A 1,153,433-nucleotide genomic window follows, 5' to 3' on the forward strand; every position below is an offset into this window, starting at 1 on the left:
CTGCCTTTAATACTTTTTTTGCCACACGGTCAGTGCTTTTTATGCGAGGCATGTGTGAGTAAAACATAAAATTAGCCTTGTGACTCTCCTAATCATAATCAAATCAAATTCCAATGGGCCTAGGGGACTAGCAATGTACTGTCACTGTGCCACCCAGTAATTGAAAACAATTGTTTGCACAGAGCATTATTTACAATTTGTCTTGTATGTTTTTCTCAACATAGCTACTCCTGCTGGTCCAGCCAGACCATCCAACTGGCAGGAGATCGCAGCCCATCTGCACCAGCCAGTCCCCCTCAGTCTCTTGGTCATTCCATCACCGGCACAGCCACCAGTTTCCATCAACCGCTGCCACCACCTCCCACACTGACAACATCAGGCCATTGCTGCGCCGCATTCTGCTGCAGCTGGACTCCATCGAGACCCGGCTCACCATAATGGAGCAGAGCCTGGACCAGCTCCAGACTGACATCCAAAAGGCCCCTTTAAACCCTTGAATTTTTTTTTTGTGGAAATGGCTTTTTGGGGCTGGGTGGAGACGGTGGGAAGGGAGTTAGGACCAGGTTCAACTTTCTTTGGACATTTTGAATTTTGGCACATCGGAGCTTGGGTCTGTTTGTTTGGGTAGAGGGGTGGGCATATTGTGTGGGTGGAAAGGGTGGGTTTCTTTGTAAAAAAAAAAATTAAATAGGGAAACAATTTATTTCATAAAAAATTATGCCTGAAGTAGTTTGTTTTACTTTTACTTTGCACTGCTGCCATCAGCATTTATGCAGCCTATGTATATGCTTGTAAGAGAGAGCTTAGCGCTTAGTTATAGAGTTATACTTCTCTAACTATCTTGACCAATAGGGGAATGCTGCCATGACCTATATTGTCTACAACAACCTAGATAAATGATAATAACAGTTACTTACTTAGTTAACTGGTTCACTTCTCTCCTTAGTCGTCTTAGCTGAAGATAGATGGAGCAATAACAGGGAATGCATCACAACTTCACAAGCAAGAGCCCAGTTCCACCCAGGTGAGCTCCAACTGTAGAATTAATATTATTGATTCATTATCTGTCGTAGACAACTTAATGGGAATAAAAAGACTGAGTTAGTAGGTCATATTATATCAAAACTTTACAAAGAATTGATATTAGAGTACTACATGATGACACAACAAGACTTCCTGATAGGAACAAAATACAAAAAAGATAGCAATAGTCGTAATTTTTGTCTAATGGGGAACTAGTAGTATTTACCAAATACTCGAGTTATAAACAATGCACTCAAAGTCTGGAGTGGACAAGCTTAGGTTAGGCGTTTACGGCTATGCAACACAAGGCCTGACTGATGATGCTGACAACTGATGTTCTTCATTCTATATCTAAACTATGGATCACTTTTGATGTGTGGGTGGGTAAGTGGCCAGTGTGGGCTATTTTCTAGAAGACCCTGCAGTAAATTTGTATTGCTTTCACTACATCCACTCCTCCAAGTGCGTGATCCATTGATGGTGTAAATTAAGCACCACCTCAATAAATCACACATCTAGGGGGAAGAGGATTAGCGGTTTGATGAATGGATGGGAAAGGGGATTTGGGGAAAGGTTTGAAGAAGACAAACGCTACACTAGGACAACATTCATCTGGACAGTGACTGAGCAGCACATCATTCGTCATCAATCTGTTGTGGAAGGAAACAAAGAAATGCGTATGAAAGAGTACAGATAAATGTATTGCAAACTGTCCTTCTGCCACTGGAAGCAATTTATCAGATATCTAAATGTTCTGTCTCCTAGGTTGGGGAGTTAACCCACCCATCCAGTTCTCCAAATTACGATTGCCAAAAGAACAAGCATTTGCAATGCAATAGGTCTCGCATTAGGAAAGTTTGAGCTATTGGTCTTGTAAATGACAATTTTTTTATTTATGTGTTGGTTTTGAAAATAGCTAAATTAATAGCTAGGTCAATTACAATGCCAATAGTTATAACTTTCGCAAATGTGACACCTACAGCATTTGTAATGCAACATGTTTTGTATTTATGTGACTTAGATGTATTGATATTACAAATAGCAATGGCTTTTAATTTTTTTAAATAATTAATACTTAAATAAAAGTGATTGTAATTTATAATGGCAATAGCTTAAACTTTTGTAAATAACTTTTGTGAAGATTATGTTCAGTGTATTTTATTGTGACGAAAATCCAAGAACAGAAGTGAAATATTAACATCTTTTTGTGACAATTGTAATAAAGCTTGAAACATTGAGAGAACATATTTGAACCAGTTGTTGTTGAATGGTTGCACAGATTGATGCTGGGGTGGTGCTGAGTGATGCTGTGGTGGTGCTGAGTGGTGCTGTGGTGGTGCTGTGGTGGTGCTGTGGTGGTGCTGAGTGATGCTGTGGTGATGCTGAGTAGTGTGCCCCAGAGTGAGATTTCATGCTTCCTAGGCTCTGCAGTAGGTGGAGAATTCGGAGAATTGCAAACTGTGGCTGGTAGAATACCTGCGACCGACAGAGAAAGACAGTTTGGTTAGTGGTTGACCCACAAAATGCATGCATGCCAGTCAGAAAGTATAGGGGGACCCCTCAGGTACAGATTGGGACCAGGGGAAATGACAAAAAAAACGTATTGCAATGTCCCTACGTTGGAGAATGACCAAAAGATTGGGTACCTACAAGGTAGGCTGCCCACTAAGCAAATTCATTTACTGGACACAACCACTAGAACTCAAATGCAATATTGCAAATGGGTAAGTTCTCACAACATCAAACTTTTGTTTCAATCATGGACATATTAGCATATCAGTGTATTAATGGTTTCATGTGACAAGAAGCACTCTAAATCAAAATTTAGTATATATAAAATAAACATAAGTTTATTACACATTTGTCTTAAATTTTTAAAAACAGGTATATTGTACACAACAAATACGGCAAATACATAAAAATTATACACAAAATTTTTTAAAAATGTTCAAAGGAACACAGGTCGACGCGGCGTTTCGGTTTAAAAAACCTTCATCAGGACAGTTTCTTCAGTTTTTGTGATTGAATTCACAATTATTCAGTAACCGGCTTTTGTGGTGACAAAGCCTAGATGTGTCCTGGTTTGGGTCCACATATGAAGATAATGACGTCCCATATATTCGGGATATGATAAAAACCTTTCACTCAGATGTGAGTTTTGATCAATTTCACTGTATCGGAGGGGCCACCAGAGGATTTGTGCACTATTGGATCAATATGCACGATGGCAATTCTTGCGTAATCGCTACAGCCGCTTGGTACATGTGCTTCATAGGCTGTTTTTGTAATGCTCGCGATTTCAATTACATCTGAATAAAAAGAGCTGGCCTCCCTGCTCCTCCGTCTACAGCGTTCAGGATTCTGATAGTTCCAGTAAAAGACTTTCCTTTCACCCACTCAGTCTTTTACTGGAACTATCAGAATCCTGAACGCTGTAGACGGAGGAGCAGGGAGGCCAGCTCTTTTAATTCAGATGTAATTGAAATCGCGAGCATTACAAAAACAGCCTATGAAGCACATGTACCAAGCGGCTGTAGCGATTACGCAAGAATTGCCATCGTGCATATTGATCCAATAGTGCACAAATCCTCTGGTGGCCCCTCCGATACAGTGAAATTGATCAAAACTCACATCTGAGTGAAAGGTTTTTATCATATCCCGAATATATGGGACGTCATTATCTTCATATGTGGACCCAAACCAGGACACATCTAGGCTTTGTCACCACAAAAGCCGGTTACTGAATAATTGTGAATTCAATCACAAAAACTGAAGAAACTGTCCTGATGAAGGTTTTTTAAACCGAAACGCCGCGTCGACCTGTGTTCCTTTGAACATTTTTAAAAAATGTTGTGTATAATTTTTATGTATTTGCCGTATTTGTTGTGTACAATATACCTGTTTTTAAAAATTTAAGACAAATGTGTAATAAACTTATGTTTATTTTATATATACTAAATTTTGATTTAGAGTGCTTCTTGTCACATGAAACCATTAATACACTGATATGCTAATATGTCCATGATTGAAACAAAAGTTTGATGTTGTGAGAACTTACCCATTTGCAATATTGCATTTGAGTTCTAGTGGTTGTGTCCAGTAAATGAATTTGCTTAGTGGGCAGCCTACCTTGTAGGTACCCAATCTTTTGGTCATTCTCCAACGTAGGGACATTGCAATACGTTTTTTTGCATGCCAGTCAGAGCCTCTAAAAACTTGGTGCCTTGGCAAGATCACAGCAGCATTCAGTGGTTACCCTTGGCGTCCTCTAGATCACTGCTACAAATTATGGGGGAAGTTGGTCTCTTCACTTTGTTTGGGCGGGTGGCTTATGTTTTAGCGCCTGAGGAATATCCTGAGAGAGATCTACTTGATCAGAGCGAGTGAGCATGGCCTAGCTTTGTCTACATTTGCTGCACCTACATCTAACAGTGGCAAAATCCTGCACACAGACATGGCGGGTCGATACAGCAACAGCCCTAGTTGGCCATGTAGGACCACACATCACTGGGAGCAATGCAGCCCCACCCCAGATGGCGAAGTGTTCCCGGCTCACCAGACTATTAGGGATTCAATATAAGTGTGCAACATTGTGACAGCACTAGTTAAATTTGGGCCAATTTACATTCTACAAACAGTATAGCCACACTGCAATTTAGAAATAGACATTGAACCCAGCAGGGTATTGACTGGATGCTGCCCACCATTTTCCAGAGGGGGCAATTTATCCTGGTCTGCAAAGACTGTTTCTATGCCACCTTACCTAAAGGATAAACCTAAACTAATATTGACTGGTTCCTCTATATAGTGATTATTCCCTTGATACCCAAGTAAAGTATGGTTGTCCTCTGACCTTAAGTACAGTATGGTTTGGTTTATTTAAAGTACTCTTTATTTAAAGCAGATGTCTTTTTGGGACCCTGGTTTATTTAGTCATTGTGTTTAATTGAGTCTACCCCAAACCACCTCCTTGAGTAAGAATCGGACTGCTCGATGTTACTACCTTTACAGTCATGTGGTAAAAGATTGTACTTGGTACTCAGTTTTGGGCTCGATAATATGATCGGGGTAAGTACATCAGTGGTTTAATGCTATCTTTATACAAATTGAAGCCAGTACAAAACGATTCTTCTAGGACTCCTGAAGAAGTTCTGACGAGGTGTGTGTGAATGCTCGTTGTTTTCAGTTTGTGAAGGTTATTTCTTGTCAACGATTAAAATGTAATATTGCCCGTAGTGAGAGGGAAGTCAGAGAATTGTATAGACTTCTGGTGCCTACATCACATCAAGGATCAAGACTTTTCACATGGAGTGGTCTAAAGTCAGTCTCAGAAGTCCTATGAATAGAGGGGGAGGTGCAAGGACTGTGGAATTTATTTGTAATAGCCAGGTTTGTCAGGAGGAAGAGACTTCCACGGTCAGTATATACAACAGCACTCTTAAAACTCTGAGTAGTGGCCATGGTAGAGAAAGTGAACATATTTTGTTTCAGGTGTAACTCAAAATCTAGGACGCGGGAGAATTGATGTTTGAGTGGTGAGGAGGCTCAAGAAAGCATCAAGATTTTTTTTTTTTTTAAAGTGATAAATACGTCAAAATACCTTCATGCCTGAGTGGTGAGACAAAATCAGTAACAACATTGGTTACTACTTGGACAGTTGTAGGAGAGAGATCATAGCCTTATGAAAAAGGTAACTTGGATGATAATGGTCTGCGGTAGTAGTATGTGATAGTTCCACCTACATGGCCCATAGATATTATTTCCTAATAACGACAGGGATGCTTAGCTTAGCGCCTCGTGGCTGGAGGGTTGTATATGTGCCAAGGGTATGTATAGATTTGCACCCTCACACTTTGCAGCATCTACAAATGGCCAGGAGTATATACTGACAGGCACCTCATGCAGTGGCTTTTATGTAAGTGTTGAGTAAATATCTGCTGCTAGGGGTCCCACTTTCTGGGACCTGCACACTCCTTTGTGATTCAGTGGTGTGATTGGTTGCCTAACCACAGAATATAGAGGCATACTAATAGAGAAGGAGGCAGGCAAAAAACAACTAGTTTACAATTTAGATTTGCGGTTTCAGAGCCGAGACTCAACATCTTCGAACAGATTTAGTACATCCCAGGTAGAGCCGGTTTTGCCACACTGAACGTGCCTGTATGGACTAACCCTGGTTTAATCGACCCAAGTTCAATACCCAAGGGTGTACATATTTTGCCATGCCCATTCAATGCGTGGCCCCTCTGCGGCGTCCTAACAGGGTTTTCACCAAAAAGTATGCTGTCTGGGTTGTGGGCATTTGCCAGCTGAATGTTGACCACCAACTTTTTTCCCACGTCCCACACCGGATGGGAATGAGCGTTGATCACTGACAATCGAGGGTCAGTTTTAATCGGCCGTCTGCGCGCTGAACCCTTCAAACTCACCGCCGCAGCCCGGCTTCAACAGGAAGCCAGGCAACCTTTGTTGGGACGGGGGCAGGGCCGGACAAATACAGGAAGCAGACGGGAGCCTATCCCGCGCTCCTGTGCCCGCCGGAAGGTTTCTGTCTCAGCTAGCGGGGCTCCCGTGCTCGTGGAGAGCCCCGCGGCCCCCGCCTGTTAACCAGAATGACCCGCTGCCTGCCGAGGGACACGCGAGAACAACCTGATGAGTGGGGTGTGAGGGGGATGTGTGCGCGCGTGTGTCTGTGTGTGCGCGCGTGTGTGTATGCGTGTGTATTTATGCGTGTGTGTGTGTTAAAAGAGCCCGATGACTGGTTGCTGGGGGAGGGGGTGTGTACGCGAGTGTCTGTCTGCCTAGCATAGCATGACGCCACTTTCTGATCCACACTGTTTTGTAAACAGCGCACACACAGCAAGCAGCCAGCAGCAAAAGCGCGCTCACGAGGACAAATCTGAGACAGCAGAAGCGCGTGGCCGAACGCTGTCTCAGATTCCCAGGAGACTGAAAACAATAGTTGTCGAGCTAGACGCATGCTTCGCATGCGCACTCTAGCTCGACCTAAAAATTATACTGTATTGCAAAATTAGGTGGTGCATCTACATTCGCCTCTGGAATATCCCCTCTTGGGTGCCTGTTTCGACTGGCCCAGTAGGTAAGCAAGCATTTTGAGCTCAGCTTTTGCCTTTCATTCATGCAGAAGACTAGAAGGCCTGCGGATTGTAAAACAGAAACTGTATTTTAGAGTCAAGGAGAAGGACAGAAGGAAAGTAAACGTTATTAGGAGTGCATCAAGTAGACTCAGAGGCAGAACAAAAAATACAAGAGGGGAACTCAGAGTTCACACATGCAACACACACACCTTTCACAAATAACTACACCTCACTCCATTCCACATAGCAGAGTACAAGGCCTCAGAGTCTTGGTTTACCTTTTGGGCCGAGGTTTATAACTTCTTGCATCTAGCTTCTGATGAGAAGGTCCCGCAGCTCCCACCCTGATTTCTTCCATCCTCCTCCTTACTCCAAGTAGCTCCATCCAAGACCAGTCATCATGTAGAGAAACAGAATTGCGATATTTTGCATGGGTTTTTGTTTGCTAACTGACTGTTCTGGTTTCTGAATAACCTGAAAAAAGGAGAGGATCCAGCAAGTAAATCTGGCTAAGTGTGAAAGGGCCAATCAACAGAGGAAAATGATAGTCCATCACTCAGGTACAAAACATTGCAACTCAATCATCTCAAGCAAGCTCCCACATTACAGTTCAACACCTTCCCTCGCTGCCTCCCACCACATGAATCATCAATCATCACTCACAATCATGTGATGTTTAGATCCCTCATTGGTGCAGTGGTTACCTGTTTTAATCCAAGTACAGTGGTAGGTACACTATCTTCCCTTTGATGTGATCAACAGATTGGAATTTGAGTCTTGTAAGTCATACGATTGTCTGGAGCAGCCTTAATGATGAAAAAAACAGAAGAATCATACGAGTGGACCATACAGGTTGATTCATTTTTGCTAAGTACGTTTGTAAAGGCCAGTCACCTCCAGGGACAAAAATGGTCACCCATCACTCAGGCCCCAAACATTGCTAATCAATCATCTCAGGAAAGTTCCTGCACTACTGTTCAACACTCACCCTCCCTCACTGTCAGCTACCACATCAATCATCAGTCATCATCACTCACACAATCACTCACTCACTGTTCCAATATGTGTAGTTATCTTTTCCCAACCAAGCACAAGTAGTTTAGGTATTAGGTATTCATCTTTGATGCAAGCAACACATTGGAATTTTGTATTGGCAGGCACTCTTATAAATCAACGAAATTCTGGGGCAGAACTGCTAGTGCTAACAGCCAGATTCATGAAGGTACCAATCTGCGATTAGCAAATTCATGTACAAATGCGATCAAAAAATGCGATTCGCTAAAGATCGCAATTGCCGATTGCGATCTTGCCGCAATCGCAAAATAATCGCAGAATCGGTAATTTTTGATGTTGAAATTGCGATATCGCTATTTGCGATCTCGCTAACTGCGAGATCGCAAAAACGGGAAGTCGCATTTTTAGCCCACTGATGACATCACAACCAGGAAGTAGGCTCATCACACCCACAAACAGAACACAGAGCCAGGGAGTGGCAGCGGGAAACTGAGGAGCACCAAAACCAATACTGTGCAGCACCCCAGCCAGAAAAAGTTTGCCAAGATGTCCCAGGATGCAGCAGGGAGCAGTGGGCAGGAGAGAAAGAGGAAAATTAAGTTTTCCGAATTAGAACTGGAGCACCTAATTGAGGGGGTCTGCAAGGATTATGCCCGGCTCTTTGGAAAAGACTCCCGGAGGGTGCCAGAGGCAGAGAAGCGCAGGATCTGGCAGCGCATCCGCGCGAAGGTCAATTCTGTTGGTGTGACCCAGCGCACAATTGACAAACTAAAAAAGCGCTGGTACGACCTGAGAGGTCGTTCTAAGGAGCGGATTGCTGAGAGGCTTGTGGAGCGACTGGCCACCGGTGGAGGGGATCCTGTAGCCACACCGAACACTCCATTGGAGGACCTGATTGAGGACACCATTGCGCCTGAAGCCTGCGTGGGGGTCCTTCAGCTGGACTCATCTCGACCCAGCCAACAACCTGAAGGTAAGTGCCATGCGACTGCGACCCAGTCCCCCAACAATGCCCTTAAGTCCTGAGCTAGCAACATGACATCCCCAACAATGCAGCCCATGCTCACCAAAAAAGCCCCATTGCATTGTGGAAGTTGTAGTGTAATCATGTACCCGCAGTTAGCCCAACACTGCCAGAGCAGTCAATGCAAAGTAAATCCAAAAGCCAGTCAGGGAAAGCAAGGCTGCATGCATGTATCAACATTGCATGCGCAAGATACATGACTTTAATCATGCACCCTTTCACATTACAGGTGCAGGTGAGCAAGCCAGCACAGACAGCGAGGCGCTGCGCATCGCCGAGAGCCAGGAGGACACTGAGGGTGAGGGCCAGTCCTCCCAACTACCCGGCCCATCACAGCCACCAGCAGTGCTCCCAACACCACCCCGTGCGGACAGGGCCACCCCTGCAGCCACAGCCGTGCAGCCAAGACCCAGCAAACAGCCACAGCAGTGGTACAGGCTCCACCACCACCACCCCTGAGGCAGACGAGGCGCACAGCTGGTGCCAGGTAACACACCAGCGCACTGAGGCACCAGCAGCGCCAGGGCCCCGCAGGCACCGGCAGGGCACTTGAAACACCAGATCCAGGCCTGGTCATCGAACGCCGCATGCTGGTGGTGCATCCCACACAGGCGCGTCACATGGCAGCAATGTTCACACAGATGAAGGCGAACGGCCAACACAAAGCCCAGATGACCGCTGCAGTCCGTGAAAACAACCAGCTGCTTGTAGCCCAGCAGGACATGACCCGCCGACGCCACCGCCAACTACTGTCCCGCCTATCGGCCTACACTAGATCCAATCATGTAGTAGGTAATGCTACATCACAGCTGGCACGAAGGTCACTCGCCATGCAGGCCCAGATGGTGCAGTGTTGCCAGGATGTGGCGAGGTCACTAGACCTACTCACCGCAGCAGTGCTCGGCCGCCAGGCCACTGCCCATGAAGAAGCAGAGGGGGCTGACGACGCAAGTGAGGCTGCGTCAACTAACAGCAGTGCATCCTTGCCAACGATGCCTGCACGTCGCCGCAGCAGCAGGGCAACATCAGCAACTGGGGCCAACACCGTCCCTCAGGATGCAGAGAGACGACTTGGGGCGTCTCGTCGTCATCGACCGTAAGGACTCACACACTCTGAGGGAGGCCATGCAGTCAACCCCTGCTAACCCCCTACCCCAGCATAGGGAGGTATGGAGCAATACTCTCTCCATCAGACAGTTCAATGATTAAAGGCCAATTTATTGTGCATAAACAATAAAGAATAATGGTCAAAGATGATTCACACTCATGTCATTATTACATTAGTCATGCATGGGTGCAGTGTTGTGATAGAGGAATCGGTGCACTAGAAACAGTTAATAGTGATGTGGTTGCGGCGCCTGTGTCCCTCAGCAGGATCTTCTCCGCGTGCATGACGTACATGTGGAGGCGGCCGGTTGTCACCTTCAGACTCACTGCCAGATATCTCCACTGGTATCCTGCGCTTGGTAGCAATGTTGTGGAGTATTGCACACACGGCCACGATGCGGCAGCAGACCTCAGGTGTGTATTTGATGGCCCCACCAGTCTTGTGCAGTATGCGGAAACGGCTCTTCAATAGGCCAAATGTCCTCTCTATGCAATTTCTTGTCCGTATGTGTGCAGCATTGTAACACCGTTGCTGTGGTGTGGCAGGGTTGAGGTATGGGGTGAGGAGGTACTCACGTAGACCGTAGGCGCTGTCACCTGCGGGTAATGAGCAGAGGGTGAGTGCCTATCCTGCACAGATACATGCTCAAAGTGTAGTATTTGGGGACATGTGTACTTACCCAGTAGGTGTCCTTCGCCAAAGTCTCCCCTTGCCAGTCGTGTGTGAATGCCGCAGTGCCGGAAGATGAAGGAGTCATGTGTGCTGCCCGGATATTGTGCCACTATGTCCGTGATGTAATTCTTTGCGTTGCACACCATCTGGATATTGAGGGAGTGGTAGGACTTGCGGTTGCGGTACATGTAGTCCGTTTGTGCTGGTGGGCAGATGTGGATATGGGTACAGTCAATGCATCCAATAACATGCGGAAAATGTGAAATGTTGTAGAATTTGAGCTTGGTGTCATTTAGGTCCTGTTGGGTGGTGGGGAATGAAATGTAGTGGTGTAGCCGGGTCAGCATTGCATCCAGGAAACTCCTTAGGCAGCGGGACATGGTGGGCCGGGATATACCCCCAGCGACAGCAACTATCCCCTGGAAGCTTCCGGAGGCCAGTAGGTGCAGGCTGCACAATACCTGTACATGGGTGGGAACAGCATTGGTTCTCCTTGTTGGATGCTGCACCGGGGGTCTAGGTCCTGGATAAGCTTGAAGATCATTGGGCCACTTAGGCGGTACTTGGCATAGATTTGCTCCCTGGTTTGGCCCAGAAGGGTGACCCGCTGCCGGAATATCCGCTCCTGGATCCTACGCCTATTCTGTGCTGCTCGCTGCAGCCTACGCCGCCTGACCACCATGTAGAGTCCTGGCATTGTGAGAGTCCTCAGTCTCCAGCTGCATGTCCTTTAGTGTGTTTGCTTAGGCCAGCACCTGTATACAGTTAACATTAATCAACTTTTTTTTTTTCTTTGCTGGTTACCACCTGGTTTGGGTTCTCCTTAAATTGCGCGTCGCTATTTGCGATTTTCGTGTTTTTCGCAATCTGCGATTTTTCATGAATGGCAATAGCGAATATTTAGCGCTTTCGCTAATGATTTTGCAGAATCCTTGGATCCTCGCTATTTCTTGTTTGCAAATGGGCAGGTTTCAGGATTCTGCGAATTTATTAGCGAATTCGCTATTTTATTTTAGCGCTTCCGCACTTTTGCGACTTTCAATTTCATGAATTGCTTTTCCTCAATTTGCGGTCGCAATTGCTAATTCGCAGCAATTGCGATTGCAAATTAGCTTCATGAATCTAAGTGATGCAAAAAGGGATAGGCGATAGGCATGCAAGGGGGCCAGGCATTGTCTATAATGTCATGAAGGAATTGTGGACGCTTCTTCAATGAACACTGGTTCAACTGCAATCTGGCAATATTTGACCAAATAAATGGTGGAGCAGCATAAATCTGACACAAAAATACAAATATTTGACTCACTAGTTTTTTTGGTTGCAAAAACAGAAGTTCAACGAGAAATATTTAAACAGTCCTATAGGGGCACTGGCATACTTAATCTGGGAGGTAGAGTTCATCCTCAAACTCTGGTGATTCATCCAAAAGTTGATCAGCTAACAAACCTGATTCAATTTGTGACCAATCATCCCCCTCCTCCTATGGTGTTTCAGGAACAGTGTAATTGGGAGGAATAAATGTTGGTTCATTTTAATCATAGTCAATCTCTCCACATTTTGAGGCAAGAGACTAGTCCTTCTCCCTGTGACAACTGCACCAGTTGCACTGAACACATGCTCAGCAGACACACTGGCTACAGACAAGTCAGATACTTTATTGCTATCCTGCTGAGTTCTGGCCATTGGTGCACCTTCTCATACCAATACATCAATGGATTTTGATCCACGTTGACCTCTTTCAGATTATCCAGACACTCCTGGAACATCATGTGGATGGTCATTGGTGCTTCCACTTGCTCAACCTCTTTTACCATCACCTCTGCACTTGACATAAGCCCTGTGGATTGAAACCAATGCATAGGTTGAGTCTGGCCCTTCTTTTGCTGTTACTGTCGGTGTTCTTGTTGATGGTGTTGTTGGCTGCTGTGAGACAAGACTGCCTTTTTGGAAGTTGAAGGCAGCACCCCAGAACTGAAGTTTAGGACTCTAAATTCCAGCCGTTCTTCTTCCAGGTCTCCAGCTTACTCTACAACCCACCTCTTGTATTTTGAAACATCCTCTTCAGAAAAAGGAATGAAAGTGGGCAAAAACTGTTTGTACCATGGATCTAGTAATTTCAACCAAGGCATGCACTCCGAGAACAAGTTGTCCATCTGCTGCCAGACCCCCCACCCCTGGAATAAGTGGTCCATCCCGCCACACCTCCACCCTCCATTCTTACCTGTACCAGGTCTAGCTGTGCCACTGTCTTGTTGAAGAACTTCCTGAGCAAAAACTTGTTACATTAATAGTGACGTTCTGCCAGTAACTGTCAAAATCAAACAATAACGTTGAAAAGAACTTGCATTGCTGTAATCTGTGTAACGACTTAAGAGAACTACCATGCCTGCAACTCTGCATGTGGAGGTGGCCAATGTTTGTAACTGGATATGTTGCGAATTCCAATATATGTCACTGGACATGTGAAAGATGGTAATAAATGTTACTAGTTTTGTAGGAATTGACACTATTTTCTTTTCTCGCAGTTTGGAGAACATCTAGTCAATCTTCTCAAGCTCTATCTATTTAATTGTTCTTTTCATTATTAATACATCTAAGAAATGTCCTCAAGGGTTAGATACATACCCTGCTTAATTTGTGCAGTCGGCATGCAGCATTACTCATTTTTGGGGACTGGAGCTTATTTTACATCATCAGACCCCACAGCAGACAATGAAAGAGTCAATGAAGAGAGAAACATTGTGACCAACTGAGGAAGGGGTAAAAAAGAACACGCAAGAGTTAGATGAAGAGACAGGAATGGTAAGATGGTGGAAGAAAAAGACATGAGGAAGGATCAAGAATATGCAGGTTTGGTATTAAGCACTCGAGCACTCAGCAGCTTCGGAGGCCTGCTCCTAACGAAATGCACTTATTGTCTTTACAATTTAAGAGCTTGGTCTGGGTCCCCTTCTAAAGTGATTCTAAACTTATTAAAGAGGAAGTCGGCATTACAGGCCTAATGTGCTTTGAAATGCACCATTTAATGCCAATTTTCTCAAACAACGCTTAGGGACAATTTCCAAGTTCCCTACCCCCATAAAGTTATTTTAAAATTCAAGTTTTGGTCAGTTTCAGTGGACTTCCTTCCTACATTTTCACACCTACCATTAAAAAGTAAGAGCAGGAAGATGTCATTTGTGAAGCCAGCTGTCATTACAACTCGGACTTTCCTTTCAGGGAAAGCTAAGCAGTCGGAGATTAGCAGGAATCTCGCGGATCTTAAAACAAACATTGAAAGGACCCTCGTCATCTTCTGTAATGCCTCTGTCACCCACACCGTGACGTGTTTTATCCTCACCCTATCTGATGCGACTGTGCGTCTGAACGCCTTCAGTATCTCTTAGTGGATCTGATGTATATTATTCTCATTTTTCTCTCCCGGCCCCAGATAACTTGCATAATATCTTCAAAATTATCAATCAAACTAGCCAAGGTGCAGATGTCTCCTAAAGGGGGCTGAATCTTCACTTTTCATGTTCATCAAAGAAAGGATGCCAATACAGAGGACTCTAGTCTAAAGATACTATAATTTGTACCTTCTGGGGCAGGAAGAAATATTTTCTTTTTATTTGACTTGAAATCTTATTCCTGAAGTAACAGACCTTGTTGGCATCAAACCATCAGGTGTCTACCACCTTCCTGTTTAAGTAGTCACTTGTTTAGCACAGTGGTTGCTGTTTTTATTATCATACAATAATCATTTGGTCCTGAAGTACACTAATTAGGCTTTTAAGCTCCTGAAGCGCATGTTACACATTCAGCGACGTTTTCCTGGCAGGGATCTGACAGCCGCCAAAAACAAGTCCCCAGGTGCCAATAAAGAAGCCGACAAATGAGCCACACGACTGGAAACGGGTGGGCCCGCCTCCTGCTTCCTGCTTATTTCCTCATTTCTCCACATTGACAGGAAGTAGTTGAAATGGAAAAAAGCCTTTCCTTAAGGACCCCAAACCATCAAAGGCTCGGGCACTGGCAGTCTTGGAAACGTGGAAGCAGGTTTTGTTCTGTCGTGTGCAGTGACTTTTCAACCTTGTGACAGTGCGCTGAACAGGATGTTATGATTTATTTAACACTTGGGGCGGGTGTGAGAACAAGGTGCACTGTGCCCTTAGATGTAGTCTTTAATAATTCATCAGAGTAAGTGCTTAATTTTTCCTCGGGGAAGCCTTTGGATGTTGAACGCCTGGAGTGTAAGGGAGAGGATGTGTACAAAGCTGCTGCTTGCATAACATACAGCCAGATTATGTACACTTTGTAAATTGCACTGACTCTAAACAAAGCCAGTGGGCCATATCACAAAGTGAGCAATGAAAGGGGTAATTTAAGACACGGTCTCTGCACAGTTGTGGTGTGGCTGGCGTTATATATTGTTGAAGAACACGAGCTGTTTTATCTTTCCATCTTAGACAGTGGTCTAAGTGGTTGCTGGTCATGGAAATTGTAATGGCATGTGTTGCTTTTGATTGGAAATGTAGCATCATTTGGTGACGTATCTAAAGTATACAACAGAACAAAACACAATGGCATATGCAAAGCAACATAACAGCACAAATAAAACATACCAGGACACAATCCAGCAAAACAGAAAGCAACACAAAAAAACTCAATGCAACAAAACATCACATTGCAACAATGAAGCACAAAAGCACTGCAGGCCAAAAAAAGGTAACAGAGCCCATTAAATCTACAGCAAAATGCCCCACTATAATATGCATAAACATTCTTGTGACACATTACCACTAAGGCAAACCTGGTTTCATTATACGGCTGTAAAAGTTGTTTGTACCCAGCAGTGCCTTAATTTGCATCCATGGGATTGAAATAGAGCAGTCAAAATGTTTTGTGATCAGGCCCAATGCTGATTTGCACTGTTCCTATGCTTAGTTATGGAGAACGGTGGAAATAGATCCCCCCACCCCCATATATTTTATACATACTTCGCTAATAGAGCAAATTAGGGTGAAACCTTAACATATTCTTAATAGTGTTGTGATAAAAAAGTAACAACGTTTTCTGCACTTTTAAAAATATAAAGAATAAACATTTGTTGTTTCTCTTCTTTTTACAAAAGCGGCAGAAATAATTGAAATCGTTTTCATTAAAGAAAAGTTGTTTGTTAATTTTTTTTTTCTTCACATTCAACGTTACTTCCTGGGTCATGCATTTTTAATATTTTTCCCAGTATGTTTATTAAAGGGCAAAAATGTTTATGTAATACGGTCTGACAAAACACCTGTTTGCTCCAGTCCCTGTTACCCAAGCAGAAATGGCATTTGCCCAATTATTGGACTAACGCAATGTTATATACAAAATATAACAGAAACCCGGTCAAGGCTTTCTGCTTTAATATTGCTGCTGAGTCTGCCATGCTGCTGCAGGTTTGGAAAGGGTGTCATTTGTCAAACAGCCCGAACTAGGCTGCTGTTGGCATTTAATAAGTCAGGAAAAGGGGCAATACAAGACATATTCATAGTATTGCAGACTTATCATGAAATAAGCTGAGGGAAATAACAAGGGCTGCAGAAAATAATAAATCTCCATCTGCAACATTTGGCGCGAGAGCTTTCCGGCCAAGAGCAGGCTTGTACAATTATGTTGCCTGACTGGCCCTTCTGCCGAATGCTTAATATTGTTGCATCATGGCTAAGAGGGTTTTAGCTGAAAGCATCTTTTTAAATGGTCTGTAATCTTTCTCTCGAAAGCAAGGCAATCCTTCAGAAATCTTCACGTCAAAGTTACCCTGAGAAATGGCAGGCAGACAGTTCCCTCCGGAGAGACGGTGCTCACATTAGATTCTTGTCAGACGCAGACCGCCGTCGGTGACTCTGGCTACCTAATTCTAGAGGAATTCCGGCACCCGCGGGCACACGCCGGGACTCTACTTATTTATTATTTGCTGCTGATGTCTTAGGCGCCACAGGTCGCTTGTTAGCTGCTTCACAGCATTCTTCCGTCAGATGCTCAACAGAGGCCGGACTCGTCCATCTTGCTGCAGTGCCCTGAGCTGCGCGCGCACCTGCCTCCTGAAGAAACACGTGGACAGATGAAGGCGGATTATTACTGGGAACCTGGGGGCATATTATCAAGGGGGTTTATCTCCGCTTTTTTGGCTTTAAAAGCCAAGAAAGCGGAGATAAAATTATCTCCCTATTACATAGCTGTCGCTAACACCAGTTAGCGACAGCTAGTAGGAGATAGCGACCATCTTGGGCCCCGCTTTGCATGTCAGTGATATTTATCACTAATGACATGCAAAGTGGGCGTGCCAAGATGTTAGCGACTGGAAACAGTCGCTAACATTGCTATCTCCTGTTACCAACTTTTGGAGATATTCGCGCTAAGCGCGAATATCTCCAAAAGCTAACACCTGCCCCTGAGCAGTTCTTAGCCATGTTATCCAATGGGAGGTGGATAACATGGCTAAGAGCATTAGCTCGGTAATGCATGAATATTGCTGACTTTTCAGCGATATTCATGCATTTCGGCCGATTTTTATCGCTTAAGAGATATACCTTGATAATAGCAAGGTTTCTAAGCAATAAAAATCGCCGCAGCTCGGCGATAAAAATATCGCTGCTAAACCAACATAGCGATAATTATCGCTAGTTGTTGGTAATATGCCCCCTGGGGTTTAGCAGGAACCGTTCTACACACGGGCAGAGTTAAGTATCTTAAATATGAAATGAAGTAGCTATTAAAGGCTCCCAACTGCACCTGCTGCTGGCAGCAACCATCCATATACATTTGCCAGGCAATTGGTCCTGGAGCTGGACTGCCCATTCTGCCATATTCCTGGTGACATGGAGTTAATGGGGCTGCTTTCAGGGCATAGTACCATGATCCAGTCATGCCTACATGGCCTCCATTCTAGCTGTGGCCTCCTAAAGAGTGGGGATGGTTTTCTGGCCCTGCTGGGTACTTGTAACATCTGAGAAAACAGGGAAGCGATGTGGTACAGTCCTTTAGTCTCAATAATCCCAACTCATGCAGCTGATCACATACTTCCCCAGAACTGATTCAGGGCTACAAAATATGCTTCCATTCCATAGTAATAGTAATAATAATTATAATGGTTCTCTGCAAGGTCTTATTCATGGCCTCCATAGGCACAACCTCTCTAGGGTGCCCTAAATTACCAACCGTCCTCCATTTCTCAAACACAGTTCACTAGTTAATATGGATACATTGATTTCTTTTTATTCTGTCTCTTTTGTGCTGACTGTCTCTTCTCATTGAGGGTTGGTACCAGATTCATTTTTGGCAGCATTGCTTCTTTTCCCTTTTATGGTAGTATAATCCTTTATATTGAACAAAAAAGGGGGGACCAAGGAGCTATAAAGGTCCAGTGTCCATGCTCCTAATATAAGTCTATTAATCAACAGGAGGACAAAGTTCCTAGATCAGGGTGCAAAAGTCACCCATGGATCAAGGTGCAAATAGTCACCGGCAAGGGTGCAAAAGTCATCCATGTGTCAAGGTGCAAAAAGTCACCAACAGGGGTGCAAAAGTCACCCATGTATCAGGGTGCTGACAGTCACCCATTTTTTTAAAACAAAGAAAAGAGGTAGATTAAAGTAATCCTAGGTGTAAAAAAGTCCTAATGTGAGGGGGAAATAATTCTACATCCTCTGTTGCCCTCACACACCCCGGGGGGTGTCATGCTTCATCATCGGGCGTTTGCTCCTCGTAGGGCCGGCGCTGCAATTCCCTACGGGTCCCCCGAAGGGTCACTTTGTCGGAGATCTTTTTTTGGATTGCCGGATGATGCATGCGGGTGTGTGGGGATTGGGTAAAAGGAGGGTAAATCAATTTATGTGCACGTGATACTTATAAAAAATGACTGACCCAAAAGGGCCCATTCGGCCTAGGTATCAAAAGTCAAGGCCAACATGTTTCGCGCCTCTGTTGCCCGGAGGTCATTGGCGCTTCTTCAGGACCACAGTAATAAAAAAACAGTGTAGTGTACGTGCTATATTAGGTAAAGATTAAAATGAGAACCCTCTTAACTCAGCCAGGGCGGGTCTGTATACCCTCAGAGTGGTTACAGCTGCTACATGGAAGCCGCTCCTGGGTAACACCTAGGAAAAGGAAAAACAAAGTAAACCACAAGTGCGCATCGATGACATCTTAAGCTTCACAGAATGTCATTTTTATGCACACATCCTTCCAAACAGAAAATATAAGCAGACACACGGGACCAGTCCAAAAAGGGGCGGGGGTCGCTGTTCAAAAAAGCCATAGGCTAGATTGATATTTTAAGTGGTAAAGTACAGCACCTAGACTAAGCTTAGGGATTTTGATAGCGGATGGCAACAATGTGACAGTAATGTAATGTACTGAAATCGGCAGCACTATCTACATGTGGAATAAGTATATAACCATCAGCATGCTTACCAAGGACTCGTTACGAGTGCTCATCCGATCGTAAAGTCAGAAGGACACCCACGTATGGTCGGGCTATGGAAACAAGCCAGGACATATAACAGGACGTGAACCACAAGGGCCCCATATAGTCAATAGGTAAAGGTTGTTGGCTTTTAACAAGTATCTAGAATGTACTTACAATTTTATATGGGTGCTGCCTCTTGTGCACCTAACCCTGACTCGACCGGAGGCTTGCCGAAAAGAAATACAGGCGGCAAACCGCAACAATTAGAGGTTCGGGTCAGGAGAACGGCGGTTTAAATAACCGGTGAAACCTCTCAGCATTATGACTCAATGCGCATGTGCAGCATGGCGGCGCCACCGCGCATGTGTATCAATTGGGCATACTAATCCCTCGCTCATGCGCACTCGCTTGAAGAAGGTAAAAGGATATCGTTGCCGGTAATGATGTGCAATAGCCATCAACACTAAGAAAACATATTCCGGTCAGACACCCTCTGCCGTCTCGAGTATCACCGTTATGGCCAATGTCCCAAATTCATTCCTGTGTTACACTGGGTGTAACAGTACCATAACTCAGAGTCAATAAACCCAACTCCTAAACCTTCCATACCCCGGGTCAGAAAATTGCACTGCAAGGATAGGGAGTTGGATCTCCTAAATAAAGGGACTAAAGTGTATGTCCTAACATCTGTGACTACAGGGAATTAGTCAGAAGGAACATTACTATGAATAATAAGGCTGGGTATACTGGAATGTCAACTCTCACACAACCCAAGGACCAGCCCCATGTGCCTGCCAGAAAAAGAGCAACAAAGAATGGAATTAGGTCCCACGGCCAATCAGCCGTGCAAAATATATTGAACAAAAAAGGGGGGACCAAGGAGCTATAAAGGTCCAGTGTCCATGCTCCTAATATAAGTCTATTAATCAACAGGAGGACAAAGTTCCTAGATCAGGGTGCAAAAGTCACCCATGGATCAAGGTGCAAATAGTCACCGGCAAGGGTGCAAAAGTCATCCATGTGTCAAGGTGCAAAAAGTCACCAACAGGGGTGCAAAAGTCACCCATGTATCAGGGTGCTGACAGTCACCCATTTTTTTAAAACAAAGAAAAGAGGTAGATTAAAGTAATCCTAGGTGTAAAAAAGTCCTAATGTGAGGGGGAAATAATTCTACATCCTCTGTTGCCCTCACACACCCCGGGGGGTGTCATGCTTCATCATCGGGCGTTTGCTCCTCGTAGGGCCGGCGCTGCAATTCCCTACGGGTCCCCCGAAGGGTCACTTTGTCGGAGATCTTTTTTTGGATTGCCGGATGATGCATGCGGGTGTGTGGGGATTGGGTAAAAGGAGGGTAAATCAATTTATGTGCACGTGATACTTATAAAAAATGACTGACCCAAAAGGGCCCATTCGGCCTAGGTATCAAAAGTCAAGGCCAACATGTTTCGCGCCTCTGTTGCCCGGAGGTCATTGGCGCTTCTTCAGGACCACAGTAATAAAAAAACAGTGTAGTGTACGTGCTATATTAGGTAAAGATTAAAATGAGAACCCTCTTAACTCAGCCAGGGCGGGTCTGTATACCCTCAGAGTGGTTACAGCTGCTACATGGAAGCCGCTCCTGGGTAACACCTAGGAAAAGGAAAAACAAAGTAAACCACAAGTGCGCATCGATGACATCTTAAGCTTCACAGAATGTCATTTTTATGCACACATCCTTCCAAACAGAAAATATAAGCAGACACACGGGACCAGTCCAAAAAGGGGCGGGGGTCGCTGTTCAAAAAAGCCATAGGCTAGATTGATATTTTAAGTGGTAAAGTACAGCACCTAGACTAAGCTTAGGGATTTTGATAGCGGATGGCAACAATGTGACAGTAATGTAATGTACTGAAATCGGCAGCACTATCTACATGTGGAATAAGTATATAACCATCAGCATGCTTACCAAGGACTCGTTACGAGTGCTCATCCGATCGTAAAGTCAGAAGGACACCCACGTATGGTCGGGCTATGGAAACAAGCCAGGACATATAACAGGACGTGAACCACAAGGGCCCCATATAGTCAATAGGTAAAGGTTGTTGGCTTTTAACAAGTATCTAGAATGTACTTACAATTTTATATGGGTGCTGCCTCTTGTGCACCTAACCCTGACTCGACCGGAGGCTTGCCGAAAAGAAATACAGGCGGCAAACCGCAACAATTAGAGGTTCGGGTCAGGAGAACGGCGGTTTAAATAACCGGTGAAACCTCTCAGCATTATGACTCAATGCGCATGTGCAGCATGGCGGCGCCACCGCGCATGTGTATCAATTGGGCATACTAATCCCTCGCTCATGCGCACTCGCTTGAAGAAGGTAAAAGGATATCGTTGCCGGTAATGATGTGCAATAGCCATCAACACTAAGAAAACATATTCCGGTCAGACACCCTCTGCCGTCTCGAGTATCACCGTTATGGCCAATGTCCCAAATTCATTCCTGTGTTACACTGGGTGTAACAGTACCATAACTCAGAGTCAATAAACCCAACTCCTAAACCTTCCATACCCCGGGTCAGAAAATTGCACTGCAAGGATAGGGAGTTGGATCTCCTAAATAAAGGGACTAAAGTGTATGTCCTAACATCTGTGACTACAGGGAATTAGTCAGAAGGAACATTACTATGAATAATAAGGCTGGGTATACTGGAATGTCAACTCTCACACAACCCAAGGACCAGCCCCATGTGCCTGCCAGAAAAAGAGCAACAAAGAATGGAATTAGGTCCCACGGCCAATCAGCCGTGCAAAATATATTGAACAAAAAAGGGGGGACCAAGGAGCTATAAAGGTCCAGTGTCCATGCTCCTAATATAAGTCTATTAATCAACAGGAGGACAAAGTTCCTAGATCAGGGTGCAAAAGTCACCCATGGATCAAGGTGCAAATAGTCACCGGCAAGGGTGCAAAAGTCATCCATGTGTCAAGGTGCAAAAAGTCACCAACAGGGGTGCAAAAGTCACCCATGTATCAGGGTGCTGACAGTCACCCATTTTTTTAAAACAAAGAAAAGAGGTAGATTAAAGTAATCCTAGGTGTAAAAAAGTCCTAATGTGAGGGGGAAATAATTCTACATCCTCTGTTGCCCTCACACACCCCGGGGGGTGTCATGCTTCATCATCGGGCGTTTGTGGTACAGTCCTTTAGTCTCAATAATCCCAACTCATGCAGCTGATCACATACTTCCCCAGAACTGATTCAGGGCTACAAAATATGCTTCCATTCCATAGTAATAGTAATAATAATTATAATGGTTCTCTGCAAGGTCTTATTCATGGCCTCCATAGGCACAACCTCTCTAGGGTGCCCTAAATTACCAACCGTCCTCCATTTCTCAAACACAGTTCACTAGTTAATATGGATACATTGATTTCTTTTTATTCTGTCTCTTTTGTGCTGACTGTCTCTTCTCATTGAGGGTTGGTACCAGATTCATTTTTGGCAGCATTGCTTCTTTTCCCTTTTATGGTAGTATAATCCTTTATTCCACATAATTAAAAAGTTAGGGAATAGCCGGGACGGTCCATTCTTTTGGGTAGTTATTTTAGCAGGGTGCAGAAGCCATTGTCAGGTGAAAAAGTTTCCAAGGTTGCATCGAATATTGTGAGAAAGTGCCTCTTTTGCATGGTTAGCTCCCCAATTCTTGCCTGGTATTGATGCTTCCATTGTAGTGCGCAGGGCCTCTGCCAACCAGGTCCTCAGTGCCAGTGCTTCTTCCCTAAAAACAAACCCTAATTGGTATTTCTACACCCTGTAAGTCCCTAGTAAATGGTACCCTTGGTACCCTCATTGGGACCATGCCACTGTTCTTGCAGCTTGCATGCCCCTGTGAGGGAGAAAACATTAAAGTCGACCTGGTACACTGCCTGGGTGCCATGCCAGCTAACACTGCCTGAAGGCATAGGTAAGTCACCCCTCTGGCAGATATGCTCCTACAATATTGGGGTCTGTTTTCTAATATTGTAAGTGCCAGCTAACCCATAGAGAGTACATGGGCTGGAAAATCAACAACTCCAGTTCCACAGCACCATGATGGATTTACTGAACACAAGAGTGTTTGGTACAAAACTACACCTATCAATAAATCCATGTTAATGCCAGTGTGGGATTTATTGTACCATGTACCCAGAGGGCACCTCAGACATGCCCCCTAAAAGCCAGCCACCACCAGACAGGTTTCTGGACCCCCGGGTAGAGAGCCCGTGTGATGTGGGACCAGAAACAAGGCAAGTCCTGGGCAGATTTGCCACACTTCCTCCAGGATGGGCCAGTGCTCGAAGAGGGGAGCTTCAAAGGCCTGCCGCCTATGTAATGTGACCCCCAACATCTGCTGCTAGCAGCAGATGGCAGCCCTCAGTTTACACCCCCACCGTGGGCGGGAAAACTTCAGAAGGATAGGAGGTATGCCCACCTCTGCGAACGCCACCCCTAAGGCAGGGAGGCGAGGTGAAGCTCATCTTTCAGTCCCCGCCATCTTAAAAGATGGGGAGACTCCTCTAATCAGGGCGAGTTTTATGCCTCCCTCCCACAGGAGGGTGGCATAATAGAGGGTATAGTCACCCCAGATAAGGTGCCCATTTGCTCTTCCTGCAACTCCCCTAAAACACCCCTAAATCTAGTATTTATGTGGTTCCCACAGACCTGGAAACTAGATCTGCGTAGGCCTATGAAGAAAGAAGATAACCCTGCAGATGAAGAAAGAAGATAACCCTGCAGAGAAGACTACCTTGGTCCCAGCCTTACCGGACTGTCATCAGCTTTGACGAACCTATGACCTGTCTTGCTGTCAGCGACCACTGAAACCCCTGGGAGGACTGCTGCCTTCAACAAAGGCTCCAATCTCCGGACCTGTCCAGAAGAAACCAACCACAAAGACTCTGGATCGAGGTGGATATGCGACTCATGCCACTTTGCACCCGATGCCCACTGCCTGAGTCTTAGTGGCCCAACTGCCCAGTAAAGTCACCCCAACGACCAGGACTCTGAATCCAGTGATGGCTGACCTCTCCTGACCCCCAACTGCGACTGGTCCGACAAAAAGATTTCCGATGTCTAAAGGCACTCCTGCACCCACAGCCCCCGGGCTTTGGTAAGTTCGACCAGCAATGCCCCTGTGACCCCAACTCTTTAACTGACCTGAGCTGTTTCTGATATTTTGTCTGGTCCCTCTAGTTTGATATCTGCAGTCTGTTTCCAAAAAGAAAAACTCCATAGGATTGCATTAGGTGCCCAACACTGTGTTTGCACTCTGCACTCAGCTGCCTCTGTGCCGCTGGTAGTGTATGTTTGGAGCTGATTTGTGTCCCACTCTGTGCTGATCCTTACACCCAAAGTTTGGCCCCTGCAACCGTCCCACTTACCTACAAGCAGCGTGATTCCAAAGATCCCCAGTCTCCATTGAAATGCATTAGTCTGAGCTCTGAGTTTGAATTCTGCACCTGGCCGCCCCAGTGCTGTTGGTGGTGCACTATTGATATATACCTATTCCTTGCCCCCTGCTGACTCTTGGTCCCGACGACTGGAACGGTAAGTTGTGTACTTACTTATTGATTAACTGAAAAACTGTTTTCCCTATAGGATAATACTGAACTGGTCTGATAATATTCTAAGTGTCGATTTTACAAAGTGCAAACTATTTTTTATTAAAAACATACTTACCTTATTATGAAGATCTTGCTCTTCTATTAAAGTAAAAACAAAGTATAATTTTCTAAAATTGGTCTGGATCTCCTTCTTGAGTCGTGTTAGGCCTAAGGCTGCTCATCCACACTACCACAAATAGAGCACTTCTTGCTGCTTTTGTAGTGTAGTTCCTATTATCCCAATAGGCTCTGCGCATTGGAATAATACCTTCAATAGTATAGGCCTAGACCAGACGTTAACTAGGTCTTCTATTGTCGATATTAGACTTAAAGTTTTGGGTTTGCCAGCTAGCTCAGAGTTCACTAGAAACTTTCTCGAATAGGCAAGGAGGAGTTGAACCTCCCTGGATAGACTAGAAGGGATTTAGTTTCTGACAACCATAGAACATGACAACTTTGCTCTCCCCTAATCAAGAGTGTATCTCTAGAGTCGTGTGAAAACAAAAGACAACTTATTTTACTCAGTCAGTACGTGCATTCTTAGTCTCACCAGATTGTAGAGAAAAGGAAGAGACGGGCGTGTTCAATAAAAGATGGTATTTATTGATCAGTCTCTTTTCTCGTACAAGAGAAATGGATCGATATTATTGCAATACTTATGGTTAAGTAAAGTGCATACAATAAAAGCAGAAGTATAAAATAATACTGTAAAAACATTTATATGGTTTCTAAGCCATAAGGTGGTTTAAAATGGATAAAATAGATATATATACATATACATTTGACTAATCGTACTCAACTGGTGTTTCTAACTACGCCTACCCCGGTGTACCTGACCTAAGCCTAATACGTGGGCGGGAATAGAAAGTAGCAGTTTAAGTTAAGTTTGTTTTGCCAAGTGACTGACTCAAGAATTCTCTGCAAGGGGTTATTCAGTTCTGTACCTGGAATTTAGGATGAATGAGGGATGGTATCTCTCGTCTCTGGTCTCGATATTCCAGGCTGCCTGCGAGGGCTACCCGGAAGCGCCGGAGCTGGATTTCTCGGCAGGAGAAAGCAGCGTCTCGTTCTCAGCGCGTCAGGAAGGCGGGGCTGCGCCAGCGGGGTCTGCTCTGCTCTGGGCTTCGGCAAGTCTGGCTGCTCCGATCTCGTCACCACCGCGTGTGTTTGCTTAAGGCAATACCGGTAATATTTATACCTGTAAGGTGCCGAGATTGACGTAAGGATGGACATAGATACGTCAATAAGGATGTCATACGACTTGGTCGTTAGCACATTCTTTTGCTGAAGTTCTCGATGAAATCAAAACAGTGGCCGCAGGGTTTTTCCCAGGTTGTCATAGGTTTGATTTGTTTTGAGAACTCCGTATGCCTTATCAGGGGCTGGAGGAATATCGCTTGTCTAATTAGATGGCAAGCGTTATGACCTAATCAGATAACACGTTCCTGTGCCGTAGTGTGGCTTAATCAGATAACGGTTTCTGCATCATGGGATGGCTGCTAGTTAACTTGTTAACCAGAACAGGGTCAGGAATAGGGGGATCGATACAGAACCTATAGGAATACATCACACCCACTCCACGCTAACTATGGCCATGTTTACTAATCTAGGCATAGTAAAACATACTGTAGAGTATCGTGTATACCTTACCACCCCAAAATACATAAAATGCATTTTGAATTTATCTAATATACGGAAATAACAGTCACATGTATTATATGCACTCAAGCTGCTGAATAATGCTAAAGTAATCACGCATATGTATACATTATTGCTAATTGGTATATGAGAATTTACACATGAAATGGCTCTTAATACAGAAGAAAAAAGGTTCGAGACCATTTCATCACAGAATAAAAATAATTATGAACATACCAGCGGGCAGCTAATGTCTATAATGTTTCTAAAAATAGAAATTTTAGTTCTTTAAGAATAGTTCTTACTTTAAGCAGAAGATAAGTGTCCCGAAAAATCGTAAAAATATTTTGGGGCTGCTGAAAAATTGCTGTCCGTGAACTGGAGGGAAAATTGTTCATGGTATTCTGTTATTAAAGTTGAAGGCCAAATTCAGGGAACGCCGTGTACTAGCTTGCTCAAAAGTCTCTATTTCTGCTCTGGTGAGAACATCATATCATTTAGACTGTCGAAAAAGCTGTCAACAGCTTCCTGGGAGAGTTCCACTAACTCGGAAAAGGATGTAACCATGCATTCATGTGCATGATTGTCTCCATTGACGTTTTGATTAGTATTGCTGACAGAAGGTCGTACCTGATCAATGCTGCTTTCATCTTGAACTTCCCTACCCCTTAATCGTAGTGGTGAAGTCTCCACGAATGCCGTCATCAGGATTGGCAGCCGTTGAGGGCAGCACAAAGCATGAGCCTTTATTGGGCTCAACAATGTTTCTGCATCCATTGGCGCATCTGATTGTAGCGTCAGACAGGTGTCCAACACGCATTCTTCTCCGCACAGCAGGCACCTTAATACAGGTAAAACACATCGATGCCACATTGGTCGAAATGAAAGAAACCAAGTCATGTTCAGGTCTCTAAGCCGGGATAGTCCCAGGATTTTTGATATCCGGTCCCGGTATCCAATGGCTCGGATTGTTTCTTCCCTTGTCGCAGGTGTTTTGTCTGGATGTATGACGTTATAACGCATACTTTTACTCCGCAGACCATTACAACGCGACTTTTACTCCGCATACCGTTACAACGCATAGCGCCTTGGGGCGCTGGATAGTGGTAAGTATAATTTACTATTCTAACTCCAGTCCCCGTGGACCCTAGGGAAGGTGTTGGATAGTAAATTATACTTATCCCCTATCCTAGAGCGCCCCCCAGCGCAATGCGTTGTAATGGTATGCGTAGTAATGGTCGCGTTGTAATGGGTCTGCGGAGTAAAAGATCCGTTGTAACGGGTGTATACCGTTTTGTCTGTGACACGGTTTGCCATAACGAAATATCAGTACCAAGAATAGGATTCCTGCAATTAGTCCTAAAATGAGGGGAAGTCCGCCAAAAATCGAATGGACGAAATCTGGAAAAATACCCAGTATGGCTTTGAATGGTGTTAATGCCATCGAAAATACTGTCTTAAATACTTTTGAGACTCCACTGGTATCAGAAATATTTAAGATTTCATTCAGGATTTCTGCGAAATGTATGGGGGAATTAGTTGATAACAATGAGTGAATCTCTGCAGTCGTCCTTGTGACTAGGAGATCATATGTTTCTTTTGATGACGTGAGTCTGGTCGGCGTCTGAAGAAGCACTGTTTTCATTCTGCTTAAAGTGTCTATTCGAATAGAAGTAATTTTCAAGTTGGGCCATGCCCTTGCCTCCCTGTCTGGAAAGGAGCTGGGGAACAATAAGCGTCCACAGCACTTGACCTTCGCAGTCGTAGTTACGAGATAAGGAGTCCCGGGCATAAGACTACAGCATCTGCGGTCCACAATTAGAATGTAACTCCCATTATAGAGTCTTTGAACCCCTGTGTTTTGTTTAGGAATCTGTCTTGACAGTTATTAGTATCTGTGGGCCAGATCAACCACTGTTTCCAATCAGGATGTGTTCTGTTTTGGTTTAATATATAGTTTACGTCTATCTCTTCATCTGTAGAGCTATTGCTGTCCATTGTTGGCTTTGGAATAGACGGTTTATTTAAGTCTTTGATTTTGGCTAAGCCAAGACAGGTGGTTTGTTGAACAGTGTCATTTAAAAATATCATTTGTTCTGGGACCATGCAGGCTCTAAACAATGATTCTATACCTTGTACTTGCCATTCTTTTGTACCCCAAACACTTTTTACTTCAACATTTTTGTCCCAATAATCAAACCCAAAAGTATTCATTTGTTCAAAAAACGAGTCTGAATATATCAATTTCGTGTTTGTTAGCATGGTCTTTGTCCATGTCTTATTTGACAATTTGAAATAAAATGTTTCAGCATTACTTGTGTTGAACCCTGAAAAGTATGAATATTTGTCGTAAAAGGTTCTTGAGCTTCCTATTGGAGGGGTTGCACAATGTTCCCATTGATTATAATTTAAAACATTTCTAGGTTGTGCAGATTTATGTAGAAAATGGTTACCATAGTGGTTGTAACAGTACATACTATCATAATTAGTCGAACCCTGCAAATAATCATGTTTGGTAAATTTAGCAGACATCACTAAGTCAGACATCATATTATTTATACTTTCAAAGTCCCAATCATCAGCAAATGAGCTTGTTTTTACAAAGTCACTCAACGAGATCTTGATTTGGTGTGGATATTTCAGGATTTCGACCGGACCATAAATTTCATAGTCAGTATTGTCCCATGCTACCCCACCCGGTATAGGATTGGCTGTGAAGTTGACTGAAGAAAGTTCTCTTTTCTCGACGTGTGAAGATGTGTGTAGCTTGAGGATCAAGTTGATTTTCTGACTTGCTGTGTCCATTTTAGCATATTTTCCCTCAATGAAGCATCCCAAAGTTAGTACCATGATGAGCCAAAGTATGAGGATAAATGCACCAAAACCCACCCAAAATTCAATCCATGGAGAAATCAGATATGTTTCTTTCAGTTGTTTCAAAAGTTCTTTAGCTTTATCTTTAAAGGTTTTTGTTGATGGCTGTGTTTTTGATTCACTTAGGTCTTCAGAGGAATCATCGAAGTTAATGAAGTAGCCGGATGCAGTTCTGTCAATTGTTTCAATTGCTTCAGGATTACTGTTTCTTGCATATTCGTTTGTTACTTCATTGTAGGTTGGTGTGTCTCTACTAAATGTTTTTATTTGGGTTTTCAGAGGTTTAAGTTCCAATGCATTGTTGCATAGTCCTTGTTGTTCTTCTGTAGGCGTTTCGAATGTGATTAGCCTCTTAGTTAGGACCTCTGTATTGGTAGCAAATCTTGGTGTTCTACTACTTATCGGGAGTCCACTTGGCCTACTGTTTGTTATCGGCCACATGATTGTGGTTTTACCAGGTCGATGGATACAACTCGGTTCTCCTTTTTACCAGCAAGCGGCGGTAGTACAACTGATCTTGTCCCGTTGATGGACAAGACAGGAACTGCTTTTCTGTAAGAAGGCCCAAATTCCTTCTTTACCGCGATCTTTTCTCTGACTAGATCCCCGACTTTTGGAATCCAGACAGGTCTTGCTGGGACAGGTGGTGGTTCTTCAGTGGTTGTTGGCTGTTGTTTCAACTTTATGTTGCTCAGGTCTTTTCTTGTTTCGTTTAAGTCCTGCAAAATAGCCAAACGATCTTTGATATCAAAGCTTTTTTCCTTCACCACTGAAGTCTGACTGTCGAGGTCTAAGACTAACATCCTAGTTCCAAATAATAATTCGTACGGACTGAATCCCCTCAGAGAATTTCTTGGCAGGTTATTTAGACTACGTTGGACACTTATTAGATGTTTGACCCACCCAGCTCCCGAACCTAATATCCTTTCCGTTATAGATAGCTTTATGCCTTGATTTTTTCTTTACACTGTCCCGTATCCCTCAGGAAGGAAGTGAAAAGAGTCCCGCTATGCTATGCTCATTTGGCCATGTTTCCCCTCAGGCTTAAGGCTAAAGTGAAAACAATGGTCAAACGTAGCATGTTCCTAGCGGATCACTGACAGAATATCGACTGACAGAATATCGACTACCCAAAATATCGTTGAGAAAATATCGACAGTCAAAATATCGAGTTCCAATCTACAAACAGGTAAGTACAAAAATATCGAGTACAAAATATCGTTTACAAAAATATCGTTGTAAAAAATATCGACTTTACTAAAAACAATGTTTAATTACATTAATATAAAAAATTAATTACTAAAATATAATTAACAATACTTAAAATAACTTTTAATAATTAAATAATTAATGAAAGTAAAAAAATAAAAAAAAATTCATCATATTTCTTAAAACATATATATATAGTAACAAAATTTAATTAAATAATAGGCAATATTGTATATGTACCCCAAAAACCCAAAACTGACCCTGAACCCTAAAAATACCCCTTTACCCAAAAACTGAAAACTGACCCTGAACCCTAAAAATACCCCTTTACCCAAAAACTGAAAACTGACCCTGAACCCTAAAAATACCCCTTTGCCCAAAAACTGAAAACTGACCCTGAACCCTAAAAATACCCCTTTGCCCAAAAACTGAAAACTGACCCTGAACCCTAAAAATACCCCTTTGCCCAAAAACTGAAAACTGACCCTGAACCCTAAAAATACCCCTTTGCCCAAAAACTGAAAACTGACCCTGAACCCTAAAAATACCCCTTTGCCCAAAAACTGAAAACTGACCCTGAACCCTAAAAATACCCCTTTGCCCAAAAACTGAAAACTGACCCTGAACCCTAAAAATACCCCTTTACCCAAAAACTGAAAACTGACCCTGAACCCTAAAAATACCCCTTTACCCAAAAACTGAAAACTGACCCTGAACCCTAAAAATACCCCTTTGCCCAAAAACTGAAAACTGACCCTGAACCCTAAAAATACCCCTTTAATTTAACCTAATTAGCAATTAATCAATTAAATTAAAGTAATTACCAATTACATTTTAATTAATTAAAACATATTTTTTAATTTACAATTATTTAAATATTACTACCAATTATTAAATTTACATATTTAATTAATTATAATTAAATTACTTCCCACCCTATTCCCCTATAAACCCACAACCCGCTACAGAAAATACATTATTTTAATTTACATAATTAGCAATTAATCAATTAAATTAAATTAATTACCAATTTAATTGTAAATAATTAACATATATTATTTAATTACCAATTAATTAATTATTACTACCAATTAATAAATTTACATATTTAATTTATTATAATTAAATTACTTCCCACCCTATTCCCCTATAAACCCACAACCCGCTACAGAATAAAATTACACAATAATTTAAAAAAATTATTAATTAAAAATAATAATTAAAAAAAATGACACTTTTCACATATAATATAACATAAAACACTATAAATAATTAAATATTATTTAAAAAACTATATTTTTTACTATCTAGATTATATACTTGGATATTTTCACTGTCTATATTATTTACAGTCGATATTACTTCACTTACCTTAAAAACGATATTTTGACTGTCGATATTCTGTCTAGTCGATATTTTCTCCAAACGATATTTACAACTCGATATTCTTTCCAGTCGATATTTTGGAGTCGATATTATGTCTGTGCACCGTTCCTAGCGTATATGCCATTTAGACTCGCCTATCTTTGTATAACAGTACGGACGTCAGCCGAGTGCTGGTGATCCACATTATAAGTGGAAACTAGCCTGTATATGTTAATCGGACGCTTTGCTTTTTGCTGTTGATCTTTCCTGGAGTGAAACGCCACGGTATTATACCGTTTCTCTTACCACTGCGATTTCTGTTACAGTTTGGGCAGTTTTTTACAAAAATGGTATGATGCAGGCTCATGCCTGGCCACCAGTACCTTGATTGTAATTCTTCCAGAGAATCTTTTAGTTTGAGGTGTCCGAGACCCTCACCCATATGTGCGTCTGCAATTAACAAGGTTCTCCTGTCCATGTTTGGAATTACTCTGTCCCCCACTCCAGGGATTCGAGCAAAAGGGACGGAGTTTGCATCGATTATGTATGTATAATTGAGTGGATAGTTGATCGGTAGCGCTGAGCAGTCGCCTTTTGATGACGTTTTCACCGCCAGCACTGTTTCACCGTCAATGTACTTCACTGTACGCTTTTTCCGAGCTACGGAAGCCGATTTAGTTGCTACCGCTGTGGCTGTCCCAGCCAATGAATTCCCTGCAACGTGAACGCCATCACGCTGATGACTCAGTGAGTGTGTCACGTGAGTCTTTGGTAGTTCTTTTTGTAAAAGAGCTATTTGTTCCCAAAGCAGTTTTTGCTTTATTGTTGCACCTGTGTCATCTTTGTAACCGTTTTGAATCCATGTCTGCAAATAGTTATTATATGATTTGACGCAGTAGTATGAATCGGACACTATTAGTGTCGGGAATTCGCGATCCGCATTATCTAGCGCCATTTTCAATGCTATTATTTCAGTCTGTTGTTCTGAATTAGTTTCTACTGAGTGTGTTTTTGTTAATAGAGGTCTTAGTTTACCTCCGCACCACACTTCTTTTGTAATCTCACATGTGGGGTTGTATGCTTGTTCTCCCCAAACGGAGGGTTGAGCCTGTCCGTCTGTATAGATTACACATGCGTATTGTCGTAAGGGCAGAATGTCGATTGGCAGAGGGAATGTTCTTTCATAGTCTAGATTTTTTAGTTCCTCTAGTTCTGGATCAAAGTAGTAGTATACTATGTCTGTTGTAATTGAATTCACCCATTGTATCCATTCCGGATTCAATGTTGTTGTTGGTAAATTACACGGTGTTGTTAATGCCTCAAAGGCTGATTCTGCTGTTCTGACTGTGATACGTCTACCGTCAGCTTTATCTTTTTCTCTAGCTATTGCGGTTTGAACTGCATGAATAATGTTTTCTTTAATGCTGAATTTCTTTTCAGCTTCTGTGTACAAGTGTGATTTGAATACAATTGGTACCTTTTCTCCCTCATTAGAGGTCAGGTATGTGAATCCGCATCTTCCTGGGATGACTCGAATCACAAGATTGCGTGTGTTATCACGTGTTTCTAATTTTGTTTTAATTAACATGTCTGTTTGTAAGGATCTCAAAATTTCTGTGTGTGTTTGAGTCCAATTGGTTCTTTTAAAATCTGGTTTTATTAGATCATAAAGGGGTTTGACCCTTTCTGCGTAATTTGCAATGTATGTTCTTCCGAAATTTAGGAAGCCTAGAATTGACTGTAGGTTTTTTAGTGTTCTAGGTGCTTGGAGTACGGCACATTTCTCTAGGAAATTGTCAGCCAGGCTTTTGCCTTCACTTGATAATTCATATCCTAAGAACAGGACTGTTAGATGGGCAATTCTGGATTTTTTAAAGTTGAATTTGTAAACCCTCTGCTGCGAACCCAAGTATTATGGTGTTCACTCTCTTCAAGTGAGTATCCAAGTCATCATCTGTTAGGTAAATGTCGTCGACATATGATAATGCCTCGTCATCGTATGTTTGTAGTAATTCTGTTACTCTCGCTGAGAATACTCCAGGGCTGTTCTTGTATCCCTGGGCTAACCGACAGAATTGTTTTTGAGTGCCATTTATTGAGAACGCAGACAAATATCTGCTCTCTGGTGCTATATTTTGACAAAAGAATCCATTAGAGATGTCTAATGTTGTTTTGTATTTTTTGCGCACTATGTTATTCATTAGTGCTGCACTATGCGAGTTTTGCACTGCAAAAGTTTTGCAACATGAGTTAAGGTGTCTGTAATCCAAAACTAGACGATATGAATTGTCTGGTTTGGAGACAGGAAACAAAGGGTTGTTCATTTGTGAGGTGCAAGTTTCAATCACCCCCTGGTATTCTAGTTGATCTAGGATTTCTTTTACCTGTTTTTTAGCTTCTTGCTTAATTGGGTACTGTCTTTGTGCAGTAGGTTGTGATTTTAACTGGATTTTGTGAGGAGGAGAGTCCTTATCCCATCCTACGTGATTTTTATATAAAGCAGGAGCTTGAGCTACTGCCCACTTTCTTGCAAGTGTATATTTTTTATGAATTGGGATATGATTTGAGAAGGCAGGCATAATTATTTCTTCGCCATGAGGGCAGTCCCTGACAAACTCTGGTGGCCAGTCTTTTTCAGCTAGAAGGATGTCATAGCCCTTGGAGAGATTATCCCAAAATAGTCCCCTTCTTTTTCTAGTCTTATCCCCTTCTATACGTAAAGTTATTTCATATATTTTGTGAGGTTTGCTAACTCTGGTGTCTGCAGTTTCCACTTGAAGATATTCATTCGTGTCCACTGTCTCCAGATGATTCATAAGGACTTTGCGAGCTATGCTCACTTCTGCTGCGCTGTCTAGCATTGTCTGAGCCCATTCTCCGTTTTTCAGTTGTGTCCTCAGTATTCTCGGCATTGTTAACTACTTTAATACTGGCTACCTTCTTTTTTGGAAATTGTAATTTCTTATTTGGATGAGCAGGTTCCTTGTCTTTGGACTTGACGTGCCCTTCCCTGGGTTCCGAACGTCCTCTTCTTTCGATTTCTGCGAGGAAGTCTGAAAAGATTGAGAGGGACGTGTATCAAAATCTTGATATCTATCCGGTTTCTTTATATTATCCCTATTTCTAAGGTTGTATTTTTTCACAGAGGGCTCACTTTGGGGAGACTTGGGTCCTTGGTCCGGAGATCTTTATCTCCGCCGAGGAGACCTTCCTCTGGACTGGAATCTCTTTTCTTTTGGATTGGATTGTTTGTTTCCATCCCATTTCTTCTTTTGACTGTTTAGGTTATTTTTAATAAATATTTTTTCAGGACTTTCAATTAGTTGGGGCTTCACTGGTATTCCACCCAAACTATCTCTACCTAGTTCTTCATAGGATTTTTCTATAATTCTGGCAATTTCAGCTGGTTGGTCTGCTATATCTGTCTCTTTTAACCTCTGGCGGATCGCCACGTTTGCTGCTTCTCCCTTTATATTGGCTAGTAATATAGCCGAGACCTGCTTGAAGTCTTTCAGTAATTTCATACCAAGAGTTAAAGCGGGTTCTGGACCGTATTCGTCTTGAATTTGTTTTAGCACATCTGGTATTACCGAAATGGATGGAACACTGTGCGTTTTTGTGTAGATGGAAGCAAAGACTGTACCCCAAGTGTCACAGTCCTCCACGTGTGGTGCGATTCCCATTGGAAGACAGATAGTCAGAATCCTGTGTTTATCCACAGGGGTGGTGTCTGGAAACACCGCCTCTATTTGGGTGATTTTTTGTGCTAACCAGAATGGTATTTGTTCCCGTTTAGCTGGTACTTTACCTAGGCAGGACTGTATGTTCTGTGGTGTAATTTTATTTGTGTTCCCCTGATGAGGGGTCAGCTGTGGAATTTTAATTGCTGGTTGGATTGTTGAAGTCCGCATTACATATTGGACTAATTGTCTATGTACTTTTATTAATTGTTTTAGTTGTATTAGAAGATCTGCTGCAGACATTCTTTCGATGTCTGGATGTGGTGTGTATCCGGCTAGGACCGGCCACGTTGCTCCTGGTCTACCTAATGGACCGAGCCTGGTGATGTGATTGTTGTGTTTTAGGGCGCCATTAAACAAGAGCAGATGCTCTTGGAATTTAAGTGGTACTTCCACCTCCTCAAAAGGAGTGTATTCTTCAGGAGGTTCCTCTGTTTTGTAATGGTGGAAGACCTTTGTTACAGCGTTTGCTGCTGGAAAATGTATCCATGAATAGAATACCTCTGTCTGTCGATATTCGTGTGCCTCTATTACGAATATGACTGTGCCACCTCTAGGTGTCAGTCCATTTTCTATAAGTTTCAAAGTTATAGATTTCCTCTTGATGACCGGGATGAGTATTAAATTCGGGTCTGCTTCTTGCATAGTATTATCAGCTGTTACGAGTTCAGCTGCTACTCTAGCTATCTCTCTTTCTTCTTCAGTTTCTGACATTCTACTGTCAGGAAGTTTATTTTGTTTAGTTGCAGATCAGGTTTCTCTATGGAAGCAAAGATTAGATGCACAATATTTTGGAACAGTGTATCCTTCAACGTTGACTAAACCAAGAACCATACATAGGAGTTTCCTCCTGCGAGGTTTGGTGGATATGACCTTTCACCCACTCCGGACGTCTTTGGAGTATTATGGGAAAAAAGGGGTCTGAGTGAAAAAGCACGACTGAGTTACTCTAATGTCTTGCGTTAGTTTTATCGCCTTTCCAAACTGTTGGGCGCCATGTAGTGTAGTTCCTATTATCCCAATAGGCTCTGCGCATTGGAATAATACCTTCAATAGTATAGGCCTAGACCAGACGTTAACTAGGTCTTCTATTGTCGATATTAGACTTAAAGTTTTGGGTTTGCCAGCTAGCTCAGAGTTCACTAGAAACTTTCTCGAATAGGCAAGGAGGAGTTGAACCTCCCTGGATAGACAAGAAGGGATTTAGTTTCTGACAACCATAGAACATGACAACTTTGCTCTCCCCTAATCAAGAGTGTATCTCTAGAGTCGTGTGAAAACAAAAGACAACTTATTTTACTCAGTCAGTACGTGCATTCTTAGTCTCACCAGATTGTAGAGGAAAGGAAGAGACGGGCGTGTTCAATAAAAGATGGTATTTATTGATCAGTCTCTTTTCTCGTACAAGAGAAATGGATCGATATTATTGCAATACTTATGGTTAAGTAAAGTGCATACAATAAAAGCAGAAGTATAAAATAATACTGTAAAAACATTTATATGGTTTCTAAGCCATAAGGTGGTTTAAAATGGATAAAATAGATATATATACATATACATTTGACTAATCGTACTCAACTGGTGTTTCTAACTACGCCTACCCCGGTGTACCTGACCTAAGCCTAATACGTGGGCGGGAATAGAAAGTAGCAGTTTAAGTTAAGTTTGTTTTGCCAAGTGACTGACTCAAGAATTCTCTGCAAGGGGTTATTCAGTTCTGTACCTGGAATTTAGGATGAATGAGGGATGGTATCTCTCGTCTCTGGTCTCGATATTCCAGGCTGCCTGCGAGGGCTACCCGGAAGCGCCGGAGCTGGATTTCTCGGCAGGAGAAAGCAGCGTCTCGTTCTCAGCGCGTCAGGAAGGCGGGGCTGCGCCAGCGGGGTCTGCTCTGCTCTGGGCTTCGGCAAGTCTGGCTGCTCCGATCTCGTCACCACCGCGTGTGTTTGCTTAAGGCAATACCGGTAATATTTATACCTGTAAGGTGCCGAGATTGACGTAAGGATGGACATAGATACGTCAATAAGGATGTCATACGACTTGGTCGTTAGCACATTCTTTTGCTGAAGTTCTCGATGAAATCAAAACAATGGCCGCAGGGTTTTTCCCAGGTTGTCATAGGTTTGATTTGTTTTGAGAACTCCGTATGCCTTATCAGGGGCTGGAGGAATATCGCTTGTCTAATTAGATGGCAAGCGTTATGACCTAATCAGATAACACGTTCCTGTGCCGTAGTGTGGCTTAATCAGATAACGGTTTCTGCATCATGGGATGGCTGCTAGTTAACTTGTTAACCAGAACAGGGTCAGGAATAGGGGGATCGATACAGAACCTATAGGAATACATCACACTTTAGATTCTTGGACTTACTGCTGTCTCAACTGTTGATCTACCCCACAGAGGATGTAAGCAAGGGGTAACCATCCCTGCCTTTGTAAGTGTGGATCAGCACATTGTAGTCTGAAGCTTTTCTGTATGATGGTAATAGACAGGAGAGGCAAATTCTGCAGCCTAATTCTGGTTTTATTCATGTAATGGTTATCCCAGTTGCTGTTTTCTAGTAGAGTTTCAGTGTGTACCTTCTGTCTAAATCTATGATGTTTGAGTCTCGACCAGTGTCTGCCTGGGGAAACACTCTTATTCTCCTTCAATGTTGCACGTACCTGGGTGGCTGTGTCTCTATAGTGTGGTGTTTATTATTTTTCATATTCTTCTCTTGGGTGTTTTTTTTTTAGCTTGGTTCTGATGGAACAGGTGTCCTCCTTGCAGCCTGTTTCTCGTCTCCTTGTAACTAGGACAGTGTTGTATTCTTCTGACCATGTGCCTCTTGTTTTCTGCCCCCTTATCCTTTAAACAGTTATCAAGTGTTACCTGACCTACTGTCATTTTAATTTGTGTCTCCTGTCGAAATCTAGTCCTTACCCTAGACTAAATTTGTTCTTGGCATTCTGCTTAGTAAGGCTAGAGGGAGAGGCCAAATATCTGACTTCTATCCAGTGGCGGCTCGTCCGCTGAGGCAGAGGAGCGTCGCGTCACTGGCAGCAAATGAAAGGAAAAAATAAAATGACAATAATGGAGTGTTATTATCATTTTATTTTGTCCTTCTGCTGCGCTGCGTAAGTGAGGGGGTGGGGCAGGGATGCACAGCAGGGGAGGAGTGGTAGAACACTCCTGTTGTCGCAATGACTGTTTGGTCGGGCCGCCCAAAACAGTCATGCGCACTTCCCTGTACTCCATGCAGGCTTCATTACAGCCTGCTTGGAGAACATGCCCACCCTTGAGCACTGTGTTACGGCGTCCCGACCAATCACAACGCTGCATTGTAGCTTTGTGATTGGCTTAGGGGTGTAAGCCAGGCTGCCTGCTTCCTGTTCCGACCTGGAGTCGGACTAAGGTGAGCAGGAGAGAAGACGCAAGACCCAGCATTGGCGGCAAGGTAAGTGTTATTATTTATTATTTTTTAAATGCAGCCTGTGCCCCCTGTGCCCATCCCATCACCCATTATCGGTGCCAGCTGCCCCTGCTTATATCCCTAACAGGTGAATTCAACCTCAGAGCCCTGCACTAAAGGAAGTGTTGGGGTTGGTTGCTTTGGGACTGTCAGTTTCAGGCTCCCTTTTTGCATAAAGGCATAGGACCTGTGGGAGGATGGGAGACATCAGAGTTCAATGAAGAAGCTCACTCAATGTGCGTATGGATAGGCCCTGGTGCTCTCAATCCTAGTTTCTTGGTTCTCTTGGCCCCACCTTAAGCTACTGGTGTTTCTGCTTTTGTGGCTCTACAGTTGTCTAATCTCATCCAGGGTTGCTACTAAGGTTGTGTGGCCCATTGGAAATATATTACTGATGTAGCTAAGGGGGGCAAGATAACGACTTCTGCTTTCAACCCAGTTTTATTGGGAAAACCGAACAGTGGGCAGTTCAGCAATATTCCAGTCCAGTGGTCTAGTCCCACTGCACCCTCACACGCACCACGCTGTGCACCTCCTTGCTATTGTATACCATGGTAGACCCTGACATTACAAAATTACATCTAGGGTATGTCAGTACTAATGACTACCAGCCAATAACATTTGCAGCAAATGGTAATAATACATACATACTTTTATTCTAAACTTATATTTATGTGGACAATTTGTTTTTTTGTGAAATGTTGCCCTGCTGCACACACGTACTGCCTGTTGAGTTGTGACTATGTGGAAAGATATGGTAGAATTTAGGGATGAATTGGATTCCCAGGTATCTTCCCTTTTGCCTGAACTTTCAAATCCTTGTAAAATAGAGTACCTCATTTAGAAGTTCCTTATAATGCAGGATCTATGCACTCAGAAAGAGGTAGCGCCAACTTCTGGTCAAAGATTTGCTTTTCTAAAGAAGAGTATCTGGAAATATGTTTGGGTTAGTGTCTGAAATTACCATGGTTGGCGTGAAATAACAACATATTTTTGCCTTCATTAACATGTTTTTTGCTAAACCTGTTTTTGTAGGCTTTAGGATACTGCACACCTTTCTCCTGCTAACCAGTGTTAAAGTAAGTGTGCTATCCCTTTCAAACTTGGTAAAATTGGCATACCCCTGATTGGTACATTTAATTTACTTATAAGTCTTAGGTACATGGGACTGCATATAATCAGGGTCTGTAAATCAAATGCTGCTAGTAGGCTGTAGTAATCATTGTGCTACCCACTAAAGTGACACTGTAAAACATGCCTCAGGTCTCTCATTTCAGCCTGTGTGTGCAGCTTTAAAATTGGCATGTCGAAATGGCATAATCAACCATTTTGCCAGGCCTAAACCTTTCTTTTTAATACTTATAAGTCACCCCTAAGGTAGGCCCTAAAGGCTCTTTTTGTAAGTTGCATGGTATTTAAAAAGTAAGACAAATGTTTTGCATGTCCTGACAGTGAAAAACTCCCAAAGTAATTTTTTTATGGTGACAAGGTTAGCCTCCCATAAACTAACACTGGCTTACCTTATTACATTTATTAAGTGATACATTTCAGCATGGGAGCAACTAGGAAACTACTGCTTCCACCCATTTTATTTGTAATTTAAAAGCTTTAATGGTAAAGGTGGGTTTTAAATTAATATTTTGAAAATGGCCCATTTAGAAAGTTGGAATTTTTCTGCCTAAACCAAATGTGCCTTCTGCCTGTGTCCAGGATCACATGACTGGTCTATGGTTTGGTGTGTATTCCTTCCAGTCAGTGGATAAAAGGGCCTTGTGTGTGGGATGGATGTTCCTGTCATGAACAGAATGGTTACGGGGTTGTACCCAGCAATTTTCTAAGCCTCAAAGTGTAGCCTGAGAGCTGTATTCGTCCCCATCCTGACTTCAGAAGATGCCTACCATGCCACTGGCAAATGCACCTAAGGCCTAGGCTTGCTTGCCTTTTGTTTCACTAGACAGGCTGGAGTTCAACCAGGGACAAGGGAAGAACTGGCCAGAACCGAAGCCGAAGAGTTGACCCCACCCATCCACAGCCGCCGCTGGGCATAAAAGGGATGCCTTCAGAACCTGAAATTAGAATAAGCCTGGCGCTGTGGAGACTCACAAGAAGGACTGCCCTGCTGTCTGAAACCTAAAGACAGACTAGATTTGCTTGCCTTGAACCCAGGACCCCAGAAGTGACTTCAAGGCTCAGTTGGCGGACCCTCTGTATGAGCTACAGGGACACAACAAGTTTCCAGAGGCCATTTGTTTTCTTTTACTGCTGATCAGTTTCAAGTGGGACTGACTTGGGTACTGCTACTGGCCTTTGGAATGCACCGTAACCCCTAAAGAGGTGCCTCCAAGTACTGGGCCGCAGCTTGTTGTTAGAGTCTACTTATCCTGTCCAAAAACTGCAAAACTGGGCAATTATCCAAAACAATGAAACATCAATCTTCCACAGAAACTTTGTCCATTCTTTCCATATTGCGTCCAAGATCATCTTTATTTCCCATAGGAATGACACAGAACAGTCATAATGTTTTGTCTTTTAACGTATTGAGGCCTGAAGTATGCCGAGAGTCATCTTATAAGACCATTTAGATTTCCAGTGTGGATATTAGCCTATTCTTTATTGGATACCCATCAGGTGAAGCAGCAAGAGGAGCAACAGGTCCGTGTTACGCTGTCCCTGGGGGCTTCTTAGGTGGAGAAGGAGGTTGTACACATTAGAAGGACCAGGGTAATGTCCTCCAGACACAACAGGTGCCACCCTGCTACTGACTTAGGAATCTCGATGAGCCTTGGTTTCTCCCAAACATATAGGGGTCCAATGAAGAATAGGGTACTATCCACACCGGGCAATTAGAATCTTTTCCTGAATTTTTCACCCAAAAGAACAAGAGGCCACAGCCAGATCTCTGGTCATATTCATCTGTCTGAACATCCATTGCAGGCTTCCTCATGTCGACAACAACCGTACTCAGTCTCCACATGAAGGGATTTCACTGAGGCTGTTAGAAACTGGGTTGCTGGTTGACCGGGGTGTAACACCTAGTCAAGCAGCAACCACTATTCTAGTAAAGATAAGGTACAAACAAACCCCAAATTAACCTGTGCTCACCCCTTGGTAGCTTGGCACAGAGCAGTCAGGCTTAACTTAGAGGGAATGTGTAAAGTATTTGTGCAACAGTTCAAACAGTAAAACAGTGACAATTTCACACAGAAAGATCCCACACCAGGTTAGAAAACCAGAGCTAAATTTAATAAATAAAACAAGACTGAAGCAAAAAAAGTCCAATCAGTAGAACCGGAGTTATGAATTTTAAAATAATAAACTGCATTATAGTGCCTAAGCGCCAACCACTGCTATCTGGTAGCACTGGACCAGGTCATAGTCAAAAGTTCAGGCCAACCATTATGAATCCCTGGTTGGATACAGTCCCAGATTAGTCCCGCTTAAGATTTATCTTCTCAAGTTTTGTGCCGAAAGACCTGTTCGGATTGCAGGGAGCAAGGAGAGCATCACAGGTGGTGGTCAGTGTGGCGCAAAGAGTAGGCTGGACGTTGCGGATGGGTGGGCTGTAGCATCGCGCTGGCCGTACCCCACAGGCTGTCGATGCTGCTGTGCGAAGAGGTGGGCTGACAGCTGCTCGTGCGGATTTTCAGTGCGAGCAGCATGGTTGCAGTGTGAACAGCGTGTTTGTGGTTGCAAAGAGCCCAAACGCTTGATTTCAAGAACTTGAGAGTCACACCAAGGGTCCAGGACCTGAGTGGCACCACTTGGGGTCAGGAACTCACTGAATACGGGTACAGGAGCTGCAGGGGAGCCTTTTACGTCCCTCAGATTTGGAGGCCAGTACACTAGCCCTTTGAGTCATTCTCGAGTTCTGAGTTCAAGATGCAGTTGCAGGGCCATTTCTTCTTCCCCAGGCAAGAGGGCAACAGGTCAGCACAGCTGAGCAGCAGTACCTTTAGAGCATGCAGTCCAATAGAGAGGCAGTCCTTGTACCAGCATAGCAGTCCTTCTTCGTGGCAGAGTATCCACAGATCCAGAAGTGTACTTTATACACAGTTGTGCCTTTGAAGTGGGGTGAAGCTTCTAGAGGCATGGTTTTAAAGTGCATAGATGCCCTGCCTTCCCTGTCTTGGCTCTAGACTAACTACCGGGGGCGTGCAGCCCTTTGTGTGGAGACAGGACACAACATATTCAGCTGCAAGTGAAGCTGGATCCAGCTCCTCCCTCCCATCCTGCCAGTGATGGCCCATCCAGTCGCATCTAAACTCGCATAGTGTAGTAGGGATACAAAAGTCCAACTGCCAACTACACCCAGTCATGCGACGAGAGACAGATTGCACAGACTGCAGGCACCAAATGGCTGAGGCAAGAAAATGGCAACTTTATAAAAGTAGCATTTTCAGAATTGTAATTTAAAATCCGACTTAACTATAAGATAGGATATTAAAGTAGGATTCCAGAGACACTAAACATGAATCAATTATCTCCTCCCATTTTGGAAATTACACGTATAAAATGTAATAAGGCATCCCTAATGTTATCCTATGAGAGATAACCCTTTGCCATAGTGAAAAACAAATTTAAGAGTTTTTCACTACTGGAACACTTAAAACTTAAAAGTACATGTCCCACGTATTAAACACATTGTATCCTGCCTGCTGGGATATTTAGGTGCTACCCTAGGGGTGACATATATATTATAAAGGAAGGTTTGAGTCTGGCAAAAATAATTATTTTTCCTAGTCGAAATGGCAGTTTAAACTGCACACACAAGCTTTGCAATGGCAGTCCTGAGACATGTTTAGAGAACTGTTTATGTGGGTGGCACAATCAGTGTTACAGGCCCCGTAGTAGCATTTATTTGCAGGTCCTAGGCACATGTAGTGCACATTACTAGGGACCTATACGCAAATTAAATATGCCAATTGGGTATAAACAAGTGTTACCACATTCTGAGCAGAGAGCACAAGCACTTTAGCACTGGTTAGCAGTAGTAAAGTGTGCAGAGTCCTAGAGTCAACAAAAACAAACTCAGCAAAAAGTAGGAGGAGGGAGGCAAAAAGTTTGGGGACGACCATGCAGAAAGGGCAGGTCTAACAGAAGCCAATGTGGAACCTGCAAATCACTGCCGTTGAGATCTGCCAAGGCACAAGGCCCTTGATCGCGAGATTTTGGGACACAGACGGCTTTGAATCATGGCAGTACCCGACGTCAATACACGATAAGCGGAATACTACGATCTAGAAAGACTGGCTGATACATGTTTTGAGGACATTAATAAAGAAACTGATCCACTTTAGCCCCAAATACACACAATAAAGGCAACATTAGAACATTTCCCATTACTCCGCCAAGTGGATATGCGAAACTTAGACGCCTAACTCACCCCAATACGAGCCTTTCAGCCCTTCATTGCAAATACTTGTCCAAAAGGAAGTCCCAGCAATTACTGTAGCACAACACCCCACTATCTCGCAAAAAGATTTATTTCTTGACATCTCTGTCACGTACCCACAATATATTTAGACTCCCCACTTTCCATTGTGGATATTGTTGTTTTCCTTCGGCCCTGATGAAGGTGATATAAATACCGTGTCACCGAAACGTACGTAGGCCAGCTTTGCACATCTGAGAGACGCATCATAAGAAAAACAACTAAAGAAAGTCTCTGAAAACTAAGAGGATGAACTGATGTCCCTCATATGAATATGGTTATTTAATTTAGACCAGCTCAGATGTGTTTCTCTTCTGTTTTTTTTCTCTTTTTTTCTTTGAAGAATTGTTATGTGTGAGTTAGTGTGTGTGAATAGTTTGACTGAGAAGGTAGAATGCTTGAGAGTATGATTTGTGATTATAGTTCTATTATGCTTTTCTGTGTTTGTGGGGACCAGTAACGGTCGGCAGTAGGAGTTACTGCAGGGCGGTGACGTGGGCAGGGGGAGGAGCAGGGTGGGGGGTAGTAATGTATGGATTACGGAGGTTTACAGGTAAGTAAGGAATTAAATAAATAAAACGAATTTTGTTGCGCGCACTGCATCACATTTGGTGATGCAGTGCGCGCAACGAAATTCGTTTTATTTATTTAAATGTTTACTTACCTGTAAAACTCCGTAATCCATACATTACTACCCCCCACCCTGCCCCTCCCCCTGCCCATGTCACCGCCCTGCAGTAACTCCTACTGCCGACCGCTACTGGTGGGGACCTCTAACTTCTGTTATATTGTTAGAGAATATTGTGATACTTGACTTTTATAAAAAATAATCATGTATACTGAATAATGAAAAATGAATTGTTCTTTTTTATGCACTATAAATAAAAGAGATACAAAGATTTTTATATACCAAAAAAAGATGACAAATGTTTTGTACAAAATAAATCAAAACCACTTGAAAACCATACTTAATGGCGCTATTGTATTTGTGTTGTACACATAATGGATAATAATAGAGCAATTGCCTGACTTAAACTATTGGGCTTGACAAGAGGTTGTTTCTAGTTATAGTTTTCCCTCTTTCTCCCTCCTCTTGAACCCTAAAGTAACCAGGGGGTGCATTAGCTTCACAGCACAGGCCCTGGACTAACCCTGGGCGAAGGACTTCGCTACGCCCACGAAGTGGGCGTAGTGTTGCCTACTTCGCCCTTTGCAAAGTAGGCGAAGCAGGCAACACTACGCCCACTCCTTGGGCATAGCGAAGTTGCCCGCCACCCGCCTCCCTCCTGCCCTCCCGAACAGACCTAATTTTTAAGAAATGGGCACATAAAAATAAATAAAATACACTTACCTTGTCCGCGGCGTCCCGGGGCTCCCTCTGCTCATTCACGCCGCCGTCTGCTAACCAATGCGCATGCGCGGCCACCCGCGCATGCGCATTGGTTAGCAGACGGCAGCCTGAACAAGCAGAGGGAGCCCCGGGACGCCGCAGACAAGGTAAGTGTATTTTATTTATTTATATGTGCCCATTTCTTAAAAATTAGGTATGTTCGGGAGGGGGCATGCGGCGCGTAGTGGGGCTACGTGAAGTGCGCAGGTGGGCGTAGTTTCTCGCCCACTTTGCGTAGCTTCGCGTAGCCCCACTACGCACATTACGCCCAGGGTTACCCTGGACTTCGCCAGCAAGCGTAAAGTTGCAATCAAAGCCCAGTTCATGGCATCGACAACGCCTGCTCTGCGGTTTCTGCCAATGCGAAGAGGACTAGGACCTCAGCACCGCGCCGTCAACAAGCCCCTGTTCAGATCTAAATTGCAGCCTGACTTGCCACCAATTCCCATCAACAAGGACTTTCTTCTAAAAAAGTTTCAGAGTGCGAAACTGAACTTTCAACCGGGACGAATCTGGTCCCCCTATCCGACCGTGCTCCATTGCCATTGGCCTTAACTTTTGACTTTGAACCTGTCTAGCACAACCAGATAACCGTAGTTTGTGCGTTATGCTTTTTGGTGCTATTTTTAATTCAAACTTTAAAAATTAATATGTCCACTTCTACTTATTTGATTTTTGTCATTTTGGTGTAATTTTATTTATTACAATGTTCTCCATTTTTCAAATTTTGTTTGGGATTCACTTTATCACTGTTTGAGTGCAGCGTTAATTCTTTGCACCCTTCCTCTAAGTTAAACCTGATTGCTATTGTGCCAAACTACCAGAGGTTTAAGCACAGATTTAATTAGTGACTTTTGTGGTTCACGCAGACAAGGACTGTGATTATTACTTGAGTGGGGCTCTCACCCTCTAAGCTAATGACCACATTTCTCACAGTTTCAGTGAATACCTTCCTACTTCTACTATGTAGCTGAAGTCTAGCCAGTAAAAGCACATGCAGGGGGAGTGGCCAAGATGGCGAGGGGTAAGATGTGTGTTGCTTCGTCTCCCCGCTCGTTGATGGCCGAATTGCCCTGAGACCGAGCTATTCACCCCTAACAGAGCGTCGGGAGGAGAGGAATTGCCCCCCAATCACATCTGCAGCCTTGTAACAGGGAAATTGAGGCTAGGGACTGAATGCTTCTCCTGAGCGGAGCGGGGCAGCAGGGGGATGAGCTTGTAAGAAAGTGGCGCCCGGACTCCGGTAGAAGCTGAGGCTGGCCCCTGGCAGGCAGCACCGGCGATCGATCCCGAGAGTGGTGTCAGAGGCGCAGCGGAAGCCGACAGAAGAGCGCCTACCTCAATGCTCCAGGCGGCCCCCCAAGAGTGAAGTAAGATCCGGCCCACCCGTGAGCCGGAGGTACGGTGACGCAGGAGCGGCCTGGGGCATTCAGTGAGGCCGCTGCCGGGGGAGAACAGGCGGCAGCACGCCAAGGAGCAGCGGCCGAGAGGCGAGTTGGCGCTTCGCGGAGGGACCAACAGCAGGCCTAGGAGAGCTCGTCCCCTGCGGTAGCGGCACCTGGGGTGCGGAGAGTGGAGGGGCACAGCGCATCAACGGATGCCTAACACCCCCAGCTAGACGCGAGCAGCGGTAAGGGGCGCTTCGCGCTTACAAGGGCCAAAACTGCTGGAGAGGATTTCAGCCAGAGCAATCGGCTGGCTTCCCTTACATGTTGCAGGACTGTGGTGGGATTGCCGAGCCCTCGCTGGTTTTGCTGCAGCGGAGGGGAGGTGTGGAGAGAGGTACGGTGCCCTCGGGCCTTCAATGGGGCCCTCCCTGTTAGACTGCATGTGCGGCCCAGGCTGGGCTGACGGCGTGGTGGTGGGGGGAGAGAGCCAGCGACCATGAGGGCAGAAGAGTGAAGGGAGCGCAGGCGGCGCATTGACCCAGGCCTCCTCCCTGACAGTCCCGGGAGATATCCCTACGCTTGGGCCTGGTGGACTCGATCCTGTGGCAGCTCCTGGGCATGTTCTATAGTGGTGGACTGCAGACCTTGGGGGGGGTACCGCGTGACCGGCCTGGGGGGCCCCTCGGATCCGTTAGCAACTCTGCGGAGGACGGCATTCAGTGCCCGGAGGACCTTAAGAGCTTGGCCCCCTTCTTTCAAGGGGCAGTTATCAGCCATTTTCGATACGCAGCGACGAGAGCCAGGGAGAGACTCATGAGGCCTTGAAGTGGGTGACGAGATACCATCTCCCCGGGCCGCGGAGCAGGACCCCGGGACCCCACCACCTGAGAAGGACATTCAGTGCAGCCTCCTCTGGACAGTTATTCCCCACCACTTTTCCAAAGTGCGTGGCAGCAAGGGGCTCGCGGTGCGCCGCACTCACTCGGTGCCGCGGCCCTCCTACCTGACTCTACTGGAGGGGCTAGTCCGTTAGAAGCCATGTCAACACAACGAGGAAGGAAGGAACGTACTTAGAAGGAGATGCTATATAAACCATCCCAGGCCAACGCCGACCAGGACGAGGTGGATGCCTCCATAACTAAATCCTTTTTAGAGACCTTATTTAATACTCTCCGTGAGGACTTCCAGACTCTGAAGTGTGAGGTGGCGGGGAGGTTCGTGAGCTCCGGCGGGAGGTGGACTCCCTGGGCGACAGGGTGGCATCCATTGAAAATCAGGAGAATGCCAAATGTGAGTTCTCGCACTTGCAGCAGGAGGTGATCCGCCTGCGGGACCAACAACTGGATCTGCAGGCCCACGCTGAAGACCTCGAAAATCGTTCTCAGCGGAACAACATCCGAGTCCGTGTGGTGCCCTCTGAAGCAGAGGGGTCGGACATCACCCAGTACCTGCAAGGCCTGTTCCGCGAGATCCTGACAGCCTCCCCCAAGATGGAGATACGCATAGACAGAGCCCACAGGGTGGGCCTGTGGTGCGGACCTAGAGCTCTGCCACCGGATATATTGGACTTCCTCCCGGATTACCCCTTGAAGGAGCGCATCATCAGAGAAGCTTGCCTACAACACCCTGTCCGCTACCAAGGCCACCACATCACTTTGTACCAGGACCTTGCGGCCAGCACATTGCAGAAATGGAGGCAATTTAAAGACATTACAGCACATTTGAGAGAGAAGGGGGTGTCATATTCATGGGGGCATCCCTTCCGCATAATATTCAAATGCAAAGGCGCACTTCAGCAAATTCGCTCTGTCCCTGAGGCCTCTAAGCTGCTGGGACTACACCTCCGAGCCCGGAAGCAGAGAGTTTATGAAGCCAACGCCGGTCCCCTGCAGGCTGGCAGACAGTCAGGAGAGGGAGATCTACACGGGCCTCTCGGGGTCCTGACTCAGAGGCCATGGCGCAGGAACGTAGAGATGCGCTTGCCACAGTTGTCCGAGATACAACCTCCCAAGATTGTGTTTGAGACAGATAGCAGGAATGTCTACACTTTTGGGGCTTTGAGAGGCGGGTGGGGGCATTAGGGGTCCTGCAGAACCACTCATGCCACATGATGCCCTGGAACACCTTTTCCTACAACGGGCACACTGCCCTTTTCAGTGGGCTTGGGACACTTTTAGGGGGGAATGATTTCGCAGTTGGGGTTAGGATTGGGGTTGGGGGGGTGGGGGGAGACCTGTTGTGTCCACAGGGGAAAAGTGAGCATCGGGAGGAGGGTTACGGGGGAGGAAGTGAGGCTCTATTTTTCAGCCAATGGCCACGAGCGCAGGAACGGCTTGATTATCTTCCCTTGATATGTTGGAATCGGAGTTAACCATTCTTACCCTAAACGTTAAAGGCCTGACTAGCCCCAATAAGCGACGTTCAATATTGTCTTACTTGGAAAACTCTGGGACGGACATCTGCCTGTTGCAGGAAACGCACTTATTGGCACGCGACTGGCATAGAATGAAGGCTAGAGCATTCCCCCACCAATACTTTTCCTCCACACGAGACAAGTAAGCGGGGTTGCAATTTTAGTGTCCAGACGCTTTAAAGGAAGAGTGGGGGACAAGGTAGCGGAACTCAAGGGAAGGTTGCTCACACATTGGTTTTGGATTAATGGGTTGGCTTTCACAGTGGGGGTTGTCTACGCACCAAACACAGGTCAAGAGGCCTTCCTCAGAGAAGCCTTGGCTGCGGCTCTGGGGACGCAAGATCGATTCATTTTGGTAGGGGGAGATTTGAATTTAGTTATGGACTCCCAGACGGGGGAGATCTTCTTGGAGGGCAAGCGCTGGTTGCAGGAAAGGGAGCTCATAGATCTATGGCGCTCAGCACACCCCCAGACCTCACAATTCTCCTATTACTCACACGTACACCACACGTATGCCAGGCTTGACCATTTCTTAGGCTCCACAGAAGTTCAGGCACAGGTAAAAGATATCTACATCACAGCGGTGGCACTTTCAGATCACGACGCAATGGTGGTGACGCTAGCGGCGGGAGGGTGGAGGTTACAGGAAGCTATGATACACAAACCAGCAGTGAGGGAGCAACTCCTTGGTTGCATTAAAGAGTACTTGCGGTTAATGATACGCCAGAGGTTTTCATCCCCATGTTATGGGGGCACTTAAGGCAGTAGTGAGGGGAGACCTAATTGCCATAGCTGCTGCAGAGAACAGGGAGAGAAGAGCGAAACGTGAGGAACTCACAGCTCAAGTGCTAGCATTGTAGAAAGCCCATAGTTGGAGGGGAGCGCCGAGAATTTGGCAACAATTGAAAAATGCGTGCGCCCTGCTGGCGTGGCTCGACTTGGATGGAGGCAATATGCGGCTCTCCGGCTCAAGCATTCATACTTCATGGGGGGACAAGGCGGGCCGCCTGCTGGCTAGCAGATTACGAGTGCGGACGATACAGGCCAAGGTAAAGGAGCTTGCGGGGTCGCAGGATATTAAAATCAAAGGTGATGTAGCGATAGCACGGGCCTTCTGAGACTTCTACACGGACCTATACGCAGGGGACCCATCAGCTGTCCCACAGGTTGATACCTATCTTCAGGGCGCGCATACTACAGCGCTCAATCAGCACAATGCTGAGAAACTCAACTGCCCTATTCGCATTGAAGAGGTTATAGGGGCAATCTCTCTCCTTAAACCATTGAAATCACCGGGCCCGGATGGATTCTCCGCCGGGTTCTACAAGGCCTTTTGGACAGCTATAGCCCCAATACTCACCAGGCTCTTTAACTCCTTCACCGGCCCAGGCACAATTCTTCCAGAGATGCTCACAGTATCGATAGTGGTGCTGCCCAAACCGGGCAAGGAGACCGCTAAATACAGCTCCTATCTGCCGATATCTTTGCTTAATGTTGATCTAAAGTTATTTACAGGCACCTTGGCGGCCCGTTTGGGACCCCTTATGCCTGGTCCTGGAAATTAACATGTCACAAATATCCAGATCAAGCCGGATTTATCCAATCCCGGCAAAGCAGTGACAATGCTAAATGTATACTCCACCTCATTGATAAAGCACACCACACTAATATGGATGCTTTCCTCCTCTCATTGGATGCCGAAAAGGCATTTGACTTGGTGGACTGGTGCTTCCTGGACAAAACCTTGCTTTATTTTGGTCTGGGGGAACGGTTTAGAGCGTGGGTCCTGAGCTGCTATACTAAACCTACGGCCACTATTAGAGTGAATGGGGTTACTTCCACACCATTTGAGATACAGCGGGGGACCCAGCAGGGATGCCCGTTGTCACCCCTCCTTTTTGCTTTATATGTTGAACCGCTGGCCCAAAGAATTAGAGACAATCTGGACATAGAGGGTATCCCATTTGGGGGAGAAAGGCATACTATCAGCCTCTATGCCAATGATATTATCGCCTCCTTAGATTCTCCAGCACGCTCGGTCCCTGCTTTTCTGAGGGAATTGGAAGTTTTGGCCACGACTCAGGCCTCCAAATTTACATGGGGAAGTCGTTGATCCTAACATTCCGGGCCTTGGGACATTCGTCCCGCCCCGCTCAGCACATCATATGCGGGAATACCGACATATCCCTCCATCCCCTACTTGGGCATTGAACTGGGAGCATCCGTGACCCAGACACTTCATCTCAATTACTCCAAACTTTTAGGCAATTTACCAAAGACTTAAACGACTGGAAACGCCACTCGTTCCCACTGCTGGGGGGGTCGCAGCGGTCAAGATGTCCCTTCTCCCTAGGGCACTATATTTCTTCCAGACTATTCCAATCTGGTCGCCTGCGGGAGTCCTACAAGCGCTACAAAGGGACATCAATCAATTTATATGGGGAGGGAAGAGAACTTGAGCTACCTAAGGCTGGACGAGAGGGGATTGGGCATCCCTAACCTCCTAGAATAATTCCGTGCGGCGCATTTGCGCTACTTACGGGAGTGGCAACGACCTGAATTGGAGAAAAGATGGTTATTTCAAGACAGGGACTAGCTAAACTAGAACTACAGAAGGTCCCCTTTCTCAAGCGACCGGATAGACCTCCTAACTTACGGGGCTCTCCCATTACACAAACTGTACTGAGGGCCAGGGATGGGGTGGCGGAGCTGTGGGGCTTGACAATATTCCCCTCCCCATGACACCCTTATTCGACAAAAAGTAATTTCCTCCAGGCGTGGAAGCATGGGCATTCTCACTCTGGAGGAAGTCCGCGTGTACATTGGCTTGCCACTTTTTCGATCTGGAGGGCATGCTCCCCTTTCACGACCTCCGAGAGGAGTATGGGCTCCCCGACACAGAGCGCTTTCGTTACATCCAACTCCGACATTGGCTTCTTCACGCTGAGGTCCATCCCAAAGTGGTGAGGAAGCTAACTAGGTTTGAGAAATGGCTATACACCAAAGAAACCGATAAGAAAATGATCTCAGAACTTTATGATATGCCTCGACCTGGGGCCCCCACAGAATCCACTGCGGGCCAGCAGGGATGGGAGAAGGAACTGGGGAGAGAACTGACGAGCAAAGAGTGGTCAGACATTTACTACCGAGCAAACCACACCGCCTGCAATATGGCTAGCAGGGAGGCTGCGGTTAAAGTAGCCATGTATTGGCATCTGACCCCAGCTCGCTTGCCAGAAGAAACCATGAGTGGAGTTCACTCTGCTGGCGAGGCTGTGGTGAATAGGGCACTCTGGTGCACCTACTATGGGACTGCCCTGCAATACAAGAGTATTGGCGTTCTATCCTCAATGTCATTGACCACCAATTCGACACAGCGATACCGCGCTTCCCGGTGTATACTGAGCTGGGCTTGCCCAACCCCCTGACATACCCACTTCGATCGCGACGAGGAAGACAAATGGGTTTATCACTGGGAGCTGCCACCCAGAACATCCTATCACACTGGGGTTCCTCCACGAAACCGACACGCTTTGGGTAGCTTCACAGATTGTGGTGTATTATAGGCATTTAATGCATACACTCCTCCCTATCTAACACTCTGGCCAGCTTCACGGATTCTTGGCAGCCATTGCTCTCCTTGCTAGCTCAAGACATGAACGAGATCACATGCCCTAAATATCTCAGACTTCTCCGACTTACCAGCTCGGACATCCCGACAGGACGAAGAGAGGACGCTCACTGATCCACGTTCCCTATGATGTACCTCACCAAGACATCAGCAGCACACCAGCTCGGGGTAGGGGAGGGGGGAGTTCTTCTGGGGCAGGTGGGACCAGGCTACTGTTAATTTTGTTTTGCAAAAGGCATTGCACTATTCCATGTAACCAATGGTTCCATTCGAAACTGCTGATCTGACGGCATGGGAGGTGCCCTTCAGGGCCATGACTGCAGAGTGGCTTTCACCAGATGGACTGGGCCTTGCATATGGCCATGGGTGCAACGCTGTACTTATGCTTCTCTTGATTATTGAATGCACCATTTTTCTGAAATTCCAATAAAACACAGTTAAACATCAAAGCACATGCAGTCTGCCCGAGGCTTTACACCCATTCGTAATACGCACATGACCGAGAACTATTAAAAAGGGCTAGCATCCTGCCAATAATAAGAGCTGTTCAGCCAGTGGGATTTTATTGAGGACATTTCCATACAATAATTTGCACAGTGTTCCTAAGGGCCATTTCGGATCATAATGTGGCACTGCATTGTGTTAATATTATTTTTCACAGATGCACTTAACTAGACAAATCTAGCATTGTTTTGACCATAAGTCTCACTTTTTCAAAATGGTCAAAAAGTACTTTTTTGGTGAATACTCGATGTTTTAAATTAAACAGCAATGCACCCCGCGTATTTTATAAAATGGGATCGTTACTAATTCTGATAACTCACACATTAAATGCTATGCTGCAAAATACCAGCCGCTTTTTGTTTATTCCAGAACAGAGACACTATTAATTTTAATTCGTTGGACACACTGAAGTGTTGATTACCTAATATGCGTTTTTCTTAACTATGATTATGAAAGGCAGGTGCCTATCTGAGCATGCATTATAAGCACTTGATCCGAATGTTGCCCCCTACAGTGGATTTGAAGTCAGGGCGTGTTGAGTTAGTTGGTTTAGATTGAGGTGGGAGTCAGGTAGCAGGTTCATCCTCACCCGGCAGGCCCTCAGAGAAAAACAATGATGTCATACATAGGATGCAAAAACACGTGCTGTGAAAACAAAGGCACGGGATCAAAAGGACCAGGCACAGGCAGGGTAGGTGGGCAGTGGCCGCAGCAGAGGGAAGGATGTGGGGATCTAAGTGAGCACCTTATGTGTTTTTACAAATGCAGGACATCCTGCCCTGCTTGAAGTCTCGAGCCATCAAACGGGATACTTTAGGAGATGCACAGAAATTATCACATTAAAGCGAGATAATATGTTAGGGGGCACTTGTGAAAATACCAACCACCAATCATTAGAACTAAACAAGGAGCATGTCCATCAAAGACGATGCATGAAGTCCCAATACAGCACATTTACAACAATCAATTATTGAAACAAAGTGAGCCATTAGAAAAAAAATATTGCTGTTGCCCAACAAACATGCTAAATAATCGCCCAAAGAGGCTGGTTTACTGAATAGTCAAAGGGTATATCGTAAAAAACATTCCCTGGCTGGAGAAATTTTTATATCTTTGCTATTTATAAAGTGTGTACGTGCACTTTTACCTGGCTTTCAGTGCCTCAACACTTGCATGAATTTAATTTGCATTTGTGCCGTATTTGTGTACAAAGTTTAAATCCTTAGTTCATTGTGCAATTATTTAATTCAGTTACAGATTCCTCTCAGTCATATGCCTTTCTTTCCAGGTTCTTTTTTCTGTGTTGCAAACAATAGTGAAGCCTGTGAATAGGGAATTGCTTCTCAATTTTATTCACCTATTATTTATTTTGATGGGGATCCTAAATATCAACTCCAGAATATCGCTTGACCTCAATTTCAAGCTCGAAATATAATGACAACAAAAATATCGAGAGTAAGTTTATTGTTTTATTTTTAACAATATTATTGATGTAAAAATATCTATTACTGAAATATCACAGTAGTACGGTATTTAGATAGATTTTTTGTAAACATGTATTTTGTAAATATAAAATATGTTATAAACATATTTCGTTAAAGTAATTTTCTTTTCGAGGTTCTGGAATTTATTTGAGTATTAGGTGGGCACTATTTTATAAAATATGAATATTTAGTATTTTTCTTCTGTTTCTATTAATTAATTATTCATTTATTTAATTTGATTGATTTCTAATTAATTAGTTATTCATTTATTTCTAGGTTTTGGATGTTTTTGAGGACTAGGTCTGTTTAAAATAAGTAATTTACATATTATATTACTACATATTCTGAGTACAACTATTTGTTTTACATATATTTATTTATAGCGATTTAAAATAAATTAGAACTTTTACATATTTTTATGTTTGTTCATTTTAAAAGAAGTGATTTAATCATTAAATAATTATTAAACATTGTTAAATATGTTTTCGATCTTTACTTTTGGTAGTCATTGTTTGTAATTTTTTTTATTTTATGCAAGGAAAAAAAAACAGGAAATACAAATCAAATGTTTCAAAATATTGCAGAATTATTAAATAAATCCATCAAAAACAGTAAATAATAATATGTATCGAACCTAAGACATTGCTATTTCCTAAATCCATTCCGTAATAGGTGCCCATATTTTTGCTTCCATAACCCTCTTCTTTATCCCTTTAGTTTTATAAATGGCCAATTCCAGATTATACATTGACAATAGTCTTTCACGCCAGCTAAAAAAGGAGGGGGGCTCGGGATTAATCCAATCTCTTGTAATACAAGCTTGTATCACAGCCATACAAATAAAAAGAAAACATGTCGTAGCTTTTGGTCTTGGCTGACCCACAGTTCCCGAGCCACAGCCAATCAATACCAGCTCACCGGTTATACTAATCGTACGCCCCAAAATTACACTCCAAAGATTTTCAATTTGAGAAAAGAATTCAGAAAGTTTGGGGCATTGAAAAAACATATGTACCGCATCAGCGGCGAGTTGCCCACACCTGTTGCATTTTGTCCCTATGGTCAAGCTCCATTTAGAAATCTTCCTAGGGGTATAGTATAAATCGTGTATGGACATAAAATACTGTGATCTCATCATCCCCGTTATAAGAACTCGATTGGCCAACATAATAGATTTAGAAATATTAATTTCAGGTATCCCAAGCTTAGTTACCCATTTTAATTGACAGTTTTCCAAATCATCCGGAAATTCCTGAATCAGACAAGAATAGAATAGGCCAATTGATGTCTTTTTCGCCATATGTTCAATAAGAGGGATTTTACCCATTTTGCGTTCTAATAATGGTCCTACATTCTGTAAAAAACTGTGGATTTGAAGGTATTTAAAAAAATCATTTTTAGGTAAAGCAAAATTGATTTGCAAGTCGTTAAAAGAAACTAAATGACCCTCTTTAAACAAATCCCCTAAACAGCAAATTCCTTTAGTACCCCACCTAATAGCAACTTGATCCTGAAAAATACAGGGTAATAAATCAGATGCGGTGAAAGGTGTATATACATTTAATTTTGATATATCCAAATGTCGCCTAACTAATTTCCACACTACGTAAGCCGCTTTTAGGATCTTAAATTTGGTCTTCTTGAAGTAGCTAGGTTTGACTACCTTCAAGAGACATCCTTTGATCTCTTCGCCCATAGCCAACTCGTAGATTGATGGAGCATTGCAAGGAGGGATTCGAGCTTTATCCCCAATTATGAGTGGACTAATGGGTTGTAGAGACGTGGCAATATAATAGAATAGAAAGTAAGGAATAATCCACCCGCCGCACTCTTTAGGAAGAATCATCTTTTTGTAAGCTCGGCGTTGCCGTTTGTAACCCCACAAAAATATGGAGGTTGCCCTCTCTAATTTTTTAAAACAAGCAAGAGGGAATGCAATGGGTATTGTATGAAACATATATAAACATTTAGGTAAAATCAACATTTTTAGTACGTTCGCTCTACCATATAAAGATAAGTGAAGATGGCCTAATATTTCTAATATCACATTGATTTTAACCCATGCCGGATTCATATTTAGTTCTGGGATATTAGAGACTGGGAGTGAGATCTTAATTCCCAGATATGTAACTTCTGGGACAGTTGGTATAGTAGTGGGTGGGTTACCTCCAGCATACAGAGTCTGAGTTTTGGATAGATTCAACTCATATCCTATAAAAGACCCGAACTGTGCCGCTAAATCGTTAATAGCTGGAAGCGCAGTTTCAATATCTGTTGTGACTACCACAATATCATCCGCATGGGCTAGGGCTCGATAATCTGTATGGGCTAAATGAATTAGTTTTATGTTTTCAGCGAGATTTAAACGATTTAAAAAAGGATCAATATGAAAAGCAAAGAGTAACGGTGAGCACGGACACCCTTGCCGCGTGCCACGGGTAATCGAAAACGGAGAAGATGTTTGACCGTTCAAACGAATAGAAGCAGTAGGAGAATGATACATAGTTTTTAAGGCTGTTAGAAAACCTGGACCAAGTCCCTTTCTAGTTAAGATATCCCACATGTATGCCCAGGCAACCCTGTTGAATGCTTTTTCAGCATCCAACAGGGTTATACCAATGGTGGAGCCGGTTGCCTGAGCCCAATCCAAAATGTAATCAAGCGGCGAATATGGTCAGCTGTATCGCGTGAGGCTAAGCTCTTAGAGTATACCTTGCTATCCGCGTTTATCAATGAGATGTAATTTTTTTAATGTAGTCAATTATATTGAATTGTAGAAATTCTTGTGATTGTCAGAAAGGTTAATTTTGAACTCTTAGGTATCGAGCCTTGGCACTATCCCTTTAAATTGCTTTAAGATTGAGTTATACCATTCAGAGTAGCTGTTCTCTTCCTTTCAATTTGCAATGGGGCAATAGAATTTCATTTTTCCTGCATCATAATAGAAGATATATCAATGATACAATTACGATTACAAAGTTAAAGGATAAATGTCTGCAACTCATTTTGTCTGACAGTAACATTTTAGTCAGTATTTACACGTTTTCCTTTCCAGTATTCTATTAGGGGAAAATGGATGATGTTGATATGGAACACTAAAATGTAGTGTTCTGACCACTCTACTGAGTGGAGATTTGTCAAGCTCTTCTCTCTGTTCCTTGACATAATGCAGTCAAGTCAGTGCCCCCTACAATGATTTGGAGCATTACTTTAGCATGTCAGCTATTCTGTATTTAATTTTATATGGCAGCATTGGAGTCAACCCAAACATTAAAGCCCCCAAGAATCATGTGTTAGAAGGATCCCCTTGAAATTAGCTTTGATGAATCAACAGCCCAATAATGGTCAATCCACAATCATATTTTTCAATTAATATGGTCTTCTCATCCTTATTTACAGAGATCTGTGGGCATCATTGTCTGGGCCTTTGATACAAAAGGTGGGAGGAGACAGGGCGATTTATGTGGAAACATTTGTTTTGTCTTTTAGGGCGTGTGACAAGCAGAGAGCCAGGCCAATACCAATTGTACATATGATAAGCTACCATTGTATGTCTGATCCCAAGCACCCCCATGCAATCCTGACAATCACAAGCATTCTACTTCCTATTTCAGTTCTTGACAATGTGAGGTCCAGTACTTATACAGTGACCTGGAGGAACACACTGAGTGTACCTTCATAGGAGGCAGTGGACAATCACTTTAAGCAATGGTAGAAGTGTATCTTGTTTTTTAATTCATAGTGTGACCAGACCTTTTTCTCTTTGTCACCTTGTGTAAAGTTCTACTCTAATGTAAAACTCAGAACCTTGTGCTGACATTCTATTCACATGTAGGGTGTGTGCAGTACATGTGTAGAACATTTATGGTAGGCACTGTAAGTGTGTGTGTGTTATTCTGAATACTGGGGCCAGCAACTCTATTTTTGAGACCCCCGGGTCAGCATGACTCAAGATCGAGTCACCCAGAAAGTGAAATTGTAGCAAGAGGCTCACAACATAATAAATCAGGAGATCATGAAGAGATGTAGAGCTGTGTATCGGAACACCTCAGCCTTAAATAGGCATATGTAACTAACCACAATTCAAATGTTAACATTCGATTGACATCACTACATTCTGTGGTGGAATGTAGTGTGAGAGAACAGTTCAGTGGATAGAGATGTCACAGAAGTGAATTTCTTGTATTCTTGGGGCTGGTTGGTGGCAACCCAGACACTGAACTGAGGAGGATGGAGAAAGGACAACTTTGAGAAATTCCAAGAGGGCATCTTCTTAGCAAGGAACAGATGATCAGTTGTTCCTGAGCACTGTCATTTGATAGATGGTAGGGGTGAGGGGGTATGACTGTAGCTTCTCTTTGCCCAAGGTGATGATGTTTCTAAGCCGGGCCTGCCCTGTTCTCTATAACAGATTGCTACTTCAGGAAGGCATATGACATCTATGAAAATGACATCTGAAAGAGAATCAACCCAAACAGATGTAGAAACCTTGGATAGTGGATTTGCATCCCATGTCTGGAAAATGTGTATAAAGGTTGTGACCAAACCTACCCCTTTGTCCTGGTTCTACGTTCTACTTTACCAAAGAAGGGAGAGCTCCAAAGAGTACTTGAGTAATTGAATGTCTGCTGCATGATAAGAACTAGTATCTGACTGACCGTCTCTCTCCTAGAGAAACTGAGTACCTGGGAGCTGCCTGAATGCTGAACGACAGAAGAAGAATGCCTTCCTCTGCAGGAAGAAGATGACGGCCCACAGGAATTACAGCATGTTCCTGATGTGAGGTACACCGCGATAAAGTGGATTGACCTGGGGACCGAAATCATGAGTGATCCAGGTCATCATGGGGCCTCCCAGTCTCTCTACACTGGTACTGTGAGCGGCACTAAGACTTTACACATGTACCATCAAATATGTTGTCCGCCGCTTTGGATCTACAAGCAGGCTATCCACTGTTGATGCCAGAAAAAATAAGTTATGTTGCAGCTGAAATAAACCTTCTTGGCCTAGGAGGCGGCAACTGGCAAAGACACATCAAAGTTAATAGATAGGCCCAGAGGCCGCAACAGCCTTGCCCGGATATCCATTTGCACTCGCTGGGAGGATCACAGCTGCTGAATACGTTATGTTACTATGCAAGACCTACCATGCTGATCCCATCCAGCTATTCCAGATTTTATTCCTGCAGAGATTCCGAAGCAAGGAGCTGCTTCTGTGAAGTGCAGGGACGCTGCACCACAAGATCTGCCACTTGAGCAAGCAGGCTTCGAAAATAATGAGGTATTAATTGTACAAGAGGACCCTCTTTGACTGAGTTAATACCTGGGGTGAGAGCTGTTGAACTGAGTTACTCATCTAATCAGTAGAGGTAAAAGTACAGCAATCCTCACCTGTTCCTAATTCATGCCTATAACCCAAGCTGATTGGGGGCTTAGAAATGCCAGAGCAGGGAGTCAATACCGATGAGGTGTAGGAGGTGCAGTGCTTACTGTGTAATCATAAATAGAATTACAATGCCCTTTGTAACTGGATTCAAGCTAGCCTGGTTGTTATGGGGTGTTACCCCAAAACCGGTCCTAGGTAACTTGTTTCCAGTCCAGGAAGGTTCGGGCTGGACTGTTCCCACTAGAAACAGGGTCAAGACTGATTTGCAAATAGCTGGGTCTGAACTGGGGTGGCGAAGTGAGATAAAGAACAATGATGGACTAAACCCAATTCTGTGACTCTGGTGAGTGTCTGAAAAGTTTCAGTGCTCTGTCCATCATCTCCTTGTATTTGCGTTGTTTGCCCTAAGTTGGCAGGGTATGCCCAGGTGTGGGTCTCTTGCTCACTTTGCCACTGGAGTCAAGCTAGCCTAGCTGATGAGGGGTGATGTCCCAAAACCGGTCCCAAAATGCTTGTTTCCGGTCCAGGGAAGACCTGGCTTGGCAGTTCGGGCTGGACTGTTCCCATGAGGAGCAGGGTCAAGACTGATTTGCAGATGGCTGGGTCTGAACTAGGGTGGCAAAGTGAGCTAAAGAACAATGATGGATTCAACCCAGTTCTGTAACTGGTGGTGAGTGTCTGAAATGTTTCAGTGCTCTGTCCATCATCTCCTTATGTTTTCTTTTTTCACCGTAAATTGGCAAGGTATGCCCAGATGTGTGTCCCTTGCTCAATTTGCCACTGGATTCAAGCTAGCCTGGCTGATGAGGGGTGTTACCCCGAAACAAGTGCCAGGATGCTTGTTTCTGGTCCAGGGAAGACCTAGCTTGGCAGTTCGGGCTGGCTGTTCCCATGAGGAACAGGGTCAAGACTGATTTGCATATGGGTTGGCGAAATGAGCTAAAGAACAATGATGAATTCAATCCAGATCTGTGACTGGGGGTGAATGTCTGAAAAGCTTCAGCGTTCCATCCATCATCTCCTTGTGTTTACCTTTCAATTGAACAGTGTAGTATTTAGTGTAGCTGTGTGATTAAAGTACTTTGTTTTAACATAAGTACTGGGCTGGAAAGTATGTTATTGTGTCTGTTGGTCGACTTTCTTAGTTCGGAGCTCTTTGCCTTCCCCACACCACTTCCCTGAGAAGAATGTGACTGCTTGCGATCGCTACCCAGACAGTCAAGTGCAGAAAGGCTTGTACTTTGCCCAGTTTGCAGAGCCTACACAGGACAGACCCCAGGATGTGAATGGCAAACAACTTCAGCCACCACGGTTAAGACCCAGTAGCTCTGTCTGCCTTATAGCCCAGAAAACAGAGTCTGACAATCCACCTAATCCCACATATTTGTCCACTGACACACAACGACAAACAGTACTGCGCCCACAAATACGTTGACATCCATTGCATGCAGGAATTTATAACCCAGGCGATCACAACTGCACCCATAGCCATTGACAACTCCATACTGGCTTAGCCTCAAACTGAAAGCTGATATTGACAAGCCATCATAATTATTAGTATGCAAGGAAGGAGTGGTGATATAAGACTGACACAAAACACCATTGCTTATTTTACCTGCGGAAATGTTATTTCCTATAGGTCATCCTTGACTCAGTTCTGGTGTAGGGGAGTTAGGTGGTGTAAGACAGAAATCTGGATGTGGCACATTGGTATGAAAAATAAGGTGTGATTTTGGAATCACAGATGTTTTGCACAAGTGTAGCAGGAGAGCATTTTCAAAAGGTAAGGAAGAAAGGCTGTTTGGGTTATCTTAAAGACAAGAGACAGCAGTCAATAGAATGCCCTTTCTGGCAGATATCAATCCAGCTAGGTGCAGGTTTTTAGAAATGTGTGTCATTCGAGAACTGTTATTAATAGGCTTCTAGGGGTGGAAGAACATATTATGGTAGACCAACCAGGAAACTGTGGCACTAATGGATTTTTAACCTAACTAAATATGTTTAAGATCATCAGCTTCAATGTGAGGGGCCATGTTGGACTTGGACCTTTCTGCAGGGTCATCCCAGAACTTTTTGCCTTCCTCCTGTATTCTTTCTGACCTGTTGTTGGTGGTTTTATGACTGTGGGCACTTTACCACGGCTGATCAGTGCTAAAGTGCATATGCTCTCTGTGTAAATTGTTGTTATGGATTGCTGTTTCCATCATTGGCTGATTTGATTTACTATTCAGTTCCTAGCAAATTACACTGTGTGTGCCCAGGGCCTGTAAATCAAATGCTGCTAGTGGGCTGCAGCACTGATTGTGCCACCCACAGAAGCAGCCTGTAAAATGTAACTTTGGCCTGCCATTGCAGAGCCTGTGTGCAGTCTGGTACTGCCATGTCGACTTGGCAAGTGCACACACTTGCCAGTCCCTAACCTTCCCTTTTCTTACATGTTAGTCACCCCTAAGGTAGGCCCCAGATACCCCTGTGGGCATGGTGAGTTGTATATGAAAGGTAGGACATGCCCTGATGTGTGTGGCATGACCTGATAGTGAGATACTGCCAATTTCGTTTTTCACTATTACCAGGCTACCTGCTGCCATAGGATAGAATGGGGAGTTTGTTTATAACATCTTATATACATAACTACTCCTGGGAACCAGGTAGGAAAAAACATTTTGATATGCCTGAACTGAGAATGTTAAAATGCATCTTTTAGTGGGGGTGATTTTTACATTCTGTGTTTGAAAATACCACTTTTAGATAGTAGTTATTTTCTTGCTTAGCCATCCAGTACGCCTCTGCTAGGTTTGTATATTGCATGTCTGGCTTTGGAGTGTCTGGGGCTGGGGAGAAGCAGTGGCTCCAGAGAGCCTGATGAGTCAGGGGTGGGTTAAAAAAACCTGGGCTGCATTTAGAGTAGGGGGAGGAGATTTGCTTTCACTTGAATGGGCCTGGTCTGCCTCCAACAATACTCTCTCCACATTCTGCCAGAAAGCTGCCCAAGTGAGGGCAGAACTGGTTTTGGATGGGTGCAGACACTCTCTGCCTTCAGAGAACAAGGGATTTGTGTGTATAAAAAGAGAGGCCCAGACCCCAGACTTTTAGATCACTTCTGGGAAATCAAAAGGAACCTTTGCCAAGGAGAAGAGCCAGAGAAGCTGAGGAGGAATACTGCCCCTGTGCTGTTTGCTGTCTGGGGTTGGCCTGCAGTGGCTTCTTGCTGCCAAGGAAAAAGAGAAAAGGACTTTGCTGTTTGCTGTGTCTCCCTCTTGTGGAAGATCTCCAAGGGCTTGAAACTGAGCTTGCCTCCTGTTCTGAAGTCTCAGGGACACAAAGACTTCACCACCCGCTCCCCTGAACTTCCCTGCTGGGAGTTCTGACCTGCAAGAGGTGCCTGCTGTTGTTTTGGACCTCAAGAAAACTGTTTTCCGCTGGGAGTTGGAAAATCGACGCAACATCGAAAAAGTGTGACGCATCCATGCCTGTTTCTGACGCTACGTCGAATTCAGGGCCTGCTGCGGCTGCACACCGAATCGAGTGCAACTATGTCCAAAGTCCGAGATCACCGCACCGATTCCGACGCAAGCCCTGATGTGCGGCTGCAAGAATCCACGTATCGTCCCGGATCGTCGCATTACATCGAGGTGCCAAGTCTGTCGCATCGTTGGGGGACGCAGTAAGAAACCGAGGCATTACCTCCCCACGCAGTAAGAAACCGATGAATCACCTCCTCTCCAGTAAGGACTCGACGCATCACATCCCATGCACTGCAGTAAAGAACCGACGAATCACCTCCCCCGGAGCAAGGAACCTACACATCACCTTCCCTGAGTGTAAGGTACTGACACATCACCTTCACTGTGGCCGTTTTTGTTGTTTGCGTGACACATCCAAGGTACTTTGTGTGAAAAGTGTTGCATCTGCAATTTGCTTTGAACTGAACTATTTCTACCATTCGAAAGTCATATCTTTTACTGTATTGCGGATTTTTGTCGTTTTTGGTCTAGTTTAGTTTAGATAAAGATTACTTATCTTTCTAAACTGGTGTGGTGTCCATTTGTACTGTATTACAGTATGTGTTCACAAATGCTTTACACACTGCCTCTGAGATAAGCCTGTCTGCTTGTGCCAAGCTACCAAGGGGATGAGCAGGGGTTATTTTAGAAGTGTATCCCCCTTACCCTGACTACCAGTAGCCAACAGCGCCAGGATACCTGCCAGGTGACAGTCGCGCTTTATAAATATTTTAAATAAATAATAAATAAATAAATAAATAAATTAAATAATAAATACAAGCAAGGGTCCTTATTTGGACAAAGGTACCTACCTCTGCCAACTAGAGACACCCATTTCTTACAGGCCACAATTTAGCGGTGAAACATATGGCTCTCCTCAATATGCTCAAAGACTCCAAATGAGACATATGTATCCTCCAGGCTACACAGGAAGTTTGGGACACGGTGGCATGTAAGAGGGGTCTCACCTCAAATCCCTTCCATGTTTATCTCATAATAGGGAAACCCTAACTTCCCTCCTGTGGTGTCAGGACATGCATACAACGAATGGCAGGGAGTAAATTGTAAAAGAATTGTGGACTTTTATGATGTTCAAGGCTTTACAATCCCTTGAACAACTACGAGAAAACTTTGGGGTCAAAGGAAAGGAAAGCTTAAGGAATTGGCACATTAGGCACTGGGTCTCGCACTCCACCATTAAACCCCATGCTAGTGACCCATCACCTCCTTTGAAAAATGGGTTCTAACTAAGAAAGACAACAAACACCTATTATCTGAGATCTATGCATTTCTAAGGTGCCCTCCTCCTTCCAAGAAAACTCCCTCCACTAAAAAGGTGGGAGTCGGAAATGGATCACTATCTGATGAGGAATGAGCTAGTGTATATCATAGAGTGTGCCCCTCTGCAGAGAGTGTAGCGGAAAAGGAGGCTGTGGTAAAACTTGTGCACTATTGGTATCACACTCCCGCCAAAATTCACTCAACAAACACTGCAAAATTGCAAAAGTGCTGGCGGAAATGTGGGGGCATGGGCCCTCTACCTCATCTACTGTTGCGATTTCCAAAACTAAAGAGATACTGGCAAGAAGCTTCTCCAATGAGTAGCTTGTGAGCTACAAGTAGCTCTCCAGCTGCCCATAAGTAGCTCTCCCGTGTGCAGCCTAGCCTGCTAAATTAGAAACTTTTGCTTGGTTGAATTAATATATGTATACGACAATTGAAATGTATATATTTGAGACAAAAATGCAAACTTATCTGATCAGTATTAAAATTCTAATAATAGTAGCTCGGGATGATTTTCATTGAACATAAGTAGCTCTTTATACAGAAAAGGTTGCAGACCAACATCATGATCAACATGGGCATTCTGCAGTTCCCTCTGTATATTATTTTAGGCTTCCCTGATAGACAGACCTACCCACTCTGTTTCCCAGGGGGAAGGCCATATCATTGGCATTACCTGCAGCCAGGCAAGTCATCACATTGTTTTAGGGTATAAACTACGTCCCAGACCATAGGTCTCGGCTTCTTAGACTCTGGGACCTTTTAGGAATGGACAAACTCCCTATCAATTAGAGAGAAGACTAGAATATGGGGCTCCTGCATGTTGTTCCTAGCTAAAGATTTTAGGACGCTCTCGCGTTCACAATACTTAGATATCCTACAGTTGACCCATGGTAGCGATCATAATGTCACTCTGGACTCAGATTGATCCTCTCTTGAATATGGGCCAGGCTTGATGGAGTGTGGTACCCCAGCAGAACTTGGGACAGCGGGGGATGGGGGGAAGGGGCTCTCTTTGAGTTGTATCATTATTGTGTTTCTTATTTTTCTTTCTTTTCTTTTCTTCTCTTTCTCTAGATTTCTCCCCACGAACTGCAGGTTGTGTGGGTGGGTGTTTAACCTGCTTTAAAACAATAAAAAGAGTCAAACCTTAAAATACATTAGGACTGCCCTGAATACTTCAAAGTCCATCACTCTCTAAAGGGATTTAAGATCGCTGAAATCACTTCATATTTCTCCTTCGTGAAGGAAGAGCATTGAGTGTGTTTGCAATTCAAAGAGGGTAGGGATATGGAAACCCTTCCTCCCATCTCAACATCCTGGACTTTGATGTTCAAATTATTATTCTGGATAATGATCCACGTACAGATGGGGCTGGGGCAGGTCCTGAAACCCTATGTCAAGCTGAGGCAACAAGCCCTACTTCCTGTAATGCACCTTCGCACAGTTAGTAGTTCTGATAGTTGATTTGCATAGTGCTTAACCACATGGGCATCCAAGCACTAACTTCTGCTGGACTAGAGCGTTCTATGATGTTGGTTTTTGACAGGCATGTTTTCACTTCGTTGTCCCTTATTGCTTGCATGCAACCAAATGCATATGGAGATTTCTCCATAAATTGTTGAGGTTAGTTTCTGTTCAGATTATCAAGGGCAGGGTCTGCCATATTAGATGTGTCACGCCCCATGCCATCTCCTTCTTCCATGTTGGGACTCCCTATCCTATGGGACTAGAACTTGCTGCCTTCATTTCTCTCTCCTTATTACATAATACTAATTTCATTCCTTTGAATGGCTGTGCCACGTACAGTTCGAGTTAAATGAACAATTTTAGCAATCTCCTGTTATGTTTTTAATTTTATATTTCTACATGTGCTCGGTTACATGATGTAAATGCTTCAGTTCTGTCAAAACCTCACAAAAAGCGAACAAGAGACCCTGCAATCTTAATGTCTAAACTGAATGGCTAATATCAAAAATTAAATGTACGGGAATTCTGAATCTTTTTGATCTTTGAGATGTCTGGGTGACTTTTGTTTTTTTTCTCCATATTGTATGATCTTGCCACATAGCACTTACGAATCAATTATATTGCAATTAATGCAATTAACTCTAATAGACCATTAAAAGTCAGTAGGAGGGCTATTCAAGCCAGAAGAAAAGAAAACTGCTGGGTGAAGGTGTTATTAACCTACACCGAATTTTTCTAGACATATCCCTTTCTTGTAAAATAGATATGCTCTGATGAGGAAGGTTGTCATTATAATTTTAATGAGAACAATAGCACAACACTTCCTTCGCTGTAGGATCGTTCGGTAATAACATGTGTAATATTAAGTGGAAGGATTTCTTTTCAATGTGGCATGATATGCCACTCTGGTTATTGAGTATGCCACCATTAACAGCGGAGGGAATCGAAACCCGTCAGTGCTCGCATTGAATAGACAAGTTAATTTGTTATTTAAGATAAGGAGACGCATATAAAGGTTTATATAACTATGCTGGGGCCATGTGTTAATGATGCATACGTTTGATTGCCAGAGTCTCAGCTGAAAGGGATTTTTTCATGGTTGATATCTATCCTTCGATCAAAACAACACGTCTTGCAGGCGGTTATGGCTTCTTTAGTATACGTGAGATTGCGCTAAATAACTCAAAGTGGAACTTTGTAAGCCAGGGGTACCCAACGTAGGTAGGTCCAGGACAGGAGGAACAGGCCCATGCCAGACTTTCATGACACCCATAAAATATAAAATTACAGACACTTAATCTAAATGAATCCAGCAAATACAACCCTGGGCCACAGGAATAATGAAACTTGACCTTTTAAATAGTCCACCCTTATCTGTATTTTTTTTTTAAACTATAAAAGGAATGCAGTTCCACTGAGCTTAGCCAATAAGGAACTGACAAATCTACTTTCACGACATATTTAAGTCTTGTGAAAAATATCTTTCTAAATATTTTGTTCTAGACAGGAATCCTAAGAATTCCGATAGCATAAAGTTGAAAATTTCTGTATGAAGGAACTCCGATTAAGTTTAAGTAGAACACTGTGATTTACACTACTCCAGCTCTCAGTCGGCTGTGGGTCCCTTATCCCCCTCCCCATTCAGGGAGGACCTAGGCCCTTCTCTTTCACAATTTCCACACCTATGCCTTGACACTTCCTTAGAGCTTCTGTCAGGCTTGAAATCAGGTTCTCCACTTGACCCCTGCCCGGCTAAACATCTGGGGAAGGTGGCACCTGCCTTAAATGCCTTGTTGAACCCTCTTCTAAACTCTTCATTGTCAACGGGAGTGGTCCCGCAGGCATGGAAACATGCTCTGATCCTGCCATTGATCAAAAAGCCTACCTTGGACCCCCTCATCCATGCCAACTATAGGCCTATTTCCCTTCTCCCTGCTCTGGCGAAAGTGGCCGAGAGATTTGCACATCGGACGATTTCCAATTTCATCGAAGGAAACAACCTGTTGCATGACACGCAATCGGGATTACGTGCAAATTTTAGCACGGAGTCGGCTCTTCTCGAGGTCACTGATGCCATCAGGGAAGGACTCGACTCTGGGGGAAGGACCATGTTGGTTCTGTTAGATTTGTCGGCGGCTTTCGACACCGTTCCTCATGATCGCCTCCCTATAAGACTCTGGGAGAGCGGCATTCGGGGAACGGTGTGGAAATGGCTTAAATCCTTTCTGGCCGACCGCCGGCAAACGACCTGGGCGCCCCCTTTTTCCGCTGATATGACTCCGCTAGAGGTAGGGGTTCCGCAAGGTTCCATTCTTAGCCCCATGCTATTTAACATCTTTATGGCCCCTCTGGCGGTAGTCGCGGAATCCTTTGGCGCCCAGATCGTATCTTACGCCGATGACACCCAGCTCCTATTCACTTGTGATAGGGGCGGGTCATTCGACGGCGTAAAGATCAGAGATTGCCTTAGCGCGGTCTTTGAGTGGTTCAGGTGTAATGGACTAAAGTGCAATTCCGATAAGTCGGAGCTGCTCTTTTTTGGATGCACCTGTGAACCAGATTGGAAAGCTGGTGGCCACAAGACTTGTTCCCTCCTGACAATGTGTCTTTCAAGGCAAAAAATTTGGGAGTGATTGTGGACAGTGAATTGTCCTTTGGGCCACATATTTCGTGCCTCTCAGGCAAATGCTTTGGCATTTTACGAATGCTGAGGAAGTTTCTTCCTCTAGTGTCTTTCCAGCATAGGAAGATTATTGTCCAGGCCTTGATTGGATCTCGACTGGACTACGCAAACGCTCTTTTTTTGGGTTTACCAAAATATCTTTTGAACCGCTTGCAAGTAGTCCAGAACTCGGCAGCCCGTGCTATTTACGGACTTCCGAGAAGAGCAGGAGCCACAGTTTTACTGAATTCTTTACACTGGCTGCCGATCGCTAAAAGAATTCTTTTCAAGTGTCTGACTTTTGCCTTTAAAGCCTTACATGGATCTGGCCCTAAGTACATAAGGAAACGCCTCTCCCGATATGTACCCAGCAGATCTCTGAGATCATCCTATCTATCTCAAATGACAGTCCCAGCGATCAGGCGTGCAAGGATTGGAGGTCGATCCTTTCGCTATTTAGCCCCGAAGGAGTGGAATGAACTACCACTCTCTCTCAGACAGGCTCCCAATCTCCTTACTTTTAGAAGAGAGCTAAAAACGTGGCTTTTTACTAAATAAAACTTGATCTTTCTCTTGTGTCTGCTTTTAGTTGTTATGTGGTTGTTTTGCTTGCTGTTTTTTCTTCACCAAAGCGCCGGGATGCTCCTTGGAGTAGCCGAGCGCTATAGAAGAAATAAATTAACATAACATAACATAACTCCACTCTGCCGGCCTCGACCTCGCCACAGTCCTCCGCATCCGAAGAACGACCGCCGGTGGCAGATCCTTCTCCCACCTTGCCGCCAAGACCTGGAACACCTTCCCCACCAACCTACGCCAGACCAAGACCTACTGACCTTCAGAAGACTCCTCAAAACCTGGCTCTTTGATCACAAGCAGCAGCCTCCCACCCTCCGCCGCACCTTGGGACCCTCACGGGTATGTAGTGCGCGTTATAAGTGTCTTGATTGATTGATTGAAAACTGGAGGGTGGGTGAATACCAATTTGGGCACAGCATTCCTGAAAAAAATAATTGGGTCCTTTTCCTAAATGTTACTATTGTAAGCTGTAAATTTCCAGACATTGAACTTTCCATAAAATACCAGATATGTGTTAAGAAAATTTGACACATGGGCATAACCACCTGTTGCATTTACTGGAATCAGAGGAAGTCCCTTATGAGTCCCCAGTGACAATTCTCAGTGCGATAATTCCTCCCCGAATGTGGAGACTCCTCCATGACTTGCAGCTAGTAGTTTCGACGACTGGATAAGGTCATCAGTAGATCGGCTCGTTCCTGAAGTAACCAAGCACCCTCAAAGAAGTCAGGCGACCTCTCCATGGTTTACAGCAGAGCTTAGTCCTTAAAGCCAAATGTAGACGCATTGAACGCCTTTGGAGGACGGATTACAGTGATGAACACAAAAGGGACTACAATCTGACCCTTGAGGAATATAAGGCAGCAATAAAAACTGCAAAAACTGCATACCTTACGACAAAAATTCAGGCATCCAAAACTCCTTGAAGGAGCTCTTTAAAACAGTGACAGCTCTAGCAAAGCGCCTGGAGGACAGTTAATTCACTCCTGACCGAAACTTTGTGGACAAAATAAAGTACAGACAGTCTATAATGAACTTCATACAACAGCATCTAATCGATCGGGGAACAGTGAAGATTGGTCGGAGGACAATCCTTCACATAGCAGTCTGACACGAATCTCTGTTTTAGTGGCAGAGAAAGTAAAGGATTGGCTATTACAGACTAAGTCCGGCTCACCTATGGACCCTTGCCCCCCTTATATCCTGCACTTGGGGCCAGATGTAGGTCGGTTGGTAACGGCCGAAAATCGGTATTTTTGGCCGTTACCGACCGGTAAATAAGATTTGGTATGTGGGGCCCAGAATTTTACAGATTCGGTAAATTTACCGATCGGTAAATTTACCGAATCTGTAAAATACCGAATCGGTATTCATACCTATTCGGGGTATTTTTGCTATGTAGGTGGGACTCTTCTGAGTCCCACAACCCTTACCGATTCGGTATTTTACCATCAAATATATTTGATGGTAAAATACCGATTCAGGTGTGCATGCACATGTGTGCATGCACACCTGTGCCATATGACAGGCAGACCTGCCCTTAGGGCAGGTATGCCTGCCACATGACCCCCGAATCTTTTTTGGGGGTGCTAGAGGGTGTCAAAGTGACACCCCCTGCATCCTTGTCAAAATCTGTATTTACCGATTCGGTAAATACCGACCGGTAATGCCCCATTCATTCCTATGGGCTTCAAAGCCCATAGGAATGAATGGGGCATTACCGGTCGGTATTTACCGAATCGGTAAATACAGATAATTACCGATTTGGTAAAAGGAACATCTGGATGTTCCTACATCTCCACCCCTTAGATTTACCGATTTTTAATTACCGAATCATACCGATTCGGTAATTAAAAATCGGTAAATCTATTTTACCTACATCGGGCCCTTGGTTCCTGGGGAAATTAGTGTTCACTTGACTCCATTCCTAAATGAGGTCATTAGCTCCGGGATCTTTCCACAGTCTTGGAAAAAGGCTTGTAGCAGGCCTATCCTGAAGAAAGCCACTCTCAACCCCACTGAGGTGAAACACTACCGACCAATATTGTGTCTACCACTTACAACCAAAATTTTAGAAAAAGCCATTAACATGGAACTCACTGACTATCTAGATAGTAACCACATTTTAGATTTCACCCAACACGGCTTTAGATCTCGACATTCCACTGAGTCTGCCCTGATTATGGCCACAGAAGAGATCCGGAAAGTGATGGCTGGGGGGGGGGAGAGCCGTCCGGATCCTGCTTGACCTACCAGCAGTATTTGATACCGTGAATCATGCGGTATTGTTGCGGCGACTGAAGGCAGTAGGCATTAGTGGACGGCTCTGACCCTTCTATTATCCTTTTTGGCATCCAGGGAATAGTTGATCCACTGGGATGGTCTCAGTTCAGGAAAACTTTGCCTCCTGTGTGGAGTCCCACAGGGGTCAGCTATATCACCGACACTGTTTCATATATATGTCACACCTCTGGCAAGATTAATCAAAGATCATGGTCTCACTTTAGTCTAATATGCTGACGATACCCAGATAGTGGTATCAGTTACGCAAAGGGTGGACATTACACTTGTCAGTTTCCACAACTGTCTAAACTCAGTCATGGTCTGGATGAACTAGAATTTTCTAAAACTCAACACTGAAAAGACAGAGGTCATCGAATTTTGGCAGAATCCGTCTGTATGAGCCAATTATGGTGGCCCTCCGAGGCTGGGAACTGTCCTATTCCTGTGACTAAGGCCAGGAACCTCAGATTCATGTTCAACAATGAACTAAAGTTTGTAAAACAAATTGATCAGTTATCTTTCGCTTGTTTCTTTACTTTGAAAGTTGTGTGCAAAATTCTGCTGTTTATTCCATTAACTCTTAGGAAAACGGTCATAGGAGCTCTTGTCCTTTCAAGAATTGACTATGGCAATGCCCTATACCTGGGAACAGACAAAGGCCAGACAGTCAAACTGCAGTCCTTGCAGAATGCGGCAGCTCGCATGCTACTTGATCGCCCTAAACATCACCCCATGTCTGCCAGTATCAAACAGCTTCATTGCCTCCCAGTCTGGCAGTGAGTAGAATTCTAGGCCCTTTGTCTTGTACACAAGGCTCTATATGGAGGGGGAGCCACGAACATTCACAATTTATTTTCCTGGTACTCGCCGCAACATAGTCTTAGGTCAGCCAACACAGGACTGCTACTGGTCCCTAAGAAAAGAAAAAAAAAACAGATGTGGTGGCAAGAGCTTCTCCCACCGAGCAGCCAAACTCCCGACTACCATCCCGACCATGATCAGACTACAACCAAATAGGTCTCTCTTTAGGAAACTGGCGAAGACCAGGCTTTTCCCCTAAGCTCTTAGACTGGTGAGCCTGTGCATCGGTATCAACTCACCTCAGAGCCAAGGCGCCTCGGCAATCAAGTGGTTTACAAGTATATGAGTCAGTCATGACTACAGGGCCCCTGCCACGAGTGAGGAGGCCCTTTGTGAATCAGGCCCATAGTGACTAGTATCCTGGGGAAGGACTGGATGTGTGCCTTGCTGTATCTAGCTTCCTGGTATGATGATGGCCTATCATAGTCCAGTGTGGTAATAGGGAAAATAGCTAACATCTTACAAAAACTAACTAACTGAATCCTGTTAAATTTTTGCTGCTGTAAAGAGCTCTTCATATGGTACCTCTTGTGACTGCAGACCTCACCTTGGTTTCAGCTCCATGTGCAAAGGAATCTAAGACTAGTCCTTCAGAGTCAACCTTAGCATGGCAATTCTCCTTTCTTGCTGCAAGATAAAACAGAATGAAATGGGGGTGAAAAAAGTACAAACAAAACAATTGTGAACAGACAATACTTGTTTTGCAAGATGTTCATGTTAAGTTATCAGAATCATACATATATAAGCACAATGCTAGCAATACAAATGTAATTTCTCATAAGGCATCTACAGACTATTGCTAAGGATCAATATATATATATATATATATATATATATATATATAGCAGCACAATCCACCAGTTTTTCGGTTTTTCGGTCGATGAACGGCAAGCACAGGGATATCCAATTGCAAAATATTTATTTCATAAATAAAAAAAATAAATAAAAAAAAAAAATATATATATATATATATATATATATATATATATATATATATATATATATATATATATATATATCCCCTGGAAACTCGAACCACTTCCTGGTTCCACTCACGGCGGATTAGGTGAGGAAAGAGACACAGACCTCCGAGGTTTTCATGTGGGCAGAAATGTTATTTATTTAGAGTATATATATATCTCCAAATAATTCCAGAGTTTTCAAGATGAGAAAACACAGCACGGGCACAGACTCCAGTTGATGTGTAGCTTAATTAAGTTACATGGTGCATATGACGCGTTTCAGCCGCCGACCCGCTCCCTTGATCACATACGGGCTACGTGAAGATCACGTTCTTTTAACAAGTAAGGTTTTTTTACAGTTTAAATTTTTTTTAAACAAGTGTGCATTTAGACATAGCCCTAATCACTGAAATCACATGTTGATGACACATAGACAGTAGACATCATAGACAGACTCGCGATCATGTTTGAGAAACGAGAAAATGCTCATCATGGTTATACTAATGTATGATGAAAGTTTATAGATTGAAATCCTAAACAATATATGTCTGCATAGTGCAAATATTAGGAAAACCTAAATACATGGAACAGGTAACGCCACAAATGGAAACACAGATGAGGTGATAAATAAAAGACAAAAATACACATGCAGTACCTGTATCCTGGCACATAAAACACATTATGCGCACAATGAAACAACACAGTGGCAGCAATCAGGTTTGGAACAAGAATCTACAAACTCAAACACTAAAAATGTACTACACGTTATAATCGCCGGTTGTCCGGGCCCTTGGTCCATAACGCTAATTGTGTCAACTCACAACAACCAAATATGTAGCATATAAAAATCTGCCTAGGGTTAAAAAAAAAGTGCAAGGTGGTAATCGTGCAGGAACGTGCAAGTGCATCTAAAGAAACTAAGATGACATGATAAAAGTGATGACGTGCAAAAATGTATATGTATGTAAAAAACTCAATGTAAACATAAAGTGCTGAGTGCAGAAGTTGATGCCAATATTAAACTTTAGAAGGATGACCTAGTGTTCCAGCTGGAATGAGCACTGCCCACATATTTAGGGGATTCAGAAAAGGGGGTGGTGATGAACAGAGTGTCTGAATTAAGCAGACCACTCTTACCCAGTCCAAAGATCAGGGCTTGATCCATCACCGTTTTTTAGCTCACTGCACCATCCCAGCTCAGAACCTGGCTACATGCAAATTAGTCTGACCCTGGCCCAGTGCATCATGGGAACAGGGCAGACCAAACTACCAAGCCAATTCTTATACTGGGAAGGAAACAAGCTTCCGGGGACCGGTTTCTGGCATTTCAGCCGTCTTCGGCCCGGCTTGCTTGAATCCTGATGGTGCAATGAGCAAGGGACTCACATCTGAGTATACCCTTCCACGCTTATGGTGGACAAAAACGATTCAGAAAAGGGGGTGGTGATGAACAGAGTGTCTGAATTAAGCAGACCACTCTTACCCAGTCCAAAGATCAGGGCTTGATCCATCACCGTTTTTTAGCTCACTGCACCATCCCAGCTCAGAACCTGGCTACATGCAAATTAGTCTGACCCTGGCCCAGTGCATCATGGGAACAGGGCAGACCAAACTACCAAGCCAATTCTTATACTGGGAAGGAAACAAGCTTCCGGGGACCGGTTTCTGGCATTTCAGCCGTCTTCGGCCCGGCTTGCTTGAATCCTGATGGTGCAATGAGCAAGGGACTCACATCTGAGTATACCCTTCCACGCTTATGGTGGACAAAAACGATTCAGAAAAGGGGGTGGTGATGAACAGAGTGTCTGAATTAAGCAGACCACTCTTACCCAGTCCAAAGATCAGGGCTTGATCCATCACCGTTTTTTAGCTCACTGCACCATCCCAGCTCAGAACCTGGCTACATGCAAATTAGTCTGACCCTGGCCCAGTGCATCATGGGAACAGGGCAGACCAAACTACCAAGCCAATTCTTATACTGGGAAGGAAACAAGCTTCCGGGGACCGGTTTCTGGCATTTCAGCCGTCTTCGGCCCGGCTTGCTTGAATCCTGATGGTGCAATGAGCAAGGGACTCACATCTGAGTATACCCTTCCACGCTTATGGTGGACAAAAACGATTCAGAAAAGGGGGTGGTGATGAACAGAGTGTCTGAATTAAGCAGACCACTCTTACCCAGTCCAAAGATCAGGGCTTGATCCATCACCGTTTTTTAGCTCACTGCACCATCCCAGCTCAGAACCTGGCTACATGCAAATTAGTCTGACCCTGGCCCAGTGCATCATGGGAACAGGGCAGACCAAACTACCAAGCCAATTCTTATACTGGGAAGGAAACAAGCTTCCGGGGACCGGTTTCTGGCATTTCAGCCGTCTTCGGCCCGGCTTGCTTGAATCCTGATGGTGCAATGAGCAAGGGACTCACATCTGAGTATACCCTTCCACGCTTATGGTGGACAAAAACGATTCAGAAAAGGGGGTGGTGATGAACAGAGTGTCTGAATTAAGCAGACCACTCTTACCCAGTCCAAAGATCAGGGCTTGATCCATCACCGTTTTTTAGCTCACTGCACCATCCCAGCTCAGAACCTGGCTACATGCAAATTAGTCTGACCCTGGCCCAGTGCATCATGGGAACAGGGCAGACCAAACTACCAAGCCAATTCTTATACTGGGAAGGAAACAAGCTTCCGGGGACCGGTTTCTGGCATTTCAGCCGTCTTCGGCCCGGCTTGCTTGAATCCTGATGGTGCAATGAGCAAGGGACTCACATCTGAGTATACCCTTCCACGCTTATGGTGGACAAAAACGATTCAGAAAAGGGGGTGGTGATGAACAGAGTGTCTGAATTAAGCAGACCACTCTTACCCAGTCCAAAGATCAGGGCTTGATCCATCACCGTTTTTTAGCTCACTGCACCATCCCAGCTCAGAACCTGGCTACATGCAAATTAGTCTGACCCTGGCCCAGTGCATCATGGGAACAGGGCAGACCAAACTACCAAGCCAATTCTTATACTGGGAAGGAAACAAGCTTCCGGGGACCGGTTTCTGGCATTTCAGCCGTCTTCGGCCCGGCTTGCTTGAATCCTGATGGTGCAATGAGCAAGGGACTCACATCTGAGTATACCCTTCCACGCTTATGGTGGACAAAAACGATTCAGAAAAGGGGGTGGTGATGAACAGAGTGTCTGAATTAAGCAGACCACTCTTACCCAGTCCAAAGATCAGGGCTTGATCCATCACCGTTTTTTAGCTCACTGCACCATCCCAGGAGATAGAGGCTGAAATGCCAGAAACCGGTCCCCGGTAGCTTGTCTCCTTTCTGGTGAAGAATTGGCTTGGTAGTTTGGTCTGCCCTGTTCCCATGATGCACTGGGCCAGGGACAGACTAATTTGCATATAGCCAGGTTCTGAGCTGGGATGGGGCAGTGAGATAAATAACGGTGATGGATCAAGCCCTGATCTTTGGACTGGGTAAGAGTGGTCTGCTTAATTCAGACACTCTGTTCATCACCACCCCCTTTTCTGTATCGTTTTTGGCCACTATAGGTGTGGCAGGGTATACTCAGACATGAGTCCCTTTCTCACTGCTCCATCAGGATTCAAGCAAGCCGGGCCGAAGAGGCTGAAATGCCAGAAACCGGTCCCCGGTAGCTTGTCTCCTTTCTGGTGAAGAATTGGCTTGGTAGTTTGGTCTGCCCTGTTCCCATGATGCACTGGGCCAGGGACAGACTAATTTGCATATAGCCAGGTTCTGAGCTGGGATGGGGCAGTGAGATAAATAACGGTGATGGATCAAGCCCTGATCTTTGGACTGGGTAAGAGTGGTCTGCTTAATTCAGACACTCTGTTCATCACCACCCCCTTTTCTGTATCGTTTTTGGCCACTATAGGTGTGGCAGGGTATACTCAGACATGAGTCCCTTTCTCACTGCTCCATCAGGATTCAAGCAAGCCGGGCCGAAGAGGCTGAAATGCCAGAAACCGGTCCCCGGTAGCTTGTCTCCTTTCTGGTGAAGAATTGGCTTGGTAGTTTGGTCTGCCCTGTTCCCATGATGCACTGGGCCAGGGACAGACTAATTTGCATATAGCCAGGTTCTGAGCTGGGATGGGGCAGTGAGATAAATAACGGTGATGGATCAAGCCCTGATCTTTGGACTGGGTAAGAGTGGTCTGCTTAATTCAGACACTCTGTTCATCACCACCGCCTTTTCTGTATCGTTTTTGGCCACTATAGGTGTGGCAGGGTATACTCAGACATGAGTCCCTTTCTCACTGCTCCATCAGGATTCAAGCAAGCCGGGCCGAAGAGGCTGAAATGCCAGAAACCGGTCCCCGGTAGCTTGTCTCCTTTCTGGTGAAGAATTGGCTTGGTAGTTTGGTCTGCCCTGTTCCCATGATGCACTGGGCCAGGGACAGACTAATTTGCATATAGCCAGGTTCTGAGCTGGGATGGGGCAGTGAGATAAATAACGGTGATGGATCAAGCCCTGATCTTTGGACTGGGTAAGAGTGGTCTGCTTAATTCAGACACTCTGTTCATCACCACCCCCTTTTCTGTATCGTTTTTGGCCACTATAGGTGTGGCAGGGTATACTCAGACATGAGTCCCTTTCTCACTGCTCCATCAGGATTCAAGCAAGCCGGGCCGAAGAGGCTGAAATGCCAGAAACCGGTCCCCGGTAGCTTGTCTCCTTTCTGGTGAAGAATTGGCTTGGTAGTTTGGTCTGCCCTGTTCCCATGATGCACTGGGCCAGGGACAGACTAATTTGCATATAGCCAGGTTCTGAGCTGGGATGGGGCAGTGAGATAAATAACGGTGATGGATCAAGCCCTGATCTTTGGACTGGGTAAGAGTGGTCTGCTTAATTCAGACACTCTGTTCATCACCACCCCCTTTTCTGTATCGTTTTTGGCCACTATAGGTGTGGCAGGGTATACTCAGACATGAGTCCCTTTCTCACTGCTCCATCAGGATTCAAGCAAGCCGGGCCGAAGAGGCTGAAATGCCAGAAACCGGTCCCCGGTAGCTTGTCTCCTTTCTGGTGAAGAATTGGCTTGGTAGTTTGGTCTGCCCTGTTCCCATGATGCACTGGGCCAGGGACAGACTAATTTGCATATAGCCAGGTTCTGAGCTGGGATGGGGCAGTGAGATAAATAACGGTGATGGATCAAGCCCTGATCTTTGGACTGGGTAAGAGTGGTCTGCTTAATTCAGACACTCTGTTCATCACCACCCCCTTTTCTGTATCGTTTTTGGCCACTATAGGTGTGGCAGGGTATACTCAGACATGAGTCCCTTTCTCACTGCTCCATCAGGATTCAAGCAAGCCGGGCCGAAGAGGCTGAAATGCCAGAAACCGGTCCCCGGTAGCTTGTCTCCTTTCTGGTGAAGAATTGGCTTGGTAGTTTGGTCTGCCCTGTTCCCATGATGCACTGGGCCAGGGACAGACTAATTTGCATATAGCCAGGTTCTGAGCTGGGATGGGGCAGTGAGATAAATAACGGTGATGGATCAAGCCCTGATCTTTGGACTGGGTAAGAGTGGTCTGCTTAATTCAGACACTCTGTTCATCACCACCCCCTTTTCTGTATCGTTTTTGGCCACTATAGGTGTGGCAGGGTATACTCAGACATGAGTCCCTTTCTCACTGCTCCATCAGGATTCAAGCAAGCCGGGCCGAAGAGGCTGAAATGCCAGAAACCGGTCCCCGGTAGCTTGTCTCCTTTCTGGTGAAGAATTGGCTTGGTAGTTTGGTCTGCCCTGTTCCCATGATGCACTGGGCCAGGGACAGACTAATTTGCATATAGCCAGGTTCTGAGCTGGGATGGGGCAGTGAGATAAATAACGGTGATGGATCAAGCCCTGATCTTTGGACTGGGTAAGAGTGGTCTGCTTAATTCAGACACTCTGTTCATCACCACCCCCTTTTCTGTATCACATATTTAGGGGAGCCGCGAAGCATGTACAGCTCAAAGAAGAATTCGAATGAAGAACAGAAATGAGTGCCTTCATCCCAAGGGGCCAAAAACCAAATTAGACCTAAATGGAACGCATCAATATAGAGATGCTCAAATGCATTAACATAGAGATCAGTTTCAGTAAAATTTCAAGACAAAAAAAACACAAAAATGTCAGAAATATATATATATAGGAAATCCGCAACATTCTATTGGGAATAACTTTGGCGTTGATGGACGGAATTGGCTGAATTTCTCAAAGAAGATGGCCTGCTCCGCTCCTTCCCTGAAAGTTTGGGGGGGATTTGTCAAGCAGGGGCCGAATTAAAAGGGGGGTCCCAAAACATGTTTTCTCCATGTTAATTTCCATAGGGCGGTTGGACTGACTTTTAGCCCGAACGGCCGAATGGATTCCCACCAAACTTGGCAAAATTGTAGGGACTGGTAGCCCGATGTGCCTTTGCTATGTCTCAAGATATGAGCTCCAGTGGATTTTGAGTAATTTAGGTTCAAAAAAATATATATATCTATAAGCGCGCCCCGGTACGCGTACCAGCGCGCTACGCGAGTACGCGAGCGGAAAGCTGATTGGCTCTCGGGTGTCTGTCAACATTCCACACAGTCCGGAGCAGCCGCCATCTTGTGTCTCGGTAGGATCGAGACACAAGAGGTGGCAAGAACAAAGGGGGAAATGACCAAAAGGGTGCAGGGTAGACCCCCCTGATCCCCTAGGTTTGATGTGAGGGCCATAAAAGGGCCCCGCAGGGCAAAAAAAAAAAAAAAAAAAATCGATTTTCGCGGGGTAGCGCCCGGTACACGCCCCGGTACGCATACCGGTGCGCGTACCCTGGAGAAAAAAGAATGACATAGTTTTTTTAAAATGTCGTTTTTTTTTATAAATTAGAGGTAGTTCTAAAAAGAACTGTTTTTTTTATTCTTTTTGTTGTTTTATATATTTTTTTGTTTTTTTGAACATTTTTTACTTTTTTTTGCTTTTATGAACAGTTTTATATTTTTTTATAATTTTTATGGGGAAAAACAAAAAACAGGGAATTGTAAACGGCTCAACTGGAGCAAAAAAAATCAGGGAAAAATTAAGGTTTTTTTCTGCAGATATGGTTATCTCCTGCACAGTTGATTAGGTTTATACTTTTTTCGCCATACGTAATTGTAGTCCCACAATATATACAAACAATTTTAAAACCTCCAAACATGGTTTGTATGTTTGGGACCATCTCCCTTGCCTCTGGACCCGATGCAGTGGGTTCTTTGCTTGTTGAGGTCCTGGAAGAAGATTGGGGAAGGTTTCTGCACAGTTCTCTCACCTCTGCTGCAGAATAGTTGTTAGGATGCCTGCGTTGCATGTGGCGAATCATGGTGTAATTACCAAAAGAATATTTTTTGTAGGGTTCCCCCTGGAAAGTTCACGAGTGATGTCACTGACCATGTCATGAGTGATGTAATATGTGACGTCATCAGCAGTGCATTGCACGCGCAAGTTATAGTGAGTCCAACTAACTATAACGTGGGAATTTCAATGGTTTTATGCGAGTAAAATTTCCAGCTAACTATAACTGGTGTGAAACCTATGGTTTTTTCAGTGAATTTAATAGGTTTTTTAAATGCTAATTTCTAACTATAACTGGTGTGAAACCTATGGTTTTTTCAGTGAATATATACATATATATATATATATATATATTCACTGAAAAAACCATAGGTTATAGACCATATATAGTTAGGAATTAGCATTTACAAAACCTTGAAAATTCACTGAAAAAACCATAGGTTATAGACCATATATAGTTAGGAATTAGCATTTAAAAAACCTTATTTTACTCACACAAAACCATTGAAATTCCATATATAGTTAGTAGTACTAACTATATATCGCGCACCCGCAATCCACTGCTGATCATGTCACATATTACATCATTCATGACATGGTCAGTGACATCACTGATGACATCACTGATGACATCTCAAATGACATCACTGATGACATCACTGATGACATCTCAAATGACATCACTGATGACATCTCAAATGACATCACTGATGACATCACTGATGACATCACTGATGACATCTCAAATGACATCACTGATGACATCTCATTTGACATTACTGATCACATCACTGATGACATCATTCATGTGATAATACGATGAACCTCTTCAGACTCTAATATAACCTTAGATACACTCAGTGTAAACAGACACTCACAGACTGTCACTCATCCATGGAGTTACTTACACACCTAGTCAGTCATGCAAAGAATCAATCACACCTCAATTTCCTCAACTATACAGTTATACACACCTTACTTATTCAAACATATACTAACACATATTTACCCTCTTTTACAATCCCTGATACAAGTTCACAATGATCCATACAGCCACTCACACATTCACTGACTCTTATGCACAGTTATTTATATATGCCAATTCTCACATGTACTGTGTTTTACATATGTACTTACTTTGACATGTAGCACTGAGATATCCATTCACTCACCAATGCACTCATGCACACAGTCAACCACCCATACAGCTGTTTCCACATGCACTTTTGAACCCATACATCTAGTGAATCAACTGCTCACACATCTATGCACAGAGTCATACACCTCCCAGCCACCCACACACACACTCAGTCTCCCATACAAATACTTGAGCAACCAATCAATAACCCATATACTTACTCATATAGCTACTGATCAACACATGCAGCAGTTTACAGAACAACAAACATAATGATGCACAAATTAAGACAGTTCGTCACTAACCCATGCACTCAGTGAGACACATTTAACCACTCACTCATACAGTCAGGCATGCACCTACTAAATCCTTCATCCAGACACTTCTACATCCACTCATTCTTCAATATGTAAGACATATTTTAACTTTACAGAAATACACAGTCACTGGATGTTGTCATCAGTGATGTCATTTGAGATGTCATCAGTGATGTCATCAGTGATGTCATTTGAGATGTCATCAGTGATGTCATCAGTGATGTCATTTGAGATGTCATCAGTGATGTCATCAGTGATGTCACTGACCATGTCATGAATGATGTAATATGTGACATGATCAGCAGTGGATTGCGGGTGCGCGATATATAGTTAGTACTACTAACTATATATGGAATTTCAATGGTTTTGTGTGAGTAAAATAAGGTTTTTTAAATGCTAATTCCTAACTATATATGGTCTATAACCTATGGTTTTTTCAGTGAATTTTCAAGGTTTTGTAAATGCTAATTCCTAACTATATATGGTCTATAACCTATGGTTTTGTCAGTGAATTTCAATGGGTTTTTAATAGCAAATATCATAAGCTGTCGATTGTCAAGTACGTGGTAAGAAAAAACATTTTCGTGTTTATGCACACTGATCTGCTTTCAATGCTGCCCCCCCCCTCATTTCTATTAGGAGTACTCTCTCTTTCCAGATAGTGAAGGTTAGTTAACGCAGGCCTTTGCCCCCGTTGTAATCCGTCGTGCCTGCTTCTCTCTCCATTTGATTGATTGTTATCCAAGCATTTGCAAACAAGCACAGAATCGCCATACTCTGTTTAGTCTTTGCAGATAGTGAAGGATAGGTAAATGCAGACTTTTGTCCCCATTGTAATCCGTCATACCTATTTTTCTCCCCATTGATTGATTGATTGAATCGAGCATTGAATTGTTCGAAGTTGGTTCTCTTAAGGATCTTCTCTGCCTGCAAACGGGGAAGAATAGGAATATTCTCTCTCCCTTTGCAGATAGTGAAGGGTAGGTAACGCAAACCTTTAACACATCGTGCCTATTTCGTTCCTCATTGATTGATTGTTTGCCCGAACATTGACTGTTTGGGAATTGGTTCTTTTTGGAGGTATTACCTGTTTGCAAATAAACGTAGGAAAATCTTTGCAAGTAGTGAAAGGGTAGGTAATGCGGACCTTTGTCCCCCGTTGTAATCTGTCATGCCTATCTACTCCCCACTGATTGATGCACCTGTTTCACCCGGACCATTTACTAGAGATAGGTCATCTGGCCCGACCAGAGAGCACCCCTAGTGAAAAGGACATATGCAATAATAACGAAGTGATCACTGTATCCTGTTAACAGAAACTTTAGCATGAAACAACATGGAAAGAAAGGAATAGGAAAACGAAAATCAGTAGGCCACTGATGAACTTTTTATTAAATAACAAACAAAGAAACGATAACAATACGTAATGATAAAACCTATTATTGTCCTAGAAACAAGAAACGTTAGAAGTAAGCCCGTAATAAGAAACCTGAAAACAGTAAGAGAAACCAAGTGTGACATTGCAACGGCCACAAGGCAACGAGGCTTCATCGCCCCTCACTGCCCCAAAACGTGTCTGTCCCACCGCCTGCCACGGCCAAATAACGGCAAACTGGGAAAGATACAAGTCAGCAGACATCCGCCCCATTCTGGAAACTTCCAAAGTGCAACAGGTTTCCGGCTACGCCCAGCCGGAAGCAACACATATAAGGCGGGTCCTGCTGCCAACCGTCGGCAGAAGATCATCACGTAGGGTGTAGCCGGAGGAAAGGCCGAGGCCAATGGCACCCGTCCAGGGGGTTTGCTACGACCACCCTGGAGAGTTGCAAGGGGGGGAATGTCTGTGTCCTCGACCCTCCCCTCTCTCTCCCAGTCCGGCCACCATCAACCAGAGGCCGAGGCCGACGGGATCCGGCCGCGGTGGCGGTAACCCTGGAGAATTGCAGGTTAGACCCTCTCTCTCCCAGTCTGGGCCAGCATCCATGGAGGGCCTGGGAGTGGAGAGGCCACTGCACGAAAGGCCCAGGAGAGGCACCACACGCCAAGGCCTGCCCCACCGGATGAGCCAAGGAACCCGTTCATGGGGCCAGAGCAAAGGGCGTCCGGCCGCCATCCACCGGAGGTCCGGCCCTAAGACGGACGGGACATTTCTTCTTTCTTTTATAATGGCTGCGACAACACTGGGGGGGGATGTCTTGCACATGCCTCCGAACCCCCCCCTCGTCCTCATCGCCTGGTCCGGCCTTAACAAATGTCAAGCGAGACGCCGTGGGGTGCACTGGGTGGGAGAGACGGTGCGAACAGGCCTCTCCCGCCTCCCCAGGTGGAGGCTTCCCAGCTGCACCCTCAGCGCTCCAGGCGCCCGGAAAAGGGTTCTTCCACTGTGGCGATGCTGCAACGTCTCGCCCGGCAGGGTGGAGCCCGTCCGCTCATTTGACCCCGCGATCGCCGGTAGCTACCGAACTCTCAAAATGGCGGTCGACCTGGCAAGAGCGGGCCCAGCATAAAGAAATGGCCCGGTCACTGGTTGACTCCACCACCGTAGTCCTCCACGACCTTGAAGATTCTAGAGGAGCCGCGGGAGTCCCCGACCCCCGCAGACAACCCCGATGGGGAATGACTGCCATGATCGCCCGTGGAGTGACGAAACTGTAGCCGCGGGACGTCGGCGCTCCCATGCTGGCGCCAGCCTCAGTTTGAATGACTAGAATCCTGCAGACCTCAGTTCCGGTGAAAGCACAGTGTGACCCGGTAGGAAAAATTGTTGCACCCCCTCCCCTTTTTGACTGATGGTTCAAACCACCGATCCTTTCCTTTGCCCTTTTAACGGAACTTTGGACTGCCTCCCCCCCCCCCCCGCGGCGCCCCACGCCGTTATTTGGTGGGCGGCAACTTACTGGACATCACCTTGGTGCCATCCAGATTTCAGCGCGTTCTGCTGCCTTGGAACTATTCGCACAACAGACCGCTACTGACGACCCACCCCCCGGGACGCCCCACGCCGGATACCCAAATCAGTGCGGCACCCAGGCAACATCTTCTGAATTTTCATAATTTGAAAGAACTAGTAACATGTCCTCATCAGGAATTTCCTCTTCAATCATCTCATCAGGAATCTCCTCATGAAAAGTCTGCAATGATGATTCTTGTAACTCTATGGTCTCCAAACATTCGATAAATTCGCCATCAAGAGATTGATCAAAAAAATCATTCAAGTCATCTCCTCCTTGTGAGAATATTTCATTATTGGTGCTGTCAATTTCAATAAATGTAGTGGATAATTCAAAAGAAATTACCACGGTCTCTTCATTGTTTAAATGTTTTTACTGTTTTTGTTTTGTTGTATATATTTATAAGTTATTAAAGTTTTATATTCCTACTACTTTGTTGGAGTGCTATATATTTTTAATGTGACACATAATTGTAAAAACTTTGATGTACAAAGAGTCATCCCTGGAATCTTCCGCTTCAGGCTCGGTCCCCTCCCCAATCACAATACAGGATGGTTTTCAGATAGTAGGAACGCGTGTGGTGTGACGGATCTCATCGGGTGTGGGCCTTGATCTACTATAACTCCTTTGAAGAGGGGTGATTCTTTACAGCTGGGGCCATAAACTACATCTGCAGGGCTAGCTGATAGCCTGGGACCGGCCTGGACAATCGGACACAGAGGAAGAGGAGTGTCAGAGGGTGCGGTAGTGAATAGGGCGAAAGGGAGGTGTCGGGCGGGCACAGGGTGTGATTCTCAGGGAAGAGCAGCGCAGATGGGGGGAGGTTTATTGCCCATGCATAAGACAGAGAGCGGGGGTGACCAGTGCCTGGGGAAGATGCTTGCGAGGGTGGGGAGCCATGCTACGGATCGACAGCGTGCAGAGAGTGGGTCTGGTCAAGGCATCTAAAATGGCTGCCGTGCACGACAAAAGTGTGGCATTTGAAAAAAGGCAAGATGGCGCAGACAATGTTTTTCAACACTTCCTCATTTCCTTCGAATCGAACGTTAACAGACGTTGGGGCATATTACCAAAGTTAAGCGATATTTATCCCTAACGATGCTTAGCAACAAATTTTTTACCGCTAAGCATCGTCAGAAATTATCGCAGATAAACCTTGCTATTATCAAGGTTTATCGCAAATGCCATAAAAAACGACCGCAATGCATTAATATCGCTGAAAAGTCAGCGATATTCATGCATTACCGAGCTAATGCTCTTAGCCATGTTATCCACCTCCCATTGGATGACATGGCTAAGAACTGCTCAGGACAGGTGTTACTTTTTGGAGATATTCGCGCTTAGCGCGAATATCTCCAAAAGTTGGTAATAGGAGATAGCGATGTTAGCGACTGTTTCCAGTCGCTAACATCTTGGCATGCCCACTTTGCATGTCATTAGTGATAAATATCACTGACATGCAAAGTGGAGCCCAAGATGGTCGCTATCTCCTACTAGCGGTCGCTAACTGGTGTTAGCGACAGCTACGTAATACGGAGATAATTTTATCTCCGCTTTCTTGGCTTTACTATTCCAACTCCAGTCCCCGTGGATAGTAGGGAAGGTGTTGGATAGTAAATTAAATCTATTCCCTATCCTAGAGCGCCCCCCAGCGCAATGCGTTGTAATGGTTTGCGTTGTAAAAGTTGCGATGTAAAAGCATTGCGTGGTAAAAGTTGCTTTGTAAGTGATGTTTCCCATCCATATCCCCTTGGGGCTCGAAGGTAAGAACAGGTACAGACCACAGGTTGGCTCATAAAATTTAGGTGCTATTTATTTCCACCACGACCTCCTTAGCATGACGCGTTTCGACCGGGTCACCCCTGGCGATAGCCAGAAGGTAGTTATAGTTAGGACCAAAGATTCCATAGGAAAGGCGCTGTATTGAAAGTTTCGGGGTGATCTGTCAAGTGGGAGCCGAGAAAAGAGGGGGGTCTCAAAACGTGATTTCTCCATGTTATGCTTTTGGGGATTTTTTATTTTTTGAACACGACTATAGCCCGAACTACTGAGCGGAATTACACCAAATTTGGCTGAAAGCTAGGTGTTGGTCTAGAAAGCATGATTTTTATGATTTGGTGTAAATCCATGCAGCAGTTCTAGAGATACTAAAGTTTTAAAAATATAGATATCTGGGGACGCGAGTCCTTGCAGCGGACTCGAGGACCTTACTGAAATTTGATTGGCTGCCAACACTTCAACCGGAAGCTGAGTCCAGCAAAAATAAAGAAAAGGGGCAGGGTAGGAATACCCTGACCCTGCAGATATGGTGGGGAGGTTGGAGGTTAAAAGCAATTTATTTTAAAATGTTGCCTCAAATTTGCAGGTGGATATGCAGATTCCTGGCACCATTTAAAAAAAAGACGCACTGCCTCCTGCACATCTTTTAAAACATGCCCCCAGGTGGTCCAAATCCTGGGTGCAAAAATACTAGGGGTGCCCATGTGGCACCCCCGGGAACCGCTATCTCCCTGGGGCTATTTACTTCATTTGTGCGGGGGAGGCCCTTATGGAAATCGCCTCCTCCCCAGGGCTAATATAATAGGGGGTGGGGGGCTTTGTGGACCCTCTCTGCCCCAGGGACCACCATATACTTAGGGCTTTTAATTTTTGATATTGGTGGGCCTCAAAGACCTCCCCCTGGAAGCAACAACTCCTGAATTCAAAGTGTTTTTTAAGAAATGGTAGGGGCGCCAGAGGACTGCCACCTCTGTGGGGCAGGCCCTTAATCAAGGAAGGAGGGGTAAGCTGCTTGCCCCCCGGAGTAATATATATGGGCATCGGGACCGCCAAACCCCAGGGCCAGCTTCTGCTATGTACTGGTTTGCCCACCCCAGGACATAGCTGTTTGCTATGGCCTGGTGGGAGCAAAACTGCTCCTGCCAAGCCATAGCAAACTGTACTGCATTTTGAGCAAGCAAGAACATTTTGCTCCAGCTTGCTCAATTCGGAGCACAATTGATTTTAAACATAAGGAGTTGCATGTTAGCAGCTTCCTATTTGTAAAAGTAATGCGAACTCCCCCAGGAATCAGGGAGTCGACAGGGACCGTGGGGGCCTTCAGTCTCCCCCCACGGACAGGGCACCACACTAGAGGCTGGGGCATGGGGTCCCGAGGGCCAAAATTGTCCCAGGAGAGGGGCCTGTTATTCACACACCCACATATTGACACTTACAGCCTCTCAACACAAACACTCTCACTCACACTCCCACACAGCCACGTACATACCCATTCAAACATTTATACAAGTACTCACACACTCACTCACCGATACCGCCATTCACACACCAACTTACTTAACTAAAAACCCACTCATACAGGCACTCACTCACCCATACAACCACTTACACACTGAGTCTCTCACTCATACAGCCATTCAGACACCCTCACTACACCCCCACTTACCCACCCATAAAGTCACTCACGCAGCATGTCACTCACCCACACAGCTACACATACACCCACTTATACACCCATACTGTCACTTACAAACCCATACACACAGAGATTCAGTCACACAACCACTCACATAATATGCATTAGAAGTAGTATCACTCAGTAGTAGTGCACCAAGTATACTAATGTAACTGTTGTAGAAGGTTAGTATATATGTCTAACACCCATAAACTCTTGAAAACACTTACACTCACTTGATGATGTCATGTCATTTGAGATGTCATAAGTAATGTCTTCAGTGATGTCACTGACCATGTGTCAGGGCGCATCGGAACTAACGATGCGGTATGCCACTGAACGTCATGGAAACCGGAACTAAACGAAACTACAATCCCCATCAAGCTATGCGCATCGACGCACTGACGTTCACACGCTTGTTGTGTGTCCAATGGCAGTGTATATGAATCAATGGCGCCCGGACGAGGACGCCAATTATTCTTCCTGGATCCTGTGACCTGATCGTCGGACGGTAAGGGTGCTTTCGCACCACCCTGTTTCCAATACCTAAAGTGCCGTGTGGCTTTTGACAAGCCAGTTCTCTGCCTGCCTTCTCTCGTTGGTGAGACGCATTCCTATCGGCTTTCTCTTGCGGGGAGAAGGACGAGGCAGCTATTACTCTTCTCTCCCGTTGGCGAGGCGCGCATTTCAGTAGCGGTCTCATGTGGGAGAGATAGCTGTTATTCCCTGCTCTGTGACCTTTGGGTCTTTTTCCCGTTGGCGAGACGCGCTTTGCACTAGCGGTCTCATGCGGGAGAGAGAGCTTTTGTTTCCTTGGTGGGTTTTGAAACACAATCGTATTTCTCAGTGAGAGTAACTGGGAAAAGAAACCTTGAACCCTATGAACCTGATGTCCTCTATCATTGGATATCGTTAACGCTGTGATTCATGTTATGAAGTAATAGAGTGTGTCACTCAGCAGAACTATTGAGCCAGCCCATCCATTTGGTTCTGATACTCTTTTCTTTGGAATTGCCAGTAAACACCTCCTTGTGTTATTCCTTGTTTCTAGGAGAGATCTGCAGGGGGGATCCTGGGCTAAACAGATATGCCAATGTGTCTATAGAGCGAAGACTGTCATGTGTTTGCTACCTGCATTAACTCAGTATTTCCTCCCATCAGATTAAGGCTATTACCCAGTGTTTTCCCCTCTCCGATCCTCCTCTCCAGTACAACCACTCTTATTTTCCGTTACAGGTAGTTCTGGGTATTAATACATATATGGGGGTGGTTTAAATTCACTGTTTAGTGGATCTGGATGTTGAGTTGTGTGTACCCCACTAACAACTGTCCCTCTCTTGGTGTATTTCTAGATCTCCCTCCCTGCTGTTCCTACCCTTTCCTTCCCTCACTTGACCGTCTCACTAGTCCGAGAGGAATTATTCCATCCGGGCTTGGGAATGTCGAGAGGTGGACCCCATTAAGCTTCAGCCTGATTCCGAGGAGAACCTGGAGCCTTGATACCATGTCATGAGTGATTTAATATGTGAGGTCATAGGCAGTGCATGGCGGGGGCGTAATTTATAGTTAGCTCAGGAAACTATAACTGCTGAATTTCACTGGTTTTGTACCAATGAATTCTCATCCTCACTACAACATCCCTGTAACCTTTATATTTTTAGTGAATTTCTAAAGTTTTTTTAATTTTTTGTCCTAACTATAAAGTCCCTGTAACCTTTGGTTTTCTCAGCATGTCCAAACATAATAAAAGCACGTCTACAAATTTTATAGCATCAAGAAATTGCATTACAAAACCCATATTATGTTGTCTGACCGAAGGCAGAGACCAAAGGTCATAGGTCACAAACCCAGGTCTAAAGCAACAGCCTGCAACAGGAGTATATTTCAGACATGACTGCTGACATACCTCTTTTACAGCTGTCTGTTGTAATTTATGCATGTACAAGCCTTCTTACCCAGAATCCACGACATTGGCCTTTGTGATGCCTCCTTCTGTCAGGCATGAATCTGTTCAGTATGTAGAAATCTGGTACTGTTGTCATGACAAGCAAATGCATAAAAACATCACAATCATTTGTTCAGTCATGCAGCAAATTATTTCATTTTCCTGTTTCAGGACACGTATGCCCATGCCATTGTTGGAATCAGATGGATATGAGTACAATCTATTGCACCTATGAGGTTTAGTAAGTGTGCAAGGACATGGAAACTCCTCTAAATCAATGCAGTGAATTGGCTTTCTAAGAGAATAATATATGTGGTTTAGCCCAATTCTCTCTGAAAGGATGTTGGGAAAATGTGGCCTGTGAAGTGCCATGTCCTAGGGTACCACCCTATTCTGGAAGGATCCTGTAGCACAGAAATGTAGTACAGACAGAAACTTCAGCATGGATGTTATTGCTAGGCTGCTGTGATTGTGGATAGTGAATTACTCCCCAATGAATGCAATAATTTACTTTATGGTTTCGTATTCAAACCTGTGAGATTGGAAAATATACTCTGAGATCATGGAGAGGAGTTGTAATTTGAATCCTAGGGTTTAGCCCCACCACCCACTAATTTTTTGAAACTTTTGGGCAAGTTCTTGCCTTTACTCGTGCTATTTTGCAAACAGATGGTGGGATCTCCTCCTGTGTGCAGCTGCAAAGCCCATGAGCTAGAGGTTAATTTGTAAAAAAAAAATGGATACCGGTGCACACATCTCTACTAAGAAGCCTGCAGCTGGTGCAACAGTTTTTCAATTTGTCTCTTCCTGCGTCTTTCCATTTTGTGTTTTTTCACCTCACTTGTTCTCCATCAATGTCTGATGAGGAAAAATATGTGCTGGGTCCCCAAATATTAGTGCCGGTGAGCCCCACCGGCAAACACTGATTCAAATTATGCAGAGACCTGAGTGCATATGAATGTCTATGCTAGGCTAGGGCCCTTGTGTGGTGCTTGTCAACAATTTACCACCAGTTTGATGTTTTTGCTATTTTCTTGTGATGTTATCAATGATTTTAGTCATACTGCAACCTTTCTGAATGGTATAATTTTCTGGATGTGGTATTACAGCATGAGGTATTACCAGATGTAGTATCACATCCATTGTTTTGCACATGTGGTAAACACTGCAGTGTAATATAGTTGTGAACCTGGAATTTCGCCTCGTTTTAATGCTTGGACGTCTGCATTCTCTTTAAGATTCCACATGAGATGGTAATTTCCCAAGCTACTTTTTGAGTTTGTTTGAAATTGTAAAGAGGCAGGAAGGCATTAGCATTCACTACTAAATTCACTTCGTGAATATAAACTTGGTTCAATTGGGAAGTAAAATAAGCAACAAAATAAAGTGGTCCCCATTTGCAAGTCAGTTAGCTTAAAAAGTGGCCCGCATTCTGAAAATTGGGGCAGTTTTAAAATTATATAGACATGCTCTATAGGTGTTTTGCAAGGTATGGGGGATTGCATGCAGTTTGTGCTTTCTGTAGGCAATGTTTGTGGTAATATCAGGTAATCAACCCTAAAAAAAAACGACCCACCTGATCATCAAACAGTTCAACAAACAGTCAAGAAAACCGCTCACACCAACCTTTCTGGCTATGGCTATAGCTATCCTGGGAATAGACCACAATTCGATTATTAGTTAGTGCTAGATCGAGTGGTAAGGAGTCACACGCCACAAATACTCAACTTTATCTAAAAATATCAAGCCCACCAAACATTTCAACCCTATACACTTCCTGGGAAACCTATTCATATAAAGGAGCTCCTTCTTACTCAAATTAACCAGAAATAAGGCTGAATTCCTCCATTTGAACTAGAAACATTTTGTTGATATTTGCAGTAAACATTGCAGAATCACGTAAATCCATTGACACTCATCATTGCCAAATGTTTAATCAACAAAGTATTCAAGAAAGTTAAACAAATCACAATTTTTTAAATTCCAGTCAGTGTTTATTGTCCATTGTTAGCTGTGCTTTGAAAATAACAACTTTTTCAAGCTGTGTAACCCAAAATTAACATAAGATAAAAACTACTTAATACGTAACAAGTGTAATATAGTCCTATATTACCATCTTGGGGTTATGCTAACATTTACAAACCACTTGGCTTGCAATGTTGTGGTTTGTGATCTAGCCAGAACCCCTCAAAGGCAACCTTGGAACATTATATTGTTTTCTATGTAGGAATATATTCACTGAAAAAACAAGGGTTAAAGTAATGTTATAGTTAGGTGTTGAAATGAGATAAGAACCAGCATTTAAAAACTGAAAAACACTGAAATGTACCACCAATTTAGTTACCTAACTATAACATTCCCCTCAGTCATGGACTGCTTATAAACTCACATATTATATCTCTCATGACATTTTCAATGAAATAATTGATGATATATCTGGCCATGCCTTGCACTCAACCCGGTGTGTTTCCAACACCCCCTGCACATGGGCTTCAACTGTGCACATCACTGGTTTGTGCCAGTGATAAACCCCTGGCAGACAGCCAACACCCACCTCCCTCCCCCACAGTCAATGGCGGGTGACTGCAGGGTCTGATATATGACTCAACCTTTCTCATTTTTTTTAAATGGCCTTTTTGTACTGCTGTACCAGTAACAGTACCATTGGACCTTACTGGGGTCCTCACAGGGTACTGCAGTTCCGAATGTTGTTACCACGATTCTGTGATTGGCTCCAAGATCAGGCCTCCTACCAGCCCTGCATCCAAAGCCATGCCGGTGTCCAACCACCCCCCAGGTGCCAAACCTCTGAGCAGGCCTGCGCCCTACCCCCAGCAGGCACCCAAATCCTTGCAGATGCCCAACCTAATGCTGGTACCACAAACCCTATTCCAGATAGCATTTGGGTGTTCAAGGCGGTTTGCCCTGCTCCCAACCCACTGCAGATAGCCAGACCCCACTGAGCATGGCCCACAGTCTGCACAAAGGTGGTTGCCCTCAGGTTATAGACCTGTGGTTAGAGGGGGCAGACCCAGACACCAAATAAAGGAGGATGGAGTCAGTGCCCTCTTTAAACATTCCATGAGGCTCTTCTTTGCATAGAACTGCTGATTAGTTCTTCCTGAACACTGCTATTTGGTGGATAGTATGGGGTGAGAGGTGGGACTGAAGTTTCTGTTGTTCAAGTTAAGGATATTTCTAGGCACTGTATGCCCTTTTGTTTGTCTATGCTAACTGCTTCAGGAAGCCTGATGACAGCCTGGGGCAGAGAATGTACATTTAATTGTACTCATTCTTTTTAAACTCCTCTTTGCGCCCCACCCCCGTCCCCCCGATTGTTACCTACTGTGAGAAACATCACTTTGTACAAAGGCAATGTCTGAAGAGTTAGAAATTAAATTAGGAATAGAAAGAACTGATGCCGATTCTGAAGCTTTAGACAATGGAGCTACATCCCTTGCCTGGAAATGTCTATAAACGTGGCATTGAAACCACCCCACTTTGATACAGTCCCATCTTCTTCTTGACCAATAAAAGGAGTACTTAAACAACTGCTGTGTAAGCAGTGCAGGTTTTGGTCTGACAACCAGTCTCCACAAAGTGTGGGGAGATCACCTAAAGTCTACACTTTCTGCTGGAATAGATGAGAATCTGCCTAAAGAGCCTAGATGTCTATCTGTCTCCTGAGTAAAAGGGCGTCGCTCACCCTGAAGGAGAAGTGACTATCCAGGATGAGAGGGCCAGTGTGTTCCAAGGGTGTAGAACACCCAGAAGAAGCTGACAGAGAGTGCACCAGAAGTGACCCATGATAAAAAGAGTCCATCCCTGCCTCTCTGTGCAGTTACTGAGTGACCTGTATATCGAGTGCACCAGAGGGAAGGTCCCTGTCCCTCCCGGGAGCCTCCCATGGTCTTGAGACATTGGCATATCACCTACTGGGAGATAAAAATGAAAACTACATTGTTGCCAACATGGGAAGCCAGGGTCAGCCTGAGGCCATAAGTGCCACAGAGACATTTTTGTAGATAATTCTCTTGGGCTGGCAGCAACGGCCACAAGGACGACCTCTGCCATTGATTGGTGTGACTGTGCAGACCTGCCCAGCGAGTCTGCTCCGTGAGCCCTGATTCAAACAAGATTATGAAGAACAGGGTTAAACCCACTACTGTCAATAGGACCTGGGTAAATATTAGTATAAAGGAAAGGGGTCCAAGACAAAGGACAGAGTACTGCATATTTAAATCTTAGTGCAAAATAAATTCTGGCAGCAAAGCTAGTCAATGCAAAAGAGTTTTAATCAAGTTTGCATGATTCCCTTTCATGGGATAAAGTTCATCATACATTTCATTGTATACATGACAAATTAATAATAAATGTACGTGCCCACATTCACAACAGGGAGGGGACGGTGAGGGTAGTGTAAGTGGTAGGGTGGGGTCAAGAAATAGTCAGATTCATTCAGTGACAAATAGAATTTTCAATTAAGGAAACTAAATGTTAGTGGTCCCTTTAGCCAAAGGGCCACCTCAAGCAGCTCAAAAAGAGTCCAAGCAAAAAATTGTTAATTCACAGATCCAAACTCCGTTACAGCCGTTAGAGTCCTGCTTGGGGTAGGAGATTGGTCGTTGTCAAGTAGTCAACGTTTCGACCCGTAATATAGGTAGGTAAATGTTCCTTACAAGGCGGGTCTTCTTCAGGACAAAGGAGTTGTGGGTGGGCGACCTCCTGGGGAGTATAAAAACTTTATTTAGGATTAGTTGGCACTCACCACTCTTATTAATTAATAAAAGAAGGGCGGATTTGGAAGAGAGCAATTAGAACAATTAAAAAACGTGCTGTCAAGGGAGTCATTTGTGCAACATATGAACTGAAAAACTTATACGCAACAGAACATATCCATGGCATAGTGCCCAAAATTCAAAAACTAGATCTCCCTAAGTTGGATAAAGTTGTGAGATCATCGAGACTGTGGATCCCCCTGCTTAAACATAGGCTGACGGGTTTAAGCTGGTGTGGGCTTGCTGTTTGACTTTACAGCTGTTTCATACATAGTATAAATTAAATAAAACTATATTTCAATCGTACCTACAGGGTTCTGAAGTTCCTCAGAGCTTCTCATCAATGCCAACAAAGCTCAAAATATGTGCTGGTTGTTATTTTCGTTACCTTCAAAATCAGGAAAAATAGATTAAACATGGAAACGCCCATGAACTCGGTTCCATTATAGGAAAGGGCTAAAAAAATAATATATATATCCTGCTTACCACTGGTTTCGAAAGTCTATGACAGTGATAGAGGATCGTTAGAGATTACACTGTTTTAAATAGTACGGAGACCGGTGCTCTTCCAATATAGAATTGATATATTAAGCCTGTGCGTGATGAGAGGGAGAAGGAGGACAATGGATAACAGTAAATTATAGGCATGGTTAAAAATACCCGAATTCTACACGGAGCGTTATTACACAAAGTCACATCAAAAAATGCCCCAAGATCTAAGGGGGCTTACCAATAATCATCAATCTTATGGCCGATAAAGGGGAGCTATCTGTTGATGCCCAGTTCTAAGTCCTAATCGATCGTTGTGGTATACCGATCCCTAAAAGACATAGAATGTAAAAAATAATAAGTGCACGTACCTAAAAAGGTGCACTGTTTAACAAGGACCAAATAAGTATACTGGTGAAACCAGGTACATGTAACATACCTCAAGTCATAGAGGAGTACTCATGGCTCCCCACTTTTGGAATTTCATGTACAGTCCTTAAGCCATAATGCCGGTGTATCCAAACGGTAACAATCCAGATAAACACTCAAACGTTTATCGACGGGGGCCCCTGCAAAGCAGTAAAAAACTAAGTTTGAAGCCTCCCGCTACATCATGCGTTGGTTCCCCGCGCATTACTAAAGGAATTAGTACAAAAGCCCAGTACGCATTACCTTAAACGAATTAAGACGACCCGGGAGGTAAATCCGAAAGACTCCGGTTCTGCCAGAAACAGCGAGGCCGCGCTTACTTCCTGGTGTAGAATCTGGGGGCGGAGCTACGTCCCTGACTTCAATTGAAAATGAGGAAAGACTCACAACAAACCAGAGTGTGTTGATCCGAGTGAAAGATTATTTAGGTTTGGACAAGTGATAACTGATTAAATGATTCAGTACAGTTCTGAGAGGTATTTCAAATTCATGGATTAAATTTGCATTTGTATTGCGAGCACAGGCATTTTCGGGAATGGTTCACCTTATGAAGGGTGTAATAAGATTTCCTTCATTCTGCATACAGTTATCCAATTGGCTACCCTCACTATTGATAAGACTCTCTAGAAGCTGAATTAGAGTCCCCTCCATTCCGCATATCCTGATCGAACTAACGAGTAAACAGATTTAAAATATATTTAGAAATGTACAATATTGAAGCAGCCAAACATTTCTACAATTCTTCTATACCAGAGTACACACTGTTTGGTCTGAAGGTATTACACATTTTTCATATCACACAGTGCTTATCATATTCTGAAAGAAAGAGAGTTTACATTAAAAAAAAACAAGAAAACACACAGCACGAGTAGAGTGCACCTGTCTCATAGGATAGTGTAACTCATACATTTATACAGTAAACGAATCTAACGTAAAGAAGGTTGAGTATAGGTCATATTACTCTACATTATACAGGTATATCATTTCACGAGGGGTATTGTACCTCTATCCAGCTTGCATATACTTAAAAGTGTTAACATTGGTATAATATTACAAGTTATGCTAAGAAGGTGCATGAGTCATGCTTACTTCGCTGGACCATTTGAGAATACCTAAGGTTATCGCATCAGTACAACCTAGAGATATGAAATCATAGATTAGCTAGCTGTGCAAAGCTACTTTCAGATTCATTTAAACCCTCAGCTACAGAGTTGAAAATATGTATCCACTTCATCTCTCTTATGTTGAGGATACTAGACACATCACCACCCCTGGGGCCTAGTGTTACATGCTCCAGAACCGCCCATTTCAATGTTTCCGGCAAATGGTTATGTTTCTCACAATGTTCGACTAGAGGTGCCCCTGCTATCTTACATCTGATTCTGCTACAATGTGATAGGAATCTTACTTTCACACACTGCTGGGTCTGTCCCACATAAATGAGATCACATGGGCAGATTATGCCATAGATCACATTTTTGGTGTTGCAATTTGTATGGCCTTTGTACAAGTGTCGATGGTCTTTGTAAACAAATTCCTTAGATTGAATAGTTGATGGACAAGCTTTGCACTTGTCGCATCTGAAATGTCCAACAACAGGCATTAGGTTCCAACATGAGGCCAAGGTGGGTTCAGGTAGGCACTCTAAATAAGATGAGACTACATAGTCTTTCACATTTCTTGCTTTTTTAAAAGCATGCATCGGTACATTAGCGATCTCCAAGTCATCAGCAATGAGACCCCAATGTTTGTTTATAGTCTTTTTGATAGCATTACTCTTGGTTGAAAAAGTCGTTACGCAAATCATGCGTTTTTCTGATTGGCCCATGCGTGTTGTGGGTTCCAAGAGGGTTTCTCGATGACAGAACCATGCCCTCTTTCTAGAGCGCTTAATCAACCGTTTGGGGTAACCTCTCTCTGTTAGACGTTCCATCATTATCTCCGATTGTTGCATATAGTCTTCTTTCTTAGTACAGTTCCTTCGTACACGAAGGAACTGTCCATAAGGCAAATTGTCTCGAAGACTTCGGGGGTGATGGCTTGAATACTGTAATAGCGAATTTCGTTCAGAAGATTTTCTAAATAGGGTAGTAAATAGGGTGCCATCCTCTTCCGCAATCGTGATGTCTAGAAAATCAATCTTATTGTTGCTGGACTGTATCGTGAATTGAATGTCTGGAGATCGCAAATTCAGCCAGGTGTGAAAACGTGCAAGTTCGATGTTGTCTCCCTTCCAAATCATCAGCACATCATCGATGTAGCGTACCCAAAGTTGTATATGGTGCCGGAATGGGTTGAGATCACACATGACAAAAGTATTCTCATAGAAAGACATGAACAGAATCGCCAGGTCAGGGGCAAAGGCGGCCCCCATTGCCACGCCCTTTGTCTGTAGGTAAAATACATTTTGAAAAATAAAAAAATTCCTCATCATGGCGATTTTAAGTAAAAGAATAATGAATGAGGTAGGAACTTGTACAGGGGCCTCGCGGCTATCCAAAGCTACAGTGGCCACCATTAAAGCCTCTTCCTGGGGAATGCTCGTATATAACGATACAATATCGCAGGTCACCAGTAGTTCTTCATCAGGATTAAATGGTTTCCCATCTACTAGCGTTATTGTATGCGTGGTATCTCTCAGATAGGTTGAAGTTGATTCTGCTAGAGGTTTAAGAAAAATTCCACATAACGCCATAGGGGCTCCAGAATTGATCCACATCCGGAGACGATAGGTCGTCCCGGCGCATTGTGAGCATCTTTATGTACCTTGGGTAAGGTGTAGATAGTGGGTATGCGAGGGTGGCTTTGGTTCAGGTACTGATATTCATGTTCTGTTAGAAAACCTTGTTGAACGCCTTCCTGCGTTATCCTTTGAATTTCAGCAGCCACGTCTTTTGTGGGGTCGGATGTCAATCTTTTGTAGCTGACGCCATCTCTCAGTTGGCGCCAGATCTCTTCTTTATATTTTGCAACATCCTGGATTATGATGGCCCCACCCTTATCAGCTGGTTTCACCACGACATTGTGATTAGATTTCAGAGATTCCAAAGCCTTTCTTTCAGTCTTTCGTATGTTATATTTCACATAAGTCTGTTCACTCAAAATCTTTACCACTTCCCCAGTGATGAGGTTTTCATATGCCAATATTCGGTGGCTCATCGTGTTAGTTGGAGGTACAAAGGTAGAAGGTACCCTAAATCCAGTTACCGATGTGTTCTTGGGTGGTGGTCTGTTTTTGAAAAAGAAACGCAATCTTATTTTCCGAAAAAACTTGGAAAGTTCCATCAATGTATTAAAACAATTTGGAGTAGTTGTCGGAACAAAATACAGGCCCTTACTCAAAACCCCTAGCTCATCCTCATTGAATTGTTGAGATGATAGATTCATGAAAGGTGTATCAGTGGCCTTTACCACCTGTAGTTCTTGCGTCTGGTTGAGCGCTCCCCATGTTCCTCTGGTTGAAATCGGACCTGCTTCATTCCACGTCCTCTGCCGCCATCGTTGTCCCACTGCATCGGAGGGCCCTGCTGGCCTCGCCCAGTCCCTCTGTTCCAGTTGTTGCCTCGTCCGCGGGGCGGTCTCCATGTCCCCTGCTCTAAAAAAGAAGAATTAGATTGGAATTGGGGATGGTACTTATCCTGATACCCGTAGGCGTTACTGGTGCTCGCTTGTTCAGAGTCCTCACCAGAGCTGTAGGAAGAATCCGAAAAAGTGATGTATCTTCCTCTCGATCTGCCACCTCTGAAACCACGATTAGTAAAACGTCCCTGTGAATCTTGTCGGAAGTAGTCGTCGGATACGTAGGGATAGGTCTTCTTTTTATCGTAGAATTTGAGATCCCGAGCTAGTTTGTCAAGCTTCTTCTTGATAGTAATTGTTTCAAATTCTTGAAGGGTTGCCACCAGATTAGTTAATGCCTCTTTAGAATTGGTGAGAGTACTGTCACCTGAGATGCTTGCCCTTAATTCTGATATTTGTTTATTAAGTGCCACCACCTGGTCTGCTGCGGTCTCAATCCCCAACACCATCCAGTGTCGGGAACAAATATTCGCAACGAAACTGAAGCCCTCACGGAATCTAGGAATGTCTACGAAGATGACTGGTTCAATTTTGACTTGTAAGCCTGTCGGTATAATATTATTTTGGAGGCACTGTGCGAGAAAATGACCGTGTAGTTTCGTGCGGATCAATTTCTTTTCTAATCTCTCTAGCTGAGAAATTTTATCATTAAGGGTGATGTCAATGATAGGTGTACCCACTGATAAAAAGTTATTGGTGGGATCGTGTAGTAGTTTGTCTATATAGTCTTCAGTGTACGTAAGTATTTCCTTATAAACCATGTTGTTAAATCATTCGCAAATTAGAAAAAATGAGTTTCCCTTAAAATATGACAACACGTTAGAAACCTCTAGACTAGAGGTAGCATAACCTCACAGGCGTGCGCCTGTACAGATCAGATTATGAAGAACAGGGTTAAACCCACTACTGTCAATAGGACCTGGGTAAATATTAGTATAAAGGAAAGGGGTCCAAGACAAAGGACAGAGTACTGCAGATTTAAATCTTAGTGCAAAATAAATTCTGGCAGCAAAGCTAGTCAATGCAAAAGAGTTTTAATCAAGTTTGCATGATTCCCTTTCATGGGATAAAGTTCATCATACATTTCATTGTATACATGACAAATTAATAATAAATGTACGTGCCCACATTCACAACAGGGAGGGGATGGTGAGGGTAGTGTAAGTGGTAGGGTGGGGTCAAGAAATAGTCAGATTCATTCAGTGACAAATAGAATTTTCAATTATGGAAACTAAATGTTAGTGGTCCCTTTAGCCAAAGGGCCACCTCAAGCAGCTCAAAAAGAGTCCAAGCAAAAAATTGTTAATTCACAGATCCAAACTCCGTTGCAGCCGTTAGAGTCCTGCTTGGGGTAGGAGATTGGTCGTTGTCAAGTAGTCAACGTTTCGACCCGTAATATAGGTAGGTAAATGTTCCTTACAAGGCGGGTCTTCTTCAGGACAAAGGAGTTGTGGGTGGGCGACCTCCTGGGGAGTATAAAAACTTTATTTAGGATTAGTTGGCACTCACCACTCTTATTAATTAATAAAAGAAGGGCGGATTTGGAAGAGAGCAATTAGAACAATTAAAAAACGTGCTGTCAAGGGAGTCATTTGTGCAACATATGAACTGAAAAACTTATACGCAACAGAACATATCCATGGCATAGTGCCCAAAATTCAAAAACTAGATCTCCCTAAGTTGGATACAGTTGTGAGATCATCGAGACTGTGGATCCCCCTGCTTAAACATAGGCTGACGGGTTTAAGCTGGTGTGGGCTTGCTGTTTGACTTTACAGCTGTTTCATACATAGTATAAATTAAATAAAACTATATTTCAATCGTACCTACAGGGTTCTGAAGTTCCTCAGAGCTTCTCATCAATGCCAACGAAGCTCAAAATATGTGCTGGTTGTTATTTTCGTTACCTTCAAAATCAGGAAAAATAGATTAAACATGGAAACGCCCATGAACTCGGTTCCATTATAGGAAAGGGCTAAAAAAATAATATATATATCCTGCTTACCACTGGTTTCGAAAGTCTATGATAGTGATAGAGGATCGTTAGAGATTACACTGTTTTAAATAGTACGGAGACCGGTGCTCTTCCAATATAGAATTGATATATTAAGCCTGTGCGTGATGAAAGGGAGAAGGAGGACAATGGATAACAGTAAATTATAGGCATGGTTAAAAATACCCGAATTCTACACGGAGCGTTATTACACAAAGTCACATCAAAAAATGCCCCAAGATCTAAGGGGGGCTTACCAATAATCATCAATCTTATGGCCGATAAAGGGGAGCTATCTGTTGATGCCCAGTTCTAAGTCCTAATCGATCGTTGTGGTATACCGATCCCTAAAAGACATAGAATGTAAAAAAGAATAAGTGCACGTACCTAAAAAGGTGCACTGTTTAACAAGGACCAAATAAGTATACTGGTGAAACCAGGTACATGTAACATACCTCAAGTCATAGAGGAGTACTCATGGCTCCCCACTTTTGGAATTTCATGTACAGTCCTTAAGCCATAATGCCGGTGTATCCAAACGGTAACAATCCAGATAAACACTCAAACGTTTATCGACGGGGGCCCCTGCAAAGCAGTAAATAACTAAGTTTGAAGCCTCCCGCTACATCATGCGTTGGTTCCCCGCGCATTACTAAAGGAATTAGTACAAAAGCCCAGTACGCATTACCTTAAACGAATTAAGACGACCCGGGAGGTAAATCCGAAAGACTCCGGTTCTGCCAGAAACAGCGAGGCCGCGCTTACTTCCTGGTGTAGAATCTGGGGGCGGAGCTACGTCCCTGACTTCAATTGAAAATGAGGAAAGACTCACAACAAACCAGAGTGTGTTGATCCGAGTGAAAGATTATTTAGGTTTGGACAAGTGATAACTGATTAAATGATTCAGTACAGTTCTGAGAGGTATTTCAAATTCATGGATTAAATTTGCATTTGTATTGCGAGCACAGGCATTTTCGGGAATGGTTCACCTTATGAAGGGTGTAATAAGATTTCCTTCATTCTGCATACAGTTATCCAATTGGCTACCCTCACTATTGATAAGACTCTCTAGAAGCTGAATTAGAGTCCCCTCCATTCCGCATATCCTGATCGAACTAACGAGTAAACAGATTTAAAATATATTTAGAAATGTACAATATTGAAGCAGCCAAACATTTCTACAATTCTTCTATACCAGAGTACACACTGTTTGGTCTGAAGGTATTACACATTTTTCATATCACACAGTGCTTATCATATTCTGAAAGAAAGAGAGTTTACATTAAAAAAAAACAAGAAAACACACAGCACGAGTAGAGTGCACCTGTCTCATAGGATAGTGTAACTCATACATTTATACAGTAAACAAATCTAACGTAAAGAAGGTTGAGTATAGGTCATATTACTCTACATTATACAGGTATATCATTTCACGAGGGGTATTGTACCTCTATCCAGCTTGCATATACTTAAAAGTGTTAACATTGGTATAATATTACAAGTTATGCTAAAAAGGTGCATGAGTCATGCTTACTTCGCTGGACCATTTGAGAATACCTAAGGTTATCGCATCAGTACAACCTAGAGATATGAAATCATAGATTAGCTAGCTGTGCAAAGCTACTTTCAGATTCATTTAAACCCTCAGCTACAGAGTTGAAAATATGTATCCACTTCATCTCTCTTATGTTGAGGATACTAGACACATCACCACCCCTGGGGCCTAGTGTTACATGCTCCAGAACCGCCCATTTCAATGTTTCCGGCAAATGGTTATGTTTCTCACAATGTTCGACTAGAGGTGCCCCTGCTATCTTACATCTGATTCTGCTACAATGTGATAGGAATCTTACTTTCACACACTGCTGGGTCTGTCCCACATAAATGAGATCACATGGGCAGATTATGCCATAGATCACATTTTTGGTGTTGCAATTTGTATGGCGTTTGTACAAGTGTCGATGGTCTTTGTAAACAAATTCCTTAGATTGAATAGTTGATGGACAAGCTTTGCACTTGCCGCATCTGAAATGTCCAACAACAGGCATTAGGTTCCAACATGAGGCCAAGGTGGGTTCAGGTAGGCACTCTAAATAAGATGAGACTACATAGTCTTTCACATTTCTTGCTTTTTTAAAAGCATGCATCGGTACATTAGCGATCTCCAAGTCATCAGCAATGAGACCCCAATGTTTGTTTATAGTCTTTTTGATAGCATTACTCTTGGTTGAAAAAGTCGTTACGCAAATCATGCGTTTTTCTGATTGGCCCATGCGTGTTGTGGGTTCCAAGAGGGTTTCTCGATGACAGAACCATGCCCTCTTTCTAGAGCGCTTAATCAACCGTTTGGGGTAACCTCTCTCTGTTAGACGTTCCATCATTATCTCCGATTGTTGCATATAGTCTTCTTTCTTAGTACAGTTCCTTCGTACACGAAGGAACTGTCCATAAGGCAAATTGTCTCGAAGACTTCGGGGGTGATGGCTTGAATACTGTAATAGCGAATTTCGTTCAGAAGATTTTCTAAATAGGGTAGTAAATAGGGTGCCATCCTCTTCCGCAATCGTGATGTCTAGAAAATCAATCTTATTGTTGCTGGACTGTATCGTGAATTGAATGTCTGGAGATCGCAAATTCAGCCAGGTGTGAAAACGTGCAAGTTCGATGTTGTCTCCCTTCCAAATCATCAGCACATCATCGATGTAGCGTACCCAAAGTTGTATATGGTGCCGGAATGGGTTGAGATCACACATGACAAAAGTATTCTCATAGAAAGACATGAACAGAATCGCCAGGTCAGGGGCAAAGGCGGCCCCCATTGCCACGCCCTTTGTCTGTAGGTAAAATACATTTTGAAAAATAAAAAAATTCCTCATCATGGCGATTTTAAGTAAAAGAATAATGAATGAGGTAGGAACTTGTACAGGGGCCTCGCGGCTATCCAAAGCTACAGTGGCCACCATTAAAGCCTCTTCCTGGGGAATGCTCGTATATAACGATACAATATCGCAGGTCACCAGTAGTTCTTCATCAGGATTAAATGGTTTCCCATCTACTAGCGTTATTGTATGCGTGGTATCTCTCAGATAGGTTGAAGTTGATTCTGCTAGAGGTTTAAGAAAAATTCCACATAACGCCATAGGGGCTCCAGAATTGATCCACATCTGGAGACGATAGGTCGTCCTGGCGCATTGTGAGCATCTTTATGTACCTTGGGTAAGGTGTAGATAGTGGGTATGCGAGGGTGGCTTTGGTTCAGGTACTGATATTCATGTTCTGTTAGAAAACCTTGTTGAACGCCTTCCTGCGTTATCCTTTGAATTTCAGCAGCCACGTCTTTTGTGGGGTCGGATGTCAATCTTTTGTAGCTGACGCCATCTCTCAGTTGGCGCCAGATCTCTTCTTTATATTTTGCAACATCCTGGATTATGATGGCCCCACCCTTATCAGCTGGTTTCACCACGACATTGTGATTAGATTTCAGAGATTCCAAAGCCTTTCTTTCAGTCTTTCGTATGTTATATTTCACATAAGTCTGTTCACTCAAAATCTTTACCACTTCCCCAGTGATGAGGTTTTCATATGCCAATATTCGGTGGCTCATCGTGTTAGTTGGAGGTACAAAGGTAGAAGGTACCCTAAATCCAGTTACCGATGTGTTCTTGGGTGGTGGTCTGTTTTTGAAAAAGAAACGCAATCTTATTTTCCGAAAAAACTTGGAAAGTTCCATCAATGTATTAAAACAATTTGGAGTAGTTGTCGGAACAAAATACAGGCCCTTACTCAAAACCCCTAGCTCATCCTCATTGAATTGTTGAGATGATAGATTCATGAAAGGTGTATCAGTGGCCTTTACCACCTGTAGTTCTTGCGTCTGGTTGAGCGCTCCCCATGTTCCTCTGGTTGAAATCGGACCTGCTTCATTCCACGTCCTCTGCCGCCATCGTTGTCCCACTGCATCGGAGGGCCCTGCTGGCCTCGCCCAGTCCCTCTGTTCCAGTTGTTGCCTCGTCCGCGGGGCGGTCTCCATGTCCCCTGCTCTAAAAAAGAAGAATTAGATTGGAATTGGGGATGGTACTTATCCTGATACCCGTAGGCGTTACTGGTGCTCGCTTGTTCAGAGTCCTCACCAGAGCTGTAGGAAGAATCCGAAAAAGTGATGTATCTTCCTCTCGATCTGCCACCTCTGAAACCACGATTAGTAAAACGTCCCTGTGAATCTTGTCGGAAGTAGTCGTCGGATACGTAGGGATAGGTCTTCTTTTTATCGTAGAATTTGAGATCCCGAGCTAGTTTGTCAAGCTTCTTCTTGATAGTAATTGTTTCAAATTCTTGAAGGGTTGCCACCAGATTAGTTAATGCCTCTTTAGAATTGGTGAGAGTACTGTCACCTGAGATGCTTGCCCTTAATTCTGATATTTGTTTATTAAGTGCCACCACCTGGTCTGCTGCGGTCTCAATCCCCAACACCATCCAGTGTCGGGAACAAATATTCGCAACGAAACTGAAGCCCTCACGGAATCTAGGAATGTCTACGAAGATGACTGGTTCAATTTTGACTTGTAAGCCTGTCGGTATAATATTATTTTGGAGGCACTGTGCGAGAAAATGACCGTGTAGTTTCGTGCGGATCAATTTCTTTTCTAATCTCTCTAGCTGAGAAATTTTATCATTAAGGGTGATGTCAATGATAGGTGTACCCACTGATAAAAAGTTATTGGTGGGATCGTGTAGTAGTTTGTCTATATAGTCTTCAGTGTACGTAAGTATTTCCTTATAAACCATGTTGTTAAATCATTCGCAAATTAGAAAAAATTAGTTTCCCTTAAAATATGACAACACGTTAGAAACCTCTAGACTAGAGGTAGCATAACCTCACAGGCGTGCGCCTGTACAGATCAGATTATGAAGAACAGGGTTAAACCCACTACTGTCAATAGGACCTGGGTAAATATTAGTATAAAGGAAAGGGGTCCAAGACAAAGGACAGAGTACTGCAGATTTAAATCTTAGTGCAAAATAAATTCTGGCAGCAAAGCTAGTCAATGCAAAAGAGTTTTAATCAAGTTTGCATGATTCCCTTTCATGGGATAAAGTTCATCATACATTTCATTGTATACATGACAAATTAATAATAAATGTACGTGCCCACATTCACAACAGGGAGGGGATGGTGAGGGTAGTGTAAGTGGTAGGGTGGGGTCAAGAAATAGTCAGATTCATTCAGTGACAAATAGAATTTTCAATTATGGAAACTAAATGTTAGTGGTCCCTTTAGCCAAAGGGCCACCTCAAGCAGCTCAAAAAGAGTCCAAGCAAAAAATTGTTAATTCACAGATCCAAACTCCGTTGCAGCCGTTAGAGTCCTGCTTGGGGTAGGAGATTGGTCGTTGTCAAGTAGTCAACGTTTCGACCCGTAATATAGGTAGGTAAATGTTCCTTACAAGGCGGGTCTTCTTCAGGACAAAGGAGTTGTGGGTGGGCGACCTCCTGGGGAGTATAAAAACTTTATTTAGGATTAGTTGGCACTCACCACTCTTATTAATTAATAAAAGAAGGGCGGATTTGGAAGAGAGCAATTAGAACAATTAAAAAACGTGCTGTCAAGGGAGTCATTTGTGCAACATATGAACTGAAAAACTTATACGCAACAGAACATATCCATGGCATAGTGCCCAAAATTCAAAAACTAGATCTCCCTAAGTTGGATACAGTTGTGAGATCATCGAGACTGTGGATCCCCCTGCTTAAACATAGGCTGACGGGTTTAAGCTGGTGTGGGCTTGCTGTTTGACTTTACAGCTGTTTCATACATAGTATAAATTAAATAAAACTATATTTCAATCGTACCTACAGGGTTCTGAAGTTCCTCAGAGCTTCTCATCAATGCCAACGAAGCTCAAAATATGTGCTGGTTGTTATTTTCGTTACCTTCAAAATCAGGAAAAATAGATTAAACATGGAAACGCCCATGAACTCGGTTCCATTATAGGAAAGGGCTAAAAAAATAATATATATATCCTGCTTACCACTGGTTTCGAAAGTCTATGACAGTGATAGAGGATCGTTAGAGATTACACTGTTTTAAATAGTACGGAGACCGGTGCTCTTCCAATATAGAATTGATATATTAAGCCTGTGCGTGATGAGAGGGAGAAGGAGGACAATGGATAACAGTAAATTATAGGCATGGTTAAAAATACCCGAATTCTACACGGAGCGTTATTACACAAAGTCACATCAAAAAATGCCCCAAGATCTAAGGGGGGCTTACCAATAATCATCAATCTTATGGCCGATAAAGGGGAGCTATCTGTTGATGCCCAGTTCTAAGTCCTAATCGATCGTTGTGGTATACCGATCCCTAAAAGACATAGAATGTAAAAAATAATAAGTGCACGTACCTAAAAAGGTGCACTGTTTAACAAGGACCAAATAAGTATACTGGTGAAACCAGGTACATGTAACATACCTCAAGTCATAGAGGAGTACTCATGGCTCCCCACTTTTGGAATTTCATGTACAGTCCTTAAGCCATAATGCCGGTGTATCCAAACGGTAACAATCCAGATAAACACTCAAACGTTTATCGACGGGGGCCCCTGCAAAGCAGTAAATAACTAAGTTTGAAGCCTCCCGCTACATCATGCGTTGGTTCCCCGCGCATTACTAAAGGAATTAGTACAAAAGCCCAGTACGCATTACCTTAAACGAATTAAGACGACCCGGGAGGTAAATCCGAAAGACTCCGGTTCTGCCAGAAACAGCGAGGCCGCGCTTACTTCCTGGTGTAGAATCTGGGGGCGGAGCTACGTCCCTGACTTCAATTGAAAATGAGGAAAGACTCACAACAAACCAGAGTGTGTTGATCCGAGTGAAAGATTATTTAGGTTTGGACAAGTGATAACTGATTAAATGATTCAGTACAGTTCTGAGAGGTATTTCAAATTCATGGATTAAATTTGCATTTGTATTGCGAGCACAGGCATTTTCGGGAATGGTTCACCTTATGAAGGGTGTAATAAGATTTCCTTCATTCTGCATACAGTTATCCAATTGGCTACCCTCACTATTGATAAGACTCTCTAGAAGCTGAATTAGAGTCCCCTCCATTCCGCATATCCTGATCGAACTAACGAGTAAACAGATTTAAAATATATTTAGAAATGTACAATATTGAAGCAGCCAAACATTTCTACAATTCTTCTATACCAGAGTACACACTGTTTGGTCTGAAGGTATTACACATTTTTCATATCACACAGTGCTTATCATATTCTGAAAGAAAGAGAGTTTACATAAAAAAAAAACAAGAAAACACACAGCACGAGTAGAGTGCACCTGTCTCATAGGATAGTGTAACTCATACATTTATACAGTAAACGAATCTAACGTAAAGAAGGTTGAGTATAGGTCATATTACTCTACATTATACAGGTATATCATTTCACGAGGGGTATTGTACCTCTATCCAGCTTGCATATACTTAAAAGTGTTAACATTGGTATAATATTACAAGTTATGCTAAGAAGGTGCATGAGTCATGCTTACTTCGCTGGACCATTTGAGAATACCTAAGGTTATCGCATCAGTACAACCTAGAGATATGAAATCATAGATTAGCTAGCTGTGCAAAGCTACTTTCAGATTCATTTAAACCCTCAGCTACAGAGTTGAAAATATGTATCCACTTCATCTCTCTTATGTTGAGGATACTAGACACATCACCACCCCTGAGGCCTAGTGTTACATGCTCCAGAACCGCCCATTTCAATGTTTCCGGCAAATGGTTATGTTTCTCACAATGTTCGACTAGAGGTGCCCCTGCTATCTTACATCTGATTCTGCTACAATGTGATAGGAATCTTACTTTCACACACTGCTGGGTCTGTCCCACATAAATGAGATCACATGGGCAGATTATGCCATAGATCACATTTTTGGTGTTGCAATTTGTATGGCCTTTGTACAAGTGTCGATGGTCTTTGTAAACAAATTCCTTAGATTGAATAGTTGATGGACAAGCTTTGCACTTGCCGCATCTGAAATGTCCAACAACAGGCATTAGGTTCCAACATGAGGCCAAGGTGGGTTCAGGTAGGCACTCTAAATAAGATGAGACTACATAGTCTTTCACATTTCTTGCTTTTTTAAAAGCATGCATCGGTACATTAGCGATCTCCAAGTCATCAGCAATGAGACCCCAATGTTTGTTTATAGTCTTTTTGATAGCATTACTCTTGGTTGAAAAAGTCGTTACGCAAATCATGCGTTTTTCTGATTGGCCCATGCGTGTTGTGGGTTCCAAGAGGGTTTCTCGATGACAGAACCATGCCCTCTTTCTAGAGCGCTTAATCAACCGTTTGGGGTAACCTCTCTCTGTTAGACGTTCCATCATTATCTCCGATTGTTGCATATAGTCTTCTTTCTTAGTACAGTTCCTTCGTACACGAAGGAACTGTCCATAAGGCAAATTGTCTCGAAGACTTCGGGGGTGATGGCTTGAATACTGTAATAGCGAATTTCGTTCAGAAGATTTTCTAAATAGGGTAGTAAATAGGGTGCCATCCTCTTCCGCAATCGTGATGTCTAGAAAATCAATCTTATTGTTGCTGGACTGTATCGTGAATTGAATGTCTGGAGATCGCAAATTCAGCCAGGTGTGAAAACGTGCAAGTTCGATGTTGTCTCCCTTCCAAATCATCAGCACATCATCGATGTAGCGTACCCAAAGTTGTATATGGTGCCGGAATGGGTTGAGATCACACATGACAAAAGTATTCTCATAGAAAGACATGAACAGAATCGCCAGGTCAGGGGCAAAGGCGGCCCCCATTGCCACGCCCTTTGTCTGTAGGTAAAATACATTTTGAAAAATAAAAAAATTCCTCATCATGGCGATTTTAAGTAAAAGAATAATGAATGAGGTAGGAACTTGTACAGGGGCCTCGCGGCTATCCAAAGCTACAGTGGCCACCATTAAAGCCTCTTCCTGGGGAATGCTCGTATATAACGATACAATATCGCAGGTCACCAGTAGTTCTTCATCAGGATTAAATGGTTTCCCATCTACTAGCGTTATTGTATGCGTGGTATCTCTCAGATAGGTTGAAGTTGATTCTGCTAGAGGTTTAAGAAAAAGTCCACATAACGCCATAGGGGCTCCAGAATTGATCCACATCCGGAGACGATAGGTCGTCCCGGCGCATTGTGAGCATCTTTATGTACCTTGGGTAAGGTGTAGATAGTGGGTATGCGAGGGTGGCTTTGGTTCAGGTACTGATATTCATGTTCTGTTAGAAAACCTTGTTGAACGCCTTCCTGCGTTATCCTTTGAATTTCAGCAGCCACGTCTTTTGTGGGGTCGGATGTCAATCTTTTGTAGCTGACGCCATCTCTCAGTTGGCGCCAGATCTCTTCTTTATATTTTGCAACATCCTGGATTATGATGGCCCCACCCTTATCAGCTGGTTTCACCACGACATTGTGATTAGATTTCAGAGATTCCAAAGCCTTTCTTTCAGTCTTTCGTATGTTATATTTCACATAAGTCTGTTCACTCAAAATCTTTACCACTTCCCCAGTGATGAGGTTTTCATTTGCCAATATTCGGTGGCTCATCGTGTTAGTTGGAGGTACAAAGGTAGAAGGTACCCTAAATCCAGTTACCAATGTGTTCTTGGGTGGTGGTCTGTTTTTGAAAAAGAAACGCAATCTTATTTTCCGAAAAAACTTGGAAAGTTCCATCAATGTATTAAAACAATTTGGAGTAGTTGTCGGAACAAAATACAGGCCCTTACTCAAAACCCCTAGCTCATCCTCATTGAATTGTTGAGATGATAGATTCATGAAAGGTGTATCAGTGGCCTTTACCACCTGTAGTTCTTGCGTCTGGTTGAGCGCTCCCCATGTTCCTCTGGTTGAAATCGGACCTGCTTCATTCCACGTCCTCTGCCGCCATCGTTGTCCCACTGCATCGGAGGGCCCTGCTGGCCTCGCCCAGTCCCTCTGTTCCAGTTGTTGCCTCGTCCGCGGGGCGGTCTCCATGTCCCCTGCTCTAAAAAAGAAGAATTAGATTGGAATTGGGGATGGTACTTATCCTTATACCCGTAGGCGTTACTGGTGCTCGCTTGTTCAGAGTCCTCACCAGAGCTGTAGGAAGAATCCGAAAAAGTGATGTATCTTCCTCTCGATCTGCCACCTCTGAAACCACGATTAGTAAAACGTCCCTGTGAATCTTGTCGGAAGTAGTCGTCGGATACGTATGGATAGGTCTTCTTTTTATCGTAGAATTTGAGATCCCGAGCTAGTTTGTCAAGCTTCTTCTTGATAGTAATTGTTTCAAATTCTTGAAGGGTTGCCACCAGATTAGTTAATGCCTCTTTAGAATTGGTGAGAGTACTGTCACCTGAGATGCTTGCCCTTAATTCTGATATTTGTTTATTAAGTGCCACCACCTGGTCTGCTGCGGTCTCAATCCCCAACACCATCCAGTGTCGGGAACAAATATTCGCAACGAAACTGAAGCCCTCACGGAATCTAGGAATGTCTACGAAGATGACTGGTTCAATTTTGACTTGTAAGCCTGTCGGTATAATATTATTTTGGAGGCACTGTGCGAGAAAATGACCGTGTAGTTTCGTGCGGATCAATTTCTTTTCTAATCTCTCTAGCTGAGAAATTTTATCATTAAGGGTGATGTCAATGATAGGTGTACCCACTGATAAAAAGTTATTGGTGGGATCGTGTAGTAGTTTGTCTATATAGTCTTCAGTGTACGTAAGTATTTCCTTATAAACCATGTTGTTAAATCATTCGCAAATTAGAAAAAATTAGTTTCCCTTAAAATATGACAACACGTTAGAAACCTCTAGACTAGAGGTAGCATAACCTCACAGGCGTGCGCCTGTACAGATCAGATTATGAAGAACAGGGTTAAACCCACTACTGTCAATAGGACCTGGGTAAATATTAGTATAAAGGAAAGGGGTCCAAGACAAAGGACAGAGTACTGCAGATTTAAATCTTAGTGCAAAATAAATTCTGGCAGCAAAGCTAGTCAATGCAAAAGAGTTTTAATCAAGTTTGCATGATTCCCTTTCATGGGATAAAGTTCATCATACATTTCATTGTATACATGACAAATTAATAATAAATGTACGTGCCCACATTCACAACAGGGAGGGGATGGTGAGGGTAGTGTAAGTGGTAGGGTGGGGTCAAGAAATAGTCAGATTCATTCAGTGACAAATAGAATTTTCAATTATGGAAACTAAATGTTAGTGGTCCCTTTAGCCAAAGGGCCACCTCAAGCAGCTCAAAAAGAGTCCAAGCAAAAAATTGTTAATTCACAGATCCAAACTCCGTTGCAGCCGTTAGAGTCCTGCTTGGGGTAGGAGATTGGTCGTTGTCAAGTAGTCAACGTTTCGACCCGTAATATAGGTAGGTAAATGTTCCTTACAAGGCGGGTCTTCTTCAGGACAAAGGAGTTGTGGGTGGGCGACCTCCTGGGGAGTATAAAAACTTTATTTAGGATTAGTTGGCACTCACCACTCTTATTAATTAATAAAAGAAGGGCGGATTTGGAAGAGAGCAATTAGAACAATTAAAAAACGTGCTGTCAAGGGAGTCATTTGTGCAACATATGAACTGAAAAACTTATACGCAACAGAACATATCCATGGCATAGTGCCCAAAATTCAAAAACTAGATCTCCCTAAGTTGGATACAGTTGTGAGATCATCGAGACTGTGGATCCCCCTGCTTAAACATAGGCTGACGGGTTTAAGCTGGTGTGGGCTTGCTGTTTGACTTTACAGCTGTTTCATACATAGTATAAATTAAATAAAACTATATTTCAATCGTACCTACAGGGTTCTGAAGTTCCTCAGAGCTTCTCATCAATGCCAACGAAGCTCAAAATATGTGCTGGTTGTTATTTTCGTTACCTTCAAAATCAGGAAAAATAGATTAAACATGGAAACGCCCATGAACTCGGTTCCATTATAGGAAAGGGCTAAAAAAAGAATATATATATCCTGCTTACCACTGGTTTCGAAAGTCAATGACAGTGATAGAGGATCGTTAGAGATTACACTGTTTTAAATAGTACGGAGACCGGTGCTCTTCCAATATAGAATTGATATATTAAGCCTGTGCGTGATGAGAGGGAGAAGGAGGACAATGGATAACAGTAAATTATAGGCATGGTTAAAAATACCCGAATTCTACACGGAGCGTTATTACACAAAGTCACATCAAAAAATGCCCCAAGATCTAAGGGGGGCTTACCAATAATCATCAATCTTATGGCTGATAAAGGGGAGCTATCTGTTGATGCCCAGTTCTAAGTCCTAATCGATCGTTGTGGTATACCGATCCCTAAAAGACATAGAATGTAAAAAATAATAAGTGCACGTACCTAAAAAGGTGCACTGTTTAACAAGGACCAAATAAGTATACTGGTGAAACCAGGTACATGTAACATACCTCAAGTCATAGAGGAGTACTCATGGCTCCCCACTTTTGGAATTTCATGTACAGTCCTTAAGCCATAATGCCAGTGTATCCAAACGGTAACAATCCAGATAAACACTCAAACGTTTATCGACGGGGGCCCCTGCAAAGCAGTAAAAAACTAAGTTTGAGGCCTCCCGCTACATCATGCGTTGGTTCCCCGCGCATTACTAAAGGAATTAGTACAAAAGCCCAGTACGCATTACCTTAAACGAATTAACACGACCCGGGAGGTAAATCCGAAAGACTCCGGTTCTGCCAGAAACAGTGAGGCCGCGCTTACTTCCTGGTGTAGAATCTGGGGGCGGGGCTACGTCCCTGACTTCAATTGAAAATGAGGAAAGACTCACAACAAACCAGAGTGTGTTGATACGAGTGAAAGATTATTTAGGTTTGGACAAGTGATAACTGATTAAATGATTCAGTACAGTTCTGAGAGGTATTTCAAATTCATGGATTAAATTTGCATTTGTATTGCGAGCACAGGCATTTTCGGGAATGGTTCACCTTATGAAGGGTGTAATAAGATTTCCTTCATTCTGCATACAGTTATCCAATTGGCTACCCTCACTATTGATAAGACTCTCTAGAAGCTGAATTAGAGTCTCCTCCATTCCGCATATCCTGATCGAACTAACGAGTAAACAGATTTAAAATATATTTAGAAATGTACAATATTGAAGCAGCCAAACATTTCTACAATTCTTCTATACCAGAGTACACACTGTTTGGTCTGAAGGTATTACAAATTTTTCATATCACACAGTGCTTATCATATTCTGAAAGAAAGAGAGTTTACATTAAAAAAAAACAAGAAAACACACAGCACGAGTAGAGTGCACCTGTCTCATAGGATAGTGTAACTCATACATTTATACAGTAAACGAATCTAACGTAAAGAAGGTTGAGTATAGGTCATATTACTCTACATTATACAGGTATATCATTTCACGAGGGGTATTGTACCTCTATCCAGCTTGCATATACTTAAAAGTGTTAACATTGGTATAATATTACAAGTTATGCTAAGAAGGTGCATGAGTCATGCTTACTTCGCTGGACCATTTGAGAATACCTAAGGTTATCGCATCAGTACAACCTAGAGATATGAAATCATAGATTAGCTAGCTGTGCAAAGCTACTTTCAGATTCATTTAAACCCTCAGCTACAGAGTTGAAAATATGTATCCACTTCATCTCTCTTATGTTGAGGATACTAGACACATCACCACCCCTGGGGCCTAGTGTTACATGCTCCAGAACCGCCCATTTCAATGTTTCCGGCAAATGGTTATGTTTCTCACAATGTTCGACTAGAGGTGCCCCTGCTATCTTACATCTGATTCTGCTACAATGTGATAGGAATCTTACTTTCACACACTGCTGGGTCTGTCCCACATAAATGAGATCACATGGGCAGATTATGCCATAGATCACATTTTTGGTGTTGCAATTTGTATGGCCTTTGTACAAGTGTCGATGGTCTTTGTAAACAAATTCCTTAGATTGAATAGTTGATGGACAAGCTTTGCACTTGCCGCATCTGAAATGTCCAACAACAGGCATTAGGTTCCAACATGAGGCCAAGGTGGGTTCAGGTAGGCACTCTAAATAAGATGAGACTACATAGTCTTTCACATTTCTTGCTTTTTTAAAAGCATGCATCGGTACATTAGCGATCTCCAAGTCATCAGCAATGAGACCCCAATGTTTGTTTATAGTCTTTTTGATAGCATTACTCTTGGTTGAAAAAGTCGTTACGCAAATCATGCGTTTTTCTGATTGGCCCATGCGTGTTGTGGGTTCCAAGAGGGTTTCTCGATGACAGAACCATGCCCTCTTTCTAGAGCGCTTAATCAACCGTTTGGGGTAACCTCTCTCTGTTAGACGTTCCATCATTATCTCCGATTGTTGCATATAGTCTTCTTTCTTAGTACAGTTCCTTCGTACACGAAGGAACTGTCCATAAGGCAAATTGTCTCGAAGACTTCGGGGGTGATGGCTTGAATACTGTAATAGCGAATTTCGTTCAGAAGATTTTCTAAATAGGGTAGTAAATACGGTGCCATCCTCTTCCGCAATCGTGATGTCTAGAAAATCAATCTTATTGTTGCTGGACTGTATCGTGAATTGAATGTCTGGAGATCGCAAATTCAGCCAGGTGTGAAAACGTGCAAGTTCGATGTTGTCTCCCTTCCAAATCATCGGCACATCATCGATGTAGCGTACCCAAAGTTGTATATGGTGCCGGAATGGGTTGAGATCACACATGACAAAAGTATTCTCATAGAAAGACATGAACAGAATCGCCAGGTCAGGGGCAAAGGCGGCCCCCATTGCCACGCCCTTTGTCTGTAGGTAAAATACATTTTGAAAAATAAAAAAATTCCTCATCATGGCGATTTTAAGTAAAAGAATAATGAATGAGGTAGGAACTTGTACAGGGGCCTCGCGGCTATCCAAAGCTACAGTGGCCACCATTAAAGCCTCTTCCTGGGGAATGCTCGTATATAACGATACAATATCGCAGGTCACCAGTAGTTCTTCATCAGGATTAAATGGTTTCCCAATTGCTCTCTTCCAAATCCGCCCTTCTTTTATTAATTAATAAGAGTGGTGAGTGCCAACTAATCCTAAATAAAGTTTTTATACTCCCCAGGAGGTCGCCCACCCACAACTCCTTTGTCCTGAAGAAGACCCGCCTTGTAAGGAACATTTACCTACCTATATTACGGGTCAAAACGTTGACTACTTGACAACGACCAATCTCCTACCCCAAGCAGGACTCTAACGGCTGTAACGGAGTTTGGATCTGTGAATTAACAATTTTTTGCTTGGACTCTTTTTGAGCTGCTTGAGGTGGCCCTTTGGCTAAAGGGACCACTAACATTTAGTTTCCATAATTGAAAATTCTATTTGTCACTGAATGAATCTGACTATTTCTTGACCCCACCCTACCACTTACACTACCCTCACCGTCCCCTCCCTGTTGTGAATGTGGGCACGTACATTTATTATTAATTTGTCATGTATACAATGAAATGTATGATGAACTTTATCCCATGAAAGGGAATCATGCAAACTTGATTAAAACTCTTTTGCATTGACTAGCTTTGCTGCCAGAATTTATTTTGCACTAAGATTTAAATCTGCAGTACTCTGTCCTTTGTCTTGGACCCCTTTCCTTTATACTGATTCAAACAAGGCTGACATTGTGGCCCCTAAGAAAAAAGGATGTACGTTGTTACAACGCATGCTTTTACTACGCATGCCTTCACAACGCGGGTTTTTCAACGCAAGTCGTTACAACGACTTGCGTTGGGAGATGCTGGATAGTGAAGAGTTTAATTTACTATTCCAACTCCAGTCCTCGTGGATAGTAGGGAAGGTGTTGGATAGTAAATTAAACTATTACCTATCCTAGAGCACCCCCCAGTGCAATTCGTTGTAATGACTTGCGTTGAAAAACCTGCGTTTTAAAGGCACTGCATGGTAAAAGTTGCGTTGTAAAGGATGTTTCCCAAGAAAAAAGGACCAGCTTCATATGGGTGCCCTCCATACAGCATGAACTTCAACGCAACTGAAAGCAGAGACTGATGCACATGGGCAAAACTACCACGCTGCTCAAGACTTATTGAACTGAGTTGCTTCACAAAAGTGTGCCTTATCCTTGCCTACTCTGTATAGCATTGGGAACTATAGAGACGAAAACTTGGCCATAGAGAGAATGAGAGAGGTACTAGGGAGAAGGAGGTGCATTCCTTGTTAAATGCAAGGTATTACCACCCTGTAATTATGGTGTTATCATTTTGTTAGTATTTAGTTTTGCTGTGTGATTAACAAGTTTTCTTTTTCCATAAAAGATAAGCACTGGTCTTGATATTTTATTATTGTATCTGTTGGTTGGCTTTTGAGTTCTGAGATCTTGCCCCCCACACGTCATCAATTACTATCAAATCCCCAATCCTCAGAAAGTAGCTGTTATCCCAACTATTCTGTCTCGGGCATATTCTCCAGAATGTGTGATAACCATTGCAAAAGTAACTTAACGCAACTTTCAACATCGCAGTCTATCGCAGGAAAATGACACCATTTCAACGAAGCATTCTCAACACGACAGTACCATGCGATAGTCTCCAGATAATGCGTCAAATATTCACGTTAAAATTAGTGCCACGCTGCAAAAATGCAAAACACGAACGCAAACAATCCTGCGATGAGGCCAATCACGGTACAAAAACCAGCAAAAAACAGCGACAGGCCTGCAAATCCCACTTGTCTGGCGGGAAAATGAACTATAAAACCTACACAAACAACACACCAGAAACAATCCAAAGTGCGTAGCAACATGGATGCACCCTGACCGAGCGCAGAGGCCGACGCGAACCCCACAAGCCCCACAGACCACCAGCAGGGAACAACGGGGTCGGGAAGGCCAGGGAGAAGAGGGAGAGGAAGACCGGGTGCAGTCTGCAGGTAAACGAGATCAGCGTCACAGAGGTGACAGAACACTACCATCAACTGACCCCCAATTAGTCTACCGGGAATGCAGTCGGAGTGTCAAGAAGGCCAATGGAGGCGGCCAAGAGGCTCTGGCATGATGTGAAAATCTAAACCAGGCACAAAGCTGCTGCCAACAGGAAGGCAGCAACGGCGACAGGAGGCGGGAGTCCTGCGCCACAGGAGGAGCTAGCTGGAGGAAACAGAGGCCACAGTCAACAGTGTGGAGATGGTGCAAGGAGTCGGGACGGAGGACACAGCTCGGGAGGACCTAACACAACATCAACAGGGGAAGTAACGACCAATGACTGGGGGGACGGGGGGAGATGGACCCAATGGCACACATGCACAACGAGGTGTAGCACACTGCACACCCACAAGGACCCAGGATCATGTCCCTGATCCCTGTGGCACACTTCAGCACATAGCAAGAACAGCACACCCACATTGACGACAATTGGGTAAATTGCGCAAACACGACTCTGCATAACAGAGGACACAACTGGGTCCGCACACACGCAGAAACAGGCCTACTACACCTGACAGAGCTGGAAATTGTGAAATGGAAATATGTGGATACAACCTCACATCCAACATGTAGTTCAAATGTGCACTGTCCCGCATCCAAATTCTGCATCTCCCAGTCACAATGTACATTGTCAGACAGTCTGCATGTAAACAAGACAATGCGCCAACATACATGGCAACTAAGCATGGGCGGATCTAGCGGATCTCGCGTACGCGAATTTGCGGATTTACGGATTCGCAATCCGACTAAATCCGCAAATTCTGGATTTTTCAAATTTTTTTGTTGGCGAGCGTTCGCGAGGATTTGTGGACCATTTCGCAATTGCGATCTTACTTTTCGGCTCGCAACGGCCGCGACTATGTTGTTTCTACGTCTGGTTTATCATCACAGGTTCACAGCACCCTCTGTTTCACCACTGCCACCCTCTGGTACACCCATGCCACCCTCTGGTACATCCTGACTGCCACCCATTAGGTTTGTTTATCACTGTAGATTATGGGGGTGAAAAAAAGCAAGCACACCGCCCTGCTTCAACTGCCATGAATTAATTTGGGGTTGATTAATGTGTCACTTATTTTTAAACTTCCAGTCTGGCTGGCACCTGCTTCCTTCCTTATCTGTAATTTGCTTTCTGTTGCAGTGAAAGCAAGCACACCTGCCCTTCTTCAACTGCCATGAATTAATTAGGGGGGGATTAATGTGTCAGTAATTTTGAAACTTCCAGTCTGGCTGGCACCTGCTTCCTTCCTTCCTTCCTTATCTGTAATTTGCTTTCTGTTGCAGTGCAATTTTTTTTCACAGGACCTTTATGGTCTACTTGTAGCTATTCTATGAGCCTGCTGTTTGGGTCATAGCAGGGTCATGGAATAGTTGCAAATAGGCAACTGAACTCTGGAGGGGCCCCTCAGGAAGCACTAGAGTGAATGGTTACTAATGTTAAGTTTGAACTTTTGCACCTGCTGATTGCTTTCAGTTTAGCAAAAATCGTTTTTCTGCAATTTCGCGTCATTTGCGGGGCGCGAATCCGTGCGAGATCGATTTCGGAAGCCGCGAATGCGAGCGAATACACTTTTTTTTTTGCGGCGTGTATGTTCGCGTGATTTTTTTCGTGTTCGCAAGGCGCTTGTAGCTATACGTTTGCGAAGTTACCCTAGCGGTCGTACACGGGCGCAGCCATCTTGTTTGCGTGATGTAATTCCGTTTCCGGCCGCTATGTGTAATCTCGCAAAGTGTGCTGCTCGCTAGTACAATTTCGCACGTGCTCGCGAGGAAAATCTCGCGCGAACTTACCCACGCGGTCGTGAATGGGCGCGGCCATCTTGTTTCTCATTCATTGCTATGGTTCTGGGCATGCTTTCTGTATCCTCTCTGAATCTCTGCCATCCTTTGCTTTTTTTTAAGTTTATTTGATCTATTTTACTTATTATCTATCCCTCTATTTTTCTAGCTCTATATTTTTTTGTTTCCTGCTACTTTTTGTTAATTTTAAACTACTTTTTTAAACTCTTTTATTTTCTTCTTCCCTATTCTATTTCTTCTTTATTATTTAACTCATTTCTGCCCAGACCATGGTAAAGGGAGCCGGGAAGCACCCTGAGAAGGGGAAGGGTCCCGCACCCCGTGCCCGGCTCCCGTGCGGGCGTTTGAGGGGGGAGCAAGTGATGCCGCGGGAGATCTTTAGCGCGGAGGAGGTGGCCGCACTCATCTTCCACGTCCAGCGCCGCCTCCCCAAGACGATCCTGGGAGGCGGCAAGATCGCAACCGGCTATGGCATCCGGGAGCGCCGGAAGCGGTGGGAGAAGGTGTGCCGGGCCATGTTTAAGCTCTCTGGGGTCCGGCGCACCTATAACCAGGCCACCCACCGCTGGACGGATGTCATGGACCGGGAACGGGACTTGCTGGACGCGCTCGGCGTAGAGGTCCCTGGGCTTGGTGAATAGTAGTAGCCATTTCTAGCTATTTCATCACTAATCTGTTTTATCCGGCTCTGTTATTTGCAAATCTTTGTTCTTTACCAAGAGCAATAATGCTGCCGATTACATTAGGTAAATTATATTTCAAAATCTTCTATGCATTTCAGGTGCACTGCTCTCCTTCTCAGTAGCCTTGCTTGCTACTATGCCTATTTGTTTTGTATTTTGTGTTCATTTCATTGGCATAAGAAATTATGTATGAGTGTAGTGTAAAGAACTGCGTAATGAGACACTAAGGGTCATATTTTCAATTACCGGCGCATCCCTGCAAACTAGCAGGGATGCGGCAGTAATTGTGCGCCATGCCACCACCACCCATTGGCCCAAAACGTCACAGAAGCCTTACGCATCTGTGGTGTAAAGGCGGCGCATTGCTGGAGTTGCGTGCCAACGATGGCGCAGCTCCAGCAATGCTATGGGGTGCCCTATCTCCCCAATGCTGCATCAAGCCGTACGTCGGCTTCAAGCAGGCGCAGGGTTTGAGTCACGCATCATTGTCTTAAAAGTGACTGATTGACATCTTGTAGATTTCCCTCAGCTACTTTTAGGATTCGTTCCTGCGCAGGAACGCCCTCCCTTGCGCCGGAACGCCCCCTGATGGTGCAGGGCTTTACAACGTGATGCATCTCCCATATGCGTTTTTTTTTAATATATACGTCGCACCATGGCGACTCTTTTGTTCTGCCGCTGCGTCACAAAAGTCACGCAACAATGGAGGAAAATGAGCCGCAAGGGACTTCTAAATCAGCCCCAACAGACTGAAGTCCAGTCCTTCCTTTAGACACATGGCTATAAGAAGAAATAGTGGTGGTGGTCGGTGGATTGATAGTTTGAGTATTCACTGATCTGCAAGCAGGGTGGACTTTGTCTGTCACTTTGCGTGCTGCGGACTTCTGCCTGCCAGGCCTAGGCAAACCTTTTTAGTAGTCTGTTTATTGAGTTACATAGGAACTTTGAAAGTCAACGGTCCGCAAATCAGGCAATACGAATAACGTAGTATACCATATGAGATAGGTCAATATATCCCGTGGAATAGTTGTCTATCTATTTGCTATTTCTCCAAAATATTTTGTTATAGTTCTTTTGAAATGTTTGATTTGGTTGACAAATCTCATCCATGTTTTCTGGTCTTTCTTTCTTTCATGTTGTACATCAGCTCCCACCAAGGGCAAGAGGACACAGGAGGAGGGTGCTGTTCAGGAGGATGCAGGCCAGGATCGGGCAGGCGAGGGCTCCTTTGCTGGCCCCAGTAAGTTTTAATTTTAATAAAGAGTACCTATTTTTTCCTAGCGTTCCTCATTCGATTTTTTCTAAATCGTCTTTGATCTTCTTGTAGACTGGATCTAAATTCTTATCCTGCCTCGACTATGACTCCCTGTGGTATTACTAGATTATTCTTATTAGTCTGTTTGTGTAGCTAACTAAGATTGCACATTTGGCAATTCCATTGGACTCCCATTCTAGTCAGCAATAGCTCTATGCACTGAGTGCAGTCCTCTGGGATTGTCCATAATGTCTTTTCAAGTCTTCTAAATGTTTATGCTTTGACAATTGCCAACAATAAAAAGGTGAATGACCACCAAGAAAGAATAAGATACTACTTTACTTTTGTTTTGGATAGGGGGACAATCCATTCTACTACTGTTGCAGGGACAAATCTGCACAAACCGAACTATGAACACTAAATAGTGCATTGTTTATCAATTATAATAGGCGCAGGTAGACTTTCTTTCCACATACCTCAGTGATATCAGACTTTGAAGAACCCCCAATCTCCTTACTGACTAGATAGTGTGGCAGAGTCATTTAGCTCCCTAAGTCACCGATGATTGATCCCCAATGATCATTAGATTATCCTACGCAGGGCAAGAGTACGGAGTCACAGTCAAGAAGTGTCAGAGGCACTCATGCTTGCAAAAATTCCAAAACCTTTAGCTCATCCACTCTAGTCTGGAGGACCAAAAACCACAGAGTCTATTTAAGTTTAAAAGCTTTATTAAAACTAAACACATTTATTAAAATCAACTTTGTCATAAAAGTAAACGTTTAACTGAAAATGGAAAAGTGCTTAGTGCTAACAATTAATTGGACACATTTCTTGTGGTCGAGCTGAGCTCTCACCTGGTTTAAACTTGAGCTTGACCCTGATCGTGTTCTTAGAAGTCAAGCTTCTGTTAGGAGAAAAAGTGTTGTGTGTTAAAAATAAAAAGCAAGCATTCATCAGTTGTGCCAAAAAGTGCAGCAAGACAACAGCCTTCCCTGGAAAAAGGGACATTTTTACTGTAGAGTATACAGTTACAAATTATTACATTGTATTTCGTTTTTTTAACTTTCTTTATTCCTCCTAGACCAAATATTATACAGTAGTGAGTGGTGTATTCTAACATTCTAAAAATTTACTTTGTAGGTGGAACATCTGGTGGCGGGGCCAGTGCGGAGGTGGTGGATGAGGAGGACAACTCTTCTGGGGAGGAGGCGGTGCGAGTGGTGGACGACACCAATGTGCCTGTGAGGGTTGACACGGTGGTGGCGGGCACAGGTAAGCTATATATTCGAAAAGCGAAAGAAGGGTGTAAGTAAGTGTGGAAGGACGAGAAATTTTATGATGGCTGGCAAAGAAGAATGATATGTGTTTGCTTGGCCCCCGAGGTGGCTGGGAAGGAAAGAATATGGTATGGTGCATGGCTGGGTCAATGATGAAGCAAGGATGGGTGGAAGGACAACAGCCTGGGTGGGTGAAACATAAACTGTATGTGTGCATATACTTTGAATGGATGGATGCCTGGAGCATGGTATTATCTGACTCTTAGATAGCACATGTGTATCTAGAGAGAGTAGATGGTCACTGGATGAACTAAGTGTTACCTTGAAGAGCATGTAACACCGCACCCGCACGTCCGTTCCAGTGTAGGGAAGGCAAGGAAAAGAAATTGTAAATTTGTCCAATACTACCATGAATAGTAGCAATAGTTTGTATTGCAACTGCAAGCACAGCATATATCCGGTTATTACGGTGGACACTCCGTACCTCTCTTAATAACTTTAGTTTAGTAGTAGTACGTCATTCATGTGTGGGTGTATCACTGTTCACTCAATAATAAGCAAAGCACCTAAAGTCATCCCACATGTCATCAAATACATCCCATGTGAAGTGATAGATAATCTAATTATTTAGCTTCTTCATTTTCCTTTTCTAGTACTTATTTGCACTGTAGGGTGAAAGGTAAATTAATTAAGCAGTAGCCCTTGTAACAGAGTATTCTCAGTGCCACCCGTAATAGAAAAGTAATAGCTTCACCACCTGCATGTACTGGACCGGTACAGTAACGCAAGTCTGTCTCACTCATCATGGTGTGCGTCTGTTTTTCTCGGGTGCAAGTTCACTGCGCTGGCATTCTGCCGGCTTGCATAAGATAATGTACCAATTTTCCGAAACAAGAGAGAAGAAGAAGAATAAGACTGGTGTACTGTCATAGTCGACTGTAATGGAAGTCCATAGTGGTCGTAGAATTTGTTCATTAAACTACCACTAATGTTAGAGCAAGGATGCAGAAGTGGGAGGTTAGATAGATACTGTCCTCAATAGTTATGTACTGTGCTTTCAATTTGCTACTTGTACTGTGACACAACTTTCGGCTCAATCACTTTGTGTTATTAATGTTAAGGAGCATTGGTTACAGACTATGTCTTTCTTTCTTCATATAGTTGCTCCTTCCAAATCGACATCACGGAGGGAGCAGGCTCGAATGGCCCGGCAACGGAGGCTGGATGCCACTGTCGCGGAATATCGGCGGCTGGTGGCCCTGGAGGAGTCGGAGGACACGCAGTCGACCGGTGCAACCACAACATCCTCGATTGGGACAGCTGCATCCTCCTCCGTGACCCCACGGGCTGCCAGCCAGCGCAGTGCTCCAGCGGTACGGAGCCGGGCTAACAAAGCCAACCGCCACCGCCAAGCAGCAAAAAGACCAGCTGCCCCCCACAGGAGCTGCAAGGCACGCCAGCGCCGCCTAGGAGTGAGAATGTCCTACCTGGAGCAGGAGGTCCATAGGTACAAGAACTTGGTGGAGGGCCTCCGCTTCGAGCATGCCACCCTCCGCAAGGAGTATGATGCCCTGGCCGCAAAATTCACCAGCACCCTCCAGTAGTGGAGTGTCCCTTGCCCTTTTTTTAGAGACTTTTGGGGGGTGGGATTTGGGAGTTGGGTGCTTTTTGGGACTTTTCAAAGACAATCGTTGGGGTTAGGGAGGGTCTTGAGGGAGATTATTTTGTTAGGGCTACATAAATATACTTTTTTAAACTTTATCTGACCATACCTGTTTTTTACTGCTTTTCAGTCTGGTGGGTGGGGGTGTAACAGTAAGTTTGTTTTCCTGAAGAGTCCTAGGACTTTAGTAGTACTACCGTCAATCTCTCGTCTAGTCCTAATACTCCATTATACTACCTCCCACCAAACGCTTATCTTACCTGTAATTTGTGTTAGAAGTTAGGGCTAGGCCCAGGGCTGGCTCCACGTGAAATGGGGAATAAGGTTGGCGGATGAAATTTCCTCATTGCGGTGGTACTAGTGGTGTGACACAGTGGCAGTTGCATGCCTATGGAAATAAAGAAAACGAAACCTGGTTTGTCCTTACTGTAGCATTACAACGGTTACGGTACGCTCGAGAATATAGCAGGTGACAGTACACTAGAACAGTGCCACAATGTAGCCTAACAAATGGTAAAGTATTGCAAGTATAACTAATACTTGCGTTGAATTTATTTGACATTGCCTCCTACTACTACAAGAAATAGTACTAAAGCTGAGTAAGTCTAGAATATATCCTCGTATTCCTTCACCAGCCTGTTGCTATGACCTTATCCTCCCCAGCAAGTGTGTGGAATTATTGATGTCATTTAGTCAGACATCAAGCAAAACCACACAGCCCGGGGGAAGAGGGTTAGGGTTTGGAAAATGGATGGGAATGGGGGTTTCTTTTTGGGTAGGTTTTGTTGAGAGAAGAAAAAAAAGCACAGCATGGACAAACAATAATTGAAGATAAAGAAATCTTTGGGTACAAACTAAAGCTAACCAAATGCAGTCACACTCATAGAAGAAAACAATGGATACTGTATCTGTATTCTGTATGTTGTTGGAGTTGTCCTGTTAAATTTGGTAAGTAAGTTGCATGCAGCAAACAATTCCTCTTATTAGCGGCACTCCTCCATTCCAGCTGACGCTTCGTCCATCAATGTTGGTGACCACTGACAGAAGACACCCTGTCCACTGCCTGCCTGGCGGATGTTGACTGAAACCCGGCCTGTAATTATTGAACGGAAAACAGGAAGTGCTATTACAATACCACTGATAAATAAATATAAGGTATGTACGCTGTGTGGTGCAAAAAGTCACACTTTGATTTCCCTAATAGACAGTACAATATTTTTGAAATTGCGTACTCTGTCAGAGTCACCTTTTTAAGGATAAATAAGTATGGCCAAAATATTATAGCGGATCTTTCCCCTCAAGGTAGGTGTACTGTAAACTGTGTTTTAGAACAAAATTTGACCTTCCCAGCAATGCTTCCACCAAGACCATTACTAAAGCCAGTCGCAAATGTAGAAGACCCCCAATCAGATCTCAAAAAACGAGGCCTAGCAGAAAAATGGTGACAAAACGTACTTTAAAAGTAAAAGTAGGCCCAAATACACCCTTACCCACCGTGGATTGTATTCAAACCACTTGCAAGCAAGCAAAAGTATCCATAGCCAGCATTGCTCCAAGAGTGCTCTAAAACCCCAGAACTGAGTTGCAATAGAACACCCCGAAACACATGCAATCCTGCTGCTAGGGCTAACCCTAACGAACCCTAAGTTACAAAAAGTGCCAAAAGGTTTTGCCTTATGGATTTTGTCCAAAACACTTCTATCCGTTATTAGACCTTCCCAGGAATGCCCCAAGACCCGCCAACCCACCCGCAAAAAAGCACGCGACAACACCCCCAAACAGCCAAAAAGCAAAATCTCATACTTACAATATCTCTCGGCCTTCGGTCCAAACGCGCTGTGCAGCTAGGTCATCATCATCATAACTCCTGTTTTCCACCACGGATTTCCTGAAAAGGAAATGCAATCAAGATTAGACTGTCGCAGCAGTGCTTCGACAGAGACCCCGCAACCCACCCACAAACACCAGGAAGCCCCCCAAAACGCTACATTGAGCAAGATGTCAGAAGAAATAGCAAAAAAAAGGCTTTTCCTTATGGATTTTGTCCAAACCACTTCTATCCGGTATTAGACCTTCACAGGAATGCCCCAAGAGACCCGCCAACCCACCCGCAAAAAAGCACGCGACAACACCCCCAAACAGCCAAAAAGCAAAATCTCATACTTACAATATCTCTCGGCCTTCGGTCCAAACGCGCTGTGCAGCTAGGTCATCATCATCATAACTCCTGTTTTCCACCACGGATTTCCTGAAAAGGAAATGCAATCAAGATTAGACTGTCGCAGCAGTGCTCCCAGACCCCAAAACTCACCCACAAACACCCGGAACCCCGCCAAAGAGCACCTCAAAGGCAAGCAAGTCAGCAAAAACGGCAAGAAATTTCAGCCTCATATTTGGTCCTAAACACTTTTATCCGTTATTAGAGCTTCACAGCAATGGGCCAAGAGCCGTCAACTCACCCACAAAGAAGTAGAACACCCCCACAAGTGCTGAGTCTTTCTTCATTGGGCGTAATCCAGCCCTCTGCTTTGAGGGAAATAGGAGGAGGAGGATAGAGGAGCATGTTCTTCTGAACTTGTGAACCTGAGGAATGTAGACTGCGGCACCTTCAAATCAATAAGCAAACAAGTGAAGACAGTTCTGCTGATGGGCTTGTTTTGGGGATTAGGTGATTAAAGTTTGAATTAAATTAACTGTGGAAAACAAAGAAAGACAGACACACAGGAATAAAAGTGAATAAGGACGAAAAAGAAAGTTATTGATTCATTGTCTCATTTTCAGGGCTCGGTGTCAGGGAATAAGAAGAAGATTTCGTCATCATACTCTGCGAATTCAGGCAGGATGAGGTCAGTGTCACCGAACAGAGAACAAATCCCCTCATCTACGTTGCCTTCCTCCTCGTCTTCATGCGGCGTGCTTTCTCGTACTTTGTAATCTGGTGGTATGAGGTGCTGATTCATCTTGATCATTGTCAGCCGCTCCACATTTTTGGGCGAGAGGCGGCTCCGTTTGGGAGTTACAATGCCACTAGCAGCACTGAAAACACGTTCAGAAGACACACTTGCGAGTGGGCAAGACAAATAGTTTATAGCCAGGTTGGAGAGCTGTGGCCACAATTGTTTTTTCCCATGCCAATACTGCAATGGCTCATCATTAAGAAAGACCTCTGTTGAGTCATTCAGATAGTCCTGCACCATCGACTCAAGGTCCTCAACGGTTCCTCCACTTTGCTTACTTTTTGCTGTGCCTGTGACATTTTTTCGAGAACCATACCCAAGCAAAGTTAGCCAATCCTCTACAGCAGCCACTGTTACTGTTGTGTGTGGTGCAGATGATCCGATTGTCGGTGTCTTTAACGGCTGAGAGGTCACTTGTGCCACAGCCACAGGTGCAGAAGTGGATTCTTTTGACTGGGGATGGCCTGCTGATGTACTGCCTTCTCCTTCAATATCCTGCCGTTCTTTTTCAAACCTCTTGGCTGACCAGGCTAGCCAACGTTTGTACTTTTTAACATCTTCATCAGCAAAAGGAAAGAATGCTTGGCCTGCCAGCGCCTTTTTGTAGCGTGGATCCAGAATAGTAGCACAAATGTAATGCTGTTCTGAGTTGATCTTTTTAAGACGTTCATCACCACGTAGGCGGTCTAATAATTTCTCTGACAAAATAACTGGGTCTTTTTTTTTTCATCTTTTTCTAACTCAGAAGACACCGCCTTCAGTTGGTGCTCCAGCATGCACAACAATGGGATAGCTTGTCCCAAATTACAGTCCTCCTGGCTGACTTCACGCGTGAAGAACTCAAAAGGACAAAGCATGTCTGTCAGGCTTTTAACTATGTCCCATTGCGCCGCACCCATCCGCAGGTCCTTCTGAGCTGTACCCTCTGTTAAGAAATAGTGATCGAGTACCGTATACTGCTCATACAGACGCTCAAGCATGTAGAAGGTTGAGTTCCAACGTGTTGCCACCTCCTGGATGAGTGCTTTCACTGGCATTCGACGTTCAAGTAGCAGCCTCCTCAGATGCTTCCGGGCCTTAAAAGAATGGCTGAAATGGTTGCACATTTTGCGGCAGGTGGCCATTACCTCGAACGCTGTACTGTCTCTATCACTCAAGAATTTTTGAACTACCAGGTTGATACAGTGCGCCAAACACGACACTCTGAAATATGCACCCATCGCCATGGCCTTAACTACATTGGCGCCATTATCCGTGGAAACATAACCAATCTGGCGTTTTTTTGGGGACAGCCAGTGAAAGACCTTTTTGTTAAACTCGTCCAAAATGTTTTCTGCTGTGTGACTTTTCTCCAAGCCAAACATGGCTAGTGTTGCATGTTTCCAAGCAGCTTTAAAAACTTGGTCCGGGTCAACACCTGCGTTTAGCTTTGCTTTAACACCTGAAAAAGAGACCCAGTGTGCAGTGATGCACATGTAATCAGCGCCTGCGCCACTGGTCCACATGTCTGTTGTCAGATGTATAGTGTGAACAGCACTCTTCTGCAAAGCTGCCCCAATCGCCTCCAGCACATCTTCATGTAGTGCTGGAACCGCAACTCTGGCAAAATAGAACCGGCTAGGAACCTTCCATTTAGGGCAGAGCGTTGCCACTAATTCTAGAAAACCTACCGCTTCTACAAAAGAAAAAGGGAGAAGGTCCACAGCTAGCATTTTAGCCAGCTTAGTGTTATACAGACGCGTCAGTGGGTGGTTGCGTTCATATGGCGCGTCTGAAGAAAACATGGTTCTAATGTTGCCCTGGACCAAGCATTTACGGGATGATAATGACTTCGTTGACGCAATTATGCTCGCTGGTGAACTTTTGCGCGTTGGTGTCTCACTCGCTCCAACACTCTTAGTGTGCCTCTCATGGGGTGTGCTGCTGACAGGGGTACTGGGTGTAAGTGAAGTGTTTGACACGTCTTCTTCCTCCTCGTCATCATCAGATGAAACATCAACGTTTTCTTGACTTCCAATTCGGGCTTCCTTGATCGCCTTTAGGTGCGCAAACCATTGGACAGTGTGCTGTCTCTTAAGATGACCTCTCTGGCCTCTGGTACCATAGTTGGTACCTGACTTACCACGACTAACTGCAACCTTACAAAGGGTACAAATGGCGAACTTTTCCCTTTTTGGGCAAACAGTAAAGAAGTCCCAAACTGGTGACTTGAAGTGTCTGTGGGGCCTGGAGGAGGCGGCGATACTGGTGGTGGTGGTCATGCTGCTAATGCCAGATGAAGTGGAGGATCTGGATTGCCCAACTTTTGCACGTTGTGCACTTTCACCGCCACTAATTAAGGTCGAGGTGGATGGAGGTCCCTTCTTGCCAGAAAGAAATATGGAAGCGGTACGAGTTGGTGTACTACTTAACTCCAATGATTGTGGTGGTGTTTCCACTGCCTCCTCGTCGACAACATCATCATCATCACGCTCAGCAGCTTTTCGGGCTAGGGTCAAAATGTCTGTTTGCTGCATGCCCGCTGGGGCTGCAGTTACCTTTATGATGACTGGGTCGTCGTTGTCAGAGTCTTCATCAGCAGCAGTATCCGCCACTTCTTGCTGAGCCTCATCATCACACTCCATAACTCTGAGACTTTGGACGAGCTTCCTTTTACGCTTAACTACCTTTGTCAGATCATGGTGTGCCTCACTCTCAGACGGCAGTGGTGCTGGTTCCCAATTTTGATCCGTATCATCAGAAGGAGGTGTGCTTGAAGAAGATGTAGACACCACCCTTGATCTCTTCCTTGCTAGGGGTGTGGAAGACAATGAATGATCATCAGGAGGAGTGTCTTCCTCAAATGATACCTCGCCTTGATTGTCGATTTCCTGATGTGCCCCTACTTCGGGAGGAACAACTATTGTGGGCACTTGTGACCCTCCATGCACCTCTGCTTGCGCATCTCCTTGCGCTGCCTCTCCTTCCACATGTACTTGGGCTTGTACTTGCACATGTGATAGTTGTTGCGGCTGTGGTTGTTCAACACTCATCAGATGAGCTACAACAACCTGTGTTGATTGAGGGACATTGCTGCTGCTTTCTTGCGATGAGCCAACATCACTGGTCGATGGTGATTGAACAACTATACTGGCTGCCTCTGCAGCACTCAAGGGCTTGGACTTAAGTTGGCGTGATGGTGGTGGTGGCACTGAGCCCAATGGAGCGGGGGTGCTGCTCCCAGCTTGGTCCCCAGCAGATCCCGCTGCTGCTGCAGGCATACTCCTTTTTTTACTCCCAAAAAAAGGGGCAGCCGGCACACCAGTCTCCTTGGTAACTTGCTTCTTCTGCTCCTTACTGGCACCTTTCTTGCTAGAGGAGCTACGGGTAACTTTTTTTGGGGCCATCTTCTTCAGAGCAGGTCAGAACAGCAGGCAGCAGTTGCACGAGTTGCAGAGTTGTCTGTGTCCAGACGTGACGTCGCGTGACGTTATGCTGCACACACACACCGCTGCAGGACTTCTTCCTGGCACTGGTGGTTCTCTTGAGTCTTGTGCACCTAAAAGCAATGGAAGACAGAGGAACATCAGTTCAGTTATACACCCCGAAAAATCGACAAAACACAGAAAAATCAGCACAATCCCATGCCATCCATGATGTTTACATTGAAGACACCCCACAGAAAGACTAGGGCCATGCAAGTATGCAACACTCACTACCCCTGGGCATAATGGATGAAAAGTAGGCAAAATAAGTGCAGGCCTCAGACACTGCCTCTCTTCAAAATGGCCCCTTACACCCCAAGCCAGTCCACATCAACAGTACACCCCAAAAAAACAGAAAAACAGCCAAAAATCACCACAATCCAATGCCATCCAGGATGTTTACATTAAAGAGAGTGAGACCCCACAGGCACACTCAGTCCATGCATCACTACCCCTTGGCAAAAGGCCACACCAGCAGCCCCAAAAAAACGACAAAAAACACAAAAAACAGCACAATCCCAGCCCATCCATGGCCTCAATGGTGTTTAACTTCAAGAGGACACCCCACAGAAAGACTAGGCCCATGCAACACTCACCACCCCTGGTCAAAGGGCCCCACCAGCAGCCCCAAAAAACAACAAAAACGACAAAATTCAGCACAATCCCAGCCCATCCATGGCCTCAATGGTGTTTAAATTCAAGAAGACACCCCACAGAAAGACTAGGCCCATGCAACACTCACTACCCCTGGGCATAATGGATGAAAAGTAGGCACAATAAGTGCAGGCCTCAGACACTGCCTCTCTTCAAAATGGCCCCTTTCACCCCAAGCCAGTCCACATCAACAGTACACCCCAAAAAAACAGAAAAACAGCCAAAAATCACCACAATCCAATGCCATCCAGGATGTTTGCATTAAAGAGAGTGAGACCCCACAGGCACACTCAGTCCATGCATCACTACCCCTTGGCAAAAGGCCACACCAGCAGCCCCCAAAAAACGACAAAAAACACAAAAAACAGCACAATCCCAGCCCATCCATGGCCTCAATGGTGTTTAACTTCAAGATGACACCCCACAGAAAGACTAGGCCCATGCAACACTCACCACCCCTGGTCAAAGGGCCCCACCAGCAGCCCCAAAAAACGACAAAAACGACAAAATTCAGCACAATCCCAGCCCATCCATGGCCTCAATGGTGTTTAAATTCAAGAAGACACCCCACAGGAAGACTAGGCCCATGCAACACTCACTACCCCTGGGCATAATGGATGAAAAGTAGGCAAAATAAGTGCAGGCCTCAGACACTGCCTCTCTTCAAAATGGCCCCTTACACCCCAAGCCAGTCAACATCAACAGTACACCCCAAAAAAACAGAAAAACAGCTAAAAATCACCACAATCCAATGCCATCCAGGATGTTTACATTAAAGAGAGTGAGACCACACTACAGGCACACTCAGTCCATGTACCACTACCCCTAGGCAAAAGGCCACACCAGCAGCCCCCAAAAAACGACAAAAACAACAAAAAACAGCACAATCCCAGCCCATCCATGGCCTCAATGGTGTTTAAATTCAAGAGGACACCCCACAGAAAGACTAGGCCCATGCAACCCTCACCACCCCTGGGCAAAGGGCCCCACCAGCAGCCCCAAAAAAACGACAAAAAACAATAAAATCAGCACAATCCCAGCCCATCCATGGCCTCAATGGTGTTTAAATTCAAGAAGACACCCCTCAGAAACACTAGGCCCATGCAACACTCACTACCCCTGGGCATAATGGATGAAAAGTAGGCAAAATAAGTGCAGGCCTCAGACACTGCCTCTCTTCAAAATGGCCCCTTGCACCCCAAGCACATGTTGCCTGTACCAGCCAGCACTCAAGATGGCCACCACCACCACCCACATGGCCAGTCCACATCAACAGTACACCCCCAAAAAACAGAAAAACAGCCAGAAATCACCACAATCCAATGCCATCCATGATGTTTACATTAAAGAGAGTGAGACCACACCACAGGCACACTCAGTCCATGCACCACCACCCCTGGGGAAAAGGCCACACCAGCAGCCCCCAAAAAACGACAAAAAACAATAAAATAAGCACAATCCCAGCCCATCCATGGCCTCGATGATGTTTAAATTCAAGAAGACACTCCACAGAAAGACTAGACCCATGCAACACTCACCACCCCTGGGCAAAGGGCCCCACCAGCAGCCCCAAAAAAACGACAAAAACAACAAAAATCAGCACAATCCCAGCCCATCCATGGCCTCAATGGTATTTAAATTCAACAAAACAGTTGTATCATGCACCCATAACCAACCCTGGTCCTACTGGATACTGTGGCTACCCACAATATAATTTATTTAATGTTCTGAAAAAGTTCAAAAATTGTAGTTGCAGCAACTGTAATGCCCCAAACAAACTTACTTGTGAAAGTTGATTTCTAATCCAAAAGTGATCCAAAGAAAGTCAAAAAGGCCTCAAATCCAAATATCCAGCAGCACCCACAAAAAGTAATCCTTCCAGCTCCAGATCCAAATGATAGTGACCAGGAGATGGACAAAGCACTGGGAGGAGCCTGCTGGACAGGAACAGGAAATTGGAGACTGTGGGGCACTTCCTTCCCTCCCCCCCCCCAAAAATGGACTCCTTGCAAAAAAAAAGGCCATGCAAATGTCAACCTGAGGAGTGATTCTGATAAAAATCATCATTTTCTGAAGGTTTATCCTGTTTGCTGGTGGATTTCTTGTGCAGAATTGCAAAATCTCTATTTCGCGAGTGCGAGATTGTTCCTTTCCGCCGCAACTACGTGTTCGCAATTGCGAACTCTCGCGAGGTGTGCTGTGCAAGGTGGCAAGCCGCGATTACGTATTCGCGGGCGCCAAACTCCCGCGGGATCACGCAGCAAGAGCCAAAATGGCGCGGCACTCGCAAAATATGATCGAGAAAAACAAGTCGGCAAACGCTTAATGACGGAAAGTGAACGCCGTGCACCACGCCGCGCGCCGCAACCAAGCAAAAAATCCGCCGCAAGCGGATTCACGGATTTTCGACAAATTCGCGAGAGTTCGCGGATTGCGAATTTGCCGAAAATCCGAAAAATCCGCGAGCGGAGCGGATTTTACGCCCATGCTTAATGGCAACACAATGTCAACATGTATCTCCCCTTCACATTGCAGGGGGGCACACAACACCTCCAGTAGAGCTCAGAAGACCACACATCAGTGATGCCGGAGAGGACCACCACATCTTCGACACCGAGGCCCTACAACAGCCCCTGGACTTCTCACGCAACCCACCACCAGGACCAGGGCAGCCAAGCTACTCAGAGGAAAACACAGACCCTGCAACAGACCACACAGCAGGAAGCACCTGCAAGCATGGCTGGCTCACAACACTTTACCGACCCACACCTGGCACCCCAATGCCAGGTGTTAGAACGCCAAAAGGAGGTGGCTAAACAGGTGCTGGTGGGGTCCGAACCCATGGAAAGCGAACTAGATCACAGACGTGGGTGTCCATTTTCCTTCAGGGACCACCTACAACCCACAGAGGAGACCCACACTGCCATAGACACATGCAGATGCACATACCCAGTACAGAACCACGCCCAGGGAATGCAAACATCAGTCACACACCCATGTTGAATCTGCGTACGATGGCCCAGTCCACTCCCCTTACGAATTGAGTGGGTGGCGACAAAGCTACAACTCCAAGCTCTAACCCGCTGCCTGCGGTGACATGTTTGTATCCTCTATTCACAGCACATAGTAATGTTGTAAGGGCCCGGGCCCTTATGTATACAACAAGACCACAGGGACACACGCAGATATCATGTTGAACTGGCTATGGGCACATGAGCCAGCCCCTTTATTGGCAGGGCCGTATGTACAGTGACGCCTGTGCTGGATGTGTGTGGGGTGAGTGTAAGCCAGCCCGCACAGAGTGGTTGGTGCTGGCAACAACCTGAACAGTGGACACCAGTGAAACAGAAACTGAAAACACCAGCATAACAGAGTCAACTACTGAGCAACATGGAGGGAGCAGGAGCAAGTACAGAGGTCACCCAACATACAAACAGAAGTGTACGTGAGTTGCAGTGCACTGAGTTTGGGGCACTAGAGCCGAGCGCGCTCATGTGATGAAAACGACTAGGAATGTGTCCCTTCTGGATATTCCTGATGCAGACGCAGCGAGGTGTGTTAGACATGCATCATCTTCCACATCAACGTCCCAGGCCTCCCACAATGCCTGAGATGACATTGCTGCGCAACCTCTCCACAGCACAAAACTCAATCAGTAACGGTCCATGGGTTGCGGTGCACTGAGTTAGTGGCACCTGGAGTGCTGAGCAGGGTAACAGGCAGATGATGACATCCACGACAAGTGTGAGCAACTTCGTTAGTCTGCCAGTACCACTATTTCGACTCTGGCAGATGGCGGTTGGAGGTGGTCCTGGCGATGGTGGCCTGTGCCTCCTGCGGTGATGCCACATCCAGGCCGGTCAGGACTCGATTGGATGTGTGAGCCCTGGTGGACAACAGTTGAGGCCGGAGGCAGTGGAGAGCACATGGCCACAGACACATGGCGTTGAGGACCCCAAGGCCATCGTCTCAGAGGCCATCAAATATTGAATAAAACAGGGACCCTGACTTGAGCTGCAGAGTTAGTGGCCATGGATGCACAGCGGCTGGCACAGGCACACCGCCACCGGACTGTGACTTGCGGTGCACTGAGGTAGGGCCACGCGGACTGAGCAGGTCCTCGTCGATGTCCAAGGGGAATGTGGCGGGGGTTTGCGGGGGACAGTGGAAGGTGTCCTCCAGGGTATGATGGAGAGGTCTGATGTTATCCGGAAGCAGCAAATGGGGGAGTAGAAGGTGACAGCCTCGTTGCCACCACCAATTCGGTATCAGCTGCATGAGGATGAAACCGACCCCTAGTCCATAGACTCAGACGCCACAAATGTTCGACCAGAGAGTGTCCATGAATGTTGGGGAACAGACTTAGTGGCACCGTGGCTGAGGGGGGTTGCAGTCTGCGATGATGCCGGTACACTGTTATGAACTCCGCCATTGCTAAATCAAGACTCTGTGACATACTGGACCGTAGTGTAGGCCTGAGGCTGTTGTCAGCAGTGGCCCACAGCCACGTGTTGTAGGCTCACGATGCACAGAGTTAGTGACACCAGGGCAGTTGTCGGTAGTGTTCGATCAACTCCGTAACAATGATTCTTTTTTCCTCCCAAATGCAACACGTCATTCTCTTATGCCTCTCCTTGCATGCATTGATATGTACTCTGCCTCTGAAAAATCGATGCCCAGTTCCAATTGTGTGACCTACTTGAACGCAGCTCACGGGCAGTAGTCTGCATGGGCCTACATGCACGTGTGGTTGTGATGCCATGCACAGACTTGGTGGCACCACATCGAAGGGAGTATAGTGATTTCAGGTCAGCCATAAACATCGTCCTCTGCCATAGTGTAATCAAGACTCAGTTCCAATTGTGTGACCTACTAGCCCGCTGTGTCAGCCGGTAGTGTACGTAAAAGAGAAAGGAGTACTGCGCGCCTTGCTTGCGGAGGCCGTGACGGTCGTAGCAGGTTGCCAGGGTCACGGGCATCGGGCTTGGAGCATGCACCGGAACGTGGTGGGCCCTCTTTGACACATGCCGGTGTCAGTAGATGGGCATTGAGGCCTGGGTGCCCAGGGGCAGATAAGATAGGTTCTGGGACCAGTGTTCCGGGGTGCAACAGGCGCACAGGATCGCAGGCAACCCCGCTCACGGCGACGGCGACGGCCTCGTGGCAGGGTGAGAGGCGCCACCCGGCCAGGAATGTTGGGCATTCCGGAAGAGGACCACGCCCAGGGTTAGGTGCCTTTTATTCACACCCCTACGCTGGCATGACGTACGCTGGGTCAGCCCACTCCGCTCATGGTTACAGGGTGGAACGTAACAAGCTACATTCCCGCGATCTTCCCCACTGGCTGGAGTGACATGGTTTCGTCCACTATCCACTACACTCCAAACACCAGCGGTGTGTGTCGACATGGATATGTGTGTGTCGTCTGTATACTGCAGTCTGGCCCTCACATCCATGCCATACTTGGCATTGTGTACATTCTCATTCATCGGTCACTTGCCTCCTTCGCACATGCCTGGTTCCCACCTCTTCTGACATTCTGCTATTGTGTGGCTGAGGTGCCATGCTGTTGATGGCTAATGTACATAGCTGGGTCACGTTCCCACAGTGAGTTGTGCTGTCGTGGCTGGTGGATGTGCATGTTGTATGTGAGCTTGGGATTTGTGCATTTCCTGTGTTGTGAGTTGCATGATTGTGCAGTAGAGGTGTGTGGTGTGTGCATGTGGTATTAGCCAACGAGCAGTGCATTTCCGTGGGTGCCATCGTGGTAGCGCAGGTTGATGATGGACTGTTAAAGGTGTATGAATCATGCACACTACCTGGGGGTTGGCGACAACGTTGGAGGAGATTTCCCGGTGGTCCACTAGTGCCTACACATTGGTGTGATACGTGCGCTTTCTGTTGCGCTTATTGTGTGCAGTGTTGCCAGGGGGCACAAGTGGGACATGTGTGCAGTCAATTGCCCCCTGACACATGCGGGAAGCCAGCTGTGGCGTAGATCCCTTGCTTGGTCTCTGGCTGTTCCTGCCCAGTGTGTGGGAAGTATAGAAAGTGGGGTACCAAGCTGATGGTGTCATCCATGACTGTTGTGAGGGACTTGGATTGGGCTGGGTGTGTGACTCTGCCAACTAGGGCGGTTGTTGGCTGGAGGGTACCAGAGGCCAACAGGTGCATCACGGCCAGCAGCTTTGTCTGAGGTGGGATGTTGGTTGTCTGCTGTGTTGGTACCGTCAGCTGGTGGCCAATGGTGGTCAGGATGTGGAGGTGGGTTGTGCCTTTGAGCCTGTAGTGGGCAATGACATTCTCTGGTGTTGGATCTGTGAGGTTGGTGCATTTTCTGGGGTCGCTGTCTTTGACTGCGCTGCCTCAGTGTTGGTCTGGGGGGGCGGTGGGTGTCCGGGGGGTTCCTGGGGGTGGTGGTGGTGGGTGTTGTGGCCCTCTTGGGTGTCAGGCCCGCATGTTCAGTGGCTACATGGCATCTGTTTCCCTTCAGGTGTGGCTCTGGGCTGGGCTCCCTTTTGTGGTGGCAGCTGTGGCCCGACTTTGCACCAGGTCAGAGCAGGTGTTAGTTTCCTGCTGCTAACATGCCTTATCGTATGTTTTGTGGTCGTATCGCTGATCTGGCTGGTCATTGAGAATGTTGTGGAGTGGTGTTGTTGGGGCTTTTGGCACGGGAATGCCTACTCTGCATCTCATTAGCGATAGTTGCGGGGGTCATCTGTGGCGATGTTTTTTGCGGCTGATATCGCAGGTAAACGGTGTACAACCTTTACAACGCAACTTTTACCACGCAGTGCCTTTACGACGCAACTTTACAATGCAATCCATTACAACGCATTGCGCTAGGGGGCGCTCTAGGATAGGGAATATATTTAATTTACTATCCAACACCTTCCCTACTATCCACGGGGACTGGAGTTGTAATAGTAAATTAAATAAATCACTATCCAGCGCCTAAAAGCACTATGCGTTGTAATGGTATTCGTTGTAAATACCGCATTGTAAAGGCATGCGATGTAAAAGTATACGTTGTAACGTCATACATCCCAGGTAAACTGGTGATATGGGCTGTTGGCACCAGCTTGTGAATGGGTTGATGAATTTATCACAACTTTGGCTGCGAAAAAGTGCATTTAACTCAGTGATAACACCTGGAGGATATGCTCCTCAGTCTTTTATATATGCTACGTTAGAACTAGTGCTTTGTCACTAATGTCATCCTGCAGAACATTTTTTTATAGAGCCAAGAAACATATGACTGCTCATATAGTAAAAAACTGGGGAGAGGAGACACCTCAAAGGAGCTAACACTGCTCCTCTTCGTGGGAAAGTTCTGCAACAAAGTCTGCAGGTAGTACATCCAGTGTGGCCAGCTGCAGGTGGATGTGTATAGAGTTTTCTTTATTTCTTAGCTTGAGAAAAACCTTAATAGTACAAAAAGGCCTGTGGTTTCAACTGCAAGTCTGAAGTATTCTGGGCACATTAAGGTGTCATTAGTCCTCTGTGGGTAAAAAGGTGTTAGAGTCTTCAAAATCCAGCTAAAAAGAATTTCTGTGGTGTGTAAGCTGGTCAGTTTATTTCTCTGCCTCCAAGCACATGGTGCCCCCAAACTACCTCCCTGAGAAGCCTTTGACAGCTCTCCCTTGCTACCTTCAGAGTCAAGTACAGAAACGTTTTAATTTGGCACACTTTGCAGAACCATAGTAGGACGAACCCCAGGAAGTCAGTTGCAGAGTACTTCATCCACCACAGTTGTAGCCTAGGAGCCCCTGTCTGCCCTAAGGCCTCCTGAAAGGGGGCCGGTGTGTCATAAGCTGTTTTAAGTTATTATTTAAAATAAATGCTAACATGTCAATATTGTAAATAATCGATCAAATTATTTCCCAGTTCCCTTTATTATGCTGTCTCTCAATGCTCTATTAGATTTCTTCACACTCCAACCTAGAAAGATATTTTGCACAGTCATGGAATCTCCTACCGATATGTAGATAATATGCAGCTATATCTGGAGACAGACAACACAAACAGCCGAAACATATTGATCACATGGCTCATATAGAGAGAGGTTTCTTGTGGTTCCCAGTCTGGATGAAGGAGTCCTAAGAGGGTAAAATGCCCCTTTCTTTTTTATTGATATCACTATAAAAGATGGGTTGTGTTGAAACAGCGCTTGTCAACTTATCTCTGCCCGTTTTTATCTTCATTTTACCCCCTCTCTTGACCTACCTTTCCTTAAAACTAACATCTGCATTCTCTCTGGTCTACCTTATTGGTTTTTACCGTCAATATCCAACAATTTAAAATGTCATTGGTTGACTTTTCACTCTTACTTCCTTGCTCTTATGTACTACTTTATATTTTATTTGTTAAACATTCGTGCTTACTGAAATAATCTGTTAAGTGTTCTAAGACTCGTCTAAATCGGTTTTGTGCAAAAACAAATATTCATAAATAAAAGAAATCTATAATGTCTGCAAAAGGCCATTTTCTTGTAGGATAATATCAATTGAATACAAATTGTCCGTGACAATGCCTGGGAATTCGTTCCAGTATTTTTATGTACGTATGTGTGTGTGTGTGTTTATTTATTTGAGTATGAGTTTGATTATACAACTGCCCGTCGCCTCATCATGGATACTTCCGGGTGCTCTGCATCTACAAATTGACTCCCAGGAAAGACACTGCCTGAGGACTCTGCTGCGGGCTCCTTCTGAGAGAACCATAGCAGTCCTGCAATGCGCCAACACTATGTCTGTCGATTACTGAAAAACAGCACGAAGGTAGCGTTAAAATAAAAAAATCAAGAAAAGCGATTTTGAATTGTGCTGCCCAAAAGATGTGGTTCAAGCTCAGCCTCTGTGTGTCTCTCGCCCCACAGTAGCCGCACCCCCGCCCCACCCCAAGTAAGTCTCTGGCTTCAAAAATTTTCTGGTGAGAGGCATTCCAGCACACCTCTCCCCGGTGATTTTTCACAACCACAAGTGTGTTTACTCTGGACTGGGAACTTCTGAGTCGCTCTTTATGACCCACGGCAAGGCATTGTTCTACAAGAAGCTTCTCCTTTTCGGTTTCCCCTAGGAACAAGAAGTTTTGCATTTAGGGAAATGGATTCTAATCTTTAAACGGCATGGTCTTCGGAACATGAAATATCCCCTAACAACCCGCGCACCTGCCCTGGCCGTGGAAGCTGTACTCACGTCACGTCATCGTAAGACAATCTAGCAACAAAGAAAGGCGTGATTTGCATACGCCGGGCGCGAGAGCCCCGAGTGGAAAGTTCACGCCTGCTAGGTAGTTCAGCAAACGAAGAGCCGCGCCTTCATCATTTGATGAGCACAGGTCTTCTTTTAAAAAACATGCATGGCGCTTCTCAGAAGTCGTTTCATTCGTGTTCCTTGTGTTGCTCTGAAACCAGGGGCCTAACGCAGTCGCAGACCCCTGCATCCCCTGTGGCGCAGAGGGGTCTTCAATCCTTCAAGCCACCCCCCTCCCCACTCCCCAACTCTTTATGCGATTCCCATTCGGCCTAATTGAATATCTGAGAGGTATGGGAGACTCAGGGACCCCTCATCACTTTCTGCAGAAGGGCACAATCATTATGTGCTATGCCACTGTCAGAAACCCTGCTTTCTTCAGTAATTTAGTAGAGCGTTAGACCTAGAAGAAGTTTAGGCGCTTTGTTATGTTATGTTATGTTATTGGGTGTCTTATAGAGCGCTCAGCTACTCGGACAGAGTGTCCCGGCGCTATACAGATCAGCCGAGAGACATCCAGGGAGACACATGCAAACTATTGTCCGAATAACCAGGTCTTAAGCCCCTTCCAGAAAGACAACAGGTTGTCAAGTTTCCTGAGGGCCAAAGGAAGGTTATTCTAGAGTTGAGGGGCCAGCTGTCTAAAAGAACGACCTCCAATGCGTGCTCGTTTGGTTACAGGCACGATGGCCAGTGCTTGCGAGGCGGTTTGGAGAGATCTGGAAGGAAAATAGAATCGTACTCTTTTCCTAGAAACTCGGCACCAATGCCGTGTATTGGCAGACGCCAGAGAGCAGATGCCAAAGAGCAGCAGAGAGCAGCACACCAAAGCAGCCAGAGAGCCGGATCGCCATTCTCGAACAAACAAACAAGCAGAGAGCCTTCGCAGCCTCTCCACAGCACGCCAGGCGCTGAGCCCCCCGCCGGAGGAGATAAGGGGGCGGCAAGGAGACCAGGGAGTGCGGTGGTACCCCGTGCAGGAGAGAACTGTGATAGCCTGTGATAGCCTGTGACAACCCGGTGACAACCCGGGAATCCTGTGTAATCTGTGAAAATCCGGGAAAGCGGCATACGGATCGGCGCAGAACACGGCCATCACCCCGGGTGAGACACCAGCAGCAGCAGCGCGGTTTGGCTCCGGCAGAGGCAGAGACCCGGTGCCGGTTGTCAGCTGTGGGCGGCAGATTGCGGGCTACGGGGGAATCCTGGGAATCCTGGGGCAAAGAGCAGGGTGTGTGCTCTGATGAGCTCTGGCGCAGGCGAGGCTGAAACCCGATGCAGGTGTGATCCGTGAATCGCCCCCTCCCCGCTTCCTAACGCCCCCTAACTGTAGAGCTCAAGCTGCTGGGTCTGCCGGTGCTGAGGTCTGGCCGTCCGGACCCTCCCAGGCCCTCCCAGACCCTCCCAGACCCTCCAAGCTGCCCTGTCATCGATCAGCAGCCTGTCTGTCAGATCATTGCCCGTGGCTGAGGTCTCCCAGCAGGCCTATCTGCCTACCTGCCCGTCACCTGGAGTATCGGTGGTGTAGCCACCTACGGAGGACGAGTGTGTTCAAAGGAGTTCACCATCAAAAGAGCGGTTATCTACCTAGACAGCTAGGATCGGCCACGGTCCAGAGCCCGGAGGCCCTGAGCGGTGCGGCAACTTGAAATCTTTGTCTACACCACGGTCAGCAACCTGATGCACTGTTCTTGGGCCGTTGCTGTAGCAGGCCTATCGTCTGGTGGATTGTTGCATCTGTAGATCTTTCACCATCACCATCACTCTTGGGCAGCCATAGTTCCAGGAGGGTACCAGAGAGCGCTTCCAGCAAGCTGCAATATTCACGGGATTGCCATGGAGCCTTCAAAGCCGTTCAGGAAATTACCTTGGAGAAAGGGCACTGTTCTACGTGTCATCTCCCCGGGGGCCGACCAGCAGCAATTGCCGCCACCCCAGGACAAAACGCCCCAAACTGGTGCCCCATTGTCGCAATCCCGGATCATTGACTTTTTCGGCAATTCCGCTCCTCAAACAGGTTCTCCCACCTCTGCAACATCACAGTACGACGCGGAAACAAATGCGGATATCCTGGGTGACGACAGACATTCCTCTTCCAGCCCTGTTCACTTCAAAAGCTCACTTACGGAAATGCTGCATTTATCCTCGCCCAAAGCCCTTGTCTCGCATGAGAATCTCCAGTTTTGTACGTCTTCCCAGGACAACGCCATCACGACCCAGGACAGCTCCACTGTTAAACCAAGTGCACTTTCTACTGACCTGGAGAACCTACCGGAACTAGTCTTGGGCTCAGAATATACAAACTTCACTACAAACACCTCTGCAATAAATACTGCTGCTAAGTTACAAGTCCAAGTCCAAGTCCACAGCAGAGCGCCGTCTATTCCTCTAATATATTCTGACAACCGCAACATGGTAGATTTGACACCTAAGCCCTCACTACAACCCTGCCCAGGTTCAGGTGTTCTTCAAAGCAACCAGAAGGACCCTCTATCTTTAAAAAAGAGCCTAAAGTTTGAAAGCCCCCTGTCATCTAAGCTAATCCTGGCCTTTCTAGAAGCCCGTATTGGGGAATCCCTTGCCCACACACCGGGCCTCAGTTCACATTCCAACTCCTCTAGTATCACGCAAGATGATCAAGAGCTACCTGTGTTCGCTTCCATGGGATCAACAAACTCCATCTTGGTCTCATTGACATCTCTTCACGTAAAGCATGACGCAATTGCCGCAGCCATGCTTTGGCAATCTCAGAAAATGGAACTGCAGATTGACCTAATTCAAACTTTGGCTTCAGCACTGTCTGACCTGGGCTCCAAGCTAAGCTCTCTTGAAAGGTCTGTAGTGCCGCAGGTCAACTCAAATTCCTGCCCCTGCTCTCCAATAATTAACAAACTCTCCTCTCTCCCAGAAATCTTGGGAGCACTTTTGGACAGTGTGAAGAGCAACATCAGGGGAAATGAGACAGTGAAACTCCCTCAAGAGCCCCAAACTTCAATCTCCCCCGAGGAGTTCCTACACACTGCTACACTGGCCGGCTCTCCGTCAGGGAGAAAAGATACCCCCCCGACTTCTGATTTAGATCCTAATAGCACAGCTTGCTTGCCACTGGGGACCTGCTCAGGGAACCTCCAAGCGGGTCCAGAACGCTCCTATCTGAGCAGCCTTACACCGACGAAATCAGCGATTCAGCGGCCCAATTCCACTAATGCAGCCTATAAAAACACGAATGACACGCCCTCCAATCTCCCAATGAAACCTCCACTGTCAAGGAGGGAGAGAAAGAAATTGAAAAAACAATCCAAGAAACAACGTCTAGCGAAAAAGAGAGTGGAGCTCGATGGGCCAGTGGCTCTTAGTATCACAGTCACCAAATCTAAGGTCCTTCCGTACTTTCCAATTTTTATTCTGGCCGTAAAACCCAAACCGAAAACTATCGGGACAAGCACGACTCAGGTGTGCAATAAGGATACCACAGAAAATATGGGGCTACCGATACAGGGTACGGCCGTGGGAACATCCCCGGCTCTGGGAGTCAGCGAACTACTCTCCACAATGGCAACGTATGGATCTCTAACAAACAAAAACAAAGGAATTGCTGTCCATGACCTTGGCCTTGGGAGCCAGAACAATACTGCACAACCTGCAGTAGCAACGCCAGGCGCTCAGAACAGCCAAATTAATGGCCAGGGACTGGCAAAAGTATTGAAAGGAGAACCTCAAATTGTATCAGAGGGCGTAGTGAAGGGCTGTTCCATGTGCCACATGCCAGAAGTTCCAACCAAAGACTGTGTAGACTCTTCTACACAAATACAGAGGCCTTTTCAGCCCCATTGTATATATGCCCCGGGTGCGATAGGCCATCAGGAGGGGAACAATTACTCAACTGAAGCACAACCCCAACAACTGAAGGTGCCTGCATCTTCAAGCGAATTAGCCAGGAGTCATAACCATCAAAGTCCGGAAAAAGATGCTGAACTTGTCTTCTTCCCTCATTACGCCCATAAGGGCCCACATGACATCCTAAACAGAAAAAACCTTATTCGGCTACTCAATAACGTTCCAGCGCTGTCTGGGGTCAATTCTTCGGACCTTACCTCGGTCATGTTTTCCTCAATACCAGGTAAAGGGGACTCAGAGGCAACATAACTATGTGGTCCCGGGAATCTACAAGAATTGCAATCTTTGGCGAAGCCAGCACATTTGAAAACTGGGGCATAGAAATGTGGGTGCCTACACAACAAAAATATCCAGACGTCCTCTTTCCAGCGGCCACTGCGCGGCAGCATATTAGCGTTCTAAAGGGGTCCAGGGGCGCAACTCACGCCTGGCTCCCCGAAGCAACGAAAGTGGACAATTTCATAAACAGCTCTTTCAACAATAACCATCGCCTGGTGAGCTGCAAATTGAGCCGCCCTGTCCACGTCACCGACAATCGCCACGGGCATCCTCACCGAGAGCCTGCAAACACATCTGCCTGGCAGTGCTCCTCCTAACGGGGAAGTCAACTGGTCAGAACATAACCTGACCATTACGTCCTGGAATGTGGCTGGGCTAAAGTCAACGATCACCTCTAAATCAGCCGTGGAATATCTGAGCAAAAGTGACATAATTTGTCTACAGGAGACTTGGTCTCAAGCCCCAACACCTCTCCTCGGCTATTATGAACTTTTTCAACCAGCTACTCAGGCCAATTCCCATGGAAGAGCCTCTGGGGGTCTCTCTATTTTCATCAAGCACAGGTGTAAGATAGCGGCTACCCCCATCCATCGGAACTTAATGACAGGGCAGACTGTTCTAATTACTGGCCTCTCATCCCCAGGCAGGGCCTTCTCTTTGCTGCTAATCAACTGTTACCATAATTCTATGAAAACCACAAAAGTAACTGCTATAGAGCTACTGATCAAACATCTGGAAGAACTGTTACTGGAATTTGCATCCGCAGAGGTTCTGTTATTAGGGGACTTTAACATCAAAGATCTGGCACCAACGCCCGCCCAGCCATCAGATCCAAAGAGCAAGAAGTCATGATAACTTTTTTAATCAATCATAACCTATGCTCAGCAAAGCAAATTAGAATGGAACAGAATCCTGGGACTCATTTTCCACCAACTTTTAAGAACATCTCGACAATCGACTACATTTTCCTTTCACCATTACTGGGAAATAAACTAACCAGGATGGAAATTCCTCCACGTCACGAGAGTGACCACAACCCCTTAACGGTAACAATGCAACTGCTAGCGCCAGCCGCCGCCGAAATAACAGTGGTGGGGCACTCAACGCTGGCTGAACTCCACACAGTAGTCAGAGAATCAAATGGGATACATCGGGTTCTGCCAAAGTGGGCGCTTGGCTTACAGGAGAAACTCCTAATTTCAGGCACAACTCTATCACTGACCTACATCATCGGTGGGATGACGCCATTATTAAATTGCAAGATCTCTTATCGGGTCCCAAGCCTCAACATAAATTCCATGGGCTACGCCCGAACCGGACCTATGACCCAGAGCTAGCCACCAAAAGGAAAGCCCTAAGGAGGGCCGAGCGCCTGCACAAATTGAATGGCACAGAGCACTCTGCCAACAATATGGCTCTGCTGCGCAAGGCCTTCAGAAAATCAGCATGGGCTGCCAAGAGACTAAAAGAACAGAACAAGTGGCTAAAAATATTCGCCCTGCTAATGGGCAAAAACTTGTCCCAGTTCTGGAACTACATGAACAAGCTCCACTCGTCGAATATCAATAGAGGGAACGCAGTCCGCGAAGAAGACTGGGCCCAGCATGTAACCCAATTATACTGCTGTGACATGGCGGATCCCGTGGTGATCGAACTAAGAGACCGCGTCGATCACACCCGGACAGAAATCCATGAGCTGACCTCTGCAGCTGAAGTCTCCAAATTACTGAAGGCCATGAAAAACGATGGGGCACCCGGGCCCAACGGTCTTCCTGCAGGGGTATTCAAATGTGCTCTGGAGGAGTGGGCCGCACTTCTTGCCTCACTTTATAACAATGTGTTTACGACCTGTCAGCTACCAGACTCATGGCTAGGTTCGATCCTATGCCCCATATTTAAGAAAGGAGACCCCACGCTCCCAGCCAACTATCGACTTATTGCCCTATTAGACCTTGAGGCGAAGGCATATGCCCGGTGTCTTCTTAAGCTCTTAGAAGATTGGGTAGCAGAAAACAACATCCTACCCTACTTCCAAACAGGGTTTCGCTCCTCGGCCTCCACCGTAGATAACATCACAACCTTGGCCTTTCTGAGTCAACAGGCAGCACAAAAAAAACATCTCCCACTATACTGCTGCTTTATAGACTACAACAAGGAGTGGTGATGGACAGAGTCTCTGAATTAAGCAGAGTACTCTCACCCAGTCAAGAGATCAGGGCTAGATCCAACACAGTTTTTTAGCTCATTGCACCATCCCAGTTTCAGAACCTGGCTGTATGCAAATTAGTCTGTCCCTGGCCCAGTGCATCATGGGAACAGGGCAGACCAGACTACAAAAGCCAATTCTTACACTGGGAAGGAAACAAGCTTCCGGGGACTGGTTTCTGCCATTTCAGGCGTCTTCGGCCCGGCTTGCTTGAATCCTGATGGTGCAATGAGCAAGGGACTCACATCTGAGTATACCCTTCCACGCTTAGGGTGGACAAAATTATTTACAACAAGGAGTGGTGATGGACAGAGTCTCTGAATTAAGCAGAGTACTCTCACCCAGTCAAGAGATCAGGGCTAGATCCAACACCGTTTTTTAGCTCATTGCACCATCCCAGTTTCAGAACCTGGCTGTATGCAAATTAGTCTGTCCCTGGCCCAGTGCATCATGGGAACAGGGCAGACCAGACTACAAAAGCCAATTCTTACACTGGGAAGGAAACAAGCTTCCGGGGACCGGTTTCTGCCATTTCAGGCGTCTTCGGCCCGGCTTGCTTGAATCCTGATGGTGCAATGAGCAAGGGACTCACATCTGAGTATACCCTTCCACGCTTAGGGTGGACAAAATTATTTACAACAAGGAGTGGTGATGGACAGAGTCTCTGAATTAAGCAGAGTACTCTCACCCAGTCAAGAGATCAGGGCTAGATCCAACACCGTTTTTTAGCTCATTGCACCATCCCAGTTTCAGAACCTGGCTGTATGCAAATTAGTCTGTCCCTGGCCCAGTGCATCATGGGAACAGGGCAGACCAGACTACAAAAGCCAATTCTTACACTGGGAAGGAAACAAGCTTCCGGGGACCGGTTTCTGCCATTTCAGGCGTCTTCGGCCCGGCTTGCTTGAATCCTGATGGTGCAATGAGCAAGGGACTCACATCTGAGTATACCCTTCCACGCTTAGGGTGGACAAAATTATTTACAACAAGGAGTGGTGATGGACAGAGTCTCTGAATTAAGCAGAGTACTCTCACCCAGTCAAGAGATCAGGGCTAGATCCAACACCGTTCTGAGCTGGGATGGGGCAGTGAGATAAATAACGGTGATGGATCAAGCCCTGATCTTTGGACTGGGTAAGAGTGGTCTGCTTAATTCAGACACTCTGTTCATCACCACCCCCTTTTCTGTATCGTTTTTGGCCACTATAGGTGTGGCAGGGTATACTCAGACATGAGTCCCTTTCTCACTGCTCCATCAGGATTCAAGCAAGCCGGGCCGAAGAGGCTGAAATGCCAGAAACCGGTCCCCGGTAGCTTGTCTCCTTTCTGGTGAAGAATTGGCTTGGTAGTTTGGTCTGCCCTGTTCCCATGATGCACTGGGCCAGGGACAGACTAATTTGCATATAGCCAGGTTCTGAGCTGGGATGGGGCAGTGAGATAAATAACGGTGATGGATCAAGCCCTGATCTTTGGACTGGGTAAGAGTGGTCTGCTTAATTCAGACACTCTGTTCATCACCACCCCCTTTTCTGTATCGTTTTTGGCCACTATAGGTGTGGCAGGGTATACTCAGACATGAGTCCCTTTCTCACTGCTCCATCAGGATTCAAGCAAGCCGGGCCGAAGAGGCTGAAATGCCAGAAACCGGTCCCCGGTAGCTTGTCTCCTTTCTGGTGAAGAATTGGCTTGGTAGTTTGGTCTGCCCTGTTCCCATGATGCACTGGGCCAGGGACAGACTAATTTGCATATAGCCAGGTTCTGAGCTGGGATGGGGCAGTGAGATCAATAACGGTGATGGATCAAGCCCTGATCTTTGGACTGGGTAAGAGTGGTCTGCTTAATTCAGACACTCTGTTCATCACCACCCCCTTTTCTGTATCGTTTTTGGCCACTATAGGTGTGGCAGGGTATACTCAGACATGAGTCCCTTTCTCACTGCTCCATCAGGATTCAAGCAAGCCGGGCCGAAGAGGCTGAAATGCCAGAAACCGGTCCCTGGTAGCTTGTCTCCTTTCTGGTGAAGAATTGGCTTGGTAGTTTGGTCTGCCCTGTTCCCATGATGCACTGGGCCAGGGACAGACTAATTTGCATATAGCCAGGTTCTGAGCTGGGATGGGGCAGTGAGATAAATAACGGTGATGGATCAAGCCCTGATCTTTGGACTGGGTAAGAGTGGTCTGCTTAATTCAGACACTCTGTTCATCACCACCCCCTTTTCTGTATCGTTTTTGGCCACTATAGGTGTGGCAGGGTATACTCAGACATGAGTCCCTTTCTCACTGCTCCATCAGGATTCAAGCAAGCCGGGCCGAAGAGGCTGAAATGCCAGAAACCGGTCCCCGGTAGCTTGTCTCCTTTCTGGTGAAGAATTGGCTTGGTAGTTTGGTCTGCCCTGTTCCCATGATGCACTGGGCCAGGGACAGACTAATTTGCATATAGCCAGGTTCTGAGCTGGGATGGGGCAGTGAGATAAATAACGGTGATGGATCAAGCCCTGATCTTTGGACTGGGTAAGAGTGGTCTGCTTAATTCAGACACTCTGTTCATCACCACCCCCTTTTCTGTATCGTTTTTGGCCACTATAGGTGTGGCAGGGTATACTCAGACATGAGTCCCTTTCTCACTGCTCCATCAGGATTCAAGCAAGCCGGGCCGAAGAGGCTGAAATGCCAGAAACCGGTCCCCGGTAGCTTGTCTCCTTTCTGGTGAAGAATTGGCTTGGTAGTTTGGTCTGCCCTGTTCCCATGATGCACTGGGCCAGGGACAGACTAATTTGCATATAGCCAGGTTCTGAGCTGGGATGGGGCAGTGAGATAAATAACGGTGATGGATCAAGCCCTGATCTTTGGACTGGGTAAGAGTGGTCTGCTTAATTCAGACACTCTGTTCATCACCACCCCCTTTTCTGTATCGCTTTATAGACTACAGCGCAGCCTTCGACAAAGTGTCTCGCGAGATTCTATGGAGGAAACTGGCCAAATGGGCCACAGAGCCTGCTAGGAGCACTTATCTCCTTGCACAAGAACACTTGGGTGCGAATTAAAACTGGCCCAAAGACATTCTCCAGAAAAATTGCTATCGGAGACGGCTTGAAGCAAGGCTGTGTTCTCGCCCCTCTTTTGTTTAATCTCTACACTGCTGACCTGGGAACATATCTGGAGAAGAGCAACCTCCTACCACCAAAGTTGTATTGAGTTACAATGGGGTATACCCTGAAAACTCTTTGACCTGGGTCAGTAAAAGTAGGTACAATAGTAATGGTCAAGGTCTATAGATTCAAAAAAACAATCAATGTAGTATATGCATACAATTATGTAGGAAGCAAAAGATTGCTCAATCCAAAGTGTGCTTCACTGTTTATTCATTATTCAAGCACATTATTGCTTAAGTACCCAATTCAAGTCATTGAGTACCCGAATTGTATGGAGTAACTCTCAATTCAAACATCTAAGATACAGTATTCAATTACTTCATTGAATTACACAGTTGCCTTAAAGCATAATTCACATTTGATAATGTAAAATTTATCAGGAGAGAGCAGCACAGTAAATATCAAATCATCGTACTTCAACGCGCTCAAAGTGATGGAAAAGGGAAGTTAGATGGGATAGGTGTGATGGGAAAGAAGTGAGGACTAGGTAAAGGTGGTTGTGACCTTATAACAATCACAGTGCTATAAAATACATCCTTTACAGTCTAGATTAAGATCTGCAGTTCCAATACACTCTTAAGCATAGGGTCCGTTTTGCTCTGTTAATTATTCCTATGCGTAGAGAACATGTAAAGTCTGGTCTACGTTTCGACCCCCTGGTTGACGGGAAAGTTAAATCCTCAGGCTGGGGTCTTCTTCAGGACAAGGAGAAACAGGAGCGCTTATTGTGAGGCCCTTGGGTGGCCATTGTCATAGGACCGTCAAAGGTTCCTTCCTGGTTGTAGTTGTGCAATTATTGGGAACAGGACATTTCCATTTCAAACATCATGTTGTTACAATGGTCGCACCAAGCCAACCGCTGTTGCAGTTTAAGAATCATACAACCCACGTGGTTCAGTTCAGCTATAAGTTATCTTTATGAGATCTATCCACCAGTTCAGTCTAGCTTTATCGCTTATCAGGTTCACTTCGTCTTCAAAAGTTGTAACTCGGTATCATTACTCGGTACTCATTATTATATGTAGGTTGCCCTTTTCCCTCTTTATCTTCTTTATTCGTCCACTCTATTAGTTCTCTTCGTATTAGGAATGGTTTTCCTGTAGCACGTGGGTTTCTCTCTCGTATTCAATATCCAATCTGCATATCTGCTGCTTCCATCTCCGTCTTTACTCGCGTACTACGCGAGTAAAGACGGAGATGGAAAAGGGCAACCTACATATAATAATGAGTACCGAGTAATGATACCGAGTTACAACTTTTGAAGACGAAGTGAACCTGATAAGCGATAAAGCTAGACTGAACTGGTGGATAGATCTCATAAAGATAACTTATAGCTGAACTGAACCACGTGGGTTGTATGATTCTTAAACTGCAACAGCGGTTGGCTTGGTGCGACCATTGTAACAACATGATGTTTGAAATGGAAATGTCCTGTTCCCAATAATTGCACAACTACAACCAGGAAGGAACCTTTGACGGTCCTATGACAATGGCCACCCAAGGGCCTCACAATAAGCGCTCCTGTTTCTCCTTGTCCTGAAGAAGACCCCAGCCTGAGGATTTAACTTTCCCGTCAAGCAGGGGGTCGAAACGTAGACCAGACTTTACATGTTCTCTACGCATAGGAATAATTAACAGAGCAAAACGGACCCTATGCTTAAGAGTGTATTGGAACTGCAGATCTTAATCTAGACTGTAAAGGATGTATTTTATAGCACTGTGATTGTTATAAGGTCACAACCACCTTTACCTAGTCCTCACTTCTTTCCCATCACACCTATCCCATCTAACTTCCCTTTTCCATCACTTTGAGCGCGTTGAAGTACGATGATTTGATATTTACTGTGCTGCTCTCTCCTGATAAATTTTACATTATCAAATGTGAATTATGCTTTAAGGCAACTGTGTAATTCAATGAAGTAATTGAATACTGTATCTTAGATGTTTGAATTGAGAGTTACTCCATACAATTCGGGTACTCAATGACTTAAATTGGGTACTTAAGCAATAACGTGCTTGAATAATGAATAAACAGTGAAGCACACTTTGGATTGAGCAATCTTTTGCTTCCTACATAATTGTATGCATATACTACATTGATTGTTTTTTTGAATCTATAGACCTTGACCATTACCACCAAAGTTGGGCATTGCAAAAAGGAATCTGCACATTTTACAATATGCCGATGATATTGTCATAATGGACCAGACAAAATCGGGGCTCCAACGAGCGCTAAGTAAGCTCCATACATACAATACCGCCAATGCACTAAAAATTAATCAAGAAAAGACCAAGGTCATGATATTCGGAAGCTGCAAGAACAAGAGAAGTCTAAGGTGGCAAATTGGGCCCGCAAAGATCAACCCAACTCCAAAATACAATTATTTGGGAGTATGGTTCTGCGAGACTTCTAGACCAACAGCCCACTTAGCTGCCTTGAAAAAAAGAGCAGGTGCAATAACATACTCCCTGACTCGACTGAATCAGTCTCTGAGCAGCCCTTCCGCAGAACCCATTTTGAAGGTGATTAAATCTACACTACTCCCTGCCTTAAACTATGGGCATCAGGTCTTCCCTGGTGCTTGCTCTGCTAATCTTGACCACGCCCAAGTTTCCATCTATAAAAAAATCTTTCACCTTCCGAAATTTATTCAGAGGGCAAGACTACGTCTGGAGCTGGGCCTACAAAAACAGTCCATCTACTGCGAGGCAGACACTTTGAAATATTTCATAAGGTCACTAAAAGCTGCAGACACCACCCTAAAATTCCGCTTAAAAGAGATGTTCACCAGCCCTGGAAATCCATGGGACCGTTAGATTACAAAGGCCATTAAATCGCTAGAGATTGACAACTCACTGCTGACTTCAGACACTATTCCATACTCAGTCTGGAAAAAAGTCATCAATAAGCAGGTGAAACTAATCTCCTATCGGATGGACTTCCAGGCCTTAAACACACCTACTGCCCTGCTATCCCTGAATGCCTCATACCAGCCTGGGGTACCGCAATTCTATCTGCTGGAAAACCTGAACGCAGTAGCACGGAAGAACATAATGTTTGTGCAACTCCTAGGCCTGTGTTCTACAGCCACTTACAGATGGGCCCCCTCAAAGGAGGGGGGGGCGTGCAGACTGTGCACATACCACACAGAATTATGGCCGCATCTTTTGTGCTGTTGCCCAGCTATGGATGCCCCCAGAAGATCACTTTTAAAACCCATATTTTTTAAATGGGGCATTAGGTCATGCTGGGAGGCGACGGCCCTGTGCTTTACCTCCACAGACATTCAAGCGCTCGCTAGGATTGGAAAGTTTGTGAGACTCCTGGTTAATCTCTTTTCACCCTCCCCGGCCCCAGCGCTGCCTTTCCCTCCATCTCAAAAACTTATTACAGACTTTTTTGGCCCCCTGGTTTAGAACCTCGTGTCTTAATCCTTTTATTTCTGGGCTAAAGCAATAATGTAATTATATGTACTTGGCTGGGGGCCGAGTTGGTGCCAATATTTAAGAGGGGCTCACCTCTCTTACCGCTGAATTATAGGCCTATCAGCCTTATAGATGTCTCGCAGAAACTCTTTTCAAGGTTGATCCTGGACCACCTTTTAGAATGGGTAGAAGATTCAGAAATCTTGAGTGTTTACCAGGCAGGCTTCCGAAAGAAGGTATCCACCGTCGACCAGATTTTTAGATTAAAGATGCTGTTGTGTAAAACGGTCAAAATAAAGGGGGGCTCACTGCATACTGTTTTTGTTGACCTCCGTGCGGCCTTTGACTTGGTCCCACGGGGGAAACTTTGGAGCGTACTAAGGGATTTAGGTATACCCCCGCCCCTTTTAAACATTCTAATTCGCCTCCACTCATAGAATTTTGCAAGGGTAAGATGTGGGAGGCAAGGGACCCTGTCGGCAAGCTTCCCCGTTGGCAGAGGGGTAAGGCAGGGTTGTGTGTTAGCACCGACCCTGTTTTGCCTCTTTGTAAACGGGGTGATTGACTACCTGAACAGGGTCCCCAATAGGGACGATCCTAGGTTGGCGGGAGCAGGTATCTCTGCGATCATGTTCGCGGATGATACCTTGCTGCTCGCAAAGAGTCGGACGTACACATGGTCTTCTTCTGCCCCTCCTATATGACCCCTAGGAAGAAGTGGATTATTCCCATCTGCAAAAATCTGGGCATTAGGCAGTACCACCAATCATACTGAATATTAAAAACTGACTTGTCGCCATGTATTGTTTTTGGGGTCACAAAATTTTTGGCTTCAATGTGGAACATCAGGAGGAAATGTCTGGAATAATGAACTATTTTGAGTGGTGTAATCTGGTAGGGGGTAATGAGTTCCTGTTGTATTAAAGGGATAGCCTAAGGGATACGCCCATCCCATGATGTTGGATAGTGTGTGTATATTTCTTTTTAAACTCCTCATAGCAATTGATGTTTTAACATTCTTAAAGTTGTATTTTACTGTGTTTCTTTTATGACAGTCATATGTCGAAATAAAGATTTAATAAAAAAAAAAAAATGTAATAACACTGGAAACTATAAGATTGTTTTTATACGTACAGACTTTTTAAAACTGACAGTGTACCCCCCCAGTTTCGTTCCTTAATGTGATAACTGTGCTAATGTCGATATTTTATAGCAATGGTTTTAATTAACTGCGCTAACCAAATAAACTTGAAACTAGAGATTTGAAGGCCATGATCAGAGTTTTAAAATGAATACGTTTCCGCAGAGGCAGTCAATGGAGCGAGTTTAGAAGAGCCGAAGTATGGGCTGTACGGCTAAGGCCATAAATAGCACGTGCCGCCGCATTCTGTACTGATTGGAGGTATTCCAGAAGGCCCAGGTATAGAACGTTGGCATAATCCAACCTGGAGCCAATCAGAGCCTGTACCGTTATCCTCCTGTGGCTGAGGGAAAGAAAGGAAAGAAATTTCCTAAGAGTTCGTAGCAGACCAAAACACTGGCCAACTACATTAAGAATCTGGGGTTTGAGGGTTAACCCATTATCAATTTTCACACCCAGATTCTTAGCCAGAGGTGCTGCTGAGGCAGGGGGGTACATATTAGAAGGCCACCAAGATTTCCAAAGAGCGTCAGGAGGGCAACCAAAAAAAAGGATCTCAGATTTGTCCGAGTTGCATCTCAGCTGATTAACTTGAAACGAAGAAAAAACGGCCTCAAGGCCGCTCCTAATGGAATCGCCTGCGAAATCGATGTTCTTATCACAGGTGAACAGGAGCTGAGTGTCGTCAGCATAAGACACAATTGGGGCGCCGAAAGATTCAACTAGATCGGCTAAAGGAGATAAATAAATATTAAAAAGCGTGGGGCTCAGCACCGACCCCCGAGGCACTCCCACGTTCAACGGGGGTATGGTGGCAGTGAACGGAGGGGCCTATATCGATTGATGGCGATCAGAAAGGAAGGACATGAACCAATTGAATACCGTCTCTCTCAGTCCAATCTCCTGGAGTCTTGAAAGAAGACGCCCATGAGGGACGGTATCAAAGACCGCCGATAAGTCAAGCAGGACCAGCATTGCCTTCCCTCCATTGTCCAGACCTTCTTTATTGACTCTGTGACTTCCAGCAGTGCAGTTTCGGTGCTCAGGTTGGAGCGAAAACCTGATTGAGTGCAATGAAAAATGTCACGGGTTTCGAGGTAGTTCGAGAGTGTGGAGTGAACATGCTTTTCCACAATTTTAGCAAAAGCGGGAAGCAGCGAGATCGGTCTGTAATTAGAGTGATCTAGGGGGTCCAAATTAGGCTTTTTTAATAGAGGAAGAATGTGAGCCCTTTTCCATGCACTGGGAACTGTGCCCGTTTCACGAGACGCATTGAGAAGAGGATTGATAATGGGGTTTATCACATGCGCCAGATTGGCCAAGATCTTTGCTGGACAGGGATCCGATGGGGAACCTGACTTTAATTTGAGCAGTAGATCAAGTGATGATTGAGGGGATAGAGGAGGAAAAAAAGAGAGCGTATGACTCTCCGGGCAGGAGCCAATAAGGGAGGAATCCAGGCTAAGTTCACATCTAGGGGCAGCAGGAGAAAAGGATGCCTGAATGTTCAAGATCTTATTAGCTAAAAAACTGGCAAGTTGATTAACCCATGAGTCTGTGGGAGAGAATTTAACGGATAAGGAGATAGGGGAAGTGAATTCCCTGACTATATTAAAAATTTCTTTACTGGTGTTAGCAGCCATTTCTAATCTTTTGGAAAAATGCAACTTTTTCTCTACAACAATTGCAGTATGGTAGCCTTTAATGAGGGCCCTATATGTCTCTTTTAATGAGGGGTCATAATTTTTTCGCCACGCTCTTTCGGCTTTCTTGCAGCACTTTCTGGTCTCATGAAGCACCGATGTGAACCATGGAGCCGACGCCCGCTGATCTTTTTTAGGCTGGATAGATGGGGGGGCTAACTCATCAAGGCACTGCGTGAGCCAGGCCTGGAAGAGAGCTAGGTCACTCACTAGCTCGCCTGTAAATTGGCAGGGGTGGGACACTAAGGACTGCTCCAACATGCCAGCCGTGAGACAGTGATAGGGGTGGGAAGATGCGGACTGAGAGCCAGCACCCCCGCTGGCTGCTTTGGAGATGGCCAAAATATCACATTTTAATAGGAAGTGATCTGTCCAGATCAGGGGCAGGGGAGGGGAAGAAATGATGGGCAAGGAAGAAATGATCTGATCAAGGATGTGACCTTTGTTATGGGTGGCCGAGGAGACATAAGGTGACAAACTAAATGTGCTAGTAACATCCTCAAGTTTCACAGTATCAGCTGAGCAAGTATCATCCATATGTATATTGAAGTCCCCAAGTAGTAGACAGTGCTTATATTTCATAGTTAGTGAGGCCAAAGCTGCATGCAAATCGTCGCAAAAAGAGTCTAAATGGCCAGGTGGTCTATAGAGCAATAGCCCGGCACACGCATGATGGGGAGAGAGGGACAAACAGAAACCAAGTGATTCCGCCCCCAAAATGTCCTCCGTAACCACCACCGAGCATGTGTAGCACCTGTCCACCACCATGGCAACTCCTCCACCTCTGGCCAGCACTCGATCTTTTCTCACCATGAAATAATTGGGAGGAAGAGCCATAGAAATATCAGGGCTAGAAGAGTCACCTAACCAGGTCTCTGTCAAAAAAAGGCATGTAGGCTTGTGCTCCATGAGCAGATTGAACACATCTAACGCATGTTTGCCCAGAGACCGAGTATTTAATAACATGCAGGAAACGTTGTTTTGTCGTTTTTCCCTAAGCGACACCCGAGCGGGAGAGTCCGAAGCACATTCAATATCCTTACAGCGTGAGGGGATCTGAGTTGTCCATCCACAACATGCACACCTTAGGGCCTCCGAATGACTAATAGGGAGCAAGGGACAATGGCGGTCAGCATCCCCCCTTAAAGTAAGTAATTGCTTGGAGTCATAATTAATCAAGTTAGGTGGCCTTACTACTTGGGATCCACTAGTAGGGCCTAGCCCGGTCACCTCCGGGACGCGGACGGGCGCAGACGGGCTTACCTTAGGTGCACCTTCAGCGCACAATAGGCGCGCCCGCTGCACTCGTCCGCTGCACGTCCTCGGGGGCATTCTGGTTAAATGGAGAGGAACGTAGGTCACGGGACGCTAAACACTAGCGCGCTGACCTGCTTCCCCCCAAAGATGGCGGTCGCGCTGCAACGGAGCGTGAGACTGTAGCCCCGAGTCAGGTAAGGCTGTAGAGCGCTCCCAGTGACATCCGCGCCTACGGCAGAATGAGGCAGTAGCTTAGATACACACTGTCCTCAAAAAAGAATAAAAGCACACAGTAGTTTTCAATCGCACTGCACGATATTAAAAAGTTAAAAATACAAGATTCAAGTTTTTAAACTAAGTAGCATGCGTGTTCCCGGCTGTGCCTCAGGAACTTTACAATAATAAAAAAAAAGACAAGCACAAAAGAGTGGACAGATACATTAATATCAAGGATAACAGTCGAAATTAGTCTAGGCAATGTGGCAATGGAAACCGATCTGACCAATTTTGGCAAAAATACAGAATTGATGGTTCTGGAGTAGCTTCCTGGAGGAGAGGAGTGACTGTTAATATGAATTAAGTTCCATGTTAAGGTCACCGGCCCAGAGAAGGAGCGATTTGCAGTTTTGAATTTAGGCACCTCAATCAATGCAGTGTTCCGTCTGGTATGCCTCCTGACAAAGTCAGTATTTAGGAAAATCTGTTCATCTTTACTGATTTCCAGGCTAAACAACGAAACTTGAAGGGGTTCCTGGCATGTAGAGTTTGCCAGTGAATCTCTTGAAGAATTTAGGAAATATGGTTGATTTTTATGGTCGAAACTAGTCTGTGAAGTTAAGAGTGGCTTTCTATGGGGCGAGGCGCATCTGCGGTATGCCAGCAAGAATGGAGTTTCAAAAGTCAAGCCTGGAGATTACAAGGACAGCTTTACTCACAGTGTTTATATGTAATAGGAATGACAGAAAGGACTCCATAGGGAAGCAAAAAGATTCCAAATGTGTCCATCCGGACCTCTATGTAAGAACACGACTGAAGCACTGTTCACTTCTTGATACACAGATGAGGTCGGACGATTTTGAACGTTTGTGGCAGTGACCCCTGGCGAAGGGCGCCTTTAGCCCGAAATGCATTGGGTTTTATTTGAATAAAAGCTGCCTTTGATGAACAGTGCTTCAGTCGTGTTCTTACATAGAGGTCCCGATGGACACATTTGGAACATAAGAAACGTGGAAAAATGGCACATATTTCCACGTGTGGACTACAATTTGAGAAAGATTATAACACAAAAAAGAGGAGAATAGCAGGAATACAATGAATACATTGTTGAATATGGAGTAAAATTCGCCAAATTGCATAATACGCTGTGCACTGGTCTGGGGCGAAATGTCGCCCCACCCTTTGGAGTCAGGGTGTCAGCATTACCATAGTCCTTGGTATTGTAATAATCACCAGAATGATGCCTTGGCAAACTGCCATTCCCCAGAGCGTTAGAGCAGAGGGTCCCAATGCTGCTTCATTCAGCAAGACTTTGGATCAGGGTAGGTCCTGTTTCTGCCTAATACCCTACTGGTGGTGCAGAGTTCAATGATGTATTCCTAAGGAGCCAAAGAAAATTGCCGCAGCCAAAGTAAAGGTCTCTAACCATCAAAGAAAGATCAGGAGAGTTTTGTGCAGGACAAAATGAAAGGCACTTTTATTTGTACTATTCCTGTGGAAATCATAAGTGACTCTTCAAAATAAATATATACTAGTTAAGTCAAATATAGCCCTACGGCACCACATAGCATTAGTATACAGTTTCTCAGATCGTTACTGACATTCATTCAGGGGTCAAGTAAATTCTATGTAGATATCTGAACGATTTTAAATGAAATCTGGTGGCGATTATATCCTCATGCAGGGCCTTAAGTGAGAAAGTCCATACCTCCTTTTTGAGATGGCTGATATCTTTTTCCCGGCCTTCCTTGAGCTCATTGAAGACTTCTGGAGAGTTATTGGCCAGGGTTCTGTTCAAACAGGAATTGTTCCCTCGTGAGGAGAGCTGAGGCATAATCAACTTTGCCTCCAGGGGACTAAAACCAAGAACATCTTCTAGGTCAGCTAGATAGCGCGTGATAGCCTGTCTAATTTGAAGGTAATGATAAAACTGTGTTTGGAGGAGTTCAGACTCCTTTTAAATATCATAAAAGAATTGGTATGCTCCATCAGCCACAACATCGCCCAGCAGTGAGATCCCCAGGCGGCTCCATCCCCTAAAACCCTCTAAACAGGTGACCAGGAAGGTGTTTTCCCCCCACAGATGAGTTTGACCTGTCGACTTTTTGGCTGATTCAATTTGTTTGTTCAGGCCTTCCATGTTCCCACCACTACATTTGCTTCTGGGGGTGTTGCTGACAGGAGTTTTTTTTATTCATTTTTTTTTTTTTTTATTTATTTATATTGAAGTCCTTAAATGTCATTACAAATTAACATTTCAACATCATTTCTTTAACATAAAAAATACAAATAATACAAATATAAACATAAAGCAGCACCCTATAAACAAAGCCTTATAGCACAGCACAGAATTACAAGATATTTGAATCCTCAAAATCTAAAAAAAAAAAAAAGGGGGCAATTCCTCTCTGATTTAATCAAAAACTGTCCCCCAAATCTTATCGAATCTTCAAATCCCCCCTACCCGCAGTGCATAGATCTGCTCACTGGATTTAATGCGTCTCATCTTTTGTAGCCATTCATGCATAGATGGAATCTGTTCTGTACGCCATTGCTGTAACAAAGGAGATGTGGCCACTGCCATAGCAATGTACAGTAATTTAGCTATCTGATCGGAAAACATAAGATTAGAGTCAAAACCATACAAAATTAATTTCTCGTTCACTTCGATCGTGATATTATATTGAATCTGGAAAAAAGCAAAAATTTCTTCCCAAAAATTCACAATCTTGACACAGTAAACCATTACGTGTGACCAGTTGGCTGGAGAATGGTGCATACATCTAAAACAGTGCGCTGAGTAGTTGGAGTACATTTTAGAAATGGAAGCAGTACGGGGGGTACGGCTCGTACACCGATCGTACATGGGGTACGGCTCGTACACCTATCGTACATGGGGTACGGCTCGTACACCGATCGTACATGGGGTACGGCTCATACACCGATCATACAATGGGGGTACGGCTCGTACACCGATCGTACAATGGGGGTACGGCTCGTACACCGATCGTACATGGGGTACGGCTCGTACACCGATCGTACATGGGGTACGGCTCGTACACCGATCGTACAATGGGGGTATGGCTCGTACACCCCATGATCGCAGGGGTACGGTGCGTACCCCTGCGATTATGGGGGGTACGGACTGTACGGTGTGTATGTGTTTGTGTGCTTTTCCGTACGACTCGCCCTTACCTGACGTGGACCGTACGAATCGCGTCCTCATACCCTGGTCCGGATCGTACTCGTCGGGTCGTACGGCATGTGTACGAGTCGTACGGTGTGTGTACGAGTCATACGGTTCACGGTTTCAGCCTTGCAATACGTACGGATCGCGACGATTCGGACGGATTCACGGAATACGGATCACACTTCACGACTTGGACGGACGGGTACGATTCGTACGGAGAGGGCTCCGGATACAAATCGTATGGACGGTTTTTTTCCCGAATCGGAATCGACCCCAGGGTGTCTTCTTTGCCCAGATAAAGGCCGATTCTACCCTAGTGAAAAAAGACCCCGGAAAAAAGCATGAAATAGTTGGAAAAAAAAAATTGAATAAGGGGAGAACTGACATTTTGATCAAGGCTACTCGACCTAGAATGGATAATGGCAGAGCATTCCAGCAAAGAAACAATGCTTGAACTTTCCGGAGAAGGGGGTCAAAATTCAAATTATACAACTGCGTATATCAGGATGCAATTCCGGAGTTTTACCCTCACAGACTAATATTTCCATTTTCTTTTTATTTATACGATATCCCCCCAGTGCTTCAAACTCCTCAAAAATCTGAAACACTTTGGCTTGAGTTCGTAATTCAGGTTTGATGATAAGCATATCATCTGCGTACAGCTTCACTTCGGCCATTATTGGAATCGGGGGAAGAATTTCTGCACAGTTCCTCAATGCGACTGCAAGAGGCTCAATAAAAAAAGCAAAGAGGACTGGCGATAGTGGGCACCCTTGCCTCGTGCCGCGTTTAACTGAAACTGACCCAACCATTGCCGTATTTATGATGATATTAGCTTTGGCATTAGTGTAGAGGTTGCGTATCAAAGATATAAGTTTACCAGAAATACCAAAGTGCTCCAAAATAATAAACAGAGTCTCACAAACCACCAAATCAAAAGCCTTTTCAGCATCCAACAACAAAACCAAAGCAAAAATCCCTCGTGTCATAAAATAATCCAAAGCTTCAATCAAATAGTGGGTGTTTGTAATAAGTTGCCTGCCGGCAATGAAACCATTCTGATCTGGATGGATCAAATCTACTGTGCACTGATTAAAACGAAGTGATAGAGGTTTTGTTACTATTTCATAGTCTGAGTTTAATAGAGTTATGGACGATAGGAATTTGGATCCCTGGCGTCCTTCCCCTTCTTCAGAAAGCTCACAACATTGCCTTGTCTAAAAGAATCTGGTATTGTGCCTCCCTCCAGCATAGAATTTACAAATTCAAGAAATAAATCAGAAAAAGCACTAAAAAATACTTTTAGAAATTCTGAGGGGAACCCATCTGGGCCACAGGCCTTCCCATTAGGAAGATCTTTAATAACTAACTCTAATTCTTTCATAGAAAAAGGGCTCGCCATAGTTAGTTGTTCAATATCAGAGAGCGAGGGCAATGTATAATTGAGTAAAAAAGTTTCTAGCTTTCGATGATCTACTCTATGTTGCTGGCTGTAGATAGCATTGTAGTGTTTAAGCATAATGTTTCCTATTTTAACTGGATCAACCATTTCTACATGAGTGGATGGTCGCTTTAATTCTTTTATCAGGTTAGCAGCAGCTTGTTCCCTAGCCTGCTAGGCTAGGAATCTCCCTGTGAAGTTACTTTCTTCCTATACCTTCTGGCATTGTTGTCGAAATACCTCTTCAGTTTGGGCATAATAGTTGGCACTGAGTACCCGTTTAGCCTGATCTAGCTGATTTTGGTTGCTACTAGATAGGTTATGCAGCCTTAGATTGCTTACTCTTTGCTCAAAGATCTTCTTCTTGGATCTCACTGCTTTCAAGCTAGCTGCATCCTTGCCTATGATGATTCCACGAATAAAAGCTATTAGGGAGTCCCAAGCGATGTTAAGTGAAGCTGACGCATAATTTCGGGAAATGAATTCTTTAATCTCTATCTAAATAGAGTTAACCCATGTTTCATCATTTAAATACTGTTTATTAATCACCCATCGTTTAGGAGTTCTTACACTATTTTCTAAAAGAAACTCACTAACATAGTGTGATCCGAGAATCCATTGTTAAGAGATCTCTGCTGATAAAAGTTAAATTGTCTAGAAACCAAAAAGAAATTTGAATTTTCCTGACCAGCATGTAAATTCCGATTTATACAGATCGTGTGCGCGCCATGGATCATAAAGATCAAGAGTTGTTTTATAATTTTGGATTACTTTCAAAGATTTTGGTTTGAGCTGTTTTCTTGGCTGAGTGGTAGAATCCAAAATTGGATCAACAAGAATATTAAAGTCTCCTCCAATTATCACGTCTCCTATCACGGTTAATAGAGATTGAAACAGCTCTTCATATACTCTGAAATTATCTTCTACTGGCGCATAAAAACTTACAAAGGTAATAGGTCTCTGTCTATGCTTAACCGTACTTGTGACCCAACACCAACGCCCTAAATCATCACTCTCCGAATTTATGATCTCTGCATGGATATTTTTGTTTAAAAAAATAGCGACCCCTTTCTGGGATTCCGAGATCGAAGAGAAGCCTCGATATGATGCCCAGGCTCTAAACATTAAAAGTCGGCCACTTTTATGGATGGAATGTGCGTTTCCTGTAACAGAATTACAGAAGGATTTTCTATCTTAATCCACATCTCTATGGCCTGCATTTTCTTTTTATTATTTAGGCCATTAACATTGAATGATACTATTTTCAGTTGCTCTTTGCTAGACATTTGAAATATTTACCATCTTTTTTTGATTGATACCTCTTCCTAGTACCGTGAATAAAACCTTGATCTATCAAAAATAGAGAAACAAAAAACACAAAGGACTTCATTTTTTCCTTCCTTTTAGCCCCTACCCATCCCCCTCCCCCCTTCCATAGTGGTCCTATACCTACCCCTATACCCCTTCCCCCCAGCATGTGGCCCTTCCTTCCTCCCCCACGCCAGCCACAAAACCCTTCCCCCTAACAGTCGGGTGTCCTGTTATTACACCCCTGGGGCCTTGGGACCCTCCTCCTCACCTCCACCCCAGCAATGCATCTTACTTGGCTCAAAAAGAGAAAAAAAGAAAAAATATAAATAACAGAAGCTCATCATATTTAAACCCCATGGGTTTTAGCTCTGTTCTAAATTTACCCTTTCCATTCACCCCTTACGCCCCTGTGAAATTTCCTTCAGTAACTCCTGAGATTTGTCTAAATCAGACAGCATGTAGAATTTGCCCTTCACTAGTACTTTCAATTTAGATTGCTGAGCGATCATAGCCTGGGCACGATTTGCCTTAAATAGATGGAGGATTTTCACAAATTCCTTCCTCCTACGCGCTGCTGCTGCAGACATATCTGAAAAAATTCGGCACTTAGTTGTCTCATTAACTGTGAATTGTCTTTGCTGAATTGCTTTGGATAGAATAGTTTCTTTTATACGCGAGTCCGAAAAATTTAGCAGGATTGTGCGAGGCAGCGTAGAGTTAGGAAAAGGATGGGCAGGTACCCGGTGCGCCCGAGTTATAGTCAGGTCCCCTTCATATTCTGGGATTACTGTTTGTTTTAAAAAGGAGGTCACCCATTGAACTGTATTTGATCCCTCTAACCCTTCAGGGACTCCAACTATTCGAAGGTTAGATCTTCGTGTGTAGTTTTCCAGGTCATCCAGTTTTATTTCGAGCGCCCGTCTACTTTTATTGACCACCTTGACATCTTCTTTGACCTCTGTCATCTGATCCTCCAGAGTTGAAATTCGGGTCTCGGCTTCTTAAAGTCTGAGTGGAAAGCTTGAAACCAAATCCTCGATTTTCTCCAGCCGCTGATGAATTGAGGCTAGTTCGGCTCTTTGAAATCTTTTCACCTCCCGAACCTTATCCAAAATTAAATTTAGCATATCCTTTACCGTCATCTGGATCTCGCCTGTTGACTCGGTATTCAGGTCCAGGATGGGACTAAAGGGATCAATTAAACAAGAAGGATGACTATCTGTATGGTCAACCATAGCCGGTAATAAGGACGCCTTCATTGATGAAGATTGCGACTGTATCTGTTTCTGTGTTTCAGCTGAGGGGGATTTAGCTTTCACATCGGAGACACCCGGGACATCCGCAGACTGATTGTGGCTGTGTGCAGTTTTGGTGTTTTCTGGACAGGCGTCCTTTTGCACGATCAGTAACAATGATTGTTCATCTTGATGAAGTATCAGACTCGGGAGTGGCGTGACATTAACCCCAGTGTCGGCCATAGCAGAGCCTGTTGTAGCCGGCTTTTCTTGTATTTGGATAGTCGCTAGTTGAGTAACCCCTAAGTTGCCGCCTGAACACTGCAGAATTTGGGCTGGGCTGCTAGAAGATTGCGTACTGGATTTTTTATTAAAGAGAGGGAATAGTTTTGACCCTTTAGCAGAAACAACAATTTTATCTTTTTTAAAACCGTTGAATCCAGTGTTATCTGGCTGAGCCACTTCCGGACTGGTGATTGACATGTTCATCTTATCCAGTATCGAGTTTGTTAGAGTAGTTTGATTCAAATGTTTGATGGGCGGTGCCTCTTGCTCATCTGTACTCTCTGAGGATTCCTTACCCATCAATCTGGCTGCTTCTTTGACTTCTTTTGCCTGTAACCGGCGCGTTCTGGCTTTGATCCATGCGTTTAGCAGCTTGCCCATATTATCGTGTATCCCTTTACTCTTCTCAGCGTGCAGTGCTCTTCTCTTTCCTTTTTCTACCTCCTTTCACTTCTACTTAAGGATTGCGTTTTGCAAGCATAGAAGACTCCGGAATATTGGGGTAGCCATAAGTGGAGGAAGCCTCCCCTGCAACTGACCCAGAGCTAAATTGTTTCTTAAAGAGACTTTTAAAGGTTAATTCAGGGGTTAACACGGTCCATAGTACTCAAATAGCACTCAAGTAGCAGCCGGCAAGAGAAAAACCCCAAAATCAAGCAAAGTCTAAGCCAAATTTCATCAAAAAACCAAGTCTGATCCAAAAGTCCGATCCAGAAAGGGCATAATCCACACTCCCAGCGCTAACAAAGCTTTTTACAGTAGTGGCATGCAGCGCTTGACTTGGCTTAACTGACCAGGCTGCTTACTTTAATCGTAGGTCGCCTCCTGCAGGGGCCTCCACTGCTGAGGGAGCCGCGGTCTCTAGCACAACCTCTCTCCCCGTCTCCTCTCCTCTGCTCTCACCTGCCGTGAGCCCATCGTCGGATGATAGCAGCACTCAGACTCCTGGACTTTGTGATTTTTTTTTTTTAAATCCAACAAAAAACGTTTTCCGAGCAGCCTGTAGAATTAGGCAGCCTCAGCAATAATTCGAGCCTGAAATTTCGAGCATTTCGAGCATTTTTCGAGCCAGCAACGCTAATTATTCCTCGAAGCTGACACGCTAGCAGCTAGCAGCAGCCGCGGCAGCCTGCCATCATCGGAGGGTGGGGCTTGGATCCCAGGTGACTACACGGAGACGTGGAACTTCGCCATTCCGCCCGCACTCCAAGAAGCGAGCCTCTTGCTGACAGGAGTTTTGTTGTCATTATAAATCATCCAACAGAACAAGTGGCGAAGAAGACGAGTTTATTCAGGTGCAACATTCATGTCCAATCTCCTCAGCCAGTTCCCAGTCAACTGTCATAACAGTCACCTCTAGAACATCAACATTCCAAAGGATTACAACAAGGAACCAAGGAAGGGGGCAGGTAAGCTGTACCAAGGATACATTTATATACATGTCTATGTACAAAATATATCATTGAAAAGAAATCTAAAACTTAAATCTATTATATGAATACAAAAGAAGAGGCAACACATTTCCCTCTATACAAGAATTGGATTGAGGGTCCCGTGCCCTTAACTCACAGCTCAGCTGCATATGCTGAATCTGATATAGATCAGACTTAGAGGGAATAGATCCACTCATTCATGACAGCCAAGTGTGCAGCTCTGTAATAGGATACTGGTTCAATCATTGTTAGCCTACCATCAAATGTTGATGTGCAGCAATGGGCTTTTGGTGAGACCCTGGGGTGATACTTGTTCCATAAGACTGTTCTCAAAAGGGACATCAAGGTGTGTAAGAGGCTTGTGGGGGGGACAAAAGAGTAGTTTTGCAAAGTGTGAAGGATCTTTGGGAGGGTAATCATTTTCATTAAAACTATTTTACCCACCATTGATAAATGAAAAGATACCCAGTTTTGTGTGTCTGTTTGGGCACATGCCAACAGCAGAGATACATTATCTGCTATGGCTATCTCTTCAACATGAGTGAGTTGAATCCCCAGATATCTGATAATCTGTGTATTTACCTGGGTCCCAGTGGCCTCAATTGAAGGCATGCATACATCTGTTGGGTGTATATGATAGATAGTTGTTTTACACCAGTTGACTTTAAACCCCAACTATTGACCAAATTCCTTCAATGGCCAGAATTGAATGGGTTGCTTAAGTAAATGAGGATAACTCGACTTTTCTTGCTCAATAGTTACGGATTATATTGTGCTCAGTGAATGTGCGGATATTTCCCTGTGAGGGAACACTACTACCTGTGTGTTTTTTTAAATTAGGATGTTGTCCACCTATATCGGTGCTTTGTCCCCTAGGTTCTCTGACTCTCGGAACCTGGAGATCAGCTCACTTTGTCAGATCTCATGGGCCATGAGCTTGATTGCTATAGCAAACAATATTGAGAAAAAGACGCAGCCCCTATGTCACCCATCTCTGCAGTGGGAATAGGTGCAACAATGTCCCTCTCACCCAAACCAAGGCTCAGAGTCTGGTGCAGAGGATATTGTGTAAGCTAAAAAGCATTATCTAAAACCCATGAGTATAAAGAGGTAGCCGCATGTGATGCTATCAAAGGCTTTCTTGATGTCAATCATTAGGAATGCTAGGAGTTCAGTCACTCTATGTCTCATTGCAAGGGCACTAGCGGTGCAGTGGATGTTGTGTCTAAAATCCTGATGTGGCATGAAGCTGCCTTGATCGCGGTGCATTAAGTTAGTTATGACCGTGGCAAGGCATGTCACCAGTTCCTTAGCAAGAATTTTTGCCTCAGTTTTACTGAGGGAGCTTGGCCGGTATGATTCACTCCTCTCTGGGGAACTATCAGGATTCCGGATGGTTACAATGTGAGCCTCACTTATTTTAGTATGGTGGGAAGCACCTAAGGACCCAGGCACCCTCAAACAAATCCAAAGGTGGCTGTGCTAATGGGGAATACGTTTGGTCCTGGCGATTTGTCTGAGTATATCTACTTAGCAGCCTCATCTGTAGATATGGGTTTATCAAGGTGTGATGTCTCCATTTCAGATAATCTCAACATGGAAATGGAAGCCAAGTATGTAGGGAGGTGGTCCAGTAGGTATAGAACAGACAACCTATATAGGAAATATTAGTTTGAGCAAATTCTTGCCATGTAGGCTTTTGAGTATAGGAATCGTAAGGCACTTTTGAGTGATTTGCTGAAAGAGTAGCAGTGTTCCTCCAAGTAATACATTTTCACATGCACATATTGTACATCTTTGTGCAAAAACGTTTTCAAAACAAGAATTTCTGGTTATCTATCCTTGTGATAAGATAAGTTGATAATACTCAGGATTTAAATGAAAAGAGCCATCCTTGGAGAATGAGGATCTCCCCTAAAAATTAGGTGACTAACGTGTAGCTCAAATTGTGACATCAATAGAGGAAGAGGTCTGATAGGTCACTAGAGGTGTTCTGATGCCACAGAGACCATAATCTGGTAGCAGATATAATACAATGCCAGCACTTAGATGTGTTGCTGTATTGCCTTTTTAGTATCCATTTTTTTACACCTTCTGGCACAAAGCAAGATCATATGAAGTGAATGAGAGAAATCGACAGCAACCTATGACGCATATATTCTGTACTTTATAGCAGAACCTAGCAATACAGGCTCTGTCCATGCTTTTTAATAATTCATTGTCCACTCCTCAAAACAGGCTGTCACATTAATAGTTTTTGTATTCCTTGAGTCCGAGTAGCGATAAGATTTATTCTCACTCAGTTCCGTGTTGAGGGCAACATTTTGAGCCATACACTGCTCTTATGGGGAGGAGAAACAGGACTCTAAATAACCTTGACAGATGGATAGCTTCCTCTTTCTGTTTAACTAGAGGTTGTGTGTAGGAAATCAGCCTTTTCTGCTTGGTCACCCTGGATTTTCTACCTTTTGCTGGCCCCCTATAATTTTGCTTGATGTAGAACTCTGTGCACTTTACCCCTGTTAACCAAGGATAAAGTGTTTGTGCTTCTCCTTTCAACATGGTAACATTTGCATACTCTGAATTGGCATACTTAACTTACATGTAAGTCCATAATATATAGTATGAAGTGTGCCCAATGCCTGAAGTTAAATGTCACTAGTTTTTACGGTGCTGCTTCAATGGGGGCATGATGAGTGCTGCAGCCCATATGTAGGATTTATTCAACTGGCCCTTGTTACATGTTGTATCAATTACAAGGGACTTATATGTATATTTAGATTAAATATGGCAATTGGGTGTATGCCAATTTTACTGTGCTTAGGTGATAGCACAAGCACTTTACGACTGGTTAGCAGGGGAAAGTGCACAGAGTCCTAAAGGCAAAAAATATTAGTTCAGCAAACGTAGGGGAGTGAAGGCAAACGCTCTGTGGGAATACCAAGCCAAGAATGGCTGGTCTAACGTGCCCCGTCAGCAGAAAGCAGGGAGAACTACTCACTCTCATAGGTGCTCTAATCGCTTAGGAAGAAAAACCTGGAACAACAATCGGCTTTGGTGTGGTCAGCACACAGCAATGTTTCACCATGAAGTTCATTCTCTGTAGAGAAATGAACCACCTCAACAGTTTAGGATATTCACCCATCATCTGTATCACCCACCTGAGGGGGTCTGTGGTCTGTCTCAACCTGGAAGTAAGTCCCAAACAAGTATGTTCCCAACTTCAGTGCACAGACCACTGCGAATGCTTCCCTTTTTATTGCACTCCAATTCTGTTCCCTGGAAAATAGCTTCCTGCTGACGAAGGCTACAGGTTGGTCCGGCCGTCACCATTTAGCTGTGAGAGAACAGCACAAATGCCATGGAGAAGTCAGGTGTCTTGAGCACTGGTGAGGTACATAATGGGTTCTTTCAAGGTGTTGAATACTTCCTGTCACACGTCTGTCCAGTTCACCTTCTTGTGTTGCCTCTTAGAAGTCAGATGTCCAAAGGGGTCAACAATGGTGCCGTATCTCATAAACAATGTCCTGTAATATCTGGTGAGGCCTAAGAAGGCTCTCTCCTCAGGGTAGATCTTAGCGGTTTCAGGGCCGTACTGAGAACCAAATCCGGCCCTGGCAAAGTGCTCGGCTGGCCCCCTGGGGGTGCGACCAAGCTCTTTGCCGGGCCGGTTTTCGGCCGATTTTGTTACAGGGCCGAAAATCGGCCCTGTAACAAAAACGGCCCCCAGGGCCCAAAACCGGCCCCCACCCTTGCTGCGCACCGGGGGATTGCCCGGTGCCCGCAACGGCCAGTCCGGGCATGAGCGGTTTCTAAGCCAGGATGGTTTGTATCTTGGGCTGGCGAGGCAGCACTTTACTCCCACCGACTTGGTGAGCCAAGTACACAACTAGTGCCTGCCCTATTTGGCACTTAATGGCCTTGATAGTCAGGTCTGCACTCTGCAGGGCCTAAATCAGTGCCCGGAGATGGTGCAGGTCATCATCGCAGCTGGAGATGAAGACCGCAGTGTCATCTAACGTGTCAGCAATTAAGTCCTTCAACCCAGGCAAGACCCAACTGACCAACCTCTGGAAGGTGGCGGGGGCATTCTTTAACCCTGTCTACTGAGCCATCTTGCTGTACAAATTGCTGTAAGGGGCGCTGGATGTTGGAATAGTATGATTTACTATTCCAACTCCAGTCTGTGCAACAGTTGGGAAGGGGTTGGATTTTAAATCCAACATCTTCTGCCACTACAGCAAGTCGTTGTTACGACTTGCGTTGTAATGGTTTGCGACCTAACAACGCAGTCATTGTAACAACTGAGTTGTAATGGCATATGAGGTATAGCATGCGATGTAAACGATGTTTCCTGTCTTGGGTACAAAAACCAATGGACAGGACCATGGGCTGTTGGAGTGTGTAATCACCCTTAACTCCAGTATATTGGAAACCTCATCTGTGACATTGGCTGATAACCTGTAGATTTTATTCTTGACAGGCATGCTGTCCTCTGTGTCAATTTTTGAAAAAATGCAGTGCTGTCCGTACATATACTTTACAACATCTCCTTAGTTGGAGTAACAAATCACCTTTTGATTGAAGATTTGTATGGTATTATTTATTTATACCTTTTGAATTATTTCTTTTTAGTCAGAAAGATAATTTTTACGAAAAAGACATACCATATACAAACAATTATTCAAAAAACGACTATACGAAGTTGCAACACTACTACATAAAACACAAATCAAAACATTTCATATGTACATTTCATATGTACATTTGCACGATATTCAAGTTTGTTCAATATCATATATACATTACCACAGTATCCACATTTTTGATACAATTCCAATCAAGGAATGGAGAAAACAGTTAAGAAGAAATCAAGTGGAGAAAAGATGAATCAATAACATGCACAGTATTAGTCAAAAAAGGAAGAATAGACTGAATCAATGTTTAAGTCATTCAAAAGTGCTTGTCTCCATTTGGCCGACGCGTTTCGAACTCGGAATGTTAATTAACGTGTTCTCATCAGGGCTGTATGATTTTCCTGTATGGTTTTGTGCAAAAAATTAAAAGAAAGAATATACATAAGTTCCTATTTTAAAATAGATAGCCTCTATGAACTGCTCCTAATATGAGCTTTAATTGCAAGGGGGTTACCTTACAAGAGTCGTCGCACTTTTTTTAGGGGTTTCAGTTGATGGGGTTCAGTTACTTTGTGTGGTCCTTGCAGTGGTTTCTGAAAGAGGGACACCTGATCAATACATTGTTCCAAGATAAAGTCAGTTTATAATGCCAAAATCGTGCACTTTTTTCTCGACCTTTATGACATGTATTACCTTGGGCTGATTGCATTGGGCATCCAAGGTAATTTCAAAAGAGGACTTGTGACGTGCCCACCGGTGCCAATTGCGAGCCTAAAGGGTTGAAATGGGGTGGAATGTGAATCACACTCATTATGTGCTGGACCACATGAGTGACTTTTGGATCTTTAACTATCACCGCATGTACCTGTACTTTGGCCCGCGTGTTTTCGCTGCACAAGCTGGTTTTAAAATGAGACAAATCACGGGCAGTTCAGCGCGGTTCAGCGCAGTGCAGGACCTGCAGGGGGGAGAAGATGTTCTGTGACTCGCTACTAAGCGTTTGTAACATCATAAAATATAAGCGGTAGCTTTTTGATTATCGTTTTCTTGTTAGAAGTCATATATTATTCTTAACTGACACCCGCATGTACCTGTGCTTAAGGTCACGTTTTCTCACTGCTTGGGGCGGATTCAAGTCGGGACAGCTCGGGACCAGATCAGAGCGTTTGGAATTCTACAGGGGAGACAAGCGCTCAATTACTCACTGCTTGTCAAATAGGCAGTAATTCAGAGTGATCTTGGCTTCTGGGATTCACTTACCCGTTATCCTTAGTTTGAGGGCTCTGCTTCCAAGTGCTGGCGACAAAACATAAAAGCGCCATGTTGGAAGGGGGGGTGGTTACTATATTAGGTCACCTGACCTCAGGGGTTATGGGACATGTAGTTCGTGGAGATTTCTTTCTTTTTCAATGAGAAAAGAGAGTTCCAATCATAATCTGGAAATTTAAGACATAGAGTTTAGCCCAGTCTGGTGGCTATTAAATCGTAGTATCAGGTAAGCTTCCTTTTTGAGTAGAGCATCATCGACATCAAGGACTCTCCTATTAAGCCCAATTGTGTGCAGGACTGTCCATTTAAAGTCCATTTCTGAATGGCCATGATCCATAAAGTGTTGTACCATGGGAGCAGATGTGACTTTGTTCTTAATGCGCGATCTATGTTGAGTGACGCGAACATTAATTTGCTGGTTCGTTTTGCCTATGTACAGTTTGTTACACCTACAAGTGATTGCATAAACCACATTTTTGGTTTTGCAATTGCTGAAATTTTCATTTTTCCATCTTATGTTTCTGTGGATGAATTCACGGCCCTCAATCGTTGTGTCACACGACACACAGTTTCCACATCTATGGTGGCCCGTGATCTGTTTTAGACCCCATGCTGATAGCAAGTCATGTTTAGGTTTGTCCACCCTTATGTCAGCACGAACAATCTGTTGTCCTATGCTTTTGTTTTTTTTTAAAGCAAAGATGGGCTTCGGGAATGGGCATTCCAAGTCCTCCAACAAATGCCAGTTCTTAAGTATAGTCTGTCTTATTTGGTGGGCATGGGGACCGAACGTCGTAACACAAACCATTTTATCTAATTCCTTTTTGGTTTTACGTTCAAGGAGGCACTCGCGTGGAGTGTAACGTGCCCTCTTGCATGCGTGTTTGAGCAGTTTTTTAGGGTATCCCCTCGTCATCATTTCTTCACAAAACTTCTTAGAGTGTAAATCAAAATCTGTAATCTCTGAGCAATTCCTCCTTATACGGAGAAGCTGCCCATAGGGCAAATTAGTCCTCAAATTCCTCGGATGTGCACTCTGGTGGTGGAGGATGGTATTTCTGTCTGTCTCTTTCTTGAAGAGAGACGATTTGAGACGTCCTTCCACACATTTTATTTCAACATCTAGGAACGTCATCTTAGAAATGCTCTGTTCCATCGAGAACTTGATGTCCTGATGACTATACTTAAGAACTGGCATTTGTTGGAGGACTTGGAATGCCCATTCCCGAAGCCCATCTTTGCTTTAAAAAAAAACAAAAGCATAGGACAACAGATTGTTCGTGCTGACATAAGGGTGGACAAACCTAAACATGACTTGCTATCAGCATGGGGTCTAAAACAGATCACGGGCCACCATAGATGTGGAAACTGTGTGTCGTGTGACACAACGATTGAGGGCAGTGAATTCATCCACAGAAACATAAGATGGAAAAATGAAAATTTCAGCAATTGCAAAACCAAAAATGTGGTTTATGCAATCACTTGTAGGTGTAACAAACTGTACATAGGCAAAACGAACCAGCAAATTAATGTTCGCGTCACTCAACATAGATCGCGCATTAAGAACAAAGTCACATCTGCTCCCATGGTACAACACTTTATGGATCATGGCCATTCAGAAATGGACTTTAAATGGACAGTCCTGCACACAATTGGGCTTAATAGGAGAGTCCTTGATGTCGATGATGCTCTACTCAAAAAGGAAGCTTACCTGATACTACGATTTAATAGCCACCAGACTGGGCTAAACTCTATGTCTGAAATTTCCAGATTATGATTGGAACTCTCTTTTCTCATTGAAAAAGAAAGAAATCTCTACGAACTACATGTCCCATAACCCCTGAGGTCAGGTGACCTAATATAGTAACCACCCCCCCTTCCAACATGGCGCTTTGATGTTTTGTCGCCAGCACTTGGAAGCAGAGCCCTCAAACTAAGGATAACGGGTAAGTGAATCCCAGAAGCCAAGATCGCTCTGAATTACTGCCTATTTGACAAGCAGTGAGTAATTGAGCGCCTTTCTCCCCTGTAGAATTCCAAACGCTCTGATCTGGTCCCGAGCTGTCCCGACTTGAATCCGCCCCAAGCAGTGAGAAAACGTGACCTTAAGCACAGGTACATGCGGGTGTCAGTTAAGAATAATATATGACTTCTAACAAGAAAACGATAATCAAAAAGCTACCGCTTATATTTTATGATGTTACAAACGCTTAGTAGCGAGTCACAGAACATCTTCTCCCCCCTGCAGGTCCTGCACTGCGCTGAACCGCGCTGAAATGCCCGTGATTTGTCTCATTTTAAAACCAGCTTGTGCAGCGAAAACACGCGGGCCAAAGTACAGGTACATGCGGTGATAGTTAAAGATCCAAAAGTCACTCATGTGGTCCAGCACATAAAGAGTGTGATTCACATTCCACCCCATTTTAACCCTTTAGGCTCGCAATTGGCACCGGTGGGCAAGTCACAAGTCCTCTTTTGAAATTACCTTGGATACCGAATGCAATCAGCCCAAGGTAATACATGTCATAAAGGTCGAGAAAAAAGTGCACGATTTTGGCATTATAAACTGACTTTATCTTGGAACAATGTATTGATCAGGTGTCCCTCTTTCAGAAACCACTGCAAGGACCACACAAAGTAACTGAACCCCATCAACTGAAACCCCTAAAAAAAGTGCGACGCCTCTTGTAAGGTAACCCCCTTGCAATTAAAGCTCATATTAGGAGCAGTTCATAGAGGCTATCTATTTTAAAATAGGAACTTATGTATATTCTTTCTTTTAATTTTTTGCACAAAACCATACAGGAAAATCATACAGCCCTGATGAGAACACGTTAATTAACATTCCGAGTTCGAAACGCGTCGGCCAAATGGAGACAAGCACTTTTGAATGACTTAAACATTGATTCAGTCTATTCTTCCTTTTTTGACTAATACTGTGCATGTTATTGATTCATCTTTTCTCCACTTGATTTCTTCTTAACTGTTTTCTCCATTCCTTGATTGGAATTGTATCAAAAATGTGGATACTGTGGTAATGTATATATGATATTGAACAAACTTGAATATCGTGCAAATGTACATATGAAATGTACATATGAAATGTTTTGATTTGTGTTTTATGTAGTAGTGTTGCAACTTCGTATAGTCGTTTTTTGAATAATTGTTTGTATATGGTATGTCTTTTTCGTAAAAATTATCTTTCTGACTAAAAAGAAATAATTCAAAAGGTATAAATAAATAATACCATACAAATCTTCAATCAAAAGGTGATTTGTTACTCCAACTAAGGAGATGTTGTAAAGTATATGTACGGCCAGCACTGCATTTTTTCAAAAATGTACATATGGTCCAGCTGCCCGTACGTCCCAGGACCTAACTCCCTGTTTATAACAGTCCTCTGTGTCAATGTCATGGGGCACTCTAAGGGCTGAGACCAGGGGTATGTGGGAACATAGAGAAGAATTGTTCTAGCAACTCATGGCATTCTCTCTCCTGGTGCGGTGTCATAGGGAGGAGAGGTTCAAACGGTCTACTGAGCCATCTTGCTCTTTGGAAAAGATGTTATCTGGGAGAGGCTCGCTTTCCTCCTTTTCACCGCCAACTGTCGCCAAGAGTATGTTGAGTTTGGACCTCTCAAACCTGAGGCGGTTGACATGCAGGATCCTCAAAAGGTTCCTGGGGGCTTTTCGGTCCACCAGGTAGGCGACCTCCCACTTCTGTTCCTTGACCTCATAGGACCCAGTACACTGGTCCTACAAGGCTGGGGCTCCACTGGCTCTATCACCACACTATTTAGCCAGGATGAAACTCTACTAGAGTAGCCTTCTGGTCATGCCAGAGCTTCATGAGTTCCTGGTTTCCAGGTTCTCATTGACTTTTTTTCAAAAGTGCTTTGTAGGAAAGTGGGTTTCTGTTGCAGTAACCCCTACACACTTTTTGCCAGTTTCTGATGCATTTTGACGTGATGTGCACTGGGTCTCTGCCATTCAGATTAAAAGGGCCTGTGTTCTTTCCTTAAAATGTACCTTTATACTCACAATTGGCAAGTCTCTGACCACAGACAAGCCTCTTGTAAAAGGTACCAGGGGTACCAAGGGCACTGTCACCTGGGAAGGCATCTAAAGGCTGCAGCACCATATGCCACCCTTAGACCCCCTGTACCTTGAAAATCCACACACTGCCATTGTAAGCTAGGTTTTTTGGTGCAGAGAAAAGTGAAGAGTTGACATGGCACACATCCCTGTGTAGCTATAAGCGTGACCCTACTTGGGGAACGTCCCCTTGGCACAACTGTGACCCCAGCTGGGGTTAATCCTTTTTGAAATGTAGTTTATACTCCAATGCTTTAGTAAATATTCACCACTTCATTTGCTTGGTACATCGGATATTTATTGTATATTCAATCAGAGTTGTTCTTCACTCCAAACATGTTAGATATAGATCCAAATCATTTCGGGTAACAAAACCCTTCATCAGGGAACATGTATCAGAAAATGAATTAGAATGTTAAATACACGGGGACACTTAAATGAAATTCAATATGACCTATACCCATAGGTTGTGCATATCATGGATGGTGTAACCTGGCTTCAGACTACCTAAAGACTGTGGTATGATATTTTAGTGAAACAACAAGCTGGGTGCTCAACTGGTTAATGAACGTGCCTGAAGGTTACCAATACTAGTATTTGTGTATGTTAGCCAAGAATCCAGCGAGCGTGATGTCTTCAGGCTGGTATCATTTGGGACCGAGGTTTAGATGGTGTCTTATGTGCTGGATTAAGTAAAAAGAACGTCAATGAAATTAACCGGGTAATTGGTTGAAAAAAGGTCCGTGGAAAACACATGACGAGTGTTAATGATTACCGGTCGTTAGTGTGTACCGGTGTCGGAGTTTAGAGAGTTTGATAGAAAAAGGTCAGGTGAGAATGCATAAAGGGCCTTAGTGATTACCTGCGGTGTGTGTACCGGCATCGGAGTTTCATGAGTAGCATGCTTTCAATGATACCGAGCGTTCTATGCAACAAGGTCGATAAAGTGCGCTATTCATACTCGGACATGTCCTGATCTCTTCAAAGATACGAACAATGCTAAACGATCAAAACGATCACTTACTGGAATTTCCTTCTTGGAACGTTACCCGGTGGTCAAAGTGAAAGACGAAGTGTGTTTGTGAAGCTCAAGGTTATGGGAGTATAAACAAAACGCTACGTGCGTAATGAACATAGATAGAGGACTGAGGTGACACGCTCCCGGTCGCCATCTTAGAGTGGATTAACTTACGTTCTTAGAATGCTCATGTGTGCAAGGTATACTGACTTGGCTAAAACAGGATTGTGATCTTAGTATACTCAAAAAGAGTTCTGGTAACCAAAACAAAGTCTGATGACAAGAGATGCTCGTGGTCAGAAATGATACACCTAGTGGGAAAAAGTGTTAATACCACATAGAATGCAGCATAAAGTACACCTATTCAAAAATATATAAGAGAACTGCCAGAGGCTAAAATAAAGTTACAGATAACAATTATCATTCATCCTAAATGTTTTCAGGGTTTCCAGTCTGTAATCCAGTAGTTTTCTCTTTGTAATAGTTGCTTGTTATTGTCTCTGCCTTCTGTTTTTTGGAGATACTTAAGAAAAATGCCAACAATCCCAGGATCTTATGCCAAAAGGCAGACAAAGGTGGGGCCATCGTTATCCTGAACACCACTCATTAAAACCAAGAGGTGGAAAAACATGCGTCGGATCCAACCCTTTACATGAAACTAGAATCCAACCCTACGGAATCTTTTTCTAACCTACTACAATCCATCATAAACAACGCGTATGAAAAAGGCATCATAAATGAAAGGACTAAACAATTTCTGTTACCAACACACCCAAGAAGTCCGACCATTTATATGGTCCCCGAAATACATAAAGACTTACGTAACCCACCCTTCCGTCCAATAGTGTCCACGAAGGGCAGCATACATCAACCCATCTGACAACTTCTTGACAAATACTTGCAACCATGTGTAATCAAGATGAAAACATACGTGAAAGACACAACTGACTTTTTAAATAAATTGCAAGCTGTTGAACTGACACAAGATGAACCACTCTTTCTCTGTACCATGGACGTCAGAGCCTTGTACACCTCAATACCCCACAAACTTGGTATTGAATAAGTAGATTATGCCTTACTACATACTGATTTGAAAATGGACATGAAGATCTTTTTGAGGGAATTACTATACTTCACCCTATTTCAAAGCTACTTCAAGTGGAACGATCAATACTTCTTGCAACAGTCGGGTACTTCCATGGGCAATTCGACTGCCCCAACGTATGCCAACTTGTTCATGGAATGATACGCAGAGGAGCACATTCTAACCAAACAACAATGGACATTTTATGTCAAGCTCATCTTGAGATACATAGACGACATATTCCTATTGGGGAGTGGACCCAAAACCACATTGACAGACTCCATTATGAACCTCAACAAAGTAGATGACAGAATACAATTTACATCAGAAGTTCACGACCGAAAGATATCTTTTTTGGATGTAGAAATCACAAGAACCACAACAGGATTTGCTACTGACCTTCATTGCAACAACATACTACATTACCAAAGCTTCCATCAGGATAGCCTCAAACAACACCTTCCATGCTCACAAATGCCCAGAGTAAAAAGAATAGTATCACAATCACAAACAGCTATCACAAGAATCAATGAAACGGAACAAAAATTCATGCAAAGAGGATACCCTAAGCACCTGCTTGAACAAGCTAAAAATCGATGCGCACATAAAACCAGACTGTAACTATTACAAAAAACTTCCAGCATAGAAAATACCAGGATAGTGGCATATCGGAATGTCATCAAGCGACACTGGTCCATATTATCACAGGAAAATGACTTTAACAACATCTTTAAAGATGAACCCATCTTCGCATACCAAAGAGCCAATAACTTGGGTGAAATTTTGAAACATCACACTAATGAAATTGGAACAACATACAAAGGGACGGTACCATGCCACAACTGCAGTAATTGCAATAGCGTTATGAAGGGACCCTTGATCACACATCCACGAAAAGGGAATATCATCAAACTTAAAGTGACCACTACATGCGACACTATGAACGTGGTGTACTTACTTAAATGCCCTTGCGGCCAAGGTTATGTTGGGAAAATAGAACGCAAGATTGAAACCAGATTAAATTAACATAAATCCAAAATACGCAATAAACAACTGAAATCCACAGTAGCGAGCCACTTTATGGAGAAAAAAGACAACATCAGCCAACTCAAACTCACCATATTGGGAATTGTTCCAAAAACAGAAGGCAGAGACAATAACAAGCAACTATTACAAAGAGAAATCTACTGGATTAATAGACTGGAAACCCTGAAACCATTTGGGATGAATGATAGAGTAGAGTACAGTTGTTATCTGTAACTTTATTTTAGACTGTGGCAGTTCTCTTATATATTTTTGAATAGGTGTACTTTATGCTGCATTCTATGTGGCATTAACACTTTATCCCACTAGGTGTATCATTTCTGACCACAAGCATCTCTTGTCATCAGACTTTGTTTTGGTTACCAGAACTCTTTTTGAGTATACTAAGATCACAATCCTGTTTTAGCCAAGTCAGTATACCTTGCACACATGAGCATTCTAAGAACGTAAGTTAATCCACTCTAAGATGGCGACCGGGAGCGTGTCACCTCAGTCCTCTATCTATGTTCATTACGCACGTAGCATTTTGTTTATACTCCCGTAACCTCGAGCTTCACAAACACACTTCGTCTTTCACTTTGACCACCGGGTAACGTTCCAAGAAGGAAATTCCAGTAAGTGATCGTTTTGATCGTTTAGCATTGTTCGTATCTTTGAAGAGATCAGGACATGTCCGAGTATGAATAGCGCACTTTATCGACCTTGTTGCATAGAACGCTCACTATCATTGAAAGCATGCTACTCACGAAACTCCGATGCCGGTACACACACCGCAGGTAATCACTAACGCCCTTTATGCGTTCTCCACGGACCTTTTTCTACCAAACTCACTAAACTCCGATGCCGGTACACACTAACGACCAGTAATCATTAACGCTCATCATGCGTTTTCCACGGACCTTTTTTCAACCAATTTCCCGGTTAATTTCCTTGACATTCTTTTTAGTTATTCCAGCACGTAAGACACCATCTAACCCTCTGTCACAAATAATACCAGCCTGAAGACATCACGCTCGCTGGATTATTGGCTAACACACACAAATACTGGTATTGGTAACCTTCAAGCACTTTCATTAACCAGTTGAGCACCCAGCTCGTTGTTTCACTAAAATATCATACCACAGTCTTTGGGTAGTCTGAAGCCAGGTTACACCATCCACGATATGCACAACCTATGGGTTATAGGTCATATTGAATTTCATTTAAGTGTCCCCGTGTATTTAACATTCTAATTTGTTTTCAGATACATGTTCCCTGATGAAGGGTATAGTTACCCAAAATGCATTGGATCTATATCTAACATGTTTGGAGTGTAGAACAACTCTGATTGAATATACAATAAATATCCGATGTACCAAGCAAATGAAGTGGTGAATAATTACTAAAGCATTGGAGTCTAAACTACATTTCAAAAAGGATCAACCCCCAGCTGGGGTCACAGTTGTGCCAAGGGGACGTTCCCCAAGTAGGGGCACTCTTATAGCTATCAGTATCACGTGTGCTATGGAGTACACACCCTGAGAGCACACACAACTGCCACACAACCAGGATACAACAGAGGCTGTGCGAGCATACATTATCATTGACACATCCCTGTGTGCCATTCCCGTCATCCACTTCATGTTGCCTAGGTAAGTCACCCCGCCAGTAGGGTGCACTAGAACACAGGTGAGGGTACAGTTGCATGTGCACTGTACCCCTACAGTGTCTTAGTCATTCTTAGACATTGTAAGTGCTGTGATGCCATAAAGAGGATGTGGTCTGGGAGTTGGCCATTATGAATTCCACAGCTCCATAATGGATTCACTGAAACCTGGGAAGTTTGGTAGCAAACGTCTCAGCACGTTAAGCCCACCCTGATGCCAGTGTGTGATAAAATGTAAAATGCCCTCAGAGGGCATCTTAGAGATGCTCCATAAAAAATGACCAGCCCTGGTGTGGTCCCAGAATGGCTACCTGCCATCTGCCACCACCAGACAGTCTTCTGGACTCCTGGGTAGAGAACCTCCTCTCTCTGGGTCGAGGAACAAAGCCCATCCTGGGCAGAGGTGTCATGCCTCCTCCCCCAGGATTTGAAGGGTCCCTGAAGAGGTAGTTTCAAAGGCCTGCCACCTTTGTTAGCTACCCCCAGCCCTTTTCTGCTATCACCAACCGGCTCCCATAGGTTCTGACCCCCACATTGGGCAAGGGAACCATTGGGAAAACCAAGCTAGGAAGGGAGGTGCGCCCACCTTTGCCAACTCCACCCCTCAGGTGGGGGAGGCGAGGAGAAGCACACATCTCAGTCCCTGCCATCTTGAAGATGCGTTGACCCCTCCAATCAGGGTTAGGGGTTGTGCCCACTCCCCCCAATTGGGGTGAGCACATCAAGGATGTAGGCACCCTCAGGTCAGTAGCCCATTGGATATTGACCTCGAGACCCCAAAACGCTCCTTGAAAACAGTATTTAGGGGGCAGGCCTGAACCCAGAATGGAGATTTCTGTAACCTAAAGAAGGAAGGAAGAAGTCGCACAGCAGAAATAGACTACAGAGAAGAATGGACTTGGTCCCAGCCCTACCGGCCTGTCTGCAGTTTCCAGAGAACCTGTGCCAAAAGTTGAATCGTTCTGCAGCCAGAAACCTCCAAAACCCCTGGAAGGACTGACTGCCTTCAACAAAGACTGGATCTCCTGTGGATAGCAGCTCTGTTCAAGAGATACTCCAAAGACAGCCTCTGAACCTCTGAGTTCACCATGAGTTGACCCCTCTAGGACTCCCAGCTGCCACCTGCAGGCTCCGCACGGGACCCCTCCAACCACAAGTGGCCCAGTAAGGTGAATTCCGACCTCAAAAGACACCCCTGCATCCGGCCTCCCTGCACTCTGGCGAAAAGGATCTGAGGTGCACCTACGTGCCCAAGCCCTCCAAGTTACCTGCCCAGCTTTTAATTCCTCCCGGAAGACTTTCTGGACCGAGCCTGTAGCCAAAATCCCAAAGCGCCAACCTCCATAGGATTACATTGAGCTTCCGACGCCTCCTAAGCACCCTACACCTGGACGCCCCTGCGCTGCTGGTGGTGTGGCTTGGTACCAACCTCGGCCCTTCTTTGCCCTGACCTTAACCCTAGGAGCTTGGCTCCCAAGACTGAGTGTCCGGCCCGTGGGCAGCCTCCAACTAAAATCCCCCTAGTTCTATTGGCTAACATTGGGCCTCTGCACTCTGCACAGGGCTACCCTAGTTCTGCTGGTGGTGCAATTTGAGTGCCTACCTGGAGCCTTGGTGATAACCCCCAAAACCCCCACTTGTAAGACGATTACTTACCTGTGAAACTGTTAACCATTTTTTTTCCTTAGGGACCCATGTTATTAGATTTTGGGCCTAAAATGTTTGTTTGTGGTGAACTATTGTTTTGTATGGGGAAACAGTAATTAAAACTCAAACCAAGGAAAGTCTTACTTACCTTGTATTGTGAGATCATTGGTTGTGGTATCTGGGCATACCACCCCCAGTGCTCCATGTAATCTAAACATTTTCTAAAAGTAATTACTGTGTAAGATAACCTGCTTTTAGAACCATACCAAACTGTAACAATTGCAAGTCCATTCCCAATTGCATTTCTGTTAAAGGTTTACAATTGAAAATACATTTTATCTACTTGTACCAAGTCCTGCTTGGATCTAGAAATAAAATACAGGTATTACCTTTTTTATACTTACTTAATTGGTCTGGATTATTTTTCTGAGTGTGTGTAGTCAGGCTTGAGTGAGTGAATAAATAAATGCTTAGCATACCCTCTGGAGAGGCCAAACAGCTCGCCTACACTACCACAAAGAGAGCTTCTAGTACTTACCTAATTTAGCCTCTGCTATACCTCTGGTGACTATCTGGACTCTTTGCACACTATACCTTACTTTGGTACAGTATATGTATAACCAGCTTCCTAAACACTTCATCTGAGGAGCTTATTACATCTTGGGGAGTTTTCTTGGGAGTTTGCTCCCACTCCTCCTGCACAGGGCCGAGAAGCCCTCTGACAGAAGTTTTAAGGGGCTGAACCCTACCTCCTTCTGAGGAACTTCCCTATAGGCAAATAACAGGCATGGCAAGAGTATATCTCACTTATGCCTAACGGGATTTGACAGGCCCATAATCATTCCATTGAGGGTCTTTTTGAATCTCTGAGCAGGCCAGTTGGTGTAGGATACCTCACACCTGGGGTAACCTGCATGGACGTCATGTACGCTGACATGAAGTTGGTGCCCCTGTCAGACAAAACCTCCTTTGGAAGCCCACTGGGGTAAATATCCTCATCAGTGCCCCAACCAAGGCAAGTGCAGTTACTGTCCTCGTAGGTATGGCTTTGGAGTAGTGAGTGGCGTGATCCAACAAAACCTGGATAAACCTATGGTCCAGTGCTGTTTTGAGATAAGGAGGCACCACAATGTCAATGCCTACCCACCCAAAAGTAGTACCTATGACAGGGAAGGGCAGGGGAACCTACCACTTTACTTCCGACTCCCCACTGGCCTGGCAGATAGGGCAGGACCTACAGAAAGCATCTGTGGTCACTCTCATCTGGGGCCCATAGAATAAGGTAACCAACTTTGCCAAACCTTTGCCCTACTCAAGATGACCTGCCAGTGGTGCATCATGAGCCAGCTCGTATGGGAAAGCCTGGTAGCACGGGGGGAACACCAACACATTTGTGGCACCACGCTCAGTAACTTTAGGCTTGCTATACAGATCATTCTCCCAATAGATGAAGTAATCACCAGAGGTGTCTCCATTTGCCTGGCCCTCGGCCTGCCACCGTAGGCCCTCAGATTGGGCACTCCTTCTACGCCTAGCAGAATTCTGTGCGTGAGGGTCCCCCTTCAGGTTGCCATTTGGCTAGTTCAGGCAGGTCTACCAGGGCAGCAAGGACCTGCCCTATAGGTACCAGGGTTTCATCATAAGGATCAGCTTCTACCCGGACCGAGAGAACATCTGGGGTAGGTTTCCCATGTCCCCTGCCCCTTCTCTTTCTGGCAAATACTTGAACCATTCTTCCAGGCTCCAGGTCTTTTTGACTCTTGCCTGTGGCTGCCATAGACCATCTGGTCAGGCACACTAACTCAAGCAATCCTAACACCTCCAAGTGGGACCAAAGCTCCTCTTCTTTCCAGATAGTGTACCCCAGGTCATTTCCTAGCATACAGTCCACAGGCATGGCAGGACTCACAGGTACTCTTAAGGAACCTGAGACCCTTTGCCCCATTCAAAAGGAACCAGAGCCTCTAGATAGTGACTCACCTGGTTGTCTGCTGTTAAAACCTGGTTGGGTACTTTAGGGATCACCTGCTCTGAGGGGATGTATAGCAGCACAACAAAAGCTTTTTTAACAAAGACTTTTACAACAAAAGCGGAATGACGACAATTCCGTTACAGCGCCAGTTTTTACAACAAACTCCATTATCACGCCACCACATAGGAAATTGTTAAAACTACTGCTACAACAGACGTCATTAAAATGGACACATTAACAATTAGTAGCTTTACAACGCCAAATGGTAATAAAAGTAGAAAGTGTTCAAACTTTATTTTGTGACGTTACTAGCTCTGGGTGGGTAACTTCACCAAGACTCATCACAAGGATGACTGGCCCTCACTCGTCAACACTGGCGGATTGAATGTTTGCCTCACAAGACAATCGTATTACGTTTTTGTGTAAACAACTTGCCCTAAAGTAGGAAGCTTGGAACTCATCCCCTCGAGGCGTGCTGACTGCCCTGCTCGCACAGCTCCTCTCTCCCTCCCTGGCAGGGGCTATGGTTGGAGATTGTGCAGAGCAGCACTTGGTGGGTAGTGTTGTGATGTAGTTGTTGAAATGAAAGCACAGAGCCTAGTGCAAAACCGTCAGTGACAAGTGCTGCCCCATAGCTGTTTCTGTGAGCAATGTGATTGGAGTTCTAACTGTGTGACCCTCCCAGCTAATGGTGACTGCTTGCTCCTGTCACGCTAGCTGATGTCACTCTCTGCCCTGCGTCAGGTAAGTGGAGCAAGCCTGCATCTCCCATGCTGCAGACGGCTGGACTGTGCAGCTTCTGAATGATACATGCACTATGCACCTACACAATTCCTTCTGTGGGTGGCGAAATAAAGCTGCCACTGTAATGTTCGGGCTATCAGGGTATCCTGCACTCCAATCAACCTGCTTCTGTGAGCTGGCTTCTTTGTGATCTCAAGCATCGTCATGGCGCAATAAAACATGAAGAATGCATCCTTGTTTGCACAGTGTTTTCGAACAGAAGCACGTTTATGCAACTTATGTGGTACTTAATTCAATGCCTTAACTAATATTTCATAATTTAAAACATATTTTTCTTACCTAAGTACATAACTTTGTGATAAAGTCAGGCGTTCTAAACTACAATGATACATTTTGCTGTAATGACATAGGTAGTAATGCCATTCATTGTAATAACACTATCATAGTAAAAACTGGTGCTGTAATAACTCCATTGCGGTTCTGGTTTCCTTGTAAAGGCCTCTCACAGTGGCGTAAGAAGGGGGTGCGGTGGGTGCGGGCTGTCCCGGGTGTCATCACTGAGGGGAGTGACAAAATGGCAAAAATATGTGTAACTATCTTTTTTTTCCTTATTTTAATAATTTCAATTTGGGCGGGGGAGGGGGACAAGAACTTTTCCACACCAGCTACCACCTTACCTTGTTACACCACTGGCTACTCGTTCTTAAGCCTTCGCTGTAAAGGACATTTCTTGCTCTGAGGACACCAGATGACACCTAACAGTAGTCATACAGGCATTTGTGTCTCAACACAGCCTCCACCCTCTGCCCAGTGATGGTGAGCCACTGCCTGGATTTCTTTGGATTGTCTGGCATGTGAGCATTTGGCACTATATTTTCTGTCATTCTAAGGCACCAGGGAAACCTCTACACTCTCCCCTACACTACCTAGGGCATCCTCCTCCCCGAGCACTATACTAGCCATCCCAGAGGTAGATCCATACACCCACCAAGGAGGGCCTGTTTCCTGTGCTCGCAGATGGGACCCCACTTTATGTGTCAATACTGGTAGAAATATAGCGATAGATGCGGTGCACAGCAGACTTTGTTGATTTTTTGTGTATATTTCGTCTGGGTTTATTCGTATATGGGTGCTCCTGCTAGTGGTGTAACCGTCCGTTTACACCAAGTATCCAATGATCAATAAAGTGTGCTCATAAATTATGGGCGCATCCTAGCTTTGGACACACCTTGTGGTTCGTCATGAAAGACAGACTCCTCAGTGTTTCCAAATTGAATTTATTTGTAATTCATTGGAGGTTAACGAAATGGATTCAATTCATCACATTCATTTTAATTCCATAAGGTTCATTTAGATGATATCAACAATGGTGCTCCGATGCATTTCGGGCTGGGGTCGCCCTTTCTCAAGGAGCCCTGAAAATAAGAACTGTAATGGTTTGCTCTATAACCCATAATGATAGCAAAAAAAACGCTATTCAGTAATATCCATATTTACACATAAACGATAAAATTATAGTTCAATTAATCCTGTTCATGCTCAGTGTGCTAATGTGCTCAATCAATGTAAAGTGCAAGCAAGACAAATGAACGTGAAATACGGCGTGTGCTAAAGGGTGTGTGACGGGTAAAGGGGTAATATTAAGACGTCTAAAATGCTGATGAAGTGAAAAAAAGGGGCTCACGTGATCTTGGTCTCAGGTTAATCTCACGAAAACTGTAACGGAAAGAATCACATAAGAGTGCCATAAGTCATCTCGCTGGAGACCAGGGTGAATGAGGGGCTTAACTCACTAACGCTTACTAACTTACTGAAGTTTATGCTTCGGTACGCGAGGTCTCCGTTTCCTCCATTCAATCGCGGTCTGCGAGGGGATGGTCTACGCTCGTCGGGAAGGAATCATTAAAACGCGACAGCGTTTTCATAGATAACAAAAGAGGACTAATGGGGTGTGATGAAACCAACATAGATGATGGACAAAAATAAGGGGGCTTATGACCAGTTGTGTCTGCCATGATAAAGTTATAGTGTTGAGTGAGGTGTTCTCACCTGTTAAGGTGAAAAAGCGTATCGGCGGGGTGTGTCGGATGTCGATGAAGTGAAACTTGAAAAAATCATGACATTCAAAAATAAGCAATAATGTGGTTATAACATGCATGAATTAATAACAACCATAAATAAACAATAATATGGGCATGTTTTAACAGTTGCACAAGAGATTTGTGTCCATATGTACCTATGTGGGTACTCATAAGAAACAACTGAATTCGATACGGTCATTCAGACCAAATGGTTTCAAGGATTGTAAGCGATAAATCCATGCAGTTTCTTTTTGTAACAGGACTTTATTGTTGTCTTTTCCTTCTCTTCTTTCAATCATTTCCAGCACCATGAATTTTAGTTGTGCCACATTGTGGTTATGTTCCTTGAAGTGCATAGCCACACTGGATTTCTCTTGCTTGGTCCGTATGTTTGACTTATGTTCATTTAGGCGAATTTTTATTTTCCTCTCAGTCTTTCCAATATAGATTTTCCCGGAAGGGCATTTGAGCAAATAGATCAAATTGGAAGAGTCACATGTCACATTCACTTTGATTTTTATTTCAGTTCCTTTCATAGGATGGTTTATTTTGTTGCCTTTAATCATGTTATTACAACTGTTGCAGTTAAGACAGGGTCTTGTACCTTTGTATATTGTTTGTTGTACTGTGTCCCTTGATAGGATTTCTCTCATATTGTTCGCTCTGGTGTAAGTGAATATCGGTGGATTCTTAAAAAGATCTTTAAATTCAGGTTCTGACGATAAGATCCTCCAATGATTCAATATGATTTTTTTGTATCTTCCACTGAGTGTGGAATATTTTGACGCTACCACCATCCTGGCGTCCTCACTTTTCTTTGTTCCTGTGAGTGCTTTATCGCGGGTGATATCAGAAACTTTAATCATGGCTTCATTCACAGTTTCAGATGGGTATCCTCTGGCTATGAATATTGAGCTCATTTCAGTGAGGCGTTTCACACAAACTTCTGGGTTTGACACAATCCGTTTAACTCGCAACATTTGGCTGAACGGCAAGTGGCGTTTTAGAGGATTCTGATGAAAACTAGAAAAATGTAATATGTTGTTGCGATCTGTCGTTTTTCTAAACAAATCGGTTTCTAGTCCTGTGTTGGTCCTTGTGATGCTGACGTCCCAAAAAATTGATAGTATGTTCACTCATATTCCAAGTGAGTTGGATTCGATTATCTTTGGTGTTTAACTCAATTAGTGACTTCTCCAATTTCTCTTGCGTGCCTTTCCAAATGAAAAATAGGTCGTCTATTTATCGAACATACATGAGCAAATTCTTCATCCATCGGGGGTTGTCGTAAATGTTGATTTTTTCAAACTCTGCCATGTATATGTTGGCGTATGTTGGTGCGGCACAATTGCCCATAGACATTCCGGACAACTGTTGAAACCATTGATTGTTGTAGGTGAAATAGCTATGATATAGCGTGAAAATCATTAGCTCCATGAGCAGGATCTGCATAGAGTCGGGGATGTCACTATTTAGAAGTGTCTTCTCTACTGCATCGATTCCCCCACCGTGGGGAATGGATGTATATAGACTCCTGACGTCTGCTGTACATAATACCAGGTTGTCTTCCTCTTTAATGTTCACTTCAGAGAATTTTAGGAGGAATTCAGTGGTGTCTTTCACATAACTCTTGAGTTGCTTCACTAAGGGTTGAAGATAACGATCTAGAAATTTACCCACGGGTTCGTGGAGAGATCTCCTTGCGGAGACAATGGGCCTGAATGGTGGATCCATAAGGCACTTGTGTATTTTTGGAAGCATGGTGATTGTTGGACTTTTTGGATGTTCAACTAATAGAAACTTCTTAGTGCGATCATCTATTGTCTGTCGTTCATGTGCTTTTATTACAATTGTTGTTAGTGTTGACTTAAATTGGCTGGTGGGATTGGATTCAAGCGGCATGTAGGTGTTTGGATCAAAAATGTGTTCCAGTGTTTTCGTTTGATACATGCTGGTGTTGATGACAACCAGAGCGCCACCTTTTTCAGCTTTAATGCATTTGATCGCCTTATTTTCTGCAATCTTTCTTAAAGTATCATAGTCTTTCTGTGTCATGTTCTTTTTGATCATTTTCTTGTAATTGATTTTCTCCAGATCTTGTTTAACTAATGTTTCGAAGGTGTCGATGCTTTTATGACTGGTTGGTGGCATGTATGAACTTGATGGACGAAGGCCAAGAAGTTGGTCCGGTTTCTTTTCTGTGGATGGTGGGAGTACATTCTCAAAAAAGTGGCGTAACCTTAGTTTGCGGGTTAATTTAAAGGTACTTGTCTCCAATTCAAGGTGATTAGTGAAGGTAGTTGGAATGAATGATGTACCTTTTTGTAAAAGACTGATTTCATGGGTGGTTAGTCTGGTATCTGAAATGTTAATTACTAGCGATTCCCCTTCTTTTTGTTGTCCTTTTTGGAGCCTCGAGTTGTTGGGGCCCCTTTGTCCTTTTCTTTTGCTCCGCCTGGGTCGTCGGTTTCGCTTAGGCCTCCCTCTAAAAAAGGTCTCGATGTTGATGCATTCTCCTCAACGCATGGGGTGGTTGTTTGTTCTGTATTGATGTTTTCCCCTGTGGTAGCACGACCAAATGTTGTTTTTTTAGGTAAACGGCTGGAGGAGTCACTCCCAGATGAGGAGGTGTCTGTGTGTTGACTGAAAGGTTTATTACGTCAACGTTGTGCATAAATATCGGCCCAGGTGTACACCTCATCCAATTTATAATCAAGTGTATCACGTCGGAATTTCCGAATCTTTCTGTCATTTATCTCTTTAGTGTGTTTTTCTAATTGTGTCTTCACGTCTTCTAACATTTTGGATAGCTCCTCTGATGAAATAGATTCTTCTAGTTCTTTCTCAACTTCCTTAATTTCATTCGTTAGTTCGTTGAGAATTGTTGATAGTTCCTCTACTATAAGGAGGATAAGGTTGAGGCTACATTTGTTCAAAATAGCGTTCCATTTTGCTTGAAAGGTCTTTGAATTCTTGCATAGGGATAGTTTCAAAGCGATCCTGAGTCCACGGGGGATGCGCAAAGCTCGATGATATTTAATCAAGGTGTTGGCGTGCAATTGTTGATTGATCCTGCGTTTAGATAGATAAAGAAGGTGTTTGACACATTGTTCTCTTGTGCGACTGGTAGTTTCTTGTGTAACATCGTCATTTATTAGAGCATAAATCCGTTCCTTTTCTTCTTCTCCATAAGCCAAAAGACTGGCTCTAGCATCAGTGGATTTAGAAATTTCATCGTATTGCATTTTGAGTGTAAATGCGTGCAACCGCCTTCAAGGCGGAATAGTCAATTATGAAATGTAGCGATAGATGCAGTGCACAGCAGACTTTGTTGATTTTTTGTGTATATTTTGTCTGAGTTTATTCGTATAGGGGAGGGGTTGCAGCAATTATTCGCAAAGATCTACCGCTCATTAAGTCGTCATCTTTATGCCTCCCTGATGTTGAAAACTTGGTAATCAGCCTGCCAACTGAAGCGGGGGCTCTGACCCTTATCGTCTTATACCGCCCTCCCACCCTGATGCCATTATTTCCTGTCACCTTTTGTGAGCAGCTTGCTGCCCTCATGACTTCCTCAGCTCGCGTTGCCATATATGGCGACTTCAACTACTGGTTCAACCATGCTGCCGCTGGTCCCCACGCCACCGAATTGTTTGAGGCACTTTCTAGCCTCAATCTGACGCAGCATGTCATCTCCCCCACTCACACCGGGGGTAACATCTTGGACCACATATGGACTCAAGGTATCTCACTTCTCGGTCCGACTGTCTCCCCCTGTGTCTGGTCAGATCACTCACTGATCGAGTCATCCATCCTCATAAAGGGCCTGGTCAGGCCCCCCTCCCGGCCTGGAGGGTTCGCCCGGAACTGGAAAACTCTGGACTCGCCCGCTTTTCTCTCCCTACTTGCTAAAACCCAGCCTTCACTCCCCGAGTCCTTGGACATCAACACCATGGACGCTAACATCTCACACTGGTTAACAACGGCCAGTGACACTTTTGCTCCCCTTACCTGCTTCTCCCGCACCCATCTTAATAAATCCCACAAATGGTATAATTCTACCTTAAAGCAACAACATCTGGAGCTGCGCCAATTGGAGCGCAGATGGCGGCGCCATTACCTCGGCCCCGACAGGGAAGCCTATGTGTCTGCGCGCAAAGCCTACAAAGCTGCAATTATCACCACCAAAACTTCCTTCATCTCCAATAGGATCTTAACAGCTCCCAACAGATCCAAGGAGATATTTAAAGTCCTTGGCGAATTGACATCAGACGCCAGGACACTCCCGATCCCACCTCCTTCCTTGGAATCCTGCACTGCTTTAAACTCCTTTTTTACAGATAAAATCATTGCTATTAAGAATTCCATTCCCCACTCACATCCGTCCGCCGTATCAGTTCCCCCCCCTGCTAATACACCTACCTTTTCTCAGTTTCCTGCGCTCGACCCGGAATCACTCGCCAGACTGTCCTCTCGCGTGAAATCTGGATCTCCCAAGGACTGCTGTCCTCCTTTCGTGCTCCGCGACATCTGCCATACCCTCCCGCACTGTATTCTTCCCTTGCTCAACTCCTCTCTCATTTCAGGCACAGTTCCCAGCTCATTTAAAGAGGCCACACTGGTGCCCCTCTTAAAAAAGCCCGGCGCCGATTCAGCAGTCCTGGCCAACTATCGCCCCATCTCCCTCCTACCTTTCTTTTCCAAAATCCTCGAGGCTCATGTCACGACCTGCCTCTCACACTTTATCGAGGAATCCAACTACCTGGCACCCAACCAGGCCGGGTTCAGACCAGCCCACTCCACTGAGGCCGTGATCCTCGCTGTGCTGGATAATCTCAGGCGCAGCGAGGACAAAGGACATCCCCAGGCACTAGTTTTACTCGACCTATCGGCGGCTTTCGACACGGTGGACCATAACATCTTAATCCACCGTGTCGAATCCGCCGGAATCTGTGGGGCTGCTCTGTCTTGGATCAAATCCTTCCTCGAGGAGAGGTCCCAGGCAGTAAGCATGGGTCCCTTCTGTGCCACCAGTGTCCCCTCGTCCTGCGGAGTTCCTCAAGGATCATCTCTGTCTCCCCTCCTTTTTAATTTGTACCTCCAACCCCTCCTTCATTCCCTGGGTAAATGGGATATCACCGTGTTTAATTACGCGGATGATTTACAACTTATTTTTCCCCTCACTTCCCCTGACGCCGTCACTAATTTTCAGACTGCCATGACACACATCCAGCATTGGATGAACCAAAATCAGCTCAAGCTCAATCCAGGCAAGACTGAGCTCCTCCTTCCGGGGAGAAGTGCCCAGTTCTGGGGCCCCCAGTACTGGCCGATTGAGCTTGGAACACCACCTTCTCCTGCTGGATGTGTTAAGAGCCTCGGAATTTTGATCGACTCCGGGCTCACCCTCAAGGCACAGGTGAGCGCAGTAACATCTTCCTGCATGTTTCAACTCTACAGGATCCGGAAAGTCGCTCACCTCCTTTCACCTGAAGCCTTGCTGCAAGTCCTAATAGCCCTGGTGATGTCCCGGCTGGACTTCTCAAACTCAATCTACCACGGTCTCCCTCAATCTCTGCTATCGAGGTTGCAGATCGTCCAAAACCAGGCCGCCCGGCTGGTCTTCAAAATCCCCAAATGGCAGTCGGCCCAACCTTTATTACGCCATCTTCATTGGCTACCAGTGAACGAAAGAATTACGTTCAAGGTTCACTGCCTGATCTTTAAAGCTCTCACTGGCCCTGCCCCTGCTTTCCTTAAATCTCTCATTACTCCTTATTGCCCCCCCCGCACCTTGAGGTCTACTCATCTCTCGCTTCTTGTTGTCCCCCGTTTCAAACTCGCAAGATCGGGTGGCCGTAGCTTCTCCTGCTTGGCCCCTAGGCTGTGGAACTCCCTCCCCCTCGCACTTAAGTCATCTTGTTCCCTCCTTTCTTTCAGGAAATCCTTAAAAACAACACTCTTCCCTCATTAAATTCTTTGCTCCCCTGCTTCCTCCCTTTCTTTTCCAATCCAATCAGCGCCAGGAAACCTCTGGTGACAGTGCGCTTAAGAAATCTATAATAACATAACATAACATAACGTATATGGGTGCTCCTGCTAGTGGTGTAACCATCCGTTTACACCAAGTATCCAATGATCAATAAAGTGTGCTCATAAATTATGGGCGCATCCTAGCTTTGGGCACACCTTGTGGTTCTTCATGAAAGACAGACTCCTCAGTGTTTCCAAATTGAATTTATTTGTAATTCGTTGGAGGTTAACGAAATGGATTCAATTCATCACATTCATTTTAATTCCATAAGGTTCATTTAGATGATATCAACAATGGTGCTCCGATGCATTTCGGGCTGGGGTCGCCCTTTCTCAAGGAGCCCTGAAAATAAGAACGGTAATGGTTTGCTCTATAACCCATAATGATAGCAAAAAAAACGCTATTCAGTAAAATCCATATTTACACATAAATGATAAAATTATAGTTCAATTAATCCTGTTCATGCTCAGTGTGCTAATGTGCTCAATCAATGTAAAGTGCAAGCAAGACAAATGAACGTGAAATACGGCGTGTGCTAAAGGGGTGTATTCTTCTGCTGGGCAATACCCTGCCTAACCTACTCGGGGTCCCCCCAGGTACCTTCTTGTGGACCCTGGTGCTGATCCAGAGGTCCCTTTCCTTGGTAAGCTCACCAGGCACAGTGAGTTAAGAGTCAATGAGGTGTTGATGCGGCAGTTCCTAACAATGATTGAACATGCGCTTTTGGAGAAGAAGATACAGCTCATCATAACTACTCACCTTATTGCCCTTCACCCAACCATTTAGTACTTTCTCTGCTCTGGGAGTAATCCACCAAATCCACCCAGGCCTCCCTTGACAGCTTTTGCCTATCCCTGAACTTTAACCTCTATGTCTTAGAGTTATTTCCTGACAATGGCCTCGTTACTAAAGGGATATTTTAGCCTGTCACACTTCCCTGGGGCCAACAGAGTCTCCCTCTCCTCAGCAGGCATTAGACCACAGAGATGGGTTCCCCAATTCGCCTCATGCATCTCTAGAGCTAGGTCATAGGCTATGAACCACTTGCCCACCACAAAGCCAGGAACTAGGTCCTTGGGGATGTGGACCCTTTTGTCTCTACTGGAGATTGGATTGTGATTGTTGTGGTAAATAAGTCCATTGATCAAGAAGAGGTAATTGGCAGAATCTTTTATTATAAGTTAAGCAGTGGAGTAAGAGCAGACCCTCCACAGCAGCAGCAACTGACCAACTGCCACAGTGAAGAACCCACAGAACAAACATGCGAGGAATACAGAATGTAGAAAATCAAGTACAAGTATTCTAAATAGACTAGAAAGGCAACTTACAATGTACTACACATCTTCTCCCTTTCTGTTGTGAAAAAAAACCAAAAAAAACAAACAAAACGTAACAGATAAAATCTTGCAAATAAACAGGAGGTCGCCGAGACCTAAGAGAACGTGTACAGACAAAATCATCGTGAATGGAAGGAAGAACTTGTGAAGGAGCAGGAGCATCACCACCCCCAGAGCTAGTAACTTCACTATGTATTGGAGACTCAAAGGACATATGATCAGCCAACAAGTAACCACTCATGGAGGGAGCACTAGCATCAGGAACAAGGGAAGTGGAATCACTATTAGGCAGAGAAACAGTAGACGAAGCAGATTTCACTCTCTTATAGAGAGCAACTCTCCTGAAGTTCCAACACTCTCCATTATTAAGAATGACACAATGATTGAGTACCTTCTTAACCTTGAAAGGCCCCTTGAATTTAGACAAACCTGTTTGCAGCCTACCCAACTTAACTTTGACCAAATCTCCCACAGAAAAAGGAGAGGTAACAGGAACATAGGAAGAGGAGGAATTAACCTGTTTCCCTTCAAAAGTACTACACTGAATCTGCAAAGTAACTACATCTCTCATCCAAGAAGGAAACAACTTCAGACCAGGATCACGTCCGCTCATCAATTGAAATGGTGACAAATCCCCAACATCTAAGGGAGTAGTGTGGTATGCTCATAACATTTCATCAACCATCTTTCTGACAATACACCCACCACTAGAAGCCATTTGAATAATGCCCTTCACCACTTTGTTCGCCCTCTCACATATCGCATTGCCTTGGGGGTTATACAAGGACGTGCGATGATGAGAGATGCCACATTCTTTCAAAAATTACTTGCATGTCTCTGGATGTGAGCTGAGGTCCATTATCGGTAATGATTACAGAAGGTAGACCCTCTTCCTTGAAAAGATTACCTAAAAATCTGATGGTATTCGGTGTAGTGATATCATTGGTGAAATGAACCACCAACCACTTGGTGAAAACATCGACTACCACTATAGCAAATCTGTCCCTCTCATTTAACTCACCCATGGGGCCAATGAAGTCAAGGCAAATTGTGTGCCAAGGTAGACTTGGACTTAGTATGTGCGCATCTGGAGCTACCCTTGGACCAGTTTTCAAGCGTTTTTCACCCTCTCTGCACATTGGACAATTTTCAATCCAATCAACCACTTGGGAATCGATGCCTGGCCACCAAAAGTGATCCTTAGTCCTCAGTCTTTGAGTGAGTGTCTGACCCATGTGCCCCTCATGTGCCAAAGCTAGCAATTTGTTTCTCAACCTAAAAGGTGGTATAAATTTCTCGCCTTTAAGAAGAATGTCATTCACAATCGAAAGCTCATCCAAAACCTTGATATAGGGTCTCACAGAAATAGAGACAGAACTCTCACGCCTTGATCCCAATTTAATGAGTTTGATGACTTCTTGAAGAGTTACATCAACAGACATTTCCTTCAACCAATCGCTAGAAGAAAACACACCTTCACCAACAAAAACAGCATCCTCAACTGAAGCAACAGCAACATCATCCAAGTCTAAGGACACCTCCGAATTATGGTAAGAACGCCAGTCCAACGACAACCTCGAAAGGCAATCGGCCTGAACATTCCTCCACCCTTGAATATATTCTACAGAGTACTGAAATTCTTGTAGCCTGGCTGCAAGCTTCATAAGCCGGGCTGAACCCTTGCCCGCCGCTCCAGGTGAAAGAATTTTGATAAGGGGTTTGTGATCAGACCTTAAAATGAATTTCATGCCCCAAAGATAACGTACGGAAGTATTCAACAGCCCAAGAAGCAGCTTACGCCTCCCTTTCAATGACTGAGTAGTTTTTCTCAGTATCTGTGAGAGTCCTTGATGCGAAAGCAATAGTAACTTCAGATGTTCCTTTCATTTGGGAGAGCATAGCCCCCAAACCATGCACGCTGGCATCCACAGTGACAATTGACTTGTTATGTATATCAAATGAAGACAACACTTTGGCATCACAAATCTCTCTCTTAATGTTTTCAAAACACTCTTGTTGTTGGACTCCCCAGACAAAACTCACACCACGTTTAAGTAAAGATCTGATACTAACAGTCTTATAAGTGAAATTTTTAACAAATTTCGAATAATATTCGATCAGTCCCATAAAGGAACGTAGCTAATCTTTATCACAAGGTTGAGGTGCAGAACGGATGGCTTCACACAAGTCTTTTTTTGGTTTAATGCCTGAGGAAGTGATGGTGTAACCCAAATAATCCACTTGATCTACTCCAAACAAACATTTATCCTTGCGCAAGGTAAGGCCAGCAGTGGATAACTTTTCCAAAACAACTTTGAGTGTGGAATTATGTTGATCTTCAGTTTGAACATAGATCAGAATGTCATCCTGAAAATAAACAACCTTTGGTACACCTTCAAAAATGCTAGAAACCATTCGTTGGAAAACGCTCGCTGCTGAAATGAGACCAAAAGGGAGTCGAGTGAATTGGTAGGTACCCCATGGAGTGATAAAGGCTGTTAAACATTTGGAATCCTTATGTAAATCAATTTGGTGATATGCACTCCTGAGATCTAGTTTGGAAAAAAACTTTGCGCCATTAAGAGTGGTAACAAGCTCAGTTATATTGGGTAAGGGGAAGGTATCGGCCACAACACACTGATTAAGGGACCTGAGGTCGACACGGAAACGGAGTTTGCCATCCGATTTCTTCGTGACGACAATAGGCGAAACCCAAGGAGAAGCTTCAACTGGTTCAATTACTCCAGAAGCCAACATGTCATCTAAAAGACTTTTTACATCATCCCTAATAACAATGGGAATACGTGCTGGACAGGAATTGAGTCTTTTTTAAGTATGATTTTATGGGAGTAACCCTTAAGATGGCCTAAGTTCTCACTGAAAACAGATTTGAAGTTTGAAAGTATAGAATATAACTCTATGTCTTCATCAACCATGACTTGAGGATCTGCACGGGGATTGACAATAATAGAAAGGTCGTACTGGTGAACCCACCCCAGGATAGCAGGACAAGACTCAGAGACATAGACTTTCCCATGAATTTGTCTCGTGGAAAACTTGATGGTAGCTATAAAATACCCTAGGATGTCTAAAGGTTCACCCTGATACCCACCTGGAGAAATATCCTTATAAGTTAAGCAGTGGAGTAAGAGCAGACCCTCCACAGCAGCAGCAACTGACCAACTGCCACAGTGAAGAACCCACAGAACAAACATACGAGGAATACAGAATGTAGAACATCAAGTACAAGTATTCTAAATAGACTAGAAAGGCAACTTACAATGTACTATAATTGTCACCATTGCTGCTGGACTATGGGAGCTGTTTAGCATTTACATAGGGTTTCTTCTGACTCATGAGCCAGCAATTTTTCGTTTTCTTCCTGGGCTAGCTTCCTCTCTTCTAAGTCCCTCTAAGCCTTGGCCATTTTCTCCTCTACAGCGGCTTTCTTTTCTTCAGCAGCCAAATGAGTTTCCTTTGCAGACAATTTAAGCTAGGCCAGCTGCAGTTTGAGCTCTCTTTCAACTCCCATGATGTAGGAGGACACACTGCTTCTTGCTCTTGATCCAGCAGGGAACCTCACTCCTGTGGGCCCTCCTCTCTACTCTGCGGCAATGATCAGGGGTTTCTCTTTCTCTTCCTCCATTTCATCCTCCCCTTCCACATCATCTCCATGTGGATTGCAGCTGGTGGGCATCCCCAAGGCTCTGAGGGCTATCTGGTGCTTTCTTTTCTTGGGGCCTGTTGCCACCTACAGCCCCCTCTTCCTGCAAAACAGTTTACGCCCTGTCATAGTGTAGAATTCAATTGCTGAGGGGGGCTACCATTTTTGCAAAAAAATAGCACAGGTACACACATCTGAGGCAGGAATTGAATTTGGAAAAAGGGAAAAAATGGCCAATCAAAAATCAAGGAGAATTAAAAAAAATATATTGTAATGTCACAAGGTTTTTTTTGTTTTACACAAATCACTGATCGGCACTTGATGAAGACAAGTACTGGATACCTCCACTAAACACCAATGTAAGGAATTGGGACAATAGTTGAGAGGAATGAGAACCCAGTCAAGTAATCAACACAATCCATGTCAGAATGAACCACCAAAGTCACTAAATAAACCTGAGATTATCCGTCTGGAAGGTTGGCACAAAAGCAGTCTGGCTTACTTTAGAGGCGATGTATAATGTATTTATGCAGCACTCAAATAGTAATAGAGTGAAAATAAAACAGTAGAAAAAAATCCCAAACCAATCGAAAAACGCAGAGTAAAATACAATATATTAAATATGACACTAAAAAGACACAAATTTAATAAGTGATGAGTTTTTGAAGTATTAGATTAAAAAAGCGCCAAAAAGCACTAAGTACCAATCGCAGTTATCTATTTGCGCTGGTCCAGGTCAAAGTCTTAAGTTCTAAGAAAAATTGTAGTTATTACAAGAGGTGGGCACATATCTTTCTTAACTAATAACCCAATTTCGTACATTGGTGTTCAGTGATGGGACACAGGGCTCGTGTTTTACAGTACCACTCAGTAATTTAAGTTAAAACAGAGTGGGATAACATACCAAGCAGTAAGAGAGAGAGTTGAGGCTAAAATGGCCACCCTAGCATTTGAGGAAAAAGAGCTGGCACTGGAAGATAAAAAAGTTAACATTGGCGTTGGAAATGAAGGTCCTGCAGGCCTATGAGGTGAGCTAGATAGAACTCGACCCGAAGCCAAAGAAGACCTCTGAGACCACTGATGATGATTGCTGCACCAGTGATGTGCTTAGGCGAGGTAAAAGGCCCCACAACTCCATGAACCTGGTGCCTAGCTATGGGGTGGGGGATTACATAGATTTGTGGTTTGCAGCATATGAGGGTGTCCTTTGTGAATAGAGTCCTAGAGGAGGACTGGGGGTAGTCTGGAGAAGCACATGACAGTTGCTGGAAGGATTTTTCCTATTGGCCTTAGCTGACCAGTTGAGATATGCCCTCATGAAGCAAACCCTTATCACTAAGTTTGGTCTGATCACTGAGAAATATCACCTGAAGTTCAGAGATAGCCAGAACCAGTCACACCAGTTTTGTACATTTTGTGGAGTCATCAAGGAAGGCACTGGATTGTTGAGTTAAGGGCAGCAAAGTGAATGATAATGATAGGCTTTATAATCTGATGACGAAGGAGCACATTTTGAGTAATTACTTTACAGAGTTGTGTCAGCAATTAGTAAATACCAAACTCACTGTGCCCAGAGAGCTTGTGAAGGATGCTGACCTCTGGATCAACATTTGAGTCTCCGAAAAGGTATCTTGGACTGACCACAGGGAGTGTTGTTCAGATTAGGCTAGGATAAAACAGAGAATTTTTCCCAAAGGGCCCCAAAAGAGTTTGTAGGGAAAGGCTTCTCATAACTCTTCTAAGCACAAGAGGGTGGTTGGGGGGGTGTTCTGAAGGGCGAAAGCCTTGGGTGCATGGGCGGCTCCTCCTTTAGGGCAGAGGAGTGTCGCCTCACTGCTGCAGTGCGAGCTGCAGAAACATAAAATGGTAAAACTACCATTTTCTGTTTCTCGCACTGCGAGAAAGCAGAGGGTTTGGTTGGAGGTGGGCGGGTCCGCTGTAGGGCAGGGGAGGAGTGGCATGGGCACTGCTGAGGGTGCTGACTGTTTGGTCGGCCCTCTGGGGCCAACCAAACCAGTCACCCGCACTCTACCTATTCGCATGCGGCGTACATGGATCAAATGGCCTCCCCATAGACGCAAGGCTGGTCCGCGTCCCAACCTATCACAACGCTGCCATTGCAGTGTTGTGATTGGCTTAGGGGAGGGAGGCTGCCTGTTTCCTGTTCCTGCCAGAGGCAGGAGAGCAGAAAAACGCTGGACCCGCGGTCAGCTATGTTTTTTACATTTATTAACACCACCGCGCAACCTACCATCGAAACCCACCACCTCCACCCGCGATTAATGCTGACCGCGACTGCTTGAGTACCCTTTCAACACCCATGTGTTATGATTGTTCCTGGTCAGGGCACACGTGGGGGAACTCTGCCTCACCCAGGAATCCACCCACAGATGGGCACTCCACAGGGGTGGACAATGTGGCCTGGGGGTGAGGGAGGCCCACGGAGGAGATGGATAAGCATGCCCCAGTGTCCCTTAGTTGTGAGGTGGACCAAGAGGTAAGCTAGTGATCCCAGAGGGAAGTAGTCATCACTTCCAGGAGATCAGAGTGAATTGCATTAGACATTGCCTCTAACAATGCCTTCCTAACATTGGGACTTTATCTATTTGACTTTTTTTCGGAATTTTAGGTACATCTCTTCAACACTATTTATTTTAATGTTGCCACTGATCTTTGGGATGCCTGGCCTTTGCTATTTCACTCCTTTAATTCTGTCACATTTTTCTTTGTGCTGAAAAAATCCTTTAATTTGCACATTGTATTGTTCTTGGTCATTGTTTTTGGTTGTAAGAGCACGATGAGCATGCTTCTAGTGGGATTTGTGTTTTACATTCAAACAATCTATCTGTAGAAAAGCAACACATGTTGTAGTACAGGATATGTGTTCTTATTTCTTTCCGTTATTGCTCTGTTTACCTGGGTGAGTGGGCCTGGTTATGAAAAGGTGGAAGTAAATGGAACAACGAGCCTCTTGTCTGAGTGGGCTCAGAATGTTTTTTTCTTTGGTACTAGCTTTCCTTCCACAATTTGGCAGGTTTGCTGTCTACATCCTTTCCAACAAATCCTTCATCTTCTTTTTTCTGTGTATATAGTGTTGCTCAATTACACATGTTCTAAGTGTTCTAAGAGTCATGCAGCCTAGAACGTAATGATCATTCTGATGGGACAACCTGAGGAAATTTCAAGCTGGTCTTACTCTACAACTAGATCTCTCTGGTTGTGGAGGCAAGGAAGTGAGAGATTCTCAGATAATTGTGCTTCTGCCACCTCCAACTTTCATTATATAGAGTTGTGTTTTTTGGTAGCTGGAGTAATTTGGGGTTGAATGGGACAACAGAACTGGGAGGGGTCTACAGATGGAACTGTGACTGCATATGGAAGTTTCCCCTCCGTCCCTCTAGTCACACCCTGGCACTTTAATTTGGCACCTCAAGGACTTACCATGCTTCAATTTACACTATTCATTTAGCACCACTATTTATGCTCGCTAACTCAAACTCCTTGATTTCCATAATGCATTCATTTCTGCTGGAGGAAGTATTGTGGCATAATTACATGTACACTCACCCTAGGCTCTGATTGGTCTGCTAGTCACCAGTATGAGGGCAGGTTCCTATCATCAGATAATTACAGTGGCCACTAAGTTCTCAAAATAAGAGAAAGTTAATGATCCCTAGTTATCAGCACCCAAGGTACACAGTCCCAATGGTCACCGAGGGTAGGCATGGGCAAGCAGTCCAAGACTTAACTCAAGAGAGGGTGTGTGCGATTAGTCTAGGTACAGTCCAACACAGTCATAACAATCACAAGAATGTATCACTGTCCAGTAAAGGACCAGTCCTCATGACTTTCAATATTATCTCAGATATCTTAAATATATGTACATAATAAACTATTGAAATGAATGAAAAGTTCAAAACACAACATTAACTAGAAGATACCACTGTACCACGAAACATGGTACAATGAACTTTTCATCTCATGATAAGAATAATAATTTGTGTCAGTATTGGGCAGCAAAACTGATTTCTTTGCATCAACTTAAATTGTTGAGGCTTGAGTCCCTACACCAAAACAAAACAAAACAACTTTCAAGACAACTACAGTGGTGAGAGCCTATAATTTTGCTAAAGATTAAAAATCCAGTGGAGCAGCTAGAGAGAAGGGAAAATTGTGGGGATGGAACAGACTCTATGCTGGCTATTCATTTGTCCCTACACAAGCTAAACGCCAGTCTCAGCATGGAGGGTATTTATACGTTATGGTGACACAGACAAGGACCTATTATTTCATACCTGAGGTAGGAATAAAAGGATTCAGATCTCTATTAGGTGCAGTTTGTGTCTGTAGCACTCATAGGCTGCTCATTTTGAAAAACATACAGGCTTAGTCCAATTTGCTAATACAGAGGGGCCTATTCGTATGGCTTGTAGGGTGTGTAACTTAAATGCTACAAGTATGCTGCAGCACTCATCGTGACAACCACTAAAGTGGCACGGTAAAACATGTCTTAGGCCCCTCACTGCAGCTTGTAGTGCAGTTTTAAACTGCCATTTTGGCCTGGCAAAAAGAAACCTTTTTCAGGCCTAAAATTTCATTTTTAATACATATAAGTCACCCCTAAAGTAGGCCCTAAAGGCTCACAGGGCAGGGTCCATGGTATATGAAAAGTAGTGCATGTGTACTTATGTTCTACATGTCCTACCAGTGAAAACGTCTGAATGTTGTTTTTTACGGTAGCAAGGCTATTGGATTACCTCATTACGCCTAATAAGTGATGACATCTACACCTAATAAGTGATAACTTCAGATAAATTAATACTTCTCCCACTCCTTTGAATTGTAATTTAAAAGCCTCTTTGATGGTAAAGACAGATTTTGAGTACTATTCTGAAAATGACACTATTAGAAAGTTGTTGTGTTTCTCTATAAACCAAATGTGCCTTTCTACCAGTGGCCAGGGTCACATGACAGTGAATGGCTCTCCTGTGGTGTGCTGTGTATTCTTTCTAAAATGGGGATAAAGGGGCCTAAGGTGTGGGGCAGAGTATCTCTCTCTTGAGCATGATGGCTGTAGGGTTGTACTCAGACCTTCCTGAGCTTCCAAAGGTAGCCTGAATGATGTGCCCTTCCCCTGCCTGACTTCTCAAGCTTCCTGCCCTGTCACTGGAAAATGCAGCACACACCTGGGCCAGTCTACCTTTTGTATAGCTGGCAAGGTTGGAGTCAGACCTAGGAGAAAGAGATAAACTGACCAGAACCAGTTTAGGTTAGACAAATGGGATGTCCCCCACCTACCTTCTGGCACTGGGTAAAAAAGTGGCATTCTCAGAACCTAAACTCAGAACTTCCTGAACCTGTGAAGATTCAGAAAGACTGCACTGCTGTGGGAAGAAGGAAAACTGAACCTGCTGACCTTGAACCCAGGACCCCAGAAGTGAGGGTCAGTTGGCTGACCTCCTGTTTGAGCTACAGAGACCCACATAGACCTGACCTGGTCTCGCCAGCTTGCCTCTGTGGGATTGGGTCCTGAACCCACTGGTGCTGTTTTCAAGGTCCTAGACTCTTGGCTGGAGTCAGAGTGTACCCCTCCCTGCTCAACTGATGGTTTCACAGGATCCGATGCAGCATGATGCAGACCGATGCCTTGCATCACAGCACTTTTCAGCTTCTAGCTGGTGGCTTCATCTGTCCCAATGCAGTTTTTCTCTGTTGAATTAAATTCCCTTGGATTGATGGTATAGGGGGTACACTAAGACAAAGGGCCTTGAATCACAGCACCGCACAAATCATGATCTGCGGCTCCACGGGATCCGATGAAGAACGACGCAGGATGATGCAAGGGCCTTGCATCACAGCACTTCTCAGCTCTTGATCGGTAGCTCAATGGACCCAATGCAGCGCGACGCAGCACTTCTAATCGCAGTACCACGCAGCCTGCACCAGGGACAATAGGAACAGCTACCAGCGGGCCACATTTTAACTTGTACTTGGCCCGCACTCTATTGCACTCGGACTGAACTTTTAACTTTGACCCCGTCTGGCGCGACCTCATACCCGCAGTTGGTGGTTCACGCCTTTTGGTGCTATTTTTACCTTAAACTATAGAACGTATAAGTCTGGGTATATTGACTGGATTATTGTCATTTTCATGTCATTTTATTTATTAAAATATATTCTATTTTTCTAAATCGTTTAGGTTTTTTCTTGTGTTGTGTTTTCACTTTATTATTGAGTGCTGCATGAATACTTTACACGTTGCCTCTCAGTTAAGCCTGACTGCTTTTGTGCCAAGCTACCAGAGGGTTAAGCACTTTTTCATTTAGTGACTGTTGTGAGTCACATGGATAATGATTGTGATTATTCTTTGAAATGCGTTCTCACCTCCTGAAAAAATAATCCAATTTCTTACAGACACACATTGGAGTTCAGAGGTTAACGAAAAACTACTAGTGCCATCAAAAAGGAAACCAGGGTCTGCATGGCATGGCCACATTGATGTTGCGCAGTGATCTGAGTGCTCCATCATTGCCAAAGGTAAGGCTGGAGCAAGACAATATATGTCAAACCATAGATCTTTAGAAGAAAAAATAGATAAATGTCCCATTGTATGAAAAGTGTCTGATGGGTCTCTAGCACTCCTGAGTATCCCTGAATTTAAATGGGGCCATCCAATGGGAGTGAGTTGGGGAACAATGTGGTGGAGGTGAGAACAAACAGAGTGGAACTAACGAGGCCGTGAACCTCATTTAGTCCATGGCGATAGTGATAAAGTGGGCCCAAATGTGCCTATTTCTGGAGTAGCGCCAACATAGTGTTAACTGCAGTCATTTGTGTTTTATATGAGCTTTTCCCACGCCCTTTCAACAGCTGCATACATAAACGATGTGGTGATAATTCTTGTAAAAGAACACTTGGACACGTTATTCTACAGTGTGGAGTAATTTTCGGTCCAAAAACTATAGGGACAGTCAGCAGAAAAGAAATGTACGTTCTAAGTATTCTGGTACTAAAAGAGCATTTAACTACCTTTCTTACGTGTGTAGTGCAGAGCAATAAGACAACAAGAGAACACAGTAGTTAGGGATAAGCAGATCAACAGCTAAATGTGGGATGCAGACAAAGTACTACGTCTGGGGAGAGATGACAGGTCCATCTATTGCATTCGTGCTGGAAAGCTTAGGACAGAATAGATGCAGATACAAAAACGAGGAATGATACTGATGTGGTCCCATTCAGGAGTGATGAGCGATGAGAGAGGGGTCACCAGGAAGAAGCATCTGGGGTGCAGGTGAAGTACTTTAAAGCAGAAGATTTGGCTAATGGCTGAGATCAGGAAGAACCGAACCGCGCGCCACTCAGGCAGAAGCATGAGCCTCGACCTTTTGTATGAGAAGACAACAATGCACCCTGATTATTCATGGAGTGTTATTGCTTTCATTAGACACTGAAAGAGGAGCAGAACCATACATGCCGCCACGAGGCGGGAATTAAAACCTTCTTGCGCGTGGAGAGGACTGGGTTCGTCAGAGCACTCTATTTACCTAAACAAATCCCCGCAGCACCTTGGAGACAAAGCATTAGCAATAAAAACGCGACAAGGACATAGACACAAACCAAAGGGAAGTTGTTTGAACACTTGTAGATATTGAATTGCTTACGGCTGGCATGCAGCTATTCAAAGCGAGCACTTAACCATGGCCAACCTAATGTCCTTCGGGAAAAACGTGCTTTTAAGTGAGGAATCTTGAAGAGAGACAACTTTTGTATGGCAGACACGCCGACAAGTGATAGCTGCAGGGACAGTGACTGCAGCGAGTCTGTGTTTGGTTAGGAGAAATACAGGGAATCGGACAAAAAGACAGGCGGCAAGTCCTGCAAACAGTTAGAGAGAGAGGTACAGGAAAGTATTTAGAGGAAGACTTGTCATTAGCTCAGATGAAGTTAGGACAGACGGACAGGCAGACAGATCGACATCCAGCGTCTGGATACCCTCAGGTATGACAAGATGCACTCTACAAATCAACTGATTGATTGAATGACAGAGAGGCTGATAGACAGACTTATAGATAAATAATGCAGGCAGACAGACTGATAGACAGCTAGATAGATAGCTATATCTAGATAGATGGACAGAGAGACAGAGAGACAGAAAGACAGACAGACAGACAGACAGACAGACAGACAGACAGACAGACAGACAGACAGATAGATAGATAGATAGATAGATAGATAGATAGATAGATAGATAGACAGACAGACAGATAGATAGATAGATAGATAGATAGACAGACAGACAGACAGATAGATAGATAGATAGATAGATAGATAGATAGATAGATAGATAGATAGATAGATAGATAGATAGATAGATAGATAGATAGATAGATAGATAGATAGATAGATAGATAGATAGATAGATAGATAGATAGATAGATTATGTATTTATTTGTGAGTTTTATAAAGCGCTAACTTGACCCGAAGGTATCGAAGTGCTACACATAAGCACAGCAATGATAACATGATGAACATCGCGTTTATATAGAGGTAAACAAAGTAATGGTAAAAATAAGCACAACAATATTAACATGTGGAACATACAGGGTTCATAAAAATATATATAGTAGTGGTAAAAATGCAAGATATATATAGTAATGGTAAAACTAAGCACTACAATAATAACCTGAGGTGCATTAAGGGTACATAGGAATATATATATATATATATATATATATATATATATATATATATATATATATATAGTGGTAAAAACGCAAAAGGTGTACAACGGGAAAAGGAACAAAATAGCAGCTCATATCGGGGTTACATAAAGCATCAATAAAAATACACAGCAACAATTGTATAAAAGAAGAGTCTAAAGGACAGTAGGATACATGAGAGTAGAAAGTTCTGAGGTAGATATGAAAAGGAGTAGCCAGGGACTAGGTCTCCTCTCTCATTAAGAGTAAACATATTTAAGGCATTCATTCACTCTTAATATGTTTTCTACTGCAGACTATACATGTTTTGTGTAGTCCTCGACTGCGATGTCTTAAATTTATAACTTACAAGTGTACATGTCAGATTCTGTTGTGTCTGTTGTATGTATCACATTCTTCCATTCTGGTTCTTCTTCCTCTATCCTCAGCACTTGATCATGTTGGCCAAACGAATCTCATCATTAAGCTTCTCTTGAAAAAGGCCTTGATTTTGACTGAGTGTCTCACCATCCTACTTCCTCTGGAAAGAGTATTTTCTGGCACTGTTGGTAATGTATGTGAGTGTGGAGCCAATTTAAGCGCTGCCACGAGCAGGGTGAACTGCTATGGTACAGGAGTGAGCGTGAAGCCCACTCCGGGTTGTTGCACCAGGAACTGTGTGTCTCTTCCTCCTTCTCAATAGTGTCAGGCTTTAGTTTCTCTGCCGTGGTAGATTTTGGTGGCCTTGCAAGGCTAGATCGAATGATTTGAGTATTCTCCCATGGGAAGATTTATGAGTTAAACAATACTCTGCGCCTTATTGGTAGCAAATGGAGTACTTGACAGACTGCAGAGTTGTGCATCATCGGTTTGAAGTGTAAAGACCTTTACACTTGCATCTTATAGTTGGATTAAAATTGCACCCATTAGAGGGGCACGGTCATTATGTGAGTAATGACAGCACCAATGTTACTGTCTTTGAAGAATGGACATACTGGAGAGACACGACTTAGAGTATGGTTGGAAGACCTTTAAAATAAATTGTGTTGGTTCGTGGTTTCCTTGGTGGTTCTTTGTCCATTGGTTCACGACTTCCAGCTAGAATTGGGTGGCCTGGTGCAGGCCTCTGGAACTGTTGCCCCAAGGAAAGGTTCGGGAATTATAAAGAGAGTCTCACAAATAACTATTTTGGCTGTTTCTGTATTTAGCTGCAGGTGGCTGTGTTTCATCCATTGTTCTATCCAGGAGGCCTGTGTGGAAGTGAAGCAAATCTGTGCTACACCAGTTATTTCTTGTTCTTTATTTTGAGTGATAGCTGTGCATCATCAGTGTAGTTGTAACAAGTGACAAATAATCACCACATCAGTTGTGGTGTTATGTAGAAATGAGGTGATCTACTCTAAGATGTTATTAGGCATGCAATATGTGTATCTGTAGCTTATGCTATTTATATTGCCCATATCTAGCCAGAGGGCAGCTGGGTGTTTTATAAACAGAGAGGAGAAAATGCGAGAAGTGACCACACAATATCGGGATAGATGGGGAGATGGAGCTATTCCTGGGAGACCCAGGTGCAGGGGATTCACGAGGGTGGGGTCATGCATGGTGAAAATAAAACAATATAAAGTTAAAAAATAAATTTACCCTGTCGCCGGCCGGGCCACATGCCTCTCCTCCTGCACATCGAGGAACAGGAAGCAGGCCCCACTGACCAATCACAACGCTGCAATGCAGGGTTGTGATTGGTAAGCAACCAGGATCCCCTGACCAATCACAATGCTGCAGTGCAGCATTGTGATTGGTTCTGATCCTCCTGGTTCGATGCGCAACCAGGGAATGGGAGCATAGGCATGTTCTCTGTGCATGCTGTAATGCAGCCTGCATGGAGAACGGGTAAAGTGGGCATGACTGCTTTGGGCGACTGTTTTGGGCGGCCCGAGAGGGCCGACCAAATAGTCATTGCACACTTTGGAGTGGGTAAACCACTCCTCCCCTGCTCCAAGAACAGAGCAGCCCCATCCACCCACCTGCTTGCAAAGCAGCAGGAAGCAGCATAAAATATTAATAACGCAAAGTTATTATCATTTTATGTTTCTGCTTCACACTGCTTAAAAGCAGTGGGGCGATACCCCTCCACCATAGTGGAGGAGCCGCCACTGAGACCCAGACAGCCAGGAAGACCCTAATGAGAGTGGGTTAGTATCCTCATTTCAGATTATAAGTATTAAAGATTACTGCGGTTGATTTGTCAAAAGTAGCTATTTTGTCAAAAGCTATTATTTGTTCCACTCCATGTGTGTCTCTCTCATGCTTGAAATGGTCCAATATCAGGGGCGGCCAGTATGGATCACGGGTGGCGGAGCAAGTGCTGGGGGATCGCAAGGACAGGTTGCTCATGATGAAAATAAAAAACATAAAAAAATTAAAAAAGAAACAAACTTACCTTGCTGCCACAATGCAGCGTTGTGATTGGTTTTGACCATCCTGGTTCAACGCTCAGCCAGGCAATGGTGTCCTGGGCATGTTCTCCATGCAGGCTGTAATTCAGCCTGAATGGACAACGGGAAATATGCGCATGACTGGTTTGGGTGGCCCAAGACAGCCAACCAAACAGTCATTGCACACTTTGGAATGGGCAAACCACTCCGCCCCTGCCCTGCTTCAACAGCAGAGGAGCTCCGCCCACCCACCCGCAAAGCAGCAGGAAGCAGCATAAAATGATAATAACGCAAAGTTGTTATAATTTTATGTTTCTGCTTCACACTGCTTAAAACAGTGACGCTCCTCCGCCATAGTGGAGAGGCCACCACTGTCCAATATTGGGATATGGTTTAATTTTGAACTTCTCGCATTCCTGAAACATACTTGCATCTTCTTAAGTAGCCTTTTGGATTCAAGAAGTGGAGGCACTATTTGTGTGTTTGGTGGTAGAAGTGGTGTTTTTGAGGAGTGATAGATAGCCTTGCTGGCACCAACAAGGTTCATAGGCTGCGACTTTTGGGCTAGCCAGGGTATGCCATGAATCTCTCTCTCCTGCTTGTGGCATGTACATGCTGTAGTTTTTCATACCTAATTTCGCGAAGAAGCGCAATGTAAGCTTCGTATCCAGAAGAAGGATGTGATGGTGTAGGTTTTGAAGGTAGTAGGTGCATCTTGGTGAGTACTGTGGATTTGCAGCTATGTATAACACGGTACTGGAGTTTTTATTTGAGATATATTAGGTGTAGGTGTTTCTAGTGCAGTTTGTCAGTTTCTTCTTTGTATGTTTGTGGAGGTCATGTCTGAAAAGAAGGTTCCATCATTAACACACAAAGTTTAGGAAGAATGAGTGTGGTTTTCACAAGGGAGTTTGAAGAGTTCTTTCCATTCACTACGGTGGGAGCTACTGCACTTCAGTGATTTCCACACATTGAAAATCATGGTCTACTATCAGGGTAGTTTCTTTCTGTCAGTGCAGCTTCCTTAGTGCCAAAATTCAAAGACGCTTGTTAGAGTGTTGGAATATTGGCAAAGCAGGCTTTGTTTGTGTCCAGTTTAGCACAGCAAGTGAACAGCTGTGCCCTCTGTGCCAACAGTGGGGTTTATTTTACCCAATCAATAGCACATGCAGGTGGTTTACCCAAGGTTGTGCATTGATTGGCATTGCCTAGATGAGGTAATCCAGAGAGAATACAGTTTCGATGGAGATGTCTGTTGAACAGCGGTGGGATACCTGAGAGTAAGTGGGATTTGAAGTGTTCTTGTATGAAAATGTTGTCTAATGTTACTGAAAGTTCTGGGGACGGGTTCTGCTAGATGGCATAAAGAGGCTATCAGGGTATGGCCGCCTCACCAACAAACCCACGATCGGGCCGGCCACCAGATTATGAGTTAAACTCATATCGGGCTGGCTTTTTTTTGGTGTTCCCATAGTGGTGGCTTTTAAAATAGGCACCACAATGAAAACGCCAAAAACAGTTCCTGCATGGCATGGACTCAAAGCCCTACCTCATTTGTTTCCCCTTTGCCAGGGTTTTAAAGGAGCGGAAACCGCCATAAAAACCGTGGTGGAGAGGGTACTCGTAATTGCGGCCTCTAGACTGCCACATCACCTCCAGGAAATGGCATTCCCTGGCGGAGGCAGCGGACCCATTAGACCGCCATTGTCGTGCCCCACGAGTCTGGTGGTCCTCGGACTGACAGACTCGTAATCAGGCCCTTAGTGTCTTGAAAGAAGAAAAAAAGGTTTTTAACTAACTGGCCTCTGCAGTTTGCAGGCCACTAGGCAGACAATGGAATTTTATTAAAAGATTTGACTCTGATAGGTCCATTCAACTGTATGTTTAACAAACACTTGTAAATCACACAGAGGTGAATTGTGACCACTTTGCCTCACCAATCACTAATTAGTTTCTCCTACAAATTAAGGCTCCCAATATATAGAAGTCAGAATGGTGCTAGACAGAGAAGCACCGACAATGTCTATATGGATGGATTCATTCCCCTACTCCAGAGGAGGACTGTGGACTGTTTGACTTCAGCTCTTCCTTGAACCCATCTTTCTAAGAGCTAAGCTTGCAGTCAAAAATAAAAAGAGGGGGATCTGACTTATCCAGAAAAGCCACTGCTTTTGATATACTGCTCCGTTACCCACGGGCAGGAAGAGGGTTTCAAATTAGAATGTTCTTTTCTGCTTTTTAGAAAACCTGGAAAAATCTGGAAGAAGCTGGAGGTTTGGTTGTGATTCTGAACAGAGTGGTTGAGAGGCCTATTTCCTCCTGACTTCGACAATTTCCAACACTTAAAAAAAAAAAATTTTTAACACTGGAATATCCATATACAAGTGACATGACTTTAAAAATACTACAGTTTTCCAATAACTATTATTGCTTTCTCTTTTTTTAACATATTTTATTCGATTTTCAGTGCTGTTCACACATGCAGTAATATTTCTGCACCTTTTGATCAACGATAATTTACAACTTAAGCAACACATTGTTCATCTTCTTTTGAGTTGCACAATTATAATATACAGTAATCATGACTTATTCAATAGACATATATATGCTACAGTTAATACTATTATAATAAAGCTACAACAAGTGGTATTATTTCCGAGCAACATGCTCAACTCCATCCTCCCTCCCCCTGTAAACTCGCTTGTGTGGTCTGGATGGATTGATATGTGTGTCTCTCGGGGAGTGGCCATATACATGTGGGATGGGGGAAAGAGGGAGGGGGGAGGGGGGAGAGAAGGGGCTAAAAGCCCCGAAGCAAAGCATCCATTGTGATCCGTCCCATGAGTTGCGATCAGGTGTGATAGGGTGGGTCGTTTCCTAGACTCTCTCAAGTCGTCAGTGGAATAAGTTTTAAATTGTTCTAGTAAGTGGGCCCATTCCATTGAGCTTGGCTTTAACCCCTTCGACGCTCATGACGAGCTGGGCTCGTCATGAGGTAGCCTCCTCGCACGCTCATGACGAGCCCAGCTCGTCATGTAACATGCACTTTACAGATTCCCAGCGTGCGGGCGGAATTCCGCCCGCACGCATGCGGTTAACTGGAGTCCTCTGTATTCCTCCTGCTTTAGGGCTTCCCTTCCTGCTGTGGCCCAACGAATGACTTGCTCCCCCCATGGCCCCCCCCCCCTCTGTGCTGAGTGGGATTTCCAGCGCTGTGGTAGCATTCTTTTGCCAATATTAGGGAAAGATCGGTAAAGCAGCGCAATACAACAGCTTTTTTTGTAAGTGGGGACAGGCCCAAGAGACATGCTTGGATAGTGGACCAAGAGGGACGTTCAGATAAGTGTGATAGGACCGCAGTAACTTCACTCCAATACTCATAAGGAGGGACATGCCCAAAGCATATGGATTAAACCGGCATCAGGCAAGTGACAGCAAGCGACCTTAATTACTGGTTTAATGACGTCAACGCCGGCCCCCACGCCACAGAACTCTTCAAAGCCCTCAATAGCCTTAACCTGACCCAACAAATTTCCTCGCCCACCCACATCAAGGGCCACATCCTGGACCAGTTATGGACCCACAATTTAGCACTCTCCCAGCCATCCGTCTCCCCCTGCGTTTGGTCAGACCATTACCTAGTCGACACCACCCTCACTGTCACTGGCTGGACTTCCGTCCCTTTGATGGCTGGCGGCCTCTCTCGTAAATGGAACTCCCACGACTCCCAAAGCATCCTCGTGACCTTAGCCGATACCCGTCCAGCTATTAACACACCAGCCAATATTGACACGATGGAAGGTGATATCGGCACCTGGCTAAAGTCGGCCAGTGACCACTTTGCCCCCTTAACCAAGTTCCCCCGCACCAGACACCACAACTCTCACAGATGGTTCTCTGGCGACCTTAAAAAACACAAACTGAAGGTGCGCCAGCTAGAACGGACGTGGAGACGCAATTACTCTGAGTCAGACAGACTACAATACACTACAGCTCGCAGAGAATACAAAAACGCTATCTTCCTAGCCAAATTGGAAAAATTTTCAAACAGAATCTCGTCCGCGGACAATAAATCAAAGGAGGTCTTCAAAATCATGAACAAACTTACCTCAGACGACAGAACTCTCCCGGCTCAGACCCCCACCCAAGAGACCTGCGATGCTCTCAATCTTTTCTTTATTGAGAAAATCAATAAAATCAAGGACTCAATCCCCCCCTCCCTCAGATACCCCCCCCTCAGACACCCCTCCGAACAATTTACTGACCTTCACCCACTTCCCCACCCTCAATCCCAACTCACTAGCTGAACTTGCGTACCGGGTAAAATCAGGCTCTCCGAACGACTGCTGCCCTCCTTCGGTCCTACCGGACGTCTGTCTCAAACTACCCGACTGCATCTTACCCCTGCTGAATGGCTCTCTCAGCACCGGCATTGTCCCCAGCACCTTCAAGGAGGCCATTTTAGTGCCTCTCCTGAAGAAACCTGGCGCGGACCCGGCGGAACTCTCTAACTACCGTCCCATATCGCTCTTGCCCTATTTTTCCAAGCTAATGGAGGCCCACGCCACCCGGAGTCTCTCAAACTTCATCGAGACCTCCGGCCACCTGGAGCCTAACCAGGCCGGCTTCAGGCCAGCCCATTCCACTGAGGCCGTTATCCTAGCAGTCTTGGACACGTTGAGGAGGAACGCTGACACAGGGATTCCCTAGGCCCTCGTATTCCTGGATCTGTCGGCCGCGTTCGACACGGTTGACCACAACATCCTTCTTCACCGTGTCAAGCGGGCAGGCATCCAGGGTCCTGCCCTCAAATGGACCCAGCCCTTTCTGACTGGCAGAAGACAAGCCGTCCGCTTGGGCCCCTATACAGCGTCCAAAACCCCCACGACTTGTGGAGTCCCTCAGGGTTCTTCCCTGTCACCGCTATTATTGAACCTCTACCTCCGGCCCCTGATTCACTCGCTTCAGAGCTGGGACATCACAGTGTACAACTACGCTGACGACCTGCAGATCATCTTCCCACTCAACTCCTCGGACGCCGTGAACAACTTCCATTCCGCCATGATACACATCCAGCAGTGGATGAACTACAACCAACTAAAATTAAATTCTGGGAAAACTGAGCTCCTCCTCCCCGGCCTCCAGCCCTTCCCACTGGGGTCCGCAGTTTTGGCCTAACAAATTAGGCCCCTCCCCGGTCCCTGTAAAATCAGTAAAAAGTCTTGGTGTGACCATCGATGCCGAACTCTCCCCTAGATCTCAAGTGGGCGCTGTGATCTCCTCATGTACGTTCCAGCTTCGTAAAATCCGTGAAGTCAGTCATCTTCTACCACCAGCCGCTCTGGTCCAGGTTATCATCTCCCTAGTACTATCCCGTTTGGACTTTTCCAACTCCTTGTATCACGGACTCCCACAATCACTGCTGCGTCGCCTCCAGGTCGTGCAGAATCAAGCAGCCCGTCTCATCTACAAAACTCCTAAATGGCAGTCGGCCAAACCTCTGCTACACAAACTGCACTGGCTACCTATTGAACAAAGGGCGGCCTTCAAGCAGGGCTGCCTCACGTTCAAATCCCTCCACTGCTCCAGCCCCACCTTCCTGACAACACTTATCAACCCACACCGTCCAATGCAAAATCTCCGTTCAGCTCACCTCAACCTGCGTGTTGCCCCCAAAACCCAAACCAACAAATTCAGTGGCCGTCGGTTTTTCCACCAAGCCCCCAAATTTTGGAATCCTCTTCCCCTGTCCATCAAATCCAGTAGCTCCCTTCTTCACTTCAGAAAACTGCTCAAAACCTTCCTTTTTCCCCCACCCGGCTAAACTCCGCCTCCTCAGATCCCACACTCACCTCTGTCTTACAGCACCAGGAAACCCACGGTGTCAGTGCGCTTTACAAATTTCACCTAACATAACATAACAAAGGACATTCTGAGGAGGCAGAAGGGTACATTGTATGCAACCTACGTGGTATTAAGTATGCCCTATGCAATATTGGGAGCTGTATGAATTTAAATCAGACATTACGAGGGACTCGTTTGGGGTGTTCGAGGACAAGTGTCCACTTTTTGTCTGTGAGGGCCCAGCAATATTCATCTCCCACTTCTGCATAAGAGAAACTAGTGGGATGTCTAAGTGTTCTCTCAAGCCCCGGTGCAACCATCTGACCAAGTGGCTCCCATGGCCCATTATGTGTAATGCTTGCAATAGTTGGAATGCGTGGGGTTCTTGTTGCTCTACGAGCCAATGTCGACAAATAAAGTATGTTATGCTGGCGTGGGTCAAAAACAATGTGGTAGGTACTTCATGGGTGCGCACAAACTCGGTCTGGGGCATTAAGGTTCCGCCACTGAACAGGGATCCTACCATCATACCTCCAGCCTCCTCCCAATGCTCCAACATGTGGGCCGACAAGCCACAGAGGGGAATATATGGGGTGTATCGGGTAGGTGTGTTAGTATATTTCAGAGCTACTTTCCAGTAGTGTAGAGCCATCTAGAGAAGCAAGGAGGTATCCCTCATTCACCCAGATTCTGGGCAGTGTAGTGTCTGTAGTGTTCCGAGCTGTAGTTGTGCAGGTGTATACCCAATTTCAAACAGATTACGGCCTGCTAGCCAGTATGCCAATGTTGCAAAGTCGTCCTTTGCCATGATGTTGCCATGCTGAGCAGTTGGGGTGAAAAGTTCTAAGGCCTGAAGACTGTACCAGCTGAAACTACAGCCCTATGGATTACATTGCTGCAAAAGAACCTTCACCGAATCCGGACGGGCTGAGAGCTTCAAGGGACCCCGGGAAGAAAAGCTCCAAAAAGGTTTCTAAGTCCGAAGTTAAAAGCTGTGACCGGGACCTACCGCGAGAGGTAGCCGCTCAGGGCTCCATCGCGGTCGGCCTGAAATTTTGATTTCGAGCCGGTCTATCGCAACCAGATATCCCAATAAGTCGGCCCGCCACCCTAGCGGTACTGGGACCGTCCGCCAGTGGTGCGCCGGTCCCACACCTGCAATTAGGATGCCACCGCCACCGTGGCATCCTCCATTCCCAGCATTGTGGCAGGCACCCGCCACAATGCTGGGAATGCACTGTGTGCATTGTCATGCACAAGGAGACAGGCACCACGTGGGGCCTGCCACCTTGTCCATGTCAATGTAGGGGGTACCGTAGGTAGCCCCCATGTGCACCCCCCACCCCCTAATACCCTGCACAATCTGAATGCCTTTCCGTGGCAGCAACGACGCCACGGAAAGGCTACTCCCCGCTGCCTTCCTAATATGAATGGACCTTATCAGGCCCCTTTTCCACCCGGCCACCTGTGTGACTGACGGAAAACCGGCGGACGGTCTTTCCGTCCGCTGGAGTCCCCCCGCCATGCTAATATGGCAGGGGGAAATGGGTGGCGGGCGGGGAAGGAAGTAGGGCGGATCCTAATCGACCCCTTTATGTTTCTAAGTGCTATATAATGCTAAATCTTTGAAAATTCAAATTTCCGGTTCCCTACATTGGATGTTTGTCGCTTTGGTGTCATTTTAAAGAGAAAAATATTTCCAATGTTTATAAATTGGTGTTGGACTTTTATTATTTGTTGTGTCTTAATTATTTTTCACTGAATTGGTGTTTTTAAATGCTCGCAGCCAAGCTACCAAGGGTTGAGCATAGGAATAATTTTCTAAGACCTGTGCTGAGTCCAATCATGTGTTAGTGGCCTTATTGCCAGTGGCAGACCTGCATTTGCCCCTATCAATAATCCAGTTTCCAACAGCCAGCCACTGCAATTGTCCAACAAAGCAATCTGCCTTAAAGTCCAGGGCCCCCATACCACCCTTAGACCTGGGTAATTGTAATTTAGCAAGGCCTATCCTGTGGTGTCCCAATCCCCATATCAGGCTTGTCAATAAAGAGTCTAAGGCTTTGAAAATCCAAGCCTGAACCATCACGTGATACAGGAGTCTCTGCAACATTACCATCTTGGCCACCGCAAGGCGGCCCACCATGGTCAATGGCAATTTAGTCCAAAAGGTTACCTGTGATTTTGAGGAGTTCATTGAATTTGAATTTAAAATATTTGTATAGCGCTACATTCACCATGCGGTTTCTTGGCGCTTATGGAAGCTAAATTAACAGTTGGAACAACAAGCCAGTGAAGGGGGAATTAAAATCAGATAGCATTGGGAAAAGCCTGGGTAAACAAAAAGGTCTTGAGATCTTTCCGAAAGAGGGGATAATGTCTAGCTAGACGCAAGTGATCGGGAAGGGAATTCCAAAAGGATGGAGCCAAAATTGAGAAATTGGTTCCGCCCCATTTCTTGCGTCGGTAGCGGGGTACCTGGAGAAGAGATTGGGAGGATGATCGGAGCTCCCGAACAGGGGTATACTCATTTAGCAAAGAGGAAATGAAGGCAGAAGCCGTACCCTGGTGCGCCTGGAAGACCATGCAGCCAGTTTTGAAAAGGGATCGCTCCCTAACCGGTAACCAATGTAGTGCCTTCAGTAAGGGGGTGGAGTGATGGGAACAAGAGAGACCATACACCAATCTAGCCGCCTGGTTTTGAACCAGCTGGAGCTTCCGCAGACTATACGCCGGTATGCCGTTGTATAGCGCGTTAGCGTAGTCCAGCCGGGAGATCACCAGAGCGGACATGATGAGTTTAAGTGCAGGGGAAGAAAAAAAACGAGAAACAGAGCGAATAGTTCGAAGAACGAGAAAGCAAGAAGAAACAACAGAGTTAATTTGTGAATGAAGATTAAGCTGACTATTAATTTTGACACCCAGAGTTTTAACTGAAGAAGAGGGAGTGGGAGGGGATCCTAAGGAAGAAGGCCAAAATAAGGAGTTCCAGGGACTGGAGGGAGCACCCGTAAGGACCAATTCCGTTTTATCGGGGTTCAGTTTCAGATGGTTGTGGTCCATCCAGTCCCTGATGAAAATCATAGTAGACTGAAAATTAGAAATAGAATGGGGAGAGGGAGAAAGAGAAAAGATAAGCTGGAGGTCATCCGCATAATTATACACGGTGACCTCCAGTTGTTGAAGAGCAAAGATCAGAGGATAGATATATGAGATTAAACAAGAGAGGGGATAGAAAAGAACCCTGGGGGACACCACAAGTGACCTTAAGTTGTGTGGCTGAAAAGTCCCCCAACCGGACCGCCTGGGTGCGGTCCCTCAGGAAGGATGATAGCCAAACCAGGGCTGAGCCCCCGACCCCCGCCGCTCCGACACGGGAAAGTAAGATGGTATGATCAACCGTGTCGAAGGCGGCGGAAAGGTCGAGGAGCACCAGAGCCTGGTAGTTGTTTTGGTCCATACCCTCCCTGAGGTTGTTCAGGACCGACACCACAACATACTCGGTGGAGTGCCTAGGTCAAAAACCTGCCTGACGAGATGCTAGGACTCCATTGGCTTCTACATGGGCACTAAGAACCGATGCTACATGTCGCTCCAACACCTTGCCCAAATAGGGCAAGAGGGAGATGGGGCGGTAATTGACTGGAGCGGAGGAGTCCGCACCCGGCTTCTTCAGGATGGGCACTATGATGGCAGATTTAAGAGCTGGAATTACCACACCCTGAGCCAGCGAGCTATTAAGGAAAGAAATTGGTGGATTGGGGCAAGTAGTGTAGATTTGTTGTAGTATGTGAGCTGGGCAGATATCTGCCGGGGAACCAGACTTAACTTTAGGAAGTATTGCGAGGAACACCTCTTCGGTAAACAGGGGAATAGAAGAGAGACAGCCATGGGCAACCGGGGGGTGAGGCTCAACAAAAGTAGGGGAAGGGAGGGGAATGTTGGCTTTAATGTTGCTAATTTTTTCCAAAAAATATAAGTTTAATGCATCACAAAGGGACTGGGTAGGAGGGGGCTTAAGAGTGGCCCTATCAGAATAGGCCAGGTCATGGACAATGGAGAAGATCTCCCTAGGTTTATTTTCTGCCACCAATATTTTGGCAGAGAAATAAGCAGTTTTAGCATCTAAAATGGCCCTTTTATAATCACTCAGTAGAGTCGTATAGTGAGTTTTTAATAAGGGGCAGTACTGCCTTCTCCATTGTCTCTCGGCTTGCCTGAGAGTCAACTTTTTTTTCTTTAAGTCGTCGCCGAACCATCGATTGGACTCCTTAGGTCTCCAGATTGATATCCGGCGAAAAGGGGCTACCTTATCGCAGCCTCCAGCAAGCCAAGTCTCGATGGCAGCGGCTTGAGAGATGGAAGGTAGACCCTCTAGATTAGGTGCAGAATTCAAGAGGGAAGAGGACAGCGCAGGTAAATCTACCCTCTTCCAATTCCGCGCCCAGGTGTTTTTGGCAAGCGGGATTTTTGCTATCGGCTTAAGGCAAAGGGAAAAGGAGATCAAAGCATGATCAGACCAAGGGCAGGGGGACACGGTCATGGAAGAGACCAAGGTATTGAGAGACCAGACCTGGTCTAATACTTGGCCGTGAATATGTGTGGGAGTCTGTGAATGACAAACAAAGTTCAGAGATAGGAGAAAATCCGAAAATTGCTTGGAAGCAGAACATTCGTGAGGGTCTAGGGGCCAATAATTAAAATCCCCTAATACCAGGACTGAGGTGTGATTAATGGCTAATGTGGCCAGTAAGTCCTGAAATGCTGGTAAAAACAAATGGACAAGATTTCCTTCCAATTTATCATGAGTAGTTCTATATATTTGAATACACAGGTACTTAAAGGTAACTGGTTCTATCTTGAACTGTGCCGGGCCAAATTGTAGAACAGGCAGATTGTAATTACTGTAAAAGGAATAGGCTATAGATTTCGAGGCATTCAGGTGCAGCCCCGATATGGACTCGAATCGAGTCAGAAGAGCTGCTAGTGGATGTAAGACAATTTGCATGTCTTTAAAATATAGCAGCATGTCGTCGCATAGAGAGATACCAAGTGTATGGCCAGGCCTATTGATATGCCATATGTCCTCATTGCTTGATGTAAGTGTTGGGCAAGGGGCTCTAACGCAAATACAAATAGCAGCAGTGAAAGGGGACAACCTTGGCATGTCCTTCGGAATATGTGATATGTAGGGGAGATGTTGTAACCCGTTTTTGCCTGTGCTGTTGGCATGGTGTAAAGTCATTTTACCCATCGACAGTAGTTGGGGGAATCCCAAATTTTCCAATGTCGCAAGCATATTAGACCAGCTGAGAGTATCAAAAGCTTGTCAGATATCTAAGGACAAACATCCTGCATGTGGAAAGTGATCCTGAGCCGCATTTATTAAAGTGAAGAGGCGACGAATATTCAGGGAAGTACTTTGCCGAGGTATAAAGCCACATTGGTCAGTATGAATCAGACCAGGAAGGAGTGGAAGTAGATGTGTCGCTAATATCTTGCTAAGCATCTTGTTGAGAATAGACAAGGGACCATAGGACGGAAGGTACATAGGAGGTTTATCAGGTTTTAATAAGTAAGTCACTTTCGCCTCCCTAGTTGTGGGGGGCAAAATTCCCTCTTCTAGTGATGTTTCATATATCTGTAGCAGCTTGGAGACCACTGTGTCGCAAACGTGGAGAAGAATTCAATAGGGAGCCCATAGGAGCCCGGCGTTTTATTGCGGGCGAGCTCTTTGATAACTCCACGAATTTCAATTTGCGTAATTGAAGCCACCAAATAGTTGCATGTGGGATAACAGGGATGGAGTGGACGCTAGGAACTCATCAGTTTACTCCAACGAGGGCTGCGTATAAATGTGTAGCATAATCCTGGAACGCCTCGTTAATCTCAACCTGTGTGGTAACCAGTTTGTGATCCCTAGTGTGTACTGCTAGTATGGGTGTGAGTGAAGGTTGTGGCCGTGTCATACGAGCCAGCAGTGTACCAGATCTATGAGCTTCTACGTACAGTCACAAAGTATATGCGTTCAGGTCAATTAGCAGCAGGCACTCAAGCATATATAAAAACAATATATAATTATCCTGCTCTGTGGCCTTAGGAGGCAATCTTTACGGGTGAGTTAAGAGTTCATGACAATAGGCTTTTCTGCAAGGCAAAGGCAGTTTTTCCTGCCTTTTATTACTGCAGTCATTTAGACTCCAGCCCGCACACAGGACATGAACAAAATATGTCTTTTTGTCATATATTAGTGTGGTATAAATACACCCTACAACCCACATATGCCATATAACTTCCACCCCATAGCTGCATTTTCTGAGGCATTTAAATTGTCTTACAGGATGGTTATATGGACTAATTGAGTGAAACCAAGTTTGCCATTATGTTTTTTGGACCAGGGTACATGCACTTTGGCACTGATTAGCAGTGTCACAGGGCAGAGTGTTCCAACACAAGCAAAAATAGAGTCCATAAAAAGGAAAACAATCTGGAGGGGCCATGCAGAGAAGGATACAGGGTGCCTTTGTGTGTGGGCTGTGTTTAAAAAACTGACTTGGTTATGGGATTTGTGAAGGTGAGTGTATGAGTGCATTTGCACATCCCTACTTGGATGAAGGAAGTATGTACGGATTTTAAATGTGTGAGTGTTATAGATTTGTGGATAATTTATCTGTCAGGAGTTGTAATGTGCCTTTTGAGTGTGTGTGTGTGTGTGTGTTTATGTGTGTGTTTAGCAGTGGGTTACAGCCCCTCGCGGCGGGATGCCTGGCTTTCACCTTGTGAATACCCTGCCGGGGTATCTCACAGGGGAATACCAGGACGGGTTCCCTAAGCAAGCGCCTTGAGACCCCTGGGTGATTAGTGCGCTATATAAATCGAAATACATTTACATTTACATTTTGAGAAACATCTGATTGGTTGATAGATTCTGCTATTTGGTATTCAGCAGAATGCTTGGGCTGGATCTGAAGGTTGGTGGCAGTGAATGCTTAGTAGTACGTAGAGGTGGTTGAGGTGTGTGGTGTTTGAGTGTGGTGGTTGTACATTGTGTGTCAGTGTTTGCGAAATCAGAGGTTTTTCACTGGGGAAATTGTATGTATTTGTCTTTGTTGGGTGATTTTCTATGTGTTTAAGGTGCCCTGTGTCTCGATATGTGTTGTGTTGTGGAAACTGAAATTTGTGGGCTAGAGTTCAGCGTATGGTAGTGTTGTTGTGTACAGTCACTGTGGTCATCCCTTCAGGAACATGTAATTTGCTTGTGAGTCAATTGAGCTGATGGGCCTTTGTGTACTCATTGCAGGGTTACACTTCCTCAAAAGTCTGGGTTCGGTGGTCAACATGAAATGTCATAGACCCATCGAAAGAGTAGGGAGCCATTTTGTGTATTCTGGGAATATTTTATCATCTTTTGAGTGATGTGATGTTATGAGATTCATATGAGGCATATGGGATTTGAGGGAGTTGGCTGTAGCATTATATACTGAATTAGGTTCTAAGCTATGAGAAAGGAAAGATTTAAATGTGTGTATTGGGTAGAGGTCCAGTGGTTGTGCTAGATTCTAGCACAGTAGTGGTGACAGAGAAAATTCTCTGGTAAATGTGGATGACTATGGGGATGATTTTGACTTTGGTAGATGGAGGGTATTCTGCCAGGATGGTGGGGGATATTGCCCCTGCCATTCCAAAGGACCTTTGCCCACCAAACCCACAGTTGTCCATCAGCCCTACAGACAACTTTTAACATTGTCAGGTCCATCAAACAGGATGGTCATATACAAACTTTTAGACATTTTTCAAAAACAAAAAAAACTAGTTTTTATGCTTGTTTGATTCTCACATAGTATGAGGGTCATTATATTTTTTGTGATGGACAGCAAACAAAAGCATCCGATCGCCCAATGTAAATTGGGTGGGCAGTTGGATGGCTAACCTCCAACAGCCTGTACTCTGTCAGGCTGTCAGAGGAGTTTGTCAACAACATACTTAAGGTTCGCTCACCTCTAAATCGGAATATTATTTTGGTGGTGGGGGAATTCTCAGGTCTCTCTGTCTGGTATCTTGGGCTCCAATGCTAACTGATTTTCTTTGCCTACATACAGGTATGTTTTGTTGGAGAATGTGGCCTGGAAGAGGTGTAATGGGACATTGCTAGAGTCCTGATCATTTTCTCTACTAATGTGCGGATTTTCAACCTGAGAAAAAAAGCTGGAAGGCTAATTTCCGAACTCCTCTAAATGCACTGCCTGCTGCGTACAGAAGTCAGCCAGCACCACAGGTGATGCCCGGTGTTTTCATGCTTCAAAGCTGGTGGCTCATGTTCCCTGTATTTTCCACTCTTCATTGCATTTGCAGGGGAGGAAGGGGAAGAGGGTAATGCTCCCAAGGGTGAGAAGAGCGTTGGCTCCAGGGTCCAAGAGGTTGAGCCACTACTCTACACTTAAGAGCCAACCCGAACTCAGACATTCTAACGACCTGCTAGATACATCATGTCCTTCAGAAAAAGGAGAGCAGTGCAGGTGAAGTGGAAGTTCAGGATCCCTCCAACAGGACTTCAGGCTCTCGTGTGGGAGCTTCAGAAGCTAAAATGAAGACACATTTTCTATAATTCCACAAATATATTACTCACCCATGTGAGAAAAAAAGCCTGACATGCTGAGTATTACATGCAGCAACAGTCTTGCAGTTCATTTCCCAGTGTTCTACTTCAGCTTCACCATAGAGTTCTAATAAACAGCTAGAATGCTAACAACATATATGCAGGACAAATATGAGGCACATCTGAAAGCCATGCTACTTGAAAAGGAGCTGAGCAGGGGTTAATGCACAAATAAAACCAGGTGTCCCAAAGATCTGAGCGAAAGTATGAGATTTTAGTCATTTGTCACATTAATTTTTTTAAAAAGCCAAAATAATAAATGAGGAGATAGCTATGTTTACCATCGAATTTCCTGAATTTGGCAATCTTCTCAGTCGCTTAATACTTTTCTTATTTTAAAACTGCAGCATTTTGGTCGGTAATTTATTTTAACATTCCATTCTAATGTATTGAACTAGATTTTTGAGAGGTGCCAGAAGTAATTTGCAGACTGGTCTCATATTTAAAACGGATGGAGTGTGCTACAAAGGCTAGTAAAACCCTCAGAATAAGTTGGTTTGGATATTTCATTTTGCGTTTTACTTTTTCTGCTTCCTTTTGTTGGTAGTTGCATCTCAGCGCATGAATGTGTACTCACTTAAAAGAATTATTTAACGTGAGTAAATATCAAGGCATAATAAAATATGTTAAAAAATATATTTATTGTCTAAAAACGAATTCACTATATACCTTATAAATAGGGCGCCCTGTTTTCCGTTTTTTACAGATAAATACAGACAGAAAATCATTTATTTCCCTGTCTGTATTTATTTTTAAATGAGGATAAAAAACGGAAATTGGGTAGTTTTTTAAGCGATTCTAAATGCTGTCATTCATGACTACTAGTCCAATAACTCTGTCGATCAAAAGGCAAGGGAGTTACAAAAATGAATGGATTTCAGTAAAAAGCCTTAAACAGCAATAGATATGCACAATCTTGATATTAAAATGTGCATGTTTTCTTATAAGAGCAGATTTTGCATATTTTTGTGTTTATATCCCTGAAACCTGTCAGTCGTTCAGGCATGAGTACATATTTCTCGGTCAAATAAATGCAGAAATATGCTAATTTCGGATTCATTTTATCACAAAACCAAAAATAAATATGGATAAATACAGATAAAATTTGGGAAAAATAAATATGGATAAATTTGACGGAAATGTCACAAAAAAAAATACCATAAAACCGGGAGCCCTATTTATAAATGGGGCTTCTGGTTTTATGGTAATTCTTTTTTTTTATATTTCAGTCTGTATTTATCTGTATTTATTTTTTGTTCATTTTATCTGTATTTATTCATATTTATTTGGGGTTTTGTGAAAAATTACAGCTGAAACTAGTATATCTCCACATGATTTAACTGATAAATGTACTCTCTTAGAAAAATGCCTGACAGGTTTCATTGATATGCATGCCCACAGATGATAAATCAATACACTTATATGAAAATATGAACATTTTAGTATCAACCTTGTGCATATCTGTCGCTGGTTAACCAAATTTCTGTTTTTATCCATATTTAACATTAAATAAAGAAAGGAAAATGTTATGTCTATATTTATCAGTAAAAATTTAAAACTGGAAACCTTACTTTTAAAGCAGTGCATTCAAAGATAATTAATATAATTAAAACTTGTTTTAAAATTAATACCATTTTGAACTAAGAAGAACAATTAAGCAAATATTTTAAAACTCAGTGAAGTCTTTAATGGACTAAGCAATTTTCACATACCAGCAACAGTTTAAAAGTATGATACAAAAAGAAATGTTTCCGAGTTCTCGTTTTTGCATATTCAGCCTTATGCACAGCTAACTGAATAATTTTAAGAGTGTCGTCTCATCAACATATCTCTTAGGGCAAGCACATTCTTTTTTGGTCTTGCGTTAGGTAAGACCTTTTGATTTTACTAAAATATCTAGGACTTATTTACAAAATTTGACTTACTTACAAATAGGGGCTGTCAGCCACCTCTCTTCCTCCTGGTGTTGTGTCGTTCATGTTTTTTTCCGTCCACTACAGCATATAGAATGGGCAGTGGGTCCGCCTCCTTATGCCACTGGTTAACTTAAATTTTAATGTCTGCATTTTGCTCTTTGATAAGGAGCACACCACCCACAAGCTTGCTCCCATAAGTGCCAGTGTTTTTGTTTTTATTTTATAATTACTTTGGTGTTGACTTTGTGGTTAGAGCCTGATGTGTGAGCAGGATGCTTCTGATGTGAACACAGGGCACTTCCCATCTTTATCCGATCCCATCACCTGCCAATGCTGTTATAAATTACTTTTGGGGTGTTTTGTTTTTCTGCCTTTTGCTATTTCACAGAATACCTGATTGTATCCATTTGAAATTGGTCTGTATTAAGTTATCCTCTTCTTTCCCTCTCTCTTTTACTTTCCTTTGTTTGCTTTCCTTCTTTCTGTTGTTTTGTTTTCCTTCTTCCACTTTCCTTCTTTCTCTTTACTCTTGTCTTTTTTCTTGCCTGCATTTATTCTTTCTTTCTTTCTCTTTCATTCTTTCTTTCGCATTTCTTTTTACACTTTCCTCCTTTCTACTACTTTCTTTCTCTCTTGAGGCTTCAGCAATGTCAGATTGATTGGCGTTTAGGTAACATAGTTACTTATAGGGGTTTCAGTCAGACTTCATCTATTAGTTGTCGTTGGTGTCATTCACATTTTTCTTACACCTATTTCAGCATACATTAAGGGCCAAACCATGAGACTACATCAGCCATTGGCTGACTTCACAACGAGTTACAGCATTCACAAGGAATACATCCACACTCAATGTGTTACCTTCCATGCCAGGGAGTACTTTGGTAATGTGTGTTTTGTTTTAGACCAAAAAACGTTTTTGCCTTTAACAAATGATTTTTTTAGATTTATTAGAGCCTGGCATATTCTCAAACAATAATGTTTTGCAAAAAAACATGACAAAACATAATAAGAATTGCATGAAAGCCAATGCCAGACCTATTGGAGTTGCCAATGCTTCTTTAAAACTCTGTGATCATCACAAGCAGCTGTTATGCGGTTTAAAGTGTAGTGATATAGTGATATGTGGACTGATGCTGTAATGAGGCATGTGTCAGATACTAGCTATGAATCTACTGGGTAGATATAGACTGGCTAGGAGACAATCAAATTACAGCATTTGGGAGGTGAAGCTGTCTAATCTTTAATCCTCAACATGACTGCTATTTGACTCCACAGCAGCACTGCGGAAGCTGTCACTTGGTTATCACTTTCAGATAGTGGCTTTACTGCAGCCTCCCTCCTTTCTAGATGTGATAACCTGGACATCGTCCTGGAGATCATTGCCTTTCTAACTTCAATCCCCAAGTAAACAAGCAGGTGATCTTTGGATCAACTTGCACAACAGGTGATTTTAGGTCAACTCAGCACTGGGGTTAAAATACTTTCTTTAGTCTCATAAACAATACATGCCGTTGATTTTGAAACCACAGACACACTGCGGAGAAAAATCATTGCTTTAAAGTTGTCCCATTGGCATACGCAAAGAGGCGATATTTTGTCATCAACCACTAATCACCAATGCAAACAACTGCGTGACATTGATTAGAGCCACACAACAAAGGAAACCGCAGATTTTTCCGTTCACTCACCAACAAACATATAGTTGCGTTCGATGGGCAGTGAGTTCAAGCGACTTATAGTGGAATGACATCGGAGAGAAAAATTAGCACTTGGTTTTAAGTAAAACACTGAGAAATGCAAACAGTTCTTTTTCGTACAATGCAGAGAGAAGAAACAATAGATGTTGGATCAACACAGAGAAATGCATAACTGTGAAGTGAGTATTCAATAAACGTTGTCAGTGTGAACATAAGAAATATGTGTACCTCCTAATGCAATATTGTGTTTGTGTCCTGATACAATCTAACATCCTAATTTTGAGTTGATAACAGAACAGTTACAGATTGCCAATCTATTGCCAAATACAGTAGCAAAATTAAGAATTGGGAAGAAAAAGATTAAAACCTTTTATCAGAATCGCCAAAATGACATACCAAACCTAACAGTATGAAATCCAGACTGAAGGGATGTATGACGGAACCACGCAAGCCATTGCATGGCTTTACAACGCGGTCATTACCACGACTGCAACACTACCATGCAAGTCTTTATCAGGCACGCTTGTAAAAACATGCATGCTTAAAAATGCAGGTTAAGTCACAACGTGAAAGAACCTTGTTGTAATGGCTGTTTCCCCTCAAAATTGTATTATGAACGTGGGGTTTTACAGCATGCAATAATACTGCACCGTTTTCCAGGAATAAAGCCTCCTGTTGAAATGTGGATGGCTTAATCCCTGTTTTTACAACGTTTATGTTTTTACAATAGATGCCTTTACCATGCATTTAAGGTAAGTTGGGGGTGTGTGGGGTCTCCCCCCACAAATACATTGTTTTTAAATAAATAAAACAATGAGTGGTAATTGCATCCATTGTAAAAACATACATGTTGTAAAAAAAAGTATGATAAAAAATGCGTTGCTAAGGCTTGCAATGTATTTCCCTGCGTTGTTCCGTCGTACAACCAATTTTGAGCAGTGACTCATGTTTCCGATGAAAATGGTAGTAAGAGGCCACTCGTGTTGAGAACCTAAAAAGTGGCAAAATGTGCCCATCAAGGTAGCTGCATCTCATTAATGCTCATGTTCACAATGCCCGGGATCTATGTAGTTGATCTACATAACATTGAAAACAACAAACAAACAAATTCTAGCTTTTCTTGAAAAGCTACAATAATGAGAGCCCTTCAAACACGCCCAATAAACATGTTGATTTTAGGAACCTGCTAAAGCATTTGCAAGATTTGTTTTTCTTTCTAGTCGCTTGTATCAATCGGAATATGCCAATAACAAATGATAGATTAGTGTCGCTCGACTGTTGACAAGCTCTGAACATCGAAAGTTGAAGTCTACTTGACCAAAGGCAGATTTGACACCTTGAAACGCTATTTACAAAGCCTGTAGGTTGGGGCGCCAGCCTTGTGCGTTCTGCAATGTTGGGGAAGCATTTCACGTTTCACATTTGGTCCCAGTGCATGCAATAACATGAAATGTGTGACAAGAACAGAAAAAATTCCATGGCCATATTTCGCTGTCTGTTAACCCATGAGTATATTTGAGGGTCCATTCCAATGTCATTAAAGTGTGTAATGTGACAACTAGCAAAGTATTGAGTCTCCACACAATGTCCTGGAACCTTTGACATAATGCTGGAAATGCACACCAGCAAGAGGGTCGTCAGACAAGGGATGTATGGGCGAATATCCAAAAGAAGTACTCTCTTGTATTTCAAGCACGGCTTGATTTCCCCGGAACCCAATTCACCCCTCAAACACTTGAAAGAAAGCTATCTCCTCACAGAGAAGATCAGAAAAAATCAAACAGCACATTAGCAACACAGACAGACGTTCAAATTACTTACCTTTAATGCCCTAGGGGACACACCAAAATTGACCTACTTCGACCTTCATGTCATTAATAAATTCTCAGCTCTTCGGAATTAACCAAAGACCACATCATAAGAAGACAACATAATTCCTGCATCAACGGTGAAGGCCAGCTCCAATAAGCTCCTTATACACCTCCTCAACATCATCAATGTATCTTTCACCCTCAGCATCTTCCCTAACTCATTCAAGATTTAACAAATCCCACAATTAGTGCATGAAACAAAACCATGATCTCAACAACTTTGCAAAGTATTAGCTGATCGACCTCTGACATTAGTTAGTAAATCATTGAAAAGGTTTTAGCAACGTAACTCAAGAAAGTCATTCTCCGGAACCATCAACCTGGATTCAGCAGTGGAACCGCCCCATCTAAGAGGTCAAGAACGCACTGCCGATATCTCTCATTGGTAATACTTGTCTCCTCATCCTGTTGCCAGTCTCTGCTGCCTTTAAAATTGTTAAACATCAAACCCTGCTCAACACCCTCAGCTTGGGCTTCGATGCTATCATCTTACAGAATTCGCTCACCTGGCCCAAGACAACAGACCACTTTACCCAAAAATATCAAACTCAATACCAACCTACAATCATTCCGAAAGGATCGAAAGATTTATCTCTTCTGAAGCCAACACAAAGGCTATTTTTTTTCGATATCAATACTCAGATACTATTTTGTTTACCCTTGCAAATATTTGTATTATTGCCATTGTTACCTGTAAAGTGCTCCGCTGCCAATACGTCAAGGACTGCACTATGTAAATATTGGTAACAAATAAAATAACTAATGTGACGATCCGCATTCTGTTTAGATAAAAAGGTCACAACCAGATAAGCTTTTCTGGAAAATTGGAGTATCCACCCAGGCTTCTCTGTCCTATAAACTAATGCAAAAAGAACAGATGATGGATGGAATGCTGATGAATGCAAACATTAACCCCAGTCACAGATCTGGGTTTAATCCATAACATTTTTGCTCACCACACCACCCCAGTTTGGACCCAGCCATATACAAATCAGTCTTGACCCTACTACCCATGGGAACAGTCCAGCCCGAACTGCCAGGTCAGGTCCTCCATGGGCCTGAAACAAGTATTATGGGATTGGTTTCAGGGTGTCATCCTTCAGCCAGACTAGCTAGAATCCAGTAGCACAGTGAGCACAGGACCGACATATGGGCATACCATTCCCATATAGGGTGAGAAATGCAAAAAGAACCGATGATGAATGGAATGCTGATCAATGCAAACATTCACCCCCAGTCATAGATCTGAGTATAATCTATCGTTTTTTTTGCTCACCACGCCACCCCAGTTTGGACTTGTCCAAATGCAAATCAGTGTTGACCCTGCTCCTCATGGGAACAGTCCAGCCCGAACTCCCAGGCCAGGTCCTCCCTGGACCGGAAACAAGTTTTCTGGGACTGGTTTTGCGGTATTAACTATAAACTAATGCACTCCACTATATCTGGCAGGCCAAATGAAGATCTCTGATGACCAACACAGTACCCACAGCAGTAGCAAATACTGTCTCAAGACAAGAAATGCAGGAAGGAGACAACAGATGCTTAGCCTTCCACATCTGTGCAGCACAAATCTAGAAATCATCCTCCCAACCCAGATCTGACAGTCTAATATTCTTCTTCATTTTTGGAGTAATTGAAGACCATTTTCTTCAATCAAAACCACATCTATTTGAAATCCCAGGTGAGGGATGACCACCTAAGAGACTTCAGTCCTCTCTGCATCCTATCTCCACTCTCTGCCTTTTATACCTATGCACCTCCTACCCTCCCTTTTGTACAGAACTCCATTTTGTAGCTAGATTTGTGCTCTAAATATCTCCATACATGTATACAATGCACAACTGGAACTTAAAGACCTGTATTCACATGTTCTTACAAATAATGATGCCCATGCACATGCTATACGCAGTTTAGGTACACAAAGATCGTCATAAGTGAGCCCAGTTCTATATTGTTATACTTGGATCTATATTCAGGAGTGCAACAGTTGGTCTAGGTCCACAAACGAAAACCATTGTTTGAATAGATAGATCCAGAACCATAGAGGTGGGCCACAAGGATTTTCACAGGTCAGGACTGCCTGAATATGCACACACCTATGTTTAGAGTGTATGTCACGAGATTTTCTGGGTAGATAGTCTTCCCTACGGATCATTATGCCCTCCAAGATTTATTGGTTCTTCTAAATATCTGGAAACTTATTTTATACATTATATTTTGGAGCTAAAGGTTAATGTAAAGTGTTCAAGATTAAGTAGATTCCTTTAAATTTCTCAAGGTTGTATAGTGCTTGAAAATGAACTGGCTTTGTTGACACTGTTTAAATCAGTTTAAAACAATTTCAAACAAATAATCAGTGAAACAATTTGTATGTAGGCGGAGACAGGTCTCTATAGGCAGAATGGGGTCTGCTAGGTTGAACTTATTTTTCAGGTGCACACACAGGACCAGGAAGTTGGCTGCAAGTCTATGCAGGAAGACAAATTCTACCCAGTTAATAAGGAGGAAAGTTTCAAATTTATTATTCTAGTGTTTAGTCTTTTTAAAACCATTGCACTATATATAAAACACAACATTCATAAAACCTTTTGTGCACTTATTTTACAAAATGTTTAAAATAAGTATACATATAAGGGAAAATTCATAATGTCATCTCATTAAAATTAATAATATACTTCACATATCTCTCATGCGACAGAATATTGGCAAAATATGTTTCTTTACAGTCAGTGTAAGATACAAAGCGACTAATGTTTTCTTTCAAAGTTTAGATATAGGATGGGATTTATGTTTCCTGTCAAAATCATTGTTCATTATTAATTTCAGTATTGTCCTTGATCCAGGATTTTCTTCTTAATAGGGTTTCATCCTTAATCATTTGGTTTAGGATTGCGAAACTCTTGGTCAATTTGAAATCCAACTGAACTTCACATATATGATTTTTATGTTATTAGTCCTTTATTTGGGCTATTTCTTTTAAATTAACTTTTAAAAATGTTACCCTTCTGCAGACAAGTGGGAGTGAGGTTCCTCCCAGCCAAGTTGTTACCGCTTGCCTGCAGGTACGGATATTCAATATAGTAAAAATTGTTTTCAACATTTTTTTCCCTTCTAATCCAAACTTTGGGCACACACAGAAAATATGCACTTTCTTATATTTACACAGCCGACATTCCTGATTTTGAAACTGATATTTCCAATTGGGAGCGAGATCTTTAATTTCCCACATGCCGAAGCAGAATTGCATGAGCTGTTGTTTTATGTTCAGTGAGAAATGACCACAGAGGTATTACTGCGGCTGCCACCTTTTGTAGGAATTGAACACTGTCCAGGCGTGGCGTCTTCGTGTGAGGATATTCTTGTCAGTTGTATGAGACAACATTTTGGCTGTGGCTTTAATTGACTGATAAAACGCTGCTCTTCCTACACTTGCTGTCCCAACTTTGTGCATGCCTAATTCCTCAATTACCTGCATTAGGTACGATCCACAGGATTCTTTTTTATTGATCAGTTTCTGTTCTTCTATTTCCTGCCAGCACAAGTTATCAAAAGTTTATTTCAGAAGTGTGCAGTCTCCAGCATAACTTAACAAAGGCAGCTTTACTTTGAAATGTTTGATTTATCAATCCGAACTCAAGACAGACTTGCGCTGGAGAAGCCGATTTTGATATGTTAAAAACTGATTTATATACTCGTGTTTGAATTTTGTTTAGGATGGTTGCTTTACAACCCTTCATCATTTCTGTTGTGTATGGAACTGTTGGCAGTACCGGGCACGCATTAGGTTCGCAGGTGAGCAAAGGACTGACAGCTCAATTTCCTTTTCAATTGCTTAAAAACATAAGTTGGCGATTGGGCTTTTGACATCATTGCTGCAGAATGCTGGTTGTAATTCATTTGATGTTCGATATTGAATCCTAGATATTTGTATGTTTCGGCTACCTCAACTTTTTTCCTTTCCAGGAACCAGGAGTATGACTTGTATTTGCAGTCTACCAGTTGAGCCACTTTAATTTTTTGCAGATTTAATTCTAATCTTTGTTTGTCCATATACATTTTTAGAGCTTCCATGCTGAGTTGTATTCCTATTGGCATTTGGCCTAACAGGACGATGTCATCTGCATACAGAAGACATCTTATTTTCTTGTTCACTAGGGAAGGCGGGTGGCAGTTATCTTTCTGAAGTGCTTCTGCAAGGTCGGCAAGATATAAATTAAACAAGCTTGGGGTTAACACACATCCCTGTTTTAATCTGTTCCTTGTCTCTATTTTGTTTGTCGCTTGTCTACCATCTCTAAATTTGACCTGGGCCCAGGTTCCTGTATACAACTCGATAACAGCCCTCAGCAAACTGCTATTAATACCCCGATTAGCCAATTTTCGCCATAAGAGCCCGCGAGGCACTCAATCGAATGCGGACTTAAGGTCTACAAAACAGGCAAAGAGCCGGGTCTTCTTGTTTTTTGCCTTTTCAGCTAAGAATGTTAATACTGTTAGATTTGTTGATGTTCCCATCCCAGCACTAAATCCTATTTGGAACCACGGTATAAGCTTTTTGTCCTTTGTCCATGATTTGAGATGCTCCAATAGGCAAGCGGGGTAGAGCTTCGCTTCTACGTCAATTAAGGCTATAAGCCTATAATTTGGTGGTGATGACGGATTTCCACTTTTAAAAATCGTTTGAAAGATGTTACCTTTTCATGAGTCCAGGATTCGAATTGTGCGGTACAGCTCATTAAATAGAGGAAAAAAGTAGTGAGCCCAGTATGTCACATTTCCTTTCCGTTGGGGATTCAGTTCAGTCCTGCCGCCCCTTCTGGCTTTAATTGCTTTATGATTCTTATGAATTGATCTATGTGTGGTATTAACAATGTATTTGCATTGTGATGTATATTATTCGCATTTTCCTTTTCGTGAACTGTGTTGTCTGTCTGGGATTCTTAGGATAAAACTTCTCGCATTGTGGAATCTACATCTATGCTGCCTTTGCTAACTTTAGGCTCGAGATCAGTGTACATTCCTTGGAGTGAGCTTCCCATGAGGCAGCATTTATCACTGCATTCTGTTGTCTGTTCTTTTCAAGAGCCAATCAGTTTATCAACTGCCAACATTTTTTGCTATTCGAGTGTTTACAAGCCAACAAAAGTTTATTCCACAAGTCAATTTTCAATCTTGTTTTTGATTTCCAGCAATTTTTCTTGTATTGAGTTCTTACTTTTTGCAATCTTTCTTTATCTGCTTGAATACCTTGTCTAAGCTGCTTCCTGACTTTCCTAATTTCTTTTAATATGAACTTTTTTTGGTTATGTGATTCTCTGCTGTACCAGACATGGGATCCAAATCTATCATTGTATTTTGTACAGAAATTATTCTTACTTAGTTGATTTTTTTGCTTGAAATTTTTCCAATAATGTATACTTTAAAATTTCCCATGCCTTTTGCTGTTCACCTTCTTCTAAATGCTTATTTTCTTGTGGATTTAATGTGCTCTTTATTACATCTATGGAACCTGCACAGGAGTAAACTTCCGTCATCAGCGTTTCTGGCCTTGTGCCTCTCCATTTCACGTTCTTTAGATTATGTACTTGAGGGCCTGAAGTTATTTATTTAATTGATGTTCAAAATCCGTTTTAAACATTATCCTGAAGATTTGTGGAAAATGGTCGCTCTCAGTGTAAGGAGTGATTTGAAATTTACATACCTGAGGCTTTCCAAAATCACTTACCAATGTGTCGTCAATAGCTAAGGTTTTACTACCACTTAAAAAAAGTAATTGACAAAGGTGAGTCATCTTTTGTGTTTCCATTCAGATGACTTAGCCCTTATTGTTCTAGTTGCGTTCTATATGCGTTCCCACTTTGACGAATATTCTTCTATCTCTTACACAGATCTGTCACTGTACATGGATTGGGATTCAGTTAAGATTATTTGAGTGCATGAAGGTGGATCCAAATGAGAATACCAGGACCATGTAGATGGTATTGTGAATGCATATAAGAAATGATGGCCACGTAGGAAGGCCAGTCTTCATGTAGGTATATATGGGTCTGATTAGATAGACCAACACGGTCCACTGACTTCAACTCACATTTGCACAAGCAGAGTGCCTTTCCACATTAGTAGAATAGGAGCCACACATAAGGGTCCAAGTCTGTTCAGACTGAACCTATTCTACATTGTTAAAACTGGGACTATAGGGGCGTGGCTAAGGCACAAATGGAGTGAGACGTGTCTCTCCGTGTCTCCGCTCCATCGTATCCCGCAATCGTTCTGATCCCATGCCACCGGGCCTGCTGATCGGGGCAGGGCACTCAACTCACCGTGCTGGCGCTGCAGGAGTAGCCTCTCTTGCGGAAAGCAGCCCCGCGGGCCTTGATTGAGAGAGCTTCCAGATCGGCAGTGAAGAGGCTCCCTCCAGCTGCCATCTTGGGTTGTGATCTCAGCGGAGGCCCACCGGACGATCGTCGGCCCCTGCCTCTAAGCCCCGAGAGGGATTGGTCTGCACGAGGGAGCCTTGTGCGCTACTGTGGATACCCAGCTATTCCGTTCCCCTGAACGCTGTTGGGGGCCTCTCGACCTCCTGTGACCTCCGGTGACCGTTGGGTTGATCGACAGCTCCTCCGTTGCTCCGGCTGTCCGGCCCTGGTGGTGGCCCGCAGGAGTTCTACCCTGAGCTCTGTTGCACCCGGAGGAAGGTGCTGGGCGGACCATTGACTGGAATAGGCCTTGTTGGCCAGGTTGGCCATTGTTCAATTTTGACTCTTTGTTCTCTTTTTTTTTTCTTTCTTTTTCTTGCTTTCTCTTCGCTTTCCTGACTGGAGGGAGGAAGGGCTTCGATATTGGGAAGTTGCTGTTTCGCTATTGAGTGATGCTCACTGACACATTGACTTTTTCTTGTAACGTAACATTGGGATGCATTATGGATGTGCTCGTTTTCCATGGAAGTCTGTGGGTGGTGGCTGGGGGCTCTGCATTGCACTTAATTCTCACTGCATCTGATGGCAATTGACTGTTATCGCATTTATCATGACTTCTGTATTCTGTCTGAAACTCCTTTCTCTTAACGTCAAGGGCCTTAATTCCCCTAACAAGCGATGCCAAATATGGAGATACCTGTTGCAAAAGAACCCAGATATAATCTTTTTACAGGAGACCGACTTGGTGAAGGCAAACACCTCTGTATGTCCCACCCCAAATATCCCCTCCAATACTGGGCCTCTGCACCCACCAAAACGGCTAGGGTAGCCATTCTTTGCAGGGTGGGTGTCCGGCAGGAGGCGGCTAAGGTGACTCGGGGCAATGAGGGTAGATTTCTCAAGGTGGAGGTCCGAGTTGGGGCACAGACACTCACTCTGTGCAACATTTACGCTCCCAATCAAGCACAGGATCTCTTCATTATGGACCTCTATTGGGAACAGATTACACACGATGACCATCGACTCATTATAGGGGGTGATCTCAATTTAGTGTGGGATGCGGGCTTGGATCATAGTGCTGGTACGCTTAATGGGACGGGGCCATGTCTGCCTCCCTTAAAAAACAGTTTATGGACTTGGGACTGCTGGATGTGTGGCGCTATCCCTCCCCAACTACTCAGGATTTCTCTTACTATTCTCATGTTCATCGCTCCTTTTCTCATATCGATGATCTATTTGTTTCCCACTCCCTCATACGGAACTTCCTTTCGGCCTCTATGTCCGATATTTATATTTTGGACCATGCACATGTGGAGCTTCTGCTACACGACCGCTCGCCCCACGCACACCAACCGCCTCGCTGGAGACTTCCTCCCCACCTACTCCGGGACCTCGTGGACGTAGCCAAGATCTGGGAGGCTATGCTGTCCTATTTCTCGTCCAATGACATTCCTGAAACTCCTTTCCCTGTGGACGCTTTTAAAGCCACGATTCGGGGTCACATAACCTCTATAGTGATAGCTCGAACTCCGGGGGCTCGTTTACTTGAAGACAACCTGTCCAGAGATATCAAAGCTCTAGAGAAACTGGACCAGGAACACCCCCTGGCCCTTACCAAGCGGCGCCAGGCCATTCTCTGGGGTCAGCTGCGTACCCATAGGTCCAATAAGGCAGAGAACGGTCTTCCAGCACTATGAAGGGGGGCAAGGTAGGAAAGGTCCTAGCACGTTGCCTTCGGAAGCGGGCAGCAAAGGCTCACATATCCAAAATAAAATTGGATGATGGCACGTGGGTCACCTCTGAAACTGACAAGCTGAAAGCTTTTTACAATTACTACACTACTCTCTATGCTCAGGAGCCGCTTAATCCAGAATGGATTCAGGCAATATTGGGGGAGTGCAAGTGAACCCCGATTGATGGGTATCATGCGCGGCTTCTTGAAGACCCGCTTACCTTAGCCGAACTTACTTTTGCGCTAATAGACCTCCTCTCGGTTAGTCCCCGGGCCAGGACAGCCTCCCGGTCTCCTTTTAGCACACTTATCTTCAGCAGATACAGCAGTACATGCTTCATCTCTTTAACTCCTTTTTGAATGCTGGCGGCCTCTCCACCTCTATGGCGCTGCCCAAGATCGTACTTCTCCCTAAACCAGGGAAGGACCCCACGTTGTGCTCCTCTTTTTGCCCCATTGCGCTTTTAAATACGGATATGAAACTTTTTACCAAAGCATGGCCAAACGCCTTGATCCGCACCTACCTGGACTTATTGAACCTGATCAGGTGGGCTTCATTCGCCGTAGGCAGGGCACGGATAATGTGCGGCGCATAGCCCACCTAGTCGGGAAGGATTACCATTGGAATATTCCTGCCTGCCTACAGTCACTCGATGCTGACAAAGCATTTGACTGGGTGGGCTGGGCCGTCTTGCGAGCCGACCTACATAAGATTGGACTGGGGCCCCAAATGATTGCTAGGATCATGGCTCCTTACCATTTGCCCCAAGCTCAGGTCCGGGTCAACTGCCAACTTACGGGTCCTATCTCGGTTCTTGTTGGGTGCCCTTTATCCCCCCTGTTGTCCGCGCTTGTTGTGGAACCCCTAGCCCTCCTGATCCACCAGTCTCCTGACATTACTGGCATTGTTCTCAGTGGGATAGATCACAAAATCGCTTTGTTTGCAGACAATCTTCTTCTCATGCTGTCTCGCCGCACTCTTCTTTGCCTGCCCTCCATGCGTTGCCCAGCCTTTTGAGCTAGCATTGGGCCTTAAAATCAGCCATGCAAAATTGTGGGCCTTAAACCTTACCATTCATACATCGGAGATCCCTGTGCTCCAGTCTCTGGTCCCATACCAATGGGCCTCGCACTCCATCCGGTACCTAGGCCTTAACTTGACCTCTGACCTTAACACGCGGTCACAAGCTAATTGGCAGGAATGTAAACGGGCTGTGGTGGAGGATTTGCGGACGTGGACATCTCTGCCTCTCTCCTGGCTGGGCTGCCTCAACGCCATGAAGATGTCAGTGCTTCTGAAAATATTATACTTATTCCAAACTCTTCCCACACCTTTTCCGCCGCACCAGATTCAGAATCTTCAGCACAAGCTTACCAACTTTATCTGTGGGGGCACAGGTCAGATTTTTCCAAAAGAATACTTATGCGGCCTCGGGACAGGGGTGGGCTAGCTTGCCCTAATTTAATGGAATATTAGTGGGCCTCACATCTCCGTTTCATTTCAGAATGGGTCGCGAGAGAGAGCAAGAAGGTTTGGTTTCATATGGATAGGACAGTGGCCTGTAGACCTATCTGGGACCTTTCCTGGCTCCCAGGGGAGACACGACCACGCGGCGCCTACATGACCATTCCCACAAAAACTGTCTTCGACATCTGGGACAAGTTGGCGTTATCCAGGGGCCTCACCTATATTCCATCTACCCACACTCCAATTGCCCGCCACTCCCACTCACCTCCTGCCATGCACCCACACTCTTTTCAAGCCTGGTCCGAGGGGGGTTGTTGGACGCTTCGAGATCTCTTCGAGGGACACACCTTTAAATCCTTTGATCAAGGCAAGCAGGATTTCAGGCTTTCCGAGGGGACTCGTTTGCAATATCTCAATATTCAGCACTGGGTTCAGGCGTCGTCCTCCGCCCCGGGAGTAACTCGCCCTTTTACCACCTTTGACCGGCTGGTGCATTCCTTTGAGGAATCTAGGGGCCTGCTATCCCGCACTAATCAAAACCTCCAACATAGCTCTTGCCTTAGCCCTCATGCGTACCAGTCACGATGGCAGTCTGACACTTCCGCAGATATCACGTCTAAACAATGGGAGCAGCTATGGTGCTACATTAAGAAGGCTTATCACAGTATATCTCAAAGGGAAACGGCATATAAAGTCATGACACAATGGTATTACACTCCCCACAGGCTACATAGGATAATATACACTACACCCGAGCACACCCAATCATTATTTCTATAATCCAGTTTTGGCATGTATCACCGAATGAGATATGGCAGAAAAAAAGTCTTTTCATAGCATAATTCAAATCCCAAAGAGGTCTTTGGCCCAATTTTCCGAAATTCAGCTTCAAAGAAGTACTTCAATCACACTTCCAATCAGGTCTTGTGTGTTTAATTTCAAATAACATGTATGTTGACACATGTTATTTGGGATTTGAATTATGCTATGAAAAGACTTTTTTCTGCCATATCTCATTCGGTGATACATGCCAAAACTGGATTATAGAAATAATGATTGGGTGTTCTTAGGTGTAGTGTATATTATATTGGGTCAGGATCCTAGAGATCCATAGACTGATTGACACCCTAGTGGGTGGGTGTAAAACACCTTTTTGGAGCACCTCCACCTCAGGGACCTGTAGGAAAAGGACTTTTCTATGGACTAAGATAGACAGCAGATGTGCAGATCGAATTGAGCAAACCCACTATTTGTGCCTTTAGGCTACATAAGATGTTTCCCAATTCCTCCCCTGTCTGCTGGTGCTGTACGGGTGCTATGGGACATTTTCTTCACATTTGGTGGCAGTGCCCGCTTTTGACCTCCTACTGGAAAGAGGTCCTTAGCCACATAAAACAGGTGATTGGTTACCCTCTGCCCAAAGCCCCAGCTACACTCATTTTAGGCATTAAACCCACGAACCTCCTTGCCATGACACACAGGGATTGGCACCTTATTTTGCATATGCTTGGTGCAGATAAACAAATCGTAGCGTTATATTGGAAAAAGGCCAAAACACCCCCAGTGACCATACGGTTTACTCGCTTGTGGCATGCCATGGAGTTACTCACAGCGTGACTGCAATTCCGCAACACCAAATTTTCGAAATCTGCCAACCCTTAAAGGATTATTTCTACAAACTTGATTATGCCCATCTTCAGCCTCCAAGGCTTCGAGCTCTGCACCTCTTCGAGGACAATGTGTACCCCTCTGACGCAGGCAGACTCTGGGGGCCCAACAGAGAAGAAGCATAACCACTCTTGTGCTGGGTACTGTTCTGACATGCTACTGTGCCCTTGCCTGGGCCCTCACCCCATATGGTTCCCTCTCTTTCAGGGGCTTGGTTCCTGGTTGTGGGGTACCACAAGCGCCTTGCCTACACTTCTCACAGCCACTCTCTCCTCACGGGGCTAGCCACCACTAGGTTTCATCTTGCAGTTTGATTGCCTCTCCTCTCCAGGAAAGCATTTTAATGCTCATGGTCTACTCTTTGTGTCTACATTGAATGACTATTCTGTTCTCTCTCTCTTTTTTGGCATTGTCCCTGCTGCGTCACTCTTCTCTCTTTCTCGCCTCACCCTCCGCTTGATTCCTCCCTCTTTTTCTCTTCTTGTTTATTTTCCTTTTATGTTTTTTTCCTCATGATTATTCGATTGTTGTAATTTTTGTTTTGATTTGTTCTTTCAATAAAACAAAACTGGGACTATTTAGACAGACCCATCCCAATGACTTTGGCACATGAATGTGAATATGAGTTTCGATTTAGTACAGGACCGCTTAGCAGCAGCCTGGGTTTTTATAGGTTAACCCAGAATCTGATTTGGGCATTTCATGACATTGTAAATGTGTCTTGAGCCACATATATTGACATAGGTCCTTAGAGCTGCCATTCATCCATGTGAGTAGATGGCTGATGCATTAACATACTAGGCTTTGCCTAAGCTATCAAATATGGGTTGACTATCATAATTAATGACAGCACTTACACCATACGGCAGAATTGTACATTTTAAATGGTCACTAGGATTATGTGGTAACGAGGACCTAATTGTATGGCAACGTTATCTAAACTATGGGGCAAGAAAAGGGAATTTAAGTGGCACTTTCTGGGAGCATTATTTTGATCCATTTGAGATGCAAACATTTGTTTTATTTGCAAATTATGTGGCAATTGTGCTAAATCCATCATTATACGTTAAATGACGCTGTAACAGTATTGTATAATTCCACTGACCCTGACCACTGGCCATTGTTTGAGCAACAATGTATTCATGACAGGCAACTAAAACCTAAACAATCTAAGTCCAATCATAACACATTGTAAGCTGCACTGCAAAAAAAGCAGTATCAACAATCTGTCCTTTCAAAAAACTATGGGCTTAATTACGAGTTTCGAAGTCCTTCCGACCGCTGAACCCGTGGTGGCAGTCCCTGGACCACCAGACTGGTGGTCCACCCGCCTTATTACAACTACATTGGTGGGACCGCAACAGGACGACGGCAACCGCGGGGCGATCCCAGATTATGCGGTGGTGGCGCAGCAGTGTGAGGATGTGATATGCTGGCAGTGCTGAAGCAGCACCGCCCGGTATATTACAAGTTTGCTCACTGCGACCCTTTTCCTGGTGGTGAGCCTGTCATGAAAAGGGTGGCGGTGAGGAAACTAAGGGGGCCCTATAGGGCCCCATGTTGCCTCTGTGTATGGGGGTTCATGCAGGTGGGCACATGTTGTGACCCCCTGTATTTTTGCACCCACTGTTTGTGTACAGACAGAAATGCACAACGATAATGCACAACGATGTGCATTTCTGTCTGTGCAGGAACAAGCTTTAGAAAGGCACAGCATTGGGACCGCAGTCGCAGGACCACCCACAGGATTACAATTTATAATCCGGCGGGCGAGCTGACTACGGGTTTGGCGTCTTGGAGCGGGCAATGGCGTGGCGGCCCAATCCAAGACCGCCAAACTCGTAATCAGGCCCTAAGTGTTGTCCTCTCCTTTTAACTGCAGACAACCACACAGTAAAGTTCAGTATTTACTTAACTATTTTTAATAAACAGTTCCCAGTCTGAAAAGTACCTTTTTTTCAAGCTAACTAGCCCAAAATAAACGTCTTCTAAAAAATACACTTGCCTTTGGCCTCATGCTTCTGTAAGTAAACGTGTCATATATTGATATAGATATTTGGTTTTGGTATCATAATAAACACCCCGTTGGATTGCAACTTACCTGAGGGAACACTTTTCATGAATGACTTGAGCGGATTTTCTAACTGGTGGCATCCTCTAGTCCTGCGCTACACTACCAGTGCAATGGAAGGCACCCACACACACACATATACACACACATATATACTTTTAGATGTTTATTTGTGTATGGTTACTCTTACCATCACTGAATCGGGTTGTTTTTCTCCTTTGATAATGCCTGAAATGTGTATAATAATATGATGTGAACCTGATAACGTGCATGCTTTTTAATAAACAATTTTAAATATTTTAAAGATGAATACAAACATTTTGAATACAGGGATTTTCCCAACCATATACATCAAAATCACAGGATTCTGCAACGACTAAAACGCTTCTATCAAAATAGTCAAAGGAAAATAACATTACAGAGTAAGCAAATTGTGCATGTTTTGCACAAAACGGCACACATCAGTTGCTCTAAGCTCACACAGTTTGTATCCCTTCCTGTGGAAAAAGAGTTATCTGATACTATTTTATATATAGGTATAATCTTTTATGTATTTCTATGTTTAAACCCTTGGACCACGCAATAAAATAGCACTGTCAAAAACAACTAAAAATAGCTACAGTTTATGGTGGGTGTGAGTGGAAAACAAAGAGATTTAAGAGCTGAGCTCCTGCTGCTATTACGTCATTATAACACCCATAGTAATGTTATTATGTACACTGCCCACTTCAACTATATCTAGACTCTACTTTAAATGATAACAGGTTGATTAATAGCAGGGCATGTAATTGTGGTTCCTTTGATGAACGTAAATACCAAACAATAATGTGGGCAGCCTTTATGAAAGTGATTCTTTCTTGGTAGTATTTCTGTTGTTGCAACAAGCATGTACCACAGTGAAGAGAAGTGTATGTTTTTTTGTAGATTTATAAAGCACAAACCTGGCCAGAGTTCGTTACATTTAAATGAGCGCCCAATTACATTACACAAGGTCTGATTCATTGTTTAAAAAAAAAAAGGAAAAGGAGTTAACGTGATGTGCCCAGAATCACAGGATATTTAGTGGGATGCCGTAACATGAACTGGATTCACCCACTCCAAAATAGGCAGGTGTGGCCTTTATTCAAATCTCCTCAAACCCATTTTGTGTAGAGAACACCTGTCTAGGATTGCAAACCCCCAAGTGGGCCCTTAATTGTTCAAACCATATTTATAAGACAATTGTCTTTTCAACCAGCAAGAACTGTCATCCGAAACGGCCTGTTGCAACATGTAATGCCAACATACATGCACATTTGAACAGTTTATGTACACTGGAAACCTTTAGAGAGGCAGATCTTTGGCATCCCTAACAATGTATGTTTTGCTCTGGACACAGAGGGACAGCAAAGTGCATTCGCAACCGGTCAGTACACACACCGTTAGCCAACATGTTTAAGGGAGAATATATTGGCAGGGAAGCAAACAGCACTGACTGCAACATAATCAATAATTTTGTGCACTTGTGTGGGGTGACAGACAAGATTACCGAATGGCCGAGCAGTTACACTGGGTGGATGGTCATAAGAGGGCAATCATAGGAAAGTGTGCAACTGTTTTGAAGATGCAGCTATGAGTTGGCTGCAGATGCCACCTGGAGATGAACACATGTTAGAAATGCATGGAAAAAATATCTAGGCACAGTGTGTACAGATCCAGAATAGTTCACTGTCACTCCCAATTTTTGTTTACTTCATTAACACTTGCAAATGTAGGTGGATTTTTTTAAATTTTACAATGGTCTCGTTTGTACTTACACGCTCGCTTTGACTGCACTTACATGCATTACTGGTCAGACCGAAAGTTTAGGAATTCTGGGAACTTAAACAGAAGTAGAACTTAGATCCCGAGCTTCGCGAGCTCACATCTCCCCCTTGCAAGATCGCACGAATAACACACCAATGACCCAACAAATAAATACATCAATTGCTAGATTATTGCTTGAATAATCCAGTTTGGGTTAGCCAAAAAGCATCAAAAGAGCGGCATCCGGCTGACAAAAGCGTTGCTTGCCAGCCCTAGCCTTCCTTTAAAGAATGAATATCAATTACATTTTGCTAAGAATCTGTGTGCAAGTATAACAATTGGTTGATTATGCATATAAGTTAACCTTTACTGGCTTTATCTCAAATTCCCCAAAGTAATAGAAATTCAAAGAGGAAAAGCAACCCTTTTGTCACGCTGTTAGAAAAAATCATGTAAATTTAAAAACAAGATAATTGGTGTAGTTGTGGCATGATGAACCATTAGTTTCTTAATATGTACAATTAAATGCTCTGATGAACTTTATTCAAAATGCAATTTGTCAAGATGGTATAAATGCTTGGACTCAGACTGAAGCAATTACAGCACTATTATTGTCATAAATACAGAAGAGACAAATACATTGCAGTATAATAAGATGGTGTTTCTGTTCTTTTTTTGTGACATCAAGGAGTGCAGAATAATACTAAAAGTATTGCAAGTAAACAGAAGGTAAACAAATGGAATAAACGTGAGGTATTCATTCTGGAAAGAAAGTGCAGTTTGAAATCTATACTCTGCATTACTATAATGGTAATTTCCAAAGTCGTAGAGCCTTAATTATGTGCGTTAATTCTGTATGACGTTACATTGCATACATTCACAACGCGGTAGTTTACATCGCGGACATTACAATGCAAGTCGTTACAACGACTGCTAGAGGGGCTGGATTTAGGAATAGTATGATTTACTATTCCAACTCCAGTGTGTGAAACAGTAGGGAAGGTGTTGGAATAGTAAATCATACTATTGCATAGTGTAGTGTGCCATCCAGCGCAAGTCGTTTTAACGACTTGCGTTGTAATGACCGCATTGTTATGGTATTGCGGTGTAACGACCGCGTTGTAAAGGTCATTCTCCGCAGCGGGTCAGTTCCAAGCCTGTGAAATTAGGTATTTACTTGGGAAATGTTATTGAATTATTTTGAGTTCCCTAGCTCGGAATAAGCGGTACTGTGGCAATGCAATTTCTTCTCCCCTGCTTTCGAGGTGCAAAATGATGTTTTATTTTCCCAGCACTAACTCCGCCATGGCAAATATCATGCCAGAAAAACCCACGAGTACGGTAATTACCTTAAAACTCAGAATACCAAAGTCAATTTACAAGGAACCCTGAAGGAGGTCCACAGTGGTTTGAAGAGCTGCACCAAACATTACGGCTTTGCTCACCACGTTCAATATCACAGTTCAGACAATATGCAACTGATAAAAGCCCACTCAAATGTATTCTTGAGTTATAATCTGCCTTTTTTTTTTTAGGATGGGGATGTTTGACATTACTTCTGCACTTTGCAAAAAAGCAGCTTCAAAGCTGTCTATTAAGCGACATAGAGATGTTTTGCAACCAATTCATCGTGCAAGGGTCTCTTACAGTCTTTATGCAAATTACTAACACCACGGCTACAGTGGAAAAGGGCATCGGAGACCGGACGTCAGATGCCAGGCCAGTCATAAAGATGACAATGTCAGGCCAGAGGGGCTGGACAGTGGCTGCTCATATGGCACCTGCTGCGGGGGCATTCCTTGAGTGTCACTTACATTAGAGCGAAGATCATCTCCCTGCCCCCCAAACAAGCCTGTAATGAAATGCGACGATCAACTAATACAAAGTGACAGGGCAAGATACACAGCTGGCAATGTGTGTGTGTGTGAGGGGGGTGGGGGGCGGAGGGTGTGCCAGGTTGGTTGTCTGTCTTTGACAATGCTATTTTTTTCACTTATTCTCAATGTTAATATCAGAATTGTCAATTGTAGAACAATATTGCCAATTTCACATGAAGGTATTGTTTACCTGCGGTCATTAATTCTAATTACCACATTTGAATTTTTGCATGTAGTCTTTAAATCTTTTAAATCTAAAGTCTGGAAAAGAGACATGAGGAAACTCAATCCAAACTCTCTACCCCCCAACAGCTGCAATCTCCTACTCCCCCCTACCGACACTTCTGATGTTCAGGACCTAACTGACCACTATCTCAACTCCATGGCCGCAATAATCAATGAGGCCGCTCCAATGCAATTGAAAAGAGTATCCACTAAGATATCCAACCCCTGGTACAACGGGAGTCTCAATGAAGAGAGACGGGCTATGCGATCGGCAGAGCGTACCTGGAGATCAGTTCCCTCGACATTGCATCTCAAAACTCTGAGGAAAAAGAGAAATGCATACTTCAGGAAAATAAAACGCTCAAAGTCAGAGTTCTTCAGAATCCAGCTAGACCAAGCAAAAAAACGTCCAAGTAAATTGTTCGAGCTAATCCGATCTCAATCTAAGGAACAACCCCCAGCTGTCGACATTATCAGCACTACCCCTTCTTGTGAAGATTTCGCAGCTTTCTTTAACAATAAAACTGACAATATAAGGAGCGACCTCCTCAATGACGCAAGCCTTTACTCAATACCCAACTGCATAACACCCATTAAACTAAAAAACAATGCAACATGGTCATCCTTTGACACCTACTCTGAAGAAGAAATTAGCAGAATACTCAGCACCCTAAAACCATCCAATCACCTCACTGACCCTCTTCCTGCTAACGCCGTAAAAGACTTCATCCCTCTGCTACTCCCACTCTGGACTAAAATTATCAATAGTTCACTACAACAAGGAACCATCCCGGACTCCCTCAAAGTTGGACAAGTTACACCTTTACTGAAGAAACCAACAGCCGACCCCACTGATCTAAACAACTACCGTCCGATTACCAACATTCCCACTCTCGCCAAGCTGCTAGAAAAATGCGTCCAACTACAAATGACAAAGCACATAGAACAGTTTGATCTCCTCAACCCACACCAATCAGGCTTCCGAGCAGGGCACAGTACTGAAACCGCTATGACTCACATAATTAACGACGCCATCCAAATCTTAGATCAAAACAATACCTGCCTCCTCATCCTTCTTGATCTCTCTTCAGCATTTGACACAGTGAAACATGAGAGCTTACTCGAACTCCTAAAATCAAGAATGGGCCTCTCTGGGACTGTGCTTCGTTGGTTCACTTCCTTTCTACACAACAGGTCTCAAAAATTCAAGAGCAAAAACCTAATGTCTTCCCCAGTACCGGTATCGTTAGGAGTCCCTCAAGGATCCTGCCTATCCCCTACTTTGTTCAACCTAGTTACTGAACCTCTCACCACCCTGCTATAAGCATCCAATGTACACTTTCACATGTACGCCGATGACACTCAAATATACCTCAAGTTACAATCCCCCAAAGACATCCTGAGTCTGAATTCAACGATCAGAAGCACCCAATCTTGGTTGGCAGACAACCACCTCAAACTCAATGCTATGAAGACTGAGTTCCTCCTAATCTCACCTCCCACGAAAATATCTTCCGCACAAACATGGCTTAAGCACCTAACAGCACTCAATGTCCAACCGACCATCGTGGACTCAGCTAAATCCCTAGGCATAACACTAGACACCAACCTCAACATGCAGCAGCATATCAGCAAGGCTACTAAGGGGGCGAACTTCCAAATAAATACCTTGAGAAAACTGAAACCCTTCCTCCCAGCAAAAGACTTCCAAACAGCAGTACAAGCTCTAGTCATCCCTCGCATAGACTACGGCAGCGTGGCCATCTGCGGCCTCCCCCTAACGACAACTGCACCCCTAAGAGCGTCACTAAATGCGGCTGCAAGACTCATCACTGGATCAAAAAAGCATTTGCATATCTCCCCTGACTTCAAAGCCTTGAACTGGCTTCCTCTGGAAGCCAGAATACAGCTGAAAATTGCCTGCATGACGCACAAGGCTATACACCTGAAATCACCCAGCTACCTCACTCATAAGTTGACAATTTCTGGTGGGTCCAGAACTACCAGGAGCACGAACAATCTTCTGCTGAAACCGCGAAGATTCCGGAAGGAAAAAACCTACAAACGCTCCTTCTCTGGTATGGCGCCCAGGATCTGGAACGCACTTCCTCCTGAAACGAGGCTCATCTCTTCCTCCCTTCTTTTTAAGAAAGAAGTCAAAAGTATCCTTATGGCTAAATACACTTGAACAATTCGTTTGCTTTACATTATGAACAGTATTACCAGTATTGTGTTATGATATTGCCTATATATTCCTATGCACGTGTGTTTTGACGTATTTTAGTCCTTCTTTATTTTTTACAGCGTTTTGATGGCCTTCGCTCCAACTATGCACTGCTACCTCATACCTGTACTATGCGTACTATACGTACTATTTTTTATAATAATATTACTCTGTATTATTTACAGCGTGTTGATGGCCTACGGTCCAACGATGCCTGCTACCTCATACCTGTACTATACGTTATATTGGTGCTATGTTATATACTATATTGGTGCTATGTACATGAACTTGTTGATCTACCTCCCTACTATGCCCCCTTGTTCCCCTACCCTACACCTGCCTCTGTAAAGCGCTCTGTTATCTGCAAAGATCTTGTTCGCGCTATATAAAACTCTCAAAATAAAATAAATAAATAAATAGAACACAATGTACCAATTAAAGAAGAATAAAGAGTAAAGAATCATTGAGCTATTTTTTGAGGTTGTTGATAGCATGCTCCAATTGGTTGCTTATTGAATTTAATAATGCAATGTGAAAGAAAAGTCAAAACAGTCAACAAGTCTCGTTATTTCATCGCTTAAACAAGTGACTGACCAGAGTAAAACGTCTCAGCTTTTCATCCTTCCAAGCTAGATACAATGATATAGGTTGAGATTGGAAAGGAGCTAGCAAAGAAATGTATCATAATATACAAAATATTGTTACATGCCAGAAGAAGAACACTAAAGTGTGGTTTGTTTCGTTCCATATGTTTATGGGGGAGTTGTGTCATAGTTTCTGTAATGTTTACTGGTGCTCACTATTGTTACTGTTGGTTCAGTAGTTACATGTGTACTTCTAATTTTACAGTGGAACTTAGAATGTGTTTGGGTTCTAATAACATACTGACTTATAGATGGGCAACAGTGAATAACAGAGATTTATTTATTTATTTATTTATTCATAAAGTTTTATATAGCGCGAACAAGATCCAGAGGGATATCAGAGCGCTTTACAATAGAATGGAAGGAAGGACATAAATACTCAAATATCATCAAGTAGGGGTAAAAGAGACAAAAAACTGAATTAATCGCAGATTCCAGGACAATTGCACCATGGAGGGAAATGCAATAAAACAGGTTTGAAGGGGCAATGAAGGGGGTCACACTAAGCGGTAACGAGAAGCCGTTTGTCTGAGTGATATCAAATAGGCAGCAAGCGAAACCAGGGACTATTTCCCCACAAAGTAGCTCTTGCAATGTTCATCAAAGTTGTACCTGTGGAAAATATTCATAGTAACAACGGTTGCCTTTATATTTGATGGCCACACAGTAAACAAGGTCCCAAGTATTCTCTGAAAGCATCCATCTCAGGAAACCAGATCTCTTCAATTTATACTTTAGTTTTCACCAACCCTTGGTGGCTGATTTCAGCTAAAAGTCCACATTTGTAAAGCGCACAATCACCCGTTAGGGTCTCTAGGCGCTGGAGGCCGTCGGGAAGATTAAGCGAGCTATTGCCCAGAGTCACATGGTGCTGGGCTAACCTGCCGCCGGAGCCGGGGATCGAACCGTGGTCCCCAGATTCCAGCGTCAGTCGCCCTGGCCGCGGCGCCACACCTCTTCAGTTCTCTTGTTGAGTGAATTTGATATCGCTAGATGGACAAATTCCGATTTCTTTGATCCTCTTAAGTGCAGAGGGTCTTGCCCAGTGCTGAGGAGTCTGTTTGATATTTAGGACAGGTTGTGTTTAATGTTATATAACTATTTTAGATATATGATATCCAGGCCTCAATTTTACCCCTAATCCCTCATGTTGGGGACAGTAAAAATTCTCAGGGTTTGCGATCCCCTCTGTTCTTAATTTACTAAAAGAAAAAAAGAGTTGTGAAAGAAAATGAGGGTTTTTTCTAAAAATGGGATCAGCAAGAGTCTTACTGTGCTATGAGAGTGGTGTAGAGTGGAGAGGTATAAAATTGAATAGCATAGAGTGGAGTGGTGTAGAGTGGAATTGTGTAGAGTGGAGTGGCATACAGTAGAGTGGCGTACAGGAGAGAGGCGAAGTGTGCAGTGGAGTGGCATAGAGTAGAGTGGCGTAATATCGTATAGTGGAATGGTGTGAAGTGGCATAGAGAGGAGTGGCATACATTTGAGTGACGTAAAGTGAAGTGTTGTAGGTGGAGTGGCATAGAGTGGCGTAGAGTGATGTGGCATAGAGTACAGTGGCATTCAGGGGAGTGGTGTAGAGGGCAGTGGCATAGAGTGGAATAGTGTAGACTGGAGTGATGTGGAGTGGTGTAGAGTGGAACAGGGTATAGTGGAGTGACATTGAGTTGGAGAGTCATAGATTTGAGTGGCGTAGAGTGCAGTGGCGTACAGGGGGGTGGTTTAGAGTAGAATAGAGTGGAATAGCGTAGAGTGGAGTAGAGTTGAGTAAGATGGTGCACAGTAGAATAGAGTGAAGTGGTGAAGAGTGGAATGGCATACAGTAAAGTGGCATAGAATGAAGTGGAATAGCGTAGAGGGGAGTGGCTTAAAGTGGAGTGGCGTAGAGCGGTGTAGAGTGGAATAGCATAGAGTAGAGTGGTGGTAGAGTTCAGTGGCATTGAGTGGAGTGGCACAGAGTGTAATAGCATACAGTGAAGCAGCGTAGAGTGGAGTGGCGTGGAGTAGAGTAGAATGGCGTAGAGAGGAGCGGTGTCAAGTTGAATGCCGTAGAGTGGAGTGTCCTAGAGCGGAGTGGAGTCATGTGTCATAGAGTATCATAGAGTGGCGCAGAGTGGAGTGTCCTAGATTTGACACAGTTGCACAGTGGAAGAGATTGGCATAGAGTGTAGGGCTATTGAGTGGAATACAGTGTTGAAGATTGCAGTGGTGTAGAGTAGCGTGGCATGTTGTAGAGCAGAGTGGAGTGGCGTGTCATGGAGTTGCATTTTGTACAGTATCATAGAGTGGCTTAAATTTGTGTAGAGTGGAGGGTTAGAGAGTGAAGTACTGTGGAGTGGCATCTCATAGTGTAGTGTCGTACAGTGGAGTGTCATACAGTTAAGTAGCAGAGACTGTAGTGGTATAAAGTAGTTGAGTAGTTTGGAGTGGAATAGTGTACAGTGGAGTGGCGTAAAATGGAGTGGCATACAGTAGAGTGGTGTACAATGCAGTGGCGTAGAGTGGACTAGTGTAGAGTAGAGTGGTGTAGAGTGGAGTGGAGTTGGGTAGAGTTGAAAAGTGTAGAGTGGAGTGGTGTACAGTGGAGTGGCTCAGAGTGGAGTGGCATAGAGTGAAGTGGCATAGAGTGGAGTGGTGTAGAGTGGAGTGCTGTACAGTAGAGTGGCGTGCAGTGGAATAGCATAGAGTGGAGTGGAATACAGTAGAGTGGCATAGAGTGGAGTGGCGTTGAGTTGAATAGTGTAGACAGGGCTGACTTTAGGGCAGTGTGACTGGTGCAGCCGCACTAGGCGCTAACATGGGGAGGGGGCGCTGACCTCAGGGGAGAGGGCGCTGTGTTTAGTAATAACTTACAATTTAAAAACACCTTCAGCAGAGTGCCTTGTGTGTCTGGTATTCAGGCAGCATTACAAATGTCAAGATAACTCTTGTGATTAATGTTCCTGCTAGAGAGAGGTCAGAGCTTTGTCTAGGGGCATTTAACTTGCCATAAAGTAGCACAGAGGGTTAATATGCCTGCTGCCATGAATGCATACTGGGTGGATCACAGATCTGTATTTTTGTGGGAAGCCGGGTGGATTATTGCTTTGGTCACAGAGATCCTTTTGTTACCGTGGTTCATAAGATAGCAATGACCCACGTCTGGGCAGCGGTATGCTCAGACGTGGGTTCCTTGCTCACCTTGCCACTGGATTCAAGCTAGCCTGCCTGATGAGGGTGATATACTCTGAAACCAGTCCCAGGATGCTTGTTTCTGGTTCAGGGAGGACACAGCGTGGCAGTTCGGGCTGAACAATTACCATGAGGAGTAGGGTCAAGACTGATTTGCATATGCTGGGTCCTAACTGGGTGACGTAGTGAGCAAAAGAACGATGGGTTTAACCCAGATCTCTTGACTGTGGGAGACGGTTTGATTTATTCAGCATAGAATGTTTGATTTATTCAGCATTCCATCCATCATTTGTTGCAGCAGCACTTTTCACCCTAAGTGGGATGGGTATGCCCAGATGTGGGTCTCTTGCTCGCTGTGCCACTGGAATCAAGCTAGCCTGGCTGATATGGGGTGATATACCTTGAAACCGGTCCCAGGATGCTTGTTTCCGGTCTGCCGAGGACTGTTCCTTTGAGGAGCGGGGTCAGGGTCAAGGCTGATTTGCATATGTCTGGGTCCAAACTAGGGTGGCGTAGTGAGCAAAAGATCAATAGGTTTAACCTAGACCTCTTGATTGGGGGAGAATGTTTGATTTATTCAGCATTATATCCATCATTTGTTGCAGCAGCACAGCATGCAGGTGTCAAGCACTTTTTGTTCCAAACGAAACACTTGAACGCCTTGGAAGACAACATTCATATAACAAAACACTGACTATATTCTTCTCACAAAACCTTGATTACCTTGCTAGGTTTGAAAACAAGAGTATTCTTGCTAATATGTGCAATGCACTTCACGTACCATAACGGCTCCTGGTCCTACCATGGCCTAACAAAGTTGTCTGTGAGCACAGTACACAATACAGTGTAAACTGAATCAGAATGAAAGGATTGCTTTCTAGCTGCAAACAGGTGATACATGCATAGTAGTGTAATATGTTTTCTTTTTACAAATAAACTGCATATTATAATTTCCTTTCATACATATACTAGGTATAATATAGAATAATAAAATATGTTTTTTTACAACTCCCCTTACATACTACAGCTATAATCTCACAATCGTCAGTCTCTTTTTTTGCATGAGCACTGGATGATGCACAACCCTAATTTATTAATAAAAGAGAGCAATCACAATTAATATAATACCAACTCATGATTCAAGTATCTTCATTCCCGTCAGCTACGCCCAGATGCCGCTCGGAATCAAGTCGGGGCCTTCATGTATGATGAGAGAGGTTTTGAGGAGATCTGTGAAACACTTGGTCCCTACAAAGGCGCAAACCCCCTTTGGCTGCAGGAAGGCAATCTAAAGCCATTCTATTCTGGACTAACATCTTTACATGGGCATCAAACTGTTCTGTAACTAGTCCCAAAGCTACTGTGGTGGAATTTCAATTTCTTCTAAAATGTATTATTCCTCCTTATCTCTTCCAGTGCTATAATCATACCATACACGGGTGTTGAGGCAGAAAATAATCTAGAGGTGGTTGAAACAGCTCCTTGGCCACCCACTCTATTCGAGTGGGTGATCATCAAAAGGGTTGACAGCAGGTGCAATGTATTCTGGATAACACGTTTTAGTTCAAAAGCTGACCTTTAAATGAAATATACATGATCCCCCTTGAGGTTGCTGTTGAAGATAAAACTGTTTGTGAGGAAGACGATACCCATGTGGGAGAAGGTCAAAAGGAATGTTCTCCACAATTAAATCACAATTCTTATCCCCCACAGAAATACTGAATACATTTGCTCCTTGGTGCTTACAAATGAACCCTTGTTCAGTCATAGGAAGGTGAGTGGTGTCTGGTATGTTGTGATTAAAAGGGTTATTAAACGGAAAGGAAGAGGGGGAAATTCCAGCACATTAGGGAAGCCTGTGTCCCAGATTATAAAGTTGCAGGTAAGTGTCACTGAATCTGCTCAGTACTTCAATCAAGAGAATACTATCTACTACAACAGGCATATGCTTACAAACTCAGCAGGAGGAAGAGTTAATTGTCAGCTTGTATTTCTTCAATCACACGCATAGGAGTTACTTTTGTGAGTTGAGCGGTTGCTTTGTACCCAGGGAGTCTTGGGACGGTTTTGTCTAGGAACAAATCCCTCACCTGCCACAAGAATGTATACACCCGCCAGCCAGATGGTTGGAGCATATGCAGCACCAGCACAGCAGACCGACAATGGGATCCAGTGCCTGGGCAGAGAAGGTTGCTTACCAAGGGCAGAGATGGTAATAAAGAAGCAGTCTGAAAATCAGGGTCCACAGAATTCCCCCTACCCACCCTGTGACCATACATACCACAACTAGCACATAAGAGACATTTGCATAATTAGGTAACTGTATGAAACCCACTTGGATGTGCATGAAGGAGAAGGGGAAGCACTGGGGTTGGTCTTGATCTCTTTTCCAGCATTTAATGACAAGCAGGTGGCACAGGGCTGGCAATCACTCTAGGCTACAGAAGAAAAGAAAGGTGCACACCAATTGGTTGCAGTGGTATGGATCAAGCCATCACTACCTACATGACCTGCTCCAAGGTACAACCTAGTGAGTATCAATGTCGGTGTGACAACACACCCACTGCTGCCATACCACACCCCTTCAGGGTATCTTTTACATTGTTACTTCAACCAAGCTTCTTTTTCACTTTCAAATGGTTGCTCCTGCAATTGAGACAAGTCTCTTAGAGTGTGTACAAGAAATATGTTATATTGATGAATGATGCGATAACAAGTCTTGTAGATTAGGATTACTGCTTTATTAGATGTTAGTCAGATCCTTTGTAAAGTCCCACCAGGAGCAGGCTCTCCACAGCTCAGCCCTCTCACACTAACTCACATACTCTTCCAAACCAAACATTATCAACATTCCATTTGACATCATCAGTGGTTGAGCAGCAGGGAGAGAACTTCTGCAGGGAGGATGTATTAAGTAAAGGTACATTATAACACAGCCCCCTTTCATAATGATAGAAAACAAATAACACATGTGAAGATGATAGAATACATGTTCCTACATAAGAGGATGTAATAATAAGAACAATTACATATCATCCCCATGTTAAAATTGATCACAACAACAATGGTTTGAAAGTTGGTAAACATACATATGAGGACAAAGGAAGATGGATGAGAACTTATATACTACACCCATCTCCCTTTCATAATGATCACAAACAAAAAGAAAGTAAGTTAATTAAAACATACTTCAAAACCAGTGGAAACTATCCACAAAACTCATGTCCCAAACTATGGGCACAATCATGAGTAGCTAAGTGCACCACAAACTAAGGTACACAACAGTGGCAGAAGAGGGATCTACAACCCCCAACTGTACAAACCCAAGAAAAAAAAACAGGTCTACCCAAAAGAAATGGAAAGACACAGCCCTAACTAAGACAGGGTAATAAAACCTCAATAACACTCAAAAACCAATATGGGTATCCCTTAACCCAAAGCAACCATTATAATGGTCATCTTAAACCCAAAGCAATTGAATCACTAAACTCAATGTGCACAACCAAATAGCACAGTCCAAACACCTACTAAAGGCATTAACCACATACAGGTTTTAAAACCAAATAGGAGAAGTTACACAAAAGGTAAACTTCCCACGTGTGCACCCGTAACACACAGTCCTAAAAACACACTAGGTGCGTAACAATGACGCACAGTCCAAACATAAATCAAACCAGGGTATCCCTTAACCCAAAATACAGACAATATTCTCATGGGAACCATAAATCCAGATCCAACAAATTATAGGTATCCGACAACTCAATTGACAATCTAGGGTTTCCTAAACCCATGACAGTTCCATAAAACGTTGAATCCTAGACAAATTTGACTAAAACTTGAAATTCAGAAAAGCTGAGCACAAACGTGCAGACAAGACACTCTTACAACATACACTAGAATTCAGTATACATAAACCCAAACATAATGAAGTGACAGCTCATACAACCTGAACTTTCTCTGTAAACAAAACACACACACAAAAATACAATAGACAAAACATGGTAAGGCTTCAAAGATATAGAAACAATAAGCAAAAGCAAGGTATATAGGCAACATTTTCTCCATTGTGTGCTTTATAGTCTGTTGGATCATCCAAGACGTTTCGATTCATACACCAGGGCATGATCTTTGCCCCCGAGGAATGTCAAAATGAAGAAAGAGAATATGTGAAAATACACAGTACCTTGACTGAATCAATATTTGGCTTCACTTAGCTGATCTTCTCTAAAAAACGTGGTTGGCAAAATAAACTAAGAGTCTCTAAACGAGGTGCGTTGTGAAGAACTCCAAATCTACAAACGTAGTCGGCAAGATGCAATATGAGCTCCACAACGCTTTAAACATGTGATTATCAGTCATCCGCAAAGGACTCATACCCCACAGCGTGAAGGGAGTGTGGTTTACAAAAGATCAGCCAAACCAAAGATGGCGGCACGTTTTTGAACGTCGTGCCGAATGGCTCACAGCAAGTAGGTACTGAGCGGCATCTGTGATGATATTAACAATGAGGACGTCACTGCAGAGCTTCGCTAACTCCTCGAAGCATTCTTAACACGTCATCAGAAGGACAGCAGACGGGACGGAGAGAAGATCGCTGCAATCCAACCGTCGACCAACGGACATCAGAATCCAAGATGGTGAGTAAACAAGTTTGGATGGAAAGGCAGTGAAAGTTGAAGCGGTCCAGCCTATACACACTGCCACAATTCTGCAGCGGCCTCTAGAATGCACTAGTCAAGAATATCGGCGGTCCCTGAATGCGCTGACACAGAACTGCACTGCTAATTAATACCAAAACGCTAGTGGAGAACAGCGCCAGTCTCAGAATGCGGTTAAACAAATCAGCGCTGCCAAAAAACACAGATAAAAATCGTTGATACTTTCTTCAAATGTTTAATATTGGCACCGGTCCCTGAATGTGCTCAGCAGGCGTAGCACAGTAAAACGCTGATGAAGGGAAAATCCAATCCAGTTAGGGAAAATCCAGTCCAGTTGCCAAACCTTTATAATAAACAAAAAGGGCTCTCTTAAAATTCCATTAAGTTTAATCAGAAATAAGCTGACACTTACTTCCCAGGTTGTAGGCAGGCTAATAGAAACTGGCACAATCTAGTAAGGGCGACCGTTGGCAGGGTCACTGGTGGGGCAATTGGGTGCCTAGTTTCATAAAATCCATAAGTTAAAGTACACTTACTTGAGTCTTTTAAGTCTCATAAATCTCCAAACAGAAGGAAACTTTTCTTAAAATTCGTACTCCTTCAAAGCAGCTTCATTTACTTCAGTCTTCAAAAGTCAATTCATCAAGGTAGTACCATGGGTTCTTTGAATCGTCGCCAGTGTTATATTGATGAATGATGCGATGACAAGTCTTGTAGATTAGGATTACTGCTCTATTAGATGTTAGTCAGATCCTTTGTAAAGTCCCACCAGGAGCAGGCTCTCCACAGCTCAGCCCTCTCACACTAACTCACATACTCTTCCATATATATATATATATATATGTATATATATATATATACTAGCAGCCCGTCCCGACCTTGTCCGGGAGCATTAAGGCTTCCCCTACCCCTGCCTCCCCCGACATTGCCCAGCAGCCCATGCCCCCGCCCACCCCTTCCCCCGCCTGCCCCGACCCCCGCCTGCCACGACATTGTCCCCGGAGCCTTACCTCAGGCGCCGCTCCTTAGTTCATCGCTCCTCGCCGCTCTGCTCCTCACCGCCTGTCCGCCGCCGCAGAGCCTTGCCTCAGCCGCCGCTCGCTTCCCCTACCCCTGCCTCCCCCGACATTGCCCAGCAGCCCGTGCCCCCGCCCGCCCCTTCCCCCGCCTGGCCCGACACCCGCCTGCCCCGACATTGTCCCCGGAGCATTACCTCAGCTGCCGCTCCTCAGTTCACCACTCCTCGCCGCTGTGCTCCTCACCGCCTGTCCGCCGCCGCTGCTCTCCCGCACCATGTCCGCCTCGCCTCTCCGCTGCTCGCACCGCCACTGGCCTGTCCGCTGCTCATCACGTAACCGCTCCTCCCCCGCGCCATGTCCGCCGCTCCTCGGACGCCTATATATATATATATATATATATATATATTGGTCATGTGAACAAGGCTCGTGGAGCCGAAACGTCATGGACTTTACCTGCACTAAATAAACGAAAACGAAACTTGACTGGTCCGTGTCCGAATGCTATTTACCCTGGCTGGCTGCAACTCCAGAACGAGGTGGAAGCGACGGAATGGTGAATATATATATATATATATATATATATATATATATATATATATATATATATATATATATATATATATAACTGGAACTCCGAAATTCAGCACAAACCAACAAGAAGCCAAATAACGAAACGGACCCTTGTAAGTTAATTTCAGCGTTTTTATTCCATTCTGTGCACCCTCTCGGTCGCCATGACGCGTTTCGGGCCCTGGAGCCCTTGATCACACAACATGGTCGAATTACACCCAGTGTTTTGTAGTGCCGGACTAGTCACATGATCCCAAACCTATAGAAATAGATAAAATACTTTAGCCTGGACCAGATTGTGTAACCAACAGCTTTTGCATTGCATTTGTAATTTACAAATCACCTTTATATCTCAATTAATATTGATAAGCGATCCCAAGAAGTGTACAAAATTTTGCAAAAAATATTTTAAAATTAATATTTACACTTGTGCAAAAAATATATAGCAACGCACCTTATATATATACCAACATTTTCTGTGCTATATTCAGCAATAATAATAAGGTGCAATGTGCAATATTTACAACGGAATCGATTTAGTCGAAGGGATTTGATTAATATTGCCCAAGTGGGCATGGTTAACAGTCTTCTAGACCACTGCTTCTACACTGTTCGGTTATTTCATATTACCTCCAAACACCATTAAAAAGACAAGAAATTTGTGATTACCCAATTTAGTGTAATTTCTACTACTATTTTAAAATCTGGCAGTAAAAGATAATTTAGCCTTTATTGATGAGCCTACGCTTCAATTTCATTTGGACATTTACATTCTCAAGACTCTGTATCTACCTATAGTTTTTCATTCCAGATGTAAGCAAGTGTACAGATCCTCTGTTGCGTTAAGGCCATACGGTACCTTAGTATCTAATTCCAGGATATAACGAGTTTCTAGTACTCTTAAATGTGCTTCCCTGTTTCCACCTCTGCGTGATGCCTGCACCATATCTATAGCATAATATTTCAGGCAGTTCACATCCCCTTTATGACAGAGATTGACATGCCTCGCCACAGGGTAGGCCTCGTCCTTATTGATGACTGCCCTCATATGCTGCAATATGCGCTTGTGGACTTGTAGCTTAGTGCTACCTACGTAACGAAGTCCACAAACGCATTCCAAGACATAGATGACAAAGTCTGATTTGCATGTGATTTTCTTGGTAATGGGGATTTCTGCCTCGCTAAATGGGGAATAGTATGTTGTCTTATTCTTCCCTATGGTGCACGCCTTGCATACTGCACATTTTAGGAAACCCTTGCTTTTTCCTAGCCAGTTGCCCCGTGTTGGTACTTCCGGGCTACTGCTGACTAGCATGTCTCTCATGGACCTGGCACGGCTATATGTAATAGCCGGAAAAGTGGACATAGTTTTACCAATCACAGGATCCCCTGTGATTATGTGCCAGTTTTTCTTCACCATTTTCTGTAGTTGTCTATGCTGGCAACTATAATCTAGAATAAATCTTGGTTGGTCCACTATTGTTTTTGTCGCTGTTGAATCTACCCCCATTGATGTTTTTGGAGATATTGCTATCTTGTTGGCCCTTTCCATTGCTTTAGACACTGCATTTTCCGTATAGCCCCTCTGTAAAAACCTTATCTTGCTTTCTTTCTGTGCATTTAAACAAGCTTCATCAGTGCTGCAGATTCTTCTAATCCTCAACATCTCCCCGTAGGGGATGCTGCGGATTAGGTGGTTGGGATGCTGGCTAGAGGCATGGAGGATAGTGTTCCCTGCAGTTTCCTTGCGGTGTAATTTCGTGTGTAGTTTCCCTTCCTCAACATAAACCTCTACGTCAAGGAAGTTTACCTTCCTGTCACTAATGGTGCTTGTGAAGTGTAGATTCAGTTCATTCTGATTAATATCACTAATAAACTGTTCTACTTCACCTGCTGTCCCTTTCCAGATTATAAAAAGATCGTCAATAAATCTGTACCACACCAGCACTTTACTAGACATGACCTCACTAAAGGCATTGCCCAGGACCTGCTCCTCCCACAGCCCCATGTGCAAACATGAGTAACTGGGGGAGAAGCAGGCCCCCATTGCCACTCCCCGTAATTGCTGGAACATCTGGTTTTGAAAAAGAAAATAATTGTTATAGAGACACATTTCTAGCATCTCCACCAGCATATTATTGTGTTCCATCATGCACATGGGCTTTTTGCTCAAAAAATGTTTCACTGCCCTTACATATATATATATATGCATATATTACCTACTGGCGGTTGCCAGTAGGTATTTATAGTTAGGACCTAATTTCCATAGGAAATCCGCAGCATTCTATTTGTAATAACTTTGGCGTTGGTTGACAAATCTTTGCGAAATTCTCCAAAAAGATGGGGTGCTCCGCTCCGCTTCTATCCTGAAAGTTTCGGGGTGATTCGTCAAGCGGGGGCCGAGAAAAAAGGGGATCCCAAAACGTGTTTTCCCCATGCAATTTTCCATAGGGACCTTCAGACAAGGCTACAGCTTGAACTGCTGAACGGATTTACACCAAATTTGGCAAAAAGGTAGAGTTTGGTTCGCAGATTATGCTTTTTGTTAAATGGTGTAAATCCGTGCAGTAGTTCCTGAGAAAATCAAAAGTAAAATCATAGATATATCTATGGACGAAGTACGGTACGCGTACCTTCCGAGGACTATACGCGTACCATTCCGAGCACGAGCTGCATGCTAATTGGCTGTCAACTGTCTGTCAACACTCCAAACCAGGTAGTGTTGGCAGCAATCTTGTGCCTCGGTAGAGAGGTGTAGTGAGGCCACGCCCCTTTTTACACCTCTCTGCAACGCAGCCCCCTGGCGCATACTGGAGGTTCCTGGTCGGCTAGTTGGTCCCCAGGGACCCTCAGTATTCAAGGGGATTTAGTTCCCACTCTGGAAACGCGCCAGGGGGCTGCATTGCAGAGAGGTGTAATGAGTCCACGCCCCTTTTTACACCACTCTGCAATGCAGCCCCCTGGCGCATACTGGAGGTTCCTGGTGGGCTAGTTGGTCCCCAGGGACCCTCAGTATTCAAGGGCATATAGTTCCCACTCTGGAAACGCGCCAGGGGGATGCGTTGTAGAGAGGTGTAATGAGGCCACGCCCCTTTTTATACCTCTCTGCAACGCAGCCCCCTGGCGCATCCTGGAGGTTCCTGGTGGGCTAGTTGGCCCCAAGGGACCCCCAGTATTCAAGGGGATTTTGTTCCCCCTCTGGAAACGAGCCAGAGGGCTGCGTTGCGGAGAGGTGTAATGAGGCCACGCCCCTTTTTACACCTCTCTGCAACGCAGCCCCCTGGCGCATGCTGGAGGTTCCTGGTGGGCTAGTTGACCCCCAGGGACCCCCAGTATTCAAGGGCATTTAGTTCCCCCTCTTGAAACGCACCAGGGGGCTGCGTTGCAGAGAGGTGTAATGAGGCCACGCCCCTTTTTACACCTTTCCGCAATGCAGCCCCCTGGTTCCTACTGGAGGTTCCTGGTGGGCTAGTTGGCCCCCAGGGACCCCCAGTATGCAAGGAGACTTAATCCCCCAACTTAGAACGCACTACGGGGCGCGTTTGCACAGCGGTGAAGGTAGGGGGCGGGGCTTGAGGTGATATGTGTGCAAACATGCCCTGTGACGCGTTTTAAGTTGGGGAATTAATTCCTCTTCAATCCAGAGGTTTCCTAGGGGCCAACTAGCCCAACAGGTACCTCCAGTAAGCGCCAAAGAGCTGCGTTGCAGAGTGTTATAACAAGCATTTGCAATGCAATAGGTCTCGCATTAGGAAAGTTTGAGCTATTGGTATTGTAAATGGCACATTTTTTATTTATGTGTTGGTTTTGAAAATAGCGAAATTATTAGCTTTGTCATTAATAATGCCAATACTTATAACTTTCGCAAATGTGACACCTATAGCATTTGTAATGCAATATGTGTTGTATTTACGTGTCTTAGATGCATTGATATTACAATTAACAATTGCTTTAATTTTTTTAAAATAATTAATACTTAAATAAACGTTATTGTAATTTATAATGGCAATAGCTTAAACTTTTGTAAATAACTTTTGTGAAGATAATTTTCAGTGTAGTTAATTGTGACGAAAATCCAAGAACAGAAGTGAAATATTAACATCTTTTTGTGATCTTTGTAATAAAGCTTGAAACATTGAGAGAACATTTTTGAACCAGTTGTTGTTGAATGGTTGCACAGACTGATGCAGTGGTGGCACTGAGTGATGTTGTGGTTGCGACGAGTGATGCTGTGGCGTTCAGTGATGCTGTGGTAGCGCATAGTGATGTTGTGGTGCCCCTGAGTGATGCTGTGGTGGTGTTGAGTGATGCTGTGGTGATGTGATAGATAGATAGAGTGTAATTATGTGGCGTGTAACTATGTGGCACTGAGTGGTATTTGGAGTGTATGTTGCATTGAGTGCCGTGTAATTATGTGGCGTGTAATTATGTGACACTGAGTGGTATTGTGTGGAGTGTATGTTGTATGTAACTTGTACTTATAGTCCTTGCTTACCAGAAGCAAGGCTGGCAGTAAAAGAGGTGCAGTTACTGTCAGCCTTGCTTTTCGTAAGCAGTGACTATAAGCACAAAGTGTGTGTTCATGCACCGCTTGCAGGTTTTCAAAACACTTAAATAAAAGGCATTGTAAAGGAAACAACACTGATTAACTGCTACAAGGCCGGCGTATTCTGAAACACCAGATTTTAAGACTGGTGATTAAAGCAGGCCCCAAAAAACCTGCAAAACGGCCAAACAAAAACACGCTTTGCGACGGCTAGTTACGTATCTATGCAAGACTACTTTTAATGTGTTAACCTAGCTGTGATAAGGTCTAGTTCAGCTGTTTTTAACCTGTTGTCCGTGATGTTTACTCAGGCGGTGTGCGTCTGCTTACAAAGTTAAATATTAGCTGATTAAAAACCATTATATAAACAACATTTTTAATTGTTCTGTACATGTTAAGGAATTGCAATTTGAAGACAAAAATGTATTTGATATCCTCAGATTGTTTCGTAGGAATAGTGCAAATGCATCAAACAGAAAATAGCATGTACAATGGGTGGCTTCAATTGAACTTATAAAAGCTCCTATATTTCCTTTAAAATGTAGGTTTTTGTATTGGATTGTGACTTTAAATAAGTATTTCATCATTTGTGTTTTGCTTGATCAATGCTTGTTTCTTTATTTTTGTATGTTTTGCGGTTGTGAGATGGTGTGCGTCTCCGGCTTCCAGTAATGGTGTTAGTGGGGGTGGGTCAGACTAGCTTCGGATTCTATTAATGATTCAGTGGAGGTCCGGAAAAGTCAAAAGTTTAGAACCAAAGGTCTACTTATGAAGTCTTTTTCGTGGGAGCTCAAATTGCAGTTGTATTTCTTGTGGGTATGCAGTTGGGAGCATAAGCAATGTGCTTACTCCAAGCTTTAGTAAATGGGCAATTTGTAAAAAGTAAGAGAGAAGGATTGCCAGATGCTAATCAATGAGAAGTTTTGGTATGCTGCAGGTAGGAAACCGCACTATCGGAAAAACACACAAAGATCGCTTTCTATACCACAGAGGTCACCTATTGTGAGCTATATGTAACCTCTTAGAAACTACTCCACCAGTTTATTTATATTAGTGATACTGCTGAACAATGTACCTATCCAGACTCCGATATATGTCACTGCAAACAAACGAAATACTTAAACACACAAGTAGTTGGGTTTAAATCAATTCCATCAGGACAGAGTTCATTCTTTTCAGCGAAGAATCGTTTCGTGCCCAGTTCTGGGTTGAAATTCTCCTCTTGGAATGTCCAGTAAACATCTGGATGGCCACATGACTTTTGAACCGCACACCACCATAAAATCTAATATACCCACTACCAAACATCTGCTAAACCAGATGACTCTCGAATAAGGCTCAGTTTTCCTTGCAGCTGAAGTCCTGTCTGAAATTGTCACAGGTAACACCAATCTAAGTGCACCCTAAGCGTCGCCAGCCTTAATGAATGCTGTCATGGGAATAAAGTAGGTTAACACCAGTATCCCCCAGCCAGATTCACAGACCATTATTAGTGAATAGTTTCAGGGTAAGATATGGTTACTCTCAAAAACTGTGGGTACTCCTAAAAACTCATGATAAAGTCCAACTTAAGGCTATTAGGACTATGTTACACCTACTCAAAGAGAATGCTCGGTGAATCAGCTCTGGTTATTTAGAGGTAGCTCACACGAGGAAGGAGTAAGACAGACCTAGTCATAGAAAAAGCTTTGTGAATCGAGATAGACAACATCAAATTAAACCGCATGTTTCTCTGTTTTGTGAGCATGGAACATTCACCATGAAGAAATAGGACAGGCATGTTGTATTTTTTGCCTTCACCTTTCTGTGAGAATAGCAAAATGTTTTCCTCTGCTGCAATTGAGAAAACATTCCTTTTTTTGTTCTAAAGTGTTCTGGTGCTCATGTGCTGGTTTGCGCTACAGAAACACATTGAATAAACATGACCTGCAATGTAGCAGATCAATCCCAAATGGCACTTTACTTTTTGCAGTTTGTGTTGCATCAAAAACACACAGCAGTATCTAGCTGTTTCAGAAACGTGTGAGTTTAGACACATTGTGCCTCATTGCAGTTTAAATGGATTTTAGGGACACACAAAAAAGTGTGTCCAAAGTTCGCCCATGTATAATTGTTATATAACATTAGGGTCTTGTGGGTGTGTGAGCAGTAGTCAGAGCAGAGGCCGTGGACTGTGCAGCTGTGGATTGCGACAGAGTGTGCCCGGAGGCCACTAGCCCTGGCTGTCCTTAAGCGAAATCGGCCACCTTCCCAGTAACAGTAGTCTGACCTGCCGACATAGCATGAGTCCGAGGGATGAGTGCGGAGAGAATCTGCTGATGGACTGCACAGTGGAGCTGCTGGGGCACAGTCTGCACAGGCTGTGGATAGGCGGACTGCTGGTGCACTGACGGAATGGCCCCCATACTATGACCAGCCATAGGGTTGAATGGGGGTTGGTAGCCTGGTTTATGCTGTCTAAAGCCGCCTTTAAGGGGGTGCGATGGCGCTGGCGAGGTAGCACTCAGAGCCTCGGGCACCGAGTACCCCTGCTGCAGACTGGGTCCTTCTCCACCGCCAGCTCTCTCTGCGTAGTAGCTCAGAGTGCTGCTGGCTGAACAAACTCTCACTGGTGCTGTCCCTGTCCATGGCTGCCTGTCTCACACACACTCACCACCACCTTGTGAAGGGCATCCACAGGCTGCTGCCACTTGCAGTACTCGGGGAAAATCCAACAGCGCTCATGGAAGGGCTTAATGCTAGAGTGCAGCTTCACGACCAGCAACCGGGATGAAGCCGCCACGGCAGCTGCAGGAAGAGGGGCTGAGTCTGCGGCTGCTGCCCAATGGATGAGCCTAGTGGGCGGCTGCGATCTATTTGACGGAGCCTCTAGAGGCCGTATGGGGGGCTGCGTGCACAGCTCCAGGAACAGAAATTGTTCATCACGTTCACTCCGCCCATGCACCCAGGCAGGACAGCGTGCTCTATATGCACGGAAAATTAAAGGGCACATTTGTAAACTAGCGGATGGCAGGCAACATTGAGCAGAAAGCAACAATAAAAAACAAGGGCTAAAAATATTTAATAAGTAAAGTGCCCAAAATTAATTCAAAGCTAGTGCACCACCTCTCCTTCAGGAAGACGATCTCTGGGCGCGAAACCGCGGTGGGAGCGCACGAGACGCCGTCACCCGCCGTGAGCGTGCACATCGGCTGTCTCGGGCTCTCGGCGCAAGCTGTGGATGTGGATCGCGGAGAAGACACGCCGAGCTCCGACCCTGAATCAGAGCCTGCTGCCGCCGAGAGTGACCCGCTGGAGGGAGAAATCAGAGCCTGCTGCCGCCGAGAGTGACCCGCTGGAGGGAGAGGGACATGGAAAATGAGCCCGGTGAGTGGGGGTAGAAGGAGGGGATGTGTGTGCATGTGTGTGGGCGGCGGGGGGTGTTCTCTATGTATGTATGCATGCGTGTAGAAGGAGGGGATGTGTGTGCATGTGTGCGGGGGGGCATTCTCTATGTATATATGTGTGTGCCTGTTGTATTGGAAATTGCCGTGCCGTGCGTGTTCCATAAAAAACAGGTGTAAACGAAACTGATTTCACACTAGTCAAAACGAAACTTAACAGCCACTAGCAAAAGCGTGTCCACAACAAGGGAATGAGGCAGGAGAGGGGCACGGCGCCGTGCGCGCTCACGAGGTAAAAACTGAGCAGATCTGCGCTCGTGCACCCTCTCCTGTCCACATTCCCAAAAACGGGTGACATTACTTGTCGAAGCCGACTGCTATCAATGCTTACGCATTGAAGCAGGTCGTGCTTCGACCTAAAAAGGGTGTGTGGCCTCTGAACATATATATATATATGTATATATATATATATGTGTGTCAATTAATTAGTTTCAGCAAGAATGTATATAGCATGCACGTGTGCAGAACTTTTTCTCCTAAGAAGCACTTGAATGGCCTTGGGAGGACGATAGCATTCATATCTACAAATTCTGACTCTTTTCTTCTCACACAACCCTGCTTCTCTTGCCAGGTTTGAAACGAGGTTGGACTTGCTACAATCGAAATGTACTTCAAGATACGTATGTATGTATTTATTGCTTATTAAGCGCGGCTGCCACCCAAAGGGTATCCTGGCGCTGAGACCACATCATTCCTACAGGTAGACCACAATTACATTGCTCTGGGAAACAGGAAGGTCTTGAGATCCTTTTTAAAAGAGGTGAGATCTTGTCTACTCCTCAGCGTCAACGGGAGGGTGTTCCAAAGAGTAGCGGCCGTGAAGCTAAAAGCACGGCCACCCATCCTCACTCTGTGGATCCTAGGAACCGTCACTTGGAACGCGGAGGAGGATCTCAGAAGTCTGGCAGCGTGATACCAGGAAAAAAGATTTTGGAGCGGTATCGGTCCCTGTCCATGCAGAGCCTTAAAAACAAGGCATAAAGCCTTAAAGGCAATTCTCTGTTGGACGGGTAGCCAATGAAGATCAGCCAATGCAGCAGAAGAGGAAGCAGAGCGAGGACGGGATAGAGCCAATTTGGCCGCCATGTTTTGGATCCTCTGCAGCTTTAGGATCAAAACTTTAGGGGCTCCCAGGAGTAGTGCATTGCAGTAGTCTAATCGACTAAGAATAGAACTGCGCACTACCTCTGCCCTGGCCTCTATGGGGAGGAGCGGTAAGATCTTACGTAGGGCGCGAAGTAGGCCCATACATGTCGCCGTGGTCCTGTTCACAGAGGCATCAAGCTGCAGGTTAGGTTCAAACAGAACTCCTAGATTACAGGCCGATTCAGCGGCCTCTACCGTACCTAAGGTGGATATAGGCCAAAAATCGTCCGGAAGCGGGCGAGGGGTACGATCTAGGGAGCAATGAAGAACCTCCGTTTTAGATCCATTAAATTGAAGCGAGTTAACTCGCAGCCACTCGGCTGTTGCCGACATACAGCAGTGGAAAGTGTCCCTCGATACTGCTTTTGTGCCCTCAAATGAGAAAATCAATTGAGTGTCATCGGCATAATTGATGACAGATATGCCGAATGACTTTATCAGGTCTACCAAGGGTCGAAGGTAAAGATTGAAAAGGATCGGACTGATCGCTGACCCCTGGGGGACACCCTGATTCACTTGTCGTATGGCAGATAGAAAAGGTGGTAACGCCACTGCCTGCTGTCTGTTGCTGAGATATGATGTTAACCATCTCAAAGCTAAGCCGGTTACTCCTATGCTCTGAAGACGGCTCAATAGTACTGCATGGTCCACCGTGTCGAACGCAGCCGACATGTCAAGCAGCACTAGAAATGCTGACTTGCCCATGTCGACACGCGCTCGCAGATCGTCCAACACGGTGACCAGTGCAGCCTCAGTGCCGTGAGCCGGCCTGAGGCCGAATTGTGATGTATCCAGGCAGGAGTTATTTTCCAGAAAGCTGGATAGTGCTCTTGTGACCCATTTCTCTACAACTTTTATTGTAAATGGTAGAAGCGAAATGGGCCTGTAGTTGGCCGGGCTTGAAGGGTCCAAAGAAACCTTCTTCAGCAACGGTTTAACTATTGCCAACTTCCAGCTGTCTGGAACTACTGCTGTGCTCAATGACTGGCAACAGATGGTATGGAGCGGAGGAAACAGCTCATCTTGGAATGTCTTCCAGATCTTATGTGGCATAGGATCCAGCGGTGATCCTGAGGACACGCCATTAGCCAAGAGACAGAACTCCTCCAAGGAAGGACTAGGAAAGCAAGACAGCTGAGGAAGACCCTCCCGATTATAATCCTTCTTAGAACCCGCAAGAAGGAGGGGTTCTGCAAGGGAAGGCAAGGAAGATGCAGGCTGACCAGAAGACTGCAGTCCGTTCAAAATTGTCCTAATCTTCTCCTCAAACGCAGAGGCCAGAGAATCGCACAGCCCTTGAGAGACGGGGATAGCAGGTACAGTGCAGGACGGATTGGCTAGATATCGACCAATTTAAACAAGGCCTGCGATTTGTTAGAGGCCTTGGCCAGCGTATCTGCCAAAAATTGGGCTTTGGCCTTCTTCAACTGAACCTTGTATTCCTGCAAGGCCACTTTATATGCTACCTTATCTGATTCCTTGTATTCTCTCCTCCAGAGTCGTTCCGCCTGTTTACAGCGAAATTTATGCTGTCCAAGGTCCTCAGTGAACCAGGCGTTAGTTCCTCTAGGTCTATCCCTCACCTTCCTTGGTGGAGCCAGCTCATCCAGGGATGTCGAAATCTGCTGGCAAAGGACCGAGTAGCTTTTGTCCACACTATCCTTCACCATAAATGGTCTGGGCAGCAAAGTAGGTCTAATCGGTTGCTTCAAAAGACGAGACCATTGCCTACTGATCTTGGTGACGCCTGGGTCGCCAGTCCTTAGTGAGCCGGGCAAGGAGATAGACATTAGGACCAGTGCATGGTCAGTCCAGCATTGATCCACGACCTCTCCAACTATGACTAGATCCTTATCGGCAAATACAAGATCTAAAGTATGCCCTTTAACATGAGTAGGTGACGTAACCAGCTGTGCAAGTTGTATATTGCTACATGCTTGGCAAAGTTCTCTATATGCCAGATCTTGAGGGCCAGAAGGCCAGAGGTTAAAGTCACCTAACACTAAGAATCTAGTGTGAGAGTTCGAAAGGTCGTAAATCAGGTCAATCAATGGCTGAAGGGCCGTGGTGGTTGAAGAGGGCGGTCTGTAACATAAAAGACCCGTTGCTAGAGTGCCGCCCTGGGCCGTGATGGAAAAGCCCATGAGCTCAAACCCCAAAACCTCTTTTACCACCAGCTGTGTAAGAGAAATTGAATCTTTAAAAATATAGCCTATTCCACCCCCTCTGCCAGATGCTCGAGGAGCATGTTTTATAAGGTAGCCCGGAGGACAGGCCCATCCAAGTTCCACCCCACAGTCTACCTTAGTCCAGGTCTCCGTTACGAAAAGTATGTCTAAATGTAAGGAGTCTATCAGGAGAGCGATCTCAGTGTGGTGCTTTACAAGACATCGAACATTCAACAGCCCACAAGAAAGAACTGTGGAAAAAGAAAGGGTCGGAATACAGTGTTTGCCAGCATTAATGTCCATCTGAGAATCCTGAGGATCCACTAGGGGATCTAACACGTGAAGAGTAGCCGAGGTAGACGCACCGGGAGCGCCCGGGATGCGAACGGGCGCAAACGGGCTTACCTCTGGCGCATCTACGGCGCTTCCGCTGCGCGCTTCCGCTGCGCGCACCCGCTGCGCGCCTGTTCACCCATACTAATTTATACTATAACGCCGCGCGGACTTCCGGCTACTAGAGCCACTAGACCGAGCAATATGGCGCCTAAAGGTGGCCCAAGCACAAACACCCACCCAAGATGGTGGTCGGGACCACAACAACCCGGAACCCCACTAGCTGAGTCCCGTCAAGTGCGGGTGAAAACCGATAAACATGCGGGTGAGCCTACCTAATTCCCCAAGTTGCAGCAGTGGCGAGCGCCCAAAGAATGGTGAGAGGCAAACTGCGCAATAACGAGCAGCGCGTAAAAAATATTTTCCAAAATAAGCAGAATAAACAATACAAGTTTAAAAGTGCCCAGCACAGCAATGGGCGCAAGGATGGAAGGTCTATCGATGTATGAATGAGAGGAGCTTAAGTAAGCTCTCCAGTGCGCGGACTTCCGGCTACTAGAGCCACTAGACCGAGCAATATGGCGCCTAAAGGTGGCCCAAGCACAAACACCCACCCAAGATGGCGGTCGGGACCACAACAACCCGGAACCCCACTAGCTGAGTCCCGTCAAGTGCGGGTGAAAACCGATTAATATGCGGGTGAGCCTACCTAATTCCCCAAGTTGCAGCAGTGGCGAGCGCCCAAAGAATGGTGAGAGGCAAACTGCGCAATAATGAGCAGCGCGTTAAAAATATTTTCCAAAATAAGCAGAATAAACAATACAAGTTTAAAAGTGCCCAGCACAGCAATGCGCGCGAGGATGGAAGGTCATACATAATGGCTCTGTGTCCCGCCATGGCCTAACAAAGATATCAGTGAACACAATAGAGTATAACCGCTTTCAATTAGAGCAAAAGTATTGCTTTCCAGTTGCGTACAGGATATACATGCATATTAGTGTAATATGTTTCACGCGCTTATTTTTATGAATATACTGCATATATTTATTTCTCTTCACATATATGCTGGGCACAATGTGGGAAACTTAGCTGCTCCCATATTACTGGTGGAAGCGGGAAGGAGACCTGGCTCCAACCGCGGTAGGAGCAGGAAAATGGTGCTAGGTGACTGCATACTCAGTGCAGCGTGCAAGCTTGCAGGTCACTGCCCTGGTTTTGGGTGATTCAGTCTAACATTTTTCGCTAGTTCCATGCATGATCAAGTTTGGGTACCGATTATGTCTTCCTCTCTAATCCACTTTGCATGTGCATATTTGCACACTTGAGTTTGACCAGGTCTGGTGCATGATCACACATGGGTTTTCTATGCATGATCAAGTTTTTCTGATAATTGTTCAATGGAATTGATTGTGAACTGCTTTGTTTAAGTTCAGAACAGTCATTTACTCGTCACCAAGCACATACGGTGGTCAGCGTTTTCCATGGCGTGGCTCTGCATTACCATTAAGGTGGCTACTGGCAAAGGAAGATGGGGGTTATCCTTAGGGGTGGCTACATTTATATTCCCACTCCCTTATGTAGATCATAATGAATGGATGTTTGTTTCACTTGCACCAGTATCTCAGCCAGGTGAACATTGTTTTTTCTGCTGACTTGCTTTTTGTGCTGACACACTTGATGTGGACACTGACAGTTCTTATGCTTCATGTAGGTTGCCACCTTTTTGTTTTCTTCGTGAGGAAGATCCTCTAAAATTCACTTAAAGGGGTTGAAACGTTTGTGATGTATTCCTATAGGTTCTGTATCGATCCCCCTATTCCTGACCCTATTCTGGTTAACAAGTTAACTAGCAGCCATCCCATGAGGCAGAAAACCCCCATGATGCAGGAACCGTTATCTGATAAAGCCACACTACGGCACAGGAACGTGTTATCTGATTAAGTCATAACGCTTGCCATCTAATTAGACAAGCGATATTCCTCCAGCCCCTGATAAGGCATACGGAGTTCTCAAAACAAATCAAACCTATGACAGACCTGGGAAAAACCCTGTGGCCATTGTTTTGATTTCACCGAGAACTTCAGCAAAAGAATGTGCTAACGACCAGGTCGTATGACATCCTTATTGACGTATCTATGTCCATCCTTACGTCAATCTCGGCACCTTAAAGGTATAAATATTACCGATATTGCCCTATGCAAACACACGCGGTGGTGACGAGATCGGAGCAGCCAGACTTGTCGAAGCCCAGAGCAGAGCAGACCCTGCTGGCGCAGCCCCGCCTTCCTGACGTGCTGAGAACGAGACGCTGCTTTCTCCTGCCGAGAAATCCAGCTCCGGCGCTTCCGGGTAGCCCTCGCAGGCAGCCTGGAATATCGAGACCAGAGACGAGAGATACCATCCCTCATTCATCCTAGATTCCAGGTACAGAACTGAATAACCCCTTGCAGAGAATTCTTTAGTCAGTCACTTGGCAAAACAAACTTAACTTAAACTGTAACTTTCTATTCCCGCCCACGTATTAGGCTTAGGTCAGGTACACGGGGTAGGCGTAGTTAGAAACACCAGTTGAGTACGATTAGTCAAATGTAAATGTGTATGTATTCATTTTATTCATTTTAAACCTTCATATGGCTTAGAAACCATATCAATGTTTTTACAGTATTATTTTATACTTCTGCTTTTATTGTATGCACTTTACTTAACCATAAGTATTGCAATATTATCGATCCATTTCTCTTGTATGAGAAAAGAGACTGATCAATAAATAACATCTTTTATTGAACACGCCCGTCTCTTCCTTTTCTCTACAATCTGGTGAGACTAAGAATGCACGTACTGACTGAGTAAAATAAGTCGTCTTTTGTTTTCACACGACTCTAGAGATACACTCTTGATTAGGGGAGAGCAAAGTTGTCATGTTCTATGGTTGTCAGAAACTAAATCCCTTCTTGTCTATCCAGGGAGGTTCAACTCCTCCTTGCCTAGTCGAGAAAGTTTCTAGTGAACTCTGAGCTAGCTGGCAAAACCCAAAACTTTAAGTCTAATATCGACAGTAGTAGACCTAGTTAACGTCTGGTCTAGGCCTATACTATTGAAGGTATTATTCCAATGCGCAGAGCCTATTGGGATAATAGGAACTACACTACATGGCGCCCAACGTGTTTGGAAGGGTGATAAAACTAACGTAAGACATTTATAGTAACTCAGTCGTGCTTTTTCACTCAGACCCCTTTTTTCCCATAATACTCCAAAGACGTCTGGAGTGGGTAAAAGGTAATATCCGCCAGACCTCGCAGGAGGAAACTCCTATGTATGGTCCTTGGTTTAGTCAACGTTGAAGGATACACTGTTCCAAAATATTGTGCATCTAATCTTTGTTTCCATAAGAAACCTGATCTGCAAACAAACTAAATAACCTTCCTGTCGGTAAAATGGTAGACAGTGATGAAGAAAGAGAGACAGTTAGGATAGCAACTGAACTCGCAGCAGCTGATAATGCACTGCAAGATGCTGACCCGGATATAATACTCATCCCGGTCATCAAGAGGAAATCTATAACTTTAAAACTTATAGAAAATGGACTGACACCTAGAGGTGGCACAGTCATATTCGCAATTGAGGCACACGAATATCGGCAGACAGAGGTATATTATTCATGGATACATTTTCCAGCAGCAAATGCTGTAACAAAGTACTTCCACTATTACAAAACAGAGGACCCTCCTAATGAGTACACTCCTTTCGAGGAGGTGGAAGTACCACTTAAATTTCAAGAGCATCTGCTCTTATTTAATGGCGCCCTAAAACATAATAATCACATCACCAGGCTCGGTCCATTAGGTAGACCAGGAGCAACGTGGCCGGTCCTAGCCGGATACACACCACATCCAGACATCAATGGGATGTCTCAAGCAGAGCTTTTAACACAGCTAAAACAATTAATAAAATTACATAGACAATTAGTCCAATATGTGATGCGGACTTCAACAATTCAACCAGCATCTAAAATTCCACAGCTGACCCCTCACCAGGGGAACACAAATAAAATTACACCACAGAACATACAATCCTGCCTAGGTAAAGTACCAGCTAAACGGGAACAAATACCATTCTGGTTAGCACAAAAAATCACCCAAATAGAGGCGGTGTTTCCAGACACCACCCCGTTAGAAAAACACAGGATTCTGACTATCTGTCTTCCAATGGGAATCGCACCACACGTGGAGGACTGTGACACTTGGGGTACAGTCTTTGCTTCCATTTACACAAAAACGCACAGTGTTCCATCCATTTCGGTAATACCAGATGTGCTAAAACAAATTCAAGACGAATACGGTCCAGAACCCGCTTTAACTCTTGGTATGAAATTACTAAAAGACTTCAAGCAGGTCTCGGCTATATTATTAGCCAACATAAAGGGAGAAGCAGCAAACGTGGCGATCCGCCAGAGGTTAAAGGAGACAGATATAGCAGACCAACCAGCTGAAATTGCCAGAATTATAGAAAAATCCTATGAGGAACTAGGTAGAGATAGTTTAGGTGGAATACCAGTAAAACCACAACTGATTGAAAGTCCTGAAAATGTTTTTTTAATAATAATTCAACATCACAAAAAAAGAGCTGGGATGGAAACAAACAATCCAATCCTAAAGAAAAGAAATTCCAGTCCAGAGGAAGGTCTCCTCGGCGGAGAGAAAAATCTCCGAACCAAAGACACAGGTCACCCCAAAGTGACCCCTCTGGGAAAAGATATAACCTTAGAAATAGGGATAATATAAAGAAGCCTGATAGATATCAAGACATTGATACACGTCCCTCTCAATCTTTTCAGACTTCCTCGCAGAAATCGGAAAGAAGAGGACGATCAGAACAAAGAGAAGAGCACGCCAAGTCCAAAGACAAGGAACCTGCTCATCTAAAAAAGAAATTACAATTTCCAAAAAAGAAGGTAGCCAGTATCAAGGTAGTTAACAATGCCGAGAATACTGAGGACACAACTGAAAAACGGAGAATGGGCTCAGACAATGCTAGACAGCGCAGCAGAAGTGAGCATAGCTCGCAAAGTCCTTATGAATCTTCTGGAGACAGTGGACACGAATGAATATCTTCAAGTGGAAACTGCAGACACCAGAGTTAGCAAACCTCACAAAATATATGAAATAACTTTACATATAGAAGGGGATAAGACTAGAAAAATAAGGGGACTATTTTGGGATAATCTCTCCAAGGGCTATGACATCCTTCTAGCTGAAAAAGACTGGCCACCAGAGTTTGTCAGGGAGTGCCCTCATGGCGAAGAAATAATTATGCCTGCCTTCTCAAATCATATCCCAATTCATAAAAAATACACACTTGCCAGAAAGTGGGCAGTAGCTCTAGCTCCTGCTTTATATAAAAATCATGTAGGATGGGATGAGGACTCTCCTCCTCACAAAATCCAGTTAAAATCACAACCTACTGCACAAAGACAGTACCCAATTAAGCAAGAAGCTAAAAAACAGGTAAAAGAAATCCTAGATCAATTAGAATACCAGGGGGTGATTGAAACTTGCACCTCACAAATGAACAACCCTTTGTTTCCGGTCTCCAAACCAGACAATTCATATCGTCTAGTTTTGGATTACCGACACCTTAACTCATGTTGCAAAACTTTTGCAGTGCAAAACTCACATAGTGCTGCACTAATGAATAACATAGTGCGCAAAAAATACAAAACAACATTAGACATCTCTAATGGATTCTTTTGTCAAAACATAGCACCAGAGAGCAGATATTTGTCTGCATTCTCAATAAATGGCACTCAAAAACAATTCTGTCGGTTAGCCCAGGGGTACAAGAATAGCCCAGGGGTATTCTCAGCGAGAGTAACAGAATTACTACAAACATATGATGACGAAGCATTATCTTATGTCGACGACATATACTTAACAGATGATGACTTGGATACTCACTTGAAGAGAGTGAACACCATAATACTTGGGTTTGCAGCAGAGGGTTACAAATTCAACTTTAAAAAATCCAGAATTGCCCATCTAACAGTCCTGTTCTTAGGATACGAATTATCAAGTGAAGGCAAAAGCCTGGCTGACAATTTCCTAGAGAAATGTGCCGTACTCCAAGCACCTAGAACACTAAAAAACCTACAGTCAATTCTAGGCTTCCTAAATTTCGGAAGAACATACATCGCAAATTACGCAGAAAGGGTCAAACCCCTTTATGATCTAATAAAACCAGATTTTAAAAGAACCAATTGGACTCAAATACACACAGAAATTTTGAGATCCTTACAAACAGACATGTTAATTAAAACAAAATTAGAAACACGTGATAACACACGCAATCTTGTGATTCGAGTCATCCCAGGAAGATGCGGATACACATACCTGACCTCTAATGAGGGAGAAAAGGTACCAATTGCATTCAAATCACACTTGTACACAGAAGCTGAAAAGAAATTCAGCATTAAAGAAAACATTGTTCATGCAGTTCAAACCGCAATAGCTAGAGAAAAAGATCAAGCGGACGGTAGACGTATCACAGTCAGAACAGCAGAATCAGCCTGTGAGGCATTAACAACACCTTGTAATTTACCAACAACAACATTGAATCCGGAATGGATACAATGGGTGAATTCAATTACAACGGACAAAGTATACTACTACTTTGATCCAGAACTAAAGGAATTGAAAAATCTAGAATATGAAAGAACATTCCCTCTGCCTATCGACATTCTGCCCTTACGACAATACGCTTGTGTAATCTATACAGACGGACATGCTCAACCCTCCGTTTGGGGAGAACAAGCATACAACCCAACATGTGAGATTACAAAAGAAGTGTGGCGCGGAGGTAAACTAAGACCTCTATTAACAAAAACACACTCAGTAGAAACTAATTCAGAACAACAGACTGAAATAATAGCATTGAAAATGGCGCTAGATAATGCGGATCGCGAATTCCCGACACTTATAGTGTCCGATTCATTTACTGCGTCAAATCATATAACAACGATTTGCAGACATGGATTCAAAACGGTTACAAAGATGACACAGATGCAACAATAAAGCAAAAACTGCTTTTGGAACAAATAGCTCTTTTACAAAAAGAACTACCAAAGACTCACGTGACACACTCACTGAGTCATCAGCGTGATGGCGTTCACGTTGCAGGGAATTCATTGGCTGAGACAGCCACAGCGGTAGCAACTAAATCGGCTTCCGTAGCTCGAAAAAAGCGTACAGTGAAGTATATTGACGGTGAAACAGTGCTGGCGGTGAAAACGTCATTAAAAGGCGACTGCTCGGCGCTACCGATCAACTATCCACTCAATTATACATACATAATCGATGCAAACTCCGTCCCTTTTGCTCGAATCCCTGGAGTGGGGGATAGAGTGATTCCAAACATGGACAGGAGAAACTTGTTAATAGCAGACGCACATATGGGCGAGGGTCTAAGACACCTCAAACTAAAAGATTCTCTGGAAGAATTACAATCAAGGTACTGGTGGCCAGGCATGAGCCTGCATCATACCATTTTTGTAAAGAACTGCCCAAACTGTAACAGAAATCGCAGTGGTGAGAGAAACGGTGTAATACCGTGTCGTTACACTCCAGAAAAGATCAACAGTAAAAAGCAAAGCGTCCGATTAACATATACAGGCTAGTTTCCACTTATAATGTAGATCATCAGCACTCGGCTGACGTCTGGACTGTTATACAAAGATTTGCGAGTCTAAATGGCATATACGCTAAGAGCATGCTACGTTTGACCATTGTTTTCAATCTGGCCCTCCAGCCTGAGGGGAAACATGGCCAAATGAGCATAGCACAGCGGGACTCTTCTCACTTCCTTCCTGAGGGATACGGGATGGTGTAAAGAAAAAACCAAGGCATAAAGCTATCTATAACAGAAAGGATATTAGGTTCGGGAGCTGGGTGGGTCAAACATCTAATAAGTGTCCAACGTAGTCTAAATAACTTGCCAAGAAATTCTCTGAAGGGATTCAGTCCGTACGAATTATTATTTTGAACTAGGATGTTAGTCTTAGATCTCGACAGTCAGACTTCAGTGGTGAAGGAAAAATGCTTTGATATCAAAGATCGTTTGGCTATTTTGCAGGACTTAAACGAAACAAGAAAAGACCTGAGCAACATAAAGTTGAAACAGCAGCCAACAACCACTGAAGAATCACCACCTGTCCCAGCAAGACCTGTCTGGATTCCAAAAGTCGGGGATCTAGTCAGAGAAAAGATCGCGGTAAAGAAGGAATTTGGGCCTTCTTACAGAAAAGCAGTTCCTGTCTTGTCTGTCAACGGGACAAGATCAGTTGTACTACTGCCGCTTGCTGGTAAAAAGGAGAACCGAGTTGTATCCATCGACCTGGTAAAACCACAACATGTGGCCGATAACAAATAGTAGGCCAAGTGGACTCCCGAGAAGTAGTAGAACACCAAGATTTGCTACTAACACAGAGGTTCAATCTAAGAGGCTAATCACATTCGAAACGCCTACAGAAGAACAACAAGGACTATGCAACAATGCAATAGAACTAAGACCTCTGACAACCCAAATAAAAACATTTAGCAGAGACACACCAATCTATAATGAAGTAACAAACGACTATGCAAGAAACAGTAATCCTGAAGCAATTGGAACTATTGACAGAACTGCATCCGGCTACTTCATAAACTTTGATGATTCCTCTGAAGGCTTCACTGAATCAAAAACACAGCCATCAACAAAAACCTTTAAAGATAAAGTTAAAGTACTTTTGAAACAACTGAAAGAAACATATCTGATTTCTCCATGGATTGAATTTTGGGTGGGTTTTGGTGCATTTATCCTCATACTTTGGCTCATTATGGTACTAACTTTGGGACGCTTCATTGAGGGAAAATATGCTAAAATGGACACAGCAAGTCAGAAAATCAACTTGATCCTCAAACCACACACATCTTCACACGTCGAGAAAAGAGAACTTTCTTCAGTCAACTTCACAGCCAATCCTATACCGGGTGGGGTAGCATGGGACAAAACTGACTACGAAATTTATGGTCCGGTTGAAATCCTGAAATATCCACACCAAATTAAGATCTCATTGAGTGACTTTGTAAAACCAAGCTCATTTGCTGATGATTGGGACTTTGAAAGTATAAATAATATGATGTCTGACTTAGTGATGTCTGCTAAATTTACCAAACATGATTATTTGCAGGGTTCGACAAATTATGATAGTATGTACTGTTATAACCACTATGGTAACCATTTTCTACATAGATCTGCGCAACCTAGAAATGTTTTAAATTATAATCAATGGGAACATTGTGCAACCCCTCCAAAAGGAAGCTCAAGAACCGTTTATGACAAATATTCATACTTTTCAGGTTTTAACACAAGTAATGCTGAAACATTTTATTTCAAATTGTCAAATAAGACAGGGACAAAGACCATGATAACAAACACAAAATTGATATATTCAGACTCATTCTTTGAACAAATGAATACTTTTGGTTTTGATTATTGGGACAAAAATGTTGAAGTAAAAAGTGTTTGGGGTACAAAAGAATGGCAAGTACAGGGTATAGAATCCTTGTTTAGAGCCTGCATGATCCCAGAACAAATTATATTTTTGAATGACACTGTTCAACAAACTACCTGTCTTGGCTTAGCCAAAATCAAAGACTTAAATAAACCGTCTATTCCAAAACCAACAATGTACAGCAATAGCTCCACAGATGAAGAGATAGACGTAAATTATGTATTAAACCAAAAATGAACACATCCTGATTGGAAACAGTGGTTGATCTGGCCCACAGATACTAATAACTGTCAAAACAGATTCCTGAACAAAACACAGGGGTTCAAAATGACCAGGCCAGACCCTAGATATTCCCAAAGACAACACCCAGGAATAATAACCACCTACAGTGTGGGCAAATTATGCCTTCAATGGCTACAGACTTCCACACTGGTAGAAATTAAGCAACACCTAACTTTACTTACTGATGGTGCTGACTTGCGTGATTTCATTATGGGACCGCGCAAACAGCGTCAGAAACGTTTCATAGCAGCCTCTGTATATGCAGCATACAACGAGGCCTGGAAGGTGACTCAAATTGAGACAGCAGAAAGAATACGGGAAATTGACCGTATTAATTTGGAAAAATCACTTTCTGTAGTGGACAATGGGTTAATGACTCTGTCCTCCAGAATTTTTTCTCTGGACAGCATTGTGTCTTCAGCAATCGACATAATATCGCAAGACTTACTGTTGTTACAACACGGTCAGTCTCAATTGCGTTCTATTGTACAGCTTGGCTGGACGTTACAAAATCTGCGTTCAGGCTATGTGCCTTGGCGTTTAATCAACACAACGTCACTATTCAATATCTTTAACCTTACTGATAAACAAATCAGTATGGCCCAGAAGGGTGCTGATTATACAATACTGAGCATTGAGAAACTCGAGAGATTACCAGTGACAATGTCAGAATGACCTGTCAGTGAATGGATAATACATGGGATAATTAATATTCCAATATCAACCTTCAGGTTTCAATACTGCCAAAAATATATACAGGCTGGCATGTACGAAAAATTAGGAAAGGGGTACATTAAAACAACATGGAACTGGCCCTATTCACATGCATGTGTCAGTAATAAAGGCCAGAAAGTGTTTCTTAGTGGCAATAATTGTGCAATGTCACTGAGCGGTACACTTCTGTGTAATGGAATTAGTTTGCATGGAGCCTGTGAAGGGAACTCAAATAACCTTTCATGTCACCAGCTAGGCGCACCTGCAACAGAGATAGAACCATTCTTTCAAAGACTCTATAATGGGAGTTACATTCTAATTGTAGATCGCAGATGCTGTAGTCTTATGCCCGGGACTCCTTATCTCGTAACTACGACTGCGAAGGTCAAGTGCTGTGGACGCTTATTGTTCCCCAGCTCCCTTCCAGACAGGGAGGCAAGGGCATGGCCCAACTTGAAAATTACTTCTATTCGAATAGATACTTTAAGCAGAATGAAAACAGTGCTTCTACAGACGCCGACCAGACTCACGTCATCAAAAGAAACGTATGATCTCCTAGTCGCAAGGACGACTGCAAAGATTCACTCCTTATTATCAACTAATTCCCCCATACATTTCGCAGAAATCCTGAATGAAATCTTAAATATTTCTGATACCAGTGGAGTCTCAAAAGTATTTAAGACAGTATTTTCGATGGCATTAACACCATTCAAAGCCATACTGGGTATTTTTCCAGATTTCGTCCATTCGATTTTTGGCGGACTTCCCCTCATTTTGGGACTAATTGCAGGAATCCTATTCTTAGTCCTTATATTTCGTTATGGCAAACCATGTCACAGACAAAACACCTGCGACAAGGGGAGAAACAATCCTAGCCATTGGATACCGGGACCGGATATCAAAAATCCTGGGACTATCCCGGCTTAGAGACCTGAACATGACTTGGTTTCTTTCATTTCGACCAATGTGGCATCGATGTGTTTTACCTGTATTAAGGTGCTTGCTATGCGGAGAAGAATGCGTGTTAGACACCTGTCTGACTCTACAATCAGATGCGCCAATGGATGCAGAAACATTGTTGAGTCCAATAAAGGCTCATACTTTGTGCTGCCCTCAACGGCTACCAATCCTGATGACGGCATTCGTGGAAACTTCACCACTACGATTAAGGGGTAGTGAAGTTCATGATGAAAGCAGCATTGATCAGGTACGACCTTCTGTCAGCAATACTAATCAAAACGTCAATGGAGACAATCATGCGCACGAATGCATGGTTACATCTTTTTCCGAGTTAGTGGAACTCTACCAGGAAGCTGTTGACAACTTTTTCGAGAGTCTAAATGATATGATGTTCTCACCAGAGCAGAAATAGAGACTTTTGAGCAAGCTCGCACACGGCGTTCCCTGAATTTGGCCTTCAACTAGAATAGCAAAATACCATGAACAATTTTCCCTCCAGTTCACGGACAGCAATTTTTTTCAGCAGCCCCAAAATATTTTTACGAATTTTTCGGGACACTTATTTTCTGCTTAAAGTAAGAACTATTCTTAGAGAACTAAGATTTCTATTTTTAAATACTTTATAGACATTAGCTGCCCGCTGGTATGTTCATAATTATTTTATTCTGTGATGGAATGGTCTCGAAACTTTTTTCTGTATTAAGAGCCATTTCATGTGTAAATTCTCATATACAAATTAGTGATAATGTATAGATATGCGTGATTACCTTAGCATTATTGTACAGCTTGAGTGCATATATTACATGTGACTGTTTTTTCCGTATATTTGATACTTTCAAAATGCATTTATGTATTTTGGGGCGGTAAGGTATACACGATACTCTACAGTATGTTTTACTATGCATAGATTCGTAAATATGTCCATAGTTAGCGCGGAGTGGGTGTGATGTATTCCTATAGGTTCTGTATCGATCCCCCTATTCCTGACCCTATTCTGGTTAACAAGTTAACTAGCAGCCATCCCATGAGGCAGAAAACCCCCATGATGCAGGAACCGTTATCTGATAAAGCCACACTACGGCACAGGAACGTGTTATCTGATTAAGTCATAACGCTTGCCATCTAATTAGACAAGCGATATTCCTCCAGCCCCTGATAAGGCATACGGAGTTCTCAAAACAAATCAAACCTATGACAGACCTGGGAAAAACCCTGCGGCCATTGTTTTGATTTCACCGAGAACTTCAGCAAAAGAATGTGCTAACGACCAGGTCGTATGACATCCTTATTGACGTATCTATGTCCATCCTTACGTCAATCTCGGCACCTTAAAGGTATAAATATTACCGATATTGCCCTATGCAAACACACACGGTGGTGACGAGATCGGAGCAGCCAGACTTGCCGAAGCCCAGAGCAGAGCAGACCCCGCTGGCGCAGCCCCGCCTTCCTGACGCGCTGAGAACGAGACGCTGCTTTCTCCTGCCGAGAAATCCAGCTCCGGCGCTTCCGGGTAGCCCTCGCAGGCAGCCTGGAATATCGAGACCAGAGACGAGAGATACCATCCCTCATTCATCCTAGATTCCAGGTACAGAACTGAATAACCCCTTGCAGAGAATTCTTTAGTCAGTCACTTGGCAAAACAAACTTAACTTAAACTGTAACTTTATATTCCCGCCCACGTATTAGGCTTAGGTCAGGTACACGGGGTAGGCGTAGTTAGAAACACCAGTTGAGTACGATTAGTCAAATGTAAATGTGTATGTATTCATTTTATTCATTTTAAACCTTCATATGGCTTAGAAACCATATCAATGTTTTTACAGTATTATTTTATACTTCTGCTTTTATTGTATGCACTTTACTTAACCATAAGTATTGCAATAATATCGATCCATTTCTCTTGTATGAGAAAAGAGACTGATCAATAAATAACATATTTTATTGAACACGCCCGTCTCTTCCTTTTCTCTACAATCTGGTGAGACTAAGAATGCACGTACTGACTGAGTAAAATAAGTCGTCTTTTGTTTTCACACGACTCTAGAGATACACTCTTGATTAGGGGAGAGCAAAGTTGTCATGTTCTATGGTTGTCAGAAACTAAATCCCTTCTTGTCTATCCAGGGAGGTTCAACTCCTCCTTGCCTAGTCGAGAAAGTTTCTAGTGAACTCTGAGCTAGCTGGCAAAACCCAAAACTTTAAGTCTAATATCGACAGTAGTAGACCTAGTTAACGTCTGGTCTAGGCCTATACTATTGAAGGTATTATTCCAATGCGCAGAGCCTATTGGGATAATAGGAACTACACTACACGTTGACTTCTTTGTCTCAACTGTTTCATTCATTACCAAACAAAATGTAATCTTGAACCTTTATATCGTCTAGTTCCCAATGTAACCATGTCCTAGTGGTTTGAACTCAAGTACCTTCTGTTTGTACCCTGTCTTTATAATTTGCTGGTTAACTGTCTTTTTACTTGCACTACACTGTCCCCAGAAGCACCTCCTTTTATTTGAACTGTCTTATCTCATGTATTTACAAATGTTGACTATACATGTCAATCAAGTTCTTGATCTGTACTGCATTTATTGTATGTTGATAACAAGGATGACAAACATGGAAGCTCCTTGTTGAAGGTGAAAACAAGTTTTGAATGGTTCCAGGTGGCACACTGTATTTTTAAAATAAGCACTTAGTTCCAGGTAAAATGCAATTGTGGAGTAATTACTTGGGAAGGACTCACATCCTTCACAACTAATAACCTGATTTATTACAGGAGCAGGTACCCAGGCCTAGCCCCCACTTACCTGTGACCAGTCCTCCTACCTGTCAAGGCCCTTTCAGACTCTTTATCCCACCTCGCTCCTTTTGCTCTTGTTATTCTGCTGCCCACTTTTGACCAGCTCTTTCTCTTTCACCCAATCCTTGGCATCTGACAAGCTATTTTACCCTTCTGTACCTTTTGCTCTTTCACTTCATGTTTTTGTCAGTCTTTCATTTGTTTTTCTGCTTTCTTTCTCTTTTACCCCTTGTGCCTCTATGCTCTTTTCACTCGGTTTTGCCAATCTTTTTCTGCTTTTCTGCTTGTTTTATCTTTCACCTCTTGTGCCTCTTTTACTTTTCCACTCATTTTCTTGTGTCTTTTCCACCTGTTTCAAGGCTTCTGCCCTCTCCATTGTCTTCCCCGCAGCCACCACATCCGTCCATGCCTTTTCCTGCCACCCTCTCCCCGCTCATTACCTGCACTTCATGGCACGTCTTCTTCCAGTCACTTCATCCTGCTCCTCTCCCCTCCCCTCCCGGTTGTATGTTATTACAACGAATTCCGTTGCAACGCATGCCTTTACCACGCATGCGTTACAACGGAATGCTATTTCAACGAATAACCTTTTCCTCTAATTGTTCGTGGTGACGTCGTACAACGTTAAGAGGAAACGGGTTTCTTTCCGTTTCCTCTTAAACGACGCCGAGTGACTTTAGGTGAGTTTATTTTTCTTTGGGGGAGACCCTCCCAAGCCCCCTTTTTTAATGTTAGCCTTTACCACACATGCCTTTACTACGGATGTATGACGTTACAACGCATACTTTTACTCCGCAGACCGTTACAACGCGACTTTTACACCGCATACCGTTACAACGCATAGCGCTTAGAGGTGCTGGATAGTGGTAAGTATAATTTACTATTCTAACTCCAGTCCCCGTGGACCCTAGGGAAGGTGTTGGATAGTAAATTATACTTATTACCTATCCTAGAGCGCCCCCCAGCGCAATGCGTTGTAATGGTATGCGGAGTAAAAGTCGCGTTGTAATGGTAGTGCGGAGTAAAAAATGCGTTGTAACAGGTGTATACCCTTTACTACGTACCTCGTAGTAAAAGTATGCGTGGTAAAGGCTTTCGTGGTAACCACGCATGCGTTGTAATGCATGCGTGGTTAATGTTTCCGTGGAAACGGCCGCGTTGTAGTGGCCGTTTCCCCCCCTCCCATTCCAGGACATACTTTTCGGCAGCCATTGCACGACTCCATTGAGCAGGTGCCTAGGCCTAGGTCCCACCTACCAGTGACCGGTCCTCCAACCAGTCAAGGCCCTTTTGGGAACGGCTCCCAACTCACTCCTTCTGCTCTTTCTCTTCTACTATCCATTTTCGATAAGCTCTTTCTCTACTTTCTCTTTCAACCGGTCCTTACCATCTGCCATGCTCTTTCATCCTTCTGAGCGTTCTGCTCTTTCACTTCACATTTTTTTCAGTCTTTCTGCTTTCTATCTCTTTTACCCTTTGTGCCTGTGCTCTTTTCACTCGTTTGTCAATATTTCACCTGTTTTTCTGCTTGCTTTCTCTTCCCCCCTTGTGCATCTCTGCTCTTTTCACTCATTTGCCAATCTTTTACCTGTTTTCCTGCTTGCTTTCTCTTTCACCCCTTGTGCCTTTTTGACCTTTTCACTCATTTCAGGCCTTCTGCCCCCTCTGTTTTACTACCAGTTACTCACCCCCTCACAAACCTTTACCCAGCTCACTTGCTCCTTGCCTGCTCTCCTGCCATTTCTCCTTCCCACCTCTTCTTCCTGCACCTCTAAAGGCCCGCCCATCCCGTGCTCCTCCCCCACCCAAGACCTACGTCATGGTGCACCAAGAGCAAGCCCTTCTGCATACAGCACCACAAACCTTGCTCTGATTGCCCCCAGCGATATCCGCAGCACTGCTTTGAGTACTCGACCCATGACGCATTTCCTGCCACTGCTGCTTTGTCACACCACACACCACAGTAGGAGCCTTCATCTGCACCCACTGCCAGCTCACTGGCAGCAGCCTACCCACACACCCCACACAAGCACCAGCAAAACCATTAACACCCCCTACTAACACCACACGGTAGAGCAAACCCACATTCCAACACTCACTCGTATGTATGCTTCGCAACACATGATCTCTCAGCAAACATGCAACCAAAATCTGGAACCTGCTGAGCAGCGACCCCTTGAACCTCCCCGTCCTGATGGAAACCTGACAACTCCACATCGGCACTTGTCATCGCCACGGCAATCCCAGGAGACTACAAGATTGCATGACAGGACCACCTTCTCAAGCTAGGAGGGGGATCCACAGTCATCTAGAAAGACTCCGTCAAGGGCTAAAAGTCCACAGAGGGCACTACCCCATTCATGGAACATCTGCACTTCATGCTGCAAACCTTTGAAAACTTCAACCTAAATGGAATACTTGCCTGCCAACCACCCAGACCGCGAGCTACCTTCACTAGCCTCATCATGGACTTTTTCACCCCACTCACCATCGATTCCAAAGCCTCCATACTCCTTGGCGACCTCAATTTCAACTTAGAAGGCAAGACTGACCCCTGCTCCACAGCACTCCTTGAGAGCCTGAACCATATTGCACCCAGCTCATCACAGAAATAACACGTCACAGGACACAGAGTAAACGCCATCTTCACCACCAGCGAAAGCATCAAGTACAACTCCACTTCACCGCTTACATGGACTAACCACACTGTTATCCGCTTCCAAATCAACACACAGCAAGTCAACACACCCACCAGTGTCAGCCTACTCAGCCACGCTAGGGCAAAATCTCAGAAGTAGACTGGCTCACTGCTATCAGCACAGATCAACCTAACCCCACAGACAGCCTCAACTAGGACATCCCCAACTTCAACAACTGAATGAAACACTGTGCAGATGCCCTAGCACCCATCAAACCCAACAAGAGGAGAAGGACCAACAACCAGGTCAGCTGGAACTCAGAGGACCTTCGAGACTCCAAATGACACTGCAAATAGCTAGAAAGGAAATGGAAAGTCAGCCACAAAACCACCTACAAGGCTGCATCAGACTCTACCACCAGCAACTGAGAGACACCAAGAAAAGAGTGCTAGCTAAATGCATCAAAGGGAGCTCCAACAACTGCAAGGAGATCTTCTCGATCGTCAAGGACTTCACCACACTCTCAGCCTCCATCAACAGCATCACTCCCTCCCAATAACTCTGCTATGACCTAACATACTTCTATCACAGCAAAATTGCAACCTTTTACAGCAGTTTTGCACACAACCAGACCCTACCGATTTCATTGTAAACCTGCCCATCACCAACCAAAACAGCCACCTGACTGGATGGAAACCCTCACGAAAGAAGATACAGTGGCAATCATACAGACTATCCACTCAGGAGCCCCATCAGACCCTTTCCCCCACGTCTACAACCTTTGAGCACCACCCTCATCCACATCCTCAACACCTCCATCATTTTCTCCACCTTCCCAGAAGACTGGAAGCATGGAGTGATCAATGCTCGCCTCATGAAGCTGTGGGCTGACCCACGCCAACTGAGCAACTTCTGTCCTATCTTCCTGCTCCTCTACCCAGCCAAAGTGGTACAGAAGGCCATGAACTAGCAACTCACATCCCACCTCGAACAACTCCACATACTCACCACATACTGAACACCACTCAATCACTTCAAGATTCTGAAAAAACACAGCTCCCAAACAGCACCCATCGACAGCCACCGTTGACATCCAGACCATCCTGGACTGAAAAGAAACAGCAGCCCTCACCCTGCGCGACCTCTCCGCAGCAATTTACGTGGTCTTCCACAACTCACTCATCAGAAAACTCCACAAGGTCGGCCCCCAGGACCTGCACTAATAAGGATCTGCTTTCTCTTCACAGGAAGAACCCAAAAAGTCAGACTACCACCCTTCACATCGGAGACCAAGAGCCTGATCTGCGGAGTCCCCCAGGGTTTGTCTTTCAGCCCTACCCTGTATAATGTCTACATGACACTCTGCTCTCTATCATCATCCGATTCCAAGGCATCACCCTCATCTTCTACTCCAATGACACCCATCTCATGCTCTCTCTGCCGGACAAGGCAACCACCACCAGAGCCAACATCACCAATTGCATTACCATGGTAGCAGAATAGATGAGAACCAACTGCTTGCAGGCCAGCTCTGAAAACACGGAAGTACTGGTCTTTAGAAACAAGACCTCCCCGTGGAATGCCACCTGGTAGCCGACAGAGCAAGGACCAACACCCACAAACCACACCAGAATTCTGGGGATCATCCTGGAGGACAAAAACAACATGACGGCACAAGACAACGAAGTGAGAGCTGCCTGCTTTCACAGCCTTTGAATGCTATGAAGATCTTCAAGTGGTTGCAACAGAACACCAGACAAACCATCACACAAGCATCATCACAAGCAGACTCAACTATGGCAATGCACTCTATGCTGGAATCTCCAAGCAGCTCCTACACAGATTTCAAACATCGAGAACAAAGCTGCAGGACTCATGCGTAACCTTCAAAGAACTCCACTGGCTCCCCATTCACAAATGCAGCCATTTCAAATTCCTTGCGTAAACATACAAAGCCTTGCACAACACTCGGCCAGCATACCTGAACAGCCGCATACACTATCACCAGCCTGCTAGACACCTATGCTCAGACTCACTCGCACATAACCCCCACATTCATAAACGATGAGCAGGAGGTTGCTTGTTCTCTCACATCGTACCCAAAACATGGAATGACCTCCCACAACCCATCGGAGCTAGGGTCCCGGAAGAAACTCAAGACCAGGCTCTTTGAATAGCTCTGCAGAGACCACACACTTACACACCTGCTCAAGTGCCTGCGTGACCACACGGCTGACTATACAAACCGACATAAAATAACCAGGCCACGAAAAATCATAAAATGTTAATAGACCTGCAGGTCTAGTAACTTGAATAATCTACTCAACCTAACTGTAATGTACTTGATTGGTAAACTGGTTTCAAATTATGTGATCCTGGGTAAATACTTTATTTTTTGGAGCTGCCTCTCTCTTCATTATCACATATGGGAGCAGCTTCAAATATGAGAGAGCAGCATTTCTGCTGTGCAAAGAAAATAAATATTTTTTTAAAAAATGAATAGACTAAGGGCCTTATTACAAGTATCGTGGTCCTGGGATCACCATACTCATGGTGGCGGTCCGGTCGCCACCACCCTGACGGGTCCGCCTGCTGTATTATGAGTGTAGCAGTGGGACCACCATGGGACCGCCACCTCTGCCAGGAGTAAGAGTCCAGTTGCAGCAGGTTTTCAAACGGCCTGAATATGCTGGTGGTTCCGATGACGGCACCGCCAGGCATATTACGACCTGCACAACCACCGCCCTGTTCACGGCCGAATCTGCACCTGGGGGTGAGTGTGGGGAGCACATGTTGTGCCCCCCTGGAATTGCACCCTCGTTCCTGTATGGTGTGGCATGTACGACATAGTGCAATGCACACCATGCAGGACAGTCCTGCAGGCACTCTCACAGAGGTGGTATGCTGTTATGGCTCTCCTATGAGCCTAAAATTGCAGCTGCCATGAGACTGCCACTGCACCGCCTACCCCCCCCAGATTAAACTCATGATCCGGCAGGCAGGATCACCATGCCCATGGCGGTCTTCCTGGGACCGCTGCCATCCTTTTAGAAAACCACCAAAGTTGTAATAAGGCCCTAAATGTTTGCTCCATGTATGCAAAAGTATTCAGCCCACATATAGGGTACACATGACCCCTTACTTGCCTCTTAGTTTCCTAATAGCATTGTCATCAGGGTGGTGGCAGGAATATTTCTTAGTTCGTGTTTAAAAACTCACTTTTAATAAATATATTACTGAAGCATGATGTGGTAGTGCACTGTCATTTACAGACCCCACATTTTCCACTGAAATGGCCACAAACTTTTCCACTAACATGCAGTTCTACTGATAAAACTACATAGAATAGGAGCGCACGGGGGCAAGATGGCGGCACCCTGAGAAGGCTCCGTAGTGCCGGGCTACACTTCTGCCCAAAGGGACCTTCGCACGCAACATTCCTGCTCACAAAAGGATGTGAGTACATCGGAAACTGCAAGGACTGCAGAGGCAAGTTTCCGACCAACTTTATGCCACTTAAGAACCTTCTTGTAGCGCGCAGCTGATTCTGCCTCTAGTCACTCAGCATTGTGGCTGCCATTTTGTGCACGCTTATAACGGCGCATTTAATTTTCCCTCAGCTTATTCTACAATGCGACCGTGAATTTGCGCGTACTTGAGACAACACGCTTAATTTTTGCCTCAGCTCACCCTGTACTGCGACAGCTACTGTGTGGTTGCACGCAACAAAGACATATTTCAGCCTCTGCTCACCCTGCATTGCGGCTACTAATGTGTGTGCACTCGCTGACAGGCAGTTCTCCTCACCGCGGTGAGCTTTACAAAACAACTGCATATTATGTTTTTATATAATGTAGTTTTTTGGCGCATAATAATTTAACATCTTGTTATTTCACTTGGATCTTGGAACTTGTCGCCTTACTGTGAAGGCTGTAGTCTTTTTTTCGCCAATCCTTTTCTTGATAGCAGTTGAAGCATCTAATGTTCATTATAGCAAGGCCTTTTTGCTTCTGAACAGCCTCTTATTGCCACCTACTAATATATTGGCTGCATTTTACCGCTTCCTGCCTATATTGCATCTACTTGGTTACTGCTCTATGCTGGCTCTGTGCTTTCCAATTTAGCTCTTTTGACGATTTCATTTTTTGAGTTTCAGTAATCTTATCCTGATTTTTGCAGTTCTTCCGTTGTCTTTACCTTATTGTCTGATATATCGTCTTACCATGGATGTTACGCAGTCTAACAAAACTCATGGGGCTACAGGGGCTACAGGGGCTTCTTCTGGAGGTTGCAAAGACTCTACAGCCAATACCAGCAAGCGACTTAAGAAGGACCCTTTCTCTCCAACCAAGTCACCTCTTCCCATCACGTAGGAAGACATTATGAATGAATTGCGTCTCTTTCGCCCCTTCATGTCGGACATTACCACCACCCTCCAAAGAATTGAGGAGAAATGGTCTGGCCTTAATATGAGACTCTAATGTTGAACAGAAGGTTAGCGACGCACAGGATGTTATTGCTAAAGTTGAAAACCATACCAAGGAAGTCAACCAACTTAAAAAAGCTAATGAGGATTTAGAAAATCGCAATCGGCTTAACAATCTAATCATTTATGGAATTCCAGAGGGATCCAAAGGCTTGACATGATCTCCTTTTTGAAATCTCAGGTCTTGCCGATTATTGGCCTCCCAAAATCAATGGATTTTAACATTCAAAGAGCACACAGACGAGGACCCTAAAATGCATCCTCTGCCACTAAACCATGGGGTATCATCGCCTATTTTCTGATATACTCTGACCTTATGGTAATCCTCAGTGCTGTTAAACAACACAAACAGATGTTGTTGGTCAGGTCACAAATTTTTTTTACTCAGGATGTATCCAAACCAAGTGCCCGTGGACGCAAAGAATTCCTAGATCTCAGACCAACTTTAAAATCCATGAACGCACGCTATGGCCTTATACATCCCTGTTTTTTCAAAGTGACTTACAAAGACAGAACTTTTTCATTCGATGACCCAGCTGATCTCCGGAAGTTTATCCATACTCATCGTGAAGAACATATGGAACTTGGCAAACACTGAATGTTTTGTTAATGTTTTCTTATCTTCTTTTAAGGTCTTCATTTGTTATATATCATTGTTAATGTTTTTTGTCCGTTTTTAGGTCTTTCCTGTGCTGTGGTTGAAGATTCCTGCTTACGTCATCCGTTTGTTTATTTTGTTTCATGTATCCAGTTGCTTTGTCTCTAGTGTCTGGTAAGCTCCCCTTTTCGTTGTTTCATTTGTCTATTAATTCCTCTTTGGAGTGGTGTGGCTGTTTTGGTTTTTTGCTGTCTCCCCTCCCACATTAATGTTAATTGTTCTTTTTTCCTTTTTTGGTTCAACATGGCTAAAACCTTCTGGCTTTCTGTCATCTCTTCTTACCTAACTTTCTTGGGACAACTTTGTTCCCCTCTTATTTTATTCCTCTTTCTTTTTCTTTCCTTATATTTCCCCTTTCTCTTGTACTATCTTCTCGTCCTATCTCTTTCCCTACCTTCTTCAACTATTCCTCAATTTATGGTATCACACTGTTTTCCATTCCTTATCCCTTTGTTACCAGTCTACATAAGCTTTTCTTTCCTTTACACTTCCTATGTCTGTTTACTACTCAAATCAATCCTGTCCTTTTATCTCTTTCTCTTCCCTCTCTCTGGTATGTTTATAGTTTCAAGCTTATCAACATTTGAATTCTATTAATGAAAGCTTTCCGCGTTATATCCTGGAATGTCAAAGGTATTCGTAACCCTGTTAAGAAGCAACGTGTCTTGTCTCACTTAGCGAGGCTAAAATGTCATGTTCTACTGTAACAAGAGACACACCTTAAGCTGCAAGATTTGTCCTCTTTACGTAAACAATGAGTAGGAGAAGTTTTTTGTTCTCCGGCTGTGAATAAAAAAAATTGTGTGCTTATATTATTTCACAAATCTTTAAGTGTTCAGTTACAAAATGAGTTTCATGATGATAATGGTAGATGGTTGTTTTTGAATGCCACTGTTAACAACACTAAACTTTCTTTTTGTAATGTTTATGGTCCAAATGGTATTGATTTTTAATTCTGGAATGATTTTTCTATCTTTCTCTCTTTGCATGCTGTTGATGATTTGATCTTGGGTGGAGACTGTAATCAACTTATGGAGCCCTTCCTGGATCGGAAATCACAAACTAAATATGTCCCCAACAAGATGCAGAAACCTTTCCATTAGGCAATTTCACCTAGAGGCCTAGTAGATACTTGGAGAATCTCTCACCCCGACACATTGGAATTTTCCTTTTTTTTCCCAGGCAACAAATCTTATTTCCGTATTGTTTATATTTTTCTCACTCGACATGCCCTGCAGTGTATGACCAATTCAGAAATAGGTTCCATGCTCATTTCAGATCACGCCCCTGTCATTTTAAAAATTGATTTTCCGCCACACTCCCCCACCTCTTGTCGATGGCGTTTCAATAACTCTCTTCTCCTAGATACCCAATTTGTTGAACAATTTACACTTTTTATGGATGAATTCTTTCTTAACAATCTTTCCTCTACTCCTCAATTTCATTTTATTTGGGATGCTTTTAAGGCCGCTGCCAGAGGCTTCATTATTGATTTTGTATCTCGGAAGAAGAAAAAAGCCCTTTCTGACTCTTCTCTCATCCTTAAATAAATTAAAGCTCTAGAACACCAATAGTTCACCACTCATTCTAATGATACTCTCTCTTCTCTTATCAAAGCCAAAATGCAACTTAATAAACATTCATGGGATTCTGCATGTAAGAACTTCCTTAAATTTAACGCAAAAATGTATGGCGGACGGAACAACGCGGGTAAATCTTTAGCCAACTACCTTACAATTAAGAAACAGAAGTCTAAAATCATTGCTATTACTGACATCTCCGGTGTTCGTCACACTGCTGATGACAAAATACTTGATTGCTTTGTTCAGTATTATACCTCTCTTTACACTCCAGAGTCTACTCCTTCCTCCGCTCAAATTGACTCTTTCTTTCAATCCATCCCTAATTCTCCTCTCGCTTCGACAGATCTTAAATTATTGAATACTTCTATTTCAGAAAAGGAAATTATTAATGCTATCAATATTCTACCCAAAGATAAAACACCTGGTCCGGATGGCTTTACTGTTCGATTCTTTCTCCAATTTAAAAAATCTCTAATACCTCATTTATTTTCATTGATAAATCATTTTCTTGACAAGGGAGAGTCAAAGGGATCCTTTACCCAAGCAATGTTATGTCTAATTCCTAAAAAGGACAAAGATCCCTCCCTTTGTAAAAATTACAGGCCTATCTCTTTAATTAACACTGATTGTAAAAGTTTCGGTAAACTATTGGCCATCCGTATCAACAAAGTGATTCCTGATCTTATTAATATTTACCAATCTGGTTTTGTCAAAGGGAGGTCTATAACTGATAATTCGAGAACTCTCCTCAACATCATCCACCTTGCCTCTAAAATAGATTCTCCTGTTGCTGCTATCACCCTGGATGCGGAAAAAGCATTTGATAGGGTGACCTGGGACTTTATGTTTGGAGCATTAAGATGGCATGGTTTCAGTCCCCCCTTTATTCGATATGTTCGATTGCTCTACTCTGACCCCCCTACTTCTATTTGGGCTAACGGCTGTCAATCTAAATATTTCTCTCTTCATAGACGAACCAGACAAGGTTGCCCCCTTTCCCCTCTTCTTTTTATCCTTGCTCTAGAGCCTTTTCTTGAAAAAATGTGATGCTCACCTTTATACACAGGTTTCCAATTTCAGGATATTGACATTAAGGGGTCGATTCCGATCCGGTAAAATCCCCGTCCGTACGAATCGTATCCGGAGCCGTTTCCGTACGACTCGTACGGACGCCGTATGACCGGACGATTCCGATCCCGATCGGCCGACCCGGACGCGATTCGTACGGTACACGTCGATTCGTACGGAAAAGCGCACGATCACCTACACACCGTACGGCGCGTACCCCCCATGATCGCAGGGGTACGCACCGTACCCCTGTGATCATGCGGGGTACGTGCCGTACACCCAGCATACATGGGGTACGTGCCGTACACCCACCGTACATGGGGTACGGTGCTTACCCCATGTACGCTGGGTGTACGGCACGTACCCCGCATGATCACAGGGGTACGGCGCGTACCCCTGTGATCATGGGGGGTACGTGCCGTACCCGGGGGGGGCGTTCCGTACCTGTTTCGGCACGAACTCTGCGTTTACGACTGTTTTCGGCTCCCGTAGGAAAAGGGTCGTACGGCGCGTACCCGACACGAATCGTACTTGCTGGGTCGGAAAAACCAGCCGCGAACCGTAGTGATGTCGCGTACAGCCGGTTCCGAGTGAGACTCGTACGGAGATTTGAGACGTACGGAGTCCTGTACGACTCGTACGGAGTTTGGCACCTGGTACGGATCGTACTTCGTCGTACGTACGGGACGTCTACGGGTACGATTCGTATGGGGAAAAAACTCTCCATACGACGATTCGGAGCGCATTTTACCGGATCGGAATCGACTTATAAGTTCACTGCTTATGCAGACAATATTCTGCTTTACATCTCTAACCCCGCCACTTCTTTGCCGGCTCTTTTCTCTTTACTACAAGAATATTCCTTAGTCTCTGGCTATAAATTGAATATTAATAAATCTGAAGTTTCACCTTCAAACAAATTTTGTCTTTCCTACATGTTTCATGGCTCTGGATTTGAATGGAATCCCAAGAGCATCAAATGTTTAGGCGTTCTTTATGCAAATACTATTAGAGAAACTATTAAGATTAATCACACAGATATAAAAACGTTCTGCTCTCATAGAGAGCTGGTCCCCTCTTTTCTTATCTTGGTGGGGCAGACTTGCCACTATTAAAATTATGCTTCTCCCCATTATTAATTTCTACCTCTCTATGCTCCCTATTTCCCTCCCGCTTTATTTCTTTAGTACCATAAATCAATAAAACAAATTGTTTATGGAATAACCGCAAAGCTAGGATTTCTCTATCCCGTCTCCAGCAACCCAAAGACTTAGGTGGAGTTAACTTTCCTGATATTAAACGATATCACTCTGCCTTCACATTAAAACAAATTTGGCCCTTTTTAACCGATTCCTCCCTCCCTCCCTCCCTTAACAACTTGGAGTTCACTTGAAATCGCTCAACTCTTGCCCTTTTCATTTCTCACAGCTACTCGTTTATCTCAACCCCCGAAATGTCTTTCCACTCCTATTTTTAATCACTCCAAATCTCTTTCTCTTTCCCTGTTTCGTTCTCATGTCTCTTCTAAGGACTTTCTCTCCCAAACCCCAATATGGTATAATAACATTTTGAAGATCAATAATAGAGCTCTATTTTGGAAGGAATGAATTGATAAAGGTATTATTATTCTTGATCATTTAATGAAGGACAATTCACCAAGGGAGTTTTCAGATCTTCACGGATCATTTGACATCTCTAACACTCACTCTCTTCATTACCCCCTCTTGAAAGCATCCCTCACTCGAATCTTTTCTCAGGATGACCTTTCAGCCATTCCTGTTCGAGTCCCCTCCTCCACACTTGATTTCTTTACCCCACTTAGAGCTGCTGCCATCTATAAACTACTCTCCTGTCCTTTAGCAGACAGATCTAGGTCGCCAATAGAACTATTATGGGAGTAAGATTTAGCCTAGGAATTTTCACCTCAGCTTTGGAAAAAAAATACATACCGCTTCCTGTCCTGCAAGCACTACACAGGCTGTATTTTTCTTTTATAACAGACTCTTTTTTACCCCCTCTGATGTATACAGATTCAAATTATTAGATTCTAAGAAATGTTGGTCATGCCCATGTGAGGATAGTGATTTTCTCCATATATTTTTTCACTGTCCGTTGGTTAAATCTCTATGGTTTCATATTTGGTCCAAATTAAATTACATTCTATCCACCAATGTCCCTTTTGAGATTATACATATTTTTTGGGAGGTTCCTCACCAACATGGACTGTTCCCTGTAATGTGCGAAGATTTATAGACTTATTTATAGCCATCTCCCTCCAAATCATTACAACCAATTGGAAAGATACCTCTAAAATCTCATATCAGGCTTGGTGGAATTTGTTATGCCATCATCACAGGCTTGACCGTGCATTTGCCACCTCAGTCTCCCTATTAATTAAAAAGGACTTGCTATGGTCACCTCTCACCGCTTACCTTTCCAAACATGGTACTTAAGCCATTCTTGTTCCCATTTAAAGTGCCCTCTTCTTTCTTTACTATTTCTCTACTTTCATCTTTTTACCGATTTTGTAGTTGTTGAATAGGCATTTTTCTTTTATGCTACTCTCCACCCTTCCCTCTCTATCTCTCTTTTTCTTTTTTACTTCTCTCTCTCTCTTCCCCTTTCCAAAATCTTAAAAAAAACTTTTTCCCTATGTACAGTTTTAATTCCCTTTCTTGGGACTCAATTTGCAAACATTATACTCTATCATTTCATTGTAAACCATTTGCATTTGCTTTTGTAATGATGTTTACTATGTTTGCCATTTTCAATAAAGCTTTCTAAACTAAAAAAATACTACATAGCATATAAACAATATTTGGAAATTGGGTTTCAGCTAAAGTATTGATCCTTTGCACATCACCAAGTAAAGTGTTCTGATTTCATTCTATAAAAATATTTTTTTCACCATACAGAAGTACAAAAATGTGCCTTCATAATTACTGAAACATATTTTGAAATGTTCATACAGTTCACTTATTAGCTATTTCAATGTTGTTTTAGAAAAAAGTCTAACATCTTACAGCCTTTCATTTCACAAGTTTTGCACAGCATAAATGTCATGCAGTTCACTTTACAAAATCCTCTAACTTCACAGTCAGAGAAAGAAAAGTAAACATAGGAAGACAAACTGACCTTTGACATCTGCCTCTGACAAGATAAAAACAAAATGTAAAGGCATCTTTATTGCTCATTCACTGTGACTAAACAGAACAGCTTTTATTTGTTAGCTTCCCACTCACCGTAGCAAGTGGGTGAGTAGATTTCTCAAGGCCTGATAACATAATACAATTTAAGATAGATCAGTCAATTTTACCATGTTTTGGGGGCTAGAGCACATGGACTGAGGACTGGTCAAAAGTGCCCAGTTCAGTGCACAGAGTTAAAAAACCAGCAGCATCGGTCCACAAAAAAGGTACGTGACCACACAAAAAGAGCCAGTTTCTCACATTTACATCATTTGCAATGTACAATGTCACAGTCTAGGGGGTGCAAAGAACACACTGAGAACACTCTTGTGTTTAATTTAAAAGATAAACCCATCTGAGAAGCACTGTTGAAATACAGTGGTCTAAGGGCAGAGGTTATGGAAAATGTAGAGTGTAAATTAGTGGGGGCAGGGAGGGTGATGAAAAACAGGAACAGGGTCAGCATGGATAGGAACCACAATGAGCAACATATATATATATATGTTTTAATAATGAGATGGGAGGTTGAGAAGCTGCATGGGGCCAAGCAAAGCCGGATGGTAGGAGTGCCGAAGGTGAGCCTCTCCGAAAGCACTTGTGCGTTTGCTCGTTTATAAAATACACGGTTTGCCAAGACCGTGGGAGGGAGCTCCGCTTCTGCACGTAGAAACCTGGCTGTCAGCATGCTCTTCGTGGGAGAGGACTGTGGTGAGACTACCCTTTCTTGCCGACACAGCGCGACACTCCATGTGAAAGAGCGGCTTCCAAACCTGCTTTCATCGCCTACTAAAGGTGTTTAATGTACAGTGACAAACGGTGACATGAGGCATGTTACCTACTCAAGGTTTTAATGCTCACTCGCTCTCTTGGACTACAACTACCAGCAAGCCTGGCAGTGCAAACACAATGAAGCCACACCCATTTAGGGCGGACCAGTTCAAAAGGAAATAAAATGTTTTGAACAATGAAAGCGAGCCTTACCTGCCTCTATGTCTGTCCATGAGGAAGGGGCGCTCTGGCCCCGAAACGCGTCGGACCTTGTTTTAATAATGAGATGGGAGGTTGAGAAGCTGCATGGGGCCAAGCAAAGCCGGATGGTAGGAGTGCCGAAGGTGAGCCTCTCCGAAAGCACTTGTGCGTTTGCTCGTTTATATATATATATATATATAACAAAACCCTTTCAGGCATAGAGTGACGCATAACTTATGCAAAAAAGAAGGAGAGAACTCTGGGTAAAATACCAACTCAAGCCAACCTGAAATGAATAAAAGCAACCCCTGACACAGTGTTTCGCTCTAATTAGAGCTCTTCAGAGAGGTATAGCTTTGTCCAGACACAAGGGAGCACCCAGTATTAAGTCAAAACAAAACCCTTTCAGGCATAGAGTGACGCATAAATTATGCAAAAAAGAAGGAAAGAACTCTGGGTAGGTCTCAGTTTAGGTGGAAAGCAGCACCTGTTAGAGCACTCTCAACACCAGCGACACTCGCCATTAATCACGTGATGTTTTCACCGGGTCGTAATCCTGCTTTTGAGATGGATAGACTCCAGCTGCCGGGTGGGGACTTTAATAGAGCGCTTTATTCTAGATCGGCCGGGCGCCATCTCGTGGGCCCGTCCAGGATTGCAGTCTCTGTGTGGCGAGCCGCGAATGTGAGTTTGGGATGGGAGGATCGAATGACACTTGCGACGCCGCTTTATGCCTCTGAACGTTTGGGGTGTCTCTGGTCTACTAAGGGCTTCGACCGCTGGGACATGATTGGGATATGTAAGGTGGGTGATGTCTGCTCGAAGGGGAGTGTGAAGTCATTCCAGACCCTTCAGGCGGAACACGGTTTGAATGGTAGAGAGTTTTTTCGCTATCTGCAGGTCCGACACGCCCTCGCCTCAGTCCTCACTCCTGGTGAGAACCTGCCCGAGTCTTCCCCCCTCGAAGATCGTATCCTTGATGGCCACCTGCCTGATAGCACCATCTCCCTGATTTATAAAAAACTGATCAATAATCGGGCGGACTTATTGGTCCGACTTCGGGAGGTTTGGGTCGGCGATGGGATGGAATTGGACGATGAGGATTGGCAGTCGGCACTCTCTTCTCCGAAAGAGGTAGCCATCCCTGCCCGTCTCCGTTTGGTTCAACTTAAAATCCTCCATCGAGTATATGTCACTGGTCCGCGTTTGGTGACAATGGGCTTTTCCCCGGATGGGTTATGTAAGCGTGGTTGTGGGTCGAGTGCTACTTTTTTACATATTCTTTGGGAGTGCCCAGTGGTGGCGACCTACTGGACTGATGTGCTTGCGGTGATGACTGCTGTGACTGGTGTGGCCCTGCGGCCGGAGACGCGAAGGTGTCTGTTGAATGTGTGGGAACCCACCGACTACTCTGTTGCCCAGACCAGATGGGCTACCCTGGGATATATGATTGCAAAACGGGATATTGCGCAACTCTGGGGCACGTCCAGACCCCCTGAGGTCTCGAAATGGGAGGATAACATGGACTGGTCCATGTTTCGTGAGAAGACCGTATATGTGGCCAGGGGCAGACCCGGGGCGTGGACGAAGATTTGGGGCCAGTGGAATGAATATCGTGGGGATATCTGTACCCCTCCCATGGTTGACACTACTGATGTTACCCTATCTCCCTAGGCTGGCGTTCCCGAAACCTTTTCATACTGTTCTGTGATTTTCCGGTTCTCCCCGCTGCTCCCCCCCCCCCCCCGGCCCTGTCAGAGTCCCATGGTTCGTGCTATGTTCTCCTGATTCTTGGCCATCCCCTCCGCTATTTGGGCTGACCTTGATTACTGTGCATTCGCCTTTTTTCAGTTTTTGTTGTTTTTATGTATAAAACAGAAAATTAATATGCTCTGTACTATGTTTGGAGTAATGCTTGGTACCTGATTTGTGCCTGACCACGGGAGTGATTTTCTGCCTCTTTCATTGTGCCTTACTATTAGCGGCCAGCCCGTGAGGTTGTAGGCCCATTCTTGTAATTTCCTTTGCTTGCTCGAATAAAGGTTTTAAAAAACAAAACAAAAAAAAAAAAAAAAAAAACACCAGCGACACTCTAGATCTGCTCACCTCAAATGTCTGTTTTTCTATCAAAGTTTTTAAGCATAGGATTAGACAGTGCTATCCATGCCGAGATAGAAAATGACAAAGTCTTTCGCCATTTTAACAGCAAAGTCTTTAAGCATAGGACTAGTACAGTGCAGTCCTTGCCGAGCTGTCAAATAACAAAAGCCATTTATCACTCCAGGCACAATATTACAGCTTTGAATTGGTAAAATACCAACTCAAGCCAACCTGAAATGAATAAAAGCAACCCCTGACACAGTGTTTCGCTCTAATTAGAGCTCTTCAGAGAGGTATAGCTTTGTCCAGACACAAGGGAGCACCCAGTATTAAGTCAAAACAAAACCCTTTCAGGCATCGAGTGACGCATACATTATGCAAAAAAGAAGGAGAGAACTCTGGGTAGGTCTCAGTTTAGGTGGAAAGCAGCTCCTGTTAGAGCACTCTCAACACCAGCGACACTCTAGATCTGCTCACCTCAAATGTCTGTTTTTCTATCAAAGTTTTTAAGCATAGGATTAGACAGTGCTATCCATGCCGAGATAGAAAATGACAAAGTCTCTCGCCATTTAAACAGCAAAGTCTTTAAGCATAGGACTAGTACAGTGCAGTCCTTGCCGAGCTGTCAAATAACAACAGCCATTCATCACTCCAGGCACAATATTACAGCTTTGAATTGGTAAAATACCAACTCAAGCCAACCTGAAATGAATAAAAGCAACCCCTGACACAGTGTTTCGCTCTAATTAGAGCTCTTCAGAGAGGTATAGCTTTGTCCAGACACAAGGGAGCACCCAGTATTAAGTCAAAACAAAACCCTTTCAGGCATAGAGTGACGCATAAATTATGCAAAAAAGAAGGAGAGAACTCTGGGTAGGTCTCAGTTTAGGTGGAAAGCAGCTCCTGTTAGAGCACTCTCAACACCAGCGACACTCTAGATCTGCTCACCTCAAATGTCTGTTTTTCTATCAAAGTTTTTAAGCATAGGATTAGACAGTGCTATCCATGCCGAGATAGAAAATGACAAAGTCTTTCGCCATTTAAACAGCAAAGTCTTTAAGCATAGGACTAGTACAGTGCAGTCCTTGCCGAGCTGTCAAATAACAAAAGCCATTTATCACTCCAGGCACAATATTACAGCTTTGAATTGGTAAAATACCAACTCAAGCCAACCTGAAATGAATAAAAGCAACCCCTGACACAGTGTTTCGCTCTAATTAGAGCTCTTCAGAGAGGTATAGCTTTGTCCAGACACAAGGGAGCACCCAGTATTAAGTCAAAACAAAACCCTTTCGGGCATAGAGTGACACATAAATTATGCAAAAAAGAAGGAAAGAACTCTGGGTAGGTCTCAGTTTAGGTGGAAAGCAGCTCCTGTTAGAGCACTCTCAACACCAGCGACACTCTAGATCTGCTCACCTCAAATGTCTGTTTTTCTATCAAAGTTTTTAAGCATAGGATTAGACAGTGCTATCCATGCCGAGATAGAAAATGACAAAGTCTTTCGCCATTTAAACAGCAAAGTCTTTAAGCATAGGACTAGTACAGTGCAGTCCTTGCCGAGCTGTCAAATAACAAAAGCCATTTATCACTCCAGGCACAATATTACAGCTTTGAATTGGTAAAATACCAACTCAAGCCAACCTGAAATGAATAAAAGCAACCCCTGACACAGTGTTTCGCTCTAATTAGAGCTCTTCAGAGAGGTATAGCTTTGTCCAGACACAAGGGAGCACCCAGTATTAAGTCAAAACAAAACCCTTTCAGGCATAGAGTGACGCATAAATTATGCAAAAAAGAAGGAAAGAACTCTGGGTAGGTCTCAGTTTAGGTGGAAAGCAGCTCCTGTTAGAGCACTCTCAACACCAGCGACACTCTAGATCTGCTCACCTCAAATGTCTGTTTTTCTATCAAAGTTTTTAAACATAGGATTAGACAGTGCTATCCATGCCGAGATAGAAAATGACAAAGTCTTTCGCCATTTAAACAGCAAAGTCTTTAAGCATAGGACTAGTACAGTGCAGTCCTTGCCGAGCTGTCAAATAACAAAAGCCGTTTATCACTCCAGGCACAATATTACAGCTTTGAATTGGTAAAATACCAACTCAAGCCAACCTGAAATGAATAAAAGCAACCCCTGACACAGTGTTTCGCTCTAATTAGAGCTCTTCAGATAGGTATAGCTTTGTCCAGACACAAGGGAGCACCCAGTATTAAGTCAAAACAAAACCCTTTCAGGCATAGAGTGACGCATAAATTATTAAAAATTTAACAAATAAAAGCTGTTCTGTTTAGTCACAGTGAATGAGCAATAAAGATGCCTTTACATTTTGTTTTTATCTTGTCAGAGGCAGATGTCAAAGGTCAGTTTGTCTTCCTATGTTTACCTTTCTTTCTCTGACTGTGAAGTTAGAGGATTTTGTAAAGTGAACTGCATGACATTTATGCTGTGCAAAACTTGTGAAATGAAAGGCTGTAAGATGTTAGGCTTTTTTCTAAAACAACATTGAAATAGCTAATAAGTGAACTGTATGAACATTTCAAAATATGTTTCAGTAATTATGAAGGCACATTTTTGTACTTCTGTATGGTGAAAAAAATATTTTTATAGAATGAAATCAGAACACTTTACTTGGTGATGTGCAAAGGATCCATACTTTAGCTGAAACCCAATTTCCAAATATTGTTTATATGCTATGTAGTATTTTTTTAGTTTAGAAAGCTTTATTGAAAATGGTAAACATAGTAAACATCATTACAAAAGCAAATGGTTTACAATGAAATGATAGAGTATAATGTTTGCAAATTGAGTCCCAAGAAAGGGAATTAAAACTGTACATAGGGAAAAAGTTTTTTTAAAGATTTTGGAAAGGGGAAGAGAGAGAGAGAAGTAAAAAAGAAAAAGAGAGATAGAGAGGGAAGGGGGAGAGTAGCATAAAAGAAAAATGCCTATTCAACAACTACAAAATCGGTAAAAAGATGAAAGTAGAGAAATAGTAAAGAAAGAAGAGGGCACTTTAAATGGGAACAAGAATGGCTTAAGTACCATGTTTGGAAAGGTAAGCGGTGAGAGGTGACCATAGCAAGTCCTTTTTAATTCAAATGTCTGTTTTTCTATCAAAGTTTTTAAGCATAGGATTAGACAGTGCTATCCATGCCGAGATAGAAAATGACAAAGTCTTTCGCCATTTAAACAGCAAAGTCTTTAAGCATAGGACTAGTACAGCGCAGTCCTTGCCGAGCTGTCAAATAACAAAAGCCATTTATCACTCCAGGCACAATATTACAGCTTTGAATTGGTAAAATACCAACTCAAGCCAACCTGAAATGAATAAAAGCAACCCCTGACACAGTGTTTCGCTCTAATTAGAGCTCTTCAGAGAGGTATAGCTTTGTCCAGACACAAGGGAGCACCCAGTATTAGGTCAAAACAAAACCCTTTCAGGCATAGAGTGACGCATAAATTATGCAAAAAAGAAGGAGAGAACTCTGGATAGGTCTCAGTTTAGGTGGAAAGCAGCTCCTGTTAGAGCACTCTCAACACCAGCGACACTCTAGATCTGCTCACCTCAAATGTCTGTTTTTCTATCAAAGTTTTTAAGCATAGGATTAGACAGTGCTATCCATGCCGAGATAGAAAATGACAAAGTCTTTCGCCATTTAAACAGCAAAGTCTTTAAGCATAGGACTAGTACAGTGCAGTCCTTGCCGAGCTGTCAAATAACAAAAGCCATTTATCACTCCAGGCACAATATTACAGCTTTGAATTGGTAAAATACCAACTCAAGCCAACCTGAAATGAATAAAAGCAACCCCTGACACAGTGTTTCGCTCTAATTAGAGCTCTTCAGAGAGGTATAGCTTTGTCCAGACACAAGGGAGCACCCAGTATTAGGTCAAAACAAAACCCTTTCAGGCATAGAGTGACGCATAAATTATGCAAAAAAGAAGGAGAGAACTCTGGATAGGTCTCAGTTTAGGTGGAAAGCAGCTCCTGTTAGAGCACTATCAACACCAGCGACACTCTAGATCTCCTCACCTCAAATGTCTGTTTTTCTATCAAAGTTTTTAGGCATAGGATTAGACAGTGCTATCCATGCCGAGATAGAAAATGACAAAGTCTTTCGCCATTTAAACAGCAAAGTCTTTAAGCATAGGACTAGTACAGTGCAGTCCTTGCCGAGCTGTCAAATATCAAAAGCCATTTATCACTCCAGGCACAATATTACAGCTTTGAATTGGTAAAATACCAACTCAAGCCAACCTGACATGAATAAAAGCAACCCCTGACACAGTGTTTCGCTCTAATTAGAGCTCTTCAAAGAGGTATAGCTTTGTCCAGACACAAGGGAGCACCCAGTATTAAGTCAAAACAAAACCCTTTCAGGCATAGAGTGACGCATAAATTATGCAAAAAAGAAGGAGAGAACTCTGGGTAGGTCTCAGTTTAGGTGGAAAACAGATATTTGAGGTGAGCAGATCTAGAGTGTCGCTTGTGTTGAGAGTGCTCTAACAGGAGCTGCTTTCCACCTAAACTGAGACCTACCCAGAGTTCTCTCCTTCTTTTTTGCATAATTTATGCGTCACTCTATGCCTGAAAGGGTGTTGTTTTGACTTAATACTGGGTGCTCCCCTGTGTCTGGACAAAGATATACCTCTCAGAAGAGCTCTAATTAGAGCGAAACACTGTGTCAGGGGTTGCTTTTATTCATTTCAGGTTGGCTTGAGTTGGTATTTTACCAATTCAAAGCTGTAATATTGTGCCTGGAGTGATAAATGGCTTTTGTTATTTGACAGCTCGGCAAGGACTGCACTGTACTAGTTCTATGCTTAAAGACTTTGCTGTTTAAATGGCGAAAGACTTTGTCATTTTCTATCTCGGCATGGATAGCACTGTCTAATCCTATGCTTAAAAACTTTGATAGAAAAACAGACATTTGAGGTGAGCAGATCTAGAGTGTCGCTGGTGTTGAGAGTGCTCTAACAGGAGCTGCTTTCCACCTAAACTGAGCCCTACCCAGAGTTCTCTCCTTCTTTTTTGCATAATGTATGCGTCACTCTATGCCTGAAAGGGTTTTGTTTTGACTTAATACTGGGTGCTCCCTTGTGTCTGGACAAAGCTATACCTCTCTGAAGAGCTCTAATTAGAGCGAAACACTGTGTCAGGGGTTGCTTTTATTCATTTCAGGTTGGCTTGAGTTGGTATTTTACCAATTCAAAGCTGTAATATTGTGCCTGGAGTGATAAATGGCTTTTGTTATTTGACAGCTCGGCAAGGACTGCACTGTACTAGTCCTATGCTTAAAGACTTTGCTGTTTAAATGGCGAAAGACTTTGTCATTTTCTATCTCGGCATGGATAGCACTGTCTAATCCTATGCTTAAAAACTTTGATAGAAAAACAGACATTTGAGGTGAGCAGATCTAGAGTGTCGCTGGTGTTGAGAGTGCTCTAACAGGAGCTGCTTTCCACCTAAACTGAGACCTACCCAGAGTTCTCTCCTTCTTTTTTGCATAATTTATGCGTCACTCTATGCCTGAAAGGGTTTTGTTTTGACTTAATACTGGGTGCTCCCTTGTGTCTGGACAAAGCTATACCTCTCTGAAGAGCTCTAATTAGAGCGAAACACTGTGTCAGGGGTTGCTTTTATTCATTTCAGGTTGGCTTGAGTTGGTATTTTACCAATTCAAAGCTGTAATATTGTGCCTGGAGTGATAAATGGCTTTTGTTATTTGATAGCTCGGCAAGGACTGCACTGTACTAATCCTATGCTTAAAGGCTTTGCTGTTTAAATGGCGAAAGACTTTGTCATTTTCTATCTCGGCATGGATAGCACTGTCTAATCCTATGCTTAATAACTTTGATAGAAAAACAGACATTTTAGGTGAGCAAATCTAGAGTGTCGCTGGTGTTGAGAGTGCTCTAACAGGAGCTGCTTTCCACCTAAACTGAGACCTACCCAGAGTTCTCTCCTTCTTTTTTGCATAATTTATGCGTCACTCTATGCCTGAAAGGGTTTTGTTTTGACTTAATACTGGGTGCTCCCTTGTGTCTATACCTCTCTGAAGAGCTCTAATTAGAGCGAAACACTGTGTCAGGGGTTGCTTTTATTCATTTCAGGTTGGCTTGAGTTGGTATTTTACCAATTCAAAGCTGTAATATTGTGCCTGGAGTGATAAATGGCTTTTGTTATTTGACAGCTCGGCAAGGACTGCACTGTACTAGTCCTATGCTTAAAGACTTTCAGCCTTATTCATCAACAGGCTGTTTTGCGAGCCCCTAATAGCGATTCATAGCGAATCGCTATTAAGGACTCGCAAAACGGTATTCATGTAGGAATTGCTAAATAAAGAGTGATTCCTACACATTCCTTATTTGCGAGTAGCAAATTGCTAATCGCAAATAAGGAATAACTCCCCATTCTTTCCTATGGGCCAAAAGGCCCATAGGAATGAATGGGGAGTATTCCTTATTTGCGATTAGCAATTAGCTAATCGCAAATAAGATAGCGATTTAAAGGGTGCCAGGGGTGTCCAAAGGACACCCTGTAGCACCCCTTAAATGCAAATTGAAACAGGTGTTGCGCACACACATGTCCAAAGGACATGTGTGTGTGCAACATGCAACTTAGAAAAATGCTTTTAAAAGCATTTTTCTAAGTTTTTGCTATTTACCGAGAGGTCTGACCTCTCGGTAAATAGCGGCCCAAAATTGCATTTTCGCAATTTTAAACTGCTTCATGAATTGCATTTAAGGAATCTCAAATAGAGATTCCTTAAATGTAATTCCTCGCGAATTAGCAATTACCGATTTTTGCATTTGGGATGATGAATCCCAAATGCAAAAATTGCGCTCGCAAAGGGCCAGATTCTCAGAATCTGGCCCTTTGCGAGCGCAATTCGGCTTGATGAATCAGGCTGCATGCTGTTTAAATGGCGAAAGACTTTGTCATTTTCTATCTCGGCATGGATAGCACTGTCTAATCCTATGCTTAAAAACTTTGATAGAAAAACAGACATTTGAGGTGAGCAGATCTAGAGTGTCGCTGGTGTTGAGAGTGCTCTAACAGGAGCTGCTTTCCACTTAAACTGAGACCTACCCAGAGTTTTCTCCTTCTTTTTTGCATATATATATATATATATATATATATATATATATATATATATATATATATATATATATATATATATATATATATATATATATATATATATATATATATATATATATATATATATATATATATATATATATATATATATATATATATATATCGTAAAATAAACTTCACTTTCCAGAATACAAAGTACTTCTAACAAAAGCATCAAAACCTTATTTAGGTGTCATACATAACATGGTGCCTTCTTAAATGTTCAACTTTCATTGTAACCAGGTGAGCAAAACTATGCTAAAACTGCCTGTAAAGCTTCCACTGATCGAGCTTCCAAAAAACACATTAGGCAGATTATACTTACATCTAACACAGCAGGGCTGGTGCACATAGTTGGAATTCACTGTCCTCACAACAGCACTAACCAATAAGAAACAATACACACAACAATCAACAGAGGGAGAGGTGTGGCGCCGCGGCCAGGGCGACTGACGCTGGAATCTGGGGACCACGTACCATGTGACTCTGGGCAATAGCTCGCTTAATCTTCCCGGCGGCCCCCAGCGCCTAGAGACCCTTACGGGTGATTGTGCGCTTTACAAATGTGGACTTTACTTTACTTTACAGAATGTGTTAAACAGAACAGCCAACAGAGAACAGATACGCTTTGCTATCACTGTGCTCAAAACAGTACTCACCTCATTGATATGCCACACACCTACAACAGACCATTTTAGACAGAACTCCTCACAAGCACTCGACAAAGTCCTTACAGGACAACAGATGAAAAGTATGGTCCACTACCTCCAATTACCTCACTTACACACTACAGATTGTACAAAGAACACGCCAAATAATCTACAAAGCACTTGGTAAGAGCTCCGGCCTCCCCAATAAAATAACATAAATCACGAATAAAATACCATAAATCACTAAATTATCAACTATTAAGACCTGCATAGCAGAGCAATAAAAGAGCCACACACACCACGATAATGCAGCCTCACAAGTTAAATCAAACTCTGGGTATGGATACAATTCACAAAACTGCTGTTGGAATGTACCCATATTGTATAAGCTTTGCATGTTCATACTAGTGGCTGGTAGAGGTGGGCGGGCCACTTAAGGCTTGCGCCATTCTCGAGCTAGAGGCTTGGCTCTGCTCATGGCTCTCTTGGAACCCCAAGCCCAAAACGAGTTGAGCTTTTATGTAGCTTTCTGCCTGCCTCCCACACTTGACCATATGTGCCAAGAATTAAAAACAAAGCTTAAACCTTCGACATTAAAAATGAGAGAAAAAGGTAGCCACCTACTGGGTAAATTTCCTAATGTGAAACCAGAAAACCTAGGAACAATCCTGTCTTTCTAAATCATGTGATCCAAGTCAAATGTTTTATTTTACAGAGACTCCTTTTTCTTCGTGGACAGATATGAATGCAACTCCCAAAATGTAAGTAGAGTACAGGGTGTGAGTTGTTCAAAAATAATCTGAAGTATTAATGTGAAACGCTTCTTCCTGTTAAAGGTACACCTTTTTTAAGAGGTACTATGACACATGATGTTCGTTGCATTATTTAGATGCCAACTATTTTCAGGGCTTGGATCATGTATGGCCTCTCAGAGCCCAGCCAGGTGCTTGGCTCTGCTCCCCCTGTTAATTCATTGGCTCGCCCACCTGTAAAGGCCGACTTGTCCTGTTTCAGATGATTTGATCAGTACATAACGCTGATATGTCTGTTGGGCAATATAGAACCATAGACACACACAAAAGCCTGTTGAAACAGAGAAGAACACTTTTTAGGACAGGTATGTAGTAATAAGCATAACATTGTACAGAACCTACAACAGTAACTTTATTAATACAGAATACCATTGAAACCCCAAACTATGCAAACTCACCCAATCGAACACCCCCTACCCCTCCAGGTTATTCACTCTGTTACACCCATTCTTCATATTAACCAATCTCTCTCTCACCCAGCCCAAACCATCCTCACTAAGCGTGGGCGTAAAATCCGTTTCGTTCGCGGAATTTTGCCAATTTCGCGGTCCGCGAAGCCCGCGAATATGCCCAAAGAAACGTAAATTCGCAAGCTTGCGGATTTTTTTGCTTGGATGCGCTTGAAAAATACAATATCGCGCGCGCAGCATTGACTTACCGTGATTCTGAGTCCGCCGAGTTGTTTTTCTCCCGGTTTGCATGTGCTGCGCCATTTTGGATCATGCTGTGTGATCGCGCGAGAGTTTTTCGACCGCAATTATATCATCGCGGTCCGCTATCTTGCACAGCGAGAGTTTGACAACGCGAGTACGTCATAAGGGCCCGCGATCACGCATCGCGGGAGTAAACAATCCCGAACACGTAGATGTCCATCACCACCCCCTTTTCTGAATCGTTTTGGCCACTATAGGAGTGGCAGGGTATGCTCAGATGTGAGTCCCTTGCTCACTGCACCATCAGGATTCAAGCAAGCCGGGCCGAAGACGGCTGCAATGCCAGAAACCGGTCCCCGGAAGCTTGTTTCCTTTCCAGTAAAGAATTGGCTTGGTAGTTTGGTCTGCCCTGTTCCCATGATGCACTGGGCCAGGGTCAGACTAATTTGCATGTAGCCAAGTTCTGAACTGGGATGGTGCAGTGAGCTAAAAAACGGTGATGGATCAAGCCCTGATCTTTTGACTGGGTATGAGTGTTCTGTTTAACTCAGATGCTCTGTCCATCACCACCACCTTTTCTGAATCGTTTTGGCCACTATAGGAGTGGCAGGGTATGCTCAGATGTGAGTCCCTTGCTCACTGCCCCATCAGGATTCAAGCAAGCCGGGCCGAAGACGGCTGCAATGCCAGAAACCGGTCCCCGGAAGCTTGTTTCCTTTCCAGTAAAGAATTGGCTTGGTAGTTTGGTCTGCCCTGTTCCCATGATGCACTGGGCCAGGGACAGACTAATTTGCATGTAGCCAAGTTCTGAACTGGGATGGTGCAGTGAGCTAAAAAACGGTGATGGATCAAGCCCTGATCTTTTGACTGGGTATGAGTGTTCTGTTTAACTCAGATGCTCTGTCCATCACCACCCCCTTTTCTGAATCGTTTTGGCCACTATAGGAGCGGCAGGGTATGCTCAGATGTGAGTCCCTTGCTCACTGCACCATCAGGATTCAAGCAAGCCGGGCCGAAGACGGCTGCAATGCCAGAAACCGGTCCCCGGAAGCTTGTTTCCTTTCCAGTAAAGAATTGGCTTGGTAGTTTGGTCTGCCCTGTTCCCATGATGCACTGGGCCAGGGACAGACTAATTTGCATGTAGCCAAATTCTGAACTGGGATGGTGCAGTGAGCTAAAAAACGGTGATGGATCAAGCCCTGATCTTTTGACTGGGTATGAGTGTTCTGTTTAACTCAGATAATCTGTCCATCACCACCCCCTTTTCTGAATCGTTTTGGCCACTATAGGAGTGGCAGGGTATGCTCAGATGTGAGTCCTTTGCTCACTGCACCATCAGGTTTCAAGCAAGCCGGGCCGAAGACGGCTGCAATGCCAGAAACCGGTCCCCGGAAGCTTGTTTCCTTTCCAGTAAAGAATTGGCTTGGTAGTTTGGTCTGACCTGTTCCCATGATGCACTGGGCCAGGAACAGACTAATTTGCATGTAGCCAAGTTCTGAACTGGGATGGTGCAGTGAGCTAAAAAACGGTGATGGATCAAGCCCTGATCTTTTGACTGGGTATGAGTGTTGTGTTTAACTCGGATGCTCTGTCCATCACCACCCCCTTTTCTGAATCGTTTAGGCCACTATAGGAGTGGCAGGGTATGCTCAGATGTGAGTCCCTTGCTCACTGCACCATCAGGATTCAAGCAAGCCGGGCCGAAGACGGCTGCAATGCCAGAAACCGGTCCCCGGAAGCTTGTTTCCTTTCCAGTAAAGAATTGACTTGGTAGTTTGGTCTGCCCTGTTCCCATGATGCACTGGGCCAGGGACAGACTAATTTGCATGTAGCCAAGTTCTGAACTGGGATGGTGCAGTGAGCTAAAAACGGTGATGGATAAAGCCCTGATCTTTTGACTGGGTATGAGTGTTCTGTTTAACTCAGATGCTCTGTCCATCACCACCCCCTTTTCTGAATCGTTTTGGCCACTATAGGAGTGGCAGGGTATGCTCAGATGTGAGTCCCTTGCTCACTGCACCATCAGGATTCAAGCAAGCCGGGCCGAAGACGGCTGCAATGCCAGAAACCGGTCCCCCGAAGCTTGTTTCCTTTCCAGTAAAGAATTGGCTTGGTAGTTTGGTCTGCCCTGTTCCCATGATGCACTGGGCCAGGGACAGACTAATTTGCATGTAGCCAAGTTCTGAACTGGGATGGTGCAGTGAGCTAAAAAACGGTGATGGATCAAGCCCTGATCTTTTGACTGGGTATGAGTGTTCTGTTTAACTCAGATGCTCTGTCCATCACCACCCCCTTTTCTGAATCGTTTTGGCCACTATAGAAGTGGCAGGGTATGCTCAGATGTGAGTCCCTTGCTCACTGCACCATCAGGATTCAAGCAAGCCGGGCCGAAGACGGCTGCAATGCCAGAAACCGGTCTCCGGAAGCTTGTTTCCTTTCCAGTAAAGAATTGGCTTGGTAGTTTGGTCTGCCCTGTTCCCATGATGCACTGGCCCAGGGACAGACTAATTTGCATGTAGCCAAGTTCTGAACTGGGATGGTGCAGTGAGCTAAAAAACGGTGATGGATCAAGCCCTGATCTTTTGACTGAGTATGAGTGTTCTGTTTAACTCAGATGCTCTGTCCATCACTACCCCCTTTTCTGAATCGAACACGTAGATGCGGCACGCAGCTGACTTCCGGCGGGAGATTTGATCAACTCGCTTTCCTGAACTTGCAAAAATTGCAATTCTGCACAAGAAATCCACCGCAGGCAGCATAAACCTTCTGAAAATCATGATTTTGATCAGAATAACTCCTCAGATTGATATTTGGCAGCACTTTTTTGTGCAAGGAGTCCATTTTTTGGGGGGGTGGGAGGAAGGAAGTGCCCCAGAGTCTCCAACTTCCTGCTCCTGTCCAGCAGGCTCCTCCCAGTGCTTTGTCCATCTCCTGGTCACTTTTCATTTGGATCTGGAGCTGGAAGGATTACTTTTTGTGGCTGCTGCTGGATATTTGTATTTGAGGACTTTTTGGACTTTGGACTTTTTGGATCACTTTTAGATTTGGGATTTTACAAGTAAGTTGGTGTTGTTTGTTTAGGGCATTGCAGTTGCTGCAACTACAATTTTAAAACTTTTTCACAACTTTTAAAAATATATATTGTGGGTAGCCACAGTATCCAGTAGGCCCAGGGTTAGTCATGGGTGCATGATACAACTGTTTCTGTGCGTTTTGTTGAACTTAAATCTCATTTATGTCATTGAATGTTAGCTCACTATAAGTGGAATTTTTATTTTTTATTTTGGGGTGCCTGTAAAGCCACACTAGCCAGTAGGCCCAGGGGTAGTGAGTGGTGCATGGACCAAGTCTTTCTGTGGGGCCTCTTGAATTTAAACATCATTGAGGGCATGGATGGCATTGAATTGTGGTGATTTTTGTGTGTTTTTCAACTTCTTGGGGTGTTTTTGGGGCCTGGCCATGTGGGTGGGGGCCATTTTGAGGCCTGGCCCAGGCAGGGCCTGGCCATGTGGCTGGGGGACAAGGGGCCATTTTGAAGCCAGGCAGTGTGCTCTGAGCCATAGGCCTGCACCCAGCCTGCCCTGCTTTCACCCATTATGCCCAGGGGTAGTGAGTGGTGCATGGACCAAGGCTTTGTGTGGGGCCTCTTGAATTTAAACATCATTGAGGGCATGGATGGCATTGGATTGTGATGATTTTTCTGTGTTTTTCGACTTTGTGGGGTGTAATGTAATGTAATGTAATGTAATGTAATGTAAATGCCAATTTGTATCGCGCGGCAATCGCTCCAAGGAGCATCTAGGCGCCCAAGAAAAGGGACCACCAGATGTTAGGTAGTCTCTATGCTTACTTGACTGAGACCCGGCTTACACTAGGCTTCTAGCAGTTGTGTCTTGGAGATTAAAGATCCAGGTTTTTAGGTGTTTCCGAAAGTCTGTTTCTTTGTCCAATAATCTCAGCTGGGGGGGAAGAGTGTTCCATGCTTTTGCTCCCAGAACCGCCAGGGATTTGCCCCCTCGGGTTTTAAGTCTAAAACTCGGGACGGTAAGCAAGTTGGCAGTTGAGGAACGCAGTGCTCTAGTTGGACAGTATCTGCTAAATGTTTTCCTTAGATATAACGGGCCTAGGTTATGAACAGCTCTGAAAGTAATTAGCAGTACTTTAAACAAGACCCTTTTTATGATGGGCAACCAATGTAATGCATTGAGGGCTTTGGTTGCCGATGATCTTTTCGGCCATTTTAGAACCAACCTCGCTGCTGCATGTTGCACCATCTGAAGTTTATAAGTGACAGTTTTATTTGTACCAGCGTAGAGGCTGTTACAGTAATCAATGCGCGATGTTACAAGTGCAACCGTAACTGTTTTTCTTGCTTCGAGTGGCAAAAAGTCAAAGAACTTTCTCAGTCCCTTAATTACCCCAAAGCACATGCCTGCCACTCTAGCCGCTTGTTGTCTAAAAGACAGGTCAGAGTCAAAGTGCACCCCCAGATTACGGGTCGAGTTGGTTGAGTGAGGTGGTATTTCAGCTTTTTCTGGCCACCATATTCGTGGTTGTTGGGGCCTGGCCATGTGGGTGGGGGCCATTTTGAGGCCTGGTCCAGGCAGGGCCTGGCCATGTGGCTGGGGGTCAAGGGGCCATTTTGAAGCCAGGCAGTGTGCTCTGAGTCATAGGCCTGCACCCAGCCTGCCCTGCTTTCACCCATTATGCCCAGGGGTAGTGAGTGGTGCATGTACCAAGGCTTTGTGTGGGGCCTCTTGAATTTAAATATCATTGAGGGCATGGATGGCATTGGATTGTGGTGATTTTTGTGTGTTTTTCGACTTTTTGGGGTGTTTAACTGATGTTCCCCTGGCTTCCTTTGCTTTTAGGTGCACAAGAGAACCACCAGTGCCAGGAAGAAGTCCTTCAGCGGTGTGTGCAGCACAACGTCACGTGAAGTCACGATTGGCCACAGACAAGACAACTCTGCAACTCGTGCAACTGCGGCCTGCTGTTCTGACATCTGAAGAAGATGGGCCCAAAGAAAGGTGGCCGTAGCGCCTCAGCGAAAAAAGTTGCCACTGCCAGTAAGAAGGAGCAGAAGAAGCAAGTGGCACCACCTACCAAGGAGACTGGTGGGCCCACCGGCACCTTTTTTGGGGAAAAAACTACAGCAGCGGTGTCCGCCGGTGACCAAGCTGGAAGCAGCACCTCCGCTTCATTGGGCTCACTGCCACCACGCCAAGTTAGGTCCAAGACCATGAGTGCTGCTGAGGCAGCCACTTTAGTTTCTCAATCACCATCGACCAGTGATGTTGGATCATCACAAGAAAGTACCATCCAATCAACGCCGGGTGTAACTCAGCTGACGAGTGTTCAACAACCACAGCCGCAACGACAACCACAGGTGCAACTAGTACAAGTGCAAGTGCATGCGCAAGGAGAGGCGCAAGTACATGCGCAAGGAGAGGCGCAAGTACATGCGCAAGGAGAGGCGCAAGTAGAGGCGCAAGTAGAGGCGCATGGAGAGGTGCATGGAGAGGTGCAACTAGAGGTTCATGGAGCGGCACAACTGCCTACAACGCTTGTTCCTCCAGAAGTAGGGGCACATCAGGAAATTGAGATTCAAGCAGAGGTATCATCCGAGGAAGCAACTCCTCCTGATGATGATCCATTGTCTTCCAGATCCTCAGGAAGAAAAAGGTCAAGGAGGGCTACTACTACTACAAGTTCTTTTTCAAGCCCCCTTCATTCTGATGACCTTGATGATGATTGGAACCCAGCAATGCAGTCTGAGAGTGAGGCACGCCATGAGCCGAAAAAGGTAGCTAAGCCTAAAAGGAAGGGTTCCGCAAGGCTTAGACTTATGGGTGATGACGACGAACAAGAAGTGGTGTCTTCTGCTGCTGATGAACAGTCTGACGACGACCCAGTCATCACAGTCGTCACTCCAGCCCCAGCGGGCATGCAGCAGACAGACATTTTCACCCTATCCCGAATGGCTGCTGAGCAGGATATGGGCGGCGTGGCACTGGTACCACCACCAACACAGTTAACTACAACACCAACACGACCTACAGCTTCCATATTTTTTAGTCAGAAGGGCCGTCAGGGACCTCCATTTAGCTCGACCTCCATTACCTCAAGTAGTGGTGCTGTAAGTGAACAACAGAGTTGAATTCAGCCACGCCCATCCTCCACTTCATCTGGCATTGAACCTGAAAGTAGCACCTCCACCACCAGCAGACATCTCCAGTCCCCAGTTTGGGACTTCTTTAGTGTTAGCAAAAAGGCGGAAAACATGGTCGTTTGTTCGATTTGTAAAATAGTAGTTAGTAGGGGTAAGCTTGGTACCAACTATGGAACCGGAGGCCAGAGAGGTCATCTCCAAAAACACCACACTATCCGGTGGGAGGCACACCTAAGGAAGATCCGGGAAGCCAAAAGTAGAACTGATCCAAATGTATCCATTCACATTGCATCTGATGATGATGAGGGGCTGATCGTGAAGTGGGGAAGTCAAGAACCGACCAAGATTTTTCTGGTACACCCAGTACCCATGGCAGCACCATTGCAGTGGTAGCGCCCACATCCTCTACCCCTGCTACATGTATGAGGCACACTAAGAGTCTGGGAGAGACACCAATGCGAAAAAGTACATCAATGAGCCTAACTGGTTTGAAGAAGTCTGCATCATCATCATCACGTAAAACGGTCCAGCCCGCCATTAGAAGCATGTTTTGGTCGGATGTGCCATTTGAACGCAACCACCCAATGGCACATCTGTATAATGCAAACCTGGCTAAAATGCTATCGCTGGACCTTCCCCCTTTTTCTTTTGTTGAAGGGGTGGGATTTCTAGAATTTGAGGCAACAGTCTGCCCTAAATGGAAGGTTCCTAGCCAGTCCGATTTTGCCAGGGTTGCTGTTCCAGCACTACATCAAGATGTGCTGGACGTGATTGGCGCAGCTATTCTGAAGAGTGCTGTTCACACTATCCACCTGACAACAGACATGTGGACCAGTTGCCAAGCCGTTGATTACATGTGCATCACTGCACACTGGGTCTCTTTTGCAGGGGTTAAAGACCAATTAAAAGCAGGTGTTGACACGGACACAGTTTTTCAAGCTACTCGGAAACATGCAACAGTAGCCATGTTTGCCATGGAGAAAACTCATATTGCACCTAACTTTTTGGAGGAGTTTGATAGGAAGGTCTATGAAGGGCTGCATCCAAGAAATCGCATAGTTGGTTATGTTTCCACGGATAATGGCAGTAATATAGTTAAGGCCATGCAGCAAGGTGGCTATTTCAGAGTGCCGTGTTTGGGGCACAGTATTAACATCGTGGTGCAAGATTTCTTGAAAAAAGAAAACACAGTCAGCAAGTTACTGACCGCCTGCCGAAGAATCTGCACACATTTCAGCCATTCTTTTAAGGCCCGGAAGCAGCTGAGGAGCATTCAACATGAACGTAGACTGCCAGTCAAAGGACTCATCCAGGAGGTGGCAACACGTTGGAACTCAACCTTTTACATGCTTGAGCATCTGTCTGAGCAGTGGGGGGTAATAAATGATTATGTCTATAAACTGGGTTCTACTATGAAAGACATGAGGCTGGGGTTGGAGGAATGGAAGCTAGTTGCAAGCCTGACAGACATGCTTCGTCCTTTTGAGGTCTTCACACGTGAAGTCAGCAGGGAGGACTGTTCTTTGGGCAAAGCTATCCCATTGTTGGTCATGCTAGAGCACCAACTGAAGGCGGTGTCTTCAACGTTCTGAGATGATGATGCAAAGCAAGACGCATATCAGTTGGCGGAGAGGTTATTAAGCCGCCTAGTTGACAATGAAAGGCTTAAAAACATACATACAGAACAACATTACATTTGTGCCACTATTCTGGATCCACGGTACAAAAAGGCAGTGGCCAGCAAAGCATTCATTCCTTTTGAAGAAGCAGAAGTACAAACATTGGCTAGCTGTGTCAGCCATTCGGTTCGAAAAAGAGCGGCAGAAAATTCAAGGAGCCGGCAGAAGTACAACTGAATCAGCAGGCTATCCGGCGTCAAGTTCCACTTCTGAATCTGTGGCCGAAGGGAGTCACTTTCCCGTCACAGCTGTTAATGACACCAGCAACCATATCATCATCCTCATCTGCACCAGGCCCAGCCATAATATTGTCGGAAGCGGATTGGCTAACTCATCAAGGGTTGCTCGTTCCAGTGATGCAAAGGCCACAGATGGTATGCAAAGTGGAGCAACCCTGGAGAACCTTGAGTCGATGGTGCAGGCTTATCTGGATGACCCAACAGAGGTCTTTGTTAATCATAACCCATTGCTTTATTGGTAGAGGAAAAGGCCTCTATGGCGACTGATCACCAACCTGGCTCTAAATTATTTGTCTTGCCCACTCGCAAGTGTGTCTTCTGAACGTGTTTTCAGTGCTGCTGGTGCCATTGTAACTTCAAAAAGGACCCGCCTCTAGCCCAAAAATGTGGAGAGGTTAACACTGATCAAGATGAATCAGCACTTCATACCACCAGATTACAAAATACGTGAATGCACGCAGGAAGAAGAGGACACCGACTTAGGTGACGGACGTTCTTCTCTGTTAGCTGACCTACTCCCGTCTCAATTCATAGAGTTTGAGGACGAGCTCTACTTCCCTGACACCGAGGCCTGAAAATGACTTCCTTTTTTTCGTCCTTATTCACTTTTATTCCTGTGTGTCTTTCTTTGTTTTGCAACTTTTACCACAACAAAACTCTAATCACCTAATCACAACAAGTCCATCAGCAGCACTGTCTTCATCTTATTTTCCTTATATTTGAAGGTGCCGCAGTCTGCATTCCTGAGTTCACATGTTCACAACTCAATCATGCTCCTCTATCCTCCTCCTCCAGACTCCCCCTATCCATTTCCCTCAAGGCAGATGGATGGATTACGTAGAATAAATAAACTTTGTCTTCGTAGACAAGTTCCCTCAAGTGGGACTGAAATTACTGACTAACTACATGCTTGCTGATTGCTGACAGAGTTACTTATGAAATTGACAGGAGAGGCTGCCCTGTGGGCCCTCACTTTCCGAAGAAGATGCGGACAAAAAGTAGAACAGGTAATGAATAATGAGAAGATGGCATCCAGTGGACAGCAATGGCTGTCTGGCTCTGATGAAACCAATTGCTGTTTGTTTTTTTGTGCATGAAATGAATCATATGTCTTGTCTTATTCAATCTTTTACACAGTAATTGTAACTCATGTCGACTACTCTGTTTTTTTTACCTTGTTTAATTCAAATTGTACTTCAACTTCAGCGGCCACTATATTGCATTTTCCAATATGCAAAATGTCCTTGGAGAGGACTCACTTGCCAATATACCATGATGATTGATCAAATAATATATCTTTTTTCTTTACAGTCACTCACTGGGATGGATGGATCATCAGTGTCGGTTTACGGAAGAACTATGGCCAATTCGTGAGTGGCAAACAGGTAAACCAGTCTACAACAACTACCACAGCAGAACTACATGTCTGTCTATTCGTGGTATGTAGTGGTCAAGGGTGAGGCAGTGCACTGTTGTTGTTATGCCAGGCAGAGTCCACTCCACTCCAGACAGCAGTTCGTGTAAAATTGGGGCTATGTGGCTTGCTGCATACAATTAGATATGCTTTGTCTGTCTGTGACAAAGAGCCTAGGTATGCTACATCAGGTTGCTTCACTCATTGGTGCCTGCCTTGACCATCTGCATGGCCCTGCCTCAAGCTTGGGCCAAACATCCGTTATGTTTGCGAAATTTGCTGTTTTTCGTTTTTTTGCAAATCTCGCGAAATTACCGAAAATTCGCAAATTCTTGAGCGGAACGGATTTTTGACCCATGCTTGCGGCAGGGCCATGCAGACGGTCAAGGCAGGCACCACTGAGTAAAGCATCCTGATGTAGCATACCTAGGCTCTTTGACACAGACAGACAAAGCATATCTAGGGTTTAGGGTTCAGTGCGATTTGCTAGGGTTTTTGGGTTTAAGTTGGTATGGTTCCCGCGGAGTCTAGGGCTCAGGGCCCGATGCAGGCTCGTTCATAATGATGTTGGCAAAGTTTAGGGGGGTTTGGCGTTCTTTGGTCCAGAATTGGCAGAATTTGGGCTTTTTTGGTGTTTTGCGGGCGCGTGTGTTTGGGTGAAAAGTGAAAACTAGTCGTAGACCTTCTTTTTCTTCTTCACAGAACGCAGTGGCTCGATTTTGTTCTGCCTTGCTGAGATTCTTGAGAATCGCTGGAACAAGTGTCCATGTAAGTTTCAAGAGGATCAAAGTAGTGAAAGTGCTGAAAACAACAATTTTTTTGTGAACGGCTCAATTTGCCATGTTTTGGATATACCAGTATTGCATGTTTTTGGGGGCTGTTTGGGGGTGTTCTAGATTTGTGGTGGTGGGTTTATGGGTCTGAGAGCACTGCTGGGAAGGTCTAATTCTGATTGCAAGTGGTTTGAAGAAAATCCATAGTGGAAAAGGGGGGTTTGGATCTAGTTGCAGACAGCGTTTTGGCACAATTTAAACTGAGGCCTAGCAGTATTGCATGTTTTTGGGGGGCTGTTTGGGGGGTTGTAGGTTTTTGGGGTGGGTTGGGGGTCTGGGAGCACTGCTGGGAAAGTCTAATTTTGATGGCAAGTGGTTTGAAGAAAATCCATGGTGGAAAAGGGGAGATAGGGCCTAGCTGCAGAACGTGTTTAGAGTGATTTTGAGGTAGGCCTCAAATTTTCAAAGTGTGACATTTTCCATTTTTGCTTTTGGCCTGTTTGGGGGTGTTCGACTTTTTTGCGGGTGGGTTGAGGGGTCTGGGGGCAATGCTGGGAAGGTCTAATATCGGATGCAAGTGGTTTGGAGAAAATCCATGGTGGAAAAGGGGGGTTTGGGCCTAGCCCTAGTTGTAGAGAGCGTTTTGGCACGGTTGAAAGTTAGGCCTAGTAGTAGTATCGCATGATTTTGGGGGGCTGCTTGGGGGGGGTTCTAAATATTTGGGGGTGGGTTGAGGGGTCTGGTGGCATTGCTGTGAAGGTCTAATATCGGATGCAAGTGGTTTGAAGAAAATCCATGGTGGAAAAGAGCGGTTTGGGCCTAGCCCTAGTTGCAGAGAGCGTTTTGGCACGGTTCAAAGTTAGGCCTAGTAGTATCGCATGTTTTTGGGGGGCTGCTTGGGGGGGGGTTCTAGATGTTTGGGGGTGGGTTGAGGGGTCTGGGAGCACTGCTGGGAAGGTCTAATTTTGTTCTAAAATCGCAGTTTACACTTTACACCTAGCTTGAGGGGAAAGATCCGCAAATTTCGCCCACACTTATTTATCCTTGAAAAGGAGACTCAGAGTATGCACTTTCGAAATGTTGCTTGTATGTATTGTAATACTGTCGACTCTGAAACTGAAAGTGTTATTTTTGCACTACACAGCGTACCTTATATTTTTTTCTCCGTGGTGTTTTAATATCACTTCCTGTTTTTCCATCAACAATTAAAGGCCGGCTTTTACCCTGTGCAATGGCAAAAAGGATGAACTCAGGCTTGCAATTAGCAACCCGCAATTCAGCATCCGCCAGGCAGGCAGTGGTCAAGGTGTCTTCTGGTCCCCAACATTGATCGACGGAGCGTCAGATGGAATGGAGGAGTACCGCGAAAAAGAGGAATGGCTGGATGCATGCAACTTCCCAAATTCAACAGGACAACTACAACAATATACAGTTACAGTATCCATCTTCAGTTCTACTTATCGTTTAAGTAATGCCATTGCTTTGAACTTCTATGAGTGTGCATTTGTTTGCTCTCTGCTTCAATTCATACCTCCAGTCATCGTATACTTTTTTCTCTGCTATTTCTTAAACTAATTTAATGTACTAAGTGGTTCTTCTCTCTGAGGGCAGATAGGCAAGTGAAATCGCGTAATTACTGCAGCCCTGTACTGTCACATTGTTTCTTCATAGTTAGTACATTGTAGAAAGTACTACTTACTTTTCAGTAACCTATCCATTTAGCAAACAACTTCATTCATGCAGTAGTGCATGCACTTCCTTTATGTCTCTTAAAAGATTTATGGATAGCTTCGTATCCAAAGATTTGTTTATCTTCATTTGTTGTTTGTCCATGCTGTGTTTTTTTTTCCTCTCTCCACAAAACTTTCCCCACAAACCCCATTCCCATCCAAGTTTCAAACCCTAACCCTCTTCCCCCGGGCTGCGTGGTTTTCATTGAGGTGTGAGTAAATTACAACAATAATTCCACACACTTGCTGGGGAGGATAGGGTGCAAGCAACCTCCTCAAATCAATTTTAAGGCAGCTAGATGAATCCTAGGATATTGTAATTCTGGTTAAAAAAACAACAATGAGTATTTTAAAATTAATTCTGAATTTCATGCCCACCATCGATTGGATCCATCGTCAACATCATCCTCCTACATGTCAAGAAGACTTGTTGTTACACTGCTGTGTTACTGTTCTTGTAGCCATAATCATCCATGCAACTCGTTTTCCCCCATACTTATCTTAAGCATTGCTTAGGCTACTGTTCCTTCTAATACTCCTCTCAGGCCACTAAATGTCTCATTTTTTAACTTTGTTTTTCATATGCTGCTACTGCTAGTGTGGTACCACTCCTACTAATACCACAACAACGGAATTTCGGTCTGGGATGGCATAATCGCCATTTGCCATGCAGCCAGCGCTGTTCCTAGCTCTATTCTCAAACACGAATCACAGGTAAGATAAGCATTTTGGGGAGGTAGAATAATGGGCTAGGACTCGGAGGAGAGGCTGACAGTAGTACTAGTAAAGTAGTAGTAGGCCAATTGAATTCACTAACTCTGTTAGTGGCACTTTTGAACATTTTTGGACGTTTTAGAAAATTCATGCTGGTAAGTTTGAGGAAACCAAACGTGCCGTAACCCCCGCCCACCACCCCACAAAATAAGATCAACGCGTACACTATGTTGAAGTATGTAAAATGAATAATGATATATTTCCCCTAACAAAAATAAACTAGTCCCACCCCTCCCTAACCCAAACAATTGTCAATTTCAAATAGTCCACTAGTCCCAAATAATCCCCAACTCCCAATTCCCACCCCCCCAACAGTCTTTAAAAAAGGGGCAAGGGACACAATCACTTCCGGCGGTGTTTGGACAGGCGGTCCCGACACTCCTTGGGGAGGTCCTAGAGCTGTTTTTCAAGGTCGTCCACCTTGCGCTCCAGGTAGTCCACTCTTAGGCTTAGGCGGCGCATGTGTGCCTTCTGGGTTCTGGGGGGCCAGCTGCTGGTGTTCTTGCAGCTGAGCGGCGGCGGGGGGCTGTCCGAGCACGGTGCCGTGCTGGAGGCTGCTGGCTGCTGGCCACGGGGGCAGTGCTGGAGGAGGTTGTTGACGTCCCCTCCTTCTGTTACGAGCCCACAGCCGGCAATATTCCACCCGAATGGCCTCCAGCTTCCGGGCCCTGGCCGGACAGCCATCTCCCTTCTGGTGAGCTTTTTGGGAGCATCATAACACAAAATAATTCAACAGAAATTTGTCTCACAGTAACACTAGCAATTTGCAAGCAAAGTATAACATTTTGGCATGTATCTTTCCACCGTCTTTGTAGGCCTGTAACAGTGGGAGTTTCAGGAATTCTACTACCAGGCAGCACTATGGACTCAATACATAGTCAGAGAGTCAGAGAGTACACCAGTATTCTTCTTTATTTCTCTAGTTTTGCGAAAGTAATTACTTGTACGTGAACTTGTGGTAGCCGGCATAATGCCACCTCAGTCAGCTTGCACCCAAGAAAAAGAGACACAAGCCATGATGACGCAGACTTGCATGCATTACTTTAAGCAGTACATGCAGGTGGGGATAGGGATGCTCTTACTTTTGTATAGGGATGGCACTGGCCATACTCGGTTACATCAAGGGCTACTGCTCAATGTAATTTATATTTCGCACTGCCCCCCCTGGGCCTTCAGTACTACAAAAGGAAAATGAAGATTATTCCTTTCTGATCATGTATCCAGCCGATCACATGATCTCTTTGCTTATATGATGGATGACTTTAGGTGCTTTGTTCTGATAGATTGAGTGAACAACAGCGATAGTCCACCCATGATTAACACAGCAGAAAGAGAATTATGAACATAGGGAGTCAGTGTGGTAACCATAATTGCCGGAAGAAGGGACTTGACTTGATATAATTGTCAACTATACAATACATACACAATATATGCTGTGCTTGCAAAGTAAACTACTGTACTGTTACTTTAGGCAAGGGAGAGTTTCTGAACAATCAGAACTTGCAGTATTTGGATTTCCTCTGCTTTGCTACTCTGGCACGGACATGCTTTTCGAACAAAGTAACACTCTTCATGTACTGAGCGTCTGCTCTACACATACACCTCTGCTATGTATGAGGAAGAAGATACCATCCAGGCTTCCAAAGTAAACGTCTAACATTCTTCTTAATGTCTCAACTGTAACAACTTTACGTTTTCTCAACAACCAAATAACACCCTTTTCATTTTATTTGGTAAACCACCGTCTTGACTTGCATTTGAGTTTCACCAAAATGATATATTGCAATGCACACCTCACATGAATTTTCTGATTGACCCACACAGGCAGTCATTTTTTCTTTCTCCTCCAACCATCCTTGCTTCAAGCAGCCATGCATCTGATTCCTTCCTACCATTTACCTCTGCCTGCATTCAAAAACACGTATCATTCTTTAGTCATAAATGTTACGACTCGCTCGTCCTTCCATTGACCCTAAGTTCTTTCCCTTTTCGTTGATCACATCCCTCAAGTTCATCTGATATGACTTGGCTTCACGATAAAAGTTTCCCAGCTGATTGGAAGTCAAATAGAGGGGGCCATTGCTTACTCGAGAACTACCGCCGCTAATGCTATTGCTAAGTCAAGGGTGACTGTCTTTTGGCTAAAAAAATGTAGTTCTAAATCAGTAACTGTTCTTAACAGTACAGTGTACTTGTAAAAGTGTACTGTCTACTGTACAGTACATCATACACTCCTTTGCGAGCCTACTCTAAAATGTCAATAAGTAAGGAGTATAATAATAACTTACCACCGTCCGCCGCTGCTGAGCCATCCCCCTCAGCTCCTCCTGGTGGCGCCGCCGCATCCGCCGCTTGAGTGGACCCTTCCGCGTTGCTGGCCCCGGCACTGGTGGTGGCAAGTGCTGCATCCGATGTTGTGACGCCTAGAAAAAATATGTCATAATTTTTAGATGCCATACACCACCCCCTACTTCGTCTTGTAATGGAAGAGAAAATGTTAAACAATTTTTAATTATTGGGACGGAAAAGAAGTCACGGTTTTGGGGAGGGTGTTAACTTATATGCTTAGCCATAACATGCAACTCTTTTTGGCACAACTGATGAATGCTTACTCTTTAACGTGCAACATTTTTATAATTACAGACAGAACCAACTACTCCTCATCACCACCAGGAGGACTTGAAGTTCCAACAAGGGCCCCCGAGTCCCGCACAGTTACTTCTGACTGAGGTATGTGGAAAATCGAACTGCACCTATCATCAACAATGTCCTATTTCTCTTGTCCATACTTCTGTATGTGCAGAATAGTCCCTGAAACACTAGCGGTATGGTATGTGCTACTATCAAATCAAAAAGCCAACTACAAGCTTATTCTTGGTGGACATTGACATTTTGCTGTTGGAAATTGTCAAAGCACTAACATTAAGAAGACTGGAATAGACAGCAAGGGCAACCCAGAGGACTGCACTGAGTGCCTCTAGAGCATGGGTACTCATAGTACGGCCCACGGCCCGCGGGCCGCCCGGCAAGCCTTCCGTGGCGGCCCGCGGACCTTGAGACATCATACCCGTGTTTGAATTTTTTTTTTTAAGAGTGTCTGCAGCAGCGCGAAAGACTCTGCTTCTCTGTGGGGGCCGGGCGATCCTAGCGATAGCCAGAGTAAAGCTGCAGGGGCCTAAGAAGAGGTGAAATACATCAAGGCCTCATTAACATGAAAATGGTCTTTTAAAGACCTGTTAAGTGCTCGGGTGCGGCTTTGAGTGTGTGTGTGCCCCGCCTGACACACAGGCAGGGTGTGCTGAGAGGGAGGGGGACGGAGAGGGAGGGAGAGTGAGTGAGAGGGCAGAAACCCCATTTGTATTTGGTAATTATTCAATCATCAGTTGAAATTAGCAAAAACAGTTCCCAACCACGCACCAGCCAACTATTTTCAAAGTATTAGGCAGTCAGTATTTTAAGACGTTTTTTCATTAATCGAAAAGCCAGTGCTTCATTTTGCCGCACACTGTATTTCTTCTCCGGAAAGCTGCCAAGCACTCGTTAGCGAATATGAATATCTGAGCAGCTACCTTAGGCACTGTAGCCCTGATAACTGTCTCGAAATTGGCTGGCGAATTCCCACATGTTTTCTTATACACACATGCACACCTCAAAAGAAAAGCGCATTCTTTAGCTGGAAAACCACCTACTTAATCCGCGCTTCTCGCTCGCTCAGTCTATTGCCCCACATTCAGGGTCTACCACAGAATGCAAGACCACCCGAGTGAAAATTACGATTTAAATTTTTGTCCGAAAATAATCGGCGCTAACAAATGCTACTGCAGCTTTGAGTAACCTTCTTGCATGTAATCGGTTTTAAACCCAAACAAGGTAATTTAGCACTTTCCCTATCCTGGATGCCTGTAAGATTTCGAATACTCTTTCATATTCAGCAACACATTTATAGCACAGGTCATGTTTTACTAAGAGGGATTGCCCAGCGTTTATTTAGTTAAAGTACTGTATGTACTATTGATTCAGCTCCGACTATTAGTTCTATATTTGACCCTATGGCTTCCGGAAATTATGCGCTACATTTGCTTTAAAAAATATTATGTTTTTGTAGATGTTATCTATTCACAACCCTGTTTGCTCTGTTTGCGGCTGTGAGTGTGTGTGTGCCCCGGCTGACACACAGGCAGGGTGAGATGAGAGGGAGGGGGGGAGAGGGAGGGAGAGTGAGAGGGAGTGAGAGGGAGGGAAAGGGAGGGAAAGTGAGAGGGAGTGAGAGGGAAGAAAAGGGAGGGAGATGGAGAGGGAGGAAAAGGGAGTGAGATGGAGAGGGAGTGAGAGGGAGTGAGAGGGAGGGAAAGGGAGGGAGACAGAGGGAGAGAAATGGAGGGAAAGGGAGTGAGAGGGAGGGAAAGGGAGTGAGACAGAGAGGGGGAAAGGGAGGGAGAGGGAGATGAAGAGGGAGTGAGAGGGAGTGAAAGGGAGGGAGACAGAGAGGGAGTGAGAGGGAAGGAAAGGGAGTGAGACGGAGAGGAAGGGAAAGGGAGGGAGACGGAGTGAGAGGGAGGGAACGGAAGGGAGATGGAGAGGGAGTGAGAGGGAGGGAAAGGGAGAGAGAGGGAGAGAGAGAGGGAGGGAGAGAGAGAGAGAGAGAGAATGAGACAGAGTAAGTGAGACAGAGGGAGAGAGGGAGTGAGAGGGAATGAGAGGGAGTGAGAGAGAGTGAGAGGGAGTGAGAGAGAGTGAGAGGGAGTGAGAGGGAGTGAGAGGGAGTGAGACAGAAGGAAACAGGGAGAGAGGGAGAGAGGGAGAGAGAGAGAGCTAGAGCGAGAGAGGGAGACCAAGAGAGACAGAGAGAGAGAGAGCTGTGTGTATGCCAGGTCTGGTGGCTCAGTGGACGAAGGCGTCCGCTGCAGGGACCTGTGATCAACCTCATGATCAGTTTTTATTATTGCTCTAGCCCTGCCCCCTCCCCCACTGACCCCGCCCCCATCGGTGCGGCCCTCGGACACAAACCAAACTGTAAATTTGGCCCTCGAGAGAAAGTTTGTGAGTACCCATGCTCTAGAGCTATTGCTGGATCAGAGTTTAGTTTAACACCGTTTGCCGACTGGGCAAGCTTAGCTACCTACACAGACCGACTCAGAAATAATAGTAAATAGTAGTAGCACAGAGAGTGATGATAGAGAGGCAGGATAAGAAAGTAGAAACAGTCTACAAGAAGATCAAAGACTATTTTGTAAAAAATAGAATTAGGAAACAGTTTGGAATGAAAAGGAGCTGTAAAAGTTAGGGAAGAATAATTATATTAACAATAGAACAACTTACTGGGGCCAGCAGAAGAGCCTGCAGAGGACCGTTCCTGCCCACTCTGTTCCGCCGGAGTCTGAGATGTTGCAGCCTTGCCCCTTGGAGGTGCTGATGATCATAAAAAAAACACAAACATGGATGATTCTTTTTGGGAAATATTTGATTTCTTTAACCACAATCTAAAATTATCTCGGGAGACAAATTACCAACAATTGCACTACATGTATTGACCTATCTGATCTGGTCAACTAGGAGGATACTAGTACAGTATTGCTGGATTCGCAGACCGCCTACTTGGAAAGTTATGTAAATCACTAACTAAACCAACAACAAATAGGTTCTACTACGACTGCCAACACTCAGCAGCACGCGACATGACAGACACAGTCCGTCATCATGATTGCAGAGCACTAAAAAATGTCCTACTACTAATAACAAGTCATAATATACTCAACCTATCAATCTATCACTATCTCTTCTTCTTAGTGGCAGCAGGAGTACAAAGGAAGGACTAGACTTGAGTCTCTAGTCTCTAGCATTACGCAGTTCTGTAAAGTACTACACTCATACATATTCAGGCCAAATGAGCACAAAGTTGCAAACAAGTAAGCATAGTAGCAACGCCACTGAGGAGGCGAGCACCTGCAATCACAGAAGCTATTTGAACACTATTTTACCTGCAATGTAATCGAATAGGCAGCATTCTTGCTCTTCGGGAAAAACATATATTAGCAATGTAACACAGAGCAGAAGAATACAAAGTAGTTATTAAATAGCTACTCACCAAGGTCAGGGATCTCCACGCCTAGCAGGTGGAGCAGGTCCTGCTCCCGGTCCAGGACGTCGGCCCACCGGTGCGTCGCTTGGTCATAGGTCCGCCGGACCCCCGACTCCCTCCGCATGGCCCGGCACACCTTATCCCACCGCTGGTGACGCTCCCGGATGCCATACCCTTGACCAGGCCTGCCCCCTGCTGCCACAGTCTTAGGGAGGTGGCGCAGAACAAAAAATATAAGGGCGGCCACCTCCACCGCCGTAAAAACCTCCCTGGCCACTAAATCCACTCCCCTCAATCGCCCACATGGGAGCCAGGTACGGGGTGCGGGACCCTTCCCCTTGCTTTTCCCGGCTCCCTTTGCCATGGTCCTGGGCAAAAGAAGAAAAGAATAGGGGGAAAAAAAAAATAAAATAAAAGAGAGAGCGAAACAAAAAAAGTAGTTATTAAAGTAACAAAAAGTAAAAAAAAAACACAAAATATAGATCTAGACAAATAGAGAGATAGATAATGAGCAAAAAAGAGCAAAAAAAAGTTCAAAGAAACAAAGGATTGCAAAGATTAAAAGAGGATAGAAAAGCCATGCCCAGAACCATAGCAATGAATGAAAAACAAGATGGCCGCGCCCATTGAGGACCGCGTGGGCAAGTTCGCGCGATATTTCCCCCGCAAGCACGCAAAAACACACACAAACTCGTAATAGCGTGCCACACACAACGCAAGATTGCCAATAGCGCCCGGAAATGGAATACGCAAGGCGCACAAGATGGCCGCGCCCATGTACGACTGAATGGGTAACTTCGCAGTCGGTGCGCTGCAAGCGGCCCGCGAATACGCAAAAAAACCCGTGAACACGCCAAAAAAATCCGCAAATTCGCACGAATTCGCGGATTATGCGGATCGCGAATTCGATTTGGCGCGAATTCGCGGACCGCGAATTTGCACATTTCACCCATACTTAATCCTCACCAAAAGCACTCTCCTTTGCCTAGCTCCATGTCCTCCAAGCTCCTCTTGCCTTCCCTTGGGTCCTCCTTTTAACCCTTCTGAGGGGTGGATGCGCCCACCAAATTACCGCCACCCAGAAAAACCCTGAAAAGGTGTTTTCCTTCCCCATCAACAGAAAATAAACTCATACCTCAAACGCACCAAGGCTGCTCATTCCACACCTGTGCCAACAACTCATGCGACTCCATAAAATAAAAGGCATACCCAAATTTATTCAAATGCAGACTGACAGAATAACTTCATAGCCCTGTTCAATTTTCATCTGGCTCTGTTGACCGCAATGTGTTTCAAATCCCCTTTCCAGTTCCTTCTAGGCACAAACTCAGTCCATACAATGGTTGTACCCGACCATAACTCTCTTAGAAATTTTAAGTCCGCCCTCATCTGTGGCAGAAGGGTCAATCCTGAAAGAGGGACTAGATTGATCTCACCCAGATGAATACGAAGTAAATCAGAACAACCCCAGAAGATGATAACTGGGCGAAAAAAGGAAGCAATCCCCTCACCGCATGCCACTCTTGCCCTACCAGAACATTTTATGATGGTCACTAGTCAGACCGAGACCTCTGCCATAACGCTGTTGATCAGCAAACTGCAAAGCCCATCTGAAAAAAAGAATGCCCTACAGTCCAGGTAACCATTTTTTCTGCAATAGGGCCAGGAACACAACCTACAAAAGAAAAAGAAATATCAAAATAGAATAAAGTCAGAAGGTTAAGCCCCCCCACCACCTATTTCCTGATATATTGCTCACAACATTGTAATCACCATCTCCCAATCCTCCGGACCTCCCGCCAGGAGAAACACAGCCTAGCTGCTTCCATAGCAGCCCCTATGCAAAAAGAATGGGTCCCATAGGGACTAGCATCTAAACCGATCTGACTTAAACTCATCCTCAAAACCGCCAACAAATGATAAGCAGTAACTGGAGAACCAATGGTGTGACAAAAAAATTCTTCCCACACTGCCAGATGACCAACTACAAAAAACTTGCTATTCATCGACGGTAAACCCCCTCCATGCGCCTGATGGAGCCAAGTCCCAGCACTTTTAGCAATGGGTCTGTTTTCGAAATCCTCAACCAAATCATCAAATGGGGTGACTGCATCAAAACGTCTTCAAAACCAACTCCTTAACCCCCAAAAGTTCAGAAACTCTAAACCCCCCTCAAACACATCCAAACCATCAACAAACAAAACAACACCACTTCAAAAGGTGTGTAGCAACAACTGGGTAAAACAATTAGTAAGCGGCCCAACAAATTCACAGTAACTGGCGCCCTCCTATAGCACTTGGGCTTTTTTTGCCACTATCAGACAATATTCTCCGCACCAAGTCATCCTTCGCAGGATCGTAACCCCACCCCAATTTGCTGCAAAAAAGAAAAACCAGCTATTTTGCGAGAAATAGTGGTGTGTGAAAAACCCTTATCAATTAAATGCAAAACAAAGGCAATTATATCACTGTCCTTCTCTGTGACTTTCCATCCACCATCCGCAACCTCAGCATGACCAAACGGCAAAAACCTTGCGATACGATCTCAGGGTTCCTGAAGAAACTGACTTCTCAACCAAATCCAAAATCCTCGTTCCCCCAACGCCTGCCTGTGTTCTAGAGCCAGGGACTGATCCTCTTCTGCACCAGTTACATATAAGGGTAAACCCAAATGTCACTGGGACCTGGGTATTGAACAGTACAATACAGAGTGGTCCCAGTAGGCTATATTTCAACAACAAACAGAAAAAATATACATGAATGGAAAAACACATTGGAAATGACCACGTTGCCTGAATGATAGGACAGTGTGATTTAATCACACAGTACAAACACTATTTTATAGAACAACAATGCCGTGGAAAACTTTAAAAATAGAAAGTGCCCAAAAGAAAGGGGAAAGGGTCTGGGAAAGTATGGTGATTTAAGTGAGAATGAAGGTGTACACAAGGGAGAGAGTATTGTGCAAATCACATGTTCATGTTTACATCAAACAGTGGCTCATCCTTTAGCCAAAAGTTTCATAACAATCTACATAGATTATTGTGTAGCCATGATCGAGAAGAATAACACAGTAGATCAATCACTGTTGATTAAGCTGGCAAAGAAAAGAGTGTTGACATTTTGACCCCAAAATGATGTAGGCTCTTGAAATCCTTACAAAGGGGTTTTCCTCAGGACTGTGATGAAAGGGGAGTGTAGAAATTAACTCTATTCTCAAAGGGAAAGTACAGTCAAAATTAAAAAACAAAACAAAAACAGGGGCCACTGGTCCCTTGAATTACCAGGTGCAGCCCTACAAGGAGGACTGGTTTCGCTAAACGTTGGGCGTGTGGGCTCCAAGCGAATGAGAGCGGGATGACTGCGCCTGCAAGAGTAAGGTGTAGTTTATTAAAACCACCCAGCAGTCTTGGGTGGTCAGGAACGTTAAGTCAGCTAAGGGACTCAGGGGAATGATATCCAACATGTCCCTTCCAATTAATCGCCTGAGCAAGACCAGATTACTTGGCTTGGATTCCGTAGTTAAACAATCTGAAAAATAGAGGACACAGAACCATTGCTATAATGGACCTTGGATTATGCATAAACACAGTTTATGCACCACCACCACCCCCTGAGACATAACAGAATTACCTGCTTATTCCTCCGATTGTAGAGAGGCCCATAGGGCACGCAGTCTAGAGATAAAGGGAAAAGGGAAAGGAACGATTATACAAACTGACCTACAGCGTATTCAAGTACTTGCTATCAATAGGCAGTCCGACTCAAAAAAAGCGAAAGCACTCACCGCTCTAAGGGGTGGGGAACCGTGAAGAATTCAGATGGCCCAGCAGTGCAGAGTCTACGATTAAAAGAAGAGAAGATCGGCAATTCAGAACGGCCTTAAAAATGGGCCTGGATTACATAACTGTACCTGTCCACATAGGGACAAATACAAAACGTGCTCATTCACAAAACTCACTGCTACACGCAGGGATGCTTCCATCTACGAGGAGGGAACCGGAGCTAGACCACGTCTGTGAATTATATAGAAACGCTTGTTCTTTAGAGCGTGTGCGTGACGTGGAGCCCGCAGACGCTGGATGCTGATCAGGAAGTGTCAGTACATTGCGTCTATTCCAATGAAATGGAAAATAGACTTGCGTGTGGTCTATCAGAATACAATGAGTGTGCAAAACATGTCAGAGCGTTGCGTCTAATTTAAAACTAAAGGCAAAGAATAAACTTAGTTGTGGTCTATAAGGATATATTAAATAGGACCCCTAATTTAGTGATTCAATAATGTATAATTGCTCGATAGAAGAAAGATTGTGATACTGTTTACAGAGCAGTGTATAAACTAGAACCACTCGCACAGGAGGGTCTGTATTTGATAATGAAAGCGCACAGCAACAACTTGTAGCAAGACAAAAATAGTTCAATTGATAACCCATATGCTACAAGCACAAAAGGGGCAGCAATCGGAGGCTCCAAACCATCACCTCTCCACCACCACTTTTGTAAAAACCATGCCACCAAGCCTACCACTTGAATTGAACATATTGAACAACCTAAACCTTCACTATATCTTATAAGAAAAAAAGTTACCATCCAGGTGAAAACTTCCAGAAAATCGCTAACACAAGAACAAAATCATCCATCACCTCCCCAAAAATTAGAAAGAATTATCACAATCCAAGGACTTAATCAAACATGATGAAAAGGAAACACCACCCATCAACCGGAATATAGACCTTGTGGTAAAATTTGGCATGTTGACCCCCACCCCCAAACAAGCTCCTGAAGGGAGACCCTGCCCTCGACCTCCAGCAACCCAAAACACTATTTAGCCAGACATCAATGGGTGATATGTTATGGGCAACCTGCTAGTGGTTTGAGTAGTGGCCAGCGGTTGAGTAGAAGACATCCATTTAAACCACAACTCCTGATCCACATCGCTCCATGGTTTGTCCAGGTTAAGACTCAACCAAGCCCTAAACTCCTCATCGAATCTCAGCCAAGCTAAACCGCTAAAGTGTATATGGGCCTTATGAATTATGTCCATGTACTTAAAAATATCAATGGCCCTGTCCCCATACTTTTCACAGTAATTACTGGCAAAGATAAGAAAGGCTGAAGTCCAGCTATCTACCTTGATAGGGACCCCTAGGTCTACATGCCAACCCCCATTCCTCCTCCTTGGACCGTTCTTTGGACTGAATGTCATGATACAGCAATTTAAAGATGTCAATGAACTTGTGTTTCCAGATCCTATTCCGTTTCTTTTAGAGAGATGAGACCTCAATGGCATTGCAAGCCCCATATATGGCAATTTTTTCCTAGACTGTAGTGAATCATCCTCACCCTCCCCTTTCACATCTGTGGCTTGTTCATCAAATTGAATTTCCTCATCACACCTTAAACTCAATCCTTTCTTTGGCCCAATAGAGACTGACCCCCTTTGCCCCAGAGAAGGACCATCAAATTGCTGCTTGAACACCTCAGAAATAACTCCGTCTTCCACTCCGCAGATTTTGCAGAAGGCCTCCCTTCCATGTCTCAAATAATCACATCACAAATAGACCACCAGGATCCCCACTAACAGCGCTATTAGGGTATATGAAGGACATTCCAAAAGGGGACAGACAGCTTTGTGCGATGCTACTACTGCTCGCCAAAAGGTGTATCGCTATGACATGGGACAGGAACCAGGCCCCCAAGAAAACAATGTGGCTCAGAGATGCAGCGTTATGTCAGGAACAGCTAACAGCATTCTGGAACTTGATGCCCACTCAATCCAGACCCAGGGACAACTGGAGCCCCCTACAACACTACGTAAATGCCCACATGACCGCCACGGCTGCCCCCCAGGGCCCCACCAATAGATGAGTAGCTCTGATCACTGCCTCCCCAGCCACACAGCGCCAATGAGAACCCCCACAAGGCCGCTTGGCCTGATTGCACGTCTTACGACTCCCCCTCCCCTAATCTATCCCTCAGACTTCCCCTCTCCCTATCCCTGGTTGTATGGTTAAGGTTACACTCACTTGAGCTGAAGAGATGAGACCTACAGGAAATCCACAGGACTGTGTGGGGACTTTCAACCAACACTGTGTGATAAACATGAATCCTAAGTGCGATCTGTCACAAATTGACTCAGCCCACACCATTACACTGAAACAATGGGCACTGGACAGTGAATCTGTAACTGACGAATTGTAACATGTGTACGCTTGAATGTGATTCCCTCTGTAACTGCACTCAAAAATCTTGAATAAAAAGGATGATAAAACAAAACAAATAGACCACCAGGAACCCATATTTTTTCCCAGGCGGTGTCCTCCCGCCATTCGTCATATCCCCTTGGAGCTCATGGGCCCCTCTGTGGTACTCGTCCCATAGGACTTGACTTCTGAAAAGCACCAAACTCCACTCTCCTTTCTGTTAAGTGCCCTAAAGCCCTCTTTCCATGATAACCCTAAACTACTGAAATAAATTCATCCTTATGCGATTCCCCTTCTTCAAGCTCATCACTGTCATCATTATAATCCAAATGCAAGGTCTCATCTTCCACCCACTCAGACACAACCCTAACACTCTCCCATCACCCAAAGCACCATCATAATTGCGCCAAGCACCCTTGTATTGGTGCAACCAGAAACAACTTGAAACTCCCTCCCATGCTGGGATGATCCTGCCTGCTCCTCGACCACATCACCTACTTAACCCATCCCACACGCTCAAGTGCCAGAATGTCTCTTCACAAGAGACCGCCCATGCCTGGCAGCCGGCTCCCGCTTAACAGGTAGGCTCATGGCGTCTTTGCTAAAATGACCGCTGACAGCAGGTGACATCCATTTAGCCGACCTCACCACTATTCTTAGCCCTTGAAGAACAAGTGGCAACCGCCGCAGCAAGCCCTAAGAAGCATCTCACTTAGAGCATACCATTCTGACCCACGCTTGTTCAAGCATATCATTTCTAATCAAATCCTCCCACCATGGACGTCATTTGAGGCTAGTTAGGGGTTGCAGCTGCAGCTTCTAACTTGCTACCTGCTACTCCTGGCATTTCCTTATGACCCATGGCCTCAGAGACGCACACATTTTGCCCCCTCTGAGGGCAGGGGTCGCAAAAGAAGTGCTGGGAGTAGCAGGGAGCAAGTTATAGGTCGCAGCTGCGACCCCTAACTAGCCTCAAAGGACGTTTGTGCCTCCCGCCCCACTGTGCACAACATCCTAATGGCTTCACAAGCCAAATCGCTGTCCTTAGACACCATGGTCAGACAGTTAATAAGTAACCCTTCAGTTAACTTCACTAATTCCTGACAGAACATGCCTTAACTCAGACCTCCGCCCTCTGGACTGTGGCACCGCAAGAGGGGATAACCTCCGCCCCCTTGCCTAAAAATGCCCCCGCACCTTAGCCCCGCCCTTTGTCAGTCTTAACATTTCCCAACCCAACATCTTGTGGCATGTGCCACTTGCGAGAAGCCACTTGGGGGGAGACCGTTGGAAGCCACGCTACCTCCGGGTACCCTCATATTGCAAGAAAGTGCGCACAATTTGCATGCACACAACCTTTGGTGCACTTCTACACTTTTCGTAGCCTAGGAGTAAATTATATAAGGGTGCATGCAATTTTCTTAAGCATGGTCGGCGTCAGGTGCCCTTAAAGAGTTATTATCACATTTCTAATCTTTTTCATTAAAACTTACTCCAGGAAAGGCAGTTTGAGGAAGTGTAATGTAGAAAAATGTACAAGTGTCGGGTTTTAACTGGAAGAAAAGGCTCTGTACTGGGCTGCTGTTTACTCAACTCAGCACTAATGTAAAAATGTTACATAAATAATTAAGAATTTATGTAAAGGTTAATTGAAGTTAAAGAAATGATGTAACCAGTGTGTCCTGTACCGCTTCATTTGTAAAGATATTTTGCAGCAAAGTTGTAAAAATATGACAGTCTTGGAAATGTTAACAATGCATTATATTAACATGCAGCAGTGTCTCACGTTAGTACGTCAGATTATATTCGTACATTGAAGATTTTTTTAAAGTAATCATTTCAAACATGAATTCAGAAACATTTCTGCTTAACTCCCCAGACTGACAACAATGCCAATAGTGAACTAAGAGGCAAGCCAAGTTTTTATATGCACGTTTTGGGTGGCCTTGGTTTCTATTATACACGAACAGCAGTATAGCTTAAATCAAACACAGGAGTCGGTTTTGTACAGCACATGTCCTAAAGTAACCTATTTCGAGGTCCTCTTTTATATGATAAAGAAGGTAAAGGAGGGGAAGTGAAATAAAACAATTGCCTAGGACCATACAATTTGGTCAAGTGGGGAAGCAGGGATTGATGCCAGGTTTTCTGGTTTCACATTGCACAAATCTGCCACTAGATGTACATGCTTCACTTTCTCTCTAGGTCACCCACATTACATCTCCCCTACCCCCACCACCCAAGCTGCCATCCTGCTGACATTAATGCAGCACTCTGTCACACCACCGACCAAAGATTTTGGCCCCTGGAAAAATGTTTGTGAGTATCCATGCCTCAGATTAAACCGATACCAGACTACAACCTGAAATAAATAAAATGCCTCCGAGCACGCTGCTTCCTCTGTTTTCTTTTTCTTTTACTATAATGTTTTTCCCTTCCTCTCAATTACGTAACTTAATTCCGGTTCCAATAAAAAAAAATTACATAAAGGCCAGACAAAAGATAAACAACACCAAACTGCCTCTGGAGGAGCCAATCCCCTGCGGCCCCATCTACGCAAAGAGCGTGACGCTGCGTGACCCAGGTTGGGCAGCTGCTGCGCGATGCAGGCGGGGAGCTGCTCGAGATAAGAGGTGCCCCGTGTTAATAAGCAGGCTTCCTCCGCACCTCGCAGCACTCTTCCTTTGCTAAACAGTCCCACTTTAATGATGTGGAGTGTGTTTTTCCATTCATCACCCTGCCCTCTGAGGGGGCGCGCGAGTGGAGTGACGCATGTTACGGCGCGTCTGCTTGAAAATGAGGCTCGGACACCTGTGCGCGCGAGGAAACCTGCTGACTGTAACGGTCGGATTTCCTCGAAGTATGTTTTTAGGGGAGAATTGGTCTTTAGGAACTGTCTGTCTTTTTTAGACATATTCCGTACTGGCAAGTGTGTACTCATGTAAACGACTGCTCGTTAGTTGAAGAGAAAAATGTTTCTCTTAGTCGAACGCACACCTCAGTATTGTGAAAAACTACCCGTATTGCGATTTTTTTATTTTTTTATTTATGTCAGGGTCTGTTGAGAATTATGTGAAAGTTTGTGAAGGGATATGCGCGGGGCCGATGTGGGATAATAGAAGAGGTCAGTGGGGGGAGGGGGTAGGAGGGGCATGGTGGTGCAAACTGGATAACAGCAAAACTTGTGTAGTGTTGTGATTTTTACTTGTATGAAGGAAGCGAATTGGAAATAGCTTGCAGAAGTTATGTACACCATACTCAAATCGCCAAAAGTTGCTGAAAAGATTATATAAAGGTATCCATTTGCTACTGCCTCCCACCCAGCTCTTAATTGGAGCCGTTGGTGGCATGTGGGGCCCACCAGCACTAATTTTTGGGGACCGTCTTTTATTTTCCCGTACCAGATTTTGACTCAGAGCAAGAGAGTTAAAGGGAAAGTAAGGAAAGAAAGATGGACAAACATTGACAAAGGAGAAAGCAGGGACAAAAACACAGAAGAGTGAGTCAGGGAGTTTATGGTGATGGAAAAAGGTGGAAAAAGACTACGCAGCCTTAGTATTTGGCGTCCAGACATTCAATAGCGTAAGCAAAACTTTGAGCCCTATCACTTATTCTTGTACAAATTTAAGCACTATTCGTAATAGAGGGTCACCAGATGGGAAATATTAAAAAAAACACCCACCCCACCCACCATGCAATGCAGACCTTCTCAATGGCAGTCCTGTGTGCTGTGCTGCAACAAATGAGAAATGTTGGAGCCCAGCAAGGGAACGGTTTACATACAAAGTGTCATGGCTTTTGGACAAGTGAGGAGGATGTATATGGGAAGTATCACTGGAGCAGATCTTGTGAGAAGGATGTATATGAGTGACCTGGATTATGAAATCTACTCTGTAAACAAGATGGGCTTTACTGTTACATCGGTACTTTAGTACACACCTACTTTTGAGGTGGGCCACATGACACATCTAATCTAACACAATGCACTACCGAAGTAAGGCGCTGACAAAATCTCATATCTGTTTATCTTACAGGTGTCATATGAAGGAGACAAACAGACCCTAACCTATCTCCTTTTGAAACAGTGCTCAAAGAACTTATCCTAAGAGGTTGACTGCAGTCAACTAAAATGTAAGTATACCATTTTTAAACGAAAAGCACTGAGTAACAATTACAAACACACCCGATGCACTTGAGCTGTGTGGAATAAAAATTGCTTCTCCTGATAGACACAGATTCCTGAATATATAAGCTGTTCCCTCTAAAATATTGACACGCCTACTAGGGATACACCGGCTAAAATATTGACACGCCTACTAGGCATACACCGGCTCACCGTTTGCAGCCGTTGAGTTCTCCAAAGCAGTTCTACCATAACCAAACCCCTGGTCCTGTGAGAACTGTAGCACACCATCTGCGCCTACAGACTGATTCTTCGATGGCACAGTATGCAGCATGTGCTACTGACTGCCGGAATGTGTGGGTGCTTGATCAGGTAAGGTTGATCAGTCTGAGTCTTCCTTACTCTGCTGGAGATGGATCTGTTTTTGGAACCGATTTAAGGACCAATCAAACTGTATTAGTGCTTCCCTTACTGAGCCTAACCTTAATGTGCCATCCTTGTCTCTATACTCTTGCCAGGCATGTTCATGGCCAGGGATTGCTTTTTTTTGTAACTGCATCAGAGGTCTTTTGAACTCCTAAACTGGACTGCCATAAGGGTGCCACCTATGCTCCTACCAGGCTGTGATTTTGCTTCCACCTGTGTGTGACTGTATCTTTCAGCATGTTTATCCTGCTGTGGTTGTGTTTTGGGAGATGGATCCCTGCTGGTGAAGCGAGGATGCGTTGTTGTATTTTCGTCATCATTGTTGTAGAAAACCGCAAAGTGATGGAAGGATTACTTGAATTTATCTCTGCCACTGGCGATTGCTCTGGATACTATTCCAGATTATTGTTTTTCACTCACTACGTCACTCTAAACAGAGACCATACATGTGCAAATCAGTCTTAGTTCTGCTCCAATAGGAACAGTCCTACACGAACTGCGAGGTCAGGTCTTCTCCATTCAGAAACACAAGGAAGCCCAGATCGGTTTCAACCTAATCAATGAGGGATGCTATGTGGCACAGTGAGCACAGGAGTCCCGTTTGGTCCTGGTCCTGCTGTTGCATTTAGGCAATCTACTACAACAAAGTGGTGGAAGCAATGCTTGGTGGCAATTATGTGATAACACATTACAGATCATTGTTTTTCACCTACTATACCACTCTACAAAGAAAGTGCCCATATGTAAATCATTCTTGGTCCTGCACCAGTAGTGACAGTCCAGTCCGAATGGACAGATTATTACCAGATCGGGACACTGATTAGGCCTTAGTGAGGCATAGCTTGAGTCCTCATCATCATCCTTGTCAGGTAGACGGGATGTGTCTTCTGCATGAGAAATTAGGAAAACAGTTAACAAAGTGGTTTTTAAAGATATTTGTTGTGGTCAGTGGTAGCATTAGTTAGTATAATACATATGCCAGCAATATTTGTGATATGTTAACTTTTCATATAGCAAACCAGGAGATTTGACCTTGGTTCGCCTTCTCCTTATGTCAGAAGTAAATGAAACATGTAGCGTGTCACTCACAGTAACTGAAGTGTACTCACTGCTTTCAACACTGTAAAGTTGCTACTGTGTTTACACATTCGACCCATTTTTTCCTACAAATGCCAACATGCTTTGTAAAGTAAGTTAGTGGTATAGGAGTAACATGTCTGTTGCTACCTTGTTTTCCATGCTCAATGTGCATTGCCTATGTTAGCCATTGCTTTTATGTATCATATATAACTTTGTTAATAAAGTTTATTTTGGCTTCGAAAGGGGGGGTTAGCCGCAGATGTGCTTGATTAGGATTCTCTGCTGATCTGTCAATGTGTGATACTCTTTCTCCGGCTTCATAAACCTGTTCCATTGATCTTCAGTGGCTTTCACTGCTATGTACTTATCCTATGAGCCTATTTAGACGCCCAGCCAGCCTCTGCTTGGTGCAGGCCTTTACACCAGAACAGCATTTCCTGAGCATTTGCTCGGTACAGTATCTGTTTCAGACTACATTGCTGCGGCTTTGCATCTTCTGCTAGATTTGCATGTTGGTGTCTACCGAGACATAAAGAGATGTTTTGTCAAATATATCACCATTGTATATAAGGAGATGGCTCTGTCCGAGAGTAAACTCCTCTTTCAAGCTCTCAGCATCATATTGATTATCTTAACTTACCATTCTATATGTTTATTTCCTAGAGGGCGTTCATGCTCTCTGTCGTGCACCTTTGCTTCTTTCCAACGCTGTAAATGTATCTTCCACTCTGTGTGACGTCTTCAAAGCTTGCAGAGGCAATAATTCTCTGATTGCAACTGTTTGTGATTTGTTAACTGCAAGTCAATTAATTAGTGGGGTAGCTGTGTACAGCTCTGAGACCAGCCAGGGTCTGATTATTTAATACAGGTTTGCAAGTCATTGTTTGCAAAACAAATTCAGGATGACTGTAACTCGTCATACATCGTGCACTGTATTTAGATGTGTTGAGTGTGTTGGCAGTTTCCGTTATAGGAATGTAGCAGACTTTTTTGCTATATGGAAATTAGTGAGCTTGTTGTTGTGTGCGATGTCTATTGATTCTGCTGGGAGGTTCTCTTACAACATATATAAGGCCTATGTACACCTGCCATGACTACAAAAGGATATTGTTTGGATATGGTTGGGTCTGTCTAAAATTTGAGGGTTGGGAGCATTATGCATGAGTCTGTTTGACACTGAAAGAATCTGGTTCAATGTGAGGGTTTACTGGTACAAGGGATATGTCTGTTTGGGCACTGTGGGAATTTGTCTGAGCTATTTGATAGGCTATGTCTATTGGCTGGTGGCCTCTTTTTGTGTGTGTATGTGGTATCAGAAAATAGTTGTAGGAATATCATCTGGTATAAATATTGTGGCCTAAATATCGTTTAAAAAAATAGTGTCCCACTGAAGTTAACATTAAATAATCTACACCCAGTAGGAAATTATTTTTGTAAACTATATTTAGGACACAATATTTGTCATAGGATACATTATATATGTTGTTTTAATATACAACTTCTGTGTGATTGTCTGCTCGGGCTACTTCCAGATATGTTCCAGGCTATATAAGGGTTTGTTTCTGCTCTCTGAATTTATTTTATTTATGCATTTTTATATAGCGCGGACTTTACCCGAAGGTGTCAGGGCGCTTCACAATAGGAACAGAACTGATACATGAGAACATTACAAGTGAACAAAATACAAAAGCAAACGTTACATTAAATGAAGCAAAAATGACAATTGTGAGCCAACAAAATACAAGAGGTAGCAAACGGTGCATTACAAAAGTGACAATCGTGAACCAACAAAAAAAAAGAGGTAGCAAACGGTGCATTACAGTAGGAAAAAGTGACGTGTGCAGGTTACAAAAGCGTACAAAGTAAACATAGAGGTATAATACTGCAATATATGGAGGACACTCAAGCACAAGAACAAACGTTACGTAGGCACTGGTGGCACTTGTGCAGATATCGAAAATAAACAAATGTAAGAGGTAGAAAACAGTGTGTTACAAGAGAAAGTGACGGGTGCATGTTACACACGAGTACCAAACACAGGTAGAAAGATAATACTGCACTAAATGGCAGACTCTCAGACCACAAGAACACACTGGAAAGACACTTCCATAGTCATGTAAAGTAGATTATTCTATAATGGAAGGGCTTCCTTCAGATAATAGAGAGGGCCTGGATTACATTAATGTTGGAAAGGCGATCCCAGGGGAGACAGAAGATGTCTGACTGCCCGCCCCGAGACTCACCTCTCTCTATGGAATAGGCCGAGCGCCGTAGTGTGGTAAATAAATAATTAATTACCGGTTCTATTTTTGACTATAATCAATAAACAGGTAGCTCAATAAATAAGAGTCAAGATTCGAGGTAGCTGGAGTTGACAGGCTTTAATTAAGTATAAAAGGACAGGAACAGGACAGCCTGCATGGGAATAGGATGGCAGCTGCCGGGGGCAGGATCTGGGAGCATAAGGATAACTTTTAATAACAGTGCACAATATTTATAGTTAAACAAATTCATTGCATTCAGTACAGTAGGCGTAGCAGTAGGCGTAGTTTGTAGCAGTCGCGAAAGATAAGGCATAAAGTGGGTGTAACAAGAGGTGTGTGCAGGGCGTATACATAGACATGTGATGCAAACGTAACAGAATATGTCATAAACGGGGCGGAAACATGGAGGGGGCTACCTGAGCAGCTGGGACCTCTAACCTAGTGGTGCGCGTAAACTGGCAATGACGTGTTACCAGGGAGAACTGGGGCTATGACTTCTGCACTAGAAGAGGAGACGAAAGTCTGGAGGGTCAGAGCGACATGTACCTAGGCATATCTAGTATCTGGTGTTTATAGTACATGTCAATAGAATCCAAAAGTTATCAGGGTAAAGGCTAACAGACACTAAGACTGGTGCATGCATTATTCTAAATGTATTGCATGTGCGAGGAATATTCTATGAATATGAATACAGTATTTCTCTTACATGGAGTCATAAAGGCTAGACCATGACGGAAACTATTGATGCGATTCAGTAGCTTAAGAATGCAGAGAAGGAGGGCTGGACTGATAACTAGAAACATAACATACTCTTGGCAGACTGGGAGGCAGAGCCAGGCCGAGCCGGGCACTGCGAGGCAAGAAAGTAAGCTAAGGGTCAGGGATACAGGTGGGGGCTGTATCGCTCCTCGGAGAGGGTTCAGGAAACAGGAGCTGAATCTGAGTCCGGGCCCTTTTGAGGCCTAGAAACGGGGACAATTCAATGAATTAACGTGCACACTGTAAAATGTGGCAACGTAGGATTACATAGGCCTGATATTCGTTGTATTCACGAAAACTGGAAACTGGCATACTAGAGATGGAACATTCAAAAGAGAGCAGACTAGGTCTAGGGAAAGGGGGTTAAGCTGTGCTGGCAAATGTGCAACAGTGGGTGCATGTGTGAACATGTGTTGTTGAGAAACATAGGCTGGAAAAACTCCCATCAGACCACCCTTTATGGTGGATTTCACGCTATGTGGGATGTTTTGTTGATCATACCAGATCACAACCGACCAAATAGTGTCGCTGTGTAAGTGGATGTCAATGATCCAGCCATAATGTCCAGAGTGAAGAAATATAGTGTGTCCTAAAGTGCAGTGCTTGAATACTAGTGATAAATTAAAATTGACTACGCAGGCGCTGTGCAACATTCAAAGCGCAACCTATGTGTCATACATTAAAAACCCGCCGAGTAGTATGACTACCCAGTGGCGCTGTGCAAAACGGTCGACATGTTTCAGCCGATGGGGCAGTACCCCGGCTTTCTTCAGGACCATAGAAAAAGCTACTGACACTATAAATTTTAAATTTTAAAGCTGAAAAAGGACAAATAATGTACTAGTAACGTTACATATCTACCAGGAATCGTCACAATTTAATTCCCACTGGAAGGGGAGAAGAACATCTTCTTCCTAGAAAAAATGTTGACAAAACACTGTATTACACACATGCAGCCCTAAGAAAGCACAGAAACCATACCAACAAAACACACCTGCCTGAATGAAATTTACATTCAGCATTATAGCTGCACATTTGCCAGCACAGCTTAACCCCCTTTCCCTAGACCTAGTCTGCTCTCTTTTGAATGTTGTATCTTTGCCTAGGGGAGTGAGCAGAGAGGTCATTAAATATTCCCCTTGACCCTCCACATACTTGTTTTGTTTATTGATATTAAGAGCAACTTTTCAGTTGCGGGTCTTATTAATTGGTTGCAACGCACTTTCTGTTGCATCCCTAAAGCTCACCCTACATGATTGTGTGTGACCCCCCTCTGTCCACCCAGTCCTATACCTACTCTCCTTGACACTGCATGATAAGTATCATGAACATATTGATCCCTCTTTAGAGTCTATCATGTTCCAGGATGTAACAACTCACCAAGGTCTGATTACTAAACTACTAGACGATACACTCTATCTTTGAGTGGTTTTCCATGTAGGAACTATTCCTTCTGTTTGGGGCATAGTTTTTTCTTATAAATAGTCATCATAGTCGAGGTTTTTTGATTAGATCGTCCCCGTGCATACACACATGTATGCAAATGTTCTAGGTACAATCAGAACTTACTTTTTCATCTACTGCATTTAGGCGGTTTTATTATGCAAACAGTTGCCACTGACACGTTTCTGCACTTCACTGTAAGTGAGCCCTTAGGTTTATAGCGTATATCAAGCTCACCTTTTGAGAGACTTAAGCCTGTGAGCTTATAACGTTTCTTCCCTGTGAGGTTCTGTCAATCTCATTGGGCGCTCGACATTCTTGTAGTGTCTCCTCAATAGCCATGCGCGGGTATTACTGTATGCGCATTTTGAGCTATTATTATAAACAGCTCTTTTTCTCTATCTACGCTACCTAATTATAACTAAATCTTTTAAACATTCTTCGCGCAGGTGGCTCATTATAGAGTGACTACAATCGGCATTTCTTTTGACCGGTAACCATTGTTACTGCGCAGGCGCCAAAGAGTAGTGTCTCTTCTCGCGCCTCCTTGTCGCGCGTTTCTCCATACTGCCGAGATTCAAACGCCCGGTTTCTGCCTGTTCAATGGTTCTAGGCAGCTATATATAACACCCAGATGCGGTCGGCAAATTACCTCCACTTCCGCTCGACTTTTCCCTGGGGGCACCGACGGATAGGTGAGTCTCCTGTCGATGCGTTTACCTCCAGCCTAGCCCCCTCCCTTCCCCCGTTTTTCATGTAATCGAATTTGGTACACTCGAGCCGATCAGTTGGACGGCCCCCTTCAGCCTTTTAGACTTTAACTCAGAGGCTTATCTAGAACATTGTGGGTGAATCTTTCGGGCATTTCAACAGCCCCTTATCATAGACAATCCCTGGGTTAGTAACTCTGAACATCTATCAATGAGTATATGTTACCAGCACCAGGCAGGTTCTTAAAAGTTATCAAGAAACCACATGGAGGTTTTATGTAACACACTACTGCACTATGTTGTCTGTTCAGTGACTGGGTGTGGGTTGAATGTTGGGCTGAACAGTTGGGCTACCACCACACGTCTGTAGGTTTTTATGTGTAAAGCAATTGGCGTGGACACGGTAAAGTTGTGTACTTACAGTGCTCCTTTTTTCTACACTACAGAGCGGGGCCTCATACTCCCGAGCGGTTGCCGGGTGAGGTGAGGTCTTCACCCACATAAAGCTGGGTGAGTAGCATCATGGAGAAATGCTTCATGTTGTTTAAGCTATTATGCTTGGTCATATAATGCTGAATGTAAATTTCATTCAGGCAGGTGTGTTTTGTTGGTATGGTTTCTGTGCTTTCTTAGGGCTGCATGTGTGTAATACAGTGTTTTGTCAACATTTTTTCTAGGAAGAAGATGTTCTTCTCCCCTTCCAGTGGGAATTAAATTGTGACGATTCCTGGTAGATATGTAACTTTACTAGTACATTATTTGTCCTTTTTCAGCTTTAAAATTTAAAATTTATAGTGTCAGTAGCTTTTTCTATGGTCCTGAAGAAAGCCGGGGCACTGCCCCATCGGCTGAAACATGTCGACCGTTTTGCACAGCGCCACTGGGTAGTCATACTACTCGGCGGGTTTTTAATGTATGACACATAGGTTGCGCTTTGAATGTTGCACAGCGCCTGCGTAGTCAATTTTTATTTTTTATTTATTTTTTTTTTTTTTTCAAAAACCTTTATTGTACCGTCCAAGTTACACAGCGGAATGCCTACAACCCAACGGGCTGGCCGCTATAACAGTTCAATAGGCAGTATGTAGCATGCAACTTTTCGCGTAGTCACAATTGGCATTGGAGGATAAAGATGGCTATGCCACAGTGAAAGGTACAGCGTTATGCAATTTAAATCAAGAATATATAGGTTTTTGGGTTTTTTCCTCTCACGAAGACAACAACGAAACAGATAAAACCAAAACATCGGAATCACAATTCGATCATATGGTGAGTAGTGTTAAGCTGTAACAGCTTTCCCATGTAATGTAGTCCCTTGGTACCCCCCCCCACGCCCGCTGTCCCATCCGGTGCGAGTGTCCCTAAGAATGTGTTCTCAACTGGCCCGTGACCTCACACCACCCCCCTGTCATCCCCCTGTGGCAGTACGCTGTCCAGTGAGTCCCTGTCGACTGGTATGCACCCCTTAATGCTGTTTCGCGGGAGTACTAGCTATCGTCCTCCTCCCCTTCAGAGTCCTCCTGTTCCTCCTCTGCTAAGGGCTCACAAATATCCCCTCTGTAGGCATTCCACTTAGTCCAGATTTTGTTCCACTTCCCCGGGCAGGCCCTACTTGAGTAAACTGCCCTCTCCGTTATCATCACCCTGTCCATATTTAAGCACCAATGGTTCTTAGTCGGTACCTCAGCAGCCCCCCATCGCTGTGCAATATCTCGCTTGGCTACCATTAGACCCACCGTTGCCCAGATTTGGCTGTGTCTGGATAGATCGTTAGGTTCCCATACATTAAGTAAACACCGCCGTGGCTCGGGCAACAACGATATCTCCAGTGTCTGTGATATGGTGCGTAGGATCCGTGCCCAATATTCCCTGATCCGGGGGCATTCCCATAAGGTATGAAAAAATGTGCCCTCCTCCCCACAACCGCGAAGACAATAAGGGTGTTGTGATCTGCGTATGCGGTGTAGCAAAGTTCTGGTGTAGTAGACCCTGTGTAATATCTTCAGCTGTACAAGTCTCATCCGGGCCGAGATTCCCACCTCTTTAGGCGACGCTACGGCCGCATTCCACTCCTGTTCGTCCATTTCACAAGTGTCCCCCTCCCATTTCTCCTTCAGAGACAGCAGTGGGTCTGGCAGGTTGTTGAGTAATTTACGATATGTGAGGGACGTCGCCCGTTCGGGCATGAATTCTGTAAGCAAGCGGTCTTCCAGCGGGGAAGATTCCGGTAGTTCCGCGTGAGGGGGTAGGACAGTGAGCAGTGCATGTTTTATCTGCATGTACCTATAGAGCTCCCGTTCATTCAGGGTGTACAGTTCTCTCAATCTTGTAAAAGGTATCACCTCCCCTCTCTCCCAAAGGTCCCCCACCGTGGAGATCCCTATAGCATCCCATTGGGAAAAGCCCCGGCTATTTCTCATATTGCCCAAAGCTCGGGAATCCCATAACGGAGTGAGTTTCGTTATTTTCCCCTTCCAGCCCAAAGCCGCTGTCGAGGCATGCCAGAGCGTCACTGTTAGTTTGGTGGGGCCCACTAATTTACGGACTCGGCGTTGGTCATATAATGGGGCCAGCATGGTATCAGTACCCAGTTGTTCCCTGTCGGCCTGAAAGGCTGGGTCAGTTTGGGGGGCGTGGAGCCAGTGGTTGATGGGTTTAAGGTGCGCTGCCCAATAGTACAGTTTCAGGTTGGGCAATGCGATGCCCCCATCGTACCATCCCCTGTGTAACTTGGGCTGTGCAATACGAGCCGGCAAATTACCCCATAAGAGATTGGAGACCAGTGCTGCCACTCTTTGAAAGAATCTGGGAGGTACTTGGTAGGGCGTGTTATCCAGAACATACAAAAATCTGGGTAAGGACATCATTTTATATAATGCGGCCCTGCCCAAAAGCGTTAGTGGGAGTCCCGCCCAGAATTTGACATCCTGTTTGAATCTATCCAAATGGGGATACAAGTTTTTGTCCAGAAATTCAGCGGGGTCTCTAGTCACGTGAATACCCAGGTATTTAAAGGAGGAGCCTGCCACCTTCAAAGGGCAGTCCGCCGCCAGCACGGGGAGCTGTCCCTTCACGACATACAGTTCCGACTTGTTCCAGTTTATCGTGTACCCGGAGACCCTTCCATGATCATCGCAGAGGCGTAGCAGGGCCGGCACCCCCTCATCCGGATCCATGAGATATACCAACATATCGTCGGCATAAAGCGACAGACGATCCTCCTGACCCTCCTTCCAACTTATTCCCTTCAGTAAGGGCGAGGTCCTAATGAGAGTGGCAAGCGGTTCCAAGGATAACGCAAACAGCAATGGCGAGAGGGGGCATCCCTGTCTCGTACCTCTCCCCAAGGAAAATGTTCTCGAAATGTGCCCGTTCGCCACCACCTGAGCAACTGGTTCCGTGTACAGCAGTCTAACCCATGCTATGAAGCTGGGACCAAACCCCAACCGCGACAGTACCTCAAACAAGTAGTTCCATTCCACTAGGTCAAATGCCATCCTGGCATCAAGAGCCAACACCACTGCCGGGGACGGAATGGAATCTGCCCTGGCCAGTACCCCATGCAGCCGACGCAAGTTCAGCGCCGTGTTTCTGTGGGGCATGAATCCGGACTGGTCCGGGTGGACAAGGGACGCAAGATGCGGTAAGAGCCTAGTCGCTAGGAGTTTGGCGAGGATTTTAGCCTCTGCATTAAGCAGTGATATGGGACGATAGGATGAACAGTCCTCAGGTGGTTTCCCTGGCTTGGGGATGGCCACAATCGTCGCCAACCTCTGATCCGGAGGAAGCGTGCCCTTTTCTAGACAGTCCTTATACATTCTTAGCAAATGCACGCTAAGAGTTTCCGGTGCCGCCTGATACCATTCTATAGGTATGCCGTTGGGCCCCAGAGCCTTGCCTGATTTCAGAGCCGCTATCGCCATTTGGATTTCGTCAGCGGTAATGTCCGCCTCCAATTCGTTGGACATTTCCGGCGATAGAGTTCGGATCTCAATTGGCGCCAATGCCTCCCTAGCCGTCTCAGGGGCGATCACAGTTGCTGGCGTGTAGACCCCTTCAAAGTAACTTGCGAGCTGATCCACTATATGCCGTGGGTTCGTGTACACCTGTCCCTGACCATCCTTTAAGCGTGGGATACCCTTGGAATTCCCTTCCCTTTTGTCTAGCCAAGCTAACATTCTCCCAGCCTTGTCCCCTACCTCATAAACCCTGCGTAGTCAATTTTAATTTATCACTAGTATTCAAGCACTGCACTTTAGGACACACTATATTTCTTCACTCTGGACATTATGGCTGGATCATTGACATCCACTTACACAGCGACACTATTTGGTCGGTTGTGATCTGGTATGATCAACAAAACATCCCACATGACGTGAAATCCACCATAAAGGGTGGTCTGATGGGAGTTTTTCCAGCCTATGTTTCTCAACAACACATGTTCACACATGCACCCACTGTTGCACATTTGCCAGCACAGCTTAACCCCCTTTCCCTAGACCTAGTCTGCTCTCTTTTGAATGTTGTATCTTTGCCTAGGGGAGTGAGCAGAGAGGTCATTAAATATTCCCCTTGACCCTCCACATACTTGTTTTGTTTATTGATATTAAGAGCAACTTTTCAGTTGCGGGTCTTATTAATTGGTTGCAACGCACTTTCTGTTGCATCCCTAAAGCTCACCCTACATAATTGTGTGTGACCCCCCTCTGTCCACCCAGTCCTATACCTACTCTCCTTGACACTGCATGATAAGTATCATGAACATATTGATCCCTCTTTAGAGTCTATCATGTTCCAGGATGTAACAACTCACCAAGGTCTGATTACTAAACTACTAGACGATACACTCTATCTTTGAGTGGTTTTCCATGTAGGAACTATTCCTTCTGTTTGGGGCATAGTTTTTTCTTATAAATAGTCATCATAGTCGAGGTTTTTTGATTAGATCGTCCCCGTGCATACACACATGTATGCAAATGTTCTAGGTACAATCAGAACTTACTTTTTCATCTACTGCATTTAGGCGGTTTTATTATGCAAACAGTTGCCACTGACACGTTTCTGCACTTCACTGTAAGTGAGCCCTTAGGTTTATAGCGTATATCAAGCTCACCTTTTGAGAGACTTAAGCCTGTGAGCTTATAACGTTTCTTCCCTGTGAGGTTCTGTCAATCTCATTGGGCGCTCGACATTCTTGTAGTGTCTCCTCAATAGCCATGCGCGGGTATTACTGTATGCGCATTTTGAGCTATTATTATAAACAGCTCTTTTTCTCTATCTACGCTACCTAATTATAACTAAATCTTTTAAACATTCTTCGCGCAGGTGGCTCATTATAGAGTGACTACAATCGGCATTTCTTTTGACCGGTAACCATTGTTACTGCGCAGGCGCCAAAGAGTAGTGTCTCTTCTCGCGCCTCCTTGTCGCGCGTTTCTCCATACTGCCGAGATTCAAACGCCCGGTTTCTGCCTGTTCAATGGTTCTAGGCAGCTATATATAACACCCAGATGCGGTCGGCAAATTACCTCCACTTCCGCTCGACTTTTCCCTGGGGGCACCGACGGATAGGTGAGTCTCCTGTCGATGCGTTTACCTCCAGCCTAGCCCCCTCCCTTCCCCCGTTTTTCATGTAATCGAATTTGGTACACTCGAGCCGATCAGTTGGACGGCCCCCTTCAGCCTTTTAGACTTTAACTCAGAGGCTTATCTAGAACATTGTGGGTGAATCTTTCGGGCATTTCAACAGCCCCTTATCATAGACAATCCCTGGGTTAGTAACTCTGAACATCTATCAATGAGTATATGTTACCAGCACCAGGCAGGTTCTTAAAAGTTATCAAGAAACCACATGGAGGTTTTATGTAACACACTACTGCACTATGTTGTCTGTTCAGTGACTGGGTGTGGGTTGAATGTTGGGCTGAACAGTTGGGCTACCACCACACGTCTGTAGGTTTTTATGTGTAGAGCAATTGGCGTGGACACGGTAAAGTTGTGTACTTACAGTGCTCCTTTTTTCTACACTACAGAGCGGGGCCTCATACTCCCGAGCGGTTGCCGGGTGAGGTGAGGTCTTCACCCACATAAAGCTGGGTGAGTAGCATCATGGAGAAATGCTTCATGTTGTTTAAGCTATTATGCTTGGTCATATAATGCTGAATGTAAATTTCATTCAGGCAGGTGTGTTTTGTTGGTATGGTTTCTGTGCTTTCTTAGGGCTGCATGTGTGTAATACAGTGTTTTGTCAACATTTTTTCTAGGAAGAAGATGTTCTTCTCCCCTTCCAGTGGGAATTAAATTGTGACGATTCCTGGTAGATATGTAACTTTACTAGTACATTATTTGTCCTTTTTCAGCTTTAAAATTTTAAATTTATAGTGTCAGTAGCTTTTTCTATGGTCCTGAAGAAAGCCGGGGCACTGCCCCATCGGCTGAAACATGTCGACCGTTTTGCACAGCGCCACTGGGTAGTCATACTACTCGGCGGGTTTTTAATGTATGACACATAGGTTGCGCTTTGAATGTTACACAGCGCCTGCGTAGTCAATTTTAATTTATCACTAGTATTCAAGCACTGCACTTTAGGACACACTATATTTCTTCACTCTGGACATTATGGCTGGATCATTGACATCCACTTACACAGCGACACTATTTGGTCGGTTGTGATCTGGTATGATCAACAAAACATCCCACATGACGTGAAATCCACCATAAAGGGTGGTCTGATGGGAGTTTTTCCAGCCTATGTTTCTCAACAACACATGTTCACACATGCACCCACTGTTGCACATTTGCCAGCACAGCTTAACCCCCTTTCCCTAGACCTAGTCTGCTCTCTTTTGAATGTTGTATCTTTGCCTAGGGGAGTGAGCAGAGAGGTCATTAAATATTCCCCTTGACCCTCCACATACTTGTTTTGTTTATTGATACTAGAGATGGACACAACTGTAATTGCGTCTTTAATCGATCAGAGGGGAATACATGCATATCGATCATGCACATATAACATAAGATGGGGAACACGTAGGCACATATGACATGGCAAAATTTACTTTTCCACATTCCCTCCTTGTGCCCTACGTTTCCATCAGGAAACATCAATATTCATGATACCATCTATCATTTCATATAGCATCATTTGCTCGTCTCGAATTGTCTTGGAACGGGACTTAGGACTAGGAATACAAGAGGTAGCACAAATGCCGCAAATCGCAGGGCCACATTGTATACAGAGGCAGCAACTGAATAGGATCATTACTGCAATACCTAGAAATGACAATACTTTCCATCCCCAGGCAGATATGATATCCCAGAGCCAACCGGACCATGTCCAGGTGCCTGGATTCTGGTGTAACTGATGGGCAATTTTATGAAGTCTGGTTATAGCTGAATAAACAGACGGCGCGTTATTAGGAATGAAAATGCAGCAACTAGATCCGATGACTCTACATGCTCCTCCTCTATCGGCCAGTATGACGTCAAGAACGAGACGATTTTGGAGCACGACAAATCTCATAGCAGATTGCTCTTCGGTTAAGTTACCTAGAGCAGAAGTAGTCTCATTCACTACTGCTTCAAGGGTTCTGGTTAGTCTACGTATTAACTTACTATTCTGGATAGGTCCTATAAAGAAGAAGAAACCTTTATTGAAATCTTGATATTGTTCTAGAGTAGTTTCAGTTTGATCGACAATTGGGGACTCGATCTCCCTTCTATGTCTAATGTGTACTAGATGTGTGTTTCTATGATAATCAGATGGGGCTAGAAAAACTGGTGGCAGTAGGAAGGCAATGTAACAGGTTCCATCCCAATCGAGGGGCAGACGAACATATGCGGTCTGACCACAAACAAAATAAGAATGACGTGATGCTTTGAAAATAGATTTCCCACTGTCACTATACTTGACAGTAGTAGTACAATCACTATGTCCTACATGTGCGGAACCATTCTTTCTGACACATAATTCGCCTTTGACTGGTAGTACTGAAATAGCAGGTAAGTCTGGAGTAGTATCAGACTGAACATTCAGGACCATAAAATTCGAGGAATAATTACCTAAATTATATACTTCATTTTCTAGATCTAACCCTGTTCTATGGGGGAGACCTTGCTTGTCTGGAAAACATGTTCTATTCAGAAGGGACATATCATTTGAAGATGACGTTAACATGGACCATGCTCCACACGAACCATTATGCGAAAACGGATAAGGAAAGAGTGGCAGAACTCCCTTCGGTGTCTGAAAAGGGGGGAGTCGACCACACACCCAACAATTAGTGGCATTGCTGGTCTGGTGTGAATAGTGTAACATTCTGATGAATGTGTTATTACGCATAGCAAGACGATAGGATAACTCGTGAGGAGGCAGATCACTAAATGTGTGCTCTACTGTAGCATTAGAAAACATATTTACATGAGAAATTGGAAAACATAAATGTAATGCATAACTTGTGCAGGTAACCATTAAACTCAAAAATAGAAGAAAACTTAGAACAATGATACATTTGATAGAGTTTTGACTAACTCTCTCACTATAGGGGTCTATCTCATACATGTCAGAAACCTGTCTAACCGTTTCACCCGAGAGGGACTTAGACAATTAAACTGGCTGACTTATTTTAGTAGACCGGAGCTTTAATTTACACTCCTGCTGCGGAGTTTTCTCTAACAGAGGAACTTTCAGTTCGGGATTGAGATTAATGTCTGATTTAGAGTCTTGTTTCAGGCAGTCTTTAGTAATGGAACAGTCTTTGGAATTGTTCTTGGCAAAAGTTTTGTCACGGAGTCCATGGAATTTCTTGATATGCGACAGATGGACCCATCCCTTGCGGCCTTCCAACTTCACGGCCGTACGGGTGGTCAGAAGGACTAGTCTCGGCTCCTTCCAGCGAGGCTCCAGCGGACTTGAACGATCAAAGTTCCTGACCAGTACTAGGTCACCTGGGATGACCTCATGCGGTTTCACTTCGGTATTATCTGGAAATGCAGCGGCAACCTGTGAACGACAAGAGTGTAGGGCAGACATCAAGGAAGCTAGGTAATCTGTCAACATACCACTGGAAACATCTGTAATACTGCGGGGTCTAGGTGTACCCCACATGTTTGGGGGGCGGCCGAATACGACCTCGTACGGGGACAGACCTGATCTGGAATGTGCGACCATGCGCATAAAGAATAAAGCAACTGGCAGGGCAACTAGCCAGTCTACACCTTTCTCTTTACATGTCTTAGCAATACGGATTTTCAGGGTTTGATTATGTCTCTCTACGAGACCGGCTGCTTCAGGATGGCGTACACAATGGAACTTCCACTGGTACCCTAACAAAAGGGAAACATGTTTCATCAACTCAGATGAGAATGGCTGGCCGTTATCAGAATACACGACCCTAGGGAGTCCATAACGGGGGAAGAATTCACGAACCAACTGCTTGGCAGTGGACGCTGCTGTGTAATCTGGAACTGGATATGCTTCTGTCCACCTGGACAAAGCGCATACAACTACGAGGACATACTTGAAACCTCGACATCGCTCCATCTGAATATAATCCATCTGGAGGACTTCAAAAGGGTGGTCAGGAGGTTGGAATCCACCTTGTTCCACCGGGACACTTTTACCTGGATTGAACTGGCAACATATCATACAGGTACGGACTTTCTGCTTGGCTGCAGCTCGTAAGTGCTTGTTGAACCAAAGGTTCTGTATACTGTCTAACATGGCTTTTTCTCCTAGATGTGCTGGACTATGTGCGGTATTGATAATGACTTGAACCATAGAGTCGGGGAGAAACCATGTGGCTTTTCCCTTCGTCACCCATCCCTGATCTGTCTGGACCCCTCCTTGTTCGGACCATTTCTTGATTTCTTCAGGAGTAGCATGTAACTGTATGTCTATGACATCTTGTGTAGGGTCCTTAACTGTCATACATGTAGTCTGTTCTGGAATGAATGTCTGTGTCTTGTTAACTGGAATGTCTGGTGTCTGAGCTGTAAGCTTGGCTGTTCGATCTGCTAGATCATTACCTTGGGAAATGATGTCAGTAACTTTCGTATGTGCCTTGCACTTCATGATAGCGATAGCTGTCGGTAAATGTATTGCATCTAACAGAGCTTGAATGAGGAGACCATGCTGAATCTTGGTTCCATGAGAAGTCATGAAACCTCTCTCCTGCCAGAGTACTCCGAAGTCGTGTACAACTCCGAATGCGTAACGTGAATCTGTATATATGTTTACTTTCAGGTTCTTGGCACGTATGCAGGCTTGGGTCAGAGCAACTAGCTCTGCTGCTTGAGCAGACAGGGTGTCAATACGGTGTGTTTCAATAACTTCGGTTTCAGTAGTCACTGCATACGCGGCTACTAGTTCTCCTGTACTTGTTCTCATACATGAACCATCCACATAAAGTGTCAGGTCGGGATCAGGTAATGCAATGTCTGTCAGGTCTTGTCTTGGCTTAGTCATAGTATTAATGACTTCCACACAGTCATGTGTGGCAGGATTTGAAGTAACTGATGGTAACAGGGTAGCAGGATTTAGAACGTTGCAGCGTCTGATTTCTATGTGTGGCTGGAACAGTGTCAGTTCATAACCTGTTAAACGTGCAATGGTCAAGTGCTGTGTCTGTGTTCGGTTTAAAAGAACTTCCACGGAATGTGGGACTTGTACTGTCAGGGAGTGTCCTAATACTATGGAATCACTTTGTCTGATTGCTAGAGCTGTGGCTGCAACTGACTTGAGGCACGCCGGCAAAGCCTGGGCTACTGGATCTAATGTGCTCGAAAAATAAGCACAGGGCTTGTACTGTCCTGCTTGATCTTGTGTGAGAACAGATAATGCAGTACCATCACGTTCTGTGACAAAAAGTGTAAAAGGCTTACTGTAGTTCGGTGTTGCTAGAACAGGTGCTTGGCATAAGGCTTTCTTTAATTCATTAAAACTAAGTGTATGTTCAGATGTCCAAGGGAGAACAGTCGATACGGCTGCCTCCTGTGTCGTTAACTGTATCAGTGGCTTGGCTAGAAATGCATACTGAGGAATCCATTGTCTGCAGTAAGAAGTAAGGCCGATAAAAGCACGTACCTCCTTCTGTGTCTTGGGCTGTGGAAGACTCGCTATTAACTGGATACGGTCTGGTGTCAACTGCCTACCCCACTTGGACAGTAAGTGGCCTAAGTAGATCACTTGCTGGACACAGAACTGGAGCTTCGAAGGGGACACCTTGTGCCCCATCTCGGCTAGGAAATACAGAACTGTAAGTGACGCTCGCTCGCAGTCACGTTCAGAACGGGCTGTGATCAGTAGATCATCGACATACTGGAGCAGGGCAGTGTCAGTTGGCATGTGAATATTTTCTAGTTGTCTCTTAAGTGCTTGACTGTAAATACTAGGACTTTCTGTGAAACCTTGAGGAGCTCGTGTGAATTTATAGCTCCTTCCATTTAAACAAAAACCGAAAAGGTACTGGCTGTCTGGATGAATGGGAACACTGAAAAATGCATTCTTGAGGTCTATTACAGTAAAAAATGTAGCTTCAGAATCAATGGCTGTTAATAGGGATGAAATATCTGGGACTACTGGATACTGAGGTATGATACATTTATTAAGTTCTCGAAGGTCAATCACTAATCGATATACTGGAGGTGCATTTGGATCAGTACGTTTCATGACTGGAATGATAGGAGAATTACATACATTGGAGTCAGTTTCTACAACCACTCCTTGAGCAATGAGCTCGTCGATAATTTTGGATAAGGCTGCTACAGCCTCAGGTGGCAATTTGTACTGTCTGATCCGTGGCAGGACTATACCTTGCTTGAGGGTCACACGATGGGGTGTGATTTGCATAAAACCTACATCAGTTGGACCGTGCGCCCATAGATGCTGGGGGACATTCAGTAATCTTGGATCAAAATCACGTAATACATAATGACCTTTATAGTCCCTTAAAAACAAACGAACTCCCTCTGGGGAGCAACAAATTACTGCACCTAATTCTTTCAATGTTTTAATGCCTAACAAATTTTCTGGACACGATTTCGTAAGTAACAAATCAGTAGTTCGGGACAATGGACCAACTTCTAGAGTAACTGGCTTTGAAATCTCGTTTACAATAGGCTTTCCTGAAAATCCAAGGGAAACATTTCTAGAGCCTGAGAGCGGAGCCCCTGGAACCTCGTCATGACTGATAGTAGTCCTACTTGCCCCGGTATCAATCAAAAACTTTCTGTCTTTCCCTAATACTTGACTGTGTACATAGGGACCCTCTTGATCTACAGGTATCTCGATGAGAGGCAAGCCTACCTCCCTCTCTAGGCTGTTTCATGAATACGGTTGATACTCTGGATACTCTGTCTGGGCATACTGGTACATCTGCTGTGTAACATGCTGTGTTGCAGCAATAGGCTGCGGTGCTGGAACTGTCTGTTGTGCATTCTGCGGTGACTGAGAAGTCTGTGAGACTTGTTCTGGTCTAGGCAGGCGTGGTCTTTCTTTAGTCTTACCAGTTGCTATGTTGTGTTTCAGAACTGCACACTCGTTTATAAAATGACCTGGCTGTTTACAATAATTGCATGTCCCTTTAACGGGAGCTGCAGAATGACTGGCTTGATTCGGACCCCTCTTCTGACTGTCTTGTGGAACAGATTGTGCAACTAGTACTTTCATTTTCGTATCTTTCATACGTTTCCTTTCGTGTTCTTGCTCTTCCCTGATTCTATTCTGGTGATACTGGAGCATTTGAAGCATTTGTGACGGGGTATTAGCTTGCCAACTACTTTCGACTTTCAATACTCGATTTTTAACTTGTGGGCTTGAATTCTCGACTAGTTTAGTAACAAAAAGATGAGGGTATGACTCGCTACCTGTCTTCAAACCACTGTTGATAATGAAACATTTTTCGAATCTAGAATAAAAATCTCTAGTGTCTTCATCCTGTTTCTGTTTGCATGCTGAGATTGCATCCCAATCTTCCTTTTTCGTGGCTAGTAATCTTGGCAAAACTTGAATCAATAACTCGGGCAATTCTTTACATTTGTCCCCAAGACCGGTACCTGGTACTCGTATTTTATCTTCAGCTTCTAGAGCTGTCCAATCAATCTTTTTCTCTCCCACCTCCCATTCTTTTTCCTTGAGTTTTTTCATATACCCCTGCGGGCAACAGGACCTTTAGCATTTTAATGACATCTGGATACGTGTATTCTCCCATACGGAGCATGTCTTTTAATTCTCGATGGAACCCTGCTGGATCTTTGTCGTGACAGGGAATTAACTTCTTCATCTCTAAGAGTTCCATCTTTGTGATAGGGGTGTAAACAAATACTCGTTGCATTTCACCATCCGGTGTCCTAACTGGGTGTACTTCTCGTAACGGATGCTGTCTATCTATGTAGAATGGTTTACTTTCTGGAGGTGAGACGTGAACAAAATGCGGATTCAGAAACGTTCTATATTTGTGGCGCTGTTCTAGAATGACACTAATTAAATCGGTACCTAAACCTTTCCATCTATACTGGAGTAACTCATTCAGAACATCATGTAACGGACCTGGATCAGAATGCTGTCCCTCATACAGTGTAATGAGGTGCTGGATCATATACATACCCACCAGTCGCTGCTCGGCTGGGGGCAGTTTCAGAAACATTTGTGCCACTATTTCATCTGGAAAAGTGGTAGAATCAGTAGCCCATCGGACTGCTGATCGGGCTAGTTCTTGTTCATGCATAGTACTAAGTTCACTATAACCGATTCGTGATTTCAGAATGTGATCGGTAGCTTGAAATACTTGTTCTAGAGAACCTTGTTCTGGTGCTGGAGGAGGAAAAACTTTCTTGTGTTCTAGACGTGAATGTCGGTCGGGAAGTCTAGTTTTACCTACATACGCTATTCTGGTAGGATTCTCGTCGTCTACCTCTTCAGTAGAAGAGTCGTTTTCCTTCTCGCTTACTTGTGCTGCTTTGCGTTTCTCGTGAAACCTTATTATTTCCTTACTAATTTTCTTGTACATACTTTCTATACTACTGAGTGTCTTGTGTCTACCCTCGGCTATATTATCACTCCACCTTGTCAGGACTTTCATTTCGGTCGGATCTTTAGTCGGACAATCTTGTTCCCTTACTAAACAATTGATTAGAAATTTTAATAGCATGAGCTGGGTCTCAGCTTTCCTTAGAGACATGATTTCGCCAATACTTTCTGGATCGTCTCCTGTACGGATGAAACGATATATTCTGTCTAGATCTTCTTTCATATTCGGTAGGGTGTCCAAATACTCGGTCACCCGTCTTACACGCAATGAATATATAACCATATTATCATCGCCTGGGACTGGATCATAACGGCATTCGGTAAGAGCTCGTCTGATATCTGCAACGGACTGATGTTTGGGCGTACGCTGTAACGCACGTTCATGTAACTCGACTAATGTTACACGTTTGTGTGGCGGCGGGGTACCAGGAGGACCTCCCCCCGCGGCCCCTAAACTGGAATCGTCGACGGATACTCTTCGTGCTGGCAGAGTGACTGATGTAGCGGGTACTTGTACTGTAGGCTGGACCGGGGGTACCATAACAGGTGCTGTAACAGGTGCCCCGGTGACTGGAAGAACAGGAATTACATTATTTACAGGAGCTGGCGGAGCAGGATTTGCATATTCTGGAACTGTGTCGTCCAAATAGGACGAGAGAAAAATATCAGCTGCGGTCGGTTTGTGACGTAGCTTAATCGGAACTAATGGCGGCGGGAAATTACATGGTGCTTCCGGGGTTGCTTTTGGCAAGCCCTCGGCAAGAAGAGGATACATACCCTTAATGAGGGCATTTCTCTGTCTGTCTGACTGTTCGGCTTTAACTCGTTCACCTATTTCGATTAATTCCCTTTCTTGGGCTCTTTCTGAGGATTCTCTACTTAATTCTAACTTTCTGATTTCTTTTTCGGTTCTTTTATGAGATTCTTTGCGCCATAACTCGATGGCATCTTTCTGTGACTGTCTGGCTTTCTTTTTCCATAATACTTCTTCTACTCGCATGATGCACTCGGCATCCCATGTGCCTGATACAGGCCATCTATATTTCTCTTCGAGATGTTTAGTATACTCGACCCATAAGTCTAGATATAATATGGCACTTATGCCATGCTTATGATACATAAAATGTCCTGGACTGTCCCTAGGCGGGACAGGGACTGCTTCCTCGAGCAGCCCTTTTCTAGTTTTTAACTGACGTAACTTAGAGAACAGAGGCATACTTTAGGCTGAATCTAAACACAATACAATACACGATAAACACAATAATAACTTGAAGAAACAAATCACTCATACCACGACATTGAATACACATTGAAATAACATTTAAAATAACAGTTCGGACAGAATATTACCTGGAATACTGAGAACAGAAACACATGAATTTCTCGAGAACAGAACTTACTAGAATTACTTAGATGCACTGTTGAAACAGTACGAAACATACCGGTCTCATAAAGAGACACGTCAGGACCCGCATCCACCTAGGTGGACACTTCGTGTTGGATTTGCGTACCCAAACCCACGGACCAGAGACAAATTAATTGACCCTGTCTAGATACTACCCCAGCAACGGTACTCACCGGGCAGCAAGAACGGAAGGCCTCGGACTGGACTGGACTGCTACGACGACGGACGACGAACTTCGGACTTCAGTTACAGGTGGGCCTCCGGATACCTCGGACCTTGAACTCTCGGCTTGGGCTCTGGTCGGGACTCGCCGCGTTCCTCCACCGCCTCGTCTGGATGCTGGACCGCAACCTCCGTCTCCTCCGTGGACCTGAGGGATACTTGAAGCAGAAATATCTGCCGCTGCGCAGGATGGTTCCGTCACGGCTGCAGAGGATCAGGGGGCCTGCGTGGCTTCTCCGGCGCGTGGGGAAAGGGCAAGTCCCTATTCGGGCGCCATTATGTGGTAAATAAATAATTAATTACCGGTTCTATTTTTGACTATAATCAATAAACAGGTAGCTCAATAAATAAGAGTCAAGATTCGAGGTAGCTGGAGTTGACAGGCTTTAATTAAGTATAAAAGGACAGGAACAGGACAGCCTGCATGGGAATAGGATGGCAGCTGCCGGGGGCAGGATCTGGGAGCATAAGGATAACTTTTAATAACAGTGCACAATATTTATAGTTAAACAAATTCATTGCATTCAGTACAGTAGGCGTAGCAGTAGGCGGAGTTTGTAGCAGTCGCGAAAGATAAGGCATAAAGTGGGTGTAACAAGAGGTGTGTGCAGGGCGTATACATAGACATGTGATGCAAACGTAACAGAATATGTCATAAACGGGGCGGAAACATGGAGGGGGCTACCTGAGCAGCTGGGACCTCTAACCTAGTGGTGCGCGTAAACTGGCAATGACGTGTTACCAGGGAGAACTGGGGCTATGACTTCTGCACTAGAAGAGGAGACGAAAGTCTGGAGGGTCAGAGCGACATGTACCTAGGCATATCTAGTATCTGGTGTTTATAGTACATGTCAATAGAATCCAAAAGTTATCAGGGTAAAGGCTAACAGACACTAAGACTGGTGCATGCATTATTCTAAATGTATTGCATGTGCGAGGAATATTCTATGAATATGAATACAGTATTTCTCTTACATGGAGACATAAAGGCTAGACCATGACGGAAACTATTGATGCGATTCAGTAGCTTAAGAATGCAGAGAAGGAGGGCTGGACTGATAACTAGAAACATAACATACTCTTGGCAGACTGGGAGGCAGAGCCAGGCCGAGCCGGGCACTGCGAGGCAAGAAAGTAAGCTAAGGGTCAGGGATACAGGTGGGGGCTGTATCGCTCCTCGGAGAGGGTTCAGGAAACAGGAGCTGAATCTGAGTCCGGGCCCTTTTGAGGCCTAGAAACGGGGACAATTCAATGAATTAACGTGCACACTGTAAAATGTGGCAACGTAGGATTACATAGGCCTGATATTCGTTGTATTCACGAAAACTGGAAACTGGCATACTAGAGATGGACACAACTGTAATTGCTTCTTTAATCGATCAGAGGGGAATACATGCATATCGATCATGCACATATAACATAAGATGGGGAACACGTAGGCACATATGACATGGCAAAATTTACTTTTCCACAGTAGGGAGGCCTCCTTGGCGAGGCTCCTCTCCTACAATCGCACCAGCTGAGCAATCACACTACTACAGACGGACACCACACGACGGAATATTCACAAGTATCTTTATATAAGAAATGAAGGCACGTTCGTAGCAGGTTAGTAGGCAGGGATCGAGGGATCCATAAAGTCGTGGTTTCGGGAATAATGGGGTAGCGGGACAATCTTGGCACCAACTAGTGCGTGGATAGTTCAAGGGGTCAGGCCGCGACAGCGTCAGCAGGGCCTCGAAGGTGGTTCAGCTCGGTCAGGCCGCGACAGCGTCAGCAGGGCCTCGAAGATGGTTCAGCTCGGTCAGGCCGCGACAGCGTCAGCAGGGCCTTGAAGATGGTTCAGCTCGGTCAGGCCGCGACAGCGTCAGCAGGGCCTCGAAGATGGTTCAGCTCGGTCAGGCCGCGACAGCGTCAGCAGGGCCTCGAAGATGGTTCAGGTGCAAGAGTTCGGATCAGGATCAGCCGCGACAAGGTCAGCAGGGCTTCGACTCCAAGATACAACTGGAGTCCTAATCCAGGGCTGGCCCAGATATAGGACTGGAGTCCTTTGATGTCCGGACCCTCGCGCCTGGGGGTCAGAGGGGCCGGGATGAAGGTGTCCAGACACCCAGCAGGGGGGTGGAGCCAGGGCCCAGGGAGGCTGGAGGGCGATTGATACCAGGCGTTCGGGGATGGCTGGAGGCCCATCGAAACTTCCCTCCTCCGGGATCCGCCAAGTGGCCACTCTACCACCTGGGAGGATCTTGGTGCCTCGATGTCGGGGCTTCGCTGGGGCCGGGGCCAGGGATGGCCGCGGCCACGTGCTCGAGACGTGACGGGCCCATGATGGAGTTGGGCCGGAAATGGTGGCCTGGCATGGTCGCCAGACCGGCAGTGTTGGCGAGCAGGGTCCGCTGGGGTCCCAGGGGGGGGAGAGCCGTGGGTTGCCAGGGGGGCTGCTCTCGTCGATGGTTCGTGTTCAGGGGGGTCGACGGAGGCCGATGTCGTCCCGGGCCCGCCATGCGCGAGGGGTAGGACCATGCCACGAGGCCGGGTCCAACACACGTGAAGGCGGGGAGAGTCACCCATCTTCCTGGGTATTCTCCTCGTCGAGGCGGAAGAAGCGGGACAGGCCGTCAGCGTTGGCGTGATCGTTGCCAGGGCGATGTTCCACAGTGAAGTCCATCCCTTGGAGGGAGATGGACCATCGCAGCAGCTTTGGGTTTTCGCCACGCATCTGCATCAGCCACCGCAGGGGCCGGTGGTCAGTCTGGACCCGGAAGTGGGTGCCAAAGAGGTAGGGCCTGAGTTTCTTGAGGGCCCACACGACGGCGAAGGCCTCTCTCTCAATGGTGCTCCATCGCTGCTCTCTGGCCAGCAGCCGCCGGCTGATGAAGGCCACAGGATGGTCAATCCCCTCGGGGTCAATCTGAGATAGGACCGCCCCAATGATGTGCTCAGAGGCGTCGGTCTGGACTACGAACTCCCGGCTGTAGTCGGGGGCTTGGAGCACAGGGGCGGTGCACATGGCTGTTTTCAAAGTCTCGAAGGCCACCTGACACGCGGGTGTCCATGGTACTTTCTGTGGCCGGTTCTTCGAGGTCAGTTCAGTGAGGGGACCCACAATGCTCCCATAGTTCTTTATGAAGCGCAGATAATATCCAGTGAGCCCCAGGAAGGCTCGGACGGCTGTCTGGCTGACCGGGGGCTCCCAGGCCACGATGGCGTCAATCTTGGGTTGGAGGGGAGCCAGGTGGCCGCTCCCCACTTGGTGTCCCAGGTAGGTCACGGACCCTTGAGCTATTTGGCATTTGCTGGCCTTTATGGTTAGTCCGGCCCGTTGGAGGGCCGTCAGGACCTCCCAGAGGTGCTTCAGGTGCTCGGCCCAGTGGAGTCTGTACACTGCAATGTCGTCTAGATAGGCGGCGCTGAATTCTTCTAGCCCCGCCAGCACTTTGTTCACCAGTCTCTGGAAAGTTGCTGGGGCGTTTTTCATGCCGAAGGGCATCACCTTGAATTGGAAGTGGCCTTCGGGTGTGGAGAAGGCCGATCGCTCCTGGGCGCCAGGGGTGAGGCCGATCTGCCAGTACCCGGCTGTGAGGTCGAAAGTACTGAGGTACTTGGCGTCTCCCAGGCGGTCGATTAGTTCATCGGGTCGGGGGATGGGATGTGCGTCGGTTCTGGTAACAGCATTTAGTCCCCGGTAGTCGACACAAAACCTGAGTTCTGGAGGGGTGCCAGGTGCGGCGGCTTTGGGGACTAGGACAACTGGGCTGGCCCAGGGACTGTCGGAGGGTTCGACCACCCCCAGGGCCAGCATTTTGGTAACTTCTGTCTGGATGCAGGCCCGAACTCGGTCGGGAACTCGGTAGGCCCGGTGTCGCTCTGGCTGGCTGTCCCCGGTGTCGACATCGTGGACACACCACTGGGTAACCCCGGGGGTGAGGGAGAACAGGTCCGTAAATTGCCCCAACAGCTCTTGGCAGTCTCGGCGCTGTGCGGGGGTCAGGTCGGAGGAGAGAGAGATTCCCTCGACGGAGCCGTCTTTCTCAGCACACCTTAGGAGGTCGGGCAGGGGCTCGGAGTCGTCTTCGGCCCCATCATCGGTAGCTAGCAGCAGGCTGAGTTCTGTGCGGGCAAAATGAGGCTTGAGCCGGTTGGCGTGCAGAACCCGGAGGGGGTTTCGGGGTGACTCCATGTCCACGAGATAGGTGACGGGGCTCTTGCGCTCGATCACTTTGAAGGGGCCCGACCATTTGTCCTGGAGGGCACAAGGTTCGACCGGGGACATGACCCAGACCTGCTGGCCCGGCTCGAACTCGATGGATGAAGAGTTCTGGTCATACCAGCGTTTCATGTCTTCCTGACTGGCCTCAAGGTTGGCCTCGGCAAGGGCCCGCAACTTCCGAGTCTGGCTTCGGAGGGTCAGGAGGTACCGGTAGACATCCGGCGGTGCGTCTTGGACTGCAGTTTCCCAGCCTTCTTTGACCAGGCTGAGGGGACCTCGGACAGGGTGCCCGTACAAGAGTTTGAAGGGGCTGAACCCCAGGGATTTCTGTGGTACCTCCCGATAGGCGAACAGGAGGCAGGGCAGCAGGACGTCCCATTTGCGGCGGAGGGGTTCTTCTAGGCCCTGGATCATCCCCTTGAGTGTTCGGTTAAACCGCTCCACAAGTCCATTCCCTTGGGGGTGATACGGGGTGGTGAACTTATATGTGACCCCGCACTGTTGCCACAGGGACCGCATATACTTCGATATAAAGTTTGTGCCCCGATCGCTCACGACTTCTCGGGGGAACCCCACTCTGGAGAAGATCCCCATCAGTGCTCGGCCCACCTCGGGAGCCGTTATGGTTCGTAGGGGGATGGCTTCGGGATAGCGGGTGGCATGGTCCACCAGGACGAGGATGAAGCAATGCCCTTGCGAGGTTCGGGGGTCCAGGGGCCCCACGATGTCGATCCCCACTCGCTCGAAGGGAGTGGTCACCACTGGAAAGGGTTGGAGCGGGGCCTTCACCTTCCCCCCGCTCTTTCCGCTGGCTTGGCATGTCGGGCAGGTGCGGCAGTGGTTATGCACATCGTTGCGCATTTTCGGCCAGTAGAAATGGGTCACCAGGCGGCTGTAAGTTTTGTCCTGTCCCAGGTGCCCGGAGAGGGGCACATCGTGTACCAGGTTCAAGAGGAAGTCTCTGAATCGTAGGGGGACCACCAACACTCGGCTGGCCCCCAGCTCGGCAATTTTCTGTTCACTGTATAGGAGGCCGTGGTCCCAGTATACCCAGTGGGACCCCGAGGTGTCCCCAGCAGCTTGGGCTGTGACTTGCTGCCGGGTCCCCTCGAGGGAGGGGCAGGCCTTCTGTTCCTGACGGAATTGTTCTCGGGTGGGACCACCCTCCTGGCGCCATTGGGCTAGTTCTGGTATGTCGCTGAGTTCGGCGCTGCCTTCTTGGTCATGTTCCGATGGCTCGGGCTCGGATTCTTCATTGACTGCGGGCGGTGGTGGCGCGGGCCACTCCGGCTCTTCAGTCGGGGTGGCCTCGGTTGACGCCGGGGCCCGGGCAGTCATAGATCGGGTCGTAGCGCAGACCCACTCTGGTAGTCCCATCATTCCTAGATGTTCTCTCCGCTCGACTTGGGCCCAGGGAGAGCTCTCGAGGTCGTTTCCGAGGAGGCAGTCCACGGGGGCGTCGTCCCGGACGGTCACCTTGAGGGTGCCCGACCCCCCCCCCCCACTCGAAGGGGATTCGGGCCATCTGACACAGAGTCTCGGAGTTGTCGGCGGCCCTCACGGGGCATCGCACGTTGGGTATGATCTGTTCGGGGGTCACCAAGTGGCAGCGGACGGCCGTCACACTGGCTCCCGTGTCTCGGAGGGCTTCGGTCCGTCGTCCATTGATGTGGACCCACTGACGGTATTTTTGAGTGTTGCTCGGTAGAGGGGCTTGGGGGGCCATGCCTCTTTCGCCCAGGCAGGCTAGGGCCATGGCGGCCGGTTCATACTCGGTCTGATCTTCATTGTAGACCTCTTCGCCTTCTTCTCCCCCTTCCCCCAGGGCTGCAGCAGCGAACTGGCGGGTCGGAGGCCCGGTGGTGCCGGGGCGCTGGTTCATGGGGCAGAGGGGGTCACTGGCATAGTGACCGGGCCGCTGGCATCTGTGGCAAATAATGTTCGGGCGGGGCCCCGGCCGTGCTGGAGGGGGTCCTCTTCTGGTCAGGGTTGGCGAAGGTTTATTCTGGGGGGACCCCCGAGGCGGGCTCCGGCCCGGGGCCGACGGGAAGTCTCGGCTCCTGTTCTGGCCTCCTCCGCCGCCACGCTGGCGGGGGTGCCCCTGGCCGTTCCGTCCCGTTTCTCCTATCAGGGTCCGGGGGACCCGGGTGCTCACCCATCGATCAGCCTCGACGGCGAGTTTTCGGGGCTCGGTCAGCTTGCTGTCGAGGAGATGCTGTCTGAGCTCGACAAAGCAGTTGTTGGAGAGGTGCTCCCAAACGATGAGGTCGAACAGCTGCTCGTAGGTGGACACTTTGCTGCCCTTTATCCATCCTTCCAGGGCCCGGCTATAAAAGTTTACGTATTCCACCCACGTGGTACGGAGATCTTTTTGCAGTCTCTGAACCTCTGTCGGTACATCTCGGGGGTGAGGCCATACCGGGTGAGCAGGGCGTCCTTCATATGGTCATAGGAGGACATCACTTCCTCGGCCAGCTCGAGCAGGGTGTCTCTCCCTTCGCTGACAAATCTCCCCATAAGCCGGCACCCCAATCTTTTCGCGGGATGCGGTGCGCGGTCATGGCAACTTCATACGCCTTGAACCATTGCTGGATATCGTCATTCTTGTAGTATTCCTTGACGATATCTTTGGGAATGTGGACCTTCGGGTCGGCAGGAGGTGAAGGGTCCCGGGTTATCGCGGTGCCAGCCTCTTCGGTCTTGGCCTTGATCTCTAGTTCTTTGAGGCCACGCTCGTGTTCGTACGTGAGCTTTTTTTCTTCCAATTCCCTTTGCCTCCGCCTCTCTTCCAGATCTCCTTCTAATCGTAGTTGCTCTATGGCCATTTTCTTTTCTGCTAATTGAAGTTCCCCGTCCAGCCGGAGTCGGGCGAGCTCTAGTTCATGGAGCCGACTCCTCTCTCGCTCCCGGGCGTCTTCGTGGGAGAGGCCCGGTTCTCTGTTGACGGTTCTTTCTTCCACTGGGGCTATGACCGTACTCAGGGGTGCTTCTAGGATAATGTCATCGTTAGCCTGGGGTGGGGTCGCTCCGGTCTCCACCCACGTTTGCAGCGCGTCTTTGAAATCGTCTTTTGTGCTTAGTCCGGTGGTAGCGATACCCAGGGCTTTGCAGAATTGTTTGAGTTCTTCATGGGTGTACTCCTCTAATCGTTCCTTCTGGAATTCTGTGGTCGTTCCGGTTTCCTTAGTAGTCATCGTGGTTGTGGGTCTCTGTTAGTAGTGGCGAATTACTCGCTGTACGATTTGCGCGGGCTCGGATCCCGTCGCTTGCCACCAATGTTGGAAAGGCGATCCCAGGGGAGACAGAAGATGTCTGACTGCCCGCCCCGAGACTCACCTCTCTCTATGGAATAGGCCGAGCGCCGTAGGGAGGCCTCCTTGGCGAGGCTCCTCTCCCACAATCGTACCAGCTGAGCAATCACACTGCTACAGACGGACACCACACGACAGAATATTCACAAGTATCTTTATATAAGAAATGAAGGCACGTTCGTAGCAGGTTAGTAGGCAGGGATCGAGGGATCCATAAAGTCGTGGTTTCGGGAATAATGGGGTAGCGGGACAGTCTTGGCACCAACTAGTGCGTGGATAGTTCAAGGGGTCAGGCCGCGACAGCGTCAGCAGGGCCTCGAAGGTGGTTCAGCTCGGTCAGGCCGCGACAGCGTCAGCAGGGCCTCGAAGATGGTTCAGCTCGGTCAGGCCGCGACAGCAGGGCCTCGAAGATGGTTCAGCTCGGTCAGGCCGCGACAGCGTCAGCAGGGCCTCGAAGATGGTTCAGCTCGGTCAGGCCGCGACAGCGTCAGCAGGGCCTCGAAGATGGTCCAGCTCGGTCAGGCCGCGACATCGTCAGCAGGGCCTCGAAGATGGTTCAGCTCGGTCAGGCCGCGACAGCGTCAGCAGGGCCTCGAAGATGGTTTAGCTCGGTCAGGCCGCGACAGCGTCAGCAGGCCTCGAAGATGGTTCAGGTGCAAGAGTTCGGATCAGGATCAGCCGCGACAAGGTCAGCAGGGCTTCGACTCCAAGATACAACTGGAGTCCTAATCCAGGGCTGGCCCAGATATAGGACTGGAGTCCTTTGATGTCCGGACCCTCGCGCCTGGGGGTCAGAAGGGCCGGGATGAAGGTGTCCAGACACCCAGCAGGGGGGGTGGAGCCAGGGCCCAGGGAGGCTGGAGGGCGATCAATACCAGGCGTCCGGGGATGGCTGGAGGCCCATCGAAACTTCCCTCCTCCGGGATCCGCCAAGTGGCCACTCTACCAACTGGGAGGATCTTGGTGCCTCGATGTCGGGGCTTCGCTGGGGCCGGGGCCAGGGATGGCCGCGGCCACGTGCTCGGGACGTGACGGGCCCAAGATGGAGTCGGGCCGGAAATGGTGGCCTGGCATGGTCGCCAGACCGGCAGTGTTGACGAGCAGGGTCCGCTGGGGTCCCAGGGGGGGAGAGCCGTGGGTTGCCAGGGGGGCTGCTCTCGTCGATGGTTCGTGTTCAGGGGGGTAGACGGAGGCCGATGTCGTCCCGGGCCCGCCATGCGGGAGGGGTAGGACCACGCCACGAGGCCGGGTCCAACACATTTGGAAGTGTCTTTGAAGGAGGAGAACTTTGAGATTAGTTTTGAAGGCCTGGGAGGAGGTGGTGGTCCGGAGCTGTGGCGGATTCTCACCGCGTTGCCTGAAAAGGATTGTGCCATCGTTCTTTCCTTCTTGAAAGTGGGAGGTTCAAGCAGAAGATTTTCCACATTTCGTGATGGTCTAGAGCCTCCAGATAGTTTCAGTTTATTCACCAGGTATAACATCGGTGTGATGTGGTCGCTTCTTTTGGCCCCATAAAGGAAACGAGCTGCTGAATGGAGAACAGATTTAAGGGGGACAGGTGGGATTTGGGGAGGCCAGTAAGAAGAGAATTGCAGTAGTCAAGTCTGGAGAGGACCAGCGATTGCACTAGGGTTATAAGGTCCTGCTCCGGGAAGAAGCGACGGATTCCCCAAAGAAGGCGCAGATGGTATCGAGCCGATTTAGCAATGGAATTGATGTGGGGGGTTAGATTGAGTTTTTTGTCGAGAATGACACCCAGGGATTTTGCGCTGTCGGCAATGATGGGTTTAGTGTTAAGTAGATTCAACTGATCCATCCATGATTGACCGGGGAGGAGAGATTGAAGAGGAGAAGAGGAGGAATTCTGTTTTGGAGGGATTCAAAATCAGTTGATGAGTAAACATCCAGTTATGAATGGAATCGAGAGTAGAGCTTAGGATAGAGAGATCGTGAGTGGAGGCAACCTTGAGGTAGATTTGAGTGTCGTCAGCATAGAGATGATAGTGGATCCCGGATTTACTTAGGAGATTTCATAGTGGTTCTAAATAGAGATTGAACAATGTGGGTGCAAGTATAGAGCCTTGAAGAACACCTTGACCTACCGCCACAGGAGATGAAAGACTGTTCGCTATTTTGATCATTTGGGATCTATCAGAGAGGAAGGAGGCAAACCATTTAAGCACAGTGCCCTCCATGCCCATTCTCTGTTTAAGAATGTTGAGGAGGGTTTTGTGATTGACAGTGTCAAAGGCTGCAGAAAGGTCAAGGAGAATTAGAAGACAGGACCCCCCCGAGTCGAGGATCCTCAGTGCGTCATCAACCACTTGCAGTAGGGCTGTTTCAGTGCTGCAGTTTTGAATAAACAATTCAAAAAGGGGGGTGGTGATGGACAGAGTATCTGAATTAAGCAGAACACTCCTACCCAGTCAAAAGATCAGGGCTTGATCCATCACCGTTTTTTAGCTCACTGCACCATCCCAGTTCAGAACCTGGCTACATGCAAATTAGTCTGACCCTGGCCCAGTGCATCATGGGAACAGGGCAGACCAAACTACCAAGCCAATTCTTTACTGGAAAGGAAACAAGCTTCCGGGGACCGGTTTCTGGCATTACAGCCGTCTTCGGCCCAGCTTGCTTGAATCCTGATGGTGCAGTGAGCAAGGGACTCACATCTGAGCATACCCTTCCACACTTGTGGTGGCCAAAACGATTCAAAAAGGGGGGTGGTGATGGACAGAGTATCTGAATTAAGCAGAACACTCCTACCCAGTCAAAAGATCAGGGCTTGATCCATCACCGTTTTTTAGCTCACTGCACCATCCCAGTTCAGAACCTGGCTACATGCAAATTAGTCTGACCCTGGCCCAGTGCATCATGGGAACAGGGCAGACCAAACTACCAAGCCAATTCTTTACTGGAAAGGAAACAAGCTTCCGGGGACCGGTTTCTGGCATTACAGCCGTCTTCGGCCCATTGGTGCAATGAGCTAAAAAACGGTGTTGGATCTAGCCCTGATCTCTTGACTGGGTGAGAGTATTCTGCTTAATTCAGAGACTCTGTCCCTCACCACCCCTTGTTGTAAATAATTTTGTCCACCCTAAGCGTGGAAGGGTATACTCAGACATGAGTCCCTTGCTCATTGCACCACAAGGTGCAATGAGCTAAAAAACGGTGTTGGATCTAGCCCTGATCTCTTGACTGGGTGAGAGTATTCTGCTTAATTCAGAGACTCTGTCCCTCACCACCCCTTGTTGTAAATAATTTTGTCCACCCTAAGCGTGGAAGGGTATACTCAGACATGAGTCCCTTGCTCATTGCACCACAAAGGTGCAATGAGCTAAAAAACGGTGTTGGATCTAGCCCTGATCTCTTGACTGGGTGAGAGTATTCTGCTTAATTCAGAGACTCTGTCCCTCACCACCCCTTGTTGTAAATAATTTTGTCCACCCTAAGCGTGGAAGGGTATACTCAGACATGAGTCCCTTGCTCATTGCACCACAAAAAAGGTGCAATGAGCTAAAAAACGGTGTTGGATCTAGCCCTGATCTCTTGACTGGGTGAGAGTATTCTGCTTAATTCAGAGACTCTGTCCCTCACCACCCCTTGTTGTAAATAAAGCAGTTTTGAATAAAGCCAGACTGGAAATTGTCAAGAAGCTCATTGTCCTTGATATGACGAGAGAGTTGTTTCGCTACACATCTTTCTGTAATCTTCGCTAGAAAGGGTAAGTTAGTGATGGGGCGGAAGTTGTTGAGGTCGGACGCATCAGCAGTTGGTTTTTTAAGAAGCGGGGTGACCTGCCCAGTTTTGAAGGAGACAGGAAGGGAGCCTTGATAGAGGGAGAGGTTGACCAAAGTGGTCCAGTAGGAGAGGGAAAGGGTATAAAAGTCAATGGCAATGGCACTGGGGATGGGGTCCAGATGATGGTTGGAGGGCCTTGTTTCGCAGATGCACTTGAGAAGGGCATCTTCAGATATGGGGTCAAAGTTTTGCCAAATGGCTAAGGATTTGGACTTCTCTGGAGGGGTAGGATGAGCGACCTGATCCACAAGTGATTTCACTTTTTCGTCGAAGAATATAGCGAAATCTTCTGCTCTCTTTGCAGAATCCTCCAACTTGGAGGATGGGGGAGAGCAGTCAGGAATCTTGATGAGATCGAATAGTTTTTTGGGTATGGTTTTTTCTGAGTCAAGGAGGGTTTTGAAGTGCGCCGCTTTCCCAAGGTAGATGTGTTTGTGGTACTTGGATCTTGCGGAGCGAAGCGTGGACAAGTTATCGGTGGAGGGCACTTGCCTCCATTGTTTCTCTAGGAATCTTAGTTGCTTCCTTTCTTCATAGAGGGATTTGTTGAACCAAGGTGCTGAGGGGGTGGGCCTTAACCTTTTGCTTTTGAGTGGAGCGACGTTATTAATTTCATCTGCAAGAACTGTGAGGCATTGGGAGGTGAGATCGTCAACATCTAGGTTCGGGTCTAGCCTTGGAAGTGATAACAAAGCTGATTCACAGAGGGGACCGACATCAATGTTTTTAACATCACGGAACCAGGAGATAGCCCTATTGGGTTGGCCAAGTGTTATCGAGTGTGATAGTTGAATAGAGAATGGGATGAGGAGGTGGTCAGACCAGTCTACATGAATAGGGGTAGTGATGGAAAGCATGCCTGCTTTAGAAATAACAAGGCCCAAGATTGAGCCCTTAGAGTGTGTTGATTCTGAGCAGTGTTGGATGAGATCATTTACAGAGAGGAAGGTGGCCAGGGAGATTGCGGAAGAGTCTTGCGGAGAGCCCCAGTGGAGGTTGAAGTCACCTACGAAGGTCTGATTGTCACTTTGCGAGTATTGGTTACTGATGAAGTCAGTGAGTTCCTCCAAAAACGGGCCACTACGAGGCGGGCGGTAAATGACATGGAATCTAAGGGGTGAACGGTGGTGCACTTGTAACTCAAGAGAAAGGCATTCAGAGGTGTGGAAGGAGCTGATAGGAGAGGCCTTAAATTGAAGGGAGTTTCTAAAGATGACTGCAACACCTCCCCCTGTGCTGTCAGTTCTGTCATTCCTAAGTATAGAATAGCCTGTAGGTAATAGGAGATCAAACATAGAATGCAAGGTATCTTTGAACCAGGTCTCTGTGAGGAAGAGCATGTCAATATTGTCATGGGTGATGGTATCTGAGATTTCAAGTTTGTGTTTTACTGCAGATCTGCAGTTGTGGAGCAGACAGCGCAGCTCTGTCAGGACTGTTTTGGTGACGGGGGCACTTGGGCTCTGGAGGGTGATCGGGATGTTGTGCTTATATGGGGGTGCTCGGGAAGGTTTAGGTGGATGCTTGGTTCTGACAAAGGAGATGGTTGGAATAGTGTAGATAGTAGGGTTGCTAGGGTATGCAGATTGAGGAAGGGTGGCGTTCAAAGGCTTGTGCGAGTTAACAAAGTTTGCAGACGACTGATTGAGCTTGGCGAAATTGAGGAGAGGGGGCGAGGTGCATCTCGTGGGAAGTTGGGAGGGAGAGGGGTGCAAGAAAAGGTGGAAATCTTAGAGCTTAGAAGTGAAATTGAGGCTGTAAGCTGGGAGATGGAGGTGATAAGGGAACCTAGCTTATTTTCCAGCCAGAGTAATGCAGAGCACGGAAGGTTGCGAAATTGAGGAGAGGGGGCGAGGTGCATCTCGTGGGAAGTTGGGAGGGAGAGGGGGCCTGTGCCTGTGAATGTGTGCCTGTGCTACCTGAGTCTTTAGTGCTGTTTGATTGCCTATTGATGCTGTTGTAGTCAGTTAGTGCTACTACGAGCGTCTGCTGGAGCCACTGATCTCAACGTCTCCAGAAAACATTGAAAGCTAAGAGAAAGGCAGTTCTTTTTAAACAGTGGTCTTCTAACAAACATTTCCTGTGCGTGAGTTCTTCATAATAGTAGACTGCTTTGATACCACATCCCATATACATGGATGGATAATGTCTGACCTGTATTCAACAACAGATTCAATTCTATGTCAGAACCGGAGGCGAGGATTATGCCTTATCTTTCTTTACTTTAATGACAGCAGACATTTTAAAGTCAACAAACAGCAACTATTCCCATGATACATCGGGAATATCAGAAAAAACAATAGAGTGTCCATATCCAGAGCGTCCCCTATTCTCTGCTCCAATCACAGGTCCCCGAGGTGCTGGTAGTCCTCCTTCAGTGTCCAATCTCCCTCTTTCTTTGCTGCTGCTGCCAAGATAAGTCACGTTTTCATTTTCTCTCAGTGGTTCATGAAATATTCTTTGCCGTTTGTTGTGCTATTTAAATGCTAGGCTGTCTGTCTGCTTAATTGCTTGACGTTGTAATGCTTATTGCTGGTCTTGTGCGATACTTGCCGGTTTCTGGGGGTTTGTTCTCATTTTCCCTCAGGTGCTTCCGTAGCCTACGCCTTCTGTGTTCTGTGCTTACGGTGCGCGGTGGCGGTTGACAGTCACGCGCGCCGTTTATTTGCTATTGTTTTTGTGTGTTGTTCTTACTTCGGTCTATTTCTGTGCCGTTTTTCTGAGGTAATTTAGAGCGAGTCAACCGCTACTCGGCTGACTCGTTCTCTGGCCGCAGAAGTGTTCTTCCCTAGCGGTGGAGTGTTTGGTGCGGCTCGCGGTGTGTACTTTCACACCTAGAGGGCTCGTTTTCCGCGCTGCGTGCGTTCCTGGGATTCTGCGCATTCCGTGCGTTTGAATCTCAGATCGCACAGCAGCGAATGAGCCTTCGCCTGTCCTTACACCGATTACGGCCTGTTTTCTGCCATTAGGCAGCTCTTTGCATTTCACGGCCCGTGAATGCCTTTTTCATAAGGTCTGTATAATTTATGTGAGGCTGTGGTTTATCTATTGGCCCAGTCTGGGGGGTCCATACCTATAGGCCTGGCTAACGCTCCTGAGAGTCTGTACCTGCAGGTTGAGTCCTGCTGAGACCCAGTATCGGACAGGCTGCCCTTTCATTGTAGCACCAGGGCTGTTGGGTCCCGGGTTTTGTTCCAGAGCGTGAGCTTTGCTTGCTGATCAGTCGGCTGATCCCGAGCCCCCCATATTGCGGAACTCTCCTCCGCCAGTCATTCTCACTTACCTTAGTGTCTCTTCCCATTTCTTACCTACGTAGTGTTTTCTTCTGTCCTAATGGAGTCATATGAAGAGAATGCTTACCCGGATGACCAGTGGGAGGAATACCCGCTCACAGCGTTGCAGTGGGACGAAGATTTCTATGATGCTGTAGACTCTTCCATTCATAAGCCGGTGGAGCAGGCTATGGCTCCATTGGAAGATCGCCTCGCACGGAAGATTGAGCTAGGCTGCGACAAACTGGCCAGAGCAGCCCAGTCCAATTCAGCTTCTCTACCTTCCAGCGCCGACAATGCTGACCCTCAACAGCCTTACGCTAAGCGGGCCAAAGACGCAGGAGTTGATACTGACGCCTTCGTCCGCCTCAAGCGGGAATTCCTAGCTAGTAAACCCCCTCCTGCAGCTGCCACTCCTGACGACTCTGCTCATGGGAACGATGAAGGGGCTGGTCCTTCTCGTCCCTGCAAGCCTCTTCAACGCCTGCCACTTCTGACCAAGGCGCGGATGAGCAGAACCTCCGCGCTGATATGCTGGACCCAGATGACATTGGGCACCCTAGATCTTCTGTGACAAGGTCGCCTAGTACATCGCCAGTCGCATCTGCCGGCCGCTGGAGGCATCGGTGCGTAATTGTCTTCGGGCAGAGTGTCCGCGTCCCTCTTTGGAAGGTAAGGTGGTGGCAACCCCCAAAATTGACCCGCGTATGGCGTCGTTTCTTCAGAAATTCGTAAAAGATCCCAAAAAGGTTATCAACAGGTCTTGGTGGGCTTGCCAAGACAAGCTCCTGGATATTCTTGGACCCATCAGCAAAGTTCTCGATATGGCGGAAGAGGCCAAGTCATCCGGGGCCCTGTATCTCCAGAAAACATATCCGTTTATAGATGTAGATCCACCACTAGCCCTTTAGCTGACTGCGAGAGCATATCCTTTGGTATGATTTTTTCACCTACCTGTACTTTCTCAGGAATCCTTAAATACCATCCTCCAGGAGCATTGGGTAATTTTTGCAACTATCTTCCAGATATAGCTACCAATGGGGCGAGTCTTACTTCCAATTTTTCGATCTTGGGTGATTTGAATATACATTTTGATGACCCTGACTCTCCCACTTCACAGGACCTCATTGCAGGCCTGGAAACGTTTCAATTTAAACAAATTGTGACCGGCCCTACTCACATCCTAGGCCATTTGCTTGATCCTTTCTTTACGAATCTCACAAATATTACTTTGGTTGAGTCCATTGTGGTTCCCTGGTCTGACCATTTCTTACTATCTTTTACCTGGTCCCCTCAAGATCTGCTACAGCCATTTCTTACGACTAAAAAGCTAAAAAGTTTGGCCGCATATGGTCCAAACTCTCTCTGGAAAGCTGGGCAACCAATCTCACAAATTCTATACCTCCTCCTCATGCAGACCCTACGATGGCTAATGCAAATTTCAACAGTTGGCTTGAGTCCTCTTTGTACTCAGTTCTTCCTAAGAAAGAATTATTTCATCGAATTGGGTCCAATAAGAAAGCCTGGTACTCTTCTAAACTCAGACAGCTCAAACAATCCTGTAAGCAATATGAAAGGAAATGGAGGAAGGATTTTACAGCGATGGGCAAGAATAAATATAGAGAAGCACTCAAGCTTTATAAAAGGGAAATAAAAACTGCACAGGCTAATTATTACCATGGAAAAGATGCTTCTTCATCTAATTCCCCTCAGGATTTTTTTTAAATTGTAAAATCCCTGGTTACCCTTCCTAGTCCTCCCACTGAATGCGATTTTGCTCAAAATCGTTGTGACGAGATAGAGAATTTCTTTTCTACTAAAGTCCATATCATCTATTCTCAGTTCCAGCAAACCAATCTGGATATAAACCTTCCATTGCCCAAGCAACAAGTTATGTTGGAGGATTTTGCTCCACTGACTCTACATTCTTTGCAGGAACTTTTGAGGCAACTTACATCGGGATCCCTGGCAGATCCTGCTCTGCCGGCTATGCTTAATCTGGTCTTAAAGATTGTCTCTCCTGTTATTCAGAACGTAATAAATTCCTCCCTTTTAAGGGGGCAGGTTCCTTCTCTCTGGAAACAAGCCAGAGTCAAAGCTCTTTTGAAAAAACCCAATTTAGATCCTGATGATTGGGCCAACTATAGCCCCATTTCTTTGCTGCCAGGTATTGGCATATTAGCAGAAAAGTATGTCAACACCTTACTGACAGCTTTCCTGGAGGAAAATAACTGCCTCCACCCCACCCAGACCGGCTTCAGACGCCATCAGGGCACGGAGACCGCTCGTCTTGCCGTCGTCGAAGAGTCTAGGAAAATCTTGGACAACGGAGGCTGCGCTGCTATTATTTTGTTAGATCTCAGCGCAGCCTTTGATACTGTAAACCATTAAATTTTGGTCCAAAGACTCAGGGAGGTGAGGGTAGCTGGCACTGCCCTGAAATGGTTGCAGTACTTCCTGGCAGATAGATCATTTGCGGTCTTTGAAGAAGATGTTCTCTTGAAGCAGATTCCTTTACAGTATTGAGTTCCCCAGGGATCTTCTTTGAGTCCCAGCATGTTTAATATCTACATGAGGTCCCTTGCGGGCGTGGCATTCCCCTGGGGGATCCATACTGTTACCTATGCTGATGACACCCAGTTGGTGGTGACTCTTAGTCAGCAAGACAAAGCCGACTCGGGTCTAACTTCTTGCCTTGTGAAGGTTTCTGAGTGGATGGATCTGTTCTTTCTTAAACTAAATGGTACCAAGACAGAAATTATGATACTGGGCCGTGCGGCCCCAGGAATTTAGATCCCATGTGGCCTAGCTGTCTTGGTCCCCCTCCCATTCCGAAAAAACTGATTAAGTGTCTGGGCGTCTGGTTTGATTGTAACCTGAACTTTACATTTCAAGCACGTAAAGTTGCTGCCAGCTGCTATAGTCTTCTCAGGTTGATAAGGAGGATTTTTCCTCTTCTTCCGTTTCAAGCCAGGCGCATGTTGGTCCAGGCTCTCATTCTATCCCGGTTGGACTTCGCGAATGTAGTTTTCTTGGGTGCACCACAAGGAACTACAAAGATCCTGCAGATTGTCCAGAACTGCGCGGCACGTCTCTTAATGAAGGTCCCAAAATGTAATTCTGCTAAGCTGTCCCACAGGCGGGCTGCACTGGCTTCCTGTTCAGGAAATAATCAGGTTTAATGCAATTTGTATCGTTCACAAGTCAATTGCTGGTAATGGCCCCCTTCTGATTCAGTCCATGGTGCAATTATATCGCACCAACAGGACTCTCAGATCCAACAATAAGCGACTACTTGTGGTCCCTAGGATCAAACGGTCACGGACTGGAGGCCGACGGTTTCCATACAACGCAGCCAAGTTCTGGAACCAGCTTCCAGACGCCATCCGTCTTGAATCCGATTATCTTAGGTTCAGAAAGCAGTTGAAGACTTTCTTCTTTCCATGATCGGGGTGAATGATAAGGTGTCACAGGAAGCGCTGGGATGCCCTTGGGTAGCCATGCGGTATACAAGTGCATATTCATTCCTCTTGGGCCCAGTGTGTGGTGGTATTTCTCGGAAATGCCAACTACGCCTTGTTGATGGAACGACGAAGATCCCTGTTGATAAAGGTGGATCCCAAATTGGGGGATTTGGCGGATTCGGAGGCGTGGGCCATTGCCCAGGGAGGCCTCTTTGGTGAGCATTTTATAAAGAAACTGGGGCACTTCGTGAATACATTCACGTCTCTGGACAGGGCGCAAACCTCTAATCGGAAGGTCTTTCGGCTGCTGGTTTTCCGAGGGGCTGGTCGAGGCTGGGGCCGCTCGTCCGCCCGCCCTAACCAGCAGAGAGGAGGCTCCAACCAAGCGGCTTATCAAGATCAAGCCACATCCAGAAACTTCTACCCTACGAGAGGACGGCGAGGGAAAAACCGTGGTGGCAGAGGCGGCGGCGCCTCCAGCTCTTCTGGTGAGTGTTCTCCCTTCTTCCCAAGTAAAAGTGGGGGGCCTGCTGGCGTATTTTTTTTCCAGGCCTGGACTTCTGTTACGGGCGACGCATGGGTACTCCAAACTGTCCGAGGCTTTCATATCGAGTTACGCGGGGAGCCATTCCAGCAGGCTCCGCCGCGTTCTCTGGTATTGACAGCGGCGGACGACGCCTTGGTCGATCAGGCGGTCCAGTTTCTTTTACTCAAGGGGGCAGTCGTGCAGTCCACCTACCATGCTCTCGGCTTCATCAGCAATCTTTTTGTAGTGGAGAAAGCGGAAGGGGCCAGAGACCCATGATCAATTTGTGTGAGTTCAATGACTGGCTGGTTTACATACACTTCAAGATGGAGGGAATCCATCTTCTCCGCGACCTTCTCAGACCGAACGACTGGATGGCGCGGCTAGACCTAAAGGACGCGAATTTGACCATTCCAGTTTTTCCTCCGCTTCGCAAGTTCCTGCAGTTTCTTTGGCGGGACAAGGTGTACGAATTCACCACCCTTCCTTTCGGTCTATCCTCCGCTCCTTGGTGATACACCAAGGTTTTGCTTCCGGTGATCAAACGCCTGCGTGCGTCCGGGATGCGACTCATAGTTTATTTGGATGACATTTTACTCCTGTCACAATGTCCCAAGGCTCTGTCTTATCAGCTTCAGACAATGGTCAATTTACTCCTAAGTCTGGGCTTCATAATCAACGAGGTGAAATCCATGCTCGTTCCGTCCCAGAAGGTGGTTTTCCTGGGGTTTTCCATCGACTCGTTGCAGCTTCTCTCAGACTTCCAGCGCGGAAAATGACGAAAATCCGCCACAAGTTGAGGAGGGCTCTTGCCCAACACCAATTCTCCCTGAAACATATAACCCGCATCGTAGGTCTTCTGTCAGCGTCCATCCAAGCCATTTTCCCAGGCCCGCTCCATTACAGGGCCTTGCAGCGCCTCAAAGCACGCCATCTTCGCAAAGGCCTCTCCTATTCCCCAAAAGTATCTCTCGATGAGGAGGCCAGAGAGGAGATTCAATGGTGGCTTTCCAACATGGAGGCCTGGAGCCCGACGCCAGCCGATCAGGCTGAGGCGCACGGTGTGGCGAGATCACAACCGGCGGTGTGTAGTCTCCTATGGAGCAGCAGTTGCACATTAACTGTCTGGTGCTATTGGCGGGGTTGTTTGCGAACCAATGCTGGACCAAAGACTTGGTCTGTTCTTGTGTTCTACTCAAGATGGACAACATATCTGCCGTCCGGTTTATCAATCATCTGGGGTGCACACACTCAAGGGCTCTCTCGGACATGGCAGCAAATTTTTGGAGGTATTGTCTGGACCATCATGTGTCCGTGACGGTGGAGTACCTTCCGGGTCAGGACAACCAGATTGCGGATCTACAGTCTCTTTGGGGTCCGTTTTTGGTGGACATCTTTGCCTCTCGCTTGGATTATCAACTGCCCAGGTTTTTCAGTTGGAGACCGGATCCCCTGGAAACACAAACGGACGTGTTTCTGCAGAATTGGCAGAACGAATAAGGCTATTCCTTCCCCCCGTTTGTTATGCTCACGAGAGTCTTAGCCCAGGTGCGATGCCAGAAAGCGAACATGGTTCTCGTCTCCCCGATTTGTAGGTCTCAAGTGTGGTTTCTGGTTCTTCTGGAACTTTCTTGGGATTTTCCAATCCCACTGCCCCTCTTTCCGACACTTCTGCTCGATCCGGACGGAGTACCTCATCCATTAATAGAGCAGGGCTGTCTCGCCCTCATGGCATGGAGGATTACAAGGGACGCTGGGCGGTCCCAGGCCTTTCGGGAGCGGCTGAGAGGTTCATGTCAAAGGCTTGGGCCGACAGCACAGTCAAACACTATCGTCCCACCTGGAGAAGGTGGTATCCTTGGTGTGTGCGACGGGGTCCCAATCCCGTGGCAACAGATGTGACCTTGATTCTGAATTTTTTAGCCTCTCTGGCGGAGGAAGGCTTGGCTTAGAGAACTATCAATACTTTCCGTTCTGCCATTTCGGCGGGTCACACCAAGGTTGACGGATCCCCAGTGGGGGAGCACCCCTTAGTCTGTCACCTTCTCGGGCATCCGCCTCTTGCTGCCGCCTGAGCCTCGGTACTCTCAACTTTGGGATGTTAACTAGGTATTAAACTTGTTTCTGTCGTGGCACCCAAATAGGTTCCTCTCCAGGAAGGAGCTGTCGGGGAAATTAGCGATGCTTCTCTGACTTATCTCGTGCAGAAAGGGTTCTGATGTCAAGGCCCTTGATATTACCAGTCAGATGTTTTCCCCCGCAGGCGGACAAAGTGTGGAGCACGATCTATCTCTTATCCGGTATTCCCGGATTCTCCGAAGCTGTACGTGGTGGCTTGCCTCAAGGCATATGAGCAGATGTCGGAGGAATTTCGTCCTCCGGGGGAGCAACAATTGCTCATTTCACTTAGGAAACATCATAAGGCGGTTTCTTCCCCCACCATTGCCCAATGGGTGAGGCGGGTCATGTAGGAAGCTGGCATTGATCTTCGGATCTTCGGCGCCCACTCGGCTAGAGGAGCAATGGCCTCTAAGGCATTTAACCTGGGAGCTCGTCTGGAAGACATTCTGAATGTGGCAGATTGGTCTTCAGACTCCACTTTTAAGCGGTTTTATTTTAAACCGATTATTGATATGGCTCACTTGGTGGTGAGCAAGTTTTAAACGAGCATAATCCTCACCTCCGGTCCTGACACAGAATGAAAAAATTCCTAGCTATCGTAACAGAAAGTTTCAATTCTATTAAGGACTCGGAGGCGAGGATTATCCCACCCAGGGTATAAAGTCTCTTTGTTTCCTTCAGTCCCACGTACTTGAGTAAGTACAATGTTTTAACGGTTTATGATGTCACCAAATGTTACCGTACATACTTTTGACCTGTTGTTTGCCTTGCAGGCTAAACCTTAGCCATGATTGTCGCTTTATTCTGTTTTGCGTTTCTGGAGATTCTGGAAAACAAGATTTGTGATACCTCTGGGTTAGCTGACCTACAGCAACGAAAGAGGGAGATTGGACACTGAAGGAGGACTACCAGCGCCTCGGGGACCTGTGATTGGAGCAGAGAACAGAGGATGCTCTGGATATGGATACTCTATTGTTTTTTCTGATATTCCCGATGTATCATGGGAATAGTTGTTTTTTTGTCTCTAAAATGGTTGCTGTCATTAAAGTAAAAAAAGATAAAGCATAATCCTCGCCTCCGAGTCCTTAATAGAATTGAAACTTTGCGTTACAATAGCTAGGACATTTTTCATTCTTCCTATAAAGAACGTAAAACCTTCAATTCTAATGAACTCAGCTCCACCTAGAAGGATTATAGTCAAACAATCCCACAAAGACTAGTGTGAATTTTTACCTCTACGTTTTAGAGCTGAGTAAACTCACTAATGATTTTATTGTACATTGCCGCTGGCTAATTTTGCCGACCTTGCTCTGCATCGAACATTCTCATGTGTACGGGAAACACAGTTGATAACTCTTATTCCACCAAAAGTGATTCCTTGTGGCATTTGTGGTGTATAATGTCTGTACATGCACTCTTGATATAGCCTACTTTGGTTATATATATATTTTTTTCTTTTCTTTGCAGAGTTTTATATAGCGCGAACTAGACCCGAACCGAATCAGGTATCAGAGCGCTTTACATAGCACCACACTTTCATTTTAGACACGGGGAGATTAAGTGATTTGCCCAGAATCACAGGAGGTTTTTTTGCCGTCGTTACCGAGACTCGAACCCAGATCCCCAGGTCCGAGGTCGAGCGCCTTAGCCGTTAGGCCAACCCCTCTCCCCTATATCATTAGAATGTGGTGCTCTTTGGCATCTGTTTGGCTACTGAATCAAATCGAATCCTGACACTCAGTTTAGTTTGCGACGTCACATGGTGATGACCTACAAACGTCCCTGTGCTGAACCACAATCGTCGTCCCTTTTCTCAGTTTAACGAGCCTGGAGACTCAAGTGTTCATGGATTTTGCAGACCTACAGACAGTGTCTCTTATTTGTGCTGCAAGTGATGAGCAACCCAGCAAGGAATATACAGGAGCTGACGAGCTTGGCAGCCAAAGCTTGATCAAGGAGCAAGGCGTGGAATCAGTCTGGTGAAAAGACTGTATTGTCTCTGCTTTCCCTGTAGTTTACTTGAGAGAGCATCATTATGTACTCAGTAACTCCATTTGCTGACAGATGAGCAAAAACAATCATGAGAATTATTGATATTACAAATATTTGTAAAATTGTCTTCTGATGAGACAGATATTTTGAACCTTGGATATGGAAAGGTTGCAAAATGTGTCAGTAAATAGGAGTTTCTGACACACAGTGTGCTCTCATTTAGTCCTGTTGTAACATCACAGGGTCTGTAGACTCACCTTGCACTCTTGGTCCACCCCGGCCTTCTTGAGTTCTGTTGCTATTTTAGTCACACCAGTTCCTTATGCCTACAGTCGGTCTAGGAGAGCAGGCTCTTGTGTATCTTTTGAGCCCATCTACTCCCAGTCTTGAGGTCCTTGCCTAGTAATACTGATTCGGTTTCTAAAACAAATCATAGACCCACAGCTACCAAATCTAGAGACATACCAGAAACTAATACCAAAAACGGACCATAACACGAAACCTCAGATTGCGTCTGCCATGCAACCTCAGAACCCTTTGTAGTGGCAGAATCCCAACAGCAGACAGTGTGCAGTACAAATGGCAAAGTTGTAACACCTGTGTGTCTGCCAGGGTTATGTGAGGTTCTATTCAGAGGGTTTGAGAGTCTTTTAAGGCTTGGAATGTGCCTCTTCAGAGTGCTCAAGAGGGCTATGTGGGGGTCTGCTAGAAACTGATAGAAGGTGTGACACTATGGGGACTATTAGGATGGCGGGCGGATCGCCACTGCCCATATGGCGGTGGCGATCCGCCCGCCATTCTCGACCGCCCGCCTAACATTTCTCCCCCACCATATTACGATGGCTGTTCGGACCCAGGCGGAAGGAAAGACCGTCCGCCAGTGTTCCGCCGGTAGGCAGTCCGCCTAAAAAAAGGTCTGCAAAATGGTGGTGGTGCCTTGCAGGCATCGCCATCCATGTTATGATGATGGCAGTCTCTTGCCTTTCCATGGAGGAGTCGCCATGGAAATGCATGCAGTCTTTTCTTTGGGGGCCCACTGCGGGCCCCCAGAGGGTTGGGGGGGGTGGCTGCACTTGGGGGGTGTACCCCCGACATTTGCATGCACAAGGTGGCAGGCACTGCGCGGTACCTCTCACGTTATGCATTCAAATGCACAACATGCCTTTTTCACATTGTGGCGGGTGCTGAATACAGCACTGCCCGCCACAATGTTAAATATACAGGATGCGACCGCCATGGTGGCGGTCGCATCCTAATAGGCACAGCGGGACCGCCACACCTCTTGCGGTCGGTCCCGTTTACCGTTACAATGGCGGGCAGACATTGTCCGCCCGCCATCGTAATGGGCCCCTAATGACACTAGGGGTCAAACTATGGTATGTTTGCACTAGTGCAGTGCTGTTTTTCACTGTCATTCACACCAGTGGACCAGTGCCAAGACGACACTCGAAGCAGTTGGCCACTGCTGAGGTGGGGAATATATATTTAAAGCGTGCAGTGAGTGTTACCTGCCTCCTGGCCGAGCTATCTCATGACCAGTTCACGTCACACAAAGATGGATATGGTACAAGATACACACCGATGGAGATTTGACTACACGTGCACAGAGGAAAGCAGCAGGCTGAATGTATCCCCCTTTGAACAAAAGCTGTGTATAATTTCACGCTGTTGGGGGAAGCACCGAGGGGAGGAGCGTTCAGTCTGTGGTGTCTACACATCTAAAGCAGCTAGTCATCTGTTAACAAGCTGTAAAGATTCCCAGTGACAAGTTGTCACTTTAGTTTAGTGAAACCGAGGCCGCACTTATCCTCTTTTCCTGTACTTAATCTCTGCCAGCGTCCTGCAGAAACAAGCTAACGCGTTTAATGGGATTAGTTTAGTTCACTTTCTCGCCTCCCTTTGCTGTTTTTAGACAGCTCTGTTTCCATCAATGCCCGGACCTTGAGTGAAGGCGCTTCCCGCTGGGCCACCTGACCAGCGGCCGGTGCTGCTCGGCGGGGAAGAAAAGCCCGCGCTGCCCCTTCCACGCCTCGTTGAAAGGCTCGCCTCATTCAGGGGGCGTGTAAATATCTTACTCGACCAAACTAAGTGCTCGGTTTCATGCCAGTGACCCCCTTTCACCCATCTTAACACGTTGCAGTTCTTGTTGTCAGGAAGGTGTTAGGCCAGGGAAAGAGAAGGGTTGCTACTAGAACTCTAAAGGGGTGTGCTGCTTATGGTTGGATATGTACCCCTTAAAAAAATGATATCTCTAAAGTGTATGTAGAATGTATGCATATAACACAATATAAAGAAAGCAACATAACAACAGATCTTAAACATAAAGGACACAGCAAAGCACTCCATTAACCACAGCAAAGGACAACAAAAGGCCACCATGCAGCATAAATAGACAGCAACACTCAAGCAACATAACATATCACCACCACAAAATGCAACAGAGCAAATATATGCCTATATTCTTCTCACACATTACTAACTCCAGAAATCTGTTTTTCTAATATGGTTGTACAAGGGGTCTACGCAACTCACTTTCCATCGAAGACATGGAATAGCACCAGTCGAAGATATTATGAGATTCTGTAAAAAAATCGAGGTTAAAAAAAACGAATTCCGAGTTGACTGGATTTTCGGAAGGTTGCTTTTGACCTGTGTTGTTCACAAGTGCATTTAACGCGTATAAAGGTGTTTTTGAAGTGTACGGGTCAAAGCACACTGAGCGAACTGAAAATGTTTCTTTGTATTAAATGGAATTATCGGCATTCTTTGTAGGGTGACCAACTGGCATTGGTGCAAATTCAGGACGGCGAGTATAAAAATTCAGGACAAAGGGTCAAAATTCAAGACACAAATTCAGGACAAAGGGTCAAAATTCAGGACACAAATTCAGGACAGGAGGTCAAAATTCAGAACAAAACTTCAGGACAACTGGATAAGTTTTACAGACACAGCAGAGGTCGCACAATTGTATATACGTAAGCCCAGCCATATCTAGACATTCAACCTATCCATCATGTATCCTTCCATCTATCATTTCCCTCATCCATCCCTTCATCCTTTCACTCATCCATCCATTATCCATCCATCCACCCTTTCACCCTATCCATCTGTACATTCATCCATCGACTTTTCTACCCATCCATCCATTCACTCATCCATCCAGCCATTTACCCTTTCACCCATCCAGCCATCCTTTCACTTACTCATCCATCCACCCAGTCACTCATCCTTCCACCCATCCACCCTTTCAGTCATCCATCATCCTCCCTTTCTCTCTCCATCGACTCTTTCACTTAGCAATCCTTCCTTCCATCCATCCACCCACCCATCCATCCATCTACTCATACGCTCATGAATCCATCAATTGACCCTATCACTCATCCATCCTTTCTCTCATCCATTTATCATTTCACTCCTTCACTCATCTATTCATCATTTTGTCCATCTACCTTCCCTTTCACTCACTCATCCATCCTTACATTCACCCTTTCACTCATCCGTCCATCCATTCGCCCTTGCACTTATCAATTCATCAATCCATGCATCATTTCACTCATCCATCCACCTACTCACTCATCATCCACCTTTTCACTCATCCATCCTTTCACTCATCCATCCACCCTTTTACCCATCCAGCTACCCTTTCACCTACACATCAGCTATTTCCCTTTTCTCTCTTCCATCCTTCCACTCATGTATCAATCCATCCATCCTCTCCCATTATCCATCTATTCAATATTTCATTCATTCATTCACCCTTTCACTAATTAATCCAGCCATCCACCCATCCCTTCACTTACTCACTGGCCCACCTTTTCATATTAATTTTGAGCTGAGCCTTTTTGAGAAGAGGCCCATCAAGAACTCCACCCTCGCTGCAGGAGCCATTCCAGGACTGGGACAGAAGGTACCCAGGGCAGAGACAGGATCCACCGCAGGGGGGAACAGGAGCCATCACAGGCGGGGGATGGGGGGGGAGACAGGAGCCACAACAGGCGGGGGCTGGGCAGGAGCCACCACAGGGGGGGCAGGAGCCACTACATGGGGGAACAGGATCCACCAGGGTGGGCACAGCGGTGGGTATGCAGTATTCTAGTATCATCTTGGTCTCTTCCAGGGTGGGGGAGGGCTCCTCACCCCCTCCTGGACAAGACAACGAGACGGCAGGCTCTGTTTCCAAAATGTTAGTTTTGCCCCCCTCCTCCCCCACACTGATGTACAGTACTGAAAGGAGATACTCCAAGAGAACTGATTTAACTGATTGTCCTCCATACTTTGTTAATCAGTGTGGGTGTGATTGTGCCATTTCTTTATTTTATTACAATATAGACTGCATGTTTGAAGAATCGAGATTTGTTTACAATTCAGTGACAGTAATTAAGCTCTGTGAAGAGAACCATGTGCTGCCTCGGTGTAACCGGTTCTAGGATGTTTGGGGCCCTGGGCAGAAAGAGAATGTCTCACACCGATTGCAGATACAAGACGCATTCAGTGCTGTTTGCATCTGAATAGATGCCCCTGCTCCTGAAGCTGCAGCCCCTCCCTCTCAGTCACCTTCAAGCACCTCTTAGCCATCCCGCTGTGCCTCTCTGATGTGGCTGGGTATCTGAGCTTTGGTACAGCCAGTGGTAGAAGTGGGCGGGGACGGAAGGGCACGGCGTGCCCCTACTTCTAGAAATTATTCCAGTCCGTTCCTCTACTTCTTGCTTTCAAAAAAGCATCCCGGGACGGCAAGAATAGTTCTACCTAATAAAAACGAGAACTCTTTTCTTTCAGCTTTCAGGGGCTGCTCGCACTCCTCTGTTGTACTCCAGAGGCTGCAGCAGCCCCTCCCTGAGCTCGCACAGGCTGAGGGCAGGCCCATTGTCATTCCGAGTGAGGCTGATTACCCCCTTTAGAATTACAATGCGCCTGCCGTCTGCCTTTAGCATGTCATGTGCCACTGAGATTGGAGTTAATGATTACAGAGGAGCTTTCTCTGAAAGAGCGCTTCGACGCCTCGGGGGCAGTAAGCACTATATAAATGCAATTACAATACAATGATTGTGTCATGTTATGTGAGAAGGCCTGAAAAAAATGCCTTTTCTGTGTATAGGGTTAATCACATTTTTTTTCACTGATGCACTGACATTTTTTTGCACTGTTCCTCAGGAAGGCAACCCAGTACAATCTAAAGAGACTGAGAAAAACTATTTGTCTCAATCTCCTCCGAAAGGGCCTGTGTGCTGGGGAGTCTCATGTTGTGAAGCTACAGTGGCTCTGACAATATGATCCCCCTTGACACCCATACGACCAACTTTTCATGACCTTCCATCACTCACAGCACAATTGGGGCAGGGCTTTAAGTGGGATGAAAAAACTGGGGGGCTCTCAAAGGGACGTGACCAATATAATTAAGGATGTGGCTTAAAACATTTATGCAAAAAATATGTGCCCAGCGTAATGTGCTGCCCGACTTGTATTTTGCTGCTTCTGTTATTGCCTCCACATATATAATACAACAAGTAACATTACACCTACAACAAGCCAGGACTATTGGCTTTGTCAAAGGTTGTTGGTTGGAAAAGATAAATATACTACATTCATACAACTATGGCTTTGTTGTATATAAAATTGAAAATGCTTTAGTTTCCGATTGAGGCTGATTACCCCCTTTCGAAAAACAATGCCCCCGCCGTCTGCCTTTAGCATGTCATGTGCCAGTGAGATTGGAGTTAGTGATTACAGAGGAGCTTTCCCCAAACAGAGTACTGTGGGTAATTTGCCACCTTGTGTATCTTGTCAATGTTGTACACAGAGTGAACTGGGCAGGAGCAGTGACGGGACAGAAGAGGCGACAGGAAAGGAGAGGTAATAGGGCAGGAGAGGTGACTGGGCAGGAGAAGTAACGGGCAGGAGAAGTGACAGGCAGGAGAAGTGACAGGCAGGAGAAGTGACGGGGCAGGAGAGGTGACGTGTCAGGAGCAGTGATGGGACAGGAGAGGTGACAGGAAAGGAGAGGTGACGGGGCAGGAGAAGTGATGGGGCAGGAGAAGTGAAGGGGCAGGAGCGGTGATTAGGAATGGGCAGGAGCAGTGAACGGATAGGGGCAGTAAACGGACAAGAGCAGTGAACGGGGCAGGAGTAGTGTTGGGACAAGAGAAGTGATGGGGCTGGAGCAGTGATCGGGCAGGAGTGCTGACCGGACAGGAGCAGTGAACGAGCAGGAGCAGTGAACGGGCAGGAGCAGTGAACGAGCAGAAGCGGTGATGGGGCACGAAATGTGATGAGGCAGGAAAAGTGACAGGCCAGGAGCAGTGACGGGGCACAAGAGGCAACAGGAAAGGAGAGGTGACTGGGCAGGAGAGGTAACTGGGCAGGAGAGGTGACTGGGCAGGAGAAGTGACAGGACAGGAGAGGTGACGGGGCAGGAGAGGTGACGGGGCAGGAGAGGTGACGGGGCAGGAGCGTTGAAAGGACAGGAGCAGTGAACGGGGCAGGAACAGTGACGGGCAGGAGCAACGACGGGGCAGGAGCAGTGATGGGACAGTAGAAGTGACAGGGCAGGAGAAGTGACAGGGCAGGAGAAGTGACAGGGCAGGAGAGGTGACAGGGCAGGAGAGGTGACAGGGCAGGAGAGGTGACTGGTAAGGAGAGGCAACAGGGCAGGAGAGGTGACTGGGCACAAGAAGTGACAGGCACGTGACATGACAGGTAGGTGATGTGATGGGCAGGAGAGGTGATGGGGCACGAGAAGTGACGAAGCATTAGAAGTAATGGGACAGGAGCGGTGATTAGGCATGAGCAGGAGTGGTAACGAGGCAGGAGCGGTGAATGGACAGGAGCAGTGAACGGGGTAGGAGCCTTGAACGGGGCAGTAGGAGTGAACGGGGCAGTAGGAGTGAACGGGGCAGTAGGAGTGAATGGGGCAGTAGGAGTGAATGGGGCAGGAGCAGTGAATGGGGCAGGAGCAGTGAACGGGGCAGAAGCAACGGTGCAGGAAAAGTGACGGGACAGGAGAAGTGACGGGCCAGGAGAAGTGACGGGACAGGAGAAGTGTCTGGGAATGAGAAGTGTCTGGGAATGAGAAGTGCTTTTATAAATGAGAGAGAGAGGACTAGATAGGCTAGACCGTATCCCCTGGGTTATATGTATGTATCAATAAGGACTAGCTAAGGTTTAAGAGAAGTGGGAGACTCAGAGCAGTACATCAAATAAGGAGAAACATTGTTTTCCTTATAAAGCCCTCACCCACCGACCTAGTCGGTGGCATGCTTCATCATCGGGTCCACCGCAGTGGCACCGAATGTCCCCCGGGTGTGCTTCAACGCCAGGTGACTGCGGAGCTGGTATGTTCCTGAGTGTGCAGTGAGTTGGGTGAGAAGGGTGAAGTTTAAAAGCTATACAGCTGGTCCCAGTACCCGAGGGTAAAATATTTTAATGAACTGGGCCTCTGTTAGCGGATAAAAGGCAAGTAGACGTTAATTGGAGTGCTAATTATGACCTCCAGCGTCTAGTGTGGTCTACATGTTTCAGCCAGTGCCTTATAGATTTTATACTGGCTTTCCTCAGGACCGTTTTAATATGTGAAAAACGTGCAGATAAAAATGAAATTATAGTGGTTGTGTTATCTTTAGGCTAAGTGAAGCGCACACTAAGGCGCTATAACTGTTAGAGGGGGATTCCCTCAAGCTTGATCAGTTTTGTCTTGTAAAAAGCTTCATGGGTCGCCTGGCAGAGAAAGAGACCGAGTGTTGCAGTCTGGTTCCTCCTTGGACCTATTCGTCCTTCCGCGGCGCCCGTTATCGGGAATGAGAAGTGACAGGGAAGGAGAGGCAACAGGGCAGGAGAGGTGACCGGGCAGGAGAAGTGACCGGGCAGGAGAAGTGACAGCTGGAGAAGTAACGGACTGGAGAAGTGACCGGGCAGAAGAAGTGACGGGGCAGGTGACGTGACGGGCAGGTGACGTGACGGGCAGGTGACATGACGGGCAGGTGACATGACGGGCAGGTGACGTGACAGGGCAGGAGAGGAGAGTTGACCGGGCAGGAGGAGTGACGGGGCAGGAGAGGTGACTGGTAAGGAGAGGCAACAGGGCAGGGGAGGTGACTGGGCACAAGAAGTGACAGGCACGTGACATGACAGGTAGGTGATGTGATGGGCAGGAGAGGTGATGGGGCACGAGAAGTGACGAAGCATTAGAAGTAATGGGACAGGAGCGGTGATTAGGCATGAGCAGGAGTGGTAACGAGGCAGGAGCGGTGAATGGACAGGAGCAGTGAACGGGGTAGGAGCCTTGAACGGGGCAGTAGGAGTGAACGGGGCAGTAGGAGTGAACGGGGCAGTAGGAGTGAATGGGGCAGTAGGAGTGAATGGGGCAGGAGCAGTGAATGGGGCAGGAGCAGTGAACGGGGCAGAAGCAACGGTGCAGGAAAAGTGACGGGACAGGAGAAGTGACGGGCCAGGAGAAGTGACGGGACAGGAGAAGTGTCTGGGAATGAGAAGTGTCTGGGAATGAGAAGTGCTTTAATAAATGAGAGAGAGAGGACTAGATAGGCTAGACCGTATCCCCTGGGTTATATGTATGTATCAATAAGGACTAGCTAAGGTTTAAGAGAAGTGGGAGACTCAGAGCAGTACATCAAATAAGGAGAAACATTGTTTTCCTTATAAAGCCCTCACCCACCGACCTAGTCGGTGGCATGCTTCATCATCGGGTCCACCGCAGTGGCACCGAATGTCCCCCGGGTGTGCTTCAACGCCAGGTGACTGCGGAGCTGGTATGTTGCTGAGTGTGCAGTGAGTTGGGTGAGAAGGGTGAAGTTTAAAAGCTATACAGCTGGTCCCAGTACCCGAGGGTAAAATATTTTAATGAACTGGGCCTCTGTTAGCGGATAAAAGGCAAGTAGACGTTAATTGGAGTGCTAATTATGACCTCCAGCGTCTAGTGTGGTCTACATGTTTCAGCCAGTGCCTTATAGATTTTATACTGGCTTTCCTCAGGACCGTTTTAATATGTGCAAAACGTGCAGATAAAAATGAAATTATAGTGGTTGTGTTATCTTTAGGCTAAGTGAAGCGCACACTAAGGCGCTATAACTGTTAGAGGGGGATTCCCTCAAGCTTGATCAGTTTTGTCTTGTAAAAAGCTTCATGGGTCGCCTGGCAGAGAAAGAGACCGAGTGTTGCAGTCTGGTTCCTCCTTGGACCTATTCGTCCTTCCGCGGCGCCCGTTATCGGGAATGAGAAGTGACAGGGAAGGAGAGGCAACAGGGCAGGAGAGGTGACCGGGCAGGAGAAGTGACCGGGCAGGAGAAGTGACAGCTGGAGAAGTAACGGACTGGAGAAGTGACCGGGCAGAAGAAGTGACGGGGCAGGTGACGTGACGGGCAGGTGACGTGACGGGCAGGTGACATGACGGGCAGGTGACATGACGGGCAGGTGACGTGACAGGGCAGGAGAGGAGAGTTGACCGGGCAGGAGGAGTGACGGGGCAGGAGAGGTGACGGGGGAGGAGAGGTGACGGGGCAGGAGAGGTGACGGGCAGGAGAGGTGACGGGGCAGGAGAGGTGACGGGGCAGGAGAGGTGACGGGGCAGGAGAGGTGACGGGGTAGGAGAAGTGATGGGGCAGGAGCAGTGATTAGGCATGAGCAAGAGCGGTAACCGGGCAGGAGCGGTGAGCGGGGCAGGAGCGGTGAATGGGGCAGGAGCAGTGAATGGGGCAGGAGCAATGAACGGGGCAGGAGCAGTGAACGGGGCAGGAGCAGTGAACGGGGCAGGAGCAGTGAACGGGGCAGGAGCAGTGAACGGGGCAGGAGTAGTGAACGGGGCAGTGTGAGAAGTTGGCCTGATATATGATGTCCACTATTCTAGTGGGCACCTTGCACCACTCCAAACAACCCTTATGGTGATGGTTGTAAAGTCAACCTTATAGACCAGCTATCCTAGTGGTAGCATGGACAAAGCAGTTTTAGGCTAAAACTTCAGAGAGCATGTGAAGCCAGCTGTTTTACCATATATAATCCCTTGAATACCAAATGAAAGGACACCACACACGGTATATATCAAATATATATGTATTTATTACTAACACAAACCCTCTGCACTCTTTATGAGGTCAGAGTTCGAGATACAGCACAAGTTACTCAATAAGCATACTATAAGTTGCACAAATACAATTCTGCCCTAGGGGCCTCACGAACCATATACTGAATAAGTGGTATAAGAACCACTTCAGGAAAGGTGAGTAGGCCTAGGGCCTAGGAAATCGCTGGGGCTACACTGAGCAACCAAGGGATTGGAAGTAGGAGGCCCACGGGAGCGTGTGCAGTGTATAAACACACACCATAGAGTTTCAATGGGAACGTAAAAGTTACGATGTAGTAGATTTTGGACACTTCCGGATGGACTACGGGAAAACCCTGGTAAACTAGGACACTTGGATAGTTAATACCCACGGGAGCTCTGGAGTACTCGAGTTACCTCACCCAGGGAAGCCGGGTGCATAGGTGTTCTTTCGTGTCGGGTTTTGTCGCTGTTTCCTATGGAGAGCTGCAAGAAAGTGCTGCAGGCGACCAGGAGAAAAGTGTCCGGGTAGATCCAAGGGTAGATTGGAGTCGAGAAGAACCTGAAAGCAGAGGGGACAGAGTCTGGGTCACTAGCCTGTGACCAGGAAGGGACCAGGAAGGAACCAGGCGATGTCGAGATGCAATCAGGTGAAGAGGTGAAGCTTGTCTCTGCAGCCACGAGGACCAGGAGGCGTCAACGATGACCAGGAGCTGGAGTTGAGCTGTCCCATGACAAATCTAGCTGTTGGCGGTGTCGGTATCCAGATTGGACCCAACAAACCTTGGCAAATGCAATCCACGCAGGATGGGAAGATTGGCTTCAGTTCAGACCAGCAAGTCTGGGGAGCTTCTCCTTCACAGAGAAGCTGGAGCAAGCCCGGAGCAACCAGGCAAGCAGTGTAGTTTTACAAAGATGTCTTCAGAGGGCCTACTAGCCAACGGGCTAGCAACCGCGAAGACGCATTGAGCTGAAATACAGGCACAGGCCCCACGCGGCACTCGTGGAGTGTGAAGGGCTGAGCTTCGGTGCAAATGCTGCTCGGGTCTGGGGCTTCCCAGCAGACCCTAATGCACAACTTCAAGGGTACCTCAGAAGCTGCACAGGTAGCAAAAAGCAGGTAGTCCAGGATATCCGGTCCCACGTCTCTTGTGTCCGCCACGGGTCTCAGTTTTGCTGTGGATGTGGGTCGGAGTCAGAGAAGTGTGGAAGTCCAGTTCCTGCGTCGCTAAGTCTTCGGGTTCTAGCGGGAGCGTCGAGAAAGCAAACCGGCAAGTTACTTTTGGTGCCTGTTTGCACAGGGTGGTCACTCCTTGACCACAAGGGAGATGTCTTCAGTCTTCCAGTCGATATGGAACGTCGAAGGTCAAAGAGTTTCGTTTCAGAGTTTCTTTCCAGGATAAATCTAAAGTCTCTAGACACAGCTCCTAACTTTATACTAAACTAAGGGGCTGGATTACCTGCTAGGTCCCTCCTATGGGTGGAACCTGGGGAGGGGGTGGTTACACCCCTTTCCGTTTGTCAGTTTCGCGCCAGAGCTGGGGCTGGAGTGCCCCAGCAACTGGTTTGAACCGGGCTATGCATGGAGCACATTGTGTGCCGACGGCACCTTGTGTGCCGACGGCAGCAACGAAAGGGTTAGGGTAACATGTTGTTCCTGCTTATATTTCACACGCTTTACATAAACCTGTATTCCCTATAAGTGTTTGCTTTTTCCTGAATTAAACCTCAAATAAACATGTTTATCCATTGTTATAAGCTGTAACTGGTCAGTGAAATGCTAAACGTACTAAAAATTGGTATGTTTTGCTATTTCTAGCCACACCCCTGACTCCGCCCACTGATTCAATCTTTGGTTATTCCTGCCCCCTGATTCTCCACCCACAGTTCCCTTACTTTTTATTTCCCACTTCGACCACTGGGTACAGCATCGGAGTCTGTTACCCCCAACCTCAACAGCATTGGAGTCAAGAAGGGAGGTGGGGGGCAGCTGTGGCGGTTGTGCGACCAGTTAAAATTACGGACAAATGGCGTCCGTTAAAGAATCCTTAACGGACAACGGACAGACGGCCGAAATTACGGACTGTCCGTGAAATTTACGGACGGTTGGTCACCCTAATTCTTAGTAGAGATTCACTAATGTGAACTGAGCCTAGCACCTGCTGCTGCGCAGGCTGAGAGCTGAAGACCTGTGGTCGAGGAAAGTTGTTGTGAGTGGTGACTGTGGAAGGTTGTGCTAAGGCAGTCGTACGGTTGTCACTTTCCTCAGATTTCTGATTACGAAAGGCCAAGCAGCTAGTACTTGAATAGGGGATTCTGGAAAAGCCCACACATTCTTTCGTTTTAACCATATCTCCTGATAGCCATTTTGAAATAGTTTGAACTAGATATAAAACACCATTAAAATGACTTCTTAATGTGTTTGTTTTACAAAGGTTGCATTTCAAAAGGGAAAAATGAACAGATTTTGCAGATTTCCTCCTTTTCTTCCTTATTCTTGACACAAAAATACTAGTAATGATGGTAAAGGTTTGACTAGGCCAGATGGCAACCCCTGGCCTGTTTGTCTGCAAGTATGTTGTTGCCTTGCTCCCTGGCAGCCTTTCCGCTACAATTTTCGTTCATGTTTTGTATTCGTTCATTCCACAGCACTTCTCGTCTTCCTCCAGCATCTTCCATGGTCTCAGCTATGTGTTTGTAACTGTCATCATCTCCGATTGGTCATGCATTCGACACTGCGATTCGGCTGGTACCAGCCTGGCTGCTGCACGGACTTCACTTTGAAGACAAAGCTGCTGCTGTTTTACCGTGAGACCTTGCTTTATATTTTATACTTTTCACTCAGATTTTACCCTCCTGTGTGGTTGATTTAGGCCTATGGCTTTTGCATTGCCTGATTATTTATAAAAGCACAGCCATGTATAACATTTTCAATATATATTCCTGTATACATCTTTTTACTAAAAATAGACAGTGCCATATCGGATATTGAGTGTGCAATATTTGATCAGGTTCCCACCAGATGGTGCACCTTCCCACCGTTCCTCTGCAGTTTACAGCCTCCAGATATTGTTTCTTACTTCGCAACTGTTCATACTTTTCATTTATTTCTCCTCACCCTGCATCACTAATTACAGAGACAATTTCTCAAGATAGTTCTGAGAATCACTTTCAATCAATCAATCAAGTAATTTGTAAAGCGCACTACATACCCCGTAAGGGTTTCAAGGCGCTGGGGGCAGGGGGGGAGGGGAGGGTGCTACTGCTACTGGTCGAAGAGCGAGGTCTTGAGTTGACTCTTGAAGGTCGGCAGGTCTTCGGTTTGTCGTAGCTAGAGGGGGAGGTTGTTCCAGGTCCTGGCGGCACGGTGGGAGAAGGACCTGCCTCCGGAGGTTGTTATACGGATGCGCGGGATCGTGGCCAGGGCGTGGTCGTCAGAGCTGAGTTTCCTGTTGGGGACGTAGAAGGAGAGTCGATTGTTGAGATAGGCTGGTCCGGTCTTGTGGAGTGCCTTGTGTGCGTGGATCAGGAGCTTGAAGGAGATTCTCCTTTCGACGGGGAGCCAGTGTAAGTTCCACAGGTGGGGGGTGATGTGGTTGCGGTGCGGGATGTCGAGGATCAGGCGTGCAGAGGCGTTCTGAATTCTCTGTAGTCTGTTGATGATCTTGGACGAGGCTCCGGCATAGAGGGTGTTTCCGTAGTCGAGTCTACTGCAGACTAGGGCCTGGGTGACTGTTTTCCTCGTGTTTGTCAGGATCCATCTGTAGATCTTGCGGAGCATGCGGAGGGTGTTTAAGCAGGCGGAGGAGACTGCGTTGACTTGTTTGGTCATGGTGAGTTTTGAGTCGAGGATGATTCCCAGGTTGCGTGCGTGGTAGGTGGGGCTGGAGGGGGTCCCCAGTGCTGTGGGCCACCATGAGTCCTCCCATGCTGAGGGGGTGGACCCGAGGATGACGATCTCCGTCCTGTCTGTGTTCAGCTTGAGTCGGCTTTCCTTCATCCAGTCGGCGATTGCTTCATCCCCTGGTGGAGGTTGGATTTGGCGGTGAGAGGGTCCTTGGTGAGGGAGAGGATCAGCTGCCTGTCGTCGGCGTAGGAAATTATGTTGAGGTCGTGCTGTCGGGAGATGTGTACTAGTGGTGCCATGTAGATGTTGAACAGCTTCGGGCTGAGGGAGGATCCTTGAGGGACGCTGCAGATGATCTCGGAGGCCTCGGACCAGAATGGGGGGAGGCGGACTCTCTGAGTTCTGCCAGAGAGGAAGGTGGTCCAGTCAAAGGGCTTTCTCCTGGATCCCTGCATCTTGGAGTCGCGTGCGTAGTGTGTGGTGGCAGACGGTGTCGAAGGCGGCGGAGAGATCCAGGAGGATGAGGGCCGCCGTCTCGCCTTTGTCTAGAAGGATCCTGATGTCGTCTGTGGTGGCGATGAGGGCGGTCTCGGCGCTGTGGTTTCTGTGGAATCCTGATTGGGAGGGGTCCAGGATGTTGTTGTCTTCGAGGTGACGGGTGAGCTGGGTGTTAACTATCTTCTCGATGACCTTTGTTGGGAACGGAAGCAGGGAGATGGGCCGGAAGTTCTTGAGGTCGCTCGCATCCGCCTTGGGTTTCTTCAGTATGGCGTTGATTTCTGCGTGCTTCCAGTTCTCAAGGAAGGTGGCGGTCTCGAAGGAGAGGTTGATGATTTTGTGCAGGTGGGGTGCGAAGGAGTTGCTGGCTTTGTTGAAGATGTGGTGCGGGAGAGGGTCGGACGGGGATCCGGAGTGGATTGTGCCCATGGTCTTGATGGTGTCCTCGATGCTCACGTTGGCCCAGGTTGTCAGGGTGTCGTGGGCGGTGGGGTGCGGTTGGTCCGGTGCGGCGAGGTCTGCAGCGCTCGTCCGGGGTTTGAAACTGTCATGGATGTCGGTGATTTTCCGGTGAAAGAAGGTGGCGAGGGAGTCGCACAGGGCTTGCGATGGTGGGATGTCGTTGGCACTGGAGCTGGGCTTGGAGAGCTCCTTGCTGTTGTGTGCGTTGTTGTCGAGGCAGTTTGTGAAGGAGGTCCTTTTGGCAGTCCTGATGTGGTGGTGGTGGTTGCGGATGCTGTCTTTGTGGGCAGCGCGGTTGTCTGGTGTCTTGTCGTTGGGCCATATGTTATCCAATTTCCGGCAGGTGCGTTTAGAGTCGAGGAGTTCCGGGGTGAACCAGCTGACTCTTTTGCTGGTGTCTCTGTTGGTGGGTTTTGTCAGCGGGGCTACGGTGTTAGCGCAGTTCAAAATAGTGTTTTCAGTTCTTTTAGGGAGTGAAGAGCACTTTTGACTTCCACAGAACTTGTTTATTCATCAAAATTGCTGACTGAGAACACACTGAATTCTCACAGAGCTGGACGTTGCGGGTTCCAATCATCCTACCTTTGGCTTCCAAGTTTGTGACAAATATACTGCATCCCTCAGGTTGTCAGACTTTTAAATGCTAATTATCATTAGCTAGGACTTAGTATAAAGGGAATTAATGTAAACGAATATGCTGCCATTTGCTTTTATGTTATTTACTATTTGTTTATTCATATTTGTCACTCTTCTCTTGATAGTCACTTTAATTTATTTGCATATACTCTTCACTATACCTGCTTCAAATAAAGCCTTATAAAATAGCAGCCCAGTTTTCTTGTATGTACTGTCTTGTGTGAAAGAGTGTAGCAAAATATCTTAACTACCTGTGTGTCTGAGTCTGGTTATACTTGGTTTTTTTCAATGACACATTTTATTGTTTTTGTACCACAACATGAAACAATATCAAACATAATTCTGGGTCATTAGACCCCACGTTCAAGCACCAGGCATCATACAAGGAAACAATCCATTCTACAGAAGGATAATACATTACCCATCCCAGGGACATGTGATTACATGTAAAGTGAAAGCGAGTCTCTCTTGTGAAAGGACATCATAGTTGTCACATGGGTGCCTTATATGGTGTCCAGGGCCGCCATACCTTCTCATATTTCTGCGGGACACCCCATGCCTTGAACACAAATTTTCCCATTGCCGCACAGCGGTCTGTGCCACTAGCCCATTTCTGTAGCGGCGGTGCCTGTAGATTCCTCCAAAGCTTAGCCAGGTCTCTCTTGGCAACCAAGTAGGCCGTAGCAATGAGGGTACTCTTGGCTCGGCACTCCCCCAGCGCATCCATGATCTCCAGCAGTACAACTAAGGGTAGGTAGCAGAACCAAGTACAGGCCCACCCCTAGCCAAGTTCTGTTGTTGACCTAATTCCAATACACTTGAGCCATGGGGACGTCCCGCATTACGTGGCAAAGGGAGTCCAGGAAATAGCAAGACCAGGGACACTTGGGCCCCGGTTCACGCCCTATATGCCATAGTCGTACTAGGGAAAATGATAACCAATGAAAATAGTTAAGCTAAATGAGATGAAAGCGCATTGACAGAGGCAGCTTTTTAGGGTCCATTTTTGCCTCATCCCACTCCTCATCGTCAAGGGCCCACCTTGCCCTGAGGGACTACAGGGGGTCTGGCGTATTGACTACTCTGGATTTATATAATCGTGAGATGCCCCTTGCTCAGTTAATCCATTACTAAGTGACATTCTAGAGGGTTAAATTCTGCAAGGGTGTCCAATCTCTCCCTGTGGCCTTCCAGAGCATGTTGCAGCTGGAGGTACCTATAGAACTGAGAGGAGTGCAAATAGAACTAGGACTGATCGCATGTGTTTATCCCTCACAACATCCCCTAGTGTAGATATACCAAAGAGGTCCCAAGAACAAAACCCGAAAGCCCCGCCATCTCCAACAGCCGGGTCCTGTACCACAGGAGAGCGGAGGGCGGCATACCAGCCCCCAATGGGTACCTGCGTAATGGGCGGCAATGAGTAAGAGGGTGACCAGCCATGTAACAAAGGAAGAATACCATATGGGTGCAGTAGTTCCAGGACCAACCTGTTGACATAAAGTCCTCTATTCTCTTGGAGCCAGTCATTAACACTGACCAGCTATGAGGCCCAGTAGTACAATTTAACATCCAATCAATCTAACCCCACCTCAAACGAAGACAACCAACACTTCTCAAAAGAAACATGGTGTTTTTCCCACCCACAACAACTGGTGATATGTGCCTGCATGTCTGTAGAGAAAGTAGTCAGTAGCGGGTGGGGATAATGCTGTAGAACATACAAAAAACGAGGGTGGGAGAACATCTTAAAGAGCATACCTAGTCCTGCTATAGAGAGCTGCACCCTGGACCACCTCCCCATTTCTCACCTTGTCATGGCCAGCAGTGGAGCAACATTGAGTTCCCAATACCTCTGTTGAGAGAGGGCCACAGTCATGCCTAAGTAGCAGAAGCTATCACCAGCAACTGAAGATCCCTCCCCCAAACTTCACCATATGGGCACCAGTGTCGATTTCCCCCAATTGACCTTGCATCTCAATGCTTCCTAGTAAATATCGTCAGGAACTCCATGCGCAGTGGAGTCGTTTCCTGGGGTCTCTGAAGGAAGAGGAGCATATCATCAGCATACAGAGAAACACAATTCTCTGCTCTCCCCTTCCACTCAAATCCACTAAGTCTCTTGTCAATCCGGATGAGCTCTGCCAGAGGCTCCATTGCCAGTGCGAACAACGGGTGAGAGGGAAGAGCCCTGTCGAGTGCCCCTTTTAGTAGGAAATGTCTGCGAGAGAGCTCCATTTACGTGCACCTTGGCCTAAAGGACCATGTATAAAAGGAATACCCACGTCCTGATCCATGGACTAAAGCTCGTTTTGTGAAAGACACCTAGGATATAAGGCCAATGCACAATATCAAAGGCCCATTCTATATCAACCAGGAGAAGAGCAGTGTCACTTGACAGTTCATCGGAGTGAGCTAGTGCATTTGATGAAAGCAATGCCTAGTGTTTCTGCCCGGTCGTTTTGGTCAGCATGCACTATCGACCTAATCACCATTGCCAGACGCACTTGGCCAACACTTTAGCCAGAATTTTCACCTCAAAGTAAATAAGAGATAGGGCGAGAAGACCTGCAGTCCTCTTGAGGGTTGTTGGGTTTAAGAACAACCATGATGGTAGCGGCAAGGCAAAGTTTGCGCTAATATTAATTAATTCATGGCCACTCCCCGGAGATCCCAGGGAAGCCTCGCACGAGCGTAGGCATCCTCATACAGTGCCAGCAATTGCAAGACTAATAAAGAGCAGTACTTCTTATAGAGCTCTAGTGGAAACCTGTTCGGACCTGGGGCTTTGCTGTAGGGCATTGAGGAGATCGGCAGGTTTATCTCCTCAGAAGTAAGTGGAAGATCAAGGTCTCCGCATTCCAGGGCTGGGAGCTTTAGTCGGCAGATCATAGATGATGGGCCTGTCCCGCTCCAAAGCAGGAGGTTTCAGGCTGGTGTACAGGGCCCGGAAATGGAAGGCTAATTCCCTTGACAGGAGGTCCAACACTGTCAGTGCCATGCCCGTCGCAGTTGCACGGGTGGTTGGCCTTCGCCAGCCAGGATTTCGGCTTGCCTGCCTGGTCCCCCTTCTTAAACACCCACTCCTTGGGATGAAGCCAGCTCAGATTTGCAGGTCTAAAAGCTTGTGCTGAAGGTCTAAGCGAGCCTGGTGAAGCCTGCACTCCATGGACTGTGAGGGGGAGACCCTAGCTAGCCAATGAAGACCATCAGTTCCGTACTCCAGTCAGAGCAGCTCCCTCTCCCTAGGCTTGGTGCGCCTGCCTATGTACGGGAAGGCCTGTCCCTGGAAGACTGTTTTAATCACCCTCTAGAGGACAGTGGGGAACAAAGCAATATCTCAATGTATTCAAAATATTTGGTGATTGCATCCCTGATTGCCTCAGCAAAGTCGCCATCAATTCACCACCATGAGTTTAACCGCACCAGTCCCCTCTCGCGCTGCCATCCCCGACCATCAACAGCACTGGGAAATAATCTGAGAGTCCCCTTGGAAGGCCGCAGGACTGTGTAACAAACCCTACATCTGAGGAGGGGAGCAAGAAATAGTCCAGGAGGGAGGAGGTTTCATGAGGGGGGGGAGTAAAATGTGAACTGCTGCTTGGTGCAGTGCTGCAGCCTCCAAGCTTCTACCAACCCAAGTGCATCAGCCCAGGGCCAAAGGCACCTTCAGCAAGCAACCCGCAGGGTGGAGCCCATGTCCATCTCTGAGTCCTTCACCCCATTAAACCCCCCCCCTGCAACTTGAACCCAGGTGCAGCCTCAGCCAAATGTTGGACCACCGCTTCCAGTATCTCACCCAGTAACTGAGGAAGGACGTACACACTCCCCAGCATCCATGCCAGACCCAGGTCCCCCGTATAATCGCAAATCTCCCCAGAGGGTTAGCATGTACCTCATGCACCACCAGCGGGAATATCTTCTTAAGCAAAATGGCCCCTTAGACCTTCTCGATTAGCCCGAGTGATAGACTCTTGAATATCCAAATCACCCTGAAAAGGAACAGTTGACCCCTAGTAGGTGTGTTTCTTGGTGTATGAGAACCGCTGGATGGTTAAGAAAAACAGACCTTCTCCAATGGAAGGGTAACTCTTGTAAGCACTCCAATGCAACGAAAATCACTTTAGGAAGTTAACACTCCATTAGGTTTGCTTCACTTTGATTTATCCTCATCATATATCTGGTGAAGAAGTCCATTTGTTTATACAACAAGTATTTATTCGATTTTCAATGCAATCAGATGTAAAACATATTTGCTGGTTTCACAGGAATATAAGCACCAATCCCGATGCATTTCGGGACTTGCCCTTCCTCAGGGGGTTCTCCCTGTAGATCAAAAAGGATTTTCTTAGTGATCCTAAGAGCTGAATGCGCCAACACATAATATTACACTATTGCGACATAGTGTCAAAAACAAGTGATGCACACTGTAGCTTTGTGAAAGTTACAATGACTGACATGCTAGCGGTTACTAAGATAACCTACATTCAAACGCACTGAAAGTGATGTGCTCAATGTGCAAGAAACAAGTGAGAACTGAACGTGTGGAGTGATCTGGCGTGCTCAACAACTTGCCAAACATTAAAATTCCTCGTTGAAACTGGTGTGCTCAAGTGCTTAGCTGAGGTATTCCGACGTGATCAACAACATGCCCCAAGTGAATATACCTTAATCAAAGCTGATGGACATGGTGATTGAGTGTACTCAAAAGTTTTACAGAACGAAGGTGCCAGATACCATAAAGATAGCCTGGGTAACAAACCTTGGAGACCTTATACAAAAGTAATTCTAATACAATCACTAAAAACGGTCCACTAGGTGACGTGCTACCATGCGTAATGGCGTGAATGCCATTGGAAAACAGTATATCTGTGAAATGTTCGCAGTTGGCATGTTCCGATATCATTGCTCGCGGCGTGAATATGGTTAAGATGCGTTCCCGGAAGTAAATAGATGCGGCTCCCTGGAAGAGAACTACGCGGGTGCCATAGAAAATAAAAACGATGAAAGAATGGTATTTGTTTCAAAATACTCAACCATGAGCCTCAAAATTAAAACAAACTGTCAAGAAATATTGGCCCTTGCTACACGCAGAAACAGATTTTAAAGGCATATTCGAGCAGTTTCCCATTTTTGCTTATCATCGCACGAAAAACATACACCAGTTGTTACAAAAGCAGAAGACCGTATACAATCAGGCTTATACTGGGACAATTCCATGTCATAATCGTGGGAGTTGCAACAATATAATAAAGGGCACCACCTTGAGGCATCCCACCCAAGCTACTCCAATCAAGTTACAAGTGACAGCAACCTGCGATACAAGCAATGTTGTGTACCTGTTGAAATGCCCGTGTGGGCTACCCTACGTAGGGAAAACGGAACGAAAAATCAAAACCCACCTGGTGGAACACAAAAGCAACATACGCTTGAAGAATCCCAAATCAGCTGTTAAAATGCAATTTTCCGAAAAAAATCATACATTAGCAAACTGCTTTCCTATGGTCACCCCATTTTTTGCTTTTTGCTTTTTGCTTCACTGGTTTTCGACTTAATGTGGCTGTGGGCCTGCTAATCAGACCCACTGCCCTGCTGTTCTCTCTCTAAATTTCACACCATGTACTTTAGGTACATAACCAATTGGGATTTGGGTCACTCTTATGAGTCCCTGTACAGTGTACTATAGGTACCCAGGGCATTAGTGCACCCAAGGCCTACCAGGGGCTGCAGCATATCTTTTGCCACCCCTGGCTGGCCATCCAAACTGACACAACTGGCTGATCACTCAGCTGGGGCAAGGTCGTGTAATCACCCCTTGCTTAGATATAGTATTCCTATGTCTAACCTTATATCTGGACACATATGCACCTATAAGTCACTCCTATGGCAGGCCTTAACAATCCTGAATGCAGAGTGCTTGGTTTTATGTGAGATGGTGCTCTAGCATGAGCTAAGCCTGTCTGCAGCTTTCGGAACCATGTCCTTATAGCTGTTCTAGGATATTGCCGTACCATATACTCTGAAGTGCATTATGTACCTCGCGGTCAGATGCTAACTTTGGTTTAGCTTTATCAAAACATGTTGTGTACGGTGTTATACGCTTTGGAATACTACCCCCTCGCCAGTCCTGGCGACGGGGGTAGCATTCCACCCTTCTACAGGGAAAAGACATGTTACTTCCATTAACCCCGGTTAAAGTTAACCAGAGCCTCAGCATCACAAAATGGATGCTGCTGCCACAGACACAAGTCTGACCTCCTGCTGCTGGGAGTCCTTCCAGCGAGGGAGGCTTGGACAATAGGTTTCCTGTCACAGGGAGGTGCTAGCACCACCCCAGACAGGCTATAGTGTATTGGGGCAGGGAGGGCTGAATGAAACGAGACACTGCCTGGGGCACACAAGGTGTCCCATGCATAGTCCAGTTCAAACCGGTGCTGGGGCACTCCAGCCCCAGCTCTGGCGCGAAACTGGACAAAGGGAAAGGGGTGTAACGCCCCCTTCCTGGGTCCCACCCATAGGAGGGACCTAGCAGGTAATCCAGCCCCTAGATTTGGTATATAGGTAGGAGCCGAGTCCCAAGACTTTAGATATATGTTGTCTGGTTGTGGAATCAATAAACCTATACTCCATCTTCAAAGATGATATTGCAACTGTCTTAACGATTATCTCTATACATTGATTGTTATTTATGCTATAACGACTATTTACATACCGCGTTTGTTGTGTGCGAGGGCATTGCTGCACATTATATCAGATGCTAACTTTGGTTTCGCTTTATCAAAACATGTCGTGTAAGGTGTCATAAGCTTTGTAATACTACCCCCTCGCCAGTCCTGGCAACGGGGATAGCATTCCACCCTTCTAGAGGGAAAAGACATGTTACTTCCATTAAATCCGGTTAAAGTTAACCAGAGCCTCAGCATCACAAAATGGATGCTGCTGCCACAGACACAAGTCTGACCTCCTGCTGCTGGGAGTCCTTCCAGCAAGAGAGGCTTGGACAATAGGTTTCCTGTCACAGGGAGGTGCTAGCACCACCCCAGACAGGCTATAGTGTATTGGGGCAGGGAGGGCTGAATGAACTGAGACACTGCCTGGGGCACACAAGGTGTCCCATGCATAGTCCAGTTCAAACCGGTGCTGGGGCACTCCAGCCCCAGCTCTGGCGCGAAACTGGACAAAGGGAAAGGGGTGTAACCACCCCCTTCCTGGGTCCCACCCATAGGAGGGACCTAGCAGGTAATCCAGCCCCTAGATTTGGTATGTAGGTAGGAGCTGAGTCCCAAGACTTTAGATATATCCTGACTGAAACTCTGATACGAAACTCTGGACCTTCGACATCCTACTCGACGTAGAAGACTGAAGAATCTCCCTTGTGGTCAAGGAGGGACCACCCTGTGCAAGCAGGCACCATCAAGCGCTCAACGGTTTGCTTTGTCATTGCTCCTGTCGAAGCTCGAACACAGAGCCTGACAAGACCCGGACTTCCAGACATCCATCAGCCCGATCCACAGCTACAACAAAGCTGAGACCCGTGGAGGCGACGAGAGACGTGGGACCGGCCATCTTGGAAAGCCAGCGAATTGCTTTCCGTGCAACTTCTGAGGCACCCTCGAAGTTGTGCATTGGGGATTGAGAAGCCCCAGCCCCGAGCACCAACTGCACCGAAGATCACCTCTCCACACTCACCGAGTGCTGCGTGGGGCCCTTTTGCATTTTCCTGCTCGACGCGTCTGTCCGGTCACTTGCCCGTTGGCTAGTGGCCTCTGCGACAAGGAAACCTTGCATTTCCAATGCTGGTCTGGTTGCTCCAGACTGGCCCTTGCTCCCCTGAAAAGGAGCAGACCATCAGACCTTGCTGGTCTGATCCAGAAGCCATCTTCGATTCCTGCGTGGATTGCATTTTCCAAGGCCTGTTGATTCCGAATCGAGAACCGACACCGCCAACAGCGAGAGCCTTCGTTGGACAGTCCGTGGCAGCGGAGACAAGCTTCACGACAGCACCTGATCGCATCCCGACATCGCCTGGTTCCTTCCTGTTTCCTTTCTGGTCACTGGCTAATGACCCAGACTCTGTCCCCTCTGCTTTCAGGTACTCTTCATCCTCGATCCGCCCTTGGATCCAACCGGACTCTTCTCTCCTGGTCGCCTGCAGCATCTTTTCTCCAAGGCTCCATAGAACTCCAGGACAAAACCCGACACACATTGATACCTATGCACCCGCTTCCTGTGGGTGAGGTAACGCGAGTACTGCGGTGCTCCTGTAAAGATTAACTCTCCTAGTGTCCTAGTTTCAAGTGGTTAGCTTCTAGTCCAGTCGGAAGACTCCTAAGCCTTTAACTTTCTAACTTTTACGCACCCATTGACTTCTATGTGTGCACGCGTGTGCATTTAGACACTGCACCCGCATCCCGTGGGCCTCCTGCTCCCTAACTACTGTTAGTCCAGTGTAGCCCCAGCGATTCCCAAGGCCCTAGGCCTTACCATTGTTTGTGATGTGGTTCTTATACCACTATTTTAGTATATGGTTTAGCGGGCCACCAGGGCCTATCCATATTTGTGCATTTTTTGTATGTTATATTAAGTTACTTGTTATGCGCTTGTGGTCCTGTTCTCATAAAGAGTTCAGAGGGTTGTTTTAGAAATAAATACATATATATATTGTGAATATATAACCTGTGTGGTGTCCTTTCATTTGGTATTAAAAGGATTGCATATGGCAAAACAGCTGGCTTCACATGCCCTTTTGAGTTTAGCCTAAGACTGCTTTTGTGCATGCTACCCCCAGGCTAGCTGGTCTATAAGGTTGACTTTACAACCATCACCATAATGGTTGTTTGGACTGGTGCAAGGTGCTCACTAGAATAGTGAACATCATATACCAGGCCAACTTCTCACATTGGTGGCAGCGGTGGGATTTGAGCTTGCTGTTGTTTTACCAATTGTAATCTTTGAGATATCATTTGAAAGATCACATTAGGTACCATAGGTAAATATAACAAGACTTAAAATACTTAAGTTCTACTGAACTTAGTTGTTGTAGACCAAAGGGCCTAGCACACCCTGACTACAACTCCTAGAGAGGTTCTAGTAGGAAAACACATAGTGTAGGTAGGTGCACACACCACACCTCAATAGAATCATGTCTACCACAGGTGAGCCAAGTTTGACTCTCCCTGTGGGAGGAGACCCTCCCAGGGCACCCTCTAGATATGAAATGCTCGATTTCCAAGAGATGAGACACTTGTGTACCTCAAGGAGATTGAAACAGGGTTCCAACCATACCATTTCCCACCTCATAGAAGTCCTAGAGAGGGCTGATGCTGAGAAGGCCTCTAGACAAGGTCCCTCAGGTCATGCAGAAGGGGTCTTGCCCTCTACAGATGATGCATCAGACCCCACAATTGTAGGAGAGGAGGGAGATGAACCAGAGGAAGAATCTGATAGAAGGGGTTTTCCAAGATAGCCAGGTCCAAGTTGGGAGACTTAGCCAGGCTAACCTAAGCCTACATGGGGCTGAACATGGGCAAGCCCCATACAGACCTATTAGTACACTTAACCAGGGGTATGAGAGGAGGAGGTCTCACTCAGGTGACTCCCACCACTCTAATGCCTCTAGGAGATCCAATACCCTTGCTCAGAGAAGGATGTCCTCTCCTGAAAGGAGAGATCATCAGGCTAGGATGAGGGAAGCTAATCTGAGGATTGAGAGGCAAGAACTAGAAGTTGCCCTTGCCAAAGAGAAGCTTGCCCTAGCTAGAGAGCAGAAGTTGGGTTACAACCCACTGGTGGCAGCAATATCCCTAAGGATAAAGACAGGTCCCATGAGAATTCTAGGCACCTGAGTAAGATAGTGCCCCCCTACAAAGTTGGGGATGACATCCACAAGTGGATAACTGCTTTGGAAAGAGCCTGTAAAGTCCAGCAGGTTCCCCAGAGTCAGTGGGCAGCTATCTTGTAGCTCTCCTTTGAAGAAAAAGGCAGAGATAAGCTCCTCACAGTTAGTAATGCGGATGCTCATAACTACCCTGTCCTGAAGAGTGCTCTAATTGATGGGTTTGGCCTAACCACTGAACAGTACAGGTTGATGTTCAGAGATACCCAGAAGACACAGACTCAGGACTGGACTGATTTTGTTGATTGTGCCACTAAGGCTCTGGAAGGTTGGTTACTGGGAAGTAAAGTTAAGGAACATACAGGATTGTATAGTTTGATTTTGAGAGAACAAATCCTTAATAATTGTCAGAACCAGTTGTTGCACCAACACCTGATTGACTCAGATCTGACCTCTCCCCAAGAATTGGGAAAGAAGGCAGACACATGGGTCAGAACCAGGGTTAAGCAGAAGCCCCAGAACCAAGGTGGTGATCAGAAGAAGGCAGACAAAAAGGGTGGAGATCAGAAACAAAAAGACCAGAAGTCTTCTTCAGGCCCCCAAAATACTTCTAATGAGGGGGGTCCCAAAATTCCAAGAAAAAGAAGAAAGAAGGTCCAAAGAAACCTTGGTGTAATTATTGTAAAACTGCCTCTCACTGGTTTAGTGAGTGCATCAAGAAAGGTACAGCCCCTACCACTGCAGCCCCTAAGGCAACTGCACCCCCCAGTACAGTCAGCAGTGGTAGTTCCCAACCCAAGGCTATAGTGGGGTTAACCATGGGTACTGAGGTGGATTTTGGCCTTGTCAGGATTCCAACTCAGGCTGTCCTGATCGGTGATGTGGACATGGCTATGTCCACTACTGTGAGTCCCAATATTTTGGGCAAGTACAGACAGATACGTTTGATTAATGATAAAGTGACTCAGGCCTACAGGGACACATGTGCCAGTGTCACTATGGTGACACCTGACTTTGTGGACCCTGGACAGATTGTACTGGGTGATAATTACCTGGTGAACAATGCTAGCAATGTCACTACTACACATAGTGTGGCAGTTGTAATTTCTCCTGGGGAGGGGTAACTGGCCGCAAAAGAGTTGTGGTAAGTGCAGACCTCCCAGTTGAATGTCTTTTGGGCAATGATCTAGAAAATTCAGTATGGTCAGAAGTGGAGTATAGGACTCATGCAGAGATTTTAGGTATTTCAGCACATGTCCTTGCTGTGACCAGGTCACAGGCCAAAGAGTGCTTACCTGAACCAGTGCTGGATCTTGGAACAATAGACCAGACACTACCCAAGAGAAAGAGCAAGAGGGTTAAGGCAGTGCCTTCCCCCCTGCCTCAGGTTGAGGATCAGCCCTCCTAGGAGGATGATTCTGTGATCCAAGAGGGAACTGTCCTAGAAGAGCTTGAGCCTGATCAGGTTGAGTTTCCTGGGACAGGGGGGGCCTCAAGGGCAGACTTGAGGCAGGCTCAATTAGATTGTTCCTCTCTTGAACCCCTCAGACAGCAGGCTGCTGCTGAGGCTGCTGGGAATGCTCAAGGTACCCATAAAGTGTATTGGGATGATGGGCTCCTTTATTCAGAGGCTAGAGACCCCAAGCCTGGTGCTTCCAGGAGGTTGGTTATACCTCTGCAATTTAGGGGCTTCCTTCTTACCTTGGCCAATGATATTCCCTTAGCAGGACATCTAGGCCAGAACAAGGCTTGGAACAGGCTTGTCCCTCACTTTCACTGGCCCCATACGTCAGAAGATACCAAGGAGTTTTGTCGCTCCTGTGTTACCTGCCAAGCCAGTGGCAAATCAGGTGGCACAACAAAGGCCCCCCTCATACCACTACCTGTGGTGGGGGTACCCTTTGAGAGAGTGGGGATAGACATTGTAGGACCAATAGACCCCTGAACAGCATCTGGGCACAGATTTATACTGGTGGTAGTGGATCATGCCACCAGGTATCCAGAAGCTATTCCCCCGAGGACCACAACAGCTCCTGTTGTGGCAAGGGCCCTACTTGGACTTTTCTCCAGAGTGGGGTTTCCAAAGGAGGTTGTCTCTGACAGAGGTGCAAACTTCATGTCAGGATATTTGACTGCAATGTGGAAGGAGTGTGGTGTCAACTATAAGTTCACCACCACCTACCATTCACAGTGCAATGGGCTTGTGGTGAGATTCAACAAGACCCTCAAAGGGATGATAAAAGGGTTACCTGAAAAGCTGAGGCGAAGATGGGACATCCTTTTACCCTGCCATCTGTTTGCTTACAGAGAGGTCCCACAAAAAGGGATTGGCTACAGCCCTTTTGAGCTTTTTTTTGGGCATCCTGTAAGGGGACCCCTATGTCTTGTGAAGGAAGGATGGGAGTTACCTCTCAAAAAGCCTAAGCAGGACATAGTGGACTATGTACTTGGTCTCCGTTCCAGGATGGCTGAGTATATGGAGAAGGCTTCTAAAAACCTTGAGGCTAGCCAAGAACTTCAAAAAGCTTGGCATGACCAAAAGGGTGTGCTGACTGAGTACCAGCCAGGACAGAAGGTGTGGGTGTTGGAGCCAATGGCCCCAGCAGCCCTCCAGGACAAATGGTCTGGACCCCACACCATTGTTGAGAAAAAGGGAGAGGTCACCTACTTGGTTGACCTTGGCACCCCTAGGAGCCCCCACAGGGTGCTCCATGTCAACAGACTCAAAGTATATGTTGACAGGGCAGACATGGGCTTGCTCATGGCTACAGATGAGGGACAGGAGGAAGAGAGTGACCCTCTCCCAGACCTGTTGACTCAGAACTCTGATGATGGTTCAGTTGATGGAGTGGCCTTAGCTGGCAGCCTCACTGACCACCAACAACAGGACTGCAGACAAGTTCTACAGGCCTTCAGACATATGTTTTCATTGACACCTAGTCAGACTAACTGGTGCACCCATGAGATGGACAATGGTGACAGTCTGCCTGTGAAGAGTAAGATCTACAGGCAACCTGACCATGGCAGGGACTGTATAAAGACTGAGGTGCAGAAAATGCTTGAGTTGGGAGTAATTGAGCCATCAGAGAGCCCCTGGGCCAGCCCAGTAGTCCTTGTACCAAAACATCACACCCAAGATGGTAAGAGAGAGATGAGGTTCTGTGTGGACTATAGAGGTCTCAATGTTGTCACTAGGACAGATGCTCTCCCAATTCCAAGAGCAGTTGAGCTCAGTGATAGATTGGCTTCTGCCAAGTTTTTGAGCACTTTTGATTTGACAGCTGGCTATTGGCAAATCAGGTTAGCTGAGGATGCCAAGGCCAAAACTGCTTTCTCAACCCCAGGACGTCATTATCAATTTGTGGTAATGCCCTTTGGCTTGAAGAATGCACCTGCCACTTTCCAAAGGTTGGTGAACCAAGTCCTCACTGGGTTGGATGACTTTTGTGCAGCTTATCTTGATGATATTGCTGTTTTCAGCTCCACCTGGGAGGATCACCTGATCCACCTGAAGAAGGATTTAGAGGCCCTGCAAAAGGCTGGCCTAACTATCAAGGCCACAAAGTGCCAGATAGGGCAGAGTAAGGTTGAGTACCTGGGCCACCTTGTAGGTGGGGGTCAGGTTCAACCACTGGAGAGTAAGATCCAGACCATTCAGGACTGGGCTCCTCCAACTACCCAGACACAGGTCAGAGCTTTCTTGGGCCTATCTGGTTACTACAGAAAGTTTGTTAAGAACTATGGGTCCATTGTGACACCACTTAATGACTTGACTTCTAAGAAGATGCCAAAAAAGGTTCAGTGGACAGTTAGCTGTCAAAAGGCATTTGATGACCTGAAGAAGGCCATGTGCTCTGCACCTATCTTAAAGAGTCCTGACTACTCCAAAGAGTTTATTGTCCAAACAGATGCTTCTGAGTTGGGGGTGGGAGATGTGCTTTCACAACTTAATGTAGATAGTCAAGACCAGCCCATTGCTTTTATTAGCAGAAGGCTGACCCCTAGAGAGAAACGTTGGTCAGCTATTGAGAGGGAGGCCTTTGCTGTGGTTTGGCCCTGAAGAAGTTGAGACCATACTTGTTTGGCACTCACTTCAAAATTCAGACAGACCATAAGCCCCTCTTGTGGCTAAATCAGATGAAGGGTGAAAATTCCAAACTGCTCAGGTGGTCCATTTCCCTACAGGGGATGGACTTTACAGTGGAGCACAGACCAGGGACTGACCATGGCAATGCATATGGTCTCTGCAGGTACTTCCACTTAGAACATGAAGACACAACTGGTCAAGGTTAGTCTAATGTACCCTGCGTTTGGGGAAGTGGGGGTTATGTAGGAGAGTAGGGTCTGCTTTCCTATGGTCACCCCATTTTTTCCTTTTTGCTTCACTGGTTTTCAACTTAATGTGGCTGTGGGCCTGCTAATCAGACCCACAGCCCTGCTGTTCTCTCTCTAAATTTCACACCGTGTACTTTAGGTACATCACCAATTGGGATTTGGGTCACTCTTATGAGTCCCTGTACAGTGTACTATAGGTACCCAGGGCATAGGTGCACCCAAGGCCTACCAGGGGCTGCAGCATATCTTTTGCCACCCTTGGCTGGCCATCCAAACTGACACAACTGGCTGATCACTCAGCTGGGGCAAGGTCGTATAATAACCCCTTGCGTAGATATAGTATTCCTATGTCTAACCTTATATCTGGACACATATGCACATATAAGTCACTCCTATGGCAGGCCTTAACAATCCTGAAGGCAGAGTGCTTGGTTTTATGTGAGATGGTGCTCTAGCATGAGCTGAGCCTGTCTGCAGCTTTCGGAACCATGTCCTTATAGCTGTTCTAGGATATTGCCGTACCATATACTCTGAAGTGCATTATGTACCTCGCGGTCAGATGCTAACTTTGGTTTAGCTTTATCAAAACATGTTGTGTACGGTGTTATACGCTTTGGAATACTACCCCCTCGCCAGTCCTGGCGACGTGGGTAGCATTCCACCCTTCTAGAGGGAAAAGACATGTTACTTCCATTAATCCCGGTTAAAGTTAACCAGAGCCTCAGCATCACAAAATGCATGCTGCTGCCACAGACACAAGTCTGACCTCCTGCTGCTGGGAGTCCTTCCAGCGAGGGAGGCTTGGACAATAGGTTTCCTGTCACAGGGAGGTGCTAGCACCACCCCAGACAGGCTATAGTGTATTGGGGCAGGGAGGGCTGAATGAAATGAGACACTGCCTGGGGCACACAAGGTGTCCCATGCATAGTCCTGTTCAAACCGGTGCTGGGGCACTCCAGCCCCAGCTCTGGCGCAAAACTGGACAAAGGGAAAGGGGTGTAACGCCCCCTTCCTGGGTCCCACCCATAGGAGGGACCTAGCAGGTAATCCAGCCCCTAGATTTGGTATATAGGTAGGAGCTGAGTCCCAAGACTTTAGATATATCCTGACTGAAACTCTGATACGAAACTCTGGACCTTCGACATCCTACTCGACGTAGAAGACTGAAGAATCTCCCTTGTGGTCAAGGAGTGACCACCCCGTGCAAGCAGGCACCATCAAGCGCTCAACGGTTTGCTTTGTCGTTGCTCCTGCCGGAGCTCGAACACAGAGCCTGACAAGACCCGGAGTTCCAGACATCCAGCAGCCCGATCCACAGCCACAGGAAAGCTGAGACCCGTGGAGGCGACGAGAGACGTGGGACCGGCCATCTTGGAAAGCCAGCGAATTGCATTCCGTGCAACTTCTGAGGCACCCTCGAAGTTGTGCATTGGGGATTGAGAAGCCCCAGCCCCGAGCACCAACTGCACCGAAGATCACCTCTCCACACTCACCGAGTGCTGCGTGGGGCCCTTTTGCATTTTCCTGCTCGACGCGTCTGTCCGGTCACTTGCCTGTTGGCTAGTGTCCTCTGCGACGACGTTACCTTGAATTTCCAATGCACATTGCGATAGGTCGGACTGTAGCGAGGCGAAATCCCTATTAACAGATCTGTCCTCTTTAGGACTAATATTGAGGAATAGTGGGCCCACACATCAGGCAGGTCATACCCTGGACCTGATATTTTCCAACGTCCCACTAGCTTTTTGCCCACCTGCAACACAGGTCAATTGGACTGATCTCTTCATTGTAGAATTTATCACACCTTATTCTACACCCATTCCCTCACGCCCAATTTTATTACCGAGTGTACGTAGACAGTGGCATAAAGTTACTGACACCACCTTCAAGGAAAAATTCAACCCCCCCTCCTCACTCCTCAGGAAAATATTGTAACCGCTCTTAACACATTTGAAAGGACAACTAGGGAAGCCATAGATATAATTGCCCCTTTAAAACAGTTCAAACCTAGACCGGCTAACAAACACGAAATCTGGTTCTATGATCACCTAAGGATACTCAAACGAACTGCCAGGAAATTAGAAAAGAGGTGGAGAACCTCCCACCTGGTAGAGGACAAGAAAGAGTATTGGGATGCACTATCTACTTATCATAAAGCTATTCGTATAGCACGTAAATCCTATATTGCATCACGAATCAAAGATGCAGGGAACTCTCCAAGGGTCCTCTATCAAATCTTACAAACATTTGTTAAGCCAGTTGCATGTGAGTCCCCTGAGATGGCCTCTCAACAGCTTTGTGACGAAATCTCCTATTTTTTCACTAATAAAATTAATATGATCTACGATAAAATAGTCTCCGCTAACAAGGCGATTACCACAGACTCGACGCTCCCTCAGGTAGATACAGAACTGAAGCAGGATACTTATTCTCTAGATATTTTCCCTCCTATTTCTTTACAAGAAACTTCCTCATTAATCCTACAGATTAAAAGCGGTAGTCCAGATGATACCATTCCTGCTAGGTTAATGCCTGTCCTAGCAGAACAACTCTGCCCCGCGATTGAAATACTGGTGAATCTTTCACTCAGTTCAGGTACCGTCCCCAGAGAATGGAAACGGGCCCTTGTCAGACCCATAAGGAAAAATACTGCCATCTCATCGAATGACCTAGCCAATCTCAGACCCATATCCTTACTACCATTCTTAGGGAAACTGACTGAAAAGTATGTAAACCATCACCTGTCCAGATACATCGAACTTGCTGACACCCTGGACTACTCTCAGTCAGGATTCAGGCCAAAATATAGTACGGAATCCACCTTTTTATCTGTCACTGATGATCTACATATGTACCAGGACAAGGGTCTTTCAGTGATCTTGGTTCTATTAGATCTGTCGGCTTCGTTCGACACCGTGTCTCATACCATCTTGACTGATCGGTTGTCGAACGCTGGCATCAAGAATAAAGCCCTTGACTGGTTGAAGAGCTTCTTATCCGAGCGCACCCAGAGAGTCACCATGGGTGCGTATCGTTCAGCGGAAGTAGAGATCTTAAAAGCGGTGCCACAGGGCTCCTGTTTAAGCCCAACCCTTTTCAACATCTATGTGGCACCCCTGGCAAGAGTAATGCGTAGATATGGTTTCATCCCAGTATCATACGCGGATGATATGCAGCTCCTCTTCCCCTTTAAGACTCTCTCTGCTGATGTAAAAAACTCTTTTTCATTAGGTATGAAAGCAGTGGCAAACAGGATGTCCGTCAATTGCCTTCAGTGTAACGTCAGCAAAACTGAGGTAATGTTGTTTGGGGAAGCTAAAATTCTATGGACTCCAGATCTGTGGCCGCAAGACCTAGGAGCAGTTCCAGAACCCAAACAGGTTGTGAAGAATCTGGGGATTCGATTTGACCAAGATCTGTCACTAAAACAACACATTACCTATATCTCGGGAATATGTTTCCACACCATTAGCCTATTACGCAAAGTCTTCCCTTTGCTACCTGACTCCGTCAGGAAGACTCTTGTTCAGGCTATGGTTTTAAGTCGGATTGACTATTGTAATGGCCTGTTGCTGTCTGCCAACGAAGGCGTGCTGGCTAAGCTCCAGGTCATTCAGAACACTGCAGCTCGCCTTGTTCTCAATGCCCTCCCGAGAACAGCATCTAAATCCCTTCTTGAGCAGCTGCATTGGCTTTCAATCCGACAGAGAACTAAATTTAAAACATGCTGTCTGATTCATAAATGTTTAAATGGACAAGGGCCTGCCTACCTTGAAAAGAAATTTGTTCCCTACAGTCCTACTCGATCTCTTAGGTCGAGCAACCATCTTCTTTTAGTGGTTCCCCGTGCCAAAAAAGCCAGACATGGAAGTAAAGCGCTATCCATCACTGGACCCACTCTATGGAACAAACTTCCTCTGTCTCTGAGACAATGTAAAGAACATCTCACATTTAGAAAACTTTTGAAAACGGCTTTGTTCAGAAATGAGATCTAGCTCTCACTTATTCCCACTCAATCATAACTTCCGTCTACCATCAATCTATAAGCGCAGAGATACTCCAACTGGAGTCGATTCGAGCGCTATACAAACCAACAAATAAATAAATAAATAAATGCTGGTCTGGTTGTTCCAGACTGGCCCTTACTCCCCTGAAAAGGAGCAGCCCATCAGACCTTGCTGGTCTGATCCAGAAGCTATCTTCCATTCCTGCGTGGGTTGCATTTGCCAAGGCCTGTTGATTCCGAATCGAGAACCGACACCGCCAACAGCGAGAGCCTTCGTGGGACAGTCCGTGCCCAGCTCCTGGTCGTCGTCGTCACCTCCTGGTCCACGTGGCAGCGGAGACAAGCTTCACGACAGCACCTGATCGCATCCCGACATCGCCTGGTTCCTTCCTGGTTCTTTCCTGGTCACTGGTTAATGACCCAGACTCTGTCCCCTCTGCTTTCATGTACTCTTCATCCTCGATCCGCCCTTGGATCCAACCGGACTCTTCTCTCCTGGTCGCCTGCAGCATCTTTTCTCCAAGGCTCCATAGAACTCCACGACGAAACCCGACACACTTTGGCACCTATGCACCTGCTTCCTGTGGATGAGGTAACGCGAGTACTGCGGTGCTCCTGTAAAGATTAACTCTCCTATTGTCCTAGTTTCAAGTGGTTAGCTTCTAGTCCATTCGGAAGACTCCTAAACCTTTAACTTTCTAACTTTTACACACCCATTGACTTCTATGTGTGCACGCGTGTGCATTTAGACACTGCACCCGCATCCCATGGGCCTCCTGCTCCCTAAATACTGTTAGTCCAGTATAGCCCCAGCAATTCCCAAGGCCCTAGGCCTTACCATTGTTCGTGACGTGGTTCTTATACCACTATTTTAGTATATGGTTTAGCGGGCCACCAGGGCCTATCAATATTTGAGCAACTTTTGTATGTTATATTAAGTTACTTGTTATGCGCTTGTGCTCCTGTTCTCATAAAGAGTTCAGAGGGTTGTTTTAGAAATAAATACATATATATTTTGAATATATAACCTGTGTGGTGTCCTTTCATTTGGTATTAAAAGGATTGCATATGGCAAAACAGCTGGCTTCACATGCCCTCTTGAGTTTAACCTAAGACTGCTTTTGTCCATGCTACCCCTAGGATAGCTGGTCTATAAGGTTGACTTTACAACCATCACCATAAGGGTTGTTTGGACTGGTGCAAGGTGCTCACTAGAATGGTGAACATCATATACCAGGCCAACTTCTCACATACGGTATGGTATTTGATTCTGAAACAAGTTGAAATAAAAGAAGGCAGAGATAATAAGAAGTTCCTGCTACAACGAGAACTGTATTGGATCCATAAATTGAACTCATTAAGCCCGAAATGCTCAAATGATCGTGTAGAATTCAGCTGTTATTTATAAGTTCATTATTTGTGTATGAGTACTGTAACTTCATAATTTTGCGTTAGCACTTTGCTCCTTCCTTTTTTACAGTTGTATGAGTTCCTGCCAATTTTTTCCACACGTTCACCTTTCCCGTTGTTTTCAGGGAGCATACAGTTGTGTTCAAATTAATATATGAAGTTTTTAGGACACACCACCATTTCCACACTGACTTTTGAGTTTAGGCATTTAATCACGTTAGTCGCCGAAAACTTTATTGAGCAACACATGGGTGACATGGCGACATAGTCTCGTGAAATATAATCACAGTCCGTTTTTTATTTTCTATGGCACCTGCGTAGTTCTCTTCTGGAGAGCCGCATCTATTTACTTCCGGGAACGAGTCTTAACCATATTTACGCCGCGAGCAATGATATCGGAACATGCTCAACTGCGAACATTTCACAGGTATATTGTTTTCTAACGGCATTCACGCCATTTCGCATGGTAGCACGTCACCTAGTCGACCGTTTTTAGTGATTGTTTTAGAATTACTTTTGTATATGGTCTCCACGGTTTGTTACCCAGGCTATCTTTATGGTATCTTGCACCTTCGTTCGGTAAAACGTTTGAGTACGCTCAATCACCATGTCCGTCAGCTTTGATTAAGGTGTTTTAACTTGGAACACGTTGTTGAGCACGTCGGAATACCTCAGCTAAGCACTTGAGCACACCAGTTTTGAACACACGGCTATTACCTCGCCTGTTTGTTCCGACCAAGGAATTTTAATGTTTGGCACGTTGTTGAGCACGACGGATCACTCCACACGTTCAGTACCCACTTGTTTCTTGCACATTGAGCACATCACTTTCAGTGCGTTTGAATGTAGGTTATCTTAGTCACCACTAGCACGTTATTCGCCGTCAGTCATTCTGACTTTTCACGGAGTTACATTGTGCATCACTTGTTTTTGACACTATGGGCATCATTAGGATGGCGGGCGGACTTTGTCCGACCGCCATCCTCATGGTAAAAGGGTCCGCCCGCCATATGTGCATGAGTGACATTAGGATGCGCCCGCCACACTGGCGGGCGCATCCTGCATTTTTAACCCTGCGGCGGGCAGTGCTTTCAGCATGGACTTACCCTTCCCACTCACTCGCCCAGCCTACACTGGAAACCCCTGATGTAAACAAAACCTCTTCCTCAGTGCTCTTAACCCCTTCGGTGCTGATGACGGAACCGCTCCGTCATCAGCCGCGGTCGCGCTGTGCTGATGACGGAGCGGTTCCGTCATGGCCCGCCCAGCTCAATAGAATGCTCATGCGCGGCGCGAATTCCGCGCCTGCGCTGAAGGTTCTATTGAGCGGGGCGGGCCGTGACAGAACCGCTCCGTCACGAGCACAGCTCAACCTACGCTGGTGACGGAGCGGTTCCGTCACCAGCATGCGCCCGGCGCGCGGCCGCTCAAAACCCGTAGCACTGCGGCGGAATAGCCGCCGCAGTGAAGGTGTTAAAAGCAAATCTAATCCTGCCTACCTCAAATAGTGTATATCGTTGATTTTCTTATTGGTAATTGTAAAGATAATGTATTATGTATGCTATTGTTTAGAGTGCTGTACTGACCCATGTAAGATATTGTTAACCTCTTCTTTACAACATTCTTTCAATTTCTTTGTCAGTTATAGCAACCCGTTTAAATATTTCCACACATTTTACAGCTTCTGGATGTTTGAGATTTCTCGTGTTTAATTTAACATTTGCAGCTACTTCTGTGTATGTACAGAGAGTTCATCAGCATGATATTTGTTTTCCTAAGTGATCTGGAAATAAAACTTTACTTGTTTGTTTAGCATATTTGTATCTTTTAGCCATTGTCTGACCAGGGCTTCTGGCTGTTTTCTTAAGCCCGACTTCAGCAAAAAAATGTTGTTTCTTAGCAGACTTTAAAGCTCTAGCTAGGAATTTTCTCCAAGGTGGGTGAGATTCCATATTAATGTCTGCAGTTCTTAAATATTTACTTTAACAAAGCTGTTCATACTTCTTACCAGTAAAGCATGTTTTAATATATTGTTTCCTTGATCTTTGAGTTAAAATTCTGAGAAAGACCCAAGGTAACCAACCATTTGTCCTCCGGTGATCCTCAATAAACACTGTAGTTTACTTTCACACCCACCTCAGCTTCTTACTACATAATACATGTGTTTTCAAGGTCATGATAAATTCTAGAAACTTCAGTAAAAGTTTACATTTTTTAAGGAACATTCATGTTTCCATTTTGCCTTATATAAGCCTCATAGTCTTTTCTGGCTTGACCTGAAAATTAATAGCTGTGTTCAGTTCTTAATTTGTGCCTGTGTTTGCCGATGCGCGGCACCTGCAATTTATTTATAAAAAACAGCTCGAAATTATCAGAATCCACTATATTGTTGTGCTATGTGGAGCATGTACCTATTTAACAATCATATAAAAATTATTCATCTAGCACTTCCAAGAAACCCTACAGTTTGGGGTGACCTGGAATTGTCTGAAATGTTATACTTGTGTGAGTGTGATAGTTGGTAGATACTATTACCACTGGCATTCAGAAGCAGTGGCAGCAGCTGTGGGTTCTGTCAGCTGCTGTGGACTCCCATGAAATACCTCGAGCCCTGACACTTATGTTTTTTACAAACAAATCACTTTTTATGTTTGTTTACATGTTTGAAAATTAATCTCATGCCTAACCTGTTGAGGCGCACTTTTGTTTCTCTTTCTTATTCCAGCAGATTTCTGTTTACTCTTACAACACTGGTATACAAGCCTCGGAGACAGACCACATAATTCATTTAACCATTAGCGTTGCTTACTTAGGGATCAAATGTATTAGTAGCTCCTTCCACCGCTTAATGGGGTGAACAAGTGAGGAAGGAAAGCCTGTAAGGGATGGCTATTAATTGACCACATTTTATGAGGGTAAAATCTACTCTGTTCCTAGTCTTTCGGCCAACAGCTGTAAGCATCCTGGGCATTATAGTATTTGCTGCCGTGAAACATATTCGGGACATATATATATACTTAATAATGATTTAACTGATACAACAATCTAATCATTCAGATAACGTTCCACAGTATGTTTTGATTTGTGTTTTACTGCTTAAAGATGGCGCCTATGATTTTGGACATGTAGTCCTACTTTTATGTTTTCTTAATTTCGCCATTATTTATGTTTACTTCACGGACGCCAGTGTGAAACTGACGAAGGCAAGAGCCGACACGCGTTTTTCTTTACTGTGCAAAATAAACCAAAGGGTTTAAACTCACTGGGAGTGCTGGATTTTCTGACTTTGTCAGGGGAGCTGCTATATAGAAACGGCACGCCGCCGTTTGTATCCGGCACCCGCTCGGATTGAGTGCGGGTTCTTATCTGGCGACCTTGGAGCTACGGAAAAGTTTGAAAACAAGAAACCGCACCGCCACGAAGAGCCGGCGAAACCTTATCTGTCCCGAGGAGTACGTGCTCCAGAGGAGGAGCTCGGAAGACGGTGAAGGGCAGTATAAGGTAGGAGATATCCGACATCTTTGCAATTGACGGCACGAGCGAAGTGAGAGGCACTTTTGATTATCAGCAAACATTATTACATTTGCCAAATGTTTAGCGACTCAGCGCTCCGAGAGGTGGCAGTTGGCATTTTCAAGGGGCACCCTAGCACCTCAGTACAGAGTGGAACACAGGCACCAGACACAGCACAGAGTGATTTGAGGAATAAATATCAACAACTTGAGAGACTTTACGAACGTGAAACCAGGAAGTGGTGGGAAGCCACTTCCCTGCAAAATTACGTGGATGTAAATCGCGTTCCTCGCGGTCTCCGGATATACACGGTTCCCGCGTATGAAAATCCTGACCCGGATTTACTAACTGAATGGGCGGAGTATATAGCGCATTCATGTGAAGGAATGCTAAGATTGCTGATTAAATTCGCTTGGAGAGACCGCGAGAAGGCTCTAAAAGATATTGAGAATTTGGAGACAAGTATTTTGGAGCTGGTGAAACCAGAAGAGCTCGATAAAGAGAAGGAATCCATGAAAGTGCGTCTAGCGAAATATGAAAAAATAATTAACCAAAGGAAACAACAGAAGTTTGAGCGTGATGCCCGTGATTATGAGCTTGGGAGAATACTAACCTTCGCTCGAAAGTACGATGCCCCACGTAGGGATTTGAGGGCGAAGAATCTTAAACAACAAGGGAAACAATCCACAGTAATAGAAACCTCTGAGTCAGAAGCAACTAGCGCAGAACACTCAGAAGAGGAGAACTTGACGGACACACGACCAAAAGAGAAGGCAAGATGTCAGCCTTCTTTTCACGAGGAGTTCGACCTCATCCGCCAGAATTGGTTGAGGGATGGAAAGAAGCGTCCCCCAGAGAGACAACAAATCACAAACAGAGGCGCATCACGCGGAGAGGAGGGAGGAAACACAGAAATCACGACCCGACAGTTGAGGAATCGGCCACCCAGGACCAAGAAGAAGTGACAGAGAACTTAAATATTATTAATCTGTCGCCAAGAATCCTCACACAGAATGAAGAGAGGGTATTAAAGCTAGGATTGACATTCTGCACTACCAACCGTTATGAGTATACGCAGACGCGTATTGATTTATTTCTCTTCACCCGCAAGATAAAACTGTGGAAGTTTTTCAAACAAAAGGCCCTCAGAGAAAGTGAGCGAAATACAAACTTGGAGGGACAAACTGATCCCGATAATCCCTTTGATATCAATATCGGGGATTTAGAGAATATGGCAGTTCTGGAAGAACTATTGGAGGAAAACGATCCCCTTCCATTACCCCGGACGACAATAACCGAGAGAGGCACCAGTATGGGCATTGTCCAGACGGGAGAAAACAGTAATTTGAGGCCACAATCACGCTTTCTACCGCAGACGCCAGTGGATGCCATACACGTCTTCTCAGAGACAGTGAACAGAGAATTGCAGAAACTGTCAAAAGAGGAGTCTGAAAATAAGAACAATATAAGATGGAATCTGACATCTGATGAGAGGGCAGCAATTTCCAGTTTAGAAAAGGACGACTCCATTGTTATTAAGCCCTCAGATAAGGGCGGCAATATTGTCATTCAAGATCGTGCAAATTACTGCAAAGAAGCTCTCAACCAGCTCCAAGATCGTACCAATTATTCACTGACTACAGAAAAAGAATACCTCACTAGCATCCACGAATATCATTTACTAATTGATTATTGGCATAACAGGGGGATCCTAGCAAAGGAAGAACATCTCTATCTGCAAAATAAACAACCCAGACACCCCTGTTTTTACCACCTGCCTAAAGTACATAAAGACCCCACTAGACCACCTGGGAGACCCATTGTCTCCTCCATTGGAGGACTAACTGAGAAGATGTCCAAATTTATCGATCTTTTCCTAGCACCATGGGTCATGCAATTAAGTTCCTATACCAGGGACACTAAAGACTTCCTACGGCAGATACAAGACATTAAATGGGAAGATGACATGATTATGATAACCATGGACATCTCCAGCTTGTATACTAGCATTGGACACGTGGATGGAATAAGAGCAGTGAAGACATTTTTGAACTTACGCTCTGCAAGATATTTGGAACATAGCAAGATGATATTAGAGTTCATATCGTTTTGTTTGAATAACAACATCTTTGTCTTCCAGGAACAGAGGTATAGACAGACAAGAGGGACGGCGATGGGTACCTGCTTCGCCCCCAGCTATGCGAATTTATTCGTAGGCTGGTGGGAGAAGCAGGTAGCCTGGGCCGATGAGAAGGCAGTGTGGGTGGATCATTTGATCTGCTGGAGGAGGTATATAGACGACCTCTTCCTCATTTGGAAGGGACCGAAATCCTCGGCTGAGGAATACATCAGGTCCCTTAATACAAATGACCTAAATCTTAGATTTACTTATGAGATAAGTAAAGAAGAGGTCAGTTTTCTTGACCTGAAAGTCTTCGCAGAGTCAGGCATGATTCAAACAGCTCTCTACAGAAAAGAGACAGCAGGGAATTCTGTCCTCCATGGACGCAGTAACCATCCAAGATCCCTCATCAGTAGTATTCCCTATGGTGAGCTGTTAAGGATTAAACGTAACAGCTCCCTCGAGAGAGACTATACAATTGCAGCTGAGGGCAGCATTAGACGTTTTGAATCGCGTGGTTACTCGAAGAAGATCCTCGCAAAAGCAAAAGGGAGAGCAGCACAAATTGAAAGGGAATCACTTCTGAAGAAGAAACAGAGTAAGAGCGGTAAAAGTGGCAAGGGCATAATTCGATTAATTACCAACTATTCGGTGGCAGCGAATAAGATCAGAGCTATTATGCTTAGGAACTGGAATATCCTTAAATCAGATACAGTCATTGGCAAAGAATTGTCAGATCATCCGATGATAACCTTTAGGAAAACCAAGTCCTTGAAAGACAGGTTAGTACGAAGCCACTTGCCTAATGTGAAATCCAAGAAAGAGCTGCAATCTATGCATGGATCCTTCCCATGTGGGAAATGCAAAGCCAGCAGCTCAAGCAAGAGAGTGTTGTCATACAATGTTCCCCACAAAACAGAGAAGATTAGAATCTCTAAATTCATCACGTGCTCAACACCTTTTGTTGTCTACTGCTTGCAATGTCCCTGTGGACATCGCTACGTAGGGAGTACTATCAAGGCAGTCAAGCTGAGGATACTAGAACATCAACGTGCCATCGTGAATAAAGATGACAGCTATCCGATGGCACGTCACTTCGCAATACATCATGGAAGTGACAGAAATCTTTTGAGTTTCGTCAGTTTAGATTGCATCATACAAGACCTAAGAGGAGGAAAATACAAATGTCAGTTGAGACGTTTGAAGTCTAGATACATTATAGAGCTCCAAACGAAGTCCCCAGGGGGTATGAATTCGGGGGAGGAACTGCTGTCACATCTGTAGTAATTGAGGGCAATGGTATTAACTGACTGAACTATCTAGCTGTGTAAAAACCTGTGTTCATCAATGTATATATATGTATAGGGTCCAAGTTGGAAGAGTATTGTCCTAAAATTTGTGAATATACGAACGGAAAAGAATTTAATTTACGATAATTGTTTTATTGTTAAATTCTATAAGAATTACCTATTAGAGGTGTCTATAGTTCGTGACATAAGGACATAAGATATTCAGTTCTTCCACTAACCGATGAAATACTTAATGTGGACGTAATTGTTATGATTATTGTTCAATGAATTAATAATTTGAATTATCATGAATGCCCATACAGGGCGAAATGAACTTAATAATGATTTAACTGATACAACAATCTAATCATTCAGATAACGTTCCACAGTATGTTTTGATTTGTGTTTTACTGCTTAAAGATGGCGCCTATGATTTTGGACATGTAGTCCTACTTTTATGTTTTCTTAATTTCGCCATTATTTATGTTTACTTCACGGACGCCAGTGTGAAACTGACGAAGGCAAGAGCCGACACGCGATTTTCTTTACTGTGCAAAATAAACCAAAGGGTTTAAACTCACTGGGAGTGCTGGATTTTCTGACTTTGTCAGGGGAGCTGCTATATATATATATATATATATATATATATATTTTTTTTTAATTCTTTTAATTGTGATTTTCAAAGAATACAACAAAGCCCTCTACATACATTTTGTAGCACATAATCTCGTCAGCTCAAGTATGCATTACATCACTGCACAGCAATATCATCACATGGTACATTCTTGTTACATATGTCATATCAGATCCTCGGGTGTCCGCAGGTGGCTCTCTCCTCCTCCCTCTTCGCATTTACCTGGCCTCCGGTTCATAGCCTACCACTGGTACATAGCTAATCAGGCAACCCTAGGGAGCATCAGTCGTCCATTCCATACCATACGTCTCCGGCATTCACACCATGTGCACAATATCAGGCCAGAAAAGCCAGAAGAGCCGGCTATCCAGATCCTCGGCCACCTTTCGTCTCTACTCTACGGCTCACACTTCTTCAAGTCTCCTGTCTCATAGGGCCTGTATCCACGATATCGACCTCAGCTGACGCTTTGGCAAGAAGATAACAGGTAAGGGGAGACCATATATCATTAGGTCTGGACCCTACCGGGAGTAATTCTGCAAAAGTGGCAAACAGCTCCTGACAAGTGATTAAATCATCTAACCATGTCTTGAATTTGGGTGCTCTGCCCCTCCCCCATCTGCATGCCACCCTGCGCTGAGACATAAGAAGTGCCATTGCCACAAACCTCCTGTGTTCCGTCCTTACGGGAGCGATAACACCCAAGAGTGCCATCACAGGGCTGGGTACTAGCATCTCGCCTATCATATGCTGCAGTGCCTCAAATACCTCATCCCAATAGGCACGAACAGTGGGACAGTCCCATGATAAATGCAAGAAATCCGCTCCCGGGGAATGGCATCTATCGCAGTCATCAGTGTCCATTAGTTGAAATCGGTGCAGTTTAGCGGGTGTATAATACAGCCTATGGAGAAACTTGTAGTGTATGATGCGGAATCTGCTGCTGGCAGAGACCCTTTCCATGTGTTGGCAGCAGGTCTCCCATTGTGAGTCCGTCAGCTGTTCTCCCAGTTCCGAGTCCCATTTCGCCCGCGCCGGAGCTGCTTTCCTCACCGTTTGGGTATGCACCGTATTATAAATTATCGAGACTAGGCGCATTGGTTTGGACCTTTCCAAAAAGATATGTAGTAGGGTCAGACACTCCGGTTCATCCGGAAATGCCAGGGTAACCGCTTTTATACCTTGTCTCAGTCTGACGTATAGAAAGACATCCAACGGAGTCTGTATCTCAGCAGGACACATATGTGCTAGTGAACGAAACTTAGCGTCATGATACAGATCTCCCCACGTAGCTACGTTAAACTTCTCTTTGAATCTCCTAAATAACCCTTCCTGTAGCAGCGGGATATCAGGGTGGTAAGCGATAGGCATCAGGGGCGCTTATGCCATTTGCACCTCCAGTAACCCCATTATTCTATGCCATGCCTTAATTGAGCTATAAAGGGCGGTGGGTTGCTGATCTCTCTGTCCAATTTTCGAATATATTGCCCCCTCCAGTGGGATAGGGTGAGCCAGCCAATGCTCTGCCGCAACCTGTGGCATGAAGCGAGGTTGCTTAATCCAAAACCACACAAATTGAGCCTGTGCTGCCGCAAAATACAATTCCATATCTGGAATCCCAAATCCTCCCTGGGAGTAAGGTCTAGTTAACACCTCCCACTGTAGCCGAGGTTGTTTTCCTCCCCACACTAGTCGTATTAATTCAGTTTTCAGAGCCTTGAAAAAATAGGAACCCGGGTAGTACAGTATGTTGAGGAATAAGTATAACACCTACGGGAGTACCACCATCTTGATTAAGGACGCACGTCCCGCCATGGATAGGGGAAGCGCCACCCATCTCTTTACATTATCGTCAATCTTAGTCGTAAGAGTGCCATAATTCGCCCTCAGCAGTTCCTCCTTATTCCTCGTAACCTTGATACCTAAATATTTAAGCTCCTCATCACACCACTCCAATGGATAGTCCATTTCAAACCGCTGGACTGTGTCCGTAAGCGGAAAAAAACTAGACTTAGACCAATTTATCTGTACGCCAGACATACCACCAAATGCTATAAATTCCCTAAATATCTGGTTCAAATTTTGCTGAGGGTATCGGATGTATAGAGTAATATCGTCTGCGTACATCGAAATGAGTATGTGCCGTTGAAAGCACCGCAGTGCCTTATCATTATGACATTGTCTCAATTTCGCAGCAAGAGGCTCCACTGCCAATGCAAAGAGCAACGGTGACAGCGGGCACCCCTGTCTAGTACCCCTCGTGATCTCGAACGTGTGAGAGACGTGCCCATTAATCAGGACCTTAGCCACTGGTTTAGTGTAGAGTAGTCTAATCCAGTCTAGAAACAAGGGCGGGAAGCCCATACGCTTCATCACCCCAAATAGGTACCCCCACTCCAACTAATCAAATGCCTTGGTGGCATCCAAAAAAATCTCAGCCATGGGGAGATCAGGGGAGACGGTGTGGAGTACTGCAAAAAGCGTCCGCAGGTTATGAGACGTTGCCCTACCCGGTCCGGTACAAACCCTGACTGATCCGGCAGTATCATGTGTTTCATCAAAAGACTCAGTCTTGTGGCTATCAATCTGGCCAGAATTTTCGCATCACAATTTAACAGCGACAGCGGCCTATAGGAGTCGCAGAGGTTTAGGGGCTTCCCTGGTTTGGGCAGTGACAAAATTAGTGATTCGCGCATTGAATGTGGCAGTATCCCCACCTCCAATGCGTCTTCATATACCTCTCTGAGCACAGGGGCCATAATGTCAATATATGTTTTATAGAATTCCACCGGAATACCATCAGTACCAGTGGCCTTTCCGGTCTGCATGCTCATGATAGCCTCCCACACCTCATCCAGCTCAAAGGGGGCGCACAAGAAGTTTCTCTGCGTATCACTCAGCCAGTGCCAAGTGCCACCTCCCCCAAGAAGTCATCTGGATGGTCACCTGAGTTCCCTGTAGTGGCATATAATGTACTATAATGATCAAGGAAGTCTCCAAGTATATTGGAAGTCTCACGGTGGGTGTCACAGGTCGAGGTTTTCAGCTCCGTGACTATGTTGGACCGTCTCTGCTGTCCCACTTTCTGTGCCAGTGTTTTACCAGGCCTATCTCCTTCTCCATAGTTTCTGGCTATCCAATATTTGTTTCTAAATTTCGCCTCTCTCTGCGCTTCTTCCATGGACAGGGATAATTTCTCTCTAAATGCTGCCTGTGCTTCTGTAGTGGGGGCAACGGCGAGCTCTGATTCAAGTCGTTTCAGGTCTCTGTCCAGGCCCCTGATCGTGGCCTGTATTTCTCTAAGCACCCCTGCCCCTTTCCCAATGCAAAACCCTCGCAATGTGCCTTGAAGGCTTCCCAAATCATTTCCACAATCCACACAGAATCCTTATTTCTTTGAAAAAATCAAGGATTTCCTCCCTTAGCTCTTCCTGAAAGACAACGTCTAACAAAATGGAGGGGTTCATTCGCCAGGGGTTGCGCGGGACTCTAAAGTCTGTAGAGGAGAGCATCATTAAGACTGGCGGATGGTCAGAGTAAGTCCTAGCAAGGTGCCTTGTGCCTGTAATCGCGGGTGCAAGACCTCTAGATACTAAAAAATAGTCCAGTCTGGCCCAGGACTGAGCATGCGCTGTGAAATGCGTACCCTCCCGAACCTGAGGGTGTCTATGCCTCCACACATCTACCAGGTTATATGCCTCCTTAATGTCCCTAAGCACTGCCTGCGCCTTTGTGTAGTGGTGTGAAGTTGAATGTGACCTATCCGCACCAGGATTGTATGTGACATTAAAATCACCCCCCCAAATGATATGTGTGGCATCGATCTCAAATATCTTGGACCAAAGGTTATCAAAGAAAGACGGGTCATCTATGTTAGGCCCATAACAGCACACCAGTAATATCGATTGGGTACCAAGCCTACCCCACGCCATGCAATACCTGCCATCCGCATCGCAGAGAGAGCCTGCTAAGTGAAAGGGCACCTGCTTTCTAACCAGTATCGCAGTACCACGGGCATAACTTGAATATGATGAAAAAAGCCGATTCTCCGCTCACCTATTCCCAAAGGTAACAGGCTTGGACCGAGGACAGTGTGTCTCCTGTAGCATGGCAATATGCACCTGTTGGCGGTCAAGATAAGACAAGACCTGTCTCTTTTTACGGGGGTCCCCCAGCCCTCTCACATTCCACGCGAGGATATTAAGTGCGCAACTAAGAGCCCCTGTTGCCGTACCCATCATTACACAGTTCAACTATTGGAAGATAGATTCGGACTTCCCATCGCATCTGCACCCAACACTTCAATCTCACGGTACCATATCCTACTTGAGCGACCTTGAATCTCTGAGCAGACCGTCTATGGGGCCTACAATTAGAAGGCATCAAACATTCCAACATCCCCCAAAACGTCCCCTCCTCCCCTTCACCCATTACCCACGGAAGCAACCCAATTTTGCCAGTATGTCGTGACCCCCCTCGACCCCCCTCACCTCCCTCAACATTCCCTTACAAAAGCTAGGTCAAAGGCAGCCGGAGTGATGCTGTCCAATAGTGGGGTAAACCCTCTGGGGTCGTACTCTAGAGGGCCTCACAAATTCTCCTCTCCCAGTGCAGTCTCCTCACTGAGCCAGCAGTTCCAGTTCAGCATGGGAGAGGTGGTCCGAGGTCCAATTTTACCTGACAACTGGAGCACACCTGACCTTACTGTACACTATATATGGTGTCCCCTCGTCTCTTACTTGGTAGTCACATTGCTTCGAGTGCCATACGTCTCTCAGTCACTCACTGTGGGAGACCATCTTCTCTGGCCGGGGATGTTCTCTGCGATCCATTGTGGCTGTCGCGGTCTTGGTTACGTCGTTTTATTGATTTCAAATAATCCTCCACTTGCCCGGGGTTAGTGAAAAATTTTTGTTTGCCTTGGTGAGTTACCCGAAGCCGTGCCGGATATAAAAGGGCATAGTCTATCTGTGCCTCCCGAAGTTTCTTTTTAACATCTATGAACTTTTGGCGCTCCTCTTGCACCATCGGGGTGAAATCAGGATAGATGGAGAACGTGTTGCCCTCATAGGACAACGACTGCTTGTTGCGGGCGGCTCGGAGTGCTACATCCCTGTTGCGATAGTTGACGAGGCGGGCGATGATGGGCCGTGGCGTCACTCCTGGTACAGGTCGTGGGCCTAGGGACCTATGAGCTCTTTCGACAATGAAATGCGGAGAGAAGGCGTCCTGTCCCACCGCAGAAAGCAACATCTTCTCCACGTATTCTTCCATGTTGCCCGTGTTCGTGGATTCCGGAATACCTACTACGCGGATATTGTTTCTGCGACTGCGCGCTTCTAAATCCTCATTCTTGGCCGCAATGGTTCTCAAGATGTTGTCTATTCGAGCTAATTGGGATGTGTGGCCAGCCGTGAGGTCATCGCTGTCCGAGATACGTCTCTCCGCTTCCGTTATACATTCGTCGTGCGCATCCAGCTTGTGCGCTATGGCGTCTATTCTCGAGGACATGCGATCTACTTTGTCGACAACCGTCGCAAACCCTTGCCTCATTTCCTGCAACATGTGCTCCAAGGCTGCTCCTTGCGATTCATTGTCGCCGTCCCCCTCCTGCGCTCCTGTCTCAGCTTGCTTGGACCTGGCACCATTTTTTGCGGTCCCAAAACTGATTTGTGGCTGCTTGGCGTCTGGCTTACCCATCTCGAGTGAGGCCTCGCTGTCGTGGCAGAGGAATGTGCCCGGACTGGGTTCCTCAAAAGGGTCTCGATGCCCACTTCGCCGCTCTCTGTGCACCACTACTCCAGCAGGGGGGGCGGGGGTGGGAGGGGTGCAGGTGACGATCTCAATTCCCCAGCGTGTGTTGGTCGTATAAGTTCCGCCCAAAGCGGCAGCGTAGGAGAAACACACAATCTCCGCCTCAGTCGCCACGCCCTACCCCCAAGCCGACCTCTTGATTTTTTATAATAATTACAGGGTCATGGAGCACTGTCCAGTTAGCAACACATGACTTGTGTCTAGTAGCGCCAGTCCAGGGACACACCCTGCGATATGCCACTCCGAGTCTCAGGCGTAATTTCGATACTGCCCCGTTTATTTCCTCAGCCAAGAGCAGGTAGCCTCCCGCTCATGCCCCTACAGGATGAAGGGTCTCGCACGTTCCGCCCACAATATGTTGTCCGGTTATGTCTCAATGAAAGGGGGAGGGGGTCTTCATAGCCTTGCCCAATTCCGGGAGTCCGTCAGGATTCTGTGCTCAGCCCACGTGTACGCCTGCTCTAGTCCTGACCCTCAGTAGCGTTTTAGTATGGTCCCGGCCACCTGTCGCAGTTTAACAGTCTAGCGCGCAATGGCCAGTACTCGGGCCGTCAGGACTCGCAGGCAGCCATGCGTTCCGTCACCACGCAAATCGGCTGTCCGACCACAGCCAGCCGCCACTCACCGGGCACTTCCGCTCCGCGGCCTTGTGCGTACTATGTCCAATACGCTGCTCCCCGGTGTTCGATCTCGTGCTGTAGACCTTGCATCAGCGTTGCCATGCCCCAGGGTCGTCGCCGCATCCACTCGCCTCTCTGCTGGTGGTCGCGCGTTGCACCCCCTCCTGCAGGACAGCCTCGCCGCTTGCACCTCTTGCCGCGCACACTGTGTCCGCCGGGCCCCGCTATCCGCCAGTTCCAGTAAAGAATTGGCTTGGTAGTTTGGTCTGCCCTGTTCCCATGATGCACTGGGCCAGGGTCAGACTAATTTGCATGTAGCCAGGTTCTGAACTGGGATGGTGCAGTGAGCTAAAAAACGGTGATGGATCAAGCCCTGATCTTTTGACTGGGTAGGAGTGTTCTGCTTAATTCAGATACTCTGTCCATCACCACCACCCCCCTTTTTGAACCGCTATCCGCCACAGCGCTCCGGGCCACAGGCGTCTTTACCAACGCCACTCCCCCTCAAGGCCTACTCTCCACCTCTCGGGCCTCAGTCTTTCCTGGGCACGGCGGCTGCTCCACTCTTCCGTCTCCTTCGTGTCAGATATTCGGCTTTTCTTCGGAGCTGTCCCCGCCGTCACTCCGCCACCATTCGGCTTCAAATTAACACCGAGTGCACTCCAGGCAGTGGGCAACTTAAATCAAGTGGCCAGGTTGTGCTAGCCCACTCGTCAGCAGGATAAACAAGCATTTGCAATGCAATAGGTCTCCCAGCATTAAAGTTTGAGTTATTGGCATTGTATATGACAATGTGTTGCATTACATTTTTAGCAAAGTTTGTATTGGTGTATAAAGATGATTTGCAAGATGATAGCGATTGAGTGGGGGATGGATGGATGGGGGATGGATGGAGTGGGGGGGATGGATGGAGTGGGTTGGATGGATGCAGTGGGGGATGGATGGATTGATGGAGTGGGGGGATGGATGGATGGAAGGAGTGGAGGGGATGGATGGATGGAGTGGGGGGATGGATGGATGGGGGATGGATGGAGTTGGGGGAATGGAATTCATGTGTGCATTAAAAAGAGGAATCTAAGGATAGAAATAAACAGGGCATCCTCCACTCGCATAGTGTATATAAATACTAGCCCCATTTAAGCACCGCTCATTTCATTGTAGTGGGTGGTGCCCTACCTTCTGTACTCAAGCAAAAGGGGCAGCCTTATCCCATCTCAGGTAGTGAGATCCAGCAAACTGACTGATGCAACAGTTGGCAAACTAGGAGACAGCAACTTACTCACACTCCTTCATATACTACATTCCCTAACTAGCATATATCCTGCCCCTTTCGCCTGCTTACCCTCACACAGAGGAACACTCCGATGACGGAAAGCGCGGGGAACTGTACGACGTGTTCATTGCACCCTTGAATCCGTGAGGTGTCTCCTTTTATGCACGGGTGAACAATTGTGGCTTATGTGGTACTTCTCAGACAGGGCACCAGCAGCTCCAGACAAGTAAACCCTGTAACCTTCAATAGGCAGATTACATGGCCAGATAACTCAGAGTTGTAATGCACCTGTTACAGTTACCTGTGTGACACTATCAGGTCAAAGATTCGAGCCCCCAGTGAAACAAACTTACCCTCACTTCCGTGCAAGGACAATACAGTGCGTGAAGTTTGAGTCATAATTTCTTTTATTTTATGACATAATAAAAATATTTTACTGCCGTCACTTTAATCGTGTATACATTATTATAGTGAACTACACAGGGCATATGCCTTGATGACTGACTTCCCAATCTGTTCATGTACGAATGCACAACGTTTGCAGCGCAGAGGAAGTAACGTGGGCTGTCATCCGCACGTGCGCGTCACCGAGAAGACGGCTACAATTAAAGCGGTGCACTGTTGCTACTTAGACACCCAGCCTTTGCTGTCACGATGTGCGGGCTGGAGAGGGAATAGTTTCTGCCAGCGAAGATGCCAAACAACTTTTGTTTGAATCTCACTCAAGAACCTGTAGTTGGGCGCGAACTATCGAAGGAACTGTACACGCATGGTTTTGTGTTTATGTGTTTGCACTGTAAAGTGTTGTACAGGCGCGGCAGACACACAATACAGGTTTTAATTATTAGCATTGCTCGGTCCGGTGGTCTTCACTCTGCACAGACCTTTATGCTATGCTTTATTCCGGAATATGCCGGATTCAAAACACTCGAATGTTCTGCAGCGACGAGAAATGAAGGTAGAATGGAGAGGATTTGCCCAGGGTCACACAGTTAGATCACATTGTGTAGCAATGCCGTTTAAAAATAAGGCATGCTCTATTTCCAGCTAACAGATCAGCTCCATGGCGGATATTTTGAAGTGTTTGCGCTTGGGATGAAATCCGAAAAATACATTTTTTATCATTATTGGTATATTCCAGAGTCAGGCGTGAATCAACCAGATTTTACATAAGCACACAGTACAGAAAGACATTTGCACCAATTCAGAAAGGTGGGTGAACTGTACAATCTTGCCTCCTTGGTAAACAAGAACGGCCAGACAGAGTCTGCTAAACATCTAGTACCAATCTTCGCATTTGGAAAGTGGGGGGAAGATAATTGCTCATAAGTTTATTAGCAAAACAATAGCAGGATTACAAAACAAGCTGTCGCCATGACGCAAATGAAAACAAATAGTGCTTACCCCTTAGTTAAAGGAGAATGTACGCCACAAGTAAAGCACAGGAAGTCCAGCGAGGGCTGCCAGTCCAGGAGCAGCGGCCGGCGGGCGGGCCCGCGCACATAACTAATGGGGCACGTGCACCACAGAGGAGCGGGGGGAGGGAGCACGGCAGTGAGGCTAACGTGGAGTGACAGCCACCGCCGCGCTGTGATTGGCCAGCACCCGCCCGGAAGAAGAAGGGATGTCCTCCCGCGGCCCGGGGCTCCCATGGAGTGTGGAGAGCCCGGGGCCGCCAGCCGAAAGGAGACACAGCTTTGCGGGGCTCCCATGTACTGGAGGGAGCCCCGGCAGAGGAACCAGCAAGTATTGTTGGACAGTGGAGGGGGCACGAGGCACATTGTCGGTGCCTGCCCCCACAGCAAGAGCCACAGACGTCCAGCCGCGGTCAGAGGAGCCCCCCTTGCAGCCGGTAAATGTTTAAAGGCGGGGGGGGAGAAACAGGCGCTCGCATCGTCTCCCGGGGGACCACTAACTAATTGGAGAGGTGCGACGGAGGCGGTGAGGCTCTTTAGGCGGGACGGAACGATCACGCCCGTGCTGAGAGAGACAGGAGATGTTGAACGCGCGCGCGACCTGATCGGATTACGGCAGGCGGCGCGTGCACATCTCTTGTCGCTCCCTGTACCTCCTTGGAAGCAAAAACGATTGCAATAGAGTCTTGCAGCGACGATCGCTTTGCGATCGGTTCGCAGGTGCGAGACCTAATAAAGGATTAGTGCTCCAGTCCGCGAGAGCCTCACGTGAGTGCGGCCATTCAGTTGTGCGCCCCCTAGCGCCCCCCTATTCGGGACATATATGCCTATGTCAGCATGCTAAGAAGTATGTGATAAAAGGGATTGACTAATAACATAGGCTATTTGATTGCAATGGCAAGGAGGTGGAGGAGACATAGATGTTTGTGCAGTGTGAGGATGCGTCCATACAATTTGATCAGCTTTCTATGATGTGTGAGGGATTGTTGATTCTATGTTGGTGTGGTATCAAAATATAGTTTTCAGGGTAGAATCTGTCATAAATATTGTGTCCTAAATGTTGTTTATAAAAATATTTCCCCTTGGAATTAATATCGTTATTGACATTCCAAGGTCGAAGGTCCTTGAGCACATGCCACTTTCAGTTATTCACTAATAATGGTAATACTTTCAGTAACAAAATAGCGATAATTTTGCTCAGAATTTTTTTTGCCAGTGTTGAGCATGGAGAGAGGACGGTAAGAGTTCACGTACAGTGCCTCACATTCCTATTTTAGGAGCACTAATATTAGTATTAATATTCTTTGTGGAAAGCACTGCTATTAGGGCGTGGTAAAGATTCTGCAGGCAATGAGTGAGTAACCCTGATATCTGGATTCGAATTCAGCCTGCAGGCCATCTGTGGCTGTTTTTCCACCATGTTCAGCGATAGAATGGCATTTTCAGTATCATCCGCTGTAATGGTGCTTCCAGCCATTCCCTGTCCTTCAGGGAGATCCCCAATGTAATTGATTGATTAGGATTGAGGCATATAATTGTTCATAGTAGTCTCTATTAACACCATTATTACTCATTTGCTTATACGTAACCCCTCGGTCTCCTTCATTCAGTGCTGTCGCCAGGTCCCTAATGCCTTATCTTATTATTATTCACACAAGTAATTTGCCTGTTATGTTCCCTTCTGCATGCGTCATTTCTGTGCATTCTCTAGAATTCATGCACCTAATTTTTTCCAGGGTTTGTACATATGTTTCTTTACTAGACCAATCTTTTAGGCAGTCTCTTTTCCTTTACGAGTGACCCCAAAAGATCTGAAGCCAATGGGTGACCACCAGTGTTTTTGTACTAGACACAGCTTTTGGTGGTTTGGGCTCCACCAACCACCTGGCTTACCATTGCAGTTGTGCTGCTAGGAAGTAGGATTCCAGATTAGGCACACCTGTCCCTCCCTCCATCAGTGCAAGGATAAGTGTGTCAAGAGCTACCCCCTCCTGCTAGTACCTCCTATTATCTTAGTGATCAATGAATGTAAGTCTTTAAGTAATTTATGAGAGAGCAATATGGGTATAATAGAAAAAATATAAGAAATAGCACTATTTGTGGTATTAAGTTCCCTTTCTGAATAGTCTAGAACCATCCGTTGTTTGGCCCCTTAACATTTTCTTAAGTATTTCCATTTTCCTATGGGCACTGGCTTATCATTATATATAATTTTAACGCACATTCCGCTCAGAATTATTTTAAATCCAATATGAGTATATTAGTAAAAAATCTGGGGAGCACCATCATTTTTGCTAGTAAGTTCACTCTGTGGTAATCTACAACCAACTGTTATTCCTGATCATTCACATTGTCCTCACATATCTGCATCTCGCTATGCAGTACTGGCTTAACAAACTACACTGTTTTGTGCACATACCTCTTAACACCATGTTAGATGCTTTCCATAGCATCCTTGTGCCAATCACCATTCAAAAGTTCTCTTTAAAGTAGTCTATTATGACATCCCTAATCATACGTTCGAAAGGAAGGTCCACAAAGGCATGTGGTTGCAACTTCCAGGTTCACCTAGTGTCTTGCCCCAGTTCATCGTGTAGCTTAAAACGGAGTGGTCGGTTGTCATGTTGCAGAAATATTCTATAATAACAGTCATTCCAGCTATATGGGTTTATGTCAAAAATCGCTACGGCTCCCTGTTTTTCGTTTTTACAGATTTTTATAGATAAATACAGACAGAAAATATTTATTTTCTTGTTTGTATTTATTTTTAAATGTTAAAAAAAACAGAAATTGGGTTGCTTTTTGACTAATGCTAAATAATGTTCTACTATGACTGCCAGGCCAATAGCTGTGTGGATTGATAGGTAAGGGGGCTAAAAAAAAGGACTTTTAATACAGAGGCTTTAACAGCAGTAGATTTGCACATGGTTGATACTGAAATTTGCATATTTTCTTATAAGTGCATTGATTTATCTTCAGCTGGTGTTTACTGCATTGAAACCTAGTAGGCATTCAAGTATGAGTGCATTTTTACCAGTTAAATAAATGCAGACATTTACTAATTTCAGCTTCATTGTTCCATATAACCCAAAATAAATATGGATAAATACAGACAGAAATGTAAAAAACAAACAAAACATAAAACCGAGAGCCCCAAAACTGGCCGAACCTAGGGGCCTATTAGGATGGCGGACGGAAATGTGTCCCGTCCGCCATGGTCGCGGCAAAATTACTCCCGACCGCACCGCGGAGAATCCACAATTGCGATTAGGATATTTATGTCAAGAAACTCCGACCGCGGCGGACGGATCATAACAAACACCGTCCGCGGCGGACGGAGCACACCAAAGACCGCAGTAAGCGGACGGTTCCAAAGAAACACCCTCCGCCGCGTACAAACATGACTGCGGGAACAGGCCCAACCGCCGCCATACCTGCAGAGGGTCCGGCCGCGCGATTAGGATAACGCCGCCATTCCAACGGAACTCACCACCGTCCCCGACCGCCGCGGAAACAATGCATCGCCAAACGGACCATGACTGCGGAAGGACCCCACAAACACCATCCCTGCCGTCAAACCGATTACAAAATGGCAGACGGAAGTAAATAGAAAACACACTAAACAGGACACCCAACCACCTGAAACACCCACCCCCAGCAACTACACGCCCCATTGACACCCCCCAAGCACCGAAAAATGCACCAAAAACACCACACCCACAGAACACCTGATTGCCAACAACCATTGGGACACCACCACCACACACAGTATAAAATGAATCCCTCCCACTACCACAGTCCTTTGCATCACAGCATAGCTGCAAGCAAGAGCCACAAAATCACTAACAGCAGACACACACAAACACACATACAACCTGCACACAAACACACCCACCACACAAACACCCACAACACCAACCCTACACACCACACACTTGCACACCCCCCCACCCCACCAACACCTTGCACATCACACACCATGGCACCTAAGAAAAATCCCAAGTTCACAGACAGTAAGTTGAAGGTCATGGTGGAGGAAATCATCCGTGTCGAACCACATCTTTTCGGCACCCTAGTCCAGCAGACCACCTTGGCAACCAAAAACAACATGACCAGAGTGAATGCGTCAGGGACTGTGCCACACACCAAACAAGCGATCCAGAGGCGGTGGCACGACCTCAAGGCAAGGCTGAAAGGCATCAGGGCAAAGAACCACCTGCGGGCACACCACACTGGCGGCGGCACCCCCCGGAGCCCATACCATTTGCAGAATGGGAGGAGAAGGTGCTGGGCATACTGCACCCTGAGAGCCTGGAAGGAATCAAGGAGGGACTAGAGGCTGGTAAGTACAAACCAATGACCACTATCACACTGCCATGGTCTGCCTTGCACAACTGCCAACACGCATCTCCCTGGCTCCAATCCATGCATGTGTGCCACATAGTCACCCAAATGTGAAGTCCTGGGCTCAACTGCACCCACCATGACCAAACACAAATGTTGCCTCCTACCTTCCCAGCCTTGTATGTTGTCAAAGCAGCCGGCACCACAACTCCCAACAGGCCCCCATGTCTACAGGGAGGGTGGTGGTGGGTGGGGTGTGAGAGACCAGCACTATATAACTCCCAACAGGCCCCCATGTCTACAGGGAGGGTGGTGGTGGGTGGGGAGGGTGTGAGAGACCAGCACTACAACTCCCAACAGGCCCCCATGTCTACAGGGAGGGTGGTGGTGGCTGGGGGGGTTGAGAGACCAGCACTACAACTCCCAACAGGCCCCCATGTCGACAGGGAGGGTGGTGGTGGGTGGTGGGTGTTAGAGAGGTGAGTGGGATTTGTGAGAGACCAGCACTACAACTCCCAACAGGCCCCCATGTCTAAAGGGAGGGTGGTCGTGGGTGGTGGGTGTTAGAGAGGTGGGTGGGGTGTGTGAGAGACCAGCACTACAACTCCCAACAGGCCCCCATGTCTACAGGGAGGGTGGTGGTGGGTGGTGGGTGTAGAGAGGTGGGTGGGGTGTGTGAGAGACCAGCACTACGACTCCCAACAGGCCCCCATGTCTACAGGGAGGGGTGGTGGCTAGGGTGTGTGAGAGAGGTGGGTGGGGTGTGTGAGAGAGGTGGGTGGGGGTGTGAGAGAGGTGGTTGGGGGGTGTCAGAGAGGTGGGTGGGGGTGTGAGGGACCAGCACTACAACTTCCAACAGGCCCCCATGTCTACAGGGAGGGTGGTGGTGGCTGGGGGGGTGTGAGAGACCAGCACTACAACTCCCAACAGGCCTCCATGTCTACAGGGAGGGTGGTGGTGGCTGGGGGGTGTGAGAGACCAGCACTACAACTCCCAACAGGCCCCCATGTCTACAGGGAGGGTGGTGGTGGGTGGTGGGTGTTAGAGAGGTGGGTGGGGTGTGTGAGACACCAGCACTACAACTCCCAACAGGCCCCCATGTCTACAGGGAGGGTGGTGATGGCTGGGGGGTGTGAGAGAGGTGGGTCAGGGGTGTGAGAGAGGTGGGTGGGGGTGTGAGAGACCAGCACTACAACTCCCAACAGGCCCCATGTCTACAGGGAGGGTGGTGGTGGGTGGTGGGGGTTAGAGAGGTGGGTGGGGTGTGTGAGAGACCAGCACTACAACTCCCAACAGGCCCCCATGTCTACAGGGAGGGTGGCGGTGGCTGGGGGGTGTGAGAGACCAGCACTACAACTCCCAACAGGCCCCCATGTCTACAGGGAGGGTGGGGTGGGTGGTGGGTGTTAGAGAGGTGGGTGGGGTGTGTGAGAGACCAGCACTACAACTCTCAAAAGGCCCCCATGTCTACAGGAAGGGTGGTGGTGGCTGGGGGTGTGAGAGACCAGCACTACAACTCCCAACAGGCCCCATGTCTACAGGGAGGGTGGTGGTGGCTGGGGGGTGTGAGAGACCAGCACTACAACTCCCAACAGGCCCCCATGTCTACAGGGAGGGTGGTGGTGGCTGGGGGGTGTGAGAGGTGGGTGGGGTGTGTGAGAGAGGCGGGTGGGGGTTGTGAGAGAGGTGGGTGGGGGGTGTGAGAGAGGTGGGTGGGGTGTGTGAGAGAGGTGGGTGGGGTGTGTGAGAGAGGTGGGTGGGGTGTGTGAGAGAGGTGGGTGGGGTGTGTGAGAGAGGTGGGTGGGGGGTGTCAGAGAGGTGGGTGGGGGTGTCAGAGAGGTGGGTGGGGTGTGTGAGAGAGGTGGGTGGGGTGTGTGAGAGAGGTGGGTGGGGGGTGTGAGAGAGGTGGGTGGGTGGTGTCAGAGAGGTGGGTAGGGTGTGTTAGAGACCAGCACCCATGTCTCACCCCAGAGCAAGATTGATTTCGCACACCATTTGGTGACCAGTGCATCTCCTCCTGCAAACTGACAGGTAGATAGACATATTCTCAGGGTAAACATCCAATAGCAGGACAGGACCACACATATCCAAGTATTGCCGTCCCAACTCCATGCCACCATATTGCCCTGTACTGTCAACCACTACAACATGATGACAACAACAACCATGTCCTGATTCCATAGTGATTTGTAATGTTGCTACCAAAAACATGTCATGTCCACAGCATTAATTTTGTATCTCTAGTCCCTCAGGTGATCGCAACTTAACCGGCGAAAGCAGCAACCGGCAGCACCAGTCGCCCCCCTCACAGCCAGGACTCTCCGGGGACGAACCCATTGACAGCTCAGGTGCAGAGGACGAAGCTGGCCCAAGCAGACTCCCAGGGCCATCAGGCTCCCAGGACATCCCGGCCTCCACCACCTTGGCCTGTGACACTACACCAACAACTGCCATTGTGAGCTGTGCAGCTACCACCACCACCACCACTCCTGCCTGTGCCACCCTGCCTGACCCAGCGCCCGATGATGGGCCATCGACATCCCAGGCTAGCAGGGAGAGTGGGCGGGAGAGGACACAGGTGAGGCCACAGCTCACAACCAGGAGTGTAGTTGCTCGGCGAGGTCGGGAGGGAGATCCACCCCATCCTGGGGCCGAGACCCTGGAAGCCATCGCCAGAGTCAATGCCTCCTATGAGCGGTCGCAGGCCCAGTCCGATCGGGCCCACCAAGTCTCGCAAGAGAACAGCCAGCTGTTGCGGTCCATTGACATACGGATTGGCCAAATTGTGGACCTCATGGGCCAGCCAACTGCTCTGTGGAGGGATTGGTTATCCCACGCCACACCACCACCCCCTCACCCAAGTGCTCAGCGGGACAGGTCACCAACACCACCGCCACCATCACCTGAGGCCACGGACAGGGAGGTGGACCCTGACCAACCTGTCTCCGCTCCGGTTCCAAGACGGAGGGGCCGTCCGAGACTGGATGCAGCTGAGAGCAGTGGAAGTGCACCATCTACCCGCTCGAAGAGGGGCCGCCAGTGACTTCACCCTTCCTTGAGCCTGCCATTCACCCTGGTAACTATCCTGCCCCACAATGCCAAGCATTGGCACACGTCTGTTGGACTAGGTGGACATCACACTTCCCCCCAACACCTACTTGTAAATATGCACCAACATCAATCCACAACCTGTAAATAAACACCACGTTAACACTCTATGCTGTGTGACCTCCATGTTTTAATCACATGTTTGTCTAATAAATTGTCATTACCAGGTGGAGGGATCAATGTTCTGGAGAATCATGCCACTGTGGGAGTGACCTAGGGAAAATGACAGAACAACAAGCACAGGTCAGGAAAGTGATTCACACCCATCACAACACAATGTACTGCAACATCCCACAAACCACACTCATCACCAATTAAGTGGATCATAGGACACACATCAGGGAGCATTGCATGTACAACATCTCACACACACATCTGCTAACAGAACATACCAGAACAGCCAGCATAGACACACCACACCCACACATCACCAGCAAACATCCATCACGCATTGTCTAGCTGCACAAGAGGTAGCTACTTACATTCAAGGAAAATATCGATCAATGAGCTGACGCCTCTGGTCCACACCTTCTTCCTCCCCACTATCCTCATCAGTGGACATGGGTGGGATGGGAGGCGGAGCAACCTGTTGGTCTTCAGGGTCCATGATCAGTTCAATGTTATTGCGCAAGGCCAGGTTGTGGAGCATGCAGCAGGCAATCACGATTCTGCAGACTTTGCCTGCTGAGTATGGCAGGGCCCCTCCGGTTTTATCAAGGCAGCGAAACCTAGACTTCAGCAGTCCAAAAGTACGTTTTATCACTCGACGTGTCCTCCCATGGGCATCATTATAACGCATTTCACCAGGGGTAATAGGATTCCGTATGGGGCTCAGCAGCCACGGCCGGTTTGGGTACGCAGAGTCGTCTAGGTGGCGGGATGACAGACACAAATATCATTACCGGGATTGGTGGGAACACCATGCCACACATACAACACAATTGTCCTCACAGCACACTCACCTACAAGCCACGCACGTTCTGGACGCAGATTAGCCATCAGTTGGGGGACAATGCTGCTCCGCAGGATGTGGGGTCATGGGCGGAACCGGGAAATCTGGCGCACACATGGGAGATGTTGTCAGCCAGGCACACCACTTGCACGTTGATCGAATGGTAGTGCTTCCGATTCCTATATACAGGTTCACGTGCCTGGGGTGGTATGAGACCAATATGTGTTCCATCAATGGAACCCACTACGTGTGGTATCTGGGCCAGGGCATAGAAGTCCCCTTTGACTGCTGCCAACTGTGCCGGATGTGGAAAATGGATGTAATCATCCTTGTAAAGCATCATGGCATTCAGAACATCCGCAGTACCATGCTGAACATGGATTGTGACATCCCCCCGGCATGACCAACTGTGTACTGGAAAGTGCCAGTTGCAAAGAAGTGAAGTGCCGCCTTCACCTTTGCTGTGGGTGTGATAGCTCCTGGATATGTCCTGCGTGGCTGCAGATGAGGTGACAATTGTGTTACAAGCTCGTGCAATCTACGTCGATCAAGCCGGAATTTGCGGATCACCTACTCGTTAACCATGTCCTTCAGCACAGTGTATGGTCGATGCACATTTGGAGCCCTCCTGTGTGGGAGTAGATGGTAGCAGATGTCAATTGACCAACAACACATAGCTGTGCCACACTATCACATCTTGACCAACACAATGCAAATAATACATGTTGCAGACTGTGATATGTGTGACGTGACCAATATATAAGACAATACAGCTAACTACACACACAATGTTCAACCACAAACAACATCCTGTGTGCAAACATGTCCAATGTAACGTGCACACATGTTGAAATATCTTGCAACAACACATGACTGAGGGCCCATATGTGGACAAGCGTCCCCCCAGACACACATGTACGTGCACACACAACATGAACATGGAACACACCCTCCTTGTCTTCATGCCCCCATGACCACACCTATAATGCTGGGCCACCTCACATGACATGCATGGGCACACAACAACAGACACGCATACACAAAATGCATGTACACCCACATCATTGTTACTTGCACACACAAACCACACACTCACAACAGCTTATGAATGTGGGTACACACCCTTGATGTACTGTGTAGATGTGTACAAATGGAAACGGGTGTCCGCAAAACCAAGACGTCAACAAGTCGCCATGCACATCTGACGCAACTTGGGTGCACATCACTAGCCTTTGTTAACCACTGGCAAGGTCAACAGTATGAGCACACATGCAACAAATGGAAATGAATATCACACGTGGACACGGTCCATTGACTTGACATCATTATTCTTGCAGCATTCAGGACATGTCCTGACACACATGTACAACTATGAACATTACATGTGTGCGGAGACATGCAGTGTGTGTACATAAGCCATCTGGGGACGCCTTCCACCAACACAGAAGATGATCGTTTACACAGCAATAAAGCATGACATATGCTGTATGGTCAAGGACCATCCCGGTCACACCCGGCAAAACGCATGTGCGCACTACCGTGATGGTGCATCTTTTGAAACCAATCACTCACTGGCGTCACTATGGCGGTGCACGCATTCCGCGGGGGCGCTGCAGGTTAACACATACATTTGAAATGCAATTCGAAATGACAGTTGATACCCCCCCTTACAGTCACATTGCTGCACCCACCGCTGCCCGCCGGTCCTGGCCGGTCACCCACCGCCGGGTGCAGGCCGGTCACCCACCGCCAGTCCTGGCGGGTCACCCACCGCCAGTCCTGGCGGGTCACCCACCGCCAGTCCTGGCCGGTCACCCACCTCCAGTCCAGGCCGGTCACCCACCAACGGGTGCAGGCCGGTCACCCACCGCCAGTCCTGGCGGGTCACCCACCGCTGGGTGCAGGCTGGTCACCCACCGCCAGTCCTGGCGGGTCACCCATCGCCAGTCCAGGCCGGTCACCCAACGCTGGGTGCCGGCCGGTCACCCACTGCCAGTCCAGGCCGGTCACCCACTGCCAGTCCAGGCCGGTCACCCACCGCCAGTACTGGCGGGTCACCCACGCCAGTCCTGGCCGTTCACCCACCGCCAGTCCTGGCCGGTCACCCACCGCCAGTCCAGGCCGGTCACCCACCAGCGGGTGCAGGCCGGTCACCCACCGCCGGGTGCAGACCGGTCACCCACCGCTAGTCCTGGCCAGTCACCCACCGCCAGTCCAGGCCGGTCACCCACCGCCAGTCCAGGCCGGTCACCCACCAACGGGTGCAGGCCGGTCACCCACCGCCGGGTGCAGGCCGCTCACCCACCGCCAGTCCTGGCGGGTCACCCACCGCCAGACCTGGCCGGTCACTCATCGCCAGTCCTGGCGGGTCACCCACCGCCGGGTGCAGGCCAGTCACCCACCGCCAGTCCTGGCGGGTCACCCACCGCCAGTCCTGGCCGGTCACCCACCGCCAGTCCAGGCCGGTCACCCACCAACGGGTGCCGGCCGGTCACCCACCGCCAGTCCAGGCCAGTCGCCCACCGCCAGTACTGGCGGGTCACCCACGCCAGTCCTGGCCGGTCACCCACCGCCAGTCCAGGCCGGTCACCCACGCCAGTCCTGGCCGGTCACCCACCGCCAGTCCAGGCTGGTCACCCACCGCCAGTACTGGCGGGTCACCCACGCCAGTCCTGGCCGGTCACCCACCGCCAGTCCAGGCCGGTCACCCACCGCCAGTCCTGGCCGGTCACCCACCACCGGGTGCAGGCCGGTCACCCACCTCCAGTCCAGGCCGGTCACCCACCGCCAGCCCTGGCGGTGGGTGACCCGCCAGTACTGGCGGTGGGCGACTGGCCTGGACTGGCGGTGGGTGACCGGCCGGCACCCGTTGGTGGGTGACCGGCCTGGACTGGCGGTGGGTGACCGGCCAGGACTGGCGGTGGGTGACCCGCCAGGACTGGCGGTGGGTGACTGGCCTGCACCCGGCGGTGGGTGACCCGCCAGGACTGGCGATGAGTGACCGGCCAGCCCTGGCGGTGGGTGACCCGCCAGGACTGGCGGTGGGTGACCGGCCAGGACTGGCGGTGGGTGACCGGCCTGGACTGGCGGTGGGTGACGCAATGTGACTGTAAGGGGGGTTATCAACTGCCAGTTCAAATAGCATAATCAAATGTATGTGTTAGCCTGCACCGCCCCCGCGGAATGCGTGCACCGCCATAGCGGCGCCAGTGAGTGATTATTTCAAATGATGCACCGTCGCGGTAGTGCGCACATGCGGTTGCCGGTGTGTGAACGTGACGGTCCGTGCACATGTAGCCAATGGGAACAGGTTACGCTGGGCGCGTAAGCGCATTCAAAAATAGCGGAAGCCGTGCACTGTCACACCAGGGCGAGTCATTGGCTCTTTTTGAATGATGCATCCAGGGAAAACCAATTGCTGCAGACGTGTGCCACTGATATGAGCTCAGAGCCCTATATATGTGTGAAGATTTTCTGCACACATTCACTGCTTCCAGCCACTGCTGCCTGCGACCGTCACCTCGACCTGCTGCTCCTGAGCTATCCAACAACTGCTGCCTGCGACCGTCACCTCGACCTGCTGCTCCTGAGCTATCCAACAACTGCTGCCTGCGACCGTCACCTCGACCTGCTGCTCCTGAGCTATCCAACAACTGCTGCTGTTGTGCCACAGTCCTGGACCTTGCCATGCAGAGAGTGCGAGAGATCCGGTCTCGTCCCTTCACCGCAGCAGAGCTGGATGTCCTTGTGGACGGTGTGCTCAGCCACTATGAACGGCTCTACGGTGCCCCCGGACAGGTGGTAAGTGCAGTGGGTAACATGTTGGTGGGCATGAGGTGGTCACTGACTCCTGGCTTCTGCAAGCTTGGCAGTGTGCTGTGGGACCTTGACATGTGTTGTACTGAGCATGGCTGCATGAAGATACGTGTTTCTACGATGTTTATGATTGTCAGACTGTCCACTAACGTTCTGGACGCAGATTAGCCATCAGTTGGGGGACAATGCTGCTCCGCAGGATGTGGGGTCATGGGCGGAACCGGGAAATCTGGCGCACACATGGGAGATGTTGTCAGCCAGGCACACCACTTGCACGTTGATCGAATGGTAGTGCTTCCGATTCCTATATACAGGTTCACGTGCCTGGGGTGGTATGAGACCAATATGTGTTCCATCAATGGAACCCACTACGTGTGGTATCTGGGCCAGGGCATAGAAGTCCCCTTTGACTGCTGCCAACTGTGCCGGATGTGGAAAATGGATGTAATCATCCTTGTAAAGCATCATGGCATTCAGAACATCCGCAGTACCATGCTGAACATGGATTGTGACATCCCCCCGGCATGACCAACTGTGTACTGGAAAGTGCCAGTTGCAAAGAAGTGAAGTGCCGCCTTCACCTTTGCTGTGGGTGTGATAGCTCCTGGATATGTCCTGCGTGGCTGCAGATGAGGTGACAATTGTGTTACAAGCTCGTGCAATCTACGTCGATCAAGCCGGAATTTGCGGATCACCTACTCGTTAACCATGTCCTTCAGCACAGTGTATGGTCGATGCACATTTGGAGCCCTCCTGTGTGGGAGTAGATGGTAGCAGATGTCAATTGACCAACAACACATAGCTGTGCCACACTATCACATCTTGACCAACACAATGCAAATAATACATGTTGCAGACTGTGATATGTGTGACGTGACCAATATATAAGACAATACAGCTAACTACACACACAATGTTCAACCACAAACAACATCCTGTGTGCAAACATGTCCAATGTAACGTGCACACATGTTGAAATATCTTGCAACAACACATGACTGAGGGCCCATATGTGGACAAGCGTCCCCCCAGACACACATGTACGTGCACACACAACATGAACATGGAACACACCCTCCTTGTCTTCATGCCCCCATGACCACACCTATAATGCTGGGCCACCTCACATGACATGCATGGGCACACAACAACAGACACGCATACACAAAATGCATGTACACCCACATCATTGTTACTTGCACACACAAACCACACACTCACAACAGCTTATGAATGTGGGTACACACCCTTGATGTACTGTGTAGATGTGTACAAATGGAAACGGGTGTCCGCAAAACCAAGACGTCAACAAGTCGCCATGCACATCTGACGCAACTTGGGTGCACATCACTAGCCTTTGTTAACCACTGGCAAGGTCAACAGTATGAGCACACATGCAACAAATGGAAATGAATATCACACGTGGACACGGTCCATTGACTTGACATCATTATTCTTGCAGCATTCAGGACATGTCCTGACACACATGTACAACTATGAACATTACATGTGTGCGGAGACATGCAGTGTGTGTACATAAGCCATCTGGGGACGCCTTCCACCAACACAGAAGATGATCGTTTACACAGCAATAAAGCATGACATATGCTGTATGGTCAAGGACCATCCCGGTCACACCCGGCAAAACGCATGTGCGCACTACCGTGATGGTGCATCTTTTGAAACCAATCACTCACTGGCGTCACTATGGCGGTGCACGCATTCCGCGGGGGCGCTGCAGGTTAACACATACATTTGAAATGCAATTCGAAATGACAGTTGATACCCCCCCTTACAGTCACATTGCTGCACCCACCGCTGCCCGCCGGTCCTGGCCGGTCACCCACCGCCGGGTGCAGGCCGGTCACCCACCGCCAGTCCTGGCGGGTCACCCACCGCCAGTCCTGGCGGGTCACCCACCGCCAGTCCTGGCCGGTCACCCACCTCCAGTCCAGGCCGGTCACCCACCAACGGGTGCAGGCCGGTCACCCACCGCCAGTCCTGGCGGGTCACCCACCGCTGGGTGCAGGCTGGTCACCCACCGCCAGTCCTGGCGGGTCACCCACCACCAGTCCTGGCCCTTCACCCATCGCCAGTCCAGGCCGGTCACCCAACGCTGGGTGCCGGCCGGTCACCCACTGCCAGTCCAGGCCGGTCACCCACTGCCAGTCCAGGCCGGTCACCCACCGCCAGTACTGGCGGGTCACCCACGCCAGTCCTGGCCGTTCACCCACCGCCAGTCCTGGCCGGTCACCCACCGCCAGTCCAGGCCGGTCACCCACCAGCGGGTGCAGGCCGGTCACCCACCGCCGGGTGCAGACCGGTCACCCACCGCTAGTCCTGGCCAGTCACCCACCGCCAGTCCAGGCCGGTCACCCACCGCCAGTCCAGGCCGGTCACCCACCAACGGGTGCAGGCCGGTCACCCACCGCCGGGTGCAGGCCGCTCACCCACCGCCAGTCCTGGCGGGTCACCCACCGCCAGACCTGGCCGGTCACTCATCGCCAGTCCTGGCGGGTCACCCACCGCCGGGTGCAGGCCAGTCACCCACCGCCAGTCCTGGCGGGTCACCCACCGCCAGTCCTGGCCGGTCACCCACCGCCAGTCCAGGCCGGTCACCCACCAACGGGTGCCGGCCGGTCACCCACCGCCAGTCCAGGCCAGTCGCCCACCGCCAGTACTGGCGGGTCACCCACGCCAGTCCTGGCCGGTCACCCACCGCCAGTCCAGGCCGGTCACCCACGCCAGTCCTGGCCGGTCACCCACCGCCAGTCCAGGCTGGTCACCCACCGCCAGTACTGGCGGGTCACCCACGCCAGTCCTGGCCGGTCACCCACCGCCAGTCCAGGCCGGTCACCCACCGCCAGTCCTGGCCGGTCACCCACCACCGGGTGCAGGCCGGTCACCCACCTCCAGTCCAGGCCGGTCACCCACCGCCAGCCCTGGCGGTGGGTGACCCGCCAGGACTGGCGGTGGGTGACCGGCCAGGACTGGCGGTGGGTGACCGGCCTGGACTGGCGGTGGGTGACGCAATGTGACTGTAAGGGGGGTTATCAACTGCCAGTTCAAATAGCATAATCAAATGTATGTGTTAGCCTGCACCGCCCCCGCGGAATGCGTGCACCGCCATAGCGGCGCCAGTGAGTGATTATTTCAAATGATGCACCGTCGCGGTAGTGCGCACATGCGGTTGCCGGTGTGTGAACGTGACGGTCCGTGCACATGTAGCCAATGGGAACAGGTTACGCTGGGCGCGTAAGCGCATTCAAAAATAGCGGAAGCCGTGCACTGTCACACCAGGGCGAGTCATTGGCTCTTTTTGAATGATGCATCCAGGGAAAACCAATTGCTGCAGACGTGTGCCACTGATATGAGCTCAGAGCCCTATATATGTGTGAAGATTTTCTGCACACATTCACTGCTTCCAGCCACTGCTGCCTGCGACCGTCACCTCGACCTGCTGCTCCTGAGCTATCCAACAACTGCTGCCTGCGACCGTCACCTCGACCTGCTGCTCCTGAGCTATCCAACAACTGCTGCCTGCGACCGTCACCTCGACCTGCTGCTCCTGAGCTATCCAACAACTGCTGCTGTTGTGCCACAGTCCTGGACCTTGCCATGCAGAGAGTGCGAGAGATCCGGTCTCGTCCCTTCACCGCAGCAGAGCTGGATGTCCTTGTGGACGGTGTGCTCAGCCACTATGAACGGCTCTACGGTGCCCCCGGACAGGTGGTAAGTGCAGTGGGTAACATGTTGGTGGGCATGAGGTGGTCACTGACTCCTGGCTTCTGCAAGCTTGGCAGTGTGCTGTGGGACCTTGACATGTGTTGTACTGAGCATGGCTGCATGAAGATACGTGTTTCTACGATGTTTATGATTGTCAGACTGTCCACTAACAATCCCCTCTTGTCTCCCATCCTGGTAGGTCAAGCTGCACCTTCGCAAGGCCGTCTGGAGGACCATAGCACGTGATGTACGGGCTGTGGGGGTGTGCAATAGACGACACACACACTGCCACAAGCGCTGGGACGACATATCCAGGCTCAGCAAGAATGTTGCGGAGATGACACTGGGGATAATTCCAAGATCAAGCCGCCTTGCCCGACGCACCATGACCCCTCTAATGCACCGTATAATTGCTGTGACGCATCCTGACCTGTCCGGCCGGCTGAGAGGGGATCAACAGCAAACTAGCGGTAAGCAGACTGTATGTGTCTGTAACTTGTGAGTGAATGCATGTATTCGTGCTCAGACACAGTAGTGACATCCGTGGTGCGTATGTTTTGCATTAATTGCATGTTGGTGCAATTAGCGGAGTGAGCGTTAGCACCCATGTCCGCCAGGTGGACATACCAGTTGATTTTTAGTTGAGGGTTCCAGGACATGCCGTTGAGGTCTGTGGTCCCATGGCATAACATGTGTGGTTGTCTGCATGCACTTGCCCTGTTTGTATGATGTACATGTTTCACAGACACCCACGGTTCTATGATGTGAGGATGTCTGGTAGGGGTGGTTCGTGTGCAGGATGGGTGCTACATGTCAATCGACTGCAATGAAAGGTGTGACTTTGTAACCTTCAGTACGTGAGTGTGGCACTTAGGTTAACATCTCTTCCCTCTCTTTCAGCTTTGGCCGAGGGCACTGACACACAGACGACGGAGATGAGTGGTGGAAATGCATCCGGATCCGAGATGACACACACGCAGACTGACACTGAAGAGGGCAGCCACAGAGAATGGGGACAGAACCGTCCCTGAGGACTCGCATGTGGAGACACCATCGTCCTCATCCTCAGACAGTGTTGGTGAGTCAGCACTGTTGTCACAGACGGAGTGGGCAATCAACACCTTCATTCGGTACACAGCACACAGGGCCCACACTGCCACCAACTGCAACAAGTACAGCTCGTGCTCGCCAGAGTAGGGGGAGCAGAGTCGCCTTTGGAGCGGGCACCGCTGCCCCTGTGCCACAAAGTGCACTTTGTGCTGAGGCTGTTGATCTGCTGCGACAGCTGTGTGTAGGGCAGACCAACATGATCAATGCATTCCAAGACCACCATAGGAAGTTGGGGCAGGTGGTAGCATGCATGGAGGGGATGCATGGCGATGTTGCTGGTCTCCACAGAACAGTTCAGTCATTAGCAAACACTGTGTCGTCAGCCATTCTTCAGTCGCATGGACAGGGTGCTGCTTCTGTTCCCCCATCCACACAACTAGATGTCTCAGGGGAGAGTGAATTTTCAGACAAGGCGTCATTTTCGGGGTATTGCACAAGAAGCAGCCACAGACAGCAAGGCAGGGCACGGAGGGCACAAACACCATCCCCTAGGACAGGGAAATCTTTCACCCATCACGACATGAGCTACACTGGAGTTGACACACAGGATCCTCAAGGGGTGTTGGGGGAAAAAGATTCACATGTAACAGACGCATCCCCCTCAAAAGGTACTGCCAAGGCAAGGGCACCTCCCAAGTCCAGGGACACCCCCAAGGACAAGGACTCTACACAGGAAAGGGCACCTCCAAAGAGCAGGGACACTCCCAAGAACAGGGACACTACAAAGGAAAGTGCACCTCCCAAGAGCAGGGACACTCCCAAGGACAAGGACACTACAAAGGAAAGGGCCCCTCCCAAGAGCAGGGACACTCCCAAGGACAAGGACACTTCAAAGGAAAGGGCACCTCCCAAGAGCAGGGACACTCCCAAGGACAAAGACACTACAAAGGAAAAGACTGCTCCCAAGACCAGGGACACTCCCAAGGACAAGGACGCTTCAAAGGAAAGGGAAGCTCCCAAGAGCAGGGACACTCCCAAGGACAAGGACGATTCAAAGGAAAGGGCACCTCCCAAGAGCAGGGACACTCCCAAGGACAAGGACACTACAAAGGAAAGGGCACCTCCCAAGAGCAGAGACACTCCCAAGGACAAGGACACTACAAAGGAAAGGGCACCTCCCAAGAGCAGGGACACTCCCAAGGACAAGGACACTTCAAAGGAAAGGGCACCTCCCAAGAGCAGGGACACTCCCAAGGACAAGGACACTTCAAAGGACAGGTACACTACAATGGACAAGTCTGCTCCCAGGGACAGAGCACCGCCCAGTGATCAGGGACATTCCAGAGACAGGACACCTCCTACGTTCAAGGCACATCCCAGGGCCAACGCTTCTCCCATGGACACGAGCTCCATCAAAGACAGGCATACATCACCCCTGGTTGCCCTGAGGCTGATGTTGTTGAAGAAACGTACAACACATGTGTCAGCGGTGGAGTCCCCACATACCTCAACTCCCATCCACACCCCGCAGAAGCAGAATAAGGAATACACTATTGTTGCATCCCCCATTACACATGATGCAGAGGGCAGAAGGCAGGGCCACAGCAAACGTCAAGCAGGGTCCAGCACGTCCCCAGAGAGCAGACCACCACAAGCACATGATTCTTCTTTGATGTCTGATGAGGCCACAACACTTACCAGTCCAGTCATGTCCAGGGTGCCCCTACATTTCACAAAGAAACGGAGACACACACCAGTGAGACCTGACCAACCCAATCTCGCTCCAGTACAGCTGTCCCCAGCTACCAGAGCCACCCTGCCTCCTGGCCCATACAGCCCTGTGGCTCATCATTTTAGTGGTCCTAGTGGCTCAGCTGCCGTTCCCTCTCATGTGTCAGATAGTGGCACTGTGTCTGTTGTTCGCTGTCATGCATCATGTAGTAGCACTGTGTCAGTTGTGCCCTCTCCTGTTTCAGGTACTGGCACTGTGTGTGTCAGCCACTCTCATGTGTCAGATGCTGGCATGGTATTTGTTGGTCACTGTACAGGGACATGTCCTGGCAGTGTGTCTGGGTCTATGGCTCATGTGTCAGTCACTAGAGCTGGGGCTGTGTCTCACACTCCTGTTTGTGGTGCTGGCAGTGTGCCTGGGTCTATGGCTCATGTGTCAGTCACTAGAGCTGTGGCTGTGTCTCACACTCCTGGTGTCAGTCACTAGAGCTGTGACTGTGTCTCACACTCCTGTTTCTGGTGCTGGCAGTGTGTCTGGGTCTATGGCTCATGTGTCAGTCACTACATCTGTGGCTGTGTCTCACACTCCTGTTCCTGGTGCTGGCAGTGTGCCTAGGTCTATGGCTCATGTGTCAGTCACTAGAGCTGTGGCTGTGTCTCACACTCCTGTGTCTGGTGCTGACAGTGTGTCTGGGTCTATGGCTCATGTGTCAGTCACTAGAGCTGTGGCTGTGTCTCACACTCCTGTGTCTGGTGCTGACAGTGTGTCTGGGTCTATGGCTCATGTGTCAGCCACTAGAGCTGTGGCTGTGTCTCACACTCCTGTATCTGGTGCTGGCAGTGTGTCCGAGGCGACTAGTTCAAGCAGTCCACCAGATTCTGTGCTGTGAGGGGTAGCTCCCATCACTCACATGTAATTGGACTTTGTGTCTCGATTGTCCATTGTAACCACCCTTGCATTGTTACAGTCCTTGGGACTGGGCGGTTGACCCACGTACTTGTGCTGCCTCTGATGTACCTGCTCTGTTGTAAACACTGCCCTGTTGCTGTTCTGATACTGCATTGTGCCCTCATGTGATGGCTCTGATGTACCTGCTCTGTTGTAAACACTGCCCTGTTGCTGTTCTGATACTGCATTGTGCCCTCTCATGTGCTGCTTCAGATGTACCTGCTCTGTTGTAGACACTGCCCTGTTGCTGTTCTGATACTGCATTGTGCCCTCTCATGTGCTGCTTCAGATGTACCTGCTCTGTTGTAGACACTGCCCTGTTGCTGTTCTGATACTGCATTGTGCCCTCTCATGTGCTGCCTCTGATGTACCTGTTCTGTGCCATGGACTGTTGATGCACATTGCCCCTCTCACGTGCTGCCTCTGATGTACCTGTTCTGTACCATGGACTGTTGATGCACATTGCCCCTCTCATGTGCTGCCTCTGATGTACCTGTTCTGTGCCATGGACTGTTGATGCACATAGCCCTTCTCACGTGCTGCTTCAGATGTACCTGTTCTGTGCCATGGACTGTTGATGCACATTGCCCCTCTCACATGCTGCCTCTGATGTACCTGTTCTGTGCCATGCACATAGCCCCTCTCACGTGCTGCTTCAGATGTACCTGTTCTGTGCCATGGACTGTTGATGCACATTGGCCCTCTCATGAGCTGCCTCTGATGTACCTGTTCTGTGCCATGGACTCTTGATGCACATAGCCCCTCTCACGCGCTGCTTCAGATGTACCTGTTCTGTGCCATGGACTGTTGATGCACTTTGCCCCTATCATGTGCTGCCTCTGATGTACCTGCTCTGTGCCATGGACTGTTGATGCACTTTGCCCCTCTCACGTTCTGCCTCTGATGTACCTGTTCTGTGCCATGGACTGTTGATGCACATAGCCTCTATCACGTACTGCCTCTGATGTACCTGCTCTGTGCCATGGACTGTTGATGCACTTTGCCCCTCTCACGTGCTGCCGCTGATGTACCTGCTCTGTTGTAAACACTGCCCTGTTGCTGTTAAGATACTGCATTGTGCCCTCTCATGTGCTGCTTCAGATGTACCTGCTCTGTTGTAGACACTGCCCTGTTGCTGTTCTGATACTGCATTGTGCCCTCTCATGTGCTGCCTCTGATGTACCTGTTCTGTGCCATGGACTGTTGATGCACATTGCCCCTCTCACGTGCTGCCTCTGATGTACCTGTTCTGTGCCATGGACTGTTGATGAACATTGCCCCTCTCACGTGCTGCCTCTGATGTACCTGTTCTGTGCCATGGACTGTTGATGCACATAGCCCCTCTCACGTGCTGCTTCAGATGTACCTGTTCTGTGCCATGGACTGTTGATGCACATAGCCACTCTCACGTGCTGCTTCAGATGTACCTGTTCTGTGCCATGGACTGTTGATGCACTTTGCCCCTCTTAAGAATGTTGATGCACTTTGCCCCTCTAAAGAATTCACCAACCCCTCCGCAGCATCCAACGACATCACCCCCTCCCAAGACCTCTGCGACGCATTATCCTCCTTTTTCTACAACAAGATCGCAGACATCCACAACAGCTTCGAGAATTCTCCCAGCGATCAACCCTCTCCTCCACCTTTAGATCCCACTCCACCAACTAACAACCTCAACGCCTGGAACCCAATCACCACTGAAGACACCATTCGCCTCATGAACTCTATCCACTCTGGCTCGCCTTCTGACCCCTGCCCACACCACATCTTCAACAAAGCTGACTCCATCATTGCACCCCACCTCCGCGATGTCATCAACTGCTCTTTCAACTCCGCCACCATCCCAGAAAGCTGGAACCACGCCGAACTCAGCGCCCTTCTGAAGAAACCCACAGCTGACCCTTCTGAACTTAAAAACTACCGCCCCATATCCCTCCTCCCATTCCCGGCCAAAGTCATAGAGAAAGCCGTCAACAGCCAGCTCGCCGCCTTCCTTGAATACAACAACTCCCTTGATCCATCTCAATCCGGGTTTCAAACCAAACACAGCACCGAAACCGCCCTCATTGCAGCGACCGATGACATCCGATCACTCCTGGACAACGGAGAAACAGTGGCCCTCATCCTACTCGATCTTTCCGCCGCTTTCGACACAGTCTGTCACAGCACCCTTATACAACGCCTCAGCAACATCGGCATACAAGGAAAAGCCTTGGACTGGATCATCTCATTCCTCGCTGGGAGAACTCATAGAGTCCGACTTCCCCCATTCAACTCAGAGGCCACTGAAGTCATCTGTGGCGTACCTCAAGGATCCTCACTCAGCCCCACCCTCTTCAACGTCTACATGAGTCCTCTCGCCTCCATCGCGCGTCATCACAACCTTAACGTAATCTCCTACGCCAATGACACCCAGCTGATCCTTTCCCTCACCAAAGATCCCAACACCGCCAAAACCAATCTTCACGAAGGCATGAAAGAAGTAGCCGAATGGATGAAACAGGGCCGCCTAAAACTCAACTCAGACAAAACGGAGGTGCTCATCCTAGGATCCTCCCCCTCAACTTGGGACGACTCTTGGTGGCCTTCCGCTCTGGGCACAGCACCCACACCCACAGACCATGCACGTAACCTTGGCTTCATCCTAGACTCCTCTCTCTCGATGTCCAGACAAGTCAACGCTGTCTCATCCTCCTGCTTCAACGTACTTCGCATCCTCAAAAAGATCTTCCGCTGGATCCCCCTCGAAACAAGAAAGACTGTCACCCACGCTTTGGTCACGAGTCGACTGGATTATGGTAACACACTTTACGCCGGAATCACAACAAAATTACAGAAAAAACTCCAACGCATCCAAAACGCATCAGCTAGACTCATACTAGACATCCCGCGCCAAGATCACATCACCGGACATCTAAAAGACCTCCACTGGCTTCCCGTCAGCAAAATAATTACTTTCCGCCTTCTTACCCACGCACACAAGGCCCTCTACAATCTAGGACCCGAATGCCTCAACACTCGACTGTCCTTCTACAAACCCACCCGTCAACTAAGATCGTCCAATCAAGCCCTCGCCGCAGTCCCGCGCATCCGGAAATCCACCATGGTTGGCAGATCCTTCTCCTTCCTAGCTGCCAAGACCTGGAACTCACTCCCCACCCACCTCCGCCTCACTCAGAACCACATCTCCTTCAGAAAAGAGCTCAAAACCTGGCTATTCGACAAATAATCTACCCCTCCCCTAGCGCCTTGAGACCCTCTGGGTGAGTAGTGCGCTATACAAATGCCCGAACTTGAACTTGAACTTATGTGCTGCCTCTGATGTACCTGCTCTGTGCCATGGACTGTTGATGCACTTTGCCCCTCTCACGTGCTGCCTCTGATGTACCTGCTCTGTTGTAAACACTGCCCTGTTGCTGTTCTGATACTGCATTGTGCCCTCATGTGCTGGCTCTGATGTACCTCCTCTGTTGTAAACACTGCCCTGTTGCTGTTCTGATACTGCATTGTGCCCTCTCATGTGCTGCTTCAGATGTACCTGCTCTGTTGTAGACACTGCTCTGTTGCTGTTCTGAGACTGCATTGTGCCCTCTCATGTGCTGCCTCTGATGTACCTGTTCTGTGCCATGGACTGTTGATGCACATTGCCCCTCTCACGTGCTGCCTCTGATGTACCTGTTCTGTGCCATGGACTGTTGATGCACATTGCCCCTCTCACGTGCTGCCTCTGATGTACCTGCTCTGTGCCATGGACTGTTGATGCACTTTGCCCCTCTCACGTGCTGCCTCTGATGTACCTGCTCTGTTGTAAACACTGCCCTGTTGCTGCTCTGATACTGCATTGTGCCCTCATGTGCTGGCTCTGATGTACCTGCTCTGTTGTACACACTGCCCTGGTGCTGTTCTGATACTGCATTGTGCCCTCATGTGCTGGCTCTGATGTACCTGCTCTGTTGTAAACACTGCCCTTTTGCTGTTCTGATACTGCATTGTGCCCTCTCATGTGCTGCCTCTGATGTACCTGCTCTGTTGTACCCAGTGCCCATGCTCTTGGGTAGGGTACGATTATACCACTATTACGTTTAATAAAGCAAGTCAATCATGTGTCGTGGTTTGTCGTTGTCATTCCTGGTTGTGTACTTGAATTGTTGATATATTGGTGCGATCGTAAAGGCAGTTTCACAAACATGACACTCCCCCTCCCTACGTCACAGCCCTGGCAGGTATTCACCTTCCGACATCAATTGGTGTGTTGGCCTACCTGCGTCGTCGTCGGTGATGGGCCATGACTTGCTGGTGGTGGAGCACGAAGAGTATCGGTAATGCGTGTAGCGCTGGGTCCATGACGGCGATCTGCTTGTGGTGTGTATATCTGCAATGTGTTGTATCTCCGCTGTGGTGATTCCGCCGTGTTCAGGCAGGTTGTTTTTCCGCAGCGATTTGATGTGTGTTTCCCGCCATCGTGATTTAGAGGACGGTCGGAGACGTCATTCCGTACGGTGGTGTGTCTGGATTGGTTCCGTCCGCCGCGGGGTCGGGTGTACTTCCGCGGCGGTACGTGCTCTTCCGCCGCGTACGGACATTTGGCTGTGTTTCCCATCCTAATATGGCGGACGGAGTGCCCGCAGCAGGCGGACTGAAAAAAGGCATATTTCCTCCTACTCCAGGACGGCGGTCGTCCTTCCGTCCGCCATCGTAATCGACCCCCTAGTGTTGAGGTTAAGCAGGGCTGAGAGGTGGTACCATTCCCTGCCGTTCCTGGAGTCTCACAGATCGCTCTGCCAGGCCCTGAACCCAAATGATTTTCTTGTGCTCGAGGCCCAAGGACAGTAAAATAGGATCTTTCGCCTCAGTGTCAGCAACTCAATTGAAGTCGCCACCACTTATCATCTGAGTTTCCATTTCCAACAGGCAATTAGACGATATGTCATATCAGAACTGTGCGAGTGCAACCCAGAGACCCATCAGGATTACTACATCCTGTAAGAAATGAGAAAATTTTTGTCATTCTCACCCAATTTAACCTGGCTGATTTTACTGGCTTCAGAACTCTGCATACTTTACTACTTTTTAACAGTTTTAAATTGTCTGTGCTTCCCCTCTAAAGCACGTACTGTATACTGGAGCTTCCTATTTGGCCTATTTAACTTTCATTTTAAACGTTGCTTATTATGCACCCATGGCAGGGAAATTTAAATGTCATATGTGGGCTAAATTGTATATATACATTTTTGAAAACCTTATTTTAATTTTTTTAATAAACAGTACAGCAGCATAGTATGACAATGTAAGGATACAATTGAGCGCCAATAGTTCAGGGAGGTATGAAAAAACTCACAGCAGCCCCACATAACGTTTTCTGAGTCTCCAGACACTTGACTCACTACACAGACATAAACACCTGCTATATTCCAGGATGTCTTGGTTATGGGACACCCACCTCGACTGTTTCCTCCCCCATCCGTTTACCCATTTTCGGTATCCTCACTGTCAGAAGAGGTCATGGTCGCCTCCAGATCTAGGAACACATTGCACAAGTCCTTCCTTACAGCAAGATCTTCTATTACTTTGTCATTGCTTCTTGACCAGCCTCATGTGAGATTCCTCTGCTACGGACCATTCTAACACATCGCTACGCCAGCGAGTAAAGTTAGGCACTCTCTGCCCCATCCAGGTTATAGCTATGCTCCATCTTTCTTCCCCTTGGGCGTTTAAAATTGTCCAGGAGACAGCACTGTGGTGTGTGTGTAAAAGGCATACGGACAGTTCTCTGCTTCTACCTGCGTCCAGTAACCTTGTACCTCCCTACGTTGCCAGGCTAGGTCCATGAAGTCAGCCCCATTGTGTCCGTCTGGGGCAAGCACCCAAACTCAGTGCAGATAAGCAGTGCAGGCATATGGGAGTAAGATGAGTTAAATTATAATGCACCAGCTTAAGGCGATCATTACAGGAGACAGTATGAGTGAGGTGATTGATTCACAACCAGTCCCCCTCAGTAAGTGGAGCTCTCAGGTCCATGTCCCAGACCATTCATGACTGTAGACAATAGAGAGATGACATGTGGCCAGCACCACATGTCAGGAGGATTCTGAGAGTGTGTATAGGTCTAGCAGCAGCGGGGTAGGATAGCCATGTTTCCCTGCCTATTTCTGCCAGACCCGCATGATGGATAAAATGACCGAGGCCAAGAGAGAAGGCATGCTGAGCCTCCTCAACAGTGAGTAAGATCTTGCTGGGGTATAGGTCCCAGAGGAGTTCTCAACCAACATCACGCCACGTTTGAAATTACATATTGTCAGCTATGTGTGGATCTGGGTTTAGTATCCAGAGCTAGAGTTCCAGATGAAACAGGGCTCATTTCAGTATCGTCTGTGCCTGACTCTTTGTGGGACTTCCAAATGTAGTCCTATGCCCTCCATGAGGAGTTTGGGCAATCAGTCAGCATCCACTCTGCCAGTCTTCAGTGCTTTTCCCAGTTGTCAACTGGGTCCAAGCATTGCGCTGCTTGTTGTATTTGGGCCGCAAATTAGTATGGATCAAGCCATTGTATTTCCAACCCTGCCTCCTCATTTTGTCTTGTCAGTGTCAACATAGCAATTTATGCTATTCTGTCCCGCCCACAGGAGGGGCGTAAGCATGGAGTACAACTGCCTAAAGACCTTGGGCGGTATAAGGGTCAAGAAATTCTGCAACACGTACAGACATCTGGGGAGGAGGACCATTTAGGCCACAGCCAAATGGCCCATCATTGAAAAGGTAAAGTTCCATAATTGGATCAAGGATTTCATTAGTGGAGAAGTGTGGCTCACTGGTTAGAGCAGCAGACTCTGAAGCAGAGATCGGGCCCGGGACCAGGGTTCAAGTCCCGACGCGGCAGGGTCTTGAGCTCAATGTCCGCGGACTCGACAATTCTCGCCTCAGCGCCTACTCTAATCATGGGTCCCACGCTGCAACTCTGGGCAATAGCTTGCTTAATCTCCACAACGGCCCCTACAACACTGGGATGCCTGGCTTCACCTTGGGGGTGCCCAGGAGGGGCTTCTCACAGGGAGAGCCAGGAAGGGTTCCACAGCGTTATACAGCGCTGGGACCTCCCGTTGGGGCAGCTGTGCGCTTTACAAAATACACAACATTTACATTTACATTACCTCAACCATCTTCTCCACATTGAGGTGGAGCTGTAGTTTCATGGTGTGGGCCACTTTAATCCCCAGAAAGCGAAACTGGATCGTCTTCTAACACTCAAGTTGGGTCCCGGCCAAGGTGGCAAGGGGGGACAACTGTAGCATCACTGGTCCAGCTATGCAGATGGAAGACAAGTAGAAGAAAGCATTATCTCCTTCTAGGGAAATCACATAACAGACGTCACCCCAACAAATGCCCCACTCCCCTAATTCCCAGTGCATCCAAATCGCTAATGGCTCTATGACCAGCACAAACAGGAGTGGTGAGAGTGGGCAATCCTTACGTGTTCCCCATCCCGTGCTCAGAGTGGGAGCGTCCCACCCACACTCTGGCTCGAAGTTTGGTATAGAGCAAGCACACCCACCTGCGGAACTGAGGTCCAAAACCCATGGCACACAGGACTTCTAGTAGATAGCCACAATCCACAGTGTCAAATGCTTTCTCCAAATCATTGGAAACCAGTGCCATTTCCTCCTGCCGATGTTGCACCTCATATAGTATATGAGATAATCGCGTCAGGTTCATCCTGGTGCTACGTTCTGGTATGAGACCGCATTGGTCCTTTTGAATGAGGTGCGGCATATGTGCGAATAAACTTGTAGCGAAAGCCTTGCAGAGGATTTTCTTACGGAATTTATCATGAGAGGCCTGTATGCAGCTGGTCAGTTTCATCCCCGCCTGGTTTAAGGAACATTTTTTTATTCCCCTTCCTACAGGGATCGCGGCAAAATACCTGTGTCGCGGGCCTCTGGGCTACTTTGTATATTTATACCGTACATATACATGACTAAAAATACATGTCTGCCAGGAACAGCATTGTGCTCCATCTGGGTTGCAGTTTAAATTTATGGCAATGACACGTCAGGTAAAAATGGCTTTGCCACATAGGAAAAGCCTATTGTTAGATATTGATGAGCCACTCCTTAAAGCGTGCTTTTCAAGTACAAACAGTATTCATGTATAAAGGTAGGATACACTACATTGTGGGTTTACTATGTGCTCATAATGAAATAAAAGCCAAAAAGCTATTTCACTTTGTAGGCTTTGTAGAGTTTTTCCTAACCCTGTTTAGATGGGATTAAAATCTTAATTCCCTATTTCCATTTAGGAAAAGGCTAGAGAAATGTATCAAAGTTGTTATCTTGGTTCTTAAAATCTGATTTAATGGTGAAATCAGATTGTTGCTAAAAAATAAACTTTAAAAATGTAAACTCAACTGTAGTGGAAGCTGGGCAAGAACCGGCTTAAACCCAGTTATGTCACTCTTCACACCTCTAGAGCTGGAATGCATATCGTTGGCTTTTTTAGTTAATGACTGTGGCTCAGAGGACAATGGCCCACTTCTGAGCCTCAAAGAGACAATGGATGTTAACTGCTGACCACTCTTTTGACTTAAAGATGCCATGTAGGGTGTGAGAAATTGGATTGTTGGTTGAGTACAGTGTTAACCTTACTTAAGGAACAGCCGCAATCCTTTTCAGGTCAATCCACAAAAACCACTAAATTAACCTGTGCTTAATTAACCCTCTGGTAGTTTGACACAAAACAGCCTGACTTAACTTAAAGGTAATGTGTAAAGTATTTATGCCAGCAATAAAGTAAAAACACAAAAAATCAAACACCAATTAAAAAAAGTAGAGTACATTCAAATAAAATATTTGACAACAAAATGATAAAAATCCAACTAGTAGAACTGGAATGAAAACAAGTGCCTCACAGATCTTAGCGCCAACCGCAGACATCTAATTGTACAAGTCTCAAAATGTGGTTGAACGCTATGGATTGTGGGTTGGACACAAGAAGTGGATTCAGCCCTTACCTTCGGACTTAGAACATTTGTTGAAAAATGTCTGAGAAGGTAAAGTTCAGGAGGTCAAGGCTGCATGCGGTGTCCAAGGAGGAGCCGTCATCAGGGATCCACTGGACAAAGTTGCAGTGAAGATTTGTACGTTCAGACTGTCTCTTTTTTGGAAGTCAAAAATATCCAGTGAGATGAACCTGTAGCCGACGAGGGCTCCACCAGGCCAGATACCCCTTCTGTGAAGGACTCCTGAACAGGATTTGCTGCTGCAGAGAACATAGCATGAGCTGTCGCAAAGTGCCTTGGGTGGACCGCCGAGCAGATAGGTCCTTGTCTCCTCTCGGTTATCACAGCACTTTTTAGCCAAAAGATTTGGATTTTGGCTATTAGCGCGCTTTTAGCACCATTTCCAAGGGTCCAGGACTGGTGTGGTGCCACTTGGAAAGTTGGGACTCACTGGGTCCAGATGTGGACTTAAGATGGTTGGAGCCTTATCTGTCCCTGAGGTTCTGACCAGGGGGCCAGTCAACTAGCCCTTGGAGTCACTGGTAGTCCTAGGTTCAAATTGTACACCGGGCCTCAAGCAGCAGAGCAGGTCGCTGAGAGTTTAAGGCAGACTTCAGGCAGCAGAGCAGTCATTCCAGGTGCAGCAAACTTGTACACAGCTGGCCACACCAGCAGGCAGTCCTCCAAGAGTCCTTTTGCGGCTCAAAAAAGTTAAAAGAAGAATGGGTCTGACGGCCCTCCTTTTGTACCTGGTGCCTTCTTTGAAGTAGGAGAAGTTTCGAGAGATTCCCTTGGAAGTGCTTGTAATTCCCTGTCTCCCCTGCAAATGATCCAGCCTGCCTGAAGGCACAATGGGCTGGTGTGAAGTCCTTTCTGTGAAGACAGGGCACAGCCTATTGATTTGCAAGTGGGGCTGTGCCCAGCTCTTACCTCATATCCAGCTTTGACACCTAATCCGGGAGCAATATACAAAATCCAACTGCCAACTGCACCCAGTCATGTAACCCAGGAACAGGCTGCAGTCACCAAATAGGCCAGGAAAATGGCAACTTTGTTAAGTGTAATTTTCTAATTTGTAACTTAAAATCCGACCATACCATTAAAGAGGATTTTAAGTTGCAATTTCTCAGACATCAAAGATGAATTTCCTACTTGTTTCCAATAAAAGGTTAGCACTGATTACATTTAAATAGGTCAACCCAATGTTATCCTACGGGAGAGGTATTCCTCTCACTAATGAAAAATTAATTTAGGAGTTTTTCGCTGCCAGGACCTTTAAATCTTAAAAGTACATGTTCAGCCTTTTAATTACATTGCACCCGTCCCTATGAGCTGTCCGGAGCCTACCTTTGCGGGTGACTTATATGTAATAAGAAAGGATTTTTACATTTGACAAGGGTGTTATTTGACAAGTCGATTTGGCAGTTTAAAACTTCATTCAGGATGCAATGGCAAACGTAAGACATGTTTTAAAGGGCTACTTAAGTGGGTGGAACAATAAGTGCTGCATGCTCACTAGTAGCATTTAATTTACAGGCCATGGGTATATAGTATACCACTTTGTTAGCCAATTATAAGTAAAATAAATATGCCAATTAGTTGTAATCCAATTTTGCCATGTTTTAGGGAGTGTGCACAAGCACTTTAGCACTGGTTAGGAGTGATAAAGTACACAGAGTCCTAATGCCAGCAAAAACAAATTAAGAAAAATAGGAGGGTAAAGGCCAAACGTTTGGGGTAAGACTACCTAAAGGCTGACAGATGACAGGTCTAACAGAGGGCTTTTCCTATTATTTCATAGGACCAACTGTTGTAAAGGAAGTTCAGTGACCGTAGGTTGTAGGTGAAGAAGGTTTATTAGATCTTAGTTACAAGTAGGTAAGTAGCTAGCTAAACCCCACCAGGAGCAGCCCCCTTGCTGCTCAGCCCATACCTTCAACTGACACTCAATCCAATGCAAACACTCTCAACATTCTACATTACCTCACACACTGGCTGAGCAACAGGGACTTCAAACGCAGGGGAGGATGCATTAAGTTACAACACATATCCCCCTTTATATGTACAATAAAAAGTATAATTGAAAACATCAGAGAGTGTAAGATGGGAAATGATAAATGAGTCCTATGACATCAGATACAATAAAAATCATAGCTCTAAAAGATCTCTATAATATAATTCTGCTCTTAAAATCACCACTAAATAATGTTGTGCAGGACTTCGAGAACTGAAGCCACAACAGGGGTATTAAATGGTGAAACACTAACACCCTCACTCACCCCCTCCTGCACACACAGCTTTTTGCACACCTGATGGGACCAAAGGTCTCGGGTAAAATATTCCAAGATACACTACCCCACAACGCACACCACTCTTGCACATCTTACAGTACCAAAGGTCTCAGGAAAACACTCCTGGATACACTACCCCACAAAGCACACCACTCTTGCACATCTCACAGTACCAAAGGTCTCAGATAAAACATTCCTGTATACACTACCCCACAAGGCACACAACTTCTTACACATCTGATGAGACAAAGTCTCAGGTAAAACACTCCAGGGTACATAACCCTGCAACTCACACAACTTCTTGCACACCTGACGGGACCAAAGTCTCAGGTAAAACACTCCAGGGTACACGACCCCGCAACGCGTATAACTTCTTGCCCACCTGACAGTACCAAAATCTCAGGTAAAACACTCCAGGGTACACAAACCTGAAACACACAATTTCTTGCCCTCCTGACAGGACCAAAGTCTCAGGTAAAACACTCCAGGGTACAGGACCCCACAACACACACAACTATTTGCACATTTGAAGGGACCAAAAGTCTCAGGTAAAATAAACCAGGGTACCTGACCCCACAACTCACACAACTTCTTGCACACCTGATGGGACCAAAGTCTCAGGTAAAACACAGCATACTCATGACCCCTATATAGCGATATCCTAAGGCAACCTCCAATAATTGCATCTAAAATTACACTCAGGCAACCAATATGGACACAAATTAAAGCAACAAAACCAAGAACAGCATCAAAAACACACTCAGCCCGATAGTGAACATCTACCTATATGCGCCAGGAGAAAATCCAGACTAGCATTGACATTGTCAACATAACCAACAAGAATGTATAGCATGAAACATCTCAAAATCAAATCAGCAAAAGAGAAACTTTCTCTCGCTGGCAAGTGACTAGTCCTTCACACCGGTGAGCGTTCTCTCACCCGAAGTTTCTCACAAATGCCAGATATCGGGAGATGCTTCTCAGGATTACCAGGCGCAAAGTGGGATATCCAGATAACATCCATTGCTGCCAATTGTAGTGCAGTGTATGCTGCATGGGCACTGCTAGAAGCTGCCATCTTGAAAATGGCTGTGGCATTCTTTGTTAGTAACAAAGATTATCAAACAGCATTCTAAGAGGGCATGCGCACCATGCGAATGGCCAGATGGGCCTTCGTGGGCCTTCTTCAATTGCTATGCTTTATGACAAAACCATTCCAAGATGGCTGTCTGTGCGTACAACACTAACGGACAAGCTGCCATCTTGGAATGTTTCCAGCATATTCTGTTATTCTTTACTATTCCATCAAGGCCAATGCATTACTTCTAAATGTACCGACTATCTTACAACAGTAAATAATTATAAAATATGCTTGAACGAACACGCATTGGCAAAACCAGTAGCACTGTGGCCAGATATTAAAGGCTAGATATATTGATTTTGCCTGAGGTTGCTACAGTAGCCAACTGCATTCTCGTTTTTCAGCTATTTGGTAGTACTTGATCAGCTTGCCCATGTGTTGAGTGCTTATGTACCATTAACCCTTTCGGTGCTCATGACAAGCTGAGCTCGTCATGGCACACAGTGCTCGTGTGCTCATGACACCCAGCCCCCGAAATCCCTCTGGTGCAGGCACCAGAGGGATTTCCTTTTCTTCCCCAAAGCCTTGGGAGCTGGGGAAGAGCTTCCCCAGTTCCCGAGGCCACCCCCTGGTTTCCCTGAAATGACGATCAACGCGCATGTAGCGCTGACGTCATTCCAGTGAAACCAAAACTGAAATGAGCCAAGAGACTCATTTCAGTTTAAGTTTCTACGTGCTCCTGGGGCTATCCCAACCCCCTGGGCACTTTTGCTCCCCCCCAAATTGTTTTGGTGCAATTTAGTCTTTTTGCCCCCCCTGGGGGGCAGATGGGGGCAGAAGCCCCCATCTGCCCCCCGTGAGGGGGAGGGCAAAAAGCCCACTATACCGCAGGGATATAATTTTATTGCCGCATAATTTATTAGGATGGGGGCTGCCCATAAAGGGAATGTCCATGCCCCCACCCCGCAAAATGTACAGCCTTTCTGCCCCTCATAGGGGGCAGTTGGGGGCAGTAGCCCCCAATCTGCCCCCCCCTGGGGGTCAAAAAGCCCACTATACGCCAGGGATTTTTTAAAATTATAATTTGTGGTGGGGGCTGCCCAATATCGGCATGCCCATGCCCCCACCCACCCCCGCAAAAATGACAGCCTTTCTGCCCCCCCTGGGATGCAAATGGGCCATTAGCCCCAAATCTTCCCCCCCCCCCGGGGGGGGGGGGCAAAATGCCCAGTAGATGCCAGGGATTTTATGGACAAATTTTAATGAGATGGGAGCATTAGCATGCCCGTTTTGGGCAGCTCCCACCCTAATTAAAATTTGCCCCAAAAACTCCTTGGCGTCTAGAGGACTTTCTGTCCCCCCTGTGGGGCAGATGGGGGCATTAGTCCCCAATCTGCCCCACCGGGGGGGGGCAAAAAGCCCACTAGATGCCAGGGATTTTTTTGGGGGCAAATTTGATTTAGGGTGGGAGCTCCCAAAACGGGCATGCCCCCACCCCCTCCCCCACAAAAACAAAAGCCTTCCTGTCCCCCCTGGGGGGCAGATGGGGCAGTAGCCCCTAATCTGCCCCACCGGGGGAGGGCAAAAAGCCCACTAGAGGCCAGGGATTTTTTAGGGCAAATCTAATTAGGGTGGGGGCATTGGCATGCCCGTTTTGGGCAGCCCCACCCTAATTAAAATTTGCCCAAAAAACTCCCTGGCATCTAGTGGACTTTCTGCGCCCCCTGGGGGGCAGATGGGGGCATTAGCCCACAATCTGCTCCGCCGGGGGGGGGCAAAAAGCACACTAGACACCAGGGATTTTTTGTGGGCAAATTTAAATTATGGTGGGTGCTCCAAATACGGGCATGCCTATGCCCCCACCCACTCCCCCGCAAAAATAAATGCCTTCCTGCCCCTGTCAGGGGCATGCCCATTTTGGGCAGCCCCACCCTAATTAAAATTTTCCCAAACAAAATCCCTGGCGTCTAGTGGACTTTCTGATGGGGGCATTAGCCCCTAATCTGCCCCGCAGGGGGGGGCAAAAAGCCCACTAGATGCCAGGGATTTTTTGGGGGCAAATTTGAATTAGGGTGGGACTCCCAAAATGGGCATGCCCCTGACCCCACCCCCTCCCCCACAAAAATAGCCGCCTTCCTGCCCCCCCCTGGAGGGCAGATGGGGCAGTAGCCCCAATCTGCCCCCCGGGGGGGCTAAAAGCCCACTTGATGCCAGGGATTTTTTTGGGCAAATTTTTATTAAGGCGGAGGCTGCCCAAACCCCCCCCACCCGCAACAATTACAGCCTTTCTGTGGAATCACCATGCCGGCACGTATTTCCAACCCCACAGCGTTCCCCTTAGTGTCCCGAGTAAAATGATACCTCACTTGTGTGGGTGTCTAAAGCAGAATTGGCTAAAAACGTATTTTAAAAAAAATTTAGCGCTTAGAATTCTCTGTGCTATACTCTAAATCCCTATGTTTTGGGCTCTTCCTAGCCACAGGCCTTTGGCCCACCCACACAAGTGAGGTAATATTTTACTCAAGAGAACAAGGGGAACACTGGGTGGTAGGACATTTGTGCCGGCACGGTGAATCCACACAACAATATGTGGAAAATGTGGTCTTTTCAGCTAAATTTAAGGTTTGCATGGCATTCTGGGTAGGAAAAGTTGGGGGATCCGTGCAAGCCATACGACATTGGACTCCCCCGGGTGTCTAGCTTTCTGAAATCTTTGGGTTTGGTACTTTCCCAAGATGGCCGCCGAGCCGGGGCCAAAATCTCAAGTGCCCCCCCCCCCAAAAAAAACAGGTAGTTTTGCTATAGGTAATTTTGAAGTCTCCACAGTACGATTTGAGCCATTTCCTGTTGCAGCCACTATGCCTACCGACACAAATGAGTTACCATTTTTATCGGGAGACCTGGGGAAACGCTGGGTAGGAGGAAATTTTAGATCCATGCAGATTCCAGAACTTTCCCACACAGAAATTTGAGAAAAAAGTGAATTTTTGGGCGAAAATGAAGGTTTGCAGGGGATTCTGGGTAGGAGAATGATGGGGGACCCACGCAAGACATACCTCGCTGGACTCCCCCAGGTGTTTAGTTTCCAGAAATGTGTGGGTTAGGTAGGTTTCCCTACATGGCTGCCGAGCCCCAGGCCAAAAACTCATGGGACCCCCCTTGCAAAACCAGGTTGGTTTGTGATAGGTAATTTTGATTTCGCCTAAATAGGTTTTGGGCCCTTGCCTGTCGGGGGTCCTTGACCGACCCACACAAGTGACGTACCATTTTTATTGGGAGACCTGGGGGAACGCTGGGTGGGAGGACATTTGTGGATCCACGCAGATTCCAGAACTTTCCACCACAGAAATGTGAGAAAAAAGTGAATTTCTCTGCAAAAATTAAGGTTTGCAGGGGATTCTGGGTAGGAGAATAATGGGGGACACACGCAAGCCATACCTCGCTGGACTTCCCCAGGTGTCTAGTTTCCAGAAATGTGTGGGTTAGGTAGCTTTCCCTAGGTAGCTGCCGAGCCCTTGGCCAAAAACTCAATGGACCCCCCTTGCAAAACCAGGTTGGTTTGTGATGGGTAATTTTGATTTCGCCTCAATAGGTTTTGGGCCCTTGCCTGTCGCGGGTCCTTGACCCACCCACGCAAGTGAGGTACCATTTTTATTGGGAGACCTGGGGGAACGCTGGGTGGGAGGAAATTTGTGGATCTTCGCAGATTCCAGAACTTTCCACCACAGAAATGTGAGAAAAAAAAGAATTTTTCGGCAAAATTTGAGGTTTGCAGGGGATTCCGGGTAGGAGAATGATGGGGGACCCACACAAGCCATACCTCGCTGGACTCCCCCGGGTGTCTAGTTTCAAGAAATGTGTGGGTTAGGTAGGTTTCCCTAGATGGCCGCTGAGCCCTGGGCCAAAAACTCATGGGACCCCGTTGCAAAACCAGGTTGGTTTGTGATAGGTAATTTTGATGTCACCTCAATAGGTTTTGGGCCCTTGCCTGTCGCGGGTCCTTGACGCACCCATGCAAGTGAGGTACCATTTTTATCGGGGACCTGGAGGAAGGATGGGTGGGAGGAAATTTGTGCATCCATGCAGATTCCAGAACTTTCCACCACAGAAATATGGGGAAAATGTGGTTTTTTTGGACAATTTTTGAGGTTTGCAAGGGATTCTGGGTAACAGAACCTGGTGGGAGGCAGTCAAGTCACCCCATCCTGGATTCCCCCGGGTGTCTAGTCTTAAAAAATGTATAGGTTTGTTAGGTTTCCCTTGGTGCCGGCAGAGCTATGGTTCAAAAACTACAGCTGGGCACTTTGCCAAAAAAGGGTAATTTTTCACTGCGAAATTGAGGTGTGTCCACGTTGCGTTTTGTGCCATTTCCTGTCGGGGGCACTAGGCTGACCCACACAAGTGAGGTACCATTTTTCATGGAAGACGTTGGGGAACGCGGGGTGCATGGAAATTTGTGGATCCACGCATATTCCAGAACATTGCATCACATAAATATTTGGGAAAATATGTTTTTTGGGACAATTCTTTAGGTTTGCAAGGGATTCTGGGTAACAGAACCTGGTGGGAGGCAGTCAAGTCACCCCATCCTATATTCCCCTGGGTGTCTACTTTTCAGAAATGTATAGGTTTGTTATGTTTCCCTTAGTGCCGGCAGAGCTATGGTTCAAAAACTACAGCTAGGCGCTTTGGCAAAAAAGGGTCATTTTTCACGCGAAATTGAGGTGTGTCCACATTGCGTTTTGCGCCGTTTCTTGTCGCGGGCACTAGGCCAACCCACAGAAATGAAATACTATTTTTCAGGGAAGACTTTGGGGAACGTTTGGTGGATGGAAATTTGTGGATCCTCGCAGATTCCAGAACTTTCCACCACAGAAATTTGGGGACAATGTGTTTTTTGACACTTTTTTAGGTTTGCTCCCACCAGGTTCTGGGTAACAGAACCTGGTGGGAGGCAGTTGAGTCACCCCATCCTGGATTCCCCTGGGTGTCTAGTTTTAAAAAATGTATAGGTTTCCTCGGTTTCCCTAGGTGCCGGCAGAGGTAGGGTTAAAAAACTACAGCTAGGCACTTTGCCAAAAAAGGGTCATTTCTCACTGCGAAATTAAGGTGTGACCATGTTGCGTTTTGCACCGTTCCCTGTCACAGGCACTAGGCCAACCCACAGAAGTGAGGTACCATTTTTCTCTGAAGACTTTTAGGAACGTGGTGTGGGTAGAAATTTCTGGATCCACGCAGATTCCAGAACTTTACACCACAGAAATGTGGGAAAAATTAGTTTTTTTGACAATTTGTTAGGTTTGCAAGGGGTTCTGGGTAACAGAACCTGATGGGAGGCAGTCAAGTCACCCCATCCTGCATTCCCCTAGGTGTCTAGTTTTCATAAATGTATAGGTTTGCTAGGTTTCCCTAGGTGCCGGCAGAGCTAGGGTTAAAAACTACAGCTAGGCACTTTGCAAAAAAAGGGTCATTTTCACTGCAAAATTGAGGTGTGACCATGTTGCCTTTTGCATCGCTCCTTGTCACAGGCACTAGGCCGACCCACAAAAGTGAGGTACCATTTTTCTCAGAAGACTTTGGGGAACGCGGGGTTGGTGGAAATGTGTGGATCACTGCAGATTCCAGTACTTTCCACCACAGAAATATAGGGAAAATGTGTTTTTTTTTACAATTATTTAGGTTTGCAAGAGATTCTGGGTAACATAACCTGGTGGGAGGCAGTCAAGTCACCCCATCCTAGATTCCCCTCGGTGTCTAGTTTTCAAAAATGTATAGGTTTGCTAGCTTTCCCCAGGTGTCGGCAGGGCTAGGGTTAAAACACTACAGCTAGGTACTTTGCCAAAAAAGGGTAATTTTTCACTGCGAAATTGAGGTGTGACCATGTTGCGTTTAGCGCCACTTCCTGTCGCGGGCACTAGGCTGACCCACATAAGTGAGGTATCATTTTTCTCAGAAGACTTTGGGGAATGCGGCGTGGGTGGAAATTTGTGGATCTCTGCAGATTCCAGTACTTTCCACCACAGAAATGTAAGGAAAATGTGTTTTTTGACAATTGTTTAGGTTTGCAATGGATTCTGGGTAACAGAAGCTGGTGGGAGGCAGTCAAGTCACCATATCCTGGATTCCCCTGGGTGTGTAGTTTTTAAAAATGTATAGGTTTGCTAGGTTTTCCTAAATGCCGGCAGAGCTAGGGTTAAAAAACGACAGCTAAAGACTTCACACAAAAAAGGGTACATTTTCATTGTGAAAATGTGGTGTGTTTACGTTGGGTTTTGAGCCCTTTCTGGTCGTGGACACTAAGCCTATCCATGCAAGTGAGGTACCATTTTTATTGGGAGACTTAGGGTAGATCAGATTTGTAAAGCAACTGTTATTACCTATTGATTGTTGATGCATCTCTGCCTTCCAAATGAAAGACATTGTGTAAAAAAGAAGTCATTCTGTCTACTTTTCTAAAATGTATAGCTTTCCAGGATCCATTATTGCTTTCACACTCATTTTTACCATTAACTGGAAGGAGGTTGAAAGCACAAAAAATAGCCAAAATAGGCTGTGTCCAAGAAAAATGGCAAAACTGTGTAAAAAATGTTGGTTTTCTGACAAAAGTCTTCCATTCCCTAAAAGCTGGGAAAGTGATGCTTTCAGCCCCACAAACCTTTTTATTATAACATTTGCAGGGAAAAACCCAGATGCTTTCATTTGTAGCCCTTTTTTCCCATTTTTCCAAAAAAAAGCAACATTTTGCTGTATTTTGGCTAATTTCTGGGACCCCTCCAAGGAAATCCACAAACCCTGGGTACCTTTAGAATTACCATGATATTGGAAGAACAGGACACAAATTTTGCATGGATACCTTATGTGGTCAAAAAGTTACAGGGGTCTAAGCGCGCACTACCCCAAATAGCCAAAAAAGGTTTCGCACGGGGGGGGGGGGAAGACCTAGCAGTGAAGGGGTTCATGCTTGTGGGTTGAAAGTTTAATCTTTATGCCATTAAAGCTAATATAACAATTACAGGGCACCTATTACATGATCCCCTCATTGTATGCCGACAGCTGCTCTAACTGCATGAACTTGAACTGCTTTGAGTTGTTTTAGTAGGTAATTAGGAATCTCTGGGTACATATTGGTAAAGTAATTTAAGCCTAATAGGCCCAATATATGGATAAGATCCTTTCTGTGCATTCTGAGTTGTAAAATTAATGTGGGAACATTTTCCTAAGCTGGTAGAATTGGAAGTGTGCTCTGTTCATTAGGGACTACAGTTGTAGGATGGAGACTAGGGATATGTTAAACATGACTCCTACACTTCTGACATTGCTTACCATGGTTTGAATGTTGCACAATGATGGATTCAATTGAAATTCTCCAAAGTGTGGGCTAATCTTACTACATGACAGTACTTCTGTTTTTTTAAACTGGACAGCCACAATAGGCTATCCCTCACCGACCCATGCAATCAGTATGTAATGCATGGTGTTTCCATTTCCTTCTCCTAGGGGGAGCAGAACCAACATGTTGTGCAATTGCGAGAGTTGGCTGTATTGCTTACTGATACTGTTTCGGGGGCCCTATATGTGTTGAAGAGAAGTGATGACATTGCCAATCCTGCATCTACCCCACATGTACCTTTGACTTTTGAAAAAAATAGACCCATCTTCATGTTTTGTGATTGACAATATAGAAATCCAGGCTTTACTTGTATCCTCATCTTTATATGTTGGAGAAGAAGTAAGATGTCATTGTTAGTAGTGCCACATGCTGCCAAGAGATTAAGTGGAATCACACAGTTGTGTGGACTTGTCCACTAATTCAATAATGTCAGTTAGTGTAAACTTTGTTCTCCTTATTTTCTTTTTATTCACCAATTTGTTGCTCAGTGATAGTTCCAGTAATCATATCAGAATGGCTAAATAGCAGGACAGTCATCTCTATAGCAAACATTGTATTGCAGTGGAAACTGTTTTTTCATTTCACTCCTGAAATGGGCGTCCCTGCTTCCTCATGCACAGGGTAGCCAACCTCTGTGACACTTCACAGGGGTAGAAGAAAATATATTCCTCTCAGCGCCTCCCTTGTCACATCTGGTACTCACCCTATGCAATTTTCATACCTCTGTGTTAGTTTACACTGTACTGAGATCCCTCCTCTATAGCTCCTTGCCCAGCCTCGCCTCTGAACTGCCTTGCTTCCTAGCAATCGGGGGTTGCACCAGGGTTGCAAATGTCAGCTCTGTAGTTGCTCAGTACCAAAATATTGAGTGGGGTAAACGCCCGCTTCCCATGCTTCTGATCAGCCCCTGAGACCGCTGCATTTGGGTCAGGCCTGCAGGCTGGAGATGGATGGGAGTCTTATGCAGCAGCCAAGAAGAAACTTGACCATCTCAGTCACCTGCAGCTATAGTTCCTTGTTTATATAATTTAGGTACTTTATGTACTTTTGCTCCATTTCTTTAAGTTGTTTAAATTTAGAGTCACTGGTATGCTTCAAGCGTACAATTCTTAGATCGTCCACATTTTACTGCGTCCCATTACCATGCAACTAGGAATCAGACCCTCAGTGGTTCTAACTGCTAAGCCTGTTTGTGAAATAATGGGTATTTTCACTTTTATCCCATTTTTCCCATTTTTTCGTCCAGTCCATTCGTCTTTTTTAACCCACTTTAGCAAATCTACATTATCTATTCCTTCACCAACACCATCACAGTGAGGAGTATATGCAAGCTACAATAAATGCCACCAATAAGAGGCATATGCAAGCTCCAGCATTTGCTGAGGAACACCATTATCAAACATGGAGGAAATGCATGGGGCATTTAGCAGACACGGAAGAACATTATCAACATTGAAAATGGTATGGCAAGCTAAGTCTGCATCTGCCTAAGGACAACATTATGGACTAGGAGAATACGCAGGCTGCAGTCTCTTCCCACCAAAGAACACAATACTGTTTTTATAGGACTTACATAGTTTTCAGAACTCATTCTTTTTAATCACTCTGTCAGATATGTATATGAATCAGGGAATGTTTCATAAAAACATATTACCAGATAGAATACAGTCCAGTATGCGGTTGTCAGGACTGCTCTCAGGTTCTACCACAATTATTTAAAGTTTTATTGTGATGGCAAACTATTGTGTCTTACTGTTTCTAAAAGAGAAAAGTATATGTTGTAGCCAGAGTGCGTCACAGATCTGTGGAGTACTCAATTGAATATGACATATACCATCACAATTTCTGTAAATGTTTTGAAATTTTTTCTCGCTATAGCTTCAGCAGTAGCTATAATTACTCCAATGTGGTTTCCACTCAGCTCTATATTTCTCTACCTATTCAAAATACCATTTCCAATCCAAAAAATCAGCTTTTTAAAAACCTAGGCGAATTTTGGATTGTTATGAATTTTCTGGGGGTACTAGGAAGACTATTTCAGGAAACGGGTAGCCATCAAATGTTTCTCCCCGCCTGTCAATTTCTATGAAAGTGAGAATCCTGAAAAATAATTTCTCAAGAGGTGCACAGACCTGTTGGTGTGATCAAAACTTAGAGCCTGATTTAGATCTCAGTGGACGTGTTACTACGTCACAACAACAACGTATATGCTGTCCACCGAAATATAAATTCAGTTAAATCCTATGGGATTTATATTTCGGTGGACTAGTTAGTTACCCATCCACTGAGATCTAAATCAGGCACTTAGTCTTCATTAACTAAAAGAATTGCTGTTCACAGAGGATGAACGTTACAGAGGGTTTTGAAGGTTACTTATTCTCGCCCAGGAGCTAGTGTAAAGATCAGTATAAGCACATAACTGCATAACATTTCCAGGTGCATTGCAAGAGGAGCAGAGCAACATTTTGATTAGCCAGAAAATAATGAAGAGACCCTTAGAAACGATGAGTGCAATGATGATAGTTGCATTTCCAAGTACGATGAGATACTGAACAATTTGTCACAAGAGTTTTAGTTGGAAAGCAGGTGACAGATGAGATCGCCAACATCTGTGATTCTAGAGAGAGCTCTGTGTTACACTTAAAACTGCAATGTTTTATGGTAGGAATGAGAACCAAGCAGTCGCTCAGTGATGACTCAGGCCAGAAAAAGTGAGTCTCAAAGGTGGTATTGACCTCAAGAGGGGCAGAAACTGTCTCTCTAGGGCTTCAATCGTTCATGCCTGAAAACTCTCAGCTACTACACCCAGATCACTGTCCTGATGGAGAAAGATCTACATATAGTCCGTAGGACCTATCTCTTAACTTATAGAAATGACAGCACAGAGACTGGATAAGATTAGCCAAATTCTCAACATAATACTGCAAAGAATTTGCAAGAGTGTAGACTGCTGATTCAAATCTTAGGTCAATGGACCGGTCTTGGAGGTGACAATTTTAATTTGACTGCCTGATTGACATTTGAAACAAATGGTGTTGGCCCATACCAGCTGTCTGAAGATGAGTCAGCAGATAGCCAGTCATTCGTATTAAAATCAGCTGAAATTTCAGAAGGACGAGAGCATTGTCTATGTCATAATCTTAGGGTGCACGTCAATATGAAAGTCCTAAGATAAGGTGATTCAAGCTTAAATTGAGCACCTTGTTGTCGATGTACGAAGTGAGGTGCAGTGGATATTTATCATTATTTACAACAAGGGGTGGTGATGGACAGAGTCTCTGAATTAAGCAGAGTACTCTCACCCAGTCAAGAGATCAGGGCTAGATCCAACACCGTTTTTTAGCTCATTGCACCATCCCAGTTTCAGAACCTGGCTGTATGCAAATTAGTCTGTCCCTGGCCCAGTGCATCATGGGAACAGGGCAGACCAGACTACAAAAGCCAATTCTTACACTGGGAAGGAAACAAGCTTCCGGGGACCGGTTTCTGGCATTACAGCCGTCTTCGGCCCGGCTTGCTTGAATCCTGATGGTGCAATGAGCAAGGGACTTACATCTGAGTATACCCTTCCACGCTTAGGGTGGACAAAATTATTTACAACAAGGGGTGGTGATGGACAGAGTCTCTGAATTAAGCAGAGTACTCTCACCCAGTCAAGAGATCAGGGCTAGATCCAACACCGTTTTTTAGCTCATTGCACCATCCCAGTTTCAGAACCTGGCTGTATGCAAATTAGTCTGTCCCTGGCCCAGTGCATCATGGGAACAGGGCAGACCAGACTACAAAAGCCAATTCTTACACTGGGAAGGAAACAAGCTTCCGGGGACCGGTTTCTGGCATTACAGCCGTCTTCGGCCCGGCTTGCTTGAATCCTGATGGTGCAATGAGCAAGGGACTCACATCTGAGTATACCCTTCCACGCTTAGGGTGGACAAAATTATTTACAACAAGGGGTGGTGATGGACAGAGTCTCTGAATTAAGCAGAGTACTCTCACCCAGTCAAGAGATCAGGGCTAGATCCAACACCGTTTTTTAGCTCATTGCACCATCCCAGTTTCAGAACCTGGCTGTATGCAAATTAGTCTGTCCCTGGCCCAGTGCATCATGGGAACAGGGCAGACCAGACTACAAAAGCCAATTCTTACACTGGGAAGGAAACAAGCTTCCGGGGACCGGTTTCTGGCATTACAGCCGTCTTCGGCCCGGCTTGCTTGAATCCTGATGGTGCAATGAGCAAGGGACTCACATCTGAGTATACCCTTCCACGCTTAGGGTGGACAAAATTATTTACAACAAGGGGTGGTGATGGACAGAGTCTCTGAATTAAGCAGAGTACTCTCACCCAGTCAAGAGATCAGGGCTAGATCCAACACCGTTTTTTAGCTCATTGCACCATCCCAGTTTCAGAACCTGGCTGTATGCAAATTAGTCTGTCCCTGGCCCAGTGCATCATGGGAACAGGGCAGACCAGACTACAAAAGCCAATTCTTACACTGGGAAGGAAACAAGCTTCCGGGGACCGGTTTCTGGCATTACAGCCGTCTTCGGCCCGGCTTGCTTGAATCCTGATGGTGCAATGAGCAAGGGACTCACATCTGAGTATACCCTTCCACGCTTAGGGTGGACAAAATTATTTACAACAAGGGGTGGTGATGGACAGAGTCTCTGAATTAAGCAGAGTACTCTCACCCAGTCAAGAGATCAGGGCTAGATCCAACACCGTTTTTTAGCTCATTGCACCATCCCAGTTTCAGAACCTGGCTGTATGCAAATTAGTCTGTCCCTGGCCCAGTGCATCATGGGAACAGGGCAGACCAGACTACAAAAGCCAATTCTTACACTGGGAAGGAAACAAGCTTCCGGGGACCGGTTTCTGGCATTACAGCCGTCTTCGGCCCGGCTTGCTTGAATCCTGATGGTGCAATGAGCAAGGGACTTACATCTGAGTATACCCTTCCACGCTTAGGGTGGACAAAATTATTTACAACAAGGGGTGGTGATGGACAGAGTCTCTGAATTAAGCAGAGTACTCTCACCCAGTCAAGAGATCAGGGCTAGATCCAACACCGTTTTTTAGCTCATTGCACCATCCCAGTTTCAGAACCTGGCTGTATGCAAATTAGTCTGTCCCTGGCCCAGTGCATCATGGGAACAGGGCAGACCAGACTACAAAAGCCAATTCTTACACTGGGAAGGAAACAAGCTTCCGGGGACCGGTTTCTGGCATTACAGCCGTCTTCGGCCCGGCTTGCTTGAATCCTGATGGTGCAATGAGCAAGGGACTCACATCTGAGTATACCCTTCCACGCTTAGGGTGGACAAAATTATTTACAACAAGGGGTGGTGATGGACAGAGTCTCTGAATTAAGCAGAGTACTCTCACCCAGTCAAGAGATCAGGGCTAGATCCAACACCGTTTTTTAGCTCATTGCACCATCCCAGTTTCAGAACCTGGCTGTATGCAAATTAGTCTGTACCTGGCCCAGTGCATCATGGGAACAGGGCAGACCAGACTACAAAAGCCAATTCTTACACTGGGAAGGAAACAAGTGATGGATCAAGCCCTGATCTTTGGACTGGGTAAGAGTGGTCTGCTTAATTCAGACACTCTGTTCATCACCACCCCCTTTTCTGTATCGTTTTTGGCCACTATAGGTGTGGCAGGGTATACTCAGACATGAGTCCCTTTCTCACTGCTCCATCAGGATTCAAGCAAGCCGGGCCGAAGAGGCTGAAATGCCAGAAACCGGTCCCCGGTAGCTTGTCTCCTTTCTGGTGAAGAATTGGCTTGGTAGTTTGGTCTGCCCTGTTCCCATGATGCACTGGGCCAGGGACAGACTAATTTGCATATAGCCAGGTTCTGAGCTGGGATGGGGCAGTGAGATAAATAACGGTGATGGATCAAGCCCTGATCTTTGGACTGGGTAAGAGTGGTCTGCTTAATTCAGACACTCTGTTCATCACCACCCCCTTTTCTGTATCGTTTTTGGCCACTATAGGTGTGGCAGGGTATACTCAGACATGAGTCCCTTTCTCACTGCTCCATCAGGATTCAAGCAAGCCGGGCCGAAGAGGCTGAAATGCCAGAAACCGGTCCCCGGTAGCTTGTCTCCTTTCTGGTGAAGAATTGGCTTGGTAGTTTGGTCTGCCCTGTTCCCATGATGCACTGGGCCAGGGACAGACTAATTTGCATATAGCCAGGTTCTGAGCTGGGATGGGGCAGTGAGATAAATAACGGTGATGGATCAAGCCCTGATCTTTGGACTGGGTAAGAGTGGTCTGCTTAATTCAGACACTCTGTTCATCACCACCCCCTTTTCTGTATCGTGGATATTTATCATGGCAGGCTGCATCCAGACACATTTCTATGTAGAATCTAGAAACAGTGGCACACGTAAGCACCAGTAGTACTCTCAAAGGTTCTAAAGAGGCATTTAAGAGTGGCCAGTAAAGGATGATCAACTGACACTTAGTAAGATGTGTTGCATGAAGAGTGTGTAACTGCCTCATCTCTCATATCCTTCTTTCAAATGGGTAAACTCATCCCTCATGTTCACTGCACTCTGGTAATAAGAGGGGTTCTGGATGACAGATATACTAAGCAATCAAGGGCATCCGAAAAGACCGAGGTTCTCATTTTCAGACCCCGCCCCTCCGCATGGTGCAACTCATGGTGGCCTCCCGCCCTCGGCCCACCGCCCAGCCCTACTGACGACGCCCGGAACCTCTGCATAATCTTGGTCTCCTACCTCTCCATGAACCGCCAAATCAACGCTATCGCATCCACCTGTTTCAACTGACTCCGTATCCTGCGTAAGACGTTCAAGTGGATTCCCCCTGACTGCAGAAAGACCGTCACACACGCACTCATCACCAGAAGGCTCGACTACGGCAATGCCCTCTACGCAGGAATCAACAAATTCCTACTTCGCAAACTCCAAAGCATCCAAAACGTGGCCGCCAGGCTCATCTTAGGGATACCTCGCCACGAACACATGACCCCTAACTTGCGAGAACTTCACTGGCTCCTCGTCGAGAAGAGAGTCACCTACAAGCTACTCACGCACGCCTACAAATCTCTCAACAACATCGGACCCAAGTACCTCAACAGCAGAAGGAGCTTCCACACACCCAATAGAAACCTCCTTCCAGCCGACCTCGCCCTGGCAGAGATCCCCCGCGTCCGCCGAAGCAGATCCGGAGGGAGAGCATTCACCCACACCGCAGCCACAGCATGGAACGGTCTCCCAGTAGAAATAAGACGCTCACCAACCCTGCACTCCTTCAGATGGGCTCTCAAGACCTGGCTTTTCGACTGACCAGAGCTGCCCTACCTTTCCCCTCAGCGCCTTGAGACCCTCATGGGTGAGTAGCGCGCTTTACCAACCCCTAATTGATTGATAGTACAATGTATTATTGAAAACCTCCTCAATCCAGGCCAAGTAATCAAAATGTTTGGACGGAAAATGCCCAGTGTTTGGCTTTTTATCCCACCATACATAGATCTGCCTCTGTCACCCAATTCGGGAGAAAGTTTCCTGAGTTACTAATCCTGAAGGGTTCCAAAGTAATTGACTTCGACCCAAGCTCTCTGACATCTCTGGGAACATTTGATACACTCGGTACCTCTAGTGATCATCTTGGTTTATCCAGTATTGGGGTATCTTTCATAGATTCACATGCCTGAATCATTCCCCGTCGACGAGGCGGGAGTCCCACGGTAAATAAAAAAGCAGTGCAAAAAGCACTTTGTAGTAGTAGTAGGCCCTAGGAATAGGCCTGAGGCCTAAATTATAGTAGCCTATCTACCTCATTATGTAAAAAAGACCAAAGTCTTTGCTCCAACCAATCAGCTCACAGCACCCTCCAGAACCCTCTGCAGAGCCAGCTCTCCTCAGATTTTCACCACACGTCGTGGGTGAAGGGAGTCTCCCTGAGCTCTGCTCAGTTTTTTCTTCAGTTTTACTTCTTTTGGATACAAGCTCATACTTCATTTCTCTGACCCAATTAAGGAGGTAATATGGCAGAATGGCAGTAAACAAGGTAATAGACTATGATTTATGTCTAACCTTTTCCTCACTAACTCTCACGTTCTGAGAGATGAGGCCGCTTTGGGTCAGAGACTTTTACCGGCCACTTCTGAGGAGGATGAGGAGAGGTAGAAAGGAGAAGTCGCGCCAGGAGCCTACTGAGGGCGCGCATAAAAACCTGCCGCTTCTGAGGAGGATGTGGTGAGGTCGAAGGGAGAAGTCGCGCTACTGAGGGCGCGCATCAATGCCATAAGATTCACCTTGAGTCTTTATAGGCACTTCTCACAGAGCATACAACTCCCTTTTTTCATCCCTGACACTACATCAGGGAAGCCCTCTTAACCTGACATTAGGAGTGTATACCAAATATCTCCATGTCTAATATTACTGCCTCACCAAAAATGATCCTCATCTACGATGATCGTCGACGACGGCCTCTTCCTCGATGGTCGTCGACGATGGCCTCTTCTACGAGGGTTGCTGACGACCGCCTCATCTACGGTGGTCGTCGACGACAGCCTCGTCTACGACGGTCGTCGACGACGGGCCTCGTCTACGGCGGTCGTCGACGACGGGCCTCGTCTACGACGGTCGTCGACGACGGGCCTTGTCTACGACAGTCATCGACGACGGGCCTCGTCTACGATGGGCCTCGTCTACGACGGGCCTCGTCTACGACGGTCGTCGACGACGGCCGCACATTGCTGACGGCCTCATATCTGACTGCTGATCTTTGATACTGTCATCTACAATGGCAATGCCTAGCTACGACGGACGTCTATGACAGCTTTATCAAAGGAAGCTTCATATACATATGGCCTCATTTGTGCATGGTCTATACTACACATGGCTCCATCTATGCATGGTATCATCTATGGCTGACCATCATTCAATTGCCTCATCTATGAGTGCCTCATCTACGGAGGATATCACCAATTTTAAACTCATCTATGATGGTATTGTTATGACTGTCTTCTAGGACAGCATCATTCACTAACATGGCCACGTTTACCAATGGCCACGTTTACCACCAATGGCCTCGTCTACCAATGGCTTCCTCTGTAAAGGGCTTGCTCGTATAGTGGCCTTGTATGACAATGGCCTTGTCTTACAATGGCCTCGTCTACCAATGACCTAGTCTATCAATGTCTCTGTCTATCAATGGTTTTATCTACCAATGGCCTCATCTCCTGATGATCTCATCTACCAATGGCCGCTTCTACTGATGGCCTCATCTACGAAGGGTAAATGGCCCCATTTGTTACCCTCATCTACGGATGCCCTCACTTATGAATGCCTCATCTTCAATGGCATTGTATATGGCTGTCGTCTGACAGCCTCGTTTGGAAGGGTTGCTCATGACGGTCATCTATGACTTCGTGCTAGTCTGCAATTCCCCGCTTGCATGACCATGTCTACGACAAAGTCTATCATGAGATTGGCTGAGATGGATTCAGCGGTAAGAGCATCATATATATTCTTAACGTAGTGGGCAACAGCTAGATTTTCACTGCCGACTACAGGCAAACAGAATATATCCTTCATGGTTTCGAGGAGGTATGCATCACGAGAGTGTTCCGTATAATGGACTAAGTCTATTCCAGCAGTTTTTCTGCGCATAGAATAGAAATAATGTGTACCTACTAGCAGACCATCCAATCTGATAGGCCACCGTTCGACCGGATTCATTAACTTCACAGACTGCTCATTAGCAATCTAAAATCCTGCAATACCTATCTCCACACCGCCTTACAAAGAAGGATGTCGTCTGAACCTTATAAAAATATATATATATATAAAAATAATTTCTCTACTTTGGCAGTGGCCTCTAGTAGAGCTGACAATCTTTTATCCTTGATCGGTTTCTATGATCGCCCAATGTGGTTGGACATAGCGAATTTCAATGACCTCATTCCTGAGGACCGGAAGCGGGATGCAGGAAAGATTCTATTGGAAGGTGCACGCCAGGAATGGCTTAAAGCCGCTACCTTCGGCCCTGAGCGAAGTTTCTAGGCATGGCCTATGATGAAGAGTTGTTGGTTTGCTAAACATTTCAATGAAGCCCCCTTAGTTATAAAACCGGGCACTGATAATGCACGATCATTAAACACCCTTTAATATGGGCGCGAATCTTTCAGAGAAGCGTGATAAAGGGGTTTTCATCAAGAGGAAGATACCAAAACCAATCGGATGAACAGTATTAATCTCTGTACAGCCTTGCAGCCAGGCATCTTTCCGTAGATAGTCTGTCTACTTTCTCCCGTCACGAACGAGATTTAAGTATCCAGACTGAGACACTAACAGGAGGCCATGATCACCACAAGGTTCCAATCATTTTATCCTTTTCTCGCGTGGTCCCGAAGGTTTCAGGTTTTTGTTTCCAAGCAACAAGGAACTATATCAGACCAATGTGTTCTAAACCTAGTAACCAATGGCCACTCTCTAGAATTCATCAATCAGCCATATACTACTCCGCCCAGGGGTCCCCCTCCCCCTCGTTTTCACAACGATTATGTTATTTAAATAAAGGATATTTTATGGCTTCTCTGGATGGAGAGGGTGCGAATTTCCACATACTTGTCCACCCCAAACAGCACGAATATTTTCGCTTTCACACGGCTGGCGCCCATTATAGGTGCGTAGTGCTCCCGTTTGGGCTGAGTCGTCACCAAGAGCCTTTCACGAAGTACTTGGTACTAGTGGCAGCAACGTTGAGATCTTGAGGAATGCACGTGTTCCCCTGCCTAGACGATTGGCTGCTTAAAGGTCCTTCTGAACACGAAATCAGGATTGCCACAGTAGATGTACCCATCTCATTTTTTCTCTGGGGCTGATTCTCAACGACAGCATATTGCAGTTAGGTCCTCTCCAAGTAAATGTATTTTCTCGGAGCAGGTTTAGACACAATCCACAACAAAGCATTCTTGTCACACGACCACCAGTTGTGTTTTCAAAAATGGGCAAGGTTAACTTCATAAGGTCAGTTTCAGTTCAAATGTTTGTTTCGTTCCTGAAGAGGTGCTCTTCAGCGATACATCTCCTACTATTAGCATGGCTCAAAATGACACCTTTTCAGATAGAACTACAGTTTGAAGATCAATAACCAATGGGTTCGTTCGACGATACCATCAAGGTTACGCCGTGCATGATCAATCCTGTACATTGCTGGTCGCAGACAGAGAATATTGCCCAGGGTCGCACGTTCCTGCAAACCGTTCCAGGTTTTGTTTTAACGATGGATGCCTCCATGGAAGGATGGGGAGGTCATCGGCAGGATTTGCAGAATTCAAGGAACATAGTCTCAAAGACAACGACAACAGCAGATCAACAGGCTTGAGCTCCGCATTGCTGTTCTGCCCCCCCAAGCATTTCGCTTGAGGATTGAGGGTTTGTCTGTGCCAGTACAGACCGCAAACACCATCCGCATGTCTTATATCAATACACAAGGAGAAACTGCATCTGCTATACTCTCGTAAGAGGTTTAGGAATTGTGCGAAGGAGTTGCATTGCACAAGATGTCTTGAGAGCCGAACACGTGAGGGCTCTCCACAATGCTCTGAGCATGTCTCAGCCGGACTGTCACGAGTGGACGCCGGGAAAGGGACAGGTGCACCCAGTTTTTCCAAGTTTGGGTTACTCTGGCAAGGGATCCATTTGCATTCAGAGAAAACAAGGACGGCCGATTTTATGCCAGCAGGTTTCCTTACCAGGAATCAAGAGGCAATGCCCTGTACATGCAAGGGTCAGGGGTTTGTGCGTATGAGTTTTCCCCCAATACCATTGGTTTCGAAGGTGTTCTGCAAGATGAAGCTGCAATGTTACCATCTGATTCCGATTGCACCCTGTTGGCCAATATTGGTTCTCGGAACTTCTGCTATTGTTTATAGACAAGCCCATTCGGCTGCGGCTTGGGCCTACGATATTGTCAGGGGACGGAGATCAAGTGGTTCGTCCGGATCCACAGTCATTACTATTGCACGCACAGCTTATCATTTGTTAGAGTTCAAGGGCATCAACGTTTCAAAGAACTGTTGTGAAATGTTGGCCAATTCTCGTGCCCGAGGCACAATCAAGGCTTATCGCCTCAAATGGAAGCGATTTTGAGGTTTGTGTGAGGTGATAGCAATTCACTCAATTACAGTTACTGCAGAACAAGTTCTCCATTATCTGCTCTTCTAGCCAAGTCTGGGCTTAGTTTTTTCTTCAACAAACAAAATGCGTCTTGCTGTTCTTTCCAGAATTAGGAAATGTTAAAAAAATTTCTTTTTTCTGCTCTTCGACGCTTGTCAGACAGTTTATGAAAGGGCTTTTCCGAGCCTTTCTCTCCAGTGCGAGCACCCTCCCAGAGTGAGCACTCTGCATTGCTAGTGCGGTTAATGCAGTGTACATTTGAGCTGATCCATAAACCAGCTCTCAGATTCCTCACCTGGAAGGTTGCCCATTTACTAGTTCTTACTTCGGAAAAAAGGGTTCGTGAAATCTAAGCTTTCACTATAAGGAACACCTCACTTTTACATTTTCCTCAGAACTATGTCACCCTTGGGTCGAATCCTGGGTTCATTTCTAGGGTACCGACACAATTTCACTCTAACGAACCGGTAAGATTAAGGACATGCATGTTTTCTTTCCAAATCCTTCAACCCCAGCGGACAGAACATTGCATTCTTTAGACATCAAAGATGCTTAAACTTCTACTCCAGAGAACCAAGACTTTTAGAAAATCAGATCATCTGTTTGTGACTTATGGCTAGATTACATTGGGTATAGCGGTCACTAAAGCTACGTTTTCTAGAGGGATGGCCTCTGCCATCCAGTTCTGTCCCATCAAAGCTAACCGACCATTGACAAGGTCTGTTCGATCTCATTCCACAAGAGCTGTGGCAGCATCTGCAGCTTTGTTTGCAGGGGTGACGCTTGAAAACATTTGCCGTGCTGCGACATGGAAGAATGTCCACACGTTTACAAAACATTACTGCCTACAATCAGCAAATCAGAATGATGCGGCAGTGGGCCAAACCGTTTTTGCGCCACATGTTTCCATAGGAATACATTCAGGTTCTAACGTTGGCTTATTTCTTAAAAAGTACATACAATTCAAGTTGTTGTTTATAATATACAGACATGTGTTATCATATACTGAGTTTCTATGATACTAAGGTTCCTTTCCTGTAGGAAATTGCATGATTTCTATGTTGGTTCGGAAGATGACTTGTTAATAGGTCAATCTCTAGCCGATTGTTGGTTGTTCACGGTACATTCATGGGGGTGCACTACAATAAGTCTCCCACCATCCGCAACCGACTTTGCCAGGTTTACTGCTTGCTATTCTGATTCAGGCATGTGAATCTATGAAAGATACCCCAATACTGGATAAGAAAACAAGTTACTTACCTGTAACTACGGTTATCCAGTATTGGTATCTTTCATAGATTCACATGCACCCACCCTCCTCCCCGGAGAGTCAGTTCTCTAACATTGGGATACTTGTTCCCACTTGTGCTATGAAAATCTGAGGAGAGCTGGCTCTGCAGAGAGGGTTCTGGAGGGTGCTGTGAGCTGATTGGTTGGAGCAAAGACTTTGGTCTTTTTTACATAATGAGGTAGATAGGCTACTATAATTTAGGCCTCAGGCCTATTCCTAGGGCCTACTACTACTACAAAGTGCTTTTTGCACTGCTTTTTTATTTACCGTGGGACTCCCGCCTCGTCGACGGGGAATGATTCAGGCATGTGAATCTATGAAAGATACCAATACTGGATAACCGTAGTTACAGGTAAGTAACTTGTTTTTTTACAGAGCACCTCAAGTAGATACTTCTGATAAAAAATAATTCTTGAGATTCTTTGTTTTTACTTTAGATTTATACTCTACACTTAAAAGTGCTTGTAAGTGTTAGGCAATTACTCCTGAAAATATATTTTTTAGCCTTACCTTTGACAGTTTTCTGTTTTATTTACCTTATTTGTACGGAAACTGGCCTGGGGTTGATATCACTTGAAAAATCTGTTTTCTCTAGTTTCCTTTTATCATTTGTCTTTCTACTCGCTTGTGGTTAACAACTAATAACTGTTTATGTTTTATGAACTTAGCTGGAACCTTTCACTCTTTAGGTGTATGTTTTTTTTAATGCATACCCTTGTACAGACATGGGCATTCAACATACATGTGAGATAAGGTTCATGGGGGATTCATTAAGGCATCTATAAGTCCGTAAAGTAGTACTTTTGTCAAAAAACTTGATATATTCTTAGATAATGTTGTGAACTGGCCCAAAAAAGATATGAAATGGGACCATTCATAGAATATTGAGATTCATTTAGTACAAATAGAAAGGTCTTTGCCGTCTTTGCAATTTATCAAAAGGGTTATTGGACATTTCAGGGTCAATTCACAAAGGCATTTTCTGAGTATGCAAAGTAGTTCTCCTGTTGTACAACCTCATACATGCCTCTGTGGAAAGGCCTAGTTGTCTTTTATTTGCTTATGGAGAGTTCCCATTCCAAAACAGTTGTGGGAGTTTTTCTGTAACACATAAATGTCTTTGGCCATTCTTCCCCTCATTCTCACCGTGGATTTCTTGCAATGTAGTTCTGCATCATGGTAGTGAACTTTGTATTGCATTGCCTTATCTTGCATTAGTTGTTTGCTTTATTGTTCTGTATTTAACTGGTTTGCCATATATGCCAGGCAGCACCTTGAGACCCTCATGGGTGAGTAGCTGCACTTTACAACCCCCTGATTGATTGATTGGTGTTTCCTTTTGTTTAATTTGTTGGGTTTGCATTTATTGTGTGGCATGGGTTTGCTGGCTATTTTCCAATGATATTTTGTTTAGCTGATGATGTGACATTCTGTCCATCAACTGTGTTTTTTGCAATTTTCACCCCGAGTGGGCTGGGTATGCTCAGACGTGAGTCCCAGGCTCTCCACACCACTGGAGTCAAGCTATCCAGGCTGAATGAAGGCTGATAGCCAGAAACCGGTCCTTGGATGCTTGATTCCGGTCTGGGAAACACATGGCTTGGTAGTTCGGACTGGACTGTTCCCATGAGGCACAGGGTCAGAGCTGATTTGCATATAGCAAGTGTCTAACCCAGGGTGGTGTGGAGTGCAAAAAAGCGATGGATTTAGGCCCAGATCCTTGTACTGGGGTGAATGTATGACATTGTTCTACATTCTGTCCATCAACTGTGTTTTTTGCAATTTTCACCCCGAGTGGGCTGGGTATGCTCAGACATGAGTCCCAGGCTCTCCACACCACTGGAGTCAAGCTATCCAGGCTGAATGAAGGCTGATAGCCAGAAACCGGTCCTTGGATGCTTGATTCCGGTCTGGGAAAGACATGGCTTGGTAGTTCGGACTGGACTGTTCCCATGAGGCACAGGGTCAGAGCTGATTTGCATATAGCCAGTGTCTAACCCAGGGTGGTGTGGAGTGCAAAAAAACGATGGATTTAGGCCTAGATCCTTGTATTGGGGTGAATGTATGACATTGTTCTACATTCTGTCCATCAACTGTGTTTTTTGCAATTTTCACCCCGAGTGGGCTGGGTATGCTCAGACGTGAGTCCTAGGCTCTCCACACCACTGGAGTCAAGCTATCCAGGCTGAATGAAGGCTGATAGCCAGAAACCGGTCCTTGGATGCTTGATTCCGGTCTGGGAAAGACATGGCTTGGTAGTTCGGACTGGACTGTTCCCATGAGGCACAGGGTCCGAGCTGATTTGCATATAGCCAGTGTCTAACCCAGGGTGATGTGTAGTGCAAAAAAACGATGGATTTAGGCCCAGATCCTTGTACTGGGGTGAATGTATGACATTGTTCTACATTCTGTCCATCAACTGTGTTTTTTGCAATTGTTTTGTGGATTCATTTTAGATATTTAGTAGAATGTTCCAGTTTCATAGTGCTAATGACAAGCATTACAATTAGCCAGATAAGTGGTAATCAGTTTATTGGCCACCCAATGATGGAAGGCTGGGTATGGGTTGTTAGTTTTGAATTTCATGACCTTCAGGTGGTATACAGAGCTCAGCAGAGAGATTTTAATTTGCGTTACTAGAATACTGGCTGAGCTATATGTATCATTTGAAATGATGTTGTTGCCTGTTGTAGAGCTTTCCAGTCATTAGGTGCATGTTTATATTGTGTTGTATTACTTCATAGCACTAGGGTACACTGTTTTAGAATGCTCAATTGTATACCTTTCTAGTACCGGGAAGAACCACTTTCTTTCTTGCCTAGGAGAACATGTCGTATTATTTTAGAGGCTTTTACTACTGGGTGGCTTTTGTTGGTTCAACATACATTAGGCTTCACTGTAGAGAGTTATATTACATCTTGGTTTTTTTTCTATTGCCGTAAAGTGCCAGATTCTACTGGTCTGTGGTCTTTGATATTGACCTCGTTGGTTGAAATCTAAGGCATCTTGTAGCCAGGAGCTTGACAGGATCTCAAGTTTGGGGTAGGTTATGGGAATACAAACTAAGGGTTCGATTAGGATTGCGGACGGACTTGAGTCCGTCCGTGACCCCAGAGTAGGAGGGAACGTCTGCATGGGCTGCGGCGTTCCCTCCGTGCCGATTAGGATGTGACCGCCAGGGTGGCGGTCACATCCTCTATCTTTAAGATTGCGGCGGGTGCAGCTTCAAGCTGCACCCGCCGCAATGTTAAAAATCCCTGCATCGCATTTGCGTGCACAAAGCGGCAGGCACCCCGCAGGGGCCTGCTGCGTTGTTCACGCAAATGCAGGGGGGTACCATAGGTACCCCCCATGTGCACCCCCCACCCCACCTTCACCCAGGGGGCCCGCAACGGGCCCCCGAAGTGAAGGTCCGTATGCTTTTCCACGGCAGAAAAGCCGCAGCGGAAAAGCATACATTTTACACCATCCTAATATGGCTGGCAGTGTCTGATAGACACCGCCAGCCATGTTAAAGCTTTTCCGCCGCGGTCGGAAGGCAACCGCGGTGGAAAAGCTGCAGACGGAATGCAAGACCCACCAGCCATCCTAACATGGCGGTGGGTCTTTCTAGGCTCCGCGGCGGTTTTCCCGCATCCTCCGGGCCGGCGGTGGCTCCCGCCGGCCCGGAGGATGCGGGAAAACCGCAATCATAATAGGCCCCTAAGCTGTTTCCAGACTTAAAGGTGTGTCATGGAGGAGATGGTCATATAGTTACTACTTCCAAAAGCGTCGGACAAGCAGTGCCTACTGATCGGGTGAGCATTTTTCATGGAGCTGAACCCTTGTGTAGGAGTTGTAGGCTGCCTCAAACTGCACTGCTGCCATTCCTGCACTGAGGCATGCCTGTGTTAGGCATCCATCTGGGAGTTGTGCTAGTTACCAGCATGCAGTTCCCCATTCTTTGCCATGTATAGCAGCCAGAAGTTAAAATATAGTGGAGCTTCTCCCTCCCTCCTATTACATTTTGCTGTAGCCATCCTATAAGTGGGTAGCTATTGTTTCTAGATAGTGTCTGCTGTTTTCTTCACAGGGCTTTAAATTGCTGTATAGTTACCAGCAATGCCTAATAGGTATTTTATAATGGTCTATCGTGGATGACTGGCATTGACATTTACTCTACATTTTACAAATGCAGTTTCCGTGTGGTGCATGTGATTGGTTTGAGGGGGGCATTTTGGAGATGTACTTTGTGGATAACAAGTATTTATATAGTCTCATATTCAGTCAAGATGTGTAATTGACTCTGGTCTTACTTAGCGCAGTGCTGTGCTCCCTGTCAGATTTCATCAGATGGCCTTTCTAACAATGAACGTCACCTCTAACAAGCCATGGTCTTGGTCCAATTCAGTCCTCTGTTCCCCCTAGGAGTATGAGACCAATAAACCTAAAACCAGTTCCAATACCATTCTGTTTCCTGGTAAGAGAATCAGATGCCCAGGAACATTGCCTCATGACATGTACCTGAGTCTTACTGTGAGACGTGGACATTTTCCCCATTTGCCAAAGGATGCAGGTTAAAGACGGGGACTTCCCTGGTCCTCAGCCCATTCATTCTTTCTCCTTCTTGAGGTCCACTGAATCAGCGTCCTACTCCAAGGAGAGTGCAGTAATGTCATGTTTTATGTGAGGTCAGTTAAGGATTTCAGTAGCCAGGTCTATTGTATTTGCTTCAACTGAGGATTGTGGTAGTTTAAAGAGAAATTCCTGCTTCCTGTCCTTTGTCCAGCTGCCTAGTAGCTTTGCTAAGACGCTTCTCACTTCAGAAAATGAGAGGTGAAGTAGAAGGTAACTTGAGATTGACATGCTATTAATCAAAAGATGAAGGCATGTCCTCCCAGGTTAACACTTAAAGACCAATTACGATGTTGGTTGGAAAAGCTTTGAATGGCTTTCGGTTCATCGGAATCTGATTCGGAACCCGTCTTTCTGAGCGATTCGGAAAACCTTTTGACTTACCTCTAACGATAGGCGGAAACCGTTCGGACTTTCCGACTCAGTTCCGCCTCCTTTTCGAATGGCATTCGCAGGAACCAAGTTGTTTGGAGCCGGCTAGTACAGGTCTACGGGCCACATTTCTGACCAACGCATTACGATGTCAGATTCAGACAGCCTTTCTAAATCGGTCATTCCGACACGGATTGGCTGCTGGAATTTGACTTTGGGGGCCCATAGCAGGGCCGTCTTCACCCAGAGCCTTCCGAATGGGGCCCGTGGGGGTACTCAAGGGAACCCCGCCCTTTCCAACCATGCACAGTTTGGCAGGCACCAAGGAGTGCCCACCACAGGATGCACGATTTTTCCCAGCCACCCCATTCTTCAATGGGAGACTGTGTATTTGGTCAGAACACAGGCTCCCATTGAAGTCAATGGGAGTCCGAGCGAACAGCATTCGGAAGCAACGTAATTGGCCGGTCAGACTCCCCGAGTCCGATTCCATTCCGGGACCGATTTGGTTTGAATGCTATCTGACTGACACCGTAATCGGACCCTTAGTGGAGAGATCTCTCACCTGCTTCAAAATATCTTCATTAAAGTATGACAACTGCCTTATTTTTAATGGTTTTCTAGCAAGGTGGGAGGCAGAGGCAGGTATGTGCATGGCACGAATTTGGTGTTGATGTTGGGAAGCAAAGATGGAGTGATCTAACTCGTGTTACCAAAGCAGCTAACATTGCTAAGAAGTTATAGTTCTTCTTTCATGTGCTTTTGTGGAAGCCTGAAGGCATGCAAAAGGCAAAGATATGCTCTTCGAAGGCTTGTTATCACTGTTACCATTGTTCTAGATCTTATATACATACGTTTTTGGCTGCCTGATGTTAGATTTTGAAACATGTTATGGAAGACCATGCTGGCATAAAAACCCTGTTAACTTGCAATGTGATAGTGTATGAGTCCTTCAGGCACTAAGGTACATTTTATTAATTTGTATTTATTTAGTTACAGCAACATAATATTATGATCAGAAGTGTACATAGCATCTGAGATGATACATGGGTCAGGGTATTTGATTACTTACATATAAAGTGATTCTAACTGATTAGTCATTACAAAATAGTGCAATGCCTGGATATAATTGACTAGAACAACATGGAAGTCTTAGACAAGACCAAAAGGAACTGCTCCAGAAAGTCAGAGTTGGGATTTAGAAAACTTTTGAACTTATATGACCTCCGGAGGTTCAGTAGGGCCATAGCAACAAAGGTGCCCAACTTTGGGAAAACGTATTCATATACAGCTTCCAGTCGTTCCCCATTGGATGATTTCCATTAAAAAGACTAAGGGCCTGATTTAGAGGTTATGGATGGGTACTCCATCACAAATGTTGTGGATATCCCGGTGCCTTAATATTCATTCCACAGGATGTATTTAAACTTGTAATAAGGAAGACAGTATATCTGTCAGGTTTGTGACAGAGTAACCTGGCCACCAAACCCTAAATCAGGCCCTAGGTCTGAAGGTAAAATCTTCAGCAGGGATGACCTGTTTGGGGTATCTGACCTCCGCTCTATTGCAGTCACCCTGAAATCGCACCTAGGTCCTGTGAACACGAACAGTGACTTCTGATTGGTGCTTTAGTTTTACTTTGCGATTTTGTCCAAAAACTTTCAAAATATTTATCACTGGTTTTCCTTTTTTGATTTTAGGTATTTTGGTGTCATTCTTCTTACAATTATGTCTTTATTTTTAGAATTGTTTGTGGGTTTTTATTGTATTGTATTTTGAATTTTTAATTGTTTTGCCACTGTTAAATACTTTACAAATGTTTATTTAAGTTAAATCTATCTGCTGTTGAGGCCAGGGCAACTTATTAAACTTGTATGTTGAATCACATCCTCCACTGTTAATAAACCATTTACATACAATCTAATGTCATCGAGGCCCCAAATATGCCAAAATAGCAATTACTATGCCAGGGCAGTTAATTTTAACAAGTGATGTGCAACCTCATGGTGTTCGCACAAAATACAGAGAGAAACAATATAGAGATGCAAAAATATTGAGTTTTTAATATCATGATACAGGAATATCATTGACAAGAATATCCATTTTCTAAGGTAGGTAACATCAATGTTGTTAATATCGTTTGCATAAATATCTATATTGTTGATATCGTTTACAAAAATATCTATGCTCTTAATATTGATGTTAAAAATATCTAGTGTAATATTGTTTACAAAAATATTGTTGTTAATAGTATCTTGTCTAATTATTTTTTATGTATTGAAGTATATTTTAATTGTATATATTTTTAATTGTTTGTATCATTTTTGCTGTTTTTTAAAATTGTAAATTTTTTGTTAGTTTTTTATTTAATATTAATTGTTTACTGAAATTTGTTTGTGTTGCAGCGGGTTGTGGGTTATATAGGGGTATAGGGTGAGAAGTCATTTAATTATAATTAATCTATAATCAATTTTTAAATATTTATTATTTAAATGATAACTATGCAAATTGTGTAAATAATATTTTTTTTAAGTTATGCTTAAGGTGCGGGTTATGGGGTTTGTTGGGGTGCAAGTTGGGAAGTAAATTAATTTAAATAAATTAATAATTTAATTTAATTGTGTAATTGCTAGTTAATTATGTAAATTATATAATTGAATCATTGTTTAAGTTATGTTTTAGGTGCGTTTATAGGGGTTTAGGGTCAAAAGTAAATTAATTATAATTAATTAATAATTAATTAAAATTATTATTGATTATGTAATTGATGCAAATTGTGTAATTAAGATGTTTTTTAAATTATGTTTTAGGTGTAGGTTGTTGAGTTTGTAGGGGTACAGGGTGGGAAGTAAATTAATTGTAATTAGTTAATAATTTATGTAAAACTATTATTAATTATTTAAATCATAATTAATTATGTATATTTTGTAATTAAGATATATTTAAAATGATATGTTAGGTGCTGGTTGTTGAGTTTTTAGAGTTACCAGGTGGGAAGCTAATTAAAAAATAATTTATTGATAATTAAGTATGACTTTATTATTAATTATTTTTATTTTATTTGCAAAGTTTTATATAGCGCTGGCTATACCCGGAGGTATCAGAGCGCGTTACATGAGGATCAGACCGTTACAGGTCACATAGTTACATCAATTACAGGTTTCGAGTAAGGACATAGGAGAAAACAAAAACATGAGATGCGGGGGAGGTAAGGAAACACAACGGGGTGAGGAGGAAAACAATGTCATATGTCCGGCTGGGTAGGTGTTGGCCGAGGGGGTGAACCAGAGCCAAAACTCCTCTAAAGCTGCATAGGACAGCTCCACCCGGGCATCGGCCTAGGTTGCTCGGGCTCCGAGGTAAGTACAAACAGTTATGGTATCCACCCAGGGGGCATCGTCAAAGTTCCATCGACAGGCACTGGTCCTGTTGTTACTGGGAAGCGCCATCCGCTAGGTTCTCCAGTTGGCCCCCAGGGCAAAAGTGGTGAGAGGAAATGTGGAAGGGACTGATTCCAAGGTGGGCAGATTGTAGGACAACTCATCGTTCTTGCCTTCAAACCTCCTGGCGGGGTTGAAACTGAAGAGGAGTTGTGCCTAGAGACCTGATCCGACTTTTAGTCCTTTATAGCCCTCCATAGCGACAGTTGTAGATTTGATATGGGTGCAATTTTAGAGTCAGGCAAGCCTGGGCCTTCTCTATACTTTGAATAAGCAGGTCTCACTATGCCCCCTGTATAGAGCGCTGATAATAAGGAGCCCCTTGGAGTATCCCAGCCGATGTCTGTGTTTTGTAGTGTTTTCTTGCTGGAGACCTTGTTGTGCACCTTTGGGCTTCTTTAGCGTGAGAAGGTGGTTACTTCCCCCAGTCAAATGTCCCCAGTGGTGGCCATCTTAGGGTCAGGTCTGCCGCACTCACTGGTTCCAAGAGCGCCCGCCTTCACTACAGCACCCACCCGGGCCAGGTCCGATCCCCCCCTTCACGCAGGTGAAAACTAACTAGGTGGCATAGGTCATTTCACTCACCCCAGCCGATTGATTTAGTACTGTGGGGGGGGGGAGGATACCTCACAACGTGGCCGTCGGGACGCCTGCTAATGTGTAATCTCAGCCCCAGCTCCTCATTTCTCATTTCCTCTGTGGCCTTGTCTCAGCTCCGTCACGGCCGCCCTGGCACCAGTTTGACTCCCAGCCAGCCGGCCCGTCGTGATCAAAGTATGACCGCAGCCGCAATTTCCGTCCGGGAGCAGTGCGAGTGCTCACAATCCGCTCCTCACTCGTTCTGCTTCATCGTGCTCGCCCGGCGGGGCGTCCACTGTCCCGGGAACCACCTGAAAGCTATAGCGGTGCGGCGGTTGCACTACCACACGGGAGCTTTTTTGCTCCCTTAATTGATACTTATGTTAATTGTGAACTTATCATATTCAGTTATATTTTAGGTGTGTGTTGTTTAGTTTGTAGTGCAATAGGGGAAGTTGTTTAAGTAATCATAAAAAAATAATTATTCATTTATTTAAAAAATGTTTTATTATTTAATATGTTATTTGTGTTATAGTTTGTTTATTTTCATTAAATTTTAATTGTTGGCTGTTATGTTTGTGGAAATATAGTGTGTTTTTTAAATTACATTAATAATATTTATTGATAATAATTATCACAAATTGTAATATGTATATAATTTGATATTTGAATTTTATATTTAGAATTTTATATTTTGGGGTATTTAATAGACTTCTTCAAATATGTTATTTGTTTGAAGTGTAGTACTTTCTCTGTACTATACTAGTGAATCCAGTGGGAATACAATATATGACTCTCCTGAGTCCAACAGTGTCCCTACTGTTGCACAGACTGGAGTGAGAATGCTACATTTCACCCCTCCTGAGTCCAACACTTTCCCTACTTTTGCACAGACTTGAGTAGAAATAGTACATTTTACCCCTCCTGAGTCCACCGCTTTCTCCACTGTTGCACTGACTTGAGTGGGAATAGTAAATGTTACCACTCCTGAGTCCAGCGCTTCCCCTACTGTTGCACAGAATGAAGTGGGATTAGTACCTTTTACCCCTCCTGAGTCCAATGCGTTCCTTACTGTTGCACAGACTGTAGTGAGATTAGTTAATTTTACTCCTCCTGAGTCCAATGCGTCCCCTACTGTTGCACAGGCTGGAGTGGGAATAGTATATTTTACCCAACCTGACTCCGACGCTTTCCATGCTGTTGCACTGACTGGAGTGGGACTAGTAAATTTGACCCCTCCTGAGTTTAACGCTTTCCCTACTGTTATACAGACTGGAGTGGGATTAGTAGATTTTACCCCTCCTGAGTCCAATGCGTTCTCTACTGTTGCACAGACTTTATTGAGACTAGTTAATCTTACTCCTCCTGAGTCCAACACTTTCCCTACTGTTGCACAGGCTGGAGTGGGATTAGTTCATGTTACCCCTCCTGAGTCCATCGCTTTCCCTACTGTTGCACAGACTGTAGTGAGATTAGTTAATGTTATCCCTCCTGAGTCCAACGCTTTCCCTGCTGTTGCACAGACTGGCGTGGGATTAGTCAATTTTAACCCTCATGAGTCAAACTCTTTCTCTACTGTTGCACAGACTGGAGTGCGAATAGTGTATGTATTATTCCTAGAATTGAATAGTGTTGTTAATATTCTTTAAACTATAATATTAGTTTGTTTTTGTGTATTACAAATTATATCTTTCATATAGTAATTTTTTTAATATGTAATATGTTTTAAGTAAAATGTATTTTTTATATTGTTTACTTTTTGATATGTAAATACATTTTTTTTAAATGTCCAGTTAATTTGTTTTTTATTTTTTGTGCATATGTGTGTAAATATAAATATAATTATATATATATATATAAATATATATATATATATATGTATATATATATGTATATATATAATTTATTTAAAAGTTACGTCAACTGGAAAGTCAATACATTATGCAGTTTGACACCAAAATGCCTAATGGATTAAATAGAGGGGAAGATCTTTACAACTTTTTAAAATTATAAATTAGGTAAATTGTATTTTTGGCTGCTAATTCACGTTCGTTCGTTTTAACTTGTAGATGAATTTAGGACAATCTTGATTCTGTTTTTTCTATGATAGGATAATTAAATATATGCTATTAATTGTTGTATTAACATAATATTAATATTAATTTTTATATCCCTACTTTTTTATCTGTGCGGATGGTTTTATGTGGACTTTTAGCCCTATTTTTACTGGATTTTAGCTGGTTTTACTAGGTTCTAGTTTTACTGGTTTTTATCTGGTATCTATGGGTGGGAAGTTTACAGTTTTGCTATTTGCACAAGATATCTAAGTTACTGTGATCACATTACCAAATTGAGTTTGCTAAATGGCATGATAAATTTTGCTAGTTATCTGCACTTTAAATGCACATGTCACTTTCTATATCAACTGGCACTTTAAAGGACTGATACATATATACATGTTTGAGGAAACAAATGAATTGAATCATTTACATGTAGTATCTTGTATATAATAGATATTTAAGAAGTGCCAGTCAGAGGATGAGTTGAATTGCAAATGTTTTTCACTTTGGGTAAAACACTATTTTAATGTATTTTCTGTTCATATCATACCCTCAATAATGAATTTTTGGGAAATGGTGGTGTATATTTTGAAATATCATGTAAATATGACTGATATAACACGTACTTGATAATAGAATATGGGCACTGTTTAGTGGTATGGAAAGCCTGTTTCCCATGTCTATACATTAGAAGGAGGACTTCTGTGATGCAATGAACAGTATTTAGTCACATGAGGGGTCACGGCATGTCATGTCCCCAAGTCCTTGTTCACCGGACGAAACGAGTCATGTCTGCATGGAGGATATATATCACTGATAATCAAACTTGCCGTGGTGGTCGGTTTCCTGATTTGTGCCTTGAGGTGCTGTGCTGTCGGGGATCGTGCTTGTATATATATATATATATATATATATATATATATATATATATATATATATATATATATATATATATATATATATATATATATATCATATAATCACCCAAAACGAAGCTTCTACTGGAAAACACGGCCTGTGGTCAGGTGGTGCGCGATGCCGGCAGAGCCAACCGGACGTAAATGCCACAACGAAAGTTCCAATGAAGCTTACGCTCAGGGATTACCCCAAAGTCCTGGTTTATTAGTCACCAAAATGAACGCGTTTTGACAGCAACGCTGTCTTGATCCCACAATGACTAACCAAACTGGGTGCATTACATAGCCACATGTATTCATAAACAAGGGACTCCAAATGAAGTACAGGAATCTCATCCAAGCATGGACGCCATCTTTTTACGTCTTTCAAGTGCAAGAAACTCAATGTGTGAGTTGGCCTGAAATGTCACAGCAAAAAAGTTATGAAAACACACCAGACAATGAATTGCTAGTCCATCATTGGGCACTCAAATTCGAAAGAGTAAACAAAGTGCAGCAGTGCCATTGGTCATATACAGAGAAATACTTTCGTATGCTGGCAACATGCAAGCATGCATAGCTGGGGAGAAACAGGCACCCATAGCAACTCCTCGTTTTTGTTTGTACAGTTCCTTACCAAACATGAAAAAATTGTTAAAAAGACACAATTTTATCAATTCGAGTAGCATAATACTGTGACTATGATAATTCAATGGTCTTGTATCCAAATAAAGCTTTTCCTGCATGATGATCAATGCTTGTATAAAGCGATTCTATGTCCAATGTAATTAATAGATAGTCATCAATCCATTTTACCTGATTCAGTTTCTTTAGAAAGTCACTACTGTCTTTCACATAAGTGGGGAGATTCTGGACATGATTTTGAAGATAGTAGACCACGTACTATATATAATATATATATGTATTATATATATATATCCTGAAACGCTTAATCCTCTTGTTTTTCAAAGAATTACGCCGAGCCCCAATTCTTCTTTAAAGCGTGCTTTATTTAATTACACAAAGCCATGGCAAACACTGCCCGACGCGTTTCGGAACACAAAGTTCCTTGGTCACGGGTCAACCAGGTATTTACTTCTATCACATGATATAGTGCACAAAACGTAAATATACACAAAGGACTACATTGCTGCCCTGTCCGTGGGACTAACCAGAATCGCCATTTTGTAATGGGTAAAACTTAAAGTCAAGTGCTGTATAAACACAATTATTATCTTGGTTTCCTGTTTCAAAGTCTAAATAATGATCAAATATTCACTCGAATGTAAAATCATAATTAATTAGGTGGAAAAAAAACATTTTTCATAATTTTGCGCTTGTGCAAAAACGACCAACATGATTTGCCATACATCAAGTGTTCATATAACAATTCAACCTAAGTGGGCAAAGACTCTGAAAACAACCAAGTCAGTCAATTCTGCCCCTGTGGGCACACCTTTAGCCTCTGAAAGCGACAGGGGTGAAAAGAGGTGGATGTCGCTGAAATGCCCTAATTGGCAAACAACCCCTCTTTATTATGTGTGTTCCGTTTAAAAGGACAACCTTTTTCATTTAAAAGTTACAATACCTGTCACTCTGATAAATAAGCTGTATAGTCATAAACGTTTTGCCCAGGGGTGCAAAGTATATTATATGGGTTGTAGGAATGAGGTTAGATCTTTATCCACTGTTTTTATTTATTTTTTTATTATTTTATTTATAGAACTTTCAAATACAAGGTACAAGGTACAAGGTACAGTCTTGCTAACATACCCCTCCCCCCCACCTATTGTGCAGTGAATCCCCTTAGCATCAGACACCTGTCCTCACGGTTACCAATGGTTACACAGCCTTTTAGCCAACAACCCACTCATTAGGGCAGGCGTCGTCAAAAGTATGAATATTTGCAGATTTACATTATCCAGAAAGCGCCAGGTCCGTAGATCAAAAGAGTGCTCAACGTTCCAGGTAAGTCAGACATAGCGTTCAGCTTTAAGTACCCTGCGGCCCTGCCTCAACAGTGCTGTCCACCCGTGCCGCCAGATAAGTATGGTGCAGTACCCAGAAGTTCTTGGGTCTACTGGTTGGGGGAAGGAGGTCACTATAGTCCTCGGATTGCGTACAGCAGTACAACATGTCATGTGCCCATCTCTGAGGTGTCGGCTTTGGTCCTCTCATCCAACAGCATGCTACTACTCTGTGCACAATTAAAAGCCCCATGTCAGCTAGCCTGCGGATTGCTCTCGGAAGTTGTTTGGTGTAGCCTAATAATGCTATCAAAGGGTCTGGGGAATGACAACTACTGTGACAGTGCTAATTTCCTCAAAAATCTTGATCCAGAAATCACTTATTCCCGGGCATAGCCACGCTAGGTGTCAAAAATCAGCATCCGGAACATGACACCTCTCACAGTCCGCTGTGGCATGGAGACCATAGCTGAAAAGCCTAGCCGGTGTGTAATATATCCTATTTAGGAATTTGAAGTGTACCAATCTGTGTCGGCCATTCAGCGAAATGTGTCTGGTGTTGGTGCAGCAATATGCCCAAGTGTCATCATCTAATACCGTTTGTAAGTCTGACTACCAAGCCAATTGCGCTTTGGTGTATGTATGTTCCCTGTGTGATTGTGATAGATTGTATAAGTGAGATAACAGCTTCTGCGGTGATGTCGCCTTTATGACATATGTGAGTTCTTGTACTTCTGGCGGTTCCGCCATGTCGCCCCCTAGAAGGTTTGAAAGAGCATGTCGAACCCTGAAGTATTGGAAATGCGTCAAGAGTGATGGCGGTTCGATACCAGCTACCACTTGTTCCCAAGTCTTAACCACTCCGTCCTGGAACAGGTCTCCAGCCGTCGCTAATTTGAGTTCCAGCATTTCGACTACCACTCCCTTTTCTCGTAGCGGAGGCAACCATCTAGTCCAGTCAATGGGCATGATGGGGGAGTACAGCAGAACTCCGCCTTGCTTCTGGAGGAGACTATGCCACGCATGATTTGTAGCTGCTAGTGAGTCTAGATTCCCCGTCCTACGATCAGTTGGTTCAAAAATCGTGTGTGGGAGCGAGAGAGGGCTAGCAAACAGGGTTTCCATTTTAACGTGCGGTATGTCTCGGCTCCCATGCACCCATGTGTGCAAATGAGCGGCCTGCGCTACTCGATAGTATAGCTCCAGGTCCGGTGCACCTAGACCCCCCATCCTGTACAGCAGAGTGAGAAGCGACCATTGCGCACGAGGTTGACCGCCCGCCCACGCAAGCTTTGTCATCACCTGCTGAAGCCGCTGGAAAAATATCTTAGGAAGTACCATTGGGATGGTCATAAATAAAAATAAAAATCTGGGGAGCACTATCATTTTCATTACGGCAATCCGCCCCAAGAGAGAGAGCGGAAGTTTGCACCAGGCAGTTACGTCGTCCTCCAGCCTACTGAAAGCAGTGCCGTAGTTTGCTCTAAATATGGTCTCTGGGTCCGTATGTAGGTGAACCCCCAGGTATCTAATCGGGTCCATGGTCCATGTGAGTGGGTACTCCATGTCGGTAGACTGTGTTATAGGGGTCAAGGGAAATGCAAGCGACTTCGACCAATTGACTCGAAGTCCCGATAACGCGCCAAATCAGACCACTTCCCTTAGGACCAGAGACAGGTTGTTATCAGGGTCGCGGACGTACAGCAAGGTATCGTCCGCGTACATTGATACCACTATCTTGTAGTTCGGAAAGCACACGCCTTTGTTGCCATGGTATTCCCTTAGTGCGTAAGCCAGAGGCTCTGCCACCAGTGCATACAGGAGAGGCGAGAGTGGGCACCCCTGCCTGGTGCCTCTAGTGATCAGAAAGGAGTCCGTAACCTGATCATTTATTCTAATTCGAGCCCGTGGTCCGCAGTATAGAGCCCCTATCATCTGTAGAAAAGGCTGTCCGAGTCCCATGCGCCGTAAGACCATCCTCATGAACGTCCACTCCACCGAATCGAAGGCCTTTTCCATATCTAGGAAGACTGCTAGGGCCTTCCTATCTTGGCGTACATGTTGCATTGTGCCCAATACCGTTCGGATGTTAAACGTCAGGTTCCTGCTCGGAATGAAACCAGCTTGTTCCGGAGCTACCAGACTAGGCGCCAAGAGAGCTAGCCGAGTGGCCAAAACCTTAGCAAACAGTTTGGCATCTACATTCAACAAAGACAGGGGTCTATATGAACTACATGCCTCCCTGGGCTTACCCAGCTTGGGGATAGTGACTATGAGAGCCTCCCTCATGGATTCCGGCATGCTTCCCTCAACACATATTTCGTCAAAGAGAGCTGACAAGTGAGGTATGAGCTGATCTTTAAATGTTTTGTAGAAGCCTGCCGTCAGACCGTCCGCCCCCGGGGCGCTTCCAGACTTCATGCTCATCAGAGCGTCAGTGATTTCGTCTTGTTCAATTGGGAGCATGAGGAATTCCCTGTCGGCATCCATTAGTACGGGGATGTCAATATGACCTAAGTAGTCCTCAACGTCGTCCTCAAGGTCCCCACCCTCAGTCGTGTACAGCTTCTCATAGTAGGTTTTAAATGCAGTAGCTATGTCAATTGGATCAGTTAGTGTTTCCCCAGTGTCGGATTGTAACGCTGTTATTTGTTGTCGTTTTCTCCCTCCCCCTATGACCCTAGCTAACAGCGCGCTAGGCCGATCACGTTCTCCATATACCCTAGCAGTGGCATACTTTCCCATATGTTTGATTTCTCTGTCAGCTTCGTCGTGGAATTCCGCCAGAAGCGTTTTAATTTCCTCGCCCACCCCACTATCAGCACTCTCTCCTTGCCTCTTCTCCAGGGCTTCCAGCTGTTTCTCAATTTCTGCCAATCGTGCTCGAATGGCTTTCAGTACGCCTGAGTGTTTGTAGATCACCACACCTCGTATATATACCTTTAAAGTCTCCCAGACAGTTTGAAAACTTTCCACCGAGCCTATGTTAGTGTCAAAGAATACCTCAATTGCCTCCGCAATTTCCCCCCTGAACACCGGGTCAAGTAAAGAATATGTCAGGAACCGCCAAGCGAATGGCGGGACGGCCTTGCTCCTAGTTATCAGCTCCAAGAGTACAGGCGAGTGGTCTGAGAGCATCCTGGGAAGTACACTACACCCACCTATCATGTCTAATTTGAGGGCAGGGACTAGCCAATAGTCAATCTTGGTGTGTATGTCATGGTACGCAGAGTAGTGAGTGTAGCCCCCCTGTAATGGATTGTGGGCTCGCCAGGCGCCCTCCAAGCCCAGGCATGTCATTGCGCCCTGCAGTTCGACGGCAGCAGCCGCAGGTTTGCGATGTGGGCCCGCGGACCTATCAAGGGCAGGGTCAAGAGTGAGGTTCATGTCCCCCCCCCCCCCCACAAAAGGTCGCTAGAGTCGTATCGTCGAATTTTGCTCGCCAGGGCCTTATAAAACTCGGGGGAGCCGAAATTGGGACCATATGTGTTGACGATCACCAGTGAAATGCGTAGACCAGTGCATCTAGTGATTACATATCTACTCTCCAAATCTGCTTCTAATGTTTGCTGTGTTCATTTAGACTTCGGGTTAACCCATGTCATGACCAATGTTCCCTCTAATTTTTTTCCTCTGTGTGCGGCAGTGGAGGGTCTCTGTGCGCTGCAACCATGGCTATGTGCGCCAGGAACCAGACCGCGCGTGCGGTGCCAAATGTCACTCAAAACGTTTACTTAAAATAAAAAGTGAAAAGATGGTGCATTTTCACACATACAGTGCCACAATAAGGGTCTTAAGGGCAGTTTGCAAATTGGATAAACACGAGAAAGGGCTCTGATTAACATCAATAATTTAACAAAAGCCCCCAATTGCTCTTGCAGCCGCGCATTACTAACATAACAGTAGAGCCAGTTTAAAAACACAGCGTGTACTTGCAGAATGTACATGCTGTGTTTTTAAACTGGCTCTACTGTTTTGTTAGTAAAGCGCGGTGCGGGCGAGATTGTGGCCTTTTGTTAAAGTATTGATGTTAATCAGAGCCCGTGGACAACAATAGTTTTTGCTTCACGATATTTGTGTATCACAATATTTTCCCCCGATATTTCTGCCTCCTGATATTTACAGCTCAATATTTTGTCCAAACACCATAAAACCATTTACAATTTTATAACCTCTACCATCTCTCATAATGTACAGTAAATGTATTAGCGCATGAGTCTGGAGTTTGTTGCCTTTAGATCCCAGATTCTACACATCATTTCCACTAATGCCCTCTGTGTTAAGAAATACGCCTTGTAGAGCACATACCCAGTCACTAGTGAGATGAATACAGGCAGGGATCCTGTGTCAAACCTGTTTTTACATCCTCACAGCCTCTGACCTTGTCAAGACGATCTTGGCCATTTATTAATCCCAGCCTTAAGGGGTCTGTTTAGAGATTTCCGAAGCAGAAGTTTTCACTTGTGTCTTACAGAGCACCCTTGGCATGAAACCCAGTGCAACCCTTACCAAGCTGGGAATAAATAGCCTGTGGTACAGTGGCCCTGGTATGAAATAAGTGGTAGAGCATGCCCTCAAGAAGTATGCCTTGTAGGGTAACTATCTCAGTAAGTTGTTGGTCACTGAGCCATGTAGCAGCCCACTGTAATTTTGCTGATAAGCAATGTAATTCAAAATCCATGTATATGACTTTGCCATTGTAATCTCTAGCCCAAATACAGTCTCAAAATTGTGCTAGGACACAGTGATTGGGACCATGTGAACCCTCAACTAACTTATGAACAGTAGGCCTGTCCATGGAAGCCTGGATCCAATGGATTGTCATCCACAGAGGAATGCCCAAAGATGGTTCTCAACTCTAGTTTAGCCACAAAGGGTTCCATTGCCTGCACAAAAAGGGAGCTCAAAGCACTGCGCAGAGTGAGAGCTCACTGACACAGCGGAACACTTGCAGCAGCCCTGATCCTTAGAGAGAGAGGCTCAGACCCTGTTTACAGTGCAAACCCAGACAGCACTCCATAGCACAGCAGGCCTTGCAGAACGAGAGTCAGCTCCACACCTTGTCTGAGTGCTAGGTGAACCAGCAAGTGCTGGAACCAGGACCTGTGAACGAACGCAGTTTAAGCAATTAATAAAAATTGCCAGTCCAGCCCTTATGTGGCGAGACATTGCCTTGTAATCCTTTCTGTGGCTAACTTTTTTATCCCGAAACACTTTGCCAGCTGGGACTAGTAGTTTTCTCTTTTTCCTATCCCACAGAATGGGCATGATACAAATCCCAGCATGCAAAGTTCATTGGTTTTTAAAAATAAAAAAGGACTTTGTGGACCTAGGTTGCTTTTTCACTGAGCTACTAGAGTTTGAGGAGCTCCTGGGCACATGTGACCTTCCTTTTCAAGTGATTTGAAGCAGTTTCAAGATCCTTTTAGAGCTTCTCATTGCTCAAAATGGTGGAATTTCTGATATGTATCTCTTTCCATTGACTTCACTGCTTTGTGTTACTAGTGAAAAAGTGTCACCCTAAGTATCACCCATTTGCCCATTCAGCATCACTCATAAGGAGATGGAGACCATAGAAATGTTGCACATGAGCAATTTGAAAACTTGGAAGCTATAGAAGTATTCCATTTCCACCAGTGGAACATTTAATACTCAAGTTCTAATGGAAGGAGACCCTTTGAAAGTCAGCAGTACAGTATTATATTTATATAGCGGTCCCAACCAAGAGTACCTGCCTGAACCCGCGGCGTAGGTATATAGTAGTTCAGCTGACTTGCTGTGGCTGCTATTAATAAATACAATTAATGCTTCAATCATTCTGAGTTGCTTGCGCCCTCTGCCTTTGGTGTACTGTGGCTGAGAACTGTGCAGTCAGGCTGTCTGCACCGCTCGGTTTTCTGCTGCCTGCTGTTAGTGTACTTTAGTTCAGTGACTTCATAGAGTTTCTAGTTGCTCAAATGGATGTCATTTTATTTTTCCCTTGTCTTCATTGCGTGACTTTGCTCTCGAGAAAGTGACACTCATAATCATTGAAATGTCACTTTTAATTACACTGAAATTATGAAAATGTCACACGCAATTTGAAACCTTGGAAGCTATGAATGGGGAAGCCCAGTAACATGCTGCTCTCTGGAAGGTATGACGCCGGATGATTGTTGGCTTTGTTTAAGTCTTGATGTTAATCAGAGCCCCTTCGCGGGCTCCGATTAAGATCAATACTTAAACAAAAGCCAACAATTGCTCTCGCAGCCGTGCATTACTAACACAACAGGAGAGCCAGTTTAAAAACACAGCGTGTACTTGCAGAATGTACACGCTGTGTTTTTAAAGTGGCTCTACTGTTGTGTTGGTAAAGCGCGGTGCGGGGGAGATTGTGGGCTTTTGTTAAAGTATTGATGCTAATCAGAGCCCGTGAAGGGGCTCTGATTAACATCAACATTTAAACAAAAGCCAACAATCATCCCGCACATTACCAACAGCCACATAGCACCATGCCCCAAGAAAGGCTTACCTGTACTCCGTCCCGACTCCGGCACGCCGCAATTAGAAAGTGGCTGTTTTTTCGCGCCGCTTGCGGTTTTAAAGCAGCGGCGCGACTCTCTCTTGCAACGTTCTGGCTCTGTGCGCGCTCGACACACGGAGTGCGCGGTTACGTCTGGAGAGGTGCGCGCGCGCGCCCGCGCACGTTAGCGGGAACAGTGGTCATGACCCCCCTGGCGTGCGTTGTGAATCCCACTACTGCTACATTTCCCTCCAAGCCTCTACATTTCAGCATCGTACTATTATTAGGCAGGTGCGTCTCCTTAATCAAGGCTAGGTCTACATGATGTCGCTGCAGGTAGCTGAGCACTTTACGTACCTTCCTGTGGTCATTGAGACCCCGCACATTCCACGTGAGCGCTTTAAGCCTGACAGGATTCGTGTTTCCTATGCAGTCAGCCATAGCCCTGGCAGAGCATCAATAGTGCGCGCAGTGAAGGTATGTAGCATCCGGTCGCGCAGCGAGGCACATTCGCCGCAAACTTGAGCTGTGGTGCAATTAGTTGTGCCAAAACCTGGTGTCGAGGAACTCCGTGTATCTGCACTAGTACAATAACATTCCCCCATTCTCAGGAACCGTCCCACCCCCACCCACAGCAGACCAACCCCAACTCGGCCTCACATGACAAAACATCCCCCCCACAAACAGTCCCAGAAACCCCAAACAGGCCCCATTTAGAACCATTAGTGCTTACAGCGCTAGGGCAGAGGTCGCCAGGGAAGCAAATAACAACACTGCACCAGAGTGCACCACAATATCTCCCCTAGCGCCATCACCCCTTTCGTATCAGTCAACGTGAGCCTGAAGCGTACCGCAGTGCGCCTTCAAATACCCCCCCTTAACAATCTTTTCACTCCCCCCAATAGCGTTCGGGCAGATCAACAATATTGATTGTGCTAAACGTGGGAGCCACCACAGCACCCAGCAGGTTGAAGTCTCTGGCTGTTAAACTGTGAAATATAGAATGGAAAGATCTCACCGAGCCTTAGGTCGGCGGTTCATTCATAGGCCCCATTAGTCCTCGTAGTCCGTTGTTGTACAGCAAGCAGAGTTCTCTGCTGAATGGGCTCCAGTCCCTGCGCAAATATCCAGCTGCATCACAGTTCCACCAGTTGAAAGACCCGCAATTGAAACGGTTAGCCTATTCCTGTTCGTCCAGACGGCTGTTATTGTCCTGGTCGCCATCTTGGCTCCTGGGGCTGTTCCTGTGTTCCTTAGTCCATACCTTCAGAGATTTTTGGAGCTCTCTAGGGTCAGTGAAGAAGTGAGAGTGTCCTTGTCTATTGATCCGCAGCTTGGCTGGGTAAAGAATGGCATAATCAAGCCCAAGGTCTCGGAGTTGCTGCTTATACGGAGCGAAGCGCCGCCGTTCCTCCTGTACTTTCGCAGTAAAGTCAGGGTATATGGAGATATCAGAACATTCAAACTGCAGCTTCCCTTTCGCTCTGGCGACCCGCAACGCCGTGTCTCTGTCCCGATAATTCAAAAGTTTTGCAATGATTGGTCTCGGGGGAGCCCCCGGGCGCGGGCGAGGGCCTAACATGCGATGTGCTCTCTCCACAATGAACATGGGTGAGAAGATGTCGTCTCCCAGCAGGGTGGTCAGCAATTTTTCCACAAACAGCTCAATTTTCCCGGTTTGCGTTGTCTCTGCAATCCCCGTGATGCGTATGTTCGAGCGTCTCGAGCGAGCTTCCAAGTCTTCTGACTTATCTTGTATGACCTGGAGAAGTCTCCCGATCTGCTTGCGATCGTTATCCAGTTCCATCTGCGCTTCTTCAACTTTGGTTAGACGCCTCTCAGACATGTCAAGATGTTCCGCATGTTTGTCCACCCTCTCTGACATACGGTCCACGCGGTACGTGAGGGCGTCGATCTCTATCGACGCCATGCTGTCCTGGAGGCCCTTCTCCATTGTCACCAGCAGATCTTTAATATCGGAATATATTGAGCCCTCCAGGCCTTTATTCTGCTGCGTTGGCTCAGGCTCTTGAAATGATGGAGTTCTCGATCGCCGCTGTTCGAAAGCTAGCTTTGTCTGTGTTTTGTCGCCTTTTCCCATGTTGGCCTGCTAGGCCGCCGAAACGTTAGGCCTCACAGCACGTGGTCAGGAGTAGACTATGGCGTTGTAATCCGGCCGCTGGCCCCGCTTCAGACTGCTCTGGCAATTCCGATAGGGTCTCAGCTTCTCTATCCCCGTAGAATTTAGTGTCCCACCTCGTAATGCAGCGTAGAAGGCAGTGTGCGTCCTCTCAGCCCGGCTCCCTCCTCAGCCGCTGTATGCTGCTCTTACGCACTGCGCCTCTCAACAGAGAAAGCTAAGAAAGTGGGCAGCCAGTCTTCCGTGCCCTCCAATTAGGCGCCGAAAACGCCCGTACGATATGTAGGGGTCACAGTGGTGCGTTTCGGGCGTGCCGATTCGTCCTACTACTGCATGTAACCCTCCGCCGCGCTCACCTGCATGTGTCCTGGGCAGGCTAGTGATGAGGCACCCCGAATGTCTGCAGCAGTTCAGAGTCTCATTGCAGGCTCAGGTCCAACCCCTCGCGTTAGTGCCTTCGGGGTAAGCAGTTTCGAGGCCCACAGGCGTCCCCCGCAGTGCTGACCGCTTCCACAGCGCAAACGCCAGGTATTCAGCACCCACCTGGCACTCCGGACCCCAAACGCTCACCGGCAGTGCAGGCCCCCACGTTGGCGTATCTTTCCCCCCGAGGCAATCTTCGTCCGCCGGGTCCGAGGCACCAGTACCGGCCGCACGTCAGTGCACGCACTCCGGGGAGCGATCTAGGCCAGTCCGCTGCTTCACGGTCCAGTCCGCCGGAGCGCCTGTCCGCCCGTACGCCTCGCCCCGGCAGTTCGGCGACACCGCAGCTCCCCGCACCTATAGCGGTAGTCGCAGGGGGACTTGAGCCACCTCTGCCCACGCCCAGGCTCCGCTGATTACAGGATTATTGGCAAGGATCGTGGGTGACGGCGCGGAGCTCTTCTTTTAGGCCTCCGCCATCGGTGCTGGTAAGCTCCGCCCCCCCAGATCTTTATCCACTTGCTTTACGAAGTGAATATTTTCTGTAGCGAGGCTGTAGAGCCTTCCAAAATGGGTAACATGGGTTAAAACTTCAGTTACATTTGATAGAAAAGTGATGTCAAAAACAATTTTGCAGTGTTGATGTAATCTAATATGAAGGTATTTCGGGGAGTATTTAAATTGTTATTAGCTATGGTTCTTAGGCAACTTTGGGAATGTAAAGTGTTGTATGACTAATATCAGCTGAAGTGTTTAATAAAAGCCATCCACATCTATGAATTAAATGAATGTCCAGTTGTTAAATCAGGATACTTTACGGTGCTTTTCTTTGTGTTTTTACCACAATAGTTTTTGCTTTGCATAGTAATGTATTTCAAAGTAACTAACAGTACAATGCAGTCATTACATCAAGTTAAATGTTTGACTTTGCATTTGCATCTTATAAATTGTAAACAGAAGCTTGCTTTTGACAGATTCAACAACTTTATTTGAAATTTAAAAAGAAACCTCCACTTCTAACCTCCACCTATTCCTTAACCATAATGAACACTCATCACCCTAAGAACCACCCATTCCTGAACCCTAAAAACCATCTACATCCGTAATCAACTCCCACCCGTGAACCCTAAGCATCCATTTCCACCCCTAAATCGCCCATCTGTGAACCCTAAAAACGCCTCTCTACTCCAAAACTCCACCCATTCCTTGAACCCTAAAAGACCCTCTCCACCTCTAAACACCACTCATCCCTGAACCCTCAACCTCCCTCTCTACCCCTAAGCACTATGAATCCCTGAACCCTAAAAATCCCTCTCTACCCCGAACACACCAATCCGTGAACTGTCAAAATCAATCACCACCCCTATCCTAAACACCACCCCTCCCTGAAACCTAAAAAAACCCTCTCGACCTTTAAACAGCACTAATCGCTTATCTATAAAACCTCCTCTCCTCCCCTAAACACTACGCATCCCTAAACCCCCATCCACCCTAAACACCACCCACCCCGCTACTAAGACCATTATATACTTACCTACAAATGCTAACTTATATGTAAAGTGCAAATCCCTCTGTAGAAACATGCGTTGTAATTTACCTAAATGTGACAGTTACAACAATGTAAAAACAGCAAGATAACTAAATTACGAGTTTAGGGACAGATGTACAAAAACTAGGATTTGCATTTTCCAAATTGAGATTTTTATCAAATCACAATTAGGACATCATAATTTCTAATGTAAGAAATCGTACAACTTTTAATTATTGTTTCCTAGTGGGTCACAAATCGACCTACCTCAGGGACGTCCTAATCACGCCCCCTCTAAATACTGAATCACAAAACCAGGTTGTGGTTCGGTTACAAGTTACAGATCAGCAATTTGTCTTTTATGCATGATAAAAACATTTTATTGTCGCAAAAAGGCAGTTCGCAACCTCAAAAAATACTGCGTACATCTGTACCCAAAATATGAATATTATGGTAACAAACCAATGCCATTTTGCGCATACGAGGGCTTTGAGGGGGGCGGGTGACCAGCGAGAGGCCTGCCCACCCGGGGGTTTTTGGGCCGAGGGGGCAGCCATAGCCCAGTGGGCTGGTTGGGCTTCTTTTGGGCGGTGGTTGGGCTCTTTGGGCTAGGGCTGGACGATCTTTGGGCTGGCTATATATATAACAGCCATCTCGTGTCACGGGCCACCATTTTGGTGAGTCCTGACAGGACAGCCGGCGTGGGGAAGGTTGTTGGCAGCTGAGCTTTATACTGTGCTCTGTGGCCTTGTTAGTTAGCTTGGTGATGGGCTGGTGTATTGGCCGGTTAGCGTGGCCAGTGGCATAGCGGTGAAGTCGTGGTTGTGGCGACATCTCGCTGGGCAGCCTACGAACACGGTCGGCAGAGGAAGAGAGCGCGTCTTACCGTGAGCAGTGTTGGATTTTGCGGCCGATGGCGCGAAGTGAAGACCCGCGTGTGCTGGTGGCGATCCGCCTCTTGGAGGACGCGGGCCGCACGGACATTCTGCGCCGCGACTTCAAGGTGAGGCCTCCCAGGAGAGCAGCGAGTAGCGTCGCAGCGGCGGTTATAGCATATGAGCCGCCGCGCGCCAGGGAAAGTGTGACTGATGAGGCAGAGGGGCGCGGTCGCACAGCGCATGCAGCCACGCCTGTTAAACGCCCACGAGGCGGGAGGTGGGGCATGGCCCCGCGGCCTGCGTTCGTTTTCAAGGACGGGGCTGTGGGAGCGGCTCGGCCCAGGGGGGCAGGATACACGAGGAGTGAAGCGGGCGGGGGGAGGCTCACAGATGCAGAAGCGGATTGGCAAGACAGAAGTAGGGGTACCAGGGAAGGGGCAGAGCAGTGGGGGAATCCCTCCGTGCTGGGGAACAGCGATGGGTCCTCTTCATTGCTGATTGACAGCCATGATGAGGGGGAGAGTGCAGGGGGGACGGGGGTGCTAGAAGGACCGCAAGGGTAGCCCAAGGGCTCTGGGGGGCAGAACAGGCCACAGAGTCCTGGGGGCGGGGACAAGTGGAAAGGGGGCACGAGGGTCTCTCAAGCATTATGGGAGGAGGGAGATTACGGGTGAGGGGCGGAGGGAGAGGTTAGGGATTAGGGCGGGGATCTTAGGTGCTGGGTGTCCGTTCCAGCGCTAGACGCAGGGGGTTGCGGGGGGCGCTGGGTGGCAGGCGGGATCGGGGATCGTCTGTGGGGGATGGGGGGAGCCAGAAGGTACATCGGGTGTCGGGGGAGTGCGGGGGTACCGGGAGGGGTCCAGGGCGGCGGCGCAGTTCGCCGGGACTTGGAGTCTTTGGAATGGAGTGACGGGGAGGAGGGTGCAGGCGGGTTGGGGGACGCACAGAGTGGGGGAGGGCCCGGGGCCTGGCGGTCTACTCCATCTCGGCGGGGGCCATTTGTCCAATGCGGGGCGAGGATTGGGAGAGGGATACCGGGGGACAGTTGGGATGTGGCGGCCTAATTGAGAGGTTTACCCCGGCATATTGGACTCCACTTCTTTCTTTTGGCAGGGCAGCATTGCGAGGTGCTTGGGTGAGCAGCATGAATCTCCAATTCTCCGAGTGGATGGGCTGGCTCTGCCTTATGCGGGCGGTCGCACTCCCACGAGGGACCTGGATGTGGCGTCATGCGAGAGGTGGGCGGTAAGTCCCCGTTAGTCCCGCCCCAATGGGTCAATAGGCTACTGGGGGACATGGGCGGAGATCTGCAAATACAGAACGGGATACTGAAGAGTGGCACGCGGTGCAGAGGAGAGGGAGTGTGGATTTGGAAGATCTGCCCTGCACTTGTAGAGAGTGGGCAGGATTGAGCAGGCTGGAGCCCATGGAGGGTGGCCTTTGGCAAGAAAGGGTAGGGCTGGAGCCCGAGGAGGACGGCCCTGCCCAGTTGGATTATGATGAGGAAAGTGTGGAGGAAGGTGAAATAGTGGAGTGGGGGCGCTGAATAATGCTGTGTCTAGTTTTTTGCAGAGAGGGGTGCAACAGCACAATGCAGATAGAGTGACGGCTCCACCTGCACGACTGGTTAGGCGGCGGGATCCAGTGCGGACGCTGACCTTGACGCCAGGTAAGGCACTTGTCAGGGTGGAGAGTGTGTCAGGCGGGGCCCACAGGCCAAGGTCTCGGTAGGCACTGATGCGAGGGTGGGGGGTGAGGGGGATGCGTTTGAGTAAAGGGACGTACGTGTGGGACACGGGCGTGGGGCCAGAGGAGGCGGGTCCTGGCACGAGCGGGCCTCTGGAGGCAAAGACGATGGGGGGGCGCCAAAAGAGGGCAAGGAGGGTAAAGAAGGTAAGTAGAGCTATGACGTTACGGTGCGCATCAGCTTGCAGAACAAGGGGATGCTACTCATGGGTCTGACCGAGAAGGCAAGGTTAGATTCCAAGCCTTTCAGGTCACATCGGCCTGTGAAAAGGTTTTGTAAAAGCTGTTTCATTTCAACTGACAAAGCAAGGAAAGAACTTTGTAGCCAAGCATATGAGGCGGCCTACAGCAGATCCCATAGCTTAACAAATCAATTTATTCTAGGAACAGCGGCAATAAATTAGTATTTGAAGCAGAGGTGACATAAATCTTTTTACTTTTTAAGGCAAGGCGAATCACATCTTGGAAAAGGGTTTCAGGTTTTTTGCGTTATCCATTTTTGTAGTTTTTCTATTATTGTATGTGCTTATTTCTGCCCCGAAACTGTTTAACCACATCTCTTATCCCACGACCCGTTCTCCCCTGGCATCCACTCTAGGAGGCCTTCTGTTTAGCTGTTCCCAAAGAGTGGAAACAAGGCGATACGTGCCACTCATGCTCCCTGTGAAGCAGTCTAACAAGCCCTGTTTTCTCTACCCCAAATCTTATAGTGAGCGTATCCTCTTTTACTCCTTAATCTGTTTCTTTTAAGGCTATTCCAATAACAGGGAATACATGGTTTACACCAAGAGGTTCACCTAATGGTAGAATCATCCAAACCACTCCCATGTTTGGCCTATTGTTGAACAGCAGCAAAGTCTAGCAACAAAGGACCTAACTATGTGTTTCCAATTCACCGTGCGGGGTCTCTGCAGTGCAAAATACTTTGCCCCTTTCAGGCTGTTCTGTATTTTTCTAAACAATTAGGGATATAGGGGCTCAAGAAATATGCGTTGTGTGTTACTTTTGACTCCTGAGCTATATGTACTCACTAGGGAGTGGGAGCTGATGAGTTCAGAGGCCTGCCGTCAAGCAATTGGGATAGACCATGTAAAGTTCCACAGGTCTTTCTACACCATTTTTAGGTCTCGACTATTATATCCCGCAAGGGATAAATAGACGAGAGTATAGTGGGCAAACCAAGGTCTTAAACCATTACGGATTTTGGAGAGTTCATGTGATGAACTCGTGCGGAAAGCGCGTCCACATCAAAGCCATCAGCCTCCCTCCCGCAGGCATCTGTTGCTTCCCCAGCGTGCGCAGTGCGCGCTCGGCCTCACTTCTCCTCCCCTCTAATTACATCCCTGCTTTCACTTTCACGGCCGTGAGCTTCACTTCAAAGGGATCCGCTCCCCCGCCTCCTGCTTCACAGTACAAAGGAATGCGCATTTACCGGACGCTTTTCATTATTTCTTTTGCCGATGTTCTTGTTTTTATTTTTCGTGTCTTTAGGGGCCCTTCTATGACGATACCTGCTGCTCAACTCCCACCTACTGGTGTAAGTTGGGCTGCCAAAGTAAAAGCAAACCATGGTGGCACTTCGGTCTGCATAGAGGTTGTAAACTCATTTTTTGTGCCTTTCTGCCCTCTGTTAGACTTGTTTTTGTGCCTTTCTGCCCTCTGTTAGACCCCAGGCGCGCGCTTGGCCTCTCACACCACCATCAAAGGCTTCTGCTCCCCCTCACTCCCTTTCCTCCCTCCCACTCGCTGGCCACATCAAACACGAGAGCTTTGCTTAAAGCTTGAAGGCAATCTGCTTCCCCGCCCCCTGGTGTTTCTGGCTTTTCACGCTCGCTAATCAGTTTTTTTCCCCTCCCACCCTTCCTTTGATGTCCGCTGTGCATGGCCTCTGCCTGTCACCTCTCCGTCCTTCACAGCCCCTCTCTGTCGTAAATTTTAGCTTAGTAAAGAGGTCTCTGGGTCCTAGCACGCTCTCGATTTTCTCCTTTTCAGTTTCTACGTTTGCATCTTTCTGATAGATACATCTGCCTTTTTGGATTCCTCTCCTTGTGAATATCCCCCTTGCGTCAGCAACGTTCGGAAAATTCTTTGTAGCACACCGGCGTAGACGACGTCATAGGAGCACGGCATCGCGCGCGACTCCGTCTGACGTCACTGACTCCTTATTAGGCCCACGTCGGCGTGATAACATCAGTTCCCTTTTTTCCGCGTCGTCGACGCTAACGGTTTCTGGGATCTTCTGTGATTCAGAAAGTAACTTGTTGCTATTTTGTGTTACTGTTTCTCTGTCAAGTGTCTTTTCTTCGTCGAGGATGTCGTCGAGGAAGACGGGGTTCAAACAGTGCAGATCGTGTGCCCGGATGATGTCTATTACCGATCCGCACAACGATTGTTTGTGGTGTCTTGGTTCGGACCATGATGTCAAGAGCTGCCGATCCTGCTTCAAGATGAACCCTAAGGCTCTACGAGAGTGTGAGGCAAAACTTCTGCTGGCCAAGGTGAAAGGAAAAGAAGCTGGTAGGTCTTCGAGGTCAACATCTAGACGCTCGAGGTCGAAGCAGAGGTCGCGATCGAAGTCGAGGTCAAGATCGGCGTCGAGGTCCAGAGTGAGGTCGAGGTCCAGGTCGAAGTCGGCTTCGGGTCATGCTTTGGGCTCTTCGAGGAAGAAGCATAAGAGGAGGAAGCATAGCTCAAGACATCACTCTGGCAAAGAGTCTTCGGACTCGAAGAGGAAGTCTTCATCACGAAAACATCACAAATGTCACCTTCACCTGAGCGATCTCGTGAGGTTTCCCCGGTTCCGGAGCAAGAACCGAATCCGGATTCGCGTCATTCTTCGGCGCATGAGGAAGACGAGGAGATTCCCCAGGCACTGACTCCGGTGGAAAACCCAGAGGGTCAAGAGGGTCAGGTAGAACCGATGCCGGAGCAGCCTCCTTCGGAGCAGCCGATGGGTTCGTACCCTCCCTTTCCTGGTCCTGGACAGGACCCCTCGCATTTTCTTAATGCCATGTTTGGAGTTTATTCAAGAGCAATGTACCCCGCTAGTGCACCGGCTGGTCCTATGGGTCCGCTGTCTTTTAACTTGGGTGTCCCTCAAGCTTACGCTCCGGCACCTTTTATGCCGTTTATGCCGACGCCTTATACACCTTGGCTCGGTACGGCGACGCCGAGGTCATCGACTCCGCGCACGGCTTCGCCGACTCCGGAGCAACCTCGAGAACTGGATCGTGGTACGGCGCCTGTTCGAGATTCTCGTCCTCCAGCTGTCCCGGCTCCTCGTTCGACGCCAGCTTCGGCTCCTCGTTTGACGCCGGCTTCGGCTCCGTCAGAGTCGTTACCGGATCCGATAACTTCGGTTCGTCTGGAGTGGTCGAGGCGCAGAGCTCATCGCCTTATGGAGGAAAAAGGCTACGAAGATCCTGAAGTAGAGGAAGGAGAACTTCTGGATCAAGGGGACTGTTTTGAGGACCTGCATAGTGCTAGTGGCCTGGAACTCTCTCCTGAGTGGGGTTTGCCATCAGCTTCTGATACACCATCTAAGGACGTGGCACCCTACCATGTTGTTATTAAGAAGGCTGCGGAGCTGCTCAATCTGTATTTGCCTACCGTTGAGTTCAAGCCTAACATCCTCACGGAGGTTTTGCATTCGCCTTCCTCTATTATAGAGCCTACACTTCCATTCACTGAGGCTTTGACTGAGCCAATAATGGAGGTCTGGAAGAGACCATTGACTGCTCCTGCGGTGTCCAGGTCGGTGGAAAGACGTTATAGGGTGGCACCTGGTGACCCTGACTTTCTTTCTTTGCATCCTTCTCCGGAAAGTCTGGTTGTGCAGGCCGCTTGTTCCAACAGGTCTGCAGGTTCTTTTCCACAGGTGCCAGCGGATAAAGACTCTAAAAAAATTGGACCAGTCTGCCCAAAAGAAATTTCTCCTCGGCTAGCATGGCACTTAAATCCACCAATGCTACTTGCCTGCTGGGGAGATATGTTCATGCTTTGATGGACTCTGTGAAACAATTGTCAACTAAGCTTCCGGAGGAAGACAGAAAAAACTTCAATGAAGTGGTCTCTGATACTCAGGCAGCGGCCCGCCAGGTAATTCAGAGTGGCATGGACACGGCAGACTCTGTGGCCAGGATAATGGGCTCTACTGTTGCCACGAGAAGGGCCGCATGACTTAAGTCTTCTGAATTTTCAGCAGATGTACAGTCTACTTTAATGGACTTACCATTTGACGGAACTGGCCTCTTTGGAAAAAAAGCGGGTGTAGCATTGGAGAGGTTCAAAGATAGCCGGGCGATGGCAAGGTCTTTGGGCCTGCAGGCTAGAGGCTCTACCACCAGGAAGTTTAGGGGATTTGGTAGATCCACTTTTCGTCCCTATAAACAAGGCCAGCAGCAGCAGCAGCACTAGCAGAACCCATTGTATAAGTCATACAGAGGTAGACAAAGGAGTCGTGCTCATGGACGCCAAGCCTCCTCCTCCTCTACTTCCTCTTCTAACAATCATCCCCCACCCGCAGCAGCAAAGCAGCCCTAGATCCGCCGTTCCGGATCATGCGGGTCCTGTAGGGGGTCGGCTTACTCATTTTCTATAGGATTGGGAATCGGTTACATCAGATCTTTGGGTTCTCAATGTCGTAGAAAATGGGTATGCTCTACCTTTTCAGGAGTTCCCTCCCAATTACCCTCCTTGCCAAGGTTATTGTTCGGAGGACCACCTGCTTCTTCTGCAGGAAGAAGTCCTGGCACTGTACAGAAAAGGTGCGATAGAGGTGGTTCCAGAGCAGGAAAGGGGTCAGGGGTGCTACTCCCGGTATTTTCTGATTCCCAAAAAGGATGGCAGGTTACGTCCGATCCTGGACCTCAGGGTTTTGAACCTCTATCTCAAACAGGAGAAGTTCAAAATGCTCACACTTGCACAGGTTCTTCAAGCGCTGATGGAAGACTGGATGGTGTCGATCGACTTGCAGGATGCGTATTTTCACATCCCTATTCTGAAGTCGCACAGAAAGTATCTCCCTTTTACGGTGGGATCGCAACACTACCAGTTTGCGGTCCTTCCTTTTGGGCTTACTACTGCGCCTCGAGTTTTCACCAAGGTGATGGCTGTGGTGGCTGCACATCTCAGAAGGTCGGGGGTTTCAGTATTCCCGTACCTGGACGATTGGCTGATCAAAGCCGAATCTCCAGAGACAGTGCTCCATCATCTGCAGGAGACAACTCAGTTGTTACACAGGTTGGGTTTTTCAATAAATGTACCCAAATCTCACCTGGTGCCCTCCCAGCGCAACCTGTTCATAGGTGCTGTACTGGACACAACTGTGTGTCGTGCATTCCCTCCTCCTCAAAGGATTCGCGACATTCAGGAAATGATTCCCTTGTTCCTCAATGGAGCGGTCGTTCCAGTCCTGAAGGTTCTTCGCCTGCTCGGTCTGATGGCTTCTTGCATTCTCCTGGTCAACCATGCACGCTGGCACATGAGGGCACTCCAGTGGTGCCTCCGCAGGCAGTGGTATCAGCACAACGGAGATCTCAGGGAGTCAGTCAAGATCTCCAGAGAAACTGCGGCGGATCTTTCTTGGTGGAGCGTGGAAGGCAATCTGTCTCAAGGGAAGCCTTTTCATCTACCTCCTCCGGTGGCCACGGTGATAACGGATGCATCCACTCTAGGGTGGGGTGCTCATCTGGGGGATCTGGAGGTCAAGGGTCTTTGGTCTCCAGAGGAAAGGTTACTTCATATCAACCTTTTAGAATTGCGGGCAATACGTCTGGCGCTCAAGGCCTTCGTCCCTTCCCTTCGTGGTCAGTCAGTTCAAGTTCTGACGGACAATACGACCGCGATGTGGTATATCAACAAACAGGGAGGAGTGGGTTCGCGGTGTCTCTGCAGAGAGGCTCTGCGTCTCTGGTCCTGGGTTCAGGACCATCAGATTTGTCTGATGGCAAATCACCTGGCCGGAGTTCTGAACGTACGAGCAGCCAGCCTCAGTCGGCAGTTCTCGGCTGATCACGAGTGGAGGCTCCATCCAGAGGTAGTTCGCTACATCTTTCGGATGTGGGGAACTCCTCGGGTGGATCTGTTCGCTACTCACGAGAATGCTCACTGCCCGTTCATTCTGCAGTCTCCAGTTTCCGATGCAAGGAGCCTTGGGGGACGCGTTTCAGTTGAGTTGGAGCTCACAACTTTTTTACGCGTTTCCTCCCATACCTTTGATTCCTCGGGTTCTGAGGAAGATTCGCCAAGACCGGGCCCAAGTTATATTGGTCGCCCCGGATTGGCCAAGAAGGGTGTGGTACGCAGATCTTCTCCACCTCTCCTCTCACCCGCCGCTCCGTCTCCCTTTCAGGGCAGACCTCCTCTCTCAGATGGAGGGGCAGGTTCTACACCCCCACCTCCAGACATCACACCTTCATTCCTGGAGATTGAACGGGGCAACTTGAATTCCTTTTCTCTCCCTCACGATGTGGTGGATGACATTCTTTCTGCCCGGCGTGACTCCACTAAGTCCATCTATTCTTATAGGTGGTCTAAATTCGCCTCTTGGTGTGGGGCGAGGGCTGTTGACCCTTTGAAGGCTCATTTGTCTGACATTTTACAGTTTGCTCTATCTCTGGCGCAGCAAGGATTTGCTGTTGCCACAGTCAAGGGTTATCTTTCGGCTTTATCGGCATTTCTCTGTTTGCCGGATCAGCCCTCTCTTTTTAAGTCTCCTGTGGTTTTAGGATTTTTGAAGGGTCTCACTAATAAGTTCCCTCCTACTCCTTTTATTGTTCCTCATTGGGATTTGAATCTTGTGTTTACCTATTTGATGGGTTCTCCCTTCGAACCCTTACACAAGTGTCCTTCTTTCTTTTAAAACGGTCTTCTTGGTTGCAATTACCTCGGCAAGGAGGGTAAGCGAGCTTCAGGCTCTTAGTTCCAAGCCCCCGTTCTTGACCATTCATGCTGAAAGAATGGCTCTCAGGACCAGGGCTGCTTTTCTTCCTAAGGTGGTAACTCCCTTCCATCTAGGACAATCCATTACCCTTCCTACCTTTCATCCTCCCCCTCACCCTTCCAAGGAGGAGGAGAGGCTTCATCGCTTGGACCCTAAGAGAGCAGTCAGTTTATATCTCGATAGGACTAGAGACTATTGTGTGGATGATCAGCTCTTCGTGGGTTTTGCTGGCTGCAAAAAGGGCAGAGCGGTGCACAAGCGCACACTTTCCAGATGGATAATCCTGTGCATCAAGATTTGCTACTCTCTGGCCGGTAAGGACCCTCCTGAGGGTATCAGAGCTCATTCAACTAGAGCAAAGTCTGCAACATCCGCTTTGTCTAGAGGTGTTCCTGTTGAGGACATTTGCAGAGCGGCGACTTGGGCCTCCCTCCACACTTTCGCGAAGCACTACTGCTTAGATACTGAGGTGAGGAGGGATGGCCACTTTGCGCTTTCTGCCCTCCAGGATTTCCTGGTATAGCAGGGTGGACACCCTCTTCCTGGAGTGGGGACTGCTGTGGGACTCTATTCACAAGGTGAGGAATCCACAAGGCAGATGTATCTATCAGAAGAACAAGTTACTTACCTTCGGTAACGCTTTTTCTGGTAGATACAGTATCTGCCTGTGGATTCCTCACTGACCCACCCACTTCCCCGTTTGTCCACTCTGCTATACCTGAGTTTATGGATTTTTATGTATATTTATATTTATATATGTTTATATATTGGGTTTTTAATACCTTTGCTACGCACTTTGTGTGCAGTTTTGAGTTGTATGTACTTTGTACACTATGTATATGTATATCTGCTGTCATTAGTCCGTCCGGGTGCCTCGAAGGCATGGAAAAAAGGGCGGAACTGATGTCATCACGCCGACGTGGGCCTAATAAGGAGTCAGTGACGTCAGACGGAGTCGCGCGCGATGCTGTGCTCCCCAAGACGTCGTCTACGCCGGCGTGCTACAAAGAATTTTCCGAACGTTGCTGACGCAAGAGGGATATTCACAAGATGAGGAATCCACAGGCAGATACTGTATCTACCAGAAAAAGCGTTACCGAAGGTAAGTAACTTGTTCCTCTCGCACGCCGCTATGTCAAGTTTTCAATGCATCTTACTCCCCTTGCTTGTCTTACTCATTTCGTTTTTCCAGAACTTGTATTGCCTGTCTCTTTTCCTTCTGTGTCCTTTTGTTTCTTCATTTCGCCCTCAGCTGGTTTATTTTTTTGTTCCGTCTTTTTCTTCCCATATTTACCCGTCGATTACTTTTTGCATTCCTTTCATTTGTACGTTCTGCCCTTTTTCCTATGGATTCTTTATTTTGGTCAAACTTTATAATCCTCCAGGGGTTTTCTCCTAGCACCTGCCTCTTGCTGTCTTGTTTCTCACGCTACACAGGACAATTTCCTTACCCTGGACTGTTACACAGGAGATGCTCCCTATGTCTGCATGTAACACTAGAGGCACTTCCGTTCTCCTCTGTCAGGCTGTTCTCTCTCTGTGTGCATGTAACACGAGAGGCACTTCCTCTCCTCTGTCAGACTGTTCTCTCTCTGTCTGCATGTAACACGAGAGGCACTTCCGTTCTCCTCTGTCAGGCTGTTCTCTCTCTGTCTTCATGTAACACGAGCGGCTCTCGGCACTCAGGCTGTTACACAGGAGGTTATACCTATGTCTGCATGTAACACGAGTGGCTCTCGTCGCTCAGGCTGTCACACTGAACGTTCTCTCTATGTCTGCATGTAACACGAGGGCACTTCCGTTCTCCTCTGTCAGGCTGTTCTCTCTCTGTCGCCTCTCCGTCGTTCACAGCCCCTCTCTGTCGTGAATCTTAGCTTACTAGTATTTCTGATTCTAATGATATTAGATCCTAAGTCCTGTCATGCAACAACATCTGACTGGTTTACTACACTGGAATAGCTCCACCGACCTCATCAAAAGAGGAACATTGGATTCTTTTCAAAACAAACATCACCTTTACCCTCCAAATAAACACTGAGGTAAAGGGCGTGAATAAGTAGCATTCCCTTCCATGGAAAAGTCTCCCACTCAGCTCAGAATCAGACATGGGTTGTGCTGAAGAAAATGGAACATGGTTTCGCACCCTTTCTGATTGTATGATAACTTTTCCTTCAATCTGTTCATCTACCGGTCACCACTATGACGTTGAGGTAATAAAACATGTAGCATCATGTAATACACCTCAATAGAGAATTACTGAAGGGCTTGAGGAAGTGATGCAGAATAAGGTACTGAGTGTACATAGGCTGATACGCTTTATTTTAATTGAATTACTGATGTCAATAAGAAGCTTTCAGTGAATTTGCCCTTTTTTATAGCACTGATCAGTACGGCCTTTAACTACGCATTCTGCCGTGAATTGGTTTAAATATACACTAAATATGCATTCTAAAGGCTGACACCATGCCCTATATTGTGCCAAATTGCTTTTCTAGATACCACAAAAATAAAAGTATTCAAATGCAGGCTTCGCACACCTGTTCATTGGACGCTGTAAGAAGAATCCAAATACACAAAATTTGCAGGCTATCTATAAAATGGACACTAACTAAAGAATATCTGATTAATTCATGTAAACATTTTATGTAGTATTCTGACCCTCCTTTGGGATCCTTTACAGCTACAGTAGAGTTCGGATTAATCATAGCACCACCACAGCATCACTCAGCACCACCACAGCACCACTCAGCACCTCCACAGCATCACTCAGCACCACCACTGCATCACTCAACACTACAGCATCACTCACCACCACCACAGCATCACTCAGCACCACCACAGCACCACTCAGCACCACCACAGCACCACTCAGCACCACCACAGCATCACTCAGCACCACCACAGCATCACTCAGCACCACCACAGCACCACTCAGCACCACCACAGCACCACTCAGCACTACCACAGCATCACTCAGCACCACTACAGCATCACTCACCACCACCACAGCATCACTCAGCACCACCACAGCACCACTCAGCACCACCACAGCATCACTCAGCACCACCACAGCATCACTCAGCGCTACCCCAGCATCAATCTGCGCAACCATTCAACAACAACTGGTTAAAATATGTTCTCTCAATGTTTCAAGCTTTATTACAAATGTCACAAAAAGATGTTAATATTTCACTTCTGTTCTTGGATTTTCGTCACAATAAAATACACTGAACATAATCTTCACAAAAGTTATTTACAAAAGTTTAAGCTATTGCCATTATAAATTACAATCACTTTTATTTAAGTGTTAAAAAAATCAAAAGCCATTGTAATTTGTAATATCAATACATCTAAGTCACGTAAATACAAAACATGTTGCATTACAAATGCTATAGGTGTCACATTTGCGAAAGTTATAACTATTGGCATTGTAAATGACAAAGCTATTAATTTAGCTATTTTCAAAACCAACACATGAATAAAACAATTGTCATTTACAAGACCAATAGCTCAAACTTTCCTAATGTGAGACCTATTGCATTGCAAATGTTTGGTATTTTATTTGCAATGCTGTGTTTATCTTCCTTTTGCATGTTCTGTAAGTTGCTAGCCCTTTCCTATCCAGTCTGGTGCAGAGCATGGATTGCGAGTGGCCCATCTCTACCTTTCCTTCAGTCCTCTGCCCTTCTTACTGACACCCTATCAATGCTTAATTTGTGCCTCTGGTTTCCGGTGCTCGATGCCGGCACTTAATTGTCAGCATCGGCTCTAGTGACAGTCCACCAAATTGGGGCTCTGTGTTTTTAGTTTGAGATGAGCACAACAAAAGTTTTTCTTATGTCAATATGCATTGAAAGTGAATAATACCAGCCTCTCATGCCATTAATATAGCTTTGTTTGGCCTGAAATTGTCACACTTGTTGGCAGCGCTGGCTGGGTAAGGGTGTTGCAGGCTACAGTGGCCTTTCGAGAAGGTCCCTGGTACTTACGTTTTACAAGTGAAGCACTGCACCCTACCCTCCCACCCCGCCACTGCAATAAAAAAATGGAGAGGAGAACACATGATGCGCAAGATCTATTGCAAGGAGCTTCAGTGTCTCATAGGTAATAAAATGAGGGTTACAGATAAGTGGTAAGGTGAGAGGCCGTCTTCTGCCGGCAGGGTTGTGAGTATGGGATAATATTGTGTTCTTTCTGGAATGATGGGAACACGACCTTTGAGGATTTCATGCGCCTTCAAGAGGAGGTGGTGGCAGTGTACAACCACACGTTCATTAATTGCTTCCCATCTTATTGGCTGTCTTCCCTAACCCCGGCCCCTCTCACCCTCGAGGTCTAACATTCCGTGCCAGGGTTATTGTAAAACGCTGCCTTATTCTAAAACCAAATGCCGTGTCGCCTCCAAAATGTCAAACCCAGCATGTCGCCAGGTTGAAAAAGCTTTGTTTACAACTCTTGTAAAATATGTAAATGTCATTTTTTCCCAAACATTTTCACAAGGGATTGGCAGAGGTGGTTCAATCCATCATCACATCAGAACATATTTTGTTAATGTTTGAAAAAAAAAACTACAGTTGTTTTATTAATGTATGCCATAGATATTTTGCCTTTGTTTTCTAAAGAAGTGGTCGAGATCAAAAGACTAAGCAAAACATAAAGCCTCTGCATGAAAACGTCTAAAACAAATATTCATAAGGGCAACAGAAGCAAAAGGACCGCGAATCAATCCTTTTGTGAAATGGAGACACCTCGTCTGACAAAACAACTTTATTCAGTGGGGTGCAATTTTCAATATGCTTTCGAGTTAAAACAAAAGAAGTATAAACAAGAGTGACTATGATGTTTAAACATTCTTAGTCGTGTCAAATCTGCAGTTCTTGATTCGTTTACATGTTGACAGGATAAATAAATGTATAGGGCAGTGGTTCTTAAACGTTTGACTTCTGTGGACCACCACTTAGTCATTGCTTGAACCCAATGTCCCCCAGTGACTCCTTTTTACGCTCTGAGTGCCCCCACTGAGTTATTACTGGAAGCTGGGGACCCTGGCCTAAGTATTTTTGTTGATTTGAAACACAAAGCAATACACAGAAAATAAAGAAACAAGTATTCATCAAACAAATACACAAAAGATGATTCTACATTTTTGTTCGCTTACCCTGCTCCAACAAATACATCTGAGAATACTAACCTACTTTTTAGCTTACAGTTTCAAACTCCTTTACATTTACAGAACGTTTAAAATGTTCAATTTTGCTTCATTTATATACACCTATATATGATAGTAATATTATTTAATTTTCTATGCGGACCACCTGGCTAGACTTTGCAGACTCCCATGGGTCCCCTGGCCACAGGTTAAGAACCACTGGTCTATGGCACTAACTATCACATATAGTGTGTGCCATATGGATACTATAAATTGAATGGCGTTGGCAAGAACTAATCTGGAAAAAGTAAGCCTAGAAGCAACTATCCATGACACATCGCCATATTCCCTCCCTTTCTCAGGCCCATCAGCACTTTCAATCAGCATCAAGGCTGAATAAGTGCTATTGAGACATCTGGTACTAGATGACTTCGCTGTGGTTAGTTCATCGTTGCTAAAACACACTTCTCCACTAACAATGTACATTTCACATCCCGTACCTTCTCTTTTACATGCCGAGATTTCCCTGAGAGTTCCATTCCAAGAACACCAACACTTTTCCTACACCACAACCCCCCCTGCTGTGTGTATACATCTTCAGTCTCCCCATCCTTCATAGGATGGTTTTGGGGAAGAGCAGCAGACTCAGGGTGGGAAATGGGCCAACGTCAAATAGGGCCTAATTATGGGATTGGCCGTCCTGGGGCCAAGCTCTAAGACCACCAAACCCATAGTCAGTCCGCCTGCCAGATTACAAGTTTTAATCCTACCGTGTGGTCCTGTGGTAGCGTTCCCATGGCAGTGCCTTTTTATGGCTCAAAGGGGAGCCATAGAAAGGCAGCGCCGTGGGAGTGCTGCAGCACGTTCCTGCACAAGGAGAAATGCACCATGTTGTGCATTTCTTCCTGTGCAGAAACTGGGGGTGCAAATATGCACAGAGGCTATAGGGGGCTCTGTAAGGGCCCCCTGAGTTGCCTCACCGCCACCCTGTTCATGGCAGTGCTCACCACCATGGAAAGGGTCTCGCTGGTGCCGCATCAGCACCACCAGCATATTGCAGTCTCTGGCCTCCGCCACTGCCATGGGATCCATGATCCCCGGCGGTCCTGTGTCGGTCTGACCGCCAATTCAAAATACGACAGTCAGACTGCTGGTGCATACCACCACCATAGGTTCAGTGGTCCCATTTTTAAAGTACTGGCGAAAGAATCTGCTGTCCGATGGTGCCTGGGGTGTTTTCACTAGCGATGGAAAGATGGTGGCAAACTAGATGCACACTAACACCCTGATTCTGAGTTGCACAACACTTATTGGTGGAGTGCATACTCCGCACAAATACTGTGTGCTCTACACGGGTACTATGTGGTAACACTCCCTGTACTATGCAATTGTGGGTCATGCTCCCGGTTTTATGATTTTTTTTCACATTTCTGTCTGTATTAATCCATATTTCTTTTTTGTTTATTTTATCTGTTTTTTTATATGTGTTTTGATGTACAAATATACTTTTATGAACACATGAGCATTGTAGCCCAGACATATTAATATCTAAAGCTGTATATACTTAACTAGAAAACCTTCATCTCTAGCCGTCAAGCTGGACAGCTATTGGCTTTACAGTCTTGGCGGACAGTATTGAGATCCGTTCAAAACATAGCTTTGTTCTCTTTTGATCCGTTTTTAAAAATAAATACAGAAGGGAAATAAATGGTGTTTAATCTGCATTTATCTGTAAAAAACAATAAAAACTGAAAACTGTAAGCCTTAATTAGGAATGAGGAATAGGGAATAACTATGCAGATCCAGTTGTCCTATAACTTAACACAACCCTCTAAAATCAAAGAACCAAAAACTGGCCTCTAAATAGCTAGCAACAGAATGTTAGTTTTTGCCTTTGAAGGGAAGAGTGCGTTATTCTGGTGATCCTGCTACTTTAACCAATGATTGTTCTATTTCATAACTTGTTTTTTCTTCATCCCTCTCAAGGTATCCTTCACTCATAATTTATTTTTCGTGGTGACGCTGCATCACTCTTTCAGTAGTCACCCATGGCATCTCCTGTTTCTTTTCAGCCCCTTGAAGCTCTCTTAGAATTCACGCTATAGAAACCAGAAACAAAATGTGTTCCCTTTAACTCTTCAATTTCTCCTGCCCCTGACTGACACTACAAGTGCTTTGCGGCAGATGCAGGGGGTGGCTCTTGATGTGTTTGTCAAGATGTTCTTGTCTATGAAGGATTCTGTAACAATGACGGCCTTTTATTTACCTTTCTTGATCTACAAAGGCTAACATTCTCTTTTATAGCTATGTCTTATGTTGAAGTGGATTGTATTGTCTATTGAGCACACTGTGTGCTATAAAAAAGGACAAAAAGGCTTTCAAGTGTTTACTTTCTAATTACTTTGATGGCACTATTGGTACACTGGCAGAATCACATACTGTAAACAGTTCCACTGCTCAAATGCAATCTTTTCAAATCACCTAATACATTAAACAAACCGGATATAATGTGTTGTAGGCCCCTAGAGGGTGTCCTGCAAATGCAATAGAATGGCCATGCCATGCAGTCAACCACCGCTGCACATGGCCAAAGCCATTACTAAATGGAAGTTAACTGCCCACAGCAGTTGGGATAAAGGGCAGGCCCTGCATCCAAACCCCACAATGGCTTATGATGTGTGTTTTGCCTTGCATATCATAAATGGCAATTTCAGGGATTTCGGGTGTGTGTTCACTGAACCATAACTAATATTTAGCTGTGTTTTTTTTCCAGTGAATATTTACCTCTTGAAGGTTGTGACCACTAGCCTCACTCAAAAATGGCAATAAATAACACATTATTTGTTCATAGATTATATATAGATTAGATATAAATAGATAAATATATAGTATACATGATAGGTATCTGAGTAACACAGTCTAATATCATTGATTAGAGGATCAGTGACATAATATAAATGATGAGACCTAAGGCCAAGTCGTTTTTAAATGTCACCAGTAGCAGTATAAGGCCATGTTACACATCTTTAGGTTTTGAGTACCTTTCATGAATAAATTGTTGATAAAACATTGGACGGTAGTGATTTATGGGATTCTGTGGCAGCAGCATTCACTATATAAGGTATGGCTGCACGGCTTGTGTCATGTAATTTGCGACATAAGTTGCAGATTTCCTAGCAAATGTTCTTTCTATTTCAATCAGATGAAAATAATAATGCCAGAGAATGTGCTGCATTATTTTTTTTATTGCCACATAATTTAGATACATGTTTTGCATAATTTGGCCTTTTAAAGTGCATAATCCTAGTTTTCTTGACAAAGATAAAGCTCCACTGAGTGGTTTGAAGGTAGTCGTTAGGATGATGAAATCCATACTTCACAGAGAACTGTGAAATATTGTCCATATTTCACAATATCTATAACTATATTCTCTGTGTGTGTGTGTGTATATATATATATATATATATATATATGTATATATATATAGATATATATATATGTATATATATAGTAGTGAGCAAGGCGGCTTGCCGTCGAAATGCGTCTAGGCTATCTATTGGATTATAAATTTCTGTGTTACATGCCCACGGAGTCCGCGCCTGTCATTTCAGGTTGCCAGTACTGGTAATATATATATATATATATATATATATATATATATAGATATATAGATATATAGATATATATATATATATATATATATATATATATATATATATATATATATATATATATAGATATAGATATATATATTCACTGGAAAAAAAACATAGGTACGTTATAGTTAGTTGGACATTTCACTCGTACAAAACCCTAGAAATTCCCCCTTTATAGTTAGTTCAGCTAACTATAACCCGCATCCCCGCAATGCACTGCTGATGATGTCACATATTACATCACTCAGGACATGGTCAGTGACATCACTCATGACATCACTGATAACATCTCAAATGACATTACTGATGACATCATCCTTGTGAAAGAGTAGCAGACCTCCTCTCAGCGTAATATAACCCTTGATACACACATTCAAAAATAGAAACTAACATTTTCAAAAAAATGTAGATACCAATTCCAGTTAAAACAACCTATTCAGTAATTCCAAAATCTACATACACATGCAGTCATTCACTAACAGTTCTATATAGGCACTCATACATGTACTTACTCATCATATGTACTCATACACCTATACATCTTATTACACACGGACATCACTGATGACATCTCAAATGACATCACTGATGACATCATCAGTGACTGTGTGTTTCTGTAAAGTTTAAATATATTTAATATTTATAGGGAAAGGCGTATTGAAGAATGAGTGGGTGTATAAGTGTCTGAATGGATGATTTAGTAGGTGTGTGACTGACTATAAGTGAGTGATTAAACGTATCTTACTGAATGCCTGGGTTAGTGACTAAACTGTGTGAATGTATGTATCCGTATGTCTGTTGGTGTGTAAGCGGCTGCATGTGTTTGCGAATAGATACATGAGTGTCTATATGGGTTATTGATTGGTTATCTGAGTATCTGTGTGGGTGCATGAGTGTTTTGTGTGGGTGGTGTGTGTGTTACTCTGTGCATAGATGTGAGTGGGTGATTCACTGGGTGCATGGTTTCAAGAGTGCATCTGTGATGGACTGTATGGGTGGATGAGTGTGTGTATGGGTGTGTTAGTGAGTGAATGTATATCTCATGTGTGAGTAGGTACATATGTGAAAGGCAGTATATATGTGTGTTGGAGTATTTAAATGGCTAAAAGTGAGAGTGTGTGATTGTGAGAGTGGCTGTATGGATGAGTGTGTGCTTGTATCAGTGATTGTATAAGAGCGTAATAATGTGCTAGTATTTGTATGAGTAATTGAGCTGGTGTGTGTATAACTGTATAGGTGAGTAAATGGCAGTGTGATTAATTATTTGCATGACTGACTAGATGTGTGAGTACCTCTATGGAAGAGTGGAGGTGTGTGAGTATCTATATAGGTGTATGAGTGCATATGATAGTCCTGTACTGAGTGACCTTGAGTAACCGTACCGGTAAGTGAGTGGATATGTGTGTAAACCTAAGAATCAGTGAGTGGGTATGTAATTATTGGTGTTGGAGTGTCTATGGTTTTGAGAATGGCAGTCTGTAATTTAGAGTGGGTATGTCAAAGGTTATATTAGGGTGTGAGAAGATGCATCAAATTATCACATGGATGATGTCATCAGTGATGTCATTTGAGATGTCATCAGTGATGGTACTGACCATGTCATGATTGATGTAATATGTGACATCATCAGCCGTGCATTGCGGGGGCGAGAGTTATAGTTAGCTGAACTAACTATAACAGGGGAATTTCTGTGGTTTTGTACGAGTGAAATGTCCAACTAACTATAACGTCCCTGAAACCTATGGTTTTTTCAGTGAATTTCTAAGGTTTTTAAATGCTAATTTCTAACTATACCGTGCCTGAAACCTATGGTTTTTTCAGTGAATTTCAAAGGTTTTTTAAACGCTAATTTCTAACTGTAACGTGCCTGAAACCTATGGTTTTTTTAAGTGAATTTCAAAGGTTTTTTAAACGCTAATTTCTAACTGTAACGTGCCTGAAACCTATGGTTTTTTAAGTGAATTTCAAAGGTTTTTTAAATGCTTGTTTCTAACTATGCCTACAAAGGTAAGAGGTGTTTTGGAAGAAGAAACAACGCACAGAAAGAAAAAAAAAAGTAATGCAGAAAGAAGCAACCGAAGTCCACAAAGACAAAGAAAAGTGCAGGAAGAAGAAGAGATGTGCAGAAAGAACCACAGAGGAGCAAAAAGTCCTCTTGTGCCCCCAACTTTTTCAGCCGGGTACTGGTGGTAACTGACTCTGACTAACCAGGCCTAGAGCCAGTGCTATGCTAAAAGTTACTTAGAATACAGTAAAAATACCTATATACACTAGGCAACACTATGTGTTGGGGTACCCCTGTGATTAGCATGACCTCCTCTGTAAGACCCTAGTACATAATAGGCCAGGGGAATTAAAACTACCTCTTAAAACGTGCCACGGGGTACATTTGCAAACTAGTGAAGGGAGGGGGGCCTGAGGTGACACCACTCTGCAAACGCAGAGCACACATCACCTCAGGCCCACCCCCTCCCTTCACCACTGTGCAAACACACCCTGTGGCCGTTTTAAGTTGGAGGATAAAGTCTGCTTACCTACTGGACATACCTGGTGGGTTAGTTGGCCCCCAGGGACCCTCAGGATTCAAGAAGACTTAATTCCCCAACTTAAAACGAGCCACAGGGTGCGTTTCCACACTTGTGACATCAGGCCACGCCCCCTCCCTGCACCACTGCACAAACGCACCCCCTGGTGCGTTGTAAATTGAGTGAATGAGTCCTGAGGGTCCCCGGGGTCCAACTAGCCCACCACTTACCTCCAGTAAGCACCACAGAGCTGCGTTGCAGATTGGTGTATAAAGGGGCATGGCCTGGGCCACCTCTCTGCAACGCAGCACAGCGGCGCTTACTGGAGGTAAGTGGTGGGCTAGTTGGCCCCCAGGGATCGTCAGGATTGAAGAGGAATTAATTCTCCAACTTAAAATGCGCCACATTGTGTGTTTGCACACATGTCACCTCAGGGTCCGCCCCCTCCCTTCACTACTGTGCAAATGCACCCCGTGGCGCATTTTGAATTGGGGGATAAAGTCCCCTTGAATCCTGAGGGTCCCAGGGGTCCAACTATCCCATGAGTGAGGTTACGTAGTTTTCGGCCTCGCTTCGCTATAGCCACCATTTCGTGTTTAGTCGCCATTTTATGTTGCCTCACTCAGGCAGCACGGCTAACGCGGTAAAATGGTCTTTCTGCCGTTTTCAGCTGCTCCATGTTTTTCTCGCTAAAAGACAAACTTTGTCCTTTTTTTTTTTTTTAAATATTTTTATTGACAATTTTTACAGCACATTTTAACCCCCCGCCCCCCCCCCCGCACCAGACAATATCCTTTAACAATAGATATACTTATACATCTTGTAGGAAAACATATTTATGGGAAAGAAAAGGAAAGAAAAAAAAAAGAAAAAAAAAAAACCAACATGAGATGTAATTCAATATAATAGGATCATTAGACCACAAATTAATAAAGAAAGGAGCTTGAAGGCGCTATAATCAAGAAACTAGAGGGCAACAAGAAACGAGAGCAAGAAAAATCGTCAAAAACAGGAAGACAGAGACAAAGCCGCCAAAAAGTCGAAAAGCAGGAAACATGAGTACAGTCATGAGTACAAATTAACCCCTCTGGTTGTTCACCCCCCTACATTAGCCATTCTACTTTTCCACTCTGCGATAGGCTTCCACAACTGTAGACCAAGTATTCTACCCTTTTTCCCCCTTCTGGTGTAAATAGCTTTCTCTAGGTTATGGATGCACAGTAACCTAGCCATCCAGTGCTGAAACGGGGGTGGTGTCTTGTCTTTCCATGTAGTTGCTATACACAGGCGTAGAACTGCCATAGCCACAAATATAAAGCCCTCATTTGGATATTGCAGATTACTCCCTTCTACTCCTAATAGTATTATTTCTGGTGTCAGCTTCAATTTATATGCCAATGATTTGTCAAAGAATGATTCAATACTTTCTATCAGTGGAGAGAGGTTTGGGCACCCCGCAAACATGTGCAGTATATCTGCCTCCGTGCTGTCGCACCTTGGGCATCTAATCCCGTGTGTACCTCCCCACTGGGCGATTCTAGCTGGGGTATAATACAATTTGTATATCGTCTTATAGTGTTGTGCCTGCAACGCAGCTGAGCAAAGAATTTCTCTTCCTAACTTTAATGACTTTAAGAACACTCCCTCTGATACTCCTAGGGCTTCCCTCCATTTAGTCTCATATCTCTCCAGGTCATCCCCTCGATGCTCTATAAATTCTGCATATAATCTTTTAATTGTACAAGATTCTGCCCCCTCAATCATCTGCAGAATCGAATTTCCTTTAAAGCCCATCGGTCCCCCCCGTTTATTACCTAGGAAGCTTCTTATTTGTAGATATTTAAAAAAACACCTACTGCTGACCCCAAATTCCTGCTGGATTTCTGTGAATTGCCTTATCCCTGATTCACCTATTAGATCCCCCATATTTTTAATTCCTGACCGAGCCCATTCCCTAAATATAGTGTCGGCGAATATTTCAGGTGGCAGCGTAGGATCCTCTATTATTCTAGTGTATGCATGAAACCTTCCTAAGCCAAAACTTTTCTTAAACGATTTCCATATTTTGTCCGCCGCTTCTAGTGTCTTAAACCTAGTTCGCTTGAAATAACTTGGCTCCGAATATCTAAGGAGGGCATTGTTTGTCTCGTCACCGAGAATTATCCCGTACACCTCTGACGACCCTGTAGGATACTCAGTTTCCCTCTCAGCTCCTCCTAGCAAACCGGTCATTTGTTGCATAGCTGCCGCCCAATAATACATTTTAAGATCTGGTAATGCCCATCCCCCCCATCCCGTGGCAATGACATATATTTCAGGGCTCTTCTTGTCTTTCCCTGAGACCACACAAATCGATTTACCATGTTCTCCACCTTATTGAACCAAATCATACTAAAAAACAACGGAATAGTTCTAAATAGATACAAAAATTTCGGCAACAAATTCATTTTTATGTAGTTTACTCTACCTAATATGGACATATGTAAATTATTTACCCTATCCAAGTCCCTTTTTGCTTTCGTAATAATAGGCTCAATGTTAATTTCTACCAACTTTCCTAGCTCTGCCGTGATCTTAATACCCAAATACATCCCCTCACCAACCACCCGTGCATCTGTACATATTGTATACGTGTTCTTTATAATTTGTGACTTACTTTTATTAAGAGCATACCCTGCTATTCGACCAAACCGATCTGCCTCCAGTTCTATTTCTCTTATTGCATCTATTGGGCTAGGTGTGATGACCGCAATATCATCTGCATATGCTAGAACTTTAATATCTCCCATCCTGGTAGTTAGTGGAGTAATTTGTACATTCTGCTCAAATCTTCGTATCAAGGGGTCGATATACATAGCAAACAAGAGGGGTGAGCAAGGGCATCCTTGCCGCGTTCCCCTAGTAATAGCCAGAGGACTAGTGCGGTCTGAGTTTACCCTGACACAAGCAGTGGGATTTGTATAAAGTGACTGTATAACTCTTACGAATACTTCCCCTATTCCCCCCCTTCTCATAACTGCCCACAGATACTCCCAGGCCACCCTGTCAAAGGCCTTTTCGGCATCCAGTAACATGGCTGCCATAGGGTTCCCCTCTACTTCCTGAGCATCAAAAAGTGTTATCATCTTCCTGATATGTAATGTGGTGCCCCTTTGTGGTATAAAGCCATGTTGATTAGAGCTAACCAATTGAGTTATTATTTTAGCGAATCTGGTTGCCTGTATTTTCGAGAATATTTTAGTATCTGCGTTGATTAGTGTTATGGGGCGGTACGACCCTGGTTCTGTTGCATCCTTCCCCTTTTTAAGTATAATTACAATATCCGCCCCAGCCCAGCTTGCCGGAATTGCCTGCCCTTGCTGCACCCCTCTAAATGTTCTTGCTAGATCCTTAAATATGGAGGGCAGGAATACCCTATAAAACTCTCCTGGTATCAAGTCTGGGCCAGCTGAATAGAATGGTTTTAGACATAATCCTTGCAGATAAAGGAAGAGTTTGTAAACTGATTGGGTCCAGTTGTTGCATTTATATTCCTGACAATGCCCCTACAGTATACCAAGCCATCTCTAAGCTACATGTCATCTCTGAGTCTATTCACCAAGATACTGGAGATTGGTCTGTGATGGGATGGTTTTGGGGACTACTGTCCACTTGGGGATGGAAAGTGCTAACTTTCCTCGGAATGATTTTAGCACTTGTCTTTTCTTGTTGTCTTTGTCTACAGTGTGGTCCAGCCATTTGTGGACTCTGTGCCACGATTTGTGTCTCCAAACCGGTGGCACAGCAGACAGAACACATTAAGATGATGGTGCAACAACATCTCAGTGACCTCATGACCATTGATATTGACTCAGACTAACATGGGTTCCTTTGTGCATTGCCTGAGTATGGCAAAAGGAGGGGCTGAGGTTACGTAGTTTTCGGCCTCGCTTCGCTATAGCCGCCATTTCGTGTTTAGTCGCCATTTTATGTTGCCTCACTCAGGCACCACGGCTAACGCGGTAAAATGGTCTTTCTGCCGTTTTCAGCTGCTCCATGTTTTTCTCGCTAAAAGACAAACTTTGTCCTTGTGTACGATGCTGATGTCAGGGTCTGGCCGAGTTCGCAAAGCCATGTCTAGACTGATTAATCCGTGACTTACTCCACTGTTTGGGTCCCACCATTCTTCTCTACCTTATCTTATTTAACTGGCCTTCACTATTCTCTTCGTGTGTTCTCTTGTTACATAGCCCTTCTTTTGAAGCATTCTACACATGTTTTGCCACCTGCAAATTGAATTACGGGCACTAGTGTTGATTAACCTAATAGGAGGAGATCACACGGGGTCTGAAAGGAGGGTGTGTTTTAGACATCCGATAGCTTGTTTTCGAACTATTCCTATTTGTCAGTTTTGTGTATATTGGGAGTTGTCATTGTAAACTTGTGTTGTATACTAGACTGTGCGCCACGGATTGAAGTGGCAGTCTCTTGAGAACCTACCTGTGTGGTACTTCTTAGATACCTGTGCTTAGCTGCAGCTGATAAAACTACTTTTCTACGCCTAACAGAGTGTCCCGTGTCTCTGTCGGTCGAGGCAGGTGAACTCGGAGATCTTAGGCGTGCCCTGCGCCGCCTGGCCCATAAGGTCAGGTTCTCCAATTGGCGGCCCAACGTGTGGGCGACTTCAGCGGTAGTAGTTTTGCCCGAGAGTCGTGAGGAGCTTCTCAAGAAAATTCCGGAAGATTTCGCGAACCACGTGAGCGACCCCTGCATGTCGAAGTGGACCGAAGGTCTTTTGAAGCGTGGCTACTCCTTCCCGACGGCTGCTGACGACTGCTTCCCTGACTGTCGCCCTGCCTTGGCCCTTTGGTGATGATTGGTATCGCGAGACGATAGACGGACATCTGTTGGCGTGAGAAAAGCATTTAGTTAAGTATTTGTGGGTAGCGCCCATCTCTTTGTTTTTGTATTTGTTATTCGATTAGCGCGCTAACCGAAGCCAAGGGGTAAGTACGTTTGTGCTGTGACTCTATTGTCTAAAAATCCCTTGACGTTTGTAAGGAAGTTCAGTTTGTTACGAAATGCCTGGATTTAGTAAGTTCAAGAAATTTTGTTGTTTTGGTTGTTCTAGGGATTCCCGGCTAGAGGATTCTTGTCCGATTCCTCCAGTTGGAACTCCTACTTACGAGTTGTACTCGAAACATGGTCTGGGTCCTATAGTTTTTAATGAAACATGGATCCGATATACTAAGAAAGACCTTGTTTTACAGTGGCCACAAAATGGGTCCTTTGACTCAGATATATTAGATAACTTGGAAACAATTCTATTTAAGAGAAAAGCCCGGCCCGCAGTGTTTGACTCCTTTCGCCTATGGCGCAAGGAAGCCAAACAGAAAGAAATTAAGCAAATGAAGAAAGATAAGAAAGAGCAGAGTATGTCGATTCTACAGGCTGCCCAACAATTTAAAAATGACGAAACTGATCAGGTGATTGAGGTGTCGGAAAGGCAACATCGTATGGCAATAGATAGATGCTATCCTGTATTACCTATTGTATCAAAGAGTAAAACACCTGATGATGATTCTTTTATGTCCCATTTGTTGACATTACCTCCACCTTACGTGTTAGGTGCTAATGCACCGCCATTGCAGCCTGTTGTTAATCCAGCTGCTTTGGTTCCTGCACAGTTGCCTATTCCTGTGATTCCGCCTCCGCCCCCTTTGCCAGCGACATCTGTACCCCAATCTCCTGTGCCTCAGCCTTCTCCATCTGCGTTTCCTTTGCTACAGATGCTTCGCCTGTTTTACAGAATACGTTGTCCCCTGTTTTGGTGTCAGATTCCCCTGCAGCTCGACGGCGTTTAGTCGACACTGTTTCAGGTCTTTTGTCACCTTTTCTTGGGCCTCTTTTCTTTTCTCCTGCGTCATCTAGGAGACAATCCCGTAGTCAGTTTCCGGATTTGGAAGAACGGACTAAATTAGATTCCCTTGCTTATAATTGGATCATGAGTCGTGTACAGTATAGTACACGTGATATTTTAGATACTTTCCTTCAATGGAACGCGCACACACAGAGATACGTATTTGATGTTATGTGCAATACTCTGATTAAGGAATGGGGAGACGTAGATTTAGACTCACCTCCTCAGGATTTATTCGAAATACAGGATCAATTTGATAAGGGACTTATTGTGGGTCCTGCTGTAGAGCAGGCTGTTCAGAAGCTTGTTGCTTTTCGATCTACCCTTTTCTCTCAAAGTTCTCTTGAACCTGATGCCGCGGTTCGTCGTAAGACGGCACAATATCCAATGCGAGAAGTTCCTCCAATATGGAGAGATGCGGTTCCACCAGCGGGTAATGTCCCTAGTGTTCCTGCTCATTTTCAGCGTATCTGGGTACATGACCCTTGGAAAAGGTCAGAAGTATTGGCACTTAAACAGTCTTTACCGGACCCCCGTAAGAATCCTGCTGGGTATTATAAAGAGCTGTCTCAGACTGTTAACGCTTGTATTATGAATTTGGCAGATATTGACTTACTTATGGGAAATATAGTCCCACAAGCAATATGGACCAAGATTCGTAGGCAGGATCATGCGGCAGCTTTAGGTGGTGAGTGGGCTGCTATTACAGCTGCGGATGCAGGACAAGTAGGTGGTGCCAAACCGGATGTCTTGATTACGGAATTGCCTGGAAAAATAATAGATTTGATGAAAACTATGATGCCTGCAGTGCGTGTTAATTGGGATAAGTTAGCAAGTGGGCAAGACATGAGTACTGAAGGTGGACAGCGATTATTCGTAGACAAATTTGTTTTTAATTTACTTCCAGAATTATCGCATAAATTAAAACAATCGGAGAGTTCGTGGGCTGCCTCTTCCACTGCCCAGATATTGGCTACTGCTCAATATTATGAGAATAGGGATAAGGAAGATAAGGAGAAAGCGGAGAAAAAGACTAAAGACTTAAAAATGAAAGTCCTTCTACAACAGGCTTATCCCCCTCGTTCTGCTCAGCCCCAATTCCCACAGCCCCCACAGTTTCAGAGGTTGTTACAGAAGCCAGTACCCTCAGTCCCACGACTTCCTTTGGGCCCTAATCAGTGTGCCTACTGTAAGGAAGATGGTCATTTTAAGAATACTTGTTCAATTTTATTACAGCGGTACGGTGGGCCATTGACACCACGGGGTCGTGGTGATTCTCGATCCATATCCAGAGGTAGGGGTCGTGGTGTGTTGACTCAGGAACGACGTCCCTCTCCCCCTCAGGACTCTGCAAAATATTTTGATCAGCAGAATTCTCAATCTGCACAATACTACAATGATGACTATTGTTTCAATAATGAGGACGTTGATTTTCGTACTAGCTAGGACAGCCATAGACACAGTAAGGGAGTCGTATCAGTTCCAGTAGATCAGGAAGGACCTTATGTTAATGTTATGGCATTAGGTGATACAGAACCATTTCTCTTGGATACTGGTGCTATGAGAAGTTCCATAATGCATTCTAAACTCCCTTGGGCACCTTTGTCTGGCTTAACAAATGTTTCTGTGGGATTCTCTGGCGCCCCAGTTTCAAATCCTATTTCTTGTCCTTTGCCCATTTCTATTGGTCCATACGATTTGGAAGCTCCACTCCTTTTAACGACAGGATGCGGAGAGAATTTATTGGGTTTGGACTTATTGAAACGTTTACATGCTACCCTGTATTGTTCACCCTCTGGTGTGCACCTCACTTTAGGTGATAAATTGACTTCTCCAATGTATGTATCTAAAGAACAGCTACCACCCGAGTTGCGTTCACTTCCTGCTACACTTTGGGCTGTGGGTCCAAATGATGTTGGCTTATTGCAAATTCCACCATATGTGATTACTGTTAAAGACAATGTTAAGATGCCACGTGTTCCCCAATATAAAATATCCAGTGATGGTGAGAGAGCCTTGTTGGCCATTGTTCATGATTTGGTTCAGAAGGGTGTGGTTGAAGAGACTAGAGGGAATGTTTGCAATAGCCCTGTTTGGCCTATTCTTAAACGTACTGATCCCTCTCAGCCACCTGTGTACCGTTTTGTGATTGATCTTCGAGAGGTCAACAAAATTGTTGTCCCTCAATTTCCTGTTGTGCCAGATATAACAGCTTTGCTTACTATGATTCCTGCCTCGGCAGTCTGGTTCTCGGTTATTGATCTTAAGAATGCTTTCTTTAGCATTCCTATTGCTGAAGAAAGTAGGGATCTCTTTGGCTTCTCTCTTGGAGGCCGAAGCTTCCGGTTTAAGCGTGCACCTCAAGGCTATTGTGAAAGTCCTTCCATATATAGTCAAGCTTTAAAGTCTCAGCCTGACACCTTTTCTTTGCCCTCAGGTGCAACTCTTATCCAATATGTGGATGATTTGTTGATCGCTGCTGATTCGGAAAATGTTTGTAAAACAGCAACTGTATCGCTCTTACGACATTTGTCTGAGTTACATCATAAAGTGTCGTCTTCCAAGTTACAATATTGCCGACAAGAAGTTACCTATTTAGGTCATCTCTTGTCGAAGGAGGGAAGGCGATTGACTCCAGAACGTATTCATGCAATTGCACGAATGCCTGTACCGTCCACACAAAGAGATGCATTCTGCATAACTCAGCACAAGCTGCACAATTGATTGCGTTGACAAGAGCATGTGTGTTGGTGAAAGGGAAAAGAGTGACTGTCTATACTGACAGCCAGTATGCATTTGGCGTTGCCCATAGTTTTGGTTGTTTGTGGAGGGAAAGAGGATTCTTTACCTCCCACGGCACCAAGATACAGCATGGTCAGTTGGTAACTGACCTTCTTGAATCACTTGCTTTGCCTACTCAAATAGCGATCGTAAAGTGCAGTGCACATAAAAAGATTACTGATGACGTCGGTCAAGGAAATGCATTTGCAGATGAAATAGCGAAGGAAACAGCGAGGAATGTTGAAAGTCGCATGTATGTTGCGGGCCCTGCTAGATGGGTTGCAGAAGCTGGTATGTGTGAAGACACAGTGGAAAGTGTGAAAGCGATCCAGAAGGAGGCCACTGAGAAAGAATTGAGTACGTGGAGAGAAAGTACGGGAATGTTGGATAGTACGGGATGTTGGACGGAATTGTCAGAACATCAACGATGGCTGCTACCAGATGCATATGTACTGCCTGTAGTTACTATGGCCCATGGACCAGCCCATATTAATGCACGGGGTATATGTAAGCTTTTAGCTCCAGTATGGCAGAATGATGGTATCCCTAAATGTGCAGAAAATGTGGTGAAACATTGCATTGTCTGTTTGATGCACAATCCAGGAAAGGGAACTCCAACTCCAGCAGGTCATTTTGCACCCCCTACGTACCCATTCGAGGTACTGCAAATAGACTATATCCATATGAAACGCTTCAATAATCTCAAGTATGTCCTGGTGGTGGTTTGTGCCTTTTCCAGATGGATAGAGGCCTACCCCCTAAAGGACAACACTGCCCTGTCCACTGCAAAAATACTTTTGAAAGAATTCTTCCCGAGGTTTGGTTTGCCGCGCATTGTCTGGAGTGACAATGGAAGTGAATTTGTAGGTCAAATTATGCAAAAGGTGTGTGTGGGTCTAGGCATTAGACAGAAATTCCATGCGGCAAACCATCCTCAGTCAGCAGGTCTGGTAGAGTGCTATAATGGCACTCTCAAACTTAAGTTAGCAAAGATTCAAGCCAGCACGGGCCTTTCTTGGCCTGATGCCTTGCCTTTAGCACTCCTTTCTACTAGAACTACTGTTCATTCTCGTTTGGGGCTTAGCCCATACGAGATTGTGTTTGGACGCCCAGCTAATGTCTGGGGAGTCCCCAGACCCAAAAAGTACTCAGATATTCCATACCCGCTGTTGGTTGACTATTTGCATGATCTCACCACTAAATTGCATGTTATTCCTCAACAGGTCCAAAACGCTTTACCAGAGGCCTCCTCAGATCCGGACACTCCATCCAGCCTGGGGACTGGGTGTGTCTGAAAAACTTCCAGAGGAAAAAGAACTTGGAACCTCGCTGGGGGCCTCCGAGACAAGTCCTACTCACGACTCGTACAGCTGTCAAGGTCCTGGGAAAGAAGAACTGGATCCACGGTGTGCACTGCAAAAGGGTACCATTGCCTTTACCTTAGGACCAATGGGTCTGAGAAGGTGCTGGTGATAGTGAATGTGAGAAGGTACCCCGCTTCGTACCGTTCAGCAGTGCACACCTGTATTGGACTAATTCAGAGAAAGAGGACAATGATGTCTTACAGGAAGCTGTACCCGTTCATTTGAGACTGAATACCACAGATCCCGAACATTTGTTCAAAGACCAAACGACGCCTGGAAAGAGACGATACAATTTGAGAAAGAAACTGCCTAAAGACAATTAATTCTGGTTTCTTTTATTTTGTTTATAAAAAAACATTTTTTTCTTTCTTTTTCTTTCCCTTGTCCATCAAGTTGCAGGGTCACGGTAGGAGTCTTGAGCTGTGACCTGAATAGTGACTAGGTCAACAGGACTTGCAGTGTCATAGGACGGCTAACAATCACAGCCAAGTGATTAAGGAAGATTATCGTGAGCAACGCCTTTAGAGTAATGGATAGTACAGGTAAAGGAAGTGATATTAAAATGATGAAGAGAGCTCATTATAAGAAATTATTATTTGGTTGTTGTGGCGTAGCACTATGTGTTCTAGTATGTTTAAGTAGTCTATTAGCATGCATAGGATGGCTTATTCACGTCCTGCAGTTAGCACCTGTTCCCGTTTCTGTCCCTCTAACTCCCTCTACTACTATTTCACCGGATTAAATTTCACTCACTCCCAGATCACGAGCAAATGAGAAGAATGGAATATCTTAACAATTCGTTCATTCAACTGTTACACCAGCATCAATTGATAGTAAATGTTACTGATTGTTGGGTATGTGGTCTCATACCACATAATACAGAGGGATGCCGTATCTAGTCCTCCCCTTTTCATATGAAGGTTCTGCTTGGGCCTATCTGGCTATGTTTTCCAATGCATACCAGAACTTACTTCGATACCCTTCTGGTGGATCCTATAATGGTGGAGTGGATTTCAGTCACAGTTCTTTGATAAAGGGTATTGTAACTATGGCAAAGATTGCGGACATTATCAAAATTCCCAAAGACGAAAAGAGAGCATACGATGGGTGGAATATAACTCGTTATACTCTCAGCCTCACTTACAAGCTTAAGCAACAGAGTTCTACACCGATTTGGGTACTACCCCAAAGAGGTCGTTTGTGCTTACAAATAAATGACCAGAATACCAAAACTAAGCATGAGAGGAGCAACTGTTCCCATACTTATGTCTATACTCCGTCTACACCTGCACCATTGGTGGCATCACAAGGTACATATTTTATCTGTCATGACAAAGCTTATACATGGCTTCCCACACACTTCTCGGGAACATGTTACATAGCTTTTCTCCTTCCTCCTACATACACTGCTCCTGCTGAGTTGCTAGAGGAGTTGTAGATTCGGAAGACACAGCAGGTCACGAAGGAGGGGATTTTCTGAAAGGGTTTCTTCCCTTTTGGGGTCCGATGGCCAATAGCAAAAATATCAGACAGTTGATCCGTGTGGTTGATGCCACAATAAATGTAACTTGCGGAGCATTAAAGAATTTGACTGCTGAGCTTCAGGCGGATCGACTTATGACTTTACAGAATAGAATGGTTTTAGACATAATCCTTGCAGATAAAGGAGGAGTTTGTAAACTGATTGGGTCCAGTTGTTGCATTTATATTCCTGACAATGCCCCTACAGTATACCAAGCCATCTCTAAGCTACATGTCATCTCTGAGTCTATTCACCAAGATACTGGAGATTGGTCTGTGATGGGATGGTTTTGGGGACTACTGTCCACTTGGGGATGGAAAGTGCTAACTTTCCTCGGAATGATTTTAGCACTTGTCTTTTCTTGTTGTCTTTGTCTACAGTGTGGTCCAGCCATTTGTGGACTCTGTGCCACGATTTGTGTCTCCAAACCGGTGGCACAGCAGACAGAACACATTAAGATGATGGTGCAACAACATCTCAGTGACCTCATGACCATTGATATTGACTCAGACTAACATGGGTTCCTTTGTGCATTGCCTGAGTATGGCAAAAGGAGGGGCTGAGGTTACGTAGTTTTCGGCCTCGCTTCGCTATAGCCGCCATTTCGTGTTTAGTCGCCATTTTATGTTGCCTCACTCAGGCACCACGGCTAACGCGGTAAAATGGTCTTTCTGCCGTTTTCAGCTGCTCCATGTTTTTCTCGCTAAAAGACAAACTTTGTCCTTGTGTACGATGCTGATGTCAGGGTCTGGCCGAGTTCGCAAAGCCATGTCTAGACTGATTAATCCGTGACTTACTCCACTGTTTGGGTCCCACCATTCTTCTCTACCTTATCTTATTTAACTGGCCTTCACTATTCTCTTCGTGTGTTCTCTTGTTACATAGCCCTTCTTTTGAAGCATTCTACACATGTTTTGCCACCTGCAAATTGAATTACGGGCACTAGTGTTGATTAACCTAATGGGAGGAGATCACACGGGGTCTGAAAGGAGGGTGTGTTTTAGACATCCGATAGCTTGTTTTCGAACTATTCCTATTTGTCAGTTTTGTGTATATTGGGAGTTGTCATTGTAAACTTGTGTTGTATAATAGACTGTGCGCCACGGATTGAAGTGGCAGTCTCTTGAGAACCTACTTGTGTGGTACTTCTTAGATAACTGTGCTTAGCTGCAGCTAATAAAACTACTTTTCTACGCCTAACAGAGTGTCCCGTGTCTCTGTCGGTCGAGGCAGGTGAACTCGGAGATCTTAGGCGTGCCCTGCGCCGCCTGGCCCATAAGGTCAGGTTCTCCATGAGGTACCTCCAGGAAGCACCACAGAGCTGCGTTGCAGAGAGGTGTAAAAAGGGGCATGGCCTCTGAACACCTCTCTGCAACGCAGCTCCCTGGCGCATACTGGAGGTACCTGCTGGGCTAGTTGGCCCCCAGGGACCCCTAGCAGTGTCACGGGGGTGGGCACCCTGGGATACTGCAGGAGCCGGTCCTGTGGGGTGGCAGTCCCCAGGGAGATCACTGGCTCCAGGAGGGGAGCAGCACGGCCCATCTCCCAACATTAGCAAAGCCCCGGGGAGACGGACCCCCAAATTTGCATAGTTAGTGCCCCGGGGAGGTGGCGGTCCCTGGGGCATGTGGTAGTTTAAAAAACAAGCCCCGGGTGGTGGCGGTCCCCGGGGCTGCGGGGGGGCCATGTACCCCTCACAAATATGTAAACAAAGCCCCGGGGTGACAGTACCCGAGCCTTGGAAGGCCTTGGAGGCCCTCACCCATTTAAAATGCAATGCCGGGGTGGCGGTCCCCGGAGGTGTGGGGGGCCGTGACCCCCCTGAAAATATTTTAGAAAAGCCCCTGGGGTGGCAGTCCCGGGGCTTGGGAGGCCTTGGAGGCCCCCTACCCATTTAAAATACAAGCCCTGGGGGGTGGCGGTCCCCGGGGCTGTGGGGGTCCCCCTGGGCCCCCTCAAATATATTTGTGGCATGCCCCTGGGACTTTGCCCACCCGGGGCTAATTAATAATGAAGCAGATGGATCCGCGGTTCCTCCGTGCATCTCGCGATTCTTTTTTTTTTTTTTAAATGGGTTTTTTTGGCTTTGGGGGTCCTTGTTGGAACCCCTGAGCAGGCCTAGGAGATCAGGGTGTTTCTACCCTGCCCCCTTTTCTTGTTTTGCAACTTTGTTTTTCTCTTTTCTTGTGCCTCGGTTCTACAGAGGCACAAGATGCCTGCCAACACTTTCTGGTTTGAAGTGTTGATAGCCAATTAGAGTGAAACTCGTGATCGGCAGGGTGCGCAGATCTACCACGCCTCTATATATCAATATTTTTTATTTTTTTTATTTTCTCAGCAACTACTGAACAGATTTACACCATTTAAGATAGAGTTCTTTCTACAAGATTCTGCCCCCTCAATCATCTGCAGAATCGAATTTCCTTTAAAGCCCATCGGTCCCCCCCGTTTATTACCTAGGAAGCTTCTTATTTGTAGATATTTAAAAAAACACCTACTGCTGACCCCAAATTCCTGCTGGATTTCTGTGAATTGCCTTATCCCTGATTCACCTATTAGATCCCCCATATTTTTAATTCCTGACCGAGCCCATTCCCTAAATATAGTGTCGGCGAATATTTCAGGTGGCAGCGTAGGATCCTCTATTATTCTAGTGTATGCATGAAACCTTCCTAAGCCAAAACTTTTCTTAAACGATTTCCATATTTTGTCCGCCGCTTCTAGTGTCTTAAACCTAGTTCGCTTGAAATAACTTGGCTCCGAATATCTAAGGAGGGCATTGTTTGTCTCGTCACCGAGAATTATCCCGTACACCTCTGACGACCCTGTAGGATACTCAGTTTCCCTCTCAGCTCCTCCTAGCAAACCGGTCATTTGTTGCATAGCTGCCGCCCAATAATACATTTTAAGATCTGGTAATGCCCATCCCCCCCATCCCGTGGCAATGACATATATTTCAGGGCTCTTCTTGTCTTTCCCTGAGACCACACAAATCGATTTACCATGTTCTCCACCTTATTGAACCAAATCATACTAAAAAACAACGGAATAGTTCTAAATAGATACAAAAATTTCGGCAACAAATTCATTTTTATGTAGTTTACTCTACCTAATATGGACATATGTAAATTATTTACCCTATCCAAGTCCCTTTTTGCTTTCGTAATAATAGGCTCAATGTTAATTTCTACCAACTTTCCTAGCTCTGCCGTGATCTTAATACCCAAATACATCCCCTCACCAACCACCCGTGCATCTGTACATATTGTATACGTGTTCTTTATAATTTGTGACTTACTTTTATTAAGAGCATACCCTGCTATTCGACCAAACCGATCTGCCTCCAGTTCTATTTCTCTTATTGCATCTATTGGGCTAGGTGTGATGACCGCAATATCATCTGCATATGCTAGAACTTTAATATCTCCCATCCTGGTAGTTAGTGGAGTAATTTGTACATTCTGCTCAAATCTTCGTATCAAGGGGTCGATATACATAGCAAACAAGAGGGGTGAGCAAGGGCATCCTTGCCGCGTTCCCCTAGTAATAGCCAGAGGACTAGTGCGGTCTGAGTTTACCCTGACACAAGCAGTGGGATTTGTATAAAGTGACTGTATAACTCTTACGAATACTTCCCCTATTCCCCCCCTTCTCATAACTGCCCACAGATACTCCCAGGCCACCCTGTCAAAGGCCTTTTCGGCATCCAGTAACATGGCTGCCATAGGGTTCCCCTCTACTTCCTGAGCATCAAAAAGTGTTATCATCTTCCTGATATGTAATGTGGTGCCCCTTTGTGGTATAAAGCCATGTTGATTAGAGCTAACCAATTGAGTTATTATTTTAGCGAATCTGGTTGCCTGTATTTTCGAGAATATTTTAGTATCTGCGTTGATTAGTGTTATGGGGCGGTACGACCCTGGTTCTGTTGCATCCTTCCCCTTTTTAAGTATAATTACAATATCCGCCCCAGCCAGCTTGCCGGAATTGCCTGCCCTTGCTGCACCCCTCTAAATGTTCTTGCTAGATCCTTAAATATGGAGGGCAGGAATACCCTATAAAACTCTCCTGGTATCAAGTCTGGGCCAGCTGAATAGAATGGTTTTAGACATAATCCTTGCAGATAAAGGAAGAGTTTGTAAACTGATTGGGTCCAGTTGTTGCATTTATATTCCTGACAATGCCCCTACAGTATACCAAGCCATCTCTAAGCTACATGTCATCTCTGAGTCTATTCACCAAGATACTGGAGATTGGTCTGTGATGGGATGGTTTTGGGGACTACTGTCCACTTGGGGATGGAAAGTGCTAACTTTCCTCGGAATGATTTTAGCACTTGTCTTTTCTTGTTGTCTTTGTCTACAGTGTGGTCCAGCCATTTGTGGACTCTGTGCCACGATTTGTGTCTCCAAACCGGTGGCACAGCAGACAGAACACATTAAGATGATGGTGCAACAACATCTCAGTGACCTCATGACCATTGATATTGACTCAGACTAACATGGGTTCCTTTGTGCATTGCCTGAGTATGGCAAAAGGAGGGGCTGAGGTTACGTAGTTTTCGGCCTCGCTTCGCTATAGCCGCCATTTCGTGTTTAGTCGCCATTTTATGTTGCCTCACTCAGGCACCACGGCTAACGCGGTAAAATGGTCTTTCTGCCGTTTTCAGCTGCTCCATGTTTTTCTCGCTAAAAGACAAACTTTGTCCTTGTGTACGATGCTGATGTCAGGGTCTGGCCGAGTTCGCAAAGCCATGTCTAGACTGATTAATCCGTGACTTACTCCACTGTTTGGGTCCCACCATTCTTCTCTACCTTATCTTATTTAACTGGCCTTCACTATTCTCTTCGTGTGTTCTCTTGTTACATAGCCCTTCTTTTGAAGCATTCTACACATGTTTTGCCACCTGCAAATTGAATTACGGGCACTAGTGTTGATTAACCTAATAGGAGGAGATCACACGGGGTCTGAAAGGAGGGTGTGTTTTAGACATCCGATAGCTTGTTTTCGAACTATTCCTATTTGTCAGTTTTGTGTATATTGGGAGTTGTCATTGTAAACTTGTGTTGTATACTAGACTGTGCGCCACGGATTGAAGTGGCAGTCTCTTGAGAACCTACCTGTGTGGTACTTCTTAGATACCTGTGCTTAGCTGCAGCTGATAAAACTACTTTTCTACGCCTAACAGAGTGTCCCGTGTCTCTGTCGGTCGAGGCAGGTGAACTCGGAGATCTTAGGCGTGCCCTGCGCCGCCTGGCCCATAAGGTCAGGTTCTCCAATTGGCGGCCCAACGTGTGGGCGACTTCAGCGGTAGTAGTTTTGCCCGAGAGTCGTGAGGAGCTTCTCAAGAAAATTCCGGAAGATTTCGCGAACCACGTGAGCGACCCCTGCATGTCGAAGTGGACCGAAGGTCTTTTGAAGCGTGGCTACTCCTTCCCGACGGCTGCTGACGACTGCTTCCCTGACTGTCGCCCTGCCTTGGCCCTTTGGTGATGATTGGTATCGCGAGACGATAGACGGACATCTGTTGGCGTGAGAAAAGCATTTAGTTAAGTATTTGTGGGTAGCGCCCATCTCTTTGTTTTTGTATTTGTTATTCGATTAGCGCGCTAACCGAAGCCAAGGGGTAAGTACGTTTGTGCTGTGACTCTATTGTCTAAAAATCCCTTGACGTTTGTAAGGAAGTTCAGTTTGTTACGAAATGCCTGGATTTAGTAAGTTCAAGAAATTTTGTTGTTTTGGTTGTTCTAGGGATTCCCGGCTAGAGGATTCTTGTCCGATTCCTCCAGTTGGAACTCCTACTTACGAGTTGTACTCGAAACATGGTCTGGGTCCTATAGTTTTTAATGAAACATGGATCCGATATACTAAGAAAGACCTTGTTTTACAGTGGCCACAAAATGGGTCCTTTGACTCAGATATATTAGATAACTTGGAAACAATTCTATTTAAGAGAAAAGCCCGGCCCGCAGTGTTTGACTCCTTTCGCCTATGGCGCAAGGAAGCCAAACAGAAAGAAATTAAGCAAATGAAGAAAGATAAGAAAGAGCAGAGTATGTCGATTCTACAGGCTGCCCAACAATTTAAAAATGACGAAACTGATCAGGTGATTGAGGTGTCGGAAAGGCAACATCGTATGGCAATAGATAGATGCTATCCTGTATTACCTATTGTATCAAAGAGTAAAACACCTGATGATGATTCTTTTATGTCCCATTTGTTGACATTACCTCCACCTTACGTGTTAGGTGCTAATGCACCGCCATTGCAGCCTGTTGTTAATCCAGCTGCTTTGGTTCCTGCACAGTTGCCTATTCCTGTGATTCCGCCTCCGCCCCCTTTGCCAGCGACATCTGTACCCCAATCTCCTGTGCCTCAGCCTTCTCCATCTGCGTTTCCTTTGCTACAGATGCTTCGCCTGTTTTACAGAATACGTTGTCCCCTGTTTTGGTGTCAGATTCCCCTGCAGCTCGACGGCGTTTAGTCGACACTGTTTCAGGTCTTTTGTCACCTTTTCTTGGGCCTCTTTTCTTTTCTCCTGCGTCATCTAGGAGACAATCCCGTAGTCAGTTTCCGGATTTGGAAGAACGGACTAAATTAGATTCCCTTGCTTATAATTGGATCATGAGTCGTGTACAGTATAGTACACGTGATATTTTAGATACTTTCCTTCAATGGAACGCGCACACACAGAGATACGTATTTGATGTTATGTGCAATACTCTGATTAAGGAATGGGGAGACGTAGATTTAGACTCACCTCCTCAGGATTTATTCGAAATACAGGATCAATTTGATAAGGGACTTATTGTGGGTCCTGCTGTAGAGCAGGCTGTTCAGAAGCTTGTTGCTTTTCGATCTACCCTTTTCTCTCAAAGTTCTCTTGAACCTGATGCCGCGGTTCGTCGTAAGACGGCACAATATCCAATGCGAGAAGTTCCTCCAATATGGAGAGATGCGGTTCCACCAGCGGGTAATGTCCCTAGTGTTCCTGCTCATTTTCAGCGTATCTGGGTACATGACCCTTGGAAAAGGTCAGAAGTATTGGCACTTAAACAGTCTTTACCGGACCCCCGTAAGAATCCTGCTGGGTATTATAAAGAGCTGTCTCAGACTGTTAACGCTTGTATTATGAATTTGGCAGATATTGACTTACTTATGGGAAATATAGTCCCACAAGCAATATGGACCAAGATTCGTAGGCAGGATCATGCGGCAGCTTTAGGTGGTGAGTGGGCTGCTATTACAGCTGCGGATGCAGGACAAGTAGGTGGTGCCAAACCGGATGTCTTGATTACGGAATTGCCTGGAAAAATAATAGATTTGATGAAAACTATGATGCCTGCAGTGCGTGTTAATTGGGATAAGTTAGCAAGTGGGCAAGACATGAGTACTGAAGGTGGACAGCGATTATTCGTAGACAAATTTGTTTTTAATTTACTTCCAGAATTATCGCATAAATTAAAACAATCGGAGAGTTCGTGGGCTGCCTCTTCCACTGCCCAGATATTGGCTACTGCTCAATATTATGAGAATAGGGATAAGGAAGATAAGGAGAAAGCGGAGAAAAAGACTAAAGACTTAAAAATGAAAGTCCTTCTACAACAGGCTTATCCCCCTCGTTCTGCTCAGCCCCAATTCCCACAGCCCCCACAGTTTCAGAGGTTGTTACAGAAGCCAGTACCCTCAGTCCCACGACTTCCTTTGGGCCCTAATCAGTGTGCCTACTGTAAGGAAGATGGTCATTTTAAGAATACTTGTTCAATTTTATTACAGCGGTACGGTGGGCCATTGACACCACGGGGTCGTGGTGATTCTCGATCCATATCCAGAGGTAGGGGTCGTGGTGTGTTGACTCAGGAACGACGTCCCTCTCCCCCTCAGGACTCTGCAAAATATTTTGATCAGCAGAATTCTCAATCTGCACAATACTACAATGATGACTATTGTTTCAATAATGAGGACGTTGATTTTCGTACTAGCTAGGACAGCCATAGACACAGTAAGGGAGTCGTATCAGTTCCAGTAGATCAGGAAGGACCTTATGTTAATGTTATGGCATTAGGTGATACAGAACCATTTCTCTTGGATACTGGTGCTATGAGAAGTTCCATAATGCATTCTAAACTCCCTTGGGCACCTTTGTCTGGCTTAACAAATGTTTCTGTGGGATTCTCTGGCGCCCCAGTTTCAAATCCTATTTCTTGTCCTTTGCCCATTTCTATTGGTCCATACGATTTGGAAGCTCCACTCCTTTTAACGACAGGATGCGGAGAGAATTTATTGGGTTTGGACTTATTGAAACGTTTACATGCTACCCTGTATTGTTCACCCTCTGGTGTGCACCTCACTTTAGGTGATAAATTGACTTCTCCAATGTATGTATCTAAAGAACAGCTACCACCCGAGTTGCGTTCACTTCCTGCTACACTTTGGGCTGTGGGTCCAAATGATGTTGGCTTATTGCAAATTCCACCATATGTGATTACTGTTAAAGACAATGTTAAGATGCCACGTGTTCCCCAATATAAAATATCCAGTGATGGTGAGAGAGCCTTGTTGGCCATTGTTCATGATTTGGTTCAGAAGGGTGTGGTTGAAGAGACTAGAGGGAATGTTTGCAATAGCCCTGTTTGGCCTATTCTTAAACGTACTGATCCCTCTCAGCCACCTGTGTACCGTTTTGTGATTGATCTTCGAGAGGTCAACAAAATTGTTGTCCCTCAATTTCCTGTTGTGCCAGATATAACAGCTTTGCTTACTATGATTCCTGCCTCGGCAGTCTGGTTCTCGGTTATTGATCTTAAGAATGCTTTCTTTAGCATTCCTATTGCTGAAGAAAGTAGGGATCTCTTTGGCTTCTCTCTTGGAGGCCGAAGCTTCCGGTTTAAGCGTGCACCTCAAGGCTATTGTGAAAGTCCTTCCATATATAGTCAAGCTTTAAAGTCTCAGCCTGACACCTTTTCTTTGCCCTCAGGTGCAACTCTTATCCAATATGTGGATGATTTGTTGATCGCTGCTGATTCGGAAAATGTTTGTAAAACAGCAACTGTATCGCTCTTACGACATTTGTCTGAGTTACATCATAAAGTGTCGTCTTCCAAGTTACAATATTGCCGACAAGAAGTTACCTATTTAGGTCATCTCTTGTCGAAGGAGGGAAGGCGATTGACTCCAGAACGTATTCATGCAATTGCACGAATGCCTGTACCGTCCACACAAAGAGATGCATTCTGCATAACTCAGCACAAGCTGCACAATTGATTGCGTTGACAAGAGCATGTGTGTTGGCGAAAGGGAAAAGAGTGACTGTCTATACTGACAGCCAGTATGCATTTGGCGTTGCCCATAGTTTTGGTTGTTTGTGGAGGGAAAGAGGATTCTTTACCTCCCACGGCACCAAGATACAGCATGGTCAGTTGGTAACTGACCTTCTTGAATCACTTGCTTTGCCTACTCAAATAGCGATCGTAAAGTGCAGTGCACATAAAAAGATTACTGATGACGTCGGTCAAGGAAATGCATTTGCAGATGAAATAGCGAAGGAAACAGCGAGGAATGTTGAAAGTCGCATGTATGTTGCGGGCCCTGCTAGATGGGTTGCAGAAGCTGGTATGTGTGAAGACACAGTGGAAAGTGTGAAAGCGATCCAGAAGGAGGCCACTGAGAAAGAATTGAGTACGTGGAGAGAAAGTACGGGAATGTTGGATAGTACGGGATGTTGGACGGAATTGTCAGAACATCAACGATGGCTGCTACCAGATGCATATGTACTGCCTGTAGTTACTATGGCCCATGGACCAGCCCATATTAATGCACGGGGTATATGTAAGCTTTTAGCTCCAGTATGGCAGAATGATGGTATCCCTAAATGTGCAGAAAATGTGGTGAAACATTGCATTGTCTGTTTGATGCACAATCCAGGAAAGGGAACTCCAACTCCAGCAGGTCATTTTGCACCCCCTACGTACCCATTCGAGGTACTGCAAATAGACTATATCCATATGAAACGCTTCAATAATCTCAAGTATGTCCTGGTGGTGGTTTGTGCCTTTTCCAGATGGATAGAGGCCTACCCCCTAAAGGACAACACTGCCCTGTCCACTGCAAAAATACTTTTGAAAGAATTCTTCCCGAGGTTTGGTTTGCCGCGCATTGTCTGGAGTGACAATGGAAGTGAATTTGTAGGTCAAATTATGCAAAAGGTGTGTGTGGGTCTAGGCATTAGACAGAAATTCCATGCGGCAAACCATCCTCAGTCAGCAGGTCTGGTAGAGTGCTATAATGGCACTCTCAAACTTAAGTTAGCAAAGATTCAAGCCAGCACGGGCCTTTCTTGGCCTGATGCCTTGCCTTTAGCACTCCTTTCTACTAGAACTACTGTTCATTCTCGTTTGGGGCTTAGCCCATACGAGATTGTGTTTGGACGCCCAGCTAATGTCTGGGGAGTCCCCAGACCCAAAAAGTACTCAGATATTCCATACCCGCTGTTGGTTGACTATTTGCATGATCTCACCACTAAATTGCATGTTATTCCTCAACAGGTCCAAAACGCTTTACCAGAGGCCTCCTCAGATCCGGACACTCCATCCAGCCTGGGGACTGGGTGTGTCTGAAAAACTTCCAGAGGAAAAAGAACTTGGAACCTCGCTGGGGGCCTCCGAGACAAGTCCTACTCACGACTCGTACAGCTGTCAAGGTCCTGGGAAAGAAGAACTGGATCCACGGTGTGCACTGCAAAAGGGTACCATTGCCTTTACCTTAGGACCAATGGGTCTGAGAAGGTGCTGGTGATAGTGAATGTGAGAAGGTACCCCGCTTCGTACCGTTCAGCAGTGCACACCTGTATTGGACTAATAAAGAGGACAATGATGTCTTACAGGAAGCTGTACCCGTTCATTTGAGACTGAATACCACAGATCCCGAACATTTGTTCAAAGACCAAACGACGCCTGGAAAGAGACGATACAATTTGAGAAAGAAACTGCCTAAAGACAATTAATTCTGGTTTCTTTTATTTTGTTTATAAAAAAACATTTTTTTCTTTCTTTTTCTTTCCCTTGTCCATCAAGTTGCAGGGTCACGGTAGGAGTCTTGAGCTGTGACCTGAATAGTGACTAGGTCAACAGGACTTGCAGTGTCATAGGACGGCTAACAATCACAGCCAAGTGATTAAGGAAGATTATCGTGAGCAACGCCTTTAGAGTAATGGATAGTACAGGTAAAGGAAGTGATATTAAAATGATGAAGAGAGCTCATTATAAGAAATTATTATTTGGTTGTTGTGGCGTAGCACTATGTGTTCTAGTATGTTTAAGTAGTCTATTAGCATGCATAGGATGGCTTATTCACGTCCTGCAGTTAGCACCTGTTCCCGTTTCTGTCCCTCTAACTCCCTCTACTACTATTTCACCGGATTAAATTTCACTCACTCCCAGATCACGAGCAAATGAGAAGAATGGAATATCTTAACAATTCGTTCATTCAACTGTTACACCAGCATCAATTGATAGTAAATGTTACTGATTGTTGGGTATGTGGTCTCATACCACATAATACAGAGGGATGCCGTATCTAGTCCTCCCCTTTTCATATGAAGGTTCTGCTTGGGCCTATCTGGCTATGTTTTCCAATGCATACCAGAACTTACTTCGATACCCTTCTGGTGGATCCTATAATGGTGGAGTGGATTTCAGTCACAGTTCTTTGATAAAGGGTATTGTAACTATGGCAAAGATTGCGGACATTATCAAAATTCCCAAAGACGAAAAGAGAGCATACGATGGGTGGAATATAACTCGTTATACTCTCAGCCTCACTTACAAGCTTAAGCAACAGAGTTCTACACCGATTTGGGTACTACCCCAAAGAGGTCGTTTGTGCTTACAAATAAATGACCAGAATACCAAAACTAAGCATGAGAGGAGCAACTGTTCCCATACTTATGTCTATACTCCGTCTACACCTGCACCATTGGTGGCATCACAAGGTACATATTTTATCTGTCATGACAAAGCTTATACATGGCTTCCCACACACTTCTCGGGAACATGTTACATAGCTTTTCTCCTTCCTCCTACATACACTGCTCCTGCTGAGTTGCTAGAGGAGTTGTAGATTCGGAAGACACAGCAGGTCACGAAGGAGGGGATTTTCTGAAAGGGTTTCTTCCCTTTTGGGGTCCGATGGCCAATAGCAAAAATATCAGACAGTTGATCCGTGTGGTTGATGCCACAATAAATGTAACTTGCGGAGCATTAGAGAATTTGACTGCTGAGCTTCAGGCGGATCGACTTATGACTTTACAGAATAGAATGGTTTTAGACATAATCCTTGCAGATAAAGGAGGAGTTTGTAAACTGATTGGGTCCAGTTGTTGCATTTATATTCCTGACAATGCCCCTACAGTATACCAAGCCATCTCTAAGCTACATGTCATCTCTGAGTCTATTCACCAAGATACTGGAGATTGGTCTGTGATGGGATGGTTTTGGGGACTACTGTCCACTTGGGGATGGAAAGTGCTAACTTTCCTCGGAATGATTTTAGCACTTGTCTTTTCTTGTTGTCTTTGTCTACAGTGTGGTCCAGCCATTTGTGGACTCTGTGCCACGATTTGTGTCTCCAAACCGGTGGCACAGCAGACAGAACACATTAAGATGATGGTGCAACAACATCTCAGTGACCTCATGACCATTGATATTGACTCAGACTAACATGGGTTCCTTTGTGCATTGCCTGAGTATGGCAAAAGGAGGGGCTGAGGTTACGTAGTTTTCGGCCTCGCTTCGCTATAGCCGCCATTTCGTGTTTAGTCGCCATTTTATGTTGCCTCACTCAGGCACCACGGCTAACGCGGTAAAATGGTCTTTCTGCCGTTTTCAGCTGCTCCATGTTTTTCTCGCTAAAAGACAAACTTTGTCCTTGTGTACGATGCTGATGTCAGGGTCTGGCCGAGTTCGCAAAGCCATGTCTAGACTGATTAATCCGTGACTTACTCCACTGTTTGGGTCCCACCATTCTTCTCTACCTTATCTTATTTAACTGGCCTTCACTATTCTCTTCGTGTGTTCTCTTGTTACATAGCCCTTCTTTTGAAGCATTCTACACATGTTTTGCCACCTGCAAATTGAATTACGGGCACTAGTGTTGATTAACCTAATGGGAGGAGATCACACGGGGTCTGAAAGGAGGGTGTGTTTTAGACATCCGATAGCTTGTTTTCGAACTATTCCTATTTGTCAGTTTTGTGTATATTGGGAGTTGTCATTGTAAACTTGTGTTGTATAATAGACTGTGCGCCACGGATTGAAGTGGCAGTCTCTTGAGAACCTACTTGTGTGGTACTTCTTAGATAACTGTGCTTAGCTGCAGCTAATAAAACTACTTTTCTACGCCTAACAGAGTGTCCCGTGTCTCTGTCGGTCGAGGCAGGTGAACTCGGAGATCTTAGGCGTGCCCTGCGCCGCCTGGCCCATAAGGTCAGGTTCTCCATGAGGTACCTCCAGGAAGCACCACAGAGCTGCGTTGCAGAGAGGTGTAAAAAGGGGCATGGCCTCTGAACACCTCTCTGCAACGCAGCTCCCTGGCGCATACTGGAGGTACCTGCTGGGCTAGTTGGCCCCCAGGGACCCCTAGCAGTGTCACGGGGGTGGGCACCCTGGGATACTGCAGGAGCCGGTCCTGTGGGGTGGCAGTCCCCAGGGAGATCACTGGCTCCAGGAGGGGAGCAGCACGGCCCATCTCCCAACATTAGCAAAGCCCCGGGGAGACGGACCCCCAAATTTGCATAGTTAGTGCCCCGGGGAGGTGGCGGTCCCTGGGGCATGTGGTAGTTTAAAAAACAAGCCCCGGGTGGTGGCGGTCCCCGGGGCTGCGGGGGGGCCATGTACCCCTCACAAATATGTAAACAAAGCCCCGGGGTGACAGTACCCGAGCCTTGGAAGGCCTTGGAGGCCCTCACCCATTTAAAATGCAATGCCGGGGTGGCGGTCCCCGGAGGTGTGGGGGGCCGTGACCCCCCTGAAAATATTTTAGAAAAGCCCCTGGGGTGGCAGTCCCGGGGCTTGGGAGGCCTTGGAGGCCCCCTACCCATTTAAAATACAAGCCCTGGGGGGTGGCGGTCCCCGGGGCTGTGGGGGTCCCCCTGGGCCCCCTCAAATATATTTGTGGCATGCCCCTGGGACTTTGCCCACCCGGGGCTAATTAATAATGAAGCAGATGGATCCGCGGTTCCTCCGTGCATCTCGCGATTCTTTTTTTTTTTTTAAATGGGTTTTTTTGGCTTTGGGGGTCCTTGTTGGAACCCCTGAGCAGGCCTAGGAGATCAGGGTGTTTCTACCCTGCCCCCTTTTCTTGTTTTGCAACTTTGTTTTTCTCTTTTCTTGTGCCTCGGTTCTACAGAGGCACAAGATGCCTGCCAACACTTTCTGGTTTGAAGTGTTGATAGCCAATTAGAGTGAAACTCGTGATCGGCAGGGTGCGCAGATCTACCACGCCTCTATATATCAATATTTTTTATTTTTTTTATTTTCTCAGCAACTACTGAACAGATTTACACCATTTAAGATAAAGAGTTCTTTCTAAGGCAATGACTACCTTTATGCCAAATTTGGTGTAATTCTGTTCAGCAGTTTGAGCTGTAGCCGTGTCTAAAGTTTCCTATGGGAAATGCATTTCTTCACCTCTTTTTCTTGAATTTCTCAGGAACTACTGAACAGATTTACACCATTTTAGAAAAATAGTTCTTTCAGAAACAAGGGCTACCTTTTTGCCAAATTTGGTGTAATTCCGTTCAGCAGTTCGGGCTGTAGCCTTCTCATTCACTCCTTCAATTCCCCTGGTAGTACCCACGTAGTTCACCAATCACCCTGTCACTCCCCGTGCACTCCTGCAGTCACTCAGCCACTACTATGTACTAATCCAAACACTCTGCCAATACCCAAGCACTTATAAATTCACTCAGGCACTCTCCTTGTAGTATTCTAATCTTTCAGTCAGTAGCTGTGTACTCATGCAATGATCCAGGCACTAACTGATCACTGTTACAATCCCATATGCCCTACCCATACAGTCCTGTACCCACCTACACACTTCTCATTTGCTCCTTCAATTCCCAGGTAGTACCCATGCAGTCCGGTAATCACACTGTCACTCCCTGTGCACTCCTCCAGTCACCCAGCCACTACCATGTGCTAAACCAAACACTCCTCCAAAACCCAACCACTTATAAATTCACCACGTACTCTCCTTGAAGTACTCCATCCCCTCAGAACCCATGTACTCTTGCAATGACCCAGTCACTAACACATGCACTGTTGCAATACCTTGAGGACTACGTATGCAATCCAGTAATCTCCCTGGTACTACCTATGTAGTCCTCAGTCAATCCTATGTGCTTATCCAATGACTGCGCCAAAACCCAAGCACTTATAAAATCACCATGCAGCACTCTAATCATCCAGTCACTGCTCATTTACTCATGCAATGACCCAGGCATTAACTCATGGCAAATACAGAGGAGGTCATGCTAATCACAGGAGTACCCCATGCATAGTGTTCCCTAGTGTATGTAGGTGTTTTCACTTTATTCTAAGTGTCTTTTAGCATAGCACTTGCTCTAGGCCGAGTTAGGCAGAGTCAGTTACCACCAGTACCCATCAGCAAAACGTTGGGGGCACAGGAGGACTTTCTGCTCTTTCTGCACATCTCTTCTTTTTCCTGCACTTTTCTTTGTCTTGCTGGACTTCTGTAGCCTCTTTCTGCATTGTCTCGCTTCTTTCTGCACTTTTCTTTCTTCACATGTCCTACCTTTGTTGGCATAGTTAGAAATTAGCATTTAAAAAAACCTTAGAACTTCTCTGAAAAAAACATAGTTTTCCGGGATGGTATAGTTAGAAATTAACATTTAAAAAACCTTTGAAACTCACGGAAAAAAACATAGGTTTCAGTGACGTTATAGTTAGAAATTGTCATTTAAAAAAACCTTTAAAATTCACTGAAAAAAACCATAGGTTACACGGACGTTATAGTTAGTTGGAGATTTTACTCGTACAAAACCATAGAAATTTGGCCGTTATAGTTAGTAGACCTAACTATAACTCGCGCCTCCGCAATGCACTGCTGATGACGTCACATATTACATCACTCATGACATGCTCAGTGACATCACTGATTACATCACTGATGACATCTCAAATTACATCTCTGATGACATCATCCACAAGAGCATCTGATGCACCTCCTCATACCCTAATAAACCCTTTCATACACCCACTCTAAAATACAGAAACTTAATATCGAAACCATAGACAGACCAATAGCAGTTAGTACTGCTAACTGCTCAGTGATTCATATGTCTACACACCCATTAACCCATACAGTCACTCATACACATAGTCATACATCTACACAGCCACTGATATATCCACTCATACACCCATATATACACTCGCTCACTGCTACTCACCCAAAGAGTTACTCATACACCTGGTCAGTCATGCAAAAAAAACTATCACACACCCATTTCCTTGCTTATTCAGTCATACACACACCCACACTTATTTATAATGATACTAACTCATACTTACTCTCTTAAACAACACTCATAGAAACACACACTCATCCATATTCAGTCTCATATATAGTCATTTATATACTCCAACACTCACATATACTGCTTTAAAACATATGCAGTTATTCACACATGCACCACTGAGACATCCATTCACATACTAACCCACCCATATACACACTCACTCACCAACACAGCTGTTTCCATATGCACTCTTGAACCCATACACCCAGTGAAACAACCACTCACATGGTACACAGTCAAAATATCGAGTTCTAAATATCGACCTACCAAAATATCGTGTTTGAAATTTCGAAGGTCATGAATATCGATGTCAAGAATATCGTTGGACAGAATATCGATCCTAAGGTAAGTAATATCGAATTTATTTATATCGATGTAAGTAATATCGAAGTTAGTAATATCGATAGCATATATATCGATGTAACTAATTTCGATGTCACTAATATCGATGTAACTAATTTCGATGTCACTAATATCGATATTTGTATTATTTTTATGTTTTTTATTATGTATGTGTTATATGTATTTGTTAAGTATTTAAATTAATTTATATTATATGTGTATTTTTTTTATATATTAAAAAATTAATTTTTAAGTAAATTATATGTTTTAGTACCGGAGCGGGTTGTGGGTTTATAGGGGAATAGGGTGGGAAGTAATTTAATTGTAAATAATTAATGATTTTTTTATGTGTAAATAATTTTTAATTTAATTATTAATTGGCAATTAATAATTTTAATTGATAAATTAATTATTTAATTGGTAATTAATGTTAATTTTTATTAAATGTTATGTTTTAGTATCAGAGCGGGTTGTGGGTTTATAGGGGAATAGGGTGGGAAGTGATTTTATTGTAATTAATTATTTTAATATATAATTAAATTAGTAAATATTTATTAATTGGCAATTAATTATTGTAATTGATAAATTAATTATTTAATTGGTAATTATTGTTAATTTTTATTAAATGTGATGTTTTAGTATTGGAGCGTGTTGTAGTTTTATAGGGGTATTGGGTGGGAAGTAATTTAATTGTAAATATTTAAATATTTGAACACATTTTTTTACTGATAATTAATGTATTAATTAATTATTAATTGGCAAATAATTAATTTTAAATATAATACATTTATTTAATTGGAAATTAATATTTTTAAATCGTAATTATTTTTTAATTATTAGAAAAATTCATTAATTAATTGGTAAACTGTTATAATTTTTTTGTATATTTTGTATATTGTTTCTTAAATTTTAATTGTAAATTAAATTTAATATATTTTTTATTTATATGACAAAGTTATTTTTATTATTTTCATTATTTGGTGAGTAATATTTAATTATTATTATTTAATGGTGTTTGTTGTTAATTTATTGTCAATTAATTATTTTAAATTTCATTGGTTTTATTATTTAGTAATTGTATTTTATTGATGTTGATGTATTTAAATTATTATTTATACATTATTTCAAATATAAGAATAATTTATAAGTATGTTAAAATAAAATTCTACGCTATTAAACGCTTTCCCTGGTGTTGCACCCTCTGGAGTGGGAATAGTAATTTTTGCCTACCCGCTATCCAACGTTTTCCCTACTTTTTCACTCTCAGGAGTGGAAATAGTAATTTTTTCCCCTATGCTATCCAAATGTTTCCTTACTGTTGCACTCTTTGGAGTTTGAATAGTAATTTTACCCCTATGCTATCCAACGCTTTCCCTACTGTTGCACTCACTGGAGTGGAAATAGTAATTTTTACCCACCCGCTATCCAACGCTTTCCCTACTGTTGCATTCTCTGGAGTGGGAATAGTAATTTTTCCCCCTACGCTATCCAACTCTTTCCCTACTGTAGCACTCTTTGGAGTTGGAATAGTAATTTTTACCTGTACGCTATCAAACGCTTTCCCTACTGTTGCACTCACTGGAGTGGGAATAGTAATTTTTACCCACCCGCTATCCAACGTTTTCCCTACTGTTGCACCCACTGGAGTGGGAATAGTAATTTTTACCCACTTGCTATCCAACGTTTTCCCTACTTTTGCACTCACTGGAGTGGGAATAGTAATTTTTACCCATCCGCTATCCAATGCTTTCCCTACTGTTGCACTCTTTGGAGTGGGAATAGTAATTTTTACCCACCCGCTATCCAACGCTTTCCCTACTGTTGCACTCTCTGGAGTGGGAATAGTAATTTTATCCCTACGCTATCCAACGCTTTCCCTACTGTTGCACTCTTTGGAGTCGGAATAGTAATTTTACCCCTACGCTATCCAACGCTTTCCCTACTGTTGCACCCACTGGAGTGGGAATAGTAATTTTTACCCACCCGCTATCCAACGCTTTCCCTACTTTTGCACTCTCTGGAGTGGGAATAGTAATTGTTCCCCCTACGCTATCCAACTCTTTCCTTACTGTTCCACTCTTTAGAGTTGGAATAGTAATTTTACCCCTACGCTATCCAACGCTTTCCCTACTGTTGCACCCACTGGAGTGGGAATAGTAATTTTTACCCATCCGATATCCAACGCTTTCCCTATTGCTGCACTCTCTGGAGTGGGAATAGTCATTTTTCACCCTACGCTATCCAACTGTTTCCCTACTGTTGCACTCTTTGGAGTTGAAATAGTAATTTTACCCCTATGCTATCCAAAGATTTCCCTACTGTTGCACCCTCTGGAGTTGGAATAGTAATTTTTACCCGTACGTTATCCAACGCTTTCCCTATTGTTGCACTCACTGGAGTGGGAATAGTAATTTTTACCCACCCGCTATCCAACGCTTTCCCTACTGTTGCAATCTCTGGAGTGGGAATAGTAATGTTTCCCCCTACGCTATCCAACGCTTTCCCTACTATTGCAGTTACTGGAGTGGGAATAATAATTTTTACCCCTACGCTATCCAACGCTTTCCCTACTGTTGCACCCTTTGGAGTTTGAATAGTAATTTTTACCCTTACGCTATCCAATATTATTTATATTTATTTATGTATTTAATATGTTACATATTTAATTAATTTTTAAAATATTGAAAGTTAATTGTTGTTATTTATTAAATATAATTATTTATTATTATTTATGTTATAATTTTATGAGTGTTGATGTATTTTTAATTTATAGTATTTGTTAATATTTTTAATTAATTTAATAAATATATATATCTTAATTAAGTATATATTATATATTGTATGTTTAATTTTAATTAAATGTTTAATGTTAAATATGTATTATTTAATCATTTTAAACATTATAACAACATTTTAAATAAGTTTTAATTATATATAAGTATTATTTATTTAATTTAACTTTTTTTTTACTGAAAAACGATATTTTTATTTACGATATTTTTAACATCGATATTTTAATTTCGATATTTTTGTACTTACCATGTTGTAGATAGGGTGTCGATATACTTGCTTTCGATATTCCAGCGCCGATATTTTGTCTGTCGATATTTGCATTCTCGATATTCTGTCATAGATTCCACTCACATATCTATGCACGAAGTCACACCCCCCCACCAACCCACAAAGACACTGAGGAACCCATAGAGATACTCAGACAACCAATAAAAACATCCATGTAGATACTCATGTAGCTACTCACCAAGCCATGCAGCTCACACACCAACTAACAGACTAATAAAGACATTAACTCAGTGTAGTCACTAACCCATGCATTTAGTAAGACACGTTTAAACACTCACTTATACAGTCAGTCACACAGCTACTAAATCATCCATTCAGACACTCATACACCCATTCAAACATATTTTTATACTTTACAGAAACACACATTTACTAGACGGTAATGTAATCAGGATGTTATTTGAGATGTTATCAGCGATGTCACTGAGCATGTCATGAGTGATGTAATATGTGATGTCATCAGCAGTGCATTGTGGGGGCGCGAGTTATAGTTAGGTCTACTAATTATAACGACCGAATTTCTATGGTTTTGTACGAGTGAAATCTCCAACTAACTATAACGTCCCTGAAACCTATGGTTTCTTCAGTGAATATCTAAAGTTTTTTAAATGCTCATGTCTAACTATAACGTCCCTGAAACCTATGTTTTTTCAGTGAATATATATATATATATATATATATATATATATATATGACCAGTCCCAGTGTGCTGAAAGCACTACGCGCACTCGGTAGTAGAGATGCCCAAAGGTTTTTTAATTACTCAATAAACGTTACGCGTTTCGACACCAAAGTGTGTCTTGCTCACACGTTACCCAACTCCACATTCTTTTGCTTTTTGAATGGTAAACACAGGGGTCATAGACAGAGAAGATGTACAAATGTATAAGCCACGTAGGTGCATATTATACAAAAACGTCCGCCATTTTAAGCTAGTGTTTTCACTAATACATTTCTTAGTAAAAACATGATATGCATTATTCTAGAGATTATATTCTCACCAGACAACTAAAACCATAACATAGAGAATGGATGTTAATATTTATCCATTACCTGAGATCTGGGCTGCAATATTTACAAAAAGAATATCCTATAGTAAAAGTGTATTTCTTGTATAGTTATGCAAGAACAGCCCATTTGCAGTAATATTAGAAGGTCTAGTGCCTAATTTATAACAAAATAAATTCTCTCTGTTACTATTTACATGTATATACATTCGGACTAGTGCCTATGAAGTATATAACACAAACTGTAGAGTATTGTGTTCCAATAACAGTATACATGTGTTATGGTTTAGAAAAAATCATTCTCAGATTCGACCTCTCTGTGTATACACCTATTCATGCAACTGATTTAAAAAAGGAAAATCTAACACAATTTTAAACCTGGACAATGTACAATTCGAAAACAGTGAATTACGTGAATAAAAGGGAATTTCTTATCTTAATTAAGTGCAGTGATTTCCTATTGCGCCGAAGAAAAGGGTAGGGAAGATGTGCAGTGCATGTGAAAAAGATTAAATTCTCCCTTCCTTTTCTCCTGGAAAAAATGATAAAATATGCATTAAAAGATTATACAAAAATTCTATAAACATTCATTACAAAAGCATTTCAGTACAGTATGTTCACAATATACAGGATAGGATTACTCTTCATAGAGATGTGTTGCAAGTTCCTCATCGAGGTTGTGGCCCCCTGGAAATCTACTTTCTAACTCCATAATCCATTTGGATTCTTTCTTTCTGAGTGCTAGAGTGCGATTACCCCCTCTCCTGCCTACATTGACTTGTTCCACTGCAAAATATCTTAGCAAGGAGGACTTAGATTGGTGATGTTCCTGAAAATGTCTTGCGACTGGATATCGCACATCAACATTGGTTATTGCTCGTAAATGTTCTTGTATGCGTTTTTTGGCCATGCATGTGGTGCTGCCCACATATCTCATGTGGCATGGACATACAAGAACATAGATAACATAGCATGTGCTGCATGTGAGGAATTGTTTAATTTTATGTGTTGTCTTTTGTCCCGGGATACTGACTTCTTGTACCATGTAGCTCGATGTACACGCCACACAGTGTCCACAAGGATAAAACCCTTTGAGGCCCTGTACGTGTTGTTTTTTTGTGTCCGTGATATCACCTTTGACCAAGATGTCTCTGAGATTGCGACCCCTTCTGTAAGTTATTAAGGGTCTTTCAGGAAGCTTAGGTCCTATTATATTGTCCGATTGGAGAATATTCCAATTATCAGCTATGATTTTGCGGACCTTGTCTGATCTTTGGTGGAATGTGGTTATAATTCTTGTGGGTGTATTGTCTTTCTCCTTGTCTATTTTAGGAATGAGTGTTTCAGCTCTCTTTACCTCTGCAACTTTGCCCACAGCTTTTCTCAACACCCATTCTGGATAGCCTCTATCCCGGAATCTCGTTAACATACATTCTTGTTCTTTCTCAAATCCCTCTACATTGCTGCAATTTCTCTTTGCTCTAAGTAATTCCCCATATGGGATGCTCCATTTCAGTGGGTCAGGGTGTGCACTCAAAGCATGGAGTAGGCTGTTGCCAGCCGTATCCTTTCTGTGTAATGTGGAGATCAGTTTCCCTTCCACGACTTCTATTTCTGTATCCAGAAATTCAACTTGATGTTTGCTCATAGTGTAGGTGAGGTGTATATTATATGCGTTCCGGTTCAGTTTCTCAATGAACCTGGTCGCCTCCTCCTCTGTACCACCCCACACTATGAACAAATCATCTATATATCTGATCCATGTTTTAACCTTCATGAAATCCTCCTTCAACGTAACATCATTTCTTAACTCCTCTTCCCATTTCCCTACAAACAGGTTCGCGAAACTAGGCGCGAAGGCCGAACCCATAGCCGCGCCACGGGTTTGTTTGTAAATTGTGCCGTCAAACATAAAAATATTGTTTTTGAGGCACAATTTCATCATACGTATCAGCATGGTAGTGTGTTCTCGAAAGCCTATTTCTCTCTGTTTGAGGAAGTGGTAGCTAGCTTCCATCCCCTGTGTGTGGTCTATGATGGTATAGAGTGCGCTTACATCCATAGTAATAAGCAAAGCACCCTCTGACCATATGATGTTCTCTAGTAATTTAAGGAAATCAGTTGTATCTTTAGTATATGAAGGTAATTGGCAGACATGTTCCCTTAAAAAATGGTCAATATATTTTGAAAGATTTTCGTTAATGCCGCCTATGGAAGAGATAATAGGTCTCCCTGGAGGTACAAGTGGGTTTTTATGGACCTTTGGAAGAAGGAAGAATATAGGAAGTTTAGGAAAATCTTTTTTGAGATCGCGGAACTCATGCCAGGAAATCAGTCCCTCATTATGCCACTCTGTCAGTTGTTCCCATGTATCTAAGATACTTCTGTTATATTCATCCATGCTACTTGTACAATAAAAGATGCCCCCCTCAAGTTGAGATAGGGCTTCCTTTATGTAGAGTTCTCTCCCCCACAACACAATATTTCCTCCCTTGTCGGAAGGTCGCAGTATAACATTTTTATCATCTGCCACAGAGAAGATGAAATCCATCTCTCCCTTTGTCGGATTAATGTCTCCTTTTCTCCGTTTGGGACATGTATGTTTAAGTCTAGTGAGTTCTTTGGTTACTACCTCGTGAAAGGTGTCGATAGCATCGAAGGGAAGTGTAGGAAAGAACACTGACTTGGGTCTAAAGGAGGTAATAGCGGCCCTATCAGTTCTTGTTTCTCTTACTCCTATAACATCTGTGTCAATTTCCGTATCAGGGACAATACCTCCTAAAGAATACACAGTTTGTAGGAGCTCAGTGTCCCCTATTGTAAGTTCTGGTGTATGTACACTTGTTTCTAAGTTAGTTCTTGCTTTCTTGTTCACAAGTGAGTGCCATTTAGTCAGTTTCAATTTCCTAATAAATTTAAAGACATCCACTCTTGTGTCCGCATAGTCAAATAATTCAGTAGGGCAAAATGTAAGTCCCAGGCATAATGTTTGTTTTTCTTTAAAAGTCAATGTTCTAGAAGATAAGTTTATTATTGTTTTATTTACCGTTTCTTCATCCATATTTATTTCCTTCTTTGGTAACCCCTGCGTTTGGTTCCCACTGGTTTTTTGTTGTTTGATTCTTCTCCTCTGCTGGAGCTTGAGTCGTCTCTGTTTCGATCTCCCCTGCCTCTTGCTCTTCCCCTTGGTCGTCCTCTCGTTGGGGTCTGTTTGGGTCCTGTTTGTTGTCCTAAGTTCGTGTCTTTTTTTCTGCGTGTTCGCAAGACCCGGAACTCCTGTAAAAAATTTGCCGGTTTCTTGGTGATATCGACCACAGATATTATACTTGAGGATTGTTGGGAAGTATCGGTTTCTGAACCACTTGTAGGAATTGTTATGGTTTGGTCAACTTCCACATCAATTTGATTTGCGGAGCTCAGAGTAGTTTCCTGTTGGTTGTAGAGGTAATCATATTTTGGGCTATACGTTAGAATACGCCCGCTCTCATAATCTCCGCAGTCACGGTGTAATTTCCTTTGTTTACGGTATTTAATGTCATCTTTGTCAAGTTGACCAAACCATAACAATTCCTACAAGTGGTTCAGAAACCGATACTTCCCAACAATCCTCAAGTATAATATCTGTGGTCGATATCACCAAGAAACCGGCGAATTTTTTACAGGAGTTCCGGGTCTTGCGAACACGCAGAAAAAAAGACACGAACTTAGGACAACAAACAGGACCCAAACAGACCCCAACGAGAGGACGACCAAGGGGAAGAGCAAGAGGCAGGGGAGATCGAAACAGAGACGACTCAAGCTCCAGCAGAGGAGAAGAATCAAACAACAAAAAACCAGTGGGAACCAAACGCAGGGGTTACCAAAGATGGAAATAAATATGGATGAAGAAACGGTAAATAAAACAATAATAAACTTATCTTCTAGAACATTGACTTTTAAAGAAAAACAAACATTATGCCTGGGACTTACATTTTGCCCTACTGAATTATTTGACTATGCGGACACAAGAGTGGATGTCTTTAAATTTATTAGGAAATTGAAACTGACTAAATGGCACTCACTTGTGAACAAGAAAGCAAGAACTAACTTAGAAACAAGTGTACATACACCAGAACTTACAATAGGGGACACTGAGCTCCTACAAACTGTGTATTCTTTAGGAGGTATTGTCCCTGATACGGAAATTGACACAGATGTTATAGGAGTAAGAGAAACAAGAACTGATAGGGCCGCTATTGCCTCCTTTAGACCCAAGTCAGTGTTCTTTCCTACACTTCCCTTCGATGCTATCGACACCTTTCACGAGGTAGTAACCAAAGAACTCACTAGACTTAAACATACATGTCCCAAACGGAGAAAAGGAGACATTAATCTGACAAAGGGAGAGATGGATTTCATCTTCTCTGTGGCAGATGATAAAAATGTTATACTGCGACCTTCCGACAAGGGAGGAAATATTGTGTTGTGGGGGAGAGAACTCTACATAAAGGAAGCCCTATCTCAACTTGAGGGGGGCATCTTTTATTGTACAAGTAGCATGGATGAATATAACAGAAGTATCTTAGATACATGGGAACAACTGACAGAGTGGCATAATGAGGGACTGATTTCCTGGCATGAGTTTCGCTATCTCAAAAAAGATTTTCCTAAACTTCCTATATTCTACCTTCTTCCAAAGGTCCATAAAAACCCACTTGTACCTCCAGGGAGACCTATTATCTCTTCCATAGGCGGCATTAACGAAAATCTTTCAAAATATATTGACCATTTTTTAAGGGAACATGTCTGCCAATTACCTTCATATACTAAAGATACAACTGATTTCCTTAAATTACTAGAGAACATCATATGGTCAGAGGGTGCTTTGCTTATTACTATGGATGTAAGCGCACTCTATACCATCATAGACCACACACAGGGGATGGAAGCTAGCTACCACTTCCTCAAACAGAGAGAAATAGCCTTTCGAGAACACACTACCATGCTGATACGTATGATGAAATTGTGCCTCAAAAACAATATTTTTATGTTTGACGGCACAATTTACAAACAAACCCGTGGCGCGGCTATGGGTTCGGCCTTCGCGCCTAGTTTCGCAAACCTGTTTGTAGGGAAATGGGAAGAGGAGTTAAGAAATGATGTTACGTTGAAGGAGGATTTCATGAAGGTTAAAACATGGATCAGATATATAGATGATTTGTTCATAGTGTGGGGTGGTACAGAGGAGGAGGCGACCAGGTTCATTGAGAAACTGAACCGGAACGCATATAATATACACCTCACCTACACTATGAGCAAACATCAAGTTGAATTTCTGGATACAGAAATAGAAGTCGTGGAAGGGAAACTGATCTCCAGATTACACAGAAAGGATACGGCTGGCAACAGCCTACTCCATGCTTTGAGTGCACACCCTGACCCACTGAAATGGAGCATCCCATATGGGGAATTACTTAGAGCAAAAAGAAATTGCAGCAATGTAGAGGGATTTGAGAAAGAACAAGAATGTATGTTAACGAGATTCCGGGATAGAGGCTATCCAGAATGGGTGTTGAGAAAAGCTGTGGGCAAAGTTGCAGAGGTAAAGAGAGCTGAAACACTCATTCCTAAAATAGACAAGGAGAAAGACAATACACCCACAAGAATTATAACCACATTCCACCAAAGATCAGACAAGGTCCGCAAAATCATAGCTGATAATTGGAATATTCTCCAATCGGACAATATAATAGGACCTAAGCTTCCTGAAAGACCCTTAATAACTTACAGAAGGGGTCGCAATCTCAGAGACATCTTGGTTAAAGGTGATATCACGGACACAAAAAAACAACACGTACAGGGCCTCAAAGGGTTTTATCCTTGTGGACACTGTGTGGCGTGTAAATCGAGCTACATGGTACAAGAAGTCAGTATCCCGGGACAAAAGACAACACATAAAATTAAACAATTCCTCACATGCAGCACATGCTATGTTATCTATGTTCTTGTATGTCCATGCCACATGAGATATGTGGGCAGCACCACATGCATGGCCAAAAAACGCATACAAGAACATTTACGAGCAATAACCAATGTTGATGTGCGATATCCAGTCGCAAGACATTTTCAGGAACATCACCAATCTAAGTCCTCCTTGCTAAGATATTTTGCAGTGGAACAAGTCAATGTAGGCAGGAGAGGGGGTAATCGCACTCTAGCACTCAGAAAGAAAGAATCCAAATGGATTATGGAGTTAGAAAGTAGATTTCCGGGGGGCCACAACCTCGATGAGGAACTTGCAACACATCTCTATGAAGAGTAATCCTATCCTGTATATTGTGAACATACTGTACTGAAATGCTTTTGTAATGAATGTTTATAGAATTTTTGTATAATCTTTTAATGCATATTTTATCATTTTTTCCAGGAGAAAAGGAAGGGAGAATTTAATCTTTTTCACATGCACTGCACATCTTCCCTACCCTTTTCTTCGGCGCAATAGGAAATCACTGCACTTAATTAAGATAAGAAATTCACTTTTATTCACGTAATTCACTGTTTTCGAATTGTACATTGTCCAGGTTTAAAATTGTGTTAGATTTTCCTTTTTTAAATCAGTTGCATGAATAGGTGTATACACAGAGAGGTCGAATCTGAGAATGATTTTTTCTAAACCATAACACATGTATACTGTTATTGGAACACAATACTCTACAGTTTGTGTTATATACTTCATAGGCACTAGTCCGAATGTATATACATGTAAATAGTAACAGAGAGAATTTATTTTGTTATAAATTAGGCACTAGACCTTCTAATATTACTGCAAATGGGCTGTTCTTGCATAACTATACAAGAAATACACTTTTACTATAAGATATTCTTTTTGTAAATATTGCAGCCCAGATCTCAGGTAATGGATAAATATTAACATCCATTCTCTATGTTATGGTTTTAGTTGTCTGGTGAGAATATAATCTCTAGAATAATGCATATCATGTTTTTTTACTAAGAAATGTATTAGTGAAAACACTAGCTTAAAATGGCGGACGTTTTTGTATAATATGCACCTATGTGGCTTATACATTTGTACATCTTCTCTGTCTATGACCCCTGTGTTTACCATTCAAAAAGCAAAAGAATGTGGAGTTGGGTAACGTGTGAGCAAGACACACTTTGGTGTCGAAACGCGTAACGTTTATTGAGTAATTAAAAAACCTTTGGGCATCTCTACTACCGAGTGCGCGTAGTGCTTTCAGCACACTGGGACTGGTCATTGAACTTTCCAGCTTACGGGTTCGCCGGATGACGCGCCACCCGACAATGGGAGCGGGACCCCGGAAGGACCCTTTTTGGTTGCAGCAGTAATATATATATATATATATATATATATATATATATATATATATATATTCCTTCACTTGGCAAACGATACTCTGGCTTGCAGCAATGAAAAGCACACACGGAGTTGGTTATAAAGCTGAAAATGCTTTATTCGGTGCTTAAGTCCTCTTCCCCCCCCCCTTCCCTATCGACAAAAAAAAAATATATATATATATATATATCCATCCAAAACACAAAGTTGCCTGTTGAAAAAGGGCCCACAAGCAGGTAAGGATTTAGCTCAAAACATCTTTATTGGAGGTTGGTTGTAACAGAAGATCAAAGCGCTGCTTCGCGTACAGATAACCAGCCCGACGCGTTTCGTGCGTGAGCACTTCGTCATGGGCTGCCGGTTCTCAGGTGTGAGGCAACAGTCGTTTTTAAAAACCACATTGTCAATTCACAGTCACCGCCCCTGTGGGCGTAGCTCCTCTCAGAGCATTGTGGTCTTCGTGGTTCCAGAGTTTTACCCGAGTGGGTCTCCGTGCCTCTCACCATAATATAATGTCCAATTAATACCAAGTGGTTCGCTCTGCCACGCTGAGCCTTCGCACATCACCTTTGCACCTCCAAAATTAGCTCCTGCTACCCACGCTGCCTCGTAGTTAAACGCTGCTGCAGGACTGGAAAACCAGCAGGGCTCCTTCTGCGACTCAGGCCAGCCGCTTAACATCCAAAACACAAAGTTGCCTGTTGAAGAAGGGCCCACAAGCAGGTAAGGATTTAGCTCAAAACATCTTTATTGGAGGTTGGTTGTAGCAGAAGATCAAAGCGCTGGCCTGAGTCGCGTTGGGGGACCCTGGATAGTGGAATAATTTAATTTTCTATTCCAACTCCTGTCCCCGTGGATAGTAGGAAAGGTGTTGGATAGAAAATTAAACTATTCCCTATCCTACAGCACCCTCCAGCGCAAGTCGTTGTAACGACTTGCGTTGTAATAGCTGCGTCGTAATGGTAGTGCGGAGTGAAAGTTGCGTTTTAAAGGATGTTCCCCCGCGCCTGTACCGTGCCCAGCGCCAGACACCCTGGCCCCCCGGAATGCCACGACACCCGACCCTGCTACAAAGCCAGCACCCTCCACGCACTCAACGCTGGTCGATCCCACACCTGTGTCCGGGCCACCCCGAAGCGGACCCACGGACCATTCTCCTTCCGGAACTGCCGCTAGACCAGCCTCCAAACTACCACCACACCCATCGGGGTAGGTCACAACAGCCTCCGATGCCTTTTTCCCAACACCTGCTCCGCCTGCAGACACGCCATCGAACTCTGGGACCTACTCGATTCCACCTCCCTAGATGTTGCCTTCCTGATGGAGACCTGGATGAGCCCCTCCTTGGCACCTGACATCGCCATAGCCATCCCTGATGGCTACAAGATCACCCACAGGGAACGCACCAACGGAATAGGAGGAGAAATCGCCATCGTCCACAGAAACACCCTCAGAATCTCGACCAGCACCGACGACACGCTTATCACCGCCGAACACCTGCATTTCCAGATCCACACCGAGTCCCCAGCTGCAATTCAGCAACTCCATCGCCGACTTTGTCAGCACGCACACCCTTGCGTCCACGAACAACATCCTCCTCGGAGACCTAAACTTCCACCTCGAGAACACCAACGACAGAAACTCCACCACCCTGATTGACAACCTCAACAACCTCGGACTCAAACAGCTTGTCAAAGGGGGGAGGCAGACACTCCGCTCTAAAGATACCAAGATCATCTGCGGCGTACCCCGAGGATCGTCCCTCAGCCCGAGACTCTTTAATATCTACCTGGCAATGCTCCCAACAACGCTGGATCGCACAACGTCAACATCGTCTCATACGCCGACGACACCCAGCTGATCCTCTCCCTCACCAAGTCCCCCACCACTGCTAAATCCAACTTCCACAAAGGAATGAAGGCCATCACCAAATGGATGACAATCAGCCGCCTGAAACTGAACGGAGACGGAGGTCCTCATCATCGGATCCACCCCATCCGCCTGGGAAGACTCATGGTTGCCGGCAGCACTGGGAGCTGCACTGACGCCCACTAACCATGCACGCAACCTGGGAGACATCCTGGATTCTGCATTGTCAATGACCCAGCAAGTGAACGCCTTCTCCTCTTCCTACTTCAACACCCTCTGCATGCCCCGCAAGATCTACAGATGAATTCCCACCGGTACCAGAACAACAGTCACCAAGGCCCTCGTCTGCAGCAGCCTGGACTACGGCAACGCTCTCTAAGAAGGAACATCAGCCCAACTCCATAAACGACTACAACGCATACAGAACGCCTCAGCACGCCTCATCCTTGTCATCCCCCGCCACAGCCACATCACTGCCCACTTGAAAGACATACACTGGCTTCCTGTCAACAAGAGGATCACCTTCAAGCTCCTCACCCACGCTCACAAAGCTCTCCACAACACTGGACCAGCGTACCTCAATGAACTACTCACCTTCTAAACCTTGAACTGCCAGCTCCGCTCCGCTGACCTCGCCCTCGCCACCGTCCCCCACATCCGACGAGCGACCGCCGGTGGCAGATCATTCTCTCACCTCACCGCAAAAACCTGGAACACCCTCCCCATCCGCCTATTGGCAGAACCAGGACCTGCTGGCCTTTCTAGATTTTGATGAGACTGACTCTGAAGCTGTTGGGCCTCATGGCCTCCTGCATCCTGTTGGTAAGGCATGCCAGGTGGCATATGCGGGCTCTGCAGTAGGACCTGAAGTTTCAGAGGGTGCAGAATCGGCGAAATCACACCAACGTGGTCCAGATCTCGGAAGGAACTGCAAGAGATCTGTAGTGGTAGTTGACGTACCACGATTGGGTCATCGACAGACCCCTCTCCCTACCGCAACCAGATCTCACAGTCGCGACAGATGCTTCACTTCTGGGAAATGGTGGCCATCTGGGAGAGGTGGAGATCAGGGGACACTAATCTCCGGCAGAGTCGGGGCTCCACTTCAATTTGTCGGAGCTTCGAGTGATTCGGTTGGCATTGAAGGCATTTCTTCCCTGTGTCAAGGAGAAGTTAGTGCAGGTGTTCATGGACAACACCACCGCCATGTGGTACTGTAACAAGCAAGGTGGGTTGGGGTCCTAGACCCTTTGCTGAGAGGTCCTGCGTCTCTGGACATGGCTGGAACAGCAGGGCATAACACTGGTTGTTCAACACCTTGCAGGTTCTCTGAACGTTGAGGCCTAGTGGTTCACAAATGGCATCCCCAGTCAGAGAAGCACAAGTCTCATTCTGCAGTGGGGAGAATCTTGGTTAGATCTGTTTGCCTCCTACCAGCAGTGTAGTTTAGTTCCTATATTCCCAATAGGCTCTGCGTATTGGAATAATATAGCCTATAGATATGACGTAGGACTTAGGTCAGTAGGTCTCTATCGAATATACTAAACTTAATAGTGAGTGCCAGCTAGCTCAGAGGTCACTAGAAACTTTCTCGAATTCACAAGAAGAGATTCGCTTCTGACAACCGCATAAAACACAACTTTGTTTCCCTAGGACTGGAACACATATCTTCAGAGTCGTGGAAACAATAGATAAGTATTTCACTCAGTCAATTGTGCATGCTTTGTTTCTACAGAGGGTGCACAGAAATAGAGAGACAGACGTTTCAATAAAAGGTTTATTGAACAGTCTTCTTTCTCATGCAAGAGAGGTGAACTGTTACAATCGTTAGGCAGAATGCAAAGTATAATGTGTACAGCGTAAATAGTAATATGAAATAATACTGTAAGAGCATTGTATGGTTTCTAAGCCATATAAAAATACATACATAAATAACACAGGCTAAAATACTCCTACCCCAATGTACCTAACCTAGGTCTAGTACGAGGGAAGAAGTAAGTATGGTCTTTAGCATAAGTTTAGTTTTGCCAAGAATTTGCCAAAGGTTTCTCTAGGTTCTAATCAGCTCCATACCTTAGAATGAAGGAGGTCTGGTATCTCTGTCCTCGATTTCCCAACACCCCGCACGGGGAGTCAGAAACACGAGCTGGATTTCTCGGCAGAGGAGGGCAGCTTCCTGATCAGTGCGTCAGCTGGAGAGTCGGCTTCCTTCGGCACTTGCTGTAGCGAGCTGCGTCGGGCAAGTAGGTCGTTGAACTGCAGCCAACCACCATACTTTGCTATAGCAAGTGAAGGTATATTTATACCTTGAAGGTGTTTAGGAATGTCATGTTTGACGTAGAGTTGGGCATATGAACATCATGAATGAACCCCTAGGGAATAGTTGTTAATTGTAAAGTAACTGAGTTCTTGGAGGAAATCAATATTCAAGCAAGGGCAAGTCCCTAATGGCTTAGGCTGGTTTTCCAAGAAATCGTTGTGACGTTTGGTGAACGGATGAAAGTAGCCATGCCTGTATTTGGGTTGCATGGGCAATTCCTAAATAAGGGCTTGATTTCTATGCCTCTATAAGGGCAATGTGAATTGTACCTATATAAGGGCATAAATCGGGAAAATTCATTCGGAATCTAAAACCCCATACAACAGCAGTGCCAGCAATACTGCGCACTGGAGTTTCTAAAGTGGCTATTGCTTGGCTACGCCTTCGTCGCGAGTGGAGCTCAAGCCTGCTGTAAGCCTTTCTGCCCATACCACTCCTGCCCAGGGTTCTGAAGAATATCAGGAACAAACAGGCCCAAGTCATTCTTGTGGCTTCTGACTGGGCGAGGAGAGTCTAGTATCCAGAGCTTCTGAAATGATCATCGATCCTCCAATCAGGCGGCCCTTCATCCAAACCTGTCAACTCTTCGCCTCCTTGCATGGAGATTGAGCGGTGACAGTATATGGCATTTGACCTTTCTCCCAAAGTATGCAATGTTATTTTGGCGGTAAGACGTTCCTCCACTAAGACGGTATATGCCTGCCGTTGGCATACATTTGTATTGTACTGTACAGAAAGGTCTAATGACCCTCTTTCTGCTTCTTTTTATACTGCTCTTTTTATTCTTACCCTTCCCCAGCAGTTCCTTGCAGTGGGCACTCTCAATGACTATCTTTGAGTTTTTTTGTGGCTGCCAAACCAACCCTCTCTCTTTAGGTCCCCAATTATAAATAGGTTTTTGAAGGGGTTGGTGCACTTGTTTCCGCCCACTCACTGTGTTATGCTGCAGTGGGACCTTAATTTGGTCCTCACTTATGTGCGCTCCCTTCGAACCTTTACACAACTTTCTCCTCCGGCTGCTTGCCATTAAGACCGCCTTTCTGGTGGTGATAACATCTGCCCAGAGGGTGAGTGAGTTGTAAGTGCTATATTGTACACCTCCCTACATGATGTCCTTTCAAGATAAAGTGGTGCTTAGCACCTGTGTTTGATTCTTGCTGAAGGTGGTGACCCCATTCCATCTGAGTCAGCCTATCACACAGCCCACCTTCTTTGCTTCCCCACTTCCCTCTAAGGAAGAGGAGCATCTCCACCGACTGGACCCAGAAAGATGGTAGTCGCTCTGCCTTGACTGCACAAAAAAGTTCTGGGTGGACGACCAATTCTTTGTAGAGTACATAGGATCGAAGAAGAGGCGGGCAGTGCAGAAAAGGACCATTTCTCGCTGTGGGGAAATAATATGGCTCAGTTGATTAACGAATAATGGTTTACATTAGTACAGAGCGGAAGGGTTTGGCCCACTTGGGCTATACTCACAAGAAGCTTAACTATCAGTGCAACATGTAGATGCACCTAGAAAACTATTATGTCAAAGTACTAATGTAAACCATTATTCGTTAATCAACTGAGCCATATTATTTGCCCACTTGGGCTAAATCCAAGGACTAAAAATGTCGTTATACTTTGGTTGGCGGTTATATTTCAATTGTTTTATTAACGAAGTGTCACATGGTCTATTAAGTTGATTTGATATTTTGTGATAATGTTTCGTTTAAATAATTCTAGCATTTAGTACATCCGTGAAAAACTTTATTATTTCGACACGGACAAGACTGGCAACAATGTAACTCTTCTATGTTTATTGATCACATGCATGTAACTAAAATACACTGTATCTTTAAAAAGAATGGCCGCAAATTCCAACTCACCCGTGAGCAAGAAGTGCAAGAATGCGTAGAGTGTTTTTTCATGTGTGCCAATAAACTTTCACACGGAGCACTATTTGGGCCTCGGCTCTGGTTCTTTATCCCGGATGAAGGATTGTGTGTACCAGGAGGATTTGTTAAATTAAGGGGTTGGCGACCCCGCTGAGTGCCCGCCGCCCAAAGAGGCTTAAGCATGCTACAGCTTGGTGTTCGTATATATATATATATATTCACTGAAAAAACCATAGGTTTCACACCAGTTATAGTTAGGTGGAAATTTTACTCGCATAAAACCATTGAAATTCCCACGTTATAGTTAGTTGGACTCACTATAACTTGCGCGTGCAATGCACTGCTGATGACGTCACACATTTCATCACTCATGACATGGTCAGTGACATCACTCATGACATCACTCATGACATCTCAAATGACATCACTGATGACAACATCCTTGTGACAAAGTGGCAGACCTCCTATCAGCATAAAATAACCTTTGACACACACATTCAAAAATAGAAACTAACATTTTCTTAAAAAAGGAGAAACCAATACCAATTTCAACAACTTATTAGGTAATTCCAACATCTACATACACATCCACTCATTCACCAACAGTTCTATATAGTCACTCATGCATGTACTTACTCATCATATGTACTCATACACCTATACATCCTGTTACACACTAATACTCATCCATATAGTTACTCACACACAAATTCACACAAGCAAATAAACTATCAAAAAAACATTTACTTGATTATACTGCTATATACACACCACTACACATACTTCTACAGAAACGGAAACATATTTACTCTCTTAAACAATCAATTATAAAAACACATACTCACTAACCCACACAATCATCCACCCATACAGTCTTGCACACATGCTGTCTTCAAAATACATACAAATAGTGAGTCACTCATTCATGCATCTGTGCTCTAAGTAATATCCCCCACCGAACCATACAGACACTGATACTGATACTCAAAAAAACAACTAATAACCCATATACACACTCATGTAGCTACTCACCAACCCATGCAGCCACTTATACACAAAGTGAGACACAGATACAGATATTTAAATATTTAAACATTACTCGCTAATATATGTATTCACTAAGATACATTTAATAAGTCAGTTAACCAATCAATTTTACACAAAAAAAACATCCATTTAGACATTTATTTACCCATTTATTCTTCCATCAACCTTTAGATATACATATATAAAAAAATATTTATTTTTCGGAAAGATACACATTCACTGGATGATGTCATCAGTGATGTCATTTGAGATGTCAACAGTGATGTCATGAGTGATGTCACTGACCATGTCATGAGTGATGTAATATGTGACGTCATCAGCAGTGCATTGCACGCGCAAGTTATAGTGAGTCCAACTAACTATAACGTGGGAATTTCAATGGTTTTATGCGAGTAAAATTTCCACCTAACTATAACTGGTGTGAAACCTATGTTTTTTTCAGTGAATTTAATAGTTTTTTTAAATGCTAATTCCTAACTATAACTGGTGTGAAACCTATGTTTTTTTCAGTGAATATATATATATATATATATATATATATATATATATATATATATATATATAATTTCTATGGCAAAATGAAACCCCTCATTTTGTTCCTTTTCAAATTAAATGTATTAAGTGTTACCACTTTATTCCAATCAAGATGACTTCAGGTGTGCCATACTTTTGTCATAAGTAAGACTGTTAGCGTTCTAGTTGTTCTTTAGAACACTCTGGGACATTCTGTCATTGGGCTATAGTTGGGCTACATCTGGCTGATATTTGGGCTACATTTGGGCTCTTTTGTCTCTGGTGGCCATCTTGGGAGACTGCATATCAGAATTTTTTTAATGAAATAAATGAGGATTTGAGAAGTCCCTCAAAATGTGCCCTAACTTTTCTTTCTTCAGCACTAATCATAATTTCTATGGCAAAATGAACCCCCTCATTTTGTTCCTTTGCAAATTAAATGTTTTAAGTGTTAACACTTTATTCCAATCAAGATGACTTCAGGTGTGCCATACGTTTGTCATAAGTAAGACTGTTAGCGCTCTAGTTGTTCTTTAGAACACTCTGGGACATTCTGTCATTGGGCTATAGTTGGGCTACATCTGGCTGATATTTGGGCTACATTTGTTTTTTTTTTGTCTCTGGTGGCCATCTTTGGGCTACATTGGGCTACATTTGGGCTCTGTTATGTTATGTTATGTTAATGGTTTTTGTACCGCGCACAGCTGCCCCAGCAAAGGGGCGTCCTGGCGCCAAGAAAGAAAACACAACATCACAAAATGCAACAGAATCAGGGATTTTTATTGAAAAGAAAGGTTTTGATGGCACGTCTGAACTGGAATAAATCTTCCAGAGCTCGAACTTCACTGGGAAGAGCGTTCCATAATTTGGTGGCTACTACTCGAAAGGAGCGGCCTCCAGTCCTGCTCAATCGAAAGCGTGGAACAGCTGACAAATTCTGGCCCATCGATCTCAATGATCGAGAGGGAACATATGGGGTCAGTAAGTTCATCAGAATAGGTGGGGCCGTGCCTTTCAAAATGTTGAAAGCCAGGCAGAGCACCTTAAACTCGATCCGCCGAGCAACAGGTAACCAATGGAGCGTTTGTAATGCTTTAGTCGCTGAAGAACGTCTAGGCAGCCCTAATACCGCTCTCGCGGCGGCATTCTGCACTCGTTGCAGCCGCATAAGTTCTGCCTTATTCGTACCTGCTAGCAGGGCACTGGCATAATCTATCCTGGATAGTACAGAGGCCTGGACCACGAGCTGTCTGGTGGGGGCATCGAAGAATTTAAGCACCGGCCTGATACCCCTGATTATTCCAAAACAGGAGGCCGCCACCCTCTTAGTCTGGCAGATAAAACTAAGAGTGGGGTCCAGCCAGACCCCGAGATTTTTTATCTCCATAGCGGGAGAAGGGATGATTCCTAGCTCGGGGGGCCACCAGTTGTCATTCCACCATCCAGGTTGCTTCCCAACCACCATCACCTCTGTCTTCTTTGTGTTCAATTGGAGACAGTTTTGATTCATCCAATTGGCCACCGCACGTAGCCCCTTACAAAAGTTGAGGGCGTCCACAGCTGAGTCCCCACTTAATGTGACCGCCAGCTGCGTGTTATTTATTATTATTATTTATTTAACGATTTCTAAAGCGCCTGGTGACCCAAAGGCATCCCCGCGCTGTGAGAGTTGTGATCCTGATGAGGGGAAGGGAGAGGGGGGAGACATTTGAGGGGATTTTATTTAGGGAATAGATGTGTCTTTAATTTCTTGCGAAATGGCAGGTAGTTGGGTTCCAGTCTGAGGGAGCGGGGAAGAGCGTTCCATCCGGCGGCAGCTTGAACGGAAAATTGTCGTCCTCCTGTGCGAGATCTTTTAAATCTAGGAATGCTAGCCAGGTTTTCATTCTGGGATCGTAAGGGTCTGGTTGCTGTGTAGGGGGTAATCATTTTGCTGAGGATCGCAGGGCCCGATCCGTTGATCAGCTTATGTGTAGTACACATCGCTTTGAAGTGCACCCTTTGGCGCACAGGGAGCCAATGCAGTGCCTTGAGGGCCGGCTTGGCGGACATTCTAGAGGGGGTATTGGTGAGCAGGCGCGCCGCCGCGTTCTGTGTCCGCTGGAGCTTCGTTAGTGTGGCCTCAGGGGCTCCCAGGTAGACCAAATTGCTGTAGTCTAGGCGGGACAGTACCAGTCCCTGGATAAGTAGTTTCCTGGAGGTGGGTGGCAGTAAGGGTAGAATCTTGCGGGTCGTGCGCATCAGCCCAAAACAGGTACCCGAAGTTTTGGTTGCTTGAGTTTTCATGGTAAGTTCTGGTCGAGCCACACGCCGAGTGTCTTAATTTCACGTTTCGGGGGGGGGATTTCCCCGAACACGTCGGGCCAGAGTGCTGGAGGGATGGTCGTCCATTGTTTTCCTAGGAGCATCACCTCCGTTTTTGACCCATTTAGTTTTAAGGATGAGTTATTCATCCAGTTATGGATTCCTGTAAGACAGTTGGTCAGGTTTTCTGGGTGGTCGATCAGTTGGGACAGGGAAACGACCAACTGAGTATCGTCAGCATAGTTTACCATTTTTATGTTGAATGGTGTTACCACGTCCTCAAGAGGGGCCATGTATACATTAAAAAAGCGTCGGGCTCAGGGAGGAGCCCTGAGGGACACCGCTTGTGAGTGGAAGGATGGATGAGTGGTGGTTTTCGTCCCACACTTGGAACGTGCGCCCTGTAAGAAAGGATTTAATCCAACTGAGTGCCGTCCCGGTGAGCCCTGCATCCGCCAGTCTATGCAGAAGGACACGGTGGTTAACTGTGTCGAATGCTGCGCTTAGGTCCAGGAGTATCACTGCCACTGATCCTCCTGAATCCAGTATGCGTCTAGCTTCTTCAATGACGGCGAGAAGTGCGGTGTCTGTACCATGGCCCGTGCGGAAGCCGGTTTGGGATTGTCTGAGCAAATTGTTGGTTTCAAGGAACTGGGATAGTTGTGTATTTACCAGTTTCTCGGTTATTTTGCTGATACCCGGGAGTAAAGATATTGGACGGTAATTAGACATATCTGCTGGGTCCAGCTGAGGTTTTTTTAGAAGTGCTTTTACCACAGCTTTCTTCCAGTTGTCGGGGACAGATCCGTGGGCAAGCGAGCTGTTGATAAGTTCCGTAACAGTGGGTATGATGACTGAGGTTACGGTTTTAAGGAACCTGATTGGTGCTGGGTCCAGGGGTGATCCGCTTTTTATTTTCGTTAAGGTTTGTTCTACCTCTAGGCTGGTTACTGGCCAGAAAGTTGACAGTATGGGGCGTGGGTTACTTTCCGCCTGGTCTAGGGGTAAGCGGCTTTCCATGTGACTGGTGGAACCGGGGGGGGGGGAGGGATGTTAGTATACGGGCGATTTTGTCATTAAAGTAATTCGCTAGCTCATTACTTCTGTCGACTATGGGGGTGGTGGGGGAGGGTGTGATGGGGACTTTAAGCAGCTCCTTTACAATTAAAAAGGATTCTCTGGCTGAGTTAGAAGATTCCTGTATCCGCGAGTCGTAATACGAGGTTTTAGCTTGTCTGATGGCCTCTTTGTAGAGTCTGACTGTAGTCTGATAGGCTTCTTTGTTGACATGCTGCCAGTTTCTCCTCCAAAGCCGTTCGGCTTTTTTGCAATTTTTGCGTAGTATACGGAGGTCCGCGGTGTACCATGGGGCTGACCCAGGTTTGCCATTTTTGTTTTCCCTAGTTCTAAGTGGGAGTACTAGGTCCAGGGAGGAAGTAATCCAGTCCCTGAATTTTTTGTCTGCGATGGCCGGGTCTTCTGCATGAGCAGGGGTGGTCCTTTCAAGAGTGTTGGCCCATTTTTCCGTGGGGAGTCTGGACCAGGTCCTGTCCTTGCTATAAGTGGGAAGTTTATGGGGTTTCCTGAGAGTATCAGGTAATTGGAAGGGGACTAGGAAGTGGTCTGTCCAGGGGAGGGGAAGGGCCTTCTTCGCTTGCATCGAGGGGGAGCTAGTGAACACCGGGTCCAATAGGTGACCCCTGATGTGGGTGGCTCCGGAGTTGAGTAGGTGAATGTCAAGTGCCGCCAGATCTAGGATCAGGTCGTTAGCCGCCGGGTCTTCCAGATGTATATTCAGGTCACCTACTATCATAAAGTTAGATAGGGAGTTGGCCTGGGTTGTGACAGAGTCCAGGAGGGAGCTAGCGAAGGGACCTGGGGGACCGGGGGGACGGTACACAAGTATTCCTGTTAGTGAGTTAGTTGGGTTCAGTTTAATGGTGAAGTGGAGGCATTCTGAGTCAATAATCTGCGCCTCACTGGTTTTACAGTGGAGGTGGTCTCGATGGATGATGGCGACACCACCGCCTCTGCCTAAAGGGCGGGGTAGGGACTGGATGCAGTAGCCCGGTGGGGTTGCTAGTGCCATGTCTGATTGTGATTGTGGGGCAAGCCACGTTTCCGTGAGGAAGAGGACATCTATCTCCAGGTCTTCTATGAGATGGTTGATTTGTGTCGAGTGTTTTGGAAGTGAGCGACAGTTTAGTGAGGCCAGTTTGAGGAATACGGGTTTGTGAGGTTTTGTGGGGAGCGTGAGCTGGACTGGCTTACATAAAGAGCAGCGAATGAAAGGTCCATTTAGATCGTGGGTGTACTCGCAGGAGGACTTAGGGGGTCTGAGGCATAGTAGCTCTCTGCGTGAGTACCTTACTTTAGGGTTGGCTGCTTTGGGCAGGGGTTCTGGCCCTGTGCCCGGTCATGCGCGGACGGGCGCAGACGGGCTTACCTTAGGCGCGCCTTCGGCGCGCAAACGGCGCTCCCGCTGCGCTCGTCCGCTGCGCTGGTATGGACGGCACATTAGTACTCGTTAGAGGGGGCGTGGCCTCGCAGAGGGCGTGGCTGCCGCCTTTGGGCGTTTCCCTGTTCAGCGCTGGGGTCGCTGTCTCAGGGGTGGTCGTGACGGGCTGTCAAGCGCCTTCAGATCGGGCTTTTTAAGCAGGTAAGCTCAGCGAGGGTTAAAATCAGAATAAAGTGACAAGAGTGAAATTTTAAAACACAGAATTGCAAATACAGTTCTCCGGCTTCCGCCTCAGAGAATAACAACACACGAGTGCACTCAGCTTCCAGTCAGCGTTTTGTACTCGTTAGAGGGGGCGTGGCCTCGCAGAAGGCGTGGCTGCCGCCTTTGGGCGTTTCCCTGTTCAGCGCTGGGGTCGCTGTCTCAGGGGTGGTCGTGACGGGCTGTCAAGCGCCTTCAGATCGGGCTTTTTAAGCAGGTAAGCTCAGCGAGGGTTAAAATCAGAATAAAGTGACAAGAGTGAAATTTTAAAACACAGAATTGCAAATACAGTTCTCCGGCTTCCGCCTCAGAGAATAACAACACACGAGTGCACTCCGCTTCCAGTCAGCGTTTTGTACTCGTTAGAGGGGGCGTGGCCTCGCAGAGGGCGTGGCTGCCGCCTTTGGGCGTTTCCCTGTTCAGCGCTGGGGTCGCTGTCTCAGGGGTGGTCGTGATGGGCTGTCAAGCGCCTTCAGATCGGGCTTTTTAAGCAGGTAAGCTCAGCGAGGGTTAAAATCAGAATAAAGTGACAAGAGTGAAATTTTAAAACACAGAATTGCAAATACAGTTCTCCGGCTTCCGCCTCAGAGAATAACAACACACGAGTGCACTCCGCTTCCAGTCAGCGTTTTGTACTCGTTAGAGGGGGCGTGGCCTCGCAGAGGGCGTGGCTGCCGCCTTTGGGCGTTTGGGCATAGGACACCATTGTCAGGTCCCAGCGTTTGACTACCGCAGCCAGCGGACTCACATATAGATTAAATAAGGTGGGGCTCAAAGATGATCCCTGTGGAACCCCCATGGTGAGCGGGTAAGAGGTGGATTTGGCGGGTGGTATCGCAACCTGAAAAGATCTGTTGGAAAGGAAGGAGCGGAACCACCCCAGAGCCAAACCCCTAACCCCAGGTTCCTCTAACCGCCGCAACAGGATCTCGTGGGACACCGTATCGAAGGCGGCACTCAGGTCTAGCAACAAGAGTGCTGCTGTTCGTCCGGTGTCCAGCACGGAGCGCAGATGTTCGACCATGTATAACAAGGCAGTCTCCGTGCTGTGACCTGCTCGAAATCCATTTTGCGTGGGATCCAAGATGTTAACTTTTGGCAAGATGGTCGGCCAGGATCCTATTCATGTGGGCTTCGGTGACTTTAGCAGCCCACGGAAGCAGTGAGATGGGTCGATAGTTCTCGGGTTTTATAGGATCTAGGGTAGGCTTTTTTAGGATGGGTGTAACTACCGCTTGCTTCCACTTGGTGGGTACACTCCCTGAGGCCAGTGACAAGTTGATAAGGGCCAACAAGGGTGAGCGGCATGTTGCCTGCATGTTTTTAAACTGGGCCGGTATGAGAGGGTCTGCAGGGGAGCCGGATTTGATTTTTAGGCTCAATAGATCAAAACCCTCCTCAGAAAGGGGGGCCAGCATATCCAAGGTCATATCGTTGCCCTTTGGACAGACACCTGAGTCCAAGCGGTGCATGGAAAGGTGCGATAGATTACTTGCACCTTTTGAACAAAGAAAGAGGCCAGTCTTTCGCAATGGAGGTCAGTGCAAATTTCTGCTGCAGAAGCCCTCTTAGTCATAAGGTCCTTTAGGACCTTGAAGATTAGTTTAGAGGGGTTAGGGCTGTTCCGAAACTCCTGCGCATAGTATGCAGCACGTGTTCGACAGACCGCTCTATGATACGCCTTGGATAAAGTGAGGTAGCAGGTTTTGAGCACAGGGTCATAGGCTTTCCTCCATCGCCTTTCTGCTTGCCTACACTCTCTCTTGAGAGACGCCAAGGTCTCGTCGTACCACGGGCTATGGGGCTTAGTCCGGCACTTGGAACATACCAGGGGAATAAGAGAATCCAGGACCGTGCCAATCCAGTTGCAGAATGTGTCATACCCACAGTCAACATCCGAAAAGGGAAGTAAGGGTGTCTTTTCTAGAAGAGAGTAGAAATCTTCTAGTTTTAATTTACTCCACTGACGAGAGAGAGAGGTTCTATGCTGTGTTACAAAAAGAGGATCTACCACGGGAATAGCTGCTTTCACCAACATGTGATCCGTCCATGTCAGCTGAACAGGTGGGCATATAGTTATGTCCTCTAGGGTGGTAAAGAACGGGTCTAGTATGTGCCCACCTAAATGGGTGGGGGATGACACTCTTTGTAGGAGCTGCAAGGCTTCTAGATCGGCTAAACAGCTCTTGATAGAGGGTGAGAATGTGCAATCAAAATGTAGGTTAAGATCGCCTACCACGTTAACATTTGCACAACCAAGAGTTTCTGTGCTGATGACGTCCGGGAGAGCGGCCCTGAAGGCGGCATCGCAGCCCGGAGGCCGGTATATTAGGAGACCTGAGAGGCTGTAACAGTGGGAAAGTGAGATTCTAAAGCGGGCACATTCGCAGCCCTGAAGCTTTAGTTCTTTCCATTCATAGGAAAAACGCAGTTTTACTGCCATTGCAATTCCACCCCCTCTCGAGCCGCGATTAAGAGTAGCTACGGTATAATCAGGGGGGAAAGCAAGGTTTAGGATGGCAGTATCCGCATCCTGTAACCAGGTCTCGGTCATGAAGAACACATCCGGGGAGTCTTTAGTAACAATGTCAAAGATCTCCGCCTGATGTTTGACCAGAGATCTGACATTTAAGCTGTATATACTGACAGTATTCACCCCAGACACGTTAATCTGCCGGGAGGAAGTTTCTAGGGAACGGATGCGGAAAGGTGGAGGCAGGCGCCAGCAGCAGCAAGTGCACCGATAAGGACCCCTTAGCGGCGCTACAAGCGAAAGAGGACAGAAGGAAAGACGTTTTCGTAAGGCCAATAAGTCTGCTCTACTGTACCTGGTGGTAGAAGAGGACATGATGTAGAGGATAGAGTTCTGCCGCACCCCGCACTTCCTTGGCGCTGACGGGCGCAGACGGGCAGACTCTGGCTTGACTCAGGCGCGAGTCAGGCACTACTGCTGCGCGTCACCGCTGCGCGGGAAAAGTGAGCTTTAAGTACAGCCTCACCTGGTCTCCAAACGGAGCACTAGAGCGCTGCTTCAGGTGGCGCGCTGAGAACCAGCACCCCCAACATGGCGGCCAAGCGCCACAAGTAAGTGGAAGTAGATATCCGAAGGACTCCGCTCTACAAGCGGTGGGGGGCCCAATTATGGTGCAAGTCTGTGGGCAATTATATCCAAGCTAAAAACAAGGGCTAAGAAATGATAGCAACCGAAAAGCACAAAACGCGGTAAATGTTAAAATATCAAAAGCGCTGCGCGCTTAATAAGCAGGAGTCAGGGAGCGCGATTGTAAATGCGAGGTAATCTTTCTTAAGGTCGAGCTGCTCACAATGCTCGCCTTAAGTACAGCCTCACCTGGTCTCCAAACGGAGCACTAGAGAGCTGCTTCAGGTGGCGCGCTGAGAACCAGCACCCCCAACATGGCGGCCAAGCGCCACAAGTAAGTGGAAGTAGATATCCGAATGACTCCGCTCTACAAGCGGTGGGGGGCCCAATTATGGTGCAAGTCTGTGGGCAATTATATCCAAGCTAAAAACAAGGGCTAAGAAATGATAGCAACCGAAAAGCACAAAACGCGGTAAATGTTAAAATATCAAAAGCGCTGCGCGCTTAATAAGCAGGAGTCAGGGAGCGCGATTGTAAATGCGAGGTAATCTTTCTTAAGGTCGAGCTGCTCACAATGCTCGCCTTAAGTACAGCCTCACCTGGTCTCCAAACGGAGCACTAGAGCGCTGCTTCAGGTGGCGCGCTGAGCACCAGCACCCCCAACATGGCGGCCAAGCGCCACAAGTAAGTGGAAGTAGATATCCGAAGGACTCCGCTCTACAAGCGGTGGGGGGCCCAATTATGGTGCAAGTCTGTGGGCAATTATACCCAAGCTAAAAACAAGGGCTAAGAAATGATAGCAACCGAAAAGCACAAAACGCGGTAAATGTTAAAATATCAAAAGCGCTGCGCGCTTAATAAGCAGGAGTCAGGGAGCGCGATTGTAAATGCGAGGTAATCTTTCTTAAGATATATATAGCCCAATGTAGCCCGATATATATTTTTTCAAAGTTAATTTTCGTAAAAACCACTGGAGCATATATCTTGAGACATAGCAAAGGCACATCGGGGTACCAGTCCCTACAATTTTGCCAAGTTTGGTGGAAATCCATTCAGCCGTTCGGGCTAAAAGTGAGTCCAACCGCCCTATGGAAATTAACATGGGGAAAACACGTTTTGGGACCCCCCTTTTATCTCGGCCCCCGCTTGACGGATCCCCCCGAAACTTTCAGGGAAGGAGCGGAGCGCAGCGGGGCAAAGTTAAGGAAAATTACAGGCAGATCCCTCATTCGGCGCCAAAGTTATTCCCAATAGAATGTTGCGGATTTCCTATGGAAAACGATCCTAACTATAACTACCTACTGGCGACCGCCAGTAGGTAATATATATATATATATATATATATATATATATATATATATATATATATATATATATATATTATACCACACGCAGATTCTTCTGAATACAGAAAACTCACAGACACCTTAGGTCGTTGCAGAGATGGTATTTAATGTCTGTGCAGGCATTAAATACTATCTCTGCTACGACCCAAGGTGTCTGTGAGTTTTCTGTATTCAGAAGAATCTGCGTGTGGTATTGTGCAGGGTTACGGGTATCCTGTTCATGGACCGCCCTGATTGACGGCCTCTACCATTACCAGACTTTTGCTTTGATATATATATATAGGGAGTGGAGAAGCGTGGCTCAGTGGTTAGAGGCCGCAGACCCGGAAGCTGAGATCGACCGTGGACCAGGGTTCGATTCCCCGCCTCGGCGGGTCTCGGGCTCAAAAATTCCACGGACTCGACAATTCTCGCTCCGGTGCCTACTCGAATCACGGGGTCACACTCTGCAACTCTGGGCAATAGCTTGCTTAATCTCCACTACGGCCCCTCGCAGCGGGATGCCTGGCTTTCACCTTGTGGACACCCTGCCGGGGTTTCTCACAGGGGAATACCAGGACGGGTTCCCTAAGCAAGCGCCAGGATGCCCTTTGGGTGACAGGTTTGCGCTATATAAGTACACCTACATTTACATTTACATTTACATATATATATATATATATATATATATATATATATATATAGCTCGGTGGGGAGTGTCACTCTCGAGCCCCACACTCGAGCAGTGAAGAGCTCCCCCAAAGCTGAATCACAGGTACGAACAGTAAAAATCACCAGCAAACGTTCCATGTGGCCACAAACCAGACACGTTTCGAGTTTGCCTCTTCTTCAAAGGAGTGCAGTCAGAAAGCGCTGAAGTGGCTCCACCTGCCAATTATATATGCACGATCACATGCCTAAATAGGTAACCCTTGAATGAGAAGGCGGTGGAGCCACTTCAGAGTTTTCTGGCTATCTGATGCACCTCCTCACACTATAATATAACCTTTTATACACCCACTCTAAAATGCAGACTACCATTGTCGAAACCATGCATACACCTATACCAGTTAGTCCATACCCACTCATTGATTCATATGTCTACACGCACATCCACTGACTCATGCATACAGTCACTCATTCATGCAGACACTAATCAATACAGCCACTGAAATATGCACTCATATACCCATACAGACACACACACCACGACTCACCCATAAAGTTACTCACACACCTAGTCAGTCACCCAAAGAACCAATAACACTCCCATTTACTCACCAATGCAGTTATACACACTACCTCACTTATTCATACAGATAGTAACACATACTTACTGTCTTATACAATCACTGACACAACCACACACTCATCCATACAGCCACTCTCAATCACTCACTCTCACATATAGTCACTTATATACTGCAACACTCACATATACTGCCTTTCACATATGTAGTCACTAGCACATATACCACTGAGACATCCATTCACTCACCAATACAGCCATAGGCACACTTTCACCCATACAGCCCCTCGCAGATGCATTCATGAGCCCATACACCCAGTGTAATACTCACTGACACATCCATGCAGGGAGAAACACCCCTCCTCGGTATACACCTGTTACAACGCATTTTTTACTCCGCACTACCATTACAACGCGACTTTTACTCCGCATACCATTACAACGCATTGCGCTGGGGGGCGCTCTAGGATAGGTAATAAGTATAATTTACTATCCAACACCTTCCCTAGGGTCCACGGGGACTGGAGTTAGAATAGTAAATTATACTTACCACTATCCAGCACCTCTAAGCGCTATGCGTTGTAACGGTATGCGGTGTAAAAGTCGCGTTGTAACGGTCTGCGGAGTAAAAGTATGCGTTGTAACGTCATACATCCCCCCTCCTCCCACCCACACAGACACTTAGGCACCCATACAGGTACTGAGACAACCAATCAATAACCCATATACATACTCGTACAGCTACTTACCAACCCAAACAGCCACTTACACACCAACTGACAGACTGATACAGACATACACACAGATTAGTATTCACCCATGCATTCAGTAAGACACATTTAATCTCTCACTTATATAGTCAGTCATGCACCCACTAAATCATCCATACAGACACTCATACACCCATTCATTCTTCAATACACCATATATATTTATACATCAAACAATCCACCTCCCACAATGACACCCTGGAAGGAAGCATGGACACAAAGTGGTTCAGGATACGGCATCTCTTTATTAGTTGATGTCGCCCTCAATCACAAGCACAAGGAGAGACACGTTTTGGCCTCAGAGACCTTTATCAATCTGGTTTGGCGCCATTTACAAAAGTATTATATAACCCCTCTCACTGGACTTTTGAGTGAACATAGAAAATATACTAAGGTGTATGTGATCATCTTCCAACAAAATAACATCATATACATGCTGTCTGCAGCTGGAAGTCAGCAAAATAGAAGTAAGGCATACCTTCAACAAATATTATACACAATTAATATATTGTGGTTGCCCAAAATACAAACGATTCAGACCACATAGACAGTTATGCATATAAATCGCATCAGACGTTATACACAGTGGGAATTGATGTGAGTATTTAACATCCATGGCCGAACCATAAATCCTGTAGTGCCTAATGAAAACAAATATGTAAAAAGCAATTTAAAAAGCCGCTGCTGCAAAGCATTTCTATTCATGGCCCAATAATATCAGTCAGTGTCCCGGAAAGCTCTCCCGAGCTGATAACAAGTTTGTAATAGCCCGGCCTCTGACCTCAACTATTAAATCACTTTGAGTCCTGCCGTAGTGTTAGTGTCACGCTCTTATTAATACAAGCCACAGGGACCGGATAAATACATTCTCCTCTCGGGGTCACCAAACTGGACAATGAGTAAACTTGTAACTCGCAGTCTATAGAGCTCATGCTCCCAACCCCACTCGGGACTCCAACTCCCATAATGCCACTGGATAAGCAGCTGCATAGCCGGCAATAGTAGCAGTTACTGCAGGGTCAGTATCGAGAATGTCTCTCATCGGGGTAAAGGCACATGACATTCAGAAAACAGTAACAGACAACTTTTAAAATGAAATCCAAGATAGCTCAACCTCGGGGTTGAGGAGAACTCATCAGCAAAAATTGATTGCGAGTGGTATGAAGGAGATAAGAAGAGAGTGTGGTGAGTTTGTAGTAAAAAAGGTTCTGATTATTTTTGTACAAAGAATGTGTTTTATTGTCATTGTTTTCTATAAAGTTTTGATGCGAACTTGAAAAGAGATTTTTTGAATTAAAAAGAAAAAAATAATTTTGAAATAAATTTGATAGAATTCAGCTGTGAAATAGGGTTGTCATAGACTTAATTTCTATGCACCACTGAAGTAATGTTTGATGTAATATCAGTATTGGCAATTTTTGTTGCTCTGTCAATTACCAGCTGGTGTCAGACTTCTGCCCAAGGCATTTCTTGCTGGCGAGCACTCAGATCCCATGCTGGCAGTCACGAACACCGCCCGCTGCGAGACCCACATTCGCATATATATATATATATATATATATATATATATATATATATATATATATGTATATAAAACATTCTTTAACGTTTAAAAAACACTCATACTCACAGGATGATGTCATCAGTGATGTCATTTGAGATGTCATCAGTGATGTCATGAGAGATGTCACTGACCAAGTCATGAGTGATATAATATGTGACATCATCAGCAGTGCATTGCGGGGGCGCGAGTTATAGTTAGCTCAGCTAACTATAACGACTGAATTTGTCTGGTTTTGTAAGAGTGAAATGTCCGCCTAACTATAACGTCCCTGAAAACTGTGTTTTTTTCAGTGAATTTCTAAGGTATTTTAAATGCTAATTCCTAACTATAACGTCCCTGAAACCTCTGTTTTATTCAGTGAATTTCTAAGGTTTTTTAAAAAATACTAATTCCTAACTATAACGTCCCTGAATTCTGATTTTTTCAGTAAATTCCTAAGGTTTTTTAAATGTTAATTACTAACTATAATATCCCTAAAACCTATGATTTTTCAAATAAATGTCTACGTTTTTGTAGATCATTTTATTTATGAAAAGATGATAGTAATTATTTTTTTTATTTTTTGTCTATCTTTTTTAAGTATTTTTACTATGCTTGAAAATAATTATAATCTGTTTTAAAAAATATATATAACAGCTGATGAAAGATTTATAGTGTTCTCTATTTGAGTTAATACTGTTTTATTGTTTGTAATCATGTTCAATGTGATATTATTCAATAAAATTTCTTTTTTAAATTCATAGCATATTTTTTAAAGTATTTTTTGCTAGATTACATTTTGTATGATTTCTTTTAATAGTATGAAAGTTGTTTTGTTTTTTTCTTATGAAAACTATTGTTTATATGTATATATACATTTTTTTTATTCAGAGAAAAGGGTTGCACACCATACGCAACCCTACGCGATGGGTGCATGGGTCTGTTTTACGAATATCACTTTAAAAAACACATTTAGAACGAATTAATATATGTTTTTGATGTAGATGTTTATTACTAAATACAGAAAAATAATAACAAAGGTGTTATAAATTTGTTTTCAAATATTTTTAACGCATTTTTGTAGATGCAATGGTATCGCGTACGAGACGCGGAGCCACGCATTGGGTGCGCAAAGCCGTTACACGTCTGTAATCCTGAAATTCATACTTACACTCAAATAATATATATTTTAAACAAAGAGGTTTAATAATCAATACTATAAATTACTATTAGTGTTCTTGTGCAATATTTTTAAGATGTTTAAAGCATATTTTGGTGTACGCGCTACCATCGCGCACCGGACACGTACGGGTCGCGAATCCTGCTTTCACGTATTTCTGGAATCGCTTTGGGGACGCGACTCCTGCAAAATATGAATGTTGCTACTTTAAATATCTGTTTTGCATAAAAAAAATCATTGCTATACTTTGAAACAAAATATCCTGATAATAGTGAACAGTTTTAGATGACATTAAGTACATTTCATGGGTACGCAACGGGTATGCGTAGGGTGCGTGACCCCTACGCGACACCATGTGACATAGACAGACAGCTTGTCATTGGTTGAACAGCTTTTCATTCTCTTGGTGGCTGGAACCAAGACCTCTTACAGTCATTTCTTTTTGTGTGTGTCTGTTTGAACACTATGTATTTTGTAGGCTCCAAGAATTTAGATTAGTTTTTGGTGGTTTTCATTTTTAAAAACTGAAAATTGCATCAGCATTGTTTGAGGACAATGGGGAGGAGATGGGGGAGGTGCAGGAGCCAGTGAGGAAGAGTAAAGACAGTGTGGTATGGGCCTTCTTCACTGTGCAAAAAAAAGGTTAACGCAAGAAAGGCAACATGCACTATCAATCACAAAGTGCTGTCAAGAGGCTCAGACAAGAAGTACTCTTGTGGTACTTCTTCTATGAAGAGGCATCTAGAGACTTTTCATCCTATTCGCCTGGCACATGAGGTGGAGCGTCAAAGATAGGAGGAAGCAGTCAACAATGATGGACAACAACCATCAACATCTGCAGGGGTTGTTTTGACCACTCCACAAACCCCTGATAGTTCCGGAGTTGGCGGATGCTGCCATCCACTGCCACCACTGCCTTACAACACTGTGAGTGGGATATCTATCTATTGATGCCATCAAGACGCTCCTCAAAGGTCACAAATGTTAATTTGTTTTTTGTTTTGTTTTGTTGCTTATGTTTCTGTGTTAAGCAGAAACAGCACAGTTGGACTCTTTTTTGTGTTAAACATATTTTATTGAATTTTCATAGTACATAATGGGCCCTGGCCACTGTATACACTTTGAGAACATAATATATCAGGAGTACCGATAAATACAACCCGCAGGCAAAACAACAAAAACATGGCACAAGTAGTCCCAGACCCCACGAAGCTCTGTAGATCTGAATGTGTGTAAGTTCGGACAGTATCGTATCTTGTCTAGGCTGCTCGATAGTCAATGTTTTGAATGAGGGTGGTCATATAAGGGGTCCATGGATGGTAGGGGGTAGGTCTGTGCCCCAATATGTCGCCCTTCAGGACCATCTCTTCTTATGCTTCTGGGGACAGCCCCGGGCCTGGAAGACCGCAATCTCTGCTCCCATGCATCTATCCAGGGCCTTCTTCCACCCACCTATTGTTGGAGGGGACGCTCCTTTCCACAACTGGGCCATGTCTTGTTTGGCGAGAGTGTGGGCTAATAAGAGCAGATGTTGCTTATATCAATTCCCGCCAGTTGCATCCGTACTATGGTGTAGGAACAACCTCAGGTCATGTGGGATATCCCACTTTAGGACTCGGCCCAAGCATGATGCAATCTTACACCAGAATGGCTGCAATGTGCTACAGCTCCAAACGGTGTGCAGAAAGATACCCTCCTCCTTCACATCTAAGACACACGGGGGACTAGATGGCACCCGTTTTCCATAGGCGAGATCGTGTGAAATATATGCGATGCATATACTTGAATTGGATGAGGCGGTAACGTGCAGACACCCCAGGGGCTGGCCAGGGCTTCTGTCCAGTAATCATCGTTCAGGTCAGGTAAGTCATCTAGCCATGCGCCTTTAGTCTTGTATAATGTGTGCGGGCATGGCTGGTCAATGTCTGGTAGATCTGATTGATTTTATGAGCCCCCAAGTCCCCAATCACAAGCGGCCTTCAAGGGGATGAAATTCGGGCAAAGTATCGAGTGAGTGAATTAGGGGAGCAAGTGCATGCCTCAGCTGGAGGTATTTATAAAATTGTGTCCTGTGTAGCTGGAAATCAGTCTGTAGTTGTTGGAACAATTTTAGGGTAGTGCCCTGTATAATATCCCCCATAATAGAAATACCCAGCGCATCCCAGATCCTGATAAGGCCGCAACAGGATGTAGATAAGTGCCATGCCACAGCGGAGTCGCATATGTCAGGTGGCCCGCCACCCCATGTTTCTCACCGTATACCTTCAGAGCCGAACCACTGTTTTGCTGGCTGGGGGTAGGAAATCCAGGGTCCCATTGCTGTACAGGAGCTGTAGAAGGGGGTTACCCTCCATTACTATAAGCTCGAGTGCGAAAGCGGGGTCTGTAGGTGAGTTATGCCACCATTCGTTAATGATCAATAGATGGGACGCTGCATAATAGGCATATACATCCGTGGCTGCAATGCCACCGCAGTATGTTGACTGCATGCACGTACTTAACGCCACTCGAATCACCCCCGTTCCATAGGAATTTATTGTATACAGCATTAACCTGCGTAAACCATGTGCGAGGTATATCATATGGAAAGTTATGTAGCCTATATGATATTCTGGGTAGCGAGTCCATTTTAAAAATTGCTGAACGCCCATATAGCAAAAGTGGAAGATGAGACCATATTGGCGTCTCATCTCGTAGACTGGTAATGAGCGGATTAATGTTGTGTGCCCACAAGGTCTTCGGACAGGGCGAAACGAAAATGCCCAAGTACCTGAAACCTGTGGTCGCATGTGATAGCTGCGCCGCCCAGGCCCGGTGTCCCTGATTCCCACACACTAGAAAGAGTACTGATTTTGAGGGATTAGTATTGAGCCCTGAGGTCTCTCCGAATACTCGGAGGAGCTGTAGGATTTGGGGTCCCGAGAACCACGGGTCAGTCATAAAAAACAACACATCATCCGCGTATAGCGCGATGCGGTCGGATTGGGTCTGTGACCACTCGAAGCCCCGTATCAGAGGGTCTCCTCCCACTCAGGCCGCAAAGGGCTCCACGGCCAGGGCAAACAGTAGCGGAGACAGGGGGCAAGCCTGTCTCAATCTGCGACCGATAGGGAAGGGGCGATCTGGACTGATACGTTTAGGTTCGCATACATGAGACGTACATAGGCTAAGACGCGCAGGCCAAAGTTAATGGCTTCAAGTAGTTGGTACAGGTACGTTCAAATGAGGGAGTTGAACGCCTTATCTATGTCGGCCAATAAGATAGCCGCGGGGTAACCTAGCTCTGGGGCGCTTGCCATGGCATTATGGACACGCCGGATGTTGTGATGAGTGGCACGGTGTGGCATGAAGCCAGACTTATCTGGGTGGATAAGGTCCTGGACACAGGTGCGGAGACGATCAGCAAGGACTTTGCCCAAAAGTTTGGGTTCGAAATTGATAAGGGAGATGGGTCGATACGATGATGGATCTTCTGGTGGACGGCGGAGCTTCAGAAAAAGGACAATCTCAGCATGTCGCCAATCCTGGGGCAATATGTGCTGATGTAGGGCATCACGTATCGCCTCCAATAAGTGCGGGCCGAGCGTGCTCATATGTAGGCGGAGGAATTCAGCGGGGAATTCGTTAGGTCCAGGGACCCGGCCGGGTGCACAGCAGCCAGTGCCATGCTGTGCTCATCTACTGTCATTGGGGCATCAAGCTGATCGCGCATATGATCTATGAGCATAGAAGGGAGAATGTCTCTAAGAAATTCAGCGATCAGGGCATCCGATAGCTGTTCCTGTTGTGTGTAGAGTGATGAGAAGTATTGTGCGAACACCCTGGCAACCGCCTGGGGAGAAGAGCACAAGGTTCCTTCCACATTCCGGAGTGTTGGGACACTCGCGGGAGATTTGGCAGCCTGGCACAGTCTGGGAAGCATTTTGCTGGATTTGTCCCCCATTGGTAGATCCGATTTCGTGATGCTAACCAGATTTCCTGCGCTTCATTGGTAAGGTGTTTCTGAATGCGCTGTGGCACCAGGACTAAATTGCACTGGAGGGATGTACTAAAGTTAGTGACGAGCTGTGCTTCTAAGCTGCTCTGATGACTTTCCAATTCGACCAATTGTGCTATGTGTTTGCGCTTGTCACCTGCACGAAAACTTATATCTGCCCTGCTGATTGTGGGTTTTAAGGCTTCCCACAAAATAGTCTTGGATGAGGCAGAGGGCACGTTGAACAGCAGGTAGTCTGAGACCGCCTGGGCCAGGGTCTCCTGATAGTCTGGGTCGCGAGGGTGCCATGGGGACATACGCCACCTGAACGGGGGTTTAGGAGAACTGATATGAAGTTTGAGAAGGACTGGAGAATGGTCGGATAGTCCACTGGGTGGGAGAGAAACATGGGAGATCCGATGGATGTAGCTGTGAGGTATGAATACATAGTCTAGATGGGACAGCGATCCTTGGACGGCGGACATATATGTGTATCCCAGCTCAGAGGGATGAAACTCGCCCCATGTGTCGGACCATTCCAGTGTAGTGGTAAGGAGGTGTAACTTGGATCTACCAGTCTGGGGTGCCCGTCCGGGTTCACGCCCCCTGTCCATGGGCATCATCACATCATTCCAGTCCCCACCCAGGAGCATCAGGCCCTCGGGGAGTTCCCCCCACAGTCATGTAATTTTGTCAATAACGGTATTTCCCAGTGGGGGGGGCACAGATGCTACCTATGGTGACCTGTTCCCCGTGTAGTGTGCCTGATATAATGGTGAATTGTCCCCCGGGATCTAACCAGTGCTTGGTAAGAACGAATGTTGCCTGTGCTCAGGATCCCCTAGTGAACCCGGAGTGTGTATTGTATGATATCCGAATCTGGCAAGGCAGGGAGCCTTATTACCTAGAAGGTGAGTCTCTTGTAGGAGAAGGATGTCTGCCTCATATCGCTTGGCTTGGCGAAGGACAGTGCCCTTCTTAATTTTGTTTAGCAGCCCTCTGACATTCCATAATATTACGGTCAAGTCCCCTGGTAGGGCAGAGCGTATCTGTGCAGTCATCTACCGTCTATGTGAGTGGTCTTTTTAGCTGATGTGGTGGAGTTGTGGCATAACATCTGTGCACGTGTGATAAATATAACAGTACAAATGTGAAACCTCTGGAATTCCCCGCCCCCCCTCGCCCCACTCCGATACTGCTACAAACAAGGAGCATCTGTCGCGGTAAGGAAATCCCGAGCACCCAACGGGGGACCTAGGGACCCTCCTCCAACTGTACCCCAACCTCCCATGGAACTTTAAATTAAATGCCTAGAGGTGTGATGGTCCTGTGGCTGGGCCTTCACTCCAGCACAGCGTTCCAATGGAGCAGGATATTTCGACAGGATGGCAGACTATTTCCGGACAGAGAGATGGTGATTTTTGCCCATATTAGGATGCTTCCTCTGGGGTTGAGGCGTACCAGTTGGATCCGAATACATGCCTTCTCTTGCAATTGTTCCTCATCGGCCTATTCCGTTGTGAGCTCTGGCGGAGTGCGTGGCTTAAGGTGGGTCCTCTCATCTGTCAAAGCAAAGCCCGCCTCTGGTGAGTCAAAAAAATTGGATTTGGAATTATAGGTGAAGCGCATTCGAGCCGGGTACAATAGCATGTATTGGATGTTGAGTTCTCTAAGCCTGCGCTAATCTACCATGAAGGACTGGTGTTGGAGTTGAACCAGCCAACTATAATCAGGGAAAATCATAGGGCACGATTCAAACAAAAGTGTGTCCTTGTGCGACCTAGCAAACTGTAGTATGGCGTCCCGGTCGGCATAGTTCAGCATCCTGGCAATCAGGTTTTCTCCGGGGGGTGGGGGGTGTTTCTTAGACAAAGCTGGTAGATGTATCCTCGGGCAGGAGGCCCCTCATTCACTGTGTGATGAAGTGGTCCATGGATGAGCCCTCAAGCAGACAAAGTGCAAGTTGTTACGTCTGGAGCGGCCCTCTGTGTCTTCCACCCAGGACGCCAGCTCCTGCACCACCACCATAAGTTTGTTTACCTTCTTCTGCAAGTTCGTTACATGATCTTCGATGGTCGAGAGGCATGATTCCCTTTTTGTGATACGGTCCACTGCCCTCCGGAGGTCCTGCCGCAGAAAGGAGACCTTGGACCCCACTGCACCAATATTTGCGTCTAGTGTATATCTCGCCTCAGTAATTGCCGCCAGAAGAGCGGTGTTGTTGGGCATCAAGCCAACGGTCCCCCCCACTGGCAACTCCAGGGGTCATAGTATAGTGGTCTAGGGTGCTCTTTTTGGGGCCTGCACCCCCCTGCTTGTCTTTGCCCATGTTGGTCAGAGGGAGGGCTCCTGGTCTCTCAGCTGTTAGGATCTTGTGTCTAGGAGGTATTGTAGCTTATCCACTCTAATTTTGGGAATGGCATCACAAGCGTCCTTTCAACCTCATCGAGGGACGGTGCCGCAGGCCGGGCGTTACGGAATCCGGCCTGCCCCGTGCCACAAGCCACACTGAGTCTCACCCGGCCACCTCTGCAGCCCAAGACGGCCAGCCAAGTAGACCCCCTAACGGGACCAGACTTACCAGGCCTCTGGCCCGCAGCCCACCCCCACATGGTCCACGCTCCTCAGGTATGTCCTCGTCAATGGAGTGCCTCAGAGGTATAGCCTTCCCACCAAGTAATGTGAAGCGGGCGCTCCATGGAGCTCTACTTATTCGGCCTACCAGATCAATCCCATCCCCGGGCGCAGCAAGGGCCCTCCCGCCTCTCTGTGATGGATCTCTCCTGAGCCTGTGGACAGGGAATTGTGGCCTGATGTGTGGATCTGGATGGCCTCCTGCTCTCTCTGTGGGGCCCGGACTCGCACCCGAGCCCAGATCCACCACAGGTACTCCAGTGGGCTTGTCTGATTTGCTACCTCCCAATTTCAATGTAAGGGTAGCCCAGGATGCACCCTTTCCAGCCCGGGTATGCATGAGCTGCAGCTAGGCCACACAAGGCCGGGTGCGGCACTTCTGCATCTCTCTCCTGGCCCTGGTCCCACCACGTGTTCACAGCATCTGATTAGGCCCTCACACCCAGGGCGCTATGTGGTGTGGGGCGGCACAGTCCAAGCGGAGGAGGCACGCTGCGGTATGCGGGCGGCCAAGCGCTCTCGGACACCACCGTGCCTGCAACAAGACAGGCCCACTCCAGAAACGGGCCTGCCATCTTCACCGTATACACCCAGATTTGGGGAGCCTCCCCCGCTGCTCCGAACCTTTGCCGCCCCAGCTCACCTCCGGGGGATCGATTTGCCCACCATTTATCTTCCGGGCCACCTGCCGGATCAAGGACGCGGGTGCCGGGTGGGCGCCAACCCCAGCAGGCCCAGACTCGCGCCGCACTCCAGTTTGCTGCAATCCACCGTACTCTGGCCGTGCGCTGGTGTTTTTTTCACCCTCCAAGCTAAACAATGTTGTTTCGGGCCTCCGGGGTGGGTGGTATGCTTCGTTTGATCAAGGATTTAGTGGGATTTTAACACTTTCGATGCGCCCAACAGCATCGAAACGGCCAACAGCCGTCGCAAGCACTACCTCCGTAGTGCTGCGCACGTCCTTTGGCTGACGAGGCCCTGCCCACTCAATCAAACTGCCGCACCGCTGCGGAATTGCCACCGCGGTTAAGCAGATATCAAATTACTGGTGTGGATGCGCGGAGCCTTTTTAAGCTGCGTTTGCCATGTTGGCTGCTCAAGCGACGCCCCACAGTTGGACTCTTTTACTTTTATTTTTTGTTTTAAAAAAAAAGAAAAAACACCCACAAAAAAAAGAATTCAGAAAATACAAACAAAATATACAATTGTTCTATAAAAAAGAAAAAAAAGGTTCTATTGGAACCACCAAACTGGTAAAAAATAGAAAAATTGTACATAATGAAAGTGATTGATTGTATGAATGTAGGTATGTTTCATGTTAGAATTGTTTATAAATAGTGTCTCAGTGAGTGAATGAGTGCATGGGTAGTGTTCGAAGGAATGGATGAGTTCAACAGTAGTGCTTGAGTGATTGCATGAGTGCATGGATAGTGCTTAGGTGATTGCTTGAGTGCAGGGGTACTGCCTGGGTGATTGGAGGGGTGCGTGGGTACTGCATGAGTAAAAGGATGACTGCAAGAGTAATGCCTGGGTCATTTTAAGAGTGCATGGTTAGTGCTTGAGGGAATGGATGGGTGCATGGGTAGTGTGTGAGTGAATGGTTGAGTGTAAGAGTAGTGGCTGAGTGATGGCATGACTCCATGGGTAGTGCCTAAGTGATTGCATGAATGGATGGGTAGTGCCTGAGTGATTGCACGAGTGCCGGGGTAGTGTGTGAGTGAATGGATTAGTGCATGGGTACTGCCTGAGTGAATGGTTGAATGCAAAAATAGTGCCTGGTTGATTGGATGAGTGCATGCGTAGTGGCTGAGTGATTGCATGAGTGCAGGGCTACTGCCCCGGTTATTATATGAGTGCATAGGTAGTGCCTCACTGAATGGATGAGTGCATAATTAGTGCCTGGGTCATTGGATGAGTACATGGGTAGTACCTGAGAGAATGGATGAGTGCATGGGTAGTTCCCGAGTCAATGGTTGAATTCAAGAATACTGCTTGAGTGATTGCATAAGTGCATGGGTAGTGTCTGGATGATTGCATGAGTGCAGGGATGGTGTCTGGGTGATTGGAAGAGTTTATGGGTAGTGCCTATGTGATTGCATGAGTGAAGGGGTACTGCCTGGGTGATTGGATGACTCAATGGGTAGTGCCTGTGTGAAAGAAACAATGCAAGGGTAATGACTGTGTCTTCCTATTAGTGCAAGACTTGTGCTTCAGAGAATGGATAAGTACATGGATAGTGCTCAGGTGATTGCATAACTGGAGAAGCAGTACCTGGGTTATTGGATGACTACATGGTTACTGCCTGAGTGAACTAATGAGTGGTGCATAGGTAGTGTTTGAGTAAAGTAATTTATTGTATATGATTAATTAAAACCTTTACAAAAATACACATTAAAAAATACATACTTATTGAAATACATACTTATTAAGACAAGTGAAATACATTTCTAAAAGCTTAAGTTTCTATTGTGAAAGCACCTTGCTCGGCTTTTTCTCAAGAGGTTCAAATGTATGTGCCAAACTTTTCAGTTGAGTAGGTTAAAACTTCCAATGCGGTTTTTGCATTTGAACGGGGCACAGCACTCCCTGGCTTAGATTCTGCTAGTGACAGGAATTTCCCATTTAGGTTTAGGTCCTTGGAGTCAAATCATGCAATCACGGCCTGTCTCCGAGTTCGAATCCCTCGTTTCTTAAATTGCACTTTGAGTAATCCTACCCTTTCCTCCTTTAATTTAGAGCAGGAGCAGATAAGGTGTTCTATGTCCTCAGTAGCATTCCCACATAGTCAGCATGTGTTGCCACATTTCTCCCTCTGCCAGGGTGGGAGGTGTGGAATGGCTTGCAAGATTCCTAGACTGTATTTTAAGAATTGTTCTTTGGTCTTCCGGGAGTTCCCCAAATTGAAGTATGCCTGAGACCCAAGTGATTTGTAGCCATTCAGTGTCATCCATGCATGGCTCTTGCGGGCAAAAGCAGTTTTGTCTTCGACAAGGGAGATTTTCTTGATTACCTTTTTTACTTCTTCCTTAAAGAGCTAAAGGATAGTTTGAGTTTCCATAACTCGGCCAGCCCGGTAGTGGCAAGTGAGTCCTCCAAATCCTTTCTGGCCGGCGAGTTGGATATGTTGCAAAGTTCTTGCCAGAACTGGTGGTTGAGTGTATTCTGGGGAGAGGTCTTGATTTTGTGCCAACACATTATGTATAAACCTTGCTTTGCCAGAAGTTGTTTGGTTAGGCCGAACTCCAATAGAATCTGAGCAGGTGAGGTGTAAGTTGGAAGGTTAAACATAAATCTTTAGGCCCTGGCCATGGTGGTATCCAGCAGTTTAGTGTCCCTTTCCCTCAGTGCTTCGCTGTCGTAGGTGATGGAGGGTAGAATTCTAGCTTGTGCTACCTGGAGCAGAGGAGAAAAGATAAGTTTTGTTTTTAACTGCCTTAGTGCTGTTGCTATTTCCATCCCCTTCCTCCTGATAGCCTCAAGTTGGATGGCGAATCTGCCACCCTCGTCGATGGTTACCCCTAAGTATTTGTATTTTATTATTAACTGTATAATTAATTAAAATCATTACAGTAAAAGCAATCAACATATTTTTACTAAAACAATGGTAAAACTTCAGTTTGTGAATAAAATGTAAAAGTTTTTGATGAGGGGATTTGCCACCCCTTCCACCATGATCAACCTTCCCCAAGGATTTATGGCTGTGGAGGTGTGGCTTTAGTTGCAATCAGGAATCCCACGATGTTCTGTGAAGGTGGGTAACATTATAAAGCTGTGATTCATTCCCCTTGACCTCTGGTCAGTTGTCCTTTGGGGCACTATCCTTGGGGGGGTGCTGGAAGTGCAAGACAGTGTCAGTACACAATCGAAACCACCTCAACTGTCTTCCGCTGGATTTAATATGCTCTTCTCCATAGTATTATTGCGTTCATTTGCCGTTTTTAGGACGGTCCTGATGTGATTAATACATTTCCCCAGTTTTGCTAGAATTTGAAAAGCACATGGCTGACACTTCACTGCAACATTTTATTCCATTTATGGTGCAAATCGGACGCAGTAGTCGCCAGCGTTCGTCAATGAGATTGGGGCAACAGCATAGGAGGTGCAGTCATGATTCCCTCATATAGGGGCAGAGTCTACAGTTTGTGGCATCCCCTCCTCGGGCCCATGCAGGGTTGAAGTTTGTGATACCTAAAGTGATTAATCTCACAGACAGGATTTTCCTTCGGGCCAATGGAGTAAGAGCGTCACTTAGCTACGCCTGGGCTTTGCCTGCGGTATATAAGCTGTTCAGCGGGTCTAAGTGTGAACTTGAATGAAGAGAATGGCAATCAAGGTCAAATGAGATATCACACTCTGGCTCTTTTCCAGGGGTTCATCAGAATTTCTGGCCGCGATAAGCTCTCTTCCACTATATTCAATGTTTTGATCGCTTTATTAAGGGTGGTGTGCCAGGTCGTGCATGGCTCTTCAAAAATAGATCTCAATTGGTGTTTTAGTGTGTTGGCTGGGGCCCTTAAAATCCTGAGATAGAGTTTTATAAATTCCCCCTGGCACATCAAGTCCTGCCTAGCCAAGCCTAGTTCTAGCATTAGCCTTGCTTTGCTTGCTGACCTTGGAATTTGAAGCACTGTTTTGTATGCTTTGTATTGTGCTGAATTTAGGGTGGCGTGCTGTGACCCAGGGAAGACCAGGTGGCCGTAGCTAATTGCTTGTAAATGTTTTGCTTTTAAAACTTTCAGTATTGGACCGGCAGTCAGACTAATCAGGTGGAGGCATAGTTGCTTAAGTAAATGTATGACCTTGTTAGCCTTGATGCTCTGGTTTTTCAATTGGGCATTCGCCTTAGCCCGTTCCGTCAGCCACACCCCCAGATATTTATTTGACTCCCTCGGCTTGATTTGCAAGTTGCTCATTTGCCATTTTGCTTTCTTTTTCTGGTGGTAATACTCGAAGATGACGACCTTGGTCTTTCCTTGGTTTACTGTCAAATTATTCATGTTGTTGAAGCGATTTAGTGCAATCGGGGCTGTTTGTAGGCCCACCTCCGTGTAGTCCATTATGGCTGTGTCGTCAGCATATTGGAGCACAGGCAGCCTCATGTTTCCCAGTTCTGGTGCTACTAGGCAAGCTCCTTTTAGGGCATCCCCCAAATCCGCTGTGTATAGATTGAAAGGTATGGGTGCCAGCACGCAGACTTGCTTCAGCCCGCTCTCCTTGATTATTTTCGAGGACACTGTGCTAGCGCTGGTTTTGACCCGTACCCAGGTGACTTCATAAAGCAATCTTATTGCCGTCAGTAGGTTAGGAGGAATGCCACAGTTTTCTAGCTTCCACAAAAATCTTCTGCGGACAACCTTATCAAAGGCGATGCTATAATCCACAAAGCAGCAAAAAAGTGGAGGTGGTTCTTCCGTGTTGCCTGGGCAGATAAGTATGCTAGTGCCAGTACGTTGTCCATGGTCAATGCCTGTGACCTGAAGCCAGTCTGGTAAAGAGGCATAATGCTATTCTCTTCCACCCACTTCTCCAAGTCCTTTAGTAGTAGGTGGACGTAGTCCTTGGCTTTGAGGTCAAGTAGGGCGATAAGCCTGTAATTATATGGCTTTGACCAGTCACCTTTTTTGAAAATGGGGACCAGGATGGAGCTTATAGCTGTCTGGAAAATGTGATTGTATAAAGGAGTTAGCGTTGCTGCACAGAAATCATGGGCCTTTTTAAAGACTGGCGCTGGAATCCCATTAGACCCGGGGTCCCGTCGTTCTTCACGTTCTTGATGGTCTTGATGACCATTTGGGGATTTAACTGGACAGGTGATGTACCATATGTTTCCACCAGCGTTCTATTTCCCACTGACCAGATGCATTGGCTGGCGATCGTATCTCGTGGGTTGGTGTTTGATAACTAGTCTCTGCCGACCCAACCACTTGTCACTTCTGGGCTGTCTTTGCATGGGGGGTGATTGCGTAGAGCTGTTTAACATAAATCAGCCAGTCCTTTTCTGCTACTCCTTTCTCCCTTGAAATTCCTCTGCTGCTCAGCTGGTTAAATGTCTCCACAGATGCGCTGGATTATTTTGCTTTATCAGGGAGAAGACTTTGACCCATTCCCTTTCCGTGGTGGCATTTTTATGTTCCCATATTTTCTTCCTTAGTACTGCCCTCAGCTAAGCAATCGACGGTCACTCCGATAGACCGCCCCCTCTTTTCTTTTTTATGAGGGCCTTTCACAGGAGCCGTTTACAGTCTTGTATGTCTTTGTTTTGCCCAGTGCTGCCACCTCTTGGTTGCCCTTTGGGCCTGCAGGGTTGTGACTGGGAGTTCCCTAGCTTTGCTTGTAGGTCCTCCATGGTGTCTTCCCAGACCTTTATGGGTGAGAGCGACAAGGACAGATTGCCTTCCTGTTTCTCTTCCAGCCATTTTTGTAGTGTGTTAACTGTCTTGTCTGACCATTTGATCCTCCTCAAGACACTGTGTTTTTCATCCCCTCTTGACATACCGATGGTTTGCTGGTAGAGAGCTGACGGAACTGTCAACAGAAAGACCGCTCTCAATGGCCTGTGATTGCTTTCCGTCCTATCTTCAACTTCAAAGTCATTCAATCTAGTCGCCAGCTCTTGGGTGGCCATGATGTAATCAATTCTTGAGATGTCTCTGTAGGTGGGGGGAGGATCGCATGTGTTCGAGTTTGTTTTTTTCAGTGCGTGAGTTGTGATCAGCTTGTGGTTATTGATGAGGTTGGACAAGGGTGTTGCCCTACCGCTACCCAGGATGGGGGGTTTGGTTGTATCCAGATCCTTACGGTTGAAATCCCCTGCTAGGATAACCTGGTGAGATTTATATTTACACAAGAGATCATCAAGTTTCCCCAGCTTTCCCTCCAGCTTCTCTTTCATGGTGTACTGCACCGAATTGATGTAGCAGTTAATTATTAAGAGGGGCATTGGATGTGCATTGAGATTCAGGCCACTGATATGTAGAGCTTGCAATCTGGGTGAGTTTAAGTTGATAACTGTAGCTACGAGGGCACTTTTGTGCTTTATGAAGACTGATAGACCGTCGGCCGGTCGGCCAAATAGATTCTTTTTTGTAGCTGGCATAAAGTGTTCATGGTACCCTGCCAGTGAAGTGCTGGACAGGGCCCAGGTCTCTTGAGGCAGAGTATATCGCTGGTTACCAGAAACTGCTTCAAATTTTTATTTCTACTGATTTTACTAATCCCTGCTATATTCCAGGAGATTAAGGTTAGTTGTGGTTTGTGGACTGTTCTTCGCCTGACCGCTCTCCTGGTTACCTGGAATTCACTGCAGTTAGGGATGCTGGTGCCCCCCACTTGAAGATCTAGGTGGATTTGGAGAAAAGGGGCCTGCACAAATATCGCAATGGTTGTTTTGGCATGAGATCCTGATGTCCATTGGGGCCCTGGGGGCAATCCGAGTTTTGACCGGAGAGCCCGAGCTGTTTGTCCCATGCGAGATTGCCCAAGGGGCCTTTCCCCTATTATCTGGTGGCAGAACATCAGGGTATTTTGGGTGCAGCACCATCTGGACATTGATGTCCCACTCTGCGAGTTGTATAGAATTGTTCACAACGGCTTGTTGAATTTTTGCATGATTTAGGCCCACCACTGTTGAATCACCATGAGTGTCCCCTTCGTGCTCAGGAATTTCACCCATACTACCATATGTCACCCGTTTGTATTTGTTCTAGGGTGGCCAGATGTTTGAAGAGGCGGAGTGTATTACTCCTATTTAGGATGTCATGCTGTCCCGTACTGTGATACCTTGGGGTGAGGATTACCTCTAGGACCTCTGTTGGTAAGCCAGGGGTTAGGACCGCTTTGCCCCTGTGTGGAGAGGGTGCTGCCGGCCTTGATCCTGAGTTTTTGCTTCCATGTTTGGACATAAAATGTCCTGCTTGGGGCCGCTTTTTGTGGCTTTGAGGGCACCCAGCGCCCAACTCTTGACCAAGTTCAGCTTGGCGTGGCAGCAGAGCCGGTGGTTGCAGCGCTATTGTGGCCCTCGCCATTTGGGGGCTTGCCTCACGTGACGCCGAGCTTGAGCTGGCTGTTGAAACATTGCCAATGGGCTGGTCCAGCCTTTCTGCGGGTTTGTGGTCCATCACGGTTGAGTACTCAGTGAGATGGATTGTGTTTGCTCATCTGCTAAAGGATGTGCAACCATGGCGACCTTTTTGCCCCAGTTTTTGGCAATAAAGATTGGGTACGGCTGAGGTGGATTAGTAACCCCCTGCGGGGGTGGAGGGGTGCTTTTCATCAGCTGCAGTTGTCTCCCTCTTGTCTTTGTTTTTGTCCATTTTTCCGTTGTTTCTCAACTGCTTTTTTGCTCGTCTTGATAGAGTGGAATTTTGTGCATCCGTTGTACTGAGGGTGTGTTCCTGCGGGTCTTGTGCTGGGGCGTCACTCCCCCCACTGTGCCCCTGGAATATGCTGGATGTCCCTTGGGCCCTTTTAGGGCTGCCCTGTTCAACTGGGGTATTTGATTCCGAACCTGGTCGGGGTCCTGCTGGCTGTCTTGCCTCCTGGCGATTGCAGTTTGTCAACAACGCCCTGTCATCTATGGTGATCGTGCTTTTTGCCTCCCTGGGTCATTTGGCTATATCTACTATGTCCGTTAGGATATCCGGGAGGGCGGCCTATTTCTCCATGAGGGTTGAGCAGCAACAGGTGCAGTCCCCCGGGTTGGAGACCAAATACGGGACGAACCTGTTGTCTAATTCGCCCACCCTGGAGCTTATATTGACTAGACAGGCTGCAATGGCTTGGAGAAGGTCTATTTGGACTTCCATTTTAGATGACTGCCACAGAAGTGTTTTGTTTGTAATACTGTTAGTCTCGATCGGGGGAGATTTCTCCAAATCCACGTTTGCGCTGGCGTTTGCGGGGTTTATGGTCAGCTTTTGAATTGATGCCCTGTGGGGGTGTTGATGTCAGCAGCAGATATGGAGTTAATTCTAAAGTTCTTTCGATCTTTTGGCCTAAAATGTGGAGGAATGAAGCTGTTATGTCCCCTCCGGCAGGGGAGTCTAATCCCTTGATAACTGAGTGTGACCACGGGCTTATGCAGATTACTTCAGGCTCCTTGCTCTGGGTGTCTGATTCGTGGGCTTTGGCTTTGTGGATTTGCGCTTTTTTCACTGTAGTTGGTGCATCCTTAACTAGAACTGTTTCGTGTGGCTTCGTGAGTTTGGCGCCTGGTCCCGTGACTAAGATTTGAGAAGGGGTTTAGCACTTTGCTAAACCATTGAGCTGTGTTGGGCAGGGTTACCCGTGTGGTGCCTCCTCCTTTCAATTCTGTTTCCTGTGTTCCTCACTCGGGCACATACCCTCTTCGCATGTTCGGGTGAGCTAAGATTGTGATCTGCCCACCCCTTTGGGGCTGCTGTCTTGGGCCAGGCTCAGGCCATGAGATGGGGCACCAAGGGTTGTTGAAAAGACAGTAGGTGCGGTGCACAGCAAGTTAGTAAAAATGTTGATTAAATGCTTGATTTAGGTTCTTTCTGTAAGGGTGCTCCTGCTGGTGGCGTAACCGTCCGTTTGCGCCAATAAATTGAACTCAACAAAGTGGGCACATGACTTGTGTGCACATCCCAGCGGTGGGCACTCCCTCTGGTTCGTCGTATAAGACAGACTCCTTTTAATTTGTAATTGGTTTATTTATGCTTCATTTGGATTTAATGAATATAGATTCAATTCATCACATTCATTTCCAGTTTCAATCCATATAGTTCAAATCTTTACAACAACTATGCGATGTTGACAATGGTGCTCCAATGCATTTCGGGCTGGGGTCGCCCTTTCTCAAGGAGCCCTGAAAATAAGAACGGCAATCATTTGCATCTTAGTTCATCAAAATAACTAATCACACAGTAAATTCAATGTTTACACAGGATCTTTTCAAAAATCCACCAATTTTTGCGTACACCAGAGCAAACAACATGAGAGAGATCTTATCAAGAGACACATCTCAGCAAACTACATATAAAGGCACTAGACCTTGCTTCAATTGCAACAGTTGCAACAACATCATTAAAGGCAATAAAATAAATCATCCAATGAAGGGCACAGAAATCAAAGTTAAAGTCAATGCAACATGTGACTCTTCGAATTTAATTTACCTACTGAAATGCCCTTGCGGGAAAATTTATATAGGTAAAACTGAGAGAAAAATCAAAATTCGTTTGAACGAACACAAGTCAAATATAAGGACCAAACAAGAAAGATCAAGTGTGGCCATGCACTTTATGGAACATAACCACAATGTGGCACAACTGAGATTTATGGTGTTGGAAATGATCGAAAGAAGAGAAGGAAGAGACAATAATAAAATTCTTTTACAAAAGAAACTGATTGGATCTATCGCATGCAATCGCTGAAACCATCCGGTCTCAATGACCGTATTGAACTAAGTTGCTTTTTATAAGTACCCGTTGTGGTACTCATGGACACAAAACTCTTGTGCCACTGCTCAATCCTGTTTACATGACTCTAATTGTAATATGTCTACATATTCGTGTAACTATTGTAAACCATGTCACACATTGCCATAAACAGAACTTCATCTGCCCTTTGAACGAATACACTTTTCTTTTATCACCACCTTTGCTACATCGGTATTTTTTATCATTCCACATATTTTTTGTGATATTGTTAACACACGGCCGCACCATCCACCGTTCTAAGATGGCCGACTCAAAATTCTGGCCAGTAGTCTTTTGTTCATGTTTATGAAACACAAAGTCCCTCGTTTATGTTCATGTAAACAGTCGCGTTATAACCACATTCGTTAGCACCGCTAGCCGCGTTAAGCCGAACATGAAGGAGACTTTCATGTACCCGCTTCGATACACTTCGGTAAGCTTATTCCCCTCTTGCGCGCCTATCTACGCTATGCTCCCGATAAGCTTGACAACCCCTTTTAACTCTGACACCACTGTATTTTGCAGCTTCTGTGAACATTGAAGTTGATTTCCAGATCACGTGAGCATTTTTTAGTCTGTTTTTTTTCCCTGCCGGCATGATCACGAACCCCCTTCACTTTCACTCATTCACTGTTTGTAAACCATGCGCATCAATCTATGTTGCGCTATGTCACTTGAGCACACCAAGCACAGTATATTCCGCTCGTTCAGCATTTTTAGTCATGTTTTATGGAAAACGTTAAACCACATTTCAACATGTTGACCATGGTTAATTTAGAGTGTACCACTCCTGTGTAAACATTGAATTTACTGTGTGATTAGTTATTTTGATGAACTAAGATGCAAATGATTGCCGTTCTTATTTTCAGGGCTCCTTGAGAAAGGGCGACCCCAGCCTGAAATGCATTGGAGCACCATTGTCAACAGCGCATAGTTGTTGTAAAGATTTGAACTATATGGATTGAAACTGGAAATGAATGTGATGAATTGAATCTATATTCATTAAATCCAAATGAAGCATAAATAAACCAATTACAAATTAAAAGGAGTCTGTCTTATACGACGAACCAGAGGGAGTGCCCACCGCTGGGATGTGCACCAAGGGTTGTCCCATTGTCATGGCCATTGTTGGGGGTGTCCTTTTTCCTAAGGAAGTACCTTATCGAGCCCTTTTTTGCATCATCTTGCAATGTTTCCTTTCTGTTATCTGTGAGTGATTTACTCCTTGAGGTCCTTGTAATTTCCTCTGGAGTTGTGTGCACTTGCCTTTTCTTTTTTGGCCCATTGCTAGATGGGAACACTAAGGGAGCTCCTCCTGGTGATTGCTCCAAGTGGATCGCTTGCAGCCCTTACCGGACTGCGCCCCGATGAGGCTGAGTGCTGAAGGAGCGTGTGCTCCTTTCGTTGATGCTGAGGAATTGCAAAAGTGCTGGGAGAAGGGAGTCTTTTAACTGTCTTGGCATGACCGTGGCTGTGCACAGTAGTCTCCCTTTAAAACTTTGTCCACTATGATGCGGTATGTGGCGAACGTAAAGGTAGGGCTGGGCAGTGAGGCAGGAAGGCAGGAACCAAGGTGCCTGGTGCAAACAAATCGGTGGGGCAGCAGGGCAACGGGGTTGATGGTAAAAGGAAGTCCCCACAGGATGGATGAAGGCTGTCCTTAGCTCCTTGCTCCCTCGTGCACCCGTGGTGCCTCCTAACTGAGGCCTTGTGGTAACTTCGCTGGTTGGTGACCTCGCTCACCTTTGCCTTGTGGTGCCAAGTGCTCCTGCTGGTGAAGTTGAGATTCAGGGCAGCACCGTTCTCCGGGACTCCTCCGCACCTCAGCCCTCTTGGCCAACCCGTTGGACGACCAGCGCTGTGCAGGACCCCGGGGCTCGGTGCTGGGGCCAATCGGCTCCTCTGTATTGGGGTGGACCTCTCGCTAGCTCTGCTAGCTGGCACTGCAGGCCGGCAACTACCGGCCTTAGCCAACTGGCAGGAAACTGACAGGGGCCTCAGGAATCTGGAGGTCCGGGAGGATGGGAGATGCGGCGGGCGGCGGGTGGCATGTGCAGCGTGGGGTTGGCTGCTATGGGGGGTTCACTGCAGTGTCTGGCTACAGGCCAACCCTCCTCACCGGGCACATCCAAGGGCATAAGGTTTGCATACCAGGGGATGGCTTTACTTATTGTAATATATTACTTTACGTTAAACAACATAGAAATGCACTTAAATGTTCAAATGTTAAAATAACGTCATAGTTAGATGTGATGAAAGCACCTGTTTTGTTTTTAAATACCTTAGAAATTACTGAATAAAATATTGGTTAAAGTAACGTTATAGTTAGGTAAATATGTCACTGACAACATTAACATTTTGAACTCGAAAAACCACAGAAATTCTGCAGTTATAGTTAACAGAGGCAACTATAAGTTGCGCCCTGCTTATGACCTCATGTATTACAACATTCATGACATGTTCTATGACATAATGTATGACATCACTGATGACATCTCAAATGACTGTGGCCAACTCGACCCCCTGTAGGCAGCCACACTGTGCAAAGCTTTTGCTGTGCACAGAGTATGGTTGGCCTTTGGGCCCCGGGGACCGCATCCCCTGGGGACAAAACATACATATTCAGGGCAAGGGGGCATGCAGCCCCATACCGACCCTTAATTGGCCCCTGGGACCCTCTTTCCTGGGGCCAAATACAATTAAACATGGGAGGAGGGTGTACAGACACCCCCAAATCTTTAACAGGCACGAGGAAGCACTTCCTGTGGGGCCAAATAAAATAAATGGTAGGGGGAACACATACCCCTCTCCACAAGCCTTCTAGAGTCCTTGGGGCCACAATCTAGCAAGAGAAGGGGAATGCAGACCCCCTCCCAAAGCCTTATTAGGCCCGGGACCCCATCCTCCATAGCCAAATATCATAAAAAAAGGTGAGGGGGCCCCCTCCTGAGCTTTATTACGTCCTAGAGATATATATATATATATATATATATATATATATATATATATATATATATATATATATATATATATGTTTTCGTGGTTTGGTTCTATGTAGAACGCCGGCGCTCCCAACCAAATACGGTGAAAAAATGTCTCAATAAAGTAATTGAAACAGACAGAAAAGAAATACTACGAAAAGTCCAAGAAACTAAAATTGACAACAAAATCAGATTAATAACATCATACAATGCGGAAAAGGGCACTCTGATGAAAATAATCAAAAAACACTGGGGCATCTTACGCACAGACTCAACTCTATCAAAAATCAGTGGAGAAAATCCTCATGTAACTTTTCGCCCAGCAAAAAACCTGGGTGACCAACTAATCCACAGCCATTTAAAAAAAACTCCCAACGCAAATTGGATGCTTTGTGAGGGCTTTTGGCCGTGCAAACAATGTAAGGTTTGCCGAATTGCATCACCAACAAAATAAATTTCTATGTTTGGAGGAAAAAAGTGGAAAATAAAACAACATCTGACGTGTAAAAGTACATTCGTAGTATACAAGGTAACATGCCCCTGCGCCAAAAGCTACATCGGCAGTACCATTTTTGAGGCCAAGAAAAGGATCCTTGAACAAACAAGATCTGTTACACATCAAGACCAGTCCAATGCAATTGCCAAGCACATGACACAGTGCCATGATAACAACTGGGAACCCCTTAAGTACTGTGCAATTGATCAGCAAGCTAACTCGGAAAGAGGAGGAAATCGAAGAAAAGCATTTAGACAAAAGGAATCAAAGCACATCATCAGCTTCAGGACCCTAGAGCCACATGGTCTCAATCAGACAGAAGAACTACATGTGCATTTGTAAATTGCTCTTAAAAACAGTTAGAAACAGTAAACCGCAACATTGTCTTTAATTATTAAGGACTTCAGTGGACACACTCTCCAGAGAGATGATGCCTTGACAACCACTTATAAATTTAGAGACATAAATGACAAACTTGACTAACCCGTGATTATTGTGAAATTGCTCACTAGAGAGCAAGAATTATGAAACAATCACAGTTGAAAATGTCAGTCACCAATGACTGAAAAACATGAACTTTGAAAAAACATTGTTCTAAAAAACTTTATTTTGTCTATAAAATCCAAATAGTTGCTTCCACACAATTTTATTGTAAATTGAGCACTTTAACACTTTTTATGTGAAAAACTACGTTACCCACAATGCAAAGCATTTCACTGTTAAAGTTTTTTTCACTGTGCACTAAAATAAAAGTAGGCTCGTGTTAGAGCTCAACACCCGTGATCAAGCCTTCGGCTGAAGGCGAAACGCGTTGGGTTAGGACGAGTATGCTGAAATAAAAGCAGTTGGTCTAAACTGAAACTTGCCTGAGTGAGTGCGTCCTTAACGATTTCCAGCCGGTTTCTGTGTGTATATATATATTTTTCCGGAGCCCCGCTGTTTCACAGTCCTGCCGTGGTGTCACCCGACATTGCGGTAGTAGGATCTGGTAGCTGCATTTTGGGGGAGAGAACGGCTGGTGTCAGAAGGACTGGTGTACCGCAACCCACTGGGGTAATACAACAAAGGGAGGTGTGTGAGACAATGTGCAACCCACTGTGGACTACAAAGAGACTACATGGACCAGAAAGCCACTCGATGTGGCGACGCCCACTGGGCGTGGTCTGAGAGCATGAAAAATGTTTTAATCAAGGCAAAGCCGTCTCACAGAACCAGCAGTCTACACCCATGATTAAGTGCAGAGAGCACGAAACGCGTCGGGGAACAAGACTTTCAACTGAGCGAGCCATCGCGAATTCTGCATGCAGCACCCTCAAATAAAAGTTGTCAGCTAAAGAAATACCAGGTGTGGGCTCTTTCCTCAGCAGGCACCCTGTGATTCTGATTTTTTGCGGTTCCGCCTGGACCGCGGCAAGAGCCCCGCTGTTTCACAGTCCTGCCGTGGTGTCACCCGACATTGCGGTAGTAGGATCTGGTAGCTGCATTTTGGGGGAGAGAACGGCTGGTGTCAGAAGGACTGGTGTACCGCAACCCACTGGGGTAATACAACAAAGGGAGGTGTGTGAGACAATGTGCAACCCACTGTGGACTACAAAGAGACTACATGGACCAGAAAGCCACTCGATGTGGCGACGCCCACTGGGCGTGGTCTGAGAGCATGAAAAATGTTTTAATCAAGGCAAAGCCGTCTCACAGAACCAGCAGTCTACACCCATGATTAAGTGCAGAGAGCACGAAACGCGTCGGGGAACAAGACTTTCAACTGAGCGAGCCATCGCGAATTCTGCATGCAGCACCCTCAAATAAAAGTTGTCAGCTAAAGAAATACCAGGTGTGGGCTCTTTCCTCAGCAGGCACCCTGTGATTCTGATTTTTTGCGGTTCCGCCTGGACCGCGGCAAGAGCCCCGCTGTTTCACAGTCCTGCCGTGGTGTCACCCGACATTGCGGTAGTAGGATCTGGTAGCTGCATTTTGGGGGAGAGAACGGCTGGTGTCAGAAGGACTGGTGTACCGCAACCCACTGGGGTAATACAACAAAGGGAGGTGTGTGAGACAATGTGCAACCCACTGTGGACTACAAAGAGACTACATGGACCAGAAAGCCACTCGATGTGGCGACGCCCACTGGGCGTGGTCTGAGAGCATGAAAAATGTTTTAATCAAGGCAAAGCCGTCTCACAGAACCAGCAGTCTACACCCATGATTAAGTGCAGAGAGCACGAAACGCGTCGGGGAACAAGACTTTCAACTGAGCGAGCCATCGCGAATTCTGCATGCAGCACCCTCAAATAAAAGTTGTCAGCTAAAGAAATACCAGGTGTGGGCTCTTTCCTCAGCAGGCACCCTGTGATTCTGATTTTTTGCGGTTCCGCCTGGACCGCGGCAAGAGCCCCGCTGTTTCACAGTCCTGCCGTGGTGTCACCCGACATTGCGGTAGTAGGATCTGGTAGCTGCATTTTGGGGGAGAGAACGGCTGGTGTCAGAAGGACTGGTGTACCGCAACCCACTGGGGTAATACAACAAAGGGAGGTGTGTGAGACAATGTGCAACCCACTGTGGACTACAAAGAGACTACATGGACCAGAAAGCCACTCGATGTGGCGACGCCCACTGGGCGTGGTCTGAGAGCATGAAAAATGTTTTAATCAAGGCAAAGCCGTCTCACAGAACCAGCAGTCTACACCCATGATTAAGTGCAGAGAGCACGAAACGCGTCGGGGAACAAGACTTTCAACTGAGCGAGCCATCGCGAATTCTGCATGCAGCACCCTCAAATAAAAGTTGTCAGCTAAAGAAATACCAGGTGTGGGCTCTTTCCTCAGCAGGCACCCTGTGATTCTGATATATATATATATATATATATATATATATATATATATATATATATATATATATATATATATTAATTATTATTATTATGAATTAAAAGCGTCTTCAAGCTGTTCCCCGTGTGGCTCCCGCTCTTTTCTTTGGGGAGGAGTACTGTTGGATATTTTTCACGCTTGGCCAGTAGCGTGATACGGAGGCCCCCGCTTTACAAGTTGGCCACGGACTTAGCTGGCTGCTTCTGCTTTGGCAGGTATTTTCTTTCCGAGGGATCGGATGTACCGTGGCCCGCCTCTTCAATCCTGGATGGCAGTGGGCTGCGAAATGTAGGGCAAGCTGCATTTCACTCCTGCCTCTGCCTACATGGTCGCCGGGAGCGAGGGGCTGATGCGGTATGCGGGGGACTCGAGGAGATGCCACAGGAATCAATTTTGCAGGAAATAGACATTGCCAACACTAGGGTGAGCCCTGCACTCCGCTGTACCATTGTGAGCGTTATTTTCCCTTGACAACACCTACCTGGATATTGCATTCTGGGACCAGCGGTTCCGATGAACTGCGGTGTGGTGAGCCTAACATTTAGAAGGGGGCGGAGCGGATCCCCACCAATGGGGAAGTGGCAGGACATACTTACATGGGTGTTTCCAATGACTCCTGATATTTCAAAGGCATCTGAGGAAGGCAGATGAAATTGCCGAAATGCATTATGCCGCAATCCTGAATTAAAAGCGTCTTCAAGCTGTTCCCCGTGTGGAGAGGGTGTGCAGCCCTTCTCCTCGACCCTTAATTGCCCACATGGCACCCAAGCCTTAAAAAGCCCCAGGGACCCCCACCATCTATGGGCCAATATAATGAAAAAGCTGAGGGGGCCTAGTGTACCCCCCACAAAGAGCCTTATTAGTCCTGGAGGGCCAAAAATATGAAAAGGAGGGAGGGCCAGCCTTCTCAGGCCCCAGGGATCCCATCCTACGGGGTCCAATGCACAAGAGGAGGGGTCGTCCTGGCCCCTCTCCATGAACTGTCATTAAGTCTTGGGGACCCTATCCCCCAGGGCCGTATTTATTTTAAAAGGAGAGGGGGGCCAGGGACCCCACCCCTCTTGGCCCAGTGCTCTTAAAATAGGGGGGGGCATGTGGTCCCCCTCCCTGAGCCTCATTTGGCGCTGGGGACTCCATCCCCAGGGTCAGAAGTGGGTGGCCCAGTTCCCACTCTGGGAACCCACATAACATATGACCGGGGCCAGGGAAGCCCCAGGGCCCATGCGGCCTCAGCTGGCTCCCCTTATGGTACAGGAGCTGCCATTGCTCCAGCCAGAAGCAATATGGGTTCTGTTTCCCTGCTGCATCAGCACAAGCAGGGAAACCAATCACAGTTCTGCTCCCAGCCAACAGGAGCATTTGTAATGTTCTCGCCTGCTTGGAGTAGTGTTTGCTCCAGTTTGGTGGGAGATTCAAAAATGCTCCAGCCAGAGTGGAGCAAACACATTTCCCTACTTGCACTAGTGCTGGCAGGGAAACTACTGTGTCCTGGTGGTGGGCTCCCCTGGGACACAGTTAATGAGCTGGCCTCGCCCCATTAAAGTTTCAGGGCTCCCTTCCCTTTTGTTTAAAGAGACGGCCTGGGGGAATGGGGTCGCCAGGGTCCCCTTCTCTTAAATGCATAAGGCCCCAGGGTATGGGGTCCCCGGGGCCGAAAACAGCTTGGGGAGAGGGGTGCCGCCTTCCCTTAAATATACCCAGCCCAGGGGGATGGGGCCCACAATAGGCTGGTTAGAGGGGGCACTGCTCACGATCCCCCTCCCCATATACATTTTAAAAAATGGCAGCTGATTATTTGGGGGCTTCTGTCAAGATCCAGAGGGAGCTCCATGGGATCACACCAAAAACTGCCAATTTTTATTTTGGCCCGGGGTGGAGGTCCCCTCTGGATTACCCCCACAGGGCCTGGAGGGCACGGTATCCGTAGCCTGCCCCGTTATATTATTTGTTTCTTTACCTCCGGACGGGGAACCAAGCCCTTGAGTACTGTAATGGCTGCCAGCAACAGTTTCTTATGTTGCTGACAGCCAGTCAGAGTACTACCGCAGGAGTCAGACTCCCGCAGGAGCTAACTGGACCAAGAAAAAAAGAGCTCCCTGGGCCGATCAGAAATCTCAGTTTTTTAATTGGTGCTCCCCCAAAGGCTCTCACAGAACCAACTGTCTAGATATATACATATATTTGTACCTTAATTTTTCAAAAAGCTCTGAATGGATTTACACCAAATCACAAAAAGCACAGTTTACGGACCAAGATCTAGCTTCCTGACATATTTGCTGTAATTTCGTTTAGCAGTGGCAAGTATTCACAACAAATGGAGCTGACTGCATCTGCGGAAATCAGGTTACTTTTATTTAACATCAGCCATAACGCATGTTGGCCGTCACTGCAGCCTTGATCACATAAAATTTTACCTGCCAATAGATGGCATTATCTTTCCGGGAGTCAAACTAACAAAAAAGAAAGACTCCTTACTTTTAATAACACAATATAATACTTTTTAACAAGTTTCAATCACTTGCCATTTTTAACCCCAGTATGGCATTACATTATTTTCAAATGAAGAGGACATAATTCATGAATTTTATCAAAATATCAGGGAAGAGGTGCCTATACCAGACTCTAAGTACATAAAATATACATTTGAGCACATCTAAATATAAATATATATTCTATGTGTGTATATATATATGTGTGAGTGTGTGTATAGCATGACGTGTTTCAGAGCTCCTGCTCTTTCATCAGAGGCTTGCTGACAGTACACAGAAACAGTAACACACCCACCTCTCCACTCTGCATGCTAGTAGGTAATTGCCCTCAGGTGGACCTCCCAAGTGAGTTCCAGTGCTCCTGCATGCTCGGAGTTGTGGTATGTGTTGTGCACCATTATTTCCCTCCAGTGGGATCTGTATTCTTATTGCACCTTTATTTAAAACATTTTCCTTGCCTTCCAGTAGGCCTCAGAATGTAAGCCAGGTTTGCATTTAAAAGTCCGCTGTGCTGCTCCCAGGCTCAGAAGAATTTAAAGCCCCTCAGCCCAAATACCTTTTTCTTGGTGGTGCAGTCTTCCACAGCAGGACAGGCGTGATTTACGTTTCCAAGTTGTTCAAACCCACTGGAGGATAATACAAATTTAGCTGCAGACAACTATGTTTCGGAAGATGCTTTGCAATAATAACTCATACGAAATCTACTACAGATCTTACTGGTATTTAGCAAGAGGACAATTTGGTTTGTGGCAGCTGCTGTGCTTTGTCTGACATCCAGCCTTTGAGAAAGAACTTTGATAGTTCGAAACTCGTCCAGGAGTGAGTTTAATTGTCTTACCGAAGGGTTCTATCTCTAATGAATAAAAAACGTACCTGCATGAGGAGTGTATTTTCATTTTGGGGCAACGATTCTTGGAGATATATATATATATATATATATATATATATATATATATATATATATATATATATATATATATATATATATATATATATATATGTATGTATATATATATACATATATATATACAGTTATTGAGAATAGAATTCATTCATTCATTCATTGTGGGTTTATATAGCGCTAGAATCAACTCCCAGAGGAGTATCTCCACGCTTCGAACGCTGGGGAACCCGTCCTGGCTCACCCTGAGAGATGGTCCCTAATGGGTATCTCTAAGGTGCGACCAAGCATTCCCGGCGGTCTGGGGGGCCGTTGTGAAGATGAGGCAAGCTAATGCCCAGAGTTGCCGAGTGTGGTCCCTGACTGGAGTAGGCACCGAGGCGAGAATTATCGAGCCCGCTGACCCTGGTCCACGACCCTGCCGCGTCGGGAATCGAACCCTGTTCCCGGGCCGTCCTCTGCTTACGGGTCTGCCGCCTCTAACCAGTGAGCCACACCACTTCACACCAGTGAGCCACACCACTTCACACCAGTGAGCCACACACTTCACAGAATGTTGCGGATTTCCTATGGAAAATAGGTCCTAACTATAACTACCTACTGGCGACCGCCAATAGGTTATATATATAAATATATATATATATATATATATATATATATATATATATATATATATATATATATATATATATATATATATATATATATATATATTTATATTTATATATATATATATGCCCCTAGTATATAATAGGGCAGGTGGATTAAAGCTACCGCTTAAAACGTCCCACAAGGCGCGTTTGCACACTGGTGAAGGGAGGGGGGCTCAGCTGACATGTGCAAACAAGCCCTGTGGCCGTTTTAATTTGGTAGATAAAGTCCCCTTGAATCATGTGTCCCTTGGGTACAAGTAGCCCGCCAGATATCTCCAGTTAGCGCCACAGAGCTGCGTTGCGGAGAGGTGTAAAAAGGGGCATGGCCTGGACCACCTCTCTACAATGCAGCGCAGTGGCACTTACTGGAAGCACCTGGTGGGCTATATAGATATATATTAATTACCTACTGGCAGTCGCCAGTAGGTAGTTATAGTTAGGATCTATTTTCCATTGGAAATCCGCAACATGCGTTTTCCCCAATGCAATTTTCCAAAGGAACCGTTCATCGCGGCTACAGCCTGACTGCTGAACAGAATTACACCAAATTTGGCAAAGAGGTAGTCCTTAGTTCAGACTTGTGCCTTTCGCTTAAATGGTGTAAATCCGTGCGTTAGTTCCTGAGAAAATGACATTTAAAAGTACATATATATCTATGGCCGCACAGGATCCGGGCACCCTGCCGTGCACTAGCTGCATGCCATCTTGTGCCTCGGTAGAACCTAGGCACAAGAAACCTAAATAAAAAACCCACAAAACGTGAAAAGGGGGCAGTGTAGAAACACCCTGAACCCCTAGGCCTGTTCAGGGGGTCCCACAAGGACCCCCAAGGCCCCAATTTTTTTTTTTTTTAAATTTAATTGGCAAAATTCGCGCAGGATGTGCGGATCTTGCCGATAAAAAAAATCCGAAGCTCGGGCTCCCGCACTACTTTGGTAATTGGCCCCCGGGGGCACTAGTTATGTAAAGAGGGGCCCAGAGGGGCCCCCCATCCCCGGGGACTGCCACCCCCAGGGCTTTTTTAATTATGTGCGGGGGGGCTCAGACCCCCCCAGCCTCGGGGGACCGCCACCCCCGGTGCCTCTTTCAATTGTGTGGGGGGCTCTCAGGCCCCCCCAGTCCCGGGGATCGCCCCCCCCTTGGGCTAATTGAAATTAAGTGGGGGGCTCTCAGGCCCACATGCCCCGGGGACCGCCAACACCCGTGGCTATCAAACCAAACCACATTCACTGGAAGATGTCATCAGTGATGTCATCAGTGATGTCATTTGAGATGTCATCAATGATGTCACTGACCATGTCATGAATGATGTAATATGTGACATCCTCAGCAGTGGATTGCAGGTGCGCAAGTTATAGTTAGTACAATTAACTAAAACGGAGGAATTTCAATGGTTTGTTCAGTGAATGTATATATATATATATATATATATATATATATATCACAAACACCTCCTTTGCACGAAAGAAGTGGAAGCCACAGCGGGGGAACATCAAGGAGGCCGCTTTATTCAGGAAGATTATACATAACAGGCAAATGCATTATATATATATACACCATCAATTGCAGGATTCCCTTTGTAAAGAAAGCCGCTGGAGGAAACAATATTTCACGTGATTTAATGGCTGTCTGCTGGTTGTAAATTGCACAGGAACATACTTCTAAAATCCTACTGCCAGACGCGTTTCGGGAATGTAGAATCCCTTCTTCTGTGGCTTGTTGTTCCACGGAAAAAGAAGCACGCTCAGTTCAATGTAAAACACCTGGCGTTGTGGGCGTGGCCAACCAGGCCTTCTGGGTGTTGTAGTGTGCATCAAATGTTCCAAGTGGGTGCGCTTCTATTCCCAAAATAAAACACCTATTAATCCCCAGTGGGTAGAAGCGGAGCCTGGAAGTCACAGCCCCGCTTTGTGACAGTCAAAAGTGAACAAGCCTTTCACACCCCACAAATGTCCAAGGCTCAACCTCCTTCCATGCTGCTGACACCGGAGTGGTGCCTGCTAGGTCCCGCCTGCGGCGGTGAGCTTTCTTCGCGACCGAGGAAGGCCGCCTACATACCATCGATTGCAGGATTCCCTTTGTAAAGAAAGCCGCTGGAGGAAACAATATTTCACATGATGTAATGGCTGTCTGCTGGTTGTAAATTGCACAGGAACATACTGTGTATCAAAGGTTATATTAGGGTGAGAGGAGGTCTGCCACTCTATCACAAGTATGATGTCATCAGTGATGTATCAGTGATGTAATTTGAGATGTCATAAGTGATGTCACTGACCATGTCATGAGTGATGTAATATGTGACGTCATCAGCAGTGCATTGCGGGTGCGCAAGTTATAGTTAGCTAAACTAACTACAACGGTGGAATTTCAATGGTTTTGTACGAGTGAAATGCCCAGCTAACTATAACACCCCTAAAACCTATGGGTTTTTTTCACTGAATTTCTAAGGTTATTTAAATGATAATTCCTAATTATAACCTGCCTGAAACCTATGGTTTTTTCAGTGAAATTCGAAGGTTTTTTAAAGATAATTCCTTAGTATAACCTGCCTGAACCCTATGTTTTTTTTCCGTGATTTTGAAAGATTTTTTCAATGACAATTTTTAAATGTATTAATTGTTATATTTATTTCTTTGATACTGATTTACTACATTTTTTTATTCTATTTATCTTTAGATATCTTATTTTTTAAATTACATTCCACATTTTTAATATATATATTTTTTAAATGTAATATATATATTTTTTTATATTTGAAAATATTTTTATACTTTCTATTTTAAATTTTTTTTGAGGAGTTGCGCATGCAAAACGCACCTTTCTCAACTACTGCGCGGAACGTAGCCGCCATTTTACAATTGCTCTGCAGGATCCGCGTAGGGTGTGCGATGGTTGCATATTTTCATGTGCGATCGCTATTCAACCCGTACGCAACTTCAAGCGCATACGCAACATGTACGTATCACACCATGTGTGCGCCTATCCGCATGACATCATCTACGTATTCAACGCGATGGGCGCGCGACTTCCGTGACATTTTTTGATATACAAAAAGATATATATGTATTTAATAAAAATATTAAGGCAAAAAAAATTATATTCTTTTAGTTTTAATAAACTTTTTTTACTTTTAAATGCAATTTCGCGAAGTCGCGCTAGGTGCATGCTGCGTGTACTCACCCAACGCGGATCCCATGTGACTAAATAAAAGAGATTTGATTGGTTTATAACGCTTCCTGTTATAACTATTGAAGAACCCTACCCATTTTAATTACTCTTCTTAGACCTTCCTTAGGAGAAGACCTGTTCTGAAAAGAACGTCACTTTTTCTTTTTTGTAAACCTGAATTCCTTTTTTGGAGACAAAAATGGCTACACCACTGCAAGAATCATCTGATTCCGATGATTTTGTTGCTGAACAATTTCTACCAGAACCTCCCCCTCCCGAAAGATACACATCCATCATATGGAAATGTTTTACTTTCCCAGAGGGGTAAAAGAATGTAATGCCACAAAAGTAACATGCAAGATTTGCCAGGCAGTACTGTCCAGAGGAGATCCAAACAAGAAATACTCCTGTGGCACTGCTAGTATGCGCAAGCACCTCGAATCCATGCATCCTGTGAACTATGCTCACGAAGAATGTAGAAGACTGCGCCAAAATGCACCTCCACCACCGGCAATACCAAGTACCTCTGGGGCATTACCTTCAACATCACCACCAGACATACGTCCCCAATTTGTGAAAGTTAGAATGCACTGCGTGAAGTGCAATCGTTTAATTTGTTATGGGGAGCAATCAGTAGACCTAGTTTGCAGAGCAATTGATGACCATTGATGCTAGTTTTTTTTTATTCCCTCAAAGTTCATTATTTTGTTTGTCCTGTTGACTTTTTTATTCTTTTTAAAAAAAACAAAAAAATAAAAAAACATTAAAAAAGTACAAAAAACAAAAAAAAGTTATTTTCAGAACTAACTACTCTAGTTAAAGAAAGAGCTAAATGTATATGCTAGTGTGTGAAAGTTTACATAAATGTATACGTACTGCATAATTGACTAAAGAATGCATTTGTGGTATATGGTGAATGTATAACTGCAGAACTATAAGGAAGTGCTGTAGCAGGACACTGTAAGCTCTTTAGCTACAGCATGCTGAGCTACTTCTGACGCACAGGGTTGCAACATATGTACATAAATATGTTGGAAGTCTGTGCTTCCCTCTGCACTGCTGCTTAAACTGCAGACATGTGGTGATACAGGCACACTTGCACCATGGTACAAGAATATCTGTGTCATGTGGAGTTTGTTTTTGTGCAGGAAGACATACCTTCCTGCACAAAAACAATCAGTGAAGGCATTTTTCTCCTTCAATGTATGATGTGCAATGCCGCATATATTTGAAGAAAATAATTAGGTGAAATGAATGCAATTCTGGGGCAGATTTACAAGCTGGTGTTTGTGTAGTGTAGGGGGTAGTCTTTTAGGGTTAAGGGTCGTGCATTGGTGTTTCTGTGGTGTAGGGGGTCGTGCTGGGGTAGTGCAGTGGTGTTTGGGTAGTGTAGGGGGTCTTGCTGGGGGTAGTGTTTTAGGGTTTATGGTAGTGTAGTGGTGTTTGTGTAGTGTAGAGGTCATGCTGGGGGTAGTGTTTTAGGGTTTAGGGTAGTGTAGTGGTGTTTGTGAAGTAAAGGGGTTGTGCTGGGGGTATGTATTAACACTACACTATGACCACCCTAAGCACAATTATCAGTGGTAACCACCAAAAAATTCCAGGTGAAGTTATCAGCAGAATGCTAGGAAAACTTTTATCAATATTAAATGCTTGTAATCAATTAAAATTCAAATCATCACATGCAGTGTGCCCCAAACGAAATTACCACAGCAGTAAGTCTCCCCAACTCAGATTTAAAGTGGATAAACATGTTTCATGTGACAGACCCAAAGCCCAACGCTGTAGCTTCCACATGCTTCAACACCCTCCACATACTCGGCAAGACCTTCAAATGGACCCACCCCCCGAATCAAGGAAGACCGTCACCCATTCACTCATCACCAGCAGTCTGGACTACGGAACGCCCTCTATGCCAGAATCAACAAATCTCTTCTCCACAAACTTCAGACTGTCCAGAACGCCGCAGCCAGACTCATCCTCAGCATCCCACGACAAGACCACATTACCCAGCATAAACGAGCACTCCACTTGCTCCCCGTTGAAAAAAGAGTGACCTTCAAGCTGCTCACACACACCTATAATGCCCTCCACAACACCGAACTCCAATACCTCAATCTCCTTCTACACCCCCAAAAGAAACCGCCACTCCGCTGACCAGGTCTTGACCGAAATCCTCTGCATCCACAGAACCAGACAGGAGGCATACCCTTCTCCTACATCATGGCAAGACCTGAAATGAACTCCCCCTCAGCATCAGATGAAGCCCCAGACTGAAAGCATTCAGGAAGAGCCATAAGACCTGGCTTTTCGAATGACCAAAGCTGCACAAATCTCCCCCACACACTTCCCCAGCGCCTGGAGACCCTCACAGGTGAGTAGTGCGCTCTATACATCCCTGATTGATTGATTGATATGCCACCACAGTGTGTGTTTGAGTGTTATCAACAGGCCATGCCATTGGTTTGACTGTCCGTAACACTTAAGGGTAGTGAAATGAGCAGTGCTGCCTTCTTTAATATACACAGAATGTCTGAGATTGGCTTGGTTTGGCTTCACCTCTGAGAGCTACTTTCAGGATGCCAGTGAACTACCAGTAGCTCCCGAGCTACTAGTTGGATAGTGAATGGGGAATTGTAGTCCTGAAGCACAAATGTGAAGGTCATTACACCACTAAATGCATAATGCATAGCACTTTGAAGCACTCCATTCCCTAAAGTCTGGCTAACTACATGAGTTCATGCTTACTGACTGAATGATTACAGTAATATAAGGAAAGACACTAGGTGAATTCTTAATTGGCTGACTTTTACTTTAGTGAATGAATTACTACATGGTTCTGAAAGAGTCACTATGGGATTGCAACAGCAGTCACACTGTGTTTGCTGGATTATATGGATAGTGACTGGGGAATTGTAGGCCTGAAGCACACATGTGCTTACACCACTACATGCATAATGCATAGGAGTTTGAAGCACTACATGCCCTAAAGCCTGGCTTACTGCAAGAGTAGATGTACTTATGTAACGCAAACACATCAACCAACCAAATAATTCTCTCTCAATTTTCCCAAATGAACACTAACTCACAGTGTGATTCTAGACAAATAACAGTATCCCTTGGACTTCACTGAAAGGATTACTACATGCTACTGAAAGAGTCACTATGGGGTTGTAGACTCAGTCACAGAGTGTTTGCTGGAGTGTAAGGATACTAACTGGGGAATTGTATGCCTGAAACACAAGTGTGAAGGTCGTTAGAGTACTACATGCATAATGCATAGTAGTTTCATGCACTACATGCCCTAAAGCCTAACTCACTGCAACAGTACATGTACTTATGTGTCTGCAAACACATCAACCAACCAAATCATTCTCTCTCAATTCTCCCAAATGGACACTGATTCACGGTGTGATTCTAGACAAATAACAGTATCCCTTGCAGTGTATAAAGAAAGAATAAAAATATTATATAAATAAATGTATTAAAACTCGGAGTAATGGAATTAAATAAATTAACACTCGGATATAAATTAGAATAGTCGAAGTTTATTAGAGAGTATCTTTGGCACGGGATGCAGGGAAAATAGGGTTTAGGGTAATGAATAATAAAAAAAAGTTTTAAAAAGGGAAGTTAATAGAATAATAAGTTGAAAAAAGAGGGGAATGAATGTTAATACTCGTATTAAAAAAAATGTTACCTATAGAAATGCTTTAATAAGAAAAACAAGTTTAAATAAAGCATTTTAGAAATTATACGAAAGTTAAAAAGTATGGAAAGAGGCACGTTTACATAAACACGTGACGTACTAAAACTGTGGAAATGAGAACACCTGTCAACTGAAAAACGTGAGTTAAAAGTGGGAGGAGTAATAAATTGATCTTATAGATTGTTAAGTAACCGAAAAGTACATAAACCAATCCTGTGGGATGATTAGTTTCATTTGAGAGAATCAATACTTGCGAAGAAACTACGAGCAATGTAATGATTCAGGGCTGCGGAAGCATCTTGAGAATATCTTTCATTTCCTCAGAGGGAACATATTGTTAATGTATATTTAAAAATACATAAAACATTATGTCCCCTCCAGAGGAGTTGGATGAATTTCGACGGAGGAAGGAAAGAATATCAAAGAGAGGTAAATGATGTGAATGGGTATATGTTTGATATTTTTAAAAAAGAAAGCAAAAATATTTAAATGATCAGAGAATGTAGTATGTTTAAGTTTAAATGGTATATAATAACGAGTTGATGAAAGAACCATTTCAAGAAATATAGGTTAATTAAAGAATTACTATGTGCAAGGTAATGATTAGGAGCGATGGTATCATCTTGAGTTTATCTTTCATTTCCACAGAGGGATCATATTGTTAATGTATATTTGAATTTACATTCAACTTTATGATTCTTGGAGTTGGATGACTTTCAACAGAGAATTTGAAAGAATATTATTTTTTTTAGTATGCAAGTATTTCTTAATGATTGAAAAATGTAGTATAAATAAACTATTGACGCAAAAAAGAAATACTTTGGAATAAAGGAGAATACTCTTTATCTTCTAGAGCAGAGGTCTTCAAACTTTTTGATGCCGAGACCCCCTTGTAAAACCTTTTTAGGCGTAAGGACCCCCTTCCGACAAAAGTTTCTAGAAACTGGTACTCCTCATCATCAACAACTATCAACAACCATAAATGCGCCTGTTAGTCGTCATCACATCCATCCATCCATTATTCATCCACCCACACTTTCACACATCCATCCACCCTTTCATCCTTCCATCCATACATCCATCCTTCATCCATCCACCCTTTCATCCTTCCATCCATACATCCATCCTTTACCCATCCACCCTTCCATCCATCCACCCATCATTCATCCACCCACCTTTTCACACATCCATCCGTCATTCATCCATGCAACCTCTTATCCATCCATACATCCATCCTTCATCCATCCACCCTTTCATCCTTCCATCCATACATCCATCCTTCATCCATCCACCCTTTCATCCATACATCCATCCTTCATCCACCTACCCTTTCATCCATCCATGCACCCATTATTCATCCCCCCATCTTTTCACACATCCATCCTTGCATCATTCATCCATGCAACCTTTTATCCATCCATACATCCATCCTTCATCCATCCACCCTTTCATCCTTCCATCCATAGATACATCCTTCATCCATCCACCCTTTCATCCATCCATCCTTCATCCATCCACCTTTTCACACATCCATCCACATATCATTCATCCACCCACCTTTTCACACATCCATCCATCCTTCATCCATCCACCCTTTCACCCTTACATCCATCTATACATCCGTCCACCCTTTCATCCATCCATACATCCATCCACCCTTTCATCCTTCCATCCATACATCCATCCTTTACCCATCCACCCTTCCATCCATCCATCCACCCACCTTTTCACACATCCATCCATCATTCATCCATGCAACCTTTTATCCATCCTTCATCCATCCACCCTTTCATCCTTCCATCCATACATCGATCCTTCATCCATCCACCCTTTCATCCTTCCATCCATCCATACATCCATCCTTCATCCATCCACCCATCATTCATCCACCCACCTTTTGACACATCCATCCATCCTTCATCCATCCCCCTTTCATCCTTACATCCATCCATCCATCCATCCACCCTTTCATCCTTCCATCCATATATCCATCCACCCTTTCATCCTTCCATCCATCCATCCCCCATCCACCCTTCCTTCCATCCATCCACCCACCTTTTCACACATCCATCCATCATTCATCCATGCAACCTTTTATCCATCCTTCATCCATCCACCCTTTCATCCTTCCATCCATACATCTATCCTTCATCCATCCACCCTTTCATCCTTCCTTCCATCCATCCATCCATCCTTCATCCATCCACCCTTTCATCCATACATCCATCCTTCATCCTCCTACCCTTTCATCCATCCATCCACCCATCATTCATCCCCCCACCTTTTCACACATCCATCCATGCATCATTCATCCATGCAACCTTTTATTCATCCATACATCCATCCTTCATCCATCCACTCGTTCATCCTTCCATCCATACATCCACCCTTTCATCCATCCACCCTTCATCCATCCACCCTTTCATCCATCCATCCACTTATCATTCATCCACCTTTTCAAACATCCATCCAGACAGGGTGTAACAACATCTCACCGTGAAGAACAGAGCCAGGTATGAGGGCTCATGGGACTTGAACCAATGATTTATGGGACGTGTCGGAGGAGGGGAGGACCTTTCATGTGCAATTACTGGCGGGACACACAGCTCCAGGCGCCCTACCCCGCCCCCCCCCCCTTGTGTTTCTGAGCCAGGCTGAAACAGCTTGGACACACACAAAGCCACACCCGAGTACTTTACAGGTCTTTAAAAGACCTTTAACTTGTTAATGAGGCTTTGATGTTTTTCACCCCTCGGTGTGAATTATGCCTCTGCCGTGAGCACCCTCAATCAGCCCGACGCCACTAAGGCAAACCACACGTTTCAAGGAACTGCTCTGACAAAATCTGCGACCCCCTTCCCAGGACTCCACGACCCCCCTGGGGTCACGCCCCACAGATTGAAGACCTCTGTTCTAGAGTGAAAATGGGTTAAAAGTATTTATATTGAGTAGTGCTTTTACCAATTTTCACTCGTGAAGAACAGGAAGATTATCTTCGCATGCACTTTTTAAAAACAAATAATATAATTGTGTCTTCAAATATTAATTAATAATGCTTTCAATTTTTAAATATGATTGTAAAATGTAATAATGACATGAAGTGTACATAAATAAGAAAGATGAAGTAGTGAGGGAGTGTTTGTCGTAGCACTTCTATTCTACTTTATCTGAAAGTTAAAAAAGCCCAAACATTTAAATAAAGATGATGGGGCAACACTTATATAATGTAAACATAAGGAATGAGTGCTTATGATAAAATAAACAACATGTGTTTCAACGCTTGATACCAATAAATGAAAAAAAGATTTTGCATTTCACCCATGTGATGAATATAAAAGACTCAATAAAAATATTTTGAAAACTTTTGCATTTTTCTTTCAAGGATGGTTTGAACAATTATACATTTAATGAAAAGACAAAGTACTCCACGCTAAAGGAGAAAAGTCAGCACAGTTATGATAGAATAGAAAATAGAATCATATTTTTAAATACTTTTACAGTCAACAAACTCGTAAGCAGAGTACACAGTTTAAGTTAAAAACACCCTACCACTAGTTTTTGAAACACATTGTAAAATAAAGTGCATCACAAAATGGGCTACGTACATGGTGAGGGTATCGTAACGTCACATAAACAAAACAAGCCAATCAACATTAGGATCAGGAAGGTAGAGTTAACCACACAACAGCCAATCAAATGTTTTTGAAAATCTGAGCAAGTAAAGGGATTGGTCGGTAATACGTCTTCTTACAATGCTTCACAACCAATGAAAAAGAGGTGTAGAAAGTTTCTGTTTTTAACATACGAGCAAATCAGATGACCTTGCAAGTACACGCAGGGGGAGGCAATGGTTGCTTACAATAAATAATAACAATTAAAAAAGGGTAGTTTAAAAGAACGCTTTGGATAAACCACACGCATGTTTGATTACATAAAGTTTACCAGGTGAAATATAATCAACAATCTTTAAAAAATTAACGGTAAAATTATCAGTCACGGTGTTAACATTATTGCTGCATTAGCGATCAATCACTTGACTTAGGTTTCACCACTGTCTGCCGCTCCTTACTTCACTTGCAAAGTTAAAAAGAACATGTGCGACATTTGCATAACAAGTGTAGTGCGATGCAAATTATTGAGGATGACTTGCTTTCGCAAGACCCCGAAAGGCTTCTTGCAGAATAAGGACGCACATATCTGCCAGACCCCATTTAATGATTAACCAGGCTCTCAAGGCTAAACACGTCGGAAATCATCTCTCGTCACTTTCTGTTTGTCCAGGTTGACTGTGAATGTGTGTGTCTCCTTCTCCTTTACTCGTTTCTTTTTCATAGTAATTGTTACACTCATACACTATCCAGCAAATACCCCACAGATGCAACCCCCTGGATTTGCAATAGTAATTGTTACTCATACACTATCCAGCACATATCCTACAGATGCACCACCTTGGAGTTGGAATATTTTTTTTACTGATACACTATCCAGAACATACCGTACAGATGCACCCCCCTGGAGTTAGAATAGTAATTGTTACCCCTACACTTACATGCACTGACCCTACAGATGCACCCCCGGACTTAGAATAGTAATTGTTACCCCTACACTAACATGCACTTACCCTACAGATGCACCCCCATGGAGTTAGAATGTTATGTTATGTTATGTTATATATGTTTATATAGCGCACGGCTGCCCCAGCCAAGGGGCGTCCCGGCGCTAGCTGTCTATGTCCAAAGGAGACTGCTGAAGAAGTAGACTGCATGTGACACAACATAACTAACGGAAAAGGTGAGTTTTTATAACTTTTCTGAAGGATAGGAGATCCTTCATCCCACGAATCTGGGCTGGAAGATCTTCCAGAGCTTTGCTGCCAGGTATCTGAATGAGCGGCCGCCCATCCAACTTAATTTAATGCAAGGTACTGTGGCCAGGTTCTGTCCCTCCGACCGTAGAGTGTGTCGGGGAACATAAGATGAGAGGAGAGGACATAGCATGGGAGGGGAGGCAAGTTTCAGAATTTTAAAAGCAAGGCATAAGGTTTTAAAATGAATCCTCTTTTCTACAGGGAGCCAGTGTAGACTCTTAAGGGTAGTAGTAACAGATTTATGGCGGGGAAGGCCCGTCAGAGCTCTTGCGGCGGCATTTTGGACTCGCTGCAATCTGGCTTTCTCCGCTACGTTAGTTCCTAGCAGCAAGGAGCTAGCGTAGTCCAGCCGTGAGAGAATAGCTGATTGTACCACCAATTGGCGGGTATGGTGATCAAAATATTTTAAAATGGGCCGTAGGTTTCGTAAAATTCCAAAGCAGGTGGCCGCAACTTTTTTTGTATGATGGACAAAGTTCAAGGTACAGTCCACCCATACTCCTAGGTTTTTTACAACATTTTTGGGCACAGGTGGTTGACCCAAAGTCTCAGGCCACCAGTTGTTTCCCCCAAGCCATGGTGTCTTTACCTAACAACAAGACCTCAGTCTTGCCGGCATTGAGTTGGAGGTAGTTTGAAGTCATCCAGCTGGTGATATCTGCGAGAGTCTGTTTGAAATTCTGCGCACTCAGGCCGCTCTCGTCTTTTAATGCTACCACCAGCTGGGTATCGTCGGCATAGGACACGAGGGAAAGCCCGCGCTTCCTGGCCACCTCTGCCAATGGATGGACATAAACATTGAACAAGGTGGGGCTGAGAGCGGACCCCTGGGGTACTCCCTGTTCAACAGGACATATCTTGGAAAGATATGGCGGGATGGAGATACTGAAAGATCTGTCTGACAAAAAAGCCTTAAACCAGCTAAGAGCCTGATCAGATACCCCTACTTCCTCTAATCTGGACATCAGCACCTTGTGTGAAACCGTATCGAAGGCAGCACTGAGATCCAAAAGAATCAGTGCTGCCGTTCCTCCTGAGTCAAGTATAGTCCGGAGATGTTCAATAACACTCAGGAGGGCGGTTTCGGTGCTGTGCCCGGCCCGGAAGTCATGTTGAGACCTGTCTAGAATGGAATTAGATACCAAAAAGTTGGTCAAGGTGGAATTAACGGGGGCTTCCGCCACTTTGGCTGGCCAAGGAAGTAGAGAAATGGGCCTGAAGTTTTCAGGTAGGTTAGGGTCAAGTGTGGGTTTCTTTATGATAGGAGAGACCCATGCTTGCTTCCAGCTGGCGGGAATACTGGCCGTAAGAAAAGACAAGTTGATAATGTCTCTAAGAGGGCCTATTATTATCTCGCCAGCTTCTCTGAATTGTTCAGGTTTCAGGGGATCTGCAGGTGATCCAGATTTAATTTTGTTACATAATGTCAGAAGATTTTCTTGACTAAGTGCCGGAATGATTGAAAGTTTAGGTCTATTAGGGTCTGCTATGGGAGTAGGTTGAGAAATAGTCGGAAAGGAGTTGTAAATTTTCTTGATTTTGTCCATAAAAAAAGTGGCCAGGTTATCGCATAATGCGGGTGAAGTGTTAGGGTTATTTACTGTTTTATTAGCACTGAGCTCTTTTTTAAGATTCTAAAAATAGTTTTGAAAGCGTTCTGGCTGTTGTTAATCTCAGTAGCGTAGTATGCTGCTCTAATCCTACATATATTGCGGTGGTAGCTTTTTTGTAGCTGGACATACAGGGTCTTGAACGTAGGATCGTAGTCCCTTCTCGGTCTACGTTCTGCTATTTTTAACTCCTTTCTTTGTAAAATGAGCTCGTCATTAAACCGTGGGCTGGCATCATGAGATCGTGACTTGATCCACTTCGCTGGGATCAACGTATCTAAGGCTCTATTGATCCAGTCACAAAGACTGTCATACCCTGAATTAGGGTCCTCATTAAGAATAGGGGGGTCCATAGTGAGGAGAGCGTGGAATTCCTCAAGACGTAGCTTTTTCCATGGTCTTTTCCTAACCTGCTGAGCGGGGTTAATGTGCGAGTCGCCCCCAATGGACAGTACCATGGTCACTAAGTACTGGTCTGACCAGGTCATGGGAATAGGCGAATCTACATTCATATTAGTAAGGTTGGAGAAGATCGGATCTAGGAGGTGTCCGCCACTGTGCCTAGGACCACTCACCAGTTGGCAGAGCTGTAGGGCGGCTAAGTCAGCTATTAAGGTATTGATCTTATTATCGGTGGTGATATCAAAATGAATATTTAGGTCCCCGATAATAGAGAAATTAGCGGTTCCAATAACCAGGGAGCATACATTCTCAAGAAGAGATGATATAAAGTTTGCGTCAGCTCCCGGGGGTCTATAGATCAAAAGGCCCGCAAGGGTAAGTTGGGGATTGATTTTAATATTGTACCGGGCGCATTCACAATCTTCAATTTCCAACCTAGTGAAAGTGCAGGTGAGATGGGATTTAGCCATCATCGCTATTCCGCCACCCCTAGTGTGTCTATTTAGGGTATACATCGTGTAGCCCTTGGGGGTAGCTAGGTTAACAACTGATTCCATTTCATCCTTCAGCCACGTTTCTGTAAGGAATAAAATGTCTAGGGTGTGATTGGACAGTAGTTCGTGAATTTCTAGGTGATGTTTCTGCATGGACCTGACATTCAGTTGGCCTAGCCTAATCTGTTGCATTGAAATTCTAGTGCAAGACAGTGGCAGAGAGGGCGTTTGTAGGGAGAAGCCACATGGACAGGTAAGGTGAGTTTTACTCCGTGAAAGGTTGAGTTTAGAGCAGCCACCTTTCAGACAATTGAGAGCTAGTAAGTCGTGTCTAGAGTACAAATGTTCACCTTTCCTAGTTTCTCCAGAGGCCTGGGCGAAGGGCGACGATCAGGCGCGGACGGGCGCAGACGGGCAGGACTCTGGCGCGACTCCGGCGCAGGTCCGGCGCGTCCGCTGCATGCGTCCGCTATGCGGAGGCATGTCCGTTTCTTTTATGCGCTGTGGACTAGAGAGCTGCAGCTTCAAACTTCCCCCAAGATGGCGGCCGCTATGCTCCGGGTCCGTGTGACTCAGCGCCAAAATCGGCCGAGCACCGGGAAGACCAGCAGCAAATGCGGGACACGGGGTTAGCAACTGCCTGGAGGTCTGGGGTAAGGTGGGATCGAAGTGCAATATTTCCTCTGAGTAAAGTGCAAATTAAGTAATCTAAAATGCGGCGAATTTAAAAAGAGGAAGGTGAGAGCGAGTTTCAGAATGACCACACACGCAGGTACACAACACAACCTCCCGGCTTTCCGCCTCAGGAGGGACACCACACAGCAAGACGCGAGCTTGACTGAGGGCTCTTTTATGCGCTGTGGACTAGAGCGCTGCAGCTTCAAACTTCCCCCAAGATGGCGGCCGCTATGCTCCGGGTCCGTGTGACTCAGCGCCAAAATCGGCCGAGCACCGGGAAGACCAGCAGCAAATGCGGGGCACGGGGTTAGCAACTGCCTGGAGGCCTGGGGTAAGGTGGGATCGAATTGCAATATTTCCTCTGAGTAAAGTGCAAATTAAGTAATCTAAAATGCGGCGAATTTAAAAAGAGGAAGGTGAGAGCGAGTTTCAGAATGACCACACACGCAGGTACACAACACAACCTTCCGGCTTTCCGCCTCAGGAGGGACAACACACAGCAAGACGCGAGCTTGACTGGGGGCTCTTTTATGCGCTGTGGATTAGAGCGCTGCAGCTTCAAACTTCCCCCAAGATGGCGGCCGCTATGCTCTGGGTCCGTGTGACTCAGCGCCAAAATCGGCCGAGCACCGGGAAGACCAGCAGCAAATGCGGGGCACGGGGTTAGCAACTGCCTGGAGGTCTGGGGTAAGGTGGGATCGGAATGCAATATTTCCTCTGAGTAAAGTGCAAATTAAGTAATCTAAAATGCGGTGAATTTAAAAAGAGGAAGGTGAGAGCGAGTTTCAGAATGACCACACACGCAGGTACACAACACAACCTCCCGGCTTTCCGCCTCTGGAGGGACAACACACAGCAAGACGCGAGCTTGACTGGTGTCTCTTTTATGCGCTGTGGACTAGAGCGCTGCAGCTTCAAACTTCCCCCAAGATGGCGGCCGCAATGCTCCGGGTCCATGTGACTCAGCGCCAAAATCGGCCGAGCACCGGGAAGACCAGCAGCAAATGCGGGGCACAGGGTTAGCAACTGCCTGGAGGTCTGGGGTGAGGTGGGATCGAAGTGCAATATTTCCTCTGAGTAAAGTGCAAATTAAGTAATCTAAAATGCGGCGAATTTAAAAAGAGGAAGGTGAGAGCGAGTTTCAGAATGACCACACACGCAGGTACACAACACAACCTCCCGGCTTTCCGCCTCAGGAGGGACAACACACTGCAAGACGCGAGCTTGACTGGGGGCTCTTTTATGCGCTGTGGACTAGAGCACTGCAGCTTCAAACTTCCCCCAAGATGGCGGCCGCAATGCTCCGGGTCCGTGTGACTCAGCGCCAAAATCGGCCGAGCACCGGGAAGACCAGCAGCAACTGCGGGGCACGGGGTTAGCAACTGCCTGGAGGTCTGGGGTGAGGTGGGATCGAAGTGCAATATTTCCTCTGAGTAAAGTGCAAATTAAGTAACCTAAAATGCGGCGAATTTAAAAAGAGGAAGGTGAGAGCGAGTTTCAGAATGACCACACACGCAGGTACACAACACAACCTCCCGGCTTTCCGCCTCAGGAGGGACAACACACAGCAAGACGCGAGCTTGACTGGGGGCTCTTTTATGCGCTGTGGACTAGAGTGCTGCAGCTTCAAACTTCCCTCAAGATGGCGGCCGCAATGCTCCGGGTCCGTGTGACTCAGCGCCAAAATCGGCCGAGCACCGGGAAGACCAGCAGCAAATGCGGGGCCCGACGGTAGCAACTGCCTGGAGGTCTGGGGCAAGGTGGGATCGAAGTGCAATATTTCCTCTGAGTAAAATGCAAATTAAGTAATCTAAAATGCAGCGAATTTAAAAAGAGGAAGGTGAGAGCGAGTTTCAGAATGACCACACACGCAGGTACACAACACAACCTCCCGGCTTTCCGCCTCAGGAGGGACAACACACTGCAAGACGCGAGCTTGACTGGGGGCTCTTTTATGCGCTGTGGACTAGAGCGCTGCAGCTTCAAACTTCCCCCAAGATGGCAGCCGCAATGCTCCGGGTCCGTGTGACTCAGCGCCAAAATCGGCCGAGCACCGGGAAGACCAGCAGCAAATGCGGGGCACGGGGTTAGCAACTGCCTGGAGGTCTGGGGTGAGGTGGGATCGAAGTGCAATATTTCCTCTGAGTAAAGTGCAAATTAAGTAACCTAAAATGCGGCGAATTTAAAAAGAGGAAGGTGAGAGCGAGTTTCAGAATGACCACACACGCAGGTACACAACACAACCTCCCGGCTTTCCGCCTCAGGAGGGACAACACACAGCAAGACGCGAGCTTGACTGGGGGCTCTTTTATGCGCTGTGGACTAGAGTGCTGCAGCTTCAAACTTCCCCCAAGATGGCGGCCGCAATGCTCCGGGTCCGTGTGACTCAGCGCCAAAATCGGCCGAGCACCGGGAAGACCAGCAGCAAATGCGGGGCCCGACGGTAGCAACTGCCTGGAGGTCTGGGGCAAGGTGGGATCGAAGTGCAATATTTCCTCTGAGTAAAATGCAAATTAAGTAATCTAAAATGCAGCGAATTTAAAAAGAGGAAGGTGAGAGCGAGTTTCAGAATGACCACACACGCAGGTACACAACACAACCTCCCGGCTTTCCGCCTCAGGAGGGACAACACACAGCAAGACGCGAGCTTGACTGGGGGCTCTTTTATGCGCTGTGGACTAGAGTGCTGCAGCTTCAAACTTCCCCCAAGATGGCGGCCGCAATGCTCCGGGTCCGTGTGACTCAGCGCCAAAATCGGCCGAGCACCGGGAAGACCAGCAGCAAATGCGGGGCACGGGGTTAGCAACTGCCTGGAGGTCTGGGGTGAGGTGGGATCGAAGTGCAATATTTCCTCTGAGTAAAGTGCAAATTAGGTAACCTAAAATGCGGCGAATTTAAAAAGAGGAAGGTGAGAGCGAGTTTCAGAATGACCACACACGCAGGTACACAACACAACCTCCCGGCTTTCCGCCTCAGGAGGGACAACACACAGCAAGACGCGAGCTTGACTGGGGGCTCTTTTATGCGCTGTGGACTAGAGCGCTGCAGATTCAAACTTCCCCCAAGATGGCGGCCGCTATGCTCTGGGTCCGTGTGACTCAGCGCCAAAATCGGCCGAGCACCGGGAAGACCAGGAGCAAATGCGGGGCACGGGGTTAGCAACTGCCTGGAGGTCTAGGGTAAGGTGGGATCGAAATGCAATATTTCCTCTGAGTAAAGTGCAAATTAAGTAATCTAAAATGCGGCGAATTTAAAAAGAGGAAGGTGAGAGCGAGTTTCAGAATGACCACACACGCAGGTACACAACACAACCTCCCGGCTTTCCGCCTCAGGAGGGACAACACACAGCAAGACGCGAGCTTGACTGGGGGCTCTTTTATGCGCTGTGGACTAGAGCGCTGCAGCTTCAAACTTCCCCCAAGATGGCGGCCGCAATGCTCCGGGTCCGTGTGACTCAGCGCCAAAATCGGCCGAGCACCGGGAAGACCAGCAGCAAATGCGGGGCACGGGGTTAGCAACTGCCTGGAGGTCTGGGGTGAGGTGGGATCGAAGTGCAATATTTCCTCTGAGTAAAGTGCAAATTAAGTAATCTAAAATGCGGCGAATTTAAAAAGAGGAAGGTGAGAGCGAGTTTCAGAATGACCACACACGCAGGTACACAACACAACCTCCCGGCTTTCCGCCTCAGGAGGGACAACACACTGCAAGACGCGAGCTTGACTGGGGGCTCTTTTATGCGCTGTGGACTAGAGCGCTGCAGCTTCAAACTTCTCCCAAGATGGCGGCCGCTATACTCCGAGTCCGTGTGACTCAGCGCCAAAATCGGCCGAGCACCGGGAAGACCAGCAGGAAATGCGGGGCCCGACGGTAGCAACTGCCTGGAGGTCTGGGGCAAGGTGGGATCGAAGTGCAATATTTCCTCTGAGTAAAATGCAAATTAAGTAATCTAAAATGCAGCGAATTTAAAAAGAGGAAGGTGAGAGCGAGTTTCAGAATGACCACACACGCAGGTACACAACACAACCTCCCGGCTTTCCGCCTCAGGAGGGACAACACACAGCAAGCGCGAGCTTGACTGGGGGCTCTTTTATGCGCTGTGGACTAGAGCGCTGCAGCTTCAAACTTCCCCCAAGATGGCGGCCGCAATGCTCCGGGTCCGTGTGACTCAGCACCAAAATCGGCCGAGCACCGGGAAGACCAGCAGCAAATGCGGGGCACGGGGTTAGCAACTGCCCGGAGGTCTGGGGTGAGGTGGGATCGAAGTGCAATATTTCCTCTGAGTAAAGTGCAAATTAAGTAATCTAAAATGCGGCGAATTTAAAAAGAGGAAGGTGAGAGCGAGTTTCAGAATGACCATACACGCAGGTACACAACACAACCTCCCGGCTTTCCGCCTCAGGAGGGACAACACACTGCAAGAAGCGAGCTTGACTGGGGGCTCTTTTATGCGCTGTGGACTAGAGCGCTGCAGCTTTAAACTTCCCCCAAGATGGCGGCCGCTATGCTCCGAGTCCGTGTGACTCAGCGCCAAAATCGGCCGAGCACCGGGAAGACCAGCAGGAAATGCGGGGCACGGGGTTAGCAACTGCCTGGAGGTCTGGGGCAAGGTGGGATCGAAGTGCAATATTTCCTCTGAGTAAAGTGCAAATTAAGTAATCTAAAATGCAGCGAATTTAAAAAGAGGAAGGTGAGAGCGAGTTTCAGAATGACCACACACGCAGGTACACAACACAACCTCCCGGCTTTCCGCCTCAGGAGGGACCACACACAGCAAGCTAATTGTTACCCCTACACTAACCTGCACCCTGCTCTCTCTTTCAAAATCCAAACCAGATTTACAACACCCTTGCACCACTTTCCAGTAGAAGCCCATGTTCACACCAGAACATGGGTATCTATTGGAATTCACAAGGCCATATCATCAAGCCCATTAAAACGGCGATAATTCTTATTGCCCTGCTTGATAATATGCCCCTTGGTTTGGATTTTGAAAGAGAGAGCAGTGAAATTTGTTCTCACTTTCAAAATCCAAACCAGATTGCTTTTCCACATGCAAGTTAGCATCACCCCATGTGGAAGAGCAATGCCGGCTCCCGAAGGACGCGGGGAGCGGGCAGGACGTGGGGGCATTGTGGCTCCCCCCACAGTCCCCAACATTTTATATAAGACCCGGGGGATAGGGTCCCTGGGGATATTAGAAATTACTGATAGGGGCTATTTTTTTCCGGTAAAATTAGAAGTCGCGCACCCAGCGCAGCGCTCAGTGCGGCCCCTGGTGTGCACGCGCTGGATGCACGACTCATAATCTGTAGGTTGCGAGACTCCGGCGCCTTTGGTGCACAACTTCTACACGTTTGGGAGCCGGCATTGCTTTTCCACATGGGGAGCTACTAACATGCAGCTCCCCATGTGAAAAAGCTATCTGAATTAGCTTTTTGAAAGAGAGAACAGATTTCCTTGCTATGGGAGGGCGGGATGGACACCCCTGGACACTGAAGGAGCCGGCCCTCCCACAATTCATAAAGCCCCGGGGAGTGGTGGTCCCCGGGGCTTTGGAGACCTTGCAGCCCCCCCAACCATCCCAACCATTTTTTTCTTGTTGCCCCGGGGTTGATGGGGCCCTCGAGTGCTCCAGGAGGGGCGCCACGCAGTCCCCCTCCCACAATACATAAAGCCACGGAGGGTGGCTTTGGGGACCTTGGACCTCTCCCCTCACCATTTTTTAAGCCCCGGAGGGTGACGATCCCCGGGGCTGGGGGGCCCCTCTAGGCCCCCCATAAAATGTAATAATGTTGCCCTCAGTATTTTGCCCCCCGGGGGCTAATTATAAAAAAAGCTCTGTTTTATTTATTTATTTATTTTTTACGGCAGTCAGCGCACCCTCCACTCTCCTGCCGAGTCTTTTTATAAAAACAAAAAATAATAATTGTGGGCCCTGGGGGTCCTTCTGGGACCCATAAGCGGGTCTAGAGGGTAAAATTATTTCTACCCTGCCCCCTTTCTACGTTGTGCACACATATTTCACTGACTTCTTCAGCCTCGCTTCTGCCAAGGCACAAAATGGCTGCCAACAGTACCTGATTTCGAATGTTGACAACCACTTGACAGCCAATTAGCATTTAGCGTGTGATCGGAAGAGTGCGCTTACGATACACTCACGGTCCGCTGATAGTTTGCGCCCATAGATATATGAATGCTTTTAACTGTACTTTTCTCAGGGACTACTGAACAGATTGACACCATTTAAGCATAAGGCACAAGTCTGAACCGAGGACTGCATCTTTGCCAAATTTGGCCTAATTCCGATCAGCAGTTAGGGCTGTAGCTGTGGCTAAAGGTCCTATGGGAAATTGCATTGTGAAGACACGTTTTGGGAACCCCCTTTTTTCTCAGCCCCTGCTTCACGAATTACCTTGAAACTTTCAGGATAGGAGCGGACCAGAGCTGACCGTAAGTTTTGAAAATAACGCGAAGATTCGCCAACTGGTGCCAAAGTTATTCCAAATAGAATGTTGCGGATTTCCTATGGAAAATAGGTCCCAACCATAACTACCTACTGGTGACTGCCAGTAGGTAAGATATATATATGTATATATATATATATATATATATATATATCTATATATATATATATAGATATATATATATATAGATATATATATATACAGAGAGAGAGAGAGAGAGGAGGGGGATAGATAGATAGATAGATAGATAGATAGATAGATAGATAGATAGATAGATAGATAGATAGATAGATAGATAGATAGATAGATAGATAGATAGATAGATAGATAGATAGATAGATAGATAGATAGATAGATAGATTACCCAATGGAGGTCCCCACTGGGTGGTTCTAGTTAGGACCACGTTTCCATAGGAAATAGATTTTTTGTTTTGCTTATAAGTTTGGTGCTGTTTGATGAATTTCCACATAACCTTCCAAAAAAAAGTCTCATTCACCTTATCTACTTCCTGGAAAGTTTCGGGATGATCCGTCAAGCGTTGTCTGAGAAAAAAGAGCGTACCTAAAAGGCGTTTCCCCATGCAACTTTCTATAGGAAAATTAGACACAGCTACAACCAAAACGACTAAACAGAATTTCACCAGATTTGACAGAAAGCTCGATCTTTAACCAGAAAGTGTGTTCTTTGTAAATTGGTGTAAATCTGTTTAGTAGTTTTTCCGAAATCAAGTTTTCAAATGTATGTAAATGTCACATTACTGAGGATCTGGAGAACCAAGAGATCTACAGATATGAACTGATTGGCTGCAACAATCTGAACAAAAATGTTGGGGCCGCTATTTTAGGGCTCGGGACTCAGTCCCCTGTAATGTAAAAAGATCTTAAAATACCATATAGATGGCAGGGTAGGGATACCCTAAGCGCCCTAGGCCTGATGGGGGTGCTCCCAGAGGGTAAGGCCCAAGGGCCAAAAAAGCATTTTTTTTTAAAAAGGTACTGCAAATTTGCAGTAGTTTGATATTTAAAAGAATTACAAGCTCTGCCCTTTTTAATTAAATGACCCATGTGGCAGGTCAGGGCCTGGGGAGATTGATGGAGTGCTTCAATTTGGGGAGAGAGCATGTCCCTAGCCACAGGAAGGCCCTGGGCAACCCCCTAGCCCCTCTCTGGGCCAAAGGATTTTTTATGAGGAGGGGACATGTAGCCCTCTCCCCCAGCCTCTGGAAGGCCCCGGGGACCTTATACTCCAAACCTGATGAATATTTTAAGGCGGTGGCACCCCTCCCTGAGCCATCCAGTGGCCCTGGGCCACCCACTGCCGGGGCCAAAGTCATTTGAGATGTCATGTGTGATGTCACTGACCATGTCATGAGTGAGGTAATATGTGAGGTAATAAGCATTGCATTGGGGGACGAGAGTTATGGTTAACTTAGGTAACTATAACAGCTGAATTTTTCTGGTTTTGTTTGAGTACAATCTGACCCTAACTATAACGTCCCTGTAACCTTTGTTTTTTTTTGTGAATTTCTAAAGTTTTTTAAATGCAAATTCCTAACTATAACATCCCTGTAACCTTTGTTTTTTTGTGAATTTCTAAGGTTTTTTCACTAGCAGTCATGTTTGCAGAGTGGTGGAGAAAGGGGGCTGGTCCTCTGACCAGCTGTCAGGAATTCCACTATGTAGGACTTACAGGATGTATTAGGAGGGCATCTTTGCCCCCAAGGTCCCTCTGAAGCCAAGGGAACTTTATCCCCCAACTAGTAGTGTATCCGGAAGCACATTTGCAGAGTGGTGGAGAAAGGGGGCATGGCCTCTGACAACTTGTCAGCAATCCTGCTGTGTAAGACTGACTGGAGGTAACAGAAGGGGTAGTTGTCACCAAGGCCATCCTTGGGGGCCAAATACCCGTCCTATTATCTCCAGTAAGTCCCATACAGCAGGATTGCTGAGATCTGATAGCAGGCCACACCCCCTTTCTCTATCATTCAGCAAACGCACCTCCTGATGCACTACTAGTAGTAGGATGAAGTCCCCTTGGTTATTGAGGGTCCTTTGGGACCAACTACCCCTCCTGTTACCTCCAGCAAGTCCCACACTGTGGGTTTCCTGAGAGGTTTTCGGTGGCCACACTCTCTATCTCCTCCACCCTGCAAATGTGCCTCCTAGTGCACTACTATTTGGGGGATGAAGTCCCCTTGGCTCTTGTGGGTGCCTGGGGGCCAACTAGCCCTCCTGTTACCTCTAGAAAGGCCCAAACAGCTGGATTGCTGAGAGGTGGTCAGAGGCCACACCCCCTTTCTCCCCCACTCTGGAAACGCACATCCAGGTGCACTGCTTGGGGGAAGAAGTCCACTTTAGTCCTGAGGCCCTCAGAAGGGAAGGGGACCTCATCCCCCCACCAGTAGTGTGCTGAGATGTGTGTTTGCAGAGTGATTCAGAAAGGGACGTGGCCTCTGACCTCCTCTCAGAATCCCACAGTGTGGGGCTTACTGGGGTACCAGGAGGTCTTCTTTACCGCTAAGGACCCTCAGCAGCCAAGGGGACCTCATCCCCCCAGGTCTATTTCGGCCCCGGGGACCCCATCCCCCAGAGCTAGGCCTTCACCTTTTTTTATGTGGAGTGGGGCCAGCACAGCCCCCCTCTCTGGGCCAATATTGCCCAAGGACCCCATTCGCTGGGGCATGGCCTCTTGTTGGGGACTGCGGTGTGAGCCGCAAGGCCCCTGCGCTACCTGCCAGCTCCCCACCTCCTGCTGGAGCCACCGTTGCTTTTGGACAGAGGGAGCTGCAAACATGCAACTCCCTCTCGGCCTGATTCACAAAAGTAATCTGAGACAAACTAACTTTACGACTTTCGGTATTCACAAAAGGCATTTAGTAGATGTAAAGTTGGGCATTACTACTGTTTATTGAAACATTTTGGCCGGAAATGGGGATCAAAAATGAATCATGTTAAAAAAAAAATGTTTAAGGCTTTTTTGGAAAAACAACAGTTGATGGACAGAATGCAGAACAATGTCATACATTCACCCCTGTACAGATATCTAGGCCTAAATCCATCATTTTTTTGCTCACCATGCCATTCCAGTTTGGACCCAGCCATATGGAAATCAGTCTTGACCCTGCGCCCAATGGGAACAGTCCAGCCCAAACTGCCAGGCCACGTCCTCCCTCGACTGGAAACAAGCATCCTGGGACCGGTCTCGGGCTTTCAGTCCTCATCAGCCAGGATAGCTTGACTTCAGTGGCCTGGACAGCAGGGGACCCACGTCTGGGCATACCTGTCCCACTCGAGGTGACAAATGCAAAAAGAACAGTTGATGAACAGAATGCAGAACAATGTCATACATTCACCCCAGTACAGAGATCTGGGCCTAAATCCATCATTTTTTTCCACACCATGCCATTCCATGTTGAACCCAGCCATAAGCAAATCAGTCTTGACATGGTGCTCCATGGGAACAGTCTAACCCGAACTGCCAAGCCAGGTCCTCCCTGGACTGGAAACAAGCATCCTGGGACCGGTTTCAGGCTTTCAGCCCTCATCAGCCAGGATAGCTTGATTCCAGAACAATGTCATACATTCACCCAAGTACATAGATCTGGGCCTAAATCCATCAGGCTTTTTTGGTTCCTGGGGTCCCTGTAGGATCCTCTGAACAGGCCTTGGGGGTCAGGGTGTTTCTACCCTGCCAACACTTCCTGGTTTTTAACATTTCGTGAAGATTTGTCAAACGATGCCAAAGTTATTGGGAAATCAAAAACAGCTTTTTAATGGTAATCAGGTCTTATGTATAACTACCAACTGGCGACCGCCAGTAAGTAATTTGTATGTGTGTATATATATATATATATATGTATATAGGTACGACTAATAGGAATGCATGAACAGGGAATCCGGAGAAACATACTTTATTGTGCAAAGAGCAGTTATAATGCCCAACGCGTTTCGGTCCTCTCCTCGGACCTTGATCACGGGATGTGTATATATATATATATATATATATATATATATATATATATATATATATATATATACATATATATATATATATATATATATCAGGCCCAAGGTACCAAAAAGATATCAGCACTCACGGGAACATTTCCTCCTAGATTTTATTGGCATTTCACGAACACGACCAGACGCGTTTCGGCTGCCACCTTTCTCAATAGTTGCCGGTGCCGACATGAAACAAACATTAAATACATTTGCATAGTGGACATAAGCAAAGGACACCGGACTTCCTTCAGTCCAGCGGTGTCGGACATTTGTAAACACACAATAGCTTGTTGTAATGGACATTAATCCAGCTGTTTTGACAAAAATAATCGCGCCCTGAATGGACATTCGTCATGTTATATACAGCTTTGTTAGATACCCTTATTATCATACATAAATATACATTTTGATACATTTGTGTACATTTATATACAGATCCAGCCCTGAATGGGCATTTAAGTGGGATGGTTGGGTCCTCTGGATACTCCCCCAAATCAATCCTCTTATTAAAAGCAAAAAAACTAAAAAAAACAAGCAAAAAGAATTCTATGTATTGGGCATGCTATTGTTTATGTCAGTTCAGATTCCCTCTGGTAATTCTATCGTTACTACTTTCAAAACGCTACAAGTGGACAGCCATCTCTTCCCCACTATACATATATCAATATGGTAAATAGTGCCTAAATTGCATGTGGTACAACGCATGCAGCGCACGCATGCCATTACAATGTGGTCGTTACAACGACCGCGTTGTTACAACGCGAACCATTACAATGCAAGTTGTTTCAACGACTTGCTGTAGGGGGTGCGCTAAACTAAGGAATAGTATAATTTACTATTCCAACACCTTCCCTACTGTTGCGCACACTGGAGTTGGAATGGTAAATTGTACTATTCCTAAGTCCAGAGCGCCGATAACAGCAGGTCGTTGAACCGACTTGCGTTGTAATGGTTCGCGTTTTAACAATGTGGTCGTTGTAATGACCGCATTGTAATCACATGCGATGTAATGACATACATTCTATAAATACATATACATATATTGATGTACTCACCTATAGATAAAGCCATTAGGCCTGGCTTTTATTTTTTATATGTTTTCTAAAACAAAGAGGTTTGGGCGCTTGTGGGGGGTTGCACAGTGATGGACATTTTACTTTACATAAACAAAAACATAGAAATTCACAGAAAAAACTAAGATTAAAATGATGTTTTAGATAATTGAAATAACATCTTATTTCACATTAAACAAAAAGGTCCTTACAAATACAGTGAGAAAATCAAAGGTTAAAGGGATGGTATAGCTGGGTGAAAATGTCAGTTAAAACATAACATTTTGAATGATCAAATCCACTGAAATTCACCAGTTATAGTTATCTAAAGTAAATAATACTCATGCCCTAAAGTAACTATTACTCATCCCCTTACCATGCACTGCTTATTACCTCACATATTGCATCACCCATGACATATTCAATGACATCATAGACAACACCACTCCAACATCTGACACGAGGGCATGTGTTATAGTTATTTGAGATAATTATAATTGATGAATTTCTGTGGTCTGTTAGTTTAAAATGCTTTGATTTAATTTAACCAACATTTTCACCTAACAATAACATCCTTTTAACCTTTGCTCATTTCAGTGACAAAATATATACATACAAACACACTCACACACACACATATATATGTGTGTATATATATATATATATATATATGTATATATATATATATATATATATATATATATATATATACGTGAACACCATTTCCGAATCCCACATATGAATCGGACACCGCCACAGGGGTAGCGTTGCCATTCAGTCTTGTGTTTTAATCAAAATCTCCGCTATAATGCGTTTCGGAACACCTGCCTTGTTCACACAGTCGTCATTAACAAAATGCATTTAAAAAACAAAGAGTTGCGGTCAAAGGACCCTCGACCTTCAATAGGCATTATACATTAACATAGAGCTTGCACGTTGTAGATGCCTTAATTTACTATTAATCTATGGCTTATGTATTTTTTATACAATCATCATTTTGTTCACTATCACAATTACATCATTATCTTAATAACATTAATAATAACAATTTAAAAATGTCATTGTCATTAATGACCAACGTGTGCCTAGTCATGATACATTCTGGTACATGTAGTGTTGACAATAATTACATCATAATAGTCCTGGACCAGTGCCCTTTTGTCCTATAATTCCACTCCATGATAAATCTCATTTAGAGTGTACAAAAACAGATTCATCATTTTATGTGGGTTATGCTTATATGTCTCATTAAAGTTTTTTTCTCTCTCTGCAATTTTTCACAGCATGAAACAATATATACCCAGTTTACCATTGTCGTTTTCTTATTATCGATTTTGACACTCACTGTGTTTAAAAACCTTAAGCATAAGAAATGTACAAAAAGGACAAAAAAAATTGGATAAAACGTTTGCTTTTTCATTCATGCAATATTCATATAAAGTGCAAGTGCCCTTGTTCACTTTTTCTTGGGTATTCAGTCATTTCAATTATGTTCAAAATTCAGGTGATTTTTCACTTTGATCTGCAGATGTACCTACGGTTAAAACAAATATATCACTTTAAATATGTAATCTCAGATCTTTACAACATAGCGTGCAACTGCATTACAGTACTCCAAAAATGTGCACATTTGCTTAAATAAAGTGCTTTAAAGTACATAACCTAGTATACAAATGCCTCAATACAATGCCAGAAATTAATTGAATTACATTTCTTAACCTTATACGGTGCAAATGCATTACCAAAATTTAAATATGTGCAAATTTGCTGAATAAAGTGAACGTGCTTCACAGTACAAATAGCCCTAAAATATGTTCATTATATTTCATTGTCACTTGCATTGACAGTTCAATATTGCTTTGTAGTTAATATTCAACAAAAACACCTGAATAGAGTAAAAATTGACTATTGCATAGATAAAAAGAATTGATATTAACACTACAGTTTTCCTTTTGAATGATGTGTGTCTACCTTCATGTCTTTGTTAATTATTAAAATTGCTGATTTAAAACCTTTCTGCAATGGATAGCTCTCTTACATTAAAAGAACATGCACATCCTTTTCAGCATTTATTCCAAATGGATTCTTGGAGTTAAACAGTAAAATATATTTTGACTCAAGCTGGCGAGGTTTACTTTCTTGGTTCCCACCTTCTAAATTTTGGTACTTGGTCAATTGCAAAGTATATTAATTCATTAATGTTCCCTTTGTGTACCTCATTAATGTAGCGTGCTACCACATTACGTTTGTCATTATTTTGTTACTGCCCTGAGAGTTGCAATATACGGACGTGCACCATGTGTATTGTGCTTCCAACATATATTATTGGACATGTATATTGTGGGATGTAGACCACAAACTATTTAACAAGGGTGATATGACCTGTTTTTCATTTCGGCCAAATTTACATGCCTTACATTTAAAGCATTTGTGGAAGCCGGGACTGGCTCTTTTAGCCAACCTCCCCCTTTTGCCACTTCCGGGCTAGTATTGAGCAAGTCATTCCTCATTGACTTAGCCTTGTTAAAAGTCACCATAGGCCTCCGTGACACCCCACGCTGCAGTATTGGGGCTTGTTTCACTAAATGCAATGCCTACACAGGCTATCTCTCACTTTAGACTGGTAGGCATTTTATCCAGTTCTTTTCCTTCAATTTTTCTACATTGTTTCTCTTTCAGTTTTGTCCACTTTATCTCTTGCCTGCTTCATTATGTCAGATTTGTGTCCTCTCTGTGCAAAGCTCTGTGAGCGAATCTTGGGCTTACTACAGTTTCATTTCATCCTTAAATGTTCAGCATACGGGATGCTCATTTTTATTCGCTGAGGATGAAAACTTCCTGCGTGCAGGATAGTGTTTCCCGCTGTTGGTTTTCTAATAGTACGGGTATGGATTGCCCCTTGTTTAACATATACTTCTAGATCCAAATATGAGACACTGGATTCACTATTATGATTTGTGAATCTTAAATTGAGGTAGTTATCATTGATGTCACATACAAAAGCTTTGGCAGATTCCTTAGATCCATCGTCAGTATGAAAAGATCATCAGTGAATCGAATCCACGTCACTACATGATCCTTCCATTCCCTGATGTATTTGGTTTTGAGCACCTGCTTCTCCCACCAGCCCATATGCAAATTAGCATAGCTGAGGGTGAATGCAGGAAGTAGAACATTGGAACAATTTACAGCTTATATCAACAATATCCATCCTACCATCAAATTTACCAGCAGCAATATTAAACAGAAGCATCATCTCCCTTTCTGGATGTGCTACTCACCATCCATGAACACAAAATGACAGCTGATCTGTCCCACAAGCCTACAGATGCTCATTTGTATCTAAACTGGACTTCATGTCACCCACACCACAATAAACTGAGCATCATCTACAGCCAAGCACTCAGAATAAGACGCATCTGCTGCAATGAGGAAACATGTCAAATTATTTAAAAGGCAAGGCTATCCTCTGCATATCATACAGCAACAAATTGACAAGTCTTTGCAGTTACCCAGAGAAGCACTTATTTGGAATACCAACGGCAGAAACAAAAGTAACAGCACTCCATTTGTAGTTGAATAGCATCCATCAGCTCCCAACTACAGAAATATAATGCAGAAAACATTTCCCTTACTGTTCACTTGTGAAAAATTGCAAAATGTTTTTCCAAAACCGCCAGTCATTGCTTACCGCAGAGCTCCAAATTTAAGATCTCTTATTGTGAGAGCTGAACTCAAGCAATCTGTAACAAATGAAGTGGTTCGTTGCTGTGACTAAAAGATGCATCATGTGTGAATATCTTTTACAAACATCATCAGTAACTAGTTTTGTTACAAGAAGAACCTATGCAATAAGGCAGCATCTTACATGTCGCTCAACATGCATTATTTATGTGATTCAGTGCCAACAGCAAAGCTTTAAAAAACAATATGTAGGCCAAACAATGAATGACCTCCTTGCACGATTCAGGAACTACAAATCAGCAATAATTAATAAGAAAATTGACCAGCCTGTAGCCAATCCTTTTAACCTTGTGGATCATTCACTATCAGATTTGAAGATGTTCCCCGTGGAACATGTTTCAAAGGAAGAACCACTGGACTCCAGGGAAAACTTCTAGATGTATCGTTTAAAATCACTGCATCCAGATTGCCTGAACATTACTGACAACACAACCTGATTACTACATATCTCAAGAGCTCCCAGGAGTGCACTGATTCCACATTCCAAATGGAATCTTAACTCATTATGCTTTTTGAACATTCTGCTGTCTCATCTGTGCAGCCACTGAGCAAACCATCTTATTCTACCTGAGGAAGGCGGAAGCTGAAACATTGTAGTATATTTTTGTTCTTTGGTGAATCTATCTGTTTGTGTCACTTCTTTCTTGGATATTTTAATTCTTTGTGACTCGTTGTATCCTTTGGGAATCCAGAATTTTGCCCTGGCTGGCTGTTGTTTTCTTGTTATCCTTCATCTTCAAGCATATATATCTATCTATCTGATGAGGTTTAAATACCAAGATGCATCATGCCTAATTTTAATAAATGATTTAACAAGCCCGCTGTGTCTCACCTCAGAAGGAGGTATTTTTTGCATATATATATATTTTTATATATATATATACATATATATATATATATATATATATATATATACAATATATATATATATATATATCCTACTGGTGGTCGCGAGTAGGTAGTTATAGTTAGGACCTATTTTCCATAGGAAATCCGCAACATTCTATTCCCCAAAACTTTGCGCCGATTGACGAATCTTCGTGAAATTTTCAAAACTTATGGTCAGCTCCGGTCCGCTCCTATCCTGAAAGTCTCGGGATGATTCGTATAGCGGGGGCCGAGTAAAAAGTGGGTCCCAAAACGTGTTTTCCCCATGCAATTTCCCATAGGACCTATAGCCGCAGCTACAGCCCGAACTGCTGAGCGTAATTACTCCAGATTTGGCAAAGAGGTAGTCCTCAGTTCAGACTTGTGCCTTTTGCTTAAATGGTGTCAATCTGTTCAGTAGTTACTGAGAAAATTACAGTTAAAAGTACATATATATGTATGGCCGCGGTGGAGCCGCGCTCCCTGTACGCACCCTGAGCGCACCCTCCCGATCACGCGCTGAATGCTAATTGGCTGTCAAGTGGTTGTCAACATTCGAAACCAGGAACTGTTTGCAGCCATTTTGTGCCTCAGTAGAAGCGAGGCTGAAGAAGTCTGTGGAAAAAGTGTGTAAAACGTATGAAGGGGGCAGGGTAGAAATTCCCTGACCCTCTAGACCTGCTTAGGGGGTCCCAGGAGGACTCCCAGGCCACCTCAAATAAAAAAAATAAAAAATTAAATCGCAAAGTGCGTGCAGGGTTCGCGGATCCTGCCGTAAAAAAAATAATACATAGAACGGAACTCAAATCCCGGGGGCAAAATTATTAAATTTAAATAGGTCCCAGAGAGCCACCGCCCCGGGCTACAAAATAAATTGTTGGGAGGGGCTCAAAAGCCCCTCCCAGTATAATTTGTGGGGAGCTCAACGCCCCCAAACCCCGAGGACCATCACCCCGGGGCTTTATGTATTATGGGAGGGGGCTGTGTGGCCCCCTCCTGGAGCCTCCGAGGGCCCTGGGGACTGCCACCCCCCAGTCCCTCCTTCAGTATCCTGGGGTGTCCACCCCCAGGACACTGTTGTTTGCTATGGGAGGGCGGGAGTCTCCCATAGCAAACGTTGTTTGGATTTTGAAAGAGAGAGCAGGGAAACCTGCTCTCTCTTTCAAAATCCAAATCATATTGCTTTTCCACACGGGGAGCTGCATAGTAGAGCACCCCATGTGGAAAAGCAATGCCGGCTCCCGAAGGACGCGGGGAGCCGGCTGGGACCGTGGGGGCGTTGGGGCTCCCCCCATGGTCCCCAATGTTTTTTTATAAGCCCGGGGGATGGGGTCCCCGGGGATAATAAAAATTAGTGATAGGGGCTTTTTATTTACGGTAAAATTAAGAGTCACACATCCAGCGTGGTGTTCAGCAGGCCCCCTGGTGTGCACGTGTTGGAAGCACGACAACGAATCTGTAGGGTGCACGATTTCAAGCGTTCGGTGCACGACTCTGACACGTTGGGTGCGCGACTCCAAGCAAAAAATCACCAAAAAGTTTTGGGATATACATTAAGCTTTTGTGTTTAGTTCTTAGGTGGCTCTTAAAAGAGCCCTTGTGTCTATTGAGAGATGTTGGTACCTACAAGTAAGTACCTATGCAGAGTCTGAAGTTCAAGAGGAAGACTCTGTTACCCTCATCTGTAAAATGTACACCATCTCTCCTAGAGATGCCGTCCATATTGAAACGCAGATTGTTGTGGTAAATTGACCCCATTCTATAATCTCGGAGAAAAGCAGAAACAGATGTATTGACATGTTTCCTAGCTTTCTCAATCTGTGAACAACATTGATTGGACCAGTTCCATTTCTGCCTTTGGCATGTTAGAATAGACAAAGGCAGTTTGGGGGAAAAGTGACATCAATTCTGTAAAGGTGTCCTTTATAAGCATTTCCAGACCTACTCCAGTGAAAGTGCCTAGATCATTGCCACCACAGTGTACAATTATGAGGTCAGGGTGTTGGAGATGCAAAAAGGATTTAACCAATGGCATCAATTGGAGCCACTTTAACCCTCTCTGTCCAATCCATTTAATGTCTACATTTGGTAAACCTAGGTCATTGTCCATGTTTCTGTTTTCTGCATATCTTTGGCTCCAGAAAATATAGCTATGTCTCACAATCCACACTCTAAGCATCTTGAAGGGAAGTCTGGATGCACTCAGGTGGTCTCTGTTTGTGAAATGGCAGTTTGAGAAGTGAGATTTCTCTAAAATGGTGGATAAGATGCAGTTTTGAAAAAAGAAAAGAAATGATTGGGTGTTTGAGATCATTTTAGTCTCAAAAGTAGGGTGCATGAGATAGCGGATGCGCCTTACTAACGCTCCACTTCGTATCCCCTGGTTATCCTGCACATCCGGCGTTTTCGGGGCTCTGCTTGGCCCCTGTACACGCCTGCTGAGGCAAGCCAAACCTGTGCTGCTTGGGAAGACCTGCCCGGGACCTGGAACTGGTCAGCAGCGGTCCCGAGCATTGCGGCCTGCTGCGTGGTTGCACTCTGGGTCCCGATAGCGTGGCCGGGCTACTGCCCGTGTGGGGTGACTCTGCAGCCGCGGCACTCCTGATGCCGCCGGCCCCTGCCCTAGTAATATTGCGGGCTGCGGGTGTGCCTCCTGCCCTGTGTGGCCCGGTGACGGCTGAGACTGCTGGGCAGCTTGCTGGAGAGACCAGGTCCCAGCGAGGCGACCTGCGGCGGGGAAGGCTGCTGCTACGGCACTGGAGTGAGGCCTACACCACGGAGGTAGGACTGCAAGGGGAGCTTGGGGTGCCAGCTGGCGGTGGTGGGGGACCACGGGGGTCAGTCAGGCCTAGGGGCCCCCTGCCTGCCCAAAGCCCTACTGCTACTGCTGACCTGCCGGCTTGTGTGAGCCACGACGGCCACTCGGGCCTAGGGCTTTGTGGAGGTTCCTTGCGGGGGGATATCCCACTGCTTGAGCGCCGGCCCATGCAGATCTTTTGACATTGCGGCGCCAGTGTGCGGTGGGGGTCCACGAGGGTCGACCGGGCCTAGGGGCCCTCACCTCCATGCAGCTGGGGCTGAGTGGCTGCACTTGTTGTGGCTGCAGTGAGGTGGTTGCTGCCTGTATCCTGCTACTCCTGGGGCCCATATTGGCGCACAGTTTCACCCATACTACTACAGCTATCGTGGTCCACTGCGCCGGTGGTGGCCCTTTCCGGGGCCTGGCCTTCTGGCCTGGAGGTTGGTGCAGGCCGCACTGGAGCTGCTGAGTATGACATACATCACTGAGATGGGCCTGCGGGGAGCATTGGTGGTGCCGGCTGGTGGCAGTGGGGGACCACGGGGGTCAGTTGGGCCTAGGAGAGGCCCCCTGCCTGATTGCAACGTGGCTGCTTCGGGGAGTCGGTCGGCTGGTGTGAGCCACAGGGGCAGGTCGGGCCTAGGGCTCTTGTGGAGACTATTTGCAGGGAGGAGACCCCACTGCCTGGGCGCGCGCTGCGACCTCTACAGGGTTTCTGGTGCTGCAGAGCCCGTGTGAGGAGGGGGGCCTCCGGGGTCGGTCGGGCCCATGGTGCCTCGTTACTGCGGGGCTGGGACTGAGTGGCCGCGCTCGCTGTGACTCTGGAGGGGTGATCGGGTTTGTGCCTTGCTGCCCCTGGAGCTAATATTGCCACGCAGTGTCGTCCCTCCTACAGCTGTGGTCGTTGTTTACTGTTTCCAACGGCGACCCGCTTCAGAGCCTAGCCTTCTGGCGCGGCTGCTGACGGAGTGTTTTAATCTTGCTGCCTATGAAGAGCGATCAGCAGATCGTCATGGGCCGCTTGTGCAACAACCCCTCTCGTGATACCATAACTATTTAGCTCACTCGATCCGCTCCCACTCGACCGCGGACAAAGCAGGTAGACTCCTGGCCTATTTGATTAGGCAGGAACACCTCCAGCGCCCCATACACTTCTTACTTGATGACCTTGGTCGGGAGCGCAACACCCAGGGGGACATTCACGTAGTGATGACTGAGCACTACACCCGTCAATATGATACTCTACTGATAGGTAATGCTCCGGACGTAGGATCCTTCCTGGACACGGTGGAGTTACCCACACTGACGGTGGTCCAGTCCTTGGAACTGGACTACCCTATAGTAGTAGACAAAGTGCGGGATGCATTGCGGGCCTTGTCCTCGGGGAAAACTCCGGGGCCGGACGGTCTTCTGATGGAATTCTTCAAGGCCTACGCGGAGCATCTGGTGCCGCAGTTGCACTCAATGTTTTTGGAGGCAATCTCGGAGGGGATCTTGTCCCCCACCATGCGTACCGCCAATGTGCTGTCTTTGCTGAAACCTGGAAAGGACCCCACATCGCCTGGTTCATACCGACCGATTGCAATATTAAATTCGGATTATAAGATCCTAGCAAAGCTCCTCGCCAACAGACTAGCTCCGTTAGCCCCTGATCTGGTACACTCTGATCAGAATGGCTTTGTTCCACAGCGCAACACGGCCCTGAATCTATGCCGCTACTTCCAGGTGGTGGAACATGCCCCAACCACCTGGCCGTGCTCCGTTTGTATGGTATTGGACCTCGAGAAGGCCTTCGATTCACTTGCCTGGAACTTTCTATTTGCTACCCTGGTTCGCTTTGGAGTCAGCCCCTATTTCCTCAGCTTGGTCCGACTGCTGTACTGTGAACCGTCGGTTCGGGTTCGGACTGGTCAATATATTTCTGACCTGATTCGAGTGCAGCATGGGACCCGGCACGGGATGCCCGCTGTCCCCACTACTGTTTGCGTTAGCGGTGGAGCCGCTGGCGGCTCATATCCACGTGCATGTTGATATGGGGATTGAACTGGGCGATGGCATTCACACCATTTTGCTCTATGCCGATGACTTGTTAATATAAGCCAGGGATCTTCAAGAAATTCCCCCCTCCCTCGATCGAGCCCTTAGCCACTTTGCGCGAGCCTCCGGGCTGAGAGTTAATCTGGCAAAGTCCATACTCTCCCCGTTCCAGGGGGATACACCGAATCCGGGCTTCACACTCGGAGGGACACCAGTGACCTGGTGCACCGACCCTTTTCGTTACTTAGAGGTTCAGATTTATCTCACTAAAGCCGACCTCTTTCACAGGAATGTGGTCCGAGCTACCACGGCGATTCGATCTCAGATGAGTTTCTGGAAGACTCTCCCGTTGGCAATCTCTGGTAGGGTTGTGCTGGTTAAAATGGTGGTCCTTCCCCACCTCCTTTACTATTTTGCCACACTACCCCTCATCATCACCCCCCTTCTTTAAGCAGTGGAAAAGGATAGTACGAGTTTTCATATGGAGGACTTCACGCCACAGAGTGTCCACGGGAAAGCTTTATCTACCTGCCGAACTGGGTGGATTTGCGGTGCCCAATTTTGAGCATTACTACCTGGCCTCCCAGCTGCAGTGGTTCGCCAGGTGGATGTCCTCTCGTTATCTAACAGATACGGCATCTCTGCAACCCCCGCTACTACTACAAACCCTGCTTCAGATTTTACATCCTTGCTCCGCATTTAGGCCTCCAGACATTTTTCTCCTCACTGTAGCACACAAATGTTTTTGCAGGTGCCTTTTCCTCACTAGAGCCACTGTTCCATACGCACCTGCCATCCCTCTTTTGCGAACTCCACGGGGGTACACCTACACGACGGCAGCGGAGTTACATCACTGGACTTCAGAGGGGGTGCAAGACGTGGGGGACCTCTTTCAAGAACGCGCTCTTATTCCATTCCAGGACCTCATAGTAGTAGAAAATATGCCTCTGGGACAGTTCTTATTACACAGAGCACTCATAGCCTCATTAAGGTCCAAATGAGGTACAGTTGTCTAGGAACCTCCCATACACCATACCTTGCAATTGCTACACGTGATGGGGAGGGGGAAACACCTTACGCGCTGGTTCGCATCCTCTCTTCGACAACATACGGAAACAGATATCACTCGTCTTCGGCTTCACTGAGAGGGGGCTCTGGGCAGTGCATTTACTGATAAGGAATGGCTTGCTGCCCATGGCGGTCCGACCCGCATCCCACGGAATCAACGGTTCTGGCAGATACAATTTTTCATACTGCACCAGGCCTACCTTACCCCAGCTCACATAAACAGGTACTTCCATCGCACAGATGCGGCTTGCCCCCGCTGTCGGTAATTAGACGCTGGCTTGATACATATGCTCTGGAGATGCTCGGCCCTGACTGACTACTGGCGCGCTGTGACAAACACCCTCATAAGCTGCGCAGCCTCACCATTCCTCCGACATGGGAAGCTCAAATACTACATCTCTTTAGCAGGAACATGAAATATAGAGCAGCTACACGTTTTTTTGACCGAGGCCTAATAACGGTCAAGCGCCTACTCACCAAGCGCTGGAAGTCCCCCTACCACCACACCCTCTTGCTTGGTGCCGATGCTTCTCTAATTGGGCGAGGGTGGAGGATGCGGTGCTGCACAGAGAGGATCTGCTTGGCATCCGTATGTTCCCTCTGGCGCCTCAGTGGGATGCAATGGTCTCCAAACTCTCGGGGGTGGACACAGACACGGGACCCCTGCCTGCATCACAGAGGGGTCTATCACTCATGGTGCCCCCCGCCAACGCGGCTCAAGACTGACACCACTACCCAGTCTGCCATTACCCCTATGCCGTGGTAATCCGTTACTGCTGAGTCTTAGGGGTGTTTGAGGCCCTCTAGTGAATTTAGCTATGGCGATAGGTCTTGCGCGACTCTATCCTATCCTTCGTTTGCTTTCGTTGCCCTCATTTTGTTGTACCCTATGTCCCCGGTTACGTTTGAACTGCACTGCCCCTACATTGCTCCCACATTGCTTGATGCTGCGGCTTGTCAGCACCACTCTGCCTTTCCTGCGATGTTGCCGCAAGCTTTGCTGTAATTACTGTGCACTGACTTTTTTATTGTCATGAAGCTATCAACTTAACTGTACACTGTCACTGGCAATCTGTTTTCTTTCCTCCTTTTCTCCGCCTGTTGCATCAGTGATGCCCTACCTATATGCTCTGCTAATTATAGTCTTTGCGTATTACCCAAAGCCACACCTTGGCAGCGCCATCCCGCTTTTGCTTAAGGCACTGTTGTAAAGTTGAATGTAATTGATGTATTATGACTTTTCATCGCCATATTGTAATCAGTCCAAGCGTGCCTGACTGTTGGCAATTCATTGCTCTGTTACATGAGTATCATGCTAACTGTATGTTTTATTGACCAATGTGCACAAACAAACAAAAGAAAAAGTTAATAAAAATGATTTTTTTTAAAGTAGGGTGCATGTTTCTGTTTTTGAAAGCATGTTTTTTATTGGTTTACAAAAAGTATTTTAAAGGTACATTACATACGATACGCTGATATTTCGAATAGTCAAGCACACTTGCTGTTTGGAGTTGCAACATTGTGTGTTGAACTTCTGACCTATGAGTTCAGTTAAGTGTTCCATGAACTGTTTCTATGGTAACAGGCAGTTAGCAGATTGGGGGTAGGGTTCAAATTTATGTCACTTGGAAAGGGCTGAAATGTGTAACCAATAGAAATGTGTGTTAGCTTTTGAATTATTGTGGGAAGCAATGTGAGTTGATATTTACAAGTATATGTGTGGAGAATGAAAGGGAACACTTGCCATTATTTTGGTTTTGCTAATAGATGCACAGAGCAGAGGTTCTGTATAAGTAAATCTGGTGTGTGACTGACATACTTCTTAATCTACAAACAATTTCAAAGGTAACTTATTCTTTTGTGAGAGGTTGTATTTGGTATATTTGTTTTTAAATAATATTAATGTGTTTCTCTTGGTAAACTGCAGGGTGTAGTGTTGCATGTCTACATTTAGTTTGTGAGACTGTGTCTTAAAATATGTGGAATGTGTGCAGTCATGTTTCCAGTTCCAGACTACTAAATGTTTTTTGATAAAGTGCAAGGGGTACTGTTATTTGCCTAGAATGACACTGTGAGTTAGTGTGCATTTGGTAAAATTGTGAGAGAAGCATTTGGTTGCTTGATGTGTTTGCAGACACATAAGTGCTTAAAAACGTTTCTTGATGTTAAGCTTTGGTAGAATTAGAAAATAGACATTTCTTATGTATTTGGAAAATGTGTTACGCTTTAACATTGAACTGCAGTAATGAAATATGTGAAATGTGTGTTGACACTTTTGTTTTTGTAGATCAGTAAATGTCTGTTGATAAAGTCTAAGAGATAGTCTTGGTTGTCTTTAATCACACTGACTCTCTATGTAAGTTTAGGAACTATTGTGAGAGAAGCCTGTGTGTATTTCATGTACTTGCAGTTTTAGTACTGGTTAAAAACGTATGCTCTTGCTAAGTTTTGGTAGAATTTAAAGCAGTAATTGCACATGTATTTTAAAATGTGTCAGGCTTGTACTCTCAAATGTAGTAATGAAATATTTGAAATGTGTGCAGTCATCTTAACTCTTGTAGACTAGTGAATAGTGTTGCTTCTGTAGAATCACACTGTGAGTGTGTGTTCATTTGTAATGTATTGTGAGAGAAGCATTTGGTATGTGTCGTTGTAGTAATCCTTTCAGTAAAGTGGAAGGGATACTGTTATTTGTCTAGAATCACACTGTTAGTCAGTGTGCATTTGGGAAAATTGAGAGAGAATCATTTGCTTGCTTGATGTGTTTGTAGACACATAGGTACATGTGCTCATGCAGTGAGCAAAGCTTCAGGGCACGCAGTGCTTCAAACTCCTAAGGACTATGCATGTAGTGATCTAACCACCTTCACACTTGTATTTCAGGCCTACAACATAGACACTGAAAGATTTATATATTTGAATTTGCCAGACTGTAAATCAGTGACTTTCAACAAACTAGTTAAAGCAGCAAATCAAAACATGGAGTGTAGCCAATGCAAATCAGAAATGTTATCAACATTATTTATAAAAAAGATACGGACAATATATAATTTTAATGATGCAACGTTGTACAGCTAATGGAAGGAAATTGGACACTTTAATAAAATATTTTGTAGCAAGTCAACTATCAATATCCGGAAGGACTTTTGTAGCAGTAGAAATAATTTTCCATGATGGTTCTTCCACAACATCTGGACATTACACTGCCTATTTAAAATGTAACAACGGCTAGACATATTGTAATGATGCTCAGTTGTTTTTTAAACAACGTTTGCCAAGCGAATTACCAAATTCCTACCTAATATTTTTAAAGCCAAAGTTTTAGGAACATAATTCGTCCTCTGAGGAATTTATTAATATTTTTAATATGATTACTATTGGACAATTTAAATAAAAAAGATTGCAATAATACCATTTGGCTTCAAGGAAAGGTGTATCTTTGAATTACGGACTTTTTCTTGCACATAGTATTGGCCTATATTTTTAAGCAACAACATTTACAGTGTTTATAAATTTAACTTAGAAACTTTTCTTAGAAGTAAGCATTTTATATATGTGTGATTTGTATTATATGGTATGTTATTGAGGATGTAGTCTTAGGTTTTTTTAAACAATCTTATTGAGTGGTTTTTTTTTTGCCCGCTGTTATGTGATGAGTACAATTGAAATCCCTGTTTCTAGTGAAATTCAATATATTCTGAGAACAGCAAAAAAGGCAAAGAAAATAATTTGTGAAATGTTAAAATTATGCTGTGTTGTAGAAAATATTATATATTGTAACATTATGTTTTCTTCTCTTTCACAGATCCTAATTCTAAAATATGAAATTTTCAACAATTTAGATTATAAAACACAACTGAAAAAAATGTGTAGTGTTTTTTATTTCTATTACTGTGAAGGTAAGTATAACTAAGTATTAAAACGCACAATAGCTTGTCTTTGCACACAGTTGAAGAAAGGGGACATCAGCAGAGTAGATATGTGTGGAAAGATGCTTTGTGGGCGTTTTAAATTACAGGATAAACTTAACATGAATACTGAGTGGCACTGGGGGCCAACTAACCCACCAGATATGTGCAGAAAGTGCCAGAGAGTTGCAGTGCAGAGAGGTATAAAATAGGATACGGCTTCAGAGCTCTTCTCTGCAACGCACCTGTATGGTATTTAATAGAGAAACATGGTGGGCTAGTAGGGCAGAGGGACTTTCAGGATTAAAATTCCTTAACTTAAAACACGTCAGAGAGTGTGTTTTGTACATGTCACATCTGGCCCCATCCCTTCTCTTCACTAATCTAAAAACGTGTCCTATCAGTTTGCCAAAACGTAAGTACTTATAATTTTATCTTGTTTTCTTGTAGTCCAGGCTTTGATAACATCTCGCCTGGACTACGGGAATGTCCTGTATTTTGGTGCAGATTTGACAACTGTGAGAAAACTTCAGGTTGTTCAAAACGCGGCCGCCCGGTTGCTACGCAATGTTCCCCGGAAAGCATCCGCATCCTCAGCCCTTCGCGATTTGCATTGGTTAGAAATTAAAAACAGAATTAAATTTAAGGCTTTATGCTATATCTTTAAGATAAAACAGGGCTCTGCCCCAAAGTACCTTCAAAGTCTTATTCATGCCTATACTCCTAGCCATACCCTCAGATCCGCAGGTAAAGGAGACTTTGTCGTTCCTAGATTTATGCTGGTGAAGATGGGCGGCCGCTCTTTTTCGCACCTGGCCACAAAAACTTGGAATGCCTTGCCTGTTAGGCTGAAGTTGGAAACTGATCTTGTTAGGTTTCGCAAGGGATTAAAAACTTGGCTTTTTCAGCAATAATTCATCAGCAATTATTTTCTGAACAGTCTTTTCTAGCCGTTCCACTTTCTATAGCTTTGTAGTTCTTTCTTCTCCAGTCTATCCCTTGGCGCCGGGAAACCCACTGCGGGTAGCTGTGCGCCTTATAAGTTTAAATAAATAATAAATAAATAAATAAATTGTTTTCTGTTTGCAGTACTGAAATTATTGTACTTATTACTCGTATGGTTAAGGATTGGCCTAACCATTAATCCTAACACAAATTAATTTCTTTATATACTATGCAAACAGATTTGGAAGAAGCTACAAAGTATTAATACAGTCTTTAAAACACCCAGTTTGTACCTATGTAGTTTTGGAATCTCACTGTCATAGGATATTGTGTGACCTGAAAAAAAAAGATTTGATTGGTTCATAACATTTCCCATTGTACCTATTGAAGGAACGCAACCATTTCAATCATTCTTCTTTGAGTGTCTTTGCAGACATAAGTCTGTGCTTACCTCCTATCACTCTCATGCAATTTTTCAATAAATCAACTAGCAATATGTTCTTATTGTAACAGTCTGCCAATACCTAAGCACTTATGGGGCAAATTTAGAAGCATCCTGTGCTAACAATATGTCACTTTTTGTAACATAGTTATAGCGCAAGGCACTCTCATATTTACAAAGAGAGGAAAAGGTACTCTGTGTACCTTTTTTTCTCCATGTAAATACAACCTCATAATACACACCACTTTGCGTTGAAAGGCCGTTCTATAGGTGTTGCTGTGCGTGTTTGCACAGAACACTCATAGAACAAGACACATCTCCAGATCCATCATAAATCATAAATCTGGACATGTGTGTGAATGCTGCACCATTTTCCAATTGGTGTAGCAAGGCACATCAAGGAGAATTGTTTTCATTCCTCCTAATTTTTTCTCTTTCGATATATGCTATAATGCACAGCATACATTGAAGGAGAAAAATGCATTCACTGATTGTTTTTGTGTAGGAAGTTGTGTCTTCCTGCAAAAAAACAAACTCCACAAGACACAGATATCCAAGGGTGCCTGTGTCACCACATTGCTGCAGTTTAAGCAGCAGTGCAGAGGGAAGCACAGACTTGCAACATATTTATGTGCAAATGTTGCATCCCTGTGCTTCGGAAGTACCACAGCAGACTGCAGCTAAAGAGCTTACAGTGTCATGCTGCAGCACTTCCTTATAATTCTGCACTTATACATTCACCATACACTACTAATGTGTGTAAATGTAAATGTGCTGGATTTGTAAAGCACACGGCTGCCCGTGAGCGTCCAGGCGCTTGCTTAGGGAACCCGTCCTGGTATTCCCCTGTGAGAAACCCCGGCAGGGTGTCCACAAGGTGAAAGCCAGGCATCCCGCCGCGAGGGGCCGTAGTGGAGATTAAGCAAGCTATTGCCCAGAGTCGCAGAGTGTGACCCCGTGAGTTGAGTAGGCACCAGAGCGAGAATTGTCGAGTCCGTGGAATTTTTGAGCCCGAGACCCGCCGAGGCGGGGAATTGAACCCTGGTCCACGGTCGATCTCAGCTTCCGGGTCTGCCGCCTCTAACCACTGAGCCACGCTTCTCAACTTCTCTACTAATGCATTTTTTCAGTCAATTATCCACTACACATACATTCAACCAAACTTTCACACTCTATCATACAAATATAGCTCTTTTTTTAACCAGAGAAGTTAGTCCTAAAACAAACTTTTTTTTGGTTTTTTTTTTAATATTTTTTTGTGTTTTACTGAACGATTTTTTGATTTTTTTGTATTTTTTTAAAAAAAAACAGAACTGGAGCAACAAATCAATGAACGTCAGGGAAAAAAAAACTCTAGCACCGATGAGTGTCTAAAGCCCGGCAAACCAAGTCCACAGATTGCTCTCCATAGCACAGCAAACGATTCCACTTAATGCAGTGTATTTTTGCATTAGAGAATTGGGGACGTATATCCAGATGTTGGCTTGACGGAGACGTCCCCGAAGTGCTTGCTACTGCCGGTGGTGGTGGTGGGTTTTCTCTGAGTCTTTGGCACTCCCCGTGTGCTAGATTTACTGGATGATGCTTGCGGTCCCACAAGAATACTTTTTATTCGGTTCTCCACGTGAGAGTACTGATTTGCAGATCTTACAAGTCACCTTGGTGGCATTAACTTTTTTCTGGCCAGCAGGAAATGTAAAAAATGTCCACATGCTGGAAGAGTACCTCTCAGGACGTGCAGGCTCCATTACAAATCCTTCATTGTTTGAATCTTCAGAATCCGATGATTCATGCTGTCCAGAAGCCATTCTTCTTTAGTCAAAATCAAAATCAAGTCTTCAATCACCCAAAAATCAGGTTCTTCCTAGCAGAGTTGTTTTTTTTTTTAAATTCTGTTTTATTGATTTTCAAAACAAGAAAATACAACCATCAGAAATGGCAATACAACAACTACCAGTACATTCCCACATCCGTCATCCCAACATGCATGTTTATAATTAGATATCACTATTAACTGTGTAGTATACCTGGCCATAACGCAGTAGTGCACAATTGTCATATCCTAAACCTGAAATAGCTTGTGCAAATGATGTTCACGGAGAGTCTGAGTTTTCCGCATTTTGCAAATAGTCCGTAAGGTAAACCCAATAGTCCTTTGGTCTAGACCTTGCCGGTAGCTCTTCTTCATAAGTCTGCAATTGGGTCTTACAGTGTGCTATGTCCTTCAGCCACTGTTTCGTGGTCGGTACTCTTGTTCCGCCCCAACATTGCGATATTTGTCGTTTGGCTAACAACAGGGAAATTGCACAGTATTTACGTTTCCCCGCTTTTACCCCTTGTAGCAAGCCCAGGAGACATAACTTTATGGAGCAGTCAATTTCTATTCCCACCATCTTCCGAAGAATTGTGATCACTTGCCCCCAGTAGTCTCGGATCTTCGGGCAGGACCAGGCCAGGTGAATAAAGTCTGCGTCCTGCGCCCCACATCTTTTACACTTGGCATCTTCCCGCAACCCAAATCTGTGTAGCCGTGATGGTGTGTGATATGATTGATGGAGGTATTTTAGGTGCAGAATGCGTAAATTTCCATTAGAAGTGAGTAGTTTGATCAGTGCGCATGCTGTGTACCATTCTTTTTCAGTCAGTGGGTCATTTAGTGACTCATTCCAACGCGTCCATGCTTTAGTGGATGGGAATGGGATTTCGCTTTGGGACTGTTTGTATAGTCGGGAAACCAGGTGTGTTGAATTGGGAGAGGTGATGACGCATTGCAGTGCGTCCAAACAGGGGGGTTCAGTCGGGTAGTTCGGGTATAGAACGCAAATTGCCCTTTGCAGCCTATAATACGTGAAGCGGAACATGACTGTTTGATTGCTGATATAAGACAATTCATCTATATTCCTGAATGTGCCATCGAGATAGAGATCTCCAAACTTGTCAATACCCGCCTGTGTCAGTAGACCCATACCTACTTGTTCATTAGTGACAGAAATCTGGGGGTGATAGTGCAACTGCATCGCCGGAGCGTAGAGTGGTGTTTTATGCGTTAGTCGGCCAATGGAGTTCCAAGCCGCCACTGTCGTGTCCACTGTGTTAATATCCGCCGCGTGTAGCGGTGGGCATTTATGCGTGATCACTGCAGTGAGGGGTGTCGGAAAGGCGTCCCCTTCCTCCACCGCTGTGTGCATTAGATAAGGTACTGTGTGATACCAATATGTGATATATTGCGCCTGGGCACAGAGGTAGTACAAATAAAAGTCCGGGACACAGAAGCCACCTCTTTCGTAGGGCAAAGTTAATGTGCGCAGGTCTACGCGTGCTTGTTTGCCCGCCCAGATGAGTCTTAGGACCATCGTGGTTATATTTTTGAACACCGCCTTCGGGGGCGTGATTGGGATGTTGTTAAATAGGTATAGAAGTTTGGGGAGGACATTCATTTTGACTATGGCAATTCGGTCGGCTAGTGACAGCGGTAGCTGTATCCATCGATCAACCTGTCCTTTCAGCTTGTCCAGTACTCTGCCATAGTTTGTGCGTATAACTTCTTCAGGGTTTCTGCTGTACCAAATCCCTAAGTATCGGATCGGGTCCGTTTGCCAATCTAGTGGGAAATCTATGGTGTGTCGTGTAGTGGAGTTCGTTAGGGGGATTATCACTGACTTGTCCCAATTAATCTGCAAACCGGAGTGTCTGCCAAATTTGATATATTCGCGTAGAATCGGGTTCAAATTGTGTTCTGGGTCTCTAATGTATAATAGCATGTCATCTGCATACATGGAAATATGCAGTGGCCGACTTGGGAAATGTAGGGCCGAGTGATTATATGATTGTCTTATAATGCATGCTAGTGGCTCCAGCGCGAGCGCGAACAATAGTGAGGACAGGGGGCAACCCTGCCTTGTGCCTCGGCCAATGTGAAAGGGGTCCGAAATATAACCGTTCACCCGGACTCTGGCTACAGGTTCGGTATATAGGAGCTGTACCCACGTTAGGAACCTTGATGGAAAGCCCATGCGCTGGAGTATTGTGAGTAAGTACGGCCATTCAATAGAATCGAACGCCTTAGCCGCATCAAGCATGACCGCAACTGCTTTAGTGTCAGGGGTTAAATAGTGGGACAGTGCGAACAACGTCCTCGTGTTGTGGGAGGTTGCTCTGGTGGGTATGAACCCAGCTTGGTCCGGCAATATTAAATTAGTCATCAGGGGCTGTAGTCTGACTGCTAGTAATTTTGCCAGTATTTTCGAGTCTACATTTAGTAGCGACAGGGGACGATAGGAGTCACAGCAGTCAGTGCTTTTGTTAGGCTTTAGTAGTGTTATTAGTACCGCTTCCCGTAGTGATGGCGGGAGTGTGGCCTGATCAAATGCATTTCCGTACATTGCAACTAGGTGTGGCGCTAAGGCGTCAGCGTAGGTTTTATAAAATTCGCAAGTGAATCCGTCAGGGCCGGGAGCTTTGCCATTTGGTAAGGAACGAATCACGTCCTTCACCTCATCTATTGTGATGGGCATTGCTAGGGATTCACGTTGCCTGTACGATAACCAGGCAATGGCAATATCATTTAGATAGTCCAACGTTTCCACCTGTGGCGGTGTTGATTTGGATTCGTACAGTTCTCTGTAATTATCTACAAAGCAGTGTAGTATATCGTCGGGTCGTGTCAGAGGGATGCCAGTGGTATCTCTAATTTGTGTTATGTATTGTGGAGATTTCCCTTCACATATTGTTGACGCCAGTATTCTGCCAGGTCTCCCACCCTCGCCATACCTTTTAGCCAGTGGTCGTTTAGTAATATATTTTAGTTCATCAGTGGCATATGTTTGGTGTTCAGTAAATGCCTTCCTCAATTCCCCAAGCACAGTAACATCTTGCGTCTTATCATATTCCATTTCCAACGTTCTTATCGTTGCTTCACATTTCTTTATTTGGTCTCTGATGTCTCGCAGTATCCCCACTCTGGTGCTAATACAAACCCCTCTCAGAGTCACTTTAAAAGCCTCCCAAAGAATACCTGGGTCTTCGACTGATGCTACATTGAACTGGAAGAATTCTGTGACCGCCGTCGCTATTTTGTCCGCATAGAGGGGGTCCAGGAGCGCTTTGGCGTTAAAGCGCCAGCTGAATGGTGGGGGCGTGTAGTATGGAACCCTAACTTGTAACCTGATCGGATTGTGATCCGATACAGTCCTGGGGAGTATAGAAATGTTGTCTGTCCATAGCAGTGCTCTATCAGATCCCAACCAGTAGTCTATTATGGACCAGCTACTGTACATCGCATTAATGTGTGTGGCAGCAGTTATATCAGGATTCCTAGCTCTCCAGATATCATGCAATGGGAAAGTGTGCCTCATGTCGTGTATCTTGCCTCTGGCTTGCTTGTGTGTTTCTGTAGTGGCTCCTGAACGGTCTAGTGTGTCATTCAATGCGACATTTAGATCCCCGCCCCAGAATATGGTCGTGTTAGCAAATTCTATCATCCTATTCCATAGTTCCTGAAAAAATTTGGGGGAGTCCACATTGGGTCCATAAACATTCACTAGCGTAATGAGTTGACCACGTAAAAGTCCTGACACTATTACATATCTACCATTGGGGTCTGAAATAGATTTGTCTATTCTATAGTTAAAACCCTTTCTGACCAGCGTCATCACTCCCCTTGAGTAGGATGAGTATGAGGACGAGTGGCATGACTCAGCCCATTTGGATCCAATCTTTCTGCACATGGTTGGAGCTATATGCGTTTCTTGTAACAATACAATGTCTATGTGATGTCTATCCAGACTCGCAAATATTTGTCTAGTCTTTTTCGGGTTGACAATTCCCCGCACGTTCCATGTTAACAGGTTCAAGTCATTATTCCTAGCCATTATTCAGCAGTGAAATGATACATAACCCTATACAGTTCAAATGTAAAACAGAAGGTGCACAGGTCGTTACCAGATATTTTTGGGGGTAGTGATGCTCCCCGGTTTAAATGTGTTCTGGGAGTCAGCAATGCGTCTTAGATACACTGGCTGTGTCAGTTCAACTAAACCCCAACTTGTCCCACACCCACCCACATCAGCAACCCAATTTTGCCGAAGCCATATCCCCTGAGTAACTTCATAGGTAACCATAACTTTTTGGGGATCTCCCATTAGGAGGTCCGCCGGGGGTACACTTACACCATCCTATCAAAAGGATGGGGTCAGGTCATATTCTAGAAACGTAAAGTTCAGGTTGTAAAGGTAGCAAAACCCCTTCCAACATATGGATAGGGCGCTGTCTGTAGTATGTTGAGTACGCGGTACACAACAGTAAGCACATGAAGAGTGTCTCGGCTCATGTTTCCTGTGTCACTTTATACATGTTGCGTTTAGGCACCTTGGTCGTAGCTCTCGTGTCGGATCAAATGTGAGTTTTGTGACACGAACCAAACATCAGGTGCAGTGCAGTATAATGATGTGTCCCCCAGGTGCAGCCCGCACATCACTGCCCACACTGTCTCAGTACCTGAATGTGCAAGGGTTTGTATGTCGGGTGAATCTGATCCGAAGGATTACGTTGTAAGGTACCTGGTGACAGGCATAGTGTAGTTCACATCATTCAATGTTACAGTTCGATACCTTACCTTACTCTGATTCTGGCACGGTGTCTTTGTGGTTCGCCTTTTTATTCTTAGACGTCACCTTTTTAATGAAGTCCAGGGCTGCCCTGGGGGTAGTTAGGAAAAGTGGCTTCTCCTCCCATGTTACTTTAAGTCGTGCTGGATATAGCATGGCATACGGTATCTGCAATTCCCGTAGCTTGGCCTTGGCAGTGTTGAACTCCTTTCTTGCCTGTTGAACCGCGTAGGTGTGATCCGGGTAGAAGTCTAATTTATTACCTTGATGGGTGATGGAGCCCTTCTCCCTTGCTAGCCGTAGAATGGTATCTCTATCTCTGTAGTTTAGTACCCGGGCGATTATGGGCCTAGGAGTGGCGCCAGTTGGTGGCTTCGGCGCTAGCGATCTGTGCGCCCTCTCTACAATGAATACAGAGGATAATGAACTCTCACCAAAGATGTCTTTGCATAACTGTTCGATGTAGGTCTCCATGCGTCCCGTGTTGGTCGTTTCGGGAAGGCCCGCGATGCTTATGTTGTTTCGACGCGAACGCGCTTCCAATTCCTCCGCCTTTGCTTTGATCACTTCCAGGACTTTCTCCATGCCCGTGCATTTAGTGTTGGCAGTGTGTGTATCATCTTCCACCGTGGATATGCGTTTTTCCGCGTCGTCCAGCCTCTCCCCATGTTTCTCCATTGTGGCATTCATTTTGTCCATGCGACCAGTTAGATTGTCGAGTTTGCCGTTTATATCTTGGAGGTTGGTTTGAATTGCCTTTAGAATGTCCACCATGTTTCTTTCTTCCGAGGTACCACTTGCCGCGTCGTCCTCCGCTGTCTCCGCTTGACCCTTCGGGGCCTTGCGTGCCTCAAAGGTGATTTTTGATTGCTGTCTGTCGGGTTTGCCCATGATCGGTGTTGTCGGAGGCGCCACACACGTGGGTAGCTGTGATGGTGGTACAAGGGTCGCTTATGGTAGTGCGTGGGGTAAGTAGGCTCAGTCAGCGCAGGTATAGTTGAAAGTCCCCCACTTTGGTTTACCTGTTGTCGGTGCGACAGATCAACCCACTCAATGGTGTACTGGTGTTTAGTGGAGGCTCAGGTCGGATGGTCTGGTCTATCACTCTCCGCCATTACGATGATGCAGGGTTTATCGCGCGTGCGACGGCGTTACATGCACACCGGCGTGGTTAGGGTCACCCGGTTTCTCTCACGGGCGGTTGGTCAGCATTTATTGTCCTGCACCCGCTCACGTCGTGCTGGCAGGTGTGAGCAGCCACAGAGTAGGTTTGGGCTTATCGGGATCCCGGAGGGCTCATAGGATCAATAGTGCGATAGCCAGGTGCGCAGGCAGTTAAGGTGTCTGTGTAGACTATTGAGGTCACAGGCCAGCGATGGCAACGTCGCTATTCACCCAGTGTAGCTTTCAGTGTCCAAATCTCAGAGGTGTCACGAGGGGACGTTATAATGTGGGATACCAGCAGGTCGAGCAGTTTTCATCGGTGAGTGGCCTAAGCCCATGCGTGTGATTGCGCCAACTGTACAGTGCCCATGGATGTAGCAAGAGGGGTATTGCGCGTAAAATCATCACCGGCCGCCCGTTTGTTTTTGTGCAGCGGGCGCCGCCATTTTGAAAGCCCACAATGTCATTCTGCCAGTATTCGGCGCTATGTTTCGGTTATGGTGTATTTGTAGGGTTAGGACGTGCCCACCCGCGCTGTTAACTGTTGGTAAATTGAGAGTCTGTACCTGCACCCGTGATGTTCCGGGTCTCTGGTGGTATCCTCCTGCAATCACCGCTGCGAGTCCTCTGGTGCCGCCATTTTGCGCGCTAGAGCCGTGATGGAGGTGTCCTCTGACAGTTATGAGGTGTCCTCGTCTTTGCCGATGGGCAGCCCCGGTCGGGTTTCCCGCAGTTCCCACCTCACGTTTTCCCGGTGTTGAGCATGGTCTGAAACGCTGGGCGCGGGGAGAGTTCCGCGACCGACGCCGGCTCCGACGTCAGTTCTTGCATAGACAGGCTGGCTCCATGTCGACGCTGGTCACCGTCCTCCTACCGGAGTCGTTTTTGTCCAGATGGGGGGCTCGCCACTTCTCCAGGTGTCGCGTCGGGTGTTCACTCGATGTTCCTACACCCTGCTATAAGTTGCACAGATGCGTACCTGCCGCGAAAACAACCTTATATCGCGGTTACAAGACCTTCCCGGCGGAGCCGCTCGCTCAAGCAGCCATTCCGCTGTGCGCCTCCTAGCGCCTCTTCCTAACAGAGTTGTTGCTCCAAAGAAGCTCTAAGAAGAATGATTGAAATGGGTGGGGTCCTTCAATAGTTAGAATAGGAGGTGTTATGAACCAATCAAATCTCTTTTTTTCAGGTCACATGGGATCCGCGTAGGGTGTGCACAGGCAGCACGCACCCAGCGCGACTTCGCAAAATTGCATTTAAAAGTAATATAAGTTTATTAAAACTAAAAGAATATTATTTTTATGATTAGTTCAGATAATGCCTTGCCTTAATATTCATATTAAATATATATATATATGAGGCAACCTCCGTCTCCTCGCGCACTCGTTCTTCCACGACTACGCCTGCGAACACAGACACGGACCAAACTTTCTTGGATGCTGTTAATCTTTATTCAGCTGTCGCCATAACGTTTCGGCACAAAGCCTTGATCACATGACAGCGCAACAACATTCACAGTGATTATGTAAAGTTCACAGTGCTGCTTCATGATTGGACAATCCTTTTTCATGAAAATAGGAGAAATACTTACCGGCATTTCATCAGCCGTAATTAAAACATGATATAATTATACGTACTCACTTTCATAGTCACATATATACATGTTAAAATTCATTATTAAATTTACATTTATGTGCAAATAACAGGTTAAATCCCTATATTGTGTTGGTATAAAGACAATTCCAAATATATATATGTTTTTAGACATTAAAAAATGGTTGGTGGACGCTGGAGTCGTGCTCACACTGCATCCAACACATATATGACGTCACACGGAACCACAAGAGCGTCGTGTATGCACAAGGAGTCGCGTACCGGACGCATAACGTTCGCATAGGGAAAGTCGTACCCATCGCACACCCTATGTGGATCCTACACAACAATCCTAAAATGGCGGATAGGTTCCACACAGTGATCGTGAATGGTGCGCTTTGGGTGTGCAACTCCAAAAATATATATATTTAAAAGAATATAAAATAATAAAATGTATATATATTTTTTTAAATATATATTTTTAAACAATGTGTGTAATGTAATTTAAAAAATAAGATATCTAAATAGATTTTAAAAAAATTGTAAAAGATTATAAGAAAAATAGAACAATAAATATATTTTAAAAACCTTTGAAATTCACTGAAAAAACCATAGGTTTGAGACCTGTTATAGTTAGGGATTAGCATTTAAAAAACCTTAGAAATTCACTGAAAAAAACATAGTTTTTAGGGGTGTTATAGTTAGCTGGACATTTCACTCATACAAAACCATTGAAATTCCTCCTTTATAGTTAGTTGTACTAACTATAACTCGCGCGCCCGCAATCCACTGCTGATGATGTCACATATTACATAATTTATGACATGGTCAGTGACATCACTGATGACATCTCAAAGGACATCACTGATGACATCCCGGATGACATCATCCACGTGACAATGAGATACACCTCATCATACACTAGTATAACCTTTCATCACTCAGTATAAAATATAAACTGCCATTTTTGAAACAACTCGCACACCAACACAAGTTTCTAAAAACCCACTCACTAATTTGTACATCTACACACACATCTAAACACTTACCTATACACTCATATATGCTGACAAAGATCAATAGAACAATATTAAATATACTTGTACAACTATATCAACATTACACAGCAGGACATATCCTACTCACTTATGTAGTCATGCTACTCACTTATGCAAACAATTGATCATACATACATTTACTCAGCTACACACTTAAATAAACATAACTTTATTTATTGGTATAGAAAGTAACTCATACTCAGTGAGCTATAAAATCACTATTATAAGTATACAGTTTTCCATACAGTTATGCAGATAACCACTGATTCTTATATGCACTTATTTATATACACCAACTATCACATACAGTGCCTTTTATATTTTAACATTCTTGGACGTGTATCATTAAGAAATATACTCTTCACCACACCCATAAAGAGATTCACTCACCCAAACAACAGTTTTGATATGCAGTCTTAACATCATAGACCTACAAAAACAACTATTTACACATTTTTGGACAGTCACACACCTTCCACCCAACCACACACATATTCACTCTCTCATACAAATACTCACTTATCTAATTAAAAACTAATATAGAGTTTCACATAGGTAGTAACCAACGTATGCAGTAGTTTACAGAAAAAGAGAGAAAGTGATACATATATTCAGACAGTTTAATCACTATGCCATATGTTCAGTGACACTTTACATTAGGTACTTACAAAGTCAATCATAGTGGTACTAAACTCTCCATCTACACACTTATACATCCATTGAGTCTTCAATGCAGATTGCTATATATATATAGTACTTACTTAAATATGGAAGCAAACCACATTCACTGGATGATGTAATTTGAGATGTCATCAGTGATGTCACTGACCATGTCATAAATGATGTAATATGTGACATCATCAGCAGTGGATTGCGGGCGCGCGAGCTATAGTTAGTACAACGAACTATAACGGAGGAATTTCAATGGTTTTGTACGAGTGAAATGTCCAGCTAACTATTACACCACTAAAACAGTGAATACCTATATATATATATATATATATATATATATATATTACCTACTAGCGGTCGCTAGTAGGTAGTTATAGCTAGGACCTTGTTTCTATTCAAAAAGCATTTTTTCTTTTCCCGATAACTTTGGCACCGGGTAACGAATCATCGCAAAATTTTCAAAACTAGTGGGGCCCTCTGATCAGCTCCTATCTTCAAAGTTTCGGGGTGATTTGGCAAGCAGGAGCCGAGAAAAAAGGGGGTCTCAAAACCTGTTTTCTCCATGTTAATTCCCATTGGAAACTTTAGACACGGTTACAGCCGAAATTGCTGAACGGAATTACACCAATTTGCCAAAAAGGTAGCCTTTTGTTCAGAAAGAGACCCTTTTTTAAAATGGTACAAATCGGTTAAGTAGTTGCTGAGAAAATCAAAAAATAAAAGTTTCGATATTTAGAGGCGCGGTGGATCCGCGCACCCTCCCAACCATGAGCTTTATTCTAATTGGCTGTCAACACTCCAAACCAGGAAGGGTTGGCAGCCATCTTGTGCCTCGGTAACCAAGGCACAAGAAAACAGAAAAAGAAACGGAAAAAACAAGAAAAGGGGGCAGGGTACAAATACCTTGACCCCCATAGGCCTGCTCAGGGGGTCCCACAAGGACCCCAAGGGCCCAAATAAACATTCATTAAAAAAAAAAAATCATCCGAAATCGTGCTGGGTTCGCACACCCACAACGCCACAGTGCTGCGTTACAGAGAGGTGTTTATTAGGGGCATGGCCTCCTAACACCTCTTTGTAAAGTAGCTCCCTGGCGCATACTGGAGGTACCTGGTGGGCTAGTTGGACCCCAGGGAACCTCAGGATTCAAGGGGACGTACTTCCCCAACTTAAAACACGCCACAGGGGGCGTTTGCACAGTGGTAAAGGGAGGGGTCAGGGCCTTAGGTGACATGTGTGCAAACACGCCCAGTGGCGCATTTTAAGTTGGGGAATTAATTCCCCTTAAATCCTGAGGGCCCCTGGAGACCACCTAGGCCACCAAGTACCTCCATTAGGCGCCACAGACCTGCGTTGCAGAGAGGTGGTCCAGGCAAAGCCCCTTTTTGCACCTCTCTGCAACGCAGCTCTGTGGCGCTTACTGGAGGTACCTGGTGGGTTAGTTAGACCCCAGGGACCCTTAGGATTCAAGGGGACTTAATCCCTCAACTGAAAACGTGCCACGGGCGTGTTTACACAGTGGTGCTGAAGGGAGGGGGCCGGGCCGGAGGTGACATGTGCAAACACGCCCTGTGGAGCGTTTTAAGTTAGGGAATTTTTCCTTCAATCCTGAAGGGCCCTAGGGGCCAACGAGCCCACCAGATACCTCCAGTAAGCGCCACAGGTCGGCGTTGCAGATAGGAGGCCCAGGCCACAGCCCTTTTTATACCTCTCTGCAACTCAGCTCTGTGGCGCTTACTGGAGGTACCTGGAGGGCTAGTTGGACCCCAGGGATTCTCAGGATTCAAGTGGACTTAATTCCCCAACTTACAACGCACCAGGGGGCGTGTTTGCAGAGTGGTGTAGAAAGGGAGCATGGCCTTTGTCTACCTCTCACCAATACCACTGCATGACACTTACTCGAGGTAAAAGGTAGGCTAGTTGGCCCCTAAAGGACCCCCGGCAGTGAAGGGGACTGCAATCCCCACCCAAAAACGTGCCGGGGAGCACGTTTGTAGAGTGGTGGGGAAAGTGGGCGTGGCCTGGTACGAGTACTTACCAATGCTGCTGTGTAGGACTGACTGGAGGTCATAGTTTGGGAAGTTGGTCCCCAACTACCCCTCTGTTACCTCCAGTAAGTCTCACACAATGTGTTTGCTAAGACCTCTTCGGAGGCCATGGCCCCCTTTCTCTACCACTCTGCAAACGTGCCTCGTGGCAGACTACAGGATGGGGGATGAAGTCCAATTTAGTCCTGAGGGATTTTGGGGGCCAAGCATCCCTCCTGGTACCTTCTGTAAGTCCTATGCAGTGGTATTCCTGAGCGTTGGTTGGAAGCCCAGCACCCTTTCTCCACCACTCTGCAAACAAGTCTACTAGTTAAAGTAGCATATTTCTGCTCCTCTGACTTAGAGGTAGTTTTAATCCCCCTGCCCTATAATGCACTATGGGCTTACAGAGGAGGTCATGCTAATCACAGGGGTACCCCAATGCATGGTGTTCCCTAGTGTATGTAGGTATTTTCATTGTATTCTAAGTGTGTTTTAGCATAGCACTGGCTCTAGACCTGGTTAGTCAGAGTCAGTTACCACCAGAACCCATCAGAAAAAGTTGTGGGCACAGGATGATTTTGCAACAAGGCCTCTCTCTGCTCCTCTGTTGGTTATTTCTGCACATGTCTTGCTTCTTCCTGCACTTTTCTTCGTCTTTGTGGACTTCTGTTGCTTTTTTCTGCATTTCTTTTGCTTCTTTCTGTGCGTTTTTTCTTCTTTCTTCACATGTCCTACCTCTGTAGGCATAGTTAGAAATTAGCTTTTAAATCACCTTTGAAATTCGCTGAAAAAACCATAGGTTTCAGGCATGTTATAGTTAGAAATTAGCATTTAAAAAAACGTAGAAATTCACTGACAAAACCATAGGTTTCAGGGGCGTTATAGTTAGTTGGACATTTCACTTGTACAAAACCATAGAAATTCCCCTGTTATAGTTAGTTCAGCTAACTTTAACTCGTGCCCCTGCAATGCACTGCTGATGATGACACATATTACATCACTCATGACATGGTCAGTGACATCACTCATGACATCACTGATGACATCTCAAATGACACATGTCATATGAACAAGGCTCCTCTGAGCCGAAACGCCATGCGGCTAACTTGCACTAAATAAAGAAAACAGCACCTTAATCTGGTCCGTGTCTGCGTGGTCTGTGGCGTGGAGGATTCCTGGTACACGGAAAAGAAACGCTGAATCTTGGATATATATATATCTGTATGTATATATACTTCACCAAATACCACTAATACCTTTCAAACTCACTTGTATAGGTGCATCCATCGTGTAAGTGGAAAGCACGTTTTAATTCCAAACAATGCTAAGGAGGAACTTTAAAGGGAAAACTCACCGGGTTTCAGAGTTAAATTTGCAATATTCATGTTTTAGGAATGACGGCTCTATATATATATATATATATATGTGTGTGTGTGTCCACACAGAGACCAAGATTACTGGAGTCTATGTGGCCCGTAGACAGGTGATGAGTAGCGTCGGGCAGGTCTCCCGACAAATTGTATTCCACACAAGCGTCTTCTTCAAAGAAGGTCTCACGCTCAGAAAGTAAACCACAGTTTATTCGTGTCTGTTACGCGTTTCGACAGCCAAGCTGTCTTGATCAAGACAGCTTGGCTGTCGAAACGCGTAACCTACATGAATAAACTGTGGTTTACTTTCTGAGCGTGAGTCCTTCTTTGAAGAAGACGCTTGTGTGGAATATATATTTATATATATATATATATATATATATATATATATATATATATATATATATATATATATATGTATATATATTCACTGAAAAAACCATAGGTTTCAAGCAGGTTATAGTTAGGAATTATCATTTAAAAAAACCTTTGAAATTCATTGAAAAAACCATAGGTTTCAGGGGTGTTCTAGTTAGCTGGACATTCCACTTATACAAAACCATTGAAATTCCTCCGTTTACTTAGTTGTACTAACTGTAACTCTCGCGCCCGCAATCCACTGGTGATGATGTCACATATTACATCATTCATGACATGGTCAGTGACATCACTGATGACATCATCCAGTGAATGTGGTTTGGTTCCATATTTAAATATGTATTATATATATAGCAATCTGCATTGAAGAATGAGTGGATATATAAAAAATCTTGATAGAGGATTTAATAGCAGTGTGATTGATTGTTTACTTGAGTAATTTATAGTGTCTCACTAAATATATTGGAAAGTGACTAAACTGTGTGAATATCTGTACTACAACTACTACAGTTGTTGTATAAACTGCTGCACTAGTTGGTTACTTGCTAAGTGAAAGTCTATATTAATTATTGATTAGTTAACTGATTATTTGCAATGGAGAGTGAATGTGTGTGTGCTTCGGTGGGGGATCTGTGACTGCCCAAAGCTATGTGAATAGTTAATTCAGTACGTATATGAGGTTAAGACTACGTATTGTAATACTTGTTTCGGTGAATGAATATCTTTATGGGTGTGGTAATGAGCAAAAACATTTCTCAATGGTACATGTCAAACAAAGTAGAAAAAAGTAAAAGACAGTGTATGTGACAGTTGTATATAATTAAGTGTACATAAAACTCATTGATTGCATGATTGACTGTATAGATAATTATATATTTGTAATAGTGATTTCATAATACACTAAGTATGAGTTACTATTTATATGAATAAATGAAGTGATATTGGTATAAGTGAGTAGCTGAGTAAATATAAATAATATACATTGTTTGCAAAAGTGAGTAGGATGACTGCATAACTGAATAGGATGAGTACTGGTGTGTAATGTTAATATAAGTGTATAAGTATATTTGATAGTGTTCTATTGACAACATGTATGAGTGAATCTATAGTTAAGTGATTAGATGTGTGTGTGGATCTAGGAATTACTGAGTGGGTTTTTAGATACTTGTATTGCTGTATCAATGGATTGAAATATGGTACTCTGTATTTTACAGTGAGTGATGAAAGGTTATAGTAGTGTATGATGAGGTGTATCTGATTGTCACGTGGATGATGTCATCAGTGATGTCATTTGAGCTTTCATCAGTGATGTCATCAGTGACACCCCTGAAGCCTATGGTTTTTTCAATGAATTTCTAAGGTGTTTTAAATGATAATTCCTAACTATAACCTGCCTGATTCATGTTTTTTTCAGTGAATTTCAAAGGTTTTTTAAAAGATAATTCCTTACTAAAACCTGCCTGAAACCTATGTTTTTTTTCATTGATTTTGAAAGATTTTTTCAATGACCATTTTTAAATGTATTGTTATATTTATTTCTTTGATACGGATTCACTAAAATTTTTTAATCTATTTATTTTTAGATATCTTATTTTTTAGTTTACATTACACACTTTTACACACTTTTAATATTTTGTTTTAAATATAATATATATTTTTTAAATATTTTATATGAATTTTTTTTAATAATTTTTAAAATATTTTTATAAGAACTTCACTTTTTCTTCATTGTAAACCTGAATTCCTTTTTTGGAGACAAACATGGCTGCACCACTGTATGAATCATCAGATCCTGATGATTTTGTTGCTGAACAATTCCCACCAGAACCTCCCCCTCTCGAAAGATATACATCCATTTTATGGAAATGTTTTACTTTTCCAGAGGGGCAAAAGAAATGTAATGCCACCAAAGTAACATGCAAGATTTTCCAGGCAGTACTGTCTAGAGGAGACTCAAACAAGAAATACTCCTGTGGCACTGCTAGTAGGCACAAGCACCTCCAATACATGCATCCTGTGAACTATGCTCACGAAGAATGTAGAAGACTGCGCCAAAATGCACCTCCACCACTGACAATGCCAAGTACCTCTGGGGCATCACCTTCAACATCGCCACCAGACATACGTCCCCAATTTGTAACAGTTAGAATGCACTGCGTGAAGTGCAATCTTTTAATTTGTTATGGGGAGCAATCAGTAGACCTAGTTTGCAGAGCAATTGATAACCATCGATGCTAGTTTTTAATATCCTCAAAGTTCATTGTTTTATTCGTCCTGTTGACTTTTTTTTCTTTTTGAAAAAACCCAAAAAAAGAAAAAACATTCAAAAAAGTCAAAAAAATATATAAAAGTACAAAAAACAAAAAAAAGTTATTTTCAGAACTAACTACTGTGGTTAAAAAAAGAGCTAAATTTATAGGCTAGTGTGTGAAAGTTTACATAAATGTATATGTACTGCATAATTGACTGAAGAATGCATTTGTGGTACATGGTGAATGTATAACTGCAGAACTATAAGGAAGTGCTGTAGCATGACACTGTAAGCTCTTTGGCTACAGCGTGCTAAGCTACTTCCGAAGCACAGGGATGCAACATATGTACATAAATATGTTGGAAGTCTGTGCTTCCCTCTGCACTGCTGCTTAAACTACAGCCATGTGGTGGTTGTGCAGTGTAGGGGGTCGTGCTGGGGGTAGGATCTTAGGGTAGTGTAGTGGTGTTTGTAAAGTGTAGGGGTTGTGCAGGGGGTATGTATTAACATTACACTATGACCACCCTAAGCACAATTATCAGTAGTAACCACCCAAAAATTCCAGGTGAAGTTATCAGCAGAATGCTAGGATAACGTTTATCAATATTAAATGCTTGTAATCAAGTGAAATTGAAATTATCACATGAAGTGTGCCACAAACGAAATAACCACAGCAGTAAGTCTCCCCAGCTCAGATTTAAAGTGGATAAACATGTTTCATGTGAGAGACCCATAGGCCAACGCTGCAGCTTGCACATGCTTCAACACCCTCCACATACTGAGCAAGACCTTCAAATGGACCCACCCCCGAATCAAAGAAGACCGTCACCCATACACTCATCACCAGCAGGTTGGACTACAGGAACGCCTTCTATGCCGGAATCAGCAAATCTCTACTCCACAAACTTCAGACTGTCCAGAACGCCGCAGCCAGACTCATCCTCAGCATCCCACGACAAGACCTCATTACCCAGCATAAACGAGCACTCCACTTGCTCCCCGTTGAAAAAAGAGTAACCTTCAAGCTGCTCACACACACCTATAAAGCCCTCCACAATACCAAACTCCAATACCTCAATCTCCTTCTACACCCCCAAAAGAAACCTCCACTCCGCTGTCCAGGCCTTGGCCGAAATCCTCTGCATCCACAAAGGAGGCAACCCCTTCTCCTACATCATGGCCAAGACCTGAAATGAACTCCCCCTCAGCATCAGATGAAGCCCCACACTGAAAGCATTCAGGAAGAGCCATAAGACCTGGCTTTTCGAATGACAAAAGCTGCACAAATCCCCTCCACACACTCCCCCAGTGCCTGGAGACACTCACAGGTAAGTAGTGTGCTCTATACAGCCCTGATTGATTGATTTATACGCCACCACAGTGTGTGTTGTAGTGTTATCAACAGGCCCTGCCTTTGGTTTGGCTGTCTATAACTCTTAAGGGTAGTGAAATGAGCAGTGCTGCCTTCTTTAATGTACACAGAATGTCTGAAATTGGCTTGGCTTGGCTTCACCTCTGAGAGCTACTTTCAGGGTGCTGGTGAGCTACCAGTAGCTCCTGAGCTACTGGTTGGAGACCCCTGGTATGGATATTGAGTGGGGAATTGTAGTCCTGAAACACAAATGTGAAGGTCATTACACCACTACATGCATGATGCATAACACTTTAAAGCACTCCATTCCCTAAAGCCTGGCTCACTGCATGAGTACATGCTTACTGACTGAATGATTACAGTAATACAAGGAAAGACACTGGGTGAATTCTTAATTGGTTGACTTTTACTTCAGTGAATGAATTACTACATGGTACTAAAAGAGTCACTATTGGATTGCAACAGCAGTCACACTGTGTTTGCTGGAGTATATGGCTAGTGACTGGGGAATTGAAGCACAAATGTGAAAGTGGTTACACCACTATATACATAATGCATAGGAGTTTGAAGCACTGCATGCCCTAAAGCCTGGCTTATTGCAAGAGTACATATACGTATGTAACTGCAAAGACATCAACCAAGCAAATCATTCTCTCTCAATTTTCCCAAATGAACACTGACTCACAGTGTGATTCTAGACAAATAACAGTATCCCTTCGACTTCACTGAAAGGATTACTACATGCTACTGAAAGAGTCACTAAAGGATTGTAAAAGCAGTCACAGAGCGTTTGCTGGAGTGTAAGGATACTAACTGGGGAATTGTAGGCCTGAAACACAAGTGTGAAGGTCGTTGGACTACTACATGCATAGTGCATAGGAGTTTCAAGCACCTCATGCCCTAAAGCCTAACTCACCACAACAGTACATATACTTATGTGTCTGCAAACACAACAACCAACCAAATCATTCTCGCTCAATTTTCCCAAATGGACACTGATTCACAGTGTGATTATAGACAAATAACAGTATTCCTTGCAGTGTATAAAAAGAGATTAAAAATATTAGATAAATATATGTATTAAAACTCGGAGTAATGGAATTAAATAAATTAATACTCGGATATAAATTAGAATACTCGAAATTTAATAGAAAGTATCTCTGGCACAGGATGCAGGGAAAATAGGGGTTTAGCGTCATGAAGAATAATAAAACAAAAGTTTTAAAAAAGGGAAGTTACTAGAATAATAAGTCGGGGGAAAAAAAGGGGAATGAATTTTAATACTCGTATTAAAAAAAAGTAACCTATAGAAATGCTTTAATAAGAAAAACGAGTTTAAATAAACATTTTAGAAATTATACAAAAGTTAAGTATGGAAAGAGGCACGTTTACATAAACACGTGACGTACTAAAACAGTGGAAATTAGAACACCTGTCAACTGAAAAACGTGAGTTAAAAGTGGGAGGAGCAATAAATTGATCCCATAGACTGTTAAGTAACTGAAAAGTATATAAACCACACCCGTGGGATGATTAGTTTTGTTTCAGAGAATCAATACGGGCGAAGAATCTACGAGCGAGGTAATGATTCGGGGCTGCAGAAGCTTCTTGAGAATATCTTTCATTTCCTCAGAGGGAACATATTGTTAATTTATATTTAAAAATACATAAAACATTATGTGCCCTCCAGAGGAGTTGGATGAATTTCGACGCAGGAAGGAAAGAATATCGAACAGAGGTAAATTATGTAAATGGGTGTATGTTTGATATTTTTAAAAAAGAAAGCAAAAATATTTAAATGATTATAAAATGTACTATGTTTAAGTTGAAATGGAATATAATAACGAGTTGACGAAAGAACCATAACAAGAAATATAGGTTAATTAAGGAATTACTACGTGCAAGGTAATGATTAGGAACGATGGTATCATCTTGAGTTTATCTTTTATTTCCACAGAAGAATCATAGTGTTAATGTATATTTCAATTTACATTCAACTTTATGATTCTTCAAGTGGAGTTGGATGACTTTCAACAGAGGATTTCAAAGAATAATAAATAATATTTTTTTTAGTATGCAAGTATTTTTTAATGACTGAAAAATGTACTATAAATACACTATCGACGCAAAAAGGAAATACTTTACAATAAAGAAAAATACTCTTTAGCTTCTACAGTGAAAATGGGATAAAAGTATTTATATTGAGTAGTGCTTTTACCAATTTTCACTCGTGAAGAACAGGAGGATTATCTTAGCAAGCACTTTTAAAAAAATATATATATATAATTGTGTCTTCAAATGTTAATGTTAATGTTAATGCTTTCAATTTTTAAAAATGATTGTAAAATGTAATAATGACATGAAATGTAGATAAAAAAAGAAAGATGATGTAGTGAGGGAGTGTTTGCGTAGCACTTCTATTCTACTTTATCTGAAAGTAAAAAAAGCCCTAACATTAAAATAAAGAATGATGGGGCAACACTTATATAATGTAAAATTAAGGAATGAGTGCTTAGGATAAAATAAAATAAAATGTGTTCCAAAGCGTGATACCAATGAATGAAAAAAAGATTTTGCATTTCACCCATGTGATGAATATAAAAGACTAAATAAAAATATTTTGAAAACTTGTGCATTTTTCTTTCAAGGATTCTTTGAAGAATTATACATTTAATGAAAGGAGAGTACTTCACGTTAAAGGAAAAAAGTCAGCACAATTATGATACAATAGAAAATAGAATAATATTTTTAAATACCTTTACAGTCAACAAACTTGTAAGCAGAGTACACAGTTTAAGTTAAAAACACCCTACCACAACTAGTTTTTGAAACGCATTGTAAAATAAAGTGCGTCACAAAATGAGCTACGTACATGGTGAGGGTATCGTAACGTCACATAGAAAAAACAAGCCAATCAACATTAGAATCAGGAAGGTAGAGTTAACCACATAACAGCCAATCAAATGTTTTTGAAAATCTGCGCAAGGAAAGGGATTGGTCGGTAATATGTCTTCTTACAATGCTTCACAACCAATGAAAAAAGAGGTGTAGAAAGTTTCTGTTTTTAACATACGAGCAAATCAGATGACCTTTCAAGTATACGCAGGGGGAGGCAATTGTTGCTTACAATAAATAATAACAATAAAAAAGGGTAGTTTAAAAGAACGCTTTGGAATAAAACACACGCCTGTTTGATTATATAAAGTTTACGGGTGAAGTATAATCAACAATTTACGGGAAAATGATCAGTCACGACGTTAACATTATCTCTGCATTATGGATCAATCACATGACTTAGGTTTTACCACTGTCTGCCACTCCTTACTTCACTTGCAAAGTTAAAAACAACATGTGCGACATTTGCATAACAATTGTAGTACGATGCGAATTATTGAGGATGACTTGCTTTCGAAAGACCCCAAAAGGCTTCTTGCAGAATAAGTACGCACTTATCTGCCAGTTCCCATTTAATGATTAACCAGGCTCACAAGGCTAAACACGTCGGAAATCATCTCACGTCACTTTCTGTACGTCCAGCTTGACCGTGAAAGTGCTTGTCTCCTTCTCCTTTAACTCCTTTCTTTTTCATAGTAATTGTTACTCATACACTATCCAGCAAATACCCCACAGATGCAACCCCCTGAATTTGCAATAGTAATTGTTACTCATACACTATCCAGCACATACCGTACAGATGCACCCCCCTGGAGGTAGAATAGTAATTGTTACCCCTACACTAACATGATCTTACCCTACAGATGCACTCCCCCTGGAGTTAGAATAGTAATTGTTACTCCTACATTAACCCGCACTTACCTTACAGATGCACCCCCTTGGAGTTAGAATACTAATTGTTACCCCTACACTAACCTGCACTTACCCTACAGATGCACCCTGCTCTCTCTTTCAAAATCCAAACCAGATTTACAACACCCTTGCACCACTTTCACACCAGAACATGGGTTTCTATTGGAATTCACAAGGCCATATTATCAAGCCCATTACAACGGCGATAATTTTTATCGCATTGCTTGATAATATGCCCCTTGGTTTGGATTTTGAAAGACAGAGCAGTGAAATCTGTTCTCACTTTCAAAATCCAAACCAGAATGCTTTTCCACATGCAAGTTAGCATCTTCCCATGTGGAAAAGCAATGCAGGCTCCCGAAGGACGTGGAGAGCCGGCAGGACTGTGGGGGCATTATGGCTCCCCCAACGGTCCCCAACATTTTTTATAAGATCCGGGGGATAGGGTCCCCGGGGATAACAGAAATTACTGATAGGGGCTATTTTTTTACTGTAAAATTAGAAGTCGCGCACCCAGCGCAGCGCTCAGTGCGGCCCCCTGGTGTGCACACGCTGGATGCAAGACTCATAATCTGTAGGGTGCACGACTCCAGCGCCTTTGGTGCACAACTTCGATGCCTTTGGGAGCCGGCATTGCTTTTCCACATGGGGAGCTACTAACATGTAGCTCCCCATGTGAAAAAGCAATCTGATTTACATTTTCAAAGAGAGACCAGATTTCCTTGCTATGGGAGGGCGGGATGGACACCCCGGGACACTGCAGGAGCTGCCCCTCCCACAATATATAAAGCCCTGGAGAGTGGTGGTCCCCGGGGCTTTGGAGACCTTGCAGCCCCCCAACCGTTTTTTTTTGTATCCCCGGGGGGTGCCGGAGCCCTCGAGTGCTCTAGGAGGGGCCCACGCAGTACCCCTCCCACAATATATAAAGCACCAGGGGTGGTGGTCCCTGCGGCTTTGGGGACCTTCAACCCCTCCCCCCCCATTTTTTTTGTAGCCCCGGGGGGTGATGTTCCCCAGGACTGGGGGGCCCCTCTAGGCCCCCCATAAAATGTAATACTTTTGCCCCCGGTGTTTAGCCCCCCATGGGCTAATTATAAAAAAAACTCAGTTTTACTTTATTTTTATTTTTTTTACGGCAGAGTCCATGCACCCTACACGCACCTGCCGGGTCTTTTAAAAAAAATAATATTAATTTGTGGGCCCTGGGGGGGCTTCTGGGACCCCCTAAGCAGGTCTAGAGGCTAAAAATATTTCTACCCTGCCCCCTTTCTACGTTTTGCACACATATTCCACTGACTTCTTCAGCCTCGCTTCTACCGTGGCAACATGGCTGCCAACAGTTCCTGGTCTCGAATGTTGACAACCACTTGACAGCCAATTAGCATTCAGCACGTGATTGGAAGAGTGCGCTTACAATACACTCACGGTGCACTCATAGTCCGCGGATCGACCGTGCCCATAGATATATAAATGCTTTTAACTGTAATTTTCTCAGGAACTACTGAACAGATTGACACCATTTAAGCAAAAGGCACAAGTCTGAACCGAGGACTACATCTTTGCCAAATTTGGTGTAATTCCTTTCTGCAGTTCGGGCTGTAGCTGTGGCTAAACATCCTATGGGAAATTGCATGGGGAATGTTTTGGGACCCCCCCTTTTTTCTCAGCCCTTGCTTCACGAATCACCCTGTAACTTTCAGGGAAGGAGCGGACAGGAGCTGACCGTAAGTTTTGAAACTTTCGCGAAGATTCGTCAACCGGTGCCAAAGTTATTCCAAATAGAATGTTGCGGATTTCCTATGGAAAATAGGTCCTAACTGTAACTACTTACTGGCGACCGCCAGTAGGTTATATATATATATATATATATATATATATATATATTATAGTACAAAGGACCAGCGCTTCGAAGCGCACACGAATTTCGGTCTCCATATCTGCTCAGCGGTTCCCTTCCCCTCGGGTAAGTTAATACTGCCTTACGCGTTTCTGTGTCTTTCAGTGCGATAATTATTTCATTTAAAACAGCCCTCCAGTGGGCCCCCCTGGGACAAAGGTCTTCCGACGATGAGTCAGACCGAATTTCCCAACCGGAGATTAGCACAGTTCAATTTCTCCATGGCCCCCAAATGAAATAATTATCGCACTGAAAGACACAGGACCCACTATGGTGAATACTACAAAGGGGGCACCACGCCTACTACAGGAAGGACACTAAAGCCTCAGAGCACCAGAATGCACTAGGATTGAATTACGTGCCGAAAGTCAATGAAATAAAAGACAAGTTGGAAAATGCCTCCTTTGAATTCCTGTGCTTTCCTTGCTGGCCTGTGAACAAGGAGCATCACAGCTCCGAAACGCGTAAGGCAGTATTAACTTACCCGAGGGGAAGGGAACCGCTGAGCAGATATGGAGACCGAAATTCGTGTGCGCTTCGAAGCGCTGGTCCTTTGTACTATAATATATATATATATATATATATATTCCACAAACAGTCGTTCTCCTCACTCTCACAAGAACGATGTCCAGGCCACAGCTCGGTTCAGAATTTGTGTTTATTCACAATGCACTCGACGCGTTTCGGGAACTGGGTCCCCTTGTTCACGAACAATGGGACCCAGTTCCCGAAACGCATCGAGTGCATTGTGAATAAACACAAATTCTGAACCGAGCTGTGGCCTGGCCATCGTTCTTGTGAGAGTGAGGAGAACGACTGTTTGTGGAATACGGGAGAGTGGCGATCCCGGTCCGCCGCTGATAGTGGCCATCCTAGCTTCTTCGCCGATTTCGGGTGGATATATATATATATATATATATATATATATATATATATATTTATATATATATATTTTTTTTTTCACACAAAAAACAAAAGTGAAAGATAAGATATAGTTAAGCAAACTTTCTTTATGTTTGATACACAACCCCAACTTAAACTACAAAAACATTAGATACTCTACTGTTATTGATATATCTATAATTTCTTATTTAAGAGCCACTCACAAATCTATATATCATACTTTTAGCTCACATTTATACTTATGAACCACCTTAAAACTCAGATAACTCATGCAACACCATACACAATCTTCTCCCCTCACTCACAACACTACATTATTTATAACTCGCCACTGCAGTGTATTCAGGCAAATCATGTAATTTGAGATGTCATGAGTGTTGTTATTAATGCAGCAATTTCACATGCTCTAAAGTCTGTAATATGCAAGGGTATAGCTAGTGCATGGAGAAGAGGCGCGTCATAGTTCATGTAGGGTGCGGGTTGACCGAAGTGGAAGTAAAGAAAAAATAGTGGTCCCAAAACATGCTTAAATCAAATATATTTAACATACACTTTTACATTTTACTTTGCACGAAAACCAGGAGTTGTATTTTGTTCACATTTGGCAGGATTACATATTATTGTGCGCACATGTTTATTTTGTGTAGTGCAGGTACGTAATGTAATATTTTATAAGTTTTATTCTGTTCCCTGGGTCACCTGACTGGGTGAAGCTGACAGTTGGGTTTTGTGTATTTCTCCTAGAGAGCAACACATAATAGAGAATATAGGTATGCCTAGATGGGCCATCACTAGGAGGATGGGAAGGCGGAGCTGGGCAGAGTTCTACCTACACTTGAATAGGCTCTGTCCTGTCTCCACACAAAGGGCTGCATACCCCCTGTAGTTTGTCTGGAGACCGGACACGCAGGGCAGAACTTCAAATAAAAACCTCTTGAACATGGGCCTCGAGTGATACCAGTGGGTGTGCCAGACTCTGACCAAAAGAAGCATTATACTGATAACAGTGCTTTGTTTTAAGCAGAAACAATGAGTGGCAGTTTGCTGCTTTGGAATGGGCCATCACTAACATATTTTGTCAGTTATATCCTAGCTGGGAGTATGGGTCAAAAAGAAAGGGACTCGGAATATTCTTTAACCCCCCCACCCACATTTCTAAATCACCCGATGGATAGTTTTCCATGTATTGAGGCCTGCCTGACCAGAATAGTAATTTTGATAATCATGTATTTAATTGCATTTTTAGAAGAGTAACAGAACTTAACTGTGATGTTTAAACAAGTCCACACATATTAAAACATATTAAAACATTGCCAATTTAATAGAATAATTGTGAAAACTTCAGAGGGAGCCCGAGGATCTTTTTTGCGCACTGGGTGGGGCAGGGTGTGCGGCATTAAAAAGTTTGAAGACGACCGCTCTAGAATCTTCTTCCACTTCAAAGGCAGAACTAGGTATAAATATTGGACCTTGGACACCAACTCTTCAGTACACTTCTGGACCTTTAGCTACTCTGCCGGGAAGAAGGACTGCTTTACTGGTTAAAGGACTGCCACTCTGCTAGACAGCTGCTCTGAAGGACTTTTGCCCTGCTGTGCTGTTTCCTCCTGTCCTCCTGCCTGGGTGAGAAGGACTGGACTTGCATCTGTTGAACCCAGGACTCAAAAGTGACTCCAAGGGCTAGTTGCCTGGCATCTTGACTGGAGTCTCAGGGACAGAAAGCACCAACAACCTTGAACCCAGCACCTTGACTCTGCATTGGTGAGTCCTACCCTGCCAAGTGGGGCCTGAAGGTGCTCTGCCAGCCTATCTGTGGATCCAGCATAACCGAGCAGCACTTATGCTGTGCATCGCAATCCCGGGCAGCATCAACGCATCAACCTCGCAGCCCACATCGAAAACAGCTACGTGGCGGAGCTTCACTTCTGCAGGAGCTTGCATCGCAAATCTATCATTGACGGCAGCCTTGACGACAACACAGGTACTCACACCGCAGCCCTGCAGCTCTTCGGTAACGATGCATCACCTTGACTAAGTGATGCATCCTCAGCTCCAGACTTCGCTTCGCAAGTCCTCATCGACGGGATCCTTGATGACAATGCAGGACCTCACATCAACGGTTTGCAACTCCACAGAATCAATGCATCACCTCAGCTGGTCCGGGGTGACTAAATTTCCACGGTTGGTGCTTTGTGCTTTTTGACACTATTTTCGCTGAAATTTTAAAACTTAAATTTCTCCAGTCCTACTAATTGGATGTTTGATGTTTTGATCTTGTTTTATCTATTAAAAATTACTCTATTTTTTTTATTTGGTGTGGGATCTGTTTGTGGTGTGTTTTCATGTTATTACTGTTTACAATGTTGCACAAATACTTTATACAATACCTCTAAGTTCCTCACTGTTCGTCCCCCAAGCTGCTGAATCGGCTCAGAACGGTTCCAGCCTTGCAGAACACACTTCCTTTACGTGGGTGGTGCAATCCTCCACGGTTAGGCTCCCGTGTTGTATAATTCTTCAAAAGTGCCCATAGCTCGAGGACGCCACTCCCTGGGTGATTGCTCAACTTGAACTTTATTGAAAAGACCAGCTTTTTCACTCCGAGTCAATTTCATACCTCCCGACGCGTTTCAGGGCCACTGCCCCTTAATCATGGGAAAAGCTGCCAGTTCGCGGATGCACACCACACCTTCTTTTCAATCCCATCGTGCAGCTCCCAGGTGAGTTTGATTGTTTGATGCATGCTGGGAAATGCAGTGTTCCTAAATAATTCCCCTCCAGTGGGGTCCGAGTTCTGACTCGATGTTTGCTTGTAATTGTAATTTCAACCCTCCAGTGGGCCCCAGAGTGAAAAGGAAGTCTTAAAATGGAGACACCCCCCAAGCTGCTGAATCGCCTCAGAACGGTTCCAGCCTTGCAGAATCGGTGCAATCCTCCACGGTTAGGCTCCTGTGTTGTATATTTCTTCAAAAGTGCCCTTAGCTCGAGGACACCACTCCCTGGGTGATTGTTCAACTTGAACTTTATTGAAAAGACTAGCTTTTTCACTCCGAGTCAATTTCATACTTCCCGACACGTGAGCAGGCCTAGGGGGCTAGGGGGTCAGGGTGCTTCTACCCTGCCACCTTTTTGAGTTCTAAACCTTTCCGAGCACGAGCTGCATGCACATTTGCTTTCAACACTTCGAACCAGGAAGTGTTGGCAGCCATCTTGTGCTCGGTAGACCGAGGCACAAGAAATCAGAAAAACAAACGTGTAGAACACAAAAAGGGGGCAGGGTAGAAACACCCTGACCCCCTAGGTCTGCCCAGGTGGTTCCACAAGGACCCCCAAGGCCCAAAAAATGTTTTTTTTAAACCCGGTCTGTTTTTTTTTCAAATTACCCCCGGGGGGACCAAATCGCGGGGGCATAGTGATAAAGTAGTGTGGGGGGCCCAATCCCCCCCCCCCACACTGCCCCCAGGACCGCCTGCCCACCGGGGCAAAGCAACGCAGCCCCCTGGCGCATACTGGAGACTCCTGGTGGGCTAGTTGGCCCCCAGGGACACCTAGTATACAAGGGGAATTAGTTCCCCCTCTGCAAACGCGCCAGGGAGCTGCGTTGCAGAGAGGTGTAAAAAGGGGAAGCCCCCTGGCGCATACTGGAGGTTGCAGGTGGGCTAGTTGGCCCCCAGGGACCCCCAGTATGCAAGGTGAATTAATTCCCCCTCTGCAAACGCGCCCGGGGGGCTGCGTTGCAGAGAGGTGTAAAAAAGGGTGTGGCCTCATTGCACCTCTCTGCAATGCAGCCCCCTGGCGCATACTGGAGGTTCCAGGTGGGCTAGTTGGCCCCCAGGGACCTAGCCCTGGCGCATACTGGAAGTTGCAGGTGGGCTACTTGGACCCCAGGGACCCCCAGTATAATAGGGGAATTAGTTTCCCCTCTGCAAACGCGCCAGGGGGCTGCGTTGCAGAGAGGTGTAAAAAGGGGTATAGCCTCATTACACCTCTCTGCAACGCAGCCCCCTGGCGCATACTGGAGGTTCCAGGTAGGCTAGTTGGCCTCCAGGGACCCCAGTATGCAAGGGGAATTAGGTCCCCCTCTGCAAACGCACCCGGGGACTGCGTTGCAGAGAGGTGTAAAAAAGGGTGTGGCCTCATTACACCTCTCTGCAATGCAGCCCCTGGCGCATACTGGAGGTTCCAGGTGGGCTAGTTGACCCCCAGGGACCCCCAGTATGCAAGGGGAATTAGAGTGAGAGGAGGTCTGCCACTCTTTCATAAGGATGATGTCATCAGTGATGTCATTTGAGATGTCATCAGTGATGTCACTGACCATGTCATGAGTGATGTAATATGTGACGTCATCAGCAGTGCATTGCGGGCGCGCGAGTTATAGTTAGCTGAACTAACTATATCGGGGGAATTTTAAAGGTTTTGTATGAGTAAAATGACCAGCTAACTATAACTGGTGTGAAACCTATGGTTTTTTCAGTGAATTTCAAAGGTTTTTAAAATGCTAATTCCTAACTATAACTTGTGTGAAACCTATGGTTTTTTCAGTGAATATATATATATATATATATATATTACCTACTGGCGGTCGCCAGTAGGTATATATAGTTAGGATTTTTTCTCTATGGGTTTTTTGAAAATTCTATGTCTAATAACTTTGCCGTTTGTGGACGGAATTGGCTGAAATTTTCAGGAAAATGGCACATTTTGTTTCTGAGCAGCCTTTGAAAATTTGGGGGGGGTTCGTCAAGGGGGGGCCGAGAAAAAAGGGGGGTCCCAAAACGCGTTTTTCCCATGTTAATTTCCATAGGGCGGTTGGCCTCACTTTTAGCCCGAACGGCTGAATGGATTTGCACGAAACTTGGCAAAATTTTAGGGACTGGTAGCCCGATGTGCCTTTTGTAGGTCTCAATATATGTGCTCCAGTGGATTTTGAGAAATTAACGTTTAAAAAAAGATATATATCTGTAAGCGCGGACCAGGCAGCGCACTGGTTCGCGGACTTTTCGCGCAACGGAGCTTTGTGAAGCGAAGCTGATTGGTTCTCCGGCGTCTGTCAACATTCCAAACAGTCCGTAGCGGCCGCCATCTTGTCTCTCGGTAGGATCGAGAGACAAGAGGAGGTCAAAACAAAGGGGGAAATAACTATAAGGGGGCATAGTAGATCCTCGCTGACCCCCTAGGTTTGATGTGGAGGTTTTAAAAGGGCCCCGCGGGGCAAAAAAAAATAATAATAATAATAATCGAACGGCTGAATGGATTTGCACGAAACTTGGCAAAATTGTAGGGACTGGTAGCCCGATGTGCCTTTGCTAGGTCTCAATATATGTGCTCCAGTGGATTTTGAGAAATTAACGTTAAAAAAAAAGTATATATCTGTAACAGCGCACCGCTTCGCGTACTTTTCGCGTTACGGAGCTTTGCGAAGCGAAGCTGATTGGCTCTCCGGTGTCTGTAAACATTCCAAACAGTCCGTAGCGGCCGCCATCTTGTCTCTCGGTAGGATCGAACAGCTGAATGGATTTGCACGAAACTTGGAAAAATTGTAGGGACTGGTAGCCCGATGTGCCTTTGCTAGGTCTCAATATATGTGCTTCAGTGCATTTTGAGAAATTAACGTTCAGAAACAAGATATATATCTGTAACAGCGCTCCGCTTCGCGGAGATAAAATTATATGTGTATTACCTAGCTGTTGCTTTTGTTGATTATTTTTTTATTTTTTTTATTTTTTAAGGATTGTTTATTGTGTTTCATAATTTATTAAACTTTCTAACGCGTCGCGTCATATGACGCATTACGCGACAACGCAGGTCCAGAATATAGTCAAAATGTCTCCACCAACCAGCGGACGGCACACAACCCCTTTCAGCAGGCTAAATAGTTCTGTTAAATGACAACAGAAGGGACAGGCAACAAGAACCATCAGTCAAAGAGGGGAGGGCAAGTTCTTCTCTACCGGGTGACGTTGGAGCGCTACCGGAACTGATCGAATTGGTAGTCTACAGTGTTTCTGGATGTTTCAGACTGAAGCTGGCGTTAGCATGAGAGCACCACCATTTCGTAGCTCCGTCGTGGCCATTCCACGAGCAATCATGCTAGGCGCTCCCCACCAGAAGCCTGCGGGAGTCGGGGGCCCCCAAGACTTTTGTAGAATCTTCAAGGATGAGGGGACGCTTTCGAGAATGGAGCCCAAGCTCTAGCAGACAAGCGTCCGAGTTCCAAGGTGTCGCAGGCCCATTTAGTGGACCACGCCCAAATCTGAAGAGATGGCCGCCATTTTGAGAGTCCTGTGGCAGCCGCCTATCGCTGCACCGCAAGAGCGGGAGCAACTCAAGTACATGGTGAGCGAGACGCTGTAGTCGAAAGAGCGGGCGGTAAACAGCTGAATAGCGGAAGAGGCACAGTGTAGCAAAAGCGGGCTGAATGGCAAATGAAACGGAAAAGGGGTGCCCCACTACAGCGTGTCTTTAGGTGAAACGGATTGTGGGACAAGGTGAAGAATGGAAGAGTCACCAAAAGGAAAAAAGTTCCGCTTGACCCCGGGAGCCGGCCACCTATGTCGGGGGCGATCTCAGGCAAAACCAGGGCAACACGACTTGGGGAGGGGGCCGGAGCCAAGCGCCCCCTCCAAATCCGCGACATGACACCGTCCCTCGGGGGCCTCCGTCAAGCGGTTCAGGGTGGCACCGCATCACAACAGCCCCCACTTACTTTAAGAATAGTGAAGATGAAGCAATTGCAAATAGGCTTCAGACAATGTTACAAGCACTCCTCAAAACTTTGAACTTTCAGAGTGCATGAGTTGGGACAGCGAGGGGTGATTTGGTTTCTCGGACTGTTTTTCTGGTCTCTCACCACTGGCATACTTTAACGTTTTCTTGTTTCTAGGACATTAATAGGTTTTATCATTACGTTATGTTATCGTTTCTTTGTTTGTTGTTTAATAAAAGTTCATGTTCATCAGTGGCCTACTGATTTTCGTTTTCCTATTTTTTTCTTTCCAGGTTGTTTCATGGTAAAGTTTCTGTTAACAGGATACAGTGATCACTTCGTTATTATTGCATATGTCCTTTTCACTAGGGGTGCTCTCTGGTCGGGCCAGATGACGTATCTCTAGTAAATGGTCCGGGTGAAAAAGGTGCATCAATCAGTGGGGAGTAGATAGGCATGACAGATTACAACGGGGGAGAAAGGTCCGCATTACGTACCCTTTCACTACTTGCAAAGATTTTCCTACGTTTATTTGCAAACAGGGAATACCTCCAAAAAGAACTAATTCCCAAACAGTCAATGTTCGGACAATCAATCAATCAATGAGGAATGAAATAGGTACGACGTGTTAAAGGCTTGCGTTACCTACCCTTCACTATCTGCAAAGGGAGATAGAATATTCCTATTCTTCCTCGTTTGCAGGTAGAGAAGATCGTTAAGAGAATTAACTTCGAACAATTCAATGCTCGATTGAAACAATCAACAAGGGGTACTGTGAACACAAATGAACGCCGCTTATATACATACGCATTGCTATTTTCAACAGGTTGTTCCTAATGTTTCTATTTTAGCGAGGTCAAAAGAGATCCCATTAGTGGCCTACTGATTTTGCTCGATTCCTTTTGTTTTTTTACACGATTTTTCGCTATCTGCAAAGACTAAACAGAGTATTGCGACTCTGTGCTTGTTTGTAAATAGAGAATGAACCAAAGAGAACAATCAATCAAATGGAGAGAGAAGCAGGCACGACGGATTACAAAGGGGGAAAGGGCTGCGTTAACTACCCTTCACTATCTGCAAAGAGAGAGTACTCCTAATAGAAATGAGGGGTGGGGGGCAGCAATCAAAGCAGATCAGTGTGCATAAACACGAAGAAAAAAATTTCTTACCACGTACTTGACATTCGACAGCTTATGATATTTGCTATTAAAAAACCATTGAAATTCACTGAAAAAACCATAGGTTATAGACCATATATAGTTAGGAATTAGCATTTACAAAACCTTGAAAATTCACTGAAAAAACCATAGGTTATAGACCATATATAGTTAGGAATTAGCATTTAAAAAACCTTATTTTACTCACACAAAACCATTGAAATTCCATATATAGTTAGTTGCACTAACTATATATTGCGCACCCGCAATCCACTGCTGATGATGTCACATATTACATCATTCATGACATGGTCAGTGACATCACTGATGACATCACTGATGACATCTCAAATGACATCACTGATGACATCACTGATGACATCTCATTTGACATCAATGACCACATCACTGATGATATCATTCATGTGACAATACAATGCATCTCCTCACATTTTAATATAACCTCTGTTTCACCCAGTGTTAAAAACAGAGTATAATTTTTGAAACCATTGACACACCAATACTAGTTACTACATACGTACTCACTGATTCCTACGTCTACACACACATTCACTCATTCACCCATACAATCATTCATACATACAATCACTCATCTTTACAACACTATCATATGCACTCATAAACCTATACAGACACTCACACTCTGCCACTCATCCATGGAGTTACTCACACACCTAGTCAGTCCTGTAAAGAATCAATCACACTTCCATTTTCTTGTCTATACAGTTAAACATAGAGCACCTTACATTTTCAAACATATAGTAACACATACTTACTTTCTTATACAATCATTGATACTGATCTGCACAGAGTCACACACCTCCCAGCCAGCCACACACACACTCAGTCTCCCATACAAATACTTGGACAATCAATCAATAACCCATATAGTTAATCATATAGCTACTGATCAACACATGCAGTAGTTTACAGAACAACAGACATAATGATGCACAAATTAAGACAGTTTAGTCACTAACCCATGCACTCAGTGAGACACATTTAATCACTCACTCATACATTCAGTCATGCACCTACTAAATCCTTCGTCCAGACAGTTATACATCTACTCATTCTTCAATATCTAAAACATATTTAAACTTTACAGAAACACACAGTCACTGGATGATGTCATCAGTGATGTCATCAGTGATGTCATTTGAGATGTCATCAGTGATGTCATCAGTGATATCACTGACCATGTCATGAATGATGTAATATGTGACATCATCAGCAGTGGATTGCGGGTGCGCAATATATAGTTAGTGCAACTAACTATATATGGAATTTCAATGGTTTTGTGTGAGTAAAATAAGGTTTTTTAAATGCTAATTCCTAACTATATATGGTCTATAACCTATGGTTTTTTCAGTGAATTTTCAAGGTTTTGTAAATGCTAATTCCTAACTATATATGGTCTATAACCTATGGTTTTTTCAGTGAATATATATATATATATATATATATATATATATATATATATATATATATATATATATATATATATATATATTGAGTATAATATCCTATTTATTACCATTGTTGTTGAGTGTGAGAAGCAGCCACAATTCACACGTGGAGAGGGCTTGAGTGAGTCATGATGCCCTAATTCAACAATTGTTATTAAAAGCATATATCACTCCCCTCCTCCAGCAATGGTATTAAATAACATGTTTCATTTCATTTTCATTTCATGAAGCTTTATTCGGTTCATAACAGTAAATGACCATAAAAGCACATAGCAAAATGCATCAAGTTAAAATACAGTTAATTAATCATAATATCTAAAAAATCATACTTTTCCTAAAAGCCATAGATTTACAAATAAAACTGGCAGTATAAAAACATATATAGGGGCAGTCCATATTATATAGTAAACACATTGCATCCTCCACAGTAAGAATACCATACTTAAGAAATATTGGTTTTAGATAAGTGATCCTTACATTCTGGAACAACCAACAAATGAGCATAAAGTGCAAGGTGCTTTGTTTAGAGTGCCCGTCACAGGGACAAGGACCAACCGGGTGCTTTTTTTGATGTGGGAAGGCCACCAATGCATGAGCAATTCCAGCCCTTAAACTAGACAATACAAATCTGTGCGCAGGCCTAGTTACCACGCTCAGGTAGATCTGGAAACCCTCAGTAACAATATACTTATTATAAAGATTGACAGTAGCGAGAGAATTGATCATACCTGAGCGTTTTTGAACTCTATATGACTTAAAAGAATTTTTCATGGCCTGCTTGGTAAGACCTCTGGGAGGACAATGATCTAGCAACAGGTTAAAATCACAGATATTCTGATAGCAATCCACAACATATTTAAGCCATGGTATCATCATACAGTTGTCTAAACCAAGGCAGTCCCTAATTACAAGTTGATTAAACTCGGTCTCTTCCTTGAGCCAAACTGCTCGATAGAGTAGAAGAGGCCTAAGTAAAGCAAGGTCGCCCAAATAGGCAAGCCCTACCTCTTTGTGGATCAACTCTGTTGCAGCAGATTTGGGGAGGCACAGTAATTTCTTTAGGAAATTATTTTCCTCCCTCTGCAAACACTCAATATTGCAGTTGCCCCAGAGACCCGCCCCATATAGGGCAATAGATACACTACGTGCCTTATAGATCTCCGTCATATCTTTGATTCGCCTATCCCCCAGCTTGGAGGCAAATTTGAAAATGCCATAGGCGCTTTTACTCATTTTGCTCCTAACATTGGTTAATTCTTGCCCCCAACTGCCATCACTGGAAAAGGTAACCCCCAGGTAGCAAAAACTATTGACATGCTGCACTTTTACCCCTTCTATATAACATGTTACTTTCTACAGATCTGCAAGTGTGGTTTATGCACAGCTTTGGCTTGTGTAGTATTTATATGCAAAGGTATTTAACAAGAACCAGAATACAAGGAGTTAATGGGAATGTTGCTATTAAAAGAGTTAGTGTCCTTTGTAAAGTCACTGTAACCGTCAATCTGAGAGAAAAAGGCAGAGTTCTCCGATGTCAGTTACACATTGGCCTTTGCACTGGCGTAATAAATATGTGAATGTGTGTTTACCACACTTTATAATTTCTAGGGTCTAGGCTGTCAAAGGCAACAGTTGTAATTTCTCCATGCTACAAAGAAGACAAGGAAGGTCCAAGAATTCCAAGGTTTAAACAACGCTTTGATAAGCTGCTTTTATAGGTAGATGGAGACACACTCGAAGCTCTGGGCCTCTTGAGCTTCATAAAGGAAGACAAGTTTGAAAAGTGGAGAGTGTGTATTCCATGGAAGATCAAAGTTGTACTTATTGGATTAATATCCGTTCTTGCAAATTGTCGTATCGAAGACAGAACTACTTCGGGTTGCAATATGACATCTTTATTATTTTTAGTGAAACATGGACAGCCGACACGTGTTTCGCCCCCTATTGGCGAGTTGCGCCGGGGCTTTCTCAAGGCTGTAAGAAAGAATGGATGAGTTATTTTTGGTGAAATAAGATAGCAGTTGACCCCAAGAGAAAAGAAAGAAAACACCTAAAGTGAAAAATGATTGATATATTTTCTGATGTCTTAGCATCAGAGCTCTTTTATACGTTATACATTATATAGATCGTGAAAAGAAGATGTATCATTCCACAAGAAGCGTGTTTGCAGATTCACATATACTTTTAAAGGTCCAAAGCAGAGAATATGTGCCCAGAGTTAAGATAAACCTAAAAAGGAGTGATTTGAGGAGAGTCCAGAAAGGTGTATTTTCACGAGTGCCTTGGATCGACCGAGCATTTAAAATTCTCTAGCGGCACAAAAAAAGTGCAACAGTCCCGAGCCAGAGTAATATAGTAAAGCAAGATAGAGAGAACGAGTATGATGCACAATATGTAGTGATCATACCTATTTACACATATACAGCATACATTATTATTGTTTCCAACATGTCAAGATCCAAAAGATAGGAGTTTCAATACTCAAAGAGTATGGTTCTTCTGTAAGTTCTGATAAAAAATATATATACACAATTTGTTGGTGACCTGATGTTATACCATTACAGTTCAAGTAGTACATGTCGTTTATCACATTAAACATCTTTGAAGCGCATGCATCCTATTAAAAGGAAAAAGTGTCCTTTACATTGCATGTGCATGGAGTTGGCTCCAGAGACGATATAAACCTTTTTATATACGATTTACAAACATTGCAGTATTGTTTGCTTGAAATATGGTGTCTCAATTTTGCACCAATCATTTAAAAATGTATTAACAGAAAAAGCCGAGAGATTGCATAAGGCTTCTTTTTTTATTTTTAAAAAATATGTATGACATCTGTCAGGGACCAAGTAATGAATTCGTAAGCTTATTGGCATCTGCGCATCATTTTCTGAGGGCATATCCGTCTTGTTATGTCAGAGTTTTCGAGATTCATAGGGCACTCACATTATTATCGGCGATTATGTGCCGAAAAAATATTTAAGTTAAGGGGAGCCAAATTCCTTGCAGGGTCACATCAGATACTCGAGAGTCATGGCGGATCGCGTATATTCTCACTTTCGCGCCCGTCTTGTATTGACAACAGTTATTAAAAGGTCACGAAGCACCCATAGTGATCAAGGCGAGTATATGCCAAACGGAAGTGCGTTAATTAAGGAAAGCTCAAATTCTAGCCAAGTCACGCAAACGTACAGAGTCAGTTTAGCAAAAACGTGACTATTTGCTAATTCGCCAAACATAAAGAAACCCCAGATGGTGTTTTACTCACTTTAGAGGCCCTTGGCCTGGTCGCCCCCACACCTCCCGCCTGCTCCTCCTACCTGCTGCCTGGGCCTCGTTCTACACGTGGCCCCAGCCGCCACAGGACCGCCGCTGAACCATCCCAGCCGCCGCAGGGCCGTCCCAGCGCCGCCCCAGCCACCGCAGGGCCGCCGCCGAGCCCCCAGGTTTTCCCGCCGGATCACTACGAGACCCCGCCCCCCCGCACGCCGATTGGCTACCGCGATCCCCGCCTCCCCGCACACCCTCCCTCCCGGCTCCCCTCTTAAGGGGACCCACAGCGCTGCACAGGAGCGACCACTGCGCCCTTGGCCTGGTCGCCCCCACACCCCCCGCCTGCTCCTCCTACCTGCTGCCTGTGCCTCGTTCTACACCTGGCCCCGGCCGCCACAGGACCGCCGCTGAACCATCCCAGCCGCCGCAGGGCCGTCCCAGCGCCGCCCCAGCCACCGCAGGGCCGCCGCCGAGCCCCCAGGTTTTCCCGCCGGATCACTACGAGACCCCGCCCCCCGCACGCCGATTGGCTACCGCGATCCCCGCCTCCCCGCACACCCTCCCTCCCGGCTCCCCTCTTATGACGCCCCCAGAGCGACCGCGCAGCGGACGCGCGCAGCGGGAGCACCGATTGAGCGCCGAAGGTGCGCCAAAGGTAAGCCCGTCTGCGCCCGTCCGCGCCTGGACCGCGCCCAGTGCCAGGACCCCTGGCCCCCGCAGACCCCAGCCCACCCACCGGACGTACGACGCCGCCACCCTCAACGCACTCAACGCCGGCCGAACCCCTGGATGCTACCGAGCCACCCCGAGACGCACCCACGGACCCTTCATCTGCCAGGCCTGCAAGTTCTCCTGCACCCGGACCTGCACGGCACCAGCACCCACCAAGCCGAACTCCAGCAGCACCCACCTGAAGTGCATCCTGCTCAACACCCGCTCCGTCCACAGACACGCCGTCGAGCTCTGGAACCTGCTCGACACCACAGCCCCAGACGTCGCCTTCCTCACGGAAACCTGGATGAACGCCTCCTCAGCACCCGACATCGCCATCGCCATCCCGGACGGCTACAAGATCATCCGGAGAGACCGCGTCAACCAGACAGGAGGAGGCATCGCCATCATCCACAGGAACACCATCCACATCACGACCAACACCGACGACACCATCGCACCCGCCGAACACCTGCACTTCCAGATCCACGTCAACCCCAAGACCACCCTCAGAGGCACCCTCATTTACAGACCCCCGGGACCACGCACACAATTCAGCGAGGACATCGCCGACTTCATCAGCCCGCTCGCCCTCCCCTCAACCGACTACATCCTCCTCGGGGACCTCAACCTCCACCTGGAGAACAACGACGACCGCAACACCACCACCGTGCTGGAAAACCTCGCAAACCTGGGACTCAAGCAACTGGTGACCACCCCCACCCACCTCGCCGGACACACACTCGACGCCGTCTTCTCATCCAGCAAAGACATCGCCTTCAGCCACGCCACAGGACTCCACTGGACGGACCACAGCTGCGTCCACTTCACCTTCAGAAGAACGACGACCCACCACCACCAGCAACAGGTTGCCCGAAGAAGCTGGAACAAGATCACAGCCGACCAGCTCACCGCCTCCCTGAGTCAGCACCCTCCCGCCAGCTCAGCGAACCCCAGCCAGGCCGCCGACAACCTCACGAAGTGGATCAGCAACTGCGCGGACGAACTCGCCCCTCTGAGGACCCCGCCCAGCAGACCCGGCAGCAAGAAAGCCCCATGGTTCACCGGCGAACTCAAGAGCTCCAAGAAGAACTGCCGAGCCCTCGAGAAAGTCTGGAGAAGGGAACCTACACCGGACAACATGACCACCCTCAAGCTTGCCACCCGGAAGCACCACCAACTGATCCGCGCCACCAAGAAAACTGCATTCAAGGACCGACTGGACAACAACGCACACAACTGCAAGGAACTCTTCAACATCGTGAAAGAGCTCTCCAACCCCAACGCCGGTAACAACGACATCACCCCATCGCAAGACCTCTGCAACTCCCTCGCCTCCTACTTCCACAACAAGATCGCGGACATACACAACAGCTTCAGTAGTCAACCATCGCACACAACGACCGCAGCAACGCCACCCACCACCACCCTCCGCGCCTGGACTCCGATCAGCACCGATGACACCGTCCGCATGATGAACTCCATCCACTCCGGATCTCCGACCGACCCCTGCCCTCACCACGTCTTCAACAAGGCCGACGCTGTCATCGCACCCCACCTGCGGGACATCATCAACACCTCCTTCGACACCGCCACCTTCCCGGAGAGCTGGAAGCACGCCGAACTCAGCGCTCTACTTAAGAAACCAACAGCGGACCCCACCGAACTCAAGAACTACCGCCCCATCTCGCTCCTCCCGTTTCCAGCCAAAGTCATCGAGAAGACCGTCAACAAACAGCTGGCCGCCTTCCTCGAGACGAATGGATCCCTCGACCCCTCACAGTCTGGCTTCCGAGCCAACCACAGCACCGAGACCGCCCTGATCGCTGCCACCGATGACATCCGAGCCCTGATGGACAACGGAGAAACAGCGGCCCTCATCCTCCTAGACCTCTCCGCGGCATTCGACACTGTCTGCCACCGCACCCTAGTGCAGCGCCTCAGCAACGTCGGAATTCAGGAGAAGGCACTGGAATTGGATATTGGAGGGGTATTTGTAAAGCGCATACGTTCGCTCCGAAGGGAGCATCTTGGCGCTATGAAAAACCTGGGACCAGCTCAGAGGGAGGGCAGTGGGGGGTTTAGATGGCTGCTTTAGTCCAGTCGTCAGAGAGATTAAAGATCCATGTTTTGAGGTGTTTCCTAAAGGGTTTCTCTTGCGTCTGGGATCTAAGATGTTTTGGCATACTATTCCAAGCTCTGATAGCTAGGGTGCAGAGAGTTTTTCCGCCTTTGGTTTTTAGGTTGAATTTGGGGAGGGTCATGAGATTTTCTTGAGAGGATCTAAGAGTGCGACCCGGAATGTAATGAGGGAAACGTTTCGCAAGGTAAACTGGGCCAGATTTGTGGAAGGCTCGGAAGGCTACGACGAGAATTTTAAATAGGATTCTCTTGTGCAGGGGGAGCCAGTGGAGGGATCTGAGGGCAGTGGAAATAGAGGATTTACGTGGGAGTTTTAAGACCAGACGCGCAGCAGTGTGCAGGACACTTTGCAGTTTTAGTTGGGTGGATTTCTTGGTCCCTGCCAAGAGGCCGTTGCAGTAGTCCACCCGAGAGAGAATGAGGGCTACTGCAATGGTCTTTCTGGAGTCGAGCGGGAGAAAGTCGCAGAACTTTCTCATGGATCTTATAATGCCAAAGCATTTACCCGCCACGGTAGTGGCATGAGAGTCAAAGGACAGATCGGAATCGAAGATGACTCCGAGGTTTCTGGCCGATGAAACTGTCTGGGGTGGAGCAGCAGAGTTATCAGGCCACCACAGAGCGGGACAAAAGGATGCGTTCTTCCCAATGGGCAGGATTTCGGTTTTGCTGGAGTTACAGCGAAGGTGATTGTTATCCATCCATTGAAAGACCGCTGTAAGGCAGCATTTAAGGTTGAGTTCGGCCAGGTTGGAATTGTCTTCGAGAGGGATGACAAGCTGAGTATCGTCGGCATAAGACGTGACGATTATGCCAAACGATTCTATGAGTGAAAGCAAGGGGATGAGGTATATGTTGAATAGGAGGGGACTTAAAATGGAGCCCTGGGGTACTCCACACGAAATTTTTTTTTCTTTGGATTGGAAGGGGCCCAGTGAGATGGTCTGAGACCTGTCACTGAGGAAAGACCTGATCCAGGCTAAGGCTGAGTGGGTAATGCCGATACCCATAAGTCTGTTAAGCAGTATGGAGTGAGAAATAGTGTCGAAGGCCGCCGTGAGGTCAAGAAGGATCAGGATGGCCTTCTTCCTCTGATCTTGAAGGTTTTTAATGGTGTCGGTCAGCTCGATCAAGGCGGTCTCGGTGGAATGTCTAGACCGAAAACCGGATTGCTGGGGGTGAAGTAGGTTGTGGGCGTCGAGGAAGGCCTTAAGTTCTTTATGGACTAATTGTTCCGTGATTTTGCCCAGTGCGGGTAGTAGGGTGATGGGACGAAGGTTAGTTAGATCAGAGGGGGGTTTATTCGCCTTTTTCATTAGAGGTTTAACCGTACCTTTTTTCCAGGTAAGTGGGACAGAGCCAGATTTGAGGGAGAGGTTGATTATTTCGTTGATGATGGGGTTTATTTCATCAATAATGATATGAAGGATCTTGGGGGGACAAGGGTCGGAGGGAGAGCCTGATTTGCATGAAAGAATCACTTCTCTGGTTTGAGTTAGAGTTACCGGAGAGAAATGAGTGAGGCAATTAGTGGTTGGGCGAGATTTGTCAAGCTCTGAGAAAGAGAACACCGGGGGGGAAGGGGGAAAATTGATGTGAATGGAGCTTATTTTTTCCTCGAAGTAGTCGGAGATCTTATCGCACAGCTCTTGTGACGGGGGGATCTCCGGTTGGAGGGCTTTTGGTTTGGTAAAAGACTTTACTATGGAGAAGAGGGTTTGTTGTTTCTGATTGGCGGCATTGATGGCGTTTACATAGTAGGTTTTTTTAGCTGATTTTATAGTTGAGAGATAATTTTTTCTCAGGAGTATGTAGTTGCTACGGTCGTCGTTGTCGTATGATCTACGCCACTTGCGTTCTGCTTTCCTGCAGAGGAGGTGGGCGGCGGTAAGCTCAGGAGTATACCAGGGTGCTTTGTTTTTCGTTGTTTTTAGGGTGTTGACTTTTTTATTAGGTGGACATCGTTCAGAGATTTCTTGCGAAAGCCATTTGTTGAAAGAGACAGCATCTTTATCGATGCTTCCAGAGGAAGGGGGGGCGTTAGAAGGGGAGAGGGGGTGAGAGATAAGACTTGCCTGCACAGTTTTCCAATTAATGGAGTGAGTGTGTTGGCGGATTGGTTTTTTGCAGTTAGAGGGGAGGACATTGAGAATGTGGAAAGGGATCAGGCTGTGATCCGACCAGATTTGGGGAATGGGTGGTGAGGTGGAGATGGCTGGAAAATTGGAGCAGACACCGTCCAGGGTATGACCAAGCAAGTGTGTGGGCAGCTTGACACTTTGTTGAAGGTCAAAGATGTCCAATGTCTGCAGCAGGTTACTGGTGGAGGGGTCGATCGGTATTTCCAAATGAAGATTAAAATCGCCCAGGAGGGTGAAGTGAGGGTAGCGGAGAAGGAACTGACCGAGTGCGTCGTTGAGGGAACCGAGGAATTTCGACGCATTTCCCGGCGGGCGATAGATCAGCCCACCTGAAAAAGAGAGGGTGTGGCTAAGCTTGATGGAAAAACCTAGTCCCTCGGCCTCGGTGAGGGGGTCGAGGCAGAATGTGTGGCAGCTGAAGGAATTTCTTAAAATGACCGCGACACCTCCACCTCTCCCTTTCAGTCTGTCCTGTCTGTGGAAAGAGTACCCTGAGGGGAGGGCGATGGCAATGTCAGGGTTACTGTCTTCAGTAAGCCAGGTCTCGGTGATCATAAGGCAGTCCAAGTTGTGGTCAATAATAAGGTCGTGGATGTCCTGACTGTGTTTACACATGGACCTGGCGTTGATTAGACCTCCGGTGAAACAAGGTAGCGTAGGAGGGGTTGGCTGCTTTGTGGCGAAGTTGAGGGTCCAACGACAATTTTTACAACTAGTGGGACCAAATGTAGTTGCGAGGTCGAGTTTGCAGGGGCAGTCCGATCTGCCTTGAAGTTTGCGAAGGACATTGGGTGCATACCTGATGCCAAGAGGGTGTTGGGCAGGGGTTCCTGCGCCTGGCGCGGTCTTGGCGCGGACGGGCGCAGACGGGCTTGCCCCAGGCGCGCCTTCGGCGCGCAAACGGCGCTCCCGCTGCGCTCGTCCGCTGCGCGTCTTGTGTATGCACATATCAGGACAGGGTAAGGGGCGTGGCTAAAAAGGGGGCGGAGTCAGTGCGCACGCCGGGACTGATGGCGGCCGCTGGAAATGATTGAGGTAAGGCGCGGCAGCTCTTGGAGTCAGCTGGGCGCTAAGGGTAGTGAGAGCGCTGAGGTGTGCAAGCTTTTAAAAACACAGATCAGGGTGACACCACACAGAAGATTAAAATGCAATTATTACAATTTTAAAAACAAGTAGCGAGTACCTCCAGCTCCCGGCTTTCCGCCTCAGGACTGGGTCAAAGGATTTCTGAGCGCCGCTAGTGATCAGCGGGTTAAGTACTGAGATCGGGGGGCGTGGCTAAAAAGGGGGCGGAGTCAGTGCGCACGCCGGGACTGATGGCGGCCGCTGGAAATGATTGAGGTAAGGCGCGGCAGGAATGGCACGAATGGATCGTCTCCTTCCTCGACGGAAGAACACAGAGAGTCCGCCTACCACCGTACAAGTCAGAGGCCACCGAAGTCATCTGCGGCGTCCCTCAAGGATCCTCGCTGAGCCCCACCCTCTTCAACGTCTACATGAGCCCCCTCGCGGCCATCGCACGCCAACACAACCTGAACATCATCTCCTACGCCGATGACACCCAGCTGATCCTCTCACTGACCAACGACCCCGCCGCTTCCAGAGCCAACCTTCACGAAGGGATGAAAGATGTAGCCGAATGGATGACGATCAGCCGCCTGAAACTGAACTCAGACAAGACGGAAGTCCTCATCCTGGGCTCCTCGTCGTCCGCCTGGGACGACTCCTGGTGGCCCCCCGCCCTGGGCACCGCACCCACACCGACAGACCACGCACGCAACCTGGGCTTCATCCTGGACTCCTCCCTCTCCATGACCAGACAAGTCAACGCCGTCTCCTCGACATGCTTCAACATCCTGCGCATGCTACGAAAGATCTTCCGGTGGATCCCCACCGAGACCAGGAAGACGGTTACCCAGGCCCTCGTCACCAGCCGACTGGACTACGGCAACACCCTCTACGCCGGAACCACCGCCAAGCTCCAGAAGAGACTCCAGCGGATCCAGAACGCCTCAGCCAGACTCATCCTCGACATCCCCCGACGCAGCCACATCTCCGGACATCTGAGGGACCTGCACTGGCTCCCCGTCAACAAGAGAATCACCTTCCGTCTCCTCACCCACGCACACAAAGCCCTACACGACCAAGGCCCGAGCTACCTCAACAACGGCATCAACTTCTACGCTCCCAAACGCCACCTCCGATCAGCCAGTCACGCCCTCGCCGACGTCCCCCGCATCCGAAGATCGACAACAGGAGGAAGGTCCTTCTCCCACCTGGCCGCCAAGACCTGGAACTCCCTCCCTCCCGACCTGCGCCTGACCCAAACCACCTCTCCTTCAGGAAGAAGCTCAAGACCTGGCTGTTCGAGCAGTAGCAGCACCCCCCCCCCCCCCCCCCAAGCGCCTTGAGACCCTCCGGGTAAGTAGTGCGCTATATAAATGCCCATGATTGATTGATTGATTGATAGAAGCTGACAAGTGCAGTTCGATTCCTGACTCTCAGTCTGCTGGTTAGTGTATGGGTTGAATCCCAAGTTCCCGTCGGCCAAAACACAGCCGGAAGATAAAGTCAAATCTCCGGAAGTGAAAGCAGGGAAATTGTGTTTGCGTGGTCTAATTTCCCTCGTTTACGAAAAAAGGGCCCTGTAACCGGCTAGACATTACTGTATAGGTTTCCTAAATAGCATATTTAAATAGGACTTGAAAAATAAAGCCTAGTATTTTGTTTTAGAGTATTATATCCTAATCGACATAATGCAATGAGGCCGCCATTTGTAAGTGGTGTTAATTCCTTATATTTTCAAAAGGTGGAGTATGAAATTATCGAACTCCATAAGGACTACACATAAGGTGCACAGGGTCCAATCAACGTCTATATGTTGAATGTCAAGTCGTCTTAAAAAAACAAAATACACATTAATAATTTGAGATCTATCTGTCCTATTGAACAGAGATGTAGCCATGGTTTGGATAAAAGGCAAATCCAAGCGTCAGGGATTCATAAGCACAGAGAGCTTGTGCGAAAGGTGGACAATTTGAGTGTAACACTGTATATTTTAACATCTCAGTCTGGATCTAATTAGACTGCCTAATTTCTGAACATTATTCACAATATAGTAACCAATGTCACATATTATTCATTTATGCAGTACAGGGCAGATATTTGCTCATGAGCAGCTTAGTCCTATAGAGAATACATAGTGGACTGAATATTACTCTAATTGTGCTGCATAGTATGGAAGTATCAGAAGAGTTCATTTCTGAAAAACAAGATATTACTATTGCTGTCACATGTTTGTTAGAGATATATGACTTTGTCTATTGGCACCATACATTGACCACTAATCGAGATATAGTGGTTTTAAAGCCAGTGATGCCATTCATATTCCTGATTCAGTCCCTTTGTTACTGTATCCATTCCTATGATTAGTGAGGTCTCTTCTCTGCGTAGAAGTAAGTCCAAGTCCCCCCCTCGTTTTGGTATTTTTAGTCTTTTTATACCCACAAACGTGAAGGTCAAGCGATTACCATGGTATTTCAAAAAATGTTCAACCAGGGATTGTCTAGTATCTGTTCCATGAATATTCCGGTAATGTTCTTGTATTCGTACTTTCAAGGGTCTCTTTGAACTTCCGATGTAGTGTTGTCCACATGGACATGTTATCAAATAGATCACATAGGTGCTTTCACAATTTATAAGGTCTTTGATCTTGTAATTATGGCCATTGATTACAACCTCCTTTGTTCTAGATTTGCCAAGTTTGCAGATTGAACAGTTGGTACAGGTGTAAAAGCCGGTTGTTTGAGGTGGAAAAGGTCTAGGTTTTGGTTTTCTATCCAGAAACGATGGACAGAGAATGTCTCTTAGGTTTTTGCTCCGTGAGAATCCCAACTGTGGTTTATCTTGTAGTGCAGTAGTCAGAGTGGGATTATCCTTTAGAAGATGCCAGTGTTTTTGCAGGGTTTTGCGAATATATTGTTGTCCGCTATTGTATTCGGTATTGAAACGAATTATTTGTTTGCTTTCTCTCATTTGATTATTATGTAGTAGGCTCTGTCTGTCTGATGTTTAAATTTGGTTAGGGCTTTGGTCAGTGGTTGTTACTTGTAGCCCCTTTGTTTTAAGCGTTGGGTTATTTTGTCTGAATTTAATACATAATCCTCCATAGAGCTACAATTCATACGTGCTCTTCTGTATTCTCCTCCTGGAATATTTGTGATGGTATGGGCAGGATGACTGCTTGTGGCGTGAAGGATGGAATTTGCAGAGCTGGGTTTTCTATGAATTTTGGTGTGTAACTGATTGTCTGCAATGTAGATTGATAGATCCAGAAATTCTATTTCAGTTTTCGAGATATTGTAAGTAACTTCAATTCCCCACTGATTTGGTGACATAGACTTAATAAATGATCTGAGTTTGTTCTCTGCTCCTTGCCAAATCAATAAAATGTCGTCTATGTAGCGGCTCCACATTATTATGTTGTCTGTAACATCTTCCGATCTTTCTTGCCAGAGCCAGTGTTGCTCCACCGCTCCCATCAGGAGGCAGGCATATGGAGGTGCAAATTTTGCCCCCATAGCGGTCCCCCGAAGTTGTAGATAGTATTTGCTATTGAAAAGGAAGTAGTTATTGAATAGACAGAATTCCAGGAAGTCAAGGACCATTCTATTGCGTGCTGTTAGGTGGACTGATCGAGTTTGCAAGTATTTTCTGGTGGCAGCTATACAGTCTGTGTGTTTTATTGAGGTATATAAACTGGTGATGTCAATTGCAATTAGAAAAAAGTCTTCTTGCCATGTTATATTCTCAAGTTTTTGTAGTATATCTTTTGTGTCCCTAATAAAGGACGGAAGGGATCTCATTAAAGGTTGCAATTCTGCATCAATAAATGCTCCCAGATTCGAGCAAACAGAATCGATACCGGCAATGATGGGTCTCCCCTTGGGTATTCTGCCTGGCTTGTGTACCTTGGGTAATAGATACATTGTTGGTACAATTGGATTCTTTATATACAGGAGGTTTTTTTCTTCAATACTTAGCAGGCCCTTTTCTTGCCATAGGTCGAGTAACACGGATAGTTTTTCTTGGATCTGCTGGGTGGGATTGCTTTCTAGAATTTGATAGCATGTGCTGTCTTCCAATTGTCGTTGTGCTTCCAAGAGGATTGGGTTTAGAATGAAAGATATCAATGCCCAGTTCTTCTGCAGTTGTTGTAAGCGATTCCAGGTCATCTGGTGCATCATCTGTAGACAAATGTAGTAAAAGATTACTATTTTCCAGGTCTTGAGCAGACAGAGTACTAGTTTGATTATTGAAGTTTGTAGTAGTATGCCTTCCAGGGTTTTCAGTGAGTGAAAAAGGAATGTAATTTTAATTTTCTTGGAAATTTGTAAAGGTCAATTTTGGTTTTGACCAAGTCCCATTGAGAGGTTGGACAAAAGGATAGTCCTTTGTTAAGAATTTGGTTGTGTGTTCCCGTCAACATCGTCGTGGATAAATTGAGTACCAGATTGTTAGTTATGTTTTCATCAGATGTTGTTCCCTTTGTGCCGTTAGAGAATTTTAAATGCTCGGTCGATCCAAGGCACTCGTGAAAATACACCTTTCTGGACTCTCCTCAAATCACTCCTTTTTAGGTTTATCTAGGTACATATTCTCTGCTTTGGACCTTTAAAAGTATATGTGAATCTGCAAACACGCTTCTTGTGGAATGATACATCTTCTTTTCACGATCTATATAATGTATAACGTATAAAAGAGCTCTGATGCTAAGACATCACAAAATATATCAATCATTTTTCACTTTATGTGTTTTCTTTCTTTTCTCTTGGGGTCAACTGCTATCTTATTTCACCAAAAATAACTCATCCATTCTTTCTTACAGCCTTGAGAAAGCCCCGGCGCAACACGTAATTTCTCCATGCCAATGCTTTTTTGTTTGTCAGAATGTTGCTTTTGTGGTAGTGCGTCCCGGGTTTGCCGGGACGTTTCAGATTTTTCACCTGCAGTCCTGGCCGCTTTCGACACATTTGGCTCATGTCCTGGCTTTTAGAAAGTGTCGACTGAAAACAACGGGAGACACTTTTTTATGTGTTCGAATGCAGGACTAATTAGCAGCTGTGGTTAGTAAGTAGTTTAATTCACAGGGATGATACTGGGTTTAAAAATGGCAGTTTATTTATTTCCTTAGTGCCTGTTCTGTGTTTCTATGTTGGTGAGTGATGTCATTCTGCGCTGCTCGGGTGATGTCAAATGGTAGTCCTTTCTCCATTTTTACGTAATGTCTGGGTTTGGGGTTTTCTAAGTCTGGTCACCCTATGTTGTGGTCTGTTGCGACTCCTACCTCTGAGTCTGTCGCTGTCAGCGTCAGGCAGGAGTGACCTCCCTGGCTGCACGCGGCACTGTCTATCTGGAGCATGGACAGACAGGCTGCTCCTCGCTGAGCAGCATCTGCCGGAAAGCAGCAAAAGTTGTCAGGTGTTTTAAATGATGACACGACAGGACGGCGATTGCCCTTCTGTATCAGGTCAGTGCATATTCGTCGCGTTATATGTTACTTGGTGTGTTTTACTCTAATTATGAGCTGGTAATAGTTGTGTCGCCACTGCGGTGTGTCTTGTGTTCCAACCTGTTCCTCAGATATGTGACCCTTTACCCCAAGCGTCTCATCTCGGGCATTTTTACGTTGTTTGGCCGCGGAAGAAGAACAGCGAGGGAGGGGCTGCTTTTACACCCACAGAGATGCTCCTTGACACCCGCACTGGCAATGAAAGTTACTTTCCCTGGATTGTGGGCAGAAAGATGACAACATTTTCCTTCTCGTCATCACTTTGATTGGCCGCGCGACTGAAGACCTTTCAAGGGTTCATCACTGCCACCTGCTGTACTGTACACGCCGCCTTTTATATTACTCGAGTAAGTACAACTATTTCAACTTGTTGAGCTCGTGCAGGCAGGAGGTGTTCGCGCGCACGCAGCATGACACCCGAGAGTCGCGCGCTAACAATCCTGGGTGCAGGTCTCAGCCCCGGCGCGCGCCCCGTCCCTCCTGCTCTCCCTGTCATTCACGCGCCTCGGCCACATATTGATGTCTTCATTCGGGTCAGCCGGCCTCCCGGGGACCCGGTGCGCGTTCTTCTCTTCTCAGCGTCCCCGCGAGCCCCCGCTCTCTTTCCTGTGACCCTTCGTCCGGGTTCCCCGGTGCGCACGTGCCCTCACCCATCGAGTTACATTGTTCAGCGCTGTCAACTCGAATTTAGAAGTCAGAAGCGCCCGCAGCTTCGATCCGGCCTTTCAACTTGGCAACGCCCTCTGCTCGTCGGGTTTACTAGCAGGTCAGCGAGGTTTACCTCGCTTCTGTACCATCCTGCCACCACCTCTATGTTTTTAAAATAAAAAGTCAATGCTCGTGAGGAAATCGGAGAGGGATGTCTGGGCTGTCCGCTTTAGGAACGTGAGTTTGAAATGATTTGAAATTATGTTTTCCAATCAGAAGTATGAAGGGTTATATAGGTGGCACCTTTGTGGGCATTAGTGAAGTCCGTTCCAGTATTGATCGACGTCTTTCCTTGATCCACCGAAATTGGGAGCAAAGCACTTTATCCCATCAGATTTATGGACAGGGCGCCTCGGCTGTGTGTGTAAGGGAGGGGGGAGGGGTGTGGAGGGGGGCGGTTGTGGGTTTTAATATTCCAGGCTCGTGAAAATAAATCTTGCCTAGTAAGTGTTAGTGTAAACAATTATATTCATGACTGTATTTACACGTGCACTAATCCAGTGAATGCAAAGGTCACATTCCATGTTATTACCATAGTACATTACACCCAATGGGACTCCACAGTTTACTGATCCATTGTTATTTATCTACATAGTTGCCTGCGTATTTATTTACTAATTCATGTTACTAATATTGATTAGAAAACAGACTCACATAGGGCACTTGAGAGCTGGCTCTTTTTAAATACAGGTGTAGATAACACACACATAAAAACAGCATTGCACAAACCATACACACTGCTCCCCAAGGGTGGCATCCTATATATTACCACTCCTTGACGTCGGGGTGGGCATCACCACACTCTTCATCTATCAGTGCATCTGCATATTTACTACTGACACTCAACTATGGCAATAAATAGCTCGCTACACTCAGTGCTTCTGTAAATATGTTCACTAGTAGCAATAAATAGGATATAACCCCACACGTGTGTACATACTCACACGCACACATTTCTGCTTGCTTTTATTGCACAAGTTGCAGAAGTGTAAACCCATGTTTTTCAAAAACCTATGGAGTATGGAAAGAAATTCACATATCGTGGGAAATATAGGTCTCTCGGTCATAATGATGCTACTATGCACAGCATATCTATTGTCCATTGTTTAATCAGATGCAGCGCTTATGAGCGCCAAATATTTATGCTAATTAGTAACAACACCTAAAAGCACAATGCAATTACATAGCAATGCGTACTCCAACCATTAGGTAATACTGCCTTCATAGCCATTTCTTTCATAGTGTTTAGGGGCTATTACAACATGAAATGTCATCTCGACGATTGTTTACAACATTTGTTATTGCATCAAGGGTGAAATACTCAGCGTTGCATTTGGTGTTTGAGTTAAAGTTGCGTGGCTCTTCTTTGAATTATGGACTTTTGAATTTCAGAGGTGTTTTCAGTTCTAATTCACAACCGGACTTTACTTTGACTTTTCTTTTAAGTGAATTTCTATTTTTTTTTTTCAAATACGTGTTAACATAACCAAAGCTACCACTTATTTCACGTAAACTTTTGTCTTTTTTCAGTGAAAGTATACAAACATAGATAGTGATGTACATATTTATATATATACATATATATATATATATACATATATATATATATATATATATATATATATATATATATATATATATATATATATATATATATATATATATACATATATATATATATATATGTATGTGTGTGTGCACACCTGCAATCACGCTCGGATTCACTGGATGTAATATGCTACTTATTGCCGTTGTTTAGAGGGGGAATCACGATTCTTCAGAGGCGTATGATTTAGGCTATGCTAATTTTCATATATAAAAGTTATAAACAAATCCGTTTACCCAGAATACAAGGAGTTAAATCCACGAAGTAAGTTAAAATCTAATTTAGTATCATTGGTCAGGGAAGGGTGAGCCGCTTTCCTCGATAATACAAGAGAAGCATGCAGCCTGTAAGGCAGTAAACAGTGGTGTGCCAGTGTAGGTCAGCTGCACTGTGGGAATCGCACGGATTGTGAACTTTGCAATTTTGCAACAAATGTGAAAATGTAGATTTATTAGCACCCTTGGTCCAAATAGTGACATTTTTTCACCTCGTGTTACCCCTGCCGAATACTGCTTTGTTACCACAGTTTGGGAAAGCTTTAAACCTGCTTCACAAAACCATTTGTTCACATTAGCTTGCTTTTACGAAAAGATCTCGAAATGTAAATCTTTGAAATGAACAATCTTAAAACCCATTGGGAAGAGTAACCATGTCCTATATATGATACCACCGTCTTAAATGTGAACTTTTTTACAATGATACCCTGTAACTTTTATTTCCTGGGCAGTTAGATGTGAATTCTCAAAAGATGTAGGAGTTCATCCATTTCCGGTTGATTAAAGTTAATAAAAAGGTATACTCCAGCCTTTTGATATCTCGGCAGCATCTTTCTTCTGTGTCACCATGCATTATTTTGTACCTGTGCTTATACAAGACCTTTTAATTCTTTAGGGGAAGAAATTGTACATTTAAATACTGTAGGCCCACACTTATCCTTGTTGATAAAGGTATATCTCTTCATGTTCTCTGCATTTGTAAGCATGTCAGGTTAGCTAGCGCTCACTATTATGCGGAATGTAGTGTATTGTGAAAAAGGACTCTCCCAGGCTTCAAACATAATATTCCTATTTGGGTAATTCAGTTTTTTAATAATCCGCTCAGAATATTATTATTTTGCATGACCTCTAGTTCTTACTTCATCTCACCATCTCCTGCTGCCAGTAGAACGAGCACATTTTTTTCATTTCTGTCCTTTGTTAATTACTCTTCTGTCCAAATCATTGCATATGTTTCTTTGGTGGCGGTCTACAGTATCTACCCCGGCGCGTGTACGTTTTTCTCTGTTGCTGTACCACTCATTCTTCTCTTGGTTTCTTCTACTCTAGCATTGTCTTTCATGTGATTTCACCCCTGGGTTTAAGGAGGACACTTCTTTTGAATATCTGACTTCTGTAGTTTCAATTTTTCTTGAATGTTTGTAAAGCTGTGTCAGTTAAGTGAACAGCTGTGAAGAACCTCCAGGATAGTACTTCCGGGACATATGCTAACAATACTGATATCAACTCTTTGTATAACACACAATTATTAAGTGGGTGTTTTGTGGCCTCAACAGTTATGTTGTTATTATCAAACTAGAGGATATACACCATATCGACCTCAGGAAAAAGAAATACGGAGTGGGCCTTGCTGGGATCCAAGCCCATAACCTGTAGGTCACGCAGAGTTCACTGTAGCGGTCGCTCAACCAGGTAAACTAGACGCCTTGCGCATTAAGACCCACCCCTGTTATGAGGTGACTTACAGATGTTTTTCATTTTCTTTGCTCCTGTGACCTTTTAAGAGCAGTACTCTTGGTTTATTCGGTCATTTCAGGCAACTTCTTTGCAAACTTCACGTTGAAATAAATGCATTTGTTGACTACGATATATTTACCCTCTATGTAGTTACCTTAATTTTTTTTCCATTGTTGGGAGATATTTCACCACGCCTAAGCTAAATTCTAATGCCCTTCTGGCGCTTTGATAGATCATGAGCACAGAGGCTCCACCAAGGAAGATCGGCAAGTAATCCGTCTGGGTGCTTGTTTCTAGAAAATGTTTGCTCTAGTAACCCAACATTGAGGAAATCTGACTGTGCGCAAAGAATCCAGGACTCTGTTTTTAGATCTGGTGTCTTTCACTGATGTCGTAAAGAAATTGTGGTCTCTTTTAATGTGCTTTCTAGTGAAATCCTAAACCACATGAGTAAGCATATGCTGTCCAAAAGCGGTGTTTTTGTCAGCCCTAATGTAATTGAAACTAGCCTATAGCTTCAGTATTTGCATAGATGTAGTTGGCGTTTTCTGTTCTGCAGAATACTCCAGCTGAGCTCGTCTCTAGCTTCTTGGTACCAGGAGTGATAGCAAGTAATTCAGGGCCACTACAGGGTGAAATGTGGGGCCCCTAGGATTTCAGTCAGTAATCTACCTCCTCGCAGATACAGCAGGTATGAGTGATAGCTTTCTGAGGATGTAGGGATCCCTTTTGCACCACAGACCACAACCCCACCTATGGTCCACAAGGACAGCCAGTGTCACATCAGATCAATTTTTCTAAGAATGAGTATCCTAACCAGACACTCAGGTACCAGAAACCATTACATCAAAAACTGGACTCTGGAACAGTGGTGCATAGTCCTCACTTCACATGCAATCAGGCCTTACCTCACAAATGTTCCTTCTGTAAAGACTTTACCAGTGCCACTAAATGTGAGATAGTTCCACTGATCACCAGGGAATTCATGGGCATAAAATGTAAGTTTTAATGGCCATGACTTGCATTCAATTACCTATAGGATGCAGCATTTGGAAACCTCACCAGTCCCTCATATACTATTCAGACATTTTCGTCTGTAATCTAAATTGATGTCAGTTGCAATTAATGAATATGTAGGTAGAAATTCAACAGCCCCAACATAGTTACCCTAACCTCCCTTCTGTTGAATAAGAGGCCTGCATTGGGCAAGTTAAAGTAGTGTTTATTTAACGATGGTTAGTTGTTGCATGCGCGTTGTTAGCACTTAGATTAACACCGTTTTTACCGCTGCCAATTTGCAAATAGGTCTGATGCACTCTTGTGAGATTTCAAATGGAACATGAATGGATTCTTCTGTGGCTGTAGCTCGAAACTCCAAAGGCACAGGCTGGTTTGTCGGTTGTTTTGATGTCTGCAGACCTAGAAATCCTGACTTCTAATTTGAACTTCCGCACTTAATCAACTGTGTGATACTGGGCAAATGACTTGCTTTCCCTATGTTTCAGTTACCTTTGAAAATAAACACTGTAAGCGTTTAATTTCAGTTTCAAGTGCTAGACTTTTACATAGATCAGAAAGATGACATCTTTATATGGTTTTAACATCCATATCAATATATTCTAAGCCATTGAGTTACCAGCCCTTTTCTTTTGTGTGTGATCTGTGCATTGCAGTAATATTGAATATGAAAGCAGCAGTGTTTGTCCTTGCTTTAGAGAAAAAAAAATATTTACAAAATATATCCGCTTAGTCGTCCTATTTTTGGCCAGATAGTTTCATTCGCCAGAGAAGCTAGTTTCTGCAAGGGTATCACTTATTTATACAGTTTCTAATACTACTTATTAGCGCCACATGCTCCACGTGGCAGCTTCAAGGCGCTTTGATATAGCTCAAAAATCGGCATACAGGCAGAGTCGCTACGACATTAGACACAGTGCACAGCCGAAACCCCACAATGCCAGTCTAATGCACAGTTGTCTGGGACACCGCAAGGCTTTCACGTTTCCACGGTGGGTTTGTGCTTGCTCTTACAAAGTGGTCTTCAGTGCGCTTTGTAATTGCTATTGGTTGTTGAAGAGGTGGGCTGATGGTTCTTAATGTTGCCATCATAGAAAGAGTTTTAGCAAATTCAGATATGGGTGTGCATTACTTATAGACCTCTGCGCTGGTTTCAACGAATGTATTATGTATTCTAAACACAATCAAGTTACATTTGATTTTACGCTTACGTGCACAGCTCACTGGGTGAAATTGACGGGGGTTCTAAAGGTCGATCCTTAGCACAAAAATGACCTCATAGTTTTGATGAGTTGATAATTCGGGTGAGATGCGATCATGTGGCTAAATGACTAAAATGACAGGTGTAGTCCAGGATATATGGGTTCTAAAGCCAGCATCCCCGCTTGATGAACAGTGTGATCCTCGGCGAATTTTGTTGCCGTCCTTTGCTTCACTTTCGCTGAATAAAAACGGTATAATTTTGCGGAGCCTAGGTGCGCCTAGAGGTCAGTCCTTTCTAAAAGTGCGCTGGCTCATCATGTGCTCTGGTTTTTGTGCCTTTACGCCCAGCGCCCTCTTAAAACCGTACACATGTTTACTATTCTGTAAGGTGGCTTCTTTCAAGGAAAATAAGGCACACCCAGAGACACTAGAGCCCTGCTCCATTCAAAGCCCATCTCTCGTGTGCTTTATTTTCCCGTCAGCAGCCCCTCACAGCGTTTAGAAGCCAGCGCTCTCGCGGTCGGCACTATACTAGTATACCTGACACACGCAGTTGTGTTTTGCAGGGCTGGACAGGGAGCCGGGTTGAGAAGCACGTGTTCTACTACCTGCACCCCCTCCGTTTCTGCTGCTCTGATGTCATTTATTTCTAGCAATGTAAAGCGTGGCTCGTAATAATATCCCGCCTGTGGGAGCAACTCACAGAAAGAGTGGTGCATGTAAGAGGCCACACCGGTCTCTTCCAAGTCACTATACAATCCGTGCACATATTCTGTAGTAATCTATACAACCCGTGTGCCTTTAGTGATCCGAGAACCAAGGCATCCCTTAACCTCCACCCCTTACTTCTGTGTTAACACTTCTTCTTAGATATGCATGTATTGTACTACAACACTTACTGAAGTTTAGCGCCTGGATCTGTTACGCCCCCTCTCCGCTGTGACCACACACCACTTTCAAAGTGTTTTGTATATCTGAGACTCGTGCTCTGTCCCTGCACAGAAGGAGCCCTCCCCTCCCACTGCTGGGCGCGCCTCGGCGCAGGGGCACTTGTCACTTAAGCTGCGCTCCTTCGCCCTATCCCAGACTTGCCTTGCGTGCGTCCGGCGCTGTCCCCCCTTCGCACTCTGCCTTGCGCGCAGCTCCGCAGCCCCTCCGCTGTCCGAGGCTGACAGCCTGCCCAGCCCAGCCTCCTCCTCCTCTGCTCTTTGATTTCCCCGTGTGTTTTTTTTTCCTCCCAAGTTCACTATCTCCCGAGCATCCCGGAGGGTCCCCTCTCCGGATTGGCCTCCTCCCGCCCTACGTCAGCCGGCATGTGATGCGCAGTCTTCCTGCTTCCTTCAGCCGTGTCTTAAAGTAAATCTTGCTGTAGCGCAGAGCCTCAGCTGAGCTCTGCCTGCCGGAGAGCAGCACGGTGACAGCCAGGGAGCGAAGGGGAGCGGCGCCGCGGAGCCCAGCCTCCCGTGCGCACCGAGCGAGCGCGCACTGCCCGCCCGCACGCACCGCCGCCCTCCCCTTCCAGCGCATCCCACGGGCGCCGCGTCCGCGCCCTCCACCGCACACTGGACCACTTCTGCGCTCCGCTCAGAGTAAGTATTTTCACAGCACCTGTTTGTTCGCTTTTCAGTATTTTTGTTATACTTTGGAGGATGATGCGCTCAACCAGATATAGGTTATTATTTTTTCGTGGGAGTGCAACTGTTTGGCTGAATGACATTAGAAACAGTAATCAGAAAAAAAGCACCCCAGAAGCGTCTGCAGTTTGTGAAGTGCCTGAAAGCCGGGGGTTTGCGCTTGGCATGTCCCGTTTGCATTGTTTTTTCTCCGCCTGTCGCCTTTGTTCGTGCGCTCTTTGGAAACGGGAACCCGCTCCGTATCTCCCCGTCATGTGCCTTTCGCTGTGCGCCTGGCCTCCCGGCTCCCTTTTAAACTCCCAGTGTTTGCCCTCGGATCCTCTTTGTCCTGCTCATTGTTGGCCGCCTTCTCTTTTCGCTCCCGTCAATTTGCTTGCGATTTGCATGCCCACTTCCCCCTTTTTTTCTAACGAGTCTGGCAGGGAGGTTTCACGAGTTTCATTTCAATCACGGTGACAGCTGAAATATGGAAGGTAAAAAAATCGATCTCCTCCTGGGTTGTGGGCGCGAGCAGTGCCGGGCACGGGCCGAGGTTCAAGGTGGCTGGTGTGAAGCTGGGTGGGTTTTGCTCTTGCTGTGTTTTATATATGGGGTTTAGCTCGTGTGGAGTGACTGCGAGAGGGTCTGTTTGCACTCTCATACATGAAGGTGCGTGAAGGGGTTTCCTTGGAACAGTGGCCTGGCTTGTGGGGGACGGATGTCCTATGTGCGGTGCTTTTCACTTTTTGGGTTCTTCCTAGACACTTCTTAGAAAAGCTTGGTGTATTTGGAGTGGCTTGAAGCACACTTAGAAGGCAGGTGGTCGCCGCTCTTGGGAGCCTGGAGAGTGCAGTACACGACTGATCGGTGGCCACTGGCACAAGGCGCTGCGACAACCACAATGGTGGCACTTTGAGGCAACCACAATGTGGGATGTCACTCCTTCAGCTCGCTGGGGAGGTATTGTCAGGACAAAGTGCGCATGGGCACTGCCAGGCAGGTGTGTTGTGTCAAGAAAGCCAGGTGCAAGCTCCCTTTCTTTGGCTGCTCGTGAGACGGTATTGACTGTTGTTGGGGATTTTATGCATTTATGGCGCACACAGTTTGATAAGGAGTGGCCGCCTAGGCGACTAAAAGTTTAAAAATCTGTCGTTCGCCAGTTCTTGGCATCAAATAATCTTCCTCGCTCATGGGGTGATGGGTGCTGCTGTTTGCACTGTGTAGAGTTTAATAAAGTAAATGTAAGTCTTTGTTGTAATCTTACGATTGTTGCTTTTATTCACTGGTCACGGTTCATGGCAGCGTGCACCGTGATTGCCTACAGTGGTGTGGTCTATTGCTGCCTTGACGTTGTGCTGTTCTTGTGTGTTCAGAGATGTACAGATCTGGGCAGCGCACCTGTAGAGAGAGAAGCGGCCAGGCTCAGTGGCCTCAGACACTAGTATTTCTCTAAGTGGTCCGAAGACTGCGGTTGTAGGCAGCGCAGCTTTCACTCTTTTATTAATAACTGAAGTAAAGAGGCTTCAGCTTCACAGTTTCATTAACGACCGACGTCTGGGGCCTCCGTTTCGTTAATGAATGAAGTCTGAGGCACTAGTTTTGTCTCTGTTTTCTGTTAACTTAACTTTTCCACAGCTCCAAAACGTTTTATTTGTGTTAAGTTTTAAAACTTTACTTTAGAAGTGTTTTGAAGTAATATGTTGTGCTCCATTGTCCCTGAAACTCTCTGGACATTTTGCTTGCGGGCTATTTTGGAGTTTGACGCTAGTGTATGGAAGCGCACGCCTGCTGCCAAAGGCTTCCCAATGTCGCCTCTTTGCTGTCAGTCTGTGTCTTGTCTAGGAGTGGTGATGCTCACCTGGCACCGGTTCTTCGGTGCATTACGTCTTCGTATTCAATATTGTTTGACTGGTGCTCACTCCTAAATTTCTCTGCGGTTAACTTTTAAAACACATGTGGAAGCAAGCATGTACTCTACATAGAACCTAAGTCTCTCCTGTTTCCTCTCATCTAGAGAGAGAAAAGGTGTTTCCTTTCTCTTGTGTGTTAATGCACTGACCCTGATAATGTTTGAACGGTTAGCTCCGTGCCAGTCTTGTAATGTGTTAGGCATGATCTGAAAGGTAGCCCTGGTATGAGACTCTTTGGTACCGGTCACCAGTTGGTAAACAGGGCATATGGGCTGAAGGCGGGGAGAGCATGCTACTTTTGTCATTCTGGTGGTTCGTGTTAGATTGAGTGCCCACCTAAGTGCTAAGTGTCTGTTCCATACACTGCATGACATTTTTTGTCCAGTTATGCCCTGAAACTTGTTAAAATAGCTGGTGTATCACAAAACTGTGCTTTGGAAAAGTTACAGATATGTTCCAGTTCTAACACTGATTGAAACTCTGTCTGACACTTGTGTGATGATCGGACACAACATTAATGTTTTTCACACCAGTAAGGATTGTTAGATTATTGTGCCCCAATACCTGAATCTTCTCTCATGCATGACCATGTACCTGGTGCATCACACTATAAGAAAATGCATTGTATGCTGCCTCCTTGTTCTATGTGGCAAACCCTATCCATGCAGTAGAAGCAACATCTATCCATATACTTAACATACTGAGCTAAATTCCAACTTTTTTGACTCAGAAGATGAGGGTGGAAGGAAGAACAAATGCACTAAGACGTGCCACAAAGGTTTTTGTTAATCAAAGTTTTTTTCTGCAAGAGCCCCTTATCTGGCAGGGCTTAGGCAGCGTCCTCTGTATTCCCACCCTCAGGCCATACATCTGTGTTCTTCGGTTCATGGATCAAGGTGTAGCGCTAACATGACCATCACAGATCTGCAATGGGGCTTCCAGCCTGCTAGGAAGGTCTGTCTAATAACACTGGTGAAAACTGTCTGACTCCAGGTGTTGCCCTACACCTCAAACCAGAAGGTCACTTAAAGTCATGGCACGAAGCACGCAGATGTCTAGAAGTGCGGGGACCTTCTGTAAATAAGTTACAAACGCGAGAATCTGAAATTGTGTCCTTCCTGGCCATTTCTTCAGCACAAGAGGCTGACCTTGGTTGGCGTTTGAAACACAGTGCTTTTTTTGTCCAGTTGCTCTTACTTGTTGAGCATTGCTGCCCTGAGTTAATGTATTCCCGCACGCTTCATGAGCTGTGCGGCGTGTTATTTGTTGCAGACTTTGTAGACTGAGTACCGCCAACAGCTAAAATAGTGTAGTCAACAGCTATTGAGGTAATTGAACTGATTTTTTTTTTTAACCAAACCAACATTTTAAAAAAACTTTAATTTTATTATTCGGTTGCATACACATTTCGCCTTCCCTTCATATTTGAATTGTATGGTGGTAAAAAACGGCTGACCCCCAACTAACCACATACATTTCTGTAGCAGTCAAGTGTATCAAACAGTCCCTTCCTTTGTGGCTCAATCTGGTGTTTTTTGAGTTTTGCCAAGAATATTCCAAATCTAATCAAAATAAGTCTATTTTCAATGCCAGCTCCTTAACACCAGCTGAGCCTTTTGCAAAACGTTGTGATGCCCGGGGCTCAACTGTCCTTTATGCATTTTGTTAAAGGCATTGAATGTTAAATAGTATTTTTAATTGACATCAAGTTGAAATTTGCTTCATCAAAATACATGTTCCGCAAAGCACACTTGTTGGGTGCCAGACTCCTTCATTTTTTAATAAGGTTGTTTCCGACTTGTCATGCCTTCCGCAGTTCACTTTTCTTACATGTGCAGGGAATTTGAATGTCATTTCTCTGTCTTGTTATTTTGAGAAATCACCAATTTCTCATCTTGCAAGGAAGAAAAACACTTAAAAACACAAACAGTCATTTACTTGCGCTATATTATTTCAACACCCTAAAAAATGCGAACACTTATTTGGTCTCTTTTCAGGGTCTTCACCAACAGATAATGCTCACATCTGTAATTTATAAACAAAAGCAAGAATACAAATTACGATTTTCATTTTTTTGTCTTAAATACAAAAAACGTCTAAAACAGTTCGGATTCCAAATCAGATTTCTCAATATGTCAGTGGTTTCTTCGACCACTTTAAAGGTCATCTGTCATGTAATTGTAGATGAGTGGTGCTCACACCTGGGAATTACTTGGGTGTTCAGACATGGCCATTCCATATGGTATATGGAGACTACATGCTGGTGCTTTAATATAGGGACGGCATGGTGCTCGGCTACAGCAATAACATGAGCATTTTCAAGGGAATTATAAAGACACACTGCCCTTTTAATATGCATTGAAATTATAATGTTTGGGGAGGACATCCCCAGTTCTGTTAAATATTATTGTGCATACTTTTTTGCAGTTGTGTATCAGCTTTGTTCAAACTATGAATGTCATATTTTGTAACATAAATTGTATAACAAATCTTACAGAAACTCTCTGTTTTATAGTCCAAAAATAACTTTCATAGACTTTCATTAAAGGTGTATAGTGCACTGTCCATGTTAACACCATGGAAATAAATATAACTGGGATATCTTTCGTGTCTATCTACCTATCTACCTATCTGTCTGTCTATCTATCTATCTATCTATCTATCTATCTATCTATCTATCTATCTATCTATCTATCTATCTATCTATCTATCTATCTATCTATCTATCTGTCTGTCTGTCTGTCTGTCTATCTTTTTGTCTGTGTCAGTCTCTCTTATATATCTTATCTACCTTCTCGTGAACACACACATGCACACACACACATATATATAGAGAGAAAGATATCATACATGTAGACACACAACACATAATAAAATAGCGATAGATTCATAGCATATGGAGGTAGAGCATAAAACATACATTTAGATAGTACAAGCAGTGATTTTATGTTTTAGAATGAGCTCTTCCCTTCATCAGTCGTTGTGTTCCTATTCTTCGATAGGGTAAAAGTAATGAACTTTCTCTGCTGAAGTTTCATTTTTGACTATAAGGCTTTTGGATCCAAACCACAGAATGGCAATACAATCTTGCAAAAATCCGTGTGTTTTCATGGACAAAAACGACCCCACCCAAAATAGAGGTAAAATATCGCTTGATCAAAAGTGCCTTGGTGCATGTTTTATTGGTCAGTATCGCTCCACATTGGCTTTTAGTTGAACATCTTAAAATGTGGGCAATCCTGCTGAATGTCAGGAGCTGCGTTGCTTTCTTCCCCGAGATCTCTGAGAATATCTCAAGTCAACAAACAGTAACTGAGCATGAAAATAAGAGTTAACTTGTATTGTGGTCCCATCCTTTCCTCAATAGACATATAGCAAGCACACGCTTGATTGTGCAAAGTTTGTCATGCTGAAAATGTGTCATTTTGCATGACTAGTTAACCTAATAAAATGTAGTCACAGATGCAGTCCTTGGGCGCATTTAGATATTTTTACAGGTGAACCGAAAGAGACGGGAGCCATTCCAAAGAATCTGCATGCCGCCTTTGGCAATTCACCGTGTTATTGTGAAGATGTGCTCCGCTGAGCAAACGTGATGTTGAGTATCGAATAAACACGGCATAAAAATATCTAGAATCTACTTTGCAATGCATTTAATCCTAAGAAAAATACTACAGCAGGTGTTTTATGGCACATGCTTTGCTAGTTTAGCTCTACTAGTGAATACGCTTCAAGTTATAACAATTATATGAAAAGTCTCTTTTCTATTTTCATTCAGTGCTCCTGGAAATCATGGAGATCTCATGGAAAGGGATGGGGTCATCCATACCTACTGTACAATTCCTGAGCTTTTACAGCATTTACTACTATCCTTGGGTACCAAATGGAATTGGCCTTTCCATTATTTGAAGCAAAGGGGAGCACATAGAATCTAGCTTCTGTAAATGTTACAGTTTTGGTAATTAGGATGGTGTTCTTGTAGGCAAACAGCGTGTTCACAGCCTGTTTTGAGGTCTTCACCTTGAATAAAACAACATTGACCTTGTGGGAGTGGCCCATTATGGCTGGGAGAGTACCGAGACATAACTAATGGAAGAGTACTGGTACTCACCCATTCGGCATGTCTGTCCATTTAAAGCACTGCCTCATTGTTCATGTACCTTCAGTAAGGAGTTGCCTTTTGTTTATTTTACACTAAACAACAACAGCAGCATTTTCTGCATCCCATAGTGAATAGAATCCCAGACAATTAAGTGAAAGTTGTCCCTGTAACCTTTAAAGTCCTTTCCACTATTCACGCAGGGGCATTAGAACCCAATTACTTTCATTTCGAATGAAAATTGAAAACTAATCCAAATCTGATCTAGCTTCTTGTTTTAACTGAACATCTTAAACAGAGTACTACTTTCATCTTCTTTGGAAATATGCATCTCAGTGCTCTAAATTTAATCAATCGCTTGTCTGTGTCTGTGTTCTTATAATCTACTGTTTCCTCTGAAGATAAACAGTATCATTTTAAGCATTTGTGCAAGGAAATCATATTACTGGTGCTTAAGCAGTTTTTCTATTTTTTTTTTCAATTTTAATCCTTCATAAACCAGTGGAGCAGAAATATTCAAAAATGTTTCATTTCAAGTAGAGTGCATAATAAATTGTAATAATTGTAATGTGCCATAAATCCTAGGGCTTTTGCATTTTGCATTTGATTCAGGATTGAGGTCAGGAAATTTGGAGAAATTTAAAGAAAATGATTCATCAGTCCTTTTGTTCTGTTGGCCAGGGTCCCAGGATTCTCGAGCTGTGCCCAGCTGACAGGCTTCTGAAGATGGCACAGTAACAGTCCAGTGATGCCTGACCATGACAGCACAGCCCTCTTAAGCAGGCAGACCAAGAGAAGACGAGTAGACATCGGCGTGAAAAGGACTGTAGGGACCGCATCTGCAATTTTCGCAAATTCAAGAGCGACGTTTTTTAATGCCATGAATTCCCAAGGTTCTGAGCAGGATGTTGAGTATTCTGTGGTGCAGCATGCAGATGGGGAGAAGTCAAACGTGCTCCGCAAGCTGCTGAAGAGGGCAAACTCATATGAAGATGCCATGATGCCTTTTCCAGGGGCAACCATAATTTCCCAGCTGTTGAAAAATAACATGAACAAAAATGGTGGCAATGAGCCCAGTTTCCAGGCCAGTGGTCTCTCCAGTACGGGCTCTGAAATCCACCAGGAGGACATGTGCAGCAACTCTTCGAGAGATAGTCCCCAAGAGTGTCTTTCTCCTTTTGGCAGACCCCCAATGAGCCAGTTTGATATGGAACGGTTGTGTGATGAGCACCTGAGAGCAAAGCGTGCCCGTGTTGAGAACATCATCCGAGGGATGAGCCATTCTCCGAATGTGTCAATGAGGGGCAATGAAAATGAGAGAGAGGGAGCCCCGCAGTCCATAAGTCCCCGAGAAAGTTACAGAGAAAATAAACGCAAGCAAAAGCTGCCCCAACAGCAGCAGCAGAGTTTCCAGCAGCTGGTTTCGGCTAGAAAAGAACAGAAGCGCGAGGAGCGCAGACAGCTGAAACAGCAGCTGGAGGACATGCAGAAACAGCTGCGCCAGCTGCAGGAGAAGTTCTACCAAATCTATGACAGCACCGATTCTGAAAACGATGGTAACCTGTCCGAAGACAGCATGCATTCCGAAATCATGGATGGCAGAGCAGGAGACTCAGTAGGGAGGTCCGACCACGAAATGTTTGACTTAGACCCTGGACAGTTCATTGACCGGGCACGGGCCCTGATTAGGGAACAGGAAATAGCAGCTGAGAATAAGCCTAAAAGAGAAGGTCACAGAGAAAAAGACCATGGGCACAACTCTTGCCACCCAGAAGGCAAGCACTTAGCCGAAACACTGAAACAAGAGCTAAACACTGCCATGTCACAAGTCGTGGACACAGTGGTTAAGGTTTTTTCATCCAAACCCTCCCGCCAGCTTCCTCAGGTCTTCCCACCTCTCCAGATCCCCCAAGCCAGATTCGCAGTGAACGGGGAAAACCACAACTTCCACACCGCCAACCAGCGCCTGCAGTGTTTCGGTGACGTAATCATTCCAAATCCTCTAGACACCTTCAGCAACATGCAGCTGCCCAGCTCTGCTGACCAAACTGAAGCACTGCCCTTAGTAGTCCGTAAAAACTCATCCGAACATTCTGCCTCTGGCCCGCCTCCTGGTAGCCACCATCCTTCTCTCCATCAGTCACCACTTTCAGCAGCTGCAAGCTTTGCCTCATCCTCTTTCCGCCACCCTTTCCCACTTCCCCTCATGGCATACCCATTTCAGAACCCTATGGGAGTCCCCTCTGGCTCTTTTTCAGCCAAAGATAGAGCCTCCCCTGAATCACTGGACTTAACCCGAGAGACTGCCAGTTTACGGACCAAGATGTCTTCTCATCACTTGAATCACCACCCCTGCTCACCAGCACACCCGGGCAGCACAAACGAAGGTCTTTCCTTGTCTCTCATAAAGTCTGAGTGCGGTGACATGCAAGATATGGCAGAAATTTCACCGTATTCTGGCAATGCAATATCCTTTTTAAGTATGATCTAAAAGATGTGCGAGAAAGTAAACTAATCTGTTGATTAATGTGTTTTAACAATTTCAGGTCCTTCACAAAGAGTGGTTGAGATGTACCTTGACAATTAAAATCCAACTCGCTCTGGTTGCTCTCCGATGTGCCCTCTTGCAGCAGGCATATCATACACTGAATGCATGCTTTAGGTACACAAGGTTGGGTATTTTGTCCATGTCCTACAGCTACCTGGAAAAGTGACACATGACCGATGTGTAGCATTCCTACTGTAGGACATGGCATATAAAAAAACACCACTGCAGTTTTGAAATATGGGCCAATGTTCTAAGCATTTTATTTCCATATTGAATCAAGTTGTTCTTCTGCATGCAATCCAGGGCGTTTTCCATGTGAGCAATTACAGCTAGTGATTATCAGTGGTAGATGAGAACCCACAGGGTATTTAATCTGCTCATTTCCTTGCCTATTGTGCCCTGTTCACAGTACCTATTACTAAGTGCATTGGCTCCAGGTAGTTCTTCATTTCTTTTTACTGTTTACTGTTTGCTGTTGTGTCTGTGGGCATGGCCGCCAGTTTCTGTACCCTAAGACTTATGGAAAATATTGATTTGTATTGACCCTTTGTCTTTTTAATGATGGGTGTCATAGCGAGTCAAACTAAAGCTACTCATTTTATCAAACAAGAATAGGTAAAAGTCAGAATCTATTCTGCTGCTACTTTTCAGACATGCAGCCTACAGGTTACTTTCTACTTTCAGCAAACTAAGCCAGATCACTAACTTCACAAGATGTCCCCTCCCCCCAAATGCACACCCTCGATCCTAATCTAGTGCACGTGACACCCTTTCTCTAGAGAGCTTCATTAAGTTACTAATAAGTTTTATCACGGCCCTACTTCTGCGGTCACCTTCTGCTGGAGTTTACTCATCTGCTTTGCTGCACGCACTGCCCCTTCAAGAATGTAAGTTTGTAGTGGGCTCAAAGACATGCTTTGTGAAGCCCATCCCAATTTCACACGTAATGGCATTTGTTGAACATATTCACAATAAGTACTAGAGAAATGCAGTTCGAACACAAATCAGAACCTGTTACTCCCGTCAGGCATCCCACTGTCTTGTCTTCTCCAAGATACCAAACAGAGTGTCCTTGTTTCATCTTAAGTTGAGAGTGTGTTGGAAGGGATCTACTCAGTCAGGGATAGAAAGGAGACCGAATGCATTTTTACCCTCAATGAGACTAAGAACAAGTGCTCAACTCTTCTAAAGGAAACTGATATGTTGGTGCCTCATTCTCAGGATCAACAGTGTTCCCTCACTTATCCTTCCAAAGCTTTGAAAGCACTACAGTTGAAACTGGATCGGAATAAATTAGAGTCAATATTGACACCCAGGGCCCAATTCAGAAAGTTTTGTAGAGGTAGTAGTTTTGTCTTAGTTGGGAATTACACCTAATTTTCCTGGCTCGAGTCACAAAGCACTGTGGGTTGTTGCAATTCACTTCATACTTAGATGCGACTTACTCATGTACTTTCAGGAGTAAGACTTGCTTACACCGAGACAAAGATTTTGTGGATCACAAAACAGTTTTTTTTTGTTTATAAGCAGTCTTCCCCTTAATACTAGGCCTGGATTAACAGTCGGACATAACTACACACAGGTAATACTTTGTTAGTCAGGCCTGTATGTTCAGGAGTGATCCACATTTAAGACTAGAATAGGACAGACACACAGAAAAAGCTTAGTTTGTGAAGCTCAAAATTGTGTAAGTCTTTAACGAATCACACAAAGTTGAACAGAGACTACTTATTAAACCTTCTGGATTATGTTTTTGAAAGTAAACTACACAGCTTAATCTTACAGACCCAGATTCATAGAATGAAATCTGCAGGTTTGTGTGCGCATAGATGGCATTTGCTATTGTGACCTAACTGTAAGTATAGGAGTAGAGGTCATAGAAGTGAATAGGGAGCTTGTGTTACTGTTGTAGCCAACACCCTCCAATTTTTATCTGTGTGTATTCACAATTATTGACAAATGCCTTTTCCCATTCTTGATGCACTAAAAACTTTGCACCCACTTCTAGTAGGGGTAAGTGATGCAGTGGGTGTGGCAAAACTGCCCCAAACCACACATTTTTTGTGGAGATGTGGAGATGTAGGGAAAGAGATTTCTTCACCTGAGAACATGTTTTCCCCGTGGGGGAACAGGAGATTAACTGAGGAACTGCAGATTTGTCCTAAGCCTACGATGATGTACTGTTCACTCTACGGAGAGTCTCCATTCGTAGTATGAGTGACTGACAGACGTTCCCCAAGGAATCTATTGAAGTTTACCCTTTTGTATGCCTGTCACTTTTGTGACTCACCAGAAATGGATCAAACTTTCTAGATGATGTGTGTATGCTTAGCTAACTAGGCTTATCCTCGCGGTATGTTAAACTTCAATGCATTTCGATAAGTGACGCTGACTTAGGTTGAGCTAGTGTGAGATTCATTATATTGTTTCCAGTGCAGCGCATTCATTTGGGCTCCGGTGGCATGGAATCACCTAGGACCCCCATGTGTGAACATGCAGTCAGTTAGCCAAGGTGTCCCATGTCGAGGTGAATTGTTCTTGTGGTGTTCTTTTCCATTTGGGGTTTGCTGGTTGTAGTTTTGCTTTACTTTTTGCACATGCACAGCTAAAAGTCTCAGATTGCAAGGAAAAAACCGAACTAGACAAGGTGCTTTTACAGCTGACGTGGGGCACCTTGAAATCTGTTATGCTTGAAACTGTGTGCTGCATAAGCAATATGCACACTTCCTTTTGTTGCTCTGCACAAAAGGTTGTAGAATTGCTGCGCCTAGCATTGTTCCTGGTCCTGTTCTAGAAAGAGCTATACCATCTTATTCAAAAGGCATTTTATCCACAAAGAAGATCAGCCACCGTGCACCCGCGTGAGGACCGCTTGTGTGCCTATTTTTGTTTTACTTCATATTTTTGTTTTACTCAGGCTGCAGTATCTGTCACATGCGACCAACAGCAATCAATCTTGTGTCAAGTTCTCTGGTCATCCCCACTTTGCAACACACAGCGTAAATATTCAATGCTGAAAGGTCCAGATTCGATGTTATTGCAGCTTGCCCTACCTATTCTCTTTGAAATTGAATCATAGAGTTGCTCTTCATGCACAATATCTGCTGGCTAGGTGGCCCTGTGGCCAGTTTTTTGCAGCCCCACAACAATATGATTATTTTTATGGTCCCACGTGTATGGTATCATTTGTTCACAATGATAAGGGTACGGGAAGTGACATCACATCCCCTTCTGACCCTGTTGACATCGCAGCATGTGGCATTAAATACACTTTGTCTCTGTTAGTAGGCTATTACACAGACTTTTAGGAAACTTTCTTTATTACAATTTATTGACTGCATCTTAAACACACTAATAGCATACACAAACTAAAATCACTAAATGGCAAATAATATTTAAAGTACTAAGTACCCAAATTGTTTAAACTACGGTTGTCAAGTGCACTAGAAAGACAGTGTTAGCAAACATTTCATGGTGTGTGCTTTTTCAACTACGCTATCTATACATTGTTACATATCAATTTATATGTCACTATTGCCAGCTTAGTATATCAATTTTACCTCAACCAAGGGACTCTGACATACGTGCTGTAATAGAAATAACACATCGCTCATAATTCGGGTCTGTCAGACACATCTTCTCTGAGTAAGCAATGTGGCAACAGACCACCTTGACTCTAGTCAACATGAATATCTTTTCCATAAATGTTGGCCAGACGCCAAACACACCATGTAACCAAACAAATGGCATAAAAATGCTGGTAACATAACATAAACAGAGTGTTTGAGTGATCGCCAGGCCCGGAGTTGTACTCAATAAAGCTCATAAAATAGACACATAAAATTATGTCGAAACAATGGTGCTGATTGCCAAAAGCATTTATGAGTATGGAAAGTAGTACTAACGGAGTACTCTTTTACGTGCTCTTATATACCTTAGTAAAAGTGCCAAGAGGACGCAGCCCTTTCTATTCATACTAATTTATACAAATATTCCCATTTTATTCTCATGTTTGATGTTTTGGAGTCATTTTGAAAGGCGTGTAAGAGTGCGTAAACTGGTACTTTGGGTGTACCCCTGTGTGTACCCTAGCATGCCTTTGTGACCCTGCCCAGACATGTATTTAATGCTGCTATAAAGTGAGATTCGAGACATGAGAAGCGGCAGTCAAATGTGCGGCAGTGGAGTGAATTCAGGAGTTGCAGGGAAAGACAAAGACATGGATGTGCCAGCAGTGCGCAGCTAACCTGAAATCTGCCTCAGTGGAAGGTCAGGAGAGGGGAGCCATTATCAGCCAGCGTATCTTGCCTTTAGTTTACAAGTGAGCAAACAAAATGATACAGGTACTGATTTATTCAAGCTGCATCGAGTTCTCCCTTCCACCCAGAGGTCTGTTTTCAGGCCTCGTGCAGCTGCTTGCTATGCATGATTAACCTCCGCTCAGCCATACACAGAAATCTTTTGTCATTACAGCCACAAAGCAAATTATTTTGGAGAGCAGAGGGACACAATTAAAGATGGAACTCAGCTGCTGTAAACTTACAAGACTGCTATACTGCTATTTTTACCACCTTCTCCATGTTTTCACATTTTTGTATTGTCTTTTTTTTAGAACACATTGCAGTTTTTTTTCTTCATGATGAAAGGGATTTTGTGGATTTCGTTAAAATGCGATTGGAGGATATCTTCTGTCCTACTTTTTTATTTGAAACCGACCTTTTGAGCGTAAACGTTTCATTTGTAGGCCTGCTGCCGAGATGATCAATATTAGCTCAAAATCATTGCTTGACAAACATTTATTCAATGAACCCATGGTAAATGTTCTTTTAAACATTAATGCAAAGACATTCTGTTTCTTTTTTACTACAACTAAACTAAACTCTGCCTCTTTACGCTGGAGAGCTCAACTGGGGGAATCACTATAGGGCAACGCTACAGATAGTCATGCACATTTGTGACTGGACGATTTTGCCAGGATAATACTACACATTCCTAACATAATTGTATTCATTGTTTTAACTTTTTTTTGTTTCTCGCGGCAATCTAACACCGAACTAATTGCCCTCTACATTTGTTATACATAAACCTCACATACGAGAAACAATAATTACATTTAGAAAACAAGAACAGACGATAAAACAGAAGTGTTGCAAAGCAGTGACAGGGTTTTAGAGATAAGAGCTGGTTTGGGGTCTGTATACTGGAACTTGAGAATTTTCGGAGGGCTTCATTTGAATCAGAGTCCCAGACTTTTTCTTTAAGTATTAGCAGTTTGTAAACACTGAGTACAAACTAGGTTTAGTCCATCTCTTCCTCTTTTCTTCTGATGCTGTGTTATGAAAGCTTGGGATTCTACCAATCATATTTAGCATGCCTTTAATTGCTGAATTTCTGACGTTGCGTGTCATTTAATGGCAGTGGCCTAAATTAAGAACTTCCTACTGGTGGGCCTAACGTTCAGTAAAGAGTAGAAATGGTAACTGCATGCACAGTACTACCTCGGGGTAGATGAGTAGACAATATGAACACTGCTCACATGAGTTGGGAGCCCTTACTAACAAGAACACCAAGGGGCTATGATATATGCTATCAGTAGCAAAGCTGTCACTTGCCCTGATCAGGGGCGGGCGAAAATGCTGTTTTACTCCCCAAACATTCAGAACTATACTGAAAATGATGTACATTTCATTAAATGTACTTTGCCTGTATCTTGTGTGAATATAGCGCACGAGAAGTCTCGTATACAGAAGTGGTGTGAGATACCAGCTGGGGACTGGTTTAAGGCCAAACTGTCCACTCCAGTTTTATTGGTTCTCACAAACCTGTCGGGCAAGTGAAAATTAACACGAAATTGAACATTCATGAATTAGAAAGAATTTTTGCAAATTTCATGTAGTACAAAACACCCACATTTCACAAAATTTTGCCCTGGTATTAAAATGTCTTGTTTCATTCCTGTGTTCTAAATTTTCTTTACTCATAACCAGCAACCTTTCATATTTTCCAGGGTAATCTGTCTCTTTTTCATTGTATCCTAATAAAGTGAACATATACACACACATACTATGTTAAAAATAAAACACACCACGAAGCCATCCAGTGTAACACGTGTTTAACGCAAAAATAGAAGACAGTAGAGTGAGTAATAAAAAAGCCATTTCAACTGACCAGAGTTTATGGAATTGCGTAGTACAACATATATATATATATATATATATATATATATATATATATATATATATATATATATATATATATATATATATATATATATATATATATATATGGTTTGATAGACTTGTATTGAGAGAAAAGACACACTTACATACAAGCACATATATATATATGTTTGTGTGCATGTGTTTTCTCGCAATACAAGTCTAGCAAACCTAATGTGACGGAAACTTGTCACTTTCAGCAAAAATTTACTAGTGAGCAGGTGGCAGAACCTTCTCCTGGGGGAAGCTTAAGACATCCTTGAGGAGAAGATATCATTCATAAATACAATATCGAGTTCTTTAGTCTCCTAAAATCCCGCTTCTAGCTGCCATCACTGAAAACGAGGTTGCACTTTGCAGAAATATGCAAATAGTGCACTCTTAATAAAATGACTTCTGGGCCTTCGATAGTCTTGAAACGTAGCAAGCCTAATTGAGGCTAAAAAACACTTCAGATCAATAAGAAAGCACATCCATATTTAATTATGGAATATATTGGGATACACAGTGATATGCAGATGTGTATATATATTTTTAAAATAATAATGTAGAAATAAATAATGATGAATAATTATGTTTTCACAACATATTTTCTTTTTATGAATTCATTAGTTCTTTATCATACATGCAAAGCACTATATTCAGTTTTCGTTTTTGGTACAAAAACGTTGTTCTACTCACCTCCTCTCTGCACATTTGTGCCCCATTTTATACTAATTTTAGAAAACCAAGAAAACGACATGCTCTTCCCAAATCATATGTTTCCCACTCCTTATGCCTCACTAATTTCTCTGATGTCACATGTGACTTGTTGAGATAGAACACAAAGGTAAGAGAACCCCCTGAAAATATGTAGGATTGGTGATAAGGGATAAAGACTAATTATGGCAGAGGTATGAAAAGCAGATACTCTATAAGTATTCTTTAGAAAATATCAAAACACATTTTAATTTCAAAGGAATTTCAATTTGATTTCTTTTGAGGCATAATTGATTAAATCACCCTGAGTTGTGTGAGGAACTGAAGTCCTTTTCCAAGACTGCATTTGGATGACGTGGGATCAAAATGCTGCTTGACATTCTGCAAAAAAAGGAGTCTCTTGCTGCGGTGTGAATAGACATGGTGAAAAGACTTGTGATGATGAAAATGCATTAAGGTAGAATGTGGATAATTGGACACCGATAGTTTGCTGCTAAAAGAACAATTACAGAGCTGATGCAGATAGAAGAATAATGCCCTTTCCTTTCCCACTTTTTTCTTCATAATAAGGCTTATAATCCAACTAAAATGCAATATGAAGATAGATATTGAGCATACTCAGGCGTTAACTCTTGGTCCATTGGATTCTTCACTTTGATTTTTGTAAGTGGCATTTCTACAAAAATATTCTGTGTTTGTGTGTGCGTGCAGATGTGAAAGTCTTACATATAAATTCAAAAGAAGCCTTTTTTTAAAAAAAGAATTGGCTAAATTGTGACTGTACCCGTACCTTCAGCAATGACAACTAATCTGAAAAGTTGTCTGTACGGTCATGCAACTTTCCTTGATTAACCCGCTCAATGTACAGTGATCATGCCGGGCATGTTTGCACCCCACACATAAAAGGTGGCAAAATTAGTCTTAAGAGTAAAATTACATTAAATGTAATTGTGAAATGCAAGTTTTTTTTCACTGCCCTTGGTTTTACTGATGACACTACATATCCATTGCAGATATTTAATGCACTGTATATCTTTTCCAAGATGCATGCACACTGTGCTTCTTGGATTGCACAGTGTTATTTTTAAGTGTTTTGATGGGCATACACTGTCACCAATTGTCATGAAATAGTTCTGTATGCTTTAAAGTATAGTCAGTAGACCCCCCACTGCAGCACACCTTAGTGCGATGAGGTACAAAACCACCTAGTGTGTGTGTGTTGTGATAAAGCGTGCCCTAAACAACACATCTGCAAGATCTGTTTGGTTTTTCAATTGAAGTCACCGTCTTAGAATTTACAAAATCCAAGTGTGGAAGTGAGAAGAGCAACAGGTTTCAACCTACCATTTCCTCTTTCAAAGCAGGTGCTTAACTATTAGGCTGCACTTCCTCTTTGGACTTTTGCACATTCGTGGTTTGAAATCCCAACTTGGCAATCACACACTTTCAGAGAATTACTGCTCTTTATTTTTGTCTCTCCATTATGTACAAAATCGAGTCCAATATGATTAGTGTTTTCTTATTCAAACCAACATCATTTTTATTCGGAATTCAACATAGACAGCTATTGAATATATGGTATCATTATATTTCCTTCTGTATTTATACATTTAATTAAGCACTGTTTGTCAACAAGTCTACTTCAGAATGTTGAACAGTCCTGTCGAGAATAATAGAAAGTCCTGCCCATAATGTAAAAGACCAAACCCTGACACTATTACTGTATGAAGCAATGAATTTTATTTTGCGCTAACGTTTAATTCCTCTCCGACACTCTTTCTCTCGTTATCTCCTTTTTCTAATGTGAAGTTAAATCTCACAAATTCTTCAATATAACACATTGTCGGGCAGAGTTAAAGCTGTGAATGTCTCACTGTGTCATAAAAGATTGGACATTTGAAAAGACAGTGTGCCTGAAATGATCGCTTTGTTCAGTGCTTCTTTTTATGGATACATTGAGAGCAATGTATTGAATAGTTAACCATAAATGATTGCTTGTATGTAGCGTGCTTCAGTTTAGAAGTAGGATTTTATGTTCCAAATTTATGGATCAATTTGTTTATGACTTGCATACCTCAAAGTTTTTCAAGTCAGAGCAATACTGATTGCAAAGGCAAGTTTAATGAGACATAGAAAGACGTACACCAAATTTGATAATATTCAGACAATTCAGAAAATATTTTATAATAGTCAGGCATTTGACTAATAATGTCTAGCAGATATAGTCTACATGTAAGATGGAGGTAGACAATGTTACCTGAACATCTGAGTATCCAACAGACTTACCTTTCAGGAAAATTGGCCTGTGCTTCTTCATTGGAGAAAATGGCTGTAATGCTTAGACAGGTCTGAATAGCCACATGCATAGTCCGTTTCAACTGAATGTGGCCTTTTTGCTGTCTGCAGTTATTTGTTTTTCTCAGCTCTCGTCATCCTTCTTCAACTAGAAACTGAATTGAGTTGCCCACACACCTAGCATTGGAAATGGAGGGATTTGAGACTATTGAGGCATGTGAAGCGGTGCAGCCGACTCCTCTACAATGTGTTTCAAATTTAAATGCAATACTTGTCAACACCATAAAGAATCTTGTCAGGTATCTGTTTCTACGATGGAATCCCTTTTGTAGGGCACTCCTGTTCATTCTCTTTTCCCCTGGTTTAACTCCCAAACTGATCTCTTTCCCAACATGAAACAAGCAGGATAACTCATTTGCATTGCAAATAACAGCCAATGTTACCCAAGGGTTGTGGTTGCTGTGTCTTTTGCTGCAACTAGTGTTTTGTGTGGTTGGAAGCAGGCAGTGTTATTTTCTGGAAACATCTAAATCAGCAATAAACTTTTTTCATACCCTCTTAACACTCCTAAAAAAATTCTAAACTGCATGCAATGTGTCCCACACCCTCTATCACTTGCACTGTCAGACAAAAACATCAACATGCTTTTCAACCTCACTGAGCACCTGGAATATTTTATAATAGCTTACCATCAAGTCTTACTTTCCCTCCAACACAGCCAATGTGGTGATGAGGTCATCCGGATTTAGCAATTTTTATTCTTATAGTGACGTGCCATAGGTTTCCCTTTCCACTCCTTCGCCCCTCTACACAAAGTTCTTAACTTTGTCCAATAGATCTTTGTAATTTCTCTAGGAGCCTGCTAAACATAACCCTTGAAATACAACTTGAAATCTGTGATCATCTTTATAAAAACTTCATGGTTCCACCGAAACTTCCTTGTGTTGCCATAAGATTCCTGACTGCAACTTTACTGGGACCTTTCCAGTAGCACTTGCACCCAGCTGACCTGTATGTGATCTCCCCACTTGAGATTTTCAAGGGTGATCTTGAAGTCCATCTACTAAAAGAACGTAGTAATGGGTAACAATGTCTAGAACCCTATAGTCATGCTTTCGTTCTCTTCCCTACCAGCAAATCCATTACTGACATTATGTACTCTATATAAATATATCATCTGTGTGTTCTATCTTCATTTACCAAACACCATTGTTTGTAACTTATGTACATAGGAATACATTCAAGGTGACTCCATGTACTGTTGCAGTTGTTGCCAAATAGAGTTTTTTTGTAGTAATACTACTATTACTCTCTAAATAACAAAAAGAGTTTTTTTGTAGTAATACTACTATTACTCTCTAAATAACAAAAAAATGTTGCCCCTGTAAAAGGTGCAGGAGTTCCTTTTCCATTGAAAAAGTGGACGGATTGCATCCATATTTATTGGTGGTGTCAGACTTAAGTGTTTCTTAGTGAGGAAAACACTTTCCTCTCAGAGAAAAAAGTTACATGGACTACTGCATATTCGCACACTTTTTACACAGGCAGACTTTTCCAGTTGGGGGATATTACTCATGCCTTCTCTATCATCAGTCTTTGCAATCTGTTTCAAATGTGGAAGGAAATTTGCGGTAGTAATTTTGAATATTTCTGCCTGCAACTTTTGAAAATTGTCCCTCCGTATTTAATCATAATAACTTAAATAGTGCCTCTTGCAGCATGATTGCTGCTTCTATGGAATGTAAATAACAAGTGTTACTAGCACCCATTTTAATGGCACCGTATTCACCAAGTAGCTCAGCGACATGCATTTAAATTGCTTAGGACTAGTTTAGTTTACCGATGGTGGGTTCCCCAAGACAAAAAACACTGATCCTGTTAATTGAACATGGTATCGTGATCAACTTTCACCTAGACAAACTATTGCCTCTTGTTCAAGAGAGATTTATGAGTCACACTGCACTCTGTTTCCAGCAACTCTGTGCTCATCCTCTAGAAGCCAGCCATGTAAATATGTCTAAACAAAAATAGTGTGCTTGGCTGAGACAATTTCTCTTTGCTTCTTCAGGGCATCCTTACCTAACCTGTGACACGTGCCCTCGTGAGCAGGTTTTGCAGGCTGTGCTTGTGCCATAGGGAAACTAGATTTCCTACACCTTGCCAAATCCAGTGTGTTTTATTTAAGTAGCCTTTCAAATTATGTTCCATTCTCTAGTAGGCATTGGCTGATTACTGTTGCATGTGACATGCACCTGTTCCAGGAGCTCTTTTATTGACCACGCTCTATATCTTTGCAAATGATTCCCCTTTAACCAGATATCAAGTTTTATTCAAATCTCAAAAGACACAGACAACCAGTTGTTGTTCTCCCTTATGTTCCTTGTCAGGCACCCTCTTTGCATCTCAAGAAAACAACGTATTTAAATCATGAACATTTGCATGCGGCACAGGAAAGCACAAACGAGGCATTATGTCCAGTCAATGCGTGTGCAGGTGGAAGTGTGTTGCTCCTTTCTGCATGAATTGACTCACACTGTGTCTGAAACTGAAAGTCGGATACAGAAGTATTCATCAATTATGTTGTTAAGGAAGCGTACGGGCACTCAAATACCTATTGGGTGGAATGAGATACAGGTGCATATGGAAAATATGGAGTTCAAGCCAAGAAAAGCACAAATAATTAGTTATTGTCAAACTTTCACCCAATACTCCTGCTTCTTTGATGTTAATTCGCACTTTCCTTTTGAGGAACATTCTGTTTCCGCATTCAGAATCACTACAACTTAATAAACATAAAAAACAAGATGTGTCACATTTATCTCCCTATTTCAGAATCTTTGTTGGAATTGGGGATGAGATGTACTTTTTGACCAAGATTTAACCTCAACGTCTGTTGGTGTGGTACCAATTCCACACCCTTCCAATGAATCAAGGATGTCCATGAGCCCATAACAGACCTACTTTTCATCGATACTAAGTATGCTTGTATTCTTGGCCTGTGGCCATCTCCCAAACCCTGCCACTCTCATTTCCCAGATCATATCTATGGTTGGTAATACTATGACCACTGATGTCTCTCCTGATGTACACCCTTCCCTCCGTCATGCTGGAAATAAACCAGTAGGAGTACCACTACTTGCCTTGCCTAGTCCATCACCTTGGCCTATCAGATCACCAGCTCTCCTCACTGCTGCCAGACTGCTTGTTGAAAAAAACTAGGCACTCCATCTTTGTGCCTTGACTTGCCCTGTTGACTCCCTGTCAACATTCAGTGCATTTCCTAAATCTCTGTCTCAACCACAAATGCATCCTTTGGAAAGCCCCAAAGTAGATCACACTTTGACTCAGACAATCTCTACGTTCATCCAACCAGATCGCAGACCACCACAAACACAGTGCTGATTCGAGGAGGTAGACCTTTTGCTTTGTTGACCCCGTACAAGGACCCCACTCACTTTCATCATTCCCATTCAGTCTGTCTATTGCCCTTTCAAATGTTGACTCACATTTTGTGTTCTGTAAATTCTCACTGCCCTAGCGTACTTTGTGGCAGTTTAACACATGAAACTGTTATACGTAAGTTTCTTCATTTATTGATTTGTGGCAGGTCAAGTATGCCTCCATATACAAAGCTAGAGATATCACTGTGTTCATGCTTGAAATTGTTTGTATGTTGAAGGAGTAATTTCAGGACCGGATCATTTGTTAAAAAACAACATGAGCCTAAAAAATGTATGCGTAACCCGGCTGATGGTTTCATGAGTTAAACTCTGGATGCTGACTTTCTGTTTGGCTTGTGGGTCACTAGTTTGAATCCTGTCATCTCCACATTAGTCTTGCATTGTTCCATATTGATAAACTGAGTACGCCTAAACCCCCTCTGAGCTGCCTGGAGCGATGTCCCTGAGGAATACTGCTCCAGGCAACTACAATGGTCTGGTGTTTCCGAGCCTGAATCCCCAGGTTCAGAAATCTGATTTTACAACGTATGGCTACTCAACCAGTAAACCAGTGGGTTGAGAGGAGTAAGGGCACAGCCCTTTCTCCTGCCCACCATCTTCAGCACCTTGGGGGAAGAAGATAATGTTTCCTCCAGAAAGCCCACATCATCCCCAAACTCCACACGTCATTTCCACCACCTGCCTACACCCGCTGACCTCCAAAACCTGTCCCTCGAAGATATTTACCACCTGCCCAGAAAAAGGTGTTACATTTCAGTATTAAACTCCCCAGAATCATAAAAAACCTGTGATAAAAGACCCGGTAATCCCAGGTCCATCAGGTTAATCCTCTTCCTGTGACTTTAACTGATGATCACTCTCTGAGGGAGTTACTGGCTAGCATCGTTAAATCATGTATATAGTGGAACAGAATACAGCAGATCAATTGTTGTAGGGAGGGATGAAGCAGGGAGGCAGAGGGTTGTAAAAGTAGATCTTGAAAAGGGTAGGATGTTCAGAAAGATAACAAAGAAGAGTTGAAAACACTCATGTTTTGAACCCTGCATGACCCATGCTTTTTTCGTTAGAAACATGGGGTATATGAACTGTGTAAGAACACAGTATTTAACATGAGATTGTCAGGTACTGGTCCACACAGGTTGACCAAGTCTTTCATGCTTTTAAAGATGATAAAATAAATACCTTAAGGTGGTAGAATGGTAACACTTCCGCATTTGGTTAGTTTAAACTCACATGGCCTAGATCAAGGCCACTAGTCTCGCTGAAGAGCACGCTTGCACATAGAACCTTCCCAAAGCCTAAGAACTACCATAGGAAAACACTGAAGACAGATCCAGAATCGCATGTTTTCTGAGCCCCGTGACCACGCTTGGTTGGTAAGTGCTTGCTTTCACAGCATCACACCTCAGTGCTGTATATGCACTGCAATATGAATCCTATGGCCACATAATGACCTGCATTTCAGGTCATTCACCAGGTGGTGGTCAGACCCTATTAATTCATTGGACCAAAAAACCCTGTTCCTTCCTCAAGCTTAACTCAGGCACCATCACCATCTGGGGTTGTCTGAAGTAAGCTTCCTGCAATACTTTTCCATCCACCGCTCCACCTTGGTCAGGCCTATTAGAAACAGATAATGTTGGCAAGAGTCGATTCCCTCTGCGATGTGTGGTATGCAGAAAGTCACTGTTGTTACAGATGTCAGGCCATGTATGAAGGTTGCTGCATCTTTTTACATCTCCTTGACCCTACCTGCGCAGCGAGCCATAGCAAGAGTTAAGAAATGATACACGGCCTACATAGAGATCAGCTAGAAGAACAGCTCAGCAGGCGCAATACATGCTACTTGCTGCTCTGAACTTTTTCACAATTAGAACAGCAAGAGTATGACAACAGCTCAGTCAGGCTACTTTAACCTTCCTTTTTAGTAAATGTTCTACAAACCTTAGGCAGGCACAATGCCCTCCATCCACCATACTTGATGCAATGGCCAGTGCCCTGGTGTGAGTGCCCACACAACGACCCCAAAAACGTTACGAGCTGGTCTAACTCCAACAAGCTTGGACCATTGCCTGTAGTAATACCGTGTTGGTTATGTATTTGAAGATGTTTATCATGCAATCACGTGACTAAAGGATTCTGCAGACCTTGGGTACAGCGGGGATTGGGAAGGGAAAGAGCATTGGTGAGGAAAGACATGGAGGGTGAAGAGGCGGCCCTTCAGTTGCCTTTGGAAATAGCAGGGATTCCTTTTCGAAAGAATCTATGTTGTGTTTTAGTAACTTCATACACAGCATATAATGTGCCCCTGTAGCTCAACACGTCTGTGCTCCACGGTTTGGGGTGTTTTTCACATTCTCTGAGCACTCGAAACAGTAAAGTGCTAATATTCTCTGCCAAGGATGGACTCTTTTTCAAAGACACTCAGAGGGGGATGTGTGAGTTCACAGTGGTGCTGGACCGAGGATGAGGCAGGCCTGGCAGCGACCACAAGCAGGAGAGAAGGATGGACTCTTGAGTGCTTAGCAGTACTTAAAAATACACTCCATACGACACACTCATGCTTGCCTGCGGCGTTACTCATCAGAAATACAGGAAGCGGTGACGCAGCACGGAGCCTGCGTCCATGACAGCTGAAGACATCCATCGTATGGCCGTCGCCTGCTTCCCCCAAAATGACAGATCCCCCTCGCCTTCCCTCGGCAGCCGCCCCAGCCCCGCACGGTGCTCGGTCGGCAGCCCGCGAAGGGTGCCAAGTACATTTGCAAGAGTTTCACGGGGGCGGGCAGATAGGGTTGGCTGATACGCAGTGACAATTATATTAGCAGTGGATGGATGCGACCAGCATAGATGTCTTTCATGCGCACAAATAGAAAAACAAACGCCCACGGGTGGACGGCATGGGGCCAGATCCAGGCCAGGTTCTCAGGATAACTGATATGTGTATTATCCCCCCGCCCCCCTTAGATTAATTGTGAGTGCCTTTATTCTGTGCGGATTTCCTGAAAACGTAGCTTGGATCCGGCCTTTCTGGACCTACGTTGACTACGTTTGATCAGACGGACAGCTTGCAAATGAATGTTTTATGCAATTTACCCACCTGTAATTATGCGTCCGGCCTAGCATGGCTTCATGCAAATGTGGCTGCGAAGATGCGCACACAAGAAGGGACACACAGGCGGGCCCCTTGCACCGCCTGGTGCGCACACACCCTCGTTCCTCAGGTCGCCTCTGTGTTGCTGTTATTCAGGTTGGGCTAAATTGCACTTCGCAAACACACAAGACAAGAGTGTCAGGTTGTTTGAACACTGCTTTAGGTTCAGCTGCAGTGCTCCGCTCCTCTGATCTTTTATGTTCCTGAGCAGATGTCTTTCATTAATTTATGGATTTTTCATCTTTTCTTTTTTTTTTTTTACACCTGGCAGCTGGCTCAAGTTTCAGCAGTTATTGTCTATTTTGCATTACACATAGACCTGAATGTCATCTGTCTTCACAAAGCTGAGTCTGGGAGAACTGAGACCAGGCCCGCGAACTGCGGGGCCGGCGCTTGTTTGCGCACCCCTCGCCGCCCTTACCTTCTTAATATTTATTTGCACTTGGTTTCTTTCTGGCCTTGAATGGGGCTTAGCTCGCGCTCGGTGCAGCTGTGTGTTTACCGACTCGCGGCCTCCGTGACTCACGCGCGCGCGCAAGTATCCTGGAAACAGCTAGTGCTTTCTTGGAAGAACAGCTCCCTCTCCAGCGCAAGCACTTACAGGGGAAATTAACCAATTGATCCGACCTTTTCTATTTTCACACACAAATGCAAAGGGTTAACGTTGCTTTGGACCTGCTAGGCTGCGTTGGGGGCTTGTGAATGTTTGGATTTTGAAGTCACATCGTTGGCAGTGGCATCAGTTTGACAGGCTGGCATAAATGTCACAAATGTCTCATTTTTTGTGCCGCGCAAAATTTGCAAGTGCATAATGGCTGCTGCAATGGGACAAGAAATAGGCTTTCAGAAGATCTCAGTTTCAAAGTGTCTTTGGTGCATCTGTTCTGAAATGGCTTTTTTGTGTTGTTTTTTAACGCGGAATACATCAAAATATCAGAAAGATTGAAATGCAAAGCGAATCCGCACATTAAAAACACTCTGATATGTTTAAGCCCATCAAAAGTTGAACCTGTCTTTGGGAAACCTTGAATCAAAATTCAACATATGCTGATCATTAGATTAACAAGCTTTTATGTGTTTTTGCAGCGAATTAGAACTGCGCCGTTTCCCGCGTCCCTCTTTACTTGTGGCTGTGCGTCTGCGAACCGCGAGCTCCCGCGCGCCAGACGGAGCCGCGTCAACTGCGCGCGAGGATGCGCGCGCCTCTGTGTGGACGTTTTGACGAGCCTAAACGTCTTATCGCTAAGCAAAAGGTGACAGCTTGCCGCTGTTATTTCACTTATGCGCTTTGACAGATGGCGCTGGAGAGTGTAATGCTCTTTTAGACTTCTCTATCAGTCTAATGGAAGTAACTGGAGGGAGGGCCTTTCAATTTGTCTCTTGGCACACGAAGTTTGCCAGCTATAAATTATTTCCTTTGTATGTATCCAGCACCTGAAAGAAAATGGAAGTTAGAGGCGGGCTGGTTCCAACTTACTCACCAAAGGGCTAATTTTTTCCAGGCATTGTTTGTAAAAAAAACAGCCTGAAGAAGTAATTTTCTGTCCTAGCTGCTGGTTGGCCAAGCGTTAATTTGGGCCTTGTATAGTGCGGGTGAAGTTCTAGTCCTAGATGGCTGGGCAGTGTCCCCTGTTGGAAAGTGTCCCCCGAATCCAAGGTCTGAAGTAAAATTGCCAGCGTGACCCCTAACCTCCAGATTTATGATGTCCCTAAATCTTCACAAGAACCTAAAAATCTGAAGGCCCAGCCTTCCCACCATTCAGCGCGCCCTGTTGAGTATATGACGCGATAAGGGTGCACCCACTGTTCTGAAGAATGGAACAGTCTGGAGGAATAAATACATTAGCAATGAGCCTGCGGCTGACCATCAGTGAACTTTTCTGACCCTCCCTCCTAAGGTGTAAAAGTGTGGCTTGGGGTCCGCCATTGCTTTGAAAAGAGCCAGTCTGTTGAGAAGCTTCTAGGAAGGAACCTTTCGATGACCTTGTGGGGGACCACATTGATTTTCTCCACATGCATCTTCATTTCTGATAAATTATAAAGCCATTCTCTCGCCGAGGGAATGGCGGGGACAGCCTGCGGCACAGATGTGTCCGAAGCCCGCCGCCACGCGGAACACAAAAGAGTGCCAAGAAGCCGGAGGGGAATTACAAAGCCTGGGTTGTTTTGACTAGCCCCACAGGCTCGTGGGAATTGTTTCGGTTGCTTCTGTTTACAGATTTAAGAGGTAATGATGTTTCCAGATAAATAGTCCCCCTTATTAGAGTAAGTGGCCATTTATTGATCTGCTAAACCACATTATCTGTTACCCCCCAAATGCTTTTTCATTGTCAGCAACATGAGATGTGTAGCTCAACATATGCCAGAATGTAAACTTGTTTTAAAGAGTGCTGTGAAAAAAAAAACGTACAGAGGCAAAGCAGTATTGGAGAAAAGTAACACACAATGTATGGACAACTGTCATTTGAAGGTAATGTGTATTTTGCTAATAAATGTGTCATCAAAGCTACTGTTATTGCGCAGCAAAGAATCTTGGAAGCAATCAACAAAGCAAATAGATAAAAATGTTATTTCACTGTCTTTCGATGGGAGGGTCTGACTCCTATAGCTGTTTAGAAAAGTGGATAGATTGAGTTTGACCACAGATTTTTAATAAAGTCCAATGTCCCCAACCTCATGTGTCCCCAGCTTCACCCTTGTCTTCTCACATCACCCCCAGCTTGTCTGTATCTAGCAGGAAGAAGAGGGTGAGAGGATACGGCATGTTTTGGAAATGTAGATTTTGTTCCTTGTGTTACCAAGAATGTACTGAGGCATCCAAAATCGAAATTAATTACTTTCTTGGCAGTTTTTATCCTGAAGATCATCAGCTGCAATAATGAAACAGCAAATGGCTGCCTGGCATTCTGATTCACCCTCTAAGTGGTAGGCTGTGCTTTTGGAACAGTGTAGATTTAGTTATAAGAAGTACTGTTGGCATCGTGTTTTTATAGCTCTCAGAAGGTTTGTGTCATGGATGTGGGGTGGCAGATGGCAAGAAGGCTCCTTTTTGGTGGCGCAGTGGGTTTGGGCGGATAGTGGGAAAGGTCAGAGGCCTTGCCTCTCTAAGGCAGGCCAATGGTATCTGAGATGGGCCGCTAGTGGGTGTTTGGTGCTGGGCACCCCGATTTTTTACCTGTTCTCAATAAATGTTATATTGTGCCCCATACAGATTGTAATGATATGCATATTTTCAAGTGCAGCTTTTTCCTTAACAAGCGCAATTCTACATGCAAGAGGGCCTCTCGCCCAATCACCTGAAGAAGGCCAAGCTGATGTTCTTCTACACGCGGTATCCAAGTTCCAACATGCTGAAAACATACTTCTCTGACGTGAAGGTAAGGAAATCGCGGCGTTTCCGCCCAATGCACTGTTTTATGTAACCAGACCCGCCAAAACTGGCTAGTGTGTGCACTTGGATGAGTGTGAAACCTCCAAACACCTGAATGTTTTCCTTTATTTTCTGCACCTAATTTGAAATGTATGTTGTGAAAGGGTCATCAGATAGACCAACTGACTATCACTGTATGTGAATCCTGGGGGGATATTTAAGGAAAGGGGGAGTCAACCTTTTCAGGCCTAGTGGAACAGTGATTTTGCAGCCTAAGCAATGCTTTGAAGAATACCTTTTGGGAAGTATTCCATTTACGAGCACCATATCTCCACCCCGTCAGTCAGCCCCCCCCCTTTCTCCTCCATTGATAAAGGGAAGTCTGGGAAATCAAAAAAGAAAGAGTTTCCCATGGGCAGGGTATGGCGCCGGCCTTGTGCACAAGTGTGCGTCGAGTGTTTGTTTTATCTCTATGCAGCATGTGTGTCATTAGCAGTCGAGCTTCTGAGTGAGCTAGCGTGGCGAGGCCTCCAGCCGCTGCCTGTGCAGGAACAAGAAGTTTGTTGTCGTTGCAGATTCGCGCCTAACAAGAACATTCTGCCAGCGCCGTGCAGCATAAAGGGCTTAAATGCCCCCCATTGTTGCCTCGCTGTGGCTTTCCCATACGGGTGCTTACATCCGCAAACCGTAGATCCCCTTACTTCTGCTCCAGAGAAACCCCACATTGACATTCTGCCCGCACTAACTGCGTAAACACAAAAGTGTTGATTGTCTCTTATTTACAACTTCATTTGTTGTTGATGCCGAGTGCACGGAGCATAAGGAGGATGGATAAAGTGACAGAATCAGGGCACATTATTCAAATGAGCATATGAAAGCCGTCGACGTACAGCTGCATCCTCACTCATTCCAGAGAATATTAGGACCTCCTGTTTTTTTTAGAGGCCATTGTTCCCTCAGATCAACTTGATTTTGTTTTTAATAATCTTTAACTTTTTAAAACATAGATTTGGGGCCTAATTACACTAATGGCGCACATGGTGTTATTATCCAAGCAACTTGACAAACACTGCATTAGGTCAAATTAGTTTGCTAGATTTTCTTTTTCTTATTTTTTGTATAAACATGGCTTTGCGGAAATGCATGCGCCGCTTGCATGTCATTGGACATGACAAGATGGGTGACTGTGAAAACCAGCCATGAATGACACCCCCTAAGTTATGAAGCTGGCCGAGCGCTGAAAAGGAGCACAAAAGCCCCTTCACTTAAATGACTTGCAGTAGACAACTGTTGGCTACATGTTTCCAGAGATCAGCATCTGATTCTGGAGTACTATGAGAAAGGATGCTGCGGGCTGCAGAAGGCAGACGCCAGCTTGGTACCCAACCGCAGCCTGTGCTGAGACCAAGAGCTTCCCACCACAGCCATTGGTGGCGAGGTCATGCGCAAGGCTGAATTTCATTGTACATACCTGGAGTTGCTTTGTTTTTCAAAAGTGGTTGGCTCTTTGAGTGGGGGATCTGACTAAGGTCCGACCCCATTGGAGCTTAACCTTTGTGTTAACAATGAATGATACACAACATTGATTTTTTTTTCTCACAGCCACTACCTTCTCACTCTTTTTGAATATCCCTGATCTTTGACCGGTTCTTTGCGCATTCAACTTTACAAGTAAGGCTCTATGAGGAAGGAAAGAGTTCACGCGCAACAGGGTCTTATTGACCTGACTTCTCTGTATTCTTTGTCAACTCGTCATGGACTTAGACCTTTACCATCCTTTTCTAAGATGTCATTTTTTCACTTGTTTTTTTTCAAATTCAAGGTGTTTGTGCCTTGTGGAGACCTCTGTTTCCTTTATGGCAGTAAGGGTGCCTCGGCACCTGCCTCTGAGTGACTATGCACCCTGTGTCCAGGCTTGTACCTTCATGTGTTAAAACAATGCAGTCTGGGCATTGTAGTTTTGTCTTGATTCCATTCAACTAACTACACAAACATACCTGACTACAGTGATTGTGGGTGAAATGTTCAGGTCTAGAGGCAGTGTCTGTGAATGCCTTGAGTCATGTGGTTACTCCAGGGGGAACACCAACCTTTTTGAGGTTGCCTTGTGGTGTCCACCGTTCTTTTTATGGGAGTCCAGCGGTTTAACTCTGAACAGCACTTCTTGTGGGTGACTGTGATGTAGGATTCAAGACAGAATAAAGAACAGCAAACTAAGGGGTCCATTCCAGTATACCTGGGGGTCCAGCAGTTTTACAAAGGTCCTTAGTCATTGTTCAGTTGATGCCCAAATGTTAAGGTAAACTCCAGGAGTGCCAGGTGGCAGCAGCCACCAATAGATGTCAGAATTCCCTTTTGTTCTCAGAGGGTATGTGTTGCTTCGCCAACAGTGTCCTACTTTATGCTCTTTGAAGCATTACAAAGAGTCTCAGCTTGGCCACACACAATCCCGGAGCCCTGCCTACCCCTGTGCTGACTTTATTTTGGTTTGGAAGCAGGATGAGTATAGCATTCTATGCTGGAAGGACACATCATGGCTGCTGCACTGTTCCACGTTTGTTAATTGGTCTAGCAGATTTGTACCATCCCTTTAGCAGTTTCTCTGGCGACTGCCTGACATCTGACTGACCTAGAACTGAGCTTTTGGCGCAGATTTAAGACAGAACAGCCTGACAATCTTCTCTCTTTTTCCCATAAAGAAACAACGTTATTAGTACCCTGACCATCACTCATTGTACATGTCTGTTTTTCCGTCCCAATACGGACAGCCAAACTGTCATGCACACTTATGGTACACCAATCACTCTTCACTGGGACACCAGCTCCGCCCTAACCTGCCTCATAGCCTGTATTAGAAATAAAATGATAATAACGTTGTGTTAAACTCTTTTTTTATTTGTCCTTTTTCACACTGCTCAGAGATCAGTTAACAATGCTCCTTCGCCTTGGTGGAGGAGCTGCCACTACCACAAACACTAATGCAGTACCTGCTGAGAATTCTTGCACCTTTTCAGCTTGTACCACTTCTGAGGCCTAAGAACTGACATGTTTTTCTTTACCTAACGTGCAGCAGATGCAAAGGGACATCAGAATCTGCCAAGAGACATTTGGAGACAGTAGATGCGACTCTGAGTTGGCCGTGGGAGGCAGCATACATCACTGACGAGGCAGGCATATCACATTAACAGCAGTGAGTAGGCCACCACCATGCAAACCGTCTAGGGTTTATTTCAGATGTCTACTGCTATCCCCACCCACTTCTTTTGGAAGTAAATATGCAGTCTTGAAGGAATGTGAGAGGATATGGCCCAGTGGCTAGAGTGCTCGGCAGCCGCGGCCTGTAGTGGGAGTACCCGCCGGGCGGTGACGTGGGGAGGTGGAGGGGCAGGGTGGGGGGGTAGTAATGTATGGATTACGGACGTTAAAAGGTAAGTAAACATAAAAATAAATAAAACGATTTTCGTTGCACACACTGCAATGCAAAATGCGATGCAGTGTGTGTAACGAAATTCGTTTTATTTATTTTTATGTTTACTTACCTTCTAAAGTCCATAATCCATACATTACTACCGCCCACCCTGCCCCTCCCCCTCACCCACATCACCGCCCGGCCAGTACTCCCACTACCGGCCGCGGCTGGTGCTCGGCCTCAGAGCTGGTGAACTGGGTTCGAGCCTCGGCAGGTACGCACAAAATCCTGCGATTCTGGCTAAATCACTTAACCTCCCTGTGCCTAATAAACCAAAAAAACAATGTGTCAGTCTTTAACGCAAGTGGTGCTCGTGTAAAGTGCTCAGATACCTTCAGGCCTAGTTCGTGCCATTTAAAACTCCCCCCCCCTCAAAAAAAAGGTAATGCCCCACCTGGACCAGATGGCTTATGCACACTTGAAGCTGCACTGTAGCTAGAAATTCCGCAGGTGTTTTTTTCTCAACTTTTCTGGGTGCAGCCGAATAACAGTCTGCAGCTGTAAAACTCTAGACCAACTAGCAGAGCAGTGCTTTGCAATAGGCACTCGCTGTATAAGATAGTACTACAGCAGTAATTGTAGGGATGCTGACATTTGGCATCTTCCATGAATCTGTGCATGTGACAGATTTGGGAAATGTGTGCCATATTGTCTCCCCACCTAACAAATCCCTAAATAGAAGGAGAGACTGGCATCAAGAGCATTTCCCAAGGTAGCAAAAGTAAAAACAGCCAGGTAATTGCCACTAAAGCTAAGAAACAGCATGTTTTTCAAGATGAAGATGAGCATAACTGGTACCCGTAAAGCAGGTAAAGAACATGTTGAAATCTGCATTTCTGGTAAGTAACACAATCTTCTCGGGCATTTTGTTAAAAACTAAATTGTGGTCAAGTCCATAGTGAGGTGAATTTCAAGTCTTGTCAGCAGTTGTTTAAATCAGATGTATGATCTGCCCTTCTGTGTAGTAATGCAGAAAGCCAACTCTAGAATTACTTCTCTTGGTGGTTATATTAACTTCCTAGTCATTGTTTACTGCCCTTACAGCACAGCTGTTTTCCCTTTCTATTGATCTGTGTCCCATTTCTTATTTGCAGTTGTTCAGGCCCTCTTAGCATGTATTTTGTTTCTGCTTTGTATGAGTTACAATGTATCACTTTAATATATTTCTTAATGATTTACATGTTGACATGCAGTGGCTGTATTGTGGCATTCTTGCTTCGAACTATGAGAATTCCAGAAATGTTGGTTGTATTGTCCTAATGCTATGCACAGGAGTAAATATCTGTATAAGTCTATCAGGGCTGTTCTGTAGCCTCGAAGGAAGGCTGTTTGCTAGCATTCAGTAAACCCAGATTGAAGGCTCCTGTCCTGCTTGGCTGACAGGTCATGGGCACACTGAGGATGTAGCATGCGCGCGCCACCCTGGAGGCGGAACGGCTTATCCTTCCAAAAGTGTAGACCCTGAAAACAATGAGATAATTGCCTTAGACGAAAACCCTTTTCCGTTCTTTGCTTCTCCAAAAACACACCCCTCAGTTATGTTTGGAGATAAGAATTTAAAGAAGTGTTAGATAATAAAATAGCAAGTTCCATGATGTTTCATGCATCACCTCTTGGCGCATCAAGTGAGATTCTGTGCCCCCCAAGTGTGTACAGACAGCATCATATAGATGGCATTAGGGGCTTTGCAGGATCTTTAGCATGAAAGAATTCACACCATCTAAAAGGCCTACAGGCAACAGATTTAAAAAATAAAGTGGCCATGTTTATTTAACCAAAATAATGTACCTCATTTTTGTATTAGGGACTTCTAGACCGGTTGACTTGGCCACCTCAATGAAAAGATGAAGTTAAGTTAAAACAGTCCAACTTCCCCTGGTGCCCTTTCTGTCACCATCTTTTGGCCAGACAAAGAGAATTTAAATTATCCAATTTTTTCCCCACATCGCAACAGAGAGGTCCAGTTGGAGGCCATAAGACCATAACTTATTGCTCCTCGGTGGGCTACAGGATAGGACCTCAGGGATTGAGCATGCATACACTGGTATATCTGAGACTGCCAAGACACACAAGGGAAGAGATAAAATTATGTTAAATTACTAGCAGTGGCCCCAGCAATTTAACATGGACCCTTACATTTTCCCCCAAATATGATACATGGAATGTACAGAAAATAAAACCATCATTAGGTTAACTTCAGAAGTGTAAGCCTTTATGCCCCTAATCGGCCTTGCAGTAATATTCTGCTTACTACAAACGGCCACTGAAGCCTCCCTATTAAACAACCGATATCGGTGGGTAAGTGGGACAAGCACTGCTACTGGGCACAGCAAGGAAGGTCGAATGCGAGTTGAACAGCCAATCAAATTGGCTACTGTCCCAAGCCTCGCTGTGCCCCATTCCAGTGCCATGGTACTGCACGCCTCCCACTTCCTGCAAGCGGGAAACATTCACTTACCCAAGGTGACTGGGGATGCTCTAATTGCAGAAGCGCCACATATCCCACCCAGGGCTTGTGGGGTGGGAAGTACCACCACCAGTGATGCAGTTGTGGAGGAAATGAAATTTGTCACTGAAGAAGCAGGAGTGGAGGAGGTAAGGTGGTGATTTGGGGGCAAGTTGGAAATATAGTCTTTTCACATGGTTTCCTTTTAGGGGGAAACTCCTAAATTTGACTCTCTTGATCATCTTCCAGTAACCGAATGAGAGGAGTAGATTAATATTAGATTGCATTTATTGTTTCCATTTAGACGTACCTCCTCCAGAACAGTTTTGGAGCTCATGATACAGCCCAGAGTTGCTCTGCAAGTGCCATCACGTCGCAGGAGATGCACTGAAATCAGGGTTTACTGGGTTAGCCGTTGTAATGGTTTGTGTCAGACTGTAAACTGGTCCACCTAAAGAATACCACATAAGACCATTTTTTTAACACGGAAAACAGGTGCTATCCAGGAACCCCGAAATGAAATATCAGCACTCCCCAGCAGTGACGTCACTTTCAGAGCAACCGGACAGGAACAGAAGAGACTTTGAGAACCAATCATCGAGGTTTCCCTTCAAAGTAGATGGATTTTTGTGTTTATTCTGTGTGTTTTTGTACTAAAATAAACTTTAAGTAATTTATTTAAGGAATTTCACTTTGTTGAATAATGCATATTTTAGTATATTAGCCCTAGAATATATATATATTGTTACATAGTTGTTTATTTGTGTAGTTGGAGATGTAAGATAAAAACCTCAAATCGGATGTTACTTAAAATTGTACTGTGATCATTTGCATGAAGGTCATGTGGTATTTTGAGGCCATAAATAAGATATATTCTGTAATATTCGTTAATATTTCAAAATATAAGTGTGACTGTATGAGGGTCTTTTACTAGCTGTTGGTCATTTATTAAATTACCTATTGTTAGAATCATCACCAATAATTGTGAGCATCAGTGCGAATCAGACCTAGATGTGTGTTGAAAATGTTAGAAACCAATTCCCAATGCATGTTTGAGAGTTAGAAATCTACCCGTCATAGCTTTCCTCTTGTGATTTGAGTAGACTTTAAATGTTTATGAAATTCACTGAGACCCCATGGATTAAGTTGCCTTCACCCAGTGGAGCAGTTTTTTCTGCTGACTGGAATTCAGCCAGTAATTTTTTCATCAACCTGGCAAATGTGCCTCTAGGAGAAGAAACACTTGCCTCTAAACCCCTTTAGAGTTTGGGGGGATGATGGGTTTTTCTCACCCTATCTACAATTTGTTCCAACTTTGTTGATACTAAAGTTAAGAGTACAAAGTGGGTGTGAAATCCCTGGGGATTGTTTTTGAATAACCAGCTATATATTTGTAAACAGACACCCTCCTATCAATCACCTGGGAAGAACCATATTCACACCTCTGACCTCACGCTTACTAGTTTGGAAAATAAACCCCACTGGATGATTAATTCATATAATTGTAGGCTGCCTTCCATTATTAGATGTGGCTTATAAACACAGGCACTACTCTCATGTTCCCTGCATTGTGAGACATAGCGTGGTTTTCTTTTCTTTTTTCAGGAGTTCACAGATGTGTTGTCACACCGGACTGTGAGAAAGAAGGTCTCTACAGAGACATTTTTGTCTACTTCACCACATGTTACAGTAAGGGACATTAAGTATATTCCACCACGCTTTATGGTATCTTGAAAGTATTGTAGTGTAGGTGAAACAACATAAGTTGATGAATTCATTGGAAGGCACAAAAGTTGCCCTTTTTTTGTCAGGAGCATTTGCCGATTGACTCAACTTTACACATATAAAACACTTTGCTTGTGCTCAGCACAGTAGATGTGTGACAGCACCAAACAGTATAGTCAAGCGTGAACATTTGGCTTTCTCAATAGGGGGCTCATCGCATGGAATGCTGGAAGATGTCTCTGTTAGGCCAGGTCATTTAGGGCCACATACTGAGCGTTTAACTTTTGTGCTATCTAAACTCTGCAACCAATCTGAAAACAAACACGCCTAAACTTCATAAAGTTACCCAAATAATTGTCTGTCATTGGGCCTGGTAGTTCGCATCTGTCACCAACTATGTGGAGCCATAACTGATGAAGCAGAAGGAGACACACGAGTGCCGACTGATTTTGCCTACTGATCTCTTCATTCAGAGGGTTAGGTCGTATTTTAAAATCCTCCAATTTGTGGATGAAACTATAAATACAGAGTGGAATCCCCCCTCTGAATTTAAATCCATAATACAACCCCTATCAGGGAGGAAATTCATCCACTGGATACTACTCTGTATTTAGAGTTCACTCCAGAACCTGGAGGATTGTCTGTTTCCACTAAATTCAAACTCAGGTCCATATTGTTTAAACCAGACTGCTCACTTGTTGCATTTAAGTGTGTATACATTATCTATCTATCTATCTGTCTGTCTGTCTGTCTAGCTATCTATTAGTTTATATGAGTGCAACATCCCCCCTTAAAGGGGTTCTTGATGTTAAGTAAGCTGTTTGCACATGAGATCTGCCTTATCTCTCCAGCCCATCAGGTTTTTTGCCTCTCACACTACAGCAGAACCTACTAGTTCTCTTTGTTTTCATTCACTTGTCCACAATTAACAATATCCTGTTATTGCATTAGATGATCTTTTACCTCTTTTAGCTCTGCATCCCCTTCCTCTTCAAGGTTGTTCTAAGCATTCCTCACTTTTTGTTGTAAGTAGGTTCCTTCCTATATATCTATATTGTAGACCTGGTATGGGTCGTTTACCCCACAATAAATGTGAGATGACTCAGGAAAAACTTTCGAGCAATTTAAAATCTGGAATCCGACACAGATGCACGAGCAAAAAGCCACACAGATTTCCAGAAGCCCCACTGAAATGGTGGTAACTTTGGCAATTAGTGAATCAAGCACTTTTACACTTGTTTTAAAGAAGGGCGAGTACTGGTATTACGGCAGTATGCCCTCATATGGTGCCCTTAGTGAACATCCATGCAGAATGTTGCCCTTAGTACTCATGACATTGGTACATGCTGAATGCTTCCCTTGGCGCGCAGGTCATGGCTTCAAGCAGAATGCTGGACTTAGGACTCATGTCATTGCCATATGCAGAAGAATACATTGGCATGGTGCCTTTAGTGTGCAGGTCGTGCAATATGTAGAAATATACTCTGTCCTCATTATCAGTGGCCACTATAGAACTTTACCTCCAATGCTCTCCTGAAGTCAGCTGAAGCATTTGTCTAACTTCCAGCAAATACTGCTGGATTTGAGAGGAAGTTCGAATTATTAAGTTTTGTTATTAATATTTTTAGCAGCAGAATCTAGAAATGTGTGTCTCTCACACGTTCTGGATAGATCGCCAGCAAATTATCTAATGGAAATGTTCAGTTTTCACTTCTGGGCATGGACATTTACTCGCCTTTCTGACTGGGAACTTCTGGTCCTGCCTTCAGGCGCAGACCTCAGTATGGAGCCAGCTAGTCTATGCCAGAGGCTCTTGCTGACTGCACCAGGACCAGAAGTAGTTTTGCACAGAGGGTAGCATTAAAACCCCTGGCTTTAAACGTAGAGCCTACGTCATTAGGCCATTTGATGGACATGTCGGTGAATCAGTGTTTGAAGTACTTAACCACAATCCCTCATTGTTCGACCTTTATCCCGTGAGGCCTAATTTGTAGGGCAGGATTTGGTAAGACCTTTTGTTTTTAATAAAAGTATATATGCTATGCATACTTGCTTATAGGGGATTTAAAACAACCCTCTTCATCAATTGGTTTACTGTAGTGTCATGCACATTTTGCTTCCGCCCAACACTGCACACACCATGGGGAACAGGATCCGCCCACGTAAGCCATTGGCGTGATGGCACTCTGCTCTTGTACAATGTGCTTATCTGCACAATAAGAAGCCTTTTTTATTGCAAAGGATTACAGGTTCAATGTGTACTTTTGCATAAAAAATAGAAATGCTTTGGCTTTTAGATAATGCTTGTTTTCATAAAACGCATGCCATTGTACAAAAACAGTCACACACAAAAGAAGCATTGGCGTAGCCAAAAGGTCAGAAGCCAAAGTCAGACCTACTGGTTTGCCAATGTTTTAGTGTATGTTCACTCTTGGATTTGAGTTAAAGCGAAGGCATCTTTTCAAAATTTTCCACTGCCAGATACCAAAAGGCACTTCAAGAAAGCTTCCAGAACAAGTTAAATTGGCTTCATTTTTAGATTCATCTATTTTAGATATTTACCCAGTTACGTGTTTTACCTCTGTGCATAAGGGTGAATATGTTACTCCAGATAGAGGAAGAGATATTGCACTGTAAAAACATGATCACCATTTCTGTAAGGGATAGTGGAAAGGGAAAATGTAGCCACCAAAGGTTTCCCTCCTAGCCCAGTATACCGCCATAGACCTCTTGCATAATGTGTTTGCTTTGGTCAACCACAAGCAAGTTAGGTTAACTTCCTGTCTCTGCTGGTGTTGTGATCTCCGGGGCTTGCTCTGCCTGCATAGTTAGGGGATACACTGTTCAGTCTTTTGTTGGACTTACCATGGGCAGTGATTGGGGGAAACACGGGCAGGAAACCCACCTCATAGAGGTTGGGGTGACGTTCTGTGCTTTTCCACAGGGAAAATACTGTGGGAAATACTTTGCCCTGTGAAAAACAGAGTTTATTTCCCACTCAGGTGGGTGGAAACGTACTTTCTTTTGTTTCATTTTCCACCTAATATTTTTCACCATCCAGGTAGTATTTATACTATAATGAGGCCCTATATATTCTAAGGTAAAATATTTTCATAATGGTGTCATGGCTATCCAACATGCAATAGCATTTGCAACGTATAGGTACTTCTACATTAGGTATCCTAGCCATTCATAAAAGTGAGGAAATAGCCATTCAAGGTCACGAATTTTAGGGTGCCATAGAAATTCACAGGAGGCATTGCATGTGCAAATCTACAGCAAACAAAAAAAATCCTGATATTTTCTAGCATAAGCGAAAAACACATGGTACCTGAACATCTTGTTAAATCTTCATTAACTGTGTAGACGGGTTTGATTTTACTAAGAATATGCATTCCAATTTCTATGCATTCAAGACTGTATTCATAATAAATGATGGCACTTTTAGATGTGCAAAAAAGTGTCTAGGGGCTCAATATTTTTATGCTGTCTTTCACAATAAGCTCAATGTTATTCCCTTGAAACAGCCGAATACCAGTCTTTAAACCTGATTGCAATGGTACGCTTTTTAACAGCTTGCTGATTTTACCCTTGAATGTCGAATACAAGAATAGAGTGGCACACTACTGTCATGGACACAATATTGAAAAATAAGTTCATATAGGGTAAAATGGATCTACTGTTGTTAACTCCATCTTATTGTATTGTATTGTAATTGCATTTGTACAGCGCTTACTACCCCTGACGAGGCGTTGAAGCGCTGTTTCGGCGAGTAGCATGCTACTCTGGGACCCATAGAGGACTAGTGTTGAATTAGTATAGTGAAACATGCAAGTAACTTTTAAGTGGTGGATATGTTAGTCCGTTGTATGTATCTTGAAGCTGTATGCATCATCAAGGTACATATACATGGAGTGAGGAAAAGAAAATCTATACATACCTACCTTTGGCTGTTTTTGCCCTCGATATTCTGTCTATGATATTAGGGTCCCACGATATTCTTTGGTCATTATTCAGAATCCACACCTAGCCTGCCTGTCAGAGCGGCACATATCCACAAGACTAGGAACAAGGGAACCACAGATGTTAAGCTCCTCAAATGTTATTCAGCTAATATATGAGAACTTGTTTCAGTAGCAGAGTGCATCTCATTAAGTCACTTGTAGGTTTGGACTGAGTTGGCAGTACAGCTTCGGTAGCACTTACATAGTCCTGGGTCAGAATTAGAGACTGACTTCAGAGTCAGCAGCAGACCCTATAGAGTCATCAGCAGAGGCCTAGATTCTTCAGCAGAGCCTAGAGAGACAGCAGTAGAGCCCATAGTGTCATCAGCAGAGGCCCAGATTCACCAGCAGAGCCTACAGAGACAGCAGTAGAGCCCATAGTGTCATCAGCAGAGGCCCAGATTCACCAGCAGAGCCTACAGAGACAGCAGTAGAGCCCATAGTGTCATCAGCAGAGGCCCAGATTCACCAGCAGAGCCTACAGAGACAGCAGTAGAGCCCATAGTGTCATCAGCAGAGGCCCAGATTCACCAGCAGAGCCTACAGAGACAGCAGTAGAGCCCATAGTGTCATCAGCAGAGGCCCAGATTCACCAGCAGAGCCTACAGAGACAGCAGTAGAGCCTATAGAGTCCCCAGCAGAGCCACAGATTCATCAGCAGAGCCTACAGAGACAGCAGCAGCGCCCCAGGGTTTCAGTAGAGCCCCAGGGTGAGCAGTAGAGCGCTCGAGAATTAGCACTGGAGTTTCTAGAGACAGTACTAGAGTCTCCAGATTCAGCAGTTTTTTTCTCCCAGAGACAGCAGTAGAGGCAACAGAGTTTGCGGCACTGCCCCAAAGTCAGCGGTAGAGCGCAGAGTGAGCATCAGAGATCCCAGAGTGTGAAATATAGCATTCAGAGGCAGTAGTAGAGGCCCAGGAATGGGGCCTCCAGAGGCAGAGGTAGAGCTCTCGGTGGCAAACTCAGGGACTGCCCTGAGTGGCAAAGGTTCAAGCTATGCTTAGAGTGGAGAGCCGAATTAAATTTAAGGCCCTCTGCATTGCCTATAAAGCAGTACATGGCGTCGGACCTAAGTTTCTGACTGAGGCTTTTCAGCTCTACATTCCCAAAAGGTCATTGAGATCCGCCAACACTTGCCTCCTACCAGTACCGCGCACAAGGACGGTAAATTGGGGAGACAGACGCTTTCTGGTCGCCGCACCAAAACTTTGGAACCTTCTACCACTGGGTATTAAAAACGCCCCCAACTTGTTGAGTTTCCGGAGGCTCTTAAAGACATGGCTGTTTAACCAGTGAATTCTGTTGTTGCGGTTGTGTTAGCTCATACCTGCGCCGAGACACCTTCAGGTATTTGTATGCGCAATAAAAATCTCATAAATAAATAAATAAATAAGAGTCAGCAGTAGGGTGTGCAAAGTCAGCAGTAAGGCTCAGTGGCATAGCTTGAACCTTTGCCACTCAGGGCAGTCCCTGAGTTTGCCACCGAGAGACGGCCGGTGCATGTAAGATCGGGGGAGGGTGGGAGTCAACAGACAACAACAGGGGAAAAAAGATTTATAAAAAGAAAAACACTTACCTTGTGCTTTCCGAAATTGCTTACCTCACCTGCTACCCCCCAAAAAGTGCCACCTGGGGCAGACTGCCACCAGGCGGACAAGTGGCGTAACTGGGGGTAGCAGGGGAAGCTATGTCACTGGTACAGCTCTCTGACCTCAGCAATGGGGACCCCAGAGTAACACGTCTTTTGACATTAGAGTGGCTTATTTTCTTTTGGTCAAGCATCGTTGCATGATTCCCCCCTTCTACTAGTTTCTATTGTATTTTTTGTATCTGCTGACTGAATCTTGTTGGGATCTAAATGCAGCACGTTCTACATCCTTTTTAGCTGTGAAGAAGCATGACTTTACGGCCCTTCAGCGGGGCGGCATTAAATAATGCATCTCATTCCCTCCGCCCCTTGACTCAACTGCTGCCGCACCAGATTAAGGTGTCACATTGATTTGTTTTATATATCCTTTGACCATGCTCATTGAATATTTAGGGAGTTTCTTCAGCCCGCGCCAGTAGCGGTACCCCGTGGGAAGCATGAATCAAAATGGCAGAGGTCTTGACACTCTTGAAGCACGGCCTCTTTGTAGTAGTGATTAGTTTTTTGCAGCATCACACTAACACTACATATGTCACCATCCTGTTACGTTCTGCGGCAATTGATCCTTCTTGTATCCTCTTGCTACCAAGGCCAAAGTATGATGAACTAGATCATTTTCGACATTGCTAGAAAGCATAAACAAAATACACACCGCACGCGCAAGCCCAGTCATCTTATGAATATATTGGTGCTATGTTGTTTAGGCCAGTGTTACTCTTCAAGCAGTTATCCTCTGTTGCAATACTTGTCTCTCTTGGTTGGGGAGCCTGTTGTTAGGTTTGTTGTCTCCCCAGCTTTTTGGTTCCGTAACAATAGGCGTTAAACCCCCTTTATGCTGCGTTGGCGAATAATGGCCCGCGCGCTTAATTTTTTTCCAGCCCCCATTAGGTCATTCATGGACATTCTGGAAAAAGCCCCGTCCTTTCTCTTTTTCCCTGGCCCCTCTCTCTCTTTCTCTCTCTCCACGGTACACTTGTCCATACAGGACAATGTCTTGCAACAATGCCGGTGCCTAATCTCCATGTCAAAGCAATGTTCATTCCCCAGTGGACAGCCCGCTATCATTTTGTAATGTTTTGTTTCTTATTCTAAAAGAATTAAAAAGGAACAGTAAGCCGTCACGGGAGTCTGTGGTCCTTATCTCAGTGTCTGGAAATTTGGACAGCGTTTTTTTTGCCACGGAGATAAAAACGGAAAGAACTCCAAGTTCAGCAAAACGTAATGGGTTTAAGTCCCATTGAAATCGGCCACCAGAAGATCAGATAAGAGGGGGGTCCTTTCGTTGTCTCTTTAATCAGGTTCCCCGCAAGGCTGAATAGAGACAGAACAGGCGCATGGAGAGAAAATATAATTCTTGGATAGGTTAAGTACACGTTTGAACTCTTGCAAGCAGAAGCGATTTGATGATGGCTTAATCATTTTCTGGTCAATTATCTGCGAGGACCCTTGCAACTGCTCGGCAATTATGAGGCAAGTTGGCCTTTTGGGAGACACACCAGCCTGCCCGCTTCCCTGTCCTCAGATCCCTGCCATGCATTCTCGTCTCTTCATTATCGGCCGCAGCACAGGAACTACTTTCGCGCGGTGGCTGCGGCCGCGGTGCGCGCCCGAGCTGTCGTCGTGAGGGAGGCCTGCATGTTCTCAGGGCTGCGCTTGATAAGTGTCCTTTGTTGCTTTTTGATTAATGTCCGTATCTGCTTGGGGGCCACGGGAAGTGAATGCCTCTGATGACAAAAGGCAGAGGGTTGCGTATCAGTTTGTGGGCAGTGGCACGTTCTGTTGATGGGCTTTGACTGGGCGCGTGGTGCATCGAGCCTCATCTGTGCCCTGCGGTGCAGAGGGAGCCGCCAGCCCACAAGGTGTTATCTAAAGGGTGACCAGAAAGACACCATAGGATGTAAGAGAGCTCCTTTAGAACCCAGTGGTCTGCATTCCAGAGCTAGCTCCTAGAAGCAGCTCCTACGCATGTGCACCACTATATTAGCAGTGATTTAGAAATTATACACCAGGTGTTTTTCTGCTCCTGTGTTCAAGTAGGGAATCTACAAGTGCAGAAGGCCAACTTTATTTTTACTAAGAACACACATTTTATGTTTGCTCATCTCAGAGAACCGTGTCTATCAGCAATTATACATCCAGTCACAGAGTTTGTAATTAAAAGCTTCAGTGTATGATATGATCCTAGGAAATGCTAGATCCTGCAGTTTATATTTCTTGTTCAACCATATCTGCATATAGGTAGGCAAGAAGACTAAAGTACACTCTAAAAAAGTCATAAACTGTAGCAAGTCAAAGCATGGCGTGGCCAATCCCCTCTCTAGTCACGAGTGGGCTTCCATGGCACTTCTGTATGATGTCAGACTAAACCTTGCTCAGGCAGGTGGGTCTTACGCCAGTGCTTAATCAATCAGTGTACACTTAACTCTTGCACTTTTCATCTGGATGTTCATGAATTTCCAGAGTAATGTGTCATTATGTATTAAACCTGTTTTTAGCGGCACTACTTGAGATAAGGACCACAGACTCCTGTGGCGGCTTACAAAGAAAATCTCAACTTTGCTAGAATCCTCATAGATGAAGATTTATCTATTAAGCGTCAGATTGACGCAGTGACCTCTTCCTGTTTCCAGCAACTTTGGAAAATAAGGAAGATAAGAAGCTACTTTACCTTCGAAGCAATTAATAAAATTGTAATCGCATTGGTAATGTCCCGTATTACTCTTTATATGGGACTCCGTTCTGGCCTTGTGCATAGATGACAAATAATACAAAGCCAGGCAGCCAGGCTGGCCTTTTGGTAGTTTAAATATTGCCAAGTCCAACCCTTGAGGAAACAACTACAGTGGCTTCTGGTAACTCAGAGGTCCATTTTCAAAACATGGTGCCTAATCTTCAAATCTCCACATGGGTAAAATACCTGCTTCCCTTTCTGACAAAATTCAGCGCTATATCCCTAACCAGCGGCTCAGATCAGCACATTTCAATCTTCTGGTTGTCCCTAGAAGCAAAAGAAAGAGGCTGGGTGGAGCCAGGTGTTCTGTGTCGTCTTCCCACACATGGAACACCTTCCCCCTTGAAATACGATCTTTTGTGACCTATGAGGAATTCAGGAAAAAACAAAAAACATGGCTGTTTAGACAAGCTTTTGAATAACTCTTGCAGCAGCAGCCTCCATTTACCCCAGAGCCAAGATACCTTTTTGGTGTACGTGCGGTTACCAAATGCTCACTAACATAACAATGTTTCCAGTACAAGTTCGCACAATTTACAAAATATATTTGTGCATGTAATTGTACCCTAATCAACACATTTAGCATGTGTGCTTGTCCCTAGCATTAAAATACCTCTGAGTTGAATACTCTGAGAGATCCCACAGGATGCTTAAAGTTCACCAACTGAATACATTTATGCTTTGTTGGAACATTTATATGTTCAGATGCATAAGATACCATCTTTTTGCCCCTGAATCCTGAAACATATAATTTGCCACAATGTCAGGGCTTCTACACACCACCACTCGAATCTGCTTTCATTACATTTTCAAATATATGTTTCCTATGCTGCCTCTCCGCAGTTCACACAACTCTAAAAATGACCCCAAAAACATTTGATGTACATGTAGAGTTAAAATCCCACAAGAGGATCTGATTTGTCACACCATTTTGCAGTATTAAATAGAATTGTAGCAGGACACCTGTAATATCTGAAAGTATCAACAGAAATTAATGTACACACACCCAAAATTATTTACTGTAAGCGAGAAAAAATTACCCAAAAATTACTCTGGTTAGCATAACTCTATGATTTCTCAGAACAGGTTTTATCCTTCCTAAACAATGTCAACACCTCTGTTTTGTCTCATTAACTGTAGGTCTGGCCAGTCTACCAAATTCATCAAGGACAGCCAGTAATGCAGGTACAAAAACCTTTGTATCACTAAAACAAGGCCGCACATCATTAGCAAACCGAGCTAGTTTACGTTTGCAACCACTCTTGTTCTCTCCCAAATATAACCAGATTGTTGTATTCTTATGTATAACTTTTTGTAACCAAAAAGAAAAAAAAGAGAAGAGAAGAAGAAACTGTTGTACACCCGTTTCACCCTAAAATCGTTACACATTTTGGCACTTGGCCAGCAGTAATATTCTATGTTGGAGTTGTATGAAGTATGTTATTTACATATTGGAATCCAGTCCTAAAGCCTGGATGTAGATGTTAAATAACAGGCAGGGAAATACCACATGCAGAATCAGTTTGCTTTTGGTGGTGTGGCCCTAATACCCTTTCCTAAAAAAGAGTGGTAGGCTAGGATTGCTGTCTTGCAGTGTTCCAGTACTGCACGGATACCCTTATCCCCTGCATTGCTATTTTGTTGTATCTAGCATCATCTATACACATGTCCCAGTCTCCTGTGGCTCTGAGGCTTTCCAGGGGATCACACTTGGTGTGCCTTTGAATCTTGTGGAGCTGGGTCTGTCCTTGGGTGGCAGCACTACAGCTCCCCTGGCACACGGATGAGCCTGAAAACGACCCTGGTATACCGAACAGGAACACATATGTATGTGACAATGAAGTAAAAGAAGTCCAAGGTGCACGCGGACATGCAATGCTTGTCTGCAAGGGATTATTTCATGCGATCTCACTTGATCCATCATTACTTCCTGAGCTTTAACACGTAATTCATTGACTCCGAGGAGCAGCATCCTCCATATTGGGTTAGCTGTGGGTTCTAACGTAAGTTAACAATCGAAACTCGTGTTTTTTATTGAAGCTGGGATATTTTATTTGACACTCCAACCTCATATTGTCCAGCCTGGAGGATCTTTTCGTAAATTTTCTGAGAGTGTATGACTTGACCTAGGTAATAGCTGTGTGCTCAAGGCCCCACCTAACAATTAACACATTTGAATATATTTTGAATAAACAGCAGGCTCAGGGATTCAAACATCACTGGATAGTCTTTCTTTTTTCTTTCCTAGACATAATACAATAATCGACAAAGCCATAGGTCTGGGTTTGTCATAGAGCATACGCAGACAGTACTCTAGATGCACACAGAAGAGCATGTATGGAGACCACTTGTCAACATTACAGGCACACATGTGCAGACAACATTACAAAATAATTATTTATTATGCAGTGCGACTTTACAGATGCTTTGAAGGGTCTAAGGGCTTTACTTGGAGTTTACTCTGGATACTCTGTCACAAATATGGTGGGTATCCTGTCTGTTGGATTGCAAGTGCATTATATCCTCTGGCACTTGAAATATGGTGAGCGGTATACCTCCCAGGTTTTCCCTTCTGCCAATCTCTAAATAAAGCTGGATGTTTAACATATTATGCACAATAATTCGTCCCTTAGATGGTCTGAAATGCAGCGCTAGCAAGATGGGTAAAAAGAAAAGGGTATACATTCCACATATGGTTTTTCTCTGAAAATTGGAAGAATAACCCCGCTCTCTTAATCTTATTGCCTTATCTAAATAGGGGCCAAAGGGTGGAAAAGGCACACTTCATTTCCTGAAAAATCAGCCACAAACAGAGCATGGATCTTATAAAATACACGGTATCAATTATACATATTTGTTGTTCACTATTTTACCTACATAAATATTCTCACCCAGAATATGAATTATGTAATTACCCTAAGAAGTTTTTTATATCTCAACTTCAAAATGTATGGAGGAAAACACTCTAAAAGCAAAACTTTACATGGAGCCCTGCCAGTAATCATGTGTTCAGCAGGTCTCCCTCTTGTTGTGGTATTCAGTTGAAGATTGGATTATTTACAGTGCCGTCTTCAGCTGTATACTTTCAACCTGTTCTCTTATAATTCCCTGCTTGGTCCAGTAATTATTTTTTTGTGCTGCACATACATTTTCTGTCTTTTCGCGTATCTACGTGTATTTCTCACCTTTATGTACAATCCAGTATTCAGTCATAAACTCACCATTTACTGCCTCTTCTTAAAGCTACTATCATTATGTCCAAATTTCAACTTTGGTTTGATGGCGCATGGCTTGTGTTAAAATTTCATACCACAATACTCAGAGATGGACCATCAGCCGAAGACACTGTGTTTTAGGACGGTGTTAGATCTGTTAGACCTTGCAATATCTTTCTGTGATTTAAAGGTCCATTTATATCTGTCGAATGAGCTCTCTGAGCAGATGTTACATCAGTTCTTAGGGTAGTGTATATTTCACTTAAAGATGCAAGCTCCTTTTGACATTCAAAAAAGGTGAATTTATACTGGAAAAAGATTAGGCGCACATAGATTTTGCTTGAATAAATCTCCTACAATGAGCATTCCAAACCGGGCTATCTTGGAAGTGTTGCATAACGTGGATACTCAAAACCATTCTTACCCTAAAAACAGTAAGAGAGTTACCCCTACACTTCTGTGTTTGTTCAAGCAGAAATTAAATGAAAGAAACGACTTTAGAAGTACTCCTGGGAAAATTCTGAAAGTCACAACTTCTCGGAGCACTTCCGTAAACTGTTGTGAAAAAAAAAAAATGTAATCTTCTCCAAATGTTGATAAAAAAACTTCTGAGCGTAGATTTATGATTCTCTTTCTGAACCCAATTTTTTTTTGTAGAAATGTAAAACAGCAACAATCGATTGGGAGACAGCGTTTAGAGCACATGCGATACATTGCATGCCATTACAACACAGTCATTACAACAACCGTCTTGTTACATCGCGAACCATTACATCTCAAGTCGTTACAACGACTTGCTGTAGGGGGCGGAAGGTGTTGGATTTTCGAACCAATACCTTCCCTGCTGTTGCACAAACTACAGTAGGAATAGTAAATTATACTATTTCTAAGTTCAGCGCCCCCCCTACAGCAAGTCGTTGTAACGACTTGCGATGTAATGGTTCGCGATGTAACAAAGCGGTCATTGTTACAGCCGCGTTCTAATGGCATGCGATGTATTGCATGCATAGTAAAGAGAAATATTCCAATCGATTAGAGTGTCTGTGTAAGGCACTCCATGCAGCCCTGTATTATAGGTTTTCTCCTCAGGGTCAAGGCACAGATAAACAAACAGTGTTTGTAGATTATCCACATTTCCACTGCAAAACTAAGACTGTTTAAGTTAATAGTCATGGGGGCAGCTTTGCTCACACATTCACACAATGCGGCCTGAAAATTTGTTATGTTGTCTGCTTGAATTCACTAAAATTGTGCTTGTTTACAAAGCATCACGCAGCGATGGGGTCATGGATCACGCAAATGTGTGATGTAGTATTGTATGATGGTGCAAAAGGCTATTGAGTCCTATCTTGCACAATTTTTGTATTTGAGGCATATCTCCCAGTACAGAAATGTTGTCACACAGATGGCTGCCCATGATTGTTGCACATGTTACAAGTTATAAAAATGACTCCCCCTGTTTTTGTTTGGTGTTAATATTCCATGCAGCTAGGTCCTGTTACTTTGTGTGGTTTTGGTAGGTAGATGCCACTTTGTGTGACTCTTTAGTACTTCATTTGATTTTGAGAAGAACTTGCGGAATATTTCCTTGGAAACATTCAATATCTATATAACACGTTCCCTGGCTCTCCTTGTCCTAGCTATCTTTCATTCTTGAATAGACCTCCATACCACATAAAGCACACATTGGAGGAATTTCCAATACTGGATCTGAATAAGTTATCTAGAATTTTTTGTTCAAACTAAGTCGGGTTCCCCTCTCGACCCGGCTCCCCCTCACCTCCTGAACAAAGATAAAGATGTTGTGCTTCCCGTTATATTGGACGTAATAAATCTTTTGATTACCACTGGCCAAGTCCCACCCCCGTGGAAACATGCCACTGTGAAAGCATTATTGAAAAAGCCAAGCTTAAATCCTGATGTTCTAGGTAACCCGATTTCTTTGCTGCCAATGGTCTGTAAGGGCTCGGAAAAATATGTCAATTCGATTCTCTCCAACTTTTTGAAGTCCCATAGTCTTCTGCATTATACTCAGACTGGTTTTCGTCCTCAACATGGAACAGAAACCGCACTCCTTGCCATAGTCGAGGAATCGAAAAAATTATTGACCAAGGAGGAGCAGTAGCCATTATCCTACTTGAACTTAGCTCTGCATTTGATACTGTTAATCCTGATATTCTTCTTGACAGACTTAGGAATGTCGGGGTGTCAGGTGGAGCCATTATCTGGCTACGGTCCTACCTACATGGAAGAACATTGCAGGTCTATGCAGCAGAATCAACCTCAAGATGTCTATCTCTCCGCTGTGGAGTACCCCAGGGCTCGTCTTTGAGCCCTACTCTATTTAACATGCATATGACACCGCTTGCTGATATTATCTTGCCATATGGGATTAAAATTGTCACATATGTGGATGATACTCAGTTGGTAGTATCCCTTAACCATCCTCAGAATTCCCCATCTGAACTGGAATCTTGTTTGGAGAAGGTGGCAACTTGGATGCAACACTCATGTCTCAAGCTTAATGGAGAAAAAAATGAAATAATGCTCCTGGGCAACACGATTAACACTGATTTCAAACATGCATGGCCAATCTGTCTTGGACCTACTCTGACCCCTAAGACCAAGATTAAAAGCCTAGGTGTTTGGCTGGATAAATCGCTTACATTTGACCAGGAAGCAGTGGAAGTGATAGGAGTCTGTTATGGTATTCTTAGAATGCTGCGGAAAATTCCATCCCTCCTTCCTGTGGGGGCGTGTAGAACTATGGTCCAGACCCTAGTTCTTTCTCGCGTGGACTATGGTAACTCCTTCTACCTGGGAGACCCCAAATCCACAACAAGGAAACTTCAAGTGGTTCAGAATTGTGCCGCTCGGCTGCTGCTTGGTATTCCTAGAAATCAATCGGCTATCGGCTAAGCCAGGTCTGAAGACTCTACATTGGTTGCCTATTCTAGAGAGAATACAATTTAAATCCCACTGTGTAGCCCACAAGACTCTGTGGGGGAAGGGCCCCTCTATTTATAGGCCCCTTATCACTTTCTACCGTCCTAGGAAACTCCTTCGATCTGCTAATTTGAGTTTAGCAGCCATCCCAAAAATCAATAGGATGAGGAGTAGGGGCAGATCCTTTTCTTATAATATAGCTTGACTCTGGAGCACCCTTCCCCTGCACCTGCGTACAGTGACGCACCATTTCCTATTCCGAAAGCATCTTAAAACTTGGCTGTTGCAGAATCTCACTCTGTGAGACACCAACCTTTCTTTCCTGTTCTGCTGCTAGCGCTGGGATGCATAACGGTAGCTATGCACTTAATTAATGTTAAATCAATTATAATAATAAAGGTGATGTGTTATGCCTAACCACAGTTCATTACACTACAATGAATTTACATAGTAAATACAGTTGCAGTCTTGAAAAAGGAAGCATCTCACTGTCTAAATGTGTGAAATGGGTAGGGATACAATTATGCAGGAAGCTCTTAAGCCTATACTGATTTTGGTTGGGTTATCTACAGCCTCATTAGAGCCCCCTACTGAAGGAAAAACATGGGCTAGCCCTTGATGCAGCAGTAACACTGCATAGCTTTACACGTTTTACAGTGTCAGTATAAAAATGATAAATAAGAGCCAACAAAGCTGATGCACACTCTTCTGTGCTGCGTGGAAATTCTTCTCATCAGCCCTTAATTGGTGGTACAGACTCAAGGAAGATTTGTGACTAGATGCAGTATTCGTAAGTAGCTCAAAAGCTGCAGAATGCTAGAGATATGTGCTATTCGGCATGCTGCAGATTCAACTTTTTTTTCACACGACTAAATTCGGGCTTTACAGTTTTAGCGGAGACATGGTCTATTAAAGCAAGCCTACTCTACTTACACCACACTACCAAAGAAACTCTTTTTTTTTAGATTTTTTTTATTTGTATTAGAGCAAGAATAAAGGCAGAAGAAACATGACATCACAGGATGAATTAAAAAAAGATGGAAATTACGGATATCAAATTGTTAGCAGCCAAAGTACACTACCAAAGTAACTCAGCAACGCGCTTCAAACACTACAGGGTTCGGTGGGAACAATCAGCCTGATTCATCAAGCTGATTTGCGGTCGCAAAGGGCCAGATTCTGAGAATCTGGCCCTTTGCGAGTGCGATTTTTGCATTTGGGATTCATCATCCCAAATGCAAAAATCTCTATTACCGAAATCGCATATTTGCGAGGAAATGGATTTAAGGAATCTCTAATAGAGATTCCTTAAATGCAATTCATCAACCAATTAGAAATTGCGAAATCGCAATATTTGGTCGCAATTTACCACCATTTACCTTTTGGCCCATAGGAATGAATGGGGAGTTATTCCTTATTTGCGATTAGCAATTTGCTACTCGCAAATAAGGAATGTGTAGGAATCGCTATTTATTTAGCAATTCCTACATGAATACCGTTTTGCGAGTCCTTAATAGCGATTCGCTATGAATCGCTATTAGGGGCTCGCAAAACGGGTGAATGATGAATCAGGCTGAATGTTCCTTAATTTTTTTAAAACACAACCGCAGTTAGCCTGCACTAAAATCTCTCCACCCCAGTGATGCAAGCATCAAAAAGCTGACAGTTTTATCCATGAGGAGCCTCGCCACTGTGGGCAGGGCTATTTGGGGAACACGTCCGGGATATCTCCAGAGACTGACACCCGTAATCTGCCTTTTAGGACCCTTTAGTCTTTGACTGCAATCAAGATACATATATGCACCTAAAATAGGGATGCCAGCATGGACGTCAATTCACCAAAATGTTTGGGGTGGTGGAAGTGACATCGCACGCCATTTGCCCTCAACTTTAACTCACACACACAGGCATACTAAACATTCACACACACTCACGCACAAAAACACACTCTCACCCGCAAGGATGCATACAACATACATTTAACAGCCTTTTCTACTTACCTTAGCTTCTAAATAAGGTCATGGTAATGTACTCCATTTTTATTACACTAATAGTGAATATTATTATTCACTATTTGTATATATCTTTTTTACCTAAACCAGGCAAGTGGAGCTCCAACTTGCGTCCATTAGGAAGAGCAGCCCCTGTGTTCCAGGCACCGAATTTGGCACCACTGAGGCAAGGGGTTGCAAAGGCAGTGCCAGGGGTCACAAGGGGAAAGCCAGGGGTCACAAGAGGCAAGCCAGGGGTCGCAGTTGCGACCCATGGTGACCCCTAAATGACATACATGGATGCCAGTCCCTGGAGTCAGGGTCACAAGTTACATAAGGAAGCAAACTCTGATCTAAGGGCAGAACCTGACTCACGAGAATGTAACTCTTCAAATGTGCCTTTGATGGACATCCTCCCAGTATAGCGGATGCCAAAGGGTTCAATCCCACTGCTCACCGCGCTTTTGCCTCCGCGCCCCTGCCTATGCACAGGCTTTTACCACCCACGACCTCTCATAACTGACCAGCCAAAAGCACGGTACTTTATAAAACTGCTAAATAAATACGGAAACAGTGACAATCTCTCCGAGCAGTTGTTGCTGGGAATGATCTGAAAGGCTTCATTTTATCTACATAAAGGAACATGGTAGGTGTGACGCAACACACCACCCTGCCAATGAAAACGAATATTTGAACAACAGCACATAGTCTTTCTTTGAGGCTGTTGCCATGTAAGAGATGGAAGAGATGGAAATACCTCACCTTCATAAGAGAAAATCAGTATATTTCAATTAAAGTTTAATGGATCAGCGAAGCTTATCAGAACGATATTTGTCCCTCATTGATAATTGATTTTAGGACTTCATGCCAAAACGTTTCAACAGTTTAAACTTTATTTTTCAAAAGTGACCAAGTTGCTTAAAGACTAGTCATACTCCTGTGATACATCATTTCCCCTGTCTGCAAACGTACCTTTTTCTCTAAGTGATGTTATGCACTTTCTGTACAGTTCTGACATTTCTAGTGGCTGGTAGTTTTATTTAGGCACTAATTGGAATTGTTTGAGGTATTAGGGGTATCTCTGAATACTTTGTTGGATTTTGGGTGAAGTGGCACCACATAGGAAGATCTGCATTTTGATTCAATGCATATATCATTATGAAGCGCTCATGAGACTTTTCTCCTTTTTTTCTTATCAATAACCACCAGTTCAACAGATGCATCACTTCCCAGCTCATCAAGTGGTTCAGCAACTTCCGTGAATTTTACTACATTCAGATGGAGAAGTATGCCCGTCAGGCCATCAACGACGGAGTCGTAAGCACCGACGAGCTGTCCATCACCCGCGACTGCGAGCTCTACAGAGCTCTGAACATGCACTACAACAAAGCAAATGATTTCGAGGTAAGATTTGTTTTCCTTCCACTAAACCCAAAGCAACCCAGCATATAGCGTGTGTGCACCAGAATCCTAATAATATGAGGCTTTCCTTATAATTTTTAGGGCCTAGTGTCAAAGACACCTGTGGCCTGGGATTCATTCTGGAGTATACACTATAATGCTCTGGGCTCACCTGACCCTACATGCCCCAACCGAGAAGCCTTTTCGATGAGTGCCTCAACGGTGTACTATTAGATCAGACAGTCGATACCTGTCTCCTCCTCCCCCTCTCCACCTCCCATTACCCTGCCCCAGTGCTTAAGTTGTAAATAAATAAGTGCCAGGGCTCTCGTCACAAAGTCACTCATACTTTCACCGCCAATTGCCACTGTCACCACTTCCAGTTACACTACCAACACAACTACTATCCATCACACTTCTACAAGTGTACAGTTCTGACTATTCCAGGCTCCCAAAGCTATAAGAATGCTTATTGCAACAGGTATTGGAGATTTTTAATATATATTGAAATAATAAGAAACTATTGTGCTTGGCTCTAAATTAGACAAACTGCGCCACCATGTGTCATACTGTCAAAAGTGCCATTGCTTAGAATTAAGTGCCGGTGCCAAGCTCTGGAAACTGGCTCAAATTAAGCTCTGCCCCAGCCCATCCGAGGCAACTCTCTTTCTGCTCTCCCTCTTCCCGCTTGATATACTCTCATGGTCCATCCCATGTGTATCCCCGCTCTGTATTCAGCACTCCATTGCCTTAGAGTTTACACAGACCCTAAACGTACCTACATGCATAAGCGTGATAATGACCCAGTTGATGAGAATGTTTAGCTTGCGATAAAAGCCCCAGTGGCATATACTATGTTGTTCTTCAAGCTTAAATTCCAAGTATCCATATATCTCCGCATTTATAAAACAGACAGCGGAGCTGGAGACCACATAGAGTCTTTGTCTCAAGAGTAGGCAGGTACATGGGTGAACTGGGTATACGTGACCATCTGGTAGGGGAAGAGGAAGTCTGGGTGTAGGACATTGTTGGGCAGAAAGCACAGTGGTACGATGGAAATAAACGGTGATGGAATAAAGGGAATGAGCACATTATTGTTAAGAGTGGAAGGTGTTGACTCAAGGAGGCGCTGTAGGTCACGTAACTAAACTAGGGCAAATGTTGCATGTATATTTTTTTGTAGCATTCTTTGTGGGACCATTTCTAAAACATGCAGCTATGTCCCTAGTTAAGCTGTTGTTAAGAGTTGCCGGGGGCAGTATCCGAGATGAAGATATTGCTCTGGGCAATAACACGTTTTCATCGAGCTTGGAATTGCCAGCCAGCAAATCCCCGACTGGGTAATCTCTTCCTGGAGACACAACACTTGGACCTCACAGAGGAGGTGCTGGACATGCTTGTAGCTGATGCACCCAGCACCTACCTACCCTTCATCCGCAGCATGGAGGGAGTACAAAACCACTCCTCCAAACTCTACTCATGTTCCTTCCTCTGCTAGCTGCACACAAGCCAAAATAAAACCCATCCATGCCTTTACCACTTCCGTCAAGCAGATAGCGAGTGAATGCGAGTGTGGGTGCATTATGTCCATGGACTGCAGAAAAGCACAAGGAACTGGAGCTGACATTCCCTTGTCCTTGTGTTATTCCCCATTCCAAGAGAATTTACTTGTTATCTCTGTAGTTTGGTGTGGGAATACTGGCCAGTATTTGTGTTTTTGACCCCTGCTATCCATGCACCAAAATGTAGGGAATTCCTTATAAAGGCCTTAAACTACTCCTTTACATGAATGATGTAATGTTGTGGTGTGCCCGATTGAGGTGACTGACTGATCCTGCTGCTGTTGCTTGTTTCATTCACCATAAACATAGATGTGTACATAAGAGCACAGTGGGATCCGGAGAACACCGCCGGGCCCCACTGGAGTTGGCATGAAGGCTCAGTGAGCTGCATACCCATTGGTTATATGGTATTTTCAGCAGGTCCCTATCTCAATATTTTAACCCTTCAAGGTCAATAAATTGAATACCATTCAAATGAGCGATGGTAACATGTTTTTATAAAGCAATAAGAAAAAAACAAAAACTGTGGTATGAAGCATTGATAAAAACAAGTTATTGTGCCTAGTCTACTCTTTTTTACAGCTATTTAGCACCTTGAGGAGTGCATGAGAGAATGACTGAGATTGTTTATAAAGAGCACATCATCTAGACAGCCAGCTCACAGTCGTGTGCTTCTCAATTGTATGTCCAGGAGCATGTACCGCTCTTTGTGAGTTGCAGTTTTCTTTACATTGTTTATTTCCTACCTGTCGTTTTTACTTACTCTCGCTTTCCATGCGTAATTTTTGTATTTCTCTCTCTGTGGCTGACTGAATTAGAGAGAACTTCTCAACAGACACCATCACTCTGAGCTTCCTTCCTGCTAAGAAATATATGGAGGAAAACCCCTCCTTTTGGGTTAGCCTTCTGGCTTCTGCCTCATGCACCGTGTGTGTGGCACCCTTCGGATAAGAGAGACATGAGAAATGACCAAGGGAGAGTACTGGCACTATCAACTCATGGCTGGGCACGCCTTGCTTTGATACTCTTTGATACTCTTTAATACCAATCTCTTACCTCTCAAAAACATCTCTGTTATGTTTATCGAGTGGCATTGTCCGTATTCTTCACACTCTCATGTGAAATATCACACCTTGCTGTGAAAACATTGCGTTTGATCATTAGATGTGAGCAAAATAGTTTGCAGGCGTGCACTAGAACACTACCTGGCCTCTGGCAGCCTTGCTGGCCAGGACATGTGGTCCCGGAATGCAGCAGGTGTTTTCTTCTTGCACCCTCTGATTACCCACGACTAGTTAGATTGGCGTGAATGCAAGAGAAATTCTGATTGGTTGAAAATCAGGCTGAAATTCTGGGCCATTTAGCCAATCTGAAATCACTTACCTCAGCCCCTCACTCAGCTATGTTAGATTGTATGTTAGATTGTCGGAAACCCTCAGTGTCCTTGCCGATAAAGGATGACTGGGTGGCTAAAGTTTCTGCACTTGGGGAGCGGTGGTTGAGTTTCTTTGGGAGTTCTGTACAGGGCAGCACAGCTCCACTCTCCCTCAAAGGTCATATCCTGTCTAGTAAGGAATGCGTGGTGCGGATTACAACCGATTCCTTTCCACCTCTCTCTGTTGCAGCAATGGGCTGTTTAACCATCCTTCAGCTATTTCACATCCCTGCTTGTGCTGCTCTTGCTGCTTAAATATCTTCACATTAGCAAAGCGGTAGCTTTCAGAAGGGAAAGGGGAAGCTATATGTTTTCCAGTTTTCAGCTTTCTCTACCAAGTTAATTTTTGCTTCTGGTTACAAAGATTGATTTTCTTTAAAGAGTAAGTCCCAGCCTCTTTCGACAACTTGCAGTTAAATGCATGTCACATTTTAATGGGGCATCTGGTTTTCGTAGGGCTGGTCATAGTGCTCAACGTCGCTTTTATGATTTATTGCTGTAGTGATGAATTTGCATGGACATTTAGAGAGGATGACGGGTGGTTGATGGTGCATTCCCTAGTAAAAGATGCAATTTGTAGGCTGGTTTTACCAGACCCGTGTTGAAGTAGGCTTACACGGAGACATCAGTCTTGTGAAATGGTTCCTTGACATCTGTCTCATAAAACAGCACCGCTAAAGCTATGAAGGGGACTGTGCCAAACTTAGCTAGCATTTGAGGGCTTGATTTTGTACAAGCGAGGTCCTTGTTGCAAAAACTTGAAGGTCAAAGGGTTCTTTTGGTGCTCTTCAATATTCTCATGCAAATCAAAAAGAAAATATTTGACTGAAATATATCAGAGCATTGGTCGGAATGGAGTGCCTGTCTCGTAATCTGTCTGTTGGGTACAACACACACTGGTGGCAGTTGCATGCTATACAAATGTAGATAACATATAGCAGAGCAACTTAGAAAAGAAAAAATGAAACCAGAAGTCAATATAGCTTACATTCATTGGAAAGCGAAAGTTTAATGACAATATAATGATTCTAAATTGCAAGTGGCTACTTTATGTGACTACCAGAACTTTCTAATAGTGCGTCATTTTAGTGATTTTGTTACACGCCAAACATCTGGCTTTCTAGGTACATCGGAGGCAGCCTGAGTCTGCAAAATGTATTCTGTGTTGAGTGGGTTCTTGTATGGAGGTTTTAGCTATGGGCAAGTGAAAGATCCGTGGTGTGTGACGGTTTGATGTTAATCTCATGTGGGTGTTGAGTTGATTAGAACTCAACTGGAGGGCCCTGTCGCTTGACAAACACATGGAGAAAGATAAATGATCCACAGTTAAGAATCTGAAAGTTTTCCTAAAAGCTTCCCTGAAAGTGTGGTCTTTGGCACTTCCGGAATGTGAGAATGACTAGGGCTCAAACCTCTTAGAGAGGCATAGTCAGGAGCCAGTTTCTGAAGATGCATGGGTTTGTTTCCCCAGATGTTCTTTCCAAGTGTCTTGAATTTAGTTATTTGCGCTCCCAGGAACTGGTGGACAATATTAAGAATGGTTGCTGCTTGGTCACATTTCTGAAGGTTAAGTTACTTCTTTGCTATCTGTTTTGTTGTCTCTGGTGTTTTGAAATTGCTTTCTTGTGAAGATCTGCACAGATTATCATAATGGTCTGACTGGCAGAAGTGGGTAATTCCTAGGCATGCTTTTGGTAGTTTAATCCTTTCACCACCACCGTGATTTGTGGATTGAATGAGAGCGGGGTGTCTAAGAGGATTAGCAGTTTCGTTAGTGTTTGAGGCAGTGGTGGTCCGAAGCAACTAGGTGGTGCTTGCATCCAGTCTCCTACCAAATGGATCTCCATTTGCAACCACCTGGGCACGAGAAGCTCTTTTTTATCCAAACAAACTTGTGCTTCAGAGACGTTGTTGCTTGCTTGACTATCCACCATATGACAGTCACAGATAGATCAAAGTGTCCTCGGCATCCATTTGTAACTAAAGCCTGTGTGCTGTGACCTGAGCCATGGCATATAGCCAGTGAACAGCTGGGGACAAAGTGGGTGCTTGCTTGTAGGAATATGCACCATGATGAACAATTGAGGGATGAGGGTGGATTGTTTTAACTGCAATAGCAGGAACCTTAGTGATCCCTCGCAATAAAGCAAAAGCTAACTTTAGAAAAGAAAGCGAAAACAAAGACGATAACGTGGTCTCTTTTCTTTTTCTTGCAAGTGCCTGACTTTAAAATGTCAGCTATGTCCTACAAAGGTGGGAGATCAGGCGCAGTAATTTAGTTCCAAAGCCTTCCACCACCAAGATAACTGTATGCTCAAAGCCCAATTTCCTGCTGCTAGCGATGTACCATGTTCTTCCTTTGTGGTTCTGTTTGTGTAAAACAGTAGAAGGAACCGTATTTCTAAATGTGCTTCGAATTTATATTTGAAATGCAAAGATTAAATAAGTACAGCATAAAACAGTTTTCACATCACTTGGACATCCTTGAGTTTTATTTTCATTGTGTTGCAAGAAATCTCGCTTAATGGTACCATTTAGTCCTTCCGAAAGGTTTGCCTGCTGCTGTATCCAATGACTTTCAGTTTATTACCCACTAAAATGCATAGCTGTGCAGATCACCGAGCACATCCAAGGGTTTTTAAATGTAGCCTTAACCTTACCTGATTTGTGCATCACCTCCAGCCTGGCCTGAAAGCAGAAATGTCATATAGTGTTGAAACCGGATCCAAAGAGATTTAGCAAGCAGAGCATTTGCCATATTTAGCCTCATAGCTCGTTCCTTCTGTGCATTAGGGAAGCCTAGCTGATCTTGTACTCTGATATACTCTTAGCCCTGTGAAGTCCTTCCTCAGCTCTGCAATATTCATTCAGTAACCCCATTACCTTGATGGGAAACAAGCACGCAGTCTTCAAATGCATTAGTTATTTACATGGAGTTTTATGGCTCCAGTCTGATATTAAACTTGTCACATTATAATTAGCCTTGTCACCACCTCGCTGAGTGATGCTTAGTTCTCCCCTACAGTAAGGCCGCCTTAAAGGAAAGTAATTTGCTGGGGAGCAAGTGGACTTACAAATACCACGGCCTTGTCATGTGGCATTGTCACGCCGTGCCAAGTAAAGAGATGTCCATTTCATCCGGAGATCGTGTCTGCGTCTTTTGTGGACCAGGCGGTGCTGATGCCACCAGTACTTTCCCTCGAAAGGAGGCCGTACTCACCTAGGGAAGCGAGTACCTAGGTGCGAAACTCAATGATGACGCTGCCCGTTACTACAACATTGTAGTGACCACTTAACACCAACAGTGGCAAATGTTGGTTGAGTGTTTCGTGTAGATACTGGTACATGAATACACCAGCAAATCTTTACGTTCACTCTCTTTTGATTAAAAAATGCTGAGATCTGGCATGATACTGTGATTGATGAGTGGTAGGCTCATACACAAGTGACATCTTTGTTATAAGAGTGCTTAGTCAACAGCTAGGTTTTCAAATACTTATATTAGTGAGTGTAATCAGTAGGATCCAGCGTTTAATCAGTGCAGTAGGGCGCTATCCGCAATATATGAGTGGTTTGTGTCCTGTGTTTATCCCTAGTACTGACTACCACAAAAGTAGCTCCACAGGCTGTTCCGATTCCTGCCCCCACTACACCTCCAAACCATCAATGTCTGCTTTCCAAGCTGGCCAGAGTAATTCCAAGAAGCCAAAATCATTGGACCACTGGAGCACAAGAAATCCCTTCCCAGATGTGCCGTGTTGATGTGGTTGGTGATACAGAGGGTTCCATCATACAAGCAGTTTTTAACGGGTGCTCCAAAGAGCACATTTTCTCCACAAGTTAAGAACTCAAATATTAAAATAATACTTGACAGAGACAACTTATAGGTCCTGAATTAAGCTGGCATACCAAACCAGGGGCATGGTTTTGAATTGCACTCCTGCAAGGCATGCATGACTGAGTGGTGAAAGCCGTTAGTTTTGAGTTATGCACTGTCCAACATTTGTGCTGCCAGCCAGTGTCTAGAGGCTGTTAGCTCTGTTTGGTAAGTTATTTAATAATTTCATTGATTAATTCAGTCATTTTACAAGCTAACACATGTTGAAAAAATAATTCTAATGAGCGGACCTCATGAATGAAATACAAAGCACCTAGGGAGACAGGGCACACTAAAAACATCTTAAATAAAATATGTATTCTTATAAATGGACATAACGCATATTTCCAAGGGTAAAAGACACAGACAAGGGATAATGGCCTAAGGTTAAAAGGAGGGAGGCAGAGGACAAGAAAGAGTGATTAAATCAAACACCCCAGCAGAGAGTTTGAGAACACCAAAAGAATTGAATCATTTATGAGACATACACCGAGCCAGCTTGACACAGGTTTAATGCTGGTGAAATCAAAACAAAACCAGAACCCAAATGGTTTCTGGGGTGTGCTACTAGACAGAAGGCTGTAAGATTGAAAAAAGCTTATGGATTTCATCACAGTAAACGTCACTGTTTCTCTCTATCCCTGAATCACAATAATTGATTTCTAGCGCCCTGGTTTCTGATCTTTTCAACTTTCAAGCACTTGAAGCACTGGGCGCCTATCGTCAGATGAGATCACCTATCCCCTTTCACGTAAACACACAGGTTGGTAACTCTATACTGCAAGAGACATTTCTATCGAGCCTAAACTCCTCATTTTTCCGTCTCAAGTACAAGGCCAGATTGGGAACCCAAAGCAGCCCTGGAAATTTTGTAGGACCAGCCCCTGAGGGAGTGGTGAGCCTCAAAGTGTGAAGCACTGCTGCTTTTGTTATTGGGGGCTGAAACTGAAGCACCACTGCAAAACCATCCCCGTAACAAAACCGCCCCCACACTGCTGCACAACCAGCCCCACCCTTCCAGCCTCCTAGGGAAACGCCGATGCCCGCAATGGCCAGTCCGGCCCTGGTTCTGTATGTCTTTCTGAAGGTGCTTTTGCTCAATGGCATGGAAACCAGATATCCTATTACTCTCATATTGTTGCCATGCCTGCATTTGCGACATACAGAAGAAGATTTAGACTGCATTTTCTGATTTCCACTCCTGCAGTAAAACACATTTTCAAGAGCCTCACATTGCATACATAGTTAAGAGATCTTGCAACCACATGCAACCTAAGCTATATCCTTTCAATCTGCATGGTACTATTTTATTTCAGAGTATGCTGGGGCTCTAGGTCTTACTGGCGGATTTTAAAGGCTATACATGTGTTCCATCTGTAGTAAAGCATTGTTCCATATCATTGGCCAACATTTTCTGTAAAGCCGTCTGGCCTATGTCAATCTCACAACTATTTCAGATTCACATTCAACCGTTGTCGGAACTATAAATCCCTTATGTGTCTCTTAACCTACTCACCTTTCCTCCTTGCACAATTATACACAGCCACTCTAACATCAACACGTTTTTTCAGACCCTTTCTTAGTTCCTATTTTCTTAGTGATTCTTATTGAATACACATCTTTGAATGCTTCCATTGACTGGAATGAAAATATTGGTCGAAGTCCATGCATCTTCGGACAGAGTAAGAGAACACCAGCACCTCTTGCACTCACTCCTTCTACCCCTGGTGTCCATTTTGCTGCCCTTCGTGTTTCTTGTTTGTCTTTTTTTGCAGCTAGGTTCATTACTCGGACCGTTAAGAAAGCCCATCTTGCAAGTGGTGATAGAATTGCAGCACCTTATGCTAATCCATTTTCATAAGCTTGTGCTTGGCACACTTATTAGGATGTATCTCAGAATATCAAGGACCGAAATATCGGCCTACAAAAATACTGTGGCAAAAAATATTGACAACCACAATATTGTGAAGCAGAGGTATACTCCGCTTCATAATACTGTGGTTGTCAATATTTTGTCAATATGGTTAGTAGAGTTTTATTGCTCTTAACTCCACTTCTGCGTACCTTGATAACATGCATAATGTCAAGGCATATAGATGAGAAGTTAATTGTGGTAAACCTACACTTTCCTATTTATATACTTTCCTTGTTGGCATTCTGTCAGCCGATATTTTGCTAGTATATTTTGGTAGTAAACCTACTATAAATAAGGTCAACATGCATTTTCATCTTCCTCAGGTTCAAATATATTTCATGTGACATGCAAATCAAGCATAAGGATGTCCTATTAGTTCGGTCACCAAATGAACCAAGGGCAGGGTTCAAACCTATTAACAATTTATTGGAAAAGCCAAGCACTGTACGCATTCTTCAACCACAGACGATTTGGAATATTCCAGACTTAAGCCGAAAGTGTGTTGCAGAGGACTGCTAACTAAACAGATAGGGCATTACCAGCAGGAAGCTTTCACTACTCAGAACCGTAATGACATGGAATGTGCAGGGTCTTGTTGGAACATGGAGATATTATGAAATGACTGTCCTGGGCTCTGCTTGAATAACATGATCCTGCTAAGATAGTGTAATTGTTTGGCACCGAGAGCCGGAAAGCCAAGTAGGCCGCAAAATCTTGAACCTGAGATCCCTCTACCCAGCATGAAACAATACTCTAATCCACTTCCAGTACAGAATCTGAGCACCACAGGTCCTGTCAAACCTGGCAACAGGTTCGATATTTTCTGTCCTCTGAACCAATATACACAGCTAAATGTGTAGTTTGAAAGGTTCTAGACAAAACAATGGAGATAGTGCTTTTGTCCTGAAGAATGCTACATACCTTTTTAGGCCATCAACAGGCCGAAACATGTCAAATGTCCCGACAGATCAGAAGGGCATCAACAGGCAGAAACACTGTCCATACAGATCAGAAGAGTTCTATCATAACCTTCCTGTGTTTTTATTCTTGTGAGTTAGGGAGAGGAATATATAGTGTCTTTGATCTTTATTTCATTTAGCACTACACAAATTGAGTAATATAATACCTGTAGAGAGACTTCACACAGAAGAATTCTCTCAAAGGAGCTCGAATGAGGCCTGTCCCGTACACATTATCAGTGATGAGGAGGTTACCCGAGGATGAAGCATGCAACATAAGCATCCTTTAAGTAATATCTTAGTGGGATAGTGTCAATCAAGCAGAGCCCTGGATATGCATAGCATAGCCCTTCCTTGTTCCCATGGAGTATCTTTTTGCGCTGAGTTATAACGAAGGGAGGATATACTCTGATCCCATTAAAAATTATTCCTCTCACTCCTCTATTCGGGGATTGAATGCTTGCGTGCAATACACAATTTGAACTTTATGCATTTTGCTACCGGAAGCACTTGTAATAATAGCATCACTGAAATACACTACAAAAACAATACCACATATGTTTCCTGAAGTTAGACTTTGGAATAAGGGAATACATCTTGTCTTACCACTGCCCATTCTCTTTCAGGAGTAGAGGAAAGCTTTCTGTAATTACTATTCTGTTCTTCTTTTATTGAATGGTCATTCCAAACACTCCTGATATTTCTTCTGTTCTCTGCTGTTGAGCTATACCCCAAGTGACCGCTGTCTTTTATTTCTGTCTGCTCACAAATGTTCTTTCTGATGCTCATTTCTCGCTACATACACCCATCTCACACCCAGATATCTTTTCTTTCTTATAATAACAGGTACGTCCCTGTGAACTCCCCTCAAAAGTGAGAGGCTGGCTCTGTGTATGGGTACATTTAGGGCACGTGGGTGTGTGCATTTGGCTGTAGCAGCAGTAAGGTAGCAAGAATACCACTGGACCACTTTTATCTTCTGACCCCAGATCTCTCTTCCTAACTCACCCTCAGAGTCCTTCTTTCCTTCTTATGTTATGTTATATTATGTTATTTTATGTTATGTTATGTTATGAGTGGTCTTATAAAGCACTCAGCTACTCGGGCAGAGTGTCCGGCGCTAACTCCTTCTCCAGCTTTCTATTCCCTGTGATTGCTTAGAAGCAGTTTTACTGCTTTATAATTGATGAGCAAGAAAACAACATGATATAACCTCATGGGCCTTTCTCTTTGAACCCTTCTTTTATTTCCTCTGGTCTGGTTCTCTCTCGTATCATCTCCCTCCTCTTTCTCCTATTGTTTTGAGGTGGCCATAGGTTGTGTTACACTCTTATACATGCAAATAATATAGCAGCACAAGAGGTATATCACTGTCTGGGAGCTCTGTAGACCGCTAATAAACTTCCAGGTACAAAGAGCCCACACTGATAGACTCCCTCACTTAAAAGCACATTGATAATGACAGCTAAGTTATCTGTTCCTTTTATACATCAAACCAGCTACTTGGCCATGTGCTATAAAGCGACATGCTCTTTGTGGACTGCACATTAGAACTCCATGTGGAAATTAGGCCAGATAATACATCTGCTGAGTTTGAAGATTCATCATTTATAGCACCATTATACCCGTTGGGCTTTGTATGCATCTTTGTGAGCTCTCTCTTGTACCCTGTAGGTGTTCACCAGTCGAATGGAGCAGGGACAATGTTTTGCCAATACGCATCCCACATGCGAGTCATTACCTTTCGGAGTCCCGCGTGTCCTTTTTGTCATTGGGTTACATTTAGGCACAGCACGGCCAACCTGACCCTCCCCCCCTTTACTCAACAGCTTTATTAGTTGCAGCGTAAGGCAATCTTTTGCAACATCCTTAAAGAAAGGAACGTGTAATGCTGCTTCTCTCTGCTTATTGTTCTTTGTTGAGGTCGAACAAAGCGTTTTCTACAGTGGCCATAGCACATAATTACACAGCTTTCAATAGCAGTGTCTTGGCTCATATCAAAGTTCAGAGGAGCCTTTGGGAAAAAAAAGATGTTTTGTGGCAGCCCAGGGAGGGTCTCATCTTTCCTTCAGAAATAGTTCAAGGCTCTTCTGTCAAGCCTCCCCTACTTAGAGCTTTTCTCCTCCTGCTTCATAAAGTTTAAAGAGGATTCAGTGCCGCGCTGTGATCTCCTGCCTTTGAAAGATTGTTGCGCCACACAGAGAAGTCCTTTGACTTGAAGAGTTCACAGATTCGTGTCTTTGGGTATCGTGTGTCTGACCTTATCAGTTACTCCATTTAATGTCGGCAGAAAAAGTCTCAACTCTTTGTGTGGGTCTGTTTTGCCTCTGTGAAATGATTTGGTGAAAAGACAGCCTTTTTAACGCGCCACTGAGAAGCCATCATGGCTGTAAGTACCCTACCCTGTGGCTCTTCTTGAGAAGAAAAAAAATGTCCTTGTGTTTTGTGTATGGATGATTTCACAGTGAGGGGAGAATTATGCAAGGGCAGGCACTTATAAAAAAAAATCTTTGACTTTTTTTTCTTGCTTCTAAATGATCTATTGGCTGTTTGGGGGCTGCCGCTCAGTTGCCCAACAGGCAGGGCCATTTAACAAACACAGATAGCGGCTGGAGCACCGGGCCAGCGGTTGGCTTTCCCTTGCTACGACCTACCCTAAAGGCCTTCATAATTAATTGTCCTTCACAGAGGAGGAAAAGTTCAAAGGCAGTGCGCGCGCGCGGCGACGTCTATTGTCTGACATTCAGCTCTCCTCCTTCCACAAAGGGTTATGAAGAGGCGCGGAAAAGCAAGTCCCCTTCCAGCAGCTGCTGGTGGCTGTGGCTTTTTGCGGAGGGCGTCATTGTGTTGGGCCATTTATAGATGAAATGGCTGAAAAAGGTTCCGGCAGCCTTTGTTTGTTGGTCTTATTTTGATTACATGCTGCCCGATTAGATAATTCAGACTTGTTTGGGGACTTTATTTCATCTTCCTTCATCAAGTTGCCAATATTTGCGTTGCGTGTGGTAGGCCTCTGTCAGTCATGGCGCATTGAGAAAAAAACGATGGAATGGAATTTTGCCCAGAGCAGTAGTTATGTTTAATTTAAGCATTCCACCCATTACAATAGTTGTTCTTCTCAACATTTTGTCAGTGCCATATTATTAGCAGATCACCTAGCACTTGAAAACCTACGGCATTGCCTTCATTGTCGCTTCCTGTCTTCGAATTAATACCTGTAGTAATAAAAGTGGCGGGAAGAAGAAGCTCTGATCCATTCAGCTTCCTGAGGTTACAGCAATAATCAAAAGAGAACAGTTGTAGACCAAATCTGTTTTTACTTTCTCACTTTACTACTTTTGGAATACAATTTCGGCGCTACAGAGTGAAGTAGAGAATTTTAACCCACCGCACTAGAGCACTTGCACTTTTTCACTGTTTCTAATCTCTGGACACTACTGAAAATCAGTTGGTCTCCCTCCTGGTGGAGGACAGCATACTACCAATCTAAAAACCCAATGATGATGCTGGAACATTACACCTAGGCGGAGAATCAAGATACACCGCCAACGGCCTGTGTACATTTAATGAGGGTTTTTTATATGATTCCAATAAAGACCCTGATTTGACAGGACAAGTGATCCATTCTCTTTTGATTATTGTTCGAATTAATACCTACAAACCCGACAAATGGTTTAGGGGCGAGAAGTAACATTTAAAAGGGCAAAATAGGTGGAATGGAGAAATTGTAAGTACTAACATTTTCTTATGACATCAGCATCTCATGCAGACTTGTTCAGTGTATTTTCCACTGCATCTAGGGTTATTTCTATTATAGATGTAGCTGTAAGGTGTGATGGGTAAAGAGGAATCCATGAATGTTCTTGTTGTCTCAATGGAGAAATAGTAGAAAAGGAGCAGACAGTCTCATGGGAAACAGTAAAAGGGGATGGTTTTGTGACTATCACAAGAGTGCTCTTTCTCCCCACGGGCACTAGAGTGATGTTGAGTGGTTCTTGCATAGCATGCATCAGTTTTTGGCATGTGTTCGTGGTGCTATACATTGGTTCATCTGTATCTTCCAGCATGGAGTGGGTTTCCAATAGGCCTGTGCCTTTTTTTTTGCATCACTGGGTGTTTAGTGTCGAGCCAGAGGGCATGAACCTTTGATTGTCAAGGTAAATTTTGTTGTTGGCTTTTCTACAGCACTGTCTACCGCTAGTATGATAGCGCAGCGCTTTCTGAATCTAGGCGCCCTTTTGTATGCTTCTGAGAGTGTCATCCTTCAGTTGTGTATGTTGATTGTAAATGATGGGTCGTTTAATGTTAGCAGAGTTTGTTGAATGTTGGTCATGAAAGTGGTTTGTGTAGGTTAATGTGAAAGTAAAGTGAGTTTGATCTAGGTGTATCTGTGTAGTGTCTTATTTGTATGTATGTGGTGGGCTGAGTGCAGAATGCTTACTATGTAAGCCTCACGCACCAAACAGATAAACATGATCCACAGTGGTGTGGTGTGGGTGTGGTATGATTATGTTGTTGTTTTTTTACCTGAGTGGGTTTAAGGAGTATATTGGTGCGCTGCTGGACACTGCTGTTGAGTTGGCAGCACTTTGCCAACTATACGACTTTTATGGCGGTTTCTCCACACTAGGATACAGATGTTCTTTGGCAGGTCCCCTGCAAGTAGCCTGGCCCTTGTTTTGGGAATGTGCAGTCTGCGTGGTGGTGCCCAACACATTGATATCTGTATGTGGCTTGTCGCTGAACATCAAGCTGGGGCCAACCCTCAGGTTTCTTGTTGTTCTCCACCATGACATGCAGCTCTCCACAAAACTCCAGGAAAAAAGCGACCCAAGTAAATAAAGGCTGAAGAACACACACAGCGCTTTCGGTAGAGTTCTTTCTGCCTGCCTGAAAGTACACGGTGCCCTTCCCAGGGACGTTATCGCGCCGCTAAGTGTGCCAAAAACAGAGCGAGCACTATCTGTGATAAGCAATTAAGCCCACATAAGACAGCACACAACTGCCGCCCAGCCGAAAGTTACCAAAGCTGCCCTTTCTGAGACTGTTTTCCTGTATTTAAGCTGAAAGTGCGCTCCAAGTCATAAATAGGCACAACCAATACAGTAATGCAAAAAGGTCTCATAAAAAATTAAAGCTGGTCTTATGAATCTTTAATTGGAAGCAATGAAAAGGGACACTGCTGAAGCCAAGTGCTTTGTTCCGAGCGCCTCTCCTGGGTTGCTCGCCATTGTTCTGTCACTTTCTCAAGCAGATATTCACATTCAAACTGACAAAAGTCACTTTGAGCAGACAGCTGTACGCACACAAACACCCACTGTACTGGGAGCTGCCTTTTGACAGGTGATTAGGGTCACTGAACGCTTTCCAGATCATTTTTGCCCCCTCATATTTGAAGTACTAATTGGCCTAAACATTGTTTTAATGTTAATGGGGTTTGCCTTTGGTCTCTGTTCCTTATAGGCTCCCCCACCACACTCTACAGCTATCTCAATGCCTGGATGCATGGGATGTGGGGTGAGAGGTCTCCTGGGTGGGCGGTTTGAAATTCTGTTTTGTAGGCGGCCGTGGTGGAGTGGGCTCTTAGTGGTTAGTCTTACAGCGCCAACCAGCCCGCATCTGCTCCTCCGCAGTGCATGCTGGGAATGAGGAAGTATGTGACGAGGAACTGGCATTAGCTAATTTATCGTAGGGTGGATCTTTTGTTAGTATGTAGAAATGTGGATTTCGGGATCCATGCTTTTTCGCCTAATGTCCCATCTTTCTTTAGGTTGAAGAATTTGGGAGTGTTTTCCTACGTCCATTGTACCATCTTTTGTTCCTGCTCTTCCTGCTCCTCGTTACCGCTTACCGTGACCCCCTTCATTGCCCTTTCATACCTGTTTTATTGTATTACCCTCCATGGTGCAATTGTCCTGGAATCTGCGATTAATCCTGTTTTTTTGTCTCTTTACCCCTACTTGATGACATTTGAGTATTTATATCCGTCCTTCCATTCTATTGTAAAGCGCTCTGATATCCCTCTGGATCTTGTTCGCGCTATATAAAACTTAATAAATAAATAAATAAATAAAATCAATTTTTGCTTCCAGTTGATAATCATGGTTCTGTTAGGAATTCTGCCTGTATGTGTCACCTGAAAAAAAAACCGGATGAGGTAATCTTGTTCCTGATCCGGGAAGGCCAACAGTTACTGTAGTGTTCCTATATTGCAGCAAGGTTACACTAGTAAAATGCAGTGTATCTCGATATTGCAAAATTCCCTTTCAAGCGTTTGCAAAAAAAATGTTATCAATGCTACCGCAGTAGCTGCAAAGGCCCCCGGATTTAGTCACACCTCCCTCCTCCCTCTTAAGAAGCTACCTATTCAGGCCAGAGTTTCTTTCGAATTTCTATCTTTCTTTCAGTTTTTCTTGCATTTGAGATATAAAAATGTTTTGCTTCTAATTCCCTTTCGCAAGACGCTTAAAACTTGATTTAAAAAAAAATGCCAACATTCTCCTATTCACCTGGGTCTTTCTCGTCCCATCTCTCACGCACCACATACACTCAGCACTGCCTTTCCCGGAAGCCGCGTTGTCCATCTGAAATAGCATAACGAATTACAACGGCAATTGGCGTAAGAAAGAGCTCGCCTTTTGCAGACATTGCTGCCAACAATGCAGGATTTATTTTGGTGGCTCAGCGCAATCAACTGTAGTGCCCCAGTACACTTTCTGCCGAGGTGGCTGGGGTGCGTGAGTTTTTGGGGCATCCGAAAACTTCTATTCGCCCCACCATGTCACCTTGCATGCAGCCTGGTCTGTGACATTGATGGTGATTATGTCATTATTTTGCTCTAGGGGCTTTGGCACATCTGCAGAGCTGAAGCACATCTTCTTTGTTGCCCTGGCATACGTCCCACATCGCCAATGCCTCATTAGCCTCCCTGCCTGCCTCTTTGCCAGACGAGAATGCCCCAATCCAGGCTTCTCTTCTCGCGGTTCCTTTGTATATATGTGTTCATGTATTCATCTCCATAATTCTTGGCTGTTTTCAGTTTTCCTGCTCTTCTGAACTGCAGATGTCCCGATTTCGCATGTGGGCAGCCAAAAAAAGTCAACCAGTGAGAAAAGGGTTGACTTTTTAACCCCACGTAGACCGACGTGACCCCTAGTGACCTTTACACTTTCTGTTACCCCTCCTCCCACAAAATGAATAAAGAGCTGTTTTCAATGGAGCCAGACAATGCCAGGGATCATTTAAAAGTGCAATGTGTTTGAGGAGCAGCTGAGACTTGTCTTTCAAGCCCCATCCAATGGGAGCACATTGTCCCTGTCACGAGGGAGCACTCGTCTGGTGCATCATGAGCACACTCTTCCAGAGCTGCACCGTTCACGGCTTTGACTTCAGCTGACAAAATGCATTTGCATTTCTTCTTTGTAGAGCAGCAATTATCTTATCTTGGGAAAGAGGAAACTAACTCTGCCCAGCAGGGCTGTACGTTTAGCTCTTGTCCCCTCAGCCCTTGAGTGTTGTGTGGGTCATCGCTGTGATAACTATAGTGCAGTTATTCTAACTGCCCCCCTATAGTATTTTTTATTGCAGCCACAGATGGGCGCATTTTAAAAGGCAAGCTGCATTAGACTCAGACATGCTAAGCACTCGTTTTGCACGATGCTTGAAGCATACGTTGGCACAGCATTCCAGCGTGTGGTATTTTAGGAACTAAAATGAATTTTTTTCATTCGAACCAGAGTTTACAATTAACTTACTTATGACAAGGCTCTTTGCTTATAGTCAAAGGGCCTAATTTAGAGTTTGACGGAGGTTTACTCCGTGACAGACGTGATGGATAGCCTGTCCGCTGTATTGCTCTCGTGCCTTAGGATATAATGCACCTATATTAAGGTGGATAGGATATCCGTCGTATTTGTGATGGATTAACCCATCTGCCAAAATTTTAAGCCATCAGTTTCTTAATGGTGTTCATTCATAGAACACTCTAGCCCACTTTCCACAAATTACTATCTTTGCCCTTTTGGGCAGAAATCCCACCAGCAGTTTTTTTTGTGACAACCCACAAGAAGGACAGATTAGTAAAACATGCCCTCTTTTTGTCATTCATGTGTGTTGTTGTTGTGATTACCCATTTGCACTTTCAGATACAGAGTAGTGACTTACCCCCAAACAACCACCGTAGAGAGGGAGTGGGAGTCTCTTATGTGCATTACACACGGCTAGAGGCCTTAGGGTATTTGTATGTGCTATAGAAATTCTTCATTCATTCATTCAATCAATATTAAAGTGGTACTTGATGTGGGAAATCCAGTCTGTCTGGTAGTGTATTAGTTTGAACTGTTCTACGCTGAGCACTAAGGATCTTGTGTGCAACTATTTGTCTGTAACTTAGTGTGATTTGGGGGACTTTAAGACCTTGGAGGAGGGCTAGCTGGGCCAGCAAAGGCCATATATCTGCTTCCCCGACAGATGACCACCCACCATACATGGAGAGCCATGCCTGCCTGGAAGACATTTCTGTGACTACAGTGCATCCACAGGTGAAGTGGATGCACTGTAGGCATAGTTAGGTGCATGTGGGCATGTGTTTTTTTTCACCCTACCCAAGTTTGTTTTAAAAAAACAAACATTAATGGGCTTGATGCACAAGGAGTTTTCTGACTACACGTTGGTGACATTGTGTATTTTCCCAGTCCGGGTCTTCCCTCGGACTTTGAAAATCTGTATTGGTGGGTCAAGGGATTCCGTTGGTGGGATCTGCTGCTTCTTCCCCACCTCTAAATAGGGCAGGAGAACTGTGAGATGAGCATGGCATGTTTCTCACCAATTCACAGCCCCGTTTCTACCTTGGCAAAATTCTAAATGAAACCCTTAGTCTTCATTTACTCTTCAATTTCCAAGCGCTACGTTACACCTACTCTTGCAAAAAAGTTTTGTTTTATTTGGCTTGATCTGGTGAGCAATGTTTTCCTCCTTCTGAAGGAGGTCTTGTTTACCTGATTCAGCAGAGGAGCCAGTCTCAAAGGTTGAGGCAACAAAAGGGCCTAAATCAAATGTCCAAAGGTGTTGTCTCTTTCCCAGTCACTGTTGAACTAAAAGATCTTTGTTGAGCCAAGCATGTGCAGGTACTGGGATTATGAACCAAAAGCTTCATTTTTTTGCTTGGAAGGGGAAAGCGAGTTTATGTGTTTTTACCAAGCAATATCTTGGTGTATTGACTTGTGTATTTTTGCCACTGGAGACACTATTACTATCAGTTTTAAGCCAGCTCACCTAATACAGTGTTCGTTTTTATTTTGTCATCCCGGTTGACTCCTATGAAAAGCCCTGCTATCCCTGGGCCAGATTTACTAAGCATTTTCAACGGTCTCAAATACTCAAGTTCTGCATTTGCAGTCATTAAAATGTTTTTTTACTATGTACTCAGTCCATTTTAGGAGTTGGAAAAGTTTTTCCGAACCTTAAAATGGGATTTCAGAAGGGTACAAATATATATGTGGTATATTAAAGTGACGTGCTTCAGACATCCCTTCCAAATACCAAACCATTATCATATATGTCAACGTTTTGCAACTGAATTATGGTTGCAAAACATTGACATTGTACCATCACTTCAAAGGAGATTGTAAAGAATTTGTAAAATGGAAGGGGTCCCACCAGGGCCCCTTCCCATGTACGAATGTAAAAATATGTTTGTTGAAGAGTAGGCAGTGTCACCTCTTAAATAAACTTTAAAAAAGGAAAACTTTAAAATGCAGCCAGGCTTCCTTTAAGAAAAACTGGCTGCTTTTTAAAAACAAATTTGCTTTATTTAAAAGCAATCTGTGACTTTGTTGTCATACCAGTGATGGCCTCCAATTGTAGTGCGTCGTAATTTGTGACCTATCTCATTAATATTCAGGAGGTAGGTTGGATTGAGACCCACTATGATTTGGAATTTTAATAACTGACCTATTAGTATATCATTCGGTTTGTGAAATTCTTTACAGCTCACAAAAATACTACCCACAAATTGCTGCAAGTATTTTGTGACCAGTAACTAATACAGATTGACCTATATTCTTAATCACTGGTGTTCCAAACTATGCCTTAACTGTATATGGTGCTTTCAAGACTGTTAAATGTATTCTCATTACATATAAAGCGCTCCCATACCTTTGGGTCTAGCTTACGCTATACAAAACCCCAAAAATAAATAAATAAATAAAACACTGTGCTGTGGATTTGAAAGTAGGCAGAAAATATGTATTTGTGTTACTGACTATTATTAAGAAAAGGGTTGTTCAGAAATCTGTAAGAGGATCAGCAGCTTCAAGTACCACAGCAGACTAGATTGTTTCATATGACCTGAATCATAGAAATAGCTTGTTCCTCCAAAAGTATAAATAACTGGTGTGCAGTTTGAAAGGGAAACTTTACCAAACAGGACATAAGAGAATCCATTTAACCAATCTCCCACTGCACCTGTAGAATTTGCAAACACCAAAGGACAGCACAAGAAGGGGCCAAGTGAAAGTTCTATGAGCTAAATAAATAAAAAGTCACTGCACATCCACCTGCCGCCAGGGTAAAAAAGAGCTGCAGAAGATTGTTAGAACACCCACGTGAGCCAAGTATTTGACGTCCATTGTGATTCATCGGTGCATATTGGATGCTCCAGTTGCCTGTTGCCAAGGGAAAGAATGCACAAAATATTTAGACGGGTGAGAAAGGAGAGAATGCAGAAGACATAATGAACTGTTAATAAAGGAAAGACAGCAAGAGGCTTGCTAATTAAAAACGTTGGCTATGCTATTCTCACTTTGTACTGCATGTACCAGGACACTCCCCCCGAAGGAACATGCTTAGGATGTTCTTGATATAGTGCTTAAGAAAGCATATTTCATTTTGTGCCATCTTTCACCATCACATGGTGTGGGTAAGTAGCACTGCGTTGGTTAAAAGTGCTACAAACTATTCCATTTTTAGTTAGCGCTATGTAAATGGCTGATATTATTGAAATAACGAGCTACAATAAAATTAAAACTGAAATTCAAAGAAATGCGTTCACAGTGTCAAACCTTATTGCAAATTCTGAAATGTACTTTTCATATTTTGATGTAAACGATCAAGTATGAAACAGACCCTTAATGACCCTGAAACTTAATTAATACTTAAGGGGATGGGCCAGTATAGTTGGAATTTATCAGCCACACACTCTAATAATTCTTACAACCTCTGTGAAGACTATGCTGATGACTGGAGTAAAATCAAATGAAGAGCAATAGAAACTAAGTGCAGTGCGCGTCTAACCCTATGCAGTTTAATGTACATTTGATTGACCAATATAAGTTTATTCTCTACCGCAGGATGAAAATAGTTGAGACTTGCAGTGTAGTGGATTCCACTTCTGCACAATACTGCATCCTTAGAGGGTCATTTGTTCATGCAAGAGGAAAAAAGGGCATTTAATGCAAAGCAGTAGGCAGAATCATGACAACATAAGTACTCTGGGGTAGACTCAGTTGGGGTGCAGGAAGACCATAACAGCAAGCATGAACCACTGCAGCAAAAATCTCAACGCCCTAAAGATGGAGGGGGGACATACACCAGTCCTTTGTAGACTTGTTGGAGCTCCTCGCCAGGCCTATCTTTGCTAGTCAAGGTTCTCCAAATAGACTGGACGTAGAGGATCAAGACCTCAGACTGCATTACGTTCATGTTGCTAAACTCTGATGTATATCTACAGTAGGACCCTTCATGTGGAGGCAGGTAGATGCTTTTATATGGTGAGACAAGGGAGCAGCTTCAGAGTGACACCTAGTGGTCGTGACAAGTAACTGAAGAAGGCCAGAAAAAAATTCCAGACTAAGTGAGCCCTGAAAGAAGAAGAATATTTGCATTGCCTGTTTTTCTGTAAATTCTTGAACCTTAGCCTTTGAAGGGTCATAGGTGCTCCTGAGATCACTATTAGATTCGAGGTGTGATGTATCACTTTTTATCACAAGTGTTTTTTGGAAAAAAACACAATGGTTATTGCTAGTGTTTTTAATTAGCATTGTATAGCTCACAGTCTGCCATTACTATGGCATTGCAGCGCCTTTCCGTAGTCTGGAGTGTGACAGCATTCTTAAAAAGCGATTCTCAAGTGCTGGAAAGCATTTCTCGTGTTTTTCTTTACTGTATGCGCACAAGGCCCGTGGCAATGCTTCAGCCAGCGTGCCTTCACAAACTTCAGACTGAATCTGTACTTGTGAACCTTTTTTGTGAAAATAATTACAAATCAAAAATAGTTTTCACAGGCAAAGCTCCAGTCATGACACATCTATAGCCCAATCTATTAGCAAATATTAACTGGTAAGCAGCTAAGAATATTTTGCTTTCTGCACTACAGAAGCTGCCACGTCCCTGTACTGTCAGTACGGGGCATAAACAACCTTAGAGCATCTCTGAGCATCGGCGGGCTCGTATGGTGAGTGAGGTGCATGCTAACCTCCAGGGACTGTTGCCATATACCTACTTCTAGTATTGGCCAGTTATGTGGCACCCCCAGAGCTGAACTGTCTTGACAGGCCTTCAACTGAACAGGACACACAACATGAATTGTGATGAAAGACTATCGGGCAAGGTTACTTACCCCATCAGTTGTACTAAAAAATGTGCCTTGCCACTCTCTAAACTACATTTCTTTATCTGTTAGTGCTTTGAAGTAGAAGAAAGGTAAAACACAGCACTGTAGAAAAAACATAAGTAAATAAACCCGAAAGGGGTCACATTGGAAAGAAATCGCAGCAGTTGCCACTGACCCCACTGATGTAAATTCCAAAATTATGTTTAAAACAATATTATTGCTGTGCTCTGAGAAGACACTTTAGGCTTTGCCCTCCTTTTACCTAAACTGCCTACAAGAGGTGACACCCCTGTGTGCAGACCAGTGTACTAACTGGGGAAAGAAAAAACTCCCAGCTGCCATTCTGGCTACTAATCCCTGGGAGACAGTGTCTATTCTTCTTGTAACAGATACTGTTGGCGCCTTATCTCGGCATAAGACAGTGTGGTGAGTGTCTGTGCAAAGCGCCCTGCAGCATTCCGATCGGGGAAGAATCGCCCAGTTCGGCTTCTCTTCCCACTCTGGTGCTTCTTACAACTTCAAGGAACTGACCCAGATTCACTCACCCTCAGCCCTTTGACCCCAGAACCGTCCCTGTGGAAGTCTTGGGGTTTGAGTCACAAAGGGGATTGTAAAGCTTCAGTGCTGCAAGTCTTAGTCCTCCCAGGCCCAGATCACAACTTTCTCTCATTCGTAAAACTCAGCAGCAGTACTCCTGGCGTGGGGCACCAGGCACAGCTTTCCATACATACTACATACTGAACCGTGTGATGTTTGCTAAAGGCTGCTATTTTTCCTGTGCGCAAGTACGTAGTGAACAATTACTCACTGCTGAATGGTCGCCCTGTGTACAAATGAATAGTTTTTTTTTCTCCTTGGGGAAACAATTTTCTTTCTGGGAAAACTCCTTCATGTACTCCCCAACAAATGTGGGGGTGTTCCATTCCCACCCTAAAAGGGGAGTTACGCTTTGCTGGAGTAAAACCCCAACCATATCTAGGATGGTAGAGCGTCAGGGAATGTATCTATGCCCGCAAACTCACAACTTGGAGGATTCTCCCAAACTTAAAAGGCAAACGGTGCCGTGTATATTTGTAAAACGAAATCAAAACTTTTAAAATGTCTTGTTACCGCACAATTTTGTTGCATTTAATATTAAGGGACATTTTGCATTTCTAATGCATCTGCACATCAATGTAGGCAGATAGCCCAATGTGTACATGTGCGCACCTCACAGATTGGCCATTCAGTAATGACACCACGCTACCTGCAGCACGTGAGGTAACTCACTAGCACGGCAAGGTAGCACATGAGTTAGGCAGCATTGTAGAGAAACACAATGCAGACCCACTACTCCATGTTTGTAGACGGGCTCTACCTGCAGCCAGTTAGCGTGTTTACAATTTGATTGTATACATTTTTCTCCTCTGCGCCTGAAGTGGGCATTCCAGCTTTTGATTAGGGTTAATGGCCTTGAAATTGAGGGATGCCTTTGTCCATGCCCCTGCTGCACCTTATTACTAGCACTTGGCCAAAGAGACCCCCTGGGAATGTGTCAACTGTGTGCCATTCTGCACAGGTAGGGCACCCCTGCCTGCACCCATTGGGATGGGGAATGCATGGACCTAGAGCCCTCAGAGTTCCCTCCTCAGGACTATGAAGTTGCTTATTGCACTCTTCTGTTTTGGACAGGGGGTGAAGGCCTTCGAGTCTAGCTAGCGATAAAATACATGTTTACTATACTTGCTATCTATGTTGTGAACATTTACTGTTGTAAAGCACGCCGACTCAGATGCTCTGTATAGTTAGCTTTGATGTGGGAATTTAGTGGTGTAAAGCGCTATGATACCTTGGGGTGTAGCTAGCGCTATATAAAACCACAAAGAAGAAGCCAAGCTGTCAGTGTCTCTGCACCACAGCCTCCGAAGAGAGCCTTGAGAGCATCCACAAGGGTGGTTGCAGCATTTGACTAGTTACCCCGCCTCAAGGGTAGGCGGTCCCGCTGCAGTACAGGAAGTGCTGTTCCCACTACTACTACATGTTATCCTGCGGATAACAAGGCCCATTAAAAAAATTGGGCACTTACTAGACATACTGAATGATGGTGCACACAGGTGCAACCAGGATCCTGACCCCTGTTTGCTAATCTGCACACTGTTTTGGTGATCCTCGCTAGCACTGATTTCAATATAGCAAAGAGTTACCAGGTCATTTCCTTCAAGAAAACAGTGCCTGTACGCAGGTGACATTACTAGGAACTTATACTGTCACTTGCATGCACAGTTTATATTTCAGGCACTTTCAGGTAGATGCATCAAGAATTTTTGCGAGCGCAAACTGTGCAAATCGCAAAATTCGGCCGTTTGCGCCCGCAAAAATGGCATTTGAGATGCATCAAGGGTTCATGCACTATTAATTTAAGAATTCGGAAATAATTGCGATTTCTCAAATTTCGATTGCATTTAAGGAATCGCAATTTGCGATTCCTTAAATGCAAAGCATTAACCATTCCAAGATTGCGAATTCGCAATCTGGGGGCGCTATTTACCGCGAAGTCATACTACGTGGTAGATAGCAAAAACTTAGAAATATGCACTTTAGTGCATTTTTCTAAGTTGTATGTTACACCCACACATGTCCCAAGGACATGTGTGTGCGCAACACCAGTGACCATTACCATTTTAGGGGTGCAACAGGGTGTCCTTTGGACACCCTGGCACCCTTGAAATTGCGGCACATTTGCGATTCGCTAATTGCTAATCGCAAATTAGGAATGACTCCCCATTCATCCCTATGGGCCTTTAGGCCCATAAGAATGAATGGGAAAGCCATTCCTTATTTGCGATTAGCAATTAGCGAATCGCAAATAAGGAATCAGTAGAAATCGCAAATAACATTGCGATTCCTACATGCATCCCGTTTTGCGAGTCTTTATTAGCGAATCCTTAAAATTTGCAATTAAGGACTCGCAAAACATAACTTTGATGCATCTGGGGGTAAGCCTTTATGAAACAGAATGTGATATTCCAAATATACAAATAAATATGAAAAACAAGAATGCAAAAAAATGAATATCTCCAATAAATATATAATTTCATTTGTCTTGGCCATGTGAGCATGGGATGTTTCATTAAAATAAATATGCAATACCACTAGGCCACTTAATTTTCTTTTGACCAGTCCAAGTACCCCTTTAGCAGCAGATGACTATCTGTTTCGGATTTTTGGACAACAAACTTAACAGCTTTTTTGGAATTTTTACATTGAAGATTTATTAATCGTTCTTTATAATCCTTGTGTTTATATCATACCAGTGGGAGATATCAATATAACATGAAGTTTTAAAACAAACTTCTTTCATGCGCGTGCGTGTGGAGGGGACGTGCATGCTGGCTGTTTGCTTGTAGAACGGACCGAACAGTTGGAAGACAGCTCCACCGCGCAGCGCCCTTATCGCTTTAAAGTCTGTTTGTCCAGCTTTGTAGTAGAAGCCGGCAGAATGTTCCAAGGCCACATAGTTTTCAAACCGTGGTTGCGACACGCTGACCCGTTTTGAAACCGTCTTTTATCAGGCCCAGAAAACTGAAACCTGTTTGACAAAGTGGGTCTCCGGCCAGACTATCGCGCAATAACGCCTCAGCTCGCAGGGCTATTGATTTTCCTAAATTAATGTTTGAAGAAAGCTACTGAATGTTGCTCGGCGGAACGTTGTTCTCTTCGGTCTCGGTGTGGCGGGCCCTCGCGACGAAACCTGAAACGCTCCTCGGCCTCGCGCGCGCAGCAGCCTTGAGTGCAGCTGCTCCGGGCGCGCGGACACGTGTGCGGCATTAATAATGCAGCGCAGCCACGCGCCGTCACCCGAGCAGGGACCATGTAGGTGTCCGAGTTAATTGTTTGCGCCACACGAACAGTAAGCATCCCTTGGCACAGCTAGTGAAGGGCTGCTGATATGTTTTACCATTTATCGAAGAGGTAATGGCAAATCTTATACAAACGAACCCTTGTTCAAAGAATATATGCATCGGTTCTTGTAAACTGACCCACACCAACATGCATTTATTTAAAGGGTAAGCCAGATAGATGTTGTCCTTCACTTGGCTTAGCCGTGTGTGTGTATGTGTGAATCACACTTTTATAAAATACCTTTTTTAAATAAAAGAGATTAAAACAGCTTAAGGGTAACATATACCCCTAGATGCGTCAAGCATCCATTTTGCGATTCCTTATTAGCGAAAAATAAGGATTCGCTAATAAGGAATAGCAAAATGCTATGCATGAAGAAGTCGCTTAAAAATAGGGATATCTTAAAATTCCTTAATTGCGACTCACAAATTGCGAGTCGCAATTAAGGAATACCTCCCCATTCATTCCTATGGGCCTAGGAATGAATGGGAAGACAATCTCAATTTGCGATTCTCAATTAGTGAATCGCAAATTGAGATTGCAATTTCAAGGGTGCCAGGGTGTCAAAAGGACACCCTGTTGCACCCCTGAAATCTGCATATGGGTATATCTTGCACACACACGCCCTAAGGGCATGTTTGTGTGTAAAATGGAAGTTTGAAAAATGCACTTTAGTGCATTTTTCAAAGTTTTTGCAAATTACAATGAAGTTCAACTTCATGGTAATTTGCTCCCCCTATTAGCTAAATCGCGAATTTTTTAACTTTAATGCATTGCATTTAAGGAATCTCAATTTGAGATTCCTTAAATGCAATAGCAATTTAAGTAATCACAATTTAGCGATTTCTCAAATTGCGATTTTGCATTTGGGATGATGCATCCCAAATGCAAAAATACCGGTCGCAAAGGGGCAGATTCTGAGAATCTGCCCCTTTGCGAGCGGTTTTTAGCTTGATGCATCTGGGCCATAGTGCCTTATTGCCAGTGGGACAGTAACCTGTGATGTTTGTGCAGACATCACAAATATAAGTTTTGCGTTGCTTATCGCTCAAATTTGCATCCTTTGTTAAATTTTGGCAGGTCCAACTTGTAAGAATTTAAAGAACGAAAAATTTCCTTGAAATACCAGGATATGCGGATGTGGTTGTGGGGACACCAACATCAATTTGCGATGCCTCATTTCTAGGGTAAAACTTGTAATGTCAGAGTGGGATTGTTTCGGGTGTGCTAATTATCGCACCAAACACCAGGCCACTTGTAGTAAGGGCTGTAGAGTGAAGAAATTCATAGGTGAATTGTTGGATTTTTAGTTTGCATCTCCCGCTTTAAAGGTGCTACTGATTACTAACGAGTTCACATTTATGTTTGCCTCATCCAGCTGCCTTGCAGCTGATTAAAGTCAGTCTGTGTTGCTAATGTTGTCCCTCGACACAGACAGTTGTCGGTAGTAAATGCTCAATAACAAGAGTCTTGTTTTCGCCTGTGTGATGAGGTGGAAATAATTAAAGCTGGTTCCTTAAGCCTTCTGGCCCTTGAGTACCTGAGACTAAAATGTTATGAAAAACATAGACATGTACACAGTCAATGGAATATTTCTCTTCCATGAAGTTTTGCCCATGGACCAGTCCATATCTGCGTGCTCCCGGCGAAGGCCCACATGTGTGATGTCACTTATCTCTCGCTTAACTCACTTTCTACTTTGCTGAATGTATTCTGAGTCATGCCTACTCCCTAGTCTTCGTTTGTTTAGCACACTCACTACAGATATTCAATACCCTAAGTAAAACATTTTAAATTTCTTGCTGGTTGTCAAGTGCTTTTTAAATGTTTGCAGTCATGGGTGTTGTGTCTGACCCGAGTATCCCGTGAAAGAGAGATTTCTCAAAATTACAAATGAGGCCACCAAAAATACCAGAGGCAACTTGTGTGTTCTGTGATGAACGTTGCAACAGCACATACACTACTGTCAAACAATGTACTGCTCAGACTCCGCCTCTGCTGTAGCATACTGTCCATGCCTTTCATATGGGTAGCCCCTGTCCATGTGGCAAGGTCATTTGCATGTTTGTTAAAATATCAATAGCTTTTTTACTGCTACCTTCTCGGAGAGAGATTTCTCCACTCATCTACAGTGCTGTACTAATTCAGGATATAGGCACCATGTTCTCTTGGACCAGCTTTGGAGGCAAGATGCTTCACTTGTGCAGTGGTGAGAGGTCAGCTTGCAAACTAGCCACTCCCCTCCCAGCATTGTGACATCTTTCCCTACTAATGGTGCTGATAGAGTAAAATGTAAGAGAATGATCTATCATATTAGAATTTCAAAAGTATCTCCTCCATGATGCTGCAGACCAGGCCTAAGGCTCCCAGCGAATAATTTCCATGTGCGCCACCTTGAAAGAGTAACACAGCGCAACTGCAGAGTACTTGTCCTTTCTTCACTGGGGGGGAGAAACTTGCTCCTAGGCTTCTTCCCTCATCTTCAAACCTTGGGCTTGACTTAGGGAGGGTAGAAGTCATTATCATTAGTGGTGCAAAACCATTTATAGCTAGTTAGAGCAAATCTACCTCATGCTCTGATAGCAAGCAGTTATTGACCCTAGCCGTGATGCCAGAATGATGTTTCGTAGCACGTACCTTAAACGATTGGAACTAAAGTGCCCACAACTCTGCAGTCAGAGGTACATTATCCATGTAATAGACATACCATACAATATTCTCTTCCCATTACACAAGGAACAGGATTGCTGGTAGATAGTTCTGTAGACTGAAAACCAAGGGCAATTCAGAATCTTACAGAAATAAACATCTTTGTTAAAAATAAACAGATTGCTAACTTGATTCAACTACTGGGTCCTGCAAAAGGTTATGCATTTTGATGTGCTCATTCATCTTCCTCCCTTAAAGTTTGCGCATGGCAGATTCATACACTTCAGTTCCTCCTCAAGTGTCACTCAAGCCTAAGTAGGATGACTCATCGCAAGGCCACTTTACCGGTGCATGGACCATGCACTCATTTTATACCACTGGACTGTTTTTGAATACAGTACAGACCAAGAGGGATACGTTTTTGAGAAACATGGGGAAGTGTCTAGCCACCCCAAAGTTGATCACTTGGGCTCCACAGCAGTTTTCTGAATCTTCTGCCCTGAAGAAGTCTCAATTATTAGGTACGAAACACATTGGCTGTGTCCTTGTCCCAGCTTTTAATGAAAGAAAAGATACTTTTTCGGAAAAGAGCCTACCCTTTGTGATGTCTATTTCCTTTGTTGTAACATTGATGTAACTCAGCTTCTTTACTTTCATTCGGGTACCTTTCCTGCATGAGAATTTTTCATTTTTTGACTCATATACAAGTGTACTTCTCGCTTTGTCTTGCATCTTATACATTTTGGAGACTCTGACGATTGGCCCTAAGAGTGAGCACCCATTGCTTGTGGGAACTATACAGAGTGCGGTAATACTATATCACAATCGTTCTGGTAGTTTTTGTCTTAAGAATTTCATGATGCATTTGCTGACATGACATAATTTTCATCACTGATTTTGGAGGTCCCAAGTGCTGTATCCTGTTATAAAGTCACAGTAATCTCCCTTGCGTCTGCATTTATTTTACTTTGCTGTCATAGTAACATGTTGTTGGACTTACCATGTCAGCACAAAGGCTTTCCTAAAAATGCTGGCCCTTTGACAGAACCTACATACAGTGCTACATTGGGCTATGTATGCCTTTTAAGTTCACTTCCTGCTAGGCAAACTTCGTCTTCTGATTTAAGGCTCTTCTCCGAGGGTACAGTTCACCTCTACTAATGCAGTCCGTGGCCCATGGCGTTCATTTCTAGGACAGCTGAGGATAACACACACAAAGTAGCCCACCTATTGCCCACCACTTCCCCTAACAAAAAGCCAGGCCTGGTTGCTTTGCCAGTGCTTGTTATCTCGGGCGGCGTGTTCCACGGTGAGTGGCTGAGTCGCAGTGAAGGCCGGGTAATGTTTGATTTCAGACCTATACATAGAAACAGGAGAGTCTTGGGGGGAGGAGGGGGCGCGGGACACGGCGTACGTTCTTGTCACTTTATCTGCTAATCTCAGCGCGCAGCTACTAAAACATCTGAGTTTTTCCTTTTAAGTCCACTCTGTCTGCAGTGCAAGTCCCCGGCTTGTGCCGCTGCTGTCAGGTCCGTGTCTCCTTGATCAATATTTACTTAACAAACAGCGGGGATAGGGCAGTTTGTTTAGAGGGCTCACGCGCACACAAGGGTGAATGAATGCTCGGTAAAGTACTTGAACCGCCTGTCTCCTTTCCAAGGAGATCTTTTTTTACCTGGGCTTTCTGTGCATTCGGGGGAAAAATCAGCAAAGCTTTGCAAAATGCAGCATTATTGTCAATACATCTTGCATAGTCTAGCAAACAGCATAGGAACAAGAGGACTTTTTCCCAGATGCTGTAATGCACATTGAAAGATGCATTGTGTCTTTTATTGTCGTCCTTATTCAAGGGATTCACGGAGGGTAAATATATCGCTGGCAGCTTTTTCTTATCATATCCTGCAATTGCAGAAGCAATATTTCACAGCCATAAACTTGGCAGGTGCATTGTAAAATCGCCAGAGTTTTTCAAAGCGATGCACTTTTCTTTGGGATAAAATTGTAGAGAGGAATAATTTAATGTATCTAATAAGATGAGCTGGGCGCCTAGTTAGCTTTAAGGCACCTGGGCGTTGTTTGAGTGTCTTATGATTCTTTTTTAAACATTATTTTGTGAATCAGAGTTGTAAAGAGCCTTCTGAAATATTCATGGCGAATTGTCTGAGAAGCAGTTTCTGTGTTATTTACTGCTATGTATAACAGTCACAGAGGATTAGTTCGACAATACCCGTAACAAAAGCACAACAGCTGATGCATGTGATGTTAGGAGGTGACAAAACAGTTAAAGTATGCTGCTGGCTACAGGCAAGCAGTCAGCAGATGCAGACAAAAGGGTTTGTGACAAGAATAACTCTCTCTCCAAGGCGAGCAGTCAAGAGTGTCCAAAATACCAATACCCTTTTCTCCTTGACATTGTCTTCTTCTTATAGTCGGCATTGTGTTGCCCTTTTATAGTAGCAAACACAAACAAAGGACCTCAGACGCTCTGCGAGGAAACAATTTGCTACGTTAGCACCACTCGAGGATATAGTCGCAAATCTTGGCCTTCGCGATGAAGAAAACCTGACAGTTCTCACAGAGCGCCCTTGGTGTGCAAAAAACAGATAACATGTCGGCCATTTTAGGCACTATGTCCAAGCGAAGGCCTGGTGCTTACAAAGGGTGCCGCTATCAGTATCTCTGGAGGCTGTAATAAGGATACCGAAGAGTAGGTGACAAGCCGCTGATGAATCAATGTATGTTTTTGAGAATGATAGAAATCTACATGCGCGGTGTCCAGAAAAGAGGAAAGTCTGCAGTTCCCTTAACCTTTGCGATTCCCCATATATTTGCCGTGACATTCGTTCATCTGCCAAGCGCACTTGGCAAGGCTGGGCCAGCGAGTGCGGTTCCTGTGACCGCTAACCTTGGTATGTCCTGACACCTATGATGAGGATCTGCAGGACACAGAAGGCAGGCAGGCTGCTATGTCAGGCTTTTATTATGTACTGCAGAGGCTGGGGACAGTCGGTTTAATAAAACAAATCATCCTTGAAGGTAAAGCAACTGGGAAGAGGAGGAGGAGGAGACGAGTCATTTCTGCCGCACAGACAAGGCAGCCTGGCCAAAGACAATGCAGCATCCCGTTGACAGAGAGTGGACATATTTCACAAGGTGTTTCCCTATTTACATAGATAAGTGTTTTTTATTTTGCTCTAATGCCTCTTTGGACAAAGCATGATAGGAAATTCCAAGGTAAAATGAAACCCTCTTGACCACAGATAAAGATGACCCCTGTCTCCCGTTGTCAGCTGCCTTCGACACAGTCAACCATCCAACCCTCATTAGCACCCTGCAGTCTCAAATGGGATTTAATAGCAATATTCTTCACTGGTTCTCCTCCTGGTTTTACATTCAAAATGACTTTGTTCACCTGGGCACCTCCAGTTCCCAAAAGAACTTGCTTGGTGTTCTACTTACAGATGACAGCAACAAGATCTATTTATTTATTTTTTAGTTTAGTTAGCACTGGCTAGACCCAAAGGTATCAGAGCACTTTACATGTTTAGAGAATACGTTATCACAAGTACATGACAAGGGTCAGGTGGGAATCACAGACAATCATGTAGAAAAATATAGGACAACAGAACATTAAAGTAAACACAGTAAGAATACAGTAATATTTATCAATCAAGCAATTGGGTACTGGGGAAAGGGATAGGCTTTGCATCAGCGTAGTCAAAGTGTCAGTGGACTTCCTCAGCAGGAATTGACCAAGAGGGTTGTGACTTTGGGAGACGTAAGTCATCACATGTTCTAGTTGAAGTAGTTGTTGATTAATAGAGATTTGAGGTCCCGTTTGAAGCAAGAAAAGGAGGGGTTGTAGGTCAGGGCCTAAGCGAGAGAGTCCAAAATCTTGGGGGCATTTCTAGAGAAGGAGAGTGCCTCTGATGATTTGTTTTAAGTCTAGTAGGTGTGATAAGAAGCAAGTTGGAACTTTTCAGCCCGGCCATTTCCTTCTAGCAATAGTTTCGATTCAAGATATTTGTTTTTTTAGTATGTAAGGATTTGTGGTTGATACCTGCTGTCTTGTAGATGCACCTTCCTTCAATGAGTAGCCAGGTATGTCTTTTGAAAGCTGGGGAGATGTGTTCAAACCGCTTGGTCTTGTGACGAGCATGATAGCCGTATTGAGGAAAGTACTTAGGGGCTGAAGGTGGCTTTTGGGAGTTCCTGTCAGGGTGGCATTGCCGTAGTCAAGTTTTGAGAGGACTAGGGATTGTACTACTGTCTTAAGATCTTCAGGTTGAATAACCTGTTTGATTTTCTTGGGGTGTTTTAGTGTGTAGAGTGCACCTTTGGCTGTATTTTTGATGTGTTCTTTCATTGACAGGTTTGTGTCTCTGGTGATGCCCATGGATTTAGCGGACACAGGTCATTTGCAGGAATAAACAACACAGTTTACAGATTTTATTTTTTGCCAGTAGAGGCTCATCCATGCCATCAGAACACCAACCATATGCTTGTATGACACACTCCCAGCAATAAAAGACTAGAACCAGTCATTCCTTCAACTCCCAGAGCAAGTTCCATAGGAAGCCTCTATCCTTTACTCCAGATAAGAATCTGATAAATCACTGCTAAGACGTGCCCTCATTTAATAACAAAACCCGTTACCCACTGTTGCTATGTCACAAAGGCCTCCCAGCCTAGGTTGACAGGGCTCTCTTAGAGCCAGTTTATGGAATGCTTATTGTCTGCTTTGACTGAACACAGGAAGCACAGCTGCAGGAGAGGGAAGGAAGGCACAGAATGTGGTTGATGTTGGTTAAGGACTGCAAGTAAGGTATTTTTTATTTTTTTACATTTCAGTCATGGAGGAGAGGCCATGTTATGTATGTTCACCCCCACCTCCTATTACTTCTCTGCCACTTAATAGCAGTTGAAAGCAGAGGCCAATGATTTTGGAAGCCATACACAACGTAACAAATTAATAGATGGTTAAAAGTGAATTACACAGATGCTTTTCACCATTATTGACAACTCGAGATTCAGTCTTATTGTTTATTTGATGTCAGTCAGAATCTAGAGGGGAAAACATCCCAGTAATTGACTGTTACCCATCTATAATGCAATATAGAATCAAATCCATCTTTATTCGGCCAAAGCCATAAAAGAAACACATATAAAAAGTAATACAAGCTGAAATGACATCCATATACAATCATCCTAGCAAACGCAGAAAATCATTTTAGACGACATATGCAGCATGCCAGCATCATAAAGATAAACATTCAGAGCTATATGCAACATAGGCATCTGATTGGGCACCACCACCATGAATCCCCAATTCTACATTTCGTTATTCACTGCTATGACATAGCAACAGTGGGTGCTAAGTCATAAGGCTACCCTGACAGAGCTCTTTGAGAGCCTGTTAGAGCAGAACTGGCTCTCTGCTCTGATGGACAGCAGAGAGCACAGCCTCGGGCCGGGGAGGGTAGGGAAGGCACAGAGGAGCGTGAAGGTGTGCCTGGTGGGCCGGGGAGGGTAGGGAAGGCACAGAGGAGCGTGAAGGTGTGCCTGGTGGGCCGGGAGGGCAGGGAAGGCACAGAGGAGCGTGAAGGTGTGCCTGGTGGGCCGGGGAGGGTAGGGAAGGCACAGAGGAGCGTGAAGGTGTGCCTGGTGGGCCGGGGAGGGTAGGGAAGGCACAGAGGAGCGTGAAGGTGTGCCTGGTGGGCCGGGAGGGCAGGGAAGGCACAGAGGAGCGTGAAGGTGTGCCTGGTGGGCTTTTAAAAAAAACATTTAGGGCAGGAAGGTCAGGATGTGTTATGTATGGCTCTCCAATCATTTATTTGCCCCTACATAGCAGTTGAAAGTAGGAGCAGATTATTTTGAGGGCCATATATGATTTAAAGTTATAGATGGATAAAAAGTCAATAATTTGGAGTTTTTTCACTAATGGAAATATCTAATTCTTTATTTTGAAATGAAGATTTACCGTGGTCTGCACTATAAAGTGCCGCCTCTTGCTATTAGGATGGCAGTTGAACATTTCATCGACGTATGTCATGCAGCCACGCTGGCCCAAATGTCACAAGTCCTATTATTTATCACTTACAATGTAAACGATCTTCACCCTTAGCCTGGTGGGAAAGGGAAGGACTGAAAAGCTGAATGTTGGTTGCAAAGATAACAAAAGCATATCTTTGCTCCAAATGAGTCTGGTACCCATGTTGCAGGGTCTGATACCAGTTTAGGTGAATAGTAGGTCATTTTAAATATAGAATCTACTCGCAAGGAGCTGCCTGCCTCTCAAAATAAACCCTCAAATGCACAACAAAGAAAGGGTGAAAATTCAATGTTTCCCTCTGAAATGTTCTTCAGTTCTTCCATGTCAGGCATGGGAAGCAAATCCATTCCTGCATTTTGTTTCATTTTAACACTAGTGGTTCTGCATTTATAACGCAAAAAATGTTATACTACGTGACCCGTGTCCCTGTCGTAGCTCTCATTGGACTTCATGCTCCCCGATACACATTACCCTGGGCTTTCTTACTTCACATCTCTGTGTACTGTTGTGGTGCACACTACCGTATGGCCCTCTGTATAAGTGGTAATGATGCCTAAAGCAGCACAGAGCTCTGTGTAAGTGTGATGGATGGCATGCATATGGTTGCTGCACGTGGCTCTACTTAAGTCCTAATGCTGCTTAGGGTTCTGAATAAGTGCTGGTGCCTGATGTTGTACGGGGCTTTTTATAAGTGCTGATGCCTAATATAACACCGGGCTCTGTATAAGTGTTGATGCCTGATGGTGCACAGCGTTGTGAATAAGTATGGGTGTCTGATACTGGGCAATGTTGTGTATAAGTGTGGATACTTTATATTGCACAGAGTTTTGTATAAGTGTGGATGCCTGATGCTGCTTAAGGTTCTTTGTAAGTCTGGTCCATACACGCAAATTCCTCGGTGTCTTTTGACCAGTGCACATGTGTCCCAATATAACTACAACAAATGATGGACGGAATGCTGAATAATTCAAACATTCTCCCCCAGTCAAGAGATCTGGGTTAAATCCATTATTCTTTTGCCCACTACGCCACCCCTGTTTGGACCCAGCCATATGCAAATCAGTCTTGACCCTGTGCCTCATGGGAACAGTCCAGACCGAACTGCCAAGCCAGGTTATCCCTAGACCGGAAACTAGCATCCTGGGACCGGTTTCGGGTATGTCACCCTTCATCAGCCAGGCTAGTTTGAATCCACTGGTTCAGTGAGCAAGGGACCCATGTCTAGGCATACCCGTTCCACTTAGGACGAAAAGTGTAACTGCAACAAATGATGGACAGAATGCTGAATGATTCAAACATTCTCCCCCAGTCAAGAGTCAATATATCCATTGGTTTGTCAACATGGCAGGCATGGCTTTCTGTCTACTGGTTTTTGTGTGTAACTGTTTGTCAGTCTCTGCACATGGGTGCCTCTGTGTCTTTTTCTGTGGATGATTGCTTCTATAGCTTTTGCTTGGTATAGCAGTAGTTGTGTTGGAGTGTGTTCATGAATGTAAGCTTTAAGTGTCCCTGTTTGTTATGTGCCTCTGACTGTTTCCATTATAGGAAGTCAAAACTTGGCTTTATCAGTGCTTGTTTTTAGTAGTAGCCTCTCTTAGATTCTGCGCCCTAAATCTAATCTGGTGTCTCTTTACCAAAGTGCATGGCTAGATCTTTGTGAAGTAGTGCCATCTAAAGTAGCATGAACTCTTATCCCTAATTCATGTGTGCTGCGAAGCCTGTGACTGTAAAGCAAATTCTGTTGCAGTTTCCAGTTGCAACTGGATAAATGCTACTTTGTGCGAGCTGACGAAATACTGTTCTTCAAGAGCCCCATTTGAACACATAACTAGACACTGCTGAGCATTGGATGCTATTATTCGGAGGTAGTACCAAATGTGTTGACGCGTTTCACCAGGCAGTGTATAGAAGACAGACGCACACCGAGAGGTTTAGCAAAATTTGCACAATATTACTGAAAATATTAACGTGTCATGACTATTATTTATATCTCGACGGTACTATGAACAACTTTGAAACTAATCTTTTACTAGTTCATGCACCACAGCATCAGTCCTCTGGGCACGAAGAGTAGGGATTGTAACTTTTTGGCTAGTTGCAAAATATGAGGGTAAATTCACTATTAAAGTGTAACTTACATGTCGCCACCAACTTAAGGGCCAGGGGTTGTAAACTTTTGAGTAATTTACACTTTTGAGTCAGTTTACTACTTTTTAGCTAGTCACAAAATGCTAGTGTAAAATTACTACAAACATTAAACTTGCAATCAGATTTTGTGAATAGCCAAAAAGTAATAAACCTACTCAAAAGAGTAAGTTACTCAAAAGTGTAAGCTACTTTTGTGAACCGGGCCTTCAGTGTGGTGACAGTGAGGCAGGTATGGTAGCCATGTTTTCACTATTGAATGAGCAGCCACTGAGCCTCTCTCTTCAAGTTACTGCTGCAGGCATGGGAAGGAAAGGTATCCGTAACACCTGTCTTCACATATACCTGGAGAATAGAATTTGACACCCTCTTTGCCTTGCCTGCATTAAAAGCCTTAATTATAAAGCCATATCAGTGAACCTTTCCACATAGCACTCCACACACTGGGAGGGTGAGGAGGCTGTGACTTCAAAGAGTGACACTTCTGTGGGATGGTTGTTCACATACTATGTAACTGTCCCGATGATTATTGTTAAGAATGGAACATACATTTCCTTTTGTAAATTCAAAGAGGAGGTGCTGCAAAGCTGTTTTAGAATATAAGATGAGTTGCTCCCTTTAAACCCGCGCCTGCGCCCAGTCACATAGGCAACATTCCTCAGATACACCATGTTTCTTGTGAAATCTAGCCTGCTGCAAATCCTTGCTCCTGTGCTATTTGCATTGTCTGCTTGCACCACAATGTACCGAGCAGACCTAGAGATTGCTGCAGCAGACTGACAGACCTTGCAAACACACCAGGCACATACTTTGACACTGTTGCGCTCTGGCCCTATAAATAACTGCTCTCCAGAAGAGAATAGAGGCGGCCATTTTTAGAACGCGCAGGTGTCATGTACGCTAAGCCCCTTCTTGCCAACAAGAATGAGCGTTGTTCTCCTTTGAAGAAGCGGAGGCCTGAAACTGAGAACTTCACTAATGCCATTGTCTCCTTGTGTCGGCAGGTCCCGGAGAGATTCCTGGAAGTGGCGCAGATCACGTTACGAGAGTTTTTCAATGCCATTATTGCCGGCAAAGATGTTGATCCCTCCTGGAAGAAGGCCATCTACAAGGTCATTTGTAAACTGGACAGTGAAGTCCCTGAGATTTTCAAATCCCCAAACTGCCTACAAGAGCTGCTCCACGAGTAGCGAGCCCGCGGCGCCAACCGAGCGTAGCAGCACCCCAGCACGGATGCCCAAATCATCTGTCTCCTTAGTAATTTCATATATGTGTATATAATTGCTATATTTACATACATATGTCTATGTATATGAATATGTAATTCCTTATGGATTCTATTTATTTATTTTATTGTGTCAGGTTGAAGGGGCTAATTATGTCGCTTCTGCTCTCTGCTTTTTACCCAAGACCCTTAATATGTGGACTCTGGATAGGGTAATTTTCAGGGACACGATTTTGATCCTGTTTCAGCAAGTCAGGGCATTAAGTGTAAAAAAAGGTGTGTTTATCAAACATTGCTCGTTGAAAAGTAGCCTTTTCATCATGTAAGAAAAGTCATAGCACAAAACTGCAGGTCGTAAAAGGCACAGTGCACTGATACTGCCAAATGTCTGTACATAGCGCTTTCAGCAGGCTGGATCTCTTCGGCAAAAATCCCAGATCCTGTTTTATGTACTGAACGTGCAACATGTACATTTTAAGCACTCACGAGGACACTAAATCATTGATTCCTGAACTTAACACTTTTCCTGGTTATAATTGTTTTTCTCCATGATTGTTGATGAAAGAATAGCTTATAACTGATGCTTTACAGTCTGAGATTAAACCCCGTTCCACGCAGATGTTTCACAAATATTCTAGATTAAATATAAAATGAAATAAATCAGCTTAGCACGTACAGGAGGGCATTTACTGTTAAAAAAGTCTTTCATCCAGGGTTCACTTTTTTGTGGCCAGCCATTTTTCTACCGTGTTATTAAAGCAAACTTCATGTACCCTGTGTGTCAGGAAAAACCCTCCCAGGTAGTGTGTACAGTGTATAGATAAGAGCCTGTAACATTATAGGAATAGGTTGGTGGGAGAATTTCCATCACATAGGGTCCAGTTAATGTGGAAGTATGCAGCACTGCTACATTCTGCAGCTTCCTGGGACCAAAGGTGGATGTTGCACAGCAGCCTTTGTACATTAGGGGATGCAGCATAGAAGCACGTACGGTTACTGGGTGGATGGAGCAAGTTTTAGTGTAGTTGTTGAGGACTATGATATCAGAATGCAAGGAGCCCTGAGACAATCCATAAGAACTTTAGCAGCAGGGAAGTGATGAGGAATGTTGTGATTTGTGAGGTGATGTATTGCTAGAGATTACACATTGGCACACTAGCTGACCACTTCGTGCCTTGGTGTGTGCTTGGTGGTTTTCAAGAAGATGGTTCTATCAGTAAGATGCATTTAGTTAATCTGGGAGCACCATACAGCAAATATCAGCTTTATATAAATGAAGAGGTATGCAGGTGTGCAGGGTTAAATGGATAGCTATATATGGCAAAGTCAGAAATTAACTACCTTGAAAGTACTATGCCACTCCATGGTTGGCGATGTATGTTTCACCATGCAATCACAAGGAGCTTGTTATGAAGGGAGGCTGAGTGTGGATTATTGCAAACAGTAATGCATTGTAAGGAAGCTATGCGAGGAAATAAACAATGCCACACTTTCCTTGACTTTAGGAGCGATATACCTCATTTGAGAGTCAATGCAGTGCGTGGGCAGCAGTATGTTACCAGTATTTCGTCTTCAATAACTAAGGAAACCTACAACAAAAAATCATGGTCTAAATTGAAACTTGTTTGTCTCAGATGTAAGTATGTAGAAATACTACAAGAAGCAACAATAAAGAAACATTCCTCTGAAATGACAATACTCCACCATGTCTTTTCTACTTGGCAAGGGAGGAACACCAAATGACACTTTTACCAAGTGGCAGATCCAAATATGTAATCAGAGTGCTAAGCATATCTCCTCTCAAACAAAACTCATTCTAGTTAAAATATGTTTCCCTTCATATATGAATCTGTAGGATACAACTAAAAGCTGTTGATGACTAATCTGGCGCAATACAAGAAAGAACTGCCATTTTCGTGTGCTCGCTTCAGTAGATCTTCATTTGTCATATACATAAATTGTAAACATTCCTCAGTGACATAATTCATTAATCTTGGGGCATGTAATTCCAACCATCCTTCTTTATAGATAGGTTTATCTTTTGCTATTCAACTGTTAGCACTATTCAACGTTTTGTATTGACTTGGCTGTTATTTTTTCTATTAGTAAATAGATTATACTCATTTCAGTACTTCTGACTACAAATTTATAATGTCTTTTCTTCACAAAAGTAGCTAGTGCGTGATGAGTGTGCAAGTAAAGTGAGGTAGATTCCTTATATTCAATTGGCCTTAATAACAGATTACATAACAAAGTCACTGTTGAGACCTAAGGCACATACCCAGTGACTGCTCTCTTCCTTTCCACCATTGTTAAGTCTTGATAGACCACAGAGAACAAGTTGATTGAGTTTCCTATCCTGCCCTTATTACTAATTATTTCTTTCACACCTTATCTAACTTTCCCTCTGCACTACATTTTTAAAAAACGTATTCTGCTCCTCTTTGTTCAGATGTACATTTGTAATAGTTTGAGAAATAAACTGTGTTGAGGAATGAGTCACTGCAAGAAGACGCATTTTGGTCAGTGACATTATATTCATCCAGTATGATAGTGCTCCTTCCGTAAAGGAACTGTTTTAATTTTGGAGACTACATTTATCCACATGGCTACCTAGATTGCCAGATAAATAACCACTTCACTTGCTTACTTACTTTTGCCTACTACCCATGTTGGGGTATTGGCCACAATTAGGACTCTCCAGCTATCTCTGTCTTGGCTTTTCGATAACCACTTCAGTTACACTTAATTTACAAATACTGCTGATGGAAGAAAATGTGTCCAATAAATTGCCAGCATGAAGGTTTATAAGCCTGCTGATGTGAGAGTAATTAGCACAGTCCTATGATCCTATGTCATCAACCTTAAGCACTGGCAAAAACTATGGAGTAGGAACAAAACAAACAAAAACATGTCTTGAAATGTCTCTAGTTTTGCGTGTATTTAGCATTTTTAAAATTGATATTCTCTAGTTAAAGAGAGATACCAGAAAGATACATAAAAAAGTGTGTATCTATCTTTTTTACCCATATTTGTGTGTACTTATATACAGATAAACACAGTGGAAAACGTAACAGTGAATTTACCCACAGTTCTAGTTAATGTTAATCAAATATATGTGCATCTTTTCAAATATTTTTTATTATTATGGCTAGATTTAAACTGGCAATACATCAGACACTGGAGAAAACATCATATCCACCTTATACACAAAGTCAGAACTTATTTGTAGACTGAAAGATTATCAATCCATATGCCTTGATAAGTGATAAAGACCTACACTTCCTCATATGTTTTAGCACCTTCATGTCTAAAACTGCACATACCGGTCTACAAGATATTACAGTTAGAACACCCAATAATTAAAAAAAACTGAAATATAGTCATTTTCAAAACTAAGATTTTCATCATATAGGAACTATTGCACCTACTCAATCTGGCAACACAATTGTAATAATTGAGTATTAAAATAAAATGCATTATAGCCATATTGCCTTTGTGCCTCCCAATATATTTCTGAATATAAGATTACATTTGCTAAATTGTAAGAAAGATCTTTCTTTTTAGTAATGCTATAGCTACAATGTTCATTAAGCTGTTGCTACTTAGTGGGCAGATGATTATCTTTTCACAGCAAAAAGAAAAGTTTACATGGGAATGAAGGTGAAATCCATGAGGAAATTCCACATTGCCATCCTCTAGTAACTCAGATTTATTTTTGCACATGTACCTGATGTTGTAGTCTGTGCCTAGACCCTAAATGCACCAGCGGAAGGATCAACTTCCTTCAAATTACCAGTATTTCCCACAAGTACAAAAGTCTTTGTGCCTTCTGTGGCTTACCATTTCATGTTTTGAACATTATATTCATTTTCTACTGTTGCAATAAGCACCAGGGTTTGATTTCTGGCTGTTTAACATAATGTTGATAGCTATGCATATTTTATGTCTTTCTTAAAACCAAGCATGAGAATACTGTACGTTTTTGAAGAAAAGAGTTTCTAGAACCATTTGATAAAGCAAATTATTTTTTCCTCAATTGTTTAAGCAACATTCAAGTTTTGAAATCTCTTGTAGAAGCCGATTTTTTGTAACAACTGTGGTGAATATATTGTGATCTCTTAGCCTAAAAGGAGTGTAGTATAGAAGCAATAGTTCATACAATGTGACATACATTTATTATGTACATATACATACATAATATTTGGATATGTAAATACAAGTCTGAAGTGCAAATGCTACACTTTCCTATCTAGATTCAAATCCTATTTTAGACATGTTTTGTGAGCAGAATGTTCTATTTGCAATTAAAAGCATAATTATTTCTGTATCTATGGTTGTGTAATGCGAATGTTTCACAGTCATAGTAAAGATGTGGAAGATGTTAGGGTGTTGTATCTAGTTGAAAAAGTGTTCACCTATGTATTCCTGAGGTTTGCTTTGTGCCTATGAGTATTATTTAATTAAAGTGTATACGTTTGCTGATTTTTTTGTGTTACTGTACCAGATAGAGGGTAAATATCTGAAATTGAGGGGAACTTTTATAAAGCAATGTAAATAATATGCGTTGATGTAATTGAATAAGGAGGAAGATTTTAAAAAACAAAAAAAGTACAAAACGTTCAATTTATAAAAAAAATACTCTACTTAGTGTATATTGGTATTGAAAGGCAACTTTCACATTTTTTAAGAAATAACAGTTTTTCATCAAAGGTAAAGTGATATAATTTCTGTAAAAGGTCAGACTTTATTATGTGTATATGCAGTACTATACAGTGAAATGTTTTATTATGGTTACAAGTAAATATTAAGTAGGGAAAATGGTGGAACATTTTGAATTTAAAATAGGATTCTCACCAGCAACATTGCAAAATTTGTAATGTAGATCATGGTTTAAAAACTGCGAAAAGTAAAATTTGTACATGAATAGTAAATGCAAAAATAATTTGCCTTGTGTATGATATACAGTGAGATAGTAGTTAGTATTACAAATGAAACATGTTGCCCTTTTTTGTTACAAGTATGTATTTGTAAATTCGTTATGCATTGTTTTCAAAAGGCTCCCCTAAAAGAATTCAACTGTCTTCTGAGTAAGCAGTTACTGTATTGCACTTACATGTTTTGTTTAAGAAAATGCAATTTTTATTTTCTGTTAGTTGTAAATCATATGTTGAAATTCAAGCTGGAATGTTCATTTCCGATGCTAGGATAAAAACTGCTAGTTAACCTTTGCAACTTCTGAAACAAATATTTATATTAGATTACATAGAGGAGACACAATTTTCAAAGTAGTGTTTCTAATTTCACATCAAAGCCAGAATCTGTTTATTAAAACTCAATATACATGTTTGCACACGAAGCACTTCTAAATTTTGTTGATCTAACTTAAATCTTTACAGTAAAGTAAGCTGAACTTATTTGTCCAAAAAAGTATTTGTAGTTTGAATACATAATTTCCAGTTTGAACACTGAAGAAGAAGAGTCAAAGGTTAGGATTTACCTCAGTATTATCTTAGCTATCATTCATGTAAATAATTACAAACCATGAAAAAACTGCCTTTATATTGTTTAGCAATATGTTGTAAATAGCATATTATGCTCTTTTGTAAGAAAAAACCCTTTAATTTGAAAATAGTGTAATAAATGAATTGATAAAGTACATTTTGATTTCTATTGTAGCTAGAGGCAATTTCAACTGTGGATATTTTGTTGTTGTCAAGTTCTAAGGACTTTGCATAATTTATTGGTTTAATTTATCATAATTTATTTGAAAAGGTGTACAACACTGTATTACCGAAGATGTACTGTAATTTTAATTGATCATATGACTAAACAACAAGATTCCTTGTCTCTTTAAGGGAAATGGTGCAGTAGATAATTGCTTTTAAATCCTTGATAAATTTTCAGCTCGGCAGCTACAAAATTAAAACATTTGTTTTTGGGAGGGAGGGAATTTTATTTTTGTGTGTTTTATGCTTTTGTATATTCTCCAGACTTTTACCTGTTTGCTTTGTACCACTTAAAGAATTCAGTAGTTCAATTGCCTTGTGTGCCTTCCATCTTCTCTAAACTGAATGTATGTGCAGTATATATGCAAGCTTGTGCAAAATAAAATATAAATTGCAAGCTCATTGCCATTGTTTGGAGTTATTTCTCCTTGCGCGGTAGAGAATATGTGATTCATTAATTTAAGAAAATCACTTCTTTCCTATTAGAACAGTAGAAATTTACATTCTTATGTTTTTATTGACACAGCTTTGGCCTACAGTCAAATAATACATCTGTATGAATGATGTTAACATTTCAATTGCTAATGTAAGCAACTTTATAAAAACATTGTACATTTTGTTTTTTAAATAGCATACTGCACAAGTTACTTCATCACAAATAAAACTTAAAGAATTCCTGTATTTCTGTTTACATATATTGTTTTAGAGTCTCTAGGAGCAAAAGGAACAAACAGCCAAATTTGCCTTTGCTTTCTTGAGAAGCCGTAAGATGTGTTTGTTTTAATTTTATCTGTTTTGGCTGAAGCGTTCTGCCTAAGTACTAAAGCATTAAAATATATTTATATTAAAAGAAACAAACAACAGGATAAACTCGATGTTGAAAAACTGGCAAAAAAGATGAATCATATTACGATTTGTCTAGAAAAAGAATGAGGGATAAAAAGTTGAGGGAACTATAGGAGCAAAGCAATTTTCTAAGTTACTGGGAAGAAAAAATCTATCCAGTTAGCTTGTTTACATCATATCTTGCAATCTTCTAATCCACACAATTGCCAGAAAGCCACTCGTCTTTGTCATGTGCATGCCTGAGCCACTGAGTAGGGAAAGCATAGCAGTTTTTGTGGTGTTGCTGTGTCTCTCCTCTTGTTGCTACTTTACCGATCTTCCATGTATTTCACGTCATTCAGCAGAAAACAATGAAGGCTTTTCGAGTGATTAAGGTGGCAGCTGCATTAATTTGCTGCAGCCTATTTCACAGTAGATGCAGGGAACCTAGCATTATAACTTACTGTGGTGAAATGTATTGATTGTAATAGATGAGCCATTATTCATAAGATTAGTTGTTGAAGCTTTGCACATGAATACAAGTATTTTTAACTTCATCTTTATTGACTTTTCTTGTTGTAACAAAAATACAAACTTGTAGCTTAGTAATTGAGCAAAATATACTTGTACTTCCTTTATTACAGTATATTCGTAAATATACAGCTAATTTGTCTTTACCATAAGCATATCTTTGATGCTAAAAAAGTCTATCTGGAGCGCAGAATTGATGCAGCAGAAAGTATGAGCAAAGACATTTTTAGAATTGTACAGGAGTTTATTTCTCCTCCTTCTAGTACACCTACTCACGCCCATACTGAAGTCTGGATTAGCCAACTTAGTGAATTTTTCATTAATAAAATTAAAACCATCCAAGGCTCTTTTCCGGGCATGGCCCTCAGTCCTGCTGTCTGCCATCTGACACCTACGTTACCATCTAGGACGGAGAAAGGCCCTTTGCTTTCGGCTTTTCCTCCTATCTCTCTTGCCTCCTCTCTGGATCTTCTGTCGCGGCTTCAATTGGGCACGCCGCTCGATCCTTGCCCTGCCAAATGTCTGGGGAGAGTGGCACCGGCAGTTAACATCTTGCTTAACCCACTGCTCAATGCCTCCCTGACATTGGGAGAGGTCCCCACGGCCTGGAAGCATGCCCTGATTCTTCCGCTGTTGAAAAAACCATCTCTAGATCCCCTTGTACACGCGAACTACAGACCAATCTCCCTCCTTCCCTCTCTGGCTAAGGTGATTGAGAAGCATGTGCACCTCTCTATCTCTAGTTTCATAGAGAGTAATAATATCCTGCACGACTCTCAGTCGGGCTTCCGTGCTAATTTCAGCACGGAAACAGCTCTTCTCGAGATTACCGATGCCATTCGAGAGACTCTGGACGGAGGGGGTAAAGCCATCTTTGTCATGTTGGATTTGTCGGCGGCTTTCGACACCGTACCCCATGATGGTCTCCTTTTAAAACTCTGGGAGATCGGTTTCCGTGGGACGGTGTGGAAATGGTTTAAGTCTTTTCTGACCAACCGCCGGCAAGTGGTCTGGGCACCTCCGTTTTCCGCCGAAATGCCGCCGCTGGAGGTGGGGGTTCCCCAGGGGTCCATCCTGAGCCCCACCCTTTTTAATATCTATATAGCCCCTCTTGCGGCGGTGGCGGAATCTTTCGGTGCCCAGATCATATCCTATGCTGATGACACCCAGCTTCTTTTTTCGTGTAACAAGGGTGAGGATTTTGACAGCGGTCGGATCTGGGAATGTCTTGAAGCCGTGTTCAACTGGTTTCAGAGGCATAGTTTGAAGTTTAACTCTGACAAGTCGGAGTTGCTCTTCTTCGGATGCCCACCGGATCCCGGCTGGAAGACATGGTGGCCTCGTGACATGTCTCCGCCCGACACCGCATCACTAAAAGCTAAAAATCTGGGCATCTTGTGTGATGTCGATCTTTCTTTTAGACCCCAGATCATAGGGTTGACAGGGAAGTGTTTCAGCATTCTGAAAATGCTGCGGAAGTTTCTCCCTTTACTATCTCTTCAGCACAAAAAAATTACTGTGCAGGCCTTGATAGGTTCGCGTCTCGACTACGCGAACGCCCTCTATTTGGGCCTTCCCAAATACTTGATGGCACGCCTGCAGGTTGTGCAGAACTCGGCTGCCAGAGCCATCTTTGGCCTACCACGTAGGGCCCGAGCCTCGGAGCTTCTAGAGAAACTTCACTGGCTTCCGGTCACCAAGAGAGTCACTTTTAAGATCTTGACTGTGACCTTTAAGGCGCTCCACTTGATGGGCCCAAGTTATCTTGGGAAGCGGATTGCCTTCTACGTCCCCAGAAGGACTCTTAGGTCTACTTTTGAGGCCAAGGCCTTGGTTCCCTCTATCAGGCGCGCCCGTACCGGAGGTCGCTCCTTCCGGTACCTAGCACCTCGCTGCTGGAACGATCTTCCCTTCTCTCTGAGAACAGCTACTAACTTGCTGGTTTTTAGAAAGGGACTGAAGACTTGGCTCTTCTCCCAGTAACTCTGTGCCGGCCTCTGAGGGTGTTTTGTTGTGTACTTTTCCTATTCCTCTCTTTGCCAAAGCGCCGGGACACTCCACGGAGTAGCCGTGCGCTATAGAAGAGCCTTGTATAACATAACATAACATATGTAGTGATCACGGGATACTGTTGTGACTCTCCCCTATCCTCCCATATCCCAGTAAGCACTGCATGCCAGCATCAGATACTTAAACTCTTGAGCCCATCCTCAATCAACCAACTCCCCTTTTGCCCTTATTATTCAGTCTACCTCATGATATCATTGCCATATATATCTTCAAATTCCCTAGGATATCATTGACAAACATACACTGTTATTTTTTATTTATCATACAGTTGCCCATTTTCCACAGTGATATCCCAAGTGCAAGAAGGGCCTTCTAGAATAAAATACCTTGTTTAGGCGGTAGTGCAAATGCAGTTAAGCTATGGTTTGGACACAATAATTGCATCCATAATCATGAAGGAAGAGGAGAACATTGCACGCGAAAGACATAGACGATGCTGGAGTGCATCATAGCCTTTTCCAAGACAGATTCTGCTGGCTCCACGAAAGGGGGTGGGAGTGTTGCAGTGTGTGCCTCAGATCATGGCATCTTAAGCTACCTTGCATAAAATTGCAAGGAAGCAACACCTCTCTGCAGACAGAAAATGTGATCTGAGAATGAAGTCACCATCTCCTTGTCATGCACCCATATGCCAGTATACTACTAGAGCAGCACAGAAAATGACAGGCATAATAATAAGCCATTTCTGATAGATCTATACACTTGAGACTTAAGTAAAATATGAACATGACATTTTAAGCACACACTTTCTATTTATTTACTGATATTGGAAAAAAAACAAGCATCAGTAAGTCTTGGCTAGTACTATATGGTGAACAGTACACAAGTCATGGGTGTAAACAATTATCGATTGAACTCTCATTCCCCTTATTGCTTGCTTTCTGCCCACTCTGTTCCTGATCCTGTACATACCCCTTCTCCCTCTCTAATTATGTTCCTGGTGCGCAGTCCACTTGCGTTTCTGGTATCGATACAGCAATTCCTTGGAGTTGAAATACCTTCATGACCCTCAACAACTCTTGACAACCCCATGTCCCTAAAACTGTGGGCAGCACTTCATCTTTAAATGTGACATTACTGTTGTCTATTATCATGCAGATGGTGATTGACATAATGATACTGTTGCTCTGTTGTTAGGGACACAGTGGAATGTTATAGTCACCAGTATCTGTCCCTCGTTTTAGAACTCTATGTCACCTTCTTCTTTCTCCTGCTTACAGTACCCTCTGTAGGAAAAGCCAATGCTTAGACGTAAAACCGGTTTTGTGTCATACATTGATTTCTTACATTGACATATGTACTCTCTATCATATTGATAGCTTTGTATTTGATCCATCTGTATTCCTAAGATCAGCCAGGTCCTAGAATGCATTTCCACAGTATCCTGTTTAGCAAATTCATACTGTTTAGTGGGGGGGCAAAAGGGGTGTTGAATGGGGTTGTCTTGGCTATACATTACATATCACCTGGCTGTGACCCTCACTGTGATACTGGGTTTGGGAGGATTACACAAATTGTACTGACGTGTTTGTAGGACATTGTGTACTGACTCCTGTCAGTGACTCAGGCACGAAGATAGTTCCAATAATCTCCTACATAGGGACTGGAGGTTCAGTAGGTGGCCCACCTCCAGTTCCAGCAGCTTCTGGCTAGTTTTCCTTTACGTGTGACCTGAGCTCATACCAGTGCTTTGGGATCTCCTCAGTACTGTACCTCATAAAACCTTATGCATTTCCTTCTTCTGAATACCTTGGCAATTTTGGTGGCCTCAGGATCTCATAGTGATTATTTCCCAAGTAACTCTTCATTGTTTGCTTCACGTTCCTCAAACAGGGCATCAAAGCCTACATTTGTAAACTAGTTTTTCTTAATCCAGCCTTTTTATGGTTGGATTTGCAAACACTGTTTATCAGCACCTTCTCTTAGAGGTATGCTGTCCAGCAACATGCTCCTGAGACAGAATCTCCTGGCTGTGATGTCATCAGTTGCAATTCGCAACAACAGAGCCCAACATGACATTGTTTCCAGTTCGCTTTTGGGAACTTGCTAGAATATGAATGCAAGCACTAGGCATCGCAATTTGCTGGTACAGTACTTTCATATATATGAGCTGGAGACTCAGAGAAAGTTAATATAGATATGTTAACTATTTCTGAATTATTTTTCATACAATCATACTCAAGGCCTTATATTTACAACCAATACTGTCCTCACAAATATTAAAGTCAGTTGTAAGGCTGCAGTGTCACTGTCAGGAGCTAGACACCAACACACAGATTGTGCTTAGAAGAAAGCCTTCTACAGTTATACTGAAGTAATAGGTATTCTATTCTTACAGATATTAACTACAGATGCAAGCCGGCAACCACTGTCAGTAACTAGATGTCCTTACACAAAATGCATAGACAACTATAACTCACCTCCCCATTGCATGGCTCCTAAACTCACACGTCATCACAAATGACATCCTCCGTTTTATCACTGGTGACAGCAAATAGTGTCACAGTCACAGTCAGCAACTTGTACTGACAATGATTAAATAGGGAGCTAATTTTACAAGTTATATGTGCCTTTGCAAACACTAAACTCAGACGTAAGCCTGCAGTATCAATGTCAACAGCTGAATGCCTTCATATAATTGTGCTGAGAAGAAAGAATTTTAGAGTTGCATCATGAAATAATAGACATCCTCATAGATATAAACTGCATACAATCAGTGTCAATGTCAGCAACTAGATGCTTTATCGTAGAGAAAGCAAGGAGAAATGAAAAGGGCACTGGTGTGTGTGTGTGTATTCAGAGATGACATTGGCAACGTCAGATCTGATATCACCCAATATAAGATTTCAATTTTATGTGTGACATCGCCTGCAATCAATTGATGATTGCATAGCTAGCTATAACTGTAAAACAATCAGTGACCTATATGCACAGGGAGAAAACTCCGTCTGTGTCAGGGCTGTTGTGTTTTTCTATTTGGGAAACTAAACCTTTTATGAGGGTTTGTTTCTGAATAAAGAAAACAAATAGGGAGCAGGGCAATAAAACCATGGTGGCCCACTCCGCATTAGCGTGACAAAAGTACATGCTCAATAGTGTCATGTGCACTTTTGTTACAAAGATCCTACTAGGTAGGTGGGGATCTCTAAATAGGGCAGATGGTCTCCCATCAATGGAGTGCATGCCAGATCCTTGGCTGACCTGGTGGGCCACCATCACACTTTTAAAGGACCACCTTAGTTTCCAGTTGAGTCATGCATTGTAAATCAGTACATGGAAAAAGTAACATTGAAAGTGCAATTAAAATACGAAAAGGTGATTACTATAATGCTCTGTCACAGGCAATTGTTCGGGTTCATTCCATGTCATCATTTGTTTGTCACTGTGTCACTTGTGGCAAGGTGAAACTATGTGCAAATCCGACTAGGTTTCTTTCCAGCAGGAACAGTTCATCTCTAGCTGCTTGTACACATTCTCTGAATGGGAGCTTACACTTAAGAAATCCAAGATCATTTTCAGTCTCATTGAGCCATGTCAAAGAGGTGCAATTTGGATCCAATGTTGAAGGAAGGACAAAACCCAAGCCTCATTATACTCTTCTCACTTACAGCATCACAATTAACCCACAAAATTCTCAGGTGAAACTTTCATCCACTGGCAAATCCTCAACCCAGGATCCAGTCTGTCATGTTGTCCTCCACTGAAAGACTCTACACAGAAAAAAACGATGAATTAGCCTGAGAATCACCAGAAGACAGAAGATACTGTGATAGCATAGGGTACAATATCCTGACAGCTTGTACTCCTCACCAATCTTTTCAGTTTATTTGTGATTTGTAATCTTCTTAACATTATAAATTAAACAGCATTCTTCATTTGTTCCCAGCCAACATGTGTCAGTCACCCTTTGTGATTGGTTGTGCCCAGGACCTACTACACTACTCTGCCAGAATACATTTGTAAAACACATTCTTGTGTAATCCCTTTGCTCATGAATTGGTCAGTGTGTGATCTGTTACAACCTGATCTAAATCTGTATACTAAACATTGGAACACAGAGTATATGGAGTTTGATTGCAGATTGGACAAGATAATCCTAAAAGAACTTTCAGTGACACAACTAAAATTCTCAGGCTTTCCACTTCTATATTGTCCATCAATAAGACCCAGTTCTGTTCTAAGGATATGCCTTTAGTTCAGATCTGTCCAATTGTGCTTTCCAGGACAGAAACATGAAATGGCAGATCTCGCCCCTCCTTGTGCTGGGCTCGCCACATTTCCAAACGCTAAAAGCGCCAGTCCTGTTACTCCCTCTAGGTCCCTCTAATAATCAAATGCAATCTTAACTTCAAAGCCCCATGTGTTCTAGCCATAATGTGCCTTTTAGTCCAAAGTCTGGAGCTGGAGCCCTAATTAAGAAGAAATAATTGCTACAGGAGCTATTCACAGGCAGATGTGATCTTAAAGACATTAGGTTCATTTTCACTTCCTTCGTGTAGGCTTCTCTTGAAGTTCAGCAGCTTGCTCTCCCAATATCCCAATCTTATATTTCTCTTATGCCCATTCCTGGAGGGCGATCTGACTGCCCACAAAACTCAATCCTTGGTAAATGCTTTCACAATATTAGGAGGGCAACCTAATTTCCTTGTTCACATTGAACTTCCCAATTAGAATTGCATGTATCTGTAATCACTCTTTTGTTTTCAATTACTTTCCATATCTTGTTTTTTTCAATTAATTTCCAGATGTTGGCGTCTTTTCCCAAAAACCTTTTATTAAGTATCTAATTCCATCACACTTAAAACAGACCCAGCCACCGTGTTTCATCCCTTATAGGGACTTCATTAGGGCCTAAACAATATTTAAAAAAACCATGTAATCAATACTTTTCACAATCAACAACTCTGGTTCTTATTTTTACATAAAATGTTCTACTTGTTTTTATTTTTGTGTGTAATGTTTAATCTAACATAAAACTACTTCCATGTCAAGGAGGGTAACTATCAAAATTACTGTACCACCTCTTGTCAGGTATACAGACTAGTATTTACACACAATTCCCCAAAATTAAATTGATCCATGTGTTTCTTAAACCAAAAGACACCAACGTTCTAAAGAGTGATTGCAGCTGCCAAGTGCGTACTGCCAAACTAACACCTCTAGTACTCCGAAAATGCGCATACAAGAAGATCACTACTTTATCTACAATTTGATTTATACTCCTCAAAATACTTATTTTCTGTTTATTCCCTGTTTGAATGCCTGGGGCTCCTACTGTCAAGTAAACAGTGTCATGTGTCAATAAGCCTATAGCCTTTCCTTCTCTTCCTCTTGTTTATTAAGTTATGTTTCTCCTTGTTTCTTTCTAACCACAGTGTTAGCAAACCATCCCCCGATTAACTTCCAACCCCTACAATAGAATAAACCTATATACCGTGCAGAACTAGAATTTCCCTTCTCTCATTGCCTGAATCATTTCTCCAACATATCATTAAATTATACCAGCATCATCATATACAGTCCCGTCAGACCCCATAGTTCTCCTTCTGGTCTTTGTCCCATCCCCAGGTGGTTAACTCACCTGTCTCCCATGGTCTCTTACCTTTCGAGCAGCCTTTTAGCATGTGTGTCCTAGTCCTATCCGATCGATCTGTCCCACGTCTTAAATATCCCTCCAATTTCAGTAACCGGTTTCAGCTGCGCCCTGTCGGAGTCTCGACTGCCAATCCATTCTTCTATGTGGCAGCCATCTTGAAAGTTCGTCCTACTGTATTGATTCTCCATAATCACATTCCCGTTTCCTGACGCTCCACCCTACCTTTCATTTCCTTTCATAAACCCTTATTGTTAGCGTGCAGTGCTCTGTACATACAAAACGACGTGCTTTACCATACCATGCATTTTTAAAGGAAGTAATGAAGTTCCTGTTCAACATTCAGCCCTGTCTCTGCAGACTGCAATCTCACTATCCATTTGGTCTCCATTTACCTTAATAACACCTTCCCATCTCCTCCCCTCGGCCTCTGGCTCAGTCTTTGAATACCATGGAAGGTGAAATCAGTCACATTGGGGTGTTCAGCTTGCATGTGTTGAAAAATTGGGTTTTTGCTGTCCCTGTTCTTCATGGCTCTCAGGTGTTCTTGCATGTATAATTTCAGCATCCTGATGGTGCTCCCTACATAGATTTTCTGAGTTGCATACAATCACATAAAACGCATGGGTGCTATTGCAGTTCATGAATTTATTCACATAGTACTTTCTTTGCGAATTGTAACTGATGTCATTCAATTTGTTAATACCCGTTTTACACAAATTGCATACATAGTTCTCTTTCAGTTCGTAAGGTATCCGATTTCTACCTCTGTCCCTAATGGGAGGTGTGTAGATGCATGTGACCTGACTCTACACTGTAGCCCGCCTCCTATTAGTCACCGTTGGTTTGTCAGTGATCCAATTAGCCAAACCTGGTACACTGTGGAGCAATCCTCAATGTCTTCGTAATATCCTGTACACATCATTGTGTTTGCACAAAAGCCAGTCCAGATAAGCAAAATATTATCAATGAACCTGCCCCAAAAGAATATATGGGAGTCAATTCTTTTGCTGTCCAGGCCCAGACATGCACCCTCTCAAACCACCCCAGGAAGAGGTTTGCATAAGAAGGCGCAAATCTGGAACCCATCTTGGTTCCCTGTAATTGTTGGAACCACTCTCCTTTGAAGAAGAAGAAATTATTCTCTAGAATGAACTCTGTCATATCCATTAACATCTCGGAATGGGCAGGCAAGCTAACACTTGAACTTAAAAAAAGCTCTTTATTGCACCCAGTCCAAATTGTTTCTGTATGTAAGTGTACAGTCCCACTACATCTAATGATATAGAGGACATGTTCTCATCCCAGGTTACATCCTCCCTTTATTCAGGATGTCCATAGTGTTTCTGAATATTTGGAGGGAGATTGATCATCAGTGGTTTAAAATATCTGTTAACATATTCAGAGAGCCTCTCCATGGAGCCTCCTATCCTTTATATAATTGGCCTGCCAAGTGGGAAATCACCCCCTTTGTGAACATTTGGTTGGATATATATGAAGGGGCTCGACAGGTACATTATTTTCAGATATCTATATTCAGAATTCATCAGTTGTGAAAATAAGACACAAAAGGCAGGAGGCCAATCTGGAGTGTGTATTTTCATTTGTTAACACTGCAGTGGATCCTAAGCAAAATGTCTTTAATATTAAAAAATAAATCGTTTTTAACACTATATATAACTAATAGCTGGGCATTTTAATGTATTTCAGATATGATTACCTATTACATGTGAATCTGACATTGATAGGACTTTCCTATGAAAAGAAATCCAGATTGAGTTTTAAACCACATTTTATACTGAAAACCATTTATGTAGCATTGCTACAGAATTCCTGCACTTTGAAAGGAATATGTTGCTTTTCTGGCACCAGAGAGATGCTCTGACACCAGTTAGTTGCACTTTGTATGACTGCGCCAACCTTTTGCATACACAGATTTAATTTACGACAGTGGTAGGTATGACAATCCATTGAATTTGGTATTGCACATTTAAGTCCTGGGCATCTTTAGGGACTCTGAATCCTCCACTGGGCTCTTCCCACCACTAATCCTACCTATCAGGGACTACATTTCTTATGTAGGGGATGAGCCTGTGGCCTGGCCATTGATAGATCATGTAAGGCAACAATCACAATGGGCAACCAAGCTGTGTGGCGAAATTTGTCTCTCATCTCACCTCTCTGTCTACACATAAGAGTGAGATCTTCAAACAAAGTGAACCAGAAATGGCAAAGAACCAGCTGTTGAATGATGATACAAGGTCACTGCCCTTAACTCCTGTGTCAGAGGAAGGCTTCTCTTTCAATTCATTGTCAGGCAAGGAGGCACACTTGGGTTCCTGCAGCATGCCCAGAAGCATGATTTAGGATTTGGCAGGCAGTCTGCCGTCCACCAAGGGAGTAGATGGTAATGACCATCACTGTTCAAGTGGACTACAGGCCACTGTATTTAGAGATCCCTACCTTCATGACACAGATATGTATGCCCTCAGAGGAGCCGGCACATTTGCAGCTCCTCTAAAGGCATTCAAAGATTCCTGAATATTCGCCATGTTTCAAGCGACAGTTCAGCAAACGTTTTTGTTTTACAAGCACACAAAGCAGTAATGTTGTTTTTGTATAACAAAAGAAAGGACCCTGACCCTCGGGAAGTTTCCTCCCAGTGTGTAGGGGTCATGTTTCTTGTATCTTTGTGACCACAATGCTTTTTCTGGTGGTCTCAAGAGGAAAAAAGTGCACCAGAAAGTCTGCTCTAAATTGAATGGGTAGACAGATACAATTACACTGATGGACCCAAGTTTGTTGAGCCATTGGTGTAAGGTTTCTACTAGTTGAGCCAGTACGTGCACCGCCAGAGGAAACATGACAGTGCACCCTCCTCTTAATAGACTAGGCGGACTATCAATTTGGTGTATAGGGTACTCTGCCAAGTTTTGCAGACATCTAAGAGTGGTATTATAGTCTCATGATGCCAGGTAATCTTCTTCCATCCTCACCTCTTGTATCTCAAGGGTTGCATCGCTGATATGTGATGATGTAACAAGAACATGGAATAGTAAGGGAATTGCAAATTAGAAGTTCTATAATGGAAGGTAGTGTGGGGATTTTTGAATAAGGACACAACAAGTCAGTTGGGGCATGAAGAGGAGGTCAGAAGAAGACTGCCCTAATAAATAAATTATGAATCCAAGCCATCTTTGTGTCGTAACTTCACTATAATAGCGATAAGGATGGGATTTGGGCATGTCAACCCAAATCCCTGGCAGCCCTGCTTTGCCAGGATTAGTATGCAGCCAACACCTTTAAAGGGGCACATTCAAACTTCACAATGCCAGGTCTGGTTGGTCTACGACTCCTGTTGCTTGTTGAACAGACTGCACGGGAAGTACCTCCCAGTCAGAAATGTTGATTCCAGTATCAGCCACAGGGCCATGTTTTATAAAACCAGGCAACACTTGGCCCACAGGCTGCATCACAGCAGATGTGAACTTCCTACTAACTCTTATTCTACTCTTGGTTCCCTTAATATTGGTCTTGGGGTTTGCATCCTCGTAGCATTCCTGAGCATAATCCTGGGTGCTTACACTTGCACGCCTCAGCTCTGTGTCAAATCATTGCCAAGGATTGCCACAGCAAGACTCAGATGCTGTCCTCTGTTTAACTAACCCCTTCACACGACGCTCACCAATACCAATGGATGACCATGCTCAGTACTGTGGGCATCCACCTTTTTACCTGTCTGACCCACCAGGTGCACTGCTTAGGATAAACAATCTTTTCACCACCATGGACCAGCTGACAGTGTCCTTTAGGGCAATACCAAGTGGAGAAGTGTGGCTCACTGGTTAGAGGAGGCAGACCTTGAAGCAGAGGTCAGCCCGGGACCAGGGTTCAATTCCCGGCGGGGTCTTGAGTCCTAAAATGTCCATGGACTCGACAATTCTCGCTCCTGTGCCTACTCGATTCACGGGTTCACACTCTGCGACTCTGGGCAATAGCTTGCTTAATCTCCACAACGGCCCCTCGCGGCGGGATGCCTGGCTTTCACCTTGCGGATACCCTGCCGGGGTTATCTCACAGGGGACTACCAGGACGGGTTCCCTAAGCAAGCGCTTAGAAACCGCTTGGTGATTTGCGCTATATAAATTCCTGTACATTTACATTCAGTGTTTTTAGGCATCCTCAATCGACCTTTACAATATGCATCCAACTTAAGGAGAATTGATGAGAATTCCCACCACCTTCTGTAGAAACTTAATTAATCTATAGTGCCACTGCTGCTATTGCCTTGGAAATCTCAGCTTCTTGGTGCTGGTGGCATCCTCTCTGTGTTCTGGATACTGACAGTAAAAACACACCCTTCTTGATCGAAAGGCATCATGGAACCTTTTACTCCCTTTATATCACACCTCTTTTTGACTGAAGTTTCACGGGGCTTCCCTCCTTAACTCCAAAGGTTTTGCAAACTTAATTTTATTCCTCTTACTCCCATGTTTACACAAAGCAATGATATTTTATCCTTAGTGAAGTAATCAATATGCAGTGGTGTAATGTACTGTCACCAGTAAAATAATGTATGTCATTTGTAATGCCATCTGTCACATCGTGTATCAGGTCATGAGCAGTCTATTTGGGGCGAGGAATGGTTTTCAGGGCAGGAGCGCAAGCTATGATGTAAGTATTTGGTCATGTCTGGCCATTTTCATGGTTTTTGAATTTTTTTTCATGATCATAATTTAACTTAAACTGTGTCTTTATGTGATTTTCAGAGGCGTTTTTAATCATAATTTTACTGTATAATCTACAGAAAAGACATTAACCTACACATAACAACGTTTTTCAGTGACGTTTAGATTTTGTTGATGAAATAATACTAACCAAATTATAAACAACCAACTCCACTGTGCATAGACTTTGCATTTAGCTGTATTCAGTAATGGCTGACTGCAAGGCCTGGCCCTGGGGCCTGTGTCCCACCTTTCACTGACCCAACACCTGCTTTTGAACACTTGGACCAGGGATTGGCTGTAGGGTCTGTTGTTTGGCCAGGTCATGCTTCCAACCACTCATGCATCCACCTTCCGTCTGTCCAACTCAAATGGCTTACTGCTGTTGGGTGTCAGCACTGGAGGATGGCCATACAGCTTGGCCAACAGCCTGACCATACGTCTATGCTTCTGTGCATAAACCCCCCAATTTGTACAGCCTCAGGCCATGCACGGCATATGCATGGCCCAACCTTCACTGGACTCAACCCGCATTGCCTTTGGATGTACATAGCAGGCTGTTGGTGAAGGCACTGCATCAGATCCTGTGCCACTGAACTAGCTGCTCACATGATTCGGCAGTGTGCAGTCAGTTCTGGGTGCAGGGCCTGCCTACCAGCCTGTGTGCCATTGAAAAAGCGGTGCATTTCCTTCAACCATGGACAGTGCCCTCTGGGTGCTTGGTCATGCCTGAAGCCAGGCCCTGTCCATTCACCATTTGCACTGAACCAATTACCCACAGCTTTGGCCGTGAACTGTGGTTTTTTGGCACAGTATGTTGATCCTCCAGTCCACTGTGCACACAACACTGGTCTTGGCATTGTCTTGCCATCCATAGTCCCACTGAGAAATTTTTATTTTACTTTTAATATTTTGCTGCTTTTGCGACCCAAAAGAAAGACTATTTTTGAATAATCATGGATTTTCCAGATTCACAGCTCCTCAAAGCAGAATTCGTATCCACAAATGCCATAAGAAACAAATGGGCTTTGTTATTCCTGGGGGCAGCATCTTTCTCATCCTCTAATAGCCTTTTTCATGTTTTTTCAGCATGCCTCATTAGTTTGCTGACATCTTTTAATTGCCTCCAAAACAAATACTTTCAGTTCCTAACAGTGGAAGAGATTGACCGGATCCAAGAATCTTCCTAAACTCCGCAGATCCTGAATTGGACAAATTAAAAAATGCTCCCTCTTCCAGTTGGATTTATTTATTTTTCAAATGTATTATCCTCAGAGGATCATCAAAGAATCCATAAATTAACAGATAAGATACTCAAAGGTCATGGGCTAATTAACTTTATGAAACCCACACAACACCTCTTTGTAACACAAATATTTAACACATTGCTGAATGGATTTACTCAAAACCACTTAAGGGCCTTTTCAGTTTTATGCCAACATTGGTGTAAACAGTTTGCACCAATTTTGTGATGCAGGGCGCGCTACGAAATTCATTTTATTTATTAAATTGTTTACTTACCTCCAATTATCCATACTCCGGTTTTTAGCACCCCCCCACCGTAACTCCCTCCACGGGCCGCGGCTGGAAAAGTCTTACTTAACTACTTTTCGGTATTCCCAAAGGTCAGTTACTACGAGTAAAGTTAAACTTTTGGTCTAAGTTAGAATTTTGGTGTAACTTTACCGTTGTAAATACCGAAAACTGGTAAAGTTAGACTTCTGATCTAAGTTAGACTTCTGGTCTAACTTTACCTTTGTGAATACCTGATCAGCAGTAAAGTTAAGGGCCAATTCATAAAGGTAAAGTTAGACCGAAAGTCTAACTAAGATCAAAAGTCTAACTTTGCTTGTAGTAACTTACCTTTGTGAATTCTGAAAAGTAGTAAAGTCAGACTTTTGGTCTTACTTTCCCTTTGTGAATCGGGCCATATCAGTTCAAAATAGCAACTCCCACCTTAAAGCATCAACAGCATTGGCAGAATGCCTTGTCTTGAGTTTGTAGCTATCGGCTAAACCTTGCATAATAGAATAAATGTATGCATTGTGTGATGCAATCTTTATTAACTAAATGTAATATTTAGGTGGTTCCTGAGGTCAAAATGGAAATTATGGTAAACCGAAGTCTCAACATGTGTAGGCAGGCTCATCATATTCTTCCATTTCTGGGCCCAAGAGCTTATGTCATAGAAAACGATAACATATACAAACTTATTTTATAAATTACATTTAATATTTAGGTGAGTCCTGGGGTGATATTGATAATAACAATGTGTAGTAATGGTAACCTGAAGTCTCCATATAAACTAATAAGCTTATAGGCCCGAAACCACTAGGCCACAAGCCAAAAACAGAACGTTTCACCTCAAATTTCATCACATAGGCTTGCAAATTGCATTTTCTGAGCTCACTACACAAAACATTGCAGCAGAGTAGTTTTCAGATGGGATAATCCTCCACATCAATTAGTTCTTGTTGGAACAAGGGAAACAACCCTGATTTAGTGCATTGATAGTATTCTACCATTTAAAGGAGCAACTGTAAACCTTCTCATCAGTGTTGGAGGAAAATGGCTTCCTTTGGTATGCAAGATAAGGTGCCTTCACATCCAGAAAATTAGGAGAACTATCCAAGACTACAGTTCAAGCAGCAACTGCATCAACTTCTTCTGGAGAAAAGAAAGGAGGAATGGGATCAGGCGTATTTTACGTAATGAAAGATAATTATATGATCGAAAATTTGCTTCCAAACTTTGGGCTCGATTCACAAAGGTAAATTGCGACAAAAGTCTAACTTTGTGACTTTTGGTATTCACAAATTGGCATTTACCATTTGTAATTAGTAAGTTAAGTTTTGGTATTATATGTATCTGTGATCAAAAGTCCCTATACTAAGTGGAAGCAAAAGCGTAACTTAACGACTTTTAAATGCCCTATGTGAATACCAAAAGTTGTAAAGTTAGACTTTCGTCTCAGGTTACCTTTGTGAATCGGGTCCAGGGTGACCAAGAACTCTTCCGGGGAAAAGCTGGAATATATTTTTTTGGGACAGTCACCCTGATCCAACATATAAGAGCAAGACTTGATACCGTCCACAGTGAAAGTGGTGCCAAGAAGAGTTAATAAGCATTTACAATGCAATAGGTCTCGCAATTGCTAGTTTTTTAGCTATCGGCATTGTAAATGGCAATGCCTTTTATAAAAAATTAAAAGGCATTGCCATTTACAATACCAAAAGCAACACCTATTGCATTGCAGAGTGCGGTGTCCGTGACCTGTAGGGATGTGGCGCGAGGGACATGCCTAGCATTAGCAGTGTTCGATGTTGGTCGGGGAAGGCGATAGATGTGGAGGGGAGGGTGGGCAATAAAGAGGGAATGGGAGGAGGGAAACAAAAGATTGACTGAGGAGTGCCAAGGAGAGGTAGCAGGACATACACTCATTGAATAATAAAGCCAAACTGCTTGAAAAACATGGAAAAAAATTGTCCTCCCAACGTCAGCCGTATGATGCACTCAATCTATAGAAAAAAAAGGGAAAAACCTAAATGTTCTGGGGATGTGACAAACACAAGAATAGGGAGAAAGGCAGCCACTCCACTAGGTAGAACCAAATGTTGGAGCTGCCTGATAAAGGTGAATTTTGTTTTTTTTCTTTCTGTGGATAGTTTTATTTTTTATTTAGAATGAAATACAGCAGGAGTTGGGCCTTTATGTAATTCTTCACCCGAGCCCCATAAAAGCTCCGACAAGCCTGAATGGAACCAAGTGTGGCAGGGAATGATCAGCACTTTCAAGAAGGGAATGAAATTGTACATAGGGATTTAGGAGGCGGCTGTTACTATAGTCCGAGGTGCCTATGAAGAGGGATATGACCAGGGTCCTGGGAAGAAGGGAATGTGAGGTGATGGGCAGAAGTGAAACAGGGAGATGGAATCCAAATTAACAGCTTCCAAAACGAATCACATAGAACATATACACACACATATATATATGTTTATTTATTTATATTTGTGTAACAAACATTTTCCTAAAGTTTTGAATGCACACAGTTTTGGTCATGAAACATTGTCCTCTACAGAGACGAATAAAGGAAACAGAAAGAAAACAAACATGTGGAGAAGGTGGGAGGTAAAGCAGAGGAGGCAGTCAATTAGAAGACGCAAGCCATGGACAGCATGCAGTAGGCTGCCAGAAAGGGGTGGATAACTGAGACCGAGGCCAGGACAGAGCCATGACATTTGCTAAATGTGGCGAGGGGCTGGGAGGGATGCACAGGTCTCTGCCAGTAAGGGAATGCTATCCACATGAACTACCGCAGCAATCCACACCTGCAGTGCCAAGCTGATCTTCATCATGTTAACACAGCGTGAAGATACAGGACTGTGGATGGTACATTGTTTTTTCATTGTTTAGGTTTCCTTCTAATACTGGACTCAAATAAAGCAACAAAGTGGAGAACTTCATTTTGGAAAACATTGTTGCCACTTTGGTTTGGAGACCCTCCCACTCACTGGATCGCCATCGCCTGACCCTGAGACCGCTCTGAAGGGTGAACGGTCTCCTTGAATGTCGCCCACCCCCTCAATAGTAGGGACGGACGTGTTTGGGCTGTCATTCTGGCTTCCGTCTGGACTTTAGCTTTCTATTGTTTCTTTTATTTTCCGCATTTGATACTCTGTTAACATAGGTCCACAGAACAGCAGAATGCTTCACCCAGAACAGATGTATCATTGCTGGAGCATCTCAACATGAGGAGCTCTGTAGACAGTTGTGCTGTGTCCATCCGAGACCATGGTTGCGGAACAAGTGACGCAGAGTACTTAGAAGTATGCAGGAGGAGGGATCACGAATGAGCTTCGCCCGCTTGGCTCCAAGCCGCGGTCTTCCATCCTTACCCCAGCGCCTTTGCGACACAACCGCAGGCAAGCGGACAGCCGCGTGTCATCTCGCGGGTCATTTTGTTTCCGCGGAGGGACATCTCGGCATACTACCCAGCGAGTCCAGCAAGTGCAGTCCCTGTGAGTGTGCGGCAGACGGTCATGGAGGCGGCCCGGTTTGATCTGGTTGCAGCCTGCGTTCACCTGTCAGGCCCCACTTGCGTGGGCCCCCAACACTTTGCTGTCATGGTGCAAATTCCTGCTGTCTCTGCTGCTTTTGCTGATCCTGCTGCTCCAACCTCTTCCATCCGCAACCTTCAAGGTACCAAGGACTGGCAAGTTCAAGTTCAAGTTCAGGCATTTATAGAGCGCACTACTCACCCAGAGGGTCTCAAGGCGCTAGGGGGAGGGGTTCATTGTTTATCGAATAGCCAGGTTTTCAGTTCTTTTCTGAAGGAGATGTGATTCTGAGTAAGGCGGAGGTGGGTGGGGAGTGAGTTCCAGGTCTTGGCAGCCAGGAAGGAGAAGGATCTGCCACCCATGGTGGTTTTTCGGATGCGCGGGACTGCGGCGAGGGCTTGATTGGATGATCTAAGTTGGCGGGTGGGATAGTAGAAGGACAGTCGGGTGTTGAGGCATTCGGGTCCTAGATTATAAAGGGCTTTGTGTGCGTGGGTGAGAAGGCGGAAGGTGATTCTTTTGTTGACGGGAAGCCAGTGGAGGTTTTTTAAGTGACAGGTGATGTGTTCATGGCGCGGGATGTCTAATATGAGTCTCGCTGATGCGTTTTGGATGCGCTGGAGCTTTTTCTGCAATTTTGTTGTAATTCCGGCGTAGAGTGTGTTGCCATAGTCCAGTCGACTTGTGACCAGTGCGTGGGTGACAGTCTTTCTTGTTTCGAGGGGGATCCAGCGGAAGATCTTTTTGAGAATGCGAAGGACGTTGAAGCAGGAGGACGATACAGCGTTGACTTGTCTGGACATTGAGAGAGAGGAGTCTAGAATGAAGCCAAGGTTACGTGCATGGTCTGTGGGTGTGGGCGCTGATCCCAAAGCGGAAGGCCACCAGGAGTCGTCCCAAGCTGAGGGGGAGGATCCAAGGATGAGCACCTCCGTTTTGTCTGAGTTGAGTTTTAAGCGGCTCTGTTTCATCCATTCGGCTACTTCTTTCATACCTTCGTGAAGGTTGTTTTTGGCAGAGTTGGGGTCTTTGGTGAGGGAAAGGATTAGCTGGGTGTCGTCGGCGTAGGAGATGATGTTGAGGTTGTGTTGACGTGCGATGGAGGCGAGGGGACTCATGTAGACGTTGAAGAGGGTGGGACTGAGTGAGGAGCCTTGAGGTACGCCGCAGACGACTTCGGTGGACTCGGAGTAGAAAGGGGGGAGTCGGACTCTCTGGGTTCTTCCGGCTAGGAACGAGAAGATCCAGTCCAAGGCTTTTCCTTGTATGCCGATGTTGTAGAGGCGTTGTATGAGGGTGTTGTGACAGACAGTGTCGAAGGCGGCGGAGAGGTCGAGTAGAATGAGGGCCACTGTTTCACCGTTGTCCAGGAGTGCTCGGATGTCGTCGGTCGCCGCAATGAGGGCGGTTTCGGTGCTGTGTTTAGCTCGGAAGCCGTTTTGAGAGGGATCCAGGGAGTTGTTGGATTCAAGGAAGGCTGCGAGTTGGCTGTTGACGGCTTTCTCGATGATTTTGGCCAGGAAAGGGAGGAGGGAGATGGGTCGGTAGTTTTTCAGTTCTGAGGGGTCAGCTGTTGGTTTTTTCAGAAGGGCGCTGAGTTCGGCGTGTTTCCAAATTTCTGGAAAGGAGGCGGAGTTGAAGGAGCAGTTGATGACATCACGGAGGTGGGGGGCGATGATGGAGTCAGCTTTGTTGAGGATGTAGTGGGGACAGGGGTCTGAAGGTGAGCCGGAGTGGATTGCGTTCATGAGGCGAATGGTGTCTTCAGTGGTGATTGGGTTCCAGGACTTGAGGTAGTTAGTTGGAGGGGTGGGAACAGAAGGGGGTGGGGTGGGTTGGTCATTGGGAGTATTCATGAAGCTGTTGTGGATGTCGGCAATTTTGTTGTAGAAGAAGGAGGATAGCGCATCGCAGAGGTCTTGGGAGTTGGTGATGTCGTTGGATGCTGCGGGAGGGTTGGTGAATTCTTTGACGATATTGAAGAGTTCCTTGCTGTTATGAGTGTTGTTGTCGAGACGGTCCTTGAATGCTGATTTCTTGGCGGATCGAATCAGTTGGTGGTGTTTGCGGGTGGCTGTCTTGAGGGAGGCCATGTTGTCTGAGGTTGGTTCTTTTCTCCAATTCTTCTCCAGGGTGCGGCATGTCTTCTTGGATTTTTTAAGGTCGTCGTTGAACCAGGGAGCTCTTTTGCTGAATGATTTCAACTGGTGTTTTTTCAGGGGTGCTAGTTCGTCCGCACTGTTGGTGATCCATTGCCTGAGGTTTGTGGCCGCTTGGTCTGGGTCCGTTGTTAGGGTGGGAGTGTTTTGGCTGAGTGATGCGAGGAGTTGGTCAGCGGTGATTTTGTTCCAATTTCTTCGGGGAATGGGTTGTGGGTGGTTGTGGGTCAGGGTTGTTTTGTAACCATCCCTGACTCCGTCGGAGACGGTCGCTCCCCTCCCGCCTCCCGCCTTCCGCCTCAACAGCTGGTATTGTAGCGATCTGCTGAGCGTGCCCGCATCTCTTAATCATAGCGACTGATAGCCAAGCAGCGCTTTTGGTGCCTGAAAGAATTTAAATTGCATTTTTAACATAGCGCTTTTATTGACAAGCAGCGCTTTTGGTGCCTGAAGGAATTTAGACTGCATCACTGCATCTTTAACATAGCGCTTTTATTGACAAGCAGCGCTTTGGTGCCTAAAATAATTTGTAAGAAGTGAACTGCAATAACTGTTACAGCGCTCCGCTGCCAGCATTGTTTGCCATAGCGCTTTGTGATAAAGTAAATCAGTGCGTCCTATTTACCTTTTGGCTCGCGGCCATTTTGTTGTTGTTTATCCCAGCCCATCCCCCCCACCACGCTCCCGCCTCCCAGCTGACCCCCCCTCCCACTGGACGATAGAAGCCGACTCAACCGCCCCTAAGCTGTGACCATCCCTGACTCCGTCGGAGACGGTCGCTCCCCTCCCGCCTCCCGCCTTCCGCCTCAACAGCTGGTATTGTAGCGATCTGCTGAGCGTGCCCGCATCTCTTAATCATAGCGACTGATAGCCAAGCAGCGCTTTTGGTGCCTGAAAGAATTTAAATTGCATTTTTAACATAGCGCTTTTATTGACAAGCAGCGCTTTTGGTGCCTGAAGGAATTTAGACTGCATCACTGCATCTTTAACATAGCGCTTTTATTGACAAGCAGCGCTTTGGTGCCTAAAATAATTTGTAAGAAGTGAACTGCAATAACTGTTACAGCGCTCCGCTGCCAGCATTGTTTGCCATAGCGCTTTGTGATAAAGTAAATCAGTGCGTCCTATTTACCTTTTGGCTCGCGGCCATTTTGTTGTTGTTTATCCCAGCCCATCCCCCCCACCACGCTCCCGCCTCCCAGCTGACCCCCCCTCCCACTGGACGATAGAAGCCGACTCAACCGCCCCTAAGCTGTGACCATCCCCGACTCCGTCGGAGACGGTCGCTCCCCTCCCGCCTCCCGCCTTCCGCCTCAACAGCTGGTATTGTAGCGATCTGCTGAGCGTGCCCGCATCTCTTAATCATAGCGACTGATAGCCAAGCAGCGCTTTTGGTGCCTGAAAGAATTTAAATTGCATTTTTAACATAGCGCTTTTATTGACAAGCAGCGCTTTTGGTGCCTGAAGGAATTTAGACTGCATCACTGCATCTTTAACATAGCGCTTTTATTGACAAGCAGCGCTTTGGTGCCTAAAATAATTTGTAAGAAGTGAACTGCAATAACTGTTACAGCGCTCCGCTGCCAGCATTGTTTGCCATAGCGCTTTGTGATAAAGTAAATCAGTGCGTCCTATTTACCTTTTGGCTCGCGGCCATTTTGTTGTTGTTTATCCCAGCCCATCCCCCCCACCACGCTCCCGCCTCCCAGCTGACCCCCCCTCCCACTGGACGATAGAAGCCGACTCAACCGCCCCTAAGCTGTGACCATCCCTGACTCCGTCGGAGACGGTCGCTCCCCTCCCGCCTCCCGCCTTCCGCCTCAACAGCTGGTATTGTAGCGATCTGCTGAGCGTGCCCGCATCTCTTAATCATAGCGACTGATAGCCAAGCAGCGCTTTTGGTGCCTGAAAGAATTTAAATTGCATTTTTAACATAGCGCTTTTATTGACAAGCAGCGCTTTTGGTGCCTGAAGGAATTTAGACTGCATCACTGCATCTTTAACATAGCGCTTTTATTGACAAGCAGCGCTTTGGTGCCTAAAATAATTTGTAAGAAGTGAACTGCAATAACTGTTACAGCGCTCCGCTGCCAGCATTGTTTGCCATAGCGCTTTGTGATAAAGTAAATCAGTGCGTCCTATTTACCTTTTGGCTCGCGGCCATTTTGTTGTTGTTTATCCCAGCCCGTCCCCCCCACCACGCTCCCGCCTCCCAGCTGACCCCCCCTCGCCCCTCCCCTTCCACCATCCTCATATGACTGCTAATCTTGCGTGCAGCGTTCACGCGCAGCGGCTGCGCCCCTTGCGCGCTGAAGGTGCGCCAAAGGTAAGCCCGTCTGCGCCCATCCGCGCCTGGACCGCGCCCAGCGCCATACCCCCTGCCCTTTGCCGCTCGCAACCCCCCAGAGTAACCTATGATGCCGCTACTCTCCTCGCCCTCAACGCCGGACGCACCCCACTTTGCTGCGAAGCCACCCCAGGACGTACTCACGGCCCTTTCTCCTGCCTCTCCTGTAAATTCAACTGCGTCAGGACCCTCACCAAACACACTTCCTCCACACACAGCTCCGAACACTACGACTTGAAATGCATCCTACTGAACACCCGCTCGGTCCACAGACACGCAACCGAACTCTGGGACCTAATCGACACTACGTCTCCTGACATCGCCTTCCTCACTGAAACATGGATGAATACATCTTCTGCCCCCGACATCGCCATAGCCATACCGGACACATACAAGATCATTCGAAAAGACCGCACCATTAACAAAACTGGAGGAGGCATAGCTATCGTCCATAGAAACACCATCAAAATTACAACCAGCTCTGACGACAATCTTGCAACCGCCGAACACCTCCACTTTCAGATCCACCCCGACCCCAGGACCACACTTAGAGGAACCCTTATTTACCGGCCCCCAGGCACCCGGTCTCAATTCAGTGACGACATCACTGACTTCGTCAGCCCGCACGCCCTCGCCTCCGAGAACTACATTCTCCTAGGAGACCTCAACTACCACCTTGATAACATTCTCGACAACAACACCACCACCCTTCTGGACAACCTGTCCAATCTCGGACTCAAACAACTCGTTGACACCCCAACTCACACAGCCGGACACACGCTCGACCCTATCTTCACCTCCAGCAAGCACATCTCCTTCGATCACACTACAGCTCTCCACTGGACGGATCACAGATGTGTTCACTTCAGGTAAATACCAGGGGAGGCTAGGCCAGTGGAGGCTTGCCTCGGTGGGGGACTCTGCCTTGCGCATACTCCTGCCGTTGGCTGTTGCAGCACTGTGGCCCTGTGGCCTCCCCACCGGTGGCAAAGGGAGAACATAGGGTGACAAGGAGGAACCTCCATCTGCAAGTAAGGCGGGGCTCCCAGTTCCAGGGTGACCAGCTTAATCACCTCCAACACCTCCGCTCCAGCTGCCTTTCCCGCAGGCATCTTCTTAGGGGCGTCACTTTTGTTTTCATCTGCCCGCACCACCAGGTGGTCTCCCAAGAGGTTCCACTTTGCCAGGAACCATTGATATAAGTTAGAATCAGAGTCAGTTGGAAGACAGACAAAGGTGAATAACTATAGACTGGTTTAGGTCATTCAGGATGGGACAGTGAGAGCAATCAAAGCAATCAGATCTGCTGAATTAGAAAAATAAATAGGCCCAGCTCAATTGCACCAAATGATATCAAATAACACCTGGAAAATTCCGGAAAATAGAGTAAACTGGAGCAGAGCAACTACTTACAAAGAAGGCAAACACCTGGCATCCAACTGGAAACTGGTCTACAAACTACCCTAAAAGCTAGGAGATAGGACTGTACAAAAAACCCTAAACAAGTCCACGTGCTACAGGGGCGGAACATGACAAAGAGGAGGCCAGGCACTAAAACAAATAAAACAAGCAAAACTGGAACCATGAGAACGTCGTCCATGGAGACTCAAGCCCGGCTTGAGTCCACCCCATTGTGCACTCAAACTCCAATGCTATGACAATCTGGAAGTACTTCAGGCCAATGCCATCAGTATTAAGAACACTGGTGAAAGGGGTGTCCCGCGGTCATGTAATAAATCAGGTGAAGCAACAAGCAAATGACGGCCTGTGCCAGGAATTACATCCACATCACCATGAGAAAATAGCCAACGTGAGTCTTTTCCTCCCCTCGGACAATGGGGTAGATCACTTTCCGTCCCAGGGTTCCCCGCAGGATGAGATAGGGGAAGAAAAACCTGAAGTCTTAGAAATATCATCAGCACTGGACTCTTCAAAAGGTGACGTGCAAAACATGCTAGGGAAAGGTACAGCAACCCCGCAGGCAGGAGGCAGCATCCCTATACACAAACTGTCCCTATCACGAAGCTTGTCAGCAATGAAACTTTACACTCTCAATCAAAGTTCATCTTTGTTGGGACTGGGAGACAATAGTCCCTAGGGGGAACAGAATCCTTACAATTTATTAGCTGGAACAAAGCACACAATTCAAACTGGACGCTCCAACCAAAACTCTTTGTTATCTTCAATAAACTCAACACTAACAACTGCTATTAACGCCCTCACATGGCAAACACAAAAACTCGAAATTCAAATGGATACCATGCAGGCAATTGCAATTGCTTTCACTAACATAGAAGCCAAAATCGATAACTTAGAAGGAAATTTGGAAATGCTGAAGACACAGCAAACTGTAAGGTGCTCATGTCTTCCAATTATCGAGAAGCTTAGTTCTCTCCCAGAAGTTCTAACATCAATAGTTACAGAATTAAAACAAAGACAACTAATGACTACACACCATCTAGACCAACGCACAGCAGATAGAGCTCTATCTAATGCAAAAAATAATGGAAGCAACAAGATAGTTGGAGCAGAAATCTCCACAACAACTGTGTTATGTTATGTTATGTTATGTTATGTTACAAAAGTTTATATAGCGCTCAGCTGCCCCAGCAAAGGGGCGTCCCGGCGCTTTGTAACAGGAAAATAGCTGACTTCAGAGAATAAATAGATGAAGAAAACATAAAAAGGACTTAGTTTAGATGGAAAAGGTGGGTTTTAGCAGCCCTTCTGAAATCCAAAAGGTTTCCCAATTTGCGTATATGTGCCGGCAGGGAATTCAACAATTTAGCCGCCAGATAGCGGAAGGAACGTCCTCCTGCTCGGCAGCGTTTGATCCGAGGTATCTTGACCAAATGTTGGCCGGCAGAGCGCAGTGCACGAGTTGGGGCATGCGGAGTGAGGAGATTACAGAGCATTTTAGGGGTGGCAAATTTCAAAATTTTGAAAGAGAGACAGAGTGTCTTAAACTGGATACGCTGAGCTATAGGGAGCCAATGAAGTCTCCGGATGGTATGAGAGATGGATCAGAATCGAGGGAGACCTACTAAGGCTCCGGCGGCCGCATTTTGAATGCGTTGCATCCGGCAGATCTCAGCTTGGTTAGCTCCCAGGAGCAAGGAACATGCGTAGTCCAGTCGGGAAAGCACCGTAGCCTGGACTATCAGCTGCCTTGTAGAAGAGTAAAAAAAATTTAAAAACAGGCCTAAGTCCTCGAAGAATACCAAAACATGTAGCTGCAACTTTCTTTGTTTGGTAGCAAAAACTAAGGGAGGAGTCTAACCACACCCCCAGGTTTTTAACCTCTGATTTGGGTTCCGGGCTTTGCCCAGGGCAGTGGGCCACCAATGGTCCCCCCAAAGATCAGTGTTCTTTCCGACCAGTAACACCTCTGTCTTATTTGCATTTAATTGCAAACAAGTAGATGTCATCCACTGTGCCACGGCAGCAAGACCACTTCTAAACCTGGAGACATTAGGAGCTGCTGCCTCAGTTAGAGCAACTACCAGCTGAGTGTCGTCAGTGTACGAGACGATGGCAAGGTCCCATTGGCTGGCGACATCAGCTAGCGGCTGGACATACAGGTTAAATAAAGTGGGACTTAGTGCCGAACCCTGTGGAACACCCTGCTCAATCGGGTGAGCCTGAGATAGAAAGGGAGGGGTGGACACATGAAAGGACCTCTCACTCAAAAAAGATCTAAACCAGGCCAAGGCCAAGTCGGTAATCCCAGCCTCCTCAAGCCGATGGAGCAGAATCTTATGGGAGACAGTGTCGAAGGCGGCACTGAGGTGCAGAAGTATCAGTGCCGCCGTTTGGCCTTGGTCAAGAATGTTTCATAGATGTTCCGTCATGGCCAAAAGAGCAGTCTCCGTGCTATGGCCAGCACGGAAGCCATATTGCGTCTCATTAATGATGTTATTAGAGCAATAACAAGGTGTTAGTGAGCACGGTGTTAACATAGGATTCAGCCACCTTCGTTATTCAGGGAAGGAGGGAAATAGGCCTGAAGTTCTCAGGCTTAGCGGGGTCCAGGTTCGGCTTCTTGAGAATCGGAGAGACCCACGCCTGTTTCCATTTAGCCGGAGCAATCGCGTAAGAAAAGGAGACGTTAATCAGTTGGTGTAGCAGGGACATACAGGTCAGAGAAGAGTCTCTGAACTGCACGGGTTTAAGTGGGTCCACTGGAGAACCAGACTTAATTTTCCCTACCAACTTATTAAATACTTCCCATTAGATCTCTGGGATAGCCATCAAATTAAAGGGTACAACAGGTTTAATAGAAAGAGAGGGGGTGGGCATCGCCATATCAGAGAAAGAACGGTATATGGCCCGTATTTTATCAACAAAAAAAGAAGCCAAAGTCTCGCATTGAAGTTGCGATGTAGAGAAGGACACCGGAGCTTTCTTAGTGCAGAGATCTTTGAGAATTTTAAAGATGACTTTAAAGATGTTACAGTCGACAGCAACGAAGTGCTCTAGCCAAGTCTTACAGAACGCATGTCTAGTAGCTAAGTCCCCTATTCACGTTAAGAATGAAGCTAGTAAACAAAGCACAGAACCATATACCCCTCCAACATCCTCGTAGATGGCATCGGTGATGAGTCAAAACAAAACCCACTAGGATGAGACATCAATGGGAAAAATTGCAGTCAGGAACACAGGCCCGATGGATAACTTCGAAGAGACCGCAGAACCTTGCAAACTGCTATCTAGAAGAGCAACAAAATGCTTGAAAAAACAAACAAAAAACATCAAACACCGGCGCTGTGCAAAGCAACTTCATTTGCGCCTGGATGCAGCAGATGGCAATCAGGGTCGTAAAGCGAATTTAAAGGTGGACCAACAACTAAAACTTCTTGGGTCTCAGAAACTCTACCCAATCTTTCAAAAGGCAAGGCCCACTGTCAGGCCAGGGAATGACCAGTTAATCATAGTTTCAGTACCACAACCACCTACAAAATCAAGCTGCAGGGAAGGCCAGGCTGATGAAGGGAGCAAGCAGTACCTACAGGGAGTTGTACTTCCTCCACAAACTGACAGTAGAGGGAGCTATCATACAGCACGGCACCTATACAGGCAAGATGCGTCGACACCCAATATGGATTCAGTAAGGTCACCTCCCCTTCAAACAAACAGCACTGAGATAATTAGACAACAACACAGCTCAAAAAGACAACAGAGCAAATACAACAAACGACCACTGCCCTGAAACACACGTTACCACCTCAAGGCAAAGAGTTTATGCCCGAAGGGAATTGAAGGATAATATTACAGTCCTTACAGCTGAATATACATCCTGTGAAAGCTCTGATATATTAAATAGGGCTCACATCTTGCAAATTCTCCAATAAATTCCAGAGTTATCACCCATCACAACAGAAGATCTAATTCAAGTCCAGTTTAAGGCCCTGAGCTGTAATACAACAAGAGAATCTACAATAGTAATTTGGAAAAAACAATACGATAGCCCAAACGATCGAAAAAGAAAAGGACCAATTTGCGAAATAGGGGATTAGTGTACACGAACCAGAAGAGGCAAAATACCCACACATGTTAATGGGTAGACCCATCAACAGAAATACACAGATGGCTAGAATGTCCCTTTTAAGAGGGACAAATAGAGCTCCTTGTCCCAAATCATACCCTAATTTAAGAATACATTGTTCACCTAATTCTGTTGCAGACAGGGCGTAAAATCACTGAAAGAGAAAAAATCGAGCCTTACAGATAAGTACAGGATGGAGCTGTAATGACTTGGTCAGTTCGACAATCAAACTGCTCCTAGCATAAAGAGAAACAACTGGCCTGTGGGCAGAACAAACAAGACCATAACAGTAATTTCATGGAACGTGTATGGACTAAAAACCACGGTACAGAATAGAGGTGCCTTTGAATTCTTACAGACCGGGGACCTGCTGTGCCTCCAAGAAACTTGGTTGCTCGCTCCATTGGTCATACCAGGATTCACGGAATTTCAACACCCAGCAAAGAAGCTCAATATATTTGGAAGGCCATCAGGGGGCCTATCTATATACGTACGCCTAGGCAGTACCTAACGTCATAAAAACCTTCATTAAGCACGGACATGATCCAAGCCTTATGCCTGCAAGGCTTGAAACTGAACGGTTCACCAATAACGATCCCACTTTTGAATGTTTATTTTAACTGCAAAGATACACCGAGACATGGCAAGATGAGGGATCTGATTGACACACTCAAAGAGCTGTTCAACAACTACCCAAATTGTGGGATCATAATGGCTGGGGGCTCTAATACTCATAACCTGGGGACAGTAACAGATGTTCCATCACCCAGGGACCGTGCTGGAAATTTACTGAATTTTTTTTAAACACTTACAGACTAAGGTCAGTACAAGAGATACAAATCATCAACCACATCATGACTATAGATTCCTAGGAAAATAACAAATCAACAATTTATATGTGCAATCGCATGTATGAACAAGTGGTAGAATTCCTAAAACCACTAGCTGCAGTTATGTTTTTGCAAATGGTTAGTCTTACGCAAATTACCCCCCTGGGTTCATGTAACGGGGAGGAAATACACGTACTCCTGAGAAGACTAAAGTGGAATAAAATCGATATATTCAGCCTGGCAGCCTGGAAAAACAATTGGCCAACACTTAATAATGATTATATTGAGGGGAACAAACCCGAGAATTGGACAAAATTGGTGCCGGAGCTATATCGCCTTCTGCTAGGCAAAAAACCAAACCATTGGCCTGACCCCAGAGAAAGGGTGTGTTGCCAATTTCAATCAAGGTGCAACAAAATTCAACTAAGCAAGACGGGCCTGAGAAAAGCCAATCTCAACTAGAAGCGCAAGAGAGATGACAGAGCACTCCAAAATCTGCTGACAGCGAGGACATTACACAGAAGAAACATATGGAACTTTAAAAGGCAAAAAGAAGACTCCCAGTGGCTGTACATCTTCAGTCTGTTAACTCCAAGTAGACAGGCTGAATTTTGTCTATACATCAATAGGTTGTCTGGGCACAGCCACGACCGGCGTAATGGAGTCGCAAGCCACACATGGATCAACACATTGAACTGCAAGTCTTCTTAAAACACATTTCCACACCATCATCGACCCTTCACATGCATTAGCATGCACAACGTTAATCATATAACTATGGAAGCAACAACTGAATCTTTTGACGTGCACAATCGTGTGCTATTAATATTAAAGAACATCAGAAGGGATGGTGCCCCGGGTCCTAATGGTCTATCTGGACACCTTTATAAAGAAGACTGTGAATTTTGGGCAACAATATTCACTCCGTTATACCAGTTTTGCATGGCTAATTCAACAATTCCTGAAGCCTGGAAAGGCTCCTTATTACAACAAATCCACAAAAAAGATGACACTGGAGATCCAACCAATTACAGGTTGATAGCCCTTCTGGATATTGAGGCAAAGGGATACGCAAGCCTCCTCCTACAAGAGCTACAAAACTGGGTTAACGAGAACGGCATCCTACCAATCTGGCTTCAAAACATTGGATAACATTCTAGCCTTAGCGTATCTGGTAGAACAGTCTACCAAGAAAAAAAAGCACCCTCTCTTCGCATGCTTCATAGACTACTCTGCAGCGTTCGACTGTGTCAACAGGAATTTGCTCTGGCAAAAGTTGTAATACTGGGGGATCCTGACCATGCTGCTGAAAGCCATAATTTCCCTTTTCACCAGAACCTGGGTACAGGTGAAATTAATCCGGAACACAGCAACAAAAAAAGTGTACATGGACAGAGGGCTGAAGCAAGGCTGCATACTGGCGCCCCTGCTCTTTAATTTATATACTGCAGAGCTTGGTAAATCAATATCAAAAGCCAACCTATTAGCTCCAAAAATTGGGTTGACTAGACTGTTTCTAATGCAGTATGCTGACGATATGGTCTTACTGGACCACACTAAGACGGGTATACAAAGAGCACTGGACGCACTAAGCATTTATAACAAAAATAATTTAACAGCAAATGCAAGCAAAATAGTAATCTTTGGAAAATATGCTAACAAACTCAAACATCAATGGAGACTGGGCCACTTGAAAATAACAAAAAAATCTAAATACAACTATCTAGGGTCTGGATTATAAGCAATGGCAGGCCAACTGCACATCTTGCATCCGTAGAATCGTAAGCCAAAGCGGCGACGTACACCTTTTGCAAACTCAACTCCAAACTGCACAGACTGACAACTGAGCCATTCCGAAAGGTCATGAGAGCTAAAAGTTACTTCCCTCAATTTCCTATGGCCAATTAGTATTTCCTGCGGCACTAATTAGGACCATGGAGTTAGCCAACTGCCGAGCATTTAAACAGATTTTTCAGATACCCGCCCATGTGTGGAATTCCTTGGTACAGCTCAAATTCGGGTTAAATAAACAATTTTAAGAACATTGGACATCGATTATTCAATACTATCGAGGAACATGTGCAGCCCCACCAAATACAATGAAAGCCATTTGAAAGGTAATCTTCATGAAAGGAAAACATTCTTGGCCCAACGGCCTACTTACTGCCTGTACTGAACTGCACCTTGACCTGTCCAACTGGCAGGATTTTGTTAACCAACCAGGAATTTTTAAAACTATTTTAAAGAAACAAGTAAGACTATTATCTAAGCAAGATGATATGAGGCTAATGAAGTCCTCCAGCAGCAATATCGGGTTCTCAGCTAGCTCCTACAAGGATAAATTGAGACAGCCAAATCTTGACTCAGCCCTGAACAAAACATTTTACGTTTTGTGATTGCTTGCTTTGTCAAATGAAATGATATAATGATGTTTTATCAATGATCAAAGAATGTGCGTGGATGGACAAACCACGTCCAGTCTTTTGTAACAATTTTAATTAATTGAAACAATAAAATCTATTCATTCATTCATCTAAAACCAGATCACAGAACGAGGATGTGTTGAGGGGCGAAGAGGGAGTAATTGAGACATTAAACTGTACTGCTGATGTTTTCATATTTATGTTACACATTTACAATCTGAAACTTAGGGACACCTCATTATTTGCCCAGAATCGCAGCCTATTTCAGTCATGTTCCATGGGACCCTAGCTCAATATATTTATAAAAAATGCTGCCCGTATGACCTTTCGAGGGTCACTTGCAGTTCTTCAGGGGCCTCCAAGAGAACATCACATTTCAGAGCATGCTCCTTGAAGCTAAATGCTCCCTCTACACTCCTGGACCCCGGAAACGACCCTCTATTGGCATTTCTGTGTTCTTACAGGGTCTCCAAGCTCAGGAGAAACCACACAGAGCACTGCAGAAAAGCAACCAAGTCAAAAAACACCACAAACAACTGTACTTTAAGAAACTAAATCACATCTCCTTCCTTCACTGACTGCAGCATAAACCTGTAGGCGAAAAGGCAGCTCTGGTTTAGGGGTCGGGTGGTAGGGGAGGTGATGGGAAAACTCATCTTGTTTGGGTTGCCCCCACACCCCACAACAGGTCACATCATTGCACCCTTCAGAGCAGATATCACACCTAAAGATCACACCTTTAGTGGCTCTCTGGCTCACACAAATTACACCTCCCAAGGCTGTCAGCCCAATTAATTTTTATGACCAAGAAGAAAGAGGGGAGGGATGCGGGACAGCACCTGAGAAGGATGCAGTCCTCATAACGAGCATTTGCAATGCAATAGGATTCGCATTTACGCGAGACCTATTGCATTGCAAACAGAAGTGCGGGCGGGCAGGGGGCAGGAGTGTGAGAAGGCACGAACAACGGGAGTGCGGGGGATCATGAAGGCACGGACTGCGGGAGGGGGGAGAAGGCACAGGCAGTAAGAGAACCTTATTGAAGAAAATAGTGCTCACAATCTAAATAACACATACAGTGCTAACATTCAAAGTAAAGGGGCCAGTAGCCGTAGAAGGATACACATGACGACATGGCCATAATAAGGAGGGACTAACAAGCCTCATAATCAATCAGTAGGCAGCATTTATGAAAGACAATGACACGAGGCAATTAAAAACATGGGCGGAGAGTGGGTGGACCTTCCACTCCATACTCCATTACTGCATGCCTCGCAGAGCGAACAGCGCATATGCGCTGCCGCAATAGACTCGACCTAAAAAGAAAGATTCCCAATAGCCAAGGTCCAAGCCATGTTCCAGTTGAGATTTAGCAATAGGGGTTCTCTGCAATTGATCCTGAAATGGAGAGAATGGCAATTTATTGTACAGAGATCAAGACCTACATCTGGCATTGAGAACAGAACACTCATATTCAGAGAAATCTGTTCAGCAAAACCATTTGAAAAGTACAAAAATGTTTTTTTTAAATTTTAAAAACACAAAATACAAAAAAGCTTCTTTCTGTTTTATGTCCCTACCACAACTTCTCTGTAACTGCGTTTTCTTGTGGATTTTAATACACACGTGGTTATGCATGATGAGAAGACAAAACCGTAATATACACTGAAATTATTTTTTGTGAATTTTTATTGTTTGTGGTAATATACTACATTCACCTCCTATACAACCAATGCCCACTGCATGCAACCTTTGGCTATAGTTCGCAAGTACTGACAGCAGAAGCTGACCTTCAGTCAGGCCCTGTGCCCAACCTCCTCCTTGGTCAATTCCCAGTACAATAGGCCTTCAGCTACGTGCAGCAAATGTTGACAGCGCACCTAGCTTGCAGACAGGTCCTTTGCCCATCCTCTGATGAGGCGTCCCCTGCTGTACATGGCCTTTGGCATTGAACCATGTCCTGTACTACCACCAGGTTCTGTGCCCAAACTCATGGGTGCCAAATTGTGAGTGCTAATTCTTGACTTCAAATAAGTACCAATATTCCATATTTTGAGAGATGTACACAGCCTTTGCTGTCCATACACATGCAAGAAGGTGTACTGTTGAAGATACATTTGCCGCAATAGACTTTACATTCCATTGAATTCAGTGGTACATAGGGCAAATGCAAGAAGCGCCTTGTTTGAGTGACTACTGCAGAGGCCTTGATTGGATGGTGGCTGCACAATACTGTGCATTCAATGACCTAAATAAACTGGGGCATCAGTTACCTGTAACACTATTTCCTTACTTCTTCTTAAATGACTCTTACCACCAAACATAGAAATAACAGATTATGAGGGGCCTGGCTTGTGGGTAAAGCTGATGATTCTTAATGTATCAGACTGCACTGTGGCCTGCATAAACATAGGGAAAAACTGGTATCTTTTGCCAGTAAACAACCCTCAAGTTGAGCGGAAATATGCCTGGGCACCAATGCCGGAACAGCTGACGCCACATGACTCAAGTGCAGGCAGTGAGGTGAAAGCGATATTCCTAGCAATGAAGGGCAGCGTAAGGGGAATTGGTTATAAAATTGAATCACTAACCACCAGACTGATCAAATGAAGAATCATTTTATAAAGATACCAAAAGTATGGGCACAGACACCTCAAATAAATCTTTATTATAGATGGAAAAGGCACGCACCCTCTTAAATGCAAAGAATGAAGACTTAGAGGCATAATCACGCTACAATGGTGGTAGAAGAATTGGTCTGCTGGAAACTTGTGACATGGAGAGAATGGGGGTGTTCATGGAAGCACTGATGGTGGACCTTTAGGGAGAACCCAGTTTACAGACATGTTAGCTATAGTACATTCGCACGGATCTGTGGCGCTGAGAGACCTTGCTCTATTATTGCCAGATTGCTAAACAATCTCTATACAAATGTTCCTCAAGAAATTTGTTTCAGCAATTATTCAAATTTTTCATCAAGTCACCAAAACTGTGAACAAGAAAATTTCTTACAACAGGGATATATTCAATTGAGCTCTAAAGAAATTGCACTTTTGAGTAATGGGTTGTCCTTTGTTCCCACTTGTAGAAATGACCCTTTTACTACGCAGATAGAATTGTATAAATTCTTTAAATGCCTGCGTTTGAATTATTTTTTCAACTAAAATCCGGTGGCGATACAAAATGGTCTACGTGGTCCATCTACATTTTACCCTGCCACAAATTACATACCCAAGGAGTTATTCACCTTTGAGAATATCATTCTGAAGAGGTGGAACAATTGTTCAAAGAGCACAAATACAGAAGATTTAATTTCTCTAAGGATCAACAACAAACTCTGAGGGACCTTGACAGTCGCAGTGATTTAACAATCAAGCCTGCTGATACAGGGGGTAGTATCATTGTGCAAAATAAAATAGATTATGATGCTGAAGTATTAAGACAACTATACAATCTAGTACACTATGTAAGACTACCAAAAGATCCCACAGACAATATCAGAAAAGACATTCTAGAGCTGACGACTGTAGGACGGAATGTACTATGGCTCAGCCAAAAAGAATCAGATTATTTCAACAAAAAAGTGTTCACTATCCCAGCATTCTATAAGCTGCCTAAAATTCATAAAGTTGACAAACACTCACCTGGTTGACCGATAGTTGCAGGCTGCCAATCGATTCTACAACCACTAGCAGAATATACTGATTTTTTCATCAAGCCATTTGTTCCTTTCGCATGATCATATACTAAGGACAGCATGGATGTAATCACACAACTGGAGGGATTGACTTTCGATGTCCAAACTGATGTTTTAGTTACTATGGACATCAAAAGTTTATACACTAGTATATAGGCCTCAATGATATTAAAAAACACATTAAAACTGAGGACTCGTCCACATAGAGTGCCCGCAGATTGTATAGTGCATTGTGCTAGAATTGTATTGGAACACAACTACTTTATTTTTAATAATGAGTTTTTTGGTCAGGTAAAGGGCGTAGCTATGGGGGCAATTTTTGCCCCTGACATAGCTAATCTTTATGATGCTGCCTTTAAAGATGAGGTAATTTACAACAACAACCCATACGCACTACATATGTAAAGGTATTTGAGGTACATAGACGATGTATGTCTGATCAGGACTGGTACAGAAACCATTCTTTTGGAGTTCCATGAGTAGTTGAACTCACAAAATGACAACCTGAAATTTACTATGGAATACAATAATGAGAGCATCACTTTTTTAGATCTGAAGGTCTGGAACAATGAAGGACAGCTAGCAATGAGTTTGTATACTAAACCTACATCAAGGAATACGCTTCTAAAGTATACTAGTTGTCATCCATGGAATTTACATGATAATCTCCCTTTTGGAAGTTTCAAAGAATGAAGCGGAACTGTACCAGAAGGGAGGATTACTTTAAAGAAGCCAAAATTTTACAAGAAAAACTCATTAAGAGAGACTACCCCTATTGGATGGTGAAGCGGTCCATGAAAAGGGCGTGGTACTATGACAGGGATGCACTGCTACAGGTCAAAGACAAACAGAACACAGATCACATGGCGATCACATGTTTAACGACCTATGGCACAGAGTCCAATGAAATTAGAAACATCATTTTAAAGAACTGCCATCTAATAAGTAAGATTGACTCGCAATGGCAGAAGCCACGATTTGCTTTTAAACGTGGTAGAAATTTAAGAGACCATCTAGTCAGGGTAAACAATGCACCAAGAGTAACCACGTTACATGATATGTGGGGTTTAATGCAAGTTGTGGAGCATTACCCATGTGGACACTGTTCCGCCTGTGCCACCACTACTGTGATAACGTGTTTTAAATGAAAAGGAATGGGTAATAAAACATCACTCAAATTGTTTGTGAAAGAATGTAATTTACTGTATACCATACCCATGCTCACTGTTTTACATCGTTAAAACCACACAGGAAGTGAAAAAACGTATAATGCAACATCAATCGAGGATTCGATGCAAAATAACAACAGCACCCTTGGTGGAGCATTATTTACTGAAATCATATGCACCAACTGACATGTAATGGTTTGTATTGGAGATGGGGAAGGGCTTCAGACGATGTTGTAACGTTGATCGTCTTCTCACATTGAAGGAAAACAGATGGATTTGGTCTGCTAAGACTGTAGAGAAAGGACTGAATTAGTTTGTTGAATGGCACACTCTGGCAACTCTTTACCACTAACCATCGTGGATAGAAAAGTCTCGGTTTCACTGAGTTACTTTTGGTGATGACACAGTATGTTTGATCGAGGTACTTGATATGAGTAAACCAGGGTGTTGATGTGCATGGTTGAAACCGATACCCTGATGAATGTTTCTGGATAGGAGGACATTGTCATTAGGCTGAATTATATGATTGGCCGTTCCAAATTGCAATGCTACCTATGAAGGGTAGGTGGCATCGGGAAGCATTTATGCAGATGTGGTTGTCGCTTTATGCACCTCGTTTTGGAGTATGCATAGTATTTGAGGATCTTCAGAAATATGAGCACATTATATTATGAGTAGGTCAGTTTGGAATTCTCCTCCTATTGGTTCACTGCTTTTGATGAGTGTAACTAGCCGTTGTTTGATTTAATGTTGAAGCCTCGTTGTGAGCGTCAATCAATCTAGATGTTTTGCTGTCCCTCCATAATACGTCCAAGATGGCAGTTACGTCTTGATGTTCCGCACGTCTATGGGGTTATAGGTTAACGTTCAGCGGCGGGCTTGTACGGACCGAGAACGCGGAGACGAGCCGTAACATGGGAGATCGCACAATAAAGACACTCCACACATTTCTGTTCATAGCATAAAAGGTCACTTTATTACTAGGACAGCCAAAGACAGACTCTGCACCTTACATTTATTAAAACACCAACTTTGTACCTTTTTTCCCAAAACCTTTTCCACAACTGTTTTTCCATCACCATTCCCCAATGATTTCCTCATTTTTTCCAAAACTCCAAAACTGTATATATATCCCAACCAAAGTTTTCTTCCAATTTTCTTTTCCCTTAACCACCTACCCTCCCCCACCCCACAGAGAGAAAGGATATGTCCGCTCTAGACTCTCCTATCCCCCAAAACACGCCTAACAAAACATATAACATAACAGGAACGCTATCCTTGCTGCCCTAAAGTGACATATCCTTGTATTCTTATATATATATATTTTTTATAAACACAAAAACTGACATATATACAAAGAAACATACCCGACCAACCAACCAACCTAGGGCGGGTGGGTGGGCAAAAACAACTCGCCGCCCTCCTCACTCGCAGCGAGTGACGTCGTGTTCCTGCTCCCACCCCGAGCGCGGCTAGGCCCCTCCCACAACCCAACTGACCAATCACCTCCAGTGGGAGGTCGCATTGTGCGAACCATCCCAGGGGGACATCGGCGCATGCCAAGTCCCCCCGGGACCCATCGCACAATAAAGACACTCCACACATTTCTGTTCATAGCATAAAAGGTCACTTTATTACTAGGACAGCCAAAGACAGACTCCGCACCTTACATTTATTAAAACACGAACTTTGTACCTTTTTTCCCAAAACCTTTTCCACAACTGTTTTTTCATCACCATTCCCCAATGATTTCCTCATTTTTTCCAAAACTCCAAAACTGTATATATATCCCAACCAAAGTTTTCTTTTCCCTTAACCACCTACCCTCCACCCACCCCACAGAGAGAAAGGATATGTCCGCTCTAGACTCTCCTATCCCCCAAAACACGCCATCCAGGAAAACCTCCAGTGTTTTCCTGCCCCACCCAAAAAACCCGCCATTATAAAACAAACACAAAATGTTTTTTTTTTTTAAACTTCTTTGTGAGAACACCACAGATCAACCCCCCACAGTTTTGCCAGCACATCCCGCAGTTCCATTAGGTAATAACTTTGACCCATCTGCGACAGGTGTACCCCATCGCACCTGAATAAATGGAGCATCTCGCTCGAAAAATGCTTGTGTACCAATACCGTGACACCCATTGCCTTGCAGAAAACTGACATTGCTCTGTTCATTTTTCGACGGGCTTTTTCCACCGCTGAGTGTAGCCTCGTCCCTCTCCATTGGTGCCTGTAAACAAAACCAGTCCACGCAACCCTTGTTCCAACCCAATTTAGTTTCAGCACTGCCAGGTCCAACTTCATTTGTTTTATCAAGGTGAGGCCTGACAATTCCACCAAATCGTTCTCTCCCAGGTGTATAATGAGAAGATCCGGAATTCCCCACTCAGCAGCCAATTTTGACAGTAACGGGAAAAGGTCTTTCCACCACATACCACCCACACCCTTCCACAAAACTTCGTGATCTTTTCCATACAAACCCAAACCCCTTCCACAGATTTGCTGTTCTGCAAAAACTGATGCCCATTTAATCAATGAATGGCCCACAATCCATGTCCATTTTTTCCGCGGGAATTGTAAAACTCGACCTATGCTGAAAAAACCCACAATTAACTAAAATACTAGACAGAACTACATTTTATAAACGAACATATCTGTAACAACAATTGGACTTCCACCTCCCAATGCGCTGTATCTCCTCTCTCCCCCAGCCCAATCTGGCCGCTTCCGTAGCCGCACCTATCCTGAAGGAATGTGTCCCAAAAAGTTGAGGATTAACTCCCACCAATGAAAGCCCTTTTCTTAGTACTGATAAAAACTAAAAACCAGACAACTGTCCCCCTTGTTCGTGGCAAAAGATAACCCCAGCACGGAACACTCCAGACTTAGAAAAGGAATCCCACTCCCCCACAGGGCAACAACCCGCAACCCCGCTTGTTTTCAAATTGATCCAAGTTCCCACCCCTCTTTGATCTGTCTTTGACTGTCTCAACCTGATCTGTACAACTTCCCCAGTCCCCACCCGAATGTCCGATGTCTGAATCCCAAGTTGATTCCTTAAACCCAACATTTCTGAAATCCGGAAAGCCCCGAAGAACATCCAGATCATACACAACTTGAACCCAGCTAGTTCCCATTCATTATAGCAGCAGCTAGGCAAAACACTTAAGATCCTTCGTAACAAGTCAAAAGTAATAGGTTCTCTCAAAGAATTAACAACACCCCTAGTACGCCCAAACCCCTTCAGCATCCTCCTCAACAAAAACCCAACCTGAACTTCCTTACCCAGCAATAATTGACTATAAAAGGAAATTCCAGCCAACTTGCCAGAAATCGTGGTATGCGACAAACCTTTATCGTACAAATGCAATGCAAATTTTAACAGAAACTGTTAATTTTCAACTGCCGAGCCATCCTGTTCGTGCGCCAAAGCATAATTGACAAATTCCGACCACGCTTGCTGGTAACTCCTGCGCGTGGATTTAGCAATAGACTGCTCCACCAGTGTCAAAATCCTCACTCCCCCAGGTCCCAGATGGTCGGAGGAATCGCCGTCTTGCTTCTGTCCGCTTTTGGCGCCAAAGACCGGAACTTCTGCCAATTGCAACGAGACAGAGCATCGGCGATTGAGTTGTTCACCCCAGGGATATGCCTGGCTCTAAAAACAATATTCAGCTTGAGGATTTGCAACATAAAAGCTCTCAGTAATTGAAGCACTCTCACATCTCTTGCTTTCTGCCCATTGACCAAACTTACCACTGCCATGTTGTTGATGTGAAACAACACGCAACAGTCCTTGAATTCCTCTCCCCACACCTGCAAAGCCACTAGTAGCGGAAAGAATTTGAAGAAGGCGATACTGTGTCCTTGTTCCAACCAATGTTGTGGCCAACTCTCAGCGCACCAACGCCTTCCCAAAACAGCCCAAAGCATTGAGCCCCTGCCGCGTCCGAAAAAATCTGGACTTGCCACACCGTGTCGTCTTCCACAAATTAATTGACACACCATTGAATTTGTCCAAGAACCTCAGCCAAATGATCAAATCCTCTTTCACCTTGTTGGACAATCTTGCGTGGTGATGCGGCAAAGAAGCCCCCGACATAGCAAGACCAAGACGTCTGCAAAAGGTTCTCCCTGCTCTCACCACCCTGCATGCGAGATACCCCAAAAGCCGCTGAACCTGTCTGAGTTGCAACTTCTTTTCACCTAGAACTTCTCTCAAAAACAACCTGATCTCCTGCACCTTAGCCAAGGGCAGCCTAGCCACCATAGCCTCCGTATCAATCTCGATGCCCAAGAAGACTAACTGTGACACAGGGCCTTCCGTTTTGTCTGGGGCCAAAGGCACACCAAAATCACCTGTCATTTCTTGAAAACATGCCAACACTCTAGCGCATTTCCCACTCCCAGCTTGACCAATAAACAGAAAATCATCCAGGTAGTGGCAAATAGCTTCATGCCCAGACTTGCGTCTCACACACTATTCCAGAAAGGTACTGAACATCTCAAAAAGAGAACAAGAGATGGAACATCCCATGGGCAATACGCGATCCACATAAAACTTCTCCTCAAAATACATGCCCAGCAGCTCAAAGTCCAACGGGTGTATGGGCAACAACCTAAAAGCCGCCTGAATGTCACGCTTGGCCAGTTGGGCCCCCACACCAGCCAGACGTACCAAACGCAAGGCGTCATCTACTGAAGCATATCGCCGTGTCATCCGCGGAGATGAAATCATTTACAGAATGTCCTTCAGGCCAGGAGAGATGGTGAATGAGACAAAACTCACCCTGGGCTTTCTTTGGTATGACTCGCAAAGGGGAGACCATCAGGTTGGACAATGGACAGCTACTAAAGAGACCTGCTATTCTGCCCAGCTCCAACTCCTTAACCAGCTTAGCTCTAACTACCTGAGGTAATTCTTTTGCAGATTTTAGATTATCGGCCCAACGCTGCAACCGAGGACCTTGGTATCCAATCCTGAAACCCACCCGAAATCCCCAAAGTAGTTTAACTGCTGCTGTCCTATCCGGGTATTCCTCCAACCAATCCCTCATAGCCTGAAGTTTAACTGGAGTATGCGCCTTTTGGTATAAGAGGTGGAATGGATCCCCTGCCTCTCTGCCCTCTTCCTTGATCCCCCTGGTGGTGGTTTGGAAAACACTGGAAAATGGCATGACGACCCTCACACTGGGCACACTCGTGTTTGAATCTGCAATACTGATGGACGCAGGTACCCCTGTTAAATCCCCAAAACGCTCCTGTGGCAGGCAACTGTCCCCGTCCCGACACCACCGCCCCCAATGGAGCGGGTCGCTGGAGAAAGGGCCGATATTGAATGGGCAGACCACTAGCTGTATGTATTGTAGCCGATACCTGATGTCTCGACATCCATTGGAGCCACAGCTCCTGATCCACCTCACCCCATGGTTTATCGTTGAACAAGCTCACTCTGGCCCTGAACTCTTCATCGTAGTTCAACCAGGCATAGCCTCCCGCCTGCAAATGTGCCCTCCTGATGATATCAATGTACTGAAATATTGCCACCGCCCGCTCTGGATACCACTCACAATAAACACTTGCATAGATGATAAAAGCGGCCGTCCAATTTTCAATGGTCTTCGGCACTTTGGGGCGGCGAGACAACTCTAATTCCTCCTCCTTCGATCCCTCCCTAGCCTGCAAGTCCCTATGCAATAGATGGAAAACGTCAATGTAGTCGTGACTCCAAATTATCTGTCTTGTCCTCTGCGACAAATGCATGCCCAGAGGCATGGCCACCCCATATAAGGTAACTTGGTGCGACCACACCCCTGAACCTCACCCGACACAGAGGTACCTATGGACGAAGCAGGACTTGCACCACCAACCCGCTCCAATTGACCCTCTGTATTGGACTGTGATGTTTCTTGTGAGGTTGTACCCCCAACACCTTGCACCGACACCCTCCCTTCAGGCCCACACTCCCTTGGCTCCACACTTGAGCCGCCCACCACAGGCCGCGTCCACGCAGACCACCAGTCTTTCTTACCTGATGGCAGCTGTGAAGCCCTTTGCTGAAACTCCTTCAGACCATCACGCTGATGATGACCGCCACGTCGACCCCGATCAGCAGAGAAAACCGCACCAGTTCTCTGAAATACACTAGAAGATGTGAGATGACACCCCCCCTGACTCCCAACTCATGCCCGCCCCACTCCGAAGCCGCCCTTGACACCCATTCCCTGGAGTTATCCACATTTTCTTTGTCATTTTCATCAAATTCACCAATATAATCATCCTGAACCATATTTAAATCACCACTTGTGCTAGGCATTGCGCCATCGCCAATGCCGCCATCATAAATTACCCAATTGGACACAGGCCTCTGACGTGAGCGCCCGCCCGATGATGCCCCAAAATCCGCACCATATTCGCTACGGAGCTGATGTACAGTATCCAAAGTCGCACTGTGCTTCGCCAAACCAGTAACTGAACCCTGACCAACAGACCTGTGATCAGAGTCCGCTGACAAGTTCCCGCCGCTCCAGCGAGGAACCGCCTTTAACTTAACATGTACCTGGGACCCTTGGGCTCTGGATAAAAACTTCTTGTGCCAGTCTACATGTTTGACCCACACCTATTGCCCTTGATGAGGACCTTTATCCGAATCAAACTGCATCTGAGGGCGACGCGGAGGTGGCCTGGACTCCGGATAAACCACCACCACATCACTGTCCTTGGGGAAACGGCCACTACAACGCGGCTGTTTCCATGGAAACCTTTACCACGCATGCATTACAATGCATGCGTGGTAACAACGAGAGGCTTTACCACGTATATCTTTACTACGAAATACGTAGTAAAGGTATGTGTGGTAAATAAAAAAAAGGGGGTTTGGGGGGTCTCCCCCCAAAAACTAAAAATGCGTGGGATCAAAAAAGGGGGGTTGGGGGGGCTTCCCCCCCAAAAAAAGCACTAACCTGAAGTGAAGATCAAGCAATCAGCGTCGTTAAAGAGGAAACGAAATTTAACTTCCGTTTCCTCTTAACAAAGTACGGCCGACGTAACCAAGAAGAGATGGAGCAGAGACGAGTAAAAAAGGTAAGGGGAAATGTAATTTTAAAAAAATGAAGGATTAAGGGTAGGGGTAATTAAAAGGAGTAGAGGCTGGGGACGTGTAAGGGGAGAGGTGTAACCTTTACCAATAATATGCCCTCACCATGCATAAATTAACAACGAAAAAAGTTGTTAATCTATGCGTGGTAAAGGAATATTAGTGGTAAAGGTTATGCGTAGAAAACGAATTCCGTTGTAACGCATGCGTGGTAAAGGCATGCGTTGCAACGGAATTCGTAGTAAAAACATATAACCGGAACTGTCCTTGAGCACAGCAACCTTCTCCCTCAGCCCCTCGCCCCAATAAGAACTGTCCCCAGCCCTACTGCCCTTCGGGCCCCATCCAACCTGTTGATCCTCACCGTGCTGAGAGTCCACCATGTCCTCCTCATGCCAGGGCTCCATGCCCCCGATTACTTTTGGAGGCCTTCTATCTTGAGGCAGCAATGCCCTTTGAAATCCTGATCTCTCCTGTGTCTGACCGCTGATTGCAGGTGTCGCTGTCTCACACCCTTCAGCACCTGCATCCCTCAACGAGACCTCCTGACAACTGCCCTCGACGCTGTCACTGGAGTAGTCCACCAGCGCAGTAGCCGGCTCCCCCACCCAGACATCAGGCGCGATATCCACATTACTGTCAATAGCACCCACAGAATATGTCACTGTGGTAATTCTTTCAGGGCAAACCGCTTCCTGCCTTAAAGTAACACCTGACACCTGTGGAGCCACACTGTCTTCCGAGCAAAATTCGCCGCTCATGGGATCCACCAACAATGCCATATGCTGCTGCCTGCTTGCCAATGGCATGCCGGCCCTTCCACCACGCTTTCCTGCTCTCTTTCTGCCCTGAGGTTCAGAAACCAATTGAGTCTACCTCACAAAAACCGGGGCTGAGGAAGAGCGAAGAGTCGCTCTCTTCCCCCTAGAATTTCTGCCTGTAGAGCGCGCTCTGCGTTGTCTAAAGGGAGCCACAGGAGCCTCATAATCATTGTTTGAGGGGTGGCTCGCCCCTGTCATGCATGCCGCCACTGCACGACTCACCCCCTCAGCCGCCAAGCGTCGCGGACGTTTCTCCGGAAAAACTCATTCCTCCAGAGCTCCAGGGCGTAAGAGGTCGGTGCGCCCCACCGCCACCAAAGCTCGTATTGCCTCCTTGGCAATTTCGTCCGCCGACATCCTCGAGCTTGTCCACAGGAACATTTTCGTTCCTCACAAAATGTCAGAATGTACACCACACTGACTTGAGAAGACACTCCAGCCGACCTAACGACTTCTGCCACTTTTTGTTTTCAATGTCCAGCTGATTCCAGTCAAATTCTGACAGGAGTTCGCCAGCTGACACCAAAAACGACACGCCGCCCTCCTCACTCGCAGCGAGTGACGTCGTGTTCCCGCTCCCACCCCGAGCGCGGCTAGGCCCCTCCCACAACCCAACCGACCAATTACCTCCAGTGGGAGGTCGCATTGTGCGAACCATCCCAGGGGGACATCGGCGCATGCAAGTCCCCCCGGGACCCATTGACTCTCTACGTGATGTAAGTAAAACAATGCAAATTGGGTTATTGGTCAAATATAAATGACTCTGGCCGTTGGCAGTACTAGCGACTGATGGTATACTTGCTTTCCCCGCAGTTAAGAAACATTGGTAGATGGAATAGCTACAGAGTGAATTTGGATTGTATAGGTAAGAGTGCTTGTATGTAATCGGAATTAGTTTCTTTTTAACTTGTGATACACGTAACTGAGGATATTGACCCCACTCTTGATTTATGTGAGAGTTTTTCTGGGAAGGAGAAGAAGGAACGTGGCCTAGAGTAAGGAATTCGATTTTTATGGTGCGATTCACTAAGGTGTGGTTTATTGGCTCTTGGGTGTTAGCCACTGGTTCATGGTTTTTTGTGTTCCACACATATCAGTGGTGTAAATTAACTAGTAGCTGGAGGTCTCTCTTTTCACTTTTGCATGCCTTGTAGTACAGCCACTGATGTTGGACTGCGGTGTGAGGAGACAATATACATTTTTAGATCCAAGGGGTTTTTCATTGTATGTACAGTTTTTACTCTGCATAGGAATGCCTGGATACTGAGCAATGCTGGGTCCTGAGGATGGTCTTATGGGCCCGTGGGACCAAAGATAGACCAAAACGTCGACATATTGACATCCGTTTTGTATTTGTATTTGTATACATCGGTCATTTTTTTGTCATTTGTGTTTCGTATAGATTTATATGTTAAAACTTTCACAAAGATTTTTCATGAAAAACATGTATGAAATTGTAAATCTACTTTGCTGACAAAAGGGTGTTACACTACTATAAAGCTGTGAAATAGTAGTAGTGACAGTGTTGCTAAGACCCGGAATTGAATTGATTGTTCTTCACAAATGCAACTTCTTTTGAATATATCCCTGTTGTAAGAAATTATTTTGTTCACCGTTTTGGTGATGATGAAAAATTTGAATAATCGCTAAAACAAATTCCTTGAGGAACATTTGTATAGAGATAATTGATTATACCCAGTCCCTCGAGGTATTTTGGGTTGCCCTCTTTTTGTTGAAAGATTGCTAAACTATACATTGAGACATGGCACTGATGCTGGCCTGAGAAAAAAGGAAAGTTGTAATTTAAAACCCATACTCCCCCAATGTTCCTAGACTTCAAGGCAGGAGTTTAGGAAGTGAGATATGCTTTCCTGGAGGTCAAGAAACCATTATGGGCTGCAGATGGGAAGTACGCCGTGCTCTAGTCAGCCAATTTAACTACAAAGGCAAATCCAACGTCTTCAGTGCACCTGCAGAATCAGCTAAATATCTCACTTTGGTAGGAGCAGTTGGAGATGAGACCCTTCATCCTTACCTAGAGCCTCTGTCACACAGGTTGAACATGACCTTCTCAGTTATGTTGAGTGAGATGTGATGCCCCCCCGATTTTCTGAATGTTTGTGAACATTACAAAATACAACACTTAAGAGATATTGGAGGCATATTTGCTCACAACAAAGTTATAGTTAGATGTAATTTCCTTTGTATTACATGCACCTTGTCAACAAACTTATATGACTAATCTGACTTCACTAGTTGAAAATAAGAGTTAAGGCATGAACTGCAAGTTCTAGGTTGTAGGTGTGGGACTATGCCCATATGTGTTTATTACCTGTGATGTTTGCTATTTTGATGCTTATTACTTATGAATGGGAAAATTCATTGACAGTAAGGGAGTTTAATGTGGGTGGGAGGGGAAGAAGTAGGGTAACTGTGAGTATAATGGAGTTATCTGCAAGCGATATGTCACGGTGATATTTCTTACACTTGAAGCTCATATACACCACCGAAACACACTGTGTATTAGCACCATCACGCGAGTGGGCATGATTTCATGCACTGTTGTAAACTAATATTTTGGAATGTTGAGGGTTAAATAACCCAAGGAAGACTCGCTTGGCAAAGGCTTACTTATGTAATCAAGGGATCAAGGTGGCCTTATTAATGGAGATACATCTGGGCCCCTGTTGTGCACCATTTCTGGCTTCCAGATGGCCACTAGCATAGTTATCTCACTTCCTATAGTACATGGGTACTCACAAACATTTTGTTAGGAGCCACAAGGTTTGGTCTGTGATGTGACCAAGGGCTGCCTTGATGACAGCAGGGTGGCAGTTGGTGTCTCTGGGGTGGAGGGCGCTTGGCGGTAAGTTGGGTGTAAAGGAAGCAAAACAGATTCATCTAGTGGCTGAATCACACAATGTGAATCCAGAAAACCTGAGATTCCTGTGTTTGATTTAATAAACTATACTGTTTTCATGTATAATAGGAACACAGGTCACCCAAGAGTGCACATAACAACGGACTTTCTTGACTACTGGCATTTTTAGGGTGGGGGAGAATTAATGTTTTTAAATTCACTTTGAAAAAACACTTCTCAATGCACTGATATAATCTGATGTACTAAGGCAAAACAGTTCTGCATGTTAATGAAGTCCACTTATTTAAAGTACATTTACACTTTTGCTGCAAACAATGAAGGTGTTTCTAAAGTTAAGCAGTGCAGGTCACCCTAGTTACATCCTATCTTTAATTTCAATTAACCTCTAACTATACACTTATCTGTTTATTTAGCACCTCTTTAATGTTAGTGCTGAATCCAGTAAACTAATACCACCACTGGGTTTGGGCTCCCAACAGTAAGGCCAAGCCACTGACCTATATTAAACTAAACAAATGCCAATACTGTTCTTTTGTTTATAACCTGATTAGTGCAAACATATCTGAAAATACCAAATAATATGTGCTATAGACTTCTAGTTCTGTCATGAATAAATCTTTTCTTTTTAATTAGTTTTTATGTCAAAAACAAGAATTTTTTCAAATGTGCAAAACATTTACATTTTTCACATCATGATTGCATCACAAATAACACATTAAAAGATTTACATGTACATATTTCTAATTCCCCCATTCAATCTCTCTTTCAGCCTTTTCACACATTCACACACACATCCACTGCATTCACAGATGTCACTATCTATTTACAATTCAATCTTTCTAGATTTGGAAAAATGCCATAGAAACCTAAATCATCCTTTAATATTTTTAAACACAATTCCAGCTTTGTTGAACTTTCTTATGGCTAGAAAAAACTGGCCTACGCGTTTCGAACTCTTAGCAGCTCTAGAGTTTTCTGCAGGACCCAATAACTTCTCTGAACAAGCTTTCTGATCAGACCGACGGTGGGAAATCAATCTAGTGATCCCACGTCTTACTCAAACTCATCGCCTTCGCCTCCAAACTTGTATTCATCCGGTACGAGCTAAATCAATCCTATTATTTTATGCAATTAAGTTGTGGCGGATGGGCACTCAAGGGGAACCTGTGGGCTCATCACTTAACTCCGGCAGCCTTTTTCAGCGCACTTCCTTTTCGCAATCACCTGTTTAGTTTAATATAGAATCCAGTAAACAGCAGCTCAGTTCTGCTGTTGACCAGGGGGCTGCCAGATCAATCCCTAATGCATGAAACGTGGAGACTTCCCTCATAGGCTTTGCATTATGCAGTATTTCAAAAGGAACTGCAATCAACAATTGTAGAAATCTTTACGGCAATTGTTGACTCTGTGTCTCAGTTTCCCACAGTCTAGGGAATCTTTAAGGTTTCTTATTTTAAGAGGCTTTGCAATCTAGAAGCATTTGCTCGATCATAGATCATTACAAACACAGCTGCTCAGAATTGAATATTATTTTTCCTTTCTGGAAAGATAGCATGCTGTCAAGAGGAAAGCATCAACTTTGGCAGAAATAAATTGAACCAAACTCTTATACAGAGGAACTGTGGATCAAAAGGATATTAAGTATGTACAGATTTAGTTGTACTGGGTGTGGGTGAAACCTAGCCTAACCTTATGGGAATAAGAGATCGATAATGAAATACATCATGTGTACATTGATTTCTGTGTATATGTTCTGGAATGTCCTTTCAAATTGAGCTATATGGTTAGCACTTTCTTTCCAGTCCATAACAGAATGCTGAAGCATCTTAGAGCTATCAAACACACTCATCAGAATTAGCCTGTCTTAAGTCATTCTGCAGAAGTTCATGACAAACACTGAACTGCTGAAATTCTTTGGCATTTGGCAGGGTTACTCAAAATATATGTGAAGGAGACAGAGAAAAGCCCCTAGAAGACTGGAATCACGATAGAGAGTCTGCTCAAAGCATCCTAATGGACTCAGCAAGGATGAAGAATTATCAGATTATGTTTGCTGAACTTCCTCACAAATCACAATTGAAATCTGTCTTTTGATGTATTCATATGTGTTGCATGATCATAGATGCCTATAGAATTGCAGTACAATAATACATTGGTAGAAGGGAAAGTCTTATATAACGTGGATTTAATATCTATTGTAGAATCATTCACACTACCTTCTAGACTAGGGCGCAATGGAGCTTGATTGGGACATTATGGAAATTGGCATAATATAAACCTTAGCTGCACCACTTCCCACTTGGGTCTAAGAATCTAGTGGTTTCATTGGATCCCTTAAACCTACTGTTAAGATCCAAACAGTGTCTTATAAGGTTGCCAATATCATCATGACCAACTCATACCCAATAAGGCAACAACAACAGGCCTTTTTTGACTTGATGCACTTATTATTTTGTATAAACTTTACTCACTGCTCACACCGTACTGCATATGGACAGATGCAATCTAGTATTCGATATTGAATAGTTATACTGTTATAACCAAGTACAAAACTGGTTATAGTATGAGAGTCACAGAAAATATGTGGAAGATGCAAGAGAGATAATCGTGCAGACCAAGAACACAATTTTGTCTTGAACTACTATTGATAATACACCACTATATGACATAACAGCATGCCATGCTAAATATGAAAACCAGAGGCTATTACCCAAATGACTGTATGAAAGTATAGACCTTGATAAGTAACAGATATGGCTTTAAGTATGACTTTCAGACCTGATAATTATACACAGATACTTTATGGGTGGTCTTACTTCCATGTTTATGACAATATGAATGCACTTTACAAAAAGGGTTTTACCCCTTCATGATCAATTGAAATGGTAGTTATTTGTGAACAGAAATGTGGAACTGATGATGAAATGACCTATTAAAAAAGTATCACGGGCAACTTTCTTTGTCTATTAAAATGTGGAATCGTTTTGCGACTATGGTAAATTTTTAAGCCATTATGATCTATTAGGTTGTCTGTTTTCGGTAAATAGTAATGTGAAATTAATAATTAGTCCTAAAGTATGATTCCGATCATGTGAGAATATGTTGTTTATGCCCATGAACAACATCAAGATGTATTTTTGAGAGGTGATAGGCCACACGCACCAGTTTTGACAAAGACTTTCTCAGCTGAAATGTGCCACCATTTTGTGGAATAAATGTGCTGACTCATGTCCTCTTGCAGTGGGAGATAACTTGTGTATAAACGAACACCTAAAACAAAAAGTGTTCCCTCATTATAGTTCTCAGTGAGTTAACTATAGCTTGGTCCCCATCATGCACTGCTTATGACCTCACTTAATACATCATGCATGACATGCTAAATGACATAATTGATGACACCACTCATGACATCATCCAATGAATGTGAAAGTTTGCTATTCACTTTTCATACTGGAAGGTATCAGAGAGCTATGCCTATATCCAATTGTCTAACACCTCTGTAGTGCTAATGGGTGTAACCTTCTGCAGCGTACATTATATAAAGCATATCTGTGAAAGCGCTCCTATTTAGTAGATGTGATGCTTTTATTTTACTGATATAGAAGAAACGTCTCTATACATTTTAATTCAATCAGCAACTTATTAAACCAACGGTTCTTAAACATTTGACTTCTGTGGACCTCCACAGAGTCATTACTGGAATCCAGGGACCACCACTGAATCATTACTGGAATCCAGGGAGCCCAGTCAGGCATTACTGGATGCTGGGGAACCCAGCCTAAGTAATCTCTATGATCTAAACCTCACAGCCAATATATACATTTAGAAATAAAAATACATCAAACTCATAAATGAGGAAATATTTAATGAAATTCACAAACAAACTTACAAAAATCGAACTTCAAATGTTAATGGCAAGCTGAAGCTTTTCTAAATTAGCTTTTTAATTCTAAAAGACAAAGCAATATGCTATACTATAGCATATCACTTTGTCTTTTTTGCTCCAAATGTGTCTTCTCTCCTTGTTGGTTCTTCCAATAAGGTCACTCCTGATCGGTATTATAGTCTGTTTGCTGTACATGGGCTGCTCCCTCAAATCCAGCTAGGTATTCCAACTTCATTTGTTGCCTCCAATTTCAAATTCCTTCACATTTTCAATGTTTTAAAATGTTATATTTTATATTTTCTTATTTAACATATACTTTATTAATCCGCTAATATTGTTTAATTTTTTAAACAGCGGCAGACCCCATGAGTAGGTGTCGGGACCCCATCGGTCCATGGACCCCAGGTTAAGAACCACTGTATTAAATCTTGAATACCTTTCAAAAGCATGTCCATGTTTGGTAATTATTTACCTTAATGAAATGAACCTGTTAAATACCAAATCTGACATAGAATTGTAGGTCAGCAGCTTCACATTCATGCTTTAGCCACTGAAAAGGCATGAATAAAAATAGCTTAAACATATTCTTGAAATGAGCAGATTCGCTTACACCATTTACCATGCCTACAATCATTCTGTAGCTTGAATCGTTTGTGAGTAAGCCATAGATTATACATTCTTCAACAATGTATAATGTCTCAGAATTTTCATTGAATTTCTGGAAATAAATATCTGCCACTTATAAATCTCCACTTTATATAAAAATTGTCAAATGCACTACATGACAACTCTTTAACATCAGCATGTGCACAGAAATCCACAGGTGAATGATGTATTGTAAACATAAGCTTTAGATTTATTCAAATATTTTGGCAACAGGACTTTGATTTAAGCCAACCCTATTTGTAAGATATCTTTGCATCTCACACTAGTTGCATCTGTCTTTCCCTTATTTACAGAAGTACTCTTTGCACTCAAAATGTTGCTAGTAGTAACATTATTTCGTAGATGCATGCATGTATGCTGTATATGTTGCTGGCCCTATACTACTTACTTTCCTTTCTAAGATGATTGATCTGTTTATAGAATAATTTGATAAGCAGTAGCTTGGATGATGTCATCAGTGCTGTGATCATTAATGTCATCAATGTCATCACTGCTCTCATCAATGATGTTAGTTAACACGTCATGACTGATGTTAATATGTGAGGTCATAAGCTCTGCATGATGGGGAGCACGTAATACTTAGCTCCCTGAACTATCATTTCAGAATATCAGTGTTGTTTTGATTTTTAGGTATTAGTTTTTAACTCAGTACAATACCGAAATATAACGTTACTTTAATATTCTTTTCAGTGAATTTCTGGGGTTTGTTTAACACAAACTAAGCTATTATTACCATGCCTAACTATATTATCACTTTAACCTTTGTTTTTTCTGTTAAATTCTGGGCTTTCTAATGTTGTGGAAGATCATATTACCATACTTGATTATAACATCTATATCAGTGAATTGCTGATAGAAAAAATAGGGATTTTATTATATATTCAGCCAACAGCTCTACTGCGCACAGCGATCAGCCATTTGCAACGCATGTTGTTCCCAATTAACTTGTTTGTTCTCCCTCGCATTGTGTTTTGTGTTATATTTGATACTTTTTTCATCTTTACCTGAAATGGCTAGTGCGTTTTATCTGTTTTCCATTATCTTTTACAGCTCGTTAGTTCCTTAGCTCTCAATCTTCTCATTAGGGAGGAGCCCTACCTGCCTGGATATTTTGGCCACCGTATTTTTAAGATTACCCCTTACACACTCACTTATCCTTTAGCCTGTCCCATGTTGTTTATTTATTGGCGTCTCCCATGTCTAATATGGCCGCCGCATTATCCCAGTCACACCAAGGCTTGGGGCAGTCCTCTTTCTTTTTCCACCTCCCACGTTGTAGGGCGGAGCCCGAACCGCTCAATCCTGGTTGTCGCATTTGGATTCTATCCATTATATACCCTTCGAACGTCTATCTTGTTCTTTCAGCTGATCCTGCTGAATGGCGGAGCCTGTTTCCCCATACGCTGCAGGAGGACTTTGGCCGTCGCGTCTGTCATCTATATAGAGGTGAGTCTCGCTCCTTCCCCACCTTTTTCCCTAACTAGGGTTTTTTACGGGGTCTGCGTAGAATCCCCATTGTTTTGGGTCACCCGCTAGACATATATATATATATATATATATATATATATATATATATATATATATATATATATATATATTCACTGAAAAAACCATAGGTTTCACACCAGTTATACTTAGCTGGAAATTTTACTCGCATAAAACCAATGAAATTCCTACGTTATAGTTAGTTGGACTCACTATAACTTGCGCGTGCATTGCACTGCTGATGACGTCACATATTACATCACTCATGACATGGTCAGTGACATCACTCATGACATCACTGATGACACCATCCAGTGAATGTGTGTCTTTCTGAAAAATAAATATTAATGAGTAATATTTAAATATTTAAATATATGTATTAGTGTTTCACTTTGTGTATAAGTGGCTGCATGGGTTGGTGAGTAGCTGCATGTGTATGTATATGGGTTATTAGATGTTTTCTTTAATATAAGTATGAGTGTCTATATGGTTTGGTGAGGGTATTACTTAGCACCTAGATGCATGAATGACTGACTCTCTGTTTGTATGTGTTTTGAAGACAGCATATGTGCAGGACTGTATGGGTGGATGAGTGTGTATATGTGTGTGTTAGTGAGTGAATGACTGTCTCACTAGTGTCTTTATCAGTAACTACATATGTTTTAATCTAGTAAATGTGAATATTAATGTATATAAGTGAGTATATGTGAGAGTGAGGGATTGTAATAGTTCCTGTTTAAATAAGTATGTTTTTCTATAAGTGATTGTTTAAGAGAGTAAGTATGTGTAAGTTTCCTTAGAAGTAAAGTGGTAGTGTGTGTATAGCTGTATATGCAAATAAATGGATGTTCAATAGTTTATTTGCATGTGTGAGTATGTGTGAGAGTATCTTTTGGATGACTGTCGGTGTGTAAGAGGATGTATAGGTGTATCACTACATATGATGAGTGAGTATATGTATGAGTGACTATATAGAACTGTTGGTTGAATGAGTGGATGTGTATATAGATGGTGGAATTACTGAATTGGTTGTTGTAACTGGTATGGGTATCTCCATTTTTTTGAAAATGTTAGTTTCTATTTTTGAATATGTGTTTCAAAGGTTACATTACAGTGAAAGGAGGTCTGTCACTCTGTCACAAGGATGGTGTCATCAGTGATTTCATGAGTGATGTCACTGACCATGTCATGAGTGATGTAATATGTGACGTCATCAGCAGTGCATTGCACGCGCAAGTTATAGTGAGTCCAACTAACTATAACGTAGGAATTTCATTGGTTTTATGCGAGTAAAATTTCCAGCTAAGTATAACTGGTGTGAAACCTATGGTTTTTTCAGTGAATTTATTAGGTTTTTTAAATGCTAATTCCTAACTATAACTGGTGTGAAACCTATGCTTTTTTCAGTGAATTTCATAGGTTTTATAATAGCAAATATCTATAGGTATGAAAAGTAATAATTTTAATAACAAATTTTAAATTGTGTAAATATGTATTTTTTTTTTTTTATTGTTTGCCCGGGGGCGCTCCCGGGGCGCGTACCGGTGAACGTACGGGTAAGCGCAATGTTACGGAGCGCCCCGGGACGCGTACCGGGGAGCATCCCGTTAGCGCTATTCCCGCGAACGAAAACAACATCGTGACGTTTCGCGTAGTCGCGTGATGCGTCATATGACGCACTGCGTAAGCGCACCCGGAAACACGCGATCGCATACGATCGTGCAACGTCTCGACTCGCTTACGCGACGCGCCCCGAGGCGCGCCCCGGGGAGCGTAGCGTAAGCGCGTCGGGTCATGTGATCTGAAGATAACACTTTTCATTGTTGCAGATCAGTTTTGGTTTCCAAATGATGAAAGCCTGGATCATGTGACTTAAAAATAACACTTTTCATTGGTCCAGAACACTTTTGTTTTCCAAATGATGAAAGCCCCCTCCTTTTTTCCTTATTCTGACTTTGTCCTTTGACTGAGGAAGACCTGTTTTGAGTTCTATCTCAGAAAATGGCTACAGTAGTATCAGCAGCTGGAGCATCTGGCCCACCACCACCGCCACCACCATCTAAAAGACCACCAGAAGATTACGTTGGTGGTCAAGAGGAAGTGGAGGAGGATGATGAATAGGAGGCACAGAGAATGGAGTTCCTGCCTGAAGATAAACAGCCCTACAAACCCAAAGAGCACTTTATATGGCAGTTCTACAAACTCCCAAGGGGTTTTAAAAAAGTCAATGCAGCAAAGGTGACTTGTTTAATTTGTGGTGCTGAGCTATCCAGGGGGAACCCTAACAAAAAGTATTCCTTCGGGAATCATACGATGATTCGCCACATGACGCGTGCGCATCCAAACAACTACTCTAATGCAGAGTTAAGGGACCTCTGCAGTAAACTACCCCCATCAACGTCTAGACGCTCAACATCAAAACAACCCACTCCATCGGGTCCGGGGGCAAGAGACACATTGGCTACTATCCAACCAACGATTACAAAATTTTATGCAAATATTGTAACAAGTTACTTTGCTATGGTGAGCAAAGCATCGAACTTATCATGGTTGCTGGTGATAACCATAAGTGTCCAAAAAAAAACTAATTTTTCCTGATTTTTGTTATGCTCCAGTTGAGCCATTTACAATTCCCTGTTTTTTGTTTCTCCCCATAAAAAATACAAAAAAAATATAAAAGTGTTCAGAAAAGCAAAAGTACAAAATGTTCAAAAAAACATAAAAAAATATAAAACAACAAAAAGAAGAAAAAAACAGTTCTTTTTAGAACTACCTTTACTTTATAAAAATACACCTATATTTTTAATGAATCTGTGTCAATCTTTTTTCTGCAGGGTACGCGTACCGGTATGTGCACCGGGGCGCGCACCGGGGAGCGCACCCAAAAAAAAGAAAAAAAAAATGAATGAAGGAGTTAGCTTGAGGGAACAAACACAAAGAGAGTAATGTTAAGAGAAAGAGAGCTAGAGGCAGAAACACAGAGGGATTGTTTATTACATAGTTTAAAATACAAAAAGGTAATAGGGTGAAAGTGAGAAAAGTAAAATCACTAAAGGAGCGAAAGAAGGGAAGAAAGAGGAAGAAGACTAAAGTAGAGATAGTGGGAGAATGTGAGTGGGTGTTGAAAGAAAAAGATAGGACAGAAAAAAATTGAGAATGAAGGGTAGTGGCGTAACTGGGATAAATGAAGAACGGTGAGGGAGGGTAAGAAAAGACCAGTTAGTATAAGTAAAGAGGGGTGAAAGAGAGTGAAAAATTGAATTAGGATAAGAGATGGGGAGTGACAAAGAGAAAGGACAGAGAGAATAAAGGTAAGAGTACCTGAATGGGTTTGAGTGAAATAGCAAAGAAAGATAAGTAATGCAGTGTGTGTGACTTATAGGGGTGTAGGTCGGGGTGTGGGTGTGTAAGGTGTGTCTGTGGGTGTGGCTGTGTGGGGTGTTTCGGTGTGGGTGGAGGTGAGGGTGTGTGAAATATGTGTGAGGAGTGTATGAGTGTGGGGTGTATATGTGTTCGATGTATGTGTGTGTATGGAATGTGTGTGTATATGTGAAGAGTGTGTGTGGGGGGATTTTTTGTGTGTATGAGGTGTGTGTGTGGTGTGTGTGTGGGGTGTATGTTAGAGGTGTGTGTATGTATTGAGAGGGGGATGAGGTGTGTGTGTAGGAGTAAGGTAAAAAATTAAGAAAAACAGAATGAGTGAAGAAGCAAAGGAAGGGAACAGAGGGTAAGTGAAATAAAGAATAGGGACTGAAAGAAGTTGAATATGAGAGGGGAAATAGGGAAATTGGAGTAAACATGGAGAATAAGAATAAGTGAGGGAAGCAGAATAAAGACACATGAGTGAGGTTGGTTGAGAAAATATTAGTAAGCTTTAAGCAAAGGGTGATGACAAACTACATTTTTTTAGTCATACTTACCATATAATAAATGTAACTTTAATTAATTTTTTTTACTACACTTTGTATCTGTGAAAGAGAGAAGAAAAAATAAGTTATAATTAGTAAAATGTGTATTTTAAATTAAAATATACAAATGAAGAGGTTAAAAATCATAACATTGTATTTGGAAATAAAGTAAGAGTGAAGGACACAGAAAGGGAAATAAAGTATGGTAGAAGGATAAAAAGAGAAAAAAAGAAATAGAATGAGAGCAAATTACTAAGAGTAAGGCATATAGATTCACTGACACAGAGGAAGAGAAGAACAGAGAAATTAACTGAAGGTAAGAAAGATACTAAAACAATGTGAGTTAGCAAAACTAAATCAGGAAACAGTAGTAAGTAAAAAGATAATGACTGAGACAGAAAACAGTCTAAATAAGGATGCATTTAGAAGAATGAGGAATAGAAGATAACTGAGAGTAAGTGAAGAACAGTCATAGAGTGAAAGGATGAAGGGAGAGAGGATAATATACAACGATTGAGGGAAATGGACTGAGGAAGTTAGTAGGCATATATATCAACAAGGAGAGAGGTAGGGAAATTCAAAGACACTCTCTTAGTCCCCGGTTAAATGTCCAACAACAAAAAAAGAGAGAGGTCTCGTCTGGTCAAGTACACGACTACCAGAAATGTGGAGCAAAAGGATAAGTGGATAGTATTGATCACAGTCACTCTAGTTGAGTGGGATCACAGTCACTCTATTTGAGTATGAAAGCCCTCACACACCGACCTAGTCAGTGTCATGCTTCATCATCGGGCCCCACCGAAGAGACCGAGTGTCTCTTCGGTGTGCTACGACGCCAGAAAGACTGCGGAGCTGGTTGTGTGGGGAGGAAGTGTTGTGAAAATTCTCAAATTAAAAGTGACTAACAGGGTATCAAAAAAACTTTAATGAGTGATCCCTAAGACACGTGTGAGTGGTATATGTGTCTGAATTTAAAAGCCAAGGTTATTAGGATTTTGTTTAAATTCAGCTAAATACCACAAATTTATTAAAATTAATCAGTCAACATGTTTCTGCCTTCAGTGTGGTATATATTCACCATGGCATTCTTCAGGACTATAACCCCGGCGGTATGGACACTCTAATAGTCCACCCTAACCTGGGGGCGTGAAAGTGAAAAGGAAAAGTGAAAAAAGTGCTTAAAAATTGGGAGAGCAATTTGCTCAATCCAAAAAACCCAAATTAGGGGTGTATCAGCACCTGTAAGAAAAGACATACAGACAAACAGATATAGACATACATACAATTAGTATATGCCAGCGTAGACTTATCATAGTGCTCCTAAGATGGTGGCAAACCTATGTGTGCACACAATAACAGATAACTTATGCACCATCCAAGTAGCCCTTAGGGATATAAGTACTTGCTAGGAGGTGAAGTGCTAGAGGTGGTTAAAAACTACTGTTTGTAGTGAAGGAGATAAAAACGCGATGTGAACTCTCCATGAGAAGGGATCAATTTGACCAAATGGTCGGTGACCCCCACAAGATGGTGAAATATGGAGAACATCTCACTTTAAAATTGGGCGCTACTTGCACCATGGATCTCGGGAGGGGGGTTGGAGCGCGCTTGGCACATCCTAAGAAAAACCGGAATAAAAATGTCAGCATAACCCATACAACACACAGGCACTTAGCTTTTGTTAATCGTAGTAATCGTTCCGCTGTGGGTGCAGACTCACGCCCTCAGCGCTCACAGCCCGCTTGGCAACCTGTTAGAACCCTCTAGACCGGACCCCGACGATGGAGAGCGGGGCCGGTGAATGCGTTTAAGAGCGCTTTGTTTACGCGCTCGATTCCGGGTTGGGCGTGCCTCGTTGGGTTCGGGTTGGGCGTGTCACGCTGGAAACGAGGCTTGGGGCGCACACGCCCACTTGGGCGGAGCGCGTTTGTAATCAGACCGAGGCTTGGATTGAAAAGCCTATCCCTGCGCTAAGCCTGAGGGAGGTGTTTACACGCTAATGGTTGTTATGAGAACCATGGGTAATTGTTGTTTGTCGGAAAATAGAACGAGGGATTTGCTCGTTTTTCCTTTACTTTCAGGAAATTGGTACTGCTATGAACCAATGGGTAAAGAATTTTTTTTTGCAGAGGGACAGAGCGAAAAAAACACATACTTTTAAAACACATACTTTCAAAAGGATTGGGATTTTGTACATGGATTGATCTGTGGACAAGATGTTAAAGTGCACAGAGTTTTTATGAGAAACATGTTGAATGTTGCATGTTTAAAACAGATCAGTTCTGTGTGATGTCTAACAGCCTACTGGAGTTATGGAGTTCATGTTAGGACTGTGTTCCAGGGGATATCGTCGTTGAGCCCATTGGTATTTGTCCCCAGACGGTACACCCAACGCTGTTCTTTTTCGAACAGTCTATTTTGTATATTCCTTGCACCATCAATGGTTTCAATGACAGTCCACTTCATGTCATTAGTGGTATGATTCTTTTCTAGGAAGTGGCGGCTCAGCTTTGTTGTTACTTTCTTGCACCTTATATTACTCCGGTGCTCGCAGATCCGTTGTTTCACTTTTCTAGTGGTCATGCCCACGTACCGAAGATTGCAGGAACATGTGATCAGATAGACCACATTGCATGAGTTGCAATTAGTATGATCACGTTGCGTCCACACTTTCCCTTCTTCCAATGCCAAGGTTTTTGTAGGTTGTGTTAAATGGCAAACACTACAGTCCGAGCAGGGGTAATGCCCGGTGATTTTAGGGAGTCCCCACGACGTTGTCACTGATGGTGTCATATTCAGTGGATTCTCTTTTGGGCGTGTGTGGACCAGCGTATCTCTTAGACTGCGTCCCTTTTTAAAGGAAAAGAGGGGTTTTTCCCAATCCTTTTTAAAGGTTCTCACAATACTCCAGTGTTTGTTTATACTCTTTTTCATGATGTTGGAGAGGCTGCTGTATGTCGTGACACAGGTGAGCGGAATCTGATCTGAATTATTAGTTTTTTCTTCAAGAAGAGCTTCCCTTGGTTGATTTTTAGCTCTTTTGAATCCTTTGTTTAGGGTGGAGTTAGGATAGCCTCTATTTTTCAATTTTTCGGTCAGATTAGCTGATTGATTTTTGAAGTCTATGGTTGTGCTGCAATTTCTCCGAAGCCTCAGATATTGCCCGTAAGGGAGATTTTCTTTTAGCGGACGCGGGTGGAAGCTGTTAAATTGCAGGAGATTATTTTTTGCAGTAGGTTTGTTGTGGGTTTTTGTGGCCAGTGTCGTTCCACTGATTGAGATGACCACATCTAAGAACACGATTTCTTTTTTGCTTGTGGTGTTAGTAAATCTTAGATTAGGGTCTAAGGTATTGATCCATGAAAGGAAATCTTTCAAGTCATTATCACTACCATTCCAAATGAGTAGGATGTCGTCAATGTAGCGTTTCCACAAAAGCATTGACGAAAAAAAGGTGGCAGTTGGAGGTAGGATATGTTTAGCCTCAAAATCTGCCACATACAGCCCCGCCACGCTCGGCGCGAAGGTGCTGCCCATGGATGTCCCAGAGCATTGAAGGTACAATTTGTTTTTGAATGAAAAATAGTTTTCTTTTAGTGCTATAGTGGCACAGTCGATGATGAATTTTTTTTTTTTGGGGGTTTGGAATTCCCAGTTGGTTGAGTCTAGGGCCTTTTTAAGGACCTCGATTGTGTCATCCTGCGGAATGCTAGTATAGAGGCTTTCCACGTCTAATGTTACAAGGGTGATAGAGTTTTCAGGAAAGTTGATTTCTGTCAAAAGTCGTAACAGGCTCTTGGTGTCCTTCAGGTAAGTCGGTGTCGACTGGACTAATGGTTTTAAAAAATGATCACAAAATTGTGATAGTGGTTCCAGAAGTGACCCAATTCCTGAGACGATTGGGCGTCCAGGTGGGGGGAGTTTGTTCTTATGCATTTTCGGCAAAGTGTAGAAGTAGGGTATTATCCTACTTGTATTATTCAAAAATGCAGCTTCATTCTTGGAAATCTGGTCTTGGTCCTCTGCTTGTTTTACCATGGAGCTAATTCTTTTTGTAAGGTCTGGGGTTGGGTCCAAAACAAGTGGCGTGTAATTTCTAACGTCACTGAGTAGATCTTTGCAGGTGGTCTCATATGCAGTAGTGTCTTGGATGACGATCCCTCCGCCCTTGTCCGCGGGTTTTATGGTTATGGAGGTGTCGTTTTTTATGTGTTGCAATGCCTCGAATTCAGCAGTACTGAAATTCCCGAATGTTCGCGGGTTTTGGCAATGTTCTAGGTCCTTAAATACCGCTTGCTCAAAGGCAGTTATGGCTGCTGGTATTGTGTGTGAGGGCGGGATGAAGGTGGAGTTAGGTCTTAAGCCTGTGTCACCTTTCCTGACTGATTCCAGTGGGTCTGTTTTTCCATCAAAAAAAGCTTTCAGTTTCAATTTGCGAAAAAACCCTGCTAATTCGCAGTGCATTTTGAATTTATCGGGTTTGGCTGTGGGGACAAAACCCAGCCCCTTCTCCAATACTTTGATCTCCACAGGAGTAAGTATTCTGGTGGATAGATTTGTCACTAGACTTAGACTCCGCTCGGACCCGGCTGCTGGTTGCTCCGGGTGTGGTTCGCTACTGAGTCGTCTTCCTCGGCCTCTCCGGCCGCTCTCTAAAAAAGGCTGTCTATACTGTTGTTGGTAGTTGGCCGGAGGCAAGAAGCCTGGGTTCCAGCCCATAAAAGGGTAAGGTGGCTGTTGAAAAGCATAAGGGTGGGTGCCCATCCCCATTTGTGGGGGGTACCACTGTTGGTGGTTGCCTTGGTTTCCAAATGGGGATGGGCACCCACCCTTATGCTTTTCAACAGCCACCTTACCCTTTTATGGGCTGGAACCCAGGCTTCTTGCCTCCGGCCAACTACCAACAACAGTATAGACAGCCTTTTTTAGAGAGCGGCCGGAGAGGCCGAGGCAAGAGGAGAGGGAACACCAGAGTAACCTGGCAGGAAGACGACTCAGTAGCGAACCACACCCGGAGCAACCAGCAGCCGGGTCCGAGCGGAGTCTAAGTCTAGTGACAAATCTATCCACCAGAATACTTACTCCTGTGGAGATCAAAGTATTGGAGAAGGGGCTGGGTTTTGTCCCCACAGCCAAACCCGATAAATTCAAAATGCACTGCGAATTAGCAGGGTTTTTTCGCAAATTGAAACTGAAAGCTTTTTTTGATGGAAAAACAGACCCACTGGAATCAGTCAGGAAAGGTGACACAGGCTTAAGACCTAACTCCACCTTCATCCCGCCCTCACACACAATACCAGCAGCCATAACTGCCTTTGAGCAAGCGGTATTTAAGGACCTAGAACATTGCCAAAACCCGCGAACATTCGGGAATTTCAGTACTGCTGAATTCGAGGCATTGCAACACATAAAAAACGACACCTCCATAACCATAAAACCCGCGGACAAGGGCGGAGGGATCGTCATCCAAGACACTACTGCATATGAGACCACCTGCAAAGATCTACTCAGTGACGTTAGAAATTACACGCCACTTGTTTTGGACCCAACCCCAGACCTTACAAAAAGAATTAGCTCCATGGTAAAACAAGCAGAGGACCAAGACCAGATTTCCAAGAATGAAGCTGCATTTTTGAATAATACAAGTAGGATAATACCCTACTTCTACACTTTGCCGAAAATGCATAAGAACAAACTCCCCCCACCTGGACGCCCAATCGTCTCAGGAATTGGGTCACTTCTGGAACCACTATCACAATTTTGTGATCATTTTTTAAAACCATTAGTCCAGTCGACACCGACTTACCTGAAGGACACCAAGAGCCTGTTACGACTTTTGACAGAAATCAACTTTCCTGAAAACTCTATCACCCTTGTAACATTAGACGTGGAAAGCCTCTATACTAGCATTCCGCAGGATGACACAATCGAGGTCCTTAAAAAGGCCCTAGACTCAACCAACTGGGAATTCCAAACCCCAAAAAAATTCATCATCGACTGTGCCACTATAGCACTAAAAGAAAACTATTTTTCATTCAAAAACAAATTGTACCTTCAATGCTCTGGGACATCCATGGGCAGCACCTTCGCGCCGAGCGTGGCGGGGTTGTATGTGGCAGATTTTGAGGCTAAACATATCCTACCTCCAACTGCCACCTTTTTTTCGTCAATGCTTTTGTGGAAACGCTACATTGACGACATCCTACTCATTTGGAATGGTAGTGATAATGACTTGAAAGATTTCCTTTCATGGATCAATACCTTAGACCCTAATCTAAGATTTACTAACACCACAAGCAAAAAAGAAATCGTGTTCTTAGATGTGGTCATCTCAATCAGTGGAACGACACTGGCCACAAAAACCCACAACAAACCTACTGCAAAAAATAATCTCCTGCAATTTAACAGCTTCCACCCGCGTCCGCTAAAAGAAAATCTCCCTTACGGGCAATATCTGAGGCTTCGGAGAAATTGCAGCACAACCATAGACTTCAAAAATCAATCAGCTAATCTGACCGAAAAATTGAAAAATAGAGGCTATCCTAACTCCACCCTAAACAAAGGATTCAAAAGAGCTAAAAATCAACCAAGGGAAGCTCTTCTTGAAGAAAAAACTAATAATTCAGATCAGATTCCACTCACCTGTGTCACGACATACAGCAGCCTCTCCAACATCATGAAAAACAGTATAAACAAACACTGGAGTATTGTGAGAACCTTTAAAAAGGATTGGGAAAAACCCCTCTTTTCCTTTAAAAAGGGACGCAGTCTAAGAGATACGCTGGTCCACACACGCCCAAAAGAGAATCCACTGAATATGACACCATCAGTGACAACGTCGTGGGGACTCCCTAAAATCACCGGGCATTACCCCTGCTCGGACTGTAGTGTTTGCCATTTAACACAACCTACAAAAACCTTGGCATTGGAAGAAGGGAAAGTGTGGACGCAACGTGATCATACTAATTGCAACTCATGCAATGTGGTCTATCTGATCACATGTTCCTGCAATCTTCGGTACGTGGGCATGACCACTAGAAAAGTGAAACAACGGATCTGCGAGCACCGGAGTAATATAAGGTGCAAGAAAGTAACAACAAAGCTGAGCCGCCACTTCCTAGAAAAGAATCATACCACTAATGACATGAAGTGGACTGTCATTGAAACCATTGATGGTGCAAGGAATATACAAAATAGACTGTTCGAAAAAGAACAGCGTTGGGTGTACCGTCTGGGGACAAATACCAATGGGCTCAACGACGATATCCCCTGGAACACAGTCCTAACATGAACTCCATAACTCCAGTAGGCTGTTAGACATCACACAGAACTGATCTGTTTTAAACATGCAACATTCAACATGTTTCTCATAAAAACTCTGTGCACTTTAACATCTTGTCCACAGATCAATCCATGTACAAAATCCCAATCCTTTTGAAAGTATGTGTTTTAAAAGTATGTGTTTTTTTCGCTCTGTCCCTCTGCAAAAAAAAAAAAATTCTTTACCCATTGGTTCATAGCAGTACCAATTTCCTGAAAGTAAAGGAAAAACGAGCAAATCCCTCGTTCTATTTTCCGATAAACAACAATTACCCATGGTTCTCATAACAACCATTAGCGTGTAAACACCTCCCTCAGGCTTAGCGCAGGGATAGGCTTTTCAATCCAAGCCTCGGTCTGATTACAAACGCGCTCCGCCCAAGTGGGCGTGTGCGCCCCAAGCCTCGTTTCCAGCGTGACACGCCCAACCCGAACCCAACGAGGCACGCCCAACCCGGAATCGAGCGCGTAAACAAAGCGCTCTTAAACGCATTCACCGGCCCCGCTCTCCATCATCGGGGTCCGGTCTAGAGGGTTCTAACAGGTTGCCAAGCGGGCTGTGAGCGCTGAGGGCGTGAGTCTGCACCCACAGCGGAACGATTACTACGATTAACAAAAGCTAAGTGCCTGTGTGTTGTATGGGTTATGCTGACATTTTTATTCCGGTTTTTCTTAGGATGTGCCAAGCGCGCTCCAACCCCCCTCCCGAGACCCATGGTGCAAGTAGCGCCCAATTTTAAAGTGAGATGTTCTCCATATTTCACCATCTTGTGGGGGTCACCGACCATTTGGTCAAATTGATCCCTTCTCATGGAGAGTTCACATCGCGTTTTTATCTCCTTCACTACAAACAGTAGTTTTTAACCACCTCTAGCACTTCACCTCCTAGCAAGTACTTATATCCCTAAGGGCTACTTGGATGGTGCATAAGTTATCTGTTATTGTGTGCACACATAGGTTTGCCACCATCTTAGGAGCACTATGATAAGTCTACGCTGGCATATACTAATTGTATGTATGTCTATATCTGTTTGTCTGTATGTCTTTTCTTACAGGTGCTGATACACCCCTAATTTGGGTTTTTTGGATTGAGCAAATTGCTCTCCCAATTTTTAAGCACTTTTTTCACTTTTCCTTTTCACTTTCACGCCCCAGGTTAGGGTGGACTATTAGAGTGTCCATACCGCCGGGGTTATAGTCCTGAAGAATGCCATGGTGAATATATACCACACTGAAGGCAGAAACATGTTGACTGATTAATTTTAATAAATTTGTGGTATTTAGCTGAATTTAAACAAAATCCTAATAACCTTGGCTTTTAAATTCAGACACATATACCACTCACACGTGTCTTAGGGATCACTCATTAAAGTTTTTTTGATACCCTGTTAGTCACTTTTAATTTGAGAATTTTCACAACACTTCCTCCCCACACAACCAGCTCCGCAGTCTTTCTGGCGTCGTAGCACACCGAAGAGACACTCGGTCTCTTCGGTGGGGCCCGATGATGAAGCATGACACTGACTAGGTCGGTGTGTGAGGGCTTTCATACTCAAATAGAGTGACTGTGATCCCACTCAACTAGAGTGACTGTGATCAATACTATCCACTTATCCTTTTGCTCCACATTTCTGGTAGTCGTGTACTTGACCAGACGAGACCTCTCTCTTTTTTTGTTGAAGTTAGTAGGCAGACACACTAAGAGAAAAACTGAGTGAGGTGGAGTACAATGAGTGAGAAAAGGAAATGAGTAAGGGAGCAAAAAAAGGAAAGAGAGGAGAAGACGACTAAAACAGTGGTACTGAGAGAAAATAATTTGGTGATGAAAGTAAAGAGAAGGACATTGAAAGAAAGGAAATGAGGGATAGTAATGGAACCAGACTAAAAGAAATGGGATGAAGAACGATGAGAGAGGAGCAGTGAAGTTGTTGTAAAAGAAATGATAGAAGGTAGATAAACACAAGTGAACATAACACAAGGAGAGTGAGGCACTGAGGACATAGAAGTAGTGAACGAAAAATAGAGAGAAGAGGTGAAAAGTAAGGAGCAAACAAAGATAAGCGAGGGAGAGTGGGTGATTTATAGTGATAGGGTACAATAATACTGCTGAGTGAGTAAACAGGAATTACTAAAAGAGCAAACGAGGAAAATACGGAAAAGGGAAGTAAAGCAGAGAGACTGAAAGCTGAAAAGGTATGCAAGGGAGAGAGGGGATGCAGACAGTTGAAATGAGAATGAAGGGTTGTCAAAGAAGTGGAGTAAAGGAACGGGGGTTACAGAGAGTGAGAAAAAGACATTATAAGTGAGTACAAAGAGCTAAAAGAGGATGGAAAAAGGAAAGTCAGTGTCAGAGAATGAGAATACAATTTAATTTACACAATCCAAAATATAGAATAACTTGTACAACATGTTACATAGTTTATTTTTGCTGTTCTCAGAATATTTTGAATTTCACTTAAAAGAGTGAGTTCAAATTACTCATTATATAACAGCGGGAAAAAAACCCACCATCTAAAAGATTGTGTTTTAAAAAAAAACCTTAGAAACTTACAAATGACAAATGTACACTAATCTTTGATTGACTTACTTTTCCTTGAGGCCAAATAGTATATCATGGAGGTCCTTTTCTCGTGGCAAAGTACTTTGCTGTTCACTTAAAAATCCCTTTCATCGACTTTCTAGAAGAAAAGCTCCAAGAATATCTCAAATATTTTCAATATTTTCATATACTCCTTTTTTTCAGTCATGACTCTTTATTCATTCCTGCACCTTTCCTTTCGGCCAAATAGTGTCAGATGTGTGAGTATATTTTCAAATTAATTCTAAGACACTCTGAAATTACCTTTTTCCCGATGTTCTGAAAGAAAGGCTCTACAACATTTTCACAATATTTAAGTATTTGTAAAACCTTCTATGACTCACTCATGTTCATCATTTTCTATAATACTAATATCACTTACTATGAGATCCACTTACAGTACCTATATGACAAGTCAATTTTTTATATTACCTAGATCACTTTTACTCAGAATATATTTTTAAACAGCAAAATAACCTTTATTAACAGCTCCCGTCTTCATAGGCCAATTACCTTTACCTAAATTTTGGCTGTAAAAACACTAGGTATGAATTTTTGAAGGCAAACGTTGTTTGAAAGTCAAATGAGTGTCGTTACATTGGGTCCAACCTTTACAACTTTTTAAATAGCATGTGTAACGCCCTGATGTTGTAGAAGGACCATCATGAAAAATAATAGCTGCAGTTGCAAAGGTTCTTCCTGATATCGATAACTGTGAAGCCACAACATTTTTAATAGAAGTTGTCAATTTAGTTCCATCAGGTCTACATCGTTGGAACATTAAAATGACATACTGACCATAATTTTGAAGGAATAATGTGGACAGCATTGTAGACTTACATTGGGGACACACCATATTGTGATCCGCTGCTTTAACTAGATTAGTAAAAGGCACTGATTTGCAGTCTGGTAAAGTCAAATATATAAATCTTTCAGTGTCTATTCTAGTAGTACTTGATAAAGTACAGTTGTCGCAGTCATGCTGCCACTGATAAGAAAGGCTAAAAAGATTTTTAATATCTACACCTTCATCTTCCAATACATCAAACATATACATTAAAAATTCCTGACAATCCTGCTGAATATTCTGTGAAAATTGATTTTGACCAGTAGATATGTCTGGAAGATTTCAAATTTCTGAAACACTTTCTCGATTCGATTCGAAAAATCTTTATTTCGATCACATGATCATAAAAGATATACATTGCATCATATACAAAAAAAATTAAAACGCATTTAACAACATTAGTGATCAGAAGTTGTTAAAAAGAATAAAGATAAAAGATGTGCCGATGATTCAAATCTGTCCCGAGTCTCCAAGTCTCTTTATACAACGGGATCGGGCGTACCACATTGAAGTTAAAAATTTGGATAGTGCAGAAACTATAGTGGGAGCTAGGTCTGTCTTTAAGACTCTGTACGCGGGTAAAAAGGTTCTGAACCCCAAGTTTCTAAGCAGGGGGACTAGCCAGTAGTTCCTGCTCCTCTCATAGGCCCGGCAAAAGAAACACTTTCTATTTTTGCTCTATCACTGGTACATTTCTCAAACACAGAATTATTATTATTATTATTATTAAACCATTTTATAGCGCGCTCTGCTACTGAGGAGTATCCTGGCGCGGGGAAAAGAACAGCAAAACCACGTGCTTTCAGACACGGACTCTCAAGTAGCACTGTTAAACAGATGAGTTTTTAGGTGTTTTTTGAAGACGGCTACATTGGGTGTGGAGCGCAATTGAAGAGGAAGAGCATTCCAGGCGCGCGCCACGACCACCGCAATCGACTGGCCGCCAAGCCTGGCACGCTTGAAACGGGGAAGGGATAATTGAAACAAAGTGGAAGATCTCAGAGTACATGTGGGAATGTAGCTAACAAACCTTTTCCTCAGGTACTGGGGGCCTTGTTGGTGGATAGCACGAAACGCCAAAACTAGCGCCTTAAACCGGATGCGCTGTGCAACCGGAAGCCAGTGTAGTGAGCGCATCTCCGCGCGGACACTCATCCATCTAGGAATGTTGAATAAAAGGCGGACTGCCGCGTTCTGGATGACTTGCAGGCGTTTTACCAGATAAGAAGGGATTCCGCTGAACAGGGCATTGGCATAGTCCAGCCTGGACAGTATAAGCGCTCGCGCAACAGACTCCCTTGCCTCTCTAGGAAGCAGGGGAAAGAATTTGCGAAGCATTTTTAAGGTCGCAAAACAGGTGCCGGTAAGTGTTTTGATATGGTGTTCAAATCAATCAAATCAAATTCAACAAACAACAGAATCTTTGATCCCGATTTTCAACAATCTGTTCTTGTATATTTTGAAGAAAAAAAACAACATTAACCACTACATTAGCATAGCAGTTGACACCAGAACTGTTTTCAAACTGAAATCCAACATCTTCAACAGAATCTTTTTTCCTTCTGCTTACAATTACAGTTTTGTCTACTTTTTGTCTTTTTGCTACTACCTCACTGCAATTACTCTCATTTCTTCTTTTTCGGCCTACCACACGTTTTTCAATCAGAGGATATTGAGGCAAATGTGGAGCATACTCTCTTCTTAACCTATTGTATTCTTTAACACAATGTAGATCTGCACTAATCTTTGTTTCATCACACTCAATCAAGTACAATCCTGATAAAGTTCTGACTCGTGATAATGCCACATAAGCCATACCCTCTTTAAACACAGAACTTCCAATGTTCACCAAAGCGCTATCTACACTTAAACCTTGAGACTTATGAATTGTCACCGCATATGCGAAACAAATAGGAAACTGTTTTCGGCGAACATATAAGTCTTTCACGAGCAAAAATCTAGCTGAACAACGACAAATTTGTTCTATTTCATCATTGCCATCAAATTTAATTTTTAAAATTTCAATTCCATCTCTATTTTTGTAATTCACAAAACCAACAACATGACCCATTGCTCCATTTACCAGACCTCTTTCAACATTTAAATTCCTTCTCAAAATGATACGACAATTTAAACACAGATTCAGAGTCTTTTCAAAACCAGCAGTTTTAGATATAGTCTTCTCTAATGAATCCAATTTTGATTTCAAATTTTCAGACAAAATAATTGTTGCTCCCATATGCTCTATTTTATCTGTAGCTTCCAGTTTCACCATCTCTTCATTTTCTAACTGTAACATTTTGTTGTTGAACATGGAACATTCTTTCAGAGTTGGCATCAAACATATGCCAGATTTCTTCTCGTTAATTTTCTTAAAAATATTCTCTGGAAGAATGTTTTCATTAGGGTACAAATTTGAAATTAATCGTCCTTGTAAAGCTTCTTTCCCTTGCTGACTTACTTTTCCGATTCTTACATCTTGTAAAATATTTTTATAATCTTCATCCTTTGCCTGCCGCATATTTTGAAGCAGTTCTGCATATTTGAAGTTTAACCATATATTAACGTTTCCAATACTTCCTAAGCACTTCCTGGTATCTTCATGCGTGAGCATTTTGAACACAGGTTGTCCTTTCACTGGAGTCAACTGCAGTAGATCTCCAAAAACAATAATGTGTTTTCCTCCAAATAAGACATCATAGTCTGTTCTAAGAATTTCTTGCATTCTCTTGCATTCTCAAATGCACAAAAGCAAGCATTATATTTGACACCATGCTTACTTCATCAATGATAAGAAGTTTCATTTTCTTCAGGACTCTCGAAACTTCGGTACACGCATCTCCAGATAGCTTGTGGTACTCCAATTTGTTATCATGCTCCACTGGCAGCATCAGTAAACGATGTAAACTAATCCCTTTAATGTTATGTGCAGCCAGCCCAGTTGGAGCGGTAACAACACAAGACAGCGGTGATTCAGTCCTTTTCTGCAGATAAGTTGCAATTGCTTTAATCAGAAAACTTTTTCCAGTTCCCGCTTCTCCACTCACGTACAGTTGGACAGGCTTAAATGATGTACATGAGTACTCTTTCTTCTCATGACTGAATCCATGTTCAATCTGTTCTGTGACTTCGTCATATATCTGTTTCTGCTCAAGGTTTAGTTGTTTCACCAAATCTTCTAAGTTAACTACATCATCTTGAGCTTGTTCCATAGCTCTTTCCACCTCATCCATGGCAGTGGCAGCTTCATTTTGTATAATTGGTCCTCCAAGTGGATCCTGACTCAATGAAGCAGAACTCTGACTGCCTTGAGAACTGTCTCTAGAAATCTCTGCAGCAATTGTGGCTTCTTGCTCTATTTCTTCGTTCAACATTTGCAGATAATTTGGAAAAACAGGGCATTCTATGGTATCCTTGATTGCATTAAAAGAATCTTCGTAACACAGAAAATCTCCAAGTAGTTCCTCTTCTGTACGCCATGGCTTAAAGAGTTGCAAAAGAGCTAAATAGTAAAATTCCCTTTTCTCTGGATTTTCGCAAATCAATTTTCGATGATTAATCAAATGGCCTTTTTTCTGTCTCACTAGACATCCTTCACACCCAATGATAGCATATATTCCATTGTTGATATCTTCTCTGATGGTTCTCTTATAAATATAGTTTTGCAGAACTTCATACAAACAACTGTTCTCAAGATGACTACTTCTATATGGATAGTATGTATCCAACATGTTTGTCTTCAAAATATCTGTACTTTCTGGTTCTTTCTCCGCCAAATACTCTATCTCTTGTACAGATTTCAAAACTCGATTTCGTGTTGCAGCAAGACCAAGACTCACCCAAATGATGGTTCTAGATTTGGCATAGAGACTTGCTGACGACAATCGATCAGAACATTCATTTGCTCCAATTTCTCGATGCGACAACATCTTCAGACTGTAACTGTATAATTTCTTGCTTAGGCTCTTTTCATGTGAAATGTCCTCCCACATTTCCTTCAGTTCTGTCTTTTCTTTTTTTGTGATGTAAGACATCACATATCGAGCCACAGCAATAGAGTTGTCAGCAACGAATTGAATATCCATGTTAGCATTCCACATGGACAAAATCACTGGGTTGTAGTCGTTGATGTACTTGGACTCTACGTTTCTTTTTCAATTGTATGTATTTTTTGGTGATTTCCTCGTCACAGTATATCGCAGAGAAGACATCAAATTATTTACTCTTCCTTTAGAAATCACTGGTCGTGGAAAGCCGAAACGACATTTTGTGTAGAACTTGTCCTTGTTTCTGAATTTTCGACGACAGTACTTTCCACAACGATGGGATTGAAAGCGTAAAACTTGTTGCCTTAAACTGTTTTCTTCGGTAGTTTTCGGAACAGCACATGTTGAATACTCTTCAATGAAGCTCATCACTGTCTCATCCGAATCTGTTTCAAATTTGGGTGCATCTTTAATCCATAACAACATATGTATGTGAGGAGCACCTCTCGCTTGATACTCCTTTCTCCAAAAGAAATGCAAAACCTCTCAAAGGGGAGGATTTTTTTGTTGGTAATAAAAGACATCATAGCTTCAAATCTATGATTGAAATATCTGCATACATTCACTGGATCCAAAGAACACAGTTCTCCAGGTGTTTTGAATTCTATATTTTGTATATTTGCATTTGCCTCTCGTAGAAATTGAAGTAAGTCGTCCCATGCATACTCGGCACAGCTAAGAGTGAGGAACCATGTAGGAGTTCCTAAGTTTCTTAGCATACATTTCAATTCCCCATGACAACGGTACCAATACTCGTTTGTACCACGTTGACATGCCATGAGATTGATTAGATGAGATTCTAAAATATTATCTTGCAGATTCACTTTCTCCATAAAGTCCCTCGCCGAAACATTTTGCAGATGTGCTCCACTGTTCAGTATATGGTTTACTGCATAAGAAAGCCCAGACAAGTCACTTTCATACAGTAGATGAAACAAATAGGGAATGCATTGACGAAACCTTGGATCTTCAGCATATAATCTTACAGTTCGATATTCAGATGCAGGAATTTGAAGTGGTCGATCGTCATATCGTCCACCTCGACCTGTTGGAAATAGCTGTGGAAAACAACGAGCTTCCAAACTTTCTTCCCATAGACTAATGGGACTTCCTTTTGCTGCTTTCATTTGAAACAATTCAATTGCATTCCCCATTACTTCTTTGGAATGCAAAGGATGAACAGTATAATGTTCATATATTTCTTCACTTCAGACACATCAACTTTTTCAATTTGTCCACCTGAACAATCACTGTCTTCATCTGCAGCTGTTTCCTCTGCTGCAACACATACATCTTTGTAATACTCATTGTTTTTGACTAAATACAACGTTGCCTTTTTGACTTTCCTAACATCCACTAAATCTTGCCAGATTTTTTTACTCTTTGTTGGAACCCCATTAACTAGAATAACTAAAGGATCCTCTTCTACTTTTTCTATACCAATTGTATCAATATTTTTTTTTAAATCTAGGGGCAAATAAACCACTCTTCCCTTTAATCCTCTCTGCAAATCTGTAGGAGGCAATTTCCCTATCTTAGGCTCCATTCGAACAATTGCCTGAAAAGGATGGACACATTGAATCAAAATAGACTCATATGTATTTAAATCCATCAATTCACGGGGAATGTCTACCAACTCCAGATTATTATGAACAGCTCTAGCAGGCATTCTGTTTTGATTTAATTTATCATAACAATATTTACAAATACGCTGATCACAACTCAAATCAAAACAATTCTCCACCCACAAATAAGTTGCAAAATCCTTCCACTCATAATTATTCATCTTTTCACTTTTTACGTATAAATCAACTAATCTAGTTTGATGCTTATATTGACTTCGTCGACAACACACACAAGTAAAATTCGGCCTTTCACTTGATTTCACCTTAAACCTGGTAATTTCCTGCTCAAACTTTTCTGTACTTGAAATCTGTACATTGTCTTCCACATTACCTTGAATTGCTGTGTCAATTTCTACACTATCCTCTTTTTCACCAAAATAACAAATCTCAATTTCTTCACACATCTTCTTCACATCTAATTCAGTTCCATGCAAAAGAGCACTGTTTAATTGTTTAAGCTTAAGTGCTGGACTTTTTGCATAATACAACATTCTCATTAATTTCCTCATTTTGGTATGATGCACTGCTAACATCCTAAAATGATGAAAAACACTCTGACAGACTTTTCTAGAAAGACAAGCCAGTGAATGCCCTTGCAAACCTGTGTTTTCTCTCACTCTGCAAGGATCTAAGTCTTGCAACAACTTCACTTTCTGCTTTAGACTTTTCTTACTATATGTACGTAAGAAATTAAAAAACAAATCAATTGATTCCTGTCGCACACTACAAATACGACTACACTTCCAAGTGTACACTGAACCCTTGGTACGTCTCCCTAAAACTTAATCAGTTAACACCTCTTCTGGTTCTCTAGGCACAAGTTTCTCTTTTTCAATCGGACAACCGTCTTTCACTTCATACGCTCGACCACTGGTGTCAACTGCATGCACTAAATCATTCTCCTGGAAGTAACTCTCCTCATTAAAAAATGGCTCACAACTTGAACTGTGCATCCATTTTCCAGAAAAAACTTTACAAAAATTAGTCCGATTAATTACTCTTTTACATCTACTGTTTGATTTGAAAACATCAATTGTCTTGTTAAGTGTCCTAATTCTATTGATTATTAAAATAAATATTTTTTTCTTAATTTCAAAAGCCTGATCAACAATCTTCTCTACACTTTTCTTTTTCTTATAAAAAGCAGCTCTCTGTTTACCTTTCCTAATGTTTTTTAACAAATTTAAAACCACCCTACTGCGAAACATTCGTTTACGAATGTCTCTAAACTGATTCTGCCTTCTATTCCTATACGTATTATTCTCTCCTGCTCCAGTTGTAGAATTCTTTGAGGTTCTCTCCTTCCTTTTCAAATGTACTCTCTCATTCTCTTTTTCTACATGCTGTCCATCATTTTTTTGGGATGTACATATGGTACGTAAGAAAGACTTAGTTTTCTTACCAGGAGCTTTGTTCCTGTTTTTTGAAGTATTTGTTGTGGAAGAGTGCTGTAATTCTGTTGCTCTTTTTGTTTTTCTGCGGTTATCTTGTTTTCTTCACCTTTCCCTTGAAGGCATTTTTTCTTACTCTTGAAATCTTGATTTCAATCTGTGTTAAAGAAAAAAATAGCACATTATAGACCACTATTACCAAACAACAAAGCAATGACAAAAAGCAAACGGTCTATTCAGAGTTACAGATCAAGTCAGGATTCTCCAGGGGTGCAGAAGAGGTGAGGCCTGTATTGAAGAGTGTAGTGGAAGACAGCTCTGTCCACAGGTACAAAGAAGATGAGACCTGTGTATAAGAGTCCAGTAGGGGATAGACTTCATAAAAAATCTAGTCCACTCCACTCTTATACAAAGGCTTCACCACCTATGCTTCCCAGGAAAGGCCTCTCTCCCACTACAGTCTTGAACATAGACCTCACCTCCTCTGTCCCTCTGGACATGCCTCACCTCATCTCCACAATCTACTTCCTAATCTCAGGTAAAACAGGTAACAAGATTGAGAAAAGGTCAAATTTTTTTATGTAATCATGCACACACAATTTATTCTTTCTCAAAAATGTAAAACACATAAATTTGCCCTAAAAATGTTTCAGTAGTGTAATGAAAAGCTTATACATATCACCTTTTCTCTGTTTTTCAAATTTTATTCTAAAAAAAGATTATGAGGCCTAAGCAGGACTGCTCATGTAATGAAGCCTGTCCAGGGGAGCACAAAATGTGAGGCTTGTGTCCAATTGTGCTGTGGACAGGACTAAACTGGAGTAGTGTGCAAAAAAAAGATGAGCCTCATTTATAAAGCCCTGCGTCAGTTTTGCGCTACTGATGCGTCATTTTTTGTGACGCATTGGCGACATAAAACATGTGCCTTGTTGCGCCATATTTAAAAAGTGACGCATGTAGGTAGATGCGTCATTTTTTAAACCTCTGCGCCACATTATACCTCTGTCAGGTGTAATGTACACAGAGGGGTCATTATCTCCGCAAAAAGCCTCGTAATAGTGACGCAGTGAAATCTATGAGATTACACTGCGTCACTTTTAAGACACTGTTACATCAAAATATTGCACCTGCCTCACAGCAGGCATAAGACTGAAGCAAACGCTTTGACATGGGGCTTTCCCCATGTGATAGGATTCTGACACCTAAGCAGCAGTGCAGATGAGATGAACCCTGTCCAGGGGAGCACAAAAGGTAAGGCTTGTGTTTAAGAGTGCAGTAGACAGGACTAAACTGGAGTAGTGTGCAAAAAAAAGATGAACCTCATTTATAAAGCCCTGCATCAGTTTTCCACTGCTGATGCGTCACTTTTTATGATGCATCGGCGGCATAAAACATGTGCCTTGTTGCGCCATATTTAAAAAGTGACGCATGTAGGTAGATGCGTCACTTTTTAAACCTCTGCGCCACATTATAACTCTATCAGCTGTAATGTACACAGAAGGGGCATTCCCCCACAAAAAAAAAGTGATGCATGTAGGTAGATGCGTCACTTTTTAAACCTCTGCGCCATAATATACCTCTGTCAGCTGTAATGTACACAGAAGAGGCATTCCCCCACAAAAAGCCTCGTAATACTAAAATCTATGAGATTTCACTGTGTCACTTTTAGGACACTATTACGTCAAAATCTTGTGCCTGCCTCATAACAGACATTCCTCACCTCATCTGCACAATCTACTTCCTAATGTGAGGTAACACAGGTGACATGATTGTGAAAAGGTCAAATATTTCTATGTAATCATTCACACATTATTTATTCTTTCTCAAAAATGTAAAAGACATTATTTTGTCCCAAAAACGTTTCAGTAGTGTAATGAAAAACTTATACATATAACCTTTTCTCTGTTTTTCAAATCTTATTCTAAAAAAAGATTATGAGGCCTAAGCAGGAGTGCAGATGTAATGAAGCTTGTCTAGGGGACCACAAAAGGTGAGGCTTGTGTCCAAGAATTCAGTGAACAGGACTAAACTGGAGTAGTGTGCAAAAAAAGAGATGAACCTCATTTATAAAGCCCTGCATCAGTGTTCCACTGCTGATGCGTCACTTTTTGTGACGCATCAGCGGCATAAAACATGTGCCTTGTTGCGCCATATTTAAAAAGTGACGCATGTAGGTAGATGCGTCACTTTTTAAACCTCTGCGCCACATTATACCTTTATCAGCTGTAATGTACACAGAAGGGGCATTCCCCCACAAAAAGCCTCATAATAGTGACGCAGTGAAATCTATGAGATTTCACTGCGTCACTTTTAGGACACTGTTACCTCAAAATCTTGCGCCTGCCTCACAGCAGGCGTAAGACTGAGGCAAACGCTTTCACATGGGGCTTTCCCCTTGTGAAAATATGCATTGCTGGAGTTGCGTCATTTTTGTGACACACTCCAGCAATTCGTCACTTTTGTGCTTACAGATACATCACAAATACTGACTTATCAGTAAGTCCTAGAATTATAATGCGTCATACATTAAAAATAATGCATCATTGGTGTCACAAGGAGTGCACAGTGAAAAGTGATGCATCACTATTTTCATAAATAAAGCTCTCAGTGTGCTTCCTAATGTGAGGTAACACAGGTGACATGATTATGAAAGCTTCAAATTATTTTACTTAATCATGCACACATTATATATTTTTTCTCAAAAATGTAAAATCTATTAGTTTGCCCCAAAATCGATTTTTCAATAACATTTCAGAAACACAGTGCAAGTCCTATGTACAATCATTCCATTTGAGTACTGAAAAGTCACTATTTTACAAAATACTTTTCCTATCTCTTGTAAACATTCCTACGAAGCATTACCCAAAAAATTAAGCAAACCAACAGCAAAGAAACTCAATCTGCTTCCCAATCTGAGTTAAAACAGATAACATGTTTGTAAAAGTTTCAAATATTTTTATGTAATTAAGCACACACTATTTATTCCTTTTTAAAAATGTTAAATCCATGGATTTGCACTTAAATCGTTTTTCAATTACCATTTTAGGAACCGAGCACAGGTCCTATGTACAAGCATGGATTTTCACTACTGAAACCCATTCATTTGCACTAAAATCGTTTTTCAATTACCATTTTAGGAACAGAACACAGGTCCTATTTAGAAGCATTCATTGTCACTACTGAAACCCATAGATGTGCATTAAAATCGTTTTTCAATTACCATTTTAGGAACATTCCTACGAAGCATTACCCAAAAAATTAAGCAAACCAACAGCAAAGAAACTCAATCTGCTTCCCAATCTGAGTTAAAACAGATAACATGTTTGTAAAAGATTCAAATATTTTTATGTAATTAAGCACACACTATTTATTCCTTTTTAAAAATGTTAAATCCATGGATTTGCGCTAAAATCGTTTTTCAATTACCATTTTAGGAACCGAGCACAGGTCCTATGTACACGCATGGATTTTCACTACTGAAACCCATTCATTTGCACTAAAATCATTTTTCAATTACCATTTTAGGAACAGAACACAGGTCCTATTTAGAAGCATTCATTGTCACTACTGAAACCCATAGATTTGCACTAAAATCGTTTTTCAATTACCATTTTAGATACAGAGTGCAAGTCCTATGTACAACCCTTCAACTTCACTACTGAAACATCACTATTTCACAAAATACAAATCCTCTATTTTACAAATATAGAAACCATGCATTTTCAAAAAACATCAAACAAACCAACACCAAAGAAAATCAATGTGCTTCTTAATCTGAACTCTCTATCCAAATGAATCATAACTCACCTTTACAAATGCTTTAGGAGATTCAGAACAGTGTCAGATACACACACCAATATTTCTTTAGCAGAGCAAAAGGTATGTTCCTCCAGGAACTGCAACCATTAGTGGCACAGAAAACCTCTAATTCTACACACATATTGCTCATGGTAACCAATCAAAACTCTTCCCTCTGTATTTTGAAACCAACACCCCCCCCTCAGCCCTTTCTACCTGTTACCATAGCAACTCCCTCCTCACTGAGCTCTCAGGTCTAAAAGTTTATTCTACAATGTTGCAAATCACCTCAGCAAGGATGTTTGACCTGCATATACAGCAGCTTATCTGGTGCAATGTTTTTTCAAATGATTTTTTTTAACCATTCAAATTACTTCTTACACAGAACACAACCATGCACCCTAACTTTCAGTTTTCAACTATCTCAATCTACCAATCATTGCTTGTGATTCAAGAGCACTGAAAGTCTATATTTTTTTTGTTGCAAACTCCTATTGTTCCAACTGCCATTTCTTTCCCACACTTCATCTGACTGCACCAGAATCTCCTCTCACCATGTATTCTGTCTGGATTATTGGACATAGCTATATCCACTGGGCTCAAAGGTATGCAGCTACCAGAAATTTTCACAGCCTGGATTTATCAAATGTGAACATCAAATGGATTGGCCAGAGAGGATTAAGATGTCACCAATTGATTCCATTGGTGAAAACCTTTTTGCATTTGTCACACCCTGACCTCTTAATTGTGCACTGTGGAGGAAATGACTTGGGCACTTTGACTGGGGTAGGTCTGGAAATGCTTTTAAAGGACACCTTTGATCATTTGATGGCACTTTTTCCACAAACTGCCTTGGTATATTCCAATATATGCCAAAGACAGAAATGGAAATGGTCCAACCAATTTTGTCCACAATTTGAGAAAGCACGGAAACATGTGAATAAATCTGTTTCTGCTTACATGAGAGACTATGGAATGGGTTCAATATACAACAATAACTTGCGTTACAACATGCAAGATATTTACAGAGAAGATGGTGTGCACTTCTCAGATGAGGGGAATAGAATATTCCTCCTGAATTTAAGACTGTGCATTGGTACCTACTTATAGGTACCTAAATCAGCCACAGAACCCAAAAGCTCTTTTCAGGGCTACCCTACCTCTGATCACTCCAAATGATTATCTTTTTCTAACTTTTTTCACTATTTTTCACCAAAGTACGCTCCCCGGTACGCTACCCGGTGCGCGTACCGGGCGCTCCCCCCGCGAAAAATTAAAAAAATATATATATTTTGTACCTATATGGGCCTCCTAAGACCCCCTCAGAAAACGTAGGGGGTCAGGGGGTGCCTACCGTGCCCCCTTATACCCATTCCCAACGTTGTTTGTCCTCCATTTTCTGTCTCAAATCTACCGAAACACAAAATGGAGGACTTCCGTTGCGCTTACCGGTACGCTTACCGGGGCGCTCACCGGTAAGCGCTCCCAAAAAATTTAAAAGTTAATTTACATAAAAACCTCTGTAGAGAAATTCACCAAATATAGAATAGGCAATACTACATACCAGTCCCTACCATTTTCCCAAATTTGGTGGAATTCCATTGAGCCATTTGAGCTGTAGCACTTTCTAAATATCCTGAGGTAAATTACATGACAAAAACACATCTGAAGTGTTAGAATTCACAACCAATTAAAATGTTACTTTCATTCTTTATTTTTGTTTCCTGACATTTGATTGGTTATGTACATGAATATAAATGAAAAATGAGAGGGAAACACGGCCATTTTGACTATAACTACCTGAGGTACATCTCAAAAGGATTCTCAAATTTTTTCTTCTTCACCTCTCTGTAAAGTAAGTTGATAATTTGTAAGGGGCACTTTAAGTTAATTTGTAAAAAAGTGTTTTGATATTTATTTACTGTCCCCCTGCTATAGTTATAGATACAGATAGGTTCCTCTGTTATTTTTATTGATTGACTTAGACTTCTCTGCTATAATTATGAATTTACTTACACTTCTTCACAGGCACTTTTTTATATTTCTACTTGCTGCCTGTTACCATACACTACCCAAAGTTAACTTCACTGTTAAAAAATCAGAACTACCTGTCTGGACTTAAACCCAACAGTGCCCTAACTCTACTGATATAGTTATTTGTTATGCAATTTACAGCAAAAAAATGGAAGGGGAGCAAGAAAATGTCAATATTTCCTTCGAGATTACATCTGAGGAGATTCTAAATGAAGATTTTTTGGATGAAGATTTTATGGATCAGTCTTTGGATGAACAATTTATTGAATGTTTACAAGACATAGAAACCTGCATGTTTGAGGAGATTCCAGATGATGTAATGCTGGAAGTTTTATTGAACTATGAAAATTCTGACCAATACATTTTTATTTAATAATTAAAAATTGTTTGAGACATTATTCATTTTTATATCTAATTCATGAAGTACTACCAAAATAATTATGTTTATATTATAGTATAAAGTGAAACTTACAGTATACTATGAAATTTTAAAACATCATAAGGGAGCAGAGTAGACTACCCATGATCCCGTAGGTCTTCTCAGGGAGTACTTAAAGCATCTGTTTCTGCTTTCCTGACAGACTATGGTATGGATTCCATATACCACAATAACTTCTATTACAACATGCTAGATATCTACATAGAAAAAGGTGTACATTAAATTTAAAACTCTACATTGGTACCTACATGTTGGTACTTAAAACACCCAAACAACACAACAACTCTATGCAGAGCTACCCTACCTCTAATCACTTTGAATTATTATTTTCCTGTTTCACTTGATTTCCCCCGTGGTACGCTCCCCGGTACGCTCCCCGGTGTGCGTACCGGGCACTCCCCCTGCAAAAATCGATTTTTTTTTTTTTTTTTTACCCGCGGGACCCTTTTATGGCCCCCACATCAAACCTAGGGGTTAAGGGGGGGGTCTACCCTGCCCCCTTTTGGTTATTTCCCCCTTTCTTTTTGCCACCTCTTGTGTCTCTATCCTACCAAATCACAAGATGGCGGCCGCTCCGGACTGTTTCGAATGTTTAGAGACAACCGAGAGCCAATCAGCTTTCCGTGCGCAAGTCGCGTGTCGCGCCCGGAGCGCTCCCCGGTACGCGTACCGGGCGCTGCTATAGATATATAATTTTTTTTTAACCTAAATTACTCAAAATCCTCTGGAGCACATACCTTGAGACATAGCAAAGGCACATCAGGCTACCAGTCCCTACAATTTTGCCAAGTTTGGTGAAAATCCATTTAGCCGTTCGAGCAAAAAGTGCGACCGACCGCTCTAAGGAAATTAACATGGGGAAAACACGTTTTGGGGCCCCCCTTTTATCTCGGCCACCGCTTGACGAATCCCCCCCAAACGTTCAGGGAAGGAGCGGAGAGCCGCGAGGCAAAGTTGCTGAAAAATTCAGGCTGATTCCTCAACCGGCGCCAAAGTTATTCCAAATAGAATGTTGCGATTTCTCTATGGAAATCAATCCTAACTATAACTACCTACTGGCGACTGCCAGTAGGTAATATATATATATATATATATATATATATATATATATATATATATATATATATATATATATATATATGTATATATATATATATATTTTGTATTTTTTTTTTTTTTTCACCAAAGAATTACTCGCACTCCACCGGTTATACAAGTACTCCAAGAATTCTTCATTGGAACCATTCCAGATTATGAAAAGATTGTCTATAAAACGCAGCCAAAGAATCACTTTGGCTGTGTGCTGGTCGTTTTCTTCTCTCCAAGCTACCATTTTCTCCCACCAACCCATATGTATGGAATCAAGGCTAATCATTCGTTTCAAAACTAAGATACCTGGGGGTCTCAATGGAGACAAGGAACTTCTTGTGCACCTGTGAAAGGCTAAAGACTGGAAATGGATCTATATAAATGAACATAAAAGTATGCATAGTGTGGGGTAATCATAGGGCACTGAGTCCCAAACATATATGTGAAATAACATAGTGAGGAGCAATGGTATACCCATTAGCAAATATTGGTGTGTAAATGGAGCCTAGATCTTTTGATATAAAATAAGGGCACTAAGACCCTATACATATATTTACATAGATGTCCATATAACCGCCGACCAGTGTTAAACAACAGACACTGATTTGCTGAGAATTTGGGTTTCCAAATATAATTGTACATTTCGCTGGAATTACACCCGCACTATCGCACACATATACTGATTCAATGCCAGTAAAATGCGTAAATATAGGCAAGCAAAGTACGTCACTTTTTTTGTGAAAATGTATATATATATAAAAAAATGTAAATAGGTAACTACAAGTACCACAATGCCTCATAACAAGGCTAATGTGAACTACTGGTATATAAGGAGAAACAGAAAAGGGACCAATGTTTGTAACCGTGATCAAGCAGCGGATGCTGTGAAACGCGTTGGTGAAGCTGTTGCTGTAAAGGCATCAAAATAAACCTGCATAATTATATTCCTGGTGGAGTGCGAGTAATTCTTTGGTGAAAAATTGAAAAGCAGGGAAAGCCCGTCCCTGGAACTTGCACCGGCTGTTCAATGGTGTGCCTTTGGTAACGGAGCAACTTGGTGATAAAAAAAAAGAAAAATATATATATATATATATATATATATATATATATATATATATATATATATATATATATATATATATATATATATATATATGTGATGGCTGGTCGCACTTGTGAAATAAACTAAAATCAACACAGAATTGGGTCTAGCTCGTCTTACTTGCAAGTCTGTGGTGAAGTTGTGGTGGAGGCGAGCTATTGAAGCATATATATATATATATATATATATATATATATATATATATATATATATATATTGCGATCCAGAGATTCCGCAGAGAAGGAATTCAGGCGAGCCCACAGCAGTTGAAGCAAGTAAGTTTATTTTCGACAGAAAAGACGACGCGTTTCGATCACGTCCATGGTCTTGGTCACATGACCCACGTCTCCACAGTGCATACATATATAGATGCATTTACACATAGTCATGCGCATAGACATAGAAGATAGCTTGTTTTCAAATCTGTTGGTGTCACATATTGAAAGAGTTTACTTAAAGGTGCATTACACATATTCATATACATAGTGTATGGAACTACCTTTGTTTAAATATGTTAACATCACATATTGGTTTCCTTGCATGACATCATTGGTGTATTTAAAAAAAAGGGGTACTGCTTTCACATTTACACATTTACATTGGTATCATATGTTGGGAGTACATATATTGTGTTGCTGTGCGGGCCATTGGCTGGTCTGAGCCTAGAGTTTGCTATATATATGCCGGAATTTCAAGTATGCAGTTGTGGTATTGCATGTTCAGAGTACATTATTATCCTAGTACATACTGGTCAATATGTTTCGTGAATGTCCTACCAACGGGTGAGTGCCGCCACGTCCTTGAGGTTAATCCTCCTAATGCCGGTATAGTACCCGGGTGCGCTTATTGCTTGTAGGTGACTTAGAGTTTGGACTGGTGTCCACGACTCTGGTGCTCATATCTTTGTCATAGTAGTGACATGTAAATGTAAATGTAAATGTAAATGTAGGTGTACTTATATAGCGCAAACCTGTCACCCAAAGGGCATCCTGGCGCTTGCTTAGGGAACCCGTCCTGGTATTCCCCTGTGAGAAACCCCGGCAGGGTGTCCACAGGGTGAAAGCCAGGCATCCCGCCACGAGGGGCCGTAGTGGAGATTAAGCAAGCTATTGCCCAGAGTCGCAGAGTGTGACCCCGTGAGTCGAGTAGGCCCCGGAGCGAGAATTATCGAGACCGTGGAATTTATGAGCCCGAGACCCGCTGAGGCGGGGAATCGAACCCTGGTCCACGGTCGATCTCAGCTTCCGGGTCTGCCGCCTCTAACCACTGAGCCACGCTTCTCCACAAATCGTGCATCCGGTTGTGTGGTACTCTCCTGTAAGATGAAAATCAGACCGTTAATGTACAGAAAAATTGTATCAAATTCACTTATAACAGGTTCTATGTTCAGGTTCTGACCCCTAGAGGCTGACCGAATTAATGTCTAGTGTAAGACAGCTGTACCCTCAGATTAAAAAGGTGGATTGTTCAGTGAGGGAGAAGTGAGGGGTGTGGGAGTTAAAAAAGGGGAAAGGAGGAGTTAGGATGTGTCAGCGATGCATTATCAATGTTACTGTAGTGGGCACAGAGAACATTTATAAATGACTGTACATTTCCACATCCTGGTTCATGCCATTGGGGAACTTTGTACCCGCCTGTAGTATGAAGCGTGACTCGCGTTTGCGGAGTGCAGCAACACGATTGCCTACCCTCTGATTAACACTGACAGTGTCCAGGGCAAAGAATTTTGCTTTGGTCCAGTCTGCCTCGTGTTCTCTGGCAAAGTGTCTGGCTGTACTGTAACTGTAATCCCTGTTTGTGATGGCACGCCAGTGTTCAAGTATGCATTTTTTTCACAGCAAAGGTAGTGGACCCAATGTACCATAGGCCAAAGGGACAAACAATCACGTACACGACGAACTCAGTGTTGCAGTTAATCAAAAGAGGTATTTTCCATTTAGTTTTAGTTCTCTCTAGAGTGACCTCTGTGACATTCGTGCTGTGCTTACATGCCTTGCAGTTACCGTATTTGCGGAACCCCTTAGTCTGTTGTAGCCAGCTGGTTTTCTTACCCTGGAAGTGACTCTGTATTAGGATGTCTCTAAGGGACGCATTTCTTTCATAGGTGACTGATGGTCTGATCCCTATCTCATTTCTCAGGATGGGATCTTGCCTGAGAATGTCCCATCTATTTTTCAGAATGTTGCGGATCTGATTGGAGTGACTACAAAATTAGGTGATAAATCTGATCTGCTGTGTATCATTCTTTAGTGTGCTCTTTTTGGTTGATTCACTGTCTCCAAGTATCTCATCCCTGCACTTTGCTTCTACTCTGGTTTCTGCCTGATGTAAAGCCTTTCTTGAGTACCCCCCTCTCCTTGAACCTGAGTTTCATGTCATTTTTTGTTTGTTTGTAGGACTCCTCCGAGCTAAAATTGTGTTTGGCTCTCAGGAATTCGCTGTATGGGATGCCCCATCTGAAGCTGGGGGGGTGTGCGCTGGTGGAGAGTAAAATGGAGTTTCCTGCGGTTGCTTTGCGGAAGAGATTGGTGCTTATTCTTCCTTTCTTTACTGTCAGTCTTAGGTCAAGATAATCAATCTGTGTTTGGCTGTAGTGTCTAGTGAAGCGTAGGTTGACATGGTTAGAATTAAGACAGTCAATGAACATATTTAGCTCAGTTTCCGAGCCTCTCCATACAAAGAAAATGTCATCGATATATCTCAGCCATTTGTTGACATTCAGTGCCCACTTCTCTGTTTGATCGTTCCAGAGCACCTGCTTCTCCCACCAGCCAACCATAAGGTTGGCATAGCTGGGGGCAAAGCAGGTGCCCATGGAAGCGCCCTGTAGCTGTTTAAAATGCGCATTTTCAAACATAAAAACATTTTCTTTTAAACAAACAGAAATCATATCAAGCAACATGGTTGTGTGTTGAAGGTACTCCACTTTGTTATGTTATGTTATGTTAATGGCATTTGTAATGCGCGCAGCTGCTCCAGCGAAGGAGCATCCCGGCGCCCGACAAGGTAGCCACACAACATAACTAAAGACCAGAATTTATTAAAAATGTAAGTTTAACAGGGCTATGGAAACAAAAAAGTCTTAACGGCCCTGCGAAAGGAGAGCAGGTCGGCAAGGGTCCGGATTTCAAAAGGGAGTGCGTTCCACAGAGCGGCTGCCCGCACCCTGAAGGAACGTCCCCCAGCTCGACTACGTTTGAAACGTGGGGCTGCTGCTAATTCGAGATCCGCAGAACGGAGGGAGCGGCCAGGGATATAGGGACACAAAAGGTTATGCAGTATTGGCGCAGGGGGGCCTTTTAAGATCTTAAAGGACATACAGAGCACCTGAAAGTGAATCCGCTGCCTGACCGGCAGCCAATGGAGAGCACGCAAGGTGTGAGAGACCGAACAGAACCTAGGAAGGCCTACGACTGCTCTGGCTGCTGCATTTTGCACTCGCTGGAGATGAGTAAGCTCGGCCTGATTTAACCCTATAAAAAGGGAGCTGGCATAATCTAGCCGAGCCAGTACCGTCGCCTGAACCACAAGTTGACGGGTTGCGGCATCAAAATATTTGAGTGCAGGTCTCAAATTACGCAGAATGCCAAAGCAGCAGGCCGCCATCCTTTTGGTGTGGCCAACAAAACTGAGTGAGGGGTCCAGCCACACCCCCAGATTTTTAATCTCCGAAACCGGAGTGGGGGTGGGTCCAAACTCAGAAGGCCACCAAGTATCTCCCCAGAGTTCCGTCTGTCTACCAAAGACCATAACCTCTGTTTTTTTGGCATTCAGTTGGAGACAGTTGGACGTCATCCAACTGGCCACCGCCCGCAGTCCGTCCCTGAATCTTGGGGCCTCCACTGCAGAATCCCCGCTGATCGTGACCGCTAGCTGAGTATCATCTGCGTATGACACCATAGTCAAGCCGCAGAGCTTCACGACCTCAGCCAGCGGCCTCACGTAAAGATTGAACAACGTGGGACTCAGCGAGGAACCCTGCGGGACCCCAAGCGACAGAGGATGGAATTTGGACTGGTAGGGTGGGGCAGCCACACAGAAGGAACGATCCGCTAGAAACGAACGGAACCACTGGAGTGCGGTACCCGTCACACCTGCCTCCTCGAGGCGCTGCAGGAGAATCCCATGCGAGACAGTGTCAAAGGCGGCGCTCAGATCTAACAAAACAAGCGCCGCCGTTTGACCTGCATCAAGCACTGCCCGCAGATGCTCAACCATAAATAGAAGTGCTGTCTCCGTGCTGTGGCCAGCTCGAAAACCGTTCTGTGTATCATCCAGAACGTTAGTACGCGACAGATGGTCAGTGAGGGCGGTGTTAACATGCACCTCCGCGAGTTTGGCTGGCCACGGGAGAAGCGAAATCGGTCGATAGTTCTCCGATTTACTGGGGTCGAGAGATGGCTTCTTCAAAATGGGCATTACTACTGCCTGCTTCCACTTCGGAGGCACCCGGCCAGATGTAAGCGAGATGTTAATCAGATCGCGGACTGGGTGAGAGAGTGTCAAGTCTCTAAACATTACTGGCTTGAGCGGATCAGCCGGAGACCCAGATTTGACTTGAAGAGCCAAAGTCTTGAAGATCTCCGGGGTGAGACAGGGGAAAGAATCTAACACCACCTGACCAGGCAAAATGTGCGACCCGGCGCCGGTCTGTGCAACAGTAGGAAAGGCTCTATAGATGGTTTGAACCTTCTCCAGGAAAAAGGCCGCCAGCGTTTCACAATGAGTGTTGGAGCTGATGGTGTCAGTAGCGGGCTTTTTTGCCACAAGGTCCTTGAGAGCCTTAAAGATGGTTTTAACAGGATTCGAACTGTTTCGAAATTCCAATGCATAGAATGCGGCCCGGGCTCTGCAGACCGCTCGATAATAAGACTTGACAGTAGCCATATAAAAGGCTTTTTTGCTTTTATCATACATTCTCCGCCAGTCTCTCTCTGCACGTCTGCAAGAGCTTTTCAGTGCACGCAATGTACCATTATACCAGGGGCTGGGATCGCGAGGTCCACACTTACTCGATATCATCGGAATAAGGGAGTCAAGGGCTCTGGTTACCCATTCGCAGAAATGGTCATAGCCAGATTCCACATTCTCCACTAAGCTCAATGGATCTTCAGTAAGAAGGCGGTGAAGGTCTTCCAGCTTTAGTTTGCTCCAACGCCGCCTGGGCAAGGCTCGCAACAAGGACTTAACAGGAGCCTCTATCAATGGACAGTGAATAGTCACCAACGAGTGATCTGTCCACGACATGGGAAGGGGAGGGGCCACCTTTACCCCCTCTAGATTTGAAAAGAAGGGGTCCAGAATATGTCCACCGACATGAGTGGAATCCGAGACCAGTTGAAGCAATTGAAGGGCCTCAAGATCAGACACCATCCCACCCACTGAGGGTAGGGCCAAGGTGTCAAAATGGAGGTTCAAGTCTCTTACGATGGAAAAGTTGGCACAGCCTACTGCCAGTGAGCTAACTGCCTCAGGGAGAGCCTCCCGAAATGCCACATCGCTGCCCGGCGGGCGGTAGATTAGCAATCCTGAGAAAGTAAAATGAGATGTAACAGAAACCTTAAACAGGACGCTTTCACAGCCCGCGATGTTTTGAACTCTCCAGGTACAAGGGTAACAAGATTTAACAGCAAGCGCAACTCCTCCGCCCCTGGAAGGGCGGTTGAGCGTATAGATGGAATACTCAGAGGGAAACGCCAAATTGAGAACAGCTGTGTCAGAGTCCTGGAGCCAAGTCTCTGTCAGGCAGAATATATCAGGAAGTTCCTTGCCCATGAGGTCGGCTACGTCCTGATGGTGTTTTACTAACGACCTTACGTTCAGGTTCCAGATGGTAATATGATGTAAGGGAGAGCTACTACAAGTAGCGGACTTCGCTCCAATGGCCTCCGATAGGGAGGGTGCCTCGAGCAGCCACCTACCGCATGCGCACCGATAGGGGCCACACAAGGGGTAGACGCGGGCTCCGTCGCAGGTTGGCAGACGGTAGTTGATGGACATAAGGGCTTCCCTAGTATAGCTGAGCATCGTGCATATGTTGACCGGAAACAGAGTCACCACCGGACCAGCGCGACCATGCGCGGACGGGCGCAGACGGGCAGGACTCTGGCACGACTCCGGCTAAGCGACGGCGCCCCCGCTGCGCGATCCCGCTGCGCTAGGGGAGGAGCTTTAAGTAGCTGTCTCACACTGGCGCCTGCGCAGTAGAGCGCCCGCCGATCCTCTCGCCTGCCAAGCACCCACACCACTACAGTATGGCGGCGAAAATACTAAGCGACCCGCCCCAGGTACCGGACCCGCTCAAATGGCGGTGTTCCAACAATTATAGTGCAAGTTAAGGGCCCAGTTAAAAACAGGGAACAAACCACAGAAAATAAATCAGTTAGGTAAAACGGGAGATTTTTAAAAGCAGTGTCAGCGTTGGAGGCGCAAAGCGCTGCAATAGCGGTGCGTGACCTTGTCAGGCCGGGCAATGCTGAGACTCGCCTTAAGTAGCTGTCTCACACTGGCGCCTGCGCAGTAGAGCGCCCGCCGATCCTCTCGCCTGCCAAGCACCCACACCACTACAGTATGGCGGCGAAAATACTAGGCGACCCGCCCCAGGTACCGGACCCGCTCAAATGGCGGTGTTCCAACAATTATAGTGCAAGTTAAGGGCCCAGTTAAAAACAGGGAACAAACCACAGAAAATAAATCAGATAGGTAAAACGGGAGATTTTTAAAAGCAGTGTCAGCGTTGGAGGCGCAAAGCGCTGCAATAGCGGTGCGCGACCTTGTCAGGCCGGGCAATGCTGAGACTCGCCTCAAGTAGCTGTCTCACACTGGCGCCTGCGCAGTAGAGCGCCCGCCGATCCTCTTGCCTGCCAAGCACCCACACCACTACAGTATGGCGGCGAAAATACTAGGCGACCCGCCCCAGGTGATCCCTAAGGAAGTATTTGCAGGCTTTGAGACCATCCTCATGTCGTATGCTTGTATAGAGCGCCTCCACACCTAGACAAACAAGCCAGTCCCCCGCCCCATCACAGTGTTCCTAGTCTGTAAGATTTTAGTTCTTTTACATAGGGGAAAAGGAAATGATCCACGAATGTGCTAGTTTTTTCCATAAGGCTGTCTTTTGAGGAGACTATGGGTCGTCCTGGCGGGTTGGTCTTGCTCTTGTGGACTTTGGGCAGGAGATACAGGGTTGGTGTGGTCGGTGTGGTGTTAGTGAGAATTTGTTTCTCATCCCAACTGAGGAGACCCTGTTCATGCCAGTTCTTAAGTTTCTTGTGGTATGTGTCTTTGAGCGTGATTAGATATTTCCTGTCCACTTTGGCGTAACAGGTTTGGTCATTCAGCTGGCGGTAAGCCTCCTTAAGGTACATCTCCCTAGTGAGCAGGACAATGTTCCCGCCTTTGTCTGAGGGTTTTATGATAATGTTACTATCTTTCTGGAGGTCATTTATTGCTTCCCACTGGCCCTTGGTGAGATTGTTTCTAGTGTTGGGATTCCCTATTAGGGAGAGCAGGTCATTGGCAACAAGCTCGCTGAACACGTCTATGTTGTCCCTGGGTAGTACTGGGATATATTTGGATTTGCCCCTAAAGTCGGTTTGTGGGGTATGCCCTGTTGCCACCACTAGGTTGTCTGGGATGCCGCTCGCACTTGTGGGATCAAATGAATCAATGGTGGAAACAGAAGTTTTATCGGGTGTCTGTGCAGCTAGATATGTCATCGCTTGTAGTGCTGGGACATCCCTGATTGTTATACCAATTTCCTCTGTTTGGGTAGAAAGCGCGGTAAACCCTGTTTTTATTTTTTTGTAAGCATGTAATTTGCACAATTTCAATTTAGCTCAAATTTATACAGATCTACCCTTACTTGCGCATAGTCTAAACCTTTCTCAGGACAGAGCGATAAGCCTAATTCAAGCACATTATTTTCTACATCAGACAACGTTCTATTGCTCAGGTTTATTACCGTTAGTCTTTGCGTGTTGTTCTCCATTATTTTTTTCTCGCATCCTGGCCTCTGGTTCCCCTGCCAGTTGTTCTTAAGTTGCTTGCGCCTTGCGTTTCGTCTCCGGTTTTGCCTGCGTTTCCGGCTCCTTTTCCTTTCGGCCGACCTCTTCTAGAATGTTCTTTCTCTTTCTGTATTAGGAGGTGTTCCCGGGAAAAAGACTGCTGCTCCAGAGTTCCGGATGCCACGCTGTCCAATGACTCCTGATCAGAGCTTATGTCCGTCATAGATCCATCTTTGTTTTGTTCAAGCAATTCAAGGGCCTTGTCCTTCTTCAAATCCGTTCTGATTTTATCGTACTTTCTGGCAAATGTTAATATGCGCCCAGCCGCATAGTTCTGTTCGTCTCGTATAAACTTTCTTTGCTTTCTGGCCACCACATCTTTTTCAAAGGCTTGCATTTTATCTTCCACAGATTTGATGATTTTGGTCACCTCTTGTTGATCCTTTTCTTGTTTTAGATCATCCAGGATCTCTTGTATCTGTGATATCAGTAGCTTTTGTTCCTCCCATGCGTTGTTTATTAGGATCTCTAGCATGCGCTTTGAACACGCCGTGGTGTTATCCACCCAATCCTGCAATACTTTGGGGCTTGGTTTTGCAAGTGTGGGGGTGATAAAGATACGGAGCCCTCTCGGGATGTGGTTTACCACTAGGTAGTTTTGCAGTGATGTAGCTTCCCATCATCTGCTGATCTCGGGGCGTCTCAAGCGCTCCAGGTTGTTCCCTTTTTGGCATAGATTGGATGCGGGTGTCGTGGTTTCTGTATATATATTTCAACTGCCAGCACGGGGTCAGCATTTCCCTTGCTAGAAATGCCTTGCCCATAAGACTGGTGCCCTCTGGTGATCGGGCACCGCGAAAGCTGACGCAGATGCGGTGAGGACTGTTGGGCATATTTGAGTCTTTTATTCACAGGTCCCCCTCCACCCTGAGTATGTGCCTGTTTGAATATATACTCAGCGCTGCTGGTCCATTATTGACACAGTGATTTAGATTTCTAAATGAAGGTATTTTATTGTTCGTTAGACCTATGCTTTTGCCCTCTGACCCCGGAATATTATGTGGATAACTCTGACTCACTCACAAACATTTTTGCCCGAGAACTGCTTCTGAATGTGTTTTGGCCAAGATGCATTATGGGATTGGCAGTCCCGATCAGAAGAAAGGCACGCACGCGCTGGGAGGTTTGCATTTCAGGCATTAAACTATGATGTAGTCCCGGTGGCGCATTCACTATTGTTCTGTCTCCTGTGGCTTCAAGGCATTCTCAGATATTTCAAGCAAGCAGTCACGAACATTAATTTGGAGCTGAGGTCGGAGTTCAATTACCGGGGAAACATTCACGAACTGAGCAAAAGCAATATTTGAGCCAAAGTAATGCCATGTCTTGTAGCAGCGTCGTTCATTTTTAATTATAACTACACATTGAATATTGAATATAATGGCATAATATCACAAGTGATTAGCGCCGCAGGTTTTTAAAGTTGAATGTTCCTTTAAAGGCCGATGTCATGCAGTTTTACTTTGCATTTGTTTGTACTTATGCTTTGAACGTCTAGGTGAACCACATTATGTGATTTGAGCATTGTGCCCAGCATATATAGTTAGATATTGTTTTACCTGCCATATTAGCTGTGAACTAGATTGTGGTATTTTTTTTTTTGGTATTTTTTTAGACCAGTGCACAGGTCAAGGTGAACAATGTCTGAATAACGAAAGTTCAAGTATTTAGGTAGGTGCTCCCTGGTGTCGTCCTCTGCCCTGTGGACGATTAAATTAATGAAGATATGAAGTGCGATCAGAAAACTGATGGCATCCCTTAGGGCACACTGTAGGGCGATTCTTGCCTTCACCTTTCAAAAAAACATACTGGTGTTCATGATCTGGAAATATTCCACTTTTTTACATTTTATTCCACATATTGCTCAATTGTCCGAAATGCATTGGAGCAATATGTGGAATAAAATGTAAAAAAGTGTGGAATATTTCTTTATCACGATGATGTGAATTAACATTATCCAGATGGAATACCATGGAATAAAATAAGTTTCTTCGATCATGAACACCAGTATGTTTTTTTGAAAGGTGAAGGCAAGAATCGCCCTACAGTGTGCCCTAAGGGATGCCATCAGTTTTCTGATCGCACTTCATATCTTCATTATATTAGCTGTGAAACCAGCACACTGTGTACATTTGCATACATTCATGTATTAAACTTGAAAGTATTTTTTCAGTATTTACAATTGTCCTTAGAGGGAAACACACTATATATACTTACTGCAAGAGGGCGCTATTCAGATTGACAAAACCTGCTGTGCACGTGAAACGCGTCTCTCGTGTTTGAGGGTGATCTGATCCATTAAAGAAGCCATATTCTTGCAGCCTCGTGTCCGTGCCTACTTCGTTGGTTGGTTCTGAGGAAGCAGGATTGGTTGTCCATATATATATATATATATATATATATATTGCCGCCACTCCACTTCGCAAGCAAGGACGCAGGCGCTCTCTTCTCCCGAAGAGACACATGGAGCACAGACCCAGGTTAGTAGAAAAAATCGTTGGTTTATTAGCTGCTACTCAGTCGGCCATTACGCGTTTCGGTACTGACGTACCTTGATCACATGACACAGTAAATGGTCACCTGGTTTCTTATATACCAACATTTGCATTTTTTTCTTTTTTGTTAGTGATGCAATTTAAAGTGACAGTGCTCTAGTTGTAGTAACCAATCTGTACATTCGCTATAGAAGCATCCTTGGCTCCACATTGCATATTCACATACATTTCATATCGGTATAAATACCTTAAGACACATTTATATAGTAATATGTACATATTCAATTCATCTTTCTGTGCAAATTTCGCGATAAAGTGCATTGTATATATATATATATATATATTGATTCTCACCGCGCACAGCGGCCGCTGTGCGAATGCACTCCGGTCCAGCCTTTCACAGATATCCAAACAGAGAAGAGCGTGTGCTCAAATTAAACCTTTATTCATTTTGGTTCCAGCATGTCAGCGGACGCATGAAACACCCAACGCGTTTCGGTGAAAACACTCGCCTTGGTCACGCGCTTCTCTGTTTGGATATCTGTGAGAGGCTGGACCGGAGTGCATTCGCACAGCGGCCGCTGTGCACGGTGAGAATGGTGAACAACCTTTACAACGAAACTATTACAACGCACTACCATTACAACGCGGTCATTACAACGCAAACCATTACAACGCATTGCGCTGGGGGGCACTCTAGGATAGGGAATACGTTTAATTTTCTATCCAACACCTTCCCTAGTGTCCACGGGGACTGGAGTTGGAATAGAAAATTATACTTACCACTATCCAGCACCTCTAAGCGCTATGCGTTGTAAAGGTTTGCGATGTAAAAACCGCGTTGTAAAGGCAGGCGTTGTAATAGCCTGCGTTGTAACGTCATACATCCGGTGAGAATCAATAGTTTCCAGGGCTACCTCTATCCCTGGTCTTTGCGCCGCAGTTCTGGGTCCCGGTGGTATGGAGGAAGGAGCTTTGGATATATATATATATATATATATATATATATATATATATATATCGATAGCAATTCTTCTCCATTTTGTCCCCGGCACCAGCCTTGCGCTCCACTTTCTTCCCGGCGCATTAGGCTAGATGCCCTCCTTATGACTGACGTCGAATTGTGGTCTCCCAGACCTAATGGTACCAGGGATCTTGGGATCTCTAGTCTAATTATTTTCGTATCAACTTTTTAAAAATTTGCCGCTTTTGTTCTGATCAGTTAGCTGCCCATCTGGGCAATCCTTTTCTCCTTTTCCCGAGATAGGCCATATTTGTTATAGTGTATGTGTTTGGTTATCCCCTTAGATGTACTCCGGATTGGTTTGAATATGCGCCATTGAGCGCCTTGTCCAAGGAGACTGGACATATATATCTGGGATCCTCTTGCATTTTAAAATTCCCACTTCCTGGAGCCTGAAGAGCCCATTCCTCAGCTGTATCCATATTAAATTATTGGTAAGCTCTATTCTACTACATGGTATCTTTGAATGGGCTCATGTACTTCCTGGAACCCTTCCCCCTCTCATTTTTGCTTAGATTGTCACACCGTATCCCCCTCTTGTTCTTTCAGATCTTGTGTGTTGAGCTGGTCTCAACTAATTTCTCTATAGCCGTTGATTTATCTGGATGTCCCCTATTAAGGTATATTGAGTATATGTTTGTGTATAAATCCCCTGGGCTAATATTTGTCACCATATTCATACCTTTAAACTCCACGTGAACTTGGGTGAGGTTCTCTCAGTCTCCTGTCTACCCTTGTCATATTTCTGCGTGCGCACTTCTCCCATTCATTTACCTATTTCCGTTTATGATCTTACGAAAATTTCCTTCTTATTCCACTGCTAAAGCTCAACTTCCCTTGTCAAAATATGCTGCTTACGTTGAAACTGTATCCCTCTGACCTATGTAAACCTTATTCAAATGGTATGATATTCATTGTCTTACATCACTTCATTATTCCCTCAGGCTCATCTTTCCTTGTGTCCCACATTTGACCTGGTCGCCCTGATGAAGGTGTGACCCACATTGGGTTAGACACCGAAACGCACGGTGGCGCTGGAGAACCTCGTTCCTCATCTTCCACAACTAGAGGACACACAAAAGTTTACTTACGATGTTGATTTTCTGCACATGAACTTGAACTGAGTTGGATCCTTGACCACATTACTAATGATGAATTGCTCTTGAGTGGTTAAAGTGTATGAGTATGCGTGTATTTGTGGTTCTGAGTATGTTCTGAATGTGTGAATGTGGGACCCTATTTACATGTATTGTTTGCACCAATGAAATTATGTTATATGTTATTTTTGCAAAATTTGACAAAATATTGTAAATAATAAAATTATTTGGGGAAATTGTCCTGTTAGCTAAGCGATGTTCTAATGTATCAGTGACTTCACGAACACCCCGATATCATTCCCAGGCAGGTTGGGTTTCTCTTGACTATTGTTTTGACAGTCGCATGCCTATACCTTACAATGGGAGCATGCATTCCAAACGGAATGCATGCTCTCATTGAAAGAGCAGCGGTGCAGTTCATCGCTTCACCCTGTGGCAAGTACCTCATGGTGCCTGCCACTGGGTGTAGGGATCAGCAGGCCACCATTCGATGGCCTTGCACCCATGGGGCCCCTGATGGGGTCCCCAAAAGTTGTTTCCCAATGCCTTTTTCTGCCAGAAAGACCAGCCATACCCTCCGATAGAATGAGCTTTGAACTTTTCCCTATTTACTCCTGCTTGCTCCATCACACATCTCACCCGCCTTGAGATTGTTGCCATACTTACTGCTCTAAATGGTCTGACAAATGAAATCGGAAGCTGATGTTTACCATCCCTTCTATTCTCTTCTACTCTGCACTCATACTCCTTCAGACATTCCACCACACATAATTTGTTGCACTCCTCATACTTAGGATAAAAAAGCCAAGTAGACATAGTCTTAGTCCTTTTATGTATCTCAAAAAAACAAATCATCCAGGCAAAAGTGCCTATTATTAATCTCTAGCAGTACAAAAGGGGGTGGTGATGGACGGAGCATCTGAACCAATCAAACACTCACACCCAGTCAAAAGATCTGGGTTTAATCCATCACCGTTCTTTAGCCCACTCTGTCACCCCAGTTCGGACATGGCTATATGCAAATCAATCTGACCCTGTGCCTCATGGGAACAGTCCAGCCCGAACTGCCAAGCCATGCCTTCCCTGGACCGGAAACAAGCGTCCGAGGATCCAAACTCCGTTCCACGCACTAAAATACCCAGAACCTCCATACTCCTCTAAACATTTTCCTTGTTCCTGGCGCCCAAGACTTTTGAGTAGCTCTGCAGCCTCAACTGTACTGGATCTCTTGATACCTTCCAAACAAGAAGGTCCAATGTACTGCTCTGAATCAAAGTATGAACCTCTCCTAACTCGTTTACCAGCATACCCTCTTCTACTCTTATTAGAAACGGAACCTCTCATGCCAATTCCAGCGCCTCCGGAAACCAAGACTTCAACACCCAAAATGGCCTTACCAAAACCAACTGACATCCTTCTCTCCTTACCTTCAGTAATACCCTCTGAAACATTGCAAACGGTGGGAAAGCATAACCTCTCATGTCCAACCAGGCTTGCTGAATAGCATCTATCGCCACTGCCTCTGAGTCTGGCAACCAACTGTAATACCTCTCCAATTGGCATGTCAACCTCGTTGCAAACAGGTCAACATCCAACGGACCTAAAACCACTTGTATTCGCTTGAAATGCTCTGACCACAACATCCAATCGCTGTAATCTTTCACATGCCAGGAATTCCAATCCGCTACCACATTCCGTACTCCTGGAAGATACTGTGCTCGTAACGCTATCCTGTTCTTCAAACAAAACATCCACAACTCCTTCGCCACATCTGATAGACTCTTTGATCTGCAACCCCCCAATCGATTTATGTATGCTACAGCAGAAATATTGTTCATCTTCATAAGCACTGTCTGGCCTTGTAACTTCTCCCTGAAACTCTTCAACGCATACGCAAACACTTTTCTTGCCTTGACCAAGCACCACTTTTTTCCTGAAGTCCCAAGCAAGCCCCCCAACCAAAAAGGCTGGCATCTTCTCCAGAGTGGAAAAACGATGGATTTGGGCCCAGATCTTTTGACTGGGGTGAATGTGTGACATTGATCCACATTCTGTCCATCATTGTTGTGTTTGCAGTTACCGCTCTAAGTGTACTGGGGATGCTCAGACGTGAGTCCCAGACACTCCACACCACTGGAATCAAGCTAGCCGGGCTGATGAGAGGTGTTACCTCGAAACCGGGCCGGTCCTCGGATGCTTGTTTCCGTTCTGGGAAGGACATGGCTTTTGTAGTTCGGACTGGACTGTTCCCATGGGGCAACAGGTTCAGCGCTTATTTGCATATCACCATTGTCTAACCCAGGGTGGTGTGGAGTGGAAAAAAGATGGATTTGGGCCCAGATCTTTTGACTGGGGTGAATGTGTGACATTGATCCACATTCTGTCCATCATTGTTGTGTTTGCAGTTATCTTCTCCAGGGTTACATCCGCCAGGCAACCAAAAATTGCCTTTACGTTCCAAACCGTCAAATTGTGTAACCACCACTATAGTTCCACTTTTGCATCCATATTCAGCTCTACCAGGTCCCCATACTATAAACCTGCTCTCAACGCATCAGCCTTCACCCTTTGCAAAGCACGATAATGCAAGGGCCCTGGAGACATTGCCTGAATTGAAGAAGAAAACAGACCTAGAATCCTTGCTAAGTCTCTCAAGGTCAATGGATTCTTTCGCAGAACTCTCAACACTTCCTTCTTTATCATTTTCCCCTTCTTCTCTGGTAATCTTAACACCTCTCTAACCGTATCTATTGTAAAGCCTAGAAAATCCAAGCTCTGTGCTGGTATTAACATTGTCTGATTTATCAAGAACCCCAAACTTTCTAATATATCTATTACAACTCTTAGCTGACTCTTCAATTCCACAGCATCCTGTGACATCAACAAAATGTTGTCCACATACACAATCAATCGGAAACCCCTCCCTCTGAAGAATGCCACTACTACACACATCAATTTCATGAAGTACCAAGGTGCTGAAGACAGGCCAAAAGGTAGACACAGGAACTGATATAATTGGCCTTTCCACCTTAACTGAAGATACTTCTGACTGATTTACCTCATAGGAACCGTGAAGTATGCATCCCTCAAATCTAACTTTACCAACTAATCCTCCGACTGCAACATGTCTTTCAGAAGATGTAGCCCTTTCATTTTGAAACGTCTGTAACCTAATGACCGATTTATCCCTGGCCTCCACCCTTTGTCCTTTTTTTCTACCAAAAATAAGGTGCTTACAAAACCTTTCAAATGTTCCTCTACCATACAAATTGCTCCTTTCTTTAACATCTCCTTCACTTATAAATCCGCTATCTCTGCTTGAGCCAGAGACAAAACCAATGCCAAACATGACAGCCCTCAAGAACGCTACCCGCAAACACCACCAGCTGATCCGCACCACCAAAAGGACAACATTCAAAGAACAACTGGACAACAACACCCACAACAGCAAGGAACTCTTCGGCATCGTTAAAGAGCTCTCCCACCCCAGCACCTGCAACAACGACATCACACCCTCGCAAGACCTCTGCGACTCACTCGCCTCGTTCTTCCACCGCAAGATCGCCGACATACACAACAGCTTCGGTGCACAGACCACGCATCCAACCACCGAACCAATGCCCCCCACCACCACCCTCTGCACCTGGACCCCTGTCAGCACCGAAGTCACCACCCGCTTGATGAACACCATCCACTCCGGCTCCCCAACCGACACCTGCCCACACCACATCTTCAACAAAGCTGACTCCATCATCGCACCCCAACTCCCGAACATCATCAACAGCTCCTTCACATCCGCCACCTTCCCGGAGAGTTGAAAACATGCCGAGCTGAGCGCCCTCCTGAAGAAACCCACCGCGGACCCCACGGACCTCAAGAACTTCCGCCCCATCTCGCTCCTCCCTTTTCCGGCCAAAGTCATCGAGAAGACCGTCAAGAAACAACTCTCCGCCTTCCTCGAGACAAACGGATCCCTCGACCCCTCACAGTCCGGTTTCCGAGCAAACCACAGCACGGAGACCGCTCTCATTGCAGCTACCGACGAAATCAGGTCCCTGCTCGACAACGGGGAAACTGCTGCCTTCATCCTCCTAGACCTCTCAGCAGCCTTCGACACCGTATGCCACCGCACCCTGATACAGCGCCTTAGCAACACAGGAATCCAGGGAGCGGCCTGGAGTGGATCATCTCGTTCCTCGTCGGAAGAACCCAGAGAGTCCGCCTCCCCCGTTCCAATGCGCGGCCACCGAAGTCATCTGCGGCGTTCTGCAAGGATCCTCACTCAGCCCCACCCTCTTCAACGTCTACATGAGCCCTCTCGCAGCCATCGCACGCCAACACAACCTTAACATCATCTCCTACGCCGACAACACCCAGCTGATCCTCTCCCTCACCAACGACCCCGCCACCGCCAGAGCCAGCCTCCAGGAAGGAATGAAAGTCGTCGCAGAATGGATGAAGCTCAGCCGTCTGAAACTGAACTCAGACAAGACGGAAGTCCTCATCCTGGGATCATCCCCTTCTGCCTGGGACGACTCCTGGTGGCCCCCTGCCCTGGGCACCGCACCCAAGCCAACGGACCAGGCACGCAACCTGGGCTTCATCCTGGACTCCTCCCTCACGATGACCAAGCAAGTCAACGCCGTCTCGTCATCCTGCTTCAACACCCTGCGCATGCTCCGAAAGATCTTCCGGTGGATCCCCACCGAAACCAGGAAGACGGTCACCCAGGCCCTCGTCACCAGCTGGCTGGACTACGGGAACACACTCTACGCTGGAACCATGGCCAAACTCCAGAAAAGACTCCAGCGCATACAGAACGCTTCTGCACGACTCATCCTGGACATCCCTCGTCACAGCCACATCTCTGCCCATCTGAAAGACCTGCACTGGCTCCCCGTCAGCAAGAGGATCACGTTCAGACTCCTCACCCACGCACACAAGGCTCTCCACGACATGGGCCCGAAATACCTCAACAGCCACCTCACACTCTACACACCCACCCGCCAGATCGGATCCGCCAGCCTCGCCCTCGCCTCCGTCCCACGAATTTGCAAATCCACTGCCGGAGGAAGATCCTTCTCCTACCTGGCGGCCAAGACATGGAATTCCCTCCCCACCCACCTACGGCTTACCCAGGACCATCTCTTCTTCAGGAAACAACTCAAGACCTGGCTGTTCGAGCAGTAGCGACTCCCCCCTCCCAGCTCCTTGAGACCCTAGCGGGTGAGTAGCGCGCTCTACAAATTCGTTTGATTGATTGATTGAATGCCTTTGGCTCCACGATCTGAACTGGTTGTTGCACAAAATCTATCCCGAACCCATTTAGAATCCAAGGATCCCTTGTTATCCTTTGCCATTCTTTGCCATTCTTGCATGATAAAACCTTAATCGTTCTCCTACTTTTTCTAGGGTAGAACTAAAAGGTATCGGCATACTCACCTCATGTGTTCGGACCCAACTGACTTCTTCCTCTTCCTCCTCTCATCCTGGGGTATCTTCCTCTCTGAGGGAAGAATCCTGAGGAGCCCTAGAAACCCCTTCCTGTTCCTCTGTATGTATAGGTGTATTGGGACCTCGAAATCCTCAGCCAGCATACAGTCCCAGTCTACCAGCCCTGCCAAAAACACCTCCAAACACCTTTCTCATATTGGTCCTTGTCTTCTCCAGTGAAGTAAAAGTCGAATGTGTTTCCCAAGACTTTTTACAAATCCTTCTCCAAAAAGTAAGCCTTGTTTGTTATGTCTTCCAATTTAGGACTTATTTTCAATAAAACGGTCTTCCTCCTTTCTGCCAATAAACCAGAATTTGCATTGCCCAAGAAGACCATATCCCTCTGGCTCCATCCGCGTAACAGTTGTACGTCGACCTGTTCGCCATTTATGTATGCCTCTTCTGCCATGTCTAATATCTTAGCTAACCGACCCAACACATCTAATAAATGATCTTGGCACTGCTTCAATGACCGTTCTAGACCTTTCCGCAGGTCCTTCCCTAATTTAAATAAATCTGGGTTCAAATTCGGTGTGAAGGAGACCTTATTATCAATTTGCGGTCTTGCGTACTCCGCCTTGAACACACCCCTAACCTCTTTCTCCAAAAACATTTGTATCCATTGCCTGGTAAACCTAGCTACATGGTCCAACGGCAACCAATTACCACTTCTAGGGTGCCGTAACTCGTAAGGGCTAAAAATCTCCTCACCCAGAGGATCCTTTATTACTGCCTTAGAGGTAGAGGCCTGATCCATCTTTAAATCATCTTTAAGATCATCCTCATGATCCATATCAAATACGTACTCGTTGTACGTTTTCTCACCTCTTTCTCCACGTCTTTCCTCCATTTCTATATATTTCTACAATAACTCCTCATCGGAGCAATCCTGCATGCTGCCAAGGACACCTTTCTTTTGCATGCAGCCAAGGACACCAATCTATTTAATGGAGTTGAATCCATCCTTTCCCTTTTTATCCAAGTGCTCAGTTTTCCTAGCCCTCTTAGTCGGTCTCATCTCTCTCCTTATATATTCTTCCTCAGAAAAAGACCAGAAATCTTCCTCTGATCTAACCTCCTTTCTTTTATTTTTCTTTTATTATCCATTACAATCCCTACCACCTCTCTAATTAAGCTCTTCATCTAACTTTGGTTCAGCCTCCTTAAACTTTCCTCACTAACTCTTCCCTCAACTGCCTGATGACCAACACTAGCCTCCTCAGATGCCATAATTAAACCTCACCAAGTAAGTACTCAAATGCAAACCTTCAAAACGAATTCCTCTAATCTACACCTGCGCCCCACTAGTTCTCCTACAACTGTTATTCTGTTGAACTGTCAAACGAACAGCTGTTCGTTTGTATTTCTTTTTTTTTATTAGCACATCTCATGCTTGTGTGTAATTAGCTTCAGAAATGCATTTTAGCCCAAAGTAAAATGTCCGCCACTCTCACGCGAGACTACGGCGGGCAATTACAATCACTGTAGTGTCCTGGCTTCAGGGCCTAGAAATAAGGCAGGCAGGAGGACACACATGTACTTCAGAGTGGTCAGTACGTAACTTAAACCACGCCCGGAGCCCCGGGCTATTTATTGCCTTCTTGACGTCCCAACGCTCACGTAGGACTAAACCAAGCCCCTCACGCTGGAGGGGCAAACCACACAACAGTGGGAGGGGGCGTGTGCTGCAGTGGTACGCCCCACTGCCAACAACACTACATTCCTCCTTTACCTGGGAATAAAACAAAACTGGAGCAACAACAGCACACAAATTGCTTAAAGTCACTGGGTGTGCTGTAACAAATATAAAGCACTTTCTTTTACAGTCTCTGTAGAATATATCGCCAGCAGAGTCTTTGGAGATACAGTGGGACCCACAATTTGCAAAATACAAAAACAGAACAGTCTTACTTTATTCTCGGCGGGGTCACCATCACGGCCTGTTCAACGCCAGCACTGTGCCACAAAGTCCCGATACCTCTGGGAGGGTCTGGGGCACGGACGTAGACTGTACTTTGCTTGGCTTCGCCCCTCTGTAGCGGTCTGGGATGGTTCTTCAGAGTCTCGGTTTTCGCTGGTGCCGGGATCTTCTACTGGTCCACTGGGCTCTCGATCACTCGGGGTGGCGTTGCTGGATTGGCTCATCGGAGTTTCCGTTCCAGTTGGTTCCGACGGTCCGCTTTGTGGGGCTGGGCGCCAGTCGTCCAGACCTTGATCATCACCCCCTTCGGGCACTTTTTTAAAGAAAGAAATATTTCTTGTCACGACCTCTCCATTTCTGATGGCGGTGACCATTGTCCCTTTCATCTCCGTCACTCTCCAGGGGTCGAGCTCAAATGGTAAACGGAATTTTCCGCCAGGGTGGCGGTCTCTAACCAGGACTGTATCCCCGACTTGAATGAGGCTTCCCGCCGCTCTCCGTCTCTGGGACGCGTCCTGGTTGTTCTTGGTGCGCTGTTCCATGGATTGGTTCCTGGGGGCTGGCGCTAGCTCCCATGTGGGATGGTGCGGGATGGTGTCCAGAATTGCTCGGTTGAAGGAGAGTTGACTTGGTGAGACTCCCGTGGTGCAATGGGGAGTCAGGCGATATTCTCGGAGAAACTGGTATAGGGCTAGCTCTAGACTGTGGCCGTCGGCTATTGCAATTTGGATTGTTTTGTTTAGAGTTCTCATTAGTCTCTCGACTTCCCCATTGGCTTGGGGCCATCTTGGTGTTATCCGTTTGTGTTTGATGCCGTGGCTCTGCAGGTATTCTGTGAACTCGCTGCCATTGAATGGGGGTCCATTGTCTGTGCGGATTTCTTCCATGAGCCCATGGGTGGCAATGATTTTTTCAAACTTTGGGATCACTTCAGACGCCGCCGTAGATGCCACGATTTCCACTTCAGGATAGCGAGAGAAGTCATCAACCACAACGAGCATGTACTTGCCACCGGGGAGGCTGCCGAAGTTGGCGCTCGCTCGCACCCATGGGGAAGTAGGGCCTTCTTCTGTGATAATGGGAGCTGGGGGGTTTGGTAGACTCGTTGCTAGACACACTGGGCATCTCTGGACCACTTCTTCGACGGTTTTGTCGAGCCCCGGGAACCACAGTTTGCTTCGAAGTCTGTTTTTGGATTTCACAATCCCTTGGTGTGATCCGTGCGCTAGCAAAGCGGCTTGTTGGGCAAGGCTGTTGGGCAGCACAAGGCGAGGGCCCCTCAGAAGACATCCTTCGGCTGAAATGGATAGTTCGTGTCTGACTTGGTATAGGGCTCTCAGGATAGTCTGGGCATCTAGGGTGCGAAATGACGCTGGGCTTTGGAGCGCCTTCCAATCGCCCGATTCTACGGCCTGGATCGCAATCTGGAGGCAGTCGTCGTCCTTGGTGGCTCTCGCCACTTCCTCCAGGGACATAGGCCGTGGTCTAGACCTTTCGACGATTAGCCGGACGTATTCTTCCGTGGCCGCTGCCTCGGCTGCTTCTGCGTCGGTGACCGGACGGGCGTGCCTCGATAGATAGTCCGCCGGATTTCGAGTGCCGGGTCGATATTCCACTGTAAACTGGAACTCTTGCAACTGCAACACCCACTTTTCGATTCTTGGTGGTGGGCAAGAGGATGAGCCTTGGAAGAGTGGGACGAGGGGCTTATGATCTGTGACCACTGAGAAAGGGTGTCCATAGAGGTAGATGTGGAAATGGCGGCATCCCCACAGGATGGCGATGGTCTCCCTCTCGATCTGCGAGTATCTTTGCTCAGTAGGTGTCAGGGTGCGGCTGGCGTACGCCACTGGGGCCCACTCTCCGCACGCTTGCTGTTGAGACAGAACCGCTCCGAGGCCCGTTGGGCTGGCGTCGACCACGAGTTGTGATTCGTGTCGTGGGTTGAAATAGGCCAGGGTTGTGTCCGCAGATAGAGCCGCTTTGGTCTTGGCAAACGACTCCTGTTGTTCTGGGCCCCATGTCCAGGCAGCAGTTGGTTTTGTTAGGTCACGAAGGGGGCCAGTCAAATCCGACAGATCCTTGATGAAACGCCCGCAGTATGTTACCATGCCCAGGAAACTGCGGACGGCTGTCACAGACGTGGGGGCTGGCGCGTTGTGGATGTCCTTGACTTTCTCTGGATCTGGGCCTACTCCTTGATCGGAGAATTTGTATCCAAAGAAACTGATATCTTTGCGTGGGAATTCACATTTGTCCTTGTGCAGGGTCAGCCCTCTCTCCTGCAACCGGGTGAATAACGCCTGGAGACGTCGGATGTGTTCCTCCAAGGTCGGGGCGTGGACCAGAATATCATCGCTCACGTTGAGCACTCCATTGAGGCCTTGCAGTACATTATGGATGATATTTTGGAAGACTTCGGCTGCACTTGATATGCCAAAGTTAAGCCTAGTGTATCGCCAGAGGCCTGCGTGTGTGGAGAAGGTCGTAATGGAGCGTGAGTCTGGGTGAAGAGGGACTTGATGGTATCCTGACCGTAGATCCATCTTGGAGAACCACTTGGATCCTGCGAGCTCCCCGATGATATCGTCGATGGTCGGCGTCAGGTGACGTTCTCTTTTGATGGCCAGATTGGGGAGGCGCATGTCTACACAGATTCTTACTGCATCGGGTTGCTTTGGCTTCTTGGCGACCACAATGGGGGACACCCATGGTGTGGGTCCGGTCACTCGTTCGATGATGCCAGCCTGTTCGAGCATTCGCAACTCGGCTTCGACTTTCGGTCTGAGGTGAAACGCGATGCGTCTGTGTCGGAGGGCTACTGGGGCTACTGACTGGTCGATGTGGAGTCGGACCGGAGGCCCTCTTAGACATCCGATGCCTTCGAACAGCGAGGAGTGATCTGATACCAGGTGATCCAAACCGTGGGCTTGTACTGTCAGGGCGAAGTGAATCAGCCCGAGCTCTCGCGCTGTCTTGCAGCCAAGGAGGAATCCTGACCCCTCTTGGGATACGTAGATTTTCGTCTGCAGTTGCGTCGAGTCTTGGGACACAGTAGTTCAGAATACACCGCACAGGCGCAGCGGGCGACGAGTTCCATAGGCGAAGACCTGCACCCTGGTGGGGTGAAGTGCAGGAGCATTCTCCAGATCCTGGTATACGCTGGCGGCCATGAGGTTTATTGTTGCGCCTGTGTCGATGAGGGCTGTGACAGATTGGCCATGCACCTGGACGGTGCACATTGGTTCTGTAGATGGCGTGGCTGCTAAGGTGTTGAGCATGCGCACTACGTGGACGGATGCGGCGTCTTCTTCATCGTCATCCATGTCGCTGCTGGCGGATGTGTTCGGTAGCGGAGCTATCTGTCGCACTCTCCTAGGTGGGCCACTCTGCTTCTTCCTTTGTGACGATAGGCAAACACTCGCGTAATGGTTGGCTTTGCCGCAGGCGCTGCAGATCTTGCCTTGGGCAGGGCACGCGCCTTTGTGGGGAGTGGCGCCTCCGCACCACATGCATGCTTGGTCGTGGGCGGCTTGTGCTGGTCTCGGCCGCCCTTTCCGGGGTGTTCTCGTCCAGGAATCTGGAGTTTTCGAGCTGATGGCGCAAACGGGTTCCGTTTTGATCGTGACAGCTGGGTTAGGCTACATGTGAGCGGCACGGGCTTTGGAAAGTTCCTTGGACCACCCCAGGGCTAGGATGTCGCGCATAGACATGGCGTCCGTTTCTAGCACCCTCTCCCGTAACTTCAGGGAGGCGCACCCCTGTATGAACTGGGCGCGGATTTCATCTTCCACATCCGGGAGGGTGCACGTGCTGGCTAACTTCTTGAGTCGAGCGTAGAATACATCAACAGACTCTTCGGGGAGTTGGCGGGCTTGGCGGAGTAGGAAGCGTTCGTAGTCCGCGCTGGCGAACGGTTCAAAATACCTTGTGATGGCATCCCGTAGGGTGGCATAGGTGTGGGGCGGGTCTCCTTCCGTGATGTCTTTGGAGATGTCGTGGATTGCTTCTCCCCCCAGGTGTAAGAGCATGGCGCGACGTCGCGCCACTGCAACATCCGCTGCGATTAAATAGTTTTCGAGATGCTCCACCCACTTCTTCCACCGGGCAGCTTGAGAGGGGGGTGTCCCTGTGATGGCGAAGGGCTCTAGAGGCGGCACGTTGGCCATGACGGCTGAAACCAAGCAGAGGGGGAGACAGGTCGGGCACCAGACGGCCTTGCAGGCTGCTGCAGACACCAGCGGTGGATCCAGGCACCGTGGAGGGCTCGTGGGCCTCGTTCTGCGAGATGCGTGAGGTTTTGCAGGGTCCGGTTACACGCGAAATGCGTGAGAGATAGCAGGGAGGTCGCGTAGCGCGCCAGAAACTGGAGCCGGCGCTCAACGCGCATGCGCGGGAGAGCCGTGGAGCTGCACGGGGCCTGTGCAGATGAGAGCGACGCAGCCTGGGGGTCAGAGGGCCAAAGACGGTGGCAAGCAGCAGGAGGGCTCCTGGCGGTACCTGATGGCGGCGCTCCCGACCGCACAGCAGAGGAGGACACTGGATGGCTCGGTCGGCAGGCAGACAGCGCCCAGGGCACCGGTGAGCGTAGCGGCAGCCGGGGGGCAGGCAGGGTGAAGACACTGTCAAGGTGGGCCACAGCGGGCCGTCGGTGGCTCCGGGGTGCTGGGTAGTGCGTCACGTGCAGGCTGCATGGCGCCGGCAGCAGGAGCGCACACGCGTGGAGGAGGCGTGATAGGGCACGCGACAGGGTGGACACTGGACCACCGTCGTCGCCAGTGTAGTGTCCTGGCTTCAGGGCCTAGAAATAAGGCAGGCAGGAGGACACACACGTACTTCAGAGTGGTCAGTACGTAACTTAAACCACGCCCGGAGCCCCGGGCTATTTATTGCCTTCTTGACGTCCCAACGCTCACGTAGGACTAAACCAAGCCCCTCACGCTGGAGGGGCAAACCACACAACAGTGGGAGGGGGCGTGTGCTGCAGTGGTACGCCCCACTGCCAACAACACTACAATCACCAGTGATGGTGTGACCTGAAGTACATCACGCAATGAGACGAGGATCCTGCTCGCTCCTCTTCATGCCACCAATTGCTTCCTTCCACGAGATGCAGCACAACCCTTGATCCTCGAGGAGACGCGTGAGACAACCGTAATTGCAGTTGACTACAGCTGCGCAACCCTCAAGATGGCGCGCAAGCCTACCGCTATGCAGACGGCTGCAGTTTGCATACGATCCCTTAGTCAGCTAGAAATCTGACACTTTGAGGCCGCGCACAGATTCTACCTACAAGCAAACTCAATAAATTTTTTTTTTAAAGATACTTAAAAGATACACCGCTCTCCCAAAACGGCACCATGTATTGAAATTAAACAAAATAAGCAAATATTACAAGCATACAACGCACTTCAAAACGGCACCTACCAGCCCATTAAATCTTCAAGCCCACATTCCGCTTCTATAAATTAGAAGCTTAACCTTAACACGTAAACCATTTTACACACCAAAATAGTAACAATCCAAATATACCATTAAGCACTCAACCAAGCCTGAATAATAGAAGGGACATATCTGTTAAGGAGCAGCATTTAAAAGAAGGTGAGTGTTCTATGCAGGAGACATTTATTGACTTTGATATTCCAGTTCTGGATTATTGTGGTGAAGTACTTTAAAGGGGCTGCTGTTTAGGAGTGGCATTAAAAGGTTATGCATAATGGTAGCCTCCGGTATTGTAATGAAATCCAAACAACAGATTCCGATGAAGGCAGGAGGGTTCCGTCCGATGGTTGGAGTCCTTCCTGCCCCCATCGGAATTGGGCCCATAGTCAATAAGACAGGTAGATGATGTTTCTGCACAGGGTGGTTACAGTCAAAAGGTGACTTCTGGGTACTTGTGACGAAGACCTGTGGCACAGATCTAGGCATAAGTGAGTAGTTATCCAAAGTCCATAAAAAGAAAAGTACACAGTGAAAGTGTGCCCTTGATGCCTTTCCTGCTGGGGGAATCTGGCATGAGTTGCACTGTTGGATGCTTGCAGGATAAGTTCATTCTCTCTCACAATTCCATATCCATCAGTAGGTGTTTGATCCTGATGATCGCAGGAATCTGTGGGAAACACATGTGGTCAACTTACACTAAGGATGATTGTAAACATATGCTGGGAAATTGATATTAGTTTCAAGGTGTGTGTCATACAGTGTGTGAATGGAATGAGAAGATTTCACATACTTGGCTCTGCCACAGATGTCTGCATGACCAGTTCCAGTTGTGGAGTAACAGCCTCCTTGCAGATGGCAGCAGCGGATTTTGTGCTGCTGGAGCTGTAAAATGGTATGATTTCATGAACCCTTGACCAGGAATGCATAGAACATAGATGTACAGCCTACACTTTTAGAACACAGTGACATACCACATATGTAGATATGATAGTGATGCATAGTGTCACAATATGGGAGTGAAATTAAGAGTATGTTGCTTGAATGGTGTGGCTTTTGAAGGAGAGAGTGAGTAGCCGAAGATTTAATGCAAGACATGTACACAGATGTGTCACTGACATGACCTGCTTGGCCCATCCAAGTGATAATGTTGTAACTCCCCCAATAGTCACATGTCCTGTTCATATTGTAAGTATTTTAGAAGGAAGTCTGGCCCACACATAGCTACAGGTATGGACAGAACATATGCAAAGAACGAAGTGATGTGCAGTGGATTCTGTGGCACCCACAGCAAGCACAATGCGCAAACCAAAATACTATTCACATATGTTTCTTGGGGCACTGGCCCAGAGCCTGAATGTAGGCTTTTGAGGGAGGGTTCTTACTAGCGGGGCACAGCACCAGGCGTTGAAATCACTGGTCATGGTTTAAGCTCATATGCAATTAATGTTGATAGCAGGGGTGTTGAGTGCAAAGCCGAAGTTTAGAGTCTGGATGAAGGCCGGGTAATGCACCAGGAGCATGATGAGTATATCAAAGGTCAAGCCAAGTGATACCTGTTAGGTTTGTGGTAAGGAGGGCCGGACACATGTCCTATCTTTGCACCTTTCAAAACCAACTTAGTCAATATGCAAGGCCAGTCCCTTATCTCAGAGCTTTTTTGGCGTGGACACATATTGAACCAGTGGAATAGTGGGTATGGAGGACTGACATACCTTCAATTATGTTATCAATAATATCAATGGTCAATTTTCAGTTAATATTTAAACTGTGCCAGGTAAAATAAATGTGGTTTAATTAAACATTAGGAAATAAACTGTGCTGATAAATCCACACTTGCACATGTTGTACCCTATTGCAATGCTCATATAATTACTTACTGCCTTTGAACATACTGCCTCACAGATGTCATCTTACACTAACCTACCGTATGAAAAGTAAAGTCCCAGCTCTAGTCTGTTTAGGTCATGGACTGGTGCCACTATTTGTGGTGTGCAGAGACTCCAGCCATGAATACGAGTGCCTTTTCTATACACTTTTTGGAACCATTTAAAATCTAAAAAACAATACTTTATCTACATAAAGATCCCCCTAGTTCTGCCATGTACCCACATTACAAAATTATTAATTAATTAGAGGGACTTTCATATCAATTCTACCTTTTTCAGGTCACTGATCCTGCAGCTCCTCTCGCAGTTTGCCTTTCAACTATAGCTTTACCTGCAGGATGTTAGCGGACTGTTCTCCGCTTTAAGGCCAAACTGAGATTCTGATTGGCAGCAAGCTTAGCTACCTTCCCTCAACAATTTAAGGGTCACTCCAATAAAAACCAAGGCAAGAACCACCTAGACGTGGAGGAGACCAGAGAGGGTGTTTCTCAAACTCACTGCTCCAGCATCACGAGCCATGTCACTAGCAGGAGAAGGAAGTCTGCCAGCACCAAGAAGTCTAGCTGGCCCAGAAAGAGGAGGAGAATGTGCAGTGCCTTGGTGAAGCTACTGGGACCAACAAAAACAGTTGGATATTGCACACTTAATAAATCAAATCAATCAGGATTTATAAAGTGCAGCTAACCACCTGATAAGGAATCCAGGTGCTTGCAGGTCCCTGAGGCTCATTCGAACAGCCAAGTCTTGAGGGCCCTTCGGTATTCAGGAAGTGAAGCGATGGTCCGGAGTTGCATGGAGAGGCTGTTCCAGGGTTTTTCTGCAATGTCGAAAATGCAGAGTCCTCCACTTCAGCTTTGGTAGATGCGGGGAGTATGGGCAAGTGATAGGGAGGCAGAGCGTAGTCTTCTCGATGGTTGGTGGAAGTTCAGGTGGTGGTTAATGTAGGCTGGACCTTGGTTGTGTAGATCCTTGTGTGCATGGGTCAGCAGCTTGAACTGGCATCTCTTCAGTATGGGAAGCAAGTGGAGTTGCCTGAGGTGGGGTGTGATGTGGGTTCATCAGGGAAGGTCGAGAATGGCTGCTGCGTTCTGTAAAGTCTGAAGTCTCTGTCGGAGGAGTGCGTTGATTTCTACATAGAGAGCATTGCCGTAGTGCAGTCGGCTGGTGATGAGGGCCTGTGTCACGGTGTGTCTCGTGTGCAGGGGTAGCCACTTGAAGATCTCACGTAGTATGTGCAGAATAAAGAGGTAGGTGGAGTAGATGTCATTGATCTGTGATTTCATGGTGAGCTTGTTGTCAATAATGATTCTGAGGTTTCTGGCATGGTCGGAGGGAGTGGGTGGTGGTCCTAGGTCTGAGACCACCAGGAGTCATTCCATGTGTTGCTATTGTTGCTGAAGATCAGTACTTCAATATTGTCTGTGTTCAGCTGCAGGCAGTTGTTCATCATCCAGTCAGTGATTCTTGTCATGCATCTGTGGGATTTGGTTCTGGTGGTGGTGGGGTCTTAACAAACAAATGCATCACTTATGCATAGAATTGTAGTGTAGCTCCTATTTTCCCAATAGGCTCTGCGCATTGGAATAGTACCTACAGCAGTAAAGGCCTAGGCCAGACGTTAACTAGGTCTACTACTGTCGAAACTAGACTTAATTTTTGGGTTTGCCAGCTAAGCTCAGAGTTCGCTAGAAACTTTCTCGAATGTTCAAGGAAGGATGAACTCCCCTGATTAGACAAGAAGGGATTTAGTTTCTGACAACCATAGAACATGACAACTTTGCTCTCCCCTAATCAAGAGTCAATCTCGAGAGTCGTGTGAGCACAAGGCAATTATTTTACTCAGTCAGTACGTGCATTCTTAGTCTCATCAGAATGTAGAGAAAAGGAAGAGACGGGCGTGTTCAATAAAAGATGTTATTTATTGATCAGTCTCTTTTCTCGTACAAGAGAAATGGATCGATATTATTGCAATACTTATAGTTAAGTAAAGTGCATACATTAGAAGCAATAGTATAAAATAATACTGTAAAAACATTGATATGGTTTCTGAGCCATATGATGTTTAAAATGATTAAAATATATTTACATACACATATACATTTGACTAAACGTACTCAACTGGTGTTTCTAAATACGCCTACCCCGTGTACCTGACCTAAGTCTAATGCGTGGGCGGGAATAGAAAGTTACAGTTTAGTTTAAGTTTGTTTTTGCCAAGTGAATAACTAAAGAATTCTCTAGGAGGGGTTATTCAGTTCTGTACCTGGAATTTAGGATGAATGAGGAATGGTATCTCTTTCTCTGCTCTCGATATTCCAGGCTGCCTGCGAGGGCTGCCCAGAAGCGCCGGTGCTGGGTCTCTCGGCTTGAGATAGCAGCGCGTCTCTCAGCGCGTCAGGAAGGCGGGGCTGCTGCCTGCGGGGTCTGCTTCTGCTCTCGGCTTCGGCAAGTATGGCTGCTCCGTCTTGTCACCACGCGTGTGTTTGCATAGGGCAAGGTCGGCAATATTTATACCTTAAAGGTGCCGAGATTGACGTAAGGATGGACATAGGTACGTCAATAAAGATGTCATACGACTTGCTCGTTAGCACATTCTTTTGCAAAAGTTCTCTGTGAAATCAAAACAATGGCCGCACGGATTATCCAGGTTGTCATAGGTTTGATTTGTTATGAGAACGTCGTATGCCTTATCAGGGGCTGGAGGAATATCGCTTGTCTAATTAGATCTCAAGCGTTATGACCTAATCAGATAACACGTTCCTGTGCCGTAGTGTGACTGCGTCAGATAACGGTATCTGCATCATGGGGGATTTCTTGCCTCATGGGCTGACTGTTAGTTAACTAGCTAGTAAGTTTAACCAGAATAGGGTCAGGAATAGGGGGATCGAATCAGAACCTATAGAAATACACGACACCCACTCCACGCTAACTATGGTCATATCTACTAATCTATGCATAGTATAACATAGTACAACATACTATAGAGTATAGTGTATACCTTACCACCCCAAAATACATAAATGCATTTCGAAATTTTCAAATATACTGAAAAATTGCAGTCATATATTGTATGCACTTAAGCTATGAATTAGATGCAAAAGTGAACACGCATTGTTATGCATTATTGATTGTTGGTATATGAGAAATACACATGAAATGGCTCTTAATATGGCTATACAGAAAAAAAGTCGAAACCATTTCATCACATAAAATCTATTGCGAACATACCAGCGGGCAGCTAAAGTCTATAAAGTCTATAAAGTATCTAAAATAGAAATCTTAGTTCTCTAGGAATAGTCTCTTACTTTAAGCAGAAAATCAGTGTCCCGGGAAAAAATATATAGAAAAATATTTTAGGGGCTTGCTGAAAAAAGTTGCTGTCCGTGAACTGGATTGTAATTGTTCATGTGACTTTATTTTTAAAGTTGAAGGCCGAATTCAGGGAACGCCGTGTGCGAGTTTACTCAAAAGTCTCTATTTCTGTTCCGGAGAGAACATCATATCATTCAGGCTTTCGAAAAAACTGTCAACAGCTTCATGGGAAAGTTCCACTAAGTCGGAAATAGGGGTAACCATGCATTCATGCGCATGATTGTCTCCATTGACATTCTGATTTGCATTGCTGACAGAAGGTCGTACCTGTTCGATGCTGCTTTCATCTTGAACTTCACTACTCTTCAATCGCAGTGGTGAAGATTCCAGGAATGCCGTCATCAGAATTGGCAGCCTTTGAGGGCAGCACAGTGCGTGAACCTTGGTAGGAACCAACAGTGTATCTGCATCCACCGGCGCATCCGATTGTAGCGTCAGACAGGTGTCTAACACGCATTCTTCTCCGCATAGCAGACACCTTAGTACAGGTAAAACACACCTTTGCCACATTGGTCGAAATGATAGAAACCAAGTCATGTTTAGGTCTCTAAGCCGGGATAGTCCCAGGATTTTTGATATCCGGTCCCGGTATCCAATGGCTAGGATCGTATCTTCCATTGTCGCGAGAGTTTGATCTGTGACATGGGTTGCCATAACGAAAAATAAGGACTAGGAATAGGATTCCTGCAATTAGTCCTAGGATCAGGGGAAGTCCGCCAAAAATCGAATGGACGAAGTCTGGAAAAATACCCAGTATGGCTTTGAATGGTGTTAATGCCATCGAAAATACTGTCTTAAATACCTTTGAGACCCCTGTGGTATCAGAAATATTTAAGATTTCGCTCAGGATTTCCGCGAAATGTACGGGGGAATTAGTTGATAATAATGTATGTATCTCTGCAGTCGTCCTTGCGACTTGTAGATCATACGTTTCTTTAGATGACGTGAGCCTTGTAGGCGTCTGAAGAAGCACTGTTTTCATTCTGCTTAAAGTGTCTATTCGAATAGAAGTAATTTTCAAACTGGGCCATGCCCTCGCCTCCCTGTCTGGAAAGGAGCTGGGGAACAAAGAACGTCCACAGCACTTGACCTTCGCCGTCGTAGTGACGAGATAAGGAGTCCCGGGCATAAGACTACAGCATCTGCGGTCTACAATAAGAATGTAACTCCCATTATAGAGTCTTTGAAAGAATGGTTCTATTTCAGTTGCAGGTGCGCCTTGCTGGTGACATGAAAGGTTGTATGAATTCCCTTCACAGGCTCCGTGCAAACTAATACCGTTACACAGAAGCGTGCCGCTTAGTGACATAGCACAATTGATGCCACTAAGAAACACTTTCTGTCCTTTGTTACTGACACATGCATGTGAATAGGGCAGGTTCCATGTTGTTTTAAGGTACCCCTTTCCCAATTTCTCGTACATGCCAGCCTGTATATATTTTTGGCAGTATTGAAACCTGAAGGTTGAGATTGGAATATTTATGATTCCGTGGATTATCCATTCACTGACAGGTCGTTCTGACATTGTCAACGGTAATCTTTCTAGTTTTTCAATGCTCAAGATTGTATAATCAGCACCCTTCTGCGCCATACCGATTTGTCTATCAGTAAGGTTAAAGATTTGAAATAGTGACGTTGTGTTGATTAAACGCCAAGGCACATAGCCTGAACGCAGATTTTGTAACGTCCAGCCAAGCTGTACAATAGAACGCAATTGTGACTGACCATGTTGTAATAACAGTAAGTCTTGCGATAATATATCGATTGCTGAAGACACAATGCTGTTCAATGAAAAAATTCTGGAGGACAGAGTCATTAACCCATTGTCCACTACAGAAAGTGATTTTTCCAAATTAATACGGTCAATTTCCCGTATTCTTTCTGCTGTCTCAATTTGAGTAACCTTCCAGGCCTCATTGTATGCTGCATATACAGAGGCTGCTATGAAACGCTTTTGACGCTGTTTGCGTGGTCCCATTATGAAATCACGCAAGTCAGCACCATCAGTAAGTAAAGTTAGGTGTTGCTTAATTTCAGGCAGTGTGGAAGTTTGTAGCCATTGAAGGCATAATTTGCCCACACTGTAGGTTGTTATTATCCCTGGGTGATGTCTTTGGGGATATCTAGGGTCTGGCCTGTTCATTTTGAAACCCTGTGTTTTATTCAGGAATCTATCTTGACAGTTATTTGTATCTGTGGGCCAGATCAACCATTGTTTCCAATCAGGATGTGTTCTGTTTTGGTTAAGTATATGGTTTATGTCTATTTCTTCATCTGTTTCAGAGTTATTGCTAAACATTGTTGGCTTTGGAATAGACAGGTTATTTAAATCTTTGATTTTGGCTAAGCCAAGACAGGTGGTTTGTTGAACGGTGTCATTTAAAAATATCATTTGTTCTGGGATCATGCAGGCTCTAAACAAAGCTTCTATACCCTGTACTTGCCATTCTTTTGTACCCCAAACACTTTTCAAATCAACATGTTTGTCCCAATAATCAAATCCAAAAGTATTCATTTTTTCAAAGAAAGAATCTGAATATATCAATTTTGTGTTGGTTATCATGGTTTTCATCCCTGTCTTGTTTGACAATTTGTAATAAAATGTTTCAGCATTAGTTATGTTAAAACCTGAAAAATATGAATATTTGCCATACACGGTTCTAGAGCTCCCTTTTGGAGGTGTAGCACAATGTTCCCATTGATTAAAATTTAAAACATTTCTAGGTTGTGCAGATTTATGCAAGAAATGGTTACCATAATGGTTATAGCAGTACATGCTGTCATAATTTGTAGAACCCTGCAAATAATCATGTTTTGTAAATTTAGCAGACATTACTAAGTCAGACATCATATTGTTTATACTTTCAAAGTCCCAATCATCAGCAAATGAGTTTGGTTTTGCAAAGTCACTCAAGGAGATCTTGATTTGGTGTGGATATTTCAGGATCTCGACCGGACCATAAATTTCATAGTCAGTGTTGTCCCAGGCTACCCCACCAGATATTGGAATTGCTGTGAAGTTGGCTGAAGAAAGTTCTGAAGAGAGTTCTCTTTTCTCGATGTGTGAAGATGTGTGTGGTTTGAGGACCAAGTTGATGTTCTGACTTGCTGTGTCCATTTTAGCATATTTTCCCTCAATGAAGCGTCCCAAAGTAAATACCATGATGAGCCAAAGTATGAGGATAAATGCACCAAAACCCACCCAAAATTCAATCCATGGAGAAACTAGATATGTTTCTTTCAGTTGTTTCAAAAGTTCCTTCGCTTTGTCTTTAAAGGATTTTGATGTTGGCTGTGTCTTTTGTTCGCTGAAGCCTTCAGAGGAATCATCGAAGTTGATGAAGTAACCGGATGCAGTTCTGTCAATTGTTCCAATTGGTTCAGGATTTTTGTTGCTCGCATTTTCATTTGGTACTTCTGTATAGATTGGTGTGTCTCTGCTAAATGTCTTTATTTGGGTTTTCAGAGGTCTAAGTTCTATTGAATTGTTGCATAGTCCTTGTTGTTCTTCTGTAGGCGTTTCGAATGTGATGAGCCTCTTTGATAGGACCTCTGTACTGGTAGCAAACCTTGGTGTTCTGCTACTTATTGGGAGTCCACTTGGCCTACTGTTGGTTATCGGCCACATGTTGTGGTTTTACCAGGTCGATGGATACAACTCGGTTCTCCTTTTTTCCAGCAAGTGGCGGTAGTACAACTGATCTTGTCCCGTTGACAGACAATACAGGAACTGCTTTTCTGTAAGAAGGCCCAAATTCCTTCTTTACCGCGATCTTCTCCCTGACTAGATCCCCGACTTTTGGAATCCAGACAGGTCTTGCTGGGACAGGTGGTGATTCTTCAGTGGTCGTTGGCTGTTCTTTCAACTGTATGTTGCTCAGGTCTTTTCTTGTTTTGTTTAAGTCCTGCAAAATAGCCAAACGGTCTTTGACATCAAAGCTTTTTTCTGTTACCACTGAAGTCTGACTATCAAGGTCAGAGATCAGCATCCTAGTTCCGAATAATAATTCGTACGGACTGAATCCCTTCAGAGAATTTCTTGGCAAGTTATTTAGACTACGTTGGACACTTATTAGATGTTTGACCCACCCAGCTCCCGAACCTAATACCTTTGCCGTTATAGATTGCTTTATGTCACGGTTTTTTCTTTCAACAATTCCGTTCCCCTCAGGGTGAAATGGACAAGAGTACCGCAATTGCACGCCCATGCTGACCATGGCCTCCTTATAAGCCCGAGAGCTAAAAGCAGGACCATTGTCCGAATGCAGAATGCCAATTGCGTATGTGCCGATAAAGACCCGCAAATCTTTTATAACAGTTCTGGCGTCAGCCGTTCGCTGGGGCCACATCCATATGAATCTCGTGCATGAGTCCACTGCGACCAAGATATATTTATAGTTACCGTCCCTTTGTAAGGGACCACAGTGGTCTAGATAAACACAGGCTAATGGTTTATCCGAGATTAGAAGGGGCGTCTGTGCTGGACGTCTCACAGTTGATACTTTCATTTTTTGACATATTTCACATGCTAGAACATAGTTCCTTGTTTGTCTTCTCATTTGCGGCCACCAGTATCTCTGTTTTAATAATGATACTGTGGCTGAGACGCCAGCATGGGTAGAAGCAAGCCCTTCGTGTGCCGCTATTATTAGTCCTAATCTGTGTTCCATGTTTGGAATTGCCCTATCCCCCACTCCAGGGATTTGAGCAAAAGGAACATTGTTTTCATCTGTTATGTATGAGTACTTTAATGGAAAGCCTTTAGGGAGTGGTTCTATCGAATCCTTTTCAGAAGCGCTGACAGCTTGTAATATTTCGCTGTCTATTTTTGTTTTTGACCGGGTGATGGCAGCTACGGAAGCCGTTTGCACAGCTGCCTTCGCGGCCTCATCAGCCAATGAATTCCCTGCAACGTGAACGCCATCACGTTGATGACTCAGTGTATGTATCACGTGAGTCTTTGGTAGTTCTTTTTGTAAAAGAGCTACTTGTTCCCATAGCATTTTATGCTTGATTGTGCCTCCTTTCGCATCCTTGAAACCATTTTGAAGCCAGATCTGCAAGTATTCATTATAAGATTGAACGCAATAATACGAATCGCACACTATGAGTGTGGGGAATTCTCGATCGGTATTTTCAAGCGCCATCTTGAATGCTAGTAATTCAGCTCGCTGAGCTGTGCAATCTCCTAGAGATTGGGTCTTAGTTAGGGTTGGTTTAAATTTCCCTTCGTGCCAACGACCTTTAACAATCGCGCACGCAGCACTGTAAGCTTGTTTACCCCCTACTGCGGGTTGTGCTGATCCGTCTGTATATATTATACAGCCGTATTGGTCTAGAGGCAGAATTTCGGTTGGCAGAGGACATTCGAATTCATATTGTAGAAATTCTTGTGTTTTTAAGTAAGGATCAAATTCGTACACCACGTCTGTTGCAGCAAGAGAGTTAGCCCATTGTATCCATCTCGGATGGAGTGCTTTCGCATTAGGAATGCTTGCCTTTGTTACCGCCTCTAAGGCTGGTATTGGTGTCACGATTATTATTCGTTTACCTTGTGCCAGGGCTCGTTCTTTTGCTATAGCTGTCTGTGTTGCTGTAAGAATTTTTTCCGTTGGGCTAAATTTCATTTCAGCCTTAGTGTACAAGTGCGATTTAAATGCAATTGGTACCTTATCTCCCTCATTAGAGGTTAGGTATGTGAATCCGCATCTCCCTGGGATGACTCGGATCACAAGGTTGCGTGTATTATCACGGGTTTCTAATTTTGTTTTAATTAGCATGTCTGTTTGTAAGGATCTCAAAATTTCTGTGTGTGCTTGAGTCCAACTGGATCTTTTAAAGTCTGGTTTAATTAGATCGTAAAGGGGTTTGACCCTTTCTGCGTAATTTGCAATGTAAGTTCTTCCGAAATTTAGGAAGCCTAGAATTGACTGTAGGTTTTTTAGTGTTTTAGGAGCTTGGATTACGGCACATTTCTCTAGGAAATTGTCTGCCAGGCTTTTGCCTTCACTTGATAACTCATATCCTAAGAATAGGACCGTCAGATGGGCAATTCTGGACTTTTTGAAGTTGAATTTGTAACCCTCTGCAGCGAAACCAAGTATTATGGTGTTCACTCTTTTCAAGTGAGTTTCCAAGTCATCATCTGTTAAGTAAATGTCATCGACATAAGATAATGCTTCATCATCATATAGTTGTAGTAATTCTGTTACTCTCGCTGAGAATACCCCCGGGCTGTTCTTGTACCCCTGGGCTAACCGACAGAATTGTTTTTGAGTGCCATTTACTGAAAATGCAGTTAAATATCTGCTCTCTGGTGCTATGTTTTGACAAAAGAATCCGTTGGAGATGTCCAAGGTTGTTTTGTATTTTTTGCGCACTATGTTATTCATTAGTGCAGCACTGTGTGAGTTTTGCACTGCAAAAGTTTTGCAACATGTGTTAAGGTGTCGGTAATCCAAAACTAGACGGTACGAATTGTCTGGTTTGGAGACCGGAAACAAAGGATTGTTCATTTGTGAGGTGCAAGTTTCAATCACCCCCTGGTATTCTAGCTGATCTAGTATTTCATTTACTTGTTTTTTAGCTTCTTGCTTAATTGGGTACTGCCTTTGTGCAGTTGGTTGTGATTTTAACTGGACTTTGTGAGGAGGAGAATCCTCATCCCATCCTACGTGATTTTTATATAAAGCAGGTGCTAAGGCCACTGCCCACTTTCTAGCAAGTGTATATTTTTTATGAATCGGGATTTGATTCGAGAAGGCAGGCATAATTACTTCTTCGCCATGAGGGCACTCCCTGACAAACTCTGGTGGCCAGTCTTTTTCAGCTAGAAGGATGTCATAGCCCTTGGATAGGTTATCCCAAAATAGTCCCCTTATTTTCCTAGTCTTATCTCCCTCTATACGTAATGTTATCTCGTATATTTTGTGGGGCTTGCTAACTCTGGTATCTGCAGTTTCCACTTGAAGGTATTCATTCGTGTCCACTGTCTCCAGATGATTCATAAGGACTTTGCGAGCTATGCTCACCTCTGCTGCGCTGTCTAGCATTGTCTGAGCCCATTCTCCGTTTTTCAGTTGTGTCCTCAGTATTCTCGGCATTGTTAACTACCTTGATACTGGCTACCTTCTTTTTTGGAAATTGTGATTTCTTTTTCAGTTGAGCAGGTTCCTTGTCTTTGGACTTGGCGTGCTCTTCTGATCGTCCTCTTCTTTCCGATTTCTGCGAGGAATTCTGAAAAGATTGAGACGGACGTGTATCAATGTCTTGATATCTATCAGGTTTTTTAATATTATCCCTATTTCTAAGGTTATATCTATTCCCAGAGGGTTCACTCTGAGGTGACCTTTGTCTCGGGTTTGGAGATTTCTCTCTTCGCCTAGGAGACCTTCCTCTGGACTGGAATTTCTTTTCTTTAGGATTGGATTGTTTATTTCCATCCCAGTTCTTTTTTGGTGAATTATTATTAAAAAATATTTTTTCTGGACTTGTAGTCAGTTGCGGTTTTACTGGTATTCCACCTAGACTATCTCTGCCTAGTTCTTCATAGGATTTTTCTATGATTCTGGCAATTTCAGCTGGTTGGTCTGCTATATCTGTCTCTTTTAACCTCTGGCGGATCGCCACGTTTGCTGCTTCACCCTTTATGTTGGCTAGTAATATAGCCGAGACCTGCTTGAAGTCTTTCAGTAATTTCATACCAAGAGTTAAAGCAGGTTCTGGACCGTATTCATCTTGAATTTGTTTTAGCACATCTGGTATTACCGAAATGGATGGAACACCGTGCGTTTTTGTGTAGATTGAAGCAAAGACCGTACCCCAAGTGTCACAGTCCTCAATGTGTGGTGCGATTCCCATTGGGAGACATATAGTCAGAATCCTGTGCTTTTCTAATGGGGTGGTGTCAGGAAACACCGCCTCTATTTGGGTGATTTTCTGTGCCAACCAGAATGGTATCTGTTCCCGTTTAGCTGGAACTTTACCTAGGCAGGATTGGATGTTCTGTGGTGTGATTTTATTTGTGTTCCCCTGGTGAGGGGTCAGCTGTGGAATTTTAATCGCTGGCTGAATTGTTGAAGTCCGCATTACATACTGAACTAATTGTCTGTGAATTTTTAGTAGTTGTTTTAGCTGTATTAATAGCTCTGGTGCAGTCATCTCGTCGATGTCTGGATGTGGTGTGTATCCGGCTAAGACCGGCCACGTTGCTCCTGGTCTTCCTAAAGGACCGAGCCTTGTAATGTGATTATTATGTTTTAGGGCGCCATCAAATAAGAGCAAATGCTCTTGGAATTTGAGTGGTACTTCCACCTCCTCGAAAGGAGTGTACGTTTCAGGAGGTTCCTCTACTTTGTAATAGTGGAAGTACTTTGTTACAGCATTTGCTGCTGGAAAATGTATCCATGTATAGTATACCTCTGTCTGCCGATATTCGTGTGCCTCAATTACGAATATGACTGTGCCACCTCTAGGTGTCAGTCCATTTTCTATAAGTTTTAAGGTTATAGATCTCCTTTTAATGACCGGAATGAGTATTATATCCGCGTCTGCTGCTTGCATGGTAGCATCAGCATCTGCTATTTCAGTAGCTAATCTAATTGCCTCTCTTTCTCCATCACTGTCTCCCATTTTACTGACAGGATGGTATTATTTTTATTTGCAGATCAGGTTTCTTTATGGAAACAGAGATTAGGTGCACAATATTTTGGAACTGTTTTATCCTTCAACGTTGACTAGACCAAGAACCATACATAGGAGTTCCCTCCTGCGAGGTTTTGGAGGATATAATAACCTTTCACCCACTCCAGACGTCTTTGGAGTATTTGGGAAAAGGGGTCTGAGTGAGAAAGCACGACTGAGTTACTCTAAATGTCTTACGTTAGTTTTATCGCCCTTTCCAAACACGTTGGGCGCCATGTAGTGTAGCTCCTATTTTCCCAATAGGCTCTGCGCATTGGAATAGTACCTACAGCAGTAAAGGCCTAGGCCAGACGTTAACTAGGTCTACTACTGTCGAAACTAGACTTAATTTTTGGGTTTGCCAGCTAAGCTCAGAGTTCGCTAGAAACTTTCTCGAATGTTCAAGGAAGGATGAACTCCCCTGATTAGACAAGAAGGGATTTAGTTTCTGACAACCATAGAACATGACAACTTTGCTCTCCCCTAATCAAGAGTCAATCTCGAGAGTCGTGTGAGCACAAGGCAATTATTTTACTCAGTCAGTACGTGCATTCTTAGTCTCATCAGAATGTAGAGAAAAGGAAGAGACGGGCGTGTTCAATAAAAGATGTTATTTATTGATCAGTCTCTTTTCTCGTACAAGAGAAATGGATCGATATTATTGCAATACTTATAGTTAAGTAAAGTGCATACATTAGAAGCAATAGTATAAAATAATACTGTAAAAACATTGATATGGTTTCTGAGCCATATGATGTTTAAAATGATTAAAATATATTTACATACACATATACATTTGACTAAACGTACTCAACTGGTGTTTCTAAATACGCCTACCCCGTGTACCTGACCTAAGTCTAATGCGTGGGCGGGAATAGAAAGTTACAGTTTAGTTTAAGTTTGTTTTTGCCAAGTGAATAACTAAAGAATTCTCTAGGAGGGGTTATTCAGTTCTGTACCTGGAATTTAGGATGAATGAGGAATGGTATCTCTTTCTCTGCTCTCGATATTCCAGGCTGCCTGCGAGGGCTGCCCAGAAGCGCCGGTGCTGGGTCTCTCGGCTTGAGATAGCAGCGCGTCTCTCAGCGCGTCAGGAAGGCGGGGCTGCTGCCTGCGGGGTCTGCTTCTGCTCTCGGCTTCGGCAAGTATGGCTGCTCCGTCTTGTCACCACGCGTGTGTTTGCATAGGGCAAGGTCGGCAATATTTATACCTTAAAGGTGCCGAGATTGACGTAAGGATGGACATAGGTACGTCAATAAAGATGTCATACGACTTGCTCGTTAGCACATTCTTTTGCAAAAGTTCTCTGTGAAATCAAAACAATGGCCGCACGGATTATCCAGGTTGTCATAGGTTTGATTTGTTATGAGAACGTCGTATGCCTTATCAGGGGCTGGAGGAATATCGCTTGTCTAATTAGATCTCAAGCGTTATGACCTAATCAGATAACACGTTCCTGTGCCGTAGTGTGACTGCGTCAGATAACGGTATCTGCATCATGGGGGATTTCTTGCCTCATGGGCTGACTGTTAGTTAACTAGCTAGTAAGTTTAACCAGAATAGGGTCAGGAATAGGGGGATCGAATCAGAACCTATAGAAATACACGACAGAATAACATACAATAACATAACAAAGACATAACTCAGAAAGCCCGCCATGCTGAATACAAAACTGTAATTAGGCACAGGATAAAAAGTCTGACTACCTAGATCAAACTTGACAGTGGCATATGTTTTGGCATTTGTAGTGTGTGCAAGCCATAAGTGGATCATGTCAGTGTTTTTGCACATTTTAATGTGTGTGTGCGCGAGCGCTAGAATGTGGGAAATATTTTTTGCGAGTAATACAAATTATGGTGCATATTATGATACAAATACAAATAAATCCATAATTATGGGGTGAACACTGCAGCCAAAGAATCAGATAATTTCACTGGCCCTTATTATTATCAATAGTTAAAGGTAAACAAAAACTTAACTACAGATTTTTCAAGCTAAATACTCCCAAATTCACATGTAAGATAAATACATCTCACCTAACAAAGGTTATACGGTTGAATATTGTCGTTTTGGGGTTTTGTGACATTTACACATGTTTATGATGTCACCAGAACACTTTGATGGCAATACTGGATCACATTACAAGGTTACCCATTAGGTATATATTTTCCACTGAAGTCCTGCATCGTCAACCGCCAACGGGAATGGCACTTTCAACGAGGACGTAATGTCAATAGAGATGCTCTATTTTAGTTTACAGTGCATTCAGGATGGTCCTTCCTGTATACTTTATACACTGGAATAAATTGTCTCTATTGCCTTACATGAAATTCACAAATTACACAATTCACAAATGAAGGTAATACCTTAACCTTGGATCCTATGCTTGCCTCATCATTCAACCTTAACTTTCACCCCCACCTTCACTTGAGGACATAGGTAATCATATGTCAATGAGAGACTGAATAAGTATGGATGGGATGAATGCCTATGGGTCAGTATCTCATTTACATCTCTTTTGTACCTTTGATCCTCAGTGTGCCAGACCACTTTGAGCGTCTGGAACCTGCCTTCAAAACACTATATCTAGACGTAGGTTAGCATGGTGTTTGGCCATGTCCATTTCATGAGCTCATGAAATGTTAAATGAAGGTGAGTTATAGTTGATTTGCTCACCTTGAATTTTAATGATGTTTAGTTTTGTAACATAGCCATAACACCCCTTCAACTGATGTTTTTGTAGCAGACCATGCGCTTGATCTTAAGTTTGATGGATGAAGCTAAATCAGTCAGAATGGTGGAGGAATTTATCTCCTCCATTGCAATGGACCTCCGTCCACCAAATTTTGATTTGTCCACCGGTGGACAACACTATACATTGACAGGAGCTGCTGTCATGGCAGGCCACCAAACGTTTCCTAAGTTTTTGTTTTTCAAAAACAAACTTCGACAAACTAATGGCGCCCACATCTTAGGAGTGTTTCTCCATGGTGTGTGTAATTTTTAGGTCATGCGCTGCTCGCTCTGCGAGATCTATTGCCGTTGGGTTGATTTTGGAAGGGGACTTGAAGCCCTGCCCCTCTTTTCCATTGGTTTGCGTCATCGTTTGTGTTAAACGCTGGCGCATGATCTGAAATTGGGCTTTTTTGTTACCGCCCTGTCCAATTTAGGATGGCCCATCTGAACAGGCCGACGCCATCCATCACCTAGGTGGGTCCTAGCGTTGCAGCGCATGCATCTGCTGGTCAGAGGGAGTGTTCACTGGGGCTGCTCCCTTCTCACTGGAAGCTGCTGGGCATCTCTCTGCCCGGAGTTTGGCGCTAACATCAATCTCTTCTCTGCCGTGGCTGTTTGCAGAGACAACTCGCTCGTTTCCAGATTTGGTGGTGTTGGCGGGCGCTCTCTTCACCGAAACTTATGGCTCGGACAGCACTCTTTCCTCAGGAAATTTCGCAGGGCTGTCTCTCTCCTTAGAAGGTCCTAGGTGGGCAGTGCTGTCTCTCGCAAGAGCCTGCCTTCTCGCTGCCTGCTATGCCCCTCCACCCTATTCACCCTCTCCAGAGCACCCACCCACGCCTGCACAGCAGCCCCCGCAGGCGGCGAGGAGCTCCCTGCGGGAGAACCAGGCCTTCCTGCGGAGCTTCCTGGGGTTGCTGCGGGTGCTGCAGCTGCTGTCCGGGATCACCATCGCCTGCAAAAAGTACTAGGGCGCCATCCACTTCGCCCTCCTCGTGGCCGTGCTCTTCTGGCTGCTGACCATCCCCCTCTACCTGCTGACCCTCCTGGACAAGCAGGACCTGGTGCCCCTCCTGGGCCGCGAGTGCTGGCTGACCACCAAATCCACGCACTACACCCTGGCCACCTGCCTTCAGGCCGCCGCCACCGGCATCATGATCCACAAGACCCCGAGGCACGAGTACTGCAGCATGGTGGCCTACAAGCATGACTGCCTCTACCACATCTACTTGGCTGCCTCCTTCTGCCATCACCTGCATCTGCAAGAAGTGCCGGGGAAACCAGGGCCTTATCTGAACCCCCGGCCTCGGGCCGGGCGGGTGTGAAGATTGAGTGAGAAGACTTGGATACAGCGCTATGGCTGATCGAACCACCTCCAGGCACTTCCTACCTGAACAAAATGGACTGTTCGGTTCATTACACTATAGCGCTGAATGCTGATGTTCTGTCCATTTCTAAGCGCTTTCAGGTTTACGCAGATATGGAGAAATAGCACGGGGTGAAGCGGTTTGCCCAGGATCACATGTTTGAGGTCATATCTTTATGCTGAGATTAGAATTCATATCTCAGCCGTTACACCACACCTCTTACTGAGAGGTGCATTACAGGAACAACAATTCTTTATATTTTAGACAAAAAGTGAGAAAATCATAACGTTGTGGTTCCACATTGGAAAAAGACGGATACTCATATAAAGAAGCATTTGCAATGCAACAGGTCTCGCATTTGCGAGAGCTTTAGCTATTGGCATTGTAAATGACAATGCCTTTTTATTTATGTGTTGTTTTTCAAAACGGCTAAATAAAAGGCGTACCCCCAGATTCCTCATGGTCCCGATTTGCGAGTCCTTAATAGCGATTATTAAGGAATCACTATTAAGGACTCTCAAATCGGGATTCATGTAGAAATTGCAAAATAAATTGCGATTCCTACAGTTTCCTTATTTGCGATTACTCCCTAAAGGCCCACAGGAATGAGTGGGGAGTCAATCCTTATTTGCGATTAGCAATTTGCTAATCGCAAATATGAATGCAATTTCAAGGGTGCCAGGGGTGTCCAAAGGACACCCTGTAGCACCCCTGAAATGGAAATGTAGCCTGATGTTGCGCACACACATGCCAAAGGACATGTGTGTCTGTAACATACCACTTAGAAAAATGCACTAAATGCACTAAAGTGCATTTTTCTAAGTTTTCGCTATTTACCACGAAGTCAGACTTCGCGGTAAATAGCGGCCGGAAATTGCGAATTCGCAAATTTTAAAAGTTTCATGAATTGCATTTAAGGAATCTCAAATAGAGATTCCTTAAATGCTATTCCTCGCTAAAATGCGAATTCTGTAATAGCGAATTTTGCATTTGGGATGATGAATCCCAAATGCAAAAATTGCGCTTGCAAAGGGCCAGATTCTCAGAATCTGGGCCTTTGCGAGCGCAATTTCCCTTGATGAATCTGGCTGATAGTCATTTACAATGGCAATACCTTAAACTCTCGCAAATGCGAGCCCTATTGCATTGCAAATGCTTGTTTTCTGTTTACTGTCCCTCACTGCCAAGATATTCCTGGTAGGGATCTCTTACTGCCAGGATGTTCCTGCCAGTGATGGACCATAATAAAAAATCATACTGCGGTCCGCCCACCTCTCAATCTAACAGGCGGGCGGGCAGAGAGTTTCCTGCGTAGGGTACTCTGTCACCATTTCAACAGAGTTCCCTGTCAACTAAACTCTAAATCAGGGCCAGTATTGTTTTTTAAACAAATGTCTTATGATTAAGGACATGCGAAGTGGCAGCGTTTATTTTGCAGACTTCTTACAGGTCTATAGAAAATTTCAAACCTTCATAGAGGTTGCTAAATTTTCCTTTTTGCAACATTTCTCTGAAATGTATGGTTTCTCTGGTAATTTATGTTGCAGCAGTTAAACTTGCACAAAGAAATTCAGGATACATTTGGCATTGTGAGTAGAAAAAAGTCCACAGGTTGTTGAGAAAAATGTGGCATAACATAGATTTTCCATCTTGCCTGAATTCTGCTGGAGTGAACATTGTCTCGCAATGCACTGAAAATGAATTTTCTGTATCCAGAACGATTTTTAGATGAGTGATAATGAAACTAACCGGATAAACATTGGGAAATTTTCAAAACTCAGGCGCCGAAAAAGCGCTTTGCACACCTCTGAGTATTTAACCAAAAATTCCCTTTATCATAGATTCTTTACTGAATATAGAGAGGAAGCTGTATGCTAAAAGAATAAAAGGTCGTCTGTAAAAGCAGTCAATCTTTGGTTTAATGACAGTCAACCTGTTACTGCCTTAATACATCCAAATCCTTAAAGAATGAAAAATATATTTTAAGGGCACATTGTTTCTCCCTTCAAAACACCTGTTTATCTTTGCAGTGAATACCACTATCTGTAGACCCCCAGCATACTCCCGTGGCCTTAGCGATCTAACTAAGTCTGTTGTCCTTCACTCACCCCAGGATACTGTGAACAATGCTACATTACTCTCTAGCTAGGTCGTCCTCGACCCAGTCATCACACATGAGGTATTCCACACGACAGGAAACAAAACAGGAAACGCTTTTAGACTCCACCCACCCTCCTGTCAGGTGCTATAACACACCTCACCACCAGAAGCAAATCCTGTTTTGTTTCCTGTCGGTGGTTTACTTGATGGGAGACGCTGGGGTGAGTGCCGGGCGCTTACCTGCTTCGTTTGTCCTATGGATCCTCCTCTGCTGGGCTCTGGGGGGCTCCCATGGACCGTCGTGGGATTGCTTGGAGTGGGGCTGCTGGGCTTCCCTTTCTCCTCCTGGGCTCAGGTGACCTGTACTGCTGGGCTTTGTGGGTCTTCCTGTTTCGTTTCCTGCCCTGGTCGCGCTGCTGGATGTGCTGTGGATCTTCCTCCTGCTGCTTGCTGCTTTCCTGCTGGATCCTCGTGCCGTGGACAAGGTAGGGGTTTGGGGCTGTGAGCGCTGGGCTGTTCTGGGGCGCGCTCCTCCCCTTTGGATTCCCCGATGTCGCCATTGCCTCTTTGCCTTGTGGGGGCCCTGGTGACGGCTCCTGCGTGTGCCTCCGGGACGCGCTGACGACTTTGGTGGCAGGTGACACGCGGATGAGTATTATCCCTTCTTGGGTCATCGGGAGTTCGTGGATTTGGACTTTCCTGCTGCGCTGGGACGGCCGGCTGTCTCGGCGGCGTTTCCTGTTTGCGCGCATGCGCTTTGCCCCCTGTTACGCCCTTCGGCCGTGTTCGGTGCCGGGTGCTGGTGTGGGCGGACGCCCGGGTGGTCTCCGGGCGCTCCGGTTCTCGGAGCGGAGTCGTGCCTGTTCCGTGGTTCTGCACGGTTGCGTGTCTCGGCTGGTGGGCGTTCTGTGGGAGCCTGTGCCTGTGCCTGATACGAGTGACTCCCGGAGCTTCCGGTGATTGCGCCCGGGGACTCTTCTGGGGGATTCCTTCGCTCTTCCGGGGTGGGGAAGTCCCGCTTCCGCATGGACCCTTTCTGATCTGTTTCTCCAGTGGCTCAGTCGGTGGGTGTGCGGTACTTCTTCGGCGTACTTGCGCTGGGCCATGCCATGGATGGGAGTTTGAGCCTCACCTGGAGCTGCTGAGTGCCTTTTATTCTCCTTTGTAGTGGTCTTTGCTACGCTTCCTCGGCATTATGTGTTCTACGTTGCCTGAGCGCTGTGGACGGAACGCTGACCTTCTGCTTACATCTTGGAGTCCAGGCGTGGCATCTGGTGGGAGTCTGATTACGGTACGTGCTCTGCGATGTTGGTGTATTTTGCGCTGTGCTACGTTTCCTCTCCTACCCTCTGCTGTTTTGCTGGGGTAGTTGCCCGGATGCCTGGAGTTCGGCTTTGAGGCTAGATCCGTTGGCTCATTGGGCTATTGAGTCTGCTGCAGGGGCCTGGGCTCGGCCTCACGGTCACTGGTTCAGATCCCGGTGGGTGCTCTTGGACTTTCCTCTTTCTGAGTTCGGTGTACTGTGTACTGTGGGTAACTGTGGCCATCTGTTCTTCGTCACCAGGATGCCTTTCTCTTTGACTTTGGTCGTGTGCTACCTCCGTCGTGAGGGATGCTGTTACTCTCCTGGGCCTGCTTCTTCCCCTTTTTCCGGTGGGGCCTCCTCCCCTTTCCTGTGATGCCTGGAGGTGTGCTGATGCCCGGTTTGGGCGCCTTCTTCTGGATCATCTGTTGCTTGCTGTTGGGCTTTCTGATTTCTTCGGATTTCTTGTAGCCTTTTCTCTGCCAGTTCCTCTTTTGTGGAAGGGAGCAGTTTGGCGCAGCTGGAGCATGCTGGGCCCATGAACCTGAGGTCGATGGATCGAGACCAATTCGGTGGTTCTGTTGCGAGTGTGGATGGTGCCGGATCTTTCTCCATGCCCTGGTTTGTGTCCTTTCTTTCTCCACTTGGCCTGTCTTCGTTCCTGTGGACTCTGTGGTGCCAGTCTTGTGGGTCATCCTTCCGTGGCTGCTGGGCACGTTCTGAAGGACGGTGTGGGCTTGTGGATGGATTCTGCCCTGAAGATGTCTTCTGCCGTTTCTCGTCTGGCTGTTCGTTCTGGCGTTGTCCAGTCTTTGCTGCCCGTTTTGGAGTACCTGTTTTCGTCCTCGCAGGAGGGTGCCAGTTGTCCGGTGTTGCTGGGGCCTATGGCCCGCCTGGAGGTGAATGTATTCCGGACGTCGCCTTTGCTTCTGTATGGGCTTCTGCTGTGTCCTGTGGTCCTCTATTGCTGCACTGTATCCTGTTTCTGCGGGATTGGATGGCGGACGTGGTCCTGGGGTCCGTGGCCTGCGGCTACCTTTCGCTGGGGCCTGTCTGTTTGGTGACTCGCTGGTAGGTTGGCTACGCAGGGTCTTCCAGGTGCACATGCATTCTTTCTCTTTCTTGACCTTCCGACCGGGGGGGGGGGCTCCCTCGGTTTCGGGTGCCTGGCCTTTCCACTAGCCTTCCAGGTTTCTGCAGTCCTCCTTTCGGATTCGTCGTGGCTCTGGGCATTATTTCCTCCGGGCATTTGGGGAGAGGTCCTGGAGGGGTGCCGGGTCTGGTCCACTGCGTTCCTGTCTGGGCCGCCCTTGGGGTCGTTTCCGCTGGTGTTCCTCCTCTGGTTGGTGGGAGACTTCGCAGGTTCCTTCCTGCTTGACGCCTGTCGACCTCGGATGGATATGTGCTGGTTGTCCTGTCGTGGGGCTCCGGATCAGATTCTTGTCCCCCCCTCCCCCTCCGGGGTGGTGGTGACCCCTTCTCCTCGGGATGCTTCCCGCCGTCTGGCCTTGTTGGACATTTTTTGGTCAGCGGACGGGCCGGTTGTCCCGTTTCCCCTGGTGGAGCAGGGGTTGGACGTTTACCTCCTTCATCTTCGTGGTGCCATTTTCTCGGAGGGTTTCCGAGAGTTCTTTTGCCTTCGGGGCCTGTTCTTGTTCGTACGGAGGATACCGTTCGGGGTGGAGGCCCTCCAGTGGGGTGAGCTCTGGCAGTTCTGCGTCCTCCCTTTTGGATCTTCGGTCCACCCCCCGGGTGTTCGCCGAGGGGGTGGCTCCCTTGGTGGCCCATCTGCATCTCCTGGGGGTGTCTGTGTGCCCGTATTTGGACGGCCGGATGGTTCGGGCTCCGTCCCTGGAGGTCTTGTCTGGCCGCCTTCCCTTGACCGTGTCTACGCTCTGGGACCTCGAGTTTTTGTTCACCTTGCCCGGATGTCTCCTGGTGCCTGCGACCCGGAGGTCCTTCATCGGAGCCGTGTTCGGTTCTGTGTCGGGGAGGGTGTTCCTGGCGGACGCCCGGATTCGTCGCCTGCAGTCATTGCTAAGTTGGTTGTTGTCGCAAGCCTCGGCTCCCATCCTTCAGTGGCTGGAGGTTCAGGACCGCGTGGCTGCTTCTGTTTTCACTGTGCCCTGGGCCAGGGTTCGGCTACGGCCTCTGCTGTGACCTGTGCAGCGGTGGGTCTCATTCCTGTCCTGGGTTTTGCGGTTCCTGTTCCTGTGTCTCTGGTTGTGGTGTCTGCTTTCCTGTGGTGGTTAGCCCCTCCCTCCTTTCCGTGGGGCTGTTGTTTCGTCTGCCTCCTCCTCTGGTTGGGACCTCGGATGCCTTCGCCTCGGGCTGGGGAGTGGCTCTGGCCTGTTGGGTGATGCTGGCGCGTTAGCTCCCGTCGGTGTCTCGCGGGTTGTCCTACTGGGGAGTGTTGTCTGCAGTGGTGAGGGCGATTCTCTATTTCCATCTTCACCTGGTGTGTTGCCTTGTCCTGGTGGAATCGGCCTTCACGTTGACTGTGGCGTGTCTGAATCACCGGGGTCTCTGTCCCTGTGTCTGGCTCCCAGGACTTTTCAGTTGCTTTGCCTGAGGTTCGGGACTCCGTCTCTGGCCTTGTTTGCCTCGGGGTCCCATGCCCTGGTGCCCCTGTTCTGCTCCTTGTCTCCGGAGGGGGGCGCTGGGGGGGATGGATGCCATGTATCTCCTTCGGCCTCCCTGGCTTCTCTATGCCTTTCCTCCCTTTTCCTTTGGTTCCTGCGTTTCTGCTGATGTATCGGCGGGAGGGGGCTCAGGTGGTGGCTGTGCTGCCTCTCTGGCCGTGGAGGTCCTGGTTTCATCTGCTGCTGGACCTGGCGTTGGGGCCTCCTTGGTTTCTACCCCATCACCCCTCTCCTCTGAGTCTCTGTCTCTCTTTCTGGTTCCCCTCTCCTTGACGGTTTGGGGGTTGACCGGGTGTCTCTTGGGACCCGTGGTCTGCCCGTCCTCTTGTTTTGGTGCTGCGGACTTCTTGTGGGTTGTCTGCTTTGTCTTCCTGTTCGGAACGGGGGTCTTCATTTCGAGGTGGTGTTCCTCCTCTGGTTTCCTTGCTGGACCTTTGGGCTGCTTTCTGTGCCTTCCGGGTCCCGGATTCCTTTCTTCATTCTGATGGCTTGTTGGGTTTTCTCGCCTGGTGGCTTTCTGTTCTTTCTTTTGGCCTCAAACGTGCCTTGTGCTTTCTGTGGCTCGTTCTGGGGTGTTTCGCTCTTCTGGCTCTCTCTCCGTGTCCTTTGGCTTGGCTGGTTTGGCTACGGCTGCTTCCTGGCTCTCTTTGGGTCGCTGGTTTCTGGCGGTCTTTGCTCTTGCCTGTCTTGATGCGGGTTTGCCCTGTCCGGTGGGTGTCCTGGCGCATTCCGCTCGGGGAGTGTCTGTCTCCTGGGCTGCTTCCTTGGGGGGATTTGTCAGGCTGGGTCCCGGGCCTCCGGGTCCGCGTTCGTGCAGCTCTGGTGGTGGGGTTGTGCCTTGTCTGACCGGACCGGTTTTTGGTCGTGGGGTGTTGCTGGCTGTGGGGGGTTTCCCCTCCACTGTGGTTCTGTTGTTTCTTGCTACTTTGCCTTGCTGCACTCCTTTGTGTCTGGTCTGTGTCTTGTTGTGTGTGGGTTGCCAAAGGCCTGTTTGGACGTTGCTTTGGTATGCCTCATGTGTGATGACTGGGTCGAGGACGAGGGACGTAGAGGTAATGCTATGATTACGTATGGTAATCCCCATTACTCTTAGTCCTACTCGTCCTCGACCCAGTCATGCATCCCGCCCGCCCTCCCTTTCCAGGCCTTTGGTGCTTGGTACATCAGGATTTGCTTCTGGTGGTGAGGTGTGTTATAGCACCTGACAGGAGGGTGGGTGGAGTCTAAAAGCGTTTCCTGTTTTGTTTCCTGTCGTGTGGAATACCTCATGTGTGATGACTGGGTCGAGGACGAGTAGGACTAAGAGTAATGGGGATTACCATACGTAATCATAGCATTACTCTCTAGCTAGGTTCATGCTATAGAAATACCAATCCGAAAGCTCAAGCAATGGCTTCCTAACTAGATTTATATAGAGCACTCTTTACTCCGGTTAGGTGAGTGAATGTGCAGGCTTAGAAAAAGTGTCAAAACATATTCCATATCTCATGTGAACAGCAGCCTAATCTAATTTGTGGAATAAGATAGTTTCAGTTGCCTGGCCTGCGAATATTACTCAATAGTTATATATTCTAGAAAAAAAAGGCTACTTTTTATTCTGTGTTCATTACAGAAGTTGAATAAGTGTATTGCAGATCGGTGCTGGTGTTGCTTATTTCGCCCTGGTACATTAAAGCATATGCTTTTGGTTGTTCATAAATCAAATCGTTTTGGAATCAGGTATGGAGAAAGATTCATTGTATTTATGGACCAATGTTCAATTTTCTTTGAATAAATAGTATGTTGGGCATCCTAATATTTGACACACGTGCTCTAACTATAAAAAGGTACTAAGGATGACTTAGTCAATGAATTAGCTCTTCCACAAGTATCCTGACACTGGAAAAATGACAACAAATATAATTTAGCCTGGTGGAACGTATTTTGCTTTTATTGTAAAATAGATGCGATTAATGCTGTTCTGTGCTCCTACTATGGAGTCCTATCACAGGAGAAAGAGCACTGTACGTGCTAATTTAATGCTGTTCTTTTTCGCAGTTTTGGGCTGACTGGTGGGTTAAATAGTGCACAAGGTGGAACAGTGGTATTTACCACCTTAGACAGTGGTAGTTTTTGACTGAGAAATGTGATGCTTTTTGCTGGAAATGAAGCAGCATTTATTGTTAAAGTTAACAACGGAACATAACATGATAACAAGATACAAAACAACACAACTAAAGAATACAGGATAGAACACAACAAAACATTCAAAACACAACCACAGTACAACAAAACAACAACATAATGCAATAATATAGCACAAAAACACATCAGCATAAGTAAACAACACAGCACCTCACCATCATAACAAAATCTAAAAAGTATGCACAAACATTCTTGTCGCACATTACCACTTCCAAAAATCTGCTTTCTTAACCCCTCCCATGCGCCCGCGATTTTGCAGAAGTGCGGCACTTCCGCAAAACGGACGGCAGCACCAGCGAGGTAGTGTTGCCGTCGGCCAATGGCCGACGGCAGCATGGAAGGGGTTAAGATAGTGGTAAACGATGTTTAGATGGCAGTAAAAGGTGTTTGCACCTTACGCTATTTCACTTGTCCCCAAAGACACGATTTGATGCCAGTCAAAAATGTTTATGATCTGGCCCACTGACAGAGCTGCCCACTTGATAGGATACGGCCCCTGATGTTTTAAACTTTTTTTGTGCTCAGAAACTAGGTGTCCAAGCAACAAAAAAGATGTGAACTATACCATATCACAGACTATTGCAAATGAGCGAGCTATTTGTGACATAAAATAGCATAAAATAAGATAAAATAATAGCAGTATGCATTTTAGGACTTTTAGGTTTGTGAGTTTGCAATACAACGCAACAGCGCTTGAATGATGTGCCGCATCTCCCCCTTATTTAATAATTAACGCACCATCAGCTGCCTGAAACGTGAGTCTACTACACAACGCAACAGCGCTTGGATATTGCGCTGCATCTCCGCCTGGACCTAAAATGGCGGCGGTTTGATAGTTGTTCTTTCCTGATCGCCCCTAATTACCAATAAAGCCTGAATCGTTAAATTGCTACACAACGCGACGGTTGCGATGCCAAGATAAATACGGGGATCATTGCTTTTCCTGGATCTCCTTAAGTAATGATTGCAGAAACCGACGGCTGCCTGGACCTAAAATGACGGCGCTGCGTTAAATACGGGGACCATGGCTCTTCCCTGATCTGATCATTCAAGCATCATCAAAGGTGAGCAGTTAGCATTTTAGAAGTATATACTGCCCATCGCCAACCATGATGTATTGTCGGTGTCTTCACAGCAGTCTTATACAGGGCCGGACTGGCCACCGGGCAGTTTGGAATGCTGCCGAGCTGGAGTCTGATTACACTGCGGTGGGGGCTGATTTCGTTCATGGAGACCTGCGTATGATTCGAAATAATTGAAGCAAAACTAATTTCGTTTAGCACACGCAGGTCTCCATGAACGAAATCAGCCCCCAGCTCAGCAGCATTCCAAACTGCTTGGTAGCCAGTCCGGCCCTGGTCTTATACCTGGCAGACTGCTCATCCCCTGACCCTAAAATGGCCACAGTTTGAAGACAATACATGCACCTCTCATTGCCTGACCTGACCTGACCTGCCTGACCTCAAAAGGGTGAAAATCCTAAAGACAACCGTACTATCCTCTCCCTCACTAGGTATTCCCAGAGAGCTGCCAGCCAATCTTCTTCGTCCCTGCTAGATATTCTCGAGAGCTACCAACCAGGCTATTACCTTAATAGTGCTCTCTCCCATGATACTGACACTTTTCAACTCAAGTTTACGTATGGTGAGCAGCCCACTCCACTGCATGGCTGTCCCTATTGATCCTCAAGTAGCCTACCCGAGCCAACAGGGCAAATCCTGGTCTATCCGCTGTGGGGGCAAATTCTTACACTCTGATCTACCCCCCCCCAACCTCTCCAAAACCGCCAATAAATCCTTCAAGCACTCCACCCTGAAAAGGCACCCTGAGTCACTGATCTCTGACCTTCGCTATAGCGAAGACAACAGCATAGTCATTAATGACCTCATTTTCTACTCCAGAAGAACCTCTGCCGGGTGCAAAACCTTTGTCCACCTCCTCAATGTATGCGCAACAAAGAATATCCCATACGGCACTAAGCTAACAATAACACCCTACCCTACACTGCGAGCTTACCTCACCATCACTCTTTACAAAAATGGCATTATCCTGATCCAAGCCTCAACCAAAAACCTGGATAAATATGCAGACCTTTTCATCCTCATTAGAAACCACGTACATGACTCGGGCAGGGTAACCAACTCCCGCCCGACGAGTCCTCATCTAGCCTACCCAGCGTAGCTAGCCATTCACAAACCCCCCTAAGGTCTTCCAACACAGACCCCCTATCCGCTCCAGCAAGGCACCCGGCCTTGCCTTCAGAAACACTCCTAGACCTTTGGTCCCCTCCCTACTATCCTGCCATGTAGACTATGCCACTGGTACGTCCCCTAAGACCTATGATACAAGTCGTGCTTGCCCTCCCAGCCCTCAAACCAACCCGCAAAGGAGCCCCAGCTTTGATCCACTGACCTACAACACAGGCCGTTCTAGTCCTCCCCGTATCTCCTATACATGCTAACAGAACGGCTCCTGAACCACTGCCCCCTGCCCTCTAACGCCTCCACCTGATAGGGACATGGCTTCTCTGCTCTCCAGAGCTACCAAACTTACCCAGAGCATTCACATCTCTATCTTGGAATTAATGAACCTCCTTCACCTCGCTGAACTCTCCCTCGCAAACCTCATGCCCCTGCCTAACTCCACCCCCTGAACTTGACAGAGCACCCTAAACAATCTCTTGCGCTAGTCTTGAGACAGCTTTGTCCCCGTAAACAACCATGCCACCTCTCAGAGGAGGAAACCCTCGCTCTGGCCCTCTCCTACACCTCTTCACCAACTCTAAGTCCACTAGACCTCACTGAAATTGAAATCCTGGCCATCCTCCAAGATTACAACTCGACCCCAGCTACCCCTCTTCCCCTTGACGGGAATGCTGAACATGCCATCCGCTCAGTCACTATCAACGTCAACAGGCCAGCTACCCTCCGTAACAGAGCTGTGGTCCACCTGTCCGCCCAGACTCCTGAAATTCCGTCCAAATCCTCCCTGTCTGGTCTATTAATCAATTGCCGATCGGCAGCTAAGCATGCCGCAGATATTGCTGATCTCATCCTTTGCAAAAACTTAGACTTAACAATCCTAACAGAATCATGGCTCAATGAATCCTCATCTCCATGTCTGGACCTCCTAGTCCCCCCTAACTACAACTTCACAAGGCTGGACAGACAACCTAACAAGACAGGGGGAGGCATCACCTGCATCTACCGCTCTAACCTTCTTGTCACTGAACTTTTGGCGGACACAACCGAATCCTGCGAATACCTCGCCCTCGCTATTTGCAGCAACTCCACCCAACTATGCAACCTTCACATCTTTTACCACCCCCCAGGCAGGAACGACTCTTTCACCGACCACCTCATGAAAATCATCACAGCTAAGATTCCCACCAATACCAAAGATATTTTCCTAGGCGATTTTAACTTACACTGGAACGATCCCAAGGATCCACATGTCAACGCCATCAAAGACCTCCTGGCAGATCAAGCCCTGACCCAAGCCTGCTCACTACCAACTCACTCAAAAGGGGTCATCCTTGACTGGATCATCTCCAAAGAATCAACTGTCAAGCTTATCTGTATTGACCCATGCGACTGGTCTGACCATCATGCCATCACCTTCCATCCACCTGGCAACTACAAGACAAAAGCACTGCAACCGACGATTCCTAAACGCTGGATCAGAGACACCAAGAACTTGGACCGAAGTGAACTTGAGGCCCGATGCAAATCCGACCCCCCCCCCCCCGCCCCCTTCGCATATCACAACAGTCAGTGACCTGAATGATCGCTACTCTGCGACCATCTCAAACATCCTGGAGGATCTAGCCCCACTAAAACTGAAAAGAACCCAAATCAAAGACAGAAACACCTGGTTCACCGGATCCCTTAATAAAGAGAGGAGATCCCTCCGGCAAGCTGAAAGATCCTGGACGAAATAGACAACAGTATTGAACGCAGAGCAATCTTTAATTCATTGCTCCACAGTTATGCTGATTAACAATAGTTCATAGCTGTAAACCATTACAGTCCATAGCGGTTGCCCCAGCGGAGCGTGCAACAAAGCAAAGGGTGCAAAGAGGGATGTGATTTCAGAGAAGGAAAAGGAATCAAAATAAGAAGTGACACAACAAAATTCAAATACGTTTCTAACACAATAATGGATCATCAATCACCCATCCTGCAAAACCTGGCCACTGAATTATTCAAAAAACAACATCTCATACATTGTACACGACTAAATCATAAATTATGCACATCAATGTAGAGTATTGGTAGGGTCCAGGTTACATATATATCAAGCGTCAACGTTTCGACTCGTCTTAAGGCCATACGGAATATTATGCCTGGGCCATGCGAGTCTTCATCAGGACGAAGGGGGCAACCAGGGGATTATTGATGTCCCTACAAAGGAAGATACGTACACATTTTAAACTGTCGTCTAATCCTAGCTATTTCTCAAGGAATTGCCCAATTGGTTCGATTCACTTACCCTAACTGGTGTAAGATTTTCATAAATCCACCGCTACAAGCTGGTGACTCTATAGCCCACAAGGGGGTGAATAAGTAGACCCAATTTGTATCGTAGTCAATAGGTGTACAGATCAATTTTAAAAAGGGAGAGTAAAATACCCAGTTCAGTTACCTTCTAAAATGCAAGTTTGCGCCGAAAAATCAAGGGAGGTAATTCAATGTTCCTAAAAGAATTCATACATGGGGCGTGTTAGTATCAACAGAGTAACCGTTTGTCTTTTCTAGTAATCACCCGGGGAAGCAAAAACTGTTACCTGCGAGTTTGATGCAGTAACTTGTTTATTCACCATGTTAGATTGCAGTTACAGGTTCTTGAGGGGGGGGAACTCCTATCTCGTCGTGCCAATTAACTACAAGAGAGGGAGTAAGCCGGGTTAAAAACCCTTACCAGAGTCAAAAAGACAAAAGGTCAAAAATATATGATAAGTCGTGCCCCAAGGAACAAGCACTCACCGTGAAACATTTTTAACATGGTATGTAAGGAGGCAGCACCGAGTTACCGGCCATCCGTGGGCGAGCCGCCATTAAACCCAATGATATAGAAGAGGGACTCAGACCCTGCGTCACTGAATGCGACCTATCAACCAACGATGTGGATAAACCACTCAACTTAGTTGGTCATTTGCTCACTACACCGCACTCCTAATATTCCGTGCGTAGTATTAATCATTAATGTACCAACCTCGCTGTGGAGCACACCACCTGGCCACCGGTGGTATAGCGAATAGGCACAATTCTAATTATTACACGGTCCAAGTTAGGTAATTGCGAAAAAACCGTGTCGGCCATCTTGGAAAGGGTAGACGGTCAAGAACGGACTGGTTTATCGGACGTTAGGAGATTTGCATGTTTTCGGGAAATAAAACCCGTTTTTGTTTTGGAAAAGAGTTATATACATATGTACAATATACAATGCGCACAAACACAAAATATTCACAACATTTACAATATACGCTCATATTTACCAAAAATCATTGTGGATAATAGTACATGCGGGTTCTTGCAAAAGAGAGGGATTGCTTCTTGGACACATACAGAACAAATGCTTAAATTCACATTGCACACCATCACAGATGTGCCACCTGTCTGTTCGTTTCTTCCAATTCATTCAGACCCCTATTGACTGTATCCAGAAGATGTATCCATTTACATTCTCTAAGACTTAGGGTCTGATTGAAATCGCCACCCCTAGCATTGGCAATCACTTTTTCGATCACCCACCATTGTATGCTATTCGGTTCATGTTCTAAAGAGGTGAAGTGCTCCACCAAAGGGGCACCAACAGTTTTACACCGTATCCGACTGGTGTGTTGGAGGATGCGGCATTTGACCCTTTGGATCGTATGTCCTACATACAGGAGACCACAGGGGCATATGATTGCGTAGATCACCCCTGTGGTATTGCAGTTGCTGTGCTCCTTCAAGTTGTACGTTCTATGGTTGTGGGTGAATGAGGTGCATTCCTTAGTGAGCGCACACGCTTTACATGTGCCACATCTCTTATGACCCACTACAGGCGGAAGGCCCCATAGAGTAGTTTGGGTTACCTTTACCGGTGTGGGTAGAAGGGATTTTATTAAGTGGTCTCTGATGGTTCTCCCTTTTCGGAATGCATGTAGTGGAGGTTCGAGTCCACCCACCACTTCCTTTATCAAGTGCCAATGGCGATTAATCACCTTTTTGATCATATTGCTTTTAGTATTAAAGGTGGTAACACATACTAATCTCTCTTCTTTAGGCGCTTTTTCTTGGGTCATTAGTAGGTTTTCACGATGGTTATACCATGCACGTTTCCGTGCCTTTTTCAGCAGGCGCATAGGGTAACCACGTTCGCTCAGCCTAGCAATGAGCAATGCCGCTTCATCAAAGAAGTCTTCTTTTTTGGTGCAATTCCTCCGCAACCTCAGAAATTGACCAAAAGGTAAATTGTCTCTGAGGTTGCGGGGGTGGTGGCTTGTGTACCTTAGGAGCGTATTGCGTTCACTGCTTTTTCTATATAGACTTGTGAACAAGCTGTCAGAGTCTGCCTTAATCTGGATGTCCAGGAAATTTATTGTCACATTGTCGGCCTGCATCGTGAATTGAATGTCAGCCATACACAGATTTAACCATTCATGGAATTGGGACAAAAGGTCCTTACTCCCCTGCCAAACCAATAGCACATCGTCGATGTACCTGGCCCACATCGAGATGTGGTCAAAATAAGGATTATTGTTGTTCAGGACATAGTTGCTTTCATATTCGCTCATAAAGATTATAGCCAGATTTGGAGCGAAGCTGGCGCCCATTGCCACCCCTTTTGTTTGGACATAAAAGTTACCTTGAAAGACAAAGAAATTTTGGGTTATAGCTACCTTCAAGAGTTGAATAATGAAGTCAGTTGGTACTCTATGTGGTGCCGGTCTATTGTTCAGAAACCTTTTAATGCAGTCGAGAGCTGCCTGCTGTGGAATATTTGTATATAGGGCAGTAATGTCACCAATAAAGATGTATTTTGGTCATATGGACGTCCATCAACTAACTGTGGGGGATCTACCAGGCGTTTATGCACCTTGGGTAGCGTGTATATTGTTGGTGTTCGTGGGTATTTGTTATTCAAAAAACCATATTCATATTCAAATCTTACACCAGTTAAGGTAAGTGAATCGAACCAATTGGGCAATTCCTTGAGAAATAGCTAGGATTAGACGACAGTTTAAAATGTGTACTTATCTTCCTTTGTAGGGACATCAATAATCCCCTGGTTGCCCCCTTCGTCCTGATGAAGACTCGCATGGCCCAGGCATAATATTCCGTATGGCCTTAAGACAAGTCGAAACGTTGACGCTTGATATATATGTAACCTGGACCCTACCAATACTCTCTACATTGATGTGCATAATTTATGATTTAGTCGTGTACAATGTATGAGATGTTGTTTTTTGAATAATTCAGTGGCCAGGTTTTGCAGGATGGGCGATTGATGATCCATTATTGTGTTAGAAACGTATTTGAATTTTGTTGTGTCACTTCTTATTTTGATTCCTTTTCCTTCTCTGAAATCACATCCCTCTTTGCACCCTTTGCTTTGTTGCACGCTCCGCTGGGGCAACCGCTATGGACTGTAATGGTCTACAGCTATAAACTATTGATAATCAGCATAACTGTGGAGCAATGAATTAAAGATTGATCTGCGTTCAATACTGTTGTCTATTTCATGCCCGTATCTTTTTTTATATATTATACATTTTTGGTTTGAGCTGATTAATATATACATGCTCCTTACTAAGTTGAATTAAGAATCATTTACTGATAAATTCAGTACATAAATTATAGAGGTCTAGGACCCTTGTTTTCTTATAACGTAGTATACCCAGGTCCTGCACCTTCTTGGGTTACCCCATTATTATAATGGGAAAGATCCTGGAGGCAGCACCGCTCTACCGCATATCTAAAACTCCTCCGCCAGGCCAGAAATGCCTACAACAGGAACATACTCAATTAAAAAAAAGACTCCTTCAGAACGGAACCAGAGAAAGCCAAGAACAGACCCCACAAGCTCTTCGAATTGGTCAAACACCAATCTAATGAACCGGCCAAAATATCAAAAGAACCCCCCAGTTCTCTTATATCCTATTTCTTCAATGACAAAATCTTGACCCGTGGAAACATACTCAGCGCCATCACACTCCCTCAACCCCTTCCTGACCCGCCTCCTCCCACCGCGACTCACCCACAGGCTCCTCCCAAAAATCACGTTCACTGGACTGTCTTCAAAGACTACGACGAAGACTCCATCTCTAAAATCCTTTCTACCTTAAACCCGAATAACCATTTCAATGACCCGCTCCCTGGCAACTGCCTAGCTGCCGTCGCCCAATCCATTATATCCTGCTGGACTACAATAATCAACACCTCCCTCCAGCAGGGAACGATGCCTGACTCTCTAAAATCCGGCCAAGTCCTCCCCATCTTGAAAAAGCTGTTGCTGGATCCAGCCTCCCCTGACAACTTTAGACCCATCTCCAACATCCCCCTCTTAGCCAAAGTGCTGGAGAAATGTGTGCAACAGCAGCTAAGTCACCACATCAACAACTTCCACCTGCTTGATGACTTCCAATCCAGATTTAGACCAGGCGCGGTACCAAAACTACCATGCTCCACATCGTGGATGATGCCCTCCAAGCCCTCAACCAAGGCAAAACTTGTCTCCTAATTCTCCTGGACCTATCCTCGGCCTTCGACACGGTCAACCATGAAAAACTACTCAAACGCCTTGAACTCAGAATTGGCTTGGATGGCACTGTTCTAGATTGGTTTAGGTCCTTTCTCCACAACCGGTAACAGAGATTCCTGATCAACGGCAACCTATCATCACTATCCCCGGTCACAGTTGGAGTCCCTCAAGGATCAACCCTGTCCCCCACCCTTTTCAACCTCGACCTAGAACTGCTAACTGAAGTATTACGCGCAGCTAATATCTCCTATCATATGTACGCTGATGACACCCAGATTTACATCAAAACCTCTTCTCTTGAAGAGATTCTCTCCCTGAACAAAGCCCTGAAACTCACCATCCAATGGCTCGCATCCAATCAACTCAAACTCAATGCAAAGAAGACAGAATTTCTCCTGATCGCCCCTCCAAAGCCAACCTAGAGATTCAATCATGGATTAAGGCTATCACAGCCTTAAATTGCCCACCGACCATTGTGACCTCAGCTAAATTCCTGGAAATTACCCTTGACACCAACCTTAACATGCGGGACCACATGAACCCTATGGCTAAAACAGCCAGATTCCACTTGAGCTATGTTAGGAAATTGAAACCCTTCCTTGATGCTCCCGACCTAAAAATGGCAGTTCAAGCACTCGTCATCTCTAAACTGGAATACAGCTGCTCAATCCTCTCGGGTTTACCTAAGATCTCCCTGGCACCTCTTAAAGCCTGCCTCAATGTGGCCGTCAGACTCCTTACCTGCACAAGGAAATACAATCATATTTCCCCACACCTGAAAGCTCTCAACTGGCTTCCCCTGGAGGCAAGAATACAGCTCAAACTAGCATGCATCACTCACAAAGCTTTACACTCTAACTTCCCTGCATATCTGACACAGAAACTTGTGAACTCCAGAGGAACCAGAAATTCCCGATCTGCCAGAGATCTCTTGCTCCAACCTGCATGCTTTCGAAAAAAAAAAGCTTACTATTGGGCCTTCTCAGGGGCTGCTCCAAGAATATGGAACTCTCTCCCACCCGACATCAGAAGCATCCCCTCACTGACTCGCTTCAAAAAGGATGCCAAAACCTTCCTTATGGGCCAATTTCTTGACTAATATTGCCTCAACTACTTCTATGGTCCGACCTATGGGGGTCCACTACCTCCCTTCTGACTACCGGGTCACCCGAAACATCAGAAACTTGGGACCTGGTCTGAATAATTGTGAACGTATTCTGCAAATATGGTATCTCGCTTTGAGTAATTGGTTATGTAAACTGTAAATACATGCTCCTCTTTACCTTATGTATCCGGCACCATATTACTACTCGAGCTGTAATTGGTCGATTCTAAGTCTGTCAGTATATTGCTTTGCTCTCCTGTAAAGCATTCTGATACCCTAACGGGTCAAGTTTGTGCTCTATAAAACACATAAAATAAAACTAAAATAAATTAGGTTGGATATATCATTCTTTCACGCAGCGTAGCAAGCCACCTTGCTGCACTGCGCTGGTTGAAAAAGAAAGAGTACAAATGCGCCATGTTTACCATTATATGGTGCATTCCTGTCCTTTCCTATTGCTCACGGAAGGCACCCTTGCGTCATGTGCCAAGGTTGCCTGCATTGTAGGCAGGAATATTTTTGTGTTGGAAGGATACCTTCCTGCACAAAAAAATTCTGAAAGGCATTTTTCTCTTAGAAAGAGGAAAAAACTAGAAGAAATAAAAACATTTATCCTCATTACGACTCACCTGGGGAAGCATGCCATTTTTGCATATTACCAGGTCTACCACTAATGGCAATTCTGGAAATGCAACTTAAAAAGATGATGGGTGGAATGCTGAACATTGTCAAACAATCACCCCCAGTCACAGAACTGGGTTAAAAACATAATTTTCCTGCTCACTATACCACACCAGTTTGGACCCAGCCAAAAGGAAATCTGTCTTTGACGCTGCTCCCCATAGTAACAGTCCAGCCCGAACTGCCAGACCACGTCCGCCCAGGCCCAGAAAAGAAGCATCCTGGGACTGATTTCAGGTTATCACCCCTCATCAGGCAGGCTAGATTGAATCCAGTGGCATAGTGAGCACAGGACCAACGGCTGGGCATACCTTTCCTACTTGAAGTGACTATAGCAACACAAAAAGATACTGAAAATGGTCAAACATTCACCCCAGTCACAAATCTGGTTTAACGCCATAATTTTGTTGCTCAACATGTCACCCCAGTTTTGACCCAGCCATATACAAATCAGTATTTGACCCTGCTCCCCATGGGAACAGTCCTGCCAGAACTGCCAGTCCAGGTCCTCCATGGACTCGAAAACAAGCATCCTGGGACCGGTTTCGGGGTATCAACCCTCATCGGGCAGGCTAGCTTGAATCCAGTGGCATAGCAAGCATGGAACCCATGTCTGGGCATACCTTTCACACTTAGGCAACTATAGGAACACAAAAAGATGATGGATAGAGTGTTAACCATTGTCAAACACTCATCCCCAGTCACAGATCTGGGTTAAATCCCACTGGAAAGGCTATGCCTGGACATGGGTCCCATGCTCGCTATGCCACTGGATTCGAGCTAGCCTGGCTGATGAGGGATGATATCCCAAAACCGGTACCAGAATGCTTGTTTTCTGGGTCAGGGGGGACCTGGCCTGGAAATCCGGGCTGGACTGTTCCCATGGGGAGCAGGGTCAACGACTGATTTTCAAATGGCTGGGTCCGAACTGGGGTAATATATGAGCAAAAAAAAGAATGGATTTAACCCAGAACTGTGACTGGGAGGGAATGTTTGATAATTTTCAGAATTCCGCCCATCATCTTTTTGTGTTGGTGTTGTCGCCATAAGTGGAAAGGGTATGCCTGACATAGGTCCTGTGCTCCCCATGAGTCTGGATTCATGCTAGCCTGACTGATGAGGGGTGATATTCTGAAACCGGTCCCAGGATGATTGTTTTCCAATCCAGGGAGGACCTGGCCTAGCAGTTCAGGCTGGACTGTTCCCTTTGGGAGCAGGGTCAAGACTGATTTGCATATGGCTGGGTCCAAACTGTGGTCATGGTGAGTGAAAAAACGATGAATTTATCCCAGATGTGTGACTGGAGGGGAATATTTGACAATGTTCAGTATTCTGTCCATCATCTTTTTGTGTTGCTATAGTCGCCCTAAGTGGGAAGTGTATGCCCAGACGTGGGTCCTGTGCTTGCTATGCCACTGGATTCAGGTTAGACTGCCTGATGAGGGGGTGATAGCCAAGGAGGACCTGACCTGGTAGTTCGGGCTGAACTATTCCCACGGGGAGCAAGGTCACGACTGATTTGCATATGGCTGAGTCCAAACTGGATTGGCATGGTGAGTAAAAGAATTATGGATTTATCCCAGATCTGTGGCTGGTGTGAATGTTTGACAATGTTAGCATTCTGTTCATCATCTGTGTTGCTAAAATCTGGAAATCCCCCAAAATTCATGGGTGGATTTGTAAGAACAACCACGCTCAACCCATGGAACGCCTCCCTGCCGCAGAGTAACGCAAGACAGCAATTTACTCTGCCTCGCATTACTCTAAATATATCAAGCCATACAGGGCCACGCAAGGTGGCCTTGCCTGGCTTGATAAATTGCACTTAGGTTTTTCATCGCACTTGCGCCGCCTTGCGTGGGGCAAGGACAATGCGAATCCTTGGTAAATATGGGCCTACGTGTGGGAGAGCAGTATGCAAATGCAAAACAAAAACATAACAAAACATAAAGATAACATACTCCGTCTATACATCAGCTTTAACAGCGCTCGATAACCTATTTAGCTCTTGTTAATGCTGGCGTGCTCCTGCGAGAAATCAAGTTCAAGCACTTTACAAGTAAGATAAAAAAAAAATACTCCATAAAAAACAACAATGCATGCAAAGAAACAAGAGAACCTGGTTTAAATGAACATTTCCTTTCATTCGTGTAGAGCTTTGACCTCTTTGTACTGATAATGCCAGGCTGGCTGTTTTCAGTACCGCTGACTGAGGTGTTGTGTGCACTGTGTGAAGTAAACTTGAAGGATCTTTCGCGCTTCTGTCATTTGTTCGACAGAATCGTTTCAGTTGTCAGTGATTGCAGCGGCTCATCATCTCCGCGAACATCCCCTCTGAAGCCCAGCAGGATCGCTTTTTATCGTACCCCATTGTTCCCGGTGCATGTGATGTCACGTGGGAATTTAAATGGCCTGGGCTGTGCTATCAGCTGTATGCGTGTGATGTTACACAGATGCGCGTGGCATTGTGCATCGGCCCGGTTAAATCTCTTGCATGCTTTTTTTTTTAAACTGAGGTTGTTTGCTCGGGGCACTTAGTTGAAAATAAAAGTCCATTATGCTAATGTAGAGCAAAACAGGACGAATTTGCTTATATGGCTTTTTATTTTTTTACATATAATTGAAATTTCGGGAAATGTAGCCCAGTTTTCAAGCCTCTGATTGTTGTTTTCAGAAATACCTTTGGGCGGGAACTGTTAATGCTCTCTGTATTGTCACTAAGTGGAGTCCGTACCCTACTCGAAAGAATGTAATGGAAAAGTCCCACCACTAAGCAGGTACCATGAAAGGCAGACACCTGTTGTGCTATTTTTTCATTTCAAACAACAAACCCTGCCCTCCTGTAATGAAACCAAGCCATCCAGCATGTGAATCTCATATTCGACTGTTTACCTAATGTGTGCTACATTTATAAGCAGAGCCACTGGAACTATGCAGAAGCGATAGACCATATTATGTGGATACAAAGAATACATTATGCAGAAAGGAAAGCAAATTATGCGGCAATTATAGGACACCTCTTTATATTAAACATAGCACGAATTTCCCTCGGAAGGGCTTAGGATTCAAAATATGAAACATAAAACGATTCATGTTTATGATTCTTATAACGTCTGTGTTCCTTTTGAAATGCTTTGAAAACAATATCTGTGTTGCAAATATGAATTTGTGTACTAGTGAATTAAAGAAAATGATGACAAATAAATAATCTTTCTATCTGCCCTGTTTTAATGACCCTGAACTACTTAAGGATTTGATTTCGCTTTGCAGAAATACGCATTTTTCCCAGTGCATCAAATGGGGATGTTTACACTATCTGGACAACATTGCCACCTCTTTAAAACAGCTAAAGTTGGCCAGATATATGTGCTTGGTGTTGTATTGCACTCAATGTTCGGCAGGTGTAGCACTTTTTGAGCAGCTTCAACTTGAAAGAAATGTTTTTCATAACATTTGTAAATTATGCAGCAGTTCATGGATTATGTGTCGTATGAAGCAACATGTAGATTTTCCTAGTTCTTATGACGGAAAGTCTTAATTTTATTAAAGACACGGAGGCGAGTATTATGCATTCTTTTCTTGCTTTATTCCAAATAGCAGCAAGATAAGTAAAGAACAACAATACCCAGAAGGCACAGCAGAAGAACTACTGGCCAATGGGATTCAACAGAACAAACAAAACAAACAATGTACCAATCACAGTAAGGCTAGTATATATGAACAGATCTGACCACGAGTAGCCCTCTTTTCTTGTGCGAGAAAGTCAGTGAGAATGTATAAACAGACGAACAATTGCAAACAAAATGCAAAAAGTCAAAATCCAAGCAAATAAATCCTGAAGGAAACCCAGAAGTGCAGGATAATGATGGAAGAAAGTCCAGCGGAAGAGAGACGTTGATCCAGATGAAGGAAGACAGTCCACAGCCGCAGACGCAGTCTTTGGAGGAGGCTGGTGGTAAAGCCGGAGTCCCTAAGGGTGGGAAAAAACAGAGATAGTTAGTAATGTAGAGGTGGGATAATACTCGCCTCCGTGTCTTTAATAAAATTAAGACTTTCCGTCATAAGAACTAGGAAAATCTACATTTTATGGCAAGAACGGAGGCTCCTATTATGCTTGTTCAAAGCATATTAACAACCAAAGAAGAAGCAGTAACAACAGGTTTGCAGTAAAATGTTTTGAAAACAGAATCGTTAGACCAATCTGCTGATTTCAGGATATCCTCCAAACGAGAGCCTGCCCAAAAGGCTATAGAGGCCATAGCACCCCTAGCGAAGTGAGCACCAAAGGCGGAAATGTCAATGCCCGCGAGGGACATAATCCAACGCACCCAACGGGCGAGCGTAGCAGCGGAAACAGGATGATGGGGCTTGCAAAAAGAAATTAGCAATTGCGAATGAGAGGAGGTCCTGAGATCAGCAGTTTTTTGTTCATAACTTTTCAGGCATTGACCAACACAGAGATGAGGTTGGGAAGGGAAATAGGGATAAAACACAGTTTGAAAATTGGTTTTGGTACGCCTGTGAACCTGAAACAAAACACCAGAAGGTGAAAATTGTCTGGAAGACAAATCCAAAGCCTTGACATCAGAAACACGCTTGATTGATATTAAGCACAATAACATGGTAAGTTTAGCTGAAAGCATTTTGAGAGAGAGAGCATCATTAGCAGGCCATGAAATAAACAATTCAAACACCAAATTAACATCCCATAAAACGGAATACTTAGCCAACGGAGGTTTCGAGAATCGGACTCCTCGGAGAAGACGACACACCAAAGGATGAGTACCTACCAGCTTATTGTCAATGGGACAGTGGTTCAGAGTAATAGCGGATCTGTAAAGGTTGACAGTGCGGTAAGATTTACCCGCGCTAGCTTCAGAAGCGAGAAAGTTAAGAACAAAACTTAGAGGGGCTGAAAAGGGATCGACAGACCGTTCCAGACACCAGCGTGACCATAAAGTCCAAGCTGACTTGTAGGCTCTCGAAGTGCCCGGGGCCCAAGCTTGACTGATAAAGAGTGAAGCTTCCTGTGAAACGATGATGTCAGAAGAGGAAGACCGGAAATTTTCCATGCTGAGAGAACCAGGGATTGGTCCAGGATCATGGCGTGGGGAAGACCCTGAGGGTCTAGGAGGAGATCTTCGCTGAAAGGAAGAAGAATCGGAAAGTCCACCGCCAGTTCCAGGAGCGAAGGAAACCAGATTTGAGCTTGCCAGAAGGGAGCCAACAGAACCAAAGAGGTCAACTGACGTCGGACTTGAGCAAGCACCCTGTTGATCATCAGGAATGGAGGGAAAGCATAATTGAGGTGAAGGGACCAGTCCTGGAGAAAGGCATCCGTCGCCAGAGCGAGAGGATCCGGTCGCCAACTGAAGAAAGCGGGAAGTTGAGAAATGAGACGGAAAGCAAAAAGGTCGATAGAGAAAGGGCCCCATTTTTGGGAAAGAGAAAGAAAAACGGAGGGAAGTAGCCTACAGTCGCTTGAATCTCGAAGATAACGAGAGTGCCAATCCGCAATGGTGTTGAGATTGCCTGGCAGGTACTCCGCCCGCAGGGACAGTTTGTGATTGAGACAGAATTCCCAAAGACTCTTTGCAAGTTCTGCGAGGGGTTTGGATTTTGTGCCACCGAGATGGTTTATGTAGCGGACCGCAGAAACATTGTCCATCCGAAGAAGAATGGAACAACTTGCTTTGTTTTTGGCCAGACTGCGAATTGCAAAGGAGCCTGCCAGCATCTCTAAACAGTTGATGTGCAATGACGACTCCTCTGGAGACCATGTACCTCCAGTCGAGATTGAACCACATCAGGCGCCCCAACCCGACAGACTGGCATCTGATTCTAAGACAAGATCTGGGGCCATCGCGAAGATCGTCCTGCCGTTCCACGCAGCTAAATGGTCGATCCACCATTGAAGTTCGAGGCGTGACTCTCGGTCTAGCTGAATGAGATCGGAATACGCGAGTCCTTTGCGGAGATGTCTGATCTTCAAACGTTGAAGGGCGCGGTAATGAAGGGGACCGGGAAAGATGGCTTGAATAGACGCTGAAAGAAGTCCCACTATCCTTGCAAGAGAACGAAGGGACACTTCGGAGAGCTGGAGAACCTGACGTATCTCCGTTCGAATGGCTGTAACCTTGGATTGTGGAAGGTAAAGAGAGGCGGTCGAAGAATCTACCCAGAAACCCAGAAACTCTATACTTTGAGATGGGACCAGCATGGATTTTTCTGATTTGATCAGAAAGCCAAGGTCGAGGAGAAGAGACTGAGTAACGCTGAGGTTGGCAAGAAGAGACTGTTTGTCGGTATGCATGAGTAAGATATCGTCTAGATAAATGATTAGACAAATGCCTAGAGACCTTAGATAGGACACGACAGGTTTCATCACCTTGGTGAAACACCAAGGAGCGGAAGAAAGACCGAAAGGAAGCGAACAAAAACGGTAGGTGACACCGAGCCACTGAAATTGAAGATACTTCGTGTGAGATTCGTGAATGGGAATCGAGAGATACGCATCTTGTAGATCCAGTCTGACCATCCAATCGGATGGACGCAATGTGTCCCTGAGATGGATGATGGTCTCCATCTTGAAGTGGCGATAAACCACGAATTGGTTGAACCACTTGAGATTGATGACAGGACGGACCTTTTTGTTCTTTTTCCGAACCAAAGAGAGAGAGCTTAGGAAATCGGAGGGATCGAAGGGAGCTATGAGGATAGCTTGTTTGAGAAGAAGATTTTGAACTTCCTGTGAGACGAGCAGAGCTACGTCTGCGGAAAAAACCAGAGGCGGAGGAAAAGTAGCCTGGAAAGGAGGAGCGTAGAATTCTATGAGATAACCTTGGACAGAATTGAGGACCCAAGGGTCCGCTGTGAGAGTGCGCCACCTGTGAAGAAATAGAGACAGACGTCCTCCGATTGGAGGAGAGGGGCTTACCTTGCGAATTGGCGTGGCTGTTATTGTTGCGGAAGCCTTTTTGTCCACGGCCACGGAAGCCACAACCTCATTGGGGGTAGAATTGTGGCTTGTACTCCTGATAGCCGGAATTGGCTGCACTTCTGGAACCTTGGTTTTGATAACCGCGGCTGGAAGAGCGTTTCCTGCCAAAAACCCGAGGGGCGAAAACTTTCTTAATAGAAAATTGGGCTTTGTCTAAAGAAGCAAAGGTAGAAACATAGCGGCTGAGGTCCTTGACAAGGGAATCACCAAAAAGGAGACCATCCGCCTTGACCCCAGGATCCTGGGAGGCCAGATTCGCCAACTTTGATCTAGTTTGATTAACAGGCCCTTGCGGCGTTCATGTATAATTGCAGCGTTGGCATTGCCCAAAAGACAAAAGGATCTTTGAATCCAAAGAGAGATATCCTCAGGGTTGAGATCAGACCCCTCTAGGCGGGCAGTCTCCGCCATGTCCAGCACCCGGGCCAAAGGACCAACAACATCCAACAATTTGTCCTGGCAAGTGGACCAGGCTCTGTCCACGCCCTTGCGACGATCCTTTCCAAATTTCGAAAAGAAAGTAAGGAGAGGTTGGTCAATGGAAGGAGTGACAGTGATATGAGAAGGTAAGGAAGGTTTGGGACATTCAGACTTGAGTTTAGCTCTAACAGACTTGTCCAGTGGAAAACGCAACTTGGAGGAGATATAATCACCCACATGTGGGATGGGAAACCATTCTGTAGAATTGGGGTGTCGTATAGTAGTGGGGTCAAACATAGGATTGCCCTCCGAGTCAAGCACAGGTTGGGACGCAAATGCGTCAAGTCTAGCCTTCTTGGGAGAAGGAGGATCAGTAATCTGAATCAGGTCTGCCAGATCATCAGTGTCACCCATATCATCATCATCATCATCCGTATCAGGGATGGAGTCAATGACCAGCTTCTTAGGAACCTCCACATTCTTACTCTTGGATTTACCTTTGCCCACAGACTTAAACCCCTCCGTGGTTGGAGGCCTGGGAGGGACCAAGCCCTCAGTCGAATGCGAGGACAACTCGCGACTCAGCAGTGACACATTTTTTGAAATAGTAGTAGTGGAAGGAACCAGTTTACGCTTTCTGCTTTCCCCAGCAGAATGGGCCAAAGCTTTGGTCATAAGGCTCATGAGAGAGTTTTCCATGTGTTTGGAAACACGATTCATAGAAGCTTCCACAGCTGTCTCCACAGAGGAATTAATAAAATGACTGAGGTCATGTTTAAAAGCTTCACTTTCATCATTGTCTAGCTCAGGGGAGCTGGAAACCTCCATAATAGGGCTAAATGGAAGTGAGGCAAGGGTTAAAACTGAAAGGCTGGTAAAAAGGGGTGTGAGCGTGTGGAAAAACACTCCCCTGGGGGCGGGGACCGTGAAGGAAGGAGGAACGAGAGGTCCGAGGGACAGGAGCCTCACAGAAGAGCTCCGGCAGGAAACGCGGTAAGGCTGCACTACAGCAAAAGGAAGTGTGCAGCGGTAGAAACCAACCGCTAAAGCGCGCGAGGGGGGGAAAGACAGGTCCGAAAACGGGACCGGCAAATTACTGAAAAAACGAGCGCGAGCAGCGCTCAAAGGCAGAAAATATAAACGAGCGCAAGCGGCGCTCGAAGCACAACAATAAAAGAACAAGCCAATAACAATAATACCATAAACACATGAAACGAGTGAGAAATAAGAAATATGTGACTTATCTGACTGCGTAGCAGCAAGAAAAGAGGGCTACTCGTGGTCAGATCTGTTCATATATACTAGCCTTACTGTGATTGGTACATTGTTTGTTCTGTTCAATCCCATTGGCCAGTAGTTCTTCTGTTGTGCCTTCTGGGTATTGTTGTTCTTTACTTATCTTGCTGCTATTTGGAATAAAGCAAGAAAACAAGGCATAATAGGAGCCTCTGTTCTTGCCATAAAATTATTTTTACATTTAAAATGCCACAACTACACAATATGGGCCAGATTTACAAAAATGTTGTGTTATGGTTGCACCTCTTATGTGGTGCATCCATGATGCAAAATGCTAGTAGATATTTACAAAGCCATGCAAGAGGCAATTTGCGCCGCCTTGCGTGACTCTGTAAAAAACAAATGCTGCATTACGTTGCATTTTTTTCTGGTGAGCGTTCCATGGGCGTTGCCATGCATCCACCCATAGATTACACACATTCCCACATTTACAAAGGTTTGTAAACGTGGGATTGTGTGAAATCTCTATGCCTTGCAGAGGATGCTATAACGAGGAAAAATATATATTTTATCTCCTTGTTATTTCCTCTTTCTATGTGTGCTGCAATCTGCAATCTGTGGTGCAAGAGTGCCTGCGCTGGCGGCTTCCTGAAGTATGCCAGCACTATGAGATAGCAGAAGTGCGCCACATCTTAGTAGATATGGGTGCATTTCTGCTCTCTCCTTTTCACGCAACACCGCGCAGCAAGTTGCCTTAGTACACTGCGTTTCCTGAAATGTTAGTAAACAAGGCACTACACTGTTACAATGGCTCTGTTATCTGGAGATCATTCACGTTTCGGGGTATGAGCATTTTTTCATGGACAGACCAAAACTCAGCTAAAAAGATATGGCACCAAAGTATGTATTGCGTGCCCCAGGTTGTAGCTCGCAAAGTTAAGAGTATTTCGCAAGTCCTCATTGTTCTGCTTGCAGTCCAGTGTGCGACACATACGCACACTTCCTGAAAGTGCATGTGTCTTTCAGTGCAGTACACCCGCACAGGGGGTGTCAGATTAGTCACCCGCATATTAGGTCAGGCAAGGCCCTGGGTTTAATAAGAAAAATTGGGTGAGATTAGCTTTAGTTAAAGGTAGTTTGATAATGAGTTGTTTTCATACAGTGTGAATAGCATTGTATTAAAACTAAGAACACCCAGGTTGAGATATTTGTTGACATATTTGCTGTGGGTAGATGGGTAAATGCTGACTGTTTAAACAGGTTGAATTATTATATGGTTTATCAGGAACAATAGATGTATCAATTTTCTTTCTTAGAACAAGATACATGCAGCTAACAGAGAATTAGCAGCTGCATGATGAGGCTAGAGTAGTCAGGTATTTAACCAGTGTTCTGGTTATTCATACTTGTTTAATAATACAGGAACAATTATTTACATTCTAATTATCATTGATATCCCACATGTTTTAGCCAATATAGAAGTGCCAAAATATGAAAATTCCTCAACATTAAATGACAACCACCAGCATCTATTCAATATATTGTGGAGTGAATCGATGATACTCTATGAGGGCGACAGGTTCCTGACATTGCTGCAGAGCTTGGGTAATTGTGACATGAGAGAAGGAGGCTCTCCGGCTGTCCTGTCAAGGTATGTCTTGTAAAGGTATACCCATTGCCCCTGCTATTGAGTTGATGTAGGTGGTGGGTGCACCCGCTCTTACTTTCAACCACAACAGCTGTCCTCAAGTGTTAGGGTTCTTGGATGCACAAGCACGTGGTAGGGCCCTGGTTGCATTGCCTGTCTCTGCACTGGGGAGCCTTTGGCCTCACTTTGGTAGGGCGCCATCCCACAGGAACCATTGTTTCTCTCACAGTGTCACTTGTCTCCAGCGAGGTAGAAAAAGTACAACCCCATATGTTTTGTAATGGGATTGCACTGGATCTATGACGTTACAACGCATACTTTTACAACGCATACCTTTACAACAAAATTTTTACAACGCAAATACTATTACAACGCATGTATTTACAACGCATGTTTTTACAACGCATGTACCTTTACAACGCATACCATTACAACGTAAGTATTGGTAAGTATATATTAATTTTTTTATTGTAAATTAATTGAAATTAATATAATTTAATGTAATGTAATTTAATTTAATTTAATTTCATTTAATTAATTTAATTTAAATTTAATTTTACTTTATTTTTACCCTGTACCCCTGTACCCCAAAAACCCAAAACTGACCCTGAACCCTAAAAATACCCCTTTACCCAAAAACCCAAAACTGACCCTGAACCCTAAAAATACCCCTTTACCCAAAAACCTAAAACTGACCCTGAACCCTAAAAATACCCCTTTACCCAAAAACCCAAAACTGACCCTGAACCCTAAAAATACCCCTTTACCCAAAAACCCAAAACTGACCCTGAACCCTAAAAATACCCCTTTACCCAAAAACTTAAAACTGACCCTGAACCCTAAAAATACCCCTTTACCCAAAAACCCAAAACTGACCCTGAACCCTAAAAATACCCCTTTACCCAAAAACCCAAAACTGACCCTGAACCCTAAAAATACCCCTTTACCCAAAAACCCAAAACTGACCCTGAACCCTAAAAATACCCCTTTACCCAAAAACCCAAAACTGACCCTGAACCCTAAAAATACCCCTTTACCCAAAAACCTAAAACTGACCCTGAACCCTAAAAATACCCCTATACCCAAAAACCCAAAACTGACCCTGAACCCTAAAAATACCCCTTTACCCAAAAACCCAAAACTGACCCTGAACCCTAAAAATACCCCTTTACCCAAAAACCCAAAACTGACCCTGAACCCTAAAAATACCCCTTTACCCAAAAACCCAAAACTGACCCTGAACCCTAAAAATACCCCTTAAAAAAAACCAAACATATAACATTTTAAATATAATTATATACTTACCAATACTTACGTTGTAATGGTATGCGTTGTAAAGGTACCTACGTTGTAAAAACATGTGTTGTAAATACATGCGTTGTAATAGTTTTTGCGTTGTAAACGTTTCGTTGTAATGGTAGTGCGTTGTAAAAGTTGCGTTATAAAGGTTGTTTCCCGATTGCACTACATTGCTAATGGAATCAGTGGTGTAACACGGTGAAGGGGGTACCCCAAGCTCCAGGGGGGGCCCTCAGCACAGTACTCTGGCCGGAAAGCTTCTGATTGAGTCCAGAGGGGGCCCCTGTACACACATTGCAGGCCCCCCTCAAGTTTTGTTACGCCACTGGACTGAGGTTGGGAAACGCTGATGCCACTGCCACATGCATTCTATTGCGCACTGATTGCTTTTTGCACATTGATTTTAGCACTGTCTTTTTAACATTGAAAATGAGTGATTTTTAAACGCTTTGTTCTTTACCTGCTATTCCCCGGTCCATCGCTGCTGGTGCACTTTGTGTGGAGGGAATCAGCGCAGTGTCCTAATTAGTAGCGGCCATTACCGGAGTTAGCGTTCTAGCGGCTCCAAGAAGGGTCAAGGGTGAAGGGGAGGGTATATTAAGGCAGGCGAGAGCGGACACGCAGTGGACGTGTGCAGTGGACGCGCCAAAGGCGCGCCTAAGGCAAGCCCGTCTGTGCCCGTCCGCGCTCGTGCCGCGTACAGCGCCAGCCATTATGCCCGTCTCTCTAACAACATCACCCTTGAAACTTTGCTACTCTAGAGATGAGATCTTGAGGCTGCAATTGCCTTCATATCTATGCCCTGGGCCCAAACTTGGGGTTCTCGGGGCTTCTTATGATAAGGGGGGGCCATTGTTGCCCGCATTGCGGTTTGACATTGACAAATTTAAAATGCTCTACTAGCTCCCTTAGCTATCCCTTAGCCTTAGTAAGAAGGACGCCTCAGTCGTCAGGCCTGGGACAACCCTCGTCTGGCAAAGCCCTACATGATCCCAGTTTCCTGCCGAAATTATCCTGGGTCCTTTTAAATGCAAGATCAATGATCAAACATAAGTTTGAATTAAACGAATTCATTTGTTCCTTTTCTTTTGACCTGATCTTTGTTGTTGAAACCTGGGCGGAAGAAGCGTCTGGTCCAGACATGGCATTTGCCATCCCGCCAGGTTATGGAATTGCCAGGAGGGATAGAATTAGAAAAAGGGGAGGTGGTTTAGCGATTATTTATAAACAACAATTTAGAGCCTCCTTCAATGATTCCTTTGATGATTCGGAGGCGGACATCCTTGCCTTCAAAATCGCTATTTGCCCCACCTACTCTTTCAGCGGACTATTAATTTATAGGCCTCCTGGACCGCGTTCTAAATTCCTAAATACCCTGGGATATCTTCTTGAAGCCAATGTTTTGACTCAAGATTTTACTATCCTAGAGGACTTAAATTATCATTTAGATAATATGGAAGATAAAGACTCTCTTGCCTTGCTGGACCTGATGTCAGGGGCAAGCATGGTACAAAAGGTACAAGGGTCTACTCATTTAGCTGGTCACCTATTGGACGCAGTTTTTACCGACTCCTCCCGGCTTGAATTTCGGGAGCTTTTGAGTCTTTACTGGTCTGACCATCAGGCTGTATCCTTTACCCTTATACAACCTACTGAATCTAGGGGACATAAGAGTAGGATTGCCCCTAGTTGTTACGCCTGGAACCAATTGGACAAGGAGCTGTTTCTTTCCCACTTAACTTCTACCCTACCTTTAGGGGCTGATGACGCTGAATCTGCATCACTGCAATTTCATGATTGGTTAAAAAATGCGGTACATATAGCAGTCCCCATGAAAAAGTGCAAGAATTGCAGACTCGTACCTACTGTACACCTTGGTTCTCGGAAGAAATCAGAACCTCTAGAAGACATTGTTGTGCAGTGGAGAGGCGCTGGCATAAATTTTATAAAGACTGTGACAAAGAATCTTATAAAAAATGTGTGATTGAATATAAAGTTCTGATTAAACACGCTAAAATAGATTATTTTACGGAAAGGATAACTCAGACAAAGAATAATTCAAAGGAACTCTTTGCCACGGTGCTTAAGTTAAGTAATGCCCCAATTATCGTAGATAACTCAATAGATCAGCAGTTCTGTAATGAACTGGCTTTAGCATTTCGTAAGAAAGTATCCGATATCTTCGATACCTTTTCTAGTCAAGGTCCTTCAAATTTACAAAAATCCGACACAGACCTAACTGTCTTATTGCCCCTTCCCTCCCGAGGCCTTAATCATACTGAAACTGGCCCTATTTGTAATGAGTTTCCCACACTATCAACTGAGCAAACTTATAACCTGCTAGCTACGATAAAATCTGGCTCCCCCCTTGATCCCTGTCCTCCCAGGGTGATTGGCATAGTTGCAGAATTGATATCACAGCAACTTACTCCAGTTTTGAATCTGGCTGTGGAACATGGTGTGTTTCCTTTAGCTTGGAAACAGACCTCGATCCTACCACTTTAAAAAAAAATCAATCTGGATAAAGCAGAGAAAGGTAATTATCGTCCTATTGCTCGCCTCCCACTACCGGCTAAGGCTTTGGAAAAACACATGAATTCTTACCTCTCCCCCCATCTCGAGAAAAATCGTAAACTAGATCCCTCTCAATTTGGATTTAGAACATCTCACAGTACTGAGCTGGCTCTCATTACTGCCATTGAGGATGTTAGGAAGGCGGTCGACTCAGGAGGTACTGCTGTATTGATTCTCCTTGATTTGTCGGCCGCCTTCGACACGGTGGATCATGTTCTTCTTTCCCATCGTCTTCAAGCAGCAGGTATTGGAGGCACTGTTCTTGCTCTGCTGATTTCCTTTTTGACCCACAGGCGTCAGTACGTTGAAGTGGGAGGGTTTCAGTCTGAAGAGTTTAGACTTCCTTGTGGGGTTCCACGGGGCTCTTCCCTAAGCCCTACTCTTTTTAATGTTTATGTAGCCCCCCTTGCTAACTTAATAAGAAGTCATGGTTTTAATTTAGTTTCCTACGCTGACGATACACAGATCATTGTGTCTGTCTCCCGTAATATTTCCGAGTCAGCTTCTACTTTTCAAAAATTTAGGAGTGATGTCAGCAGTTGGATGGATACTAATTGTTTAAAGCTTAACTCTAATAAGACTGAGGTACTAATTTACGGAAAGGACACCTCAATGTGGTCTGCTGATTGGTGGCCCGCCGAGCTTGGCCCCACCCCACTTCCGGTAGTAAAAGCTAAAAACCTTGGTGTCATCATTGATTCCTCTCTTGGTTTCTCGCAACACATAAACATGTTGACATCCTCTACTTATTACACCCTTCGTATTCTTCGAAAAGTGTTTCCTTTTATTCCAGTTGATCAACAAAGAACAGTGATGGCAGCGCTGGTCATGTCCAAGTTGGATTACTGTAACGGGTTGTTGGTGGGCGCTTGCAAATCTGTGACTGCTAAGTTACAGGTTCTCCAAAATGCAGCGGCCCGCCTTTTGTTCGGACTCTCCTGTTTTTCTTCTGCAAAACATGCCTTAAATGAATTACATTGGCTGCCTATTATAAAGCGTATTCGCTTTAAAGCCCTGTGCATCGCCTTCAAGGCTTTACACGGTACTGGCCCGGAGTCTTTGCAGAATCTTTTTCAATGGTACCTACCCGCTAGGACGCTTCGTTCCTCATCGGCCAATAATGTCAAGATACCCAACTACCGCCTACAGAGATGGGGAGGGAAAAGCTTTCATCTCATTACGGCCAGGTGGTGGAATGCACTTCCCACTCATCTGAAATCAGCTAAAGATCTTTTGCCTTTTAGAAAAGATTTAAAAACGTGGCTCTTTACCATCTAATCTTCTGCGCTCTTTCTTATGTGGCAGTTGTGATTTGTTTCTGCCAGGCTAGCTCCTAGACGCCTTCGGGTCGTAGTGCGCTATATAAATAAATAAATAAATAAATAAATGGAATGCAACTCTGGAAATTAACTAATGCCCTCAGAGTATGAGCATAAAATACCCATTCTGTGTAACCAAAAGTGCTATTGAAGCTACGTCTGTGATACTAAATCATTCTACCCACTCTATAATGTTAATATTTCATCCAAAATGTCCCAAATCCGTCATATGTTCAGGTTCTACCATTTATTAATATATTTAACAATTGCCCTCCAAACTTAGATACTCCCTCTTTTGGCAGAAGTGTCACTTGTCTTCTCACAGTTTTCAGTTTTTCATTGATAATGTGTGTGTCCAAAATTCTGAGATTGCATATTCTTCTGTTGCTAGTTAACATATTGATTCCAGGTAAGATGTTTCTAGCAGTCCCACAACAAAATCTGCTAAAACTTCAGGAGAGTCACAGACCTTTTTGGTTTAGGATAATATAATAAGGAACGCTGTTGAGGTCTGTATGAGTTACTAGGTGTAATCGCCGGGTGCTATGTGAGAGAATACTATTAAAGAACAACAGAACTGTAGAATCAGTTATTCAATACTGGATGGCCTCCTGCGTGGAAATGCACGATAACCTCACTGTTGGACCTGACATTCTTGGCGTCGTTTCCTCCTAGAATTTTGTCTTCCAGCCTTCTGTTTTTGCTGACTTCATTTTTTTCAGGCCGTAGGACTCTGCACGCTTTACCACTGATAACTACGGGGCATAGTTACAAGGGCTTTATCTCCGCTTTTTTGGCTTAAAAAGCCAAAAAAGCAGAGATACAACTATAGCCCTATTTACAAGAGGGTGCTAACATGCATAATCGTATGTTAGCACCCTTTTTCCCAACTCCTCCCTTTGCATCTCTAATGAGATTCAAAGTGGGTGTCACTGTCCGTACCCCGGATGGACTACCTTGCAAATATCGCTGATGTTCACATCACGATATTTACAAAGCTGCCCCAGCATTTTAGCACACATTTGTTTTTGGAGAAAATCGCTGTTTTCTCCAAAAACTAACGTCTGTTAAAATGCAGACTTACCTATCCTTAACTTTGGGGTGGATTATGCTGATACGATCCTGTGAGTCGTATCAGCAAGGATATCGCCGTTTTGACGGGAACATTGTTGGAAAACCAGCGAAGTTCCCTGCAAAACGGCGATAAACTCGCTATCTCTGGAATTTGTATCGCCCTGGAGAAACGTGTTAATAACGTGCTAACAGAGCGATAAATTCCAGAGATAGCCTGCTATAACAAAATTATCGCTAAGCACGGCCAGCGATAATTATCGCTGGCCCTTGATAATATGCCCCTAAGTGCTTGTGCTCTCTCATTAAACTATGGTAACATTGACTTATAACCAACTGGAATGTTTAATTTACCTGTATGTCCCTAGTAAGGTTGTATTACATATACCCAAGGCCTGTAATATAAAGGCTACCAGTGGACCTGCACAATGATTGTGCCACCCACTTGTAGCCTGTGTGTTCAAGTGTAGACTGCCATTTTGACCTGGAAAAATAAATATTTTGCCAGGTTTAAGCCTGTGGCCAAAGTGGAATAATTCTTTAATGTGCCACTCCCATATATTCAGGAAATTTACAAATTTCACTTCCATTAAAAGCTGGACCATTGTCTGTCTTCAACATTTGGGGTATGCCCCACGTAGAGAAAATATCATCTAGGACGGGAAGTATTACAGACGCACAAGTGGATGACACAATCTTTACAATTAGAAATCTAGAGAATTTGTCAATTACAACAAACAAATAGTGTCCAGGAACCAATGTCCCATGAAAATCACACACTAATTCAAACCACGCGGCATCTGGAAGCTTAGCCGTGTAGTTCTTCAACATTCCTTTCTCTCGTAGTGCATTGGCAAAGGTGTCAGGATTGTACAATCTCTTTGACTTGACCGTCAAGTCTTGGAAACCACACTTTTGCACGCAAGAGACTTTTTTGTCGCTGATATCCGTCTATGACTTTAGTGTGTCAGATTGATTAAGCGCTTCTGCAAAGTATGAAGGATAACTATTCTGTAAACACTTAGAAGAATGTCAGAAGGAATTATTCTCAGTTCAGTCTGTACATTTTTAAACGCAAGCATATCTCTTTTATGTATACCTGGTTGAAAATGTGTCATCGCATTTATGTGCTTCCATTTGTTTAAAGTTATGATTTGTCTTACTTCTGCAAAACTTTTATTCTTGGCAGATTCATTAATCAACTCCCGCTCTGAAATTGTCTTAGGAATTATTGACTTGATTATGAAATGCAGATATTCTTCAATTTCATTATTTCGTTTCTCATTCATGTCAACTGGATGTCGGAACATATAATATGGTGGATTATAGTCTTTTCCAGGCTTGTGAACAACTTTTAAATCATGATAAATTAATTTCATATCCCATCTTTCAATGTGAAGAGATCTCTTTGCTTTTGGATTTCTAAAAATAGTCGCCAGTGCCTGATGGTCTGTGAAAATGTTAGAAGAAGTTGAAAGTTAAACAACTACAAATTGAAACACACAATGGAAGATATATATTTTCAAAATTAAGTGAATATTTCCAGCATGATTTTCAAGAGACCTTTACCCCTTGAAACAGCTGATCAACAAACTATTGCTCAGAGATGGGAAAAGTGGAGAAGGAGATTTGATACATTTTTGAAAGCAACGTGTAAAAAGCACACTGATGACCAAGCCAAAGATCTGTTACTCTACTTGATGGACGGTGAAGTTAAGGATTTAATTATTACATTTCCAGACGCAGATAAGAACAGGTATGAAGGACTTATGAAATGTCTAAATGAAAGGTTTTGTCCACAAAGGAATATAGAGTGGAATATAGATTTTGAGAGATACTATTTCAACATAGCCTGTCAACAAGATAATGAAACAATTGATGAATTTGAACCTTAACTAAGAAAACTGGTTATGTTTTTCGAATTTGACAAATTTAGTAATGAAGAACCAGTCAGACTGAGAATTATTCGGGATGCAATCAGTAGAATTCAGTAAATAACTATTAGAAAAGTCATTTGACATAAAATTTGGAACAAGTCAGGCAAATAATCAAAACGGATAATAAAATTGATGTGATAAAAAAAGATAATAGACTTAAACGGAGAGACAATGACAAGAAATGGAAGCGACAGGCCAAAGGAATTGTTAAAAATATTATACAAATGGAAAATGTGAACTATGACTCTCAATATATTTCAATGGGGAGGTAAACAACATGTTCGCCAGTCCTTGTCGCCAATCTACGATGATGTGCAGACAGATTCTGGTTTACCACATATTTTTATTGGTATGCTGATATAGCTTCCCCACTCCCTGTCCTTAACTCTGCTGCTGAAACTGAACATGCAGTCAAACACTATTATATATGTGGTTATGACATTACATTACTACATCACCATCCTTTTTAATACCTATAAGTTACCCCTAAGATAGGTCCTACACGGTCAAGAGGGCAAGGTACAGTGTATGTAATAAACTGGACATGTACAACATGTCCTGGTAGTGGAAAAACACTCACATTCTTTTTTCACTAATGCAAGGCCTACCTTTCCTGTAGGATAACATTGGGTTACCTTATCACATTTAATAAGTGATAACTTTCAATTGGGAGCAGGTAGACAGATCCGGTTTGGTGTCTATGGAATTGGGAACTAAAACCCTCCTTAATAGTAAAATCAGATTTTAAGTCACAATTCTTAAAACTTTTGGAAAGTTGTCATTTTCATGTCCTAACCATTTGATGCTTGTAGACTGTTACTGGGTCACATGACTAGGTTTACCTGGCAGTTGGTCTTTGTGTATTGCTCCCAGACAGTAAGAGAAAGGGAAGCTAGGTGTTGGCATAATGGGCCGCTCTGAGAGGGGTTTTACCTCTTTCAACCAGTAACCCAATTTCCAAAACTCACCATCACCTACGGGGAACTCCCTGCCCTAATCTGGTAATGTATTAATATCAACCCCTGTTCTAGAAATAGGCAGTTATTTTTATTAAGTATCATCTGAATACTAGCATGTCATCAAGAGCCCTAATACACCATCAGTAGTAGCATGAGATGTTTATGAGGGAAATGGAGACTATCGCACGCAAACACAACCTCAACATCATCTCATACACTGACGACACCCAGCTGATACTCTCCCTCACCAAAGACCCAGCCACCGCCAAACTCAACCTCCAGGAAGGAATGAAAAACGTCGCTGAATGGATGAAACTCAGCCGTCTGAAACTGAACTCAGACAAAACGGAGGTCCTCATCCTCGGACCATCCCCATCCGCCTGGGATGACTCCTGGTGGCCCACAGAACTGGGCCCCGCACCAACACCCACTGACCACGCACGCAACCTGGGATTCATCCTGGACTCCTCTCTCACGATGACCAAGCAAGTCATCGCCATCTCATCTTCATGCTTCAACACCCTGCGCATGCTCCGTAAGATCTTCGGGTGGATCCCTACCGGAACCAGAAAGATGGTCACCCAGGCCCTCGTCACCAGCCGACTAGACTACGGGATCGCCCTATATGCAGGAACCACAGTCAAACTTCAGAAAAGACTCCAACGCATACAGAACGCATCCGCACGACTCATCCTCGACATCCCCGTCACAGCCACATATCAGCCCACCTGAGAGACCTGCACTGGCTCCCGGTCAACAAAAGGATCACGTTCAGACTCCTCACCCATGCACACAAAGCGCTCGACGACATAGGTCCCGAATACCTCAACAACTGCCTCACGTTCTAGACTCCAACACGCAAACTCCGCTCCACCAGCCTCGCCCTCGCCACCGTCCCACGGATCCGCAGAACCACCGCCAGAGGAAGATCATTCTCCTACCTGGCGGCCAAGACGTGGAACTCCCTCCCCGCCCACCTACGACTGACCCAGGACCACCTCACTTTCAGGAAACACCTCAAGACCTGGCTCTTCAAGCAGTAGCGGCACTCCCTCCCTCCCCCCCCCCTCACCGCCTTGAGACCATCACGGGTGAGTAGCGCGCTATACAAATGTACTGATTGATTGATTGATTGATTGAGACTATAGTTGGCAGTTGGTATGCACCCTGTCCAAGTAGGGAACCTCCCTCTAGTAAGGGTAAGTACGTTACACAGCAAAGATAACCCCTGCTCGCTCACTTGGGATCTTGGCACGAGCATTCAGGCTATTATCAGAGGCGATGTGTAAATCATTTGTATGTACACACACAGTAACACAGTGAACACACTACAGAGTCCATACCAGTTTAGAAGAATAGCCAATAATTATCTGATTAAAACAAGACCAAAATCATCAAAATCCAACATACACAAGTAAAGATATGAATTTTGAATGAATAAACTAAACATACAGGTCCTTGAAGTTGATAGCACCAACCGGGGATAACACAGCGTCATGATCAACACAAATCCAACAGTTTAGTGATGTGATGTCGGGAAGATCCACAAAACTTTACCTTTGGAAATGAAGACCCTCAGGGACGTTGCAATGAAATCTGAAGAGGAAGCATATCCAGCATCACCGGGCGTCGGTTCCTAAAGTCGGGCAGAAGTCGTTAAGGCCTTCGCGTCACACACACTGCAGGTCAATCCCTCCGATGTCGAGGTCAGGAGCACTGTTGGCGGCAGGGCCAAGGCTGTGATATCGTCATGCATTGCGTTCTTCACAAGTGGTGATTACGGCTTTGGTGCAGGCAGTGGTGTGGCGTGAGTGCTGAAGCGCTGTTGTCGGCAGACTCGGAGCTAGGATGTGAAATGTGGTGATGTGTCGTGCTTTTCATGAGCAGTGCCCTCAGTCACGGTGCAGGCAACGGCATCGGCAATGAAGTCAGAGTCAATAGCTCTGTCGTTGGAATACCAGGGGCTGCGATGTCGTCGTAGCCATGCACCTTGCTCTTCACAAGCGATGCTTTCTGCTTTAGTGCAGTCAGCATTGTTGATGACGGCGTGATGCAATGTCGTTGGTGAGGCCGGGGCTATGATGTCATTGCAGTTGATGCAGCGCATTCTCGGCGAGCAGGGACAATGTTTCGGTGCAGGCAACGGCATCGATGAAGGCATCAGAGAGGTTTTTCTTGGTTTCCACACACCATAGGCCCAGGACTGGATTTGGTGCCTCTTGGCAACTCAGGACTCTCAGTAAAGGAGCCCTAATGCTGGAAGCAAGTTGCAGATGATGTATTTTCTGGCCCTGAGACTTCCAACAGAAGGCAAGCACACACAAGCCCTTGGAGAAACTTAGGATTGCAGGATGTAGAAGTAATGTCCAGTCCTTTTACTGCTCAATACAGAAGTAGCAAGCAGCAGGCAAACACATCAAACCAAAACAGCAAAGTGGTAGTGCCTCCTGACAGCTTATCCAGCTCTCCTTCTTAGCAGAGTGATCTCAGTCCAAAAGTGTTCTGAAGTTATTGGGTCACAGCTTCAGGACTTATGCCAGTTTCGGCCTTTGAAGTAGGCAAACTTCAAATGAAAGTTCCTCTAGTGTACAAGACCCTGCCATTCCCTGAAGTTTTCTCGACCCCCCCTGTAGGGTGTCTCGAACACTACAGGGGGGTGGAAACAGCTTTCTGTGAGGACAGGTACAGCCCTTTTTAGCTTTTAGTGACAACTCCTCCCACCACTCTAGCTCAGAAAGACCCATCAACCTGGGATTGGGCCACCCGGCGAAACAGGGCACACTTCATCTCCCTTTGTGTGACTGTCTAGAGTGAATGCACAAACAGCCCAACTGTCACCCCTCCTTCAGATGTGGATTCCACAGGCAGACAGAGTCACAGAATGGCAAAGCAAGAAAATGCCCACTTTCTAAAAATTGCATTTTCAGACACGTAATTTAAAAACCAACTTCACTAAAATATGTATTTTTAAATTGTGAGTTCGGGACCTCAAACTCTAAATGCCTATCTCTTCCCAATTGGAAGTTGTCCTTGTAGGATGTTACAAGGCAGCTTCAATAGTAACCGATGGGAGAGATAGTCCTTGCAATGGTGAAAAACGAAATTAGCAGTACTTCACTATCAGGACATGTAAAACACACCAGTACATGGGCTACTTTATATGTAGTAAAAGGGAAGGTTTGGGCCTGGCAGGTGGGTGCACTTGCCAGGTCAGCATGGCAGTTAAAAACTGCACACACAGACACTGCAGTGGCAGGTCTGAGACATGGTGGCAAAGCTATTCATGAGGGTGGCACAATCTTTGTATGTAGGCCCACTAGAACCATATAATTGACATGCCCTGGGCACACCTGGGGTGCTATACAAGCGAATTGCTATTAAAACAAATATGCCAATCATGGATAATCAATTACTGATACACTTTACACAGGGAGCACTTGGACTTTAGCACTAATCAGTAGTGGTAAAGTGCGCAGAGTTAAAGAGTTAGCATAAACTAAATGCAGCACAAAGTCACAAATAGCAGGTCAGAAGCAAATAGATTGGTGAAAAACATGCCAAAGATGCCAGGTCTTACAGGCCCAATTCACTGAGCCTTTGTGTAGGAGACATTGTGCCTTACTCCTGTCTGATTTGTGAAACACAGCTGAATTCTCAAGTCCAATTAACAATCATTTTCAGTCTTAGCCTCAAGTGTAATTTGCTCATGAATTTCCAGGAGTGATACTTGCTTACTCACCGAAAAATCATTCAACCTCTGCCTGTCAGCGATGTCTTGTAGTCTAACTACATAGATTGGTGAAAGAAGGGCTCCTGTCCTCAATAGACCTATGGAACAGATTTACGCATGCTTCTGCAGCTGCTCATAACCCCTCCACCAGGGACTACAGCCTCACTAGAAATTACAAAGAGATTATATAAATCCTTTGGATGTTCAAGCTTCATTTATGTACAGTGGTCTGCCTCCCTGCAGGTTTCTATAAAACAAAAAAAGAACTATGGCCTAAGTAAAGAAATTGAAAGGGACAGTGTGTGGCCTGTTGCGTTTAAGAAATCAACTATAAGTAGATCTTAGAAAATAGAGATATATTCTTTTCATAATTCAACAGTCTTTTGAATAACCTGTTCACACCTACATCTTTCCAAAAGAGAGTCCTACACAGGCCCTCTCTTTTGATCTCCTGTTGAAAGCTGAAAAATAAGACACTATTAATAGTACGCATTGATATTCATTTTCAGAGAATGTAGAGCTGCTTTTTTAAAGACATTTTGCACAAGTCTCTCAGACCCAATCTGAGGAGCCACAGGGCAAGCAAAATCTATTAGGTCAGGTTGGTTTGCCTCTGATGTCGCGGCGGACAAAATGGTAGAGCTTTACAAAGCACTGCAAGCGGGGCCAAGTGCAACCCCTTCAGCACTTGATTCTCTGTAGCAATGATGACGATCAGTCACAAGCATCTCAGTTAGGTGGTGTGGGGATGCAGGAAGCTTGGAAAACAACAATAACCAAGCATTGCAATATTGCTTATGCAACCCAGTTCTTGTATTTTACAAAATGAAAGTACTTTATTACATTCAAAATGAAATACTCCACTCTACAATATGCAGATATGAACATCCACTGGCTCAGGGCCACGGCACCCATTGTTCAAGGTATCCTTCACCCCCACCTTCTTCTTGTTAGGTGTAAGATATGGTACAGCAGGTTTCATGGGCAGTGCTATTCCTGTTGTTCAAAGTGTAAGCATTCAGTTTTACAGGCTTAGGCACCTTGTTTAAATCTCACCCTAGTGTGCAAGTATGACCAAGGTGAGTCAATTTCTCCCTGTGGTTGGGGTCAGGGCCCACATGTGTCTGGTCTCTTCTCCATTCTGCAGAAGGAAGACGTGAGCGCTTCAGCACTGCTGTCTGTCCCTGAAAGTAGAAGGGTCTGGCCGGTGGCAGGCTCTGATGTCTCTGTCAGTCTCCGGTCATCACAGTCCTCTTCTGGGCTCAGGGTGAGTTGGTGAGGTCAGTGCTCCTATTGCTGCTGAAGGCACTTCTGAAGATGGCAGTGCAGCTCTTTTGCCACTCACTTCGATGGGACAGAGGCTTGGGCCACACAGGCCTGGTCAGTCACAGAGGTGCAGTTCACTTTGGCCACACTTCCTGAGAAAGTAGCCCTGCCCTCTTTGGACACAAATTTTCAGGGTCACAGTAGCATGGTTTGCTCGGGCACTGTCCAGGACAGTGCCACTGCACAGCCGCTACACAGTCACAGTTGTGCAGTCTGCTCTGGGTATACATCAGGACACTGCCAAAGCGCAGGCTGCTTTCAGGGTCACATGGGCACAGTCGACTTGGACACTCGTTGGCAGTGCCATGCTGCAGACGCTTCAGGCAAGAGACATGACACTCTTTCTTGTTTATGCCTCAACAGGCATACCCTCAGATCCAGGATCTGCTGCTTCTTCTCTTCCTGATAATCAGGGTCTCTGCTGGATTGGCCTTCTCTTTTCCTCTTCTTCACAAGCAGGTCTACCTCGAGGCTCTTCAGGACATGGAGACAACTCTTCACACCAGGTCAGACTACAAGCAATATCCCCTCACCTCCTGGAATCTGGCTGTCAGGCAGAAACCAGCTCTGAATGAACAAGAATCCTATTAGCATGCTGAAGACCACCCCCTTTCTTACTCAAAGAGAACTTGAACAACTAGTGGGTCAGCAGATCCCACTTTTATACAGATAAAGTGGATGTAATTTCTTTGCATGCAGTCTTAGAACCGGTTTGGGTTGGTTCTTCTTTCATGTTTCCTTTCTTGGCTGTCGTCCCAACACAGCCTTTAGGTAGTGTGATGCTACAGAAGCAGGGCTGTCTCCAGTGATGAGCTCCCACAATAAAGACACAAAAAGATGTGAGCTGTCTGCCCCTGGTTATCAACAGCCACTCTGAACAATGATCAGGACATGATAACTCGGTCTGGCCTCTCATTAACCCCTTCCATGCTGGGCCGATTCCGCCACTGTGCGGTAAACAAAAGAACAGGGCGGGGCCGTGACGAACCCCAGCCGTCATCAGCACACGAGCACCGTGGAGTGTGACGGCTGGGGTTCGTCATCAGCATGGAAGGGGTTAAGCCTCCTTCACACTCTAAACAACAGAGACTGCAGTCCCATCTTTCACCCCCACCATCTACCAAATGGCAGTACTCAGGAAGACTAATCAGCTGCTGCTTGTTCTATATGAGGTGCATTCTGCATTAATGATTGGTTATTGTTTATGTGCTGGAAGGGACACCTTCCTGCACATTAACAATCATTCACTGCAACGCAGGCACCCTTGCAGTAGAGTGTAAGGGTGCCTGCATGGAGGCTAGGCAGGTAAATTTAGCGCCAGCACCAGGGAAAGCACAGGGGTGCGCCGTATTCTTGTGACTAGATCGCATCCCTGCGTTTTGAACATGTCGGAGTGCGGCGCTGCGAGGTTTGCCGCAACTTCACGCTCTGACATTTTCTCGTTTGGCCGTCCGTCTCAGGCTGAACAGAACACACATGTGCACTTAGGTTTCCCCAGTCCAGCTGCATTCAGCAGCCGGTATGGAGAAACCACTGCAGACTCCCTGGTCTGAGCATGTTGTCTTTTCCGCCGGCTCAGACCGATCCCTTGAGCTGCTCTGCAGCACAAGGGATTGGCTGGGAGTCTGTCCCAGGGGCTGCTGGGTCCCAGGAAGAGTCCAGCAGGAGCAACGTGACACAGGGATCGTCTGGCGGCATCAGATACGTTTTTAAAATTCTTATTAACCCATCCCGTCCCCCCCCAGTTCTGCATTGCTCAAATGTTTGTAAATTTGGGCTCAGAATGTCCGAATGAGACCAGGCCTGTTTGAATGTATTAACATTTTGAGTGTCGACTGTGTGGATGGAAAACGAGATTCCAGCATGGTCTTTCCTCAGAAGTATGAGTCCAGGCAATACTGTAAACCAACCACCTGAGGACACATCGGGTCAATTGTATGGGGGTGCCTTGTGGGTGAGGTCTGTGTTTCATTGAATTACATTTAGTAAATTAGTTATTTTACTCCCACACTCTATTCACATTCTATTCCACAGTGTTTGCCTTTATTCAATCTTCCAAAAGCAGATCATAAAAGATACACAAAAAGATCATACAATAAAAACAGAAATGTTTAAAACTTCAACAATAAAAAATCTTTGATAACTTGCATTTAGTAGAATAACAGTGCTCAAATCTTAGTTTGAAAGATTCGGGTTGAGTATAGCAGCACAATGGATACAATTAAAGTGCATAGATCAATATTTACATTGTGATAAAAAGCCAGCAAAAAATAAATATATATATATACATTATTGTTGAAACAGCATACTCCTTCTTTGGGCTAAAATGCTCTTCAAAAAACTTGTAAAATATGTCATGATCATTAAGTTGCACAGCAGGGCAGCGTTGCACTTAGAAATTTTTTATCTACGTAACAAAGGTAATAAAAACCTCCTTGTCGCTGGCAGATAATATCAACAGAAAAATACAAAATGTAATATGGTTTGGCTAGATTGTTCATCACATGGACAAGTACCAATGGTTGCTGAGGAGTACTGGCCTAATGGGAAACATATTAGCCAGCGAAAGGAGCCTCACCTGAATCTTCCCAATAGAGTTCTCTCATACACATTTGTCACATATCTATATAAATTAGGTTTAAAGCATTTTATTGCAGAGTTATAAAGGAGGAAAACAATACATATAACAGAAACTCGTCGTCAAAAAGATGCTATTCAGAGTCTCTACACCATGAGCGCCATCAGAATTGCAGACTTTACACTCAGAACATGTTGTAGAGCCACATGCTAGGCGTAGGAGCGATGACGACTGACCCCAAAACCAACCCCCCCCTCAACGTAACTGCCCCCCCCTGCCCTCCCCCCGAACCCCCCTTACTCCCCCCCCCTTCGGTGTTGCGCCGAGCAAATGTCATGTGCCCTTGTCAACATTTCAGTGGAACCGCCCCCTTTCTCACAGATATCCTCCAGGGCGACTAAGGGCGACTAAGCTTGCGGAGTGGTTAGGGATGTCAATCGCATGAGCCTGAGGTACCGGGGACAGGTAATTTCCTTGAATTCTGACTGCAATAGGGTGAGAAAGGGGTGCCACAATTCCTCAAACTTATCCACCTCTCCCGCCACTGTGAGGGATAGTTTCTCCATACCTAGAACGTGCCATAACCTGTGTAGCCAGCCTGTAGTGTCGGGAATGGTGGTGGTGCGCCAATATATGAGTATGTTCTGTATCGCTGAGCCTAATGCAATTGCTATCTGCCTACCCTTCCTGGACCTCAGAGGATACATCAACCCGTTGGGTAACCTAATAGGACATAGGCCGGTAAGCGAGGCAGTTCAATGTCAAAACATTGGTCAACTTCATCCAAGACCTCTTTCCAGTAGGGATCCAGCAACGGACAGTCCCATAAGATGTGTGTGAGCGTGCCAGTCTGTCCACACTCGCGCCAACAGGTATCTGGGAGGTCATGGTTCATGTCATGCAATCGTTGAGGCGTGTAGTACCAGTATGTAGTTATTTTAGTGAAAGTCTCAGTGAGCCCAGTGTGGTAAGCTGAGTGACGTGCGCGGTAAGATATGTCGTCCCACTCTTTGTGGCTCAATACCCTCCCCAGTTCCCGCTCCCAGCGCTCCCTCCCTGGGTTATGGATGTGGAAGGTGGGGGGCTGCAAAAGCTTGTAAAGGTCCGAGACGAGCTTGGCATCTGAGGAGCGAGTCGCTAGCCACATCTCATAGGGTGTAAGTTTCCGGTCTGCCAGTTCCCTCACCTGCGGCTGCAGCGCCCAGTGGCGAACCTGTAAATATCGCATACGTTCAGTCTCAGGCAGGTGGTAATCCCGTCTGAGGTCCTGGAACGACACAATCCCCTCTGAACCATACATGTGAAACAAAGCGCAGCACCTGGCAGCCCGACAGGGTGCGAATGCGCCAGGCTCCATCCCAGGCTGGAAGTCAGGGTTCCCGATCAACGGCGTAAGCGGCGACGGGAAGGTGGTAAGTTCCCGCGTAGCGTTCACAGCATCCCACACTCTGAGCGGGACCTGGGTGACCAGAGACGCGTAAAGGTTAGGAGGCCGGTGAGCTCTGCGCATGAAGGGTATCTCCTGCAAAGTCCTGCCCGCCACCGCCTGGTCCTGAAACCGCCAGTGTCTGTCAGATTCCCATTTGCTCCACTCCACGAAGAACCGTAGTTGCGCCGCGTGAAAGTACTGTTGGAGATCCGGAATGCCAAGGCCGCCGGAGTCCGGAGCCAGAGTAGACAAGGCTCTCTTAAGCCTGGGTTTGCGACCCTGCCAGACAAAGCGGGCAATGTCCGCCTGTGCCTGACGGATCCAACCTTTTGGTGGCTGAAGCGGTAGCGCCCGAAACAAGTATAGGACCTGCGGCAGGAGAGTCATCTTCACTGCGGCAATCCGTCCCAGCAACGACAACGTGCCCTTGTTCCAGCGGGACAATTCCTCCCTCATCTTACTGCCCAATGCCGCGTAGTTCGCCGTCACCATAGTGGGCAGGGAGGGCGCCAACAAGACACCCAAGTACGGGATCAGATCTTTGAACCAACTCATGGGGGAGCGCCTCTGTAATTCAAGTCTCGTTGCAATAGACAGCGAGAGGTCTAGGGCAGACGATTTCCTCATATTCATTTTGAAGCCCGCTACCGCGGCGAAGGCGTCCATCTCGGTAATGCAGGCCGGGAGTGCCTCTCCCGGGTCTTCAAGCATGAGGATCACGTCATCCGCGTACAGGCTCATGGTGTGAATGTGGCCTCCCATCCAGACGCCAGTCACCCTCGGGTTCTGTCTGATCCTCTGGGCAAACGGCTTCATGTAAAGAGCAAAAAGAAGCGGGGACAGTGGGCATCCCTGCCTGGTCCCCCGTTGAATCGCAAAGCGGTCGGAGCTGCACCCATTTACCCGCACTACCACAGTCGGGTGTTTGTAACAGTTAAATACGAGTGTGCGGAATTTCTCCCCTATGCCCACTTTGCAAAGCACTCTTTCAAGGTAAGACCAGCGCACTCGGTCGAACGCCTTTTCCGCGTCGACTGACAATAGCATGCGCTCCCCAGGGATGCGGGAGGCCTTCTCCAGGACGTGCACCACTCTCTTAGTGTTGTCCACCGTTTGCCGACCGGGGACAAACCCCGCCTGATCCGGGTCCACAAGTCCCGGCAGATATTGCGCCAGGCGAGTCGCCAGGATCCCCGTGTAGAGCTTGAGATCCACGTTCAGCAACGAGATTGGCCGGTAGGAGCCGCATTCGGTCTTATCTTTCCCTGGTTTGGGAATAACCGATACTGTCGCCCAGAGCAAATCCGGAGGAATGGCTCCCGGTTCCGCGAAGGAGTTAAAGAGTCGCGTCAACAGAGGGACCAGGTCTTGACAGAACGTCTTGTAGAAAAGCGGGGAGTAACCGTCAGGGCCCGGGGCTTTCCCATGCTTAAGCCGGGAGATAGCCGCAATCACCTCCTCCGGGCGAATGTCCCGCTCCAGATACTCCGCCTGCTCCGGGGTGAGAGCAGGGAGTTCGACCGATTCCAGGTATTCTGCCTCAGCGAACACCGAGGGGGGTTCGCCTGTGTATAAGTCGGCATAGTATCGGCGGAATCGCTCCGCGATCTGAGGGTCCTCCGTAGCCTTCGCCCCGCTCGGAGTTGATAGCTCCGCAACCCGCATACGCTGATGTTTCATATGGAGTTTGTTTGCTAGGAGGCGGCCGCACCTATCGCCGCCAGTGTAATATGCATGCCTCAGGCGTAGCGCCGCATATTCCGCCCTGTCCATATCTAGCGCGGAGAGCAGTTTCCGGGTCGCCTTAAGCTGCCTCCAAACTCTGGGGGCCCCTGTTCTCTGATGCATCTGCTCCAGCTCCCTCACCTGGGTCGTAAGCTCATCCCGCTTCTGCTGTCGGTCTCTATTCTCCGCAGACGAGATGGAGAGGAATTCCCCGCAGAGCACCGCCTTCAAGGCAGCCCACTGTGTCGCCCGGGATGTGTCCCCATTATCATTATGGGACCGGTATTCAGAGATCGCGTCGCGTATCTGCTTCACCACCGCCGGCTTATGCAACAGGGTGTCTCTGAGGCGCCAAACTCCCCGAGAGGGCGATACCGGCGGCAGTTGAAAGGAACCCGACACCGGGGCGTGATCCGACAACGAGAGAACCCCTATGTCGGAAGCCGTCGCCAGCGCAGCCATCGGCCCCGTAACTAGGATGTGATCCAGTCTCGCGTATGTCCTATGCGCATGGGAGTAATAAGAATAGGCCCGGGTAGTGGGGTGCAGGCGTCTCCATAAGTCATGCATATCGAGATCACCCAGGTGGGAGTGACTCAGTCGCGAGAACTCCCCGGTGTGTGGGCATCGTTGCGCCGATCTGTCCAGGAGCGAATCAAAGACCATATTCAAGTCCCCCCCGATGAGTATGTGTCTGTCCGGTGTAGTCGCCATGTGTTCGAGGGCTGAGTGTAGGAATAGGTCCTGGCGGTCATTCAGGCTATAGACGGAACCCACAGTGAACAAAAAAAAACCCAGCTTGACCCTATAAGCTAGGAGCCTCCCCTTCTGCTACGCTACTTTGTGCAGGACCTCTCCCCTAAACTTTCTAGAGACTAGGATAGCAGCCCCTGCCGTCTTAGTGGGCCCTGAGGAGAAAAACTGTACTGGGAACTTCGGTGACCTCATTCTAAGGCAGTCTCGGGCCAAAAGGTGAGTCTCCTGTAAAAGACAGATGTCCGCCTGGGCGTTCTCAAGGAGGGATAATATCGCTCTACGCTTAACCGGGTTGTTCAGTCCCTTCACATTGAGGGTGACTATCTTAAGGGCCATGAATAGTCGTCACAAGAACAGCGATCAATGAGGCTATGTCGGCAATGATCGTCGTGAGGAGCAACGGCGAAAGCCGAGCAAATGCAGTAGCCCAATAGCACCGGAACCGTAACCCAATGCGTGCGGTGCAAGGGAACAGGAGGAATAGCAGTTAAACATGACAGCCCAGCACAAATCCCAAAGTCCCCTCCAAGCAACCCCCAACCAAGCCAACACCCAGCCACTCCACCCCAAACTTCTGGACCCGTGGCTCCCCTGAACCCCTCCCTCCAATCCCAACCCTCTCCCTTCCTCACCCCACCCGGTACCCCAACATCCCCACCTCCCCAACTCCCCTTGAACGAAGATCATTGTCCCAGTCCGGTCCCTATCGGACAAGTCTGTGGTAAGTTATTCGAGTGGACGTCCAGCCACCTCCTGCACCCCCCCGCCGCCCCCTCCCTCCCGGAACCCCCGCACCTGCTATGAAGATGAGGCCATCAGGATCTCCCCCCGGAGTGTGCTCAGGCCGTTAGGGCCATATCACCAGACGACGTGTCTCTGGAAACCACCATTATTGCGTCGTCCCTTTCAGCTCTGACCGTGGGTGAGTCTGGGCGCGCAGGTAAAGCAGCGGGCCGGCGCCGGCGGACAGTCTGCCACCCATCTCTGGTGACGCGTCGTTGGGAGGGTGCAGGAGTGTCGGCGTCCGTTGCTGTGATCCCCAGCACCTCGCAAGTGTCCTGAAGGGACCGGAGTTGATGCATGGTGCCGTTCCAGCGAAAGATGAGCCGAAAGGGATGGCCCCAGGAGTACTGTGTGCCGTGTTCTCTCAAGAAGTCTGTGGCTATCTTGAAGGACTTGCGCTTTTGAAGGGTGATCGTGGATAAGTCCTGAAACAGCGCCACTGGATGATTCCGGAAACTTAGCGGTTGCCGACGTCGAGCCTCGCGTAGGATACGTTCCTTCAAGGGGAAATCCAGCAGGAAGGCCAAGATATCTGGGGCTGGTGCCGAGGCTCGTCGCTGTGGCCCCACTCTGTGTGCTCTGTCTATTCTCACCGGGAAGTCTCCAGGCTCCCCCAAAATGTCGCGAAACATACCGCCCAGGTACGCAGCCACGTCCTCCCCTTCTTCTCCAGAAGGAACGCCTCGAATTCTAATGTTGTTGCGCCTGGACCTGTTCTCGAGATCTTCTGCGTGGGCCTGGAGGTCAATCTGCTGGTCTCTGAGCCTTAGAACTTCCTGCTGCAGGTGCGTTATCTCATCATCACGGGTTTGGCCAGGTTCCTCCACAACGGTCACTCGCTCCCCAAGGGAATCGACCTCTCGCCGCACCTCTCGGATTTCCCCCGCCACCTCCTGCTTCAGCGCCTGGAAGTCCTCCCTAAGGGTGCCGAACAACGACTCTAGAAATGATCGGGTCACCGGAGGTTCCCCTCCCTCGGCCCCTCGAGAGCTGGATGGAGGGCTCGGGGCGGGCTGGCTCCTATCCTGTCTGGGGGCGACTCTGCTCAACATATCAGGCAAGGTGCGTTCACCTTTCTTACCCCCTCGGTTGCCCGACATCGCAGCAACAGGCGTGGACCGCGACACAGAGGGCACCGATAAGGTTCTGGGCAGCGTGGGTCGAGATGTGCGCGTTAGCACTCCTCGCTGCGGCACTCCGTGGACTGAGCACAGCTTTGGGCCTCCTTTCGCGTTGCCACCCCAGGGTGGGTGATGTCGTCCGTCCCGAACGTGGGAGATCACCTCCGGCCCACCATGAGGAAGAGAGCGTCCAGGGACAAAGGCAGGTAGGCCACGCTGTCTTTCCACCCCTGTAATAGCTGTAGGAGTGGAGTCCGCCTGGAAGGGCCTGGATGGCCTCCCTCCGCTCTGCGACAGAAGTGGCACAGGTCTATGTCTCTCGCGGCCGGTGCCCCTTACCGCAGTGCTTGAGCCGCACAACGATTCCCCCAGGCCTATAGCCCGTCACCTTGAGTGTCCACGCCCGGGAAGGCCACGGCCCGGCTCTGGTGCGAGGCGTGATGAAGGAGGGAGGGCCCCGTCGCAATCAAGGCTCCTGGGCTGAGCGTCGCCGCAGCTCCGTAGGCCCACCGAGGTCCACCGGAGAAGGGGATGGTTGTGTGGTCCCCACAGCCCGCCCGAGCAGCTCAGGGAGTCGTGGTGCGCTTCCTGTTCGTTGCGCCGACCCTCCAGACAGATTGAGGCGCTTTGGCGGGCTCCAGAAGCCCAGGCTCCGGGGTAGGCCTCACTGTCTCCCGAATCCCCGGGGTCGCGTAGTTGGGCTCCCCGGGTCCGGCGCGGTGTGTCTCGGCCGGTGAGCCGCCGGCCCGTCGTGGTGTGTTCCTCCGCCGCCTCCCAAGCGGCTCGCTCTGGGGAGCGCTTCCCCTCCGGTTGTCCCGGTGGCTTCGCTAGGGCTCTCGGGTGCACCGCCGGCCGGCTCCGCAGGGCGGCCCGCCGGGGCTCCCGGCTCGGCGACAGGCCTCCCCGCCGGGGATCGCTCGGCTCGGCTCCGCTGCGCCCTGGAGGGCACCGGGATTCTCCAGGTCGCGTCGCTGCTCTCCTGTTTGCGCTGGGCACCGTTTTCCGCCTGATCTGGGGGAGATCAGCGGTAGTTGGCGGTGCGTGGGCTCCGGGGCTTCGGGAGCTCACGAGGGATGCGTCCTCTTAGTTCGCCATCTTGGCCACGCCCCCTATCTATATAAATTAAAATGTAAATGTTTATTTGTTCAAAATCGCAAATCTCCGAAAGTTCTTCACAGATTGCTTTGAAATTTTGACACAACGTTGGATTCAAATAGGGTGTTTTTTTATATACACAACGATGGATTCCAATACGCGCGTGTCGAATACGCGTGTGTTTTTAATCGAAAGCCCGAACAGACACATACAAATGTCAATGTTCCTTTGTTCAAAATCTTAAATCTCCGAAAGTTCTTCACCGATTGATTTGACATTTTGACACAACGTGGGATTCGATGAAGCGTGTGTTTATATATACACAACGTGGGATTAGAATGCGAGCGTATTCAATACCCACGTGTTTTTAATCGAAAGGCCGAACAGACCCTATTGATTTGGTTGCTGCGCAAAAACTACAAGGGACGCATAGAGCCAATAGTCTACATATATTAGGATGGACAGTTGGTGTCAGGATGGCAGACCGGGAAGTGGATGGAGGGAGGGGGGAGGAGTTGGTTCACTTTGCAACATTAAGAAAGGACTCATAGAGACAATAGTCTACATATATTAGTATGGACAGTTAGTGTCAGAATGGCAGACCGGGAAGTGGGTGGAGGGAGGGGGGAGGAGTTGGTTCACTTTGCGACATTAGCTCGTGTTTATATATACACAACGTTAGATTTGAATACGCGCGTGTCCAATACGCGCGTGTTTTTAATCGAAAGGCCGAACAGACCCTATGGATTTGGTTGCTGCGCAACAACTACAAGGGACGCATAGAGACAATAGTCTACATATATTAGGATGGACAGTTGGTGTCAGGATGGCAGACCGGGAAGTGGATGGAGGGAGGGGGGAGGCATGGCGTCGAAGCACCAGTGGAATAAAAGTATTTCCATATTCATCCTTAAATAAATGTCAATAAATAAAAAAATATTGCATTTCTATCGGCCTGTTGGGAGTGGATTTGGAATGTCGCACAGTCTTAGTCAAGAGTTGTTATAATGCCACAGCATGCAACTCTGTTGGTTTTAGCATTTGGTTCACTTTGCAACATTAAGAAAGGACGCATAGAGACAATAGTCTACATATATTAGGATGGACAGTTGGTGTCAGGATGGCAGACCGGGAAGTGGGTGGTGGGAAGGGGGTGGAGTTGGTTCCCTTTGCAACATTAGCGCATGTTTATATATACAAAACGTTGGATTCAAATACGCACGTATCCAATATGCGCGTGTTTTTAATCAAAAGGCCGAACAGACCCTATCGATTTGGTTGCTGCGCAACAACTATAAGGGATGCATAGAGACAATAGTCTACATATATTAGAATGGACAGTTGCTTTCAGGATGGCAGACCGGGAAGTGGGTGGAGGGAGGGGGGAGGAGTTGGTTCACTTTGTAACATTAAGAAAGGACGCATAGAGACAATAGTCTACATATATTAGGATGGACAGTTGGTGTCAGGATGGCAGCCCGGGAAGTGGGTGGAAGGAGCAGGGAGGAGTTGGTTCACTTTGTAACATTAGCGCGTGTTTATATATACACAACATGACAATAGTCACAAAAACATATTGTGTGCCCACAAGCATTGTGAAATTAAACGTATTACAAACGTGCTCTTACTCTTTTCTTTCTCTTTCATTTAACCAGACTGAGCCAATCAATTAAGCGCGCGTTTATATATACGCCACGTTCGATTCGAAAACGAGCGTGTTTTTAATCGAAAGCCAGAACAGACAAATAAAAATGTAAATGTTGGTTGGTTCAAAATCTTAAATCTCCGAAAGTTACGTAGAATTTGAATTTGCGCATGTTTTTAAATACACAACGTTGGATTCTAAATGCCTCGCAGAAGATCAAACTTAGGTCGTCGAACTCGCGGAGCGGAAGCAGTGCGACGACTAATTACAAATCAAACTAAGGAAGAACGGGCATCAACTAACGAGCGAAACGGACAAAGAATGGCTAAAATACCTGCAGAGGAAGCAGCAGAGCGACGTGCAGCCAGACTTGAGGATGCACGGCTGCGAGCACTGCGATAACTGACAATATGTCGTCATAGTTTGATGCCTGACGAATTTTAGCATTACATGCGGCCAAATATAAATTACAATAAACTCATGGAGAAAATATTGCCATTATAGTATAAACAAGAACACATTTAAAGTTATTTAAGGACATTGAATCACTTTGAATCTGCACAGGTAATGGCCTGGAAGTCTTATATTACAGAATGCTGAGTCACTGACCTATTTTCTGTATTTTTCTGTTTATAAAAAGGAAATACAGACGGGAAAACATTGTCTGAATTTATCTGTGAAAAGCAGTAAAAACAGAAACTTGGTAGTCCTATTTATATGGTAGGGTAAAACAGCAGTGGCGGCCCATCCATTAGGGAGGAGGAGTGCTATCCCCTGCCACCACCCGCAAATAAAAGGATAATAAATCAGGTTTCTAACCCATTTTATTATTGTTTTATTTTAATGCCCCTGGACCCACCCCCCAGGACTCTGACAAGTCTTGGGGGGCTCGTCCAAGGGGATGACACTGTGGTGAGGAGTGCTAGTGCACCCTTGTCCCTTCACTGCGCATAAGGTATGCCGGGGCTGGAGAAAGCAGGCACAGGCTGCCTGAAAGCGCAAAGACACAGGACGATCCATATAGTGCTTTCCTGCAGCATCATGATTGGCTGCAGTGCAGTCTGTGAGCCTGTCCCAGAAGCAGGAAGAGACCAGTGGAGCGGACGGCGGCGATTAGGTACGTTATTTATTTATTTTATTTTTTATTGTGTCCCTCACCCCCTTCTCCCCCTCCCCCTAGCTCCCTCTTCCGGCCCGTCCACCACTTTGGCAGGGGACGGGCTGTGACTGTAAAATAGACAACTGTTCACTATCCTGGTATCAAGTAATCTTTATTTCGATCGTAAAAGATCATAAAAGATATACAAACGATTTTCATCATTAAAAACATTATAAAAATATTATAAGAAAAATACCCCGACTCATGATTACAATCAGATTACTAGGAAATGCATTTTGATTAATAAAAAAAAGGGGGAGATATTCATAAAGCTTTAGAGTTCCTGAGAATTATTGCACGTAAACGCCACATTGCCGTCAGGAATTTCGCCATTGCGAACACAGTTGGTACCGATAAGTCTGACTTTAGTACTCTGTAGGCCGGGGCATAGGTGCGAAAGCCCAAATTCCTCAAATAAGGGACCAACCAGTATCTTCTGATTCTGCTATAAGCTCTGCAGAACAGGACCACGTGGAGATCGCTTTCCAGTTTATACTTGCATGCTGGGCACTCCCCTGTTTCCAGATTGCCAGCCCAGGATTTAGTAATAGACCTCAGGGGGAGAGAACCATATCTCCATTGCATGAAAATCTTCCGAACAGACACAGGCATCATGGTGTCTAGTACATATTCGGGACTGTAGGAGTCTTTTATTTTAATAAATTTGTCCGTTAAGGATCCATCCCGTGTAGAGTTAATGGTTTTCTGGAGCATAGTGCTATAAAATAGATTTGAAAGTTCCTTTCTGGAAAGCCCTACAGCCGCTACTTCCGGGTTGGACCATAACTCTGGAACTCCGAGAAACGTACACATGTCCCTGATGTACTTTATCCACGGGATTTTGGTGGCGTAGGTTGATCTCAATAATTCCTGGAGTTCATTTCTGTAGTGTACTAGTTCTTGACTACTCCACAGGCGCCTCCAGTAAGCCAGCGGTTTTAGACCCAATTCCTCTGTAATTGGTCGCAATGCAAGGTCCATTCTTAGGGGGAATAATGGAGTGCTCGGGGGAAGTGCAGCCAATTGTCTTATGAAATTGTTTTCTGCAACCTGTACAGTGTGCAATGGTATATGTCCCCCTAGCTCGCCTCCGTAAATGATACCCCCCGGGCTTGGGCTTTATAAATGTGAATGGCGGGGGCCAGTGGACGGAGAGGTGATTTTTTGGCGATTCTTGTGATGGCACCTGCCCTCTGGGCTAGTTTTGTGGTTGCTTTTATTTTGTGTGGCAACCAAGTCAGGTTGTGGTTGAGGGTTATGCCTAGATATTCTATTACGTGTACTCTTTCTAGGGTTATGGATCCTAGATGGGGATTTGGGCAGCTTTTGGGTCTGGGATTAAGGATCATAAACTTGGTTTTCGAAGGGTTTATTTCTAAGCCCCTTTCATTACAAAACCCCAGAAACCCGTTCAGAATCCTCTGCAGCCCCATTGGTGTTTTTGACAGCAGCAGGGTGTCATCCGCGAACATGATCGCCGGTACCCTGCTGCTGTTCAATTGTGGCGCATCGATGTTAGGGATCCTATTCAGATGCTGTATCACCCCGTTCACAAATAAGCAAAATAGGGTCGGCGCCAAGACGCAGCCCTGCCTTACCCCTCTGCGAACGGGGAATTTGTCTGTCAATCTGCCGCCCTTTCCATATCTCACACGGGCGTAATTGTCGGTATGCAGCCTGACTAACACATGGAGAATATCTCCTGGAATACCCAGTTCGGCCAGCATCGCCCACAATTTAGCCCTAGGAACTAAATCGAAGGCGGCGCGAAGGTCCACAAAAACCGCATACAAAGTCCCACCTTCTGAGAACACCGTCTTCCAATATATGATATTCAGTCTTAATATTTGGTCGACTGTTGAGACTCCTTTTCTAAAACCGCCTGGAGAGGGCTCAAAATGTCCGTCTCCTCCATCCAGCCTAACAACCTATCAAGAACTAATCTACCAAACAGTTTTTGGGACACATCAATGAGGCTGATTGGGCGATAGTTGGCTGGAAGCAGAGGCGACCCCTTTTTAAATATCGGGACCACCTCTGCTCCCAGCCAAGTTTCTGGTATTTTCATTCCCCCCAGCACTGCATTGAATAAAACCATGAGGTAGGGTGCCCATATTCCAGGTTCATGTTTAAATAAATCGCCCGGCACCCCATCCAAACCAGGTGCCTTTCCAGCGGTAAGTCCTGCTATCGCCTTCCTGATGTCATTTATGGTGAAATGATCAGAAGTCTGTCTAAGAGGGGCGATTGGCATTTCTACTTCTGTGTCCTCGTTCTCTATGGAGTATAGCTGCTGAAAATGTTTTTGCCAGACATTTGCAGCAATGTTGGGTTCGATTGCGGTAGGTAGATCCCCACAACCGTGGTTAATTATTCTCCAGAATCTACAGGAGTCTCTTGCTGCTAAAGACTCCGATAGATTCTCCCAATGCAGTACATCCCACTCCATCTTAGCGTTAGCTATGAGTGTTTTGTAGGCCTTCCTTCTGACGGTGATCTCTTTCCTCGGGCTTCCTGCTTTTATACTAGATAGTAGGTTGCGTTTTGCATCTCGGCAAGCTCTGTTAAACCAAGTGCATTTAATCGGGCCCTGGGATCTAGGTGCTCTGGTACTAAAGAGGTCGGCTTCAAGCTCTCTAATTAAATGTTCATGAACCTGTGCTAAGTCCTCTCTAGTCTCCCTTGTAGAACCTATGTTCCATAACTCAAAGGCCTCTTCTAAGATTGGAATGATTCCAGCATATAGGGTGGCCATCTTGTCTTCGCTAGAGGCAAGGTTTTCCCATTTAATCCTCTTCCTATTATTGTCCAGGAGGTATCCCTCTCCATGCTTTTGCTCACATGAGGGACTCTCTTCCAGACAGGAGGTGGCAAAATCTAGTTCTAAAGCATTATGGTTGCTATCCTGTCTGGGCAATACTCTGAAGTCCAGGACCCTTTTCCATGCATGCAACTGAACTAGGAAGTAATCCAGTCTGGATTCTCTACCCGCCCTGTTGAACGTGCATTTACTCGGGATGTCGGACCTAGTGCGGCCGTTACAGGCTCTTAAGCCGTGGGTTAGATTGAGTGTGTTTATTTGAACAGCCAGCGGTGTCCATGCTCTGGGAGGGGGGGCTTCTGTTGGAGGAACCTGCCAACTTGAATCCTCCTCTAGGGAGGGTCCATCAAGTAGCCCAGGTAACGGTTCAAAATGGGAATTAAAATCCCCCCCTACTAGATATGGTACACCCTCTGGAATAGTTTCAAGGAGTCGGGACAGTGCCTCGATGGTTTTAGAGGTGGCGGCTATTGGAACTGGCCTGGAGTAGATGTTTATTACAAGTAATTTATGAAGTTCCGGCCATTCAAGTAGAACTGCTAGTATGTCCTCCGAGTCCACGGTATATCGTGAAGCTGAGCAACCTAAGTCAGTTGCCACCCAGGTCGCCAGACCTCCAGACGGTCGGCCTCTCCCGCCCCAACTAGCTTGTATCGAGAAGGTCTTGAAACCCCTATACGTAGTCTCTTCCCTTGCCCAAGTCTCTTGGAAGAGACAGATGCTTTTTGGGTTTATTAGCTCACCCCACGAATCCGAGTCTATTTTATTGGCCAGGCCTGCCAAGTTCCATGAAAGCAATTTTAATGATCGAGAGTCCTGGGGCCCAGCCCGCAGTCACTATCACTAAATGCTGTATTTTCACTGGATCCTGGCGGATCCATATCTGCCAGTACCTTCAACAAGCCTCATTAACATATCAACCCACAAATGTATTTTATTTATTTATCGAGTTTTGCTTAGCATGTACTTTCCCCGAAGGTATAAGAGTGCTTTACAGAGCAGGCACAGCAGCAATTACATGAGTTACATATGGCATAAATAGAAACTCATTGTAACAGTATAAAAAAGAAGCATTTGATAGACAGATAAGGCACAACAGCAACTACACGAGTACATATGGAGTAAATACAAATACATAGTCACAGTATGACTACAACTTTGTCCTATAACGGCAGCCCATGGAGATAGTAGAGTTCCCGTAGGAACTGGAATCTTCATAGATCTCATATACTGGGACTGAACAGAGACATTTGCTGCTGGAGAAGGCAGCTCTAGAATCATTCACTTTCCTGTGCAAAGGGTTAAATATGTACATACAAGTGTTTCTTATCTCGGCTACTGCAAGTTTCTAAAATTAATGAGTTCTCAAAAACAATTCTTCCCATGAGCTTGCATTATATATTTGAAGTGTTCGCATCCTGTGAAAAGTGTTTAATTCATGACAGCTTTCACTATGTTTTAAAATAGTTGCCTTGTTGTGCTGGCTGTTTTAAAATGCTACTTATTTTATTATATATTTTAAATATTTAGCTATGAATGTAGGTGTTTTAAAGGCAAATAGAGAGTCCTGGTATATAGACAGTGTATATTTTAATCATGCATTATTGTTTTCCTTTATTTAAATTTAGAATCAAATTATTTTGAGCCAGTGCTTAATCATGCAGAGAGAGATGCAACTACTAATAAAAGGAAGTTGGAGCAGTAAAAAGAAAAAGAAAATGTCCAAGCAGCAAATCTTTTGGATGTTACTACGTGTAGGAGCATCTGCTCCATAGGAACATCGTTATATTCAATGGTGTGTACCCAAGCAACATGACATCCAGGAGTGCCTTACTTTTGTCATGAGTATAGAACGTTACCATTCTAGTTGTTCAGTAGAACAATGTGGTGAAGCTACAGCAGAACATTGTGGAATAAAGTCACAGACTGCTGCTCTCATAAGAACATGTTTTACCTAGCGCATTTTTCTCAATTGCATGAGGAAGATAGTTGTGGATTTATAGAAAATGTGTCCTTCTAGGTTTCAGGAGGACTAACTATAATTTCCATAATACAATTAAACCACTCACTTTGTGCATTAACTTCAGGCTCCTCCACAGGAAATGCTTTCAGTTCTAATCTCATAATCTCGCCTCTCACATTTGTTATGAATAGAAAATGTTAGTTCCCTAGATGCTCGTTAGAACAGCCTCTTATTCTGTTAGCGCCCCTGTAAGGAAATAGAACACTAGGGCAAGAGTGTTGGAGGATGGATACCGTCTTGATGAGAGCTTTGACTGAGAACAAGCCCCAAACAGTTTGACGCACGAATGGGTTTATGTAAGGAATTCTTCTCTCACCTGTAGTACCTTGACATAAGCATCAATAGTGTTGTCATAAAAAGTGTGTGCGCTTTGTATGCAACCACAATCAGAGCTAAGAGTTGAAGACTATAAGTTTCAAACCAAGCATTTTAAAAGGACAAAACTTTTAAAAAATGACTTGTTAAAATTATTTTTAAAAAAAGATGTTGCAGGCACATAAAAAGTTATAAAAGAATAAAAACGTAAGTAATTATTTAAATCCTTGTTGGGGTCAACCACTAAAGCCACCAAATAAACCTGAGCCAATCCCCCAAATAGCTATGGCACAAAGCCGGCAGACTTCACTTAGAGGCAATGTGTAAAATATGTATGCAGTACTAAAACAGTAATAAAGTCAAAATGCAAAACAATAAAAATCCCAAAATGGCCCTCATGTATGCTGACATAAAGTTATTGCCACGGTCAAATGCCAGCTCCTTTGAGAACCGAAAATGGATAAAGATCACTATCAATGCCCTGGCAACTGCGGAAGCAGTCACTGATCTCAGGGGTATAGCCTCCAGGTACTGGGTGCATTGGGACACCAAGGCCAGGATGAATCTGTTGCCAAGGGCTGCCTTAGGGTCCAGAGGCCCAACAATATCGATGTCCATCCGTTTAAAGGGAGTTCTAATGACAGGAAATGGCCTGGCAGGTAGGGCATGACCTGCAGAACGCATCTGACACCCAGGGCAGGACTGGCCGTAGCAGGCACCAGGCACTTCTCTGGTGGACCGCCAGCGTGGGGGGAGGTTTTGGGACCCTGGGGGCCGGTTTTGTTACAGGGCTGTTTTTTCAGCACAGCTGCACTATCGGCCCCGTAACAAAATTGTCCGAAACCGGCCCTGGCAAACAGCCTGGCAGTCCCCCAACCGCTGGGGGGGCCAGCCAAGCACTTTGCCAGGGACGGTTGTGGTTCCCAGTCCAGCCCTGCTGACGCCATCTTCATTCTTGGCCAATAATTGTGTTTAAAACTGAAAACATGCTTGAAATCAAATTATACAGCCCCTGGTAATCCTTTACTTCACTGCCCTTAAAAAAAGGAGTCCACACAATCCACAGTGGACTACTGGGGCAGCTTCTGGCTGTCCCTAAACTTCTGTTTGTTCTTCCTAGGGGTAGGGCTATACTTCCTGACTACAGTGTCCTTCATAGGGGATACCTTATCCTGTCTCCCTTATCTAGGGCCTGTAGAGCATCCCTCCCCTCACTAGGTATGTGCTTCCAGAGGCTACCCCCCAATCCTCCTCAGTAATTCTCTGCATCTGCAAAGCCACCTCTTATGCTTAAAACTACTTGCAAATGTCGTCCCTCACAAAAAATGTCAGGCACAAGACCTGTGGGAATGTGGACCCTTCTATCTCCAGAGGACATTGCAGGTATGCTGCCTCTAATAATGCAGGACTCTGTTCAAGTTCAAGTTCAAAAATTTGTATAGCGCACTACTCACCCAGAGGGTCTCAAGGCGCTTGAGGGAGGGGGGAGGGGAGGGAGGGTACTTTACTTATCGAATATCCAAGTTTTTAGTTGCTTTCTGAAGGAGAGGTGGTTCTGTGTAAGGCAGAGGTGGGTGGGGAGAGAATTCAAAGTTTTGGCCGCTAAGAAGGAGAAGGATCTACCCATGGTTGATCTGTGGATGCGCGGAATTGCGGCGAGGGCTTGATTGGACGATCGTAGTTGTCGGTGGGGGTGTAAAAGGACAGGCGCGTGTTGAGGCATTCAGGTCCTAGGTCGTAGAGGGCTTTGTGTGCGTGGGTGAGGAGACGGAACGTTATTCTCTTGTTGACGGGGAGCCAGTGGAGGTCTTTCAGGTGACCGGAAATGTGATCTTGGCGGGGGATGTCTAGTATGAGTCTGGCTGAGGCGTTTTGGATGCGTTGGAGTTTTTTCTGTAGTTTAGTTGTGGTTCCGGCGTAAAGGGTGTTTCCGTAATCCAGTCGGCTTGTGACTAGTGCGTGGGTGACCGTTTTTCTTGTTTCGGTAGGGATCCAATGGAAGATTTTTTTGAGCATGCGTAGGATGTTGAAGCATGATGATGAGACGGCGTTGACTTGTCTGGTCATCGAGAGGGAGGAGTCCAGGATGAAGCCCAGGTTACGTGCGTGGTCAGTTGGTATGGGTGCGGTTCCCAGGGCCGGTGGCCACCATGAGTCGTCCCAAGCAGAGGGGGATGATCCTAATATGAGGACTTCCGTTTTGTCCGAGTTCAGTTTTAAGCGCCTGTTCTTCATCCACTTGGCTACATTTTTCATTCCTTCATGAAAGTTGGTTTTGGCGGTGTTTGGGTCTTTGGTGAAGGAGAGGATCAGCTGGGTGTCGTCTGCGTAGGAGATGATGTTGAGGTTGTGTTGGCGCGCGATGGATGCGAGGGGGCTCATGTATACGTTGAAGAGGGTGGGACTGAGTGATGATCCTTGTGGTACGCCGCAGATGACTTCGGTGGCCTCTCATCTAAAAGGGGGGAGGCGGACTCTCTGGGTTCTTCCGGCGAGGAACGAGCTGATCCAGTCCAATGCTTTCCCTTGTATTCCAACGTTGCTGAGGCATTGTATGAGGGTGCTATGACAGACTGTGTCGAAGGCTGCAGAGAGGTCAAGTAGGATAAGGGCAACTGTTTCTCTGTTGTCCAGTAGTGTTCGAATGTCGTCTGTTGCTGCGATGAGGGCGGTCTCGGTGCTGTGTTTGGCTCGGAAGCCGGACTGTGAGGGGTCGAGGGATTTGTTGGATTCGAGGAAGGTGGCGAGCTGACTGTTGACGGCTTTCTCAATGACTTTGGCAGGGAATGGGAGGAGGTGAGATGGGGCGGTAGTTCTTAAGTTCAGTGGGGTCTGCTGTGGGTTTCTTCAGAAGGGCGCTGAGTTCGGCATGTTTCCAGCTTTCCGGGAAGGTAGCGGAGTTGAGGGAGCAGTTGATGACGTCTCGGAGATGGGGTGCGATGATGGATTCTGCTTTGTTGAAGATGTGGTGGGGACATGGGTCGGTTGGTGATCCTGAGTGGATGGAGTTCATCAGGCGGATGGTGTCTTCGGTGGTGATTGGGTTCCAGGCGCAAAGGTTGATGGAGGGGGGTTTTGGTTCGGAGGTGGGTGGAGCGGATTGGTTTCCGGACTGGTTTTCAAAGCTGTTATGTATGTCGGCGATTTTGTTGTGGAAGAATGAGGCTAGGGAGTCGCAGAGGTCTTGGGAGGGGGTGATGTCGTTGGTGCCGGCGGTGGGGTGGGTAAATTCTTTGACGATGTTGAATAGTTCCTTGCTGTTGTGGGCGTTGTTGTCAAGTCGATCCTTGAATGCTGATTTCTTGGTGGATCGGATCAGTTGGTGGTATTTGCGGGTGGCGTTCTTGAAGGTGGTCAGGTTGTCAGTGGTTGGGTTTTTTCTCCAGGCTTTCTCGAGGGTGCGACAGAACTTCTTGGATTTCTTAAGGTCATCGTTGAACCAGGGGGCTTTTTTGCTACCTTGTTTGATTTGATGGTTTTTCAAGGGTGCTAGTTCGTCGGCGCTGTGGGTGATCCATTGTGTGAGGTTGGTGGCTGCTTGGTTTGGGTCTGATGATTTGGCAGGAGGGTTTTGGTGAAGTAATGTGATGAGCTGGTCGGTGGTAATTTTGTTCCAGTTTCTTTGGGGAACTGGTTGTGGGAGGTTGTGGGTCGTGGTCTTTTTGTAGTTGAAGTGAACGCAGCTGTGGTCCGTCCAATGGAGAGCTGTGGTGTGGTTGAAGGAGATGTGCTTGCTGGAGGTGAATATTAGGTCGAGTGTGTGTCCTGCATAGTGGGTGGGGGTATCAACAAGTTGTTCGAGTCCGAGGTTGGCCAGGTTGTCCAGGAGGGTGGTGGTGTTGCTGTCGTTTTTCTTTTCCAGGTGGAAGTTGAGGTCTCCCAGTAGAATGTAGTCCTTGGAGGGGATGGCGGGTGGGCTGATGAAGTCGGTGATGTCTTCGCTGAATTGTGTGCGGGGTCCTGGAGGCCTGTAGATGAGGGTGCCTCTGAGTGTGGTCTTGGGGTCGGATTGGATCTGGAAGTGAAGGTGTTCGGCGGTAGCGAGGTTGTCGTCGGAACTGGTTGTGATGCGGATGGTGTTCTTATGGACGATGGCGATGCCTCCTCCTGTTTGGTTGGTGCGGTCCTTTCGGATGATCTTGTAGCCGTCCGTGATGGCTATGGCGATGTCGGAAGCTGATGAGGCGTTCATCCAGGTTTCTGTAAGGAAGGCGACGACAGGCGATGTAGTGTCGAGTAGGTTCCAAAGGTCAATGGCGTGTCTGTGGATCGAACGGGTGTTGAGTAAGATGCATTTCAGATGGTTAGTGTTTGAGCTTTGTTTGGAGTTAGTGGATTTGGTGTGAGTCCTGATGCTGTCGAACTTGCAGGAGCGGCGGGTGAAGGGTCCATGGATGTGTCCGGGGGTGGCTTGGTAGCAGGTCGGGAATCGGTCGGGGTTAAGTGCTGAGAGGGTAGCGTCATCGTACGTTATGCGGGTGGAGAGGATTTTGCGGGGGCCAGTGGCTCTGGCCCTGGGCGCGGTCCAGGCGCGGACGGGCGTAGACGGGCTTACCTTTGGCGCACCTTCGGCGCGCATGGGGCGCGTCCGCTGCGCGTGAACGCTGTGCGCAGATGCATCTGTCATATGTGGATAGTGGAGGGGGGAGGGGCGAGGGAGGAGCAGCTGGGAGGCGGGAGCGGGGTGGAGGGACGGGCTGGGAGGCAAACAAACACAAAATGGCAGCAGAAACAAAAGCGAAACCAGGCTAAGCAAATACTCAGGCAATGCGATATAGCGCTACGATATAGCGCTATGATGTGGCACAATTTAAATGCAGGCAGTGTTACAGTTCAGCGCAGCGCTACGATACCAATCTGGCATGATATGAAGGCAAGCAATGTAGCAGTCCAGCGCTGTGAGATCAGGGAGCGACCACCTCTGCAGGAGTCAGGATGGTCACAGCGCTAGGGAAGGCAGGACGATTCCTATGTTATCTGTGGGAGGGAGGAGCAGCTGGGAGGCGGGAGCGGGGTGGAGGGACGGGCTGGGAGGCAAACAAACACAAAATGGCAGCAGAAACAAAAGTGAAACCATTCTAAGCAAATACTCAGGCAATGCGATATAGCGCTACGATATAGCGCTATGATGTGGCACAATTTAAATGCAGGCAGTGTTACAGTTCAGCGCAGCGCTACGATACCAATCTGGCACGATATGAAGGCAAGCAATGTAGCAGTCCAGCGCTGTGAGATCAGGGAGCGTGGGGAGCGACCACCTCTGCAGGAGTCAGGATGGTCTGTCTGTCTGGCTTTGCGGTTCAGCTCCTTGAGGCTCCTTTAATGTGCCAATCGCTCCAAGTCCAGTTTCTCCTCATGGCCAGTTACCTTTCTTTCATTCTGATTTTGGTCATCTCCAGCCTAAACTCCCTTTCTGCCTTCATGTCCGCCAGCTCCTCTGGGGACAAGCTTTAGGGAAGAAACAGTACTCTCTGCTCTGGCACGGAGTTCCAACGTAGGAAGTACAACCCCCCCCCCCCCCTCAGCAGACTAAAAAAAATAGAACTTTCTTTAATAAATAAAAGAAGACCAAAACAACAAAAATGTAACCAGTAGACCAGAGATATGCAACTTTAATGTTTTCCTGAAAATAGGGCCAAAAAGCAGATAGCGCCAACTCTGGACATCTGGTTGCACTGGACTGGGACAAACTCACAAGTTCAGGCCAACTCCAATGGAGCACGGGCCGGTTACATGGCACCAGTTAGGCCGACTTAACAAAGTACCTTAAATCCTGGTTTGCGGAGCATTGCAAGGATCTGCATTGAAGAAGCGTCAAGTAGCTGAAGTGAGCATTGGTTCCAAAATGCACCGAGGCTGCATTGTGAGGTCCTGTGTCATCGTGGAGGATTCTATCGATAATGACTTGTGATGTGAAGTCCAGCATCAAGGATGCATTATGCATTTGAGGCAATGTGTCAGTTCCGAGGAGCTGCAAGACTACAATGCAGATTCCGGCATCGTAGTAGAGGCTACCATCAACAAGAGATATGGGGGCCTGCATCAATGATGCATTGCACAGCGGTGGTTCCAATGGGCTGCAATGGGAGGAGGGCATTTTTGATGGACCTAATCCGTGCTGCAGCAGCAATGAGTTGGTTTTGCTCCATTTTGTACAGCATAGCAGAGAGGATGTCTCAGTTCTGCTAAATCACAGAGGCTGGCAGAGCACCTTAAGCACACTTCCAAGAGTCCAGGATCGGGGAGGCACCACTTGGCGGGGTAGACTCATAGATGGCAGAGTCCAGGTGCATGGTTGTTGGAAGCCTGTTGTGTCCCTGAGGTTTCAGATCTTGAGGCCAGCCAACTAGCCATTGGAGTCACTCTGGGTTCTGATTTCAAGAGATTCAAGTCCAATCCCTCTCACCGAGGCAAGAGGGCAGCAGGTCAGCACTGCAGGGGTTATGCAGCCTTTTCTATGGAAACAGGGCACAGCTTATTAAAATATAAGTGGGGATGGGCTCAGCTCCTCCCTCCCATTCTCTCCAGTCACAACTAAGCTCTCCATTGTGTGTTGCTGACTAGGAGGAATACACAATGCCCGATTGTCTACTACACCCAGTCATGTGACCCAGAAACAGGCTGCAGGCATCCAATGGCTATGGTAGGAAAAGGCATACTTTCTACAAATCAGAAAGGTAAAGGTGCCTACAAGGGAATCCTTCAAAGGATGTTAATTTGAGTACCTTTATCTTAAATGAAGTGACATCTAATGACACTATATGGAATAACTCAAACCAAATTTGACAAAATAAATCAATAAATCAATTACATCAACATCCCTTGTAGGCACCTTACCCTTTTTGACTTCATTACCCAAGCCCCTAAGTGTTGATTGGTTTGCCTATTTTCTTGTTAAACGTTCTACAATTTGCATTTTCACAATTATAATTTAAAATCTGACTATACCATAAAATAGGCATTTTCATTACAATCCCAAACAAACCAAATTTGAACCAGTCACCTGTTCCCATTTGGAAATTACACTTATAGAATTAATAAGGTAACTCCAATGTTATCCTATGGGAGAGGCAAGCCTTGCAGTGCTGAAAAATGTAAGAGTTTTTCATTGCCAGGACATGTAAACCTCCAAAGTACGTATCCAAATTATTAAATACACTGCACCCTGCCCTTTGGGCTGCCCGGAACCTATCTTAGGGGTGACGTATATGTATTAAAAAGGAAGATATGGGCTTGGCAAAAAGTCTATTTTGTGAGTTTGAAAATGGCAATTTAAAACTGCACACATAGGCTGCAATGGTATATGCCTGAGACATGTTTAAAGTGCTACGTTAAGTGGGTGGCACATCAGTGCTGTAGGCCCAATGGTAGCTTTTAATTTCCAGGCCCTGGCACTAGGGACCTACAGTAAATTAATATGTCAGTTGGGTATTGGCCAATCTTGCCATGATTTAAGCAGAGCACACAAGAACTTTAGCACTGGTTAGCAGTGGTAAAGTGAGTAGAGACCTAAAACCAGTAAAATTAAGTCAGCAAACAGGAGGGTTGCAGGTAAGAAATTAAGGGGAAAACCATGCCAAGGATACCAGGTCTAACAAAATATATAAAGGAATTTAAAGAGGTAACAGATTGCTGAAAAAAAAGACCAAAGGAAGAAAGAGCTGAGGTCTGCAAATTAAAGGTAGAAGTTAAATTGAGTGGAAGAAGGAAAGTAATGAAAGTAGGAAAAAGAAGGAAACAACAGAATAAACGGAAGAATCAAAAGAGCATGCTGCACAAAAGAGAAATACATCAGGATAAACACAAATTAAGAGACTGGTGTGCAAAGTAGAGATTACATTGTGATATGTGAATGGAGAGAGAGAGAGAGAGAGAGAGAGAGAGGAGAGAGAGAGAGAGAGAGAGAGAGAGAGAGAGAGAGAGAGAGAGAGAGAGAGGGGTAGTAAAGGGCTGAAAAGGAAAATAGGATGAAAAGAAAAGAGGAAAAAGCCTGATATAGTAAAGCAATTAGAAGCATATGAGGGACGAATGAGTAGTGGACAGAGAGAATAGTCTGAGAGCCAGTAGAAGAAAAATGAAATTATAGAGGTGCAAGAGAGAGAAGTAAAGATTCAAAAGAGAGAGAGGCTGCACAAATGAAAAAGAGATTTGGAGATGATCGAATGAGAGAGAAGTGGAAATTAGAAGAAAACTTGGAGGTTGAGGTGACTGATTCCGAATTCTTCGACATTTTGTGGGACCTAGAAGAAGATGTCCCTGGGCCTAATTCTGGAAGTTATTTTGGCACTGTGGAGACCTTTTGGGAATACTTTGGGCAATTTAGTCATTATGATAGCCCAATCATAGGTTTGTCCTACTTGACACATTATGAGCATTCTTGGCATGAAGGCTGTTTTTGGCACACTGTGGCCATTCCTGGAAGTTTGATGGCTTATTGGTCTCATTGACACATTGTGGGACTATTAGGCATCATACTGGCCAACCACATCATGGTGAGGTCAATAACAATATACACTGTGCTTTGCATACATTAAGCACCATGACATTATTGCTGCCATCCCAGGAATAGCCCTGGCCATCTCTTACAAATGGCGGCTTGTAGTGGCTTCTGTTATGCATCCTGGAATCAGGGACTATCACTGGCGTTTGGTGGCTACCAAAGTCATATGATGATTATATGGGATTGTAGTTCATGTGAGTTTGTGATTGAAATGAGAAACTGATATCCAGAACAAAACATGGGGATTTACTAAAAATGGGAATGTGGTATTTTGGTGACAAAAAGTTATTTTTAGACAAGTAAAAGCTCTTGTTTTTGGGAATTTGGATTAATTATTCAAGAAAGCTGTTGTTTTGAAATAAAATGTTTTTTTTTTCTGGAAAGGTCATGCTGGTGTTGGTGGTCAAAATTATTGTATTTTCATATTATATTTGAAGTTACTTTTAAACGCCAAAGTGTGCTTTACCGCAGATACATTTGTTGGATGACATTTAATTGGTGCCAAAGGACTGTGGCTGCTACATTGGTATTTTACAATTAATGTGGTGACATTTCATCCTCTGTATTGACAAAGAGTTTGTATTACTGTTATCATCTATATAACCTGATGGGCTTAGCTGCAGTGTGGTCTTGCAAAATAGGTCTGGTGCCTGGGTCTGTCAGAGTTAACTGGGAGGATAGTCATATTAGCTACTGATAGTCATTATATGGCTGAAAACGTCCGGCAAAGACCAGCATGAGGATAGGATACGGTGCAAAGTAGAAGTAAAGCAGGATGTAAGTATATTGTGAAAAAATGTAAAAGGCCATGTCAAGTTTCATAACCAGATCTGGTGAGCTGTTTGTTAAACTTATGTTTTTAATCAATGTGTGAGGGAATTAGACTGACAATTCACTCCTATATGGCACTTTTTTTCAGTTGATTTTCTTGGGGCTGACTACCCTGCCTCTGCGCACCAACATTCCTGTAAAGGATCAGACCTGTATCACACATCATGAAAAGCACTGAAATATTTAATGAATGTCACTTCTGGAAAGTAATGTAAACCAATGACAGATCTACTCAATTTATTTGACGAAAGTGCTCTAAAATGCCCAGTGTGCCCCCATTTGTTCGGAATGTTGTTCAGGGTAACTAATCAACATCCCTCACGAAGATAAGTATTAGGAGTTTGTCATTGAGGTTTGGATTATGATTGTTTAATGGGTTTTGAGTCTTTCAGAATAGCATTGAAATGTTGACATTTTTGTCACATTCTTTGAAAATTGTGCTGTAAAATACACCATTGGCCATAATGTGTCCAACATTTCGTCGGGGAGAGAACACTTCAAGCCTTCTAATTTAAGGCCAGTCTGGCACAGTGCCTTTTGGGTTATGGTTTAACGTGGTTTAAAGTGAGGAATATTGTATTTTTGGCTATTCCCTTGGTTAAAAGCACTGCACAATTGGATTTGTACTATATTTAATTGCCATTATTAAGTGGTATGCTTATTTTTAGAAATAGAGGCTAACTACTATTCTCTATGGCAGTGGTTCTTAATCTTTTGACATCTGTGGATCCCCACTTAATCACTACTGGAAACCAGGGACCCCCTACTATGTCATTATTGGAATTTGGGGATCCCCACTCCAGCAAGGACCCTGGCTCAAGCATTTTTGATGACTTGAACTGTAAACCATTATACAAAATATACAGAAACGAGCATTCATCAAACAAATACACAAATTATTAAATATATTATTAAATTTCCAAACAAATATAAAAATAAAACATAATGATGGGAAGGTTGGAGCTTTTCTAAATTCAATTGAGGCCACTCATCCTCCGTACTATATCTTGTTTGATGCACTTGCACTGCTACCACAAATCAATCTAAGGATATTAACTTAATATTTTGCCTCCAATTTTACATTCTGCCTCTTTATTTATATACACATTATTAACCTCTTAATATTTATTCATTTTCTAAACAGTCACTACCCCCTGAGTAGGCTTTGCGGACCCCAGGGGTCCCCAGACCAAAGGTTAAGAACCATTGCTCTATGATATCTTTACATACCGTTGTGCAAACCAACTTCAGTACCGTAAAACAATAAGGGGGTCATTTAAGGTTTGGGGGGAAAAACCTATGACACTGATTAGAGTGGCTACCGTACCTCTGCACCTGTGAATCCCCTCCTAATGAGAAGAGAGCGAATCACTTGATTTCTGACTGTGGAGCATGAACTGACTCCTCTCAGAAACCCATGACTCTGTTGCTCATTTGCCATAGGGCTGCCGAGCACAGTGGCAGGCGCCCCTAACTTTTTAGAGTTGGGCATTGATTTCTGATGTGTCCAGTCTGAGCCGTCATGGATACCTGTAAGAAATGTGAGAAATGTAAGAGATGCTCAAGAAGAACATTCCCTGTACATCTAGGAACTTTTGTGTTGCTTTTCAGAAACTAACCCACATTTTGTTTCTGAAAGGCAAAAGGGAATATTGAATATGCCACATGGCTGTTGGCTTAGAATTCAGCTGTGATGAAAGTGCTTCCCCCGCATTAGTAGATGTTATATCATCATAGAAATACCCACCACACTGTAGAGATCTCTCAATAGGTTGGGCAGTCCACCACTCACAAGGGTGGAGGCGAGGGCCTTCACTGACTCCACATGATGGCATGTCTCCATCAAAGTCTAGATGACTCTACATTCCAAAAAGATTATGTCCTTAACATTCCACTACCCAACATAAACTCTGGGGCAAATTTACAAAGAAGTGGCGCAATGCAGCACACTATCTTCTTTGCGCCGGAGGGAGAAAGCTGAACAGTGCCATATCTGCTATGATATTGTGTTGTTTTTCTTGCCACCTGCACTGGAGTATTTTTAGCTGCCTTGCCCCTCACATATGCCCTTGCAAGTAGAGCAAGGTTGTTAGCATGAAATGTTGCATATGTTTGTACTGGAAGGGACCCTCCAGTAAAAAACTATGCCTTGACGTACATTAACACTTTTCCAAGTTTGTATCTGCGTATAGTACAGCACACATGCAGTTGAAAAAGTTTGAAGAACATTTTGCTCCAATATTACACCTGCCCCGAGGAGGGATGATTATTTTATGCAAATCTCTGTCTACCAATGTTAATAGATGGTAATTTGCAGCAAAACATATGAGTGGCTGCATGGTAACACCCATGTACCACCCATGGTATAGCAAAGTATCATATCACGCTGCTTTGTGCTACTTTAGGGCTACTTTCCTGTGCAAAACACGTTTTCTAATACAACACTTAGCACCGGTTTGTGTCACTTTTGTAATCTAATCCTGGAACAAAGTGTTAGTACATTTTGGGCTCACTTACCTTGCCCAGTCCATTCAATACTTTCCCGACCTATTGAACATTTTACCCTACTTATTGCAAATATAATTCCTCAATCGGAACTTGAAAGCACAATGGCAGGTTTCGTTCCGTCCTCTATGTGGCTTGTAGCCATGCTGCATACACCCCAGGTCCAAGCTCTGGCCAAGGGGATAAATGAATTGTTTGTCGACTGCTTGTGAACACTTGCTAATGTTACCATTTGGTGTCTGATGTGTTAGTGATTGTGCGAGGTGCAAGGCCATCCCCATTAGGTGCTGCATCCTACTTACCGCTGTGCTCCTGCCAATTCATACTGTCCGACACCAAGCTCTCTGCCTAGAAGACGCGGCGGTCCCACCAGCCGCCCGAGCCTCACTCCATTCCTGTTTCTGTACCGCAGCGTCATCCTGCCTGGGGAGGCAAGGCTAACTCTGTGTGTGCCAACAAGTGGTACATTCAAATCACACACCTCTGAGGCGGCACAGTGAGGAAGCCCGAGTTGATGGCCCAGGCAGCGGCTGTACTCGAGGTAAGAATGGCAGCACCACCTGGAAGCCGTTAGTAGTCCTGCAACTAGCATGCAGACTGAAATCACCATTCAGCATTCTGAGGCCCCTGGGTGGACAATCCTGGACCATTCCTGGTTCTCCACAGGTGAGGGGACTATTCCTTCTTTGCTTCAGGCCCTGTGTGGGCAGGAGGGCAAAGCACAACCTCTAGGTCAAGGCTTTCCTGCCCCAGTGTCATTCTGGATCCCTGCTTGCTCAGAGCCCTGGGCATGATAGATGAACAACCCCCACAGCATACTGCTGCCCAACCACCACCCCAGGGCCCAAGCTCCCTTGCCTCCCAAACCATGCTGCTTCCCATCAGTGCACTGATAAATCCGGTGACTGCTGCGCCACCATGGCACACATAGATTGGAAGGCTAAACATCTATTTCTGTATGATGCTGGAAATTGATGCACCCTGAAGAAATTGCTTCTCCTACATTTCAGAGGTGAAGTAATATACCAGCTCTTTGATACCCTGCCAGGAAGCAGGCTGACCATAACTTTGATGCTGCAGTGCTTGCCCTGAATGTGTGTTTTGACCCCCACCTAAATCCTGACTTTGAGCGGTTCAAGCTACGCCAGGCCCACAAGAATCAACACATTTCATGCTTGGCTGCGAACGGATCACTGAAACAATATCGAGGTCAAGAATATCGAGTTACAAAAATATCGAGGTAAAAATATAGAATACCAAAATATCGACCTCCTATCTCCAAACAGGTAAGTACAAAAATATTGAATCAAAAATATCGATGTAAAAAATATAGTCAAAATATCGAATTTTTTATAATGATTTAAATTAATAAAAAATTAATGAAATAATAAATATAATTAACTTAAACATACTTAAAATACTTAACCTTAAAATTAATAAATAATTAATTTAAGTAAAAAAAGAAATAATACAAATTGATTTGTTAAAACATATATATATATATATATAAACATAATATTAATAAAAAATTACAATATTTTTACCGTAGGATAGCGGAAAGGGTAAAATTTACTATTACCACTCCAGTGAGTGCAACAGTAGGGGTAAAAATTACTATTCCAACTCCAGGGAGTGCAACAGTAGGGAAAGCGTTGGATAGCGTAGGGGTAAAAATTACTATTCCCACTCCAGAGAGTGCAACAGTAGAGAAAGCGTTGGATAGAGTAGGGGTAAAAATTACTATTCCCACTCCAGAGAGAGCACCAGTAAAGAAAGCGTTGGATAGGGTAGGGGTAAAAATTACTATTCCCACTCCAGAGAGTGCAACAGTAGGGAAAGCGTTGGATAGCGTAGGGGTAAAAATTACTATTCCCACTCGAGAGAGTGCAACAGTAGGGAAAGCGTTGGATAGCGTAGGGGTCAAAATTACTATTCCCACTACACAGAGTGCAACAGTAGGGAAAGCGTTGGATAGCGTAGGGGTAAAAATTACTATTCCCACTCCAGAGAGTGCAACAGTAGGGAAAGCGTTGGATAGTGTAGGGGTAAAAATTACTATTCCAACTCCAGAGAGTGCAACAGTAGGAAAAACGTTGGATAGCGGCAGGGTAAAATTTACTATTCCCACTCCAAAGAGTGCAACAGTAGGGAAAGTGTCGGATAGCGTAGGGGTAAAAATTACTATCTCCAGTGAGTGCAACAGTAGGGAAGGCGTTGGATAGCGTAGGGGTAAAAATTACTATTCCAACTCCAGAGACTGCAACAGTAGGGAAAGCGTTGGATAGCTGGAGAGTTAAAATTACTATTCCCACTCCAAAGAGTGCAGCAGTAGGGAAAGCATTGGATAGCGCAGGGGTACAAATTACTATTCCCACTCCAGAAAGTGCAAAAGTAGGGAAAGCATTGGATAGCGGGAGGGTTAAAATTACTATTCCCACTCCAGAGAGTGCAACAGTAGGGAAAGTGTTGGATAGCGTAGGGGTAAAAATTACTATTCCCACTCCAGTGAGTGCAACAGTAGGGAAAGCGTTGGATAGCGTAGGGGTAAAAATTACTATTTCCACTCCAATGAGTGCAACAGTAGGGAAAGTGTTGGATAGCGTAGGAGTAAAAATTACTATTCCCACTCCAGTGAGTGCAACAGTAGAGAAAGCTTTGGATAGCGGGAGGGTAAAAATTACTATTCCCACTCCAGAGAGTGCAACAGTAGGGAAAGTGTTGGATAGCGTAGGGGTAAAAATTACTATTCCCACTCCAGTGAGTGCAACAGTAGGGAAAGCGTTGGATAGCGTAGGGGTAAAAATTACTATTTCCACTCCAATGAGTGCAACAGTAGGGAAAGTGTTGGATAGCGTAGGAGTAAAAATTACTATTCCCACTCCAGTGAGTGCAACAGTAGAGAAAGCTTTGGATAGCGGGAGGGTAAAAATTACTATTCCCAATCCAGTGAGTGCAACAGTAGGGAAAGCGTTGGATAGCTTAGGGGTAAAATTGACTATTCCCACTCCAAAGAGTGCAAAAGTAGGGAAAGTGTTGGATGGCTAGGGGTAAACATTACTATTCCCACTCCAAAGAGTGCAACAGTAGGGAAAGCGTTGGAGAGCGTAGGGGTAAAAATTACTATTCCCACTCCAGTGAGTGCAACAGTAGGGAAAGCGTTGGATAGCGTAGGGGTAAAAATTACTATTCACACTCCAGAGAGTGCAACAGTAGGGAAAGTAAATACTCCATATATGAATAAAAATAAATTAAATATTAATACCAAATACAAATTAATTAAAAGTAATTAACAATTTTATATAATATAATAATTAATCAATGAAAAATACAAAAAAAGTATTACAAATAATTACCTATTAATACAAATTATTTACCAATTAACAATTAATTAATTAAGAATTACAAAATTATTAAAAATTACAAAAAAACAAAACCAATAAATAAATAACAATATTTAATTATTTACAATTAAATTACTTCCCACTCTATTACCCTATAAACCCACAACCCGCTACAGAAAATAAATAATAAAATTAACATAATTATCAATTAAACTATTAATTAAAATTAATTACCAATTATATTTTAATTAATTACCAATTAAAACTTTAAATATAAATTAATTCCAAATAAATACCAATAAATACATTTAAAAATTTAATTAATTATAATTAAATTACTTTCCACCCTATTCCCCTATAAACCCACAACCCGCTACAGAAAATACATTAATAAAATTTACAAAATTATCAATTAATCAATTAATTAAAATGAATTACCAATTACATTTTAATTAATTACCAATTAAAAATGTAAATATCAATTAATTCAAAATAAATACCAATAAATACATTTAAAAATGTAATTAATTATAATTAAATTACTTCCCACACTATTCCGCTATAAACCCACAACCCGCTACAGAAAATACATTAATAAAATTTACATAATTATCAATTAATCAATTAATTAAAATAATTACCAATTATATTCTAATTAATTACGAATTAATTATTAATTAACAATTAATTCAAAATAAATACCAATAAATAAATTAACATATTTAATTACTTATAATTAAATTACTTCCCACCCTATTCCCCTGTAAACCCACAACCCGCTACAGAATTATATTACGCAAAAATTAAATACCATAAAAATAATTAATTAAAATAAATTATAAAATAAATATACACTTTTCACACACATACTAACATACAAAATACTTTAAAAAATTAATATTAACTTACTTACCTCAAATTCGATATTTTTGTTGTCTATATTCTGTCCATTCTATATTTTTGTTGTCTATATTCTGTCATTCTATATTTTTGTTGTCTATATTCTGTCCATTCGATATTTTGTCCATTCTATATTTTTGATTCGATATTAATGCTATTCTATTCGATATTTTTGTAGTCTATATTCTGTTCATTCGATATTGTGTCCATTCTATATTTTTAACTCGATATTAATGTAACTCGATATTAATGTAACTCGATATTAAAAACTCGATATTTTGAGTGTATACCGCTGCGAACCCTCTCCAGCACTTGTGTAAACTATGATCAAATCAAAGAAGACTGCTTCCAAATCATACAGGGCTGTTAATCCTCCTCCTGGAGGTGCCTGACCCTCTGCCAGCACGGTATAACTCTAGACGCAATCCTCGTACCAGTTCACTCACATGAGTTTTCAAACAGCCGAGCTGAAGAGATGGAGCTGGCACTCCCCAGAAGCCTACAGAGGAGAGAGAAGCAGGCCATACCCGAATCAAATAGGAGAGGGTGGATGCAGTCAACAGGTGCACAGAGCACCCACAAAAGCCGGCACAGCTCACTCCGTCTCAGGTGAAGTGTGCGAACTATGGTCTGAAACTATTGTCTTGAACCTCACCTAGGGAACACCTGCCTAGCCAAAGGCAAGACGTGCTCCCTGTGTCTGCAGAAGCATGGACAAATGTGCAGATCTCAAGTAGCTAATTCTGCATGCCTTGCTAAAAATCTGACCATGGACTAGAAGAACCAGGATGAAGGGGACATGACCCAGTGGTCATGAAGAGGCATCCCAGATTGTGAAGAAGACAACGCCTTTTGGAGCAGTGAGTGAACACCAAAAGGAAGATGTCCCCCATGTGCACTGTGATATTAGGAGAGGTACCCATTTTAACCCTGATAGACACTTTAGCAGCCATGAATGTCATGGACATATGACAATTTGCAAGGCTGCAACTCTGTCCCTGGCTGGAGGTCACAAAGGACAAGATATTTGCATATGGTTGCAAATCTCCACTACCATTTGAAGGGGACATTGAACAAGTAGTGGCGGACGGTGACCGGAGAGTGCAAGCCCACTTTCATGTCATCAGTTAGCGGATAGGCACTCTCTTTAACTGCAACACCACAAGGGACTTGGGAATAGTTTTCTTAGCTGGCTCGTCGACGACACACAGGCAGATGCAATTCTAAAGCTCTTTCCAGTCCTATTACATACCCTCAGATGCCTGAAAGGCATGCAGATCAAAGCTTCATATCAACCAGATGGTCCACCCTGTAGCTCTATGCCACCAAAGAGTTCCCTCCCACCAGTGGCCGCTGGTAGAGGATAAATTGTGCAAGCTGGAGCAACTAGATGTAATAGAATGGTGTCACTATTGGTAGTGGCGCCAAAGCCAACAATTTCACATCTACTTGTACAGAAAACAGTTTAAGGTTGTCAAGGACAACAAACCGCTATTTACACTCTTCACTGGTACATCCCATAACCCACCTCTGAGAATCGAGAGGTGGGCTGGCCATCTGCAGTTGTATGACTTTAAAGTCATCTATCTCCCACAGTCCAGCCAACTTCTTGTCACAGCATTCTCAGACGAGTGACACTGTGGTCAAGGAGGAAGATGGGTGGACCGAAAATTTTGTCAGTATGATACTGAAAGAGATCTGGACAGCTACCAGCTCCAAGAAATACCTAAAGAAAGCAACTGTAGCCTTACGTTGCAGGAGATGGATCAACTTCCTGGATGGAACCATTCCGACAAACTAGTACTTACTCAGCTACGGCAAGTCCAGCACAAACTTAACCACATCACGGATGGGCTACTACTGCGAGGACACCAAATAGTAGTCCCAAGAGCCCTGCAGAACTGGGTGATTGACCTGGCCTATCAAAGTCACTAGGGCAGACCAGGGCACGACTGAGGAAGAAAGTAGGGTGCCCTAGGAGAGATGACGTAGTGGAAGACGTCTTACACCAGTGCCTCCCCTGTCAGATTACCAGACGAGGGACCACACCAGCACCCGTCCTATCAGAAGAGTTCCACTCTAACCCATGGGCTCATCTAAACATAGCTTTTTGCAGTTTACCATACTGTATGTCCACTGTTGGAATCAACAATGACCATTCTAAATACCCGGTGGTCAAGGTGGTATACTCCACAGCATTCAGAGCAGTGTACACAGTGATAGAAAAAATGTTTGCCCTTTTTGGCATACTGGAAGAAATTAAAACAGACAAAGGACCACCATTCCAAGATCAAGACTTTCCTGACTTTCTAAAGAGTCTGGGAGTGTGGCACAGGAAGATCATGTTGCAATGTCCCCAAGCAAATGGGGAGGCTGAGAAATTCATGCAGAATCTCAACAAAACGTTAAGAATTGGGGTCGACCAAGGAGAAGACCTTGGAGAATGCCTCCATCAATTCCTGAAGGCATACCGGCAAACACCACACAACACAACAGGTTGTGCCAACGTAGACCTCCTTCTGAAGCTCCCAGCAAGGTACAGTATCTCAGTCAGCCGTTGATGGAAGCCTCCTGCTTTGGATGCAAAGGCAGGGCAGGAAAAGTGGAGAGCTACCAACGACAAGGACAGAAGAGACCGGCGGGCCACAGCACTGACACTCTGAGTCAGAGACATAGTCTTCATTAAGGACCCAGACAACAAATTCTGGACACCAATTGAGAGCTTCAAGGAACCATGGTGCCTCTGCCGGACAGGGATAAGAAGTGACTTGGAATGTATCCTGGTTCAAGGAGGCGAGTGTTGTGGAAACTCCAGAACCATACAGCCTGCCAGAACAGCAGTAAGCACACGTGGGCACCACATTACGATCCCCTTCAAGCTGCACAGTCAAAAAACGAATCCAATGAATTAAATTCATGAAACCCTTCACTTATTCCGCAATTTTCTCCATTATAATTCATCCACTTTAATCCTTTGTTTTCTTCAATTCATTTTACTCATTTTCATTTTCATTCAGTGTTATTCAAGATAGGCACAGGAATGATGAATGTTTCCACATGTCACGCTTTATTGGAAATCCCGCAATGCATTTCCCTTCTTCAGGGGTATATCGTGACATGAACTAATCTGTCTCTCAGTGAACCGCTTATCAAAATCGCTGTTTGCATTTCACCATGTTCCTTTTTATTTTGTGGTGAAAACCTCGAACTGCTCCTGCTTATTCCATCGGCAAACAGCAGGAAGGGCACAAGGGTGGAGACCTCTTCGACGCCTTGCCACCACAAGCGGATCCCCCAGACAGATACAACCTGGAGATAGAGAGAAAATCAACAAGCTCTCCTCTTACACAAATTATTTGGAAAACACCCTGAGTAGAATTGACTGAGAGCAAGGGCTTCACCCAAGGGACAGGCGCAAGGAAATTTGGCTGTACAACCTGTGACCAATCTCAGAACCTAGCCGAGACCTAAAGGACTAACAGCCTGATTCATGTAGGTAAATTGCACTCGCAAGGGGCCAGATTCTGAGAATCTGGCCCTTTGCGAGTGCGATTTTTGCATTTGGTATTCATGATACCAAATGCAAAAATCGCTATTTAAGAAGTTGCAAATATGCGAGGAATAGCATTTAAGGAATCTCTATTAGAGATTCCTCAAATGCTATTCATGACACAAAACAAAATAGCGATTTTGGACTTTTGGGGCCGCTATTTACCGAGAGGTCAGACCTGTCGGTAAATAGCAAAAACTCAGAAAAATGCTTTTAAAAGCATTTTTCTAAGTTGCATGTTGCACACACACATGTCCTTTGGACATGTGTGCGCGCAACACCTGTTCAAATGTGCTTTTTAGGGGTGCTACAGGGCGTCCTTTGGACACCCCTGGCACCCTTAAAATCGCTATCTCATTTGCGAGTAGCAAATTGCTACTCGCAAATGAGGGATACTCCCCATTCATTCCTATGGGCCTCTTGGCCCATAGGAATGAATGGGGAGTATTTGCGAGTAGCAAATTGCTACTCGCAAATAAAGAACATGTAGGAATCGCTATTTAAGTAGCAATTCCTACATGAATGCCGTTTTGCGTGTCCTCAATAGTGAATCGCTATGATTCGCTATTAGGGACACGCAAAACGGCATGTACATGAATCAGGCTGTATGCCTGGAATCTAAGAAAGTCAAGAAAAAGCTCAAAGCGATTCCAGCTTCGCAAACTGACTTGGGGAGGGATCTAAAGTACCATCAGGCCTCTGACTTGGGGCCAGGCTCGGCCAAAGGGGATAAATTCATAGACTGTGGACCACTCGTAGCCATTCCCCAATGGTATGCTAATGCGTCTGCTGTGTCACCAGTTTGTGAGGTGCCAGGCATGGCCGGACTGGCCGTAGCAGGCACTGGGCGTTTTACCGATGGGCCGGCAGGGCGAGCTGGATTTGGACCTGGGGGGTCCGGTTTTCGTACAGGGGTGCGGTTTTGCAGCAGTGCTGCAATATCAGCCCCCTGTACCAAAAGCAGCTGCAGTGTTTTCCACGCCCCCCCCCCCCCCCACATGGCCGGTCCGACTCAATTGCTAGGCAGGTTGCGTACCCAGGCTGTCACCACGAGGTCAGTTCACCATTAAGGCAAGGATTATATGCTCTTTTGCTATTTAACCTGTGAGGATGTGGCCTTACGGCCAGAGCTGCCGGCTTTGGAGCTGGGGAACCAGGTTCGAGCATCGGCTCAGCATCCTGTGATTCTGGTCAAATCACTTAATCTTCCAGTGTCTAAAAAAACAAATGAATGTGTCTGTCTGTCTGTAATTGTGCTCATGTAAAGCCCTCCAATACCTTCAGGTCCAGTTAGCGCTCTATAAATCTGCAAAAAAATGATTCAACACATGACCCCCACAACTGTTTGTCTTTGTCCTTTCATAGATACGCAACACCATACTCATGGGTGAAGCAGTGGCGCTATACAAATCCTGAATGAATGATTGATTGATAATTAACTCCACAGCCATTCCCTTTAAACAAGCCCTCCCCAGCTCCTCAAATGTGGCCCCCAGGGGAAGTGAGGTCGACAGACCAGTCTTCCCCTGGGGTGTTCGTGCGAGGCTAGGGACAGGCAGGCTAGGTAGGCTAGGATTGGCTGGGGGGTGGGCTTAGGGGTGGGAAGCTAGGGAGGGTACTTAAGGGGACAGGGGAGGAAGTCCTTCCTCTTCCTGTCCCTGGTGCCGCAGGGTGAAGTTAGTTTGTCGAGGTTAGTGTGCTCGGGGTGGTGTTGGGCCTTTAGGTAGGGTTAGCTTTAGGGTTACAGGGTGTTGTCTCGGGACACCGCCGGTGCCCCGGTGTGGTCCTGTTGGGTGGGACACTAGGGTTTTGCTCGGCTGACTGCTGGTTGCGGTCTTAGTGCCGGCAGGTGCGCTCAGGCCCCGTCCTTACACGCGTTTCGCGTGAGTTGCGCGGTTGCTGAATTGCACGCATCTCGCAGGCGGGAACAAGGGTGCCGAATTGCACGCATCTCGCGGGCGGGTGCGAGGTGCCGTATTGCACGCATCTCGCGGGCACATTAGGCTTCCGGAAGGACGCGCATTGCGCTTGGACCTCAGAGAAGGGGGGCCATGGCGACACCGGACGCAGAGGCGGTGCGCAAGGCTCTGCTGGTGCTGGGTAGGGCCGGTAGAGCGGGCATCTTGCGGCCAGGAGTACTGGATCAGGCGTGGGTCAGCATGACCCGGACGCCGAGGTCCGCGTCGGCGGGTGTGGCAGCGGTGGTGGTGGCTTGCATGGACGAGCCGCCACCGGCCCGATCAGGTGCAGGCGGGAGGGGTAGAGGCAAGAAGCAACCGGAGGCGCTTCAGCGCGGAGGACGGCGTCAGAGCCTCCCTGCGCGGTTGGTGGAGGTGTCAGTGAGGGTGGGGGGAGGCCTGGAGATCACGGCGGGGGGAGGGGCCACGGGCCACGCGCCACCGGTCATGCAGGTGGGCAGCCCAGCTCCCTCAGATTTGGAGGGGGACAGGCCAGATCTAGGGGGCATAGATGAGGCCATGAGGGAGGACAGTGAGGCCAGCGGGCAGGAGGGTGAGGCTAGCTCGGAGGTGTCTGTGGGGGAGGAGTTCACGCTCGTGCTGTCGGAGGGGGAGCCTGGGCCTGAGGAGGGGGGTGGCCCGTTTGGGGAGCAGCCGGTAGATTTGTCAAGTGGTAGGAAGGCGGCCAAAGCACCATACCAGCAGCCGGGAGGGGTTCACCCGAAAGGGGGCCACACGGCCCCACCACGTGGGACGGAGGGTACCGGGGAGCTCACCGAGCAGGACACGTGGTATGCCAGGTGGACACACATGACTGAGGAGGAGAGGGTTCGCGACCAACGTCGCATAATTGAGGAATCTGAACAGGCATGGCAGCGTTTGTGCGCCGCCAGGGAGTCGCGGGCTGGTGGGGTGCATGGGGGCAAAGGGGCCCCGGCAACTGCGCGTGGGGCAGGATCTGGTAGAAGTCATGGCGGGGAGACTTCTGGGTCACGGGCGAGTGGGTCTGGGTAGAAGGGCCAGGGACTGCTCTGGCGGCGCAGAGACCTGGTGGCACTGGAGCCCCCCTCGGGCGCAGACGGCTCGGGGGGCGGGAGCAAGCCAGCTGTGAGTGCTGGCAGAGGCAAGGGTGGGCCGGCGGGGCGCAATACGGCCTCCAAACGCTGCGACGAAGCAGCAGGGGGGGTCCGCGGCGGCCTGCCCTCCACAGAGGTAGCGTGCAGCTGCAATGTTGGAGTGCAAGTTTGTGCCTGGAGTGCGAGGGAAAGGTGCGAAAAGAGTGGTGAGTGAGTTGCGGAGAGTGGCAGCAGTGGAAGTGGATGAGGAGCAATTGGATTATGAGGATGAGGATGAGGAGTTGGAAGAAGGTGAGGTGCGTGATGTTGAGAGTTGGGAGAAGGGTGGAGCGGCAACAGGCAGATTTGGTGTTTTCCAGGTGGCACAGGATGGAGCTCGTCGGACGGCCAGTGGGAGTCAGAAACCGGCGGATGCCCGGAGGACGGAGCGGGGAGCTCCAGCGACTTTGGCAGGTGAGGGCGCATGGTGGGATGCTTGGGACGAAGGTCCTAGAGAGGGGGCGCAAGAAGGCCTGCCGGTTGGTGGGTGTGGGGGATGGCTCTGTGCGGGATGGGGGGGCCCTTGGGGGGACGGGCCCATTCCAAAGGATGGTAAGAAGCAGGTCGTGACGGCCAGCGTGCAGACAGATGTGATGGAGGATCAGGGTGGGAAGGAGGACGGATCTGACAAATTGAGGAAGAAGTTGCCTTACATGGGCTTGGCGATGCCACTCGGTCGCATTTGTCGGAAAAGACAAAGGCCAGGATTTGGAAGCATGAGTATGTGGATGTTTTCAAACTTTTACATAGAGAGATTCAGGCGAAGGAGGGGTCTAAGGAGGAAGAGTGGGAGTTGACCAGGCGGCCGAGGGTGCCCGTGACGATGGAGAATTGGACGTCGGCGTTCTTGATATATGCGAGTATCTATTGTGAAAAGCATACGGACAGGGCGATAGCATTGTTTAAGTATATGGATGTGATACGGAAGGCCCAATTGTATTTTAGGGGTTTTTCCTGGTTGAGCTATGATGAGGAGTTTAGGGCCAGGATTAGTGTGAACCCGGATATGCCATGGGGTGACATCGATCAGGAGCTTTGGGTGCAATGGATGTCTTCTACGCAGGCAGCGGCATCTACTCATACGGCGAGTGGTCTCCCGGTGGAGTACCGGCCTTTTCAGCCCCGTCCTGCCCAGTCTGGGGCGGGGGGTCAGGGAGTCAGGGAACGTGGACGGGTGCAGCTGGACAGCAGTACAAACCTGGGAACACTGGGGCCTGCTGGAACTTTAATAAAGGTTTCTGCACGCGACACCCATGTAAGTTTAAACACGAGTGATCCAAGTGCGGGGGACGTCACCCGGTCACACAATGCCTTACGCTTGCCACACCTTCAGAACAGTGGAAAATTACTAAAGGGTGGGGACAATCTGGGACAAAGGGCCCCTGCTCCGGTTAAGGTGGAGGCCATGGGTCCATGGCTCCTTAGGTACCCTGATAGAGAGGCTGCTTTGAAAATTCACTGGGGGTTTGTGGAAGGATTTCGGATTGGCTATCAGGGTCCCCGGGAGAGGCGTTGGGCGGAGAACCTGCGTTCGGCGAAGGAGTTGCCAGAGGTGGTGGCGAGCAAGTTGCGGAAGGAGGTGTTGGAGGGTAGGATTGCTGGCCTGTTTGACACGTGGCCGATGTCGGACCTTATCATCTCACCACTGGGGGTGGTTCCCAAAAAGGAGCAGGGGGAGTTCAGACTGATTCTCCATTTGTCGTGGCCGGAAGGGAGTTCAGTGAATGATTTCATCGCGGAGGAGGATTCCAGGGTGTTGTATGCGTTGGTGGATGATGCCATTGGTTTGGTGAGGGCTTGCGGGAGTGGGGCAGTGTTGGCCAAATGCGATATCAAGTCGGCCTTTCGCCTCGTCCCCATTCACCCGGCAGATATTTTCTTGTTGGGCATGCAGTTCGAAGGGGCCATCTTTGTGGATATGGTGCTGCCGATGGGTTGTGCGATTTCTTGTGCGCTTTTTGAGACCTTCAGTTCCTTTTTGCAGTGGGCGTTCATGGAGAGGAGTGGGCACCGGCTGGTGTCGCACTACCTGGATGATTTCTTGTTCGTCGGGAAGGGGCTGATGGGAGAGTGTGGTGTGGCTCTGGGACAGTTCCAGTTGTTGGCGCAGGAGTTTGGGGTTCCATTGGCACCGGAGAAGACGGCGGGACCTAGCTGTTGTTTGACGTTTTTGGGCATTGAGTTGGATTCGGTGGCTTGGCAGGCACGGCTGCCGGCGCAGAAGGTGGTAGAGATGCAGGCTGTTCTGACGCAGGTGATCGGTGTTCGCAAGATTGATTTGAGGTCTGTGCAGCGCCTTCTCGGTTTGCTGAATTTTGCGTGCCGGGTGGTGAGGGCAGGGAGAACGTTCTGTAGGCGCCTCGGCATGGCCATGTCGGGGGTGGTGCTCCCTCACCACAGGGTCAGGGTCACGATGGGAGTCCGGTCAGACTTGCACGTGTGGCTGATGTTCCTGGAAGATTTCAATGGAGTGTCCCTGGATTTTGCACATGACAAGATGGTCTGGTAGCTGCAGCTTTACTCTGACGCGGCGGGTGCAGCAGGTTTTGGAGTTTTCTGGGACGGGCATTGGTGTGCAGAACAGTGGCCATCTCATTGGCTGCAACAGGGCAGGAGCATTGCTTTTCTTGAGTTCTTCCCCTTGTTGGTGGCATTGTTGGTGTGGGGGGCAGAGTTCCGGAACCGGTCGGTTTTGTTCCATGTTGACAACATGACAGTGGTGGACCTGGTGAACAATCAGAAAGCGAAGGACCTGCGAGTGCTGCACCTGCTGCAAAGTTTCATGCTGCTCTGCTTGCGTTTTAATGTGCTTTTCCGCATGCAACACGTGCCTGGGGCGAGTAATGAAATTGCTGATGCGTTATCTCGTTCGCAGTGGCAGCGTTTCAGGAGGCTGGCGCCGGGAGCAGAGGCTTGCAAGACCAAGGTGCCGGAGGGTATCTGGGCCTGGGGGGAGTGAGAGTGGTGGGTCTGGTTGAGAAATCTATAGCTAAATCCACGAGGCGATCGTACAGGTTGGCATGGTCTGAGTTTGGTGCCTTTTTGGGTTGGAGCAAGGCTGCGTGGGGGATGCCCCAGAGAGACTGTGAACGGGGGGTGGTGCGTTTTGTTCGGGATTGCATGGACAGAGGATTGTCGCAGACTACGATAGCTGGCAAGCTGGCTGGCATCTCGTTTTACAGCATGGTTTACTTGGGTTTTGATCCGGCCAGGGCGGATTTGTCGAGTCGAATGTTGAAAGGTTGGGGTCGCATGCGGTCAGAGGGGTAAGGGGGGGAGTTGCCGCGTGAGGCGATCACGTTTGAGTTGTTGACAAGTGTGCTGGGGGTATTGCCCCACTGCTGTTATGACGAGGGGGAGGTGGCGTTGTTCCGATTGTGTATGGTCTGGATGTTCTTCGGAGCATTTCGGGTTTCGGAATTGTTGGGAGTGCGTGGGCTCCGGGACCCGGTTGTTTGAGGATGTGAGGGTGGACGGGGCCCGGCTGGGTATATGGTTGGGTCATTCAAAGACGGATCAGACGGGTCGAGGCAAATGGGTGTGGCTGAAGGAGAGTGGGTGTGCGGGCGTGTGCCCGGTGCGAGAGTGGACGGCTTTTTTGGGACGAGTGCAGAGGTCGGAGGGAGAGATTTTTGTACATGCTTCTTTCAGGCGCTTGACATCCTTTCAGTTGTTGGCTGTGTTGCGAAGGGCTTTGCGGAGCATTGGAAGGTATCCAGCGCGTTTTGGCACTCACTCGTTTCGGATTGGTGCGGCTACGGCGGCGGCCGGTTTGGGTTGGTTTTGGGAGGAGATTCTAAGAATTGGGCGCTGGAGGTCCCGCTGCTGCGAACGCTATGTGCGTAAATGAAGGGGATCAGAGTAAGGGTAGTAGGGGGGGCTGCTGCGGTTGTGTTGCAGATCTGTACGTTGCTGTGGTGTTAATCTCTTTCTCTTCGTAGGTTGCGTTCGGGGGCCAGGGGCCAAGACGGTTACCTGGATTGTTGGACACTCCTTTGTACACTGGGCCTCAAAATTTGCGGACAGGCAGGTGTACGGTCGTAGCCTGGGCCTGCGGAGCAGTCATCACGAGGTCCATTGGTGGGGTAAGAGCGGGATACGATGGGGCGAGTTGTTGCCTTGGCTGACGAAGAAGGTGTCTCAGCTGGGTTGCCCGGACATGCTGGTTATCCACCTGGGAGAAAATGACTTGGTTAAACTATCAGGAGTGTCCTTGTTACATTTGATGCAGAGGGATCTGGAGGCAATGAGGAGCAATCTGGCTGGCGCCTGTATTGTTTGGACAGAGTTTGTACCACGAAGAATCTGGAGGGGGGCACTTAAGCCTGCAGCCATTGAAAGGGCGAGGCGGAAATTGAATAGGGCGATGAGACTTTTTTGTGATGCCCACGGAATCAAAGTACTGGCACATGTGGGGCTCCGGCTTGAGGAGCCCCATCTCTTCCGCGACGACGGCATGCACCTTTCGCACATGGGAAATGCTTACTATCTAATGGAAATGCGGGATACCATCAGCCTGTTGTGGAATGAGTCTATCTGGTGTAGGAGAGATTGAGTGCGAAAGGTGCACGATTGGTGGGGCAGGTAACCGCCCTCCGGGGGTTCCCTGGGTGGCAGGACTTGGGAGGGGTGGGGAGTCCATGACGGGCAGAATCACCCTTCCGGGGAGGGGGTTACAGGGGCAGGATGGGGGGTGTGGTAGACGGAGGTGAGATGGCGGGAGATGCTGGAGGAGTATGAAGGTGAAAGGGGGAAGTGAATGGTATGCATGAAGAGGTCGTGGTGTGAACTGGAGTGAGTAGTGGAATATGTGAATGGATGATGTTTGGAGGTCAGCATGTTGGGGGGATTGTTAACTGTTATTGAGGTTATGTTGAAATTTGGTTGTCATACCTGTCCTAATAAATGGCCTTTTACGCTAAGTCATGCGTGGAGTGGTTATTGCGCGATGCGGCCCCCAGGGGAAGTGAGGTCGACAGACCAGTCTTCCCCTGGGGTGTTCGCGCGAGGCTAGGGACAGGCAGGCTAGGTAGGCTAGGATTGGCTGGGGGGTGGGCTTAGGGGTGGGGAGCTAGGGAGGGTACTTAAGGGGACAGGGGAGGAAGTCCTTCCTCTTCCTGTCCCCGGTGCCGCAGGGTGAAGTTAGTTTGTCCGCCCTCCCACCCTACAGAGTTTCAGGAGTGGGGTATGGGCTACTTGTTGGTTTGCTAAAAGCTGTTTGGCGTGCCAGTTTAGGACGGGTTGACACAGGGAGGGTGCATGCAGGACTTGGGAGGGGTGGGGAGTCCATGACGGGCAGAATCACCCTTCCGGGGAGGGGGTTACAGGGCAGGATGGGGGGTGTGGTAGACGGAGGTGAGATGGCGGGAGATGCTGGAGGAGTATGAAGGTGAAAGGGGAAAGTGAATGGTATGCATGAAGAGGTCGTGGTGTGAATTGGAGTGAGTAGTGGAGTATGTGAATGGATGATGTTTGGGGGTCAGGATGTTGGGGGGGATTAACTGTTATTGAGGTTATGTTGAAATTTGGTTGTCATACCTGTCCTAATAAATGGCCTTTTACGCTAAGTCATGTGTGGAGTGGTTATTGCGCGACACATTTTGCCTTCACTCCATAGCTAGATAGCTATTGCCCACTCTCACTTTTCAGGTTATCGTTCCTCCTGTGCTAACCATGAATTCTCACTCAAATTAACTATGCATTATTGTACAGTAATTGCCTTCTCCCCTGCAGGCATTTAGCCCCTCTTTGTCCTATTTTGTACTATCAAACCTCCATCGCCCTAAAATATTATCATCTCTTCTCGCGGCCGCTTCTCTCCACCTCATTTTGTTTCTTTCTCGTCCACCGCCCCCGCCCTATGGTTATAATAAAAGCGCGCGCGCAGAGGCCAAAGAGAGGGCAGGACGGCTGCCCAGTTCCGAGCACTGCTGGAAAACTGGGGAAGTTATGGGCTGCACAAAGAACCTCTGGAACTGCCTGCCCGCCGTCCAAATTTTCAATTGCACTCTCTCTGCAGCTACTTGCGTGTGGCAGCGGCAGCATCTTTGTATTATACGAACAGTCTGCTCCGTAATCAAATACCATCTGTCGCTACATCTGAACTTGTTTTCAACATCTGTGCGTTCTGGTCTTAACAAAGCTTTAAAAACCAATTCAAAAAAAAAACTTTCACAGATCACTGGCTAAATATGCGCGCTCGCCGACTTTCATGTTTGCTTAAATATTTCTTCTGTGCCCGCGTCCCCTCGCCGGGGGTAGTTAAGATGTGTACCCCAGCCGCCGTTTCAAGGCCTTTCATCCGAATGGGCGGGAGCAACCAAGTGTGAAAGAGGGGCGCTTGCTCGGGCACCGAATGGAGACATCGTATTCTTTCCCGGTGCCAATACAGCCCCTTTCCTGCCAATGAGAAAGCCGAAAGTTGATCAGCAACCATACCACAATTACTCAAAATGACACTACAGATGAAACGGCAACCGAGGGGAGAATCAACGGCGCGGCTTAAGTGTGTTTGAACAAATGGCGAAGTTAAAAAAAAATAAAAAGCTTGCGAGGGCCCTCCGGAGGACGCGCGTGCGCGCAGTTACGTCGCACATGCTTCAAAAAATGTGAAGTGCATCTTTACGGAACTTCTGGCCAGCCCACTCGCAGATGTTGACCGCTTTTGCTTATGTATACATCCGTCGCAGAACACTAAAAGAGAGATTGGAAATTTTAATTTAGTCAAGGCAGTTGGTCTAAAAATGACGGCTTCTGCGGAAGCCGTTAAACAGAGCGGCCTAATGAAGTAGAGTCCTGGCAAGCAAGCAGACTCGCAGCGACGAGTGTCTGCGGCTTCCACAGCACAGTGCTTGGAACGGGAAGAAAGCGCTAGACCGGGAAAGGTATCTAGTGCATGTGAAATGGCAGCCTCACAGCAAAGCCATGCATGCTTTTGTGTGAAGGGAGGGGTAAAGGAGCAGGAAGACACAGGTAGTGCCTGAGTTCGATGAAATTAAGATTTTTATTTAAAATGGCACGGTGCCTTGTACATCTGATTGTTGCTGGTACAGGCGCGAGCTGTTCGATAGCTCGTGCCACCGTAATGATCTTTATCACACAGTCCCTGGGAATTGAGTCCAGAATTGGGAGATGTAGTTTGGCAACATCCATGGCACTAGGGTAGGGTGTCAGCTTTACTGATGAGCGGAGCAGGTGAGTCCAACCTAAAGAGCTGTCTTAAACGTTTGTTTGGGTGCTGAACATGCCTCTGACAGGTTAAAGGTGTGGCCTATTCAGTCTCCGTGTTAAGGTTGCCAGGAGCGCGACAGTACTTATTTCTTTCTCGTTTTGGTAAAAAAAATGTATTCGTTTTCTATAGCAACCTAAAATCATGCACAGTACTCTGACAATCGTTACATATCTGATAGGCTTCCATAACTCAGTCATACGACAAGAGCCCCTTATGAAGACAATCAAAAAGGAACTTTACAAATTAACAAAGAGGCAAAAGTTAGACACTGCCTGTAACTTAAAAGTGTGACCTGCCACAGTATTAAGAACAAGTGTATCTATAACCTAAATCATTAGTATGGTCAACAGTGAACCAGCACTTGTAGGGGATTACAAGAATAGGGGTGCAGGTCTGAGGGGACCAAAGGACACGGAGTGGTCCAGATGTTGGGTAGAGGGGTCCTGTGGTTATAGAATATAGAATAAGTTGATAAAACAGAAATTATATATACACCCTCCTGTTCTCACTAATAATTTATAATATAGGTCATGTTAATTTGTATATCAAACGCTCTTTTCCCGAGGATTTTAAGCATATCATATTTTAGCCTCATCTAGAATCGAGTAAGTGAGTCTATATTCTTTCAAATACTTCCCTAGTGTCTCTATATATTAGTCTGCTATATACTCTCTCTCTGTATTTATATATATGATGCTTCGATTACTTACCGCTAATAGCATTACTCTCAGTCCGTCTCTCGCCGTGCCGACTCAAATAGTGAGTCAGCACATAATCGCGATACCCCTTCGTACCGCTCGCCGTGCTGACTCACATCACTATGTGATGTACCCAAGCCAACAAACGGACCAGGACAACAACATAGAATGGAAACATAAGTTTAATCAAAGGGCAAAAACAGTTTACAATACGGAAGCCAGCACCCGGGAACCCAACAAATCGTACCCTGGACCACCCTATAATGGGACACAAAAGTGGAAGGAACTGCCCAAGTGGCAGTACAACAGATCTCCTGCAAAGAAGAACCCTGCACCTCAGCCATGTAAGCAGACATACACCTAGTAGACCGTCCCTGGTTCCACAGAGGAGAAGACAGACCAAACTGCCTGTAGACAAACAAAATCACAGACTTCAACCATCTGCTCAAGGTCTGAGAGAAGGTTGAGCCCCCTTCCCGTCAGGACCAAAGTTGACAAACAAAGAGGATGAGACCTGAAACCCCTTCATCCGGTCCAGGTAAATAGGAATGGCCCTATGCACATCCAGCGAATGAAGAGCCACTTCCTCAGGGAACTGAGGATCCGGACAAAACACCAGAAGAATAACTTCCTGTTGACTATGGAACAAAGAATTAGCCTTGAGCACAGAACCTGGCCCCAAACGAAGAACACGCCTGTCTTCGAACACACAAAAGAAAGGAGATAGACAAGGCAATGAGCCCAACTCCCCCAGCCTGCGAGCAGAAGTGACCGCCACTAGAAAAAAAACCTTCAAAGTCAGAAAGAGGAACCCCACAGACCCTAGTGGCTCAAAAGGGGGATACTAAAGAGCCCGCAACACCAGTGGTAAATCCCAAGACAGATATTCCACCTGTGGGACCGGACAGAGATTGGAAAAGCCCTTAAAGATCCTGGACACCAGACCCTGATCGTCCACCAGCCCCCCCTTCCCCCCCACCTCCATAGAGCCTGAAAAGCCTTAAACGCTGACCACTGCAACTTAAGAGTTGCAGGGCTCAAACCCAGCTGGAAACCATCCTGGAGAAATGACAGCACCTGAGGCAGAGAAACAGACAGAGGCAGCAACTGCCATGAAGCACACCAAGCCTGAAACGTCTTCCAGTGCCTAGCATAAGAAGACTGGGTAGACAACTGTTTTGATGCCTGCACAGAAGAGGAAACAGAAGCCAAGAGACCCTGCAACATCAAAACTCCTCGCTTAACCGCTAAGCCATCAACTTGAGCCTCGCTAGGGAGGACATCTGAAGACACAGAAACCTCAGGGGAGATGGAACCAAAGGAAACCTCCATTCCAGACCCACCTTCATCTACATCAACAGAGGAAACCAGATAGAAGGGGGCCATGCTGGAGCCACCAGAACAACCTGAGCTTTCTTCCTCTGAACCCAAACCAAACAAAAATTTCTGGATCAAAGGAAGCAGGGAAAGCAAACAGCAGGCCCACTGGCCACAGGCACATCAGGGCATCCACCCCAGAATCAGAATCCCCCCTCCTCCAGACAAAGAACCGGGGAAGAAGCGCAAACAAGGCCACCCAGGGCCGACCCCACAGCCAACGCACTTTGGCAAATATCGAGGGAGACAGACAAAAGTCAAGAGAGGACAGAATCTCCCTGCTCAGGCAATCAGCTAGACAATTCAGAGCGTCTTGAATAAACACTGCCCTCAACGAACCCACATTGGAATGAGCCCAGAGGAACTAATAATCCGAAATAGCTTACAACGATAGGGCTCTCGTCCCTCCCTGACAACTGACATATGATTTGGCCGTCATGTTTTCATTCTGGACGACAACAGCAATGTCCTTCAGAAGAGGAGAAAAATGATGGAAAGCCAGCCGAATAACCTCCAACTCCCTCCAGTTGGAAGAACGGGAACTCTCACCGGCAAGCCACAGACCCTGGACCATGGGAGATCCCCACCAGAACCCCCAGCCACTCGCACTGGCATCAATCGCAATGGCGATTGGCACTGGATCCCCAAAGAGATCGATTTCAGGATGTTGGAGGGATTGAGCCACCATCTCAGTTCCTCCCAGATCACCTGCATCACAGGATGAAGACAAGTCAAATTCTGCGCATTGGGCACCAAGCAGCCCAGAAGGAATCTCTTCAAAATATTGAGGTGCCACCAAGTCCAGGGCACCGAAAACACTGTGGAAGCCAGATCGTCCTGCACCCTCATCCAAAGGGAAACTGGCTGAATAGGAGCAGACAGCAGGGTCAGCAGATGAGTGCGAATCTTTTGAACCCTGGCATCCAGCAAGGAGACAATGCACAGATTCATCCAGAACCAGGCTCCAATGAAGATGCAGTCCTGAGGGGGAACCAGCTGGGGCTTCCTGGCATTCCCAAAGAACCCATGAGCCAACAGGAGATTCAGAACTCTCTGAACATGTGAACAAGTCCGGTGAAGAGAAGCCCCATTTACCAAACAGTCGTCGAGATACGGGAAGATGACAATCCTCTGGAGATAAAGTCTCACTATCAGAGAGGCCAACACCATGGTAAACACCAGAGGTGCAGACATCAGACCAAACGGCAATACCTGGAATTGGTAATGCCCTGCCCCTACCGCAAACCTCAGAAACTGCTGATGACTCGGATGCACAGGAACACGGAGGTAGACATCCTGCAGATCAATGGTAGCCAAGTAATCTCCCGGAGCTACCAGGGGAATGTGCTGCTGGAGAGATAGCACGTTGAACGATATGGTCACCATCCACCGATTGAGGAGCTTTAAATCCAAGACTGGCCTTAAGTCCCTTGACACCTTCTGCACAAGGAACATGATTGAGTACACACCAACCTGATCCACCGGTCAGATTTCACGTTTCTCCACCAAGGATCTGATCCCTTCCAAAAGTGCCTTCCTCTTGGCAGGAGACCTGAGGACCGGTGTAGGGATGCACCCCATATTTAGAGGAAGTGAGATGAATTCTATAAGGTAGCCTTTAACGAACTATATTCCTCACCCACTTTGGTGATGGACAGCAGTCACGCAGGAAGAAAGCCGATATCTGAGCACCCACTGGAAGAGAGGTCATGGGATACCCATAGTCAGGATCGTTGACTGGACGGTCCGACCTTGGGTGTGACATCCTGCTGTTTTGCCCTCCTGGTCTGGCACCTCTTCCTCCGAAAGGCATAAGAACCATTGCCCTTGCACTGGAAATCTCGGCTCTCACAAGCCTCTGAGAGATTCCAACATTTAGATGTCTTGCCAGAAGAGGACCTGTATGACCAATTGTGCTTCTTGTCCATAAACAATTTCTGGATCAGACCATCCAATAGATCCCCAAACAGCTTGCCCCCCTCGATGGGAAGCTTAAGAAATGATACCTTCTCTGCCAGGTCCGTCTTCCAGTCTCTCAACCACAGGCTGCGCCTGGCCAGGATAAGTGAAGAAGAAGCCACAGAAACTGCTTTGATGACATCAGCCAGGAACTTAGCCTGTTGCTCCAGGTTAACCAGAACATCAGACACATTGGCACTCGCCTGCATGGCCGCAGCCAAGGCCTCAAAGTCGCTCCTTAATGACTGAGCAGCCAAAGTCCCATACAATGCTGCCCAGAGCACCAGGTTGGAAGCAGATAAAGATTTCTTAAGGCCACCATCCACCTTGTTGTCAACATGATCGGATAGCTAGCATGCATTCATCCAGATTCAAAGAAGCACAGCCAGTTAGAGAAGCCAAGATGGAATCCACCTTGACAGAATGCGGCAACAGCTTATACCCATCCTCCAATACATAGGATTTCTGAAGGAACCCTGGAACCTGGCAATGCTCAGGCTCCTCCCAGGACCTGAAAATTGTCTCCTTGATTTTTGTATGCAAAGGCAAAGGCAGGGCCGCAGGCTTAGTGAATTGTGGGAACAGAATGTCAGCAGTCCACTCCACCGGAGGCAACGCCAGGCCCAAATTATCTCTAATATGGTACAGAATAGCTCATCCCAGGAGATGAACTTCCCACCAGGTACCACATGTCTCTCAGGACCAGACATCGCAGACTTAGTAAAGTCCTCATTGTCATCAAGCAGGGCAGAAGGATGCCTAGTCTTGAGTTTGGCAGACAGGGCTCTGGTGACAGCGGCATCAATCATAGCTTGAACCTCCAGTGCAGTCAGGGATACCGAAGCCCCAGCTGGGGCAACACCAGCTGCCCTATCCGGGGCATCCAAAGGGGAACAACTGTCCTCCGAACCCAGGGAACAAAACCTTCTCCTCTTTGCACCACTCTTCTCCATTGTATTCACCAGCTAAATAGACCCCCAGAAATGTCAGAGTAAATAGGACTCAAGAAGTCACTCCCTAGAAGCGAGAACCAGTAAAAACAGAACACGCCTGTACTGGCTATTCACACGGCCACGTAAAGCTCGGAGCCAGTCCCAAACACATCAGGCCACTAAAATAATGGGCCAAAGCCACCACACTGTAAGCCCATGAGCCAAGCAAGAGAGCCGGATGCCCACCATGTCAGAAGCTCCAGGGCTGGGCTGAGTCAGAAGACAGCATTCTCAGGAGACCCAGTCTCCCTGGAAACAAGCACCCGTCCCTCCCCTCCAGATGGCTGGAGAAAAGCACCACAGACCTCTGGCCTGGCCTGGCCTGCCCAAAGGAAAGAGAAGCCACTAAGAGCACCGGCCCCCACACCGCAGGGAGCCTCCACCCCACACTCAGACCGGACGCTGCTGAAGATGGCCGAACTCAGCATGGCATAAACCGGTAGACGTGAGCTCCCCAACCCTGCTGGAACCACGCGGCCAGGAACGGAGCCGCAACAAAACACTGGAGCACGCTCACTGTGCATGCCCATAGATGTGTAATGGACACAAAAAAGGAACAGGAGGTATGGAGGGGGGAGGGAATTTTATGATTTGGAAAGGTGAAATTGGAGGCACAAGGGCCTCACTATGTGAGTCAGCATGGCGAGAGGGACTTGGGGTAATATAGATATATATATATATATACACCTATATGTATATAATGACAATACTCTATATACTCTGTATTCTATATATAGTAGTTTAATATGTATGTTTTTTATATATATGTATACATAAATATATATATGGGTGTGTGTGTACATATATACATATGTATATTTATATATATATGTGTGTATAGGGCGGGCACTTGCTCTGACACTTTTTGCAAAATAAATATGCACTGCTGGCACTTTGATTAGTGTGATGGCTTGTCTGGTGATTTAACATCTAAACATCTAATTATCTGGAGAGGAGGTCTGCGCCTGCTTAAACCGCTGCCAGAGGCGGTTGGGATCCTTCGTTTCATATATATATATATATATATATATATATATATATATATATATATATATATATATATATATATATATATATTACCTACTGGCGGTCGCCAGTAGGTATATATAGTTAGGATTTTTTCTCTATGGGTTTTTTGAAAATTCTATGTCTAATAACTTTGGCGTTTGTGGACGGAATCGGCTGAAATTTTCAGGAAAATGGCACATTTTGTTTCTGAGCAGCCCTTGAAAATTTGGGGGGGGTTCGTCCAGTGGGGGCCGAGAAAAAAGGGGGGTCCCAAAACGTGTTTTTAACATTGAGTTTTCCATAGGGCGGTTGGCCTCACTTTTAGCCCGAACGGCTGAATGGATTTGCACGAAACTTGGCAAAATTGTAGGGACTGGTAGCCCGATGTGCCTTTTGTAGGTCTCAATATATGTGCTCCAGTGGATTTTGAGAAATTAACGTTTAAAAAAAGATATATATCTGTAACAGCGGACCGGTTAGCGCTCTGGTTCGCGGACTTTTCGCGCAACGGAGCTTTGTGAAGCGAAGCTGATTGGTTCTCCGGCGTCTGTCAACATTCCAAACAGTCCGTAGCGGCCGCCATCTTGTCTCTCGGTAGGATCGAGAGACAAGAGGAGGTCAAAACAAAGGGGGAAATAACTATAAGGGGGCATAGTAGATCCTCGCTGACCCCCTAGGTTTGATGTGGAGGTTTTAAAAGGGCCCCGCGGGGCAAAAAAAAATAATAAAAATAATAATTGAACGGCTGAATGGATTTGCACGAAACTTGGCAAAATATTAGGGACTGGTAGCCCGATGTGCCTTTGCTAGGTCTCAATATATGTGCTCCAGTGGATTTTGAGAAATTAACGTTCAAAAAAAGATATATATCTGTAACAGCGCTCCGCTTCGCGTAACGGAGGTTTGCGAAGCTGATTGGTCATTCTGTCACTGGGCTATAGTTGGGCTACATCTGGCTGATATTTGGGCTACATTTGTTTTTTTGTGTGTCTGGCGGCCATCTTTGGGCTACATTGGGCTACATTGGGCTTCATTGGGCTACATTCGGCTAATTAGCAAATAGCTCATCGCAAACTAGGAATGGTAAAGAATCGCTATTTATTCCTTAAAGTTCGCTATTTAGGAAATGCAAATAACTTTTATGATACATATGGCGGTTCATCTCTAACAAGATAAGAAGCATAGGGATAGATTTATGATGACTGGCGCATCACCAGGGATGTGTTAGTCATTCTGTGCCGCTGTTCCGTCACCTATGGTGTGCTGCATTTACAATGCGGCGCATCATGGGGCAAAAACAGCACAGATGCGTGATGTATCTGTGCCGTAAAGGTGGCGCATTGCTGGAGTTGTATCGCAAGTGTGATGAAGCTCCAGCAAGGGTCGGGGGTGCCCCTGTCGCAGGGTTTCTGTTCTCACACAGAACTGTGGACAGAGGATTGGAACCTCGGCGAATTAGGGTGTCCCAAAACTCACGTTAGTAATCAAAAACTATTTAGCAAGCTAGGTACAGTGTCACATTGGATATAACAAACTCTCAATGTTTAGACAATCCAGAATATGAACTTATAGTACCTCAGGATACGTGGAACTCATGAACAGTCGGTCGTTATATATTTCTTAGAAACCAGAACATGGAGTTAAGAAGAACACATGTGTATTTGAAATGTTTATTTACTAATGCCGTCTTCTCAGGCGTAGTACCTTAGATAATAAAAGTACACATATTATCAGTAGCAAAATTACCAGCATAGTTACTAGTACATAAAAAGTGAATGGTGATAGTATGTTAACATGCTGTAAATGAATAAGAGTTAGCAACACTTATAAGCAGCCGCGGGCCGTGGAGGGAGTTACGGTGAGGCAGGGAGGCGGGGAGGGGGAGAAGCAGGGTGGAGAATACAAGTACACATATTATCAGTAGCAAAATTACCAGCATAGTTACTAGTACATAAAAAGCGAATGGTGACAGTATGTTAACATGCTGTAAATGAATAAGAGTTAGCAACACTTATAAGCAGCCGCGGGCCGTGGAGGGAGTTACGGTGGGGCAGGGAGGCGGGGAGGGGGAGGGGCAAGGTAGAGAGGGCTCCACCCTGCTTCTCCCCCTCCCCGCCTCCCTGCCCCATCGTAACTCCCTCCACGGCCCGCGGCTGCTTATATCTCACCCTCCCTAATACACATATTATATTATTTGCTAAGAAGGTCTCTTTGTGTTGGTTTAGGGCGTGTCCATACTTTAGTGTCTTAGATTTGAAGGAATCACATCAGCATACACCAGCTCTCTCTTCATGTGAACCGCATCAACTGTTGTGTATGTGTGTTCGGCAAAGCAATATAAAACCCGCCTCATGCCCAGAATTGGCAGAAGTTGCACTTATGTTATGAGTATGAAGTCGTGGAGATCAGACCTCATAACAATTCTGTATCGTGTTGTTCTTGAAACTTTAGCACTCGCTGTACAGATATAGTTTAACAAGTAAAGCAGATAGTAGACCAATAACATATTATTCTCATGTAAACCACGATGAACTACTAGGTGGAAAGCTAAAGCAACAACTAAGTGTCGTGTGCAGAAGTTGCAAAAAAGGAAAAATGGCGTTTAAACCGGTAATGAGCCCATGCTAACTTAACACGGTGTAAAGATATGCAGGACCTAGATGACACCTCCTCATGATCCGGAAACGAACTGAATAAGATAATAGAAGTGCCATCTCATGAGAGCAGATTGCAAGTTTATATGTGGACGGTCCGCAAGGTAAAGCATTAAAAACTAGGAAAATTCAATGCTAAAGAAAAATAAAACAGCCAAGTACTTTATCGAGTCTTAAGCCAATAGGCAAGGTAAATAATAAAAACTTGACAAGTAAGTCAATGAATTGTCAATGAAATGCTAGTACTCAGCATATCAAACATGAAAAAGGTCTATGACATAACTGTGTATGCAAAATAAGCTGCAACAGCCTCCAATAGGAAGTCACCGTCTTCATCCGAAAACAGTTCAGCCATCCAATTTAAAAGCGGAAAAGAACATACGTGCTCTCCCAGCACCGGATCCTCTATCACCATCAGAGGACAGCTCGGTGGGTTTTCAAGAAAGCTGTGTTCCAAGAAAGACTGTGCTGCCGCCAGTAAATTCCAGGGACCAAGTAGTCCATGCATCAATGCCACAGCCATAATCCTTTCGCCAGGACAAATCAACTCGTGAGTAATGATAGGAGTCATCAGCTGATTAAAGTCGACGTCAGGAGAAACCGGTCCGCAGAGACACAAATCAATGGCCCAATCGAAATCACAGGTCAGGCAGTGAAATACAGGCTGGACACAGGTGAAGTAGGAGAACCGAAAAGATAATCCATATGCCGTGCTTAATATCGCCAACGGCATTGTGCCATAATATTCTAGCATGCGATTGCGGAACAGTGTCAGCAGCTGCAGGGTCGGAGGTTGCATAGGAGGGACATCCATATTTAAAAATGTAAAAAAGCACAAGAGCGTCCGCTGGTAATGCAAGTAAAAATGCAATCCACGAACCAGAGTGGAGAAAATGGAATGAAAGGGAGCAGGGATGACTCCAAAGATTTTCTCAAATGAAGTCACGAGACCACTGGTAACAACTTTAAAAAAGTGTGCCAGGGATTTTGTGGAGGATGCGTTAAAGATAGTCGGAAACATGTTGCTGAAATTGAAAGGCAAACCTGTGTACGGGTGTTCGCTATGTGAAGTACGAAAGTTTCACGGGCCGAACTCAAGGCCACCTCTCTCTGAGACAAAAGAGCTCTTATTCTTGTCATGCCGTTGAAACGTGTCCCAAGGTTGGTATTTGTGGCCAGATTGAAAACTCCCTATGTTCATGTGTGGGAGGAAATAGAACATTTCTGCAGCAAATAACCCGTTCACTTACTGTTACGATAAAAGGAATACTTTTTAATTAACTCAGAACAATCTTCATTATTGAGCATCAAATAACTACCATTTTCCAACAACTTGAACGTGGGGATGATAGCAGGAACTGGCGTGCCTTGCAACACGCAAGCCATATTTGGTCGGTGTTTGTTGCATGAATCGTGTAACTGTATGTGCCTACACATTAGTGAATGATCTGGCGTCTCAGTGCATTCCTCTCCATTCAGATAAACTTCTTGATCATCTTTGAAACATCTGTATGTGTATGGAAGCGACCAGACCTCATGAACAAAAGCACTACCTAAAGGTTCATAAAGACCTATTGGTATATATTTCATACAATTTGAAAACTTATATAAAGCAAAAGGCAGCGTTATTAAACCGTGGATAAGGCATGTTGCCAAAAAACCCGCAATCCTCTGCTGATGATGTCACTGAGCATGTCATGAATGATGTAATATGTGACATCATCAGTAGTGGATTATGGGTAATAGTATCTCTAGTTTACTCCCCTATAGCTGTCTTTCTTTTAACATAAGTGTGTGTTTCCTTCCCTTATACTTACTGTTTTTGGTTCGCTTCCAGTTCGCGTACCAGCGAGCGAACTAGGAAGCGAACTAAGAGAAATAGAGGTTGGCACAGTTCCAAATATTGTACCAATTTTTTAATAACGGGGAGGTAGTTCTGAAAAGAACTTTATTTTTTATTTTTCTGAACATTTTTTTACTGTTTTTGAATTTTTCGGAACAGTTTTATATTTTTTGGGGTTTTTCTTGGAGGGGGCAATGAAAACGATTCATTGTAAAGGGCTCAACAGGAGCAACAAAACAAAAAAAAGAAGTATTTATTATTTTGGGCGTTTCGGACAAACTTGCATATGATAGTCAATAGCTCTGTTGATCAGAGTGATGCTTCTTTCTCCGTAGGAAATGAATCCATCGCAAAATACGCAGGTGTGTTTTACTTCACCAAATCTCATTTGTATATTTGGCACCATCTCCCTGCCCTCTGGTCCCGTTACTTCCGGTACAACAGATCTTCTGGCCATAATAGGGAGATTATCTAGGTCGTTCCGAAACTGTGCAGCACTGTAGTTGTTAGGATGCCACCTAGTCATATGGCGATGCATTGTGTAGTTTCCGAAACTGTATTTTTTGTCGGTCCCTCTGGACAGTCTATCTTGACATATAAGGCAAGTTACGTATCTTGCATTTACTTTTTTCTGACCTTTGGGAATTTTAAAAAATTGCCAAATGAAGTTTTCTTTCCGGTGAGACGTCTTGGGCTGCTCAGGCAAAAACTGCCTCTCTTCGTGCTCGTCCTCCTGTTCCTCTTCTTCTTCTTCTTGTTGAATTACAACTTGAGCAGGTGGTCCACTCTTCCTTGGATGTGGTGGAGGTGGTGGGGAAGCACCAGCTGAAGCTACTAAAGAAGCCATTGCTCAGTGATCACAAAGGGTCTTTCTCTCACAATGATGAAAGTCAGAGTGAGGAAAGAAGGAGGGATTTTCATCATTTGGGAAAAACAAGAGTTCTCAACCAATCAAAAGTGTTCATTTTAGATTATATGACCTAGTCTTACATCATTAGGAAACCAAAAGTGAAATGAACCAATGAAAAGTGTTATTACCAAGTCACATGACTTGCTGTGTTTACGTTAAGCGCTTTGCAGGGCCTCCCGGTTTGCTTCCAGAAACCTGCGCTTTGGCACTCGCTTCGCGTACCAGTTTGCTAACGTAGCACGTCATATGACGTATCAAGCGACAACGTGGAACGTCATGCGGACGGAGGCGTCACGATGTTGTTTTCTAACGCGGCACTTGCGGTAAAGAAACGTTTACCGGCTCGCGGTCTATTTCGCGGCATCAAGGTCAGCTAACGGGAAGCTTCCCGATTCGCGAAGCGGGAACGAAGAAAAAAAAATATTTAAAAAAAAAATTATTCATAAACATATAAAATATATTTTTGGATTTAAAGAGGAATACATTTTACAGCTACAGATATTAGCTGTTAAAAAACCAATGAAATTCACAGAAAAAACCATAGGTTATAGACCATATATAGTTAGGAATTAGCATTTACAAAACCTTGAAAATTCACTGAAAAAACCATAGGTTATAGACCATATATAGTTAGGAAATAGCATTTAGAAAACCTTATTTTACTCACACAAAACCATTGAAATTCCATATATAGTTAGTTGCACTAACTATATATCGCGCACCTGCAATCCACTGCTGATGATGTCACATATTACATCATTCATGACATGGTCAGTGACATCACTGATGACATCACTGATGACATCTCAAATGACATCACTGATGACATCACTGATGACAACATCCAGTGACTGTATGCTTCTGTAAAGTTAAAATATGTCTTACATATTGAAGAATGAGTGGATGTATAAGTGTCTGGATGAAGGATTTAGTAGGTGCATGACTGACTGTATAAGTGAGTGATTAAATGTGTCTCACTGAGTGCATGGGTTAGTGACTAAACTGTTTTAAATTGTGCATCATTGTGTCTGTTGTTTTGTAATCTGATGCATGTGTTGATCATTAGCTATATGACTAACTATATGGGTTATTGATTAGTTGCCCAAGTATTTGTATGGGAGACTGAGTGTGTGTGTGGGTGTCTGGGAGGTGTATGACTCTGTGCATAGATGTGTGAGCAGTTGATTCACTAGATGTATGGGTTCAAAAGTGCATGTGGAAACATCTGTATGGGCGGTTGACTGTGTGCATGAGTGTATTGGTGAGTGAATGGATATCTCAGTGCTACATGTCAAAGTAAGTACATATGTAAAACACAGTACATGTGATAGTTGACATATATAAATAACTGTGCATAAGAGCCAGTGAATGTGTGAGTGGCTGTATGGATTATTGTGAACTTGTATCAGGGATTGTATAACAGAGTAAATATGTGTTATTATATGTTCCAATAAGTAAGGTGTGTATAACTATATAGTTGAGGAAATCGAGGTGTGATTGATTCTTTGCAAGACTGACTAGGTGTGTGAGTAACTCCATGGATGAGTGACAGTCTGTGAGTGTCTGTTTACACTGAGTGTATCTAAGGTTATATTAGAGTCTGAAGAGGTTCATTGTATCATCACATGAATGATGTCATCAGTGATGTGATCAGTAATGTCAAATGAGATGTCATCAGTGATGTCATCAGTGATGTCATTTGAGATGTCATCAGTGATGTCATCAGTGATGTCACTGACCATGTCATGAATGATGTAATATGTGACATCATCAGCAGTGGATTGCAGGTGCGCGATATATAGTTAGTGCAACTAACTATATATGGAATTTCAATGGTTTTGTGTGAGTAAAATAAGGTTTTCTAAATGCTATTTCCTAACTATATATGGTCTATAACCTATGGTTTTTTCAGTGAATATATATATATATAAACACTCTTTATATTACTCTATATATGCTCTGCATGTGTAGGTCATGCTCTGGATTTCCGGTGGCAGAGGAAACATACCCGTACCATTGTTAATTATGTGACCATCCATCTGCGTCTTGATTTACATAGTTGTGTAAAGCGTGACTCAGGCCTCATGGGCATCTGAGCACTGTACAGCATTAGTATACTATAAGTGGTGCTTACAGTATATGAAACAGGGAAACCATTTATATGGCATACTAATGTCATCGAGCAAGTTACACTTTAGTATCATGAGTGCAACACAGGAAAATATGTGCAATACATGAGGAGATTCTTTTCCACAAGGTGTCGGTTTATTCAGTAGAGCAAGGGACCAATTCCACATAAATTATGTAAAAGTATGTTTTAACCCCTTCGATGCTGGTGACGGAACCGTTCCGTCATCAGTTACGGCTGAGCTGTGCTGATGACGGAACGGTTCCGTCACGACCCCGCCCTGTTCTGGAATGTCCAGCACAGGGCGCGGCTAACGCGCCGCACGGAAGCGGTTAAGGAAATCAGTTAACAGCTATGATTGCAACGCAGGGCAATGTGTACACAGCAACACGATTTCAAGTATTTGCATTATAGATTATCATTAGAGTTGGCAGTGCAATACATAGAAAACACTACATTCGAAGGTAATGCTGTAAAATAATGGATTGCAGGCAATAAGTAGTATCGTAGGAAAATGCAATGTGACTTCAGATATTTGTGAAACAATATTATTGCAGTTGATATATCTTCTGTGTGCTTAAGAGTATTGTAAATGGATGGAGTAAGTTTGCAAGGTCAATGAAATTGAGGTAGTGAATTATTTTATTTATTTATTTTATTCTTTATTTCGGCCGGTTGGCCATAAAAGACACACATGTATACATACATAAAACAGAGGATCATAGCAATATACGTACATCAATACTTTTAAAAACAATTAATTTTTTAAAATTCAATACAAAATTAATTTTTCGCCAGCCTCTTTAAAACATATTTCATTTAGCAGCAAAAGATAAGCTTTTGAAGGAGTCCTACTCAAAGCATCTGGCCAGATTTCCTGCGAACAAAATAGACAGAATAGAGGAACCTACTAACACTGAATACAATAAACTGGGCAGTGTTAGTTTTTAAGATCCTATATGCTGTAAGACAAGATCTAGTTCCTAGGAGCGCACACATGGGTTTTAGCCATCTTTTTCGGGCTTTCGAATACGCTTTGCATATAAACAACATGTGGACCTCGTTCTCCATACAAAAGGCTGAGCACATAGGACATCTCCCACTTTTGCTGTTCAGACATTCCAATTTTTTCTTTGACCAACGTTCTATATTAAAGTTCAACATAAGATTCCCATACCTAAATTTCAGAAAAAGAGACTTCGCCATAGGGGGCTCTATTTCGTCCAAAAAGTATTCAAAACAGGGTTCATCTTTAAAGGATAAGAAATCTTGTATTAGGGTCCCAGTTCTGCTTTCATGTGCAAGCCTATTAGTCATATAAGACCAAAAGGCTTTCTTTACTATGGACTTGGCGTATGGTGGTAAATTCTCTGGATTTTCCCACAACGAATACAAGCCCAGCATTGTGAGCCATTTTCTAATATGCCCAAACCATAGAATGGAGTTAAAAAAGTCCAGATTCAGTAACTCTCAAAGGCCATTCCTGTAATCTAGCAATTCTGGGGTAGACCAAATCCTTATCCAAAACATTAATGGTCTAATGATGGTCAGATAATCAGTTCGTTTAAAATTCAGATCTAATTGGAGGGGAATTGGTGGTGTACTAGTGGGAACCCTTACAATTGTTCTCATGAATTTGTTATCCAGGCCTTTGAAGCTCTCCCTGGTCCAAGGTCCCCATATCTCAGCCCCATATAGCGCGGCAGATTGGATTTTAAATTTAAAGAGTTCGAGTACAGGGGTTACGCTCTTGCTTGTACTGGCATTCAATTTATTAATTATTGGTTTGACATTGTGGGCGTATGACACCTTGCTTTTCTCAATTTGGGCCTTCCATGTTAGTTTTGAATCGAGTACTACCCCCAGATAGGAAAAATTGTCCACAGTTCCTAAAGTTTGGCCATTCAGGATCAAATTCCCTCTGTCCGGTCTACTAGGATTCAATGCCATACATTTAGTTTTGTCAACGTTTATTTCTAGTCCTTTGGTCACACAGTAGCTGCTAAAGGAATTTAAGAGTGCCTGGAGGCCCTTCTTGGTTTGGGATATTAAGATGGTATCATCCGCGAAGAGCAACGCAGGCACCCTCTCTCCATTAAGCTGTGGTGAATCATTGCTACAACCATTCAGGTGATCAGGGACATCATTGACAAATATAGAAAAAAGGGTGGGGGCCAAGACGCATCCTTGCCGGACACCACGCTCGATTGGAATATTGCGCAGATATGGTAGTGAATTAGTAAGGAGTCTGGGAATTAGGTATTGTTAGTGTGTCAGATGGAGTATGTGAGTAGAGTGTGTGATAGGAAAGCAGGAGATGGGGAAATGCAGGTGAGAAAGTGTGGGAGTGTAGTAGCGGCTGGTGTCAGGGAAATGTGGTGGAGTAGCGTGGATGGGGCCTGTAACAACACAAACAATAAAAAACAAGCATTAGAAATGCAAAAGTCTCGCATTTTATTGAGTTGGAGCTATTAGCATAGCTCAACAGCTACCGGACAGATATTGCCACTTTGCGGGTGCCGAACAGAGCATTCCTCCGTGAAAAGGCCTGAAAGCCTAAAACGATATTGATAGCCGACTAAATTAAAAGGCAGATCAGGATGACCAGGAGGTACCGCAGACATATTGGAATAGCCAATGCAAGCAAACAATGAGTGAAATCGCCTGGGCATGACCCAAGCACGGAAAGGCGGGAGAATCAGACCCAATGCACCAATAAAAACCCCAGATTTCTGAATGGCACAACAATGAACAAATGGCAATTCATGGGCATGCCAAAAACCGATAGAGGAGATAACAACAGGTCTTGCAGACAGCTCATGCGCGCTGCCTAGGCTTGACCTAAAAACCTTCCCGGCGGGTCTGCTTGCCGTTCTGCTCGCAGCTCTTCTGCTCCTCAGGGCACAGGCTGAAGCTCCCAGACTCTCCTACGGCCAATCCAGGTACTGCCCTCATACCCATGGGAGCAGTGTCAGGATTGGGCTGAGCGGGCTTCTTTTGCGCTCTATTGGGAGCCTGTGCCTGCTGGTCTCTCCGCCCAGCAGCACAGCTGGATTACAAAGATGTCAAACCGCCATGCGCACTGACAGCAGTGCCCACCACTCGAGGGGGTGGGAGTCCGTCAGTTCCCCACTTGTCAGCCCACCATCTGCTTGCGCAGATGTCTACCTCTGCAGATTGGCCTACAGGGCCTCAGGCCACAGCTTCAATTTCCAATTAGGTGGGGAGGCAACCCCCATGCAGCACTGGCAGCCCCCAGCTGCTGACAGAAATTTGGACCCCAAGGCAGTGGTCCGGTGCGTGCCAATCTGTGTGGAGCCGTGCTACACAGCCCCACAGGAGCCCCTGTTCTGCACCCCTGGTCCATGTTTAGAGGCTATTTCGGCTCATCTGCCATCCAGGCAGTGCCGTCAGCGTCATCTCCAGATTCGGCCTGCCGGTGACACCTCCTGGGGCACCTTCTCTCAGCACTCTCATTGGGTGGGGGGGTGCAAAGCCTCCCAGTCAGCCGCCGTGGTCATGCTGGCAACACAGACCCCAGGCTGTAGGTTGCTGGCACAAAGGGCCCCTGGCAGGTGGAGAACAGCCCCCTAAAACCACAAACTTTCATGATCAGGGTGACAGAATAAAACTAGTACACAAATACTCTGAAAACCTACAACATTACAAAGTAGGTGTGAAGTTTGTGGAAGACATTTTATTATATATATATATATATATATATACATATATATATATATATATATATATATTCACTGAAAAAACCATAGGTTTCACAATCGTTATAGTTAGGAATTAGCATTTAAAAAACCTTTGAAATTCACAAAAAAAAACATAGGTTTCACAATCGTTATAGTTAGGTATTAGCATTTAAAAAACCTTTGAAATTCACTGTAAAAACCATAGGTTTCACACCAGTTATAGTTAGCAGAACATTTTACTCATACAAAACCATTGAAATTCCCACGTTATAGTTAGTTGGACTCACTATAACTCGCGCGCCCGCAATCCACTGCTGATGATGTCACATATTACATCATTCATGACATGGTCAGTGACATCACTGACGACATCACTGATGACATCTCAAATGACAATACTGATGACATCACTGATGACATCTCAATTGACATCAGTGATCACATCACTGATGACATAATTCATGTGATAATACGATGCACCTCCTCACACTCTAATCTAACCTTTGATACACCCAGTCTTAAATACAGACTACCATTCTTGAAACCATTGACACACCAATACCAGTTACTACATACGCACTCACTGATTCCTAGGTCTACACACACATCCACTCATTCACCCATACAATCACTCATACATACAGTCACTCATCAATACAACACTATCATATGCACTCATACACCTATACAGACACTCACACACTGCCACTCATCCATGGAGTTACTCACACACCTAGTCAGTCATGCAAAGAATCAATTACACTCCCATTTCATCATCTATACAGTTATACACACAACACCTTACTTATTCAAACATATACTAACACATACTTACTCTCTTATACAATCACTGATACAAGTACACATTGATCTATACAGCCACTTGCACAATCACTGGCACTCATATATATAGTCATTTATATATGCCAACTCTCACATGCACTGTGTTTTACATATGTACTTACTTGGACATGTAGCACTGAGATATCTATTCACTCACCAACACACACATACACACAGTCAACCGCCCATACAGCTGTTTCCACATGCACTCTTGAACCCATACACCTAGTGAATCAACTGCTCACACATCTATGCACAGAGTCACACATCTCCCAGCCACCCACACACACACTCAGCCTCACATACAAATACGTAGGCAACCAATCAATAACCCATATAGCCACTCATATAGCTACTGATCAACACATGCAGCAGCTTACACAACAACAGACATACTGATGCACACATTCAGGCAGTTTAGTCACTAACCCATGCATTCAGTAAGAAACATTTAATCACTCACTCATACAGTCAGTCACGCACCTACTAAATCCTTCATCCAGACACTTATACATCCACTCATTCTTCAATATGTAAAACATATTTAAACTTTACAGAAACACAGAGTCACTGGATGATGTCATTAGTGATGTCATCAGTGATGCCATTTGAGATGTCATCAGTGATGTCACTGACCATGTCATGAATGATGTAATATGTGACATCATCAGCAGTGGATTGCGAGCGCGCGAGTTATAGTGAGTCCAACTAACTATAAAGTGGGAATTTAAAGAACAGAGAGGCAACAATATAGCAAACAGTGTATGAATCAAGTTATTTTCAAGTGGTCTTCATATATATACAAAAAAGAGTAGCGGTCCTTCAAGTTATTCTTCAAATATTTTTATTGCAGTCTTCAAACACAATCTTGACAGAGATGACAGCCAACGCGTTTCGCCCAAATTGGGCTTCCTCAGGGCTGTAAATATAACCGTACAACAGTCAAGATATATATATATAAACCCATTTTTTATATAAAAACATTACATTAATCATCACAGTGAAACTGATACTATTTTGTAACACAAGTATCCTATATAAAAGAGTGCCCTTATACAATTCATGTGCAATGTATTGAAGGACCAAGATAGCAAAAAACAGATATCAAAGAAACCTTCATGATCAAAGCTGAAAGGGAGATTTAACCACTTCCATGCTAATGACAAGGTCAGGTCGTCAAGCAGCTTACTGGAGCTGAACAATGGGAATCCAGAAGAGTCAGCACCCAGCGTTTGTAACCTACGATTTTTAAAGTGAATTATTAAGTTTTTTTAGCAACTGTTTTTTATAACTATTAATTATATATATATACATTTTTTTTCTAAAATTAATTTTTCAATGTATTTTTCATGTGTTTTTTTTTTTTAATCATTTTGTCTCGGAGCGCTCAGGGTGCGCGCACCGGTAAGCTCACTTGAGAGCGCAGCGAGAGCGCTTTTCCCGCTTCCGGAAAAAAAAAGTATGTATTTAAAGTAAAAAATAATGCAAGACATTCAGTGGCATACTTATAAAAGTAGTATTTTTGATTTTAAATACCCGTATTTTAACTTTAAACGCATTTCCGAAAAGCTAGCAAAACGTCACTCAGGCGCGCCGCGTAAGCGCCCCCGGAAGCGCTCCGGTGCGCGCAGCGTAAGCGCGTCAAGTCATGTGACCTTAAAATAACACTTTTCATTGGTTGTTAACAGTTTTTTTTACAACTAATGAAAACCCCACCTATTTCCTTCACTACCTCTTTCACTTTGGAGAGAGCAAGATCTATTTCCTTCTGCTCTTCAATTCTTCAGAAAGAATGGCTGCAAGACCACCCAGCAGCAGTGAGGACTCTGATGAGTTTCTTCAAGAGGAGTCTCCTCAGCCCGAAGTGAAGGAGCACTTCATTTGGACATTTTTTACCATTCCACAAGGACATAAAAAGGTAAATGCTCCAAAGGTGGAGTGCAAAATTTGCCATACTGTTCTTTCACGGGGTGACCCTAGCAGAAAATATAGTTTTGGCAACTCCACGATGAATCGGCATGTTCAAAGGAGGCACCCCCAGAACTATGCCCGGGAGAGTGTCAGGGACCTGGCACGTAATCCCCCCAGAGATGGCGCCTCAACTTCCACCGGAGGAGCAACAACATCCGTGAGAGGAAGACCAGTTGAATTAATTCCAAACATTCAACCTGTTTTTACGGACATTGCAATTAAGTGTAAGTGTAAGCAGTCTGCTAATTGTACGAAAAAGGGAAGAACACGACTGCCCTCCCCAGCCCTAATTTTTCCCCTTTTTTTGCTCCTGTTGAGCAGTTTGGAAATCCCTATTTTTGTTTCTGTTCAGAAAAAAACCCCAAAAATATTAAAAACGTTCAGAAAAAGTAAAAAAAAAAACCAAACGAAAAAAGAAGAAAAAAAACAGTTCTTTTTAGAACTACCTCCAATTCTCCAAAAAGAGCTGTATTCTTTACAAATTGAAAAGGAGTGAGTGAAGTGGAGTGCAGTGAGAGAGGAAAGGAAAATGAGTGAGCGAGCAAAGAAAGGGACGAGAGGGGAAGGGAAGTGAAGTAGGGGGATTGAAAGAAGGTGAGCGTGGGAGGTGAGTGAGGGGAAGGGGAGTGAACAATGGGAATGAGGATAAGTGAAGAAACGGAGTAAGGGAACGGGGGTGAGGAAGGGTAAGAGAAGAGCAGTGAGGTTGAGGAAAGAGTGGTGATAGAGAGTGGATAAAGGCAAGTGAGCGTCAGACAAGGGGAGTGAGGGAGTGAGGAGATAGAGGAAGTGAAGGAAAGAGTGAGAGAAGAGGACTGAGTGAGGGAGCAAAGAAAGATAAGTGAGGGAGTGTGGCTATGTTATAGGCAGTAAACATAACAGAAGAGGAGTGAGTGACTAAGAGGATGGAGAGAATGGGGGTAACAGAGAGAGACTGAGGGAAGGGAAGTGGGTAAGTTAGAGGACAGAGGGATTGAGAGAAGGAGTTACTGAAGTGGAGTAAGGAGAATAACAGACGGGAAAAGAGTGAAGGAGCGAAGGAAGGGAAGAGACAGGAAGGGAAGTAAAACAGGAGAGCTGAAAGAAAGTGAGTGTGGGAGTGTGGCTGAGTTATAGGGAGTGAGCGTGACAGAAGAGGAGTGAGAGACTAAGAGGACGGAGAGAATGAGGCTAACAGAGAGAGAATGAGGGAAGGGAAGTGTAGAAGTAAGAGGACAGAGGAAGTAAGAGAAGGAGTTAGTGAAGTGGAGTAAGGAGAGTAAGGGAAGGGAAAAGAGTGAAGGAGCGAAGGAAGGGAAGAGAGAGAAAGGGAAGTAAAACAGGAGAGGTGAAAAAAAGTGAGTGTGGGAGTGTGGCTGAGTTATAGGGAGTGAGCGTGACAGAAGAGGAGTGAGAGACTAAGAGGACAGAGAGAATGAGGCTAACTGAGAGAGAATGAGGGAAGGGAAGTGTAGAAGTAAGAGGACAGAGGGAGTAAGAGAAGGAGTTAGTGAAGTGGAGTAAGGAGAGTAAGGGGAGGGAAAAGAGTGAAGGAGTGAAGGAAGGGAAGAGAGAGGAAGGAAAGTAAAGGAGAAGGTCTGAAAGAAGGTGAGTGTGGGAGGGGAGTGAGGAAAAGGGGAGTAAACGTGGAGATTGAGAATAAGTGAGGGAAGCACAGTAAGGGAACGGGGGTGTGGGTGGGTGAGAGAAGAGTAGTGAGGTTAAGGAAAAGAGGGTTGAGAAAGTACATTTTGTACGTCAAACTTACCTTATAAGTAATGTAAACTTAATTACATATTTTCAGTAAATTTAATATCTGTGAAAGAGAAAAAAAAGTAAGTTATAATATTTACAATATAGATTTTACAATACAAGAGACAAAGCAGGAGACTAAAAGTCATAAAAGGGTAGTAAGAGATAAAGTAGGAGTGAAGGACTCAGAAAGGAAAACAAAGGAATGGTGAAGGTCAGAGAGAGTGAAAAAGAATTAGAGGGAGAGCAAATTACTAAAAGGATAATGACATGGATACATTCAGTGACAGAGAAAAAGAACAGAGAGAGAAATAAAGTGAAAGTGAGTAAGATACTAAAGGAATGTGCATTAGGAAAACTAAAGGAAGAAAGGGGAGTAAAGAAAGGGGAGTGAGTGACAGGGAAGCAGGAGTGAGTGACGGTGGATTCATGACAATGAGGGATGGGAGGTGAGTGAGGGTGAATGTAGGGTCGTAAGACAGTGAGGGGACAATGGGAGTGAGGGTAACAGAGAGGGAGGGAGGGAAGACATGTGATAATATGAGAGAACAGAGGAAGTGAGAGAAAGAGTCAGTAAAGGGCAGTAAGGTGAGTAAGGGAAGGAGAATGACTGAGGGAGCAAAGGAAGGAAAGAAGGGGAAGAGAAGTGAAGGAAGGAGACTTGGAAAAGGTGAGTGCGTGAGGAGAGAAAGAGGAAGGGGAGTTAAGGATGATGAATGAGGATAACTGAGGGAACCGGAGTAAGGGAACAAGGGTGAGGGAAGGTGAGTGAAGGGCAGTGAGGTTGAGGAAAGAGAAAAGATAGAGAGATGATAAAAGCAAGTGAGCCTGAGACAAGGGAAGTGAAGGAGTGAGGACATAGAGGTAGTACAGGAAAGAGTGACAGAAAGGGACTGAGTGAGAGAGCAAAGAAAGGTAAGTATGGCAGTGTGGGTGAGTTATAGGGAGTGAGCGTGATGGAAGAGGAGTGAGAGAGTGAGAGAACCGAGAGAGTGAGGCTAAGAGAGAGGGAGTGAGGGAAGGGGAGTGAGGATGTGAGAAGACAGAGGGAGTGAGAGAAGGAGTGAGTGAAGTGGAGTAAGGTGAGTGAGAGAAGGGGAATTATTGAGGGAGCAAAGAAAGGAAAGAAGGGGAAGGGGAGTGAAGTAGAGTTACTGACAGCTGGAAAGTGGTGGATGGGAGAGAGGGAAAGGGCAGTGAAGGAATGGAGAATGAGCATAAGTGAGGAAAGTGGAATAGGGGAAGGGAGGTGAGGGAGAGTGAGAGAAGGCCAGTGAGAGTGAGTTAAGAGGAGTGATAGAGGGTGGAAAAAGGTGAGTGAGCATAAGACAAGGGGAGAATAATATATATTTGATAATACAAAATACAAAATAATTTGTACAACATGTTATATGGTTTATTTTTGCTGTTCTCAGAATATATTGAATTTCACTTAAAACAGTGACTTCAATACTACTCATCATATAACAGCGGGCAAAAAAACCACAATCAAAATGATTATGTTTAAAAAACCCATACAACATTACAATAAATAATGTAAAATTTAGAGAAAACATATCTTAACTCACTTTTGATCCTCATACTTTTCCACGAGGCCAAATAGTATATGGAAAGTCCTTTTCTTTGGAAATTACTCAAGAGTATTCTTAATCTCTCATTTACCCGAGTTTCTGAAAGAAAAACTCCAACATCTTTTACATTATGAAACAATTGTTTTATTTCCACCTCTAGCTTACTTTTTATTAATATTTTCTATAATACTCACAGCACACACTACGTGATATACTTATACTACCTTTATGAGAACTACATGTTTTTTATTTGGGCGTAGTTCGCGAAGTAGCACTACGCGAACTTCAGGTAGCACTACGCGAGCTGCGTAGTAGCATGTTCGCACTGTGCAAGATGCGTTTTCAATGACTGCACAGTGCGGACAAGCATCCGGCACTGTGCAAGCATTGAAAACGGCATCTTGCACACTGCGAGCTGTAGTTTTCTGCTGCTCGAGTAGATTATTACTCGAGCGGCAGCTTTATCAACGCGAACAGGTAGTTTCTCATTGAGAGCGGTCGCGAGCATGCGCAACCACTCACAATGAGAAACCTGACCTCCTCGCGTTGAGAATCTCGCCGAGATGTCATTTTGTTTGCTCGCGATTGCGAACATGACATTCAGGACCGCGAACAAGCAGAAAATGACCGCTGCACTACGCTACACTGCACTACGTGCAGCTCACGTAGTGCGAAGTTGCGAAAACTTCGCAAACTCCGCGAGCGTAGCGTAGTGCTTCGCCCAGGGTTAATCTTGATCACTCTCACTCGGAAAGTAATTTTGAACAGCAAACTTAGGGGGTCATTAGGATGGCGGATTTCCCGCATACTCCGGGCCGGCGGAAGCCACCGCCGGCCCGGAGTATGCGGGAAATCCGCCGAGGAGGCCTGAAAGACCCACCGCCAAATCAGGATGGCTGGTGGGTCTCCCAATCCGTCCGCTGCTTTTCCGCCGCGGTCGGAAGGCGACTACGGCGGAAAAGCAATAACATGGCTGGCGGTGTCTATCAGACACCGCCAGCCATATAAGGATGCAGGGTGAGTCATGCTTTTCCGCGGCGGCTTTTCCGCCATGGAAAAGCATACGGACAGTCACTTTGGGGGCCCGTTGCGGGCCCCCTGGGTGAAGGTTGCGTGGGGGGTGCACATGGGGGGTACCTATGGTACCCCCCTGCCCTTGCGTGCACGAAGCGGCAGGCACCGCGCGGTGCCTGCCGCTTTGTGCATGCAAATGCACACCTTTCGTTTTTTGCATTGCGGCGGATGCTGCTTCAAGCAGCATCCGCCGCAATGTAAAACATACAGGATGTGACCGCCAGGGTGGCGGTCACATCCTAATTGCTATGGAGGGACCGCCGCTGCCCATGCGGACGGTCCCTCCAACTCAGGGGTGGCGGACGGACGCAAGTCCGTCCGCCATCCTAATCGGCCCCTAAGTTTTATTAACTGCTGCAATCTTCATAGGCCAATTACCTTCCCTAAAATGTCGGTTGTTAGAACACTAGGTAAGAATTTTGTAAGTCAGAAGGCAAACGTTGTTTGAAACTCAATTAAGTATCATTACAGTGTTTCCAGCCTTTTTGACATTTTAAATAAGCTGTGTAATGTCCTGATGTTGTTGAAGGACCATCATGGTAAATAATTGCTGCAGTTGCAAAGGTTCTTCCTGAAATTGATAATTGAGAAGCTACATAATTTTTAATTAAAGTTGTCAATTTAGTTCCATCAGGTCTACATCGTTGGAACATTAAAATTACATACTGTCCATATCTTTGTATAAATAATGTTGATAGCATTGCAGATTTACATTGAGTACAGACCATGTTTTGATTTGCTTGTCTAACTAGATTATTAAATGACACTGATTTGCAGTCTTGTAAAGTCAAATATATAAATCTTTCAGTGTGTATTGTAGTACTACTTGAAAAGGAGCAATTGTCACAGTCATGCTGCCATTTATAAGAAAGGCCAAAAAGATTTTCTACATCTACACCTTCATCTTGCAATACAACAAGCATATACATTATAAATTCCTGACAATCTTGCTGAATATTCTGTGAAAATTGATTTACACCAGAACATATGTCTAAAACATTTCGAATTTCAGAAACAGTTTGTATTTTTGTTCTATCACTGCTACATTTCTCAAACACAGAAATGTTTGATCACGATTTTCAGCAATATGTTCTTGTACAGTTTGGAGAAAAAAAACAACGTTAACCACTACATTAACATAGCAGTTGACACCAGAACTGTTTTCAAACTGAAATCCAACAACATCTTTAACTGAATCCTTTTCGTTTCTGCTTACAATTACTGGTTCATCTACTTTTTTTCTTTTTGCTACAACTTCACTACAATTTTTCTCATTTCTTCTTTTTCGGCCTACCACACGCTTTTCAAATAGAGGATATTGAGGTAAATTTGGAGCATACTCTCTTCTTAAGCTATTATATTCTTTTACACAATTTAGATCTGCATTAATCTTTGTCTCATCAAAATCAATCAAGTACAATCCAGATAAGGTTCTAACTCGAGATAAAGCAACATATGCCATACCCTCCTTGAACACAGAACTTCCAATATTCACCAAAGCACTATCTACACTTAAACCTTGAGATTTATGAATAGTCACCGCATATGCCAAAGAAACTGGAAACTGTTTTCTGCGGACATATAAATCTTTCACAAGCAAAAATCGGGCAGAACAACAACTGATTTGTTGTACTTCTTCAATACCATCAAATTTAATTTTTATAAATTCAATTCCATCTCTATTTCGGTAATTCACAAAATCAACAACATGACCCATTGCTCCATTTACTAAACCTCTTTCCACATGTAAATTACATCGTAAAATTATACGACAATTTAAAGATGCATACAGAGTCTTTTCCAAACCAGCAGTTTTAGATATTGTCTTCTCTAAAGAATTCAATTTTGATTTCAACTTTTCTGACAAAATAATAGTTGCTCCTTCATGTTCTATTTTATCAATAGCTTCCAATTTCACAATCTCTTGATTTTCCAACTTTAACATTTTGTTGTTGAAGATTGAACATTCTTGCAGAGTTGGCATCAAGCATATGACAGATTTGTTTTCTGGAATTTTTAAAAAAATATTCTCTGGGAGAATGTTTTCGTTTGGAAACAAATTTGAAATTAATCGTGCATGTAACGCTGCTTTCCCATGCTCACTTACTTTTCCAATTCTTACATCTTGTAGAATCTTTTTATAATCTTCATCCTTGCCTGTCGCATATTTTGTAGCAGTTCTGCATATTTGAAATTTAACCATATGTTAACATTTCCAATGCTTCCTAGGCACTTCCTTGTATCTTCATGTGTAAGCATTTTAAACACTGGTTGTCCTTTCACTGGAGTTAGTTGCAGTAGATCTCCCAAAACAATGATGTGTTTGCCTCCAAATAACACATCATACTCTGTTTTAAGAATTTCTTGCATTCTTAAATGCACAAAAGCAAGCATTACATTTGATACCATGCTTACTTCATCAATGATAAGAAGTTTCATTTTCTTCAAGACTCGGGAAACTTCACAACAAGCTTCTCCAGATAGCTTGTGGTATTGTAATTTATTATCATGCTCTACTGGTAGCATCAATAAGCGATGTAAAGTAATCCCTTTAATGTTATGTGCTGCCAACCCAGTTGGAGCAGTAACAACACAAGACAGCGATGACTCCGTTCTTTTCTGCAGATAAGTTGCAATTGCTTTAATCAGAAAACTTTTTCCAGTTCCTGCTTCTCCACTCACGTAGAGTCGGACAGGTGTAAATGATGTACATGAGCACTCTTTTTTCTCATGAGATAAACCATGCTCAATCTGTTCTGTAACTTCGTCATATATTTGTCTCTGCTCAACGTTTAGTTCTTTTTCCAATTAATCCTCCTGAGCTTGTTCCATGGCTCTTTCAACTTCATCCATGGCAGTGGCAGCTTCATTTTGTATAATTGGTCCTCCTAGTGGATCCTGACTCAATGAAGCAGAACTCTGACTGTCTTGAGAACTGTCTCTAGCAATCTCTGCTGCAAGTGTAGCTTCTTGCTGTATTTCCTCGTTCAACATTTGCAGATAATTTGGAAAAACAGGACATTCTATGGTATCCTTGGTTGCATTGAACAAATCTTCATAAGTAAGAAAATCTCCAAGTAGTTCCTGTTCTCTACGCCAAGGCTTAAAGAGTTGCAAAAGAGCTAAGTAATAAAATTCCCTTTTGTCTGGAGATTCACAACTCAATTTTCGATGATTAATCAAATGGCCTTTTCTTTGCTTCACCAGACAGCCTTCACATCCAATTACAGCATATATACCTTTATTTATATCTTCTGTGACGTTCCTCTTAAAAGTATAGGTCTGCAGAACTTCATAGAGACAAATGTTCTCAAGATGACTACTTCTATTTGGATAGTATGTATCCAACATGTTTATCTTCAAAATATCTGTACTGTCTGGTTCTTTCTCCGCCAAATACTTTATTTCTTGTACAGATTTCAAAACTCGGTTTCGTGTTGCAGCAAGACCTAGACTCACCCAAATGATGGTTCTAGATTTGGCATATAGACTTGCTGATGATAACCGATCAGAACATTCATATGCTCCAATTTCTTGATGCGACAACATCTTCAGACTGTAACTGTATAATTTCTTGCTTAGACTCTTTTCATGTGAAATCTCCTCCCACATTTCCTTCAGTTCCGTCTTTTCTGATTTTGTGATGTAAGACGTCACATATCGAGCCACAGCAATAGAGTTGTCAGCAACATACTGAATATCCATGTTAGCATTCCACATGGACAAAATGACTGGGTTGTAGTCATTTATATATTTGGACTCCTCTTTTTTTCTTAGGGTGTATGTATTTTTAGGTGATTTTCTTGTCACAGTATGTCGCAGAGAAGACATAAAATTATTCACTCTTCCTTTCGATGTTACTGGACGTGGAAATGCAAAACGACATTTTGTGTAGAACTTGTCCTTGGATTTGTATTTTCGACGACAGTATTTTTCACAACGATGGGTTTGAAAGCGTAAAACTTGATGTCTTAAATTGTTTTCTTCTGTACTTTTCGGAACAGCACATGTAGAATACTGTTCAATGAAACTCATCACTTTCTCATCTGAATCTGTTCCAAATTTTGGTGCATCTTTAATCCATAGCAGCATATGGATGTGAGGAGCACCTCTTGCTTGATACTCCTTTCTCCAAAAGAAATCCAAAACCTCTCCAAGCAGAGGATTTTTTTTGTTTGTAATAAAAGACATCATAGCTTCAAACCTATGATTGAAATACCTGCATACATTAACTGGATCCAAAGAGCACAGTTCTCCAGGTGTCTTGTATTCAATATTTTCAATGTTTTTATTAGCCTCTCGTAGAAATTCAAGTAAGTCTTCCCAAGCATACTCAGCACAGCTAAGAGTGAGGAACCATGTAGGAGTTCCTAAGTTTCTTAGCATACATTTTAATTCCCGATGACGACGGTACCAATACTCATTAGTACCATTCTGACATGCCATGGGATTAATTAGGTGAGATTCCAAAACATTGTCTTGCAGTTTCACTTTATCCATAAAGTCCCTTGCCGAAACATTTTGTAGATGTACTCCACTTTTCAGTATATGGTTTACTGCATAAGAAAGTCCAGACAAGTCACTCTCAAACAGTAGATGGAACAAATATGGAATGCATTGACGAAACCTTGGATCTTCTGCATATAATCTGGATGTCCGGTATTCAGATGCCGGTATCTGCACAGGTCGGACATCATATCGTCCACCTTGACCTGTTGGAAATAACTGTGGAGAACAACGAGCTTCCAAACTTTCTTCCCATACACTAATGGGACTTCCTTTTGCTTCTTTCATTTGAAACAAGTCAATAGCATTCCCCATTACTTCTTTAGAATGCAATGGATGAACACTATAATGTTCATAAATGTCTTCACTTCTAGAGACATCAACTTTTTCAATTTGCCCGGCTGAGAAATCACCGTCCTCTTCTACAGTTGTTTCTTCTTCTCCTACATATACATTTCTGTAGTAGTGATTATTTTTTACCAAATACAACGTTGCCTTTTTGACTTTCCTAACATCCACTAATTCTTGCCAGATTATTTTACTCTTTGTCGGAACACCATTAACTAGAATAACCAGAGGTTCCTCTTCTACTTTTTCTACACCAATTATATCAATATTTTTCTTAAAATCTAGAGGCAAATAAACAACTCTTCCCTTTAATCCTCTCTGTAAATCTGAAGGAGGCAATTTCCCTGTCTTAGGCTCCATTCGAACAATAGCCTGAAAAGGATGAACACATTCAATCAGAATAGACTCATAGGTATTTAAATCCATCAATTCAGAAGGAATGTCTACCAACTCCAGATTATTATGAACAGCTCTAGCAGGCATTCTGTTTTCATTTAATTTATTATAACAATATTTACAAATATGTTGATCAGAACCCAAATCAAAACAATTTTCTACCAACAAATAAGTTGCAAAATCCTTCCACTCATTATTATTTTCCATTTAACTTTTTACATATAAATCAACTAATCTAGTCTGATTCTTATAATGAGTTCGTCGACAACACACACAAGTAAAATTAGGCCTTTCACTTGAATTGACCTTAAACTTTGTAATTTCATGGTCAAATTTTTCTGTACTTGAAATCTCTACATTCTCTTCCACATTACCTTCTATTACTGTATCTTTTTCTGCACTGTCCTCTTTTTCACCAAAGTAACAAAACTCAATTTCTTCACAAATCTTCTTCACATCTAATTCAGTTCCATGCAAAAGAGCACTGTTTAACTGTTTTAGCTTAAGTGCTGGACTTTTTGCATAATACAACCTTCTCACTAATTTCCTCACTTTATTATGATGCACTGCTAACATCCTAAAATGGTGAAAAACACTCTGACATACTTTTCTTGAAAGACAAGCCAGTGAATGCCGATGCAAACCTGTTTTTTCTCTCACTCTACAAGGATCTAACTCTTGCAAAATTTTCCTTTTTTGTTTTACACTTTTCTTAGTATATGTCCGTAAGAAACTGCAAAACAAATCAATTGATTACTGTCGCACACTACAAATACTACTACAATTCCAAGTATACACTGGAGCCTTAGGACACCTCCCTAAAACTTCATCAGCTAACACCTCTTCTGTATTTCTAGGCACAATCTTTTCTTTTTCAACTGGACAACCATCCTTCACCTCATGTGCTTGACCACTGGTGTCAACTGCATGCACCAAATCATTATCCTGAAAGTAACTTTCTTCATTAAAAAATGGCTCACAACTTGAACTATGCTTCCATTCTCCAGAAAAAACATCACAAAAATTAGTCCGATTAATTACTCTTTTCCACTTACATTTTGATTTGAACACATTGATTACCTTATCTAGTGTACGAATTCTATTGATTACTAAACTATATAATTTATTTTTCACTTTAAATGCTTCATCCACAATCTTCACTATGCTTTTTTTTCTTGTAAAAAGCCGTCTTTTTTTCATACCTCTTAACATTTTTTAATACATTGGAAATTATTCTGTTATAAAACATTCGTCTACGAATCTCAATAAATGTGATTTCTCCTTCTATTGCTATAGACAATATCACCTCCTTCTACAGGTCTAACATTTCTGGAGGGACATACTTTTTTTCTTTGTACTTAGAGATACCTTATTCTTCTTTGAAACAACATCTTTTTTTTTGGAACATTTCATTAACTTCTTTATAAAGTCCTTAGTTTGCTTACCAAGAGCATTATTTTTTTTCACTGAAGATTGTGTTTTGGATGAGTCTTGTTTTTCTGTTTTCTTGGACCGTAAATCCTGTTTATATTTTTTTTTACGTCTTTCCTTTGATGGCATATTCTTTTATCTTTCTATAGATGATTATAATCTGTGGTAAAGAAAAAATAACATATTATAGTCCACTACAAACATACTACATAGCAATTACAATAAGTAAACGATATAAACACTAGTTTACAACATATGTTACTTTATACCACAGCAACTGCACACCCTGGATCTTGATTGCACAGCTTAGAGCCTATTTATGAAGTAAGAGGCCTAACAGACATGCTGCCTAAGATTCCCTACTAGTACATATGCGAAAGCCTAACTGACTTTAAGAAAACATGTATTTCCATATTTTTAAACACAACAACTAAGCAAATTATTCACCCGGATACATTTAAAATCAAGCTTGACTCACAGTGTGATCTTAGGCACATGACCAGGATGTTACATGTAATCTACCATGCCTGTCTCTGCATGCAATATGTGTGTCTCTGCTCATACTAAGTCACTGTCTCTACTGGCAAAAAACAGACCACATATATATAAGCAAGACATAACATTCCTTTTTCATTTCAACAGCACACCCTGGATCTTGATTGCACAGCTTAGAGCCTATTTGTAAAGTAAGAGCCCTAACAGACATGCTGCCTAAGATTCCCGACTTGTACATATGCTAAAGCCTAACTGACTTTAAAAATACATGCATTTCCATATTTTTAAACACAACAACTAAGCAAATTATTCACCCAGATCCATTTAAAATCATGCTTGACTCACAGTGTGATCTTAGGCACATGACCAGGATGTTACATGTAATCTACCATGCCTGTCTCTGCATGCAATATGTGTGTCTCTGCTCATACTAATTCACTGTCTTTACTGGCAAAAAACAAACCACGTATATATAAGCAAAACATAACATTCCTTTTTCATTTCAACGACACACCCTGGATCTTGATTGCACAGCTTAGAGCCTATTTGTAAAGTAAGAGCCCTAACAGACATGCTGCCTAAGATTCCCTACTAGTACATATGCTAAAGCCTAACTGACTTTAAGAAAACATGTATTTCCATATTTTTAAACACAACAACTAAGCAAATTATTCACCCAGATACATTTAAAATCAAGCTTGACTCACAGTGTGATCTTAGGCACATGACCAGGATGTTACATGTAATCTACCATGCCTGTCTCTGCATGCAATATGTGTGTCTCTGCTCATACTAATTCACTGTCTCTACTGGCAAAAAACAGACCACATATATATAAGCAAGACATAACATTCCTTTTTCATTTCAACAGCACACCCTGGATCTTGATTGCACAGCTTAGAGCCTATTTATGAAGTAAGAGGCCTAACAGACATGCTGCCTAAGATTCCCTACTAGTACATATGCGAAAGCCTAACTGACTTTAAGAAAACATGTATTTCCATATTTTTAAACACAACAACTAAGCAAATTATTCACCCGGATACATTTAAAATCAAGCTTGACTCACAGTGTGATCTTAGGCACATGACCAGGATGTTACATGTAATCTACCATGCCTGTCTCTGCATGCAATATGTGTGTCTCTGCTCATACTAAGTCACTGTCTCTACTGGCAAAAAACAGACCACATATATATAAACATTCCTTTTTCATTTCAACAGCACACCCTGGATCTTGATTGCACAGCTTAGAGCCTATTTGTAAAGTAAGAGCCCTAACAGACATGCTGCCTAAGATTCCCGACTTGTACATATGCTAAAGCCTAACTGACTTTAAAAATACATGCATTTCCATATTTTTAAACACAACAACTAAGCAAATTATTCACCCAGATCCATTTAAAATCATGCTTGACTCACAGTGTGATCTTAGGCACATGACCAGGATGTTACATGTAATCTACCATGCCTGTCTCTGCATGCAATATGTGTGTCTCTGCTCATACTAATTCACTGTCTTTACTGGCAAAAAACAAACCACGTATATATAAGCAAAACATAACATTCCTTTTTCATTTCAACGACACACCCTGGATCTTGATTGCACAGCTTAGAGCCTATTTGTAAAGTAAGAGCCCTAACAGACATGCTGCCTAAGATTCCCTACTAGTACATATGCTAAAGCCTAACTGACTTTAAGAAAACATGTATTTCCATATTTTTAAACACAACAACTAAGCAAATTATTCACCCAGATACATTTAAAATCAAGCTTGACTCACAGTGTGATCTTAGGCACATGACCAGGATGTTACATGTAATCTACCATGCCTGTCTCTGCATGCAATATGTGTGTCTCTGCTCATACTAATTCACTGTCTCTACTGGCAAAAAACAGACCACATATATATAAGCAAGACATAACATTCCTTTTTCATTTCAACAGCACACCCTGGATCTTGATTGCACAGCTTAGAGCCTATTTGTAAAGTAAGAGCCCTAACAGACATGCTGCCTAAGATTCCCTACTTGTACATATGCTAAAGCCTAACTGACTTTACAAATACATGCATTTCCATATTTTTAAACACAACAAATAAGCAAATTATTCACCCTGATCCATTTAAAATCATGCTTGACTCACAGTGTGATCTTAGGCACATGACCAGGATGTTACATGTAATCTACCATGCCTGTCTCTGCATGCAATATATGTGTCTCTGCTCATACTAATTCATTGTCTCTACTGGCAAGAAACAGACCACATATATATAAGCAAGACATAACATTCCTTTTTCATTTCAACGGCACACACTGGATCTTGATTGCACAGCTTAGAGCCTATCTGTAAAGTAAGAGCCCTAACAGACATGCTGCCTAAGATTCCCAACTTGTACATATGCTAAAGCCTAACTGACTTTAAAAATACATGCATTTCCATATTTTTAAACACATCAACTAAGCAAATTATTCAACCAGATCCATTTAAAATCAAGCTTGACTCACAGTGTGATCTTAGGCACATGAGACACATGTCATGACACACACACAAAAAGAGAAATGACACACAGAAAAAGAGAGATTATGCACGTGCAAAGTGACATGACACACAGGCACAGAGTACCCTTTAAGCTAAGAGAGGCAAACTGTCACCAGACACAAGTGACATTATTGAAAAATGTGAAAATATAGTTCTTTATTTCACACAGACACTCAATGTAATCCTTGACCAAAATTTAAAAGCAAGACATTTTTCCTGAAAATTTTTCCATAGTAAATCGTTTTTAACACAGAGCACAGCCCATTTAAATGACCACTACAAAGCAAGGCAGAAACCTAACTCATTTCCAAAATACATTTCCAATATGCCCCATTAAATTTTCTAACAACATTACAAAAAAACATGACACACAATGCAGGAAGAAAGAAGCACAATATGCTTCTTAATCTTCCCCATAGTACATACAACAGTCTATCTTTATTAAAAGAATCATTTCTCACCTTTAAAAATGTTTTGGAAGATGTAGAACAGTGTCAGTCACACACACCAGATGTTCGTAAGCAGAATCTCTGAATAATGCTTTTGTGACTGCAGGCTCAGAATAATGGCACAGATTACCTCTCATTTCAGACCCATATTCTTGTACATAACCAATGAAAATTCTTCCCACACAAATTCAAAACCAAACTGCACATTTTAATTGGTTGTACATTTCAACACTTTGAAACTCACATAATATTCACCCATCCCCCAGTGCTCATTCACCCTGTTACCATGGTAACTCCCACCTAACCCAGCACACAGTTGAAAAGTGCATCATACTATGTTGCAAAAGAATCCACCAAGGGTGTTTGACCTCTCAATGTACTAGCTAATCATGTGCAATGTTTCTTTAAATGACTTTTTCTCAACCATTAAAATGACTTCATTAAAAAAAAAGCATGCACCCTAATTTTCAGTGGTGAATTTTAAGAAAGCACCAATCATTTCTTGTTTTTCAAGTGCACTGAATCTTAACCACTTTTTTTCATAACTCCTACTTTCAAACTGCCATTTAATTTCCACAACTCATCTGAATACAAGCACATCTACCTTCAATATGCCAAAAGTTTGGTTTGTGGGTCATAGCTTTGTCTACTGGAGTTAAACATTTGCAAGTAACAGAGGTATTTACAACCTCGATTTACCAAATTTGGACATTGTGTGGATTGGACAGAGAGGATTGAGAAGTCACCCATTGACACCATTGATAAAATCCTTTATGCATCTACCACACCCTGACCTCATAATTGTGCACTGTGGTGGCAATGACCTGGGCACTTTGACTGGGGTAGGTCTGGAAATGCTTTTCAAGGACATCTTTGGTCACTTTTTCCAAAAACTGCCTTGGTATTTTCTAATATATGCCAAAGGCAAAAACGGAACTGGTCCAACCAATTTTGTCCACAGATTGAGAAAGCAAGGAAACATGTGAATACATCTGTTTCTGCTTTCCTCAGAGACTATGGCATGGGTTCCATTTACCACAACAACTTGCGTTACAACATGCAAGGCATCTATAGGAGAGATGGTGTACATTTTACAGATGAGGGGAATAGAGTCTTCCTCTTGAATTTGAGACTCTGCATTGGTACCTACTTGTAGGTGCAAAAAACACCCACATAACACAACAGCTCTTTTCAGAGCTACCCTACCTCTAAGCACTCTAAATTATTTTTTTACTCTAATTTTTTACACTGTTTTTCCCCGTGGTGCGCTCAGGGTGCACGTACCGATGAGCGTACATGGGAACGCACCCAGCGCTTACCCCGCGAAAATTGCAAAAAAAATAAATAGTTTTTATGCCCTTCAGGGTCCTTCTAGGCCCCCCTCAGAAAACCTAGGGGGTCAGGGGGTGTCTACCCTGCCCCCTTTTAATCATTTCCCCTTTTTATTTCCCTCAGGTGTCTCGATTTTCCCGAGACACAAGATGGCGGACTCTCCGGACTATTTATAATGTTGTCAGGCACCCGAGAGCCAATCAGCTTTCCACTCGCGCACTTCCGAGGCGCGCCGGGTGCGCTCCCCGGTACGCGTACCGGTAAGCGCTCGAAGCGCGCTTATTGATATATATGTGTTTTTGAAGTTGCTTTTCATAAAAACCACTGGAGCAATTTTAAACAAATATGGAAAAGGCCCTACTACGTACCAGTGCCTACCATTTTGCCAGGTTTGGTGTAATTCCATTCAGCCGTTCGGGCTGTAGCCGTGTCTAAATGTCCTATGGAAAATTGCATGGGGAAAACACATTTGGAAGTATTGAAATTTAGAACCAATCAAAATGTTACTTTCGTTTTGAATTTGTGTGTGATGAAGTAAGATTGGTTATGTATATATCTTAAATGAGAGGAAAACACAGCCATTTTGTGATACTCCTGTCTGAGGGACTTTTGAGAGGAATTTTGGGTGCTCAATTTCTGGAGTTTGAATTACACAGTACTAACTCTTCTCCTACTTTCAAAAAGGTGAGTTGTTAATTTGTAAGGGGAACTATGTTGTACACTTTAAGATAATTTGGAAAATGTTTTCTGTTAGCTATTTACAGTCATTCTGTTATAATTATGGATTAAGATAGGCGTCATCACATGCAGTGCTTTATATTTCTAGTTCCTGCCTGATACTATACACTACAAATTAATTTTAAAGAACTAAATACTTGAATAACCCCTTCCACGCTCATGATGAGCTCAGCTCGTCATGAGTTACGCCTGTCGTACGCTCATGACGAGCTGAGCTCGTCATGTAACACGGCTTTTTGAAAAAGTCAGCGCACAGCGGGAAAACCCGCAGTGCGCAAGGTGTTAAGCTACTTTTGTATTATGTATTACTAAAAACGATAAACGAAAGTGATTATTTTTTTCTGCAATTTACAGCAAGAAATTTGAAATTAAAATGGATCAGAATGAGGAGACCAAGGAAATTTCTTTTGAAATTTCAACTACATTTATTGAATTTCAAAATGTCACGGATATTGACAGCACCATTTTATCACAAGAAGGAGATGACATAAATAATTTTTTTTGATGAATCTCTTGACGAAGAATTTATCGAATGTTTGGATACAATAGAATTCCAACAATCATCATGGCACACTTTTCATGAGGAGATTCCTGATCATATGATTGAAGAGGAAATTCCAGATGAGGACATGCTACAAGTTCTATTAAATTATAAAAATTCTGAACAATAAAATAATATTTACAAATTAAAAATTAGTTGACATATTATTCATTTTTATTTCTAATTTATGAGGTAGTAGCGAAGTGATTGTATTGAAGTGAATTTTAGACTCTGCATCGGTACCTACTTTTAGGTACTTAAATCACTCACATAACACAACAGCTCTTTTGAGAGTTACCCTACCTCTAAGCAATCCAAATTCTTATTTTACACTATTTTCTTTCAATGTTTTTCCCTGTGGTACGCTCTGGGTGCACGTACCGGAGAGCGTACATGGGAACGCACTCAGCGCTTACCCCGCGAAGGGTCTTTCTAGGCCCCCCTCAGAAAACCTAGGGGGTCAGGGGGTGTGTACCCTGCCCCCTTTTAATCATTTCCCCCTTTTTAATTTCACCTTTTGTGTCTCGATTCTACCGAGACACAAGATGGTGGACTCTCCGGACTCTCCGGACTGTGCCGCACAGTGACGCACAGTGGCGCAAAAGAGGCATACACCTATCATAAATCTGTCCCTAACATGTTAAATGATTGATTCAGGATGACAATAAGGTGTGGCCTATCCAGAGGTTTGTTTAAGGTGAGGCCTACTCAGGGTTGCAGATCAAATTTACACTTGTTGAACAATACAGAGGAGATAATACATGTGAAGGCCTACTAATGAAGTAAGTCATGTCCACTTCACTCTTGAACAAAGGCCAGACCTCTTCTGTGTCCGTGGACAGACCTAAACTTCATCTGCACAATGTCATTCGTAAACTTAGGAAACACAGGTGATGTAATTGAAAAATGTGGAGTTTATTTTCCTCATTTCACAATCACATCACCTGTGTTGCCTTTGCTTAGGTATCTCATAGTGCAGATGGAGTCTAGCATATCAAACAGTACACAGAAGTTGAGCAGTGTATACAACAATTTTGACACTTAGAAAAGCTTCAGCTTCTGCATGCCCCCTACACAGTGCTAATTATATACATTTTAAACTGATGGTATCTTGCTGGAGATGAACTGAAACCTATCTTGCAACATGGTGCATCTTTTACACAAAAGTGACCCATAGCGGAGCAAAAGAGGCGCACAGCCATCATAAATCTGACCCTAACATTTTAAATCATTGTTTCAAGATGCCGATAAGCTGTAACCTATTCACAGATTTGTTTCAGGTAAGTCCTACTCAGAGTTGCAGATGAAATTTAGGTTTGTTGAAGAATACAGAGGAGAAAATACATGTGCAGGCCTACCAACCAAGTGTGTCATGTCCACTGCACTCTTGAACAAATGTCAGACCTCCTCTGTCTCCAGGAACAGGCCTAAACCTCATCTACACAATGTGATGTGTAATGTTAGGAAACACAGGTAATATAATTGAAAAACGTGCAATTTTTTTTGCTCATTCCACAATCATATCACCTGTGTTTCCTTTGCTTAGGTATCTCATTGTGGAAATGTAGTCTATCATATGAAAGACTACGTAGAATATGAGCACTGTATGCAACAACTTTGATACTTACAGAAGCCTCACCTTCTCCATGCCTACTACACAGTTCTACATGTACATCATAAATGCAAACAGTACAGAATTAATTAAACATGTTAAATGGTTTATTTTTGCTGTTCTCAGAATGTATCAAATTTCACTAAAAACAGTGACTTGAAGGTATTCATCATATAACAGCGGGGAAAAAAAACACAATCAAAATGATTGTGTTTAAAAAACCCATACAACATAACAAATCAGAATTCAGAACTCCTTAAAGTTAACTTACTTTCCATGACGTCGAAGGATGTCCTATGAACAGCTTACACTCTGTTGTGCTGTTATTACTTTCAGCCCGCCACTTTCTGAAAGAAAACCTCCATCGTTTTGAAAAATATGTTACATACAATAAATGACTTCTCGCTCTCTACCACACGTTTCCACAAGGCCAAATCGTGTCAGAGCCATTTATAACTCTTGGAATTCTTGTAAGCCAATCCCGTCATGTTGTATTTCCGCAACTTTCAGAATTAAAATGTTGAAGATCATTTTCACAATCCTGGATTACTAATATCTTACCTTTCTTGCTCACTCATGTTCTACATTTCCTATGACACTGATACTGCTTACTATGAAGCAGACTTACACTATCTCTATGACTACTACAATTATTTAATTCTCTACATCACTTTTAATCACAAAGCAATATAAAACAGTAGACAGCATTGCAGACTTAGATTCCCTCTACTCCATGTTTTGATTGGCTGCTTGAATTTGCTTATAAAAAGAAACAGTTTTTCTGAATTCATCCAAAGTGCTGTTATTTCTCCATGACGTCCAGTGTTATGGTAAGAAGTTATGTCTCTGTACTACACTTATCCTCAAGGCCAAATCGTGTAGGAGCCATTAGAACTTCTTGAAATTCCTCAGAGCACATCCCGAGATTCTTTCCCTAAAATTTTGGTTTTAAAAACACCAGGTAAGAGTTTTTAAGGTCATACGGCAATTTTTTTTTTAAAATTAAAACAGAATCATTGCAGAATGACCAGCCATTTCTAGACTTTAAATAAGCTGTGTAATGTCCTGATGTTATTGAAGGACCGTCATGATATATAATTGCTGCAGTTACAAAAGTCCTTCCTGATATTGACAACTGTGAAGCCACAAAATTTTTAATTAAAGTTGTCAATTTTGTTCCATCAGGCCTACATCGTTGGAACATTAAAATAACATACTGGCCATATGTTCGTATAAATAATGTTGACAACATTTCAGACTTACATTGGCTACACTCCATGTTGTGATCAGCTGCTTTTACTAGCTTATTAAAGGACACTGATTTACTGTCTGGCAAAGTTAAATATATAAATCTTTCTGAGTCTACACTAGTAGTACTTGATACCCTACAGTTCTCGCAGTCATGCTGCCATTGATAAGAAAGCCCAAACAGGTGATCTACACCTTCAGCATGCAATACATCAAGCATATACATTAAAAACTTCTGACAATCTTGCTGAATATTTTGAAAGAATTGTGTTTGGCCTGAACATCTGTCTAACAGATTTCGAATTTCAGACACACTTTCTGTTTTTGTTTTATCAGTGCTACATTTCTCTAACACAGAATTTAACAAACTGCAAAATCTTTGATCAGAATTGACCACAATCTCTTCTTTTACATTTTCTAGAGAAAACAAAACATTAACCACTACATTAGCATAGCAGTTGACACCAGAACTGTTTTCAAATTGAAAACCAACAACATCTTCAACAGAATCCTTTTTGTTTCTGCTTATAATTTCAGGTTCATCGACTTTTCGTCTTTTTGCTACAACCTCCCCAGTATTGGTCACATTTCTTCGTTTCCGGCCTACCACACGTTTCTCAAACAAAGGATATTGAGGCAAATGTGGCGCATACTCTCTTCTTAACCTATTGTATTCCTTAACACAATCTAGATCCGCACAAATGTTTGTGACATCACACTCAATCAAGTACAATCCCGATAAAGTTCTAACTCGTGACAATGCCACATATGCCATACCCTCCTTGAACACAGAACTGCCAATATTCACCAATGCACTGTCTACACTTAAACCTTGCGATTTATGGATTGTCACCGCATATGCCAAGCAAACAGGAAACTGCTTACGGCAAACATATAAGTCTTTTACAAGCAGAAATCTAGCAGAACAACGACCAATTAGCTGTACTTCCTCAATGCCATCAAATTTAATTTTTAAAAATTCAATTCCATCTCTATTTCTGTATTTTACAAAATCAACAACATTACCCATTGATCCATTTACCAGACCTCTTTCAACATGTAAATTCCTTCTTAAAATTATACGGCAGTTCAAGCACACATTCAGAGTCTTTTCAAAACCTGCAGTTTTAGATATAGTCTTCTCTAATGAATCCAATTTTGTTTTCAAATTCATAGACAAAATAATTGTTGATCCCATATGCTCTACTCTGTCAATAGCTTCCAGTTTCACAATCTCTTCCTTTTCTAAATGCAACATTTTGTTGTTGAATTTGGCACATTCTGCAAGAGTTGGCATCAAACATATTCCAGATTTCTTCTCAGTAATTTTCTGAAAAATATTCTCAGGCACAACATCTTGTTCTGGATATAAATTTGACAGTAATCGTGCATGTAAAGCTTCTTTCCCATGCTCGGTCACTTTTCCAATTCTAACATCTTGTAGAATAGTCTTGTAAACTTCATCCTTTGCCTGACGCATATTTTCATGCAGTTCAGCATAATTGAAGTTTAACCATATATTGACGTTGCCAATGCTCCCTAGGCACTTCCTGGTATCTTCATGCGTGAGCATTTTGAACACAGGTTGCCCTTTCACTGGTGTCAGCTGCAGAAGATCTCCGACAACAATCATGTGTTTGCCACCAAATAACACATCATACTCTGTTTTGAGAACTTCTTGCATTCTCAAATGCACAAAGGCAAGCATGACATTGGAAACCATGCTTACTTCGTCAATGATAAGAAGTTTCATTTTCCTCAAGATTCTTGAAACTTCACAACAAGCATCTCCAGATAGCTTGTGATATTGTAATTTGTTGTCATGCTCCACTGGCAGCATCAGTAAACGATGTAAAGTAATCCCTTTAATGTTATGTGCTGCCAGTCCAGTTGGAGCGGTGACAACACAAGACAGCGATGACTCTGTCCTTTCCTGCAAATAACATGAAATTGCTTTAATAAGGAAACTTTTTCCAGTTCCCGCTTCTCCACTCACGTACAGTCGGACAGGCTTCAACGACGTACATGAGCACTCTTTCTTCTCATGACATAATCCATGATCAATTTGCATGGTAACTTCGTCATATATTTTCCTCTGCTCAACGTTGAGTTGTCTTTCCAACTCTTCTAAGTTAACCGCATCCTCCTGAGCATGTGCCATGGCTCTTTCCACTTCATTCATAGCAGTGGCAGCTTCATTTTCGATAACAGGTCCTCCTAGTGGATCCTGACTCAATGAAGCAGAACTCTGACTGTCCTGAGAACTGTCTCTGGCAATCTCGGCTGCAATCGTTGCTTCCTGCTCAATTTCCGCATTCAACATTTCTACATATTTGGGAAAAGCAGGACATTCTATGGTCTCCTTGGCAGCATTGAAAGAGTCTTCGTAACAGAGGAAATCTCCAAGCAGTTCCTCTTCTGCACGCCAAGGCTTGAAAAGTTGCAAAAGTGCTAAATAGAAAAACTCCTTTTTTTCAAGAGATTCGCCACTCAATTTTCGATGATTTACCAAGTGGCATTTTCTTTGCTTGACCAGACATCCCTCACTTCCTATTACAGCATACACTCCTTTCTCAGTATCTTCTTTGATGTTCCTCTTGAATATGTAATTTTGAAGAACCTCATACAGACAAACATTTTTGAGGTGACTGCTTCGATTTGGATAATATGTATCCAACATGTTGGTCTTCAAAATGTCGGTACTGTTTGGCTCCTTTTCCTCCAAATACTCAATTTCCCGCACAGGTTTCAGAACTCGATTACGCGTTGCAGCAAGACCAAGACTTGCCCAAACGATACTCCTGGACTTGGCATAGAGACTTGCTGAAGACAACCGGTCAGAACATTCGTAAGCTCCGATTTCTCGATGCAAAAACATCTTCGGACTGAAACTGTACAACTTCTTACTGAGGCTCTTTTCATGGGAAATGTCCTCCCACATATCCTTCAATTCTGTCTTCTCTTTTTTGGTGATGTAAGATGTCACATACCGAGCCACAGCCATACAGTTATCAGCCACAAACTGTATATCCATGTTAGCATTCCACATGGACAAAATCACCGGGTTGTAGTCGTTGATGTACTTGGACTCTTCGTTCCTCTTCAAATTGTATGTGTTTTTAGGTGATTTCTTCATCACATTATGTCGCAGCGAAGACATCAAACTGTTTACTCTTCCTTTAGAAATCACCGGTCGTGGAAAGCCGAAACGACATTTGGTGTAGAACTTGTCCTTGTTTCGGAATTTACGACGACAGTACTTTCCACATCGATGGCTTTGGAAACGTAGAACTTTTTCTCTTGGGCTTTTCTTCTCCTTTGCGTTTGGAACAGCACACGTAGAATACTGTTGTATGAAACCCATCACTGAGTCTTCTGGATCCGTTCCAAATTTAGGTGCATCCTTGATCCACAGCAGCATATGTATATGAGGAGCACCTCTTGCTTGGTACTCCTTTCTCCAGAAGAAATCCAACACCTCTCCAAGAGGTGGATTCTTCTTATTCATGATGAAAGACATCATAGCTTCAAATCTATGATTGAAGTACCTGCATACATTGACTGGATCCAAAGAGCACAGTTCTCCGGGTGTCTTGAATTCGATGTTTTCGATGTTTCCATTTGCCTCTCGTAGAAATGCAAGCAAGTCTTCCCAGCCATACTCGGCACAGCTCAGAGTGAGGAACCATGTGGGAGTTCCTAAGTTCCTCAGCATACATTTTAAATCACCATGACGACGGTACCAGTACTCATTAGTACCACGCTGACACGCCATGAGATTAATCAGGTGAGAATCCAAAATACTGTCTTGGACATTGACTTTATCCATAAAGTCACTTGCCGAGATGTTTTGCATGTGTATACCACTTTTCAAGATGTGGTTCACTGCATATGACAATCCAGACAGATCGCTTTCAAACAGGAGATGAAACAAATAGGGAATGCATTGTCGAAACCTAGCATCTTCTGCATACAATCGTAAAGTCCGGTATTCAGAAGCAGGAATTTGATGAGGTCGCTCATCATATCTTCCTCCCTGACCTGTTGGAAAAAGCTGTGGGAAACACCGAGCTTCCAAACTTTCCTCCCAAACACTAATGGGACTCCCTTTGGCTTGTTTCATTTGAAACAACTCAATAGCATTCCCCATGACTTCCTTGGAATGCAAAGGATGAACACTATAATGTTCATATATTTCTTCACTAGTACAGGGTTCTACTTTCTCAATTTGACCAGCACACAAATCGCTATCCTCTTCCTCACTTACTTCCTCTTCTGCAACATATACATTCTTATAGTATTTATTATTTTTTTTCAAATACAATGTTGCCTTTTTAACTTTCCTAACATCCACTAAATCTTGCCATATTTTCTTATTCTTTGTCGGAACCCCATTAACTAAGATAACCAGAGGTTCCTCTTCCACTTTTTCTACTCCAATTGTTTTAATGTTTTTCTTCAAATCTAGAGGCAAATAAACAACTCTTCCCTTTAATCCTCTCTGTAAATCTGATGGAGGCAATTTCCCTGTCTTTGGCTCCATTCTTACTTTAGCCTGAAAGGGATGGATACTTTGAATCAAAATAGATTCATAAGTATTTAAATCCTTCAATTCAGAAGGAATCTCAACCAATTCCAGATTATTATGAACTGCTCTAGCAGGCATCTGGTTTTGATTTAATTTGTTACAACAATAAGTACACACACGTTGATCCAATCCCAAATCAAAACAATTTTCTACCATCAAGTATGTTGTGAAATCCTTCCATTCAATATTATTTTCCCTTTCACTTTTTGCATATAAATCCACTAACTTAGTCTGATTCTTATAATAAGTGCGTCGACAACACACACAAGTGAAATTTGGCCTCTCACTTGATTTCACCTCAAACGTCGCAATTTCCCTCTGGAAATTATCTGTACTGGAAACCTGTACACTATCTTCCACATTACCCTCTTCTTCTTGGTCAATTTCAACATTCTCCTCTTTACTTCCAAAGTAACAAAACTCAATTTCTTCACATATATTCTTCACATCTATTTCAGAACCATGCAAAAGAGCAGCGCATAATTGTTTAAGCATAATTGCTGGACTCTTAGCATAATACAACATTCTAACTAATTTCCTCACTTTATTATGATGCACTGCTAGCATCCTGAAATGATGAAAAACACTCTGGCATACTCTCCTGGAAAGACAAGCCAGTGAATGACCATGCAAACCTGTCACTTCTCTCACTCTGCAAGGATCTAATTCTTGCAACAACTTCATTTTCTGCTTCAAACTTTTCTTATTAAATGACCGTACAAAATCACAAAGCAAATTGATGGAATCCTGTCGCACACTGCAAATACTACTACACTTCCAGGTGTACACAGGACCCTTAGGACGTCTTCCTAAAACCTCATTACCTAACACCTCTTCTATCTCTGTTGTCACAAGTTTTTCTTTTTCAACTGGACAACCATCTTTCACTTCATAAGCTTGACCACTGGTGTCAACTGCATGCACCAAATCATTATCCTGGAAATAACTCTCCTCATTAAAAAATGCCTCACAGCTTGAACTATGCATCCATTCTCCAGAAAAAACTTCACAAAAATTACTACGATTAACTATTCTCTTCCATCTACTATTTCTTTTGAAATCATAAATTGCCTTGTTTAGCTTCCTAATTCTATTGATTATCAAAATAAATAACTTTCATTTAATTTCAAATGCCTGATCAATAACTTTCTCAACTATTTTTTTTCTCTTATAAAAAACCACTTTCTGTTGACCTTTCTTAATATTTTTTAACAAATTGCCAATTATCCTGTTGCGGAACATTCGTTTACGAATGTCCCTAAACTGTTGTTTCCTTCTACTATCATGCACAGAGTTATCTCTTGCTCTAGCAGTAACATTTTTCATTGGCCTTTCCTTTCCGTTTGAATTGCTTCTCTTTTTCTGGACTGAAACATTTTCTGTAGTAATATTTTTTTTACTACAGATATTTCTTATGAATATTTTTGTACTCTTACCCGGTGCTTTCTTGGTGACTTGACAAATCTTTTTGTTAGAGGACTGCTGCTTTTTTTTATTGACCTGCTGTCTTTGACGTTTTGCAGCCTTTCTCAGTCTTTCTTTGGTTGGCATGCTGAAATCTTGAAATGATCTGCAGTTGAATCTGTGGTAAAATAAAATAAAAAATGTTATTAACCACTATTACCCAACAGTAAATCAATAACAGTCATCAAAAACTTAACACACTACTTGATATTTTTACATAGAAGATTTTTTAGTGCTTGGCAAATTTAGAATACAGAAATAGCAGAAAAGAAATGGAATTTATATTCATTTTACCTGTGCTGTTTTATATGTGAATCTGATCTAATTTTATGAGCATATTTTAATATTTTATTGAAGACACTACACATAACCTGTATTTGAAGGTGTCTTTATTTTAAATGAAACGGTTTACATTTTTACTTTTTATTTATTATAAATTTTTTAAATAAATGTTTATAGTTCCATAGGCTCAAGCACGTCAGCTTCCCATCCTATGTCATACAATTCTGACAAATCTGCATCCTCATCACGTTCTTCTTCATCCTCAGGATTTAAATCATCCAAGGGATCAACATCCACTGATGTTTCAATTACGAGTTCAATGATGAGGTCGAAATCAACTGATTGCTGATTGTCGCTCATGTTGATGTTGTCTTTATCTTTAAAGAAAGATAACAACAATGAGATGTTGCAGAGTAAGAGACAAATCTCAGAGATTATAATAGTAAAATTGTTTAACAAGAGTAACATTTTGCAGCTATTATTTAGCCATGTCCAGCGATGCTGAGGAGGTGAAGCCTATGTCCAATTTTTCAGTGAACAGGACTCATCTCTTCTTAACCTTGGATAAGCCTCACCGACTCTGTGTCCCCTGCAAATACTTAAATGTAAAGGGGCAGATTTATGTTAACTGGCACATCCCCAGGGATGCACCAGTTAACGTGCACCGCTGCTCTGCCACCCATGGTGTGCCGCATTTACAATCAGATAAGACAAAGCTGCGTCAAAACCTTGCACCTGCTTGAAGCAGGCATAGATCTTGACGCAGCATTGTGGAGATGGGGCACCCCTGAGCCTTGCTGGAGCTGCATCGCACTTGCGATACAACTCCAGCAATGCGCCACCTTTACGGCACAGATGTGTCACGCATCTGTGCCGTTTTTGCCCCATGGTGCGCCGCATTGTTAATGCAGCACACCATGGGTGGCAGAACAGCGGCGCAGGATGACTGGCACATCCCTGGTGATGCGCCAGTCATCATAAATCTATCCCTAAGCTTCTTATCTTGTTAGAGATGAACCGCCTTATGTATCATCAAACTATTTTGCATTTCCTAAATAGCAAATTTTAAGGAATAAATAGAGATTCTTTACCATTCCTAATTTGCGATGAGCAAATTGCTAATTGCAAATTACCCATTCATTTCCATGGGCCAGGAGGCCCATAGGAATGAAGGTGCAATTTGCGATTAGCAATTAGCTCATCGCAAATTAGGAATTTTTCCAAGGGTGCAGGGGTGTCTCAAGAACACCCTGCTGCACCCCTGAAAAAGAAATTTGGGGGCATATGGCGCACATACATGCCCTAAGGGCATGTATGGGCGTCATATGGCACCTTTTGGTTTTTTGGAAAAAAAGCTTTTTGAAAAGAATTTGCAAATTACCACCAACTAGAAGTTGGTGGTAATTTGCAAATCCTTAATGGCATTTTTTGCATATTTTTTGTTTGATACATTGCATCTAAAGAATCGCAAAACTTGCAAATCCTTAAGTGCAATCGCAAAATAAGGAATAGCAAATTTTGCTATTCCTTATTTTGCATCAAACTTGTTTGATACATACCATTTGTCTAATTAGCATTCGCAAAGGCCGAAATTCGCAGAATTTCGGCCTTTGCGAATGCTAAATAGCTTGATACATATGGCCCCAAGTGAGGCCTGTCTTGCAACATGGTGCATCTTTTGCATCACTGCTGCATCGGTTTCATGTGGCACGTTTTTTTTACAGCATGACACATCTGCCTAAATGCATCAATTTGTAATTATGTCGCCTCATAGCAAATCTTTTGCACCGCCGCTGCATCACAAAAGTGACGCACAGTGGCGCAAAAGAGGCATACACCTATCATAAATCTGTCCCTAGCATTTTAAATGATTGATTCAGGATGACGATAAGCTGTGGCCTATCCAGAGGTTTGTTTAAGGTGAGGCCTACTCAGGGTTGCAGATCAAAGTTACGCTTGTTGAAGAATACAGAGGAGATAATACATGTAAAGGCCTACCAATGAAGTAAGTGATGTCCACTTCATTGCGCCAGTCATCATAAATCTATCCCTAAGCTTCTTATCTTGTTAGAGATGAACCGCCATATGTATCATCAAACTATTTTGCATTTCCTAAATAGCAAATCTTAAGGAATAAATAGCGATTCTTTACCATTCCTAATTTACGATGAGCAAATTGCTAATTGCAAATTACCCATTCATTTCCATGGGCCAGGAGGCCCATAGGAATGAAGGTGCAATTTGCGATTAGCAATTAGCTCATCCCAAATTAGGAATTTTTCCAAGGGTGCAGGGGTGTCTCAAGAACACCCTGCTGCACCCCTGAAAAAGAAATTTGGGGGCATATGGCGCACATAAATTTTAAAAACATTCCTTTACCTCTTAAACGATTTTCAACTCATAATTTGAAAACACTGCCCACGGGGAAATGACTTAAAATGTCCTTAAGACACATGAAAGTGTTTTTTTAAAGCCTTTGCAACTTTTTTGGGTCACTTTTAACATGGCTATGTAACTCAATCAATCAAAATCTAAATTTACCATGCACAGGTGGGAGCATATTTACAAGGAATTTGCTCCACGGGGAAAGGTCTTTTAATTTAATATGGGAAAAATAACATCAGAGACACTGAAATGCCTTATAAAGAAGCATACACCATTATGTCCTTGTCATAAATTTTAAAACCATTCCTTTTCCTCAAAAACGATTTTCAAGTCATAATTTGAAAACACTCCACATGGGGAAATGACTTAAAATGTCCTTAAGACACATGAAAGCGTTTTTTGATTGCATTTGCAGCATGTTTGGGTCACTTTTTACATGGCTATGTAATGCAAACAATCAAAATCTAAATTTACCATGCACAGGTGGGAGCATATTTACAAGGAATTTGCTCCACGGGGAAAGGTCTTTTAATTTAATATGGGAAAAATAACATTAGAAACACTGAAATGCCTTATAAAGAAGCGTACACCATTATGTCCTTGTCATAAATTTTAAAACCATTCCTTTTCCTCAAAAACGATTTTCAAGTCATAATTTGAAAACACTCCACATGGGGAAATGACTTAAAATGTCCTTAAGACACATGAAAGCGTTTTTTGATTGCCTTTGCAGCATGTTTGGGTCACTTTTTACATGGCTATGTAATGCAAACAATCAAAATCTAAATTTGCCATGCACAGGTGGGAGCATATTTACAAGCAATTTGCTCCACAGGGAAAGGTCTTACATTAAAATGGGAAAAATAACATCAGAGACACTGAAATGCCTTATAAAGAAGCATACACCATTATGTCCTTGTCATAAATTTTAAAACCATTCCTTTTCCTCAAAAACGATTTTCAAGTCATAATTTGAAAACACTCCACAGCTCCTATGCACAAAAACACCCTGTCAGTACTAATACTTCACATTTTCTCCAATTACAATTTCTCAAAGAAAAAAAATCTATTTGTAAAACACTTGAGGCAAAGCAACATTTTAAAAACACAACTTTCTTCATAATTTTCTCCTTAAAGCACACTATTCTCTATTTAAATTAAATAAATCTTTTCTCACCTTAGCAAATACTTTATGAGTTTCAAAACAGTCTCAGAAACACACCACTTTGTCTTTAGCAGAGCAAAAGGTGTGCACTCCAGAGTCTGCAGCTATCAAAAGCACAGAAATGCTGTAATTCTTCACACATATCTCTCATGTCACCCAATCAAAACTCTTCCCTCACTTTTTTCAAATCAAAACCCTTCCCCCCTCTGCCCTCTCTGCCTTTTTTGCATAGGAACCACCTCTTGGAAGACCTCTGGTGTTTGCAAGTTCACACAACAATGTTTCAATTGAACTCTGAACTCTCAGTGCACCTGCATATCCAGTGCAATCTTTCATTTAATGATTTTTTATTGACCACTCAAAATACATCTTTCAAAGAACTCATCCATGCACCCTAACTTTCTGTTTTCAGCAATCAAAATCCACCAATCACTGTTACTGCTTCATTAACACAGAAACTCCACAGTTTTTTTCATTTTAAACTCTTATTTTTTCAACTGCCATTTCATTGCCACACTTCATCTGACTGCAGCAGAACCTTCTCTCACCATGTTTTCTGTCTGGATTGTTGGACATAGTTACATCTACTGGGCTCAGAGGTATGCTTATAACAGAAATTTACCTAACCTCAATTTACAAGATGTGGAAATTAAGTGGTTTGGCCACAGAGGATTAAAATGTCACCAATTGATACCATTGGTGAAAACCTTTATGCATTTGCCAAAACCTGACCTGTTAATTGTGCACTGTGGAGGTAATGACTTGGGCACTTTGACTGGGGTAGGTCTGGAAATGCTTTTAAAGGACACCTTTGAGCAATTAATGGCACTTTTTCCTCAGACTGCCTTGGTATATTCAAATATATGCCAAAGACAGAAATGGAGGTGGTCGAACCAATTTTGTCCACAAATTGAGAAGTCGAGGAAGCATGTAAACAAATCTGTTTCAGCTTACATGAGAGACCATGGAATGGGCTCCGTGTACAACAATAACTTGCGTTACTACATGCAAGATATCTACAGAGGAGATGGAGTTCACTTCTCAGATGAGGGCAACAGAATTTTCATTCTGAATTTAAGACTGTGCATTGGTACCTACTTATAAGTACCTAAATGTACCATAAACCCAAAAGCTCTTCTCAGAGCTACCCTACATCTGATCACTCACAATTATTATTTTACTCTAACTGTTTTCACTAATTTTCAACAAAGTACGCTCCCCGGGGCGCGGTACGCGAACCGGAAGCTAACCTCGCGAAATTTTTAAAAAAAATGTTTTTTTTCGCACATATGGGCCTCCTCAGCCACCCTCACAAAACCTAGGGGGTCAAGATAAGTCTACCGTGCCCCCTTCTACCCATTCTGAACATTAGTTGCCCTCCATCTTGTATCTTAATTCGACCGAAACACAAAATGATGGACTCCCGTAACGCTTCAGGTTCGCGTACCGGGGCGCTCGCCAGTTCGCGTACCGGGTCGCTCCCCGGGAAGCGCTCCATCAAAAAAGGTGGGAAAGTAATTTACAGAAAAACGACTGGAGACACTTTCACCAAATATAGATTACCTCATACTACATACCAATCCCTATCATTTTCACAAATTTGATTGAAATTCCATTTAGCCATACCTGTAGACCTCTCTAAATACCGTGAGGTAAATTACTTCACACAACACATCTGAAGTGTTAGAATTGACAACCAATGAAAATGTTCCTTTCATTTTCTACTTTTTTTACCTGACATTTGATTGGTTATATACCTGAATATATATAAAGGAAGAGCATGAAACACAGCCATTTTGACTACTACTTCCTGGTGTACATTTCAATTGGATTATCACTAATCACTTCAACTTCTTTGTAAAGGTAAGTTGTTATTTTAAAAACTGAAGTATATTGTGCACTATCAGTTAATATGGTAAACTTTTTCTGATAGTTATATACTATCCCTCTGTAGTAGTTATAGATTTAGATAGACTTATTTTTTTTTCTCCAAATTTCAGGTAAAATGGAAGGCGAACACAAAGTTTCATTTCAAATTGTCCTGCAAGAGAGCAGCCAAGAAATAATTGATCCAAATTATATAGAATTTATGGATGAAACTTGGGACCAAGAACTACTGCAATGTGTGCAAGCAGTAGATGACCTCCTTCAAAATGAGAACATTTTACACCCTCAGAGATTACAAACTATGTTCAATGAAAATAATGACATTTCAGACAGTGAAATGTTAGAAAGTTTATTAAATTTTGAAACACAATCACAATAATAAATAATTGCTTAAAAAATAAAGAAATTAAAAAATAATCAACAAAACCAACAATCAATTAACATACAGTATTTGAAAAGTCTATCATTCTTTTTTCCTTATAGTACGCTCCCCAGAACGCTTCCCGGTTCGCGAACCGGGCGCTGCCCACGCAAAAAAACAAAAATTTTTTTTTTTTTTTACCCCTGCGGGGCCCTTTTAAAGCCTCCACATCAAACCTAGGGGGTCAGGGAGGATCTACTATGCCCCCTTATGGTCATTTCCCCCTTTGTTTTGGCCTCCTCTTGTCTCTCGATCCTACCGAGAGACAAGATGGCGGCCGCTCCGGACTGTTTAGAATGTTGACAGACACCGGAGAGCCAATCAGCTTCGCTTGCGAAGTTCCGTTACGCGTCAAGTACGCGAACCGGAGCGCTGCCCAGAGCGCGCTTACAGATATATATCTTTTTTTGAACGTTAATTTCTCAAAATCCACTGGAGCACATATATTGAGACCTAGCAAAGGCACATCGGGCTAACAGTCCCTACAATTTTGCCAAGTTTCGTGCAAATCCATTAAGCCATTCGGGCTAAAAGTGAGGCCAACCGCCCTATGGAAATTAACATTGGAAAAACACGTTTTGGGACCCCTCTTTTTTCTCGGCCCCCCCTTCACGAACCCCCCCAAATTTTCAGGGGCTGCTCAGAAACAAAATGTTCCATTTTCCTGAAAATTTCAGCCAATTCCGTCCACAAACGCCAAAGTTATAAGACATAGAATTTTCAAAAATCCCATAGGGAAAAAATCCTAACTATATATACCTACTGGCGACCGCCAGTAGGTAATATATATATATATGTATGTATATATATATATATATATATATATATATACATATATATATATATATATATATATACATATATATATATATATATATATATATTCACTGAAAAACCATAGGTTTCAGGCAGGTTATAGTTAGGAATTATCATTTAAAAAACCTTTGAAATTCACTGAAAAAAAACATAGGTTTCAAGCAGGTTATAGTTAGGAATTATCATTTAAAAAACCTTAGAAATTCACTGAAAAAAACAAAGGTTTCAGGGGTGTTTTAGTTAGCTAGACATTTCACCCATACAAAACCATTGAAACTCCTCCATTATAGTTAGTTGTACTAACTGTAACTCTCGCGCCCGCAATCCACTGGTGATGATGTCACATATTACATCATTCATGACATGGTCAGTGACATCACTGATGACATCACTGATGACATCTCAAATGACATCACTGTTTTTTTCAGTGAATTTCAAAGTTTTTTTAAAATGATAATTCCTAACTATAACCCGTCTGAAACCTATGTTTTTTTCAGTGAATTTCAAAGGTTTTTTAAATGACAATTCCTAATTATAATAATGTCCACTTCCCCAACAAGAAACCAAATCTGCAATGCTACCTAAAAAAACAGGCAATAGTTCCACTTACCACTAACAAATTAACATCAACATTTAACTAGTGTAAGGACATCGACTATGTACTGCGTGAATTACATCCAACTCGCAGTCATATTTAAAGAGCAATATGTGATAGAGGTACTAATTATACACTTCCGACACCCAACAAAATCACAATACCCAGCACCACCACCACTACAACCACCCCCCTGACCCCTCCCCCTCTACTACCTCAGAGGCAGGGCAAAACAGGACAATGGACCTTCCCAAAATAATATATCCTCTCAACAGCACACTAGCTCAATTTTCAGAGATGTGGCAACCAACTATGTATAAGGGAAGGAACTCGCACATCAACAATAATTTACACATTGCCTAGACTACTGGTGAAATGCTAAACACAACTCACTATAGAAACCAAAAACGTTTCCGTTTGTAGACATACCATTGATACGTGTGTACTGCACAGTGGACGCTACTATATTATCTCAGACTCTGGGGAATATCTCGGTCATGTTGCTGTGTTGTCTCCCCCCCCTTGAAGCAGAACGGAAGTGGGCTGATCCAACGTACGCGACACCAGCGAAAGACTATAAATAAGTAGCCTACGCCTTAGGCGTGGTTCACTTCTGCAAACAGAAAAGACTCTGCCACAGCGAAGGTCCTGACCCTGCCACGTGGCTGCCACCATGACCACGTACCTCCTCGATACAGACCGATTGCGAACTCAGCGCCACAGCACCGCAGACTTATGTCTGTATCGACTACTGCCTTCGATCTACACTGCGGACAGCAGGGTTCACAACTTGATTTCAGCTTTGGATCTACACTACGGACAACATTGAAGTTAGCCTTGATTTATGTAAGGCAGAGACAATTCTACTCTATGTCCTCAGACTTTGTTAAAATAAGTAACAAAAATTCTTCGTCGATATATGTGGTCACTACTGCCTTCGATATACAGTGCGGTCAGTAGAGTTTATAACTTGATACCAGTTTCGGATAAGCACTACAGACAACATTGAATTCAGTCTCGATTTATTTAAGGTACAGACAATTATACTATGTTCTCAGATTTTATTAAAGCATGTGACAAAAAAGCATTCCTCGTTGTCTGTGTCAACTACAACCTTCGATCTACGCTGTGGACAGCAGGATTTACAACTTGAATTCAGCTTTGCATCTACACTACAGACAGCATTGAAGTTAGCCTTCATTTAGGTAAGGCAGAGACAATTCTGTTAAATGATGCAACAAAAAACATTCCTCAATGTCTGTACTGAGTAGTGCTTTTAAATGTACACTGCGATCAGCAGAGTTCACCACTTGATACCAGGAGTGCATTAGCACTACAGACAACATTGAATTCGTTCTCGATTTATTTAAGGCAGAGACAATTGTACTGTGTCCTCAGATTTTGTTAAAGTATGTGACAAAAAAGCATTCCTTGATGTCTGTATCAACTACTGCCTTCGATCTACACTGCGACCAGCAGGGTTCACAACCTGAATTCAGCTTTGCGTCTACACTACGGACAGCAGTGAAGTTAGCCTTGATTTATGTAAGGCAGAGACAATTTTGTTAAATGATGCAACAAAAACATTCCTCAATGTCTGTACTGAGTACTGCTTTTAAATGTAAACTGCGATCAACAGAGTTCACCACTTGATACCAGGAGCGCATCAGCACTACAGACAACATAGAATTCCTTTTCGATTTATTTAAGGCAGAGACAATTGTACTGTGTCCTCAGATTTTGTTAAAGTAAGTGACAAAAAAAGCATTCCTTGATGTCTGTATCAACTACTGCCTTTGATCTACACTGCGCCAGCAGGGTTCACAACTTCGTACCAGTGGCGCTTTAGCTCTACAGACAATATTATATTATTTCTCAATTTATTTAAGGCAGAGACAATTGTACTGTGTCCTCAGATTTTGTTCACTGTGACAAAAAAGCATTCATCGATGTTTGTGTCGAGTAGTGCCTTCGATCTACACTGCGGACAGCAGGGTTCACAACTTTAATTTAACTTTGCATCTACACTACGGACAGTAGGGAATTCACCCTTGATTTATTTAATGCAGAGACAATTGTACTGTATGTGTTCAGCTTTTGTCAAAATAAGAAACAAAAATCATTTGTCCATTTCAGTGCTCAGTACTGCCTTTCATCTACAATTTTTGACAGCAGGGTTCACTACTTCAATTCAGCTTTGAATCTATACTATGAACAGCATGAAATTTAGCCTTGATTTTTTTAAGGTAGAGATAATTGTACTTTATGTCCTCAGATTTTGTTAAAAGATACGACAAAAAGAAATTCTTGATGTCAGTGATCACTACTGCCTTCGATCTACATTGTGATGCCTCACGATTCAGATAGAATGGCGATTGCACATGACTCATTCCAGTAGACAAGACACATTATACCACTGCAACCCCCTGAACCACGAACCATCGCAGAGTGTGCACAAGCTGAAATCCTTCGATGCCACTAACTTACTGCACCACTAGTGATCTCCCCGTAGCCTTATTAAGACAGAATTCACTAGGCAAAAAACATTTCTCCCAGTGCAGCCTTCCTGCACTATGCATTATCGCACGATACGTACAAGCTCAATGCCAAAGATAGTACTAACTCAGTGCACCATAAATCATCGCAAAGAAGAGTGAACAGTTTTATGTCACAGTGAGACATACTATCCCTTTTAAATGTCCCTGAAACATGCATATTTTAATAATGTATTGTATACATGTTCTGTCTTCTACTTCAATCATGATTACAGATGATGCACTCCACCCTAAGATCTACACTGGGGACAGCAGGGTTTACAACTTGAATACAGCTTTACAAGTACACTATAGACAGTAGGGAATTCATTCAGCCTTGATTTACTTAATACAGAGACAATTATACTGTATGTATTTACATTTTGTTTAAAAAAGTGAAAAAAGCATTCTTCTATAACTGTGCTGACTAGGTGCTTCGCTGTACACTGCGGACAGTAGTATTCACAACTTGAATTCAGCTTTCTATGAACTCTACAGACAGTAGGGAATTTAGGCTTCATTTATTTAATATTTTATGGAAACAAAGGTCCTAAGCCTAGAACAATATTTCATATCAATGTTATATAGACCACAATAGGAAACTATATATACTTTTCCTGTACCCAGCCGGGCAAGGAATTTATTTATAGAATAAAACAAATGCTTAAAGTTTGAAATGCAATTTCACAACAAACATTTTCGTTTGTAGTAGAGCACAAGCCTGTGCCGTACTTAGAAATGGGAGAAAATTAAAGGAAGGATATAGAGAAAAGAAAAGTTTACTTCAGGCAAGAAGAGGTGAGCCAAAACTGGGTACTGTTTTACATCAAAATTGACAAAAATTCCCAGAGTAGTACATACATCCAAGAGTATACAAATTAACTGTATATCTTCTAAACAGAGTCGACGGCGTTTCGATCCCGGGCTCAAATTATATAGGGATCATCTTCAGGACTTAATGATTATATTGCCTGGTGAAACAAAAATATATATACGCCTCTGCAACCAAGAGCAAGGGTTATAGGCCGAGGAGGGTTCCAGTGCTGGACGTAATTGAACGTCGTGCCTGGGTGCAGGAATTGTCCTGGGTTGTACGTTGGTATGCTTGAGGAAGCTGGGTGGCCGGCGTATCGGTTCAGTCGTCGAGGCAGGTCCCGTTTGGCGGCCCGTCTTATTGTGTTAGAGCTGCGGTCGATAAGTTATTCGATCCGCACCTAAAGGGAAAAAATGTCCGATGCTACGGTCAGTGTGATACTCCATCCGCGCTAGAAAGGATGTTTGGATGCGTTGCCGGTCCACTGGTTCCACGCCAAGCAGCGCAATTGGCGTTTTTTCCCTTTAAGCGCGGATCGAATAACTTATCGACCGCAGCTCTAACACAATAAGACGGGGCCGCCAAACGGGACCTGCCTCGACACTTTAAACCGATCATCAATCGCGGATCTGAACCGATACGCCGGCCACCCAGCTTCCTCAAGCATACCAACGTACAACCCAGGACAATTCCTGCACCCAGGCCCGACGTTCAATTACGTCCAGCGCTGGAACCCTCCTCTGCCTATAAACCTTACTCTTGGTTGCAGAGGGGTATATATATTTTTGTTTCACCAGGCAATATAATCATTAAGTCCTGAAGATGATCCCTATATAATTTGAGCCCGGGATCGAAACGCCGTCGACTCTGTTTAGTAGACATACAGTTAATTTGTATACTCTTGGATGTATGTACTACTCTGGGAATTTTTGTCAATTTTGATGTAAAACAGTACCCAGTTTTGGCTCACCTCTTCTTGCCTGAAGTAAACTTTTCTTTTCTCTATATCCTTTCCTTTAAGTTTCTCCCATTTCTAAGTACGGCACAGGCTTGTGCTCTACTACAAACGAAAATGTTTGTTGTGAAATTGCATTTCAAACTTTAAGCATTTGTTTTATTCTATAAATAAATTCCTTGCCCGGCTGGGTACAGGAAAAGTATATATAGTTTCCTATTGTGGTCTATATAACATTGATATGAAATATTGTTCTAGGCTTAGGACCTTTGTTTCCATAAAATAATTGATACCCATAGTCCATAGCCACCTAGTGGGTCCCCCTTGTTTTTTGAAAAAAATTCCTTTATTTAAAGCACAGACAAAAAATACTCCTGTGGCACTGCTAGCATAGGCAAGCACCTTTAATCCCTGCAACCTGTAAACTATGTTCACAAAGAATGTAGAACACAGCGCCAAAATGTACCTCCACCACCGGCAATACCAAGTACCTCTGGGGCATCACCTTCAACATCGCCACCAGACATACGCCCCCATTTTGAGAAAGTTAGAATGCACTGCGTGAAATGCAATCGTTTCATTTGTTATGGGGCGCAATCAGTAGACCTGGTTTGCAGAGCAATTGATAACCATTGATGATAGTTTTTTCCCCCTCAAAGTTCATGCACTCCAGTATGCAACAGTCAATGCTTTTAGGACAGACTGCTAGAACCACGCATCATCGCAGGGTGAGCACACGCTGAGCACCAGATGTAACACTAACTCAGTGCACCATAAATAATAGCCACATGCCCTTATTAAGGCAAAATTCAGTAGTAAAAAAACATTACCCCCAGTGCGGCCTGTCCAGACCACGCATCGTCGCAGGTTACGAACACGCTCAGTCCCAAAGGTACTACTAACGAAGTGCACCATAATTCATCACCCGTGGCCGTATTCAGGCAGAATTCAACTGACTCTTCATTCATTATTTGCAGAGTGCAATACCAAACTAAATAAAATGTCTATCAAACCCTATACAACAACCCTTTACTAGCCTTCCTTCAAAAACTTCTTTTATATCAGTTCTAGGTTTAGTTGAAAAACAAAATTCATGTTGCAAGTGCAAAGGCACACTCAATGACAGCCTACACCTGCGGACAGCACAGGAGACAACTTGAACTATAATGTCCCTGAAACATTCACATTTTGACAATGTATTCCACACATGTTTCATCTTTTATTTCAATCGTGATTACAGATTATGCAGTCCAGTAAGCAACACGCTGACTACCAGACGTACCACTAACTCATTGCACCATAAATAATCGCCACGTGGCCTTATTAAGGCAAAATTCAGTAGCCAAAAGACATTGTTAGCAGTGCGGTCTGCCTGAACCACACATCATCGCAGGTTCCACACAAACCCACCCTACCTTAGTGCACCACAACTCATGAACCCTTTACGATAGAATCTTCTGTGTATTCTTTGACATGTAGTGCTCCCACCTTTGTACAGCAGAAGTCATAAACCATTTACCATTGAATATCTATGGATGATATCATGATTACTATTCTACTTGTTACCAACAATAACGTAATAAAATGGAATCGAGCACACGTGCCTGTACACACTTCAACTATCTATTTGTGTCTGTGTATTTTTTATGTTTGTAAAATGCTGCTCCTGCGCCCTACCACATTATATTGTGATATAAATAGCGTTTACAACCATCTTACCTCTGGCAGTAAGTGTGGGCTATTCCTCCTTTTTTTTGTGCATATTTATATAGCGTAAAATCAACCCCAAACTATATCAGCAATTTAGATGTGCACCGTATTTATAATACATTTTCAGGCAGGCGTTGATTACGTCATTACTCTACAATAACAGGATGTGGACGCCACTCCGAGCCTCGAACACTGATTTCCAGCATAAATTTCAACAGTATCCCTGAATGACCACATACGTATATATATTATCTGCCTTTCATGTGCCAAAAACTGCAACTTAAACCTTTAACAGCCCTGTATTACTACAGCTACAACACTCCACTGAATGTACAACAAACATTCATATTCGCAGAAATGCGTCATGTCCACCATCTTTTATGTATGCAACTATGAATGAAATTAGCAATGTGTGTTGTGTACAAATTAACAACACTAGTATCATATTCTCACAAGTTTCTTCATGCATGCATTAAATACCTCTTTTATGCACGTACATTTCAAGAGAACACACAGACGAAAAGAAAGATTTTAGCCCAATTATATTCAAAAATATATCCACATTTATTTTGAATATATATTAAATTCTTTTCAATAGACATAGGTTGCGCGTAGATGGAGAAAAGCGTAGTGGAGTAGTGGTGGCGGTTAGTGAAAAGTGCAAATCATAGGATTAAGAAAGAACAGATAGATACTTTTGATACACTGGTAAATAAAGACTAGACAATGTTGACCTGTCCAATGGTAGACTTTCATTTACATGTACTCTGTAAATTGTTATATGCACTCAATGCATTTTTAAGGTATAGCAGATGGATAAATGGTACAGGTCTAGTTGGGAAGAGCGTCGACGTTTTGACTCGACTGATGCAAAGAGGGGGGATTGTGGCCTCCGCTGCGAGTCTTCATCAGGACTGTACGTGGCAACCTATGAGTGAAATGCATAGTTAGATAGGGCGGTGTGTGTGTGTAAATAAGTAGAGAAACAGGATGGTGTCTCTACTGACCTCAACCTGGTGCCAGGCCTGGCTACATAGGTGATGGATCCGTTAATGAATACAATGGCCCATAACCGCCAGAAGTTATGTTCTATTCAGGTGTGCAGTCAATTCCACACCTTATCTCCTCCTCATCTGCGACTGGTGATGAAACGGGAGGGGGGCCCACTTCCTACATAGGAATATATAGAAGGACCAAGGTGTTGGTGGTGAATAGAAACAGGTAAATGCAGTAGATGGTGTCTGAATCTATTACATAAAAACGCCATCGCGTTATCGTTGTATTGAGTGGAAAAACCTGGGTAAAGTATACTATGCCCCATGGAGAAGGTTAGCAACAATTTTACCAACAATATCCCCGATTACCAGGCACAGGCGGAAAATGCCTCACCCAAGTTCAAACACCGGCACCTAAATGGAGCCTGGAGGGTGATCGTAAATCAAGTGGAAACTAAGGGCCTGCTTCAAGAAAGGAGGGCTGTAAAAGTATCAATTGCCTTCAGTGTGGTTCGCAGCTCATTCCAACCTGCTCGGCATGACAGCTGGCAGAGAGTGAGAACCCGCGTCATGCCGGTAATTTAAAGCCGCCCGGCAAACGTGCGTAACGTGCACGTTGCCGTTCGTACGAAAAGCGATCTCGGAGGCTCCGATCGTCATCCAGGTCTCAGCGAGATGCTAGAGGCCCGGGACAGTGATCATTGTAATCTGGGTTCTATGTTGTAAAAAGGCCAATGATTATATGCTCATATGAAGGTTCGTTGTGATGCCGAACTCTCGATACATAACAAGAATGAACGATGCGAGTACAAGTACACAATTGTATTCCCAATATACGCGGATATTAGTAACAAAAATGAATATGAATGAATAAGACGGTAAGCAGGTCTGTTGGCACAATACAATTACAGTAGTAAATGGTGTAATCTACATCTATATGGATACATTGCAACCAAGTGCACAATTGTGTTCCCAATATAAGTGGATATCATTAGACAAAATGAATATGATGGTAAGCGGGTCTGTTGGCACAATATAATTACAGTAGTCAAGGGTGTAATCTTCATCTATATCAGTAAAAGCAATACAGATACAATGATCACTCTCCCGGGCCTCTAGCATCTCTCTGAGACCCGGATGACGATCGGAGCCTCCGGGATCGATTTTCGTACGAACGGCAACGTGCACATTACGCACGTTTGACGGGCTGCTTTAAATTACCGGCATGACGCGGGTTCTCACTCTCTGCCAGCTATCATGCCGAGCAGGTTGGAATGAGCCGCGAACCACACTGAAGGTAATTGATACTTTTACAGCCCTCCTTTCTTGAAGCAGGCCCTTAGTTTCCACTTGGTTTACGATCACCCTCCAGGCTCCATTTAGGTGCCGGTGTTTGAACTTGGGTGGGGAATTTTCCGCCTGTGCCTGGTAATCGGGGATATTGTTGGTAAAATTGTTGCTAACCTTCTCCACGGGTCATAGTATACTTTACCCGGGTTTTCTACTCAATACAACGATAACGCGATAGCGTTTTATGTAATAGATTCACACACCATTTACCTGTTTCTATTTACCACCAACACCTTGGTCCTTCTATATATTCCTGTGTAGGAAGTGGGCCCCCCTCCTGTTTCATCACCAGTCGCAGATGAGGAGGAGCTAAGGTGTGGAATTGACTGCACATCTGAATAGAACATAACTTCTGGCGATTTTGGGCCATTGTGTTCATTAACGGATTCATCACCTGTGTAGCCAGGCCTGGCACCAGGTTGAGGTCAGTAGAGACACCATCCTGTTTCTCTACTTATTTACACACACACACCGCCCTATCTAACTATGCATTTCACTCATAGGTTGCCACGTACAGTCCTGATGTAGACTCGCGGCGGAGGCCACAATCCCCCTTCTTTGCATCAGTCGAGTCGAAACGTGGACGCTCTTCCCAACTAGACCTGTACCATTTAACCATCTGCTATACCTTAAAAATGCATTGAGTGCATATAACAATTTACAGAGTACATGTAAATGAAAGTCTACCATTGGACAGGTCAACATTGTCTGGTGTTTATTTACCAGTGTATCAAGGTATCTATCTGTTCTTTCTTAATCCTATGATTTGCACTTTTCACTACCCGCCACCACTACTCCACTACCCTTTTCTCCTTCTGCGCGCAACCTATGTCTATTGAAAATAATTTAATATATATTCAAAATAAATGTGGATATATTTTTGAATATAATTGGGCTAAAAATCTTTCTTTTCGTCTGTGTGTTCTCTTGAAATGTACATGCATAAAGAGGTATTTAATGCATGCATGAAGAGACTTGTGAGTATATGATACTAGTGTTGTTAATTTGTACACAACACACATTGCTAAATTGAATTTAATTCTTGGTTAAGCATTGGTCACGGACCATTTTTTCATTCCCGCACTGCACCCAGGTCCGGTTGACTTTAGGGTTACCCTATTATCTATAATTATGTGCAACTATGAATGAATAGAGTCAGTGATACTCCGTACCTTCCATGTTGGCCATGTTGTGGAACTTTACAGATATAATGACACATTTGCGTATAAGTCCTGGGTGACGGCACCCCAAAAGACTGACACCCGAATCACTTGATTCCTCATATAGCTCACGATGGAACCAAGCCCATAGCTCCAGAATAATGGTTCAGGACCTCGCGCAGCACTGGCATACATCAGGCCAGCCCACTCCGCTTACGCTTCCAGGAAAAAAAAAAAACACAACATTGCCCAGAATTCGATTGTACTGATTTCTTAGTTCCAGGTCTAGTTGTCAAAACGGCACACACACACTCCCTCATGCCTGGTATACACCCACACCACCCCATCCAATAAAAAAGATGAGGCCCACGTGTTCTACGCCATTTTAGATTTGCTCCCATCGCAAGCGATGTGATGGCCTGTCCTGGTGGTTCAGACGTCTCATGTAGGCCTGAACCACCGAGTACAAGGGCTCACCACTAAGTGTGTGGCCTCTTTGGTCACTGAGTTAGTGGTACCACAAGGACTGAGCAGGTGAGGAACATGCGATGAGGATAGGTGCACGAGTATGTCCTTTCCCATACCGATATGAAGACTCGGCACCATATGTCAGACTTCTTGGTGGCAGAGCGGACTGCATCATGTAGAAGGTGTCCTGTCCACGAAAAGGTGAGCAATGAAGCCTGGGTGCACATCGGAGGGAGTCGATGGGGTGCAGCAGACTGGATACAAAAAGGTGACGCAGCGATTTAGGCGTACACAGTCCTATATACCGTATCTTATTGCATTTATATATATTTTTCCAATAGCAGGAATGTTTTTATAATCGGTCAAATGTCAGACGCTCGTGATAATCGAAACCACGTATATCACTTCGCACCACTTACTTTCACAACCGAATATAAACATTACTACTATAGTAATTTAAAAAAAATAGAAGCCTATTAAACAAGTTGGAACTGTACAAATAGTTGTTTTTAAGTGCGGGAGGGGAAGTGTGTGAAAGGGGATGTAATTCTACTCCACATTAAAATAGTAACAATTATCAATCATAACATCGTTCTTTTACTATCTTTTAGATGTAGAGCTTCAGGGTGCATTATGTCCCAGCACGTGGTGAAAAACACACAGGTGACAGAAAGGTGAGCTGCGAATATTCTTTTCAGTCACTCTCTCACTTCCTCTCTCCTTTGATAAAAAAATGACACACAATGTTAACTTCTTTTTTATCTTATAGGTTGTGTTTCACAAATTGGCGTTCCCCCTCCCCCCAAACACCTCCAAAGCTCAACGTTCGTGCATTCTGCGATGATGCGTGGCCATCGTAATAACGTCCGAGAAGGCTGCTTCGACACGTGGTGCACCATCTTTGAATCACGTCGATGGCACAAGGTGAGCAAAGAAGCTTGTTTCCGAAACAACGACAAGTCACCTGTGGGCAGAGAGAGTAGGTAGTGTGCAGCAGCTTCACTGCTTAGGAATGTACAATCACCTCCGAGCAGTGAGAATAGATAGGTTACAACAGTCTGAGGGGCAGATTTACAAGCCCCTTGCACCACTTTTGTGTCACTTTTAACATAAGAAAAGTAGCGCAAGGAGTTTGTACATCTGCCCCTAAGTGCTCAAGAAAAAGCACTCACCTCCGGACTCTGGGAGTCAATGGGGTACAACAGTCTGGGTACGCAGTATTGAGAACTCACTGCTATGCAGTTGGAGTGCATGGGATATAGTACTTGGAAGACAAACAGCGCACAGACACCTCCTTACAGTGGAAGTTGATGAAATACAGTATCCTGAGTGTACAAAGAAATAAAGCAAAAATATACTTGTGCAGTTGTATGTACTATGCTATTACTAACTCTATATACTATGTTTCAGATCACCAAACTAGAGGGTGCACTATGAACCGGCACATGCTTAGACACACACAGGAGGCAAAAAGGTGAGCTACGAAGATTTTCTCCAGTATTAACTGCTCCATCTATACCTTTCTCTCTCTCACAGTTTTAATTTCGTTTTTTTTCTCTTTCTCTCTCTCACTCTCTCTCACATTGTTTCTCTTTCTCTTTTAAAGTTATGGACGCTGCTGTCCACTCTCCCGAGGCTCAATGTAAGACAGTCTGCAGTGTACAACCAAAGCTGAGTTCAAGTTGTGAACTCTGTTGGCCACAGTCTTTACAGAAGGTAAGCAGAGCCGCCTAGATACACAATGTCTTCGATTAAATGCGTTAGAAATAAAGGGGCTTATTTACTAGCCTATTGCGCCACTTTTACGTCACTTTTACATGGAAAAATTAACGCAAAGGTGGAGCAAGGGGCTTGTAAATAAGCCCCAAAGAATAATGTCCTGCATAATGACTTGATCTCTCACCTAATTCTATCTCATCTCTGAATCATTTTAAAGACCTGTTGGTCTATACTGTAAATCTGACGCAGTAGGCACTTCCGTATAAACACCTCTTGAACACGGGCCTATAAGAGAGGTGGAATGTATCAGGCACACTGCAGACGTGCAAATTTACAAATATTGCCAAGTATTACCTTAACTTGTAATCTTTGACCTCCTTCAGTCACATCGATCTAATTTTAAACACTTATTTTAATTTTTGTATTGCAGATTACCTACCCTTCTTCTATTGGAGTTCATATCACATTTTGTTTATTAAATTGTTTTGTTAAAGTTATGTTTCTAGTTATTTATTATATTGTTATCTTAAAGTTACGTTTCTAGTTATTTATTGTTGTTTTAATAAAAGTTAATAAAAAAATATATACGTCTTCTTTTTCTGAAAACATTTCACTATTATTTAGTGTGAAAATCATATACTTAGAAAACATTTAAAAATAGAAATGATATTTATAACTAGAACTATTATACTGAGACTAACTCTTTACCATCTCTTTATCAGAGTCTATAGCTACGACTAACGGTTCCTATGGAAACATTTTAAAACTCCAGCACAGTAACTGTTTGGATTAGCAACATTGTGTGGTGAACTTCTAACCTTTGTGCTCACTTAAGTGTTCCATGAACTGTTACTATGGTAACAGGCAGTAAGCAGTTTGGGGGTAGGGTTGAAAGGTAATGGCTGTACAGAAACCGTTATATTAACCCAGGATCCTCTACATTACAGAAAGGAAAGCAAAGTAAGACAGAACAGTGTGTAGCAGATTACAAGCCCCTTGTGCCACTTTCGCGTCACTTTTCCCATCTTAAAAGTGATGCAATAGTAACGCAATGAATTTGTAAATCTGCCCCTATGCACATTACGAGAAGTATAGAACTCTCTCAGTTCTTTATCGATCATAATTAGACAGTGTTGCTTCACGATTCACAATGCACTTCAATAAATACTTCGTGCCTATTTAAATGGGAGACGGGATTGTCGACATTACAAAATTTAGGGGCATATTTACAAAGACGGCGTTAAAATTGTTGTCGCTATAATGGCAGCAAACTACAACAAAACCGCGAAAAAGGACTTCAAAATCCTTTGTTATCTTACCGGAAGATTTTCTCAACATTGCTGTTTGCTATGAAAGAGTGAGAGCCACTCCCCAGGGCTATAAAATAAATGGTTGGGGGGGCTCCAAGGCCCCCCCTGCAAAATTAGAGATGGGGCCTCAATGACCCCCTCAGACCCCCGGGGACCACCACCCCAGGGGCTTTCTGTATTGTGGGAGGGGGCTACGTGGTCCCCTGCCTGGAACCCTCGAGGGCCCTGGAGACTGCCACCCCCCAGGGCCGGCTCCTGCAGTGTTCCGGTGTGCCTACCCCTGGGACACTGCTGTTTGCTATGAGAGGGCGGGAGTCTCGCGGCTCCCGCCCTCCGATAGCAAACTTGGTTTGAGAGAGCAGGGAAATCTGTTCTCTCTTTCAAAATTCAAACTAGATTGCTTTTCCACATGCATGTTAGCAGCTCCCCATGTGGAAAAGCAATGCTGGCTCCCGAAGGACGCGGAGAACCAGTGGGACCGTGGGGACATTGGGGCTCCCCCCACGGTCCCCAACATTTTTTATAATCCCCGGGGATATTAGAAATTACTGACAGGGGCTAGTTTTTTAGGGTAAAATTAGAAGTCGCTCAACCAGCACGGCGCTCAGTGCGGCCTCCTGGTGTGCATGCGTTGGAAGCACAACTCATAATCTGTAGGGTGCTCGACTCCAGCGCCTCCCATAGCAAACTTGGTTTGGATTTTGAAAGAGAGAGCAGGGGGGGTGGCGGTCCCCGTGGCTAGGGGGCCCCTCTGGGCCCCCCATAAATTAAAAAAAATTCCCCCCGAGGACTAATTATAAAAGAAGCCCGATTGGGAAAAACCTGCGGGGTTTAAAAAAAAGAAAAAGAACATTTTAAGCCCTGGGGGTCCCCTAAACAGATCTAGACGATCAGGATATTTCTACCCTGCCCCCTTTCTACGTTTTGCACACTTGTTCCACTAACTTCTTCAGCCTCGCTTCTACCGAGGCACAAAATGGCTGCCAACAGTTCCTGGTTTTGAATGTTGACAACCAGTTGACAGCCAATTAGCATTCAGCGCATGATCGGAAGAGTGCGCTCATGGTGCGGCCACTCTGCTCTCACTGTCCGTGGATTCACCGCGCCCATAGATATATATATATATACTTTGCACTGCTGATGATGTCACATAATACATCATTCATGACATGGTCAGTGACATCACTGATGACATCACTGATGACATCTCAAATGACATCACTGATGACATCATCCAGTGAATATGGTTTAGTTTGAAATTGAAATATGTATTACATATATATATATATATACCAATCTGTATTGAAGATTGAGTGGATATATAACTGTCTGGATGGAGGATTTAGTAGCTGTCTGACTGTTTGCGTGAGTAATTAGAAGTGTCTCACTTAATATATGGATCAGTAACTAAACTATGTGAATGTGTGCATCACTGTCTCTGTTGTTGTATAACATGCTGCGTCAGTTAGTCACTGACTACATGAGTGTGTATATTAGTTATTGATTAGTTGGGTGAGTATTTGTATGGGACACTGAGTTTGTGTGTGGTTGGATGGGGTGTGTGTAACTCTATGCATAGATGTGTGAATGGTTGATTGACCAGGTATATAGGTTTAAGAGTGCATGTGGAAGCGATGTTTGGGTGACTGAGTGTATTTATTTGTGTGTTGGTGAGCAAATATATGTTTTAGTTGTACATCTTCAACAAAGTAAACAAATAGAAGGCATTGTATGTGTGAGTTGGTGTATATAAATAAGTATATGTAAGAGACAGTGATTGTGAGAGTAACTACATGAATGAGTGTATAATTGTAATGGTGATTTTTTAACATATTAACTATGAGTTACTATGTGTTTGGATAAATGAGGTGTGTGTATAATTGTGCAAGTGAGTAAATGTAAGTGTGATTAATTTTTTTCATGAGTGAGTAGGATGATTGCATAACCGACTAAAATGACTGCTGATGTGTCAATGTCTATTTATGTGTATAAGTGCATTTGATGGTGTTCTATTAATTAGTGACTGCATGTATAAGTGATTCCGTTGTTGAATGGGTAGTTGTGTGTGTAGTCTTAGGAAACAGTGAGTGGGTATGTAGTAACTGGTATTGGTGTGTCAATGGTTTCAAATATGGTACTCTGTATTTTACAGTGAGTGATGAAAGGTGATACTAGTGTATGATGAGGTGTATAAGATTGTCACGTGGATGATGTCATCAGTGATGTCATTTGAGATGTCATCAGTGATGTCACTGACCATGTCATGAATGATGTAATATGTGACATCATCAGCAGTGCATTGTTGGTGCGCGAGTTATAGTTAGCAGAACTAACTATAACAGTGGAATTTTTATGGTTTTGTATGAGTGAAATGTCCAGCTAACTATAACACCCCTGAAACCTATGGTTTTTTTCTGTGAATTTCTAAGGTTTTTTTTTTTAAAACCTTTATTATGCAGTAAGGAATATACAAATACGGGCCTACAACCAGTCAGGCCGGCCACGACACAGTATGAGAGGCCAATGACTCCGGAAGGATGTTCCCCGGAATCAGCCAACAATATAAAAGCAATCAGTTCAGTCTGAAAAGGTTAAGTACGGCCATCAAGCAGGATCAAAGAAGGTTAATTTTATAATAAGGAGTATAGCAGGATCAATTGCAGTGTACGGATATCCGAGTTCCCATAGCGGGCCACGAAGCAAACAGCAATACATAAGGGCATCAATATGGATAATCATCAGCAACAGTTTACATCAATCAGGATATGGACGCCATATATCAGAGCAGTCCCACCGTGGCTCGTCTCTTGTCTACCTATCACCCAGTTACATGTTTTAGACAGAGCGGGGGAACCGGAATAGCAACAGTGAATATAATCATCCGCTATACTAACCTAACGAAGAAAAAGAGGGGAGAAGGGAGGGAGGAAGGGGGAGAAGTAATATAAGCAAGAAAGAGAGAACGCCGCGCTGATGCAAGCGCCCCACAGCAATAAGCACGCAAAGAAAGTAAGGATATCGCCAGCAAGGTGGGCATATAAGTCGTAATAGCAATGTGGCAAAACCGTAAGAAGGAGAACAACACACCTCCAGTACCCACCCTCAATCGTACCATGGGAGACAAGCACAGACGCGGCGCTCCGATAAAGGGATACAAAAGAGCCATAGAACTAAGGAAAAGAAAACAGAGAAGAAGCCCCAGCCCACCCACCCCACCCTGCAGCCCTGCAGAAGGCTACGGCCTACCCCCCCAGCAGCGTGCCTGTCGCCCTAAATCAGAACCCGAAATATAGAGAAGTCAAGGAGAGAAAGAGGAATAAAGAGGCAAAAAAGGGGGAAAGAAATCAAGAGGGGGGGAAGGAGACCATCAATCGAGTCGTTCGGCCCCAGCCCCCCGCCCACCCACACAATTATGCAGCGTCTAAACGAGATCGACACAATCTCAGGTATCATAAACTCTCAAAGGGATCGTCCATATTATCATGATTGGGGTCTGCCTCATCACAATCCGTTCACCGGTAGTCCTCAGGGTACAGTTTGGCTCACCCCTGGCCTTTCCTAGTCATCACTACCACACATGATATAGCAGTGGGAAGCAAACATTTCAAGATGGAGAGGCTACTCGATCGAAACAAAACAAGGCAAGGGTGTAGACCAGGGGGCCCCGGCAACCAGCAACAAAACAAGAATCTTTCTCTGCAGTCCGGAACTCTCAACAATGACACCAAGAGCAGCAAAAAACAGGAGTTCAGTCTCGCCGTATAAGAAAGCAGAGGCTCCCCCGCAGTACAACAGCACGATCTCACCAAAGTAGATCGGAGCAGCAGTCCACAACGCTCCTCGAACACTCGAGCCGGATCGGGCCCCAACATGGAGCCCATGCCCTCGCACTCCACACTCACAACTGCCAGGAGATTCGGGGCCGCAGGCTTGCAGTCTTGTCGATGCACAGCGGTAGCACTCCTCGCAGCGATCGAGGAGGACGAAGCAGCGCCACCACGAAGTCGAGCCGCGTCCATGAAGTGATGGAGCGAGATAGAAAACAAAATTTTGTTTAAACTCGTGAAGTCACATTTCCATAACATGAATAATAATATTAATGATTTGTGATATGTCGTGCTAATACAACTTAGATTAAACTTTACACATGGGGGGACTAACATGTGTGCTCATAAACGTGCATAATTGTTGCATCTTTTTGTTCGTGCAAAATAATAAAATAATTTATTGTTTTCGTTTTTGTCATTACTAACTGCTGCAAACTTAAAAGAAGCATGTGCTTGTTTTGCTTTTCCTTGTCTGTGTGATGTCATTTCTACTATTCTAGGTGCATATGAGTCTCATGGAATAACGGAGACTGGTAGATATAAACGCTGCTTTATTTGTTTGCTTTGGCTAGGTAACATTTTGATTAATCGGGTGGGTTAATTAATTAGTAAATCTTGGGGTGGATACAGAATCTACATTATTTCTTACATTAATACTTTTCTTGTGTTTGTTTTATACTAGAAAGCTTAAGTTGCCTGCTTTTGGGCCTAGTCACTTGAGTCGCAGAAAAGAGCTGACTTGTAATTCTGCAAAAGTCACGAGACGCCCATTCTGAATTAAAGCGTTTATCAAAGCTGCATTCACAAAGCAAAAACTGATGTGGTGTCATCATTCTGTCGGACATGGCCAAGGTCGAAAGTGAACATTTTGTCAGCCTTAACTTGGCATCCGCGGAAGTTGCTTGGACGTAGTGAGAACAAATTTGAACATTTGTTGCAAACTCAGGAAGCTCCTGGTTTCACGTGGAAGAGACAATGGTCTTTATGAAACATGATCTAATGGAACTTTTGAAAAGTGGGTGACATGTCACTTGTCACTCTCAGCCAATGGGACGTCGAAGATTTCTGAAAACTTTCCTTTGCGTAGTTTAGTTAGCGTAGAAAGGTATAAAAAGTCATGCCCCTAGGGATGGGCTGGCTGCTGCTTTCTGACTTTCCGATGAGGGTGATGTGCTGACGGACTTTGCGTGGAGCACGTAAGAATCCTCAATGAACTTTTCTTTAATTTCTATCTATTTAGTTCAGTTAGGGAATTAGGTTTTAGAAATGCTAAACTTTAAATATTCACTTTGATTTTGATTCACTTGCTTAAATTGTATTTTTCTCATATTTCTTTACAATCATGCTTGCTTCAATGCTAATAAAATTCATTTATAAAACTATCAACTTATATACCATAATTTAGTAAATAAAATCTTACTTTTGACAAACAAGCTGGTCTTGGTTATTCAGAAGTGTAGGTTACTATTAGCTAGATCACGTCGCCAATGGTGGTCATTTAAATGGTTAAGTTTTATTCTAATGACAATATTCCTTTCGCAGATGTATAAATTGTATATAGTTTGTAGATAATGTGTATATAGATTTAATCTGACCACTTGATTCAGTAGGCCCAAAATATGTCAGGTTTATAAATGGGTCCATATTTAGTATAAAATTTTGTTTATAGGTTATGAAGTTGGGTAGCGTTGTTTATGATATATTTTCTATAGGCCGCTGGATCAATTCTCTGGTAGCAGAAATTGATGGTTGCTAAGAGTAACCAAGGTAAAATGGTGGTTGCTAAGGGTTACTAAAACGTTATGGTATGGAAATAGGATCGATGTTTTAACACATGTTGAGTTCGTTTTTCGTGCTATCTGTAAGCTATACCGGTATAGATTGTGTGGCGAGAAATTAGTCACGCAAGCCATCTGTTCTGTTTGTAGTGATATCGCCGAGTATCACAAGAGGTATCGCCGTGTACCATAGTGTTGTCGCCGAGCAGCACAGTTTTAGGGCTAGGTCTGAATCTTGTAAAGTGAGGGTTTTCTAAGAAATTAGAGCAGCATGAGAATAGGGACAAAGCGCCTTCCATAAAACTCACTGTAATGAGAGTATTAGTTATATCCGAGCTTGAGTGAAGGGTAAATTAGCGTCGGTGCATGATTATCTATAAACAGGTTAGAGTCCTGTACGGGTACATGTTTCATATCTATAAACAGGTGAGAGTCCTGTACGGATAACGTCGTTATTTTGCTAACGGTGCATGATTTCTATAAACAGGTGAGAGTCCTGTACGGATTTCATGTGTGTTTGAAATTAGGGAAATTTCAGTGTGAAAGTGCGAGTTTGAATTGTATTTTATGTTCAAGTGGAACTCTTAGAACTTTCACTTCGCGGTGGGTTCAGAGCAAAGCGAGTTCATAATTATACGTGTTAGAAGGGTGGGGTAAGGGTTACTCTACTGACAATTGAATATTATCCTTAGTGTGAATAGCGCCGTCTATTCCGAAGTGTGGATACTTGAATGTATGTAAACTATCCTAAATAGTGAAACGAACAGATGTTGTCTTTATAGTCATTGTTAAGAATTAATTTACACTGAAAAGTGTTCTTAAAATGGCGCTGTGAAAAGATTTTGTGAAGGAGGGGTAAGCGCCAGGAGTGAGAAACGAGAAACCGCAGCTGCTGTGTACGTCACAGAGCCGCGCTGGGATTGGGCGACCTACGTCACAAGCTATATTCTGATTGGCTCTTGAGTCTCTGACGACTTGTGAGCTGATTGGTCTTTCGGAAAAACTCCAAATTTATTGGTTGAGCAGAAAAGTGACGTAGCTCAACTGTCATTGGCTTGTTGGTGTGTTTCGCGCACGGATTGGTTGTTTTTCGGAACATCCCGGAAATATTTTACGAACGATTTTGTGAATTAGATTTAACTCCTAAAAATGAGTTATCATTTTAAACATGTTGAGAAAAAGCCAACATTATTTCAGAAGTTTAAGAATTTATTTTCACCTGACAAGAAAATCGAAACGCGAGGTGGTAAACTACTTCATAAGTATAAAACACCTGCAGCGTATATGGAAGGTGAATATGGATATCATACTGTCTTATGGTTTGATAGTTGGAAACGATATACTAAGAACGACGGTGTTTTAACTTGGCCTGATGATGGTTCATTTAATGTAAAAGTTTTAAGAAATTTACGAGAGAAAATGAATGCTCTTGTTCCGAAACCGAGACCAACTCAATTTGAAGCTTTAGTTGAGTGGGAAGACGAGATGTATCAATTACAAAGAGAAGCTAGTGGAATTAAAAGACCTTCTAAAAATCCACCTTGGAGAAGAGAAACTCATGAAGATAGATTGCGAATGTGGAGACAGGGAAACATGAGTGAAGGATTGTATTTAATTCATGAAATGGTAATGGGTACTCCTACAGGGAAATCTATGGAAAGTGAATCTGAGGATGCAGTTATGGAAGAAATATATACAACTGCTAGAAAGAATCAGCCTTTGAGACCTCCTAGATCATGGTCTACTCCGGTGGTTTCTACTGAAACTTCACCGAGTGCACCTCCAATTAATGAAGCTCCTAAACTTTATCCAAATAATTGTGAAATCATTGAAACTCCTAGAAGACCAGAATTCGAGAATGCTCGAAATGAAGGTAGACATTTTACAATGGCTCCAAGAGCAAGAGAACCTCCAAAAGATTATACAAGAGAGGCAAGAAATGTTGAAGATATTGATTATAATGAATATTTAAGATCTAAAGAAGAATTAATAAAAAGAATGACAAAAGGCATGGAAGCTGTGACAGTTCCAGTAACAATTGGTCCTGTTCAACCCGTATTTGACCAAAAGGAAACAAACAAAACTGGATTAACTATTCCTTTAAATACAGAAATTCAAAAGGCTGCTGAAAAATTTTATTCAGACTTATCTGAAATAAACTCTTCTAAATCGAGAATGCCTGATTTAACCTTTAATGAGGATTTATCTCCAAAAACACCAATGGGTGCTATATCAGATATAGGGAGTCCTGAAGTCAGGGTAACCACACCAAAACTTGATGTGGCCAAATTAAAAGCGAATATTGAAGAATTAATAATTGGAACAATTGGTCCAGATAGTTTAAATTACTATCGAGATGATGAACTACTGTTCATTTGTAAAAGCATACAGTGGAAAACGAAAAATAAATATGATCAACTAGAGGATCTAGCAGCAGAACTTGAAATTGATGTGAGTAAACAAAAGAATTTTGCGAAACATTACAGATTAGACTTTTCAGAAAGTGACATTGAGAGTTTAAACTCAATGGGAAGAATAGTTCATATTAAAGATTTGATTGTCTATATCAAAAAGCTAGGAGAACTGAACAAATGGAGAGTAAAATGGACGAAAAAGAAGGAAGATGAAAGATTGGAAAAATTGTCAAAACAATTTCCAATGAGAGAAATTGCAGGTGGAGGATATGTTCATGTCCCTTGGTCGAGACAGGACATTCTGTTATTTACAAATGACTTTCCAAAATTGAGGGAAAAACCAGTTGAGTGGTACAGGCAAGTCGATAGATTTATTAAAGTGTCAAAAGTTCTGTGGATTGATTTAGATGGATTTTTTGATATTGTCGTTCCATCTGATCTTTGGACAGAATGCAAAATATCGATTAGTTGGCCAAAAACAGAACCTGAGCGAATTAAAGAAACAGGTGCTCCAAATCCACTTGTAATGGATTTCTATGAGAAAGTAATTGTTTGGATGAAAAACAAAATTCCACCCAAAGAAGTCGATTGGGTTAAAATAGAAAGAACAGAACAGGAAACAAAAGAATCAGTTCATTCTTTTTATGAAAGACTACTGTTAATCTTTAAACAATACAGTGGTTATGAAAAATTAGATGAAAAAGACATGAGCCATTTTGTCTATAGATTTGTTTATGGACTAAAACCTGAAATTGGAGAAATGATCAGAAATAGTATTGTCGGATGGCAATCACTATCTGTAGATGATATTCTAAGAAAGGCTAAGTATTGCAGTGATGAAATAGAAGTAAAACAGAAGAAGCTGAAGGAGAAAGCCATGTGGGCTCAGGTAAAGGTGGCTGAGCAACAGATTGCCAGCATGGGAAATAAGAACACTAATTTTGTTCAAACTGGAAATACAAACCAGATACAAGGAAAGTTTAAAAATAATAATTTCCCAAAGAAATTTAGCCCAAAGATTGAGGAGTTGAAACCAAGATTACCTTGTTTTAATTGTGGCGAAATTGGACATTGGAGAGACGAGTGTCCTCATCCTCCTAAAAACTTAAAGAATCCCTTATTGAATCCACAGATGCAGAATGGTGTTGACCTGCAGCGACAGCTACAGATGCAACAGGGGTTAAACGAATTTAATATTCAGCGACAGTTACAGCAACAGCAACAACAACAGGTGAATAATCGTCAAGACCAATTGCCACAACCACCTTTTCCGAATTGTGGGGGAGTTCAAAAATATAATCAAAACGTGGGATTTCAGGGAAGTGAACAGGTAATAAAACCACAAAAACAGCAAAAGCAGCAAAGGGTTCAAATGCAAAATGCTTCACAACAATTTTTATTAGCAGAAAGTCAAGACAGCGATTCTGATGATTATTGTTGACGGTGCCCGAGAGAGGAGGAAGAGTGTGTTGTTGGAGCCACTCTTGAGGTTGACCAGTCTGGTCCTTTTGTAAACGGGAAAGTTAATGATGTAGACATCACTTTTCTAGTGGACACTGGTGCTACCCGTTCTACTGTTAGATCAGTGGAAATTGAAAACCTACCTCTCTCTGGGGATACCATCCAAGTTGTCGGAGTAAGTAATCAACAAATTAAAACTGACTTAACTGATCCAGTACCAGTTGAAATTGGAAACTACAGAGATAAACACAGATTTGTGGTTTGTAATAGTAGTCCAGTAAATCTATTGGGCAGAGACATCCTATGTAAAATGAATTGTAGAATATATTGTTCTCCTGATGGAGTTGAATTACAAACAATGGAGGAAGATGGTTTATACAGAATGACAATGATGATGATGGAAGCAGAAGAAACAAAATTGTTTCCTGCATTTGAAGAAAAAGATTTACCTGAAGAACTCAAAGAAACAGTCAAATCTGAAATATGGGATTTTACTGGAAATGAGATGGGTCTAATGAAAAACGTAGATCCAGTAAAAATTACATTGAAACAGGGAATAGAATTTCCAAACACTCCACAATATAAAATGAAAACAGAAACAATAGAAGGTATTACACCTATAATTGAAAAATTAATCAAGCAAGGTGTATTAAAAGAAATGGAGAGTAGCTCTTGTAATTCACCAATTATGGGAGTTAAAAAGTCTAACGGAACATTTAGAATCGTACAAGATTTGAGAAAGGTTAATCAAATTGTCGTTCCATGTTGTCCTGTGGTTCCAAATCCAGCAGTAATTCTATTTCAGATTCCACATGATGCTGAATGGTATACAGTCATTGACCTTTGCAATGCATTCTTTACTGTTCCCTTACATCCAGACAGTTATGAAATCTTTGCTTTCAGATTCCAAGGTAAGACCCTCGGATGGTCAAGAATCCCTCAGGGCTATACAGAAAGTCCTTCAATTTTTAACGAACTGTTAAAAAGATCATTAGAAGATCTAGACTTACCTGGTAGGTCTACGCTAGTGCAGTATATTGATGATTTGTTAATAGCTGCAAAGACAAGAGAAAATTGTGTAACAGACACAATAATTCTGTTAAATCGCCTTGCAGAAGAAGGACATAAAGTGTCCCCAGCAAAACTACAGTTTTGCAAACAAGAAGTAAAATATCTTGGTCACAGAATTGCAAAGGGAAAAAGACAAGTAACAATAGAAAGAATAAAAATGATTCAAGCAATGTTACCACCAAGAACACAAAGACAGGTCAGAATGTTCTTGGGAATGGTTGGTTACTGTCGACAATGGATAAGTGGATTTTCAGTAATTGCAAAACCACTACAAAGACTGACAAAGTCAGATGTAAAAGATCCAATTATTCTCAATGATGCTGAGATGGACTCTTTTGAGAACCTGAAAAAGAGCTTATGCCAAGCTCCTGCTTTAGGTATGCCAAATTATGAGAAAGATTTTGAACTGTATTGCAGTGAGAGAGAAGGATGTGCATTATCTGTGTTAATTCAGAGACATGGAAATTTAAAGAAACCTATTGCATACTTCTCTGCAGTTCTTGATCCAATTGCAAAAGCATTACCAGGTTGTTTGAAAGCAGTTGCAGCTACAAGTATCAGCCTCGAACAAAGTGAGGGGATCATAATGGGATTTCCTGTGAAAGTTTTTGTGCCTCATTCGGTTGAAATATTACTGACAAGAGGTAAGACTCAACATTTAACAAGTAGCAGATTGACAAAGTATGAGAAAATCATACTGGGAGCAGATAATGTTTCGATTTCAAGATGTTTAAATCTGAATCCTTCTACATTATTGCCTGATTCTGAAATTGTTGATGACATTGAAACAGAACATGAATGTTTAGATGTCATGGAATTCTGCACTAAACCAAGAAAAGACATCAAAGACAGACCTTTGTCTGAATCGGATTTTGTCTACTTTGTAGATGGGTCATGCTTAAGATCCGAAGGAGGTGTCTTAAAAGCTTCATATTCAGTTTGTACAGTCGTAGATGTTGAAGAAGCATCATGTCTTGAAGGAGTTCGTTCAGCACAAGTGGCTGAATTGATTGCTTTAATTCGTGCATGTGAAATATCAAAGGATATAAGAGTTACCATCATTACTGATAGTCAATATGGATACGGAGTTGTGCATGATTATGGACAACTCTGGTCACAGAGAGGATACATGACATCAGCAGGATCACCAATTAAAAATGCAGTTTTCATTAGGAGATTAATTGAAGCAATACAATTGCCAAAAGAAATCGCCATTGTTAAGTGTGCAGCGCACACTAGAGGAACTGATTATATTTCCAAGGGAAATGCCTTCGCAGATGAAACAGCTAAATACTGCGCAAGGAAAAATTATTCATACAATCGGGAGAGGAGTAAAGAAACTGATTCAAATTCATTAATGCTAACAACTGTTGTAGAAACATGGCATGAGATTAGAGATTTACAAAATGAAGCAGAAGATGAAGAAAAGGACTTGTGGTTAAGATCAGATTGTAGACCACGTGAAGAAGATGGAGTATGGGTTTACAAAGATGGTAGAGTAGTCTTACCAAATTGCTTGATTGCTGACATGGCCAGATTATATCATGGTCCAGCACATCTCGGAAGAGATTCTATGGTTAGACTTTTCAGAGAAACATGGTTCAATACCAAGTTTAGAGCTATTGCTGAATCTTTTTGTCAAAGGTGTTTGTCATGCCAACAAATGAATCCAAACAGAAAATCAGTGGTGGGGACAGGAATAATTGGTCGAGAAGGTGGTCCCTTTACCAGGTTACAAATGGATTTCATCGAAATGCCATTACACAATTGTTTGAAATATGTACTTGTAATTGTGTGCTTATTTTCAAGATGGGTAGAGGCTTTCCCTACACGACATTGTGATTCAATTACAGTGGCAAAACTAATGCTCAGAGAAATCATCCCAAGGTACGGTTTTCCAGTCACTATTGAGAGTGATGGAGGAAGCCATTTTAATAACAAACTGATGAAGTTAATTTGCGAAGCTTTGAGTATTGAGCAGAAAATACACTGTGCATACAGACCAGAGGCATCAGGAGTAGTTGAACAAATAAATGGAACAATTAAAAACAGAATTGGAAAAATGTGTCTTGAAACAGGTATAAAATGGACTGATGCTCTTCCACTTGTTTTAATGTCATTAAGAAGTACACCAGATAAAAAGACAGGTTTGAGTCCTCATGAAATTTTAATGGGAAGAGTTATGAGGCAAGCTTTTGTACCTGTAGGTAAACTGTTGAGCATAAATGACAGTGCTATTTTGGATTACTGTAAAAGGTTATCTGATATGGTAACTTCTGTGTCTAATCAGGTGGGAACTGAAGCTCAGTCAGATGAAAAAGTTTTGACACATGATCTGAGACCTGGCGATTGGGTCAGAACGAAAGTACATCGGAGAAGGAATTGTCTAGCTCCTAGATGGCAGAAACCTAGGCAGATAATTTTGATCACTACTAATGCTGTAAAGTGCAGAGGATTGAAACGTTGGATTCATCCTAGTCATACTATTCCAGTACCAACTCCTGAGAGTTCTGATGTTGAAAGTGATACCACAGACGATTCTGATTCTGAGGCAGAAGGCGAAACAGAAGGTGAAATAATTCCAGATTCTGAAGATCGACAAGAAAGTCGACATCTGGAAACTGTGCCAGTGAATGGAAATTTAACAAGAAAAGACTTGGAAATAATTGAAATAGATTCTGAAGGTGAAGAGAATCTGTTAAAAGGAAAGATAACTGAAGATTCGGTTGTCTCCATTGAAGACAAAGAAGCAGAACAAAAAGAAGTTTCAGACCAGGAGAGTATCGAAAGGCAGAGAACAAACTCTGAAGTAAGGAACAGAAATCCGAAATCTGGGAAGTTGGGGGTAATTGAGGAAGAGGAGGAAAACGAATTACCAAGTACCAGTGATGGAAGACAAAGTAAAGTTCCTGAAGGAGTGAAATTGCCGAATAGAGAAGTTCCTGAGTCAATTGAAATTTCAGACTACGAAACTGAAGAAAGTGACGTGGAAGGTGAAAGTGAAAACAGAAAGAAAAGGACTTGGAAGTCAGAATCAAATAATTCTGAACCAAAGAAGAAGTACGTGAGAAAAGCAGACTACTGGCCAGGTGGAAGATTGAGAGTCAGATTGATCAAAAAGCCAAAAGAACAAGTTGAAGAAATTAGTAGTCAAAAGAGTCCTGGAAAAGAAGTTGGAGTTGGAAGAAAAATTGAAGTGATATCGAGGAAAGGGAAGAGAATAATAAGACCAAACCAAAAATACAAGTCTCCTGAGTGGACTTACTTAGTAATTCCACCTGTTATTGACATATATGATAGTAGTGAAGAAGAAAACGAAATCCAAGAAATTAGTGACAATGATTGAGCTACAAAAATATTAAATTGGCAAAAGGCTGAAGAAAATTTGTTAGTTGACACAAGGTCGAAGAAAAACTGTTTAGTTGAAGAAAACTTATGTATGACATAAGGTCGAAGAAATCTTGTTTAGGGTTTTAAAAAAAAAAAAAAAAAAAAAAAATTATTTTAAAAGGGGGGTGTAAATATAAATTTAGAATTTTAAAATTTATTTTTATTTTATTTTTAAGCTAAAATTAACCAAGAATGCCTTATGTTAAGGAGAGCACTTCAAAGTGTTCTGTTTTTAAAAGATGCTGTAAGATGACTCTGGTGTGTCTGCTCATTTTAGTTCTGCTCTGGTTGGTTCTAGCTGTGATTATCCCTTTGGAAATGAATAGAGAATTACACAAAGTTAACATAACAAGCAAAGCTCTGGTTAGCCAAACTAAACATAGTGCGTCTGCAAAAGTTATTGATCATCAGCCTAACATTCATCAAGATAAATCGATTGGTGATTTTTCATGTAATACATTCACAAAGCTATTGAGTGAATATGTTAAGGTAATGGATGCAAAAGACTGCTACGTCTGCGTTAAGTTACCTGCTTCTGTTTCTGAGGGAGTAACATATAATATGCTTCCTCTCACTTATGCTGTAACATGTAGTGTATTAACTAGTTTATTTTATCAAACTGGACGTTTAGAATATTACTATTCAAATTATGATGAAATTTTTGCAAATATTAAGATTGATAATACTTTAAATAAGCATAAGAAAGCAAAACAAATGAGAGAATTTTTCCTTGTTACTAATGAACTCACTTATGAGTATGCTTACAAGAATAATCTAACATGTAAATTAAGTGCTGAAGGAAAGAAATTTTTGAACATGGTTGAGGAGAGAAGAGCAATTTATAAGAGGAATGAATTAGTCAAGCAGACTAAGTCAAGTTACTGGCAGAAAGAGGATGAGAAATTAAATGGCAAAATGCTTGAAAATATTGCAATTCACATAGACAAACCAGTTAGTGGAAAACTTTGCATTAGAAGAGATAATACACTTTTTGATAATTATTTTGTAGGTGCAAGTAACTGTGAAGATACTTATCAGATTTTGGGAGGTTGGGGATTTAAAGGTGGAAAAGATCCTATCTTTCCTGGGATTTATTTTGTTTGTGGTGACAAAGCCTACTACAACCTTCCAGACCACTGGTATGGAACTTGTTATGTGGGAATTGTTTTTCCTAAAGTGTTTCATGTTGACAGAGATTCAGAAGGATTGTTTAAAATTCATAATTATGTAAATAGAGTTAAAAGAGAAACTTTTACTGAAGTTCTGGGAGATATTTTTCAAGCTGTAATACCTTTTGTTGGTATAACCCTAAATGCAGGGAGAATCAGAAAATTGTCCACTATAGTTGATAGATTATCGACTGACACAGCTGATGGGTTTCAATTAGTGAATGTTGAAGTTATTGCAATTAGATCTATGGTAATTCAAGACCGCCTTGCTTTAGACATACTCCTAGCAAAAGAGGGAGGAGTCTGTGGCATTTTACATGTACAACATTGTTGTACATATATACCTGATGAAAGTAAGAATATTGAAATGTATATTAAGAATATTACACAAATGCATTCAGAGATAATTCCTTTAGAAGAAGATGATTTTACAGGGAAACTTTCAAAAAGGTTTCAAGCAATTAAAAACTGGTTTCATAATATCGGAAGTTCAATTCTTGGCAAGATTTTGGCACCTTTGATTATAATAGTATTCATTTTTATTTTGACCAAAATAGGTTGTTTGTTACATAAAAGAAAGAAACAGTTGAAAGAGAAGAAAAGAATCTATAAACTTAGAAAAGAAGAAGAAAGGGAGATCGAATTACAGGAGTTACATAGAGAGCGTTATGCTAATTCCAAAGATTATGCAGAAACAGACTTTTAGGTTTACTGATACAAATGAATTTGAATCGATTTCTTAAAATTTTAAATTATCAAAATTTTGAGTGCTGGTGTGATGATTTGTTAATCACCAGATGAGGGAGTTGATGGAGCGAGATAGAAAACAAAATTTTGTTTAAACTCGTGAAGTCACATTTCCATAACATGAATAATAATATTAATGATTTGTGATATGTCGTGCTAATACAACTTAGATTAAACTTTACACATGGGGGGACTAACATGTGTGCTCATAAACGTGCATAATTGTTGCATCTTTTTGTTCGTGCAAAATAATAAAATAATTTATTGTTTTCGTTTTTGTCATTACTAACTGCTGCAAACTTAAAAGAAGCATGTGCTTGTTTTGCTTTTCCTTGTCTGTGTGATGTCATTTCTACTATTCTAGGTGCATATGAGTCTCATGGAATAACGGAGACTGGTAGATATAAACGCTGCTTTATTTGTTTGCTTTGGCTAGGTAACATTTTGATTAATCGGGTGGGTTAATTAATTAGTAAATCTTGGGGTGGATACAGAATCTACATTATTTCTTACATTAATACTTTTCTTGTGTTTGTTTTATACTAGAAAGCTTAAGTTGCCTGCTTTTGGGCCTAGTCACTTGAGTCGCAGAAAAGAGCTGACTTGTAATTCTGCAAAAGTCACGAGACGCCCATTCTGAATTAAAGCGTTTATCAAAGCTGCATTCACAAAGCAAAAACTGATGTGGTGTCATCATTCTGTCGGACATGGCCAAGGTCGAAAGTGAACATTTTGTCAGCCTTAACTTGGCATCCGCGGAAGTTGCTTGGACGTAGTGAGAACAAATTTGAACATTTGTTGCAAACTCAGGAAGCTCCTGGTTTCACGTGGAAGAGACAATGGTCTTTATGAAACATGATCTAATGGAACTTTTGAAAAGTGGGTGACATGTCACTTGTCACTCTCAGCCAATGGGACGTCGAAGATTTCTGAAAACTTTCCTTTGCGTAGTTTAGTTAGCGTAGAAAGGTATAAAAAGTCATGCCCCTAGGGATGGGCTGGCTGCTGCTTTCTGACTTTCCGATGAGGGTGATGTGCTGACGGACTTTGCGTGGAGCACGTAAGAATCCTCAATGAACTTTTCTTTAATTTCTATCTATTTAGTTCAGTTAGGGAATTAGGTTTTAGAAATGCTAAACTTTAAATATTCACTTTGATTTTGATTCACTTGCTTAAATTGTATTTTTCTCATATTTCTTTACAATCATGCTTGCTTCAATGCTAATAAAATTCATTTATAAAACTATCAACTTATATACCATAATTTAGTAAATAAAATCTTACTTTTGACAAACTAGCTGGTCTTGGTTATTCAGAAGTGTAGGTTACTATTAGCTAGATCACGTCGCCAATGGTGGTCATTTAAATGGTTAAGTTTTATTCTAATGACAATATTCCTTTCGCAGATGTATAAATTGTATATAGTTTGTAGATAATGTGTATATAGATTTAATCTGACCACTTGATTCAGTAGGCCCAAAATATGTCAGGTTTATAAATGGGTCCATATTTAGTATAAAATTTTGTTTATAGGTTATGAAGTTGGGTAGCGTTGTTTATGATATATTTTCTATAGGCCGCTGGATCAGAAGAACGGTCCATCAAAGATGGCGGCGGACCGTATACCTTTCACAGGGGCACCGGGGGCCAAGGCCGCATGCAAAGACTGCAGGGCGTCAAGGACATCACCAATCGTGGGCTCACGCTCACATGACCAGGCCCCCGCGCACTCCAGCCACACAAGTCCGCCGCCCCGAGGAAATCCGTGTCCCAGGGCGTCGGCCGCCATTTTGCGGGGATCAGCCGCGTCACCACCCTCCGCAACTCCCGAAGCGGCCTCTGAAGCGAGGACACCCCTGGAGTTCACTCAGGCCCCAAGAATGGCAATCTTGGTGCAGAAAGATGCGCCACCAAATTCGGGGGGTCCGCCTGCGCTACCACCCACGGGCATCACAAGCCGACTCCGGGCGCAGGGCTTCAAGATGGCCGTACGAGGCAGCAACGGGGGCGTCCTCCTGTACGGTCTTCCCCCATCCACGGCGCGCCGCGCCCTACCACGGGGCCTCCCGGCTGCTGGACCGGGCCCGGTCAGTATCCACCGGAACAATCCCACAACGGCCTCTCACAGTCGGCCCTCTCTCCCGCCGGGGACCGCCGCCAACACCGCCACCCCGGCCGATCCACGCAGACAAGGCTCCGGTCTCCACACCGCGAAGGCCCCGGACCAAGCAGGAGCACAGCTTCGGATCCACTGCACGCAGGAGCCCCCAGGCCAGACGGTGAGTACGAGCGTTGCTTCACGTTTCCGTTTCTTCCCGAGTGTGTCGTCTCGGGGCAGGATATTTGTCAGGATTTGCGTGTTGGGCAGGAACGCTGACGGAGCCGAGCTACAGAGCGGCCATTGCGGTCACGAGCTTGGCTCCTCCCTTCTAAGGGTTTTTAAATGCTAAATTCTAACTATAACGTATCTGAAACCTATAGGTTTTTCAGTGAATTTCAAAGCTTTTTTAAATGCTAATTTCTAACTATAACGTCTCTGAAACCTATAGTTTTTTCAGGGAATGTCAAAGGTTTTTTAAAAGCTAGTTTTTAAGTGTAATAGTAGTTATACCTATTTGTTTGTACTGATTTTCTACAGTTTTTTAACTGTTTATTGATAAATATTTTATTAATTAAATAACATTATATATTTTTATGAAAATTGCAAAAAAAAATGTTTTAAAAACTCAAACTGAAATATTGTTTAATTTTTGTTGTTTTCTTTTTTCTTTTAATATATTTATATTATTTTCTTTTTTTTCCAATTTTTTTTCGGAGTCGCGCACCCAAAGCGTACACTTCATGGTGGGTGCGTGGATTCTAGCCGCCATTTTAGAAAAGTCGTGAAGGATCCGCGTACGGTGTGCGACGGCTGCATGTTTTTCAGTTACATCATATACATTTAATATTACGTGATGTGCGCGATTGGTATGTGAGCAGTCCGCGACTCCTGCTCCCGCGCATTCGTGACACATGCGCATTACGGTACGCGACGCTTGTCCCGCGGTGGCGGGTCCCACGTGATGTCATATACGTGCTGGGGAGCGCTGGGTGCGCGACTCCCGCAAATTTTGTTTATGTTCTAAAATGATATGTATGTGTCTTTAATATACATATTAGGGCAAGAGATTATCTAAGATATTCATAAAAATATTTTTGTACTTATAATAAACTTATATTATTTTGAAAAATATTTTCGCAAAGTCACGTCGGGTGCGTGCTTTGTGAGCGCAGTGTGCGCGGATCCCATGTGACATAAAAAAAAAAGATTTCATTGGTTCATAACATTTCCCACTGTAACTATTGAAGGACCCCACCCATATTAATCATTTTTGTTGGAGCATCTTTAGAGAGATATCTCTTTTCCTACAAGAACCCTTTCTGCTGTTTTTTTTTGGTGTTTTTCAAAAAATATCAAACAAAATGGCATCTGGACAGCAGCAGCAGCAGCAGGAGGAAGTATCTTCCGAAGAAGAATTCTTGCAGGAAGCACCACGTCCACAGAGGCTGGAATCTGTTGTGTGGAAATTCTTCACTTTTCTACTTGGCGAGAAGAAAGTAAATGCGAGAAAGGTGACGTGCAAAATTTGTGACCGAGTCCTTTTAGGAGGCAGTGAAAAAAAATACTCTTGTGGCACTGCTTTCATGTACAAGCATCTACGGACCACAGATCCCCTTAATCTTGCTCGGGAGGAAATGAGGTAAGCTGCTTTGAACCCCTCACCTGCTGTGGCAAGTACGTATGGAGTGTCCTCAGGAACACCTGCAATGGACATTAGGCCAGAATTAGCCTTTCTTGAGCAACACTGCATGAAGTGTAAGAAACTTATATGCTTCGGTGAGCAGTGTGTGGATGCAGTTTGTGCTGCGCAATGCAACCATCATTGTTACATTTTTTTTGTTGTTGTTTAAGGAATGATAAGTAATTCCAAAAGTTTCCTGTTTTATTTGTTCTTTTTTTTGTTCATTTTTTGAAAAAACACCAACAAAAATACTAAATTGTTAAAAAAAAAATGCAAAAGAAAAAAGTTCTTAACAGAACTACCTTATCTGGTTAAAGAAAGAACCATATTTGCAAGGTAATGTGTGAAAGTTTGGTTGAATATATGTATACAGCATGATTGACTGAAAGAATGCATTAGTAGTGTATGGTGAACTTATAGGTGAAGATTTATGAGGAAGTACTGCAGCGTGACACTGCAAGCTCTCTAGCTGCACTGCACTGTGGCACTTCCAAAGCGTAGGGATGTGACATATGTACATGAATATGTTGCAACTCTGTGCTTCCCTCTGCACTGCTGCACAAACTGCAGCCAGGCGGTGACACAGGCTCCCTTACACCACGGTGCAAGGATGTCTGTGTCGTGCGGAGATTGTTTTTGTGCAGGAAGGGATACCTTCCTGCACAAAAACAGTCAGTAAAGGCATTTTCCTCTTGCAATGTATGCTGTGGAATGCAGCATGCATTGAAAGAGGAAAAAATAAGGAGAAATGAAAACAATTCTCCTCGTTGCGCCTTGCTACACCAACTCTAGGATGGCGCAGCATTCACACACATCTCCAGATTTACGATTTCTCATCAATCTGGAGATGTGTCTTGTTATATGGGTGTTGCGTGGGAACACTTACAGCAACACCTATGGAACGGCCCTTCAACGCAAAGCTCTGTGTATGAAGGGGTCATATTTACAAGGAGAGGATAAACTATGCAGGCTGGCTTTTCCTCTCCTTGTAAATATGAAGGAGTGCCTGGCACCATCACTACGTTACAAAAAGTGACGTACTGGTGGCGCAGGGTACTTCTAAATCTGCCCCATAAGTGCGTAGGTATTGGCAGACTGATACAATAAGAACATAGTGCTGGATGGGTGATTGAAGAATTGCATGAGACTGACAGGAGGTATCCTACGCTGCATGGGTACTACTTCAGTATTTAATGGCGTGGACCAATAGTATGTATCTGCTTAGAGATTTGTAGGGATTATGTACAGAATATTTTATGTGTACTATTGTTGGTGCCTAGGCCATTTTATAAGAATACCACTAGTAACTGGAATGATGACAGTGCTGAAAACGGATTGAACACTTAATTCTCCCTGCTCCCGTTCCCGGCGAAGGTCATCGAGAAAGTCGTCAACATACAACTGCCCACCACCTCGAGGACAACGACATCCTAGACCCATTCCAGTCCGGATTCAGGCGGAACCACAGCACCGAGACAGCCCTCATCGCCGCCACAGATGACATCAGACGCCAACTGGACAACGGGGAAACATCTGCCCTCACCTGTCAGCCGCCTTCGACATGGTCTGCCACCGCACACTAAAGACCCGCCTTCAAGAAGCAGGAATCCAAGAAAAGGCCCTCGACTGGACAACATCCTTCCTCGCCGGCAGGACCCAGAGCCTCCCACCCTTCCGATCCGAAGCCACCGACATCATCTGCGGCGTACCCTATGGCTCATACCTCAGCCCGACGCTGTTCAACATCTACATGGCCCCCCTCGCACAACTGGCCCGCCAGCTCGACCTCAACATCATCTCCTACGCTGACGACACCCATCTCATCCTCTCCCTCACCAAGGACCCGCACACCGCCAAAACCAACCTTCATGAAGGAATGAAAGCCATCGCCGACTGGATGAGGAGCAGCCGCCTGAAGCTGAACTCGGACAAAACAGAGGTCCTCATCCTCGGACCCACCCCCTCAGCATGGGACGACTCGTGGTGGCCGAACACGCTGGGAATAGCACCGACACCCACCGACCACACATGCAAATTAGGATTTGTCCTCGACTCCTCCCTCTCCATGGTAAAGCAGGTCAGCGCCGTCGCCTCCTCCTGCTACAACACTCTCCGCATGCTCCGCAGGGTCTACAAGTGGATCCCAACCGAAACCAGAAGGATGGTAACACAGGCCCTTGTCAGCGGCAGGCTGGACTATGGCAACGCACTCTACACAGAAATCCCAGCGCAACACCTGCGCCGACTACAACGCATACAAAATGCCTCCGCCCGACTGATCCCCAACGTCCCCCGCCGCAACTACATCACCCCCCACAAAAGAGACCTCCACTGGCTCCCCGTTGACAACAGGATTACATTCAAGCTCCTCACACACGCACACAAAGCATTCCACAACACCAGACCAGCCTACCTGAACAGCAGACTCAGCTTCTAGGCCCTTCACCCGCCAACTCTGCTCCGCCAGCCTCGCCCTCGCCTCTGTCCCCCGCATCCAACGATCGACCTCCGGTGGCAGATCCCTCTCCTACCTCGCCGCCAAGACCTGGAACACCCTCCCCACTCACCTTCGGCTGACCCAAGACCTACTCACCTTTAGAAGACTCCTCAAGACCTGGCTCTTCGAGCAGTAGGCGCCCCCCTTCTTCCCCCCCAGCACCTTGAAACCCTCACGGGTAAGTAGTGCGCTTTTCAAATGCATTGATTAATTGATTGATTGATTATAAGTGCTTACGTATTGGTGGAGTGCTAGGATAAGTAGATAAGTGATTAAAGGAGTGCATGGGACAGACTGGATTATTCCTACACTGCATGAGTACTAACTGGGTATTTAGAAGAGTGTATCAATAGTATGTAGCTAGTTAGAGGTCTGCTTGGATAGTGCACAAAATATTAAAGCTGTACTTGTGTTAGGAGATAGGCCATTCCATAAGTTCATGACTAGTAACTAGAATAATTACAGTATTACAAACAGAGTATATAGTGAATTTATAAGTGTTTAGGTATTGGTGGAGTAATAGGATAGGTAGATAGTGCTGGATGGGTGATTGGAGAAATGCATGGGACAGATAGGAGGATTCCTACACTGCATAGGTACTAACTGGGTATTTAGACGAGCGTATCAATAGTATGTAGCTGGTTAGAGGTCTGCATGCATAGTGCACAGAATATTGTAGCTGTACTAGTGTGTGTGTCTATGGTTTCGAGAATGGTAGTCTGTATTTTAGGGTGTGAGGAGGTGCACCAGATGATCACCTGGATGATGTCATCAGTGATGTCATTTGAGATGTCATCAGTGATGTCATCAGTGATGTCACAGACAATTCGCAAACTACACTGGCTACCTGTTGAGTCCAGAATTAAATTCAAAGCCCTCATCATGATTTTCAAAATTCTCAAACTTGATAATCCTATACTGCTGCGACCTCTTCTCACCCCTTATGTTCTATCGCGCAACCTGCGATCATCCAACAAACATCTTTTGTGCATCCCTCGCAAAAAACTCTGCCGCATGGGCGGCCGCTCCTTTAGGGTTCTGGGAGCCAAGCTATGGAACGATCTACCACTAAACATCCGCTCTATAGATAGCTTGTCTGCTTTCCGAAAAGCTATTAAAACTTACCTATTCCCATCCCCTTAACTCTCCCTCACTCTTCACCTCCAGGTTAGGGTCTGTGACTTCTTTAGCGCCGGGACGCCTCATTGCTGGGGCAGCTGTATTGCGCTTTACCAAATATATAGAATAGAATAGAATAGACCATGTCATGAGTGATGTAATATGTGACTTCATCAGCAGTGCATTGCGGGGGCACGAGTTATAGTTAGCACAGCTAACTATAACGGACGAATTTCTCTTGTTTTGTACGAGTGAAATGTCCAACTAACTATGACGTCCATGAAACCTGTGGTTTTTTCAGTGAATTTCTGAGGTTTTTTAAAATGCTAATTTCTAACTATAATGTGAATATTATATATATGTATTTATTCTCCTCTCACTCTTACAAGGAAGGAATCCGCACTCAGGTTGTAGTTTGGAAGTATTTAACCTACAAAGGACCTGATCCACGCGTTTCGGCTCGTCCGAACCTTGATAACGATACAAGACGTCATTATAGCATCCTTATTCAAATGTACAAATGCCTAAAGTTACCAACATTAACAAAGGACTACATATTACTTTAATCCAAAAAGCTGGCGGCCATATTGGCCTGGTCACGATGTGAAAATTCAGGAATTGATACAATAAAGAAAAGAAAACAAGTGTTAATATGCACACAATGTCAATTCAGCAAATCTTGCTCCATGACCGCCATACCTGTATGTTCGTCAACGTGACTTATTCATAATAAACATACTTAGAATTGCAAACATCAACATAAACAATGGACTACACATTACTCTAAAGTGAACGGCTATCGGCAATATTAATCTGGGCATGTTGCGTATTAGAATGGTTTTTACACGAAAGAAAAGAAAAAAGGGGTGTTAATATACACACACTATCCCTAAATAAAGTTCTAGTGATTATATTTCCATTCAATTCACAGCTCATTTGAGATATCATGAGTGATATCATGAGTGATGTAACTGACCATGTCATGAATGATGTAATGTCTGAGGTCATTAGTATTACATTGCGGGGGCGTAAGTTATAGTTAGCTCAGGTAATTATAACTGCTGAATTTCACTGGTTGTGTATGAGTGAAATCTGAGTCTAACTATAACAGTCCCTGTAATCTTTGTCTTTTTCAGCAAATTTCTAGGTTTTTTTAACGTTAAGTAAGATGCATATCACAATGGATGGTGGGGGGTTGAAAGCAGGGCCTGGCATTATGCTACCCCCACCCAAGCTTGCTGCTCCTGCATTCCTTCCTCCTAGCCATCCATTGTCCAAGTCCATGTCCCTGCTCCCTTATTACAGCTCTGTGTGGCCATTGTTCTGCCACTGGCCTTCCCGCCTTCTCTGAACAGTTAGCTTGCTGCCCCATCCACCTCCTCCCTATCCTCTGTTGTCTGAATCCATGGACTAGCCTCCTCCCTCCTGCCAAGCATGGTCTGAATTGCTGCCACTGCCCTCCATTTAGCATGATGTACCAGTCCACTCCTCCTGCCCTCCATTGCCCAAATATATGCCCCAACATTGACCTCCTACTTAGCCTCTGTACTTAGTTTGCTGCCCCTATTCTCCTTCCCCCTGTCCTCCGATGTCTGTGTGCATGCCCCTGCTCCATCCTTTTTTCCCACCATGTTCCATGGACCTGCCACTCCTATCTACTCTGAGTGTTCTGTTGAGCTGCCACTCCCCTCCCACCTGCCTAGCATTGTCAGATGACTGTAACCTGTCCCTGCCACCTCCACCCTGCCTGTCCACATTCCATGCCCCTATCCCCTTCCTCCTGTGCTCCATGGTCCATTGTACTGCCACACCCTTCTGCCCTCCCTGGTCTGTTGTGCTCTAACTGTTCCTCCTGCCTGCCCCGTGTGGTCTGTTGTGAGGCCTCTTCCCCTGAACTCTCTTGTCTGTGCCCAGGTCCTGACCCTCCCTTCTATCCCCATGGTCCTTTGTGCATACCCCTGCACCCTCCTTCTTGCCATCATAGCCGGTGGCAGTGTTTCGTGTGCATTCTGGAATACTGGCGCGAAAGGGCAACCCTTGATTTGACTTGTGACTGGGCGGCGCGTTGCTCGTGTTACTCCCTTTCCTGTCGGCACTGAGCAGGGAGCCGGTGTGTGGTTCCGTGTGTGCTACAGCCATGCCGACTGTCAGCGTGAAGCGGGACTTGCTGTTTGAGTCGCTCGGCCGGACTTACAGTAAGTAACTGCCCTCTGTGCCCCTATGCGGTGAGCGTAATTCCATTGTGAGCGGCCACACGCTTTGAAGCATTCCGCCCTGCCTGACCTTAAAATGGCCGCGGTTGTGACCGAATCTGCAGCGCGCCCGATCTCGGAGAGCCAGAATCGTGGGGGGTGTCTAGTGCTGTTGTTGGCCGGTTCCCTGTAATGGTATCTGTCTCCCAGCACTGCCCCACACCCTGACAAGCTGACCCTGTGAGCCCTCGCATGCTCCCATTCAGAGCGATACATTTCAGTAAACTGCACCAGCGCTCTACTTTGCTCTAGTGCACCATTGGGAGCGGCTGCCCGGCGCCAAGATGGCGGTCACCGCTTTGTTCCTCCGGCTTCTTTTCGCCTCCACCGAGTAACAGAGGCACCGGGTGGAAGCGGCAGTGGAGTGAGCGTAGAGGGAGGGGCGGACTATAGTCGGAGAGGCCAATCTTTAAAGTGAAAGGAGCATCGATATTTGACGCCGGAGTTCCCTCGTTCGTGTTTACGGTGTCTTAAGGTAGCGGCGAGCGGCTGATGTGAGGCCGAAGCTGGGCAGCGACCGGAGCATCCGCGGGGAGAAGGAGGGTGCACCAGTGCTGAGGGAAAAGACATGACAGCAGAACCCATGAGGTAAACCGGGCGTGGGTGAGTGATAAAGTCATCGCTGCCAATCTACTGCTTTGGCCAAGTTTAGCCAAATGGTTGTCGGAAACAGATTTAAATACATTGCAATGGTGTCTGCTGCCGCCTGAACTTGTCATGGTTGTCATGGTACTTGTCATGGTTAACTCCCCATTGCAGTCCAAACTCAGTGGGAAGCCCTGTCCCAGCACCCCGGCGCTCTCCAAGATGACATTCGCCCCCCGCCGCGGGGGGTGGGAGCCCCGGACCACCAGTGAGAGCTGCGCTGCATGTAGTGCCAGCTACACCGTTTAGGCCTTTTACAGCTGCTTAGCAAGTGGTGCCAGCTGCTTCGTTTAGGCCTTTTCACAGCTGCGCAGCAAGTAGTGCCAGCTGCACCGTTTAGGCCTTTTACGGCTGCGCAGCAAGTAGTGCCAGCTGCATCGTTTAGGCCGTTTACAGATGTGCAGCAAGTTGAGCTGTTTCCAGCTGCATGGTTTATACCTTTTTCAACTGCGCGGCTATTAGTGCCAGCTGCACCCTTTAAGTTACTTTTTCGTGGGACCAGGTCTGATTAAGTTGGAGTCCTGCTGCAGGGACAGCACCATTGACACTATGGTTTCAGGGCATTTGAGTCCCCCTCTGAGATGACCATTTGGCCAGGGAGTCTGCAAGATTTATAGGGCGCCAGGCCTGTAGTGCTAGAAAATGCTTTTCATGTATTTTGTTTTCCGCACCCTGTTATGAGCACCTCTTCAGGTGGTCTTAAGATGATGAGGCTGTTGTGCATACTTAGGCTTTGCTAGTCCCGAACGGCACATTAGTTCTGATAGCCTCACCTTAACGTCTGGATTATGTGCCCCCTTTATGCCCCTTTATTTCTCTTCTCCACCGCTTTCCCAGTAACACTTTTCTCTCATCCCCCCACCCTCCTCCGCCACAATTTCCCATCATGGCCACCACTCGATGGAACTAAGTGCTACAAAATCATTTATCCTCCCAGCCTGACTAAAGCTGCAACAAAACAATTGAAGCACAATACTATAGAACGTTTCCCGGATTCCCTCTTTGTTGATCAATTCACAATAGTCGTTTTGGGAGGCTCAAAAATGATTTCATTTTCTTCACTCACGACACCTCCTCTTGGTCCACCAGCTTTTACAATTCCCTTAACGTCACCTCCTCCTCCTCTATCCCTCATGGGAAACAGCTAAAAATCTCTCCCTCCACGCGTTTCAACGGTTACCTCACTATCTCACTCTATAACAATGGTACTGTCATGATCCAAGGCAATGACACCTGTCTTTCGCTCTTTGACCACCTCTTCCCCTCCCTATTCCCCTCCTCTGCGACCGGGTTTTCCCCCGACTCTCTTTCTAGCTCTACCCGTTACTCCCTCTCTCCTCCCCTGACCCCCCTACACTCCAATTGGCTGCACTCTCAAGAATCACAGGTCGGCCCTGTTCCCGCCCCCTCCCCTGTGACCTCCTCTCCTATTCCTCCCCCCTCACAATATGCCCCCTCCCACTTCACTTTAGCCTCACCGCTAGCTAATGCGCTCCTCGTTCAATCTGCATCACCCCGGTACTCCAATCTCTTCTCCTCCCCCATTTTCCTTCCAGTCACCCCCCTTTTTAGTCCACCTCTCCTCCAACCTTCTCCCCCAGTGAACTTTCCCTACGCTCCCCTTATCCCTTCTTCCATACCTCCTGTCCACCTCCCCCTCCCCTCGTTATTCACCCGGATTTCGCCTCAATCCCACTGCATCTCTCTCCTCCCTCCCACTCCTCCAGCAATGCTATGCTACTCCCTTTCCCCCCCTGGTAACCCTGTCCATTTCCCTCCCTCGGGTCCAACAGTATCACTTCCTTTCCCCAACTTCCCTTTCTCTCAACCCCCCCCACTCTGCCAGATGCCCGTTCCCTCACAGCCTTCTCTCCTACCTGACATGCCCTCCACAACCACCTCACCTCTTTTCCTCCCAAACCTCCTTCATTCCCATGACTCCACACAGTACTGCCCTCTCCTTCTACCCTACCGCTGTGTTCCGCACCCTTCTCCCCCTAAAGTTATCCCTAATTCCTCTCCTTCTTGCAACACCAACAAAGGCAACTGTCCCTTAACCTCCGATTCATTAACTCCCGCTCCCAACCTCCACCTTTCCCCACTTTTGAACCTTACACCCCAACTCACCTCCTATCCCCCCACCTCTCCCTGCCTTCCACCACCAATTCCACCCCCACCTGTTTCCATCGATCCACCCAACCTTCCGTGCTCTGCATTACACTCGATGGAAAATAAGCTAGGTTCCCTTTTCACCTCCATCTCCCAGCTTACAGCTGCAATTTCACTTCTAAGCTCTAAGATTTCCACCTTTCCTTGCACCCCCTCTCCTTCCCAACTTCCCACGAGATGCACCTCGCCCCCTCACCTCAATTTAGCCAAGCTCAATCAGTCGTCTGCAAATTTTGTTAACTCGCACAAGCCTTTGAACGCCGCCCTTCCTCAACCTGCATACCCTAGCAACCCTACTATCTACACTATTCCAACCATCTCCTCTGTCAGAACCAAGCATCCACCTAAACCCTCCCGAGCACCCCCACATAAGCACAACATCCCGATCACCCTTCAGAGCCCAAGTGCCCCCGTCACCAAAACAGTCCTGACAGAGCTGCGCTGTCTGCTCCACAACTGCAGATCTGCAGTAAAACACAAACTTGAAATCTCAGATACCATCACCTACCACAATATTGACATGCTCTTCCTCACAGAGACCTGGTTCAAAGATACCTCGCATTCTATGTTTGATCTCCTATTACCTACAGGCTATTCTAAACTTAGGAATGACAGAACTGACAACACGGGTGGAGGAGTTGCAGTCATCTTTAGAAACTCCCTTCAACTTAAGGCCTCTCCTATCAGCTCCTTCCAAACCTTTGAATGCCTTTCTTTTGAGCTACAAGTGCACCACCGTTCACCCCTTAGATTCCATGTCATTTACCGCCCGCCTCGTAGTGGCCCTTCGTTTTTGGAGGAACTCACTGACTTCATCAGTGACCAATACTCGCAAAGTGACAATCAGACCTTCGTGGGTGACTTCAATCTCCACTGGGGCTCACCGCAAGACTCCTCCGCAAACTCCCTGGCCACCTTCCTCTCTGTTAACGATCTCATCCAACACTGCACAGAATCAACACACTCTAAGGGCTCAATCCTGGACCTTGTAATTTCTAAAGCAGGCATGCTTTCCATCACTACCCCTATTCACGTAGACTGGTCTGACCACCTCCTCATCCCATTCTCTATTCAACTATCACACGCTATAACACTTGGCCAACCCAAGAGGGCTATCTCCTGGTTTCGTGATGTTAAAAATATTGATGTCGGTCCCCTCTGTGAATCAGCTTTGTTATCACTTCGAAGGCTAGACCCGAACCTAGATGTTGACGATCTCACCTCCCAATGCCTCACAGTTCTTGCAGATGAAATTAACAACGTCGCCCCACTCAAAAGCAAAAGGTTAAGGCCCACCCCCTCAGCACCTTGGTTCAACAAATCCCTCTATGAAGAAAGGAAGCAGCTAAGATTCCTGGAGAAACAATGGAGGCAAGTGCCCTCCACCGATAACTTGTCCACGCTTCGCTCCGCAAGATCCAAGTACCACAAACACATCTTCCTTGGGAAAGTGGCGCACTTCAAAACTCTCCTTAATTCAGCCAAAAATAGACCCAAAAAACTATTTGATCTCATCAAGAGTCCTGACTGCTCTCCCCCTTCCTCCAAGCTGGAGGATTCTGCAAAGAGAGCAGCGGATTTCGCTATATTCTTCGACGAAAAAGTGAAATCACTTGTGGATCAGGCCGCTCATCCTACCCCTCCAGAGGAGTGCAAATCCTTAGCCATTTGGCAAAACTTTGACCCCATATCTGAAGATGCCCTTCTCAAGTGCATCCGCGAAACAAAGCCCTCCAACCATCATCTGGACCCCATCCCCAGTGCCATTGTCATTGACTTTTATACCCTTTCCCTCTCCTACTAGACCACTCTGGTCAACCTTTCCCTCTATCAAGGCTCCCTCCTGTCTCCTTCAAAACTGGGCAGGTCACCCCGCTTCTTAAAAAACCAACTGCTGATGCGTCTGACCTCAACAACTTCCGCCCCATCACTAACTTACCCTTTCTTGTGAAGATTACAGAAAGATGTGTAGCGAAACAACTCTCTCGTCATATCAAGGACAATGATCTTCTTGACAATTTCCAGTCTGGCTTCATTCAAAACTACAGCACTGAAACAGCCCTACTGCAAGTGGTTGATGACGCGCTGAGGATCCTCGACTTGGGGGGGTCCTGTCTTCTAATTCTCCTTGACCTTTCTGCAGCCTTTGACACCGTCAATCACAACACCCTTCTCAACATTCTTAAACAGAGAATGGCCATGGAGGGCACTGTGCCTAAATGGTTTGCCTCCTTCCTCTCTGATAGATCACAAATGATCAAAATAGCAAACAGTCTTTCATCTCCTGTGGCGGTAGGTCAAGGTGTTCCTCAAGGCTCTATACTTGCACCCACATTGTTCAACCTCTATTTAGAACCACTAGGAAATCTCCTAAGTAAATCCGGGATCCACTATCATCTCTATGCTGATGACACTCAAATCTACCTCAGGGTTGGCTCCACTCACGATCTCTCTATTCTAAGCTCTACTCTCGACTCCATTCATAACTGGATGTTTACTCATCAACTGATTCTGAATCCCTCCAAAACCGAATTCCTCCTCTTCTCCTCTTCAATATCTCCTCCCCCGGTGCAATCATGGATGGATCAGTTGAATCTACTGAACACTAAACCCATCATTGCCGACAGCGCAAAATCCCTGGGTGTCATTCTCGACAAAAAACTAAATCGAACCCCCCACATCAATTCCATTGCAAAGTCTGCTCGATACCATCTGTGCCTTCTTTGGGGGATCCGTCGCTTCTTCCCGGAGCAGGACCTTATAACCCTGGTGCAATCGATAGTCCTCTCCAGACTTGACTACTGCAATTCTCTTCTTACTGGCCTCACCAAATCCCACCTGTCCCCCCTTAAATCTGTTTTCCATTCAGCAGCTCGTTTCATTTATGGGGACAAAAGAAGCGACCACATCACACCGATGTTATCCACCCTCCTCTGGCTTCCAATCGAGGCTAGAGCTATCTACAAGACTGCTTGTTTCACCCACAAAGCCTTGCACTCCTCCTCTCCTCGCTACCTGGCGAATAAACTGAAACTCTCTGGAGGCTCTAGACCATCACGTAATGCGGAAAATCTTCTGCTTGAACCTCCCACTTTCAAGAGGGAAAGAACGATGGCACAATCCTTCTCAGGCAACGAGGTGAGAATCTGGAACTCCCTTCCGCCGCAGCTCCGGACCACCACCTCCTCCCAGGCCTTCAAAACTAACCTCAAAGTTCTCCTCCTTCAAAGACACTTCCAAATGTAATCCATGCCCTCTCTATTATTCTGAAGGAAGCCCTTCCATTATAGAAAAATCTACTGTACATGACTATGGAAGTGTCTTCCCAGTGTGTTCTTGTGGTTTGAGAGTCTGCCATTTATTGCCGTATTATCTTTCTACCTGTGTTTGGTACTCGTGTGTAACATGCACCCCTCACTTTCTCTTGTAACACACTGTTTTCTACCTCTTACATTTGTTTATTTTCGATACCTGCACAAGTGCCACCATGGCCTACGTAACGTTTGTTCTTGTGCTTGAGGGCCCTCCATATATTGCAGTATTATACCTCTGTTTACTTTGTACGCTTTTGTAACCTGCATACGTCACTTTTTCCTCTGTAATGCACCGTTTGCTACCTCTTGTATTTTGTTGGTTCACGAATGTCACTTTTGTAATGCACCGTTTGCTACCTCTTGTATTTTGTTGGCTCACGATTGTCATTATTGCTTCATTTAATGTAACGTTTGCTTTTGTATTTTGTTCACTTGTAATGTTCTCATGTATCGGTTCTGTTCCTATTGTGAAGCGCTCTGACACCTTTGGGTAAAGTCCGCGCTATATAAAAACGCACAAATAAATAAATAAATAAATTGTGCTGTCACTGACCATCCCGCTTGCCATGCATGGTCTTCTGTGCTGCCACGGCCCCTCCCACCTTTCCTGTGTGGTCAGCTAGCTGCCCCTGACCCCCTCCCACCTTCCCTCCATGGTCTATGTGTATGCCATTATAGTCTCACTGTTGCTCTCCATGGTGTGTCTTGCTTCTAGTGCCCATCCTGCCTGACCTCCATGGTCATCTTGCTGCTCCTGCCCTGCCCCCTTGCCCCCAGCCCTCTGTTTTCATGTGCAGACCCCTATTCCCTCCCTCCTGGCTTGTCTGTTTCATTGTAATGCCCCTGATCCGGCCGTCCTGCCCTTTATGATCCGTTATGCTGCAGCTTTCTCTCCTGTCTGTCCATTATGGTTAGAAAGCTACCATTGCCTCTTTCCCCTCTGTTCTCTGTTGACCATGTGCATGGTCCTGTCCCCTCTCTATTGCTTTCTATGGGTTGTTGTGCTGCACTCCCATCCCACATGCTGTGTGTGATGTATTGTGCTGCTGCAATCCCTGATACCCGCCCAATAGGGTCAGTTTGGTGCACAGCTTGGTCCCTCCTGTCCTCTGTTATCCAAGTCCCTGTCCCTCCCCCAATTCCTCCTGCCTTCCATGATCCAATGTACCATACTTGCTAACATTTTGAACTTGGTAAGAGGGAGATTTTGAAAACAAACTGGGGTATTGATTTTCCCCTTTGACTTACATTGAAAAAGGGAGGTTGTAGACAGGAGACAGATCAAATAAAGCCCATTTGGGCTTAAAAACATTGGACGTTTCCTGGCTGAATTGCGTCTGTTGCAATGGCATGTATAATTGTACTACCACTGTCTCTTCCTTCTGCCCACAATAGTCTATTGTATTGCCACAGCCTCTCTTGCCAGTCCGGTATTGTTGGTCTGTTGCCCCTGCCCCCCCTTTCCACTGCCCCCATAGTCTGTTGTGCTGCCACTGCCATATCTGCCTTGCCAGTGTAGTCAAATGGAGAAGTGGAGAAGTGTGGCTCACTGGTTAGAGGAGGCAGACCTGGAAGCAGAGGTCCGCCCGGGACCAGGGTTCAATTCCCGGCTCGGCGGGGTCTTGAGTCCTAAAATGTCCATGGACTTGACAATTCTCGCTCCGGTGCCTACTCGATTCACGGGTTCACACTCTGCGACTCTGGGCAATAGCTTGCTTAATCTCCACAACGGCCCCTCGCGGCGGGATGCCTGGCTTTCACCTTGCGGATACCCTGCCCGGGTTATCTCACAGGGGAATACCAGGACCGGTTCCCTAAGCAAGCGCTTAGAAACCGCTCGGTGATTTGCGCTATATAAATTCCTGTACATTTACATTTACATTTACAAATTGTTGCCTCTGCACCCTCCTATCTGCCTTCAATTTTCAGAGCCCATGCCCCTGTCCTCTGCCTCCCAACAGTACCCTAATGAACAACTAAATTGCTAACATTCTATATTTATTACAAAAGTGTGGAACGCCTGACGTCATCTTGATGTAATCAAAACTGTAATATCTAGAGCATTTCCTTTAGAAATTACATATATGAGAGGGTCTTATTTGCATCATTGCCATAATTTGCAAATTATGGTTAGTGCTCTAAAAAACTAAAATGAGGACATATTTTCCGAGTTTTCAAATAGCGATAAAGCACTTTTAAATGATTTGTTATCTTTATTTTTTTATCCAGTTGACCACTTGATTAAATGTTGCACTTAGGGGAGAGGATGTTGTGTTACTTCCAGAGCTGCAGACTTTGCAACTGGGGATCCAGGTTGGAGTTTCTGCTTCAGCTCGACATTCTGTGATTCTGGTCAAATCACTTACACCCACATGCATCAAGCGATTTTGGAGTCGCAAACGGTGCGAATCGGAGAATTCGTCCGTTTGCGATTCCAAAATCACTTTTTGGGATGCATTAAACAGTATTTCAAAAATCGCAATTGTTTGTGATTCCTAAAAATGCGATTGCATTTAAGGAATCACATTTTTGCGATTCCTTAAATGCAATGCATGAATGTTTAAAAAATTTCGAATTCGCAAATAGGAGGAGCAAATTAACACGAGGTTGACCCTCGTGTTAATTTGCAAAATTTTTCATAAATGGTCAAAAAAGCATTTTTGAAAGTGTCATGTTACACACACACATGTCCTTTGGACATGTCTGTGTGAAACTTGCACTTAAAAAAACATTTCAAGGGTGCAGGGGGGGGTCCTTTGGACCCCCCTCAGCACCCTTGAAATGCATCAACAAATTGAGATTCGCAAAAAAAAATTGCAAAAAAGTGAATGCCTTTCCATTGATTCCTATGGGCCTCTAGGCCCATAGGAATCAATGTAATGCCATTCCTTAATTGCGATTCGCAATTAAGGAATCGCAAATACAGAAAATTAAGAAATCGCAAAAACATTTAAGATTTCTTGATGCATAGGATTTTGCAATTCCTAAATTGCGATTACTTAATTTTCGCAATTTAGGAATCGCAAAATCCTACAATGATGCATCTCCCCATGTCTAAAACCAAAATGAATTTGTTCTTGTGTGATGTAACCAATGCTCATGTAAAGCACTCCAATTCCTGACAAGTCTGCCTTATATAAAACTGCACAAACACAAAAAATAAAAAGTGTTTTGCACACTTCTGTCATTGGGCTACATGTGGGCTACATCTGGGTGATATTTGTGCTACATTTGGGCTCTTTTGTCTCTTGTGGCCATCTTGGGAGATATATTTGTTATGAAGTTTCCTAATTTCCTACAGTCTCCTCAATAGGAAATACTTTCAGTTTTTTACTTTGATTCCATCAAGAAGGCATTCAGATGTGTCACACATTTGCCATAAATTCAGAATGTTAGCACTCTAGTTGCTTATTAGATCACTCAAGTAAAGCAACTGTTCACCAGGGAAGTCTGTTGATGGTATTCAAAGTGCATGTTTCGGTCTGCATGTCAGAATTTTTTAATGAAAATTGTAAATTGATACTTGTATAGCGCACTACTCACCCGCAAGGGTCTCAAGGCGCTTGTACGAATACCGCTGTGGAACCCATCCTGGCTTTCCCTGTGAGGTGTCCACTCCTGGGCACCCCCAAGGTGGAGGCCAGGCATCCTTAGCGTTGTGGGGGCCGTTGTGGAGATTAAGCAAGCTATTGCCCAGAGTGGGACTCCATGATTGGAATAGGCACCGAGGCAAGAATTATCAGGTCCGTGGAATTTTTGAGCTCAAGAACCGCCGAGGCGGGGAATTGAACCCTGGTCCTGGGCTAGACCTCTGCATCAGGGTCTGCCGCTCTAACCATTGAGCCTCACTTCTCCAAGCATCCAATAGAAGAGGATTTGAGAAGTCACTCAAAATGTGCCCCAATTTTTCTTTCTGCAGCACAAATCCTACATTCTATGGCAAAATGAACCCCCTCATTTTGTTCCTTTTTAAATTAAATGTTTTAAGAGTTACCACTTTATTCCAATCAAGATGGCTTCAGGTGCGCAATGCGTTTGTCATAAGTTGGACTGTTAGCGCTCTAGTTGTTCTTTCGAACACTATGGGAAGCTGCAATAGAACACAAAGGAATTAACTGACAGTCTCTGCCCTTGTTGGATGTACATGTTTTACTGAGAATGTCAAACTTCATTCTCACATGACTGAGAAAGATAATGTGAATTTACAGAAAATATGCTCTCAGGTTAGCTTATATATCACCTTCCAAACCTTCTGTGGGAAAAGGATGAGAAAATAGTTTTCTCTCAAACATGATTCATGATATCCCAGCAGAAGGCTTTTTCACATGGTAAAATCACCTTAGAACACACCACAATTCCTAAAATGAATATGGTGCCATCAACAAATGATTTATAATGTAACTAGTCTTAAAAACTTCTATTAACTGCAATGCTTTTTATTGAGGTGCAATCATGTATATTGGTCCCAAGATGGCTGCCAACACTTCTTGGATGAAGTGCTAACAGCCAATCAGATCTCACGATGAGATGTGTGGTTAGGCTCCGCCCACATAAAAATATTTCTTTTTCCATTAGTATTTTAAAAACTACTGAACGGATTTACACCATTTAACAAAAAGGGCTCTTTCTGAACCAAGGGCTACCTGTTTGCCAAATTTGATGTAATTCCGTTCAGCAGTTCGGGCTGTAGCCATGTCTAAAGTTTGCTATGGAAAATTGCATGGAGAAAACACGTTTTGGGACCCCCCTTTTTTCTCGGCCCCCACTCGCTGAATCACCCCGAAACTTTCAAGACAGGAGTGGACCGAAGCAGGCCATTAGTTCTGAAAACGTCACGAAGGTGCGTCAAGATGCGCCAAAGTTATTGGGAATAGAATGTTGCATTATTCCTATAGTAACTAGGTCCTAAACTATAATTACCTACTGGCGACCGCCAATAGGTAATGTGTATGTATATATATATATATATATATATATATATATATATATATATATATATATATATATATATATATATATATATATAAATGTATATATATATATATCCAAACACAAGGTGCCCAATTAGTGAGGTGCCACACACGAACGTGTACTTTCCTTCTTTATTCGGTAGGTTACAGGGACAAACAGCATCACCTCTGCAGCAGGAAATGTAACTAAACATGTTTCGGGCTTCCTAGCCCTTGCTCACTGGTTTTCGGGAGGCACAGCTGTCAAGTCTTACGCTGCTCTTGCAGCGATGATTTATAGTCCCGCCTTTTGGGCGTATGTTTGCACAGCTTTGTGGTCTTTGTAGTGTTTTTTTCGGGTTCCACAGTGGGAAACAGCCGACCCCTCGATAATTTCAAAGTCCTCTTAGTAGGATGCTGCACGGGATAACACTGAGTCCCCGCTAGAGTACCAGCCAAATACGGTCACGTCGTTCCTTGCACGTTGCAGTATTCACAACATGCTGGAGCCGCTCGTCCGCGGCGGGGCGCCTCGCGACCCTGGGCGGGCCCACTATACATCCAAACACAAGGTGCCCAATTAGTGAGGTGCCACACACGAACATGTACTTTCCTTCTTTATTCGGTAGGTTACAGGGACAAACAGCATCACCTCTGCAGCAGGAACTGTAACCAAACATGTTTCGGGCTTCCTAGCCCTTGCTCACTGGTTTTCGGGAGGCACAGCTGTCAAGTCTTACGCTGCTCTTGCAGCGATGATTTATAGTCCCACCCCTTGGGCGTATGTTCGCACAGCTTTGTGGTCTTTGTAGTGTTTTTTTCGTGTTCCACAGTGGGAAACAGCCGGGCCCCTCGATAATTTCAAAGTCCTCTTAGTAGGATGCTGCACGGGATAAAACTGAGTCCCCGCTAGAGTACCAGCCAAATACGGTCACGTCGTTCCTTGCACGTTGCAGTATTCACAACACGCTGGAGCCGCTCGTCCGCGGCGGGGCACCTCGTGACCCTGGGCGGGGCCGCTATACATCCAAACACAAGGTGCCCAATTAGTGAGGTGCCACACACGAACATGTACTTTTCTTCTTTATTCGGTAGGTTACAGGGACAAACAGCATCACCTCTGCAGCAGGAAATGTAACCAAACATGTTTCGGGCTTCCTAGCCCTTGCTCACTGGTTTTCGGGAGGCACAGCTGTCAAGTCTTACGCTGCTCTTGCAGCGATGATTTATAGTCCCGCCCCTTGGGCGTATGTTCGCACAGTTTTGTGGTCTTTGTAGTGTTTTTTCGGGTTCCACAGTGGGAAACAGCCGGGCCCCTCGATAATTTCAAAGTCCTCTTAGTAGGATGCTGCACGGGATAACACTGAGTCCCCGCTAGAGTACCAGCCAAATACGGTCACGTCGTTCCTTGCCCGTTGCAGTATTCACAACACGCTGAAGCTGCTCGTCCGCGGCGGGGCGCCTCGGGACCCTGGGCGGGGCCGCTACACATCCAAACACAAGGTGCCCAATTAGTGAAGTGCCACACACGAACGTGTACTTTCCTTCTTTACTCGGTAGGTTACAGGGACAAACAGCATCACCTCTGCAGCAGGAAATGTAACCAAACATGTTTCGGGCTTCCTAGCCCTTCCTCACTTGTTTTCGGGAGGCACAGCTGTCAAGTTGTACGCTGCTCTTGCAGCGATGATTTATAGTCCCGCCCCTTGGGCGTATGTTCGCACAGCTTTGTGGTCTTTGTAGTGTTTTTTTCGGGTTCCACAGTGGGAAACAGCCGGGCCCCTTGATAATTTCAAAGTCCTCTTAGTAGGATGCTGCACAAGATAACACTGAGTCCCCGCTAGAGTACCAGCCAAATACGGTCACGTTGTTCCTTGCACGTTGCAGTATTCACAACACGCTGGAGCCGCTCGTCCGCGGCGGGGCGCCTCGCGACCCTGGGCGGGGCCGCTATACATCCAAACACAAGGTGCCCAATCAGTGAGGTGCCACACACGAACATGTACTTTCCTTCTTTATTCGGTAGGTTACAGGGACAAACATCATCACCTCTGCAGCAGGAAATGTAACCAAACATGTTTCGGGCTTCCTAGCCCTTGCTCACTGGTTTTCGGGAGGCACAGCTGTCAAGTCTTACGCTGCTCTTGCAGCGATGATTTATAGTCCCGCCCCTTGGGCGTATGTTCGCACAGCTTTGTGGTCTTTGTAGTGTTTTTTTCGGGTTCCACAGTGGGAAACAGCCGGGCCCCTCGATAATTTCAAAGTCCTCTTAGTAGGATGCTGCACGGGATAACACTGAGTCCCCGCTAGAGTACCAGCCAAATACGGTCACGTCGTTCCTTGCCCGTTGCAGTATTCACAACACGCTGGAGCTGCTCGTCCGCGGCGGGGCGCCTCGCGACCCTGGGCGGGGCCGCTATACATCCAAACACAAGGTGCCCAATTAGTGAAGTGCCACACACGAACGTGTACTTTCCTTCTTTACTCGGTAGGTTACAGGGACAAACAGCATCACCTCTGCAGCAGGAAATGTAACCAAACATGTTTCGGGCTTCCTAGCCCGTCCTCACTTGTTTTCGGGAGGCACAGCTGTCAAGTTGTACGCTGCTCTTGCAGCGATGATTTATAGTCCCGCCCCTTGGGCGTATGTTCGCACAGCTTTGTGGTCTTTGTAGTGTTTTTTTCGGGTTCCACAGTGGGAAACAGCCGGGCCCCTCGATAATTTCAAAGTCCTCTTAGTAGGATGCTGCACGGGATAACATTGAGTCCCCGCTAGAGTACCAGCCAAATACGGTTACGTCGTTCCTTGCACGTTGCAGTATTCACAACACGCTGGAGCCGCTCGTCCGCGGCGGGGCGCCTCGTGACCCTGGGCGGGGCCGCTATACATCCAAACACAAGGTGCCCAATTAGTGAGGTGCCACACACGAACGTGTACTTTCCTTCTTTATTCGGTAGGTTACAGGGACCAACAGCATCACCTCTGCAGCAGGAAATGTAACCAAACATGTTTCGGGCTTCCTAGCCCTTGCTCACTGGTTTTCGGGTGGCACAGCTGTCAAGTCTTACGCTGCTCTTGCAGCGATGATATATAGTCCCGCCCCTTGGGCGTATGTTCGCACAGCTTTGTGGTCTTTGTAGTGTTTATTTCGGGTTCCACAGTGGGAAACAGCCGGGCCCCTCGATAATTTGAAAGTCCTCTTAGTAGGATGCTGCACGGGATAACACTGAGTCCCCGCTAGAGTACCAGCCAAATACGGTCACGTCGTTCCTTGCACGTTGCAGTATTCACAACACGCTGGAGCCGCTCGTCTGCGGCGGGGCGCTTCGCGACCCTGGGCGGGGCCGCTATTCATCCAAACACAAGGTGCCCAATTAGTGAAGTGCCACACACGAACGTGTACTTTCCTTCTTTATTCGGTAGGTTACAGGGACAAACAGCATCACCTCTGCAGCAGGAAATGTAACCAAACATGTTTTGGGCTTCCTAGCCCTTGCTCACTGGTTTTCGGGAGTCTTAGTCAAGTCTTACGCTGCTCTTGCAGTGATGATTTATAAGACTTGACAGCTGTGCCTCCCGAAAACCAGTGAGCAAGGGCTAGGAAGCCCGAAACACGTACACACAGGACCAGGACTGATCTCTAGCGGGGACTGATTTACCCATTAATCCAGATAAGTATATAAATCTTCACTTGCGTTAAGCCCCCCCGGATGCATAGTGTCAAGCTCTAGAATACATCTTGTTTCCAAGCGCCTTAATCTTAAATCCCGATTCCCCCCTCTCTTCAGGGGCGGAACTGCATCAATGACATAGTACTGTAAATGTTGCAAGTTATTGTCATGATGGGTTTTAAAATGTCTTGCCACGGGATAGCTCGGGTCACTGTTGTCAATCACCCTAATGTGCTTCAATATGCGCTTGTGGACAGGCAACTTGGTGCTGCTTATGTAAAACAAATTGCAGCTGCACTGTAAGACATAAACATCATAATCAATTTGGCATGTCAAATGCTGCCTAATGTCCTGAGCCCTATCACTGAAGGCAGACTGGTATGTAGTTCGATTGGAGCCACAATTACATGCTTTACAGCTGGAGCATTTAAAGAAACCTTTTCTTGCTACCAACCATACAGCTTTCTCTTGTTCTTTTGGGTTCTTTTTAACTAAAGCATTGGCCATAGATGCTGCTCTTTTATATGTTATCGATGGCTGTTTAGGGAGCAGAGCCCCAATAACCGGGTCATCATATACAATTGGCCAATTTTTTCTTATAATGGCTCGCAACTGTTTTTCCTGTCTGGAATAAGTGAGAATTAATCTAGTAGGCTCAGTAAATCCCTCACTTATACCCTCCTTGATAATATGAGGTTTATTTCGTTTGTTTCTGTCCTGTAAACTATCCTTCCTGCTAGGTTTTCTAGATTTAACAATGGCTGTTTCAATAGAGGAGCTAGTATAACCTCTCTCTAGACACCGCTGCTTGCATTCCATCTGTTTGTCAATCATGTCCTGTTCCTCACTACAAATCCTGCGAATACGTAGCATCTCCCCGTAGGGGATGCTCTGTATTAGATGCAGGGGATGGGAACTAGATGCATGTAGTAATGCGTTTCCTGCTGTTTCCTTCCGATGCAATGAAGTGGTCATTTTGTTATTAATTATATTGACCTGAACATCTAGAAAAGCTATATTTGTGTTGCTGATATTAAAAGTAAAATGCAGGTTTACATCACTATTATTCATCTGCACAACAAAATCATGGGCTTCTTGGTCTGATCCTTGCCATATAATGAACAAATCATCGATAAATCTCAGCTAACACACAGCATTGTTTTTATATATTTGTTCAAATTGCCTCATGAGGACCAGCTCCTCCCACCAGCCCATAAATAAACAGGCGCAGCTGGGGGAGAAGCTGGCCCCCATGGCAACTCCTTGAACTTGCTGGAACATTTGATTCTTAAACATAAACATATTGTTTTCCAAACAAATTATTAACATGTCCATCAGCATTTTGTTATGTTGTGCGTATTTCAGTGGCCTATTAACTAGAAAATTCTCAGCTGCTTTAAGACCATCTTGATTTCTAATACACGTATACAGGGACGACACATCCAGGGCTAGTAAATGCCACCCTGCCTGCCACTGTATGTCTGTCATTTTTCTGATAAAATCCACTGTATCCTGTACAAATGATTTTAATTTCTGGACATGTTCTTGCAGGAAAAACTCTATATACCGTGACATATTTTCTAACAGTCCATTGTTGGCTGCTATAATAGGCCTTCCCAGCGGCTTGACAATGTTTTTGTGGACCTTAGAAATAAAATACATGGATGGAATAACTGAATTTTCTGTTTTTAAATATTTGTATTCATCCATATTTATCAGGCCCATGCTCTTCCATGCCAAAAGTTTGGAATAAAACAAATTCTGGACTGCTTTGCATTTCACTGGGGAGCTTCTACGATAACTTTGAACATCATTTAATTGTAGATAAGCTTCCTCCAAGTACTCCTTTAACGGCCACAGTACAATGTTTCCCCCTTTGTCCGAATTTCTAATCACAACATTATTCTCTTTTTTCAATTTTGTTATTAGCTCATTGTATTTTCTTTCATGATTCTCATTTTCCTTTTATTTTTGCTGATGGTCATATTGAGCTTTTTTATCTGTGCCACCACCTGTTCATTAAAGACGCCAATGGAATCTCATGGCATAATAGGGGTGAATTTAGATTTTAACTTGAAGTTTGTGGCAGGTTTAGCGTTGGTATCACCCCGAAACTTTCAAGATAGGAGCGAAGCGAAGCGGGCCATAAATTTTGAAAATTTCACAAAGGTGCGTCAATCGGCGCCAAAGTTATTGGGAATAGAATGTTACGTTATTTCTATAGTAACTAGGTCCTAAATATAACTACCTACTATATATATATATATATATATATATATATATATATATTCACGCTCCGTTTGCCCAACAAATTGAGTTGCACTCTGACACAGGCGAAAGGTGGCAAACCTTTATTTCCAGTATGAGCTGACATCTGCCTGCTGTTTCCAAATCCAGTCTCTCCCGTTCGTAATGCCTGACGCGTTTCTGGAAGATACGACTTCCTTCATCAGAGGCTTTTACAGGATTGATGTGTGCTTTAGGACTCTGTTCCTCTTAATCCAATGCGACTTTACACGCCCCCAGATGGGCGGGTTCCTTAACCAGCAAGGCATTGTGGTATACAGAGTCCTGGCATTTCACGCACTATTTCTGGAGAAAACAGTTCACGCCCTCAGATGGGCCCCCAACCAACAGTGCCAGCTCTCATCCCTAGCCGGTGTCCCACAGTGCGATTCGGCAACTTCCTGGTCGCGTGGTCCCCACCGTTAGTAGGGGTGGTGCAACTCGGCGACTTGGGCAATCCAGCAGTGGACCTCACCTCACGGCCGTGCAAGCCGTTTCAATTAAGTCAAGTTCAGGAAGCACAAAGCGAGGAAGCCACCGGAAGCCTTTTAAAGGGTGCAATCCTTTATTTGTTCGATAATCTTGCCAGCAGTCACCCCATGAGAACAGGCATCTCTTACTTGAGCCAGACGGGTTTCAGGACGCGTTGCAGTAGCGCCACGCCCACTGGGGGAGGTGTTTGGAACTTAAAATTGTGCGTGTGCAGCGCGGACTTTTCACTTCTTTTTGCTGCCACTGATGAAAGGACAATCCGTCCTGAAACGCGTCTGGCTCAAGTAAGAGATGCCTGTTCTCATGGGGTGACTGCTGGCAAGATTATCGAACAAATAAAGGATTGCACCCTTTAAAAGGCTTCCGGTGGCTTCCTCGCTTTGTGCTTCCTGAACTTGACTTAATTGAAACGGCTTGCACGGCCGTGAGGTGAGGTCCACTGCTGGATTGCGGGCCCGTCCCGGCTTTGCAACAAGCTGGGAATATCGGGAGGAAGGTGTGCTTGCTCCATTCAGGGCTGGAGTGAGCACAGGTGCATTTTGGTTATCTACAAAGCAGGGCAGCCACAACGTGAGAAGCAGGCACCAACCCCACATGAGGAATACTATTTGCACGAACTTGAAGAATGTGAAAGCGCACCTATTTTGGTATTACAGAGTACACGGACTACGAACACCAGAAGGCTGTAGTAGCGCCACGCCCACTGGGGGAGGTGTTTGGAACTTAAAGTTGTGCGTGTGCAGCGCGGACTTTTCACTTCTTTTTGCTGCCACTGATGAAAGGACAATCCGTCCTGAAACGCGTCTGGCTCAAGTAAGAGATGCCTGTTCTCATGGGGTGACTGCTGGCAAGATTATCGAACAAATAAAGGATTGCACCCTTTAAAAGGCTTCCGGTGGCTTCCTCGCTTTGTGCTTCCTGAACTTGACTTAATTGAAACGGCTTGCACGGCCGTGAGGTGAGGTCCACTGCTGGATTGCGGGCCCGTCCCGGCTTTGCAACAAGCTGGGAATATCGGGAGGAAGGTGTGCTTGCTCCATTCAGGGCTGGAGTGAGCACAGGTGCATTTTGGTTATCTACAAAGCAGGGCAGCCACAACGTGAGAAGCAGGCACCAACCCCACATGGGGAATACTATTAGCACGAACTTGAAGAATGTGAAAGCGCACCTATTTTGGTATTACAGAGTACACGGACTACGAACACCAGAAGGCTGCAGTAGCGCCACGCCCACTGGGGGAGGTGTTTAGAACTTAAAATTGTGCGTGTGCA

At 44.7% G+C, this 1,153,433-nt stretch overlaps 2 protein-coding genes across 10 annotated transcripts; both read left to right on the forward strand.

The window, feature by feature from the left end:
* The first annotated feature begins 341,601 nt into the window (after positions 1–341,601).
* Positions 341,602–824,583, forward strand: PROX1 (prospero homeobox 1). 9 transcript variants are annotated; one of them, XM_078649768.1, is made up of 10 exons: positions 341,602–341,843; positions 343,018–343,114; positions 400,833–400,991; positions 733,502–735,287; positions 754,465–754,572; positions 760,976–761,095; positions 762,086–762,169; positions 771,729–771,773; positions 779,950–780,144; positions 818,232–824,583. In XM_078649768.1, exons 4-10 carry the CDS (start codon positions 733,569–733,571, stop codon positions 818,415–818,417), a joined length of 2,457 nt encoding a protein of 818 aa, XP_078505894.1. In that variant the 5' UTR covers positions 341,602–341,843; positions 343,018–343,114; positions 400,833–400,991; positions 733,502–733,568; the 3' UTR covers positions 818,418–824,583. The 9 variants fall into 9 exon arrangements, with proteins under 9 accessions (XP_078505894.1, XP_078505898.1, XP_078505899.1 ...); XM_078649772.1 differs by lacking the exon at positions 771,729–771,773; XM_078649773.1 differs by lacking the exon at positions 762,086–762,169.
* Positions 824,584–1,035,295: 210,712 nt separating this feature from the next.
* LOC144761454 (uncharacterized) lies at positions 1,035,296–1,039,737 on the forward strand. The gene is made up of 2 exons (XM_078646814.1): positions 1,035,296–1,035,596; positions 1,039,124–1,039,737. Exons 1-2 carry the CDS (start codon positions 1,035,296–1,035,298, stop codon positions 1,039,735–1,039,737), a joined length of 915 nt encoding a protein of 304 aa, XP_078502940.1.
* The last annotated feature ends 113,696 nt before the right edge of the window (positions 1,039,738–1,153,433 follow it).

The sequence above is a fragment of the Lissotriton helveticus genome, chromosome 6 (genome assembly GCF_964261635.1).
Source record: "Lissotriton helveticus chromosome 6, aLisHel1.1, whole genome shotgun sequence".
Classification (NCBI taxonomy): domain Eukaryota; kingdom Metazoa; phylum Chordata; class Amphibia; order Caudata; family Salamandridae; genus Lissotriton; species Lissotriton helveticus.

Excerpts from the sequence above, each read along its gene's own strand:
- PROX1 (XM_078649768.1), top strand. The coding sequence starts at position 733,569 with ATGCCTGACCATGACAGCACAGCCCTCTTAAGCAGGCAGACCAAGAGA. Across the intron at positions 735,288-754,464 it reads CACCGTATTCTGGCAATGCA|ATGCAAGAGGGCCTCTCGCC; the intron begins ATATCCTTTTTA and ends GCGCAATTCTAC. Across the intron at positions 771,774-779,949 it reads AAGGACAGCCAGTAATGCAG|TTCAACAGATGCATCACTTC; the intron begins GTACAAAAACCT and ends AATAACCACCAG.
- LOC144761454 (XM_078646814.1), top strand. The coding sequence starts at position 1,035,296 with ATGTTGGAGTGCAAGTTTGTGCCTGGAGTGCGAGGGAAAGGTGCGAAA. Across the intron at positions 1,035,597-1,039,123 it reads AGCTCCAGCGACTTTGGCAG|GTTGCGTTCGGGGGCCAGGG; the intron begins GTGAGGGCGCAT and ends TTCTCTTCGTAG.